Here is a 1,153,433-nt window from a genome sequence, read left to right as displayed (position 1 = left end):
AACTCCTTTATTGGGGGGTGTCTTGCTAATTGCCTATAATTCCCACCTGTTGTCTATTCCATTTGCACAACAGCATGTGAAATTCATTGTCAATCAGTGTTGCTTCCTAAGTGGACAGTTTGATTTCACAGAAGTGTGATTGACTTGGAGTTACATTGTGTTGTTTAAGTGTTCCCTTTATTTTTTTGAGCAGTGTATAAGCCTCCTTTGTCTCCTGTAGGTAGCAGAAAGATATTAGTGTTCTTTCGACTCTTGCAGACTTATTGGAGACTCAGGTGTCTGTCTCTCATGGGGCAGGAGGTGTTTCCATTGACATTTGACACACAATATTTGTTATTTTGAAAACGTAAACTGACCCTGGAAAACTGCCTAGGAAGTCTCCCAAACATGTACAGGGCATGCAAGTGCCCCATAACCAGGTATTCAAGAAAACTGCATTCAACGGATTATCTTAACTTTTAAATAATGTTTGCAGAAGCTGGAAAATCACTGGATAGTCAGATCAATATTATTTTTCCAAACAGTAAGAGAGAGAGACGTGAGAGGTAATCAGTGAAGTGCGGTGAGGTCTGTAGCTGGGGATTCACTAGCATTCCCCCCAGTATTTAAAAAAAAAAAGGGGGGCTTCCCCATATTTAACAAAAAACAGCACCAGGCTGAACCAGCCTGGGGGAGTAATGCCATAGCAGGGGAGACACTCTTTATGGGGTCCCCCTGCCATCACATTAAACTCCCCCCAAACCAGTCAGCCCTGTAATTCCTCAGAAAGTGGGGACCCCAGAAAAATTGAATGGGGTCCCCCCCTCACGAGCAACAACCAGCACTGGGCTGCAAGCCCAGTGCCATGCCCCGCACCCCTGGTGGCGGTGGGTGTGGGGTTCATGTCATGCTAATATTGTTCTTGACAGGCGACCTACAGGTCCCAGCAAGCCTGCCCCAGCATGCCGGCACTTGGAGAACCACAAGTGCCAGCATGTCCGGACATAAAGTGCCCGCTGGCACCTGTAGTCCTCCTGTAATTAAAATATTACAATAAAGACACAACACATTTTTTTTTTTAAAGTTTATTGCACAGGGTCTTCACCTGGGGGGTGGCGGCCTTTGGCCAGCTCTTTTGTAGGGCCGCTATCGGTGCCTCCTAAACCCAATTTTAATGTGAAAATGGTTATTGTAATACAAAGCAGATACTTATGACACAGAATATGGGCTAGATGCATCATCGCTTGGAAGGTGATAAAATGGAGAGTGGAAAAGTGCCAGCCAATCAGGTCCTAACTACCATGTCACAGGCTGTGTTTGCAAAATGGCTGATTGGCTGGTACTTTTTCACTCCCCATTTTATCACTTTCCAGGCGATGATGCATCTGGCCCTTTGTGTCATAAGTATCTTTTGTATTATTTTAACCACTAATGACAGGGGAGGCACTGCCTCCCCTGACTGCACGTCCCTGGAGGTAATGCTTGTCTAAGTATGCCTTATAAAGGGAGTACACACTAGACGATATTGTGTATGATGTACGCCATTTGGACACATCACTCATGATAGACACATTGGGGTATATTTACTAAGAATCGTATTTTCCCGTTTGAGGTCAAAGTTCAATCACGAATGACATCGAAAGTGTAAATTTGCAACTTTTTGAATTTAGTACGACTAATTTACTAAGCTGCCGTATTCTGCATTTTCGGTTTTACCGATGTCGATGTCATTCGTTTTTTTTTGGCAGTGTTTTACGTGAGTGACTTGTAAAACACTGCCGACTTTAATACAATGAATCTCGGCCGGATCTGAGAGATCCGTGCTGGGCTTCATTGTGCACCTTTTAAAAAAAATAAAATCAGTGTTTAAAAAAAATAAAAAATTGCGTGGGGTCCCCCCTCCTAAGCCAAACCAGCCTCGGGCTCTTTGAGCCGGTCCTGGTTGCAAAAATATGGGGGGGGAAATGATAGAGGTTCCCCCATATTTAAACAACCAGCACCGGGCTCTGCGCCTGGTCCTAGTTCCAAAAATACGGGGGACAAAAAGCGTAGGGGCCCCCCGTATTTCTGAAACCAGCACCGGGCTCCACTAGCCAGATACATAATGCCACAGCCGGGGGACACTTTTATGTAGGTCCCGGCGGCCCTGGCATTACATAACCAACTAGTCACTCCTGGCCGGGGTACCCTGGAGGAGTGGGGACCCCTTCAATCAAGGGGTCCCCCCCCCTCCAGCCACCCAAGGACCAGGGGTGAAGCCCGAGGCTGTCCCCCCCCATCCAAGGGCTGCGGATGGGAGGCTGATAGCCGTTTTGTAAAAAAAATGAATATTGTTTTTAGTAGCAGTACTACAAGTCCCAGCAAGCCTCCCCCGCAAGCTGGTACTTGGAGAACCACAAGTACCAGCATGCGGAGGAAAACCGGGCCCGCTGGTACCTGTAGTACTACTACTAAAAAAATACCCCAATAAAAACATAAGACACACACCTTGAAAGTATAACTTTAATGCATACATCCACACCTCCATATACACATACTTACCTATGTTCACACGAGGGTCAGTCCTCTTCTCCATGTAGAATCCATGGTGTACCTGTGGAAAAAATTATACTCACAAAATCCAGTGTAGATGGCTCTTCTTGTAATCCATTTGTAATCCAGGTACTTGGCAAAAAAACAAAACGGATACCCGACCTCGCACTGAAAGGGGCCCCATGTTTTCACATGGGACCCCTTTCCCCGAATGCCAGAAACCCCCTCTGACTTATGTCTAAGAGGGTTCCATCAGCCAATCAGGGAGCGCCACGTTGTGGCACCCTCCTGATTGGCTGTGTGCTCCTGTACTGTATGACAGGCAGCACCCGGCAGTGTTACAATGTAGCGCCTATGCGCTCCATTGTAACCAATGGTGGGAACTTTGTGGTCAGCGGTTGACCGAAAGTAACCTCACCGCTGACCACAAAGTTCCCACCATTGGTTACAATGGAGCGCATAGGCGCTACATTGTAACACTGCCGTGTTCTGCCTGTCATACAGTACAGGAGCACACAGCCAATCAGGAGGGTGCCACAATGTGTCGGGTGTCCGTTTTTTTATTTTGCCAAGTACCTGGATTACAAATGGATTACAAGAAGAGCCATCTACACTGGATTTTGTGAGTATAATTTTTTCCACAGGTACACCATGGATTCTACATGGAGAAGAGGACCGACCCTCGTGTGAACATAGGAAAGTATGTGTATATGGAGGTGTGGATGTATGCATTAAAGTTATACTTTCAAGGTGTGTGTCTTATGTTTTTATTTGGGTATTTTTTTAGTAATAGTACTACAGGTACCAGCGGGCCCGGTTTTCCTCCGCATGCTGGTACTTGTGGTTCTCCAAGTACCAGCTTGCGGGGGAGGCTTGCTGGGACTTGTAGTACTGCTACTAAACACAATATTCATTTTTTTACAAAACGGCTATCAGCCTCCCATCCGCAGCCCTTGGATGGAGGGGACAGCCTCTGGCTTCACCCCTGGTCCTTGGGTGGCTGGAGGGGGGGACCCCTTGATTGAAGGGGTCCCCACTCCTCCAGGGTACCTCAGCCAGGGGTGACTAGTTGGTTATGTAATGCCAGGGCCGCCGGGACCTATATAAAAGTGTCCCCCGGCTGTGGCATTATGTATCTGGCTAGTGGAGCCCGGTGCTGGTTTCAGAAATACGGGGGACCCCTACGCTTTTTGTCCCCCGTATTTTTGGAACCAGGACCAGGCGCAGAGCCCGGTGCTGGTTGTTTAAATATGGGGGAACCCCTATAATTCCCCCCCCCCCCATATTTTTGCAACCAGGACCGGCTCAAAGAGCCCGAGGCTGGTTTTGCTTAGGAGGGGGGACCCCACGCATTTTTTTTTTCCATAAAAATAACACTTTCCCATCCCCTTCCCACTGATAAACATGCACGGATCTCATGGATCCGTGCATGCCTATCCAAACACGGGATAAAAAAGCAGGTCTGTTTTTTTTTAGCACTTTTTCACGAATTGTATTTCTGCACGGCAGTGTTTGGCTATTGTCGGCAGTGTTTGTGATTTGCACTTTTTAGTAAATTACCGATTTCTACCAAATTGCAGGCGTATTTGACCGATGGTGTATTGATTCATGATTTTTTCCTAGGACTTCCAAAATATTACGAATGCCCTCATCGCTGCCGAGATTTTTGCTTAGTAAATTCCCGACATGACACTTTGAAGAAAAAACGGCATCTCGGTCAAAATCGGGAGCTTAGTAAATATACCCCATTGTTCACTATATCATCCATTGTGTATGCGCGTAGTCAGCACATCCTCTGTCGGTCCAATGGGTGACATCGGCAGCGAGGGCCATGCTAATGATTGAAGCATGAACCCCGACACCCCCGCCATCATTTGTTGCTGCCGGCATTGGCAAGCTGGCACCCCCGCTGGGTCCTGCCGCTGATGACATCACACCGTTTGCGAGTCGGGGGTGACTGAGCTTGGATTCCCGGAGGCCAGCACATTGGGATGGCAGTGACCAGCGGCTCAGAGTTGGCGCCTCCCGTCCGCGCTCAGACACTGCAGGAAATGAGGTGGGGGGCGGAGCGCACAGAGAATGCAGCTTCAGCGCTGCCCGTTGTGCCGGACTCACCGCTGCTAATACAGCGCGGGCCACACTGAAACTGATGGCTGAGGCTGCACAGGCGTGCGGGTCCGGGTGGACTGGATGGCGCCTCTCTCATGTTTTGGGGGGAGCGAGCTGCCTCCTTGCCCCCCCATTACCTACGCCCCTGCCAGTGACACTGTATCCACATCCATCTTAAGGCTGCAAGATACAGCAGGGCACACAACAATAAAGAAGACTATTTGAAGATTGTTATGACAATAACCAGGGGCGGATTGGGATCGAAAACCAGCCCAGGGAATTTACGGAAGCAGTCCTAATAGGGGTGGGGTCTGTTGAGGGGGTGGAGTCTGCCAACACACCCATTATTATGCCACATCTGCATCAGATTATCCAACCATCTGTAGCGGCTCAGGCATATGCAAAACGTCTAATACACATCTTGGTGTGTGCGTCTGACTCTGTACAGCAACTATTTGCGAACACCACATGGGACACATGTATGGTGCAACTCATATGCATGCACAAACTAAACACATTGCACAAGAAAAAAAAAAAAACATGTTGGCCCCCACAGGAAAATAAAACAAAAACTTGATTTGGACTCTACAAAAGTGTAGCAAGGGGGAGGGCTGTGGGCTGTGTAGCATACAGGACACGCACCAGAGCTGTATAGTAACTAGACATTTTGGCACCCTTTGGGCAGAAAATGAATTGGTGCTCCCCCTCCTATAAGCTAAAGCATGGTCAGTGCTCCGTAGGTGCAGAGCAAAAAATGAGGGGCGTGGCATCATGGGGAAGGGCCGTGGCACATAATAGTGCCAATTTTACATTACACCACACAGTAGTGCTGCTTATACACACTGCACCAGGTAGAACCTCCCGTACACACTGTGCCAGGTAGAGCACGTGATACACTTTGCACTAGGCAGAACACATTGCACCAGGTAAAGCACATTATACACTTTGTGCCAGGCAGAGCACATTATACACATTGCACCAGGTAAAGCACATTATACACATTGCACCAGGTTAAGCACATTATACATATTGCACCGGATAGAGCACGTTATAGACATTGCACCAAGTAGAGCACGTTATACACATTGCACCAGGTAGAGCACATTATATACATTACATCAGGTAAAGCTTATTATACACATTGCACCAAGTAAAGCACATTATACAATTGCACCAGGTAGAGCACGTTATACACATTGCACCAGGTAGAGCACGTTATACACATTGCACCAGGTAGAGCACGTTATACACATTGCACCAGGTAGAGCACGTTATACACATTGCACCATGTAGAGCACGTTATATACTTTATGCCAGGCGGAGCACATTATACACATTGCACCAGGTAGAGCACGTTAGAGCACGTTATACACATTGCACCAGGTAGAGCACGTTATACACATTGCACCATGTAGAGCACGTTATATACTTTATGCCAGGCGGAGCACATTATACACATTGCACCAGGTAGAGCACGTTATACACTTTGTGCCAAGCAGAGCATGTTATACACTTTGCACCAGGTAAAGCACGTTATACACATTGCACCAGGTAGAGCATGTTATACACTTTGCACCAGGTAGAGCAGTTAGACACATTGCAGCCACCACCTCAGACCCCTAGTCGTCCTCCCCAGATGCTGCAGGAACCCCCCCACAGCAAGCATAATAATAAATGTCTGGCCCTGAGGACGGAGAGCATTCTCCGAAACATGTCGGCCCGTTGCCAATAAAGGAAACATTTTCGATATCAGCCTGCTGAGTGCCGCCTATTCCAACTTACTATATATATATATATATATATATATATATATATATATACAGTAATCAGGCAATTAATACTGTACACAGGAGCTGCAATTGTAGTATTCTCTCTATTGAGCCAGCTGCAAGCCAATCGGAGCATGTACCGGCAGCCAATCACCCGATTGGCTGCCAGTCCGTGAGCGCCGATTGGTTCACGGCTGGCTCAATAGAAAGAATACATACTGCTGCTCTGTGTGCCTCCGTGGCTGCCTGCCCTGCAGATGCGCAGGCAGCTGGGTAGTTGCTAAATCCTAGTGGGCTAAAGGACCTTTCACGCCCAGGGGGAGGAGCAAGGCCGGAGGCTTGCAGTTTCACTATCCACGCCACCAACGGTTGGCTTTAGTAACCAGGTGACGTGCAAAGTGGAGCGGAGCCAGCCACCGTGCCCGAAGCGTGGCGATGGAAACGAGCCTGCGAGGTTCCGTTTGGGTCCCTACCTTGCCTCCTCCCCCTCTCCTGCCCTTTCACGTGATAGGTCCTTTAGCCCACTAGGATTTAGACCTAACCCAGGCAGCTAGCTTGTCCCCGCAATCCTCATTGCTGCCACTCGGGCCCCCTCTCAGTCAGGGCCTGGGACTGGAGTCACCACCGTCCCCCCTTGATGGCGGGCCTGGATGCTACCATGCGGCTGGAGGAAGACTCAGGGCTGCCTGGAGGCGGAGCCGTAAGTGGTGACTGACGTCCTGGCCCTAGAAAGGCTTATGGGGGAGCTGCTGCGGCTGCACATGCACAGCAGCTCCCCCGACAGCCATCTTTTCTTTAGCTTTAAGTGAACGCTGAGCTCCGATTGCTGCAGCCGGCCGGCATGGGTAACGACGGTGGCCACTGAAGGGACATCTGTACCAGCCAAACGGAATCTGGTCCAGCATACCGGCATGCCGGCATGCCAATCCGCCGCTGTCACGATTCTGATGGTATTTCTCATGTTCTGTGACTTACTTCAGCTTATTCGGCAAACAGGCTTCTGCTTCTCATACAAACTGCAGTCTTGATTACTTGCTGGTTAGCACCTGACCAGGAATTCCACTGTGAGTAATTGCCAAGATCCAGTGTTCAGCAACCAGGCTCTGTTCATCACTCCCAGATGGCAGTAAAGTCTTTACATGCTGTTCCTGCATAGATCTCTCAGCATAATGTTTGCTTCCTATTGTTTGGGCCTACTAGGCCTCAATCCACATCAGAGCCTAAGCCTTGAGTACTGCTGTGACAAGTCCTGACCACCTGACTGCAGCACAGCCAATGATGTGACTGTCTGAGCTTCCCTACGCCACCTGATTATCCCATCCAATCCCTGCACACTGGCTCCTATAAGAATGCGGGTAAGGACTGCCTGATTGCCAGTGCTATGATTGTCATACCTTGTATGGATGTTTGTTTTCAGCTGCTTCCAGGTTACCTTGCTGTAGGACAGCGGTGGCCAACCTGCGGCTCTCGAGCCGCATGCGGCTCGATCCGCTCCCGGCCACCGCTGCCCGATACAGCCTGGAAGGAACACATAATTCTTGGTCTCCTCCGGCGGCGGTGATCATCTCAATTCAGTGCCGGCCCATGAGCCAATCAGTGCTCATGGTCCGGCAGCTAAGGGTCCTGATTGGCTGTCGGACCGTGAGCTCTGATTGGCTCACGGCCCGGTGCCGAATTGAAGATAGTCACCGGCGCCGCTGGAGAGTAAGGCTGAGGAGCAGGCCCTCCCCTCATATGCAGCAGCGTGGTGAGCAGCTCAGGGGGGGAGCGCACTGTGGGGGCATATCTGGCACAACAGGGACATATGTGGTGGGCACTGGGGGCATATCTGGCACTGCAGGGACATATGTGGCTGGCACTGGGGGCATATCTGGCACTACAGGGACATATGTAGCTGGCACTGGGGGCATATCTGGCACTGCAGGGACATATGTAGCTGGCACTGGGGGCATATCTGGCACTGCAGGGACATATGTGGCTGGCACTAGGGGCATATCTGGCACTGCAGGGACATATGTAGCTGGCACTGGGGGCATATCTGGCACTGGGGCATATCTGGCACTGTGGGGACATATATGTAGCTGGCACTGGGGACATATCTGGCACTGTGGGGACATGTGTATCTGGCACTGAGGGCATATCTGGCACTGGGGGCATATATGTATATGGCACTGGGGAATATCTGGCATCGTGGGGCATATGTATTAATGGCACTGTGTGGCATATCTAGCACTGTGGGGACATGTGTATCTGGCACTGGGGGCATATCTGTATCTGGCACTGGGGGCATATCTGGCACTGTGGGGACATGTGTATCTGGCACTGGGGGTATATGTATCTGGCACTGTAGGGGCATATGTATCTGGCACTTTGGGGGCATATGTATCTGGCACTGTGGGGCATATATTTATCTGGCACTGGGGGCATATATGTATCTGGCACTGTGGAGCATATGTGTACCTGGAACTGTGGGGCACGTGCATCTGGCACAGGGGGCACATATGTATATGGCACTGTGGGGGCACATATGTATCTGGCACTGTGGGGGCATATATGTATCTGGCACTGTGGAGGCATATATTTATCTAGCACTGTGGGGGCATACATGTATCTGGCACTGTGGAGGCACCCGTTTGGCGTTTTGATATGTATGTGGCACTGTACTGGGGCATTATATGTATGTGGCACTGTACAAAATGACTAAAAACGGGGTTATGACACAAGGTCATACTCCTACAAACGTCATACCGAAAGGTGTGCGCACAAACATGGGGTGTGGCTTTGTGACAACTAGGCCACGCCCCCATTTTTGCACGCACGCCTTCTGTGCGTACATGATAGTGGCTCTTCCCCTTGACTACAGATCTTTTCTGGCTCTTTGCCTCTGACTGGTTGGCCACCCCTGCTCTAGGAGATTCCATTCTGCCCAGAGACCTGAGTTCCATCCTGCTTGCAGCTCTGCCTGTCTCCATTGGTGTTCTGCCATCGATCTCCAGCTCCATCGGTGTTCCACCTTCGATACTCATCACCATCAGTGTTCCGCCATCAATACTCATCACCATTGGTGTTCCGCCATCGATACTCATCACCATCTGTGTTCTGCCATTGATCTCCAGCTCCATTGGTGTTCCGCCATCGATCTCCAGCTCCATTGGTGTTCCGCCATCGATCTCCAGCTCCATTGGTGTTCTGCCATCGATCTCCAGCTCCATTGGTGTTCCGCCATCGATCTTTAGCTCCATCGGTCTCTGTGTTCTGCAATCGGTCTCTGTGTTCCGCCATCGGTCTCTGGCTACATTGGTGCCCTGCCATCAATATTCAGTACCATCGGTATCCTTTCTCCAGTGGTCAGTAACGTTGTGTTTTCCTTTATATTGACTCCATCAGTGGTTTACACTGCAACTGTGTCTTCTATTGTGTGCTCATTATATTGGGGCTTCATCAGTGGTTCACACTGCATCTCATTACATCTTGCCATCGATGTTACATTTGCTACAGCATTACCTTGTTCCTGTGCCAATGTTACTGCATTATCTGTGATACCGATCACTGAGTCTAGAGATTTGCAGTGGGCATTTTTCGGGTTTTGTGTTTTGGTTTTGGATTCGGTTCCGCGGTCGTGTTTTGGATTTGGACGCGTTTTGGCAAAACCTCCCTTAAGAATTGTCAAAGTCGAAAATATTGTAATGCATATACCCTGTACTAACCCCATGCACATGCCCGCTGCGCGTGCACTCAGTCCGCCGTGCGTGCACATATCCGCAATTTGCGTAGGAACGCTCCTGCGATCATGCGCGTGGTATGGGTATTTACGGCGGAGTTTGTGAGCGCGTAGAGGGTTGTTAGAACATTACATATTTAACCCAAATAGTGCATTTTGTACCCATAGTTCCCCTACACCATATCAGAGAATATCCACAGTTTAAACAGTTCCAGGACTAAGGGATTCGCCTTTGCATGATAGGAAGGGTCAGATAAAGGTTGGAAGGTGATGTCTAGTATCCAGCTGTAGGGTATTTTAAGGGTAACATTCCGGTATTGGTTAGAGAAAGATCGCATGTTCCAGCGTAGAGTTATGTGCAAAAGTAGAATATAGATATTAACTGTATTTACTGTATATTATGTATGCGGCGGGAATCCAGTGGATACCACCCACCAGAGCAGTTGGAGAAAGACATCGCCCATCTTTTCAAATCAACATATGACCTCTCCTGTAATGAAAAGACACATCTCTGTGTCCAATGGACAATGCGATTACAGTGACCATTGTATTGTTTATGTAAGTTGTGTATAAAAAGCCCATTGTTGCCTGGCTGGTCAGAAGACTCTGAACGCTATCTATGTGACGAGCGGAGGACCGGCCAGGTTGAGCTTGCGAACATTCTCACGTATGTGTCACGAACCGGTCTCTTACCTTTGCGGGTTCTGGGGTTCATCCGTTGCCAGTGCGGTTGCTCGCGGTGCTGTGCGCCCGTGTGGGGACGCGGCGTGATCGGTGGCACAGGTAATGCAGAATCTGGGAACTGTGAGTGCGGGGACCAAATGGCCTAAGGCACTGCGGTGTGTCTGCTGTATAGGAGGTGGCCATGTTGGAGACCAAATAGGTAATACAGAGCACTTGTGAAAACACCTGTGGGCAGGTGTAAGCCAATCCCGTGCTTGTGCTGCCTTTAAGTAGGCTGGGATTATGTTACTCTGGGCCAGTGCTTTGTTGTATCAACGCTGTGCTCTAGCTCAGAGCTCTCTCCTTGCATTCCTGTGTGATTCCCGTGGTCCAGATATCGCCTCCGTTCCCCGAGGTCCGTCTGCAGCCTTCACTGCTGAAAGATCCACCGGCTCTCCGCTGTGCTGTCAGTTAATTGCTCACCTACTGGAAACAGTTGAATTCCCAGAGTCTTGCATGAGGTTACCTTGTCGGCCTACCATTCAAAGTTTGGAGGATTCCATTTCCCTCAGCTGTTCGTTTGTTCAACTCTGCATTTAACCCATGCATCACCTTGTCATCTACTACAGTTTCACAGTGATCTCCGGAACCCGCAAGTAACCCTATTCAGTACTTTATATTTGCTATGTTGTCATAACAAGGATAATTGTTCTCAGTCTCTCAGTTAACTCTCAAAACTCCATTGCAAATCCTTACAGTTATTTCTTCATGTCTGCATTATCCAGTTAATCACATTCTACAGTTCAGCATCAAAGCTTGTTTATATTTGGACAATTCAACATTTATTCATCAGCTTGTTTTATATACAGTACCATGAACATTTCTTTTATTTGTCTTTGAGATTTATCCTGCATATTATTTCTGCCATTCCTGCAATACTTCAGTATGATATGATGATTAACAACTAGTCATTTAACTCTTTACTGGAATTGTTAATTTCAATAAATATATGGAATGGAACTTTCTTCGTCCTCCCTGCTTTCTTCATACCCCAGCACCTACACCTGTGGTTGGTCCCGGGTTAACGGATTCACAAAAACACCCGGACCTGACAGTAAGCACTGGCCACATGGATCCGTCAAGTGACCAATTCGCAGGAGGCGGTGCTACGTCAGATATCCTTTCCCGTCTGGAAAACCAGGAGTCTATACAGACACAAATAGTGCAGTTTATGCAAACTATGGCAGACCGTTTAGAGACTCTTCATACGGCTATTAAAATGTCTCAAGTCCAGATTCCAACTCCGGTTGTCCCAGTTACCACTACAGTTTCTCCTGTAACGTTGCCTACGTCCCGTCCCGCTTGCAGTTACCCTCTCCGAGTAAGTTTGACGGAACTCCAAAACTTTGCAGAGGATTCCTGAATCAATGCGAGATCCAGTTCGAACTGTTGTCCGCCAGTTTCCCATCAGCTCGTGCTAAGGTTGCATATATTATTGCCCTCCTCTCCGGTCAGGCTCTGGAGTGGGCATTACCATTATGGGAAAGAGGTGATCCTATCCTCTCTAATTACAAGGAGTTCGTATCATCCTTCCGGAGAATCTTTGACGAACCAGGCAGAACCACCTCAGCATCTTTGGAGATTCTCCGTCTACGTCAAGGTTTACGTCCTGTCAGTCAATAGTTTCGCACGTTGTCTTCAGAGTTAAATTGGAATGAGGAGGCCCTGATCGCCGCGTTTTGGAATGGACTTTCAGAGAAAATCAAGGATGATTTAACCATCCGGGATGTGCCTACTAAACTGGATGAATTGATTTCCGTCGTCGACAGGGTAACCTCTGCATGTACTGTGGGTCCTCCGAACATTTGGTTAAATCCTGCAAACTCCGGCCTGGAAAACTCTCGCTCCTAGCTTATTCAAGGGAGGTTAAGCTAGGAGTTACTTTAGAATCACGTTCTGGGAAAGAGCCGACCTTGTCTATTCAATTAGAAGTTCCAAGTTCTACAGTGAAAGTTTCAGCTCTCCTAGATTCCGGGGCAGCCGAGAACTTCATCTCCTCAGCCTTTGTCATACGGTCTAAAGTTCAAACCATGCCTCTGGAAGCAGCAGTTGCCGTTACAGCAGTGGATGGAAGTCGAATTCCAGATGGTATAATTACTCATCGAACCGTATGTCTCAAGATGAAAGTTGGTGTGCTCCATTCCGAATACCTCTCCTTCTACGTGATTCCCAAAGCCTCTCAAGATGTGATACTTGGTTTACCTTGGCTGCAGAAACATAATCCTCAACTTAATTGGCAAACCATGGAAGTCCTTTCATGGGGTAAATCTTGTACCAAGGACTGTTTAGCCTCAATTGTACCTCTCCGGTCAATTAGCCTTCCCGACCTACCTCCGGTGTATCAATCCTTTGCGGATGTTTTCAGTAAACAAGCAGCAGACTCTCTACCTCCTCATCGCGAATGGGACTGCCCAATTGTCCTGGTTCCGGGTAAAACACCTCCTAGGGGACGAATTTATCCGCTATCCATCCCAGAGACGCAAGCTATGTCTGATTATATACAGGAAAATCTAACCAAAGGATTTATCAAACCATCTTCTTCACCTGCAGGAGCCGGATTCTTTTTCGTTAAGAAGAAGGACGGTGGGTTACGACCATGCATAGATTACCGTGGACTCAATGAGATCACTGTGAAAAACAAGTATCCATTACCCTTAATTCCAGAATTATTTGACCGGGTAAAAGGAGCTACTGTGTTTACAAAACTGGATCTCCGAGGGGCCTACAATTTAATCCGCATCCGGGCAGGGGACGAGTGTAAGACTGCTTTTAATACCCGGGATGGGCATTACGAATACCTTGTAATGCCTTTTGGTCTTTGTAATGCACCTGCAGTTTTTCAAAGCTATGTGAATGAACTTTTTCGTGATCTTCTCTACAAGTGTCTAGTAGTGTACCTGGATGATATCCTAATATTCTCTAGGGATATAAAGTCTCACCGTCACCAAGTTAAAGAGGTACTGACACGTCTGAGGAAAAATCAACTTTATTGTAAGTTAGAGAAGTGCACTTTTGAAGTATCTTCCATACCGTTCCTTGGTTACATCATTTCTGGATCAGAGCTATGTATGGATCCCGGTAAGGTACAAGCTATCCGAGATTGGTCCACTCCTACAACTCTCAAGGGGATTCAGCGATTTCTCGGCTTTGCTAATTTCTATAGGAGATTCATTAAGAATTATTCTACGTTAGCTGCTCCCATCACAGCCCTAACTCGCAAGGGAGCAAATCCTACGAACTGGTCTTCAGAAGCAATCAAAGCCTTCTCTGATTTAAAGCAAGCCTTTGTGTCAGCCCCCATTCTTCGACAGCCTGATTTGAATCGTCCCTTTCTACTAGAGGTGGATGCATCTACAGAAGCAGTAGGAGCTGTGTTATCACAAGTCTTTGAAGATAAAAAGGTCCATCCCTGCGGATATTTCTCCCGTAAGTTCCTCCCGGCAGAACGTAATTATGCAATCGGTGAGCAAGAATTACTTGCCATCAAGTTGGCATTTGAGGAGTGGAGATACCTTCTAGAAGGAGCACAACATCGCATTACAGTTTATACTGATCATAAGAATCTTCTGTATCTGCAGTCAGCTCAGTGTTTGAATCCAAGACAAGCTCGATGGGCGCTTTTCTTCACACGATTTGATTTCAAGCTCACCTATCGTCCAGGGTCTCAGAACAAAAAGGCAGATGCCCTTTCCCGGTCCTTTGCTTCTTCTGAATTAAATGATGCTACCACGAATCAAGCCATTGTGAATCCTACGTCCTTTTTAATGACTCGAACCTCTCCAGTTCCTCCGCCTGGCAAGACCTTTGTCGCCACAAGTCTTCGAAAACGGCTGCTTACCTGGGCTCACTCCTCTGCCTTCATGGGTCATCTTGGGGTTCTAAAGACTCACAAGTTTATTCAACAGTCTTATTGGTGGCCACGTCTCAAAGCCGATGTCCAAGAGTTTATTGCAGCATGTCCTAAATGTGCCCAACATAAGAGTCCAAGAAGTTCTCCACCAGGTTTATTACATCCATTATCCATACCCAAACAACCATGGACTCATATCTCAATGGATTTCGTGACCGATCTACCTCCATCAAAAGGGCGAAATACCATATGGGTGATAGTGGATCGATTTTCGAAAATGGCACATTTCATTCCATTAACTGGGTTATGTCACGAACCTCGGGCAGCGGCGACCGCGCTTGTCCCTGCGGGTGGCCTGGTCTGCCCGGCGCCTCTCTTCCCCTGTCAGTCTCCGGCTTCAGCGGCGGGTCGGCGCTGCTCTCCGGCGGCTTCCCGGAAGCAAGGGCGCCGCCATCACAAGCAAGGGCAAGGAGGCGGAGCAGGTCTGACGTCACCTGCCTGCTCCGCCAATCAGGCTAGGGCGGGGAATTTAAAATCAGATACCAGGCAGAGATCCGATGCCTGAGTATCTTCGTTTCTCCTGTGGAAGCTATGATCCAGAGCTCCCTCGTCCCTGCAAGCATCCTGTGCTTCCAAGCATCCTGTCCCTGCAAGCATCCTGTGCTTCCAAGCATCCTGTCCCTGCAAGCATCCTGTGCTTCCAAGCATCCTGTGCCTACAAGCAACCTGTGCTTCCAAGCATCCTGTGCCTACAAGCAACCTGTGCTTCCAAGCATCCTGTGCCTACAAGCACCTCCGTGCCTCCAGTTACCTCCGTGCCTCCAAGCACCTCGTGCCTCCAAGCACCTCCGTGCCTCCAAGCACCTCCGTGCCTCCAAGCACCTCGTGCCTCCAAGCACCTCGTGCCTCCAAGCACCTCCGCGCCTCAAGCACCTCCGTGCCTCCAGTTACCTCCGTGCCTCCAGTTACCTCCGTGCCTCCAGTTACCTCCGTGCCTCCAAGCACCTCCGTGCCTCCAAGCACCTCGTGCCTCCAAGCACCCCGTGCCTCCAAGCACCTCCGCGCCTCAAAGCACCTCCGTGCCTCCAGTTACCTCCGTGTCTCCAAGCACCTCGTGCCTCCAAGCACCTCGTCCCTCCAAACACCTCGGTGTCTCCAAACACCTCCGTGCCTCCAAGCACCTCCGTGCCTCCAAACACCTCCGTGCCTCCAAGGGTCTCCCAGCACTCCCTGTACTCCCAGTACCTCAGTGCCTTCAATACCACAGTGTCTCCAATATCTCAGTACCCCAGCCTTCATTATTTCTACAAGTCTTGTCTTACAGGAGACCTACAAGAATTCCTCTGGGCCTCCCGCCTGCCGTCTTAGTTCTGCATGAGGAAGACCTACATCCGGCCATCTCTACTACGACCCAGTGGCGGTTCCTCTTCCCGGTCATCGGAAGAAGCCCCGAGTCCACAACACTCCCAAACCAGGTCAGTGATAGTATACTCAGGCCTCATGGACTCGGGGGATCGGAACACGGACTCTAGTGCCATCCAGAACCTGGCTTCTCGAGTGCAAAGTCAGGAAGCAGCACAAGGTCAGGTGATGCAGTACCTCCAGCAGTTGTCCGGGCGTCTGGATCAGATTCAGGCGTCTCTGGCCTCAGTAATTCCGGCTCCTGTTCCAGCAGTCGCACCAGTTGCCGTTGCCAGCAATGTTCAACCATCGGCCGGTGTCACTCCACGCCTTCAGTTGCCTACTCCGTCCCGCTATAATGGGAATCCCAAAAATTGTCGTGGTTTCTTGAACCAGTGCGAGGTACATTTCGAGCTACTTGCACACAACTTTCCTACAGACCGGTCCAAGGTAGCATATATTATTTCTCTGTTGGAAGGTTCTGCTTTGGATTGGGTGTCTCCATTATGGGAACGATCTGATCCCATGGTTTCCAACTACACCAACTTCATCTCGTCCTTTCGAAGGATTTTCGACGAGCCCGGCAGAATGACCACTGCTTCTTCCGATTTGCTCCGTGTTCGGCAGGGCGCCCGTTCCGTGGGCCAGTACGTGGTTCATTTCCAGACCATTGCTTCCGAACTACGCTGGAATAATGATGCCCTGAGAGCTGCCTTCTGGAACGGTCTTTCCGACCGGCTGAAAGACGAGCTGGTTACTAGAGATCTGCCGGATCCATTAGAAGATTTGATTTCCCTTTGCGTCAAGGTGGATCTTCGGATGCAGGAGCGTGGAAGAGAACGTAACCGTTCGGATCGTTCCAGGTTCCGGAATCCTACTCCTAGGCCGGTGGCCTCACCTAGCTCAGATGAGCCCATGCAAATTAACCGCTCCCGACTGTCTCCGGAAGAACGACAGCGTCGTCGTGAGGGTAAACTCTGCCTTTACTGTGGAGCCGCAGATCATTTTCTTAAATCTTGTAAAGTCCGTCCGGGAAACGGGCAGACCTAGCTTGTTCCGGAGGAGTCAAGCTGGGAGTTACGACAAAAGCTTCTCCAACTTCGGACTGCTTGCTTCCAGTAACTCTAGTCTCCAATTCAGTCTCCAGGTCTTGTGAAGCCCTATTGGATTCCGGAGCTGCAGGGAACTTCGTTTCTTCCTTCTGTGCCCAAAGTTTGGGTTTAAAGTTACGGCCTATCGAGCGGCCAATTTCACTGACGGCTATCAACGGGACTAGAATTTCCAAAGGTCTCATAATGTGGCGCACGGGGCCAGTTAAGCTGCGGGTCGGGGCTCTACATCAGGAAGATTTGGAACTCTTGGTAATCCCAGAAATGCCCCATGATCTGGTTCTTGGAATGCCTTGGCTGAAAAGTCATAACCCCCACATCGATTGGAAGTCGTCACAAATTCTGTCCTGGAGTTCCTTTTGTCACACTAATTGTCTTACTCCTGTTTGTCCGCTCCGTGTTACCTCCAAAACGGATGAAGAGCACATTCCGGAGGCATATCAAGGGTACAAGGACGTATTTTCGGAACAAGCTGCTGACCTGTTACCACCTCACAGGCCTTGGGACTGCCCTATTGACCTTGTCCCAGGGAAGACGCCACCTCGTGGTCGCACATATCCTCTGTCTCTTCCCGAGACTCAAGCCATGTCGGAGTATATTAAGTCCAATATGCTCAAGGGATTCATTCGCCCCTCTTCCTCCCCTGCTGGTGCAGGCTTCTTTTTCGTGAAGAAAAAGGACGGGGGGTTGAGACCATGCATCGACTACCGCGGCCTAAACGACATTACTATTAAGAATAAATACCCCTTGCCACTAATCACAGAGTTATTTGATAGGGTTCGTGGTGCCCGCATTTTTTCAAAACTCGACTTGAGAGGAGCTTATAATCTTATACGCATCCGAGAGGGGGATGAATGGAAGACTGCCTTTAATACCCGAGATGGGCATTACGAATACTTGGTGATGCCGTTTGGTCTTAGTAATGCTCCCGCGGTTTTCCAGGGATTCGTCAACGAAATCTTTCGTGATATGCTGTATCAGAGCGTTGTGGTATATCTGGACGACATACTGATTTTTTCCAAGAATCTTGTCGAACACAGGACTCAAGTCAAAGAGGTGCTACACCGTTTACAAGAGAATCATCTCTACGCCAAGCTTTCCAAATGTACCTTTGAAGTAACATCTATTCCGTTCCTCGGTTATGTCATCTCGGGGACGGAGCTTCGCATGGATCCGGAAAAGTTGTCGGCCATTCGTGATTGGACTCAGCCTCTTTCCCTGAAAGCAATACAAAGGTTCCTGGGCTTTGCGAACTACTACAGGAAATTCATTAAAGGTTTCTCCACCATTGTTGCACCCATTACTGCCCTGACGAGAAAGGGTTCTAATCCTAGTTTGTGGCCTCCGGAAGCCATTGTAGCTTTTTCTCGCTTAAAGTTAGCTTTCACGACGGCTCCAGTTCTCCAACAACCAAATTTCGAGGAACCCTTCTTCTTAGAAGTTGATGCATCTTCAGTCGGGGTGGGGGCTGTCCTCTCCCAGCATTCCTCTGATAAGAAATTACATCCGTGTGGCTTCCACTCTCGTAAATTCTCTCCAGCCGAACGAAATTACTCTATTGGAGACCAGGAACTCTTGGCAATCAAATCTGCCTTGGAAGAATGGAGATATCTTCTAGAAGGGGCTAAACATGTGTTTACCATCTACACGGATCACAAGAATTTACTGTACATCAAATCCGCACAATGTTTGAATCCTCGCCAGGCGAGATGGGCACTTTTCTTTTCCCGATTCTCGTTCATTATCAAGTACCGTGCCGGGACTCTCAATATTAAAGCAGATGCGCTTTCCCGTTCACAGGTTCCCACAGACGAGGATGAACCTCCGGAGCGGGGTTTAATTCTGAATCCAGTTTCTGTCTCTGCTGCTTTAACTACTCCAGCTCCTCCTCCTGGAAGAATGTCCGTACCAGCTAGATTCCGCCCAGGAATACTACGGTGGGTCCATAACTCCAAGTTTTCCGGTCATCCCGGCGCTCAGAAGATGTACAAGTTTCTGCAAAGGTCTTACTGGTGGAACACCATGAGGAAGGATGTACAAGATTGCGTTAATTCATGTCCCCAATGTACACAACATAAATCTCCTCGTCTGCCTCCTGCAGGGTTACTTCGTCCTCTGCCTATCCCTGTGAGACCCTGGACTCACATTTCCATGGACTTCATCACTGACTTGCCCTGTTCCAAGGGTTGCAACACCGTTTGGGTTATCGTTGACCGTTTTTCGAAGATGGCACACTTTGTGCCCTTGACTGGTCTTCCGACAGCACCGAAACTGGCTCTATTGTTTATCCGAGAACATTTTCGTTTGCATGGGTTGCCACAAGAGATTGTTTCTGACCGTGGAGTACAGTTCACCGCCAGGTTTTGGAAAGCCCTTTGTTCAACTCTACACATTAAACTTAAGTTTTCGTCGGCTTATCATCCCCAAACAAATGGACAAACGGAACGAGTCAATCAAGATCTAGAGACTTTTCTTCGGTTGTATCTCTCTCCTTCACAGGACAACTGGGTGGAGTTGTTGCCTTGGGCGGAGTTTGCCCATAACCATTTGTTTCATTCTTCCACTGGGGAATCACCATTTTTCGTCAACTACGGGTTCCATCCCCGTGTTCCGGAATTTCCAAGCCTTCCGATAATAGAGGTTCCTGCTGTAGCGTCCACTCTACGACACTTTGGACAAATTTGGAGAAAGGTTCATGCTAATCTTAAGCAGGTTTCTGTTCGGTACAAGTTCTTTGCAGATAAGAAACGGCAAGCCGCACCTCAATATAAAGTTGGGGACAGGGTATGGCTGTCCACACGGAATCTCCGGTTGAAGGTGCCCACCATGAAATTCGCTCCAAGGTTCATCGGTCCTTACCCTGTGCTACAAGTCTTAAATCCTGTGGTCTGTAAACTGGGTTTGCCTGCCCATCTTCGCATACCTAACGCCTTCCATGTTTCTCTACTCCGTCCCCTCATACTGAATCGATTCCACTCAGCACTCCCAAGGCCAACGTCCGTAGTGGCAGAAGCTGGAGCGGAGTTTGAAATCAAAGCTATTCTGGACTCTCGTTATCTTCATAAAAAATTACAGTACTTGGTGGACTGGAAGGGTTATGGACCTGAGGAGAGAAGTTGGATTGGGGCTACTGAAGTAACGGCTCCTCGTCTGATTCGGATCTTCCACTCCAGACATCCGACTAAGCCCGGGAAGTGTCCAGGGGCCACTCCTGGAGGAGGGGGTACTGTCACGAACCTCGGGCAGCGGCGACCGCGCTTGTCCCTGCGGGTGGCCTGGTCTGCCCGGCGCCTCTCTTCCCCTGTCAGTCTCCGGCTTCAGCGGCGGGTCGGCGCTGCTCTCCGGCGGCTTCCCGGAAGCAAGGGCGCCGCCATCACAAGCAAGGGCAAGGAGGCGGAGCAGGTCTGACGTCACCTGCCTGCTCCGCCAATCAGGCTAGGGCGGGGAATTTAAAATCAGATACCAGGCAGAGATCCGATGCCTGAGTATCTTCGTTTCTCCTGTGGAAGCTATGATCCAGAGCTCCCTCGTCCCTGCAAGCATCCTGTGCTTCCAAGCATCCTGTCCCTGCAAGCATCCTGTGCTTCCAAGCATCCTGTCCCTGCAAGCATCCTGTGCTTCCAAGCATCCTGTGCCTACAAGCAACCTGTGCTTCCAAGCATCCTGTGCCTACAAGCAACCTGTGCTTCCAAGCATCCTGTGCCTACAAGCACCTCCGTGCCTCCAGTTACCTCCGTGCCTCCAAGCACCTCGTGCCTCCAAGCACCTCCGTGCCTCCAAGCACCTCCGTGCCTCCAAGCACCTCGTGCCTCCAAGCACCTCGTGCCTCCAAGCACCTCCGCGCCTCAAGCACCTCCGTGCCTCCAGTTACCTCCGTGCCTCCAGTTACCTCCGTGCCTCCAGTTACCTCCGTGCCTCCAAGCACCTCCGTGCCTCCAAGCACCTCGTGCCTCCAAGCACCCCGTGCCTCCAAGCACCTCCGCGCCTCAAAGCACCTCCGTGCCTCCAGTTACCTCCGTGTCTCCAAGCACCTCGTGCCTCCAAGCACCTCGTCCCTCCAAACACCTCGGTGTCTCCAAACACCTCCGTGCCTCCAAGCACCTCCGTGCCTCCAAACACCTCCGTGCCTCCAAGGGTCTCCCAGCACTCCCTGTACTCCCAGTACCTCAGTGCCTTCAATACCACAGTGTCTCCAATATCTCAGTACCCCAGCCTTCATTATTTCTACAAGTCTTGTCTTACAGGAGACCTACAAGAATTCCTCTGGGCCTCCCGCCTGCCGTCTTAGTTCTGCATGAGGAAGACCTACATCCGGCCATCTCTACTACGACCCAGTGGCGGTTCCTCTTCCCGGTCATCGGAAGAAGCCCCGAGTCCACAACACTCCCAAACCAGGTCAGTGATAGGTTACCATCAGCCCCTTTATTAGCCAGATTGTTCATCTCTGAAATCTTCAAGTTACATGGCCTTCCTCGATAGATCATCTCTGATCGGGGAACACAGTTTGTGGCCAAGTTTTGGAGGTCGCTTTGTTCATCTTTAAATGTCAAGTTGAACTTTTCTTCTGCATATCATCCTCAGACAGATGGACAAACTGAGAGAGTAAACCAAGACCTTGAAACATTTCTCCGGCTATATATATCGTCCTCACAGGATGACTGGGTTGACTACCTTCCATTGGCAGAATTTGCTCATAATAATCTCTTCCATTCGTCTTCAGAATCTACGCCCTTTTATATTAACTTCGGCTTTCATCCTCGTGTGCCAGAGTTCCATCCATTGCCAGCCCTAGAGATCAAGAGCTTCAACGTCTATCCAGAATCTGGAGTTGTGTGCGTAAGTCGTTGGTCAAAACTTCCGCTCGTTATAAATCTTTTGCAGATAGAAAACGTAAAGCTGTACCGAATTACAAGGTGGGAGACCAAGTTTGGATTTCTACGCGCAATCTCAGGTTCAAAGTTCCTTCTAAGAAATTTGCTCCCTAGTTTATTGGTCCATTTCCCATTGTAAAAGTACTCAACCCTGTGTCATACAAAGTCAAGTTGCCACCGTCTTTGAGAATTCCTAACGCCTTTCATACATCTTTACTGAAGCCTTTGATTCTCAATAAGTTCCGTACTACCCAGTCCAAATCTCCTAAAGTTCACTCTTTGCAGAATGAGGAATTTGAAGTTAAAGAGATTGTGGACTCACGTTCCCGATATGGACGTTTACAGTTTCTGGTCGACTGGAAGGGTTACGGTCCGGAGGAGAGATCCTGGGTTTTCTCTGAAGATGTTCATGCTCCAAGACTGGTACAGAAATACTTCTCCAAAAATCCTGATAAGGTTCAAAGGTGTTCGGAGACCACCCGTAGAAGAGGGGGTACTGTCACGAACCGGTCTCTTACCTTTGCAGGTACTGGGGTTCATCCGTTGCCAGTGCGGTTGCACGCGGTGCTGTGCGCCCGTGTGGGGACGCGGCGTGATCGGTGGCACAGGTAATGCAGAATCTGGGAACTGTGAGTGCGGGGACCAAATGGCCTAAGGCACTGCGGTGTGTCTGCTGTATAGGAGGTGGCCATGTTGGAGACCAAATAGGTAATACAGAGCACTTGTGAAAACACCTGTGGGCAGGTGTAAGCCAATCCCGTGCTTGTGCTGCCTTTAAGTAGGCTGGGATTATGTTACTCTGGGCCAGTGCTTTGTTGTATCAGCGCTGTGCTCTAGCTCTGAGCTCTCTCCTTGCATTCCTGTGTGATTCCCGTGGTCCAGATATCGCCTCCGTTCCCAGAGGTCCGTCTGCAGCCTTCACTGCTGAAAGATCCACCGGCTCTCCGCTGTGCTGTCAGTTAATTGCTCACCTACTGGAAACAGTTGAATTCCCAGAGTCTTGCATGAGGTTACCTTGTCGGCCTACCATTCAAAGTTTGGAGGATTCCATTTCCCTCAGCTGTTCGTTTGTTCAACTCTGCATTTAACCCATGCATCACCTTGTCATCTACTACAGTTTCACAGTGATCTCCGGAACCCGCAAGTAACCCTATTCAGTACTTTATATTTGCTATGTTGTCATAACAAGGATAATTGTTCTCAGTCTCTCAGTTAACTCTCAAAACTCCATTGCAAATCCTTACAGTTATTTCTTCATGTCTGCATTATCCAGTTAATCACATTCTACAGTTCAGCATCAAAGCTTGTTTATATTTGGACAATTCAACATTTATTCATCAGCTTGTTTTATATACAGTACCATGAACATTTCTTTTATTTGTCTTTGAGATTTATCCTGCATATTATTTCTGCCATTCCTGCAATACTTCAGTATGATATGATGATTAACAACTAGTCATTTAACTCTTTACTGGAATTGTTAATTTCAATAAATATATGGAATGGAACTTTCTTCGTCCTCCCTGCTTTCTTCATACCCCAGCACCTACACCTGTGGTTGGTCCCGGGTTAACGGATTCACAAAAACACCCGGACCTGACAGTATGTACATTCTCTGTAGCCATTATTCTGTTTAGATTTATCTTGTTAGCCTGTAGTGTATGATTTGTACTGTTTTACCTTTTGGAATAATCCACGGTGGCCTTAGAACCCTGTGGTTTCAACTACAAATCGGTGTTGTGTCTTCACTTTCCTGCAAGGGTTTAAAGTATATTTATCTGTATAAGGTTTATAAGCATTGATAAGGTGTACGCACTGCGGGTACTTTATACAGTCAGCGCTACTTAAGGTTTAAGGTATAACATCGTTGCAGTATTTTGCTGCTAAGGGTTTAAAGTGTAATCATATCATTGCATTGTATCACTATCAAGGTTTAAAGGTTATCAATTGTGTGTGCGTGCGCTGTGCGTACTCTGTACACTCAGCGCGGCGTGTGTACGCCAAATACGTACCACGTGCGTACAAAGTGCGTAGCACATGTGTTCGGTCTAGCGGCCATAGCGGCTCCACGGTAAAAGTGTATTTAGAGGTATAGCTTTACGGTCTAAGATAATATCGACATTATCAATTGGGGGCATCGTCCGGTTCTTCCCCATACCCGCAGCCTAGCAGGTTTACGCAGACTTTATCTATCAGCAAAGGGCGGAAAGGTATCCCCCGTAAACCTTCTCTTGGTTGGTGGATACACTAGTCCTGATTAGATAAGCGTCTGCCATGCATGGTTTGTAGGGATGCTGGAGGGATCCGTAAGGTAAGAACGCAAAGCTATTTTTTTTTTTTAAATCTGTAAAATTCTGGTTTGGCGCCAAATGCGCACACAACACACACATACACCTGTATTTTGTACTTTGCATATCTGCCCGCATTATTGCCATAAGTAGCAATTATTAGATTCATTTTGACCTGTACTGAGAAAATTTGTTGCTATTTAGTTAAAATATAGAGTTAATAGTTCAGGAAGTAAGTGTAAGACGCACACGCAGCCTGGCCTAGTTGTAAAGGTTTATACAGTAGAAACTGTGTGGTGTGTTAAGTGAGCGATTATAGTTAAATATCGCTTACATTTATAGAAGTGTGGGATTTGTAGTACTGCGGACGTACGGCCTTTGTACACGTGTCTCGGACAAAGTACGGGACTGCGTACGCAACGTAAAGGCATACACACGTGGCGTGTTCACGCAACGTGCATAAAAGTACGACCGCTAAGTACAAATCACACAATAGCATTGTTTTAGTTTAGGCGCGAGACGGTAGCCACGCGATAATAGCACAAATTGATCAGTTTCCAATATTTAGTTTAAAAACCTTTTTTACTGTATTACCTCTGGAACTAAGGCTGTTTTATCTGAATGAAAGTTAATTTTCTGTACAGAAAAACCAAAGTGTATATGAGTGAACGAGCGTGAGTGTGCAAACAATAAAGGTTTTGTGGACCCAGGGAATTGGGGATCCCGTAGGAGACCACACCAGGTGAGTGGACACTTGGTGGCGTGAGAGTGGCTTGCTCACGTTAACATTGATTAAAGTACAAAGGAGCAAAGTAATAGATATCGCAGACCAAAGGTCAGCGAAGGTATAGAGTACCGCAGACCAAAGGTCAGCGAGGTTTTTGTTTAGAGAGCGCAGCCCAGGTGGTTGGCGTAGAACCCATATAGGCCCGTTCAGATACGCTCCGGCTGAGGTTTCGCAGCCTGAAAAACGATTCCATTGGTCGTACGGCGGATAAGTAACAGTTACCTATACGCTGTGCGATTGGACCGCGCGTTCGTGGGTGCAAAACTTAGCTTAACGTGATACCCTTTTACGAGCTTTGCGTAAAGTCGCGGGATCATTAGCGCTAGGTGTAGCACACGCAATGTGATTTGTGTAACATTTTTTTTATTTTAAGGGAGTTTCCCTGGTCACTCAGGAAATCTCCAACGACCAATATTTACTGGGAAGGGTAAGTCACTCCCATATATTTCCAGTAAATAGAGGTTACACAGGGGCCCTAGGTTGGGTACGTACCGGCGCTGACGACAGTGTTTAGGTGTATTGGCCAATGTGGGCGTGAGTGGGTGAGAGCACTCGTTGAACTTTCACCGTTGCCTTATATTGAGTATTTTGGTTTTTTGTAGGAATTAGCTGAGAAGGCAATACCTGCAAAAGATGGGGACCAGTTGCTCAAGTAAGGGACGATCAACCAGGGTTCAGGTTGATATTCCGCGGCCCAAGAGGTCGACGAGGTACATAATGTGTGAGAAATATGGATCACACGCAGAGGTTTTATGCAATGAATGGGAACGTATGACTGCGGAAGATAGGGAACCATTCCCTAAGGTAGGCAGTTTTAATCCAGAGGTGTTGCAAAATTTAAGGATTAGGATATGTCTGTTAAAATCCCGAAAACAAAGGATCAGACACTCAAACTGTTTAGATTTATGGCAACGAGAGAGTGATATGCAGAGGGAACTAGCTCACGCAGCCGGTTCCAACCCTAGCAGGAAACTGATTGCAACTGCACCACCACCACCGTATATTACAGGGGAGAAAGTGGCTACAGACAATGGCATACTAATATATGATAAGAGTGAACTTGATAAATGTATTAATGCTAACCCGTGCAAGTTGTATCCCATCTTTAACTTCCCTCAGGACTGCGACCAAGAAGATGAGCCCAGCACGATATCGGCACTCTCTCTAGCAGCCACCATACAAGACAGACAAGTGGGCACGGCCCAACCAGTAAGAACAGTAGCAAAGGCCCCTAGCGGAGCGACAGGTGAGGTCGTGTCCACAGGTAAGTACGGTACAGTACATTATGCAGAGACAATTGCACCTCACATTGTAGAAGCAACACAGAATGATGTAATTGAACTAAATCCTGTCAGGGTGATCGCGGTCCCCAATGGGAAGACTTACGCTCAGGGAATCACTCCCGTCAGGAACATTGCTATGCATTGTCCTTGGTCCCGGACAGAATTGAGGACAATTATGTCTGAATTTCCCGATCCCAGAGAGGATCTAGCCGCATGTCAGAGGTTTATTAGAGAATTAGGTAACGCCACCGAACCCACAAACAAAGATTGGCGGACAGTGCTACGGGCATGTTTGCCCTCCAATATTGACCCTGCAAAATTCATTGCTAATTGTAAATTAGACGCAGAAGTACCTCTCACTGATGAGTACACTCAGGAGAATGTACGACAGATCAATCTGCAGTTAGGAGTATATTTCCCTACTGTTGTCAAGTGGAATAAAATCTTTTCCATAAGGCAAAAAGAAGGTGAAACTGCTTCTGAATATTTCCATTGAGCACTGCAGGAAATGGCTAGATACACTGGGGTCGAGGACATTAAGGAAAATGTATATCATAGAGAGGTAGCTGTGTCAGTATTAATGGACGGCTTAAAAGAAACGTTGAGAACAAGGGTACAAAGCACTCAACCTAACTGAAGAGGTATCTCGGTGGCTGCATTAAGAGAGTCCGCTATCGAGCATGATCGGAACATCATTAAACACAGGGAGTCACAGGGGGATTAGCTGATGACAGTAAGTATAAAAGCCCTGACAACGAAGCCACATCAGTCAAAACCCCAGACCCCTGATGGTAAGTCGTATGTAGTAAAATGTTATAATTGCCAGAGAGAAGGACATTACGCACGGAATTGTAATTATAAAAGCACACATAACGTATATCGACCCCCTAGACCAGAACATGACTCACAGCATAACACACGTAATTGGGATCAGGGACCGCATAGGAGGAATTATGAGCCACACGCAGGGGAAACAAGGAGGTACCCACCTAGGAGGGACTGGCAGACCTCTGGAAATTCTCAGCTACCCCCCTCACATATTGTAACTGCCAGCGCGCTGCGGGAGGGTCACAACATACAATAGGGGTTAGGCCACACCTGTAGTTTGCATGTTGATTGCTAGCCTTGGAAATGAACCCGAGATTACAGTTGATGTAGCTGGTAGATCACTACCTTTCCTTGTAGATACAGGGGCGGCCAGGTCAGTGTTAAATTCAACGGTAGGTATGAAAACCACGGGTAAAACAATTTCAGCAATGGGGGTAACAGGAGTAGTGCAACACTACCCTTTAAGTAGACCAGCGGAGATTACGATAGGGCCTTTGCAGACCAAGCACTCCTTTTTGCTAGCTGCATTGGCTCCGACTAATCTACTTGGGAGAGATTTATTGTGTAAAATGAGGTGTGTCATATATTGTACTCCTGAGGGTGTCTTCTTAGATATACCTGAGAATCATGTTCAGGAAGTGCAGGATATGTTAGACACCCCACATAGGTTAATGTCACACTCTGCTGTTATAGACAGGTGTCCATCCAAGGTAGAGGAAATGATCTCCCAGATACCGGAATCCCTCTGGACCAAAGATGGACAACACACTGGATTGATGGCAAATGTAGCTCCTGTAGTAGTGCAAGTAAAAGATGGTAGGATAGCTCCAAAAATCCCACAGTATCCTCTGAAGCCAGGGGTGGAATTAGGAGTGTACCCAGTCATAGAGCGCTTGCTACAACAGGGCATCCTAGTTAGGACGTCCAGCACTGCCAATAGTCCCATCTTCCCTGTGAAAAAGAGTGGGGGGAGGGGTTACAGGCTAGTGCAGGATCTAAGGGGGATAAACAAGATAGTTGAGAGCCAATTCCCTGTAGTGCCAAATCCAACTGTCATCCTCATGCAAATTCCCCCTACTGCGAAATTTTTCACTGTCATTGACCTCTGTTCTGCTTTCTTTTCGGTCCCTCTGCACCCTGACAGCCAATATTTGTTTGCATTTACATACAGGGAAGTACAATACACCTGGACTCGCCTACCCCAAGGTTTCATTGATAGACCAAGTATTTTCTCCCAGGCTTTGCATGACTGTTTACAATCCTTTCAACCTGAGAGCGGATAAGTATTAATACAGTATGTAGATGACTTACTGCTGTGTTCAGATTCACTCGAGTCATCCTTGAAAGACACGAAACAGCTTCTGTTTCACCTTTCTAATACGGGACACAAGGTTTCAAAGGATAAGTTACAGTTGTGCCAGACCAGGGTAAAATATTTGGGACATTGCTTGACACAAGGACTTAGACACCTCACCGCTGATAGAATACAGGCGATTCGCGACATGACTCTGCCACAAACCCAGCAGCAGATCCACACTTTCCTTTGAATGTGTGGGTACTGCCGAAACTGGATCCCAGGGTTCTCCATACTGGCTTTACCTTTGCAGGAAATGGTCTCCTCGAACAAACCAGATCGGATCTCTCACACAGATGAGTCCGAACTGGCATTTGAGAGACTTAAACAATGCCTATCACAGGCACCTGCATTAGGCATGCCAGATTATGGGAAACCTTTTGAGTTGTACGGTACGGAAAGTGCTGCGTGTGAGGCAGGTGTCCTAACCCAGAGACATGGTGATGCCAGCAGGCCGGTAGCTTACTACAGTGCACAGTTGGACACCGTAGCGCGGTCTCTCCCCACATGCTTGCGAAGTGTTGCAGCGATAGCCCTGCTAGTGAGTAAAAGCGAAGACGTAGTGTTGGGACACAACCTGACTATCCATACACCTCATGCAGTGTCAGCCTTACTGAACTCTGCCCAAACCAGACATGTCTCATCAGCGCGGTTTACAAGGTGGGAATTAGCACTAATGGCCCCTGTAAACATCACCATAAAGAGATGCAGCGCACTAAATCCTGCAACTTATCTCCCAGGTGTGCCTGGACAGGCACAAAGGGTGGGGGATGAGAGTGATGGTGAAGGAGGATTTAGTACAGACACTGACACACATGATTGTATGGAATATCTGAACCAAACTTTCACTGCAAGACCCGACATTAGTGACACCCCACTGGAAGGCGTAGATTTTACTTTTTACACTGACGGTAGTTGCCACAGACAGATGGACTCGGGAGACTTGTGTACTGGATACGCAGTCGTAGATGACAAAGGTATCATAGAAGCTGAACCCCTGGGCCCACCGCACTCAGCACAAGTTGCTGAGCTGGTCGCCCTAACCAGAGCGTGTGAATTGGCTAAGGGTAAGTCAGCCAATATATATACAGATTCTAGGTATGCCTTTGGAGTAGTGCATGATTTCGGGGCCCTATGGCGCCTCAGAAATTTCATGACGGCAGCTGGCACACCTGTAGCGCATGCATCCCACATATAAAGGCTTCTAACAGTGATACAGGAACATGACAGAGTGGCTGTTATCAAGTGCAAAGCCCACACTTACAGTCAATACCCAGTGTCACTTGGTAACAGCCGGGCAGACGAAGCTGCTAAATCAGCAGCCAGCACCCCCATACAGACAGATATCACACAACTGATGGTATTAAATACCGTCAACACACAAAAATTAAGTGAAATGCAAAATTTGTGTTCTCCACAGGAAAAGGCAGTTTGGAGGTCAAAAGGATATGGCCAGGAGTCCTCAGGACTCTGGACAGATGGACAGGGTAAGCCAGTAGCCCCCAGAGCATATCTTCCAAGTTTAGCTGAGGCGGCACACGGTCTGACTCATCTGGGCAAAGAGGGTATGTGTAAGCTGGTGAGAGCCTACTGGTGTGCGCCAGGATTCTCTTCTCATGCGGGTGAGAGAGCAATGACATGTCTTATCTGCTTGAGGAAGAATATTGGAAAGTCAATACCAACAGAACCATCCCATATCCCGCCGACAGACGGCCCTTTTCAGGTAATACAAATTGATTTCATACAGTTGCCACCCTGCAGAAATTTAAAATATGTGTTAGTTTGTATTGACGTGTTTTCAAATTGGGTAGAAGCATTCCCCGCTGCCACAAATACTGCTACGTTTACTGCAAAGAAAATTGTGCAGGAATTTGTGTGCAGATATGGTATCCCTAGGATAATTGAAAGCGATAGGGGTACCCATTTTACAGGTGAAGTCTTTCAGGTTATGTGCAAACTGATGGGAATTAATAGTAAGCTGCATACTCCGTACTGCCCACAGGCGAGTGCGAAAGTGGAAAGGGTAAACAGCACTATTAAGAACAAGTTGAGCAAAGTGATGGCTGAAACTGGATTGTTGTGGCCAGAAGCTTTGCCACTTGTATTGTACAGCATCAGAACCACTCCCGGGGTCCCCCCTTAACCTATCACCCTTTGAGATTCTTTTTGGTCGACAACCCCATGTAATGATTGACCCCCAGGATGATTTGAAATGCAATAATGAGGTGACTGTAAAATATATGGTTAAGATGAGCCAGCAGTTGAGGAATCAAAACAGAAATCTAAAACTGGTGATTCCTGACCTACCAAACAGTAATTGTCATAACATTGAACCTGGGGATTATGTAATGATTCTAAATTTTCTATGCTCAGGTTGCCTCATTGACAGGTGGGAAGGACCGTACCAAGTCTTACTAACCAGCACGACAGCATTAAAGGTTGCCGAGAGAGAGACTTGGGTCCACTCGTCCCACTGTAAGAAGGTCGCTGACCCAGAGAGAGCCTGTGACAAAGAGCAGAGTGTAGAGGAAATCGTATCACTGGAGTGCCTGTTCCGGGAAGGTTGAGAGGCAGGACTGTTGTCACGGCACCTGAGCACGGAGAACTACAAGACCAGAGGCGGTTGTCGCACCAAATTTCTTTTTCCTTTTTATTATTTTCTCCATCTCCCATTACCCTCTTTTCCCCCTTCCTTGCTCCTTTTTCTCCCCCCTTAACAAGATGGACTTACCCCAAGAGACTGCATTCCGGGTTTTCCTGTTGACCCTGTTGTTGACCAGAGCAGTCTGTTTCAGTGAGAGTACCAGAGAGGTCGAGAAAGGATCTGGAATGGGTTCTGATGGCAAGGACGGATTTGTAGAATTCCAAGAGCAACACATCCACCGAGCAAAGGCGAGTATCAGAAAACGATATGGTAGTCAAGAAACTAGGAGGCACTGTGAAGGGTTATTGGCTGAGGAAAATTGTATTTGTAGAAACTGTGAAAACATAGTTGAGGACGGGTGCATCCAGAGATGTCAGTCCAGCCTTAATATCAACATGGACCGTCATCCATTGAGTGATTATCCCTCATTAGTGGGTAAGGTTTTAAACCAAACAGAATGCTGGGTGTGCTCACAAGTACCTCAAGGTCAGAGCAAGTCAGGACTAGTACCGTATCCTTTAACAATAGATGAGGTACTTGAATTACGGTGTGGGAGACCGGTGGACAAGAAATTTAATATTTCGAGGCCCCCTAGTTTGAAGCTCCGCCAGTATCATGTGGATAGATCCTTAGTATGTTTCAACATTTCCAATTCCCGAAAGCCGGGAAATTGGGAAGTGACATGGAATAACCAAACCCTGGCATTTTCACACAGAGCCGAAAGAATACCCGTAGACTCTGAACTTATGCGCCAAATAGCCGACGGTGGAAGGTATTTTCGGTAAAGGTATACTCTAGGAAGTAGGACCATGCGGGTTGGAGAAGTATCACCAGGGTACTGTGCGCATATCATACAGCCTGATACGTGTACTGAACAGATGAGAGAGTTAGGGATAGGATTTTTCACTTGGAAAGTTTGCAATATGGTAATGTCATATTCTGTCCCATATGTTCTCCCCGATGATGCCTATTTCATATGTGGGAGGAAGGCATATAAGTGGCTTGCCCCAAACTCAGAGGGATTGTGTTACATTGGAAGAGTGTTGCCAGAAGTTATGACCATAACCCATAATAAGATGAAAGACGTTCACCGCAATGCTCAAGCTCCTTACACTCATACTCACAATGAACACATCGTTAAGAGACACCTTATAGATAGGACAGAGCATGCAGCCTCTGATTTGATCCACGAATCCACCGGGATTCAATTCCTACTTGCGTTAGACATCACCCGTACCGCCAGAGTAATTATAAATTATAGGTATATCCACGCGCTAGCAAACCTAATAGATAATATCACCGAGATGTATGATGACACCTTCAGGTATGCAGGGAGGGAGTTGCAAGCTTACAAAACGGAACTGATCCAGCACAGGATGGTTCTCAATTATATCACAGCAGTGACAGGCGGGTACTGTGTCACTTTGGCAACTCAGTATGGTGTGAAGTGCTGCACGTATATTACAAACAGCACTGATGACCCAACCGAAGTCATAGATCAAAAGATGGACGATATCTTGCAGTTGAAGTGGGAGTTCCGGAGGAGACACAACCTTACCCTTACTGCTGTGAGTAATGAACTGACCGGCTGGGTCTCATGGTTGAACCCACGCAATTGGTTCTCAGGTTTAGGAGAATGGGCTTAAAATGTTATCGTGAGTGTAGGAAAGTTTCTCCTTTGCATCCTGGGAGTTGTCATAATGATTGGTTTGATATTTAGGTGTGTTCGAATTTTAACGCGGCGCAAGCACGGTACCAAAGTGATGAGTTTGAGGAGTGGGGGCATTGGTACAGCAACTGATTTAATTTATGACCCATCAATAGAGACAATGTTGTGATAAGACGTGATTCCACGGTCCGTTTCTTTCACCCGTTTCTCCTTTGTTTTCACTCAGCAAAAATACACCCATCCGGAGAAGACTTCAATCAACACCCAAGAATGATTACGAAAATGTTATGTGAATGTATTGTACATATGTGTCTTATCCTCATCTCTACAACCTTCAGGTAGTGACACACATAGTCGACAGGTGATATCCACATATTAGCATTCACATGTGATCCCCCTCCATGTAGCATCAACTAAATGTGCACCCCATGTGTTGGAACAAGAAGCCGAAAAGAGCTCGGTAGTGTTTGTTGACCCACTTACAGACCCTTAATACGGGATGAGAAGGATTTAATGTATACTTCGCAATACCTCGAAGCTTATCTAGAACATATACGGCACAATGATACATGCCCCTCAGACATGGATTTCATACATACATGCTTTTACTATCCCACTAGGTCATACATTTCCCGCCTACACCTCTCCTCCTACCACCCAATTATCTGTGGATAATGTATTGTGTATTTTTACCCAATTATCTGTGGATAATTTATTGTGTATTTTTTATCCAACCATCTATAGATATTGTATTGTATATTTTTCTGTTTAATGTTTAGATAGTGGCAGTTATTGTTGACTGCCAAAGGGTGGACTGTCAAAGTCAAAAAATATTGTAATGCATATACCCTGTACTAACCCCATGCACATGCCCGCTGCGCGTGCACTCATTCCGCCGTGCGTGCACATATCCGCAATTTGCGTAGGAACGCTCCTGCGATCATGTGCGTGATATGGGTATTTACGGCGGAGTTTGTGAGCGCATAGAGGGTTGTTAGAACATTACATATTTAATCCAAATAGTGCATTTTGTACCCATAGTTCCCCTACACCACATCAGCCAGTATCCACAGTTTAAACAGTTCCAGGACTAAGGGATTCACCTTTGCATGATAGGTAGGGTCAGATAAAGGTTGGAAGGTGATGTCTAGTATCCAGCTGTAGGGTATTTTAAGGGTAACATTCCGGTATTGGTTAGAAAAAGATCGCATGTTCCAGCGTATAGTTATGTGCAAAAGTAGAATATAGATATTAACTGTATTTACTGTATATTATGTATGCGGCGGGAATCCAGTGGATACCACCCACCAGAGCAGTTGGAGAAAGACATCGCCCATCTTTTCAAATCAACCTATGACCTCTCCTGTAATGAAAAGACACATCTCTGTGTCCAGTGAACAATGCGATTACAGTGACCATTGTATTGTGTATGTAAGTTGTGTATAAAAAGCCCATTGTTGCCTGGCTGGTCAGAAGACTCTGAACGCTATCTATGTGACGAGCGGAGGACCTGCCGGGTTGCGCTTGCGAACATTCTCACGTATGTATATTCTCTGTAGCCATTATTCTGTTTAGATTTATCTTGTTAGCCTGTAGTGTATGATTTGTACTGTTTTACCTTTTGGAATTAATCCACGGGGGCTTTAGAACCCTGTGGTTTCAACTACAAATCGGTGTTTTGTCTTCACTTTCCTGCAAGGGTTTAAAGTATATTTATCTGTATAAGGTTTATAAGCATTGATAAGGTGTACGCACTGCGGGTACTTTATACCGTCAGCGCTACTTAAGGTTTAAGGTATAACATCGTTGCAGTACTTTGCTGCTAAGGGTTTAAAGTGTAATCATATCATTGCATTGTATCACTATCAAGGTTTAAAGGTTATCAATTGTGTGTGCGTGCGCTGTGCGTACTCTGTATACTCAGCGCGGCGTGTGTACGCCAAATACGTACCACGTGCGGGACTCTGTACGCAAATAGCGTGCAAAGTGCGTAGCACGTGTGTTCGGTCTGGCGGCCATAGCGGCTCCACGGTAAAAGTGTATTTAGAGGTATAGCTTTACGGTCTAAGATAATATCGACATTATCAGAATTTTTGACGGATTCGGGTGCATTTTGGATTCGGGTTTTTTTTTTTTTTTAAACCCCTCAAAAACAGCTTAAATCATAGAATTTGGGGGTAATTTTGATCCTATAGTATTATTAACCTCAATAATCATAATTTCCACTCATTTCCAGTCTTTTCTGAACACCTCATACCTCACAATTTTTTTTTAGGCCAAAAGGTTGCACCGAGGTCACTGGATGACTAAGCTAAGTGACCCAAGTGGTCAGCACAAACACCTGGCCCATGTAGGAGTGGCACTGCAGTGTCAGACAGGAGGGCAGATATAAAAAAAAGGCCCCTAACAGCACATGATGCAAAGACGAAAAAAAGGTGCACCGAGGTTGCTGTAGGCCTAAGCTAAGCGACACAACCACCTGGCCCATCTAGTAGTCTCACGCAGTGGCTGAATGTCAAGAGTGGGCCGCAATTGTTCGGTCCACTGACAGCATCTCCAGCACGCTCCAGTCACTTTAAAAAAAATATGCAATTGGTGGACTTATACGGCAGTACCCTAGGACTAATACAGCACTACCCCCGGACTCATACGGCAGTGTCACACAGGATGGCACTTTTCAAAAACTAGGCCCCAAACAGCACCTCATGCAAAGATGTCGAAGCGGTGCAATGAGGTAGCTGTATGACTAAGCCAAGCGACACAAACAATTCCAACTGGAATTATATGTTCAAATTACTGGAATTATTTGGCAAGATCACTGTAATTAATAATTATAAATCACTGATATTAATTGGTAAAATCACTGTAATGCTACGTCCAAATCACTGGAATTAATTGGGAAAATCTCACTATCGCCTGCCTAGTGAAGTGGAATCTGGATGGGATTTGGTAACGGGGACACAATAACTTCATCAATTGTCTAAATCCCACTGCACTAATGGCGGATAACGGGCGCACTTCTAACAGCGCACTGATTTTACTGAGCACTGATTTTACTGAGCACTGATTTTACTAAGCACTGATTATACTGAGCACTGATGATACTACGGAGAACTGACACTGAGCAGCACGATGCAGCACAAGACACTGTACTAGTATTAGTGAGCAGCACAATAGCCCTCTGGAATTGTCACCCCCCAGATACCACTGTGACTGGAAAGATGATGACCTATGCACAGTGACAGGACACTACCACAGCACCCTACAGCAGCAAGATGCAGCACAAGACACTAAAGACACTGGACTATTAGTAATGTACTGTAGTATACTGAGCACCACACAATGCAGGACAAGACAATGAGCAGTGATACTGAGCACTGATGAGGATACTAGAACTGACACTGAGCAGCGAGATACAGCACTGGACTATTGTACTGTAGTATACTGGTCACCACAATGCAGCACAAGACAATGAGCAGTGATACTGAGCACTGATGAGGATACTAGAACTGACATTGGGCAGCAAGATGCAGCACTGGACTATTGTAATGTAGTATACTGGTCACCACAATGCAGCACAAGACAATGAGCAGTGATGCTGAGCACTGATGAGGATACTAGAACTGACACTGGGCAACAAGATGCAGCACTGGACTATTGTACTGTAGTATACTTGTCACCACAATGCAGCACAAGATAATGAGCAGTGATACTGAGCACTGATGAGGATACTAGAACTGACACTGGGCAGCAAGATGCAGCACTGGACTATTGTACTGTAGTATACTGGTCACCACAATGCAGCACAAGACAATGAGCAGTGATACTGAGCACTGATGAGGATACTAGAACTGACACTGAGCAGCAAGATGCAGCACTGGACTATTGTACTGTAGTATACTGGTCACCACAATGCAGCACAAGACAGTGAGCAGTGATACTGAGCACTGATGAGGATACTAGAACTGACACTGAGCAGCGAGATGCAGCAGTGGACTATTGTACTGTAGTATACTGGTCACCACAATGCAGCACTGACACTGAGCACTGATATTGAGCTGATATTGAGCTTTCCACTCAGAGAACGTAACCACGTCCTCTCGCTCTCTCTACAATGTACGAGTGAAAATGGCGGCGACGCGCGGCTCTTTATATGGAATCCGAATCTCGCGAGAATCCGACAGCGGGATGATGACGTTTTGCCTCGTTTGGGTTTTCCGAGTCAGGTGGGAAGAACCGAGGCTGCCTCGGACCCGTGTAAACCACGTGGAGTTCGGGGGGGTTCGGTTCTCGGAGAACCGAACCCGCTCATCTCTAGTTGATCCTAATACCTTCTGCCGCTACCTGTACCATCTTGCGTGCTGAATAAAAGACTTGTTTTTTTCTTATATTCTCCTTCATTCTGTCATGCCGCCGCCGCGGCCACCATACTTACCCCTCCGGGCGCACAGGGTCTCTGTGCGGCCGTCCTCGCTGGCGGTCCCCGGCTCCCGGCGCTCCGTCCGGCCAGCATGAGTGAGGACGTTGCGGGTGCGCTCGGCGTCCACGGAAGGTGCGGGTGACGTCATCAGTGCTTCCCACCAATCAGGCACTGGCGGGAAGTTCAAATTCAGACGCCGGGCAGAGCTCTGGCGCCTGAGTATCATCTATTCTCCCAAGAGTTGTGATCTCCAGTGCTCCCGTATCCCTGTAGTCTCCAGCCTTCTCAGCGCCTCCAAGCACCTCAGTGCCTCCAAGCACCTCAGCATCTCCAAGCGCCTCAGCGCCTCCAAGCACCTCAGTGTCTCCAAGCACCTCAGTGCCTCCAAGCACCTCAGCGTCTCCAAGCGCCTCAGCGCCTCCAAGCACCTCAGCGCCTCCAAGCACCTCAGCGCCTCCAAGCACCTCAGCGTCTCCAAGCGCCTCAGCGCCTCCTAGAACCTCAGTGCCTCCAAGTACCCCAGTGCCTCCAGCACCTCAGTATCGCTCTCAGTGAGCTTACGGTACTCTTCACCAATTCATCAGCGCCTTGTCAAGTCTTGTCTTTCAGGAGACCTCCAGCGTCCACACATGCCTCCTGCCTGCCGTCCAAATCCTGCATGAGGAAAACCTACATTCGGCCATCTCTGCTGCGACCCAGTTGCGGTTCCTCTTCCCGGTCACCGGAAGAAACCCCGAGTCCACAACACTCCCAAACCAGGTCAGTGATAGTATACTCAGGCCACATGGACCCGGCGGATCGGAACACGGACTCAAGTGCCATCCAGAATCTGGCTTCCCGAGTGCAAAGTCAGGAAGCAGTACAGGGCCAGGTGATGCAGTACCTCCAGGAGTTGTCCGGTCGTTTGGATCAGATTCAAGCATCCTTAGCTTCTGTAATTCCGGCCCCAGCTCCCGTAGCCGTACCAGTTGCCGCCCCCAGCAATGTTCAACCATCGGCTGGTATCAGTCCGCGCCTTCAACTTCCTACTCCTTCCCGTTATAATGGGAATCCAAGAAATTGTCGAGGTTTCTTAAACCAATGCGAAGTTCATTTTGAGCTACTCGCACATAATTTTCCCACAGACCGGTCCAAAGTGGCATATATTATTTCTTTGCTTGAAGGATCTGCATTGGATTGGGTGTCTCCACTATGGGAACGATCTGATCCACTGGTTTCCAATTACACTGAATTCATCACATCTTTTCGAAGAATTTTCGACGAGCCCGGCAGGATGACCACGGCATCTTCTGACTTGCTGCGCATCCGTCAGGGCTCCCGATCCGTGGGTCAGTACGTGGTTCATTTTCAGACCATTGCCTCTGAACTTCACTGGAATAATGACGCCCTGAGAGCTGCTTTCTGGAACGGTCTCTCTGATCGCCTGAAGGATGAGTTGGTCACTAGGGAACTCCCGGATTCATTGGAGGAACTGACCTATCTCTGTGTCAAGGTGGATCTCCGGATGCAGGAACGTGGAGGTGCACGTAGTCAATCGGATCATTCCAGGTTCCGGCTTCCTCCCTCTAGGCAAGCGGTGGAACCAAGTCCGGACGAACCCATGCAGATTAATCGATCCCGATTGTCTCCGGAAGAACGACAGCATCGTCGTGAGGGCAAACTCTGTCTGTACTGCGGAGCCGCAGATCACTTCATTAAATCCTGCAAATCCCGTCCGGGAAACGGGCAGGCCTAACTTGTTCCGGAGGAGTCAAGTTGGAGGTCACGACCAAATCTTCTCCGACTTTGGATTGTTTGCTTCCTGTGTCTTTAATCACCAAGTCAATCTCCAAGTCTTGTGAGGCCCTGTTGGACTCTGGGGCTGCGGGGAACTTCGTTTCTTCTTCCTGTGTCCAAAGCATGGATTTTTAAGGTACGGCCTATCGAGCGGCCTATTTCTTTGACGGCTATCAATGGTACAAGAATATCCAAGGGTCTCATAACGTGGCGCACGGAGCCAGTTAAGCTACAGGTCGGAGCTCTACATCAGGAATGTCTGGAATTCTTGGTGATTCCGGAAATGCATCACGATCTGGTCCTCGGAATGCCTTGGCTCAAAATTCATAATCCCCACATCGATTGGAAGTCTTCTCAAATTCTGTCTTGGAGTTCTTTTTGTCATGCTAACTGTCTCACTCCTGTCTGTCCGCTCCGTGCCTCTTCTAAGTCGGATGAAGAGCTTATTCCGGAGGCGTATCAAGAGTTCAAGGATGTGTTTTCGGAACAGGCGGCTGACCAGTTACCACCCCATAGGCCTTGGGTCTGCGCCATTGACCTTATCCCGGGGAAAATGCCGCCCTGTGGCCACACATATCCTCTGTCACTGTCAGGAACCACCGTTCACGCACTGCTTGCACACGCCACTTACCGGTACGCTGGTGTATACTGTGCCGCAGATCAGCCACTGGTGCTTTCAGTAGTTACTAGCATGATTTCCACTGATTCTGGCACATGATCTAGAGTCACATGATCCAGAGTCACATGATCCAGAGTCACATGATCCAGGTATCCAGGTAATTACTTCCTGGTACTGTGCACGCTGCTGCTGCTGCCGGCAGCAACCAATCAGCATCCTTCTGGGGGGATATAAGCAGGCTTCCCAGAGTCCTCATGGCCTTGAACAACTTGTCAATTCTCCTGCAAGTTCTCCAGCATCGCTCTCAAGGCTCCAAGCTTGCTCCAGAGATTCGTTTACCTGTGTCCTGCTGTACCTGCCTTTCCTGGTTACTTACTTGCTGCCAGAGACTTCCACTATCTCCATCTCAGTGTGTTACCAGTCTGCGGTGCTCAGCCCAGGATTCCTCTCACAGGCTCCGGATATCCTCAGCTACCCAAGCACTCCAGAGTTCACCATCTCCGATATACTTACCTTTTCATGTCACCATCGGACTCACCATCGATGGTTAAGCACTTCAGTATAATCCGGTATTTAGCATCCCTGTATACCCGAGTGTCTCACAGCCTCCACAGAGGAACCTGAGCAGAGGGCCGCGACCTGCCCGTCAGGCGCAGCGAAGACCATATCCCCTGGCGGGGGTCACTGGCGAAAACCCCTGGCGAGTTAGACTCCGCGCCTCTGCTTCAGGTCTGGCCACTGGCTCACCCAGGTCATTACCGGGTACACAATCAGACCAGCCCCTGACAGATTGTTCAAGACTGATGGACTCGGCACATGACCACAGTGTGGGCCCAGCGGCTCTTCAGGATGTTATTTCACGAATAGAGACACAGGAAGCCACGCAGCAGCAAGTCACTACCTACCTACAGGAAGTGTCCACTCACTTGGATGTTCTCCAGCAGTCACTCAGGTCACCTGCCCCTGTAGTGCCCACTCCACCAGCTGCTCATTCTTCTGTGTCTGTCTCTCACTTACAGCTTCCTGCTCCTAATAAATATGCTGGCAACCCCAAGCTCTGTAGAGGATTTCTCATTCAATGTGATATCCAATTTGAACTACAACCACAGAATTTCCCTTCTGCTAGGACCAAGATAGCTTACATTGTCTCCCTGCTAACTGGTTCAGCTTTAAGTTGGGTATCACCGCTGTGGGAAAGGTCTGACCCTTTACTCACTGATTACGTCAAATTTGTTTCCGCATTCAGACGCATGTTCGACGAGCCAGGTCGAGCAGCATCCACCTCTACAGAGATACTCCATATTAAACAAGGCTCCCGTCCCATGGGACAATTTGTAGTCCAATTCCAGACCTTGGCTTCCGAATTAAAGTGGAACAATTAAGCACTAACTGCTGCTTTCTGGCTAGGAGTTTCGGAGCGCATTAAGGACGAGTTGGCTACCCGTGATCTTCCAGTTCAGTTAGAAGATTTGATCTCCCTGTGTGTCAAAATAGACCTACGTCTCAGAGAGAGAGGTCTAGAGCGGCAGGAAGAAGTTTTCTCCAGAGTTTCTTCCACGCCTCTGCATCGTCCAGTGACTGCTAGTACAGAAGAACCTAAGCAAGCAGGTAGATCTAGGCTCTCACCAGAAGAACGATCTAGGAGGCAAAAAGAGAAATTGTGTTTGTATTGTGCCGCTTCCTGTCACTTTATCGGGTTCTGTCCTGAGCGTCCGGGAAAACACCAAGCCCTAACCTGCAACGGGGGAGTCAGGTTAGGCCGTTTAATAAAGTCTCCTCCTTCTCCTGACTTAGTACTTCCAGTTACCCTTGTGACTCCAGCAGGTTCCTATCACGTCCCTGCCCTGGTGGACTCTGGGGCAGCAGGGAACTTCATTACCTCAGACCTTGTCAAAAAAAGTAATATTTCAGTCTCGTCATTGTCTCCGCACCTCTATCTGACTGCAGTCGATGGTAATAAAATTCTTGGCAGTGATATCACACATCAGACAGCTTCTGTTACCATCCAAGTGGGGATTCTTCATCAGGAACGCATTAAGTTTCTCATCATTCCTAAATCTTCTTACGACATTGTGCTAGGGTTGCCATGGTTACGACTCCACAATCCTCGCATCAACTGGGCCTCACTTCAGATAGAGGAATGGAGTGATTATTGCCAGAAGCATTGCACCAGTGAAGTAACTCCTATCCGATCTACTAAGATTAAGCCCTTGCCTGGCCTACCCACAGCATATGAAGAATTTTGTGATGTATTCAGTGAACAGGCTGCTGATGTGTTACCTCCTCATCGTAAATGGGATTGCCCCATTGACCTTCTTCCCGGAAAGTCCCCTCCTAAGGGGCGCACATACCCACTCTCTGTACCCGAGACTAAAGCAATGTCCGATTACATTCAGGAAAATCTGCAAAAAGGTTTCATCCGCCCTTCCTCCTCTCCCGCTGGAGCGGGTTTCTTCTTTGTGAAAAAGAAAGATGGAGGCCTGCGTCCCTGCATTGATTACAGAGGCTTAAACAACATAACAGTCAAAAACAGTTATCCTCTTCCTCTCATAACTGAGCTGTTCGATCGTGTCAAGGGAGCAAAGGTCTTCACCAAACTGGACCTCAGAAAAGCATATAACTTAATCAGAATCCGTGAGGGCGATGAATGGAAGACAGCTTTCAACACCAGAGATGGGCATTACGAGTACCTTGTAATGCCCTTCGGATTAAGTAACGCTCCTGCAGTTTTTCAAGAGTTTGTGAATGATATATTCAGAGATGTATTATACAAGTTCCTCGTAGTATATCTCGACGACATCCTGATATTTTCCCAAGATCTCCAAACCCATCGCAGTCAGGTGAAAGAAGTCCTGTCCCGTTTACGTGCAAATAAATTGTACGGTAAACTCTCCAAGTGTACCTTTGAAGTACCCTCTATACCTTTCTTGGGGTACATTATCTCCGTCTCAAAATTACAGATGGATCCCGAAAAACTTGAGGCCATCAACGGTTGGTCCCAACCAACTACACTAAAGGCTGTCCAGCGCTTCATTGGCTTTGCCAATTATTACAGAAAATTTATCAGGGGATTCTCCACGCTCATCTCTCCAATTACAGCCCTGACCAAAAAAGGAGCAAATCCCGCCGCCTGGTCTGAAGAAGCCTTGTCCTCATTCCATCTGCTAAAACAAGCCTTCATCTCGGCACCTATTCTCCAGCAACCAGACCCTGATAAGCCCTTTTCCCTTGAGGTTGATGCCTCTAATGTGGGTATTGGCGCAGTGCTATCCCAGACCGCGGAAGATGGGAAGCAACATCCATGCGGGTTTTTCTCACGAAAATTCCTTCCTGCAGAGAAAAACTACTCCATTGGCGATCAAGAGTTGTTAGCGATCAAGTTGGCATTGGAAGAGTGGAGGTACTTGTTAGAGGGTGCCAAATTCACCGTAACCATTTTTACAGACCACAAGAACTTGCTCTACCTCCAAGCGGCCCAGTGCCTGAATCCTCGCCAAGCCCGCTGGTCATTATTCTTCTCGCGTTTTGATTTCAAGATCTTGTATCGTCCAGGCTCCCAGAATGTAAAGGCGGATGCGTTATCACGGTCCATGGAGGAAGATGTTCAGCCTCATGACCAGCGTCCCATCATCAGTCCCACTGCCTTTGCCACCACTCACGTGTCTCCTGTGCCACCTCCAGGGAAAATATATGTGTCGCCTGAACTTCGGCCGAAGTTACTATCCTGGGCTCATGCCTCACCATTTTCTGGTCATCCTGGGGTTCTCAAGACACTTGAACTTGTTCGTCGCTCTTACTGGTGGCCCAAAATTAGAAAAGACGTCCAAGATTTTGTGGCCTCTTGTTCCACATGTGCCCAACATAAAGTACATCGCCAAGCTCCTGCAGGTGCTCTACTCCCATTGCCCATTCCTACGCGTCCATGGACACACTTATCCATGGACTTTATCTCAGAGCTCCCAAAGTCCCAAGAGTGTAATACCATCTGGGTAGTGGTGGATCGATTCTCAAAGATGGCACACTTTATACCACTCACCGGTCTACCTTTGGCTCCCAAGCTCGCCCAAATATTCATACAGCATATTTTCAAGATTCATGGGCTTCCTACAGAAATTGTCTCTGACCGTGGTGTACAATTCGTAGCCCGCTTCTGGAAATCCCTTTGTTCTGCCTTGCAAGTGAAGTTAAATTTCTCCACAGCGTACCACCCCCAGTCCAATGGGCAAACGGAGAGGGTCAACCAGGACCTTGAAGCATTCCTCAGGCTATACATTTCCTCTTCACAGGATAACTGGGTTAGTCTACTTCCTTGGGCAGAGTTCGCTCATAATTTCAGGTACCATACGGCTACGGGTTATTCACCATTCTATATTGTGTACGGTCAACATCCGCGTCCACCTAACTTCGAGGCGCTACCAGCTTTAGAAGTGCCAGCTGCATCTTCTACACTCAAGCACTTCTCTCTAGTTTGGAAAAATGTCCATGTCTCGCTCAAGAAAGCTTCCAAGCGATATAAAATCTTTGCTGATCGCAAACGGCGAGCTGTTCCTCTGCTGAAACCTGGAGACAAAGTTTGGCTCTCCACTCGGAATCTACGTTTAAGGGTCCCTTCCATGAAGTTTGCCCCTCGATTCATAGGCCCATACTCCGTGGAACAAATGATCAATCCTGTGGCATACAAGTTAAAACTACCAGCCTACCTGAGAATACCTAATTCTTTCCACATCTCTTTGCTGCGGCCTCTCATTCTTAACCGCTTCCAAAAATCTTCCCCTGAGTCCCCCAGAGTCTACACCCGTCGAGGAGTTGAGTTCGAGGTCAATAAAATTGTGGATTCTCGCCAGCGATATGGGCATATCCAGTATCTTATCGATTGGCAGGGCTATGGCCCAGAAGAGAGAAGCTGGGTTAATGCCTCTGATGTTCACGCTCCTCGTCTGATCTCAGCCTTCCACAGGGACAATCCTTCCAAGCCTCGTGGGTGTTCGGTGCCCACCCTAAAAGGGAGGGGTACTGTCAGGAACCACCGTTCACGCACTGCTCGCACACGCCACTTACCGGTACGCTGGTGTATACTGTGCCGCAGATCAGCCACTGGTGCTTTCAGTAGTTACTAGCATGATTTCCACTGACTCTGGCAGAGTCACATGATCCAGAGTCACATGATCCAGAGTCACATGATCCAGAGTCACATGATCCAGGTATCCAGGTAATTACTTCCTGGTACTGTGCACGCTGCTGCTGCTGCCGGCAGCAACCAGACAGCATCCTTCTGGGGGGATATAAGCAGGCTTCCCAGAGTCCTCATGGCCTTGAACAACTTGTCAATTCTCCTGCAAGTTCTCCAGCATCGCTCTCAAGGCTCCAAGCTTGCTCCAGAGATCCGTTTACCTGTGTCCTGCTGTACCTACCTTTCCTGGTTACTTACTTGCTGCCAGAGACTTCCACTATCTCCATCTCAGTGTGTTACCAGTCTGCGGTGCTCAGCCCAGGATTCCTCTCACAGGCTCCGGATATCCTCAGCTACCCAAGCACTCCAGAGTTCACCATCTCCGATATACTTACCTTTTCATGTCACCATCGGACTCACCATCGATGGTTAAGCACTTCAGTATAATCCGGTATTTAGCATCCCTGTATACCCGAGTGTCTCACAGCCTCCACAGAGGAACCTGAGCAGAGGGCTGCGACCTGCCCGTCAGGCGCAGCAAAGACCATATCCCCTGGCGGGGGTCACTGGCGAAAACCCCTGGCGAGTTAGACTCCGCGCCTCTGCTTCAGGTCTGGCCAATTCTCTGTGCTCACTGTGTAAACTTCCGGAGTGCTCCAGCATATGACTTGTCCATGTCTCAAGCCACCTAACTTCTGCCTCCCTGCGCCCTCCACTGGCTCACCCAGGTCATTACCGGGTACACAATCAGACCAGCCCCTGACAGTCACTTCCTGAGACTCAAGCTATGTCGGACTATATTAAGTCCAATCTTCTCAAGGGATTCATTCGCCCCTCTATCTCCCCGGCTGGAGCAGGCTTCTTTTTCGTGAAGAAGAAGGACGGGGGGGGGGGGTTGAGACCATGTATCGATTACCGCGGCCTAAACGATATCACCATCAAGAATAAGTACCCCTTGCCACTAATCACAGAGTTATTTGATAGGGTTCGTGGCGCCCATGTTTTCTCCAAGCTCGATTTGAGGGGAGCCTATAATCTTATACGCATCCGAGAAGGGGATGAATGGAAGACCGCCTTCAATACCAGGGATGGGCATTATGAATATCTGGTGATGCCGTTCGGCCTTAGTATTGCCCCTGCCGTCTTCCAGGGATTCGTCAACTAAATCTTCTGAGACATGTTATATCGAAGCGTTGTGGTATATTTAGATGACATACTGATTTTTTTCAAAGATCTTGCTGAACACAGGACACAGGTCAAAGAAGTGCTCCACCGTTTACGAAAGAATCATCTCTACGCTAAGATCTCCAAATGTACTTTCGAAGTAACATCAATTCCGTTCCTCGGTTATATCATCTCGGGGACGGAGCTTCGCATGGACCCGGAGAAACTCTCCGCCATTCGTGACTGGACTCAACCCCTCTCTTTGAAAGCCGTACAAAGATTCCTGGGCTTTGCGAATTATTACAGGAAATTCATTAGGGGTTTCTCCACCATAGTTGCACCCATTACCGCCTTGACCAGGATGGGCTCCAACCCGGGTTTGTGGTCTCCCGAAGCCATGGGAGCCTTCACCTACTTGAAATCAGCTTTTATGTCAGCCCCGGTCCTCCAACAACCAAATTTCGAAGAACCTTTTTTCTTGGAGGTTGATGCGTCCTCGGTCGGAGTCGGAGCCGTTCTCTCCCAGTACTCTTCGGATAAGAAATTGCATCCGTGTGGCTTCCTCTCTCGTAAGTTCTCTCCGGCCGAACTGAATTATACTATTGATGATCAAGAACTTTTGGCAATAAAATCTGCTTTGGAGGAGTGGAGGTATCTTTTAGAAAGGGCCAAACATGTGATTACTATTTACACCGATCACAAAAATTTGTTGTACATCAAAACCGCACAGTGTTTGAATCCTCGCCAAGCTAGATGGGCGCTTTTCTTCACTCAATTTTCTTTTGTTATCAAGTACCGGGCCGGGACTTTCAATAGTAAAGCTGATGCGCTCTCTCCTTCACAATCTCCCACAGACGAAGAGGATTCTTTTGAGCGGAGTTTAATTCTGAATCCAATTTCTGTTTCCGCTGCTTCCGCTACTCTGGGTCCTCCCCCTGGAAGAATGTCTGTACCAACTAAATTCCGGCCGAAAATACTGCAGTGGACCCATATCTCCAAGTTCTCTGGTCATCCCGGCGCCCAGAAGATGTTCAAGTTTCTGCAAAGATCTTACTGGTGGGACACCATGAGGAAGAATGTACAGGATTACGTTAATTCTTGCCCACAGTGTACGCAGCATAAATCTCCTCGTCTGACTCCTGCCGGGTTGCTTCGTCCTCTGTCCATTCCTATGAAACCCTGGACTCATATTTCCATGGACTTCATTACCGAGTTGCCCTGTTCCAAGGGTTACAATACCATCTGGGTGATTGTCGACCGTTTTTCAAAGATGGCGCACTTCGTTCCATTGACAGGTCTGCCGACAGCTCCCAAATTGGCTCTACTATTCGTCCGGGAACACTTTAGGTTGCATGGTTCACCTCAAGAAATAGTCTCTGATCGAGGGGTACAGTTCACCGCAAGGTTTTGGAGAGCCCTCTGCTCAGCTTTACAAATTAAACTTAAATGTTCGTCTGCCTATCATCCCCAAACGAATGGACAAAAACGGAACGAGTCAACCAAGATTTGGAGACTTTCCTCCGCCTTTATCTCTCCCCTTCACAGGACAACTGGGTGTAGTTGTTACCTTGGGCGGAGTTTGCCCATAACCATTAATTTCATTCTTCCACTGGCGAGTCTCTGTTCTTCATCAACTATGGGTTCCACCCACGAGTTCCGGAATTGCCAATTCTTCCGACAGAAGAGGTACCAGCTGTGACTTCCACTTTGCTACACTTCAGACAAATTTGGAGTAAGATTCATGCTAGTCTTAAAAAGGTTTCTGTCCAATACAAGTTCTTCGCGGATAAGAAACGGCGACCCGCTCCTCAATACAAGGTTGGTGATAGGGTATGGCTTTCCACACGTAATCTCCGGTTAAGGGTACCCACTATGAAGTTTGCTCCAAGGTTCATCGGTCCTTATCCTGTGCTACAAGTCCTGAATCCTGTGGTCTGTAAGTTGGGTTTATCTTCTCACCTACGTATACCAAATGCCTTCCATGTTTCTCTTCTACGACCTCTCATCCTTAATCGTTTTCATTCAAAGTCTTCTAGCCCCACCTCAGTAGAAACTGAAACCGGAACAGACTTCGATATCAAAACTATTCTGGACTCTCGTTACCATCATAAGAATCTGCAATATCTGGTAGAGTGGAAAGGTTATGTTCCTGAGGAGAGAAGTTGGATAAAGGCTTCTGAGGTCTCAGCTCCTCGACTAATCCGGATTTTCCATTCTAGACACCCTACGAAACCAGGAAAGTGTCCAGGGGCCACTCCTAGAGGAGGGGGTGCTGTCATGCCGCCGCCGCCGCCACCATACTTACCCCTCCGGGCGCGCTGGGTCTCCGTGCGGCCGTCCTCGCTGGCGGTCCCCGGCTCCCGGCCTTCCGTCCGGCCAGCATGAGTGTGGACGTTGCGGGTACGCTCGGCGTCCACGGAAGGTGCGGGTGACGTCATCAGTGCTTCCCACCAATCAGGCACTGGCGGGAAGTTCAAATTCAGAGCTCTGGCGCCTGAGTATCATCTATTCTCCCAGTGCTCCCGTATCCCTGTAGTCTCCAGCCTTCTCAGGGCCTCCAAGCACCTCAGTGCCTCCAAGCACCTCAGCGTCTCCAAGCGCCTCAGCGCCTCTAAGCACCTCAATGCCTCCAAGCACCTCAGCGTCTCCAAGCGCCTCAGCACCTCCAAGCACCGCACCTCAGTGCCTCCAAGCACCTCAGTGCCTCCAAGCACCTCAGCGTCTCCAAGCGCCTCAGCGCCTCCAAGCGCCTCAGCGCCTCCAAGCACCTCAGCGCCTCCAAGCACCTCAGCATCTTCAAGCGCCTCAGCGCCTCCAAGCACCTCAGTGCCTCCAAGCACCTCAGGGCCTCCAAGCACCTCAGCGTCTCCAAGCGCCTCAGCGCCTCCAAGCACCTCAGCGCCTCCAATCGCCTCAGTGCCACCAAGCGCCTCAGCGCCTCCAAGCACCTCAGCGCCTCCAAGCACCTCAGCGCCTCCAGCACCTCAGTATCGCTCTCAGTGAGCTTACGGTACTCTTCACCAATTCATCAGCGCCTTTTCAAGTCTTGTCTTTCAGGAGACCTCCAGCGTCCACACGTGCCTCCTGCCTGCCGTCCAAATCCTGCATGAGGAAAACCTACATTCGACCATCTCTGCTGCGACCCAGTTGCGGTTCCTCTTCCCGGTCACCGGAAGAAACCCCGAGTCCACAACACTCCCAAACCAGGTCAGTGATACATTATGGTCATGCCTTCGGGCCTACGCTCAAGTTTACCATATCCTGGTTATGTATCAAAGCTCCCAGATTCACATTCCAGTCAGCCCCTACGCCTGAGATCTCCACTGGTCAGAGTCAGACCTCAGGCGTGACAGCTGCTGCCTTATACTATCTAGTACTGGTGCCCCTTTCACATTATACCACACAGTATGAGCTGAACTTCACATTATACCACACAGTATGAGCCGAAATTCACATTATAGCACACAGTATGAGCCGAAATTCACATTATAGCACACGGTATGAGCCGAAATTCACATTATAGCACACGGTATGAGCTGAAATTAACATTATGCCACATGGAATGAGACAATATTCAGGTGACAGCAGGGACATAGAGACAGGGAGAGTGACAGCAAGGACAGAGAGAGTGACAGAAGGACAGAGAAAGTGACTGCAGGGACATATGGACAGGGCGAGTGACAGAGAGAGGGACAGCAAGGGCATACAGTAGGGACTAGGTAGAGAGAAAGGTAGCAGGGTAAGATTACCTATTTAGCAATGGTGGTGGGTGCTGAGGATGCTGTGGTCTGCGGTGCGTTGGATGAGGAGGCTGTCATCGGCATGGTGCAGAGATGGACTGAGGGGCTGCGGCAGTGTATTAGAGGAGGAGGCAGAGGCTGGCTACCGGTCCACAGCAGATTTGAAATAGTAACGCCGCGGTCATAGGAGCTAACTTAGGGGGTCATTCTGACCTGATCGCACACATTTGTTTACAGTAAGGCCTCATGATAAAGGCTCATACTAAAACGCATCCAGACAGAGAGCTAACTTACCCGGGAGCCATTCCCAGGATCTCCCATTAGCACTATAAGGAACAGCATGCCTTCCAAATATTGCTCCCATTATCTCCAGGAATGATAGAGCAACAGCCACTGTTTGTCTGCATGCGTGAGAAAGGCATTGAATGGGAGCAGTATTTGGAAGGCATGCTGTTCCTGGGGGTGGCTCCAGGGTAAGTTAGCTCTCTGTCTGGATGTGTTTTAGTATGAGCCTTTATAATGAGGCCTTACTGTATATAAATCACATGGCACTATGTGGGCACTGCTATTATGTAGTGTTAGGACTGCTGATATCGGAGAAGCCTTGGCGCGACTCAGCAGCTAAACATGTCTTTGCAAACGCATGTGACCAATTCTCTGAAATTCTGTAACCAGATAGGTTCAGGTATGGTTACAGGTAATGTTTTATTGTGCTGGGGGGATACCAGGGTGGAGGGAAGCACCCCTCCTCTCTGCTGTTTGTCTGTGACTCCTCCCCCTTTGTAGCACCTGAAATATAATTATCTCCAGGAATGATAGAGCAACAGTCAATGTTTGCATGTGTGAGAAAGGCATTGAATGGGAGCAGTATTTGGAAGGCATGCTGTTCTTTGTAGTGCTAATTGGAGATCCTGGGGGTGGCTCCCGGGTAAGTTAGCTCTTTGTCTGGATGCATTTTAGTATGAGCCTTTATCATGAGGCCTTACTGTAGACAAATCACATGGCCCTATGCAGTGCACACTTGCAGTCTCCTGGGCGCCCTAATGGTTCGCATGATCGCGTTTTTTATGGCATATGCCAGATTCGTTTTTGTTAGCTGTGTCTATCCGCAGCCAAACACTCCCGAACATGAAGCCTGCACAGGTCAGTGATATCCATGCAGGCTTCCATGTGTGTGTACAGTGTTAAAAAAATTTGTTACAAATTTTATATATATATATATATATATATATATATCTGTGCAGTAACCCCGGCACTCACTTAATCCACGGCGGGATATATCTTGCTCCTGTGCCTTCCCCGTCCGGGGGTCTCCCTCCGGTATATGCAAACAAGGAAAAAAGAGGCGGCACTCGGAGTCTGGATAATCAAAGTGTATTCATAAAAAGTGGCATCAACGTTTCGGGGACCAGTTCCCCTTCTTCAGGATAAAGTGACAGTGCATAAAACAGTTTAAATAACAGACCCCATTACTCACCCCGTTCACACGTGTGTTCAAACTTCTAGTCGTTACCAGCTGACCGCCCGTCGGAGCCTCCGCTCGGCGCCTCCGCTCGCATCAGCGTGACCCGGAAGTGACGTCGCGGGACCCCTCCGATGTGGCCATGGTAACACTGTACACAAAACAGACAGATCGTCAGTGTAACCAGCGTATGCTGTAACATCATACTGTGAAAAATATCAACTTAATCACTAAGTGCTTCTGTGTAGGTCATTAAAACCATGTTGTGCTCTTACTGATTAAACATATGTTAAAAAATTGTAGCTATATGTTAAAAAACGTGACTTAATACAATTCAATTTTAAAACAATGGACCGCATACCTGGCAACCTGATGGCCCTGTGCTTTCACTATCCTACTTATATTACACGCCGGACATACTCCGTTCAGGGCTAAAATACCTATGTTACATTACTGCTGCGATTGGCACACAGTGCACACCCCATCCCGAATGGCAATCCTCAATTATATTCATTCAACCCAGTGCTTATTGTCCCACCCAGGTTCAAAGCTGGTGGAAGGGCCATTTGAATGTTCCTGAACATTATGGTTCTATCTACAAAACCTTAACACAATTTTGTAGAAGAAAAAGACCTTTAATGAATAAAAAGTTTTTTATAGAAAGTTAATTAGGCCCAAATTGTCATTAAGACCATTTGGTTTTAGCGTGTTAAGCCTATGGATCCAAATTGACTCAAGTTGTAGGAGTCTTTTGCCCCTGTTGCCCCCCCGCACTGAGTCTGGGATGTGGTCAATAATGCGATGTTTTAGGGTGGCCATACTGTGGCGATGTTCCACAAAGTGTTTGGCAACAGGCTGGTCCCCCTCTCCTGCAGCTAAAGCGTTTCTGATGGCCTGCCTGTGCTGTGCCATCCTGACCTTAAATTGGCATTCTGTTTTGCCTATATAGTAGCGTCCGCAGGGGCACATGATGGCATATATCACAAATTTTGAACTACAGGTGAGTGGCCATTTGATTTTATAACTCTTCCCCGAGCAGGGGTGGGAAATGGAATCGCCTGGTGACATATAGGTGCAGGTTGTGCACCCGGTGCATTTAAAACACCCATTTTTTCTTGTCATAAAGTGAGTAGGTTTTGTTTTAAGTTTGGACATGTCAGTTTTGACCAATAGATCCTTAATGCTCCTGCCCTTTGTGTAACTGGGCATCACTCGTGAACCCCGAAAAATCTCCAAATCTGGGTCACTTGCCACTATAGGCCAAAGGGCCCGAAGTTTGTGTTGCACTTGCCTGCTATTGGTTTTATATTCACATACCCACGGGATAGTTTTAGACATATCTTTAGTATTAGCTGGTATAAATAAATCATTTCTCTTTGCCGCAGTTGCTTTAATGCGAGCCGCAGAGAGTAATTTCTGTGTGTACCCTCTTTCTCGGAACCTATGTTCCATCTCATCAAGTTGTGCATCCCTCGTTTGTACCTGGCTATTAGTCCTGCACACTCGAAGGAACTGTGAATAGGGCAGGCCCTTGATGGTCGCAGGTGGATGGAAACTGTCATGGCGCAGTATTGTATTGCGGTCTGTGGGTTTCCTATACAAACATGTCTCCAACCTGCCGTTTTGCAGTTTAATCAAAATGTCTAAAAAACAAATTTCTTGGGGGCTATTAACCAAAGTTAGTTTGGCTGGGCATTCAGATTGATTATGTAACTCAACCACCTCAATTAAATCCAAAACCTCCCCCCTCCACAGTATGAGCACATCGTCTATGTACCGAAAGTATAAAAATAGACGTTCTGATATCATTGGATTAGCCAAAAAGAGGTCACTTTCCACCTCCCACATATAAGCATTCGTGAACGAGGGTGCTACGGAAGATCCCATAGCACACCCCGTTCGTTGGCGAAAGAATTTGCCATCAAAAATAAAAAAATTATGTGACAAAGTAAATTGCAACAGCTGTATGTAAAAATCAATATCAGGGCCTGAGTAGGCGATGTTGCCAGTAATCAGTCTCCTGACTGCCTGTATACCTGCCTGGTGCGGAATGCATATATAAAATCATGACAGCACTCAAAGCCTATGTATATAAAGCAAAAAATGGTGGTGCAAGGCAGCAATAAATATAAAACACTCACTTCTCCAGCGATGCACAAAAAGTAGACAAGCCAGCACTCACGTGTAGATGAAAGAAAAGCAGGATTTATTCCTTAACCAAACGGCATGTACAGCAAACACAGCCCGACAGCTGTTTCAACCGACTGGTCTTCCTCAGGAGCTAACCGCACTGTTGTCAGAACACGAAATATAAGTCTCAAATGGCTCCACAATCAACCCAGCAGCATCAGGACGTGGGCTGAGACAAGTCTGGGCATGTCTAATGCATCCCCTGCTGTCTCCTCTCACTCCATGACACTGGTAACCAAGCTAAACAAACCCAGTGTCATGCATAGCAATGGCTCCGGAGCGCGGCAAAACGTGCGGCGAGTGGTCTCAGCAGCCTGACTAGTAAATGGCATGCTGATAGTGAGGAGAATTGCAAGGACGCTGTATATCAAAACAGAAGTGATTGAAATGAAGTGATGTGTTTAAAAAAGTAAAAGGAATAGTGCTGAATCTCAGCAGAACAGGGTTCCCTGAAAGTGCTGGCTAGATAGTGCAGGGTGCAAAAAGCAGGAAAGAATGACAGGTCTAATAGAAATAATAGCAGGTGACACAAGGATAACCCTCAAAACAACCTACTGCAAAGCAATGCCCACTTGTTACGGCAATCAATATAAATAATAATATATGTGCAAAAAGAATCCAAACTGCCCTATGGGGAGAAAACCCACAGAATGCACAATGTCCACTGCCTTATCGTATTAAGTGAGTGATGTACAGCACCCAGTATTCCCAGATCGTCATTGATACTGGTACTGACTGGGCCCAACACTGCTTAGTTTCCAAGATCAGCCGAAATTGGACGTTTGCCAGTGTGGTATGGCTGTAAATATCACTAGACCAACATATGTTGTCTACTGGGGAATCCCATATAGGCAGCTGGAATCTGATACTGCTAAATACAACACCAAAGATGGACAATAAGCTGCACATAGTGAGCAAGAGAGGGTCTGCATGGTGGATGTTGAAAGCGAGGGTGAAAGGTAAGGTGTCACTGCTAGTGAAGTGGGGACCTGTCAGGATCGAGTCTCTAGATATATAAAGACACACGGCGGTGTCTGACAGCACATAGCATGCAAAGAACATCAATGACAGGACACGCGGCGGTGTCTAAGAAAATTAAACCAAACAGCGGAATGCAGAGTCCAACAAAAAGTCACTATAATATGTCACAGGAAACAACCTAAACGAAAATGTTCATTGAGGCCAATCGGAGGCAATGAAGTCTGTGTATCCATTGTAGTTCTCGTTGTAGCAAAATTCTGTCCCGATCACCCCCACGTTGTAGGGGCGGTATGTGATCAGTGATACAATATTTGAGCTGGTTAACAGTATGATGTGCATCCTTGAAGTGTCTTGCGACCGGTAAGTTAGTAAAGTCTTTTGAGGTGTCTGTAGTAATTAGGCACTTCTTGATAGATGAGCGGTGTTGGCTGAGCCGTTCTTTCATCATTCTACTAGTCTTGCCGACATACAGACGGTTGCATGGGCATCTCAAAATGTAAACAACAAATCTACAGTTACAGTCCAGCCTATATTTGATGGAATATTCCCTCCCATCAGTGGGATTTTTTAAGCGATTGCCTATTATCAGAAAAGAGCAATTCGAACATCCTGTACACTTAAATACTCCCGGTTTGGTGGTAAGCCAATTGGACATCTGTCTAGGTTTCCGCTTTGAAAAGTCTGTCTTGACCAAAAGGTCCTTGAGATTCGGTCCTCGTCTATAAGCAAATCTTGGTATTAGAGATGTATTTTTTCAATGTCGGATCACTGGAGATCAAATGCCAATGTTCCCTGATGCGGTTACGTATAAAGGCTGATGCCATGGTGAACATACTGGAAAAATTGAGCCTATCCCGATCTTTATTGGTAGGATCAGTTTTCACATGTAGAAGTTCAGTTCTGTTAAATTTCTCAATCCGCGATAAAGCATTATTGATTTCATTCTTGGAGTATCCTCTGTCCAAGAATCTCTGGCACATAGATTCCAAAGCTCCTGGTAATTCCATTGGATTAGAGGTGAGAGAAAGGCAAGCCCTTTTTCAAAGGCGCTGGATAAAAACTGGAGTGCAATAAAAGAGTGTTACGGCCAGGGTCCTTACTGTAGATTGAAGTTAGCAATGTATTACTCTCCTTTTTGATGGTCACATCCAAAAAATTAATTTGTGTTTTACTGAAAGTCAAACTGAATCTGATGGTTCCAGGGAGGGCGTTGAGTTCATTGATGAATTCCAAAAGATGTTCTTCACTGCCTTGCCAAATAAAAAATAAATCATCGATGTATCGTACATAAAATGCTAAAAAGTGACAAAAACGTGAATTACCAATGATGTGCACCAGCTCATATGCTGCCATAAAAATGTTGGAATAAGAGGATGCCATGTTGGAACCCATGGCGGTCCCTTGTTTCTGCAAGTAGAAACAATTTTCAAAAAGAAAATAATTTTTGTTGAGGATGACGTCAATGAGTAACATAAGAAAGGAGACTGGCGGTCCAAAATATGCATCGCTGTTGTTGAGAAGATCTCTGCATAATTCAATACCCTGTATATGGGGGATGTTGGTGTAGAGACTGGAAACGTCCAAAGTGACAAGCAAGGTATCCTCTGTCACACTCTGCACTCCTTCTAATTTCCTCAAAAAGTCAGAGGTGTCCTCTATATAGCTGGATGTTCTCCTAACCAGTGGTTGTAGATAAAAGTCGACCAATTGGGAAAGGGGCTGACACAGGGACCCTCTGGCCGAGATAATAGGTCGTCCAAGAGGCTGAGTTAGTGATTTGTGTATTTTTGGAAGTGTATACAAACATGGAATTTTGGGATGTGTGGTGGTCAAAAATTCAGCTGTGCTTTGATTGATATAGCCATTGTTGAGTCCCATTTGTATAATAGAGTAAATCTCTGTTTTGTACACCCCTGTTGGATCGTAAGTGAGTTTCTGATAACACATGGTATCCAAGAGCTGGCTGTTGGCCTCCCGTATGTAGTAGTCGTAATCAAGGAGTACGATTCCTCCGCCTTTGTCCGCAGCTCTGATGATTAACTGGGTGTCGTTGCACAATGAGTCAATGGCTTTTCTCTCTCCCAGTGTGATGTTGTGATGGTTAATTCTTTGGTTGGCGATGTATGGAATGGTATCCATTTTGAGAACCCTCATAAAAGTGTGTAAAGAAGGGTTTTGCGATGGTGGGTCAAATAGGCTTGGCTTTTTTGGTAAACTTGACTGGTTGGTTGAGGATGTTGATCCTGAATCGAGGTTAGTTCCTGCAAAAAAATCTTTAAGCCGAAGTTGCCTGCCAAATTTGTAAATATCCACATGCCATTTAAATTCATCCTGTGTTACTGTGGGAACAAAGGATAGGCCTTTGTTCAGAATGGACAGTTTGTCAGGTGTTATGGAATGCTGGGACAGATTGAAGACTACCATTTCTAATTGTGTTTTTGTTGTCTTTTCCTTTCTTTTTCTCCCACCTTGACGGGTGGGTACAGTGGGTTTTTTGGCGGTCTTTTATTCCTGGAGGATCTCGGTAAAGATGTAAAGTTTTGGCCAGAGGTAGATGGAGCGTCTGAGTCGCGTGCCGAAGTTTGGGACTGGCTGTCAATGTCTGTAAAGGGTTGTATAGGTCTTCTGCCACGTTGGAACTGTGGTTTATATCTTCGGCGTTCACTAGGCGAATACCAAGGATATACCCTGTTATCCTTGTAGTCCAATTTTACCTGTTTGTACTTGTTCTTTTTGAACTTCAGCAAATCACCTTTAAATTTATCTATGTCCTTGTTCAACTTGGACAGAAGCTCACTGTCTGGGGTTTGGATTGACTTAAATACGTCTGATGCTTCTACTTCAGAGAGGTCCTTCCTGATATCATTCAAATCAATGCCTGCCTGTTCAATCACCAGCAGCATTAAGTCAAATGAACACTTATTCAGTATGTTGCATCATCTGGCGCAGTAATCATTTCTATGTCTTCCCAGTGTGGGTTGGTTATGCAACCTGAACCCCCTGGGAATAAATTGCTCTTTATAATTTTGCGATAAGGCAAGTCCATAGAGTTGAAGTTCAACTTTCCGTTTCTTTAATCTTAGGAGATCACTGATTGTGTTGATTGTGGAGCCATTTGAGGCTTATATTTCGTGTTTTGACAACAGTGCGGTTAGCCCCTGAGGAAGACCAGTCAGTTGAAACAGCTGTCGGGCTGTGTTTGCTGTATTTGCTGTACTTCACCATGCCGTTTGCTTAAGGAATAAATCCTGCTTTTCTTTCATCTACACGTGAGTGCTGGCTTGTCTACTTTTTCTGCATCGCTGGAGAAGTGAGTGTTTTATATATATATATATATATATATATATATATATATATATATATATATATAAAATCCATGGGGTCCATCCCACCAAAGCAAAACCAGCACCAAGCTGGTTTCCCGTATTTCAATGACCCAACACCGGGCTCTTAAGCCAGTCCTGATGTTTGGAAATATAGGGAAGACATTTTCAGGACCAGCACCAGGCTCTTACTAGCAGGGGGTAATGCTGCAGCCAGGGGACGCAGTACAGTGGTCACCCGGGCCAAAGTCCTAACTATTGTACTCAGCCCAGGCCAGGAATTCCTGTGGAGGTAGGGACCACCCCCAATAAAAGGGTCCTCCCGTTCCAGTCTACCCCAGGCCTGGGCTGATGCCGTGGATCGGATCGGCAATAGAGAGTCGATTTGTGGTGAGTGGTGGGAGGCTCTCTCATAGTGAGGGGTACTTACCCCCAGAGCCGCACTTAATCTGACTCTGAATATCCCATCTTGGTTTATTACTGTGTTTGTTATAAGTGGGACCACATTAATTGTTCAGATAATTAATATTTTAATATTTCTACCTAACTTCTAGGGGGTTCAGTATGTAATCCCGATGGATGGGATGCCGATGGTCAGAATACCGACATTGGCATCCCGGCCATAAACATCCTGACAGCCCCTCAGTTAACACCCTAAAACTTCCCCTGTCCCCTACCATAACCTTCCCTTGTGGGTGCCTAACCCTTCCTGGGGGTGCCTAGACCTAACCCTCCCTTCCCCACTGCCTAGCCCTAACCTCCTCTTCTAAATGCCAAAACTTGAACCTCCCTTCCCGGTACCTAACCATAACCTTCCCGCCCCAAACCCCACTTTTAATGCCTAAACCTTACCTCCCCCCTCCACACCACGAGCAGCAGGATGCGAGCGTGTCCCACTGAGAGGACGTTCGGGATTCTAGGCGTCTGCATTTTTACTTCAGTATTCTGCCCGCAAGTTGGTATTCCGACATCAGTATTTTGGCCGCCGGGATCCCACATTTTCACTGCGTCCCCTTCTAGGAGATTATGACAAATATCTACGCGATAAGGATGAGCAGAAGATTGTGGTGCTGAAAGTTTTCTCTTACTCAGCTTGCCTAGCCCTAGCCTCGGGCAACTATTAACCCAAGAGGGAGAGGTAAGACAAGTACAGTAAGTGGCTGGGGAGCCACGTGACATTTAGGTCATTTTACTCGTTTTTGACTAAAGGTGAAGCCAAGAGACTTGCATGGCCTCCACTAGTATGGTATTAACAGGAAACATGTTCTGTGCTGGATACGTTATGGAGGCCAAAGACGCTTGTAACGGGGACAGACAGTAGTGGGCCATTTGCTGTATTATACCGCAATACCTGGTACTTGATTGGAGTGGTGAGCTGGGGAGAAGGATGAGCATATGCCAGAAAATATGGTGTATACACAAGAGTGGCTAATTATATTTCATGGATAAAGGAGACTATTATAGATACAGAGGGGTTTGATGAGTCGCTTGTACAAACATTATGAGATCAATCAACCATTTCCAGTGTTTAAAAAAACTAAGAGGCATATTTAATAACATTATTTTTACTATTAAAAATATGTGAAAAAAAGGTGTTTTCACACCCATTTCACATTATTTTAGTATCACTGAAATGCATTCAAACGCTTTTGGAGCAGTTTCATGAAAAACTGCTCCCAACCCTTTGTCATTTTTTGAGTAATCCACATCGCATTCCTCATACTTATAATGGGAAATGCAATGTGGCTGAATTTACTTAAATTTTTTTTTTTTTTTAACTACCGCAGTGTGCCCTGTGATATTAACGCCAGCTCAGGCTGGCAAAATCACAGGGCAGCACTGAGATATGCTGCCTCCTGCCCAGCTTTCTCTGCCCCCTGGCAGAGAAAGCTGTGCGGGACCCGGCCAGTGTGATCAGCTCTGTGTGTCCGAAGGGCACACAAGCTGATCACTGGTTAAAAAAAACTAAGTAAACCCACCCCCAAACATACTTACCAGTCCAAGGAGCCAGTGATCGGTGCGCCACTGCGGGCTGCCGATCATCGGAACCTCCATGCGCTGCGCTGTGATCGCCGGTGCAGTAAAGTGACACTGCAAAACGGCAGCTCACTTTACAGCATCGGGGGTCACAGCAGTGCACAGGATCCGATGCCCAGCAGCCCTGCAGGAGCAGCGATTACCGACTCCTTGGACTGGTAAGTATATTTACCGTGGGGAAGGTGGTTAAGGGTGCGCGGGAGGGTGGGTAGTTGTGACAGAGGGGGTCGACCTGGCGGTGGCGGTATTGCCGATGTCAGCGCATGCGCAGCGGGACATCAGGGTTTTTTTCCCGAAAAATACCCCGACACTGTTGCGGATTGTCATCGCAGGGACAGAGCTTGTTCACAAGCTCTGACCCTCCATGCGATAATTGATACATCCGTACGATTTAATCAGTTATCGTAGTGCGGATTAGGTCGATTTTATCACATGCCATCCGCATCCTTGGATGTGGATGGTGATAAATTGGCCCCTAAATGCAAATAGGAGCCGAAAGATGAAGATTAGGAAAAGACCAAGTTTTTGCTAAACATAAACCGCATCCAGCAACAGGTCCTCAGTAAGAAAGAAAACTATTCAATTGTGAGAGAATAGCATTGTACTTTGTAAATACTGTATATCGTAATAATATTTTTTCCAACAACATTGTGGAAAAATAGACCCATGAGAGCATTCATATTATAACAGTAATTTTTATTTAGACACAAGATTTGCTTTTACAAGGTATAACATGTGAACCCCAAAATGGGGAACATTTTGGTGTAATTAACATAGTAGTAAGTCCTGTTGACAGTTACAGAAAGCAGGTAGCTCAAACAGTCTATTGCAAGGTATTCCGGAAGGTGAGATAGAACGTTCTTGACTAATCAAAACTTTAAAACTGAAGAAAATGTCCAGAAATGTTCAGTGTCTACATTTGTCGTATTTTAAAGTATGAGATGGCTATAATAAAATAACACAACATCCTTAGTCAGTTAGGCTATCCAGAAATAACAAGTGGTGTTCAATATATGTGTAATTGCTGCGGATAACAGGAAGAATCTAAGATGATATGGAAAGATATTGAGAGTGAAAGAAAGACCATAGAATTGGAGGAAATATTTAGAAGAACAAAGGGGAGGGAGATTAGGTAGGGAAGGTTCTAGATGGTAGATGCTAGAATCAAGTGGGCTAAGGGACCTTTTCCGTCTGGGGGAGGAGTCACAACACAAGGGGGAGGAGCAAGGCCAGTGGGATAGTTCCTCTACTATCCACGCCACCAACTATTACCTTTAGTAATCAGGTGGCGAGCGGAGCGAGCCACCAAGCCCGAAGCGTGGCGAGCGAAGCGAGCCCGCGAGGGTACTTTTCGGGTACCCTGTTTGCCCGTAGCTCCTCCCCCTGGTGACGTGTCTCCTCCCCTAGATACGTCAGAAGGTCCCTTCTCCCACTCCGAAATAGAATCAACCAAGGTTCTAGAGGATGAGACAGCTAAAAATAGTGATAAAATAGGAACCACAACAATTTCAATAATAATAGTGTGAATAGACGGCTAGTGAGTGAAAGTACTGAAAGATTACAGAGACAAATATGCATTATTTTTCAATGAGAATAAGCACAAGAAAAGGAACATAACGATGATGAACTTGTAAGTAAAAGGAACAGTATACCATATCATTGAGGTAACCTGACTAGACACAGTTACAAATATAAATTTGACAGCAAATATCGTAAGGTGTGTAATAGATGTGTAAGAGCCAGAAGTAGTATTTATGCTTAAAATCATTAGAGAGAGAAGTGTCAATCATGGGTGAAAAAAGTGGACTAAGGGAAATTGCATAGATTTCTTGAGAGAAAACAGGACAGCCAGATACGGATAGGTAAACAAGCCGATTTAGGCATCAACCTTGCCCCTGTCTAGGAATGGCAAAGGGGCAATTTGGAGAAACAGGGAGGCTGTTCTTAACTAGTCCTGGGAGGTTCTCAAAAATCCAAGTTGTCCACTCAAATCCCCCCCCCCTCCCCCTGCACAAGTACAAAAGCGCTTTTGTACTTGACGAGTAGCTCCCTACCTGCGCAGCTCCTGCGTGCTGGCAGGGAGATACCCGTCGCTGTCTGGGTTGCAGCAGCTGCATATGACGTCGTGCAGCCGCCGTGGCCCGCCCCCCACATAGTACGGGCACGCCTGCGTTGCCCAGACCGCGCCTCTAAAACGGCGGCCCAACACTGCCGGCCCGGCCCTCCCACCCAGCAAACGCCTCTGCTAGTCAATCAGTCAGAGGCGATCGCAGGGCTGAGATGGCCATCGGCTGTCTCGCATGCGCCGGTGCACTGCGGTGCTGGCGCATGCGCAGTTAAGACCTGATCGGCTGCTGTGTATATTTGTAACTTTAAGACAAAACTCAGGAGTAATCAAGTTAGTCAAAGGTACATCAGTAAGCACAGGCACATGACCCAAGAGAGACAATTTGGTCAAATCAAACTCCCCAGACCTCTCAGGTACATTAAATGGGGTAGCTTTAGGACAAAACAGTGGGCATAAAAGTAATGTCTTGAGAAGGGTTGTGAGTATTAGTCAGCATTGTAAATGGTACGCTAACACTATCATTAAGAGTGTGCTGGGAACTAGAAACAGGTGAGGCATCAAGTAGTGACAATACAGTCTGCAAAGAAATCAAGATGTCACCTAGTTTCCTGTCCAACAGAGACATTGCAGCTACTAGTTGTGACATGTCTCCAGATGTAGAGACTACAATATTTTGACATACTGTACAGTAATTATCAAAATGTAGAAACTTTGGTGAACACGGGTATAAGACAAAATAAGTACAAATGAGAGCGTAAAGTTTGCACAGATTTAACAGATGTATTCTTAAAACATGTAGTGTGACCCAATGCCTAGTGATAATACATGATCAACAAAATACCCCACCGGAGTGGGCGTTCAGTATACGCCAATTAGATGTGCACAAATGTGAAGCTGTAACACTGTACTGTTTAATTAGTGGGAGAAAAAGCACATATAAGATATATGTTAGAGTTAAAGGCAGTAGTGGGTGAAGGCAATACCTCCTGTGGTGATAAAGCCTGTAGAAGGCTGGGGCAGAGTGTACCCAAAGCAATATATTCTAATTATTGAGAGTAGAGTCACCTTTAGCAATATACGTACTGGCTGGAATCAGGTGGTTCGTTGGCAAAGTGTACCGAGTTCAGGAAGAGGTAGGGGGAAAAGTATTGTGAAAAGGAAAGGAAGGGGGTAACAAAGAGTTGGAAAGAACACGAGGAAGGGAGGGAAAGACTGTTAGTGTAAGAGGGACAGACACATCATTAGCGGGGGATGTAGCGGCATTGACAGTGGAGACCGCAGGGACATGCAGTGAGCTAAATGGCTTAGGAGCCACTGGCTAGCACTAGAGCCATATTTACATGCAATATATGAGCCAAAGTGTACATCTGGGCATTATACACAGGTGCAGCAGTATAAACTGCTTCAAAAAATTTGGTTAGTGTTAATCAGAGATGTGCAGATAAGGTAGGTAGGGGAGGCACTGCCTCACCTGCCATAGAATTTTCACTCCAGAGTTTTGGCTATAAAAATTATTAGAATAATGCAAAGAAGATATTTCAAACAAATTCTTTGTATTTTCCATATACTTTATACAGTCAAAACGTTGGCATAAACGTTAGTATGGCAGGAAAGGCTCTGTCTCACCTGCCTCACCCCACTGCACGTCACTGGTGGAGAGTTGTCATCTGGCAGGGAAGGGTTGTGTCTACGCTGGAGTAATGGCTCTGCTGTGCAGGATGTGGCTTCTGGCCGCAGGTGCAGGGATCTGAGCTCTCCTCACTGGAATCACTGGAATTTACACAATTTACACAATTAAAAATAACTGACAAGGTTAGAAATAAGAGACATGAATAAAGCCGAGATGGAAATGGATCATACTAATAAAGGTAGGTGGAGCCGCAGGTGTGGAAAGTCAGGGTACCCAGGGAAAATACCCTGCTTTAGGCTCCCAGCGATTTATTTCCCAATCACAGCAAGATCAGTCCAAAGCGTCCATATGTAGATGGTGGCACTGCAGGGTAACACCTCAATTCTTTATGGGCAGGGCTCCGGTGGAAGTATTGCTCCGATCTCTCTGCTATGTGTCTCGTTGTAACTAGGTAATCTTCCTCCAAATAGTAATGCAGGTGATGTCGTTGTTAAGGTGATTTGAATGGAGGATGGAGATAGGTTTATCAGAGGAGAAATGGAGCTAGAGATAAAATGTGACCATCACGATGCCCAGCCCACCAGAAGTGCTGACAGCATTTGTAAAAGTTTTAAAGGAGAATCATTCAATAGGAGTTTCCTGTATCATTCTCTGTGATATGTAACAATGAGTTCTGCACATATGCAAGGCATAAAACAATGGCCCTCATTCCGAGTCGTTCGCTCTGTATTTTTCATCGCATCGCAGTGAAATTCCGCTTAGTGCGCATGCGCAATATTCGCACTGCGACTGCGCCAAGTATCTTTGCTATGAAGATAGTATTTTTACTCACGGCTTTTTCATTGCTCCGGCGATCGTAATGTGATTGACAGGAAATGGGTGTTACTGGGCGGAAACACGGCGTTTTATGGGCGTGTGGCTGAAAACGCTACCGTTTCCGGAAAAAACGCAGGAGTGGCCGGAGAAACGGGGGAGTGGTTGGGCGAACGCTGGGTGTGTTTGTGACGTCAAACCAGGAACGACAAGCACTGAACTGATCGCACAGGCAGAGTAAGTGTGGAGCTACTCTAAAACTGCTAAGTAGTTTGTGATCGCAATATTGCGAATACATCGGTCGCAATTTTAAGATGCTAAGATACACTCCCAGTAGGCGGCGGCTTAGCGTGTGTAACTCTGCTAAATTCGCCTTGCGACCGATCAACTCGGAATGAGGGCCAATAAATATATGTGCAAGACATAAAATAATATACATATGTGCAAGGCATAAAATAATATACAAACACAATTATACAAGTTACTTACATTGCTAGCTCATTGTTACTGAGCCAGAGAGTTACAGCATTGGGAAAACTGAGACTGTAACAGCAAAGAGACTGGACAATGTTCCTGCATTAGATAAAAGTCCAGACACCTGTAATAACCAGGATCGGTCTGTGCGGTATGCATACAGTATTGTAGTACAATTCCAGGCACTGGCGTTTCTATAATGGGTGCAATGTGTGCGGTGCACATGGGCCCCTGGTTCCAGCCCACACCGCACCCATATTAATACTTACCTTTCCGGAGCCCAGCGTTGCACAATGCCGGAGATTACAGTGCCATGCAGAGGAGGGGGCCCACCATGAGTCTGCACAGGGGCCCCCTCCTCTGTTAAAATGTCCTGACTATGGCACAAGAGACTGGGTCAATGGCTTTATGAGGAGCAACAAAGGCAAACCACCTAAAAGACACAGTGAGGAATTTGTAAACTTTGCTGTGAACCTTAAAATATACAAGAAGCAACCTTAAGCAGTGATTAGGAAGAGTGGAGCTCAGCTATAAAGGGCTTACAGCTTTAATTTACAACAACATATAGACCATTGTAGATAGGGTCTTCTGCAACACCTATGGGAGCCTTGCTCGCTACAAAAGCTTGTCCTGATGCCAAGGAATACACTTAGAAATCCAGCATTGACTACAAATATCACCTGTTGCAAGGTTCAGTACATTACGTATGGTCATTGCTAATGCTATATCTACTGTGTATGACTTGCTGCTCTACCAACTAGACTTTGATTCAGCCTCCCTGAGCTGTGCACTATTGTGGGAAATTTACATAGAGAATTCTGTTCATTCAAAGACTAATCACTGTCCTTATAACAAGTGGAGTGAGAAAAACTTATTCATCATAATGGTATATGTAAATGATTTATTGCTTGCAGACCATAGCCAGATTAAGGGGGGGGGGGGGGGGGGGGGGGGGGGGAATGCAGGGCATACTGTACCCCAGGCCCCCCTTGTGTCAGCCCCCCCCCCCCGGACAAAGAACGCTGATATCACTAGCTTTTGCGAGAGCCAGAATGCAAGCAGGACAGTAGGCAGTGCAGGCAGAGACACAGGAATATCATGTTTCATGAGCTACAGACGGAGCTTTCTGACCAGAGGAGAGATAGGAGGGTGGAGAGAGCTGTAAGTGACACAGGATCTCAGCTTCTTCTCCTCCCTGTCTGAGTCCTGTTTAAATTTGTTTGCAACTAAACCATTTAAGTCTAGAGATAGAGATACACACAGAGAGTCCTCCTGAGTCCTGTCCCAGCGTGTAAGTAGTACAGAGGCAGATGCTATTCTTGCATATGACAAGATAAATGATTTTATTTTTCTATGTGTATTTTAAGGTTAAGTTGTCTTTGTTCCACTACAACAAATTTTATAAAATAGTTGTCTTTCAATTAGGTGGAGCTATAAACAGTACCCAGGCATTATTAAACTATTAGTTTAAAACTAATATAAACCATTGGACAAAATACTTTCTACCTGGACTTCCTTCTTAATTTATGATTGCAAACACCTGTGTTGAAACACCTGTCTTATCAATTACATAGTTCAATACAGGTGACATCAATCATATATTATTAAGGGGGAAGTCCAGGTAGAGAGCATTTTGTCCCTTCTGAAATGGGACATGTTGGGAGGTATGCATCCCCACCTTCAACCGAGGTTCCCCTGTCTTAAGTGACCCGGGCACCCCCAAGGCTTAATCCGGACCTGTTGCAGACCAGAAAAGACAGATAGCTGATGACAAGTTGTTGCTGAGTAAAAGACCTTGGACAGCACGCCATCTGCTGAGTCTGAGGATTACACAAAACTTGCATGCTTTGACTGTTAAGCTGGGTACCCACTTGACTGACACATTGGCAGACCCGCCCATCATGCCGACCGAGCGCTGTTCCAGGTGAGCATATACATTTACTGATCGGCCACTCGATGTGTTGTCCTGATATAATTTCAATTTGCTCACCCAGCTTTGACTTTAGTCCCTGCAGCAAGTGTACATCCAGTCGGCTTACCACCCATACACACAACCAGATGTACCATATGTACAGCCGACGCGATAAGTCTATGAATGACGTCGTTCACAGACATATCATTTGTGTGCACCCACCGTCCGGCTGTCGATATATTGGCTGTTTGCTCAAACAGCTGATATATCATGTAGTATGAGCCCAATATTACTCTAAAACAAGTAGATTGGGGCAATGCTCATCATGTTTGGAATGACAGACACTAAACAATTCAGCAAACCAATTGATAAAAAGTGTGAGCTTCCTAAACACTATGGGTCTGATCAGGGGCGTCAGAACGTTTTTAGGTTGGGGGGGGGCAAGATATAATCTAATTTCAGCGCCTCTAAATTGCTGACTCGCTAAAGGTCAGATAGGTAAGTTTAAACCAGACGCCCGGAGGCGAATTAGACAATGGTGTGACCCGCACTCACACAAACTCATATACCCATATACATACATACGCACACAGCCCCATATACATACATACACACACACACTGCCCCATATTATAAACATGCAACCCTAAATAAATAAATATATATATATATATATATATATATATATATAGTGGTCGAAGTGGAAATTTCGAAGTGGGGGTATGCAAAAGTCAAGGACGTAATTCTCCAGAAACGGGGGGGTGGTCACCCAAAAGGGGTGTGGTCACCCAAAAGGGGCCGTATCCCGTGTAGTAGAACCCCTTATACTATCTAGTACTGGTGCCCCTTTCACCTTATAGCGCACTGAATGAGCTGAAATTCACATTATAGCACACTGAATGATCCGAAACTCACATTGTAGCACACTGAATGATCCGAAATTCACATTGTAGCACACTGAATGAGCCGAAATTCACATTGTAGCACACCGAATGAGCCGAAATTCACATTATAGCACACTGAATGAGCCGAAATTCACATTATAGCACACGGTACGAGACAAAATTCACCTTATAGCACACTGAATGAGCCGAAATTCACATTGTAGCACACTGAATGAGCCGAAATTCACATTGTAGCACACTGAATGAGCCGAAATTCACCTTGTAGCACACTGAATGAGCCGAAATTCACATTATAGCACACTGAATGAGCTGAAATTCACATTATAGCACACAGTACGAGACGGAATTCACCTTATAGCACACAGTATGAGCCAAAATTCACATTGTAGCACACTGAATGAGCAGAAACTCACATTGTAGCACACTGAATGAGCCGAAATTCACATTGTAGCACACTGAATGAGCCGAAATTCACATTATAGCACACTGAATGAGCCAAAATTCACATTGAAGCACACTGAATGAGCAGAAACTCACATTGTAGCGCACTGAATGAGCCAAAACTCACATTATAGCACACTGAATGATCCGAAACTCACATTGTAGCACACTGAATGAGCCGAAATTCACATTGTAGCACACTGAATAAGCCAAAATTCACCTTGTACCACACTGAATGAGCCGAAATTCACATTGTAGCACACTGAATGAGCCGAAATTCACATTATAGCACACTGAATGAGCTGAAATTCACATTGTAGCACACTGAATTAGCCAAAATTCACATTGTAGCACACTGAATGAGCCGAAATTCACATTGTAGCACACTGAATGAGCCGAAACTCACATTGTAGCACACTGAATGAGCCGAAACTCACATTGTAGCACACTGAATGAGCCGAAACTCACATTGTAGCACACTGAATGAGCTGAAATTCACATTATAGCACACAGTACGAGACAAAATTCACCTTATAGCACACTGAATGAGCCGAAATTCACATTGTAGCACACTGAATGAGCCGAAATTCACATTGTAGCACACTGAATGAGCCGAAATTCACCTTGTAGCACACTGAATGAGCCGAAATTCACCTTGTAGCACACTGAATGAGCCGAAATTCACATTATAGCACACTGAATGAGCTGAAATTCACATTATAGCACACAGTACGAGACGGAATTCACCTTATAGCACACAGTATGAGCCAAAATTCACATTGTAGCACACTGAATGAGCAGAAACTCACATTGTAGCACACTGAATGAGCCGAAATTCACATTGTAGCACACTGAATGAGCCGAAATTCACATTATAGCACACTGAATGAGCCGAAATTCACATTGAAGCACACTGAGTGAGCCGAAACTCACATTATAGCACACTGAATGATCCGAAACTCACATTGTAGCACACTGAATGAGCCGAAATTCACATTGTAGCACACTGAATGAGCCAAAATTCACCTTGTACCACACTGTATGAGCCGAAATTCACATTGTAGCACACTGAATGAGCCGAAATTCACATTGTAGCACACTGAATGAGCTGAAATTCACATTGTAGCACACTGAATAAGCAGAAATTCACATTATAGCACACTGAATGAGCCGAAATTCACATTATAGCACACTGAATGAGCCGAAATTCACATTGTAGCACACTGAATGAGCCAAAATTCACATTGTAGCACACTGAATGAGCCGAAATTCACATTGTAGCACACTGAATGAGCCGAAACTCACATTGTAGCACACTGAATGAGCCGAAACTCACATTGTAGCACACTGAATGAGCCGAAACTCACATTGTAGCACACTGAATGAGCCGAAATTCACATTATAGCACACTGAATGAGCCGAAATTCACATTATAGCACACTGAATGAGCCGAAATTCACATTGTAGCACACTGAATGAGCCGAAATTCACATTGTAGCACACTGAATGAGCCGAAACTCACATTGTAGCACACTGAATGAGCCGAAACTCACATTGTAGCACACTGAATGAGCCGAAACTCACATTGTAGCACACTGAATGAGCCGAAATTCACATTATAGCACACTGAATGAGCTGAAATTCACCTTGTAGCACACTGAATGAGCCGAAATTCACATTATAGCACACTGAATGAGCTGAAATTCAATTACAGCACACGGTACGAGACGACATTCACCTTACAGCACACAGTATGAGCCGAAATTCACATTATAGCACACGGTACGAGACAAAATTCACCTTATAGCACACTGAATGAGCCGAAATTCACATTGTAGCACACTGAATGAGCCGAAATTCACATTGTAGCACACTGAATGAGCCGAAATTCACCTTGTAGCACACTGAATGAGCCGAAATTCACATTATAGCACACTGAATGAGCTGAAATTCACATTATAGCACACAGTACGAGACGGAATTCACCTTATAGCACACTGTATGAGCCAAAATTCACATTGTAGCACACTGAATGAGCAGAAACTCACATTGTAGCACACTGATTGAGCCGAAATTCACATTGTAGCACACTGAATGAGCCGAAATTCATATTATAGCACACTGAATGAGCCAAAATTCACATTGAAGCACACTGAATGAGCAGAAACTCACATTGTAGCGCACTGAATGAGCCAAAACTCACATTATAGCACACTGAATGATCCGAAACTCACATTGTAGCACACTGAATGAGCCGAAATTCACATTGTAGCACACTGAATGAGCCAAAATTCACCTTGTACCACACTGAATGAGCCGAAATTCACATTGTAGCACACTGAATGAGCCGAAATTCACATTGTAGCACACTGAATGAGCTGAAATTCACATTGTAGCACACTGAATAAGCAGAAATTCACATTATAGCACACTGAATGAGCCGAAATTCACATTATAGCACACTGAATGAGCCGAAATTCACATTGTAGCACACTGAATGAGCCAAAATTCACATTGTAGCACACTGAATGAGCCGAAATTCACATTGTAGCACACTGAATGAGCCGAAACTCACATTGTAGCACACTGAATGAGCCGAAACTCACATTGTAGCACACTGAATGAGCCGAAACTCACATTGTAGCACACTGAATGAGCTGAAATTCACATTATAGCACACAGTACGAGACAAAATTCACCTTATAGCACACTGAATGAGCCGAAATTCACATTGTAGCACACTGAATGAGCCGAAATTCACATTGTAGCACACTGAATGAGCCGAAATTCACCTTGTAGCACACTGAATGAGCCGAAATTCACCTTGTAGCACACTGAATGAGCCGAAATTCACATTATAGCACACTGAATGAGCTGAAATTCACATTATAGCACACAGTACGAGATGGAATTCACCTTATAGCACACAGTATGAGCCAAAATTCACATTGTAGCACACTGAATGAGCAGAAACTCACATTGTAGCACACTGAATGAGCCGAAATTCACATTGTAGCACACTGAATGAGCCGAAATTCACATTATAGCACACTGAATGAGCCGAAATTCACATTGAAGCACACTGAATAAGCCGAAACTCACATTATAGCACACTGAATGATCCGAAACTCACATTGTAGCACACTGAATGAGCCGAAATTCACATTGTAGCACACTGAATGAGCCAAAATTCACCTTGTACCACACTGAATGAGCCGAAATTCACATTGTAGCACACTGAATGAGCCGAAATTCACATTGTAGCACACTGAATGAGCTGAAATTCACATTGTAGCACACTGAATAAGCAGAAATTCACATTATAGCACACTGAATGAGCCGAAATTCACATTATAGCACACTGAATGAGCCGAAATTCACATTGTAGCACACTGAATGAGCCAAAATTCACATTGTAGCACACTGAATGAGCCGAAACTCACATTGTAGCACACTGAATGAGCCGAAACTCACATTGTAGCACACTGAATGAGCCGAAACTCACATTGTAGCACACTGAATGAGCCGAAACTCACATTGTAGCACACTGAATGAGCCGAAATTCACATTATAGCACACTGAATGAGCCGAAATTCACATTATAGCACACTGAATGAGCCGAAATTCACATTGTAGCACACTGAATGAGCCGAAATTCACATTGTAGCACACTGAATGAGCCGAAACTCACATTGTAGCACACTGAATGAGCCGAAACTCACATTGTAGCACACTGAATGAGCCGAAACTCACATTGTAGCACACTGAATGAGCCGAAATTCACATTATAGCACACTGAATGAGCTGAAATTCACCTTGTAGCACACTGAATGAGCCGAAATTCACATTATAGCACACTGAATGAGCTGAAATTCAATTATAGCACACGGTACGAGACGACATTCACCTTACAGCACACAGTATGAGCCGAAATTCACATTGTAGCACACTGAATGAGCAGAAACTCACATTGTAGCACACTGAATGAGCCGAAATTCACATTATAGCACACTGAATGAGCCGAAATTCACATTGAAGCACACTGAATGAGCAGAAACTCACATTGTAGCGCACTGAATGAGCCGAAACTCACATTATAGCACACTGAATGATCCGAAACTCACATTGTAGCACACTGAATGAGCCGAAATTCACATTATAGCACACTGAATGAGCCAAAATTCACCTTGTACCACACTGAATGAGCCGAAATTCACATTGTAGCACACTGAATGAGCTGAAATTCACATTGTAGCACACTGAATGAGCAGAAATTCACATTATAGCACACTGAATGAGCCGAAATTCACATTGTAGCACACTGAATGAGCCGAAATTCACATTGTAGCACACTGAATGAGCCGAAATTCACATTGTAGCACAATGAATGAGACGGAATTCACATTGTAGCACACTGAATGAGCTGAAACTCACATTGTAGCACACTGAATGAGCCGAAACTCACATTGTAGCACACTGAATGAGCCGAAACTCACATTGTAGCACACTGAATGAACCGAAATTCACATTATAGCACACTGAATGAGCTGAAATTCACCTTGTAGCACACTGAATGAGCCGAAATTCACATTATAGCACACTGAATGAGCTGAAATTCAATTATAGCACACGGTACGAGACGAAATTCACCTTACAGCACACAGTATGAGCCGAAATTCACATTGTAGCACACCGAATGAGCAGAAACTCACATTGTAGCACACTGAATGAGCCGAAATTCACATTATAGCACACTGAATGAGCCGAAATTCACATTGAAGCACACTGAATGAGCCGAAACTCACATTGTAGCACACTGAATGAGCCGAAATTCACATTATAGCACACTGAATGAGCCGAAATTCACATTGAAGCACACTGAATGAGCAGAAACTCACATTGTAGCACACTAATACCCCTTTCACATCGCACAAATAACCCGGTATCGACACGGCATATTGCCGTGTCGACCCGGGTCAGTGTGCGATGTGAAAGCACACTAGCTGAATTAGCGGGTCGCCTGACCCGGTAATTCAACCCAGTAAAAAAGAAGGGTTTTACCCGGGTTGATTACCAGGTCAGGTGCGGTGTGAATGGGAGCCGTGTCGATGCGACACGGTTCCCATTCACAAGATAGGGAGAGGTGGCGCTGGAGATGAGCTCATCTCCCGACGCCGCCTCCACCCCCGCCCCTGCTGCTGCTGCTCCCTCCGTTGTCATGGCAACCGACCCGGTATATTGCCGGGTCGGAAAGCCTGCAACGGAGCGCAAATGCCGGATCCCACCCGGTAAGTACACATTTGTCTTACCGGGTAGGATCCGGCATTTGCGGTGTGAATGCGGTATAATACCCCTTTCACATCGCACAAATAACCTGGTATCGACGCGGCATATTGCCGTGTCGACCCGGGTCAGTGTGCGATGTGAAAGCACACTAGCTGAATTAGCGGGTCGCCTGACCCGGTAATTCAACCCGGTAAAAAAGAAGGGTTTTACCCGGGTTGATTACCGGGTCAGGTGCGGTGTGAATGGGAGCCGTGTCGATGCGACACGGTTCCCATTCACAAGATAGGGAGAGGCGGCGCTGGAGATGAGCTTATCTCCCGACGCCACCTCCACCCCCGCCCCTGCTGCTGCTGCTCCCTCCGTTGTCATGGCAACCGACCCGGTATATTGCCGGGTCGGAAAGCCTGCAACGGAGCGCAAATGCCGGATCCCACCCGGTAAGTACACGTTTGTCTTACCGGGTAGGATCCGGCATTTGCGGTGTGAATGCGGTATGAATGAGCCGAAATACACATTGTAGCACACTGAATGAGCCAAAATTCACATTGTAGCACACTGAATGAGCCGAAACTCACATTGTAGCACACTGAATGAGCCGAAACTCACATTGTAGCACACTGAATGAGCCGAAACTCACATTGTAGCACACTGAATGAGCCGAAATTCACATTGTAGCACACTGAATGAGCTGAAATTCACATTGTAGCACACTGAATGAGCAGAAACTAACATTGTAGCACACTGAATGATCCAAAATTCACATTATAGCACACTGAATGTGCTGAAATTGTGTCAGCAGGGACAGGGAGAGAGAGTGAGTGACGACAGGGAGAGAGAGAGAGTGACGACAGGGAGAGAGAGAGAGTGACGACAGGGAGAGAGAGAGTGACGACAGGGAGACAGTGACGACAGGGAGACAGTGACGACAGGGAGACAGTGACGACAGGGAGAGAGTGACGACAGGGAGAGAATTCAATTATAGCATACAGTATGAGCCGAAATTCACATTGTAGCACACTGAATGAGCAGAAACTCACATTGTAGCACACTGAATGAGCAGAAATTCACATTATAGCACACTGAATGAGCCGAAATTCACATTGAAGCACACTGAATGAGCCGAAACTCACATTGTAGCACACTGAATGAGCCGAAATTCACATTATAGCACACTGAATGAGCCGAAATTCACATTGAAGCACACTGAATGAGCAGAAACTCACATTGTAGCACACTGAATGAGCCGAAATACACATTGTAGCACACTGAATGAGCCAAAATTCACATTCTAGCACACTGAGTGAGCCGAAACTCACATTGTAGCACACTGAATGAGCCGAAATTCACATTATAGCACACTGAATGAGCCGAAATTCACATTGAAGCACACTGAATGAGCAGAAACTCACATTGTAGCACACTGAATGAGCTGAAATTCACGTTATAGCACATGGTACGAGACAAAATTCACCTTACAGCACACAGTATGAGCCGAAATTCACATTGTAGCACACTGAATGAGCAGAAACTCACATTGTAGCACACTGAATGAGCCGAAATTCACATTATAGCACACTGAATGAGCCGAAATTCACATTGAAGCACACTGAATGAGCCGAAACTCACATTGTAGCACACTGAATGAAAAGAAACTCACATTGTAGCACACTGAATGAGCCGAAATACACATTGTAGCAAACTGAATGAGCCAAAATTCACATTGTAGCACACTGAATGAGCCGAAACTCACATTGTAGCACACTGAATGAGCCGAAACTCACATTGTAGCACACTGAATGAGCCGAAACTCACATTGTAGCACACTGAATGAGCCGAAATTCACATTATGGCACATTATAGTGGAGTTGGAAGCAGGAGCTGGGATACCTGGAACAGCAAACAACCACAAGCAAGGAGACTGGTAACACTGGGTTGAGAACCAAATTACTGACAACTTCCTGGTTCAGGAACAGGGCCTTTATACCTGCAGCATTGCAGGTATTGGATGGTCAACCCGGCAGAGTTCAGCGGTGCAGTGGATTGGTGAGATAGTGTCATGTGACTAGAACCAACATGGCTGCGCCAATACTAGCATTTGGAGGGAAATCTAGCTTGTTGCACCATGTGAGGAATTACAGTAATGGCGGCGGCGGCCGCAGAGGACAGTGGACGCCAACTTGCGCACTTGATTCACAGAGCTGGCGGCAAAGGCCGCAGCGGGCGAGAGACGCCATGCAGACTTGGTTGCGCATTTGAATTATAAGGATGGCGGCAGAGGCCACAGCGGACAGGAGGCGCCATGCAGACCCATCTGAGTACTGGAAGTGCAGCAATGGCGGCGGAGGCCGCGGAGGGCTAGAAACGCCATTCTAACTACATGAGTTCTTTGTGACAGCGTCTGCGGACTGGCAGAGAGGAGATGTGAAGTGAGGATGTCAGCAGCATGACTGAGACCCGGCCCTGGAACGCTGAGCCAGCCTCAGGAGACACCTGAAAGGTAGATATGGCGTCCAGTAACCCGGTTCGTGACAGCTTTAGCCTGCTGCCAGTCCTCACCGTCCCTGCTGGCTCCCAGCTGAATGTGAGAGTTGAGTGGAAGAGAGGAGCCGAAAAACACAGAGAGGCATAGAATAAAGAGGGGGGAGACAGAGAAGCATAGAATGAAGGGGGGACACAGAGGGGCATAGAATAATGGGGGGAGCTGATGACACCGATAGGAAAGGATTGAAGAGGGAGGGGAGATGCACACAGAGAGGACAAAGAGTGTCATTATCGCTGTATCCAATTAGAGTCCATTTTAATATTATCCAAAATTGGATCCGTGGTCGTGCAATAACACATGTGAACGGGGATAAGTCCCCGATCCCACATGTTATCGCATCTGCGGCAAGACGCTTATCGCGGATTAAGCTTCACGTAATCCCAGATAAATGCCAGCATCGGGGAGAGGAGCGCATCGCATCGGGTTGAATTGGATAGTGTACTTTGTATTTGTGTGTATTGGTGGGGGAGGAGGGGGGGCATGCTTCATCTTGCCCTGGGCGCCAAAGACCTTAGTTATGCCTTTGATGCACCGCTTTTCCTCACATCTCTCCTCGTCTGTCCTCCATCATAGAGTAATTGCCCCTGTGCATCTGTATAATGGAGACTGCATTATAGTGAAACTCCCGCACACCACCTGCACTAACCCCATATGCTCCTGACTGGATGTGCTGGACATACGTCATACCTTCTCACTGGGGCGCCACAACCTTTTTGGTTGGGGGGCAAGATATAATTTCATCTTGGCACCCCTATTTATCTGAATTTTGCCCCTTCAGAGGCACTGAACTTACCCGCCTCACCACCTACCTAATGACAGATCTATCTATCTATCTATCTATCTATCTATCTATCTATCTATCTATCTATCTTTCTATCTACAGATGAGGACACTGTCACCTTACCCGCAAATGCGTCACATGTGCACCCACATCACAATTGCGACTAACTGCGCTTGCATGCGACCCAATTGCACACAACCATGCAATCCTATGGATAATGGGTGCACACTTTAATGGGTTCTTTTTCAGCTGAACCCAGTTGGAAATGGGGGGAAGTCAGGGAGTGTTGTGAGGGTAGGGGGTGGGAGAACTAGGGGAGGAGCATATGAAGTTGGAGATGAGAAGGGTGCAGAGCTGGTCCCATAGGAGTGGCCAGCTCACAGTAACTAGCCACACACTCTAGCATACCCCCCAACTGTGTCTTTTTGGCTGGTACAATACCGTTTTTTTATGGTCTGTATTGGCCATAAAGCATAACTGCCAACTGTCCCAATTTTTGCGGGACAGTTCAGTTTTTTTGGAGACTGTCCCGCTGTCCCACCCCCGGGCCACAGTGTCCCGTGGTGGTGGTGGTGGTGGTAGTGGTGGTGAGGTGGGGGGTGGGGGGGGGCAGTTGGGAGGCTCCTGTCACTCACTGCTCTGCAGCAGCGCCTATTCACAGGAGACAGGGGGAGGGGGGGGCATGCCAGCAGCTCACAGAGCACTGGGCATGCCCCCTCAGTGCCGAAAACAGGGGTGTGGCCCGCGATTGCGGCCACCCCTGCAAAGCCATGCCCACTTTTAAATAGGTCACACACCCTTTTTGAGTTCGGGAATGTCTTTGCCGCGCAAAAGTCCCGGATCCTGTATCATCAATGTTGGGAGGTATACATAAAAGGCCTTGTACTGGGTTTCAGCGTCTCACAGTCCTATCAATTCCTATGGGAGCCCTCCTCTCCCCACCACGGTCACTCCCCCTTTCCTTATTTATACCGATTTTCTGCTCAGCCGTGTTGGAGGGTATGCTGTAGGACAGTGGTTCCCAAACTTTTTTGAATCACAGCGCCCTAGAGAACAATAATTTTTTTCACAGCATCCCTAGGCCAAAAGTGTCCTATTGAGAAATTTTGAAAAAAATATTAATTAAATTGTGTTTATATGTCATCCTTAGGTTCAGTTATGTGGTGAGGGATAAGATTTGCTTCTGTTTATCCACATATCTTATGATTGATAGCCACCAGCAGGAGCGGTTCTTGGTGCGGGCAAGCAGTGCCTGCGCCCGGGGCGCTGCGGCCGCAGTCACCCCGCAGGCACCGCCCGCTACCCGCACCCCGCTCCCCGGCTGCAGCAGACGCCGTGGGCTGTGTGGGCGTCCACTGCAGCCGGCTCCAGTGACAGACACTAGAGGTCATTATTGACCTCTAGTTTCTGTGCGGCGCTGCTATGGGAGAGACGTCATGACGTCTCTCCCATAGAGAGAAGCCGCGGGAGGCCAGAGAGAGCAGCAGCAGCAGCGGTCGGGAAGCAGGAGTGGGGCAGTGGTATTTTTTATTTATTTTTGTGTGTGTTTGTAAGCGGCTACTAAGGGCCACAGCGACAGCGGGCACAACTACTGGAGGCAAAGCAACAGGGGGCACAGCAACAGAGGGCACAACTACTGGGGCAAAGCAACAGGGGGCACAACTACTGGGGCAAATCTACTGGGGGCATAGCTACAGGGGGCACAACTACTGGGGGCACAGCGACAGGGGGCACAACTACTGGGGCAAAGCAACAGGGGGCACACCGACGGGGCACAACTACTGGGGCAAATCTACTGGGGGCATAGCTATAGGGGGCACAACCACTGGGGCAAATCTACTGGGGGCATAGCTATAAGGGGCACAACTACTGGGGCAAATCTACTGGGGGCATAGCTACAGGGGGCACAACTACTGGGGGCACAGCGACAGGGGGCACAACTACTGGGGCAAATCTACTGGGGACATAGCTACAGGGGGCACAACTACTGGGGGCACAGCGACAGGGGGCACAACTACTGGGGCAAAGCAACAGGGGGCACACAGACGGGGCACAACTACTGGGGCAAATCTACTGGGGGCATAGCTATAGGGGGCACAACCACTGGGGCTAATCTACTGGGGGCATAGCTATAAGGGGCACAACTACTGGGGCAAATCTACTGGGGGCATAGCTACAGGGGGCACAACTACTGGGGGCACAGCGACAGGGGGCACAACTACTGGGGGCAAAGCAACAGGGGGCACAGCGATGGGGCACAACTACTTGGGGCAAATCTGGGGGCACAGCTACTGGGGGCAAAACTGTGGCCATGCCCCTCCCCTATGAAGCCACGCCCCTATTTTTTGCCTGGGGGTGGAAACTTTCGCACTGGATGCCACAAGGTGTAGAACCGGCCCTGGCCACCAGCACTGGTTTTGGCTATTACATTGACCATAAATAATTTGAGTTGGTCCTGGACCACCAATCCAAGGCAACCCTGCAAATGCCCTGAGGCACCCCAGGGTGCCTAGGCACACAGATTGAGAACCACTGCTGTAGGGCATGGGTCTTCAACCTGCGGCCCTCCAGCTGCTGTGTAACTACACATCTCAGCATGCCCTACTACAGTTTTGCCATACCCATATACCTCCCAACTTTTGTGATCCTCAGTGTGGGACATGCCGCGCCGAAGGTGTGACCGCGGCCTGAAAGGGGGAGGAGCCTCACTCAAATGGATGGAGAAGGGGACGGAGCATCGTGCTACGACCCCCGTCTTTATTATTTTGGGGGGGTACCCAGCGCTCCCCGAGCAGCTGGGCATCCCCTTCTCCTCCTTCCCGCACTGTTCAGATGCATACCCTCCAACATTTTACACATAAAAATCGGTGCAAATTCTAAAAGGGGTCGTGGCCTAGGGTTGCCCCGTTTCCTATACTTTCAATGGAAGTTTGGAGAACCAAAAATCGGTACAGACCATAAAAAAAAGGTACTGTACCTGCCAAAAAGGTACAAGTGGAGGGTATGCAGATGCGCATCTATTCAGTGATCATCGGCTGCTTTGCAGAGCAGAGCAGTGGTGATCACTGGTTCTCACAACTGACCCCCCCCCCCCCCGCCTGCAGGAAACTGCGTCCCGCGGGAGGGACAGCGGACACTATCTGAATAGCGGGACTGTCCCGCTGAAATTGGGACAGTTGGGAGATATGGTTTTGCTATTAAAGCATGCTAAAACTAAGGTAGGGCATGCTGGAATGTATAGTTCCACAGTAGCTGGTGGGCCACAGGTTGAAGACCCATGCTGTAAGCATACCTCCCAACATGACCCTCTCCTGGACTTCCCTCCTAATTAGTGAATACCGGAACCTGTGTTGAACGGGTGGTCTTCTGTATGCCGGCGGTCGGGCTCCCGGCGCTCAGTATACCGGCGCCGGGAGCCCGACAGCCGGCATACCGACACTTATTTTCCCTCGTGGGGGTCCACGACCCCCATAGAGGGAGAATAAAATAGTGTGGCGCGCGTAGCGCGCCACCGTGCCCGTAGCGTGGCGAGCGCAGCGAGCCCGCAAGGGGCTCATTTGCGCTCGCCACACTGTCGGTAAGCCGGCGGTCGGGCTCCCGGCGCCGGTATGCTGGTCGCCGGGAGCCCGACCGCCGGCCAGCCGTAGTGAACCCGTGTTGAACAGGGTAATGGAGAAGAAAGGTTTTTCACCACAGGTGATGGCAATCATACATAAGAGGAAAGTCCAGGAGCAGAGCATTCTGTCCCTCCTGGAGAGGGTCATGTTGGGAGGTATGTGTAAAGGCCCATACACACTTGCCGATAAAATTAGCAACGTCGCTCATTTCCCCCCTCCCTGAGCGATGTCGCACATTTTATCGGCAAGTGTGTATGCCGTCAGCGGCGAACGATGCGCGGCCCCGCGGGTCGGCAACAATTGTCGCTGTCGCCAGTGCATGCATGCAGGATCTGAACTGTCGTCCACGACCTGCATGCAAGGCTGGCGGAGGCGTGACGTCACTGAGCGATATGAGTGGTCATATCACTCAGTGTGTACAGTCGGCCGCCGACCGGCCGGCCCGGGAGGCATACCTCCCAACTGTCCCGCTATTCAGACACTGTCCCGCTGTCCATCTTGCGGGTCACAGTGTCCCGCGGGCGGGGGGGCAGTTGGGGGAGGTTTTGATCACCCGCTGCTCTACAAAGCAGCGAGTGATCTCTAAATAGATGCTGTGTGCACGCGCACAGCATCTATTCACTGCAGCGCCCCCAAAATGATGAAAATGGACCCTCGGCGAGTGGCCATGTCCACTCGACCGTAGCCACTCCGCTCCCACCCGAGACCACGCCCCTTGTTGGGACGCGACGGCGCGCAGAGTGTCCCGACTTAGATTAAAAGTTGGGAGGTATGCCGGGAGGGGAAACATTAGACGACGTTGCTCACAGAGCGACATTGTCTAATGTGTACGGACTTTGAGGGAAGGAGTTGGGTGCCAATCAGCTTCTACCATGTTACAGGCTGTCCTTGAAAAAGTAAAATTTGTTGGCTGATACTTTATCTCTCTCCACTTTATCTCACTCCAAAGCTTAGTAAATAGGCCACCCCATAGTGTCCTTCTGGACAAATATTGTAACATTGGTAGATTTCTATAATTTATGATTATCTAAATAGTACTGTGTCTGTTTTTTTTTTTGGGTTGTTGATAAAGTTTAGCTGAGAAGGGGGCGCGATTACGTCATTTGCTCACGCTGGTGTAGCCTGGCGGCTGGGAGAAGGGGCGGGTTTTGGCTCGTCACGTGATTAATGGCGGAGCGCGGCTCAGCACGGCTGAGGGGAGAGAAAGACCGAGACCGGAAGCGGAAAGATCCCCTTAGAGCACAGTAGTCAGCAGAATCGTTAACCGAAGTGGGCGTGTGGGGTTGAGGAGGTGACCGCGGGCTGTATGTATAGGGTACGTACGTGCGTAAGGGATGACTGGGCCCCAGTCCCCCTACTCTGCCGTTTACACGGTTAGTTACTCCCCATGTGCTCCCTGTACATTACCGGCACGTCCCCGTACACACCGGAGTGTGAGCAGGGTGTGTGTTTGGTAGGGGAGAGGCTTTGCCATGGCAGCCATCTTCCAGGCCTCAATAGACATCTACTGTACTTACATTTATTCCCTTCCAGTACTGTACTGGAAGGGGGTAAATATAGGGTATAGTGATGGTATATTATGCCACTGTCCCATTTACCTTGAGAAGAGATTGGAGTGCTAACCTTGTAATTGCTGGGAGTCGTGTAAGCTACTGTAGTATAGAAGTCTACAACAGTGATTGAAAGAGGCAAAATAGCATTTCACTCATACACAGCTGTTCCTCATCTACAGCATGTCAGCTAATTACATTTACACAAAATCCTTAATTAAGGTTTATCTCTTTCCTTAGTAAAGGCCATTTGACTGAAAATACCTACTGTGCAAACGTAAACTTGTAATTCTATGTACACATTGTGACATACACTCCATAAAAGGGTGTTTCCACCTGCAGGCATGGGCAGGTGTACGCGGTGGTCTGCTTTATTCCGATGCTCACCTTGTTTCACACACCACATATGTTTCCCTGATGCCAGAATAGCAGTTTGTGCTGTTGCTTCAAAACCCTATTATCAGCCAGGTGATCTAGTGTTGGGGCTGGTTGTGGAGAGGATACTGCATGAGGCATGACCATAGATAGTGTGATGATCTTAGGCCACTGGTGAAAGTCACTGGGTATAAATCAGAGTATAAGCCTTTTCAGGTGCGTAATGCTTGGGTGAGCTGCTGGTCTCAGATGAGGATTGATACATACACTACTGCGATTTTGGCTGATTTCATCCGATTCTAATGTTTTGGGTCGATCAATCGGTCAAATTGCATGTGTTTTACATCTGATCCGTGGTCCTATGTTCGTCATATAGGAGGCGGAGATCACTATAGATATATCTGATTCCGCTGGGATCGCATACGATACATTTGGGTCGATTCAATTCAGCAACAGTTGAATAGCGCCGGGAGTATGCTCCCGGTACTATTCAATACAGCGACGACTGACCCTCAATTGTCGGGAATTCTTCTCTCATCCCCGGGGGATGAGAGAAGAAACCCGACACAAGTGCGGCCGGCGCGAGGCTGATTCTGTCGGGAATCGGCATCGCCGCGGGTTAAAGTCGGAGAATGCCCGTTCTCCCGACAAAACTACCTGTTAAGTCGGCGAGAACGGGCCATCGCCGACTTAACTGGAGCTGAATTGAATAGCGTCGGGAGCTAATTCCCGGCGCTATTCAACTGTTGCCGAGTTGAATCGACCCCATTGTATGCAAAATGACCGCATATGATGTATCGTATGCGATTCTACTGCCTGGGAAGCTGATGGGCGGTTCGAGGGAAATCTTATGCGACTTCTCCCTCGGAGAAGTCGCATAATTGTATGGGCACCTTTAGAGTATCAAGCAAATGTTTGTGCATAGGTTGTTATATCTGTGAAATAGATTTCTCTAGTTTATATTGCACTGAACTAAATCTGGTGTTTTCCTTTAAGCCCCATACAGACTAGGCGACATTGTGAACAAGATCACTCGGAAAGAGCTTTATGAGCGATATTGTTCACAATATCGCCTAGTGTGTTCTCTCATTATCGTTAGCGATGCACGCTCCAGAGCGTCTTTAATAAGCCCCTCCCTCGTCTGAACATGTACAGACGAGAGAGGTCCTCATTAATGACAGCCATGCTGTCGTGCTGCCCGCCACCCCCTGTCGCTCCTTTCCCCGCTGGCGTTGGCAAGTGTGTATGTACTTGCTGGTGCCGGCACCCCACCGGGGCTCGGCTAGTGTGTACTTGCCTTTAGGCTTTATTTAAAAAAAAAAAACAAAAACCCCTTTATGCAGTATGTCATTTAGTGATTGGGATTGTTGCATTTTATTAGAAATACACACCAGAAACCTTATCAAGATTCAGATTTGTCTGTTGTGATTGAATTGCAAAAATGTTGCACTTTTTTTGGGGGGGGGGGGTCGGACATGGTTTTAATATTCCTCTTTAATATTTTTCTATGTGGAGCAGTTTTAATCAAAGCTTAAAGCTTGCTACACTGGGTGATTTTGGTTGATGGCTTGACCAACTATTTCTTGAATGTCTCAACCAGTCCGAATGCATTGTGATTAGGAGAGAGTTCTATTTGCAGTTAGTGATTATGTAGTGTCATCCCTGAGTCCCTCATCTATTGCGGATACTTGGAAGGGTGCTTTGTTAATCTCCCATGTTGCAAATGGAGTTCTAGCCTTTGCAGGGCTTATATATTAAAATAGGCATATATGTGCGCTGCAAAACATATGTGGTGTTTGGTAGCACAACATGGTTAACTGAATCGAGCCACTGAAATTTATTTTTAGGATCTGTCTCTATTTAGCCTATTTATTAAGGGTGGCAGAAATGTTCAGAAAACTAACATCCCATATCATAGCTTTCACTAATTTGTGGACAAGTTTCAAAGCCATTTATCAATGCGCTCCTGATGAGACATCTGCTCCAATAACAAGCTGTCCCCAGCAAATCTTAAAAATGTTACTTTCACCGCTAATGACAGCAGTGAAAGGTTACTTCTGTGTTCTGCTTTGGCAGTGTTGCTTAATATGTTCGGCCTTACATCATGTGTGCGCTAGTCGAGCTGGGGAAGGCAGAGTGATCTAATACTCCTTTCAGACATATGACCCTGGAATTTCCCTGCTCAGTCCCTGGGTTTTTCACCTCTGAAAAATCCTGGGTTTTTGCTGGGACCCCATTTCACACTAAACCTGAGACCTGGAAAATTTCCGGGTCAACCCCTTTCAGACATAAGCCAGGACGTATCAGGCTACTCTCATGTCACACTTGTAAATGACTTACACACACGTCTTACACATACACATGTCACACTCAAACACGCACATACATGTAATATACACCCACATGCCAAGTTCATACACACTCACTCGCAACAACAGGCCGCCTCTCTGTTTTTAGGCTGCGCCGGCTACTTCTAAAACTCACTGCAGCACGGACTACAGTAGCCGGTGCACGCCCCCTCCATGCAGCCCCGTCTCTCCCAATCGGTCCAGCGCCATTCAGAGGTGTGTAGGCGCGAGCCGGGAGTAAATTCCCGGGTCGCACTTTTCAGACCTAAGCCGGGTTGGTCAATTGCAGGGTCGGCAACCTGGGAACGTGATCGGGTTGGGATCTTTCAGACGTGCCAAAATCCTGGGTTGATGTGCAAAAACCCAGGGTTTTGGAGGATGTCTGAAAGGGGTATAATACACCGTTCACATAGAAAGGCAAATTCCTGTGTGAAGAAGTTCTACCTGGTAATTTGCCGAAAACACGGGTCCTTTTTTTTTGTGTGAAAGGGTCAACCTGGGTAGAAATTCACGGGATTTTGACCCAGAAATTTACCAGGGTTGGGGACCTGGGAATTGCGACCCGGGTTGACCCTTTCACACAGACAAAACACCCGTGTTGATCTGCAAATTACAGGGTAGAAATTCTTGACCCGGTAATTTGCTTGACTGTGAAAGCGGGGTCAAGTAGGGACCGGCAATACTACCCAGCACTGAAATGACGGGCAAAAGCTGGGATTTTCAGACGTTTCTGTCTGAAAAGGGTATAAGTGGATCCTTCCTAGCACCCTCGGAGCACTTTCCAATGGAAAGAATGAGCTAACTCCATTTGGGTTAAGCATTTTGGGACTTCATAAATAGCAGAATTACAATGTTTTATGGAGACAACAGTGTGCTCTGTTTTCACTATTAATGCGGGAGATACCTTCATTTTAGACGTAATCATTATTGTAGTTCATTTAGTGATAATCTTGTGCAACTGCGGTGTACGCATGATTAATGTGGTTGAGAGGCTTGATAGAGAGAGATATATATTTATATATATCTATCTATATCTATGTTTTTGTTTGTTTTTTCTTGGGAGGCAATCATAGTGTGCACTCTAGGCTCAGGGTTCTGAGGATCAGGGCAAACTGTAAATATAACCACGGATTAGCACCCTGCACCTAGAGTGAGCACTCATAACAGTGAAGTAAAGTTATTGAACGTTGCTATTTCTATTTTCTCTAACGTCCTAGTGGATGCTGGGACTCCGTCAGGACCATGGGGAATAGCGGGCTCCGCAGGAGACAGGGCACATCTAAATAAAGCTTTTAGGATCACATGGTGCGTACTGGCTCCTCCCCCTATGACCCTCCTCCAAGCCTCAGTTAGGTTTTTGTGCCCGTCCGAGAAGGGTGCAATCTAGGTGGCTCTCCTAAAGAGCTGCTTAGAAAAAGTTTTTTTAGGTTTAAATCTCAGTGAATCCTGCTGGCAACAGGATCACTGCATCGAGGGACTTAGGGGAGAGATTTCCAACTCACCTGCGTGCAGGATGGATTGGAGTCTTAGGCTACTGGACACTTAGCTCCAGAGGGAGTCGGAACACAGGTCCTCCTGGGGTTCGTCCCGGAGCCGCGCCGCCGATCCCCCTTACAGACGCTGAAGACGGAGGTCCGGAAAGCAGGCGGCAGAAGACTCCTCAGTCTTCATGAAGGTAGCGCACAGCACTGCAGCTGTGCGCCATTGTTGCTACACGTCTCACTGATTCAGTCACGGAGGGTGCAGGGCGCTGCTGGGGGCGCCCTGGGCAGCAATATTAAATACCTTTAGTGGCAAAATAAATACATCACATATAGCCATTAAGGCTATATTTATGTATTTAACCCAGGCCAGTTTTCTTAAAACCCGGGAGAAAAGCCAGCCGAAAAAGGGGCGGAGCTTATTCTCCTCAGCACTCAGCGCCATTTTCCTGCTCAGCTCCGCTGGTGAGGAAGGCTCCCAGGACTCTCCCCTGCACTACAGAAACAGGGTAACAAAGAGAAGGGGGGCATAATTTGGCGATATTGATATATTAAAAGCGCTTATATCAAAAACAACACCTTCTAGGGTTGTTTATATACATTTATAGCGCTTTTGGTGTGTGCTGGCAAACTCTCCCTCTGTCTCCCCAAAGGGCTAAGAGGGTCCTGTCTTCGATTAGAGCATTCCCTGTGTGGCTGCTGTGTGTCGGTACGTGTGTGTCGACATGTATGAGGACGATGTTGGTGTGGAGGCAGAGCAATTGCCGGTAATGGTGATGTCACCCCCTAGGGAGTCGACACCGGAATGGATGGCTTTAGTTATGGAATTACGTGATAATGTTAGCACATTACAAAAGTCAGTTGACGAAATGAGACGGCCGGAAAACCAGTTAGTACCGGCTCAGGCGTCTCAGACACCGTCAGGGGCTGTAAAACGTCCCTTACCTCAGTCAGTCGACACGGGTACCGACACAGATGAATCTAGTGTCGACGGTGAAGAAACAAACGTATTTTCCAATAGGGCCACACGTTATATGATCACGGCAATGAAGGAGGCTTTGCAGATCTCTGATACTGCTGGTACCTCAAAAAGGGGTATTATGTGGGGGGTGAAAAAACTACCTGTAGCTTTTCCAGAATCAGAGGAATTGAATGACGTGTGTGACGAAGCGTGGGTTAACCCAGATAGAAAACTGCTAATTTCCAAGAAGTTATTGGCATTATACCCTTTCCCACCAGAGGTTAGGGCGCGCTGGGAAACACCCCCTAGGGTGGATAAGGCGCTCACACGTTTATCAAAGCAAGTGGCGTTGCCGTCTCCTGATACGGCCGCCCTCAAGGATCCAGCAGATAGGAGGCTGGAAACTACACTGAAGAGTATATACACACATACTGGTGTTATACTGCGACCGGCAGTAGCCTCAGCCTGGATGTGCAGTGCTGGGGTAGTGTGGTTGGATTCTCTGACTGAAAATATTGATACCCTGGATAGGGACAGTATTTTATTGACTCTAGAGCAATTAAAGGATGCTTTTCTTTATATGCGAGATGCTCAGAGGGATATTTGTACTCTAGCATCAAGAGTAAGCGCGATGTCCATATCTGCCAGAAGAAGTTTATGGACGCGACAGTGGTCAGGTGATGCGGATTTCAAAAGGCATATGGAAGTATTGCCATATAAAGGAGAGGAATTATTTGGGGTCGGTCTTTCGGACCTGGTGGCCACGGCAACTGCCGGCAAATCCACTTTTTTACCTCAGACCCCCTCCCAACAGAAAAAGACACCGTCTTTTCAGCCGCAGTCCTTTCGCTCCTATAAAAACAAGCGACCAAAAGGACAGTCTTATCTGCCGCGAGGCAGAGGAAAGGGTAAGAGAGGGCAGCAAGCAGCCCCTGCCCAGGACCAGAAGCCCGCCCCGGGTTCTACAAAGCCATCAGCATGACGCTGGGGCTTTACAAGCGGACTCAGGAGCGGTGGGGGGTCGACTCAAGATTTTCAGCAATCAGTGGGCTCGCTCACAAGTGGACCCGTGGATCCTGCAGATAATATCTCAGGGTTACATGTTGGAGTTCGAAAGGTCTCCCCCTCGCCGGTTCCTAAAGTCTGCTTTACCAACGTCTCCCTCAGAAAGGACGTCGGTTTTGGAAGCCATTCACAAGCTGTATTCTCAGCAGGTGATAGTCAAGGTACCCCTCCTACAACAGGGAAAGGGGTATTATTCCACACTATTTGTGGTACCGAAGCCGGACGGTTCGGTAAGACCTATTCTAAACCTGAAATCCTTGAACCTGTACATACAGAAATTCAAGTTCAAGGTGGAGTCACTCAGAGCAGTGATAGCGAATCTGGAAGAAGGGGACTTCATGGTGTCCCTGGACATAAAAGATGCTTATCTGCATGTCCCAATTTACCCCTCACACCAAGGGTATCTCAGGTTCGTGATACAAGACTGTCATTATCAGTTTCAAACGCTGCCGTTTGGTTTGTCCACGGCCCCTCGGGTCTTTACCAAGGTAATGACCGAAATGATGGTTCTTCTACGAAGAAAAGGCGTATTAATTATCCCTTACTTGGACGATCTCCTGATAAGGGCAAAGTCCAGAGAACAGCTGGAAGTCGGTGTAGCACTAACCCAGGTAGTGCTTCAGCAACACGGGTGGATTCTGAATCTTCCAAAATCTCAATTGACCCCGACAACTCGTCTGCTGTTCCTGGGAATGATTCTGGACACGGTTCAGAAAAAGGTGTTTCTCCCGGAGGAGAAAGCAAGGGAGTTATCCGAACTTGTCAGGAACCTCCTAAAACCAGGAACTGTGTCAGTACATCAATGCACAAGAGTCCTGGGAAAGATGGTGGCTTCTTACGAAGCGATTCCATTCGGCAGATTCCATGCACGGACATTTCAGTGGGATCTGCTGGACAAATGGTCCGGATCGCATCTGCACATGCATCAGCGGATAACACTGTCACCAAGAACAAGGTTGTCTCTCCTGTGGTGGTTGCAGAGTGCCCATCTGTTAGAGGGCCGCAGATTCGGCATACAGGACTGGGTCCTGGTGACTACGGATGCCAGCCTACGAGGCTGGGGAGCAGTCACACAGGGAAGAAACTTCCAGGGCGTGTGGTCAAACCTGGAGACGTCCCTTTACATAAATATACTGGAGCTAAGAGCGATCTACAATGCTCTAAGCCTGGCAAAATCGCTGCTTCAGGGTCAGCCGGTGTTGATCCAGTCGGACAACATCACGGCAGTCGCCCACGTAAACCGACAAGGCGGCACGAGAAGCAGAAGAGCAATGACAGAAGCTGCAAGGATTCTGCGCTGGGCGGAGAATCATGTCATAGCACTGTCAGCAGTGTTCATCCCGGGAGTGGACAACTGGGAAGCAGACTTCCTCAGCAGACACGACCTTCACCCGGGAGAGTGGGGACTTCATCCAGAAGTCTTCCACATGATTGTGAACCGTTGGGAAAGACCAAAGGTGGACATGATGGCGTCTCGCCTCAACAAAAAATTGGACAGATATTGCGCCAGGTCAAGAGACCCTCAGGCAATAGCTGTGGACGCTCTGGTAACACCGTGGGTGTACCAGTCAGTGTATGTGTTCCCTCCTCTGCCTCTCATACCAAAGGTACTGAGAATTATACGGAAAAGAGGAGTAAGAACAATACTGGTGGCTCCGGACTGGCCAAGAAGAACTTGGTATCCGGAACTTCAAGAGATGCTCACGGAGGATCCATGGCCTCTACCTCTAAGAAGGGATCTGCTTCAGCAGGGACCTTGTATGTTCCAAGACTTACCGCGTCTGCGTTTGACGGCATGGCGGTTGAACGCCGGATTCTAAAAGAAAAGGGCATTCCAGAGGAAGTTATTCCTACCTTGATTAAGGCTAGAAAGGAAGTGACTGTACAACATTATCACCGCATTTGGCTAAAATATGTTGCGTGGTGTGAGGCCAAGAAGGCTCCAACGGAAGAATTTCAATTGGGTCGATTCTTACATTTCCTGCAAGCAGGATTGTCTATGGGCCTAAAATTGGGGTCCATTAAAGTTCAAATTTCGGCCTTATCAATCTTCTTCCAGAAGGAATTGGCATCAGTGCCTGAAGTACAAACTTTTGTCAAAGGTGTACTACATATACAACCCCCAATAGTGCCTCCAGTGGCACCGTGGGATTTGAACGTAGTTTTGAATTTTCTCAAATCTCATTGGTTTGAGCCTCTAAAATCGGTAGATTTAAAATACCTTACATGGAAGGTAACCATGCTATTGGCCCTGGCTTCAGCCAGGAGAGTTTCAGAGTTGGCGGCTTTATCATACAAAAGCCCATATCTGATTTTCCATTCGGACAGGGCAGAACTGCGGACACGTCCTCATTTTCTCCCTAAGGTGGTTTCGGCTTTTCACTTGAACCAGCCTATTGTGGTGCCTGCGGCTACTAGCGACTTGGAGGACTCCAAGTTACTGGACGTTGTCAGAGCATTAAAAATATATATTTCAAGGACAGCTGGAGTCAGAAAATCTGACTCGTTGTTTATATTGTATGCACCCAACAAGATGGGTGCTCCTGCGTCTAAACAGACGATTGCACGTTGGATCTGTAGCACAATCCAACTTGCACATTCTGTGGCAGGCCTGCCACAGCCTAAATCTGTAAAGGCCCACTCCACAAGGAAAGTGGGCTCATCTTGGGCGGCTGCCCGAGGGGTCTCGGCATTACAACTTTGCCGAGCAGCTACGTGGTCAGGGGAGAACACGTTTGTAAAATTTTACAAATTTGATACTCTGGCTAAGGAGGACCTGGAGTTCTCTCATTCGGTGCTGCAGAGTCATCCGCACTCTCCTGCCCGTTTGGGAGCTTTGATATAATCCCCATGGTCCTGACGGAGTCCCAGCATCCACTAGGACGTTAGAGAAAATAAGAATTTACTTACCGATAATTCTATTTCTCATAGTCCGTAGTGGATGCTGGGCGCCCATCCCAAGTGCGGATTGTCTGCAATACTTGTACATAGTTATTGTTACAAAGATCGGGTTATTACTATTGTTGTGAGCCATCTTTTCAGAGGCTACTTCGTTTTTTGTTATCATACTGTTAACTGGGTTCAGATCACAAGTTGTACGGTGTGATTGGTGTGGCTGGTATGAGTCTTACCCGGGATTCAAGATCCTTCCTTATTGTGTACGCTCGTCCGGGCACAGTACCTAACTGAGGTTTGGAGGAGGGTCATAGGGGGAGGAGCCAGTACGCACCATGTGATCCTAAAAGCTTTATTTAGATGTGCCCTGTCTCCTGCAGAGCCCGCTATTCCCCATGGTCCTGACGGAGTCCCAGCATCCACTACGGACTATGAGAAATAGAATTATCGGTAAGTAAATTCTTATTATTAAAGGTATAGTTTCAGTACATTTTACATGTGAACCAAAAAAAAAATAAAGATCCATCTACAAATGAACATAATGAAGACACTGAGGGGCAGATGTATTAACCTGGAGAAGGCATAAGGAAGTGATAAAGCAGTGATATGTGCAAGGTTATAAACGCACCAGCCAATCAGCTCTAGTGTTCACTCTAGGCTGTTTTAGCAGGGCGCTGCGCCCTGCCCCATTTTTTTAAGGGCAAAACCCGCCCTGCCCTTTCTGCAGCGCCCTGCTAAAACAGCCGCCCGCTTTCTGCCCCTCTCAGCGTGTAAAGATGCTGCGCGCATGCGCGCGGCATCCATTCACGCTGTCAGAGAGCTTGGGGGAAGCCCAGCACCTCCGTAGGTGCTGGGCACGCCCCCAACAGTGACGGTGCCGTCCGCCCACGCCCCCGTCTGTGTACTGACCCGCCCACTTGCATTACGTGCAAGTGGGCACGCCCCCTATTTCCATAGCCATGCCCCCTTGTGCCCCTAACGGACCCGCACCCTGCCCTGCCCGTCCGCTGGAGTGAACACTAAGCACCTAACTGTCAATTTGCATATTGGAGCTGATTGGTGCATTTATCACTGGTTTATCACTTCCTTATTCCTTCTCCAGGTTAATACATCTGCCCCTGAAACCTGGATTGTAAGGGTCACTATGTTCAGTTTGTGAAAAACTGTCTTAAATGCTGGTGTGTGTGTTGTGTTTATATTTATATATATATATTTTTCTGATAATTGATTGCTTCAGTGGTATGTCATGTGCACTCCTGAAAAGTCCCTAGCAACCAGCCAGACATTTGCTCTTTGTCTACCTTGTACCTTATAAACCAAACCTTATGACTGATAGGCTGCTATGGTTCATGTTAAAAAAACAACTATTTCTCTGACGTCCTAGTGGATGCTGGGGACTCCGTAAGGACCATGGGGAATAGACGGGCTCCGCAGGAGACTGGGCACTCTAAAGAAAGATTTAGGACTATCTGGTGTGCACTGGCTCCTCCCCCTATGACCCTCCTCCAAGCCTCAGTTAGATTTCTGTGCCCGGCTGAGCTGGATGCACACTAGGGGCTCTCCTGAGCTCCTAGGAAGAAAGTGTTTGTTAGGTTTTTTATTTTCAGTGAGACCTGCTGGCAACAGGCTCACTGCATCGAGGGACTAAGGGGAGAAGAAGCGAACCTACCTAAGTGGTGGTAGCTTGGGCTTCTTAGGCTACTGGACACCATTAGCTCCAGAGGGATCGAACACAGGACCCGACCTCGTCGTCCGTTCCCGGAGCCGCGCCGCCGTCCCCCTTACAGAGCCAGAAGCAAGAAGGTGGTCCGGAAAATCGGCGGCTGAAGACTTCTGTCTTCTCCAAGGTAGCGCACAGCACTGCAGCTGTGCGCCATTGCTCCTCATGCACACCTCACACTCCGGTCACTGATGGGTGCAGGGCGCTGGGGGGGTGCGCCCTGAGCAGCAATACCGACACCTTGGCTGGCAAACTGGCACCATATATAGCCCCAGAGGCTATATAGGTGCTTTTTAACCCCTGCCAGAATCCATAAAAATGCGGGAGAAAGTCCGCGAAAAAGGGGCGGGGCTATCTCATTCAGCACACTGGCGCCATTTTTCCCTCACAGCTCCGTTGGAGGGAAGCTCCCTGGCTCTCCCCTGCAGTCAATACACTACAGAAAGGGTTAAAAAGAGAGGGGGGGGCACAATTTAGGCGCAGTATACAATATATATAGGCAGCTATAAGGGAAAACACTCTTTAGATGTGATATCCCTGTGATATATAGCGCCCTGGTGTGTGCTGGCATACTCTCCCTGTGTATGTGCTGTGTGTCGGTACGGCTGTGTCGACATGTATGAGGAGGATAATGATGTGGAGGCGGAGCGAATGCCTGTAAATGTGATGTCACCCCCTGCGGGATCGACACCGGTGTGGTTGGACTTATGGAAGGATTACGTGAAAGTGTCAACTCCTTACACAAAAGGTCGACGACACAGAACAGCCGGCTACTCAGCTTGTGCCTGTTCCAGTGTCTCAAATGTCATGGGGGGCTCTAAAAACGCCCGCTACCTCAGATGGCAGAAACAGATGTCGACACGGATACCGACTCCAGTGTCGACGACGATGAGACTAGTGTACCCTCCAAATAGGTCCACCCGTTACATGATTGAGGCAATGAAAAATGTATTACACATTTATGATAATACCCCAGGTACCACATAAAGGGTATTCTGTTTGGTGAGAAAAAACTACCAGTAGTTTTTCCTGCATCTGAGAAATTAAATGAGGTGTGTGAGGAAGCGTGGTCTTCCCCCGGTAAGAAATTGATAATTTCTAAACGGTTATTGGCAGCGTACCCTTTCCCGCCAGAGGATAGGTCACTTTGGGAAACACCCCATAGGGTAGATACAGCGCTTACACGCTTATCAGAAAAGGTGGCACTACCGTCTCGGCCGCCCTGAAGGAACCTGCTGATAAAAAGCAGGGGGTTACCCTGAAAGATATAGTCACACACTCGGGCATTATATTGCGACCAGCCATTGCTTCGGCATGGATGTGCAGTGCTCCCGCTGCGTGGTCAGATTCCCTGTCGGAAAATAACTATGGATAGGGACAATATTTTGCTGACAATAGAGCATATAAGAGACGTGGTCTTATACATGCGTGATGCACAGAGGGATATTTGCCGGCTGGCATCAAAAATAAGCGCTAGGTCCATTGCCGCCAGACGGGGGTTATGGACTCGGCAATGGCCAGGCGATGCCGACTCGAATCGGCACATGGAAGTTTTGCCCTATAAGGGGGTAAAACTGTTTGGGGATGGTCTTTCAGACCTAGTTTCCACAGCTACTGCTGGGAAATCGACTTTTTTGCCACAGGCTACCCCACAACAAAAGAAAGCACCGTATCATCAAGTACAGTCCTTTCGGCCCCAGAAAAGCAAGAGGGCTAGAGGCTCATCCTTTCTGCCGAGAGGCAAAGGTAGAGGAAAAAGCTGCAGCACACAGCTAGTTCCCACGAGCAGAAGTCCTCCCTGCGTCCGTTAAGTCCACAGCATGACGCTGGGGCTGCTCAGGCGGACCCGGGTACGGTGGGGGCCCGTCTCAGAAATTTCAGCGCCCAGTGGGCTCTCTCACATGGATCCCTGGGTCCTTCAAGTAGTATCTCAGGGGTACATGCTGGAGTTCGAGACGTTCTTCCCCCCCGCCGTTTCCTAAAATCTGCCTTACCGGCACCTCCCTCTGCCAGGGAGGCGGTGTTGGTGGCTATTCAACACTATAATCACAACAAGTGATTGTCAAGGTGCCCCTCCTTCAGCAAGGAAGGGGTTACTATTCCACAATGGTTGTGGTACCGAAACAGAACGGTTCGGTGAGACCCATCTTAAAATTAAAATACTTGAACTTTTATATCAGAAGATTCAAGTTCAAGATGGAATCGCTCAGGGCGGTTATTACGAGCCTGGACGAGGGGGATTACAGGGTCTCCCTGGACATCAAGGATGCGTACTTGCATGTCCCCATTTACCCTCCTCACCAGGAGTACCTCAGATGTGTGGTACAGGACTGTCACTATCAGTTCCAGACGCTGCCATTGGAGTTGTCCACGGCACCGAAGGTCTTTACCAAGGTAATGGCCGAAATGATGATACTCCTTCGCAAGAAGGAAGTTTTTATTATCCCGTACTTGGACGATCTCCTGATAAAGGCGAGGTCCAAAGAAAAGTTGGTAGTGGGGGTAGCACTCTCTCGGGAAGTGCTACAACAGCACGACTGGATTCTCAATATTCCAAAGTCACAGCTGGTCCCGACGACACATCTTCTGTTCCTGGGAATGATTCTGGACACAGACCAGAAAAGAGTGTTTCTTCCAGTGGAAGCACACGAGTCCTAAAAAAAAATAAAAATAAAAAAATGGTAGCTTCGTACGAAGCATAATTCCATTCGGAAGGTTCCACGCAAGGACGTTCCAGTGGGACCTGTGGGACAAATGGTCCGGGTCCCATCTACAGATACAACAGCGGATAACCCTGTCGGCAAGAAACAGGGTGTCGCTGCTGTGGTGGCTGCAGAGGGCTCATCTACTAGAGGGCCGCAGATTCGGAATACAAGACTGGGTCCTGGTGACCACGGAGGCCAGCCTTCGGGGCTGGGGTGCAGTCACACAGGGAAGACATTTCCAAGGAGATTTCGCTTCACATAAATATTCTGGAGCTAAGGGCCATTTACAATACCCTAAGCCAAGCAAGGCCCCTGCTTCAGAACCAGCCGGTACTGATCCAATCAGACAACATCACGGCGGTCGCCCATGTAAACAGACAGGGCGGCACAAGAAGCAGGATGGCGATGGCAGAAGCCACAAGGATTCTCCGATGGGCGACCTACACCCGGGAGAATGGGGACTTCTTCCAGAAGTTTTCCAAATGCGGGTAAACCGTTGGGAATGACCACGGGTGGACATGATGGCGTCCCGCCTCAACAAAAAGTTGAAAAGATATTGCGCCAGGTCAAGGGACCCTCAGGCGATCACTGTGGACGCTCTAGTGACACCGTGGGTGTACCAGTCGGTTTATGTGTTTCCTCCTCTACCTCTCATACCCAAGGTACTGAGAATAATAAGAATGCGAGGAGTGAAAACCATACTCGTGGTTCCGGATTGGCCAAGAAGAGCTTGGTACCCGGAACTTCAAGAGATGCTGGCAGAGGACCCTTGGCCTCTGCCGCTCAGACAAGACCTGCTGCAGCAGGGACCCTGTCTGTTCCAAGACTTACCGCGGCTGCGTTTGACGGCAGGGCGGTTGAACACCGGATCCTAAAGGAAAAGGGTATTCCGGAGGAAGTCATCCCTACCCTGATCAAAGCCAGGAAGGATGTCACCGCAAGACATTATTACTGCATTTGGCGGAAATATGTTGCTTGGTGTGAGGCCATGAAGGCCCCGAAGGAGGAATTTCAACTGGGTCGATTCCTACACTTCCTGCAAGCAGGGGTGACGTTGGGCCTCAAATTGGGGTCCATCAAGGTCCAGATTTCGGCTCTGTCGATTTTCTTCCAGAAAGAACTGGCTTCACTGCCTGAAGTTCAGACTTTTGTCAAAGGAGTTCTGCATATTCAGCCTCCTTTTGTGCCCCCAGTGGCACCTTGGGATCTCAATGTGGTTTTGGCATTCCTGAAATCACATTGGTTCGAACCACTTAAGACTGTGGAATTAAAATATCTCACGTGGAAAGTGGTCATACTGTTGGCCCTGGCTTCGGCCAGGCGGGTTTCAGAATTGGCGGCTTTGTCTTGTAAAAGCCCTTATCTGATTTTCCAGATGGATAGGGCAGAATTGAGGACTCGTCCTCAGTTTCTCCCGAAGGTGGTCTCAGCTTTTCACTTGAACCAACCTATTGTGGTGCCTGCGGCTACTAGGGACTTGGAGGATTCCAAGTTGCTGGACGTAGTCAGGGCCCTGAAAATTTATGTTTCCAGGACGGCTGGAGTCAGAAAAACTGACTCGCTGTTTATCCTGTATGCACCCAACAAGCTGGGTGCTCCTGCTTCTAAGCAGTCTATTGCGCGCTGGATTTGTAGCGCTATTCAGCTGGCGCATTCTGTGGTAGGATTACCGCAGCCTTAATCAATAAAAGCCCATTCCGCAAGGAAGGTGGGCTCATCTTGGGCGGCTGCCCGAGGGGTCTCGGCTTTACAACTTTGCCGAGCAGCTACTTGGTCAGGGGCAAACACGTTTGCTAAATTCTACAAATTTGATTCCCTGGCTGAGGAGGACCTGGAGTTCTCTCATTCGGTGCTGCAGAGTCATCCGCACTCTCCTGCCCGTTTGGGAGCTTTGGTATAATCCCCATGGTCCTTACGGAGTCCCCAGCATCCACTAGGACGTCAGAGAAAATAAGATTTTGCTCACCGGTAAATCTATTTCTCGTAGTCCGTAGTGGATACTGGGCGCCCATCCCAAGTGTGGATTGTCTGCAATACTTGTACATAGTTATTGTTACAAAAATCGGGTTTTGTTGTGAGCCATCTCTTCAGAGGCTCCAATTGTTATCATACTGTTAACCGGGGTTCCTATCACGTGTTATATGGTGTGATTGGTGTGGCTGGTATGAGTCTTACCCGGGATTCAAAATCCTTCCTTATTGTGTCAGCTCTTCCTGGCACAGTTCCTAACTGAGGCTTGGAGTAGGGTCATAGGGGGAGGAGCCAGTGCACACCAGATAGTCCTAAATCTTTCTTTAGAGTGCCCAGTCTCCTGCGGAGCCCGTCTATTCCCCATGGTCCTTACGGAGTCCCCAGCATCCACTACGGACTACGAGAAATAGATTTACGGGTGAGTAAAATCTTATTTTTTTCCCCCTCTTGCGTCCTAGAGGATGCTGGGGACTCCGTAAGGACCATGGGGAATAGATGGGCTCCGCAGGAGACATGGGCACTATAAAGAAACTTTAGAATGGGTGTGCACTGGCTCCTCCCTCTATGCCCCTCCTCCAGACCTCAGTTAGATCCTGTGCCCAGAGGAGACTGGGTTCTTTCAGGGGAACTCTCCTGAGCTTCTCTGTAAAAAAGAATTTTGTTAGGTTTTTTATTTTCAGGGAGTCCTGCTGGCAACAGGCTCCCTGCGTCGTGGGACTGAAGAGAGAGAGAAGCAGACCTACTTCAGTGATAGGCTCTGCTTCTTAGGCTACTGGACACCATTAGCTCCAGAGGGATCGGAACGAGGGTCTCACCCTAGCCGTTCGTCCCAGAGCCGCGCCGCCGTCCTCCTTGCAGAGCCGGAAGATAGAAGCCGGGTGAATATACGAAGAAAGAAGACTTCATAGGCGGCAGAAGACTTCAGATCTTCACTGAGGTAACGCGCAGCGGTAACGCTGCGCGCCATTGCTCCCACACACACACACGATACAGGCACGGATGGGTGCAGGGCGCAGGGGGGGCGCCCTGGGCAGCAATAATCCTCTTGGCTGGCATAAATAATTGTATATTAAGCTGTGGCATTATTATATACAATCCCCCGCCAGGTTTTTTGTATTTTGAGCGGGACCAAAGCCCGCCGCTGAGGGGGCGGAGCTTGATCCCACAGCACTAACCAGCGCCATTTTCTCCACAGCACGCTGCTGAGAAGCTGGCTCCCCGGACTCTCCCCTGCTGAACACGGTGACAGAGGGCTTTGAAGGAGGGGGGGCACATCATTTTGGCGCAGTCAGTATATAAAAAAGCGCTATATATATATATATATATATATATATATATATATATAGATATATATATATATAGATATATATATATATAGATATAGATATATAGATATATATATATATATATAGATACACAAAACTCCGGCACTCACGGCCTCCCCCACAGGGTGTACCTTGCTCCGGTGCCCTCCTCAGGGTGATAGCCCTTATGCATACACAATGGGAAATAAGAGGCGGCACTCAGCAGACTTGTGAAGCAAAATCAACGTCGTGTATTCAGTACGGCCAACGTTTCGGGGACCACCTCCCCGTCTTCAGGACGAGTGTACAGTGTCAAACAAACATATTTATAACAAAAGACTTACCCCCCTTGATCAATTTCCCCGCTTGGGTCCTCCACGGCCGCGTCTCCCGCGCTTCCAGCCCGGCGTCCACAGCGCACCACCTGATCCAAACCACGTGATGCGGAAGTGACGTCACGGCGCCTAGGACGGTCCGCGTTACCATGGCAACCCTGTAAATAATAACATACAAGCACAAGTGCGGTTGTCAGCCACGGTCATGTACTATTTCTTAATGCATCAGGTCCTGTGAGGACATTACTATATACACAAAGTGACTTGTAAGATGACGGGTATTAAACCCATCAAATAGCAGCGTGATCCTTATACATCATAAGATCCCTAAACCGGGAATTACATATACCTAAACGAATAATACATAAAAAAATAATACATAAAACATTTTTTTACATGACCGATCTAGACTAACAACCCCTACATCTCGCACATAATAGTCTAACAAAAGGGTTAATCACATACGTGCATCCTAACAGTGCAACCTACAGTAAAAGGAATAAAAGACAGAAAGCTAAAAATATTCATTTTCTGGCAGCCTGAGTTGTTCATACCGGCTGTCATCGACTACCTCAATATTAGATGTCTAACATTAGTGATAACCTTACCCCGTGTTATTTTAGGATACAAATGGACCACTCATATCTCACTAAAATACTTGACAAGATCGTAAACAATTCATGAGAAATTCATAAAAAATTAATCAGACCTAGGCTTTCATTAAGCCCCCCTGGTTTTAATGTATTCAGCCTGTGAATCCACATAGATTCCAACTGTAGGAGCTGCTTGCCCCTGTTACCTCCTGTGGCCGGAGAGCCCCAGCCACGAGGCAAATGGCCGCCTTGGCACTGAGGGGGTTAATCCCTAGTGCCCGGCGCCATTTTCAAAGACAATGGGCGCTTGGCGCCATATTTGAACATGCTGTGGGCGCTAGGCGCCGTGTTTATAAAAATGTATAAAAATGTTTAGAAACTGTATTTTTAACTGTGCCGTGGTCCCGGACCCCTCCGGAGACCACGGCAGGGAGGACAGCTCCCCGGCGCGCTCAGCAGAGTGTGCGCGCCGGGGGAGAGGAGGCAGCCGCTGACCGCCGGAGTCCGGGAGCTCCGCTCCCGGCAGCGGTCAGTGTAGCCCCGGGCGCACTGGAGTGTGCGCGCCGGGGAGAAGGGTGAGCGCTGCGGCTGGGAGCTCGGCTCCCGCTGCAGTGCTCTATGTGAGAGCCGCCGCTGGGGGCCGGGAGCTTTGCTCCCAACGCCTCAGCCCAGCACGGGTGGCCAGCCGCAGCAGCCGGGACGGACGTCCCGGGCTGCTAGCCGGCGAGGGGGGTGCGCTGCAGCCCGGCTCCCCGCCGGACGCTGCAGCGAGGCCACAAGACAGGCGCCGCTCAGGGGGGACCGGGCTAGCCGGCTCCCTAGCGGCGTGGGCACATTAGGCGGGCGAGCAGGCTGATGAGCGCTGGGGTCCGGGAGCTACGCTCCCGGCGCCCCAGCACCACAACAAAGCCAGAGTCACGGCGGCCAGGACAAGTGTCCCGGGCCGCCGGGCTTCGGTACAGGGGGGTGCGCCGCTGCGTGCGGCGAGGCCACTGAGTAGTGCCACACTGGGGGGACAGGGAGAGTCAGCTCCCTGGAACCCCAGAGGCAGGAAGGCAGGCTGGAGGATGGGGGAAGCCAGCCCCATACCTCCAGCACTGAGAGGGAGAGCCCTAGCAGCCAGGCTGCAGGGCTAGGGAAGCACAGCAGTTAAATAAAACATTGTGTAAAGTAATGACATACAGTGTGTTGTAAGGCACTGCAGTGCCTGAGTATGTAGAGTCTGTGCAGGGCACAGGCTCAGTGTATAGTTACAGGGAAATGTACAGTGTGGTTTAAAATGTAATGTATTTAAAGATAAAATGCACTTACTTGATTGTGTGTCCCAGGAGGGGGGGGAATCCATAGCTGTGCAGGCTGATGGATTCTCCCAGACCTTTTCCCTAAAAAACGGAATGCTTTCCCATCCAGCCTCACAGTTCCAATGGGGACAGGGAGAAAGAGAAGCAGCTTAGCTATAAAACAAGCTGAGTGGTTTCTTGGAGCTCCATGGAGATCAGCCGTAGTGGACCAGAGACCTGGACCGGGGAGCCAGGCTGCCCAGCTCTGGAGCCCAAATCCAGGCTGCAGGCAGTGAGAAGGGGTCCCGGGCAGGTTTCTGGAAGTCAGTTTAGGAGGGAAAACCTCCCCCCAGCCAGACTGAACGGCACCGTGGGAGTAGCCTGCTCTCCCAGATGGGAGAGACAAAGGAGACCGACCACTCCCCACTGTCCATAGGGAACAATGTTGTGTGTGCATGAGACCAGAGCATGCACAGCTCATGGGTAAACATTGATTGGTTGTACACCACAGGGCGGGCTTACCCCCTGTGGTAAGGGGTCTTGGAGAGGGATAAAAGGAGGGCAGTTGGCCCATAGGATTGTGTATTGTAACATCATCTTCTGCTGAAAAGATCTTGATTGTATGCTGTTGCCCCTAGCAATAGGGAGGAGCCTTTTTAAAGGTTATTTGAGCAATAAACACCTTTGCCTCAAGAAGACTGCTTCATCTTGTGACCAACAGGGTTAGGCCAAACCTAGCCCCGTTCTCCGGCTGTCCAGGGAAGCACCTGACGTCTCCAAGCTCCGCCTTCCGCCAGCTACCGGTAGAGGCCTAGCAAGTGGCTAGTGGGGATTCGTCGACACCACACAGGTGTGGTAAAGCAGTGCGTCGGCACATACAGAGCAGAACCGTGGTTCCAAACGCCACGGCAGGTTAGGAGTTTGGTGGTGGCAGCGAGAACCCGCCCACAGCGCAGTGGGTGGAGTCAGTAACAGGCGGTTACTGACGGTAAGCGGGAATCCCCTATGTGGTCAGGCCTCGTGCGGCTTGACCTTCCATTCTGTGTGCAGTCAACGGGACGCGGAAGCTGCGAGTGCTTCCGTACGGTATCGTCCTGTCACACCTCCCCGCTGTGATGTTGGAACATGATCTATTATTCTATGTTTAAACGTCGCCATCCCGTGCTTAAATTCCAAAAAGTGGCGCGCCACCGGCTGCTCCCCACTACCTGATGCCAGGGCGTTCCTAATGGCTTGTCTGTGTTGCGCCATCCTTATTTTAAATTGGCACTCGGTCTTACCAATGTAGTAGCGCCCACAGGGGCACATAATGGCATATACTACAAATTTGGAGCTACACGTTAGTGGCCATTTTATTGGAAATTTTTTGCCACTAAAGGGGTGGGAGATACTGTCCCCTGGGGACATATGTGAACAAGTTGTACATCCTGTACATTTAAAACATCCATTTTTTCGTGTTAAAAAATTAGTGGGGGTAGTTTTTAACTTGGACAAATCTGTCTTCACCACTATATCCCTAATACTTCTCCCTCTCGTGTAACTTGGCATTAGGCGTTTGTCATGGAATATTTTCAATTCTGGGTCAGTAGACACCAGGGGCCACAAGGTCTTAACTTTCTTATTGACCACATCACTTTTCACATTGTATTCATTAACCCATGGGATAACCCCAGTTTTTTCTTTTTGGTTATGGGCCTGCAAAAGTGTTTCTCTATTTTGTTCCTGGGCTTTTTTTCTCGCACCCTTCAGTAGGTTTCTAGGGTAGCCCCTCTGTTGGAACCTCTGTTCCATCTCATCCAGTTGTTTAAATCTTTCGGACTCCTCATTGTTAACTCTACATACTCGCAAAAATTGCGAGTATGGGAGACCTTTAATTGTGGCAGGGGGATGGAAGCTATCATACCTTAAGATCATATTACGATCTGTGGGTTTTTTATATAACCCTGTGACTATCTTCCCTCCCTGAATCCTGATCCTGATGTCCAAGAAACAAATCTCAGACTCATGACATGCCAGCGTCAATTTGATGGGACAGATTGTGGAGTTATGGGCCGACACCAAGTCGACCAGATCCTGAGCATCCCCTCTCCAAAAGAGGAGCAGGTCATCAATATACCTATAATAGATGAATAGACGCTCCGCCACTCGAGGATCTGCAAAAAATAATCTTTCCACATCCCACATATACGCATTTGCGAACGAGGGTGCCACCGGTGACCCCATGGCACACCCCGTCCGCTGTCTGAAATACATATCATCAAAGATGAAAAAGTTATGAGTAAGCGTAAACTCTAACAGGATAATGAAAAAATCAATATCTGGCCCCTCATATTTCACATTTCCAGTAATCAGTTGCCTCACTGCCTGCAACCCCTGTGCATGGGGTATGCAGGTGTAGAGGCTTGTGACATCGGCCGTTGCCAAAATGACCTCTGCTGGTATAGTATCAGTGGCCAGAAACTTTCTTAACAGCATATTAGAGTCCTTCAGATGTGTGAATGTCCCCTGGATGCAGGGTTGAAGGAAGGTATATGTAATTCCCGGTTTAGGGATCTTATGATGTATAAGGATCACGCTGCTATTTGATGGGTTTAATACCCGTCATCTTACAAGTCACTTTGTGTATATAGTAATGTCCTCACAGGACCTGATGCATTAAGAAATAGTACATGACCGTGGCTGACAACCGCACTTGTGCTTGTATGTTATTATTTACAGGGTTGCCATGGTAACGCGGACCGTCCTAGGCGCCGTGACGTCACTTCCGCATCACGTGGTTTGGATCAGGTGGTGCGCTGTGGACGCCGGGCTGGAAGCGCGGGAGACGCGGCCGTGGAGGACCCAAGCGGGGAAATTGATCAAGGGGGGTAAGTCTTTTGTTATAAATATGTTTGTTTGACACTGTACACTCGTCCTGAAGACGGGGAGGTGGTCCCCGAAACGTTGGCCGTACTGAATACACTACGTTGATTTTGCTTCACAAGTCTGCTGAGTGCCGCCTCTTATTTCCCATTGTGTGTATATATATATATATATATATATATATATATATATATATAGTCACAGGGTTCTTATAAAATAAGAATTCAGGGCGGCACTCCAGTATTTCGTATGAATAAATTTTAGTGCAAATTCATAGAAAAAGTCGTCAACGTTTCAAGGCCTCCCGGCCTTTTCGTCAGGACGCAATTACAAACAGTGTAAAGTGATACAGCATTGTGAACAGATGCATTAATACATACCTTATATAAGATGCAGGTGACTCACAGGTGTTGGCGTCCATCGTCCTTCCGATCAGCCCGCCTGACGTCCTCCTGGATATGACGTCATCTGTGCGCCCGTCCGACTGGATGCCAGAAACTCCATGGCAACCAGACGCGGCTCTCCGAGCCTCCCGGGAGTCCGATGTGCGCCCCCCTGTGGTCACTGCAATAAAGTGAAAAGATTCTTTTAAAACAGTATAAATATTGGTCATATAGACATCGTGAAATCAAGACAAAACAAAAATTGGTGTTATCATGTGACAAAATAAATAAATCTGTGAAAATACACACGTGTTAACATGTCTATATATACTCCTAGATTAAAAGGGTTTAAAAACAATGCTAGAGATGTACTCCGTGTTGTGTTTGTAGCCATCTGCATCATATATATGTGTTTTTTTGTGAACCTATTGTGCAAACATGAATATTAATACTAATATTCATGTTTGCACAATAGGTTCACAAAAAAACACATATATATGATGCAGATGGCTACAAACACAACACGGAGTACATCTCTAGCATTGTTTTTAAACCCTTTTAATCTAGGAGTATATATAGACATGTTAACACGTGTGTATTTTCACAGATTTATTTATTTTGTCACATGATAACACCAATTTTTGTTTTGTCTTGATTTCACGATGTCTATATGACCAATATTTATACTGTTTTAAAAGAATCTTTTCACTTTATTGCAGTGACCACAGGGGGGCGCACATCGGACTCCCGGGAGGCTCGGAGAGCCGCGTCTGGTTGCCATGGAGTTTCTGGCATCCAGTCGGACGGGCGCACAGATGACGTCATATCCAGGAGGACGTCAGGCGGGCTGATCGGAAGGACGATGGACGCCAACACCTGTGAGTCACCTGCATCTTATATAAGGTATGTATTAATGCATCTGTTCACAATGCTGTATCACTTTACACTGTTTGTAATTGCGTCCTGACGAAAAGGCCGGGAGGCCTTGAAACGTTGACGACTTTTTCTATGAATTTGCACTAAAATTTATTCATACGAAATACTGGAGTGCCGCCCTGAATTCTTATTTTATAAGAACCCTGTGACTGTCTATGCATGTGGGGAAGGCACCACCTTATGCTCATGTTATCCGGAGTGCCAAGCTTTTGTTGTAGTATATATATATATATATATATATATATATATATATATATATATATATATATATATATATATATATATATATTTTATTTATTTATCTTGGAATTGTGTTTCCAGGGTCGTTGGCGCTGGGTGTGTGCTGGCATACTCTCACTCTGTCTCTCGAAAGGGCCTTGTTGGGGACCTGTCTCCAGATTAGAGATTTCCCTGAGTGTGTGGGGTGTCGGTACGTGTGTGTCGGCATGTCTGAAGCGGAAGGCTCTTCTAGGGAGGAGGTGGAGCAAATGAGTGTGGTGTCTCCGTCGGCAACGCCGACACCTGATTGGGTGGATATGTGGAATGTTTTAAATGCAAATGTGAATTTATTACACAAAAGGTTGGACAAAGCGGAGTCTAGGGAAAGTACAGGGAGTCATCGCTGCCTTTCACTATGTCACAGGGCCCTTCTGGGTCTCAGAAGCGCCCACTATCCCAACTAGTAGACACTGATACCGACACGGATTCTGACTCCGATGTCGACTACGATGATGCGAGGTTGCAGCCAAAATTGGCGAAAAGTATTCATTATATGATTATTGCAATAAAAGATGTGTTGATATCACAGACGACCCGTCTGTACCTGACACGAGGGTCCACATGTTTAAAGAAAAGAAACCTGAGGTTACTTTCCCCCCTTCACATGAGCTAAATGAGTTGTTTGAAAGGGCTTGGGAAACTCCAAACAAGAAACTGCAGATTCCCAAAAGGATTCTTATGGCGTATCCTTTCCCGGCTAAGGACAGGATACGGTGGGAATCCTCCCCCAGGGTGGACAAAGTGTTGACGTGCTTATCCAAAAAGGTGGCGCTGCCGTCTCAAGATACCACAACCCTCAAGGATCCTGCTGATCGCAGGCAGGAGACTACCTTGAAGTCGATTTACACGCATACTGGTACATTACTCAGACCGGCGATAGCGTCGGCTTGGGTTTGTAGCAGCGTGGACAGATACCTTGTCTGCTGATATTGAGACACTGGATAAGGATACCATTTTATTGACCTTGGGTCATATTAAGGATGCTGTCCTATATATGAGAGATGCTCAGAGAGACGTTGGCCTTCTGGGTTCCAGAGCCAACGCCATGGCGATTTCTGCTAGGCGAGCCCTGTGGACCCGCCAATAGACGGGCGATGCCGCCTCAAAGAGGCATATGGAGGTTTTGCCTTACAAGGGTGAGGACTTATTTGGGGAAGGTCTCGCGGACCTGGTGTCCACAGCTACTGCAGGTAAATCCACCTTTTTACCTTACGTTTCCTCACAGCCAAAGAAAACGCCACATTATCAGAAGCAGTCCTTTCGGTCGCATAAATCCAAAAGAGTACGGGGATCTTCCTTTCTCGCCAGAGGTAAGGGCAGGGGGAAAAAGCTGCCAACTACAGCTAGTTCCCAGGAGCAGAAGTCCTCCCCGGCTTCTACAAAATCCACCGCATGACGCTGAGGCTCCGCTGAGGGAGTCCGCCCCAGAGGGGGCACGTCTTCGACTTTTCAGCCTCGTCTGGGTTCAATCACAGGTGGATACCTGGGCAATAGAGATTGTTTCCCAGGGTTACAAGCTGGAATTCGAAGAGGTGCCTCCTCGCCGGTTTTTCAAATCTGCCCTACCAGCTTCTTCCCCAGAGAGGGAGGTAGTTTTAAATGCAATTCAAAAACTGTGTCTTCAACAAGTGTTGGTCAAAGTTCCCCTGCTTCAACAGGGGACGGGGTACTACTCAACCCTATTTGTGGTCCCGAAACCGGACGGTTCGGTCAGACCCATTCTGAATTTAAAATCCTTAAACCTATACTTGAAAAGGTTCAAATTCAAGATGGAATCGCTCAGAACGGTCATCGCCAGCCTGGAGGGGGGAGATTATATGGTGTCCCTGGACATAAAAGATGCGTACCTTCATGTCCCCATATATCCTACTCATCAGGCGTTCCTGAGATTTGCTGTACCGGATTGTCATTACCAATTTCAGACGTTCCCGTTTGGGCTTTCCACGGCCCCGAGGATTTTCACCAAGGTAATGGCGGAAATGATGGTGCTCCTGCGCAACGGAGTCACAATTATCCCGTACTTGGACGATCTCCTGATAAAAGCGAGATCGAGAGAACAGTTGCTGAACAGCGTATCACTCTCCCTGAGGGTGTTGCAGCAGCACGGCTGGATTCTCAATCACAGTTGGTTCCAACGACTCGATTGCCTTTCTTAGGCATGATTCTGGACACGGAACAAAAAAGGGTTTTTCTCCCGTTGGAAAAGGCCCAGGAACTCCAGAACTTGGTCAGGGACCTGTTAAAGCCAAAAAGGGTGTCGGTCCATCAATGCACTTGAGTTCTGGCAAAGATTGTGGCGTCTTACAAGGCCATTCCCTACGGCAGGTTCCATGCGAGGACCTTTCAGTGGGACCTTCTGGACAAGTGGTCCGGGTCACATCTACATATTCATCAGATGATCAGACTGTCCCCCAGGGCCAGGGTATCTCTCTTGTGGTAGCTGCAGAGTGCTCACCTTCTAGAGCAGTGTTTTTCAACCACTGTGCCGTGGCACACTAGTGTGCCCTGAGCAGTCTCCAGGTGTGCCGCCATAAAATCAGTGCCAGGCCCATCAGTGTGCTGCCACTACTAAGGCCCTGGAACGATCAATACTGGTGGGTTTGGTGGTTGCAGAACGAGTACTAATTTTGAGCCCGAGCAGTGTTGGGCTCTTCTGGCTTTCTCAGATGTGGCTCATGCGTTGCCTATGGAGAAGCTGCAACATGACATCCTAGGACATGCAACTGCACCATGCATCACCATTATATTTGAGTGCCTTGGCAATATTTAGATCTTGTTCAGTGTGCCGCGAGTTGTAAAAGGTTGAAAATCTCTGTTCTAGAGGGACGCAAGTTCGGCATTCAAGACTGGGTTCTGGTGACCACGGACGCGAGCCTCCGAGGTTGGGGAGCAGTCACACAGGGAAGAAACTTCCAGGGTCTGTGGTCAAGCCAGGAGGCTTGTCTACACATCAACGTACTGGAATTGAGGGCCATATACAACGGCCTGCGTCAAGCGGAGTATGTTCTTCGCGACCTACCGGTTCTGATTCAGTCAGACAACGTCACAGCAGTGGCTCATGTAAACCGCTAAGGCGGAACAAAGAGCAGAGTGGCAATGGCAGAAGCCACCAGAATTCTTCGCTGGGCTGAAAATCATGTAAGCGCTCTGACAGCAGTCTTCATTCCGGGAGTGGACAACTGGGAAGCAGACTTCCTCAGCAGACACGATCTCCATCCAGGAGAGTGGGGACTTCATCAGGAAGTCTTTACAGAGATTGCAAGTCAGTGGGCACCGCCTCAAATAGACATGATGGCGTCACGCCTCAACGAGAAGCTTCCGAGGTATTGTGCAAGGTCAAGGGACCCTCAGGCGGTAGCTGTGGACGCCCTGGTGACACCGTGGGTGTTTCAGTCGGTCTATGTGTTCCCTCCTCTTCCTCTCCTCTCAAAAATATTGAGAATCATCAGACGAAAAGGAGTACAGACAATTCTCATTGTTCCAGATTGGCCTCGAAGGGCCTGGTATCCGGATCTGCTGGAAATGCTCACAGAAAATCCGTGGCCTCTTCCTCTCAGAGAGGACCTGTTGCAACAGGGGCCCTGTCTGTTCCAAGACTTACCGCGGCTGCGTTTGACGGCATGGCGGTAGAACGCTGGATCCTAGCTGGAAAGGGCATTCCGGATGAGGTCATTCCTACTATGATAAAGGCTGGGAAGGAGGTGACAGCGAAGCATTATCACCGTATCTGGAGGAAGTATGTGTCTTGGTGTGAGACCAAGAATGCGCCTCCGGAAGAGTTCCATCTGGGCCGTTTTCTCCACTTCCTACAGACTGGAGTGAATTTGGGCCTAAAACTAGGCTCCATTAAGGTACAGATTTCGGCCCTGTCCATTTTCTTTCAGATGGAATTGGCTTCTCTCCCAGAAGTCCAGACTTTTGTGAAGGGAGTGCTGCATATCCAGCCTCCTTTTGTGCCCCCAGTGGCACCATGGGACCTTAATGTGGTGTTACAGTTCCTTCAGTCTCACTGGTTTGAGCCTCTTAAAACCGTGGAATTAAAGTATCTCACTTGGAAAGTGGTTATGTTGTTGGCTTTGGCATCTGCAAGGCGAGTGTCTGAGTTGGCGGCTTTGTCTCACAAAAGCCCCTATCTGATTTTCCATGTGGATAGAGCTGAGTTGCGGACTCGTCCTCAATTTTTGCCTAAGGTGGTTTCCTCTTTTCATATGAACCAACCTATTGTGGTGCCTGTGGCTACAAGGGACCTGGTGGATTCCGAGTCCCTTGATGTGGTCAGGGCTTTGAAAATTTATGTAGCCAGAACGGCTAGGGTTAGGAAAACAGAGGCCCTGTTTGTCCTGTATGCAGCCAACAAGGTTGGCGCTCCTGCTTCTAAGCAGACTATTGCTCGCTGGATCTGTAACACGATTCAGCAGGCTCATTCTACGGCTGGATTGCCGTTACCTAATTCGGTAAAGGCCCATTCCACTAGGAAGGTGGGCTCTTCTTGGGCGGCTGCCCGAGGCGTCTCGGCATTACAGCTTTGCCGAGTGGCGACTTGGTCGGGTTCAAACACTTTTGCTAAATTCTACAGGTTTGATACCCTGGCTGATGAGGACCTCATGTTTGCTCAATCGGTGCTGCAGAGTCATCCGCACTCTCCCGCCCGTTTTGGAGCTTTGGTATAATCCCCTTGGTCCTTACGGAGTCCCCAGCATCCTCTAGGACGTAAGAGAAAATAAGATTTTAAACCTACCGGTAAATCTTTTTCTCCTAGTCCGTAGAGGGTGCTGGGCGCCCGTCCCAGTGCGGACGACATTCTGCAAGACTTGTATATAGTTATTGTTTGCATAAGGGTTATGTTACAGGTTTGTTCAGTCTTTGACTGATGCTGTTCTGTTTCATACTGTTGACTGGTTCGTATATTCCAGGTTATACGGTGTGTATGGTGTGTGCTGTTGTGAATCTTGCCCTTGGATTAACAAAATCTTTCCTCGTACTGTCCGTCTCCTCTGGGCACAGTTTCTCTGAGGTCTGGAGGAGGGGCATAGAGGGAGGAGCCAGTGCACACCAATTTTAAAGTTTCTTTATAGTGCCCATGTCTCCTGCGGAGCCCGTCTATTCCCCATGGTCCTTACGGAGTCCCCAGTATCCTCTACGGACTAGGAGAAAAAGATTTACCGGTAGGTTTAAAATCATTTTTTAATCGCTTTCTCTACATATCTTGCCAAATTCATATATATTTATCGAGTTTTTTGTAAGGGACTTTGGGGAATTCTGAGTTGATCGCAGCAGGAACTTTGTTAGCAGTTGGGCACAACCATGTGCACTGCAGGTGTGGCAGATATAACGTGCAGAGAGAGTTAAGGGGGGTACTCACGGAGCGATATTCTAAGCAATCTGACTAGATTGCTTAGAATTTAAGCATTATCGCTCCGTGTGTACCCCCTACAGCGATAGCGATGCACAGCCCCGCGCTATCGCTGCTGCTAGATTGGCCTGCAGTCGCTCACTACACCCACTGAGTGAAGTGAGCGCCCCGCACGCTCAGCACACATCGCGCTGTGCTGAGCGGCAGGAGAGGTGTGCTGAGCGGTTCGCTCAGCACACCTCTCACATCGGCCAGTGAGTACTGGCCTTTACATTTGGGTGGGTTATTTTGTTTCTGTGCAGGGTAAATACTGGCTGCTTTATCTTTACACTGCAATTTAGATTGCAGATTGAAAACCCCACACCCAAATCTAACTCTCTCTGCACATGTTATATCTGCCTCCCATGCAGTGCACATGGTTTTGCCCAACTGCTAACAAAGTTCCTGCTGCGATCAACTCAGAATTACCCCCTTTGTCTACAAATAACACTATGCATCATGTATTTCCTGTACCTGAGTTTCATGTATAGACATGAAACCATACTACAGTACCTCCTCATTTATTTATTAGATACTTCATCACCCCTTCACAGGACATCTTCAGTTTCCCTCCTTGCAATTAGCTGTTACTACGAATGCTCACATAAGGCTCGATTTCAATTCAATGTGAATTGAATAGTGCTAGGAATTAGCTCCCGGTGCTATTCAGTTCAGCGCATTGTTAAGTTGGAGACTGTCTGTCTGTTTTCCCGGACTAAACAGGGTGGTTTGTCGAGAAAACCGGCATTCTTCGACTTAAGTACCCGATGTGATGCGGTTTCTGTCACGCTAAGGGCAGAAATCAGCATCGCAATGACACTTTTGCCTGATTTTTGCTCGCGTCCCTCCGATGCTGTGAGAAGACATCCTGTCGTCGGCTGTCACTGTGCACTGAATTGCATAGCCATGGAGCTTATTCCCGGCGCTATTCAATTCGCATTGAATTGAGCCCATAGTGGTTGCAGTGCACTGTATTCTGTATGCTACTACATATGTGTGGAGATTTCATCCAGTTACCTTTTTGCTTCTTATGGAACAATTTATATACTCTTAGGGCAGTATTCAATTGATGTCGGATCCTTTCCGGCGGAAAGTTACCGACAGTTCAGTATTCAATTTGAGGCCAAATCTGATAGATTGACATTGTCAGAAACGGATAAAGCCTAACTTTTTTTTTTTTTTAAGTCGCATTGACTGTCAAAAACTGGACTAAAACCTGTTGGATTTGGCCGCAAATCTGACAAAACACGTGGATCCGTGGCTAATCTGCTGATCCACGTTTTTTCTGACAAGTTGGAATTACGGGAGCCCTATTGAATAGGTCGAATCATGATTCGACCTAAAAGTCTGAACTTTGGTTTTCTGATTAGATGGCAGTTCCGACTTCAATTGAATACTGCCATTAGGTGCATTGCTGGCCAATAATATTTCTGAAACCAACAAAACAGAAACCAAGCCATTTACTGATAAGTTGGAGAGTGCATTATGACTTCTCCAAGCTCAAGATTAAAAAAACTTATGTTATATATTAAACGTGTGATATCTATGAATAGATGGTAGTTACGTTGCATTTAAAATATAATTGTGTCTTGCCATTGAATGTGTGTATATTATTTTGTGGAGTGCGTGTTAAAGGGTAATTTGACACTGTATCCATTCAGATGATCGATACTCATTAGGTCGACCACTATTGGTCGACACAGCTTTGTTTTCTTTATTTATTTTTTTTACTTTTTCATACTTTACCATCCACGTGGACTACGATTGGTAATAGTAACTGAGCGAAGCGAGCCATGCAAGGTGATGCGGTACACTAATTGGGGTTCCTGGTCATGTTACGGAAATAATTACACCAAAAACAGTTAAAAAAATCCGTGTCGACCTTTCATTTGTCGACCTATTGTCAATGTCGACCTTAACATTGTCGAACATTCATACCGGAACCGTTTGACGCTGAAGCATGTTGGATACAAAAAAGCTGATTGCTGTGGGAGAACAAGCTTTTGCAGTTTGTGCCATGCTTTTTTAAATGGTTCTCCACTTGTTAAAGAAATACATGAAAACACTGGCATTCCTTTCCTGGCACACATGTGCGATTGCCAATAGTCCGCTCCTTATGTAATGAATACTCCATCGTTTGAATGGATATGGCACTGTTCATTCAGGTGCCGCATTAGTTGCACAGACTATTCTAGCAAATGTATCAAGTTCTCATGAATGTTTGTAAGAGTTCCTCAGGTTTCTAAACCTAGAGACTACAGTAAACATGTCTGTAGGCAAATTTGGCACATTGTTTTCTTAATCTAGAGACTGGAAAGTACTGATATTTGAACAGCACCTTTGTAAAGCCCCGTACACAGGGGGTAATTCCAAGTTGATCGCAGCAGGAATTCTTTTAGCAGTTGGGCAAAACCATGTGCACTGCAGGGGGGGGGGGGGGGGGGGGGGGGGGCAGATATAACATTTGCAGAGAGAGTTAGATTTGGGTGGGGTGAGTTCAATCTGCAATCTAAATTGCAGTGTAAAAATAAAGCAGCCAGTATTTATTACCATGCACATAAACAAAATAACCCACCCAAATCTAACTCTCTCTGCAAATGTTATATCTGCCCCCCCTGCAGTGCACATGGTTTTGCCCAACTGCTAAATTTCCTGCTGCGATCAACTTGGAATTACCCCCACAGTGGGCGACACTAGACCATATGAACGATAATCTTTTTAAGTTCTATTCATATTATCTAGTGTGTATGTCTGAACGATGTGCGCACCCGCGGGACGTTCTTATTCAGGCATTATCTACAAAACATGCATCTCAACTTTAACTATATCATTGAGCTGCATGTTGGAGGCGTGCGGGGATGACGCCACTGAACGATATTGTTCAGTGTTTGCGCACTGGCGATCTCTCATAATTAGCAATACGTACTATAGCCCAGTGTGTATGGGGCTTAAGTGTAAAATGGCTGATCTCCTTTAAAATGAGATACAGATGTAGCCACACTCGTGGGTGTGACTAGGTTTCCGCTATGTGCATGCAAGCACGCGCGAGCATATAGTCGCACCCGTGGCCCATACGCATTGCATAGATGGGTTGCGGATGCGAATAGGCGCAGCCAGTTATTACCGTAATGCGTATGCAGGTGCGTACACATCGTGACAACAATAAGTCTGGCTACATCTGTAGCTACAGTATTCCTTATCGGTTCTGTATGTAGCTACCCTTCAAGTTATAATTGATAGTGTTCCTTCTAGGCTGTTTCAGCAGGGTGCTGCACCCTGCTCATTTTTCAAATGTGAAAAAGCACCCTGCCCTTTTTCAGAGCACCCTGCAGGATCAGAAATCACCCCCTTGTATACAGAATGCAACAGTCAGAGTGCATGTTACAATGCAGTGATCTACTCCTTGCCCACCTCTGAAATTGGAACACAATTTCTGTCCTCTGCGAATGGGATAGCAGAGGAGGAAATTATATCACTGCTGTGGCTGCCTGTATAACACAGCAATCTGATAAAGAGGGAAAGAACAAGGTAAGGCTAGCAGTGAGCATGTACTGCTTACACTATTTCCCTAGTAGAACAGACTTTTTTTGTACCTATATATTTTAACCCTCTGCTTAACTTTTCTGTTTTATAACACATAAGGATTAGAACTACTTCAGTACTAGAAGAAACCTTCATTATCTACTTATTTATATGCTACAGCCGTTCTTTCAAGAAGACTGGACATATACAGTATTTTTCTCAGTACAGATGTTGGGTGTCATATGGGTCACCTATATGTGTGTATCGGTATATGATACACTAAGGGGAAAATATATGTATAACTACTATAGACATATGCGCTATGCTTTGTGTGCAAAGCGTCACACCAAAAATGTGCCTTTCAAAATTAAAATGTGCCCACAGTGATCAGCACCCTGCCCTAAAAAAATCCTAAAGTGAACACTAATTAAGAAAAAGCAGTAGTGAACATATTGGATTTTATTAGATTGATGATTTAATTGATTAACCACGAATCCATGCTACACAGATACTGTATATGTAGAAGTCGATTAATACTCCTTTTCTACTAGCTTTTAAAACACTGGTAAATGCGCGGGGGCGCGCATTTACCCGTGTTTTTTCCTAGTGGAAAAGGGTCCCCCCTGCAAATTCCCGGATCAAGTGAATCCTACCTGGGTAGCTTGCCGGGTTAAACACGTGTTCAACCCGGTAAGCTGTGTAGTGTGAACGGGAGCCTCGACACGGCTCCCATTCACAGTGTATGGGAGGGCGGCGCTGGGAGATCATGTGATCTCCCAGCGCCGCCCCTGCCGCGTCACTAGCAGTGTCACCAACCCGGCAATATGCTGGGTTGGTGAGCGCTGTGGGAAAGGGTGCTGTAGCAAGGGTCGCAGCCGTGTCAGGCGACAGGGCTGCGATCCGTGCTACAGATGTAAAAGAGGTATAAATTAACCCTCTACCCTAGGAATTTAAGGGGTTTATTTATGAAGCTGTGATAACTTTTGCTTGCATAAGTTAACCATTGCTTCTCTAGTTATTCGGTGTAGAAATTGGATTTCTCCAGCAAAGCCTCTATATGTTTCTCCATGACGCTGTTGGCCTAACCTGTGGCGGTGATGCTTGCTGTTAACAAAGTATCTGCGGAACCTAGGTGGCGCAATATAAATAAATGATCATAATAATCAGGGTTGGGATTTTTTTTCTTTTTAAAGTTTTTAGGGGGGTGTTATTTTTTTTCCATTAATGTTTTAATGGAAAAAAAATGTAATTCTACTTATTATATTAAGTATTATACAAGAAAAATAAAAATGCTGATGCACACTCTATGCACTAAGAATGCGGATAGTTAAAATTATATATCAAATTTATTTTGACTATAGTTATAGTGTGCGTCAGCATTTTTCTTTATCTTAAATAGTACTGGAAGCCTCAGCATGGTAGCACCTTTCATTAGTTTTAAAAATAGGATGTACAGTTCAATCCCCCCTTTTTCCTTATATTGTGCAACATTGTCAAGTATTTGAAGCCTTGATCAACCATGTTTTCATGCTTTCTAATGTTAAGAATCCAAAGTTATTAGGCTTTGATATGATTTCATCATTCAATAATACCAATTTTTATCTGCTTATTATGTGTATTAAATCTAGATATGTGACTAGACATTAAAGTATGCAAAATACACTCAGAGGAAATTAAAAATAGAATGACATAAGGTTGAATAAGGTTAAGTGTTAGTTTTACTTATAATTCTGAATAGTAATGCAAAATAGAAAATGCAGAAGCGCTTTACGGAGTCTCTCACTCACACACACACACACACACACGAGTTAAGCATTTGCACTGGGTAGTCAGTATAGTGCAGTGCCTGTAGTCGCTGCATAGTAGGTGTTTTGGGGTTCCCCCCCCCATAACAAAAACAAATCCATTTGGTTTAACCACTTGCTTGGCACGGTTGCATCAGATACAATCATACCTGCAAGTGCTTTCTCTGACCTGGTCGCACAGGATGCGACCAGTCAGATAAACAGCGCTAGCAGCGGCAGGGAGGGGAAACTTCCCTCTGCTGCTGGTGTCACAGGGACCAGAAGGCCCCTCTGTCTCCCCGCACTCTCCCCAAGTGTTTGCTGTGCTGCCGATCGATCAGCACGGCAGGATCCCCCAAACCAGTGGCTGCAGACAATAGCAGCTGCTGGGGAGTGTAAATTAACCCCATAAGCCACCCGCAGGCCCCCCTAAATATTTAATAATAGTATTAATAAATAAAAGATTAACATATATATATATATATATATATATATATATATATATATATATATATATATATATATATATATATATATATTATTTTTTTTTTTACTAAAATAATTTTGGATAGAGTTAAATTCTTCTTCACCTAATTCAGTCCTAAAAAAACCCTGACCATTTCAGAGTGGTATTTGGGGAAAAAAATCGTCAGTTAAGTGGTTAAACCATCCAATTCTGCTGTAAACCTATCTTCTTAGCTCTTTGTTGCTTGTCAAAAAAATAACTAATCTATGGATGGCATGTTCACTTGGGCTGAGTACACGATAAATTGTTTGATCAACAACAGATGAATGACATTGCATCTGTCCGTGTCTACAGAAGAAATATGTCTCTGACGTCCTAAGTGGATGCTGGGACTCCGTAAGGACCATGGGGAATAGCGGCTCCGCAGGAGACTGGGCACAACTAAAGAAAGCTTTAGGACTACCTGGTGTGCACTGGCTCCTCCCACTTTGACCCTCCTCCAGACCTCAGTTAGAATCTTGTGCCCGGCTGAGCTGGATGCACACTAGGGGCTCTCCTGAGCTCCTAGAAAAGAAAGTATAATTTTAGGTTTTTTTATTTTCAGTGAGATCTGCTGGCAACAGACTCACTGCTACGAGGGACTAAGGGGAGAAGAAGCGAACCTACCTGCTTGCAGCTAGCTTGGGCTTATTAGGCCACTGGACACCATTAGCTCCAGAGGGATCGAACACAGGGCCCGACCTCGATCGTCCGGTCCCGGAGCCGCGCCGCCGTCCCCCTTACAGAGCCAGAAACAAGAAGATGGTCCTGGAAATCGGCGGCAGAAGACTTCGGTCTTCAACAAGGTAGCGCACAGCACTGCAGCTGTGCGCCATTGCTCCTCATGCACACCTCACACTCCGGTCACTGATGGGTGCAGGGCGCTGGGGGGGCGGCGCCCTGAGCAGCAATATTAAACACCTTGCTGGCATAAAAATCACATAATATAGTCCTAGAGGCTATATATGTGAAAAATACCCCTGCCAGATATCTATAAAAAAGCGGGAGAAGTCCGCCGGAAAAGGGGCGGAGCTATCTCCCTCAGCACACTGGCGCCATTTTTCCCTCACAGCTTTGCTGGAAGGATCGCTCCCAGGCTCTCCCCTGCAGTTTCAAGACTACAAAGGGTAAAAAAGAGAGGGGGGGCACTAAATTTAGGCGCAGTAGTATACATATAAGCAGCTATAAGGGAAATCACTCAGTTATAGTGTTAATCCCTGTGTATATATAGCGCTCTGGTGTGTGCTGGCATACTCTCTCTCTGTCTCCCCAAAGGACTTTGTGGGGTCCTGTCCTCAGTCAGAGCATTCCCTGTGTGTGTGCGGTGTGTCGGTACGGCTGTGTCGACATGTTTGATGAGGAGGCTTATGTGGAGGCGGAGCAGATGCCGATAAATGTGATGTCACCCCCTGCGGGGCCGACACCTGAGTGGATGGACTTGTGGAAGGAATTACGTGAAAGTGTCAACTCCTTACATAAAAGGTTTGACGACATAGCAGATGTGGGACAGCCGGCTTCTCAGCTCGTGCCTGCCCAGCTGTCTCAGAAGCCATCAGGGGCTCTAAAACGCCCGCTACCTCAGATGGCAGACACAGATGTCGACACGGATACTGAATCCAGTGTCGACGACGATGAGACTAATGTAACTTCCAATAGGGCCACACGTTACATGATTGAGGCAATGAAAAATGTGTTGCACATTTCTGATGTTACCACAGGTACCACAAAAAAGGGTATTATGTTTGGGGAGAAAAAACTACCAGTGATTTTTCCCCCATCTGAGGAATTAAATGAAGTGTGTGAAGAAGCGTGGGCTTCCCCCGATAAGAAACTGGTAATTTCTAAAAGGTTACTAATGACGTACCCTTTCCCGCCAGAGGATAGGTCACGTTGGGAAACATCCCCTAGGGTGGATAAAGCGCTCACACGCCTGTCAAAGAAGGTGGCACTACCGTCTCCGGATACGGCCGCCCTAAAGGAGCCTGCTGATAGAAAGCAGGAGGCTATCCTGAAGTCTGTATATACTCACACAGGTATTATACTGAGACCAGCTATTGCTTCAGCATGGATGTGCAGTGCTGCAGCTGCGTGGTCAGATTCCCTGTCGGAAAATATTGATACCCTAGACAGGGACACTATATTGCTAACCGTAGAGCATATTAAAGACGCAGTCTTATACATGAGAGATGCACAGAGGGATATTTGCCGGCTGGCATCTAAAATAAGTGCAATGTCCATTTCTGCCAGGAGAGGATTATGGACTCGGCAGTGGACGGGTGATGCAGATTCTAAAAGGCACATGGAAGTTTTGCCTTATAAGGTTGAGGAGTTGTTCGGGGATGGTCTCTCGGACCTCGTTTCCACAGCAACAGCTGGGAAGTCAGCATTTTTACCCCATGTTCCCTCACAGCCAAAGAAAGCACCGTATTATCAGGTACAGTCCTTTCGGCCCCAGAAAGGCAAGCGGGTTAAAGGCGCGTCCTTTCTGCCCAGAGGCAGAGGGAAAAAGCTGCAGCATGCAGCCAGTTCCCAGGAGCAAAAGTCCTCCCCCGCTTCCTCCAAGTCCACCGCATGACGTTGGGGCTCCACAGGCGGAGCCAGGTACGGTGGGGGCCCGTCTCAAAAACTTCAGCAATCAGTGGGCTCGCTCACGGGTGGATCCCTGGATCCTTCAAGTAGTATCTCAGGGGTACAAGCTGGAATTCGAGACGTTTCCCCCCCGCCGTTTCCTCAAATCTGCCTTGCCAACAACTCCCTCAGGCAGGGAGGCAGTGCTAGAGGCAATTCACAAGCTGTATTCCCAGCAGGTGATAGTCAAGGTGCCCCTCCTTCAACAAGGACGGGGTTACTATTCCACAATGTTTGTGGTACCGAAACCAGACGGTTCGGTGAGACCCATTTTAAATTTGAAATCCTTGAACACATATATAAAAAGATTCAAGTTCAAGATGGAATCGCTCAGGGCGGTTATTTCAAGCCTGGACGAGGGGGATTACATGGTATCACTGGACATCAAGGATGCTTACCTGCATGTCCCCATTTACCATCATCACCAGGAGTACCTCAGATTTGTGGTACAGGATTGTCATTACCAATTCCAGACGTTGCCGTTTGGTCTGTCCACGGCACCGAGGGTATTTATCAAGGTAATGGCCGAAATGATGATACTCCTTCGAAAAAAGGGAGTTTTAATTATCCCGTACTTGGACGATCTCCTGATAAAGGCGAGGTCCAGGGAGCAGTTGTTGGTCGGGGTAGCACTATCTCGGGAGGTGCTACAACAGCACGGTTGGATTCTAAATATTCCAAAGTCACAGCTGGTCCCTACGACACGTCTACTGTTCCTGGGGATGGTTCTGGACACAGAACAGAAAAAAGTGTTTCTCCCGGAGTAGAAAGCCAAGGAGCTGTCATTTCTAGTCAGAGGCCTCCTGAAACCAAAACAGGTGTCGGTGCATCACTGCACGCGAGTCCTGGGAAAAATGGTAGCTTCCTACGAAGCAATTCCATTCGGCAGGTTCCATGCAAGGATCTTTCAGTGGGATCTGTTGGACAAGTGGTCCGGATCGCATCTTCAGATGCATCGGCTGATAACCCTGTCTCCAAGGACCAGGGTGTCTCTGCTGTGGTGGCTGCAAAGTGCTCATCTTCAAGAGGGCCGCAGATTCGGCATACAGGACTGGGTCCTGGTGACCACGGATGCCAGCCTTCGAGGTTGGGGGGCAGTCACACAGGGAAGAAACTTCCAAGGACTATGGTCGAGTCAGGAGACTTCCCTACACATAAATATTCTGGAACTGAGGGCCATTTACAATGCCCTAAGTCAGGCAAAACCCCTGCTTCAAAACCAGCCGGTACTGATCCAGTCAGACAACATCACGGCAGTCGCCCATGTAAACCGACAGGGCGGCACAAGAAGCAGGACGGCGATGGCAGAAGCCACAAGGATTCTCCGATGGGCGGAAAATCCCGTGTTAGCACTGTCAGCAGTGTTCATTCCGGGAGTGGACAACTGGGAAGCAGACTTCCTCAGCAGGCACGACCTCCACCCGGGAGAGTGGGGACTTCATCCAGAAGTCTTCCAACTGATTGTAAACCGTTGGGAAAGGCCACAGGTGGACGTGATGGCGTCGCGCCTAAACAAAAAGCTAGAAAGATATTGCGCCAGGTCAAGAGACCCTCAGGCGATAGCTGTGGACGCTCTAGTGACACCGTGGGTGTACCGGTCGGTTTATGTGTTCCCTCCGCTTCCTCTCATACCCAAGGTACTGAGGATAATAAGGAGAAGAGGAGTAAGAACTATACACATTGTTCCGGATTGGCCAAGAAGAGCTTGGTACCCGGAACTTCAAGAAATGATCTCAGAGGACCCATGGCCTCTGCCGCTCAGACAGGACCTGCTGCAGCAGGGGCCCTGTCTGTTCCAAGACTTACCGCGGCTGCGTTTGACGGCATGGCGGTTGAACACCGGATCCTGAAGGAAAAGGGCATTCCGGAGGAAGTCATTCCTACGCTGATTAAAGCTAGGAAAGAAGTGACCGCAAACCATTATCACCGCATTTGGCGAAAATATGTTGCGTGGTGTGAGGCCAGGAAGGCCCCAACGGAGGAATTTCAGCTGGGCCGTTTTCTGCACTTCCTACAGTCAGGGGTGACTATGGGCCTAAAATTGGGTTCCATTAAGGTCCAGATTTCGGCTCTCGATTTTCTTCCAGAGAGAACTGGCTTCACTACCTGAAGTTCAGACTTTTGTTAAGGGAGTGCTGCATATTCAGCCCCCTTTTGTGCCTCCAGTGGCACCTTGGGATCTCAACGTGGTGTTGGATTTCCTAAAGTCACATTGGTTTGAGCCACTTAAAACCGTGGAATTAAAATATCTCACGTGGAAAGTGGTCATGCTGTTGGCCTTGGCTTCGGCCAGGCGTGTGTCAGAATTGGCGGCTTTGTCATGTAAAAGCCCTGATCTGATTTTTCATATGGATAGGGCAGAATTGAGGACTCGTCCCCAGTTTCTCCCTAAGGTGGTATCAGCTTTTCATTTGAACCAACCTATCGTGGTGCCTGCGGCTACTGAAGACTTGGAGGCTTCCAAGTTGTTGGACGTAGTCAGGGCCCTGAGAATTTGTTTCCAGGACAGCTAGTGTCAGGAAAACTGACTCGTTGTTTATCCTGTAGGCACCCAACAAGCTGGGTGCTCCTGCTTCAAAGCAGACTATTGCTCGCTGGATCTGTAGTACGATTCAGCTTGCACATTCTGCGGCTGGATTGCCGCATCCTAAATCAGTGAAAGCCCATTCCACGAGGAAGGTGGGCTATTCTTGGGCGGCTGCCCGAGGGGTCTCGGCTCTACAACTTTGCCGAGCAGCTACTTGGTCGGGGTCAAACACATTTGCTAAATTCTACAAGTTTGACACCCTGGCTGAGGAGGACCTAGAGTTTGCGCATTCGGTGCTGCAGAGTCATCCGCACTCTCCCGCCCGTTTGGGAGCTTTGGTATAATCCCCATGGTCCTTACGGAGTCCCAGCATCCACTTAGGACGTTAGAGAAAATAAGATTTTACTCACCGGTAAATCTATTTCTCGTAGTCCGTAGTGGATGCTGGGCGCCCATCCCAAGTGCGGATTGTCTGCAATACTTGTATATAGTGATTGTTTAACTAAAGGGTTATTGTTGAGCCATCTGTTGAGAGGCTCAGTTGTTCATACTGTTAACTGGGTATAGTATCACGAGTTATACGGTGTGATTGGTGTGGCTGGTATGAGTCTTACCCGGGATTCAAAATCCTACCTTATTGTGTCAGCTCTTCCGGGCACAGTATCCTAACTGAGGTCTGGAGGAGGGTCATAGTGGGAGGAGCCAGTGCACACCAGGTAGTCCTAAAGCTTTCTTTAGTTGTGCCCAGTCTCCTGCGGAGCCGCTATTCCCCATGGTCCTTACGGAGTCCCAGCATCCACTTAGGACGTCCGAGAAATAGATTTACCGGTGAGTAAATCTTATTTTGAACAACGTTGTTAAGACATTTCACATCAACTATGCTCCACAGCCAATGGTGATATATCTGTGGATGTGTGGACGGATGACCTGCAGACAATTAAATCACAACTAGGCAAGCAAATTTAAGTGCTTGTCTAGTTGTGATGTCTGGCCAGACATATCGAGCAACTGATTGGTATGTGTGTATAGCTTACCAAATCGGCCTCTCGGTCGATGGGTCTGTTGTTCAAGTGTGTAACCAGCCTTATAGTGGGCTCTATTCAATTCAGTGCATATTGTATAGCGCCGGTATTCTCATCTTAAACATGGTGTTCAGTTGTGAGGACCGCCATCCTTCGACTTAAGTGCATGGTGTGAGGCAGTTTCACGCGCGCAAAGGGCATAAAATGGATTTGTCAGACTCGATTTGTACGCCTGGGCGCTATTAAACACCATGTTTAAGGCAAGAGAACAGGCATTCTCCAACATAACAGCACACTGAATTGAGTAGCTCCGGGAGCTCCTTCCTGGCGCTATTCAATTTGCGTTAAAATTGAATCTAATCCAGTGCCTCCAAGGCTTTGAATCAGTTATTGAAAACTTTCTCCTCTTATTCTTGACATCTGTATCTGGCACTCCATCCTCCTTCTGTACCTTCAACAGCGGAGTCGCTCACGCGACTGCATTGAAGGTGCTTTTGGTGAAGTAGCATGTTATTGCTGCATTCTAGAATACTTTTTGATGGTTTAGAATATGAGCACATACTGCTATCGGGTGTAGTATGTTATGCCGGCGGTCGGGCTCCCGGTGGCCAGCATACCACCGCTGGAATCCCAAACCGCCGGCATACCGACAGCTGGGCGAGCGCAAATGAGCCCCTTGCGGGCTCGCTGCGCTCACCACGCTGCGGGCACAGTAGCGCGCCACGCTATCTATTCTCCCTCCAGGGAAGTCGTAGATCACCAAGAGGGAAAAAAGCTTTCGGTATGCTGGTGGTCAGGATTCCGGCGCCGGTATGCTGGTCGTCGGGAGCCCTTCCACCGTCAAACTGACTACCTCAGAGAGACCTATGTTAATAAATAAGTAAATCTATACTCTTTAATATAACAGCCAAGAACAACTGCTGATTGGCTTATCTCCTTGCTGTGATTAATGAACTGTAATAATAGACAGTACACAGTTCTTGCTGGGCAGATGTATTAAGCCTGGAGAAGTGATGAAACAGTGATAAGTGGGAGGCGATAACGCCCCAGCCAATCAATACGGGTTTGAAAAATGACTGGAGCTGATTGGTTGGAGCGTTATCACCTTCCACTTATCACTTCTTTATCAGTGCTTTATCACTTCTCCGGGCTTAATACATTTGCCCCACGGTCTCATTAGCTCACATGCCTGTTTCATGAGCCATTTACTCTAATGTCGGCATGGAAAAATGCATCGCCGGAGATGTAGGCAAGTGCAGTTTTGATTAATATTTGCGCTATCGCATTTTGTATCCTTGTGAGTAGCATTGATGTAGAATGTATTTTAGCACAGGGAAGTAGGAGACATTGATATATATACCCTTAACTATTGTATGATAAGCTTCACAATTATTTTGTGTGATTCATAGGGGAAAAATCGGTTATTTTAGGAGAGCTCGTAATTGCATATCGCCTGTCACTTTACACAGGGCAATATGCATTTGTTTTGTCCCGGCGGCAGGCTCCCATTGTTTTTTTCGCACTGATCGCGCCCCCAAAAGTACTGGATTTAGCTTTGCAAAATGGCTAAAAATGAGTGAAGTGTTGGATGCAATGGTGCGTGAAGCCAGTTTTTTCACACATTTCTCCTCACACCCTGTTGAGGGGACAAGCAGAAATAATGGGAGCCTGTGTTTCTCTGACGTCCTAGTGGATGCTGGGACTCCGTCAGGACCATGGGGAATAGCGGCTCCGCAGGAGACAGGGCACAAAATTTAAAAGTTTTACCACTAGGTGGTGTGTACTGGCTCCTCCCCCTATGACCCTCCTCCAAGCCTCAGTTAGGTTTTTGTGCCCGTCCGAGCAGGGTGCAATCTAGGTGGCTCTCCTAAAGAGCTGCTTAGAAAAAGTTATTAGGTTTTTTATTTTCAGTGAGTCCTGCTGGCAACAGGCTCACTGCAACGAGGGACTTAGGGGAGAAGAAGTGAACTCACCTGCGTGGAGGATGGATTTGCTTCTTAGGCTACTGGACACTAGCTCCAGAGGGACGATCACAGGTACAGCCTGGATGGGTCACCGGAGCCGCGCCGCCGACCCCCTTGCAGATGCCGAATAGAGAAGAGGTCCAGAAACCGGCGGCAGAAGACGTCTCAGTCTTCATGAGGTAGCGCACAGCACTGCAGCTGTGCGCCATTGCTCTCCGCACACTTCACACCAGCGGTCACTGAGGGTGCAGGGCGCTGGGGGGGGCGCCCTGGGCAGCAATGTAATATACCTATTCTGGCTAAAATATATCACATATAGCCCCTGGGGCTATATGGATGTATTTAACCCCTGCCAGGTAAAAAAAAAAAAAAAACCGGGAGAAGAAGCCCGCCGAAAAGGGGGCGGGGCCTATTCTCCTCAGCACACAGCACCATTTTCCTGCCCAGCTCCGCTGCGAGGAAGGCTCCCAGGACTCTCCTCTGCACTGCACTACAGAAACAGGGTAAAAACAGAGAGGGGGGGCACTTATTGGCGATATTTATAATATTTGAGCTGCTATAAAGGGAACACACTTATTAAGGTTGTCCCTATATATATTTATAGCGCTTGGGTGTGTGCTGGCAAACTCTCCCTCTGTCTCCCCAAAGGGCTAGTGGGGTCCTGTCTTCTATCAGAGCATTCCCTGTGTGTCTGCTGTGTGTCGGTACGTGTGTGTCGACATGAATGAGGACGATGTTGGCGTGGAGGCGGAGCAATTGCCTGTAATGGTGATGTCACCCCCTAGGGAGTCGACACCAGAATGGATGGCTTTGTTTATGGAATTACGGGATAGTGTCCGCACGCTACAAAAGTCGGTTGACGACATGAGACAGCCGGCAAACCAGTTAGTACCTGTCCAGGCGTCTCAGACACCGTCAGGGGCTGTAAAACGCCCTTTACCTCAGTCGGTCGACACAGACCCAGACACTGACACTGAATCCAGTGTCGACGGTGAAGAAACAAACGTATTTTCCAGTAGGGCCACACGTTATATGATCACGGCAATGAAGGAGGCTTTGCATATCTCTGATACTGCAAGTACCACAAAAAGGGGTATTATGTGGGGTGTGAAAAAACTACCGATAGTTTTTCCTGAATCAGAGGAACTGAATGAAGTGTGTGATGAAGCGTGGGTTACCCCAGATAGAAAACTGCTAATTTCAAAGAAGTTATTGGCATTATACCCTTTCCCGCCAGAGGTTAGGGCGCGCTGGGAAACACCTCCTAGGGTGGATAAGGCGCTCACACGCTTATCAAAGCAAGTGGCGTTACCGTCTCCTGATACGGCTACCCTCAAGGATCCAGCTGATAGGAGGCTGGAGAATACATTAAAAAGTATATACACACATACGGGTGTTATACTGAGACCAGCAATCGCCTCAGCCTGGATGTGCAGTGCTGGCGTGGCTTGGTCGGAGTCACTGTCTGAAAATATTGATACCCTGGATAGGGACAGTATTTTACTGACTATAGAGCAGTTAAAGGATGCATTTCTTTATATGCGAGATGCACAGAGAGATATTTGCACTCTGGCATCAAGAGTAAGTGCGATGTCCATATCTGCTAAATTCGAGAAGTCCCCTCCTCGCCGTTTCCTAAAGTCTGCTTTGCCAACGTCTCCCTCCGACAGGGCGACGGTATTGGAGGCCATTCACAAGCTGTATTCTCAGCAGGTGACAGTCAAGGTACCCCTCCTACAACAGGGACAGGGGTATTACTCCACGCTATTTGTGGTACCGAAGCCGGACGGCTCGGTAAGACCGATTCTAAATCTAAAATCTCTGAACCTGTACATACAAAAATTCAAGTTCAAGATGGAGTCACTCAGAGCAGTGATAGCGAATCTGGAAGAAGGGGATTTTATGGTGTCCTTGGACATCAAGGATGCTTACCTTCATGTTCCAATTTGTCCTTCACACCAAGGGTACCTCAGGTTCGTTATCCAAAACTGTCATTATCAGTTTCAGACGCTGCCGTTTGGATTGTCCACGGCACCCCGGGTCTTTACCAAGGTAATGGCCGAAATGATGATCCTTCTTCGAAGAGAAGGCGTCTTAATTATCCCTTACTTGGACGATCTCCTGATAAGGGCAAGATCCAGAGAACAGCTGGAGGTCGGAGTAGCACTAACCCAAGTAGTGCTCCAACAACACGGGTGGATTCTGAATTTTCCAAAATCCCAACTGATCCCGACGACACGTCTGTTGTTCCTAGGGATGATTCTGGACACTGTTCAGAAAAAGGTATTTCTTCCGGAGGAGAAAGCCAGGGAGTTATCCGATCTAGTCAGGAACCTCCTAAAACCAGGAAAAGTATCTGTGCATCAATGCACAAGAGTCCTGGGAAAAATGGTAGCTTCTTACGAAGCGATTCCATTCGGCAGATTCCATGCACGAACTTTTCAGTGGGATCTGCTGGACAAATGGTCCGGATCGCATCTGCAGATGCATCAGCGGATAAAATTGTCCACAAGGACAAGAGTGTCTCTGCTATGGTGGTTGCAGAGTGCTCATGTGTTAGAGGGCCGCAGATTCGGCATACAGAACTGGGTCCTAGTGACCACGGATGCCAGCCTGAGAGGCTGGGGAGCGGTCACACAGGGAAGAAACTTCCAGGGCGTGTGGTCAAGCCTGGAGACGTCTCTTCACATAAATATACTGGAGCTAAGAGCAATCTACAATGCTCTAAGCCTGGCAAAACCTCTGCTTCAGGGTCAGCCGGTGTTGATTCAGTCGGACAACATCACGGCAGTCGCCCACGTAAACAGACAGGGCGGCACAAGAAGCAGGAGGGCAATGGCAGAAGCTGCAAGGATTCTCCGCTGGGCAGAAAATCATGTGTTAGCACTGTCAGCTGTGTTCATCCCGGGAGTGGACAACTGGGAAGCAGACTTCCTCAGCAGACACGATCTGCACCCGGGAGAGTGGGGACTTCATCCAGAAGTCTTCCACATGATTGTGGTCCATTGGGAAAGACCAATGGTGGACATGATGGCGTCCCGCCTCAACAAAAAACTGGACAGGTATTGCGCCAGGTCAAGAGACCCTCAGGCAATAGCTGTAGACGCTCTGGTAACACCATGGGTGTACCAGTCAGTGTATGTGTTTCCTCCTCTGCCTCTCATACCAAAAGTACTGAGAATTATACGGCAAAGGGGAGTAAGAACGATACTCGTGGCTCCGGATTGGCCAAGAAGAACTTGGTACCCGGAACTTCAGGAGATGCTCACGGAAGATCCGTGGCCTCAACCTCTAAGACGGGACCTGCTTCAGCAGGGACCGTGTCTATTCCAAGACTTACCGCGGCTGCGTTTGACGGCATGGCGGTTGAACGCCGAATCCTAAGGGAAAAAGGCATTCCGGAAGAGGTCATCCCTACCCTGGTAAAAGCCAGGAAGGAGGTGACTGCACAACATTATCACCGCATTTGGAGAAAATATGTTGCGTGGTGTGAGGCCAGGAAGGCCCCGACAGAGGAATTTCAACTGGGTCGATTCCTACATTTCCTGCAAACTGGATTGTCTATGGGCCTCAAATTAGGGTCCATTAAGGTTCAAATTTCGTCCCTGTCGATTTTCTTCCAGAAAGAATTGGCTTCAGTTCCTGAAGTCCAGACTTTTGTAAAAGGAGTACTACATATACAGCCCCCGGTTGTGCCCCCAGTGGCACCGTGGGATCTTAATGTAGTTTTGGATTTTCTCAAATCCCATTGGTTTGAGCCACTCAAATCGGTGGATTTGAAATATCTTACATGGAAAGTAACCATGCTACTGGACCTGGCTTCAGCCAGGAGAGTGTCAGAATTGGCGGCTTTATCGTATAAAAGCCCATATCTGATTTTCCATTCGGACAGGGCAGAACTGCGGACGCGTCCTCACTTTCTGCCTAAGGTGGTTTCAGCGTTTCACCTGAACCAGCCTATTGTGGTGCCTGCGGCTACTAGCGATTTGGAGGATTCCAAGTTGCTGGACGTTGTCAGAGCATTGAAAATATATATTTCAAGGACGGCTGGAGTCAGAAAATCTGACTCGCTGTTTATACTGTATGCACCCAACAAGCTGGGTGCTCCTGCTTCTAAGCAGACGATTGCTCGTTGGATTTGTAGCACAATTCAACTTGCACATTCTGTGGCAGGCCTGCCACAGCCTAAATCTGTCAAGGCCCATTCCACAAGGAAGGTGGGCTCATCTTGGGCGGCTGCCCGAGGGGTCTCGGCATTACAACTCTGCCGAGCAGCTACGTGGTCAGGGGAGAACACGTTTGTAAAATTCTACAAATTTGATACCCTGGCTAAGGAGGACCTGGAGTTCTCTCATTCGGTGCTGCAGAGTCATCCGCACTCTCCCGCCCATTTGGGAGCTTTGGTATAATCCCCATGGTCCTGACGGAGTCCCAGCATCCACTAGGACGTCAGAGAAAATAAGATTTTACTTACCGATAAATCTATTTCTCGTAGTCCGTAGTGGATGCTGGGCGCCCATCCCAAGTGCGGATTGTCTGCAATACTTGTACATAGTTATTGTTACAAAAAAATCGGGTTGTTATTGTTGTGAGCCGTCTGTTCAGAGGCTCCTACGTTTGTCATACTGTTAACTGGGTTCTGATCACAAGTTGTACGGTGTGATTGGTGTGGCTGGTATGAGTCTTACCCGGGATTCAAAATCCTTCCTTATTGTGTACGCTCGTCCGGGCACAGTATCCTAACTGAGGCTTGGAGGAGGGTCATAGGGGGAGGAGCCAGTACACACCACCTAGTGGTAAAACTTTTAAATTTTGTGCCCTGTCTCCTGCGGAGCCGCTATTCCCCATGGTCCTGACGGAGTCCCAGCATCCACTACGGACTACGAGAAATAGATTTATCGGTAAGTAAAATCTTATTTTTGTGCACCAGCACGGAGCAACTGTTGGATTGCTTTGTCAGCCGCACTGCTCCTAAAATAATTGAAACCACCCCCGCCCCCATAGTCATGTGAGGATAATGGTGTTTGTAACTCAAATATGTGTGGAAAGTTAGTTACATTACACTGAATAAGGTGTACAGTCTGAATGCTTGTGACTCATGGCTTTCTGCTAAAGTTTCTCTAACGTCCTAGTGGATGCTGTGGACTCCGTAAGGACCATGGGGAATAGACGGGCTCCGCAGGAGACAGGGCACTTTAAGAAAGAATTAGGAATACTGGTGTGCACTGGCTCCTCCCTCTATGTCCCTCCTCCAGACCTCAGTTAGAATCTGTGCCCGGACGAGCTGGGTGCACCTTAGTGAGCTTTCCTGAGCTTGCTAATAAGAAAGTATTTTGTTAGGAGTTTTTATTTTCAGAGAGATCTGCTGGCAACAGACTCCCTGCATCGTGGGACTGAGGGGAGAGAAGCAGACCTACTCACTGTGGATAGGTCATGCTTCTTAGGCTACTGGACACCATTAGCTCCAGAGGGATCGAACACAGGAACTCACCCTTGGTCGTCCGATCCCGGAGCCGCGCAGCCGGCCCCCTCGCAAAGCCAGAAGCCGGCGTGAGAAGCAAGAAGACTTTCGAAAGCGGCGGCAGAAGACTCCAGTCTTTATATGAGGTAGCACACAGCACTGCAGCTGTGCGCCATTGCTCCCACATTAAACCCGCACACTCCGGTCACTGTAGGGTGCAGGGCGCAGGGGGGGGCGCCCTGGGCAGCAATTAAGTACCTCTTGGCATAAAAGAGCATATATACAGTTAGGCACTGTATATATGCATGAGCCCCCGCCATTATTTTACACAAAATCGCGGGACAGAAGCCCGCCGATGAGGGGGCGGGGCTTCTTCCTCAGCACTCACCAGCGCCATTTTCTCTCCACAGCTCCGCTGAGAGGAAGCTCCCCAGGCTCTCCCCTGCAGATTCACGGTAGAAAGAGGGTAAAAAGAGAGGGGGCACATAAATTTAGCGCAATATCAGTATATACAGCAGCTACTGGGTAAACACTAAGTTACTGTGTAATTCCTGGGTCATATAGCGCTGGGGTGTGTGCTGGCATACTCTCTCTCTGTCTCTCCAAAAGGCCTTGTGGGGGTTCTGTCCTCAAATAGAGCATCCCCTGTGTGTCTGGTGTGTCGGTACACTTGTGTCGACATGTTTGACGAGGAAGGCTATGTGGAAGCAGAGCAGGTGCAGATGAATGTGGTGTCTCCGCCGACACCTGATTGGATGGATGTGTGGAAGGTGTTAAATGATAATGTAAACTCCTTGCATAAAAGGTTGGATAAAGCTGAAGCCTTGGGACAGTCAGGGTCCCAACCCATGCCTGATCCTACAGCGCAGAGGCCGTCAGGGTCTCAGAAGCGCCCACTATCCCAAATTGTTGACACAGATATTGACACGGATTCTGACTCCAGTGTCGATGGCGATGATGCAAAGTTGCAGCCTAAAATGGCTAAAGCCATCCGCTACATGATTATAGCAATGAAGGATGTATTGCACACCTCAGAGGAAAACCCTGTCCCCTGACAAAAGGGTTTATATGTTTGGGGAAAAAAAGGCAAGAAGTGACTTTTCCCCCTTCACATGAGTTAAATTAGTTATGTGAAAAAGCTTGGGATTCTCCTGATAGGAAAATGCAGATTTCCAAACTGTTACTTATGGCGTATCCTTTCCCGCCAACGGACAGGTTACGCTGGGAATCTTCCCCGAGGGTAGACAAAGCTTTGACACGCTTATCTAAGAAGGTAGCCCTGCCGTCACAGGATACGGCCACCCTAATAGATCCTGCGGATAGATCGCAGGAAGGTATCCTGAAGTCCGTTTATACACATTCAGGTGCCCTACTAAGGCCGGCAATTGCGTCGGCCTGGATGTGTAGTGCTGTAGCAGCATGGACAGATACTCTGTCTGAGGAACTTGATACCTTGGACAAGGATACTATATTACTGACCTTGGGGCATATAAAAGACGCTGTCCTATATATGAGGGATGCCCAGAGAGACATTTGCCTACTGGGCTCTAGAATAAATGCAATGTCAATTTCTGCCAGAAGGGTCCTGTGGACTCGGCAATGGACAGGTGATGCCGACTCAAAAAATCACATGGAGGTTTTACCTTTATAAGGGTGAGGAATTGTTTGGGGACGGTCTCTCGGACCTAGTTTCCACAGCTACGGCTGGGAAGTCAAATTTTTTGCCATATATTCCCTCACAACCTAAGAAAGCACCGTATTACCAAATGCAGTCCTTTCGATCACAAAGAGGTAAGAAAGTCCGAGCTGCGTCCTTTCTTGCCAGAGGCAGGGGTAGAGGAAAGAAGCTGCACAATACAGCTAGTTCCCAGGAACAGAAGTCCTCCCCGGCTTCCACTAAATTCACTGCATGACGCTGGGGCTCCACAGGTGGAGCCAGGAGCGGTGGGGGCGCGTCTCCGAAATTTCAGCCACCAGTGGGTTCGCTCACGGGTGGATCCCTGGGCTATACAGATTGTGTCTCAGGGATACAAGCTGGAATTCAAGGTGATGCCCCCTCACCGTTACCTCAAATCGGCCCTGCCAGCTTCCCCCATAGAAAGGGAAGTAGTGTTAGTGGCAATTCACAAATTATATCTCCAGCAGGTGGTGGTAAAGGTTCCCCTCCCTCAACAGGGAAAAGGTTACTATTCCACAATGTTTGTGGTTCCGAAACCGGACGGTTTGGTCAGACCCATATTGAATTTAAAATCCCTGAACATTTACCTGAAAAGGTTCAAGTTCAAGATGGAATCGCTCAGGGCGGTCATTGCAAGCCTGGAAGAGGGGGATTTTATGGTGTCTCTGGACATAAAGGATGCTTACCTGCATGTCCCCATTTATCCACCTCATCAGGAGTACCTCAGATTTGTGGTACAGGACTGTCATTACCAATTCCAGACGTTGCCGTTTGGTCTGTCCACGGCACCGAGAATATTTACCAAGGTAATGGAAGAAATGATGGTGCTTCTGCGAAAGTAAGGAGTTACAATTATCCCATACTTGGACGATCTCCTCATAAAGGCGAGGTCCAGAGAGCAGTTGCTGATCAGCGTAGCACACTCTCGGTAGGTGTTACAACAGCACAGCTGTATTCTGAATATTCCAAAGTCGCAGCTGATTCCTACGACGAGTCTGGAGAGAAACCGGCATAGTTACAATAATCCTGAGGACTCACAGGACATCAGTATACCCGAGAGGTCAGTAAAGAAGACAGACAGGAGGGGGGGAGGGGGGGGGGGAACAAATGGGGAAAACAATACAAGTATAATCATATCATGAATCAATAGCGGCCAAAGAAGTCCTAAGTAAAAATATTAAAGAAGTAATTCAGGCATGGTTAGCCATTCTAACCAAAGAGAAGGTGCAGTACCCATATGGCATCAGACTAAACATACAGCATGGGGTATTAAAATTAATATAATTGCATTTCCTAAGAAAACAGCAGGTGGTCCCAAAGGAACAGTACATGGGCCTAGGTTGTCAAGAGGCCCTATCGATTTGTCTATATAGATACCACGTTGTGGTCTCAAAGTTTATAGATGAACGACTGTACATCCGGGTCTAGAGTATCAATATACCTCTCCCACTTCTTTGCAAACCGCCTGACCCCCAATTCAATATCAGGAAGAGTAGCACGCCTCTCAAAATAAATAATCCGGAGGGTCATGTGTTTCACAGCCATCAAAGAAGGGGTAGACGGTTTGATCCAATTATTAAGAATTTGTTTCTTGGCAATTGTTAGGATAACAGAGAGTACCGGAACAATGTCCCTATCTTCAGGCCCAAGAGACCACTCCCTAAAATCAAGTAGCAAACAAGCCCTCGGGCGTTTTATTAACCGTAAGTTAAATACTGTGTTGAGATAAGCGACCACCTTGTACCAAAACGTAGATATTTTCCGGCAAGACCACATATTGTGGTACAAGGTGGCACTCTGCGCAGTACATTTGATGCAACAGCCAGTGTCGTCTGGGACTGTGTTCCCTCTGATTAGGCGCTATATATGCCCTTTGGAGCGTCTTCAAGTGAACCTCTTGCAAAGAGGCAGAGTATAAGAACCTAAAAGTGGGTAAAATGTTATCTAACAATTCAGCGCACGATCCCATATTGGGGATATCTCTGGACCATGAAGACAACGCGGAATCCCAGAGCCGGTCTCTATATGAGACCCTAAAGGTGTTTCTGAAGTAACTAAGATGGTAAGGACAATCTTTAGTAAGCACCATTAAGGTGCGCAGCGGGTCTGTGGTAGCCTCAGAAATCATTGGGTGAGACTGGGATTGAGCAAAGTGTCTAGCCTGCAGGTACATAAAAAAATTCCTGGTGGGAAATACCAAATTTTATCTGGATATCAGAGAACGAAAGCACTGCGTTGCCTCCTGGGTCGTATATGTCCCTAATAGCTGTGATCCCCTTTTCTCTCCAACTCAAAAAATGTGCGTTATCAAGGCCAGGAAGGAAACATGGGTTACCCCAAAACGTAGTGTGAAGAGAGGTGTCAGGTTTTCTCTGGGCTTTAGTGTGAGTGGCCTGCCATGCTCGATATGTATGCCAAAATAAAATATTATGTTTTATCTCAGATGGGAGACGGGAGTTTGGGGTGTGTAAGAGTGCAGCAGGGGAGAAAGGATGGAATACGGCCAGTTCAAGTGGCAAGTTCGTAAATACTGATCTGCCCCAAAGCCAGTTTGTGATATACCGGTACGTCGCTGCTCTACTAAATAGAACAGGATCCGGGATTCCCATACCTCCCTCTTCACGTAATAGCTGTAACCTAGCGTAGGGGACTCTTGGTCGTTTACCTGCCCATAGAAATCTAGTGAAACACTGTTTAAGAAAAAGGACATCTTTCTCAACAAGGGCAATAGGGAGCATAAGAAGAAAATAAGCAATCTTGGGAAAAACAGATTTAATAACTTCTGCGCGACCCATAAGAGACAAGGGCAGAGACGCCCAGTCTGTAAGGATTTTAGACACCCTGGACAAAATAGGACCAAAATTAACCGCATATAGATCCGGGAGGGAAGTAGGCATCTGAACCCCTAAATATCTAAGACTATCTCGAGCCACTGGGAATCGGGACAGGACCGGGTGTAATAGAAAGAGGGAAGAGTCTCCTGAAAGGAGGAGAAGCTCTGATTTAGATATATTAATTTTGTATCCCGCAAAGGAACCAAATTGTTCAATCAGGGAGACAATCGCAGGGATGGACGTATCGGGATGAGAAATAAATAGAAGCATGTCGTCAGCATACAGTGATAATTTTACCATGGTGTCCATTATTTTTATGCCTGTAAATCTTGGAGGATTTCTCAGGGAAACAGCTAGGGGTTCTAAAGCTAAGGCAAATAATAAAGGTGACAAGGGGCAGCCCTGACGTGTGCCACTCTGGATAAGAAAAGGGGATGAGAAGATACCATGCCCCAAAACTTGAGTGGAGGGAGATTCATATAATCGGGAAATAAGAGAGACAAAGTCTTCAGGTGCACCAAAGCGGTGAAGCGTTTCATACAGATGGTCCCAGGTGACCAGGTCGAACGCCTTTTCAGCATCAAGTGACAATAATACATTAGTGTCAGTGGGTTTGGAAAGCTGAAAGGCCTGCATAACAGTCAAGACCTTTCGGATATTGCTCACTGATTGCCGACCCCAGACAAATCCAGTCTGGTCTGTATGAACTATATCAGGGACTATGAATTTGAGTCTATTCGAGAGGATTTTAGTGAACAATTTATAATCCGTGTTTAGAAGGGAGATCGGACGATAAGAACTGGGAGACTCAGGATCCCGGCCAGGCTTCGGGATAACCTTTATGACTGCGGAATTAAAATATTGGGGCAAGGGAGCACCCTGCATAAAAGAATTAAATAAGACAGAAAGAGGTTCGCACAGTCTAGTAGATAGAATTTTATAGTAGTCATTGGCAAAACCGTCAGGGCCCGGAGTCTTCCCAGTCTCCAATCCAGCTATTGCTAAAGAAACTTCCTCAGTGGTGATAGGTGCAAGAAGAGAGGTACAGTGCGACTCTGACATTTGAGGCAGATCAGTAGAAAACCAAAAGCTAGACTTGTTGGTCTGGTTAATAACAGGACGTGCATAAAGAGTGGTATAAAAAGACTGTAGCACCTCAGCAATCTCGGCCGAGGTCCGTACTCTGTCCCCACCTTGGGTGAGCAGAGAGTGAATGACCACTTTAGGGTGTCTGCCTTTTAACAAACGGGATAACAGTTTGCCAGACTTATTGCCATATCTGTAAATGCCACAGTCTCTTGAAAATGAATATTTAGCTTCCACTTGAGAAAGGAGGGTATCAAACAGTGTTTTTTTGTGTAAGGTATCGTTCCCTAGTAGAAGGGGAGGGGGAGAATTTAAATTCCTGAAAAGAGTGAGTAAGAGCCGCCTGGGTTTCCAAATACTGCGAGTTTAAATCTAAATCCCTTTTTTTACTATAGGACATAATGTGCCCCCGAATAACTGATTTTGACGCCTGCCAGAAAAGAGCAGGATCCTCGCTCAGAGTTTCTCCATTACGCGTATGATAATCCAGCCACGCTGCATCTAATGAGGTGCAGAATTTCAGAGAGCCACTTAAATGAGAGGGGAAGTGCCAGGAGCGAAAAGGGGATTTTTCTGAGAGGAGCATCAATTTCATCCAGCATAAAGCATGGTCCGAAATACAGATATCCTCAATTTTAGAGTCAGCCACTTTTGAGAAAAAGGAGTCGGATAACAGCAGATAATCAATCCTCGAACGTGTGGTGCGCAGCTGAGAGGCATGTAAATTCCCTTTCTAATGGGTAGCATGCGCGCCACACATCCACTAAGGACAACTGCGAGCAAATATAGGGGATACCAATACGTGGTAACGAGGGGGGAGGGGGGGATTTATCCAAGGTTGGAGAAGAATATAAATCTCCACCCAAGATTATAGGAATTTCAGAGTAGCTTAGTAGCTTAGTGACCATGTTCGTATAAAATTGCTTAGAGTACTGATTGGGAGCATAAATATTACAAAGTAGGAACCTGGATGCATACAATGTGACATCTGCCAGTACATACCGACCCTGAGTGTTATCTAAAATCGCATGGACAGAGATAGGGACCGTGTGCCGTGCTAAAATAATCACTCCCCTAGCCTTAGAAGAGAAGGAGGAAGAGGCTACCACAGACCAACCCATAGTGTTCAGTTTTACCACCTCATTTGGCATAAGGTGAGTTTCCTGAATGAAAACAACATCCATCCCCACCTTCCGAAGATAGAGCAAAATCTTTCTGCGTTTAGCTGGGGAGTTGATCCCTCCCACATTCCACGTGCCGACACTCAAACTAGCCATGCATCAAATGAACTGGGAAAACCTGAAAACCTGCGCAGTAATCATGATATCTACAGCCGCCGAAAAACGGATACAAATCATACCGGGGTGGACACATAAGGAGGAGAAGGGGAGGGGGAGAAGAAAAGAGGGACAGAAACATAGAAAACACACAAAATATAACATTAACATTGTGAAAGAAAGTCCTGCTAAGGACAATCATAACTTCAGAAAACGAGAACAACCGGTTCAAGCAAGCACAGAGGCCGTCATAGACCGCCAATGAGCCAGCCAGAATTATGAAAACCTGAGGAAAAAATGAGGGAGGGGGCGCCCTTACCCACCCTCGGCAACATAATATATGAAAATATATATAGGAAAAATAACAAGAAAATATCAGAGCACACAGAGCATGTTACAGAAAAAGAAAAACGCAGCCTGTCACATAAGAAGTAGGGGGAGATATCTCCGCTAAGCGTATATAACCATTCTAGAAAGATTACATAGCCACAAAATGACAACAGATGAATAAGAAAAATCTAAAACAGAAAACAAGGCAAAAAGGTTCAGCCCGCTGTATAAGACCAAAGTCTCTTTTGGGGGAAAAAACACCTGCAGCAGATTCTACAGCAATAATTAAATTGGCAGACATAACCGGAAACAGAGAAGTCCAGGAGCAATACTCAGCCATCTCGATCCAGGGTGTCATCCGCCTGAGAGGAGTCGTCATCTGCCTTGGATGCCTCAGAAACATAAGCCTCTGCAAGATTTGTAAAGTCCCGGAAAGAATTTTCATCAAACAGGCGTAGTCTTGCAGGGAAGAGCAGAGCAAATTTTTTATTTGCCTTTACCAAACTGGAGCAAAGGGGGGTAAATTCCCGACGTGCCCGGGATACCTCCGCCGAGTAGTCCTGGAAAATGGCCAAACGAGCTCCCTCCCATTGTAAATTCCTATGCCTCCTGGATGCCGTCCATATTGCCTCCTTATGGAGAAAGTTCAGACATTTAAATATAACCACACGTGGTCTGCTATTAGGTAAAGAACGTGGGGGACCCAGTCTGTGGGCTCTCTCGATAACTAAGCCAGTGCATTCATCTTGGATATGCAACAAATCAAGGAGGGACGTTTGTAAAAAAAAAAAAAAAAAAAAAAAGGCAATTCAGGACCTTTCAGTGACTCGGGGAGCCCCAGCACCCGAAGATTTGATCTCCTCTATCTATTTTCAAGATCGTCAACCTTGTTCAGCAGCTGGAAGTGAGATTTCTGGAGCTCATCATATCTGTGCTTAAGATCCCCAACATCCTGAAAAGTCTCCCCCAGCCTTTGTTCATTTGTAAGAACAGTCTTAGATAACTGCTTGATTTGGGATTTTAGATCTTTTACTGCCTGCTGCATTTTAGCAGCATGTGCATCCATGATAGGCTCCATGGCATCCCTAACAGCTCTCACTACATCAGCATAAGTCACTGGAGAGGCAGGGGAACAGTCAGGCTCACCTGAGGGAGAAATGTGTTTTGCAGAAGCCTGTTGAATGCTGGCAGCAGCCTACAGACTCGTTTGTGAACTAGGTGCGGTGGCCATCTTGGATTCCCCCGGCCGTTTTTCAGACCTCGATCTCTGGGCTTTAGGGGGCATGGGGGAGGACAGAAACCGTTCCATCCAGTCCCCAGCACTTTTCCACAGGTAGTGTGCGCCAGGTGCGGAGAAAAGCCGCGAGCGGGAGGCGCTGTGTGCTCCGGTTACCGAGGGTGCAGGAGAGCTGTAGCAATCAGCTTCTCCTCACATGGGTGCTGGAACCGGAAGTCTGGTCAGAGACCTCTTATAACCAAAACAGGTGTCTGTGCATCCATGCACGCGAGTCCTGGGAAAGATGGTGGCGTCATACGAAGCCATTCCCTTCGGCAGGTTCCATGCGAGGACCTTTCAGTGGGATCTGTTGGACAAGTGGTCCGGATCGCATCTTCAGATGCATCGGCTGATCACCCTATCCCCTAGGTCCAGGGTGTCTCTTCTGTGGTGGCTGCAGAGTGCTCACCTTCTCGAGGGCCGCAGGTTTGGCATACAGGACTGGGTCCTGGTGACCACGGATGCAAGCCTCCGAGGGTGGGGGTCAGTCACTCAGGGAAGAAACTTCCAGGGGCTGTGGTCAAGTCAGGAGACTTGTCTGCACATCAATATCCTGGAACTAAGGGCCATATACAACGCCCTGAGTCAAGCGGAACCTCTGCTTCGCAACCAACCGGTGCTGATTCAGTCAGACAACATCACCGCAGTGGCTCATGTAAACCGCCAGGGCGGCACAAGAAGCAGGGTGGCGATGGCAGAAGCCACCAGAATTCTTCGCTGGGCGGAGAATCACGTGCAAGCACTGTCAGCAGTGTTCATTCCGGGAGTGGACAACTGGGAAGCAGACTTCCTCAGCAGGCACGACCTCCACCCGGGAGAGTTGGGACTTCATCAAGAAGTGTTCACACAGATTACAAATCGATGGGAACTGCCACAGGTGGACATGATGGCATCCCGCCTCAACAAAAAGCTACAAAGGTATTGCGCCAGGTCAAGAGACCCTCAGGCGATAGCTGTGGACGCACTAGTGACACCGTGGGTGTTCCAGTCGGTTTATGTGTTTCCTCCTCTTCCTCTCATACCCAAGGTGCTGAGAATCGTAAGAAAAAGAGGAGTGAGAACAATACTCATTGTTCCGGATTGGCCAAGAAGGACTTGGTTTCCGGAACTGCAAGAAATGCTCACAGAGGACCCATGGCCTCTGCCTCTCAGACAGGATCTGTTGCAACAGGGGCACTGTCTGTTCCAAGACTTACCGCGGCTGCGTTTGACGGCATGGCGGTTGAACGCCGGATCCTAGCGGAGAAAGGCATTCCGGATGAGGTTATTCCTACGCTGATAAAGGCTAGGAAGGACGTGACCGCAAAACATTATCACCGTATATGGCGAAAATATGTTGCTTGGTGTGAGGCCAGGAAGGCCCCTACAGAGGAATTCCAGCTGGGCCGTTTCCTTCACTTCCTACAGTCTGGAGTGACTATGGGCTTAAAATTAGGGTCCATTAAGGTCCAGATTTCGGCCCTATGCATTTTCTTTCAAAAGGAACTGGCTTCTCTTCCTGAAGTTCAGACGTTTGTGAAGGGAGTGCTGCATATTCAGCCCCCTTTTGTGCCACCAGTGGCACCTTGGGATCTTAACGTGGTGTTGAGTTCCCTGAAATCTCACTGGTTTGAGCCACTTAAGACCGTGGAGTTAAAATATCTCACGTGGAAAGTGGTCATGCTATTGGCCTTAGCTTCGGCTAGGCGTGTGTCAGAATTGGCGGCATTGTCATGTAAAAGCCCCTATCTGGTTTTCCATATGGACAGGGCAGAATTACGGACTCGTCCGCAATTTCTGCCGAAGGTGGTGTCATCTTTTCATTTGAACCAACCTATTGTGGTGCCTGCGGCTACTCGTGACTTGGAGGATTCCAAGTTACTAGATGTCAGGGCTTTGAAGATTTATGTAGCCAGAACGGCTGGAGTCAGGAAAACTGACTCGCTGTTTATCCTGTATGCATCCAACAAGCTGGGTGCTCCTGCTTCAAAGCAAACTATTGCTCGCTGGATCTGTAACACGATGCAGCAGGCTCATTCTGCGGCTAGATTGCCGCATCCAAAATCAGTAAAAGCCCATTCCACAAGGAAGGTGGGCTCTTCTTGGGCGGCTGCCCGAGGGGTCTCGGCATTACAGCTTTGCCGAGCAGCTACTTGGTCGGGTTCAAACACTTTTGCAAAATTCTACAAGTTTGATACCCTGGCTGAGGAGGACCTTGTGTTTGCTCATTCGGTGCTGCAGAGTCATCCGCACTCTCCCGCCCGTTTTGGGAGCTTTGGTATAATCCCCATGGTCCTTACGGAGTCCCCAGCATCCACTAGGACGTTAGAGAAAATAAGATTTTACTCACCGGTTAATCTATTTCTCGTAGTCCGTAGTGGATGCTGGGCGCCCGTCCCAAGTGCGGACTTTCTGCAATACGTGTATATAGTTATTGCTTACTAAAGGGTTATGTTATGTGGCATCAGTTGAGTGATGCTTGTTTGTTGTTCATACTGTTAACTGGGTAAGTTTATCACGAGTTATACGGTGTGATTGGTGTGGCTGGTATGAGTCTAACCCTGGATTCCAAAATCCTTTCCTTGTACTGTCGGCTCTTCCGGGCACAGTTTCCTTAACTGAGGTCTGGAGGAGGGGCATAGAGGGAGGAGCCAGTGCACACCAGTATTCCTAATTCTTTCTTAAAGTGCCCTGTCTCCTGCAGAGCCCGTCTTTTCCCCATGGTCCTTACGGAGTCCCCAGCATCCACTACGGACTACGAGAAATAGATTTACCGGTGAGTAAAATCTTATTTTTTCTCTTGCGTCCTAGAGGATGTTGGGGACTCCGTAAGGACCATGGGGATAGACGGGCTCCGCAGGAGACATGGGCACTTTAAGAAAGACTTTAGGATTTGGGTGTGCACTGGCTCCTCCCTCTATGCCCCTCCTCCAGACCTCAGTTGATTATTGTGCCCAGAGGAGACTGGGTGCTTTTCAGAGGCTCTTCTGAGTTTCTGACAAAGTATTTTGTTAGGTTTTTTATTTTCAGGGAGCCTGCTGGCAACAGACTCCCTGCATCGTGGGACTGAGGGGAGAGAAGCAGGCCTACTTCTGTGAGTTGAAAGGCTCTGCTTCTTAGGATACTGGATACCATTAGCTCTAGAGGGATCGGTACGCAGGTCTCATCCTCGCCGCCCGTCCTGGAGCCGCGCCGCCGTCCTCCTCACAGAGCCTGAAGGTAGAAGCCACGTGAGTATGAGAAGTTAGAAGACATCACAGGCGGCAGAAGACTTCACTGTTCTTCACTGAGGTAACGCACAGCACTGCAGCTCTGCGCCATTGCTCCCATTCACCTCACATACTGTCACTGTAAGGGCGCGGGGGGGGGGGCGCCCTGGGCAGCAAATAAACGTCTTATGGCAAAAGATGGGTATATACAGCCGGCCACTGTATATACCTACGAGCACCCGCCAAAGTTTTGTATTTTTGAGCGGGATAGAAGCCCGCCGCCGAGGGGGCGGGGCTTCTCCCTCAGCACTCACCAGCGCCATTTTTTCTCCACAGCACCGCTGAGAGGAAGCTCCCCGGACTCTCCCCTGCTTAGATCACGGTGACAAGAGGGTTTTAAAGTAGAGGGGGGGCACATAATTGACGAATTGAGTATAAAAGCGCTATCTGGGTAAACATAAATATTGTGTTTTTGTCCTTGGTTATTATAGCGCTGGGTGTGTGCTGGCATACTCTCTCTCTCTGTCTTTCCTAAGGGCCTTATGGGGGAACTGTCCTCAGATAAGAGGGTTCCCGGAGTGTGTGTGTCGACATGTCTGAGGTAGAAGGCTTTACGAGGGAGGAGGAGGAGCAAATTAATGTGATGTCGCCGTCAACGGCGCCGACACCTGACTAGATGGATATGTGGAATGTTTTAAGTGCCAATGTAAATTTATTGCACAAAAGATTGGATAAAGCTGAAGCTAGGGAACAGTCAGGGAGTCAACCCATGCCTGTACCTATGTCACAGGGACCTTCGGGGTCCCAAAAGCGCCCACTATCCCAAATAGTTGACACGGATACCGACACGGATTCTGACTCCAGTGTCGAATATGATTATGCAAAATTACAGCCAAAGGTGGCTAAATGTATTATTGCAATCAAAGATGTTTTGCATATCACAGAGGAACACCCTGTCCCTGACACGCGGGTACACATGTATAAGGGAAAGAAAACTGAGATAAATTTCCCCCCCTCACATGAGCTGAACGAGTTATGTGAAAAAGCTTGGGAATCTCCAGACAAGAAACTGCAGATTCTCATAAGGATTCTTATGGCGTATACGGTGGGAATCATCCCCTAGGGTGGACAAAGCTTTGACACGCTTATCCAAATGCATCGGTTGATCACCCTGTCCCCCAGGGCCAGGGTGTCTCTCCTGTGGTGGCTGCAGAGTGTTCACCTTCTAGAGGGCCGCAGATTCGGCATTCAGGACTGGGTCCTGGTGACCACGGACGCGAGCCTCCGAGGTAGGGGTGCAGTCACACAAGGAAGGAACTTCCAGGGTCTTTGGTCAGGTCAGGAGACTTGTCTTCACATCAACGTCCTGGAGCTAAGGGCCATATTCAACGCCCTTTGTCAAGCTGAGACTTTGCTTCGCGACTTACCAGTTCTGATCCAGTCAGACAACATCACCGCAGTAGCTCATGTAAACCGCCAGGGCGGCACAAAGAGCAGAGTGGCAATGGCGGAAGCCACAAAGATTCTACGCTGGGTGGAAAACCATGTAAGCGCTCTATCAGCAGTGTTCATTCCGGGAGTGGACAACTGGGAAGCAGACTTCCTCAGCAGGCACGACCTGCATCCGGGAGAGTGGGGACTTCATCAGGAAGTCTTCACACAGATTGCAAGCCAGTGGGGCCTGCCCCAGATAGACATGATGGCGTCCCGCCTAAACAAAAAACTGCAAAGGTATTGCGCCAGGTCAAGAGACCCTCAGGCGGTAGCGGTGGACGCACTAGTGACACCGTGGGTGTTCCACTCAGTATATGTTTTTCCTGATTGGCCACGAAGGGCCTGGTACCCGGAATTGCAGGAGATGCTCACAGAAGATCCGTGTCCTCTTCCTCTAAGACAGGACCTGTTGCAACAGGGGCCGTCTGTTCCAAGACTTACCGCGGCTGCGTTTGACGGCATGGTGGTTGAACGCCGGATCCTAGCGGAAAAGGGCATTCCGGATGAGGTCATTCCTACTCTGATAAAGGCTAGGAAGGATGTGACAGCTAAACATTATCACCGTATATGCCGTAAATATGTTGCTTGGTGTGAGGCCAGGAATGCTCCTACGGAAGAATTCCATCTGGGCCGTTTCCTTCACTTTCTACAAACTGGAGTGAATTTGGGCCTAAAATTAGGCTCCATTAAGGTTCAGATTTCGGCATTATCCATTTTCTTTCAAAAAGAATTGGCTTCACTTCCAGAAATACAAACTTTTGTAAAGGGAGTGCTTCATATTCAGCCTCCTTTTGTACCTCCGGTGGCGCCTTGGGACCTTAACGTGGTTTTGAGTTTCCTTAAGTCGCACTGGTTTGAACCACTTCAGACAGTAGAGTTAAAATATTTCACTTGGAAGGTGGTCATGTTGTTGGCTTTAGCTTCGGCTAGGCGAGTGTCAGAATTGGCGGCTTTGTCTCACAAAAGCCCCTATCTAGTTTTCCATATGGATAGGGCGGAATTGCGGACCCGTCCTCAATTCTTGCCTAAGGTGGTGTCATCCTTTCATATGATCCAACCTATTGTGGTGCCTGTGGCTACACGAGACTTGGAGGATTCCGAGTATCTGGATGTAGTCAGGGCTTTGAAAATTTACGTGGCCAGGACGGCCAAAGTCTGGAAAACTGCAGTGCTGTTTATCCTGTATGTATACAACAAGGTTGGCGCTCCTGCTACAAAGCAGACTATTGCTTGCCGGATCTGTACCACGATTCAGCAGGCGCATAAGACTGCTAGATTGCCGTTACTTAAATCAGTCAAGGCCCATTCCACTAGGAAAGTGGGCTCTTCTTGGGCGGCTGCCCGAGGGGTCTCGGCACTACAGCTGTGCCGAGCGGCTACTTGGTCGGGGGCAAACACGTTTGCGAAATTCTACAAATTTGATACCCTGGCTGAGGATGACCTCCTGTTTGCTCAATCGGTGCTGCAGAGTCATCCACACTCCCCCGCCCGTTTGGGAGCTTTGGTATAATCCCCATGGTCCTTACGGAGTACACAGCATCCTCTAGGACGTAAGAGAATAAGATTTTAAACCTAACGGTAAATCTTTTTCTCGTAGTCCGTAGAGGATGCTGGGCGCCCGTCCCAATTGCGGACAACTTCTGTAAGACTTGTATATAGTTTTGCTTACATAAGGGTTATGTAATGGTTGCTTTCAGTTTCCGACTGAAGCTATGTTGAATTTCATACTGTTAACTGGTTAGTTTATCACAAGTTATACGGTGTGATTGGTGTGGGCTGGTATGAATCTAGCCCTTTGTTTAACAAAAATCCTTTCCTTGTACTGTCCGTCTCCTCTGGGCACAGTTTCTCTAACTGAGGTCTGGAGGAGGGAGGAGCCAGTGCACACCCAAATCCTAAAGTCTTTCTTAAAGTGCCCATGTCTCCTGCGGAGCCCGTCTATCCCCATGGTCCTTACGGAGTCCCCAGCATCCTCTACGGACTACGAGAAAAAGAGTTACCGGTAGGTTTAAAATCTTATTTATTTATTTTTTTCACCCAGTTGGTACACGACATATAAAATATAGTAAGTTTCGTTATAACATTTCCCCTGTCTGTATACATATTGTTCCTCTTCCCCTTATATTATATGGTTCCGGTATGAATGGTCGACCATGTTATGGTCGACAGTCATTAGGTCGACCACTATTGGTCGACATTGACATGGTCGACATGGACACATGGTCGACATGGACACATGGTCGACACATGAAAATGGTCGACATGAAAAGGTCGACATGAGTTTTTTTAACTTTTTTTGGTGTCGTTTTTTTGCGTAAAGTGACTGGGAACCCTAATTAGTGCACCGCGTCCCCTCGCATGGCTCGCTTCGCTCGCCATGCTTCGGGCATGGTGCCTTCGCTCCGCTACCGCTTCGCTCGGCACACTTTACCGTTTCATTCGTAGTCAATGTGGATCGTAAAGTATGGAAAAGTTCCCCAAAAGAAAAAAAAAGTTAAACTCATGTCGACCTTTTCATGTGTCGACCATTCTCATGTGTCGACCATGTCAATGTCGACCTAATGACTGTCGACCATAACATGGTCGACCATGTGAACGGATACCATATTATATAGCAAGTCCTCATAGGTAGACAAGGAAAGTGATCTGTCTGTGTCATTAGTAGAAAACTGATAATTCAGGGCTTGACAATATATTCAAATCTTTAGGAGCCAACTTAAAAGTTTAGGAGCCAGACCATTATCCCCAACGACCATCACACATAAGGCCCATACACGTCTTGCTATGGAAAGCCGCTCACCTCCGCTGCCATTGCTGGGCAGGGTGGAAAAGCGCTCAGTGTGTATGCACTGAGCGCTTTTCAGTTCAGCGATGTCCGCGGTCATCGCTGTGCATACACGCTGGGCAAAAACGCCCAGTGTGTATGCATCATTAGTCCTTGAATGCCCCTCAGACCTGGCCACACATTTTGTGCCCCCAGATCATAGTATATTACACCGTAGGGTAACCCTGCTTATACTATGGCGAAGTGGTGCACATGGTCAAAATAGTCAGTCAAAAATACAAAAACCCAGGTGCTAAGTAGTTAAAAATGTCCCCTGATTCACAGTGCATGTATGAGGTAGTCAGTCTCACAAAACACTAGAAAACAACAGATACAATAGCAGTGCTCAAATATAGGGAGGGAAAAGCAACAATGTTTCACTCACTCAAAATAAGTTTTATTGTACATAAAAGAAGGTTGTATCTGAAATAAAATCAACACATTACATTTAAAACTCACTGGCAAATACATATATCTTCATATTGATCTAAAAATGTTAATAAACTTGTGTATTAGAATGGCAGAAAACACTTGAGAGATTGATTTTAATTCTTCCGTGTGCCCCCTGCTGGCTGTCTATAGGAATGGGCGCCTGTCGGAGCTTTTCAGTTGTTGCTCCGATATAGACGCCCAGCACACTTTTTCTCTCAGCCTCCAGAGGTGTGAAAAAAAGTCCATAACATTAAGGTCAAACTAATAGGAAAGTTTTTGTCAAATTATTCTAAACCTTTATTGTTAAAGATGGATATCTATGTTTGTGTATGTATTTTAAGGTATAACTACAAAAGGTGTGACCTATAGATGGTTTAATTTTAACATTTTCTTATCTGTATTAAAAAAACATTAACACTAGAGCAGTATGGAGGATTCTAGGCTCTGACTGAACCAAGCATTTTTCTGCTGCGGGGTACACTAGGCTCCACAGGGAATGACATTGGGGTGTAGAGTAGGATCTTGATGCGAGGCACCAACAGGCTCAAAGCTTTGGCTGTTCCCAGAATGCCTAGCGCCGCCTCCTCTATAACCCCGCTTCCATGCACAGGAGCTCTGTTTTGTAGTTGGTGCCTTGCAGTAAGCAGGCATACAACAGGGGGGCTGCTCCAGCATCCCTGAGAGAAGCTTTTAAAGAATATTGAAGATTTCAAGGGCTGCAGCAGACACACTGACTGTGTTAGATGTCAGTCAGACATCTCCTGCTGCCACTCCATCACCTCCCCCATCGGCGCTGTACACTCCCGCGCCCTGGTTGCCGGGTACCTACAGCGGAGGCTTCGTTTTTTTCCCAAATTAGTCACACACATGACCGCTGTTCTCCCAGATCACGTGGCCGCACTCTGGGAGGAGGTAAGGGGACCCCTCGACGGGCCCCCCTGTAAATCGCGATCGGTGGTAGGCGTGGACACTGTGGTAGTACAGGGACCCCACTAGACCGCTAGGGCATGGACACAGGTCGGTGTTCTCTCATAAAACCGTTTTATTAAGCCCTCAGTACCCAGTGGTGAAGTCCAGCAGGGGGGATAAGGCTTTAACCTGTAGCCCCTCCCCCAGGCCCAGGGCGCCATTTAGAGTAAATGTTCCCGCCCTGGAGCTGCATATCTCTCTCCCTCAGTCCCTGTCAGCGTTTGGGTGCCATTATAGCAACCAGAGCTGATCCTGGGACTATTTGGTCAAATCCTCTGTAAAGCCGCCTGCCTGTCAGCGCTGTGCATTTTACAGGACACTTAAGTATTCTACATGTCTGCTGACAGTGTTAGTTAAGAAAAAGGGCATTTTAGTCAGGGTTATTTAGTACACGTACCCTGTGATATACATCCAGTCTTTACTGTGCATTGTTATATCTATTAAGTGTATAGTACTACTCTGTATTGCTAGTCCAGTGCAGTTTTATTGCATGTCATCATTTCTGCATTGTACAAACTGTGACTCTGTGTGTGTGCATATAGCTGCTGTGTGACTTCCATTTCGTGTATCTCCCTTTATTCTATAACTTGAGGGGGCTAAGTGTGTCAGGTTTATCATAATATACTGTAGGCAGTTCACAGGATATACTCAGTGTGTATTTTTCTCTGTGAGTTTGTCACCATATACCTTTTGAATTCCCTGTTTGTGCTGATACACTGCACAGGGGGTTCTTGTCAGGTATTGTGCTGCTGATATTGTACTGTGTTCACTTTAAATGGGAAAAGGGAAAAACTACTGCACTAGAACATGGTTATACATAGAAAATCGAAGCGAGAACCCCATATCTTATTGTTTTTCATATATAGAATTAAAGGTGGGGGTGCTGCCACACCATATATTGTTGCCAATATATGTAAAGTTATGCACAAGGAAAGAAAGAAATTGGTCGGAGTGTGGCGCACTTGATAGAAAATGGATACATAAAATGTAACTTTTATTAATTAAATGTTAAAAGGCCTGTAACTGTGAAATATTAAAACCACATACAACTACTGACAAAACACCATGCAAACATATATTGTTAAAAACACACACTGTGCCCAATGTGTCGTGCATACCCTGTATACTTTAATTATTTGGTACTATGACCTCCAACGTATTGTGTGTACTGTCAGCTTGAGTACTTGTAACAATAAAGATGTTAATATTCGTGAGTGTCTTATAGTGTACTCTCTTATCTAATTCTTGGCCAGAAACTGGATAGTATGCCTTCAATGCTGCTGCGTGTATTACTGGACTAGAAGTCCCAGTATTATCATCTGGGTATATCCTCTTATATTATATGATGTTCCAGGACCATTCAGGTGTGGTCTAATATGAGTCGTTATACGGTAATGCCTCACAGATTCCTAGGCGTAATTAAATAGTCTCCCCTTCCATCTGAGTATATACTTGTAGGCTATTGCCTGGTATAACCCCTCTATTCGGGTCCCTAACTGAGGTCTCCCTCTCAAACCCCTCCAATAGCCGGGCTTCCGGGAGGAATAGTAAACGGGGAGGAGGAGCTGTTGGTGCCTTTCACTCCTGTATGCAGCTGCGGCACCCGTACTCAGAAGGCGGCCCGAACTGCAGCGTTAACAGGCTCTCTGCAATCTCCTCCCCATCCCGGCGCTGCTATTCACTTCTCCCCCCTCACCGCCGCGGCCACTCAGGATGCGGGGGCATGCGCTAGTGAATTCCAAGGCTTGGCGCGGCATCCGCAATGCTGAGTCCTGAGTGGCTACGGCGGTGAGGGGTAGAAGCGAATAGCAGCGCCGGGGCGGGGAGGAGACGGGTGGCCGCAGAGAAAGCCAGTTAATGCTGCAGAAGAGGTTACTACATCCCGCCCACAGCAGTGAGGAGCTAAAGAGAAGAATTTCAAGCAGCCCCTGGCATGGAGGACTCATGTTAGTAATAAACATATGGGCAATTGGGATGGCAACAGCTAACAATGCAAACACTGGGGGTGAGGGCAGTGCCCAGCATACACCAACACAAATGCACACATTGGTCAGCATACTTACCCCACCCCCATATACCCACACCCTCCATACACCCTCCATAGCCACACAGTGCCATCACATGCACCCCACCAACCACACAGTGCCCATCATACACCCCCCCAATACCCACACATTGCCCATTATACACACTCACACAGTGCCAATCATATGCACTCCCCACAACGTGTTCATAGTGCCCATTATACACACACCCATCTGACACCCCCTCCACTGACACCCGTGATCACTGTGTCTGGGAACGACAACTGGGGGTCCGGGATGGTGGCTACAATGTGCCTAAGTGGTCACCTGGCGCAATGTGTGTAACGTGCTCTACCTGGCGCATTGTGTGTAACGTGCTCTACCTGGCGCATTGTGTGTAACGTGCTCTACCTGGCGCATTGTGTGTAACGTGCTCTACCTGGCGCATTGTGTGTAACGTGCTCTACCTGGCGCATTGTGTGTAACGTGCTCTACCTGGCGCATTGTGTGTAACGTGCTCTACCTGGCGCAGTGTGTATAACGCGCTCTACCTAGCGCATTGTGTATAACGTGCTCTACCTTGTGCAATGTTTATATTTGCTTTACCTGGTGCAATGTTTATATTTGCTTTACCTGGTGCAATGTGTCTAAGTGTTCTACCTGGTGCAATGTTCATATGTGCTCTACCTGGTGCAATGATATAACGTGCTCTACCGGGCGCATTGTGTACAACGTGCTCTACCTGGCGCATTGTGTATAACGTGCTCTACCTTGTGCAATGTTTATTTCTCTGACGTCCTAGTGGATGCTGGGACTCCGTCAGGACCATGGGGATTAGCGGCTCCGCAGGAGACAGGGCACAAAAATAAAAGCTTTAGGACTAGGTGGTGTGCACTGGCTCCTCCCCCTATGACCCTCCTCCAAGCCTCAGTTAGGTTTTTGTGCCCGTCCGAGCAGGGTGCAATCTAGGTGGCTCTCCTAAAGAGCTGCTTAGAAAAAGTTATTAGGTTTTTTATTTTCAGTGAGTCCTGCTGGCAACAGGCTCACTGCAACGAGGGACTTAGGGGAGAAGAAGTGAACTCACCTGCGTGGAGGATGGATTGGCTTCTTAGGCTACTGGACACCATTAGCTCCAGAGGGATCGAACACAGGCCCAGCCATGGAGTCCGGTCCCGGAGCCGCGCCGCCGACCCCCTTGCAGATGCCGAAAAGTGAAGAGGTCCAGAAACCGGCGGCAGAAGACTTTTCAGTCTTCATGAGGTAGCGCACAGCACTGCAGCTGTGCGCCATTGTTGTCAGCACACTTCACACCAGCGGTCACTGAGGGTGCAGGGCGCTGGGGGGGGGGCGCCCTGGGCAGCAATGATAATACCTTGTTCTGGCTAAAAATACATCACATATAGCCCCTGGGGCTATATGGATGTATTTAACCCCTGCCAGGTCTCACAAACACCGGGAGAAGAACCCGCCGAAATAGGGGGCGGGGCCTATCTCCTCAGCACACAGCGCCATTTTCCTGCACAGCTCCGCTGCGAGGAAGGCTCCCAGGACTCTCCCCTGCACTGCACTACAGAAACAGGGTAAAAAAACAGAGAGGGGGGGCACTTTTTTGGCGATATTGATATATTAAGCTGCTATAAAGGAAACAACACTTCTGTAGGGTTGTTCCTATATATTTATAGCGCTTGGGTGTGTGCTGGCAAACTCTCCCTCTGTCTCCCCAAAGGGCTAGTGGGGTCCTGTCTTCGATAAGAGCATTCCCTGTGTGTCTGCTGTGTGTCGGTACGTGTGTGTCGACATGTATGAGGACGATGTTGGTGTGGAGGCGGAGCAATTGCCGGTAATGGTGATGTCACCCCCTAGGGAGTCGACACCGGAATGGATGGCTTTGTTTATGGAATTACGTGATAATGTCAGCACGTTACAAAAATCAGTTGACGACATGAGACGGCCGGCAAACCAGTTAGTACCTGTCCAGGCGTCTCAGACACCGTCAGGGGCTGTAGAACGCCCTTTACCTCAGTCGGTCGACCCAGACACGGACACCGAATCTAGTGTCGACGGTGAAGAAACAAACGTATTTTCCAGTAGGGCCACACGTTATATGATCACGGCAATGAAGGAGGCTTTGCATATCTCTGATACTGCAAGTACCACAAAAAGGGGTATTATGTGGGGTCTGAAAAAACTACCTGTAGTTTTTCCTGAATCAGAGGAATTGAATGAAGTGTGTGATGAAGCGTGGGTTAACCCCGATAGAAAACTGCTAATTTCAAAGAAGTTATTGGCATTATATCCTTTCCCGCCAGAGGTTAGGGCGCGCTGGGAAACACCCCCTAGGGTGGATAAGGCACTCACACGCTTATCAAAACAAGTGGCGTTACCGTCTCCTGAAACGGCCGCCCTCAAGGATCCAGCTGATAGGAGGCTGGAAACTACCCTGAAAAGTATATACACTCATACTGGTGTTATACTGCGACCAGCCATCGCCTCAGCATGGATGTGCAGTGCTGGGGTGGTTTGGTCGGATTCCCTGACTGAAAATATTGATACCCTGGATAGGGACAGTATTTTATTGACTATAGAGCAATTAAAGGATGCTTTTCTTTATATGCGAGATGCTCGGAGGGATATTTGCACTCTGGCATCGAGAGTAAGTGCGATGTCCATATCTGCCAGAAGAAGTTTATGGACGCGACAGTGGTCAGGTGATGCGGATTCCAAACGGCATATGGAAGTATTGCCGTATAAAGGGGAGGAATTATTTGGGGTCGGTCTATCGGATTTGGTGGCCACGGCAACAGCCGGGAAATCCACCTTTTTACCTCAGGTCCCCTCCCAACAGAAAAAGACACCGTCTTTTCAGCCGCAGTCCTTTTGTTCCTATAAGAACAAGCGGGCAAAAGGACAGTCATATCTGCCCCGAGGCAAAGGAAAGGGTAAGAGAGTGCACCAAGCAGCTCCCTCCCAGGAGCAGAAGCCCTCCCCGGCTTCTGCAAAGCCCTCAGCATGACGTTGGGGCTTTACAAGCGGACTCAGGGGCGGTGGGGGGTCGACTCAAGAATTTCAGCGCACAGTGGGCTCACTCACAGGTGGACCCCTGGATCCTGCAGGTAGTATCTCAGGGTTACAGGTTGGAATTCGAGAAGTCTCCCCCTCGCCGGTTCCTAAAGTCTGCTCTGCCAACGTCTCCCTCAGACAGGGCGACGGTATTGGAAGCCATTCACAAGCTGTATTCTCAGCAGGTGATAGTCAAGGTACCCCTCCTACAACAGGGAAAGGGGTATTATTCCACACTATTTGTGGTACCGAAGCCGGACGGCTCGGTAAGACCTATTCTAAATCTGAAATCTTTGAACCTGTACATACAAAAATTCAAGTTCAAGATGGAGTCACTCAGAGCAGTGATAGCGAATCTGGAAGAAGGGGACTTTATGGTGTCCCTGGACATCAAGGATGCTTACCTGCATGTCCCAATTTGCCCTTCACATCAAGGGTACCTCAGGTTCGTGGTGCAAAACTGTCATTATCAGTTTCAGACGCTGCCATTTGGATTGTCCACGGCACCTCGGGTCTTTACCAAGGTAATGGCCGAAATGATGTTTCTTCTGCGAAGAAAAGGCGTATTAATTATCCCTTACTTGGACGATCTCCTGATAAGGGCAAGGTCCAGAGAACAGCTGGAGGACGTAGTAGCACTAACCCAAGTAGTGCTGCAACAGCACGGGTGGATTCTGAATTTTCCAAAATCTCAATTGACCCCGACGACACGTCTGCTGTTCCTGGGAATGATTCTGGACACGGTTCAGAAAAAGGTGTTTCTTCCGGAGGAGAAAGCCAGGGAGTTATCCGAACTTGTCAGGAACCTCCTAAAACCAGGAAAAGTGTCTGTGCATCAATGCACAAGAGTCCTAGGAAAAATGGCTTCTTACGAAGCGATTCCATTCGGCAGATTCCACGCACGAACTTTTCAGTGGGATCTGCTGGACAAATGGTCCGGATCGCATCTGCAGATGCATCAGCGGATAACTTTGTCTCCACGGACAAGGGTGTCTCTTCTGTGGTGGTTGCAGAGTGCTCATCTGTTAGAGGGCCGCAGATTCGGCATACAGGACTGGGTCCTGGTGACCACGGATGCCAGTCTGAGAGGCTGGGGAGCGGTCACACAGGGAAGAAACTTCCAGGGAGTGTGGTCAAGCCTGGAGATGTCTCTTCACATAAATATACTGGAGCTAAGAGCGATTTACAATGCTCTAAGCCTGGCAAAACCCCTGCTTCAGGGTCAGCCGGTGTTGATCCAGTCGGACAACATCACGGCAGTCGCCCACGTAAACAGACAGGGCGGCACAAGAAGCAGGAGGGCAATGGCAGAAGCTGCAAGGATTCTTCGCTGGGCGGAAGATCATGTGATAGCACTGTCAGCAGTGTTCATTCCGGGAGTGGACAACTGGGAAGCGGACTTCCTCAGCAGACACGATCTACACCCGGGAGAGTGGGGACTTCATCCAGAAGTCTTCCACATGATTGTGAACCGTTGGGAAAAACCAAAGGTGGATATGATGGCGTCCCGCCTCAACAAAAAACTGGACAGGTATTGCGCCAGGTCAAGAGACCCTCAGGCAATAGCTGTGGACGCTCTGGTAACACCGTGGGTGTTCCAGTCAGTGTATGTGTTTCCTCCTCTGCCTCTCATACCAAAAGTACTGAGAATTATATTGCAAAGGGGAGTAAGAACGATACTCGTGGCTCCGGATTGGCCAAGAAGAACTTGGTACCCGGAACTTCAGGAGATGCTCACGGAAGATCCGTGGCCTCTACCTCTAAGACGGGACCTGCTTCAGCAGGGACCGTGTCTATTCCAAGACTTACCGCGGCTGCGTTTGACGGCATGGCGGTTGAACGCCGAATTCTAAGGGAAAAAGGCATTCCGGAAGAGGTCATCCCTACCCTGGTAAAAGCCAGGAAGGAGGTGACTGCACAACATTATCACCGCATTTGGAGAAAATATGTTGCGTGGTGTGAGGCCAGGAAGGCCCCGACGGAGGAATTTCAACTGGGTCGATTCCTACATTTCCTGCAAACAGGATTGTCTATGGGCCTCAAATTAGGGTCCATTAAGGTTCACATTTCGGCCCTGTCGATTTTCTTCCAGAAAGAATTGGCTTCAGTTCCTGAAGTCCAGACTTTTGTAAAAGGAATACTACATATACAGCCCCCGGTTGTGCCCCCAGTGGCTCCGTGGGATCTTAATGTAGTTTTGGATTTTCTCAAATCCCATTGGTTTGAGCCACTCAAATCGGTGGATTTGAAATATCTTACATGGAAAGTAACCATGCTACTGGCCCTGGCTTCGGCCAGGAGAGTGTCAGAATTGGCGGCTTTATCGTACAAAAGCCCATATCTGATTTTCCATTCGGACAGGGCAGAACTGCGGACGCGTCCTCAGTTTCTGCCTAAGGTGGTTTCAGCGTTTCACCTGAACCAGCCTATTGTGGTGCCTGCGGCTACTAGCGATTTGGATGATTCCAAGTTGCTGGACGTTGTCAGGGCATTGAAAATATATATTTCAAGGACGGCTGGAGTCAGAAAATCTGACTCGCTGTTTATACTGTATGCACCCAACAAGCTGGGTGCTCCTGCTTCTAAGCAGACGATTGCTCGTTGGATTTGTAGCACAATTCAACTTGCACATTCTGTGGCAGGCCTGCCACTGCCTAAATCTATCAAGGCCCATTCCACAAGGAAGGTGGGCTCATCTTGGGCGGCTGCCCGAGGGGTCTCGGCATTACAACTCTGCCGAGCAGCTACGTGGTCGGGGGAGAACACGTTTGTAAAATTCTACAAATTTGATACCCTGGCTAAAGAGGACCTGGAGTTCTCTCATTCGGTGCTGCAGAGTCATCCGCACTCTCCCGCCCGTTTGGGAGCTTTGGTATAATCCCCATGGTCCTGACGGAGTCCCAGCATCCACTAGGACGTCAGAGAAAATAAGATTTTACTTACCGATAAATCTATTTCTCGTAGTCCGTAGTGGATGCTGGGCGCCCATCCCAAGTGCGGATTGTCTGCAATACTTGTACATAGTTATTGTTACAAAAAAATCGGGTTGTTATTGTTGTGAGCCGTCTGTTCAGAGGCTCCTACGTTTGTCATACTGTTAACTGGGTTCAGATCACAGGTTGTACGGTGTGATTGGTGTGGCTGGTATGAGTCTTACCCGGGATTCAAAATCCTTCCTTATTGTGTACGCTCGTCCGGGCACAGTATCCTAACTGAGGCTTGGAGGAGGGTCATAGGGGGAGGAGCCAGTGCACACCACCTAGTCCTAAAGCTTTTATTTTTGTGCCCTGTCTCCTGCGGAGCCGCTAATCCCCATGGTCCTGACGGAGTCCCAGCATCCACTACGGACTACGAGAAATAGATTTATCGGTAAGTAAAATCTTATTATTTGCTTTACCTGGTGCAATGTTTATATGTGCTCTACCTGGTGCAATGTATATAACGTCCTCTACCTGGTGCAATGTATATAATGTGCACTACGGGGCACATTGGGGGTCATTCCGAGTTGTTCGCTCGTTTTTTTTCTCTCAACGGAGCGATTAGTCGCTCATGCGCAATGTCCGCAGTGCGACTGCGCCAAGTAAATTTGCTATGCAGTTAGGAATTTACTCACGGCATTACAAGGTTTTTTCTTCGTTCTGGTGATCGTAATGTGATTGACAGGAAGTGGGTGTTTCTGGGTGGAAACTGGCCGTTTTATGGGAGTGTGTGAAAAAACGCTACAGTTTCTGGGAAAAACGTGGGAGTGGCTGGAGAAACGGAGGAGTGTCTGGGCGAACGCTGGGTGTGTTTGTGACGTCAAACCAGGAACGACACGCACTAAACTGATCGCACTGGAAGAGTAAGTCTCGAGCTACTCAGAAACTGCACAGAGAAGTCTTTTCGCAATATTGTGAATCTTTCATTCGCAATTTTGATAAGCTAAGATTCACTCCCAGTAGGCAGCGGCTTAGCGTGTGCAATGCTGCTAAAAGCAGCTTGCGAGCGAACAACTCGGAATGAGGGCCATTGTGTACAACGTGCTCTACCGGGTGCATTGTGTATAATAATGCGCTCTACCTGGTGTAATGTGTATAAAGTGCTCTACCTGGCGCAATGTGTATAATGTGCTCTACCTGGAGCAAAGTGTATAGCGAGCTGTACCTGGAGCAAAGTGTATAGCGAGCTGTACCTGGAGCAAAGTGTATAACGTGCTGTACCTGGTGCAGTATGTATAATATGCTCTACCTGGTGCAATATGTATAACGTGCTCTACCTGGTGCAATATGTATAACGTGCTCTACCTGGCGCAGTGTGCATAGGTGGTTCTACCTGGTGCAATGTGTATAAGCGGCACTACTGTGTGGTGTAATGTGAATTGGCACTATTATGTGGTCACGCCCCTTTCCCATGAAGCCACGCCCCTTAATTTTTGCAGCGCGCCTTCGACGCGCACTGCCTATGCTTTGCGATCTAGCAGGTGGAACACCAATTCACTTTATGCCTAGGGCACCAAAATGTCTAGTTACAGCTCTGGTGCAATGTGTCCTGCATGCTACACAGCCCAGCAGCATTGTCACTCCATCCCCCCACCTTGCAACACTTTTGTAGTGTCCAAACAAGATTAAGATTAATAAGAACCTTCATTCCGATGGGAACCAGAAAAAGACTGGTAGACCCCAATTTTTGAAAGTGAGGGGTCCCTGGGACCCACTTTTTTTTTTGGATCAGCGCAATCACTGCCCACCTTCGGCTACTTTCTCCACGCTATTGAATATGCTGGAAACTAGACTAACGCCCCCTATGGGACCTCCTGTGCCGGTGTAACCGCTTATGGTCCCTGCGGTTAACCTGCCATGGGCAGATCAACTGTCCAATCAGTTACAGCAATTGAACCAATCACTGACTGCTCAAAAGTCTAACCCTCGCCCGCCTAAGACCAAGGGGTCCTCTAAGCGGGCAATTACTTCCTCACAATTCACCAACGTCCCAGACACCTCTTCTGATGAGGATGGTGTTTATACGGACCTCACAGATTCTGATCCTGATGCTTCTGATGGGGAAGTTGTTTCGCAGTTGGATGCTCCTGACTTGTTAGAGGCTATCAGGCTCATTCTTCAGGTTGATGATGAACCGGAGCCTGACGCTGCCCATAAGAAACCGGACAGGTTTAAACGTCAGAAGGTGGTTAAACAAGTTTTCTCTGACGTCCTAGTGGATGCTGGGAACTCCATAAGGACCATGGGGAATAGACGGGCTCCGCAGGAGACTGGGCACTCTAAAAGAAAGATTAGGTACTATCTGGTGTGCACTGGCTCCTCCCACTATGACCCTCCTCCAGACCTCAGTTAGATTTCTGTGCCCGGCCGAGCTGGATGCACACTAGGGGCTCTCCTGAGCTCCTAGAAAGAAAGTTTATTTTAGGTTTTTTATTTTACAGTGAGACCTGCGGCAACAGGCTCACTGCATCGAGGGACTAAGGGGAGAAGAAGCGAACCTACCTGCTTGCAGCTAGCTTGGGCTTCTTAGGCTACTGGACACCATTAGCTCCAGAGGGATCGACCGCATGGAACTTGCCTTGGTGTTCGTTCCCGGAGCCGCGCCGCCGTCCCCCTTACAGAGCCAGAAGCAAGAAGAGGTCCGGAAAATCTGCGGCAGAAGACATCAGTCTTCACCAAGGTAGCGCACAGCACTGCAGCTGTGCGCCATTGCTCCTCATGCACACTTCACACTCCGTTCACTGAGGGTGCAGGGCGCTGGGGGGGGCGCCCTGAGGGCAATATATGACACCTTGGCTGGCAAATCTACATCATATATAGTCCTAGAGGCTATATAGATGTAAAATTACCCCTGCCAGTATTCCAGAAAAAGCGGGAGAAAGTCAGTTGAAAAAGGGGCGGGGCTTCTCCCTCAGCACACTGGAGCCATTTTCTCTTCACAGTGCAGCTGGAAGACAGCTCCCCAGGCTCTCCCCTTTAGTTTTCAGGCTCAAAGGGTTAAAAAGAGAGGGGGGGCACTAAATTTAGGCGCAATATTGTATATACAAGCAGCTATTGGGAAAAATTCACTCAATATAGTGTTAATCCCTAAATTATATAGCGCTCTGGTGTGTGCTGGCATACTCTCTCTCTGTCTCCCCAAAGGGCTGTGTGGGGTCCTGTCCTCAGTCAGAGCATTCCCTGTGTGTGTGTGTGTGCGGTGTGTCGGTACGGCTGTGTCGACACGTTTGATGAGGAGGCTTATGTGATGGCAGAGCAGATGCCGATAAATGTGATGTCGCCCCCCTGTGGGGCCGACACCAGAGTGGATGGATAGGTGGAAGGTATAAACCGACAGTGTCAACTCCTTACATAAAAGGCTGGATGACGTAACAGCTCTGGGACAGCCGGCTTCTCAGCCCGCGCCTGCCCAGACGTCTCAAAGGCCATCAGGGGCTCAAAAACGCCCGCTCCCTCAGATGGCAGACACAGATGTCGACACGGAGTCTGACTCCAGTGTCGACGAGGTTGAGACATATACACAATCCACTAGGAACATCCGTTACATGATCCCGGCAATAAAAAATGTGTTACACATTTCTGACATTAACCCAAGTACCACTAAAAAAGGGTTTTATGTTTGGGGAGAAAAAGCAGGCAGTGTTTTTTTCCCCCATCAAATGAGTGAATGAAGTGTGAAAAAGCATGGGTTCCCCCGATAAGAAACTGGTAATTTCTAAAAAGTTACTGATGGCGTACCCTTTCCCGCCAGAGGATAAGTTAAGCTGGGAGATATCCCCTAGGGTGGATAAGGCGCTCACACGTTTGTCAAAAAAGGTGGCACTGCCGTCTTAGGATACGGCCACTTTGAAGGTACCTGCTGATAAAAAGCAGGAGGCTATCCTGAAGTCTGTATTTACACACTCAGGTACTAGACTGAGACCTGCAGATAGTGCTGCTGCAGCGTGGTCTGTAACCCTGTCAAACAGGGATACTATTTTGCGAACATAAGACGTCGTCTTATATATGAGGGATGCACAGAGGGATATTTTGCCGGCTGGCATCCAGAATTAATGCAATGTCCATTGTGTCAGGAGGGTATTAAAGACCTGACACTGGACAGGTGATGCTGACTTTAAAAGGCACATAGAGCCTTATAAGGGTGAGGAATTGTTTGGGGATGGTCTCTGTGACCTCGTATCCACAGCAACAGCTGGAGAAAAAAATAATTTTTTTTTTACCTCAGGTTTCCTCACAGCCTAAGAAAGCACTGTATTATCAGGTACAGTCCTTTCGGCTTCAGAAAAGCAAGCGGGTCAAAGGTGCTTCCTTTCTGCACAGAGACGAGGGAAGAGGGAAAAAGCTGCACCAGTCAGCCAGTTCCCAGAATCAAAATTCTTCCCCCACTTCCTCTGAGTCCACCGCATGACGCGGGGGCTCCACAGGCGTAGCCAGGTACGGTGGGGGGCCGCCTCAAAAATTTCAGCGATCAGTGGGCTCGCTCACAGGTGGATCCCTGGATCCTTCAAGTAGTATCTCAGGGGTACAAGCTGGAATTCGAGGCGTCTCCCCCCCCGCCGTTTCCTCAAATCTGCCTTGCCGACAACTCCCTCAGGCAGGGAGGCTGTGCTAGAGGCAATTCACAAGCTGTATTCCCAGCAGGTGATAGTCAAGGTGCCCCTACTTCAACAAGGACGGGGTTACTATTCCACACTGTTTGTGGTACCGAAACCAGACGGTTCGGTGAGACCCATTTTAAATTTGAAATCCTTGAACACATACATAAAAAAATTAAAGTTCAAGATGGAATCGCTCAGGGCGGTTATTGCAAGCCTGGAGGAGGGGGATTACATGGTATCCCTGGACATCAAGGATGCTTACCTACATGTCCCCATTTACCATCCTCACCAGGAGTACCTCAGATTTGTGGTACAGGATTGCCATTACCAATTCCAAACACTGCCGTTTGGACTGTCCACGGCACCGAGGGTCTTTACCAAGGTAATGGCAGAAATGATGATACTCCTTCGAAAAAGGGAGTTTTAATTATCCCGTACTTGGACGATCTCCTTATAAAGGCGAGGTCCAAGGAGCAGTTGTTGGTCGGAGTAGCACTATCTCGGGAAGTGCTACAACAGCACGGATGGATTCTATACATTCCAAAGTCACAGCTGGTTCCTACCACACGCCTACTGTTCCTGGGGATGGTTCTGGACACAGAACAGAAAAAAGTGTTTCTCCCGCAGGAGAAAGCCAAGGAGCTGTCATCTCTAGTCAGAGACCTCCTGAAACCAAAACAGGTATCGGTGCATCACTGCACACGAGTCCTGGGAAAAATGGTAGCTTCTTACGAAGCAAAATTCCATTCGGCAGGTTCCATGCAAGAACCTTTCAGTGGGACCTCTTGGACAAGTGGTCGGGATCGCATCTTCAGATGCATCGGCTGATAACCCTGTCTCCAAGGACCAGTATCTCTACTGTGGTGGCTGCAGAGTGCTCATCTTCAAGAGGGCCGCAGATTCTGTATACAGGACTGGGTCCTGGTAACCACGGATGCCAGCCTTCGAGACTGGGGGGCAGTCACACAGGGAAGAAATTTCCAAGGACTTTGGTCAAGTCAGGAGTCGTCCCTACACATAAATATTCTGGAACTGAGGGCCATTTACAATGCCCTAAGTCTGGCAAGGCCTCTGCTTCAAAACCAGCCAGTACTGATCCAATCGGACAACATTACGGCAGTCGCCCATGTAAACCGACAGGGCGGCACAAGAAGCAGGATGGCGATGGCAGAAGCCACAAGGATTCTCCGATGGGCGGAAAATCACGTCTTAGCACTGTCAGCAGTGTTCATTCCGGGAGTGGACAACTGGGAAGCAGACTTCCACAGCAGACAGGACCTACACCCGGGAGAGTGGGGACTTCATCCAGAAGTCTTTCAACTGTTGGTAAACCGTTGGGAAAGGCCACAGGTGGACATGATGGCGTCCCGCCTAAACAAAAAACTAGATATTGCGCCAGGTCAAGGGACCCTCAGGCAATAGCTGTGGACGCTCTAGTGACACCGTGGGTGTACCAGTCGGTTTATGTAGTCCCTCCTCTGCCTCTCATACCAAAGGTACTGAGAACAATAAGAAAACGAGGAGTAAGAACGATACTCGTGGTTCCGGATGGGCCAAGAAGAGCTTGGTACCCAGAACTTCAAGAAATGATATCAGAGGACCCATGGCCTCTACTGCTCAGACAGGATCTGCTACAGCAGGGGCCCTGTCTGTTCCAAGACTTACCGTGGCTGCGTTTGACGGCATGGCAGTTGAATTCCGGATCCTAAAGGAAAAGGGCATTCCGGAAGAAGTAATTCCTACGCTGATAAAAGCCAGGAAAGAAGTAACCGCAAACCATTATCACCGTATTTGGTGAAAATATGTTGCGTGGTGTGAGGCCAGGAAGGCCCCAACAGAGGAATTTCAGCTGGGTCGTTTTCTGCACTTCCTACAGTCAGGGGTGACTATGGGCCTAAAATTGGGTTCCATTAAGGTCCAGATTTCAGCTCTGTCGATTTTCTTCCAGAAAGAACTGGCTTCACTGCCTGGAGTTCAGACATTTGTAAAAGGAGTGCTACATATTCAGCCCCCTTTTGTGCCTCCTGTGGCACCTTGGGATCTCAACGTGGTGTTGAGTTTCTTAAAATCACATTGGTTTGAGCCACTTAAAACTGTGGATTTGAAATATCTCACGTGGAAAGTGGTCATGTTATTGGCCTTGGCTTTGGCCAGGCGTTTGTCAGAATTGGCGGCTTTGTCATGTAAAAGCCCTTATCTGATTTTCCATATGGATAGGGCAGAATTGAGGACTCGTCCCCAGTTTCTCCCTAAGGTGGTATCAGCTTTTCACTTGAACCAACCTATTGTAGTGCCTGCGGCTACTAGGGACTTGGAAGATTCCAAGTTACTGGACGTAGTCAGGGCCTTAAAAATTTATATTTCCAGGACGGCTGGAGTCAGGAACACTGACTCGCTTTTTATCCTGTAGGCACCCAACAAAATAGGTGCTCCTGCTTCTAAGCAGACTATTGCTCGCTGAATTTGTAGCACAATTCAACTGGAGCATTCTGCGGCTGGATTGCCGCATCCTAAATCAGTAACAGCCCATTCCACGAGGAAAGTGGGCTCATCTTGGGCGGCTGCCCGAGGGGTCTCGGCTTTACAATTTTGCCGAGCTGCAACTTGGTCAGGGGCAAACACGTTTGCTAAATTCTACAAAATTGATACCCTGGCTGAGGAGGACCTTGAGTTCTCTCATTCGGTGCTGCAGAGTCATCCGCACTCTCCCGCCCGTTTGGGAGCTTTGGTATAATCCCCATGGTCCTTACGGAGTTCCCAGCATCCACTAGGACGTCAGAGAAAATAAGATTTTACTCACCGGTAAATCTATTTCTCGTAGTCCGTAGTGGATGCTGGGCGCCCATCCCAAGTGCGGATTGTCTACAATACTTGTATGTAGTTATTGCCTAACTAAGGGTTATTGTTGAGCCATCTGTTGAGAGGCTCAGTTATATTTCATACTGTTAACTGGGTGTAGTATCACGAGTTATACGGTGTGGCTGGTATGAGTCTTACCCGGGATTCAAAATCCTTCCTTATTGTGTCAGCTCTTCCGGGCACAGTATCCTAACTGAGGTCTGGAGGAGGGTCATAGTGGGAGGAGCCAGTGCACACCAGATAGTACCTAATCTTTCTTTTAGAGTGCCCAATCTACTGCGGAGCCCGTCTTCCCCATGGTCCTTACGGAGTTCCCAGCATCCACTACGGACTACGATAAATAGATTTACCGGTGAGTAAAATCTTATTTTACCTAACACTGACTTAGATAGGGAATTTTTACGAGGGGGGGATCTGATTGCCTTTCTACATCTGCATGCTCGGGAGGTGTCTGAGGAGTGGAGGAGGACTCCATTACTGTGGAGCATTAAACTGTGGACGGATATACGTAATAAACTGGATCTAAATTCCCACAAATCGCTGTACCTTCCGTTCATAGCTAATCCGGACTTCCAGGAGGGTAGGGCACACTATCTATTCAACCTCTGGCGGTTGGGGGGTGTTTCCAAGATAGCTTATTTGGTGGATTTGCAAAGCTTTGAGGCCGCTCACGTTCCGGGAAGCCACTGCTAGATATTCAGTCTTACTGGCCTACCCTGTGGCCTTTTTGTTAGCTCAACACTATATTTCTGCTACTATTAGCTGTTTGTCACCTATGGATTGAAGCAATCCGATAGATAAACTACTGCAAAAAGCCCCTAGGGTTAGTAGGGCAATATCAATTGCATATTGTTACTTTCGGAATGTTCTAGACTACTCTACGGGACAGGGAGGTATCCGGTCCTGGACGGAATGTCTTCCGGGGATTGAGACGACTGACTTGCTTGCGGCCCATGTAAAGGCTTGTAAACTATTTCCCTCTTCTAGGTATAAAGAAATGTCTCTTAATATTTTGCACAGGACTTATCTATCGCCACATAGAAGATGCCTCATAGGACTAGCTGACACATATGCTTGTTGGAAGTGTGATTCTCCTCAGGCAGACCTATATCACTGCCTGTGGACCTGCCCTATGATTAGACTGTTCTGGATAAAGATAAGGAACTACTTGATGACTAACCTAGTGAATTATTGGAGATTGTGCCCAAAATGGGCGCTTTTCTGTATTTTCTCACCAGACCTACGTCTCTCTCAGGGAAGAAGAAAGCTGCTGCTGGCAGTTAGTATAGCGGCTAGAAAGGCTATTCTGCAAGTGTGGATTGCTCGAGATCCACCTACACTTTCTTTATTTAAGGCCAAACTATTTTACCTCTTTCGGATGGAATGGATAGGAATTTTGCTAGAAAAAGATGCTAAGATACAGCGATTTTTTTTGGAGTGTGGGAAAGCTATATAACGACCTTGTCGACAGCAGCTAGGACGCAGCTCCATAACTCTTTATCTAATACAGAATGGTTTTTAACTCGAACGATTGCGGGAGATCCGCCGATTGTCCTATAGAACTGAATGTCCCTCTGAGCTCGGTGGACAACTGGGGGGGAAGTTGGCATACGGTCACTGTTTTTTTTTTTTTTTTGATCTCTTCACCTGCATATGTCTGGGTCGGCTAATTAGACCAGTTCTTAATCCTCTGGTTACTGAAGCCCCGGGAGGCATGCTCCATATAAGTGTAATATTATTGTTTTTACTATGATTGGAATGTCTTTTGATCTGGGACTCTGTTATGTTCTTATTTACTCCCCTTTCGCTTCTACTTTTCCGTAACGGGTTTGACCTACTGTGCATGTTTATGTATGTACTACATATATTGCTTCAATAAAAATATGTTGAAAAAAAAAACAAGTTTTACCTCACTCTGAACATTTAGTTGACATACGTCAGGAGTCCTGGGAAAATCCAGGGAAGAAGTTCACGCCTCACAAGAAGATGATGGCTCGCTAGCCCCTCGCTGCGGAGCTTAGTAAAAAAAAATGGGAAACACCCCCGCCAGTGGATTCGCAAGTGGCGCGGCTGGTAGTATCCTCAGCTCTGTCTGTAACTACCGTCGCGTCCTTGAGAGAGCCGACGGACAAGCGTGTGGAGGGTTGTTTTGAAGGCAGTCTACACCCTAAACGGTGCGGTGCATAGGCCCACTATTGCAGTGACCTGGGCTGCAGAAGCTGTGGAAGCATGGGCTCAGGTGCCCTGGGCAGCAAAATACCTATAAACTGGCTAAAAGGGGGCAGGATAAGATGCCGCTGGCACAGCCTTGCCCCCGCCAGTATAAATATTATAAAAGATTACTGAATGAAAAATGTGCGGGGGCGGAGCTTCTTCCTCAGGCAGCCAGCACACTGCTCAGCGCCATTTCACACTCTCCTCAGGCTGCAGAGACCACGCTGGTCCTTTCCTCCACTTCTGACTACAAGTATCAGGGTGAAAATAAGGGGGGGGGGGGGGGGCACAAGCGTTTTTTGGTGCATTACAAGTGTTAATTACTGTGTAATAAGCGCTGATTGTCTGTGGGCATTCTGTGTTCACAGGCAGGGGAGGGGTTTTATTCAAGCCTCTTTGTAGTTCCGAAGCCGGACGGCTCGGTCAGACCGATTCTAAACCTGAAAAATCTGAATTTCTACTTGAAACGTTTCAAGTTCAAAATGGAATCACTGAGAGCAGTGATTTCCAGTCTGGAGGAGGGGGACTACATGGTGTCTGTAGACATAAAATGCTTACCTGCATGTTTTCATTTATCCTCCTCACCAGGCCTATCTGAGATTTGCGGTTCAGGATTGCCACTACCAATTCCAGATGTTACCTTTCGGTCTCACCACGGCGCCGTGGGTATTCTCCAAGGTGATGGCGGAGATGATGGTTCTCCTGCGTCAAAAAGGAGTCAATATAATTCAGTGTTCGCAAATACGCGCTATAGCGCGTATTTTACCCCGATCTGTGGTCCGGGGACTCACTTTTCTAAACTGTGTGGGTCCCCGGGGACGCGCTCCGCTGAAGCTGGTTGTTTTGTATCAGCTTCCTGTAACAGACGACAGAAGCGGAGCCTTAGCAGTCCTCTAGTGGCGCCCTCCCCCCTTCCCCCCCTCGATCACCTGCTGCAGCATCATGGGGGACGGACCGAGAGTGAGGACGGCTCCCCCCCCCCCCCCCCCCCCCCCCCGCCGCCGCCGATCACCTGCTGCAGCTTCACGGGGGACGGACAGCGAGAGAGTGAGGACGGCTTCTCCAACCCCCCCCCCCCCCCCCCCCCCCCCCCCCGCCGATCACCTGCTGCAGCTTCACGGGGGACGGACAGCGAGAGAGTGAGGACGGCTTCTCCTCCCCCCCCCCCCGCCGATCACCTGCTGCAGCTTCACGGGGGACGGACAGCGAGAGAGTGAGGACGGCTTCTCCCCCCGCCGCCGCCGATCACCTGCTGCAGCTTCACGGGGGCTGGACAGAGAGCAGGGATGGCTCTGCAGCGCGCTACACGCTGTGTTGCGGGTGGAGTTGAACGCCGGTGACCGCGTCCTGTGCGGAAGGGTGAGCTGGACTTGGGGTGGCGGCTGGGGGGCTGCTCATATCGGTGGGAAGGCAGAGATGGGGGCTGCATGACGCCGGCAAGCAGGTGTTAAACACCACAAAAATGTTGCATGGGGCGGGGGTGAGTGCTGCCTGTAATTTGTGCTGACTGATCAACTTCAGTGACACTCACTGTGCTGGCTGTCTTTGTTGGTTGCCACTGGTTACTGTAAAGACAGCCAGCACAGTGAGTGTCACTGAAGTTGATCAGTCAGCACATAAATTACAGGCAGCATGACTCGAATCCAGTGGTTGCACCAAGTGTCCGAAGTCGGCGGTCAGGATGTTGGCATTTAGTATACCGACACCAGCATCCTGATCGTAGCAAAGCAGACAAGAGTGACGAGTGCAGAGGGTACCTTAACCTCCCACCCCTAACCCTCCGTTTCCCACAGCCTAAACCTAACCCACCCCCTTAGTGCCTAACACTTATACCCCCCCTCTGCAGCCTAACCCTGACCTCCCCAACACCATATCCTAACCGTCCCCCGACCCGCACGCTAAACCAGTGGCGGCATTGCATACTTACCTTCAGGATCCTGAATGTCGGGATATCGTTGGTGGGATCCTAATCTTCTCGGGATGTCAGCGTTGGTATTCTGGCGGCGGCGGGCGGGATTTCGGCATTGGTATTACGGCTCCTGGAAACCCGACAGCCAGGATTCTGAACGCATACTTCCGATATGATAACAGCCCCGCAGCATTGTCACCATCCCTCCCCCACAACACTTCTGTAGTGTCTAAATCCAGTCTGAGGCTCCTATTATAGCGGCACCATAAAGCCATTACATATAGAAAATGTATTATTTAATAATGTTGTCCTGTTTTTTAATCATATAATTGTTAAGTGCTCTGCCTGGCGCAATGTGTATAACGTGCTCTACCTGCGCAATATGTATAACGTGCTCTACCTGGTGCAATGTGTATAACATGCTCTACCTGGTGCAATGTGTATAACGTGCTCAACCTGGCGCAATATGTATAACGTGCTCTACCTGGTGCAATGTGTATAACGTGCTCAACCTGGTGCAACGTGTGGCGCAATGTGTATAACGTGCTCTACCTGGTGCAACGTGTGGTGCAATGTGTATAACGTGCTCTACCTGGTGCAACGTGTGGCGCAATGTGTATAAAGTGCTCTGCCTGGCGCAATGTGTATAACGTGCTCTCCTTTGCTCAGTGTGTATAGGAGGTTCTACCTGGTGCAATGTGTATAAGTGGCACTACTGTGTTGAGTAATGTGAATTGGTACTATTATGTGACCACGCCCATTCACCACGAAGCCACGCCCCTAAAAATTCTAGCGCGCCTTCGGCGCGCACTGTCAGTCTTCTGTATAGCTTAGGGAGAACCAGTTCTCTTTCTGCCACAAGGTCACCAAAATGTCTAGTTACATCTATAGTGCGGGGTGTGCTGTATGTTACATAGCCCAGCAGCATCGTCACCCCATCCTCCCCCTTGCACCACTTTTGTAGTGTCCAAATCAAGTTTGTCTTTTTATATTTGAATCATTAATAAGACTTATTAAAACCTTCACTCCGATGGGACCCAGAAAAGGACAGGTAGGACCCAAATTTTTAAAAGTGAGGGGTCCCTGGGACCCACTTTTTTTTGGTCTCAGCGCGATCACTGTAATTCCTTATCTGGACGATCTCCTGATTAAGGCGAGATCCAGGGAGCAGTTGTTACAAAACATCACAATCTCCCTGTCGATACTCCAACAACACGGTTGGATCATAAATGATCCAAAGTCACAGTTGGAACAGACGACAAAGTTGTGTTTTCTCGGGATGATCCTGGACACAGAAGTTCAGAGTGTTTCTTCCGGTGGAAAAGGCTCTGGAAGTCCAGAAACTGGTAAAACAGATATTGAAACCATCGAGTGTCTCGATCCATCAGTGCATTCGGTTGTTGGGGAAGATGGTGGCGGCCTACGAGGCCATACAGTTTGGCAGGTTCCATGCCAGAGTATTCCAGTGAGACCTGTTGGACAAGTGGTCGGGTTCCCACCTACACATGCACCGAAAGATAATCCTGTCGACAGAAACCAGGATTTCGCTCCTGTGGTGGCTACACAACTTTCACCTACTAGAGGGACGCAGGTTCGGGATCCAGGACTGGCTCCTGGTAACCACGGATGCAAGTCTCCGAGGCTGGGGAGCTGTCGCTCAAGGAGAAAGCTTCCAAGGACGATGGTCAAGTCAGGAAGCCTGCCTTCACATAAACGTGCTGGAACTGAGAGCCATTTACAACGGCCTTCAACAAGCGGTACATCTTCTTCAAGATCATCCAGTCGGACAGTGTAACAGCAGTCACGTACATAAACAGGCAGGGCGGAACGAAGAGCAGAGCGGCAATGGCAGAGGTGACGAAGATCCTCCTCTGAGCAGAAAGACATCTAAAAGCTCTGTCGGCAATATTCATTCCGGGAGTAGACAACTGGGAAGCAGACTTCCTCAGCAGACATTATCTCCATCCAGGAGAGTGGGGACTCCACCAAGAAGTCTTCGCAGAGGTGACAAGTCTTTGGGGAGTTCCTCAAGTAGATATGATGGCATCTCGTCTCAACAAGAAGCTTCAGAAATATTGTTCCAGGTCGAGAGACCCTCAAGCATAGCAGTGGATGCGCTGGTGGCCCAGTGGGTGTTCCGGTCGGTGTATGTCTTCCCTCCACTTCTGCTGATCCCAAAAGTGCTCAGGATCATAAGAACAAGAGTTCGAGCAATGTTCATTGCCCCAGACTGGCCAAGGAGGGCTTGGTACCCAGATCTTCAGGAGTTGCTCCTAGAAAATCCTCTGCCTCTTCCTCTTCGCGAGGACCTGCTGCAGCAGGGGCTGTGCGTGTATCAAGACTTACTGCGGCTACGTTTGACGGCAGGGTATACCCGAAAGGGTATTCCCAAGGAAGTCAACCCCACTCTTATTCAGGCTAGGAAGGGAGTAACGTCGAAACATTACCACCGTATTTGGAGAAAGTATGCATCTTGGTGTGAATCCATGAAGGCTCCTACGGAAGAGTTTCACTTGGGACGTTTTTCTCCATTTTCTACAGGCTGGTGTGGAGGCGGGCCTCAGATTGGGATCAATCAAGGTCCAGATTTTGGCCTTGTCAGTGTTCTTCCAGAAACAATTGGCCAATCTTCCAGAGGTTCAGACCTTCGTGAAAGGGGTTCTGCACATCCAGCCTCCATTTGTGCCTCCGGTGGCACCATGGGACCTTAATGTGGTGTTGCAGTTCCTGCAATCGGACTGGTTTGAGCCTCTACAAGAGATAGAGTTGAAGTTTCTCACTTGGAAAGTGGTGATGCTTTTGGCATTGGCATCCGCACGGCGGGTGTCAGAGTTATGGGCCTTGTCTCACAAGAGCCCTTACCTAATCTTCCATGAAGATAGGGCAGAGTTGCGAACTCGTCAACATTTTTCTTCCAAAGGTGGTTTCTTCTTTCCACATAAACCAGCCTATTGTGGTGCCAGTAGTTACTGACACGTTCACAGAGTCAAAGTCTCTGGATGTGGTTAGGGCTTTGAAAATTTATGTCGCTAGAACAGCTCGTATACGGAAAACAGAGGAGTCGTTTGTCCTGTATGCTCCCAGTATAATTGGGTGTCCTGCTTCCAAGCAGACTATTGCGCGTTGGATTAGAAGTATGATTCAGCACGCTCATACTACGGCTGTATTGCCGTTACCGACGTCGGTGAAGGCCCATTCCACTAGGAAGGTGGGCTCATCCTGGGCGGCTGCCCGGGTGGTCTTGGCATTGCAGCTTTGCCGAGCAGCTACTTGGTCGGGGTCAAACACATTTTCAAAATTCTACAAGTTTGACACCTTGGCCGATGAAGACCTCAAGTTCGGTCAATTGGTGCTGCAGTGTCATCCGCACTCTCCCGCCCGTACTGGAGCTTTGGTATAAACCCCATGATCATGAAGTGGACCCCAGCATCCTCTAGGACGTATGAGATAACAGGATTTTAATACCTACCGGTAAATCCTTTTCTCCTAGTCCGTAGAGGGTGTTGGGCGCCCGTCCCAGTGCGTACTTTACCTGCAGTTTAGTTAGTAGTGTTACACAGGTTGTGTTATCTTAGTTCAGCATGTTGCTGCGGGTTCACTACGATATGTCGGCGGCCGGGCTCCCGGCGACCAGCATACCGGCGCCGGGAGCCTGACTGCCAGCTTACCGACAGTGTGGTGAACGCAAATGAGCCCCTTGCGGGCCCGCTGCGCTTGCCACGCTACGGCCACGGTGGCGCGCTACGTGCGCCACACTATTTTATTCTCCCTCCAGGGGGGTCGTGGACCCCCACGAGGGAGAATAAGTGTCGGTATGCCGGCTGTCGGGCTCTCGGCGCCGGTATACTGAGCGCCGGGAGCCCGACCGCCGGCATGCTGAAGACCACCCGTTGCTGCAATTGGTTCATGCCTGTTAGCGTGTGTTATGTTGAATGCCATGTTGTGCGGCATGGTTGAGGTGTGAGCTGGTATGAATCTCACCACTAGTATTAAAGTAAATCCTTTCCTCGAAACGTCCGTCTCCCTGGACACAGTTACTATAACTGAGGTCTGGAGGAGGGGCATAGAGGGAGGAGCCAGTTCACACCCATTGAAAAGTCTTAAGAGTGACCTTGGCTCCTGCGGAACAGTCTATACCCCATGGTCATGAAGTGGACCCCCAGCATCCTTTATGGACTTGGAGAAAAGGATTTACCGGTATGTATTAAAATCCTGTTTTCTACAACCAGGCCTGGACTTGGGCTTTCGTCTGGCCTCCATCAAGGTTCATATTTCTGCATTGTCTGTTTGGTTTCAGAGAAAAATTGCGACCTTACCTGATGTGCATACGTTCACTCAGGGTGTGTTGCGGATTCAACCTCCTTATGTCCCGCCGGTGACTCCTTGGGACTTGTCTGTGGTTCTGGAGGCATTGCAAGGGTCTCCGTTTGAGCCTCTTGAATCTGCAGAACTTACGTGGCTTTCTCTTAAGGTATTGTTTCTGCTAGCTATTGCCTCTGCTAGATGGGTGTCGGATTTGGGTGCCTTGTCTTGTAGGTCACCATATCTGATTTTTCACCGTGATCGGGCCGTTCTTAGAACACGTCCCGGGTATTTACCTAAGTTGGTGTCGTCTTTCCACCTTAATCAGGAGATTGTGGTTCCGGCCTTTGCATCTCCGTTCTTTGGAAGACAAATCAGGTCTTTGGATGTGGTACGGGCTGTCCGTATCTACGTGAAGAGAACTGCCTCCATCAGGATGTCGGATTCTCTCTTTGTTCTGTTTGTTTTTCACAAACGTGGCTGGCCTGCTAACAAGCAGACCTTGGCCAGATGGATTAGAATGGTGATTTCACATGCTTATGTACAGTCTGGCCTTCCAGCTCCTGCTGCCATCAAAGCCCATTCTACTCTGTCTGTTGGACCTTCTTGGGCATCCCGCCGTGGTGCGACCCTTGAACAATTGTGCAAGGCGGCTACGTGGTTCTCAGTTAACACGTTCATAAGGTTCTATGCCTTCGATGCTTCTGCCTCCCAGGATGCTTCCTTTGGACGTCGGGTTCTTGTGCCCACTACAGTGCGTCCCCTCCCATAAGGAACTTCTTTAGGACATCACCGATGTTATTCCCTGTGGAATGCAGAAAAGGAGATTTATGGTAAGAACTTACCCTTGTTAAATCTTTCTGCGAGGTACACTGGATTCCACAGGGCGCCCACCCTGACTCCCTTTGCTTCTTTGGGTTGGTATGGCCTTAGCCGCTGATACCTTCTCCTGTCGTGAGAATGTGATGTATGTGGCTACTAACTGTTGTCGTCTTTTACCTGCTACTGCATTGGACTGGTTAACAAAACTGAGCTCCTGTGCACGGAGGCGGGGTTGTAGAGGAGGCGGTGGCGCTGAGCATCTTGGGAACAGCTCAGCTTACTTCTCTCCCTCAGCACTAGCATTTCTTTAGCAGGCTTTGAGAACATGCATTAAAACACGTTATTGTAATGCCCGTATGTATGAGGCTCATAGGGGTCGATTAAATGAAACGCAGTGTCAATAGCGCTGGGGAGGAGGTCCTGGAGGTATTCAATACAGAATTCTGTTATGTAGGAGAATGCTGGTAATCGCGCCTTAAAGCGGATGTTTAGTTTTGATAACTGTCATTCTCTGACTTAAGTGCCTGCCACAATGTTGTTTGCACCGCGCTAGTGGCAGAAACCAGTGTTGCGGCAGTAGTTTAGGCTGACTTCTGCTCGCACCCCAGAAGGGGTGCAAGAAGACATCCTCTGGTCGGGCATAGCAGTGTGCTTAATTTGATAGCTCCGGGATCTCCTTCCCGGCGATGTTCACATTGTGTTCAATTGAATCAACCCCATGGAATATTCTCACATTCTCTATTTTGTGTTTAAGTTACCTCCAGTGCGGTCAGTGCTTGTTGGCTTTGAGAATAGTTTTTTCATTATGCCTGAGGAAGCAGCTGGTAACCGGATGGCAGCAGGAAAGATTTTTCAGTATGAAACGGTGCAATGATTATAGGAGAGTGAAATGCTTTTAGGGGAGAATTCAGTTCTGAGCGCGGTGATCATTAATAGGTGCCTGATGGAGCAATTGAGTTGTCATTAATTGCTGTGCTAAAAAGCTCCGGGTTTAGCCATGTATAGTAGCTAAACACATCTAAAGTCCTCGTTAGGGCACTCAAACCATGGACTTTTCACACAATTTTGCTCGCAACCTCAGGAGGCTGTGAGCAGAATTCTGGCCACCCGCGTTGCTCTCGCCTGATTGAAGCAACAATTGAATTGCTCCATAGGATGCCCATTGCTAACTGGTGCCCACATTTTTTTTTCTCATTATTTAAAATTAAATTGGTTAATGTTCAGCTTTAACTAATACCGCATTCAGACCGCAAATGCCGTATCCTACCCGGTAAGACAAACGTGTACTTAACGGGTGGGATCCGGCATTTGCGCTCCGCTGCTGGCTTTCCGACCCGGCAATATACCGGGTCGGTTGCCATAGCAGCGGAGGGAGCAGCAGCAGCAGGGGCGGGGGTGGAGGCGGCGCCGGGAGATGAGCTCATCTCCTGCGCCGCCTCTCCCTATGCTGTGAATGGGAACCGTGTCGCATCGACACGGCTCCCATTCACACCGCACCTGACCCGGTAATCAACCCGGGTAAAACCCTTCTTTTTTACCGTGTTGAATTACCGGGTCAGGCGACCCGCTAAATCGTCAAAGGACCTTTCACATCGCACACTGACCCGGTGCGACACGGCAATATGCCGTGTCGATACCGGGTTATTTGTGCGATGTGAAAGGGGTATAAGTCATCTGTGGCTTATAATAGGTTCTATTCCAGAGAAATATTAAATATATTTAAAGTATTCAGACTAATGAGGTAGTTGACTGCGACCTTTCCATTTTAGGATTTGTCCCTTTTTTGCTGTCCCCTCATCCTTCCAAAATGGATGAGTATTAAGTGTAAAGAAATTGCTTCCCCTGTGATTGTTTCTCTTCATGTAATATTTCCTCTAATACCCAAGCTTTTATGTTTAAAGCATCATGCATTCCTAGGAATGATTAAAAAAACAACAACTTTTTTTGCTGTTTTCACAATCTAATTTGGTGTTTTTTTTTGTTTTTTTTTAAATTTAAAATTTAAATTTACAGAGCGGAGTACCAACCCGCTCTGTAAGCGGGCTCAGCGCTCTCCGCTCCCGGCCGCAGCATGCAGGCAGCCAGGTGATACACTTCCCGCTTATTTTTACACTTCTGCGGGTTTAATTTGAAATTGAAAGCGGGGAGGAGTGGAGCTAACTCCCGCTCCGTACGGCGGGCTCAGCGCTCTTCGCTCTCCGGCCACAGCATACAAGCGGCCGGGGGATACGGGCGCTTCCCGCTTAGTGTACACTGCAGCGGGTTTCATTTTAACTTGGCGCCGGATCGGGGGAGGTGGAGCTAACTCCCGCTCCTTACGGCGGGCTCAGCGCTCTCCGCTCCCCGGCCGCTGCAGCAGCATGCCAAGACTGCGTTTCCAAGTCCTCCGCTCCCTGGGCCGCTGCAAGCTCCTTTCCTCTGCCTGGCTGTTCATGGAGCATATTTTACATTTAAAAGGTCTTATTCCCGCTTTACTCAGCGGGCTCCCCGGCGGCGGCTCGCAGCACTCATTGTCTCTATGCTGTCTCAGTGGGGTTTTTAGTTTTTTCTGTGCATGCAGATGCTGGCTGCCATTCCTCCCTGCAGGGGAGTCCTCTGCCCGGCATTTCATAGAGGCTGTAGATCAGGAAACCTGCTCTATTACAGGAGCTGGGGCTCAGCTCATTAATGATTAAAAATCTAGTGTGCACAGTATTTATTTACCCTATTAGGTTCACATAGACAGTATTTATCTACTCTGTTGGGTTCACTGTGTGTGTGTGTGTGTGTGTGTGTGTGTGTATGTATGTGTATATATAAATGGATGAGTATTAAGTGTAAAGAAATTGCTTCCCCTGTGATTGTTTCTCTTCATGTAATATTTCCTCTAATACCCAAGCTTTTATGTTTAAAGCATCATGCATTCCTAGGAATGATTAAAAAAACAACAACTTTTTTTGCTGTTTTCACAATCTAATTTGGTGTTTTTTTTTTGTTTTTTTTTAATTTAAGGTTCTCCCTGCCCTCTCTGAACATCACAATGGCGACAGAGATTGGTTCCCCACCACGCTTCTTCCACATGCCACGCTTCCAGCACCAAGCTCCCCGCCAGCTGTTCTACAAACGTCCCGATTATGCACAGCAACAAGCCATGCAACAGCTGACCTTCGATGGCAAACGCATGCGAAAGGCTGTGAATCGCAAGACAATAGACTACAATCCTTCTGTCATTAAGTACCTGGAGGTATGGTCCATCTTTCTGGTTCTTTCTGAAGAATCACTCAGGCATTTGCATTTTTAAAATGTTCCATAGCTTTTGGCAGGCAAAGACAGTTCCTTGTAAAACCTCCTTAGGTCTGTCAGAATTGCCATTGACAGGTGGTTTTAACAGTGTCTGTTATTTCTCCTTCATCCACTAGGGGCCACTGGAGCGTAGTTACAATGGGGAAATAATAGGCAGTAATTGGGAGCTGGCACTTTAAAATTCTAACACTGTGGCTAGCTCCTCCCCTACTATCTCCCCTCCAAGCCAGTCTTAGTTAGTGCCCGTGGGAGCTGGTTCACTTGGGTTTTAGCTGAAGAATTTTTTCTTTTTTCTTTAAAATTTTTATTTTTCTTACTTACACACACAGACTGGCAGCTCTGCCACTGCCAGTCTGCACCGCGGGAGCTGCCGGCGGGGTCCCATCGCAGCTGCTTGGGATGGGCCTCGGCTGAGGGAGACACTGAGCTCTCCTGAGTTGGCCGGACACCGCTGCGTGCGGCGCGTGTCGGGGCCGCTCCACCAGCAGAAGATTCCGGCAGCAGGGCAGCGGTAAGTCTCAAAAGTGACCGGACACCGCTGCGTGCGGCGCGTGTCGGGGTCGCTCTGTCGAGCAGAGTATAAGTGAACACCGCTGAGTGCGACGCGTGTCGGAACTACATCTGGACAGCGGTGAGTACAATCTCCCCCCCTCCACACTGATGTATGATTTTACACTTTCACTTTTAGTGATTTCATATGTGGTGGTTGGACGGCTCCCCTATACTCCCCAGTCAGAGACAGTCTGGAGTGTATCAGAGGCGCACTTATTATTTTGAAATTGGCGCCATTATGTGGGGGGCGGAGTACCAACCCGCTCTGTAAGCGGGCTCAGCGCTCTCCGCTCCCGGCCGCAGCATGCAGGCAGCCAGGTGATACACTTCCCGCTTATTTTTACACTTCTGCGGGTTTAATTTGAAATTGAAAGCGGGGAGGAGTGGAGCTAACTCCCGCTCCGTACGGCGGGCTCAGCGCTCTTCGCTCTCCGGCCACAGCATACAAGCGGCCGGGGGATACGGGCGCTTCCCGCTTAGTGTACACTGCAGCGGGTTTCATTTGAACTTGGCGCTGGATCGGGGGAGGTGGAGCTAACTCCCGCTCCGTACGGCGGGCTCAGCGCTCTCCGCTCCCCGGCCGCTGCAGCAGCATGCCAAGACTGCGTTTCCAAGTCCTCCGCTCCCTGGGCCGCTGCAAGCTCCTTTCCTCTGCCTGGCTGTTCATGGAGCATATTTTACATTTAAAATGTCTTATTCCCGCTTTACTCAGCGGGCTCCCCGGCGGCGGCTCGCAGCACTCATTGTCTCTATGCTGTCTCAGTGGGGTTTTTAGTTTTTTCTGTGCATGCAGATGCTGGCTGCCATTCCTCCCTGCAGGGGAGTCCTCTGCCCGGCATTTCATAGAGGCTGTAGATCAGGAAACCTGCTCTATTACAGGAGCTGGGGCTCAGCTCATTAATGATTAAAAATCTAGTGTGCACAGTATTTATTTACCCTATTAGGTTCACATAGACAGTATTTATCTACTCTGTTGGGTTCACTGTGTGTGTGTGTGTGTGTGTGTGTGTGTGTGTGTGTATGTATGTGTATATATATATAGATATAGATATAGATATTTATATAGATAGATATAGATAGATATAGATATATATATATATATATATATATATATATATATATATAAATACACATACAATACCATATATAGGGGATAAAACAAACCACTTCAGCAATGTTTTATAAGAACAAAATACCCCACCTTGCCACATAACATTTTCCCCCATCTTTTCTCGCAGGCTGGCCACCAGTTTGAAAAGCCAGCGGAACCTCCGAGAAACATCTGGTGCACCTAAATTAGCGGTACACTACATACAGGGCGGGGGATGCCTTCCCTTTATTATTCCTTGCTGTCACTAGGTACTAATGCTATTTATAATTTGGGGAATGTGTGTGGCATCAGACAAATAGCGCTGTGGCTCAGTACGCTAGTAGCGGGTATCTGGAAGGGGGACTAGGGTTTGAATCCCCCAAAAAAAAAACAAAAAAAAAACTTTAAGGGGAGCTCCTATAGCCTAGTGGCTAAGACTCCTGTCCCACAGCGCAGCGCTACTGGTTCAAGTCTCCGCTGCTCCAGAAAGTTTATTTGAATCGAGTCGGTCACTACACGTTATAGTGCAGACCTTACATAGGGCTGTGTTTATTTAACCAACCTTTTCTCCTTTCGTTTGTCTCACCGGGGACAGTCAAAGAATTCCCTCTTAGGTGTGAAGTATGCGGTGAAGCCATCTGCTTAGCCCTCCACGCACCTGCAGGACGCTCCTGCTTGAACAGCTCAGATTATGCAGGTAATGTCACTGTTAACCAGAGACCTTGTACGTCATTTCACCTCTCCAGGTTTCTAAAAGAACCTTGCTAACCTTCCATGTTACACGACTTGGCGGTGGAAAGGCCTCTCTGGGAGGAGGCGAGAGATGTCCAGGATACTGATGTCGGTTTTCGGTGTAGTCTGAACCAGTGTCTCAGAATATCCAGGTATATTATACAGCAGTTCGTCTGATACTGCAGGTAAAGGAGGCGGACACGTCAGGTCCATTAGGGTTCGACGCCGATGACGAAATGACAGCGACTGGTCCAGTTTCGGATGAGCTGGGCAGGCTCCGGTAGGCGGCCTGCAGACACCCGAATACACAATTTCAGGTATCAAACAATGTTTGTTTTCCTATCCTTTCCCCGCAGACGGCAGGAAATGGTATCAGAACCTCTCCAAGGTATACCCCTCGATGTATCGCCGGTCCAACAAGCTGCCGTTTTCCTGAGGCAACCTTGCTCAGGGATCCATCGAAGACACATATACGGCAGCGGGGTTCTACCTTGTCCGGAGCAGGTAGGTTGTGAAACAATTGTCCTCTAGGTTACAGGATAATTCGCATCAGGATCAACTGATACTTTGGGACAGATCAGAATCACGATTCTGCTTTATGTTCTTTTGAGGTCTCCACGTCTGCAGACTCGGAACCTGCATTTTTGCTTGGGCTGTCTTAACCCGTCGACCTCTGGGGCTGCGACAGTGACAGGTGAACATGAAATCCTACGGGGCAGGTGGTTCAGGGGAAGGAACTTTCTGCATGATTTCTTGAACCATTGGAGGCAAGTCCACTTTTCTTTCTCCTACTGCTGCCCCAGCTCCAAGACGGACCTTTACCGGTCTTTCCTTTAGATCTTTCCGTGCCCTTTCAGGCTTTCGACTCCACACGGGCGGTATCTCCGTCGCCAAGGGATCTCATGGTAACAGGCTGAAGCAGAGGTTCAGCATCCTCGGTCCAGTCTGATTTTAGGTCATCCTACACACCCACTACAGGTCACACCTTCCTACCACCTGGAGGGTCCCAGGGTAGGCGTATGTCGGTGGTCCTACTGGGAGGACTGAGAAGGTTTGGGCGGTTACAGACTAGATTTTGGAGTACAACCGTCTCCGGGGTCCTTCGGCATGGGTCGGCCGGTTTATGATGACAAGAGAAGTCATACTGCAGGCGCTTGATATGCTTCTAACTGAAAAGGGTGTTGATCCCTGTTTTCACATATCATTTGAATCTGGACAGTTCTCAGGTCTTTGTTTTCTTTTCACGTACCGAAGCCAGAGGGCTCGGCCAGGCGTATTCTGGCCTTAGAAACCTTTCAGTCTGTGATTGCTAGTTTTGAACAAGAAAGGGGGTTTTACGCGTCCCTTGTCTTCAGGGATGCCTGTTTACTGATTTCCGTTGGGTTTCCTCATCGGGCTTTTCTCAGATTCGCATTACAGGATACTCATTTTTACTGTCAGTCCTTTCCATTCGGTCTCTCTTCCGCACCCACAGGGTTCAGGAAGATCACAGAATAACTCTTTTTCAAGGGCAGGAAGTGACGTTTGTTCCCTAATTGGACAATCTACTACTAGTATCCCACTCTGCAGATTAGGTGGCTTCTGAATATCCTGAGGATCCAGGAGCTTCTGGTTCGACACGGATCTAATTATGCTCCTCGTAGACGTTTCTCAACACGGTCCGTCAGAGGATTTTTCCTTCCTCGGCACCAGGTACTCTCTTTCTTCAGTCAAGTTGCGACGCAATCCGTGGTCGCCTGCATTCCCCTCTGAGCGGAGGACAACAATCTACTTTCCAGGTTAAGCCGCCAGGTCAGACTCCCGGGTAAGGGGACATTCCCCGGAGTTTTGTCAGCTGGTCCGCTGTTGGCGGAGTTTTCGGATCGACCTCGGGGCGTTCTGACTAACCCTTTACTACTCTCGGACGTGAGCTCTGGCGGCAGTAGCCGAGGATGCCCTCAGGGCTCCTTGGAGTTTCTGGTTAGTCTATCCTGCCTCCTTTTCTATTTCTACCTCACTTTCGGTAACACAGGAGGGGAGAATGCGCGCTAGTCCTCTCGGTGGCTCCGCTTGGGCCACGCATGACTTGCAGATCCAGCCTGCACCTGTTGTCAGTAGAGGAGCCTTGGCTCCTACCTCGACTGGACTGTCTACTTCAACAGGGTCCTTTTCTTTGCTCAATCTTACACTGGTTTCGTTTAACCGCGTGACTATTCACGAGACCTCAGAAGGGAGGAGTTCGGTTATGCCTACCGGGCCCCGATTTCAGAAGTCTGTTACCTCTTCTCGCTTTTGCCACTTTTGGAAAACTTTATGGGGCATAGTGAGGATAACAGGGGTTTTCCCCTTCTTTCCGTTACCATTCAGCTGTCATCTTTGGTTTCTCTGGGAGGTTTTGCTCGGCTGCGCTTCAAAATACAGTGACCTGAAATTTAGGTCTCTGCCCTTTCGGTTTTCTTCCAAAAGAGATTAGCCTGCCGGCCGTAAGTTCGGCCTCTCTTTCAGGGAGTTCTCTATTGGCAACTCCCCAGGCTGAGCTTCAGACTCAGCGGTCGTTTCTTCCAGAGGGGATGTCCGTTTTTCCTATAAATCTGACACTAGTGTTTTCGGCCCTCTTTGAAGGTTGTCAGGGCTCGCCGACTCACTCTACAGAGATCTTCGGCTATTCGACAAAGTGTTTTCTTCTTTGTTCTGTTCGATGCTCCCGTACTAAATAGCCAGGGTCCCAGCATACGCTGGGCCGTTAGATACATCTGACCATCAGACAGTCTTCTTGGCGGTTGCTCGGGAGCCTCCGTTTCCCATTTCAGCGCACTCTGCGCGATCTTCGTGGGTGGCTGCCCGTGGGGTCTCCATGAATACTTTGTCGGGCGGCTACTTGGTCGGACACTTTTGCGGCCTCTGCATCACAGTTTGGCCGAGCGGTTTTACAGGACTCAGCGCTCTCCCACCCGTTTTAGGAGCTCTGGGACGTCCCCATTGTAACTACGCTCCAGTGGCCCCTAGTGTATGAAGGAGAAATCAGGATTTTGGTACTTACCGATAAATCCCTTTCTCCGATTCCACAGGGGCCACTGGACGCCCGCCCAGCGCTGTCCCTCCTTGTTTTTTGCTTAACGGTTTGCAGATCACCATATGACTGCTTGTTGAGTTCGGGCTAGCCTGTTTTTTGTTAGGTTCTGTTCCAGGTTTGGTTTGTGTTATCCTGGTTTACAGGGCGTCATTAACCTCCTCTACCTTAAGGTTTTGTTTATTCCAGCTCTCCTCGGGCACAGTTTTACGTAGACTGGCTTGGAGGGGAGATAGTAGGGGAGGAGCTAGCCACAGTGTTAGAATTTTAAAGTGCCAGCTCCCAATTACTGCCTACTATTTCCCCATTGTAACTACGCTCCAGTGGCCCCTGTGGAATCGGAGAAAGGGATATATCGGTAAGTACCAAAATCCTGATTTTTCAACCTTGTTTTTTAATATAATTATGTATTTTGTGGATAATTTTACATTGTATTTGCCACTGCTCTGATTTTAAACCAGATCTAGTCCTCAGAGCTTCCTACATAAATGTTTCTTTTCTCAGAATCGCGTATGGCAGAGAGATCAGAGAGACATGAGAGCCATCCAGCCAGATGCCGGGTACTATAATGATGTGAGTGATCCTCTCCAAGCAAACTAGTTCTATATCTCGCACTGCACCATTATGAGAGAGCTACTTATTCATTTCTTGCATCTGTATCTTTGAATGCATTTTTGTGGCCTCATTGATACTTTGAAATGTAATTGCAAGTAAGTAGGTGTGTATATTTAAAGGAAAAAAAACAAAAACCTGAAATGATTTGTTTCTTGTAGTTGGTTCCTCCCATCGGGATGTCTAACAATCCTCTGAATGCTGTGACCACTAAGTTTGTTCGTACATCTACCAACAAAGTGAAGTGCCCTGTGTTTGTAGTTAGGGTAAGTACAAGCATTAGGAAGCCTGACTCTTTGGTAATGCATGTGAGTTTGCAGCTTTGTTTCATATATATGTTTCTATATGTAAAGTTGTTCTCTTCTCATTTTCAGTGGACTCCTGAGGGACGCCGTTTAGTAACTGGAGCTTCAAGTGGAGAATTCACATTATGGAATGGGCTTACGTTTAATTTTGAGACTATTTTACAGGTCCGTTTTCTTAGCCCAAACAATAGTGAACTGTATTTTATAAGATGATATGTAATAATCTGACACCTAAATCGCATAAAGTGTCCCTTGAACGACAGCGACTTGCTTTATCTTGTAACTACAGCTCAACTAAATTGTATGTTTCCCTTCAATTTACTTAAAGGTGAACTTTGTAAAAAGTGTTTTAGTACCTACTCTGGTGCCGCCTCCTTCTGTGCTGGGTGATGACACCTGATGAAATTGATCATCCAGAAAGGAGTGCATTGCAGTACTGGCTGCAGTGTTGCATAGCATCAGGCCTGCATCCAGTTTCCTCTGTCTGCTAATCTGCCTATTTTGTTTCCAGTACCAATAATTTATATACTTTGAGGTGTAATCACACCGACGAGCTGAGGATGATTGCCTGATGTATTATACACCACTGTGGCCTGCGCTGTGTAACTCATTGCGGTATCCCCCATTAGTCATATAAGGGAAGTGGAAATTAATATATAGCACTTAAAACACTTGCTGCTCTGGGGTACACTGGGCTCCACAAGGAATAACATCTGGGAGTAGACTAGGATCTTGATCCGAGACACCAACAGGCTCAAAGCTTTGACTGTTCCCAAGGTGCATAGTGCCGCCGCCTCTATAACCCCGCCTCCGTGCACAGGAGCTCAGTTTTGTAGTTGGTGCCTTGCAGTAAGCAGGCAGTCAACAGGGGGGCTGCTCCTGCAGCCCTAAAGAAAAAACTATTTCAGAAGGAAAGAAAATCTGAAGACTTCAAGGGCTACAGCAGTGTCTGGATGTCAGTCAGACATCCCCCTGCTGCAGCTCCATCACTCTCCCAGTGGTGCTGTATACTCCTGCGCCCTGGTTGCTGGGTAATTACAGCAGAGGCTCTGATGTTCTTCTAGTTAGTCACATACTCTCCACTGTCCTCCCGGATTGTGTGGCCGCGTACGGCTGATGGGAGGCGGGTCGCGCGTGCTGGCATGGACACTGTAAGGGGCAGGGGCTCCACTAGCCATCAGGGCACTGGGCACAGGTCGGTTTTCTTCATAAAACCGTTTGACAGCCCGCAGCGCCTGGTGGGGAAGCCAGCATGGGGGATAAGGCCTGGCCTGTAGTCCCTCCCCCAGCCCCAGGGCGCCATTTAGGCAAATGTTCCCGCCCTGGAGCTGCATATCTCGCCCTCACTCCCGGTCAGCCGCCATTACACGGAGCTGCGCTGTTCCTGGGACTGCTTGGGCAAATCCTCCTCTGTAAAGCCGCCTGCACATCAGCGCTGTGCATTTTACAGGACGCTTAAGTATTCTACCTGTCAGTGGACAGTGTTAGGTAAGAAAGAGTGCATACAGTCAGGGTTGTGTGGTACAAATACCCGGTGATATACATCCAGTATTTGCTGTTTTTTTTGCTATATCTACTGTGTGTGTATATGTATGTATGTGTGTATATGTATGTATGTATATGTGTGTGTGTGTATATGTGTATGTATGTATGTATATATATATATATATATATATATATATATATATATATATATATTTCTGTAACGTCCTAGTGGATGCTGGGAACTCCGAAAGGACCATGGGGAATAGCGGCTCCGCAGGAGACTGGGCACAACTGAAAGAAAGCTTTTAGACTACATGGTGTGCACTGGCTCCTCCCACTATGACCCTCCTCCAAGCCCCAGTTAGATTTCTGTGCCCGGCCGAGCTGGATGCACACTAGGGGCTCTCCTGAGCTCCTAGAAAGAAAGTTTATTTTAGGTTTTTTATTTTACAGTGAGACCTGCTGGCAACAGGCTCACTGCATCGAGGGACTAAGGGGAGAAGAAGCGAACCTACCTGCTTGCAGCTAGCTTGGGCTTCTTAGGCTACTGGACACCATTAGCTCCAGAGGGATCGACCGCATGGAACTGGCCTTGGTGTTCGTTCCCGGAGCCGCGCCGCCGTCCCCCTTACAGAGCCAGAAGCAAGAAGAGGTCCGGAAAATCGGCGGCAGAAGACATCGGTCTTCACCAAGGTGTAGCGCACAGCACTGCAGCTGTGCGCCATTGCTCCTCATGCACACTTCACACTCCGGTCACTGAGGGTGCAGGGCGCTGGGGGGGGCGCCCTGAGCAGCAATAAAAACACCTAGGCTGGCAAATATATCACAATATATAGCCCCAGAGGCTATATATGTGATAAATACCCCTGCCAGAATCCATAAAAAAGCGGGAGAGAAGTCCGCGAAAAAGGGGCGGAGCTATCTCCTTCAGCACACTGGCGCCATTTTCTCTTCACAGTGCAGCTGGAAGACAGCTCCCCAGGCTCTCCCCTGTAGTTTGCAGGCTCAAAGGGTTAAAAAGAGGGGGGGGGGGCACTAAATTTAGGCGCAATATTGTATATACAAGCAGCTATTGGGAAAAATTCACTCAATATAGTGTTAATCCCTAAATTATATAGCGCTCTGGTGTGTGCTGGCATACTCTCTCTCTGTCTCCCCAAAGGGCTGTGTGGGGTCCTGTCCTCAGTCAGAGCATTCCCTGTGTGTGTGCGGTGTGTCGGTACGGCTGTGTCGACACGTTTGATGAGGAGGCTTATGTGATGGCAGAGCAGATGCCGATAAATGTGATGTCGCCCCCTGTGGGGCCGACACCAGAGTGGATGGATAGGTGGAAGGTATAAACCGACCGTGTCAACTCCTTACATAAAAGGCTGGATGACGTAACAGCTATGGGACAGCCGGCTTCTCAGCCCGCGCCTGCCCAGGCGTCTCAAAGGCCATCAGGGGCTCAAAAACGCCCGCTCCCTCAGATGGCAGACACAGATGTCGACACGGAGTCTGACTCCAGTGTCGAGGTTGAGACATATACACAATCCACTAGGAACATCAGTTACATGATCCCGGCAATAAAAAATGTGTTACACATTTCTGACATTAACCCAAGTACCACTAAAAAAGGGTTTTATGTTTGGGGAGAAAAAGCAGGCAGTGTTTTGTTCCCCCATCAAATGAGTGAATGAAGTGTGAAAAAGCGTGGGTTCCCCCGATAAGAAACTGGTAATTTCTAAAAAGTTACTGATGGCGTACCCTTTCCCGCCAGAGGATAAGTTACGCTGGGAGATTTCCCCTAGGGTGGATAAGGCGCTCACACGTTTGTCAAAAAAGGTGGCACTGCCGTCTTAGGATACGGCCACTTTGTAGGTACCTGCTGATAAAAAGCAGGAGGCTATCCTGAAGTCTGTATTTACACACTCAGGTACTAGACTGAGACCTGCAGATAGTGCTGCTGCAGCGTGGTCTGTAACCCTGTCAAACAGGGATACTATTTTGCGAACATAAGACGTCGTCTTATATATGAGGGATGCACAGAGGGATATTTTGCCGGCTGGCATCCAGAATTAATGCAATGTCCATTCTGTCAGGAGGGTATTAGAGACCCGACACTGGACAGGTTATGCTGACTTTAAAAGGCACATAGAGCCTTATAAGGGTGAGGAATTGTTTGGGGATGGTCTCTGGGACCTCGTATCCACAGCAACAGCTGGGAAGAAAATTTTTTACCTCAGGTTTCCTCACAGCCTAAGAAAGCACTGTATTATCAGGTACAGTCCTTTCGGCTTCAGAAAAGCAAGCGGGTCAAAGGCGCTTCCTTTCTGCACAGAGACGGGGGAAGAGGGAACAAGCTGCACCAGTCAGCCAGTTCCCAGAATCAAAATTCTTCCCCCGCTTCCTCTGAGTCCACCGCATGACGCGGGGGCTCCACAGGCGTAGCCAGGTACGGTGGGGGGCCGCCTCAAAAATTTCAGCGATCAGTGGGCTCGCTCACAGGTGGATCCCTGGATCCTTCAAGTAGTATCTCAGGGGTACAAGCTGGAATTCGAGGCGTCTCCCCCCCGCCGTTTCCTCAAATCTGCCTTGCCGACAACTCCCTCAGGCAGGGAGGCTGTGCTAGAGGCAATTCACAAGCTGTATTCCCAGCAGGTGATAGTCAAGGTGCCCCTACTTCAACAAGGACGGGGTTACTATTCCACACTGTTTGTGGTACCGAAACCGGACGGTTCGGTGAGACCCATTTTAAATTTGAAATCCTTGAACACATACATAAAAAAATTCAAGTTCAAGATGGAATCGCTCAGGGCGGTTATTGCAAGCCTGGAGGAGGGGGATTACATGGTATCCCTGGACATCAAGGATGCTTACCTACATGTCCCCATTTACCATCCTCACCAGGAGTACCTCAGATTTGCGGTACAGGTTTGCCATTACCAATTCCAAACACTGCCGTTTGGACTGTCCACGGCACCGAGGGTCTTTACCAAGGTAATGGCAGAAATGATACTCCTTCGAAAAAAGGGAGTTTTAATTATCCCGTACTTGGACGACGATCTTATAAAGGGTAGGTCCAAGGAGCAGTTTTTGGTCGGAGTAGCACTATCTCGGGAAGTGCTACAACAGCACGGATGGATTCTATACATTCCAAAGTCACAGCTGGTTCCTACCACATGCCTACTGTTCCTGGGGATGGTTCTGGACACAGAACAGAAAAAAGTGTTCTCCCGCAGGAGAAAGCCAAGGAGCTGTCATCTCTAGTCAGAGACCTCCTGAAATCAAAACAGGTATCTGTGCATCACTGCACACGAGTCCTGGGAAAAATGGTAGCTTCTTACGAAGCAAAATTCCATTTGGCAGGTTCCATGCAAGAACCTTTCAGTGGGACCTCTTGGACAAGTGGTCGGGATCGCATCTTCAGATGCATCGGCTGATACCCTGGTCCTTGGAGACAGGGTTATCTCTACTGTGGTGGCTGCAGAGTGCTCATCTTCAAGAGGGCCACAGATTCGGCATACAGGACTGGGTCCCGGTAACCACAGATGCCAGCCTTCGTGGCTGGGGGGGCAGTCACACAGGGAAGAAATTTCCATGGACTTTGGTCAAGTCAGGAATCGTCCCTACACATAAATATTCTGGAACTGAGGGCCATTTACAATGCCCTAAGTCTGGCAAGGCCTCTGCTTCAAAACCAGCCGGTACTGATCCAATCAGACAACATCACGGCAGTCGCCCATGTAAATCGACAGGGCGGCACAAGAAGCAGGATGGCGATGGCAGAAGCCACAAGGATTCTCCGATGGGCGGAAAATCACGTCTTAGCACTATCAGCAGTGTTCATTCCGGGAGTGGACAACTGGGAAGCAGACTTCCTCAGCAGACGCGACCTACACCCGGGAGAGTGGGGACTTCATCCAGAAGTCTTCCAACTGTTGGTAAACCGTTGGGAAAGGCCACAGGTGGACATGATGGCGTCCCGCCTAAACAAAAAACTAGATATTGCGCCAGGTCAAGGGACCCTCAGGCAATAGCTGTGGACGCTCTAGTGACACCGTGGGTGTACCAGTCGGTTTATGTATTCCCTCCTCTGCCTCTCATACCAAAGGTACTGAGAATAATAAGAAAACGAGGAGTAAGAACTATACTCGTGGTTCCGGATGGCCAAGAAGAGCTTGGTACCCAGAACTTCAAGAAATGATATCAGAGGACCCATGGCCTCTACCGCTCAGACAGGATCTGCTACAGCAGGGGCCCTGTCTGTTCCAAGACTTACCGCGGCTGCGTTTGACGGCATGGCGGTTGAATTCCGGATCCTAAAGGAAAAGGGCATTCGGGAGGAAGTCATTCCTACGCTGATAAAAGCCAGGAAAGAAGTAACCGCAAACCATTATCACCTTATTTGGCGAAAATATGTTGCATGGTGTGAGGCCAGGAAGGCCCCAACAGAGGAATTTCAGCTGGGTCGTTTTCTGCACTTCCTACAGTCAGGAGTGACTATGGGCCTAAACTTGGGTTCCATTAAGGTCCAGATTTCGGCTCCGTCGATTATCTTCCAGAAAGAACTGGCTTCACTGCCTGGAGTTCAGACATTTGTAAAGGGAGTGCTACATATTCAGCCCCCCTTTTGTGCCTCCTGTGGCACCTTGGGATCTCAACGTGGTGTTGAGTTTCTTAAAATCACATTGGTTTGAGCCACTTAAAACTGTGGATTTGAAATATCTCACGTGGAAAGTGGTCATGTTATTGGCCTTGGCTTTGGCCAGGCGTTTGTCAGAATTGGCGGCTTTGTCATGTAAAAGCCCTTATCTGATTTTCCATATGGATAGGGCAGAATTGAGGACTCGTCCCCAGTTTCTCCCTAAGGTGGTATCAGCTTTTCACTTGAACCAACCTATTGTAGTGCCTGCGGCTACTAGGGACTTGGAAGATTCCAAGTTACTGGACGTAGTCAGGGCCTTAAAAATTTATATTTCCAGGACGGCTGGAGTCAGGAAAACTGACTCGCTTTTTATCCTGTAGGCACCCATCAAAATAGGTGCTCCTGCTTCTAAGAAGACTATTGCTCGCTGAATTTGTAGCACAATTCAGCTGGAGCATTCTGCGGCTGGATTGCCGCATCCTAAATCAGTAACAGCCCATTCCACGAGGAAAGTGGGCTCATCTTGGGCGGCTGCCCGAGGGGTCTCGGCTTTACAACTTTGCCGAGCTGCAACTTGGTCAGGGGCAAACTCGTTTGCTAAATTCTACAAAATTGATACCCTGGCTGAGGAGGACCTTGAGTTCTCTCATTCGGTGCTGCACCGTCATCCGCACTCTCCCGCCCGTTTGGGAGCTTTGGTATAATCCCCATGGTCCTTTCGGAGTTCCCAGCATCCACTCGGACGTTAGAGAAAATAAGATTTTACTCACCGGTAAATCTATTTCTCTGACGTCCTAGTGGATGCTGGGAACTCCGTAAGGACCATGGGGAATAGCGGCTCCGCAGGAGACTGGGCACAAAAGTAAAAGCTTTAGGACTACCTGGTGTGCACTGGCTCCTCCCCCTATGACCCTCCTCCAAGCCTCAGTTAGATTTTTGTGCCCGAACGAGAAGGGTGCATACTAGGTGGCTCTCCTGAGCTGCTTAGAGTAAAAGTTTAAATTAGGTTTTTTATTTTCAGTGAGTCCTGCTGGCAACAGGCTCACTGCACCGAGGGACTAAGGGGAGAAGAAGCGAACTCACCTGCGTGCAGAGTGGATTGGGCTTCTTAGGCTACTGGACATTAGCTCCAGAGGGACGATCACAGGCCCAGCCATGGATGGGTCCCAGAGCCGCGCCGCCGGCCCCCTTACAGAGCCAGAAGACAGAAGAGGTCCGGAAAATCGGCGGCAGAAGACGTCCTGTCTTCAATAAGGTAGCGCACAGCACCGCAGCTGTGCGCCATTGCTCTCAGCACACTTCACACTCCGGTCACTGAGGGTGCAGGGCGCTGGGGGGGGGGCGCCCTGAGACGCAATAAAAACACCTTAGATAGCTAAAAATACATCACATATAGCTCCTGGGCTATATGGATGCATTTAACCCCTGCCAGTTTTTCCTTAAAAAAGCGGGAGAAAGGCCGCCAAGAAGGGGGCGGAGCCTATCTCCTCAGCACACAAGCGCCATTTTCCCTCACAGCTCCGTTGGAGGGAAGCTCCCTGGCTCTCCCCTGCAGTCCTGCACTACAGAAACAGGGTAAAACAAGAGAGGGGGGGCACTAATTTGGCAGATTAATAAATACAGCAGCTATATAAGGGAAAAACACTTATATGAGGTTATCCCTGTATATATATATATAGCGCTCTGGTGTGTGCTGGCAAACTCTCCCTCTGTCTCCCCAAAGGGCTAGTGGGGTCCTGTCCTCTATCAGAGCATTCCCTGTGTGTGTGCTGTGTGTCGGTACGTTGTGTCGACATGTATGAGGAGGAAAATGGTATGGAGGCGGAGCAATTGCCTGTAATAGTGATGTCACCCCCTAGGGAGTCGACACCTGACTGGATGGTCTTATGGAAGGAATTACGTGATAGCGTCAGCACTTTACAAAAGACTGTTGACGACATGAGACAGCCGGAAAAACAGTTAATACCTGTCCAGGCGTCTCAAACACCGTCAGGGGCTCTAAAGCGCCCGTTACCTCAGATGGTCGACACAGACCCAGACACGGACACTGACTCCAGTGTCGACGGTGAGGAAACAAACGTATTTTCCAGTAGGGCCACACGTTACATGATCACGGCAATGAAGGAGGTTTTGAACATTTCTGATACTACAAGTACCACAAAAAAGGGTATTATGTGGGCTGTGAAAAAACTACCCGTAGTTTTTCCTGAATCAGATGAATTAAATGAGGTGTGTGATGAAGCGTGGGTTTCCCCCGATAAAAAACTGCTAATTTCTAAAAAATTATTGGCATTATACCCTTTCCCGCCAGAGGTTAGGGCGCGTTGGGAAACACCCCCTAGGGTAGATAAGGCGCTCACACGCTTATCAAAACAAGTGGCGTTACCGTCTCCTGATACGGCCGCCCTCAAAGAGCCAGCTGATAGGAAGCTGGAAAATATCCTAAAAAGTATATACACACATATTGGTGTTATACTGCGACCAGCAATCGCCTCAGCCTGGATGTGCAGTGCGGGGCTGGCTTGGTCGGATTCCCTGACTGAAAATATTGATACCCTGGACAGGGACAGTATATTATTGACTATAGAGCATTTAAAGGATGCATTTCTATATATGCGAGATGCACAGAGGGATATTTGCACTCTGGCATCAAGAGTAAGTGCGCTGTCCATTTCTGCCAGAAGAGGGTTATGGACGCGACAGTGGTCAGGTGATGCGGATTCCAAACGGCATATGGAAGTATTGCCGTATAAAGGGGAGGAGTTATTTGGGGTCGGTCTATCGGACCTGGTGGCCACGGCAACGGCTGGGAAATCCACCTTTTTACCCCAGGTCACCTCTCAGCAGAAAAAGACACCGTCTTTTCAGGCTCAGTCCTTTCGTCCCCATAAGGGCAAGCGGGCAAAAGGCCACTCATATCTGTCCCGGGGCAGAGGAAGGGGAAAAAGACTGCAGCAGGCAGCCTCTTCACAGGAACAGAAGCCCTCCCCCGCTTCTGCCAAGTCCTCAGCATGACGCTGGGGCCTTACAAGCGGACTCAGGTACGGTGGGGGGTCGTCTCAAGAATTTCAGCGCGCAGTGGGCTCACTCACAAGTGGACCCCTGGATCCTGCAGGTAGTATCTCAGGGGTACAAATTGGAATTCGAGACGTCTCCCCCTCGCCGGTTCCTGAAGTCTGCTTTACCAACGTCTCCCTCCAACAGGGAGGCGGTATTGGAAGCCATTCACAAGCTGTATTCCCAGCAGGTGATAATCAAGGTACCCCTCCTACAACAGGGAAAGGGGTATTATTCCATGCTGTTTGTGGTACCGAAGCCGGACGGCTCGGTGAGACCTATTTTAAATCTGAAATCATTGAACACTTACATACAAAGGTTCAAATTCAAGATGGAGTCACTCAGAGCAGTGATAGCGAACCTGGAAGAAGGGGACTATATGGTGTCTCTGGACATCAAGGATGCTTACCTCCATGTCCCAATTTGCCCTTCTCACCAAGGGTACCTCAGGTTTGTGGTACAGAACTGTCACTATCAGTTTCAGACGCTGCCGTTGGGATTGTCCACGGCACCCCGGGTCTTTACCAAGGTAATGGCCGAAATGATGATTCTTCTTCGAAGAAAAGGCGTCTTAATTATCCCTTACTTGGACGATCTCCTGATAAGGGCAAGGTCCAGGGAACAGTTAGAGGTCGGAGTAGCACTATCTCAAGTAGTACTACGACAGCACGGGTGGATTCTAAATATTCCAAAATCGCAGCTGATTCCGACGACACGTCTGCTGTTCCTAGGGATGATTCTGGACACTGTCCAGAAAAATGTGTTTCTCCCGGAGGAGAAAGCCAGGGAGTTATCCGAGCTAGTCAGGAACCTCCTAAAACCAGGCCAAGTGTCAGTGCATCAATGCACAAGGGTCCTGGGAAAAATGGTGGCTTCTTACGAAGCGATTCCATTCGGCAGATTCCACGCAAGAACTTTTCAGTGGGATCTGCTGGACAAATGGTCCGGATCGCATCTTCAGATGCATCAGCGGATAACCCTGTCTCCAAGGACAAGGGTGTCTCTCCTGTGGTGGTTGCAGAGTGCTCATCTTCTAGAGGGCCGCAGATTCGGCATTCAGGACTGGGTCCTGGTGACCACGGATGCCAGCCTGAGAGGCTGGGGAGCAGTCACACAGGGAAGAAATTTCCAGGGCTTGTGGTCAAGCATGGAAACGTCATTTCACATAAATATCCTGGAACTAAGGGCCATTTACAATGCCCTAAGTCAAGCAAGGCCTCTGCTTCAGGGTCAGCCGGTGTTGATCCAGTCGGACAACATCACGGCAGTCGCCCACGTAAACAGACAGGGCGGCACAAGAAGCAGGAGGGCAATGGCAGAAGTTGCAAGGATTCTTCGCTGGGCGGAAAATCATGTGATAGCACTGTCAGCAGTGTTCATTCCGGGAGTGGACAACTGGGAAGCAGACTTCCTCAGCAGACACGACCTCCACCCGGGGGAGTGGGGACTTCACCCAGAAGTCTTCCACATGATTGTAAACCTTTGGGAAAAACCAAAGGTGGACATGATGGCGTCCCGCCTCAACAAAAAACTAGACAGATATTGCGCCAGGTCAAGGGACCCTCAGGCAATAGCTGTGGACGCTCTGGTAACACCGTGGGTGTACCAGTCAGTGTATGTGTTCCCTCCTCTGCCTCTCATACCCAAGGTACTGAGAATCATAAGAAGGAGAGGAGTAAGGACTATACTCGTGGCTCCGGATTGGCCAAGAAGGACTTGGTACCCGGAACTTCAAGAGATGCTCACGGAGGACCCGTGGCCTCTACCTCTAAGAAAGGACCTGCTCCAGCAGGGACCCTGTCTGTTCCAAGACTTACCGCGGCTGCGTTTAACGGCAGGGCGGTTGAACGCCGGATCCTGAAGGAAAAAGGCATTCCGGATGAAGTCATCCCTACCCTGATCAAAGCCAGGAAGGATGTAACCGTGCAACATTATCACCGTATTTGGCGTAAATATGTTGCGTGGTGTGAGGCCAGGAAGGCCACTACAGAGGAATTTCAACTGGGTCGTTTCCTGCATTTCCTGCAAATAGGACTGTCTATGGGCCTAAAATTAGGGTCTATTAAGGTTCAAATTTCGGCCCTGTCGATTTTCTTCCAGAAAGAACTGGCTTCAGTTCCTGAAGTTCAGACGTTTGTCAAGGGGGTACTGCATATACAGCCTCCTTTTGTGCCTCCAGTGGCACCTTGGGATCTCAATGTAGTTTTGGGGTTCCTAAAATCACATTGGTTTGAACCACTCACCACTGTGGACTTAAAATATCTCACATGGAAAGTGGTAATGCTGTTAGCCCTGGCGTCAGCCAGGCGTGTCTCAGAATTGGCGGCTTTATCCTATAAAAGCCCTTACCTAATTTTTCATACGGACAGGGCAGAATTGAGGACTCGTCCTCAATTTCTCCCTAAGGTGGTTTCAGCGTTTCACTTGAACCAGCCTATTGTGGTACCTGCGGCTACTAGGGACTTGGAGGACTCCAAGTTGCTGGACGTAGTCAGGGCCCTGAAAATATATGTTTCCAGGACGGCTGGAGTCAGAAAATCTGACTCGCTGTTTATCCTGTATGCACCCAACAAGCTGGGTGCTCCTGCTTCTAAGCAGACTATTGCTCGTTGGATTTGTAGTACAATTCAGCTTGCACATTCTGTGGCAGGCCTGCCACAGCCAAAATCTGTAAAAGCCCATTCCACAAGGAAAGTAGGCTCATCTTGGGCGGCTGCCCGAGGGGTCTCGGCTTTACAACTTTGCCGAGCAGCTACTTGGTCAGGGGCAAACACGTTTGCTAAATTCTACAAATTTGATACCCTGGCTGAGGAGGACCTGGAGTTCTCTCATTCGGTGCTGCAGAGTCATCCGCACTCTCCCGCCCGTTTGGGAGCTTTGGTATAATCCCCATGGTCCTTACGGAGTTCCCAGCATCCACTAGGACGTCAGAGAAAATAAGAATTTACTTACCGATAATTCTATTTCTCATAGTCCGTAGTGGATGCTAGGCGCCCATCCCAAGTGCGGATTTTCTGCAATACTTGTACATAGTTATTGTTACAAAAATCGGGTTATTATTGTTGTGAGCCATCTTTTCAGAGGCTCCTCTGTTATCATGCTGTTAACTGGGTTCAGATCACAGGTTGTACGGTGTGATTGGTGTGGCTGGTATGAGTCTTACCCGGGATTCAAAATCCTTCCTTATTGTGTACGCTCGTCCGGGCACAGTATCCTAACTGAGGCTTGGAGGAGGGTCATAGGGGGAGGAGCCAGTGCACACCAGGTAGTCCTAAAGCTTTTACTTTTGTGCCCAGTCTCCTGCGGAGCCGCTATTCCCCATGGTCCTTACGGAGTTCCCAGCATCCACTACGGACTATGAGAAATAGAATTATCGGTAAGTAAATTCTTATTTTCTCGTAGTCCGTAGTGGATGCTGGGCGCCCATCCCAAGTGCGGATTGTCTGCAATAATTGTACATAGTTATTGTTAACTAAAGGGTTATTGTTATTAGCCATCTGTTGAGAGGCTCAGTTATGTTTCATACTGTTAACTGGATATGGTATCACGAGATATACGGTGTGATTGGTGTGGCTGGTATGAGTCTTACCCGGGATTCAAAATCCTTCCTTATTGTGTCAGCTCTTCCGGGCACAGTATCCTAACTGAGGCTTGGAGGAGGGTCATAGTGGGAGGAGCCAGTGCACACCAGGTAGTCTAAAAGCTTTCTTTTAGTTGTGCCCTGTCTCCTGCGGAGCTGCTATTCCCCATGGTCCTTTCGGAGTTCCCAGCATCCACTACAGACTACGAGAAATAGATTTACCGGTGAGTAAAATCTTATTTTCTCTGACGTCCTAGTGGATGCTGGGAACTCCGTAAGGACCATGGGGAATAGACGGGCTCCGCAGGAGACTGGGCACTCTAAAAGAAAGATTAGGTACTATCTGGTGTGCACTGACTCCTCCCTCTATGCCCCTCCTCCAGACCTCAGTTAGAATCTGTGCCCGGCCAGAGCTGGGTGCTCCTAGTGGGCTCTCCTGAGCTTGCTAGAAAAAGTATTTGTTAGGTTTTTTATTTTCAGTGAGATCTGCTGGCAACAGACTCACTGCTACGTGGGACTGAGGGGAGAGAAGCAAACGTACCTGCTTGCAGCTAGCTTGTGCTTCTTAGGCTACTGGACACCATTAGCTCCAGAGGGTTCGAACACAGGGCCTGACCTCGATCGTCCGTTCCCGGAGCCGCGCCGCCGTCCCCCTTGCAGAGCCAGAAGACAGAAGAGAAGCCATGAAATCGGCTGCAGAAGACTCCTGTCTTCATTAAGGTAGCGCACAGCACCGCAGCTGTGCGCCATTGCTCCCACAGCACACCACACACTCCGGTCACTGTAGGGTGCAGGGCGCTGGGGGGGGGGGGGGGGGGCGGGCGCCCTGAGCAGCAATTATAATACCTTTTGGCACTTAAAATACACATAATACAGTCTGCAAACTGTATATGTGTAAAAAAAAAACTGCCATTAAGTAACATAAAATGCGGGACAGATGCCCGCCGCTGAGGGGGCGGGGCCTTCTTCCTCAGCACACCAGCGCCATTTTCCCTTCACAGTTCCGCTGGAAGCAGCTCCCCAGGCTCTCCCCTGCAGTATCCTGATACAAGAAGGGTAAAATAGAGAGGGGGGGCACATAAATTTAGGCGCAAATAAGATATTAAGCAGCTTTTGGGAAAATCACTTTTTATAGTGTAAATCCCTGTTATATAGCGCTGTGGTGTGTGCTGGCATACTCTCTCTCTGTCTCCCCAAAGGACTTTGTGGGGTCCTGTCCTCAGTCTGAGCATTCCCTGTGTGTGTGCGGTGTGTCGGTACGGCTGTGTCGACATGTTTGATGAGGAGGGTTACGTGGAGGCGGATCAGGGGCAGATAAGTGTGGTGTCACCCCCGACGGGGCCGACACCTGATTGGATGGCTATGTGGAAGGTCTTAACCGACAGTGTCAACTCCTTACATAAAAGGTTCGTTGATGCAGCAGCCTTGGGACAGCCGGGGTCTCAGCCCGCGCCTGCCCAGGCGACTCAGAAGCAGTCAGGGGCTCATAAACGCCCGCTAGCTCATATGGTAGACACAGATGTCGACACGGAGTCTGACTCCATTGTAGATGAGGATGAGACAAATGTACAGTCTACAAAGGCCATCTGATGCATGATTACTGCAATGAAAGATGTATTACACATTTCTGACATTAACCCGGTTACCACCAAGAGGGGTATTATGTTTGGGGAGAAAAAGCAGCCAGTGACTTTTCCCCCATCTGATGAATTAAATGAATTGTGTGAAGAAGCGTGGAGTTCCCCTGATAAGAAACTAGTAATTTCTAAGAGGTTACTGATGGCGTACCCTTTCCCGCCAACGGATAGGTTACGTTGGGAAACATCCCCTAGGGTGGACAAGGCGCTAACACGCTTATCTAAAAGGGTGGCACTGCCGTCTCAGGATACGGCCGCCCTAAAGGAGCCTGCGGATAGAAAGCAGGAAGCTATCCTGAAGTCTGTGTATACACACTCTGGTACTCTACTGAGACCTGCTATTGCTTCAGCCTGGATGTGTACTGCTGCAGCAGCATGGACTGATACCCTGTCAGACAACATTGATTCCCTCGACAGGGATACTGTTTTGCTAACCCTCGGACATATAAAAGACGTCGTCTTATATATGCGGGATGCCCAGAGGGACATTTGCCTGCTGGCATCTAGAATTAATGCAATGTCCATTTCTGCCAGGAGAGTATTATGGACTCTGCAGTGGACAGGTGATGCTGATTCTAAAAAAACACATGGAGGTTTTGCCTTATAAGGGTGAGGAATTGTTTGGGGACGGTCTCTCGGACCTCGTATCCACAGCAACTGCTGGGAAGTCTACTTTTTTACCTCAGGTTCCCTCACAGCCTAAGAAAGCACCGTATTATCAAGTGCAGTCCTTTCTGCCTCAGAAAGGCAAGCGGGTCAGAGGAGCATCCTTTCTGGCCAGAGGCAAGGGTAGAGGAAAGAAGCTGCACCAGGCAGCCAGTTCCCAGGAACAAAAATCCTCCCCTGCTTCCACTAAGTCCACCGCATGACGTTGGGGCTCCACAGGCGGAGCCAGGTGCGGTGGGGGCGCGTCTCCGAAACTTCAGCAACCAGTGGGTTCGCTCACAAGTGGATCTCTGGGCTGTACAAATTGTATCTCAGGGATACAAGCTGGAGTTCGAGGCGACTCCCCCTCGCCGTTACCTCAAATCAGCCTTGCCAGCTGCTCCCAGGGAAAGGGAGGTAGTACTGGCGGCAATTCACAAGCTGTACCTCCAGCAGGTGATAGTCAAGGTCCCTCTCCTTCAACAGGGAAGGGGTTACTATTCCACAATGTTTGTGGTACCGAAACCGGACGGTTCGGTGAGACCCATTCTGAATTTAAAATTCTTGAACACTTATATAAAGAAGTTCAAGTTCAAAATGGAATCGCTCAGGGCGGTTATTGCAAGCCTGGAAGAGGGGGATTTTATGGTGTCGCTGGACATCAAGGATGCTTACTTGCATGTCCCCATTTACCCACCTCACCAGGAATACCTCAGGTTTGTGGTACAGGACTGTCATTACCAATTCCAGACGTTACCGTTTGGTCTCTCCACTGCACCGAGAATATTTACCAAGGTAATGGCCGTAATGATGATACTCCTTCGGAAGAAGGGAGTTTATAATTATCCCGTACTTGGACGATCTCCTCATAAAGGCGAGGTCCAGAGAGCAGTTGTTGGTCAGCGTAGCACTCTCTCAGGAAGTGTTGCAACAGCACGGCTGGATTCTGAATATCCCAAAGTCGCAGCTGATTCCTGCGACGCGTCTGCTTTTCCTGGGCATGATTCTGGACACAGAACAGAAGAAGGTGTTTCTCCCGGTGGAGAAGGCCCAGGAATTGTCATCTCTGGTCAGGGACCTCCTGAAACCAAAACAGGTGTCGTGCATCACTGCACGCGAGTCCTGGGAAAGATGGCGGCTTCTTATGAAGCAATTCCCTTCGGCAGGTTCCATGCAAGGATCTTTCAGTGGGATCTGTTGGACAAATGGTCCGGATCGCATCTTCAGATGCATCGGTTGATCACCCTGTCCCCAAGGGCCAGGGTGTCTTTGCTGTGGTGGCTGCAGAGTGCTCATCTTCTCGAGGGCCGCAGGTTCGGCATACAGGACTGGGTCCTGGTGACCACGGATGCAAGCCTCCGAGGATGGGGGGCAGTCACTCAGGGAAGAAACTTCCAAGGACAGTGTTCAAGTCTGGAGACTTCACTGCACATAAATATACTGGAACTAAGGGCCATTTACAACGCCCTGAGTCAAGCAGAGCCCCTGCTTCAAAACCAGATGGCGTCCCGCCTCAACAAAAAGCTAAAAAAATATTGCGCCAGGTCATGGGACCCTCAGGCGATAGCTGTGGACGCACTAGTGACACCGTGGGTGTACCAGTCGGTTTATGTGTTCCCTCCTCTTCCTCTCATACCCAAGGTACTGAGGATAGTAAGAAAGAGAGGAGTAAGAACTATACTCATCGTTCCGAATTGGCCAAGAAGAACTTGGTACCCAGAACTACAAGAAATGATCTCAGAGGACCCATGGCCTCTGCCTCTCAGACAGGACCTGTTTCAGCAGGGGCCCTGTCTGTTCCAAGACTTACCGCGGCTGCGTTTGACGGCATGGCGGTTGAACGCCGGATCCTAATGGAAAAGGGCATTCCAGATGAAGTGATTCCTACGCTGATAAAAGCTAGGAAGGATGTGACAGCAAAGCATTATCACCGCATATGGCGGAAATATGTCGCTTGGTGTGAGGCCAGGAAGGCCCCAACAGAGGAATTCCAGCTGGGTCGATTTCTGCACTTCCTACAGTCAGGGGTGACTATGGGCCTAAAATTGGGGTCCATAAAGGTCCAGATTTCGGCCCTATCCATTTTCTTTCAAAAAGAACTGGCTTCACTGCCTGAAGTTCAGACGTTTGTAAAGGGAGTGCTGCATATTCAGCCCCCTTTTGTGCCTCCAGTGGCACCTTGGGATCTTAACGTTGTGTTGGATTTCCTGAAATCACACTGGTTTGAGCCACTTAGTACCGTGGAGCTAAAGTATCTCACGTGGAAGGTAGTCATGCTGTTGGCCTTAGCTTCAGCTAGGCGTGTGTCCGTATTGGCGGCTTTGTCATGTAAAAGCCCGTATCTGATCTTCCATATGGACAGGGCAGAATTGAGGACTCGTCCCCAATTTCTCCCAAAGGTGGTATCAGCGTTTCATTTGAACCAACCTATTGTGGTGCCTGCGGCTACTCGGGACTTGGAGGATTCCAAGTTGCTGGACGTAGTCCGGGCTTTGAAAATTTATTTTTCCAGGACGGCTGGAGTCAGGAAAACTGACTCGCTATTTATCCTGCATGCACCCAACAAGCTGGGTGCTCCTGCTTCAAAGCAAACTATTGCTTGCTGGATCTGTTGCACGATTCAGCTGGCACATTCTGCGGCTGGACTGCCGCATCCTAAATCAGTAACAGCCCATTCCACAAGGAAGGTGGACTCTTCTTGGGCGGCTGCCCGAGGGGTCTTTGCTTTACAGCTTTGCCGAGCTGCTACTTGGTCGCGTTCAAACACATTTGCTAAATTCTACAAGTTTGATACCCTGGCTGAGGAGGACCTTGAGTTTGCTCATTCTGTGCTGCAGAGTCATCCGCACTCTCCCGCCCGTTTGGGAGCTTTGGTATAATCCCCATGGTCCTTACGGAGTTCCCAGCATCCACTAGGACGTCAGAGAAAATAAGAATTTACTCATCGGTAATTCTATTTCTCGTAGTCCGTAGTGGATGCTGGGCGCCCGTCCCAAGTGCGGACTCTCTGCAATACATGTATATAGTTATTGCTTAACTAAAGGGTTATTGTTATGAGCCATCCGTAAAAGGAGGCTCAGTTGTTGTTTATACTGTTAACTGGGTATGGTTATCACAAGTTGTACAGTGTGGCTGGTATAAGTCTTACCCTGGATTCCAAATCCTTTCCTTGTTGTGTCAGCTCTTCCGGGCACAGTTTCCCTAACTGAGGTCTGGAGGAGGGGCATAGAGGGAGGAGCCAGTGCACACCAGATAGTACCTAATCTTTCTTTTAGAGTGCCCAGTCTCCTGCGGAGCCCGTCTATTCCCCATAGTCCTTACGGAGTTCCCAGCATCCACTACGGACTACGAGAAATAGAATTACCGGTGAGTAAATTCTTATATATATATATATATATATATATATATATATATATATATATATATATATATATATTCTCAAAATAATAAAGGGAACACTAAAATAACACATCCTAGATCTGAATGAATGAAATATTCTTATTAAATACTTTGTTCTTTACATAGTTGAATGTGCTGACAACAATATCACACACATATTATCAAAGGAAATCAAATTTATTAACCCATGGAGGTCTGGATTTGGAATCACACTCAAAATTAAAGTGGAAAAGCACACTACAGGCTGATCCAACTTTGATGTAATGTCCTTAAAACAAGTCATAATGAGGCTCCGTAGTGTGTGTGGCCTCCACGTCCCTGTATGAACTCCCTATGAACTCCCTACAATGCCTGGGCATTCAACTGATGAGGTGGCGGATGGTCTCCTGAGGGATCACCTCCCAGACCTGGACTAAAGCATCCGCCAACTCCTGGACAGTCTGTGGTGCAACGTGGCGTTGGTGGATGGAGCGAGACATGATGTCCTAGATGTGCTCAATTGGATTCAAGTCTGGGGAACGGGCGGGCCAGTCCATAGCATCAATGCCTTCGTCTTGCAGGAACTGCTGACACACTCCAGCCACATGAGGTCTAGCATTGTCTTGCATTAGGAGGAACCCAGGGCCAACCGCACCAGCATATGGTCTCACAAGGGGTCTGAGGATCTCATCTCGGTACCTAATGGCAGTCAGGCTACCTCTGGCGAGCACATGGAGGGCTGTGCGTCCCCCCAAAGAAATGCCACCCCACACCATTACTGACCCACTGCCAAACCGGTCATGCTGGAGGATGTTGCAAGCAGCAGAACGTTCTCCTTGGTGTCTCCAGACTCTGTCACGTCTGTCACATGTGCTCAGTGAGAACCTGCTTTCATCTGTGAAGAGCACAGGGCGCCATTGGCGAATTTGCCAATCTTGGTGTTCTCTGGCAAATGCCAAACGTCCCTCATGGAGTCTGTTTCTGATCGTTTCAGTAGACACATGCACATTTGTGGCTTGCTGGAGGTCATTTTGCAGGGCTCTGACAGTGCTCCTCCTGTTCCTCCTTGCACAGAGGCAGAGGTAGCAGTCCTGGTGCTGGGTTGTTGCCCTCCTTTGGCCTCCTCCACGTCTCCTGATGTACTGGCCTGTCTCCTGGTAGCGCCTCCATGCTCTGGACACTACGCTGACAGACACAGCAAACCTTCTTACCACAGCTCGCATTGATGTGCCATCCTGGATGAGCTGCACTACCTGAGCCACTTGTGTGGGTTGTATACTCCGTCTCATGCTACCACTAGAGTGAAAGCACCGCCAGCTTTCAAAAGTGACCAAAACATCAGCCAGAAAGCATAGAAGCTGATAAGTGGTCTGTAGTCACCACCTGCAGAACAACTCCTTTATTGGGGGGTGTCTTGCTAATTGCCTATAATTCCCACCTGTTGTCTATTCCATTTGCACAACAGCATGTGAAATTGATTGTCAATCAGTGTTGCTTCCTAAGTGGACAGTTTGATTTCACAGAATTGTGATTGACTTGGAGTTACATTGTGTTTAAGGGTTCCCTTTAGTTTTTTTGAGCAGTGTATATGTGTGTATGTATGTATATGTTTGTGTGTGTGTGTATATATGTGTATGGGTTCACTACGGCTGGCCGGCGGTCGGGCTCCCGGCGACCAGCATCCCGGCGCCGGGAGCCCGAACGCCGGCTTACCGACAGCTTGGCGAGCGCAAATGAGCCCCTTGCGGGCTCGCTGCGCTCGCCACGCTACGGGCACGGTGGCGCGCTACGCGCGCCACACTATTTTATTCTCCCTCTATGGGGGTCGTGGACCCCCACGAGGGAAAATAAGTGTCGGTATGCCGGCTGTCGGGCTCCCGGCGCCGGTATACTGAGCGCCGGGAGCCCGACCGCCGGCAAACAGAAGACCACCCATGTGTGTGTGTGTATGTATGTATGTATGTATGTATATATATATATATATATATATATATATATATAATATTATAGATCTATCTATCTTTGTATTGCTAGTCCAGTGCAGTCTTATTGTATGATATAACTTCTGATTTGTACATTGTGACTTTCTGTGTATGCATTTAGCTGCTGAGTGACTGCCAATTCGTGTATTTTGCTCAGCCTGCTACCACTGTATTCTGTAACCTGAGGGGGTTAGGTGCATCAGGTTTATTAGACTATATAGGTGTTTCACAGGATATACTTACTGGGTATTTTTCTCTGTGAATTCTGGTCACCATATATCTCTTTGATTCCCGATTTGTGCTGATAACACTACACTGGAAGTTCTTGCTAGATATAGTGCTGCTAATATTGTACTAGGTTGCCTGATATTGAGCTTCTCATTATGTCCTCTGCAAGGGTCAACGGAACTGGAGCTTATCCCACATTGAGTGGAGGTGACGCTGCAGACACATTTGAGGAAAACATGGCAGCAGAGTTCAGGTTCTGGGGTTTCTTTCGCCCTCAGTGGGTTTGTAGCAACGGGGGTCCACAATGACCCACCCTGGGCTACCTTCTCCACGTTATTAAATACGCTGGTAACTAAGCCTGAGCCCCCTGTTGGACTGCCTATGCCAGTACAGCAGTTTATGGTCCCTGCAGTCAATCCGCCATGGGCAGATCAGATCTCATCTCGGTTACATCACTTGAACCAATCACTGACTAAAAAGAAGTCTAACTTTCTCTCCCACCTAAGACTAAGGAGTCTTCTAAACGAGCCGCTACTTCCTCACAATCCACCACTATTCCAGAAACTTCCTCTGATAAGGATGGTGCATACACTGACCCCACAGACACTGACTCTGATGCTTCAGATGGGGAGGAATGGTCACATGTGGATGTCCCTGATTTGATTGAGGCTATCAGGCTGATTCTTCAAATTTCTGATGAACCGGAATCTGAGCCTGTGTCTAAAAATCCGGACAGATTTAAACGTAAGAAAGTGGTTAAACAAGTTTTGCCTCATTCTCAACACCTGGCTGACATACGTCAGGAATCCTGGGTAAATCCAGGAACAAAGTTCACGCCGCATAAGAAAATGTTGGCTCGCTATTCTCTCTCTGCGGAGCTAAGTAAAAATTGGGAAACTCCTCCACCTGTAGATTCCCAGGTTGCAAGACTGGTAGTTTCCTCAGCTCTGCCAGTGACTACCGTCACCTCTCTGATGGAACCGGCGGATAGACGTGTGGATGGTTGTTTAAAGGCGATTTACACACTAACAGGGGCTGTGCATAGGCCAACCATTGCAGCGACATGGGCTGTTGAAGCTATTGAAGCATGGGCTCAGGAGCTGGAGTCTGAGCTACCTTCCAACGCTTCTGATCATGCTAGACAATGTCTCTCGTATATTACCACGGCTTCTCATTATCTTAAGGAGGCGGCTTCCGATGCTGGGGTGCTGGCGGCCAAGGTTGCGACTACGTCCATCTTAGCTCGACGTATCATTTGGTTGAGATCCTGGTCTGTGGATCTGGATTCTAAGAAAACCCTGGAGGTGCTTCCTTTCAAGGGAGACATTCTTTTCGGAGAAGTCCTCCATAAGATCGTGGCTGACTTAGCTTCTGCTAAAACAGCTTGCCTACCGAGTACGGCGCTGAAGGCTAAAAGTACTTTCTCTCGCTCCTTTCGTCCTCCAGGAAAGGTGAAAGGTCAGGTGTACCCGAAACAAGCTCGTACTTCCAAACCTGCTAAGCCCAGACCCAAGTGGGCCTGGGCTGCCCGTCAGCCTGCTTTCAGAACAGACAAGCCTGCCGCATGATGGGGCGGGCCTCCCTCTGGGGAATCCCAGGGTGGGGAGCCGACTTCTAGGGTTTACCCAGGAATGGTTGAAGACCACTTCCGATGCCTGGGTACGGAAAGTCGTCAGTCGAGGTTAAGCCGCATCTTTCAAGAATCGTCCCCCCTCATCGATATTGCCTGACAGACGTCCCTTCGGATCCGGTGAAGGCAAAAACTCTTCATTCGGTGGTACAGTCCCTCCTGGACACAGGAGTGGTAGTACAGGTGCCTCTGGCTCAGAGAGGCAAGGGGTACTGTTCACCGCTGTTTCTAGTCCCGAAACCGAACGGGTCCTCGTGGCCCATTCTCAATCTCAAGTCTTTGAACAAGTATGTGAGGGTCTCCAAGTTTCGTATGGAAACTTTACGCTTTGTTGTTCTGGCCTTGGAGCCTGAGGACTATGTGGTCTCCCTGGACATACAGGATGCTTACCTGCATATTCCTATTGCAATGTCACATCAGCAGTACCTCAGGTTTGCGGTGGGCAACCTTCATTACCTGTTTCGGGCGTTACCCCTTGGTTTGGCCACGGCTCTGCGGGTATTCACCAAAGTCATGGCGGTAATGACGGCTGTGCTACGCCATCAGGGGATCAGGATTCTCCCGTACCTAGACTACTTGCTGATCCTGGCAAACTCCCCAGAAATTATCCTACGTCATTTGGATGTGACAATCCAGTTTATGTAAACTCACGGGTGGCTCATCAACTGGAAGAAATCTTCCCTGGTCCCTGCTCAGAGCATGGTACACCTGGGGGCATTGTTGGACACTTGCAACCAGCGGTTGTTCTTGTCTCAGGAGAAGATCCTGAAACTTTAGGACAAGATTCAATGCTTCCTATTTCTTCCGCAAGTGTCGATACATGCGGCAATGTAAGTGCTAAGTCTCATGGTGTCGGCCTTCGACATGATGGAGTATGCTCAAATCCATTCCCGCCCCCTCTACAGAAGTTGATTCTGGCCAAGTGGGACGGCCTGCCTCACCGGATCAGATCTCAAATGGGTCCTTCTGACGACGGATGCCAGTCTGAGGGGTTGGGGCGCGGTGTTGGAGTAACACACTCCCTTCAGGGTCGGTGGACCAAGGAGGAGTCTCTCCTCCCAATACACATTCTGGAACTGCGGGCGGTGTTCAGTGCACTGAACTTGGCCCAGCATTTGATACAGAACAGACCTGTTCAAGTACAATCTGACAATGCCATCACGGTGGCGTACATAAATCAGGGCGGCACTCGGAAGCCGCATGGCGATGAGGGAAGTATCAAGGATTCTTCATTGGGCGGAACGCCATTTGCCAGCTATATCGGCAGTGTTCATTCCGGGGGTCCTCAACTGGGAAGCGGACTTTCTCAGTCGTCGGGACGTACACGCCGGAGAGTGGAGCCTCCATCCAGAAGTATTTCAACTCCTCGTGGACAAGTGGGGCCTTCCAGATGTGGACTTGATGGCGTCTCGATACAATCACAAGGTTCCGGTCTTCGGAGCAAGGACAAGGGATCTTCAAGCGGCGTTCGTAGATGCATTGGCAATCCCATGGAGCTTTCAGCTGCCGTATGTGTTCCCACTGGTGTCACTCCTGCCCAGAGTACTAAGGAAGTTCAAACAAGAAGGAGGAACCCTGCTTCTGATCGCTCCGGCGTGGCACAGACGGCACTGGTTCTCAGATCTACAGGGTCTCTCGATAGAGCGTCCCCTTCTATTTCCACAACGACCAGACCTCCTCGTTCAGGGCCCTTGTGTTTACCAGGATTTGGCCCGACTCGCTTTGACGGCGTGGCTCTTTAAGCTTCCGTCTTGAAGACCAAGAGTTTTTATGAGGCGGTCATTCATACTATGTTGAAGGCCCGTAAGCCAGCTTCTGCTCAGATTTACCATAGGGTCTGGAATTCTTACTTTGCTTGGTGTGCGTCTAATAACCATGATGTTTACAAGTTTAGTACGGCCAAACTTTTGTCCTTCCTACAACAGGGCCTGGCATCCCTTAAGGTTCACATTTCTGCCTTGTCGGTATGGTTTCAGAGAAAGATTGCTACCCTGCCTGATGTTCATACTTTCACTCAGGGGGTGTTACGCATTCAACCTCCTTATGTACCACCAGTGGCCCCTTGGGATTTGTCAGTGGTTCTGGAGGCCTTGCGAGAGTATCAGTTTGAACCTCTTGCGTCTGCAGACCTTAAAGGTCTTTCCCTTAAGGTTTTGTTTTTGCTGGCTATTGCCTCTGCTAGAAGGGTCTCGTACTTAGGGGGACTTACAGGGTAAGGCACCTATCTGATTTTTCACCATGACCGGGCAGTTCTTAGAATGCGCCCTGGTTATTTGCTTAAGGTGGTGTCTTACTTCCACCTTAACCAGAATATTGTGGTTCCGGCCTTTAGTTTTCCTGAGTTGTCCTCCAAAGAGCGGCCTTTGGATGTGGTACGGGCTCTCCATATCTATGTGAAGAGAACTGCCTCCATTAGGAAGTCTGATTCTCTCTTTGTACTGTTTGGATTTCACAAACGTGGCTGTCCTGCTAACAAGCAGACCTTGGCCATATGGATTAGAATGGTGATTTCACATGCTTATGTACAGGCTGGTCTTCCAGCTCCTGCTACCATCAAAGCCCATTCTACTCGGTCTGTTGGACCTTCTTGGGCGTCCCGCCGTGGTGCGACCCTTGAACAATTGTGCAAGGCGGCTACGTGGTCCTCAGTGAACACGTTCATAAGGTTCTATGCCTTCGATACTTCCGCCTCCCAGGATGCTTCCTTTGGACGCCGGATTCTTGTGCCCGCTACAGTGCGTCCCCTCCCATAAGGAACTGCTTTAGGACATCCCTAATGTGGAGCCCAGTGTACCCCGCAGCAGAAAACAAGATTTATGGTAAGAACTTACCGTTAATTCTTTCTGCAAGGTACACTGGGCTCCACAAGGCGCCCACCCTGACGCACTTTGCTTATTTGGGTTGGTATGGCATAGCCGCTGACACCCTCTCCTGTCGTTGGTGTGTGTGGCTTCTAACGATTATCGTCTGTTACCTGCTACTGTATTGGACTGGTTAACGAAAAATGAGCTCCTGTGCAGGGAGGCGGGGTTATAGAGGAGGCGGCACTATGCATCTTGTAAACTGTCTAAGCTTTGAGCCTGTTGGTGCCTCGGATCAAGATCCTACTCCACACCCCGATGTTATTCCTTGTGGAGCCCAGTGTACCTCGCAGAAAGATTTAACAACAGTAAGTTCTTACCATAAATTTCGTTTTTTCAAAAATGTCAGTATAAAGTCTCTAAGGGGTGTTTTTTTTTATTTTTTTATTTAAAGCAAATAGTCTATTTTGAGTCCAGCAATAAAATGTCAATTGATCCCCTCACATCTGTGGTAATTAATACCCTTGGGGAATTTAGTCAGGAGTTATAATATTGGCAGTGATGACAGATCGCTGCATCACTGCCTAAGGGGCCGGCACTGCTGCATGGGATGCGCTGTGTCAGTAAAAGCTCATCTGACAGCGGTTTCGTCTCATTCAACTGTGTGGTTAATAACAAAAATTAAAATTTTCAGTAGGTCTTCAATACGAATGTGATGGTCCATACAACTGGTGTTTTGGAAAATTCTTCTACTTTTCCAGCCCTTGGGTTATACACGTTGCAGATTTAAAAATCTAGTGTGTGTAGGGTTGTGTGTTTTTTTGTTTTTGTTTTTTTAAGGCATTGTGGTTAAGTGAAGTAGTTTGACTTTTTGATGTTGTAGGTCGATTTGGGTTAATATGTCTTGCACTATCCTTTCACTTTAGGCTCATGATAGCCCAGTCCGAGCGATGACCTGGTCCCACAATGACATGTGGATGCTGACTGCTGACCATAGTGGATATGTGAAATATTGGCAGTCCAACATGAACAACGTCAAGATGTTCCAGGCACATAAGGAGGCGATTAGAGAGGCCAGGTTTATAACCACTCTACCATTTTCCATAGTTGTTAATACCTTTCTTCAATGTTGTATTTCTTTGAAGTCTTTAGGGTTTCATGGGCTTTGTGGGGGGCCAGACTTAGCCAGGTTCAAACAGCATCTTCTGCACGTCTACTCTTGTTTGTTGTTCTGTCCCCCCACAGCATTGTGTAAAGCTTTTCGCACAAATTGTGTATGCCAAGACTCTTTCGTTAAAAATAAAGAATTCTGTGCCTTGAATAGTTCACAGATGCTGAATAAAGCAAACACCTATATAATAAAAATGATCATTACACTTACAACAACAATATCAAATAAACAACCTTCCCCCACCATGATAAATCAGGAAAGTTAGGGGAGACTTGTGTGGGATATCCATATGCAAGAGGTTATTAAGAAAGTTTATGTAACACTTCATCATTGATATAGTTTTATGGATATTGGCAAATGCTTATGTATAAATTCCTGTTCTTGAAGATCGTGTCTAAAGCAAAATATTTTTTACTGTTGGATAGTTATCAGTTCATGAATCTGACCATTTATGTTGGCCTCTTTAGAAGGTTGTCCTGTGTCTGGATTTAAGACTTCATTTACTTCCTAAGTTAATAAAGTCATCGAAATTCCTCCAATGAAATAGGGCCTTATTGTGGCCCTTGCTGCTGGAAGAACTAGGATTTAAATGCAGTTAGAAGGTAATTTGCAAGCGCTGAAGATTCTAATGAGCTTTTTGTGCCCTCGAAATGTAGGTGTGCTGGCATTGGTTTCCGGAAGGTATTCTGGGGCTTTAGCACTAAATATGACCACATGAAATAGCCAATGCGAAGCACACACAGCAGAGTCTAGTGAGATGGTTACATCAATTTTGGATGGCATTTACCTTCCAGCGAGCGGTGGGCAGAACTACAAAGGGCGGGTGTGTTTGTGTGGTGTGAGAGATTACCAATTGTCAACAGTTTAGTGCACAGGTTCTCAAACTCGGTCCTCAGGACCCCACACGGTGCATGTTTTGCAGGTCTCCTCACAGAATCGCAAGTGAAATAATTAGTTCCACCTGTGGACCTTTTAAAATGTCAGTTAGTAATTAATTCACCTGTGCACTTGCTGGGTTACCTGCAAAACATGCACTGTGTGGGGTAATGAGAACCTATGGTTTAGTGCAGTGGTTCTCAAACTCGGTCCTCAGGACCCTACACAGTGCATGTTTTGCAGGTAACCCAGCAAGTGCACAGGTGTATTCATTACTCACTGACACATTTTAAAAGGTCCACAGGTGGAGTTAATTATTTCACTTGTGATTCTGTGAGGAGACTTGCAAAACATGCACTGTGTGGGGTCCTGAGGACCGAGTTTGAGAACCTGTGGTTTAGTGTATTAAAAATTTGTAACCCACATAAGCAGTTAAAATCAGTGTAAACATTTTAAATAATTCTTATAGTGGAATTCAATTGTTTATCGTGCCCAATCTCCCATCTAAAGTGATGTGGGGAGGGGCGGCGGGGATATTCAGAGGTGCTTTTATTTATTTTTTAATTTCATCTTGCCCAGAGAGATCTGGTTTTAGCCGCATAAAGCAGCTAATCCCAACCAAAGTAATGGGCGCAACATGTTTTAAAACCTTTAGGAACCCGCACTAGATTTAATTATTGAAGATTTTTACTTTTTGGTAAACAGACGATGGACAGGCACTACCATTGCCACCGCACCAATTGTACAATGTAGTTTCATCTGTAGTCTGATTCTTGTCAGGGAGCAAGAAGTCCTTAAAGTGCCATTGTAATTATAATTTTGGGTCCTATTTTTTTTTTTTTTTGTATTTTTTTTTTATTTCTGTCCTGAGGTTGGTCTGTTAGAGGTGGCTTACGGTAGAAAGGAGTGTGAGCCAGCCCTTGTAGCAGAGTGAGAGATGTGTACTTGCTGTGAGGAATGTGGATGCCTTTTGCGAATGAGCTGGGGAGAGGAATGATGAAATGTGAGCTTCATCACAGCCAGCGTGGTAACACCTGACATAAAACATTATTGGTGAGAAAAATTAGCTAACGGCAGAAGGTATAAGATTAGGTTATCACAGATACCAATGGCAAAATCTGATACATTATAGGTGTGAAACAGATATAATTGTCCCGGCGGGGGCTAGCTTATTAGCCCCGATAAGCCTCGGCACGCGCCGGCTTATCATGGATTTTGTTTCACCAGAATCCCCGGAAACAGCGGCTGTTTCACACGAAAAACAGGTTTCACTGAACCTGTGTGTTTTTTCGGGAGGAGGAGTGTGGGGTTTTTTTTTTCCCCTCTTTCATCCACTAGGGGACACTGGAGCATTCTTAGACAGTAGGGGTGTGAAGCTTGCAACCGGAGGTGTGGCACAATCTAAAATTAGCATTGTCTGCACAGCCGGCTCCTCCCCCTTCACATCCCTCCTCCCTCAGTTTGAAAAATTGTGCTGGAGGTACAGCACGTGGAGCACTGAGCTCCTGACTAAAATCTATGACAATGTGCTGTGTCCACCTAATAAAAGGGAGACGAAGCATACTTATATTGGAGAGACAAAGATCCCTTCTGAAGGGACCTGCATCTCTCACAGGAGATCCTCTTTCCACAAGTCTGTGAGTACTGGTTGCTATAAAATAGAAAGAAAGAAATGTGCTGCGTCTCCCTAATGAAAGGAGGACAAAGCCTGATAATATTTGAGAGACAAAGATCCCTTTTGAAGGGACCTGCATCTCTCCACAGGAGATCCTCTACTCAGTTCAGCCTCACAGTGAGTACTGTTTTTCACATGCTAGGTTTCTTATTTTTATTCTTTTTCCCCTGTCAGATAGTCCCTGTCAGCTAGAAAAGCGGTCACCAGGGTATACAGCGCGCCGGGGGGAAGAGAGAGCAGTCCGCCCACAGCAGAGCATTAAACCTCGTGAGGGAAGACATTAATGGCGCCGCTGCGGGAAGCGGTCCCAGAGCGCGCGCCAGCCAGCCTGCTGTTGTTCCCGCGCGGCGGGGGGGATCCTTCAGCTGCGTGCGGGGAGACATTCATAGCGCCTCTGCGGGACATAAAGAGAAGCGATCCCGGAAGGCGCGCGCCAGCCAGCCACACTACTGTTTCCGCACGGCTGGAGGAATCCTGCAGCCGCATGTGGGGAGACATTCATAGCGCCGCTGCGGGACATAGTGAGAAGCGGTCCCGGAGCGCGCGCGCCAGCCAACCCCACACATGTTGTTTCCGCGCGGCTGGGGGGGATCCTTCAGCCGCGTGCGAGTAGGATCAGTGCGCCCCCCATAGTGTTTTTCATTCATGGTGAGGGCAGATTGAATAGACAACGCTGACTGTTATAGAGAAGAATCTGTAATGGTTAAGTGGGAACACATAGTAAAAATGTGTCCATGTCGGCCATTTTATTAATCCCTAACTGGCACCATCAAAGGGGAAGGGATAAACCCTCCCCCTCATATAAAACAGTGGGATGTTTAGGAAAATAGCTCCCTCTGCTGGTAAAATTATATAATTAGAAATGTGAGGATCTCCTGAACAAAATAATTCTGCCTTATTGTTTATATTTTTAAGGGACTTCTAAAGATCCTGCTGAAAATACAAGGAAGCAAGCGGACCAAAACTCTACCATCGTAGCTAAGTTAAAGTTGTGGTGTGAGGGTTGCTTGTCGGCTGGTGGTTTTATTTTTTTAAATTTATTTTTATTTTTTTAAATGTATTTATATATTTTTATCCTGCTCCTTTTTCTATATAAGGAGGGGAACAGTAATTCCAGCCGAATCGGATACCTTTTGCTTCCGTCATCTCTCACAGCCTTTCTCTTCCTAGTTTAAAGGGTGAAAGCGCCGCGAAGTACCCTGATAGGGGGTTTACACAGCATGTCTAAAGCAGGACGATGGAGAAAGACCTCCAAGACCTGTTATGTTTATACGAAGTGTAACAATAAGAGCACTTGGGTTGGCAGCTCTGGGGTGTGCGTCTCCTGCTTAAACAAGGACGCTCCACCTGGGAGCAGTGCTCTGGCTAGGTCATGGGAAGACAAACTCAAGGTGATGGCAGAATCACGCAAGCAGCAATCAGAATGGGCTGCGGGATTCTCCAAGACGATGGAGGAATGTCTCATCAAGTTAATGCCGCCCGCACAAACAGAGACTACTGTGCGCAAGGCAGTTAAAAGACCTCTTCCTATTATACCGGAATCAGAGGAGGAAGAGGGTCTTCTCATTGATACAGAAGAGGTGAGTTAATTGAATCTAACCTGGACGCCGAGTTTCCGGAAGAGGACACGGCAATCTCGGGTTTGGATTCTTTAATTGGCGCAGTCAAAGAGTTCCTAAACTTTAAGGTAGAAGAAGTAGAGGAGCCAGAAGATTTAGAATTATTCGAATCCTAAAATCCGCGTTCAGCAGTGGTTAAGTAGATGCTTCCCTAGGAAGGTTGTCGAAGAAGACAATCTTACCAATGTCTAATGTAACAGATGCAGCACAGAGACTGGCGATCGTCTGTGCTTGGGTCAACAAGGCCATGGGAGCATGGTCTGGATGTATTGTATAGGCTATTGTGAAGGAAAATAGCTTAGAAGAGATTACCCAACTAGCGGAACAGATTCAAGAATCTGCTTCATACTTGGGTCAAGCCTCAAAGGATATTAGCACTAGACGGCTTTTATGGCTCAAAGAAAGGTAGAATCCATCCCCTTTGGGGGGGGAGCTACTTCTCGGTTCAGAGCTGGACAAGTGGATTTCGCAGGCTACAGCAGGAAAATCCACCTTTCTACCTACTCCTTATACGAGAACCGCTCCACAGGTTGGGAGAGGTTATTCGGGACCAGCGTTTAAATCATTTAGATCGCAGTCCTTTCGAGCCCGAGGAAGAGGTAGAGGCCGCTCACAGGCAGCAGCCAGAAAGCAGGATAAACCTGCTGACAAAACCGTGGCATGACGGGTCACCGGCTCACCTGGGGTCCCCCTTCCTTGGTGGGCGCACGTCTGGACATCTGGGCCAAAGCCTCACCAGAACTTTGGATGAACGACATAATTTCACACAGAGGCCTCAGTCAGTTTTTTTACAACGGGATTGCCTCGGTGCCCTCAGAAAGCGAGTGCACTACTGACGGCAATTCAAAAATTGCTTAAGTCAGGGGTCATTATTCCAGTTCCCACCTTTCAGAGAGGAACGGGTTTTCTGTTCCAAACTTTTTGTCGTGCCAAAGCCAGACGGGACGGTCAGACTGATACTCAATTTAAAAGCTTTAAACCAGTTTCTAAGGGTCTACAAATTCAAGATGTAATCAATCCAGTCGGTCATTGCAGGCTTAGAACAAGGCGAGTTCATGGTATCCATGGCCATAAAGGATGCATATCTGCTTATCCCTATCTGGACTTCTCACCAGGCTTACTTAAGGTTCGCACTGGTGACGGATCACTACCAATTCAGGGCCTTGCCGTTCGGCCTGTCATCTGCCCCGAGAATCTTTACGAAGATCATGGCAATCATGGTTGCAGGTTTGAGACTATTGAGGATTACGATTATACCTTATCTAGACTATCTACTGATCAAGGCATCATCTCAGGAACAGCTGATTAAGGATGTTCGGACATCCCATCAATTCCTCATTCAACACGGGTAGATTGTGTGTTTCCAGAAATCCAACCTCATGCCGACTCAACGGATTCCATTCCTTGGTCTCATCTTGCACACGGTACAATTGAGAGTATTCCTACCAGAAAACAAGGTCCATGACCTACAGAGATTAGTGGCTCAGGTACTGAGGACACAAATGGTTTCTCTACACCTCTGTGTGCAACTTCTCGGAAAGATGGGGGCTTCGTTCGAAGCTTTTCAGTACGGCAGACTTCATTCCCGACCATTCCAGATGAACCTCATCGCTCAGGGAACAGGTTCGCGTTGGCTTCTATATCGAAGAATCCGACTTCCACCGCGCATATGAACCTCCTTAATTTGGTGGTCGTTGCACAGGAATCTCGCAGCAGGCAAGAGATTCGGCATTTGGGATTGGAGAATCCTTACAACGGATGCCAGTTTCAGAGGCTGGGGTGCTGTCCTGGAGGAACGTCAGTTTCAGGACAGGTGGACGTTACAGGAGAGCAGACTACCCATAGACATTTTCGGGCTAAGAGCGGTTTACAACGCGCTTCTCGTAGCCGTAGACCTAGTCATGGGTCAGCACTTAACCATACAGTCGAACAATGTCACAACGACAGCTTACATAAACCGTCAAGGAGGAACAAAAAGCAGGATGCCGTTACAAGAAGCCACAAAGATCTTGTAGGCAGAAAGGCGAAACATCATCCTCTCTGCAGTGTTTATTCCAGGTGTGGAGAACTGGGAAGCAGATTATCTCAGTTGCCAGGACATGCATCCAGGAGAGTGGAGCCTACATCCACGGATTTTCAACATGCTGGTGAGGAGATGGGGTCTACCTCTGGTCGACCTAATGGCGTCTCGGCAAAACCATCAGCTGCCCAGATATGTGTCCAGGACACGAGATCCAGCTGCAGAAGGAGTGGACGCATTAACACTCCCTTGGTATTACACGAAGGTTTACATCTTCCCACCTGTCCCACTCATACCCGGAGTTCTGAAGAGGTTGAAACGAGAACGCGTGTGGGCAATTCTAATCTCACCAAGGCCCCGCAGGAGTTGGTACTCAGACCTGCGAGGGTTACTAGCGGAAGATCCTTGGCGGTTACCTCAGAGAGAGGACCTGCTATCTCGGGGACCGTTCCACCACCCAGACCTGAACAGGCTGCGTTTAACGACGTGGCTATTGAAACCCGTATCTTAAGAAACAGAGGGATACCAAGAACGGCCATTCCTACGATGATTGCCGTTAGGAAGCCGGTCACAGCCATACACTGCTACAGGATTTGGAAGAGGTACATGGACTAGTGTCAAGAACGTGGGTGGAATTCGACTAACTTCCACTTATCCAGAATTCTACTCTTCCTTCAGGCCGGTCTAGGTAGGACTGAGGCTGGGATCTCTGATAGTTCAAATTTCGGCTCTCTCCATCCTATTTCAACAGCGGTTAGCATCCTTGCCAGAGGTTCAAACCCTTTTACAGGTGGTTCTGAGGATACAACCCCCTTTTCGTCCTCCTACTGCACCAGGGGACTTAAATTTGTTGTTGGAAGTTTTGAGATCACCAACTTTTGAGCCGTTAGCAGGAACAGACCTGAAATATCTCTCTTAGAAGGTCACGTTATTGATTGCCTTGGCTTTGGACAGGCGGGTTTCTGAGTTGGGTGCCTTATCGTGTAAAAGTCCTTTTTAAAAAATTTTTTCATGAGGATAGGGCAGAACTCCGGACAAGAGCAGAATTCCTTCCTAAGGTTGTTTCTGGGTTTCATTTAAACCAGCCAATTGGGGTCCCGTCTTTCCAGGCTCTCGCAGATGGGGACGTACAAGTTATGTCGTCATTCAGAAGGTCGGACCATTTGTTTGTTCTTTATGATGGGCCTAAGAAGGGTTGGCCAGCCTCTAAGCAGTCTTTGGCTAGATGGATTAGTCGTGCCATTCGGCTAGCTTATGTTTCCTGTGGCAAACAGGTTCCAGTTCAGACGGGGGCTCATACCACCCGATCAGTGTGTGCCTCATGGGCTGCCAGCGGTACTTCCGCTACTCCTCTTTGCAGAGCGGCGACGTGGTCCTCAGCCCACACATTCGCAAAATACTACACGTTTGATACCTTTGTGTCCGGATACTCTAAGTTCGGACGTTTAGTGTTGCAGGCCACTGACAGCACTCCCTCCCTGGGGGATAACTTTGGGACATCCCCTACTGTCTAAGAATGCTCCAGTGTCCCCTAGTGGATGGAAGAGAAAAGAGGATTTTGGTACTTACCGTTTAATCCATTTCTCTGAATCCTCTAGGGGACACTGGACGCCCGCCTCGGTGCTGTCAAACCTGCTGTGTTCATAGTTCTTGTTCAAACTGTTCGGGCAAACAGCATTAGTTATTCTGTTAAGAGTTTTTTGGCTGCTGTTTGGTAGGTTCTACGGTTCGGTTCCTCGCCATGTGCTGTAGTGTCATGTCCTATTCTCTCAGTCAAATTTTCCAAACTGAGGGAGGAGGGATGTGAAGGGGGAGGAGCCGGCTGTGCAGACAATGCTAATTTTAGATTGTGCCACACCTCCGGTTGCAAGCTTCACACCCCTACTGTCTAAGAATGCTCCAGTGTCCCCTAGAGGATTCAGAGAAATGGATTTATCGGTAAGTACCAAAATCCTCTTTTTACAGGCGATCCATCTGGATAGCCTGGAGAGAAAAAATCCGTGAAACATCTGGAAAAAAGTCAGAAAAACGTCTTTTTAGGACCCGATGTTTTACCGGGGATATTTGGATATGCCCCTAAGCCCCAAATGTGGGTATGGTTGTGTAGAAATAATTGACATACTTTAGCTTTCTATGAAGTTGGAAGAGGCAACTCTCAACACAGGTGTCTGGTGATCAAGATCCATTTTGATAGATCCTGCACAGCACCAGGAATTACTGATCGCTCCAGCTAGTTTGGTGCGTGGGAACCACATAAACATTAATATGGTGTGTAATGTTCCATCGTTCAGGACAAAAAGTGGTATATATCAATTTCTCATAGAGAAGCTTTATTCAGGACATGTATAAGTGTCTTCAAATAGTCCTTAAAATCCAGGATATAGAAAAGCTAAAAATCAGATAGTGTACTCCTGCTTTGACAAGCCGGTGTTGAATATTATATGGGTTATACTCCTTTTAATGAAGGTGAGGAATCCTGTTTTAAACAACTCCGTTCTTCCATGTGAAGAATCTTTTGTGGATGAGCTCAAAAGTAAAATGTGTTAGTGTGTATTTCTGCTGAATACTGTTACAATCGTGCTCCGTTTCCTTCCTGAACTGTCTGTTGGGATCCTTTTGATAACGCACTGAAAATCACACCAGATTGTCTAACCTGGGTACACTACTAATGTGGTTTATGGTTTGTGCTCCCCCGATTAACAGCGATTTTATATAAGGTACATATTACATAATGATTTACATAACTATTCAGTCATTCACATAAGTCCCTTCCATCAGTGGATCTTACAATCTAGATTACTGACCACATGGACACATACCCTTTTGTCAGACTTCAATTAATCTACCTGTTCTTGGGTTCTGAGAGAAAACCAGAGCACCTGCAACAATGCTGACCACTGCACACTATATGAGCGCACGATTCTGATAAGCATATACACTTGCCAATCGGCCGCTGTGTCTGCACTGACGCCGCAACTGGTTGAGATGTTAGTCACTAGCTGTCCCTGCAGCAGGTTGCCCATGCACAGCCCTCTGTACCAATATATCTGCAGATATAGCGGGCATCTGCTGTGCTGTAGGGCCAACGTGATATGTCTGTGAATAACGTTCTTCACAGACACATTGTGTGTACACACCCGCCAATCCGCAAAGGATATATTGCCCGTTTGATAGATCGGACCATGTATCGTCCAGTGTCTACCCAGTGTAAAATGCATAGATTGAGTAAAAGCCGTCATATGTTGGATGGAGTTAAAGGCCCTACACATTCGGCGATGTGCCGCCGAGCTGCCCGACCGCCGATACGGGCGTCCCGGCGGCGGGGGGGGGCAGTGACGGGGGGAGTGAAGTTTCTTCACTCCCCCCGTCACCCGGCTCCGTAGACTTGCAGGCAAATATGGACGATCTCGTCCATATTGGCCTGCATGCACAGCCGACATGGCCCCAGCGATGAACGAGCGCGGGGCCGCGCATCGTTCATCGCTGGTGCCTCCACACTGCACGATATGAACGTTATCTCGTTCATATCGTGCAGTGATATCGGCATGTGTGTAGGGCCCTTCAGTGTGGAATGAGTCTGCATGGAAAATACTTTACTAGGCAAATGCTGATTGAGAAAGGTGATTGGAGTGGGACTATTAAGTCAATAGTGACCCACCTATGTTAGTTTTTGTAGAGGTGTGTGCTGTCTAGCCTGAAATCAGAGGTTTTCAGCTTTTATTTCTCTATCGTCCTAGTGGATGCTGGGGTTCCTGAAAGGACCATGGGGAATAGCGGCTCCGCAGGAGACAGGGCACAAAAAGTAAAGCTTTAGGATCAGGTGGTGTGCACTGGCTCCTCCCCCTATGACCCTCCTCCAAGCCAGTTAGATTTTTGTGCCCGGCCGAGAAGGGTGCAATCTAGGTGGGTCTCCTAAAGAGCTGCTTAGGAAAGTTTAGCTTAGGTTTTTTATTTTACAGTGAGTCCTGCTGGCAACAGGATCACTGCAACGAGGGACTTAGGGGAGAAGAAGTGAACTCACCTGCGTGCAGGATGGATTGGCTTCTTGGCTACTGGACATCAGCTCCAGAGGGACGATCACAGGTACAGCCTGGATGGTCACCGGAGCCTTGCCGCCGGCCCCCTTGCAGATGCTGAAGTAAGAAGAGGTCCAGAATCGGCGGCAGAAGACTCCTCAGTCTTCTAAAGGTAGCGCACAGCACTGCAGCTGTGCGCCATTTTCCTCTCAGCACACTTCACACGGCAGTCACTGAGGGTGCAGGGCGCTGGGAGGGGGGCGCCCTGGGAGGCAAATGAATACCTATTTTGGCTAAAAATACCTCACATATAGCCTCCGGAGGCTATATGGAGATATTTAACCCCTGCCAGAATCCGTTAAGAGCGGGAGACGAGGCCGCCGAAAAAGGGGCGGGGCCTATCTCCTCAGCACACAGCGCCATTTTCCCTCACAGAAAGGCTGGAGGGAAGGCTCCCAGGCTCTCCCCTGCACTGCACTACAGAAACAGGGTTAAAACAGAGAGGGGGGGCACTAATTTGGCGATATGCTTATATATATATTAAGATGCTATAAGGGAAAACACTTATATAAGGTTGTCCCTATATAATTATAGCGTTTTTGGTGTGTGCTGGCAAACTCTCCCTCTGTCTCTCCAAAGGGCTAGTGGGTCCTGTCCTCATATCAGAGCATTCCCTGTGTGTGTGCTGTGTGTCGGTACGTGTGTGTCGACAGGTAGGAGGACGATGTTGGTGAGGAGGCGGAGCAATTGCCTGTAATGGTGATGTCACTCTCTAGGGAGTCGACACCGGAATGGATGGCTTATTTAGGAAATTACGTGATAATGTCAACACGCTGCAAGGTCGGTTGACGACATGAGACGGCCGACAAACAATTAGTACGGTCCAGACGTCTCAAAAACACCGTCAAGGGTTTTAAAACGCCCGTTTACTTTAGTCGGTCGACACAGACACAGACAGGGACACTGAATCCAGTGTCGACGGTGAATAAACAAACGTATTCCTTATTAGGGCCACACGTTAAAGGCAATGAAGGAGGTGTTACGTATTTCTGATACTACAAGTACCACAAAAGAGGGTATTATGTGGGATGTGAAAAAACTACCATAGTTTTTCCTGAATCAGATAAATTAAATAAAGTGTGTGATGATGCGTGGGTTCCCCCCGATAGAAAATTATGGGCGGTATACCCTTTCCCGCCAGAAGTTAGGGCGCGTTGGGAAACACCCTTTAAGGTGGATAAGGCGCTCACACGCTTATCAAAACAAGTGGCGGTACCGTCTATAGATAGGGCCGTCCTCAAGGACCAGCTGACAAGGCTGGAAAATATAATAAAAAGTATATACACACATACTGGTGTTATACTGCGGCCAGCGATCGCCTCAGCCTGGATGTGCAGAGCTAGGGTGGCTTGGTCGGATTCCCTGACTAAAAATATTGATACCCTTGACAGGGACAGTATTTTATTGACTATAGAGCATTTCTATATATGCGAGATGCACAGAGGGATATTTGCACTCTGGCATCATGAATAAACGCGATGTCCATAACTGCCAGAAGATGTTATGGACACGACAGTGGTCAGGTGATGCAGATTCCAAACGGCACAGTATGGCCGTATACAGGAAGAGGACTTGTTTGGGGTCGGTCCATCGGACCTGGTGGTCACGGCAACTGCTGGAAAATCCACCGTTTTTTACCCTAAGTCACATCTCTGCAGAAAAAGACACCGTCTTTTCAGCCTCAGTCCTCTCGTCCCTATAAGATCATATCTGCCCAGGGATAGAGGAAAGGGAAGAAGACTGCAGCAGGCAGCCCATTCCCAGGAACAGAAGCGTTCCACCGCGTCTGACAAGTTCTCAGCATGGCGCTGAGACCGTACAGGACCCCTGGATCCTACAAGTAGTATCCCGGGGGTACAGATGGGAATGTCGAGACGTTTCCCCTTCGCAGGCTCCTGAAGTCTGCTTTACCAAGTCTCCCTCCGACAAGGAGGTAGTATGGGAAAAAATTCACAAGCTGTATTCCCAGCAGGTGATAATTAAATTACCCCTCCTACTACAGAAAAGGGGTATTATTCCACACTATATTGTGGTACTGAAGCCAGAAGGCTAGGTGAGACTTATTCTAAAAATTTGTTTTTGAACACTTACAAAGGTTCAAATTAAGATGAAGTCACTCAGAGCAGTGATAACGAACCAGGAATAAGGGGACTATATAGTGTCCCGGGACATCAGGGATGCTTACCTCTATGTCCCAAATTTGCCCTTCTCACTAAGGGTACCTCAGGTTCGTGGTGCAGAACTGTCACTATCAGTTTCAGACGCTGCCGTTTGGATTGTCCACGGCACCCTGGGGTCTTTACCAAGGTAATGGCCGAATTGATGATTCTTCTTCGAAGAAAAGGCGTCTTAATTATCCCTTACTTGGACGATCTCCTGATAGGGGCATAGTCCAGGGAACAGTTGGAGGTCGGAGTAGCACTATCTCGGATACTGCTACAATCAGCACGGGTGGATTCTAAATATTCCAAAATCGCAGCTGATCCCGACGACACGTCTGCTGTGCCTAGGGATGATTCTGGACACAGTCCAGAAAAAGGTGTTTCTCCCGGAAGAGAAAGCCAGGGAGTTATCCGAGCAAGTCAGGAACCTCCTAAAAACAGTGCATCATTGCACAAGGGTCCTGGTAAAAATGGTGGCTTCCTACGAAGCAATTCCATTCGGCAGATTTCACGTAAGAACTTTTCAGTGGGATCTGCTGGACAAATGGTCCGGATCGCATCTTCAGATGCATCAGCGGATAACCCAATATCCAAAGGGTGTCTCTCCTGTGGTGGTTATAGAGTGCTCATCTTCTAGAGGGCAGCAGATTCGGCATTCAGGATTGGATGCTGGTAACCACGGAGCCCAGCCTGAGAGGCTGGGGAGCAGTCACACAAGGAAAAAATTTCCAGGGAGTGTGATCAAGTATGGAGACTTTTCTCCACATAAATATACTGGAGCTAAGGGTAAATTTATAATGCTCTAAGCTTAGCAAGACCTCTGCTTCAAGGTCAGCCGGTATTGATCCAGTGGGAAAAACATCACGGCAGTCGCCCACGTAAACAGACAGGGCGACACAAGAAGCAGGAGGGCAATGGCAGAAACTGCAAGGACTTTTCGCTGGGCGGAAAATCATGTGATAACACTGTCAGCAGTTTTTCATCCCGGGAATGGAAACTGGGAAGCAGACTTCCTCAGCACGACCTCCACCCGGGAGAGTGGAAACTTCATTGAGAAGTTTTTTCCACATGATTGTAAACCGTTGGGAAATACCAAAGGTGGACATGATGGCGTCCCGTCTGAACAAAAAACGGGACAGGTATTGCGCCAGGTCAAGAGACCCTCAGGCAATAGATGTGGACGTTCTGGTAACACCGTGGGTGTACCAGTCGGTGTATGTGTTCCCTCCTCTGCTTCTCATACCTAAGGTGCTGAGAATTATAAGACGTAGAGGAGTAAGAACTATACTCATGGCTCCGGATTGGCCAAGAAGGACTTGGTACCCGGAACTTCAAGAGATGCTTACAGAGGTCTTATGGCCTCTGCCGCTAAGAAGGGACTTGCTTCAGCAAGTACCATGTCTGTTCCAAGACTTACCGCAGCTGCGTTTGTCGGCATGGCGATGGAAAGCCGGATCCTAAGGGAAAAAAGGCATTCCGGAAGAGGTCATTCCTACCCTGGTCAAAGCCAGAAAGGAGGTGACCGCACAACATTATCACCACGTGTGGCGAAAATATGTTGCGTGGTGTGAGGCCAGGAAGGCCCCACAAAGAAATTTCAACTCGGTCGTTTCCTGCATTTCCTGCAAACAGGAGTGTCTATGGGCCTCAAATTGGGGTCCATTAAGGTTCAAATTTCGGCCCTGTAAATTTTCTTCCAGAAAGAATTGGCTTCAGTTCCTGAAGTCCAGAAGTTTGTCAAGGGAGTATTGCATATACAAACCCCTTTTTTGTGCCTCCAGTGGCACTGTGGGATCTCAACGTAGTTCTGGGATTCCTCAAATCACATTGGTTTAAAACCAGTCAAATATGTGGATTTGAAGCATCTCACATAAAAAGTGACCATGCTCTTGGCCCTGGCCTGGACCAGGCGAGTGTCAAATTGGTGGTTTTTTCTCAAAAAAGCCCATATCTGTTTGTCCATTCGGACAGGGCAGAGCTGCGGACTCGTCCCCAGTTCTCTCCCTAAGGTGGTGTCAGTGTTTCACCTGAACCAGCTTATTGTGGTGCCTTGCACCTACTAGGGACTTGGAGGACTCCAAGTTGCTAGGAGTTGTCAGGGCCCTGAAAATATGTTCCAGGACAGCTGGAGTCAGAAAATCTGACTCGCTGTTTATACTGTATGCACCCAACAAGTTGGGTGCGCCTGCTTCTAAGCAGGCGATTGCTCGTTGGATTTGTAACACAATTCAACTTGCACATTCTGAGGCAGGCCTGCCACAGTCTAAATCGGTTAAGGCCCATTCCACAAGGAAGGTGGGCTCATCTTGGGCGGCTGCCCGAGAGGTCTCGGCATTACAACTCTGCCGAGCAGCTACGTGGTCAGGGGAGAACACGTTTGTAAAATTCTACAAATTTGATATCCTGGCAAAAGAGGACCTGGAGTTCTCTCATTCGGTGCTGCAGAGTCATCCGCACTCTCCCGCCCGTTTGGGAGCTTTGGTATAATCCCCATGGTCCTTTCAGGAACCCCAGCATCCACTAGGACGATAGAGAAAATAAGAATTTACTTACCGATAATTCTATTTCTCGGAGTCCGTAGTGGATGCTGGGCGCCCATCCCAAGTGCGGATTATCTGCAATACTTGTGCATAGTTACAAAAATCGGGTTATTATTGTTGTGAGCCATCTTTTCAGAGGCTCCGCTGTTATCATACTGTTAACTGGGTTTAGATCACAAGTTGTACGGTGTGATTGGTGTGGCTGGTATGAGTCTTACCCGGGATTCATAATTCCTCCCTTATTGTGTACGCTCGTCCGGGCACAGTACCTAACTGGCTTGGAGGAGGGTCATAGGGGGAGGAGCCAGTGCACACCACCTGATCCTAAAGCTTTACTTTTTGTGCCCTGTCTCCTGCGGAGCCGCTATTCCCCATGGTCCTTTCAGGAACCCCAGCATCCACTACGGACTCCGAGAAATAGAATTATCGGTAAGTAAATTCTTATTTTCTGAATGTGCTTGTAGATTGCAATTAATGGGGCAGATGTATTAACCTGGAGAAGGCATAAGGAAGTGATAAATGCCAGGTAAACGCAGCAGTCAATCGGCTCCAATATGTAAATTAATAATTAACAGGTTGTTCCATTTATCACCTTGTACTTATCACTGGTTTATCACTTCCTTATTCCTTCTCAAGGTTAATACATCTGCCCCAATGTCCCTTACATACCCCATGCATATAGGCAAGAACTAATGGCACTTCAGCTTAATTTGTTCTTCCTGCCAGACGTGGGCATTCAACTGCGCCTCACATCTGCCATGACACTGCTGGCTGCTATAGTAGCTCACAAACTCTTACATTTAACAGAAATTAATCTGCAAGGTCGTTAGAGAAATTATATCCGTTACCTTCTGCAGTTATGTGATATATATATACACATACATACAATATATATATATATATATATATATATATATATATATATATATATATAATTCTGAAAACATTCCTCAGACACCCATTACTTTGTGCCACAGCATTGCAGTGTTGTGTCCCTAATATGCAGATGTTTAATGCGTGCTTTTTTATTTTCCGCTTTACATTTTGTATACTGTAGTTTAAATATATTGTGAAACTGATATCCCAGCATAAAGAACATGAAATGATGAATGTTTACAGATTCATATTTAGGTTTCCAGTATGACAGATTTATATTAGGAAAATAGATTAAGTTCTGGATCAGTCCATGAGACGGATATTAAAGTTTGAAAATATCTCCGCTTTACATATCTGAAGGCATCTCTGATTTTAATACATATCAATCACCATAGATTACATGCTGCAATTAACAATAGGCTAGAAGTATGACCTTTCCAGTATTGCTTTAGACGGCACTCATGAAAGCTACATGAGATTAGCTGACCAAATCAATTGACAAATCTGCAATTGATTTTCATGTAGCCTATATTCCTCAAGCTTTTCTCCAACAGTCCCAAATTAGTTGTTACTGTACATCTAGTCTGCTACATGCAGCACTTAAGCTGGGTACATCTTTTTGATCACTTAGCTCAGGCATGTCCAACAGCTGTAACATTCTCTGACAGCAAAACTGTGTCAGGGCATGCTGAGATATGTAGTTTCACAACAGCTGGAGGGCCGCAGTTTGGACATGCCTGACTTAGCTGATCAGGCAAATGCTCCCGATTGAGTACTGTGGGGTAAATTTACCAAGATGGGAGTTCTATTTAAGATGGAATGTTGCCCATAGCAACCATTCTATCAGATTCTACTCATTTATCTAGTGCTTCCTAGAAGATAATACCTGGAATCTGGTATCTAAATTTACCCCTGTGGCTTGACCACCTGTGAGCCCCATACACAGTGTGCTCCAAAAGTCAGTATGGTCATCTGTGGGATTGGGAGGTTGGGCAGAGAAGTAGATTGTAAGCTTGCGAGCAGGGCCTTCCTACCTCTGTCTGTTTTTACCCAGTTTTGTTCTATTACTTTTGTTCGAATTGTAAAGCGCAACAGAGTATGCTGCGCTATATAAGAAACTGTTGGTAAATAAATCATGAATATTAAACTTATAAAATGCAGCCTTCCGATCCCGACCATTGCCAAGAGCGTTATAAGCCACTTATTTTCTAATGGTCCTGCATATACACCCATACAATCTACAGGTGAAACTCAGAAAATTAGAATATCATGCAAAAGTTAATTTATTTCAGTATTTCAACTTAAAAGGTGAAACTAATGTATTATATAGACTCATTACATGCAAGGTGAGATATTTCAGGCCTTTATTTGTTATAATTTTGATGATTGTGGCTTACATTTTAAGAAAACCCCAAATCCAAAATCTCAGGAGATTAGAATATTGGAGAAAGATTCAATATTGTAGGCTTAAAGTGTCACACCCTAATCAGCTAATAATCCAAACCACCTGTAAAGGGTTCCTGAGCCTTTAAATGGTCTCTCAGTCTTGTTCAGTACAATTCACAATCATGGGAAAGACTGCTGACCTGACAGTTGTGCAGAAAACCATCTGACATCTTCCTCAAGGAGGGAAAGCCTCAAAAGGAAATTGTAAACGAAGTTGGTTGTTCTCAAAGTGCTGTATCAAAGCACATTAATAGAAAGTTAAGTGGAAGGAAAAGGTGCACAGACAGCAGGGATGACCACAGCCTGGAGAGGATTGTAAGGAAAAGGCCTTTCAAAAGTGTGGGGGAGCTTCACAAGGAGTGGACTGATGCTGGAGTTAGTGCATCAAGAGCCACCACACACAGAAGGATCCTTGACATGGGCTTCAAATGTCGTATTCCTCTTGTCAAGCCGCTCCTGAACAATAAACATCAGAAGCATCTTACCTGGGCTAAAGAAAAAAAAAAAACTTGTCTGTTGCTCAGTGGTCCAAAGTCCTCTTTTCTGATGAGAGCAAATTTTGCATCTCATGTGGAAACCAGGGTCCCAGAGTATGGAGGAAGAATGGAGAGGCTCACAATCCAAGATGCTTGAAGTCCAATGTGAAGTTTCCACGGTCTGTGTTGATTTGGGGAGCCATGTCATCTGCTGGTGTTGGTACACTGTGCTTTATTAAGTCCAGAATCAATGCAGCCATCTACCAGGACATTTTAGAGCACTTCATGCTTCCTTCAGCAGACAAGCTTTATGGAGATGCTGATTTCAGTTTCCAGCAGCACTTACACTGCCAAAAGTACCAAAACCTGGTTCATAGACCGTGGGATTACTGTGCAGGATTGGCCAGCAAACTCGCCTGACCTGAACCCCATAGAGAATCTATGGAGCATTGCCAAGAGAAAGATGAGACATGAGACCGAACAATGCAGAAGAGCTGGAGGCCGCTACTGAAGCATCCTGGTCTTCCATAACACCTCAGCAGTGCCACAGGCTGATAGAATCCATGCCACGCCGCATTGAGGCAGTAATTCATGCAAAAGGGGTCCAAACCAAGTACTCGGTACATTTGCATGATTGTACTTTACAGAGGGCAGACATTTCTGTATTTAAAATCTTTTTTTTTTTTTATTGATTTTATGTAATCTAATTTTCTGAGATTTTGGATTTGGGGTTTTCTTAAGGTGTAAGCCACAGTTATCAAAATTATAACAAAGACTTGAAATTTCTCATTTTGCATGTAATGAGTTTATATAATGGTTTCACCTTTTTAAGTTGATTTACTGAAACAAATGAACTTTTGCACGATATTCTAATTTTCTAAGTTTCACCTGTATATCTGGTGATCTGGGCCATGGATTGTTTAGGTGTGTACACACGGTGAGATCCTTGCTATGCCCGATTTTCACTTGCGATTTCCCTTGAACTCCCCGGAGCCCAGATAGCACAGATTTTGACTAACTTTTCTTGAGTTATGGACTATGTGTGCTTACGATTTTGGCTTATGTGAGATGTCATTGACATGTGAGAAGAACTAGATAGTACACCGATCTAGCAAGGATTGACTTGCCTGCACAGTCTATCTTTTCTTGCGATGCCGACCTGGCGGGACCGTGCATCGGGATCGAATCGGAATCGCAAGGTGACTTTCACTAACTTTGCACTAACTTTTCTTGCGATTTTGACTATATGATCAAAATCAAAAGAAGATATCTCACCGTGTGTACATAAACACCAAGGATATAACCTAGTTGTTCTGCGTGTGAGGGTTTGTAAATTATTGTCTGCAACCACAGGCTCACAATCAGCAGATGTCCCTTCATATACCAAGATCTTACTTTTGGTGTGTCAGTTACTGAAATAAAATCATGGCTAGTACAACATTAAAATGGAAAATATCCAATATAGAATATAATGCAGGTGTGTTTGTATGTACATCTACGTGTGTGTATGTATATGTACAGTATTCAGTTACACATGGTAAATTACCTAATGTGAAAAGGTGTTAACACCAGGTCTTAAAGCCAGAGACTATTTAATTCCAGACCCTTTTTCTCCCCCCGATCCCCTTGTTAATGCATGTTGACAGATTCTGTGAAAAATTCACTGATTCATGTGGTAACAGGGTCCTGGGACCTGTTAACCCACTAGTCGTCGGATTTATTTTTCCACGTCTCTTAATAAAAAAAATAGCGGATAGGTGCTGCCAACCGGCTCACTTCGGGGGCAAATTGAAGCAATTACAGTGGCTAATTGAAAAAACAGACTCACTTTGTTTTTCATGTTGTGTGAGGCAGTTTTCCTTAAAGTTTAATGGAAGCACTACAAAAGTAAGCCTTGTAACACCACCAACCCAATTCCTTTCCCCCAATATGTTGTGTAAGCCAGTGGTTCTCATCCTTCAAGTATCCTAAACACGACCTGTTTTGAGGATTTCTGTTTGTCTGAAGCAGGTGCGATAATCCACCTAGCAAAGAAGGTTGTTTCAGACAACCAAAGCTGATGCTAACATGTCAGGGGTCTTATGTGGTTGATGACTTTTAATGTCTATTCATAAATTTCTCTAAAATAAGTTCATGATCGCACAATGGAGATCACTTAATTCAGGTATTACTTTTTTTTTTGCAAACGGTTTTAAAAGGAAAATGAGTACTACAAGAGATAATCCATGTCCACGGTGATTTTCTTACATTTGTCAAGATATTTAGCTATATTTATTTTATATATGCCATAAATGGATTGGTTCAGTTCTGCACTATAATGAGAACCCCCTGAAAGTGAAGTTAATATTGAGCCAACATATATGGCCTTGTCTATTATATTAGTCTGCCTCCTGTGGTATTTAATTTGTGTTCAGCTTTAAAGATCAGTTACTGTTTGTTTTGGGGGGCTTTAATGCATGTGACACAACACACAAGAAAAAAATGTTAATTTGATATAGTTTGGGAGCATCCTACAAATGCTTGGTCTCTAAAGACATGGGTCTTGGAATGGGTGGAAGTAAACAGACATCCATTTACTACTGTGTTAACATATAATTTACCAAGCTATCGCTGGCAGACCATGATTCCTCTTGTGGTAAATAACTAGAGCACACTACATGTCTGGCTTCATGTCCACTATAGTCACTTAAATTGTGCAAGTGCTTCTGGGAGCTCCTACGTTACCAGGGGGTTTTAGGTGAGTGTACTTAAATGCCTTAAATACTCAGTGCTCCTGTAGAGCCATTTATCGCTAATAAAACCACAGGCCTTTGTTACTATGGTTATGTTACTCTTGCTAAACATGAACAGAAAACATCCATTGGACTTCATATTGTGTAAAAGTAATTAAAGCAAGGGATCATGACTTGTTTTTTCATAATCCGTTTCATAATTTTTTATTTTTCCTTTTACATCTGAATTTGCGCTTGTACTTAATATCGCATTTGAAGGGATACAGAACTTCCTGCTGAAGTGCCTTTCTCTTGCTGCTAAAAGTCTACATAATTTGTATTGCTGCTATTGTATTTCATGTAAGGTAATGCAGTACAGGAGCTACAGTTTCATATTTTATTATGCAAGCCAGCATTCTGTTTATTAGATCCTATGTCATGTCTTTAGTAGGAACTTTTAGTGGACCGTCTTCTAGCGGAATATCTAGTTGCAAAAGCTGCATATTCCAGCATCTTTTGTGATGTTTCGGAAGGTTGATACTGTTCACGTTTACTGAGTTGCAAACCGAATCCGCTTTCTGCAACTGGCTGAAAAAATGCACGTTATCTATTTGAATCTTACCTCTAGAATCTTGACTGCCTAAAAAAAAGAAGAAAAATCTCAGGCAAAAATTCCAAACGCTGTGTAGTGTTATCCTTGACCAGGAAGGAAATAAAAAGCATGGTGCCTATTGTATCTTTTTATTTTTCTTAGGGGGGAATTCTATTTCTACTATCAAGCAGAAATCGCAATTTCTCTAACGTCCTAGTGGATGCTGGGGACTCCGTCAGGACCATGGGGAATAGCGGCTCCGCAGGAGACAGGGCACAAAAGCAAGCTTTTAGGATCACATGGTGTGTACTGGCTCCTCCCCCTATGACCCTCCTCCAAGCCTCAGTTAGGTTTTTGTGCCCGGCCGAGAAGGGTGCAATCTGGGTGGCTCTCTTAAAGAGTTACTTAGAAAAAGTTTTTAGGTTCTTTATTTTCAGTGAGTCCTGCTGGCAACAGGCTCACTGCATCGAGGGACTTAGGGGAGAGATTTTCAACTCACCTGCGTGCAGGATGGATTGGATTCTTAGGCTACTGGACATAGCTCCAGAGGGAGTCGGAACACAGGGCTCGCCCTGGGGTTCGTCCCGGAGCCGCGCCGCCGACCCCCCTTGCAGACGCTGAAGATGAAGAGGTCCGGAACCAGGCGGCAGAAGACTCTCAGTCTTCATCAGGTAGCGCACAGCACTGCAGCTGTGCGCCATTGTTGTCAGCACACTTCACACAGCGGTCACGGAGGGTGCAGGGCGCTGGGGGGGGGGCGCCCTGGGCAGCAATGTATAATACCTGTATGGCGAAAAATACATCACATATAGCCCTTGAGGCTATATGGATGTATTTAACCCCTGCCAGATATCTAAAACTCCGGAGAAGAAGCCCGCCGAAAAGGGGGCGGGGCCTATTCTCCTCAGCACACAGCGCCATTTTCCCTCACAGAAAGGCTGGTGGGAAGGCTCCCATGCTCTCCCCTGCACTGCACTACAGAAACAGGGTTAAAACAGAGAGGGGGGGCACTGATTTGGCGATATGTATATATATTAAAATGCTATAAGGGAGGAACACTTATATAAAGGTTGTCCCTGGATAATTATAGCATTTTGGTGTGTGCTGGCAAACTCTCCCTCTGTCTCCCCAAAGGGCTAGTGGGTCCTGTCCTCTATCAGAGCATTCCCTATGTGTGTGCTGTATGTCGGTACGTGTGTGTCGACATGTATGAGGAAAATATTGGTGAGGAGGCGGAGCAAATTGCCTGTAATGGTGATGTCACTCTCTAGGGAGTCGACACCGGAATGGATGGCTTATTTATGGAAATTACGTGACAATGTCAACACGCTGCAAGCCGGTTGACGACATGAGAGGGCCGGCGAACAAATTAGTATCTGTCCAGGCGTCTCAAACACCGTCAGGGGCTGTAAAATGCCCATTTACCTCAGTCGGTCGACACAGACCCAGACACGGACACTGATTTCAGTGTCGACGGTGAAGAAACAAACGTATTTTCTTTTAGGGCCACACGTTAAGGGCAATGAAGGAGGTGTTACATATTTCTGATACTCCAAGTACCACAAAAAAGGGTATTATGTGTGAGGTGAAAAAACTACCTGTAGTTTTTCCTGAATCAGATAAATTAAATGAAGTGTGTGATGATGTGTGGGTTTCCCCCGATAGAAAATTATTGGCGGTATACCTTTTCCCGCCAGAAGTTAAGGCGCGGTGGGAAACACCCCTAAGGGTGGATAAGGCGCTCACACGCTTATCAGAACAAGTGGCGGTACCATCTACGGATAGGGCCGTACTTAAGGAGCCAGCTGATAGGAGGCTGAAAAATATCCTAAAAAGTATACACACACATGCTGGTGTTATACTGCGACCAGCGATCGCCTCAGCCTGGATGTGCAGAGCTGAGGTGGCTTGGTCGGATTCCCTGACTAAAAATATTGATACCTTTGACAGGGACAGTATTTTATTGACTATAGAGCATTTAAAGGATGCATTTCTATATATGCGAGATGCGCAGAGGGATATTTGCACTCTGGCATCAAGAGTAAATGCGATGTCCATATCTGCAAGAAGATGTTTATGGACACGACAGTGGTCAGGTGATGCAGATTCCAAACGGCACAAAGATGTATTGCCGTATAAAGGGGAGGAGTTATTTGGGGTCGGTCCATGGGACCTGGTGGCCAGGGCAACTGCTGGAAAATCCACCGTTTTTTACCCTAAGTCACATCTCTGCAGAAAAAGACACCGTCTTTTCAGCCTCAGTCCTTTCGTCCCTATAAGAGTCATATCTGCCCAGGGATAGAGGAAAGGGAAGAAGACTGCAGCAGGCAGCCCATTCCCAGGAACAGAAGCCCTCCACCGCTTCTACCAAGTTCTCAGCATGACGCTGGGACCGTACAGGACCCCTGGATCCTACAAGTAGTATCCAAGGGGTACAGATTGGAATGTCGAGAGGTTTCCCCCCTCGCAGGTTCCTGTAGTCTGCTGTACCAATGTCTCCCTCCGACAGGGAGGCAGTATTGAAAACAATTCACAAGCTGTATTCCCAGCAGGTGATAATAAAATTACCCCTCCGACAACAAGGAAAGGGGTATTACTCCACACTATATGGTGGTACTGAAGGCTAGGTGAGACCTATTCTAAATCTGAAAAATTTGAACACTTACAAGGGTTCAAATCCAGATGGAGTCACTCAGAGCAGTGATAGCAAAGAACAAGGGGACTATATGGTGTCCCGGGACATCAGGGATGCTTACCTCCATGTCCCAAAATTTGCCTTTTCTCACCAAGGGTACCTCAGGTTCGTGGTACAGAACTGTCACTATCAGTTTCAAGACGATGCCGTTGGATTGTCCAAGGCACCCCGGGTCCTTACCAAGGTAATGACCGAAAGGAGGATTCGTCTTCAAAGAAAATGGACGACCTCCTGATAAGAACAAGGTCCAGAGAACAGTTGGAGGTCGGAGTAGCACTATCTCAAGTAGTTCTACGACAGCACGGGTGGATTCTAAATATTCCAAAACCGCAGTTGTTCCGACGACACGTCTGCTGGTCCTAGGGATGATTCTGGACACAGTCCAGGAAAAGGTGTTTCTCCCAGAGGAGAAAGCCAGGGAGTTATCCGAGCTAATCGGGATCCTCCTAAAACCAGGAAAAGTGTCAGTGCATCATTGCACAAGAGTCCTGGTAAAAATGGTGGCTTATTACGAAGCGCTTCCATTCGGCAGATTTCACGCAAGAACTCTTCAGTGGGATCTGCTGGACAAATGGTCCGGATCGCATCTTCAGATGCATCAGCGGATAACCCTATATCCAAGGACAAGGGTGTCTCTCCTGTGGTGATTACAGAGTGCTCATCTTCTAGAGGGCCGCAGATTCGGCATTCAGGATTGGATGCTCGTGACCACGGAGGCCAGCCTGAGAGGCTGGGGAGCAGTCACACAAGGAGTGTGATCAAGTCTGGAGAATTCTCTCCACATAAATATACTGGAGCTAAGAGCAAATTTATAATGCTCTAAGCTTAGCAAGACCTCTGCTTCAAGGTCAGCCGGTATTGATCCAGTGGGATAACATCACGGCAGTCGCCCACGTAAACAGAAAGGGCGGCACAAGAAGCAGGAGGGCAGTGGCAAAACTGCAAGGATTTTTCGCTAGGCGGAAAATCATGTGATAGCACTGTCAGCAGTGTTCATTCCGGGAGTGGACGACTGGGAAGCAGACTTCCTCAGCAGGCACGACCTCCACCCGGGAGAGTGGGAACTTCATCGGGAAGTTTTCCGCATGATTGTGAACCGTTGGGAAAGACCAAAGGTGGACATGATGGCGTCCCGCCCGAACAAAAAATGGGACAGGTATTGCGCCAGGTCACGAGACCTTCAGGCGATAGCTGTGGACGTCCTGGTAACACCGTGGGTGTAACAGTCGGTGTATGTGTTCCCTCCTCTGCTTCTCATAACCAAGGTATTGAGAATTATAAGAATAGAGGAGTAAGAACTATACTCATGGCTCCGGATTGGCCAAGAGGGACTTGGTAACCGGAACTTCAAGAGATGCTCACAGAGGACTAATGGCCTCGGGAGCTAAGAAGGGATTTGCTTTCAGCAAGTACCATGTCTGTTCCAAGAGGAACCGTGGCATCGGCCTTTAAGAAAGGACCTGCTCCAGCAGGGACCTTGTCTGTTCCAAGACTTACCGCGACTGCGTTTGACGGCATGGCGGTTTGAACGCCGGATCCTAAGGGAAGAGGCATTCCGGAAGAGGTCATACCTACCCTGGTCAAAGCCAGGAAGGAGGTGACCGCACAACGTTATCACCACGTGGTAAAAATATGTTGCGTGGGTGAGGCCAGGAAGGCCCCACGAAAAAATTTCAACTAGGTCGATTTCTGCACTTCCTGCAAACAGGAGTGTCTATGAGCCTCAAATTGGGGTCCATTAAGGTTCAAGTTTCGGCCCTATAGATTTTCTTCCAGAAAGAATTGGCTTCAGTTCCTGAAGTCCAGACGTTTGTCAAGGGAGTATTGCATATACAGCCCTTGTGTGCCTCCAGTGGCACCGTGGGATCTCAACGTAGTGTTGGGATTCCTCAAATCATATTGGTTTGAACCACTCAAATCTGTGGATTTGAAATATCTCACATGGAAAGTGACCATGCTGTTGGCCCTTGCCTCGGCCAGGCGATTGTCAAAATTGGCGGCTTTGTCTTACAAAAGCCCATATTTGATTTTCCATTCGGGACAGGGCAGAACTGCGGACTCGTCCCCAGTTTCTTCCTAAGGTGGTGTCAGCGTTTCACCTGAAACAACCTATTGTGGTGCCTGCGGCTACTAGGGACTTGGAGGACTCCAAGTTGCTAGACGTTGTCAGGGCCCTGAAAATATATATATATATATATATATATATATATAATATAATTCCAGGACGGCTGGAGTCAGAAAGTCTGACTTGCTGTTTATATTGTAGGCACCCAAAAAGCTGGGTGCTCCTGCTTCTAAGCAGACTATTGCTCGTTGGATTTGTAGTACAATTCAGCTTGCACATTCTGTGGCAGGCCTGCCACAGCCAAAATCTGTAAATGCCCATTCCACAAGGAAGGTGGGCTCATCTTGGGCGGCTGCCCGAGGGGTCTCGGCTTTACAACTTTGCCGAGCAGCTACTTGGTCAGGGGCAAACACGTTTGCTAAATTCTACTAATTTGATACCCTGGCTGAGGAGGACCTGGAGTTCTCTCATTCGGTGCTGCAGAGTCATCCGCACTCTCCCGCCCGTTTGGGAGCTTTGGTATAATCCCCATGGTCCTGACTGAGTCCCCAGCATCCACTAGGACGTTAGAGAAAATAAGATTTTACTTACCGATAAATCTATTTCTCATAGTCCGTAGTGGATGCTGGGCGCCCATCCCAAGTGCGGATTGTCTGCATTACTTGTACATAGTTATTGTTACAAAAAAATCGGGTTATTATTGTTGTGAGCCATCTTTTTTAGAGGCTACTTCATTGTTATCATACTGTTAACTGGGTTCAAATCACAAGTTGTACGGTGTGATTGGTGTGGCTGGTATGAGTCTTACCCGGGATTCAAGATCCTTCCTTATTGTGTACGCTCGTCCGGGCACAGTACCTAACTGAGGCTTGGAGGAGGGTCATAGGGGGAGGAGCCAGTACACACCATGTGATCCTAAAAGCTTGCTTTTGTGCCCTGTCTCCTGCGGAGCCGCTATTCCCCATGGTCCTGACGGAGTCCCCAGCATCCACTACGGACTATGAGAAATAGATTTATCGGTAAGTAAAATCTTATTTTCTCTTACGTCCTAGAGGATGCTGGGGACTCTGTAAGGACCATGGGGTATAGACTGGCTCTGCAGGAGATAGGGCACCTAAAAAGAACTTTGACTATGGGTGTGCACTGGCTCCTCCCTCTATGCCCCTCCTCCAGACCTCCGTTAGATCTTGTGCCCAGAGGAGAATGGGTGCACTGCAGAGAGCTCTCCAGAGTTTTCTGTGGAAAAAGAATTTTGTTAGGTTTTTTATTTTCAGGGAGTCCTGTTGGCAACAGGCTCCCTGCATCGTGGGACCGAGGAGACAGAAGCAGAGCTGGCTTGTCAAGTTGGGTACTGCTTCTAAGGCTACTGGACACCATTAGCTCCAGAGGGAGTCGGAACACAGGTCTCACCTGGGGTTCGTCCCGGAGCCGCGCCGCCGTCCTCCTCACAGATGCCGAAGATAGAAGCTGGATAGAGAAGGCAGAAGACATCTTAGGCGGCAGAAGACATCAGATCTTCATGAGGTAAGGCGCGCAGCGGTAAGCTGCGCGCCATTGCTCCCAGTCACACACACAGAGCAGCACTGAAGGGTGCAGGGCGCAGGGGAGATGCCCTGGGCAGCAATAAACCTCACATTTTGGCACAAATACAGTTGGATTAGACTGGGACCGAAGCCCGCCGTCGGGTGGGCGGGGCTTGATCCTCAGCACTAACCAGCGCCATTTTCTCCACAGAAGCTGCATGAGGAAAACGCTGGCTCCCTGGTCTCTCTCCTGCTGGAAAAAAGAGGAGGGGGGCACATTAGCGACGCAGTGAGTGGGAATTGGCATAATATATATAAAAAAGCGCTATCTGGACATATTTCTTCCAGTGTTTTTAAGCGCTGGTGTGTGCTGGCATACTCTTTCTCTGTCTCTCCTTAGGACCTGGTTGGGGTTTTGTCCCCTTATAGGTTAATCCCTGTGTGTGTGGGGTGTCTGTACGTGTGTGTCGACATGTCTGAGGCAGAAGGCTTCTCCAAGGAGGAGGTGAAGCAAATGAGTGGTGTGTCCCCGTCGGTTGTGCCGACTCCAGATTGGATGGACATGTGGCATATGTTGAATGCAAGTGTGGCATCTTTACATAAAAGGCTTGATAAGGCTGATTTAGGGGGGACATCAGGGGGTCAATCCTCAGATTGGACCGACTCACAGGGCCCGTCGGGGTCTCAAAAGCGTCCCTTAACACAAAACACTACCACCGACACGGATTCTGATTCCAGTGTCGACTATGACGAAGTAAAATTGCACCCTAGGGTGACTAAAACCATTCAGTGTATGATTGTGGCAATAAGGGACGTGTTGCATATTGTGGATGAACCCTCAGTCCCCGACACAAGGGTACACATGTTTAAGGAAAAGAAACAGATTATTAACTTTCCCACATCTCATGAATTAAATGAATTCTTTGGAAAAGCTTGGGAGACTCCGGATAAGAGACAGCAGATCCCCAAAAGAATTTATATGGCATACCCTTTCCCTAAGCAGGACAGGGAGATTTGGGAATCACCCCCCACTGTGGACAAGGCCCTGACGCGCTTGTCCAAGAAAGTGGCGCTACCGTCTCCTGACACAGCGGCCCTTAAGGACCCTGCAGATCGCAGGCAAGAAACTACCTTAAAGTGTATTTATTCTCATACGGGTGCTGTGCTAAAACCGACAATTGCGTCGGCATGGGTGTGTAGCGCAATTGCAGCTTGGACAGATGAGCTGACAGATCAATTTGATAATATGGATAAGGATACTATATTCCTAACTCTAGCCCATATTAAAGACGCAGTCTTATTTATGAGGGATGCTCAAAGGAACATAGGATTGCTAGCTTCTAGGGCCAATGCTATGTCTGTCTCAGCGAGAAGATCCTTATGGACTCGCCAATGGACGGGTGATGCGGATTCCAAGAAACATATGGAAGTACTACTCTATAAGGGTGATGTATTGTTTGGGGATGGGCTGACTGACCTGGTTTCCACAGCTACAGCAGGTAAATCAAATTTTTTACCATATATTCCCCAACAGCAAAAGAAAGTAACACCCTATCAGATGCAGTCCTTTCGGTCGCACAAGTCCAAAAGAGGTCGGGGATCCTCTTTCCTCGCCAGAGGTAAGGGCAGAGGCAAGAGAGCACCTTCTTCGGCAGGTGCCCAGGAACAAAAGTCCTCCCCGGCTGCTCCAAAACCACAGCATGACGCTGGGGCTCCCCTGAGGGAGTCCGCACCGGTGGGGGCACGTCTTCGACTTTTCAGTCAGGCCTGGGTCATTTCGGACCTGAATCCCTGGGTGTTGGAAATAGTTTCCCAGGGTTACAAATTGGAATTTGAGGAGGTGCCCCCGCGCCGATTTTTCAAATCGGCCCTACCAGCTTCCACATCGGAAAGGGATGTAGTGTTAGCTGCAATTCAAACGCTGTGTATACAGCAAGTGATAATCAAGGTTCCCCTGCACCAGCAGGGAAGAGATTACTACTCAACCCTATTTGTGGTCCTGAAACCGGACGGTTCAGTCAGACCTATTTTGAATCTGTAATCCCTAAACCTGTACATAAAAAGATTCAAATTCAAAATGGAATCTCTCAGAGCGATAATAGCCAACATGGAGGAGGGGGAGTTTATGGTGTCTCTGGACATAAAGGATGCGTACCTTCATGTCCCCATATATGCCCCCCATCAGGAATACCTGAGATTCGCTGTACAGGATTGTCATTACCAATTTCAGACGTTGCCGTTTGGACTCTCCATGGCCCCGAGGATTTTCACCAAGATAATGGCGGAAATGATGGTGGTCCTGCGCAAGCATGGAGTCACAATTATCCCATACTTGGACGATCTCCTGATAAAAGCGAGATCAAGGGAGAAATTGCTGAGCAGTGTGGCGCTCTCTCTGAGAGTGCTCCAGCAACACGGTTGGATTCTAAATCTACCGAAGTCGCAGTTGATTCCGACTACTCGACTACCGTTCCTAGGTATGATACTGGATACGGAACAAATGAAGGTCTTCCTCCCAATAGAGAGAGCCCAAGACATCCAGAACATGGTCAGAGACCTGCTAAAACCGAAAAGGGTGTCAGTTCACCAATGCACTCGAGTTCTGGGGAAAATGGTGGTGGCCTACGAGGCCATTCCCTTCGGAAGGTTCCATGCAAGGACTTTTCAATGGGACCTTCTGGACAAGTGGTCCGGGTCCCATCTGCACTTACATCGGAAAATAACTCTGTCCCCAGGGACCAGAGTGTCCCTCCTGTGGTGGTTGCAAAGTGCTCACCTCCTGGAGGGTCGCAGGTTCGGAATTCAGGATTGGATCCTGGTTACCACGGACGCGAGCCTCCGAGGATGGGGAGCGGTCACACAGGGAAAAATTTTTCAGGGTCTTTGGTCAGACCAGGAGTCCTGTCTACACATCAATGTGTTGGAAGTCAGGGCCATTTACAATGGCCTTCGACAAGCGGAGAGTTTTCTTCGAAACCTACCGGTTCTGATTCATTCAGACAATGTCACAGCAGTGGCTCATGTGAACCGCCAAGGCGGGACAAGAAGCAGAGTCGCGATGGCGGAAGCCACAAGGATCCTTCGCTGGGCGGAAAATCATGTAAGCGCTCTGTCGGCTGTCTTGATTCCGGGAGTGGACAACTGGGAAGCAGACTTCCTCAGCAGACACGATCTCCATCCAGTAGAGTGGGGACTTCATCAAGAAGTCTTTGCAGACGTAACACGTCTTTGGGGAACTCCTCAAATAGACATGATGGGGTCGCGCCTCAACAAAAAACTTCTGAGGTATTGCGCTAGGTCTCGGGACCCTCAGGCAGTAGCAGTAGACGCTCTGGTAACACCGTGGGTGTTCAAATCGGTTTACGTGTTTCCTCCTCTTCCTCTCATCACAAAAGTGTTGAGGTACATAAGACGAAGAAGAGTACAGACGATACTAGTTGTCCCAGACTGGCCTCGAAGGACCTGGTACTCGGATCTACAAGAGATGCTCACAGGAGATCCCTGGCCTCTTCCTCTGAGGGAAGACCTGTTGCAGCAGGGGCCCTGTGTATTTCAAGACTTACTGCGGTTATGTTTGACGGCATGGCGGTTGAACGCCGAATCCTAGCGAAAAAGGGGATACCGGAAGAGGTCATCCCTACTTTAATAAAGGCTAGGAAGGAGGTGACGGTTAAACATTATCACCGTATCTGGCGAAAGTATGTGTCTTGGTGTGAGACCAAGAATGCACCTACGGAAGATTTTCATCTGGGTCGTCTTCTCCACTTCCTACAGACAGGAGTGGATATGGGCCTGAAATTAGGCTCTGTTAAGGTACAGATTTCGGCCCTCTCGATTTTCTTTCAGAAGGAATTGGCTTCTCTTCCAGAAGTCCAGACGTTTGTAAAGGGAGTGCTGCACATCCAGCCCCCTTTTGTGCCTCCAGTGGCACCTTGGGACCTGAACGTGGTATTGCAGTTCCTAAAATCACACTGGTTTGAACCGCTTAACAAGGTTGAGTTGAAATTTCTTACCTGGAAGGTGGTCATGTTGTTGGCCTTAGCATCAGCAAGGCGAGTGTCAGAATTGGCGGCTTTGTCACACAAGAGCCCCTACTTGATTTTTCATGTGGATCGAGCTGAATTGAGGACACGTCCGCAATTTTTGCCTAAAGTGGTTTCTTTGTTCCATATGAATCAACCTATTGTGGTGCCTGTGGCTACAAGTGACCTGGAGGATTCCAGATCCCTGGACGTAGTCAGGGTCTTAAAAATTTATGTAGCCAGGACGGCTAGGATTAGGGAAACAGAGGCTCTGTTTGTCCTGTATGCGGCCAATAAGATTGGCGCTTCTACTTCGAAGCAGACTATTGCGATTCAGCAGGCTCACTCTACAGCTGGATTGCCGGTACCAAATTCGGTTAAGGCCCATTCCACTAGGAAGGTGGGCTCTTCTTGGGCGGCTGCCCGAGGCGTCTCTGCATTACAACTTTGCCGAGTGGCGACTTGGTCGGAGTCAAACACTTTTGCTAAATTCTACAAGTTTGATACCCTGTTTGATGAGGACCTAGCGTTTGCTCAGTCGGTGCTGCAGAGTCATACGCACTCTCCCGCCCGATTGGATGCTTTGGTATAAACCCCATGGTCCTTACGGAGTCCCCAGCATCCTCTAGGACGTAAGAGAAAATAAGATTTTAAACCTACCAGTAAATCTATTTCTCCTAGTCCGTAGAGGATGCTGGGCGCCCGTCCCAGTGCGGAAACTCTGCAAGACTTGTATATAGTTGTTGCTTACATAAGGGTTATGTTACAGTTGACATCGGTCTTGGACCGTTACTGTCGTTTGTTCATACTGTTAACTGGTTCTGTATGATCCAGGTTACATGGTATGATTGTTGTGGGCTGGTATTAATCTTGCCCTTGGATTGCTAAATCCTGCCTTGTATTGTCCATCTCCTCTGGGCACAGTTCTCTAACTGAGGTCTGGAGGAGGGGCATAGAGGGAGGAGCCAGTGCACACCCATAGTCAAAGTTCTTTAGGTGCCCTATCTCCTGCGGAGCCCGTCTATACCCCATGGTCCTTACGGAGTCCCCAGCATCCTCTACGGACTAGGAGAAATAGATTTACCGGTTGGTTTAAAATCTTATTTTCTGCTTGATTGAGGGCGAGAGCGGCGGTCAGTATGCTGGGCGGCCTTGCCCTGCGATGGGCGGCCCCCAGCATGCAATCACATGGATTGCAAATTCTACTACATAGCTGAATTTGCAATCCAACCTGAATCAGATTTTTGTCTTTATTTGGCCAATAATGACATGTAATTTTTAGGGTGAAAATGTGCAAAATGCAAGAAAATTAGTTAATTGATGTAGGGACAGTAATATGGGGGTCCTGTGTGCATGGGACAGGTGTTTTTAAGATTGCAGGTGGGTGTTAAATGTGTTTGAAGATTTTTTTTTTTGTAGAAAAACATTATTATTATTATTATTTTTTATTTTTTTTACGGTTTTAGAAAAATGCTTATAACAGCCATTCGGCACAATTTAAGAACCCCATATGCTTTAATTATGGGCACTAATAATATTCTGTTAAACAATATTTGTCTGTTTTTTGGTGTACAGGCAGATTTTCTCATTTTCATCTCTACTAAACACGTGTAAAACCAGCAAGAATTATTGGGTGAAACGCTTAACATCCATTTTCTAATTTGATAGCACGATAAATTAACACCCACATACAGGTGTTAAGTGAAATTAATGGGTGATATGCACAATATGCTGATACACGTGAAAACGTTTTCTTTTTGCCTGCAATTGAATTCTTCCCTTATTGTCTTACATGATTAATTTGTATCTTTATCTAAAAGCAAGTAAAAAGTTTTTTTGCTTTCCCAAAGTTTAAAATAAACCTAGTAAGAATTTACCAAAATGGCAATTTTAACAGTTAAAAACCTTGAAAGCTTAAAATAAACTTTTGCACCAAGCTTTTTTCTTTTATGTAGATTATAGAGGTAAACATGAAACTAAATTTAAGGAGCTTTAACCACTTAACTGACTATTTATTTCGCCGAAAACCTCTCCGAAATTGTCGGGTTTTTTAATGAGTGAATTAGGTGAAGAATATGACGTTAACCCAATACCAAATGATTTTAGTAAAAAAAAAAAAAAATCCCCTGAAACATCGAGCTGGAACATTGTGACCATCGGAACATCATGACCATAGCGGCTTTCATTTTGAAAGCCAGGACAGCCTGCAGGTATACAGGGGGTGGCTTGGGAGGGTTCATTTACTCTCCCCAGCGGCTGCCATTGTCTGCAGCTGCTGGAGGGGAGGGGGGGGAATCCTGCCGTGCTGACCGATCAGCAGTGATCGGCAGCACGGCAGACACGGGGGGAAAGTGCAGGGAGGCAGAGGGACCTTACAGTCACTGACAGCAGCAGTGGGGGGAAGTTTATCTTCCCTGCCGCTGCCAACACACACTCTGACTGGTCGCATCCTGTGCGACCAGGTCAGATAGAGCACTTGCAGGCATGGTCGCAACAGATGCGACCATGCCAGGCAAGAGGTTAATGTCAACTGATAAAAAAATCCAAAAAGGAATATTACAACAAGAGGATGGCAAACAAACCAAAATATTTAATAAAGTACCATGAATATGCATTTCAATTGTCAGAGAGTATTGGCAACAGTGTAGCTTGATATCCCTAAGGGTAAAAATGTATTTCCTTTTTTACGCTATGGCAGGTGTAATGTGGAAATGAATTACTAAGCACAGTTTATACTAGGGAAAAAATATCCCTCAAGGTAATAGAATATCAATTCACCTTTTTGGTGCTGCTTTCCTACTAGAAGCTGCCGTTTTTAGGAGGATTTTTAAAACCTGGAGAACTGTTATGTTCAATAAACCAAAGGACACACTTCCTAAGTAACTTCTTCCAAGTAGCACTTTCTGTAAACTTTTTTGATTAGAAAACTTCACTGTACTCTTGTCAACTGAAGGGAAGAATCCAATTAAAACTCATCATGTTTGTAGAGCTGTTGATAAGCCTTTTATTTTAGGATTATGAAGGACCCTCAGCCCAAGAAAAGCATCCTGGTTTGCGATGTCAATGCAGGATATGTTTTGTCACCGAGCAGGATTTATATAATTTCCAGGGGTGCTATATATAAAGGAAACCCATCTATCACACACGTGGGCCTAGTTTATACACACCTGGTCCTCCTGGTGACAGTGGGTGCTTGGGTTCTCTTATTGAACTAGTCAGTATGCCTAGACCCTGATGATGTGAATGTTCTACTTAAATATGGAGATATGATACCCCAGACTCGGGCTTTTTAATTCCTACAGTGGTGACTTTTTGGAATTTGGTCACACCTCCCAAGGCAGATTAATAATTATTATTATATTTTTTTTACCTGATCGTTGCCAGGGTTTTTATGCTCTGGGATCCATGCTCGTTGCCTCTGGGAATGCTTGTTGCCTAGGGGTAGCTAGGGATGGCCACCGACCATCGATTCAAAATCATCGGTCTATGAACGAGGTTGAATTCCTATTACCATCGATGGGGGAGAGCCAGATGGTTTCTGGCCATCAATGGTTTAGTGCTACCAAATTTTTTCCACCCCTCAGTGTCAGGGAATGGAGCTTCACCCCCTGCGCCCACTAAGCCACGCCACCTGGTTTCCCCACATTTTGTACAGTATTGCAAGGATGACCATCGATGGGTAAAGCCATTTATGGATCCATTCCAGAGGGTTTTAGACCATCGGGGTTATTCATCGAGGAATAACCCACCGATGGGCATCCTTAGGGGGCAGCATTTGCTGGTGGGCACTAGCCCACCAGCACTAAAATCCTCGATCGCATCATTCTGCAAAAGTCCACCGCCGAACGAGTGCAAGGAGGAGGGAGGGGGAGCAGTGGCATGCCCCGGGAATATTTCCAGGGTTGCCAGTCTGCGCAGCTGGTCTTGGAAATTTTCCAGGCATGCCACTGAAGGGATTAAATGACCTATGTGGGTTATCACCGTAAAGGCAGAGTGTTTCTAGTACATATGGTTGTTAAGGATTTCATTAATAAAGAATGGAAATCGATGTCTACTTACATAAAAAAAAACAACTAAGTGCTGTTCTTTTCTACAATCATGAGGTGATTTTAATGATTTTGTTCTATAGTAAACCAAGCATTTAGAGCTTTATATGGATAAGTGACACTAAGTACCGAATGTCATTGTTTTCCTGACTGCAGCTACTAGATGGTGCTCAAACAGCTTTTCAATTGTAGTTCTCTTCAGGTGCAATGGCAGCCGGCACATGCATTTCAGATCGTACCCTCGCCACTGGTGGCGAGTTGAAATTCACAGAAAGTGACCCGTTTGTGCACCCAAAGGGCACATTCCATGATCACACCCAGAACTTTAGCCTCAAGCAGCTAATCCCGACCTCTTTGGGTGCGATCAGCGCAATAAAGACATGCAATTGAATATCGCCCCTGCTATCTCCTGTCACTTTAGATAGGATAATACAAAATTATATCATCAAACCGTCCTTAGGCGCCACAGAAAATCCACACATAGAACATATGTTCCGGAGCACGTCTGCAGTACTAATCTTCCTCCAACATGCAAATGAAAAGAGAGCACACAATAGTGTAACACCGTCACATCCACTGTATTTTATATGGAATATTACAAATGGGATCCGTACCATGTATTAAGTCTACCCTTTGTAGACAAATGGCGCATGTATTGACATAGATGAACTTTTTCAAAAGTTTTTCACCTCTTCTTACATACGTCTCCACAATGATGAATAGTCATAAAAAGGATAAAAACAGATATAGTATAATACTGTTTATTATCACAAACATAAAAGTAGAGGAGTAGCTGGACTCTCACCATAAGATAGCAGATATAAGGCAGTTGTAAACAAAAACCAGGCGTCCCCAGCACCTTAAACCTCCGTCTTTGGATCCTTCCCAGGCTCCCCAAAATGTCCACACAAGTCATCCAACGCGTTTCAATACTTTGCAGTATCTTTCTCAAGGCATACAAATCATCTACCAGGGTTATCTATATATACCCCTCTCAATATTGTGTAAAATGGATAATTGAAAAAACCTATTTCCAGACATGGATGCACTGACCACTAATTCCTATAACATTCTCCTAACAGTAAGTTCATTCCCAATGTCCATTTCGACTCTTCCACTTTGTTTTAGAGGACCTGTGTTGGCGCCAAACCGTTCTCCCGTCTTTTTACTCCGGAAGTCACCTGACTTCCGCATTTGCGTTCCACCATCTTTACTTCCGGTGACGTCACTTCCGGTGAAATCCCGTTTATGCGTTCCAACTTCGGGACTTTCATTTCAAGCGTCTCCGGACCTCCCACACACATATATATATATATATATATATATATATATATATATAATATGTAGAGTGATATCATCCTTTGATTATTTATGGTTTGGCGTGGCCATCTTAATGTGGACTTGGTCTGGACGTTATTCACATATTTTAAAAACAGAAAAGATAAAAATAATTAAAAACAATTAAAAACGTATTTAAGGTCAAATATAATAATTATAAAAACCACTTAATTTCAAAATCTTTATTAATACCCATCGGAGACAATGTATTAAAATGATATATCATGTTCATCTCACACTTTGCTAATTTGGTGGCAATTAGACCTCCCCTTGCGTCTGAGGATACTTTTCTTAGAACATAGAAATTTTTGATGCTGTTAATATCGCAATTATGTACATCCTTAAAGTGCTTTGATAGTGCATGTGTATCAAGGCCTTTCCGGATGTTCCTAAGGTGTTCTCCTAGTCTCACTTTAAATGCCCTACTTGTTCTCCCTATATAAAATTTATTGCATTGGCATTCAATAGCATATATCACATTGAAGGAGTGACAAGTTAAAAAGTCAATAATTTTATGTTTTTTCCCATTGATCACTATTTCAGTCAATTTATTCCCAAAGCAATTGGGGACCTGTTTACAGCTATTACAACTCCCACACCTAAAAAAGCCTTTGGATAAAACATTCCCTTTGTTAGGTGAAGATGGACAGAGACTCTTAACTAATTTGGTCCTCAAGTTAGGAGCTCTCCTAAAAATACAATTAGGATTATCTGGTAGCTCTTTACCTATAATTGGATCCTTCTTAAGGATCTTCCAATGTTTCTTAATTACTTTTTTAACCTGATGATGTTGTGAAGTGTAGTTGGTAATGAAAGACCACTTAAAATCATCCTCTTTATTGCTATTCTTCTTTTCTACTTTTTTTAATAAGTCATTCCTTTCCATGGAATCTACTTTGTTCAGGGAATCATTTATCATCTTTTCATCATATCCACTATTCCTAAAATTGGATGACATTTCCTCAGCTTGAGATAAAAAGATGTCCCTGTCTGTGCAATTCCTTTTTACCCTCTTGAATTGGCTTATGGGTATTGTTTCCAACCACCTTTTATAATGACAACTTTCGACATCTATATATGTGCTAGAGTCGGTGGGTTTCACATAATTTTTTGTTGTCACAGTTCCATCTTCAATATATATGGTCAAATCCAAAAAATTAACTGTTAGTTGACTTTTTTCAAAGGTGAGGACAATGTTGGAATCATTGGTATTTAAATATACACAGAATTCCTCTAACTCCTCCGAACTACCTGCCCAAACAAAAATAATATCGTCTATGTACCTTCGCCAGGACACCAGGTTCGCCCCAAAGGGATTATTATCCCAAACTTTCTCAGCTTCCCATGCGTCCATGAATATGTTCGGATAGCTTGGGGCGAACCTGGTGCCCATGGCTGTCCCCCGTTTTTGGACAAAGAAATCCCCCTTAAAGGTGAAATAGTTATTAAATAATATGAATTCAATTCCCTCAATCAAAAATGCCTGAAGATTTGAGTTAAGAGTTGACGTCCTTAATTTCCTTTTCACTGCTTCAATCCTCTGACCGTTATCAATTATAGTATAAAGCGAACAAACGTCCGCTGTAATTATGTGATAGTTTTCTTTCCACTGTATGTTATCTAAAAATTGGAGGGCTTCCGTGGTATCCCTTAAATGAGATCTATTTGTTACCACAAGGGGTTGTGAGTAGAAATCAATAAATTGGGAGAGGTTGGCAGATAAGGACTCCACTCCGGAGACAATTGGAGTTCAGGCGATATAATCAATAGAATTCCGCCCTAAATGTTTACATTTTGGGGTATTTTAACATTGATTTTAGTATAAAGGAAGTCCTTTTGCTAAGGTATTAATGCTTTCCTTGGAGTACTGCTGTCATACATGTGTGCTATTAAGTGTTGTCTGAAGTGTACTAGTATTTTATTCAGCAGTGATTCATTATGTCGAATGACTTTTCCAACCGTGATATGACTTCATGCAACCCTATGTACAGTATTTCACACTTTTTTCTTTTTGACTTTTGTTCTGTCCAGAGGGTCATGTACCAAGTATTTTTTGGCCACCAGTTTTATGTAAACATCACCTCTACTATATGCTGATGTCCATGTATATATACAGAATCGCCTCCATATTGGCCTAGCCCCTGACACGATAAACATTCTGCCATGGACATTCTGGAGCTGGCTGGTGGATGTGAAAATACTCAGCTGCTGTTAATATACTAATACTCTGGCTATACATGCTATTTTCATTCAGTGTCTTTGTGTGACCAGTTTTAAAAAAGTTAAATAAAAGCCGCTTTAACCCCCTGTACATCACACCTACTGCGTGCAGGGATCTTACAATTGTAATGAAAAATTGCTGCTAGTTTGTGGGACAGACAGTGCTAGACATCTCCATCTCTGGTTTGTCTCCATGACAGTAGACACCACTCAAGCATGGTCTTTGTGAAGTCCTCTTTTTATTATACTTTGTTCCTAACATTCATTGTGTATCTAAATTATACTACTACTGTAGTCACACAAAGCCACAACAGAGATTATTTATTTTACTCATATCCTTCCCTGATCTGTAATGCCATAACTTGATTATGCCCTATACAATACATCCTGACTGAAATGGCTATTTCTGTCTATATTGAGCAGTCACTGTTCATCCTTACATGGGCTGCTAAGAATCTTGAATGCCTACTCTACCTAAAACGCAACACTTGATCTCTCTATCCCATATGTTAGTCCAGTGGTTCTCAACTTTGGTCCTCAAGTACCCCCAGCAGTTCATGTTTTCCAGGTCTCCTCACAGGATTGCAAGTGAAATAATTTGCTCCACCTGTGGGTCTTTTATAATGTCAGTGAGTAATGAATACACCTGTTCAACTGCTAGGTGACCTGGAAAACATGAACTGTTGGGAGTACTTGAGGACCAAGGTTTAGAACCACTGTGTTAGTCCATCTACCTCCCAATATCTGCTATAATTCTACAAAAATGTTCCTGTACTGCACCGGCTCTAGGAAACTTTCTTGCATCCCCAGGATTTCTCCTAACCTTCCTTTGTTAAATAATTTCCTTTAGAAATAAATTAAAACTTAATTATTTTTTTTTGGGGGGGGGGGGGGGGGTTGGGGGGTGCTAGCAGTCACTGTTTTTTTTTCACATTTTCTCTCTTTTCAATAAGAACTAGGTCACCATTGTCTTTTCTCAGTGTACCCATACTGGTGCATACCAATACTCAGTGTACCCATACTCATGGATTCCTTCGTTGTGCTCATACAGTAATTTTAAGTTTTCTAAAGTAAAACAAAAACACACAAAAAAACAACAACCTGGGCATTATGCACCATTCCCAGCTTCCTTTATGACTCTACACTCTGGTGCAAAGGACTGGCCACCTTCCATATGCCAGTCTTCCCAGTTCAGTCTTGCATGTTTTGTTTACTAAAGGGGGGTACACACGGAGAGATCCGTGCTTAAAATCTAAGCAATCTTGCTAGATTGCTTAGATTTTAAGCACGGATCTGCCGTGTGTATGCCCTCCAGCGATAGCGATGCGCGGGCCCGCGCATCGATATCGCCGGTGCTAGATTGAGCCTGCATGCAGGCTCAATCTAGCGGGTCGCTCACTTCACCGTTGTGTGAAGTGAGCGGCACCCCGTCGGCTTTCCCCCTCGCTCAGCACATCGCTCTGTGCTGAGCGGGGTGAGAGATGTGTGCTGAGCGGTCTGTGTTAAGATCGCTCAGCGCACATCTCTCCCGTGAGTACCCCCCTTAATTGTAAAGTACTAAAAGATAGTGAGTGGATGGATATAATGGTTTCTTGAGTATTTTTATTATCCTGTTACATTAAAAAATTTTGCCATTCATTAAACAAAAACAACCTGGACATTCAGTTGAGGCAACATTTAAATAGCATGTGTTTTTTCATGAATTATCAATTACTTTTCTTTATCATGTACACAACTCAAGGATCTCAGTTTCTCAATAAATATTGTGCAATGAACACATTATTTGCATATTTTTCAAGCTCCTATAATGTGAAGATGATATCAGTCAGCACTCTAAAAGGGGAGTTTTAATTTGTGGAATTAAAATATGTTTCAATATTTGAAGGATTTTACAGAATTCTGTCTGACAAGCTTACTACATGCTATTTCACCAGTTTAATTGCTTCAGAAAGAATGTTGTCGAAAATGAGATCTTGATCAACTTCATTTTATAACCGTAGACACCCTTAATTTCACTCCTCGTATAGTTTTCAGTGAGTAGTTGAGTTTATGGTTTACTTAAAGTATTCTAAAATGGATAGTACTCGAGGACATTTACTCTAAATCTCAAGAAAATCTGAAGAAAGATGCCTATAGGTGAATTAACTTTTTGACTGAGGGCTGCCATATATCTGAGCATGCTGTATCCAATGTTCTATTAGAGCAAGGCCTCTTTTATTACTGGAGTTTGTTTTGTGTTCACAAAATGCCAGTGAAGCCACGTGTCACATGTTTAGACACAAGGTTGTAAGTTTGGTAATGCCAACCCAAAAAAGTGGTAATTTTTATACCAGTTTACATATGTTGTATATGATAAAAAAAAAAAAAATGCTAGCACAATTGCCAAAATTAATTATGGTAAATATTCTACCCTGCTTAAGGGTTATTTATGTAGGTAGCAAATATTGAAAGGATTACATTTTTAACTATTAAAAAGGATGGTATTCTCTTGCATAGTTATTTTACATGAAAAACGTTTTGCAACTTGTAATATTACATTGCAGATTACATCGGCTTTCTTCATCTGGAAAAACATGAAGCTCAGCGGTGATGCTTATTATAGTTCACTTTTTGGTCACTATTTCTAATGCAAAAGAAAATGTTGACATCCTTATTACAATTGTGCTACTCCTTCGTTACCTAATCCTATCTCCCATAATTTTCAAGCATCTTTTATAGTATTCCATTTTTCTTTAACCTATTCCATTTCTGACTGTGTTCCACCAAATTAAGTATAGGGGTTGGATTTAAGTTTTTTTTTTTTTGGTAATTTTTTTTAATACGGAATGCTCTTTATCTAGAGCCCAGCTCACACTGTAAACTTTATTATCAGTATTACATTTTTACTAACATTCTCTATCCTATCATTTTCACGAACATGCATAATAATGTTAAATGAGAACTTTAATTTGTTTTAATAAAATGACCCAGTTTCCCAATTAACCATTTTTGTACCCCTGTTAGGTTGTGTGTAGTTGATTTTGTGATTTTAATTGTTCTAAAATGTTAATGACGCCCTTTGACATTCCTAGAAAATAGTATTTTCTTCATAACAGATACTCCATAAGGTAACCCTTAAAAGTGTATATAGATGGTCAAGCCACATTATTATTTCTCTTGTGTCCTAGAGGATACTGGGGTCCACATTAGTACCATCGGTATAGATGGGTCTACTAGAAACCATGGGCACTTTAAGAAATCAATAGTGTGGGCTGGCTCCTCCCTCTATGCCCCTCCTACCAGACTCAGTTTAGATAATGTGCCCGGAGGAGCTGGTCATGCTTTGGAGAGCTCCTGAAGAGTTTTCCACCTTTATTTCAAATGTTTTTGTATTTTTAGTCAGGTCTGTTTTGGCAGCAGTCGGACTTCTTTGTGGGACTTAGGGGGGAGAACGGCCCAACTTCCTTAGAGTTAATGGTCCCGTTTCTCTGCTGACAGGACACTGAGCTCCTGAGGGAGCCATTCGCAAGCCACACCATGGCGCAGCGTACCCTCCCGCAGCACACCGCCACCCCATAACAGAGTCTGAAGACAGAAGAATCGTGAGTACAGCGCCAGCGTCCCGGGTTAGCGGGTCGCCGGCGTGAGTTGCGGCACAAGGGTGGGAGCGCAGCTTTGAGTACAGGCTGCGCTCAAGGTTTAGAAGGCGCATACTGCAGTGCGTCCTGCTGTGAGGGGTGTGCCGAGCCACCATTGATTTCTCACCCTGGCCACAACTATCTAATAGGGGTTTTAACCCCTTAGTTGGACATATTACCTCAGGCCAGTATAATGAATGCGGGAAGCTGCGCGCCGTTACAGGGGGCGGGGCTCACTCAGCTAATCCTACAAATCTGTCGCCATTTTCCCTCTGCAGCTCATACAGGCAGTATTCACAGGGAAGCGCAGCTCCTCCACAAGGACTAAGTCTCCTCAGCGGTACCAGGGGGTCTTAGTGAAAGGGAGGGGGGGGGAGCAGTGTTAAGATTATAAGCACTACTGAGGTGTTAGTTCTTACGACCCAGCTAAGTTTTACTTTTGCTAAAGGGGCGCTGTGTGGCTGGCTCTGACTTCTGTGTCTCTCTGAAAACCCTGCCTACCTACACTGTGTTTTCACCTGGTGTCTGTGTGTCCCTTCGCAATCATGTCCAGGGACTGTGTTTCTTGTACAGCGGAATGTGTCTCATCCCCTGGGGACTTGCTATCCTGTTCCCAGGATAGTGCTCACTTCCAGTCCAGTTGGGCTGAAACCCCATGGTTAGCTTCTATAAAAGGGATGATTTCTAATATTTCCACTAAACTGTCTCATAATGAGAAGGAGACGCAATTCTTACGGCAGTCTATGGATGACCTGATAAAGATTCAGCTCACATGCCTGCGTCTCAAGCCCTCGCCATTTGCCCACAAAAGCGTACTCTGGCCCAAATCTTGCAGGATGATACTGATCCTGATACATCAGATCCAGAGGAGGATGAAGTGGATGTGAGTGGGGAGGATGCTATCCTGACACAGGGGATTCAGGCCCTCATTGAAACTGTCGGAACTGTCCTGCACATCACACAGGACAGAGGGGGTAGAGGAGTAATCTTATTTTAATACTAAAAAGAAATCCTCAGCTACCTTTCCCGCTTCAAAGGAATTGAATGCCCTCTTTGAAGAGGCTTGGGTAAACCCTGACCAGAAATTTCAGATCCCTAAAAGGTTGATTTCTTCCTTTCCCTTTCCATTAGATGATAGGAAGAAATGGGAGAACCCGCCGATTGTGGACGCATCGGTGTCCAGATTGTTGCGTAAGATAGTCTTACCGGTTCCCGGTACTGCGTCCTTAAAAGACACGGCTGACCGCAAGATTGAGACCACTCTCAAATCTTTATACACAGTGGCAGGGGTGGCCCAGAGACCCACTATTGCGTGTGCATGGATCACTAGGGCCATCGCTAAATGGTCAGGTAACCTAATTGATGGTTTAGATTCCTTAACCAGTGACTATATTCTTTTACTCTTACAGCATATCCAGGACTCTGCTAACTTTATGGTGGAAGCCATAAAAGAAATTGATGTGCTCAACGCACACACCACTGCCATGGCAGTGTCAGCACGCAGGGGATTGTGGCTACGCCAGTGGACTGCGGATGTGGACTCCAGGAAAGGTGTGGAAAATCGGCCTTTCACAAGAGAGGTCCTTTTCTGGGATGAACTGGATAAGCTAATATCCAAGGCTATGGCGGGTAAGTCTACATACCTTCCTTCCGCAGCTACCCCAGCTAGGAAAGCCTACTCTGCTCCAACTCTGCAGTCCTTTCGGATGGCTAAATTGAAGGGCAAATCCAAGGGTTCTTCTATATCCTTCAAATGGAATAGAAGTAATCCCAGAAAACCCGCAGCTGCAGGTTCTCGGGAACATGCCTCAGGGTCTGCTTCCTCAGCCTTCAGCATGACGGTGGGAGCCTGGTTACATTGTTTGTCACATTTGGGCAACGTCATGCCATGATCCCTGGGTCAAAGATCTTATAGCACAGGGATACAGACTGGAGTTTCAGGAACTCCCACCTCCCAGATTTTTCAAATCCGGCTTACCAGCTTCTCCAGAAGCCAGTTCGACCTTACAAGCAGCAATTCAAAAACTGGTACTGACTCCGGTCATTGTTCCAGTTCCTCTTCAACTGCAAAACAAAAGGTTTTTATTCCAACCTGTTTGTGGTACCGAAATCGGACGGTTCGGTAAGGCCCATTTTAAACCTCAAGTCACTGAACCCATACTTACGGATGTTCAAATTCAAGATGGAGTCTCAGAGCGGTGATCTCGGGTCTGGAGGAGGGGGAATTCCTGGTGTCTCTAGACATCAAGGATGCGTACCTTCAAATTATGATTTGGCGGCCTCATCAAACGTATCTAAGGTTTGCACTGCAGGACTGTCACTTCCAGTTTCAGGCCCTGCCATTTGGTCTCTCCACAGCACCAAGGGTTTTCACCAAGGTGATGGTAAAGATGATGATTCTCCTCCGCAAACAGGGAGTGAACATCATACCATACGTGGACGACCTGCTGATAAAAGCGCCTTCAGGGAGAGGTAGTTGGACAGCATTGCCCTCTCAACCAGACTTCTCCAGGATCACTGGTGGATTCTGAACTTGCCAAAATCAAACCTGGAACCTACACGGAGGTTTCCGTTCCTAGGAATGATCCTGGGTACAGAGGAACAAAAGGTGTTCCTTCCGTTGGAAAAGCCATTGGTAATACAGTCAGTGGTGCGGGATGTCCTAAAACCAATTTGGATATCTGTGCATTCGCCTTCTGGGGAAAATGGTAGCCTCTTACGAGGCTCTGCAGTACAGAAGGTTTCATGCCAGGCCATTCCAGCTGGATCTGTTGGACAAATGGTCCGGATCACATCTTCACATGCACCTGAGGATACGTCTGTTGCCAAAAGGCAGGATTTCTCTTCTATGGTGTCTCCAGACCTCTCACCTGACAGAGGGTCGACGGTTCGGGATTTAAAATTAGATTCTGCTAACCACGTATGCAAGCCTTAGAGGTTGGGGAGCAGTCACTCAGGGGCAACAGTTCCAAGGAAAATTGGTGAAGTCAGGAAGCCATTCTCAGCATACTGGAACTAAGGGCCATATACAATGCCCTTCTACAGGCATCACATCTTCTTCAAGATCAAGTCATTAAGGTTCAGTTGGACAATGTGACGGCCGTAACATACATAAACCGTCAGGGCGGAACGAAGAGCAGAGCTGCAATGTCAGAGTAACAAAAATTCTCCTCTGGGCAGAAAGACATGCGGTGGTCCCCTTCGGCAATCTTCATTCCGGGAGTAGACAACTGGGAACCTGACTTCCACAGCAGACACGATCTCCATCCAGGAGAGTGGGGACTTCGCCCGCAGGTGTTCGAGTCCTTAACAAGTCGGGGGGGAATTCCACAGATAGACATGATGGCCTCTTGTCTCAACAAGAAGCTAAAGCGCTATTGTTCCAGGTCGAGGGACCCACAAGCAGTGGCTGTGGACGCTCTGGTGACTCCATGGGTTTACCAGTCTACGTGTTCCCACCTGTTCCACTGATTCCAATAATTCTCAAGAGAATAAAAAGGGAAAAGGTTCAAGCACTTCTCATTGCACCAGATTGGCTGATAAGGGCCTGGTACGTGGATCTATTGGAGTTGCTCCTGGAGGACCCATGGCCTCTACCTCTGCAAGAGGATCTTCTGCAATGGGGGCAGTTCATCTATCAAGTCTTACCGCGGCTACGTTTGACGGCATGGAAGTTGAATGTCAGATTTTAGCCCGGAAAGGCATTCATAACAAGGTTATTCCAACCCTGATGCAAGCTAGGCAAGGAGTAATGTCTAAACATTACCACCGTATTTGGGAAAAAATATGTCTCGTGGTGTGAAAACAGGAAATTTTCTGCAGGGGAATTTCAACTGGGACGTTTTCTCCTTTTTCTATGGTCTGGTGTGGATGTGGTCCTACGTTTGGGCTCCTTGAAAATCCAGATTTCGGCCTTGTCCATTTTCTTCCAGAAACAATTGGCTTCCCTCCCTGAGGTTCAGACATTCTTGAAGGTTGTTCTGCACATCCAACCGCCCTTTGTGCTTCCCACAGCACCTTGGGATCTTAATGTGGTGTTGCAGTTACTGCAGTCAGACTGGTTTGAACCTTTAACGTCAACCTCCTGTAAAGTTTCTTACGTGGAAGACTGTTAGTGTTGGCCTTGGCTTCCCTAAGGTGTGTCACCGAATTGGGGGCGTTGTCTCGAAAAAGCCCCTTTTCTCTGACGTCCTAGTGGATGCTGGGAACTCCGTAAGGACCATGGGGAATAGACGGGCTCCGCAGGAGACTGGGCACTCTAAGAAAGAATTAGGACTACTGGTGTGCACTGGCTCCTCCCTCTATGCCCCTCCTCCAGACCTCAGTTAGAATCTGTGCCCGGCTCGAGCTGGTTGCACACTAGGGGCTCTCCTGAGCTCCTAGAAAAGAAAGTATTTATTAGGTTTTTTATTTTCAGTGAGATCTGCTGGCAACAGACTCACTGCTACGAGGGACTTAGGGGAGAGAAGCGAACCTACCTGCTTGCAGCTAGCTTGGGCTTCTAGGCTACTGGACACCATTAGCTCCAGAGGGATCGAACACAGGCCCAGTCTCGGTCGTCCGGTCCCGGAGCCGCGCCGCCATCCCCCTTGCAGAGCCAGAAGCAAGAAGAACGTCCTGGAAATCGGCGGCTGAAGACTCCGGTCTTCATTAAGGTAGCGCACAGCACTGCAGCTGTGCGCCATTGCTCCCCATGCACACCACATACTCCGGTCACTGATGGGTGCAGGGCGCTGGGGGGGGGGGGGGGGGCACCCTGGGCTGCAATTAGATTACCTTAAAATGGCAAAAAACACATAATATAGTCTAATAAACTATATATGTGTAAAAATCCCCTGTTATAATATTAATATAAAGAGCGGGAGAAGCCCGTCAAAAAAGGGGCGGGGCTATCTCCCTCAGCACACTGGCGCCATTTCCTCTTAACAGCTCCGCTGGAAGGACGCTCCCCAGGCTCTCCCCTGCAGTTTCCAGGCTCAATAGGGTAAAAAAGAGAGGGGGGGGGGGGGCATTAAATTTAGGCGCAAAACTGTGTATTATAGCTGCTATAGGGAAAATCACTTTGTGTAGTGTAAATCCCAGTTTATATAGCGCTGTGGTGTGTGCTGGTATACTCTCTCTCTGTCTCCCCAAAGGACTTGGTGGGGTCCTGTCCTCAGTCAGAGCATTCCCTGTGTGTGTGCGGTGTCGGTACGGCTGTGTCGACATGTTTGATGAGGAGGCTTATGTGGAGGCGGAGCAGGTGCCTATAAATGTGATGTAACCCCCTGCGGGGTCGACACCAGAGTGGATGGATATGTGGAAGGTATTTACCGACAGTGTCAACTCCTTACATAAAAGGTTCGATGACATAACAGCTGTGGGACAGCCGGCTTCTCAGCCAGTGCCTGCCCAGGCGTCTCAAAGGCCATCAAGGGCTCAAAAACGCCCGCTACCTCAGATGGCAGACACAGATGTCGACACGGAGTCTGACTCCAGTGTCGACGACGACGACGAGACTAATGTACATTCCACTAGGGCTATCCGTTGCATGATTACGGCAATGAAAAATGTGTTGCACATTTCTGACATTAACCCAGGTACCACTAAAAAGGGTATTATGTTTGGGGAGAAAAAGCAACCAGTGGTTTTTCCCCCTTCAGATGAGTTAAATGAAGTGTGTGAAGAAGCGTGGGCTTCCCCTGATAAAAAAACTAGTGATTTCTAAAAAGTTACTAATGGCGTACCCTTTCCCGCCAGAGGACAGGGTACGTTGGAAGACATCCCCGAGGGTGGATAAAGCGCTCACACGCTTGTCAAAAAAGGTGGCACTACCGTCTCAGGATACGGCCGCCTTAAAGGAGCCTGCGGATAGAAAGCAGGCTATCCTGAAGTCTGTATATACACACTCGGGTACTATACTGAGACCTGCTATTGCTTCAGCATGGATGTGCAGTGCTGCAGCAGCAGCGTGGTCTGATTCCCTGTCTGATAACATTGATTCCCTTGACAGGGACACTATATTGCTAACCATAGAGCATATTAAAGACGTAGTCTTATACATGAGAGATGCACAGAGGGATATTTGCCGGCTGGCATCTAGAATAAATGCAATGTCCATTTCTGCCAGGAGAGTATTATGGACTCGGCAGTGGACAGGTGATGCGGATTCTAAAAGGCACATGGAGGTTTTGCCTTACAAGGGTGAGGAATTGTTTGGGGATGGTCTCTCGGACCTCGTTTCCACAGCGACAGCTGGGAAGTCGACATTTTTACCTCAGGTTCCCTCACAGCCAAAGAAAGCACCGTATTATCAGGTACAGTCCTTTCGGCCCCAGAAAGGCAAGCGGGTTAAAGGCGCGTCCTTTCTGCCCAGAGGCAGGGGTAGAGGGAAAAAGCTGCACCATACAGCCAGTTCCCAAGAACAAAAATCCTCCCCTGCTTCCACTAAGTCCACCGCATGACGCTGGGGCTCCACTGGTGGAGCCAGGTGCGGTGGGGGCCCGTCTACGGAACTTCAGCGACCGGTGGGTTCGCTCACAGGTGGATCCCTGGGTTCTACAAGTGGTATCTCAGGGATACAAGCTGGAATTCGAGACGTCTCCCCCTCGCCGTTACCTCAAATCAGCCTTGCCAGCTACTCCCCCGGACAGGGAGGTGGTGCTGGCGGCAATTCACAAGCTGTACCTCCAGCAGGTGATAATAAAAGTTCCCCTCCTTCAACAGGGACGGGGTTACTATTCCACAATGTTTGTGGTACCGAAACCAGACGGTTCGGTGAGACCCATTCTAAATTTGAAATCCTTGAACACTTATATAAGAAGGTTCAAGTTCAAAATGGAATCGCTCAGGGCGGTTATTGCAAGCCTGGAAGAAGGGGATTACATGGTATCACTGGACATCAAGGATGCTTACCTGCATGTCCCCATTTACCCACCTCACCAGGTGTACCTCCGTTTTGTGGTACAAGACTGCCATTACCAATTCCAGACGTTGCCGTTTGGTCTGTCCACGGCACCGAGGGTATTTACCAAGGTAATGGCCGAAATGATGATACTCCTTCGAAAGAAGGGAGTTATAATTATCCCATACTTGGACGATCTCCTTATAAAGGCGAGGTCCAGGGAGCAGTTGTTGGTCGGAGTAGCACTATCTCAGGAAGTGCTACAACAGCACGGCTGGATTCTGAATATTCCAAAGTCGCAGCTGGTTCCTACGACGCGTCTGCTGTTCCTGGGTATGATTCTGGACACAGAACAGAAGAAGGTGTTTCTCCCGGAGGAGAAGGCCAAGGAGTTGTCATCTCTGGTCAGAGACCTCCTGAAACCAAAACAGGTGTCGGTGCATCACTGCATGCGAGTCCTGGGAAAGATGGTCGCTTCTTACGAGGCAATTCCATTCGGCAGGTTCCATGCAAGGATCTTTCAGTGGGATCTGTTAGACAAGTGGTCCGGATCGCATCTTCAGATGCATCGGCTGATCACCCTGTCTCCGAGGGCCAGGGTGTCTCTGCTGTGGTGGCTGCCGAGTGCTCATCTTCTAGAGGGCCGCAGATTCGGCATACAGGACTGGGTCCTGGTGACCACGGATGCAAGCCTCCGAGGTTGGGGGGCAGTCACGCAGGGAAGAAACTTCCAAGGACAATGGTCGAGTCAGGAGGCTTCCCTACACATAAATATTCTGGAACTAAGGGCCATTTACAATGCCCTAAGTCAGGCAAGACCCCTGCTTCAAAACCAGCCGGTGCTGATTCAGTCAGACAACATCACGGCGGTCGCCCATGTAAACCGACAGGGCGGCACAAGAAGCAGGATGGCGATAGCAGAAGCCACAAGGATTCTCCGATGGGCGGAAAATCACGTGATAGCACTGTCAGCAGTGTTCATTCCGGGAGTGGACAACTGGGAAGCAGACTTCCTCAGCAGGCACGACCTCCACCCGGGAGAGTGGGGACTTCATCCAGAAGTCTTCCAACTAATTGTAAACCGTTGGGAAAGGCCACAGGTGGACATGATGGCGTCCCGCCTAAACAAAAAGCTAAAAAGATAATGCGCCAGGTCAAGGGACCCTCAGGCGATAGCTGTGGACACTCTAGTGACACTGTGGGTGTACCAGTCGGTTTATGTGTTCCCTCCTCTTCCTCTCATACCAAAGGTGCTGAGGATAATAAGAAAGAGAGGAGTAAGAACTATACTCATCGTTCCGGATTGGCCAAGAAGGACTTGGTACCCGGAACTACAAGAAATGATCTCAGAGGACCCTTGGCCTCTGCCTCTCAGACTGGACCTGCTACAGCAGGGGCCCTGTCTGTTCCAAGACTTACCGCGGCTGCGTTTGACGGCATGGCGGTTGAACGCCGGATCCTGATGGAAAAGGGCATTCCGGATGAAGTCATTCCTACGCTGATAGAAGCTAGGAAAGATGTGACAGCAAAGCATTATCACCGCATATGGCGAAAATATGTTGCTTGGTGTGAGGCTATGAAGGCCCCCACTGAAGAATTTCAGCTGGGTCGATTTCTGCACTTCCTACAGTCAGGAGTGACTATGGGCCTAAAATTGGAATCCATTAAAGTCCAGATTTCGGCCCTGTCTATTTTCTTTCAAAAAGAACTGGCTTCACTGCCTGAAGTTCAGACGTTTGTTGAGGGAGTGCTGCATATTCAGCCCCCTTTTGTGCCCCCAGTGGCACCTTGGGATCTCAACGTTGTGTTGGATTTCCTAAAATCACATTGGTTTGAGCCACTTCAGACCGTGGAATTAAAATATCTCACATGGAAAGTGGTCATGCTTTTGGCCTTGGCTTCGGCTAGGCGGGTGTCAGAATTGGCGGCTTTGTCCTGTAAAAGCCCCTATCTGATTTTCCATATGGACAGAGCAGAATTGAGGACGCGTCCCCAATTCCTCCCTAAGGTGGTATCAGCGTTTCATTTGAGCCAACCTATTGTGGTGCCTGCGGCTACTCGGGACTTGGAGGCCTCCAAGTTGCTGGACGTAGTCCGGGCCCTGAAAATCTATATTTCCAGGACGGCTAGAGTCAGAAAGACTGACTCGCTGTTTATCCTGCATGCGCCCAACAAGCTGGGTGCTCCTGCTTCTAAGCAGACTATTGCTCGCTGGATCTGCTCCACGATTCAACTTGCACATTCTGCGGCTGGACTGCCGCATCCTAAATCAGTCAAAGCCCATTCCACGAGGAAGGTGGGCTCTTCTTGGGCGGCTGCCCGAGGGGTCTCGGCTTTCCAACTTTGCCGAGCTGCTACCTGGTCGGGATCAAACACGTTTGCAAAATTCTACAAGTTTGATACCCTGGCTGAGGAGGACCTTGAGTTTGCTCATTCGGTGCTGCAGAGTCATCTGCACTCTCCCGCCCGTTTGGGAGCTTTGGTATAATCCCCATGGTCCTTACGGAGTTCCCAGCATCCACTAGGACGTCAGAGAAAATAAGAATTTACTCACCGGTAATTCTATTTCTCGTAGTCCGTAGTGGATGCTGGGCGCCTATCCCAAGTGCGGATTGTCTGAAATACTTGTATATAGTTATTGCCTAACTAAAGGGTTATTGTTATGAGCCATCTGTTAGTGAGGCTCAGTTGTTGTTCATACTGTTAACTGGGTATAATATCACGAGTTGTACGGTGTGATTGGTGTGGCTGGTATGAGTTTTACCCGGGATTCCAAATCCTTTCCTAGTAATGTCAGCTCTTCCGGGCACAGTTTCCCTAACTGAGGTCTGGAGGAGGGGCATAGAGGGAGGAGCCAGTGCACACCAGTAGTCCTAATTCTTTCTTAGAGTGCCCAGTCTCCTGGGGAGCCCGTCTATTCCCCATGGTCCTTACGGAGTTCCCAGCATCCACTACGGACTACGAGAAATAGAATTACCGGTGAGTAAATTCTTATTTTTGGTTTTTTTGAACTCTGAACTCGTCAGCAATTTCTTCCTAAGGTGGTGTCTGTGTTTCATATCAACCAACCTATTGTGGTTCTGGTGCTTACTGACACCTCTGCTACCTCAAAGTCCCTGGATGTTGTGAGGGCTTTGAGGATCTACGTGAAGCGGACAGCTCGTCACAGAATATCTGACTCGCTGTTTGTTCTCTATGATCCCAAGAAAATTGGGTGTCCTGCATCAAAGCAGTCTGTTGCTTGCTGGATCAGGCTTACTATCCAGCAGGCTTATTCATCGGCAGGATTGTCAGTTCCTAAAGTACAGGCCCACTCTAGTAGGTCAGTGAGTTCTTCCTGGGCAGCTGCCCGGGGTGTCTCTGCTTTACAGCTCTGCCGAGCATCTACTTGGTCAGGATCGAACACATTTGCTAAGTTCTACAAGTTCGATACTTTTGCCTCTGAGGACCTAAAGTTTGGTCAGTCAGTTCTGCAGGAACCTCAGCACTCTCTCACCCAGTTTGGGAGCTTTGGTACATCCCCATGGTACTAATGTGGACCCCAGCATCCTCTAGGACGTAAGAGAAAATAGGATTTTAATTACCTATTGGTAAATCCTTTTTTCTCGTAGTCCGTAGAGGATGCTGGGCGCCTGTCCGGTGCTTTGTTTTTCTGCACTTGGTTAAGTATTGTTGGTTCAGCCATTGCTGTTCCTGTTCAAGGTAGTTAGCATGGCTTTCCTCCTTGTTTGTGTGTGCTGGTTTGAATCTCACCACTGTTCATTTAAATCCTTTTCTCGAAGTATGTTCGTCTCCTCGGGCACAGTTTCTCGACTGAGTCTGGTAGGAGGGGCGTAGAGGGAGGAGCCAGCCCACACTATTGATTTTTTTAAAGTGCCAATGGCTCCTAGTGGACCCGTCTATACCCCATGTTACTAATGTGGACCCCAGTATCCTCTACGGACTACAAGAAAAGGATTTTAGGTAATTAAAATCCTGTTACCACCAGCTAAAAGCCAGAGTAACCGCCGTGTGCAGCACAGACAGCAGCTAGATGGACTGTGAGCGAGTCAATAAGGTTCTGGTAGGTTGGCACAGGTATCTGGAGCCATACTGAGTGCAGTGCATCCCACGGCTTCTGTAGGGTGCGTGGCGTAGGAGCAAACATTCACCTCTCACATCAATGGCACATGCTGCTCAGCAGTCTCTACATCGTTTATTAGCAATGGTGCCATTCTTCCAGTCATGATACACCTTCACCACAGCAGCACGCGCACAGTTCACAAACTGCTCTTTCAGAAATACTGGCACCATTGGCCTGAAAGCGGATAATCATCCTTTTTAGCAACTCTAATAAATTGCCCCTTTTACCCATGACAGCAGCGAGTGATATGTCTGCAAACGGCCTATAAGTACACCTTATATACCCACCAAGCCAGCGCACGACAAGTGACGCAGTTCATGGGCTACGCACTGCCAACGTCAAATGTAGGAGCTGGTCATAATAATGTGACTTGACCGTGTATATTATTCAGTCAAAGCAGTATGAAATATAGACAACAAGCTTTGTAAGTTTGCAGACTTTCTAGAAATAGTCAGTGTTGGCAAAACACTGATACAAGGCAGGAACTCTGGTTTATTGCTGTTCACAAGAAACAGATGAACAATGTAATAAAGTATAATTTACAAAAATAATGTTCATTCTCCATAATGAAGAGAATGTCCGTGGTTTCAGTGCCACAAGCAATTAAATAGCCTAAGCAAAAGAGAACAATCCAAAGGAAATTAACCAATTCAATTGGCTTTATGTAAACTGTATTACTTTTTACATTCTCCAACTGTTTACCATAGAAAGTTACAAAGAGCGTTACAGGAAATCGCCCAACAAATATTTTTATAAGCTACTGTCTTATTTGAACAATTCTCCCCTTCCCATGGCAGGGTTCACTTTCACTCCGGTTTGCTGGTTTTTCAGAACTGAAAATAATCATAAGTGGAAGCATTGTTAAATCCTAGAGCCATGGCATTGCCCATTTGGATATATTTTTTTTCAAATTACTGGGTTTTTACACTGGGTTTAAATCTACTTAGTGGTTTTGCTGGAGGTTTAAAGCTAGCACACATTGCCAGGGGGGGATGGTTTCCAAACTGTTGGATTTTCTCTTCGACAGTTTGAACAGTCGTTCTCAAACTACAGACTTTGGCTAATGGCTAAACTGCCATCTTTTGGGGGTAGAACCACCAGAAAAAAAAGCTGCATCTATCTAACAAATCAGGAGATCGGGAAATAATATTAACGTGAATAATTCTCTTATGGGGCCAAGGTTATTTAATAGAATGATATGTTAGAGGCAAAACTGTTTATTTTCATTAAGATAAGTATTTATTTTGAAGGGGTAATATTTTTGGTATAAAAAAAGGTTTTATGCAAGGGGCACCACTGATTTATCTGGCTATTTAGGCACAACTGATGTCCACATTATAAAGTAATAAATTGTTGCTTCTGTCATGACATTTTTTTAAATTAATTATTTTTAAACCTTTTAATATAATAATTCTCAATACTGTTAAATCTTAATTATCCCCTAATATATAAATATGTTGCCGTTATAAAATGATTGACCTCCTAATTTACTACATGATAGCTCTCCCAAGTTTATTGTAGTTCCTCACCTTTTGATTTGCCAGAAAGCACAAAGCACATGTGTTAGAAAAAAAATTAATAAAAAAAATATTAAGACTACGATGTGTTTAATGACCTGTTCTGAACCAGTTGTTTTCCAGTTTTGCCTTTAGTAAATGTGAGAAAAAAAAATAGCTGTGAAAACCACCAAAAACAGTCTGTTTTGCAAAACCAATGCTTAGTAAATTTAGCCCTTGGAAAAATGTTAGTGTCAGAAGGGGTTAGTTTTCCAAAACTGTGGCACATGACCTGAATTGTTGTTCCAGTGAGTTTATAAACACCATCAGACACACAAGCCATGTTTAAACTATTAAAAGTTAAAATAAAGGGCTATTAAAAAAAAAAAAAAAGTAGAAATGCAAACATTTCTAGGGACTCTATTAAATTAGCTTCTGCTGTCTGTTTACAGATGCATTTAAAAGAAATAAAGTAATCGTCATGGATGTGTTACTCTTAATGCAATAAACTTTCTCAATTATGTGCATGGTATACCTACAAATTAGATTTTCTTCTAACCTTAAGTATGCTTGTCAAAGTGGACAATGCAGTTCTTGATGATGTCTGTAAAAAATAAATATAGCAAATACATTTTTTTCCCTAATCAGAACTTCTGAAATCTCTTTATAATCCATTCTTTATTTTTAATTCTAACAGTAGATTTTTCTTACAAAGCATGCACTCCTCTCTTCCTACTGCTTTTCCTCTCCATTTCCAAACAACCTTTCCTCAAGTCTTTCATCTCTTCTCAGTCCTCGCTACATCTCTTAGCCACATTAACACTCCTTCGCCCCCACCTCCTCCCATCTCAACCTCCCTCACTGACTTTGCCTCCATTTTCACTTCCAAAATCAAGGCCATCTGTCACAAAATTGCTTCCTTCCATCGCTCTTCTGCCACGCTACAAACCCTTGTGCTCCTTCAGCCCCACCACAGTTTATGAATTCCATTCCCTTATTTTATTCCCCCGCCCTTTTCCCCCCTCTACTTGTTTCCTGAATCACATCCCCTCTTGCCTAGTTCCCTTTCCCCCATTGTCTGTTTCCTCCTTGCTCACTACTTCACGCTGTCTATCTCCACTGGTTCCCCCCCCTCCCCCTCTGGCAACCTCACCCATTTAAAAAGCAAAACAAAAAAAACCTGGACACCTTCACACTCTACCACCCAATTTCTCTTCTCCCTTTTGCCTCTAAAATACTCAAGCATTGTGTCTACAACAGCCTCTAATCTGGTTTCCACTCCCTCCACTCCATTGAAATTGTCATGCCCAAATTCATCAACGATCTTCTCTGTAGAATCCAGGGGGCACTTCTTTCTTCTCATCCTCCTGGACCTCTCTGCAGCCTTTGACATCATAGATCACCCTCTCCTTCTATACACCTTTGAAGATCTTGGGCCTCTCTGACCCCATTTTTACTTGGTTCATCTCCTTCCTTGTCCAAAGGTTCCTTCTGTGTCTGCATCGGGCTTCAGCTACCCCTTCCTCCACCCATTCTTCCCATGGGCCACCTCCTGGTTTCTGACCTTGGCCCTCTGCTCCTTTTTTTTTTTCTTCTGCACATCTCTTCCCTGGGGGAACTCATCAGTTTCTTCAGCCTCCAGTATCACCTCTATGCTGATAACACTCAACTCTACCTCTCCTGATTTCTCCTTGTCCCTCATCTCTGGCTCGTCCATTTGTCTTTCTATGCCATCTCCTCGGGGATGTCCAAGCGCTTTCTTAAAACTGAGCATGGCCACAAATGAACTCCTACTTGTCTTCCCTCCATCTAGAGTCTTCTCCTTTCTGACCTCTGTTTCACTGTTGACAACACCACTATCTCCTTTGTTCCCTAACTTCGCAGAAGTCATTCTGGATGCTTCCCTCTCCTTCACCCCTCATTCAGTCTCTTTCCCTTTCCTGTCAGATCCAACTCTGCAAAATCGCTCACATCAGACCCTTCCTCTCAGAAGGCCACCAAAAACATTGTCCACTCTCACTGATCATCTCTTGCATTGACTACTGCAACCTTCTCACTGGACTCCCCCACTCCCATCTTGCTCCTCTCCAGTCTGTACTCAGCGCTGCAGCTAGACTAGTTTTCCTCTTGTACCAACACACACATGCCTCCCCTCTCTACCAAGCTATTCACTGGCTCATCTTGCCCTTCAAAATCCTCTTCAAGCTCCTCACTATAGCCTCTCCAACTCCACTGCTTACTGCATCTCCAACCTCATCTCCATACACACTGACTTTTCGAGTTGGCCAATGACACTTTCCTCTCTTGTTACTACATGCACTCCAGAATCCAAGATTTCTCCTGTACTGCCACCCACCATTGGAGCGATCTCCCTAATTCTATCAGACTATCCCCCAGCCTACATTGATTCCTGCTGGTGCTGAAAACCCACCTGTTCACAAAAGTGTATCTCACCATGTTGGCTACCTCACCTTCTTTTGCATCTTCCAGTTCTTCCACTCCTACTTCCTGCACTTCGCTCCCCTTACACAGACTCCCTCCTTATGTCTTACATTTGTCTCCCCCCTTCCCTTTAGACTAAAGCTGGCCATAGAGCTAAAGATTTTTTTTTGTCCAATCTGGCTGGTTGGAGTGAAAATATGTTAATGTATCGGAGCATATGATAATTGGCCTTTTGCTCCAAAATTCTGGAAAACTGACAAAAACAGTGGTTCAGACAAATTGGTTACATCAAATGGATTTAACAGATTTGTGTGACCATTTTAGTCGTTTTTAAGGGTTCGGGAGCAAATATTCATTAAAGCCTGTTTTGTAGGGACATTTTTGCCACTTTTGTTTTTTTTCACTGAAAGGGAAATGGCGAGAAATGCCTCAATCATTTTCGACGGCGCAGGTGAGAAAACGTGGATTCACCAATACGCTTGTCTTTCACTCATGCCGAATTTTTCGCCTAGATGAAATAACGGGCCAACTATTGAATAGGGCAAATCCCCATTCACCCTAAAAATAGCAAAAAGTCTAGTGTTTTTTTATTTCCCAGACAAAAAACAGACCTAATTAAAAAAAAAACTACATCTCTTACACAGCTACACTCGACACCTCCTTCTTGATCTATTTGCTTTTGGGTTTGTTTGTTTTTTTTAGGCTGGGTACACACTTTAACAACCTATCTGCCAACCCATCAGCCAATATGTGGCCATACATGACAAACGGGCGGACATTTAAATTTGTCCGGCCAGTAGTGATGTCGCTATCGGCAATTACTGTTGACGGCATATTGGTGTGTTGGCCATACACCCATCCAGATTTAGCAATATATCTGCAAGGTATATCGGAATCGGCTGTGCTGCAGGGACATTGTTCAGACATATTGGCAGCAGACACGGACCGATGCACTGTGTGATATGATGTTTGCCTTTTGAATGAACAACATAATTGATAGTGAGCTTTGTTTTGGTTTACCTCTATTTGGACTACTGTTCCTTTTTTTTTTTTTTTTTATGGACTGTTGGAAAGTCATTTAAAAAGTAGTAAAAACTTGACTTGTACTGCAGTCATTGCCAGGTTGGTTAGCTTTCCTTAAGTTATAAAATCACCCAGTTTTTGGCTCAATGAATCATTGAGGACATGGAGATAAGATTCATACCATTTTTAAAATAATTTACAAAAGTGCAATGAAAATGCTGTTTTGTAATGTGTCCTCTTTCTCACACATTCACCTATTATACTTAAACACAACAATTTTTTATGGTGGTGGTTAAACTGGTGCCAAAATTTGCACTATATGATGGATTGGATGTACTTGTGCACAAACTTCACTTCCACCCTGCAAAATGCAGTGATGGGCTTATTTGGTTAGGAAATGCAGTTCTACCTTTAGAAATTCTTCATAGCCAGGCAACGTTATGAGAAATAAAACTTAGGCACTCACAGGAATAGCAGATTAGCAGCACATTCTGCAATAATGTTCACACTCCCGTCCCCCACATGCAGAGCACAGCCAAGGGTGTGTCAGGGGGGGACTGAGAAACACCCCTGCTGCCGCTGATCTCTACACTTGCAGATATCAGCAAAATTGTGCTTGGGAAGAACCAAGTTCCCCTCCCCGCACCTTGATTCCAACGCATGCGCTCCAAAATGCCGGTTGTGCAACATTCTGGGCACAATTCAGTCAGTCACTGCAGGGGGTCTAGGAGCCAGAGGAGATTCTGTCTGAACGGATCTCCCCATCTAAAGCTGGGGCGGCGCGGTCGCACATGACGTGACCTTGCCAGCTGAAGTACTTCTGTCTCCTTCTGCATCACATGTGACGTTGCCAGGCAAGTGGTTAATATGCCTGCATTCACCTGGCAGAATGATGTACTACAGGAGACTTTTTAAGAGATGGGTCATAAATTTACTAGTCCACATTTCTATTGGTCATTTTGGAGAGATGTGGGATGAATAGAAATAACAGCAGAGAGTGTAAAATTGCATAACTACTTATACCCACGTACTGGGGCTTTACTGATTATAGGTGACCTAACTCTTTTTTTTTAGGCGTATTTAACCAATATAATAATGTACACGAATTACATTTACTGAAAATGGTGTCCCTTTTAGGTTTATTAAAACAATGAAACTAGACCAAGAAGTGTAGTTTATTTTATGGATTGAGGGACATATTTGTAGAGTAGTAGGAGTTAGAGCATAGTGCCATTGTTGTATTGGTCTGCAAAGCTAGGTGCAGATTGGTTTTCTGGATCCGTTCCATGGACCATAAACAGTTCTCTTTTTAGTCTTACTTTGCCAGCTTACAGCAACGCACGAGGTAACACATTCTTGAGAAATGGACAGTTTAATGAAGCTTAAGGCACTAGCCTCGTAGGGAAAAATACAAGTTTCCACAAACCAATAAGATATCGTAATGTGGTGATGCCAATTTTTTGGGGGAGAATACTGTTGAATACTGTTTGTATATCTGACATTTTTCCCATAATGCTTGTTTCCATGCAACAGTTTCTCCCCTACGGATAATAAATTTGCCACCTGTTCAGATGATGGAACGGTTAGAATCTGGGACTTCCTTCGTTGCCATGAGGAGAGGATACTACGAGGTATGCTTCTGTTTTACATACTGAGTGTAGGAATTCTTTTTAAAAGAGAACTCCTTAAATAAAATGTTGGACAGTTATTTTTAAATTTATTTTATTCAATACAACCGATAATGCTGCTTGGCTAAGCAGAGATGGATTGAGCTCAAGTGATGCTGTAAGACCAATAATCATACTTGTGCCTCCTACTCTGCTCACTAAGCATACATCCATTTTAAGTTACATTGCTCCACAAATACTGTTAATACTACTGAAACATATATTAGGGAAATAAAGGTTAGGAAATTTCACGTGATGCATACTGTGCTTATGGGACTGGACAACCTCAAAATAAGCATTTGTCTGGATAATGATAGAAAATTTAAATATTAGAACAGTATGGACCGGTTCTATACTCATTGCCGATGGAACTTTTCTTTACTATTCCCTAGTCCCCTTTCTCCTTCTATCCTAAGGCATCGATGCTAGTAATGCATTGTGTAAGTGCTATGACTGGCAGGGGAGGGCTTGCCAAGACATACGCCTTCTTCTCATGTCACTATTTGGGCTACATTGCTTGTGTAGGTAGGGTCATATGTGTTGCTTTGCCAATAACTCCACACACTACATGGTTCAGCATGACATAGTTTGCAAAAATGAAAGAAAGTAGTTTTTTTTGTTTTGTTTTATTGACGCATCAAGTGTCGCATAAGTACATGACAAAATTAACAATAAAGAATGTAGTTTTGATATAGGCAGGATGGCTATCAAAACATCTTACACTCTACCACAGGCTATTGGTTCCCGAAAAAAAAAAATACCATTCTTAATTGATTGTAATGCTGTGGTTTGTTTGTTTGACTCCTGTATGATTAAAACCGAAATCTTGACAGCAATGACAAAAAATTTTTACTGTAATTTGATATTTGTTTTAAGTAAATGTGACTGATAAAAATGTTTTCTTTTTAAATAAAGTGTAAAAGTAATCTGTTTTTTTTTAAAACTTTCCTGGAAGTTTTTTAATTTTTTTTTTTTTTAACCGAAAACAATTCTATATTTAAAGATACAAAAGACTAACGTATTTTATTGGAGAAAGTTGGAGAAACTAGTGGGTAAAGGAAGAAGCTTATTTAATTTTTCTAGCTGTACACCAGTGAGCAGTCCATGTAGATTCTCTTCACATAGGGGGGAGATGTACTAAGCAGTGAAAAAAGTGGAGAAGTTGCCCATGGCAACCAATCAACTGCTCTGTATGCTTTTATATTATGCAATTATAAATTTTACATCAATGCTGACATGGTTAACTTCTCCGCTGGCTCACTTCTCCACTGTTTTCACTGCTTTGTACATTTCCCCCATAATCTCTTATGTCCTGTTTACATATCATCTTTCTTTTTCATCCACTAGGGGTCACTGGAGTACTCTTGGTATATGGACAGGGCGTTAGCAGGATAGGCACATTTAAATATTTAAATTAGTAACTCTCCACCCCCTCCATACTCCCAAAGTACCTCAGTGTTTTCTCTGTGCTCAATCAGGATAGAGCACATGTGGAGAACTCCACATTATTTCTATTTTTTTACTTTTTACTTACAATTCCTTCCCAGCTTATAAAGAAGCTTGGGTCCGGGATTGTGGAAGCTTCTGGGGCAGCTATTGGGTTGTCATCGCTCATCAGAGGAGCACCGCCATAGACCACAAGCAGCTCAGCTACTTTCACTGAGCTGCAGGAAGGAGCAGGACAGAGCTTACACAAGAATTCCCGTCATAGCCTCCAACATCAGCCTCCGGTAAGAGCGGGCAGGCACCGCTCCTTTCATATGCATTACTGGGGGATCAGGGCGGTCAGATCACGCTGCCGCCTCGCTGTGTGGGGATTGCTAGCTTAGTACTATGTCCTTTCTGCTGCCTATTCCCCAGCCCAACGCTGGCCGCCGCCACACCTCCGCTCCCGGCCGCTGATAGTAATGGTACCGCGGCTGCCCGCCGTCACTCCCCAGATCCTGGCCGCTGATGGTGATTGCACTGGTACCACTGCCGGCCGCAACCGCCGCACTCCCCGGTTCCCGCCGCTGATAGCTATCACTGAAGGGAGCTCACACTAGGTGGGGAGCCTACAACAGTTTCCACGCTGCCGGCGGCTCAGCCCTCACTCAGACCGCGGACAATGCTCACTGTTGCCGCGGTCTGTCTCCATTACAAGCAGCACCGCTGCAGGGGGGAGGTAATGCCCGCAGCACTATACTGTACAGCACCTACAACAGGCTGTTAAGCCTGTATTAATACAATATTACTGTAAAGAGACTGTATGTTTTTAAGGGTTATAAATGTACCAGTGACACATATAGCCTAACATGATTGCTGTGTTATACATAGGATTATAAGCACATGGCTGGGGGCCATTTTAACCATACTTCCTGCTTCTTCCAGGAAGTTTGCTGTCCTGCAACTCCGGATGGAGCAGGGGTGTTGGTAGGAATTTGGACAGATCAGGTTTCGTATAGTGTGGCCACGTTCACTGCACTTCGGCCGTGTACACTTTAGTAAAAATTTTTACTGAGTCGTGGGACTTGTCTGTTTTTGTCTACTTGTTTGTGTACATAATGAGTAAGGCATCGGCAAAATCAAAAAAGCACCTTAACTGCAATGTCTGTGCGAGTGTGTTACCTGATGGATCTACCACATGCACAGTATGTTTTGTTAATACAGCTACAAATACGATTTCTTCTCCTGATCCTCCGTGGGCACGGTAGCGGATATAATGTCTGGGTTATAATCTGAATTGGCCGCCGCTCGAAAGGAGCGTGAGGCGGCTAGATCTGAGGCTTGGGTGAGACCGCCAGAGATACCGGAGGGGTCTCGGGAGATGTCTAGGACTTTGCAAAGGTCCAAGTCTAGTTCGGGTCACAAAGATAGTTATCATTTGACTTATAATTTACCTGTTTCTGCTATGTTGCATTCAGACAATTCTATGCCAGACCTCCTATCTCCAGAGGAACATGAGGGTGAATTGGGCCAGGACACAGATAGTGAGGATACTGACAGCCCGGCCATTGATCATCTCATCAGGGCAGTACAGCAGACTCTAAATTTTACAAAGCCTGAAGAACCTCTTTCAAATGAGGTGCTATTTGCTAAATGACACAGATCTCCGGTGTGTTTTCCTTATTCAGAGTCTCTTAATAAGCAGTTAACAGGCATGGAAGAATCTGGATAAACTGTCTTCTATACCTCGCCGGTTTCGGTCTAGTTACCAGTTTCCAGAGTCTGACATCTAAATGAGAGAATCCTCCGACGGTGGATTCGTCGGTGTCAAAACTTTCTAAAAAGTTAACCATTCCAGTACCAACTGCTACTACGCTTAAAGACCCGTCTAAGCGTAAGCTAGAAGCTATGCTAAAGTCAATGTATACAGCAGTAGGGGTGTTGCCTAGGTCTGCTTTGGTTGGAATTTGGGTAAATAAGGCTGTAATTACATGGATAACACAGCTCAGGTCGGCCCTACAAGACGACCATCTTATACTTCTTGCTGATCACATCTGTGAATCTGCTGAGTATCTATGTACAGCTTCTATGGACGTCGGCCAGGTTAGTTCTCGCCTTTCAGCTTCACTAGTTGTGGCACGACGTGCACTCTGGCTGCGTGCTTGGCAGGCAGAGTCCAAACGAGGAATAGAAGCGTTGCCTTACGCTGGCAAGATGTTGTTTGGTCCTGAATTAGACAAATGGATTTTTCAGGCCAAGGGGGGGGGGGGGGGGGGGGGTGTTGAGGAATCTGTTTTCCTACCATTGCCTACACAGGCTACTAAACGAAAATATTCAGGTCCAGCATTCAAATCCTTTAGACCTCAGTCCTTTCGAGGCCGTGCTAGAGGAACAACCACACAACGTAGACGTGGTAGAGGATGTGGTTTTCAACAAACCACCAACCGTCGTCAGGACGCTAAGACCACCGACAAGCCAGTGGCATGACGGGCTCCCAGCCCATCTCGGATCTTCAGTTGTGGGGGCACGCCTTCAGACGTTCCGTGTGGCGTGGTTTCAGACATCCACAGATAGGTGGATCCGCAATTTAGTGTTAAAATGTTACAAAATAGAGTTCGATTGTCTCCCACCAAAGCGCTTTTTCAAGACAGGTCTGCCTGTGTCAGAAGACAAGAAGGCGGTTCTGTAGACTGCGATTCAGTCTCTGCTAGATTCAGCAGTTTTGATCCCGGTTCCAGTTCACCAACAGGATCAAGGTGGTTATTCCAGTCTTTTTGTAGTACCAAAGCCGGATGGCTTTGTCAGACCGATATTGAAAGGGGCTCAATCAGTACGTCACTTACTACAGATTCAAGATGGAATCCCTGCGGTCAGTAATTGCAGGTTTAGAGCCACAGAAATTCATGATTGCGCTGGATCTCAAGGATGCGTACTTGCACATTCCAATTTGGCCACCGCATCAGATGTACTTAAGGTTTGCAGTACAGCAAAACCATTATCAATTTCAGGCTCTACCGTTTGGCCTCTCGTCAGCGCCTCGGGTATTCACCAAAGTGATGTCTGTGATGATAGCTCATCTCAGATCCCTGGGAGTGACAATAGTTCAGTACTTAGACGATCTGCTCATCAAAGCTCCGTCTCAACAGATACTCCTTCAACATGCCTTGCTAACGTACAATGTACTAGTTCAGCATGGTTGGATTGTCAACTTCAAGAAATCAAACCTAGTGGTCAGGCTCGCATCTAAAAATTCACCAGATGGTGCGGTAGTCTCCACGGCCCAGAGTATCACTGCTCTGGTGGCTCCAAGTACACAATCTCCCCGCAGGGAAAAGGTTCGGCGTCTGGAATTGGATAATTCTAATGATGGATGCGAGTCTCAGAGGTTGGGGAGCAGTGGTCCAAAATTGTCAGCCTCAGGGTCTCTGGTCAGATCAAGAAATATTGCTGTCAATAAATGTCCTGGAACTCAGGGCAATTTACAACGCGCTGCGACAAGCAGTGCACATGCGCCGGTCTCAGACTGTCCAGGTCCAGTAAGACAACGCGATGGCAGTCGCATACATCAACAAACAAGGAGGAACTCGAAGACGCATGGCCATGCGAGAAGTTGCTCGAATCCTCAATTGGGGCGAGCATCACCAGGTGATATTGTTGGCAGTGTTCATTCCGGGAGTGGACAACTGGGAGGCGGATTATCTCAGTCGTCAGGATTTTCATCCAGGAGAATGGGCGTTAAATCCAGAAGTGTTTCAGATGTTGGTCCAGCGGTGGGGTTACCCACAGGTGGATCTAATGGCATCTCGCCAAAATCATCAAACACCCCAGTATGTGTCAAGAACACGAGATCCAAAGGCAGTGGCAGTGGATGCTCTCACGATCGCGTGGCCGTACAGCCTCGTGTATCTGTTTCCGCTGATTCCTCGGTTGCTAAAGCGGATCAAACGAGAGTCCACGACAGTCATACTAGTGGCGCCTCATTGGCCTCTGAGAGCATGGTTCTCGGATTTCCGCGGGCTACACGCAGACGATCCTTACTCTCCCGCTACGTTACAACAGGGTCCTTTCCTTTACCCCAATTTAGCGCGGCTGCGTTTGACGGGATGGTTGTTGAAACCGCCCTCTTAAGAAGAGTATATTCCAGAATCGGTTGTACCAACCATGTTACGTGCTAGGAAGCCAGTTACGGCAGCTCATTTTCACAGGATTTGGCGTGCCTATATAGGGTGGTATGAAGCTCGTAAGTTTCCGACATATTCAAGTTATCCCGTCTTTTGCCATTTTTACAGACTGGGTTAGATGGAGGACTATATTTATCTACACTAAAGGTGCAGGTTTCTGCCTTGTCAATTTACTTTCAAAGGCGTTTGGCTCTCTTGCCAACTGTACACACTTTCCTGCAAGGTGTCCTCAGAGTACAACCTCCATTTATACCACCTACAGCGACATAGGACTTGAATCTGGTGTTAAGTTTTTTACAGTCTTCACTTTTTGAACCCTTACAGCAGGTGGATGTTAAGTATCTCACTTGGAAAACAGTTTTTCTGCCAGCCTTAGCCTCAGCAAGGTGGGTTTCAGAATTGGGTGCCTTGTCATGCAGGCCACCGTATTTGGTGTTTCATGATGATAGAGCGGAACTTCGGACGAATCCTGCTTTCCTACCAAAAGTAGTATCATCATTTCACATCAATCAACCAATCGTAGTTCCGGTATTATCAGAAAGTGCAGGAACTCCAGCTACTTTGGATGTGGTATGCGCACTACGTGTTTATGTAGCGCGAACGTCGACAGTACGTAAAATGGATACATTGTTTGTTCTCTATGATGCAGTCAAGATGGGTTGGCCAGCTTCCAAGCAGACCTTGTCCAGACGGATTAAGCTGACCATATGTCAGGCTTACCTTCATGCTAGGCTACAACCGCCTGCATCAATTTAAGCTCATTCAACACGTTCTGTGGGAACTTCATGGGCAGCAGGTCGTGGAGCCTATACGACGCAGCTTTGCCGTGCGGCTACATGGTCATCAGTGCACACGTTTGTGCGCTTTTACAAGTTTGATACGTTTGCGACATCAGCATCTAGCTTTGGCGGTCTATTGTTACAGGTGCCAAACAGCTCTCCCGCCTAAGGGGGAACTTTGGTACGTCCCAAGAGTACTCCAGTGACCCCTAGTGGATGAAAGAGAAAATAGGATTTTGGTACTTACCAGATAAATCCTTTTCTTTGAATCCAAAGGGGGCATTGGACGCCCACCCAGAGCAGTTTTACCTGTCTTGTGGTAAGTTCAGTGGATCTTATGGTAACACATTCTCACCGACTTGTTCAGATGTTCAGGTGATATCGATTATTGTGCCAACTGTTTATTGTCTGTTACGTTATGTGTCAACTTCATTGTTGTCCGTTAAGTTATAATGTTATATGTAATTCTCTATTCATCTTCTCTATCGCTCCTGTTTGGCTCAGTAAAAAACACTGAGGTACTTTTGAAGTATGAAGGGGGTGGAGAGTTACTAATTTAAATGTGCCTATCCTGCTAACACCCTGTCCATATCCCAAGAGTACTCCAGTGCCCCCTGTGGATTCAAAGAAAAGGATTTATCTGGTAAGTACCAACATCCTATTTCTCTAACGTCCTAGTGGATGCTGGGGACTCCGTAAGGACCATGGGAAATAGACGGGCTCCGCAGGAGACATGGGCACTTTAAGAAAGAATTTAGATTCTGGTGTGCTCTGGCTCCTCCCTCTATGTCCCTCCTCCAGACCCCAGTTTGAATCTGTGCCCGGACGAGCTGGGTGCTACTTAGTGAGCTCTCCTGAGCTTGCTATAAGAAAGTATTTTGTTAGGTTTTTTATTTTCAGGGAGCTCTGCTGGCAACAGACTCCCTGCATCGTGGGACTGAGGGGAGAGAAGCAGCCCTACTCTCTGAAGATAGGTCCTGCTTCTTAGGCTACTGGACACCATTAGCTCCAGAGGGATCGTACACAGGATCTCACCCTTTGTCGTCCGATCCCGGAGCCGCGCCGCCGTCCCCCTCGCAGAGCCGGAAGACAGAAGCCGGGTGAAAGAAGCAAGAAGACTTCGAAATCGGCGGCAGAAGACTCCAGTCTTCATATGAGGTAGCGCACAGCACTGCAGCTGTGCGCCATTGCTCCCACACTACACCCACATACTACGGTCACTGTAAGGGTGCAGGGCGCAGGGGTGGGCGCCCTGGGCAGCAATTAGAGACCTCTTTGGCAAAAGTTTGCATAATGTACAGTTGGGTACTGTATATATGTATGAGCCCCCGCCAAAATTGTACATGAAAGCGGGACAGAAGCCCGCCGTCGATAGGGCGGGGCTTCTTCCTCAGCACTCACCAGCGCCATGTTTTTTCTCCACAGCACCGCTGAGAGGAAGCTCCCCAGTCTATCCCCTGCAGTTACACGGTAGAAGAGGGTAAAAAGAGAGGGGGGGCACATAATTAGGCGCAAAAATCAATATAAACAGTAGCTACTGCGTTAACATTAAGTTACTGTGTTATTCCTGGGTTAATAGTGCTGGCATACTCTCTCTCTGTCTCTCCAAAGGGCCTTATGGGGGAATTGTCTTCAGATGAGCATTCCCTGAGTGTGTGGTGTCGGTACGTGTGTGTCGACATGTCTGAGGTAAAAGGCTCCCCTAAGGAGGAGATGGAGCAAATATGTGTGTGAGAGGGTGTCTCCGTCGACAACGCCGACACCTGTTTGGATATGTGTAATTAAGTGCTAAGGTGAATTTATTGCACAAAAGATTAGAGAACAGACAGGAAATCTACCCATGTCTGTCCCTATGTCGCAGAGATCTTCAGAGTTTCTCAATGCTCACTATCCAAAATAATAGACACTGATATCGACACGGAGTCTGACTCCAGTGTCGACTACGATAATGCAAAGTTACAGCCAAAATGGCAGAAAAGTATTCAATATATGATTATTGTAATAAAAGATGATTTGCATATCACTGATGACTCATCTGTCCCTGACACAAGGGTACACATGTTTAAGGGGAAGAAAGCGGAGGTAAATTTCCCTCCTCATGATGAAAAAGAGCGAGAATCTCCAGACAAGAGACTGCAGTTTCCCACAAAGAATTCTCAGGCAGTATCCTTTCCCCACTAGGACCAGGATATGATGGGAATCTTCCCCTAGGGTGTCACGTTTGCCGAAAAGGTAGCCCTGACGTAACAGCTATTCTCAGGGATCCTGCAGATAGCGTGCATGGGTTTATAGCGCTGTGGCAGCGTGGACAGGTACCTTATCAGCAGAGATTGAGACCCTAGTATGTGTATGTATATATATATATATATATATGTGTATATATATATATAGAGAGAGAGAGAGCTATATAGAGAGAGAGAGATATAGAGAGATATATATATTAAAGATGCTGTCTTAAGAGATATATATATATATATATATATATATATATATATATATAACATGCCCAAAGAGACATGTGTATACTGGGTCCTAGAGTCAAAGCTATGTCGATTTCTGCTTGACGTGTCCTGTAGAATATGCAATGGACAGATGATGCCGACTTAAGAGGCATATGGAAGGCTGAGGATTGTGTGGAGAAGGGTTCTCGGACCTGGTCTCCACAGCTATAGCTGGTAATTCTGATATTTTGCCTTATATTCCTGTACAGCCTAGGAAAGCGCGACATTATCAAATACAGCCTTTCGAACAAAGAAACAAGAAAGTCCGAGGTGCGTCCTTTCTTGCCAGAGGCGGGGGCAGAGGAAAGAAGCTGCACAACACAGCTAGTTCCCAGGAACAGAAGTCCTCCCTGGCCTCTACAAAATCCACCGCAGGTCGCTGGGGCTCCACAGGCGGAGCTAGGCCCGGTGGGGGCACGCCTTCGTAAGTTCAGCCACAAGTGGGTTCACTCCCTGTTAGATCCCTGGGCAATAGATATTGTGTCTCAGGGATACAAGCTGGACTTTGAGGAGATGCCCCCTCACCGACGGCCCTGCCGGCTTCCCCCCACGAGAGGGAAACAGTGTTAACTGCAATTCACAAATTGTATCTTCAACAGGTAGTGGTCAAGGTTCCCCTCCTTCAACAAGGAGGGGGTTATTATTCGACCATGTTGTAGTCCCGAAACCAGACAGTTCGGTCAGACCCATATTGAATTTAAAATCCCTGAACATATACCTGAAAAGGTTCAAGTTCAAGATGGAATCGCTAAGAGCGGTCATTGCAAGCCTGAAAGGGGGAGATTTTATGGTGACTCTGGACATAAAGGATGCATACCTTCATGTCCCCATTTATCCACCTCATCAGGCGTACCTCAGAATTGCGGTACGGGATTGTCATTACCAATTTCAGACGTTGCCGTTTGGTCTCTCCACGACCCCGAGAATATTCACCAAGGTAATGGCGGAAATGATGGTGCTCCTGCGGAAGCAAGGTGTCACTATTATCACGTACTTGGACGATCTCCTCATAAAGGCGAGATCAAGAGAGCAGTTGCTGAACAGCGTATCACTTTCTCTGAAAGTGTGACTGCAACACGGCTGGATTCTATATATTCCAAAGTCGCAGTTGGTTCCTACAGCTCATCTGCCTCTCCTAGGCATGATCCTAGACACAGACCAGAAAAGGGTTTATCTCCTGATAGAGAGAGCTCAGGAGCTCGTGACACTGGTCAGGAATCTATTAAAACCAAAACAAGTGTCAGTGCATCACTGCACTCGAGTCCTGGGAAGGATGGTGGCATCATACGAGGCCATTCCCTTCGGCAGGTTCCATGCGAGGACCTTCCAATGGGTCTTACTGGACAAGTGGTCCGGATCACATCTTCAGATGCATCGGTTAATCACCCTATCCCACGGGCCAGGGTGTCTCTCCTGTGGTGGCTGCAGAGTGCTCACCTTCTCGAAGGTCGCAGATTCAGCATTCAGGACTGGGTCCTGGTGACCACGGATGCAAGCCTCAGAGGGTGGGGGGCAGTCACACAGGGAAGAAATTTCCAAGGGCTGTGGTTAAGTCTGGAGACTTGCCTTCACATCAACATCCTGGAACTAAGGACCATATACAACGCCCTACGTCAAGCGGAGTCCCTGCTTCGCGACCAACCGGTTCTGATTCAGTCAGACAATATCACTGCAGTGGCTCATGTAAACCGCCAAGGCGGCACAAGGAGCAGGGTGGCGATGGTAGAACGCACCAGAATTCTTCGCTGGGCGGAGAATCACATAAGCGCACTGTCAGCAGTGTTCATTCCGGGAGTGGACAACTGGGAAGCAGACTTCCTCAGCAGGCACGACCTCCACCCGGGAGAGTGGGGACTTCGTCAAGAAGTCTTCATGCAGATTGCAAGTCGGTGGGAACTGCCACAGGTGGACATGATGGCATCCCGCCTCAACAAAAAGCTGCAGAGATATTGCGCCAGGTCAAGAGACCCTCAGGCGATAGCTGTGGACGCACTGGTGACACCGTGGGTGTTCCCGTTGGTCTATATATTTCCTCCTCTTCCTCTCATACCCAAGGTGCTGAGAATCATAAGGAAAAGAGGAGTGAGAACAATACTCTTTGTTCCGGATTGGCCAAGAAGGACTTGGTATCCAGATCTGCAAGAAATGCTCACAGAGGACCCGTGGCCTCTGCCTCTAGGACAGGACTTGTGCAACAGGGGCCTTGTCTGTTCCAAGACTTACCGCGGCTGCGGTTGACGGCATGGCGGTTGAACGCCGGATCCTAGCAGAAAAAGGCATTCCGGATGAGGTCATTCCTACGCTGATAGAGGCTAGGAAGGATGTGGCGGCTCAACATTATCACCGTATATGGCGAAAATATGTGGCTTGGTGTGAGGCCAGGAATGCCCCTACGGAGGAATTCCAGCTGGGCCTTTTCCTTCACTTCCTACAGTCGGGAGTGACTTTGAGCCTTAAATTGGGTTCCATTAAGGTTCAGATTTCGGCCTTATCCATTTTCTTTCAAAAAGAACTGGCTTCTCTGCCTGAAGTTCAGACGTTTGTAAAGGGAGTGCTGCATATTCATCCCCCTTTTGTGCCTCCAGTGGCACCTTGGGATCTTAACGTGGTGTTGAGTTTCCTGAAATCACACTGGTTTGAACCACTCAAAACGGTGGAAGTAAAATATCTCACGTGGAAGGTGGTCATGCTATATTAGCCTTGGCTTCGGCTAGGCGTGTGTCAGAATTGGCGGCTGTCACATAAAAGCCCTTATCTGGTTTTCCATGTGGATAGAGCAGAATTGCGGACCCGCCCACAATTTCTGCCGAAAGTGGTTTCATCCTTTCATATAAACCAACCTATTGTGGTACCTGTGGCTACTACTGACTTGGAGGATTCCAAGTAACTGGATGTAGTCGGGGCTTTGAAGGTTTATGTAGCCAGAACGGCTAAGGTCAGGAAAACAGAATCTTTGTTTATCCTGTATGCTTCCAACAAGCTTGGGGCGCCTGCTTCAAAGCAAACTATTGCTCACTGGATCTGTAACACGATTCAGCAGGCTCATTCTGCGGCTGGGTTGCAGCTGCCTAAATCAGTTAAGGCCCATTCCACAAGGAAGGTGGGCTCTTCTTGGGCGGCTGCCCGAGGGGTCTCGGCATTACAGCTTTGCCGAGCGGCTACTTGGTCAGGTTCAAACACCTTTGCAAAGTTCTACAAGTTTGATACCCTGGCTGAGGAGGACCTTGTATTTGCTCATTCGGTGCTGCAGAGTCATCCGCACTCTCCCGCCCGTTTGGGAGCTTTGGTATAATCCCCATGGTCCTTACGGAGTCCCCAGCATCCACTAGGACGTTAGAGAAAATAAGATTTTACTTACCGGTAAATCTATTTCTCGTAGTCCGTAGTGGATGCTGGGCGCCCGTCCCAAGTGCGGACTTCTTCTGCAATGCTTGTATATAGTTATTGCTTAAATAAGGGTTATGTTATAGTTGCATCAGAATTTATCTGATGCTCTGTGATTGTTCATACTGTTAACTGGGTAAAGTTATCACAAGTTATACGGTGCGATTGGTGTGGCTGGTATGAGTCTTACCCTGGATTCCCAAAATCCTTTCCTTGTACTGTCAGCTCTTCCGGGCACAGTTTCTCTAACTGGGGTCTGGAGGAGGGACATAGAGGGAGGAGCCAGAGCACACCAGAATCTAAATTCTTTCTTAAAGTGCCCATGTCTCCTGCGGAGCCCGTCTATTCCCCATGGTCCTTACGGAGTCCCCAGCATCCACTACGGACTACGAGAAATAGATTTACCGGTAAGTAAAATCTTATTTTTTCCATTGACCGCTCTTTGGGAATCATAACAAATTTGTGTTACAAATAAAAGTGCGCAGTGCTGTCTAGATCAGGGCAGGTGTTTGGGTAAACCAGGAACCACTGTAGGGGCTATTTCATTTAGACATTGTTAATTAAATATGATTTACAGATGTGTCCTCATACAACTAGCGTCTTTAAGTCATACTGCGCGAGATGACCTGCACGCCAGAGCTGATCCGAGAAGTTTTAAAGTACCATATTTTTCTTTATATTTTGCAATGCGAACACAGTGGAACTCCATTCAGTGTACCAGAGGTGCTGGGACTTTAACCACAAAGAAAATGCTAGCACTTTGTACACTGATTCAGACTCTGTCACGCATGAAATTGATCAGTGTAATTCAGTAGAGTAGTTTTGTCGCTTCCATTTGCCTGAGCTCTTATATCCTGGCCATTTGTTACAGAAAGCAGTTTTTTCTATTCACTAAGAAGCATTGTGCTATTTTCATTCATATCTGCCCTTCTGCAACTACTATGGGGTGACCGGAGTGGACTGCAAGAACTCTTACCCCTAAGTCAGCAGTCCGTCACAGACAGCTACTCGAGTCACCCACTTTTTCTTCAACAATCTGCCAAAAATAAACTAACTTTGCACCCACAGCTTGTGACTGCCTGGTAATCTTTTCCCCTCTTGTCAGTGAGCTACAAAACTTCTAAATGGCATGTTTTCTCCTTGTTGCTTTAGTGGGGTGAAGGGCTCAGTGTTTGCTCAATACACTTGCAGCCCTCTTTAAACCACAGGGGGGTAGCTATTAATGACTGTATACTGTAGTTCTGCTGGACTTGAGGGGTTCCCCTGTTAATGCCTTTCCTTTTGTTAGGTGCACTCCCATCCCGTCATTGTCTGCCATAATACTATTCCATTCCAGTCCACACCATCTTCATGTTTCTCTGTAGCATATTACCTGTATTTTTATTTGGGTCTGTACATCCTTTTTCTTTGTATCTGAGTAGTGTTTTTGTGGCATATAAAAAATGAACAAAAATACAACTTAACTTCCACATAATTCTATAGTGTTGTATACTATAGTTAACAGTATCCGCAGTTCCTTATGTAAAGAAAGAATAAGGAGATTAAAACCACTGGGTAATGGCGAATAATTTGTAAATTTAGAAGCCACAATATCTGTGCGTTGACATGCTTCTGCTATGGCTTTTTTGAACAGAATCCTTCTGCTGTCTGTATTTTTTTTAATTTTCCCCTTTATTTTACTTAAATATCAGGGACAAGTAGCTTGCCCAAAAAGGGGGACCTGCGGCTACCTACAGACACAGCTGAGCCGGCTTAGTATAACTGAGGCTATGTTCAAACTGTCTAGGCAACTGCAAGCAGAGAGCAGACCCTGAATTCGCCTTCTGCTGTAGCACCCATTCTGGCCTAGTCCCTGCCTCACTGGTATAAGGATCTTCCCGTTTCTGATGAGCTTCCTTGGTTTCATGGGTTGTTTCACTCAGTGACTGGGGCAGGTATCTTCAGTGCCTGTTATACCCTGCCTTTATATTGCATACACTGAAGTGACAACTTTCAGCACCTTTACAGACTGGGAACATTCAACATTTGAAGTCTCCGCCCGCCCAGGTTGGAGATAAGCATCCACCAATCTCGATCCTGGTCTTCAGTGGGAGAGAGATCCAGGCAGTACCATTGACACAGAAGCATTAATTTATGTTGTGTAAAGGGTGTTTAATATTTAAGGTAAGCTTCACCTTCAGAATCTTAACTTAAAAAAATAATAGCTCAGAAGCAAGCAGTCTTCCCCTCACTGGTAAGATTTGTTAAAGTGAAATATCCCAATTTAAAAAAAAAAGAAAGAAAGAAAGTTAAAATCTCTATGGAGCTAGCATTAGTTGCCCCACATCCAACAGTGCAAAGAACTAGGTTGGTTCCACCCTCTTTCATGGTGGATATTCCTATACCATTCCTCTACCAATTTAAGATGTCAATCTTCAGGCCACCATGAAAAGTTTTTTCATTGCTGCAGGAGCTTCACTACAACATATTCTAATGTCAGCCTGGATGAAGTTTTGGAGGGGTAGGTGGATCATTAGCTGGGGCCTCATATCCAGTAAGCCACACTCTTGAGTTGTTCCCACCAGTAGAGCCCATTAGAGGAGCATCTGTTATTTTGATAAAAAAGCCATTGCCACAGATCTTGTGTTTAGAATTTTAAACAGTTATTGCAGCCCATAGCACCTTTTGGTTACTCTACTGGCAAGCAGATGCTGATTCCATAAAAGCCTTGGAGTCCCTTCCCTTTGGAAGTGACATTCTAGAGTTGCAAAAGATTATTGCAACATTTGTAAAAAAGTAATTTTCTACCTTTTGACATCATTCATTCACTGGGCTAGCCAAAGAATCAAGTTACAGATTTGTCCTCCTCATGCTTTCTGCAGTCGCGTTAAACTTCCCTTCAAGCCATGCCGTGGTGTGACTTAGTAGTGCTGAACATCTTTATGTGTGACACTTTCAGTTTAAATGTGTCGCATTGCTATGCGAATAGGACGCACAAGCAACTTATGCAGATTAAAATAAGTGGCATGCCTATATTGTTTGTGACTGCAGCTGTATCTGTATACAAAATGGTACGTTAGTGTTTTCCTAGAAATCACTAACGTAGCATTTTGTATGCAGATACAACCACAGTCGCACACAGAATATAGGCATGCTGCATATCATTTTAATGAACATAAGGTGCTTGTGTGTCCTAGTGCGATAAGACACATTTTCGGCAGTAAAAGACACCCAACATTGGCAGAGCAGTCCGGGAGCTACTGGCTGACTCACGCCAGGCATCTCCTGCTGCATGGCTTATTGAGGCAAGATGTATGAGGATGCATATGTGCCTTGTATTAGCCGATCATTAGCACCTTGTGTATACAGATATGGGTAGGATGTTATCTAGGTCCTCAGCCACTGACAAACCTATAGCATGTTAAGTTCTCAACCCATTCAGGAGATACTGTGGTGAGTGTCAATCTGCATACAAGGACTGGTGGTTTCAGACAACATTGTACTCTTGGGTGAGGACCTTCATTACCAAGGGCTACATCTTAGACCTCTTACATCCTCCACCAAAGCATTTATTCACCAGAGATTTCCCTGTGGATGGTAGAAAATGTGTTCATTGTAAAATGAGCTATTCAGATTCTGTTCTAAAGGGTTTTACTTCCTGTTCCACTAGATCAAAGGTTTGGGTTTTTAGTCGAGTCTTCTAGCTGAAAATAACCCAAATGGATGGGGTCCTTTTTTCCTTTCCATAACCTCTAAGCCAGTGTTTTTCAACCACTGTGCCGTGGCACACTAGTGTGCCCTGAGCAGTCTCCAGGTGTGCCGCCATAGAAGCAGAGCCAGGCCCGTCAGTGTTTTGTCGCTACTGAGGCCCTGGAACGATCAATACTGCTGGGTTTAGTGGTTGAAGAGCCAGTACTAATTTTGGGCCCGGGAAGTATTGGGCTCTTCTGGCTTTCTCAGATGTGGCTCAGGCCTTACCTATGGAGAAGCTGCAACATGACATCCTAGGACTCGCAACTACACCATGCATCTCCATTATATTTGAATGTGCCTTGGCAATATTTAAACCTTGTTCAGTGTGCCGCGAGTTGTAAAAGGTTGAAAATCTCTGCTCTAAGCCAATGTTTCTCAGTCTCTGTCCTCAAGGCACACTTAACAGTCCAGTTTTTAGTAATATCTATGCTTGAGCACAGATTGTTAAATCAAAATAACTGCAATACTAATTAAGCCACCTCTGCTCAAAATAAGGCTATCCTAAAAACCTCAGCTTTTAGTGTAACTTGAAGACTGTGGTTGGGAACCCCTGCTCTAATCCCTCAATGCTCATCATCCTGTTGAGAGCTCCAAGATGTCACTCAGGTCAGTTGTGACCACTATGGCGGAGAAGGAATTAGTGTTGATAAACTTCAAACGCTTAACTGCATGATTATTCGAGAGAGGCATCAAAGCCACCTCAGGTTTGCGATCCTATCTCAAGACTTTGTTTCTAGCCTTTGCTTGTTTGGCCCCTCCATGACACCCAAGGATATTTACAAAACTAATAACATTCATAACCACTTCCTTAGGATTACGGGAGTGAAGGTCATCCCATTTCTATGCAACCTTATTCTCAAAATGGCATTCCCACGATAACTGTCATCTCATGTCTGATTGAAAACACAAACTCTGGATTCAATCTCATCCTCTTGCAGAAAATTCGTTTTTAGGGGTTTATTTCGACATGCAAACTTAGTGCTCATTTTTTTTCTACTAAAAAATATTTTGTCTATCTTTCTGTCTCGACTGCTTTTGTTTTTTTACAGGATCAATTGAAACCTGTCTGCCCTTTCATTTTTAGAAGTTCACGTTTCGGCATTTTCGCCCCCTTCTTAGAAAGTAGGTAGTATCATTGGCTGTACATATGTTTCTGCGGGAGGTGATGCATATAGAGCCTCCTTTGTTCACACGGTGGTGCTTTTGGGATTTAAATGTAATCCTTTATCCTTCAATAACTACCTTTTAAACCTTGGCAGTAGCTGGCTCTATAGCACATGGACAACCATTCTTAGCAAAGAGTGTGTCTATGATGGGAGCTATATCTTGACACTTTCCTTTATTATTCCACAAGACAGCACAGTCTTCATGAAAGATAAGTTTCATGTTTACATATTAATCAAGAAATGGTGGTTCCAGCTTTGCCTCATGATGTCCTCCTGGATGAAAAAGACTCCTCAGTCTTTAGATGTAGTCCGGTCAACCTGTTCTTCAGTACACACGTCTGTTAAATTCTATTGGTTTGACACCCTTGCATTCAGTGGTTGCAAGTTTGAGCAGAGGATGTTATACAAGGCACTGGAGCATTCACTTCCTTATGGACCGCTTAGAGTCTCCATCTTCCCCATAAGAATACTTTTCTGATCCCATGGATGACTGTGTACGCCCATCCTCATGCTCTATTATAGCGATATTCTATAGTTAGGTTCTACTGTTTTTGTTCTGTGGTTATACCGTACGTTCTGCTCTCATCTCCCTCCTCTTCATCTGTCATATGGGCTTTGTTAGTTAATAACTTATTTCTGTGACAGAAGTCCATGGGGGGAGGAGCCCGCATTGCCAGTTATATAATAAAGTGCACAGGCGCCTTGTGATATCTGCTATATTCAGTCTCCAGTGTCCACCACGAAAGCAGAGATAAAGGTTTAACAGTAAGTACAAAATCCTGTCTTCCCTGCCAAGTACAAGTGGATTTAATTCAAACAGCAGTATATTGTAGGCAGTGTTTTAGTGACACATACCGATGGAAGATTTGCTAAAACTCTGCCAAAATGCCCTAAAACAAATGAGCATTTCTGCCTAAGAGTCAGAAGCTTCGTCATTTGTACGCATAATGTTCCTAATTCTCTACAGAATGACATACAAACGTTTTTTATTTAATGAACACATTTTTTACTTTTTACACTGTCCATATGCAGAAAGGGCCATGTAAATGTGTATACGGATGGAAGCAAAAACATAGCTACTGTATACTAAGGACAACAATAAATGCATTAAATGCATTGTGATGTATTACCTGGAAAATTAGTTCCCAAGATCTGCAGTAGTTTCAACTCGCATCCTTTATGTTGTGCTCTCGTGTCAATTCTCAGTCCATCACTACAAAGAAATTGCACATTTCTGACACAATGGAATATTTTCTTAACGATTAATTTAATTGAAATAAATATTATGAACATTAATGGTAAAAGAAAAAATGGTAGGTGAGGGACAGACTGGAGTAAAGGAAGGGGTGGGGTAGTTACGACTTATTTCTGATGGTAAATCGTGGCCTGCAGAACAACAGTCTAGGGAAATCTCTGTTGCTCTCCCGTCAGCAATGGGCAGTTGTAGTAGCAGACAGGAAAATGGGGTATGCCTCTGAATTGTTGAGAGACTATGCCTTCTTTAATAAGCCTAATGCACTGAAACAGTGTACTAGAGCTAGCAAGCATTCGGTTAATATATACACAAAATGGCTTTTACTTTTTAATATTGTGAAGAGAAAACTTTGAAATACTGTAGATCAGTAATACTATATCAAAAAGATTAATGCTGTAAATGTCCTACTACGGTGGCCAATCCTGGGATCGGCGGAATCCCGGGATTTAGGCCAAAAAACAGCCGGGATTCAATCCTGGGATTGGAAGCTCCAGTCCCGGGGATTGAGAGATTAGCGTTGAGCGTTCTCAGGACGCTCAGACGCTGCCCGGCTCCCCCCTCCTGGCTCCCCCTGCGCAACGTGATGTGCTGTCACAGGTCACGCTGCGCTGCCTGCTGCTGACCCTGCCGAGACTGAAGGATGATTCTCACCCTCCTGCCGCAAAACTATGGTGAGTTATGTGTGCGGGGAGGGGCGGGGCGGGCGGACACATATGGAAAAGTCAATCCCGGGTATCCTGGGATTGACCATTTTTCAATCCCGATACCCGGGATTGAAAAAATGGCCCCGGGATTGGCCTCCCTAATTCCTACATTCATTGTAAATTTATATTATGGAACGGTATCCAGACTCTGGGTCGACAGTGAATAGGTCCACACGACGAGGTCGACATGAACAAGATCGACATGCAGGCTTCCCAAAGCTTGGCGATCGAAGCGGTGCACTAATTGGGGTTCCTGGTCACTTTACAAAGAAACTGACACCAAAAAAAACATGAAAAACCCATGTCAACCTAATGGCCATGTCAACCTATTTCTAGTGTCAACCTAGCCACTGTCGACCAATAGGTGTCGACCTAGACGCTGTCGACCCTGAGTCCCTTACTCTTATGGAACATAAGGATGCAAATCTAAAATCTTTTGCTCTAATAAGCCCTTTAACGATTTATTTCTGGAAAATGTGGAAATGGATTAGGTACAGCCTGCAAACCGGTACTAGCCAATGGTGAGACTTCTACCCAGTAGTTGTTGCAGTATAAAACTAGTACATCTGGTTATTTTGTTATGGTATTTTTGTGTTTTGAGACCATTTTAGCTTGACCACACAGTATTGCTAAATTACTGGAAACTTGTCAGTTCTCAGCTGTTAAAATAAAAACTGTTTCACCTTCAGGACATGGGGCTGATGTGAAGTGTGTTGACTGGCACCCAACCAAGGGCCTTATAGTCTCTGGAAGTAAGGACAGCCAACAACCAATCAAATTTTGGGATCCCAAGAATGGGCAGAGTCTTGCAACACTGTAAGTCAACAATAGGCCCATTGGTGCCCGGGGCCCTCGAACAATGTTGCATTAACTATATTGTGTTTGTCTAGTTAAAATGAACTGTAACTATAATAAAGTCTACTTATTTACATTTGTTTAAAATAAAATTATATTCATCTCCATTAACCCAGCCCTGTTACGTTTATACCAGTTGAACTAATCAGTTCTCAGACTAAAAAGAGATTAGGAGCGTTTTCGATTTGTAAATCCATTTGATAACGTATTTTTTAAGATTTCTATATATCCAGTTAATGCAGGGTTGGGGAACCTTTGGCCCTCCAGCTGCTGTTGAACTACACATCCCAGCATGCCCTGCAACAGTTTTAGCATGGCCAAATAGCAAAATTACCAGGGCATGCTGGTATGTGTAGTTCAACAACGGCTGGAGGACCAAAGGTTCCCCACCCCTGAGTTTAATGAGTAACATTGTTAGACTTATTTTGCAGAGGTTATACAAAATAGGTAACGGGACAGATTCTGCACAAGATACTTCCCTATGGTTCCAATTCGCCCAGTGTGGTTTGTTAAAACTATGGGCATAAGCTATTTGTATATTTATTAACTTGTGTTTTTAGTTATTCCTTATTATACCACTTTTACACAGAAAGCGGTGGAAGACCTGGCTTTACCCGTAATGTGAGGCACAGGTTTTTTTGCAGTCCCAGCCTGTACCCCGCTTAAGACAAAAGAACAAATTGCTGGGTATTTGGACCCGGTAATTTGCTATTAACCCAGATTGCAATTCCTGGGACCTTGACCCTGGTCATAAACTGGGTCGAAGCTCTGTAATTTTCTACCCCGGTTGACCCGGCAAATTATTGGGTCAAAATCTCTGTCTGGAAGGGGTATAGATAATTGTTCTGAAGAGTTGGTGGTACTCCATAAAGTCAGTTATCAAATATTTTAAATATTTAAGGCTGTTGAGAGTTTAGGATTAAATGTTTCAAATCTGATTAATTTGTATGAACTATGGAAACCTATTGAGGATATGTTGAAGGTGAATATCCTAATTTTTAAACTTTATTTTTCAGTATATATTGCTCTATATATTTAAGAATTATTATTACTAGTGATCATATTGGATAACACAATTACATATTAAAGTGGATAGGGGCTGGAAAATTCTTTCCTGATCAAATGTGCTAATGTCCCTGAAAACCTAGAAAAAAATATTTTATTAGATACTAAAGTTCACAGTCGCAAACAACAAATAGAGACCACTCAAACATAAAATAAATAAGATTTTGGTTACCTACCGGTAAATCCTTTTCTCGTAGTCCGTAGAGGATGCTGGGGTCCACATTAGTACCATGGGGTATAGACTGGTCCACCAGGAGCCATTAGCACTTTAAGAGTTTGAGAGTGTGGGCTGGCTCCTCCCTTTATGCCCCTCCTACCAGACTCAGTCTAAAAACTGTGCTCGAGGAGACGGACATCTTCGAGAGAAGGATTTAACACAGATAGTGGTGAGATTCATACCAGCTCACACATACAAGGCAGATCAAGCTAACTTGCTTGAAACTCTCAGCAACTGCTGAAACATTACTTACCAAGTAACGATGCAGGACTTAACTAAAACGAAGTTGTACTGAACCAAATAACATTTGCAGGTAAACGAAGCGCTGGGCGGGCGCCCAGCATTTTCTACAGACTAAGAGAAAAGGATTTACCGGTAGGTAACCAAAATCCTATTTTCTCTTACGTCCTAGAGGATGCTGGGGTCCACATTAGTATTATGGGGATGTACCAAAGCTCTCAGAACGGGAGGGAGAGCGCGGAGGCTCCTGCAGAACTGATTGACTGAACTTCAGATCATCAGAGGCCAAAGTATCAAAATTGTAAAACTTTGCAAACGTGTTCAACCCAGACCAAGTTGCCGCTCGGAAAAGTTGCAATGCCAAGACATCCCGGGCAGCTGCCCAGGAAGACCCCACCTTACGAGTAGAGTGGGCCTTAACAGATTTTGGACACGGCAGTCCTGCCGTAGAATAAGCATGCTGGATAGTGAACCTAATCCAGCGAGAAATAGTCTGCTTAGAAGCAGGACACCCAATTTTCTTGGAATCATATAGGACAAACAGAGTCCGACTTTCTGTGACGAGAAGTTCTCTTCACATATATCTTCAGAGCCCTTACAACATCCAAGGACTTTGATGTAATTGAGGAGTCAGTAGCCACTGGCACCACAATAGGTTGGTTGATATGAAATGCCGACACAACCTTTGGAAGAAACTGCTGACGTGTCCTGAGCTCAGCTCTATCTTCATGGAAGATCAAGTAAAGCCCCTAATTCGGACACACACCTAACAGAAGCGAGCCAACAACGTGACAGCTTTCCATGTAAGAAATTTGACCTCAACCTCTTGTTGAGGCTCAAACCAAATCCGACTGGAGGAACTGCAACACTACGTTAAGGTCCCAAGGCGCCGTAGGCAGTACAAAGGGAGGTTGGATGTGCAGAACTCCCTTCAAAGAAGTCTGAACCTCAGGGAGGGCAGCCAATTGTTTCTGAAAGAAAATGGATAGGGCCGAAATCTGGACCTTCACCGATCCTAACCTCAGGCCAATATCTACACCTGCTTGCAGGAAGAGGAGAAAACGTCCGAGTTGAAACTCCACTGTAGGGAACTTCTTGGATTCACACCAAGAGACATATTTCTTCCAAACATGATGGTAATGTTTAGACGTTACCCTTTTCCTAGCCTTTATCAGGGTAGGAATGACCTTCGGAATTCCCTTCCGAGCAAGTATCAGGCTCTCAACTTCCATGCCGTCAAACGTAGCCACAGTAAGTCTTGGTAGGTGAACGGCCCCTGCTGCAGCAGGTCCTCCCAAAGAGGAAGAGGCCTCGGTTCTTCTTGCAGTAGATTCAGAAGGTCCGCGTACCAAGCCCTTCTTGGCCAGTCTGGGACAATGAGGATCGCTTGAACCCTTGTTCTCCTTAAGAGCTTTAGGATTCTTGGGATGAGTGGGAGTGGTGGAAACACGTACACTGACTGGAACACCCACGGAGACACCAGGGCGTCCACTGCCACTGCCTGTGGGTCCCTTGACCTGGAACAATAACGCTGAAGCTTCTTGTTGAGACGAGAGGCCATCTTGTCTATTTGGGGTAATCCCCAAAGGTCTGTTATTTCCTCGAACACTTCCGGATGGAGACCCCACTACCCTGGATGGAGATCGTGTCTGCTGAGGAAGTCTGCTTCCCAGTTGTCTACTCCCGGAATGAAGATGGCTGACAGCGCCAACGCATGTTTTTCTGTCCAGAGGAGTATTCTGGTCACCACTGACATTGCCGCTCTGCTCTTCGTTCCGCTTTGTCGGTTTATGTAAGCCACTGTCGTTACGTTGTTCAACTGCACTTGAATGGCCCAATTTCTTAGAAGAGGGGCCGCCTGAAGAAGACCGTTGTAGACGGCTCTTAGTTCTAGGATGTTGATGGGCAGGCCGGCTTCCAGGCTTGACCACCGTCCCTGGAAGGTTACTCCTGGAGTGACTGCTCCCCAGCCCCGAAGGCTCGCATCCGTGGTTAGAAGGACCCAGTCCTGAATACCGGACCTGCGGCCCTCCAGAAGGTGAGGCAATTGGAGCCACCAGAGGAGTGAAATCCTGGCCTTTGGCAACAGACTAATTCTTTGGTGCATGTGGAGATGAGATCTCGACCACTTGTCCAGGAGATCCAGTTGGAAGGTCCGAGCGTGGAACCTCCAGTACTGGAGAGCCTCGTAAGAGGCGAATACAATGATGAACAGACACCCGGGCTCGCTTCAGGACATCCCGGACAATAGCTTGTATCACCAACGCCTTTTCCTGCGGACTAAACACCCTTTGAACTTCCGTATCCCGGATCATTCCCAGAGAGGACAACCTCTGGGTTGGTTCCAAATGTGACTTTGGAAGGTTCAGAATCCAACCATGACTCTTGAGGAGGCGGGTCGAGAGAACAATGGACTGCAGCAGCTTCTCTTTGGACTATGCCTTTATCAGCAAATCGTCCAGATATGGAATGATGTTCACACCCTGCTTGCGGAGGAGAACCATCATTTCTGCCATCACCTTGGTAAACACCCTTGGTGCTGTGGAGAGTCCGAATGGCAGGGCCTGGAACTGGAAATGACAGTCCAGCAATACGAAACGGAGATAAGCCTGATGCGGCAGCCAGATCGGAATGTGGAGGTACGCATCCTTGATATCCAGTGATACCGGGAATTCCCCCTCTTCCAGATCTGATATCACTGCCCTGAGAGACTCCATCTTGAACTTGAACTCCTTTAGAAAGGGGTTCAATGATTTTAGGTTCAGAATGGGTCTGACCAAACCATCCGGTTTCGGTACCACGAAAAGGTTTGAATAATAACCTTTGTTCAGCATGTGAGGTGGTACTGGCACAATGACCTGTGCCTTCACCAGTTTCTGGACAGCGTCTTGTAATACAGTGCTGTCTGCCAACAGAGTTGGTAAGCCTGATTTGAAAAAGCGATGAGGAGGGAGACTTTGAAATTCCAGCCTGTATCCATGGGACACAATATCTATCACCCAGGTATCCAGGCCGGACAAAACCCAGATGTGACTGAAGTATCAGAGTCTCGCTCCCACTGGCCCCACCTCCAGGCTGCGCAGTCCACCGTCATGCGGGGGACTTTGGCGTACCTGAAGCAGGCTTTTGTTCCTGGGAACCTGCAGCGGCAGGTTTCTTGGACTTAACCCGACCTCCCATAAAGAAGGTATTGGACGTTCTGGCCTTTCTAGGCTTGTTAGAGATGAAGAGAAGGATTTCTTCGGAGCAGGTGGTGCTGAGGGAAGAAACGGAGACCTACCCGCTGTAGCCGTGTATATCCACGCGTCTAGAGCTTCCCCAAAGAGAACCTGACCTGTGTAGGGTAGGGACTCCAAACTTTTTCTGGATTCCGCTTCGGCCGACCACTGGCGCAGCCACAGTCCCCGACGAGCTGAAACAGACATGGAAGATATTCCCCCAGCCATGGAACCCAGGTCTTTCATGGATTCTACCATAAAACTTGCTGAATCATGTATGTTGTGTAAATATAACGCAACATCATACCTATTCATCGTATCCAAATCCTCCAGTAAGGCAGCCGTCCTCTTTACTATTACCTTAGCAATCCATGCAGTAGCAATAGTGGGACGTAATATGGCCCCTGAAGCAATGTACATTGATTTAAGCGTGTTATCAATTTTTCTATCAGCCGGCTCCTTTAAGGCGGTAGATCCTGGAACAGGCAAAACCACCTTCTTTGAGAGTCTGGACACGGATGCGTCAACAATCGGCGGGTTTTCCCATTATTTCCTATTCTCCTCAGGGAAAAGAAATGCCACCTGGGCCCTTTTAGGTACCTGGAATTTTTTCTCAGGGTTTTCCCATGCTTTTTCAAATATAGCATTCAATTCCTTTGACGCAGGGAAGGTTAGCGAGGCCTTTTTATTTTAAGTGAAAAAGGCCTCAACCTGCTCAGGTGTGGTATAATTAACATTCAACACATCCCTGATAGCCTCTATCAACAATCGCACCCCCTTTGCAAGAGACGCGGACCCCCGCAACACATCCACATCACTGTCTGTGGTGTCAGAATCGGTATCCGTGTCATCTTGCATGAAATGAACAAGCGCACGTTTGTGGGGGTATATAGCGGACCGTCCTGAGGTACCAGAATCGGGCCATACTGCCATAGAGTTCTGTAATACCTGGGTTGCAGATTCATTACTTGCAACCCTGTCAGAAATCTGAGAAATCCAAGATTTGATAGAGGAAAACCACTCCGGTTCCTTTGCTGGTATCTGTGCTAAACCAGTGCTTTCCTGATTACATGGAATGGGATCATCCTGGGAGGATAAATCCTCTGCAGCATATGACAGTGTCCCTGGACATAGCTAAAGGAGACCACCAAACACTACATACATACATACATACATACACACACATACACACACATACACACACACACACACACACACACACACACACACACACACAGGCACACACAGGTGAGGGCAGACGGAGCCCCCCCTTCCCCCCCAAGAATGGCAAGAGACACAGAGATTGGAGCCAACCCACACAGAGCGCCTCTAACCAAAGGGAGACCCCTCTTCAACGCTAACTGTGCACATTAATAGGACACACAGTCGTATTACAGCCGCCCCCCCCACCCCCCCACCCCCCTTCTACAACCCCCTGGTACCGTGTACAGATAGCTGGAGTTGCTGTGGAGGGACCTGTTCTTCCATCCATCGCTGTGCAGGCAGGCAAATGGCGCTGAAACGCTGCTGGGTCTGCTCTGAGGAGAAGCTCCGCCCCCTTAATGGCGCTGTCTTCCCGCTCTTCATGGATTATACTGGCCTGAGGAAATTATGCTGACTGAGATCCGAGGACCCCGACAGGCTTCTGGACCAGTGTAGGGGGTAAGTGCTAGCCCAGGGTGCCCCTCACAGCACCGCACCATGTGCCGCTGAGCCTTCCCAGGAGCGCAGTTAATACTGCGCTCCCTCCCCGCTGCCGCCATCTTCACACCGGCCCCCCGCTTGCTAGGGGGTCGGTGTCTCACTCACCACTTCTTCAGCTCTGTAAGGGGGTGGCGGCATGCTGCTGGGGCGAGCGGTACCCTGTGGCGGAGAACGATCAGACCCCTCTGGAGCTCAGTGTCCCGTCAGCGGAGACAGTGGCTCAGACCCCGCAGGGCGGACACTGCTCCACCCCTCAGTCCCACGCTGCAGGAAGGCTGTTACCAGTAGCCTCCCTGTAAAATAATAAACTCTAAAAATAAACTTTTCTAGAAAAGCTCAGGAGAGCTCCCCTAGCTGTGACCGGCTCCTCCGGACACATTTTCTAAACTGAGTCTGGTAGGAGGACCATAGAGGGAGGAGCCAGCCCACACTCTCAAACTCTTAAAGTGCCAATGGTTCCTGGTGGACCCGTCTATACCCCATGGTACTAATGTGGACCTCAGCATCCTCTAGGACGTAAGAGAAAATAATATTATAGGTTTAGGTATTTATTGTTATTAATAGAGGCAGTCGAGTTGATCTATAGCCCCATACACACTAAACGAGTCGACACAGATATTGGCGGCGGGGTGCCTGCATCGGCAAGTGCATACACACTTGGAGATGCCAGCGGTGAAGGGAGCGACGGCAGGGAGAACGACAAGATGCAGCATGGCTGTCGTTAACGAGGACCTCCCTTGTGTGTACATGTTCAGACGAGGGAGGGGGTGCCGTGAGCGCGCATCGTTAACGACATTGAGTGTACACACTAGACGAGATTGTGAAAGATCTCGCTAAGATTGGCTCTTCTGAGCGAGATCTTATACTTTCTCGTCTAGTATGTATGGGGCTTATGATTGTGGTTCAGATCAACACAAAGTTAAAATGACATGAATGCACTGTGGAACTGATATAAAGAAATACAATTTATTTTTAATCTGAACCTGTTTCTTACTCTCCTCTCCCCCTTTTTTAAGGAATATAGTAATAAAAGTTAAATTTTATCTTACTGTACTTTACCATAAATTGATACTACTGTAAAAAGTGAGCCCAAAGCAGAGAGTCGTCTTTTTTCACAAAATAAGTAATAAAAAATATACAGAAACCTTAACATTGTGCCAGCTAATGGCAAAATGACTTAAGTAATGGTAAGACACTTCCTTGCCATTCTTGGAATAGGCATACATTTAGACATCCACTTGGCAAGAGGACAATTGCCAATTGTATAAACCTCTGTCTGAATAGATAATACCAGTATGGGTCTGGGACTCCAGGTCGACACACCTTAGGTCGACATGTGGAAAAGGTGTGACATGAGTGTTTTTTGTGTTTTTTTGGTGTCGCTTTCTTCTTAGAGTGACCGGGAATCCCAATTAGTGCACCGCTTCGCTCGCCATGCTACAGATTACCGTTCCCACTCGTAGTCCATGTGGATCGTAAAGTATGAAAAAGTTTAAAAAAAAAAAAAAAGTGTGAAACTCATGTCTGCCTATTTCCATGTCGACCTTGTTCATGTTGACCTTTTGTCCATGTCGACCTAAGGTGTGTTGACCAATTGGTGTTGACCTTTTTGTTGTTGACCTGGAGTCCGGATACCTACCAGTATATACACCAAATTAACCTCTCATTTAAGCATTTTCAACCAATTTTATTTTGTGTACTTAATTGTTTCAGTTACATACATTAAATCCAAGTGTTTTTTCCCCTCTCCAACCCAAACTAGACATGCGCATAAAAATACTGTGATGGAGGTGAAGTGGAATCTAAATGGTAACTGGCTGCTTACTGCTTCCCGTGATCATCTCTGCAAGCTTTTTGACATCCGCAACCTTCGGGAAGAGTTGCAAGTGTTTAGAGGCCACAAAAAAGAGGCCACAGGTCAGATTGATTTTGTTTCTGTTTGTGTGAGAGAACTGGTGTCTTGGTTAGGGAACGAATATTTTTTTTCTGGGTGATTTGTAGAAAAGTGACCTTAGTTTGGCTCTTTTTATTTTAGCTGTTGCTTGGCATCCAGTTCATGAAGGCCTTTTTGCCAGCGGAGGGTCTGATGGTTCTCTCTTGTTCTGGAATGTTGGGTATGTATATACATTGTACGATTGTTAATTGTAGATTTCCACAGCGTGCAGTACTAGAATGTCCGTTTTTCTCAGGGTGGAGAAGGAGGTTGGTGGTATGGACATAGCACATGAAGGAATGATCTGGAGTCTTGCCTGGCACCCACTTGGGCATATTCTATGCTCTGGATCCAATGATCACACCAGGTATTATGAATGGAGAATTTTATTTATTTTTTGAATGGTAGCTAGAAATCTGTATATGTTATTAATATCTGCAATTCTCATTCAGCAAATTCTGGACCAGAAATCGCCCTGGTGACAAAATGCGAGACCGTTATAACCTGAACCTTCTTCCTGGCATGTCAGAGGATGGTGTCGAATATGGTAACTGTTGTACTGCATAGTCTATGGTTAAGGGGGGTATTCAATTAGTCAAGTTGAAAAAACGTCACTTTCCGACAATTTGCAGGTCGAATTCACATTTGACCTATTCAAAGCCCGGCCTGATTTTTCGACTTATCGAATAATCCGGCTGGGCGAAAACCACGTGGACCGGGGAATTCGCCGCCAATCCATGTTTTGTCAAATTTGTGGGTGTTTTCAACAGTTTTGGTCGGTTATAATCCATGCCGATTCGACAAAAAAAAAATCGAAAAAGGCATGGAGAAAACAGAGCAAAAACCTGTCAAACGCCCGCGATGGAATAGCCAACGGTTGAATAAGTGCCGGTTATCTGTCGTAAAACTCTGCACTAATTGAATATCCCCCATTCTCTTAAATCTTTACTTGCATTCTTACATGTGATAAAGCTGTAACCTCGTAGATTACGGAATTTTAGCTGATATTAGCGTTAGATTACTATTTGTATTACAAGGGGTTGTCATTTACAGTGGGGTGTGTGTGTTATCTTGAAATTACATCTTCTCTTTCTATACAACTTTGTTCTCTTTCGTATCCTAATATATTATTGAACTTGTTCCTCTTCAGATGACATTGAGCCGAACAATCTAGCCATTATCCCTGGCATGGGTATTCCAGAGCAACTGAAAATGGCAATGGAACAAGAACAAATGAGTAAGATACTGTTTTGGTTATGTATTAATAATTTGTTAATGTTTTTGTATAGCTCCATCATATTCCATTTCACTTTACAATTGGGAACACTACAATAATTAAAGGAGACCAGTGTATAACAGACAGAGGTATGAGTTCTGCTTGCAAGCATGCAGTCTATAGGTAATTTGGCTTTTGATTCACAAGAATGAATTGCAGATTGGTCCTACCAGATTGCAGAAGGTCTTGGTGGGCTTTTTGATCTAGTCTCGTATCAATGTTGGTCAGAGCTCGGGTTGTGTTAGTGTAGAAAGAGAGCTTTGTGTGGACTGTATAGGTTGGAGGTACGTGGGCCGTATAGCTTAAAACTTATGTGGTTGGTTCTGGAATTTGATAAGCTTGCTTGTAGAGTTGATGTTTCAGGAAACGTTTGGAGGCTAGAAATAATAGGATTTTGGTACTTACCAGGTAAATCCTTTTCTTTGAATCCATAGGGGGCACTGGAGTACTCTTGGGATATGGACGGGCGTAGCCGAACAAAGGCACTGAATATTCAAATTTAGGACTCTCCCCCCCCCTCCATATCCCCAAGTACCTCAGTGTACTTTGCCAGTGTTTTTTACTGAGCGAACAGGATATAGAGAGGTTGACAATGGAGAATCCCTATAACATAACGGACAACCACAAAGTTGATCCGTAACCTTATTGTCAACTAAACAGTTGACACCTTAACCGATAGAACTTTATAATTTGAGCCAATTGGTGAAAATGTGTTACCCTAAGCTCCTTCGAGCTTAATACCATCCAAGTTAAATTTGTTCACTAAGCTCCCTTGAGCTTACAACAACCCAGGTAAAACTGCTCTGGGTGGGCGTCCAGTGCCCCCTATGGATTCAAAGAAAAGGATTTACCTGGTAAGTACCAAAATCCTATTTTCTTTATCATCCACTAGGGGTCACTGGAGTACTCTTGGGACGTACCAAAGCTTCCCTCGTGGGCGGGAGAGCTGTTTGATACTTGTAACAGTAGGCAGCCAAAGCTAAATGCTGATGGCGCCACCATTCATAACGTGTAAACGTGCACAAACGTGGTGCACTAAAGGCTATGTAGCCGCGTCGTAGACGCTCCACGACCCGCTGGGTGTGACATTCCCACAGAACCTGTGGGATGCTATTACTGACGTAGGCGATTGTAACTTAGCCTTAAAGTAAGCCTGACTTGTAGTCATTATTATCCAACCGGATAAAATCTGCTGAGAAACTGGCTAACCCCAGTTTGCAGTATCATATAGAACAAACAACGTATTCATATCACGTACTACATATATAAACGCGTAACGCGTGTACCACATTCAGAATTTTAGAATGTGCTGTCCCCACAGGAACCACTATTGGTATATTGATGTGAAGAATACGAAAGCGGATTTCGTCGGAAGATCTGCTTTGTAATGAGAAAACTCAAATACGGTGGCTTGGAATACAAGGCACCCAAATATGAAAACAAAATCCTTGCCGAAGCACCCTTGGCGAAGCCAAGGCTAGAAGAAAAATGTTTTCCCAAAGTGAGAACTTAATACCCATTTGTTGTAAGGGTTCAAAAATATGAAACTTAATTCCCATTTGTTGAAAGGATTCCAAAATATGAAAACTAAGAAATCTGAACCCAACCTCAAATCGCCTGGCGCTGTAGGTGGGATAAATAGAGTCTGAACTTTGGTGACACCTTGTAGAAAGATGTTTACAGACGTAAATAGAGGCAAACGCTTTGAAAATAAGTTTACCACACAGATACCTGCACTCTTAGTGCAGATGAACGCAGTTTTCCATCCCATCCCGTTTAACAGAATACGGGTACTTGAAGTATGATGTTGGAAACTTCCGAGGTTTATAACCTATGTAAGCACACGAAATTTTTTTTTTTTTTTTTTTTTTTAATTATGAGCTGCCTTAAGCGGCTTACTATTTCGTAACATGGTTGGTATAACCGATACTGTAATTCTCTATTTTTTAAGAGAGCGGTCTGAACTCTCACCCCGTCAACCGCAGCTGCGGTACATAGATAATAGGTACATAGGTAACTATGGGTAAAAGAACGTTCCGTGATGTAACAGGTTGGCCGTATTATGAGCGGGCCAAGATCGTGTGCAAGTATTACTTGAAAATTCGAGAAGCAAACTTCTCCGAAACCCATGAGATACCACCAGTATGACTGTGACGAACTGTCTTCTGATCCGTTTTGGCAACGAAGAGAGAAGCGGAAAATGGTGGAGCCAGATACACGATGCTGAATGACCCCATGAATGTGATGTACACATACTGAGCTTTTGTAATTGTGGCGAGATGCCATTATGTATACTTGGGGTAACCGCCTTCTGTGGACTCACATATGAAACACCTCTGGATTTAATGTCCAGATTTCAAGATCCAAACCCTGACGGGTGAGATCTTTTGTCTAACAAATGTCCACTCACGGATTGATGTCTTGACATTTTCACATAATGGCGTTCTGAGCCATTGAAGATTTGAGTTACCTGCCGCATTGCCATGCGGCTTCTTGGTTTTCACTGGTTGTTGTGTATGCAACTGCCGTTGCTTTGTTTGACTGCTTAAGGGCAGCGTGAGCCAGGCATGAAAAAACAAAATTACATGAAACTCACGGTTGTTCCTGTCCACAGAAATCTTTAGTAAAAAGCGAAAGATTTATTCGTTCTGAAGAGAACCCAGAGTCTATCCCTGGTCAGACTGAAAACGAATCATTTATTGCATTGTAAAATGCACAGAGTTCTAGGACATTTATCTATTGCATTGTAAAATGCACAGAGTTCTAGGACATTTATTGACAGCAATCTGTCGTGTTTTAGAACCTTTGCGTTGAAAACACATCTTTATTCTTAATAAGTGAATACACCAATGTACCGCTGTGCGTGTACCTTTGTTCTTGCTGGTGTAGTAGGTAAAAGTCTTTGATTTACCTTATTTATAATCTTACCTAGGAATTGACATCGTTTAGACCGACTTAGATGTGATTGTTTTCGAACTTAATCTGCTACCGCAGTATACCTTAGTAGCGCAAGATAGATGAACTTTGTTGATACATAGTTCTTATGTGAGATGAGCGATTATTCCAACATCACTTTGGTAAATACCGGAAGCGATAAGCAACGGTATAAATGAAATGGTTAATGGTTGTGGCGATTTGCAAACGCTAGAACCTGTGATGAAGAAACCGGACTGGGTAAATACGCATTGTGAAGATCAAATGCAATTATACAATTTTGTGGCTGCAATAAGCAAAAACTAACTGCAGAAAATCCATTTTCTAACTGTAGTAAATGACTTGCTGATTGATATTGCAACGGAGCTGTTTGATTTTGCTCAAACAGACGGGAATAAGTAATTTTGACTCTGTTGGCGTACTATTGCCTGGTTTATAAACCAGCAAAGACTAAATGACAACCTGCCAAACCGTTTGCCAGAAGCAGTTTTGTACTCTAAGCTGTAAATAGCTGAGACATATATGAGTTGAAATCATGAAACCTCGCAAATGTAACCTGAAAAGACGCACTTCCACAATTGTAAAAGAGGTCATCAAACCACTGGCTTGCTGACTGTAACGTCCTGTCGTTACAAGGCGTGAGTGATTTTTATAAAGGAATAAAACGCCGTTACAAGTATATTGTATGCGCTAATGGCAGAATATCGTAAAGGGATAAAATGTCGTCACACATATATCCAATTTAGGAGCAAACAAGCTCTGGCCTTGTCGCGCTTAACTAGCGACATTGAAAATAACCGGCGTTAGCAAAAGCTTTACAGATATACTCTGCAGCTTCTTTTAACCGTGATCGGCATGGTTTCATACATAGATTCTAGTGACCCAAATGTATCTGTGGTTTTTATAATGTTTGACAGAAACGCATATACCAATGGCGGATCGCGTCCTTTTGGAAACGATTATGTATGGTTGTCCAAAACCCCGCACTATCTGAATGCTGGACTAATGTACCCTTCTCACTTGTAGTTATCGGTGTGAGATTTGACATAGAATCGTGCATTAAATTATAAGACTAGTGAAATAAACACTCTGGTACCCAAAGGAAAATTGTCACTTTGGAAAGATTGTCTTTTGTTAGCGCTGGCGGAGTTATTCTGAGACTCCGATTACCGCTGTTTTAATTTGAATTGCCAATGTTAACATTTTTAGTCTGCACTAGAGCCTTATTCGCTATGTAGACAGACATCATAATAGGCAACAGACAGACACTTGCACGACTTAATAACATTATTATATGGCATATATATCTATATATATATATGTTATTGCTGAACAGCATATTTATTAGGAAACTAAAGTCTTTATGTGAAAAGCAGTTCACATGGGCATGAAACCCGAACCAAATTCCTACTAACACCCCTGCGCCTTCTGGTGGCTTAAAGATGTAGGGCAGGAATGTTCTAGAATTATCTTGAACTAAAAAATTCCCACTAACACCCCTGCGCCTCCTTGTGGAGTAGAGGTGTATGGTCTGGAATTATAACTAGAAAACCAGCAATGATTAAAATGGCCGTCATGCCATGCTTTCCCAGAAAATCACAGTACAGGTTACCTGCTGCAGTTTTAATATAGGCTTAATAGCCTATTATACAGTTACTTTGCCCAGGTGTAGGATACAGTAAAATATATGCATTTATTCAAATAATATGAGCACTGCCTGCAGTGTATTTATCTTGCAACTGTAACCAAAAATAACAGAAAACATGGTTAAACGTGCAATAGGTTATGCCACTGATAACCTATTGCCAGCCAAAGCCTCATATATATATTATATATATATACAAAGTGTTTACACATATAATCACAGTTCATACTGATATTATAGACAGTTTCGCCAGCAAAAGCTTCATTATATGTATATATATAAAACGTGCTGAAACATCACAGTACACAGTGTACATTGTTTAACGTGCTGCGCTGCTTGTGTATTTTGAACCCCTGCAGCCTTTGCTGCTGCTATGGGTATTATTCCCCCCCCCCCCCCCCCCTGCATCCCTTACCTGCAGCGTACGGAGATCGGGAGCAGGGAGAGCAGGAGAGCCTGAATCTAGCGCCGGGGAGCCGTCCGGCAGCTGCTTCCTACAGCAGTACACAGTCTCCCTGTGTCTGCGGTGTCTCTCTGGAAGAGTGGCCTGCGTCCTTTAGTGACGTGCGGCCGCTCTCTTTAGTAGAGGAGCGTCTCGGCGGCGTGTAGCGGTGCCGGGCCATCAGAGCAGTGAGAGCGGCCGGCGTCTGAGTGACGTGCGGCCGCTCTGCTTAGTTGAGCGCCCGGAGAATGTCGGCGGCGTGTAACGGTGCCGCATCAGAGCAGTGAGAGCGGCCGGCGTCTGAGTGACGTGCGGCCGCTCTGCTTAGTTCAGCCCAGGAGAATGTCGGTGGCGTGTAGCGGTGCCGTGCCCTCAGAGCAGTGAGAGCGGCCGGCGTCTGAGTGACGTGCGGCCGCTCTGCTTAGTACAGCGCACGGAGATTCTCGTACCGGGCCATCAGCGCAGTGAGAGCGGCCAACGTCTGAGTGACGTGCGGCCGCTCTGCGCATCGTTCAGCAAGACCTTCAGCGGCGTGCTCTTTCTACAGTGGCATTTCTACAGTATAACACTCACACACAGCAGGGCGGCAGCGTGAGCTGACCGCCCTGACACTCATACCTTGTGCCGCCTTCTCTTCTCTCTGCAAGCTCCGTTTCAGCCTCATCTTGGCTGTGACGGAGCTTCTGTAAGCTCCTTGCAGCTGTAGATCCTTCCAGCTCTTTGTCTTATCCTGGCTGTGAGGAGCTTCTTTCTGTAAGCTCCGTTCAGTTTGCAGGAGACAGTGGCTGCCTGTGGCTGTGAGGGTGCTCTTTGTGAGGACCGACACGCCATGCGCTTGCCTATAGCGCCTGTGGCTGTGAGGGTGCTCTTTGTGAGGACCGACACGCCATCCGCTGCCTTGCAGCGGCACCATCCCGGACCCATGTTTTTCCATAAACTGAGACGGGAAGTGTAAAAATTAAAAATAAAAATAAAAATCTGAAAAGTGGCCATTGCCACAAGCCGATGTTCATCTGTGAGCACCGAAAAAACACTGGCAAAGTACACTGAGGTACTTGGGGATATGGAGGGGGGGGAGAGTCCTAAATTTGAATATTCAGTGCCTTTGTTCGGCTACGCCCGTCCATATCCCAAGAGTACTCCAGTGACCCCTAGTGGATGATAAAGAAAAGTCATTTTGTGAGAGTGGGCATCCCACAGAGTTGGATGCAGTCTGAATAAAGTTCTTTAACCGGTTTTTGTTTTTTGGGTTTTTGTTTTTTTTCTCCTAATGTTTAGTACCTTATTGTAACTTTCCGATCTGTATTTTCAGGCAAAGAAGAGGCAAGTGCAGTGGAGATGACAATCCCTGGTTTGGACTGGGGGATGGATGAAGTGATGCATAAAGACCAGAAAAAAGTGCCACAGAAGAAAGTTCCGTATGCCAAACCCATCCCAGCTCAATTTCAGCAAGTTAGTTACTAATATATTCTATTTGCAAACTTTAAAAACCGCCTACTCTCTACCAATATTTATATAGTGTATTACAGCAAGTAGAAAAACCACACCAAAATAAAAGTAAGAGAACCTAGAGAGCCCAATAGGCATAATGTAGAGCTGGAGAAATAATTTTGGGTAAAAAATTCCACGGGTGAGGCAGCCATGTTGAGCACACTATGTAGGATTAACCTGGGTGGAATAGGTCACGCCTAGAGGAGATTACACAAAATGGGGTGATTGCAGTAGCCTAAAGGTAGTTGTACTGTCCTAATATAACCAACAGGTCCATGTAGTTTTCATCTCCACAGGCGTGCCAGGTGAAGCATGCCATATTAGGTGCACTATGAAGGTTATGCTGTGTGAGATAAGCCATACAAGGACCGCAGGCATATATTGGAACAACTGACACGTGTATAGCATGAAACATCCTGTATGAATAGAATCAGAATCAGCTTTATTGGCCAGGTATACTTGCGTATACTAGGAATTTGTCTTTGGTTTTCTATACAACAGCCAAGTAGGTAACAGATAAGCAGGTGGGGGCAAGTAAAGTCATACAGATAGGAATACCGTAGGGACACAAGTGAGTTACATGTACGTCTAGTCAGTCAATGTTCAGGAGTTCAGCAGGCGGAGCGCTTGGGGAAAGAAACTTTTGAGGCTTCTGGTGGACCTGGCGGGGACGGCCCTGTAACGCCTGCCTGAAGGAAGCAAGTTAAACATGCTGTGGCCAGGGTGTAGCTGGTCTTTTACTATCTTCATTGCCCGCTCTTTAGCTCTGGACAGGTACAGGTCCTGGACTGAGGGAAGGTCGACCCCGATGATCTTCTCTGCAGTTCTGACCACCTTTTTAGCCTGCATCTGTCCCTTGCGCTGGCGGAGCTGTACCATACCAGTATCGAGGAGCACAGTACCGACACCACAATCGCGGAGTAGAAGAGGAGCAGAAGCTTCTGTGGGATGTTGAACTTCCTTAGTTGCCTGAGGAAGAACAACCTCTGCTGCGCTTTCCCAACAGTGGCGTCAGCATTGGAACCCCATTTAAGGTCCCGGGAGATTGTGGTCCCTAGAAACTTGAAGGAGTCCACTAGCGATACCACACTGTCAGCAATCGTTAGCGGAGGTGCACTAGATGACTTCTTCCTGAAGTCCACTAAATAAGCCTGTAGTAAATCCTGGCCATGCAGCAAACTGGGGCGCACTGCTTAGGTTGCTGTTGGCAGGGTGTGCAACTATTAGAGAGGAAAAGCATACACCGGGGGTTGCAGGGAGAATATATGGGAAATAAGAGGTATGAGAAAAAAAAAAAGAGTCCGGCAATACTAATATTGCGTAGTTCATGATATCACAGTGGGAACCGATGTGGGGATGAAGTATCTAAAACCTGTTAGCCCACGTGGGCAAGGTGACGGCAGGCAGAAGTCATTCTGGTGTTTTCAAAGTTCAACCGTTTGAGAAGAGCAGGATCTAGGCAGTGCTGAGACATAACAGCAGAGGCAGCACAGGCACTCTGAGCCCCCCACAGCCAGATGAGCAGGGAAAGAATGTAAACTGAGATCACAGGGCCACCCACCCAACAATCCTCAACTCTCCATGCCAGCAGCATGCAGGCACACAGGGCTCCCATCCTCTCGCACATCCACAGCGAGGACCGGGCAGCATGGAGCATGGCAAAGTCACCCCACACAGTGGTGACAGCAGATCCCCCTATAAAGTCGTTGGATCCCGTAACGGACCCACAGCGCATCTAGGCCGGCGACCACCACGAGCAGCAGGGCAGCCGGAGAACATCAGCGCAACCAGGAGATACCAGCGGTGATTGGCAGGCAGCTGATGGGCGAGGGGGCTATGTAGTCGATCCCAGACCCTCCCAGGAGACCCAATACATGGGAGGGAGCTCTGTTATGGTCTTCAGTGCAGCTCCAGTCTGCAGGCAGCTCTGGGTGGCGGTGCTGAGGCCACGCATCAGGCGGTGCCTGGCTGCAGCAGCAAATGAATGCAGGACAACTCCGGTCGGCGGATAGATTGGTTTATTATTTACATGCAAATTGTATTCCTATCAAAATAACTCTAAAAATGGAAATACGACTTCAGTTGCAGTTTGCCGTACAAGGCACTACACATGGATTTTAGTGGCTGTTGACTAGTAGTTAGCCATTCAATGTTCAGTATTTGAAGGGTGAAGAGCCAGTCATGGTTCCCTTCTTGACATAACCTGCGCTAATGCTTTGTTTCAATTATTATTATTTTTCTCCATGGGTGAAATGTATCAAGCCTTGAAGAAAGAAAAATAATCAGTCAATCCGCTTCTAACTGCCATTTTACGGGCTGTGTTTGAAAAATGGCGGGTGCAGATTGGTACTTTATCGCTCTCCAGGGTTTGATACCTCTCCCCTCATATGTTTATGTATGTGTGTGTGTGTGTATATATATATATATATATATATATTTATATGTGTGTGTATATATAACAACGTGCTGACCGGCACTCAATACCTCATAACTTCTATTGCCCCGGTGCCTTCCTGTACCCAAAGGTATAAACAGTCCATCTCACAGCGTCGGCACTCAGCGGGACTAACTCAGCGTAGGAAGAAAGGAAGAGACTGAACTCAAGTCCTTATGTTATAAGGACTTGAGTTCAGTCTCTTCCTTTCTTCCTACGCTGAGTAAGTCCCGCTGAGTGCCGCCGCTGTGAGATGGACTGTGTGTGTGTATATAAGGGAGAAAACTGTTACGGCGCAGAATTCCAGAATAATGTAGTGGTTACCAACCAATGTAGTGGCTACACACATACACATATATTATATAGATAGATAGAAATGTGTCCAAGATTGGCACTCCCCCTTCACAAACCGCAGATTCGTCGGGTGCCCTTAGTATAGGTAAATACATACACATTGCGGAGGAGCTCTGAGACCTCACAGAGTTCTGGTCGTCTTTTATGAATGTTGTGTGTACCGCTCCTCCGCACAATAAATAAATTATATATATATATATATATATTGCCACTTCATACATCTACCCCTGTCTTTGCCATTGGTCTTAAGCCAGAGATTCTCAAATGCAGTCATCAAGGCACCATCTGTTCAGAGCTATGAATATACCTAAAACCTGGACCGTTATGGTGCCTTGAGGATCACGTTTGAGAACCTCTGTTTTAAGCACATCTTTGTTCTCTAAAGAACCAAGAGGTCTATTTACTAAGCCTTGGATGCAGATAGAGTAGACTGAGATAAAGTACTAGCCAAACTACCATGTCACAGGGTGGGTTTGAAAAATTACAGCTAGGAGCTGGTTGGCTGGTACTTTAACGCTGTCCACTTTATCTCCACTCAAGACTTTGTAAATAGACCCCCCAAATGCTCTTTTGTGCAAAATACCTTTTCTCTTACGTCCTAGAGAATGCTGGGGTCCACATTAGTACCATGGGATATAGATGGGTCCCTTGGGAGCCATGGGCACTTTAAGAGTTTAATAGTGTAGGCTGGCTCCTCCCTCTATGCCCCTCCTACCAGACTCGGTTTAGAAAATGTGCCCGGTGGAGCCGGTCACAGCTAGAGGAGCTCCTAGGAGTTTTTCTAGTATTATTGTTTTTTTGAGAGTGTTAGCTGCAGGAAGACTGCTGGCAACAGCCTCCCTGCTTCGTAGGACTTAGGGTGGGGGGGGGGGGGGGGGAGTAGGAAACAACTCTAGAAGTTAATGGTTCTCTATCTCCGCTGACAGGACACTGAGCTCCTGAGGGTGCTGAGTGCAAGCTCATGAGGCGACCGCTCACTCCCTCAGCAAGGCCGCCAGCCCCTAACAGAGCCAAAAGATAGGAGAGTGCTGAGTATGACGCCGGCAAACCGGTAAGCGGGTCGCCGGCGGGAATGGCGGCACAAGGATGGGAGCGCAGCTCTGACAGGCTGCGCTCCAGAGGGCTTAGCGGTACTTGATGTGCGGCGCTGTGAGGGGCGCCCTGGGCCAGCGCAAATACTCTACACTGGTCACATATGCTAACAGGGGCTAATCCCACTGTTAGCAGCTAAATCACCTCAGGCCAGTATAATCTGTGAAAGCAGGAAGATGCGCCATTACTGGGGGCAGGGCTTCTCCTCAGAGCGGATCCAGCACTCACCAGCGCCATTTTCTCCCTGCAGATCACACTGAAGAGACGCTGACAGGGAGCGCTGCCCTCCACATAACTCCAGCATACCTCTACAGTACCAGGGTGTTATAGACAGGGGGGAGAGTGTAATAATCACTGTTTAACCTATTAAGGTTATTCAGTCAGCGCCGGCTGTTTAGTGTATTAACTGCCTACTGGGGCGCTGTGTGGCTGGCTCCATATACTCTGTCTCTCTCTGGGGGAAACTGTGTCTGCATTTTCCTGTGTGTGTTTGTATAGCTCACATAAACATGTCTAGGAACTCTGTATCTTGTGCTGCAGAGTGAGTATCTTCTCCTGAAGAGTCTATTCCATGTACTCAGGACTGCAATATACTGTCTCAGCCTTCTGAATCCGAACCCCCATGGATGGATTCTATGAATTCTATTAGGGGAATGATATCCCAGATTTCATCTCGGATAGCTCAAAATGAGACTGAAACACAGCTTTTGAGAAAGTCTGTAGAGGTTTTGTCGTATTCAGCTCCCAATACCTCATCAAAGACCCCAATTGTATACCTTAAAAAGCGTGCTCTTGCACAGATAATGCAAGCTGACACGGATACCGACTGATACAGGGGACGGTGATGGGGATATGCAGGGGGGAGATGCATCCCTTGCTAAGGGGGTGCAACTCATGATTGATGCTATTAGGGACAATTTACACATTACTGATAAGATACCTGAGCAAGTAGAGGAGGCTTACTTTACTGACAATAAGAAATTCTCCCTTACATTCCCTGCGTCTACGGAACTAAACGCATTGTTTGAAAAATCCTGGGAAAACCCAGAGAAAAAATTCCAGATCCCAAAAAGGGTTCTCATTGCTTTTCCTTTCCCTGAGGAGGACAGGAAAAAGTGGGAAATCCCGTCTGCAGTAGACGCTTCTGTATCTAGGTTGTCAAAAGAAGGTGGTTTTGCCTGTCCCTGGGTCTACCGCTTTAAAAGAGCCGGCTGACCGAAAGATTGAGACTACGCTCAAATCATTATACACAGCTACTGGCATACCTTTAAGACCCACTATTGCCTGTGCGTGGATTTCTAAAGCCATAGTAAAGTGGTCAGGCACATTACTAGAGTAATTGGATTCTATGGATACAAGTGACATTAAAATGTTTTTACGTCAGATACAGGATTCTGCAGGTTTCATGGTGGAGGCCATGAAGGACCTTGGCCATCTTAATGCGAGGGCTTCTTCCATGGCTGTCTCGGCACGCAGGGGACTCTGGCTGCGCCAATGGTCTGCGGATGCGCAATCCTAGAAAAGTGTGGAGCACCTGCCCTTCACAGGTCAGGCTCTGTTTGGGGAAGCATTAGATGCGTGGATCTCCACGTCAACTGCGGGTAAGTCAACTTTTCTTCCCTCAGCAACACCGCCGACTAGGAAATCTTATCCTACGTCTACTATGCAGTCCTTTCAGACCGCGAAAGTTAAAATGTCCAATCCCCCTTCCACTTTCTTTAGAGGAGGTCAGGGGAAATACCGAAAACCTGCTCCAACAGGTTCCCAGGAACAGAAACCTGGTTCTGCTTCTTCAAAATCCTCGCATGACGCTGGACCTCCTAGCCTGGAGATCGGGCAGGTGGGAGTAAGACTCAGAAATTTCAGTCATGTCTGGGCGTCATCATGCCTAGACCCCTGGGTACAAGATATTGTTACCCAGGGGTACAGACTGGAGTTTCAAGAACTCCCACCTCACAGATTCTTCAAATCAGGCTTTACCAGCTTTGCTGACAGTGCTGTCTTACAGGAAGCCATTCAAAAATTTGTCAGGTAAAATGTCATTGTTCCAGTTCCACCTCACCTCACCTCACCTAACAAACAAGGGTTATTACTCAAACCTGTTTGTGGTACCGAAACCGGATGGTTCGGTAGGCCAATATTGAACATAAAGTCATTGAACCCTTATTTGAGGGAATGCTAATTCAAGATAGAGTCTCTGAGAGCGATGATCTCAGGTCTGGAGGAGGGGGAATTTCTGGTATCCCTAGATATCAAGGATGAGTACCTTCACATTCCAATCTGGCCGCCTCATCAGGCTTATCTAAGATTTGCACTGCTGGACTGTCACTATCCGTTCCAGGCACTGCCGTTTGGCCTCTCCACGGCACCGAGGGTGTTCACCACGGACGATCTGCTGATAAAAGCGTCTTCCAGGGAGAAGCTGTTACAGAGCATTGCTCTCAACTCAACTACTCCGGGCTCATGGATGGATCCTGAATCTTCCAAAGTCGCATTTGGAGCCAACAAGGAGACTGTCTTTCCTGGGGATGATCCTCGACACGGAAGTACAGAGGGTGTTTCTGCCGGTGGAGTAAGCATTGGTGATACAAACAATGGTCCGGGATGTCCTGAAGCCAGCCAGGGTATCGGTTTATCAGTGCATTCGCCTTCTGTGGAAGATGGTTGCCTCCTACGAGGCTCTACAGTACGGAAGATTTCATGCACGGTCTTTCCAACTGGATCTCCTGGACAAATGGTCGGGATCTCATCTTCACATGCACCAGAGGAGAAATCTGTCTATGAAAGCCAGAATCTCGCTCCTCTGGTGGCTGCAAACTTCTCACCTACTAGAGGGCCGCAGGTTCGGGATTCAGAATTGGATCCTCCTAACCACTGATGCAAGGTTGGGGTGAAGTCACCCAAGGGGAAAACTTCCAAGGAAGGTGGTCAAGTCTGGAATCCATCCTTCCTATAAACATTCTGGAACTAACGTCTTCTACAAGCGGCGCATCTTCTGAAAGATCAGGCCATTCAGGTTCAGTTGGACAATGTAACGACAGTGGCCTACATAAACCGACAAGCCGGAACGAAGAGCAGAGCTGCAATGTCAGAGGTAACAAGAATCATCCTCTGGGCGGAAAAGCACGCGGTGGCGCTGCCAGCAATCTTCATTCTGGGAGTGGACAACTGGGAAGCGGACTTCCTCAGCGGACACTATCTCCATCCAGGAGAGTGAGGCATCCACCCGGAGGTGTTCGAGGAGGTGACATGTCTTTGGGGCGTACCTCAAATAGACATGATGGCCTTCAGCCTCAACAAGAAGCTTTGGAGGTACTGTTCCAGGTCGAGAGACCCACAAGCAGTGGCGGTGGACGCCCTGGTAACTCCGTGGGTGTTCCAGTCGGTGTATGTGTTCCCTCCACTTCCACTCATCCCAAGGATTCTCAAACTAATAAAGAACAAGAGTTCAGGCGATCCTCATTGCTCCGGACTGGCCAAGAAGGGCTTGGTACGCGGATCTTCTAGAGTTACTGCTGGAAGATCCGAGGCCTCTTCCTCTTCGCGAGGATCTTCTGTAACAGGGGCCGTTCGCTTATTAAGACTTACCGCGGCTACGTTTGACGGCATGGAGGTTGAACGCCAGATCTTAGCTCGGAAGGGCATTCCGAACAAGGTCATTCTTACCCTGATACAGGCTAGGAAAGGAGTAATGTCTAAACATTACCATCGAATTTGGAAAAAGTACGTGTCTTGGTGTGAATCCAAGTCGTTTCCTACGGTGAAGTTTCAACTAGGGCGGTTTATCCTCTTTCTGCAAGCAGGTGTGGATGTGGGCTTGCGTTTGGGCTCCATAAAAGTCCAGATTTCGGCCTTATCCATTTTCTTCAAGAAACAATTGGCTGTCCTCCCTGAGGTTCAGACTTTCTTGAAAGGGGTTCTGCACATCCAGCCTCCCTTTGTGCCTCCTACGGCACCATGGGATCTTAATGTGGTGCTGCAGTTCCTGCAGTCGGATTGGTCCGAACCTTTACAGGAGGTTGATGTCAAATTTCTTACTTGGAAGGCGGTCACACTATTGGCATTGGCATCTGCTAGACGTGTGTCGGAATTGGGGGCATTGTCCTGCAAGAGCCCCTACTTGATTTTCCATGAACATAGAGCTGAGCTCGGGACGCGTCAGCAATTTCTTCCAAAGGTTGTGTCTGCTTTTCATGTCAACCAACCTATTGTGGTGCCAGTGGCTACTGACTCCTCAATTACTTCAAAATCCTTGGATGTTGTAAGGGCTTTGAAGAAAGTCGGACACTGTTTGTCCTTTATGATCCCAACAAGGTTGGGTGTCCTGCTTCTAAGCAGACGATTTCTCGCTGGATCAGGTTTACTATCCAGCATGCTTATTCTACAGCAGGCTCGCCGTGTCCAAGATCTGTTAAGGCCCACTCTACTCGTAAAGTGGGTTCTTCCTGGGCGGCTGCCCGTGGTGTCTCGGCTTTTCAACTTTGCCGAGCGGCTACTTGGTTAGGATCGAACACGTTTGCTAAGTTCTACAAGTTATATACTTTGGCCTCTGAGGACCTAAAGTCTGGTCAATCGGTTCTGCAGGAGCCTCCGCGCTCTCCCCCCCGTACCCGCTGCTTTGGTACATCCCCATGGTATTAATGTGGACCCCAGCATCCTCTAGGACATAAGAGAAAATAGGATTTTAATTATCTACGGGTAAATCCTTTTCTCGTAGTCCTTAAAGGATGCTGGGCGCCTGCCCAGCTCTTCGTTTTCCTGCATTTGTTACTTAGTTAAGTACTGCGTTGTTACTTGGTTAAGTACTGTTGTTCAGCCGTTGCTGACTTGTTTCAAGCTGGTTAGCTTGGTTTTCTGTTGTGTGAGCTGGTGTGAATCTCGCCACTATCTGTGTATTTCCTACTCTAAGTACTGTATGTCCGTCTTCTCGGGCACAGTTTCTAGACTGAGTCTGGTAGGAGGGGCATACAGGGAGGAGCCAGCCCAAACTATTAAACTCTTAAAGTGCCCATGGCTCCCAAGGGACCCGTCTATACCACATGATACTAATGTGGACCCCAGCATCCTCTACGGACTACGAGAAAAGGATTTACCGGTAGGTAATTAAAATCCTATTTCTTTTAACCTGCAAAAAAATGTGTTTCCTGAAAATGATGGGTCTTTTTTATTAACCTTTTCTTTTATAGTGCCAGCATATTCTTTTGCAATTGGAACAAATGTTTGTTAATCATTTTTTTAAAAACAGATTTTTAAATCTTGAAGTGACCAATGTATCCTTGTACTTACCAGGCATGGCTGCAGAATAAAGTTCCCCTTATGCCACCTTCTGAGCCGGTTCCTGAAAGAAAGGAAGAGGTCAAACTTGATGAGAAGAAGAAGAACCAGGCTGAGATAGAGCAGGAGATGGCAGCTCTACAGTATACCAACCCTCAGCTGCTAGAGGTGTGTGCTTAATTCAGTGATAACCACGAAGTGGTTTTCTCAGTATGACTTGTCTGCCACTTTCTTCTGCTTACGCGTTGTGTAACAGTAAGCATTTCATCCTGCTCTCCCTCATTGTCCAGGGACATCGTTCAGCTCCAATCAGAGCAACTGTGAATAAGTCTATGATAAGGGGAGGCGGGATAGATCCAAATGTAGTTAGCTGGCTTGTGGTTGGGTATTTTGTTGTGCTATTTCTGCACACAAATCCAGAGCCGGATTAAGAATCCCATAGAGATGGCGTGACCAGTGCTGTGTGGGTGTGGCTAGTGCAATGTGGGCGTGTATACCCCTATGCCATTAGCCCCAATGTCTCCATAAACATGTAGAAATAGAAAAATTCCATAATTTTGTATGTGAAATAGAAATACAATTTTAATAATTATGATTTATGGCAGACATGGGTGGCTGGTAATAATACTGTCATGATGATGTGTTTATTTTTATGTTTAACCCAGGAGATGTAGTCCCATCCACCCCATTGCTAGTCTGGCTCTGCACAACTCCTGCCTTTCTAAACCAGATTTATAAATATAGCAACATGTAATTGGTTTAGATTCATGTGTCTTTGTTAATCTTGGGACCTTAAAATATTATTGTCCATTTAAACAGTTTTTCTATATGCCATCCTATTCACCATATAGATTGGTGTATTTTATAGTTCATTCCTACTTCTAGCTACTCATAAATACTGTTCTCTCTGTCCCAATTTTGGCTTCTTTGATTTCCACTGGAAGTGTCCACATTGTCACTAATTTTACTTTTAATTTATTACCTATATGGAAACATTTTTTTTCTCAAACCGCCTTTTTCTCTTTTGTCCTATAGCAATTAAAGATTGACAGAATTGCACAGAAACAGGCAGAGGGACCAGGACAATCCCCTGGCATTGCTTCACCTTTGGGAGCACCTCCGCAAGTACCTTCACCTTTTCCACCACCACAAACTCAGCCACCTCTAAACTTCCAGCAACCCCATCCTCAACAGCAACAGATGGCAATGAACGTTCCACATGGCTCACAAGGACAGTTTAGGCCACAAGGGCCTCAAGTACCTACAGGTCCTCAAGGTTTCATGGGCCCAGGTCCACAGAGTATAAGACCTCAGGATATGCATCCTGGAATGCCTAGGCTTCCAGCTCCACATGGACCAATGGGTCCACAAGGTCCTCCAGCTAATCCTGGTCCACAGGGTCACTTGGGTCCTCAAATGCCTCAAGGTCCCAGAGGAGTACCAGCCCCTCACCATGGCATGCAGGGAGCACCTGGTGCTCAGGGGCCACTAATGGGTGTTGCTCCCAGAGGTGTCCAGACATCTCATGGACTGCGGGATAATCAGGGACCTAATCAAGGAATGTTGATGGGACATCCAGCGCAAGATTTAAGAGACCCTTCAGAAGCAATGCTTGGACATGTATCTGATGTAAGAGGACAGGTGGAAATGAGGGTCCCGTCGGATATGCATGGACATCAGGATATGAGAGGACATCCTGAAATTCATGGACCTCAAGATATAAGAGGCCATCCAGACATGCGAGGTCCTCAGGATATGAGGGGTCCTCCAGATCTACACGGCCCCCAGGATACCAGGGCTCCACCAGAAATGCGCGGCGCTCAGGACATGAGGGGAAGTCTCGATGTACGTGGGCCTCATGACATGCGTGGCCCCCCTGATATGCGCGTGCCTCATGACTTGCGTGGCCCTCTTGATATGCGAGGCCCCCCAGACATTCATACCCCTCAGGATATGCGGGGTCCCCCAGACATGCGCGGCCCTCCAGATATGCGGGGTCCCCCGGAAATGCGCGGCCCTGCAGACATGCGGGGTCCCCCGGAAATGCGCGGCCCTCCAGACATGCGAGGTCCCCCGGAAATGCGCGGCCCTCCAGACATGCGAGGTCCCCCGGATATGCGCGGTCCTCCGGATATGCGAGGACCCCCGGAAATGCGCGGCCCCCCGGATATGCGGGGGCCCCATGATATGCGTGGCCCTCCGGATATGCGGGGCCCCCATGACATGCGCGGCCCTTCAGATATGCGAGTTCACCCTGACATGCGCGGCCCTCCAGATATGCGAGTTCCCCCTGACATGCATGGCTTTCCTGATATGCGGGGTCCTTCTGACATGCGTGGGCCTCATGATATGCGAGGGACATCAGAAACGCGTGGCCCCCAGGACCTAAGGGGCGGTCCAGACATGCGTGGCCCCCAGGAGCTAAGGGGCGGTCCAGACATGCGTGCCCCCCAGGACCTGAGGGGCGGTCCAGACATGCGTGCCCCCCAGGACCTGAGGGGTGGTCCAGACATGCGTGGCCCCCAGGACCTGAGGGGCGGTCCAGACATGCGTGGCCCTCAGGACCTGAGGGGCGGTCCAGACATGCGTGGCCCCCAGGACCTGAGGGGCGGTCCAGACATGCGTGGCCCCCAGGATCTGAGGGGCGGTCCAGACATGCGCGGCCCTCAGGACATGAGGGGCGGTCCAGACATGCGTGGCCCTCAGGACATGAGGGGCGGTCCTGACATGCGTGGCCCTCAGGACATGAGGGGCGGTCAAGATAGACGAGGCCCCCAGGATATGAGGAGCAGTCCTGACATGCGTGGCCCACAAGATGTAAGAAGATCTGATAGAGGACCACATGACTTACGCGGCCCTCAGCATGTGAGAAGTACTCCAGACACAAGAGGACTATCGGACATGCAGGATATCCGAAGCCCACAAGATATGAGGGGTCCCCAGGATGTTAGAGGACCTCTCGATATGGGTGGCCCACATGAAATGAGGGGTCCCCAAAGCAGGGTGTCAAATTTGGGACTTGCGCAAGATACCCGTGCACAGCCAGTATCCCAAGGACCACTAGGAAATTCACAAGGTCCTCACAGTCAACAGAATCCATCAAGGGCACAACAGAAAGCCCCTTTACTGGGAGATGGTCCTAGGCCTTTTAACCAGGTAACTGCCTTTAATGCTGACAGGAAATACTTTGATAAGAGACACCAGTTCTAGTTTGAAATGCAAATTTGATTGGAATACGCTACCAAGAAAATCTTAACTCTGCCATTGCCAAATATATTGCCCTACAAGGCCCTTTAGGACCAAATTATGTTTAAAAGTCTACTTTAAAAAATAGACTGTCTAAAAGTTTTGTGTCTTTTTGTTTTTTTTGCTTTTGAGCCCCCACCCCTTAATCGGTGACTGAGGATAAAGCAGGCTACATCCTACATATACTTTCAGAGCGTAGTATAAATGGCACAATATTTTCCTGTAATAATTGATTATTACTGTAATGAGTCTTATTTCCTTTTCAAGAGCAATGCAAGAATACATCTAATTAAATAAGCATATTACAGTCTGTGAGAAAAATTTGAAGACAGTTCTCAGTGAAACTTCAAACTGTTTTCAACCATTGCTGTGTTCTATGAATGCTACCAGAGGGAAAAGAATGTGTCAAATTTACAATGTAAATGGTCAATGTCGAGTCAAAGATTTATACGGTATATTTTTATATGGAGTATTTTGACAATTTTTCAATGATAATAAATTTTAAAGTTTTTGCATCATTGAAACTAGAAAGACTTTCATTTAAGGTGAAATTTAAGATCACATAACTGCGTAAAAACCATGATCTCAGTATTTGTCTAGTTGGCAATACAATAATTACCTAAAGGGATGTTGGGAATTGTGTTTTTATCGCCTCCCTATATTATATTGAACACCTCTCCACTGTCATTTACATACAAGGATGGAGAGGAATTACTTAAAACAGCATGTATTAGAAAAGGTTCGCTTATAATGATGTGTGTGTTTTAAGGGGTGTGGTATGGAAGGTAGATAGTAACTAGGTCGACAGTGTCTAGGTCGACCACTATTGGTTGACAGTAACTAGGTCGACAGGGTCTTTAGCTCGACATGGTCTAGGTCAAAAGGTAGACATGAGTTTAATGTTTTTTTCGTGTAGTTTTCTTCGTAGAGTGACCGGGAACCCCAATTAGTGCACCGTGTCCCCTCGCATGGCGAGCGAACTTCGGGCAAGGTGCCTCGGTCTGCTGCCGCTTCGCTCGGCACAGATTACCATTCCAATCGTAGTCCACGTGGATCGTTAAGTATGAAAAGGTTCAAAAAATTTTAAAAATGGTGAAAAACTCATGTCGACCTTTTGACCTGTCGACCTAGAACATGTCAACCTAGAAACCCTGTCGACCAATAGTGGTCGACCTAGACACTGTCGACCTAGTTACTGTCGACCTAGAGACCGGATCCTGTTTTAAGATCATTCTCTTTGTAAATGTAGAATTGTAGTATACTCATGTGCACAAGTGTGCCAATCCACTATTGTGCACCAATCTGGTTTCTACAAAATGTATCTGGTAAACTGCCCGCTAGATTAATCAATTATTCTAGTATTTGTGTTTAACAATGTGGCAACTGCATGTCAGCCTCACACGCAATTTGCCTCTTAATTCTGCACGCACTTTTTGAAATGACAGGCTGCGAAAGTTGTTGCCACTCTGGCAGTTGAGAGTCGGCGACCTTAATATTTGGTACCTAGCACACGACATATCTGCTTTCTGTCTTCCCTAAGAAGAAATCCAGTGATGTCCCAAAGACTTCTGCCAGCAGTGGGAAGTCCCAGTGCATCGTAGAAGTTTGTTTGAGGTCTTTACTGCCTGCTAGGACTATTGGATCAATTTAGACTGGGTATTATAGTTTATCTTTTAGATTTTACAGAGAACCTTTATTTCAGGGGTACTCAACCACTATCCACAATTACCACTAAGTGCCTCTTTTACACTGCCCAGGTAACCCAGGTTATTGCCAGTTTGCAGCTCGGTGTAAAAGGGTCCCCCAAAAATAACTCGGGTAGCGAGCAGGGTTGACTCGGATAGGACCCAAGCCTATGGAGAACAGGCTCATCGCAGCTTGGAGATGATGTCCTATCCAAGCGCCAGCAGAGGGAAACCCCAGTAATAACCCCTGTCTAGCCTGCGGTGTAAACGGGATTTCAAGCCGCTGTGACATGGATTGAAACCCGTTTTAAATGACCTGGGTTGGCTTTAAAAGGGGTATTACAGGCCATGTTTTGTGGATTTTTGTCTGTGGAAACAGGAGGAATAATTACTGACCTAGTAAAATACCCTGACTCACGTGCATAAGTAAAGAAATCATCGAACATGACCTGTTTGTCGTAATGGGGATTAAGGCTGAGAACCCATTATTTTACGGTTAAGAGGAGACCCAGAAAACTTATCAGTGTCTCTCCAACTTTGAAATACGAATATATACAATATATTTTCAAAAATGTGTTTACTACCCTATTACAGATGGCAATCTATGTACTTGAAGACATACAAGTAATCTCCTCGGGTAATTAACATTTAAGGGAGTGTGGAGAACCACTAGAGCAGCTTATAGCTTCTACAAGTGTCAGGGCATCTACTGGAAGGATATTACACCATTCTTCAGCAAGAAACTCTATTACTTGATGTTCAGTTAAAGAACAAGTCTCCATAAATCCTCAGCCAAAATACGGAGATCTTCTAGTGTCATTATTTCCAGCAAACCTTACTGAATACTGCTCTATGCTACTAGTCTTGGCTTTTGTCATCGTCCACACTATCTGGTACACTTCCAGTTCATGTGACTGGAAAGTTCATGGGTGAGGGCTAATGTTAGTGTTGCTGTGGGGAAGCAGTTTGTTTCATGGAGGTCAGGAAACCGACGCTGGAATCCCGACAGCCAAGGGAATCCTGACCGGGGGCCCTGAATCCCCACTCGGGTGGGTAGTCCACAAGTAAATTGGTATGACTAGGGAAGTTTGCCACCGGGCCCAAAGCGTGGCGAGCGGATACGCTGCACTGAATGTCGGGTTCCCATATTGAATTCCTGCTGTGTGCTTTAAACAAGTCTCAATTATTAGTCTACAGTGCTGGTGCATTGGAGCTTTCAGAAGGACACGCAGGGTTGGAGTCATTGCACTCTGTATTTTATTTCAACTCTGTGAACTCCAAAGCTGAATGTTAACTGTAACCTTGTTTTAGGTTTTAGTGATGGACCACTGTAATGCTCAGGGATGTGCACATAGATATAAAGGGTCCATGGAATTAGACTTTGGGTGGAGTTCTTCTTTAAACCTTTCATTATGTGAGGATTTTTACACTTCTAAACCCGGACTAATTTTCATGGCTTTGCATTGAGTTTGACGAGAATGGCCTTTTAACTTCTCATTTTACCCAGGCAGATTTGGTAGTCTACAGTATTTTAACCACATATAGGGGGATTCTTTTGAATTCTATTGACAGTGTTTTTAAACTTTCTTTCATTAACCAAAAATAAAACTATTTATTACTTTTTTTTTTCCTTTTTATAGTCCTTCAAACATTCCAGAGCAGGCAAATAGAATTACTCAGAAACATAGTAGTCACTGGAAACCCCTGTAATTGCTCGGAAACATAGTCATTGGGAACCCCTGTAATTGGTCGAGAACATAGTCTTTTGGAACCCCTGTCATTGCTTGGGAACATAGTAGTCATTGGGAATGCCTTTCATTGCTTGGGAACATAGTAGTCTTTGGGAACGCCTGTCTTAGGAAGTAGCAGAGACCAAAACACGTTTACTGAGGACTTTTAAGAGTCACCAGAGCCTCCTAAGTCTATCTTATTTTTTCTTACGACTAGACCCAGACCAAAATGTATATATTATTAACTACAATAGGAACTACTATCGTGTCCGCATGAAACACAGTGCCTTGCATGGGATAGCCGTCCCATGTGAGATCACAGGACTAGCGACCAGAAGTAAAGTGTCGTCACTGGGATTTTCTTTGAAAATACACAAACACACTGATGCTTCTCCGTTGTGCAGATAGCATCCAGTTTGTAACACGGTTAATACAGTCGTTGCACTCAGGGGGTTAGGAAAAGAGTGAGTTGTGCAGGAACCCTATCCACACCATCTGCTTGATGCCATTTCAAAACATCTAGATACAGTAAGATTCTGCCAGATATGAGGTTTCTACTCATCCTTTTTTCCGTTGGGAATAATGGTTGTGCTATTTATATATAAAGCCTTGCTTGACATTAGTCATGGCTTAGTTACACTTAATCTAGTTTACCCAATGCTTCCTTTTACTTATTTGTTTGCAAACATTTTCAGTAACCATTTAAACAGTTAAATAAACCTGTGTCCAGACACCTATTTCCCAATGATTAATGGTGATGAAGCACTTGGTGCAGAAATCCCCTGGTAAGGTTGGATCCAGACTATTATATCCCTACCCTCCAGGCTTCTCATTCCCTACCCCCCAGGCTTGATTTGACAAAACGCATAGTTTGGGGTTTTCTAATGTAAATTAGATTTTTGAAAGTCCAAAAATAATACAAGTAACAAACTTTTTTAATTTATTTCATAAAAAAATACAAATGTAGTAAAGTATACAAATCATTATTTGAAAACATGAATACTTACTATATATAAAAGAAAAACAAACATGAAGACAGGACAAATCAGGGTGCATTGTTGGGAGGAACATATATTTTTCTTGAATTTAAGACCTATTTTACACAGAGTATTTGGTATGAATTATGGAAAATTCACGATAGGGTAGGTAGACCTAATTAGTTGCTTAATTAACCAAAAACTTACTGGACACTTTTTCTACATTTAGTCCAACCTTTTTAAAGGGTTGTTTTCCCCCTTTTCAAGGGCGGGCTATTTAAATCTGGGTGCCTCTCTGGTCAGTCATCTTTCCAGTTGAGCTTTGTATAGAATTGTAGGTGGCCTAAAATGATGCAGAGGCAAGTGTGGTGGAAAATTTAGCAGTTTCTTTTCCCTTCTTACCAAAATATTATCAACCTAGTTTAGTCCTCATCTCTTTAATTGTGACCACCATTCTCCTGTGTTCTGTTTATGTAGCTTGAGGAGATTTTGCCTTGATTAATCTCTCATTTACCATGTGTTTATTACACACCTGATGCACTGTGCACAAAATTGATAGTATCCGTATCTGGCATTTTGGAAGGTGACCGGTATTGACCAGTGTGTGTGCAGTCGTTATATATCCCTACTAGCAGGCTCTAGTGGAGTGAAATGATTGGGTGCTGGGTCTGATACCACTTTCAGACAGAAAAGTCTGAAAGTCCTAGCAGTTACCTGGCATTTCAATGCCGGGTCGGTTTGCCGGGACCTGCCTGACCCACCTTCCCCCTTCACACAGACATGCAAATGACCGGATCAAGAATTTTGACCCGGTAATTTGCAGATAAACATGGGTATTTTGTCTGTGTGAAAGAGTCAACCCATGTCGAAATTCCCATTTCAACCCGGGCCGACCCTCTCACACAGAAAAAGGACCTGTGTGTTTCATGAAATTACTGGGTGGAACTGCTTCACCCGGTAATTTCATTTTCTGTCTGAAAGGGGTATGAGTGAACTATTTGGCCACCCACCCCTAATTGGACAGGGATTCTGTTGCTGAACTATTAGACAGGCACATTTTTATAAACGTATGTCTATGTACAGATTAGAAAACTATATGTACACATGCTGATAATATACCATCTCTGACTAGTGAAAACAGTTTGAAAGTTTCATTTTCATAAGAGCTTTGTTCTTGAAAAGTTGTTAAAGTAGATTGTATTACAAAATCAACAATCACAATATAAACATACAGTTTAATGGCTGTTTTCCCTTTAAAGAGCTACTGAAAGCAAGATCAAGTTGATCAGATGTGAAAATGAATGCTGAAATATTACCTTATATCATTTCTAAATAGGGCCTGATTCATCATAAAGAATGTGTGGGACTCAAACGAATACAGGCGCTATAGTGTTAACGTAATTGATACTTTACAATACGTTCCTCAATGTTCTTCTTTGACGGAACCCTCCTTTCACTCGTGTAGATGTCACCATGAAAAGAAAGGATTATATAAATGTGTTACAAAGTCTTTAACAGTCCATAAATGTCTTTTATTAACTGAACGTATCAGACAGTGAAGGACGTGATTATTTCACCAAAGAGGCGTACCCCAACTCACTTTTCCAAAGAAAAGATTACACTCATAAAGGTATCTTTCATCCACCACTGTGTTAGACAGAATCACTCTCACGGTCACATCCTTTTGCACGGGAAGAAGATGGGCATACCTCACTCACAATAAAGGAGGCTGCTTCAAACACATCAAGGTTTCTTTTGCTGATAGTTCTTTCTTCTTCCTAAGCAAAATGTCCTTCCCTCTCGTATGGGTATTACCGTGAAAAAAATATATATATGTGTAAAATTGTTTTCACCTGTACAACACTTATCCAAACTGTAGGTTTGTGTGATTATATAATAGAAAATTCTCTAACAGTCCATAGAGTGTCTTTTGTTTCTGGACTTATCAGACAGTGAAGAACGTGGTTATTTCACCAAAAAGGCGTACCCCAACTCACTTTTCCAAAGAAAAGGTTAAATTCATAAAGGTATCTTTTATCCACCACTGTGTTCAAAAGACTTGCTCTCACGGTAAACCCTATTACACGAGAAAGATAGGCATACCTCACTCACAATAAAGGAGGCTGCTTCAAACGTATAAAGGTTTCTTTCGCTGCTGATACCTTCTTCCTTCTAAGTAGAATGTCTCTCCCTCTCGTGTGGGTATTGCCGTAAAAAAAGGAATATATATATATATATATATATATATGTGTGTGATAGCGTTTTAACCTGCACAGCACTTCTCTAAACTGTACAATATTCTCTTTCCTTAATATATGCATTCATCCATAAAGGAATAGTGATCACTCTCCACGCGAGGATATGCCTTAACTCACTCTTTCTATAGAGGGGAAACGCCCATCAAGGTATCTTTTTATTCCACCGTTATGATCAACGGTGGCAGGTTTCTCAAAAAAATGTGTTGATAAAGGCCTACGAATAGACCGAAACATGTCGACCAGCTGAGAGTGTGGATCTATGATATAGGTATGAATCAAGTACTTTTCCAAGGATTTTTTCTGTATATATGGATTTTAAATATATATGTTTTTTTTTTAGTCATTTTACGATCGTGAGTCTTGCTGCTACAATCCTTTTTCAGACTCCGTTTTTTTAAAGAATTGTTTCTGTCAGCTGTATGTCTCCCCGAATGTGCGGGGTATTTTTTAATAATGAAAATTGTGTTTTTTGCATATGGATTCATTGTGATTGGAACACATTTTTTTGAGAAACCTGCCACTACGGTGGAGTTATCACACACGGAGACAGGAACTTTTTCTTTTACCCTGGCCAGTCTCCCAAAGAAACCCAGATGAGCTTACACACAACCATCTTTTCTGTGAGTAGGGTACGCCTGATATTTTCTCACTAAATATAAAGAAACCTTGATGTGCTTCCATCAGTATTCTTTTGTGTGAGTGAGGTACGCTTCCTTCTCTCTGGGCAAAGTGGGTTTACGAGTTGATCATAACGGTGGAATAAAAAGATACCTTGATGGGCGTTTCCCCTCTATAGAAAGAGTGAGTTAAGGTATATCCCCGCGTGGAGAGTGATCACTATTCCTTTATGGATGAATGCATATATTAAGGAAAGAGAATATTGTACAGTTTAGAGAAGTGCTGTGCAGGTTAAAACGTTATCACACATATATATATATATATATATATATATATATATATATATGTGTATGTATATATATATATATATATATATATATATATATATATATATATATTCCTTTTTTTACGGCAATACCCACACGAGAGGGAGAGACATTCTACTTAGAAGGAAGAAGGTATCAGCAGCGAAAGAAACCTTTATACGTTTGAAGCAGCCTCCTTTATTGTGAGTGAGATATGCCTATCTTTCTCGTGTAAAAGGGTTTACCGTGAGAGCAAGTCTTTTGAACACAGTGGTGGATAAAAGATACCTTTATGAATTTAACCTTTTCTTTGGAAAAGTGAGTTGGGGTACGCCTTTTTGGTGAAATAACCACGTTCTTCACTGTCTGATAAGTCCAGAAACAAAAGACACTCTATGGACTGTTAGAGAATTTTCTATTATATAATCACACAAACCTACAGTTTGGATAAGTGTTGTACAGGTGAAAACGATTTTACACACATATATATATATATTTTTTTTTTTTCACGGTAATACCCATACGAGAGGGAAGGACATTTTGCTTAGGAAGAAGAAAGAACTATCAGCAAAAGAAACCTTGATGTGTTTGAAGCAGCCTCCTTTATTGTGAGTGAGGTATGCCCATCTTCTTCCCGTGCAAAAGGATGTGACCGTGAGAGTGATTCTGTCTAACACAGTGGTGGATGAAAGATACCTTTATGAGTGTAATCTTTTCTTTGGAAAAGTGAGTTGGGGTACGCCTCTTTGGTGAAATAATCACGTCCTTCACTGTCTGATACGTTCAGTTAATAAAAGACATTTATGGACTGTTAAAGACTTTGTCACACATTTATATAATCCTTTCTTTTCATGGTGACATCTACACGAGTGAAAGGAAGGTTCCGTCAAAGAAGAACATTGAGGAATGTATTGTAAAGTATCAATTACGTTAACACTATAGCGCCTGTATTCGTTTGAGTCCCACACATTCTTTATGTTAAATCTGTTTAAACTTTGAATTTTGGTGAGATTCAACTGTGGTGAATCACAGCACGGGCAGCTTCCAGGGCGCCATTTACAAGGGTTCTCAAATACGTATTCTACAGGGCCTGATTCATAATCTGGCGCAATGTCGATGTTGCACGCAATTGAGAGATTGGGTTTTTCTACTACACATGCTTCTAAGGGTGGGTACACACTAGCATGATGTCGGGACGATTTGCTGTATCGGTGTGACAAATCGTTTACATCATGCAGTGCGTACCCGCAATTGCGCGCTCCTCTGGTAGCATGCAATATCTTCCAATTGGCCTTTCTGTACGGCCAGCTGGAAGAGATCTTGTGATCCGGTGCATATTACTGAAGGATGGAACAGTATGTGTGTTCAGGCAATCAGGCATGGCTCAGGTCAAAGGGAAAATTAGGTCTGATTGCCCGTCGTCCTTGTATGTACCCACACTTAAGGGTTCTACACACTGGGTGATATCTTGAAAGACATGAATGATATTGTTCATAAGTGAACGATAAACCGTTCATATCTTTCAGTGTGGATGCATCAACGATTAACGATGCGCGTGCCCGCAATCTTTCATCGTTGAACGATCATCGTTGATACATGCCAGTCAATTTGGGTGATATAGATGTATGTACTCTCATCGTCCAAATTGACCATTGATATCGTCCAGTATGTTGGCAATATCGACCATCGATAATATCGGTTGAAAACATCGCCCAGTGTGTAGGCCTCTTAAGTTGCACAGCACATACATCCAGAGTCCATACTCACAGGGTCACCGTTGCAATTGGGATGCATTGTCTCAGAAATGCCTTGAACATTTATTGGAAAGTGACAGGGAGGTGGCTAAGCAGATGCACAGGGATAGTCTGTGTGTCGCTGAACTGCCTGCGAACGCTGATGCATTATCATTCACATTGGAGGCAGTACTCTGACGGACAGTCTGCACCCATGAAAGGACTGGGACAAATTTCGATGTTGTGACTGATGGTTTCATCTAAAGACGCACCAAACTGTATTTGAGCAACTAAAAACACTTAGGGGGTCATTCCGAGTTGATCGCTCGCTAGCAGTTTTTATCAGCTGTGCATATGCATCGTCGTTATTTTCGCTTTGCAGAAGTGCGAACGCCTGTGCAGCAGAGCGCCTGCAAAAACATTTTGTGCAAAACAAGACCAGCCCTGGACTTACTCTTCATGTGCGTTGATTCTAAGTAGTGTTGGCTTTTGACATCACCCACCCACCCAGCGTTCGCCCAGCCACGCCTGCGTTTTCCCTACCACTCCCAGAAAACGGTCAGATGACACCCATAAACGCCCTCTTCCTGTCAATCTCCTTGCGATCGGTTGTGTGAATGGATTAGTCGCTAGAAGCATTGCTCAGCAACGATGCTGTTTGTACCCGTACGACGCGCGTGCGCATTGCGGTGTATGCGCAGTAGTAACCTGATCGCTGCACTGCGAAAAACGGCAGCGAGCGATCAACTGAGTGAGGGCCAATGTCCCAAGGTTGCCATAACCCAATAATTTACTATGAGTTTGGGTGGTTTTTGGCTCTGCATACTGCAACAGCAAAGATGTAGATCATAATGGGGCTTGTACTTCTACAACGAGACCCTCAAGTCACCGATTGTGATTTAGTAAATTGCATTAATGCAACATCTAACATAATCTAAATGTTCCTTGTAGCACATAGCCTATGGAACAACCTCTGGTTCCCAAACAGCCTAATAGGGTTTGCCTGTGAAAATGGAACAGAGTGCTATAGGTTATTGCATGATTATACTTTTGTGCAGTACGTTCATGTTTTTTTGTGTGCAGCTCTGTCCACTAAAGCCGTAATATGAAATGTTTATCTGCCACCCAAGGAAGGTAGTGTGCAGAGGAAATTTGCCCTCACACTAAATTGTCATGGTTGATATAATTGGTATATTGTGACAAAATGTAAGAGATGTCCACATTAACACCGTATACCAAAATAAATTCTACACTTTTTAGTTTCTGAGGCAGCCAGTACTTCTGATACCGAACCTCATATAACCCATTGTTATACCTAACTTAGGCAAAATCGGAATAGTGTGCTGGTTCAAGCTCTTATTTGTTTCATTTATTCTTCAGGGTGGTAAAGGCCAGGTCCCACCTCTATTACCTGGTCTAGGGGGACAGCAGGGCTTGACAGGGCGTGCCCCACCACTGGGCCAGGGACCCAGTCCCAGCAAAGGTATAGTATATATTCTCTTACAAACTGTTGCAGTTCTCACTCACAGTCCATATGATTCCGCTCGGTTATAAAAAGGTGCAAGGTATGCTGTAATCGTGTTTTTGTTTGTAATGGGATTTCATACTACATATTTAGGGAGTAGTCTCCAGACGATTTAAGGTTTAAAGACCTAGACCATACTTTTAAATACTCTGCAGCAGACTGGTATTATTGGTAGAGCCTGTCTGCATTATTAACTTCTGTTCATGAAATCTCAAAAATACAGTTTAACCATGTACAGTATAACCAGGTGACTATGTAGACCAAGAAAATCATGGCAGTCTACTGTGCACTGATCAATTTGTATTCTTAAGGCAGGTGCCTACTGTATATACAATAGGTAGTCCATAACAGGCGTATTTGCAGTAATTGCCAGCTCCCTGTTACATTGTCTGCATATACCAGATTATAGTGCCTTTCCACTCCTTCACTAGCATTACCAAGTCTCTCTGCAGTAACTGCATAGAATGCTCCGATGCCGGGCTACCATCGTAACAATGGTGCCAATTGTATTGCTCAGTTCTGAATTAGTTACTTTAAAAGTGGATGCCTTTCCTGCTGATTGTTTGAATACATCTGTATTACCAACCATTTATACTAGAGATGTGCGTGGAGTCTTCTATTTTGATTCTAATTTCATTGTAATTTTTTTGGTTTTGCAAAACCACCCACAAGTGTTTTTGTTTTCGGAATTCGTATTTAAAAAACGAATTTGGAGATTTGGATTTCTTCAAAATGGATAATAGCTAAAATCATGTTTGCAATCCAAAACCTGAAACTTGTATTTAAAACCTGAATCCAAACTGCGGGATGATCTGAACTGGGACACTGATCGGATCGGATCTTCTCAGGAGATCTGAACTGGGACACGGTTCAGACCAGATCTCCTCGAGAGATCTGAACTGGGACTCTATTCGGTTTGGATCCGCAAAATTCGAGTGAGTTCAGATTTCTGAAGAACTGAACTGCACATCTCTATTTCTCTTGCGTCCTAGAGGATGCTGGGGTCCACATTAGTACCATGGGGTATAGACTGGTCCCTTGGGAACCATGGGCACTTTAAGAGTTTAATAGTGTGGGCTGGCTCCTCCCTCTATGCCCCTCCTACCAGACTCCGTTTAGAAAATGTGCCCGGTGGAGCCGGTCACAGCTAGGGTAGCTCCTAGGGGCTTCTCTAGTTGTATTATTTTTTAAGAGCTGTTGAGTACAGGGAGGCTGCTGGCAACAGCCTCCCTGCTTCGTGGGACTTGGGGGAGAGTAGGATCCAACCCTCGAGGTTAATGGCTCCTATTTCCGCTGAAAGGACACTGAGCTCCTGAGGGTGTTGATCGCAAGCCCCTGAGGCGACCGTTCACTCCCGCAGCACTGCCGCCACCCCCTAACAGAGCCAGAAGATGCGGTGTTGAGTATGACGCCGGCGCCCCGGTAAGTGGGGCGCCGGCGGGAATGGCGGCACAAGGGTGGGAGCGCAGCGCTGATGCTGCGCTCCGGAGGGCTCAGATGTACAGTTGTGCGGCGCTGTGAGGGGTGCCCTGGGCCAGCGCAATACCCTAACACTGGTCATCTGAGGTAACAGGTGCTAATCCACTGTTGGCAACAAGCACACCTCAGGCCAGTATAAAATAATAAATGCAGGAAGAGGTGCCATTAAAGGGGGCAGGGCTTCTCCTCAGAGCGGATCCAGCACTCACCAGCGCCATTTTCTCCCTGCAGATCACACTACAGAGACGCTGACAAGGAGCGCTGCTCTCCACTTCACTCCAGTTATCCTCTGCTGTACAAGGGTGTTATAGAAAAAGAAGGGGCGGAGGGGGGGGGGGAGTGTTATTCACTGTTTAATCTATTAAGGTTTCTCAGTCAGCACCAGGCATTTATCATGATAACTGCCTATTGGGGCGCTGTGTGTGCTGGCTCCTTATACTCTGTCTCTCTGAAGGTACTTTGGTGGAAACGGTGTCTGACATTTTCCTGTGTGTGTATGTTATATATCTCACATTACCATGTCTAGGGACTCTGTATGTTTTGCTGCAGTGTGTGTGTCCTCTATTCCATACTCAGGAATGCAATATACAGTCTCAGCCTTCTGAATCCGAACTCCCATGGGTGGCTTCTATTAAGGGAATGATATCCCAGATTTCATCTAGGTTAGCTCATAATGAGACTGAAACACAGGTTTTGAAAAGATCTGTAGAGGTTTTGTCGTATTCTGCTACTGCATCCAAAACCCCTGATATGTAAAGGGAGTGCAACACATGATTGAGGCAATTAGGGACATTTTACACATTACTGATAAGGTACCTGAGCAGGTAGAGGTGGCTTACTTTACTGACAATAAGAAATCCTCCCTTACATTCCCTGCGTCTATGGAACTAAATGCATTGTTTGAAAAATCCTGGGAAAACCCAGAGAAAAAATTCCAGATTCCTAAAAGGGTTCTCATTGCTTTTCCTTTCCCTGAGGTGGATAGGAAAAAGTGGGAAAACACGCCGATAGTAGACTAAGAAAGTGGTTTTGCCTGTTCCTTGGGTCCACCGCTTTAAAAGAGCCGGCTGACCACAAGATTGAGACTACACTCAAAACTTTATACACAGCAAATGGCGTAGCTTTAAGACCTACTATTGTTTGTGTATGGATTTCTAAAGCCATAGTAAAGTGGTCAGGAACTCTCCTAGAGGAGTTAGATTCTATGGATAGAAGTGACATTGAATTGTTTTTACGTCACATACAGGATTCTACAGGTTTCATGGTGGAAGCAATGAAAGACCTTCGACATCTGAACGCAAGGGCTTCTTCCATGGCTGTCTCGGCACGCAGGGGGCTCTGGCTGCGCCAATGGTCTGCGGATGCGGAATCCAAGAAGAGTGTGGAGAACCCTACCCTTCACAGGTCTGTTTGGGGAAGCGCTTGATGCGTGGATCTCCACGGCAACTATGGGTAAGTCAACTTTTCTTGCCTCTGGTACACCACCGACTAGGACAATCATATCCTACGTCTGCGATGCAGTCCTTTTGGACCGCTAAAGTTAAAAAGTTCAAATTCCCCTCCATTTTCTTTAGAGGTGGTTGGGGGAAATCCCGAAAACCTGCACCCGCAGGTTCCCAGGAACAGAAACCTGGTTCCGTTTCCTCAAAATCCTCGGCATGACGTTGGACATCCCAGCCTGGAGATCGGGCAGGTGGGAGTAAGACTCAGAAATTTCAGTCATGTCTGGGCATCCTCATGCCTGGATCCCTGGGTACAAGATATTGTTACCCAAGAGTACAGACTGGAGTTTCAAATCAGGCTTGCCAGCTTCGCTGACAGAAAGTGCTATCCTACAGGAAGCCATTCAAAAATTGCTAAGGTCAAATGCAATTGTTCCAGTTCCACCTCACCTACAACACAAGGGTTATTATTCAAACTGGTTTGTGGTGCCAAAACCGGACAGTTCGGTAAGACCGATATTAAACCTAAAGTCATTGAACCCCTACTTGAGGGAATTCAAATTCAAGATGGAATCTCTGAGAGCGATGATCTCAGGTCTGGAGAAGGGGGAATTCCTGGTATCCCTGGATATCAAGGATGCGTATCTTCACATCCCAATCTGGCCGCCTCGCCAGGCTTATCTCAGATTTGTGCTGCTGGAGTGTCACTATCAGTTCCAGGCACTGCCATTTGGCCTCTCCACGGCACCAAGAGTGTTCACCAAGGTAATGGCGGAGATGATGCTACTCCTCCGCAAGCAGGGTGTGAACATAATTCCAATCTACTAATAAAAGCATCTTCCAGGGAAAAGCTGTTACAGAGTATTGCTCTCTCAAATCAACTGCTCCAGGATCATGGATGGATCCTGAACCTTCCAAAGTCGAATTTGGAACCGACAAGGAGGCTGTCTTTCCTGGGGATGATCCTTGACATGGAAGTTCAGAGGGTGTTTCTGCCGGGAGAGAAGGCATTGGTGATGCAAGCAATGGTCCGGGATGTCTTGAAGCCAACCCGGATAACGGTTGATCAGTGCATTCGCCTTCTGGGCAAGAAGGTAGCCTCCTACGAGGCTCTACAGTACGGAAGATTTCATGCACAGTCTTTTCAACTGGATCTCCTGGACAAATGGTTGGGATCTCCTCTTCACATGCACCAGAGGATCCGTCTGTCACCGAAGGCCAGAATCTCGCTCCCCTGGTGGCTGTAAACCTCTCACCTACTAGAGTGCTGCAGGTTCGGGATTCAGAATTGGATACTCCTAACCACGGTTGCAAGTCTCAGAGGTTGGGGGGCAGTCACGCAAGGGGAAAACTTTCAAGGAAGGCGGTCAAATCTGGAATCCATCTTTCCGATAAACATTCTAGAACTAAGATCCGAGTACAACGGTCTTCTACAAGTGGCACATCTTCTGAAAGATCAGGCCATTCAGGTTCAGTCGGACAATGTAACGACAGTGGCCTACATAAACCGACAAGGCGGATCGAAGAGCAGAGCTGCAATGTCAGAGGTAACTAGAATCATCCTCTGGGCGGAAAAGCACGTGATGGCGCTGTCAGCAATCTTCGTTCCAGGAGTGGACAACTGGGAAGCAGACTTCGTCAGCAGACACGATCTCCATCCAGGAGAGTGGGGCCTCCACCCAGCGGTGTTTGCAGAGGTGATAAGTCTTTGTTGCGTACTTCAAATAGACATGACGGCCTCACGCCTCAACAAGAAGCTTTGGAGGTATTGTTCCAGGTCGAGGGATCCACAGGCAGTGGCGGTGGACGCCCTGGTAACTCCGTGGGTGTTCAAGTTAGTGTATGTGTTCCCTCCACTTCTATTCATCCCAAGAATTCTCAAAATAATCAAAAGAACAAGAGTTCAGTCAGACCTCATTGCTCTGGACTGGCCAAGAAGGGCTTGGTACGCGGATCTTCTGGCGTTACTGCTGGAAGATCCGAGACCTCTTCCTCTTCGAGAGGACCTTCTGCAACAGGGGCCGTTCGCTTATCAAGACTTACCACGGCTACGTTTGATGGCATGGAGGTTGAACGCCAGATCTTAGCTCGGAAGGGCATTCCGAAAAAGGTTAATCCTACCCTAATACAGGCTACGAAAGGATTAACACCAAAACATTGCAATCGGATTTGGAAAAAGTACGTGTCTTGGTGTGAATCCAAGAAGTTTCCTACGGTGGAGTTTCATCTGGGACGATTTCTCCTCTTCCTGCAAGCAGGGGTGGATGTGGGCCTACGCCTGGGCTCCATAAAAGTCCAGATTTCGGCCTTGTCCATTTTCTTCCAGAAACAATTGGCTGCCCTCCCTGAGGTTCAGACTTTTTTGAAAGGGGTTCTGCACATCCAACCTCCCTTTGTGCCCCCTACGGCACCTTGGGATCTTAACGTGGTACTGCAGTTCCTGCAATCGGATTGGTTCGTGCCTTTACAGGATGTCAAGTTTCTTATTGGAAGACTGTCACACTGTTGGCATTGCCATCTGCAAGACGTGTGTCGGAAATTGTGGGCATAGTCCTACAAGGGCCCCTACTTGATTTTTCATGAAGATAGAGCTGAGCTCAGGACGCGTCAGCAATTTCTTCTGAAGATTGTGTCTGCTTTTCATATCAACCAACCTATTGTGGTGCCAGTTGCTACTGACTTCTCAATTACCTCAATGTCCTTGGATGTTGTGAGGGCTTTGAAGATCTATGTGAAGAGAACTTCTCGTCACAGAAAGTCGGACTCTCTGTTTGTCCTTTATGATCCCAACAAGGTTGGGTGGCCTGCTTCTAAGCAGACTATTTCTCGCTGGATCAGGTTCACTATCCAGCATTCTTATTCTACGGCAGGATTGCTGTATACGAAATCCGTTTAGTCCCACTCTACTCGTAAAGTGGGTTCTTCCTGGGCGGCTGCTCGGGGTGTCTCGGCTTTACAGCTTTGCCGAGCAGATACTTGGTCAAGGTCGAACACGTTTGCTAAGTTCTACAAATTTGATACTTTGGCCTCGGAGGACCTAAAGTTTGGTCAATCGGTTCTGCAGGCGCCTCCACAATCTCCCTCCCGTACTGGGAGCTTTGGTACATCCCCATGATACTAATGTGGACCCCTGCATCCTCTAGGACGTAACAGAAAATAGGATTTTAATTAACTACCGGTAAATCCTTTTCTCGTAGTCCGTAGAGGATGCTGGGCGCCCGCCCAGCTCTTCGTTTTCCTGCAGTTGTTACTTGGTTCAGTACTGCATTGTTACTTGGTTAAGTACTATTGTTCAGCCGTTGCTGACTTGTTTCAAGCTGGTTGCTTGTTTTTCTGTTGTGTGAGCTGGTGTGAATCTCACCACTATCTGTGTAGTGTATTTCCTTCTCTTGAAGTATGTCCGTCTCCTCGGGCACAGTTTTTAGACTGAGTCTGGTTGGAGGGGCATAGAGGGAGGAGCCAGCCCACACTATTAAACTCTTAAAGTGCTCATGGCTCCCAAGGTACCCGTCTATACTCCATGGTACTAATGTGGACCCCAGCATCCTCTACGGACTACGAGAAAAGGATTTACCGGTAGGTAATTAAAATCCTATTTTTATACTTGACAATGAATCCTTCATCCCAACTAACACTTGCCGTCAGGGAGATCAGAGGAGGTGAATGTCCGAATGGGAGGTGCAAATGGCATTGTGCAACAGAACTAGATTTCTCTTACATCCTAGAGGATGCTGGGGTCCACATTAGTACCATGTGGTATAGACTGGTCCACTAGGAACCACTGGCACTTTAAGAGTTTAATAGTGTGGGCTCGCTCCTCCCTCTATGCCCCTCCTACCAGACCCAGTTTAGAAAATGTGCCCGGAGATCCAGTCACAGCTAGGGGAGCTCCTAGAGCTTCTTTAGTTTTATTTTTTTGTAAGAGTAATTTAGGCACAGGGAGGCTGCTGGCAACAGCCTCCCTGCTTCGTGGGACTTAGGGGGGGGAGTAGTGTCCAATCCTGAGAGGTTAATGGCCACTATCTCCGCTGACAGGACACTGAGCTCCTGAGGGTGACGATCGTTAGCCACCCGAGGTGACCGCTCACTGCCGCAGCATGCCGCCACCCCCTAACAGAGCCAGAAGACCGGTGGGGAGTGTGTCACTGGCTACCCGACAGGCGGGGAGCAGGTGTGAATGGCGGCAACAGGGTGGGAGCGCAGTACTGATACTGCGCTCTGGAAGGCTTAGCGGTACAGCAGGTGCGGCGCTATGAGGGGCACCCTGGGCCAGCGCAAATACCCTTACACTGGTCACTCAGGCTATCAGGGACTCCTGTAAACGCTGCAAGCATAATACCTCAGGCCAGTATAAAATTTCAAATAGTGCGGGAAGACGTGCCATGTTTGGGGGCGGAGCTTCTCAGAGCGCAGCCAGCAGCTCACCAGCACCATTTTCTCCTTTTAGATCCACTTCCAGCAATGCTGACAGGGAGCGCTGTCCTCTCCACATGACTCCAGCTATCCTCTGCGGTACCAGGGGGTTGTAGAAGAGGGGGGAGGCTGTAAATTCGCTGTGTAGTCTATTAAGGGTACACAGTCAGCGCCAGGCAGTTCTTATAAAACTGTGTCTGGGGCGCTGTGTGTTCTGTCTCCAAACTCTGTCTCTCTCTGAAGGTACTTGGGAGAAACTGTGTCTGACATTTTCCTGTGTGTGTATGCAAATTCTCACATAACCATGTCCAAGGACTTTGTGTCTTATGCTGCATAGGAGGTATCTTCTCCAGAGGAATCCATTCCATGTACCCAGGAATGTAATATTATGTCTCAGACTTCTAAATCTGAGCCAAAATGACTGGCTTCCATTAAGGGAATGTTATCTCAGATTTCTACTAAGGTAGCCCATACTGAGACTGAAACTCGGGTTTTAAGGAAGTTTGGTCGGGTTCTGTTCTCTTTACTTCTAAATCCCCTAGCATATACCCAAAGAAACGTGCACTTGCCCAGATTATGCAAGCCGACACGGATACCGACTCAGACACGGCAGATGGGGATGTGCTGAGGGGGGCGGCATCCCTTGCAAAGGGGGTGCAGCTCATGATTGAGGCCATTAGGGATGTGTTACACATTACTGACACACCACCTGAGCAGGTAATAAGAAAGCCTTGCTAACCTTCACTGCGTCTAAAGAATTAAACGCATTATTTGAAAAGTCCTGGGAAACCCCGGAGAAAAAATTCCAGATCCCAAAAAGGGTTCTGGTTGCTTTTTCCCTTCCCTGAGGAAGATAGGAAAAAATGGGAAAACCCACCCATAGTTGACGCATCTGTCTCCAGACTGTCTAAAAAGGTGGTTTTACCTGTCCCTGGATCTACCGCGTTAAAACAACTAGCTGATCGTAAGATTGACACTACGCTCAAATCCATATACACTGCTTCAGGAGTTGCGTTAAGGCCCACTATTGCCTGTGCATGGATTTCTAAAGCCATAGTAAAGTGGTCAGGCACATTACTAGAGGACTTAGATGTGATGGATAGACGTGACATTGAACTGTATTTACGTAAAATACAGGATTCTGTGGGTTTCATGGTGGAGTCCATGAAGGACATGGGTACTCTGATTGCAAGGATATATTCCATGGCCGTCTCAGCACACAGGGGACTCTGGCTACGCCAGTGGTCAGCAGATGCAGAATCCAGGAGAAGTGTGGAGAACCTACCCTTCACAGGTCAGGCTCTATTTGGGGAAGCGTTGGATGCGTGGATTTCCATGGTAACCGCAGGTAAGTCGACCTTTCTTCCCTCAGCTGCTCCTTCTACGAAGAAACCCTTTTCTTCATCAACATCGCAGTCCTTTCGGACCGCAAAGACAAAAAAGTCCAAGCCTAATACCACCTTCTTTAGAGGTGGTCGGGCAAAATCTAAGAAGCCTGCACCTGCAGATTCCTAGGACCAGACGCCTGCTTCTGGTTCTTCAAAATCCTCAGCATGACGGTGGATCGCACAGCCTGGAGAACGGGCTGGTGGGTGCGGGACTCAGACGTGTTAGCCACGTCTGGGTGTCATCTGGCCTGGATACAGGATATTGTGTCCCAGGGGTACAGATTGGAGTTTCAAGAACTCCTGCCTCACAGATTCTTCAAATCAGGCTTGCCAGCTTTACTGACAGAAAGAGCTATCCTACAGGAAGCCATCCAAAAATTGGAAAAGTCAGAGGTCATTGTTCTAGTTCCACCTCATATGCAACACATGGGTTACTATTCGAACCTTTTCATGGTACTGAAACCGGATGGTTTGGTCAGACCGATTTTGAACTTGAAATCGTTAAACCCTTATCTGAGGGAGTTCAAATTCAAAATGGAGTCTCTGAGAGCAGTGATCTCCGGTCTGGAGGAGGGAGAGTTTCTGGTATCCCTAGATATCAAGGATGCGTACCTCCACATTCCGATTTGGCCGCCGCATCAGGCTTATCTCAGATTTGCACTGTTAAGACAGTGCACAGTTCCAGGCACTGCCATTCGGTCTATCCACGGCACCAAGGGTGTTCACCGTTGATGACAGAGATGATGGTTCTCCTCCGCAGACAGGGAGTGAACATAATTCCATATCTGGACGATCTGCTAATAAAGGCATCGTCCAGGGAGAAGTTGTTGGAGTCCATTGTTCTCACAACTCATCTGCTCAGGGAACATGGTTGACTCCTGAACCTTCCAAAGTCACATTTGGAGCCGACAAAGATTGTCTTTCCTGGAGATGATCCTCGACACGGAAGTGCAGAGGGTGTTTCTACTGGTGGAGAAAGCGTTGGTGATACCCGGGTATTGGTTCATCAGTGCATTTACCTTCTGGGGAAGATGGTTGCCTCTTACGAGGCTCTACAGTACGGAAAATGTCATGCTCTGTCCTTCTAACTGGATCTCCTAGACAAGTGGTCGGGATCTCACCTACACATTCACCAGAGGATACGCCTGTTGCCATAAGCAAGGATTTCACTGCTCTGGTGGCTGCAAATGCCTCACCTTCTGGAGGGCCGCAGGTTCGGGGTTCAGAACTGGATCCTTCTAACCACGGATGCAAGTCTCAGGGGTTGGGGCGCAGTCACTCATGGGGAAACCTTCCAAGGAAGGTGGTCAAGTCTGGAATCCGTTCTTCCAATAAACATTCTGGAACTGAGAGCCGTATACAACGGTCTTCTCCAAGCGGCATATCTTCTGCAAAATCAGGCCATTCAAGTACAGTCGGACAATGTGACGACTGTGGCCTACATAAACAGACAGGGAGGAACGAAGAGCAGAGCTGCTATGTCAGAGGCAACAAGAAACTCCGGAGGTACTGTTCCAGGTCGAGAGACCCACATGTAGTGGCGGTGGATGCCCTGGTAACACCGTGGGTGTTCAAGTCAGTGTATGTGTTCCCTCCACTTCCTCTCATTCCAAGAATTCTAAAACTCATAAAGAGAACAAGGGTTCAGGCAGTTCTCATTGCTCTGGACTGGCCAAGGAGAGCTTGGTACGCGGATCTTCTGGACTTAACTGCTGGAAGATCCAAGGCCTCTTCCTCTTTGCGAGGATCTTCTGCAACAGGTGCCGTTCGCTTATCAAGAATTATCGCGGCTACGTTTGACGGTATGGAGTTTGAACGCCAGATCGTAGCCCAGAAGGGTATTCCGAGCAAGATTATTCCTACCCTGATGCAGGCTAGGAAAGAAGTAACGTCTAAATATTATCAACGCATTTGGATAAAGTATGTGTCTTGGTGTGAGTCCAAGAAGTTTCCTACCATGGAGTTTCAACTTGGCTGATTTCTCCTCTTCGTACAAGCAGGTGTGGATATGGGCCTGCGTTTGGGATCCATAAAGGTCTCGATTTCGGCTTTGTCCATTTTCTTCCAGAAACAATTGGCTGCCCTCCCTGAGGTTCAGACCTTTTTGAAAGGGGTTCTGCACATCCAGCCTCCCTTTGTGGCGCCGACGGCACCCTGGGATCTTAACGTGGTGTTGCATTTCCTGCAATCAGATTGGTTTGAGCCTTTACAGGAGGCTGAGGTCAAGTTTCTCATGTGGAAGGCTGTCACATTGTTGGCTTTAGTTTCTGCTCGACGTGTGTCGGAATTGGGGGCTTTGTCCTGTAAAAGCCACTACTTAATCTTCCATGAAGATAGAGCTGAGCTCAGGACGTGTCAGCAGTTCCTTCCAAAGGTTGTGTCGGCTTTTCATATCAACCAACCTATTGTGGTGCCAGTAGCTACAGACTCTTCGATTACATCAAAGTCCTTGGATGTTGTGAGGGCTTTGAAGATCTATGTGAAGAGGACTACTCGTCACAGGAAATCGGACTCTGTTTGTCCTTTATGATCCCAAGAAAATTGTGTGTCCTGCTTCTAAGCAGACGATTTCTCGCTGGATCAGGTTCACTGTTCAGCATGCATATTCTACGGCAGGATTGCCGTGTCCAAAATCTGTTAAGGCCCACTCTATTCGTAAGGTGGGTTCTTCCTGGGCGGCTGCCCGGGGGTTCTCGGCTTTACAACTTTGCCGAGCGGTTACTTGGTCAGGGTTGAACATGTTTGCTAAGTTCTACAAGTTCGATACTTTGGCCGCTGAGGACCTAAAGTTTGGTCAATCAGTTCTGCAGGAGCCTCCTCGCTCTCCCTCCCATACTGGGTGCTTTTGTATATCCCCATGGTACTAATGTGGACCCCAGCATCCTCTACGACGTAAGAGAAAATTGGATTTTAATTACCTACCAGTAAATCCTTTTCTCGTAGTCCGTGGAGGATGCTGGGCGCCCGCCCAGTGCTTCGTTGTCCTGCAGTGGTTACTTGGTTTAGTACTGCTTTGTTCTTAGTTACGTACTGCGTTGTTACTTGGTTCAATAATGTTATTCCGCTTTCGCTGAGTTTTCAAGCTACTTAGCTTGGTTTGCCTTATTTGTGTGAGCTGGTGTGAATCCCGCCACTATCTGTGTAAAATATTTCTCTCAAGTTGTCCGTCTCCTCGGGCACAGTTTCTAGACTCTGTCTGGTAGGAGGGGCATAGAGGGAGGAGCCAGCCCACACTATTAAACTCTTAAAATGCCCATGGCTCCTAATGGACCCATCTATACCCCATGGTACTAATGTGGACCCCAGCATCCTCTACGGACTACGATAAAAGGATTTACCGGTAAGCAATTAAAATCCTATTTGTTAGCTCTTCAGAGCAGGCCCTCTTTCCTCTTGTTATCTAAGCCCTCTTCTCGACACACTTCACCCGCAGCTCTCTGCCACTCGGTGACCATCTTTACCCGCTTTTTCTCCTGCTGGTAAAGGCTCATCTCCATCTATGGCCACCAGCCCCTAGTAGTACGATGATCACTCCCTCACTACTTACATCTTAGCTGTATTATGTCTCGAGAATTGTAGTGCTCTTAGTTACCTGTACTCTGTTTCTGTTGTTTATTTACTATAATGCTAAGTTTTGTCTCCCTGTACTGTCCTTTGTACGGCACTGCAAAACACTTGTGGTGCCTTATAAATAAAATGTAATAATAACAGAATGCATCTTCGAAGCCACTTTGATGCGATCGTGCCATTGACCAGCAAAGGACGATGACACGATTCACTGGGAAATGTGGTGTCCTGTTCCCAGGCCATCCAGATGACTGGGGCAGGAAGGCTGCTCTATTTCTCATGAGTCAGGGAAAGCCGCCCAAAAATAGTGTCCTGGATTTTCCGTAAGAGTAGACAAGTGTGTTCCATACTTACATACAAGTGTGCTGTAATATGAACTATAGCATGTTGTAAACTACTTTTTTTTTTTTTTTTTTGTACACTATGTATGATGAAAACCTAAGCTTTATTAGCTATGCTTTGACTTGTTTTGATTTGACACCTGTGTAATTTTACTTCTGATGCTGTGAGATATATATTGTGTAAAAATGTGTATATCTGCTCCATGCTTTATTGCAGGTGACATCCGTGGGCCTTCGAACCATCAGTCTGAGCGGAGACGTGAGCCAAGCCCATTCCGAGGTGGGCCGGAATGGATTGACTCAAGAGATAATAGAGGACCACCTGACAGAAGAGGCCCACACTCTGAGGCACACGAGCGCCCTGAAGATTACCTTCAAGACGATCGATATGGACCTCGAGGGCGTGAGTTTGATGGGAGAGGCGGGGGACCTGCATTACAAGATGACAAGTGGAGGCGTGGTGGTTCTGGCCCCCAGTTTGCATCCAATCACAGAGATTTTCCTGATCGGGATAGTAGAGATTCAGGTCGCTGGGAAGGCAGGAGACATCCTGAGGAGCAGTATTCCAGAGATCCTGAGGATCTGAGATTTCGGGGGCCAAGAGATGAAAAGTAAGTTGAATGTTTTGCAGCGATATTAACAGAAGAAGAAAAAAAACAATGAATGAGAGAATATAAAAATGTTTATACACACCTTTTCACTGGCGTATGTATAATGGGTGCACACCCTGAACCCATTTCTTGAATACTTACCATACCACAGTCCGCGTCGGTAGTAGCAGCGCTGCACAGATCACTGTAAATATGGTGTTGCTGCCATTTTCCCACTGTTTTACCTATGTAGTAGGAAAATTGCTGTGAAAATGGCCTCCACGCCATTTTCTGGGAGACCTGCACATGTGCACTGGACTCTGGTACAGCGCTAGAGTCTCTAGTGACCCTAGCGCTTAAAGTTCCACTGCACTGCCAGGAAGAGAGGAGGGGGCCCAGAGGGAGACTACATATGGGCCCCCTCCACTTTTAAGATACCCCAGCATCTTTGGTTAACATATATTTCCATAAGGGATATTGGGGAGACTTAGTATGATGGGGTATAGACGGGGTCCAAAGGAGCTGGTGCACTTTAAATTTCTTAACTGGGTGTGCTGACTCCTCCCATCTATGCCCCCTCCCATAGGCAGTTTAGAAAAAAGTGCCTCAGGAGAGGATGCACAGCTCCAGAGAGTTTTCTTCAATTTCTTTTAAACTTTTATTATTTTTGGTTTGCTGTTTTGGCAACAGCATACCTGCACCGTGGGAGTTAGGGGGGGATGGTCACCGACCTTGCGAGGTGTCAGAGCCGCTTCCCCGCTGCAGGACCACTGTCCTGAGAGGTTGTTGTACAGCGAGGCACTGCGCCTGAACTGTCGCAATCGCAGCACGCCACACCCCTAACGTATGTCTGAAGGTGACAGCTGTGGTGAGCACAAGCCGGGTTCCCCGAGGGGGGTCTCCCCGGTTCATTGTGCGGCTGAACGCGGGCGCGGCATACGGGACCCTCCTGGGGGGGACCCACTAGAGCCCCCCAAGGAAGACTGGCTAGCGGTAGCTTAAACCAGCACTTGTGTGATGTTTTTCAGCAACAAAGGAGACATTCATTGCCAGTTTAAAGATCTCTGTAGCTCCGGTGCCATTAGGGGGGTCGGAGCTACCTCAGAGCAGAACCAGCGGCATTTTGGCGCCTTCCTCTGCTTAATGCAGCAGCAGCAAACACACACAGCTCCTTCTTACTCGCAAGACACGCTGGAAAACTGGTACATGGTGTAGCAAAGAGGGAGAGCCACTATTTAACACATTCTGTGTCCTATACAGGATAGAAATCATTAGTGTTTCACTGTGAAATAGTAAGCTGACCGTCACTGGGGCTGTATAGCTGGGGTGTGCTCGTCTTCTCTCGCTGTGTCTCCTCTCACATACAGTAAGGGCAGGCTTGCTATTACTGTCTGTATGTTGTTCTGATTACTGTGAAGATGGGTAAACACAAACAATGCAGTGTACTCCACACCAGATTCTCTCCCTATTTCAGGACCACAAAAGCGTGGTTTACCTGCTCTGCGCTCTGATTCAGATGAAGAAATACAGGAGGATGTGGATGACTTGAATCCCGTTAGTGGGGATTCCGCTTCTGCTCAGGGTATTGAACCCCTCGTTCTGGCTATATGGGATGTGTTAAAGCTCCCTCTAGAGGACGCTGCGTCACAGCAGTGTTTCTCTGACGTCCTAAGTGGATGCTGGGACTCCGTAAGGACCATGGGGAATAGCGGCTCCGCAGGAGACTGGGCACAACTATAAAGAAAGCTTTAGACTACTGGTGTGCACTGGCTCCTCCCACTATGACCCTCCTCCAGACTTCAGTTAGAATCTTGTGCCCGGCTGAGCTGGATGCACACTAGGGGCTCTCCTGAGCTCCTAGAAAGAAAGTATATTTAGGTTTTTTATTTTACAGTGAGATCTGCTGGCAACAGACTCACTGCAGCGAGGGACTAAGGGGAGAAGAAGCGAACCTACCTAACTGGTGGTAGTTTGGGCTTCTTAGGCTACTGGACACCATTAGCTCCAGAGGGATCGACCGCAGGACCCGACCTTGGTGTTCGTTCCCGGAGCCGCGCCGCCGGCCCCCTTACAGAGCCAGAAGCAAGAAGTGTTCCGGAAAATCGGCGGCAGAAGACTTCAGTCTTCAACAAGGTAGCGCACAGCACTGCAGCTGTGCGCCATTGCTCCTCATGCACACCTCACACTCCGGTCACTGATGGGTGCAGGGCGCTGGGGGGGGGCGCCCTGAGGGCAATATAAGACACCTTGGCTGGCAAATCTACACTCAGGAAGGCTATATAGGTGTAAAAATACCCCTGCCAGAATTCCAGAAAAAGCGGGAGAAGTCCGCCGGAAAAGGGGCGGGGCCATCTCCCTCAGCACACTGGCGCCATTTTTCCCTCACAGCTCCGCTGGAAGGACGCTCCCTGGCTCTCCCCTGCAGTTGTCAAGCTACACAAGGGTAAAAAAGAGAGGGGGGGGCACTAAATTTAGGAGCAGTATATATAAAATAAGCAGCTATAAGGGAAAACACTAATTTATAGTGGGATCCCTGTGTTATATAGTGCTCTGGTGTGTGCTGGCATACTCTCTCTCTGTCTCCCCAAAGGGCTTTGTGGGGTCCTGTCCTCTGTCAGAGCATTCCCTGTGTGTATGCGGTGTGTCGGTACGGCTGTGTCGACATGTTTGATGAGGAGGCTTATGTGGAGGCAGAGCAGATGCCTATAAATGTGATGTCACGCCCTGCGGGGTCGACACCTGAGTGGATGGTGCTGTGGAAGGAATTACGCGACAGTGTCGACTCCTTGCATAAAAGGTTTGACGACATACCAAATGTGGGACAGCCGGCTTCTCAGCCTGTGCCTGCCCAGGCGTCTCAAAAGCCATCAGGGGCTCTAAAACGCCCGCTACCTCAGATGGCAGACACAGATGTCAACACGGATACTGACTCCAGTGTCGAGACGATGAGACTAATGTAACTTCCAGTAGGGCCACACATTACATGATTGAGGCAATGAAAAATGTGTTGCACATTTCTGATGTTACCCCCGGTACCACAAAAAAGGGTATTATGTTTGGAGAGAAAAAACTACCAGTAGCTTTTCCTCCATCTGAGGAGTTAAATGAAGTGTGTGAAGAAGCGTGGGCTTCCCCTGATAAGAAACTGGTAATTTCTAAGAGGTTACTAATGGCGTACTCTTTCCCGCCAGAGGATAGGGCACGTTGGGAAACATCCCCTAGGGTGGATAAAGCGCTCACACGCTTGTCAAAGAAGGTGGCACTACCGTCTCCGGATACGGCCGCCCTCAAGGAATCTGCTGATAGAAAGCAGGAAGCTATCCTGAAGTCTATATATACACACACAGGTGTTATACTGAGACCAGCTATTGCTTCAGCATGGATGTGCAGTGCTGCAGCTGCATGGTCAGATTCCCTGTCGGAAAATATTGATACCCTGGACAGGGACACTATATTGCTAACCGTAGAGCATATTAAAGACGCACTTTTATACATGAGGGATGCACAGAGGGATATTTGCCGGCTGGCATCTAAAATTAGTGCAATGTCCATTTCTGCCAGGAGAGGGTTATGGACTCGGCAGTGGACAGGAGATGCAGATTCCAAAAGGCACATGGAAGTTCTGCCTTATAAGGGTGAGGAGTTGTTCGGGGATGGTCTCTCGGACCTCGTTTCCACAGCAACAGCTGGGAAGTCTACATTTTTACCCCATGTTCCCTCACAGCCAAAGAAAGCACCGTATTATCAGGTACAGTCCTTTCGGCCCAATAGGGGCAAGCGGGTTAAGGGCGCGTCCTTTCTGCCCAGAGGCAGAGGTAGGGGGAAAAAGCTGCAGCATACAGCCAGTTCCCAGGAGCAAAAGTCCTCCCCCGCTTCCTCTAAGTCCACAGCATGACGCTGGGGCTCCACAGGCGGAGCCAGGTACGGTGGGGGCCCGTCTCAAATATTTCAGCAATCCGTGGGCTCGCTCACGGGTGGATCCCTGGATCTTTCAAATAGTATCTCAGGGGTACAAGCGGGAATTCGAGACGTCTCCCCCCCGCCGTTTCCTCAAATATGCCTTACCAACCACTCCCTCAGGCAGGGAGGCAGTGTTACAGGCAATTCACAAGCTGTATTCACAACAGGTGATAGTAAAGGTGCCCCTACTTCAACAAGGACGGGGTTACTATTCCACAATGTTTGTGGTACCGAAACCGGACGGTTCGGTGAGACCCATTTAAAATTTTAAATCCTTGAACACATATATAAAAAAATTCAAGTTCAAGATGGAATCGCTCAGGGCGGTTATTGCAAGCCTGGACGAGGGGGATTACATGGTATCACTGGACATCAAGGATGCTTACCTGCATGTCCCCATTTACCATCCTCACCAGGAGTACCTCAGATTTGTGGTACAGGATTGTCATTACCAATTCCAGACGTTGCCGTTCGGTCTATCCACGGCTCCGAGGGTCTTTACCAAGGTAATGGCCGAAATGATGATACTCCTTCGAAAGAAGGGAGTTTTAATTATCCCGTACTTGGACGATCTCCTGATAAAGGCGAGGTCCAGGGAGCAGTTGTTGGTCGGGGTAGCACTATCTCGGGAGGTGCTACAACAGCACGGCTGGATTCTAAATATTCCAAAGTCACAGCTGGTCCCTACGACACGTCTACTGTTCCTGGGGATGGTTCTGGACACAGAACAGAAAAAAGTGTTTCTCCCGGAGGAGAAGGCCAAGGAGCTGTCATCTCTAGTCAGAGGCCTCCTAAAACCAAAACAGGTGTCGGTGCATCACTGCACGCGGATCCTGGGAAAGATGGTCGCTTCCTACGAAGCAATTCCATTCGGCAGGTTCCATGCAAGAACCTTTCAGTGGGACCTGTTTGACAAGTGGTCCGGATCGCATCTTCAGATGCATCGGCTGATAACCCTGTCTCCAAGGACAAGGGTGTCTCTGCTGTGGTGGCTGCAGAGTGCTCATCTTCGAGAGGGCCGCAGATTCGGCATACAGGACTGGGTCCTGGTGACCACGGATGCCAGCCTTCGAGGCTGGGGGGCAGTCACATAGGGAAGAAACTTCCAAGGACTATGGTCAAGTCAGGAGACTTCCCTGCACATAAATATTCTGGAACTAAGGGCCATTTACAATGCCCTAAGTCAGGCAAAACCCCTGCTTCAAAACCAACCGGTACTGATCCAGTCAGACAACATCACGGCGGTCGCCCATGTAAACCGCCAGGGCGGCACGAGAAGCAGGACGGCGATGGCAGAAGCCACAAGGATTCTCCGATGTGCGGAAAATCACGTGTTAGCACTGTCAGCAGTGTTCATTCCGGGAGTGGACAACTGGGAAGCAGACTTCCTCAGCAGGCACGACCTCCACCCGGGAGAGTGGGGACTTCATCCAGAAATCTTCCAATTGATTGTAAACCATTGGGAAAGGCCACAGGTGGACATGATGGCGTCCCGCCTAAACAGAAAGCTAGAAAAGTATTGCGCCAGGTCAAGAGACCCGCAGGCGATAGCTGTGGACGCTCTAGTGACACCGTGGGTGTACCGGTCGGTTTATGTGTTCCCTCCTCTTCCTCTCATACCAAAGGTACTGAGGATAATAAGGAGAAGAGGAGTAAGAACTATACTCATTGTTCCGGATTGGCCAAGAAGAGCTTGGTACCCGGACCTTCAAGAAATGATCTCAGAGGACCCATGGCCTCTGCCACTCAGACAGGACCTGCTGCAGCAGGGGCCCTGTCTGTTCCAAGACTTACCGCGGCTGCGTTTGACGGCATGGCGGTTGAACACCGGATCCTGAAGGAAAAGGGCATTCCGGAGGAAGTCATTCCTACGCTGATTAAAGCTAGGAAAGAAGTAACCGCAAACCATTATCACCGCATATGGCGAAAATATGTTGCGTGGTGTGAGGCCAGGAAGGCCCCAACGGAAGAATTTCAACTGGGCCGTTTCCTGCACTTCCTACAGTCAGGGGTGACTGGGCCTTAAATTGGGTTCCATTAAGGTCCAGATTTCGGCTCTATCGATTTTCTTCCAGAGAGAACTGGCTTCACTACCTGAAGTTCAAACTTTTGTTAAGGGAGTGCTGCATATTCAGCCCCCTTTTGTGCCTCCAGTGGCACCTTGGGATCTCAACGTAGTGTTGGATTTCCTAAAGTCACATTGGTTTGAGCCACTTAAGACCGTGGAATTGAAATATCTCACGTGGAAAGTGGTCATGTTGTTGGCCTTGGCTTCGGCCAGGCGTGTATCAGAATTGGCGGCTTTGTCATGTAAAAGCCCTTATCTGATTTTCCATATGGATAGGGCAGAATTGAGGACTCGTCCCCAATTTCTCCCTAAGGTGGTATCAGCCTTTCATCTGAACCAACCTATCGTGGTGCCTGCGGCTACAAAAGACTTGGAGGCTTCCAAGTTGTTGGACGTAGTCAGGGCCCTGAAAATGTATGTTTCCAGGACAGCTGGAGTCAGAAAGACTGACTCGCTATTTATCCTGTATGCGCCCAACAAGTTGGGTGCACCTGCTTCAAAGCAGACTATTGCTCGCTGGATCTGTAGTACGATTCAGCTTGCACATTCTGCGGCTGGACTGCCGCATCCTAAATCAGTGAAAGCCCATTCCACGAGGAAGGTGGGCTCTTCTTGGGCGGCTGCCCGAGGGGTCTCGGCTCTACAACTTTGCCGAGCAACTACTTGGTCGGGGTCAAACACATTTGCTAAATTCTACAAGTTTGACACCCTGGCTGAGGAGGACCTTGAGTTTGCCCATTCGGTGCTGCAGAGTCATCCGCACTCTCCCGCCCGTTTGGGAGCTTTGGTATAATCCCCATGGTCCTTACGGAGTCCCAGCATCCACTTAGGACGTCAGAGAAAATAAGAATTTACTCACCGGCAATTCTATTTCTCGTAGTCCGTAGTGGATGCTGGGCGCCCATCCCAAGTGCGGATTGTCTGCAATACTTGTATATAGTTATTGTTAACTAAAGGGTTATTGTTGAGCCATCTGTTGAGAGGCTCAGTTGTTATCATACTGTTAACTGGGTATAGTATCACGAGTTATACGGTGTGATTGGTGTGGCTGGTATGAGTCTTACCCGGGATTCAAAATCCTTCCTTATTGTGTCAGCTCTTCCGGGCACAGTATCCTAACTGAAGTCTGGAGGAGGGTCATAGTGGGAGGAGCCAGTGCACACCAGTAGTCTAAAGCTTTCTTTATAGTTGTGCCCAGTCTCCTGCGGAGCCGCTATTCCCCATGGTCCTTACGGAGTCCCAGCATCCACTACGGACTACGAGAAATAGAATTACCGGTGAGTAAATTCTTATTTTTTTCTGTACACAAAACAAGCCGAATGTCACTTCCCCTGATTCTGCAGAGTTAGATGACTTATTCAAATTAGCCTGGAAAAATCCAGACAAAAAATACCAAGTGTCAAGACGATTTTTACACACTTTCCCATTTGCTCCGAAAGGTAGGAAATTCTGGGCAGAACCCCCGGGAGTTTCTGACCCTGGGGACAGAAAGATAGAGACTACACTAAAGTCTATCTACACAGCAGCAGGTGTCTCGCAGACGCCGGTCATAGCGGGTTTCTGGATGACCCATGCCATTCATACGTGGGCTACTCAGACTCAGGAGGACCTCTCCAGGGATATGCATCTGGTCACTTTCCTATAGCACATTCAGGACACTGCACACATCCTGTGTGACTTCTTCAAGGAAATGGGCAATATTAATGCTAGGATGTGTGCCATGGCAGTGTCGGCACACAGGACATTGTGGTTGCGTCAATGGATAGCGGATGCAGAATCCAAGCGTAGTGTGAAATCCCTCCCCTTTTCTGGTGAATGGCTCTTTGGGGTCGAGTTGGATATGTGGCTCTCCAAAGTCACTGCAGGGAAATCTACATTTCTCCCCTCTAGGGCCCCGCCGGCTAGGCGTTCCTACCCAGGGCCATCTGTTCATCGGTCTAACAGATTTCGATCTATGGCCAGGGGTGCCTCCAATGCAAATAGAGGCACCAGAGGTAAGACAAAAGACCTGCAAACACCGGTTATCAGGAACAGAGCACCAGTTCTGCTTCCACGAAGTCCTCGGCATGACGGTGCCCACCCACCCCGAGGGGATCTCGAGGTGGGAGCTCGACTGCGTCACTTCAGCCGCATCTGGGATGTTTCTTGCCAGGATACCTGGGTCAGGGACCTCATTTCTCATGGCTACAAGCTGGAGTTCGATGGTGCTCCTCACCAACGCTCTTTCAAATCAAGCTTACCAGCTTTGGAGGATACACAAGTTACGTTGCAACAGGCCATCCAAAAGTTGGTCATTGTTCCAATACTAATACCATAACGAGGCAGTCGTTATTAGCCAAACCTGTTTGTGGTACCAAAGCCGGATGGCTCCGTAAGGCCCATTTTGAATCTAAAGTCCTTGAACCCTTTCCTAAAGGTTTTCAAGTTCAAAATGGAATCATTGAGAGCAGTGATTGCAGGCCTGGAGGAGCAGGAATTCATGGTTTCCTTGGATATCAAGGATGCCTACCTTCATATTCCTATTTGTCCACCTCATCAGGCTTATCTGAGGTTTGCCCTGCTGGACGACCACTACCAGTTCCAGGCACTGCCCTTCAGCCGGTCCACAGCTATGAGGGTATTCACAAAGGTAATGGCGGAGATGATGTTACAGGTCTGGGTCCAGGGGGTCAATGTTGTCCCTTACCTGGATGATCTTCTGATAAAAGCAAGATCCAGGGAGCTTTTATTGCTCCACATCGACCGCACTATCCAACTTCTGTCAGACCATGGGTGGATTCTCAATTTACAGAAGTCCCACCTGGAGCCAACTCAGCGGTCCTGTTTCTGGGGATTTTACTGGATACTGTGGCCCAGAAGGTGTTCCTCCCGGAGGACAAAGCGAGAACACTTCAGGAGATAGTCCGCATGGTGCTCCGACCTGTTCAAGTATTCCATCCATCTCTGCATAAGATTGTTGGGGAAGATGGTTGCCTCATACGAGGTGATCCAATATGGGAGGTTCCATGCCAGAACATTTCTATTGGATGTCCTGAGCAAGTGGTCCGGATCACATCTACAGATGCACCGGATGATAAGACTGTCACCTCAGGCCAGGATATCCCTCCTGTGGTGGCTGTAGCCCTCCAATCTCCTGGAAGGCCGGAGTTTCTGGATTCAGGATTGTATCCTCCTCACAACGGATGTGGAGTCTGAGAGGATGGGGAGCGGTCACCCAAGGGGCGCAGTTCCAGGGCAGGTGGTCAGCCCACCAAGCCTTCCTTCCGATCAACATTCTGGAATTTCGGGCGATCTACAATACTCTGCTTCAGGCCTCCTCTGCTGAAGGATCACGCGATCCAAGTACAGTCGGACAATGCCACAGTAGTGGTGTACATCAGTCGGCAAGGAGGGACAAAAAGCAGAGTCTGCATGCGAGAGGTGTCAAAGATACTCCTCTGGGCGGAAAGAAATGCAAGAGCAATGTCGACAATCTTCATTCCGGGAGTGGACAACTGGGAAGTGGACTTCCTGAGTCCTCGCGATCTCCACCCGGGGGAGTGGGGCCTCCACCATCAGGTGTTTCGCCAGATCATCAACCGGTTGGGCTGCCCACAAATAGACATGATAGCTTCTCGACTCAACAAGAAGCTTCACTGGTATTGCTCACGAACCAGGGACCCTCAGGCTAGGGCAGTAGATGCACTGATGTTGCCTTGGCCTTACCGGCTGGTCTACCTCTTAGCTCCGATTCCGTTGCTCCCAAGGGTGCTCAAGCGAATCAGAAATCAAGGAGTCCAGCCAATTCTGATTGCCCCAGATTCGACTCGGAGGGCGTGGTACGCGGATCTTCTGGACATGTCTGTTGAAGACCCTTGGCCTCTACCACTAAGAAGAGATCTTCTTCAACAGGGACCGTTCCTCTACCCGGACTTACGGCGACTTCGTTTGACGGCATGGAGGTTGAGCGGAACATCCTAGCTCACAAGGGCCTTTCCAAAAAGGTTATTGCTACCATGATTCAGGCCAGGAAACCTGTGACATCAAAACACTATCATCATATCTGGAGGAGATATGTCTCCTGGTGCGAGGAGTGCACATATCCACCTGCAGAGTTCCACTTGGGACGTTTCTTGCTTTCCTGCAGGCTGGTGTGGATAAGGGCTTACGTCTGGGTTCCGTTAAGGTCCAGATTTTAGCTCTCTATTTTCTTCCAGAAGAAACTGGCACTGTTGCCTGAAGTTCAGACCTTCTTGCAAGGGGTACTCCACATACAACCACCTTTTGTGCCGCCTACAGCACCCTGGGATTTGAATGTGGTGTTGGAATTTCTACAGTCATCCTGGGTTGAACCTCTGATGACTGTACAAAACAAGTACCTCACGTGGAAGACTGTGATGTTACTGGCCCTGGCTTCTGCTAGACATGTCTCAGAATTGGGGGCTTTATTGTGTAAAAGTCCGTACTTGGTCTTTTACGAGGACAGAGCGGAGCTCAGGACTAGGCAGCAGTTCCTGCCGAAGGTTGTCTCTGCGTTTCACCTGAATCAACCTATTGTGGTTTTGTCAAGTTCTGACGCTTCTGCTCCTCCGGAGCCATTGGATGCTGTGCGAGCCTTGAAGCTCTATGTCAAGCGGGCAGCTCGGATCAGAGAGACTGATTCCTTGCTCGTACTCTGATGCACAGAAAAAGGGTGATCCTTCTTCAAAGCAGTGCATTGCTCGTTGGCTTAGGCTTACTATCCAACAGGCCTATGTGTCGGCAGCCTTACCTGTTCCTAAGTCTCTGAAGGCCCATTCTACAAGATTGGTGGGTTCTTCTTGGGCGACTGCCTGTAGTGTCTCGGCCTTGCAACTATACAGAGCTGCTACCTGGTCGGGGAAGAACACTTTTGTGAAGTTCTACAAGTTTGATACCCTGGCCAAAGAGGATACCCAGTTTGGGCAGGCGGTGCTGCAGAAGTCTCCTTAGTATCCCTTATGGATGCTAGAGAAAATAAGATTTTAATTACCTACCTGTAAATCCTTTTCTCGTAGTCCATAAGGAATATTGGGCGCCCGCCTCAGTGTGTTGACTTTTCTGCAGGTTCTCTTTTATGTGGTTACCTGTTCAGCTGTTGCTGCTGCTTTTGTTACCAGCCATTGTTGGTTGTTGTATGTTAGTGGTGTGCTGGTATATAAATCTCACCATTTCTTGTTCTTATGTTTCTTCTCTCATATATGTCCTTTCTCCTTCTGGCACTGTTTTACCTATAACTCAACTGCCTGTGGGAGAGGGCATAGAAGGGAGGAGCCAGCACACCCAGTGAAGAAATTTAAAGTGCACCAGCTCCTTTGGACCCCGTCTATACCCCATCGTACTAAGTCTCCCCAATATCCCTTGTGGACTACGAGAAAATGATTTACTGGTAGGTAATTAAAATCCTATTTTCTGCAGCGGGATGCATTGGTTTCCGCAGGGAAACATCGTGGTGTAGAGATGAATCATGATCCCGGCACCAACAGGCTAAAGCTTTAGACTGTCCCAGGATGCATTTGGGCCTCCTCTATAACCCTGCCTCCAGGCACTGTGAGCTCAGTTTTGAGTTGGTGCCTGCAGAAGCAGGTCATTTAACAGGGGGGCTGCACTGGGCAGCCCTGAAAAAGCTTTTAGAAGACTTCAAGGGCCGCAGCACTTACATGTCAGAGCGACATTCTGTGCTGCGGCTCGGTCACCTCTCCAGCGGTGTCAATCCGCATACTCCCGCTGGCTCTGTTCCCATGTACTTGCGGCGGAGACGCTCCGGCTCTAGGCACACGGTCGCAGACGCTCTCCTGGTTCGCGTGACTGCTACAGAAGGGATGAGGTAAGAGGGTCCCCCAGGTGGGACCCACCATTAAATCGCCTTCTGGTTGCAGTCTAAGGAGATGGACTGCAATGCTGGCGTGGACACTGTAACAGAGCAGGTACCCCACTATATCCACCAGGGCATAGGAGTACAGGTGGGATAAATTACTATTCACTTAATTAAGACTCCATAGGTGGTGAGGACCAGCATAGGGGAGAAGGCGCTTGACCTGTAACCCCTCCCCCAGCTCCGTGCGCCATCTTCTGCTGGTGGTCCCGCCCTGGAGCTGCCTCACACTCTCCCTCACTCCCTGACTGAAACGCTGGGCGCCATCTTCTATGATTAGCTGCAACTGATCTCCAGGACTGCAGGGCAAGATCTCAGTAAATCCGCCTGTACATCAGTGGCGTGATTTTACAGGCACTTAAGTATTCTACATGTCAATATTAAGACAAGTGTACCTGTGCCAGAATATATTGTAATAGTATTCTGATATATACATCCGGTCTCGGACCGCGCATTGTTATATACACTGCTCAAAAAAATAAAGGGAACACTAAAATAACACATCCTAGATCTGAATGAATGAGATATTCTTATTAAATACTTGTTCTTTACATAGTTGAATGTGCTGACAACAAAATCACACAAAAATTATCAATGGAAATCAAATGTATTAACCCATGGAGGTCTGGATTTGGAGTCACACTCAAAATTAAAGTGGAAAAACACACTACAGGCTGATCCAACTTTGATGTAATGTCCTTAAAACAAGTCAAAATGAGGCTCAGTAGTGTGTGTGGCCTCCACGTGCCTGTATGACCTCCCTACAACACCTGGGCATGCTCCTGATGAGGTGACGGATGGTCTCCTGAGGGATCTCCTCCCAGACCTGGACTAAAGCATCCGCCAACTCCTGGACAGTCTGTGGTGCAACGTGGCGTTGGTGGATGGAGCGAGACATGATGTCCCAGATGTGCTCAATTGGATTCAGGTCTGGGTAACGGGCGGTCCAGTCCATAGCATCAATGCCTTCGTCTTGCAGGAACTGCTGACACACTCCAGCCACATGAGGTCTAGCATTGTCTTGCATTAGGAGGAACCCAGGTCCAACCGCACCAGCATATGGTCTCACAAGGGGTCTGAGGATCTCATCTCGGTACCTAATAGCAGTCAGGCCACCTCTGGCGAGCACATGGAGGGCTGTGCGGCCCCGCTAAGAAATGCCTCCCCACACCATTACTGACCCACTGCCAAACCCGTCATGCTGGAGGATGTTGCAGGCAGCAGAACGTTCTCCTTGGCGTCTCCAGACTCTGTCACGTCTGTCACATGTACTCAGTGAGAACCTGCTTTCATCTGTGAAGAGCACAGGGCGCCATTGGCGAATTTGCCAATCTTGGTGTTCTCTGGCAGATGCCAAACATCCTGCACGGTGTTGGGCTGTAAGCACAACCCCCACCTGTGGACGTCGGGCCCTCATACCACCCTCATGGAGTCTGTTTCTGATCGTTTGAGTAGACACATGCACATTTGTGGCTTGCTGGAGGTCATTTTGCAGGGCTCTGGCAGTGCTCTTCTTGTTCCTCTTTGCACAAAGGCGGAGGTAGCGGCCCTGCTGCTGGGTTGCTGCCCTCCTACGGCCTCCTCCACGTCTCCTGATGTACTGGCCTGTCTCCTGGTAGCACCTCCATGCTCTAGACACTACGCTGACAGACACAGCAAACCTTCTTGCCGCAGCTCGCATTGATGTGCTATCCTGGATGAGCTGCACTACCTGAGCCACTTGTGTGGGTTGTAGGGAGGTCATACAGGCACGTGGAGGCCACACACACTACTGAGCCTCATTTTGACTTGTTTTAAGGACATTACATCAAAGTTGCATCAGCCTGTAGTGTGTTTTTCCACTTTAATTTTGAGTGTGACTCCAAATCCAGACCTCCATGGGTTACTAAATTTGATTTCCATTGATATTTGTGTGATTTTGTTGTCAGCACATTCAACTATGTAAAGAACAAAGTATTTAATAAGAATATTTCATTCATTCGGATCTAGGATGTGTTATTTTAATGTTCCCTTTATTTTTTTGAGCAGTGTATATACATATACTAGTCCAGTGCAGTTTTATTGTCCTACTAAAATAATTATCTGCATTGTCACTGTGACTGTGTGTGCCTGCATCTGCTGTGTGGATTTCACTTTGAGTCTATACCAGCTTTATCTATCACTCTGTTCTGTACCCAAAGGGACTAGGTGCGTCAGGGTTTCGTATATAATGCTGCACAATATTTACCGTCAAGTGTATTCTATTGTGTACTCAGTCACATACTACCGGATTGATTCGCTGGTGTTGTGTATTGTGTATGCAGTCACATAGTACCGGATTTAGACGCTGGTGTGGTGTGCTGTGTACGTTGTCACATACTAGGGGATTTATTCGCAGGGGGAGTACTCTGTCTGGCTGTATCATACTCATATGCTCTGCAGTTACATTCACTAAAATGTCTAACACAAAGGGCGGGAAATCCACGGACGCTCCTGTATCATGCAGCGCATGTAACCAATCAGGAGCCACCTTGGGCGGCGTTCTCAACTATGCTCAATACGCTTGTGACACGCCTTACGCTCCCCATGGGACCCCCTGTGCAATTGTGTCACAGACCTGGGACGGGAGAGTTGGGTACTCAGGGATTCTTCCAGTGGTCGGGAAGAGGAACCGTAGCTGGGTCGAAATAAAGACGGCCGGTTGTAGGTCTTCCTCATGCAGTTTTATAAGTAATGCTTGGGAACGATGCCGAAGAACACTGAATGAAGAAGTGAAATGATGACTTGAAAACGATGCTGAAGACGAATTAAGTATTGAGTGATGACTTATGAAATTATGCTGAAGAACACTGAGTGAAGAAAAGAGTGATGACTTGTGAACGATGCTGTGGAAGAATGAAAAAATGAGTGATGACTTGTGAATGATGCTGAAGAACACTGAATGAAGAAATTAGTGATGACTTGTGAACGCTGCTGAAGAACTCTGAATGAAGAAATAAGTGATGACTTGTGAACGATGCTGAAGAAGAATGAAGTAATGAGTGATGACTTGTGAAATGTTTCTGAAGAACACGTAATGAACACTGGAAACTCTGGAGCTCACTAAGCTGGGAAAGACACTGGATACACACTGGAAACGTTGAAGCTTCACTGAGATACTAAAGACACTGGATACACACTGGAAATGCTGGGAACCAGATCTCCACGAAAAGCCTGGGACTAGCTAAACATCGACGATATTCAGACGCCGGAGCTTCGTCTGGCGTCTCCTTTTGAACTTCCTGCTCAGTTCCTATTGGCTGCTGCGCTCACATGATGGGCGACATTCATCTTTGGCTTACTCCCGACATGTGACCGCTGGGGACAATGGCAGCGCCCATGAGCCGAGCAGCAGGGACACCTCCGCCGCCTGACCGCCGAGTCCAGAGGCCCGGCAACAGAGCATACAGCGGAGGGGTAAGCGCGGCGGCCGCCGCTGCCTTCCTGTGTCACATTACAGCCACATATTGTCTCTATGGTAAATCCGCCTAGGGCGGATAATTTGTCTACCCAGTTGCAGCAATTGAATCAATCTTTGGTTAGACATAAACCTACCCCAACTCACTCTCATGTCAAGGGGTCATCTAAGCAGGCCACTTCCTCCTCACAATCTACTAATCTGTCAGAAGATTCTACTGATGAGAATGGGGAGTATACTGACCCGTCGGACATTGATACACCTGCTTCTGACGAGGAATCTACAACTCAGGTTGATGTCCCTGACATAGTGGTTGCTATTAAGCAGATCCTACAAATAGATGATGTGGATCCCACTACTGTGTCTAAGAAACTTGATAAGTTTAAACGTCAGAAGGTAACTAAAATATTATTACCGCATTCCGACCATTTAGTAGAAATACGTCAAGAACCCTGGTCTTCGCCAGGAAAGAAATTCTCCCGGTCTAAAAAGATGGTAGCTCGTTATCCTCTCCCTTCTGAGTTGTATAACAAGTGGGAAAATTCACTGCCGGTGGATTCCCATGTCACCCGTCTCGTGGTGTCATCTACTCTGCCTATCACCACTGTCACCTCACTGAAGGAACTGACAAATAAGCGTGTGGAGGGTTGCCTGAAGTCTATTTACTCCCTTACAGGTGCTGTACATAGACCCACTATAGCAGCCTCCTGGGCTGCAAAAGGAATTGAAGCATGGGTTCAGGCATTAGAGGAAGAGCTGCCTCAAGATATATCTGACACTGCCAGACAATATCTATCTCATATTACCACCGCTGCCTATTACATTCAGGAGGCGTCCTCTGAGGCAGGTGTGTTGCCGGCCAAGGCATCAACTACGTCCATCCTGGCTCGCTGTATTCTGTGTTTGTGGTCGTGGAAGGTGGACTTGGACTCCAAAAAGACCTTGGAGGTACTCCCTTTTAAGGGAGACATCCTATTTGGAGAAGATCTCAATAAGATTGTATCTGATTTAGCGGCTTCTAAGACTGCATTTCTCCCGAATACTAATCCTTCTGCACAGAAGGCAAAAGGTACCACTTTGCTTATTTCAGCCTCAAGGGAGAGCAAAAGGTCAGGCATTCCAGAGACAATCACGTGCTCCCAAAACCACCAAGGCACAGCAATCCTGGGCTGCCGGTCAGACTGCTAAACATGACAAGCCTGCTGCATGACGGGGCGGGCCGCCCCCTGGAGGACCCCAGGGGTGGGAGGCAGACTTCTGCGATTCACCCAGGTCTGGTTAAAGACCACTTCAGACGCATGGGTGCGGGAAGTTGTCTCTCACTGGTACGCAGTCTCTTTCAAGTGACGTCCCCCTTGCCAGTTCTGCACAACGGTTATCCCTTCAGATCCATTGATGGCGTAAGCTCTACAACTGGTTGTGTGTTCCCTCCTGGACACAGGAGTGATAGTGCCGGTACCTCTGTCCCAGCGAGGCAGGGGATACTACTCGACCCTGTTTCTAGTCCCGAAACCCAATGGGTCTTTCCGGCCTATACTCAACCTCAAATCACTAAACAAGTTTGTGAGCGTGTCTAAGTTCCATATGGAAACACTGCGCTCGATTGTTCTGGCCATGGAGCCCTGAGACTATATAGTGTCCCTGGATATACAAGATGCTTAACTGCACATTCCTATTGCCATATCGCATCAGCAATATCTGCGGTTTGCTATTGGCAACCTCCACTATCAACTCCAGGCTCTGCCGTTTGGACTGGCAACGGCCCCTCCGATCTTCACCAAGGTTATGGCCGTGATGACAACTCATCTCCGTCGCCAGGGAGTCAGAATCCTGACGTATCTGGATGACTTGCTGATCCTGGCAAACTCCCAAGATGTCCTCCTCAGTCATCTATAACTGACTGTAAACTTCCTACAAGCCCATGGGTGGCTAATCAACTGGAAGAAGTCCTCGCTGGTCCCTGCTCGGAGCATGGTGCACCTGGGGGTACTTCTGGACACACACAGTCAACGGCTGTTTCTGTCCCCAGAGAAGGTCCTGAAACTTCAGGACAGGATCAGATACTTCCTCTCTCACCCAAGAGTGTCGATACACTCGGCGATGCAAGTACTAGACCTCATGGTGTCGGCTTTCCTCATGGAGTACGCTCAATTTCATACCCGCCCTCTGCAGAGGTTAATCCTTTCCCAGTGGGACGGCCTACCTCATCGGATAAGGTCTCACATGATCTCCTTAACTCTGGAGGTTGGTCTGTCGCTGACCTGGTGGCTACAGGACCAGCAGTTAAGCAGGGGCTGTCCCTTCTGGATCCCCGACTGGGTCCTATTGACGACGGATGCCAGTCTGAGGGGTTGGGGCGCTGTTGGAGAATCACTCCTTCCGATAAACGTTCTGGAATTGCGGGCGGTGTTCAATGCTTTTGTCTCTCGCCCTGCCTCTGTTACAGAACAGGCCTGTTCAAATACGGTCAGACAACGCCACCACGGTGGCATCCATAAACCATCAAGGAGACACTCGAAGCCGCATGGCAATGCTAGAAGTATCAAAAATCCTTTGTTGGGCGGAACGCCATCTGCCAACAATATCGCCAGTGTTCATTCCGGGAGTCCTCAACTGGGAAGCGGTTGTTCCCTCCAGTGTCACTTCTGCCCAGGGTACTGCAGAAGTTCAAACAAGGAGGAGGAATTCTACTTCTAGTCGCTCCAGTGTGGCCCAGAAGACATTGGTTCTCAGACCTGCAGGGTCTATCGATATAGTGTCCCCTTCTACTTCCTTAATGCCCTGACCACCTCGTTCAGGGCCCTTGTGTCTTCCCGGACCTGGTCAGACTGGCTTTGACGGCGTGGCTCTTGAAGCATCACTCCTGAGGGCAAATGGGTTCTCCGAGGCGGTTATCCAAACTATGCTGAAGGCCCGCAAACCTGCATTTGCGCGGAATTATTATAGGGTCTGGCATTCTTATTTCACCGGGTGTGCTGCTAAGAATTACGATGCATGCACATTCAGAACTTCCAGACTTCTGGCTTTTCTGCAACAAGGCCTGGACTTAGGCCTTCGTCTGGCCTCTCTCAAGGTTCATATTTCTGCCTTGTCGGTGTGGTTTCAGAGAAAAAATGTGTCTATTCCTGACGTTCATACTTTCACTCAGGGTGTGTTACGGATTCAGCCTTCCTATGTCCCTCCTGTGGCTCCATGGGATCTGTCTGTTGTAGTAAATGCCCTGCAAAAATCTCCATTTGAGCCTCTCGAGCTAGTGGACCTTAAATGGCTTACAGTCAAGGTCCTGTTCCTACTGGCTATCGCCTCTACTAGGAAGGTGTCAGACCTAGGTGCTTTGTCCTGTCCTCCACTCTTCCTGATATTTCACCGTGACCGGGCAGTTCTTAGAACTCGCCCGGGTTATTTACCTAAGGTGATGTCATCTTTAACCAAGAGAATGTTGTTCTGGCTTTCCTATCTTCCGGTTTCTCCTTCAAAGAGCGGTTTTTGGATGTGGTACGGGTTCTCCGTATATACGTGGAGAGGACTGCCTCTATCAGTAGGTCAGATACCCTTTTTGTACTTTTTGGTTTTCACAAACGTGGCTGGCCTGCAAATAAGCAAACCTTGGCCAGATGGATTAGAATGGTGATTGCACAAGTCTTTGCACAGGCTGGACTCCCTGCTCCCGCTGCTATTAAAACCCATTCTACTCTGTATGTTGGACCTTCTTAGGCGGCCCACCAAGGTGCGTCCGCTGAACACGTTCATTAGGTTCAATGCCTTCGATACATCAGTCTCCCCGGATGCTTCCTTTGGTCGCTGGGTTCTCATACCCACTACAGCGCGTCCCCTCCCATGAGGAACTGCTTTAGGACATCCCTGATGTTTGCCTGTGGAAACCAGAAAAGGAGATTTATGGTAGACTTACCATTGTTAAATCTTTCTGCAAGGACAAGGTACATTGGTTCCACAGGGCGCCCACCCTGATGCACCTAGCTTCTATGGGTTTATATGGCATTAGCCGCTAGTCCCTTGTGAGAACGTGGTTCTATGTGACTAACATCTACCTTCTCTTTTACCTGCTCCTGCATTGGACTGGTTAACGAAATTGAGCTCACAGTGCCTGGAGGCGGGGTTATAAAGACAGGCCCCAATGCATCCTGGGACAGTCTAAAGCTTTAGCCTGTTGGTGCCTGGATCACGATCCATCTCTACACCACTATGTTTCCCTGTGGAACCAATGTACCTCGCAGAAAGAGATTTAACAATGGTAAGTCTACCATAAATCTCCTTTTTGTGACATTTTCAGATAGCAGGTTTTATGTTCAATAGTGGAAGTGGCTTCACTTCCTGAAAAAATAAATCAAACTATTATATTCCTCTATAATAAAGGTTTTGGTGCTGTTGGTAGTAGTATATAAAGAGCATACAAAACTCCTTTCACACTTTTGCTTAGATGAAAACCTCCAATTATGAACTAAGTTTTTAGAGCTCTTGCAGTCGAACTGGCAAGTGGATACTTACAGTAAACTAGAGCGCGCCCAGCAGGAGCTGGAAGATGACGTGGTATGGGGACAAATCTGGGCCTAGACAAAATGTGCTGTTAACCATAGCAATCAGCCTTCAATGTTTATAGCGCTCTTTACAAAATGGAAGATCTGACTGCTTTGGGTTACAGCACTGTTTTCTTGTGCATCAGATTTAGGTGGTAATTCATATCTGATCGTAGATGTGCTAAATTCAGCACATCTATGATCAGCCACTCTGACGTATGGGGGGGCGTCCAGCACTGGGCTAGTCCGCCTCGCATGTCAGGCCCTAACGCCCCCCCTCCCTCTGCAATAGTGCAAAAACATTGCACAGCGGCAATGCTTTTGCACCCGCTGAGTAGCTTCCTGCCTGGCAGGCCGCTACTCGCCGCATTCCGGGTCACATCGGCTGCGTGTGACATCACGCAGCCGCGGCCCGCCCCCGCAATGGTCCGAATCGCTCCCCGCCAGCGGCGCTCTAACATCGTTGGTACGACCCCTCCCGCCCCACAACTGCCTCTGTTTGTCAATTAGGCAGAGTCGATCGCAGCCCTGAAATACTGGGCCTCCCAGGGAGTGCACTCCCCAAAGGGCTTCAGACTGCTTTCGCTGCCACTGCTGCGATCCTTTCTGAATTACCCGCTTAATTTGTTCTTTACACTTCAGATCAGTTGTAGCTTCGCCAGACAACCTGAGACCCAAGAGTGTTCATCGAGGCCTTGAAGCTAGGCATGGGGGATATACTTTGCTGATATCACAAAATCATTAAATACATGTATTTAATATTTTACATAAAGATTTCTGACTAGAGTAAAAAAGATGTATGTTTTATAGTACTATAAACGCCACAGTTGCCCCTTCCTATTTATTTTATTGGGCCCTGGCAGCCTCGCAGACACTGATTTTTAGTCGCCATATTATTTTATGTCGCTACACTGTTTGCTTTCATGCTTCAACTCAGTTTCCGTAGGACTGGTCCCCGAAGGCACGAAGGACGTGGCATCCGAGGAAGGGAAGGATTCTCCAATTCAGATGAACTTGGTCCTGATGAGAGCTATGATTTAAAGGATGAATCCGGAAGAGGGAGAGATGCTGGAAGGGGTCGGGGCCGGGGTCGTGGTTCCCAGAGAGGTGAGACATAGTAAAACACATAAATACATTACCCTTCCTAATTATTTCCTTTACTTTTGGCTTTGATTGCAGTCTCGTCTTAAGTATGCAATGATTTATGTGCTCCTTACATTTTACACCAGACGAAAATTATTAGATACAATTTTTGTAAGGATCTGTCAGATAGCAGCATGATACTAGAATAATGGTAATTCTTTAAGTGCAGCTTTTGATGTAATGTGAATTGTCATGCAGAAGCAAGGAAAGGACTTCTTCCCACTCCGGACCAGTTCTCTAGTTCAGATCGTGGGCCTAACCACCAGTCCCGGGACCCAGGTACATTTTTCTCTTTACCTCTGTCCATTTCATTATTTTGGGGTGTTCATATTTTTACTGTGTATATTCACTCAAGCTGAATTGATTAATACATCTGCTTTATTACTATCGGGTTGGTAAACTGGTTTTCTTTTTATACACTGTAACAAACCTTTCTAGTTTTCTATATGGTAATCTCTGAAGGTTTGTCCCATAGAGAACTAGTAAGTATGCAGACACAAGAGGTACGTGCTGTGATGGGTGGGGGAGGGTCAAAAAGCAGGATAGAACCTCGGACAGAGAGCGAATGAGTGGAATGTGGCAGAGTAGTAATCAGAGAGGGTTTGATCTGAACAGAACCGGGTCTGGCAGGGGTGAAGCAGTGTGCAGACCCAGGTGACTTTGCATATGAAAGGTTTTATGTACTTTTCTCATACGTCCTAGAGGATGCTGGGGATGCTTCAAGAACCATGGGGTATAGACGGGATCCGCAGGAGACATGCGCATACTATAAGACTTTGAATGGGTGTGAACTGGCTCCTACCTCTATGCCCCTCCTCCAGACTCCAGTTAGATTCTGTGCCCAGCGAGACTGGATGCACACTGAGGAGCTCTCCTGAGTTTCTCAGAAAAGGAAAAAGACTTTATTTAGGTTTTTTATTTTCAGGGAGACCTGCTGGCTACAGGCTCCCTGCTTCGTGGGAGTGAGGGGAGAGAGCAGACCTACTTCTTAAGAGTTCAAAGGCTCTGCTTCTTAGGCTACTGGACACCATTAGCTCCAGAGGGTTCGATCACTACGGTATGCCTAGCTGCTTGTTCCCGGAGCCGCGCCGTCACCCCCCTCACAAAGCCAGAAGATAGAAGCCGGGTGAGTATGAGAAGATCAGAAGACTTCAGTTATGGCAGAAGACGGCTTGATGTACCGCGCAGCGGCCACGCTGCGCGCCATGCTCCCACACTGATCACGGCACTGCAGGGTGCAGGGCGTGGGGGGGGTGCCCTGGGCAGCATGGGGGGCCGCAAATACCACTGGCATGCAATATAACAGTGCCCAGGCACTTGTTACGGGACCCCCTCCAGTATAAAATTTTTTGAGCGGGACTGAAGCGAGCCATGTCGGGGGCGGGGCTTAGCTGCATAGCTGAAACCAGCGCCATTTCTCTCTTCACAGAAGGCTGCAGAGACGCTGGCCCTGATTCTGCACTGCTGTGCAAGTAACACGGTGCAAAATGGGGGGGGGAGTAGTAATTGGTGAATTATATTGTTTGATAAAAGCACTAGCAGGTCTGTGCAGTATTGTTACTGACTTCAGAATCGGGATAGGCGCTGGGTGTGAGCTGGCTGAATTCTCTCTGTGTCTTTCTAACAGGCTCTGCTGTGGGTCTGTCCCCTATAGCCCAGTGTGTTTGTGGCTGTCGGTACGTGTGTGTATCGACATGTCTGAGGCTGAATGCTCTTCCCAGGAGGAGGCTGGCGTGGGGATTGACAGTTCTGTGAGAGTGACAGTGTTGGCACCGCCGACGGATGATTGGGTCAATATGCTGAGTGTTTTAAATACAAATGTGACTAAGTTGGCTAAGAGGTTTTATAAATCTGAGTCTAAGAACCAGACATGGAGGAAATCCATGGAAGATGCTTTGTCACAGGTCCAGACCCCTTTGGGGTCTCAGAAACATGCAATTGCCCAAATAGCAGATACAGATACCGACACGGACTCTGATTCCAGTGTCGACTATAGTGATGCCAGATTACATCCAAAACTGGCTAGGAGTATTCAGTACATGATTGCGGCGATAAAAGATGTTTTACATATCACTGAGGACCCTGCTGTTCCTGATACGAGGGTCTGTATGTTTAAAGGAAAGAAAGCTGAGGTAACGTTTCCTCCCTCTCATGAACTGAATGCACTTTTTGAAAAAGCTTGGGAAAATCCCGACAAAAAGATACATGTTCCCAAAAGAATTCCAATGGCATATCCGTTTCCCCCTGGGGACAGGGACAGCTGGGACTCCATCCCCACGGTAGACAAAGCTTTGTCGCGTCTGTCCAAAAAGGTAGCGATTCCGTCCCCTGACACGGCAGCCCTGAAGGATCCTGCGGATTGTAAGCAGGAAAATACTCTGAAATCCATTTATGTCACTACAGAGTCACTACTCAGGCCCGCTGTTGCTGCGGCATAGGTGAGTAGCGCTATTGAAATGTGGGCAGATAACTTGTCATCTGAGGTAGATTCCCTAGACAGGGATAGTGTGCTTTTGACCTTGGGTCATATCAAGGACGCTGCAGCGTATTTAAAAGAAGTGGTAAGGGATATTGGCCTTCTGGGATCAAGGGCCAATGCCATGGCAGTCTCTGCTAGGAGAGCATTGTGGATTCATCAATGGAATGATGATGCTGATTCTAAGAAGGCGATGGAGTCTTTACCGTTTAACGGTAAGGTCCTGTTTGGTGATGGCCTCACTGACCTGGTCTCTATGGCTACCGCGGGTAAGTCATCTTTTTTACCTTATGTTCCTGCACAGCAGAAGAAATCGCCTCACTATCAGATGCAGTCCTTTCGGCCCAACAAATTCAAAAAAGGACGTGGGTCCTCCTTCCTTGCTGCGAGGGGGAGAGGAAGGGGAAAAAGGTCACAGGCTGTGGCTAGTTCCCAGGAGCAGAAGTCCTCTCCGGCTTCTACCAAATCCACCGCATGACGCTGGGGCTCCTCTGCGGGAGTCCGCTCCGGTGGGGGCACGTCTCAAACTCTTCAGTCAGGTCTGGATGCACTCGGACCTGGATCCTTGGATAGTAGAAATAGTAACCCAAGGGTACAAGCTGGAGTTTCAAGACGTGCCCCCTCACCGATTTTTCAAATCGGCCTTGCCAGCTTCTCTGCCAGAAAGGGAGATAGTAAGCGATGCGATACTAAAGTTGTGTCAAAATCAAGTGTCACGGTACCCCCGTCTCAACGGGGGGGAAGGTTTTTATTCAAGCCTGTTCGTGGTCCCGAAGCCGGATGGCTCAGTCAGACCGATTCTAAATCTGAAATCCCTCAATTTCTTTCTAAAAAGATTCAAGTTCAAGATGGAGTCTCTACGTGCAGTGATCTCCAGTCTGGAGAAGGGGGATTTTATGGTGTCGGTCGACATAAAAGATGCCTACTTACATGTCCCTATATATCCTCCACATCAGGCTTACCTGAGATTTGCTGTGCAGGATTGTCATTACCAATTTCAGACGTTGCCGTTTGGTCTGTCCACGGCTCCGAGGATTTTCTCCAAAGTAATGGCGGAAATGATGGTTCTCCTGCGCAAGCAGGGAATCACAATTATCCCGTACTTGGACGATCTCATAAAGGCGAGGTCCAAGGAGAAATTGTTGAAGAATGTTGCTCTTTCGCTGACGATTCTGCAACAACACGGTTGGCTCCTAAATTTGCCAAAATCACAGTTGGATCCAATGACACAGCTGTCGTTCCTGGGTATGATTCTGGATACAGAATTAGAGAGTTTTTCTTTCAGTGGAAAAAGCTTTGGAAATACAGAACATGGTAAAACGGATTCTGAAACAGGCAAAGGTGTCAGTTCTTCACTGCACTCGGTTGCTGGGGAAGATGGTGGCGGCCTACGAGGCCATTCCGTATGGCAGGTTCCATGCCAGGGTGTTTCAGTGGAACCTGCTTGACTAGTGGTCCGTGTCTCACCTGGACATGCACCAGAAAATTATTCTATCTCCCAGGACAATAATTTCCCTTCTGTGGTGGCTGCACAGTTCTCACCTTCTGGAGGGACGCAGGTTCGGGATTCAGGATTGGATCCTGTTGACCACGGATGCAAGCCTCCAAGGCTGGGGAGCAGTCTCACAGGGAAGAAACTTTCAGGGGAAGTGGTCAAGTCAGGAAGCTTGTCTACACATAAACATTCTGGAATTAAGAGCCATCCACGACTGCATACTGCAAGCAGACCATCTTCTTCTAGGTCTGCCGGTCTTGATTCAGTCAGACAACGTAACAGCAGTGGCGTACATAAACCGCCAAGGCGGAACAAAGAGCAGAGCAGCGATGGCCGAGGCCACGAAGATTCTTCGCTGGGCTGAAAGACATGCCAGCGCTCTGGCAGCGGTCTTCGTTCCAGGAGTGGACAACTGGGAAGCAGATTTCCTCAGCAGACACGATCTCCATCCAGGAGAGTGGGGTCTTCATCAAGAGGTCTTTGCAGAAGTGACAAATTGTTGGGGAGTTGATGGCGTCCCGCCTCAACAAGAAACTTCAGAAATATTGTTCCAGGTCAAGGGACCCTCAGGCGATAGCGGTGGACGCCCTAGTGACACCGTGGGTGTTTCAGTCGGTCTATATCAAAGGTTCTCAAACTCTGTCCTCGGGAGCCCACACAGTGCATGTTTTGCAGGTAACCCAGCAGGTGCACAGGTGTATTAATTACTCACTGACACATTTTAAAAGGTCCACAGGTGGAGCTAATTATTTCACTTGCGATTCTGTGAGGAGACCTGCAAAACATGCACTGTGTGGGCCCCGAGGACCGAGTTTGAGAACCTCTGGTCTATATGTTCCCTCCACTTCCACTCATTCCAAGGGTGATAAAAATGATAAGAAGAACAAGGGTTCCGGCAATCCTCATTGTTCCAAATTGGCCAAAAAGGGCCTGGTATCCAGATCTTCAGGAGTTGCTCATAGAAGATCCCTGGCCTCTTCGGGAGGACCTGTCACAACAGGGGCCGTGCGTGTATCAGGACTTACTGCGGCTACGTTTGACGGCGTGGCGGTTGAACGCCAAATCCTAGCCCGAAAGGGTATTCCCAGTGAAGTCATTCCTATACTTCTTCAGGCTAGAAAAGAAGTAACGGCAAAGCATTACCACCGTATTTGGAGAAAATATGTCTCTTGGTGTGAATCCAAGAAGGCTCCTACGGAAGAATTTCACCTGGGGCGGTTGCTCCATTTCCTACAAGCAGGTGTGGATGTGGGCTTAAAGTTAGGCTCTATTAAGGTACAGATTTCGGCCTTATCGATCTTTTTTCAAAAATAATTGGCCTCCCTTCCAGAAGTTCAGACCTTCGTGAAGGGCGTGCTGCACATCCAACCTCCCTTTGTGCCCCCAGTGCCACCATTGGATCTTAATGTGGTGTTGCAATTCTTGCAATCACATTGGTTTGAACCTTTGCGCAAGGTTGAGTTAAAATTCCTTACTTGGAAAGTGGTCATGTTGTTGGCCTTGGCGTCTGCAAGGCGAGTATCTGAGTTGGCGGCTTTATCTCACAAAAGCCCCTATTTGATTTTCCATGCTGATAGAGCGGAGTTGAGAACTTGTCAGCAATTTCTGCCAAAAGTGGTTTCATCATTTCATGTTAACCAGCCAATTGTGGTGCCAGTGGCTACTGACGCCTTGGCGGAGTCGGAGTCAAAGTCTCTTGATGTGGTCAGAGCTTTGAAGATTTGTGTCGCCAGAACGGCGCAGATTAGGAAAACAGAGGCTCTGTTTGTCCTGTGGGCTCCCAACAAGATTGGGGCTCCTGCTTCTAAGCAGACTATTGCGCACTGGATTTGTAATACGATTCAGCAGGCTCATTCTACGGCAGGATTGCCGTTACCAAAACGGCGAAAGCCCATTCTACCAGAAAGGTGGGCGCAGCCGCCCAGGATGAGCCCACCTTTCTCGGCGTTACAACTTTGCCGAGCAGCTACTTGGTCGGGATCAAACACCTTTGCGAAGTTTTGCAAGTTTGATACCCTGGCTGAGGAGGACCTCTTGTTTGTTCAATCGGTGCTGCAGAGTCATCCGCACTCTCCCGCCCGTTCTAGAGCTTTGGTATAAACCCCATGGTTCTTGAAGCATCCCCAGCATCCTATAGGACGTATGAGAAAATAGGATTTTAATACCTACCGGTAAATCCTTTTCTCTTAGTCCGTAGAGGATGCTGGGCGCCCGTCCCAGTGCAGGCTGTATTTGCAGTTTGCTGTAGTTACGCTCATGTTGCGTTGAGTTTAGTCACTCTGTGATTGTTGTTAGTCATGCCGTTGCATGCGTTTTTTGTTGTACGGCGTGTTAGTGGTGTGAGCTGGTATGTATCTCACCTTAGTTTAAAGTAGTTAAATAAATCCTTTCCTCGAAATGTCCGTCTCCCTAGGCACAGTTCCTATAACTGGAGTCTGGAGGAGGGGCATAGAGGGGGGAGCCAGTTCACACCCATTCAAAGTCTTATAGTGTGCCCATGTCTCCTGCGGATCTAGTCTATACCCCATGGTTCTTGAAGCATCCCCAGCATCCTCTATGGACTAAGAGAAAAGGATTTACCGGTAGGTATTAAAATCCTATTTGTGTTTCCTTTTAGTAAAATAATAGTTCAAATATCTACTCTTTCGTGTTACAAATACATTATAACATGACTTTGGATCTTAAACCTTTCATGCATAGAGGCCACAACAGTGGACAGCTGTTTATAAGTCATCGCCTATAGAAAAGTGTCTTTTGACATCACTAGTGCATTGTGTCCTTTTCTCAGGAGCTTTACTAAAAATTACAAGGTATGCCACCTACTGGCAGTTTTTAATTCTTACAATAATAATTAGGGCAAAAATAACTTACGTAAATTGTAAATGATTTATATTATTATCATTAGTAGCAGCTGTGGTAGTAGTGGCGGGTGCTTCATTAGTATTTAGATTTTCTCCAGACATCAAGAGCATCCAGCAAACTGGGATTGGTACAGAGTAGTATAACACACACATGGGTGTGAGTGGATCTCATGGATCAGTGTGTGGCGATGTACTTGTGCAATTGCATTGCTGGTGTATTGAATGTCTGAATTCAATGACCAGTATCAGGTCCTAGTTCAGATTTGTAAGTAATCCCGATGGTTTGTGTACATATACAATATTTGGGGATATGCAGGAACATCTGCAGAACGGGTCTTGCGATATTGCTCACAGCCTCCTGCCAGCTGCATCATGATTGACATGTTGCAGCATTTAAGGGTTAGAGCAGGGGCAACCGCAACCATTCTTCAAAACTCGGGCATGCCGCCCCCTCTTAATAGGGGGGTGGGGCAGACTTCCTGAACTCAGGTGTCCGGATCCTTTGGCCAGTCCGAGTTAGCTTCAGCTTACCCAGACTGACCACTTTCTGCAAACATCGCAGTTGCAATGCTGATCTAAGGCGGCATCCTCCGACATACACAAAGTCCTTAATTTCCATTGGACCTTAGGTTCTCAAACTCAGTCCTCAGGATCCCAAACAGTGCATGTTTTCCAAGTCTCACAAAATCATAAGCAAAACAGTTAGCTCCACCTGTGAATCTTTTAAAATGTCTGAGAGTTATAAATACACCTGGAGCTTCTTCTAATTGTAGTGAAGGTATACAGCTAGGTTCCATGTAGGCTTCTAACCTGGTCAATAATGCAACGTCCTCCTCGGATGACATTAATCATCCAGGCTGGCTAAACTTCATGTTTAGTGTAACCGACGTATCCGTGTTCACCTCTTCACATTGTTTCTTAACCGTGCCACCATGTGTGTTTTACTAATGAAAGTGGTGTTCAATCTGAGCTTATTGTCCATTGCTTTGTGTTTATTTTTGTTTATTTTGTCCATCGGTTTGTGAGTATATGTTCTTATTCCATCCTTTGTTACGTTGCATCAGGTCCTGATCACTTCCAAGGCAGCCCTGGTAGGGACATTCCAACTCCAGACAGTCATTCACCAGCCAGCAGAGAACGTTCCTCCTCTTTGCAAGGTATGGACATGGCTTCTTTACCACCACGCAAGAGACCCTGGCATGATGGTCCTGGAACCCCTGACCACAGAGAGATGGATCCGGCAGGTGGGCAACCTGATGAACCTGGGAAAGGTGAAAATAAATTGTTCTCATTCTTACTTATATTCAGAATAGCTTGGAGTATAGCTCTCAACTGGGTATCGTCACAGCATGGCCATGGTCACAGGTGTGGTCATGCTTCACATGGCGTGGTCATGTTTGTGCATGCCATTGACTCTGGGGTGTGTCCATCACATTCAAAGTACTGGGTTGCCCAGCTCCACCAGAAACACCAGTTTAAAGCTGTGCGTAATCGCCACCGGTATAGTGGGATATAACTGCCCCCTGTCCTGGTATTTAGAAAGAAGTAAAATTGGCTGTCACACCTAATTTGGGACAGTTTTGAGGTATGACTTAAGTCATTTAGGGATGATGTTGGCCAGTTATTATATTAAGAAATTCAAGTAAGTTTCGGTTCATTCTATTTATACCCTTGTACAGTATTATCATGGATTTAATGCCAACTTTTAGGCACCACCTATATGCACTTTGCAGTACAAACCTAACACATACAAATGTAGATGAGAAATCATAATTCGGTCTCCCAGTTGTCCAGTTTTTATCCAGAACAACATCACTTGAAATTTGTAACTAGGATATACAGTAATGTAGTATTCATCTTTTAGGGATTAATGTTTAAAAGCAATCTTAATATAGTTTTAGTCCCACTACTACTAATTCTGTGACCTCTCACAATCACCTATAACGCTAACTCTGTGATACTGTATGTCACCATTATGCAGTACTCACTCAGTGATATCTCACTATCACTCTCTGCCTATTGTATAGCTATCTGCCTAGCTTATATCTGTCTGTCTAGAGGGGCAGACTAGACGGGCCAAGTGGTTCTTATCTGCCATCACGTTTTATGTTTCTATGTAGTTTAGATTGTGGACACTGCAGGTTGTTCACTCACTTAGGAAGCTGGTGACAACTACACTAATTCCTATGGGACCTGTTTTGATACAAATGGTTGAAAATTTTCAGTAATATGGAATCTGCAGTTGAACATTTTGGGCTCATTAACAAAGGCATACACTACAAGTTTCTCTGACGTCCTAGGTGGATGCTGGGACTCCGTAAGGACAGTGGGGAATAGCGGCTCCGCAGGAGACTGGGCACAACTATAAAGAAAGCTTTAGACTACTGGTGTGCACTGGCTCCTCCCACTATGACCCTCCTCCAGACTTCAGTTAGAATCTTGTGCCCGGCTGAGCTGGATGCACACTAGGGGCTCTCCTGAGCTCCTAGAAAGAAAGTATATTTAGGTTTTTTATTTTACAGTGAGATCTGCTGGCAACAGACTCACTGCAGCGAGGGACTAAGGGGAGAAGAAGCGAACCTACCTAACTGGTGGTAGTTTGGGCTTCTTAGGCTACTGGACACCATTAGCTCCAGAGGGATCGACCGCAGGACCCGACCTTGGTGTTCGTTCCCGGAGCCGCGCCGCCTGCCCCCTTACAGAGCCAGAAGCAAGAAGTGTTCCGGAAAATCGGCGGCAGAAGACTTCAGTCTTCAACAAGGTAGCGCACAGCACTGCAGCTGTGCGCCATTGCTCCTCATGCACACCTCACACTCCAGTCACTGATGGGTGCAGGGCGCTGGGGGGCAGCGCCCTGAGGGCAATATAAAACACCTTGGCTGGCAAATCTACACCATATATAGTCCTAGAGGCTGTATAGGTGTAAAAATACCCCTCCCAGAATTCCAGAAAAAGCGGGAAAAGTCAGCCGGAAAAGGGGCGGGGCCATCTCCCTCAGCACACTGGCGCCATTTTTCCCTCACAGCTCCGCTGGAAGGAAGCTCCCTGGCTCTCCCCTGCAGTCTACAAGCTACAGAAGGGTAAAAAAGAGAGGGGGGGCACTAAATTTAGGCGTAGTGTGTGTGTGTGTGTGTGTATATATATATATATATATAAAAAAAAGCAGCTCTAAGGTAAAACACTCATTGATAGTGGGATCCCTGTGTTATATAGCGCTCTGGTGTGTGCTGGCATACTCTCTCTCTGTCTCCCCAAAGGGCTTTGTGGGGTCCTGTCCTCTGTCAGAGCATTCCCTGTGTGTATGCGGTGTGTCGGTACGGCTGTGTCGACATGTTTGATGAGGAGGCTTATGTGGAGGCGGAGCAGATGCCTATAAATGTGATGTCACCCCCTGCGGGGTCGACACCTGAGATGATGGTGCTGTGGAAGGAATTACGCGACAGTGTCGACTCCTTGCATAAAAGGTTTGACGACATACCAAATGTGGGACAGCCGGCTTCTCAGCCTGTGCCTGCCCAGGCGTCTCAAAAGCCATCTGGGGCTCTAAAACGCCCGCTACCTCAGATGGCAGACACAGATGTCGACACGGATACTGACTCCAGTGTCGACGACGATGAGACTAATGTAACTTCCAGTAGGGCCACACGTTACATGATTGAGGCAATGAAAAATGTGTTGCACATTTCTGATGTTACCCCCGGTACCACAAAAAAGGGTATTATGTAAATGAAGTGTGTGAAGAAGCGTGGGCTTCCCCTGATAAGAAACTGGTAATTTCTAAGAGGTTACTAATGGCGTACCCTTTCCCGCCAGAGGATAGGGCACGTTGGGAAACATCCCCTAGGGTGGATAAAGCGCTCACACGCTTGTCAAAGAAGGTGGCACTACCGTCTCCGGATACGGCCGCCCTGAAGGAATCTGCTGATAGAAAGCAGGAGGCTATCCTGAAGTCTATATATACACACACAGGTATTATACTGAGACCAGCTATTGCTTCAGCATGGATGTGCAGTGCTGCAGCTGCGTGGTCAGATTCCCTGTCAGAAAATATTGATACCCTAGACAGGGACACTATATTGCTAACCGTAGAGCATGTTAAAGACGCACTTTTATACATGAGGGATGCACAGAGGGATATTTGCCGGCTGGCATCTAAAATTAGTGCAATGTCCATTTCTGCCAGAAGAGGGTTATGGACTCGGCAGTGGACAGGAGATGCAGATTCCAAAAGGCACATGGAAGTTCTGCCTTATAAGGGTGAGGAGTTGTTCGGGGATGGTCTCTCGGACCTCGTTTCCACAGCAACAGCTGGGAAGTCAACATTTTTACCCCATGTTCCCTCACAGCCAAAGAAAGCACCGTATTATCAGGTACAGTCCTTTCGGCCCAATAGGGGCAAGCGGGTTAAGGGCGCGTCCTTTCTGCCCAGAGGTAGAGGGAAAAAGCTGCAGCATACAGCCAGTTCCCAGGAACAAAAGTCCTCCCCCGCTTCCTCTAAGTCCACAGCATGACGCTGGGGCTCCACAGGCGGAGCCAGGTGGTACGGTGGGGGCCCGTCTCAAATATTTCAGCAATCAGTGGGCTCGCTCACTGGTGGATCCCTGGATATTTCAAGTAGTATCTCAGGGGTACAAGCTGGAATTCGAGACGTCTCCCCCCCGCCGTTTCCTCAAATCTGCCTTACCAACCACTCCCTCAGGCAGGGAGGCAGTGTTACAGGCAATTCACAAGCTGTATTCACAACAGGTGATAGTAAAGGTGCCCCTACTTCAACAAGGACGGGGTTACTATTCCACAATGTTTGTGGTACCGAAACCGGACGGTTCGGTGAGACCCATTTTAAATTTGAAATCCTTGAACACATATATAAAAAAATTCAAGTTCAAGATGGAATCGCTCAGGGCGGTTATTGCAAGCCTGGACGAGGGGGATTACATGGTATCACTGGACATCAAGGATGCTTACCTGCATGTCCCCATTTACCATCCTCACCAGGAGTACCTCAGATTTGTGGTACAGGATTGTCATTACCAATTCCAGACATTGCCGTTCGGTCTATCCACGGCTCCGAGGGTCTTTACCAAGGTAATGGCCGAAATTATGATACTCCTTCGAAAGAAGGGAGTTTTAATTATCCCGTACTTGGACGATCTCCTGATAAAGGCGAGGTCCAGGGAGCACTATCTCGGGAGGTGCTACAACAGCACGGCTGGATTCTAAATATTCCAAAGTCACAGCTGGTCCCTACGACACGTCTACTGTTCCTGGGGATGGTTCTGGACACAGAACAGAAAAAAGTGTTTCTCCCGGAGGAGAAGGCCAAGGAGCTGTCATCTCTAGTCAGAGGCCTCCTAAAACCAAAACAGGTGTCGGTGCATCACTGCACGCGGATCCTGGGAAAGATGGTAGCTTCCTACGAAGCAATTCCATTCGGCAGGTTCCATGCAAGAACCTTTCAGTGGGACCTGTTGGACAAGTGGTCCGGATCGCATCTTCAGATGCATCGGCTGATAACCCCGATAACCTCATCTTCAAGAGGGCCGCGGATTCGGCATGCAGGACTGGGTCCTGGTGACCACGGATGCCAGCCTTCGAGGCTGGGGGGCAGTCACACAGGGAAGAAACTTCCAAGGACTATGGTCAAGTCAGGAGACTTCCCTACACATAAATATTCTGGAACTAAGGGCCATTTACAATGCCCTAAGTCAGGCAAAACCCCTGCTTCAAAACCAGCCGGTACTGATCCAGTCAGACAACATCACGGCGGTCGCCCATGTAAACTGACAGGGCGGCACGAGAAGCAGGACGGCGATGGCAGAGGCCACAAGGATTCTCCGATGGGCGGAAAATCACGTGTTAGCACTGTCAGCAGTGTTCATTCCGGGAGTGGACAACTGGGAAGCAGACTTCCTCAGCAGGCACGACCTCCACCCGGGAGAGTGGGGACTTCATCCAGAAGTCTTCCAAATGATTGTAAACCGTTGGGAAAGGCCACAGGTGGACATGATGGCGTCCCGCCTCAACAAAAAACTAGAAAAGTATTGCGCCAGGTCAAGAGACCCGCAGGCGATAGCTGTGGACGCTCTAGTGACACCGTGGGTGTACCGGTCGGTTTATGTGTTCCCTCCTCTTCCTCTCATACCAAAGGTACTGAGGATAATAAGGAGAAGAGGAGTAAGAACTATACTCATTGTTCCGGATTGGCCAAGAAGAGCTTGGTACCCGGAACTTCAAGAAATGATGTCAGAGGACCCATGGCCTCTGCCGCTCAGACGGGACCTGCTGCAGCAGGGGCCCTGTCTGTTCCAAGACTTACCGCGGCTGCGTTTGACGGCATGGTGGTTGAACACCGGATCCTGAAGGAAAAGGGCATTCCGGAGGAAGTCATTCCTACGCTGATTAAAGCTAGGAAAGAAGTTAGCGCAAACCATTATCAGCGCTTATGGCGTAAATATGTTGCGTGGTGTGAGGCCAGGAAGGCCCCAACGGAAGAATTTCAGCTGGGCCGTTTCCTGCACTTTCTACAGTCAGGGGTGACTATGGGCCTAAAATTGGGTTCCATTAAGGTCCAGATTTCGGCTCTATCGATTTTCTTCCAGAGAGAACTGGCTTCACTGCCTGAAGTTCAGACTTTTGTTAAGGGAGTGCTGCATATTCAGCCCCCTTTTGTGCCTCCAGTGGCACCTTGGGATCTCAACGTGGTGTTGGATTTCCTAAAGTCACATTGGTTTGAGCCACTTAAAACCGTGGAATTTAAATATCTCACGTGGAAAGTGGTCATGTTGTTGGCCTTGGCTTCGGCCAGGCGTGTATCAGAATTGGCGGCTTTGTCATGTAAAAGCCCTTATCTGATTTTCCATATGGATAGGGCAGAATTGAGGACTCGTCCCCAATTTCTCCCTAAGGTGGTATCAGCCTTTCATCTGAACCAACCTATCGTGGTGCCTGCGGCTACAAAAGACTTGGAGGCTTCCAAGTCGTTGGATGTAGTCAGGGCCCTGAAAATTTATGTTTCCAGGACAGCTGGAGTCAGAAAGACTGACTCGCTATTTATCCTGTATGCGCCCAACAAGTTGGGTGCGCCTGCTTCAAAGCAGACCATTGCTCGCTGGATCTGTAGTACGATTCAGCTTGCACATTCTGCGGCTGGACTGCCGCATCCTAAATCAGTGAAAGCCCATTCCACGAGGAAGGTGGGCTCTTCTTGGGCGGCTGCCCGAGGGGTCTCTGCTCTTCAACTTTGCCGAGCAGCTACTTGGTCGGGGTCAAACACGTTTGCTAAATTTTATAAGTTTGACACCCTGGCTGAGGAGGACCTAGAGTTTGCCCATTCGGTGCTGCAGAGTCATCCGCACTCTCCCGCCCGTTTGGGAGCTTTGGTATAATCCCCATGGTCCTTACGGAGTCCCAGCATCCACTTAGGACGTCAGAGAAAATAAGAATTTACTCACTGGTAATTCTATTTCTCGTAGTCCGTAGTGGATGCTGGGCGCCCATCCCAAGTGCGGATTGTCTGCAATACTTGTATATAGTTATTGTTTAACTAAAGGGTTATTGTTGAGCCATCTGTTGAGAGGCTCAGTTGTTATCATACTGTTAACTGGTTATTTGTATCACGAGTTATACGGTGTGATTGGTGTGGCTGGTATGGGTCTTACCCGGGATTCAAAATCCTTCCTTATTGTGTCAGCTCTTCCGGGCACAGTATCCTAACTGAAGTCTGGAGGAGGGTCATAGTGGGAGGAGCCAGTGCACACCAGTAGTCTAAAGCTTTCTTTATAGTTGTGCCCAGTCTCCTGCGGAGCCGCTATTCCCCATGGTCCTTACGGAGTCCCAGCATCCACTACGGACTACGAGAAATAGAATTACCGGTGAGTAAATTCTTATTTTTCATGCTCTCTGATGTTTGATTTCGGACATCATTTTAAGTATATATAAATATAACGCTAACTCTGTTCCTCACCTATGTGGTGCTGCCAGCAGCCACTGCGGGGCGTCCGACGGAGCGCCGTTCAGGACATGTGTACACACACACACATTTGTATGACATCTGGCATATGGCATAGAACAAGAGACAAGGTGGAAATATGGCATAGAGCAAGAGACAGTGTTAGAACCCTAAGTTGCAAACGCTACACTTCTGTGTTACAGATTTCTATAGAAAATAAAAAAGTGCTAACTTTGCATTTCAATTCTATATTTATCGTAAATGAATTGATTTATTGTGTCTGTTCTTCTTTTCTTTCTCCTCCCTGCCATGACACAGGGCGTGAAATTTCAGTACCTTCATCCAGGTCACAAAGACTGAGCCGTTCCAGCTCCCTGGAACTGGAGGATGGTCCCTCAAGGAGTACGCGAGGCAAATGGGGCCGTGGGGGATCTGGAACAAACAGCAATATGAACTCTAATCAGTGGAGAGGAGGTCCTCGAGGTAGTGGAAGTAGCAGTGGAGGTGGGAGAAATCGATAAGATCACCTGAAAACATCTTTCCAAGTCCATATTGGACCAAACGTAATGGAACTTTTAGTGGATAGCAACTGCATCATTGCTGAAGAGGGCCCTGTTTGCGGCTCTAAACATTTTATAAGAGCTGGGAGACTGGAAGCATCATCTGTGACTACTTCAGAGAACAAACAATTCAACCATATTTGTTTTCCTTCCTTTCTGTTAAGTTCTTTTTCACTGGTGTTGAAGTCCACGCAACTATCACTGCCCGTCTTTCCCTCTGGAGATGGGAGTTATAAACAAATCTTTGTGTACAGTTTGTCAGTAATTGAGTTGTTGCATTTTTTTTTTTTTAATATGAGATGCTGAATGTTTTATGTTCCGCAAATAACTGGGGGACAAAAAAATCTGCTAAAATTAATTTGACATTCTTTGGATGAAAGCTGGGATGTTTGTGTGAACATGTTAGTATTCTGGAGTATATATCCATATACAGTATTATAATTGTAATGAGAGTATGGATGAGATCTGGTAAAGAGCAGTTACTTTCGTTATTTAATCTTTTTGCCCGATACTAATTGCTATTGATTGGGAACAATAGAACTAATAGAGTATAAAAGATTGTGATGTTGGAATAACTGCATATTCACATTAGTGATTCTTTACCCAGCATCAAGCAAAGACATGTGGGATTTGTCTTGTTGATTGGCAGGTTTCCCCTCCAAATGCTGATTATTACATTTCAGATCATAGATAACTTTTTTTTTTGCCGCTCATAGAAGGTCTCTCCAATAGCAAGCTTTTGTTCAGCTGTATGAGAACTGCTCTGACATAGCAATCTACAAGGGAGCTGCCACTGTAGGGGGTGTGGGCTTTAAGAGTTAATTTTCCCTTTTTAACCAGTTATTGGACTCTCACATTTTGTATTGTTGATCTGACCAAGGTTAGAGACCTAGTGGTACATTTACTAAACAGCACAGTTCAAAGCCACCATGTTTTGTATTTAATATTAATGCATCTTTAAATCCCAGTGGTTGAAACTGTTAAAGATGAGGTAGCTTTGAAAGGAGCTGCTTAGTAAATTTACTTATTTTACACTAATTTATATTTTATACTAATTTTTGTTCGCCTCTGTTCTACCCTGCTCGGTAACTAAGATGCTAGCGGAAACCTGTCCACAAGTCTAACAGATAGTGCATGTTTTCAAAGTCTTATCCCAGAAACACAGGTAATTATGTAAGAAAATCCAGAAAACATGCACTAAGATTTGGTAGTATCAACACCAGTCTTTAAGTGCTTACAACAGTTCATGTTTTAAGTATTTCCTTAACAGGTGACCTAATAAGTTTATCTTGGGTAGTAATTATCTCTGCTGTTGTCACAGTGAGAATTCTTTAGATATGAGTTTATAGGTGACCTGTTTACCACAGTTTCATATATGAGTTTATAGGTGACCTGTTTACCACAGTTTCATATGAGTTTATAGGTGACCTGTTTACCACAGTTTCATATATGAGTTTATAGGTGACCTGTTTACCACAGTTTCATATATGAGTTTATAGGTGACCTGTTTACCACAGTTTCATATATGAGTTTATAGGTGACCTGTTTACCACAGTTTCATATGAGTTTATAGGTGACCTGTTTACCACAGTTTCATATGAGTTTATAGGTGACCTGTTTACCACAGTTTCATATGAGTTTATAGGTGACCTGTTTACCACAGTTTCATACATGAGTTTATAGGTGACCTGTTTACCACAGTTTCATATATGAGTTTATAGGTGACCTGTTTACCACAGTTTCATATGAGTTTATAGGTGACCTGTTTACCACAGTTTCATATGAGTTTATAGGTGACCTGTTTACCACAGTTCCATATATGAGTTTATAGGTGACCTGTTTACCACAGTTCCATATGAGTTTATAGGTGACCTATTTACAACAATTTAATATCTGCATTAGAAAGCATTGCTCGTGCTTTTGGTATCACTTCAGCATTTAATCTGCTATTGCACGTAGATTAATTCTTGACTTGTTGAAAATCAATCTTTTATAATGGCTTTTCGTCTACGTACCAGAGGGCACATTCAGTTAGCCACCAGGTTACATCAATGAAATGCCGTGGGATTAGGATATTGAAACTTTGCATTTTTTGTCTCACACCCATACTGTAATACCCGGAAATGTGAATAGCTCTTCATAGCCGGCACCTCACGCCTAATTGATTTTTATTACAGTTTAATATGGTCTCATTTCCTGATCCCATTACAGCCTTCTGTGTGACACTTTAGAGGCTATTTACTAATTGTTACAGCCACAGTAATCTGTTCTTTTCCCATCCTGGCATTCGCATGGAAAGTGCAATGACGTTATTTCTTTTATGGACTACATTATGTATCTCATTGTCACTTTGTCCCCAAATTATTAGCGATACATTTTTGGTAAATCAAGGCTCTTTGTGGCTACTAGGATTCCTAACATTAGTGGGTTCTTGCTCTACTTAACTAACTTTATTTGCATTTCCTGTTTCTATATTGATCTATTTTTCTGCCTTTGTTTCACTTCATAAAACATTGCTCCCTTGCACTTTGTCATTTATGTTTGTACCTGTTCTGTTTTCCCTTTGTCTCTTCTACTTTCTACGATAAACAATAGACTAAAACTAAATGAAACTTATGTGAGCTGCTCAGAATAGCATTATGTCATATCAGACAACCACAATCCAAGGATATCCTGGATAGATGCACTACCATGTTGCAGGAGACTAATTAATAAACATGTAATATATAAAATGTAAATATATGGTACTAATAGCTAAAATGTGTCAAGAATAGTAAAGGTTTTCAAATCAAAGGATCAATAACAACAAGTAGATGTGTTCTAAGTCTAGGAGCAGATGCTGCTCTCATTTTTGGCTAAATCATAGGTTTGTCTAATTGATGAGGTTGAGTCTCTATTAAGAAAAGTTTTACATGTACAGTAGCACTTGTCATAAAGTAAATATCCATCCTCCTGATGACATGAATGGGCTATTCTCCAATAGTATTCTACGTTACAACATTAAGGTGTGAAGCAAATACCTCTCAGCAGCCACTGGTGCGAATACTAAATGAAATTAAAATGCAGTAAATCTGTAATGAATGTACAGATATATACATACAGTTAAGTCACACATGAAATATGTCGTAGTAAGGGGCTCTGAAATGTATGCATATTTATGCTTTGAAAGAAAAATATTCTCTTACAAATGAGCCACACTAGAGCCAAATAATGACTATGCTCATGTACACTATGTATGCAGTACTATATGTATCTATGCACACACATTGACGCACGTTATATCTACACAGGTTTTAAAACAATCTGTGGAGGTTTTGTCGTATTCAGCTCCCTCTACCTCATCTAAGTCCCCTGTTTTATGCTCCCAAAAGCGTGCTCTTGCCCAAGTAATGCAAGTCGACACGGATACCGACTATGATACAGGTGACGGAGATGGGGACATACTGCGGGGTGAGGCATCCCTTGCTAAAGGGGTACAGCTAATGATTGAGGCCATTAGGGATGTTTTACACATTACTGACAAAGTTCCTGAACAGGTCGAGGAGGCTCATTTTACTGATAATAAGAAAGTCTCCCTTACCTTTCCTGCATCTAGGGAATTAAACGCTATATTTGAAAAATCCTGGGAAAACCTGGAGAAAAAATTCCAGATCCTAAAGAGCGTTCTGGTTCCTTTTCCTTTCCCTGAAGAGGATAGGAAAAAGTGGGAAAACCCTCCTATTGTAGACGCTTCTGTTTCTAGATTGTCCAAAAAGGTGATTTTACCTGTCCTTGGGTCTACCGCTTTAAAAGAACCGGCAGACCGCAAAATTGAGACTACGCTCAAATCCATATACACTGCTTCAGGCGTGGCGCTTAGGCCCACTATTGCTTGTGCATGGCTTTCTAAAGCCATAGTAAAGTGGTCAGGCACGTTACTACAGGATTTAGATACTATGGATAGAAGTGACATTGAATTGTTTTCTATTACGTCCTTGAGGATGTTGGGGACACCAAAAGAACCATGGGATATAGACTGATCCGCAGGAGACATGGGCACTTTAAGACTTTCAAAGGGGGTGTGACCTGGCTCCTCCCTCTATATCCCTCCCCAGACTCAGTTTAGAAAATGTGCCCTGTGAGATGGAGGCACTCGGGGGAGCTCTTAGAGTTTCTCTGAAAAGACTTAATGTTAGGTTTTTTATTTTGGGGAGATCTGCTGGCTACAGACTCCCTGCTTCGTGGGAAAGAGGGGAGAGCAGTCTAGACCCACTTCTAATGAGTTTCAGGGCTCTGCTGCTGCTGACAGGATGCTTTCAGCTCCTGAGGGAAGATGAATGCCGGGCTCTCCTGGATGCTCGCTCCCACAGCTTGCCGTCCCCCCTCTTCAAGCCAGAAGTCAGAAGACAGGTGAGTATGTGAGGAAAAGACATCTTCTCTTCAACAAAGAAGGCATATAGAGGTACCGCGCAGCATGATTTGCTCAGTGCGCGCCAGGCTCCCGGACTGTACACATCGCTGGGGGGGGGCGCCCTGGGGAGCTAAAAATACCTCATAAATAAGGCTGGCATATCTGTAGAGTGCCCTGGCACTGCCCGCAAACCCCCGCCAGGATAAATATGTAAAAATAAGCGGGAAGAAGCGCACCATGTTGGGGGGGGGGCTTCTTCCTCCAGGCTCACTCGGCGCCCTTTCCTCCTCCAAGCACCAGCGCTGGTCCTTCCTCACAGCAGACAAGTACCAGGGGCTATAAAAACGAGGGGGGGCAGATTATTTCTATACAGATATATAGCGCTGCAGCTCTGTGACACTTGAGGGTGTTTTCAGACCTGCACTTTGGCGCTGGGGTGTGAGCTGGCTCCTTTCCTTTTGTTCCCTCACAGGCTTTTCTTTGGGTGCTGTTAGGGAGACAACATGTCTGAGGCAGAATTTCTTTTTCATCCACTAGGGGTCACTGGAGTACTCTTGGGATATGGACGGCGTAGCAGAAACAAAGGCACTGAATATTTAAATTTAGAACTCTCCACCCCTCCATATCCCAGAGTACCCCAGTGTACGACCTCAGTGTTTTTTCTGTGCTCAAAGCACTAACATCGGCTTGTGGGATTCCCACACTTGGTGGAAGATTTTATTAATTTTTCATTTTTACTTTTTATTTTTAATTTTTTTTTTTCTTTCAATAGCACATCCCTTCCCAGTTTCAAGAAAAACATGGGTCCGGGATAGTGCCGCTGCACGGGCAGCGCATGGCGTGTCGGTCCTCACAAAGAGCACCCTCACAGCCACAGGCAGCCCACTGCTCCTGCAAAAGCTGGACGGAGCTTACACATAGAAGCCCCGTCGCAGCCATGACTAAGATGACTGAAAGCTGGACGGAGCTTACACATAGAAGCCCCGTCGCAGCCATGACTGGAGAGCTGGACGGAGCTTACATATAAGAAGCCCCGTCGCAGCCATGATCACAGATACAGAGCAAGGTAGGCTGGGGAACGGGGCGGTCAGCGCAGGCTGCCGCCCCGCTATGTGGGTTGTTTAATATGCCGCTTCCGCCGCTCATCCGGCCGCCACAGCGCCCAGCTGCTACCTCTGCCAGACATTCTCTCCAGCGCTACGTCCGCCCGTCCCAGCCGCTCCGTTCGGCCGCCCAGCGCCATACACCCGCAGCGGTAACAAGGGTGATAACACGCTTACTCTGCACTAAGAACAAGGGTGATAACCGAGACGCCGCTCCGTCCGGCCGCCCAGCACCATCCACCCGCAGATCAGTGCCAGCGCTAAGGGGCTGCAAGAAGGCCTCCCTGCAAGTCTTCCCGGGCTCCCCGCGGAGACACAGCGTTACAGGGGGGGAAGGGGGGCGGTGGAATCTGCCGGAGTACAGCGGATACCTATACAGCCACAGTGTATGTACAGCCATATATAGGTAACAGGTATTTATAATAACGGTGATTATCACTGTAAATAATGCAGAGCATGTATTGTAACCTGTCCTGTGAGTTTCATATTAGGCTATTGAGCCTATATTCATATCTGTGATTATCACTGTATAATAGGCTATTGAGCCTATATTAATGTCTGTTATCACTGTATAATAGGCTATTGAGCCTATATTAATGTCTGTTATCACTGTATAATAGGCTATTGAGCCTATATTATTGCTGTATAATAGGCTATTGAGCCTATATTAAGTATCACTGTATAATAGGCTATTGAGCCTATATTATTGCTGTATAATAGGCTATTGAGCCTATATTAAGTATAATAGGCTATTGAGCCTATATTAATGTCTGTTATTATCACTGTATAATAGCCTATTGAGCCTATATTATTGCTGTATAATAGGCTATTGAGACTATATATTAATGTCTGTATTTATATTCATAGAGCATGTGGTGTACCCTGCCTGTGATTATCACACAATTGTAACTTGTTCTGTAATTATCACAGTTAGCATGGCAAAGGGGCCACTTTAACCATGCTTCCTGTTGTTTTCCAGTTTGTAATTCTGGAACATTCCTGCCCTACATCTCTAAGCCACCAGAGGCGCAGGGGCGTTAGTGGGAATTTGGTTCGGGTTTCACATAGGCTGCCCATGTGAACTGCTTTTCAGCATAAAAATATGCTGTTCAGCAATAAATATATATATATAACACATAATCACTAAGTCGTGCAAGTGTTTGTCCGTTGCCTATTGTGGTGTCTGTCTGCATAGCGAGTAAGGCTCCAGCGCAGACTAAAAAATAATTTTACAGGCGGCAGTCCGCCAGCTCTAACGAAGTGTTTATTTAACTGGTCTTATAATTTAATGCAGTCGGACGGTTCTATGTCAAATCTCACAGCGATAACTACAAGTGAGAACGGTACATTAGACCAGCACTCAGATAGTGCGGGGTTTTTGACAACATGCATTGCTAAGACCCAGTGAGTCAATGTCTCAATTTTTACAGACACTAAGTAGACTCTAAACACTATTTAACCATTTCCACATCTAAATGGGACGATCCGCCATTGGGAATTCGTCTGTGTCAAACATTATAAAGACCCAAGATACATTTCGGTCATTAGACTCTATGTATGGAAACAATGACGATCACTGTTAATGAGAAGCTGCAAAGTATATCTGTAAAGCTTCTGCTAACGCCGGTTACGTCGATTCTCACTCTTCATCGTCGCTAGTTTCAGCACGACAAGGCCAAATGTTTGGTCCTAAATTTGATATTCAGCCATTGCCGCCTCCAGTATCAAAACGGAATACTTTGTTCCGGCGTTTAATCCCTTTAGACTTCAGTCTTTTCAAGGCAGTGGTACAAAAACAGTCACGCCTTGTAACGACAGAACGCTACAGTCAACAAGCCAGTGGCTTGACGACTTCTTAGCCCATCTCCATTTTCTAATTGGGGAAGCGCGTCTTTACATGTTACATTGGAGGGGTTTACAGACATCAACTCATGGATGTCTCCGCTATTTACAGATTAAAGGACAAGACTGCCTCTGTCGAACGTTTTGGCAGGTTGCCATTCACTCTCTGCTGGTTTCAGCGGTTTTTATTACCAGGCATGGTACACCAACAGAGTCAGGGTTACTTATTCCCCTCTGTTTGGCGTAACGAAACCAGAGGGCTCCGTCGCAGTCTCAATCAGCAAGTCACTTACTGCAGTTTGAAAATGGAATTTCTGCGGTTAGTATTTGCATGTTTGGAGCCACAAAATTGGATAATTGCGTTTGATCTTCAATACCCATTCCGGTTTGGTCACCGCATCACAGGTTCTAGCGTTTTGCAAAACGCCACAACCATTAACCATTTCATCTACCGTTTGGCTTCTTGTCAACGCCTCGGGTATTTACCAAAGTGATGTTGGTGATGATAGCTCATCTCAGAGCCCTGCCAGTGACAATCGTTCCATATTTAGACGATCTGCTCATAAGAACTCTGTCTCAACAGAGGTTCTTCTTACTGGTGCTACTAACGTACATGGTGGCAGGTCAAGTTCAAAAAGCAATCGCATCTAATTCCGTCTGAACGACTTCAATTCCTAGGTATGATTATAAATACGGTAAATCAAAGACATTTACCTACTACACCAGCAAGAACAAATATACCAGCTAGTACAATTAGTGCAAAAACCACGCACACTAGCGGTACATTGGTGTATTCGCCTATTAGGAACAATAATGTGTTTTCAAAGCGCTTTAGTTCGCCGGGCTTCTCTCGCGTTTCCCACAGGGGGGCGAGGGTGTATATACTCTGGACGAGAGTCTCAGGGGTTGAGGAGTTGTAGTTAAAAAGGTCAGCGACAGGGGTTCTAAAACGGATCACGACAGATTGCTGTCTATAAATGTCCTGGAACTCCGTGCAATTTACAATGCACTACATGCTTCGCTTTCAGTCTGTCCAAGTACAGTCAGACAACGCAACGGGAGTTGCATACACAACAACCAAGGAGGACCAAGAAGCCGCATGGCAATGCGGCAGGTAGCTTGAATCCTCAATTGCCCAGAACATCATTAGGTGATGTTGTCCACAGGGTTCATTCCGGAAGTAGATATCTGTTAGACAGATGATCTCAACCGTCGGGATTTATATCCTAAAAACTGGGCATTACATCCAGAGGTGTTTCATATGTGAGTCCACAGAAGGGGTTACCCTCAGGTATACATGATGGCATCGCGCCACAATTACAAACGCTCAGTATGTGTACAGAACGACAGATAACAAGGGCAGTGGCGGTGGAAGTTCTCACATTCGTGTGGTCATTCAGCCTCGTGTATCTGGCTCCACCATTTTCCGCTGCTCTCTCCGTTGCTAAAACGGATCATAAGACAGTTCGTCACAGTCATACTGGTGATATCTCATGGGTTTCGGATAGCGTGCTTCTCGAATCTCCAAGGAATACTTGCACACGATTTTGGCCCGCTCATAATACGTCCAACCTGTTACAACATGGACCGTTCTTTTACCCCTACTTACCTATGTACCTATTACCTATGTACCGCGGCTGCGGTTGACGCGGTGGGGGTTCAGACCGCCCTCTTAAGAAAAGAAATAGGGCATTACAGTATCGGTTATACCAACCATGTTACGAGCTAGTAAGCCGCTTACGGCAGCTCATTATTACAAAATTTGGTGTGCCTATATAGGTGGTGAAGCTCGAAAGTTTCCGACATCAGCTTTCAAGTTACCCGTATTCTGTTATTTTACAGACGGGGTGTGATGGAGAACTGCGTTTATCTGCACTAAGGGTGCAGGTATATCTGTGGTCAAGTTATTTTCAAAGAAGTTTGACTCTATTGCCTCGGTACACACCTTTCTACAAGGTGTCATCAAAGTGCAGCCTCCATTTATCCCACCTACAGCGCCAGGCGACTTGAGGTTGGGTTCAGATTTCTTACAGTTTTCATATTTTGAACCCTTACAACAAATGGGGATTAAGTTTCTCACTTGGAAAACTTTTTTCTTCTAGCCTTAGCTTCGGCAAGGGTTTTGTTTTCATATTTGGGTGCCTTGTATTCCAAGCCACCGTATTTGAGTTTTCTCATGACAAAGCAGAACTTCGGACGAATTCCAATTTCTTATTCTTCACATCAATAAACCAATAGTGTTTCCTGTGTTGACAGCACATTCTAGAATTCTGAATGTGGTACACGCATTACGCGTCTATATGTCCCGAACGTCTACAGTTCGTAATACGGATACGTTGTTTGTTCTCTATGATGCTGCCAACTGGGGTTAGCCAGTTTCTCAGCAGACATTATCCAGTTGGATAAAAATGACTACAAGTCAGGCTTACTTTAAGGCTAAGTTACAGTCGCCTACGTCAGTAATAGCTCATTCCACAGGTTCTGTGGGAATGTCAGGACCAGCTGGTCATGGAGCGTCTACGACGCGGCTACATAGCCTTCAGTGCACACGTTTGTGCACGTTTACACGTTATGAAACGGTTGCGGCATCAGCATCTAGCTTTGGCCGCCTACTGTTACAAGGGCCAAACAGCTCTCCCGCCCACGAGGGAAGCTTTGGTACGTCCCAAGAGTACTCCAGTGACCCCTAGTGGATGAAAAAGAAAATAGGATTTTGGTACTTACCAGGTAAATCCTTTTCTTTGAATCCATAGGGGGCACTGGACGCCCACCCAGAGCAGTTTTACCTGGGTTGTTTTACGCTCAGAGAAGCTTATGGTAACACATTTTACCTGGTTTGTATTAAGCTCAGAGGAGCTTATGGTAACACATTTTCACCGATTGGTTCAAATTATAAAGGTCTATCGGTTATGCTGTCAACTGTTTAGTTGACATTAACGTTATAGGTCAACTTTGTTGTTGTCCGTTATGTTATAGGAATTCTCCATTGTCAACCTCTCTATAGTAGTTCGCTCAGTAAAAACACTGAGGTCGTACACTGAGGTACTCTGGGATATGGAGGGGTGGAGAGTTCTAAATTTAAATTTTCAGTGCCTTTGTTTCTGCTACGCCGTCCATATCCCAAGAGTACTCCAGTGCCCCCTATGGATTCAAAGAAAAGGATTTACCTGGTAAGTACCAAAATCCTATTTTTCCTCTCAAGGGGATAATTTATTGGGGACACCAAATGTTTTGGGGGTCCTGTCGGCACCGCCGACGGCTGATTGGTTATCTGCTTTAAATGCTAATGTTACACTGTTAAATCAAAAGTTTACTGAATCTGACTCAACTGCAGATTTGGAAGAAATCAGTAGATGACGCTTTGTTTCAAGGGTCACTGAAACGTAGTGTTGACCAATTAGATGACACAGATACCGACACGGACTCTGATAACGGTCCCGATTATGCTGATTCTAGGTTAGATCCTAGATTGGCTAAGAGTATTCAATATATGATTGTGGCTGTCAGACATATTACGTATTGACGAGGACCCCTTTACACCAGAAACGAGGGTCCTTATTTACAAAGAAAAGAGACGCTCGGTTTCTTTTTCTCCTTGTTTTGAACTAAATGACCTTTTTGATGGCATTTGGAATACACCTGATAAGAAATTTCTCATTCCTAATAGGATCAAGGTGGCATACCCCTTTCCCGCAGCGGATAGGGATAAGTGGGAAATACCACCCACAGTAGACAAAGCCCTAGCACGCTTGTCTAAACAGGTAGCGCTACCTGCGGCTCAGTCAACGACTCTTACGGAGCCAGCTGATCGTAAGCAGGAGGCTACTTTTAAAGCTATTTTTACTACCACGGGGACGCAGCTTAGACCGCTTATTGCGTCAGCGTGGGTTAGTAGCGCCATTGAAAAATGGGCTGAAAGTTTATCTGCGGATTTAGATACTCTGGATGGGGATAGCATCCTAGTGACACTTGGTTATATCAGGGACGCGGCTGCGTATGCGTACTTGAAAGAGGCTGCAAGAGATGCTGCCCTCCTGGGGGCTAAGGCTAATGCTATGTCAATTGCGGCTAGGCGTGCGCTATGGACTCATCAATGGAATGCTGTCGCTGATTCCAAGAAAAATATGGAGTCCCTTCCCTTTAAGGGTGGGGAACTTTTTGGTGACGGCCTTGCTGATTTAGTATCAGCGGCCACAGCGGGTAAATCTACTTATTTACCTAATGCTCCTGCGCAACAGAAGAAACCGCACTATCAAATGCAGTCCTTTCGGCCCAATAAATATAGAAAAGGCCGAGGTAACTTCTTCCTCGCTACCAGAGGTAGAGGAAGGGGCAAGAGAGCTCCCACCTCCTCGAGTTCACAAGAGCAGAAGTCCTCCCCGGCTTCCGCCAAATCCACCGCATGACACCGGGTCTCCCTTACAGGAGACCGCACCGGTGGGGGCACGTCTAAAGCTTTTCAGTCAGGTTTGGGTTCGCTCGGACTTGGACCCTTGGGTGTTACAAATTGTGACCCAAGGGTACAAACTGGAATTCCAAGACGTTCCCCCTCGTCGTTTTTTCAAATCACCCTTACCAGTTTCGCTTCCAGAGTTCTAGTTTGTGGAGCAATACAAAAATTATGTAAAAATCAGGTTGTGATCCCGGTCCTCCGGGGGCGCAACAATGGGAAGGGTTTTATTCAAGCCTATTTGTAGTGCCGGAGCCGGATGGCTTGGTACGACCAATCCTCAACCTAAAATATCTAAAAAAAAATTCCTGAAGAAATTCAAATTCAAGATGGAGTCTCTCTGAGCGGTGATCTCCAGCCTGGAGGAGGGGGAATTCATGGTGTCTTTGGACATAAAGGATGCCTACCTTCATGTTCCCATTTATCCCCCTCATCAGAGTTATCTCTGGTTTGCAATCCAGGATACTCATTACCAATTTCAGACGTTGCCGTTTGGCCTGGCCACGGCTCCGAGGATTTTCAAAAAAGTCATGGTAGAAATGATGGTTCTCCTCAGAAAAAGAGGAGTTACAATTATCCCGTACTTGGACGATCTCCTGATAAAGGCGAGGTCCAAGGAAAAATTGGTACAGGACATTGCACTGTCTCTGTCGCTTCTACAACAGCACGGCTGGCTCTTGAACCTGCCGAAATCACACTTAATTCCAACAACCCGGTTGGCATTTTTGGGTATGATTCTGGACACGGTCCAGCTGAGAGTGTTCCTCCCTCCGGAGAAAGCACTGGAAATTCAGAGTTTGGTAAAACTCATTCTGAAACCACCAACTGTCTCCATTCATCAATGCATTCGATTGCTGGGGAAGATGGTAGGGGTATACGAGGCCCTCCAATTCGGGAGGTTCCATGCCAGAGTGTTTCAGTGGGACCTGTTAGAAAAATGGTCTGGATCCCACCTTCATATGCACCGGAGGATAGTTCTATCCCCCAACACCAGAATCTCACTCCTGTCGTGGCTACACAGCTATCACCTCTTAGAAGGACGCAGATTCGGGATCCAAGACTGGATCCTAGTGACCACGGATGCAAGTCTCCGGGGTTGGGGAGCATTCACACAAGGGGTGACCTTCCAAGGAAGATGGTCAAGTCAGGAAACTCTTCACATAAACGTGCTGGAGTTGAGGGCCATTTACAACGGCCTTCTACAAGCGGAGCATTTTCTTCTAAACCGGCCTGTCCTGATCCAATCGGACAATGTGACAGCAGTAGCGTACATAAACTGCCAAGGCGGCACAAAGAGCAGACCAGCAATGGCAGAAGCCATAAAGATTCTTCGCTGGGCAGAGACTCGGGTAAGCGCTCTGTCTGCAATTTTCCTTCCCGGGAGTGGACAACTGGGAAGCAGACTTCCTCAGCAGACACGATCTACATCCAGGAGAGTTGAGCCTCCATCAGGAGGTCTTCTCCCTACTAACGTATCTATGGGGGGTTCCCCACATAGACATGATGGCGTCCCGCCACAACAAAAAACTACTAAAGTATTGTTCCCGGTCCAGGGACCCTCAGGCGGCGGCAGTGGATGCACTAACGTCACCTTGGGTGTATCCGTCGGTGTACGTTTTCCTTCCGCTTTCTCTCATTCCAAAGGTTCTGCGAATCCTAAGAAAATCACAGATTCCAGCGCTCCTTGTAGTTCCAGACTGGCCAAGGAGAATTTGGTACCCGGATCTTCAGGAGTTGTTAGTCGAAGATCCATGGCCTCTTCCTCTTCGCGAGGATCTGCTGCGGCAGGGGCCGTTCGTCTATCAAGACTTACAGCGGCTGCGTTTGACGGCATGGCGGTTGAACGCCAGATTTTAGCCCGTAAGGGTATTCCCGATGAAGTCATCCCCACTCTTATCCTTGCTAGGAAGCTCCAGTGGAGAAGTTTGACCTTGGACGTTTTCTCCATTTTCTACAAAATGGAGTGGATGCGGGCCTTAAATTAGGCTCCATAAAAGTGCAGATTTCTGCTTTGTCAATTTTCTTTCAGAAACAATTGACCTTCCTGAGGTGCAGACCTTTGTAAAAGGGGTCCTGCACATCCAACCTTCTTTTGTGATACCTTGGGACCTTAATATGGTTTTGACATTCCTAAAATCATATTGGTTTGAACCTTTAAGTAAAGTGGAGTTGAAATTCCTCACTTGGAAGGTTGTCATTTTGTTAGCATTGGCATCCGCAAGGCGGGTGTCTGAATTGGCGGCCTTGTCTCACAAGAGCCCTTATTTGATCTTCCATGAAGATAGGGCAGAATTGAGAACTCAGCAACAATTTCTGCCAAAGGTGGTTTCCTCTTTTCATATTAACCAACCTATTGTGGTGCCAGTGGCTACTGGCACTTTGGCTGAGGAAAAGTCTCTGGATGTCGTCAGAGCTTTGAAAATTTACGTTGCCAGAACGGCTCCAGTTAGAAAAACAGAGTCTCTGTTGTGCTATATGCTCCCAATAAACTTGGGTATCCTGCTTCCAAGCAGACCATTGCCCGCTGGATATGTCACACGACTCAGCAGGCTAATTCCACGGCAAGTTTGCCGTTACCTAAATCGGTAAAAGCCCATTCCACTAGGAAGGTGGGCTCGTCCTGGGCGGCTGCCCGGGGTGTCTCGGCATTACAACTTTGCCGAGCTGCTATTTGGTCGGAGTCAAACACGTTTGCTAAGTTTTACAAGTTTGATGCCTTGGCCGATGAAGACCTAAAGTTTGGTCAATCGGTGCTGCAGAGTCATCCGCACTCTCCCGCCCGGTATAGAGCTTTGGTATATTCCCATGGTTCTTTTGGTGTCCCCAACATCCTCAAGGACGTAATAGAAAACAGGATTTTAATACCTACCGGTAAATCCTTTTCTATAAGTCCGTAGAGGATGTTGGGCGCCCGTCCCAGTGCGTACTGTATCTGCAGTTTAGTTCTGGTTACACACAGGTTGTTTTCTGGTTACACACAGGTTGTTGCTGAATTTTGTTCATGTCCGTTGGCATGTGTTCAGTTGAATGCCATGTTATTCGGCATGTTTATGGCGTGAGCTGGTATGATGCTCACCTTTATTGTTAATTCCTTTCCTCAAAATGTCCATCTCTCCGGGCACAGTTCCAAACTGAGTCTGGGGAGGGATATAGAGGGAGGAGCCAGGTCACGCCCCGTTTGAAAGTCTTAAAGTGCCCATGTCTCCTGCGGATCCGTCTACATCCCATGGTTCTTTTGGTGTCCCCAACATCCTCTACGGACTTATAGAAAAGGATTTACAGGTAGGTATTAAAATCCTGTTTTTACGTCACATTCAGGATTCTGCGGGTTTCATGGTGGAGGCCATGAAGGACCTTGGTAATCTGACTGCACGGACGTCTTCCATGGCTGTGTTGGCACGCAGGAGACACTGGCTGCGCCAATGGTCTGCGGATGCAGAATCCAAGAAGAGTGTTGAGAACCTACCCTACACGGGTCAGGCTTTCTTTGGGGAGGCTTTGGATGCGTGGATCTCCACGGCAACTGCGGGTAAGTCAACCTTTCTTCCCTCAGCCACTCCGACGCCAAATAAATCCTTTTCTGCGTCTACAATGCAGTCCTTTCGGACCGCAAAGGATAAGAAGTCTAAATGGGTCCACTTTAGTACCACGGGGTATAGATGGGTCTACCAGGAGCCATGGGCACTTTAAGAGTGTAATAGTGTGGGCTGGCTCCTCCCTCTATGCCCTCCTCCCAGACTCAGTTTAGAAAATGTGCCCGGAGGAGCCGGTCACAGCTAGGGGAGCTCCATAGGAGTTTTTCTAGTTTTCTTAGACTGGAGTTTCAAGAGCTCCCACCTCACAAATTTTTCAAGTCAGGCTTACCAGCTTTGCTGACAGAAAGGGCTATCTTACAAGAAGCCATTCAAAAATTAGAAAGGGCAAATGTCATTGTTCCAGTCCCATCTCACCTGGGTTACTATTCAAGGGTTACTATTCAAACCTTTTTGTGTTGCCGAAGCCGGACGGTTCGGTCAGACCAATATTGAATCTCAAATCTTTAAATTCATAGTTGAGGGAATTCAAGTTCAAGATGGAATCTCTTAGAGCAGTGATCTCCGGTCTGGAGGAGGGGGGGAATTCCTGGTATCCTTAGATATCAAGGATGCATACCTTCACATTACTATTTGGCCTCCACACCAGGTTTATCTCAGGTTTGCGCTTTGGACTGTCACTATCCGTTCCCGGTGCTGCCATTCGGCCTATCCACGGCACCGAGGGTGTTTGCCAAGGTAATGGCAGAGATGATGCTTCTACTCCGCAAGCAGGGTGTGAACATAATTCCATATCTGGACGATCTGCTGATAAAAGCAACGTCCAGGGAGAAGTTGTTGCAGTCCATTGCTCTCACAACTTGACTGCTCCGGGATCATGGTTGGATCCTGAATCTTCCAAAGTCACATTTGGAACCGACGAGAAGACTGTCCTTCCTGGGGATGATTCTCGACACGGAAGTGCAGAGGGTGTTTCTGCCAGTGAAGAAAGCATTGGTGATCCAATCGATGGTACGGGATGTCCTGAAGCCAGCCTGGGTATCGGTTCACTAGTGCATTCGCCTTCTGGGGAAGATGGTTGCCTCCTACGCGGCTCTACAGTACGGAAGATTTCATGCACGGTCTTTCCAGCTGGATCTCCTGGACAAATGATCAGGGTCTCATCTTCACATGCACCAGAGGATACGTCTGTCACCGAAAGCCAGAATCTCACTCCTCTGGTGGCTGCAAACTTCTCACCTATTGGAGGGCCGCAGGTTTGGGATTTAGAATTGGATCCTTCTAACCATGGATGCAAGTCTCAGAGGTTGGGGAGCAGTCACCCAGGGGGAACCTTCCAAGGAAGGTGGTCAAGTGTGGAAGCCGGCCTGCCGATCAACAGCCTGGAACTAAGAGCCGTCTACAACGGTCTTCTTCAGGCGGCCCATCTTCTAAGAAATTGGGCCATTCAAGTACAGTCGGACAATGTAATGACGGTGGCTTTTATAAACCGACAGGGCGGAACGAAGAGCAGAGCTGCGATGTCAGAGGTAACAAGAATCATCCTCTGGGCAGAAAAACGCGTTGGCGCTCTGCAATCTTCAGTCTGGGAGTGGACACCTGGGATGCAGACTTCCTCAGCAGACACGATCTCCATCCAGGGGAGTGGGGTCTCCATCCGGAGGTGTTCATGGAAATAACAGACCTTTGGGGGTTACCCCAAATAGACATGATGGCCTCTCGTCTCAACAAGAAGCTTCGATGCTATTGGTCCAGGTTGAGGGACCCACAAGCAGTGGCAGTGGATGCCCTGGTGTCTCCGTGGGTGTTCCAGTCGGTGTACGTGTTTCCACCATTCCCTCTCATTCGGAGAGTTCTAAAGCTCGTAAGGAGAACAAGAGTTCAAGCGATCCTCATTGCTCCAGACTGGCCAAGGCGGGCTTGGTACGCGGACCTTCTCAATCTCTTGCAGGAAGAGCCGAGGCCTCTTTCTCTTCGCATGGACCTGCTGCAGCAGGGGCTGTTCGCCTATCAAGACTTACCGCGGCTACGTTTGATGGTATGGAGGTTGAACGCCTGATACTAGCTCGGAAGGTCATTCCGAAGAAGGTTATTCCTACCCTGATACAGGCTAGAAAAGGGGTAACGTCTAAACATTGTATTTGGAAGAAATATGTCTCTTGATGGGAGTCCAAGAAGTTTCCTGCAGTGGAGTTTCAACTGGGACATTTTCTCCTCTTCCTGCAAGCAGGTGTGGATATGGGCCTGAGGTTGGGATCTGTGAAGGTCCAGATTTCGGCCCTGTCCATTTTCTTCCAGAAACAGTTGCCTGCCCTCCCTGAGGTTCAGACCTTTTTGAAGGGAGTTCTGCACATTCAACCTCCCTTTTTACCGCCTACGGCGCCTTGGGACCTTAACATAGTGTTGCAGTTCCTCCAGTCGGACTGGTTTGAGCCTCTACAGGAGGTTGAGGTCAAATTTCTTACATGGAAGGCTGTCATGTTGTTGGCCTTAGCTTCTGCTAGACGTGTTTCAAAATTGGGGGCTTTGTCTTGTAAAAGCCCTTACTTGATCTTCCACGAAGATAGAGCTAAGCTCCGGACATGTCAGCAGTTTCTTCCAAAGGTTGTGTCGGCATTTCATATCAACCAACCTATTGTGGTGCCAGTGGCTACTGACTCCTCAATTTCGTCAAAGTCCTTGGATGTTGTGAGGGCTTTGAAAATCTATGTGAAGAGGACTGCTCGTCACAGGAAATCAGACTCTTTGTTTGTCCTGTATGATCCCAAGAAAATTGGGTGTCCTGCTACAAAGCAGACTATATATTGTTGGATTAGGTTCACTATCCAGCATACTTATTTTACGGCAGGATTGCTGTGTCCAAAATATGTTAAGGCCCACTCTACTCGTAAGGTGGGGTTTTCCTGGGTGGCTGCCCGGGGTGTCTCGGCGTTACAACTTTGCCGAGCGGCAACTTTGTCTGGGTCGAATACGTTTGCAAAGTTCTACAAGTTCGATACTTTGGCCTCTGATGATCTGAAGTTCAGTCAATCACTTTTGCAGGAGCCTCCGCGCTCTTCTCCCATTCTGGGAGCTTTGGTACATCCCCATGGTACTAATGTGAACCCCCCGCATTCTCTAGGACGTAAGAAAAAATAGGATTTTGGTTACCTACCGGTAAATCCTTTTTTCGTAGTCCGTAGAGGATGCTGGGTGCCCGCCCAGCGCTTCGTTTTCCTGCAACCGTTATCTGGTTCAGTACAACTTTGTTTAGTTATGTACTGCATTGTTACTTGGTAAGTAATGTTTTAGCATTTGCTGAGTTTTTCAAGCTAGTTAGCTTGATGTGCCTTGTATGTGTGAGCTGGTATGAATCTCACCACTATCTGTGTTTAAATCCTTCTCTCGAAGATGTCCGTCTCCTCAGGCACAGTTTCTAGACTGAGTCTGGTAGGAGGAGCATAGAGGAAGGAGCTAGCCCACACTCTCAAACTCTTAAATTGCCAATGGCTCCTGGTGGACCCGTCTATACCCCATGGCACTAATGTGGACCCGAGCATATTCTACGGACTATGAGAAAAGGATTTACCAGTCTGTAACCAAAATCCTATTTTCAATAACTATCGTGATAGTTAAAGTTAGCAAGGCGCAATAGTTCTACCATCAATGAGGGTTGTCTGCAGGCAGTGATGTGGATATGCATAGTGGCAACGGTTGATGGTTTCCTGTCAATGGTGAAAAACTAATGATGTGCCTCAGTGAACAACCATATCTTCTTACGAGCCTGCTCTGGCTCATTGGGGGTGGCCCTGAAAGCTTCCTCTCCAGGGACCAGACTGAAATAAAAAGGCCAATGCTTTTTAATAGTAAATCACTGGTATTTTAAAAGCATTACCCCTCAAAATTTTGTACTAAAATAGACTGAAGGAGTTACAAGTGGATATTGTGTATCACTGTAACGGATACTGAAGGGATCCAGTCCGGATCCCGGCAGTCGGATTATTGACACCGGAATCCCGACATCACTTGCAGTGCCGGTGCTGGAATATCCCAAACGTAAGTATGCTGGGATCGCTGGGGGGGGGGGGGGGGGTTTGAGAGGTGTTAGGATTAGGCTGTGTAGGGAAGGGGGCAGGTTTTGTTTAGACCATTTAGCCAGTATGTGCAGGGATGACTTTACCGATATTCTGACAACTGGTCTGCTGTGGTTTGCATGAGAGAAAGGAATTCTTTGATGTGCATTAAGTACTGAGAAATCGTGTACGTAGATTATATTTTATTTCTGATATTACCAAAGGTCAAAAGTATAACACTATCAGGTGCTTGTTCTGTCTCTGTTATCAATACACACACACACACACACATATATATATTTATATATACACTGCTCAAAAAAAATAAAGTGAACACTTAAACAACACAATGTAACTCCAAGTCAATCACACTTCTGTAAAATCAAGCTGTCCACTTAGGAAGCAACACTGATTGACAATCAATTTCACATGCTGTTGTGCAAATGGAATAGACAACAGATGGTAATTATAGGCAATTAGCAAGACACCCCCAATAAAGGAGTTGTTCTGCAGGTGGTGACCACAGACCACTTCTCAGCTCCTATGCTTTCTGGCTGATGTTTTGGTCACTTTTGAAAGCTGGCAGTGCTTTCACTCTAGTGGTAGTATGAGACGGAGTATACAACCCACACAAGTGGCTCAGGTAGTGGAGCTCATCTAGGGTGGCACATCAATGCGAGCTGTGGCAAGAAGGTTTGCTGTGTTTGTCAGCGTAGTGTCCAGAGCATGGAGGCGCTACCAGGAGACAGGCCAGTACATCAGGAGACGTGGAGAAGGCCGCAGGAGGGCAACAACCCAGCAGCAGGACCGCTACCTCTGCCTTTGTGCAAGGAGGAACAGGAGGAGCACTGCCAGAGCCCTGCAAAATGACCTCCAGCAAGCCACAAATGTGCATGTGTCTACTCAAACGATCAGAAACAGACTCCATGAGGGTGGTATGAGGGCCCGATGTCCACAGGTGGGGGTTGTGCTTATAGCCCAACACCGTGCAGGATGTTTGGCATTTGCCAGAGAACACCAAGAATGGCAAATTCGCCACTGGCGCCCTGTGCTCTTCACAGATGAAAGCAGGTTCTCATTGAGCACATGTGACAGAGTCTGGAGATGTCAAGGAGAATGTTCTGCTGCCTGCAACATCCTCCAGCATGAGGCAGTGGGTCAGTAATTGTGTGGGGAGGCATTTCTTTGGGGGGCCGCACAGCCCTCCATGTGCTCGCCAGAGGTAGCCTGATTGCCATTAGGTACCGAGATGAGATCCTCAGACCCCTTGTGAGACCATATGCTGGTGCGGTTGGCCCTGGTTTCCTCCTAATGCAAGACAATGCTAGACCTCATGTGGCTGGAGTGTGTCAGCAGTTCCTGCAAGACGAAGGCATTGATGCTATGGACTGGCCCGCCCGTTCCCCAGACCTGAATCCAATTGAGCACATCTGGGACATCATGTTTCGCTCCATCCACCAACGCCACGTTGCACCACAGACTGTCCAGGAGTTGGCGGATGCTTTAGTCCAGGTCTGGGAGGAGATCCCTCAGGAGACCATCCGCCACCTCATCAGGAGCATGCCCAGGCGTTGTAGGGAGGTCATACAGGCACGTGGAGGCCACACACACTACTGAGCCTCATTTTGACTTGTTTTAAGGACATTACATCAAAGTTGGATCAGCCTGTAGTGTGTTTTTCCACTTTAATTTTGAGTGCGACTCCAAATCCAGACCTCCATGGGTTAATAAATTTGATTTCCATTGATAATTTTTGTGTGATTTTGTTGTCAGCACATTCAACTATGTAAAGAACAAAGTATTTAATAAGAATATTTCATTCAGATCTAGGATGTGTTATTTTAGTGTTCCTTTTATTTTTTTGAGCAGTGTCTACACACACACACACACAAAAATAAATGAATAAGACTGCCCCTGTTTTTCTGTCCCATAGGTAGACGTGGCAACGCTATGCTTGTTACTGTGATGTTCATACATCAATGTGTCTGAAGCTGCGGCTAGACTGTTCTGGGAGACCATCCACTGCGGTTACAGATGTCAACATTGCCAAAGCTGTGGAGATGTTACAAGATGACAGAAGGTTAACTTTATGTGAACTTTTGTCTTAACATGGCATCTCATTTGAACAGGTTCAGCACTTTGTTCCCAGTTGACCGACAAATAATGATGACTACTATGCAAACCTCCTGAAAACCCATTTACGTGGAGCCATGAGGAAGAAAAGACCACATTTGCCGAAGAAACCGTGGTTTTTGCTCCAGTCCAATGCATGACCACATATTGCTACTATTGCATTGGCAGCACTGACTGAAATTAATGGGACAGCACTCAAACACCGTCCATATAGCCTGTACTTAGCACCCTGTGATTTTTGGCCATTCCCAACTCTGAAAAAAAAAAAAAAAAAACGCGGAAAGAAGTTTTCAACAGATAATGAAAAATGCCACCGCTGCAATACGAAAAGTGATGTCACAAAGCAGTCTACTGTACGTCTTTGAATCATTGTTAAAAAACGCTGCAAAAAATGCATGTACACACACGCACACCTATACATATATACACCCACCCCCCCATTCACTTATTGCAGAATATGAAATACACTTACATGTCCTAATGATTTAAACTTATCCGGGGATATAGCTGCTACATAATTGTTGTAATAAGGAAATGATATAGGGGTCTATTTATCTTTGGCGGACAGTGACTGATGGCAAGTATCATGTATCACTGCATATCGTAACTCTACATAATAAAGTATAGCCACTATTTACAATGTCTGGTTTTCTCTGCAAGACCTGGTGACAAGTATGATTTACCTTCAACCGACTACTTAATGCAGCCAGGAAAATGAGGTACTGTAGTGCTGCTACTCGCACAAGTGCACAGTCCTGTGCATGGCCGCAACTAGGGGGGGCTAAGGGGGCACGTGCCCCGGGTGCAGAGTCTGAGAGGGTGCAGAGATAGGTACTCTGCCTCCATTCCTTCCTCTCTCTCTACCTTCTGCCGGGTCCAAGAACCCTCACTGTAGTTACTCGCTCCCCAGCACCACCAATGAAACGCCCCCCTTCCCTGCAAGTAGAACGCTAATGAATGAGGCAGGGGTGGTGACCAAGGACTCTCCAATCCCCTCTCATTTCCCAAGCGCTGGTCCATGGCCGCTCACACACTCATGTGCCTGTGTAAGCGATGTCTGCCCCCAGGCCTGTTCCCCAGCGCCTCCCCCTTCCAGTAGAGGAGGACAGGGTCCTAAGAAGCTATGTACTGCTGGGTCCTAGTACCCTCGCTGCAGGTCCCCGCTCACCAATACCACCAATGTGGACTCCTGGGAACCCAACCTGGCTCCCCCCCACCTGGCAACTAGAACGATTATGAATGGGGTGGGGGTGGCCATTCAAACACTCCTGTACTTCTGTAAACTGTGTCTGCTCCCTTTGCTGCACGACAGCTCCACCAGAGGGGGACATGGTGAGAGGAAGCAGTAGCAGCCAATAATTAGTCTGGGCACTGAGGTGAGGTCTCTATACGCCAGGATAGCTGCTGCCTCCTAAAGTGTGGTCCTAGGTCCCAACTTGCATGCAGGGCTTTGCAGTCCTACAGCAGTTGGAGTCCCCCCCTCCCAGGGTGGGTGATACAGTGACTGCATGGCTTATATCAGTTATATAACACCAGCCAGTCCTAGGGACTCCTCTCTGCAGCCAGGATAACCCACATTGTGTGTGTGTTCCTCCCCAGAAGGTTGGTGCTTCTCCTATTTAATTGGTTGTAGGTCCTTACTGGCATACTGGGCTTTGTAGTCCTACAGCAGTTGGACAGTCAGAGTCCCCAACAATACTGTATCTGATGTGCATGTTTTCTTGTGTTCCTATCCATTTTCCTAGAGAATGTGTACTGGATGCACCCTGATGATGCTGGTTGTCTCTTTGCCAACTGTTAATTCCTGTGTTTTTGACATGGTTCCAAAGTGTGTGTGTGTGTGCATGGGGGGCGCCAAATTACTGTCTTGCCCCGGGTGTCAAAAATCCTTGTTTCGGCCCTGGTCCTGTGACCCAGCCAGGCTGCACTAGATCCTAGTGTTAAGGTAAGGTAACACAATCTTGAGATTGTTTCTGGTCACCATAGCTGATGCTTATTCTTTCACTAAGTACCTGAACCTATTTAGAGCATAGTTGCACACCCCGCTGCACTTGATGCATTTTCACTCTGACTCTGCTCTTAAATATTCCAGCTATTATTATCCCACCGTGTTTTGTAGCATTAACCGTGTGGCTAAGGGTGCAGCTATCTTATTTGCCTGCAGATTGCATGTCTGAGGTTTCCACCACAGAGTTCAGTAATAGAACGGGGCCTTATGGTGAATTGTTAAATATTGTCTTAGATTTTTACTATTGTTTCTCATACATCCTAGAGGATGCTGGGGATGACATCAAGACCATGGGGTATAAATGGGATCCGCAGGAGACATGGGCACTCTAAAGACTTTTCATTGGGTGTGAACTGGCCCCTCCCTCTATGCCCCTCCTCCAGACCTCAGTTTTAGAAATGTGCCCAGGTCGACTGGATGCACTCTGAGGAGCTCTACTGAGTTTCTCTGAAAAGACTTATGTTAGGTTTTTTTATTTTCAGGGAGATCTGCTGGCATCAGACTCCCTGCTTCGTGGGGCTGAGGGGGCAGAAGCAGAACCAACTTCCTCAGAGCATCATGGCTCTGCTTCTGGCTGACAGGACACCATTAGCTCCTGAAGGGAACTGAACGCTAGCCGTGTCTAGATGCTCACTCCCACAGCACGCCGTCACCCCCCTCACAGAGCCAGAAGTCAGAAGACAGGTGAGTATGAGAAGAATGATCTTCAATCAAGTGACGGCTGAGGTGCGGTGCGGCTGGCGGGAGCGCAGCGTGCCATTGCTGCCCACACACACAAGGACTGCAGGGTGTAGGGCGCGGGGGGTGGGCCTGGCCTGCAAGACAAATACCTCAAACTGGCTAAAAGGGGGCATAAGATAGAAACATAGAATTTGACGGCAGATAAGAACCACTTGGCCCATCTAGTCTGCTGGCACAGAGTGTAAGGACGTGCCAATGTGGGGGTGGAGTTTCTTCCTCAGGCAGCCAGCACACTACTCAGCACCATTTTCTCTCTCTCCTCTGGCTGCAGAGAACACGCTGGTCCTCTCCTCCACTTCTGACAAGTACAGGGTGCTATTAAGGGGGGGCACAAAGTGATTGTGGTGCATTTGATAGTGTATATTACTATTTAAAAGCACTTTTGGGCTGTGGACATTGGGGGTAATTCCAAGTTGATCGCAGCAGGAAATTTTTTTAGCAGTTGGGCAAAACCATGTGCACTGCAGGGGGGGGCCAGATATAACATTTGCAGAGAGAGTTAGATTTGGGTGGGTTATTTTGTTTCTGTGCAGGGTAAATACTGGCTGCATTATTTTTACACTGCAATTTAGATTGCAGATTGAACTCACCACACCCAAATCTATCTCTCTCTGCACATGTTATATCTGCCTCCCCTGCAGTGCACATAGTTTTGTCCAACTGCTAACAAAGTTCCTGCTGCGATCAACTCAGAATTACCCCCATACTGTGTTCACAGGCAATACTGGTGCTGGGTTTGTGAACTGGCTGCTCCTATCCTGTGTCCCTCTGACAGATTTTACTGTGGGTCTGTCCCCAAAATAAGTCCCAGTGTGTCTGTGAGTGTGGTGTACACGTGTGAGGCATGTCTGAGGCAGGGAGTTCCTCCCCGGAGGAAGCCATTTTAGGGACACAGAGTTGTAATGTGGTGGCGCTACCGGCACACCAAGAGCCTGCATGGGTGAAAGAGCTACGTGACAGTATGCATCTGATTAACCGTAGATTAGGTAAGTCTGAATCTAAGGGGCCCTACACACTGGCCGACCCGCCGCCGAGCTGCCCGACGGCGGATACGGCCGACGAGCGACCCGGCGATGGGGGGAGTGAAGTTTCTTCACTCCCCCCGTCACGCGGCTCCATAGAACTGCAGGCAAATATGGACGAGATCGTCCATATTGGCCTGCATGCACAGCCGACGGGGGACCAGCGATGAACGAGCGCGGGACCGCGCATCGTTCATCGCTGGAGCCTCCACACTGAAAGATATGAACGAGTTCTCGTTCATTTATGAACGAGATCGTTCATATCTTTAAAAAAATCGGCCAGTGTGTAGGGCCTATAAGGCTGCATGCTAGAGAAAATCTGTGGAAGATGTGATTTTTCAGGATGCTGTTATTCCTTATGCGGGCTGCCCCTCTGGGTCACATAAGAGACCATTTGCAAATGTAAACACTGATACCGACACGGATTCTGATTCTTGTGTCGACAATAATGAATCCAGAGAGATAGATCATAAATTGGCAAAAAGTATACAATATATGATTGTGGCTATAAGGGACGTGTTGGAGGTTACAGAAAGCACTCCTGTACCTCAGGAGAAAGCTTATTTATGTAAGGAAAAGAAATCCAAAGTCACGTTCCCTCCTTCACACGAACTAAATGCTCTGTTTGAAGGGATGTGAGTGAATCCTGCAAAAAAAAATTGTATTCCCAAAAGGATTCACATAGCTTATCCTTTCCCGGTTGAAGACAGGAAAAAATGGGAGTCACCCCCTGTGTTAGACAGTGCACTTTCCAGGTTGACAAAGAAGGTAATTCTCCCTGCTCCTGGCACGGCTTCTCTTAAAGAGCCAGCAGACCGCAAAATGGAAACGACATTGAAATCCATTTATGTTACCAATGGTACACTGCTCAGGCCCACTATTGCCTGCGCATGGGTGAGTCGCGCTATTGAAAATTGGTCAGAAAGCGTGTCATCAGAAATTGACACGATTGATAAAGATGAGATACCCCTTAAATTAGGGAATGTCAAGGACGCTGCCACCTCACAAGCCGCTACCATGGCAGTATCGGCTAGGCGGGCGTTATGGATTCGCCAGTGGAACGCGGATGCAGATTCCAAAAGAAACATGGAGGCTCTCCCATATAAAGGTGAGGCCTTATTTGGCGATGGCCTGGATGCGTTAGTCTCGGCGGCTACCGCAGGTAAGTCAACATTTTTGCCCTCTGCGCCTGCACCGGCAAAAAAGACAAATCACCCGCAAATGCAGTCCTTTCGGCCCAATAAATACAAAAAGGCAAGAGGTTCCCCTTTCTTTGCAGGTAGGGGAAGGGGAAAGAAGCCCACACCAGCTGCAGGTTCCCAAGAGCAGAAGTCTACCCCTAATTCTGCCAAATCCCCAGCATGACGCTGGAACTCCCTTGCGGGTAGACGCTCGGGTGGGGGCACGTCTCAAACTCTTCAGCCAGGATTGGATTCTGTCTGGCCTGGATCCCTGGGTGTTGCAAATAGTATCCCAGGGATACAAACTAGAGTTTCAAGACGTTCCCCATGCCGATTTTTCAAATCGACCTTGCCAGCTTCTCCGCCAGAGAGAGAAGCAGCAGTAACAGTGGCAATCCAAAAATTATGTCAAGACCAGGTTATAGTCCTGGTACCATTGTCACAACGAGGGCAGGGTTTTTATTCAAGCCTCTTTGTTTCCGATCCTAAATCTTAAAGATCTGAATTTCTTCCTGAAAAGGTTCAAGTTCAAGATGGAATCACTTCGGGCGGTGATTGCCAGTCTGGAGGAGGGGGACTACTTAGTGTTGGTGGACATAAAGGATGCTTACCTGCATGTTCCCATTTATCCCCTTCACCAGGCTTATCTGAGATTCGCGATTCAGGATTGCCATTACCAATTCCAGACGTTACCTTTCGGTCTCTCCGAGGGTATTCACCAAGGTGATGGTGGAGATGATGGTCCTCCTTCGTCAGAAAGGAGTCAATATAATCCCTTATCTGGACGACCTCCTGATAAAGGCGAGATCCAGAGAGCAGTTGTTACAAAACATATCCCTCTTCCTGTCAATATTCCAACAACACGGGTGGATTATAAATTATCCAAAGTCACAGTTGGAACCGACGACAAGGTTGTCTTTCCTCGGGATGATTCTGGACACAGAAGTTCAGAGAGTATTTCTTCAGCTGGAAAAGGCTCTGGAAATCCAGAAAATGGTAAAACAGATATTGAAACCATCAAGTGTGTCGATCCATCAGTGCATTCGGTTGTTGGGGAAGATGGTGGCGGCCTACGAGGCCATACAGTTTGGCAGGTTCCATGCCAGAGTATTCCAGTGGGACCTGTTGGACAAGTGGTCGCGGTCACACCTACACATGCACAGAAAGATAATCCTGTCGTCAAAAACCAGGATGTCGCTCCTGTGGTGGTTGCACAGCTCTCACCTGCTAGAGGGACGCAGGTTCGGGATTCAGGACTGGGTCCTAGTAACCACGGATGCAAGTTTCCGAGGCTGGGGAGCAGTCTCTCAGGGAGAAAACTTCCAGGGACGTTGGTCACAACAGGAAGCCTGCCTTCACATAAACGTTCCGATGCTAAGAGCCATTTACAATGGCATTCAACAAGCGGTACATCTTCTTCAAGACTGTCCCGTACAGATCCAGGCGGACAATATAACAGCAGTCGCATACATAAACAGGCAGGGTGGGACGAAAAGCAGAGCGGCAATGGCAGAGGCGACAAAAATCCTCCGCTGGGCAGAAAAACATCTACAAGCTCTGTCGGCAATATTCATTCCGGGAGTAGACAACTGGGAAGCAGACTTCCTCAGCAGACATGATCTCCATTCAGTAGAGTGGGGCCTCCACCAAGCAGTCTTCGCAGAGGTGACAAGTTTTTGGGGAGTTCCTCAAATAGACATGATGGCGTCTCGTCTCAACAAGAAGCTTCAGAGATACTGTTCCAGGTCGAGAGACTCTCAAGCAGTAGCAGTGGATGCACTGGTGACCCAGTGGGTGTTTCAGTCAGTGTATGTTTTCCCTCCACTTCCGCTGATCCCAAAAGTACTCAGGATCATAAGAAAGACAATGCGCCAGACTGTCCAAAGGAGGGCTTGGTACCCAGATCTTCAGCAGTTACTCATAGGAGATCCTCGGCCTCTTCCTCCTCGGGAGGACCTGCTGCAGCAGGGGCCGTGTGTGTATCAAGACTTACCGCGGCTACATTTGACGGCATGGCTGTTGAGCGCCGTATTCTAGCCAGGAAGGGTATTCCTAAGGAGGTCATCCCCACCCTTATTCAGGCCAGAAAGGGAGTAACGTTGAAACATTACCACCGTATTTGGAGAAAATATGTGTCTTGGTGTGAATTCAAGAAGGCTCCAGATTTCGGCCTTATCAGTGTTCTTCCAGAAACAATTGGCCTCCCTTCCAGAGGTTCAGCACTTAGTGAAAGGGGTTCTGCACATCCAGCCTCCATTCGTGCCTCCAGTGGCACCATGGGACCTTAACGTGGTATTGCAGTTCCTTCAATTGGATTGGTTTGAGCCTCTACAAAAATTGGGGGCCTTGTCTCACAAGAGCCCTTACCTGATTTTCCATGAAGATAGGGCAGAGTTGCGAACTCGCCAACATTTTCTTCCAAAGGTGGTGTCTGCTTTTCATATAAACCAACCTATTGTGGTGCCAGTAGTTACTGGCACATTCACTGATTCAAAGTCTCTAGATGTGGTTAGAGCTTTGAAAATCTATGTTGCTAGAACAGCTCGTATACGGAAAACAGAGGCTTTGTTTGTCCTATATGATCACAACAAGATTGGCTGTTCTGCTTCCAAGCAGACTATTGCACGTTGGATTAGAAATATGATTCAGCAAGCTCATACTACGGCTGGATTGCCGTTACCGACGTCGGTAAAGGCCCACTCCACTAGGAAGGTGGGCTCATCCTGGGTGGTTGCCCGGGGGGTCTCGCCATTACAACTTTGCCGAGCAGCTACTTGGTCAGGGTCAAACACATTTGCTAAGTTCTACAAGTTTGACACCTTGGCCGATGAGGACCTAAAGTTTGGTCAATCGGTGCTGCAGGGTCATCCGCACTCTCCCGCCCGTACTGGAGCTTTGGTATAGACCCCATGGTCTTGATGTCGTCCCCAGCATCCTCTAGGACGTATGAGAAAATAGGATTTTGATAACCTACCGGTAAATCCTTTTCTCCTAGTCCGTAGAGGATGCTGGGCGCCTGTCCCAGTGCGTACTTTACCTGCAGTTTAGTTATTACAGTTACACAAGTTGTGTTATCTTGGTTTCAGCATGTTGCTGCAATTAGTTCATGCCTGTTGGCGTGTGTTATGTTGAATGCCATGTGTGCGGCATGGTTGAGGGTGTGAGTATGTAGATATCTCACCACTAGTTAAGTAATTCCTTTCCTCGAAATGTCAGTCTCCCTGGGCACAGTTCCTACAACTGAGGTCTGGAGGAGGGGCATAGAGGGAGGAGCCAGTTCACTCCCAATGAAAAGTCTTTAGAGTGCCCATGTCTCCTGCGGATCCCATTTATACCCCATGGGCATCCTCTACGGACTAGGAGAAAAGGATTTACCGGTAGGTTATCAAAATCCTATTTTCTCTTTATTCTGCCTTTTTTCAAGTATTAGATAAGAGCTCCAAGATCCCATTTGCAAGGTGAATTGTTGGCAGCCTTAGATGAGTATATCCCTCATCATTCAACTCCTGCGGTCTCTAAGGCCACTGTTTGGGAGGCCCACAAATGTGTATTGTGTGGCAAGCTCATCCAATTGGGGTTTAAACTCCCAAAGAAAAGGGCCTCCCGGGCGTTGGGTTTTCTGGGCACCATTAATCCCCTTGAAACAAAGCACAAATGATCCCTTGATCAGGCTGTTCATTTACAATTATATGAAGCTGACCAGGCACTAAATAAACTTGTTAATGATAAAGTAAACAAGCCTATCAGAGATGCAGATACAAATACTTTCGGTGGGGGAACAAGTGCTCTGCCCTTTTGTATCCCCAAGATGAAATCGGATCAGGGAGTGATTGTGCTTTCCTATGAGGAGCTAGTGCTATTGTTATAACAATATTATAGTCCACTCTACAATCTGCTCCCCCCCCCTCCCCCACATCTCCAGGTACATCCAATTCTTCCACTCAATTCAGATCCTACCTGCAAGCATTAAGAGGTGATTGCTTCCCTGGAGAAACCTTTAACAAAACAGGAAGTAGACAAGGCAATTAAGTCTAGCCCAATGGGTCATGCCAGATGGCGCTATTATTTCCTATTCTGTTCCCTGGATAAGCTTGTCCCCATAATCATCCTGGCTTTTAACAAAATCTCTGATTCATAGACAAATTTGATGGTAGATAAGAACCATGTGGTCCATCCAGTCCGCCCTTCAGGGTTTGGGTATTAGGGGTTAGAGTATTCGGGTTAGTTTACTGGATTGACTTAAGGTATTAGTGATAGGGTATTAGGGTTGTTTTAGCAATTTGACTTAGGGTATTACGGTTAGTTTGGGGGATGAGGTTAGGGTATTAAGGGTAAGATATTAGGGTTGGTTTATCAGTTTGGGTTACAGTATTAGGTCAGCGGCTGGGTTAGGGTATTGTGGCTGGATGCTTAGTCTTGATGCTGGCTCCCCCACATGGTTGATGGAGGCCGTGGCACTGAAAGGATTCACCACTGTGCTGTGGCACCGTATCTGAATGGACCCATTAGCGCCAGACGCCAAACTTAAATGGGCCTATAGGCTCCATCTTTGACTACATTACCGGAGCTAGGTATTTGTTTAAAAATGTTAATGTGTTTTGATTGGCTGCAGCGATGATTCTAGTCCCATCACTTTCACCCACAGGCTCTGGAGATGCAGTATTACGTAATAAGGCAGAGAGCCAATCCAGTGTTCCAGATCCTGTCCCCCAAAGTCTCATACTGTCCACTGATGCCAAGAAGGCATTCAACTACTTCATTTGGAACTTCATTGTGCATGTTGGTTTTGGTTGAAGGAAGGTGTCCCCGCATGTTAGCACTTTACGATAGCCTCTCGGTGTTGAGTCGTCACTGCGGCTCATTCCTGTATGTATTCTGACTGCCTCCTAGCAACTAGGATGCTGATTGCTACATGCAGCAGCACATCTGTTTGGAATGGCTTGTTACCTGGTATCAGCCTGATTACTCCTGGGATTGGTCTCTCTCCCTTTCATTAGGGATTTTAGCCAGTTCATGTTGTCAGTGATATTCCCTAGTTCCTGTTACCTAGTGCAGCTTGTCACCCAGTCCTGTACGCCATGCAGTTCTCAGTCTTCCAATCTGTTCCTGTGTCCTGGTGCCCTGCCGTTGTGTTCCTGTATCCTGCCTTAGTCCTCATTGTGCTGTCCCTGTCAGTCCTGCACTCGGGTTCGGCATGAATCACCGGATGCGGAATGTCAGTATACTGACATCAACATCGCGAGCGGTGGAATGCCAGCAGGGGGGTGATTGCAACGAAGCCCCTTGCGGACTCTGTGACAAGCTTCACTCGCCATCGGTTCTATTCCCCTCTACGGGTGTCGTGGAAACCTATAGAGGGGGAATCACTACCGGCGGTGGTATTGTGCCCCTGTCGGGATCCCGGCATCTGTATTGTGACCGCTGGGATCCCGACAATTGGTATGCTAACCGCATACACTGCACTCGTGCCCTGTTGTATTCTGCCTAGTATCTGCTAACCAGAGTCCATTCCTTCTCCATGTCCTTGTCTTGCTGTGGACCTCCAGTTATTTTTGTGTCTGTTCCTGATTCATATCCATGTCCTTGTCTTGCCGTGGCCCTCCAGTTACTCTTGTGTCTGTTCCTGATTCATATCCAGGCTCCTCTCAAGTCTTTGTGAATATGCCATGTCAGCTCTGGTTCAGTGTGTTTCCAGCCTGTGTGTCCGTGGTCACCACCAGCAAAGTGTATTCACTCCAGCTGTGCCTGTAGTCACAAGTCTGCAGCCTTTACAGCACACCTGACTCTGTTCTCAAGCTACATCTTAGCCACTGTGTGTTTATTTCAAACTGCAGCCAGTCATACAGTTCATATAGCAAGTTTCTCTGCTTCTAGGTTCATGCTGCCAGCATTCTGCTTTCAATCAGTACACACCCAGCACCCTGATTGTTCCAGCAGTTAACCACTGCAACTTACACCTCATTGCTTCAGTTACCATAGCCCTTCTGTGAATCCTGCACACTCCTAGTTCAGTAGTCTTCAGTCAGCATATCCTGTTAAGTCAGCCTGCAATTAACTTCTGCTTTGTCGGGTATTCGGTTTTCATCAAGTCCTGCTGTCTTCAGTTGCACCGGCCTAGTCTGCATAACCTAGCCAAAGTCTGTTTGCTATTAACCTCAGCTTTGCCAAGTCATTCTGCATCTAGTCTGTCTGCAACTAACCCTTGTCTTGCCAGCTGCTACTCTCCAGGTTAATTGTCTAGTTGTCTCCAGCCTATTGTGTAAGCCCTTATTGCTAGAGGTTTAAGCTTAGGTGGCCCCCTAAGTACCTTTGTGCACTAGGGGAAAAGTGGGGGGCTGTTATTGGCAGAAACCTTCATACAGGCTCTAGGGGTCTCCCTGCACATAGTGCTGGAGTTCCCTAACACTTGGCTAAGGTAATGATGAATGGGATTCTTTCTTACCCCTTTAACATTTCCAGTGGAACATAATAGGGCTACCCTCCACCGCACCCCCTTATATTTATCTTAGCTATAGAGGCCCTTGCTAAAGTAATTAGCAAACCCTTATAGGGGTATCTGAGCACAAAGTGGCTGTTTTCACCGATGATCTTTTAACTACAATTTCTAATCCCATAATATCTCTATCAACCTGTCTAGCAAATTTCATCGCTTCAGCACTGTATCTAAATTTAAAATACATTTATCAAAATCAACCACTCTCAACCTTGCCACTCCTCACATAGTGGATCCGCTCTGCAAATCCTTCCCCTATACTTGACACCACTCTCATATTAAAAACCTGGGGGTACTATCCCAGTTCTGGATGTTGACTTGCTCCAATTAAAATTTCTCTGTATGCTTCTGGTGGTTAGATGCAATCTTTGGGAGCAAAGGGCTTTAAGAGTGTCTTAACTGGGTTGGTTCAATATTATCAACATGAACACTACAAAGGTGTATCTGCTACAAAACCTCCTGAATCATGTTCCCTCTGTCTTCTTTAAAGATCTTTAAGGGGCTGTTAGGAAGTTTACCTGGGGGGCTCTGTCCAAGACTGAGACTGGATGTTCTCTCTAGGTGCAAATCTTGATGTGGTCTACAGCTGCCTCATTTTCTACAGTATTATTATGCAGTCCACTTGGCTAGAATAGCATCCTGGTTGACCAAACCTTCTGTTAAGCAGTGTGTTTACATTGACCTTGCTTAACCTTCCTGCAGCTGTCCTGCCCTGGACTACAGCACCTTGTGTGCCCCATCCTACTGCACCAGCCGCTCCTGTGTCCCAGTTATGTTGTGTCAGCTCCTCCTGTGCCCTAATACATGGAAATGGTCGGCACAAGTTTTAATTTTTTTGTGTCATTTGATACATTTCCCTCACTATACGTGTGCTTATGTTTTTCGCTGGTAGTTAACTGCTAGGGTGGATCAGGAACTTTATGGGTCTGTGTACCGAGCTTGGTGTTTGCTTGCACATACATAGTAGCAGGGGCATAAATACAGGAGACAATGGTAGGCAATTGCCTCCGGGAGGCATAATAATGGTGGTGTGAGCAGGGCACGTGCCCTGGGTGCCACGGCAGGCCAAGTAGAGAGGGTGTTGCTGGCCAGGGCAGTGTACTTACCAGCAGAGTTTCTGCTGCTGGACATCTTGTCTGGTGATTGTATACTTAATCTGTGTCCCCCTGTCTGCACTACTCCATCTCTGCTCCGGACACTACATGGTCCAATTGGGCTGGGTAGGTGGCGTCGGGCCAATAGGAGTAGCGATTTTCAGAAGGAGGCAGGAAGTAACCTTTGCCAAGCCAATAGGAGCAAGATTAGGCGGGGATTCATGAAGTAGCTGGAGCCAGCATCATTTGATGAGGGGGTGTCGGAAAGCCAGCATCATAGGTTTGAGAATCTGAGTGGCTGGCACCAGAGCGGGGCTTGATGGGAGGTGGTGTGACAAGCATGCTAAACCTGGTGTCTGATATCACTTGTGGTCAACAGTGAGGACAAACCGAGTTCGTCATCATCTCTGCCACTGCCTGCCATTTTGCACTACTGCACACTGTTTACTGAAGAACACAGTCTACTGAGGAGCCGCTGCCTGGTATTGGAGAGCAGTAAGTAAATTCTACAATGCAGAGATGAGAACAATTGATTTGACTGTCTGGGCCTGATTCAGGTTTGTTAGCAAAGTAAAAGAGCACGCAACTGAGCAAAACTATGCTGCAGTGCAGGTGGGGCTGATGTAACGTGCAGAGAGATTTTGATTTAGGAGGGTTATTTTGTTTCTGAGCATGGTAAATACTGTCTGTTTTATTGTTACAGTGCAATTTAGATTTCAGTTTGAACACACCCCACCAAAATCTAAATCATTCTGCACATACTACATCTGCCCCACCTCCCGTGCAACATGGTTTTGCCCATTAGTGTGCTTTTTTTGGTTTTCTAATGAACCTGAATAAGGTCTCCAGTCTCTAATACCCCTTTCACACCACACAAATAACCTGGTATATTGCTGGGTTGATGTGCAGTGTGAAAGGGCTAAGTCCAGAATTCCTGGGTCACCTAACCCGGTACTTCAACTCGGGAATTAAGAAGGGTTATTCCCGGGTTATTACCAAGTCAGGTGCAGTGTGAACGGGTTGCTGGGCCAATGCGATCCAGGACTTGTTCACAGTATAGGCAGAGGCGGCATTAGAGGGACAAGCGGCACTTGGAGTTGATCTGAACACCAGCGGCACTTGGAGTTGATCTGAACGCCGCGTCCACACACGTCACAGCTGGCGTCACCAACCTGGCAATTTGTTGGGTTGGTGGCGCCAGTTTGAAAGGGGTCTCAACCAGGTCGCACCCTGGAAGGACCCATGCACAGGGATGTCTTTTTGTATGGGCTCAGTGGGCAGTGTCCCAAGGGCGACAGGAGTATAAGGGCCCTAGCCTGATAGCTGAGGGTTCTCCTTTTTTCAGGGATACCAGATTTTTTTAAATCGGCCCTGGAGAACTGGAGATATATGATTTCAAAGCAGTGGTCCCCATCCGAGCCTGTTAATTGCTCTTCCCAGCCGGATATCTCTGGTTCTGTCTGACTTGGACTTATTTCAAAAGCTGGAACTCTCCCCTTTTGGTAGACACTGGCAGCTTGTCTCTACTATGCCCAGAACCAGAGAGTCAGCCTTCCAGCAGTCGTCTCTGCTCCAGCTCCACACACTTGGTATGTAGTTTTATATTTTCATTGGTGGATTTTGGCTCCTGAACTGAGATCCCCAAGTCCCCAGTACCTCCTGAAAGGTGGGGCTCACTAGTTTTTTATTTCATGGAATGCTAAGAAATCTATTTCCGGGAACTGGAGATATCTGTAGTCAAGCAAGCTGCCCTCCCACCGGAAAGTGATGGATATTTAGCATACGCCACTATCCATCCCTTCCCTGCGTATTAAACACCCACCACCACCACCCTGGTAGTCATGTACCGGGGCTACTTCATTCCGCCCAATGATCTCTTCCACAGTTTAGTGTTCTCCCTCCCGCCCCATCTCCCACCATCTGTGCAGTAATCAGCAGAAATTACTGTTCCAGGTCCTACACACTGAGCAGAAGATAGAACACCACCTACCACCCACGGGACAACAAACCTGCCGCTGATAGCACCCCCCTCCCACCCCTACTGCTGGAGGATGGGTAGGATGGTGCTTTGCCCAGGGGCCTACACTGCTGTTAAGAAGGCCCGGCCCATGCACAAGTCCCAGGTGAGACCCAGTATAGTGATATGAAAGCGGTATTACTCAGCCATGTGTCAAACACCATGAGGTGGATGGTGGGCCTGCCTGCATTCTTAAAACACTCTTCTCTGCAGTGTCCACTTTCCATGGGCCTGCCTGGACTAGCTGTTTTATTTAGTACAAGAAAAAGCCCCAGGCCTACTTTAATTAATAAAAACGTCTTACCTTAATTAAAAAAAAAAAAACAACAACAATGCCTGCATTAATTAATAAAAAGTTTTAAGAGTTTATCTTTTAAGGGTTTAGGGGGCGCTGTTTTTCATTTTAGCCTAGGTGCCTAGATCCCTAGTTTCACCTCTGTTCTGACCTCCTCTATTGCTCAAAGTTCTGCTTTATGCTCCCCAAAGCTAGAATAAGCAGGGCTTGTGTTGCGGTCCTCCCTCTCCCAGTCTGGAAGATGATGGGGTGGTGGAAGTGAATATGGAGGGGAGAGGGTGAATGTGATCTGCAGGAGGCAGGGCCCCTCCTACAGCAGCCAGCATCTATGGGCAGAGACTTCCTCTTGAGTGCACACTCCCCCGTCCTAACATCATACCTCCCAACATGACCCTCTCCAGGAGGGACACCATGCTCTGCTTCTGGACTTTTCAGTTAATTTATGATTGCTGGCACCTGTGTTGAACATGCTAATGTATTAGAAAGGTGTTTCAGCACAGGTGATGGCAATCATACATTAAGAGGGTAGTCCAGGAGCAGAGCATTCTGTCCCTCCTGTTTGGAGGTATGCTAATGTCACATCCCCCCGCATGCGCACAGCATCTATTCATGGGAGACAAAAGTACTGTGGGCATGCCAGCAGCTCATAGAGCGTTGGGCATGCCCCCACAGTGACGGAAAACGGGGGATTCCCTCCCGAAAAGGTGGTGGGGCCTATGGAAAAGGGGGCGTGGCTTCGTGGGACTACTATTGTGAGCCATGCCCCCTTTTCCATAAGCCCCACCACCTTTTCGGGAGGGAATTCCGCATCAGAGGGGACATATTTTGGGAGGTATGCCTAAGCTGCAACAGATTGTTTGTCTAGAAGTCCCAGGGGCATATTTATGACACTAATTTTACTGAAAATGCCACTAAAATGTCAGTTTTCAGGGAGCACATATAAAATGTAAGATTTCCCAGGATATATTTAGGGGGCACCACAGATATATCTGCTGTGGTTCCCCCATTTCTAATCACAATAGCAGCTCCTATAAGTTTTTACTCTTTTCACTGCTTGATACATCTCCCCCCTTACTAAGAATGTGAAGCAGAGCTTGGCCCGGTTGCTGATGCCATGCAGGTTATGGGCTACTGATGGCACAATTTACTGGTATCCATAGGCTCTCTCCCGGCAATGGCTGCTGCACACGTGTGGACTTATAACTGCACATGCACAGTAGAGCGGGCGCCCCCCAAACAAGAAAGTTAAGCGATCACCTTCCTTTTACACATTACAAGAGGCCTAATTCAGACCTGATTGTAGCAGCAAATTTGTTAGCAGATGGGCAAAACCATGTGCACTGCAGGGGGGGGGGGGCAGATATAACGTGCAGAGAGAGTTAGACTTGGGTGGGTTATTTTATTTCTGTGCAGGGTAAATACTGGCTGACTTATTTTTACTCTGCAATTTAGATTTCAGTTTTAACACACCCCACCCAAATCTAACTCTCTCTGCACATATTATATCTGCCACCGCCCCCCCCCCCCCCCCCCCCCGCTCCCCCGCCCCCTCTGCAGTGAAAAAGGTTTTGTCCATCTGTTAACAAATTTGCTGCTACTATCAGGTCTGAATTAGGCCTAAGGTTTTTTCATATTTCCAGAGGTACATATTTTCTTATTGCCACGAAAAGCAGCGATAAGTAATTATAATTGTCAGGTCTAAAATCCAGCTAAATTGAGCTCTTTCTATGTAGAACTAATATAAATGCTTAGGACACAGCCATTTTGCTGGCTTGCACAATGCAAACGAGATAGATTGCTAAATAGTGTATTACAAATGAGTTAAACAGTTCATATGATAATTTCCTAAAATAATGTAGCTGCCACAATTATATAAAGTGTATCTCTATTACAGTTTATAAGCTAACTGAAACCACAGCCGATTCCCACAATCTAAATTCAGTACCTGTAAAATATAAATATCCGAGGGGTGTATTGCGCTCACTTTCAATCAGTCCATTTTTACAGATCCCCTTTATTTGATTTGTTTATGTCATAATAATTTTCAAGCTGCATGTAAAACATTTGTATAAATAAACATAATTATTTAATAAGCTATATGTGTTTCTGATAAATAGTCTTTTGATTAGTTTGGCAATATATGTAGACTTGTGTGAAGTTAATACGTTCATGTTTTTTGTTTCTTTGTTCACTCAACTTGGTTATGTGGCGCCACAGAAAATGCCATTCACATGACAAAAATGGGTGAATAATCCGTGTGTGTTAAGTTGCCAGACTTTAACAATGCAGGATGTGATTTGGAGTCTTTGATCACCAGTAATTACAGTGATTTTTATTTGTGTCTTGTTGCAATGTCTGAGAAAATTGTCTGCAAAGTAGTTCATGTTCTTTGACGAACCAGATTGGGCTCACTCCATTGCTGGTGTCATTTAATAAGCATTTTCCAGCTGATCTATAACTCTTTGATAGTTAATTTCCCATCATACATCTGTCTTGGCACTGAGTGAGCTGTCCTCTGTTCGTCCTTCCTCCCGGGTTTTCCCATTGTCTGTCCCATCCCGTCTACATGGCAAATGAGCAAAGGTCTGACGGAATTTCTTGACAGCAAAAAAATAGACCAGCGGATCTAGTGCAGCATTCAGGGTGCTGAGGCAGGACGTAAATCTGTTTGCCAATGCTAAGCCTTGCCTCAATTCACAGGAAGATAGCATGGCAGAGCTTTCACCTCCAGGCATCAACACGTGGTAAAGTGTGCGACTGAGATGATATGGAACAAAGCAGATGAGGAATATTGTAAGTACCAGCAGCACCATTTTTACTGCACGCTCCTTAGGCTTCCTGTCACCTCCTTTTCGAAGATGCTTCAAAATAAGACCGTAGCAAATGACTGTGCCTAAGAAAGGGATGGCGAATGCAGCACTTAGCGATGACAGTGCTCGCAAGGATGGAGTTTCCCGGTACAGCAATCGGCAAACTGTTTCATCCATTGCTATTCCTCGGCCTAACAGTAATGGTGCAGTAGCAAATGCAACAATGGCCCACAAAAAGCCACAAGTCACATGAGCATGTAATGGCTTCCGGAACTTGACAGAGTTAAGGGGGTGTACGATGGCCAAGTACCTGTCAATGCTTATGCCTGCCAGAAAGTAAAGACTGGCATACATATTGAGATAGAAAACAAATCCAGAGAGTCTGCATGCCAACGAGCCGAAGGGCCAGCTGTTTCCTGAGAGGTGGTAGAAGAGCCGAGTGGGAAGGCTGAGCAGCAGGAAGAGATCTGATAGGGCCAAGTGAAGGAGAAAGATGTCAGAGGGTGATTTAGGCTGACGGTCTTGTGCAAAGACTGAGATGGCTAGTATGTTTCCCAGGCCTCCTACAAAGAGTCCGAGCAGGTAGCAGACAGAGAGCAGAGCATTCTCCAACCATGTTTCTTGGACACAAGGATCCACCCAAGCCAAGATGGAGGAATTGTTTAACATTTTGTCTTCAGATCCACTCATCTACTTCAGGCCACTTCAGTGCAACACTAAAAGACAAAGGCAAACTGGTTAGTGCCATAATATTAAAATGCATGTTATACAATTGGTATGGAGTCAGTAAGTCACCAATCACAATGTCCACACTCAGGGTCAGATTCAAATCATATTGCACCCTCTATCTCCTGTCTAAAGTGATGAAAGATAGATGGGCGATATTCAAATGTACCGTTATCGCGCTCAAGCACTTAAACCCAACTAAAGTAATAGGAGTGATTGCGAAGAGACCCGTTTGGGTCTCTTTACATGCATTTCAGCTCGTTACCTCCAGGGGTAGCGAGCTGAAATTAAGTTGTCATGCCCGTCAGCAATAACATTAGAATACCGCCGGTGTGCACGATCGTGGCCAGGAGGGGGGACGGAACATTTGAATCCTGCCCTCAGAATGTAGTCAGCAGAAGGTTGGTATTTATGATGTCAACATGGTTAAATGTCAACATCATTAATGGTTACACCTGAATTATGTTGATATAGACAGAATGTCAACATAAGAAATGCTTATGGCTAGCCTTAGGAATTGAATTACACCCAAGAGACATCAGTGTTGACATTACATCAGTGTCAATAACAAAGAAAAAGAAGACACTTCTTAGCGCACTTATTGGGGTCAATTATATACTCACGAAGGGTGCATTTAAACGCCTGCAACAGCACCTGATCTCGTACCCTTTGTGGGATGGTTTTGTATCCCGTAATGCATCAGTTCATATATATATATATATATATATATAAAATACCTTGGAGAGGGCGGCACTCAAAGACTTGGCAAAATGATGTATGAAGAAAAAACCCCGCAGGGCAACCTTTATTGTGACGTTTCGGGGACTGGCCCCTTCCTTCAGTTTGAGGAAGGGGCCAGTCCCCGAAACGTCACAATAAAGGTTGCCCTGCGGGGTTTTTTCTTCATACATCATTTTGCCAAGTCTTTGAGTGCCGCCCTCTCCAAGGTATTTTATGCTAATCAGAGGTGACAAGCCCTGAAGGGAAGGCACCGGAGCAGGATTTGCGTTAGTCCGGAGTGCCGGGGTCCAGTTGCTTACTATATATATATATATATATATATATATATATATATATATATATAGACGGTTTTGGTACAATTTACTGCCACACGGGATGCTAAATGTCAGTATACCGACATCGGCATCCTGAGCAATAGAATGCCGGAAGGGGGGCGAGTGGTGCGGGCTCGGTGGCGAGCATTCTATTCTCCCTCTATGAAGGTCATGGACACCCATAGAGGGGGAATCACCGACTTCGCCAGTATACCGTCAGTGGTATGGTGCCCCCCCAGCGTCGGTATTGTGACAGCCTGAGTCCTGACGAGCGGTATTCTAACCACATACCATATAGACATATATATGTTACTGAGTACAATATGTAGTAAGTATTTGCCATGGATTTATTTAGTTATGAAGTTAGTAATTGCCAAATATATTAAGGATCAGTAATCATTATGAATGCAGGTAATGTTGAATTGCTGTCAATGTTTGGCTCTATTTAGCAGACTGATACTTCTGAAGGTGATGTGTGCTGTCTGTGCCTTATTCAGGTTTGTTAGCAAACCAAAATAGCACACTTACAGTATAACCCTTTTAGACATCAGATCCGAGAAAACGCCAGGTCTAGCACACCAGCAACTTCATGGGTCTGAGCTCCATGACTCTGGTTGGGAGAAGGGTCGTTTGCATTCAGACATACCAAAATCCCGGGTTGATACGCATTCACGTGCATAAACACCGGATTTAGCTGCATGACTGAAAGGAGTATAATGGGTAAAACCATGTTGCACAACAGGTGGGGCAGATGTAAGATACGCAGAGAGAGTTAGATTTGGGTGGGGTGTATTCAAACTGAAATCAAAATTGCAGGGTAAAAATAAAGCAGCCAGTATTTACCCTGCACAGAAACAATATAACCCATCCAAATCTAACTCTCTCTGCACCTGTTACATCTGCCCCACCTGCAGTGCACATGGGCCCTCATTCCGTGTTGTTCGCTCGCTGGCTACTTTTAGCAGCCGTGGAAACGCATTGTCGCCACCCACTGGGGAGTGTATTTTCGCTTAGCAGAAGTGTGAACGCTTGTGCAGCAGAGCGTCTGCAAAATAATTTTGTGCAAAACAAGACCAGCTCTGTAGTTACTCTTCGTGTGCGTTGATTCTAACAACGGAGGGATGTCTTTTGATGTCACACACCCGCCCAGCGAACGCCCAGCCACGCCTGCGTTTTTTCTGCCACAGTTGCGTTTTTCTAAGCACTCCCTGAAAACGGTCAGTTGACACCCAGAAACGCCCACTTCATGTCAATCTTCCTGCGTTCGGCCATGCGACTAGAATGTTCGTTAGACTCTGTGCAAACCCACGATGTTCATTGTACCCGTACGACGTGCCTGTGCACTGCGGTGCATACGCATGTGCAGAAATGCCGGGTTTTTTGCCTGATCGCTTCGCTGCGATCAACGGCAGCTAGCGATCAACTCGAAATGACCCCCATGGTTTTGCCCATTAGTGTGCAAACCTCAATAATCCCTCTGAGTAGAGCTTAGACATCTGATTCCTGCTGCATCATCCTGCTCTGTCTGGCAGAGAGCTCTGTGTCTTCCTGACAAGCCTGATTTAGATATTGGCACACCAATGGTTTGATGTTATCCATTAGTCATGGCTTTCTCATTTACGGTATCTGATACTAATCCATTCTAAAATGATGCCTGAGAGTCCCTTCTCTAGAACTAGTATTAACCAGGACTCAGTCATACCTCCCCAGTGGCAAATGCAGGATTTCTAGAGAGGGGTTTCCAAATGCAATCCACAATCTCCCACTGTGCGGAACATGGAATACAGTATTAATATTTAACATTATAGATGGTCTATAACAAACATAATTTCTCTAACGTCCTAAGTGGATGCTGGGGACTCCGTCAGGACCATGGGGTTTAGCGGCTCCGCAGGAGACAGGGCACAATAATAAAAGCTTTAGGATCAGGTGGTGTGCACTGGCTCCTCCCCCTATGACCCTCCTCCAAGCCTCAGTTAGATTTTTGTGCCCGGCCGAGAAGGGTGCAATCTAGGTGGCTCTCCTGAGCTGCTTAGAATAAAAGTTTAAGTTAGGTTTTTTATTTTCAGTGAGTCCTGCTGGCAACAGGCTCACTGCTACGAGGGACTTAGGGGAGAGAAGTAAACTCACCTGCGTGCAGGATGGATTTGCTTCTTAGGCTACTGGACACCATTAGCTCCAGAGGGAGTCGGAACACAGGTCTCACCCTGGGGTTCGTCCCGGAGCCGTGCCGCCGACCCCCCTTGCAGATGCCGAAGTTGAAGAGGTCCAGAGGTCCAGAAACAGGCGGCAGAAGACTTTCAGTCTTCATAAGGTAGCGCACAGCACTGCAGCTGTGCGCCATTGTTGTCAGCACACTTCATACCAGCGGTCACTGAGGGTGCAGGGCGCTGGGGGGGGGCGCCCTGGGCAGCAATGTATTATACCTTTTTTATGGCTAAAATACATCACATATAGCCCTTGAGGCTATATGGATGTATTTAACCCCTGCCAGAACTCACAAACTCCGGGAGAAGAGCCCGCCGTTTTAGGGGGCGGGGCCTATTCTCCTCAGCACACGGCACCATTTTCCTGCTCAGCTCTGCTGTGAGGAAGGCTCCCAGGCTCTCCCCTGCACTGCACTACAGAAACAGGGTTAAAACAGAGAGAGGGGGCACTTATTTGGCGATATGATTACATATGTGAAAATGCTATAAGGGAAAACACTTGTATAAGGGGTTGTCCCTGTATAATTATAGCGTTTTTGGTGTGTGCTGGCAAACTCTCCCTCTGTCTCCCCAAAGGGCTAGTGGGGTCCTGTCCTCTATCAGAGCATTCCCTGTGTGTGTGCTGTGTGTCGGTACGTGTGTGTCGACATGTAGGAGGACGATGTTGGTGAGGAGGCGGAGCAAATTGCCTGTATTGGTGATGTCACTCTCTAGGGAGTCGACACCGGAATGGATGGCTTATTTAGGAATTACGTGATAATGTCAACACGATGCAAGGTCGGTTGACGACATGAGACGGCCGGCAAACAAATTAGTACCTGTCCAGGCGTCTCAGACACCGTCAGGGGCTTGTAAAAACGCCCATTTACCTCAGTTGGTCGACACAGACACGGACACTGACTTCAGTGTCGACGGTGAAGAAACAAACGTATTTTCCTTTAGGGCCACACGTTACATGTTAAGGGCAATGAAGGAGGTGTTACATATTTCTGATACTACAAGTACCACAAATAAGGGTATTATGTAGGGTGGGAATAATCTACTTGTAGTTTTTTCCTGAATCAGATAAATTAAAGTGTGTGATGATACGTGGGTTTCCTCCGATAGAAAATTATTGGAGGTATACCTTTTCCCGCCAGAAGTGAGGGCGAGTTGGGAAACACACCTTAGGGTGGATAAGGCGCTCACACGCTTATAAAAACAAGTGGCGTTACCGTCTCCAGATACGGCCGCCCTCAAAGAGCCAGCTGATAGGAAGCTGAAAAATATCCTAAAAAGTATATACACACATACTGGTGTTATACTACGACCAGCAATCGCCTCAGCCTGGATGTGCAGCGCTGGGGGGGCTTGGTCGGATTTCCTGACTGAAAATATTGATACCCTTGACAGGAACAATATTTTATTGACTGTAGAGCATTTTAAGGATGCATTTCTATATATGCGAGATGCGCAGAGGGATATTTGCATTCTGGCATCAAGAGTAGATGTGATGTCCATATCTGCCAGACGATGTTTATAGACACGACAGTGGTCAGGTGATGCAGATTCCAGACGGCACAGCGAAGTATTGCCGTATAAAGGGGCGGTCCATCGGACCTGGTGGCCATGGCAACAGTTGGAAAATCCACTTTTGTTACCCCAAGTCACATCTCAGCAGAAAAGGACACAGTCTTTTCAGTCTCAGTCCTTTCGTACCCATAAAGGCAGGCGGGCAAAAGGCCTGTCATATCTGCCCAGGGTTAGAGGAAAGGGAAGAAGACTGCAGCAGGCAGCCCATTCCCAGGAACAGAAGTCCTCCACAGCTTCTGCCAAGTCCGCAGCATGACGCTGGGGCCATACAAGCGGACTCAGGTGCGGTGGGGGGTCATCTCAAGAGTTTCAGCACGCAGTGGGCTCACTCGCAAGTGGACTCCTGGATCCTACACGTAGTATCCCAGGTGTACATTGGAAATTCGAGACGTCTTCCCCTCACAAGTTCCTGAAGTCTGCTTTACCAACGTCTCCCTCCGACAGGGAGGCAGTATTGGGAAAAAATTCACAGGCTGTATTCCCAGCAGGTGATAATCAAAGTACCCCTCCTACAACAAGGGAAGGGGTATTATTCCACACTATATTGTGGTACTGAAGCCAAACGGCTCGGTGAGATCTAAAAGATTTGAACAATTACATACAAGGGTTCAAATCAAGATGGAGTCACTCAGAGCAGTGATAGCGAACCAGGACGATATGGTGTCACTGGATATCAGGGACGCTTACCTACATGTCCAAATTTTGCCCTTCTCACCAAGGGTATCTCAGGTTCGTGGTACAGAACTGTCACTATCAGTTCAGAAGCTGCCGTTTGGATTGTCCACGGCACCCCGGGTCTTTACCATGGTAATGGCCGAAATGATGATTCTTCCTAAAAGAAATATGGACGCTTTCCTGATAAGGGCAAGGTCCAGAGAACAGTTGGCGGTCGGAGTAGCACTATCTCAAGTAGTTCTACGACAGCACGAGTGGATTCTAAATATTCCAAAATCGCAGCTTTTTCCGACGACACGTCTAATGTTCCTAGGAATGATTCTGGACACAGTCCAGAAAAGGATGTTTTCTCCCGGAGAAGAAGGCCAGGGAGTTATCCGAGCTAGTCAGGAACCTCCTAAAACCAGGAAAAGTATCAGTGCATCATTGCACAAGGGTCCTGTGAAAAATGGTGGTTTCTTACAAAGCGATCCCATTCGGTAGATTTCACGCAAGAACCTTTCAGTGGAATCTGCTGGGAAAATGGTCCGGATCGCATCTTCAGATGCATCAGCGGATAACCCTGTCTCCAAGGACAAGGGTGTTTTCTTCTGCGGTGGCTGCAGAGTGCTCATCTATGAAAGGGCCGCAGATTCGACATTCAGGACTGGGTCCTGGTGACCACGGATGCCAGCCTGAGTGGCTGGGGAGCAGTCACACAAGAAAAGAAAAAAATTTCCAGGGAGTGTGATCAAGTCTGGAGACTTCTCTCCACATAAATATACTGGAGCTAAGGGCAATTTACAAGGCTCTAAGCTTAGCAAGACCTCTGCTTCAAGGTCAGCCGGTATTGATCCAGTGGGACAACATCACGGCAGTCGCCCACGTAAACAGACAGGGCGGCACATGAAGCAGGAGGGAAATGGCAGAAACTGCAAGGATTCTTCGCTGGGCGAAAAATCATGTGATAACACTCTCAGCAGTGTTAATTCCGGGAGTGGAAAACTGGGAAGCAGACTTCCTCAGCAGGCATAACCTCCACCCGGGAGAGTGGGGACTTCAGCGGGAAGTCTTCCACATGATTGTAAACCGTTGGGAAAAACCAAAGGTGGACATGATGGCGTCCCGCCTGAACAAAAACTAGACAAATATTGCGCCAGGTCAAGGGACCCTCAGGCAATAGCGGTGGACGCTCTGGTAACACTGTGGGTGTACCAGTCAGGGTATGTGTTCCCTCCTATGCATCTCATACCAAAAGTACTGAGAATCATAAGAAGGAGATGAGTAAGAATGATACTCGTGGTTCCGGATGGGTCAAGAAGGACTTGGTACCCGGAACTTCAAGAGATGCTCACGGAAGAACTGTGGCCTCTACCTTTAAGAAAGGACCTGCTCCAGCAGGGGCCTTGTCTGTTCCAAGACTTACCGCGGCTGCGTTTGACGGCATGGCAGTTGAACGCCGGATCCTGAAAGGGCATTCCAGATGAAGTCATCCCTACCCTGGTCGAAGCCAGGAAGGATGTAACCGCAAAACATTTTCACCGCATTTGGCGAAAATATGTTGCGTGGTGTGAGGCCAAGAAGGTCCCTACAGAGGAATTCCAACTGGGTCGTTTCCTACATTTCCTGAAAACAGGACTGTCTATGGGCCTAAAATTAGGGTCCATTAAGGTTCAAATTTCGACCCTGTCGAATTTCTTCCAGAAAGAACTGGCTTCAGTGCCTGAAGTTCAGACGTTTGTAAAAGGGGTACTGCATATACAGCCTCCTTTTGTGCCTCCAGTGGCACCTTGGGATCTCAATGTTGTTTTGAGTTTCCTAAAGTCACATTGGTTTGATCCACTCACCACTGTGGAATTAAAATATTTCACATGGAAGGTGAAGATTCTATTAGCCTGGCTTCAGCCAGGCGTGTGTCAGAATGGGCGGCTTTATCATATAAAAGCCCTTACTTAATTTTTCATTCTGACAGGGCAGAATTGAGGACTCGTCCTCAATTTCTCCTTAAGGTGTTTTCTGTTTTTCACATGAACCAACCTATTGTGGTACCTGCGGCTACTAGGGACTTGGAGGACTCCAAGTTACTTGACGTTGTCAGGGCCCTGAAAATATATGTTTCCAGGACGACTGGAGTCAGAAAATCTGACTCGCTGTTTAGCCTGTATGCACCCAACAAGATGGGTGTTCCTGCTTCTAAGCAGACGATTGCTCGCTGGATTTGTAGTACAATTCAGCTTGCACATTCTGTGGCAGGCTTGCCACAGCCAAAATCAGTAAAAGCCCATTCCACAAGGAAGTGGGCTCATCTTGGGCGGCTGCCCGAGGGGTCTCGGCTTTACAACTTTGCCGAGCTGCTACTTGGTCAGGGGCACACCCTGACTGAGGAGGACCTGGAGTTCTCTCATTCGGTGCTGCAGAGTCATCCGCACTCTCCCGCCCGTTTGGGAGCTTTGGTATAATCCTCATGGTCCTGACGGAGTCCCCAGCATCCACTTAGGACGTTAGAGAAAATAAGAATTTACTTACCGATAATTCTATTTCTCGTAGTCCGTAGTGGATGCTGGGCGCCCATCCCAAGTGCGGATTGTCTGCAATACTTGTACATAGTTATTGTTACAAAAATCGGGTTATTCTTGTTGTGAGCCATCTTTTCAGAGGCTCCTTCGTTGTTATCATACTGTTAACTGGGTTCAGATCACAGGTTGTACGGTGTGATTGGTGTGGCTGGTATGAGTCTTACCCGGGATTCAATATCCTTCCTTATTATGCACGCTCGTCCGGGCACAGTATCCTAACTGAGGCTTGGAGGAGGGTCATAGGGGGAGGAGCCAGTGCACACCACCTGATCCTAAAGCTTTTATTATTGTGCCCTGTCTCCTGCGGAGCCGCTAAACCCCATGGTCCTGACGGAGTCCCCAGCATCCACTACGGACTACGAGAAATAGAATTATCGGTAAGTAAATTCTTATTATAACAATTACTGCACTTTCTAAGCACACATTCTCCCACCTCATGGTAAGGCTCCTGTCTCTTCTTCCTGGTAGCTACTCTTTGGTCCAGTGCACTGATTGAGGACAGAGATCCACACACACACAGCAAACTTTGCAGAAGAAGCTGCTTCCACTGGGCATGTGTAGCAGCTCTGCTCTGTCCCTTACACTGCATGATGTTCCGGCAGCTCTAGTAATCGTATTATACCATTGCTTTTGTTATCATAATTTGAGCCACTTGCCAAGAGGAGGGGGGGTTTCGGGCAACCGGAAACCCCCCCCCCCCCTTCCCCCCCTGCGTTTGCCTATGGGCACCATAACCAGCAAGATCTGGCAGACTATCTGGCAGATAATTGTATAGTGTATGCCCAGCATTACACTCCCCACAGTAACAAACGTGATTGCTATTATCAAGCTAACTAAAAGGCACAGGGAGCAAACATTAGGCTACATGGGAATATGGTACCTGGGATTAAAAAGTATAGTTTTGTCCACACAGTTCTGAAAAATAAAAGTAGGTTTAATAGAACAGTAGAAGCCTGTCCTCAAGGCTTTGAGTGTCATCACAGAACGTCATTATATTGTACTGAACCGTAACACTATTGACCACTAAAGCCCAAATTAAAATTGGTGAAAAATGAAGCCCATATTTCTCATATGGAATCTGTCTACCGGTCTATTCACTTACATTGTATTACAGTATTAAGGTCAAAGTGTGTTTAATAAACTTTGTTAATCCAATGAATGCATTTGTGTACTTACCGGACCTACACAAGCTAATATTTTTGTTTTCTTAATAAAAAATTCCTATAAAAGTGTCATTACTATTAAAAATCAAACTTTGCACTTTACCTCTCGCCCTCCCAGACTTCCTCACCATGTTAATAAACTAACCCGTTATGTTCTGAGCGCTGCCATCTGTCTTCTAGCCAGTGCTTCCCCGCCATCTATGAATGCTCTTAATCTAAAAATCTGGTACGTAAAATCTGGCAAGCTCGTGACTAGCACTTTGTACCTCATGGTCGTTAATAACGCATGGGTTCCCTGGACACTTCACCACAGTACTCCTCTCTGCTTTTGTAGGTTCCAGCCCTTATTGGTGGATAAAGAGGCCTTACTGCAGGGGTGGCCAACTAGTCAGAAACAAAGAGCCAAAAAATCTTGTTAGGCACGTCAAAGAGCCGACATCAAGCCACAGGCGCACATGCAAAAATGGGGTGTGGCCTTGTGCCTGTTAGGCCACGCCTCTGGTATAAAATACATTTAAAAAGCCAGATCCACATAAAATACTTTTTTAAAGCCAGATCCAACATAAAATACATTTAAAAAGCCACTTCCACATACCCTACTGTGTCACTTCAGCCAGCTACTTCATGTGTCACTCCTGCTAGCACACTCCTACAGTATATCACTGCAGCCAGCTCCCCCATGAGTCACTCCTGCCAGGACTCTCCTGTGTCACTCCTGCCAGGACCCTCATGTGTCACTACAGCCCCTCCGAAAATACACCTCGTGCCATTGCAGCAGCCCCTTATGTGTCCTCTGTTTGCCAGTGGGTGTCTCACCTTTAGTATCTGGCTCTCTCAGTTCTCAGTGTCCGTAGTGCTGCTGCCTGTCTGGCTGGAGTGCAGCAGTTTCCGGGTCTGTTGTGGTCACGTGACTTTGAGTGTCGGGAGCCACATTTGAATAAAGAAAGAGCCACATGAGGCTCAAGAGCCACAGGTTGTCCACCGCTGCCTTACTGTATTCTGTTCCTCAGCTACACACTCCTAGAGAGTGCCCCCTGCTCTCCTCCTCTCCTCTCTGTCTGTTCCTTCCCTCTTGCTTCATTTTTTAACCCTTAAACTCGAAGGCATTTACATTTTATACAACTTGGTATAGCCATAAGGGTAATGTTGCTCCTCATCTCTGGTGTCTTTTTTCTCTCCTCTTTGAAGTATTGTTTCCTTGTTCCTGCGTAGGAGCATAGCATTTTTCTTATCTCAATGTGGCTATTCCCTGTACCTTGCAAAATACCTTTAAGAAATTTTATGGGAAATTTTGCAAAGGTACACATCAAAAATAATGTAAATTTTTTGTTGTTGTTATTATTACTAGAGGAAATAATCTTTGATGTTTGCACAACCCAGAGCAGAACAGTGGCAAACGCAGAGGATTTTCATGGGGGGGTTTCCGTACATGTGTTCGTGTGTGTATGTATGTATATATATATATATATATAACATACAGCACACTGCACAAGCTGTGTATGTGTGTGTGTGTGTATATACACACACACACACACACACACACACACACACGCACACAGTACATAGACATACAACACTCACACACTGTACAGTAGCATACATGCTGTCAAAGTTGAAAAATATTGTAATGCATGCCCCACGTACTAACCCCATGTACATGCCTGCTGCGCGTGCACTCAGTCTGCCGTGCGTGCATATATCCGCAATTTGCGTAAAGGAGCTTTCCACGGCCATGTGCCTTAGCGCGTGGTATGCGCATTTACGGTAGAGTTTGTGAACGCATAGAGGGTTATTAGAACATTACATATTTAACCCAAATAGTGTACATTTTAGATATAGCTCCCCTAGACCACGTCAGCGAGTATTAATAGTTTAAACAGTTCCTGGACTAAGAGATTCGCCTTTGCATGATAGGAAGGGTCAGATAAAGGTTGGAAGGTGATGTCTAGCATCCAGCTGTAGGGTATTTTGAGGGTAACATTCCGGTGTTGGTTAGAGAAAGATCGCATGTTCCTGCGTATAGTTATGTGCAAAAGCAGAATATAGATATTAACTGTATTTACTGTATATTATGTATGCGGCGGGAATCCAGAGGATACCACCCACAAGAGCAGTTGGGGAAAGACATCGCCCATCTATTCAAATCCACCTATGACCTCTTCTGTAATGTAAAGACACATCCCTGTGTCCAATGGACAATGAGATTACAGTGACCATTGTATTGTGTATGCATGTTGTGTATAAAAAGCCCATTGTTGCCTGGCTGGTCAGAAGACTCTGAACGCTTTCTATCTGACTAGCGGATGACCGGCCGGGTTGCGCTTGCCAACATTCTCACGTATGTACATTCTCTGTAGCCATTATTCTGTTTAGATTTATCTTGTTAACCTGTAGTGTATGATTTGTACTGTTTACCTTTTGGAATTAATCCACGGTGGCCTTAGAACCCTGTGGTTTCAACTACAAATCAGTGTTGTGTCTTCACTTTCCTGCAAGGGTCTTAGAGTGTATTTATCTGTATAAGGTGTATAGGCATTGATAAGGTGTACGCACTGCGGGTACTTTATACCGTCAGCACTACTTAAGGTTTAAGGTATAACATTGTTGCAGTACTTTGCTGCTAAGGGTTTAAAGTATAATCATATCATTGCATTGTATCATTAACAAGGTTTAAAGGTTATCAATTGTGTGTGCGCACGCTGTGTGTACTCTGTACACTCAGCGTGATGTGTATATGCCAAGTACGTACCACGTGCGGGACCCTGTACGCAAATAGCGTACAAAGTGCGTAGCACGTGTATCCAGTCTAGCGGCCATAGCGGCTCCACTGTAATAGTGTATCTAGAGGTATAGCTTTTCGGTCCAAGATAATATCGACATTATCAATTGAGGGCTCGTCCAGTTTTTCCTCATACCCACAGCCTAGCAGCGTACAGCAGACTTTATCTATCAGCAAAGGGTGGGAAGGTATCCCACACAAACCTTCTCCTGGTTGGTGGATACACTAGTGCTGATAAGATAAGCGTCTGCTCTGCAAGGTTTGTTGGGATGCTTGTGGAATCCGGAAGGTAAGAACGCAAAGCTATTTTTAAAGTCTGCGAATTTCTGTTTGGCGCAAAATGCGCACACAATACACGCATACACCTGTATTTTGTACTCTGCATATCTGATCATATTGTTGCAAAACAAGGTTCAAATGAGTCATATTATGTTTGATTCAGATTGGATTGCTTATCTGTTAAGTAGGGTAAAAGTACATTTAAAAGTTGCTGCAAAAGCCTTGATATAGTGTTTTTTTGTAACTCAGGCCTAAAATAACTTCAGGGGCTTGCATGGTGTGTGATTTCTTTGTGACAAAGGAAGCCACATGGCTTGTCCACCATTTTGTGTAACCCTCAGGGATGTGGAAGAGGGAGGAGCAGCGGCCATGTTGGGAAGGTCATTTTTTCTAAATGGCTGATTTTCACTGCCCGGAATAATCAGCCGTCCTTGGTCAAAAAGAAATCACCATTTATGAGTTACCAATGCATTTATTTAACCCATGCCATAGTCAATTACAAATAGTTTCAGATGGGGCTTAATGAAAGTTAATAGTAAGATGAATACTTGATGTAAGAAGTACACACAGATATAAAAAAAGGTTTTTTTCGCTACTTATAACTCTGCTTGCTATAAGATAGCCATTGAAATGCAAATTAAACTGTGTAACTGCTTTTTCCTAACAGTGAAAAAAACAACAACACCTTTACAGGCAACCAATAGCACATAGCATTCATATGCAAATTAGAAGCACTTAATGGGTAATTGAGTCTCAGGAGACCAGTGAATGGTACATATATATATATATATATATAGCAAAGGAAAACAACGTGGCACTCCCGGCAAGTTTCAATGATCACAACCACAGCATTAGCATAGAGCAACGTTTCAGTGGCACCCCACTGTCGTCAGGCTTTATAAATAAAACATTAAAACAATCCTACCTTTATAGACCACCCACGTGTATGTTGTACAGACAGTCCGGACTCAAACTTCCGGAAAAGAAAGCGGTAGTTATGGATAACTACCAACAGTAATACAACGATGACATAAATAAACATTATCATACTTTAAAAGATATTGCATACTGTAGTAAATGCCAGTTTTCCACACACTCTGAAAATAGTTCAAAAAGAAAAGATGAGATACAAAGAATCAGCCTTCATATATTCACTCAGCTGAATCTTTGTATCTCATCTTTTTATGTCATCGTTGTATTACTGTTGGTAGTTATCCATAACTTAATCTAACACTATGGGGGAAATTTACTAAGCTCCCGATTTTGACCGAGATGCCGTTTTTTCATCAAAGTGTCATCTCGGTAATTTACTAAACACTAATCACGGCAGAGATGAGGGCATTCGTAATTTTTTGCAAGTCCAAGTAAAAAATTACGAATGAATACACCATCGGTCAAAACGCGGCTGTTTAAGTATGAATCTCGGTCATTTACTAAGAAGTGCAAAGCAAAAAAAAAACAAACACTGCCGTGAAAAATTACAACTCGTAAAAAAGTGCTAAAAAAAAACAGACCTTTTTTTTTTAATCGTGATTGGATAGGCATGCACGGATCCATGAGATCCGTGCATGTATATCAGTGGGAAGGGGTGGGAAAGTGCTTATTTTTTCAAAAAAAATTGCGTGGGGTCCCCCCTTCTAAGCATAACCAGCCTCGGGCTCTTTGAGCCGATCCTGGTTGCCGAAATATGGGGAAAAAAATGACAGGGGTTCCCCCATATTTAAGCAACCAGCATCGGGCTCTGCGCCTGGTCCTGGTCCCAAAAATACGGGGGACAAAAAGAGTAGGGGTCCCGCGTATTTTTAAAACCAGCACCGGGCTCCACTAGCTGGACAGATAATGCCACAGCCGGGGGTCACTTTTATATAGTGCCCTGCGGCCGTGGCATCAAAAATCCAACTAGTCACTCCTGGCCGGGGTACCCTGGGGGAGTGGGGACCCCTTCAATCAAGGGGTCCCCCCCCCAGCCACCCAAGGGCCAGGGGTGAAGCCCGAGGCTGTCCCCCCCCCATCCAATGGGCTGCGGATGGGGTGGCTGATAGCCTTTGTTGTAAAAGAAAAGATATTGTTTTTAGTAGCAGTACTACAAGGCCCAGCAAGCCTCCCCCGCATGCTGGTACTTGGAGAACCACAAGTACCAGCATGCGACGGAAAAACGGGCCCGCTGGTACCTGTAGTACTACTACTAAAAAAATACCCAAAAAAAGACAAGACACACACACCGTGAAAGTATAATTTTATTACATACATACACACATACATACATACTTACCTTAAGTTCCCACGCAGGTCGGTCCTCTTCTCCAGTAGAATCCAAGGGGTACCTGTTGAAGAAATTATACTCACGAGATCCAGGGGTCCAGGCTCCTCGGGAAATCCAGGGGTAATCCACGTACTTGAAAAAAATAACAAAACGGTGTCCCGACCACGAACTGAAAGGGGACCCATGTTTGCACATGGGTCACCTTTCCACGAATGCCAGAAACCCACTTTGACTTCTGTCTAAGTGGGTTTCTTCAGCCAATCAGGGAGCGCCACGTTGTAGCACTCTCCTGATCAGCTGTGTGCTCCTGTCCTCACTGACAGGCAGCACACGGCAGTGTTACAATGTAGCGCCTATGCGCTACATTGTAACCAATGATGGGAACTTTCTGCCCTGCGGTTGACCTAAAGTGACGTCACCGCTGAGCAGAAAGTCCCCAGCATTGGTTACAATGTAGCGCATAGGCGCTACATTGTAACACTGACGTGTGCTGCCTGTCAGTGAGGACAGGAGCACACAGCTGATCAGGAGAGTGCTACAACGTGGCGCTCCCTGATTGGCTGAAGAAACCCACTTAGACAGAAGTCAAAGTGGGTTTCTGGCATTCGTGGAAAGGTGACCCATGTGCAAACATGGGTCCCCTTTCAGTTCGTGGTCGGGACACCGTTTTGTTATTTTTTTCAAGTACGTGGATTACCCCTGGATTTCCCGAGGAGCCTGGACCCCTGGATCTCGTGAGTATAATTTCTTCAACAGGTACCCCTTGGATTCTACTGGAGAAGAGGACCGACCTGCGTGGGAACTTAAGGTAAGTATGTATGTATGTGTGTATGTATGTAATAAAATTATACTTTCACGGTGTGTGTGTCTTGTCTTTTTTTGGGTATTTTTTTAGTAGTAGTACTACAGGTACCAGCGTGCCCGTTTTTCCGTCGCATGCTGGTACTTGTGGTTCTCCAAGTACCAGCATGCGGGGGAGGCTTGCTGGGCCTTGTAGTACTGCTACTAAAAACAATATCTTTTCTTTTACAACAAAGGCTATCAGCCTCCCCATCCGCAGCCCATTGGATGGGGGGGACAGCCTCGGGCTTCACCCCTGGCCCTTGGGTGGCTGGGGGGGGGGACCCCTTGATTGAAGGGGTCCCCACTCCCCCAGGGTACCCCGGCCAGGAGTGACTAGTTGGATTTTTGATGCCACGGCCGCAGGGCACTATATAAAAGTGACCCCCGGCTGTGGCATTATCTGTCCAGCTAGTGGAGCCCGGTGCTGGTTTTAAAAATACGGGGGACCCCTACTCTTTTTGTCCCCCGTATTTTTGGGACCAGGACCAGGCGCAGAGCCCGATGCTGGTTGCTTAAATATGGGGGAACCCCTGTCATTTTTTTCCCCATATTTCGGCAACCAGGATCGGCTCAAAGAGCCCGAGGCTGGTTATGCTTAGGAGGGGGGACCCCACGCAATATTTTTTTTAAATTTTACAGTGTTTAATTAAAAAAAAAAAAAAATAGAACCCCAGCACGGATCACACAGATCCGGCCGAGATTAATTGTAAAAAAGTCGGCAGTGTTTTGCTAATCACTGCCGTAAAAAACACAAAAAAAACACGAATGACATCGACATCGGAAGAAAAGAAAAACCCGAATACGACAGCTTAGTAAATCCATCGTAACAAATTCAAAAAGTTGCAGTTTTACACTTTCAATGTCATTCGTGATTGAACTTTGACCTGAAACGGGAAAATACGAATCTTAGTAAATTTACCCCTATGTGTCTATTGATTGTTACAAAACCTCATACGCTGTATTAGTATCTATTTTCTGCTACTTCTAACAACCAGGTTTCCATGGTGAGGGGCTTTGATCTTTCAGTGCGCTGACGGCACTATCACATAATTTCCGCTTTCTTTTCTGGAAGTTTGAGTCCGGACTGTCTGTACAACATACACGTGGGTGTTCTATAAAGGTAGGACTGTTTTAATGTTTTATTAATAAAGCCTGACGACAGTGGGGTGCCACTGAAACGTTGCTCTATGCTAATGCTGTGGTTGTGATCATTGAAACTTGCCGGGAGTGCCATGTTGTTTTCCTTTGCTATTATTTTACTTTTACGGAGGCACCGGCTCTTGATTCACATAAGCTTTTTGGAGTGCCTTGTCCACCGATCTCTCTCTATATATATATATATATATATATATATATATATAATATTATAATTATGTGTATATTTATATCAGTGTATGTTCTGCAAGATAGCTATCCAATCTGAATCATACCATTTGAATTATTGATGATTTTTTTTTTTTCCAAATTCTTTTTTTATTTCAATTGAAGCATATCAAAGAATCACATCAAAGTACAATGATAAACATGTTCGATAAAGTTCGTCACATGAACACTGATCTGTTATATATTTTCGAGACAGATTAACAAAGTAGTCTATTGTTAGGACCAGAGTACATATATATGTCACAGCGAAGTTTCCTTCAAGTATTGGCAAGTATTAAAAATAAATGAGATAGAATGAGTCCGGATCCATGCCCACCCACGCACCTACACCCACCTCCCCCTATGGCAAAGTGTTACAGTCCCTTTTGGGCTTAGCCGGTCATAAACGAGATCGGGGGGTCTTGTTCATAAACTCTAGTTTCGTACCATAAAGTATTGCGGAAACATTTCCATACTTGTTCCTTTAGTGGGTGGGATAGAGTTTCTATGTAGCTTTCCCATGTTTCGAAAAAAAATTCAGTGAACTTTTCCTTTCGTAGGGAAGCCTCCAGCCATTCCATTCTGAAAATGTGGAAGATCTTCCCTAAAAAAAGTGATAATGGTGGGGCTGTGGGTTGTATCCACATTTGTAGAATGCATTTTTTGGCAGCTGCAGAGATCATCATCAATAGTTTTTTAACACCCCGTGCCATCTTAGTGCCTTCCGGCATCATACCGAATATTGCCCATTCAGGGGAAAGCGGTAGATAGTTGACTAGGTGTTGGGTAACATATCTCCATATTTGGACCCAGAACCTCCGGATTATAGGGCACTCCCATAGGCAGTGAAACAGCTCAGCTTGTTGATTACCGCATCTAAGACAGGACGCGTCTTCCAATAAACCCATTAAATGTCTACGGTGTGGTGACAGATATGTTCTGTGCCATATATTTAAAAAGAGTTCGGTGTATGATGCGGAAGGTATCAGCCTGATGGATAATTCAAGGTGTTTCAGCAAATTTGTTACTGAAAGGGATGGGAAATGTTCTGTCCATTGTGCTAATCCCGTTGTTGTATCATTATATTGTAAGGGCGTGTGTAAGAATGAGTACAGGGTAGAAATAGCCTTGGAAGAGGGGTTCCCAGCCAGCAGTAATTTATCTAACGGGTTGTCATAATCCTGTGGGGATAATGTTCTAGAGATAGTAGCCACATAATGCTGAGCTTGTAGGTATGCCAAGGGGAACGTGTTCAGTATTGGAAAAAGTTCCACTGCCTGTGCCAGCGTAAGTGGTTTTTGCGATTCCCTATGTATGATTTGACGTATAGAAGTAATACCGTACCGCTCCCAAAGCGTGAAAGGGTGACTCGCATTACCATCCTGAAAACGATTATTGCGGACTAGGGGGAGGAAGAGGGATGCATGCGGATTTAGGGAGCATTTACGTCGTAAGATATGCCAGACCTTCCGAGTGGACATTAGCAATGGGTTCGCTCGGACCGAGATAGGTATCTCTTCTTCGTGTAAATGCAAGAAGGAAGTTATACTACCACCACCCAGGAAGGCAGACTCCAAGGTCGTATTGGAGTACATATTCCCTCCATGCAGCCAATCTCTCAGATAGCGTAAGTGGGAGGCGTAACTATACTCCAACACGTTGGGGAGATTTACACCTCCATTTTGCCTATGCTGTTGTAATTTTACCAAACTAATTCGTGCTCGTTTACCATTCCAGATGAATGTGCGTATTATTTTGTTGATTTCTGTCGTGGCATTTCTAGAGAGTAAAATAGGGAGGGATTGCAATGGGTATAGAAGTCTAGGAAATAGGATCATTTTCACCAGGCTCACTCTGCCCAAGAACGATACTTTGAGATGTTTCCAGCGTTCAGTATCCTCCCTCATACTGCGTATGATTTGTTTTAAGTTAAGACTGTATAGGTTTGTTAAATTTTTTGGGATCTGTACCCCTAGATAAGTGATCGCTTTGGTTTTCCATCCAACTGTGGCTTCTCTGAACCAGGCCGGGCGCGCATAGCCCGGTTTTAAATATAGAGCCGTGGATTTTTCAAAGTTGACCTCGAATCCCGATACTCCTCCGAATTCCCTAACACGCTCCATCAGCGGTCCCAGGGCCCTCCGCGGCTCCGATAGGAACAAGAGGACATCGTCGGCGAATGCCGATATTTTTATCTCCTCCTCTCCGACACTGATTCCTCTAAATTGAGTCCAATTCTGTAGTACCCGCAACATAGGGTCCAATGCTAGGTTGAAGAGTAAGGGTGAAAGGGGGCAGCCCTGTCTCGTCCCTCTAGTAAGCTCAATTTTATCCCCTTTTGTTCCATTAATTAATAATGAGGTATGTGGTTGGGTATAGAAAAATTTTATTAGAGATTGGAACGTTAGTCCAAAGCCCCTCCTCACTAGTATATCGTGTAGATAGGGCCAGGAGACCATGTCAAATGCCTTAGTTGCATCTAGGCTTAAAAGCATGTTTGGGGTATCTGTTTGGAGATTCGCCGCCATTACTGCAGCTATGGCAGTGCGAATTCCCTTTACTGAGTGTCTGCCTTTGGTGAAGCCCAGTTGGTGGTCTGTGAGCATGGATGCTAAAAAGGATTGGAGCCTATCTGCCATTATCTTGGCTAGGATTTTGAAGTCAACGTTCAACAGTGTAATGGGTCGGTAAGAGGATGGTAGGGAAAGGTCTTTATTGGGTTTTGGTAGAAGAGTTGTGAAAGCCTGATTAAAAGTGGGGTATGTAGGAAATTCTGCTTGGATATGTCTATATAAGGCATGTATTGCTGGGATGGCATCATGGTGTAAGAGTTTGTAGTATTCTATGGAGTAGCCATCCGGTCCTGGTGATTTGTTGAGATGCATAGAAGAGATTGCCTTAGCAATCTCCTCCTCTGTAATCGCTCTCTCGAGGTCTTCCCTTTGTAAGGGTGTTATGCAAGGGAGATTCGCTTCATCCAGTAGTTTATCTGACAAGACCGGGTCATGTGGGGTCGGTGCATAAAGCTGACGGAAATAGTTCTGGAATGTTCGTGCAATGTCCGCAGTTTTAGTGTGTAGGGTGTTAGTGTGACTGTCGAGTATAGTAGATATGTGTCCATGTCGCTTAAAGCTTTTGGTCATATTTGCCAGCAAAGTTCCCGTTTTGTTTCCCCAGCGGAAGTATTTTTGTTTAGTGTAGTCCAGTTTTTGCTGGGCTTGTGTTACTAAGAAACTATCATATAGTTGGCGTGATTTAATGTAGGTGTCATGGGTGAGGGTAGTAGGATCTGAGATGTATGCTGCCAGGTGTGTCCGCATAGTGTTTAATAAGTCATCATGTTGTGCCTTGTTCACCCGATTTCTGTTCGCTACATATGACATAATGTGTCCCCTCATTACGGCCTTGGATGTTTCCCAAAATAAGACAGGGTTGTCCCAATGTTCCAGATTGTCGTCCAAGAACTCCGCCCACTTCAATCTAAGAAACTTTTTGAATTGTTCTGAGTGGAAGAGGTAAGAGGGGAATCGCCAGAAAAATGGGCGTGATCCCACGGATCGTACGTTGAGCGTAACCGACACTGGGGCGTGGTCGGAGACCGCAATGTCCCCTATCTGGGTATCTATAGTGTCAGAAAGTAGGGGCGTGGACAACAGTATGTGATCTATGCGAGAGAAGGACCCATGGACCGCCGAGTGGAACGTGTAAGACCTATCCGTGGGGTTAAGCGTTCTCCACGGATCAATTAAAGAGTGATCCGCGAGTAATCTAGAAATCTGGCGCCACTGAGGGGCCATCAGGTTCGCCGGGGTCGGGTGTTTGTCGATTAGAGGGTCTAAGATTGTGTTGAAATCACCGCCTATTATGAGTTCATAGTTGCTTCTGCTATGGAGTAATTGGGAGATACGTTGGTAAAAAGCTGGTTGATCAACATTAGGAGCATACAAATTGAGCAGAGTGAACCTAGCATCATATATCTGAATGTCCATAAGAACGTAGCGGCCCTCCGAGTCCAAATTTGTATTTAAGATGGTGTAGGGGAGGTGTCGCGCCAAGACTATTGCCGCTCCGCGCGATTTAGTACGGTAAGACGCAGAAAAGCAATCCCCAATCCACCCATCACGTAGAGCGGAATCCTCTCCCCTCTTCCAATGCGTCTCTTGAATGTAGACAATATCAGGTTTGAGTTTTTTAAGGGCAGAGGTTACTTTTTTGCGTTTTATTGGGGTGTTGAGACCCCCCACGTTCCATGAGGTAATCTTGATGGAGCGGGGTAATCGTTGGGTAGGGTTGTGTGGTTCAGGGTGGTAAGTCGTCATCCTATTCCTGTCGGGGTGCGTATGCAGATACAGGTATATCTATTGTGCGTGGGGTCGCTCCTGTCCCAGCAAGCAGGGCAAACCCCAAGGGCGCGTAGCAGGCATAGATCCGTACCCAACATAGAAAGTAAAACCTTGTACAGTGAGTATAACCATAAACATTTCAGCTTCAAAAGAAAATTTTCAAACTTTTTCCCATCCAAACAGGTATCGCACCAGCCCCTGAATAACATTTCAGTGGGTGGCAAACATAGATAGAAACAATGCATAACATGAAAAATAAGCATTACACCAACTATAGGTGTTAACATATTATTGGTAAATCCAAAGTTGTCGTTTACCACGAAGTCAGGAGAGCATGTCGTCTCAATTCCTGTGAGCCATAAAGGCTCATTAATGAGAATAGGAACCTATATACGATCATTTAGGTGAGGTCCTAGATTGGCGAGTCAATTGTAGGTGAGCCCGGGCTTCAGTTGGGTTGTCAAAAATAAATGTCTGCCCATTCTCTGTGATTTTTAGTTTTGCCGGATATAACAATGCGAAACGTTTGTTGTTGTCAGCTAGAAACTTACATAACGGTGAGAACTCTTTACGTTTCTGGGCCACCGTGACGGAGAAGTCCTGGAAAATGAGGATTCGATGATCCTCAATGACCAGGTCACGATTCCGTTTAAACGCAGTTAGGATCTTCTCTTTGTCACGGTAGTCCAGAAATTTGGCGATTACTGGGCGGGGCCTCCTATCAGGTCCGTCGCGTTCTGGGCCCAGTCTATGGGCTCGTTCAATGCGAGGGATGTCCATGTCACTACCAAGGTTGAGCGCCTCAACTAGCCGCGTACTTATAAAATCTGTCAAGGTCGACCCTCTAATCTGTTCAGGGATGCCCACAAAGCGGAGGTTATTCCGCCTGTGTCGATTTTCTAAGTCGTCTACCTTGTCGACAAGCGTTTGGTATGAGGCCATGGTAGAGGAGTTGGACGACCGTGTGGCAAGTAAGTCGTCTTCAACGTCACTAACCCTTTGTTCCAATGTGTCCAGTCTGTTAGTGTGGTCAGTCAAGGAAGCTAGAGCTGAATCTAGGGACGTTTGTAGTTTGTCCAACCTTTTATCGATTTTAGGCATAAGTTGATCAAATTTAGCTTCAAATCTGGGGAGGAAATTTTTAAGTTTTTCATCAATCATGGGCATGAGTAGTTCAAATTTCTCCTCTATTTTTGGCATTAACACATTGAGTAGTGACGATGCCACGTCCGAGGGTGGTGCAATAGGACCTCCACTTTCCCCTATTGAATGTACAGGTGAGGAGTTACCCTGTGGCGAGGGTGGGGAAGGGCCAGATTTCGCTGGCGTTTTTTTTGGGTTAACCATAGTACGAGTAGTTCTGGGTGGGAGTGAGGACAGTGGTTTGTTTAAAAACTTGTCCATATACCAAGCAAAAAGATAAGTGACCCTGACTCCAAGGTATCAAGGATGAGACAGTTCCAACCCGGGGTTGATATAACAAGATAGAAGAGAGACCGCTCTCCTGAGAGTTAACGAGGTCACATTTTAAGAAATCAAGAAGTAGCTACTAAAATAAAAATAAAAATGGCCCTGATCGCAATACAATAATGAGTGCGTTTAGGAAATTGTATAAAAATCTGAGTAATAGTTGAAGCACTAACATTAAGGTCTAAAGGATGAGACCCACCCTAATATCTAGTGAGTCATAGATACTATAAGTATTTTTCTCCAATAGTATAATGCAGCACTATAAATCTTATAACAAGTATTTTCAAACCGGCCACCAGGTGGCAATACAATCACAGGAGAGAGTATCCATATTTCAGCGTGTCGGCTGTATGCGGGTATATATAAGTGAAAGAAGAAAGTAAAGAAAATAAATAAAAATGAAGATAAGATAATAACAGTCCTGCAATTCAATGGGACAGAGGTGTGTTTCTTCAATATATAGAACAGTTCACACCATCCTTTGGATAGGTATCAGCAGTAGTTGGAGCTTAGGTAACACAATACAGTTCAGAGCAGCTCTTTCTGTATGTCCCCACCAGGTGGCAACGTAATCCTCAATATAGAAAGCTTTTGCATCTAAACATAGAGTGCATATATCCAGAGACAGGGGAAAAGAAATCACTGGTTTCCTAACAAAAAACAAACACAAAAAAACCCCTGGACCTACAGATTTAAGGTCAAATAAAGTTACCCTGGGTAAGGGGTGATTTGATGTGTGCAGTTGAGAAAGCAAGGTACTCCTATGGACTGCTTGTAAGTAATCCACTGACAGCCACAGCACAGTTCACTAAAAGCAAAGTGGAGATAATTCAGGGGCAAGTCCTGTATCCTGGTTGGAACCAGCCACCTCACCTCGTTCAGTGTGACACACAGGAGAATATGTGTCGACTTCCCATATTATTGAAGCACGATTTACCAGAGAAGTGTCAGGAGAGAAGCAATAGTAGGACAGAAAGGGTTAAAATAGGATGGGTATAGGGGAAAGGCGGTGAGGGAGTAGAAGACACACTAGGATGGGTAGAATAGGAGAAAAACGAGTGAATGGATATCAGAGATTGTTAGCAAAGGTAGAAAAAGGAGAGGGGTGATACTTAGTGTTAGTACCTGGGGGAGAAAATGCACTCCGTCCTGTGTAGGCAGGTAAACAGCAGCCTTGTTGATATTATAGCAGAGGCTGCAGGACTTCCCAGACAAGGTCACCGGATGGTCTCTGTCTTAGCCGTAGAGCTGAAGGTATGAGAGACAGCAGATATCTCGTGATCCTCTGGACGCACCTATGGGTCTTGTAAAACCGGGTGATGTTCCCTTCGGGGTCCCCCACTCCACAACCCGGCAGACTGATGTTTAGGCAGTGCAGTGGCCAGAGAGATGTATCCTCGTCCCGTACGGTCCCGTCAGTCACTCACAGCCCGGGACAGAGTGTCCTCCTTTGCTGCAGCCGCAGCGTGTAGAATAGAGCGAGCACCGAATTTAGGAGTATCGTGTGAGGCTAGGGACAGCTCGCACCCCGTCACATCAACGAGGGTCGCAGGTAAGAGCCGGTGTAGGGTCTTTCCTCCTGGGTCCCGGCTGTCACACACAGTCCGGGATAGAGTGTCCTCCTGTGTTGTAGCCGCGTGTGGTAGGGCGATAGCAGGTCCCCGCCGTTGTGTGTAGAGCAGAGCGGATGCCAGACTGAGGAGCAGCCGATCACCGGAGGCTGGAGGCAGCTCGTGTCTCGTCACCGCAATCCTCAACCAGGGCCGTAGGTGGGGGCCGGCGTGGTCACGTCCCGAACGGGTCTCGTCTGTCCCTTACCGCCCGGGACAGGATGATCTCCTCCGCTGCAGCCGCGTGTGTCGGGGTGTCAGCAAATCCTCACCGCAACATGTATAGCAGAGCGGGCACCCATCTGAGGAGCGGTAGACCGTAGGAGGTTGGAGGCAACTTGCGCCTCGTCACAGCAACCCGCACCGAGGGTCGCGGATAAGTGCGTGTATGTTCCAGCAGTCACACGTCCCGCAATCCCCGCAGCCTCACACCAACGGGGACAAGCACAGAGTCTGGGAATAGCAGACTGTAGATGAAGGATAGCAGTCTCTCTCCATCGTCAGCAACTCATAGCGGGGATTCGCGCCAACGCCATGTTGGCGGTCATGCTGGCCATCCAAACCGATGGCCTGGCTCCGGGGTTAATCACCACCCTCCTCTACAATATAGGTATCCCTGCAGTCAGGGAAGTCTCAGCAGCAATGGGATGCTATTTTTATGGATGTTAGATCCACCAAAAAGGGGGATTCAGAGGGATTCTTTCTGAAGTGCAGAGGAGCTCTGTTAAAAAGCGGCCATACTAGCTGGCCACGCCCCCGGAAGTCGAATTATTGATGATTAGTAGATTCATTTTGACCTGTACTGAAAAAATTTGTTGCTATTTAGTTAAAATATAGAGTTAATATTTAAGAAATAAGTGTAAGACGCACATGCAGCCTGGCCTAGTTGTAAAGGTTTATACAGAAGAAACTGTGTGTAGTGTTAAGTGAGCGATTATAGTTAATATCGCTTACATTTATAGAAGTGTGGGATTTGCAGTACTGCGGATGTACGGCCTTTGTACACGTGTCTCGGACAAAGTACGGGACTGAGTACGCTACGTAAAGGCTGATAGAGTCAATTTTCTACCTTTTAACACAAGCTATTTACTAATACCTTCAAGCCGTAATGGCCGCTAAACCACGTGCACGTGCTACGCACTCCGTACGCTATTGGCGTACAAAGACCTCGCACGTGGTACGCAAGTTACGTACACACGCTGCGCTGAGTGTACGGAATACACACAGCGAGCGTACACACAGATAATAACCTTTTAAACCTTAAACACAGAGTATGATTATACTGTAAGTCTTAGTATTGAGATACTGTAATGATATACCACTGGTTAACCTGGATATTTAAGCAAGCTGTTTGAGTGATTGAGATACTCAGAAACCCTTTGTACTAGCTAGAGAAACACAGACACCTTGCTGAGGTTCCAACACCTTTACTAACGAGGTTTAGCTATGTAAAAAGGGGAAAACAGTTAACAGCTTATACACTACAGCACTAACATAAAACACCTAAACAGAATAACTGGACATAAATGTACAATAGCGTCTTAATCCTAAACAATAACAGTGAGTGAGAGAGAGAGAGAGTATGGCAAATACAGACAGAGAATAAGTTGGTCACAGAGAACTTACACACGTGGGGAATGATCGCTAGCGCAGTCCTGGAAACCAGCTCTCTAGTTAGTCAATGATGAAAACCTTTGTGGAGAGAAGACTGAGCTGGCCCAGGCTGGCTGTTCTTATATACACAAGGGCCCTCATTCCGAGTTGTTCGCTCGGTATTTTTCATCGCATCGCAATGAAAATCCGCTTAGTACGCATGCGCAATGTTCGCACTGCGACTGCGCCAAGTAACTTTGCTATGTAGAAAGTAATTTTACTCACGGCTTTTTCATCGCTCCGGCGATCGTAATGTGATTGACAGGAAATGGGTGTTACTGGGCGGAAACACGGCGTTTCAGGGGCGTGTGGCTGAAAACGCTACCGTTTCCGGAAAAAACGCAGGAGTGGCCGGAGAAACGGTGGGAGTGCCTGGGCGAACGCTGGGTGTGTTTGTGACGTCAACCAGGAACGACAAGCACTGAACTGATCGCACAGGCAGAGTAAGTCTGAAGCTACTCTGAAACTGCTAAGTAGTTAGTAATCGCAATATTGCGAATACATCGGTCGCAATTTTAAGAAGCTAAGATTCACTCCCAGTAGGCGGCGGCTTAGCGTGTGTAACTCTGCTAAATTCGCCTTGCGACCGATCAACTCGGAATGAGGGCCAAAGTACAGTACACTACAAAGGGCCCTACAATCTTATTGTTCATTGGACACACGAATCTGTCTTCGCATTATAACCAAAGGTCATAGGTTTGTTTGAACAGGTGGGCTGTGACTATTTCAAACTGCTCAGGTGGGAGGTATCCTCTGGATTCCCCCTGCATGTGTAATTAAACTGCAAATACTGTAAATGTCCATAAACGTCTTTTAAACATAACTATACGCTGGAGCGACCGATCTCTTCCTAACCAACACCGAAATGTTTCTAATAAAATACTCTTCGGTTAGGTACTAAACACCACCGCTCAGACCCTGTCTGACCCTTCGTATCATGCAAAGAGGAATTCCTTTGTCCCTGAACCAGTTACACTAATCATACTTACAGATATTATTAAAGGGAATATTACCTACAAAACCCGCTATGTGGGTTAAATATACTATAAACGAGTCGCCTGCTACAAACTCATAAACTCTACCGTAAATACGCATATACCGCCTGTACTCGCTGGAGCGAGCGTACGCAATTTGCGGACATGTGCACGTACAGCAGACTATATGCACGAGCAGCGGGCATGTGCATGGGGTTAAATATATGGCAATGTGAAGCATGATATTTTTCGACTTTGACAGTCCACCCTTTGGCAGTCATCAATAACTGCCACTTCCTAAACAGTTCAAACAGAAAAATATATGTCATCATGCAAATACCTTTTTATGATTGGGTAAAGGGAGGAGAGGAGAAGGTGGGAAAAGTATGACCTAGTGAGACAGTAAAAGCATGTGTGTATGAGATCCATGTTTGAGGGGTCATGTATCATCGTGCCGTACGTGTTCTAAATCAAGCTTTGAGGTATTGCTAAGTATACATTTGAATCCTTCTTATCCCGTATTAAGGGTCTGTGGATGGGCTGTCAAACTCTACCGAGCTCTTTCCGGCTTTTGGTTGCAACAAATGGGGGAGAACATTTAGTTGATGATACATGAAGGGGGGGGGGGCATGTGAATGCTAATATGTGAGAATCACCTGTCGACTATGTGAGATACTACCTGGAGGTTGTAGAGATGAAGATAAGAAACAATCGTTATAAATGCAGTCGTAAACTATGTGAGTTTAAATAAACAGTCGCCGATTGAGGTCTTGTCTGATGTCTTGTCTTGATGTACATGTTGTCTGATGTCTCTCGGTGCTTTTGCTGTAAATGGCGAGCAAAAGCTGTTCCAGTGTCCGTAAAATTACAGTCTCTAAAGTTTTGGGTTTTCCGTAGATAGTTAAAGTCACTAAAAGTATTGGGTGTCTGTGACACAGTTCATCAATGGTCTGTATAAAAGAGGTTGTCAAATTCTTCTTCCAAGTGGATGTCTTTGTGCCTTGGAGGAAAACAAAGGAGAAACGGGTGAAAGAAACGGACCGCGGAATCACATTTTCATCACAACATTGTCTCTATCATTGGGTCATAAATCAAATTAGTTGTTGTTATTACAGTGTCCTCGCTCCTCAGACTCATCACTCTGGTACTACCTTTACACTTCGTTAAAGTCCGAACGCATCTAAATATCAGACCAACCAATATGACGACTCCCAGAATACACAAGAGAAATTTCCCTACATCCATTATAATGCCTTGGGCCCATTCTCCTAAACCAGAGAACCAATTTTGTGGGTTCAACCATGACACCCAACTGGTCAGCTCATTACCTACAGCAGCGAGTGTGAGATTATGTCTCCTTCGGAACTCCCACTTTAATTGCAAAATGTCATCCATCTTTTGGTCTATGACCTCGGCCGGGTCCTCAGTGCTGTTTGTAATATACGTGCAGCACTTTACTCCATATTGAGTTGCTAGGGTAACACAATACCCGCCTGTCACTGCTGGGAGATAATTGAGAATCATCCTATGCTGAACCAGCTCTGTTTTGTAGGCTTGTAACTCTCTCCTAGTGTACCTGAACGTGTCGTCATACATTTCGGTGATATTGTCTAACAAGTTTGCTAGCGCAGATATATATCTATAATTTATCACTCCTCTGGCGGTACGAGTGATATCTAACGCGAGTAGGAATTGAATCCGGGTGGATTCATGGATCAGATCAGAGGCCGGATGCTCTGTCCTCTCTATCAGGTGCCGTTTAACGACGTGCTCGTAATGAGTGTGAGTATAAGGAGCTTGGGCACCGCGGTGAATGTCTTTCATTTTGATATGGGATACAGTCATTACTTCAGGCAGTACTTTTCCAATGTAACACAATCCCTCTGAGTTTGGGGCAAGCCACTTATACGCCTTCCTCCCGCATATGAAATATGCATCATCGGGGAGAACATATGGGACGGAGTATGACATAACCATGTTACAAACTTTCCATGTGAAATCTCCTAACCCTAATTCTCCCATCTGTCTAGTACACGTATCTGGTTGTACGATATGTGCACAGTATCCTGGTGATACTTCTCCAACTCGCATGGTCCTACTTCCTAGAGTGTACCTATACCGGAAATATCTTCCACTGTTGGCTATCTGGCGTATAAGTTCTGTGTCTATGGGCATTCTGTCGGCTCTGTGTGAAAAGGTCATGGTTTGATTACTCCATGACACTTCCCAATTTCCCGGCTTTCGGGGATTGGAAATGTTAAAGCATACTAAGGACTTATCCACATGATATTGGTGGAGCGTCAAACTAGGAGGACTAGAGATATTAAACCTCTTGTCCACCGGCCTCCCACCACTTAACTCAAGTACCTCTCCTACAGTTAAAGGGAATGGTACTAGTCCTGATTTGCTATGACCTTGAGGTACTTGAGAGCATACCCAACAGTCTGTCTGGTTTAATACTTTACCCACTAAGGAGTGATAGTCACTCAATGGATGCCGGTCCATGTGGATATTAAAACTGGACTGACATTTCTTGATGCACCAATCCTCAACTATATTGTCACAATGCCTACAGATGCAGTTTTCTTCAGCTAACAATCCTTCACAATTCCTTCTATTGTCAATGCTACCAGATCGTTTTCTGATACTCGCCTTTACTCGGTGATTGTGTTGCTCTTGGAAATCTACGCCTCCATCCTGGTCATCAGAACCCATTCCAGATCCTTTCTCGACCTCCATGGTACTCTCACCGAAACAGACTGCTCTGGTCAACAATAGGGTCAACAGGAAAATCCGGATCACAGTCTCTTGGGGCAAGTCCATCTTAGAGGAGGAAAAGGAGAAAAATAAGAAGGGGGAAGGAAAATAGGAGGGAGATGGGAACTGGAGAAAATAACAAAAGGGAAAAAGAAATCTGGCTCGACAAACGCCTCCGGTCTTATTATTCTCAGCGCTCAGGTGTCGTCTCAACCTTCCCGGAACAGACACTCTAGTGATACAACCTCTACCGTCTGTTCTTTATCACGGGACCTCTCTGGGTCAGCAACCTTTTTACAATGAGACGAATGGACCCAAGTCTCTCTCTCGGCAACCTTCAATGCTGTCGTGCTGGTCAATAAGACTTGGTATGGTCCTTTCCATCTGTCAATAAGGCAACCTGAGCGTCGAAAATTCCGTATCATTACATAATCCCCAGGTTCAATGTCATGACAATTACTGTCTGGCAAATCAGGAATCACCAACTTTAGATTATCATTCTGATTCCCAAATTGCTTACTCATCTTAACCAAATACTTTACAGTTACTTCATTGTTACATTTCAAATCATCCTGGGGGTTAATCATAACATGGGGTTGTCGACCAAACAGAATTTCAAAAGGAGACAGATTAAGAGGGGACCTGGGGGTGGTTCTGATGCTGTATAATACGATTGGCAAAGCTTCGGGCCACAACAATCCTGTTTCAGCCATTACCTTGCTTAATTTGTTTTTAATAGTGCTGTTTACTCTTTCCACTTTCGCACTCGCCTGGGGGCGGTACGGAGTGTGCAGCTTACTATTAATTCCCATCAACTTACACATTACTTGAAAAACTTCACCTGTAAAATGGGTACCCCTATCACTCTCAATGATTCTAGGGATACCGTACCTACACACAAATTCCTGCACAATTTTCTTTGCAGTAAACACAGCGGTATTTGTGGCCGCGGGAAATGCTTCAACCCAATTTGAGAACACGTCAATACAGACCAATACATACTTTAAATTTCTACAAGGTGGCAATTGTATGAAATCAATTTGTATTACCTGGAAAGGGCCATCTGTAGGAGGGATATGGGATGGCTCTGTTGGTATTGCCTTTCCGATATTCTTCCTCAAGCAGGTGAGACATGTCATCGCTCTTTTACCCGCATGGGAAGAAAATCCTGGGGCGCACCAATAAGCTCTTACCAATTTACACATTCCTTCTTTGCCTAGATGAGTCAGCCCATGTGCCGCTTCCGCTAGACTTGGAAGGTATGCTCTGGGTGCCACTGGCTTACCCTGTCCATCTGTCCAGAGTCCTGAGGACTCCTGGCCATATCCTTTTGACCTCCAAACTGCCTTTTCTTGTGGTGAACACAAATTTTGCATTTCATATAATTTCTGTGTGTTTACAGTATTAAATACCATCAGTTGTGTGCTGTCTGTCTGTATGGGGGTACTGGCTGCTGATTTAGCAGCTTCGTCTGCTCGGCTGTTACCAAGTGATACCGGGTCTTGGCTATACGTGTGAGCTTTACACTTGATAACAGCCACTCTGTCAGGTTCCTGTATCGCTGCTAGAAGTCTTTTGATGTGGGCTGCATGCGCTACGGGTGTGCCAGCTGCCGTCATGAAATTTCTGAGGCGCCATAGGGCCCCGAAATCATGGACTACTCCGAAGGCGTACCTAGAATCTGTGTATATATTGGCTGACTTGCCTTTAGCCAATTCGCATGCTCTGGTTAGGGCAACCAGCTCAGCAACTTGTGCTGAGTGTGGTGGGCCTAAGGGTTCCGCTTCTATGGTACCTTGGTCATCTACGACTGCGTATCCAGTACACAAGTCTCCCGAGTCCGTCTGTCTGTGACAACTACCGTCAGTGTAGAAAGTAAAATCTACATCTTCCAGTGGGTTGTCACTGATGTCAGGCCTTGCCGTGAAATTTTGGGTCAAATATTCCATACAATCATGTGTGTCATTGTCTTTACTAAATCCTCCTTCACCATCACTCTCATCCTCCACCCTTTGTGGCTGTCCAGGCACACCTGGGAGATATGTTGCAGGATTTAGTGCGCTGCATCTCTTTATGGTGATGTTTACCGGGGCCATTAATGCCAATTCCCATCTTGTAAACCGCGCTGATGAGACGTGTCTGGTTTGGGCAGAATTCAGTAAGGCTGACACTGCATGTGGTGTATGAATTGTGAGGTTGTGTCCTAGCACTACATCTTCGCTTTTACTTACTAGCAATGCTATCGCTGCAACACTTCGCAAGCATGTGGGGAGGGATCACGCTACCGTGTCTAGCTGAGCGCTATAGTAGGCTGCCGGCCTGCTGGCATCACCATGCTTCTGGGTTAAGACACCTGCCGCGCACCCAGCACTCTCTGTTCCGTACAGCTCAAAGGGTTTTCCATAATCTGGCATACCTAATGCTGGTGCCTGCGTTAGGCACTGTTTAAGTCTCTCAAATGCCATCTCAGACTCGTCTGTGTGCGAAATCCAATCAGGTTTGTTTGATGAGACCATCTCCTGCAAAGGTAGTGCCAGTATGGAAAAACCTGGGATCCAGTTACGGCAATACCCACACATTCCTAAAAATGTTCTAATCTGTTGCTGGGTTTGTGGCAGAGTCATGTCATGAATTGCTTGAATTCTATCAGCGGTGAGGTGTCTCAGTCCTTGGGTCAGACAGTGTCCCAAATACTTCACCCTGGTCTGGCATAATTGTAACTTATCTTTGGAAACCTTGTGTCCGGTGTCTGAAAGATGAAGCAGGAGTTGTTTCGTATCTCTCAGGGACGATTCAAGTGAATCTGAACACAGCAGTAGGTCATCCACGTACTGTATTAATATTGATCCACTCTCAGGTTGAAAAGACTGTAAACAATCATGCAAGGCCTGTGAGAAAATACTTGGACTGTCAATGAAACCTCGTGGTAAGCGAGTCCAGGTGTACTGAACTCCTCTGTATGTGAATGCAAATAAGTATTGACTGTCAGGGTGCAGAGGTACCGAGAAGAAAGCGGAGCAGAGGTCAATCACAGTGAAAAATTTGGCAGTGGGAGGGATTTGCATAAGAATAACAGCTGGATTTGGCACTACAGGGAATTGACTCTCAACTATTTTGTTGATCCCCCTTAGATCCTGCACTAGTCTGTAACCCCTCCCCCCACTCTTTTTAACAGGGAAGATGGGACTATTGGCAGTGCTGGACGTCCTTACCAGAATGCCCTGTTGTAGCAAGCGCTCTATTACAGGGTAAACTCCTAACTCCACCTCTGGCTTCAGAGGGTATTGTGGGATTTTTGGAGCTATCCTACCATCTTTTACTTGTACAACTACTGGGGCTATGTTTACCATTAATCCAGTGTCTTGTCCATCCTTGGTCCAAAGAGATTCCGGTATCTGGGAAGTCATTTCTTCTACCTTGGACGGACACCTATTTACAATAACAGTGTGTGACATTAATCTTGTTGGGGAGTCTAGCATATCCTGCACTTCCTGAGCGTGGTTTTCGGGTATGTCCAAGAACACACCTTCAGTAGTACAATATATGACACATCCCATTTTGCACAGTAAATCTCTCCCAAGGAGATTAGTCGGAGCCGATGCAGCTAGCAAAAAGGAATGCTTGGTATGCAAGGGCCCTATCGTAATCTCTGCTGGTTTGCTTAAAGGATAGTGCTGTACTACTCCAGTTACTCCCATGGCTGGAATTGTTTTACCAGTGGTTCTCATGCCCACGGTCGAATTTATCACTGACTTGGCCGCCCCCGTATCTACAAGGAAATTTAGAGATTTACCAGCTACATCAATTGTGACCTCGGGTTCACTTCCAAGGCTCGCAATTAATTCCACTGGCTGCAGATTACAGGTGTGGCCCCACCCCTATGGTGTGTGGTGACCTCCCTGCATCGCGCTGGCAGCTATTACCTGTGAAGGGGGTAAATGGGAACTATCAGAGACTTGCCAGTCTCTTCTTGGGGGATACCTTTTTGTTTCCCCTGTGTGTGGCTCATAACTCCGTCTCTGCGGTCCTTGATCCCAATTTCGAGCGTCATGTCGTTGTCTAGGGGTTTGGTATGATTTTTGTATATTTTTCACTCTACAGTCTCGTGCAAAATGTCCCTCTTTGTGACAATTATAACAAACTACCACTTTTGACTTAACCACAGGGGTCTGAGACTTATGCTGAGTTGGCCTTGTGGTAAGGACCTGTATACTTACGGCCATCAGCTTATCACTCTGCGACTCCCTGTGTCTGGTGATGTTCCGATCATGATCAATAGCGGCCTCTCTCAAAGTAGCCACCGACAAACCTCACCAACATGGTTGGGTGGTCTGTACCCTCGTCCTCAATACTTCCTTTAAACCATCCATTAACACAGATACTGCTACTTCTCTATGATTCACATTTGTCTTAATGTCTTCTATCCCTGTATACTTAGCCATTTCCTGCAGTGCCCGATGAAAATAATCAGCAGCTATTTCTCCCTCTTTTTGCTTGATGGAGACAATTTTGTTCCATTTAGCAACAGCTGGGAAATATACTCCTAACTGCAGATTGATTCTTTTTACATTATCTTGGTTGTACGCATCTGTAAGGGGTACCTCTTCGTCTAATTTACAGTCAGCGATAAATTTAACTGAGTCGACATTGGAGGGTAAACATGCCCTCAGCAATGTCCGCCAATCTTTGTTAGTGGGCTCTGCAGAATTACCTAGCTCTCTAATGTATCTCTGGCTTGCAGCTAGATCTTTCCTAGGATCAGGGAATTCAGACATCATTGATCTTAATTCCGTTCGGGAAAAAGGGCAGTGCATGGCGATGTTTCTGACAGGAGTGACTCCTGAAGTGTCAGTTTTCCCATTTGGTACTGCAATTACCCTAACGGGATTAAGTTCAATAACATCATTCTGAGTAGATTCTACAACATGTGGTGTAATGGTTTCTGCATAGTGTACAGTGCCGTACTTACCAGTTGATACAACCTCACCTGTCCCTCCACTAGGGGCCTTTGATACTACTCTTACGGGTTGGGCCGTGCCCACTGTTGTTTCTGCTATGGTGGCTGCTAGAGAGAGTGCCGATATTGTTGTGGGCTCATCCTCTTGGTCACAATCCTGGGGAAAGTTTAAAACAGGGTAAAGCTTGCACAGGTTAGTATTAGCATCAACAATCTTAGTTACATTATTCTTAACATCTATACAGTTACTAAGTGCATGTTTATCATACACCAGTGTGCCATTCTCTGTAACCACTTTCTCCCCTGTTATGTATGGTGGCGGTGGTGCGGTGGCTATCAGTTTCCTGATAGGGTTAGATCCAGCCGCTTGAGCCAATCCTCTTTGTATTTCACCTTCCTGTTGCCATAATTGTAAATAATCATAATGTCTGATCCGTCTCTTTGCAGATTTAATGAGACATATCCTTCTCCTTAGATTTTGTAACACCTCGGGGCTAAAACTGCCTACCCGTGGGAACTTTTCCCCGTCATGCACAGTCATTCTTTCCCATTCATCGCACAAAACCTCTGTGTGTAAACCGTATTTCTCACACATGATATACCTTGATGACCCTATTGGCCGGCTTACTAAATCAACCTGAACCAAGGTTGATCGCCCCCTACCGGAACAACTGGCCCCCATCTTTGCAGGTGTTGCTTTCACTACCTCTGACCTTCAAATCAGGGTCTTCAACGAACCCTTACAAAAACCAAGATGTCCGGGGTAGGCCGACGGTGAAAGTTTACCGAGTACCTTCACACACTCGCCCACGTCGACCAATACGCCCACACACTGCCTTAGCGCTGGCGTACTCAACCTAGGGCCCCTGCAACATGAACCTCTATTTACTGGAACGTGTGGGTGTGATCCGAAGAGCACTTATCCTTCCCAGTAAATATCAGTTGCTGGAGAGTTCCTGAGTGACCAGCAAACCTCCCTTAAAATAAAAAAAATTACACAAATCACGTTAGAATGTACAAATAGCGTTTATGACCCCTCTCATACGCAAACGGTACTGGGTCAAGTTACAAACTAATGCACACAATTACATGCGGTACAATCGTACTGCACATAAGCAACTAATCTTATGTGCGGAACGACCAATGGAATCGAAAATTACGGCTGCGAATTCCTTCAGCCAGAGCTTGATGGCCTATATGGGTATTGCACCAACCCTCCTGGGGTTGTGCTTCTTGACTCTATCTATAGCGGACTTCCTAGTCCGCTGTACCTAGACCTCCTGGTCTGTCCCTGGACCTCCTGGTCCGTGACCTCCTGGTCTGCTATACTCTAATGCTCTTATTTCAATACTTAACAAGGGATGCCTCCCAAGCCACCGCGCTGTCACTTTCACGGATGTACCTCTACGAGAACTCGATTTCTAGGTTCCAACCAAAATGAGAAACTTATATATATATGCACACACTCTTTCACCTCATATACTCTTTACTTTCGTTTCTGTACAGAAATCCCTTTCATTCAGTATCGCAGTCTAGTCCCAGAGGAGTTGCAACTAGAGAAGGATTTTTTTTTTGGACACTGAGATTAACTTGCGCTATTATCGCGTTGCTTCCGTATCGCCTACTAAAACAATACTATCGTGTGATTTGTATTACGTGGGCGTACCCATACGCTCCGTTGCGTAATATACGCTACGTGTGTAAGCCCTTGCGTCGCGTACGCTTGTCCCGCCCTTTGTTAGGGACACGTGTACACAGGCCAGACACGTCCACAGTAACACAAGTAACACACTTCTATAAATGTAAACGATATTTAACTATAATCGCTTACTGCACATCACACAGTATTCCACTGTATCAACCTTTAATTAGGCCAGGCTATGTGTGTGCCTTACAATTACTCCCTTTAAGTATTTAATTTCATTTTTAACTACCAATAGCAACAAATCTTTCTCTGCACGTTATCAATGATAAATGGCAAACAGGAAGGTGAGATATGTGAAAATACACAGATATAATACAATTCTAAATTAATCTAATAATCTTTCAATAGTATGATTCACATTGTATAGCTATCTTGTAGAACATACATTGATATAAACACACTATTATATAGTATTTACGTCTATGTACTAATAACTATTACATCTATGAGACCTTATTCAGTGCTTCTAATTTGCATATGAATGTGCTTTTAACTATCTGTGAAGGCGATTTCTTTCACTGCTGGGAGAAAAGAAAAAAAACAGTTGAGAAGTATCACCAGTTACACAGGTTAATTTGCATCTCAATGGCCCATCTCACAAGTAGCAGAGTTAAACAGCCTCTTGAAGGGAGACAGAGAAAAAAAAAAAAAAGAAAACCAACAACTTTGTTTTATTTGTGTATTTCCTAAATCAAATATTCATTTTACTATTAACTTACATTAAACTCTATCTAAACTATTTATAATTAATTATGATATGGATTAAATAAATGCATTGGAAACTCATAAATGGTGATTTCTTTTTGACAATGGATGGCTGATTATTCCTGAGTCAACTGAAAATCAGCCATTCAGAAAAAAAATATTTGACCTTCCCAAAATGGACGCTGCTCCTCCCCCTTCCACATCCATGAGGGTTACACAAAATGGAGGACAGACCATGTGGCTTCTTTTGTCACAAGGAAAATCATCATTCAAGCCCCTGAAGTTATTTTTTTTTAAGCCTGGATTAAAAATAAAACTATCAAGCTATGCAGAGCGATTAAAAATACTTTTAAACCTATTTAAACAGACAAGCAATCCAATCTGCGTGTGCAGTTGGCACCAAATAGAAATTAAAACCAGATTTAAAAAGACAATAGCTTAATGTTCTTACATTCTTCGGATTTCACCAGCATCCCTACAAACCAAGAAAATCAGACGCAGACGCACATCCGATCAGCACTACAAGATACCACCTTTCCGCCCTTTGGTGATCGATAAAGTCTGCGCGTTTTCGCCTGACTGCGGATATGAGGTGGACCGGACTTGCCCCCAATTGATAGTCAATTTTCTACCTTTTAACACAAGCTATTTACTAATACCTGCAAGCCGTAATGGCCGCTAAACCACGTGCACGTGCTACGCACTCCGTACGCTATTGGCGTACAAAGACCTCGCACGTGGTATGCAAGTTACGTACACACGCTGCGCTGAGTGTACGGAATACACACAGCGAGTGTACACACAGATAATAACCTTTTAAACCTTAAACACAGAGTATGATTATACTGTAAGTCTTAGTATTGAGATACTGTAATGATATACCACTGGTTAACCTGGATATTTAAGCAAGCTGTTTGAGTGATTGAGATACTCAGAAACCCTTTGTACTAGCTAGAGAAACACAGACACCTTGCTGAGGTTCCAACACCTTTACTAAGGGGAAAACAGTTAACAGCTTATACACTACAGCACTAACATAAAACACCTAAACAGAATAACTGGACATAAATGTACAATAGCATCTTAATCCTAAACAATAACAGTGAGAGAGAGAGAGAGTATGGCAATTACAGACAGAGAATAAGTTGGTCACAGAGAACTTACACACGTGGGGAATGATCGCTAGCGCAGTCCTGGAAACCAGCTCTCTAGTTAGTCAATGATGAAAACCTTTGTGGAGAGAAGACTGAGCTGGCCCAGGCTGGCTGTTCTTATATACACAAAGTACAGTACACTACAAAGGGCCCTACAATCTTATTGTTCATTGGACACAGGAATCTGTCTTCGCATTATAACCAAAGGTCATAGGTTTGTTTGAACAGGTGGGCTGTGACTATTTCAAACTGCTCAGGTGGGAGGTATCCTCTGGATTCCCCCTGCATGTGTAATTAAACTGCAAATACTGTAAATGTCCATAAACTTCTTTTAAACATAACTATACGCTGGAGCGACCGATTTCTTCCTAACCAACACCGGAATGTTTCTAATAAAATACTCTTCGGTTAGGTTCTAAACACCACCGCTCAGACCCTGTCTGACCCTTCGTATCATGCAAAGAGGAATTCCTTTGAACCTGAACCAGTTACACTAATCATACTTACAGATATTATTAAAGGGAATATTATCTACAAAACCCGCTATGTGGGTTAAATATACTATAAACGAGTCGCCCGCTACAAACTCATAAACTCTACCGTAAATACGCATATACCGCGTGTACTCGCTGGAGCGAGCGTACGCAATTTGCGGACATGTGCACGTACAGCAGACTATATGCACGAGCAGCGGGCATGTGCATGGGGTTAAATATATGGCAATGTGAAGCATGATATTTTTCGACTTTGACAAGGCCTACGCACGTGGCGTGTTTACGCAACATGCGTAAAGGGTACGACCGCTAAGTACAAATTACACAATAGCATTGTTTTAGTTTAGGCACGAGACGGTAGCCACGCGATAATAGCACAAATTTGTTCAGTTTCCAATATTTAGTTTAAAATCCTTTTTTACTGTAGTACCTTTGGGGAAAGCTATCAGTTAACAGGAAAGGATATTTTCTGGTCAGAAAACTATAGAATGTTAGTGTGGGCTGAATAAGGTGTGAATGTATTGAACCCCACTTGGTGATCTTGGTGAAGCTTGGTGAAACTTGGTGAAGCACGGTCTAGGGGAAAACATGGTGAGCACGGTCTAGGTGAATACGTGCAACGGAGTGTGATAAAGTTTTCGTGGTATTACGCTCCAGCTGTTTTGGAGCACAGGGTGGAGACTCCAGTGATCCTACCACTTATAGCTAGCAAGTGTCTATGAGCGGTACGATTGGACCGCACGGTTGTGTGGGCAATACACTGCGCAATGTGATACGAAGTTTTGCATATTTGTGCGTAAATCTCGTCATCATAAGCGTTATGTGAGGCACATGCAAGCGTGATATGTGTAAAGTAAAGGTTTAGGGAGTTTTCGTTGGTCCCTCCAGAGGCAGATATTCACTGGGTACCTAAAGGCCCAGGGGATATAGGCCGAAGTAGGGCCTGCAACGGCTACACGTGTCTGCTAAAAAAGGCGGATCCGTGATACTCGGAGCAGAAGAAGTTAGTGGAAGAACTTTGAGGACTTCCACCGGTAGACTACTGTGTTTGGTGCATTTTAGGAAGTTTTCCCATGTTAAAAAGGTCCACAATGGAAGCCAAGTGCACAACACAGGGACGTTCCTCAGTCAGGGTTCAGACTGCAGATTTCAGACCCAGGGGGTCAGCTCGGTTAGTAATGTGGGGGAAGTATGGTCCCCACACTGAGACCTTTTGTGATGAGTGGACACGAATGACTGTGGGGGATAAAGCATCATTTCCTGGGATAGGTAGTTTGGACTCAGAGGTATTGCATAATCTAAGGCGGGATGCGGTCAAGATGCCGCCGGACGGAATCCCGGCAGTCGAAATACCGACGCCGGAATCCCGACCGCCACAATCCCGACACATTCTCCCTCCGTGGGTGTCCACGACACCCATAGAGGGAGAATATAATAGTGTGCCGAGCGTAGCGAGGCACCGTGCCCGCAGCGTGGCGAGCGAAGCGAGCCCGCAAGGGGCTGCGTTCCGCTCACCACCCCTGTCGGGATTGTGTGGTCGGGATTCCGGCGTCGGTATTTCGACCACCGGGATTCCGACCGGCGGCATTTAGTACTGATCCCTCTAAGGCTTAGGATCTGTCTGATAAAATCTCAAAAACAAAGGATTAGACACACAAACTGCTTAAATTTATGGCAGCAAGAGGGTGAGGAACTAGCTTACACAGCCGGTTCCAACCCTAGCAGGAAACTGATGGCAACCGCAACACCACCACCGTATATTACAGGGGAGAAAGTGGCTACAGACAATGACATACTGATATATGCTAAGAGTAAAATTGATAAATGTAGTAATGATGATAAGAATGAACTTAATAAATGTATTAATGCTAACCCGTGCAATCCCATCTTAAACTTCCCTCAGGAATATGAGTAAGAAGATGAACCCAGCACGATATCGGCACTTTCTCCAGCAGCCACCATACAGGACACCCAGGTGGGCACGGCCCAACCGGTAAGAGCAGTAGTAAAGCCCCCTAGCGGAGGGATAAGTGAGGTCGTGTCCACAGGTAAGTACGGTACAGTACATTATGCAGAGACAATTGCACCTCACATTGTAGAAGCAACTCAGAATGATGTAATTGAACTAAATCCTGTCAGGGTGATCACAGTCCCCAATGGGAAGACTGACGCTCAGGGAATCACTCCCGTCAGGAACATTGCTATGCATTGTCCTTGGTCCCGGGCAGAATTGAGGACAATTATGTCTGAATTTCCAGATCCCAGAAAAGATCTAGTCGCATGCCAGAGGTTTATTAAAGAATTAGTTAATGCCACGAACCCACAAACAAAGATTGGCGAACAGTGCTACGAGTATGTCTACCTTCCAATATTGACCCTGCAAAATTTATTACTGATTGTAAATTAGACGCAGAAGTACCTCTCACTGAGGAGTACACTCAGGAGAATGTACGACAAATCAATCTACAATTAGGAGTATATTTCCCTACTGTTGTCAAATGGAACAAAATCTTTTCAATAAGACAAAAAGAAGGTGAAACGGCATCTGAATATTTCCACCGAGCACTGCAGGAAATGTCTAGATACACTGGGATCGAGGACATTAAGGAAAATATAAATCACAGGGAGGTAGCTGTGTCAGTATTAATGTACGGGTTAAAAGACACACTAAGAACCAGGGTACAAACCTCTCTACCTAACTGGAGAGGTATCTCGGTGGCTGCATTAAGAGAGTCCGCTATCGAGCATGACCGTAATATCCAAAGAATCAGGGAAGCACAGGGAGAGCGGTTGATGGTGATGAGCATCCAAGCACTGGAAGAAGCATCAACTCGACCAAAACCCCAGGCCCCTGGCACATGGAGGAAGCCAAGAGTTTGTTATCTGTGTAAAAGGGAAGGGCATTATGCCAGCAACTGTAACAGCACACATAAATTCAGACCCCCTAGACAAGAACACGAGCAAAGTTATGATACACGTAATTGGGATCAGGGATCACATAGGAAAAATTTTGGGCCGAACCTGTAGTCTGCAGCCAGTGAAGTTGATTGCTAGCCTTGGTAGTAAACCTGTGGTCACAGTTGATGTAGCTGGTAGATCATTCCTTGTAGATGCAGGGGCGGCCAGGTAAACTCTGTGATTTATCTTTAAAGTTTCCTCTTCATCTCTGACGTTCACCGACAGATTTACAGCTCAAACGTCACATGTCTACTCGGTCTTTTCAGAGGTCTGCCCAACCCCAGTATATCTCACCAGCATCATTGGGCCTGGCCATGCACAGAGGGTGGAGAGTGGAAATACTGGTGAAGGGAGACTGTGCAGAGATACCGATAGACATGATGGTGTGACAGCCTGATGGTGAACGCAAATCTGACAAATTTTCTTTTTATTATTCTCTCTCTCTTTTTTCATTTTCTACGGATGGTTTATTTCACACAACAGTTAAACACATTGTAATACAGGATTTATGTTCCCTACAGAAAGATCGCTGACTCGGAAAGAATAGCGTATCACTGGAGTATCTGTTCCGGGAAGACTGAGAGGCAGCACTGTTGAGACGGCACCTGAGCACGGAGAACAACAAGACTAGAGGCGGTTATCGTACCAGATTTCTTTTTCTTTTTTTATTATTTTCTCCATCTCCCATTACCCTCCTTTCCCCCCTTCCTTGCTCCTTTTTTTCTCCCCTTAACAAGATGGACTTACCCCAAGAGACTGCATTCCGGGTTTTCCTGTTGACCCTGTTGTTGACCAGAGCAGTCTGTTTCGGTGAGAGTACCAGAGAGGTCGAGAAAGGATCTGGAATGGGTTCTGGTGGCAAGGACGGATTGATAGAATTCCAAGAGCAACACATCCACCGAGCAAAGGCGAGTATCAGAAAACGATCTAGTAGTCAAGAAACTAGGAGGCACTGTGAAGGGTTATTGGCTGAGGAAAATTGTATTTGTAGAAACTGTGAAAACATAGTTGAGGACGGGTGCATCCAGAGATGTCAGTCCAGCCTTAATATCAACATGGACCATCATCCATTGAGTGATTATCACTCATTAGTGGGTAAGGTTTTAAACCAAACAGAATGCTGGGTGTGCTCACAAGTACCTCAAGGTCAGAGCAAGTCAGGACTAATACCGTATCCTTTAACAATAGATGAGGTACTTGAATTAAGGGGTGGGAGACCGGTGGACAAGAAGTTTAATATTTCTAGGCCCCTAGTTTGAAGCTCCACCAATATCATGTGGATAGATCCTTAGTATGTTTCAACATTTCCAATTCCCGAAAGCTGGGAAATTGGGAAGTGACATGGAATAACCAAACCATGGCATTTTCACACAGAGCCGACAGAATACCTGTAGACACTGAACTTATACGCCAAATAACCGACGGTGGAAGGTATTTTCGGTATAGGTATACTCTAGGAAGTAGGACCATGCGGGTTGGAGAGGTATCACCAGGGTACTGTGCGCATATCATACAGCCTGATACGTGTACTGAACAGATGAGAGAGTTAGGGATAGGATTTTTCACTTGGAAGGTTTGCAATATGGTAATGTCATATTCTGTCCCATATGTTCTCCCCGATGATGCATATTTCATATGCGGGAGGAAGGCGTATAAGTGGCTTGCCGCAAACTCAGAGGGATTGTGTTACATTGGAAGAGTGTTGCCAGAAGTTATGACCATAACCCATAATAAGATGAAAGACGTTCACCGCAATGCTCAAGCTCCTTACACTCATACTCACTATGAACACATCGTTAAGAGACACCTTATAGATAGGACAGAGCACGCAGCCTCTGATTTGTTCCACGAATCCACCAGGATTCAATTCCTACTCACGTTAGATATCACCCGTACCGCCAGAGGAATTATAAATTATAGGTATATTCATGCGCTAGCGAACCTGATAGATAATATCACCGAGATATATGATGACACCTTCAGGTATACAGGGAGGGAGTTGCAAGCTTACAAAACGGAATTGATCCAGCACAGGATGGTTCTAAATTATATCACAGCGGTGACAGGCGGGTACTGCGTCACCTTGGCAACTCAGTATGGTGTGAAGTGTTGCACGTACATCACAAACAGCACTGATGACCCAACCGAGGTCATAGATCAAAAGATGGACTATATCTTACAATTGAAGTGGGAGTTCCGAAGGAGACACAACCTTACCCTTACTGCTGTGAGTAATGATCTGACCGGCTGGGTCTCATGGTTGAACCCACGAAATTGGGCTCAGAATGTTATCGTGAGTGTAGGAAAGTTTCTCCTTTGCATCCTGGGAGTTGTCATAATGATTGGTTTGATATTTAGATGTGTTTTAATGCGGTTCAAGCGCGGTACCAAAGTGATGAGTTTGAGGAGCGGGGGCATTGTTACACAAACTGATTTAATTTATGACCCATCAATCGAGGCAATGTTGTGAGAAGACGTGATTCCACGGTCCGTTTCTTTCACCCGTTTCTCCTTTGTTTTCCCTCAAGCAAAAATACATCCATTCGGAAAAGACTTTGATTAACACTTTCAGCAAAGATACACCCATCCGGACAAGACTTTAACCAACACCCAAGAATGATTGCACAAATGTTATGTGAATGTATTTGTGATACGTGTCTTATCTTCATCTCTACAACCTTCAGGTAGTGTCACACATAGTCGATAGGTAATACCCATATATTAGCATTCACATATGTTCCCCCCCTCCATGTATCATCAACTAAATGTGCACCCCATTTGTTGGAACAAGAAGCCGAAAAGAGCTCGGTAGTGTTTGTTGGCCCTCTTACAGACCCTTAATACGGGATAAGAAGGATTTAATGTATACTTCGCAATACCTCGAAGCTTATCTAGAACATGTACGGCATGATGATACATGCCCCTCAGACGGATTTCATACATACATGCTTTTACTATCCCACTAGGTCATCCATTTCCCACCTACACCTCTCCTCCAACCATCCAATCATCAGTAGATATTGTATGGTATATTTTTCTGTTTAATGTATAGATAGTGGCAGTTATTGTTGACTGCCAAAGGGTGGACTGTCAAAGTCGAAAAATATTGTAATGCATGCCTAACGTACTAACCCCATGTACATGCCCGCTGCGCATGCACTCAGTCTGCCGTGCGTGCACATATCCGCAATTTGCGTAAAGGAGCTTTCCACGGCCATGCGCCTTAGCGCGTGGTGTGCACATTTATGGTAGAGTTTGTGAATGCATAGAGGGTTATTAGAACATTACATATTTAACCCAAATAGTGTACATTTTAGATATAGCTCCCCTAGACCACGTCAGCGAGTATTAATAGTTTAAACAGTTCCTGGACTAAGAGATTCGCCTTTGCATGATAGGAAGGGTCAGATAAAGGTTGGAAGGTGATGTCTAGTATCCAGCTGTAGGGTATTTTGAGGGTAACATTCCGGTGTTGGTTAGAGAAAGATCGCATGTTCCTGCGTATAGTTATGTGCAAAAGCAGAATATAGATATTAACTGTATTTACTGTATATTATGTATGCGGCGGGAATCCAGAGGATACCACCCACAAGAGCAGTTGGGGAAAGACATCGCCCATCTATTCAAATCCACCTATGACCTCTTCTGTAATGTAAATACACATCCCTGTGTCCAATGGACAATGAGATTACAGTGACCATTGTATTGTGTATGCATGTTGTGTATAAAAAGACCATTGTTGCCTGGCCGGTCAGAAGACTCTGAATGCTTTCTATCTGACTAGCGGATGACCGGCCGGGTTGCGCTTGCGAACATTCTCACGTATGTACATTCTCTGTAGCCATTATTCTGTTTAGATTTATCTTGTTAGCCTGTAGTGTATGATTTGTACTGTTTACCTTTTGGAATTAATCCACGGTGGCCTTAGAACCCTGTGGTTTCAACTACAAATCAGCATTGTGTCTTCACTTTCCTACAAGGGTCTTAGAGTGTATTTATCTGTATAAGGTGTATAGGCATTGATAAGGTGTACGCACTGCGGGTACTTTATACCGTCAGCGCTACTTAAGGTTTAAGGTATAACATCGTTGCAGTACTTTGCTGCTAAGGGTTTAAAGTATAATCATATCATTGCATTGTATCATTAACAAGGTTTAAAGGTTATCAATTGTGTGTGCGCACGCTGTGTGTACTCTGTACACTCAGCGCGACGTGTGTACGCCAAGTACGTACCACGTGCGGGACTCTGTACGCAAATAGCGTACAAAGTGCGTAGCACGTGTATCCAGTCTAGCGGCCATAGCGGCTCCACGGTAATAGTGTATCTAGAGGTATAGCTTTTCGGTCTAAGATAATATCGACATTATCAATGCATGCAGACAAAGCATACATACATGCAAACAGCATACATACATGCATACATACATAGCATACATGCACACAGCATACATGCATACACGGCATACATACATGCAAAGAGCATAAACACACACAGCATACATACATGCAAACAGCATACATACATACACAGCATACATGCATGCAAACAGCATACATACATACATACATACATACATACATACACACACAGCATACATGATATATATATGATTTCAAAGCAGTGGTCCCCATCCGAGCCTGTTAATTGCTCTTCCCAGCCGGATATCTCTGGTTCTGTCTGACTTAGACTTATTTCAAAAGCTGGGACTCTCCCCTTTTGGTAGACACTGGCAGCTTGTCTCTACTATGCCCAGAACCAGAGAGTCAACCTTCCAACAGTCGTCCCTGCTCCAGCTCCACACACTTGGTATGTAGTTTTATAGTTTCGTTGGTGGATTGCTTTGGCTCCTGAAATGAGATCCCCAAGTCCCCAGTACCTCCTGAAAGGTGGAACTCACTCGTTTTTTATTTCATGGAATGCTAAGAAATCTATTTCCAGGAACTGGAGATATCTGTAGTCAAGCAAGCTGCCCTCCCACCGGAAAGTGATGGATATTCAGTCCACGCCACTATCCATCCCTTCCCTGCGTATTAAACACCCACCACCACCCTGGTAGTCATGTACCGGGGCTACTTCATTCCGCCCAATGATCTCTTCCACAGTTTAGTGTTCTCCCTCCCGCCCCATCTCGCACCATCTGTGCAGTAATCAGCAGAAATTACTGCTCCAGGTCCTACACACTGAGCAGAAGATAGAACACCACCTACAACCCACGGGACAACAAACCTGCCGCTGATAGCACCCCCCTCCCACCCCTACTGCTGGAGGATGGGCAGGATGGTGCTTTGCCCAGGGGCCTACACTGCTGCTAAGAAGGCCCGGCCTGTGCACAAGTCCCAGGTGCGACCCAGTATAGCGATCTGAAAGCGGTATTACTCAGCCATGTGTCAAACACCATGAGGTGGATGGTGGGCCTGCCTGCATTCTTAAAACACTCTTCTCTGCAGTGTCCACTTTCCATGGGCCTGCCTGGACTAGCTGTTTTATTTAGTACAAGAAAAAGCCCCAGGCCTACTTTAATTAATAAAAACGTCTAACCTTAATTAATTATAAAAAAAAAAAAAAATAACGCCTGCATTGATTAATAAAAAGTTTTAAGAGTTTATCTTTTAAGGGTTTAGGGGGCGCTGTTTTTCATTTTAGCCTAGGTGCCTAGATCCCTAGTTTCACCTCTGTTCTGACCTCCTCTATTGCTCCAAGTTCTGCTTTATGCTCCCTAAAGCTGGAATAAGCAGGGCTTGTGTTGCGGTCCTCCCTCTCCCAGTCTGGAAGATGATGGGGTGGTGGAAGTGAATATGGAGGGGAGAGGGTGAATGTGATCTGCAGGAGGCAGGGCCCCTCCTACAGCAGCCAGCACCTATGGGCAGAGACTTCCTCTTGAGTGCACACTCCCCCGTCCTAACATCATACCTCCCAACATGACCCTCTCCAGGAGGGACACCATGCTCTGCTTCTGGACTTTTCAGTTAATTTATGATTACTGGCACCTGTGTTGAACATGCTAATGTATTAGAAAGGTGTTTCAGCACAGGTGATGGCAATCATACATTAAGAGGGTAGTCCAGGAGCAGAGCATTCTGTCCCTCCTGTTTGGAGGTATGCTAATGTCACATCCCCCCACATGCGCACAGCATCTATTCATGGGAGACAAAAGTACTGTGGGCATGCCAGCAGCTCATAGAGCGTTGGGCATGCCCCCACAGTGACAGAAAACGGGGGATTCCCTCCCGAAAAGGTGGTGGGGCCTATGGAAAAGGAGGACTACTATTGTGAGCCATGCCCCCTTTTCCATAAGCCCCACCACCTTTTCGGGAGGGAATTCCGCATCAGAGGGGACATATTTTGGGAGGTATGCCTAAGCTGCAACAGATTGTTTGTCTAGAAGTCCCAGGGGCATATTTATGACACTAATTTTACGGAAAATGCCACTAAAATGTCAGTTTTCAGGGAGCACCTATAAAATGTAAGATTTCCCAGGATATATTTAGGGGGCACCACAGATATATCTGCTGTGGTTCCCCCATTTCTAATCACAATAGCAGCTCCTATAAGTTTTTACTCTTTTCACTGCTTGATACATCTCCCCCCTTACTAAGAATGTGAAGCAGAGCTTGGCCCGGTTGCTGATGCCATGCAGGTTATGGGCTACTGATGGCACAATTTACTGGTATCCATAGGCTTTCTCCCGGCAATGGCTGCTGCACACGTGTGGACTTATAACTGCACATGCACAGTAGAGCGGGCGCCCCCCAAACAAGAAAGTTAAGCGATCACCTTCCTTTTACACATTACAAGAGGCCTAATTCAGACCTGATTGTAGCAGCAAATTTGTTAGCAGATGGGCAAATCCATGTGCACTGCAGGGGGGGGGGGGGGGGGGGCAGATATAACGTGCAGAGAGAGTTAGATTTGGGTGGGTTATTTTGTTTCTGTGCAGGGTAAATACTGGCTGCATTATTTTTACTCTGCAATTTAGATTTCAGTTTTAACACACCCCACCCAAATCTATCTCTCTCTGCACATGTTATATCTGCCCCCCCCCCCCCTGCAGTGCACATAGGGGGGTCATTCTGACCCGTTCGCTCACTTTTTATCGCAGCCGAGCAAACGGGTCCCTACTGCACATGCGCCGGCGCTGTAGTGCGCCGGCGCATGCCAGACAGCCGAAGGCCTTAGCCGGGCTGTGATCGCCTCTGCCTGATTGACAGGCAGAGGCGGTCGCTGGGCGGGAGGGGACGGAACGGCGGCATTTGGCCCCCATTTTGTGGGAGCGGTCCGGCCAACGCAGGCGTTGCCGGACCGAACGGGGGCGGGCTGCAGCAGCTGCGTGACGTCACACATGACACAGCCACTGCGGGCCGGGGAGCGATGAGTAGCTCCCAGCCAGCACGCTAAAGCTGCGCTGGTCGGGAGCTACACTTCAAGTGCAAAGGCATCGCCGCTGTGCGATGCCTTTGCACTTCTGCGGGGGGCAGCCGGACTGACATGCGGGGCGGATTAGCCCTGTGCTGGGCGTCCCCTCGCATGTCAGTGTGAATGATCGTAGCTGTGCTAAATTTAGCACAGCGACGATCAACTCGGAATGACCCCCATGGTTTTGCCCATCTGCTAACAAATTTGCTGCTACTATCAGGTCTGAATTAGGCCCAAGGTTTTTTTCATATTTCCAGAGGTACATATTTTCTTATTGCCACGAAAAGCAGCGATAAGTAATTATAATTGTCAGGTCTAAAATCCATCTAAACTTAGCTCTGTCTAGTACCCCTTTTACACCTACGAGCACGGGTCGCAGCCGGGAGCCTGACACGGGAGCTGCCCCCTGCTGCGACCCGTGCTCGGTCCCTTTCCCATTAGCAGTCACAACCCGGCATATGCCGGGTTGGTGACGCTTCTAGCTACACGGCAGGGGCGGCGCAGGGAGATCACATGATCTCCCAGCGCCGCCCATCCATACAGTGTAAACGGGAGCCGTGTCGCATCGACACGGCTCCCGTTTACACTACACCCTACCCGGATCATTCCCGTGTCCTACCCAGGTAAATAGCCGGGTAGGATTCACGGGTCACTTGATCCGGGTTTACCCTTTTCCACTTGCCAAAAACACGGGTAAATGCGCGCCCCCGTGCATTTACCCGTGTTTTTTGTAGAACTAATATAAATGCTTAGGACACAGCAATTTTGCTGGCTTGCACAATGCAAACGAGATAGATTGCTAAATGGTGTATTATCACAAAAAAAGGGAAAGAGGGGGGGGGGAGGGGAAAGGGGAAGTCAGTTGCACAGGAAGAGAAAATTTAGAAAAGTCCCTAATTTATGTATCTCATCAATTGCTCATGTTTCCAAGGGAGTGCTACCACAGATCATGTTGTAATACAAAGTGAGGGAAAAAAGGAAAGAAAAGGATCTGTCTTTGGTGCACAAAAATTTTAAATATAACTTTTAATTGTTTCCGTTAAAATTGAATATAACAATGTATTGTAATGTGTTCTACTGATTAGCTAGTATGCTAAATATTAAAACCACAAATAACAGATCTGTGAAAGTATGACAACACTGTGAATTACAGAAGAAAAAGATCGAATAAACATGAATTTGTTAAAAAAAACTGAGCGTCTGTTTGGTGTCTGTTCTATGAAATCATTGTCTTGATATTTATCAGTATTGTTTTATAATTATTTTATATTTATATTCCATATAGACACAATTGTGTTCAAATAATTACTTCAATGTTTAGAAGAATGTTTCTAGCACTTCAATGTTTAGAAAATGTTTCTGGCACAGAGCCCGGACTCTATGACTGGAACATGTGTTGCAATCTTAAAAAATGTGACACATTGTTCCTGTGTTTCGTAATGTGTTACGATTCACTTAGACTTCCAAGATCAATCACACATTAGTTTATGTGGCCTCCCTCTCATTGGTGTGTAGGATCTATGTATAGATCTTAATAATAATAATAATAATAATAATAATAATTTTATTTATATAGCGCTCTTTCTCCAATAGGACTCAAGGCGCTTAACAGATACATAGCATAATATAGTACACAAAATAATGAAGTACATTTTCATAAAATACAGAAACATGAAGATACTAAAAGGGACATTATGGAAATGCTTGAGTAAACAGAAAAGTCTTGAGTCTACTTTTGAAGGATTCTATAGTTGGGGCCTCTCGCACTGTGCGGGGAAGTGAGTTCCATAGAGTCGGAGCCGCATGACTAAAAGCTCGACCCCCAGATGAATTATGGTAGATTCTAGGTACTGCTAAAAGTCCTTCATCTACAGATCGCAGTAATCGAGTGGGGCAGTATGGGGTCAGAAGCTGTTTCAGGTACCTTGGGCCTTGGTCATGTAATGCTTTGAAACTCAGTAAGCCAATCTTGAAGATGATTCGCCATCGTACAGGCAGCCAGTGAAGGGAGTAGAGGATGGGTGTGGCTAAAACGGGGCTGGTTGGTTAATAGCCTGGCAGCTGTGTTTTGCACCAGCTGTAAGCGCTGCAATTCTTTTGCTGGTAGACCAAGGTAAAGATGCAGTAGTCTAAACGAGATGATACAAATGCATGTATGACTTTTGGCATATCATCTGATGGAATTAAGTGCTTGATTCTGGCTATGTTCCTCAGGTGAAAGAATGAGGATTTGATTGTGGCTGATATCTGATGTTTAAGTGTCAAGCCACCATCCAGGACAACGTCAAGATTCCGCACACGATCACTGGTCTGTAATTCTGAATCCCCGAGTGTAAGTCCAGTTGGTTGGCTATGCTGCAGTCTTGTCCTTTGATGTTGCGGTCGTATCATAAGGACCTCTGTTTTATCTGGGTTCAGTCGCAGCCAACTGTCGCTCATCCACTCCTGTACTTCAGCTAGACAGCCATTTAGGGTTGCTATTGGGTTATCAGTGCCCAGAGCAAAGGACAAGTACAGTTGTGTATCATCTGCATAGCAGTGGTAGACCAGGCCATGGCGCCTGATTATTTCGCCCAATGGGAGCATGTATACTGCAAAAAGCATGGGGGATAGTATAGAACCTTGTGGGACACCACATGGCAATGGCACTGGTGGTGATGAGTATAATCCAGATGATACTCTCTGTGACCTGCCTGTGAGAAATGATTTGAACCAGCTTAGGACTGTGCCATCCAGACCACAGAAATGTATCAGTCGCTCAATCTGAAGCCCATGGTCACGGTATCAAATGCTGCCGAGAGATCCAGAAGGATTAATATTGAACAGTCACCTCTGTCTTTTGCTATCAGAAGATCATTTAACACACACACCAGGGCTGTTTCAGTGCTATGTCTTCTCCTGAATCCTGATTGAAATGGATCATAAATATCATGGGTTGTCAGGCGGGTTTCCAGTTGATTTGCAACGACTTTCTCAATAACCTTTCCTAGGAAAGGAAGGTTTGATACCGGTCTGTAGTTGGTCATGCAATTGGGATCTAAATTAGGTTTTTTAAGAAGCGGTCTAACAATTGCTTCCTTTAGGGGTCCAGGAAAAATACCTGTCAGCAAAGAGCATTGAACAATTTTTGTAAAGAAAGGACCAATTATATCCATACAACCTATCAGAAGCTTGGTTGAGGCTGGGTCCAGATCACAGGTGGTGGGACGCAAAATCCGAGCAATTTCAGCAGTGTCCTTTACATCCACTGGGTCAAAGCTGGTCCATGAAGGCAGGTAGCTTATATTGGCAGGCTTTGTAGTTTGGCACTGTGGAGATTCCAGCCTGGATGGTGGATATTTTATCTGCAAAGAAGTTTGCAAACTCGTTGCATCTTGCCTGGGAGAGGGTCTCATCAGTCTGCAGGCATGCTGGCTTGCAAAGCATCTCCACTGTGTGGAAAAGTTGAGCTGGCCTATTGTTTGCTGCTGTGATCTCATTTGACAGGAACTGTTGTGATTGTCGATTGATATTCTTCGTTATGCTTTATTAGTTTTATTTTGTCATCCACTAGGTTAGTTTTCCGCCATCGTCTTTCCAGTATACGCCCCCTTTTCTTGAGCTCACTAACACTGTTGTCGAACCATGGAGCTTGACGTTGTGGTTTACAAGGTCTTAAACGCACAGGGGCGATAATATCAATTGCAGCCATAACATCCCTATTATAATAACGGACTAGGGAGCAGGGATCTTCACAGGCACCCAGTATAGCAGAGAGATCCAGATTTGCTGCAAGAGCCTGGGGAGTCATACCCCTCCTTGGACGATACCTGGTCAACTCCACGGGCAGAGATCTTATTTGAGGGGTTGCAACTGAGAACCAGAGGGAGTAGTGGTCTGACCAGATGACTGGGTTTATTTTTAGGTCAGTGACTTCTAATCCAATCTGAAAGACAAGGTCGAGAGTGTGACCACTTTTATGTGTGGCAGAGGGAATGACCTGTGTGAAGCCCAGACCATTCATTGTGCACAGGAGGTCTTGGCCAAGGCGTGAGAGCTCATCATCCACCCATGCATTGAAATCCCCGAGGATCTTTGTGAACATATGGTTATAATATACCCTTTATTTGTAATATCAAATCCCTATATAAATTTTACTGATATGCAAATCTCAGTATAATAGTATGATGCCTCTTTGTACAAATTATCAGATGTTAATCCTCTTGCTCAGGATATCGCACTACAGTGTCAGTTCACCTCTCACTTGTAGTGTCAGGTGTCTAACTCGTACCATAGGGTCTCACATTGAATTCCCAATTATTGTACACAGTTATCTATTGTTGGTGTACTATGATATCACCTCTCACGTGTAGTGTCAGGCGTATTATATATGTTTTGGATATCGCACTACAGTGTTAGTTCACCTCTCACTTATAGTGTCAGGTGTCTAACTCGTACCATAGGGTCTCACATTGAATTCCCAATTATTGTACACAGTTATCTATTATTGGTGTACTATGATGACACATCTCACATACAGGGTCAGGCGTATTATATATCGGGGGGGGGGGGGGGGTGATCCTGTGGTACTTCTCATATGTGAGATTATATATCGGTTCACCTCTCACTTATAGTGTCAGGTGTTCGGCTCTACCTCCTGTATTGTTTTGATAGAAATAATTCTTATGCTTGTAATCCCAGAGGGTAGAGTTGATTATTCATGGGCATCAATCTCTTCATTACTATATTATATAGCTAGAGATTTGCTTCAATATTAATTCAGTAAAGTTTATAGTAATCAAAAAGGGGATAAGTATAGTATATATATAGCACTTTGTTGTTTACACAGAATATGGGGTGATCTTATATAGAAGGAATTCACAACATAGTAAGTATGTATAGATTTAATTCCCATCAATGTTCAACTAATGTGAGTGCACTGACTTCATTAAGTTTCTATCCAAGGTCCATTAATATTAAGCTGCGTTCAGGTATGTGACAGGCACTCCGCGGCTGAGCTTTATTTAGCCGGCTACTGTAATCTGTTGTAACTGATCAAGTTATTCACCCTTCACCTGGATGTGTGACTCATGATGGCATTAATATACACATTGATGAAGGCGCCGTGATTGTCAGTGATCCTTTAATTAGGATCTGGTAAAGTAACTCTGTGATCAGGTGATAGAAGCCGATTACATGTATGAATCCCTTAGACAGAGTTCGTGTGTTGTTAATATATACACTTGCTGTCTGACAATTCTCTTATAGTGAATCTGTACTTCAATAATGACTAGCACTTATATATTGTTATGCACACCAGTGCCTGCAGGAATGTACTGGTGTCTGAACTGTTATGCACACCAGTGCCTGCAGGAATGTACTGGTGTCTGAACGGATAGGGATGCAAAACAAATGAACTCACAGACAGACTGGGGAATATGACATTACGTACACAGAAGGTGATAGGGTAACAAAATAAACACAAAGTGAACAGAGAAGCCCAGAGGCTAAGAAACTGGGTGTCTCCCTATTATTAGGAATGCTCAGATGAAAAAAGCAAGATGTTGTGTTTTAATATGTAGAGAACCCGAAATGCTGTTGCTAAGGGCAACAGCAAAACCCTAAAGGGTTACCAACGGGTGTGGCAGTAAACTCCTTGGTCAGAGATGGAATGATAGACACAAGGAGAGTCTCCACAATCCTAATCATCACTTGCAGTGCACAGGTTCAGCTTACTGCCACTAAACTGAATACCTGAACACCTTGCACAGTGAGACAGGATTTAGGCAGGCAGTCTGAGAATACAGCCGCAAACCTGCTAAGTTCACAGAGTAGCAAAAGAATCCCAGCAGGTTAAACGACTGACTCCAGTCTTACTGCTAGGTCTGGATTGGCAGAGTGTAGTACCAAATCCCCAGGCCTATTTGCAGTAAGCAACAACAAATACAAAGCTACACAGTACTGGCTAACTTTCAGGAACTGACTAACCAACAAAGATTCAGCAGCATCTGCTTAACCTGAGAAGAGGCCTTATAAAGCAGGTGCTGTCCACGCCCCACTCAGACCTCACAGACTGTGAGCACAAAAACCAGCACTGGATCCCCTGCCGTGCACAGAGCCTGTAACCACTGCACAGCAAAAGACCCGAACCGGAGTATCAGCTGCGCTCAGGTTACTCCGCTAGCACTTGTCTCCCGGTTGCCATGACGACGTGGCAGCACAGAGCAGGAGACCCTAACATATATATAAGTAGCCTGTGTTACACTCCAGCTGGTATATTGTTTCGAATACCACATGTAAATTGCCTATCCCAGCTCGTATCCGTGCCGCATATATTTTAACGGAAACAATTAAAAGTTATATTTTAAATTTTTGTGCACCAAAGACAGACCCTTTTCTTTCCTTTTTTCCCTCACTTTAAATAGTGTATTACAAATGAGTTAAACAGTTCATATGATAATTTCCTAAAAATGTAGCTGCCACAATTATATAAAGTGTATCTCTATTACAGAAACCACAGCCGATTCCCACAATCTAAATTCAGTACCTGTAAAATATAAATATCCGAGGGGTGTATTGCGCTCACTTTCAATCAGTCCATTTTTACAGATCCCCTTTATTTGATTTGTTTATGTCATAATAATTTTCAAGCTGCATGTAAAACATTTGTATAAATAAACATAATTAATTAATAAGCTATATGTGTTTCTGATAAATAGTCTTTTGATTAGTTTGGCAATATATGTATACTTGTGTGAAGTTAATACGTTCATGGTTTTTTTTCTTTGTTCACTCAACTTGGTTATGTGGCGCCACAGAAAACGCCATTCACATGACAAAAATGCGTGAATAATCCGTGCGTGTTAAGTTGCCAGACTTTAACAATGCAGGATGTGATTTGGAGTCTTTAATCACCAGTAATTACAGTGATTTTTATTTGTGTCTTGTTGCAATGTCTGAGAAAATTGTCTGCAAAGTAGTTGATGTTCTTTGACGAACCAGATTGGGCTCACTCCATTGCTGGTGTCATTTAATAAGCATTTTCCAGCTGATCTATAACTCTTTGATAGTTAATTTCCCATCATACATCTGTCTTGGCACTGAGTGAGCTGTCCTCTGTTCGTCCTTCCTCCCGGGTTTTCCCATTGTCTGTCCCATCCCGTCTACATGGCAAATGAGCAAAGGTCTGACGGAATTTCTTGACAGCAAAAAAATAGACCAGCGGATCTAGTGCAGCATTCAGGGTGCTGAGGCAGGACGTAAATCTGTTTGCCAATGCTAAGCCTTGCCTCAATTCACAGGAAGATATCATGGCAGAGCTTTCACCTCCAGGCATCAACACGTGGTAAAGTGTGCGACTGAGATGATATGGAACAAAGCAGATGAGGAATATTGTAAGTACCAGCAGCACCATTTTTACTGCACGCTCCTTAGGCTTCCTGTCACCTCCTTTTCGAAGACGCTTCAAAATAAGACCGTAGCAAATGACTGTGCCTAAGAAAGGGATGGCGAATGCAGCACTTAGCGATGACAGTGCTCGCAAGGATGGAGTTTCCCGGTACAGCAATCGGCAAACTGTTTCATCCATTGCTATTCCTCGGCCTAACAGTAATGGTGCAGTAGCAAATGCAACAATGGCCCACAAAAAGCCACAAGTCACATGAGCATGTAATGGCTTCCGGAACTTGACAGAGTTAAGGGGGTGTACGATGGCCAAGTACCTGTCAATGCTTATGCCTGCCAGAAAGTAAAGACTGGCATACATATTGAGATAGAAAACAAATCCAGAGAGTCTGCATGCCAACGAGCCGAAGGGCCAGCTGTTTCCTGAGAGGTGGTAGAAGAGCCGAGTGGGAAGGCTGAGCAGCAGGAAGAGATCTGATAGGGCCAAGTGAAGGAGAAAGATGTCAGAGGGTGATTTAGGCTGACGGTCTTGTGCAAAGACTGAGATGGCTAGTATGTTTCCCAGGCCTCCTACAAAGAGTCCGAGCAGGTAGCAGACAGAGAGCAGAGCATTCTCCAACCATGTTTCTTGGACACAAGGATCCACCCAAGCCAAGATGGAGGAATTGTTTAACATTTTGTCTTCAGATCCACTCATCTACTTCAGGCCACTTCAGTGCAACACTAAAAGACAAAGGTAAACTGGTTAGTGCCATAATATTAAAATGCATGTTATACAATTGGTATGGAGTCAGTAAGTCTTCAATCACAATGTCCACACTCAGGGTCAGATTCAAATCATATTGCACCCTCTATCTCCTGTCTAAAGTGATGACAGATAGATGGGCGATATTCAAATGTACCCTGTTATCGCGCTCAAGCACTTAAACCCAACTAAAGTAATAGGAGTGATCGCAAAGAGACCCGTTTGGGTCTCTTTACATGCATTTCAGCTCGCTACCTCCAGGGGTAACGAGCTGAAATTAAGTTGTCATGCCCATCAGCAATAACATTAGAATACCGCCGGTGGGCACGATCGCGGCCAGGAGGGGGGACGGAACATTTGAATCCTGCCCTCAGAATGTAGTCAGCAGAAGGTTGGTATTTATGATGTCAACATGGTTAAATGTCAACATCATTAATGGTTACAAAAAAACGAGGTTGAGGCTGCGCTATATTTGATCAATATGACAACTCAGGTATTATATCTATTAGTACCAAAATTTATTTCTAAAACATTAGTATATATTTCAGTTTAAAAATCAATACATCATAAGAAATGCATGCATATCAAAGTAAAAGGTTAAAAATGTGTAATTCATACAGAAAATGGATTAGGTTACCCAATTCGCCAGGAATATGGAAAAGATTAGGTTTTAGGGAGTCCGTTCCAAAGATATTCCCCTGTATTGTTTAAGTCCAGCAAAAACAAAGTCTCAGAGATAAGCAATGTCCAATAGGATGGCAAGTTACCGTTAGAGGATGGTGTGCTCCTGGATCTTTAATGGTGAGCTCCTCATGCAGTACGGTGAATGTACTTCCTTCATGCAACTTTGCTATTTAATTTCTCAGCGTGAAAGTAAATTGCCTGGACAAGGTTAGGGGATGGTCCGGTCCTCCGCTGAAAAGTTCCTGGCGTGGGTCCCTTGTGCACCTGACGCGTTTCGCTGCAGTCAACTAGCAGCTTTTTCAAAGGTATCCATGGTTTAGGTATGTGGGGTTTATATACCCCTTTCAATATGGTGGCTAATTAGCACCTGGTAGCATTGTTACATCAATATTAAAAAATATGCATGAAATTATAATGAGCAAACATTCCAGACAGACCTACTCCTCACAGAATAAACTGGATGTATTAATAATTCAGTTACTATTGCATTTTGATGATTTTAATATCATACTTAACTCATCAGCATAAATAAACAGGAAGTGTGGATATACTTAATAGCCAATCGACAAGTTTGTTGTGGCTGGCGTTATTATGGAGACACTGCTCCATTCATACTTTATTGGTTGGGGACATATTTCGAGGTAGCGCTGTAATTTACCCATAACCCTCGTCTTTGGAGTCCCGATCACATGACCTATACGTCACGTGACCGGAGCTCCGGCGGCATGTACATCACAGGGAGTGATTGCTAGGCGACCGTCGAGGAAATGTTTACATTCCTCAGCGGTGCCCGCCTATGTGTGAGGAGAGGGCTGTAAGCGCCATTGGTAGTGGCGCTTCCGCCCTCATCAATACGTCGCGGGTCACATGGCCGAATCCGCACACGTGATCGGCTTACAGACCCATATACGGCACTTCCGCCCTCCAGCAAGCCCCGGGCTTAGTGCTTCCGCCATCCAGCAGTTCATGTGATCGCATCCGGCTACAGAATAATATATTGTATTTTCGCCCATGTAGATCAAATTTATATAACCACAGAGCAATTCAGTGACTTAAATGAGTAATAATAAGACTATGATATGGTGACTATATTCTACACAACATTTATAGTTGGGTATTATAAACAGGACTCATTTAGTAGACAGAAATTATAACATTCTGTAAAATAAGAAACAAAAAAAAACATATATGAACACATATATATATATACACACACATATACATATACATATATGCATATATATATATATATATATATATATATATATATATATATATATATATATATATATATATACATATCCATTAATCGTCCCATTAATTTCTTTCATTTGGGGACCGAATTAGGGAATATAACTATAGATGAACTTAGGTGTAAATTTGTATATTAATAAAGTTCATATCGAGATTAAAAAAGTAAAGGAGGTATGTAAAGAGAGATGTGTTATATATAATAAAGAATAGACACTACATATATAAAACCATATATCGATAGAGTAATAGCAGATTGATTTTATCAGACATTAATACTTAAATTTCCTCCAGTAATGAGAGGTGAAGGGAGAGTGAAAAAGGAGGGGGGGGGGGGGGGGGGATGTAAGGGTATAGAAAAGGGGGGATAAGGGGAGAGAGAGAGAGAACGGAAGGACAGAGGTGCTGACTGCATCTAATAGATATACGTTATATTATGGTGTTCAATTCCACAGCCTCATTCAGGCCCCCTGGATAAATTGAACCCATTCTAAACATCCAGTGGACTTCCTGTTGGCATAATTTTTTTTTTTTGTGTAAACTGTTTTTATTAGTCAAAGCAGTATTCAAAAACATTACAGAAACATTTTCAAAAACAAAAGGAGGGCATACAAAAATATCGCGTAGCATATATACATCAGTACACCACACATAGAGCGCCCTTAGCCGAAAAATATCTGTCTGCATTTCAGACAACATTAAAGCTTATAAAAGAAGAGCATAATATCAAAACAGCATCAATGAATGGGAGAGAGAAAAAAGAGAGAGAAGAGAGGAGGAAAAGAGGATAAGTAAGGGAAGGTTAGGGTGGGCAGGGTCCGGTGTGACAGTCTGCATAGTGCGGGCAGACTATTTGGGGAGCGTATGGGCGGTCCCCACCAATCCTGAGTCTGGGCCACAGTACAGAAACAACGTTGTCAGAATGTGAGTATGGGTATAAATAATGATACAGGTATGGATATGGGCCCGTTTACCAACATGAGGGGGGTTATGTCGCAATATAGGACTGATACTGCGATGTGTCCTTAAAGTCGTACCAGGGAAACCAAATAGCTATGAAGTTAACTGTTTTCCCAGATGAGAAGGAAACCAGGTCTTCCATGTCTAAGAAGTGATCAATCTTTGTGAACCACATTTTAATTGAGGGTGGAGAGGTGGATCTCCAAAGAATTGGGATCACCGCTTTAGCAGCGTTGCAAAGGTGTCTTAACAGGGAATGTTTGTAGGAGTGTGACCCTGCGGGGGTGTGATTAAGGAGCCAGAAATCTGGGTCTCTCGGGATTTCGTCACCTACTATCTGTTCGGTGCATTTAAATACTTCTGCCCAGAATGGAGTTATAAGAGGGTAATCCCACCAAATATGTATAAAACTCCCTGGGGCATTTTTGCATCTCCAACACATATTCGATAGAGAGGGAAACATTTTATTGAGAACACGAGGGGTCCTATACCACCTATATATAAGTTTATAAAGGGTCTCTAGTGTCTAGATGCATAAAGAACTCGCCTGAGCGTTCTTAAACACGGATTCCCAGTTAATTTGAGTAGGTAGCCCCGACAATTCCCTCTCCCAGGAAGCCAAAAAGGTAGGAGGTTGTGGGAAGAAATTTTCCATAATCAACGTATAGATTTGTGAAATAGTATGCGTGGGTGAACTGGGGGAGATACATAGTTTCTCAAACCCAGTGAGGTCCCTAGTTACGTCAGAGAAGTTCTTAGGAGATGATACAAAATGGTGGACCTGCAGGAACCTCCAAAACTCAGCACTGTGTAGGTTCCAAGAGGATTGAACATCTGAAAAAGAGCGCACCCTACCCGAGCTCACCAGCTGACCGACTCTAAAGATCCCAGCTTCTGCCCATGGGGCGAAAGCAGTCCCTTGAAGGCCAGGGGCAAATTCGGAGTTATAGAGAAAAGAGGTTAAGGGGGACCATTTGGAGGATATATGACTCTGGGATCTCAGCTTGGCCCATAATCTGAGCGTGGGAGAGACCGTGGGGTGTGACACCTTCGGGAGGGTAGGAAGCCAAGGTGCAATTTCAATATAATGTGGGAGACAGCCCTCCTCTAGGAGGACCCATTGTTTGCGATCCTTGGCACGTGTCCATTCCAGTATCCTATTCAGGTGTACCGCGTGGTAATAGTTAGGGATATGTGGGAGTTGTTGCCCCCCTTGATGTTTTCTCCTGAACAAAATGTCATGTTTAAATCTAGGTGTATTACTACCCCATACAAATGTACGGATAAGCCTCTGGACATCCCGAAGCCATAGCAGGGGGATGTGTATCGGAAGGGTCTGGAGAAAGAATAAAATCCTGGGGAGGGCGTTCATTTTAACTACGTTGATCCTTCCGAACCAGGACAGTCTCAGCTTTTTCCATGACAGGAAGTCTAAACGAAGCCTAGACAATAAGGGTTTAAAATTTAGGGAGAACACTTTGGATAAGTCATTGGTCAGTAACACCCCTAAATATTTTAATTTATGATCATGCCAGGTGAAGGGGAAGGCTTGTTTCAGGCTTTCTACCATAGCAGGAGGTGTAGTTAAGTTCATGGCAATAGATTTGGAATAATTTATTTTGAAGTTAGAGAGAACTCCAAACTTCTCAAACTCCACCATTAAGTTTGGCAAAGAGGTGACCGGATTCGTGATTATTGCGAGTAGATCATCGGCATATAATGCCAGTTTGTATTCGGTCCCCCTTAACAACAAGCCCGAAATATTTGGGTTAGCTCTAATGCTTCGGGCTAGTGTTTCCATGCAAAGGACAAAGAGCAATGGGGATAGCGGGCATCCCTGTCGCGTACCGTTGAAAATTGGAAAGGAGTCAGAAAGGGAGCCATTAATCCTAATTTTGGCGGATGGGGAGGTATAGAGGGATAGGATTCTGTGGAGACAGATGCTACCAAGTCCCAGATGCCTCAACACTCCGGTCAAAAAATCCCAGTCCACCCTGTCAAAAGCTTTTTCTGCATCAGTCGACAGTAGGACAGATGGGGATGAGAGCTGGCCGGCATAGTGAATCATGCTGAGCACTTTGGAGGTATTGTCCCTGGCTTCTCGGCCTAAAACAAACCCAGCTTGATCTCCATGTATCAAGCCAGGCAACAATAGTTTAAGGCGGTTTGCAATCAATTTAGCGAAAAGTTTATATCAATATTTAATAGGGAGATTGGGCGGTAGCTGGAGCAAAGACTGGGGTCCTTACCAGTGGCGGAACAAGCAAGCGGTGGGCCCAGGTGCGACAAAATGGTTTGGGCCCCCCCTACCCCCCCCCATCCAAGTCCACCCCAGGGGCAGTGCGCGCCGTAGGCGCGCGCAAAAATACATAGTGGCGTGGCTTCGTGGGGAAGGGGTGTGGCCACAAAATAATACCAACACAGTAGTCTCCATTATTCAAATTACGCCGCACAGTAGCACCACTACACCAGGTAGAGACCCTTTTACACCTTACAGCGAACAGATTCCTCTTTTTACACATTACAGCAGACAGCGTGCCCTTTTTACACATAACGGCAGACCGCGTGCCCTTGTTACACATTACGGCAGACAGCGTGCCCTCTTTACACATTACAGCAGACAGCGTGCCCTTGTTACACATAGCGGCAGACAGCGTGCCCTTTTTACACATTACGGCAGACAGCGTGCCCTTGTTACACATTACGGCAGACCGCGTGCCCTTGTTACACATTACGGCAGACAGCGTGCCCTTGTTACACATTACGGCAGACAGCGTGCCCTTGTTACACATTACGGCAGACAGCGTCCCCATTTTTACACATTACGGCAGACAGCGTGCCCTTGTTACACATTACGGCAGACAGCGTCCCCATTTTTACACATTACGGCAGGCAGATTCCCCATTTTTACACATAGCAGCAGGCAGATTCCCCATTTTTACACATAGCGTCAGGCAGTCCCCCTGTTTTACACATAGCGTCAGGCAGTCCCCCTTTTTTTACACATTACGGCAGGCAGATTCCCCTTTTTACACATTGCGTCGGGCAGATTACCCCTTTTTACACATAGCGGCAGGCAGTCCCCCATTTTTACACATTGCGTTTTTACACAGTACGGCAGGTAGTCCCCCATTTTTACACAGTGCGGCAGGTAGTCCCCCATTTTTACACATTGCGGCAGGCAGGCACAAGAAAGAAGGAAAGAAGGAAAGAAAGAAGGAAAGAAGGAAAGAAAGAAAGAAAGAAAGAAAGAAAGAAAGAAAGAAAGAAAGAAAGAAAGAAGAATTATACTTACCCTCTCCGCTGGCTCAGGCTCCTCGGTGCAGCGTCAGAGACGATTCCCGGGCTGGAGAGAAGGAGGAGGAGGGAGGCTGAGAAGGGAGCCGCAGCAGCGCTGTGTTACTGGTGGAGGCGCTGCTGCTGCTGCCCCTCTGCTTCCCTATAGGCTGTTCTCGGAAGACAGCCTATAGGGAAGCAGAGGGGCAGCAGCAGCAGCGCCTCCACCAGTAACAAAGCGCTGCTGCGGCTCCCTTCTCAGCCTCCCTCCTCCTCCTTCCCCCGTCTGTAGTACCGCTGCTCCTCTCCTCTCCTCTCTTCGCCGGGCGGCTGTGCGCTGCGGGCAGCGGTTGCCCGCAGCGCACAGCGGCATGTAATGAGTCAGTTTGACTCATTACATGCTTGGGCCCCTGGACAGAGGCGGGCCCCAGTGCAGTGCACTGCCTGCACTGCCGGTAGTTCCGCCTCTGGTCCTTACCCTCTTTGGGTAGAACTGCAATATGGGCTTCGAGAGATTGTGGGGAGAAGGGCGATTGATCAGATATGGTGTTAAAGGCTCTTGTGAGTATAGGGATTAATTTCTCCTTAAAAGCTTTGTAATAGGCAATGGTATATCCGTCGGGGCCGGGACTCTTGCCATTGGGAGAGGATTCAATAACTCTCTGAACCTCCTCAGTAGAAAACGGGGCGTCTAGATCTTCTACTTCTGTTGCGGTCAGTGTGGGGAAGTGTAAGGTCCGTAAATAGTCAGCTATGGCTTTTTGATGGGACGACCTGTCGATTCTGCCGGTTGGGCCGGAGAGGTTATACAGAGTGGAGTAATATGTCCTGAAGGCCCTGGCTATGTGGGATGTCTGGTGTTGGGGTTGGCCATGATTGTCTTTAATTGTATGAATAAAAGTAAGAGCACGTTGTTCTCTAAGTGCTTTGGCCAGTAATTTTCCAGGCTTATTGCCCCATTGACAGTATCTGCTACGGCACTTCCGATAAGAAAACTTGACTCTATCTGAGAGTAGCTTATTCAGAGCCGCCCTAGCAGTTTCGAGATCGGCGTAGTGTTGTGGGGTTTGGGATTTTTTTTTTTTTTTTTAAACACTGTTTATTGAAGTTTTTTCAAAATACATTGGAGGAAGGGGGTGGGAAAGACAGAAGGAAAGAGGGAAAGGGGGGAGGGGGGGGGATACAGCAATGCAAGCATTTGTTATTCATTTTGTAAGTATATTAGAAACCGAATGTCAACGGAGGAGGGCATTTGAAGTGTGCCAACCATGGGGACCAGACCTCAGTGAAGGTTTCCGCCCTGCTTTCGATTACGCTAGAGAGGAACTCCATGTGATATGTATCCCATACAGCCGCAATCACCGCCGCAATGGAGGGGATTGTATGCGATTTCCAGTGAAAGGCAATCTTACATTTCAGTGCGGTCGCAATGTGCCAAATGAGTCTTTGTCTAGGTTTTGGAATTCCGGGGAGGGGCCTTGGAAAGATGAAGAAAGTTGGGGAGAAGGGCACCGTTACTCCGGTGATTCGTAATATCAAATTCCGAATGGCTTTCCAGCGCGGTGTTATCCGGGGACAATCCCAGAATATATGGAGCAGGGTACCCTCCGACCCGCAATTCCTCCAACACCTGTCTGATGCGGAAGGAAATATTCTACTCAGACGGGACGGTACCAAGTACCATCGGACATAAATTTTAAACAAATTTTCTCTATGTCTGATTGAGGTCGCTGAGGATACTAGGTTTTGTTTAATTTGTTCCCAGGTGTCTGGTTCTAGGTGGTCCTGTAATTCAGATTCCCAGGCTATTTCACGAGGGGTCCTTGTGGGAAGATCATGAGTAAGCATGAGACGGTAAATAGATGACAGAAGGCCCCTTGAGGGAGAGCGCAGCAAGCATAATGATTCAAGAGGTGAACGTGTTAAGGAACTATGTGAATGTAAGTATGCAATGTGAAAACTACGCAGTTGTAGATATTGGAAAAAGCAGTGTGGAGGGAGATTATATTTACTCTGAATATCGGAGAAGGCTGGGAAAGAGCGAGATGGTGCTATGTCGTTGATGAACAATAGGTCGTGCTTCTGCCAGTGTTGGAAAGTACGAGTGAACTGTCCCTCGGGGAACAACGGGTTGTTCCAGAGGGGTGCCAGAGCGGGGGGGGGGAGGACAATAAGGAGAAAGTCTTAGTGAGTCTGTCCCAAAGTGTGACAGTAAATGCTATTGACGGGAAATTAGCGCTTTCTGGAGGTCTATCAGTTCGTGGGATCCAGAGGAGGGTGGAGATGGATCTCATACGTACGAGTTCGGATTCCAATTGAACCCATCTACGTGACGTTGTCTGTGAGTGCCATAAGACGGCCTGAGATAGGTGGGCCGCGTAATAATATAATTTAATGTTAGGTACTCCAAGTCCACCCTCTCTGTTCCTGTTGTAGAGTGTCTTGAAGCGAACCCGGGGTCTTTTACCTGACCACAGGAAGTGTGAAAATTTCTTCTGTAAGTCTGCGAACACCTTTGAGGGTATTCGTATCGGGAGTGCCTGGAATAGGTATAGGAGACGAGGCAGGATGTTCATTTTCAGGGCGTTGGCTCGTCCGGACCAAGAAATATACTGATCTGACCATTTCTGCAGATCTCTAGTGACATTATGAATAAGTTCAGGGTAATTGGCTTTAAATAGTTGGGAGTGTTGTCTGGTGAGGAAAACGCCTAAGTATTTTAGGTGAGATTTCTTCCAATCAAACTTGAAATTACTGTGCAAAGATATCTTTAACTGGGCATGGAGATGAAAGTCTAGCACCTCTGTTTTAGCATCGTTAATTTTAAAGTTTGAAATGAATCCAAATTCTTGTATAACGTGTAGAAGGTTTGGGAGGGAGATGTGGGGGTTCGAGAGAGTAAGCAAGATATCGTCTGCATATAAGGAGATCTTAAACTGAGAAGATCCAATTGTAATCCCTGAGATATCCGGGCAGCCGCGGATCCTCGACGCCAATGGTTCCATCATCAGCGCGAAGATTAAGGGTGACAGAGGGCAGCCCTGTCTTGTACCATTCGCAATCGTGAATGGAGGGGACAGTTGACCATTTACTAGAACGCAGGCTGAAGGGGAGGAGTAAAGGGATTCAATGCCCGTGAGGAACCGGCCCGTGAATCCAAAGCGTCGGAGAGTGCGGTCCATATATGCCCATGATATGCGATCGAACGCCTTTTCAGCGTCCAGCCCCATCGCTAAGGAGGGAATTGCGGAGGCGTCTGCGAAGTGTAGGGTATCAATAGCTCTTCTGATGTTATCAAACGCTTGTCTGCCTGGGATGAATCCGACTTGGTCCGGGTGGACCAAAGAGGCGATCATCACCGCAAGGCGATTAGCGAGTATTTTTGCGAATAACTTCAGATCTGAATTCAGTAATGATATCGGGCGGTAGTTACTACACTCCGTGGGATCGCGGCCGGGCTTGGGGATGACAACTATTTCCGCTCTAGTGGTGGCGCTGTCGAAGGGCGTACCAGCCAAAATAGCATTGAACAATATCGTCAGGGCCGGGGTCAGTGTTCCACTGAATTTTTTATAGTATAGGGCCGGTAGACCGTCTGGACCGGGAGCTGAGGTATTCCTCAGTGTTTTAATTGTGAGATCAACTTCTTCAGAGGAAATTTCCTGATTAAGTGAGTCTATCTGTAGCTGAGATAGGGTTGGGAGGGAGCAAGTAGAAAGGAAACTATCTATACGTTTTTGCAAACTAGTGGGGTCCTCAGGGGTGGGGAGATTGTATAGGGATTGATAATACTTCTTGAAACAATGGGCTATTTGTTGAGGATCGTACGTCAGTTTGTGCTGTTGGTCTTTTAGGGAGAGGATCCTATTTCTCTGTTTGCGGGCCCGTAGGCGAGAGGCCAAGAGGGAGTCCGCCTTGTCACCCTTAGAATAAAATTTGTGTTGTAGCCACCGCATGGTCTTAGCAGCTTTGGCCGACAGAATTTGATATAGCTGGCCTTTAAGAGCCAGGAGTTTGTTATAAATCGTGCGTTTGGGGGTACGCTGGTGTCGAGCTGTGAGTTCTTTAATTTGGTTCTCGAGATCCGCGACCTCCCGGAGGTCCTTCAGTTTTTGCGCTTTAGTTAGGGAGATGAAGTGACCTCGAATGGAAGCTTTGTGCGCTTCCCATATTATTGCAGGTGAGATCTCGTCAGTGGAATTTAGAGTAAAGAATTCTTTCAAGACTTCGGCAGTCTGGGTAAGATATTCTTTTTTCAATAGGAGGGCCGTGTTCAATCTCCAGCGGAAAGTTGTGGGGAGTGCAGGGGAGGAGTCAATGGTCACGGACACTGCTAAGTGATCCGACCACACCACCGGGGAAGCTGAAGTTCTGACCAAACCCTGCACAGTGGAGGAGTCTACCAAGAATAGATCTATTCTGGAGTGTAAATTGTGGGGGACTGAGTAGTGAGTGTACGTGCGTTCACATGGGTGTAGTACTCTCCAGGCGTCGTAGAGGCCCGAAGATGTTATGTAGTCTGTCAGTCGTCTGGATTCCCTGATTGTCGATGGACTGGGGTTACTAGATTGGGTGCGGTCCCATATCAGATCTGGCACTGCATTAAAATCTCCACCGACGACAACTCGTCCTTTTGTTATTTTTTCCAGTTGAGGGCGGAAGTCGCTGAGGAAGGCACCCTGCTCCATATTGGGGGAGTAAATTGAGGCCACAGTTAAGAAAGAGTTTCCAAGTTGAAGTACTACTATATTGAAGCGGCCCTTAGGATCTGAAAAGGAGCTCTCAACAGCGCAATGGAGTGAAGCGCGGAGTAGAATGGCGGTACCTTTACGTTTTTGGGGGGTGGTGGAGTAGAAGGCCTGGGGGTAAGCTCTCGAGGCAAGAGAGGGGTGTATCGTTTTGAAATGTGTTTCTTGTAAAAGAATTATGTCCGCCCTCTGTTTTTTAAAGTATTGGATGGCCATAGTACGCTTTTGGGGGGAGTTGAGTCCGTTGACATTCAGTGACACAATTTTAAGAGTCATGGGGGATTCCAGAGCCGGTTTCGGCTTAGGGAGGGTCTAACCCTCGCGGGGGTAGCGCAGAGCTGTGTAGGGGGGCTGTGGGCGGGACGGGAAAAGCTGGGAGAGCAAAACAAGGGAGATTGGGGCCTTGCGGCCATCCAAGTATCCGGGTATGGTCGTAGTCTTAAAGACACGACATACAACACCACTGATGGACTCCATCCGTATGGGAGGGAGGTCCGGTGTTGTGGGGGCGAGACCTGGGGGTGACCAGAGGAACGCCTGGTGTCAATCGAGCACAGCAACACAAAAAGGGTTGATATGAACTTGAGCATGGGGAGGGGGTAATCTGCACGGCAGGGAGGGGGAAATACCCCAATATCTTTTAGGTAGGGTCTGATTGAACCGCAGGAGTCGGTGGGTTATCCCGACGTCTGCATGATCTTAGTATTAGGAAAGGTGATACCCTAGCGTGTACAATTGAAATATCACAGTTTAAGATTTGAACATGGGTGAACTTAAACATGGAACAGTTAATGGAGATAAACAATCCTTAAGCATACAAGCGAACGCGTCATCGTGCCATCGCCGGGCGCCCGGGCGAGGCCACACCGGGGCACCCCACCGTCCAATCCGCAACGCCGTCAACTCAGGGCGTCGGGAAGACGGTCCATGGGGGCCCCGACGGGGGGCCCCGCCCCGGCACCCGGCGAGACCAACAGACAAACATCAACATTTACACAGACAATGATTCCAAAACATTAATCTATGGAAAGGAAAACCTTCTGTTCATCCATGAACTAGAAATCCTGGGAAATCAGCGGGCGGTCGACCACTCAGCTTGAGGGGGGGTTCTCGACTTCGGGTTGTCCATTGAGTCTGAAGAAGATTCAGGGGGAGAGGTCGAGAAAAGTCCCAGTCGTCTTAGTACAGACAGTCCATCATCGGGATTCTTAACTGAGTGGGTTCGGCCGTTGAACGTGAACTGTAGGGCAAACGGGAATCCCCACCTGTAGAGGATCTGGCGGTTACGTAAGGCCTTAGTGACGGGTAACATTTCTCTCCGTTTTTTGAGGGTGGAGGGAGCAAGGTCCTGGAAAACAAGGAGATTTAATCCCTTGTATGGGATAGCCGGGGTGCCTCGGCAAGCGTTGAGCACTTTAGTTTTGACGTGGAAAAAGTGCATGCGGAGGATAATATCTCTAGGTGGTTGATCTGGAGGTGGTTTTGCGCGGAGGGCTCTGTGCGCTCGATCCAACAAAAATTGGTCGTCCGAGAGATCCGGGAGTAGCTGGTGAAAGAGGCCCATGAGAAATTCCGGCAGTGTAGGGGTGTCCACAGACTCGGGTACATTGCGTATTCGCAAATTATTTCTGCGCGAGCGATTTTCCAGGTCCTCTACTTGTTCGCGTATGAGGTCGACTTCCGATCGTAGTTCCGAGACCTCCTGGGTGACCACATCTTGATAATTGCAGATGTCGTCGGTCTTGCGTTCTAACGCGTCGGTGCGGGACCCCAGGGAGGACATTTCTGTCTTAAGTTCTTGGATAGCTGCGCGCAGTTCAACTCTGAATGTGGTCGCTATGCGCTGCACTAAAGAGTCGTATGGATCCGCATCGACCGTAAGGGCTGAGTCAGATCTAGACGGAGAGGATCCCGTATCTTGTGGGTTTCCGGGTGAAACCGGGTGTTGATTCGTATTTTTGCCTCGTTTAGGGCCGAAGAATGACGCTGAGTCACCCGGGGGTGCTTTACGGTTCCTGTTAGACATGATCCTTTTGATCTAGGGTGACGCTGTGCAGGTGTATAGGAAAAATTCAAAGACTGAGAAGCTGATGGGGTATTATCCCGTGCCGTGCAGCAGAAGGGAGGTGAATTACATATACATCCCGGGGGCTTTTTTCAGAATATAAAAGACCGCATAGGTAGGAGTGACAGCCACAGGTATCTGTTCAGACAGGTGTCCAGATCACGGCTGCAGGGTTGCTTTTAATAGATGCCAGGTGACCCCGGGATCGGAGTATATGATAGTGAGTGAGACCTCCGAGTTCTTTCAATCAGGGCTGCCTAAGGATCCAAGATGGCCGCCGTGGTACATGCAGGTCTGAAGAACCACTGATTAAATGCTGACCCAGTGCCTTTTGGGCTGTGTGGCCCCGTCTGGTAGGTGACTGGGGGGTTGGGATTGGATGTGGAGCAATGTGGGGCAGCGGAGGGTATGCTGGGCGCCGCTGTGGGTCCCGTTTCAGACTCCTCTTGGGTCTGGAGCTCGCGGTCGGGGAGATGTGAAAATCGAGGCCCTGGTCTCTTATCAGTGTAGGCCCCGATTCCGCCTGAGGTGTGCGGACCTCCTGGATTAGCCCCGTGCACGGGGGGGTGTCTGCAGCTGTGTGCAGGGTCGGGTGAGAGGGTAAGAGACTGTAGGGGGGCCGGCAGGCAGTGAAGGGACTTACTTGTATGCAGGCCGCCGGGCGTCCGTCCGGTCCGTTCCCGGCCTTCTATCTCCGGGTCCCCGGGCAGATGGAGCTCTAGGAGTGCTTGGCCGGCAGTGGGAGAGTCCTCCTTAGCTGCTGACAGCGAGTTATACCGGTTTTGGGCTCCGGAACGAGTCCGAGACGCGGTCCGCGAGTTCCTGGAGCCTTCTTCGGAGAAGCCTGAAAATCGAGGCCCCGGCTTCGTCTGGTCTGTAGGCCGCAATCCGCAGGAGCAGTAAAAACTGCTCCCCGATTCTGCGGCACCTTTAGGGACTCTGTAGGGGGGCCTGGGGAAACAGTGAGGGTCGTTGTGTGCCCAGGGAGGCTTGTAAGAGGGGTTAAACTACTTTTAATCCCCTGTAGTTAGAGGAGCTCTGCAACACTGCTTCTGACTCCATTCGCAGCCAGGCCACGCCCCGGGGTTTGGGATTTTTTATGTAGAAGCTCGAGAGATCGTATTTTAGACAGTAAATCTTCTCGGAGTTTCTCCCTCTGTTTTTTGCGAAAGGATCCTATTTGAACACAAACCCCCCTGATGACACATTTGTGGGCTTCCCATACTGAGACTTTGGAGATGTCATCTAAGTCGTTGGTACAAATATAAGAGTCCAGAGCGTTGCCAATTCGGGACTTACAGTCTGCATCTTGCAGGAAAGTGTCATTAAAACGCCAGGACCATTGGCGATGTGCGTTGGAAGGTAAGCGTATGGTGAGGTTGACTGGGGCATGATCGGACCATACAATCTGTCCTATGGAGGCATCAGATAGAAGGTGTAAGTGTCGGTGACTCAAAAATAAATAATCAATCCTGGAATATGTCTGGTGTGGGTGTGAGAAATAGGTGTAATCTATATCAGTGGGGTGTGTCAATCTCCATGTGTCGATCAGCTGGTGGTCGAGCAGAGCACGTCTCATTCCCCTATGCTCCCTCTCTGGCTTGCAGGAGATCTTTTTAGAATTGTCCTGGCGAGGATCCAGGGTCCAATTTAAATCACCTCCCATCACTACCACCCCCTCCAAAAGAGGTTCCGCGTCTTCTAGAACTGAGGATAGAAAGGAAGGTTGTTTAGCGTTAGGGGCATATATATTTAAAAAAGAGAAACGTTGGCCATGTATGTCGCATTTCACCAGCAACCCCCTACCCTCAGCTATTCTGTGGGAGGCTACATTGAGGACAGGCAGGTGGCGGGCAAGTAGGATGGCTACACCTAGTGTCTTACCAGCCGAATTATTGGACAGGAAAACATGCGGGTAATAGTGACATTTTAGGGACGGCACGTGTCCCATCTTGAAGTGTGTTTCCTGAATAAAAGCAACGTCTATTTTCTCGTCTCTAAGCCATTTAAGAAGTTTAGACCTTTTTTCAGGGACATTCAGCCCTTTGACGTTAAGGGTAGTTACGTGTAAATCACTCACCCCCATTATCAGTCAGATCCAATCGTTTCACGATAGTCTTCTCTTCGGCAGACCCTGGGAAAGGTGAGGGAAAAATAACAGGGGGGGGAGATAGGAAAAAAGGAAAAGCAAAGAAATAGAAAGAAAAAGCTGCGGCGGGGGAATCTCCGCCAAAAAGTACTTTAACATTAAACAGAAGTGGTGTTACTACAAAAACTGCTGCAAAAAGGACAGGAGCGGAATCCTGCCGACTCCTGGTCCAAAGAAACAGAAGATGCAGCATATTGGGGTCCTTCGGGGGGCTCAGGACAGCGACCACTCCCAAAATAGAAACTCGTTAAAAATACGATATTACCGAGGTGTGCATTAAGCACATGCGAAACATGAAAAATAGAGCATACAAATATATAAGTATATATATTGGCATAAGAGTGTATAGATAATCCTCAAGTTATCAAACCGGGTTTCAGTAGACTTCAGCGTCTGTACACTATTATCCATCTACATAAACAAGAACAACAAAAAATAATAAATAATAAAAAAAAAAAAAACCGATCACATTGGTGAGCAACACATTGCACTATAAAGAGAAAAACTCAATGTATAACATATTCAGAAAGCAAATTTACATCCACTCGGGACAAGGCATCTCACTCAAGGAGGCTTCGAAGGTCGTGGGCCAGGAGTGGATCCCCGCATCCGCGGGGTGCGAACTTGCTGCCACGCGTCATCTGGAGGGAGCACAACAGGCAAGTCCGGAAGGTGATGAAAGGCGTCCCAGTCAGGAACCGGAACCGGAGGGATACTCAGGATCGTGAAGAAAGCCTGTAAGTCCGACGGTCTAGAAAGACTCGCAATTTTGCCACCATGAGAGACCTGGAGGGAGAATGGAAAGCCCCATCTGTATTTCAGCTCGAGCTTCCTGAGAGAGTCTGTAAGAGGTTTCAAGGCGCGCCGTTGTTGTAAGGTTGACCAGGCAAGGTCAGGAAATATCTGAATCTTGTCGCCTTGAAAGTCAATGCTGTCCAGTTGACGGGCCGACCTCATTATTTCCTCTTTTTGGGCGTAATAGTGGAGCCTACAAATCACGTCCCGTGGTCTGTCGGAGGGCAAGCCTCGAGGACGAAGGGCTCTGTGAGCTCTATCGAATATAATGTCTTTGTTCGGGTCCAGGTCAATAAGTTCCCCAAATATCTTAGATAAGGCGTCTACCAGGTCTGTTTGCTGGACGCTCTCAGGCAGGCCCCTGACTCTAATATTATTTCGCCGGCCGCGATTATCCATGTCCTCAATGCGTGACTTTAAGAAGGAGATATCGTCCCGTTGGTGAGATAGCACTTCCCGAAATTTAGTCAGAGAGTCCACAGTAGACGATTCATGGCGTTCCAGGACATCAACTCGAGTCGCGATTTGAGACATATCTTGTCGGAGCGCTGTCACTTCCTGAGTGATGGTAGATAGTAGACGAGTCTCCAGGGCTGAGAAGTCCTGTTTCGTAGGAAGTGATCGTACATGAGACAGTATTTCACTTATCTCCGCAGACAGAGAGAGGGCCTGTGGGGGCTCCGGAGTCCCAGGGGAGGCCATGACGTCCACCGGATCGTGTAAACTCGAGAAGGTCGGGACGTTAGAAGGAGCAGCGGGGGTCGAGGTCGGAGAAGTTAGGAACTGACGTAGATCTGATGAGCGTCGATTCGCGGGGGGTGGGATCGCGTCCGGCTTAGTCTTGGCCTTCTTTTTTTTCTTTATCCCTTTCACCATGAGATCGGTCTTTAGATAAAGCAGTTTAGAATTACACTTTCACATATCCTCGGCACTATGAAGCATGAGGGCCGTCACCGTGCAAGAACCCCCCTCGTGGTCTTAGGGTAGCATCAGGCAGGCACGCATGAGGCTAAGGGCTCATTCTTTCACTTGCAGCACCCCTGATATAACCCGATGGGTGTGTAGTTACAGGACCCCAGGCCACTGAGCAGGAAGTCAGCCAGCAAATGTACTGAGTTGTTAAATGGATGGATGGATGAATGGGTGGATGGGTGAGGGGAGCACTGTGACTGTTATTATAATGTGCCCAGGCCTATATGGTCCAGCCTTGTGGGTCCCCCCTGTCCCTTATACACAGGTGCTGCAGCTGCAGAGAAAGCTCAGCACCTTTCACTGACTTCAAGATGGCCGCCGAGCGTCTCGTCCGACGGGTTGCCGTGTCCCCGCCGGGCGGATACACAGCAGTGGGAGCTGAGAGCAGTGAGAAACCACTAGCCGCGGCAAGCGGCCGACGGCAGCAGTGGTTGTGAAGCTCCGTGTAGCGTCCACGGCCCGAGCAGCGGGTCCCGGAGCCGTCCCCGGCCCGATGCCTAAATCGAGGCCCCGGCTTCTCCAGACCCGCAGGCCGCAATCCGCGGGAGCAGTTAAAACTGCTCCCCGATTCCGCGGCGCTTCGGGGGTCCCAGCCGGGGGGCACACGGAGGGCAGCAGAGGAAGTAGGGCGGCCCAGGAGGCGCAGATGTAAGGGGAATGAATAGTTTGGGCTATGGGTCTAAGGAGCTCTCATCCAACACGTCTGCCTCCTTCAGACCCCAGACCACGCCCCGGCATAATTTTTTATATCGATCACCTCCTCTGTTGGTCAATGGAATATGTTCCGCCCAAACTAATTTAAGGTAATTTGGATTGCCATTGTGGAACTCATGAAAGTGTTGGAAAATGCTGTGGGACGCCAATCTCTTAATGATGTTTCTGCGATGTTCAAGAAACCTTACTTTCAGTTTCCTATTTGTACGTCCCACATATTTAAGACCGCATTCACATGAAAGGATGTATATAACGTAGGAAGAATTGCAATTGATGAAATGTTTAATTTCATACAATTTATCACTACTCTCAATTTTAATATGTTTCGTCTTATTATCTATATAGTTACAAGTAATACATCTACTTGCTCCACATTTAAAAAAAACCTTGATTTCCGATGGAAGCCAGGAGTCGGGTTGAATAGTTTGTTTCGGATCTAATTTCAAGAAACTAGGTGCAAGTGTGTTTCGAAGGGATTTGTTCTTTCGAAAAATAAAGACTGGATCAGCTGATAGTAATGGTGCTAATAGGTGGTCTTGTTTGAGAATATTATGATTTTTCTTTAAAATTTGTTTAATTTGAGAACAGTGATTATTATATGTAGAAATAAAGGCTTATTGTCTTTCTTCCCCTAATTCGTCAGTTCTCTCCTTCTTTGGCGATAGTAGTGTATTTCTATCCATTTTTCTAATCTCCTCAAATGCCCTTTTCAAGAGGGCATCAGGATATCCCCTCTGTTCGAAAGATTTTAACATCTCTATTGCTTGAATTTCAAAGGATTCCATATCAGAGCAATTACGCCTGAGACGTATAAGTTGTCCCCGGGGAATACTCCTCTTCCAGGGGGGGTAGTGGGCACTAGAATAGTGTAGATATGCATTAGTGCCCACTTCTTTGGCATAATTTGTGGTGCGTATTTTTCCATCCATAACCTCTAAAGTCACATCAAGAAAGTTGATACAATGTGGGTGATATTGGTGAGTAAAAACTAAACCATATGTGTTTAAATTAAGAGTGTCAACGAATAATTGTGCGGAATGTGTATCCCCCTCCCAAATAATAAATAAATCATTGATATATCTGCCATACAGGACCAGGTTCACGCCCCAAGCCCCTCCCCAAATTAGATGTTCCTCCAGCTCCCCCATGTAGAGATTAGCGTTTAGCTATTAAGTATATCCACACTTCCTGTTTATTTATGCTGATGAGTTAAGTATGATATTAAAATCATCAAAATGCAATAGCAACTGAATTATTAATACATCCAGTTTATTCTGTGAGGAGTAGGTCTGTCTGGAATGTTTGCTCATTATAATTTCATGCATATATTTTAATATTGATGTAACAATGCTACCAGGTGCTAATTAGCCACCATATTGAAAGGGGTATATAAACCCCACATACCTAAACCATGGATACCTTTGAAAAAGCTGCTAGTTGACTGCAGCGAAACGCGTCAGGTGCACAAGGGACCCACGTCAGGAACTTTTCAGTGGAGGACCGGACCATCCCCTAACCTTGTCCAGGCAATTTACTTTCACTCTGAGAAATTAAATAGCACAGTTGCATGAAGGAAGTACATTCACCGTACTGCATGAGGAGCTCACCATTAAAGATCCAGGAGCACACCATCCTCTAACGGTAACTTGCCATCCTATTGGACATTGCTTATCTCTGAGACTTTGTTTTTGCTGGACTTAAACAATACAGGGGAATATCTTTGGAACGGACTCCCTAAAACCTAATCTTTTCCATATTCCTGGCGAATTGGGTAACCTAATCCATTTTCTGTATGAATTACACATTTTTAACCTTTTACTTTGATATGCATGCATTTCTTATGATGTATTGATTTTTAAACTGAAATATATACTAATGTTTTAGAAATAAATTTTGGTACTAATAGATATAATACCCGAGTTGTCATATTGATCAAATATAGCGCAGCCTCAACCTCGTTTTTTTGTACTATACTCGGGAGTGACTTCCCTTCCTTCAGAGGCCGCTGCTTGGTGGAATATCCCATACTTAAAGCGCCCAAGCACCTTTGGGTAATCATTAATGGTTACACCTGAATTATGTTGATATAGACAGAATGTCAACATAAGAAATGCTTATGGCTAGCCTTAGGAATTGAATTACACCCAAGAGACATCAGTGTTGACATTATTACATCAGTGTCAATAACAAAGAAAAAGAAGACACTTCTTGGCGCACTTATTGGGGTCAATTATATTACCCACAATGGCTGCAATGTGCCACTGCTGCAGCATTTAAACGCCTGCAACAGCACCTGATCTCGTACCCTTCGTGGGATGGTTTCGTATCCCGTAATGCATCAGTTCATATATATATATATATATATATAGACGGTTTTGGTACGATTTACCGCCACACGGGATGCAAGATGTCAGTATACCGACATCGGCATCCCGAGCAATAGAATGCCGGAAGGGGGGCGAGTGCAACCAAGCGGCCTTGGTGCGGGCTCGGTGGCGAGCATTCTATTCTCCCTCTATGGAGGTCGTGGACACCCATAGAGGGGGAATCACCTACCTCACCAGTATACCGTCAGCGGTATGGTGCCCCACCAGCGTCGGTATTGTGACAGCCTGGATCCTGACGAGCGGTATTCTAACCACATACCATATAGACATATATATGTTACTGAGTACAATATGTAATAAGTACTTGCCATGGATTTATTTAGTTATGAAGTTAGTTATTGCCAAATATATTAAGGATCAGTAATCATTATGAATGCAGGTAATGTTGAATTGCTGTCAATGTTTGGCTCTATTTAGCAGACTGATACTTCTGAAGGTGATGTGTGCTGTCTGTGCCTTATTCAGGTTTGTTAGCAAACCAAAATAACACACTTACAGTATAACCCTTTTAGACATCAGATCCGAGAAAATGCCAGGTCTAGCACACCAGCAACTTCATGGGTCTGAGCTCCATGACCCTGGTTGGGAGAAGGGTCGTTTGCATTCAGACATACCAAAATCCCGGGTTGATACGCATTCACGTGCATAAACACCGGATTTAGCTGCATGACTGAAAGGAGTATAATGGATAAAACCATGTTGCACAGCAGGCGGGGCAGATGTAAGATACGCAGAGAGAGTTAGATTTGGGTGGGGTGTATTCAAACTGAAATCAAAATTGCAGGGTAAAAATAAAGCAGCATGTATTTACCCTGCACAGAAACAATATAACCCACCCAAATCTAACTCTCTCTGCACCTGTTACATCTGCCCCACCTGCACTGCACATGGGCCCTAATTCCGAGTTGTTCGCTCGCTGACTACTTTTAGCAGCCGTGCAAACGCATTGTTGCCACCCACTGGGGAGTGTATTTTCGCTTTGCAGAAGTGCGAACGCCTGTGCAGCAGAGCGTCTGCAAAATCATTTTGTGCAAAACAAGACCAGCCCTGTAGTTACTCTTCGTGTGCATTGATTCTAACAATGGAGGGACGGCTTTTGACGTCACATACCCGCCCAGCGAACGCCCAGCCACTCCTGCGTTTTTTCTGCCACAGTTGCGTTTTTCTAAGCACTCCCTGAAAACGGTCAGTTGACACCCAGAAACGCCCACTTCATGTCAATCTTCCTGCGTTCGGCCATGCGACTAGAATGTTCGTTACACTCTGTGCAAACCCACGATGTTCATTGTACCCGTACGACGTGCCTGTGCACTGCGGTGCATACGCATGCGCAGAAATGCTGATTTTTTTGCCTGATCGCTTCGCTGCGAACAACAGCAGCTAGCGATCAACTCAAAATGACCCCCATGGTTTTGCCCATTAGTGTGCAAACCTCAATAACCCCTCTGAGTAGAGCTTAGACATCCAATTCCTGCTGCATCATCCCTCTCTGTCTGGCAGAGAGCTCTGTGTCTTCCTGACAAGCCTGATTTAGATATTGGCACACCAATGGTTTGATGTTATCCATTAGTCATGGCTTTCTCATTTACGGTATCTGATACTAATCCATTCTAAAATGATGCCTGAGAGTCCCTTCTCTAGAACTATTAACCAGGACTCAGTCATACCTGCCCAGTGGCAAATGCAGGATTTCTAGAGAGGGGTTTCCAAATGCAATCCACAATCTTCCACTGTGCGGAACATGAAATACAGTATTAATATTTAACATTATAGATGGTCTATAACAAACATAATAGAACAATTACTGCACTTTCTAAGCACACATTCTCCCACCTCATGGTAAGGCTCCTGTCACTTCTTCCTGGTAGCTACTCTCTGGTCCAGTGCACTGATTGAGGACAGAGATCCACACACACAGCAAACTTTGCAGAAGAAGCTGCTTCCACTGGGCATGTGTAGCAGCTCTGCTCTGTCCCTTACACTGTATGATGTGGCGGCAGCTCTAGTAATCGTATTATACCATTGCTTTTGATATCATAATTTGAGCCACTTACCAAGAGGAGGGGGGTTTCGGGCAACCGGAACCCCCCCCCCTGCGTTTGCCTATGGGCACCATAACCAGCAAGATCTGGCAGACTATCTGGCAGATAATTGTATAGTGTATGCCCAGCATTACACTCCCCACAGTTACAAATGTGATTGCTATTATCAAGCTAACTAAAAGGCACAGAGAGCAAACATTAGGCTACATGGGAATATGGTACCTGGGATTAAAAAGTATAGTTTTGTCCACACAGTTCTGAAAAATAAAAGTAGGTTTAATAGAACAGTAGAAGCCTGTCCTCAAGGCTTTGAGTGTCATCACAGAACGTCATTATATTGTACTGAACCGTAACACTATTGACCACTAAAGCCCAAATTAAAATTGGTGAAAAATGAAGCCCATATTTCTCATATGGAGTCTGTCTACCGGTCTATTCACTTACATTGTATTACAGTATTAAGGTCAAAGTGTGTTTAAAAAACTTTGTTAATCCAATGAATGCATTTGTGTTCTTACCGGACCTACACAAGCTAATATTTTTGTTTTCTTAATAAAAAATTCCTATAAAAGTGTCATTGCTATTAAAAATCAAACTTTGCACTTTACCTCTCGCCCTCCCAGTCTTCCTCACCATGTTAATAAACTTACCCGTTATGTTCTGAGCGCTGCCATCTGTCTTCTAGCCAGTGCTTCCCCGCCATCTATGAATGCTCTTAATCTAAAAATCTGGTACGTAAAATCTGGCAAGATCGTGACTAGCACTTTGTACCTCATGGTCATTAATAAGGCATGGGTTCCCTGGACACTTCGCCACAGTACTCCTCTCTGCTTTTGTAGGTTCCAGCCCTTATTGGTGGGAGATAAAGAGGCCTTACTGCAGGGGTGGCCAACCAGTCAGAAACAAAGAGCCAAAAAATCTTGTTAGGCACGTCAAAGAGCCGACTTCAAGCCACAGGCGCACATGCAAAAATGGGGTGTGGCCTTGTGCCTGTTAGGCCACGCCTCTGGTATAAAATACATTTAAAAAGCCAGATCCACATAAAATACTTTTTTAAAGCCAGATCCAACATAAAATACATTTAAAAAGCCACTTCCACATACCCTACTGTGTCACTTCAGCCAGCTACCTCATGTGTCACTCCTGCTAGCACACTCCTACAGTATGTCACTGCAGCCAGCTCCCCCATGAGTCACTCCTGCCAGCACTCTCCTGTGTCACTCCTGCCAGGACCCTCATGTGTCACTACAGCCCCTCCGAAAATACACCTCGTGCCATTGCAGCAGCCCCTTATGTGTCCACTGTTTGCCAGTGGGTGTTTCACCTTTAGTATCTGGCTCTCTCAGTTCTCAGTGTCCGTAGTGCTGCTGCCTGTCTGGCTGGAGTGCAGCAGTTTCCGGGTCTGTTGTGGTCACGTGACTTTGAGTGTCGGGAGCCACATTTGAATAAAGAGCCACATGAGGCTCAAGAGCCACAGGTTGGCCACCACTGCCTTACTGTATTCTGTTCCTCAGCTACACACTCCTAGAGAGTGCCCCCTGCTCTCCTCCTCTCCTCTCTGTCTGTTCCTTCCCTCTTGCTTCATTTTTTAACCCTTAAACTCGAAGGCATTTACATTTTATACAACTTGGTATAGCCATAAGGGTAATGTTACGCCTCATCTCTGGCGTCTTTTTTCTCTCCTCTTAGAAGTATTGTTTCCTTGTTCCTGCGTAGGAGCATAGCATTTTTCTTATCTTAATGTGGCTATTCCCTGTACATTGCAAAATACCTTTAATAAATTGTATGGGAAATTTTGCAAAGGTACACATCTTTGGTATAATCTTTGGTGTTTGCACAACCCAGAGCAGAACAGTGGCAAACGCAGGATTTTCATGGGGGGGGGGTTCCGTACATGTGATCCTGTGTGTATGTGTGTATGTATACATATAAATATATATATATATATTAGAGATGAGCGGGTTCGGTTCCTCGGAAACCGAACCCCCCCAAACTACACCCATTTTACACGGGTCCGAGGCATACTCGGATTCTCCCGTATGGCTCGGTTAACCCGAGCGCGCCCGAACGTCATCATCCCGCTGTCGGATTCTTGCGAGATTCGGATTCTATATAAGGAGCCGCGCGTCGCCGCCATTTTTCACTCGTGCATTGGAAATGATAGTGAGAGGACGTGGCTGGCGTCCTCTCACTTTGTTTCAGGGGGCTGCATATCTTTATTCTGGGGACCAGCAGTATTATAGGAGGAGCACAGTGCAGAGTTTTGCTGACCAGTGACCACCAGTATTATACGTTGTCTGCCTGAAAAACACTCCATATCTGTGCTCAGTGTGCTGCATATATCTGTGCTCACACTGCTTTATTGTGGGGACTGGGGACCAGCAGTATTATATAGGAGGAGTACAGTGCAGAGTTTTGCTGACCAGTGACCACCAGTATACGTTGTCTGCCTGAAAAACGCTCCATATCTGTGCTCAGTGTGCTGCATATATCTGTGCTCACACTGCTTTATTGTGGGGACTGGGGACCAGCAGTATTATATAGGAGGAGTACAGTGCAGAGTTTTGCTGACCAGTGACCACCAGTATTATACGTTGTCTGCCTGAAAAACGCTCCATATCTGTGCTCAGTGTGCTGCATATATCTGTGCTCACACTGCTTTATTGTGGGGACTGGGGACCAGCAGTATTATATAGGAGGAGTACAGTGCAGAGTTTTGCTGACCAGTGACCACCAGTATACGTTGTCTGCCTGAAAAACGCTCCATATCTGTGCTCAGTGTGCTGCATATATCTGTGCTCACACTGCTTTATTGTGGGTACTGGGGACCACCAGTATATTATATAGGAGGAGTACAGTGCAGAGTTTTGCTGACCAGTGACCACCAGTATACGTTGTCTGCCTGAAAAATGCTCCATATCTGTGCTCAGTGTGCTGCATATATCTGTGCTCACACTGCTTTATTGTGGGTACTGGGGACCAGCAGTATTATATAGGAGGAGTACAGTGCAGAGTTTTGCTGACCAGTGACCACCAGTATACGTTGTCTGCCTGAAAAACGCTCCATATCTGTGCTCAGTGTGCTGCATATATCTGTGCTCACACTGCTTTATTGTGGGTACTGGGGACCACCAGTATATTATATAGGAGGAGTACAGTGCAGAGTTTTGCTGACCAGTGACCACCAGTATACGTTGTCTGCCTGAAAAACACTCCATATCTGTGCTCAGTGTGCTGCATATATCTGTGCTCACACTGCTTTATTGTGGGTACTGGGGACCACCAGTATATTATATAGGAGGAGTACAGTGCAGAGTTTTGCTGACCAGTGACCACCAGTATTATACGTTGTCTGCCTGAAAAACGCTCCATATCTGTGCTCAGTGTGCTGCATATATCTGTGCTCACACTGCTTTATTGTGGGTACTGGGGACCACCGGTATATTATATAGGAGGAGTACAGTGCAGAGTTTTGCTGACCAGTGACCACCAGTATTATACATTGTCTGCCTGAAAAACGCTCCATATCTGTGCTCAGTGTGCTGCATATATCTGTGCTCACACTGCTTTATTGTGGGTACTGGGGACCACCAGTATATTATATAGGAGGAGTACAGTGCAGAGTTTTGCTGACCAGTGACCACCAGTATTATACGTTGTCTGCCTGAAAAACGCTCCATATCTGTGCTCAGTGTGCTGCATATATCTGTGCTCACACTGCTTTATTGTGGGGACTGGGGACCAGCAGTATATTATATAGGAGGAGTACAGTGCAGAGTTTTGCTGACCAGTGACCACCAGTATTATACGTTGTCTGCCTGAAAAACGCTCCATATCTGTGCTGCATTGTAGTATATAGTAGGAGTACAGTGCATAATTTTGCTGACCACCAGTATATAATATATAGGAGTACGGTACAGAAGGCCACTGCTCTACCTACCTCTGTGTCGTCAAGTATACTATCCATCTTTACCTGTGGTGCATTTCAGTTTTGCACAGTTTGCTGACCACCAGTATATAATATATAGCAGTACGGTACAGTAGGCCACTGCTCTACCTACCTCTGTGTCGTCAAGTATACTATCCATCCATACCTGTGGTGCATTTCAGTTGTGCGCAGTATATATAGTAGTAGGCCATTGCTATTGATACTGGCATATAATTCCACACATTAAAAAATGGAGAACAAAAATGTGGAGGGTAAAATAGGGAAAGATCAAGATCCACTTCCACCTCATGCTGAAGCTGCTGCTACTAGTCATGGCCACGACGATGAAATGCCATCAACGTCGTCTGCCAAGGCCGATGCCCAATGTCATAGTAGAGAGCATGTAAAATCCAAAAAACAAAAGTTCAGTAAAATGACCCAAAAATCTAAATTAAAAGCGTCTGAGGAGAAGCGTAAACTTGCCAATATGCCATTTACGACACAGAGTGGCAAGGAACGGCTGAGGCCCTGGCCTATGTTCATGGCTAGTGGTTCAGCTTCACATGAGGATGGAAGCACTCATCCTCTCGCTAGAAAAATGAAAAGACTTAAGCTGGCAAAAGCACAGCAAAGAACTGTGCGTTCTTCTAAATCACAAATCCCCAAGGAGAGTCCAATTGTGTCGGCTGCGATGCCTGACCTTCCCAACACTGGACGGGAAGAGGTTGCGCCTTCCAGCACCCGCAGTCCATTTCCTGATAGTCAAATTGAAGATGTCACTGTTGAAGTACACCAGGATGAGGATATGGGTGTTGCTGGCGCTGAGGAGGAAATTGACAATGAGGATTCTGATGGTGAGGTGGTTTGTTTAAGTCAGGCACCTGGGGAGACACCTGTTGTCCGTGGGACAAATATGGCCATTGACATGCCTGGTCAAATTACAAAAAAAATCACCTCTTTGGTGTGGAATTATTTTAACACAAATACGGACAACAGGTGTCAAGCCGTGTGTTGCCTTTGTCAAGCTGTAATAAGTAGGGGTAAGGACGTTAACCACCTCGAAACATCCTCCCTTATACGTCACCTGCAGCGCATTCATCATAAGTCAGTGACAAGGTCAAAAACTTTGAATGACAGCGGAAGCAGTCCACTGACCACTAAATCCCTTCCTCTGGTAACCAAGCTCCTGCAAACCACACCACCAACTCCCTCAGTGTCAATTTCCTCCTTACACAGGAAAGCCAATAGTCCTGCAGGCCATGTCACTGTCAAGTCTGACGAGTCCTCTCCTGCCTGGGATTCCTCCGATGCATCCTTGAGTGTAACGCCTCCTGCTGCTGGCGCTGCTGTTGTTGCTGCTGGGAGTTGATCGTCATCCCAGAGGGGAAGTCGGAAGACCACTTGTACTACTTCCAGTAAGAAATTGACTGTCCAACAGTCCTTTGCGAGGAAGATGAAATATCACAGCAGTCATCCTGCTGCAAAGCGGATAACTCAGGCCTTGGCAGCCTGGGCGGTGAGAAACATGTTTCCGTTATCCACCGTTAATTCACAGGCAACTACAGACTTGATTGAGATACTGTGTCCCCGGTACCAAATACCATCTAGGTTCCATTTCTCTAGGCAGGCGATACCGAAAATGTACACAGACCTCAGAAAAACCAGTGTCCTAAAAAATGCAGTTGTACCCAATGTCCACTTAACCACGGACATGTGGACAAGTGGAGCAGGGCAGACTCAGGACTATATGACTGTGACAGCCCACTGGGTAGATGTATTGCCTCCCGCAGCAAGAACAGCAGCGGTGGCACCAGTAGCAGCATCTCGGAAATGCCAACTCGTTCCTAGGCAGGCTACGCTTTGTATCACCGCTTTCCAGAAGAGGCACACAGCTGACAACCTCTTACGGAAACTGAAGAACATCATCGCAGAATGGCTTACCCCAAATGGACTCTCCTGGAGATTTGTGACATCGGACAACGCCAGCAATATTGTGCGTGCATTACATCTGGGCAAATTCCAGCACGTCCCATGTTTTGCACATACATTGAATTTGGTGGTGCAGAATTATTTAAAAAACAACAGGGACGTGCAAGAGATGCTGTCGGTGGCCCGAAGAATTGCGGGCCACTTTCGGCATTCAGCCACCGCGTGCCAAAGACTGGAGCACCAGCAAACAGTCCTGAACCTGCCCTGCCATCATCTGAAGCAAGAGGTGGTAACGAGGTGGAATTCAACCCTCTATATGCTTCAGAGGATGGAGGAGCAGCAAAAGGCCATTCAAGCCTATACATCTGCCTACGATATAGGCAAAGAAGGGGGAATGCACCTGACTCAAGCGCAGTGGAGAATGATTTCAACGTTGTGCAAGGTTCTGCAACCCTTTGAACTTGCCACACGTGAAGTCAGTTCAGACACTGCCAGCCTGAGTCAGGTCATTCCCCTCATCAGGCTTTTGCAGAAGAAGCTGGAGACATTGAAGGAGGAGCTAAAACAGAGCGATTCCGCTAGGCATGTGGGACTTGTGGATGGAGCCCTTAATTCGCTTAACCAGGATTCACGGGTGGTCAATCTGTTGAAATCAGAGCACTACATTTTGGCCACCGTGCTCGATCCTAGATTTAAAACCTACGTTGTATCTCTCTTTCGGGCAGAGGTCTGCAGACCTGCTGGTGAGAAAATTGTCAAGTGAAGCGGTGCGTGACCCGTCAACAGCTCCTCCTTCACATTCTCCCGCAACTGGGGGTGCGAGGAAAATGCTAATTCCGAGCCCACCCGCTGGCGGTGATGTAGGGCAGTCTGGAGCGAGTGCTGACATCTGGTCTGGACTGAAGGACCTGCCAACGATTACTGACATGTCGTCTACTGTCACTGCATATGATTCTCTTACCATTGAAAGAATGGTGGAGGATTATATGAGTGACCGCATCCAAGTAGGCACGTCAGACAGTCCGTACGTATACTGGCAGGAAAAAGAGGCAATTTGGAGGCCTTTGCAGAAACTGGCTTTATTTTACCTAAGTTGCTCACCCTCCAGTGTGTACTCCGAAAGAGTGTTTAGTGCAGCCGCTCACCTTGTCAGCAATCGGCGTACGAGGTTACTTCCAGAAAATGTGGAGAAGATGATGTTCATCAAAATGAATTATAATCAATTCCTCCGTGGAGACATTCACCAGCAATTGCCTCCAGAAAGTACACAGGGACCTGAGATGGTGGATTCCAGTGGGGACGAATTAATAATCTGTGAGGAGGGGGATGTACACAGTGAAAGGGGTGAGGAATCGGATGAGGAGGAGGTGGACATCTTGCCTCTGTAGAGCCAGTTTGTGCAAGGAGAGATTGATTGCTTCTTTTTTGGTGGGGGCCCAAACCAACCAGTCATTTCAGTCACAGTTGTGTGGCAGACCCTGTCGCTGAAATGATGGGTTTGTTAAAGTGTGCGTGTCCTGTTTATACAACATAAGGGTGGGTGGGGGGGCCCAAGGACAATTCCATCTTGCACCTCTTTTTTCTTTCATTTTTCTTTGCATCATGTGCTGTTTGGGGACTATTTTTTTGAAGTGCCATCCTGCCTGACACTGCAGTGCCACTCCTAGATGGGCCAGGTGTTTGTGTCGGCCACTTGTGTCGCTTAGCTTAGCCATCCAGCGACCTTGGTGCACCTCTTTTTTTCTTTGCATCATGTGCTGTTTGGGGACTATTTTTTTGAAGTGCCATCCTGTCTGACACTGCAGTGCCACTCCTAGATGGGCCAGGTGTTTGTGTCGGCCACTTGGGTCGCTTAGCTTAGTCATCCAGCGACCTCGGTGCAAATTTTAGGACTAAAAATAATATTGTGAGGTGTGAGGTGTTCAGAATAGACTGAAAATGAGTGGAAATTATGGTTATTGAGGTTAATAATACTATGGGATCAAAATGACCCCCAAATTCTATGATTGAAGCTGTTTTTGAGGGTTTTTTGTAAAAAAACACCCGAATCCAAAACACACTCGAATCCGACAAAAATTTTTCAGGGAGGTTTTGCCAAAACGCGTCCGAATCCAAAACCTAAACCCAAAACCCAAAAAATGTCCGGTGCACATCACTAATATATATATATATATATATATATATATATATATATAAATAATATACATACACATACAGCACACTGCACAAGCTGTGTATGTGTGTGTATATATATATATATATATATATACACACACACACACACACACACACACACACACACACACACACACACACAGTACATAGACATACAACACTCACACACTGTACAGTAGCATACATGCATGCAAACAGCATACATACATACATACACACAGCATACATACATACACGGCATACATACATACATACATGCAAAGAGCACACACACACACACACACACACACACACACACACACACACACACACACACACACACACACACCATACATACATGCAAACAACATACATACATACATACACAGCATACATGCATGCAAACAGCATACATACATACATACATACATACACAGCATACATACATACATACATACAAACAAACAGCATACATACATACATGCAAACAGCATACATTCACACAAACAGCATACATGCAAACAGCATACATGCATATTATACATACACACACACAGCACACATGCATACACATACAGTATACATACATGCAAACAGCATACACACACACACACACACACACACACACACACACACACTATACATACACAGCGTCCACAAACACACAGTATACATGCACACAGCATATATACACAGTATACCCACACACACATACATACATACATACATACATACATACATATACATACATGCATAAACACATAGTATACATGCAAACAGCACACATACATTCATACATACATACCTACATACATAATATACATGTACACAGCATACAAACACCTATTAACAGGAAACACAGTCCCCCCTCCTTGCACCTATATACAGTACATGCTAGTCACACAAACAGTGCTGGCCGGGAGAGGTTCATGCTGTACTAATTACAGCAGCAATTCATTTTAGATTGCCCCTCCTTTACCTCCTGACATACTGTACAGTATGTGAGAGACATATCTGGCTGCTGCAGATTCACTGTGAGTGCTGAACACCGCCGCGGCCTCACCCGACTCTGTTTCAAACAAGCCCTGTGTATTGCCAGGGTTGATTCTATATCGGAGTGGGAGAAGGGATCTTCTGACGTACGTAGGGGAGGAGACACGTCACCAGGGGAGGAGCTACGGCCGAACAGGGTATCCGAAAAGTACCCTCGCGGGCTCGACCTGATTACTAAAGGTAATAGTTGGTGGCGTGGATAGTAGAGGAACTATCTCGCTGGCCTAGCTCCTCCCCCTTGTGTCGTGACTCCTCCCCCTGATGGAAAAGTTCCCTTAGCCCACTTGGATCTAGCTTCAACCGTATTGCCAGTGCCCGAGAGGAGCTGCTCGCTTCACTGCAGCTCCACCTACAGACAGCCAGCAGCTAGCTTCTCACTGTCAGACGGACAGTGTAAGGAGCCGAGGAGGATCCTCTCCTTCTAAAAAAAAATCGTCCACCAGCGGCAATAGATCGGCGGCCAGGGGGGGTTTCTAGGTACTCGGAACCCCCCCCCCTGCGTGCGCGTGTGCTTCAAAATTGTCATCCCTTTAAAGAGGGACACATGCGTGGCGAAGCCGCGCGCTCACGAAAAAGGGTGTGGCCTAAGAAAAGGGGGCGCGGCTTCACGGGAGGACCCACGATCACGAGCCACACCCCCATTTTCGTCACTGAGGGGGCATGCCCAGCGCTCTGTGAGCCGCTGGCATGCCCTCTCTCCCTCTGACTCCAGTCTATTCACCGCTGCTCTGCTAAGCAGGGTAGCGAGAGACAGAGACTCCCAACTGCCCCCCCCCCCCCACCGGGGGACACTGCGGCCCGCAGGTGGGACAGCGGGACAGTCCTCAAAAAACGGGACTGTCCCGCGAAAGTCGGGACAGTTGGGAGGTATGACTCAGTTGTGAATTTACATGTGAAGGAAGGTACATACAGGCCATACAGACAGCACAACACTGTATTAAGTGACTTTAAATTTGTAGTCTCCTCTATGTGCAATATAATAGTTTAAATTTTTTTTCCAGCTGAATACAGCAAATACAGTGCACATGGGCCCCTGAGTCCAGAAGGGCCCACACCGCACACACTGCACCCATATAATAATACCTTTCTCTATTTTGTCTCAGGAGTCCTGCATTAGGGCAGCACTGCAGGGCTGCAGAAATCACTGGGAAGATAGCAACCCCCCAAAAACAAATGTGGGTAAGGAAACAACCATACAATGTACATAAATAAATAATTGACAGGTAGAAGGTGATGGGGAGAGGCAGTAAGTGACAGGGAGAGGGTTACAGAGAAAAGCAGAGGGTTTAGGGAAAGGGTGATGACTTGGAGAGGCAGAGGGTGACAGGAAAGAGAGGGAGATTGGGAGAGGCAGAGGCAATGGGTGACAGGGATAGTAGGAGACTGAGAGGCGGTGGGTAAAGCCATAGGGAGGCGGTGGGTGACAGTAGAGAGAGGTGACAGGGATAGATATTGTGAGACAGGCAGTACATGACAGGAAAGAGTGACTGGGAAAGGCAGTGGGTGACAGGAAGTAGCGGATAGGGACAGGGGCAGTGGTTGGCAGATAGCAACTGGGAGACTTAATGGATTACTGGGAGAGGCAGAGGGTGACATTGGAAGGCGGTAAGTGACTTGGCGTTACCCCCAACACCCCACCACACTTTTCCCTTCATACAAGGACACTCTTCCGTTCCCCTTTTTCTTGTAGCGCACCTGTCAGCCCCCCCCCCCCCCCCCCCCTTCAACCAGCGTCACACACACGACTTTGTCAATGTCAAACCCACTTACTGTGAGCTGGGACTGCCTCTTTCTCAGCACCAATGAATGTGGGACCCCCCCTCCCCCCCAAAAAATGCAGAGCTGCCCCTCCTCCCTGATGCGGCACCCAGAGGAGCGGTGAAATGTGTCCGCAGCTCACAGAGAACAGAGTATCACATACGAGTCCACATGAGCCAGTGGCAGCAGAGCAGACTCCTAGTGCCGCTGGTTCATCTGAGTGGCCAGCAGAAAACAGAGGGGCTCACTGAGTGCACTCTAAATAAGTTAAAAAAGAAGGAGAGGGAAGGGAAACCTAAGTGCCTTAGGTTTCTGTTTTTGGCTACTTCTTTATTATATGGTCATTTCTAGTATTTCTGCTGTCCCATAAACACAGAAAATCTATTTTACTAAATATCTCAAAAACCTTATGTGGTATCAAATTTCGGATGGTATATTTGGATCCTGCACATAAAATTACATGGAAATTGATATATATCATGTCAGATGCATAATGGCTTTTGAGCAGTGTTATCGGCTGATCAGTCTAATAATCGTGTGACCCAGCAGCAGTTATCTCTCTGCCAGGCATGATAAATCTTTCTGCATGCCCTAAAGATGTGATAATTGCGGCTGCTCTGATGGTGAGATTTATCGCCAGCATAACGCACTTTTCTCCAATTTCTGTGAAGTTTTCAGGCCTTCAACAGACAGGAGAACAACTTGGTCCTATGATAAGGTTCTGAGCCTCTTTTTAGAGCAAACGGAGTAACCTACTGTATAACGCGTTAGCATACCTCCCAACATCTGTGTTAGACAAGGAGGGCGCACACACGAAATTATGGGGCATGGCCTCGTAGCAAGGGGGCGTAACCTCACAGCAAGGGATGTGGTCGTGACTGTAAGCCACTCCCCTGTTTTAGTCACTATGGGGGCATGAACAGTGCTCAGTGAGCTGCTGGCATAACCCTTGTCCCTCTCTGTTGCATGCGCACAGCATCTATTCACTGCTGCTCTGCTCAGATCTCCCAACTGCCCCCACCGCAGGACACAGGTGGGATAGCGGGACAGACTGTGAAAAACGGGACTGTCCCCCCAAAATCAGGACAGTTGAAAGGTATGGTATTAGGAATATTATCCAGTTTGTCTTCAGAAATAACTCACACATTTTGTTGAACTCTTGGTATACTTTAGTTATATAATTTTCCGTAAATTTTTCTGTAAATTTTTCAAATCTGATATACTGTATGTTTGGAAGATTTTTTAGCTGTCGTCTAATTGTTTATAACATTGCTAGGAAAACCATCTTGACCATCATCTGTCTTTCAACTTCCACTGTGTCCACACTGGTAGCCTGAATGAGGCTACCTCTGACCCAGGGCCCTCTCGAGGTCTGTTTAAGCAGCACAGTGGACAAGGGCTCCACCCCATAGGATGCACAATGCGTTGACTGCCAGGACCCTGGACCGATCAAGATTGGCGGGCCTGGCGGCAATCGCAGTTCTGGCCGCCCCGCCATTTCTAACTTTTTGGCATGGGCAGTGAAGGGCTCATCCCAACAGCCCAGACATGGCCCGAGCCCTGACCTACGTCGTAACATCATAGGTAATGCCTGCTCCAATATTTCTCATGATTGGTCCTAGTAGTCCTGGAGATGGCCCTGTTCTAACCAGTTTGCATAAATTAAGATCTTTTCAGTATCCAAGGCTGGACTAATATAGGGTATTATAGTTCTTTTCTGATCTCTCTGAGCACGGGAGATTAGAGGAATTTGCAGAAATAAATACTCCAGGGTGACATCATAAAGAATGGGGAAGGTATCCAAACAGGAATTTCCTTTTGTCTGGAGGAAAAAAAAAAATGGCAGTTCACACTGCTAAACTCATGACATATTTTCCATAGGTTCAACTGAAATAAACTTGAATTTTCAATTATCACAGATACCCAGAGTCTAACTGTGCCTCATTTCCAGGGGTTTCATGAGCAGCAGGTGCAGAGAGAGCCACGAGCTTGTCCAGGTTGAGCATCAAACAGCACCAGAACTAGAGGAGGAAGGGGAAGTCTTATTGCAAGAGGAGGAAGAATGGAAGCCACAGGTAAAGGAAGATTTTTTTAATCTTCACAAATTAAATTCCCATCTGCTCCCATTTTCTTCTAAACACATCTCTCTGTGAGGACTTCCTTACAATTGATACAGTATAAAACATTCTGCCTGTGGCAAGGAATGTTCCCATTTATTGTCTCTGCAAATGCTAATACATTCATTTTATAGCTATGAACATACAGACTGAAGGGCTTATTTGTATCTTCATGTAGCGTTTTCTCATGGAGGCTTGCTTATTCATTTACCTATTACCATTTTAACAGTCATTAACATCATATGCAAATGAGATGAACTTCTTGTTTTACGTATTTGGCTATAACTAATGACTGGTTGCACATTAATGCATTTTACTCATGTTCTCTGTCTCTTGTGATAGATGCCCAAAGCAGGATAAGAATTAGCATGCATTTCCTCACAGCATCCTGCAATTCTCAGTATCTCAACAATGAGCTTACTATCCAGACTTCTCTTAAAATGAGCCTTTATTAGCATTTCCATGACCCCAGACACAACGGCCAACCTATCAGTGTTATCGTCACATTGCAGTGTGTGGTGTAGTCATTTCAACTACACCAGGGTTTCAAGCCTATAGTGTACAGTGGCAAATGGAAATCCCAAGGAATGTCCACTTAAGAGGAGAGAGGTTTAGCTGCACATCTTCATCCCTACTTTTATTTATCCATAATTCCCATCACCCTCCAACATGACCGCTGCTGCCTGAAAATAGCCTTCTCTTAACTAATTCAAAGTACGGCAAACAGCAGCAGGTGGCTTCTTTCCCCTTCTCACCACTGCCCTGACGCTATTGGTTCCCAATCCTCTGCCCCTTCCACGCACTGCCCCTCCCCCAAGAGCACAGAAGCAGAGGTCTCAGTTCACTGTGGCTGTGGCTCCCGCTGCCTTGCTTCCACCGGTGCGGCGTCAGAAATCAGAGTACAGCACTACTGCTCAGCAGGGATGCAGAGCAGGGAGATCGTTTCTCCAGCCCGGCGCCTTACCTGCTTTGCATCCCTTTGCTGAGTGGGTAGCGCTGGCTCTGGATGTTACGTTGCCTGGGACTGGTGCATCTAACTTTTGACAGCCAGGCCACACAGGCAGCAGGCTGCTGCTCGAGTCAATGATGGGCTGGGCTGGGCTGGGTTTGCCTGGCTGCAAGTTGATAAAGACCATATTATGCCTGCTCCAGCCCAGACAGTCCTATGAAGAGCAGCACATTGCTCCTCCACCTCCTGCAGCAGTGGTGGCACACACTGCACAAGCCAGGGGTGGGTGCGCGGTGTGACATAATCGTGTCACATCGTGCGTGCTGCGCATAGTGAGGGGGAAACCAGGGGTTGGGAATGAACTGACAGTTCGTTCCAGTTCAGTACGGAACTGTCCGTGCAGACTGTGCCGTGGCCCGCTAGTATTAGCGTCGCGGCCGCAGGTGAAGCACCACCAGCCACCAGGAGACTGACTGACAGTCCGGGACTTTGGAATGACCAGGCAGCAGGGCCGCTGGAGGAGGTGGGAATCAGATAATTGATCACAATCACTGTGCAGCTGCAGGGTCCGTGCGCGTGACATCATGACATCCGCCCCCGCTGCACCCCCAAGGACTCTGCGCTCCAGGCTGCAGCCTAATCAGCCTATTGGTTGATCAGGTCCTGGGTACAGGAAAATATCTGCTACTTTGAAGGTCCCAATTAGCACAGTGGCCTCCATCATCCGTAAATCGAAGAGGTTCAGAACCACGAGGACTCTTCCTAGAGCTGACCGGCTATCTAAACTAAGCGATCGGGGAGAAGGGCCTTAGTTAGGGAGCTGACAAAGAACCCGATGATCACTCTGTCAAAGCTACAGCATTCCTCTGTGGAGAGAGGAGAACCTTCCAGAAGGCCAACCATCTCTGCAGCAATCCACCAATCAGGACTGTATGGTAGAGTGGCCAGACGGAAGCCACTCCTTAGTAAAAAGCACATGGCAGCCCACCTGGAGTTTGCCACAATGCACCTGAAGGACTCTTAGACCATGAGAAACCAAATTCTCTGGTCTGATGAGACAAAGATTGAACTCTTTGGCGTGAATGCCAGGCATCATGTTTGGAGGAAACCAGGCACTTATTATCACCAGGACAATACAATCCCTACAGTGAAGCATGGTGGTGGCAGCATCATGCTGTGAGGGTGTTTTTCAGTGGCCGGAACTGGGAGACTAGTCAGGATAGAGGGAAAGAGGAATTCAGCAATGTACAGAGACATCCTGGATGAAAAGCTGCTCCAGAGCACTCTTGAACTCAGACTGGGGCGACGATTTATCTTTAAGCAGGATAATGACCCTAAGCACACAGCCAAGATATAAAAGGAGTGGCTTCAGGACAACTCTGTGAATGTCCTTGAGTGGCCCAGCCAGAGCCCAGACTTGTATGCGATTGAAGATATCTGGAGAGATCTGAAAAAAAGCTGTGCACCAACACTTCTCATCCAACCTGATGGAGCTTGAGAGGTGCTTCAATGAGGAATGGGCGAAACTGCCCATAGATATGTGTGCCAAGCTTGTGGCATCATATTCAAAAACACTTGAGGCTGTAATTGCTGCCAAAGGTGCAGCAACAAAGTATTGAGCAAAGGCTGTGAATACTTTTGTACACGTGATTTCTTCGGTTTTTATTTTTAATACATTTGCAAAAACCTCAAAAACATTGTCATTATGGGGTATTTTGTGTTGAATTTTGAGTGAAAAAAATTATTTATTTCAGTTTGGAATAAGGGTGTAACACAGGCATTCCCAACCACGGTCCTCAAGGCACAGTAACAGTGCATGTTTTAGTGATATCCAGGCTTCAGCACAGGTGACTTAATTAGTAGCTAAGTTATATTGATTTAACCATCTGTGCTGCAGCCTGGATATCACTAAAACCTGCACTGTTGGTGTGCCTTGAGGACCGTGTTGGGAATGCCTGCTGTAACATAACAAAATGTGGAAAAAGTGAAGCGCTGTGAATACTTTCCGGATTGCACTGTAACTACAATAGTAAATTGCAGAGCAATTTGTACCAGTTGGAATTGATCATGTAGGTTATTATGGTTAATGGTAACACTATGCAAAGCATGATGTTGCTTATGACTTACTCAATAGAGCTGATATATGCATATATACTGTAAGTGAACAGCCAAACATTGCGGGTGTTCGGCTGCTGCATATTCGCCAACATCGCTACTTTTCTTGTGCACCTCTATTTGAGGCGAATGGCACATCACGACCAAGCTGGTAATTGAATTGATCCCAATACCTTACATGAGGCAATTCAGTTCAATGAGTTATGCCCCAGACACTACCGCAATGTCTGGATATGTACATTACTGTCTATTATGGTAGTTAAATGTTTCTAATTATCCGGCACACTTCCTTGGGGTGTAGGGTTATAATTAGCATATATAATTAGGATAATGAAGCTTGAAAGTGTTGTCAAAGTCGAAAAATATTGTAATGCATATACCCTGTACTAACCCCATGCACATGCCCGCTGCGCGTGCACTCAGTCCGCCGTGCGTGCACATATCCGCAATTTGCGTAGGATCGCTCCTGCGATCATGCGCGTGGTATGGGTATTTACGGCGGAGTTTGTGAGCGCGTAGAAGGTTATTAGAACATTACATATTTAACCCAAATAGTGCATTTTGTACACATAACTCCCTTGCACCACATCAGCGAATATCAATAGTTTAAACAGTTCCAGGACTAAGGGATTCGCCTTTGCATGATAGGAAGGGTCAGATAAAGGTTAGAAGGTGATGTCTAGTATCCAGCTGTAGGGTATTTTAAGGGTAAGATTCCGGTATTGGTTAGAGAAAGATCGCATGTTCCAGCTTATAGTTATGTGCAAAAGTAGAATATAGATATTAACTGTATTTACTGTATATTATGTATGCGGCGGGAATCCAGGGGATACCACCCACAAGAGCAGTTGGGGAAAGACATCGCCCATCTTTTCAAATCAACCTATGACCTCTCCTGTAATGTAAGGACACATCTCTGTGTCCAATGGACAATGAGATTACAGTGACCATTGTATTGTGTATGTAAGTTGTGTATAAAAGCCCATTGTTGCCTGGCCGGTCAGAAGACTCTGAACGCTTTCTACCTGACAAGCGGAGGACCGGCCGGGTTGCGCTTGCGAACATTCTCACGTATGTACATTCTCTGTAGCCATTACTCTGTTTTAGATTTATCTTGTTAGCCTGTAGTGTATGATTTGTACTGTTTTACCTTTTGAAATAATCCACGGTGGCTTTAGAACCCTGTTGTTTCAACTACAAATCGTGTTGTGTCTTCACTTTCCTGCAAGGGTTTAAAGCGTATTTAACTGTATAAGGTTTATAAGTATTGATAAGGTGTACGCACTGCGGGTACTTGATACCGTCAGCGCTACTTAAGGTTTAAGGTATAACATCGTTGCAGTACTTTGCTGCTAAGGGTTTAAAGTGTAAACATATCAATACATTGTATCACTAACAAGGTTTAAAGGTTATCAATTGTGTGTGCGTGCGCTGAGCGTACTCTGTACACTCAGCGCGGCGTGTGGACGCCAAGTACGTACCACGTACGGGACTTTGTACGCAAATAACGTACAAAGTGCGTAGCACGTGTATTCAGTCTAACGGGCATAGCGGCTCCACGGTAAAAGTGTATCTAGAGGTATAGCTTTATGGTTTAAGATAATATCGACATTATCAATTGGGGGCATCGTCCGGTTTTTCCTCATACCCGCAGCCTAGCAGGTTTACGCAGACTTTATCTATCAGCAAAGGGCGGAAAGGTATCCCCCCGTAAGCCTTCTCTTGGTTGGTGAATACACTAGTGCTGATTAGATAAGCGTCTGCCCTGCATGGTTTGTAGGGATGCTGGAGGGATCCGTAAGGTAAGAATGCAAAGCTATTTTTTTTAAATCTGTGAAATTCTGTTTTGGCGCCAAATACGCACACAACACACACATACACCTGTATTTTGTACTTTGCATATCTGCCCGCATTATTGCCATAAGTAGCGATTATTAGATTCATTTTGACCTGTACTGAGAAAATTTGTTGCTATTTAGTTAAAATATAGAGTTAATATTTAAGGAAGTAAGTGTAAGACGCACACGCAGCCTGGCCTAGTTGTAAAGGTTTATACAGAAGAAACTGTGTGTTGTGTTAAGCGAGCGATTATAGTTAAATATCGCTTACATTTATAGAAGTGTGGGATTTGTAGTACTGCGGACGTACGGCCTTTGTATACGTGTCTCGGACAGAGTACGGGACTGCGTACGCAACATAAAGGTATACTTACGTGGCGTGTTTACGCAACGTGCGTAAAAGTACGACCGCTAAGTACAAATCACACAATAGCATTGTTTTAGTTTAGGCGCGAGACGGTAGCCACGCGATAATAGCACAAATTGATCAGTTTCCAATATTTAGTTTAAAAACCTTTTTTACTGTATTACCTCTGGAACTAAGTCTGTTTTATCTGAATGAAAGTTAATTTTCTGTACAGAAAAAAAACAAAGTGTATATGAGTGAACGAGCGTGAGTGTGCAAACAATAAAGGGTTTTGTGGACCCAGGGAATTCGGGATCCCGTAGGAGACCACACCAGGTGAGTGGACACTTGGTGGCGTGAGAGTGGCTTGCTCACGTTAACATTGATTAAAGTACAAAGGAGCAAAGTAGTAGATATCGCAGACCAAAGGTCAGCGAAGGTTGAGAGTACCGCAGACCAAAGGTCAGCGAGGTTTTTGTTTAGAGACCGCAGCCCAGGTGGTTGGCGAAGAACCCATATAGGCCCGTTCAGATACGCTCCGGCTGAGGTTTCGCAGCCTGAAAAACGATTCCATTGGTCGTACGGCGGATAAGTAACAGTTACCTATACGCTGTGCGATTGGACCGCGCGTTCGTGGGTGCAATACTTAGCTCAACGTGATACCCTTTTACGACCTTTGCATAAAATCGCGGGATCATAAGCGCTAGGTGTAGCACACGCAACGTGATTTGTGTAACATTTTTTTTAATTTTAAGGGAGTTTCTCTGGTCACTCAGGAAATCTCCAACGACCAATATTTACTGGGAAGGGTAAGTCACTCCCATATATTTCCAGTGAATAGAGGTTACACAGGGGCCCTAGGTTGGGTACGTACCGGCGCTGACGACAGTGTTTAGGTGTATTGGCCAACGTGGGCGTGAGTGGGTGAGAGCACTCGTTGAACTTTCACCGTTACCTTATTTTGAGTATTTTGTTTTTTTGTAGGAATTAGCTGTGAAGGCAATACCTGCAAAAGATGGGGGCCAGTTGCTCAAGTAAGGGACGATCAACCAGGGTTCAGGTTGATATTCCGCGGCCCAAGGGGTCGGCGAGGTACATAATGTGTGAGAAATATGGATCACACGCAGAGGTTTTATGCAATGAATGGGAACGTATGACTGCGGAAGATAGGGAACCATTCCCTAAGGTGGGCAGTTTTAATCCAGAGGTGTTGCAGAATTTAAGGATTAGGATATGTCTGTTAAAATCCCGAAAACAAAGGATCAGACACTCAAACTGTTTACATTTATGGCAGCAAGAGGGTGATATGCAGAGGGAACTAGCTCACGCAGCCGGTTCCAACCCTAGCAGGAAACTTATAGCAACTGCACCACCACCACCGTATATTACAGGGGAGAAAGTGGCTACAGACAATGGCATACTAACATATGATAAGAGTGAACTTGATAAATGTATTAATGCTAACCCGTGCAAGTTGTATCCCATCTTAAACTTCCCTCAGGACTGCGAGCAAGAAGATGAGCCCAGCACAATATCGGCACTCTCTCTAGCAGCCACCATACAGGACACACAAGTGGGCACGGCCCAACCAGTAAGAAGAGTAGCAAAGGCCCCTAGCGGAGGGACAGGTGAGGTCGTGTCCACAGGTAAGTACGGTACAGTACATTATGCAAAGACAATTGCACCTCACATTGTAGAAGCAACTCAGAATGATGTAATTGAACTAAATCCTGTCAGGGTGATCGCAGTCCCCAATGGGAAGACTGACGCTCAGGGAATCACTCCCGTCAGGAACATTGCTATGCATTGTCCTTGGTCCCGGACAGAATTGAGGACAATTATGTCTGAATTTCCTGATCCCAGAAAGGATCTAGCCGCATGTCAGAGGTTTATTAGAGAATTAGGCAACGCCACCGAACCCACAAAGATTGGCGGACAGTGCTACGGGCATGTTTACCCTCCAATATTGGCCCTGCCAAATTCATTGCTGATTGTAAATTAGACATAGAACTACCTTTCACTGATGAATACACTCAGGAGAATGTACGACAGATCAATCTACAATTAGGAGTATATTTCCCTACTGTTGTCAAGTGGAATAAAATCTTTTCCATAAGACAAAAAGAAGGTGAAACTGCTTCTGAATATTTCCATCGAGCACTGCAGGAAATGGCTAGATACACTGGGGTCGAGGACATTAAGGAAAATGTACATCATAGAGAGGTAGCTGTATCAGTATTAATGGACGGCTTAAAAGAAACGTTGAGAACAAGGGTACAAACCACTCAACCTAACTGGAGAGGTATTTCGGTGGCTGCATTAAGAGAGTCCGCTATCGAGCACGATCGGAACATCATTAAGCACAGGGAGTCACAGGGGGATAAGCTAATGACAGTAAGTATAAAAGCCCTGACAAGGAAGCCACATCAGCCAAAACCCCAGACCCCTGATGGTAAGTCGTATGTAGTAAAATGTTATAATTGCCAGAGGGAAGGACATTACGCACGGAACTGTAATTATAAAGGCACACATAACGTATATCGAGTCTTATCGACCCCCTAGACCAGAACATGACTCACAGCATAACACACGTAATTGGGATCAGGGATCGCATAGGGGGAATTATGAGCCACATGCAGGGGAAACAAGGAGGTACCCACCTAGGAGGGACTGGCAGACCTCTGGAAATTCTCAGCTACCCCCCTCACATATTGTAGCTGCCAGTGCGCTGCGGGAGGGTCACAACATACAATAGGGGTTAGGCCACACCTGTAGTCTGCAGCCAGTGAAGTTGATTGCTAGCCTTGGAAATGAACCCGAGGTTACAGTTGATGTAGCTGGTAGATCACTACCTTTCCTTGTAGATACAGGGGCAGCCAGGTCAGTGTTAAATTCAATGGTAGGTATGAAAACCATGGTAAAACAATTTCAGCAATGGGGGTAACAGGAGTAGGCAACACTACCCTTTAAGTAGACCAGAGGAGATTACGATAGGGCCTTTGCAGACCAAGCACTCCTTTTTGCTAGCTGCATCGGCTCCGACTAACCTACTTGGAAGAGATTTATTGTGTAAGATGAGGTGTGTCATATATTGTACTCCTGAGGGTGTCTTCTTGGATATACCCGAGAATCACGTTCAGGAAGTGCAGGATATGTTGGACACCCCACAAAGGTTAATGTCACACTCTGCTGTTATAGACAGATGTCCATCCAAGGTAGAGGAAATGATCTCCCAGATACCGGAATCCCTCTGGACCAAAGTTGGACAAGACACTGGATTGATGGCAAATGTAGCTCCTGTAGTAGTGCAAGTAAAAGATGGTAGGATAGCTCCAAAAATCCCACAGTATCCTCTGAAGCCAGAGGTGGAATTAGGAGTGTACCCAGTCATAGAGCGCTTGCTACAACAGGGCATCCTAGTTAGGACGTCCAGCACTGCCAATAGTCCCATCTTCCCTGTGAAAAAGAGTGGGGGGGAGGGGTTACAGGCTAGTGCAGGATCTAAGGGGGATAAACAAGATAGTTGAGAGCCAATTCCCCGTAGTGCCAAATCCAGCTGTCATCCTCATGCAAATTCCCCCTACTGCGAAAATTTTCACTGTCATTGATCTCTGTTCTGCTTTCTTTTCGGTCCCTCTGCACCCTGACAGCCAATACTTGTTTGCATTTACTTACAGGGGAGTACAGTACACCTGGACTCGCTACCCCAAGGTTTCATTGACAGCCCAAGTATTTTCTCCCAGGCTTTGCATGACTGTGTACAATCCTTTCAACCTGAGAGCGGATCAGTATTAATACAGTATGTAGATGACTTACTGCTGTGTTCAGATTCACTCGAGTCGTCCTTGAAAGACACGAAACAGCTTCTGTTTCACCTTTCTAATACGGGACACAAGGTTTCAAAGGATAAGTTACAGTTGTGCCAGACCAAGGTAAAATATTTGGGACATTGCTTGACACAAGGACTTAGACACCTCACCGCTGATAGAATACAGGCGATTCGCGACATGACTCTGCCACAAACCCAGCAGCAGATCTGCACTTTCCTTGGAATGTGTGGGTACTGCTGAAACTGGATCCCAGGGTTCTCCATACTGGCTTTACCTCTGCAGGAAATGGTCTCCTCGAACAAACCAGATCGGATCTCTCACACAGATGAGTCCGAACTGGCATTTGAGAGACTTAAACAATGCCTATCACAGGCACCTGCATTAGGCATGCCAGATTATGGGAAACCCTTTGAGTTGTACGGTACGGAAAGTGCTGGGTGTGCGGCAGGTGTCCTAACCCAGAGACATGGTGATGCCAGCAGGCTGGTAGCTTACTACAGTGCACAGTTGGACACCGTAGCACGGTCTCTCCCCACATGCTTGCGAAGTGTTGCAGCGATAGCTTTGCTAGTGAGTTAAAGCGAAGACATAGTGTTGGGACACAACCTGACCATTCATACACCTAATGCAGTGTCAGCCTTACTGAACTCTGCCCAAACCAGACATGTCTCATCAGCACGGTTTACAAGGTGGGAATTAGCACTAATGGCCCCTGTAAACATCACCATAAACAGATGCAGCGCACTAAATCCTGCAACTTATCTCCCAGGTGTGCCTGGACAGGCACAAAGGGTGGAGAATGAGAATGATGGTGAAGGAGGATTTAGTAGAGACACTGACACACATGATTGTATGGAATATCTGAACCAAACTTTCACTGCAAGACCCGACATTAGTGACAACCCACTGGTAGGCGTAGATTTTACTTTTTACACTGACGGTAGTTGCCACAGACAGACGGACTCGGGAGACTTGTGTACTGGATACGCAGTCGTAGATGACAGAGGTATCATAGAAGCTGAACCCCTGGGCCCACCGCACTCAGCACAAGTTGCTGAGCTGGTCGCCCTAACCAAAGCGTGTGAATTGGCTAAGGGTAAGTCAGCCAATATATATATACAGATTCTAGGTATGCCTTTGGAGTAGTGCATGATTTCGGGGCCCTATGCGCCTCAGAAATTTCATGACGGCAGCTGGCACACCTGTAGCGCATGCATCCCATATAAAAAGGCTTCTAACAGCGATACAGGAACCTGACAGAGTGGCTGTTATCAAGTGCAAAGCCCACACTTACAGTCAAGACCAAGTGTCACTTGGTAACAGCCGGGCAGACGAAGCTGCTAAATCAGCAGCCAGCACCCCCATACAGACAGATATCACACAACTGATGGTATTCAATACCGTCAACACACAAAAATTAAGTGAAATGCAAAATTTGTGTTCTCCACAGGAAAAGGCAGTCTGGAGGTCAAAAGGGTATGGCCAGGAGTCCTCAGGACTCTGGACAGATGGACAAGGTAAGCCAGTAGCCCCCAGAGCATATCTTCCAAGCTTAGCTGAGGCGGCACACGGTCTGACTCATCTGGGCAAAGAGGGTATGTGTAAGCTGGTGAGAGCCTACTGGTGTGCACCAGGATTCTCTTCTCATGCGGGTAAGAGAGCAATGACATGTCTTATCTGCTTGAGGAAGAATATTGGAAAGTCAATACCAACAGAACCATCCCATATCCCGCCAACAGACGGCCCTTTTCAGGTAATACAGATTGATTTCACACAGTTGCCACCCTGCAGAAATTTAAAATGTGTTAGTTTGTATTGATGTGTTTTCAAATTGGGTAGAAGCGTTCCCCGCTGCCACAAATACTGCTACGTTTACTGCAAAGAAAATTGTGCAGGAATTTGTGTGCAGATATGGTATCCCTAGGATAATTGAAAGCGATAGGGGTACCCATTTTACAGGTGAAGTCTTTCAGGTAATGTGCAAACTAATGGGAATTAATAGTAAGCTGCATACTCCGTACCGCCCACAGGCGAGTGCGAAAGTGGAAAGAGTAAACAGCACTATTAAGAACAAGCTGAGCAAAGTGATGGCTGAAACTGGATTGTTATGGCCAGAAGCTTTGCCACTTGTATTGTACAGCATCAGAACCACTCCCAGGTCCCCCCTTAACCTATCACCCTTTGAGCTTCTTTTTGGTCGACAACCCCATGTAATGATTGACCCCCAGGATGATTTGAAATGCAATAATGAGGTGACTGTAAAATATTTGGTTAAGATGAGCAAGCAGTTGAGGAATCAAAACAGAAATCTAAAGCTGGTGATTCCTGACCTACCAAACAGTAATTGTCATGACATTGAACCTTGGGATTATGTAATGATTCAAAATTTTCTACGCTCAGGTTGCCTCATTGACAGGTGGGAAGGACCTTTACCAAGTCTTACTAACCAGCACGACAGCCATAAAGGTTGCCGAAAGAGAGACTTGGGTCCACTCGTCCCACTGTAAGAAGGTCGCTGACCCAGAGAAAACCCGTGACAAAGAGCAGAGTGTAGAGGAAATCGTATCACTGGAGTGTCTGTTCCGGGAAGGTTTAGAGGCAGGACTGTTGTCACGGCACCTGAGCACGGAGAACTACAAGACCAGAGGCGGTTGTCGCACCAAATTTCTTTTTCCTTTTTATTATTTTCTCCATCTCCCATTACCCTCCTTCCCCCCCCCCTTTCTTGCTCCCTTTTCTCTCCCCTTAACAAGATGGACTTACCCCAAGAGACTGCATTCCGGGTTTTCCTGTTGACCCTGTTGTTGACCTGAGCAGTCTGTTTCGGTGAGAGTACCAGAGAGGTCGAGAAAGGATCTGGAATGGGTTCTGATGGCAAGGACGGATTTGTAGAATTCCAAGAGCAACACATCCACCAAGCAAAGGCGAGTATCAGAAAACGATCTGGTAGTTAAGAAACTAGGAGGCACTGTGAAGGGTTATTGGCTGAGGAAAATTGTATTTGTAGAAACTGTGAAAACATAGTTGAGGACGGGTGCATCCAGAGATGTCAGTCCAGCCTTAATATCAACATGGACCATCATCCATTGAGTGATTATCACTCATTAGTGGGTAAGGTTTTAAACCAAACAGAATGCTGGGTGTGCTCACAAGTACCTCAAGGTCAGAGCAAGTCAGGACTAGTACCGTATCCTTTAACAATAGATGAGGTACTTGAATTACGGGGTGGGAGACCGGTGGACAAGAAATTTAATATTTCTAGGCCACCTAGTTTGAAGCTCCACCAGTACCATGTAGATAGATCCTTAGTATGTTTCAACATATCCAATTCCCGAAAGCTGGGAAATTGGGAAGTGACATGGAATAACCAAACCATGGCATTTTCACAGAGCCGACAGAATACCCGTAGACTCTGAACTTATACGCCAAATAGCCGACGGTGGAAGGTATTTTCGGTATAGGTATACTCTAGGAAGTAGGACCATGCGGGTTGGAGAAGTATCACCAGGGTACTGTGCGCATATCATACAGCCTGATACGTGTACTGAACAGATGACAGAGTTAGGGATAGGATTTTTCACTTGGAAGGTTTGCAATATGGTAATGTCATATTCTGTCCCATATGTTCTCCCCGATGATGCATATTTCATATGCGGGAGGAAGGCGTATAAGTGGCTTGCCCCAAACTCAGAGGGATTGTGTTACATTGGAAGAGTATTGCCAGAAGTAATGACCATAACCCATGATAAGATGAAAGACGTTCACCGCAATGCTCAAGCTCCTTACACTCATACTCACTATGAACACATCGTTAAGAGACACCTTATAGATAGGGCAGAGCACGCAGCCTCTGATTTAAGTCACGAATCCACCGGGATTCAATTCCTACTCGCGTTAGATATCACCCGTACCGCCAGAGGAATTATAAATTATAGGTATATCCATGCGCTAGCGAACCTGATAGATAATATCACCGAGATGTATGATGACACCTTCAGGTATACAGGGAGGGAGTTGCAAGCTTACAAAACGGAACTGATCCAGCACAGGATGGTCCTCAATTATATCACAGCGGTGACAGGCGGGTACTGTGTCACTTTGGCAACTCAGTATGGTGTGAAGTGCTGCACGTACATTACAAACAGCACTGATGACCCAACCGAGGTCATAGATCAAAAGATGGACGATATTTTGCAGTTGAAGTGGGAGTTCCGGAGGAGACACAACCTTACCCTTACTGCTGTGAGTAATGAACTGACCGGCTGGGTCTCATGGTTGAACCCACGAAATTGGTTCTCATGTTTAGGAGAATGGGCTCAAAATGTTATCGTGAGTGTAGGAAAGTTTCTCCTTTGTATCCTGGGAGTTGTCATAATGATTGGTTTGATATTTAGGTGTGTTCGAATTTTAACGCGGTGCAAGCGCGGTACCAAAGTGCTGAGTTTGAGGAGCGGGGGCATTGAAACAGCAACTGATTTAATTTATGACCCATCAATAGAGACAATGTTGTGATAAGACGTGATTCCACGGTCCGTTTCTTTCACCCATTTCTCCTTTGTTTTCCCTCAGCAAAAATACACCCATCCGGAGAAGACTTCAATCAACACCCAAGAATGATAACGCAAATGTTATGTGAATGTATTTTTTATATGTTTCTTATCTTCATCTCTACAACCTTCAGGTAGTGACACACATAGTCGACAGGTGATATCCACATATTAGCATTCACATGTGTTCCCCCTCCATGTATCATCAACTAAATTTGCACCCCATTTGTTGGAACAAGAAGCCGAAAAGAGTTCGGTAGTGTTTGCTGGCCCACTTACAGACCCTTAATACGGGATGAGAAGGATTTAATGTATACTTCGCAATACCTCGAAGCTTATCTAGAACATATACGGCACGATGATACATGCCCCTCAGACACGGATTTCATACATACATGCTTTTACTATCCCACTAGGTCATACATTTCCCGCCTACACCTCTCCTCCTACCATCCACTCATCTATGGATAATGTATTGTATATTTTTATCCAATCATCTGTAGATATTGTATTGTATATTTTTCTGTTTAATATTTAGATAGTGGCAGTTATTGTTGACTGCCAAAGGGTGGACTGTCAAAGTCGAAAAATATTGTAATGCATATACCCTGTACTAACCCCATGCACATGCCCGCTGCGCGTGCACTCAGTCCGCCGTGCGTGCACATATCCGCAATTTGCGTAGGATCGCTCCTGCGATCATGCGCGTGGTATGGGTATTTACGGCGGAGTTTGTGAGCGCGTAGAGGGTTATTAGAACATTACATATTTAACCCAAATAGTGCATTTTGTACACATAACTCCCTTGCACCACATCAGCGAGTATCAATAGTTTAAACAGTTCCAGGACTAAGGGATTCGCCTTTGCATGATAGGAAGGGTCAGATAAAGGTTAGAAGGTGATGTCTAGTATCCAGCTGTAGGGTATTTTAAGGGTAACATTCCGGTATTGGTTAGAGAAAGATCGCATGTTCCAGCGTAAAGTTATGTGCAAAAGTAGAATATAGATATTAACTGTATTTACTGTATATTATGTATGCGGCGGGAATCCAGAGGATACCACCCACAAGAGCAGTTGGGGAAAGACATCGCCCATCTTTTAAAATCAACCTATGACCTCTCCTGTAATGTAATGACACATCTCTGTGTCCAATGGACAATGAGATTACAGTGACCATTGTATTGTGTATGTAAGTTGTGTATAAAAAGCCCATTGTTGCCTGGCCGGTCAGAAGACTCTGAACGCTTTCTACCTGACAAGCGGAGGACCGGCCGGGTTGCACTTGCGAACATTCTCACGTATGTACATTCTCTGTAGCCATTACTCTGTTTTATATTTATCTTGTTAGCCTGTAGTGTATGATTTGTACTGTTTTACCTTTTGAAATAATCCACGGTGGCCTTAGAACCCTGTGGTTTCAACTACAAATCGGTGTTGTGTCTTCACTTTCCTGCAAGGGTTTAAAGCGTATTTAACTGTATAAGGTTTATAAGTATTGATAAGGTGTACGCACTGCGGGTACTTGATACCGTCAGCGCTACTTAAGGTTTAAGGTATAACATCGTTGCAGTACTTTGCTGCTAAGGGTTTAAAGTGTAAACATATGAATACATTGTATCACTAACAAGGTTTAAAGGTTATCAATTGTGTGTGCATGCGCTGAGCATACTCTGTACACTCAGCGCGGCGCGTGGACGCCAAGTACGTACCACGTACGGGACTTTGTATGCAAATAACGTACAAAGTGCGTAGCACGTGTATTCAGTCTAACGGCCATAGCGGCTCCACGGTAAAAGTGTATCTAGAGGTATAGCTTTATGGTTTAAGATAATATCGACATTATCAGTGTGTACCCAAATATAGAACACTTGTCTCAACTGAGACTTTGTCTATGTTGTCTGGGGTTCAATACAGTTTGGCGACTTTCATCATGTCAACACAGATGAAATGTCAACATAACTAGAATGTCGACAAAAGAGTGTGTCCCAGTGCAGCGATCACTTACCTGCTATAGGATCTCCAGTGGCTCTGGTGTTGTATTCTAGATCTAGCAGTCATGTGATGGTAAGTTTTGTCTGTCATCCGGTGGTGAGTAATGCCCCTAACCCTTCCCCTCCTGCAGCCTAACCCCCCCCCCCCCCTACCCCCAGTGCCTAACCCTAACCATCCCTTCCGGTAGCCTAAACCTCTGCTTCCGCAGCCTAACCGTAATGTCTGCATTCTGCCAGTCTTGATATGTGGGGTGCAAGAGTACTATGGGAGTAGCTTATAGTGGGTGCAGGGGGTACTATTGCTATGAGGCCACCAGGCATCTTCACCCAGGTCATAAAGTTATATACCAGGCTCCCAGAAATGCCCGTTAAGCACTGTGTGGCATGTAACTGGCAGTGGTACATTTAGCATATTGTTAACTTAGGGCACTAAAATGTGACATAATATGAACTGTGGCCACTGTTGTGATATAATGTGAACCAGGGCACTACTCTGAGGCATTACATTAACTAGAGCACCACTATGCAGGGCCAGCGCAACGCGGTAAGCAGGGTCAGCTAAGCATGAAGGCACCAGGCTGAAGAGTCGCTGCTGCCTTCTCCATTTGCTGGGCACCTGCTGAGATTTTGTTACCAGTGGGCACCCAGCAGCTGGAGGCTGGAGATCACTCCTGTGCTCTGCCTTCCAGTTCCCATTGTGTGTGTAGGGAGCGATGTCATGACATCTCTCCCATAGTGCCAAGTGTGAGGAACTGTCAGACAGGAGCGGGGCTTCAGGTAAATACAGTGCTGTGTCTGTGTGGCATAATGTGTAATGGGCATTACAGTAGGCATTATGTGTTTGAGGGGCACTACAACTGTGGGCAGTATGTATAAAGGGTACTACTATTGTGGGCATTATGTGTATAAGGGGCAATACTACTCTGGGGATTATGTGTATAAGGGAGGGGCACTGTTACTGTAGGCCTTATTGTATAAGGGGCACTACTACTGTAGGCATTATGTGCAAGGTGCAATACTACTGCAGGCATTATGTGTATAAAGGGCACTAATACTATGGGCATTGTGTGTATAAGGGACACTACTGTGGGCATTGTTTATGAGGGGCACTACTACTGTGAAAATTATGTGTATAAGGTGCACTAATACTGTGGACATTATTTGTATAAGGGGCACTTCTACTCTGGGCATTATGTGTTTAAGGGGCACTATTACTGAAGGCAGTATGTGTAAGGGGTACTACTACTGAGGGCGTTATGTGTAATGGGCACTGCTACTGTGAGCATTATGTGTATAAAGGGCACTACTGTGGACATTATGTGTATAAGCCACACCAGTACTGTGGTCATTATTTGTATAAGGGGCACAACTGTGGATATTATGTGTATAAGGGCCCTTACTGTGGACACTATGTATATAAGAGGGCACTACTACTGTGGACATTATATGTATAAGGAGCACTACTACTGTGGACATTATGTATAAAAGGGACACTACTGTGTAGCATAACATGTGTAAAGGGTACTACTATGTAGGATAATGTGAATAAAGGGCACTATTGTGTGACGTAACATGAATAAGGGGCACTATTGTGTGGCAGACTGTGGTGTAATGCGAATAAGATTGTGCTACTGTGTGGCATAATATGAATTGGTGGTACTATTGTGTGGTCACTCCCTTTCTTGTAAGACCATGCCACTTTTTTGTTGTGCATGCCTTCAGCGCACGCTGCCCCTTTATAAAGTATGGAGGCACTTTGCAGGCATTGCACAGTTGCACTGAATTGAATTGAATTCTTCCCTTATATTAATTTTTCATGTGGTAAAGGCATGCAATCTGATTCAGTTTGGTTTAATATTAGACAATGAGGGTGAATAAGCAATCTGTCATAGATATGCTTCCATGGTCTAACTTGACCCAGGGATATGAGAGCAAAATGCAGATTGGTTATTGGTAGATTTGTACACTTATGCAGTGTTAGTAAATATTCTTTATATCAATACACATTATATGATTATATTTTACTCAAGAAAAATCATAATTGTGGGATGTAGATACATATAACCACATGTAACCATTTATAGGTATGTGGCTACATGTAATTGCTGGTGAGTTGCTGGAGGTGGGGAACTTAGTGTGAGTCTGCCTGTATTTTTAAAGCGGCAATCATTTACAAGGCAAAACTAAGTTGGTTTTGCCTTGTAAATCATTGCCACATTAGAAATTACACTGCACCCATGGCTTGAAAATAAAAAGATTAATAATTGTGAATGATTTAATAAACACTTTTATAATACAAATATGATATGTATGCCTCTGGGTGACAAAACCAGCACTGCACTGTTAATTGTAATGTCTTTTTTAACAAAGAATTATAATGTTCTCTTTTTATACAGTAGACAATATCATAGTATGCAAATTAAGAATCACTGACAAATCTTAACATTAAAAAAGGAAATAAATCCATACCCATATTGACAAAGTGCTGAGGCCAGGTAACACATCCAAGAACGTTACACACTGCACCCAAATATTGTACATACAGCAGTGTCTGTCAACTACACCCAAGTTATTTTTTATCAGAGTATGAGGGGGAGAGTTATCAAAGCTTGGAGTGAGATACAGTACCAGACGCTGTTTGAAAACTATCAGGAGCCAATTGGTTGGAACTTTATCTTTCTCCAGTTTATCTCTCCCCAAGTTTTGATAAATATCCCCCTAAAATAGAAATTGCTTACTTATCAATCAACTTAAACATCCTCCGCAGAATTACCTGTACTTACAATATAAGCCGATAAGAGTATTATTCAAAAGTGAAGTTCCAATAGTGGATTTTAAATGATACACACTATCTAACTGGATATTACATGTACATTTAGCCTCGGTGGGCTGTATACTGGCACTCATGGAAATACTACAACAGCTGATACAGTTCTAGAATTGGAAATTAAAATTCCCACTAGAATAGATGACATACTTACAGCCTCATCAGTCTTATGTCCTTTGTGCCTCTCAATGTTTTCTCCTTTACTTATCCCCAAGTTTAAGTAGGGTTGTGTGTTAGGGTAGGAAAGTCAACTCTTTCACACAAGGGGAGGGGGTCCCAAATTCCTGTCCACTCCGTCACCCCCCTATCAGACAGGCACAGCAGCATGTTTCATGGTAGCACAAAGAAGGGAGTGTGTGTGTGGAATGGATGAGTGCACTGTTGCCATAGCAATTAGAGGGTATAAGTTAGAGAGGGGGGTTATGACTTTTTATCAGAAGAGACTATCATGCCTTGTGCACTATTAAGCATAATAAGCTCCTCATCCCCCCATGCACCGGTCTCACACATACTCATCTTGTTCTGCTGTCCAGCACAGCTGCAGACACATTGTCAAAGTGGATTCTGAGGCTCTCAGGAGAAAATAGGAAGCTGTATTTTTAGAAATGGGTTGATTTGGAGATATCGCCTTTAGAGGTCACCTGTAATCATTATAAGCTCACAAGTAACAAGGGCTGCTATTTATGAACCTTTACCAGATGATGAGGTGTTTGTAGGATGTTGACCCATATCACCCCTACTAGCCATTCAGGAATTACAACCATCCTAGATTTAAATGTAGGTGTAATACGGTACATAGGAGTAAATGTATGAAGCCTTGGAGAAAGAATGTGTAGAAGTTGCCCAAAGCAGTTCTGTCACTTATCTAGCAGTCTTTGAAATGACGGACACTGATTCTCCACTTTGTCTCTCTCTAAGGCTTGATATATTTTCCCTTTAGTGATGCCATTTGGTATACCTCCGCAGTGGAAGGAGGAAATGCAGATGGGAATGTAAAGCAATACCCCAAACTGACAAATCACTGCTTAGAGGAAGTTTTACTTGTGCAGAATAAACAGGCAATGAGTTACAAAATGCCTAGGCGGCTTCCTACCAGTTCTCTTGCTTACCACTGTAGTGGTTAATACCACATAATGGATAATACCACTGTAGTGGTTAATACCACATAATGTATAATACCACATAATGGATAATACCACGTAATGTATAATTCCACATAATGGATAATACCACATAATGGATAATACCACATAATGGATAATACCACTGTAGTGGTTAATACCACATAATGGATAATACCACATAATGGATAATACCACATAATGGATAGTACCACTGTAGTGGTTAATACCACATAATGGATAATACCACATAATGGATAATACCACTGTAGTGGTTAATACCACATAATGGATAATACCACTGTAGTGGTTAATACCACATAATGGATAATACCACTGTAGTGGTTAATACCACATAATGGATAATACCACTGTAGTGGTTAATACCACATAATGGATAATACCACATAATGGATAATACCACTGTAGTGGTTAATACCACATAATGGATAATACCACATAATGGATAATACCACATAATGGATAGTACCACTGTAGTGGTTAATACCACATAATGGATAATACCACATAATGGATAATACCACTGTAGTGGTTAATACCACATAATGGATAATACCACTGTAGTGGTTAATACCACATAATGGATAATACCACTGTAGTGGTTAATACCACATAATGGATAATACCACTGTAGTGGTTAATACCACATAATGGATAATACCACATAATGGATAATACCACATAATGGATAATACCACGTAATGGATAATACCACATAATGGATAATACCACATAATGGATAATATGACAGTGCTGGCTAACACCATGTATAAAACTACAAGTTTTATTGAAGCAATAAAATCGAATTCTGAGGCAATAAGCAATATTCTGTTCCTGAGAGCTAACAAAAAAAGATTTCAGAGTCTGTCTCTATTTCTTGGTTATGGTACAATGAGCTAATTCCGTTATCCATGAATTTATTCAATGACTCAACAAGTTGTATAATAAATATTTGGCTTGATTGTAATGATATTGTAATATCTGATTACTTGGCAGCCTCTCCACGTATACAGAAATGTTTCCAAATGTCCATATTCTCACCAACAATCCTGATACCTCGGAGTAGGGACTTATTCACTTGGGACAATATATAATATTGTATGTATACATCATATGCATTATAGTAATAGGCGTCTATAGCATCCAGGAGATTTAACAGCTGACTGTAGTATATGAGATCTAAATATTAATCAAATAAAACAAACTGCAGTGTTCTGTAACTTTCTTGTAGGTCTGAAATGAGATTGATGTTCTGTTTCTATGGTTATTGATTTGGTGATACCTGTGGGGTTCTGCCATGGCACTGATTGGCTAAACTAGGGATCGATAAGATTTGTAGAAGTTAGGAAGTTCTGAACCCCCTGTCACTGTTGGTCTGAACAGAACTAGCTCTGTGTCTGTAATGTCCCCAAACTTAAACTTATACAACTCCGTTATAATTATGGAAGTGTGACCTCTGGTACGATGGTGCACTTTTATCATTCGATGGGGGGATTTCAAATGGTTGAAAAGTCGGTTGGGTGTCTGTTTTTTCCTGTCTATTAGAAAGAAAAAAACACCCAACTGACTCTTCAAACGTTTGAATTCCCCCCAATATTTGTGGTATATCCCAATGGACACTCATTTTTTTTTTAAATCTACTTGTCAGAAGATATTTTATTGTCAACATACAAATCTATCTCATGCCAACCCATCTCGTGTATCTGAGGGATCCCCAAGTCTATTGCCTAGATTTCTGGTCTTGATATAGCAGATATAGGCACCAGAACAGTAAACGAAAGCTCCAGCTATTGCAGCACAAAGGTTATTACCAAGTTAGGTCAAGCACTGGTGGTGGCCACAATGTAACGTGACTGATGAGTCTGGTTGTACAGTGACTGCCAATTATTTCATAATCTGCTGTTATAAGTCCATGCTAGCAATGTAGCAGAGGATGTAGGCTACATACCTGGTTACTTAGCCAGCAGTGGAGTCAATGCAGTAATGATCCTTCACAGCTGGCTAGTCCTGGTTATGTACTAACAGATGAGGCAAGGCATGAGATTTTTACAGATCCTTCTTTTATTATAGAAGGATGATGTACAGGAGGAGTTCTGGGAAGTTCTGGCAGCATTGCTATAGACAAATGACATAGGACTTACTCTCAGCACATCCTGGCAGTGGACAAAGTGATGATAGTGAAGTCATTATATCTTTTGCAAGTCCCAGCACTAGAATGGTAAAAGAGACCTGCTCTGACAGTCCTAGGCAATAAACCGCTTGGTCCTTTGTGTGCAACAGTGACCACAACACAAGCAAAGTCGGTCAGGGTGCTCTCTTTTAAATAAAACACAAGGCACTAATGATCTGCAGGCTCAGAGAAGACTGATAAGACAGGTGATGGTGCCAGGTAGTGATTACGGTTATGTTGGTTTTCTCAGCAAACACTCCAGTAAGGATTATCTTTCTTTTATTGTAGCAATAGGCACATATTGGCTGCAATTTATTTATCAGGGTAAGGAGTCGAAGATGATCGGATAGTCAGATCCTACAACAGCTGCCTTATGGATCTGTCACCTTGTGCTGTTTCGACAGAAAGTAATTAATATAAGATGTCAGCAGGTCATCCATCTTGTAGCCCTGTTGGTTAGAGAACACCACATCAATATAGTGTACAACCAGAATCTATATCTATCAAACAGAGCTGTCAGAACTGCCTTTCATAAAATGAGCCACTTTGATGTTTTTGGTTTATTTTTACAATGTGCAATGCCTATAAGTGCACTTTTCTATATAAAGATTGTCAGGAAGGTTCCAAACCACATCCTGTTGAAATAAAGACCGAAACACCAATATAAGCACCTTCTCCAACCCTTGCACCATGTTTAATATTGGTGTTCTGCAAAATCTAATCTCATGTGGTTACATCATTATCCTAGCCCGTACTCCGCAAGGAGTATATCAATCAGCTCCTGTCACCAGAAATGCTAAATTGTGCACCCCTGCATGTTAACAGAGTGAACACAGATACTTGATTTTAAGTTTTTCTATGAATTTCTCCCATTATATGTGAGGTACAAGCACTGGACAATCCTGTGACTATCCTGACAGACACAGCTGTTTGTCTTACCAATGATGTCTCGCACAGAATCTTATTATCTCGCACAAGATTTCCTGTTGTCATCTGGAAGTATGTGTTTCCACTGTTCCAGCGAGAAATCTTATTTAAAGGGTGATTAACCAGCAATTCCTAGACAGAGAAGGATATATAATGCCATGCTACAATGCAGCAAAGAAATAAAATGTTTGATTATGTTACATAAATGCTCTGCCAAAGAGTGTATATATCTGCAGAACATAAACAAGTCTCTGATCAACATGTGTTCTGCAATCAAAGAGGTCAATACAAAGAAATATGAGTGTGTTGTTTACACTTTATTCCTGCATTTAGTGAAGAGAAAAAAAAGTTCTGAGGAAAGTATTGAAGTTAAATTCTTCAGGAAATTCCTAATAGAGCGTATTTGTGCTATTTTGTGTTTTTATTTCTTAAATTTAATTTGGGTTTATTCACTTTTTAGCAAAAAATAATCACTGGGAGCAAATGAATATTTTTGGATGAATGTCATAGTGATATGTCTTACTGGATGACAACGTATATTAATTAAGCATCTGTAAGGGGCAGCACTACTTGCCAAACATTGGGTCAAAGGGCGCAATTTCACAGATCAAAACATAACTCAAACAATGTGATCGTCTATGACTGCAGACATATGCAGCTGAAATCCTGACAGACACTGGTTTGGCAAAAGTATAATTTCGTGTTGATATGTAATGAACTGCTGTGCATGAATAACTCTCTGTTACATGTATGTTTTTTTCGATAAACTTTATATCGCAACATACTGTACTGCTGTTTAGTATTTATCAAGGTTCCGGTTTACCTTTTAACAGTATTTGACTGTATATATACTTATATTAGTCTGCCTAAATGATTTAAAATAGAGTCATTCACTCAAAAGATTTTCTTATTATTTACTCAATATTTTTGCCAACCCTTGAAGTTTCTTTCTAGTGTTATGCCTCAAGTGAAATTCACCTTGGAGGCTAATATACAATTATTACTATTACTAATAAAAGTTAAGTTTTAACCTAATTCCAATTTTTCATAGACTAGAGTGCCCCAAAGAAGAGAGTTTTCTTTCTCTCCCTTTCTGAGTCAATTCATTTACTCTCTGGGCGCACCTCCACCTACTAATGTGAATACACAATGGCTGCTGTATGTTCTTGATGTGGATTGGTCTATGACCCTTTTCTAATGTGAATACACAATGGCTGCTGTATGTTCTTGATGTGGGTTGGTCTATGACCCTTTTCTAAATACCAAGTTTTGAACTGCTATCTCATCAACTGTTTTTCCAATCCCTGTTTTCCCTTGTGAAACTACATACTGTATGTTAACACAATATGGAACAGGAAAGTGTCACACATTTATAATAGCTGACACTGGAAGACTGACTTGTTGTTCATACACCACACGACTTTGTGAATATATCAAATGAATATAAAAACACAGGTTCTAATTCTCCTCCCTTATTTGTTAGACTCTTGTTAACGATCTACTAATCTTTATTGCGCTAATTACCATACTGTCTACTGGAAATGGATTTTCTTGTTTGCTGATCCATTATACCCTGATTGGAGTATGTATTTCGTTTTTGTCACATTTGCTGTGCTCTTTACCATGTTATTTGACATTATGTAGTGTTGTGTGTTCTCTTTCAATAGAAAAAAATGTGCATAAACACTTCTTTAATATAAATACATTATAAGCAACGGTGCCTTGCCTTTGTCTTGGGATTAAAGAGTGATACTCCAAGCTTGTTTATTGCAATGAGCACGATATCGGGAAATTCTGGGTCGAAGGATTGCTGCAAGACAGTTGTGTTACTGAATAATACAGTCTATGTAAAATATGGTAATAACGGCAGAGTCACACTAACAATGGTGTCCTATATAATAGTAATGATATGCATATGCTGATAGTGGTGGGACAAGATGACAAAGGCTTCTCTAGTGGGACCAATCAGAGGGCTGACAAACATGAGACCAGAAAGAAATATATTCTACCATCATAAATAAAAATAAACATTAGTTAACTTTGTAATTAATTAATTTATAATGTTTGCACAGCATCCCATGATTTCATTGTACAGCCCTTCCTGAGTGCTGCCAGACCACTATGGCTTCCTGTAGTTCAGTGACGTGCAGTCAGGGGAGGCAGAGCCGCATCTGTCATACTCCATTATACTCCAGAGTTTTAAATATAAAAATGTATCTTAATAATATAACTTTTTGCATTATTCTAATCATTTTTATGGTCAAAATTCACCACATTTTCGGCGCTCTCCTGAAAATCCAGGGGCTGTCAGGGAGAGAAAAGAGGTGAGGCAGCTATGAGCTCAGCCTTCCCTCTGTGATAAGGGCCCTACACACATACCGATCCACCACCGAGCTGCCCCACGGTGGATACGGCCGACAGGCGACCTGGTGGCGGGGGGGAGGAGACAGGGGGAGTGAAGTGTCTTCACTTTCCCCGTCACCCGGCTCCATAGCACTGCACGCTAATATGGACAATCTCTTCCATATGAAACTGCCTGGAGCCGGGCTGCACTGTGGCCAATAATGTTGCAAAAAAAAAAAAAAAAAAAGCCTTTGATCTGCCTCACTAAAGAGGGTGTGGCTTGTTGCCATGTCAGGTGACCTATCCAGGAAGTTCCTCAGCACCCAACCAGGAGCAGCCAATATAAATGAGAAGCTGATGATCAAGACGCCTAAAATGCAGGGGAACATGTTGGTGAGTGACTGCTGAGGCTGGGCAATGGAGACCCAGCTGGCCCACTCCCATCCCTTCCCCCCTGCTCTTTGCAAAACCTTTTGTGGCCAGTCTTATTTTTTACCTACAACTTTCTGCAACATCTGTTTTCTTGTTGTTAGTTGGTAAGAAGAAAATAAAATCAGGAACACATGGATCAGCGTGACTGGGGCACATACAGTAAAGGGGCTGTAGAAGCATCATGAGGGCACAGGAGGGGCTGTTACACTGTAATGGGGACAGGGCTAATTTAAGGGCCACACAGCCTATACTTATGTACCTGGACTTACCTTCACCTCAAAGAACGCAGAGCCATATGTTGGCCATTTGTTAATGTGCTTGAGAAATGCCACTTTAGCTTCGTCCACTGTTTTCTTCTCATGTTTATTATAAGCTGCTATTATATTCTATTGACAAAAGCATATAATGACAATGATCAGCAGCCTATTCTCTAAGCATAGAAATGCAATTGTAGAAGATAGCACAGTCTATACTGTAGTGTGAGAGGTTAATAGATTATTTCTTTTCAAATAAAAAACACAGTTAAGACATGTTGCCTGTGAGTAGAGTGCATTGTGTGGCACCCACATGCACACTCATTCATCTACTCTCTCGACTAGAAATTAAATTGGCATGTACAAATAAAAATACCTTCAATACTGTTCAATCTGAAGAAATTTGAAAGAAAAACTAACCAAACACATCTATATATGAACCATGTAAATAAAATACAGCTTATCTTCACTTTTCAAGAAACCCAGGAAGTAGGCAGCATGTGGAAGAGTGGTCTACTCTCTATGGAGTCCAGGAGAGCCCCCAGATTACAGTCCAGAGATTACAGAGAGAGTAGATACTACTAGCACTGGAACCAAGGACAGGGTCTACTTCCAAGTACTGTGCAAAGAACCCATTTGAATTGAGCACTAGATTACTGTATAGATAGGGGCTCACGCTGTGTTGGCTGACTTTGTGCAACATATAAACTCTGATAAATCACACACAAATATGGAATATTTACACCCTTGTGCTGAAGTAGAGACATCTCAGGATATATCTAGTTCTGCCTTATTGGTGCTTGGAATAAAAAAAAAAATATATAATTTGCATATACTGAAATATGTGTCATATTTACGTCAAGCATACATCCAGATATATTTCCACCCAGCCAGGTAATATGCACATGCAAAGGCTTTTTTTAACATTTGAAAGCGAAAACACCATAGCCCAGTGGTTTCCAAACTTTTTTGAATCACTGCGCTCTAGAATATCCAAAAAAATTTCACGGCACCCCTAGGCCAAAAATTTCTTATTGAGAAATTATGAAAGAAATATTACGTTAAGTAGATCGTGTTTATATGTCATCCTTAGGATCAGTTATGTGGTGAGGGACAAGATTTGCTTCTGTATGGCCACATATTTTATGACTGGCAGCCACCAGTACTGGTTTTGCCTATTATATATTGACCATGAATAATTTGAATTGGTCCTGGACTACCAACCCAGGGCACCCCTGCAAGTGTCCCGAGGCACCCCAGGGAGCCACGGCACACAGTTTGGGAAACTCTGCCATAGCCATTAGATTTGATTTATGTATAAGAATCTCTATAACAGGCATTCCCAACCTCGGACCTCAAGGAACACTAACAGTTCAGGTTTTGGTGATACCCAGGCTTCAGTACAGATGGTTAAATCAAAATAACTGAGGTACTAATTAAGTCACCTGTGCTCAAGCATGGATATCTCTAAAACCTGGACTGTTCTACCCCTTTCAGACCGCCAGCTTGTAAACCGGGTTACTGTACATGAGTGCGCAATAACCTGGGTTGCAGTGCGGTCTGAAAGGTGCCAGGGGAAATATCCCGGGTTGAGCAACCTGGTATTTCAACCCTGGTAGCGACCAGGGTTGAATACAGCTTCAAAACAATTGCCCACTGTCACTGACGGGTGTAGTATGTTATGCCGGCGGTCGGGGTCCCAGTGACCAGCATACCGGCGCCGGCATACCGACAGCTGGGTGATCGCAAATGAGCCCCATGCGGGCTCGCTGTGCTCGCCACGCTGCGGGCACAGTGGGGCACTACGCGTGCCACGCTATGTATTCTCCCTCCAGGGGGGTTGTGGACCCCCAAGAGGGAGAAGAACTGGCGGTATGCCGGCGGCCGGGATTCCGGCACCGGTATTCTGGTCGCCGGGAGCCCGACCACCGGCAAAGTGAAGAACACCCGACACCTACTAATGACAACCAAGTGATTGCCCCTAAGTTTTAGTAGAGTAGGTGGGAGGTTTATATGGGGATCCAGGTAGGCCATAAGTTGGGGGGTTGGTTCTACAGGGTGGGGAGATTTAGGGGGTGGTGTTTATCTAGTCCATATTTTGGAGCTGTTGGGATGGCACACCTTTTTCTTAAAACTAATTGTGACGACATTGAAATGCTGGTGTTGAGATTTGGGTATATTCTGTGTTTATATGTATCGCAATGCTACGTGTTGTATTTCTGATTTGGTGGTGTTGGGGCCCGAATGGCGCCTTTTGGTTCCGACATCACTTTTTCTAATTGTTATGATGTTCATTCTGCTATACTGGTTTGCTATGTCTCTTTCTTATAATATTGTAATTTCGGGTGTAAATGTTGAAAATCTAAATAAAACTAATGACAACCAAGTGAGGATCCAGATATGGACTTTTGCCAAGCATACTAAAAGTGGACTCCATTTCTCCAGCCTACTATTGCAGGCCCAGAGGCGGAACTACCGCCAGTGCAACCAGTGCGTTGCACTGGGGCCCGCCACTGTCCAGGGGCCCAAAGTATGTAATGAGTCAAACTGACTCATTACATGCCGCTGTGTGCTGCGGGCAACCGCTGCCCGCAGCACACAGCAGCCCGGACAGAGAGGAGAGGAGCAGCGGTATGGGGGAGAAGGAGGAGGAGGGAGGTGGAGGAGGGAGCCGCAGCAGCGCTTTACTACTGGTTGAGGCGCTGCTGCTGCTGTCCCTCTGCTTCACTATAGGCTGTCTTCTGAGAACATCCTATAGTGAAGCAGAGGGGCAGCAGCAGCAGCGCCTCCACCAATAACACAGCGCTGCTGCGGCTCCCGCCTCCACCTCCCTCCTTCTCTCCTGCCCGGGAATCGTGACCAGAAGCTGCACCGAGGAGCCTGAGCCAGCGGAGAGGGTAAGTATAATTCTTCTTTCTTTCTTTCTTTCTTTCTTTCTTTCTTTCTTTCTTTCTTTCTTTCTTTCTTTCTATGTACAAAAAGGGGGACTGCCTGCCGCAATGTGTAAAAATGGGGGACTGCCTGCCACAATGTGTAAAAATGGGGGACTGCCTGCCGCAATGTGTAAAAAGGGGGAATCTGCTTGCCGCAATGTGAAAAAAGGGGGAATCTGCCTGCCGCAATGTGTAAAAAGGGGGAATCTGCCTGACGTAATGTGTAAAAAGGGGGAATCTGCCTGACGCAATGTGTAAAGAGGGGGAATCTGCCTGACGTGATGTGTAAAATGGGGGAATCTGTCTGCCGTAATGTGTAACAAGGGCACACTGTCTGCCGTAATGTGTAAAAAGGGGACGCTGTCTGCCGTTATGTGTAAAAAGTGTACGCTGTCTGCCGCTATGTTCAACAAGGGCACGCTGTCTGCCGTTATGTGTAAAAAGTGTACGCTGTCTGCCGCTATGTGTAACAAGGGCATGCTGTCTGCCGTTATGTGTAAAAAGGGGACGCTGTCTGCCGCAATGTATAAAAAGGGGGAATCTGCCTGCCGTAATGTGTAAAAAGGGGGATGCTGTCTGCCGTAATGTGTAACAAGGGCACACTGTCTGCTGTAATGTGTAACAAGGGGACGCTGTCTGCCGCTATGTTTAACAAGGGCACGCTGTCTGCCGTTATGTGTAAAAAGTGTACGCTGTCTGCCGCTATGTGTAACAAGGGCACGCTGTCTGCCGTTGTGTAAAAAGGGGACGCTGTCTGCCGTTATGTGTAAAAAGTGCATGCTGTCTGCCGCTATGTGTAAAAAGGGCACGCTGTCTGCCGTAATGTGTAAAAAGGGGACACTGTCTAGTGTAATGTGTAAAAAGAGGAATCTGTCCACCGTAAGGTGTAAAAGGGTCTCTATCTGGTGTAGTGGTGTTACTGTGCGCCGTAATTTGAATAATGGAGACTACTGTGCACCGTTTTATGAATTGGTATTATCTTGTGGCCACACCCCTTCCCCACGAAGCCACGCCACTATGTATTTTTGCGCGCGCCTACGTCGCACACTGCCCCTGTTTTGCATGCTCCGATGCCGTTTCTTGCACACAGTGCTAAAATGTCTAGTTAAGGCACTGTTGCTAGGTATCCATTTCTCTGGCCCTGAGCAGGTCCCCCTCACCAGATCCTCTCCAGGGGTGAGGGGGTGGACTTGGATGGGATGGGGGGCCCAAAGCATTTTGTCACACCTGGGCCCACCGCTCGCTAGTTCCGCCACTGATTGCAGCATTCATTGAAAGACCCATACAAGCCACGTATCAAAGCCATAAAGATTTGCAAACCTGCACATAGACTGTGTCTTAAATCGTTCTGTGGAAAGGGTAACAACCAGCTGCCTATTACTACATCTGGAGTTTCAATTGCCACTACCAATTGTGTTCGGGATCTCTTTGGGTAAATTGTCAGTGAACAAACTGTTTTTAATATACTTTTCTGATTCTCTGAAGTGCACTTTTCTTTCTTTCTTTCTTTCTTTCTTTCTTTCTTTCTTTCTTTCTATATGCATATATTTTTATGTGTTTAATTAATTTTTAACATCTACTGTATAATAAATTGTGATTATTTTTATACCAATCCCAATTGGTGTATACCCGTATATTTTTAATTTGGTTTTCTAACATAGCGCCAGTAATTTATCTACTTATATTTGCAATTTTTTGTATAGAGGCTGACTACCCCTTACTGCCTGCTATTGACAGTGCTTTTGAAAATCTTCTATTGAATACGGCTTCAACCCGGGTCGCCGTGCGGTGTGAACTACTATGTGACCACTAATCAGACACTGTCCCGCTGTCCCTCCCGCGGGCAGCAGTGTCCCATGGACAGGGGGGCAGCTGGAAGATCCTGTGATCAACCGCTGCTCTACTCCGCAAAGTAGCCGGTGATCACCGAAAAGATGCAGGGCGGATGCGCACGGCTTCTATTCAGTGCTGGGAGGTGTGCAGGGGGCTGCCCAGCTGCTCGGGGAGCACTGGGCACGCCCCTAAAATTATAGAAAATGGGTCAGTTGATGAGGCCACGCCCACTCTGAGGCCATACACCTCCCTGATGAGGACACACCCCTTTCAGGGTCGCGCGCGCCGCACAAGAGTCCCTGCTCTGGATACAAAAAGTTGGGAGGTATGTATACTCCCCCGGTGCTTGTTTGGGTTTCCTCCCATAATCCCCCAAAAATATACTCTTAGGTTAACTGGCTCCCAACTAGAGATGTGCACCGGAAATTTTTTGGGTTTTGGGTTTTGGTTTTGGATTCGGTTCCGCGGCCGTGTTTTGGATTCGGACGCGTTTTGGCAAAACCTCCCTAAAGATTTTTTGATGGATTTGGGTGTGTTTTGGATTCGGGTGTTTTTTTTTAAAAAAAAACCCTCAAAAATAGCTTAAATCATAGAATTTGGGGGTCATTTTGATCCTATGGCATTATTAACCTCAATTACCACAATTTCCACTCATTTCCAGTCTATTCTGAACACCTCACAATACTATTTTTAGTCCTAAAATTTGCACCGAGGTCGCTGGATGACTAAGCAAAGCACCCCAAGAGGGCGGCACAAACACCTGGCCCATCTAGGAGTGGCACTGCAGTGTCAGACAGGATGGCACTTCAAAAATAGGCCCCAAACAGCACATGATGCAAAGAAAAGAGAAAAAGAGGTGCACTGTGGTCGCTGGACGGCTAAGCTAAGCGACACAAACACCTAAATATCAATGGAATTGTTTGTTCTAATCAATGGTATTATTGGTCCAAATCACTGGAAGAAAATGACAAAATCACTGGAATTGTTCGTAAACATTTGTAGAAAGTCACTGCTTTCGGATTACAGAAATGCTCAGATATTCCTGCGAATCCACAATCCCTTCCCAGAGGAAAAAGAAATTGAGAAACCGTTGTTTGAGAACATTTGTTCTCTTTCCCTTACAAAGGAACAAACCACTTTCCAATAAGACTGACATTTTTGGGATTATGGAGACATAATATTTTTGCATATAATTCCTAAAGCAGGTGGTGTATTAGAGCAAAAGAGTGCAAGAGACCAGCCATGCAGTTTCTGAAATATGACAAAATGTTACTGTATTTCATAAGCACTCATTCCTAACTCTGCTAAGTACTGTTTGGTATACTGTATCTGGCTTCCATGAGGTAGTTGTCCATTATTTCAGCTTCCACTGACCTTTTTGAAAGCGGTAGAAGTTATCGATTCTTTTTTTTTATTTTCCCCTATTTTTAATTTTCTCCTGCATAGCCCAGTAAAATGTTGCAATGTTAAGTATTGACTTGTGCCTTCTGGGGGGTCCACTTCTTCACCAAACCCAGCCAAATCTCATCCTACCCTCTGTTCCACGTTCTCTATGTACCCCATCTGTGTCATCCTTGTCTGTCTACCCCTCCCCTTTAGATTGTATACTCTCACGAGCAGGGCCCTCTTCCCTCATGTGCTTATCCTTTGTCTTACTTTAATAATCTTCAACTGTACCACATCCAGCAGTCTTCTGCCACCTGATACTTATTCCAGTGTCATCTGCTGTAACTATGTTTATGAACTTGTCCTATACTGTCATCAACTGTAAGTTGCTGTTTTCCTGTTTGATTATTTATGTACTCTGTAATTGGGCGCTGCGGAACCCTTGTGGCGCCATATAAATAAAGGATAATAATAATAATAATAATAATAATAATATAGGGTGTATAATCCCCAGGTTTATCTCACACATCGCGCAATACAGTATACAGGGTGTATAATCCCCAGGTGTATCTCACACATTGCTCAGTACAGATTACAGAATGTATAATCACCAGGTGTATAACACACGTCGCACAGTACAGTATATAGGGTGTATAATCCCCAGGTGTATCTCACACATCGCTCAGTACAGATTACAGGATGTATAGTCAGTAATCACCAGGTGTATAACACACGTCGCACAGTACAGTATACATACTGGTCACAACAATGCAGCAGATATTGAGCACTGATCAGGATACTAGAAGTGAAACAGAGCTGCAAGATACAGCAATGGCCTACTGAACTGTACTATATATGTATACTGCTGGTCACCAAAATGCTGCACTGTCCTACTATATACTGCTCACAATAATGCAGCACAGATATGGAATGGCTACTTGCAGTGACACAGAGCTGCAAGATACAGCAATGGCCTACTGTACTGTACAACTATATACTGTTGGTCACCAAAATGAAGCACACTGAGCACAGATATTTGCAGCACACTGAGCACAGATATGGAGCTTTTCAGGCAGAGAACGTAGATATTTGCAGCACACTGAGCACAGATATTTGTAGCACACTGAGCACAGATATGGAGCGTTTTCAGGCAGAGAACATAAATATTTTCAGCACACTGAGCACAGATATTTGCAGCACACTAAGCACAGATATTTGCAGCACACTGAGCACAGATATGGAGCTTTTCAGGCAGAGAACGTAGCCACGTCCTCTCCGTTCAATCTCCAATGCACGAGTGAAAATGGAGGCGACGCGCGGCTCTTTATATAGAATACGAATCTCGCGAGAATCTGACAGTGGGATGATGACGTTCGGGCGCGTTCGGGTTAACCGAGCAAGGCGGGAAGATCCGAGGCTGCCTCGGAACCGTGTAAAATAGGTGAAGTTCGGGGGGGTTCGGATCTCGGAGAACCAAACACGCTCATCTCTACTCCCAACATAAAAATAAATCCCAGTGTGTATGTGTGTACATGTGGTAAGGAATACAGATTGTAAGCTCCACTGGGTCAGGGACTGATGTAATGCACTGCGGAATATGTATGTGCTAAATAAATAATTGATAAATTTGTGTTTCGTGTCTTTTTCAAATTCATGCTCATTCTCCTTATTTAAATCTAGAAATTAAAAAGCTGTTTCTTCCAGCTTGCTACCAAAAGAAAGCCTTATTTGTTCTGGGGGGAAAAAATTAAATGGTGTCCAAGTTCCTTATAGTAGATCAGAGAGCCATCTCCACTGAACACAATCGAAGCACTGTTTATTCTTACCCTGACTTTCCACTACAGCTAGTCCGACACTGTAGTATAATTGAATATATCTTCCGGTCTCCATCACTGACAGCAAAAAGGCACATACAGTATCCCAGCATTTAGCCAATGAACAAAAGCCTGCTAATAACCCGCAGCAAGATCATGTAACAAACACATACATGGACAAAAAAAATCTGAAAAGCTGCTTAAAAGAAATAAAGAGAAAAGGAAAGAGAGAATGGAAGCTCCTATTGGGAAGCGATGGCAATGAGATGTCTGTGGTGTGATACAGTTATCAGCTTCACAAAGAGGGAAATACTAGCAGTATAAGGACCCCAGTGAAATCTCCCTCGCTGGGGATAATCCACTAGTCATAGATGTTGTGTGAACACACCAAACGCAGAAATGAATTCTATTTAAATCAATATTATGAAGCAACAGGTGGCAGAACAAGTTTTTCACATTTACAGATGGCTACATTTTTATGAAGGCTACAAATTCCAATGTGCTAGGAAAAAGGTTGGGGAACCTAAAGTGCAAGTAGCAGGAGCAAATGTTCTAAAATATCCCAGAACAGGACACACACCTTTTTCCAGTCTTCCTGAGAACTGAGGCGCAGTAGTTCCTCCGGGACGAATTCTCGCAGGACTTTATTAATATTGGCAAGCTGAGAGCGGTCATTGTTGTACTGCACTTTATATATCAGACCAGCTAAGTTCACAGCATCCTCCACAGAGCAGCGGTGGTATCCGCGCATGTATTTTGGGAGCTCCTGAATATTAAATAAAGTTAGCAGAAAACAACATTTTTTTTTTATTCCTATTCTCTGTAGTTGTTCAAACCTACCTTTACTCACCTGGTGATAATGAAATATACAATCAGCCTTGATATCCTTCCCTGGCTGGGCATTTACCCATAATTTCCGCATGAAATATAACTGGAAATTGGCAAAGGTAAAAGTTCCTGCAATACAAGGTTACCATTATTCTGAGGAGGGGATATATGGTAAAATGAATGCAATCCATGGGACTTATTAAACTATATAACTGATGATTTTTTATTTTTTTTTAAATGACAAACTTTTTACATTTACTTAAGATGAATATATTTTGAAAAAAGTATTAAAAGCAGGTCTCAGGGGGAACTGACTATCAGTCCTGCTGCATGCGCTCCAGAATTCTTGTGTGCAAAAACTGCATGTGATGTCGGCAGTCAGAGATCACTGAAGGGGCGGCACCTACAGCAGAAAATCAGTTCTTCACTTGAGCCTGCATCTAAAACCCATTGGCAGATCCTATGATATTAATAGGTGCTAGTGCTGTGCGACAGAGGTTAGTCCACACGGTACAGTATATACCTCAACCAGGGATTGTTTAAGTGACTGGTACAAAACAGGTACAGTATAAGACAAGCAGGGGCATAGCCAGAAGTTTGTTGTCCCCATGCAACATTCTGAAAGGGGCTACTAAGCCAATGTTTCCAGAGAGACACATATAATTAAATATATGTAAATATTATGCCACACAGTAGCGCCCTAGTTTATTTAATGAACCATAGTAGTACCCTAGTTCACATTATGTCACACTGTAGGGCTGCCAGTACACATTATGCACACAGTACCCCCAATTCACATTATGACATACAGTGCCCCAGTTCATATTATGCCACATTACAGTGCTCGCCTCCCAGTTCATATTATGCCACACTATAGTGCCTCCACTTCATACTGTGCCCCATTACAGTGCCCCCGTTCATATTATGTAACATTATAATGCCCTCCAGTTCATGTTATACCACATTACAATGAGCAGGTCCAGGGGCATAACTAGATATATTGCAGGCCCCAAGGCAAAAGTTTGTAAGGGCTCCTATGTACCACCAATGGTGATATATGTATATAGCACATGCAACTTTGACAGGGAAGGTGGCCCCTCCCGGCTCTTGGCTCCATAGCAGCTGTACTCCCTGCACTTATGGTAGCTACGCCTTTGAATACAAGGTTAAACAGTGTGCAGCAAGTACAGGGTGCACTATCTTCATGTGCAGCCAGGAACGTATGGGGTTAATGCTGAATGGTATAGTACAAAAGTATATGCATATATACATAGTGGTGGCAGCAGGATGTATGACATATGTAGCAGTGGGACCCTGCCAGTAGTGTACAGTCTCCATTGTAAGGAGACACTTGGGTACGTCCTTCACTACACAGGACACAGGAGACAGCGCGTAGAGAGAGAAAGCTCATCTGGCTGCGGTTGCATCCCATGCAACTATTTAAGTGGTTCAAATAATTGGGAGTGCTCACACTATTTCCTGTCCAAACGGCATACATAGACATGTTTACTGGCAACACAAATATTGGGTTCCTAAGAACTCCTATGATGCATTGTTTCTGTAATTTCAATAACAAAAGCTATTTTACCTATAGGTTTCTCGAACATGTAAAGATATGTCCTCAAACATCTTTGCTGCAGTTACTACAAACAGCCCCTCTTGAATCTTCTAGTGTCGGATGTCGTTTTTGCTGAAAACGTGTCTTATTCACAATGCAATGTGACCAGGAGACCATGGCCCTCATTCCGAGTTGTTCGCTCGGTAATTTTCTTTGCATCGCAGCGATTTTTCACTAACTGCGCATGCGCAATGTTCGCACTGCGACTGCGCCAAGTAAATTTGCTATGCAGTTAGGTATTTTACTCACGGCATTACGAGGTTTTTTCTTCGTTCTGGTGATCGTAATGTGATTGACAGGAAGTGGGTGTTTCTGGGTGGAAACAGGCCGCTTTAGGGGCGTGTGGGAAAAAATGCTACCGTTTCTGGGAAAAACGCGGGAGTGGCTGGAGAAACGGAGGAGTGTCTGGGCGAACGCTGGGTGTGTTTGTGACGTCAAACCAGGAACGACAAGCACTGAACTGATCGCACTGGAAGAGTAAGTCTCGAGCTACTCAGAAACTGCACAGAGAAGTCTTTTCGCAATATTGCGAATCTTTCGTTCGCAATTTTGATAAGCTAAGATTCACTCCCAGTAGGCGGCGGCTTAGCGTGTGCAAAGCTGCTAAAAGCAGCTTGCGAGCGAACAACTCGGAATGACCACCCATGGTCAGACTGTGCTGATTAATGTGATATATGACTCCTGTATATACGTGTGCGACTGATGCTGGCCATACACTAGGCCGATATCGCGTACGAATGTACGATTTAGACGCGTCTTATGATGCATTGTGTGCACATCGTACGTGTTTTGGGTATGATTATGATGCGATGAGCGGCCCCATATAATATGTGCAGCCCATATTAAAAGTCGTAATCGTATTGCCATTGGGGGTAATTCCAAGTTGATCGCAGCAGGAATTTTGTTAGCAGTTGGGCAAAACCATGTGCACTGCAGGGGAGGCAGATACAACATGTGCAGAGAGAGTTAGATTTGCGTGGGTTATTTTGTTTCTGTGCAGGGTAAATACTGGCTGCTTTATTTTTACACTGCAAATTAGATTGCAGTTTGAACACACCCCACCCAAATCTAACTCTCTCTGCACATGTTATATCTGCCTCCCCTGCAGTGCCCATGGTTTTGCCCAACTGCTAACAAAATTCCTGCTGCGATCAACTTGGAATTACCCCCATTGTACCTTGTTTTATGCACATACTATGCATAGTATACGATCAGCATCCCTTTTGAGTGGCATTTCCTTCCAGATGATCACGTGCTTTTTGTGAGGTACACAATCGATTGATAAATTGTATGCTTCATTGTATGCACATAAAACTCCAAATTGTGTGCTAGGGGCTCCTGGGGGAATTGAAGGGAAATCGTATGAGGAATCAGATCAGATGCTGGTCGTCCTAATGTATGGCCAGCATGAGTCTCTGAATCTGTACATGAAGTGCTACAATGTAGCAGCCGCAGCTTTTTTGCCAAAACAAGTTCTGTTCTGCTCCGTATACAGACTCAGTCTCAGACAATACAGAAGTATCATATATCACATTAATCAGCACAGTCTCCTCGTGCATCTTAACCACATTGCGTCGTGACTAAGATGCATTTTCTGCAAAACTAGATGCCCAATATTAGCATAGTTGCGCAGACCATGGCGGCTCACTTATACGAACATCTCACACTGCATGGTGTATTGAGGCTCGATGTACGTATGAGGACACATCTGTACAACACTGGGACAGGTAAGCATGGTATTTTATCACTTAACTCACCTGCAATGGGACGGCTCTTCCGTATGTAGTCATTTAGGTCCCTCAGTGAATCATAGAAATAGTCTTGCTCATTTAGGCTGATAATCTGCACCGGAAGATAAACACCCAGGTGTCATACATTAGAAGACATGAAAGGTATTTTGTGGATGTGAAGAAAGAGCTATTACATAAGTGTGAATTACTTTGTTTCTTCTTGTTCTGTATTAAGGTCCATACCCACTGGCTTTACTACATTCTACAAGTATTTTTACTGCATGTATGGCACTACAGGTCAGACCAGGGGCGGATCCAGAAGAAAATGAAAGGGGGGCACCATGATAGGGGAACGGTAATAGTTATATTTTCATGCACCTAAGGCACACATGCTCCCAGATAAGGTGTGTGGTATCACAGGGGGCGTGGCCTCACAGAATACGCCATCAGGTAATGATTGGCTGTAGGAGCGCATCCTGGAAGGCACCCCAGCACAATATAATTATTATAGGTTTTAGTTGGTGGTGGCAGGTGCAGCATACCTTGTTTTGGGCACTGCACTGAGACTCAGACTGCAGGAAATGAACTACCTATCTTTGATTAACAGAAGCAGCCAGCTGGATCTCCAACAAGCAGCATAAGAAATCTGCAGGACAGCCCTGTCACAATCACACGGGTCGCCTTCTCAAAGCTGAGGCTGAGTGTGACTGCACCTAGCATGGTGGTAAAGGAAGTGGAGGAGGTAGTGCTGGGATACTGTACGGTGCAGTGAGGGCTAATGAAGCCTTCTGTCCCATCATATGTAACAGTCTTACTCGATGCTGGCATTTGAACCCTGCGCCTGGGCTGGACTCTGGCCGGCCGGCAGTTGGGGAGGTAGGTTGCGGTGTGAGCAGGGGGAGGCTGGAGCTACAGCTCCAGCCTCCCCATTGGTTACCACATGGACTTGCTGTTAGAGCCACGGCGGGTCCTAGTGCCTGCCGGCTCTTTTATTAAATCTGACTGACGGAAATAGCAGTAGTGCTGCTGCTGTTCTCCTTTTGAAAAAAAGAAGAAGTCAGAAACGACAGGGGGGGGGGGGGGGGGGCACTTGCCCAAATGCCCCCCCCCCCCCCCCCACCCTGGATCCGCCTATGGGTCAGACACTAGGAACCATTCCCATTGGCATTTTCTCTCGCTTTTAAGAAAACTACTTGTTTATTTATTTTATTTATTAACAGTTACTTATACAGGTTGAGTATCCCTTATCCAAAATGCTTGGGACCAGAGGTGTTTTGGATATGGGATTTTTCCGTAGTTTGGAATAATTGTATACCATAATGAGATATCATGGTGATGGGACCTAAGTCTAAGCACAGAATGCATTTATGTTACATATACACCTTATACACACAGCCTGAAGGTCATTTTAGCCAATTTTTTTTATAATTTTGTGCATTAAACAATGTGTGTGTACATTCACACAATTCATTTATGTTCCATATACACCTTATACACACAGCCTGAAGGTCATTTAATACAATATTTTTAATAACTTTGTGTATTAAACAAAGTTTGTGTACATTGAGCCATCAAAAAACAAAGTTTTCACTATCTCATTCTCACTCAAAAAAGTCCGTATTTCGGAATATTCCGTATTTCGGAATATGTGGATATGGGATACTCAACCTGTATAGCGCAGCAAATTACGTTGTGCTTTACAACTGGACACAATGATAAGACAAAACAGGGTAATAACAAACAGTCAGAGGTAGGAAGGCCCCAGTCGCAAGCTTACAATGCTTGTTTTATTTTTTGCGTGTGTTTACCACATGTAAGAGGATTTCTACTGGTGTGTATTGCAGAGTTAGACATGCCATTACAATGTCAGTGGCTGTGATGCTTAACTTAGCTATTCCTGCAAGGTAATTATACTTCATCAGTTGCTCAGACAAATGCATGTACCGCTGTGATATTACGATACTAAACTGAGAAGTATAAGTGACCCAATGTACCTCAGAGCCACCCCGCCATATCATTGTAGCATGAAACTTACTGCAGATGTTGCAACTATTTGTGTTTGTGCTTTGATGTGCTTTCACCTGTGGCACTAAGCATGCCCTGAGGGTAATATCCAACATCTGTGTCATCCTTGATGATGCTGTCACACAGAAAGCCCCTTACATGAACTGTCCCCTGGCTCATAGTCTCCCTGTTATGTTTATGAACAGCTGGGTGAGACCACAGCACTTTAGTGCTTACCAAACAGAGAGATGGCTACCTGCTATTAGATTTTGATCCTTTTTCCTGTTCAGGTACAGTATACCTCCAGAGAGGTTTTCTCCTTTGTTAATCATTTCTTGCTCCCTTTGGATTACTGTATTCTATTGTCTCATATTTTAATTCACACTCTGTATTATGTTCATAAATATAATGCTCCACTAAATTAACTCCATTTAGATTATGCCCACTGCTTTTGTTCACTGTATTGTTACGGGTTGGGTCTGATACCTATCCGGCGGCCCGGCAAACACTTGTTCGGGATTCTGACGCCAGGCTTGTGATCCTACTCAGAATGCCGGCACCGGCATTCCGAACAGTGTCGGTATTCCAGCATTGATATTTCGACTGCCGGAATCCCGATCACGGGATCCTAATTGGACCCGATTGTAGGGGTAATTCCAAGTTGATCGCAGCAGGATTTTTTTTAGCAGTTGGGCAAAACCATGTGCACTGCAGGAGAGGCAGATATAACATGTGCAGAGAGAGTTAGATTTGGGTGAGTTATTTTGTTTCTGTGCAGGGTAAATACTGGCTGCTTTATTTTTACACTGCAATTTAGATTGCAGATTGAACTCACCACACCCAAATCTATCTCTCTCTGCACATATTATATCTGCCTCCCCTGCAGTGCACATGGTTTTACCCAACTGCTAACAAAAATCCTGCTGCGATCAACTCAGAATTACCCCCTGTTACATATGGTTTAATATAGAAGAAAAAAAACTAAGAAAAAATAGGATTTTAATTACCTACCGGTAAATCCTTTTCTCATAGTCCATAAGGGATATTGGGGAAACTAGTACGATGGGGTATAAAGGGGTTCCAAATTTCTTCACTGGGTGTGCTGGCTCCTCCCCTCTATGCCCCTTCCCACAGGCAGTTATAGGTAAAAACATGCCCGAACGAGAAAGGACATATATGAGAGAAGGAAACATGACAAAAAAGAGTGTTGAGATTTATAAATCAGCACACCACTAACATACAACAACCAGCAACGGCTGGAAACAACAACAGCAACAGCTGAACAGGTAACCACATAAAAGAAAACCTGCAGAAAAGTCAACGCACTGAGGCGGGCGCCCAATATCCCTTATGGACTACGAGAAAAGGATTTACCGGTAGGTAATTAAAATCCTATTTTCTCTAGCATCCATAGGGGATATTGGGGAACGATGGAGATGTCCCAAAGATTCCAGAACGGACGGGAACAGGCGGAGACTGCTGCAGCACTACCAGTCCAAACTGGGTATCATCTTTGGCCAGGGTATCAAATTTGTAGAAGTTCACAAAGGTGTTCTTCCCCGACCAGGTAGCAGCTCGGCATAGCTGAAAGGCCGAGATTCCACGGGAAACCGCCCAAGAAAAGCCCACTGATCTTGTAGAGTTGGCCTTCAGAGACTTAGGAAAAGGTAAGGCTGCTGACACATAGACCTGTTGAATAGTAAGCCTAATCCAATGAGCAATGGACTGCTTCGAAGCAAGACAACCCTTTTTTCTGTGCATCATAGAGCACGAACAAGGAATCCGTCTTTCTGATCCGAGCCGTTCGCTTGACATAGATCTTCAAGGCTTGCACAGCATCCAATGACTCCAGAGGAGCAGAAGTGGCAGAATTTGATGGAACCACAATAGGTTGATTCAAGTGGAATGCAGAGACAACCTTCGGCAGGAACTGCTGCCTAGTCCTGAGCTCCACTCTGTCCTCGTAAAAGACCAAGTAGGGACTTTTACACGATAAGGCCCCCAATTCTGAGACACATCGAGCAGAAGCCAGGGCCAGTAACATCACAGTCTTCCACGTGAGGTACTTGTATTCTACTGTCAGCAGAGGTTCAAACCAGGAGGACTGTAGAAACTCCAACACTACATTCAAATCCCAGGGTGCCGTAGGCGGCACAAAAGGAGGTTGTATGTGGAGTACCCCCTGCAAGAAGGTCTGAACTTCTGGCAACACAGCCAATTTCTTCTGGAAGAAAATGGAGAGAGCTGAAATCTGGACCTTAATGGAACCTAGACGTAAGCCCTTATCCACACCAGCCCGCAGGAAATGTAAGAAACGTCCCAAGTGGAACTCCGCAGGCGGATATGTGTGTTCCTCGCACCAAGAGACATATCTTCTCCAGATATGATGATAGTGTTTTGACGTCACATGTTTCCAGACCTGAACCATGGTAGCAATAACCTCTTTGAAAAGGCCCTTGTGAGCTAGGATGTTCTGCTCAAACCTCCATGCCGTCAAACGAAGTAACCGTAAGTCCGGGTAGATGAACGGTTCTTATTGAAGAAGATCTCTTCTGAGAGGTAGAGGCCCAGGGTTTTCGACAGACATGTCCAGAAGTTCCGCGTACATCGCCCTCCGAGGCCAATCCGGGGCAATCAGAATTGCCTGGACTCCCTGATTTCTGATGCGCTTCAGCACCCTTGGGAGCAACGGAATCGGAGGAAACAGGTAGACCAGCCGGTAAGGCCAAGGTGATGCCAGTGCATCTACTGCCCTTGCCTAAGGGTCCCTGCAATACCAGTGAAGCTTCTTGTTGAGACTAGAAGCCATCATATCTATCTGTGGGCAGCCTCACCGGTGAATGATCTGCTGGAACACCTGCTGGTGGAGACCCCACTCCCCCAGGTGGAGATCGTAATGACTCAGAAAGTCCGCTTCCCAGTTGTCTACTCCTGGAATGAAGATTGCAGACATTGCTCTTGCATTTCATTCTGCCCAGATGAGTATCCTTGACACCTCTCGCATGCAGGCTCTGCTTTTTGTCCCACCTTGCCGATTGATGTACGCCACTGCTGTTACATTGTCCAACTGTACTTGGATCGTGTGATCCCTGAGCAGAGGAGAGGCATGAAGCAGAGCATTGTAGATTGCCCGAAGTTCCAGAATGTTGATCGGTTAGGAGACTTTCATGGGCTGACCACCTGCCCTGGAACTGCGCCCCTTGGGTGACAGCTCCCCATCCCCTTAGACTCGCATCAGTCATGAGGGTCCAATCCTGAATTCCAAAACTCCAGCCCTCCAGTAGATTGGAGGACTGCAGCCACCACAGGAGGGAAATCCTGGCCTGAGGCGACAGCAGTATCATCTGGTGCATCTAAAGATGTGATCCAGACCATTTGCTCAGGAGATCCAGCTGAAAAGTCCTGGCTTGGAACCTCCCATATTGGATCGCCTCATATGAGGAGACCATCTTTACCAACAATCTTATGCAAAGATGGATGGACACTCGAGTAGGTCGAAGCACCATGCGGACCATCTCCTGAAGTGTTTTCGCCTTGTCCTCTGGTAGGAACACCTTCCAGCAACATCCCCAGGAACAGGAGCCGCTGAGTCGGCTCCAGGTGGGACTTCTGTAAGTTGAGGATCCACCCATGGTGTGACAGAAGTTGGATAGTGCGGTTGATATGGAGCAACAAAAGCTCCCTGGATCTTGCTTTGATCAGAAGATCGTCCAGGTAAGGGACAATATTGACTCCCTGGACCCAGAGCTGGAACATCATCTCCGCCATCACCTTTGTGAACACCCTCGGAGCTGTGAACAGGCTGAAGGACAGTGCCTGGAATTGGTAGTGATTGTCCAGCAGGGCAAACCTCAGGTACGCCTGATGAGGTGGCCAAATCGGAATACGGAGGTAGGCGTTCTTGATATCCAAGGAAACCATGAATTCCTGTTCTTCCAGGTCCGCAATCACTGCTCGCAAGGATTCCATTTTGCACTTGAACACTTTCAAGAACTTTAGATTCAAAATGGGCATTACCGAACCGTCTGGTTTCGGTACCACAAACAGGTTGGAGTAATAACCCTTGCCTCATTGTGGTATTGGTACTGGAACAATGACGTGGGACTGGACCAACTTTAGGATGGCCTGTTGAAACGTAACCTGCATATCCTCCAAAGCTGGTAAGCTTGATTTGAAAAATCGTTGGGGAGGAGCACTGTCGAACTCCAGCTTGTAGCCTTGAGAAATGAGATCCCTGACCCAGGTATCCTGGCAGAAAGCTTCCCAGATGCGGCTGAAGTGACACAGTCGAGCTCCCACCTCGAGATCCCCTTGAGGTGGGTGGGCACCGTCATGCTGAGGCCTTAGTGGAAGCAGAACTGGTGGTCTTTTCCTTAGAGCTGGTGTTTGCAAGTTTTCTTGACTTTCCTCTGGTGCCTCTAGTCGCATTGGAGGCACCTCTAGACTTAGATCGAAATCTGTGAGACCAAAAGGACTGTACAGACAGCCCTGGGTAGGAGCGTCTTGCCGGCAAGGCCCCAGAGGGGTGAAACATGGATTTCCCAGCCGTAACTTTCGAAATCCATGTATCCAATTCAACCCCAAAGAGCCATTCCCCTAAAAAGGGGAAGGATTCCACACTTTGTTTGGATTCTGCATCCGCTATCCACTGATGCAACCACAAGGCCCTGCGCGCTGACACTGCCATGGCAGAGGTCCTAGCATTAATGTTTCCCATCTCCTTGAGGGAATCACAGAGGACGTGTTTAGTGTCCTGAATGTGCTTTAGGAGGGTCACCATAGTGGCGAGGGGCATAGCCCCGGAGAGGCCCTCCTGAATTTGAGTGGCCCATGAATGAATGGCATGGGTGTCCAGCAACCCGCAATGACCGGCCTTTGCGATACACCTGCTGCCATGTAAACAGATTTGAGTGTAGTTTCTATTTTCTTATTCCCAGGATCCTTTATGGTACAGGAGCCCAGGGCAGGCAGCACCGCCTTTTTGGACAGGCGAGAGACTGATACATCAACCCCCGGGGGTTCCTCCCAAAATTTCCTATCTTCAGGAGCAAATGGGAAAGTGCGCAAAAACTTTTTTGACACTTGGAATTTTTGTCTGGATTTTTCCAGGCCAACTTGAATAGGTCATATAACTCTGCAGAATCAGGGAAAGTGACATTAGGCTTGTTTTGTGTAAAGAAAAATGACTGATGTGATGTAGTGTCCTCTAGAGGGAGCTTTAACACGTCCCATATAGCCAGAATTAGGGGTTCAATACCCTGAGCAGAGTCGGTATCCCCACTAACGGGGTCCAAGTCCTCCCCATCCTCCTGTATATCCTGATCTGTGTCAAATAGTAGAGCTTTTGTGGTCCTGCATGAGAGAGGGGGGCTGTGTAACATCTGCCCTAGCAGCTAAATCTGCAAAAGCCTGTTGTAGTAGCTGAGTTTTCTGTACATTAACTGAGCTGGGATGATATATCAGACATCGTAGTGAGAGGAGACACAGAGAGAGAGAGAGAAAGAGAGACCAGCACACCCCTAGCTGCACTGCCCCAGTGAGGTTGACAGCTAACTATAACACAGCAAATACTAGTCAATTCTGTCCTGGAGAGGACACAGACCGTGTACAATAGCAGCTCTCCCCCTTTGCTACACCATGTACCAGATTTCCAGCGTGTCTTGTGAGGTAGGAAGCGCTGTGTGTGCTGTCCGTGGCTGCAGTAAGCAGAGGAAGGCGCCAAAATGCCTCTGGTCCCGCTCTGAGTTAGCTCCGCCTCCTCCAACGGCACTGGAGCTATAATTATATTTATACTGGCAAAGTCTCCTGTGTGGCTTAAAAACATTGCACATGTGCTAGTTCAAGATAATATAAGCCAGTCTACACAGGGGTCTCTACAGGAGGGTCTCGTGTGCTGCGCATCCGTCCAGCCGCACTTTGAACCGGGGAACCCCCCTAGTGGGGCCCCCGATTTGTACTCAACACAGACGTCACCTTCAGGCTAGTGTTAGGGGTGTGCGGCGTGCTGCGATTGTGACAGCCAAGGCGCAGTGCCCCGCTGAACAAACAACCTCTCAGGACGGTGGTCCTGCAGCGGGGAAGCGGCTCTGCAACTCGCAAGGCCGGTGACCGTCCACCCCCCTAACTCGCACGGTGCAGCTATGTTGTTGCCCAAACAGCATACCGAAAATAATAAAAGTTGAAAAGACATTGAAGAAAACTCTCTGGAGCTGCAGAGATGTGCATCCTCTCCTTAGGGCACTTTTTTCTAAACTGCCTGTGGGAGGGGGCATAGAGGGGAGGAGCCAGCACACTCACTGAAGAAATTTAAAGTGCACCGGCTCCTTTGGACCCAGTCTATACCCCATCGTACTAGATTCCCCCAATATCCCTTATGAATGCTAGAGAAATCTTACATTTCCACTCATGATTGACCACCTCACAGCCAGTGCCAATTCTACCGGCGGGCGAACCCCCACCGCAGCCCTTTTCACCTGGCCCAACTGCTCCCCTCCTGCCTGTCAATAGTACTCCGCTGTAAGGGAGGAGTTTCACGAAATGATGCGTTGCGTCATGACATCACAATGCAAACGTGTTGTTTCTTGAAACTCCACCCCCAGAGCGTGGTACTATTGACAGGGAGTAGAGGGAGGAAGGGATGTGGGGAAGCAAGCGAGTGGGCGGGGGCGGCCAGGGGAGCTGGCGAGTGGGCGGGATGGCTGTAGCTGGCTGGCTGGCCTTGAATATTTAAACTGGTACATGAATATTTCACTGTAGAATAATCTCTCCATATAACAGCAAACTAAAACTGATGTATGTACATGTTAGCATAGAAACTTCAACAAAAAAGTCTCTTGTGGGCTGAATTCTGACAAAACTGTTTTGTCTTTTGTTCTTTTGCACAGTAAGGAGTAATGTTTCTGACATCCTAGACCAATTTCTTACCTCTTCAGTTGTTGCCTATGAATTGCAGACATTGGTCCAGCTGGGGCTGGCTGTACACACCCCTGACAAGTGACAACAAGCATTACCCCTGGCAACTAGCATTATACACCCAAGGCAACTAGCATTACGCACCCCCGGCAACTAGCATTAATCCTGGCAACTAGTATTACACACCCCTGGCAACGAGTATGACACCCATCCCAGAGCATGAAACCCCTAGCAACGAGCATGACATCCAGTGCATGAAACCCCTAGCAATGAGCATGACACCCAGCACATGAAATCCCCGGCAACGAGCATGACATCCAGCACATGAAATCTCTGGCAACGAGCATGACATCCAGCACATGAAATCTCTGGCAACGAGCATGACATCCAGCACGTGAAATCCTTGGCAACGAGCAGGTAATTTCTAATTAGAAGCTTTACTGTAGGGAATAATGTATCACAGGCATTGCGGTGTGTGGCATAATATGGTGCAGGGGGCATAATATGGTGCAAGGGGCATTACTGTGTGGGGCTTAAAATGGTGACATTTATTTTTTTCCCTGTGGTGGTCGAGGTCTGTTGGTGCAGGCTCAAAAACTGGGGTGTAATATAGTCATGCTAATTTTAGCGAGGCCGCACCCCCTCATTGTATTTTTTATATCTATGGGGGGGGGGGGGGGGGTGCACATTTTTTTTATGTCAATGGGGGGGGGGGGTATGTTTAAATCTCGCACTGGGAGCCAAATTGTCTAAAAATAAGATTTTACTCACCGGTAAATCTATTTCTCGTAGTCCGTAGTGGATGCTGGGAACTCCGAAAGGACCATGGGGAATAGCGGCTCCGCAGGAGACTGGGCACAACTAAAGAAAGCTTTTAGGTCACCTGGTGTGCACTGGCTCCTCCCACTATGACCCTCCTCCAAGCCTCAGTTAGGACACTGTGCCCAGACGAGCTGACATAATAAGGAAGGATTTTGAATCCCGGGTAAGACTCCTACCAGCCACACCAATCACACCGTATAACTCGTGATACTATACCCAGTTTAACAGTATGAAAACAACTGAGCCTCTCAACAGATGGCTCAACAATAACCCTTTAGTTAACAATAACTATGTACAAGTATTGCAGACAATCCGCACTTGGGATGGGCGCCCAGCATCCACTACGGACTACGAGAAATAGATTTACCGGTGAGTAAAATCTTATTTTCTCTGACGTCCTAGTGGATGCTGGGAACTCCGAAAGGACCATGGGGATTATACCAAAGCTCCCAAACGGGCGGGAGAGTGCGGATGACTCTGCAGCACCGAATGAGAGAACTCAAGGTCCTCCTCAGCCAGGGTATCAAATTTGTAGAATTTTGCAAACGTGTTTGCCCCTGACCAAGTAGCAGCTCGGCAAAGTTGTAAAGCCGAGACCCCACGGGCAGCCGCCCAAGATGAGCCCACCTTCCTTGTGGAATGGGCTTTTACTGATTTAGGATGCGGCAGTCCAGCCGCAGAATGTGCCAGCTGAATTGAGCTACAAATCCAGCGAGCAATAGTCTGCTTAGAAGCAGGAGCACCCAGTTTGTTGGGTGCATACAGGATAAATAGCGAGTCAGTTTTCCTGACTCTAGCCGTCCTGGAAACATAAATTTTCAAGGCCCTGACTACGTCCAGTAACTTGGAATCCTCCAAGTCCCTAGTAGCCGCAGGCACCACAATAGGTTGGTTCAAGTGAAAAGCTGATACCACCTTAGGGAGAAACTGAGGACGAGTCCTCAATTCCGCCCTATCCATATGGAAAATCAGATAAGGGCTTTTACATGACAAAGCTGCCAATTCTGACACACGCCTGGCTGAAGCCAAGGCCAATAACATGACCACTTCCACGTGAGATATTTTAGATCAACGGTTTTAAGTGGCTCAAACCAATGTGATTTTAAGAAACTCAACACCACGTTGAGATCCCAAGGTGCCACTGGAGGCACAAACGGGGGCTGAATATGCAGCACTCCTTTCACAAACGTCTGAACATCAGGTAGTGAAGCTAGTTCTTTCTGGAAGAAAATCGACAGAGCCGAGATCTGTACCTTAATGGAGCCTAATTTCAGGCCCATAGTCACTCCTGCTTGTAGGAAATGCAGAAATCGACCTAGTTGAAATTCCTCTGTTGGGGCCTTTTTGGCCTCACACTAAGCAACATATTTCCGCCATATGCGGTGATAATGCTTTGCAGTTACATCTTTCCTGGCTTTAATCAGCGTAGGAATGACTTCCTCCGGAATGCCCTTTTCCTTCAGGATCCGGCGTTCAACCGCCATGCCGTCAAACGCAGCCGCGGTAAGTCTTGGAACAGACAGGGCCCCTGCTGCAGCAGGTCCTGTCTGAGCGGCAGAGGCCATGGGTCCTCTGAGATCATCTCTTGAAGTTCCGGGTACCATGCTCGTCTTGGCCAATCCGGAACCACGAGTATTGTTCTTACTCCTGGTTTTCTTATTATTCTCAGTACCCTTGGTATGAGAGGCAGAGGAGGGAACATATAAACTGACTGGTACACCCACGGTGTCACTAGAGCGTCCACAGCTATCGCCTGAGGGTCCCTTGACCTGGCGCAATATCTCTCTAGTTTTTTGTTTAGGCGGGACGCCATCATGTCCACCTGTGGTCGTTCCCATCGATTTACAATCAGCGTGAAGACTTCTGGATGAAGTCCCCACTCTCCCGGGTGGAGGTCGTGCCTGCTGAGAAAGTCTGCTTCCCAGTTGTCCACTCCCGGAATGAACACTGCTGACAGTGCTAGTACGTGATTTTCCGCCCATCGGAGAATCCTTGTGGCTTCTGCCATTGCCATCCTGCTTCTTGTGCCGCCCTGTCGATTTACATGGGCGACTGCCGTGATGTTGTCTGACTGGATCAGTACCGGCTGTTGTAGAAGCAGGGATTTTGCCTGACTTAGGGCATTGTAAATGGCCCTTAGTTCCAGAATATTTATGTGTAGGGAAGTCTCCTGACTCGACCATAGTCCTTGGAAGTTTCTTTCCTGTGTGACTGCCCCCCAGCCTCGAAGGCTGGCATCCGTGGTCACCAGGACCCAGTCCTGTATGCCGAATCTGCGGCCCTCTAGAAGATGAGCACTCTGCAGCCACCACAGCAGAGACACCCTGGTTCTTGGAGACAGGGTTATTAGGCGATGCATCTGAAGATGCGATCCGGACCATTGGTCCAACAGGTCCCACTGAAAGATTCTGGCATGGAACCTGCCGAAAGGAATTGCTTCGTAAGAAGCCACCATCTTTCCCAGGACCCGCGTGCAGTGATGCACCGATACCTGTTTTGGTTTCAGGAGGTCTCTGACTAGAGATGACAGCTCCTTGGCTTTCTCCTCCGGGAGAAACACTTTTTTCTGGACTGTATCCAGAATCATACCCAGGAACAGTAGACGTGTCGTCGGAACCAGCTGTGATTTTGGAATATTCAGAATCCAACCGTGCTGGTGTAGCACCTCCTGAGATAGTGCTACTCCCACCAATAACTGCTCCTTGGACCTCGCCTTTATTAGGAGATCGTCCAAGTACGGGATAATTAAAACTCCCTTTCTTCGAAGGAGCATCATCATTTCCGCCATTACCTTGGTAAACACCCTCGGTGCCGTGGAGAGTCCAAACGGCAGCGTCTAGAATTGGTAATGGCAATCCTGTACCACAAATCTGAGGTACTCCTGGTGAGGATAGTAAATGGGGACATGCAGGTAAGCATCCTTGATGTCCAGGGATACCATGTAATCCCCCTCGTCCAGGCTTGCAATAACCGCCCTGAGCGATTCCATCTTGAACTTGAATTTTTTTATGTATGTGTTCAAGGATTTCAAATTTAAAATGGGTCTCACCGAACCGTCCGGTTTCGGTACCACAAACAGTGTGGAATAGTAACCCCGTCCTTGTTGAAGTAGGGGCACCTTGATTATCACCTGCTGGGAATACAGCTTGTGAATTGCCGCTAGCACAGCCTCCCTGTCTGAAGGAGTAATCGGCAAGGCAGATTTTAGGAACCGGTGGGGTGGAGACGCCTCGAATTCCAGTTTGTACCCTTGAGATACTATTTGCAGGATCCAGGGATCCACCTGTGAGCGAGCCCACTGATCGCTGACATTTTTGAGGCGGCCCCCCACCGTACCTGGCTCCGCCTGTGGAGCCCCACCGTCATGCGGCGGACTTGGAAGAAGCGGGGGAGGACTTTTGCTCCTGGGAATCTGCTGTTTGTTGCAGCCTTTTTCCCCTACCTCTGCCTCTGGACAGAAAAGACCCGCCTTTTCCACGCCTGTTTTTCTGAGTCCGAAAGGACTGTACCTGATAAAACGGCGCCTTTTTAGGCTGTGAGGGAACATGGGATAAAAATGCTGACTTCCCAGCAGTTGCTGTGGAAACTAGGTCCGAGTGACCATCCCCAAATAACTCCTCACCCTTATAAGGCAAAACTTCCATGTGCCTTTTTGAATCTGCATCCCCTGTCCACTGGCGAGTCCATAAGCCTCTCCTAGCAGAAATGGACAATGCACTTATTTTAGATGCCAGCCGGCAGATCTCCCTCTGTGCATCTCTCATGTATAAGACTGAGTCTTTTATATGCTCTATGGTTAGCAGAATAGTGTCCCTGTCGAGGGTGTCAATATTTTCTGACAGGGAATCTGACCACGCAGCGGCAGCACTGCACATCCATGCTGATGCAATAGCTGGTCTAAGTATAATGCCTGAGTGTGTATATACAGACTTCAGGATCGCCTCCTGCTTTCTATCAGCAGGTTCCTTGAGGGCGGCCGTATCCGGAGACGGTAGTGCCACCTTTTTAGACAAACGTGTGAGCGCTTTATCCCCCCTAGGGGGTGTCTCCCAACGTGACCTATCCTCTGGCGGGAAAGGGAACGCCATTAATAACTTCTTAGAGATTACCAATCTTTTATCAGGGAAAGCCCACGCTTCTTCACACACTTCATTTAATTCTTCTGATGGGGGAAAAACTACGGGTAGTTTTTTCTCCCCAAACATAATACCCTTTTTAGTGGTACCTGGGTTTATATCAGAAATTTGTAACACCTCTTTCATTGCTTCAATCATGCAACGAATGGCCTTAGTGGACATTAGACTAGACTCATCGTCGTCGACACTGGTGTCAGTATCCGTGTCGACATCCGCGTCTGCCATCTGAGGTAGCGGGCGTTTTAGAGCCCCCGATGGCCTTTGAGACGCCTGGACAGGCACGAGCTGAGAAGCCGGCTGTCCCGCATTTGGCATGTCGTCAAATTTTTTGTGTAAGGAGTCGACACGTGCACGCAATTCCTTCCATAAGTCCATCCACTCAGGTGTCTGCCCCGCAGGGGGTGACATCCCTTCTATAGGCATCTGCTCCGCCTCCACATCATTATCCTCATCAAACATGTCGACACAGCCGTACCGACACACCGCACACACACAGGGAATGCTCTAACAGAGGACAGGACCCACAAAAGCCCTTTGGGGAGACAGAGTGAGAGTATGCCAGCACACACCAGAGCGCTATATAATGCAGGGACTAACTGAATTATGTCCCCTATAGCTGCTGTTATATATACTGCGCCTAAATTTAGTGCCCCCCCCTCTCTTTTTTACCCTGTTCTGTAGTGTAGACTGCAGGGGAGAGCCAGGGAGCTTCCTTCCAGCGGAGCTGTGAGGGAGAAATGGCGCCAGTGTGCTGAAGGAGATAGCTCCGCCCCTTTTTCGCGGACTATTCTCCCGCTTTTTAATGGATTCTGGCAGGGGTAATTATCACATATATAGCCTCTGGGGCTATATATTGTGGTATTTTTGCCAGCCAAGGTGTTTTTATTGCTGCTCAGGGCGCCCCCCCTAGCGCCCTGCACCCTCATTGACCGGAGTGTGAAGTGTGTATGAGGAGCAATGGCGCACAGCTGCAGTGCTGTGCGCTACCTTGGTGAAGACTGATGTCTTCTGCCGCCGATTTTCCGGACCTCTTCTTGCTTCTGGCTCTGTAAGGGGGACGGCGGCGCGGCTCCGGGACCGAACACCAAGGCCAGTTCCATGCGGTCGATCCCTCAGGAGCTAATGGTGTCCAGTAGCCTAAGAAGCCCAAGCTAGCTGCAAGCAGGTAGGTTCGCTTCTTCTCCCCTTAGTCCCTCGCTGCAGTGAGCCTGTTGCCAGCAGGTCTCACTGTAAAATAAAAAACCTAATTATATACTTTCTTTTTAGAAGCTCAAGAGAGCCCCTAGTGTGCATCCAACCTCGGCCGGGCACAAAATCTAACTGAGGCTTGGAGGAGGGTCATAGTGGGAGGAGCCAGTGCACACCAGGTGACCTAAAAGCTTTCTTTAGTTGTGCCCAGTCTCCTGCGGAGCCGCTATTCCCCATGGTCCTTTCGGAGTTCCCAGCATCCACTAGGACGTCAGAGAAAACAGCCCTGCTCACAGCTCACAATATTGTTCACCAACATAGGCCAAAGGCTGGCTGGCTGAACTAAGCAACATAGCAGCGGCACAAACACATGTCAGTCATTTCTTTTTAAAAATGTTTTGAAAATTAGTAAATCGCACGTGGAATATCACTGCTCTAAAGTACAGTATTAGTAGTTAACAAACAGCAAAGAAAAAACCCTAAACCATGTGTACAATAGCAACTGCAGACGTGGATGCCCCCTATACGGGTGTAGTATGGTATGCCGGCGGCTGGGCTCCCGGCGACCAGCATACCGGCGCCGGGAGACCGACCGCCGGCATACCGACAGCGTGGCGAGCGCAAATGAGCCCCTTGCGGGCTCGTTGCAATCGCCACGCTGCGTGCACGGTGGCGCGCCACGCTATTTATTCTCCCTCCAGGGGGGTCGTGGACCCCCACGAGGGAGAATAGAGAATATTTGTCGGTATGCCGGCGCCGGTATCCCGACAGTCGGCAACCTGAATACCAACCCCCTACACAAATGCACATTTCCCCAGCACATGCCTATCCTCATTGCCCAATATGTACCTCCCACCTGGGGGCCCTGGACTACTGACGGCTTGCACTCTGCCCATGTAAAGCCATGATCAATCAACCTTTTTGTTGAGTTCCGTACCTGCGGGTCAGATACAGCGTGAGTCAGATATAGTATAGGTTGGATACACAGTGCGGGTTTGATACAGTGAAGGTCGGATACAGTGCAGGTTATACAGGTTAGGTGCCTGTATCTTGAAATCTATGGGCAAGCGCTAATTGACTGAGAGCTGTGACAGACGGCTCTCTCAGCCATTCAGCAATGGGACTGGCACCTGAGGAAAAACTGTGAGATCTGATAGCGGTATCTCAAAATTTTCCCTCGATTTTGGAACCAAGGCAGGCAGGAAGATCCGAGCGGTCAGATCGCCTTGGATCTCGGAAGTTCGGGTGGGTTCCGTTTCCGTGAAAACCGAACCACTCATCTAATTGATAAGTATGTCATAAGTGGGCATACATATTCACATGGATCTGCTGGCCAGATATATTGGACGGCGGATTGGTAAGTGTGTATGAAACAGTGTTTTATGTGAAAGTGTGGCATAATTTGTTGGCGTTACAAATAAAGACTGATGAATAATGAATATTGTATAGCTATTAAAATCTCAAATCCATAGACCGAAAAATAACAAAAGTGATCATTGCAATAATTGCTTTTATACCGAAGTACAGAGATAGCATTGTATTCTGTGGTGTGTAGTACATTGATGGTGATGCTGAGGTCACTGCAGTGTGTGTAATCAGATATGTCTCATGCTTGTTTACCAAGGAATAATAAGTATAAAAGTTAGATATTTTGGGTGACGTGTAATAAGATGTGATTTTTAGACTTTTGGGACTTTTAGTAAAAAAACAGCCAAAATCGCCTGTTTTGAGCAATTTAAAACGTAATAGGATGCGAATTGCACTCTAATTCGCATTTTTCCCAGAGAAAATCGCACATTTTCACCTATCGTTTTTATTTCGCACTTCAAATCGCATCCAGATGTTTTCCTATTCAAAAGTATACAAATCGCAAATGTAATTGTATGCGATTTTGGAAATCGCACTTAAAAATGTACTAAAAACCGCACACAAAACAGACCAGGTTGGAGTACTTCCACCATCAAAAAAAAAAAAAAAGTTTCCTTTTGCACAGGTGATCCATACTTTCATCAGAAACACCCCTACAAATACCCCTACATCATCCAGGGATACTGTGAGGGATTGAGCAATGGAGTTTTTGCAGTCAGGAGTTGAGCCTCAAAACAAATGTAATTAATCATTCACAACCACAACTTATGTTTTGCAGGGGATTCAGGGTATGGATGTCTACCGTGGCTCATGACACCTCTGCGTAATCCACAACACCCTTCACAGCTCCAATATAACGATGCACACATTGCCACCTGTTATGTTGTGGAACGCACTTTTGGGGTGCTGAAAAGTTGTTTTGGGTGTTTGGACCGGTCATCAGGCTCACTACATTATCAACTACCCAAAGTAGTGATAATCGTCCAGGCTTCCTGCATTCTGGTTGGTCAGAAAATCGCACATTACCGGGTCATAATATTGCGTCAAATCGCATGACATCGCATGTTTCAGTCCCAAATTCACATCCTATTACATTTGCGATTTCGACAAAAAAGTTACGATTTCAAAACATGCGATAGGGGGCTATTTCGGAATCTTACTAAAAATCTCATCCTATTACATGTTACCCTTTGTTTCAGACTTACCTTGTCTCCTATTTTCAGAAAGATGCTGAAACCCTCCCAAGAGGTGAGCTGCAGCTTGTTGGAGATGTTCTGGCACAATTCCCTCACTTTAGTGTTTGTTTTAACCTCAAATGCCTGCAAGAGAGCAACACAACCAAAGTGTAAATAATATAGAGGTTACTGAGGATGCAATCACCACTCCCAGAAATCCATACTTTCAGGCACATATAGCTTCTGTGATACAGTAGGTTTCATCCTGACACAATACACAGTAATGCAATCTGATAGGAGTATTTGTACAACTGATATTGGCCCTCATTCCGAGTTGATCACTCGCTAGCTGATTTTAGCAGCAGTGCAAACGCTAAGCCGCCGCCCTCTGGGAGTGTATCTTAGCTTAGCAGAAGTGCGAACGAAAGGTTAGCAGTACTGCTCGGAAATATTTTCATGCAGTTCCTGAGTAGCTCCAGACCTACTCCTTCCTTGCGATCACTGCAGACAGTTTGGTTCCTGGTTTGACGTCACAAACACGTCCTGCGTTCGGCCAGCCACTCCCCCTTTTCTCCTGCCACTCCTGCGTTTTTGCCTGGCACGCCTGCGTTTTTTAGCACACTCCCTGAAAACGCTGAGTTGCCGCCCAGAAACACCCACTTTCTGTCAATCAAACAACGAACTCTCGAGCGACTGAAAAACGTCGCTCGAGCCTCTGTAAAACTACAAAGTTTTGTGTGAAAGTACTTAGCACATGCGAGCTGCGTACCATGCGCATGCGCAAAAAAGCCAATTTTTCACCTGATCGCTGCGTTGCGAAAAACGTCAACGAGCGATCAACTCGGAATGAGGGCCTTTGTGCCTAATTCAGACCTGATCGCTGTGCTGCAAATTACACTGTCCTGCGATCAGATAGTCACCGCCCAGGGGGAGTGAAAATTCACCCCGTGCAAGTGTGTGATTTCATGTGTACCCTGTGCGAAAATTCCCCTCAGTCAGCGGACAGCTGCAAAACTGTTTGCATCACACTCACCATCTAATGATTTAGACATTCTGTGCATAGCCCAGGACTTACTCCTACAGTACAATCCAAACAGGCTGATCGGCACTGGAGCTGACGTCAAACGCCCGACCTGAAAATGCCTGGGAACGCCTGCGTTTTTACTGACACTCCCAGAAAACCGTCAGTTACCACCCACAGACGTTCTCTTCCTGTCAATCACCTTGCGAACAGCCATGCAATCGATGTTTTCGCACCATCCTGTCGCTGTTTGGCAACGCGCGTACGGATTGCGGTGCATACGCATGTGCAGTAGTTCGATAATCGCCCGCTGTGCAAAAGCAGCAATTAAGGGGTCTATTTACTAAGCCTTGGATGGAGATAAAGTCACTGGAGATAAAGCACTAGCCAATCGGCTCCTAACTGTCATTTTTCAAACACAGCCTGTGGCATAGCAGCTAGGAGCTGATTGGCTGGTACTTTATCTCCAGAGACTTTATCTCCATCCAAGGCTTAGTAAATAGACCCCTAAGTCTGAATCAAGCCAATAATCATTCTATACTCACAATACTGAATAAATGTAAAAAAAATAATGACAACTATTGTTTAACAATAAATAAGAAAGGCTGTGTTTTACTGAGCTGAATGTCCACCATGAAGTCTGTCATTCCTCTGCAGCAACTCACTCTTGGGCATATTTATCACAATCAGCATCTCGGATGCAGATGGGATACAGATACATTTGCCCATATCTGCAATACAATATTTAAATACTCGTACATTGCAACGGTGTTGCATGCAGGGACAAAGCTTGTGAGAAAGCTCTGTCCTTGCAAATCCGCTTACCGCACTTCTCAGGATATTTTTCATGAAAAATACCTTGAGCATGTGACTGCGCATGCCCCAGCTAAACCCAACCACCCTCCCGTGACCCTACCCCCCTCTGCCTACACTTGCCTGCAGAAAGGAAAGTGAGATGCCACTTCGCAGCACCTGAGTTCACTCTACCGCACTTGGGGTCACAGCAGGAGCACAGCGATCAGATGACCGTCTGCCCTCACAAGATCACCAATCACCGTCCCTGTGTGCAGGTATTATTTTTATTTTATTACAGAATGATCAGCCTTTGGTTAATCAGACACACATGGCTGATCACAAGCAGCGCCTCTGAGCTCAGCCTTCACTGCCAGCTGATAGGGAAGGCTGTGCAGGGTTATGGGAACTGGAGGGAAGCCCTATTAATGCTATCTGAAGATAGCATTATTATCACAGGGCTCCCTCAAGTATTTATTTACACTTTAGTTTTAGTAAATTCAGGCAGATCACATTTCCCATTACATGTATGTGAAATGCAATCTGGTTACTTTAAAATTTGTGCATTTAAGGACTTGGAGAATTTTATGAATTGGTACATTCAGGTGAAACTAAAATAACGTGAATACACCCTTTTTTACATTATTTTAGCAAAAATAATTTAAATAAATATGTTCGCTTGTCAGGAGAGAAACTTATGGGGGCTACGGCTGCTAGCAGATATGGTGGTACCGTGGCAGCAGGCTGGCCATTGATTGGCTAAGAGACAGACCACTCACAGCCAATCAGCAGTCTGTTCCCATGGTAGTGACCACTGATTGGCTGATAGGGATAGAAGTGAAGAAAATCATGTGGGTTCCTTCACTTTCAGGAGCAGCACTGCTGTGTCCAGTGGATTGTTGTTGTTTTTTTGTATTTTCACATGCCTGGGATGCTACTGAAGAAGAGGACCGACCACCACCTGGGATGACTACTGGAGAAGATCTGTGTGTGTGTTGAGCAATAGATGTATAGGCGCTAACTCTAAAAGACAAATGTATGATGGGGAACTTCCCTTAATTAATTAGTATCAAGGCGATGTATAGTTCCTCCGAGGTCCTGTCTCCAAACTATCTTCTGCCAAATTCAACTCGAATAATCCCCGAGTTCATATGGAGAGGAAAGAAAAACCATATAGCATAGTACGTACAGATAATCAATGATATATATGCTCTATGCAATCTCCTCCCTGAATGACACTTATAGATGGTGTACGGGACAGAGACACTAATCCAATTACCAGATCTGTAAATTCAATCAGACGTATAACAGTATCCCTTTCAATCAAACCAAATGTTGCCTCCACAGACCCTGAACACAGTGTTTCTCAGAATTTCAGACTTCTTCCCCAAATGACTCTATACGCAGTGGCCCACTGATATAAAATTGGCTCAATTACCAGACTCAGATGTACGTTCAGCATGTAACAACGTCCTTTGTGATGTTCATGGACACATAAACCGACCTGGATCCAGCATCAATTCACATAAAAAAAAGTATAAAAGAAACGCATAGCATAATACGTTTTTTTATTTTTAAAAATTTAAAACAACTGCTGGACTGATTCCCTCCTGGAATCCAAATGTACAGTATGCACAATTACCAAATGAAATGTATAAATCGAACAATTAAAAAACTGTATCCTCTGCTCCTTATCCCAAGCTCATCAGGTGACATAGGTGACAATAGGATTGAATCAATTACCAGAAATCACGAGTATATAGGTGTGTATACTCTAGATGGTGTGGAGAAAGGTGTCCTCCCAGTTCACGTTCCGGATCGCTCTCTGGACTCCTCACCTATCCTGGTTGTTAGAAACAAACACCGTGCCACCGTAGCCGCCCTCTACCAACGCGTTTCAACCCGCACTCGGGTCTTTCTCAAGGTAATGAGCATGTCCCCTCCTTGTCCTGTATTTAAATTCCCTTCATCCAATAGGGGGCCTTCACTATCCCCAATAACTACACTCAGCTGTGTACCCTCCTCACTCCCCGGTCCGTTGTCATGACAACCGGTCTCAAACTTCCTGTCTACCCGATCCGTTGTCATGGATGCCGTCCTATACTTCCGGTCACCCTGATTCCCGTGACGGCTTCCGGCTGCTGCTTCCGTAACCACGGGTCCACAGTATCCTGAATGCCCCGCCGTCTGATCCTATCCTTCCCCCTCTTGTTTACGGGCGATGGTCGTCCTTAGGTGTCCAAAACTTCCCTCTTATCTCGGCCCGGTCGCCATGGTCTCTGTCTCCTCCGCTTCCGGTTTGGCGTGATCACCGTCTACGTCACTTCCGGTTTGGTGGTTGCCTTGGCGACCGCTCCGTACATATTCAGGAAGTCATTCTCCCTTTCAGTTACCATGGTGATCATGTTCGCTGCTATTGTCCACTTTGCAATGTATTGCCATCAGCTTGGATATATTCAGGATGTACCGGAAATCATGGTTATAGAAATCCTATTCCCTTCTCACTCATTTTAACTTGATTCTTACTTTCATCCAAGGATTATCCTCAAAGCATTTCATTTGGTAATTGTGCATACTGTACATTTGGATTCCAGGAGGGAATCAGTCCAGCAGTTGTTTTAAATTTTTAAAAATAAAAAAACGTATTATGCTATGCGTTTCTTTTATACTTTTTTTTATGTGAATTGATGCTGGATCCAGGTCGGTTTATGTGTCCATGAACATCACAAAGGACGTTGTTACATGCTGAACGTACATCTGAGTCTGGTAATTGAGCCAATTTTATATCAGTGGGCCACTGCGTATAGAGTCATTTGGGGAAGAAGTCTGAAATTCTGAGAAACACTGTGTTCAGGGTCTGTGGAGGCAACATTTGGTTTGATTGAAAGGGATACTGTTATACGTCTGATTGAATTTACAGATCTGGTAATTGGATTAGTGTCTCTGTCCCGTACACCACCTATAAGTGTCATTCAGGGAGGAGATTGCATAGAGCATATATATCATTGATTATCTGTACGTACTATGCTATATGGTTTTTCTTTCCTCTCCATATGAACTCGGGGATTATTCGAGTTGAATTTGGCAGAAGATAGTTTGGAGACAGGACCTCGGAGGAACTATACATCGCCTTGATACTAATTAATTAAGGGAAGTTCCCCATCATACATTTGTCTTTTAGAGTTAGCGCCTATACATCTATTGCTCAACACACACACAAATCTAGAACCAGGGGTTTTGGAGGGATTCCCCTATTTGCTAATAGAGACGGGCTGCCAACAATAAGCGCACATTAGGACAACCCAACATTTCTTAACATATACTAAAATTCTCCAATCCTCCAAAAGGGTTGTCCAGACGTGCAGCTAGGATGTTCAAATACAGGGAACATAGAAAATCAGTATTAGAGAAATTATTTGTAAATGAAGGAAACCACATTGAACTCCTTGATGAGAGTCTTGTGGACATCATGGGAAAACTGGAGAAGACCCTCCTTAAAGAAAACAAAATATGGTGGGAGACAGTCACCCTTGAAAAATATATCTCTAACCAAATCATACCAAGGGGCCTACAGATCCACAAAAAAGCATCATTCGAAACGTCTTCTGAGCATTTCAAAGAGGAATGGAATAGGGTCATAAAGGAATGCTCGATTTCATTGATGAGTCTCATAGTGGAAGAAAGAAAGAAGGAATTGGTCAGATTAGACGAACAAATCGTTATATACAGAGACCTCGTCATCCCCTATAAAGATATGAGTGAATATAAAGAACTAGAGGATAGAATCGACTATGCTATCAAGAAAAATGAAAAATCATTGATAGATAGGAAAGTTAGAAAATTCATCAGGGATAAGAAAGAGACAACTAAACAAGAACAGCCGGAGGCAGACCCCTATGACTCTATATCGGAGGATGAGGAGATTACCTCATCACCGATTAGACAGGATAAGAAACGGGACGACACTCCGCTAAAGAAAAGAAGAACTAGTGTACATTGGGAGGCATCCAATATGGAAAGGAACGTCATTAGAAATTCCAGAGGGAGAAGGAGAACACCCCCATACCAACAGAGAAGAAGGCGGGAAGAAACCTCAACATACCATCAACGCAGGCATCCAGCAGGAATAGAAGCAGGGAGGTACAATCAAAGAGAAAACATGCATTGGAGGGACAGACCATCCTGGAGGGATGATAGAATAGTAAGGACTAGAATGGATGACCCCTATATCAATTACAATGAAAGTAATTCAAACAATAGATTTGCACCCCTAGTCAACTACAGGGAGAGGTCCCCTTTTTTAGGATTGAGAGACAGGAGACCCCCTTACAGAGTGTAATGACATCAAAAAACAAAAAGAAGAGGGGAAAAAGGGGAGGAGTTGAGACCAAAAGGATTAAACAAAAAGAGAGAAGGAAACATCATAAAAGACCTCAAAGGGATATCACCTCAATAGAGCAGGATAAAATACAAGAGTCCCTTAATGAAGGACAACTGGATAGCGTCAAAATTTTCAACATTAGTGAGCATTTGTTAACAAAGGTAGAGACCAGCCTACTCGGGAAAGGACTCAAATATGCGCCAACTGCCACCATCAACAAATTTACATTGTTTGTAGACATCAATAAGTACATAAGAAAATTATGTATAAGAAAATTCTTCCTATCAAAAGAGGAAGAGCAAGTCAATACAGACACTAGGGAGGTCAGTACTTTCAGACCTAAATCCATATTCTACCCTTCCCACATAAAGGGGAGTCAGATTGACACCTTTTACACCATGGTGCATGATGACATTAAGAAGATAGAAAGTAAAGGGGTAAAACAGAACTTAACCAATAAAGAACGAAAAGCACTCAAAGAACTTCAATCCAATACGGACCTTGTAATTAAGCCAGCAGACAAGGGGGGCGGTGTAGTCTTGATGGATAAAAGTTGGTATGAGGGGGAGGTGCTTAGGCAACTAAATGACGGGATCACATACCAAAAACTGAGGAATGACCCCACAAAGAAGATCATGGGGGAATTACAGAGTTTGATCCATAATTACCAGCAGAAAGGGATACTCAAGGAAGGAGAGGCAAAATTTCTTTGGAATCCGGAACCCACAATACCAGTGATTTATGTGCTCCCAAAAATACACAAAAATCCTTTACAGCCACCAGGGAGACCAATAGTGGCAGGTATCAATTCCATTTCTGCAAATCTTTCTGAGTACATAGATCACCATCTTCAACCACTAGTACTCACGAATAAGTCTCATATAAAAGATACGAGGGATACACTACAGATACTATCCAAAGTTCTGTGGGAAGAAGAACTTATCTTGGTTACAGGAGATGTTAAATCCCTTTATACAATAATAGACCATGCAGCAGGAGTGACTGCGGTAAAAAAATTTTTAGAGTCCAGTAACATCGAGAAGGGACTACAAGAATTCATCATTGAAGGTATCTCCTTCATTCTTAACAATAATTATTTCATGTTTATGGGAGATTTTTTCCTGCAGAAGGTGGGCACAGCGATGGGCACCAGGTTCGCCCCTAGTTATGCAAATATTTTCATGGGCCAATGGGAACTGGACCGTGTATGGAACAACAACCCATTTGGGGCGAACCTGGTGACCTGGGTTCGCTATATAGACGATGTGCTCTTCATCTGGAGAGGGGGCAAGGAATTACTGGATGAATTCCTCGTATACTTGAATACCAATACGTTAAATATACAATTTACTTTTGACATCAGTCCATCATCTGTAAACTTTTTGGATCTCACGATCTATATTGACAAGGGGGAGATAAAAACAAAAACGTTTACGAAGCCAACGGACTCACAAGCATATATCCACTCCACTAGTTGTCACCATAGTAATTGGCTTAGCTCCATACCAGGAGGGCAACTAAAACGAATCAGACGCAATTGTACAGACGATACTGTTTACCACCAACAAGCAGAAGCATTAACACAAAAATTCACCAAAAGTGGTTATGCTCCAAGTGCCATAGAAAAAGCATTGGATCAAGTTAAAACCATCGACAGAAACACACTACTGGAAGACCGACCTGGAAATGAACAACAAGAACAGACCCAATTTCAATGGGCGTTCATCACAAATTACACAGCACAGCATAAAGTAGTGGAAAAAGCCTTCCGGAAGCATTGGGACATCTTAAAAAAAGATCCAGTATTGGGAGGAGTTATACCGGCAAAGCCCATTTTCATTTACAAAAGAGCAGCAAATTTGGGCTCCAAATTGGTGAGAAGCCTGCATGCGGGTCCTCAAATTAAAAGAAGCATCCGCACCAAAGGGTTCCACCGATGCGGGATGTGTTTGGGATGCAGAAATATAAAAAGCGACCAGAGGAAAATAGAGGATATCAGAATTAATGGGAACCAACATCGAATAGATGAATTCATTACATGCAATAGCTGCAATATAGTTTATGCAATAGAGTGCTCATGCAATTTGTTTTATGTAGGTAGGACCACCAGGCCATTTAAAACCCGCATGGGGGAACACCTCCGCAACATCAGGAAGGGATTGGAGACACATTCTCTGTCGAGCCATTTTAAAAATACTCACAATTGTTCTACCAACCATATTAAACAATTTGTGGGGATTAAACTTATTGAGGGACATATCAGACAAAAAGGCATAGGTACACAATTGGCCAAGGCGGAGATGAAACTCATCTATGAATTGAACACACTGAAACCGCATGGACTCAATTCAGACTTCGAACTGAAGTGGTTCCTATGATTTGATATAATTCCATCAGTATAACTTCATATAATCATTACCCTCAGATCATGATCAGAATATACATACCACACAGACCTCATATTAGAATAGTTGTTTTATTGTCAGATTTTTTCATCATTACATTTGTTATCAAATATTAATTTCATTTTCCTTTGCTTTGAGGATAATCCTTGTATGAAAGTAATGCTGGGTACACACTGGCAGATATATTGGCCAATCAGTTGGTTGTCCAATATATCTTTTGCTGATCTGCAGGTGTGTACAAGCAATATGTCTGTGAAAGACGTCTTTCACAGATATATTGCATCTGCTGTGCGACACAGCAGATGACCAATATATCTGCAGATATATTAGTGCGTCTTTCAGTGTGTATGAACAATCTCCATCTGCTTATATAGCTGCAGATCGATTGAACAGCAGATATATCTTTAAGATACATTGGTGCATCTTTCTGTGTGTATGAACAACCACCATCTGCAGATATATCTGCAGATCGATTGAACAGCAGATATATCTGCTAGTGTGTACCCAGCTTAAGAATCAAGTTAAAATGAGTGAGAAGGGAATAGCATTTCTATAACCATGATTTCCGGTACATCCTGAATATATCCAAGCTGATGGCAATACATTGCAAAGTGGACAATAGCAGCGAACATGATCACCATGGTAACTGAAAGGGAGAATGACTTCCTGAATATGTACGGAGCGGTCGCCAAGGCAACCACCAAACCGGAAGTGACGTAGACGGTGATCACGCCAAACCGGAAGCGGAGGAGACAGAGACCATGGCGACCGGGCCGAGATAAGAGGGAAGTTTTGGACACCTAAGGACGACCATCGCCCGTAAACAAGAGGGGGAAGGATAGGATCAGACGGCGGGGCATTCAGGATACTGTGGACCCGTGGTTACGGAAGCAGCAGCCGGAAGCCGTCACGGGAATCAGGGTGACCGGAAGTATAGGACGGCATCCATGACAACGGATCGGGTAGACAGGAAGTTTGAGACCGGTTGTCATGACAACGGACTGGGGAGTGAGGAGGGTACACAGCTGAGTGTAGTTATTGGGGATAGTGAAGGCCCCCTATTGGATGAAGGGAATTTAAATACAGGACAAGGAGGGGACATGCTCATTACCTTGAGAAAGACCCGAGTGCGGGTTGAAACGCGTTGGTAGAGGGCGGCTACGGTGGCACGGTGTTTGTTTCTAACAACCAGGATAGGTGAGGAGTCCAGAGAGCGATCCGGAACGCGAACTGGGAGGACACCTTTCTCCACACCATCTAGAGTATACACACCTATATACTCGTGATTTCTGGTAATTGATTCAATCCTATTGTCACCTATGTCACCTGATGAGCTTGGGATAAGGAGCAGAGGATACAGTTTTTTAATTGTTCGATTTATACATTTCATTTGGTAATTGTGCATACTGTACATTTGGATTCCAGGAGGGAATCAGTCCAGCAGTTGTTTTAAATTTTTAAAAATAAAAAAACGTATTATGCTATGCGTTTCTTTTATACTTTTTTTTATGTGAATTGATGCTGGATCCAGGTCGGTTTATGTGTCCATGAACATCACAAAGGACGTTGTTACATGCTGAACGTACATCTGAGTCTGGTAATTGAGCCAATTTTATATCAGTGGGCCACTGCGTATAGAGTCATTTGGGGAAGAAGTCTGAAATTCTGAGAAACACTGTGTTCAGGGTCTGTGGAGGCAACATTTGGTTTGATTGAAAGGGATACTGTTATACGTCTGATTGAATTTACAGATCTGGTAATTGGATTAGTGTCTCTGTCCGGTACACCACCTATAAGTGTCATTCAGGGAGGAGATTGCATAGAGCATATATATCATTGATTATCTGTACGTACTATGCTATATGGTTTTTCTTTCCTCTCCATATGAACTCGGGGATTATTCGAGTTGAATTTGGCAGAAGATAGTTTGGAGACAGGACCTCGGAGGAACTATACATCGCCTTGATACTAATTAATTAAGGAAAGTTCCCCATCATACATTTGTCTTTTAGAGTTAGCGCCTATACATCTATTGCTCAACACACACACAAATCTAGAACCAGGGGTTTTGGAGGGATTCCCCTATTTGCTAATAGAGACGGGCTGCCAACAATAAGCGCACATTAGGACAACCCAACATTTCTTAACATATACTGGAGAAGATCGACTGCCGCCTGGGATGCCTACTGGACAAGGGGACCAACCTGGTAAATGGTGAGTATGTACAGTGAGCGTGAGTGTGTAATAAAGAACTAAAGCAATCACTGTGTGTGTCCTGTTTATTTTATTATTTCCTTTACCAGTGGTCTATAGGTACCGATGGGCCTTTAATGCTGCATATGCTGCCACTTGTGGTTCTGCAAGTGTTGGCATGTGGGGCAGGTTTGCTGGGACTTGAGGTCCTACTGTAAAGGACAATATTACTCTAAATCTAACTTTGACTGCTATCAACCTTGCACCCACTAGTCAGAGGTGTGGGGGATAGCCCCGGGCTTCAGCCCAGGCCTGGGGAAGACTGGAGAGGAGGGACCATTTACTGGGGGGTCCCCACTACCCGAGGAATTTCTGGTATTACGTCCCTACTCGGCTCAACAATATGCACCCAGAGATAGCCTCTCAGTGTTGGCGGTGCAATATTACTGACAGAGCGTTTCTACATATCTGGTGGAGTTGATCAAAACTAGCACCCCTATGGAAGGAACCCCATTAGTTCTAAACATTTTTTTCTTCCCGTAGGTGTCCCTGAGGCGTTTCACCACCAGAATAAATGATTCACTCATATGGAATTGACGACCAGATGCGTCATAGCCTCAGCATGGAAATCAACTAAGACACATACCATGTGTGAAATTATAGGCAAAATATGGCATATCCACTCTATGGAACATATTACTAGCATATTAGAGGACTCTTCTAAAAAGTTTGCTTAGGTCTGGGAGCCATGGAATTTCTATTTCCAGACCCCCTCCCCCCCTACATTCGATATTGATGACTTCTATATTGTTTATTTGACATATTGACCCAAATACTAAACATCCGAGCCAAATAGTCATGGACCTGACCAGTCGAGTTTCAATAAGAATGTCAGTTATTAAATATCTGCCCACAGAGCCTGAAATAGTCTCAATATTTCATATTTCAAATTTCTATGGAGCAAAATTGCTACCCCTCTAGATTTTGATGAGTGGGAAGATTGTATACATTCCGCTACCCATGGGGCACGTAAAGTGGAGGCATCCCTCCTTTTCCAGTATATTTCCTGCAAAAAAGTAATTGATGAGTGTTTACGGCGTAAATGAGTAAGGACTTTCTTCCTTTTAATTGTGGTATTTAATCCCCCCACATTCCAAAATAAAATTGAAAAAAGAGAATATGTCCTAACAATAGGACTAGTATTGTTGCCGTCCGCCATCAACGTCTCTTCAGAGGTAGAGAGTGCTCCTCTCTGAGAGCGATATTGCTTCCCCAAAAAACTCAGAGTAACCATATGTCCCATCCTGGTCTCCTTGCAATACCCCAAATTTGCATTTTAAATCAAAGTAAATACTATAGATCCATGTACAGGTAACGGTCAAGTGAAGCAATGCATTTTTTTACATCTAAAAGTAACGAACCTGGGTCACACCAAGGACCATTAGGAAATGACTGAGGATCCCCTTCTATATCAGAGGGGATGCTCAATCAAAATAAAATAAAATAACACTGTGAACATCGTTAAGTATGTACAATTACAAATTAAACTTCAGATAGATAAAAGCAAAGAAAGGGTCCGGGACAATGTCATAGATCCAATAGAACATAAAAATAAGTGGATAACATACATATAAATACATATGAAAAGAAAATAGAGAAATGTGGAGTGTAGGAGTACAGCAACTCAGTTATGAGGCAGCATTTGAGTATCTCGGCCCCTTTGCTAGGTATGGTGCATTCATCCAAATAAGAGGGGCACCCTTGCAGACAAGAGAATATTAATTAAAGTGGTAACGGGGGTGTGGCCTAGCTTCCTAACTGTGAGGACGTGCTCTCTGGCAGCTCCTGAGGGCACAGCATAACAACAGCCTTTGCCCCTAGCTGCCCTCTCACTGGGAGCCCTGGAGTTCTTCCAGCCACACATACTATCCTGCGGCAACTGCTGAGGGGTTCCCGCGGATTGCGGCCTACCCCTCGGCACGAAGCCGGGGCCTGGAGTGGAGATCGGGACCGAGCGGTGGATACGAAGCGGGATAGCGCCGCCGACCATACACTACATTACCTCTGGGGCCTCTGGTGAGCGGTCTGCGGGCGACCGAGCGGCTTCATCGGCTCTCCACCTGCTGTGCACAGACCCCGGGCGCACGGGACACGGCTGAGCGGGCGCACCACGCCAGGACGGAGCTTCTGACGGCGGCCATCTTGCCGTCAGCTGTACGAAGCAGGAGACGCCGGGATGTGGACTAGGTGAGACTCTGCCCTCCTGCTGATCACCAGCCCCTGCACTGACCCCTCGGCCGGGCTCCATTGCCGCTTGCTGCGGCGTCTCTAGGCCCCTGGGACCGCTCTTGCCGCCTTCCGTTGGCCCCCAAGTGCCTGACACGAGCTCCACCCAGGTGGAGGTGACCTGCTGCGGCCTCCAGTACCCGCTGTCAGATGTGCGGGGATCCGTGACCGCACCGACAGGGGCGCCAGACTGTGATCCTGCTCCCTCCCTGACCTCCCTTGATCGAGGTGGTGTGAATCTCCATCCCCATCACTGCTGCAATATCGGGGAACACGGGGACAGATACCTGATTCTGCTCCACTGTTGCTGGTCGCTGACAGGGCCGTGGCCAGACTGGTCCGCTAGACCCCACCGCCTGGCTCTCAGGGTGGGCTTATGTGGATGATACCGTGTCGGCACGGCGTCGCGAGCCCGAACCGCATCTGATTACTACTTAACTCGTCCTCATCGGTGCGATTAACACATGATGCCTATCTTATGCTAACTCATTCTGCGGCCAAATGGTGCTAAGGGGCTCATCTTGATACATCTTATAGGGTCCAAGGGAGACGGCGACATCCTATTATACACCTGTGCCATCTACACTGCTGAACCGATAAATCTCGGATACTATCCATACACCTCACTCATTCCACTATGACGCAGAGGAACCGCAAAACCCCTGCACAACCTAAACCCAGTATCCTTCGGGCATGGGAAAAGGCAGGTGCTACTCCTCGCAACTCCCCTACTGTAGACCCCATGTCGGATGCTGACGACACTCCGTCGCCAAAGACAAACCTCACAACCCAAGATATAATGACCATTGTCACTAAGACCATTCAGACGGAAATGAGGTCGGTCATAGCTGAATTCAGGTCTGAACTCGCTGACCTTGGCACCCGCACAGACTCCCTGGAACGCAAAGTGGATGAGGTCTGCCAGTACCAGGTGGTAGTCGAACAAGAACTGTCGGAGATTCGCGCAGAGATGGCCCAACAGGAAGACCACTTAGAAGATATGGACAACCGGAATCGCCGGAATAACATCCGAATCCGTAATATCCCAGAGAGTGTCTCCGCAGAGAGCCTCCCCAATTTCCTAGAAGGCTTGTTGCTGACTATGATCCCCGAGGTCTCTTCAGATTTCCTTCTTCTTGATAGGGCACATAGAGCACTGCGTCCACGCCCTCCTCCCACCCAGCCCCCGAGGGATGTCATCATATGATTCCACTATTATAAAACCAAAGAAAAATTTATGATGGCAGCCCGGGAACATCAATCAGTTATATACTCCGGAGCCCAACTACAAATATTCCAAGACCTAGCCCCTTCTACACTTCGAAAACGCAGGGACCTTACCGCTGTCACCAAGGTCCTTCAAGATAATTCTATCAAGTACAAGTGGGGTTTTCCATTCCAACTACATGTTTCGAAGGATGGCACTCACCACTCGATCAAAACACCCGCCCAAGGCTACGACCTCCTCAGGTCTCTTGGCATCTTTGAGTCCCTTCCTGATGAGATCCAGAACCAGCTCACTACCGTCTCTCCCAAAAGGCCCGTGGCACCTACCCCTGAATGGTCGACTAAATGAGAAGTCGAAGGGCCCTTTTCAGATCAGTTACTAAGGTGGTCCTCGCGGACTGACTCCACCTTTGTCATGTTATCCGTAAAGTACATTGTTTTATATATCTAATTTTTCTGGCCTAGTGGTCTATATGTTATTTTGGAATTCTGCATGTTGCTTCCCAGGGACCTTACCACTGGGCGGGCAGCATACCCTGAGGTGGATCGGCTAATGGGCCACTCCACACCAGGGAACGATATTATTTTCTGCTAGCGAGACTGAATCCAAGTGCTAGATTTCTTATATACTACCACTGGCTCCCATAGTCTACGATAGACATTCGCTTACTTTTGCCTTCCCTATAGGGGAGCTAGCTAATATTACATATGTTATTACTGTGTTTGATATACCACAATAGTTTCTTTCTCCCCATCATACATTGTCTTGCATGTCGACACTGGTGACTTGACGGTCCTTTTTGTTATTTGGACCTCCTGCGCATCAGTCCTTGGTGCTCCCTCTTCTTTGTGTTGGTCTCGTGCCTTGAATTGGTAAGGCTAATCTGCTGCTCAATCCTGGGGGAGTACCTTGGCCTTTAATTTAGACATGACTGTTGGGGTTACTATTGTTTCTGTCATTTATAGATGATTCACCTAGTTAATGTGGTGAAACCAATTAATATTATTTAAGATGCTTTGACTATGTTTACACCCTGATGTACTGTTCTTATTATTAACGTGGATGTTGTCTACAATGCCTTCTCTATTTCTCTTGAATCTTCAAACTACTTGATCTGATCTTCCCAAACCCCTTGCCCTGGCCTGCAGAATGTATACTCCCCCCTCTACATCAACATGTTTCTCTTTTTCCTTGTTATCTTCTATATTTGGCGCTACCCCCCACACCAGAGGGGCTGCCCACCTGGCAGATGCCCCTTCACTTCTAGACCCAACCCATTCTTAGGAAAGGGTCTACTCCTTAAGTTTATACCCAAGACCCCCTCCACCTGCTTCCTCTGTCCTCTTCTCCCCTCTTTTCTGTCCCCCGGTCGGCCACGTCCAGAGCCAATCTATCAACTGAGCTATACTGCTATTTACCCTCCATGGGGGAAATTTACTAAGCTCCCGATTTTGACCGAGATGCCGTTTTTTCATCAAAGTGTCATCTCGGTAATTTACTAAACACTAATCACGGCAGAGATGAGGGCATTCGTAATTTTTTGCAAGTCCAAGTAAAAAATTACGAATGAATACACCATCGGTCAAAACGCGGCTGTTTAAGTATGAATCTCGGTCATTTACTAAGAAGTGCAAAGCAAAAAACAAACAAACACTGCCGTGAAAAATTACAACTCGTAAAAAAGTGCTAAAAAAAAACAGACCTTTTTTTTTTATTCGTGATTGGATAGGCATGCACGGATCCATGAGATCCGTGCATGTATATCAGTGGGAAGGGGTGGGAAAGTGCTTATTTTTTCCAAAAAAATTGCGTGGGGTCCCCCCTCCTAAGCATAACCAGCCTCGGGCTCTTTGAGCCGATCCTGGTTGCAGAAATATGGGGAAAAAAATGACAGGGGTTCCCCCATATTTAAGCAACCAGCATCGGGCTCTGCGCCTGGTCCTGGTCCCAAAAATACGGGGGACAAAAAGAGTAGGGGTCCCCCATATTTTTAAAACCAGCACCGGGCTCCACTAGCTGGACAGATAATGCCACAGCCGGGGGTCACTTTTATATAGTGCCCTGCGGCCGTGGCATCAAAAATCCAACTAGTCACTCCTGGCCGGGGTACCCTGGGGGAGTGGGGACCCCTTCAATCAAGGGGTCCCCCCCCCCAGCCACCCAAGGGCCAGGGGTGAAGCCCGAGGCTGTCCCCCCCCATCCAATGGGCTGCGGATGGGGAGGCTGATAGCCTTTGTTGTAAAAGAAAAGATATTGTTTTTAGTAGCAGTACTACAAGGCCCAGCAAGCCTCCCCCGCATGCTGGTACTTGGAGAACCACAAGTACCAGCATGCGACGGAAAAACGGGCCCGCTGGTACCTGTAGTACTACTACTAAAAAAATACCCAAAAAAACACAAGACACACACACCGTGAAAGTATAATTTTATTACATACATACACACATACATACATACTTACCTTAAGTTCCCACGCAGGTCGGTCCTCTTCTCCAGTAGAATCCAAGGGGTACCTGTTGAAGAAATTATACTCACGAGATCCAGGGGTCCAGGCTCCTCGGGAAATCCAGGGGTAATCCACGTACTTGAAAAAAATAACAAAACGGTGTCCCGACCACGAACTGAAAGGGGACCCATGTTTGCACATGGGTCACCTTTCCACGAATGCCAGAAACCCACTTTGACTTCTGTCTAAGTGGGTTTCTTCAGCCAATCAGGGAGCGCCACGTTGTAGCACTCTCCTGATCAGCTGTGTGCTCCTGTCCTCACTGACAGGCAGCACACGGCAGTGTTACAATGTAGCGCCTATGCGCTACATTGTAACCAATGATGGGAACTTTCTGCCCTGCGGTTGACCTAAAGTGACGTCACCGCTGAGCAAGAAAGTTCCCAGCATTGGTTACAATGGAGCGCATAGGCGCTACATTGTAACACTGCCGTGTGCTGCCTGTCAGTTAGGACAGGAGCACACAGCCGATCAGGAGAGTGCTACAACGTGGCACTCCCTGATTGGCTGTAGAAACCCACTTAGACATCAGTCAGATTGGGTTTCTGGCAGTCGGGAAAAGGGGATCCATGTGCAAACATGGGTCCCCTTTTAGTGCGTGGTTCGAGTGTCCGTTTTGTTATTTTTTTTCAAGTACGTGGATTACACCTGGATTCCCCGAGGACCCTGGACCCCTGGATCTCGTGAGTATAATTTCTTCAACAGGTACCCCTTGGATTCTACTGGAGAAGAGGACCGACCTGCGTGGGAACATAAGGTAAGTATGTATGTATGTGTGTATGTATGTAATAAAATTATACTTTCACGGTGTGTGTGTCTTGTGTTTTTTGGGGTATTTTTTTAGTAGTAGTACTACAGGTACCAGCGGGCCTGTTTTTCCGTCGCATGCTGGTACTTGTGGTTCTCCAAGTACCAGCATGCGGGGGAGGCTTGCTGGGCCTTGTAGTACTGCTACTAAAAACAATATATTTTCTTTTACAACAAAGGCTATCAGCCTCCCCATCCGCAGCCCATTGGATGGGGGGGGGGACAGCCTCGGGCTTCACCCCAGGCCCTTGGGTGGCTGGGGGGGGGGGACCCCTTGATTGAAGGGGTCCCCACTCCCCCAGGGTACCCCGGCCAGGAGTGACTAGTTGGATTTTTGATGCCACGGCCGCAGGGCACTATATAAAAGTGACCCCCGGCTGTGGCATTATCTGTCCAGCTAGTGGAGCCCGGTGCTGGTTTTAAAAATACGGGGGACCCCTACTCTTTTTGTCCCCCGTATTTTTGGGACCAGGACCAGGCGCAGAGCCCGATGCTGGTTGCTTAAATATGGGGGAACCCCTGTCATTTTTTTCCCCATATTTCTGCAACCAGGATCGGCTCAAAGAGCCCGAGGCTGGTTATGCTTAGGAGGGGGGACCCCACGCAATTTTTTTTTTAAATTTTACAGTGTTTAATTAAAAAAAAAAAAAAAATAGAACCCCAGCACGGATCACACAGATCCGGCCGAGATTAATTGTAAAAAAGTCGGCAGTGTTTTGCTAATCACTGCCGTAAAAAACACAAAAAAAACACGAATGACATCGACATCGGAAGAAAAGAAAAACCCGAATACGACAGCTTAGTAAATCCATCGTAACAAATTCAAAAAGTTGCAGTTTTACACTTTCGATGTCATTCGTGATTGAACTTTGACCTGAAACGGGAAAATACGAATCTTAGTAAATTTACCCCCATGACTCTGAAAGTGTTGTCTATCAACGTCAATGGCCTTAATTCCCCAACCAAGCGCTCCATGGCATTTCACTTTTTTGCTCGGCAAAGAGCGAATATCATATTCCTACAGGAGACCCACTTTAAGGCCCCACACCCTTCTTTAAGCTCCAAACACTATTCTCAAGCATTTTACTCCACAATGTCAGCTAAACGCAGAGGCACTGCCATCTTGATTCATCGCGACCTCCCCCTGGTCGTTCAGGACACAGTCCTCGATGACCACAGCAGATTTGTGATCCTCTCCGGCTCTCTTAATCAAACCCCTATTACTTTGGCGTCGATTTACGCCCCGAACATGCAGCAGGGTTCCTTCTTCAAGACTTTTTCTGACCACCTCTCTAAATTCTCGAATCCGTGGGTTATAGTGGCCGGTGATTGTAATGCCAAGTTAAACCCCCATATTGACAGATCCCAACCATGTGCAGGACCTTCTCCTCACATAAAACTATCTAAACTCCTTCAAACATGCATCACAGCTCACAATTTATATGATAGCTGGAAAACACTTTACCTGTCAGCCAAAGGCTACACACATTACTCTCCACAACACGATATATACACCCGGATTGACTACATCTTTGTAGATAGGGACTCCACTCAATCCCTCTTAGGTGCCCAAATAATCCCGACCACTTGGTGTGATCACTATGCGATACTACTTGAACTCACTGCCCCTTATAAACTCCCGACCTCTCGCAAATGGCGCCTTAATGAATCCTTGCTCTTGAAACCCTCTAATATATCCCAGATTGAGACCGCGATCCAACGCTTTCTCACTGATAACATCTCCCCTGACATCTCACCGGCAATACTATGGGAAGCACATAAGGTAACATTATGGGGTCTACTCATTAGTCTCACATCAACTCAGAGAAAACTGGAAACTAAGCGAATCGCGGACTTAGAGTCTGACCTAGCTTCATTGACCCTCCGCCATCAACGCTCCCCCAAACGCAAATTATACCTAAAGATTCTCGCCCTGAAAGGTCAGCTGTCCCAAATCCTCACTAAGAAAACGATCAGATCACTCTTGTGGATTCGTCAGAAATTTTATGAAAAATCCAATAAGGCAGATACCTTGTTGGCTCGCCGGTTACGTGCGAAACGCACGCTCAATCGGATAATGGCTCTAAGGTGCCCTGATGGATCCACAACCTGTGACCCTAAGCTGATGGCTGCTCATTTCCAAGATTATTATACTTCGCTCTATAACCTTCCCTCTGAGGTCTCTACCGCCCCGCACCATGTTACAGCTATCCAGCAATATCTTTCCTCTTGCCAATTGCCGACACTCTCTATAACAGACCTTAAGACACTCAACGCTCCTATCACACACGAGGAGATACTTGCGACAATTAAGCAACTCCGTCGATCTTCCGCCCCTGGCCCGGATGGGTACACAGCCATTTATTTTAAGAAATTCTCCCAGGCCCTCCTCCCTATGTTACATTCACTTTTCAATTCATTGATGGAAGGGAGATCCCTTGATGCAGCCACAACCAGAGCCAATATTATAGTCATTGCTAAACCTGATCGAGACCCACTGGAAATGAAAAACTATAGGCCCATCTCATTGTTAAACACAGATCTGAAGCTCTTCGCCAAAATTCTTGCAAACCGGCTCGCCCCCTACCTCCCCACGTTAATACATCCGGACCAAGTTGGTTTCATCCCCAACCGCCAGGCAGCAGACAATACACGACGCCTTATCGATCTTATACACCTCTCCCATCGGGACTCCCTTCCGACTCTGGTGGTGGCTCTCGATGCGGAGAAGGCCTTTGATAGAGTAGCCTGGCCCTTTATACAACAAACCCTTCAGACAATAGGAATACATGGTCCATTTTATAATGCAATAACCTCTCTTTACTATAATCCCTCAGCGTCTATCCTGGTTAATGGTTTATCCTCCCTTCCACTACCTATTAGAAATGGCACCCGACAGGGATGTCCACTCTCCCCCTTACTTTTTGCTCTAGTAATGGAGCCGCTAGCCGCAAAAATCCGGCTGAATTCCAACATCTCAGGTCTCATGGTTGATAAACATGAATATAAAATCGCATTATACGCAGATGATGTTATTTTAACCCTGACCAACCCACACACCTCCCTGAAACATCTATTTGAGGAGATTCACATGTATAGCTCCCTTTCGAACTATAGACTTAATGCTGACAAAACGGAAGTTCTAGACCTATATATTGCCCCACGTGATCTCAGCCTTTTACGCTCCTCTCATTCCTTTAAATGGCAGAGTACTAAACTCAAATATCTAGGTGTTTACCTAACCAAATCCTATTCGTCGTTGTACTCTGCCAATCTCCCACGTTTAATATCTTCAATGAAATCTGATCTTATCACATGGAATAAACTGTTCATTTCTTGGTTTGGCCGCATTGCGGCAATCAAGATGAACTTCTTACCACGTTTGTTATATTTATGGCAAACCCTGCCTATCCATATCTCTGTTAAGATACTGAAGAATCTTCAACGAGATATATCTAACTTCATCTGGGCTGGGAAAAAACCGAGAGTCAAAATGCGACTACTTCAACAACACCGCTCAGAGGGCGATCTTGGTGTCCCAGACCTTCTCCGCTACTATCGAGCCACACATCTAGCCTCTTGTGTTCTCTGGCATTCACCCCCGGCACAGAGAACGTGGATTTATCTGGAGGCGCAAGCTCTGAAAATGTTCTCACTCTCAACGCTGCTATGGTGCCCACCCCGATCCCGTCCCAACTCTTCTCTTGCCGACAGTGCGCTTCTCTTTGTCAATATGGGATTTTTGTACTCGCTTCTATCAACTCCGTTCTAACAACCCTTACTTAACTCCTCTATGGAACAATACCCACTTCCCGCCTGGTAACAATCATTCTGCATTCCACCACTGGACTGCGCACAATATCCTCTCACTACAAGACATCGCCCCTCTTTCCTCATTTCCATCTTTCGCGGATCTACAATCCCGCTTCTCGCTCCCCCACTCAGTCTTCTATCAGTTTTTGCAAATTAGACACTTCTATGGAACCGTCACTAAACCCGCCCACCCTATTATAGCCACCCCCCTGGAGATCTGGTGTCGCGGTACTCATTCGACTAAGGGACTCCTCTCTCGCATCTACCGAGTATTATTGTCGCACAATGTCCCTCCTAAGGAGAGTCACGAATTGGCCTGGGAGAAGGAGGTGGGTGAGATTTTAACTATTGAGGATTGGGAAGAGATTAGACAAGAAATCACCAAAAGCTCTATCTCTGTTCGAATTGCTGAGAACTCATATAAACTATACTACCGCTGGTACCTAGTTCCTTCTAGACTACAAACCATCTATCCCACATCCTCAGGTGAATGCTGGAGATTATGCGGATGCCGCGGGACCCTGCTGCATGTTTGGTGGTCCTGTCCATCGATCCGACAATATTGGAGACTACTTCATCAATTGGTGTTAGATGTTACACATATAACCGTCCCCGATTCGCCCCTCTATTCGCTGCTCTCCCGTCCCATTCCCGACACTTCCCGATACCATCGTGCCTTAATTAAACACATATTAAATACGGCTAAATGTCAAATAGCGGCTAATTGGAAATCCGCTACCCCCCCTACTTTGACCGCTACTATAAATGCAATCTGGTTTACATATAGGCTGGAGCGAATTACTGCCACTCTCCGAGATTCTGCGGTGTCCTTTATTGAAACATGGACACCTTGGACTCTTTACTTTAATGTTGAACCACCATTGACAACTATTTAAATCAGCAATCATCTAATACACACTTATCTTACCTATACTTTTCTCATGCCACAATTGACTCTTATGCTTGGCTCTGGCGGACCGACCTCCCTTACTCCTTTTTCCCAGTTCTCCATAACCCTCTCCCTCTTCTTTTCTTTCCTCTCTACCTTATACTCTCCTCCACGCTACACTTTGTTTTACTTTCTTCCCCCTTTTACTGTAAATGTTACTTGTAACAGTCCATGTAGCTAGTCGGTATGGAGGCTTGTTTGATTTCCCCTCAATTGCCCCACCTGTTGTACGCCCCCCTCCATGCTGTACCATTATATTACTGTCATGCATACCATTTTACTATTTCCAATGCTCTACTTTCTTGTTGTAGATGCATATATAACCAATAAAACATTTTACTCAAAAAAAAAAAAAAAAAAATTAAAGTGGTAACCTATCCAACATAAAACAGAACCCTACCTGTGGCCACACTCTCCTCCACAACTATAAACAATTCAATGAATGTTGAGCGTTATCATTAATCTCTAGAGCTAGCATTGGATCTCGCACGAGAAGGTGGATTACTTCTAAGAAAGTGAGATTTAGCTTGTTGAAGATCTGTAAAAACCCTGACCTGGACATCTTCAATTACTCTTAATTTGGCCGGGTACTGTAAAGCAAATTTGATTTTCCTATCTACCAAACTCTGGCAAATTTTGAGAAAAAACTTTACACTTTTGCGAGACCAAGACAGAGAAATCCTGAAATATCAGAATTCTTTGGCCCTCCACTCATAGGTCGGGATGGGCACTATATGCCTGCAGCGGCTTATCTTTATCTCTATAATCCAGGAACTACTCAGTAGTGAGTCTGGAGCGATTGTCTCGACCCTACGTTGAATTCCCAACCTATGTACCCTCTCCACCTGTAGTGGTATCTCAGCACCAGGTAACCCAATGCTTGGGGAATCAACGTGTTAACGTAGTTTAGTAATTGGGCATCTGACACCGTCTCCGGAATTCCAATAAACCGCAAGTTGCTCCGTATATTCTGGTTTTCTAAATCGTCAACCTTTTCTATCATGGGGGGTAATTCACAAACGACCCACAAACGGCCTCCTCCTGTCAATCACCTTGCGAATGCCTGTGCGATCAGATTTATCGTACCATCCCGTCGCTGACCGGAAATCCCCGTTGCTGCGGTCCGTCGCGCCCGCGCACTGCGGTGCATACGCATGTGCAGTTCAGATCTGATCGTCGGCTGTGCGAAAATACACAGCATCGATCAGGTCTGAATTACCCCCTTGGATTGGAGTGTTTGAGATTTTACCGCTAATTCTTGCTGCAAGGCAATTAAAGAATCCTCAGCATCACTGGTTCTCTGTTCTAATGTATCTAGCCTAGCTGTATTAGATGAAATTTTGGCTAAAGAGGTATCCAGCCTCGCATGAAGATCCTCACATTTTTTATCTATTAGAGGCATGAGCACAGTTATGACCTCCTTAGCATTTTCCGCTGGAGAAGGATTTGCTATATGTTCCGACCCGACCTGTTGGCTATTGACAGGAGAGTTCAGGCACGATCCGCAAATACCTCTTGGGCCACACAGCAATGCCCCTGCAGATCTGGGGGTCTATTCATGAAGCAGTGAAAAAAGTTGAGAAGTGAGCAAGTGGAGAAGTTGCCCATGGCAACCAATCAGTGTTGAGGTAACATTTATAAAGTGCATTCTAAAAAATTATACGTAGCAGCTGATTGGTTGCCATGGGCAAATTTTCCACTGGCTCACTTCTCCACACTTTTCACTGCTTCATGAATAGACCCCCAAGTGCGGGCGCTCAATAGCGGGGAGAATCGTTACTCAGTGCACCGTCACGTGGTCCTCAGCTTTCGGTGGCAAAGAAGCATGCATTCAATGCAGGATACAGCTGTTGTCAGCACTCGCCACAGTGACCTCCCGCAATCAGCATCTGGGCAGCGAGTCTCGTCAAGGCAGGAGCGGTCCACGGACAGTGTCCACCACATGGAACGCCGTCCTCGCAGCAGAGTCTTGTCACTCATCCCGCAGACCTGCAGTCCAGAAGTCACCCTGTGTGGTCAAACCACCGCTCGGTCCAGCGGTCAGCAGGGATCCAGAAAAACGAGTGAGTTAATGATTCCCCATGCTCTATGGGGATTGAGTCGCACCAGCAGGCCCACTGGCGGACATGTAGGCCGTCACTCCCGATGGCCGGATTCCGAGGTGTAATTGATTGCTCCCGTACGATACAGGTATCCTCCGAATCTCCAGGTTACGGAGACTAAGAATAAGTCAATCTTTATCCCACAATGTGCTATAGGGCCAAAGATTGGCTTGGATTAGGGTATAGCATGGCGGAGCCAGAGCAGAGCGCAGTTAAAATGAAGCCATGTTAGATGGCCCGCCTCCTGGAAGTCCCTGTTCTTTTTTTTGTAATGCTCTATTCTTTTTCTAAAAAGGAAAATTAGATGAGACTTACCTACATATGTGCTCAATGATTGTCTTTTGTCTACAGTTTAGTTATTTCTCTGTTATTGCTTGACAATTCTATCAGACCTCTAAGCAGGTAATTTCTGTAATGTGTCTCATCTTACAAATAAAATATATTATAACGGGTGTACCAGCGTAGTATGGTATGCCGGCTGTCGGGGTCCCGGTGCACAGCATACCGGCGTCGGAATCCCAACCGCCGGCATACCGACAGCTGGGTGAGCGCAAATGAGCCCTTGCAGGCTCGCTGTGCTCGCCATTCTGCGGGCACAGTGGCGCGCGCCACGCTCCACGCTATCTATTCTCCCTCCAGGGGGGTCGTGGACCCCCAAGAGGGAGAATAGGTGTCGGTATGCCTGCTGCCGGGATTCCAGCGCCGGTATACTGTGCGCCGGGACCCCGACAGCTGGGAAACTGAAGACCACCCATCATAACAAGACCTGGGACTCATATATAAGACAGAAAGTAGCCTTAATAAATATAATGTACGGGTTTACAGACCAGTAGCACTCATACCTCTTCTGTGCCATTTGGGAAGTAGAACTTGTGGTAGATCTTTGTGGTCATCCCTTTTATGGCTTCAACTTCCACCAGGTGAGGTGGCTGCTTTCTGGGGCCAGTTCTGTGTCGCACAAAATGAGTACAGTCAGGACCAGCGATTATATTATTATTATTATTTTTAATACACATGCTATTATTAATACTATTATTGGCTAAGCTAAATACAACTTTAAAGGTTAAATTCACTAACATTGAACAAGTGGAATAGCCTCCCATCAGAGGTGGTAGAGACTAAGACAGTAGAGCAATTTAAACATGCATGGGATAGACATCAGGATATCCTTACAAATAAATAAGAATCTAATAAGGTTTAAGGTAAAATATGGTTAAAAAAAAACAAAAAAAAACGGCAGACTAGATGGGCCAAGTGGTTCTTATCGGCCGTCAAATTCTGTGTAATAACATAAAGTTTGTAAATAATAATGACTTGTGTCTTTTTATTTGTTTTTCTACTAGACAAAATAAATGGAGAAATCCAAAAAGACATGTCAGGAATACTGTCTTACTAGCAACCTGTGAATACATCTACTGTACATATAAGGAATGGAATATAAGTGATTGTCCTCTTTTGGAACGATTTAAGACCTCAAGAATCATGAGCCGGAAGTTCAAAGCTGGACAACCACTTTGGTAACAATAAAAGAAGACTAAGGGGTGAGCCAGTGGAGATGTTGCCCTTGGCAACCAATCAGCATTGAAGTAACATTCAGAATTTGCATACTAGAAAATAATACAAAGCAGCTGATTGGTTGCCATGGGCAACTTCTCCACTGGCTCACTTCTCCACACTTTTCACTGCTTCATGAATAGACCCCTAACTGCGCTGTCCTAAATTCTAGGTGATTCTGCTGTGCGCTCTTTCACATAAGAGGGTCCCCCCTCTTCTTATATATTGTGAGAAAGCATGATAGCATGTGGGAATATTGGCGCTACTAATAACAGGATTTTAATACCTACCGGTAAATCCTTTTCTCCTAGGTGGTCATTCTGAGTTGTTCGCTCGCAAGCTGCTTTTAGCAGCTTTGCACACGCTAAGCCGCCGCCTACTGGGAGTGAATCTTAGTTTATCAAAATTGCGAACGAAAGATTAGCAAAATTGCGAATAGACACTTCTTAGCAGTTTCTGAGTAGCTTCAAACTTACTCGGCATCTGCGATCAGTTCAGTGCTTGTCATTCCTGGTTTGACGTCATAAACACACCCAGCGTTCGCCCAGACACTCCTCCGTTTCTCCAGCCACTCCCGCGTTTTTTCCAGAAACGGTAGCGTTTTTTCACACACTCCCATAAAACGGCCTGTTTCCGCCCAGAAACACCCACTTCCTGTCAATCACACTACGATCACCAGAACGAAGAAAAAACCTCGTAATGCCGTGAGTAAAATACCTAACTGCATAGCAAATTTACTTGGCGCAGTCGCAGTGCGAACATTGCGCATGCGCAGTTAGCGTAAAATCACTGCGATGCGAAGAAAAATACTGAGCGAACAACTCGGAATGACCCCCCTAGTCCGTAGAGGATGCTGGGGCCCACTTCAGTACCATGGGGTATAGACGGTTTCACAGGAGCCATGGGCACTTTAAGACTTTTCCAGAGTGTGAACTGGCTCCTCCCTCTATGCCCCTCCTCCAAACCTCAGTACAGGAACTGTGCCAAGGGAGACGGACATTTCGAGAAAATGATTTACTTTTAAGTTAATGGTGAGATTCATACCAGCTCACACTTCAACCATGCCACACAACATGGCATTTAACAAAACACATGCCAACGGGCATGAACATTACAGCAAACGTGCTGAAAACATTTTCAACAAATTAACAACTGCAGGTAAAGTACGCACTGGGCTGGGTGCCCAGCATTCTCTATGGACTAGGAGAAAAGGATTTACCGGTAGATATTAAAATCCTGTTTTCTCATATGTCCTAGAGGATGCTGGGGTCCACTTCAGTACCATGGGGTTATACCAAAGCTCCAGTACAGGCGGGAGAGTGCGGATGTCCCTGTAGCACCGATTGACCAAATTTTAGGTCCTCATCGGCCAAGGTGTCAAACTTGCAAAACTGAGCAAACGTGTTTGTCCCTGACCAAGTAGCTTCTTGGCAAAGTTGTAATGCTGAGACCCCCCGGGCAGCCGCCCAGGAAGAGCCCACCTTTCTAGTAGAATGGGCATTCACCGAATTCGGTACCGGCAAACCTGCCGTGGAATGAGTGTGCTGAATTGTACTTCTGATCTAGCGCGCAATAATCTGCTTAGAAGCAGGACACCCAAACTTGTTGGGAAACATACAGGACAAACAGGGCCTCTGTTTTCCGAATCCGAGCTGTTCTTGCAATATAAAAACTCAAAGCTCTGACCACATCCAGAGACTTCGAACCAGCAAAGGTGTCAGTAGTCACTGGCACCACAATAGGTTGGTTTATATGGACAGAAGAAACCACCTTTGGAAGAAAATTCTGACGAGTTCTCAACACAGCCCTCTCTTCATGGAAGATTAAGTAAAGGCTCTTGTGAAACAAGGCCCCTAACTCAGATACCCTCCTTGCGGATGCCAAGGCCAACAGCATGACCACTTTCCAAGTGAGAACTTCAACTCTATCTTCTGGAGAGGTTCAAACCAAACCGATAGAAGGAAGTGCAACACCACGTTAAGATCCCATGGTGCCACAGAAGGCACAAATGGAGGTTGGATGAGCAGAACCCCTTTCATGAACGTTTGAACTTCTGGAAGGGAGGCCAATTGTTTCTGAAAGAAAATGGACAAGGCCGAAATCTGGACCTTGATTGAACCCAATTGTAGGCCCGCATCCACACCCGCCTGCAGAAAATGGAGAAAACGTCCTAACTGACAACCTTCCGTTGGAGCCTTCTTGGTTTCACACCAAAACACATATTTTCTCCAAATATGGTGGTAATGTCTAGACGTTATTCCTTTCCTGGCCTGAATAAGAGTGGGAATGACTTCTTTAGGAATACCCTTTCGGGCTAGGATCCGGTGCTCAACAGCCATGTCGTCAAACGTAGCCACGGTAAGTCTCGATCTTGAGACCTTTCGGTAGTGGAAGTGGGGGGAAGACATATACGGACCGATACACCCACTGGGTCACTAGTGCATCCACTGCTATTGCTTGAGGGTCTCTCGACCTGGAACAATATCTCTGAAGCTTCTTGTTGAGACGAGATGCCATCATGTCTACTTGAGGAACCCCCCCAAAGACCTGTCACCTCTGCGAAGACTTCTTTGTGGAGGCCCCATTCTCCTGGATGGAGAACGTGTCTGCTGAGGAAGTCTGCTTCCCAGTTTTCCACTCCTGGAATGAAAATTGCCGACAGAGCTCTTGCATGTCTTTCTGTCCAGAGGACGATCTTTGTCACCTCTGCCATCGCCTCTCTGCTTTTGTTCCGCCCTGACGGTTTATGTACGCGATTGCTGTTACATTGTCCGACTGGATCTGTACGGGTTGATCTTGAAGATGATGCACCGCTTGTAAAAGGCCGTTGTAAATGGATCTCAACTCCAGAACGTTTATGTGAAGACAAGTTCTTGACTTGACCATCTTCCTTGGAAGCTTTCCCCCTGTGTGACTGTTCCCCAGCCTTGGAGACTTTCATCCATGGTTACTAGGACCCGGTACTGAATCCCTAACCTGCGTCCCTCTAGTAGGTGAGAACTGTGTAGCCACCACAGGAGCGAAATTCTGGCTTTGAATGACAGGATTATCCTCTGACTCATGTGGAGATGGGATCTGGACCACTTGTCCAACAGGTCCCACTGGAAATATTCTGCCAAGGAATCAGCCATACTGTATGGCTTCGTAGGCCGCTACCATGTTTCCTAACAACCGAATGCATTGATGAATCGACACTCTTGTTGTTTTCAGAATTCGTTTGACCATTCTCTGGATTTCCAGAGCCTTTTCTACTGGAAGAAATACCCTCTGTACTTCTGTGTCCAGTATGATCCCCAGAAAGGACAATCTTGTCGTCGGTTCCAGCTGTGACTTTGGAAAATTTATGATCCAACCAGTGGCGTAAGTTTGTCCCAGTTGCCCAGAAAAATATTGGTGCCGCCCCCCCCCCCCCCCCCAACTATATATCATCCGTGAGCCAATAAGATGCCGTTTTGAGATCTGAGTAAAACTCGCTCATCTCTAATCCTAACTATATGGAGCTACTACGAAACCCATTGCAACTAGGCAGATCTATGTAGGGGTCCAACCACACCCTACATAGATCTGCTCAGTCACTCACAATGCTGATTATTTCTCTGACAATTAATTTGCAAGTGTCATATCCAGGATGAGAACTCACAACCTATTACACTGGAAGCAAGCACCTTACTGATGGAGATATCTGCTCTTGCATAGGAAGTATGAGAATTCTAACTATATGAAGTTACTTGTAATTGTCAGAGAAGTAACTTCATATAGTTAGAATTCTCATGCTTCCTTTATAGGGGCAAATAGCTTCATCAGTAAGGTGTTTGCTTCCAGTGTATCTATAATAAAGAGGGTGTGATTTGTAAGGTGCAGTGACCAGTGGGGAAGTCGGCTACGGAAGAGATACCGGCTGCTGTCAATTAACTTAATCTATTATGGTGCTGAACACACGGAGCAGGAGGAGAGGTGCCCCCCTTCAAAGCAGGAGCCCGGCGGCTTGCCTCCCAGAGTTCTGCCTCTGGATCCAACCGTGTTGTTGAAGTACTGTCAGGGAGAGTGCAATGTTCTACACCAACCTTTCCCTGGACCTCGCTTTTATCAGGAGATCATCCAGGTAAGGAACTATATTGACTCCTTGCTGTCGAAGGAGGACCATCATCTCCGCCATCACCTTGGTAAACACCCTTGATACCGTGGAGAGTCCGAACGGCAACGTCTGAAATTGGTAATGACAATCCTGTATTGCGAATCTCAGATAAGCTTGATGTGGAGGATAAATGGGAACATGTAAGTAAGCATCTCTTATGTCCACCGACACCATGAAGTCCCCTTCCTCCAGACTGGAAATCACTGCCCTCAGAGATTCCATCTTGAACTTGAACCTTTGCAGGTAGAGATTCAGAGTTTCCAGGTTTAGAATCGGTCTGACCGAGCCGTCCGGCTTCGGAACTGAGAATAGGCTTGAGTAAAACCCTTCTCCTTGTTGTAACAAGGGAACCAGGACAATGACTTGATCCTGACACAATTTTTGTATTGTTGCTGCTACCACTTCCCTGTCTGGAATAGAAGCTGGTAGCGTCGATTTGAAAAAATCGGCATGGGGGAATGTCTTGAAACTCCAGTTTGTCCCCGCGGGACATTATTTATAAGACCCACGGGTCCAGGCCAGATTGAACCCACAGCTAACTGAAGAGTTTCAGACTAGCCCCCACCTCAGCGGACTCCCGCAAGAGAGCCCCAGCGTCACGCTGAAGATTTGGTAGAGGTAGATTTCTGCTCCTGTGATCCTGGAGATGCTGTGGACCTTTTTCCCTTTTCCCCTTCCTTTACCCGCAAAGAAAGGGGAACCTTTACCCTTTGTAATCATTGGGTCAAAAGGACTGCATCTGAGAGTGATGTGTCTTTTTCGTCGGCACAGGAGCATTAGGCAATAATGTCGACTTGCCTGCGGTAGCCGCAGAAACTAACGTATCCAGCCCATCTCCAAACAAGGCCTCATCTTCATACGGGAGAGCCTCCATATTCCTTTTGGAATCTGTGTCAGCATTCCATTGGCGAGTCCACAACGCCCTCCGTGCTGAGATTGCCATGGTAGCGGCTCCTGCTCCCAAGAGACCCATCGCTTTCATGGTTTCTAGCATGTACGCAGCAGCGTCCACTTCAGTACCATGGGGTATAGACAGTTCCGCAGGAGCCATGGGCACTTTAAGACTTTTCAAGGGTGTGAACTGGCTCCTCCCTCTATGCCCCTCCTCCAGACCTCAGTTTTAGAAATGTGCCCAGGCAGACTGGATGCACTCCAGAGGAGCTCTACTGAGTTTCTCTGAAAAGACTTATGTTAGTTTTTTTTATTTTCAGGGAGAACTGCTGGCAACAGTCTCCCTGCTTCGTGGGACAGAGGGGGCAGAAGTAGGAACCAACTTCCTAAAGAGTTTCATGGCTCTGCTTCTGGCTGACAGGACACCATTAGCTCCTGAAGGGAACTGAACGCTAGCCGTACCTAGATGCTCACTCCCACAGCACGCCATCACCCCCCTCACAGAGCCAGAAGTCAGAAGACAGGTGAGTGTTCAAGAAAGTGACGGCTAAAGGTACCGTGCATCTGGCTGGAGCGCAGCGCGCCATGTTGCCCACACATACACAGGCACTGCAGGGTGCAGGGCGCAGGGGGGGGGGGCACCCTGGGCAGCTTGAAACCTATGGAAACTGGCATACAGTAAATAAGGGGCATAAGTTGCTGAGGCACAGTCCCACCCCCGCCAGTATAAAAAAATTACCTCATAAAAGCTGAGGAGAAACACACCATTGAAGTGTGGAGCTTCCTCCTCAGTCAGTCAGCACACTGCTCAGCGCCATTTTCTCTCTTTCCTCAGGCTGCAGAGACAATGCTGGTCCTCCTCCACTACTGAACAAGTATCAGGGTGCAAAACAGGGGGTGCCACAGTGAATTTGGTGCTATATAATTGTGTGATTAACATTATAAAAGCGCTACATGTCAGTGGGCATTTTGTGTTCACAGACATTGTGTTACTGGCGCTGGGTTGTGAACTGGCAAATCCTATCTGTGTCCCTCTGACAGATTTTACTGTGGGTCTGTCCCCTATAAGTCCCGGAGTGTCTGTGGTGTGGTTGTGCACGTGTGTGACATGTCTGTGGCAGGGAACTCTGTGGAGACATGTTAGGGACACAGAGGGGTAATATGACACCAAGAGCCTGACTGGGTGAAAGGTTACATGATAGTGTGAATCATATCAGTAAGAGGTTGGACTGAATCTCATACAGAAATGAAAATAATTTGTTGAAGATGTGATTTTTAATAGTTCTGCCTTTCATCCACAGGGACCTTTCTGGGTCACATACAAATTTGCACAAGTAGTACAAACTGATACCGACACGGACTCTGATTCCTGTGTCGACACTAGTGATTCCAGGGGTATAGGTCCTAAGTTAGCAAAAAAAAAAAAAAAAGCATTCAAAACATGTTTTAGCTATAAAGGAGGTGTTAGAAGTTACGAAGCCCCCTCTTTTACCACAAGGAGAGGTTTACTTTAGTAAAGAAGTAATGTAATTTTCCTTCCACCTCAGGCAGCTTACCTTTTTCCAAAAAAGGTGGGAGTCACCCCGCATTTTAGACAGGGCCCTGTCATAAAAGAGAAAAGGTGTTTCTCCCTGCGTCTGGAATGGATTCACTTAAGGAGCCGACAGACCGCAAGTGAGTGAGGTGATCTATTGATATGGCCAATGGGACACTACTCAGGCCTACCATTGTCTGTGAGTGGGTGAGTAGTGCTATTGAAAAGTGGTCAGAAAACTTGTCATTAGACATTGACACAATAGATCAGGCATTCCCAACCACGGTCCTCAAGGCACACATCCAGTGCAGGTTTTAGTGATATCCAGGCTTCAGCACAGGTGACTTAATTAGTAGCTCAGTTATTTTGATTTGAACATCTGTGCTGCAGCCTGGATATCACAAAAACCTGCACTGTTGGTGTGCCTTGAGGACCGTGGTTGGGAATGCCTGCAATAGATACTCCTACCGTTAGGTCATATCAAAGACGCTGCTGCGTACGTACTAGAAACCATGAAATATATTGGTTTCTTGGGATCAAGAACCGCTACCATGGCAGTATCGGCTCGGAGGGCGTTGTGGATTCGCCAGTGGAATGCTGATGCAGATTCCAAAAGAAATATGGAGGCTCTCCCGTATAAAGGTGAGGCCTTGTTTGGTGATGGGATGGATGCGTTAGTCTCGGCGGCTACCGCAGGTAAGTCGACATTCTTGTTTTGAGGGGGAAGCTGCTGCACTAGTAGTTTATAATTTTCTAGTTTAGAATTTCTTCTCTCAACCCCATATTTTTACTATTTCAGAAATTTGAATTAATTATGGGGGTGCTGCCACACATTATACTGTTGCCAACAGATAAGAACTGATTCACAAAAGGAAGGGAAAGAATTGGTCTTAGGTGGCGCACAAAATAATTGACTTCATAAAGTATAACTTTTATTTCTTTATTCTTAAAAAACCCGTAACTGTGAAATATTAAAAACCAACATACATTGACAAAACAAAGTGTTACATATACTAAAAATACACACTGTACTGTATTTCATGTGTCATGCACTGCTTATATGTAATAATTAATATAATAGGTATAATAACCTCTATTAATGTTGTATGTACTGCCTGTTGATTAATATGAATAAATATGATTTTCAATATTTGTGTAGAAGTTATTACTTGTTTATAATAATTTTATACCAAGTTTTCTAATATATTTGAGATAGTAAATTGTCGTGATCTAATTATCTACTAGTTAGTGTTTCCTCCTCATACATCACCATATATTATGTCCCACTGTACTTATGAGCAACCAAAAAATGCCCGTATGCCACTGTACTAGTTTATGTAGTTGTAACGCATTATGACAGGTAGATTAATTAGCTTGCAAATATAGGTTATCCCAGGTACTGAGTTTTAAATATGTTTTAATCACTAATCATCGCTCTCAAACCCTGTTGTCAGCGTTTTTAGTGACGTGTTAAATCCTTAATGGGGTACATGAAATTTTGCATATCATTGTTGGCATCATCAGCCTTTTATTACAGTGACTATAGCGTATACCACAAGTTTTTTGGATGTTACTCCTTTAATAACAACTCAGCACCATTGCATTATGTTCTGTTTTGATCACTGCTGGCACAATCAGCCTTTAATCGCAGTGATTATACCATGTATTCAGAGTTCATATGTTATCCCTTTGCAAACCTAGTTGTCAGCATTTTCAGTGGCAAGCATTAAACCCCTTAAAATTCCCGGGGTATATAGTGTGTCATATATCACTGCTGGCTTGATCAGCCTTTCATCACAGTGATTACGACTTGTACTCAAAATTCCAGTGCTACTCCTTTAATAGTAACTCCACATTGTTACATTATGCATTAAAGTCGCAGAACATGTAGCATAATCAATTACTATAATTTTGTATAAAAGGTGAATGTAGAGGTTTCCTGAGGGGGTTCCCCTGCACTTATTATCACAATTAAGATGAAAGCTTGGTTATTATAATGGCCGGTACGTTACCATTATCTGTACTCCATATGGAGCATGAGAATCAGCTAATTGTGCCACATATCATTTAGTATAGAAACTTCTGCTGCCCTCTCTATTATTATGCTGTTGTTCAATTTATATCCTGGACAGCTATATGTAGCAATTGAAAAGCCCTGAAAAAACTATCTGTGAAACGCGCGTCGGCGGTTCACATTGTATCAGTGTGTTAATAATTCGTGCATGCTAATAATATGTAGTACTGTCTGAATATGAATTAGATTAGGGATTACCCATAATGTAGAGCGATATTTGTATAGAGCAGACTTCAGCTATTGGAGACCCAAGTAACTTTCAAGTAATTTAGGCAACCTATTAGCCTAGCAATTAGGCAGGAGCATAATACCAGGCTGTGATAACGGAAGAAACACTCTCATTTATTTTGGTGTATGTGATGCAGTAAAAACAACTTAGAACTAATCAGTAAATAAATACTGCCTCCCACACTGAATATATTATCTCCACTACTAGTGCCCAGTGTGAGACTGCATGCAGCTGCGTGCAGCATGAGGGGAATGATGTAACCCATTCTGACACTGGTAGTATAAAGTGTGTAATAACTGTCTTTTCCTTACGGATACACAGCCTTCAAGAAATTGTAACCATTTGGGAGGAATAGTATACATCATAGCCCAAATTGTTACTTATTATTTGTAACAACTGCTCCCTGCCAAGTGAATAGGAAAGTGATTACAATTGCTACATATAGCTGTCCAGGATATAAATTGAACAACAGCATAATAATAGAGAGGGCAGCAGAAGTTTCTATACTAAATGATATGTGGCACAATTAGCTGATTCTCATGCTCCATATGGAGTACAGATAATGGTAACGTACCGGCCATTATAATAACCAAGCTTTCATCTTAATTGTGATAATAAGTGCAGGGGATCCCCCACAGGAAACCTCTACATTCACCTTTTATACAAAATTATAGTAATTGATTATGCTACATGTTCTGCGACTTTAATGCATAATGTAACAATGTGGAGTTACTATTAAAGGAGTAGCACTGGAATTTTGAGTACAAGTCGTAATCACTGTGATGAAAGGCTGATCAAGCCAGCAGTGATATATGACACACTATATACCCCGGGAATTTTAAGGGGTTTAATGCTTGCAACTGAAAACGCTGACAACTAGGTTTGCAAAGGGATAACATATGAACTCTGATCACTGCGATTAAAGGCTGATTGTGCCAGCAGTGATCAAAACAGAACATAATGCAATGGTGCTGAGTTGTTATTAAAGGAGTAACATCCAAAAAACTTCTGGTATACGCTATAGTCACTGTAATAAAAGGCTGATGATGCCAACAATGACATGCAAAATTTCATGTACCCCATTAAGGGTTTAACACGTCACTAAAAACGCTGACAACGGGGTTTGAGAGCGATGATTAGTGATTAAAACATATTTAAAACTCAGTACCTGGGATAACCTATATTTGCAAGCTAATTAATCTACCTGTCATAATGCGTTACAACTACATAAACTAGTATAGTGGCATACGGGCATTTTTTGGTTGCTCATAAGTACAGTGGGACATAATATATGGTGATGTATGAGGAGGAAACAATAACTAGTAGATAATTAGATCACGACAATTTACTATCTCAAATATATTAGAAAACTTGGTATAAAATTATTATAAACAAGTAATAACTGCTACACAAATATAGAAAATCATATTTATTCATATTAATCAACAGGCAGTACATACAACATTAATAGAGGTTATTATACCTATTATATTAATCTCCTATATAATAGCCCAGATCTGTGACTTTGTGCTTCATTTATTAACGCTGGGCGGAGTCAAAACACTGGGCGGAGTTAGTCAAATGAGTCACAGATCTGGGCAAATCTATAGGAGACTTGGAGCAGGAGCAGAAGCAGATGGTATGGCCATGGCACAAGCAGGGGTACATACCTCCAAACTTTCTTCAGGCAGGAGGGACACACGCACAGCAAAAAGGGGGCATGGCCAACGGGAAAGGGGGCGTGGCTTCGCGGGTGGACCCGCGATTGTGAGCCACGCCCCTGTTTTCGTCAGTGAGGGGGCATACCCAGCGCTCTGTGAGCTGCTGGCATGCCCCCAGCGGCGGATTATGAGTCCGGGGGGCCCAGGGCACTTGAGACATGAACCCTATCTCATTGCTGTGCCTGCTGTGGGTTTGGGGACGTGGCCTAATTGCGGCCCACGTGGCCACGCCCCCTTATGCAAATTCCGGGATATATTTTTTTATTGGGATTTTGGCCCCTCAGCTAGGGGTAAATCCAGAGGGGGTGGTCGCTCCCCCCTACACACCCGCACAGGCAGAAGAAAGCAGGGAGGATGCTGCCTCCCTGCAACACCACAGACCTGCCAACAGGCAGCAGCGTGTGCTGACTGTAGGCATAGGCGTGCGCAGCACATTTTATTAGGGTGTGCACCGCCGCAGGGGCAAGTCTAGTACCACCTATTGGGTGTGGCTAGCACCATTTTACAGTTAGTGTAAGTGGGGGAGCATAAGAATGCAAAGAATGCCTCTCAGCCTGCCCCCTTTCACTCTGTGCCTCTCAGCCTGCCCCCCTTCACTCTGTGCCTCTCAGCCGGCTACCCCTTCCCTCTGTGCCTCTCAGCTGGCTACCCCTTCCCTCTGTGCATCTCAGCCTGCCCCTCCCTTTCACTCTGTACCACTCAGCCTGCCCTCCCTCCTTTACGCTGTGCCTCTCTGCCGGCTACCCCATCCCTCTGTGCCTTTCAGCCTGTCCCTCCCCCTTTCACTCTCTCAGCCTGCCCCCATTCACCCTTTCAGCCTGCACCTCAATCTGTGTGAATCCTCCCTTCTCCCCCCTCCGTTCTCTCACCTGCATGTGAGGCCAGGAGCAGCACCGCGGCAGTTAGTAATCAGACAAGGCAGGGACTCGGAGCGCTGCGCAGTAGTGAGAGTGACAGGCTCGCTGGTGGCAACTCAAATGTGGCGCTGGCCACAGGCCAATCAGAAGCCGCGGTCCGGCAGCCAATCAGTAGCCGCTGCTTCCGATTCGCTGGCGCTACGAGAGCTCCGATTGGCTGGAGACCGGCGCTGCATTTTAATGCCACCATCGAGTCTGTCACTCACTACTGCGCAGCGCTCCCTGCCCTGTCTGATTACTGACTGCCCTGCTCCTGTCCGCCGGCTCACATGTACTCCGCTGCCACCTGGGCCCCCATGTCTGTCAGGGCCCAGGACAAAGGTTCGACGGTGCACCTGCCTCTCCCCCACCGCGGTGCCTCCGGACCCCCTACCCCACCCCCGGCACCCCCACCCCTTCCCATCCGACAGCACCTCTGGAACCCTTCACCCATCCGCAACATCCTTGCACCTGCCCCTCCCCCGTGGCACCTCTGCCCCTCCCCCACCTGCAGTGCCTCCGGATCCCTCCCCCATCTACAGCCCCCACTCTTCTGTCTCTCCCCCACCCGCAGCACCTCCCAACCCTTCCCCATCCGGGCCCCCCTGCTTATACCCCCCCTCCACCTGCAGCATCCCGCACCCGCTCATTCTGTACATCGTGCCCTGCAGGTGCTGTTCACGCCGTCGCAAGGGGCTGCGTCTCCTTCACCATCGCACGCCCTTTCATTGTGCAATATTTAACTACTAACAAAGGAATGCAGGTAATACTCCATATAATACAAATATTGAACCCCATATAGGCATGCAAGTGTTAAAGGGGCATAGCCCCTTGCGACGGTGTGAAGAGCGCCCGTAGGGCGCGATGAAGCACCTAGTTATTACATATAAGCAGTGCACGACACATGAAATACAGTGTGTATTTTTAGTATATGTAACACTTTGTTTTGTCAATGTATGTTGGTTTTTAATATTTCACAGTTACGGGTTTTTTAAGAATAAAGAAATAAAAGTTATATTTTATGAAGTCAATTATTTTGTGCGCCACCTAAGACCAATTCTTTCCCTTCCTTTTGTGAATCAAGTCAACATTCTTGCCTTATGCTCCTACACCAGCAAAAAAGACACATCACTCTCACATACAGTCCTTTCGGCCCAACAAATACAAAAAGGCCAAAGGTTCCCCCTGTTTTGCAGGTAGGGGAAGGGGAAAAGGAAAGAAATCCGCAGCGTCTCCCGGATCGCAGGAGCAGAAGTCCACCCCTGCTTCTGCAAATCTGCAGCATAACGCTAGGGCTCCCTTGTGGGAGTCCGCTCGGGTGGGAGCACGTCTGAAACTTTTTAGCCAAATCTGGATTCAATCTGGCCTGGACCAATGGGTCTCACAAATAGTGTCCCATGGGTACAAACTAGAGTTTCAAGACGTCCCCCCATGCCGATTTTTTAAAAAGACCTTGCCAGCTTCTCTTCTAGGGAAGAGAGGCAGTAACAATGGCAATTCCAAAATGATGTCAGGATCAGGTCATTGTCCTGGTATCCTTGGCACAGTAAGGAGGTTTTTTTATTCAAGCCTCTTCGTAGTTCCGAAGCCGGACAGCTCGGTCAGACCGATTTTAAACTTGAAAAATCTGAATCTCTACCTGAAAAGGTTCAAGTTCAAGATGGAATCCCTGAGGGTAGTGATTTCCGGTCTGGAGGAGGGGGACTTCATGGTGTCAGTAGACATAAAAGATGCTTACGTGCATGTTCCCATTTATCCTCCTCACCAAGCTTATCTGAGATTCACTGTACAGGATTGCCATTACCAGTTTCAGACGTTGCCGTTCGGACTGTCCACGGCACCGAGGGTATTCGCCAAGGTGATGGCGGAGATGATGGTCCTCCTTCGTTAAAAAGGAGTCAATATAATTCCTTATCTGGATGATCTCCTGATAAAAGCGAGATCCAGGGAACAGTTGGTGCAGAACATCGCACTCTCCCTGTCAATACTCCAACAACACGGTTGGATCATGAATTTTCCAAAGTCGCAGTTGGAACCGGCAACAAGATTGTCCTTTTTAGGGATGATTCTGGACACAGAAGTATGGAGAGTATTTCTTCCAGTGGAAAAGGCTCTGGAAATCCAGAAAATGGTCAAACAAATATTGAAACCAACAAGCATGTCGATCTATCAATGCATTCGGTTGTTGGGGAAAATGGTAGCGGCCTACGAGGCCATACAGTTTGGCCGATTTCATGCCAGAGTATTCCAGTGGGACCTGTTGGACAAGTGGTCCGGATCCCACCTACACGGAAAATAATCCTGTCCCCCAAAGCCAGGATTTCGCTCCTGTGGTGGCACACAGTTCTCACCTACTAGAGGGACGCAGGTTTGGGATTCACGACTGGGTCCTAATAACCACGGATGCAAGTCTCCGAGGCAGGGGAGCTGTCACACAGGGGGAAAGCTTCCAAGGAAAATGGTCAAGTCAGGAAGCCTGCCTTCACATAAACGTTCTGGAATTGAGAGCCATTTACAACGGCCTTCTACAAGCGGTACATCTTCTTCAAGATCCCCTGCAGATCCAGTCGGACAATGTAACAGCAGTCGCGTACATAAACAGGCAAGGCGGAACAAAAAGCAGAGCAGCAATGGCAGAGGTGACAAGGATTCTCCTCTGGGCAGAAAGACATGTTAGAGCTCTGTCAGCAATTTTCATTCCGGGAGTGGACAACTGGGAAGCAAACTTCCTCAGCAGACACGATATCCATCCAGGAGAGTGGGGCCTCCACCAAGAAGTCTTCGCAGAGGTGACAAGTCTTTCGGTAGTTCCTCAAGTAGACATGATGGCATCTCGTCTAAACAAGAAGCTTCAGAGATATTGTTCAAGGTCGAGAGACCCTCAAGAAATAGCAGTGGATGCACTGGTGACCAGTGGGTGTTTCGGTAGGTATATGTTTTCTCTCCACTTCCACTGATTCCAAAAGTTCTCAAAATAATAATAAGAACAAGAGTTTGATCAATCTTCATTGCCCCGGACTGGCCAAGGAGGGCTTGGTATCCAGATCTTCAGGAGTTGCTCATAGAAGATCCTCGGCCTCTTCCTCCTCGAGAGGACCTACTACAGCAGGGGCTGTGTGTGTATCAAGACTTACCGCGGCTACGTTTGACGGCATGGCTGTTAAGCGTCGGATCCTAGCCCGAAAGGGTATTCCCAAGGAAGTCATCCCCACTCTTATTCAGGCCAGGAAAGGAGTAATGTCTAAACATTACCACAGTATTTGGAGAAAATATGTGTCTTGGTGTGAATCCAAGATGGCTCCTACGGAAGAGTTTGAGTTGGGACGTTTTCTCCATTTTCTGCAGGCTGGTGTGGATGCGGGCCATAGATTGGGGTCAATCAAGGTCCAGATTTCGGCCTTATCAGTTTTCTTCCAAAAACAATTGGCCTCCTTTCCAGAAGTTCAGACGTTCGTGAAAGGGGTTCTGCACATCCAGCCTCCATTTGTGCCTCCAGTGGCACCATGGGACCTTAATGTGGTGTTGCAGTTCCTTCAATCAGATTGGTTTGAACCTCTGCAAGAGATAGAATTAAAGTTTCTCACTTGGAAAGTGGTGATGCTTTTGGCCTTGGCATCCGCAAGGCGGGTGTCTGAGTTGGGGCCTTGTCTCACAAGAGCCCTTACCTGATCTTCCATGAAGATAGGGCAGAGTTAAGAACTCGTCAACAATTTTTTCCAAAGGTGGTTTTGTCCTTCCACATAAACCAACCTATTGTGGTGTCAGTAGCTACTGACACTTTCACTGAGTCACAGTCTCTAGATGTGGTTAGAGCTTTGAAGATTTATGTCGCAAGAACAGCTCGATTACGGAAAACAGAGGCTCTGTTTGTCCTGTATGCTCCCAGCAAGATTGGGTGTCCTGCTTCTAAGCAGACTATTGCGCGCTGGATCAGAGGGACAATTCAGCACACTCATTCTACGGCAGGTTTGCCGGTACCGAAGTCGGTGAAGGCCCATTCTACTAGGAAAGTGGGCTCATCCTGGGCGGCTGCCCAGGGCGTCTCGGCTTTACAACTTTGCCGAGCAGCTACTTGGTCAGGGTCAAACACATTTGTTAAATTTTATAAGTTTGACACTTTGGCCGATGAGGACCTCAAGTTCGGTCAATCGGTACTGCAGGGTCATCCGCACTCTCCCGCCCGTACTGGAGCTTTGGTATAACCCCATGGTACTGAAGTGGACCCCAGCATCCTCTAGGACGTATGAGAAAATAGGATTTTAATACCTACTGGTAAATCCTTTTCTCCTTGGGGGTCATTCCGAGTTGTTCGCTCGCTAGCTGCTTTTAGCAGCATTGCACACGCTAGGCCACCGCCCTCTGGTAGTGTATCTCAGCTTAGCAGAATAGTGAACGAAAGATTAGCAGAACTGCTAATAAATAATTCTTTGCAGTTTCTGAGTACCTCCAGACCTACTCACAGATTGCGATCAGCTCAGTCCGTTTAGTTCCTGGTTTGACGTCACAAACACGCCCTGCGTTCGGCCAGCCACTCCCCCGTTTCTCCAGACACTCCCACGTTTTTCCCTGACACGCCTGTGTTTTTTAGCACACTCCCGGAAAACGCTCAGTTACCTCCCAGAAACGCCCCTTTCCTGTCAATCATTCACCGATCAGCAGTGCAACTGAAAAGCGCCGCAGGATCTACAGCAAAACTGCTAAGATTTTAGTTAAATAACTAAGCGCATGCGCCCTGCGTGCCTTGCGCATGTGCAATTTGCAACAAATCGCAGCATAGCGAAAATTGGCACCGAGCGAACAACTCGTAATGACCCCCCTAGTCCATAGAGGATGCTGGGCACCCGACCCAGTGCGTACTTTACCAGCAGTTTGTTCTTTATAGTTACACAAGTTGTGTTTCATTTGTTTTCAGTATGTTGCTGTAAATGGTTCATGCCTGTTGGCGTGTGTAATGTTGAATGCCATGTTGTGCGGCATGGTTGAGGTGTGAGCTTGTATGAATCTCACCATTAGTATAAAAGTAAATCCTTTCCTCGAAATGTCCGTCTCCCTGGACACAGTTCCTATAACTGAGGTCTGGAGGAGGGGCATAGAGGGAGGAGCCAGTTCACACCCTTGAAAAGTCTTACAGTGCCCATGGCTCCTGCGGAACCGTCTATACCCCATGGTACTGAAGTGGACCCCAGCATCCTCTACGGACTAGGAGAAAAGGATTTACCGGTAGGTATTAAAATCCTATTTTCTGTGTACGTATTCAGGAACATATGATCTCCATGTACAGTAACTACAAATTCCAGAGTGTGTGTAAAACACAAAAGTTACTGCAGAACAGACAATATTTATTTATTTATTTATTAAGTTTCTTATATAGCGCTTCATATTCAGTTGCGCTTTATAATATTACTGGGCAATCCAGTGTTTCACTGCTTAGTGAGATCCAACAAGGGGGCAGGTGTATACCTGATAATGCTAGTACACACACTGCTATACAGTAAGTGCAGTCTCTCCCCTTAGGATGTTGTACTTGTGTACATACACAAATGTGCAGATCCATTAGTTTGAATAATAGGTCACCACAAGAAAAATGCGACGTCCCAGCTCTATGTACACCTTACCAGTAAGGGTCTTTTAGCAGCCTGTCTTCTGATCTGTACTTTAACTGTGCACTGTCACAGCCACTTCCTCTCTGGGGGTAATTCCCAAAATGCCACTGCTCCGGTTCTCGAGAGGTTCCTGTTTTACATCAGCTGCTGCCCTTGTAACTTGTGTACAGCAGGCGTCTGCAGGTGGTGTTTGTGGCATCTAACGGTCATTCTAATCGAGTTTCACCCTAGCAGGGCCTTCATTTCTGATGAAGCCCATGCAAGGGTGAAACCGGTTAGAACGTCTCTTACAACAGCTGATTGTGCTTGTGCTAAGGGGAGAGACTGCGCTTATTATAGCGGCGTGTGTACTAGCATTATCAGGTATTCACCTGCCCCTTTTTGGATCCAGTGAAACAATGGACGGCTTAGTAATATCATCAGCTCTGCAGTAACATTTGTGTTTTAAGCACACTCTTGAACTTTTAAGGTGCCCATACACTAGTGCGATTTTGCCCAATTTCATCCGATTCCGACGTTTTGGGCCAATAAATCAGATAAAAACTGGCAAATCGCATGTGTTTTACCTCCGATCCGATCTGATGCGCGGTCCCGTGAGCATCGGAATGGAGGCCCTAGTTTGGAAGTACTGCACCATAGATATATCGTACCGCAGCCTTGGCTGGGGTTGCATACGATACATTGTATGCAAAAGGACTGCATACTATGTATCATATGCAAACCTGCCGCCGGGAAGATGCCGGGCGGTTCTAGGGTGATCGTATGCACAAGTGTATGGCCACCTTTAGTTCCATCGAGATCATGGGCCAGATGCATCATCGCTTGGAAAGTGATAAAATGGAGAGTGAAAAAGTACCAGCCAATCAGCTCCTAACTGCCATTTTTCAAACACAGCATGTGACATGGTAGTTAGGACCTGATTGGATGGTACTTTTTCACTCTCCATTTTATCACTTTCCAAGCGATGATGCATCTAGCCCTATATCTCCCCGAATATTTACACAGAAATTGTGGACTCTTAACAGATCTTTTTTCAGACATCAGTTTCATATGTACAGCATTTTTAATTTTTAAAGGGTTATTTATTCATGTGTAAAGAAGGTCTTTTGGTTATTTTTTTTATTTTTTCCTTTTAATGAAATATAAAGTTTACATAGCACTATATAAATGTAATTATTATTACTACATATACATCACATAAGTAAATGTCATTACTGTAGCACTCTTTGGATCCTTTGTTTACACTCCTTGGATAGTGTCTCTTTCCCATAATACTCAATGAATTTCTGAACGTGGACCAACAAACTTTTACTAGGTGGAAATATCCCAGTACAGAGCCAAAGCAACTGCCACCCGCTGCTCATGCTGTAGCTGTAAGGAAGAAAGAGCCTGTTATATTCTGAAAGCAGAAACAAACATTAGTGACCTATATATAAATGTAACCACCTCTGATTTGCTGAAAAGTGCACATATCTGATTGATTTTGCTACAGGATTTAAGATGCAATTTTGTAAACACCAAAACTAACCTGGTATTGAATTAAAAAAATGCCTTTTCAAATCCAGTGGCAAATTCTCTGCAAAATTGCAGCAAATTGGAGGCAATTACACTTGGCCAATAATCTTATGAGCAGCATCAACTAAATGACAATGGGGATCATTCCAAGTTGTTCGCTAGTGAAAAATGTTCGCAGCGCAGCGATTAAGTGAAAAAGTTGCACTTCTGCGCATGCGCAACGTTTTTTCACAATGGCTGATGTATTTTTACACAAGGTCTAGCGACGCTTTTCAGTCGCAATGCCAGCCGCAGAGTGATTGACAGGAAAGGGGCGTTTCTGGGTGTCAACTGACCGTTTTCAGGGAGTGTTTGAAAAAACGCAGGTGTGCCAGGAAAAACGCAGGCATGGCTGGCCGAACGCAGGGCGTGTTTGTGACGTCAAATCCGGAACTGAACAGTTTGAAGTGATCGCAAGCTCGGAGTAGGTCTGGAGCTACTCTGAAACTGCACAATTTTTTATTGTAGCCGCACTGCGATCCTTTCGTTCGCACTTCTGCTAAGCTAAGATACACTCCCAGAGGGCGGCGGCTTAGCGTTTGCATGGCTGATAAAAACTGCTAGCGAGCGATCAACTCGGAATGACCCCCAATATACAGTAGATAAGTTACAAAAACAATTCTAGCTCATCAATTTGCTTTTCAGGATAAATTCCACCAACGTCCATATCTGACCTAGCTCAAATAAATATATCTCAGTTTGTAGCTGATTGTAGAACATATAATAATGCTTACATATAGCAGTACATTTTATTTACTGCTGGTGCTATAACAAATAAAGAAAGGGGGTTATGTAACAAATTCCAAGAATACGTAACTGGCGGGATTTCAGAGGGTTTGCCGCTAATTTTAAAGCAGCAACCAGTTATTAGGCAAAACCAGCCTTACAACTGATTGCCAATTTAAATTTAGCTGTGAACTCACTGGAGTCCCGCCAGTTTTTAACCTAGTTTCATAACCTACTATATAATCCCCACTGTCTTATCAACAACTTCAGGGTATGTAACTACAGTAGCAGTGGCATACTTAGAGCCCAGAGTATGATGACATTAAGTGTAAGATTACTACTGTTGCAATGTGCTGCCTCCTGATACTTACAGTAGTGCCCATATACATCTATCCTCAAATCGCACCAAATAGCCTTGTTTAGACTTTTTCACAAAATATGTATCTTACTTGCAGAACTAATGTGCCAAAAGAAAAATGCACGGGTACCCTAAACACTGACACTGACATTTCATGTGCAACTCGCTAATCTGGGTATCAAGGCAAAAGACAGTTGTGGTATGAGTGACCCGCATCATGCCCCACGCCATGCATCGTCATGCTTAACCTGCAGTTTTATAACAATTCATTTGCAACAAAAATAACTATCCTAGACTCAAAGAACACAAGGAGCAGGCACCAGCGCCCTGCAGCACCTGCTGGGTAATGGGCCACCAATATCTGGGGCGTCTGTCTCCAACTTTGTGCTGGGAAGTGGAGAATACTAGGGGGGAATACAATTAGACCCGTTAATTTAACAGGGGTGAAAAAGTGTGGTAGCCTTGGGATTTAACGCCCAGAGATATACAATTAGAGCCCCTCCTTCTCCCCCTGTTAATGTTTTTTCGGGCATTAACACATAGAGGGGGGGGGGTTCAATTAGCTCCAGCAATTTAGGAGCTATCAAATTTACCCACTGAGTATTCAATTGCGGGCCGTTTTCATCTGTTTTTAAGGCATTTTCACCAATGCCTTTTCATTTCTTTTTTTGTAGTGAAAAGGCATTGACGAAAAATGCCTCAAAATCAGCAAAAATGGCCCACGTTTTCGCCGGTGCAGGTGAAAAAACATGTGGATTCGCCGATCCACATGTTGTACGCTCCTGCCGAATGTTTCACCTAAGCAAAAAAAGGACGCTACAATTGCATAGGGTGAATCCCCATTCATTAACACTGTCATGGTGCCTGAAAACAGGATATTTATCAGGGATTTATTTTTGAGTCTGTTCAATCCCGAAAAGAAATCCCTGTTAAGTGCAGCCTATGAGTTGTCTTCAGGAACTAATTGAATAGCCCCGGGGGGATCAATTAGCCCATGGTAAATTACAGCATCTAATTGAATTCCCCCCTAAAGTAAGGATTTTTCATTCTACTGTCAGTGGACCCGCGGAATCCTGAAGGGTTAGTTTGTCAGGTTCATGGATCTTATGGTTAGAGAGGGCAGATTGTCTACTATATTTTAGAGATTTAATTTTGTGATGGATTGTAATATATTTTAAGAATTTTATAATATGGGGGTGTATATGTTTTGTGGATTGATCCACAGGTACAGTTACTGTATATTGTGTCAGAATTAAAAAATCAAATATTACAAATATTGTGAATAGTGCAAATACTGTATATAGGGGGTGATTCAGATCTGATCACTGCTGCGCATGCATTTGCACCGCAAAGCGCAAGCGCATCGCAAAACAACCAGGGCGTTTGCAAGCTGATGTTTGTAGGTGGTACTGACCGTTTACTGGGAGTGTCCGGAAAAGCGAAGACGTTCCCAAGCGTTTTCAGGAAGGGTGTGTGACATCAGCTCTGTCCCTGATCAACCTGTTCTCATCGCACTGTAGGAGTAAGTCCTGGGCTGCTCAGAGACTGCACACACTGTATTTTTGCAGCTTGGCGTACACATTCAATCGCACACTTGCACAGCGAATTTACACTCCCCTTGGGCGTCGACTATCTGATTGCAGGACAGCAAAGCTAGCAGCCCAGCGATCAGGTCTGAATCACCCCCATAGTTACATTAACTAAAGCACAGGAGTATGAGAGCAGGGCCGGATTACGCTTTGGGGGTGCCCGGGGCATTTAAGACAGGGGGGCCCCCGGTAGAAGGGGGGTATATTAGATTGTGCATACCTCCCAACTTGACCCATTCCAGGAGAGACAACATGCTCTCTATCTGGACTTCCCTCATAATATATGATTGGCGTCACCTGTATTGGCTGTGTTGAACTATTTAATAGATAAGATAGGTGTCTCAACACAGGTGATTGCAATCATAACTTAAGAAGGAAGTCCAGTTACTAAGCATACCCATATCAGTCACTAAGCATACCTCCTGGTATGGGTCATGTTGGGATGTATGGATTGGGTATATTACATTTGACCCAATGATGTACATTAGTTTAAACTCATAGTTTAAAAATGCATGGGCACTGTTTATAGCACCACATAATTGAAAGACAACTATTTTAGAACATTTTCTTGTAGTGGAACAAAGACAACTTAAACAACCTTAAAATACACATAGAAAAATAAAATCTACCATTTATCTTGTCACACGCAAGAATAGCAGCAGCCTCTGTACTACTTACAGTATATACATTCTGACTGTCTGGTTCTGCTGCTGCATAAGAGGGAAAGCTAGCGGTCAGTGTGGTCTGGCTGGGGGGCCCCCTGATAAAGGGGGGCCCAGGGTACAGTATACCCTTAACCTTAATCTGGCTATGCACTAGAGGTTAATAAAGACATATTATCTGCAGGGCGCACACAGATGCAGAGGTGCATAGCAAATGACGCAGAGGAAAACCAGATATAAATATACAGAATTTATCCTTTTGTGAAGTCAAAGTAATTGTTAAGCTGCTCCCCTTAAACTAGGAGTCTAGGTCTGCCATGTACTGTAGTACTTTATTGATTATCACCACACGGTTACAAGTAGCTGGTCCCCACATGTATGTGTCAGATTTTTCCAGTAGATGATATTAAATGTTTTCTTCTCATTATTACTTTTTAGAGGAAGAGAGTTCACCTGTTGCTGTTTCCCGTCATTTGCTTCAAGATCTGGCAGTAGATTTCATCTCTCAGTGTCTCCTCACGCAGGGGGCCCAGGAATATCTGGTCTGTAAGGTTCACTGGGGAGTGTGACTGCTTTGATGGATAATCACCCATGTATTTCATAATGGGTAGCACATGTTAAAGTTCAACAAATTCAGTGTGAATAACAAAATATAAAACGTCAAGTGATGAATATCTAAAAATAAAGAAAAACACTGCTTGCGTTCAAGTGAATACATTTTCATTGCTTTCAACCAAGCGGTCCTACCAACATGTTACTCTAGCCAAACAAACTGTATGTGACCCATCATAATGGGAAATCATAGTGGCTTAAAAACCCCACTGCTGCACGTATGAGGCCATCAGCTGGCTGGTGATTGGGAGGGGTGCCATTCTTTAATAATTCTAGCCAACACCAAAATAATGAGCCATGTGTAATTTGCCCACGTTAACTCTTCTTTTGACCATTGTCTGGCTCCTGTGGTTTCACAGACCCTTACGTATAATAATTATAACAAAAGGGGCTCTGGATGATGCTACACAACTACCGCTTAGCCCCCTTCAGTCCAGGTGCATATTGGTTTAGCAATTTTATTGAAAATCTGCTTGCTGCAATCCCCTGTATTTATTTGGTGACGTGAAAATTGGTTCAGCCACTGTAACCCAGTGCTGTACATAGAACTGCCCATCCCTTGCCCCAGCGGTACCAGAGCCGGATTAAGGCCTCACAGGTTCCACGTAAGATACTAGTTTGATGCACCAATAGGAAACTATTCATTTTGATTATTCCTGAGTATCTCAGCAGAAGACAAATTGGGGGTGATTCAGACCTGATCGCTGCTGTGCATTTTCACACAGCGGGCAATTATCGATTGACTGCGCATGCGTATGCACCGCAATGTACACGATCGTCGCCAAACAGGAACAGGCTAGTGCAAAAATTTCAATTGCGCTGCCATTCGCAATGTGATTGACAGGAAAAGGCCGTTTGGGGGTGGTAACTGGCCGTTTTCTGGGAGTGTCAGGAAAAACGCAGGCGTTCCCAGGCATTTTCTGGGCGGGTGTGTGACGTCAGCTCCAGACCCGATCAGCCTGTTCTTTTCGCACTGTAGGAGTAGGTCCTGGGCTGCACACACTGGAAAAACCATTAGATGGTGAGTGAGTTGCGAACGGATTTGCAGCTGTCCGCTGACTGAGGGACATTTTCGCACGGCGTACACATGCGGTCGCACACTTGTATGGGGAAAATTTACATTCCCCCTTGGACAGCGACTATCTGATCGCAGGACAACAAAATTATCAGCACAACGATCAGGTCTGAATTATGCCCATTATTTCTACTGGAATTGTATAGCAAACATGGAAAGAGATGTGTACAAACACAATGTACTATATATATATATATATATATATATATATACATACTGTATATACAGATTTGTTCAGATTATGCATTAGTATCCATATATTATGTTAGCTATGGACAAGTATTTCCCATATATCAGTGTGTATACAGAAGAATATATTAATTAAATATGTAACAATGGCGTGTGCTATCATTCACAAATCCCCTTGTTTTACTCACAGGCACTACATTATGGGGTATATTTACTAAAGTGTGGGTTTTTAGATTCTGAGATGTTGCCCATAGCAAGCAATTAGGCTCTAGTTATTATTTATAGAAGGTGCTAGATAAATGGTAAGTACATTCTGACTGGTTGCTATGAGCAACATCTCCACTTCTACAAGCCCACACTTTAGAAAATTTCCCCCTATAAGTGTACACAGTGGAGTGGATCATTCATAGATGTGGAAGAAGGGCCAGGTGAGAGCAGAGGACATAGGACAGCAGAAGGAAAGGGTGGAGAGATGGGAGTTAGAGGGACAGATCAATGATCTGCACTATGGAACATAGGCCCTCATTCCGAGTTGATCGGTCGGTATTTTTCATCGCATCGCAATGAAAATCCGCTTAGTACGCATGCGCAATATTCGCACTGCGACTGCGCCAAGTAATTTAACAATGAAGATAGTATTTTTACTCACGGCTTTTTCATCGCTCCGGCGATCGTAATGTGATTGACAGGAAATGGGTGTTACTGGGCGGAAACACGGCGTTTTATGGGCGTGTGGATGAAAACGCTACCGTTTCCGGAAAAAACGCAGGAGTGGCTGGAGAAACGGGGGAGTGTCTGAGCGAACGCTGGGTGTGTTTGTGACGTCAAACCAGGAACGACAAGCACTGAACTGATCGCACAGGCAGAGTAAGGTTGAAGTTACTCAGAAACTGCAAAGTAGTTTGTAATCGCAATATTGCGAATACATCGGTCGCAATTTTAAGAAGCTAAGATACACTCCCAGTAGGCGTAGGCTTAGCGTGTGTAACTCTGCTAAATTCGCCTTGCGACCGATCAACTCGGAATGAGGGCCTTAGATTGGTGGTTATAGAGTAAGGAGGGGGGGTATGGTAATGTCTAGCTATTGCATTGGTGTGTAATCAATTGCTTATGTGTTTGGATAAAACAAAATTAGACTGAATGGATTTTACTGTCATATTTTACAGCAGTTGTATTCAGGGTAGAAAATTTCATAATCTACCCCAGTGACTGAAAATTCCTTTTATCTGCACCAGGTTCACCTATCAGCTGCATTAGTAAAGGATATCAATGAAAGCTTGGCATGCATAGTCCTGCAGTTCAGCCACTTCAGACACCTTCTTCAGCAGGGGATGTCTCAGCGGTTCCCTGGAGTATGCCCAGAGGTGTGACTTACCACGGGATCTCTGTAAAAAGGCCCTGGAAACAGACTCAGGATCTGGAGGCCTGAAAGGAGAACCAAGCGAACAATAGTCAATAATTGTTTTAGAGTTTACTTTAAAGAGAAAATCATCTATAGATACTCTGATATAAGACTAAATTTCATGTTGCTTGTTACAGCCTTGTATATATCCTGGTACCTGAAATACTGCATTGAGAATTCCTCCAATGTGTAAGGCTTTGCTTTCTCCAACAGCCCAAAGTCATCAAACTGAGAACTGATTAATTCTGATTTGCGCTGCTCTGGGGACATTGCGATCAGCCTCTGTTAAAGTGTGGAGATTATATTCAGTTAGTAATAAAATGTAGACACTTAGGAGCTGATTCTGAGTCAGACACATCTGCGGCCACAGTAGCATACTTATGTTAATGCCAGATTACACTTGTGGATGCTAAAAATGTCTGTGTCTGCATGTGTCTATCCCGCCCACAGGTTTTATGTCTTATGTCCATAGGCGCAATAGTCATCCTTAGCATCTGGACTTGCATCCACTCCATGCTGGGTAAAAAAGATCCATCTCAAACAGGAGTCCAATTGTTGTGCACGCACTACAATCGAGAATGGAAGCTGGCATACACACCAACGACACAAGACACAGGAGTTCCACGCACTTGCTTAGCCACCACTCAATTACTACTAGGTACGCTTAACTTGTGAGCTATCAGTGATAGTGGGATCTGAGTGCCCTTGTCAATAATAACACAATGCTCAACATGCCATGCAAGTGACTTGAACACTCAACCTCATACACCATATTTACCACACAAGCTATTTGCTCCTGTGTACTTTTTAAACCATTGCAGCTAAGTAGAGCTATGTAGTCTGCAGCCAAATATAACATATATCTGCTAAACTGGCAATTAGAAGTAGCTTATACTTAGAATTGCTAGACTTGCATCCCAAGAGCAAAGAGCTGATGTGTCAAGTTCTGTGCGTGGCATACTGAGAAATGTCTGCATATCGGGGATATTTAACTGTACAAAAGCCAGAGCCAATCTATATGATCCTGTCTCCCCCCCATTCTTAACACAGTATTAAGAATGGGCGGGGGGTAAGCTGACAGGATCATATTGATTGGCTCTGGCTTTTGTACAGTTAAATATTCCCGATATGCAGACATTTCTCAGTATGCCACGCACAGAACTTGACACATCAGCTCTTTGCTCTTGGGTTGCAAGTCTAGCAATTCTAGTTGTATATGTTGAAGAAAATAAGATTTTAAACCTACCGGTAAATCTTTTTCTCCTAGTCCGTAGAGGATGCTGGGGACTCCGTAAGGACCATGGGGTATAGATGGGCTCCGCAGGATACATGGGCACTATAAAGAACTTTAGAATGGGTGTGCACTGGCTCCTCACTCTATGCCCCTCCTCCAGACCTCAGTTAGAGAAACTGTGCCCAGAGGAGACGGACAGTACGAGGAAAGGATTTTTGTTAATCTAAGGGCAAGATTCATACCAGCCCACACCATCCACACCGTATAACATGGAATATACGCAACCAGTTAACAGTATGAACAAAACAGTATCAGCCCACTACTGATCTTAACTGTAACATAACCCTTATGTAAGCAATAACTATATACAAGCCTTGCAGAAATATGTCCGCACTGGGACGGGCGCCTAGCATCCTCTACGGACTAGGAGAAAATAAGATTTTACTCACCGGTAAATCTATTTCTCGTAGTCCGTAGTGGATGCTGGGGACTCCGTAAGGACCATGGGGAATAGACGGGCTCCGCAGGAGACTGGGCACTCTAAGAAAGATTTAGTACTACTGGTGTGCACTGGCTCCTCCCTCTATGCCCCTCCTCCAGACCTCAGTTAAGGAAACTGTGCCCGGAAGAGCTGACATTACAAGGAAAGGATTTTGGAATCCACGGTAAGACTCATACCAGCCACACCAATCACACCGTATAACTTGTGATAAACTTACCCAGTTAACAGTATGAACAAACAACAGAGCATCAACCAATGGATGCCAATATAACATAACCCTTTATTAAGCAATAACTATATACACGTATTGCAGAAAGTCCGCACTTGGGACGGGCGCCCAGCATCCACTACGGACTACGAGAAATAGATTTACCGGTGAGTAAAATCTTATTTTTTCTAACGTCCTAGTGGATGCTGGGGACTCCGTAAGGACCATGGGGATTATACCAAAGCTCCCAAACGGGCGGGAGAGTGCGGATGACCCTGCAGCACCGAATGGGCAAACACAAGGTCCTCCTCAGCCAGGGTATCAAACTTGTAGAAATTTGCAAATGTGTTTGAACCCGACCAAGTAGCAGCTCGGCAAAGCTGTAATGCCGAGACCCCTCGGGCAGCCGCCCAAGAAGAGCCCACCTTCCTTGTGGAATGGGCTTTCACTGATTTTGGATGCGGCAATCCAGCCGCAGAATGAGCCTGCTGAATCGTGTTACAGATCCAACGAGCAATAGTTTGCTTTGAAGCAGGAGCACCCACTTTGTTGGATGCATACAGGATAAACAGCGAGTCAGTCTTCCTGACACCAGCCGTTCTGGTTACATAAATCTTCAAAGCCCGGACTACGTCAAGCAACTTGGAATCTTCCAAGTCACAAGTAGCCGCAGGCACCACAATAGGTTGGTTCAAATGAAAAGATGACACCACCTTTTGCAGAAACTGCGGACGAGTCCGCAATTCTGCCCTGTCCATCTGGAAAACCAGATAGGGGCTTTTACATGACAAAGCCGCCAATTCTGACTCACGCCTAGCCGAAGCTAAGGCCAACAGCATGACCACTTTCCACGTGAGATACTTTAGCTCCACAGTCTTAAGTGGCTCAAACTAGTGGGATTTCAGGAAACCCAACACCACGTTAAGATCCCAAGGTGCCACTGGTGGCACAAAAGGGCGCTGAATATGCAGCACTCCCTTAACAAACGTCTGAACCTCAGGCAGTGAAGCCAGTTCTTTTTGAAAGAAAATGGATAGGGCCGAAATCTGGACCTGTATGGACCCTAATTTTAGGCCCATAGTCACTCCTGACTGTAGGAAGTGCAGGAATCGACACAGCTGGAATTCTTCTGTAGGGCCTTCCTGGCCTCACACCAAGCAACATATTTTCGCCATATACGGTGATAATGCTTTGCTGTGACGTCCTTCCTAGCCTTTATCAGCATAGGAATAACTTCATCCGGAATGCCTTTTTTCGCTAGGATCCGGCGTTCAACCGCCATGCCGTCAAACGCAGCCGTGGTAAGTCTTGAAACAGACAGGGCCCTTGTTGCAATAGGTCCTGTCTGAGAGGCAGAGGCCATGGGTCCTCTGTGAGCATTTCTTGCAGTTCCGGGTACCAACTCCTTCATGGCCAATCCGGAACAATGAGTATTGTTCTCACTCCTCTTTTTCTTACAATTCTCAGCACCTTTGGTATCAGAGGAAGAGGAGGAAACACATAGACCGACTGGAACACCCACGGTGTTACTAGTGCGTCCACAGCTATCGCCTGAGGGTCCCTTGACCTGGCACAATACTATTTTAGCTTTTTGTCGAGGCGGGACGCCATCATGTCCACCTGTGGCAGTTCCCGTCGATTTGCAATCTGCGTGAAGACTTCTTGGTGAAGTCCCCACTCTCCCGGGTGGAGGTCGTGCCTGCTGAGGAAGTCTGCTTCCCAGTTGTCCACTCCCGGAATGAACACTGCTGACAGTGTGCTTACGTGATTCTCCGCCCAGCGAAGAATTCTGGTGGCTTCTACCATCGCCACCCTGCTCCTTGTGCCGCCTTGGCGGTTTACATGAGCCACTGCGGTGATATTGTCTGACTGGATCAGAACCGGTTGGTCGCGAAGCAGGGTCTCCGCTTGATTTAGGGCGTTATATATGGCCCTTAGTTCCAGGATATTGATGTGAAGGCAAGTCTCCTGCCTTGACCACAGCCCTTGGAATTTTCTTCCCTGTGTGACTGCCCCCCACCCTCGGAGGCTTGCATCCGTGGTCACCAGGACCCAATCCTGAATGCCAAATCTGCGACCTTCGAGAAGGTGAGCACTCTGCAGTCACCACAGGAGAGACACCCTTGCTCTGGGGGATAGGGTGATTAACCAATGCATCCGAAGATGTGATCCGGACCACTTGTCCAGTAAGTCCCATTGGAAGGTATGGAACCTGCCGAAGGGAATGGCCTCGTATGATGCCACCCTCCTTCCCAGGACTCGAGTGCAGTGATGCACTGACACCTGTTTTAGTTTTAATAGACTCCTGACCAGTGTCACGAGCTCCTGAGCTCTCTCTATCGGGAGATAAACCTTTTTCTGGTCTGTGTCTAGGATCATGCCTAGAAGAGGCAGATGAGCTGTAAGAACCAACTGCGACTTTGGAATATATAGAATCCAGCCGTGTTGCCGTTTCACTTCCGGAGAAAGCGATACGCTGTTCAGCAACTGCTCTCTTGATCTCGCTTTTATGAGGAGATCGTCCAAGTACGTGATAATAGTGACACCTTGCTTCCGCAGGAGCACCATCATTTCCGCCATTACCTTGGTGAATATTCTCAAGGCCGTGGAGAGACCAAACGGCAACGTTTGAAATTGGTAATGACCATCCCGTACCGCAATTCTGAGGTACGCCTGATGAGGTGGATAAATGGGGACATGAAGGAATGCATCCTTTATGTCCCGAGTCACCATAAAATCTCCCCCTTTCAGGCTTGCAATCACCGCTCTTAGCGATTCCAACTTGAACTTGAACCCTTTCAGGTATATGTTCAGGGATTTTAAATTCAATATGGGTCCGACCGAACCGTCTGGTTTCGGGACTACAACATGGTCGAATAATAACCCCCTCCTTGTTGAAGGAGGGGAACCTTGACCACCACCTGTTGAAGATACAATTTATGAATTGCAGTTAACACTGTTTCCCTCTCGTGGGGGGAAGCCGGCAGGGCCGTCGGTGAGGGGGCATCTTCTCACAGTCCAGCCTGTATCCCTGCGATACAATTTCTATTGCCCAGGGATCTAACAGGGAGTGAACCCACTTGTGGCTGAACTTACGAAGGCGTGCCCCCACCGGGCCTAGCTCCGCCTGTGGAGCCCCAGCGACATGCAGTGGATTTTTGTAGAGGCCGGGGAGGACTTCTGTTCCTGGGAACTAGCTGTGTTGTGCAGCTTCTTTCCTCTGCCCCCGCCTCTGGCAAGAAAGGACGCACCTCGGACTTTCTTGTTTCTTTATTCGAAAGGCTGCATTTAATAATGTCGTGCTTTCCTAGGCTGTGCAGGAATATAAGGCAAAATATCAGAATTACCAGCTATAGCTGTGGAGACTAGGTCCGAGAACCCTTCTCCACACAATCCTCAGCCTTCCACATGCCTCTTAAGTCGGCATCATCTGTCCATTGCATATTCTACAGGACACGTCAAGCAGAAATCGACATAGCTTTGACTCTAGGACCCAGTATACTCATGTCTCTTTGGGCATGTTTAATATATATATATATATATATATATATATATATACCTATCACTTAAGACAGCATCTTTAATATATATATATTTCTATATATACATATATATATATACGCATACTAGGGTCTCAATCTCTGCTGATATGGTACCTGTCCACGCTGCCACAGCGCTATAAACCCATACCGACACAATCGCCGGTCTGAGTAGTATACTAGAATGTGCACGCTATCTGCAGGATCCCTGAGAATAGCTAGTGCTACCTTCTGGGCAAACGGGACACCCTAGGGGGGAAAGGATACTGCTTGAGAATTTTTTGTGGGAAACTGCAGTCTCTTGTCTGGAGTTTCCCGCTCTTTTTCCTCATGAGAGGAGGAAAATTTACCTCAGCTTTCTTCCCCTTAACATGTGTACCCTTGTGTCAGGGACAAATGAGTCATCAGTGATATGCAAATCATCTTTTATTACAATAATCATATATTGAATACCTTTCAGCCATCTTGGCTGTAACTTTACATTATCGTAGTCGACACTGGAGTCAAACTCCGTGTCGATATCAGTGTTTATAATTTTGGATAGTGAGCATTGTGAGACTCTGAAGGTCTCTGTGACATAGGGACAGACAAGGGTAGATTTCCTGTCTGTTCTCTAATCTTTTGTGCAATAAATTAACCTCAGCTCTTACACATATCCAAACAGGTGTCGGCGTTGTCGACGGAGACACCCTCTCACACACATATTTGCTCTATCTCCTCCTTAGGGGAGCCTTTTACCTCAGACATGTCGACACACACGTACCGACACACCACACACACACAGGGGATGCTCTATTTGAAGACAGTTCCCCCACAAGGCCCTTTGGAGAGACAGAGAGAGAGTATGCCAGCACACACCCCAGCGCTATATGACCCAGGAATCACACAGTAACTTAGTGTTAACCCAGTAGCTGCTGTATATATTGTTTTTACGCCAAATTTATGTGGCCCCCCTCTCTTTTACACCCTCTCTATCGTGCAGGGGAGAGCCTGGGGAGCTTCCTCTCAGCGGATCTGTGGAGAGAAAATGGCGCTGGTGAGTGCTGAGGAAGAAGGCCCCGCCCCCTCAGCGGCGGGCTTCTCCCGCGATTCTGTGTAAAATTAATGGCGGGGGCTCATGCATATAACAGTGTCCAGCTGTATATATGCTGCTTTTGCCAGGAGGTACTTAATTGCTGCCCAGGGCGCCCCCCCCCCCCCCTGCGCCCTGCACTCTACAGTGACCGGAGTGTGTGGGTGTAATGCGGGAGCAATGGCGCACAGCTGCAGCGCTGTGCGCTACCTCATGTGAAGACAGGAGTCTTCTGCCGCCGATTTCGATGTCTTCTTGCTTCTGCCGGCTTCTGTCTTCTGGCTCTGCGAGGGGGACGGCAGCGCGGCTCCGGGAACGGACGACAAGGTCAGGTCCTGTGTTCGATCCCTCTGGAGCTAATGGTGTCCAGTAGCCTAAGAAGCGCAACCTAGCCGCAGTTAGTAGCTTTGCTTCTCTCCCCTCAGTCCCTCATAGCAGAGAGTCTGTTGCCAGCAGAAGCTATTTCTGAAAATAAAAAACCTAACTAAAATACTTTCTTATTAGCAAGCTCAGGAGAGCCCACTAAAAGCACCCAGCTCTGGCCGGGCACAGATTCTAACTGAGGTCTGGAGGAGGGGCATAGAGGGAGGAGCCAGTGCACACCAGTAGTACTAAATCTTTTTTAAGAGTGCCCAGTCTCCTGCGGAGCCCGTCTATTCCCCATGGTCCTTACGGAGTCCCCAGCATCCACTAGGACGTTAGAGAAAAAGATTTACTGGTAGGTTTAAAATCTTATTTTCTCTTACGTCCTAGAGGATGCTGGGGACTCCGTAAGGACCATGTGGATTATACCAAAGCTCCAAACCGGGCGGGAGAGTCGGATGACTCTGCAGCACCGATTGAGCAAACATGAGGTCCTCCTTAGCCAGGGTATCAAACTTGTAGAATTTTGCAAAAGTGTTTGAACCCTACCAAGTCGCCGCTCGGCAAAGCTGTAATGCCGAGACGCCTCGGGCAGCCGCCCAAGAAGAGCCCACCTTCCTAGTGGAATGGGCCTTTACCGAATTCGGTAACGGCAATCCAGCCGTAGAATGAGCCTGCTGGATCGTGTTACATATCCAGCGAGCAATAGTCTGCTTAGGAGCAGGAGCGCCAATCTTGTTGGCTGCATACAGGACAAACAGAGCCTCTGTTTTTCTAACCTGAGCCGTCCTGGCTACATAAATCTTTAAGGCCCTGACTACATCAAGGGACGTGGAATCCTCCAAGTCCCCCGTAGCCACAGGCACCACAATAGGCTGGTTCATATGAAAAGATGAAACCACCTTGGGCAAAAATTGAGGACGTGTCCTAAATTCTGCTCTATCCACATGGAAAATCAGATAGGGGCTTTTGTGAGACAAAGCTGCCAATTCGGATACCCTCCTTGCAGACGCCAAGGCCAACAACATGACCACCTCCCAAGTGAGAAATTTTAATTCCACTGTTTGAAGAGGTACAAACCAGTGAGACTTTAGGAACTGTAACACCACGTTAAGGTCCCATGGCGCCAGGGCCGGTTCTAAGATTTGTTGCGCCCCGGGCAAAATATGGGGGCGTGGCTTCAATTGGGGGCGTGGTCAACGCGCTATATGAAAAAATAACAATAAATAAAAAGTATACTTACCATCCCCGTTCCTGATCCAGACCCCCTCCGCCGGCGGCGCCGCTCTTCTCCTCTCTTCTCTTCGATCTATGGGAGAGACGTTATTACGTCTCTCCCATAGAACAGCATAGACACTAGAGGTCAATTCTGACCCCTAGTGTCTGTGCCACTATGCTGTGCGGTGCGCGATGATGTCATCGCGCATCGCACAGCAAAGGTCCTCTAGACGAAGGGAAACTAGACCGAAGCGTCTAGTTTCCCTTCATGGAGAGGACCTTTGCTGTGCGGTGCGCGATGACGTTATCGCGCATCGCACAACTAAGGTCCTCTCAATGAAGGGAAACTAGACGCTACGCGTCTAGTTCCCTTCAAAGCGGGGGGGCACAGCAGGGCACTGCGGGGGGCACAGTGGCGGATCTTGCCCTGGTGCGGCGCCCTCCGGATGGCGCCGGCGCCCTCCGGAAGGCGGCGCCCCGGGCAAAAGTACCGCTTGCCCGTGGCAAGAACCGCCACTGCATGGCGCCACTGGAGGCACAAAAGGAGGCTGTATGTGCAGCACTCCCTTTACGAAAGTCTGGACTTCTGGGAGAGAAGCCAATTCCTTCTGAAAGAAAATTGATAGGGCTGAAATCTGTACCTTAATGGAGCCTAATTTCAGGCCCATATCCACTCCTGTCCAGGTCCTCTCTGGGAGGAAGAGGCCACGGATCTCCTGTGAGCATTTCCTGAAGATCTGAATACCAGGCCCTTCAAGACCAATCCGGAACAATGAGTATTGTCCGCACTCTTTTTCGTCTTATGATTCTCAATATCTTTGAGATGAGTGGAAGAGGAGGAAACACATAGACCGACCGAAACACCCACGGTGTCACCAGGGCGTCTACCGCTACTGCCTGAGGGTCCCTTGACTTGGCATAATACCTCCGAAGCTTCTCTTTCTCTTGGGAATCTGCAGTTTCTTGTCCGGAGTTTCCCAAGCCTTTTCAAATAACGCGTTCAGCTCATGAGATGGGGGAAAGGTTACCTCAGGTTTCTTTTCCTTAAACATGTGTACCCTCTTGTCAGGGACAGATGGGTCATCAGTGATATGTAAAACATCCTTTATTGCAATAATCATATAATTAATACTTTTGGCCACCCTTGGGTGTAACCTTGCATCATCATAGTCGACACTGGAATCAAAATCCGTGTCGGTATCAGTGTCTGCTACTTGGGACAGGGGACGTTTCTGAGACCCTGAAGGGCCCTGTGACACAGCCAAAGCCATGGATTGACTCCCTGTTCTATCCCTCAACTCTGCTTTGTCCAACCTCTGATGTAAAAAAGACACATTTGCATTTAAAACATCAGCATATCCATCCAATCATGTGTCGGCGTCACCGACGGAGACACCACAATCATCTGCTCCACCTCCTCCTTAGAAGAGCCTTCCGCTTCAGACATGCCGACACACGCGTACTGACACCCCCACACACTCAGGGATATATCCTATTCCTCCAATAAGGCCCTTTGGAGAGACAGAGAGAGAGTATGCCAGCACACACCCAGCGCCAACTGACACTGGAAACCAATTCCCAGACAAAACAGCGCTTTTATATAGATATACACTCACTGCGCCAATAAAAAGTGCATCCCCCCCCCCTCTTTTTTGCCCTCTGTCACCATGTTCAGCGGGAGAGAGTCCGGGGAGCCAGCTTCTCTGCAGTGTGCTGTGGAGAAAATGGCGCTGGTTAGTGCTGGAGGACCAAGCTCCGCCCCCTCAGCAGCGGGCTTTGGTCCCGCTCAATTTTTCTATACTGGAGGGGGGATTCTACAATATAGTGCCTCCGCAGCCCCTATATTATTATTAGCCAGTCCCAAGAGGTTTAAAATTGCTGCCCAGAGCGCCCCCCTGCGCCCTGCACCCTTCAGTGTCTGCTGTGTGTGTTGTGTGTGGGAGCAATGGCGCGCAGCGTTACCTCAGAGAAGATCTGAAGTCTTCAGCCGCCTTTGACGTCTTCTTTCTTCTTATACTCACCCAGCTTCTATCTTCCGGCTCTGTGAGGAGGACGGCGGCGCGGCTACAGGACCAACGGCGCGGGTGAGACCTGCGTTCCGACCCTCTGGAGCTAATGGTGTCCAGTAGCCTAAGAAGCAGAGCCTATCATTTAAGTAGGTCTGCTTCTCTCTCCTCAGTCCCACGATGCAGGGAGCCTGTTGCCAGCAGTGCTCCCTGAAAATAAAAAACCTAACAAAATTCTTTTTTCAGAGAAACTCAGGAGAGCTCCCCTGTAGTGCCTCTAGTCTCCTCTGGGCACAGGTTCTAACTGAGGTCTGGAGGAGGGGCATAAAGGGAGGAGACAGTGCACACCCATTCTAAAGTTCTTTATAGTGCCCATGTCTCCTGCGGAGCCCGTCTATACCCCATGGTCCTTACGGAGTCCCCAGCATCCTCTAGGACGTAAGAGAAAGGTAAAAATATGGGTCCATCAGGAAGAAGCCTCTGTGTACTCAGAATTCCCACCAGCGCCCTGTAGATGTGTAGACTGATTGAAGAATCCATGCACATTAGCAATCTCAGTCTGTGTGTGTACAGTAGTGGCCCTCATTCCGAGTTGATCGGTCGCAAGGCGAATTTAGCAGAGTTACACACGCTAAGCCGCCGCCTACTGGGAGTGAATCTTAGCTTCTTAAAATTGCGACCGATGTATTCGCAATATTGCGATTACTAACTACTTAGCAGTTTCTGAGTAGCTCCAGACTTACTCTGCCTGTGCGATCATTTCAGTGCTTGTCGTTCCTGGTTGACGTCACAAACACACCCAGCGTTCGCCCAGGCACTCCCACCGTTTCCCCGGCCACTCCTGCGTTTTTTCCGGAAACGGTAGCGTTTTCAGCCACACGCCCCTGAAACGCCGTGTTTCCGCCCAGTAACACCCATTTCCTGTCAATCACATTACGATCGCCGGAGCGAAGAAAAAGCCGTGAGTAAAATTACTTTCTTCATAGTAAAGTTACTTGGCGCAGTCGCAGTGCGAACATTGCGCATGCGTACTAAGCGGATTTTCACTGCGATGCGATGAAAAATACCGAGCGAACAACTCGGAATGAGGGCCAGTATACCTAATCTGGTGCATGCACAGTATGCTGAAATGTGCAAGACCCATGCACTTTGTGACTTGCGTGCAACTCAGAGTCAAGATCCTGACCCTTCTAATTAAACAGGGCAATTTCTTACCAGTATTTCAGTTGTGGGCTTGTTAAGGCTTGGTACAATATGGATGGCATCCAAAGACACAGCACCACTTTTCCCAGTCCTCTCATTCTGGGCATAGATCCAATTGGGCCCGGACTGAAGTTCTGGACTTCTGTCAAGAAGCAGCAGATCTCCACTCCGAACATTCAAAAGCTCAGGTTCATCTAGAGAAAGTTTGATGGTTACTGTTATAGTTTAAGAGACTAACATGGATTATTTATAATGTGAGATTAACAACTGTCTGTGCACTCAGGCGTGCATACATAGCTATACCTGGTAAAGGTGTATTGTTTGCCTCTATTTTTAAAAGGAAAACTGTCTTTCTGCCAACAACAGGCTGGCAAGTAATCACTGACTGCACTGTGATGGCACTCAGGGCCGTAACTAGGGTTGTGCAAGCAGTGCCGTTGCACAGGGGGCGCAGGGCCCTGGGGTAGGCACTGCTGCGGCACCACGGCCCCTTCATCAAGGTTTAGCAGGGTGTCTGGAACAGTATCGCTGCTGTATTGCTGTCCAGAACGTCCTTTGGATGCCTCTGGCTCAGCACAGTACCATAATTCCAGCACCGTCCCCTCTGCCTTCAGGGGGTGGGGCTGGCACAGAATGTGGGCTTCAAAGTGATGCTTTTATTCCTACCACATTATGCATTTTCATGTTAATAGGTTAGAAAAGTAGGATCCGTATTTTTACAGGGCTAGCTTCCGAAAGTGGATTGTAGTAACATAAGCATGCATCTGTAGAGGAATTGTACAGCAATTTTTCTACCCTCCTTCCTACCTACCAATTTCTCTTCCCTTCATTCCCTGTATTTCATAATACAGACTACCTCCCTCCATTCTGTTTATTACAACTTTAATCCCACACCTGTCAGTGTTTTTTCCATGGAACCCAATGAGTCTTTGAATGTCCTGGAGCTGTCCTGTAGAGCTACAGCATACTGGGATCTGCTCTTTAGTCCGTCCAAAAAGTGTAGGAGCAGCTTAGCAATTTCTTCACTGTGCTGTGAAGTCAGGACAAACTGTTCCCCCCGCAGAGTATTTAAGACACAGCACTGTCCAAATGACTTATCAGCCCTGTAAATCAATACATTGCAAGCAAAACATCAGAAGATTGAGTAATCACAGTGTTACAGCATTGCCATGGTACAGATTGTACAGCAAAACAACAATGAGGTAAGAAAATGATCTATGAAAATCAGGCACTATATAGAAAATATAGTCAGACGAGGACCAACATTGGCTGGAACATGCAGTGGTCGTCCACTTACAGGACAAAAAGAAGCTGGAAATGATCTGGCCCTTCCATGGGGAGTCAGATGGTCTGACCTCATCTAATTCAGCCACCCATGAGTGTGTTCAAACTGAATCTAAAGGTGCATACACACGGAGAGATATAACTGAGAGATTTTGACTATATAGTAAAAATCGCTCAGAAAGTTAGTGCATATCTCTCCATGTGTACACAGCCAGCGATAGCGATGCGCGTTCCCCGCCAGGTCACTATCGCTGCTAAAAATAGACTGTGCAGGCAAGTCAGTTTTGGCTATGTCGCTGGAAAAGAAAAAGCATCCCCTTGCTTGAATGAGTTAGCCAAAATCACCCATAGCCAAAATCTCTGGTAAAGTTAGTCAAAATCTCCTACAGCCAGTTCAAGGGAAATCGCTTAGTCAAAATCTCTTATAGTCAAAATCTCTCCGTGTGTATGCACCTTTAGCCAAGCAGCAGAACTGACTCAGGTGCGGGCACTATACTATATACTGCAATCTACTAACAACATGCTTGTACGTAGACTTTGAATAACTATATATTATATTTGTTGATTCAATGTCAGAGGTTTGAGGATGACCTCACAAATATAAACTAGCTGACAGTGTAGTATGTTAAAAACAGAATAATATATTTAATTACATTTTTATTTCTCTTCCGCACGATGACTTTTTACACCACGTATGTTTTGAGAGTGAGATTTACAAAACAGATTCTAGGGATATATCGCCGGTTGGGTTTTTTGTTATTTACAAGTAGTCAATCGATGAATACAGTTCTGTAATTGAGCTATTTCTGTGCAAAATGCCAAAGGGAAGGAAAGGGGGGATACAAACAACAAATACACATCAAATATATTTAACTGGTTCATTTAAATAACACAGACTGAAATAATTTGATATAACCAATATACAATGTCCCTGCTAGACACACCTGTTTGTACGGATGCCAATTAACTCCGGAAATGAAAGATCCAGGAGTTTTTTTTCATTCTCATCAAGAAAACTCACTCCCTTCCAGTTTATTGCAATAATGAAGTGGGTCCTACTGATGCTGGGTCCTGCAAGACAAAAGCTGGGACTTGGAATATGCAAAATACAATGACCAGGCACTTTGAGAACCAATATTAAATTATTTCACAAAATACTTCACACACTTTACCTGTATCACATTGTGGAGTAAATTTAATCTGGTGGGAGTGTTTTAGAATTGTGGATGTTGCACATTGCAACCAATCAGATTCTACTTAACATTTAGCTAGCTCAGACGTGTCAAACTCAAAATCCCAACTGGGCTGAATTATCAAGGTACAAGTCTTGTGTGGGCCACAAGAAAGATGCCACCCTCACCCAATCACCTGCCCCTTACTATCAGCAATCAGGGTCACGTACACCGCCCTAGTTGCCAGAGATGCCGTTGGGTTGCTGGGGCGGGGCAGGGCAGGTGAGCAGAGCCGGGCTGGAGGTTATGGAGTCGCTCCTCAGGTCACTGCTTTCACTGGCTGTGCTGTGTGTGCTGTGTACCATGCTGCTGGCCAGTGGCGGGAGCCTCCTCCTCAGCCTCAGCCTGCCACTCCAACCCTCTCCCCTTCTTGCTCTCTGCTGCTGTCCGGAGCCTGTTCCTGACCGCGGTGCCGCTGCTGCCGCTGGGGCTGTGGGGGTGGAGGCTGCAGAGCCAGCCCCTGGTTATCCTACGGAGCCCGGACGAGGTGGGCTACATCGCGGAGCGAGGCCGTAGCTGTGCAGACACCGCTAACATGGTCAGCGTTCTCCCTGCCGCGAGTCCCTGATCTAGCTGTTTCAAGAAGATAATAGGTAGTATCTGATTTGCTGCTATGGGCTACATCACCAGTTCTAAAAAACTCCCACCTTAGTAAATTTACCCTGTGAATTTAGTTCTGACACACAACAGTAATTACTTTTCTTACCTGCAAATTTAGAGGCCTCAAAGAACTTTGAAAACAAGAGAGGCCACTGCTGACTGGAATAATCTACTACTGTCTCCATTACTTGCAGTGCAGGAGTCTTCTCTATCACACATTGGGCCTACAAGAGAGATGGGGGAATTGTTATCTCAAAATTACATTCCAAAATAATGTTAATAGTGTACATGGGAGGAATGCAAAAGTACAGTAGGTGTAAATGAATTTAAGATACGTGCAACATTAACTATAACACATAGATGCATTCAGAGTACAGATGTGACACACACTCATTATTACAGTATCATTACATTTAATTAGTTTTATTGTTATGATGCCACAAAATGTTCAGAGCTCCATACAAGGTAAACACAGAAACATTTCACATTAACAGAGTATCAGAGCATACAGTACAGTGCAGTACAGTTGACCATAACATAAGTACATAGCTTACAGGGGTGCAAAGAAGGTGTGTGTGTGTGTGTGTGTGTGTGTGTGTGTGTGTGTGTGTGTGTGTGTGGAGGGGGGGGGGAGGGCTGGGCTTGTTGGAGGGGTCTGAGGTAGCTGCGGAGGGATATAAATAAACCCCTATAGCAGCGCCGCGCATAGTGTCGTCGTTTGCTCTCTGTAGGAGCCAGTGGCAGCAGTCTGTAGGAGCCATGGGATACCTCCAATGTCAGACTGGGGCATGAAGGGCCCACCGGGGGATGCAGTGGTAGAGGCCATGCTTAAGGGTGTGACAAGTTACTGAGGCTTGGACAGCCATTATAGACCATTTAACTGACCCTCTTATACAGTAACAATGTATAATCTGTTTGGAACCCAACATTAGAAAAAGGGGTGAGGCCCTCATGCAGTAGGGACAGCCAGGGATTTCCCCAGTACCCCTGTGGGCCAGTCTGAACCTGCATACCACTCACCAGGAGGAACTGACACTGCTTGTACCGCCGGACTGTGGCCAGTGGCGGCAGATCACATCTGTGAGCTGACCGCAGCCACCCTCAGAAGGTGCTGCATGTGGACCCTCACTGGCAGCATGGGTGCAGAGAAGAGTGGGTCTGGCAGACAGCAGACTTATAGACCACTAGGCTTCTAGGCTCCTGTATCCAGTGAGGACAGATCTGGACAGTCTCTGCTACACTGATGGGCTCACCGGGGAGGAAATAGGGAACCATAAAACGTCATCTCTGGATCAACCAATTCATCAGTGTAGGACATTCCTCTCCCTCCAGTCTTACATGTAGGCTGACTGCTGACAGTCTCCCCGTCTTCTGGTTCCAGGACAGTACATCCACCCCTCTGTACCAAGCTCACTGACTCCCACTCCTCATGTTTATCACTCACTCACTCACTCACTCACTCACTCACTCACTCACTCACTCACTCATCCCTCCACTTACGGTATCACTAAACCTAAACATATTAAGCAGCTAATTAAGCCACTAAAGAAAATGCAATGTTTTCCACATGTCCCAGCAGCTTTATAATACTGAGAAATTATCTTATGTTTGCATTATTTATTAAAAATTTTGGCAAAGAATCGGTGGATTAATATTCCCACAATTACATTTTTTGTGTGTTTTTTTTTGGGGGGGGGGGGGGATGGGAGTGGCCACGTCTCCTCGAATTGGCCATGGCTCCTCTTAACTCTCGACGGCCATGGAAGCATGCAGTTGTAAGTTGCAGGTGGGAGTGGATTCAGTACTCAATGGTTCTTTGCAGATGGACAAGCAAACAGTGTCAGAGTTGCTGAAAGGGAAAATGAGACAAGAGTGGACCATTGGTGACATGGGGCCTGTGGCCGGAGACTCGTCAGCCACATGGTCAATGGCAGCTGTGGCACGTGAGGGGTTAATCTTTCCGTGCCCGACGCCATTTTTAAATGGCCGAATTGGCACAAATGCATGTTTAAATACTGTGTTTTCACCATGTTATATTTAATGCTCTAGGCACAGTCGTAGGATTGCACATTTACAATGCATGCAAATGCCATCACTTAAGCTGTTTTGGTTTTAAAATGCATTTACGTTTGAGGACAAATGGCCTTTGAAGCTTCTCACCTAGGAATTGAGATACTGATGACCCTGGCACCTGGAAAGGGGTCTGTTGACAAGTAATTTCTTTGAGATTGAGATGTGTCTCTGTGTAACCGTTATAGACACATGCAGGTGAAAGGATTTGTTTGCTGTCTTCTCTGAATCTCCTATTGGCCCTCATTCCGAGTTGTTCGCTTGTTATTTTCCTTCGCATCGGTGCGATTTTCCGCTAACTGCGCATGCGCAATGTTCGCACTGGGCTGCGTCAAGTAAATTTGCTAAGAAGTTTGGTATATTACTCACGGCATTACGAGGATTTTTCTTCGTTCTGCTGATCGTAGTGTGATTGACAGGAAGTGGGTGTTTCTGGGCGGAAACTGGCCGTTTTATGGGAGTGTTTGAAAAAATGCTGCCGTTTCTGGGAAAAACGCGGGAGTGGCTGGAGAAACGGGGGAGTGTCTGGGCGAATGCTCGGTGTGTTTGTGACTTCAAACCAGGAACGACAAGCACTGAACTGATCGCACTGGAAGAGTAAGTCTCGAGCTACTCAGAAACTGCAAAGAAAAATATTTTTGCAATATTGCGAATACTTCGTTCGCAATTCTGCTAAGCTAAGATTCACTTCCAGAGGGCGGCGGCTTAGCGTGTGCACTGCTGCGAAAAGCGGCTAGCGAGCTAACAACTCGGAATGAGGGCCCTTGTGTGATAAGCCAAAACTAGTTTGCATGGAGATGTTAGAGAGACAGGAACATGTTAATGAGATTGTGTTTTACGAATGCAAACTAGTGGGTTTCGTTCAACAGTTTGATGTAAGATTTCCTAGGCTGCATTATGTAGGATGCAGATTCATGTTTAACTTATAAGAAAGTTGTCTATGTGTGAGAGGATGAATGCAATTGAAATTCAAGTTATATTTACATTTGTGAAAGAGACAGGAACATGGTAATCAGATTGTGTTTGGGAAAGCACACTGGTTTGGTTATATATGAGAAGGAGCAGAACATTGCTTTATCTAATTCTTAACTTTTGAGATGTAACTTGTATTTATTTATATTTTGTGCAATAACCTGATTGGTTGGAGAAGACAGGGAGGGCTTACCCCCCTGTGGTACTGTGTGAAGAACTGAGATAGAAAGAGGAGGCCTGTGAGCTTCAGTGTATTATACCATTTTGATTCTGCTGTAACATCTTGCTGTATTGCCGTTGCCCCTAGCAATAGGGAAGAGTCTTTCTTAAGACTATTATTGAGCAAATAAACATCATCTGACTCAAGACGACCGCTTCATCTTGTGAACTACAGGGCTATGCCAAACATAGCCCCGTTCTTCGGCTGTCCAGGGTGTAACCAGCGTCTCCCAGTTCCGCCTTCCGCCAGCTACCGGTAGAGGCCTAGTCAAGCGAATAGTGGGGATTCGTCAACACCACACAGGTGTGGTAAGGCGGCGTGTCGACACATACAGAGCAGAACTGTGGTTCCAGACGCCACGGTAGGTTAAGAGTCTGGTGGTGGCAGCGTAAACCCACCCACTGCGCAGTGGGTGGTGTCAGTAACAGGCGGTTACTGATGGTAAGCGGGAATCCCGATGAGGCCAGGTCCCGTGTGACCTAAACATCCATTCTGTGTACTGGGGACGGGACGTAAAAGCGGTGAGGGCTTTTGTATGGGACCGTCCGGTCACAGGGCCTGATTCAGGTGCGGACTGAGTTAGCATCATTGGAAGCAGCAACGATGCTTACATATGCTAATAAAACAGGAGGCATCTTTTAAAAATAGACACTTCCTGCATGTATGAGTGATCCACTGCTGCATACGAGGACGCAGCATTGGATCACTCTGCAACACCATCGGCCATCTGATTAACCGCCAGGTGACGCAGACTGGCTGCCGCAGGCCCGTTGCTGAGGCCAGGAAATCACTGTTGGCATATAGAGACTCTGGCCTTGGCCATGCCTCGGTTTTGTGAAACAGAATCCACTGTCACCCCTCCCCGCCCCTAAGCAGCTGCAGACTGTCAATCACCTGACATATGCAATCTCACTCTGTCCGAGGCTGCAGGACCCATACTGCACATGCACAGTACGGGTCCATGCGCAGTTTTCCAACAGTTGGAAAACTGCGTTAAACTTGCAGCACCGACCACACCTGAAACAGGCCCAAGGACTGTACTAGGGAAAAACAAAGAAAGAAAGGCCCTGCCTATTAGAGCTTACATAGTAAGGGAAAGGGGTGAACAGTTAAAAGGTGGTATAAAGCAGCTAGATCTATGGAGGAAAGTGCTGGATGCTGAAGGCTCGCTGTGATGGTGTTATGGGAACAGTGGACTCTCAATGCTGGAGAGGGCTGCACTGCTGACAAAGAAGAAATTACCTATGAAACCCAGATTGGTTCAATCTTGAATCTAACCACAGGATAATAGAGATGGAATTGGAATTTTACAGTAAGACTTGGTGGGATAGAGCTTCAATAGCAACAGCAAAGCTTTCAGCTGGATTCGTGCAGTCTGGCCACAGCGTGCTTTCCTATATTAACCCAAATATATTTTGATAATATCCGCACCAAAATTTCAATACATCAGCTTATGTCCATTTATTATTCCACAAAGAACATGTAATAATAGACTTTGCTGCATTAATAATCTGAATAATTTGCTAATCAGGAGAAAACCAGGATACTCCATTACAATGTTACAGCAGGAAAAGTATTACCTTAGCTTGATTTTCCTTCAGTAAATTTGCATAGTAAGCACTGGGCTTAGCTGCCATTACTTTTGCTGGAATACAGTCTTTTATGACACTGTATATGTGTTCATCTTTTAAGACCTCACCATATTTAATATAGTGGTGTTTGGACATTAGCTCCACTAGATCCCCTTCCTGCAAGAGAAAGCACATTTGAAACATTCAATAGTATAATGGCATCATAATTTGTCTTGATGACATAACATATTCATATTATTGGATACTGCAAAAATACTAAACATATTTCTTAGAGATGAGCGGGTTCGGTTTCTCTGAATCCGAACCCGCCCGAACTTCATGGTTTTTTTCACGGGTCCGAGCAGACTCGGATCCTCCCGCCTTGCTCGGTTAACCCGAGCGCGCCCGAACGTCATCATGACGCTGTCGGATTCTCGCGAGACTCGGATTCTATATAAGGAGCCGCGCGTCGCCGCCATTTTCACACGTGCATTGAGATTGATAGGGAGAGGACGTGGCTGGCGTCCTCTCCATTTAGATTAGAAGAGAGAGAGAGAGAGATTGACCTGATTTACTGGAGCTTAGGAGTACTGTAGAAGTGTAGAGAGTGCAGAGTTTACTAGTGACTGACCACAGTGACCACCAGACAGTGCAGTTTTATTTAATATATCCGTTCTCTGCCTGAAAAAAACGATACACACAGTGACTCAGTCACATACCATATCTGTGTGCACTGCTCAGCCCAGTGTGCTGCATCATCTATGTATATATATCTGACTGTGCTCAGCTCACACAGCTTATAATTGTGGGGGAGACTGGGGAGCACTGCAGTGCCAGTTATAGGTTATAGCAGGAGCCAGGAGTACATATTATATTAAAATTAAACAGTGCACACTTTTGCTGCAGGAGTGCCACTGCCAGTGTGACTGACCAGTGACCTGACCACACTGACCACCAGTATAGTTAGTAGTATACTATATTGTGATTGCCTGAAAAAGTTAAACACTCGTCGTGTGACTTCACTTGTGTGGTGTTTTTTTTTTTATTCTATAAAAAACTCATTCTGCTGACAGACAGTGTCCAGCAGGTCCGTCATTATATAATATATACCTGTCCGGCTGCAGTAGTGATATATATATATTTTTTATATCATTATTTATCATCCAGTCGCAGCAGACACAGTACGGTAGTTCACGGCTGTAGCTACCTCTGTGTCGGCACTCGGCAGTCCATCCATAATTGTATACCACCTACCCGTGGTTTTTTTTTCTTTCTTCTTTATACATACATACTACTACATCTCTTTATCAACCAGTCTATATTAGCAGCAGACACAGTACAGTACGGTAGTCCACGGCTGTAGCTACCTCTGTGTCGGCACTCGGCAGTCCGTCCATAATTGTATACCACCTACCCGTGGTTTTTTTTTCTTTCTTCTTTATACATACATACTACTACATCTCTTTATCAACCAGTCTATATTAGCAGCAGACACAGTACAGTACGGTAGTTCACGGCTGTAGCTACCTCTGTGTCGGCACTCGGCAGTCCATCCATAATTGTATACCACCTACCCGAGGTTTTTTTTTCTTTCTTCTTTATACATACATACTACTACATCTCTTTATCAACCAGTCTATATTAGCAGCAGACACAGTACAGTACGGTAGTTCACGGCTGTAGCTACCTCTGTGTCGGCACTCGGCAGTCCGTCCATAATTGTATACCACCTACCCGAGGTTTTTTTTTCTTTCTTCTTTATACATACATACTACTACATCTCTTTATCAACCAGTCTATATTAGCAGCAGACACAGTACAGTACGGTAGTTCACGGCTGTAGCTACCTCTGTGTCGGCACTCGGCAGTCCGTCCATAATTGTATACCACCTACCCGAGGTTTTTTTTTCTTTCTTCTTTATACATACATACTACTACATCTCTTTATCAACCAGTCTATATTAGCAGCAGACACAGTACAGTACGGTAGTTCACGGCTGTAGCTACCTCTGTGTCGGCACTCGGCAGTCCGTCCATAATTGTATACCACCTACCCGAGGTTTTTTTTTCTTTCTTCTTTATACATACATACTACTACATCTCTTTATCAACCAGTCTATATTAGCAGCAGACACAGTACAGTACGGTAGTTCACGGCTGTAGCTACCTCTGTGTCGGCACTCGGCAGTCCGTCCATAATTGTATACCACCTACCCGTGTTTTTTTTTTCTTTCTTCTTTATACTTATACATACTACTACATCTCTTTATCAACCAGTCTATATTAGCAGCAGACACAGTACAGTACGGTAGTCCACGGCTGTAGCTACCTCTGTGTCGGCACTCGGCAGTCCGTCCATAATTGTATACCACCTACCCGTGTTTTTTTTTTCTTTCTTCTTTATACTTATACATACTACTACATCTCTTTATCAACCAGTCTATATTAGCAGCAGACACAGTACAGTACGGTAGTCCACGGCTGTAGCTACCTCTGTGTCGGCACTCGGCAGTCCGTCCATAATTGTATACCACCTACCCGTGGTTTTTTTTTCTTTCTTCTTTATACTTATACATACTACTACATCTCTTTATCAACCAGTCTATATTAGCAGCAGACACAGTACAGTACGGTAGTCCACGGCTGTAGCTACCTCTGTGTCGGCACTCGGCAGTCCGTCCATAATTGTATACCACCTACCCGTGTTTTTTTTTTCTTTCTTCTTTATACATACATACTACTACATCTCTTTATCAACCAGTCTATATTAGCAGCAGACACAGTACAGTACGGTAGTTCACGGCTGTAGCTACCTCTGTGTCCGCACTCGGCAGTCCGTCCATAATTGTATACCACCTACCCGAGGTTTTTTTTTCTTTCTTCTTTATACATACATACTACTACATCTCTTTATCAACCAGTCTATATTAGCAGCAGACACAGTACAGTACGGTAGTTCACGGCTGTAGCTACCTCTGTGTCGGCACTCGGCAGTCCGTCCATAATTGTATACCACCTACCCGAGGTTTTTTTTTCTTTCTTCTTTATACATACATACTACTACATCTCTTTATCAACCAGTCTATATTAGCAGCAGACACAGTACAGTACGGTAGTTCACGGCTGTAGCTACCTCTGTGTCGGCACTCGGCAGTCCGTCCATAATTGTATACCACCTACCCGAGGTTTTTTTTTCTTTCTTCTTTATACTTATACATACTACTACATCTCTTTATCAACCAGTCTATATTAGCAGCAGACACAGTACAGTACGGTAGTCCACGGCTGTAGCTACCTCTGTGTCGGCACTCGGCAGTCCGTCCATAATTGTATACCACCTACCCGTGGTTTTTTTTTCTTTCTTCTTTATACTTATACATACTACTACATCTCTTTATCAACCAGTCTATATTAGCAGCAGACACAGTACAGTACGGTAGTCCACGGCTGTAGCTACCTCTGTGTCGGCACTCGGCAGTCCGTCCATAATTGTATACCACCTACCCGTGGTTTTTTTTTCTTTCTTCTTTATACTTATACATACTACTACATCTCTTTATCAACCAGTCTATATTAGCAGCAGACACAGTACAGTACGGTAGTCCACGGCTGTAGCTACCTCTGTGTCGGCACTCGGCAGTCCGTCCATAATTGTATACCACCTACCCGTGGTTTTTTTTTCTTTCTTCTTTATACTTATACATACTATTACATCTCTTTATCAACCAGTCTATATTAGCAGCAGACACAGTACAGTGCGGTAGTCCACGGCTGTAGCTACCTCTGTGTCGGCACTCGGCAGTCCGTCCATAATTGTATACCACCTACCCGTGTTTTTTTTTTCTTTCTTCTTTATACTTATACATACTACTACATCTCTTTATCAACCAGTCTATATTAGCAGCAGACACAGTACAGTACGGTTGTCCACGGCTGTAGCTACCTCTGTGTCGGCACTCGGCAGTCCGTCCATAATTGTATACCACCTACCCGTGGTTTTTTTTTCTTTCTTCTTTATACTTATACATACTACTACATCTCTTTATCAACCAGTCTATATTAGCAGCAGACACAGTACAGTACGGTAGTCCACGGCTGTAGCTACCTCTGTGTCGGCACTCGGCAGTCCGTCCATAATTGTATACCACCTACCCGTGGTTTTTTTTTCTTTCTTCTTTATACTTATACATACTACTACATCTCTTTATCAACCAGTCTATATTAGCAGCAGACACAGTACAGTACGGTAGTTCACGGCTGTAGCTACCTCTGTGTCGGCACTCGGCAGTCCATCCATAATTGTATACTAGTATCCATCCATCTCCATTGTTTACCTGAGGTGCCTTTTAGTTGTGCCTATTAAAATATGGAGAACAAAAATGTTGAGGTTCCAAAATTAGGGAAAGATCAAGATCCACTTCCACCTCGTGCTGAAGCTGCTGCCACTAGTCATGGCCGAGACGATGAAATGCCAGCAACGTCGTCTGCCAAGGCCGATGCCCAATGTCATAGTACAGAGCATGTCAAATCCAAAACACCAAATATCAGTAAAAAAAGGACTCCAAAACCTAAAATAAAATTGTCGGAGGAGAAGCGTAAACTTGCCAATATGCCATTTACCACACGGAGTGGCAAGGAACGGCTGAGGCCCTGGCCTATGTTCATGGCTAGTGGTTCAGCTTCACATGAGGATGGAGGCACTCAGCCTCTCGCTAGAAAAATGAAAAGACTCAAGCTGGCAAAAGCAGTAGCACCGCAAAGAACTGTGCGTTCTTCGAAATCCCAAATCCACAAGGAGAGTCCAATTGTGTCGGTTGCGATGCCTGACCTTCCCAACACTGGACGTGAAGAGCATGCGCCTTCCACCATTTGCACGCCCCCTGCAAGTGCTGGAAGGAGCACCCGCAGTCCAGTTCCTGATAGTCAGATTGAAGATGTCAGTGTTGAAGTACACCAGGATGAGGAGGATATGGGTGTTGCTGGCGCTGGGGAGGAAATTGACCAGGAGGATTCTGATGGTGAGGTGGTTTGTTTAAGTCAGGCACCCGGGGAGACACCTGTTGTCCATGGGAGGAATATGGCCGTTGACATGCCTGGTGAAAATACCAAAAAAATCAGCTCTTCGGTGTGGAGGTATTTCAACAGAAATGCGGACAACAGGTGTCAAGCCGTGTGTTCCCTTTGTCAAGCTGTAATAAGTAGGGGTAAGGACGTTAACCACCTCGGAACATCCTCCCTTATACGTCACCTGCAGCGCATTCATAATAAGTCAGTGACAAGTTCAAAAATTTTGGGTGACAGCGGAAGCAGTCCACTGACCAGTAAATCCCTTCCTCTTGTAACCAAGCTCACGCAAACCACCCCACCAACTCCCTCAGTGTCAATTTCCTCCTTCCCCAGGAATGCCAATAGTCCTGCAGGCCATGTCACTGGCAATTCTGACGAGTCCTCTCCTGCCTGGGATTCCTCCGATGCATCCTTGCGTGTAACGCCTACTGCTGCTGGCGCTGCTGTTGTTGCTGCTGGGAGTCGATGGTCATCCCAGAGGGGAAGTCGTAAGACCACTTTTACTACTTCCACCAAGCAATTGACTGTCCAACAGTCCTTTGCGAGGAAGATGAAATATCACAGCAGTCATCCTACTGCAAAGCGGATAACTGAGGCCTTGGCATCCTGGGTGGTGAGAAACGTGGTTCCGGTATCCATCATTACTGCAGAGCCAACTAGAGACTTGTTGGAGGTACTGTGTCCCCGGTACCAAATACCATCTAGGTTCCATTTCTCTAGGCAGGCGATACCGAAAATTTACACAGACCTCAGAAAAAGAGTCACCAGTGTCCTAAAAAATGCAGCTGTACCCAATGTCCACTTAACCACGGACATGTGGACAAGTGGAGCAGGGCAGGGTCAGGACTATATGACTGTGACAGCCCACTGGGTAGATGTATGGACTCCCGCCGCAAGAACAGCAGCGGCGGCACCAGTAGCAGCATCTCGCAAACGCCAACTCTTTCCTAGGCAGGCTACGCTTTGTATCACCGCCTTCCAGAATACGCACACAGCTGAAAACCTCTTACGGCAACTGAGGAAGATCATCGCGGAATGGCTTACCCCAATTGGACTCTCCTGTGGATTTGTGGCATCGGACAACGCCAGCAATATTGTGTGTGCATTAAATATGGGCAAATTCCAGCACGTCCCATGTTTTGCACATACCTTGAATTTGGTGGTGCAGAATTATTTAAAAAACGACAGGGGCGTGCAAGAGATGCTGTCGGTGGCCAGAAGAATTGCGGGACACTTTCGGCGTACAGGCACCACGTACAGAAGACTGGAGCACCACCAAAAACTACTGAACCTGCCCTGCCATCATCTGAAGCAAGAAGTGGTAACGAGGTGGAATTCAACCCTCTATATGCTTCAGAGGTTGGAGGAGCAGCAAAAGGCCATTCAAGCCTATACAATTGAGCACGATATAGGAGGTGGAATGCACCTGTCTCAAGCGCAGTGGAGAATGATTTCAACGTTGTGCAAGGTTCTGCTGCCCTTTGAACTTGCCACACGTGAAGTCAGTTCAGACACTGCCAGCCTGAGTCAGGTCATTCCCCTCATCAGGCTTTTGCAGAAGAAGCTGGAGACATTGAAGGAGGAGCTAACACGGAGCGATTCCGCTAGGCATGTGGGACTTGTGGATGGAGCCCTTAATTCGCTTAACAAGGATTCACGGGTGGTCAATCTATTGAAATCAGAGCACTACATTTTGGCCACCATGCTCGATCCTAGATTTAAAGCCTACCTTGGATCTCTCTTTCCGGCAGACACAAGTCTGCTGGGGTTGAAAGACCTGCTGGTGAGAAAATTGTCAAGTCAAGCGGAACGCGACCTGTCAACATCTCCTCCTTCACATTCTCCCGCAACTGGGGGTGCGAGGAAAAGGCTCAGAATTCCGAGCCCACCCGCTGGCGGTGATGCAGGGCAGTCTGGAGCGACTGCTGATGCTGACATCTGGTCCGGACTGAAGGACCTGACAACGATTACGGACATGTCGTCTACTGTCACTGCATATGATTCTCTCACCATTGAAAGAATGGTGGAGGATTATATGAGTGACCGCATCCAAGTAGGCACGTCACACAGTCCATACTTATACTGGCAGGAAAAAGAGGCAATTTGGAGGCCATTGCACAAACTGGCTTTATTCTACCTAAGTTGCCCTCCCACAAGTGTGTACTCCGAAAGAGTGTTTAGTGCCGCCGCTCACCTTGTCAGCAATCGGCGTACGAGGTTACATCCAGAAAATGTGGAGAAGATGATGTTCATTAAAATGAATTATAATCAATTCCTCCGCGGAGACATTGACCAGCAGCAATTGCCTCCACAAAGTACACAGGGAGCTGAGATGGTGGATTCCAGTGGGGACGAATTGATAATCTGTGAGGAGGGGGATGTACACGGTGATATATCGGAGGATGATGATGAGGTGGACATCTTGCCTCTGTAGAGCCAGTTTGTGCAAGGAGAGATTAATTGCTTCTTTTTTGGGGGGGGTCCAAACCAACCCGTCATATCAGTCACAGTCGTGTGGCAGACCCTGTCACTGAAATGATGGGTTGGTTAAAGTGTGCATGTCCTGTTTTGTTTATACAACATAAGGGTGGGTGGGAGGGCCCAAGGACAATTCCATCTTGCACCTCTTTTTTCTTTTATTTTTCTTTGCGTCATGTGCTGTTTGGGGAGGGTTTTTTGGAAGGGACATCCTGCGTGACACTGCAGTGCCACTCCTAAATGGGCCCGGTGTTTGTGTCGGCCACTAGGGTCGCTTATCTTACTCACACAGTCAGCTACCTCATTGCGCCTCTTTTTTTCTTTGCGTCATGTGCTGTTTGGGGAGGTTTTTTTGGAAGGGACATCCTGCGTGACACTGCAGTGCCACTCCTAAATGGGCCCGGTGTTTGTGTCGGCCACTAGGGTCGCTTATCTTACTCACACAGTCAGCTACCTCATTGCGCCTCTTTTTTTCTTTGCGTCATGTGCTGTTTGGGGAGGGTTTTTTGGAAGGGACATCCTGCGTGACACTGCAGTGCCACTCCTAAATGGGCCCGGTGTTTGTGTCGGCCACTAGGGTCGCTAATCTTACTCACACAGCTACCTCATTGCGCCTCTTTTTTTCTTTGCGTCATGTGCTGTTTGGGGAGGGTTTTTTGGAAGGGACATCCTGCGTGACACTGCAGTGCCACTCCTAGATGGGCCCGGTGTTTGTGTCGGCCACTAGGGTCGCTAATCTTACTCACACAGCTACCTCATTGCGCCTCTTTTTTTCTTTGCGTCATGTGCTGTTTGGGGAGGGTTTTTTGGAAGGGACATCCTGCGTGACACTGCAGTGCCACTCCTAGATGGGCCAGGTGTTTGTGTCGGCCACTAGGGTCGCTTAGCTTAGTCATCCAGCGACCTCGGTGCAAATTTTAGGACTAAAAATAATATTGTGAGGTGTGAGGTATTCAGAATAGACTGAAAATGAGTGGAAATTATGGTTTTTGAGGTTAATAATAATATGGGATCAAAATGACCCCCAAATTCTATGATTTAAGCTGTTTTTTAGGGTTTTTTGAAAAAAACACCCGAATCCAAAACACACCTGAATCCGACAAAAAAAATTCGGTGAGGTTTTGCCAAAACGCGGTCGAACCCAAAACACGGCCGCGGAACCGAACCCAAAACCAAAACACAAAACCCGAAAAATTTCAGGCGCTCATCACTAATATTTCTCCATATATTTGCATTTAAGACATTCAATAAATTGTGCTTATGACCTTTCACTGGAATCAAAAGAACTAAATGAAAATACAGCAGTAAGGATCACCCTTGAGGAGGGGTGTCTCAAATCAATATGCCAAGGTAAAAAGGACAGAGGTTTTTTTAAATGCCAATAAAATGGTAGTAAGGGAGGTAGGGTAAGGAATTAAGAGGGATGGATCAAAAGACCAAATCAACCTGACCAAATGGATGGAGCCAGCCCTTGCTTAACTCAAACAGGGGCAGCAGTTTAGAATAATATTGGGGGATTGTAATGTTGCACCAACCCATTGCCATTTATCAATATTTTAGGAAATGTGTTTGACCTATCATGTTTTTGGAGAAAACATGAAAGCACCACAACTAGCTGTGGCCCATTGTTGTCCAAGGGGGCCCTGACCCTCACACAGTGGCTGAAGCATTTAAAACCACCCATATGGGGGTCCGATCAAAATCCAGAGCAGGTAAGAGTCTTCAGGGCTTATTGCAGTGAGTGGTAGAAATGGATATGGCTAGGTCTGGAGCCTGCACTGTTGCTTTGCTACTATTGCTACTGCATATAACTTTAATAAATATGTGACCTTTTACCCGCTAGTCACACCACTTACTGTTTTATATCTGGCTACAGAAAAATATATGATAACCTAATACTGTACACTTGTTACCTCTGGCTCCCTCTATGCCTCCAAATCATCTATTACAATTTTTAACAAAGGAAAAGCACTGCATATCAAGACAAGTGTTAATAAATAGTAAAATGATTGTAAATAACTGGGACCCAGGGCCGTCTTTTTGCATGGGCTCAATGGGCTCTTGCCCAAGGGCCCCAGGAGTTTAAGGGCCCTAGGCTGATAGCTGAGGGTCCCCTCTTTCCAGGGGTACCAGATTTTTGAAAATCGGCCCTGGGGAACCGGAGATATCCGACTTGATACCAGTGGTCCCCATCCAAGCCTGTTAATTGCTCTTCGCAGCCAGATATCTCAGGTTTTGTCTGACTTAGAGTTTTTCTGAGGATATAATCCAAAAGTTGTGACTCTCCCCTTTCAGTGAACACTGGCAGCTTGTCTCTACTATGCCCAGAACTAGAGATATCAGCCTTCAAGCAGATGGTCCCTGCTGCAGCTCCACACGCCTAATATGCAGTTTTAGATTTTCGTTGGTGAATTGCTCTGGCTCCTGAACTCTGAACCCCAAGTCCCCAGAACCATCTGAAAGGTGGGACTCTCTAGTTTTTTATTCCATTTAAAGCTAAGAAATATATTTTCAGGAACTTGAGATATCTGCAGTCAAGCAAGCTGCCCTCCCACCAAAAAATAATAAATATGAAGCCCACTCCACTATCCACCCCTTCCCTACATATTAAACACCCCATACCATCCTGGAAGTCATGTACCAGAGCCCCTTCATTCAGCCCAATGCCCCCTTCTACAGTTTAGCCCCATCTGTGCAGTAAAGGCGATATTAGCAGAAATTACTGCTCCAGGTCCTACATGCTGAGCAGAAGATAGAGCACCCCCTACCTCCCGTGGGACATCAAAGCTGCCGCTGATAGCACCCCCAACCCCTACCTCTGAAGGATGGGTAGGGGGCCCAGCGCATTGCTGTGCCCAGGGGCCTACACTACTGTTAAGACGGCCCTGCCCCTTCCCTAAATGTTAAAAACCCCATACCATCCTGGAAGTCATGTACCAGAGCCCCTTCATTCAGCCCAATGCCCCCTTCTACAGTTTAGCCCCATCTGTGCAGTAAAGGCGATATTAGCAGAAACTACTGCTCCAGGTCCTACATGCTGAGCAGAAGATAGAGCACCCAATACCTCCCGTGAGACATCAAAGCTGCCGCTGATAGCACCCCCAACCCCTACCTCTGAAGGATGGGTATAGGGGGCCCAGCGCATTGCTGTGCCCAGGGGCCTACACTACTGTTAAGACGGCCCTGCTGGGACTTTCAGCACACTTGCATGTAAGGTAATTACTTGAATTACTTCAGGCCCTCAAATACCTTGCCCCTGTTTATGTTTAAAGTAACTTGTGTTGTTCTAATGATAGATTAAGATAAAGCAATAAAGGGCCAAATTCAGACCTGATCGCTCCTCTGCGTCTCTGCAGAGGTCTGTGATCAGATAGCCACCGCCCATAGAGAGTGAAAACCCATCTCATGCAAGTGTGCGAATGCATGCGTACGCCATGCGAAAACTTCGCCAGACAGCGGACATCTGCAAATCTGTTCTCAACTCACTCACCATCGAATGATTTTTCCAGTCTGTGCAGTCTGTGCGTAGCCCAGGATTTACTCCTACAGTGCGATAGAATCAGGCTGATCGGGGCTGGAGGTGACGTCACACACCTCCCCAAAAAACGCTTGTGTTTTTCCTGACACTCCCAGAACATGGACAGTTACCACCCCCAAACATCTGCTTTGCGTACACCTAGCGATAGATATTTTTGCACCATTCTTTCGCAGTTTGGTCTTGCGCCTGTGCATTGCGATCTATACACATGCACAGTCATTCAATAATCGCCCGTCATGCGAAATCTCACAACAGCGATCCGGTCTGAATTAGGACCTAAGTCATTTAGTCTATATATTAAGTAACTAAAATTCTGAGTATAAAATAAAAACATGCTAAATCAAAATAGGATTTTAATACCTACCGCTAAATCCTTTTCTCCTAGTCCGTAGAGGATGCTGGGGACTCCAAAAGGACCATGGGGTATAGACGGGTTCCGCAGGAGACATGGGCACACTATAAGACTTTGAATGGGTGTGAACTGCCTCCAACCTCTATGCCCCTCCTCCAGACCTCAGTTAGAAAACTGTGCCCAGGGAGACGGAAATTTCGAGGAAAGAATTTATTGTTCAAACAGTGAGTGTCATACCAGCTCACACCACGAACATACCGCAGAACGTGGCATTCAATAGAACACCAGCCAACGGCATGAAAAAATACAGCCATATGCTGAGATAATATGTAACACAACCAGTGTGTCAACACAACCAATAATAAGATACCACATGCCATGGCATGAACAACGTCAGCAACAGCCTGACAGAAAAGAAACACCACAAGAGTGTAACCATAACCAATAACAGCAGACACAGTACGCACTGGGACAGGCGCCCAGCATCCTCTACGGACTAGGAGAAAAGGATTTACCGGCAGGTATTAAAATCCTATTTTCTCTTACGTCCTAGAGGATGCTGGAGACTCGAAAAGGACCATGGGGTTTATACCAAAGCTCCAGACCGGGCGGGAGAGTGCGGACGACTCTGCAGCACCGATTGAGCAAACATGAGGTCCCCATCAGCCAGGGTATCAAACTTGTAGAGCTTAGCAAAAGTGTTTGAACCCGACCAAGTAGCCGCTCGGCAAAGTTGAACCACCGAGACTCCTCGGGCATCCGTCCAAGAAGAGCCCATCTTCCTAGTAGAATGGGTCTCCACCAACTCCGGTAACGGCAATCCAGCCGTAGAACGAGCACGCCGAATCGTATCACAGATCCAGCGTGTAACAGACTGCATAGACGCAGGCGCCCCAATCATGCTGGGAGCATACCGGACAAACAGAGTCTCTGTTTCCCCAATCTGAGCCAAATTGGCGACATAAATATTGAAAGCCCTGACTACATCGAGAGACTTTGAATCAGCCAATGCTTAAGTAACCACAGGCATCAAAATAGGCTGGTTTCTGCGAAACACAGAAACCACTTTTGGCAGAACTATTATCCGAGTTCTCACTTCCGCTCTATCCACCTGGAAGATCAAACAGGGGCTCTTGTGAGACAAAGCCGCTACTTCCGATACCCGCCTTGCGGACGCCAAAGCCAATAGCATGACCACTCTTCAAGAGAGAAATGTTAACACAACCTTTCCTAAAGGTTCCAGTCAGTGTGACACAAGAAAACGCAACACCACGTCAAGGTCCCACGGTGCCAATGGGGGCACAAATGGAGGTTGGATGTGCAGTACTCCTTTCACGAAAGTCTGAACTTCCGGAAAGGTGGCCAAATTTTTTTTTAAAGAAAATTTATAAGGCTAAAACTGCACTGAAATGGAGCCTAACTTTAGGCCTGCATCCACACCTGCTTGCAAAGAATGGAGAACAACCCAGCAGAAATTCTTCCATAGGAGCCTTTCTTGGATTCACACCAAGACACATATTTACGCCAACTACGGTGGTAAGGCTTTGCCGTTACTTCTTTTCTAGCCTGAAGAAGTGTGGAAATGACTTCACTGGGACTACCCTTTCGGGCTAGGATATGGCATTCAACCGCCACGCCGTCAAACGCAGCCGAGCTAAGTCTTGAAACACGCCCGGATCTCAGTTCCTCACGTATAGGAAGAGGCCAGGGATCTACTATGAGTAAATCATGAAAAACTGGATACCAAGCCCTCCTTGGCTAGAACGGAACAATGAGGATCGCCTGAACCTTTGTTCTTCTTACGTTTAACACCTTCAGAAAGAGTAAAAGCGGAGGGGACACATAGACCGCCTGAAAACACCCAAGGTGTCACGAGGGCGTCCAGTGCTATAGTTTGAGTGTCCCTTGACCTGGAACAATATCCCTGAGGTCTCTCGAGACGCCAACATGTCCAATTGAGGCACTCCTCAAAGACTTGTCACTTCTGTGAAAACTTCTCGATGATGACTGTATTTCTCCCGGATGGAGATCGCGTCTGCAGAGGAAATCTATTTCTCCGTCGTTTAGATCCGGAACGAAGATCGCTAATATAGCGTTTACCAGTCTTTCCCAGCGGCAAACATTTGCATCTTCTGCCATTGCCGCTTTGCTCCTTGTTCCACCCTAGCGGCTTACTTACGCCACTGCTGTCAAGTCGTCCGACAGAATAACACGGGCAGATCACGAACAATATGTTCGTCGAAAATAGCTCTTAATTCAAGAAAGCTTATTGCAGACAAACTTCCCAGCTTGACCTTTTCCTCTGGAAATACTTCCCTTCCAAGGGCTGCTCCCCTGCCTCGGAGATCTGCATGCATGGACACCAGGATCTAATCCTGGATCCCGAACCTTCGTCCCTCTAGGAGGTGAGAACCGAGCAGACTCCACAGGAGCGATATCCTGGCCATTAGGATTATATTCCGGTGCATGTGCCGGTGAGACCCGGACCACATTTCCAACTGGTCCCTTGAAAACCACTCTGGCATTTGACTTGCTCACCGAGAAGGCCTCTTAGGCCGCACCCATCCGCTTCATTAACAGAACAAATTGATGGATTGTCACTGCAAATCCGATCTGACTCTGGATCCTCAGACCTCTTTCCACAGGAAAACCACAGAACCTCAACCGTTCAGTATCTACTCTGATAACCACCTCCGACATCTGCGTGGTTGGGAACAACAGCCATTCCCTGTGTTGAAGAACAGTCAGAGAGAAACAACGATTTGCACCACTTGTTTCTTGACCTCGCCTTAATCAGGAGAGCGTCTCAGTACAGAATAACAATGGCTGTTACTATTGAAAGAAAACCATTATACTGCCATCACTCCGGTGAAATGGCAAATACAATCCTGTATATCCAGCCAGATAATCTGAATGCGGAAAACAACGCATTTAAACCTCTTAGTTTCTTTTTTTTATTTATTTTAAACAGGGACAGCAGGACAATGCCCTGAACCTGACGCACCTCTGGTATAACGTTGCGTACTACCTCCCCTTCCAGAGGGGAAACGGCCAAATCTATTAGAAAAAACAGTGAGGGGAAACATCTGTAACTGCAGAATGTCCCCCTTTGGATTCTATAATTAACGCACAGGTCCTAGTCTATTCCCGGACTAACTGAAAAGTAGTAGACAAGTCCCCACCGGAGTGGGGTCCAGCCAGATAGACTCAGCGCCATGTGGTGGATGTGGTAGAAACAGAAACGACATCTGCTTCTGTGAACCTAACAAGGCTGCAGAACACTTACCTTTTCACCTTCCACTGTCTGCACAGAAAAGGAAAAAAGAACGGTATCGAACCAGTTAAAGCGACTGCATCCCACCAAAGAATGCGTCACCAACCGTTGTGAGGGAATCTAACTCACAAAGTTAGATTTACCAGCAGTATCCGCCGAGATTGACTGAACTGAGGCATCCCCAAACAGTGGTACACCGTCCCAGGGAAAAACTCCAGTATCTCTCGGAGTCAGCCTCAGCATTCCCCCGGCCACTCCTCCTGTATACGCACGGCAGCCTGCCGCAATGTTAAAGAGAAGAACCAACATAAGGAACATCCCCTATCTCTTTAGGATAATTCTATTGGATGTCTTTCCGAATACAAACACTCCCCCATGTGTATGTAATGCAAATAAGCCCAAAGCATAGAAATAAAATATCACTTAGCTTCCTGTATACGATCCTTTGTGACAGGGCCCCGTGTCGACCAGGAGTTGACTTTCACAGTATTCTATCCGCCGCGGGAAAAGAATAAACATTCGGACTCCTTGAGAGGATGTGAGACCAACTCGTCACGGCCGACCTAGAGCTTTATCAACAGAGCGACCAGCACATGAGAAGGAATACTATTACTTCAGCATTCATTATAAATCATAAGATGAATATACATATTGTAATACACATATACACACATATCCTAAATATATATATATAACATACATATAAGCGGATTGTCCGGAGCCTTCGGGTCCCTAGTGACATACATGTGTTCTGAATGTGTATGACCATGTACCAGTGACGTGCGGTGGGGTGAGGCAGGTGAGGCAGAGCCATAGTTTTGACTGTATAAAGTATATGAAAAATACAAAAAATATGTTTGAAATATCTTCTTTGCATTATTCTAATAATTTTTATAGCCAAAACTCTGGAGTAAAAAGTCTATGGCAGGTGAGGCAGTGCCTCACCTGGCTAACTTTACCGCCCATCTCTGATCAAAACTCACCAAATTTCCAGGAGTTTATACTGCTGTACATGTGTATAATGCCCAGATGTACCCTTTGGCTCATATATTGCATGTAAATCTGGCTCTGGTGCTAGCCAATGCCTCCTGAGCTATTTAGCTCACCGCACATCCCTGCCATGTACTGAATGCCCCAGTTGTGGATCTACCAGGAAACATTATAGTCGACAGAAAACCTAGTATTCGTCGACAGCAGGGAGTAGAAACCAGGCAAAATAACATTCTTGTGACCCCGAGGGGTCCGAGGGAAGTATACATATATCATTTTAATATCACTCCCCCACAAATATTACCATGTCTGTACTCGAGCTACAGGCCCATGGAACCGTACCATACATATACATATAAATATATATACAGGTATAAGTTAGTTACAGCATGTCAATTTACACCCGGTAATAACAGTTGGTGTCGACAGGGTCACCCACATACTACTGTGTCTCCCATACAGTGTTAACTTTTTACAAGCATACCACTACCGACCTGTTGACTCAGCATCTACTGTATCAAGTACGAAACGGGCGTCGGCGATGCCGACAGTGAACCCCATAGGTGTTTGTGACAGAACACTCACGCATGTCGACACAAGTGAACTATAGAGGTTATATCTGACAGGGAGCACACAGAGACAATACACAACAATGATTACATGCCCATTTCTAAAAGCAAATAGTGTTATATATCCCTCAACATAACACTAAAAGTATGTGCCCCCCCCCTTGTTTGTGCTGTACACATGTTTTGGCAGGGACAGTGAGAAAATGGCGCTGAACACTGTGTGTGAGGGCTAAGCCCCGCCCCTCATCGGCGCGCTTCAGCCCCGTTATATTATCCTTCTATAAGCAGGCAGGGGGCCGTATATAGTGTATACACACTATACACCTCTTAAAACAATAAACAAAATGCTGTCAGGGCGCCCCCCCCCCCTTCCCGCGCCCTGCACCCAAGTACAACCGTTGGTGTGTGGGCGCACTGGCGCGCAGCGCGACTGCTGCTATGGACTGGCAGGGGTATCGTATACGGTGCCCAGGGCTCGACTCTGCTCTTTTGCCAGTCCTTCAACGAGACCTCAGTAACTGCTGCCCAGGGCGCTCCCCCCCAGCGCCCTGCACCCTGTGAGTGCCGTTGGTGTGTGGGAGCATGGAGTGCAGCACTACCTCTGCGCTTACCTCCGTTACTGAAGTCTTCTGCCGTCTGACGCCTTCTGTTCTTCTCATACTCACCCGGCTTCTGTCTTCAGGCTTCTGTGAGGGGGGTGACGGCGTGGCTCCGGGAACAAGCAGCTAGGCGAACCAAGTGATCGAACCCTCTGGAGCTAATGGTGTCCAGTAGCCTAAGAAGCAGAGCCCTTGAACTAAGAAGAAGTAGGTCTGACTTCTCTCCCCTCACTCCCACGATGCAGGGAGCCTGTAGCCAGCAGGTCTCCCTGAAAATAAAAAACCTAACAATAAAGTCTTTAGAGAAACTCTGTAGAGCTCCCCTAGTGTGTGTCCAGTCACTCCTGGGCACAAAGTCTAACTGGAGGAGGGGCATAGAGGGAGGAGCCAGTTCACACCCATTCAAAGTCTTATAGTGTGCCCATGTCTCCTGCGGATCCCGTCTATACCCCATGGTCCTTTTGGAGTCCCCAGCATCCTCTAGGACGTAAGAGAAATACAATTTGTAGGTAACTCTAAATGCCAACTTGCCTTCCCACAACGATACTCGCCAAAGCACAAGCCACGTATGACCTGGTTGTAGATGAGGTCAGTGCTCACAGGGTCTTCTGAAGAATTATGCCAAGGAGTGAAGATCTCCTTACGGAAGAACAGACGCCAGGGCGCATGTTTCTCCTGCTCGCCCTTTTCCTTGGCTAATTGCTCACACTGTGAGATACCATCCATTAGGTGATCTGATCCACTCCCCAGTGACCACACCTGCAGCAGAGAGAGACACATATTACATCTGACTGCACTGTTACAGCATGGTAGTATGTCAGAGATATGTTATACAGAAGCCACATTAAGTGGCAAGCATGGTACTGGATGACTGAAGATTTCATAGGAACCTAGGATGGATGCAGAGCTACTGTATACTTACTACACTAATGGATCCAAAGTGAGGACTGAGTTCTAAAAATTTTGGTTACTTATCCACAATATTAAAGTACATAACGCACCTTATCATATATTGAGATGTAAACAGAAAAACCAAAGATGTCCTTCAGCTTCAGTCTCTGGGCAATGCTCCTACATATCTCCTTAGCAGAGGTGGCAGAATCTGCTTGGATGATTACACTTTCTCCATTCATGATCTTGACAGGCACATCTAGAGATGCCACACCTTTCATAGCCTAGAAAGGACAGGATGGAAATACAGTAGTACGGAACCAGACAACATAAGAGAACAAATCATAACCATCCAACAGGATGAAATAAACTTGAAATCTTAGAGGATTTTTCACATGATTTAAAATTGGGTTCCCATGTCCTTCTGCAGGTTTTATTTAATATGTTGGGCCTGATTCAGAGTCTCACAATCAGCCAATATTAATGCAAGCAGCCAATGTTTCTTCTTCTGCAAAGCTACTACACGGAGACGCAGCACAGATTTGGAAGCAGGGTTGGTGGAGGTCAGTGGGCCTTCCTGGCAGGGGTGTATCTAGGGGTCTGAGCGCCCCTGGCAAAGTAAGGAACTGACGCCCCCTACCTCCCCCACCCAGGGACACAGAGGGGGAGTTACAGATAGGCTGAGGTCAGGGACACTGACAGGGAATTACGGGGAGGGTGCAGGCAGGGATACTAAGGGGGAATTATGGGAAGGGTGTGGGCAGGGACACTGAGGGGGAATTATGGGAAGGGTGCGGGCAGGGACACAGAGGAAATTACAGGAGTGTATGGGCAGGGTCACTGAGGGGACAGTTACAGGGATGGTGCGGGCAGGGACACTGAGGGGTAATTACAAGGAGGGTGTGGACAGGGACACAGAGGGAATATACTGTATGCACACATACATACAGTTAAAAACCCCTCTCTAGGTGTGATGACACTACATGTCCCAGTAAATCCAGTTGACAAGGTGTGCTGGGACTTGTAGTCTCAACACAGCTGGACAGGCAGTTACTGCTCTAGATACCTCTCCATACAGAGCTCTTTGTAACCTGTGATCCAGACTGCCAGGATAGACCATGCAGTGCAGCTACGGTACCTCAGAAAATGTACAGGTATGGTCATGCTGCACTGCTGACTGGTGCTGATTGTAGTGGCTGGTGTTTAGTGACAGACTGCGTGGGACCAATGAGAAGGGGAGCGGATGAGGAAGAGGAGGTGCCTCGCCCCTCCCCATACCTGGAAGTGCCCCGCTCCCCGGCTATATTCACCATCATTGTGACTGTAGTCACAGAGAGTGTCAGAGTGCAAAACGCTTCTGAGAGTCCGGCAGTGGATGAGCACTGTTAAGGGATGTAGTAAGAACTACTATGTCATTCTACCCCCTGGCCCGGGTGGCACTGCCGGGGCAGCGCCCCCTCCTTAGCCAGCGCCCCTGGCAAGTGCCATCCTGGCCAATAGGAAGATACACCCCTGCTTCCTGGGAGGTAACAGGGAAGTGGCTAAGCTGATGTGGGCGTGTTGTGGGCATAGTGCTGTAAGCAGCTGTGTATAAAGATGCACAGGCACTCACACAGGACAGGAGGCTATACTCACACAGAGAAACTGCACTTGCCATAGGGTTGGTGCACGGTTCAGTGGGGCGTCCGATGGTACACCGATGCTGCGTCTACAGATGCACCGAGATGGAGATGCACTATCACAAGACGCTGCCAGTGGACGCCTCAGTATTACGGAAGGTTTGGGTTTCTGTCTATATATTTCTGCAATGTATTTATGTGATCAGACAGTGTTCTTTGTTTTCAATGCACTGCTCCGCTGCCCTGGATATCCGGTCTATGGGTCGACTGTTAATGGTCGACATGCATTAGGTCGACATGGTCAAGATGTCGACGTGTAATAGGTAGACGGTACAAAAGGTCGACAGGTTCAAAAGGTCAACATGACAATGGTCAATACACATATGGCCGACATGAGATTTTTGTTTTTTACTTTTTCATACTTTACCATCCATGCGGACTATGATTGGGAATAGAAACCTGTGCTGAGTGCAGCATGGCTCCTTGCCTGAAGCATGCCTTGTTTGCTTTATTTTTACACTGCAATTTAGATTGCAGATTGAACACACCCCACCCAAATCTAACTCTCTCTGCACATGTTATATCTGCCTCCCCTGCAGCGCACATGGGCACTCATTCCGAGTTGTTCGCTCGCAAGCTGCTTTTAGCAGCATTGCACACGCTAAGCCGCCGCCTACTGGGAGTGAATCTTAGCTTAGCAAAATTGCGAACGAAAGATTCTCAAAATTGCGATTAGAAATTTCTAAGCAGTTTCTGAGTAGCTCGACACTTACTCTGCCACTGCGATCAGTTCAGTCAGTTTCGTTCCTGGTTTGACGTCACAAACACACCCAGCGTTCGCCCAGGCACTCCCCCGTTTCTCCAGCCACTCCCGCGTTTTTCCCAGAATCGGCAGCGTTTTTTCACACACTCCCATAAAACGGCAAGTTTCCGCCCAGAAACACCCACTTCCTGTCAATCACATTACGATCACCAGAACGAAGAAAAAACCTTGTAATGCCGTGAGTAAAATACCAAACTTCTTAGCAAATTTACTTGGCGCAGTCGCAGTGCGAACATTGCGCATGCGCAATTAGCGGAAAATCGCACCGATGCGAAGGAAATTACCGAGCGAACAACTCGGAATGAGGGCCATGGTTTTGCCCAACTGCTAACAAAAATCCTGCTGCGATCAACTCAGAATTACCCCCAAAGTGACAAAACACTCAAATAAAAACAAAAAATTGTATCAATTTTTTTTGTGTGTCAACCTTTTGACCCTGTCAACTTTTTGCATTGCAACCGTTTGGGGTTGACCTATTGACAGTAGACCTTTTTAGTGTAGATATAATAATCCACGATATAATGTATTCTGAGAGCACTGTTTTGCCCTATTTCCAGGGCTGGGTTAAGGCTAGTGGGGACCCAGGGGCAATGAAGTTGTGGGGGCCCCCACTGCTGCAATAGCTGACCAAATAGCCTCTCCAAGACAGACACACACACATTTATTTTTTTGATTATAAATATATTGTGTGCCCTGTATGGCATTGGCGACAGTGGGATATATTGCCATCCATGTACCTGTGCGCCGGTCTCCAGAGGTCCCTAGGGGATCAGTACGTAATCCCACCGGACGGGATCACGGCGGTCGGAATCCCGACCGGCACAATCCCAACAGGGGGGCGAGTGCAACGCAGCCCCCTGCGGGCTCGCTGCCCTCGCCACACTGCGGGCACGGTGCCTCGCTACGCTCGGCCGGTCGGGATTCCGGTGTCGGTATTCTGACTGCCGGGATTCCGTCCGGCGGGATCTTGACTGCATCCCGTCCCTAGGGATAGCAGGAGGCTTGTTGGGGAAGAAGCAAGGCTGCAGCGTGCACTAACCATTGGTTCTGGTCACACGCGCACGCAGGAGGGGTTTCCGAGTACCTAGAAACCCCCCCTGGCCGCAGATCCATAGGCGCTGGCTGACGATTTTTTTTTTTTTTTTTTTTTTAGAGGGAGAGGCTCCTCTTCGGCTCCTTACACTGTCCGTAATATGACAGTGAGAAGCTAGCTGCTGGCTGCCTGTAGGTGGAGCTGCAGCGAAGCGAGCAGCTCCTCTCAGGAACTGGCTATACACGGGGCTTGTTTGAAACAGTCGGGTGAGGCCAGGGCGGTGTTCAACACTCACAGTGAATCTGCAGCAGCCAGGTATGTCTCTTACATACTGTACAGTATGTCAGGATGTAATGGAGGGGCACTCTAAAATGAATTGCTGCTGTAATTAGTACAGCATGAACCTCACCTGGCCAGCAGTGTTTGTGTAACTGTGTATATATGCTGTGTGCATGTATACTGTGTGTGTACTGTGTATGTATGCAGTTTGCATGTATGTATACTGTATGTGTATGCATGTATGCTGTTTGTGTGAATGTATGCTGTTTGCATGTATGTATGCTTTGTCTGCATGCATGTATGCTACTGTACAGTGTGTGTGTGTGTGTGTGTGTGTGTGTGTGTGTGTGTGTGTATGTCTATGTACTGTGTGTGTGCATGTGTGTATATATATATATATATATATATATACACACACACACACTGCTTGTGCAGTGTGCTGTAAGTGATGGTATATTTTATATATATATATATATATATGTGTGTGTATATATATATATATATATATATATATATATGTGTATGTATATATATATATGTATATATACACATACACACACACGAACACATGTACGGAAACCCCCCCATGATAATCCTGCGTTTGCCACTGCTGGTGGCCGCTGGGAGAGGAGAGCGGTGCTGCGTAACAAAGGATCTCGTTCTGGAGGCGGTGCCGTGGCAGAAGAACTGAAGGATCTGTCAGCGGGTGTCACACCTGTCCAGTGTGCGGCGGAGGCAGAGCAGCAGAAACCCCAGTCATTGTCTCGCTGGATTTGAATGCAGTATCCCGCGAGACGTTGGACTCCTGTAAAGCTCCTCGGCTGCTGCTGTTAATAAACAGCTGAGCAGCGGGGAGAGGGCGACTACTCCGCTCCTGGGTGTGGGGTCCCCGGGATGACCACCCTCCCTTAATCCGGCCCTACCTATTTCTTTCTATGCCACTCCTCGCTTCAGGAAACAGTGGATTAATGGAAGAAGGGGTTGGGTTGCTCAAAACTAGACAAGTTTTAAACAAATATGGTTTATACCATCGTAGCTTCATGGAGAGTTTAGATATGATAATTACAGTAATTTATTTCTGTCTTATCATAGATTCAATTAGGTAAAACTTTATTCTGCTATGAGAAATATGTGTACTTTTAAATGTCTGTCAATTACAGTGGTACAAATAAGTTAGAAATGAAAGTGCTACAAGTGGAACCAGGAACTATACAGCTTTGCATGCAAGAAGTAATTTCCAAGTACAGAGGAACACATGTCTGCTCATGTTTAGTAATAAATTGAGTGACATACAATACTGTATTTCCATTTTCCTGTGGTGCACTATACCTGCAGCTCCAGCCAGCTTGGAGGCTCTGATCGTACTCCATTAGCCATGGTTCGGATGAACTGTTTCATACACACAGAGCTGTGTGCTATCTGTTGTCCCCGGATATAATTCTGCAGGTACTGTGAGAACAGAACAGAGAGAATATTTTACGGGTTGGGTATGCATGACCGGCGAATACCTCCGCTGGTGTCCTGGCAGCGGTCTTCCTGACCGCCGGTCACATAACTGCATCCCATATTTTACACATTCTCTGAATCTGCAGAACTACCAGATGCAATAACAAGTAATATTTCTAGATTTCTAGACTATGTAATCTGAAATGAAATACTGATAAATGTATATCGGGCCTGATTCAGAGTTGAACACTAATGCAATTATAGTTGCAATTTTCTAGGCTACGGAATTGCTAATGTTAGCAAGTGAAGTGTACATATTTGCAGCCTACGTGTAAAAATCGAGGAACATCGACTGCTCGAGCAGGTCTATGGCTACGCAGACTGGAAGCTGCAGTAGCGAAGTGTATCACAGTTGACAACATATACACGCCCTGAAAAATGGCCATGAAGACTGCGTTTTTGCCAGCACTCCGTGTCAATTCCCCTAAATGGTCACTTCCTGTCAATCACTCTGCAATGAAATCCTGACTGCAAGTGGATTCGCAAAGGCACAATTACACATGCGCAGTGCAATCGCAGCGTATGCACAGTACGCCGATAATCGCTCAATTGCAAAAACATCTGCATAGCATACAACTTTGAATCAGGCCCAGTGTATGGATGATTTTAAGAAGCTAATGAATAGAAGAGGCACATTTCAGGATACAATGCTCTGTACTCAGCAAACGTTCCGCTATGTCCACAGAGCAAAACGTATTATTTGTGTGATCATTGGCCCTCATTCCGAGCTGTTCGCTCGCTAGCTGCTTTTAGCAGCATTGCACACGCTAGGCCGCCGCTCTCTGGGAGTGTATATTAGCATAGCAGAATTGTGAACGAAAGATTAGCAAAACTGCTACTAAATAATTATTTGCAGTTTCTGAGTAGCTCCAGACCTACTCACAGATTGCGATCACCTCAGTCTGTTTAGTTCCTGGTTTGACGGCACAAACACGCCCTGCGTTCGGCCAGCCACTCCCCCGTTTCTCCAGACACTCCCGCGTTTTTCCGACACGCCTGCGTTTTTTAGCACACTCCCGGAAAACGCTCAGTTACCACCCAGAAACGCCCCTTTCCTGTCAATCATTCACCAATCAGGAGTGTGACTGAAAAGCGTCGCTCGAATACCAGCAAATCTACTAAGTTTTGTGTTAAATAACTTAGCGCATGCGCTCTGCGTACCATGCGCATGCGCAGTTAGCAACAAATCGCAGCATAGCGAAAATCGGCACCGAGCGAACAACTCGGAATGACCCCCATTGTCAATTCACAGTATTGTATGCAGAGTTCAGCCTCTTCCATTCATTTTATTTTGCATACCAAGTTTTGTCAGACACAGGCAGCTGGCAGGTACATACAGAATGAGGACAGTGGTACAAACAGTGTGTATCACAGTGATAAAAGCACAACTAATATAGATGATCTCTAACATCTTCCACTCAACAGAATTAAGAAACATAACAAAGGTTTTAGGTTACAAGGTCCTACCACCCCAGCGTCACCTCTCTTTATTTTAAAACTTCAATTGCACTTATATTTTTGCTCACCCATCAGTACAATAACTTTACCTTGACAAATTTTTCCGTAGGTAGAAAGCAGCCTAAACACAGTGACAGCAGGATCCAGCCACGTGCGTAGCTAGTTCTACTCTTGTTTCCAGTAAGTTGCTTGCAGATCTGACAGTAGATCTCATCCCTAAATGACAGTAAATATAAAAAACAGTATTCCATCTGTCCATTGGTTTGTCCCGTGATACTGCCCCCTAGTGACCATTATGCTACAGTATCTAACAGATTGTGCCTCTGCAGCTACCCTTAAGGTCCATACACACTTGCCGATAAAATGAGCGACGTCGCTCATTTTCCCCCTCCCTGAGTGACGTTGCTCATTTTATCGGCAAGTGTGTATGCCTCCAGCGACGACCAATGCTCGGCAACGATCGTCGCTGTCGGCAGTGCATGCATGCAGGATCTGGACTGTCGTCCAGGACCTGCATGCACGACTGGCGGAGATGTGATGTCACTGAGCGATATGAGCGGTCATATCGCTCAGTGTGTACAGTCGGCCGCCGACCGGCCGGCCCGGGAGGGGAAACTTTAGACGACGTCGCTCACAGAGCGACGAAATCGCATGAAATCGCGCAAAATCATTGTTGTGTGTGGCACCCTTTAGAGTAAGCAAAAGCAGTGCATCAATGTACTACTTGTATGAAAAGGTTCTCCTTCCTACATTAAGCAGCAGGAGATATAAATGTTGCTACCTTTTATAATTCTGTAGGTGATGACATGTCACATTTTAGGCAAGCTTGTAAATTTCTTACCGGATTTCAGGACGCAGGATTCCATTGCCTACTATGAAATGTACTTTCTCCAACATGGACATGGGTTTATCAATGATAGAGCTTTCCTCCTGAGGTATATCTCTCCCACTGCTCAGCTGACTCGAAACCTAAAATTATATAAAATAAACTGTACTTTTTATTTGTAAATCAGCAGCTTAAAAAATGATATAGCGGGTATTTACTAGTGATGAGCGGGTTCGGGTTCCTCGGAAACCGAACCCCCCCGAACTTCACCCATTTTACATGGGTCCGAGGCATACTCGGATTCTCCCGTATGGCTCGGTTAACCTGAGCGCGCCCGAACGTCATCATCCCGCTGTCGGATTCTCGCGAGATTCGGATTCTATATAAGGAGCCGAGCGTCGCCGCCATTTTCACTCGGCTGGCGTCCTCTCCGTTTATTAATGTTGCTGCAAATATTTGTGCTTATTGCTTAATTGTGGGGACTGGGGAGCAGCTGTATTATATAGGAGGATTACAGTGCAGAGTTTTGCTGATCAGTGACCACCAGTTTTATCCGTTGTCTGCCTGAAAAACGCTCCATATCTGTGCTCAGTGTGCTGCATATATCTGTGCTCACACTGCTTTATTGTGGGTACTGGGGACCACCAGTATATTATATAGGAGGAGTACAGTGCAGAGTTTTGCTGACCAGTGACCACCAGTATATATAGCAGTACGGTACGGAAGGCCATTGCTCTACCTACCTCTGTGTCGTCAAGTATACTATCCATCTAGATTCTATACCTGTGGTGCATTTTAGTTTTGCAGTTTGCTGACAGTGACCACCAGTATATATAGCAGTACGGTACGGAAGGCCACTGCTCTACCTACCTCTGTGTCGTCAAGTATACTATCCATCTAGATTCTATACCTGTGGTGCATTTTAGTTTTGCAGTTTGCTGACAGTGACCACCAGTATATATAGCAGTACGGTACAGAAGGCCACTGCTCTACCTACCTCTGTGTCGTCAAGTATACTATCCATCTAGATTCTATACCTGTGGTACATTTTAGTTTTGCAGTTTGCTGACAGTGACCACCAGTATATATAGCAGTACGGTACGGAAAGGCCACTGCTCTACCTACCTCTGTGTCGTCAAGTATACTATCCATCTAGATTCTATACCTGTGGTGCATTTTAGTTTTGCAGTTTGCTGACAGTGACCACCAGTATATATAGCAGTACGGTACGGAAGGCCACTGCTCTACCTACCTCTGTGTCGTCAAGTATACTATCCATCTAGATTCTATACCTGTGGTACATTTAAGTTTTGCAGTTTGCTGACAGTGACCACCAGTATATATAGCAGTAAGGTACGGAAGGCCACTGCTCTACCTACCTCTGTGTCGTCAAGTATACTATCCATCTAGATTCTATACCTGTGGTGCATTTTAGTTTTGCAGTTTGCTGACAGTGACCACCATTATATATAGCAGTACGGTACGGAAGGCCACTGCTCTACCTACCTCTGTGTCGTCAAGTATACTATCCATCTAGATTCTATACCTGTGGTGCATTTTAGTTTTGCAGTTTGCTGACAGTGACCACCAGTATATATAGCAGTACGGTACGGAAGGCCACTGCTCTACCTACCTCTGTGTCGTCAAGTATACTATCCATCCATACCTGTGGTGCATTTCAGTTGTGCGCAGTATATATAGTAGTAGGCCATTGCTATTGATACTGGCATATAATTCCACACATTAAAAAATGGAGAACAAAAATGTGGAGGTTAAAATAGGGAAAGATCAAGATCCACTTCCACCTCGTGCTGAAGCTGCTGCCACTAGTCATGGCCGAGACGATGAAATACCATCAACGTCGTCTGCCAAGGCCGATGCCCAATGTCATAGTAGAGAGCATGTAAAATCCAAAAAACAAAAGTTCAGTAAAATGACCCAAAAATCAAAATTAAAAGCGTCTGATGAGAAGCGTAAACTTGCCAATATGCCATTTACGACACGGAGTGGCAAGGAACGGCTGAGGCCCTGGCCTATGTTCATGGCTAGTGGTTCATATTCACATGAGGATGGAAGCACTCATCCTCTCGCTAGAAAAATGAAAAGACTTATGCTGGCAAAAGCACAGCAAAGAACTGTGCGTTCTTCTAAATCACAAATCCCCAAGGAGAGTCCAATTGTGTCGGTTGCGATGCCTGACCTTCCCAACACTGGACGGGAAGAGCTTGCGCCTTCCACCATTTGCACGCCCCCTGCAAGTGCTGGAAGGAGCACCCGCAGTCCAGTTCCTGATAGTCAAATTGAAGATGTCACTGTTGAAGTACACCAGGATGAGGATATGGGTGTTGCTGGCGCTGGGGAGGAAATTGACAAGGAGGATTCTGATGGTGAGGTGGTTTGTTTAAGTCAGGCACCCGGGGAGACACCTGTTGTCCGTGGGACAAATATGGCCATTGACATGCCTGGTCAAAATACAAAAAAAAAATCACCTCTTCGGTGTGGAATTATTTCAACACAAATGCGGACAACAGGTGTCAAGCCGTGTGTTGCCTTTGTCAAGCTGTAATAAGTAGGGGTAAGGACGTTGACCACCTAGGAACATCCTCCCTTATACGTCACCTGGACCGCATTCATCAGAAGTCAGTGACAAGTTCAAAAACTTTGGATGACAGCGGAAGCAGTCCACTGACCACTAAATCCCTTCCTCTTGTAACCAAGCTCCTGCAAACCACACCACCAACTCCCTTAGTGTCAATTTCCACCTTACACAGGAAAGCCAATAGTCCTGCAGGCCATGTCACTGGCAAGTCTGACGAGTCCTCTCCTGCCTGGGATTCCTCCGATGCATCCTTGAGTGTAACGCCTACTGCTGCTGGCGCTGCTGTTGTTGCAGCTGGCAGTCGATCGTCATCCCAGAGGGGAAGTCGGAAGACCACTTGTACTACTTCCAGTAAGCAATTGACTGTCCAACAGTCCTTTGCGAGGAAGATGAAATATCACAGCAGTCATCCTGCTGCAAAGCGGATAACTCAGGTCTTGTCAGCCTGGGTGGTGAGAAACGTGTGTCCGGTATCCACCGTTAATTCACAGGCAACTAGAGACTTGATTGAGGTACTGTGTCCCCGGTACCAAATACCATCTAGGTTCCATTTCTCTAGGCAGGCGATACCGAAAATGTACACAGACGTCAGAAAAAGAGTCACCAGTGTCCTAAAAAATGCAGTTGTACCCAATGTCCACTTAACCACGGACATGTGGACAAGTGGTGCAGGGCAGACTCTGGACTATATGACTGTGACAGCCCACTGGGTAGATGTATTGCCTCCCGCAGCAAGAACAGCAGCGGTGGCACCAGTAGCAGCATCTCGCAAGCGCCAACTCGTTCCTAGGCAGGCTACGCTTTGTATCACCGCTTTCCATAAGAGGCACACAGCTGACAACCTCTTACGGAAACTGAGGAACATCATCGCAGAATGGCTTACCCCAATTGGACTCTCCTGGGGATTTGTGACATCGGACAATGCCACCAATATTGTGCGTGCATTACATCTGGGCAAATTCCAGCACGTCCCATGTTTTGCACATACATTGAATTTGGTGGGGCAGAATTATTTAAAAAATGACAGGGGCGTGCAAGAGATGCTGTCGGTGGCCCGAAGAATTGCGGGCCACTTTCGGCATTCAGCCACCGCGTGCCGAACACTGGAGCACCAGCAAACAGTCCTGAACCTGCCCTGCCATCATCTGAAGCAAGAGGTGGTAACGAGGTGGAATTCAACCCTGTGCTTCAAAGGATGGAGGAGCAGCAAAAGGCCATTCAAGCCTATACATCTGCCCACGATATAGGCAAAGGAGGGGGAATGCACCTGACTCAAGCGCAGTGGAGAATGATTTCAACGTTGTGCAAGGTTCTGCAACCCTTTGAACTTGCCACACGTGAAGTCAGTTCAGACACTGCCAGCCTGAGTCAGGTCATTCCCCTCATCAGGCTTTTGCAGAAGAAGCTGGAGACATTGAAGGAGGAACTAAAACAGAGTGATTCCGCTAGGCATGTGGGACTTGTGGATGGAGCCCTTAATTCGCTTAACCAGGATTCACGGGTGGTCAATCTGTTGAAATCAGAGCACTACATTTTGGCCACCGTGCTCGATCCTAGATTTAAAACCTACGTTGTATCTCTCTTTCCAGCAGACACAAGTCTGCAGAGGTTCAAAGACCTGCTGGTGAGAAAATTGTCAAGTCAAGCGGAACGTGACCCGTCAACAGCTCCTCCTTCACATTCTCCCGCAACTGGGGGTGCGAGGAAAAGGCTAAGAATTCCGAGCCCACCCGCTGGCGGTGATGCAGAGCAGTCTGGAGCGAGTGCTGACATCTGGTACGGACTGAAGGACCTGCCAACGATTACTGACATGTCGTCTACTGTCACTGCATATGATTCTCTCACCATTGAAAGAATGGTGGACTATTATAGGAGTGACCGCATCCAAGTAGGCACGTCAGACAGTCCGTACGTATACTGGCAGGAAAAAGAGGCAATTTGGAGGCCCTTGCACAAACTGGCTTTATTCTACCTAAATTGCCCTCCCTCCAGTGTGTACTCCGAAAGAGTGTTTAGTGCAACCGCTCACCTTGTCAGCAATCGGCGTACGAGGTTACTTCCAGAAAATGTGGAGAAGATGATGTTCATCAAAATGAATTATAATCAATTTCTCTGTGGAGACATTCACCAGCAGCAATTGCCTCCAGAAAGTACACAGGGATCTGAGATGGTGGATTTCAGTGGGGACGAATTAATAATCTGTGAGGAGGGGGATGTACACAGTGAAAGGGGTGAGGAATCGGAGGATGATGATGAGGTGGACATCTTGCCTCTGTAGAGCCAGTTTGTGCAAGGAGAGATTGATTGCTTCTTTTTTGGTGGGGGCCCAAACCAACCAGTCATTTCAGTCACAGTCGTGTGGCAGACCCTGTCGCTGAAATGATGGGTTTGTTAAAGTGTGCATGTCCTGTTAATACAACAACAACATAAGGGTGGGTGTGAGGGCCCAAGGACAATTCCATCTTGCACCTCTTTTTTCTTTCATTTTTCTTTGCATCATGTGCTGTTTGGGAACTATTTTTTTGAAGTGCCATCCTGCCTGACACTGCAGTGCCACTCCTAGATGGGCCAGGTGTTTGTGTCGGCCACTTGTGTCGCTTAGCTTAGTCACACAGCGACCTTGGTGCGCCTCTTTTTTTCTTTGCATCATGTGCTGTTTGGGGACTATTTTTTTGAAGTGCCATCCTGCCTGACACTGCAGTGCCACTCCTAGATGGGCCAGGTGTTTGTGTCGGCCACTTGTGTCGCTTAGCTTAGCCATCCAGCGACCTCGGTGCAAATTTTAGGACTAAAAATAATATTGTGAGGTGTGAGGTGTTCAGAATAGACTGAATATGAGTGGAAATTATGGTTATTAAGGTTAATAATACTATGGGATCAAAATGACCCCCAAATTCTATGATTTAAGCTGTTTTTGAGGGTTTTTTGTAAAAAAACACCCGAATCCAAAACACACCCGAATCCGACAAAAAATTTTCAGGGAGGTTTTGGCAAAATGCGTCCGAATCCAAAACACGGCAGCGGAACCGAATCCAAAACCAAAACCCGAAAAATTTCTGATGCACATCTCTAGCATTTACTAATGTAAACAAAGACTTCATCAGTACACAACGCATAGTAACCAAGAAAACTTAGCAGCCAATATACTGTATAGCGCTTGTTTTCTTAGTCTAGCTTGTAGAAGACCAATCAAAGCTATTTGTCAGTAGGTACCAGTGGGCTACTGACTGCAAGTTTACACATATTAAAGTAAAACAGGCTTTATTTACATCTACCATCTCTGAATTCAATTCAGGACACTGGAGACAGTGGGGTATAGTAGGTCAGAAGAGAAGCCGGGGCACTTTTAAAATTGTGCTTATTTATATGTTTTAAAATGTATACCCATAGAGACACAGGAGCCTATTGCTGAAAAAATGTGTTGTGTGATAATTATGGATTGAAGTTACTGATCAATTCTCCTCATCCTCCTCAATCCTCATCATACCTCCTTTAGATATCACTTCTTTCTATGGAGACAACTTTTCGGAAGTGTGAAATACTTTCCCTGTTTCTCAAGAGATCCACTACAATGAGCCTACATTGAGTGCTGGAATCTGATCCGTGTCTGCAGGGAAAGTTCTCCCTGATACTGCCTCTCCATTGGATCTGGTGATACTGATCATCCCCCACCCTCCTTTGGATCCTCATACAGGGTCCTTTCTCCTTCTTCGCATCCTCTGACTGGTGTCCTCTCTCTCTCTCTCTCCTGCATTCCCTGACCAAGGTTCTTTCCCACTCCCTCCCCGCATCCTTTGATAGGTGTCCTCTCTCCCTCCCTGCATCGTCTGCCACAGTGAGGAAAGACAGAGTTGTTTGGAGGGGATCTGAGAAGATTTCTCTGCTGCACATACTGCCACATAATATTTTTACATATCCATTATAAATATAATATAATTTATTAGAAAAATGTGCAAAACACCATTGTGGCAAATAATACTAATGGACTTTTTCATTTTTACCTGCTCAGTGACTTTTGACGATCTTTTCAGTTTCATAGAGGATATTTCTTTGTTGAAGTTTCTTCCCTGGTTGTTGCTTGGTGACTGAAACACCCACCACATATGTTAAAGGCATATCGAAACTATAGATATCACTGTACTTTATTGCAATGCTTAGTAAACTTAAGGAGTTACACAAAAAGCTATAACTTGATACTTCACAATACTGACTGTGAGGTTCCGCAATAACACACATCTACAGTCTCCAAACACTTCTGTTATTTCCCATTATTACACATCACCTACCACCTCATGATGAAAACACAGACACTCTTTAAGAACAACCAACAACAAAATCCCAATATTAACAACCAAAAATGTATAAGAGCATTAGTGAAATGAAAAAGGTACACAGGGATGCACTGGCCACAAACAGTAAGGAAACACACTATGTAGAGGACAATAAGTGAGGATGTCCCAAAAAGTACAATTGGAAAGACAAAAAAAGAAAAGAAGGTCATGTTATGGATAATCTATACCACAGGTTCTCAAACTTGGTCCTCAGGACCCCTCGCAGTTTATGTATTCCAGGTCACCTGTAGATTTTTAAAATGTGACAGGTGATACACAGTGCACCTGCCGGGTGACCTGGCAAACATGAACTGTGTGGGGTCCTGAGGACAGAGTTTGAGAACCACTGATCTATACAATAAAATCAAATGATGATAAGAGCAACCGATAGAAGACAGACTGCATAAGAGGAGGGGAGAGAGGAGGAGAAACAGTGGGATGAATTGCTGAAGGGAGAAAGAGCAGATGAAAGAAACAGAAGGAAGGAAAGAGAGAGAGAGAGAGAGAGTGCACTTCATTGGCTCCAGCAGCATGATTTGACAGGACTTCCTGATTAACCTTCAGTGGGCGTCTTTTTACTTAAGATGCCTCCTGTGGCTGTTGCATAATTTTACACAGCGACTACGTAAAAAGATGCAGCAGCTGTGTCATTATTATCCATGGGGGTAATTCAGACCTGATCGCTAGGGTGCGTTTTTTGCAGCCCTGAGATCAGATAGTCACCACCTACAGGGGGAGGGGTAAAGCCTGTGCAAGTGTGTGTTCGCTTCTTTAGCAGAGCTGCACAAACATCAGTTTGTGCAGTCTCTGCGCAGCCCAGGACTTACTCAGCCGCTGCGATGTATTCCTGGTGATCGGGGCCGGAGCTGACGTCGGACACCTTTCCTCCAACGCCTGAGCCCGCCTGTGTTTTTCCGGACACTCCTGCTAAATGGTCAGTTGACACCCACAAACGGCCACTTCCTGTCAATCACCTTGCGATCACCCATGCAATTGTTTTTTTCTCACCATCCCGTCGCTGCTGTTCGACGCGCAGCATCGATCAGGTCTGAATTACCCCCCATGTCTCAGTCTGCTCCACTGGCCCTAAGAATTATTATATTGCTGCTCACCCCCCCCTTGTTATCTCTCATGCCAGCCAGAATGTCGTTTTTCCTGGTTAAGGTGTCAAAAATTTGTGTTATCATAGAGCTGCTCTGGCTGCCAGATTTTGGAGAGTATAACACAGGTTCTGGAAGCTCCCCCATAAAACGAAGTATAGTCTTCCAAACAGCTAAAGAGGCCTAAAAGACAAAGAAAAACAGGGGAAAAATGTTGGTAAAATATTATTTCAGCAGTTACCAAGTCTGACAGCTATCCAAGAATAATTGATAACATCCTAATTAAAGTAATTCCTAGAGATTTGCTTTTAAGATCCTTTTTGTACTACACTGGTGTAACCGTAGCTATAGAAGTGCATGAGATCGCTATAAAGCCTGGCCACGTGATACTGTCAATACGCATACCTTCCACAGAATATGTATTACATTATAGCTACCCCACCTGTGTATGTTTCTAAATTAAATTCACTTTTTATGTTACCATTATGTTTTTGACAAAAACTATGTTTTCCTTTGTGCTTGATTGTACTTTTTCAAGATGAAAATGGAAAAATTAACCCCCCAATGCATTTTACAATACTACAAGGGTGGTTCAATAAGTAAGGTAACAAGACCTATTTTCCTGCCAGGCCAGAGCAGGCAGACACTGCTTCCCCTCATGGCCATTACACTGCACCTCATATCAGTCATAGGGGTATATTCAACTAGAGTCGAAACCTGCCGTCTTGTCGGAAAGACGTCAGGTTTCGACATTTTCAGGTCGGAAGGGGCTCTGACCTATTCAATTCCCCCCTCAGTTTTCCTACTGCAGCTGAGTGGGACGGGCTGGGAGGAAGACGGGACAGCAGCTGCTGTCAGCAGCAGCATGGTAGGGACACTAGGAACTGCCAAATCTGACAGTTGGATTTGGCTCAAATACGACAGTCGGATTTGGCTGTTCGTTGAATAGCCCTTGTCTGATCCATTCCGACAAATGCATGTCAGAATGGATCCGACTTTAATTGAATATACCCCATACTGTCCCAACATCAGTTGTAAGATGACAGGGCTGGCAGAAACATGGTCAAACATTGAGGTGCATAGTGTGATCAGATTTTTCTGTCTAATGGGCACATTAGCAGCTGAAATTCATCGCCAACTTGGCGAGGTGTACAGTGATAACTTTATGTTATGAAAACAGGTTTGAGTTTGGTACACTGCCTATGATAACGGCAGGACGGAAGTTCAAGATGAGTAGCGATTCAGCCAGCCAAGTACATCCAAAACAAATGGCAATGGGCAGGATATACTAGAGCAAAAATGCGGTAATAACCCTGTTTTCGGGGTCTGTACTACATTTTCAAATGTACGCCAGGGCTCCGATGCGAGGGTAACCCGCCAGCTTTTGCTGGCATTACCCTGTTAAAGTCTATGGGTTTGTTTTCACATTCCTAACTGAGAGGGATCTGATCCACAGTGTCACTCTGCGAATGTGGACGCTGACCTGTGAGGAGGAATGATGCGGAAGCTGTGACCCGGAAGTGGTTGATGGGTGCATGTGTGTGCGAGTGGTGCCAGTTAGGGGGGGCCGGAGCGGGTGCCTGTGCTGGTTGGAGTGGGTGCCGGAGAGGGGGCCAGAGCAGGTGCCGGAGAGGGGACAGAGCGGGCGCCAGAGAGGGGGCCGGTGCTGAGCAGAGTGGGGCGTGCAGCAGTAAGAGCTGCCGCTGCCACTCTTTGTGAAAGTTTGTGTGAGGGGCTGCAAGTTTGTGTGTGTGTGAGGGACTGCGATTTTATGTGTGTGTGAAGGGCTGCAATTTTGTGTGTGTGTGAGGGGCTGCATTTTTGTTTTTGTATGAGTGTGTGAGGGGCTGCGATTTTGTGTGTGTGTGAGGAGCTGCAAGTTTATGTGTGTGTGAGTGGGTACTAGGTGCTGACTGGTGACGCTGCTGTGGCCGAGCTACAAATTGCTGCCCCCTTAGCCTGCCTGAGGGGTCAGAGCCAACTGCTGCTGCTGCCAGAAAGAGCTGCACAAGGGGGCCGGAGATTGCTGCTGCAGCTATCAGAGGAGCGTGACGGAGGGGGCCGGTGACTGCTCAAGGGGGCCGGAGACTAATGCCATTGCTGCTGCTGCTACTTGAGTAGCTTGCTGCAGAGAGCCAGGGACTGCTGCTGCGCAAAAGAAAAAGATCAGGGGGCGCAGAAGTATAGATAAGTATAAGCTTAACTATATTACTGTATAAGTGACTGTTTTTTTCCTTTTCTGTCCTTCTATATCTCCCCTTGTCATTGATTGTATTGTTTTATCAATTACTGTTCTGTTGTTGAATGTTGTTTCACTTCACAGCTAGGCTATGGGGGTCATTCTGACCTGATCGCACGCAGCAACTTTTTGCCGCCCGTGCGATCAGGTAGACGCTACCTATGGAGGAGTGGGTTTTTTGCATAGCAAGGCTGCAATCGCTTGTACAGCCCTGCTATGCAAAAAATGTTTTGTGTAGAACAAGACCAGGGTAAGAGTTATTTACCCTGTGCGATTAATCCAGCGTTGCAGGTCCCGGAATTGACGTCAGATATCTGCCCTCCAAATGCCTCAACACGCCTGCGTTTGGATCTCCACGCCAAGAAAACGGTGAGTTGACGCCCGGTTCCGCATTCCTCCTGTCAATCTTCTTGCGGTCGCCGCAGCGACCGCTTTCTTCGTTTGCGGCGTTGCTGCGTCGCCGGGCAACAACGCGCATGCACAATGCGGCTGCAGCGCATGCGCAGTTCTGACTCGATCGCACGGCTGCAAAGAAGTGCAGCGTGCGATCGTTTCGGAATGACCCCCATAGTACTGTATTGTATTGCATAGATTGGATTGTTTTTTCTGAAGGTAATAGGGAGTTAGACTTTACAAAGAAAATGGGTGGTTGAGAATCTCACTTAGAGCATGTCGTGCATGATGTATGCGCACCTGGAGCAACTGTCCCAGTGTGAATACATCTGCGCGAGGTGTGTGCGAACGGCTGCCCTGGAAGCCCAGGTAACTGATCTAGAGCAAACCGTTACATGACTGGGGGACAGTCACAATCTCGAGCAAAGCTTAGAACGATGAAGGAGTTGCAGGGGCGGACACCGGTAGATGAGGACAACCAGGTAGCCAACTGGGTCACAGTTAGAAGGAAGAAAAAGAGGGTGGGACAGGACATCTCTGAACTACCAAACCCCAATAAATTTGCCCAATTGGACGAAGATTCGGAGGATGGTAGTGAGGAAATGATGGAGCTGGAGGAGACTGTTCCCTCTAGCAACCGGAGGAGCGCCCCCTCCGGCACAGATGGAACAAAAGAAAGCGATGTATCTAGTCAGATTGTGGTGGTAGGGGATTCTATTATTAGGAAGAAAGATAGGGCAATCTGCTACCAGGACCGTGATTGCCGTATAGTCTGTTGTATCTCGGGTGCTCGGGTATGGCACATTGCAGACCGGGTAGAAAGATTGTTGGGAGGGGCTGTGAAAGACTCGGCGGTCTTGGTGCACGTTGGCACCAACGACAAAGTTATTGGTAGGTGGGATGTCCTTAAGAAAGATTATAGGGACTTAGGCCAGAAACTAAAAGCAAGGACATCTAAGGTAATATTCTCCGAAATATTACCCATGCCACGCGCTAGCCCAGGGAGGCAGAGGGAGATTAGAGAGGTAAATGTGTGGCTTAGAGACTGGTGTAGGAAAGAGGGGTTTGTGTTCCTGGAACGGGATACGGTTGTTAGGTCGACACAGCTTAGGTCAACAGTCATTAGGTCGACCACTGGAGGTCGACATGCATTAGGTCGACATTGTCAATAGGTCGACATTCTCATTCGGTCGACATGTACTAGCTCGACAGATCAAAAGGTCGACATGAGATTTAAAAAAAAATTGACTTTTTCATACTTGACGATCCACTGGGAACTCCGTAAGAACCATGGGGGATAGACGGGCTCCGCAGGAGACTGGGCACTCTAAAAGAAAGATTAGGTACTATCTGGTGTGCACTGGCTCCTCCCTCTATGCCCCTCCTCCAGACCTCAGTTAAGGAAACTGTGCCCGGAAGAGCTGACACAACAAGGAAAGGATTTGGAATCCAGGGTAAGACTCATACCAGCCACACCAATCACACTGTACAACTCGTGATAACCATACCCAGTTAACAGTATGAACAACAACTGAGCCTCAGTAACAGATGGCTCATAACAATAACCCTTTAGTTAAGCAATAACTATACACATGTATTGCAGAGAGTCCGCACTTGGGACGGGCGCCCAGCATCCACTACGGACTACGAGAAATAGAATTACCGGTGAGTAAATTCTTATTTTCTCTGACGTCCTAGTGGATGCTGGGAACTCCGTAAGGACCATGGGGATTATACCAAAGCTCCCAAACGGGCGGGAGAGTGCGGATGACTCTGCAGCACCGAATGAGCAAAGGCAAGGTCCTCCTCAGCCAGGGTATCAAACTTGTAGAACTTAGCAAATGTGTTTGAACCCGACCAAGTAGCAGCTCGGCAAAGCTGTAAAGCCGAGACCCCTCGGGCAGCCGCCCAAGAAGAGCCCCCCTTCCTTGTGGAATGGGCTTTTACCAATTTAGGATGCGGTAACCCTGCCGCAGAATGAGCTTGCTGAATCGTGTTACATATCCAGCGCGCAATAGTTTGCTTTGAAGCCGGAGCACCCAGTTTGTTGGGTGCATGCAGGATAAACAGCGAGTCGGTTTTCCTGACTCCAGCCGTCCTGGCTACATAGATTTTCAAAGCCCTGACTACGTCCAGCAACTTGGAAGCCTCCAAGTCCCGAGTAGCCGCAGGCACCACAATAGGTTGGTTCAAATGAAACGCTGATACCACCTTTGGGAGAAATTGGGAACGAGTCCTCAATTCTGCCCTGTCCATATGGAAGATCAGATACGGGCTTTTACATGACAAAGCCGCCAATTCTGACACACGCCTAGCTGAAGCCAAGGCCAACAGCATGACCACCTTCCACGTGAGATACTTTAGCTCCACGGTCTTAAGTGGCTCAAACCAGTGTGATTTCAGGAAATACAACACAACGTTAAGATCCCAAGGTGCCACTGGAGGCACAAAAGGGGGTTGAATATGCAGCACTCCCTTAACAAATGTCTGAACTTCAGGCAGTGAAGCCAGTTCTTTTTGAAAGAAAATAGATAGGGCCGAAATCTGGACCTTTATGGATCCTAATTTTAGGCCCATAGTCACTCCTGACTGTAGGAAGTGCAGGAATCGACCCAGCTGGAATTCCTCTGTAGGGGCCTTCCTGGCCTCACACCAAGCAACATATTTTCGCCATATACGGTGATAATGTTTTGCTGTCACGTCTTTCCTAGCCTTTATCAGCGTAGGAATAACTTCATCCGGAATGCCCTTTTCCGCTAGGATCCGGCGTTCAACCGCCATGCCGTCAAACGCAGCCGCGGTAAGTCTTGGAACAGACAGGGCCCCTGCTGTAACAGGTCCTGTCTGAGAGGCAGAGGCCATGGGTCCTCTGAGATCATTTCTTGTAGTTCTGGGTACCAAGTTCTTCTTGGCCAATCCGGAACGATGAGTATAGTTCTTACTCCTCTCTTTCTTACTATCCTCAGTACCTTGGGTATGAGAGGAAGAGGAGGGAACACATAAACCGACTGGTACACCCACGGTGTCACTAGTGCATCCACAGCTATCGCCTGAGGGTCCCGTGACCTGGCGCAATATTTTTTTAGCTTTTTGTTGAGGCGGGACGCCATCATGTCCACCTGTGGCAGTTCCCAACGGTTTACTATCTGTGTGAAGACTTCTTGAAGAAGTCCCCACTCTCCCGGGTGGAGGTCGTGCGTGCTGAGGAAGTCTGCTTCCCAGTTGTCCACTCCCGGAATGAACACTGCTGACAGTGCTAGCACGTGATTCTCCGCCCATCGAAGAATCCTTGTGGCTTCTGCCATTGCCATCCTGCTTCTTGTGCCGCCCTGGCGGTTTACATGGGCGACCGTCGTGATGTTGTCTGACTGAATCAGTACAGATTGGTTTTGAAGCTGGGGCTCTGCTTGACTCAGGGCGTTGTAGATGGCCCTTAGTTCCAATATATTTATGTGTAGAGAAGTCTCCAGACTTGACCACTGTCCTTGGAAGTTTCTTCCCTGAGTGACTGCCCCCCATCCTCGGAGGCTTGCATCCGTGGTCACCAGGATCCAGTCCTGTATGCCAAACCTGCAACCCTCGAGAAGATGAGCACTCTGCAGCCACCACAACAGAGACACCCTGGCCCTTGGGGACAGGGTGATCAACCGATGCATCTGAAGATGCGATCCGGACCATTTGTCCAACAGATCCCACTGAAAGATCCTTGCATGGAACCTGCCGAAGGGAATTGCTTCGTAAGAAGCCACCATCTTTCCCAGGACTCGCGTGCAGTGATGCACCGACACCTGTTTTGGTTTCAGGAGGTCCCTGACCAGAGATGACAATTCCTGGGCCTTCTCCTCCGGGAGAAACACCTTCTTCTGTTCTGTGTCCAGAATCATTCCCAGGAAAAGCAGACGCGTCGTAGGGATCAGCTGCGACTTTGGGATATTCAGAATCCAGCCGTGCTGTTGCAACACTTCCTGAGAGAGTGCTACGCTGACCAACAACTGCTCTTTGGACCTCGCCTTTATGAGGAGATCGTCCAAGTATGGGATAATTATAACTCCCTTTCTTCGAAGGAGTATCATCATTTCGGCCATTACCTTGGTAAATATTCTCGGAGCCGTGGAGAGACCAAACGGCAACGTCTGGAATTGGTAATGACAGTTTTGTACCACAAACCTGAGGTACTCCTGGTGAGGTGGGAAAATGGGGACATGCAAGTAAGCATCCTTGATGTCCAGCGACACCATAAAATCCCCCTCTTCCAGGCTTGCAATAAACGCCCTGAGCGATTCCATTTTGAACTTGAACTTCTTTATATAAGTGTTCAAGGATTTTAAATTCAGGATGGGTCTCACCGAACCGTCCGGTTTCGATACCACAAACATTGTGGAATAGTAACCCCTGCCTTGTTGAAGGAGGGGGACCTTGATTATCACCTGCTGGAGGTACAACTTGTGAATTGCCGCCAGTACTACCTCCCTTTCCCTGGGAGCAGCTGGCAAGGCTGATTTGAGGTAACGGCGAGGGGGAGTCGCCTCGAACTCCAGCTTGTATCCCTGAGATACAATTTGTACAGCCCATAGATCCACTTGTGAGCGAACCCACTGGTTGCTGAAGTTTCGGAGAAGCGCCCCCACCGCACCTGGCTCCGCCTGTGGAGCCCCAACGTCATGCGGTGGACTTAGTGGAAGCAGGGGAGGATTTTTGTTCCTGGGAACTGGCTGCCTGGTGCAGCTTCTTTCCTCTACCCTTGCCTCTGGCCAGAAAGGATGCTCCTCTGACCCGCTTGCCTTTCTGAGGCCGAAAGATATATAAGACGACGTCTTTTATATGTTCAATGGTTAGCAAAATAGTATCCCTGTCGAGGGAATCAATGTTGTCTGACAGGGTATCAGTCCATGCTGCTGCAGCACTACACATCCAGGCTGAAGCAATAGCAGGTCTCAGTATAGTACCAGAGTGTGTATACACAGACTTCAGGATAGCTTCCTGCTTTCTATCCGCAGGATCCTTTAGGGCGGCCGTATCCTGAGACGGCAGTGCCACCCTTTTTGATAAGCGTGTTAGCGCCTTGTCCACCCTAGGGGATGTTTCCCAACGTAACCTATCCATTGGCGGGAAAGGGTACGCCATCAGTAACCTCTTAGAAATCACTAGTTTCTTATCAGGGGAACTCCACGCTTCTTCACACAAATCATTTAATTCATCAGATGGGGGAAAAGTCACTGGCTGCTTTCTCCCCAAACATAATACCCCTTTTGGTGGTAACCGGGTTAATATCAGAAATGTGCAATACATCTTTCATTGCAGTAATCATGCATCGGATGGCTTTTGTAGACTGTACATTTGTCTCTTCCTCATCTACACTGGAGTCAGACTCCGTGTCGACATCTGTGTCTACCATCAGAGCTAGCGGGCGTTTATGAGCCCCCGACGGCTTCTGAGTCGCCTGGGCAGGCGCGGGCTGAGACCCCGGCTGTCCCAAGGCTGCTGCGTCATCAAACCTTTTATGTAAGGAGTTGACACTGTCGGTTAAGACCTTCCACATATCCATCCAATCAGGTGTCGGCCCCGTCGGGGGCGACACCACATGTATCTGTGTCACGATCCGGGTATCTGGACGCCATTTCTTACCCATCAGATGCCTCCTAAGGCTGGCTCAGCGCTCCAGGACCGGATCCCATCTGTTATCCTGATGTGTACATTCCTGTATCCTCTCCTGTCACTCTGGGACGCTGTCACAGTAAACGCCATATTACACCTGGCATGGCGTCTCCCGCGGCCTCCGCCGCCGTCCCTGAACTTCTGCATGCAGAGTGTCTGAGTGGCGATTACGTCAGCCGCGGCCTCCGCTGTGTCCGCGTGGTTGGATGTGCATCTGTCAGCCTGGCGCCTCCTGTCTCCGGTGGCCGGCGCCGCCATTACTGTTTTCATTACCACATGGATTACAAACCAAACTTCCCTCCAAGTGTCTGCATGGGCGCAGCCATCTTGGATTCTGTCAGCTGATCATTTCCACCAATCTGTTCTCAGTATTGATAATCTGCATAATTGCCTAGCCAATCCCTTTCTTGCTGCAGGTATAAATACACTGTGCCTGAGCAAGGAAGGCGTCAGTGCTTTGGTTGTCAAACCTAGTTCCTGTTTGTCTCTCTCCTGTGATTGTCTTCCTGGTTCCAGCTCCTGTCTCAAGACTTCCACCATAGAGACCCGCACCAGCATTCCACCTGCGGTGTAGCCTGACTCTCCAATCCATTGTGGATTCATCTGTTTCCAGCTACAACATTACCTGCTTCCAGCTCAGCTTCCAGCAGAGTACAGCTTCCCTTAAAGGGCCGGTGTCCTTTCTACACTTTACCACTCTCCACCGGTATTATTATTTCTCCGCTCTCAAGTTCTACATTTCAGTTCATATTTCATCGCTCCCAAGTTCATTTATTATTTAACTGGTTCCAGCCAGTATCCACTCCGTGCTAACAACAGTCTGGTTCCAGCCAGTATCCACAGCAGCTGTTTTATCTTCAGCAACCCAGCTTTTCCTGGAACACCAGCTGGCACAATCCTGGGTTATCTCCATTGCTACAGTCGGGCCTGGTAAGGACTTTCCATCTAGAAGATCATAAGAACTATCTCACACTACCAGTGCCCTGTGGCTCCTGCCATCCTGTAGTACCCAGGAACTGTATTTATTCTTTGCTGACTTTTACGTTTTCTTTTACTGCTGCTGTGTTGCGGAGTTGTCATAATAAACATCATTGACTTTTATCCAAGTTGTCGTGGTCACGCCTTCGGGCAGTTATTATTTATGTTACTTACATGTCCAGGGGTCTGATACAACCTCCCAGGTTCCGGTACATCTCAGCCCCTACAACTGAGGCTGCCTCCCGTCAGCTCAGGCCCTCAGTTGTGACAGTAAGCACTGACCTAATGAATCCAGCCGGAGACCAGGATCAAGCGGCCAGGCCGATGCAAGAACTGGCAGCCCGACTAGAACATCAGGAGGCTGCACAGGGCCACATCATCCGCTGTCTCCAGGATCTCTCTACTCGGCTGGATGGGATTCAGACAACTCTCCGTGGATCAGGCGCGTCTGGTGCGTCAACCACAGTGACTCCAGCTATAACCCCACCCACCTTACCCATTTCTGCTCCACGTCTTCATCTTCCAACGCCAGCAAAATTTGACGGATCTCCAAGATTCTGCAGGGGATTTCTCAACCAGTGTGAGATTCAGTTTGAGCTACAACCTGGCAATTTTCCCAGTGACCGTACAAAAATTGCCTACATTATTTCTCTTCTCAGTGGCTCAGCCCTTGATTGGGCATCACCGTTATGGGAGAGGTCCGACACCCTGCTATCTTCCTACACTGCCTTCGTGTCAACATTCAGGCGCATCTTCGACGAGCCAGGCCGGGTAACCTCAGCTTCATCCGAGATTCTCCGTTTACGCCAGGGGTCACGTACTGTAGGACAATATCTGATACAGTTCCAGATCCTGGCGTCCGAACTGGCATGGAACGACGAGGCCCTGTATGCTGCATTCTGGCATGGCTTATCTGAGCGTATTAAAGATGAGTTAGCTACCAGAGACTTACCTTCTAAGTTAGATGAGCTAATCTCACTCTGCACAAAAGTTGATTTACGTTTCAGAGAGAGAGCAACTGAGCGTGGAAGATCATCTGCTCCAAAATCTTCTGCTCCTCCTCCTCGTCAACTGTCACCATCTAAAGATGAGCCCATGCAACTTGGCCGTTCCCGTTTAACTCCTGCTGAGCGCCGAAGACGTCTCTCCGAGTTTCTCTGTCTCTATTGTGCAGCTCCGTCTCACACCATTAATGCCTGTCCCAAACGTCCGGGAAACTCCAAATCCTAGCTCGCCAAGGAGAGGGCCGGCTAGGAGTAATGATCTCCTCTCCATCTTCTCAAGATTGTAATCTCCCAGTCTCGCTTCAAGTTGCTCAACGTTATCGGAACGTCATTGCCCTCCTTGATTCCGGAGCAGCTGGGAACTTTATTACCGAAGCCTATGTTAAACGGTGGTCCCTACCCACCGAGAGACTTCCTTCGTCCATTTCTTTAACTGCCGTGGATGGCAGCAAAATTTTTTATGCAGTTATTTCTTTAAGGACTCTACCAGTTCGTCTGAGAGTGGGAGTTCTTCATTCCGAACTTATTTCTTTTTTAGTGATTCCAAGAGCCACACATCCTGTGGTCCTGGGCCTTCCATGGCTCCGTCTTCACAATCCTACAATTGATTGGACGACTACGCAAATCCTGGCATGGGGTTCCTCCTGTGCTGAGACATGTTTGTTTAAAGTATTGCCTGTCTGTTCTTCCTCCCCCAGGTCGTCTGATGTTCCACCTCCTCCATATCAAGATTTCACGGATGTGTTCAGTAAAGCTTCTGCTGATATCCTTCCTCCTCATAGAGAATGGGACTGTCCGATTGATCTCGTTCCAGGGAAGGTTCCACCTCGAGGCCGAACTTATCCGTTGTCTCTGCCTGAGACGCATTCTATGGAGGAATATATTAAAGAGAACCTAGCAAAGGGGTTCATTCGACCTTCTTCTTCTCCAGCCGGCGCAGGCTTCTTTTTTGTAAAAAAGAAAGATGGTGGTCTGCGGCCGTGCATCGACTACAGAGGTTTGAACGACATTACCATCAAGAACCGTTATCCTTTACCCCTGATTACTGAGCTCTTTGACAGAGTTAGCGGAGCTACCATCTTTACAAAGCTGGACTTGCGAGGTGCATACAATCTCATCCGGATCCGTGAGGGTGACGAGTGGAAGACCGCATTTAACACCCGTGACGGACATTATGAGTACCTCGTCATGCCCTTCGGATTGAGCAATGCTCCAGCTGTCTTCCAGCATTTCGTCAATGAGATCTTCAGAGACATTCTATACCGTCATGTCGTGGTCTATCTAGATGATATCCTCATTTTTGCCAACAATTTAGAGGAACATCGTTTTTGGGTAAAGGAGGTTCTGTCCCGTCTCCGTGTCAATCATCTCTATTGCAAATTAGAGAAATGCGTCTTTGAAGTCAAGTCCATTCCGTTTCTAGGGTACATTGTGTCCGGTTCCGGACTAGAGATGGATCCTGAGAAACTACAAGCAATTCAGAATTGGCCGGTACCCTTAACCCTCAAAGGGGTCCAGAGGTTCTTAGGGTTCGCCAATTATTACCGAAAGTTTATACGAGACTTTTCCACCATTGTGGCGCCTATTACTGCTTTCACCAAGAAGGGTGCTAACCCGTCCAAGTGGTCTGAAGAAGCCATGCAAGCTTTTCATCTTTTAAAACAGAGGTTCATCTCTGCGCCTGTCCTGAAACAGCCTGACATCGACTCTCCTTTCATCCTAGAGGTGGATGCCTCCTCCGTTGGAGTAGGAGCGGTGTTATCTCAGAGGGCTAAAGATGGCCATTTACATCCTTGCAGTTTCTTCTCACGGAAGTTCTCCCCAGCGGAGCGCAACTATGCCATTGGCGACCAGGAGTTGCTAGCCATCAAGCTCGCTCTAGAGGAGTGGAGATATCTGTTGGAGGGAGCTTCTCATTCAATCACCATCCTTACAGACCACAAGAACCTTCTATATTTGAAAGGCGCACAATGTCTCAACCCTCGTCAGGCCAGATGGGCACTTTTCTTTTCCAGGTTCGACTTTAAACTCCAGTTCTGTCCGGGCTCTCAGAATCGCAAGGCCGATGCCCTTTCCCGCTCATGGGAGCAAGAAAATGAGTCAGAGTCTTCAGACAAGCATCCTATTATAAGTCCGTTGGCATTCTCCACGGTAGGGATGGACTCTACGCCCCCATCAGGGAAAAGTTTTGTGAAGCCGACGCTAAGGAAGAAGCTCATGCATTGGGCCCATGCTTCCCGTTTTGCCGGACATACAGGTATCCAAAAAACCCTGGAGTTTATCTCTAGGTCCTATTGGTGGCCAACTCTGAAAAAGGACGTCTTGGAGTTTATTGCATCTTGCCCAAAGTGTGCCCAACATAAAGTATCCCGCCAGTCGCCTGCGGGGCAACTGGTTCCACTATCCGTTCCCCGTCGACCATGGACCCATTTGTCGATGGATTTCATTACAGACTTACCCATGTGCAACAAGTTCAATACCATCTGGGTGGTAGTTGACCGGTTCACCAAGATGGCACACTTCATTCCTCTCACCGGTCTTCCGTCAGCTTCCAAGTTGGCTCAAGTATTCATACAAGAGATCTTCCGACTCCACGGTCTTCCTGAAGAAATTATCTCTGATCGAGGAGTTCAATTCACAGCCAAATTCTGGCGAAGTTTATGTCAAGTCCTCCAAGTCAAGCTAAAGTTTTCCACGGCTTACCATCCTCAGACCAATGGTCAAACCGAGAGGGTGAATCAGGACTTGGAGGCCTTCCTCCGCATCTATGTGTCCTCCTCTCAAGATGACTGGGTTCAATTACTTCCCTGGGCCGAGTTCTGTCATAACAACCAGTATCATTCTTCATCTGCTTCAACACCATTCTTCACTAACTTTGGATTCCACCCTAAAGTCCCTGAGTTCCAACCGCTTCCAGCAACTTCTGTTCCCGCAGTGGATATCACCTTGCATCAGTTTGCCAATATCTGGAAGAGCGTACGATCAGCTCTGCTCAAGGCATCGTTCAGGTACAAGAAGTTTGCGGATAAGAAGCGTCGAGCAGTTCCTGCTCTCAAGGTGGGTGATCGGGTATGGTTATCCACGAAGAATTTGAGGTTAAGAGTTCCCAGTATGAAGTTTGCACCTCGCTATATCGGTCCTTTCAAGATTGAACAAGTCATCAATCCTGTTGCTTACAAACTCCAGTTGCCTCCCTTCTTAAAAATACCCAGGACATTCCATGTTTCCCTGTTGAAACCGCTGATCTTGAATCGGTTTCATTCCTCACTTCCTCCAACTCCGAAAGTCCAAACTCAACGAGGCGTTGAGTATGAAGTGGCCAAGATCCTGGACTCACGTCACCGTTACGGTCAACTACAATATCTTATTGACTGGAAGGGTTATGGTCCTGAGGAACGTTCATGGACCAATGCTTCTGATGTCCATGCTCCTGCCTTGGTCCGGAGATTCCATTCCAAGTTTCCTCAAAAGCCAAAGAAGTGTCCTGGGGCCACTCCTAAAGGGGGGGGTGCTGTCACGATCCGGGTATCTGGACGCCATTTCTTACCCATCAGATGCCTCCTAAGGCTGGCTCAGCGCTCCAGGACCGGATCCCATCTGTTATCCTGATGTGTACATTCCTGTATCCTCTCCTGTCACTCTGGGACGCTGTCACAGTAAACGCCATATTACACCTGGCATGGCGTCTCCCGCGGCCTCCGCCGCCGTCCCTGAACTTCTGCATGCAGAGTGTCTGAGTGGCGATTACGTCAGCCGCGGCCTCCGCTGTGTCCGCGTGGTTGGATGTGCATCTGTCAGCCTGGCGCCTCCTGTCTCCGGTGGCCGGCGCCGCCATTACTGTTTTCATTACCACATGGATTACAAACCAAACTTCCCTCCAAGTGTCTGCATGGGCGCAGCCATCTTGGATTCTGTCAGCTGATCATTTCCACCAATCTGTTCTCAGTATTGATAATCTGCATAATTGCCTAGCCAATCCCTTCCTTGCTGCAGGTATAAATACACTGTGCCTGAGCAAGGAAGGCGTCAGTGCTTTGGTTGTCAAACCTAGTTCCTGTTTGTCTCTCTCCTGTGATTGTCTTCCAGGTTCCAGCTCCTGTCTCAAGACTTCCACCATAGAGACCCGCACCAGCATTCCACCTGCGGTGTAGCCTGACTCTCCAATCCATTGTGGATTCATCTGTTTCCAGCTACAACATTACCTGCTTCCAGCTCAGCTTCCAGCAGAGTACAGCTTCCCTTAAAGGGCCGGTGTCCTTTCTACACTTTACCACTCTCCACCGGTATTATTATTTCTCCGCTCTCAAGTTCTACATTTCAGTTCATATTTCATCGCTCCCAAGTTCATTTATTATTTAACTGGTTCCAGCCAGTATCCACTCCGTGCTAACAACAGTCTGGTTCCAGCCAGTATCCACAGCAGCTGTTTTATCTTCAGCAACCCAGCTTTTCCTGGAACACCAGCTGGCACAATCCTGGGTTATCTCCATTGCTACAGTCGGGCCTGGTAAGGACTTTCCATCTAGAAGATCATAAGAACTATCTCACACTACCAGTGCCCTGTGGCTCCTGCCATCCTGTAGTACCCAGGAACTGTATTTATTCTTTGCTGACTTTTACGTTTTCTTTTACTGCTGCTGTGTTGCGGAGTTGTCATAATAAACATCATTGACTTTTATCCAAGTTGTCGTGGTCACGCCTTCGGGCAGTTATTATTTATGTTACTTACATGTCCAGGGGTCTGATACAACCTCCCAGGTTCCGGTACATCTCAGCCCCTACAACTGAGGCTGCCTCCCGTCAGCTCAGGCCCTCAGTTGTGACAATCTGTCCCTGCTCCGCCTCCACGTAACCCTCATCAAACATGTCGACACAGCCGTACCGACACACCGCACACACACAGGGAATGCTCAGACTGAGGACAGGACCCCACAAAGTCCTTTGGGGAGACAGAGAGAGAGTATGCCAGCACACACCACAGCGCTATATAACACAGGGATTTACACTGCTAATAAGTGATTTTCCCAATAGCTGCTTGTTTGTATTGATTTGCGCCTAAATTTATGTGCCCCCCCCTCTCTTTTTAACCCGTCTTGTACCTGGATACTGCAGGGGAGAGCCTGGGGAGCTTGCTTCCAGCGGAGCTGTGAAGGGAAAATGGCGCTGGTGTGCTGAGGAAGAAGGCCCCGCCCCCTCAGCGGCGGGCTTCTTTCCCGCGTTTTGTGTGACTTAATGGCGGGGGTTTGCACACATATACAGTGCTAGACTGTATTATGTGTGTAATTAGTGCCAAAAGGTATTATAATTGCTGCCCAGGGCGCCCCCCCCCCCCCCCCCCCAGCGCCCTGCACCCTACAGTGACCGGAGTGTGCGGTGTGCTGTGGGAGCAATGGCGCACAGCTGCAGTGCTGTGCGCTACCTTAATGAAGACAGGAGTCTTCTGCCGCCGATTTCATCTGTTCTTCTGTCTTCTGGCTCTGCAAGGGGGACGGCGGCGCGGCTCCGGGAACGGACGATCGAGGTCAGGCCCTGTGTTCGAATCCTCTGGAGCTAATGGTGTCCAGTAGCCTAAGAAGCACAAGCTAGCTGCAAGCAGGTAGGTTTGCTTCTCTCCCCTCAGTCCCACGTAGCAGTGAGTCTGTTGCCAGCAGATCTCACTGAAAATAAAAAACCTAACAAATACTTTCTTTCTAGCAAGCTCAGGAGAGCCCACTAGGAGCACCCAGCTCTGGCCGGGCACAGATTCTAACTGAGGTCTGGAGGAGGGGCATAGAGGGAGGAGCCAGTGCACACCAGATAGTACCTAATCTTTCTTTTAGAGTGCCCAGTCTCCTGCGGAGCCCGTCTATCCCCCATGGTCCTTACGGAGTTCCCAGCATCCACTAGGACGTCAGAGAAAACATGGGTACTAACATGGGTATTAACAACGGTATTGCCAAAACACTAACTAACGACAATTATGGGTCATCTTTACTGCATATAGAAAATTATGTCCCTAGCACAAGGGGAAATAATAGGATTTTAATTACCTACTAGTAAATCCTTTTCTCGTAGTCCGTAGAGGATACTGGGTATCCATTTAGTACCATGGGGTATAGAGGGGTCCACTAGGAGCCATGGGCACTTTAAGAATTTGATAGTGTGGGCTGGCTCTTCCCTCTATGCCCCTCCTACCAGACTCAGTCTAGGAAATTGTGCCCGAGGAAACAACATACTTTGAGAGAAGGATAATAGGATAGTGGTGAGATTCTGAACCAGCACACACAAATAAGAGGAAAGCGATGCTAACCAAACATGAAACAGGATCAGCAACAGCTGAACAAACCAGAATACTTAACCAAGTAGCAGTGCAGGAAGAACAAAGTACTGGGCGAGCGCCCAGTATCCTCTATGGACTATGAGAAAAGCATTTACCGGTAGGTAATTAAAATCGTATTTTCTCTTACGTCCTAGAGGATACTGGGGATCCATTTAGTACCATGGGGTAGTACCAAAGCTCCCAAACTGGGTGGGAGAGTGCTGAGATTCCTGCAGAACTGATTGACCAAGCTGAAGGTCCTCAGAGGCCAAAGTATTGAAATTGTAGAACTTTGCAAACGTGTTCGAACCTGATCAAGTAGCTGCTCGGCAGTGCTGTAAGGCCGAGACACCCCGGGCAGCCGCCCAAGAAGAACCCACCGACCTAGTCGAGTGGGCCTGTACAGATTTAGGAACCAGCAATCCTGCCGTGGAATAAGAATGCTGGATAGTAATCCTGATCCAGCGTGCAATGGACTGCTTTGAAGAAGGACATCCAATCTTATTGGGATCATAAAGAACAAACAGCGAGTCCGTTTTCCTGTGACGAGCTGTTCTCTTCACATACACCTTCAAAGCCCTCACAACATCCAAAGACTTTGAAGTAACAGAGGTGTCGGTAACAACCAGAACCACAATGGGTTGGTTGATGTGAAACGCAGACACCACCGTAGGAAGATTGCTGACGAGCCCTTAGTTCAGCTCTGTTCTCATGGAAAATTAAATAGGGGCTCTTGTGAGACAACGCCCCCAGCTCCGACACATGTCTTGCTGAAGCCAAGGCCAACAGTGTGACGGTCTTCACCGTTACAGGAGGTAGACATGTCTTGTAAAGGTCTCCCTCCTGTAACGGTTCAAACCAGTTCGATTGGAGGAACTGCAGCATCAAATTGAGATCCCAAGGTGCTGTGGGAGGCACAAAGGGAGGCTGGATGTGGAGACCCCTTTCAAGAACGTCTGGACCACAGGTAGAGAAGCCAATTGTTTCTGAAAGAAAATGAACAAGGCCGAAATCTGGACTTTTATGGAGCCCAGATGAAAGCCCACATCCACACCGACTGCAGAAAAAGCAGGAAACGTCCCAGATGAAATTCTACCGCAGAATATTTTCTGCTCTCACACCAAGATACATATTTCTTCCAAATACGGTGGTAATGTTTAGACGTTACCCCCTTCCTATCTTGGACCATAGTTGGGATGATCTTATCAGGGATGCCTCTCCTGGCTAGAATCAGCTGATCAACTTCCATGCCGTCAAACGAAGTCGATTATTCATATTGTCATGATATACAGGCCACCAGGACAGGATGAAGAACTGGACAAGAACCTATTGCAGGACATAACTAAATGGCATTAAAAGGAGAGGTAATAATCATGGGAGACTTTAATCTTCCTGATGTAAACTGGGAGGTGTCTGTTGCTAGTTCCACTAGAAGTAGGGACATTTTAAATTCCCTTCAGGGAGCATCCCTCCACCAATTGGTGAGGGAGCCCACTCGAAAAGACGCAATATTAGACTTAATACTTACAAATGGAGACAGAATATCAGACGTAAAAGTGGGTGAAAACCTGGGATCCAGTGATCATCAAGCAGTATGGCTCAGCATAAAGACAGAGACTGACTCATCTCATACAAAAACAAAGGTGTTGGATTAGAGCAAGGCTGATTTTGTAGGGATGGGAAAATGTGTAAGCGATTCTTTGGCAGAGTGGAAGAACTTGGAAGCAGTGCAGGAGAGGTGGGAAGCATTAAAAAGTGCAATATTAAAGGCAACAGACCTTTGTGTCAAAAGTGTTAGGAAAAACACAAGGAAAAGGAAGCCAGTGTGGTTTGCGAAAGAAGTAGTAAATATTGTGAAAGCAAAAAAGATGGCTTTTAGGAAATATAAGCAGACACAAAATAATGAAGACAGAGAGAGATATCTTGTTAGACAGGAGGAGACTAAGAAGGTAATCAGATGTGCAAAGGCACAAGCTGAGGAGAAAATGGCCCAGTCAGTGGGTAAAGGAGGCAAAACTTTTTTTAGGTATATAAGCGAAAGGAGAAAAACAAAAGGCGGAATAATAAAGCTAAAGACAGAGACTGGGAGTCTTGTTAAGGAAGACAATGTAATAGCAAATCATCTTAATAATTATTTTTGCTCAGTATTCACTACTGAGAGAGGGGGGAAGGGGCCACAGTTAAGTTGCAGGGATATTCAGGAAAATTAAACAAGTACATTTACAGAGGAGAAGGTCCTAATAGAACTCTCAAAGCTGAAAGTGGATAACTCAATGGGGCCAGATGGGATACATCCAAGGATACTAAAAGAAGTTAAAGGGGTGCTGGTAGCACCATTGACAGAATTATTCAATCAGTCATTAGCTACAGGAGTAATTCCAGAGGACTGGAAAAGAGGAAAAGTAGTCCCACTGCACAAAAGTGGAAGCAAGGAAGAGGCAAACAACTACAGACCAGTGAGTCTTACATCAGTAGAAGGGAAATTGATGGAAACACTCCTAAAAGAAAGAGTTGTAGATTATCTCAAATCCAGCAATTTACAGGATCCCAAACAGCATGGATTCACTGGGGGGAGATCATGTCAAACAAATCTTATTGACTTTTTTGACTGTGTGACTAAAGTGATGGATAAAGGTGGAGCCGTGTATATAGCTTATCTAGACTTTAGTAAGACTTTTGACACTGTTCCACATAACAGACTGCTAAATAAACTTGGAAGTTTGGGATTGGATACTAAAATTATTGAATGGATAAGATCTTGGTTGCAGGATAGAAAACAGAATTGTGGTAAATGGAGTGCATTCACAGGAGGGAAATGTTACCAGTGGAGTACCCCAGGGATCTGTACTTGGACCAGTGCTTTTTAATATCTTTATTGGTGACATTGCAAATGGTATTAAAGGGAAAGTATTCCTTTTTGCAGATGACACAAAGATATGCAACAGGGTAGACACACCAGGTGGTGAAAAAAATGATTGAGGATCTAGGTAGACTGGAGGAGTGGTCAAGAGTGTGGTAATTACAGTTTAATGCCAGAAAATGCAAAATAATGCACTTGGGTCTCAAAAATCCAAAGGCTAAATATAGTATTAATGGCACTATACTGGAAACTACTAAGGAGGAAAGGGATCTAGGAGTCACTGTTTCAGGTGACTTAAAGGCAGGTAAGCAATGCAACAAAGCAATGAGGAAGGCTAGTCAGATGCTTGGCTGCACTAGGAGAGGAATCACCAGCAGAAAGAAGTAATAATGCCACTGTATAGGTCATTGGTACGGCCTCATCTAGAATACTGTGTTCAATTCTGGAGGCCATATCTTCAAAAGGATATTATTACATTAGAGACTGTACAAAGAAGGGCAACTAAAATGGTGCATGGCCTACATCACAAAACATACCCAGAAAGACCAAAAAATCTCAATATGTATAGTTTGGAGTAGAGAAGGGAAAGGGGGGACACGATAGAAACTTTCAAATATTTCAAGGGTTTTAACAAAGTCCTGGAGGGAAATATTCTCCAAATGAAGAGAAGCAATAGGACACGAGGTCATGCACTGAGACTGGAGGGGTGGAGGTTCAGGGGAAATTTGAGGAAAAAGTACTTCACAGAAAGGGTAGTGGACAAGTTGAATAGCCTCCCACCAGAGGTGGTATAGGCTAAGACAGTAGAACAATTTAAACATGCATGGGATGGGCATAAGGATATCCTTAAAAAGAAATAAGGATCAAATAAGGTTTGAGGTAAAAATATGGTAAAAATAAAAGGGGCACACTAGATGGGCCAAGTGGTTCTTATCTGCCGTCAAATTCTATGTTTCTATGTTTAAGTCTTGATAGATGAACGGCCCTTTTGCAGAAGATCCTCATGAAGAAGTAGAGGCCACGGATCTTCCAGGAGCATCTCCAGAAGGTCCATGTACCAGGCCTTTCTTGGCCAGTCCGGACCAATGAGAATTGCTTGAACCTTTTCCCTTTTTATTTTCTTTAGAATTCTTGGGATCAGAGGAAGTGGAGGAAACACGTACACCATCTGATAGACCCATGGAGTCGTCAGAGCGTCCACTGCCACTGCCTGTGGGTCTCTTGATCTGGAACAATACCGCTTGAGCTTCCTGTTGAGATGAGAGACCATCATGTCGATTTGTGGATATCCCCACCGACGTGTCGAGCACCTGAACACTTCTGGGTGAAGACTCCACTCCCCTGGGTGCAGGTCGTGTCTGCTGAGGAAGTCTGCTTCCCAGTTGTCTACTCCCATAATGAAGACTGCCGACAATGCTGCAGCGTGTTTTTCTGCCCAGAGGAGAATTCTTGACACCTCTGACATTGCTGCTCTGCTTTTCGTTCCGCCTTGTCGGTTTATATACGTCACTGCCGTCACATTGGCCGACAGGTCCTGAATGGCTTGATCTTGAAGAAGATATGAGGCCTGCAGAAAGGCGTTGTATATAGCCCTGAGTTCTAGAATGCTGATTGGAAGGATAACTTCCTGACTTGACCATCTTCCTTGAAACTGCACCCCCTGAGTGACTGCTCCCCAACCTCTGAGGCTTGCGTCTGTGAGTTAGCAGAATCCAATTCTGAATTCCGAACCAATGGCCCTCGATTAGGTGAGAAGTCTGTAGCCACCACAGAAGGGAGATCCTTGCCTTTGGCTACAGACAGAATCTCTGGTGAATGTGAAGATGTGATCCGGACCATTTGTCCAACAGATCGAGCTGGAAAGGTCTTGCATGAAACCTGCCGTACTGAAGAGCCTCGTAAGAGGCCACCATTTTCCCCAGAAGGCGAATGCAGAGATGCACCGATATCCGGGTTGGCTTCAGGACATCCCGAACCATCGACTGGATTACAAATGCCTTTTCCAACGGAAGAAAAACTTTCTGCGACTCTGTGTCCAGTATCATTCCCAGAAATGGGAGCCTCTGAGTTGGCTCTAAGTGAGATTTCGGAGGATTTAGAATCCACCCGTGATCCAGGAGTAGTTTTGTTGGGAGACCAATACTGTCAAACAACCTTTCCCTGGACGGTGCCTTTATCAGAAGATCGTCCAGGTACGGAATTATGTTCACTCCCTGCTTGCGAAGGAGAAACATCATATCTGCCATTACCTTGGTGAACACCCTCGGTGCCGTGGAGAGACCAAATGGCAGGGCCTAGAACTGGTAGTGACAGTCCTGCAATGCAAACCGTAGATAAGCCTGGTGAGGCAGCCAGATCTTAATGTGAAGGTACGCATCCTTGATATCGAGAGACACTAGGAATTCCCGGTCCTCCAGACCTGAGATCACCGCTCTCAGAGACTCCATCTTGAATTTGAACACTCGTAAGTACAGGTTCAACGATTTTAGATTTCAAATCGGGCTTACCGAACCGTCCGGTTTCGGTACTACCAACAAGTTGGAATTATATCTTTTGTTTTGGAGATGAGGTTTCAACTGGAACAATGACCTGAGTCTGTACCAGTTTTTGAATGGCATTCTGTAAGGTTATACTTGTCTCTTGTGAAACTGGTAAGCCTGATTTGAAGAATTTGTGAGGTGGGAGCTCCTGAAACTCCAGTCTGTAGCCCTGGGAAATAATTTCTATGACCCTGGGATCCTGGCATGATGTTATCCAGATGTGACTGAAAAACTTTAGTCGGGCTCCCACCTGCCAGTCTTCGAGGCATCGCGGTCCACCATCATGCTGAAGGCTTTGAGGAAGCAGAGCTAGAGCTCTGTTCCTGAGAAGCGGCAGCTGCTGGTTTTCGTGGTTTACCTCTAGCGCCTCTGGTAGCTGTAGAAGAACCTCTGGTTTTGCTCTTAAACTTGGCAGTTTGAAATGACTGTAGATTAGGTCCTGAGTAGGCCTTCCTGGCTGGGGGAACTGCAGAAGGAAGATACGTGGACTTACCCGCAGTAGCTTTGGTGATTAATTTGTCTAGTTCCTCTCCAAATAATGCCTCTCCTGTGAAGGGTAGGCCTTCCACGCCTTTCCTGGAGTCCACATCAGCAGTCCACTGGCATAGCCATAAGCCCCTGCATGCTGACACTGCCATAGCCGTGGTGCATGCATTAAGCAAACCTACTTCTTTTATGGTTTCCACCATAAAGTTTGCAGAGTCCTGTATATGTTGCAGGAGTAAAACAATCTCCCCCCTAGATAAGGAATCCAACCCCTCAATTAGGTTACCTGACCATTTAGCAATGGTTTTAGTAATGCTATAGTGGATCTCTGGGCCACCCCAGCAGTCATATACAAGGATTTGAGTATCCCTTGGCCCTCAGGAGTGAAGCTTCAAGAGCCATGCCATCAAAGCCAGTCTGGCCAGGTCCGGATAGACACAAGAGCCCTGAATGAGGAGGTCTGGGCATTGAGGAAGTAGAAGAGAACGCTCTATCGATAGACCCTGCAGGTCTGAGAACCAATGCCGTCTGGGCCACGCTGGAGCCACTAGAAGTAGTATTCCTCTTTCTTGCTTGAACTTCCGTAGTACCCTGGGCAGGAGTTACACTGGAGGGAACACGTATGGCAGCCGAAAGTTGCATGTAATCACCAGTGCATCCACGAACGCTGCTTGAGGAACCCTTGTCCTTGATCAGAAGACCAGGACTTTGTGATTGTGTCGAGACGCCTTCAGGTCTACATCTGGTAGGCCCCACTTTTCCACTAGGAGTTGAAATACTTCTGGATGAAGACTCCACTCTCCAGCATGAACATCCTGCCGACTGAGGAAATCCGCTTCCCAGCTGAGGACTCCGGGAATGAACACTGCTGATATTGCTGGCAGATGGCGTCCAGCCCAACGGAGGATTTTTGATACTTCCAGCATTGCCATGCGGCTTCGGGTGCCGCCTTGATGATGATTGATGTACGCCACCATGGTGGCTTTGTTTGATTGTACTTGAACAGGTCTGTACTGTACTAGATGCAGGGCCAGTGTCAACGCATTGAACACTGCCCGCAATTCCAGAATGTTTATTGGGAGGAGAGATTCCTTCCTGGTCCACGAACCCTGGAGAGAGTGTTGCTCCAACACCGTGCCCCAACCCTGCAGACTGGCATCCATTGTCAGGAGGACCCAGTTGGAGATCCAGAAGGGACGGCCCCTGCTCAACTGTTGGTCCTGTAGCCACCAGCTCAGTGACAGACGAACCTCCGGAGTCAAGAAGATCATTTGAGACCTGATTCGATGAGGCAGGCCGTCCCACTTGGACAGGATTAACCTCTGCAGAGGGCAGGAATGAAATTGAGCATACTCCACCATGTCAATAGCTGACACCATGAGGTCTAGTACTTGCATCGCTGAGTGTATCGACACTCTTGGGCGAGAGAGAAAATATCTGATCCTGCCCTGAAGTTTCAGGACTTTCTCTGGAGACAAAAACAATTGTTGGTTGTGTGTGTCCAGTAGTGTCCCCAGGTGCACTATGCTCTGAGCAGGGACCAGCGAGGACTTTTTCCAGTTGATGAGCCACCCGTGGGCTTGTAGGAATTGGACCGTTAGTTCCAGATGACATCTTGGGAGTTCGCCAGGATCAGTAAGTCGTCCAGATATGGCAGGATCCTGATTCCCTGACAGCGGAGAAGAGCCATCATCACAACCATGACCTTAGTGAAGATCCGAGGGGCCATGGCCAATCCAAACGGCAGTGCTTGGAACTGATAATGTAGGCAGCCAATAGCAAACCGCAGATATTGCTGATGCGACATGGCAATAGGTATGTGCAGGTAAGCATCCTATATGTCCAGGGATACCATATAGTCTTCGGGTTCCATGGCCAGCACTATAGAATGCAGAGTTTCGATACGGAATTTGGATACTCTCATTTGAGGTTGAGTATAGGCCGGAAGGACCCATTTGGCTTCGGAACTAGAAACATGGTCGAATAGTATCCCCTGTCTCTTTGAGACAGAGGTACCGGCACTACCACTCCTGTATCCAGGAGGGATTTTACAACCAAGTGTAGAGCTTGCGCTTATAACGGATCCGCAGGGATAACCGTTGTGCAAAACTGGCGAGGAAGACGTCCCTTGAAAGACATTGTGTAACCGTGAGAGACCATTTCCCGCACCCAGGCGTCCGAAGTGGTCTTTAACCAGGCCTGTACGAACTGCAGAAGTTGGCCTCCCACCCTGGGGGCCCCCAGGGGGAGGCCCGCCCCATCATGCAGCAGGCTTGTCTTGTTTGGAAGCAGGCTGACGGGCGGCCCAGGATTGTTTAGATTTAGGTTTAGTGGTTTTGGAAGCACGAGCCTGTCGCGGATACGCCTGACCCTTTGCTTTCCCTGGAGGTCGAAAGGAACGAAAGGTGGTACTATTAGCCTTCAGAGCAGAAGGATTAGTATTTGGGAGACACGCAGTCTTGGCAGTAGCCAAGTCAGTTACAATCTTGTTCAGATCCTCCCCAAATAGGATGCCTCCCATAAAAGGGAGCACCTCCAATGTCTTTTTGGAGTCCAGGTCCACCTTCCAGGACCTCAACCACATAATTCGACGAGCCAGGATAGACGTAGTAGATGCCTTGGCCGCTATTACACCTTTATCAGAGGCCGCCTCCTGAATATAGTAGGAGGCTGTGGTAATATAAGACAGATATTGTTTGGCAGTGTCAGAAAAATCCTCAATTGCCTGAACCCATGCTTCAACTCCTTTTTCAGCCCAGGAGGCTGCCATAGTCGGTCTATGTACCGCACCTGTAAGAGAGTAAATAGACTTCAGGCATCCCTTCACACGCTTATCCGGTTCCTTCAGTGAGGTGACAGTGGAGACAGGCAGAGTAGATGACACCACAAGAAAGTCGACATGAGAGTCCACCGGCGGTGGAGTTTCCCACTTGTTACTCAACTCCGCAGGGATAGGATAACGAGCTACCATCTTTTTAGACAGGTAAAATTTATTTCCTGGCGACGACCAGGATTCCTGACGTATGTCAATTAAGTGGTCCGAATGTGGTAAAACTACCTTAGCAACCTTCTGACGTTTGAACTTATCAGGTTTCTTAGATGCAGTAGTAGGCTCAATGTCATCATCTATTTGAAGAATTAGCTTAATAGCCTCCACTAGGTCAGGAACATCAACCTGGGTTGTAGATTCCTCATCAGAAGAAACCGTATCAGTGTCTGATGGATCAGTATATTCCCCATCCTCATCGAAAGAATTATGCAAAATATTAGTGGATTGTGAGGAAGAAATTGCCCTTTTAGATGACCCCTTCGCCCCAGAGGGGCGTGGGGTAGACTTTGGTCTAACCAAGAATTGATTTAATTTGTAAATGGGTAGACAGAGTATCCACCCAGGGCAGATTAACTACAGGGACAATATGTGGCTGCAATGGCACTGGAGGTCCCACAGGAGGCGTAAGACGTGTCACATGTGTACTCAGCATACTTGAGAACGCTGTCCAAGGTGGGTCCTGATTGGCCACAGGTACTACAGGTTGACCGGGTGTATGGCACTCAGCACCTGAATCAGCAGCTAAACCTTCCCCCTCAGGTAAATCCGTGGTGCCAGTACTGCAGGATGCAGAAGCGTCCGCGGATTTCCCGCCCTGTGTGCAGACATTATAAGGAATGTAGCCTTACGGCGTAACAGTGCAATATAGCCAGACATACACAAAGCTGCAAAAAAAAACAACAACTATGTTATGTGACAGTAAACACAGGACACAAAACAGAGGATTTAAGTGGTATGAGGTGACTGAACCACACAGTAAAAATACCAAATTGCATATTCTGTGTAACACTATGTATATATATATATATATATATATATATATATGGGACCCTGATGCACCTAGCCCCTCAGGGTACAGAATATAGTGAAAGCAATGGCCCTCATTCCGAGTTGTTCGCTCGGTAAAAATCTTCGCATCGCAGCGATTTTCCGCTTAATGCGCATGCGCAATGTCCGCACTGCGACTGCGCCAAGTAAATTTGCTATGTAGTTAGGATTTTTACTCACGGCTTTTTCATCGTTCTGGCGATCGTAATGTGATTGACAGGAAATGGGTGTTACTGGGCGGAAACATGCCGTTTTATGGGCGTGTGTGAAAAAACGCTACCGTTTCCGGAAAAACCGCAGGAGTGGCCGGAGAAACGGGGGAGTGTCTGGGCGAACGCTGGGTGTGTTTGTGACGTCAAACCAGGAACGACAAGCACTGAAATGATCGCAGATGCCGAGTAAGTCTGAAGCTACTCAGAAACTGCTACGAGGTGTGTAATCGCAATATTGCGAATACATCGTTCGCAATTTTAAGATGCTAAGATTCACTCCCAGTAGGCGGCGGCTTAGCATGAGCAAATCTGCTAAAATTCACTTGCGAGCGAACAACTCGGAATGAGGGCCAATATGTGATACAGGAGAATGGAATGCCACACAACAGCTACAGGCACACTCAGTCACATGTACAATGCAGAAGTTATAACATATAAAATAAGATTTTACTCACCGGTAAATCTATTTCTCGTAGTCCGTAGTGGATGCTGGGAACTCCGTAAGGACCATGGGGAATAGACGGGCTCCGCAGGAGACTGGGCACTCTAAAAGAAAGATTAGGTACTATCTGGTGTGCACTGGCTCCTCCCACCATGACCCTCCTCCAGACCTCAGGATACTGTGCCCGGAAGAGCTGACACAATAAGGAAGGATTTTGAATCCCGGGTAAGACTCATACCAGCCACACCAATCACACCGTATAACTCGTGATACTACACCCAGTTAACAGTATGAAATATAACTGAGCCTCTCAACAGATGGCTCAACAATAACCCTTAGTTAGGCAATAACTACATACAAGTATTGCAGACAATCCGCACTTGGGATGGGCGCCCAGCATCCACTACGGACTACGAGAAATAGATTTACCGGTGAGTAAAATCTTATTTTCTCTGACGTCCTAGTGGATGCTGGGAACTCCGTAAGGACCATGGGGATTATACCAAAGCTCCCAAACGGGCGGGAGAGTGCGGATGACTCTGCAGCACCGAATGAGAGAACTCAAGGTCCTCCTCAGCCAGGGTATCAATTTTGTAGAATTTAGCAAACGTGTTTGCCCCTGACCAAGTTGCAGCTCGGCAAAATTGTAAAGCCGAGACCCCTCGGGCAGCCGCCCAAGATGAGCCCACTTTCCTCGTGGAATGGGCTTTTACTGATTTAGGATGCGGCAATCCAGCCGCAGAATGCTCAAGCTGAATTGTGCTACAAATTCAGCGAGCAATAGTCTGCTTAGAAGCAGGAGCACCTATTTTGTTGGGTGCCTACAGGATAAAAAGCGAGTCAGTTTTCCTGACTCCAGCCGTCCTGGAAATATAAATTTTTAAGGCCCTGACTACGTCCAGTAACTTGGAATCTTCCAAGTCCCTAGTAGCCGCAGGCACTACAATAGGTTTGTTCAAGTGAAAAGCTGATACCACCTTAGGGAGAAACTGGGGACGAGTCCTCAATTCTGCCCTATCCATATGGAAAATCAGATAAGGGCTTTTACATGACAAAGCCGCCCATTCTGACACACGCCTGGCCGAAGCCAAGGCCAATAACATGACCACTTTCCACGTGAGATATTTCAAATCCACAGTTTTAAGTGGCTCAAACCAATGTGATTTTAAGAAACTCAACACCACGTTGAGATCCCAAGGTGCCACAGGAGGCACAAAAGGGGGCTGAATATGTAGCACTCCCTTTACAAATGTCTGAACTCAAGGCAGTGAAGCCAGTTCTTTCTGGAAGAAAATCGACAGACCCGAAATCTGGACCTTAATGGAACCCAATTTTAGGCCCTTAGTCACCCCTGACTGTAGGAAGTGCAGAAAACGACCCAGCTGAAATTCCTCTGTTGGGGCCTTCCTGGCCTCACACCACGCAACATATTTTCGCCAAATACGGTGATAATGGTTTGCGGTTACTTCTTTCCTGGCTTTTATCAGCGTAGGAATGACTTCTTCCGGAATGCCCTTTTCCTTTAGGATCCGGAATTCAACCGCCATGCCGTCAAACGCAGCCACGGTAAGTCTTGGAACAGACAGGGCCCCTGCTGTAGCAGATCCTGTCTGAGCGGTAGAGGCCATGGGTCCTCTGATATCATTTCTTGAAGTTCTGGGTACCAAGCTCTTCTTGGCCCATCCGGAACCACGAGTATCGTTCTTACTCCTCGTTTTCTTATTATTCTCAGTACCTTTGGTATGAGAGGCAGAGGAGGGAATACATAAACCGACTGGTACACCCACGGTGTCACTAGAGCGTCCACAGCTATTGCCTGAGGGTCCCTTGACCTGGCGCAATATCTAGTTTTTTGTTTAGGCGGGACGCCATCATGTCCACCTGTGGCCTTCCCCAACGGTTTACCAACAGTTGGAAGACTTCTGGATGAAGTCCCCACTCTCCCGGGTGTAGGTCGTGTCTGCTGAGGAAGTCTGCTTCCCAGTTGTCCACTCCCGGAATGAACACTGCTGACAGTGCTAAGACGTGATTTTCCGCCCATCGGAGAATCCTTGTGGCTTCTGCCATCGCCATCCTGCTTCTTGTGCTGCCCTGTCGGTTTACATGGGCGACTGCCGTGATGTTGTCTGATTGGATCAGTACCGTCTGGTTTTGAAGCAGAGGCCTTGCCAGACTTAGGGCATTGTAAATGGCCCTCAGTTCCAGAATATTTATGTGTAGGGACGACTCCTGACTTGACCAAAGTCCTTGGAAATTTCTTCCCTGTGTGAATGCCCCCCAGCCTCGAAGGCTGGCATCCGTGGTTACCAGGACCCAGTCCTGTATGCCGAATCTGCGGCCCTCTTGAAGATGAGCACTCTGCAGCCACCACAGTAGAGATACCCTGGTCCTTGGAGACAGGGTTATCAGCCGATGCATCTGAAGATGCGATCCCGACCACTTGTCCAAGAGGTCCCACTGAAAGGTTCTTGCATGGAACCTGCCGAATGGAATTTTGCTTCGTAAGAAGCTACCATTTTTCCCAGGACTCGTGTGCAGTGATGCACCGATACCTGTTTTGGTTTCAGGAGGTCTCTGACTAGAGATGACAGCTCCTTGGCTTTCTCCTGCGGGAGAATCACTTTTTTCTGTTCTGTGTCCAGAACCATCCCCAGGAACAGTAGGCGTGTGGTAGGAACCAGCTGTGACTTTGGAATGTATAGAATCCATCCGTGCTGTTGTAGCACTTCCCGAGATAGTGCTACTCCGACCAACAACTGCTCCTTGGACCTCGCCTTTATAAGGAGATCGTCCAAGTACGGGATAATTAAAACTCCCTTTTTTCGAAGGAGTATCATCATTTCTGCCATTACCTTGGTAAAGACCCTCGGTGCCGTGGAGAGTCCAAACGGCAGTGTTTGGAATTGGTAATGGCAATCTTGTACCACCAATCTGAGGTACTCCTGGTGAGGATGGTAAATGGGGACATGTAGGTAAGCATCCTTGATGTCCAGGGATACCATGTAATCCCCCTCCTCCAGGCTTGCAATAACCGCCCTGAGCGATTCCATCTTGAACTTGAATTTTTTTATGTATGTGTTCAAGGATTTCAAATTTAAAATGGGTCTCACCGAACCGTCCGGTTTCGGTACCACAAACAGTGTGGAATAGTAACCCCGTCCTTGTTGAAGTAGGGGCACCTTGACTATCACCTGCTGGGAATACAGCTTGTGAATTGCTTCTAGCACAGCCTCCCTGCCTGAGGGAGTTGTCGGCAAGGCAGATTTGAGGAAACGGCGGGGGGGAGACGCCTCGAATTCCAGCTTGTACCCCTGAGATACTACTTGAAGGATCCAGGGATCCACCTGTGAGCGAGCCCACTGATCGCTGAAATTTTTGAGGCGGCCCCCCACCGTACCTGGCTACGCCTGTGGAGCCCCCGCTTCATGCGGTGGACTCAGAGGAAGCGGGGGAAGAATTTTGATTCTGGGAACTGGCTGACTGGTGCAGCTTTTTCCCTCTTCCCTTGTCTCTGTGCAGAAAGGAAGCGCCTTTGACCCGCTTGCTTTTCTGAAGCCGAAAGGACTGTACCTGATAATACAGTGCTTTCTTAGGCTGTGAGGAAACCTGAGGTAAAAATTTTTTTTTCCCCAGCTGTTGCTGTGGATACGAGGTCCCAGAGACCATCCCCAAACAATTCCTCACCCTTATAAGGCTCTATGTGCCTTTTAAAGTCAGCATCACCTGTCCAGTGTCGGGTCTCTAATACCCTCCTGACAGAATGGACATTGCATTAATTCTGGATGCCAGCCGGCAAAATATCCCTCTGTGCATCCCTCATATATAAGACGACGTCTTATGTTCGCAAAATAGTATCCCTGTTTGACAGGGTTACAGACCACGCTGCAGCAGCACTATCTGCAGGTCTCAGTCTAGTACCTGAGTGTGTAAATACAGACTTCAGGATAGCCTCCTGCTTTTTATCAGCAGGTACCTTCAAAGTGGCCGTATCCTAAGACGGCAGTGCCACCTTTTTTGACAAACGTGTGAGCGCCTTATCCACCCTAGGGGATATCTCCCAGCGTAACTTATCCTCTGGCGGGAAAGGGTACGCCATCAGTAACTTTTTAGAAATTACCAGTTTCTTATCGGGGGTACCCACGCTTTTTCACACTTCATTCACTCATTTGATGGGGGAACAAAACACTGCCTGCTTTTTCTCCCCAAACATAAAACCCTTTTTTAGTGGTACTTGGGTTAATGTCAGAAATGTGTAACACATTTTTTATTGCCGGGATCATGTAACGGATGTTCCTAGTGGATTGTGTATATGTCTCAACCTCGTCGACACTGGAGTCAGACTCCGTGTCGACATCTGTGTCTGCCATCTGAGGGAGCGGGCGTTTTTGAGCCCCTGATGGCCTTTGAGACGCCTGGGCAGGCGCGGGCTGAGAAGCCGGCTGTCCCATAGCTATTACGTCATCCAGCCTTTTATGTAAGGAGTTGACACTGTCGGTTTATACCTTCCACCTATCCATCCACTCTGGTGTCGGCCCCACAGGGGGCGACATCACATTTATCGGCATCTGCTCTGCCATCACATAAGCCTCCTCATCAAACGTGTCGACACAGCCGTACCGACACACCGCACACACACACAGGGAATGCTCTGACTGAGGACAGGACCCCACACAGCCCTTTGGGGAGACAGAGAGAGAGTATGCCAGCACACACCAGAGCGCTATATAATTTTGGGATTAACACTATATTGAGTGAATTTTTCCCAATAGCTGCTTGTATATACAATATTCCGTCTTGAGGAAGTCTCCGTTGCTAGGAGACGAAACGCGTTGACGCCCACTCTCGATACACTTCTCACTTGGTGATACCCGCCGAAAGGACCCAGTCCGCAGCTCAGCATAACCGTGACAGCTTCGGTCACAGCTTTTTGCCGCACGCTGGATTCATCATTGCCGCACGGCTGTACAAACACTGGTCGGGTGAGTTCTGTGTGACCCCCGCTGTGGGGCCTAACACCTGTTCCCAGTAGTTTGTTCACGGCGGCTAAATCCATCTAAATTGAACATTGCTGCTATATTTATAATTAACAAAACCTTACCGGGAAAGACGGCAACTACCAGCTGTAATTATAACAGGAAATAAAGCACACATTATTACTCCTCGTGTATTTCATCTAATGAGGACCCTGTTTCTACACTAACGCAGGAACCAGCACGGGAGCATTAATTACAGATTGCACCTTTCCTTTAAAGAACTATATTAATATCTGAGACTGTGAGACTGTCAATTATCCCTGCGGGAATTACAAACCCAAAATAATACACTGGGACGCCAGTGTTGTGATTTTTTTATTATCACCATTTGAATATAATCATTTAACTGTTTTATTTTTATTCTTATGTTTATTTTTATTTTCAGTTTAGTTTATCTAACAAATTGTAAAACTGTCATTATTTTAATTCATTCTATATGTGGCATACTCTGCTTTAATTGATACCATAAAAGTGTTTTTTTATTATCATTTTGAAGTTGTACTGAGTCTATCTTCTTTGTCCGACTGCACATCTAATTTTTGATATATTGTTTCAAGCGCAAAGCATACTCCCCTCCTTATATACAATATTGCGCCTAAATTTTGTGCCCCCCCTCTCTTTTTAACCCTTTGAGCCTGAAAACTACAGGGGAGAGCCTGGGGAGCTGTCTTCCAGCTGCACTGTGAAGAGAAAATGGCGCCAGTGTGCTGAGGGAGAAGCCCCGCCCCTTTTTCAACTGACTTTCTCCTGCTTTTTCTGGAATACTGGCAGGGGTAATTTTACATCTATATAGCCTCTAGGACTATATATGATGTAGATTTGCCAGCCAAGGTGTCATATATTGCCCTCAGGGCGCCCCCCCCCAGCGCCCTGCACCCTCAGTGACCTGAGTGTGAAGTGTGCATGAGGAGCAATGGCGCACAGCTGCAGTGCTGTGCGCTACCTTGGTGAAGACCGAAGTCTTCTGCCGCCGATTTTCCGGACCTCTTCTTGCTTCTGGCTCTGTAAGGGGGACGGCGGCGCGGCTCCGGGAACGAACACCAAGGCCAGTTCCATGCGGTCGATCCCTCTGGAGCTAATGGTGTCCAGTAGCCTAAGAAGCCCAAGCTAGCTGCAAGCAGGTAGGTTCGCTTCTTCTCCCCTTAGTCCCTCGATGCAGTGAGCCTGTTGCCAGCAGGTCTCACTGTAAAATAAAAAACCTAAAATAAACTTTCTTTCTAGGAGCTCAGGAGAGCCCCTAGTGTGCATCCAGCTCGGCCGGGCACAGAAATCTAACTGAGGTCTGGAGGAGGGTCATGGTGGGAGGAGCCAGTGCACACCATATAGTACCTAATCTTTCTTTTAGAGTGCCCAGTCTCCTGCGGAGCCCGTCTATTCCCCATGGTCCTTACGGAGTTCCCAGCATCCACTAGGACGTCAGAGAAACAATAAAACTGCACTGGACTAGTAATTTACATATAAATATGTATGAGTATAGATATAACAAAGCACAGTAGATACTGGATGTATATCACAGAATACTTGTACCAGATATTCAGATAGCAGTACACTTGTTCTTAACTAATACTGTCTAATACTTAAGTGCCTGTAAATGCACAGCGCTGATGAGACAGGTCTCTTTACAGAGAAGACAGAGCCCTGCAGTCCTGGAGATCAGCCCAGCTAGTAGTGAAGATGGTGCCAAAATCTCTGTCAGGGAGTGACGGAGAGTGAAATGCAGCTCCAGGGCGGGAACACCAGCAGTAGATGGCGCCCGGAGCTGGGGGAGGGGCTACAGGTCAGTGCCTTTTCCCCTATGCTGGTCCTCACCACCGGGTACTGTGGAGCCTATATCAAATGGATTTTAGTAAATCCAACCTGTGTTCCCTTGCCCTGGTGGATATAGTGGGGTCCCTGTGCAATACAGTGTCCACGCCAGCGGAGCGGTCCGTCTCCTGGGACGGCGACCGGGCTGCGATTAACCGGTGGGTCCCACCTGGGGGACCGTCTTACGTCCTCCCTGATGTGCAGCCACGCGATCCTGGAGAGCATCAGCAGTGGTGTGCCTGATGACCGGTGCGCCTCCGCTGCAAGTACCCGGGAACCCAGCCGCGGGAGTATGCAGCACTGCTGGGGTGGTGAATGAGCCACAGCACAGAATGTCAGACTGACATAAATAGTGCTGCGGCCCTTGAAGTCCTCGTAAAAAGCTCTTTTCAGGGCTGCCTAGCGCAGCCCCACCTGTTAGTGACCTGGACTGCAGGCACCAACTTACAAACTGAGCTCCAGTGCCTAGAGGCGGGGTTATAGAGGAGGCGGCGCAATGCATCCTGGGAACAGTCAAAGCTTTAGCCCGTTGGTGCCTCGGATCAAGATCCCACTCTATACCCCGATGTATTCCCTGTGGAATCCCAGTGTACCCTGCTGCAGAAATAAAGAATTACACACGTGAGAGGTCTTGTTACCTTACTTATTGAACCACCCTCGTATTAATGAAAGTTTGACAAATATAGATGTGATTACACAAACTCACTCTTTACACTTCTAAAGCTAAAGAAAGAGGGTCAATTTAAACACATATAGGTCTACTTTGTAGCCCATACCAGAACATCACTGTGGTCCTCATGATAAAGCAGTGGCTGATGTAAAGGCTTTCGTATGTGGGTATCTGTTGCAGATCCTTGAAAGTAAGTAGCAGCAAACTTAGGAAAGGTAAATTCTGCCAGGTAGTCAATATCTTTCTCTGGCTGAAGAGGCAAAGTGTCCAGGTCTATCTCATCCAAAAACAGAGGTGTGTCTAGTTCCTGATGAGAAAAGAGGACAGCTGCTTAGAAATCTGCATTACTAACAAATACCTGTTTATACTGTTTTAACCGTTCCTCCAGCCACTCCAATAACTGCTATTTACCACGTCCGGTAAAAACCCAAACACTTGTTCCACCATAGCCAGGTTTTCCTTCTCTTGTTGTAGGAGAAGATCTTTCTTCATTATTTTCTTTTCTATGGCCAAACCTTGGATTGGGATCTGCACAGCCTGTCATTGAGAAGAAGATACATAAAGTAAATTGAGCATGGCACTTACAAAGAGCCTGACAGTGATGTTTCATAAAGTGATTATTCTTACACTGTTCTTAAATTCCTGGTATTTATTACGAGCCAGAAAGCCTCTGGTATATGTTTGAAGAACCAGAACGGCCTTTTTTTCCTGTGCAAGCCTCTTCCGTAGCAAATAACCCCTGCATCTTGCCTGTAGCTTGGTAATGATTGCCTGAGATTTCTGATACTGCAGACGGAGCTGCCTGCTTCTTATGACTGCTTGCAGCCTTTGGAAACCATGGCGCATCTGAGACAAAGTAAATGATAGGTTAGAACTTCAGAAGAATAGATGTAAAGAGAAGACTTCACATAAATATTCTGTTTCCCATATAAAGCTTTAGCTACTGTACTTCATTGAGCTCAGCAAAGAGAACAAAATGCTTAAACGAGGAAGAACATTACCTTGAGATAGGTTTTCCTGCAGAAGTATCCCCTCCACGCTGCTTGTAGCGTCACTGCAGCCGCTCTCTGTATAAGAAAACGTTTCCTGCAAAGTTAAGGACACAATGTTTTAACACTGTTATTACAGGTAATGTGCTGGCAGCTTATGTTTTTAAGGTTTTCTAAGATAATTATGAGAATAATAAATAAAATAGTTTTTTCTCTAACGTCCTAAGTGGATGCTGGGGACTCCGTAAGGACCATGGGGAATAGCGGCTCCGCAGGAGACTGGGCACAAAAGTAAAAGCTTTAGGACTACCTGGTGTGCACTGGCTCCTCCCCCTATGACCCTCCTCCAAGCCTCAGTTAGATTTTTGTGCCCGAACGAGAAGGGTGCACACTAGGTGGCTCTCCTGAGCTGCTTAGTGAAAAGTTTAGTTTTAGGTTTTTTATTTTCAGTGAGACCTGCTGGCAACAGGCTCACTGCACCGAGGGACTAAGGGGAGAAGAAGCGAACTCACCTGCGTGCAGAGTGGATTGGGCTTCTTAGGCTACTGGACATTAGCTCCAGAGGGACGATCACAGGCCCAGCCATGGATGGGTCCCAGAGCCGCGCCGCCGGCCCCCTTACAGAGCCAGAAGACTGAAGAGGTCCGGGAAATCGGCGGCAGAAGACGTCCTGTCTTCAATAAGGTAGCGCACAGCACCGCAGCTGTGCGCCATTGCTCTCAGCACACTTCACACTCCGGTCACTGAGGGTGCAGGGCGCTGGGGGGGGGCGCCCTGAGACGCAATAAAAACACCTTAGATGGCTAAAAATACATCACATATAGCTCCTGGGCTATATGGATGCATTTAACCCCTGCCAGTTTTTCCTTAAAAAAGCGGGAGAAAGGCCGCCGAGAAGGGGGCGGAGCCTATCTCCTCAGCACACAAGCGCCATTTTCCCTCACAGCTCCGTTGGAGGGAAGCTCCCTGGCTCTCCCCTGCAGTCCTGCACTACAGAAACAGGGTAAAACAAGAGAGGGGGGGCACTAAATTTGGCAGATTAATAATACAGCAGCTATATAAGGGAAAAACACTTATATAAGGTTATCCCTGTATATATATAGCGCTCTGGTGTGTGCTGGCAAACTCTCCCTCTGTCTCCCCAAAGGGCTAGTGGGGTCCTGTCCTCTATCAGAGCATTCCCTGTGTGTGTGCTGTGTGTCGGTACGTTGTGTCGACATGTATGAGGAGGAAAATGGTATGGAGGCGGAGCAATTGCCTGTAATAGTGATGTCACCCCCTTGGGAGTCGACACCTGACTGGATGGTCGTATGGAAGGAATTACGTGATAGCGTCAGCACTTTACAAAAGACTGTTGACGACATGAGACAGCCGGAAAAACAGTTAATACCTGTCCAGGCGTCTCAAACACCGTCAGGGGCTCTAAAGCGCCCGTTACCTCAGATGGTCGACACAGACCCAGACACGGACACTGACTCCAGTGTCGACGGTGAGGAAACAAACGTATTTTCCAGTAGGGCCACACGTTACATGATCACGGCAATGAAGGAGGTTTTGAACATTTCTGATACTACAAGTACCACAAAAAAGGGTATTATGTGGGGTGTGAAAAAACTACCCGTAGTTTTTCCTGAATCAGATGAATTAAATGAGGTGTGTGATGAAGCGTGGGTTTCCCCCGATAAAAAACTGCTAATTTCTAAAAAATTATTGGCATTGTACCCTTTCCCGCCAGAGGTTAGGGCGCGTTGGGAAACACCCCCTAGGGTAGATAAGGCGCTCACACGCTTATCAAAACAAGTGGCGTTACCGTCTCCGGATACGGCCGCCCTCAAGGAGCCAGCTGATAGGAAGCTGGAAAATATCCTAAAAAGTATATACACACATACTGGTGTTATACTGAGACCAGCAATCGCCTCAGCCTGGATGTGCAGTGCTGGGGTGGCTTGGTCGGATTCCCTGACTGAAAATATTGATACCCTGGACAGGGACAGTATATTATTGACTATAGAGCATTTAAAGGATGCATTTCTATATATGAGAGATGCACAGAGGGATATTTGCACTCTGGCATCAAGAGTAAGTGCGCTGTCCATTTCTGCCAGAAGAGGGTTATGGACGCGACAGTGGTCAGGTGATGCGGATTCCAAACGGCATATGGAAGTATTGCCGTATAAAGGGGAGGAGTTATTTGGGGTCGGTCTATCGGACCTGGTGGCCACGGCAACGGCTGGGAAATCCACCTTTTTACCCCAGGTCACCTCTCAGCAGAAAAAGACACCGTCTTTTCAGGCTCAATCCTTTCGTCCCCATAAGGGCAAGTGGGTAAAAGGCCACTCATATCTGCCCCGGGGCAGAGGAAGGGGAAAAAGACTGCAGCAGGCAGCCTCTTCCCAGGAACAGAAGCCCTCCCCCGCTTCTGCCAAGTCCTCAGCATGACGCTGGGGCCTTACAAGCGGACTCAGGTACGGTGGGGGGTCGTCTCAAGAATTTCAGCGCGCAGTGGGCTCACTCGCAAGTGGACCCCTGGATCCTGCAGGTAGTATCTCAGGGGTACAAATTGGAATTCGAGACGTCTCCCCCTCGCCGGTTCCTGAAGTCTGCTTTACCAACGTCTCCCTCCGACAGGGAGGCGGTATTGGAAGCCATTCACAAGCTGTATTCCCAGCAGGTGATAATCAAGGTACCCCTCCTACAACAGGGAAAGGGGTATTATTCCACGCTGTTTGTGGTACCGAAGCCGGACGGCTCGGTGAGACCTATTTTAAATCTGAAATCCTTGAACACTTACATACAAAGGTTCAAATTCAAGATGGAGTCACTCAGAGCAGTGATAGCGAACCTGGAAGAAGGGGACTATATGGTGTCTCTGGACATCAAGGATGCTTACCTCCATGTCCCAATTTACCCTTCTCACCAAGGGTACCTCAGGTTTGTGGTACAGAACTGTCACTATCAGTTTCAGACGCTGCCGTTTGGATTGTCCACGGCACCCCGGGTCTTTACCAAGGTAATGGCCGAAATGATGATTCTTCTTCGAAGAAAAGGCGTCTTAATTATCCCTTACTTGGACGATCTCCTGATAAGGGCAAGGTCCAGGGAACAGTTAGAGGTCGGAGTAGCACTATCTCAAGTAGTGCTACGACAGCACGGGTGGATTCTAAATATTCCAAAATCGCAGCTGATTCCGACGACACGTCTGCTGTTCATAGGGATGATTCTGGAAACAGTCCAGAAAAAGGTGTTTCTCCCGGCCAGGGAGTTATCCGAGCTAGTCAGGAACCTCCTAAAACCAGGCCAAGTGTCAGTGCATCAATGCACAAGGGTCCTGGGAAAAATGGTGGCTTCTTACGAAGCGATTCCATTCGGCAGATTCCACGCAAGAACTTTTCAGTGGGAGCTGCTGGACAAATGGTCCGGATCGCATCTTCAGATGCATCAGCGGATAACCCTGTCTCCAAGGACAAGGGTGTCTCTCCTGTGGTGGTTGCAGAGTGCTCATCTTCTAGAGGGCCGCAGATTCGGCATTCAGGACTGGGTCCTGGTGACCACGGATGCCAGCCTGAGAGGCTGGGGAGCAGTCACACAGGGAAGAATTTTCCAGGGCTTGTGGTCAAGCCTGGAGACATCACTTCACATAAATATCCTGGAGCTAAGAGCCATCTACAATGCTCTGAGCCTAGCAAGACCTCTGCTTCAAGGTCAGCCGGTGCTGATCCAGTCGGACAACATCACGGCAGTCGCCCACGTAAACAGACAGGGCGGCACAAGAAGCAGGAGGGCAATGACAGAAGTTGCAAGGATTCTTCGCTGGACAGAAAATCATGTGATAGCACTGTCAGCAGTGTTCATTCCGGGTGTGGACAACTGGGAAGCAGACTTCCTCAGCAGACACGACCTCCACCCGGGGGAGTGGGGACTTCACCCAGAAGTCTTCCACATGATTGTGAACCGTTGGGAAAAACCAAAGGTGGACATGATGGCGTCCCGCCTCAACAAATAACTAGACAGATATTGCGCCAGGTCAAGGGACCCTCAGGCAATAGCTGTGGACGCTCTGGTAACACCATGGGTGTACCAGTCAGTGTATGTGTTCCCTCCTCTGCCTCTCATACCCAAGGTACTGAGGATCATAAGAAGGAGAGGAGTAAGGACTATACTCGTGGCTCCGGATTGGTCAAGAAGGACTTGGTACCCGGAACTTCAAGAGATGCTCACAGAGGACCCGTGGCCTCTACCTCTAAGAAAGGACCTGCTCCAGCAGGGACCCTGTCTCTTCCAAGACTTACCGCGGCTACGTTTGACGGCATGGCGGTTGAACGCCGGATCCTGAAGGAAAAAGGCATTCCGGATGAAGTCATCCCTACCCTGATCAAAGCCAGGAAGGATGTAACCGTACAACATTATCACCGTATTTGGCGTAAATATGTTGCGTGGTGCGAGGCCAGGAAGGCCCCTACAGAGGAATTTCAACTGGGTCGTTTCCTGCATTTCCTACAAACAGGACTGTCTATGGGCCTAAAATTAGGGTCCATTAAGGTTCAGATTTCGGCCCTGTCGATTTTCTTCCAAAGAGAACTGGCTTCAGTTCCTGAAGTACAGACGTTTGTCAAGGGCGTACTGCATATACAACCTCCTTTTGTGCCTCCAGTGGCACCTTGGGATCTAAATGTAGTTTTGGGATTCCTAAAATCACATTGGTTTGAACCACTTTCCACTGAGGACTTAAAATATCTCACATGGAAGGTGGTAATGCTGTTAGCCCTGGCTTCAGCCAGGCGTGTCTCAAAATTGGCGGCTTTATCCTATAAAAGCCCTTACCTAATTTTTCATACGGACAGGGCAGAATTGAGGACTCGTCCTCAATTTCTCCCTAAGGTGGTTTCAGCATTTCACTTGAACCAGCCTATTGTGGTGCCTGCGGCTACTAGGGACTTGGAGGACTCCAAGTTGCTGGACGTAGTCAGGGCCCTGAAAATATATGTTTCCAGGACGGCTGGAGTCAGAAAATCTGACTCGCTATTTATCCTGTATGCACTCAACAAGCTGGGTGCTCCTGCTTCTAAGCAGACTATTGCTCGCTGGATTTGTAGTACAATTCAGCTTTCACATTCTGTGGCAGGCCTGCCACAGCCAAAATCTGTAAATGCCCATTCCACAAGGAAGGTGGGCTCATCTTGGGCGGCTGCCCGAGGGGTCTCGGCTTTACAAATTTGCCGAGCAGCTACTTGGTCAGGGGCAAACACGTTTGCTAAATTCTACAAATTTGATACCCTGGCTGAGGAGGACCTGGAGTTCTCTCATTCGGTGCTGCAGAGTCATCCGCACTCTCCCGCCCGTTTGGGAGCTTTGGTATAATCCCCATGGTCCTTACGGAGTCCCCAGCATCCACTTAGGACGTTAGAGAAAATAAGAATTTACTTACCGATAATTCTATTTCTCATAGTCCGTAGTGGATGCTGGGCGCCCATCCCAAGTGCGGATTGTCTGCAATACTTGTACATAGTTATTGTTACAAAAATCGGGTTATTATTGTTGTGAGCCATCTTTTCAGAGGCTCCTCTGTTATCATGCTGTTAACTGGGTTCAGATCACAGGTTGTACGGTGTGATTGGTGTGGCTGGTATGAGTCTTACCCGGGATTCAATATCCTTCCTTATTGTGTACGCTCGTCCGGGCACAGTATCCTAACTGAGGCTTGGAGGAGGGTCATAGGGGGAGGAGCCAGTGCACACCAGGTAGTCCTAAAGCTTTTACTTTTGTGCCCAGTCTCCTGCGGAGCCGCTATTCCCCATGGTCCTTACGGAGTCCCCAGCATCCACTACGGACTATGAGAAATAGAATTATCGGTAAGTAAATTCTTATTTTTTTTAATGTACGACTTACAATACAAAATTTGACGGAAAAAAAAGAAACAATCAATAAATCCTTGATTCACGAAAGAAACTAGATGGAGGAATAACATTACAATGATGTTATTGACACAGATATTGTATATATTGTCATGTGTTAATGTGGGCTTGTGAGATCATGGAAAATATTCTCCTTAATGCTCTGGTCAGCATGTGAAGAGATAGCCTAGCCAGAACAATGCTGTTTATATGGCTGCTCAGATTCTGATTAGAGCATGCCTCACTTGAGAGGTGAAGTTTGGGAACCACTGCTCTAAGACCTGGAACAGATCTTTGGATTATTTTCTACCAGTTCCTATTAAACACATTGCTTTTCATCTTTGCCAGCTCTGTGCCTCCCTGCACCCAGGCATACTCAGGTACCATTGTTCTGGTTTTCCTTCAGTGATTGGTGCTGTGTATAGTCTATTATTTAGCCAGCTTGCCACTGCTTGTTGGAAAGGAGGAGGTGCAAGCTGTGATTGATTAGCCATTGGTGAGGGATGGAGAGTGGTGGATCAGCCATGGGCTATCCTATGAGCTTTCATGCTTATGCAGTAAGATGGCTAATCTTTGAGAAGGAACCAGTAGGGCTTACCATTGATGATTTTTACCCATCATATAGTACCCATAGATGGTTAAGCCATTGATGTTTGGTTCCTGTCAAGCATAGACAGTGTCCACAGCCACCACTAACTGCAGCCTCCACTAACCATTGGGGGCTCCATACCAATGTTCATGATCAGTGGGTCTCCACTGATGGTGAAAACACCTATGCCATTAGTTGCTAACCATTGACAGTCAATGACCATCCACTAGTGCAGGGGTGGGCAATTAATTTCTATAGAGGGCCACATGAAAAATCTGAACTGTGTTGGAGGGCCGAACCAATGATAACTTGAACTTAATTATGCTCAATATTAATGTTCTCCCATTATAAAAAGCAGCAAATTATATTTCTCTAACGTCCTAGTGGATGCTGGGAACTCCGTAAGGACCATGGGGAATAGCGGGCTCCGAAGGAGGCTGGGCACTCTAGAAAGATTTATGACTACCTGGTGTGCACTGGCTCCTCCCACTATGACCCTCCTCCAAGCCTCAGTTAGATCTTGTGCCCGGCCGAGGTTGGATGCACACTAGGGGCTCTCCTGAGCCCTTAGAAAGAAAGTATAGATTTAGGTTTTTTATTTTCAGTGAGACCTGCTGGCAACAGGCTCACTGCAGCGAGGGACTAAGGGGAGAAGAAGCGAACTCGCCTGCTTGCAGCCGGATTGGGCTTCTTAGGCTACTGGACACCATTAGCTCCAGAGGGATCGACCGCAGGCCCAGTCCTTGGTGTTCGGTCCCGGAGCCGCGCCGCCGTCCCCCTTACAGAGCCAGAAGCAAGAAGAGGTCCGGAAAATCGGCGGCAGAAGACATCAGTCTTCACCAAGGTAGCGCACAGCACTGCAGCTGTGCGCCATTGCTCCTCATGCACACTTCACACTCCGGTCACTGAGGGTGCAGGGCGCTGGGGGGGGGCGCCCTGAGCAGCAATAAAAACACCTTGGCTGGCAAAAATACCACAATATATAGCCCCAGAGGCTATATATGTGGTAAATACCCCTGCCAGAATCCAGGAAAAAGCGGGAGAATAGGCCGCGGAAAAAGGGCGGAGCTATCTCCTGCAGCACACTGGCGCCATTTCTCCTTCACAGATCCGATGGAAGGAAGCTCCCTGGCTCTCCCCTGCAGTCTACACTACAGAACAGGGTTAAAACAGAGAGGGGGGGCCCTAAATTCAGGCGCAGTATAAATTATATAAAAGCAGCTATAGGGGACATAACTCAGTTAGTCCCTGCATTATATAGCGCTCTGGTGTGTGCTGGCATACTCTCACTCTGTCCCCCCAAAGGGCTTTTGTGGGTCCTGTCCTCATTGGAGCATTCCTTGTGTGTGTGCGGTGTGTCGGTACGGCTGTGTCGACATGTTTGATGAGGAGACTTATGTGGAGGCGGAGCAGATGCCGATAAATGAGATGTCGCCCCTGTGGGCCGACACCAGAGTGGATGGATAGGTGGAAGGTATTAACCGACAGTGTCAACTCCTTACATAAAAGGCTGGATGACGTAACAGCTATAGGACAGCCGGCTTCTCAGCCTGCGCCTGCCCAGGCGTCTCAAAGGCCATCAACGCTCCCTCAGATGGCAGACACAGATGTCGACACGGAGTCTGACTCCAGTGTCGACGAGGTTGAGACATGTACACAATCCACTAGGAACATCCGTTACATGATCCCGGCAATATAAAATGTGTTACACATTTCTGACATTAACCCAAGTACCACTAAAAACAAAGGGTTTTATGTGTGGGGAGAAAAAGCAGGCAGTGTTTTGTTCCCCCATCAAATGAGTGAATGAAGTGTGAAAAAGCGTGGGTTTCCCCGATAAGAAACTGGTAATTTCTAACAAGTTACTGATGGCGTACCCTTTCCCGCCAGAGGATAAGTTACGCTGGGAGATATCCCCTAGGGTGGATAAGGCGTTCACACGTTTGTCAAGGTGGCACTGCCGTCTTAGGATACGGCCACTTTGAAGGTACCTGCTGATAAATAGCAGGAGGCTATCCTGAAGTCTGTATTTACACACTCAGGTACTAGACTGAGACCTGCAGTCTGCTGCAGCGTGGTCTGTACCCCTTTCAAACAGGGATACTATTTTGCGAACATAAGACGTCGTCTTATATATGAGGGATGCACAGAGGAATATTTTGCCGGCTGGCATCCTGAATTATTGCAATGTCCATTCTGTCAGGAGGGTATTGGAGACCCGACACTGGACAGGTGATGCTGACTTTAAAAGGCACATAGAGCCTTATAAGGGTGTGGAATTGGTTGGGGATGGTCTCTGGGACCTCGTATCCACAGCAACAGCTGGGATGAAAATATTTTACCTCAGGTTTCCTCACAGCCTAAGAAAAGCACTGTATTATCAGGTACAGTCCTTTCGGCTTCAAAAAAGCAGGCGGGTCAAACGAGGGAAGAGGAAAAAAGCTGCACCAGCAGCCAGTTCCCAGAATCAAAATTCTTCCCCTGCTTCCTCTGAGTACACCGCATGACGCGGGGGCTCCACAGGCGTAGCCAGGTACGGTGGGGGGCCGCCTCAAAAATTTCAGCGATCAGTGGGATCGCTCACAGGTGGATCCCTGGATCCTTCAAGTAATATCTCAGGGGTACAAGCTGGAAGTCGAGGCGTCTCCCCCCCGCCGTTTACTCAAATCTGCCTTGCCGACAACTCCCTCAGGCAGGGAGGCTGTGCTAGAGGCAATTCACAAGCTGTATTCCCAGCAGGTGATAGTCAAGGTGCCCCTACTTCAACAAGGACGGGGTTACTATTACACACTGTTTGTGGTACCGAAACCAGCCGGTTCGGTGAGACCCATTTTAAAATGGAAATCCTTGAACACTTACATAACAAAGTTCAAGATGGAATCGCTCAGGGCGGTTATTGCAAGCCTGGACGAGGGGGATTACATGGTATCCCTGGACATCAAGGATGCTTACCTGCATGTCCCTATTTACCTTCCTCACCAGGAGTACCTCAGATTGTGGTACAGGATTGCCATTACCAATTCCAGACACTACCGTTTGGACTGTCCACGGCACCGAGGGTGTTTACCAAGGTAATGGCAGAAATAATGATACTCCTTCATAAAAAGGGAGTTTTTATTTATCCCATACTTGGACGATCTCCTTATAAAGGCAAGGTCCAGGGAGCAGTTACTGGTCGGAGTAGCACTATCTCAGGAGGTGCTACAACAGCATGGCTGGATTCTGAACATTCCTAAGTCACAGCTGGTTCCTTCCACTCGCTTACTGTTCCTGGGGATGATTTTGGACACAGAACAGAAAAAAGTGTTTCTCCCGCAGGAGAAAGCCAAGGAGCTGTCATCTCTAGTCAGAGACCTCCTAAAACCAAAAAGGGTATCGGTGCATCGTTGCACACGAGTCCTGGAAAAAATGGTAGCTTCATACGAAGCAATTCCATTCGGCAGGTTCCATGCGAGGACTTTCCAGTGGGACCTCTTGGATAAGTGGTCGGGATCGCATCTTCAAATGCATCAAATGATAACCCTGTCTCCAAGGACCAGGGTGTCTCTACTGTGGTGGCTGCAGGGTGCTCATCTTCTAGAGGGCCGCAGTTTCGACATACAGGACTGGGTCCTGGTGACCACGGATGCCAGCCTTCGAGGCTGGGGAGCAGTCACACAGGGAAGAAACTTACAGGGCCTATGGTCAAGTCAGGAGACTTCCCTACATATAAATTCTGGAACTGAGGGCCATTTACAAAGCCCTAAGTCAGGCAAGACCCCTGCTTCAAAATCAGCCGGTACTGATACAGTCAGACAACCTCACGGCAGTCGCCCATGTGAATCGACAGGGCGGCACAAGAAGCAGGATGTCAATGGCAGAAGCCACAAGGATTCTCCGATGGGCGGAAAATCACGTACTAGCACTGTCAGCAGTGTTCATTCCGGGAGTGGACAACTGGGAAGCAGACTTCCTCAGCAGACACGACCTACACCCGGGAGAGTGGGGACTTCATCCAGAAGTCTTCCTGCTGTTGGTAAACCGTTGGGAAAGGCCACAGGTGGACATGATGGCGTCCCGCCTCAACAAAAAGCTAAAGAGATATTGCGCCAGGTCAAGGGACCCTCAGGCGATAGCTGTGGACGCTCTAGTGACACCGTGGGTGTACTAGTCGGTTTATGTGTTCCCTCCTCTGCCTCTCATACCAAAGGTACTGAGATTAATAAAATGGCGAGGAGTAAGAACGATACTCGTGGTTCCGGATTGGCCAAGAAGGGCTTGGTACCCGGAACTTCAGAAAATGATATCAGAGGACCCATGGCCTCTGCCGCTCAGACAGGACCTGCATCAGCAGGGGCCCTGTCTGTTCCAAGACTTACCGCGGCTGCGTTTGACGGCATGACGATTGAACGCCGGATCCTGAAGGAAACGGGTATTCCGGAAGAAGTCATTCCTACGCTTATTAAAGCCAGGAAAGATGTTACAGCAAAGCATTATCACCGCATATGGCGGAAATATGTTGCATGGTGCGAGGCCAAAAAGGCCCCAACAGAGGAATTTCAACTAGGTCGATTTCTGCATTTCCTGCAAGCAGGAGTGAATATGGGCCTAAAACTAGGCTCCATTAAAGTACAGATCTCGGCTCTGTCGATTTTCTTTCAAAAAGAACTAGCTTCAGTGCCTGAAGTTCAGACATTGTGAAAGGAGTGCTGCATATTCAGCCCCCGTTTGTGCCTCCTGTGGCACCTTGGGATCTCAACGTGATGTTGAGTTTCTTAAAATCACATTGGTTTGAGCCACTAAAAACCGTGGATCTGAAATATCTCACGTGGAAAGTGGTCATGTTATTGGCCTTGGCTTCAGCCAGGCGAGTGTCAGAATTGGCGGCATTATCATGTAAAAGCCCTTATCTGATTTTCCATATGGATAGGGCAGAATTGAGGACTCGTCCCCAATTTCTCCTTAAGGTGGTGTCAGCGTTTCACCTGAACCAGCCTATTGTGGTGCCGGCGGCTACTAGTGAATTGGAGGACTCCAAGTTGCTAGACGTTGTCAGGGCCCTGAAAATATATGTTTCCAGGACAGCTGGAGTCAGAAAATCTGACTCGCTGTTTATCCTGTATGCACCCAACAAGCTGGGTGCTCCTGCTTCTAAGCAGTCTATTGCTCGCTGGATTTGTAGTACAATTCAGCTTGCACATTCTGTGGCAGGCCTACCACAGCCACAATCTGTAAATGCCCATTCCACAAGGAAGGTGGGCTCATCTTGGGCGGCTGCACGAGGGGTCTCGGCTTTACAACTTTGCCGAGCAGCTACTTGGTCAGGGGCAAACACGTTTGCAAAATTCTACAAATTTGATACCCTGGCTGAGGAGGACCTGGAGTTCTCTCATTCGGTGCTACAGAGTCATCCGCACTCTCCCGCCCGTTTGGGAGCTTTGGTATAATCCCCATGGTCCTTACGGAGTTCCCAGCATCCACTAGGACGTTAGAGAAAATAAGAATTTACTCACCGGTAATTCTATTTCTCATAGTCCGTAGTGGATGCTGGGCGCCCATCCCAAGTGCGGATTGTCTGCAATACTTGTAAATAGTTATTGTTAACTAAAGGGTTATTGTTGAGCCATCTGTTGAGAGGCTCAGTTGTTTTCATACTGTCAAACTGGATATAGTATCACGAGTTGTACGGTGTGATTGGTGTGGCTGGTAAGAGTCTTACCCGGGATTCTAAATCCTTCCTTATTATGTCAGCTCGTCCGGGCACAGTGTCCTAACTGAGGCTTGGAGGAGGGTCATAGTGGGAGGAGCCAGTGCACACCAGGTAGTCATAAATCTTTCTAGAGTGCCCAGCCTCCTTCGGAGCCCGCTATTCCCCATGGTCCTTACGGAGTTCCCAGCATCCACTACGGACTACGAGAAATAGAATTACCGGTGAGTAAATTCTTATTATTTTGATAAGATGCTACTGGTAATCAGTAGTTTAAGAATATTCTGTAAATATTTATGTAAATTTATGAATTGTGGTGTAGGTCAAAGAGGAAAATATGTAAAAGAGTCTAAAAGTAATAAACAGTTTACTTTAAAACAAAAACATTCATTACATCACTGTTTCATTTTATTTTTAACTTGTTAATCTTCACAAATACTAAAGAGGTGTTTTGCGGTATGTTAAAGATAAGCAACTGATCAACTTTAGACAAAAAGCAAAAAATGCTTTTGATGTTATCAGTTCAGTTACTTGTTCAGTGAGAAAAATCCAGTCTGTCTTGGGCTTGAACAAGTGCACTGCAATCTGGCTGAATGTCTGAGGTGGCTATGCGAAGGACAGCTAAGAGGTGATCATCAGTCATAGAGGATCTGTGTCTGGATTTGTTGAACTTCATCACTGAGAATGTCTGTTCACATATGTAGGTAGATCCAAAGAGGACTAGAATCCTCAGAGCATGTCTCCTCATGTGTGGAAAGTTCTCCTCTTTAAGTGAAGAGTAAAACTCAAGCAGTGGGACTGACCTAAAGTGCTCTGCCAGAAGTGTGTCAGACTGCAAGTCAATGAGTTCCATATGAACATCACTAGGTGCATTATCCACACTGCAGGTGAAGGGAGAAGAAACCATGTTCATTTTACTCTCAAGTGTTTTGAAGTCTTGAAATTGCCTTGAAAACTCACCATGCAGTGCTTCTAACATGGATGTGTATCTGTGGAGGTGATCAGCTGATGGTGTGGCTTCCTTTACTGTTGGCATGTGAGTCAGAATATTGTCCCCCATTTGGCTTGAAAGAAGCTGCAACCTTCTCATGAAAGCCTTCACTGCGCTAAACATTTCATGCACAAAAAGGCCCTTGCATTGCAGTTTGACATTCAGTTCATTCATCTGAGCAGTCACATCTACAGCAAAACTTCTTCACACAGAACTCCAAGATCTCCTCTCTCAGGTCCCAGAAAACTTTCAGCACTTTTCCCAGGCTGAGCCACCTGGTAGCTGATGTCACGATGTTCAGTCTCATTTTCCTCCAAAAGTGCAACAAACTGTCTGTGATTCAGTGCTCTTGCTCTGATGAAGTTAACTGTTTTAGTTACAACATCAACAACATGGTTCATTTTTAATACTGACTTACACAACACTTCCTGATGTATAATACAATGCAAAAATGTTAATTTCTGCTCAGGGTTCATTTCTGTCACTTTATCCTGCATTCTCTTCAAAAGTCCAACATTTTTCCCCGTCAGATTTGGACAACCATCTGTTGTCACACCTACAAGTTTGTCCCATTTCAGTCCCAACTTGTCCAAACATGCATTTACCTCCGTTAAGAAATCACTCCCTGTTGTTGTCCCTTTCATTGACTGCATGGCTGCCAGCTCCTCCGTTATTGTGAAGTCTGCAGTGATCCCACGTAAGAAGAGGAGTAGCTGGGCAGTGTCACGTACATCGCAGCTCTCATCCAGAGCCAGGGTAAAACAGTCAAAATTAACCGCTCTGTTCTTCAGCTGAAACTCCAGATTTGCCGCGATGTCCTCAACCCTTCTCATTACAGTGCGCCGGGAGAGGGGGATGTTCTCAAATGCGCCCTTTTTCTCTGGGAATATTAGCGCAGCAGAGTCCACCAAACACTCCTTAATAAACTCTCCATCAGAAAACGGTTTACTTTTTCTAGCTATTTTATGAGATATGACATAACTTGTCTTGGCAGCTGTATCTCTGGATGTGCTAAGTTTTGTAAAAAGCGTTAGTTGAGTTTGCAGCTTGGCTAGCAAAGCCTCAGACTCCTTTGCGTGCTCTTGGTCAGATAAGTTCTTATATTTATCCTCGTGTTTGGTCACATAGTGGCGATTCAGATTGTAATCCTTAAACACAGCGACTTGTGTACCACAAACTAAGCACACGGCTTTACCTTTGACTTCTGTAAATAAATATTTAGCAGTCCATGTCTTGTTGAAAACACGACATTCGGAATCAACTTTTCTTTTTTTAATGTGAGCCCACATTTTTGGGGGGACAGGATTTAATAGGCGGTATCACTCACGTTTAGGCAGATTTAGGCAGCGTGTCTCAAGGTAGGAGCTGAGGATGTGACAGCTGCGGGACATCCAGGGCGGGGTCCGCTGGGTGGTAGTGTCGGGGATATCTCCGCTTCCCGTCTGGGGTGGCCTCAGATCCTGATCCTCAGTCTGGCTTGATCTGCTCACGTCCTGGGCGGAGCACAATACCCCAGTGGCCTCAGATCCTGATCCTCAGGCTGGCTTGATCTGCTCACGTCCTGGGCGGAGCACTGCACAATACCCCAGTGGCCTCAGACCCTGATCCTCCGGCTGGCTTGATCTGCTCACGTCTGGACAGAGCACAATACCCCACACACGTATTAATGATAAATCTAATATTGGGATATAATCATATCCATGGTGCAGGGAGCCTGTGGGCGGAGAGCCTACGCGGGCTGGACAGGGATTGACAAAGGGCCGTATGTGGCCTGCGGGCCGTACTTTGCCCAGGTCTGCATTAGTGCCAGCCACCATGAAGCATATCTATGTTGGGGCCAGCACTTAAAAACTAAATAAGTTATATACAAAATAAATAAATCACCCCAAGTCACTCCTGAGAATTCGACCCACCAGGCCAAGCCGCAACTGCAGTAATAAATGAAAACAAGGAAGAGACACCTATCTGTAATAAAATAACAGCAGGCATTTTAAACAAGTTTTATATTCTATAGTAAACAAATCTGATGTGAAGGCTTGCAGGTCCCTATATGGTCCTACAGTTGCTGTAACCAATCACTGTGCTATATAGCATGGTGGGTGTGTTCATGAACATCCAAGGGGCTTTAAAGGATCAGCAATGACAGTTCACAAAGCTCCTGTTTGGCTGTACTGTGTTTATTGAAAGTACAGTATTACCCAATGCTAGGTAGGCGCTCTGAGAGAAAGCAATGTGTGTTTCTATAACTATTTTCTTTTATTTTTCTTTGGCTTCATTAAAAGAAGAGTAGCAAAACAGGAACGCAACTGTGAAAACTGTATACCAGGACAAACTCCCAAAACAATATTTAGTCACTAATTTCTTCATTTTTGTGCAGAGCTAGCAAGTTATTACAGAATCAACCTTCTGTAGAGAATGATGTTTGGTTTACTGCTGACCAAAACATTCAAAGTCAAAGTATAAATACATTTTTGTTTATCCTACCTGTCTTTATATCCTCTTAAAACCCTTTGGATAAGAACTGCTTTGTATGTGAGGGCTTTGTCACGTTCCACCTCCAGTTTTGTGTCATGATAATCCTGGCCAAAGAATAACATTGAATAAACACTTTAATAGTATCTTTGCAATGAGAAATCAGTTTAAAGCTGTATAGTATAAACCAGGCTTTTTCAACCAGTGTGCCGCGACCAGTTGCAAGGTGTGCCGTGGAGCCAGAGCAGCTTCCTGCACCTTCAGAGTGAACTGTTGGCCCGGGCTCTTCTTAGAGGATCAGTCGTGCTCCAGGCCGTGACCTATGCCTTGAGAACGGTGTGATATCATAGGTCACGGCTGCCGCGTCTTACCACCCAGCCAGCCCACTTGCCTGCATACACATCTTCCATATCCCACTTGCATCCACAGCTTTCCTTGCCCACCCACATCCACACCTGCCCGACCGCCCGCTGCTCAGAATTCGCAGAACTCCACTATGAACAACCCCCGCCACTGAGGGACAGGGAGGACGACAGCTGACCGGTAGGGGCTAATATTTGTTATGTTATTTCTCCTGTGGGGAGCAATAGGATTTATGTGGGGAGAATAAGAATTTATGGATGTATGGGGGGAACAATGTGAATAATTCATGTGAGGAGCAATAGGATTTATGTGGGGAGAAATGTGATGATTTATGTGTGGAGCAATAGGATTTATGTAGGGAGCAATATGATTTATGTGGGGAGCAATGTGATTGTTTTTTCTGTGCAGGCCAACGTATGTGTGGATTTTTTTTTTACTGTGAGGGCCAATGTGTGTGTTTTGTTTTTTTTCTGTGGGGAACTGATGGTGTGCCTTGGCAATTTTAAAATATTGTTCGGTGTGCCGCGAGTAAAAAAAGGTTGAAAATCACTGGTCTAAACCAATATAATGCACATTGAAATGATTGCTGCATTACACACAATGCAGCATTTATGTAAGGAGCAAACAACATAACTGATATTCAGTGTAAGCTTTTCGTTTATTGGGTTGGCCGTCGTTTATTCTGATACTTTTATCCTTCTGTGTGTGATAGGCAAAAGAAAGAGAGGGAAAACCTATGAATTTAAAATGTTATCTCTCCCTTGTAACGTTTCCTCGGAGCTGCAAGTTTTCAGTAGCAATGTGCTGAGTATGCCTCAATGATAAATAGTTACCATATAAAACGTATTCTCATTGTGAATTGTTGAAATGGAAAATTATTTATTTGTGGCAGTTGGCGATTAATGATAAATAGGCCCCAAAGTGACTATATATTAGGGTATGTGGTTGTGGTTTATAGGATATGGGGTTGTGACGTATACAGTAGTCTGTAATTTGTGAGTAACACTTTGACTTGTCAGTTTTCTTCAACTACACAATGCTTGGGGCACATGTGTTACAGTCTAAGTGTAATTCTGAGGTACCCAATTCTCCTGTTTCCATAGGTGGTAAACAGGTTATAGTGCCTGTCTCATCAACTTGGGACCAGTGTAATGTGGTAACATGGGTCTCTGTTTGGTACAATGGTTGGCACTAGTGAATCCTCTTTTACTGTATGTCGTCCCCAACAACAGCAATTACCTTTATAGCAACTCAAGAACTAGAAGAGAATGAGGTCACCCCACATACCCTACTTAAAATAATTAATCAGCATGCCTGTTTTATGCATCCAGTTTTTATACCGTAGGTAAGACCTAAACAGAACAAAATTCAAATGCATAACTGCTGAGTGAGGTATTAAACCATGTGTGAATGTGATAAATATGCTGTATGCCCATTAGAGAGCTGTCATATCAGAACATCAGTACTCCACTGTCTACAATGTGTACATTTTGAGGCTCAAAGCAAGTATAAAATGTAGTTCCCCATTGAAAGATTCTAATCATTTATTATAACAGCCAGACATTAGTATTGAATCCAATTAAATTCTCACCTTTAAAAAAACTTTTGTCTTTCCTATTTTCCAGTCTTCATTTTTTCCAATGACCGCCTCAATAATATCAATGCAGCAATCTAGATGGTCCCACTGATATGTAAACAGGAATGTTCTCAGTTATCACAATTTATGAGGTAAAAGAATTGGGTACACAAATGTAAAGTGGACGTAGCAGCATGGGATGGTTATAGGACGCCGAGGAAATGTGCCTCTGGTCGCTGGGAGTTGTTGCATAATTAGATTCTGCAGCTTTGCATGGTTAAAGTGATGTATATATAGGTTAGGCATCTGTGGCAACCCTTCCAAGTTGTTCTATTGAAGGAAAATAATTGTGTCTCTTCACTTTCAGCAACAGTACTCATAGGTAGATAATATAATGTCTAATAATATACACTTCAGTAAATCTTATGAAAGCTGTAATGTATTTCAACTTCATTATATTACTACAAAGAACTCTCAAAAGGTATATGTCTACATAACAGCCAAGCAGTGCTGTAGTTTATAACTGCTGTTTATTGGCTGCTGGAATTAATATGAAAGTCTTAAAACTGTTGAAGCTATTATAATTGCTGAAACGATTTTTGTGATGAAAGCAATGCCCCCTTTACCTTATTGCGACTAGGAGAATTCAGCGGCAGTAACACTCGAAATCTGTGGGAGAATTCAGAGAAGAAATAACGAATTGGGTACCCTGCCTTCCGGATTCTTATGGTTTCCATCATTCCAGAGTATCGCAGTTGCTGGATACACAGCTCCCGATCAAACACCTAAGGACATGAAAGGGATTAACAGTTGAGTAGAGGTAAAGACACACTGGCAAGGTCGTTTTAAACATTAACTCAATCATCCCTGTCTTCCATTATAATGTATATAACAGTTTATTTTTTGAATGAACTGTTCTGTCTAAAACAGAGTTGATCAGTTTGTACAGCTTTTATTTTGGACACAGGGCACCGACATCCTAGAATGAGAATAAGAGCTGGGTTTGAGGGCTTTGCTGAAAAAAGTAAAAAAACAAATCAAAAACCCTTCATTTCTTTTACATCAGTTCTCCTTTACCATTCTTCTCTTTTTCCACATTTTACATGTGGTCCATCACTCACTTTTCATTTACAGTATATTATATAGAAAGATGCAGAGGTACTGTAGCACTAGCAACTCATTAACAAGAAACAATTCTTTTGAAGCCATACAGGATTGTCTGTGATCGCAAGTGAACTCAATTAATACATCCTATTTACAGTGAGTACAATACTGCTTCCAATAATTGCAGTAAAGAAGAAAATACTGTGTTTGTCTTTCTGCCAGTGTTCCTATGTGAAAGCAAGAGCTGCCAGTAGGGACGGATTCAAAACAGCCCTCCGCACTTTCCACCTCAATTTTGCCTTAAACGATTTTGTAACGACAAATCGCCTACATCGCTCAGTGTGTACAGGTGATTGCACGCTCCCGCAGTTGCTAGCGGCAGTCGCCAGGTTTATGTGCTGCACATCACATCAAACCTAGCGAAATCGCTAGCGACCTTGTTTATGAAGGACAAAACATGATCTTTCCATCTTTCATAATACACGTTCTAATGTGTACACAGAATCTGGGCTCAAGGGCATTTTCTCCGATGTCGGAACAAATGTCCGTCGCTCCAGTGTGTAGCCCACTTTTATTCTTCCCTGTATGGGTGACAGGTAAGTAAAATAGAGACACACATGTATGTTGCAGCTTTAACCCACACTGATCTCTGGGCTTCTTTACAAGGAACCAAAATTAGATCAACTAGTCAATGGTGTGCAACTCAAAAGCAAAAAGTAGCAGAAAAAAAGACAATACAGTATTATAAGAAAAATAAAATAATTTCACCCGGGGGTCGTGGCTTGGCTGCCTAATCGAGCGGATGCGTTTGTAGAGAGCACCTGCTGGGTGTCCACTGATACGCTCCTATACCCGGCTGGATTCACCTGCTGGGGGCTGTGAAAACTCTCCTGTTGCTCCGAGGAAGGTGGTGGTGCTGCCTGAGTGGCAGGACAGTGAGGAGCACATTTGGTCATGCGGCCTGCGAGTCCCGCTGCAGCCACGGCCTCACGCTGTGATCCGGAGCTGCCATCTTTAATACCACGGTAGCGGTCGGTCCTGCTTACCTGTTTCAGCAGGCTGAAGGGAGTGGTCCCACTTTTACCCTTGCTCTGTGCAGTGCTGTCCTGTACCATATAAGCCCCCTTGGTTTGCTGCAGAAGCGGCAGCTGTCCCTGAGAGCACTACAGAGGGCAGACTGCTGAGAGGGGCGCTGGATTGACAAGTGCTAGTGGTCATCTTGCTGGACTGGGAATTGAGGTGAAAGCTGCATCCCTGGGGGATTGGTGCTCAGCTCCAGGTCCCTTTATAAACGGTAGCGTCTAGTTTCCCTTCGTGGAGAGGACCTTTCCCATAAGCCCCTGGGTCCATGTCACAAACTATTTGGAATATTAACCTGTGACGAGCGAAGCGTGGCAAGCGAAGTGAGCCGGCGAGGGTCCATTGGTGCATAGAAAAAAAATTAACCTCAAACGAACGGAGAAAACACTTGGGTGCTGTAAGGGCGGAAGTTCTCTCCTGCCCTCTCGTTATGTCACTTCCAGGTCCTGATCACGAAAGGCAACATAGACACAACCCTTTATAAACGGGTGAGTGCTGAATGTTTTGAAGGAATCCTATACATGGAACTGTACAAAGTTATTATATAACCGCTGAAGATTACACTCCAGGAGTTTTGCACAACCCTCTCCTAGACTCTGGTATCAGGGATTGCGTCCTCTCCCAGTTCTTATACTTCTGTGGAAAGTTCTCTTTCAAGATATTTTGTCTGATGAATACTTGGATTTCCCTTTTTACTTTTCCGAGCCAAAAGAATGTTCTGATATAGCACTGTATATCTGCATATCAGTATACTGACAGCACTCCCTGATCTGGTAAACTATTGGGATTTTTGTTTACTTACCATAAAAAAAATCTCTTTCTCTGATTCCATCTGGGGGGGGACGCTGCACACTTACTGATGGGTTAGAGCAGGCATGTCCAAACTGCGGCCCTCCAGCTGTTGTGAAACTACATATCCCAGCATGCCCTGACATAGTTTTGCTGTCAGAATGCTAAAGCTGTGTCAGGGCATGCTGGGATGTGTAGTTTCTCAACAGCTGGAGGGCCGCAGTTTGGACATGCCTGGGTTAGAGTGTGTGGATAGGGAGTTTGGCACAGAACCTATAGAAACTAACTAATGCCCCCCTGTAACCACCCCAGTTAACGTTTCGCAAAGCTGAAAGAGACAGAACATACTAAACAAATAAACCAGACAAAAATACGGGAGGGATCGCAGCGTCCCCCAGATGGAATCAGAGAAAGAGATTCTACGGTAAGTAAACAAAAGTCCCAATTTCTCTTTCATTCATCTGGGGGACACTGAGCACTTACTGATGGGATTTCCCAAAGCAAGCTAAATAGAGGAGGGAGAAACAGACGGCATAGCGGTCTGTAAAATCTGACGCCCAACAGAGTCAGTCTCCAAACCAAACGTATGAAAACAGTAAAACTTTGTGAAGGTATGCACAGGTTACCAGGTCGCCACTCTACACAGCTGCTCAAATGATACACCCCACGAACAGTCCAGGAGGCTCAGATGGCCCTAGTCGAATGAGTCCTCAGGGGTTCAGGAACAGGAACAGTAGAGGATACATAGGCTTGTCGAATTGCAGAGGTCACCCAATGAGCCACCGTGTTTTTAGAAGCCGGCCAACCCCTTTTGGGTGCGTCAATCAGAATCAACTTATCAGTACGGCGAATAGATTCCGTACGGGACAAATAAATGCATAAGGCCCTAACGACGTCCAATAAAGCCAAATGACTATCCTCTCCGGAAGAATTCGTAACAAACGCCGGAAGCACAATGTCCTGATTCAGGTGGAAAGCCGACACAACCTGCGGCAGGAAGGCTTCGTACGCAAGATCACTCGGTCATCATGAAAAACCAAAAAAGGTGGCCTGCAAGAAAGGGCTGTCAATTCTGAAACACGTCTGGCCGAAGCAATGGCCAAAAGAAAAACAACCTTAAGAGTGAGGAACCTTAATTTCACCAATTCCGTTTCAAACAGAAATTTCTGAAGATCCTTAAGAACTAAATTTAAATCCCAGGGAGAAACCAGAGGAACAAACGGAGGTTGAATCCTGAGCACCCCCTGAAGGAACGTCTGGACCTCTGGAATGAGAGCCAATATTTTCTAAAAAAGCACCGACAAGGCGGAAACCTGCTCTTTAAGGGAAGAAAGACGAAGTACTTTAGTCAGACCCTCCTCAAGGAAAGACAACAGGTGGGGTAAACGAAAGAGGCCCAGCGACAACCTGCATTTTTCACACCAAGCAATGTAGATACGCCATACCCTGTGATAAATTCTAGAAGCAACTGGCTTCCTAGCCTGGAGCATAGTTTTCACTAGGGGTCAAGATAAACCTTTAGCTCTTAGAATGCTGGATTCAAGAACCATGGTGTCAAAGCCAGACTATTTAAATCGGGGTGGCGGCAAGGTCCTTGAAGAAGAAGATCTGGTCGCATAGGTAGATGGAAGGGTTCCCTTGCCACCATGCTGCGCAGAAGAGTGTACCACTGGCGACGAATCCAATCTGGAGACACGAGAATGACTGGCAGGCCTTCTCGTCAGATGCATTGAAGCAGACATGGAATCAGAGGAAACGGCGGAAACACATAACCTAGGTGAAAGTGCCATAGAGTCGTCAATGCATCGATCAGCGCCGCCTGAGGATCCTGAGTTTCGTGAACCGTACTGGGGAAGCTTTTTGTTGAGACAAGATGCCATGAGATCGATGTTGGGAGCTCCACCAGAGGAAGAAACACTTCCTGATGAAGCTCCCATTCCCCTGGTTAAACCGTGTGACAGCTTAAGTAATCTGCTTCCCAGTTCTCCACTCCTGGAATGTGAACTGCGGAGATAAACGGAACCTAATGTTTCACCCACTGGAGAATATGGGAGACTTTCTTCATGGCTCTCCAGTTTCGTGTTCCTCCTTGTCTGTTTATGTAAGCTACTGCCATGGCGTTGTCGGATTGAATGCATACTGGATGACCCCGGACGATGACCTGGATCTGAAACAGAGTATACCGGATTGCTCTAAATTCTAAGATGTTGATTGGTAATGTCGATTCCTGGGTGTTCCAGAGTCCCTGGAAGTGTTGAGTTTGAAACACCCCCCCCCCCAACCCATGAGGCTGGCATCCGTGGTGACCATCATCCAGGACCAAATAGTGAACGACGCCACCTTGGTCAGATTGTGACTGTGAAGCCACCAACAGAGAGACTGACGAGTCTGAACCGACAAGCAGAAAAACTGCAAGTCCAGATGTGGTCCCGTTCGAGTCCAACAGCTGAGAATCTGAGCTTAAAGAGGTCGAGCATGGAATCTGGCATATGGTACTGCCTCGAAGGTTGCTACCATCTTGCCTAACACCTGCATACACCGGAGAACGGAGACCATTGGCAATTGCAACAGGGTTTGGATTCTGGACTGTAGATCTGGAACCTTGTCTTGAGGTAGAAGAACCTTCTGGCTCCTGGTGTCGAATAGGAGATCTAGAAACACCATCCTCTCAGAGGGAAGTAGTGAAGATTTTGGGAAATTCACCATCCAGCCGAATGACTGATGGGTGTCTATTGTGAGCAGTAAGTGTTGGTGGAGAAGTGCCTGCGATGGAACCTTCAGCAACAGATCATCAAAGAAATGTTTGACTCCCTGACACCGCAACTATGTGGGCCATGATCTTTGTAAACACCATAGGGGCCGTGGAAAGACCGAACGGAAGAGCTTGAAACTGAAAATACCATGGACCAATTGCAAATCTCAGAAGTTGCTGGTGACTTGTCCATATGGGAACATGTAGATAAGTGTCTTTTATATATATGGAAGCCAAATATTTCTCCAGTTCCATGGAACCGATGATCGAACAAATGGATTCCATCTTGAATTTCTGTACAGAGAGATATGGATTTAGACATTCTGGATATAAAATGGGCTGAAACGAACAGTACGGTTTGTTTACAAGAAAAAGACTTGAGTAAAAGCCCTGACCCTGTAGATGTTTGGGAACAAGAAGAATAACTCCGTTGTAGAAAAGTGCAGAAATTGCCTGAATGAGCGCTTGTCTGGAGGAATCGCATGGGAGAGGAGTGATGAAAAATCGGTGTGGAACTGGTTCCTCGAGGTCTAAAATATATCCTCGAGATACTACCCCCATCACCAACCGATCTGGTTTCGACAGGAGCCACACCTACTTGGACTGAAGTAACCGAGCTCCAACCACCAAAGATCCCTCCGGAGACCCCGAACTCTCATGTGGTAGGCTTGTCGGTAGGCTTGACAGCCGGTGTACGAGTTGCCTGGGATCCCCTACCTTGGAACGCACCTCTGCGTGGAAATCTTGAAAAGGCTTGAAAGGACTGGAAACTTTGCCTGCCCTGAGTACGAAAGGACCAAAACCTTGTTGGTTTTTGTTTCTGAGGAGCAACCGGAAGAAAGGGGCTCTTGCCCCAAGTAGTATTAGAGATCATTTTCGTACGTTCCGAGCCGAAGAGAAACTCCCATTCAAAGGGAACGGCTGTTAAAGTCTGTTTGGATCTGAGTCCGCGTTCCAATCCCGAAGCCATAGAGATTTTCTTGCCGTTACAGCTAAGGCAGACACACGTGACTGTAGTAAAGCAGAGTCCAACAAGGCTTCCTCTACATAAGTGAGTGCTTCAGAAATCTGTTCTGCTAGTTGAATAGCCTCCGATGGATCATCAGATTGTATTCCAGATTCCGCTCTTGCTAGCCAGTCATCTACGACCTTAAGGACCCAAGCGCCTGCAAGGATCAGACGCAGAGAAATACCTGATGAGGCGAACATGAATTTAAGAATCGCCTCTATCTTCCTATCTGTAGGATCCTTCAAGGTAACTGATGGCCCTGAAGGAATAACGGTTGCCTTCGCCAGATATGTAATAGGAGCATCAACCTTTGGGGCTGTTTCCCAGAATTTTGTGTCCTCCTCTGCAAATGGATACAGAAATCTCACATTTTTTGGGACTTGAAACCAAGAGTCTGGTTTAAGCCAAGGCTCTTTCAAAACATCCGCAAAATGCGTATAGGAAGGGAAAACAGCAACCTGTCTTTTCTGTCGTTTGAAAAAGGCTATCTCTGCCACTGCCGTAGCTTGAAGATTAAGAGTTTGACGTATGGCTTCTATCAATAATCTGACTCCTGAGCTTGTAGATAACTCCTCCTCTTCCCAAGCGTAGGCATCCTGCCACTCAGGGTCTACTTCACCTTAGAAACATTTGACGGCAGATAAGAACCACTTGGCCCATTTAGTCTGCCCTTTTTTTAACCATATTTTTATCTCAAAACTTATTTGATCCTTATTTCTTTGTAAGGATAGCCTTATGTCTATCCCATGCATGTTTGAATTGTTCTACTGTCTTAGCCTCTATCACCTCTGATGGGAGGCTATTCCACTTGTCCACTACCCTTTCTGTGAAGTATTTTTTCCTCAAATTTCCCATGAACCTCTCCCCCTCCAGTCTAAGTACATGTCCTTGTGTCCTATTGCTTTTCTTCATTTGGAGAATGTTTCCCTCCTGGACTTTGTTAAAACCCTTGATATATTTGAAAGTTTCTATCATGTCCCCCCTTTCCCTTCTCTGCTCCAAACTATACAGATTGAGATTTTTTTAGTCTTTCTGTGTATGTTTTGTGATGTAGGCCATGCGCCATTTTAGTTGCTCTTCTTTGTACAGTCTCTAATGTATTAATATCCTTTTGAAGATATGGCCTCCAGAATTGAACACAGTATTCTAGATGAGGCCGTACCAATGACCTAAACAATGGCATTATTACTTCTTTTTTTTCTGCTGCTGATTCCTCTCCCAATGCAGCCAAGCATCTGAGTAGCCTTCCTCATTGCTTTGTTACATTGCTTACCTGTCTTTAAGTCACCTGAAATAGTAACTCCTAGATCCGTTTCCTTCTCAGTAGTTTCCCGTATAGTGCCATTAATACTATATTTAGCCTTTGGATTTTTGAGACCCAAGTGCATGATTTTGCATTTTTTGGCATTAAACTGTAATTGCCACACTCTTGACCATTCCTCTAGTCTACCTAGATCCTCAGTCATTTGTTTTACCCCACCTGGTGTGTCTACCCTTTTGCAAACCTTTGTGTCATCTGCAAAAAGGAATACTTTCCCTTTAATGCCATTTGCAATGTCACCAATAAAGATATTAAAAAGCACTGGTCCAAGTACAGATCCCTGGCCCAGTGCTATTTAATATCTTTATTGGTGACATTGCACCTTCCTCGGGGGAGGACTATTACAGAATCCAACTCCTCTCCTGGAAAAGTGATAGCGGGTAGTGACTGTGGTCGTTTAGGAGCGGTGGAACCTGAAGCAGTCACAATCTTGTTCAAAGACTATGCTAAGTTAGAGAGACACTTGCCCATACAGTACTTCTTGCCCACGGTGGTTCCTCAGAAGTCTGACCTGAATCAGAACACGATTGTGACTGATGCAAGTCAGCTATAGCATCGGTCATGTTCTTTGGCATTGACTGATCCGCAGAACCTCCCTGCTGCTCCGAAACAGGCGACCCAGAGCATGCAGTGCAGAGAGAACCTTGGTCGGTGCTACCCTTTGAAAGTTTGGAGCCGCACTGTCAACAGGCAAAATAAACCGCTGAGCCTGCTTTCCCCTTAGTAGATTTGTCCGGTTTACTGGCCACAGTATCTATAATTCTTATAAGTGATACAATAAAAGATTTTTGAGCAAATGGCTTAGCCTGTGCTGTATGGATGAAGTCCTAGTCACGACAATCTTCCCAGACTTCAACTTACGTCACACTCAGTTCCACCATAGGGAAATGAAACAAAAGTAATAATAGTGAAGTCTGTTTTAATGTAATGTCAGTAAAATATTGCTATTTAAAAAGGTTTTATACACAATGAAAGTCAATTATAACACCAATTGGCTCCTGGTGCAAGGTAAATGCAGGGAAATTACCGGAGATAAATGGAACTGTGGCCAAACAGTCCCAAACAGTGCATGAATAATTGATGTGGACCAACTGTCCAATCAGCAAACAGCTCTGGTCACCTGGCTTCAGACTCTGCGTTCCCTTCACACCTGGAAGCTGCCGACGCGTTTCCACCCCAATCCGGGGTCTTTTTCAAGGTTTCCTGGCGAATAACTGACTCTCCCTTTACATGCATATTTAAATAAACACTGTCCAATCACACGCCAAGGAGCACAGGTGGACCCTATACAAAAATCATCTATAAGTCCCATGGTCCCGTGCTGTGCTCCTCCCTATTGGCTGTGTCCTTGTGCATGTTTTGGTTCCCATGGAAACGGGCTCTCCCCTCGTCACGTCACTTCCGGTGACGTACTTCCCGTTCTCTGTAGGTTACCTGGTCCTCCTTGTATACATTCTTTATGCTCATCCCCTTCTCCTCGCGTCTAGATGCTTCCGGGTTCCCATGGTAACCCGGTGTTTCCCCTAGAGTCTCCGTCGCGTCACTTCCGGTGACGCGTGCCTCCGTCACCATGGTTACCCGGCGCTGGTTCCCGTAATCTTTCGTATTATTGATGAACAGCATAAAAGTTGTTATCCTTAAACTTTTGAAACGTGGAATACATTTATTTAAAACTGGATCCAATACCTATTTAAAATCACCAAATAGAACAGTATTAAAAATATGAAAAATATCCATAGGAAAAGAACTTCTTTAGGTGGTGTCACTAGTATGGTACATATTTAATAAAGTGCATATATAATGGTACTGAATCTTGTTATACATTAAATCCCTGTATGCATACGGAAACACAGATGCATATTCTTATCAGAATGTTTAATAAAATGGTGAATTTAAAATAGATCATAAAAACCACTTAATCTCAAAATCAACATTTAAACCTCCTGGTACAAGCGTGCCTAGTTCGAAAATCATTTTCATCTCCGCTTGGGCCAATTGGCTAGAAAGATCCTTTTTTCTCCAATGGCCTTTAATATGTCTCAAACCGCAGAACTGTTTAATTGCAGTAGAATTACAACCATGGTGAACTCTAAAATGTTCTGAAAATGCATGGGTGGTGAGACCCTTTCTAACATTCCTAAGGTGCTCACTAATTCTTACTTTTAGGGGTCTGGAAGTCCTACCTATGTACCATAGTCCACATGTGCATTCAATTCCATAGATCACATTTGAACTATTGCAGGTGATGAAATCTCTGATGTTCACAATTTGATTTTTCACTTCCACATTAGTAATTTTATTCTTCTCTGAAGCTATCCCCCTACAGCCCAAACAAAGGCCGCACCTGAAAAAGCCTTTTGATTTAATCGTTCCCATTGCCTTTTTTGGAGGCAATGCACTCTTTACCAAATTGGATTTTAAATTTGGTGCCCGCCTAAAAATGCATTTTGGTTTGTCCGGTAAGCTGCTCCCTATTATGGGGTCCTTTTTGAGTATTCCCCAATTCCTCCTTATGGATTTTTCTATATTCTTGTATTGTGAGCTGAATGAAGTAACAAATGCCCATTCTAAATGTTCTCCTTTCTCCTTCACTGTTGGATTGAATAACTGCTCCCTATCCATCAAAGTGACCCTGTCCCTTGTTGAACTGACTTTTTCTGGATTATAACCAGAATCCAAAAATGTATTCTTCATCTCTTCCGCTTGTGTGGTGAATGTTTCAATATCTGTACAATTACGTTTTAAACGTTTGAATTGGCCCTCCGGTATTGAATTTAGCGAATCCGGATGGTGGCAACTTGTTGGACCGATATATGTTCCTGAGTCCGTTGGTTTGGTGTAATTCTTTGTTTGTATACATCCCTCTTTGATAAAAATGGTAATGTCTAAAAAATTGATCGTTGTAGTGCTGTATTCAAAAGTGAAACGTATATTAAAAACATTGTCATTCAGGAATGTGAAAAAATTCTTGAGAAGATCTCCACCAGTCCATATAAAAAATACGTCGTCAATATATCTCTTCCAGGACACCAGGTTCGCTCCAAAGGGGCAATTGTTCCAAATATTTAAATCTTCCCACCGCCCCATGAAAATGTTGGCGTAACTATGAGCGAACCTGGTGCCCATGGCTGTGCCGACATTTTGTATATAAAAATTACCATTAAAAACGAAAAAATTATTCCTTAAAATAAACTGGACACCTTTCAATAAAAATTCTTGTAGATCCTTCTCTAAAGTGCTTTTCCTTAGTGCAGCTGATAGGGCCTCCACACCACTATCAGCTGCACTAAGGAAATATATTGACAACGTATTTTTTATATGGACTGGTGGAGAAGATATTCTCAAGAATTTTTTCACATTCCTGAATGACAATGTTTTTAATATACGTTTCACTTTTGAATACAGCACTACAACGATCAATTTTTTAGACATTACCGTTTTTATCAAAGAGGGATGTATACAAACAAAGAATTACACCAAACCAACGGACTCAGGAACATATATCGGTCCAACAAGTTGCCACCATCCGGATTGGCTAAATTCAATACCGAAGGGCCAATTCAAACGTTTAAAACGTAGTTGTACAGATATTGAAACATTCACCACACAAGCGGAAGAGATGAAGAATAAATTTTTGGATTCTGGTTATAATCCAGAAAAAGTCAGTTCAACAAGGGACAGGGTCACTTTGATGGATAGGGAGCAGTTATTCAATCCAACAGTGAAGAAGAAAGGAGAACATTTAGAATGGGCATTTGTTACTTCATTCAGCTCACAATACAAGAATATAGAAAAATCCATAAGGAGGAATTGGGGAATACTCAAAAAGGACCCCATAATAGGGAGCAGCTTACCGGACAAACCAAAATGCATTTTTAGGTGGGCACCAAATTTAAAATCCAATTTGGTAAAGAGTGCATTGCCTCCAAAAAAGGCAATGGGAACGATTAAATCGAAAGGCTTTTTCAGGTGCGGCCTTTGTTTGGGCTGTAGGGGGATAGCTTCAGAGAAGAATAAAATTACTAATGTGGAAGTGAAAAATCAAATTGTGAATATCAGAGATTTCATCACCTGCAATAGTTCAAATGTGATCTATGGAATTGAATGCACATGTGGACTATGGTACATAGGTAGGACTTCCAGACCCCTAAAAGTAAGAATTAGTGAGCACCTTAGGAATGTTAGAAAGGGTCTCACCACCCATGCATTTTCAGAACATTTTAGAGTTCACCATGGTTGTAATTCTACTGCAATTAAACAGTTCTGCGGTTTGAGACATATTAAAGGCCATTGGAGAAAAAAGGATCTTTCTAGCCAATTGGCCCAAGCGGAGATGAAAATGATTTTCGAACTAGGCACGCTTGTACCAGGAGGTTTAAATGTTGATTTTGAGATTAAGTGGTTTTTATGATCTATTTTAAATTCACCATTTTATTAAACATTCTGATAAGAATATGCATCTGTGTTTCCGTATGCATACAGGGATTTAATGTATAACAAGATTCAGTACCATTATATATGCACTTTATTAAATATGTACCATACTAGTGACACCACCTAAAGAAGTTCTTTTCCTATGGATATTTTTCATATTTTTAATACTGTTCTATTTGGTGATTTTAAATAGGTATTGGATCCAGTTTTAAATAAATGTATACTTACCATTTAAGGGGGGGTGGGACACCCCTCATTACCAGCAGCACACCCCGCCTCAGATTAACACCTCAGTGCGCAGAGAACCCATTTCTGTATATCTTAAATAAATGTATTCCACGTTTCAAAAGTTTAAGGATAACAACTTTTATGCTGTTCATCAATAATACGAAAGATTACGGGAACCAGCGCCGGGTAACCATGGTGACGGAGGCACGCGTCACCGGAAGTGACGCGACGGAGACTCTAGGGGAAACACCGGGTTACCATGGGAACCCGGAAGCATCTAGACGCGAGGAGAAGGGGATGAGCATAAAGAATGTATACAAGGAGGACCAGGTAACCTACAGAGAACGGGAAGTACGTCACCGGAAGTGACGTGACGAGGGGAGAGCCCGTTTCCATGGGAACCAAAACATGCACAAGGACACAGCCAATAGGGAGGAGCACAGCACGGGACCATGGGACTTATAGATGATTTTTGTATAGGGTCCACCTGTGCTCCTTGGCGTGTGATTGGACAGTGTTTATTTAAATATGCATGTAAAGGGAGAGTCAGTTATTCGCCAGGAAACCTTGAAAAAGACCCCGGATTGGGGTGGAAACTAGTGATGAGCGGATTCGGTTTTACTCGGTTTTACTCGGTTCTCAAAACCGAATCTTATTGGCTATCCAAAACACGTGACATCAGTGAGCCAATAAGATTCGGTTTTGAGAACCGAGTAAAACCGAGTAAAACCGAATCCGCTCATCACTAGTGGAAACGCGTCGGCAGCTTCCAGGTGTGAAGGGAACGCGGAGTCTGAAGCCAGGTGACCAGAGCTGTTTGCTGATTGGACAGTTGGTCCACATCAATTATTCATGCACTGTTTGGGACTGTTTGGCCACAGTTCCATTTATCTCCGGTAATTTCCCTGCATTTACCTTGCACCAGGAGCCAATTGGTGTTATAATTGACTTTCATTGTGTATAAAACCTTTTTAAATAGCAATATTTTACTGACATTACATTAAAACAGACTTCACTATTATTACTTTTGTTTCATTTCCCTATGGTGGAACTGAGTGTGACGTAAGTTGAAGTCTGGGAAGATTGTCGTGACTAGGACTTCATGCATACAGCGCAGGCTAAGTCATTTGCTCAAAAATCTTTTATTGTATCACTGTGGTGAGGGGTGAAGGAAACCTCATAAGGGCACATGTAAGCCAGCAGCAGTATTTTGCGCACAGAGTCATCAATACTACCCTTATCTACAATTCTTATAAGTGGCCTAATAAGTAAACAATAAGAAATGAATATAGCACTAGAGAGAGTTAAGTCTAAAGTAGAATTACCCTCTAACAAGTGTCTTGTAAAGCTATGAACCCCACCTGTATTAATCACAGGGTGAGTAAATAATCGTGAGCCCAAAATTAAAATAAGTGTCTGTCACTGCACCACAGTTAAAGAAAATACTAAAAACGACTAAGAATATCTGACAATAAGCTCAGGGCTACTACAATTCTTGCTGTTAGCTGATCCCCGCCTGTACTAGACAGGATGAGAAGCTGGATTCCCTGTATTTCATTGTGTGTGTGCTGTGAGCTACGCAGCATCCCCCGCTGTGTCTGTCAAGCCAGCGTGGAGAATATGGCGTCTGCGGCTCAATCCCACCCCCACAGAATGAGGTGGGCAAATGGCAATACGTGGCTGAGCAGGAAGAGTAAGGCAGGAAGTTCTTAACTCCCCTTCTGCATCCTGCTGTGGCTAGCCCATACAATCCCTTCTGTAAAAGGACCTCAGCACTCTGTACTGAGGGACATGGTGTCTAGTGAAACCAGTAGGGAAAGCGAGAAGGACTCGCTCCGCCTGTTTTAAAAATAGCCTGCTGCTTCCTCTGTCCAGACAAGTGTGCACAGCAGTGGGAACAGTTACAACTAGCCCGCCCTCAGTTAAGCGGTCTTGTCAGACCGCACCATACCTCACAGCACCGTAACACACACCCGCCAGGGAGAAGGGGGGGGGGATACAGCATCTGCAACACAGCATTCATATTAGACTAATCAGTGGAAGCAATAGCCCAACACTGCCCAGGCAGGTTGTGGCTGTCCTACCTGAGAAGTGCCTCCTCTGATCTCTGCCCGGAAAGAAGCCCCAGTGACTTTGGTGGCTTCTCAGAGGCCATGTGGAGTGGGAAAAATCCTTATCTAGCTAACCCTACTCCTCCCACACTTGTCACCTGTACACAGGGACTAAGTATGTAACAAAACTGAAATTAAAACAAAAGAAACCTAACTAAAAACTATAGGCAAAAAAACTGTGCCTGTACTCAAAACTAAAATTGAGGTGATTCTTGAACAGGATGGAGATTTGAGGGGTTAGAGGGGGAGGAGTTAGTGTCTATAGGTTCTGTGCCAAACTCACTACCCACACACTCTAACCCATCAGTAAGTGTGCAGCGTCCAACAGATGGATGAAAGAGAAATCAGTGTTATTCTCAACTATTCCTTCTACACAACTTGGCAGAACTTTACGTACTGCTGTCACGCTCATTGCTTTTCTGTTTTCCTATTGCTGGGATGCCTCTAGGGATACATAGAGGGAGCATTCATAAGATGGACTGATACACCTATAATTTCCCGCTCATTTAATGTGTGAAATGGTATAACAGTTATTATTTTGGTGGAGTTGCCCTATACGCTGTAAATGACTCATTCCTAAATTATCTACCCTGAATAAACACTCAATATGCCTCCTAAAAAAATGAAAGGTGTCCAAGACTGTCTCTCAAGTTGCATTCTTTAAGCCTTTCCCTTGCCCATCCAAACCTAAAAGTACTGAGGCTTCTCACTCTAGGGGGGATTCTCCTGCGTCATCTTCCGGTATTAGTGCCTCCTCCCCTCTGTATGGGGACACTACTCCTAGTTCTGTTAGCGACAATGATGCATTGACAGATTGGACCATGAAATCTCTCATGTCACAATTTAAAGAGGAAGTAGCGGCTGAATTCCAAGCCACCCTTCAAGCCTGTTAAACTAATATAAATGAACTGGGAGGCCGGATTGATCACTTAGAGACCAAAATGGAGGAGGTTGTTCATTCCCACAATGAGTTTATAACATCAAATGAGGCTTTGGAATTGGAGGTCTCAGCATTGAGGGATAAATTTGCTGACTTGGAAGATAGATCAAGACAGAACAATCTCAAGCTGTGGGGAGGGCTGGAGAATGTTTTTAATAGTAGCCTACATGACTGTGCTGTCAATCTGCTCAAGAAACTTCTCACGTAGTTGCGAATTTATTTATGTTTATTCAGAGTGACGGGAGATGGGCCACTAACCCCAAACCCCCTCCTTCCCCCATGTTTATTGCTCAGGCTGTCATGATATGGTGCCAGTTTTGGCCCCACATGGGGCAGTTTGGTTAAATTTTTGTTTTGTGTTTGTTTGAACTTCTTTATTCATCTGCGCGAGGTGTGTGCGAACAGTTGCCCTTGAAGCCCAGGTAACTGATCTAGAGCAAACCGTTACGCAACTGAGGGGTATTCACAATCTCAAGCAGAGCTTAGATAGAATGGTGGAGGAGTTGCAGGGGGAGACACTGGTAGAGGAGGACGAATAGGTAGCCAGCTGGGTCACAGTTTGAAGGAAGAAAAAGAGGGGAGGCACGACATCTCTGAACTATCAAACCTGAACAAATTTGCCCGATTGGACGAGGATTCGGTGGATGATAGTGAAGACATTCCGGAGCTGGAGGAGACTGTTCCCTCTAGCAACCAGAGGAGCGGTCCCTCCGGCACAGATAGGATGAAAGATACAGAGGTACCTAGGCAGATTGTGGTGGTAGGGGATTCTATCATCAGGAATACAGATAGGGCAATCTGCTACCGGGATCATGATCACCATACAGTCTGTTATCTCCAGGGTGCTCGGGTATGGCACATCGCGGACCGGGTAGTTAGATTATTGGGAGGGGCTGGGAATGACCTGGCGGTCTTGGTGCACGTTGGCACCAACGACAAAATTAGTGGTAGGTGGGATGTCCTGAAGAAAGATTATAGGGACTTAGGCCAGAAACTCAAGGCAAGAACATCTAAGGTAATATTATCTGAATTAATACCTGTGCCCCGCACTAGCCCAGGGAGGCAGAGGGAGATTAGGGAGGTAAATGTGTGGCTTAGAGACTGGGGTAGGAAAGAAGGGTTTGTGTTCATGGAACACTGGGCGGACTTCTCAGTCAGGCGCCATCTTTTTTTCGCCATCTTTTTTTTTCACAATAGATTGCACCTGAATGAGGAAGGGGCAGCAGAGCTGGGGGGAGGGATGGTTAGAGGAGTTTTTAAACTAGGTGCCTGGGGGGAGGGCTTAGTTAGAAATTAAGGGTCATGCAGTGAGAATAGTACGGATGGAGGTAGTGAACTAAATGGGGGTGGAGAAGGGGGGAGGGTAAGAGCAGCCGGCAAGGGTACACCCTAACATGGGTACTATTAAGGGTATTACCAAGGGTATTGCTAAAACATTAACGACGATTATGGTCATCGTTACTGCATATAGAAAATGAAGTACCCAACACAAGGGGAAATACTTATCTCAATTGTATGTATGTAAACGCTAGAAGCCTTACAGGTAAAAAGGGGGAACTAGAATTCCTTGCAGAAAGCAAAAAGTACAATATTATAGGCATTACTGAAACTTGGTTGGATGAATCTCATGATTGGTCAGTCAATCTAGAGGGCTATACGCTGTTTAGGAGAGACATGAAATAAATGGGGGGGTAGTCTTTACGTAAGGCCATTTTTAAAACCTGTTATATGGGAGATATTCATGAGGGGACTGTAAATACTGTTGAGACGTTGTGGGTAGAAATTGCATTCCGGGGAAAGGGAACAAAGATAGTATTGGGGTTATGCTACAAGCCGCCTGGTATTATTGTGTCTGACAAGGAATTGTTGCTGAAGCAAATTGAAAAAGCAGCAGGAGAAGAAGACGTAATTGTGATGGAAAACTTTAACTATCCGGAGATAAATTGGACAAATGGTTCATGTGAGACTACTAGGGGTAATAAGTTTTCTCATACGTCCTAGAGGATGCTGGGGTCCACTTCAGTACCATGGGGTATAGACGGTTCAGCAGGAGCCATGGGCACTTTAAGACTTTTCAAGGGTGTGAACTGGCTCCTGCCTCTATGCCCCTCCTCCAGACCTCAGTTTAGAAAATGTGCCCAGGCAGACTCTGAAAAGACTTATGTTAGGTTTTTTATTTTCAGGGAGAACTGCTGGCAACAGTCTCCCTGCGTAGGAACCAACTTCCTGAATAGTTTCATGGCTCTGCTTCTGGCTGACAGGACACCATTAGCTCCTGAAGGGAACTGAACGCTAGCTGCGGCTATGTGCTCACTCCCACAGCCCGCCGTCACCCCCCTAACAGAGCCAGAAGTCAGAAGACAGGTGAGTGTAAGAAGAAATCTTCAGACATTGCGACGGCTAAAAGGTACCGCGCAGCGGGTGGGAACGCTGCGCACCATGCTACCCACACACACACAGGCACTGCAGGGCGCGGGGGGCGCCCTGGGCAGCATGAAACCTAGAAACTGGCAAAAATAGAGGGCATAAGATGCCGAGGCACAGCCCTTCACCCGCCAGTATAAATATTGGTATCAAAAACTCTGAGGAGAAACGCGCCATTGCGGAGGAAGGGCCTCCTCCTCAGTCAGCCAGCACACTGCTCAGCGCCATTTTCTCTCCCTCTAGGCTGCAGAGAAGAACGCTGGTCCTCCTCCACTGCTGAACCAAGTATCAAGGTGCAAAACAGGGGGGGGGGGGGCATAGTGAATTTGGTGCTATATATTATTGTGAATATCATTATAAAAGTGCTACAGGTCTGTGGGCATTTTGTGTTTCACAGACAAGTTATTACTGGCGCTGGGTTGTGAACTGGCAAATCCTATCTTTGTCCTTCTGACAGATTTTACTGTGGGTCTGTCCCCTATAAGTCCCGGAGTGTCTGTGGTGTGGTTGTGCACGTGTGTGACATGTCTGAGGCAGGGAGCTCTTTCCCTGAGGGAGCCATTTTAGGGACACAGAGTTGTAATGTGGAGGCGCTGCCGGCACACCACGAGCCTGAATGGGTGAAATAATTACGTGATAGTGTGAATCATATCAGTAAGAGATTGGATAAGTCTGAGTCTCATGCAGAGAGCTGGAGAAAATCAGTGGAAGATGTGATTTTTCATAGTTCTGCCTTTTCATCCACAGGCGACCCTGCTGGGTCACATAAGAGACCATTTGCACAAATAGTACATACTGATACCGACACGGACTCTGATCCCTGTGTCGACGATAGTGATTCCAGGGGGATAGATCCTAAATTGGCAAAAAGCATTCAATACATTATTGTTGCTATAAAGGAAGTTTTGGAAGTTACGGAAGGCCCTCTTGTACCTCAGGAGAAGGCTTATTTTTATAAAGAAAGGAAAATTAATGTAACTTTCCCTCCTTCTCATGAGCTAAATACTCTATTTGAGGGAGTTTGGGTAAACCCTGAAAAGAAATTTCAGATTCCCAAAAGGATTCAGGTTGCTTATCCTTTCCCGGCAGAGGTCAAGAAAAGATGGGAGTCACCCCCTGTATTAGACAGTGCCCTGTCAAGGTTAACTAAAAAGGTGATTCTCCCTGCACCTGGGACGGCTTCACTGAAGGAGCCGGCAGACCTCAAGTTGGAGACTACGTTAAAATCTATTTATGTGGCCAATAGTACATTACTCAGGCCCACCATTGCTTGCACGTGGGTGAGTAGGGCTATCGAAAAATGGTCAGATAACTTGTCATCGGAAATTGACACGATAGATAGAGACGAGATACTCCTAACGTTAGGTCATATCAAAGACGCTGCTGCATACATGCTAGAAGCCATGAAATATATTGGACTCTTGGGTTCAAAAGCCGCTACCATGGCAGTATCAGCTCGGAGGGCGTTGTGGATTCGCCAGTGGAATGCTGATGCAGACTCCAAAAGAAATATGGAGGCTCTCCCGTATAAATGTGAGGCCTTGTTTGGAGATGGGCTGGATGCGTTAGTCTCTGCGGCTACCGCAGGTAAGTCGACATTCTTGCCTTATGCTCCTACACCGGCAAAAAAGACAAATCACTCTCACATGCAGTCCTTTTGGCCCAAGAAATACAAAAAGGCCAAAGGTTACCCCTTCTTTGCAGGTAAAGGAAGGGGAAGAGGAAAGAAATCCACAGTGTCTCCAGGATCGCAGGAGCAGAAATCAACCATGCTTCTGCCAAATCTGCAGCATGACGCTGGGGCTCCTTTGCGGGAGTCAGCTCGGGTGGGAGCACGTCTGAAACTTTTCAGTCAGATCTTGATTCAAACTGGCCTGGACTCATGGGTCTTACAAATAGTGTCCCATGGATACAAACTGGAGTTTCAAGATGTCCCCATGCCAATTTTTCAAATTGACCTTGCCAGCTTCTCTTCCAGACAGAGAAGTAGTAACAGCTGCAATTCAAAAATTATGTCAGGCTCAAGTCATTGTCCTGGTACCCTTGTCACAGCAAGGAGAAGGTTTTTATTCAAGCCTTTTCGTAGTTCCGAAGCCGGACGGCTCGGTCAGACCAATTTTAAACCTGAAAAATCTGAATCTCTACCTCAAAAGGTTCAAGTTCAAGATGGAATCTCTGAGGGCAGTGATTGACAGTCTGGAGGAAGAGGACTTCATGGTGTCAGTAGACATACAAGATGCTTACTTGCATGTTCCCATTTATCCTCCTCACCAAGCTTATCTGAGATCCGCAGTACAGGATTGCCATTACCAGTTCCAGACATTGCCGTTCGGGCTCTCTACGGCACCGAGGGTATTCACCAAGGTGATGGCAGAAATGATGGTCCTCCTTCGACAACAAGGAGTCAATATAATTCCTTACCTGGACGATCTCCTGTTAAAAGCGAGATCCAGGGAACGGTTGGTGCAGAACATTGCACTCTCCCTGTCAGTACTCCAACAACACAGTTGGATCATGAATTTTCCGAAGTCACAATTGGAACCGTCAACAAGATTGTCCTTTCTGGGGATGATACTGGACACAGAAGTACAGAGAGTATTTCTTCCAGTATAAAAGGCTCTGGAAATCCAGAGAATGGTCAAACAGATTTTTAAACCAACAAGAGTGTCAATACATCAATGCATTCGGTTGTTGGGGAAGATGGTGGCGGCCTACGAGGCCATACAGTTTGGCCGATTCCATGCCAGAGTATTCCAGTGGGACCTGTTGGTCAAGTGGTCCGGATCCCACCTACACGTGCACCGGAAGATAATCCTGTCTTCCAAAGCCCAGATTTCGCTCCTGTGGTGACTACACAGTTCTCACCTTCTAGAGGGACGCAGGTTCGGGATTCAGTACTGGGTCCTAGTAACCACGGATGCAAGTCTCCGAGGCTGGGGAGCAGTCACACAGGGGGAAAGCTTCCAAGGAAAATGGTCAAGTCAGGAAACCTGCCTTCACATAAATGTTCTGGAATTGAGAGCCATTTACTACGGCCTTCTACAAGCGCTACATCTTCTTCAAGATCAACCCGTGCAGATCCAGTCAGACAATGTAACAGCAGTCGCGTACATAAACCGTCAAGGCGGAACGAAAAGCAGAGCGGCAATGGTAGAGGTGACAAAGATCCTCCTCTGGGCAGAAAGGCATGCAAGAGCTCTGTCAGCAATTTTCATTCCGGGAGTGGACAACTGGGAAGCAGACTTCCTCAGCAGACACAATCTCCATCCAGGAGAATGGGGCCTACACCAAGAAGTCTTCACAGAGGTGACAAGTCTTTGGGGAGTTCCTCAAGTAGACATGATGGCATCTCATCTCAACAAGAACCTTCAGAGATATTGTTCCAGGTCAAGAGACCCTCAAGCAATAGCAGTGGATGCACTGGTGACCCAGTGGGTGTTTCGGTCGGTATATGTCTTCCCTCCACTTCCACTGATTCCAAAAGTTCTCAAAATCATAAGAAGAACAAGGGTTTGAGCAATCCTCATTGCCCCAGACTGGCCAAGGAGGGCTTGGTATCCAGATCTTCAGGTGTTGCTTATAGAAGATCCTCGGCCTCTTCCTCCTCGCGAGGACCTGCTGCAGCAGGGACCGTGTGTGTATCAAGACTTACCGCAGCTACGTTTGACGGCATGGCTGTTGAGCGCCGGATCCTAGCCCGAAAGGGTATTCCCAAGGAAGTCATCCCCACTCTTATTCAGGCCAGGAAAGGAGTAACGTCTAAACATTACCACCGTATTTGGAGAAAATATGTGTCTTGGTGTGAATCCAAGAAGGCTCCTACGGAGGAGTTTCAGTTGGGACGTTTTCTCCATTTTCTGCAGGCTGGTGTGGATGCGGGCCTAAGATTGGGTTCAATCAAGGTCCAGATTTCGGCCTTAGCAGTCTTTTTTTCAAAAACAATTGGCCTCCCTTCCAGAAGTTCAGACATTCGTGAAAGGGGTGCTGCACATCCAGCCTCCATTTGTTACTCCAGTGGCACCATGGGACCTTAATGTGGTGTTGCAGTTCCTTCAATCGGATTGGTTTGAACCTCTACAGGAGATAGAATTGAAGTTTCTCACTTGGAAAGTGGTGATGCTTTTGGCCATGGCTTCCGCAAGGCGGGTGTCTGAGTTGGGGGCCTTGTCTCACAAGAGCCCTTACCTGATCTTCCATGAAGATAGGGCAGAGTTGAGAACTCGCCAACAATTTCTTCCAAAGGTGGTTTCGTCTTTCCATATGAACCAACCTACTGTGGTGCCAGTGGCTACTGACACTTTCACTGAGTCAAAGTCTCTTGATGTGGTTAGAGCTTTGAAAATTTATGTCGCAAGAACAGCTCGGATAAGGAAAACAGAGTCTCTGTTTGTCTTGTATGCTCCCAACAAGATTGGGTGTCCTGCTTCTAAGCAGACTATTGCACGCTGGATCAGAGGGACGATTCAGCACGCTCATTCCACGGCAGGATTGCCGATACCGAAGTAAATGCCCATTCTACTAGAAAGGTGGGCTCATCCTGGGCGGCTGCCCGGGGGGTCTTGGCTTTACAACTTTGCCGAGCAGCTACTTGGTCAGGGTTTCATAATTTTACAAGTTTGACACCTTGGCCGATGAGAACCTCAAGTTTGGTCAATCAGTGCTGCAGGTTCATCCGCACTCTCCCGTCCGTACTAGAGCTTTGGTATAACCCCATGGTACTGAAGTGGACCCCAGCATCCTCTAGGACGTATGAGAAAATAGGATTTCAATACCTACCGGTAAATCCTTTTCTCCTAGTCCATAGAGGATGCTGGGCACCCGACCCAGTGCGTACTTTACCTGCAGTTGTTAGTTTTGTAGTTACACGAGTGTTGTGTTACGATTATTTTCAGCATGTTGCTGCAATTGTTCATGCCCGTTGGCATGTGTTAAGTTGAATGCCATGTTGTGCGGCATGGTTTATGTGTGAGCTGGTATGAATCTCACCATTAGTTTAAAAGTAAATCCTTTCCTCGAAATGTCCGCCTCCCTGGGCACAGTTCCTATACTGAGGTCTGGAGGAGGGGCATAGAGGGAGGAGCCAGTTCACACCCTTGAAAAGTCTTAAAGTGCCCATGGCTCCTGCGGAACCGTCTATACCCCATGGTACTGAAGTGGACCCCAGCATCCTCTACGGACTAGGACAAAGTATTTACTGGTAGGTATTAAAATCCTATTTTTAAACATGTTAAATGATAACTACTTACTTCAACTAATCAAGGAACCAACTAGGTACAATGCAATCTAAGACCTGGTATTAACAAACAATGGGGAATTGATATCAAATGTTATAGTAGGAAAGCCCTTAGGAAAGAGCGACCACAATATGGTCACCTTCAATATCAGTTTTCATAAGCAGTCCTATATAGGCTCAACTAGGACTATAAACTTTAGCAAAGCCAACTTTGACATGATGAGGGAAGCTTCAAGGGACATTGAATGGGAAATTTTGTTTAAAGGAAAAAATACTACGGAGAAATGGGAGGTGTTAAAATTGCTGCTGGATGAGATTACTCATAAATTTATTCCCTTGGGCAGCAAACAAAGGACTAAAAATTCGAAACCGATGTGGATTAATAAAAAGATTAAGGAACTAATAGGCAGAAAAAAATCGAGTTTTCAAAAAATACAAATCAGACGGGAAGGCGGAGTCATTCCAGCACTATAAGGCTTGTAACAAAATATGCAAAAAAGAAATAAGAGCTGCTAAAGTAGAAACTGAAAAGCTAGTAGCCAAGGAAAGTAAATCAAACCCCAATTTTTTTTTTTAAATATATCAACAGCAAAAGATTAAAGAAGGAAAGTATAGGCCCATTAAAAGACAGGCTGGGAGTCTTAATAAAAAACGATAATGGCATAGCGGATAAATTAAATGAGTTTTTCTCATTGGTATTCACAAGAGAGAACCAGATGCAGGAAGTAACAAACAAACTCAATAAAGATAATGTCACACTGCTAAGTGCTTATTTAAGTGAGGAGGAAGTCTGTGATCGATTAAAAAAAAACTACGATTAATAAGTCACCTGGTCCCGACGGAATTCACCCAAGGGTTCTCATGGAGCTTCACTCCGATCTAGCAAGACCACTATTTACGATCTTCAATTACTCACTTACATCAGGCATGGTTCCCAAAGACTGGTGTATAGCGGAGGTAGTGATGATATTCAAAAAGGGGAGTAAAGCTGAACCGGGTAACTACAGACCAGTTAGTCTTACGTCTATAGTGGGGAAACTACTGGAAAGTATTCTAAGGGATAGTATACAGAAATTCCTTGAAACCAATAAGGTTATTAATAGGAACCAACATGGATTTGTGAAGGATAGATCATGTCAAACAAACTTGCTAAGCTTTTATGAAACAGTTAGTGCAAACCTTGATCAGGGTAAGGAGGTGGATGTAATCTTTTTAGACTTTGCTAAAGCATTTGACACAGTACCGCACATGACACTTATCTATAAATTACAAGAACTGGGGCTAGGGAGCACAATATGCACTTGGGTTAGTAATTGGTTGGATAATAGGGAGCAGTGCGTTGTGGTAAATAGAACTTTCTCTAACGTCCTAGTGGATGCTGGGAACTCCGTAAGGACCATGGGGAATAGCGGGCTCCGAAGGAGGCTGGGCACTCTAGAAAGATTTATGACTACCTGGTGTGCACTGGCTCCTCCCACTATGACCCTCCTCCAAGCCTCAGTTAGATCTTGTGCCCGGCCGAGGTTGGATGCACACTAGGGGCTCTCCTGAGCCCTTAGAAAGAAAGTATAGATTTAGGTTTTTTATTTTCAGTGAGACCTGCTGGCAACAGGCTCACTGCAGCGAGGGACTAAGGGGAGAAGAAGCGAACTCGCCTGCTTGCAGCCGGATTGGGCTTCTTAGGCTACTGGACACCATTAGCTCCAGAGGGATCGACCGCAGGCCCAGTCCTTGGTGTTCGGTCCCGGAGCCGCGCCGCCGTCCCCCTTACAGAGCCAGAAGCAAGAAGAGGTCCGGAAAAACGGCGGCAGAAGACATCAGTCTTCACCAAGGTAGCGCACAGCACTGCAGCTGTGCGCCATTGCTCCTCATGCACACCACACACTCCGGTCACTGAGGGTGCAGGGCGCTGGGGGGGGCGCCCTGAGCAGCAATATAAACACCTTGGCTGGCAAAAATACATCACATATAACCCCCAGGGCTATATGGATGTATATTAACCCCTGCCAGATTCCATAAAAATGCGGGAGAAAAGTCTGCGAAAAAGGGGCGGAGCCTATCTCCTCAGCACACTGGCGCCATTTTTCCCTCACAGCTCCGTTGGAGGGAAGCTCCCTGGCTCTCCCCTGCAGTCTACACTACAGAACAGGGTTAAAACAGAGAGGGGGGGCACTAAATTTAGGCGCAGTATAAATTATATAAAAGCAGCTATAGGGGACATAACTCAGTTAGTCCCTGCATTATATAGCGCTCTGGTGTGTGCTGGCATACTCTCACTCTGTCCCTCCAAAGGGCTTTTGTGGGTCCTGTCCTCATTGGAGCATTCCTTGTGTGTGTGCGGTGTGTCGGTACGGCTGTGTCGACATGTTTGATGAGGAGACTTATGTGGAGGCGGAGCAGATGCCGATAAATGAGATGTCGCCCCTGTGGGCCGACACCAGAGTGGATGGATAGGTGGAAGGTATTAACCGACAGTGTCAACTCCTTACATAAAAGGCTGGATGACGTAACAGCTATGGGACAGCCGGCTTCTCAGCCCGCGCCTGCCCAGACGTCTCAAAGGCCATCAACGCTCCCTCAGATGGCAGACACAGATGTCGACACGGAGTCTGACTCCAGTGTCGACGAGGTTGAGACATATACACAATCCACTAGGAACATCCGTTACATGATCCCGGCAATATAAAATGTGTTACACATTTCTGACATTAACCCAAGTACCACTAAAAACAAAGGGTTTTATGTGTGGGGAGAAAAAGCAGGCAGTGTTTTGTTCCCCCATCAAATGAGTGAATGAAGTGTGAAAAAGCGTGGGTTTCCCCGATAAGAAACTGGTAATTTCTAACAAGTTACTGATGGCGTACCCTTTCCCGCCAGAGGATAAGTTACGCTGGGAGATATCCCCTAGGGTGGATAAGGCGCTCACACGTTTGTCAAGGTGGCACTGCCGTCTTAGGATACGGCCACTTTGAAGGTACCTGCTGATAAATAGCAGGAGGCTATCCTGAAGTCTGTAATTACACACTCAGGTACTAGACTGAGACCTGCAGACTGCTGCAGCGTGGTCTGTACCCCTTTCAAACAGGGATACTATTTTGCGAACATAAGACGTCGTCTTATATATGAGGGATGCACAGAGGAATATTTTGCCGGCTGGCATCCTGAATTATTGCAATGTCCATTCTGTCAGGAGGGTGATGCTGACTTTAAAAGGCACATAGAGCCTTATAAGGGTGAGGAATTGGTTGGGGATGGTCTCTGGGACCTCGTATCCACAGCAACAGCTGGGATGAAAATATTTTACCTCAGGTTTCCTCACAGCCTAAGAAACGCACTGTATTATCAGGTACAGTCCTTTCGGCTTCAAAAAAGCAGGCGGGTCAAACGAGGGAAGAGGGAAAAAGCTGCACCAGCAGCCAGTTCCCAGAATCAAAATTCTTCCGCTGCTTCCTCTGAGTCCACCGCATGACGCGGGGGCTCCACAGGCGTAGCCAGGTACGGTGGGGGGCCGCCTCAAAAATGTCAGCGATCAGTGGGCTCGCTCACAGGTGGATCCCTGGATCCTTCAAGTAGTATCTCAGGGGTACAAGCTGGAAGTCGAGGCGTCTCCCCCCCGCCGTTTACTCAAATCTGCCTTGCCGACAACTCCCTCAGGCAGGGAGGCTGTGCTAGAGGCAATTCACAAGCTATATTCCCAGTAGGTGATAGTCAAGGTGCCCCTACTTCAACAAGGACGGGGTTACTATTCCACACTGTTTGTGGTACCGAAACCAGCCGGTTCGGTGAGACCCATTTTAAAATGGAAATCCTTGAACACTTGCATAACAAAGTTCAAGATGGAATCGCTCAGGGCGGTTATTGCAAGCCTGGACGAGGGGGATTACATGGTATCCCTGGACATCAAGGATGCTTACCTGCATGTCCCTATTTACCTTCCTCACCAGGAGTACCTCAGATTGTGGTACAGGATTGCCATTACCAATTCCAGACACTACCGTTTGGACTGTCCACGGCACCGAGGGTGTTTACCAAGGTAATGGCAGAAATGATGATACTCCTTCAAAAAAAAAAAAATAAGAATTTACTTTCTCATAGTCCGTAGTGGATGCTGGGGACTCCGAAAGGACCATGGGGAATAGCGGCTCCGCAGGAGACTGGGCACAAAAGTAAAAGCTTTAGGACTACCTGGTGTGCACTGGCTCCTCCCCCTATGACCCTCCTCCAAGCATCAGTTAGGATACTGTGCCCGGACGAGCGTACACAATAAGGAAGGATTTTGAATCCCGGGTAAGACTCATACCAGCCACACCAATCACACCGTACAACTTGTGATTTGAACCCAGTTAACAGCATGATAACAGAGGAGCCTCTGAAAAGATGGCTCACAACAATAATAACCCGATTTTTGTAACAATAACTATGTACAAGTATTGCAGACAATCCGCACTTGGGATGGGCGCCCAGCATCCACTACGGACTATGAGAAATAGAATTATCGGTAAGTAAATTCTTATTTTCTCTAACGTCCTAGTGGATGCTGGGGACTCCGAAAGGACCATGGGGATTATACCAAAGCTCCCAAACGGGCGGGAGAGTGCGGATGACTCTGCAGCACCGAATGAGAGAACTCCAGGTCCTCCTCAGCCAGGGTATCAAATTTTTTGAATTTTGCAAACGTATTTGCCCCTGACCAAGTAGCTGCTCGGCAAAGTTGTAAAGCCGAGACCCCTCGGGCAGCCGCCCAAGATGAGCCCACTTTCCGTGTGGAATGGGTTTTTACAGATTTTGGCTGTGGCAGGCCTGCCACAGAATGTGCAAGCTGAATTGTACTACAAATCCAACGAGCAATCGTCTGCTTAGAAGCAGGAGCACCCAGCTTGTTGGGTGCATACAGGATAAACAGCGAGTCAGATTTTCTGACTCCAGCCGTCCTGGAAACATATATTTTCAGGGCCCTGACTACGTCCAGCAACTTGGAATCCTCCAAGTCCCTAGTAGCCGCAGGCACCACAATAGGCTGGTTTAAGTGAAATGCTGAAACCACCTTCGGGAGAAATTGAGGACGAGTCCTCAATTCTGCCCTGTCCGTATGAAAAATTAGGTAAGGGCTTTTATAGGATAAAGCCGCCAATTCTGATACACGCCTGGCTGAAGCCAGGGCTAACAGCATTACCACTTTCCATGTGAGATATTTTAAGTCCACAGTGGTGAGTGGTTCAAACCAATGTGATTTTAGGAATCCCAAAACTACATTGAGATCCCAAGGTGCCACTGGAGGCACAAAAGGAGGCTGTATATGCAGTACCCCCTTGACAAACGTCTGAACTTCAGGAACTGAAGCTAGTTCTTTTTGGAAGAATATTGACAGGGCCGAAATTTGAACCTTAATGGACCCTAATTTGAGGCCCATAGACAGTCCTGTTTGCAGGAAATGCAGGAATCGACCCAGTTGAAATTCCTCTGTAGGGGCCTTCCTGGCCTCACACCACGCAACATATTTACGCCAAATACGGTGATAATGTTGCACAGTTACATCCTTCCTGGCTTTGATCAGGGTAGGGATGACTTCATCTGGAATGCCTTTTTCCTTCAGAATCCGGCGTTCAACCGCCATGCCGTCAAACGCAGCCGCGGTAAGTCTTGGAACAGACATGGTCCCTGCTGGAGCAGGTCCTTTCTTAGAGGTAGAGGCCACGGGTCTTCCGTGAGCATCTCTTGAATTTCCGGGTACCAAGTCCTTCTTGGCCAATCCGGAGCCACGAGTATAGTCTTTACACCTCTCCTTCTTATGATTCTCAGTACCTTGGGTATGAGAGGCAGAGGAGGGAACACATATACTGACTGGTACACCCACGGTGTTACCAGAGCGTCCACAGCTATTGCCTGAGGGTCCCTTGACCTGGCGCAATATCTGTCCAGTTTTTTGTTGAGGCGGGACGCCATCATGTCCACCTTTGGTTTTTCCCAACGGTTCACAATCATGTGGAAGACTTCTGGGTGAAGTCCCCACTCCCCCGGGTGAAGATCGTGTCTGCTGAGGAAGTCTGCTTCCCAGTTGTCCACTCCCGGAATGAACACTGCTGACAGTGCTATCACATGATTTTCCGCCCAGCGAAGAATCCTTGCAACTTCCGTCATTGCCCTCCTGCTTCTTGTGCCGCCCTGTCTGTTTACGTGGGCGACTGTCGTGATGTTGTCCGACTGGATCAACACCGGCTGACCCTGAAGCAGAGGCCTTGCCTGACTTAGGGCATTGTAAATGGCCCTTAGTTCCAGGATATTTATGTGAAGTGACGTTTCCATGCTTGACCACAAGCCCTGGAAATTTTTTCCCTGTGTGACTGCTCCCCAGCCTCTCAGGCTGGCATCCGTGGTCACCAGGACCCAATCCTGAATGCCGAATCTGCGGCCCTCTAGGAGATGAGCACTCTGTAACCACCACAGGAGAGACACCCTTGTCCTTGGAGACAGGGTTATCCGCTGATGCATTTGAAGATGCGATCCGGACCATTTGTCCAGCAGATCCCACTGAAAAGTTCTTGCGTGGAATCTGCCGAATGGAATCGCTTCGTAAGAAGCCACCATCTTTCCCAGGACCCTTGTGCATTGATGCACTGACACTTGGCCTGGTCTTAGGAGGTTCCTGACTAGGTCGGATAACTCCCTGGCTTTCTCCTCCGGGAGAAACACCTTTTTCTGTACTGTGTCCAGAATCATCCCTAGGAACAGCAGACGTGTCGTCGGAATCAGCTGCGATTTTGGAATATTTAGAATCCATCCGTGCTGTCGTAGTACTACTTGAGATAGTGCTACTCCGACCTCTAACTGTTCTCTGGACCTTGCCCTTATCAGGAGATCGTCCAAGTAAGGGATAATTAAGACGCCTTTTCTTCGAAGAAGAATCATCATTTCGGCCATTACCTTGGTAAAGACCCGGGGTGCCGTGGACAATCCAAACGGCAGCGTCTGAAACTGATAGTGACAGTTCTGTACCACAAACCTGAGGTACCCTTGGTGAGAAGGGCAAATTGGGACATGGAGGTAAGCATCCTTGATGTCCAGAGACACCAAATAGTCCCCTTCTTCCAGGTTCGCTATCACTGCTCTGAGTGACTCCATCTTGAACTTGAACCTTTTTATGTAAGTGTTCAAGGATTTCAGATTTAAAATGGGTCTCACCGAGCCGTCCGGCTTCGGTACCACAAACAGCGTGGAATAATACCCCTTTCCCTGTTGTAGGAGGGGTACCTTGATTATCACCTGCTGGGAATACAGCTTGTGAATGGCTTCCAATACCGCCTCCCTGTCGGGGGGAGACGTTGGTAAAGCAGACTTCAGGAACCGGCGAGGGGGAGACGTCTCGAATTCCAATTTGTACCCCTGAGATACTACCTGCAGGATCCAGGGGTCCACTTGCGAGTGAGCCCACTGCGCGCTGAAATTCTTGAGACGGGCCCCCACCGTGCCTGAGTCCGCTTGTAAGGCCCCAGCGTCATGCTGAGGACTTGGCAGAAGCGGGGGAGGGCTTATGTTCGTGGGAGGAGGCTGTCTGCTGCAGTCTTTTTCCCCTTCCTCTGCCCCGGGGCAGATATGAGTGGCCTTTTGCCCGCTTGCCCTTATGGGGACGAAAGGACTGAGCCTGAAAAGACGGTATCTTTTTCTGCTGAGAGGTGACCTGGGGTAAAAAGGTGGATTTCCCAGCCGTTGCCGTGGCCACCAGGTCCGATAGACCGACCCCAAATAACTCCTTCCCTTTATACGGCAATACTTCCATATGCCGTTTGGAATCCGCATCACCTGACCACTGTCGCGTCCATAACCCTCTTCTGGCAGAAATGGACATCGCACTTACTCTTGATGCCAGAGTGCAAATATCCCTCTGTGCATCTCGCATATATAGAAATGCATCCTTTAAATGCTCTATAGTCAATAATATATTGTCCCTGTCCAGGGTATCAATATTTTCAGTCAGGGAATCCGACCAAGCCACCCCAGCACTGCACATCCAGGCTGAGGCGATTGCTGGTCGCAGTATAATACCAGTATGTGTGTATATACTTTTTAGGATATTTTCCAGCTTCCTATCAGCTGGTTCCTTGAGGGCGGCCGTATCAGGAGACGGTAGCGCCACTTGTTTTGATAAGCGTGTGAGCGCCTTATCTACCCTAGGGGGTGTTTCCCAACGTGCCCTAACCTCTGGCGAGAAAGGGTATAATGCCAATAATTTTTTAGAAATTAGCAGTTTTTTATCGGGGGAAACCCACGCTTCATCACACACCTCATTTAATTCATCTGATTCAGGAAAAACTACGGGTAGTTTTTTCACACCCCACATAATACCCTTTTTTGTGGTACTTGTAGTATCAGAAATGTTCAAAACCTCCTTCATTGCCGTGATCATGTAACGTGTGGCCCTACTGGAAAATACGTTTGTTTTGTCAAAGTCAGAAAAATATCTCTATGCACACTGCCATATTTGCACCTCACACAGGTCTGCGCTGCGAATGCGTGCGCTCTCCCGTGCGTGCGAATACTCGCTGCTGCGGGCACCCGCGGGCGCGCGGTATGTGCATTTACGGTAGAGTTCATGTGTTCGTAGCGTGCGACTCAATCATTACACATTTTCACTATATAATGTATTTTGTAGATCATGGTCCCTTTGATAGATTCTGAAAGTTTGGTTAATGTAGAATGTTCATGGACAGAGAAATCCCCCTTTGCTTGATACGAAGGGTCAGACAGGAGTAATACAGTGGTGTTTAGTATCCATCGGAAGAATATTTAATTAGCAATATTCCGGTGTTGGTTTGAAACGGATCAATCGCTCGTGCGAATAGTTATGGACATAAGAAGTTTATGAACATTTACTGTATTTGCACTTACTTATCCATGCGGCGGGAAACCCAGTTTCCCTCCCACCTGAGCTGTTGGAAATAGTCACAGCCCACCTGTATGAATCAACCTATGACCTTTGTTATGATGCGAAGCCGAATTCCTGTGTCCAATGAACAATGAGATTGTAGGGACCATTGAATTGTATTGTGTGTGGGGCATAAATAGACAAGCCGATCACATCCAGCTCACTCTTCAACGGTTATCATTGCTGAAAATCGGGAGCTGGATGTCCAGAGGCGCATGCGATCGTTTCCTTTGTGCGTAAGTTTTCTCCGCAATCATATTGTCTTTCCTTGTTGTTATGGGCCATATCTCTCTCTCTCTCTCTCTCTTCTCCTTTTACTCTCGTAATCCTTTGAACGTAATAGTATTGTATTGTATTTCATGTATAGTTATCTGGTTAGGTAGTCTATGTTATATTGTAGTGTATGACTTGTATTGTGTTAATTCTTTTGCAAGTATATCATTCATAATATATATTTATTAGGCGTTGGACCCTAAGCCCAGGTATCTGTGTATTTCTTATAGTGTTTAGTATTCTCAGAGCGTCGGTGACGCTCGAACAGCATTTGAGTTAATAAGGTTACACTAGGTTGCATCTACACCCTATCTCTACACAAAGGTTTTACAGCATATTACAGTGTTTATGGTTTAGATATAAAGGTTTAACATTGTGAGCGTCTGCGCCGCTGGTGATCTCCTCGTGGTCCCGAGCGTTCGCATCGCTATAGCGAATCATTACGGTAGTCGGCAGCCAATAGCGTGTCTGCCTGTGATCTCTTGGCCGTGAGCGAACGTGACGCTTGAGCGTCTCGACCACGGCTAAGCGATTGTTACGCAACGAGCGTACCCTTACGGTACTCCATACGTAAATAGCGTACAGTGTTCTTAGACCTCACAAAGGGTTTTATATAAGATAAATATTTAGCTTTATCAATTGGCGGCTCGCCCGTCCTTCACATATCTGCACTAGGTAATTTCAGCAGACATTATCCAGCAGCAAAGGGCGGGAGGTCATATTCCTCGTAGTGCTGTTTGGATAAGCATCTGCTTCGCTTAGTAAAGGGTGCTGAAGGAATCCGGGACCGGAGGTAAGAACAAAACGATAGTGTCTTTTTAAAACTGTTTATTTCTGTCTTGCGTACACACGCACGCATATCTGCATTTCTTTTCATTCGTGTATTTTTCATATATCACTCTCCTGTTTGCCATTGTATAATTGATAAACGTACTAAGAGAGATTTGCCGCTATTTCACAGTTAAGGTAAAGGTAATACAGTTAAGGTATAGAAATACACGCAACTCTACCTAAAGGTAAAAGGAGAGATTGGTGTGGTGTGCGGTAGATGATCGAGGATCATCTACATTGATAAAACGTGTTAGTTGTGTTACGGTAGACAAAGACTGGTGTACACGTGTCTCTAACAAAGGGAGAGACTCGCGTATGCAAAGGCCGACGCACGCAGCGTAAATTACGCAACGGAGCGTCTGGGTACGCCCACGTAACTCAAGTCACACGATAGTGTTGATTTTTAAATAGCGCAACAAGCGATAAATAGCGCAACAAGCGATAAATAGCGCAACAGGCGATAAGTAGCGCAAATCTATTTTAAATTCGAAATTTAAATTAACAGATCCTTCTCCTAATTTGTAACACATCTGGTCTAAAGAGAAATTTCTGCGCAGAAATAGAAATAGACACAAAAGTGTACATGTGGTGAGTGAGTGTTTTTACATAAGTTTATACAATTTTGAGGTTGAACCAAAAGAAATCATCGAGTTCTCGTGAGGTACATACGTGTAAGTGACATGCACGGTGGCTAGGGAGGCATCCTTGGTTAAACATAAAATTTGAGCATTAGAGTATAGCAGACCAGGAGGTCATACTGTAACAGACCAGGAGGTCAGACCAGGAGGTCTCATAACAGACCAGGAGGTCTAGGTACAGCAGACAAGGAAGTCCGCTATAGAGTCCACAGGCACAACACCTTAAAGGGTTGGTGCAACACCCATATAGGCCATACAAGCTCTTGCTGAAGGAATTCGCAGCCGCAATTTTCGATTCCGCTGGTCGCTCCGTACATAAGATTAGTTGCTTATGTGCTGAACGATTGTACCGCACGTAATTGTGTGCATTAGTAAACCTGACCGGTACTATTTGTGTACGAGGGTCATAAACGCTATTTGTACATTCTGACGTGATTTGTGTAATTTTTTATTTTTACAAAGGGAAGTTCGCTGGTCACTCAGGAATTATCCAACAACCTCACCTTTACTGGAAAGAGTAAGTGTTCTGCGGATATCCCTCGCATGTTCCAGTAAACAAAGGTTAATAGGTGCCCTGGGTCGAGTACGCCAGCACCATATCGGTGTGATCAGGTCGTATTGGTCGGCGTGGGCGAGTGAGTGAGGTGCTCGGTAAACTTCACCGCCAACCTATCGTGAATATTTTGGTTTTTTGTAAGGTTCCGTAACACCTGCAAATTATGGGGGCCAGTTGTTCAGGAAGGGGGCGATCAACCTCGGTTCGGGTTGATTCCATAAACCGACCAGTCGGGTCGGCAAGGTACGTAATGTGTGAAAAGTACGGAAGGCACACAGAAATTTTATGTGATGAATGGGAGAGAATGACAATGCATGACGGGGAGAAATTCCCAAGAATAGGTAGCTTCAGCCCAGAAGTGTTCATGAATTTAAGGAGAAGGATAGGTCTTATTAAACCAGCAAAGAGACGAATCAAACATTATGATTATTTGCAGTTATGGCAACAGGAAAGTGAATTGCAAAGAGATTTAACTGACATATCTGACTCTTATCTTGGGAGGAGAGACATGGCAATGGAGAGAATTATGGTTGCGGAGAAAGGCACAATGTTGAACAATAAAAACGCACTTAGCAACTGTAGTATAGATGATAAGAATAAATGTAATAAACATAACAATGATAATTGTAATGCTGTTAAATGTACAACTGTTAACCCGTGCAAGTTGCACCCCATGTCAAACTTCCCTCAGGAATACAAACAAGAAAGTGAACCCAACACGATGTCGGCACCTCTTCCAGCAGCCATCACACAAGACATCCAGGTGGACGCGACCAAATCGGTAAAGGCAATAATCAAACCCCCTAACGGAGGGTCAGGTGAGGTCGTGTCCACAGGTACGTACAATGTTTTATATCACGCACAAACAAATGTACCCCATATTGTAAGACCAAAGCAAGGTGATGTAATTGAGTTTAGTCCTGCCAGGGTGATCACAGTCCCCAATGGGAAGACTGACGATCAGGGAACCATTCCCGTCCAGGACAGTGCAATGCGCTGTCCCTGGTCCCGGATGGAATTGAGAGCAATTATGTCTGAATTTCCTGATCCCAGGAAAAATCTAGTAGCATGTCAAAGGTTTGTTAAAGAACTAGGAAACTCCACAGAACCCACCAACAAAGAGTGGCGGACAGTGCTGAGGGCATGTTTGCCCTCCAGTGTTGACCCTGCGAAATTTATTGCTGATTGTAAATTAGACACGGAGGTACCTTGTACAGAGGAACACAATCAGGAATGTATTAAGCAGATCAACCGACAGTTAGAAATATATTTCCCAGCCATTGTCGAGTGGAACAAAATCTTCTCCATAAGACAAAACGAAGGGGAAAGTATTTCCAATTATTTCAATCGAGCACTGCAAGTAATGGCTAGGAACACTGGGATCACAGACATCAAAACAAGTGCACCGCACAGAGAAGTAGCAGTATCTGTGCTAATGGATGGTTTAAGGGAAGTGTTGAGAGCAAGGATACAGATCACCAATCCATACTGGAGAGATAAATCAGTAACTGCATTAAGGGACTCTGCTGTTGGGCATGAGCAAAGCATCATCAAGCACAGGGAAACAAAGAAGCCTCAGATCCCTGTGGTTAAGCCAAAGGTGACAAGGTGTTATAACTGCCAAAAGGAAGGTCATTTTGCAAGAGATTGCGGACCAGGAAGTAGACAAAATTCACATAAACCCCCTAGACAAAGATATGAGCAGGGTTATAACACACACAATTATAAACAGGGATCATATAGGAAGAATTTTGAGCCACACCCATAATGTGCAATCAGGAAAGGTGATCATTAGGACTGATGGTAAGCCTGAGGTTATAGTTAATAAATTGGGAGGTCATTCCCTAAAGACACAGGAATGACCGGGTGAAACGTTGTAAATGTATCTGTGAAATGTTTCTTTTTTTTTTTCTTTTTTTTCTCCTCTCTCCCCATCTCTGACGATTATTGGTAGGATTCAAACATTGCATATATACTTGGTCTTTGCAGAAGTCTACCAAACCCCAGCATGACCTATCCGCATCAATGTATTCTGGCCAGATACAGACAGTGGAATATGGAAGTGCTGGGGGGAGGGACTGCGCAAGGAAACCATTGGACATGTAGATATGACAGCCTGATGATCTGACAATGTTTTAGAAAATGTTTATGTTTGAAAAAAAATGTTTTTTTTCCCTGTTGTTGTTCTCTGTTGATTTATGTGATATATACATATATGAATTGTTCTCTCTCTCTCTTTTGTTTTTTTTTTTGTTTTCTCTCTTCTTTCTCATGTTTTCATGTTTTAAAGATGGTATGTCACACCTCAGTTAGGCAAATGGTAATGCAAAATTTTTTGCTCCTTACAGAAAGTTCGCTGGTTTGGAAGGAATATTGCATCACCGGAATGTTCGTTTGGAAGACTGAGAGACAGCACCTTTGAGATGACAGCAGAACAAGAAGAACAACAAGACTAGAGAACTTAATTATCGTAACAAGTTTCTCTCCCCCTCAAACTGTTTTCCTGTACCCCCATTACAAATTTCTTCTTTTCTCCTCCTGTAAGATGGACTTGCCCCAAGAGACTGTGATATGGATTTTCCTGTTGACCATGATGTTGACCAGAGCAGTCTGTTCCGGCGAGAGTACCAGTGAGGTCGAGAAAGGATCCAGAAAGGTTCCGATAACCGAGACGGAGGTGTAAATTTCCAATAGCAATACAACCACCAAGCAAAAGGCGAGTACCGGAAACGATCTAGCAGCCATGTTATTTGTAAACATTGTTAGCTGAAAATAAAACTGTATCTGTAGGCTCTGTGACAACGTAGTGGAGGATGGGTGCATTAAGAAATGCCAATCCAGTTTTAATATCCATATGGACCGGCATCCATTGAGTGACTACCACTCCTTAGTGGGTAGTGTGTTAAATAAAACAGATTGTTGGGTATGCTCTCAAGTACCTCAAGGTCATAGCAAATCAGGGCTAGTACCATTTCCTTTAACGTTAGGGGAGGTACTTGAGTTAAGTGGTGGGAGACCGGTGGACAGGAGGTTTAATATCTCCAGCCCTCCTAGTTTGAAGCTCCACCAATACCATGTGGATAGGTCCCTATTATGTTTTAACATCTCCAATCCCCGAAAGCCGGGAAATTGGGAAGTGTCATGGAGTAACCAAACCATGACCTTTTCGCATAGAGCAGATAGAATGCCTACAGATACAGAGCTTATACGCCACATAGCCAGTAGAGGAAAATCTTTCCGGTATAGGTATACCTTAGGAAATAGGATTACGAGAGTTGGAGAGGTATCACCAGGATACTGTGCACATATCGTACAACCTGATACGTGTACTAAGCAGATGGAAGAATTAGGGTTAGGAGATTTCACATGGAAGGTGTGTAATATGGTTATGTCCTACTCCGTCCCATATGTTCTCCCCGATGATGCATATTTCATATGCGGGAGAAAGGCGTATAAGTGGCTTGCCCCAAACTCTGAAGGATTGTGTTATATTGGAAAAGTATTGCCTGAAGTAATGACTGTATCACATGACAAAATGAAAGACATACACCGTGTTGCCCAAACTCCTTATACTCACACCCATTACGAGCACGTAGTTAAACGGCACCTGATAGAAAGAACAGAGCATCCGGCCTCTGACATGATCCATGAATCCACCGGGATTCAGTTTCTAATCACGTTAGACATCACTCGCACCGCCAGAGGAGTGTTGAATTATAAATACATATCCGCGCTTGCAAATTTGTTAGATAATATCACTGAAATGTATGATGACACGTTTAGGTATACTGGAAGAGAACTTCAAGCTTATAAAACAGAACTGGTACAGCATAGAATGGTTCTTAATTACCTCACAGCAGTGACAGGCGGATATTGTGTCACACTGGCAACACAATACGGCGTGAAATGTTGCACATATATTACGAATAGCACCGAGGACCCGGTCGAGGTCATAGACCAAAAGATGGACGATATTCTCCAACTGAAGTGGGAATTTCGCAGGAGACACAATCTCACTCTTGCTGCTGTAGGTAATGAGCTGACTGGTTGGGTGTCATGGTTGAACCCGCGAAATTGGTTTTCTGGTTTAGGAGAATGGGCTCAAGGAGTCATAATGGATGTTGGGAAGTTTCTCCTATGTATCTTAGGTGTTGTCATATCAATTGGTTTGATATTTAGATGCGGTCAGGCTTTAATGAAGTGCAATCGTCGTACTAGGGTAATGAGTTTAAGGAGTGAGGAAACTGTAATTCCCATGGATTTGATTTATGACCCAAATGTAGAAACAATGATGTGATGAAAATGCGATTTCTACGGTCCGTTTCTTTCACCTGTTTTTCCGTTTTCTCCAAGGTAAAAAGACCCACTTGGACGAGGAATTTGATGAGCCGATATGCAGACAACAGATGGATTAAAGAAGAAGTTTTGACAACCTGATACACAGATTTTTGATGAATTTTGCCATAGATCCCCAGTTTCCCTAGAAATTTTAAAATTACGCTAGCCCAACACTTTTGTAAATCTATGGACATTGACAAAGCTTTTGCTCGCACCTTATGGGCAAAAGCACAAAGAAGACTGCATTCAACAGACACCAAACAAGACCTCAATCGACGAATGTACATTTACCTGACATAGAATACCACCGCATTTACCGTAATTATGTCTTTTCTTCATTTCTACAACCCTCAGGTAATGACACACATAGTCGATAGGGAATACAGGCACAGATATCAGCAATCACATATCTCCCCCATTCATGTATCATCAACTAAAATGTGCTCCCCCATTTTGTTACAACCAAAGCCGAAAAGAGCTCGGTAAAGTTTGACAGCCCATCCACAGACCCGTACCACGGGATAAGAAGGAATTCAAATGTATACTTCGCAATACCTCGAAGCTTGATTTAAAACAAGTACGGCACGATGATACATGACCCCCAAGCACGGATTCATACACACATGCTTCTGCTATCTCACTAGGTCATACCCTTTTCCTACCTTCTCCTCTCCTCCCCTACCCAACCATGTAAATGAATTAACCCCTGACATATATTTTTCTCTTTTTGAAATGTTTTAGGAAGTGGCAGTTATTGTTGACTGCCAAAGGGTGGACTGTCAAAGTCAGAAAAATATCTCTATGCACACTGCCATATTTGCACCTCACACAGGTCTGCGCTGCGCATGCGTGCGCTCTCCCGTGCGTGCGCATACTCGCTGTTGCGGGCACCCGCGGGCGCGCGGTATGTGCATTTACGGTAGAGTTCATGTGTTCGTAGCGTGCGACTCAATCATTACACATTTTCACTATATAATGTATTTTGTAGATCATGGTCCCTTTGATAGATTCTGAAAGTTTGGTTAATGTAGAATGTTCATGGACAGAGAAATCCCCCTTTGTTTGATACGAAGGGTCAGACAGGAGTAATACAGTGGTGTTTAGTATCCATCGGAAGAATATTTAATTAGCAATATTCCGGTGTTGGTTTGAAACGGATCAATCGCTCGTGCGAATAGTTATGGACATAAGAAGTTTATGAACATTTACTGTATTTGCACTTACTTATCCATGCGGCGGGAAACCCAGTTTCCCTCCCACCTGAGCTGTTGGAAATAGTCACAGCCCACCTGTATGAATCAACCTATGACCTTTTGTTATGATGCGAAGCCGAATTCCTGTGTCCAATGAACAATGAGATTGTAGGGACCATTGAATTGTATTGTGTGTGGGGCATAAATAGACAAGCCGATCACATCCAGCTCACTCTTCAACGGTTATCATTGCTGAAAATCGGGAGCTGGATGTCCAGAGGCGCATGCGATCGTTTCCTTTGTGCGTAAGTTTTCTCCGCAATCATATTGTCTTTCCTTGTTGTTATGGGCCATATCTCTCTCTCTCTCTCTCTTCTCCTTTTACTCTCGTAATCCTTTGAACGTAATAGTATTGTATTGTATTTCATGTATAGTTATCTGGTTAGGTAGTCTATGTTATATTGTAGTGTATGACTTGTATTGTGTTAATTCTTTTGCAAGTATATCATTCATAATATATATTTATTAGGCGTTGGACCCTAAGCCCAGGTATCTGTGTATTTCTTATAGTGTTTAGTATTCTCAGAGCGTCGGTGACGCTCGAACAGCATTTGAGTTAATAAGGTTACACTAGGTTGCATCTACACCCTATCTCTACACAAAGGTTTTACAGCATATTACAGTGTTTATGGTTTAGATATAAAGGTTTAACATTGTGAGCGTCTGCGCCGCTGGTGATCTCCTCGTGGTCCCGAGCGTTCGCATCGCTATAGCGAATCATTACGGTAGTCGGCAGCCAATAGCGTGTCTGCCTGTGATCTCTTGGCCGTGAGCGAACGTGACGCTTGAGCGTCTCGACCACGGCTAAGCGATTGTTACGCAACGAGCGTACCCTTACGGTACTCCATACGTAAATAGCGTACAGTGTTCTTAGACCTCACAAAGGGTTTTATATAAGATAAATATTTAGCTTTATCAGTTTCCTCACCGTCGACACTGGAGTCAGTGTCCGTGTCAGTGTCTGTATCGACCTGAGGTAACGGGCGTTTTATAGCCCCTGACGGTGTTTGAGACGCCTGTACAGGTATTAACTGATTTGCCGGCTGTCTCATGTCGTCAACAGTCTTTTGTAAAATGCTGACACTATCACGTAATTCTTTCCATAAGACCATCCAGTCAGGTGTCGACTCCCTAGGGGGTGACATCACTAACACAGGCAATTGCTCCGCCTCCACACCATTTTCCTCCTCATACATGTCGACACAACGTACCGACACACAGCACACACACAGGGAATGCTCTGATAGAGGACAGGACCCCACTAGCCCTTTGGGGAGACAGAGGGAGAGTTTGCCAGCACACACCAGAGCGCTATATATATATAGGGATAACCTTATATAAGTGTTTTTCCCTGATATAGCTGCTGTATATATTTATCTGCCAAATTAGTGCCCCCCCTCTCTTGTTTTACCCTGTTTCTGTAGTGCAGGACTGCAGGGGAGAGTCAGGGAGCCTTCCTCCAACGGAGCTGTGAGGAAAAAATGGCGCCAGTGTGCTGAGGAGATAGGCTCCGCCCCCTTCTCGGCGGCCTTTCTCCCGCTTTTTTATGGAAAAATTGGCAGGGGTTAAATGCATCCATATAGCCCAGGAGCTATATGTGATGTATTTTTTGCCAAAAAAGGTATTTTTATTGCGTCTCAGGGCGCCCCCCCCCAGCGCCCTGCACCCTCAGTGACCGGAGTGTGAAGTGTGCTGAGAGCAATGGCGCACAGCTGCGGTGCTGTGCGCTACCTTATTGAAGACAGGACGTCTTCTGCCGCCGATTTTCCGGACCTCTTCAGTCTTCTGGCTCTGTAAGGGGGCCGGCGGCGCGGCTCTGGGACCCATCCATGGCTGGGCCTGTGATCGTCCCTCTGGAGCTAATGTCCAGTAGCCTAAGAAGCCCAATCCACTCTGCACGCAGGTGAGTTCGCTTCTTCTCCCCTTAGTCCCTCGGTGCAGTGAGCCTGTTGCCAGCAGGTCTCACTGAAAATAAAAAACCTACTTTAAACTTTTACTCTAAGCAGCTCAGGAGAGCCCCTTAGTATGCACCCTTCTCGTTCGGGCACAAAAATCTAACTGAGGCTTGGAGGAGGGTCATAGGGGGAGGAGCCAGTGCACACCAGGTAGTCCTAAAGCTTTTACTTTTGTGCCCAGTCTCCTGCGGAGCCGCTATTCCCCATGGTCCTTTCGGAGTCCCCAGCATCCACTAGGACGTTAGAGAAAGGGAGTTTTTATTTATCCCATACTTGGACGATCTCCTTATAAAGGCAAGGTCCAGGGAGCAGTTACTGGTCGGAGTAGCACTATCTCAGGAGGTGCTACAACAGCATGGCTGGATTCTGAACATTCCAAAGTCACAGCTGGTTCCTTCCACTCGCTTACTGTTCCTGGGGATGATTTTGGACATAGAGCAGAAAAAAGTGTTTCTCCCGCAGGAGAAAGCCAAGGAGCTGTCATCTCTAGTCAGAGACCTCCTAAAACCAAAAAGGGTATCGGTGCATCGTTGCACACGAGTCCTGGGAAAAATGGTGGCTTCATACGAAGCAATTCCATTCGGCAGGTTCCATGCGAGGACCTTCCAGTGAGACCTCTTAGATAAGTGGTCGGGATCGCATCTTCAAATGCATCAAATGATAACCCTGTCTCCAAGGACCAGGGTGTCTCTACTGTGGTGGATGCAGGGTGCTCATCTTCTAGAGGGCCGCAGTTTCGGCATACAGGACTGGGTCCTGGTGACCACGGATGCCAGCCTTCAAGGCTGGGGAGCAGTCACACAGGGAAGAAACTTCCAAGGCCTATGGTCAAGTCAGGAGACTTCCCTACATATAAATTCTGGAACTGAGGGCCATTTACGATGCCCTAAGTCAGGCAAGACCCCTGCTTCAAAACCAGCCGGTACTGATACAGTCAGACAACATCACGGCAGTCGCCCATGTGACCCGACAGGGCGGCACAAGAAGCAGGATGGCAATGGCAAAAGCCACAAGGATTCTCCGATGGGCGGAAAATCACGTACTAGCACTGTCAGCAGTGTTCATTCCGGGAGTGGACAACTGGGAAGCAGACTTCCTCAGCAGACACGACCTACACCCGGGAGAGTGGGGACTTCATCCAGAAGTCTTCCTGCTGTTGGTAAACCGTTGGGAAAGGCCACAGGTGGACATGATGGCGTCCCGCCTCAACAAAAAGCTAAAGAGATATTGCGCCAGGTCAAGGGACCCTCAGGCGATAGCTGTGGACGCTCTAGTGACACCGTGGGTGTACCAGTCGGTTTATGTGTTCCCTACTCTGCCTCTCATACCAAAGGTACTGAGAATAATAAGATGGCGAGGAGTAAGAACGATACTCGTGGTTCCGGATTGGCCAAGAAGGGCTTGGTACCCGGAACTTCAGGAAATGATATCGGAGGACCCATGGCCTCTGCCGCTCAGACAGGACCTGCTTCAGCAGGGGCCCTGTCTGTTCCAAGACTTACCGCGGCTGCGTTTGACGGCATGGCGATTGAGCGCCGGATCCTGAAGGAAAAGGGTATTCCGGAAGAAGTCATTCCTGCGCTTATTAAAGCCAGGAAAGATGTTACGGCAAAGCATTATCACCGCATGTGGCGGAAATATGTTGCATGGTGCGAGGCCAAAAAGGCCCCAACAGAGGAATTTCCACTAGGTCGATTTCTACATTTCCTGCAAGCAGGAGTGAATATGGGCCTAAGTCTAGGCTACATTAAAGTACAGATCTCGGCTCTGTCGATTTTCTTTCAAAAAGAATTAGCTTCAGTACCTGAAGTTCAGACATTGTGAAAGGAGTGCTGCATATTCAGCCCCCGTTTGTGCCCCCTGTGGCACCTTGGGATCTCAACGTGGTGTTGAGTTTTCTTAAAATCACATTGGTTTGAGCCACTAAAAACCGTGGATCTAAAATATGTCACATGGAAAGTGGTCATGTTATTGGCCTTGGCTTCAGCCAGGCGAGTGTCAGAATTGGCGGCTTTATCATGTAAAAGCCCTTATCTGATTTTCCATATGGATAGGGCAGAATTGAGGACTCGTCCCCAATTTCTTCCTAAGGTGGTGTCAGCGTTTCACCTGAACCAGCCTATTGTGGTGCCGGCGGCTACTAGTGAATTGGAGAACTCCAAGTTGCTAGACGTTGTCAGGGCCCTGAAAATATATGTTTCCAGGACGGCTGGAGTCAGAAACTCTGACTCGCTGTTTATCCTGTATGCACCCAACAAACTGGGTGCTCCTGCTTCTAAGCAGTCTATTGCTCGCTGGATTTGTAGTACAATTCAGCTTGCACATTCTGTGGCAGGCATACCACAGCCAAAATCTGTAAATGCCCATTCCACAAGGAAGGTGGGCTCATCTTGGGCGGCTGCCCGAGGGGTCTCGGCTTTACAACTTTGCCGAGCAGCTACTTGGTCAGGGACAAACACGTTTGCAAAATTCTACAAATTTGATACCCTGGCTGAGGAGGACCTGGAGTTCTCTCATTCGGTGCTACAGAGTCATCCGCACTCTCCCGCCCGTTTGGGTGCTTTGGTATAATCCCCATGGTCCTTACGGAGTTCCCAGCATCCACTAGGACGTTAGAGAAAATAAGAATTTACTCACCGGTAATTCTATTTCTCGTAGTCCGTAGTGGATGCTGGGCGCCCATCCCACGTGCGGATTGTCTGCAATACTTGTAAATAGTTATTGTTAACTAAAGGGTTATTGTTGAGCCATCTGTTGAGAGGCTCAGTTGTTTTCATACTGTCAAACTGGATATAGTATCACGAGTTGTACGGTGTGATTGGTGTGGCTGGTAAGAGTCTTACCCGGGATTCTAAATCCTTCCTTATTATGTCTGCTCGTCCGGGCACAGTGTCCTAACTGAGGCTTGGAGGAGGGTCATAGTGGGAGGAGCCAGTGCACACCAGGTAGTCATAAATCTTTCTAGAGTGCCCAGCCTCCTTCGGAGCCCGCTATTCCCCATGGTCCTTACGGAGTTCCCAGCATCCACTACGGACTACGAGAAATAGAATTACCGGTGAGTAAATTCTTATTTTTTCAAATTGGACAAAAGTACTAAGTGGTGTGCCACAAGGGTCTGTACTTGCACCACTATTGTTCAACATTTTTATTAATGATCTAGATCAGTGGCGGAACTAGCGAGCGGTGGGCCCAGGTGCGACAAAATGCTTTGCCCCCCCCCCCCCCACACATCCCATCCAAGTCCACCCCCTCACCTCTGGAGAGGATCTGGTGAGGGGGACCTGCTCAGGGCCAGAGAAATGGATACCTAGCAACAGTGCCGTAACTAGACATTTTAGCACTGTGTGCAAGAAACGGCATCGGAGCCCCACCCCTGCATGCAAAACAGGGGCAGTGCGCGCCGTAGGCGTGCGCTAAAATACATAGTGGCGTGGCTTCGTGGGGAAGGGGTGTGGCCACAAAATAATACCAATTCATAAAACGGTGCACAGTAGTCTCCATTCTTCAAATTAGTAGCACCACTACACCAGGTAGAGACCCTTTTACACCTTACAGCGGACAGATTCCTCTTTTTACACATTACGGCAGACAGCGTCCCCTTTTTACACATTACGGCAGACAGCGTCCCCCTTTTTACACATTACGGCAGACAGCGTGCACTTTTTACACATAACGGCAGACAGCGTCCCCTTTTTACACATAACGGCAGACAGCGTGCCCTTGTTACACATAGCGGCAGACAGCGTACACTTTTTACACATAACGGCAGACAGCGTACACTTTTTACACATAACGGCAGACAGCGTACACTTTTTACACATAACGGCAGACAGCGTCCCCTTTTTACACATTACGGCAGACAGTGTGCCCTTGTTACACATTACGGCAGACAGCGTCCCCCTTTTTACACATTACGGCAGGCAGATTTCCCCTTTTTACACATAGCGGCAGGCAGATTCCCCCTTTTTACACATTGCGGCAGGCAGATTCCCCCTTTTTACACATTGCGGCAGGCAGATTCCCCCTTTTTATACATTGCGGCAGGCAGATTCCCCAGTTTTACACATTGCGGCAGGCAGATTCCCCCTTTTTACACATAGCGGCAGGCAGTCCCCCATTTTTACACATAGCGGCAGGCAGTCCCCCATTTTTACACATAGCGGCAGGCAGTCCCCCATTTTTACACATAGCGGCAGGCAGTCCCCCATTTTTACACATAGCGGCAGGCAGTCCCAACAAAGAAAGAAAGAGAAAGAAAGAAAGAAAGAAGAATTATACTTACCCTCTCCGCTGGCTCAGGCTCCTCGGTGCAGCGTCAGACGATTCCCGGGCTGGAGAGAAGGAGGAGGACGGAGGTGAAGGAGGGAGCCGCAGCAGCGCTTTGTTACTGGTGGAGGCGCTGCTGCTGCTGCCCCTCTGCTTCACTATAGGCTGTTCTCGGAAGACAGCCTATAGTGAAGCAGAGGGGCAGCAGCAGCAGCGCCTCCACCAGTAACAAAGCGCTGCTGCGGCTCCCTCCTTCACCTCCCTCCTCCTCCTTCCCCCGTCCGTGCCGCTGCTCCTCTCCGGGCGGCTGTGCGCTGCGGGCAGCGGTTGCCCGCAGCGCACAGCGGCATGTAATGAGTCAGTTTGACTCATTACATGCTTGGGCCCCTGGACAGAGGCGGGCCCCAGTGCAACGCACTGCTTGCACTGCCGGTAGTTCCGCCTCTGATCTAGATGTAGGTCTAGAGAACATAGTGTCACTTTTTGCAGATGATACCAAACTGTGTAAGGTTATATATTCGGACGGTGATGCTGAGACTCTCAAGAACGATTTAGCTAAACTGAAATCATGGGCAGCAAATTGGAGAATGAGTTTCAATACAGATAAGTGCAAGGTAATGCACTTTGGTAGCAAGAACAAAAATAACACATACTCACTAAATGGGGTGAATTTAGGTGATTCTGTACTGGAAAAAGACTTAGGTGTTCATATAGATAGCAAACTGAGCTGCAGTACCCAAAGTAGGATTGCAGCAAAGAAGGCAAACAAGGTATTAGCATGCATTAAGCGGGGGAATTGATGCAAGGGATGAAAGTGTTATACACCCATTATATTAATCCCTAGTGAGGCCACATCTTGAATACTGTGCACAATTTTGGACACCATACTACAAGGAGGATATCCTGGAGCTAGAAAAGGTTCAGAGGTGGGCAACTAAACTAATCAGAGGAATGGAGACGCTGGAATACCAGGAAAGACTTGCAAGGCTAGGCATGTTTACACTGGAAAAGAGGAGATTAAGAGGGGAAATGATCAACATTTATAAATATATTTGGATAATACACAGAGCTAGCGGGGGATCTGTTTTTAGTAAGACAGACTCAGAAAACACGTGTACACACGCTTAGGTTAGAGGAGAGGAGGTTCCGCACACTAAGGCGATAAGGTTTTTTCACAGTGTGGACAATACGAGTTTGGAATTCTCTGCCTGAGAGAGTAGTAATGGCGGACTTGGTCAACATTTTTAAGAATGAGCTGGATACATTCCTAATGGATAAAGATACACAGGTTATGGTGCATAGATCACACGCTACAGTTATAAAAAAAAAAAGTAATAAACATACCGGCCGACTTTAGCACTAGTTAGAATTAGTCCTGATAATAATACTGCATATGAGACCACAAAATTGGTTGAACTCGATGGACAAATTATATTTTTTCAACCTCAGAAACTGTTACTTTATGTTACTATGTATTTATGTTTAATCCTACTTTAACTGCCAGACCTGTTCTTTAGGTGAATTTACATGTGAGACCATGCATGTTATATTACTACCTATTATGACCAATATAGTTTCTATTAATGCTAAGGGACCATATGAGGAAACTTGCCCTAAATTATTTTCATAGGTTAAAGGCACATATTGTAGCAATTCAAGAAACCCATTTTAAATAGACGGCCCTGCCTTTATTTCATAATTCTAGTGTCACGATCCGGGTATCTGGACGCCATTACTTGCCTTTCAGATGTCTCCTGAGGCTGGCTCAGCGTTCCAAGGCCGGATCTCATCTGTGTCCACATTCTGCATATCCCTCCTGTCACGCTGAGACGCTGTCACAGCGGCGCCATGTTTGAATCCTGCATGGCGTCTCCTGTCCTCTGCGGCCGGCGCCGCCATTACAGTTATGTTTCCACATGGATTCCCAAACCAGTTTTCCCTCCAAGTTCTAACATGGGCGCAGCCATGTTGGATTCAATCACATGCTTCAGTTCCTCCAATCCACTGCCTGGAAATCTGCATAATTGCCCAGCCAATACCTGCATTGCTGCAGGTACAAGTATCCTGTGCCTGGGCTAGAAAGTCGTCAGTGCTTTGTTTGTCATACCTTGTTCCAGTCTCTCCTGTGGTTGTTTTTCCAGGTTCCAGCTCCTGTCTCCAGCATCCACTAAGAGACCCGCACCTGCCTGCCATCCTGCGGTGCAGCCTGACTCTGCAGTCCTCCGTGGCTGATCCAGCTTCCAGCTATTAACCCATCTGCTTCCAGCAGCCTGCTTCCAGCAGATTCCAGTATCCTTAAAGTGCCGGTGTTGTTCCAGCGGATTCCTACTTATCAGCAGTATCCACTACCACTGGTAACCATCCTTCAACTCCTCTGTTTCCACGCTCCCTAGCATCTTACAGTTCCACTCTGTGTATCATTACCTGGCTGGTTCCATCCAGCATTCACTCAGTGACTTTATCACCTGGCTGATCCCACTCAGCATCCACTCCGTGTCTTACCACCTGGCTGGTTCTATCCAGCAAACACAACAGCTGATTCAAGTTACCAGCTTCATCTATTCCATCTACTGGCATGTTCCTTGGTTATCTGCACTACTACAGCCAGGCCTGGTAAGGTTTTTCCATCAAGGACTTTAACAGCTGTTCTTAACCTACCAGTGCTCTGTTACACCTTCCATGGTCAAAGTGTTCCAGGAATATTATTTATTGCCACTGTCATCATTTGCTGTCTGTTGTTACACGGAGTTTGTCAATAAACTTTTAATTTACTTTTACCTGGTTGTCATGGTCACACCTTCGGGTTTCCTTTTAACACTTACATGTCCAGGGGTCTGATTAAACCTCCCCGGTTTAAGTTCCTCTCAGCCCCTACAACTGAGGCTTCCTCCTGTCAGCTAAAACCCTCAGTTGTGACAGTAAGCACTGACCATATGAATCCAGCCGGAGACCAGGATCAAGCGGTTAGGCCGATGCAAGAACTGGCAGCCCGACTTGAACATCAGGAGGCTGCACAAGGCCATATCATCTGCTGTCTCCAGGATCTCTCTACGCGGCTGGATGGGATTCAAACAACCCTCCGTGAACCTGACACGTCCGTTGCGTCCACCACAGTGACACCAGCTGTAACCCCACCCACCTTGCCCATTTCCATTCCACGTCTTCATCTTCCAACGCCAGCAAAATTTGACGGATCTCCAAGGTTCTGCAGGGGATTTCTCAACCAATGCGAAATCCATTTTGAGCTTCAACCTGGCAATTTCCCCAGTGACCGTACTAAAATTGCCTATATCATCTCCCTTCTCAGCGGCTCAGCCCTTGACTGGGCATCACCTTTATGGGAGAAGTCTGATCCCCTGCTGTCCTCCTATACTGACTTTGTGGCAAAATTCAGGCGCATCTTCGACGAGCCAGGCCGGGTAACCTCTGCTTCATCTGAGATTCTCCGTTTACGCCAGGGAACACGTACTGTGGGACAGAATCTAATACAGTTCCAAATCCTGGCATCCGAACTGGCATGGAACGACGAGGCCCTGTATGCTGCATTCTGGAATGGCTTATCTGAGCGCATCAAGGATGAGTTAGCTACCAGAGACTTGCCCTCTAAGTTGGATGAGCTAATTTCATTATGCACGAAGGTTGATCTACGGTTCAGCGAAAGAGCAATTGAGCGGGGAAGGTCATCCACTCCAAAATCCTCTGCTCCTCCTCCTCGTCAACCGTCTCCGTCCGAAGATGAGCCCATGCAAATTGGTCGTTCCCGTCTATCCCCTGCTGAGCGCCGAAGACGTCTTTCCGAGTTCCTCTGTCTCTACTGTGCAGCTCCGTCTCACGCAATCAATGCCTGTCCCAAACGTCCGGGACTTCAAGTCCTAGCTCGCCAAGGAGAGGGCCGGCTAGGAGTAATGCTCTCCTCTCCATCTCCTCGTGATTGTAATCTCCCAGTCTCGCTTCAAATTGCTCAACGTTACAGGAACGTCATTGCCCTCCTTGATTCCGGAGCAGCTGGGAATTTCATAACCGAAGCTTATGTTAAACGGTGGTCCCTACCCACCGAGAGACTTTCCTCGTCCATCTCCTTGACTGCCGTGGATGGCAGCAAGATATTTGATGCAGTTATTTCTCTAAGGACTCTACCAGTTCGTCTGAGAGTGGGAGTTCTTCATGCAGAATTTATTTCCTTCCTAGTGATTCCAAGAGCCACACATCCAGTGGTTTTGGGCCTTCCATGGCTCCGCCTCCACAATCCATCGATTGACTGGACGACTACGCAGATACTAGCATGGGGTCCCTCCTGTGCTGAGACCTGTTTGTCCAAAGTGCTTCCTGTTTGTTCTTCTTTCCCCAGGTCGTCTGATGTTCCACCTCCTTCATATCAAAACTACACGGACGTGTTCAGTAAAGCTTCTGCTGATATCCTTCCTCATCATAGAGAATGGGACTGCCCAATTGATCTCATTCCAGGGAAGGTTCCACCTCGAGGCCGAACTTATCCGTTGTCTCTGCCTGAGACGCACTCCATGGAGGAGTACATCAAAGAGAACCTGGCGAAGGGTTTTATCCGACCTTCTTCTTCTCCAGCTGGCGCAGGCTTCTTCTTCGTTAAGAAGAAAGACGGTGGTCTGCGGCCGTGCATCGACTACAGAGGTCTGAACGACATTACCGTCAAGAACCGGTATCCTTTACCCTTGATTACAGAGCTCTTCGATAGAGTCAGCGGAGCAACCATCTTTACAAAGTTGGATTTGAGGGGTGCCTACAATCTCATCCGGATCCGTGAGGGTGACGAGTGGAAGACCGCCTTTAACACCCGTGATGGACATTATGAGTACCTCGTCATGCCCTTCGGATTGAGCAATGCTCCAGCTGTCTTCCAGCATTTCGTCAATGAGATCTTCAGAGACATCTTATACCGCCATGTCGTGGTATATCTAGATGATATCCTCATCTTTGCCAATAATCTAGAGGAACATCGTTTTTGAGTAAAGGAGGTTCTGTCCCGTCTCCATGTCAATCATCTCTATTGCAAATTAGAGAAATGTGTTTTTGAAGTTAAATCCATTCCGTTTCTAGGTTACATTGTGTCCGGTTCCGGACTAGAGATGGATCCTGAGAAACTACAAGCAATCCAGAATTGGCCGATACCCTTAACCCTCAAAGGGGTCCAGAGGTTCTTAGGGTTCGCCAATTATTACAGAAAGTTTATACGAGACTTTTCCACCATTGTGGCGCCTATCACTGCATTAACCAAGAAGGGTGCTAACCCGTCCAAGTGGTCTGAAGAAGCTACGCAAGCTTTTCATCTCCTAAAGCAACGTTTCATCTCTGCACCAGTTCTGAAACAGCCCGACATTGACTCTCCTTTCATCTTAGAGGTGGATGCCTCCTCCGTTGAAGTAGAAGCGGTGTTATCCCAGAGGGCTAAAGATGGCCATCTACATCCTTGCAGTTTCTTCTCCCGGAAGTTCTCCCCAGCTGAGCGCAACTATGCCATTGGCGACCAGGAGTTGCTAGCCATCAAGCTCGCTCTAGAGGAGTGGAGATATCTATTGGAGGGAGCTTCTCATTCAATTACTATACTTACCGACCACAAGAATCTTTTATATCTGAAAAGCGCACAATGTCTTAACCCTCGTCAGGCCAGATGGGCACTTTTCTTTTCCAGGTTCGACTTTAAACTCCAGTTCTGTCCGGGTTCTCAGAATCGCAAGGCCGATGCCCTTTCCCGCTCATGGGAGCAAGAAAATAAGTCGGAGTCTGCGGACAAGCATCCTATTATTAATCCGTTGGCATTCTCCACGGTAGGGATGGACTCTACGCCTCCACCAGGGAAAAGTTTTGTGAAGCCGGTGTTAAGGAAGAAGCTCATGCATTGGGCCCATGCTTCCCGTTTTGCTGGACATACAGGCATTCAGAAAACCCTTGAATTTATTTCTAGGTCCTACTGGTGGCCAACTCTGAAGAAGGACGTCATGGAGTTTATTGCTTCTTGCCCGAAGTGTGCCCAACACAAAGTCTCCCGCCAGTCGCCTGCAGGGCAACTGGTTCCATTATCTGTTCCCCGTCGACCGTGGACCCATTTGTCGATGGACTTTGTTACAGACCTGCCTATGTGCAACAAGTTTAATACCATCTGGGTGGTAGTTGACCGGTTCACCAAGATGGCACATTTCATACCCCTCACCGGTCTTCCGTCAGCTTCCAAGTTGGCTCAAGTGTTTATCCAAGAGATCTTCCGACTTCACGGTCTTCCTGAAGAGATCATCTCTGATCGTGGAGTTCAATTCGTAGCCAAATTTTGGCGAAGTTTGTGTCAAGCCCTCCAAGTCAAGTTAAAGTTTTCTACAGCTTACCATCCTCAGACCAATGGTCAGACCGAGAGGGTGAATCAGGACTTGGAGGCCTTCCTCCGCATTTATGTGTCTTCCTCCCAAGATGACTGGGTTCAACTCCTTCCTTGGGCCGAGTTTAGCCACAACAATCAATACCATTCCTCATCTTCTTCAACACCATTCTTCATCAACTATGGATTCCACCCTAAAGTTCCAGAATTCCAACCGCTTCCAGCAACTTCTGTTCCAGCAGTGGATGTCACCTTGCGTCAGTTTTCAAATAACTGGAAGAATGTCCGCGCGGCCCTGCTTAAAGCCTCATTCAGGTACAAGAAGTTTGCCGATAGGAAGCGTAGAGCGGTTCCTGCTCTCAAGGAGGGTGATCGTGTATGGTTGTCCACGAAGAATTTGAGGTTGAGAGTTCCCAGCATGAAATTTGCACCTCGTTTCATCGGTCCTTTTAAAATTGAACAAGTCATCAATCCCGTTGCTTACAGACTCCAGTTACCTCCCTTCTTGAAAATACCCAGGACATTCCATGTTTCCCTGTTGAAACCGCTGATCCTGAATCGGTTTCATTTGGAACTTCCTCCAGCTCCTAAAGTTCAGACTCAACGGGGAGTCGAGTATGAGGTGGCCAAGATTCTGGACTCATGTTTCCGTTACGGTCAGTTGCAGTATCTTATTGACTGGAAGGGCTATGGTCCTGAAGAACGCTCTTGGACCAATGCCTCAGATGTCCATGCTCCTGTCTTGGTCCGGAATTTCCACTCGAAGTTTCCTCTAAAGCCTAAGAAGTGTCCTGGGGCCACTCCTAAAGGGGGGGGTGCTGTCACGATCCGGGTATCTGGACGCCATTACTTGCCTTTCAGATGTCTCCTGAGGCTGGCTCAGCGTTCCAAGGCCGGATCTCATCTGTGTCCACATTCTGCATATCCCTCCTGTCACGCTGAGACGCTGTCACAGCGGCGCCATGTTTGAATCCTGCATGGCGTCTCCTGTCCTCTGCGGCCGGCGCCGCCATTACAGTTATGTTTCCACATGGATTCCCAAACCAGTTTTCCCTCCAAGTTCTAACATGGGCGCAGCCATGTTGGATTCAATCACATGCTTCAGTTTCTCCAATCCACTGCCTGGAAATCTGCATAATTGCCCAACCAATACCTGCATTGCTGCAGGTATAAGTATCCTGTGCCTGGGCTAGCAAGTCGTCAGTGCTTTGTTTGTCATACCTTGTTCCAGTCTCTCTCTCCTGTGGTTGTTTTTCCAGGTTCCAGCTCCTGTCTCCAGCATCCACTAAGAGACCCGCACCTGCCTACCATCCTGCGGTGCAGCCTGACTCTGCAGTCCTCCGTGGCTGATCCAGCTTCCAGCTATTAACCCATCTGTTTCCAGCAGCCTGCTTCCAGCAGATTCCAGTATCCTTAAAGTGCCGGTGTTGTTCCAGCGGATTCCTACTTATCAGCAGTATCCACTACCACTGGTAACCATCCTTCAACTCCTCTGTTTCCACGCTCTCTAGCATCTTACAGTTTCCACTCCGTGTATTATTACCTGGCTGGTTCCATCCAGCATTCACTCAGTGACTTTATCACCTGGCTGATCCCACTCAGCATCCACTCCGTGTCTTACCACCTGGCTGGTTCTATCCAGCAAACACAACAGCTGATTCAAGTTACCAGCTTCATCTATTCCATCTACTGGCATGTTCCTTGGTTATCTGCACTACTACAGCCAGGCCTGGTAAGGTTTTTCCATCAAGGACTTTAACAGCTGTTCTTAACCTACCAGTGCTCTGTTACACCTTCCATGGTCAAAGTGTTCCAGGAATATTATTTATTGCCACTGTCATCATTTGTTGTCTGTTGTTACACGGAGTTTGTCAATAAACTTTTAATTTACTTTTACCTGGTTGTCATGGTCACACCTTCAGGTTTCCTATTAACACTTACATGTCCAGGGGTCTGATTAAACCTCCCCGGTTTAAGTTCCTCTCAGCCCCTACAACTGAGGCTTCCTCCTGTCAGCTAAAACCCTCAGTTGTGACATCTAGATATCCCCTCTGTTTCACAGCTAATGGTCCTGAGAAGAAAGCTGGGGTGTTCATTCTCATTTCCCAACATTGTTTGTTTTAATTGAAGTCTCAATATTCTGATACAGAAGGGCGATATCTGATATTAGTTGGTAACTTGGACAATGTAGAGGTTACACTTGTCTCATGCTATGCCCCCAACAATAAACTATAATTTTGCAGGAAATTATGTAGGACCTTACAAAGCAGTGTTAAGGGAGCCCTTTTAATTCTGGGAGATTTTAATACGGTTTTAGACCCGATACTTGATAGATCCAGGTCTACTGTCTTACATAATTCTCTACCTAGTGATCCTGCTAAGGGATTCCGACAATTTTTGGCGGAATATGACCCGTTTGATGTTTGGAGATCCACAAACCCTACTGTGAGTGATTTCTCATTTTATTCTCATATCCATAGGTCATATTTCAGAATTGATTTAACCCTTTCAGACAAATGGACCCTAGCCTCTATCTGTAAAATTGACATTCTTCCCATGACATGGTCAGATCACTCCCCACTACTGATACTTTGGGAGGTAGGGGTAAGAAGGTTGGTTCCAGGTCCATGGAAAGAGGCTCATCAAGCCAAACAGTAATCCTTGTATTATCATCTCAGTGATAACGATCCTAAGGACACTTCCATATTTAATCATTGGTGTTCCCTCAAAGTAGTGGTTAGAGGCTCAGTGATACAAATAGCTGCAAAGATGAAGAGGGATTATGGGGGTAATTCCAAGTTGATCGCAGCAGTATTTTTTTTTTAGCAGTTGGGCAAAACCATGTGCACTGCAGGGGAGGCAGATATAACATGTGCAGAAAGAGTTAGATTTGGGTGGGTTATTTTGTTTCTGTGCAGGGTAAATACTGGCTGCTTTATTTTTACACTGCAAATTAGATTGCAGATTGAACACACCACACCCAAATCTAACTCTCTCTGCACATGTTAAATCTGCCTCCCCTGCAGTGCACATGGTTTTGCCCAACTGCTAAAAAAAATCCTGCTGCGATCAACTTGGAATTACCCCCAATAGACGCAGATATGAACAAGCAGAAGTGGATATTTGCAATTTGGAGATGGCCCATAAAGCGAATCCTTCTGATAAATCACTCTTCCGACATCTTCTTTTAGCTCGGGAGAACGTAAATGCGTTCTCGCTGAATGAAGTACAAAGTAATTTGGTACGGCTTAATCAGAAGTTTTATGTTTTTGGCAATCAGGCTGGCCGGATGCTGGCACGTAAATTGAGGGGGTGGAAAGCATTGCGTGCAACATGTTTATACATCTATCGATTCTAAGTTCTCAGACCCCCACGAAATCGCCAATACGTTTGCCGAATATTATTTGCGTCTCTATAACATCAAGGGTGATCCTTGTACTCCTCAACCATCTATTGTGGATACAGATACTTTCTTGCAAACATTGGGGGTAATTCCGAGTTGATTGCAGCAGCAAATTTGTTAGCAGTTGGGCAAAACCATGTGCACTGCAGGGGAGGGGGGGGGGGGGGCAGATGTAACAATTGCAGAGAGAGTTAGATTTGGGTGTGTTATTTTGTTTCTGTGCAGGTTAAAATAAGATTTTACTCACCGGTAAATCTATTTCTCGTAGTCCGTAGTGGATGCTGGGGACTCCATAAGGACCATGGGGATTAGCGGCTCCGCAGGAGACTGGGCACAACTAAAGAAAGCTTTAGGACTACCTGGTGTGCACTGGCTCCTCCCACTAAGACCCTCCTCCAGACCTCAGTTAGGATACTGTGCCCGGAAGAGCTGACACAATAAGGAAGGATTTTGAATCCCGGGTAAGACTCATACCAGCCACACCAATCACACCGTATAACTCGTGATACTATACCCAGTTAACAGTATGATAACAACTGAGCCTCTCAACAGATGGCTCAACAATAACCCTTTAGTTAGGCAATAACTATATACAAGTATTGCAGACAATCCGCACTTGGGATGGGCGCCCAGCATCCACTACGGACTACGAGAAATAGATTTACCGGTGAGTAAAATCTTATTTTCTCTAACGTCCTAAGTGGATGCTGGGGACTCCGTAAGGACCATGGGGATTATACCAAAGCTCCCAAACGGGCGGGAGAGTGTGGATGACTCTGCAGCACCGAATGAGAAAACTCTAGGTCCTCCTCAGCCAGGGTATCAAACTTGTAGACTCTTGCAAGAGTGTTTGAACCCGACCAAGTAACAGCTCGGCAAATTTGTAAAGCCGAGACCCCTCGGGCAGCCGCCCAAGAAGAGCCCACTTTCCTCGTGGAATGGGCTTTCACAGATTTAGGGTGCGGCAGTCCAGCCGCAGAATGTGCAAGTTGAATCGTGCTACAGATCCAGCGAGCAATAGTCTGCTTAGAAGCAGGAGCACCCAGCTTGTTGGGTGCATACAGGATAAATAGCGAGTCAGTTTTCCTGACTCCAGCCGTCCTGGAAACATATACTTTTCAGGGCCCTGACTACGTCCAGAAACTTGGAATCCTCCAAGTCCCAAGTAGCCGCAGGCACCACAATAGGTTGGTTCACATGAAAAACTGCTACCACCTTAGGAAGGAATTGGGAACGAGTCCTCAATTCCGCCTTATCCATATAAAATACAGATAAGGGCTTTTGCATGACAAAGCCGCCAATTCTGATACACGCCTGGCCGACGCCATTGCGTAACACATTTTTCATTGCCGAGATCATGTAACGGATGTTCCTAGTGGATTGTGTATATGTCTCAACCTCGTCGACACTGGAGTCAGACTCCGTGTCGACATCTGTGTCTGCCATCTGAGGTAACGGGCGTTTTTTGAGCCCCTGATGGCCTTTGAGACGCCTGGGCAGGCGCGGGCTGAGAAGCCGGCTGTCCCACAGCTGTTACGTCATCCAGCCTTTTATGTAAGGAGTTGACACTGTCGGTTAATACCTTCCACCTATCCATCCACTCTGGTGTCGGCCCCACAGGGGGCGACATCCCATTTATCGGCCTCTGCTCCGCCTCCACGTAACCTTCCTCATCCAACATGTCGACACAGCCGTACCGACACACCGCACACACACAGGGAATGCTCTGACTGAGGACAGGACCCCACAAAGTCCTTTGGGGAGGCCGAGAGAGAGTATGCCAGCACACACCAGAGCGCTATATAATGCAGGGATTAACACTATAACTGAGTGATTTTTCCCCAAATAGCTGCTTGTATACATATATTGCGCCTAAATTTAGTGCCCCCCCCTCTCTTTTTAACCCTTTGAGCCTGAAAACTACAGGGGAGAGCCTGGGGAGCTGTCTTCCAGCTGCACTGTGAAGAGAAAATGGCGCCAGTGTGCTGAGGGAGAAGCCCCGCCCCTTTTTCGGCGGACTTTCTCCCGCTTTTTCTGGAATACTGGCAGGGGTAATTTTACATCTATATAGCCTCTAGGACTATATATGATGTAGATTTGCCAGCCAAGGTGTCATATATTGCCCTCAGGGCGCCCCCCCCACCCATCAGTGACCGGAGTGTGAGGTGTACATGAGGAGCAATGGCGCACAGCTGCAGTGCTGTGTGCTACCTTGGTGAAGACCGAAGTCTTCTGCCGCCGATTTTCCGGACTCTGCATGCTTCTGGCTCTGTAAGGGGGACGGCGGCGCGGCTCCGGGAACGAACACCAAGGTCGGGTCCTGCGGTCGATCCCTCTGGAGCTAATGGTGTCCAGTAGCCTAAGAAGCCCAAACTACCACCTGTTAGGTAGGTTCGCTTCTTCTCCCCTTAGTCCCTCGCTGCAGTGAGTCTGTTGCCAGCAGATCTCACTGTAAAATAAAAAACCTAAATATACTTTCTTTCTAGGAGCTCAGAAGAGCCCCTAGTGTGCATCCAGCTCAGCCGGGCACAAGAATCTAACTGAGGTCTGGAGGAGGGTCTTAGTGGGAGGAGCCAGTGCACACCAGGTAGTCCTAAAGCTTTCTTTAGTTGTGCCCAGTCTCCTGCGGAGCCGCTAATCCCCATGGTCCTTACGGAGTCCCCAGCATCCACTTAGGACGTTAGAGAAATACTGACTGCTTTATTTTTACACTGCAATTTAGATTTACGTTTGAACACACCCCACCCAATTGTAACGCTCTCTGTACATGTTATATCTGCCCCCCCCCCCCCTTGCAGTGCACATGGTTTTGCCCGACTGCTAACAAATTTGCTGCTGCAATCAACTCGGAATTAGGCCCATTATCTCTTCCCTAGGCCCATTATCTCTTCCCTCTCTGGACTCTGAACCCTGGTCATTAACTGAAGTAGAAACTGCTATAGGGGAGTGTTTAACTGAAGTTGGAAACTGCCGTCTTGTCGGAAAGATGGCAGTTTCCGACTTTTTTTAGGCCGGATGGGATTTTGACCTACAATGCTGCCTCCGTTTTTCTGACAAGTCGCGAATTCTGACTTGTCAGAAAGCAGGTGAATTAGCGGCTTAAGCCACCGATCCACGTGTTTTGTTGGAAACGCGCCCAAATCCGGCAGGTTTTAGCCCCGTTTCCGACAATGATAATTAGACTATAAAAAAAAGTCGGGTTGGCATTGTCGGGAATGGCCAAATCCGACAGCCTATTGAATACTGAGATGTCGGATCCTTACTGTTGGAAAGGATCCGATATATATTAAATACACCCCATAGACTCATTACCCTCTGACAAAGCTCCTGGACTGGACGGCTTATAAGGTATTTAAAGGCGATTTGGCTCCGGTTTTGGTATATGTGTCTAATGAGGCTTCAGAGGATAAATGTTTCCCGAAGGAAATATTGGTAGCATCCTTTTCTGTACAAAATTATCGACCCATTGAATTATTAAACGCGGATATCAAGCTTTTTGCTAACTTGGTTGCAAATCATATATGCCCACTTCTACCCTCCCTTATTAAACCGGACCAGGTGGGGTTCATACCGGGCAGGCAGGCTCCAGACAATACACGTAGGGTTATCAACGTTATAGAGTACTGTGACTCTCATCAGTCTCCTTTACTAGTTCTGTCTTTAGATGCCGAGAAGGTGTTTCACAGACTACATTGGGGGTTTCTGCAAGCCACATTACACTGCTTTGGCTTCCAAGGTGGAATACTTGATTCTATTTTGGCACTTTACTCTTCTCAATCTGCTAAGGTGTATGTTAATGGATGTCTCTCCTTGGGGTTTGATACTACTGATGGCACACGACAAGGCTGTCCTTTATCGCCTCTTATTTTTGCCTCTTATTTAGGGCGTATAGCAGCTGCTAAAATGGTCCTTTTGCCTAAACTGATATACCTTTATCGTACTATTCCCAGCAGTAGCGGATCTTGCCATGGGCAAGCAGGACTTTTGCCCGGGGCGCCGCCTTCCGGAGGGCGCAGGGCGCCATCCGGAGGGCGCCGCACCAGGGCAAGATCCGCTGCTGCTGTGCCTGCCGCTGGCCGCTGTGAAGGGAACTAGACGCGTACGCGTCTAGTTTCCCTTCGTGGAGAGGTCCTTTACTGTGCGGTGCGCGATGACGTCATCGCGCACCGCACAGCAAAGGTCCTCTCCACGAAGGGAACTAGACGCGAGTTTCCCTTCGTGGCGAGGACCTTTGCTGTGCGGTGCGCGATGACGTCATCGCGCACCGCACACCATTTCAGTCTGTACAGGGGGCTTAAATGACCACGCCCCCTGTACGAAGCCACGCCCCTATTGCCGCCCGGGCGCACAGAGCCCCAGAACCGGCCCTGATTCCCAGACCTCTTTCTAGACCCCTTTACAATAAACTTAATCAAATTATTACTAGGTATATTTGGAGAGGAGCTAAACCTAAGATAGCTAGGAACACCATTGCTCTCCCAAAAGCTATAGGTGGAGCTACTTTCCCAGACTTTGAATTTTACCCTTCTGCTTGCATATTAAGCCAGATCAAAGACTGGTTTCAATCTGATTCTCCAAAGCCGTGGGTGATCATAGAGAGATCTATTATGTTGCTGTTTAGTTTCCAAGATTTATTATGACTACTTACATCAGTTAACCCACTTCGAATTAATGCTTGTAAAGCAGTGCATACTACAATTCAAGTTTGGCAAAAATACATATTTTCTAGCAAAGGAATCTCCCTACCATCCCCGGAACTAATTCTTAAAACTATAGCTGCCCAATTATAACCTTACCACTTGACTCCCGGACTGCAACTGGCTTGTCTTCTCTGAAGGATGTGTTACGGGAGGATGGATTAGTCCCTTTCTCATCTCTTCAAAGAGATTCTAATGTATCGCCTCAGGACTTTTATAAATATTTACAGCTTAGACATTGGCTGCAGTGTTATTTGCCCTTGCCCCTGAAGAAATTGTCTTTTCCCCCGGTATTAGTATCACGTCTACAATCTCCATCATTGAAGGGGAATATTTATTGGTGGTACCGGTATCAGCTTTTAGATAAGGTTCATGGGAAGTTATCCTCCCAATATAAATGGCAGAAGGACTTTTCTCAAACCCTTACTGAGGAGGATTGACATTTTTTATACTTGTTTTAAGATTTCTAAATGTATCAACCATTCTGAAATGTACTATAAACTGATTTGTTAGGTGTTGTTTTTGCCTTGTTCCGAACTATGAATCAGCCCCATGATCTGGCTCCGAAACATTGATATTATAATAGACTGTTTCCAGTGTTTATTTGTATGAAAAAGGTGCATGTGTGTCTTCCATTATGTTGAAGTGCGCTGCATTTAAGTGTCCTTCTTCCACTGTTTAGTAATATGGTTTATTATTTTTGATGAACCATTTTCCTTTAAGGCTTATTTAAAAAATGTTTAAGGATAGTACACCAAGGAACACAACAGGTCACACCTACCAATGGCTTCTTTAATGTGTTAGGCTTGATGCAACGAACAAAGTAAGGCTGGCAACTGCCCAGAATTTTCATCAGCTGCTCCAGAGACTGTTTGAATTGTCCACCAAGAGTGGGTAAAGACTTACTTGTGTCTGAGATCTGCAGGTGAATAAATAATATATAGATTATAACCATTTTGCCATAAACACCATCAGTCAACACCTTTCAGCCAAAGCAATTTACTGCTACTACACAAATGCCAGCATACTGTTCTACAAAGAATGGGTGTGGAAGATTGACACTGTCTAGATAGTCATTAGTTCGATCCCATATGGTCGACATGCATTAGGTCAACAGGGTCAAAGGGTCTCCAGGGTTAAAAAGGTTGACATGACAATTGTCGACATGAAAAAGGTCAACACAAGTTTTTTGGGGGTCATTGTGCATGTTTCATATGTGACCACAATTAGTGCAAACGTAGACCCTCATGGGTTCGTTTCGCTCGCCAAGCTTTGGGCAAGGTGGCTCGCTGTGCTCACCATGTTACTATTCTCAATCATAGTCCACGTGGATAGCAAATCAAGGAAAAGTTGAAAAAACATGAAAAACACCCCAAGAACTTGAGACTATTGTCATGTCGACTTTTTGAACATGTCAACCTTTTGTACCTATCCACCTGAAGTAATGTCTACCTTTCACTTGTTGAGCTTTTGATCATGTCAGCCTAATGCATGTTGACCATACAGGGTCGACCTACTGACTGTTGACCTAGACACTGTCGACCTATACAGAATTTGGCTTGCTAATGCAAGCATCAAACAGTCAAAATTATACAAATGAGTTCCACTTCATCAAATCTTAGAAAATGTATGAACTTGCACACACGTATTTACAGTGCTCACAGAAAGATTCAAACCCTATCACAGTATGTGGCTTATTCCATAAACAGGTGCTCTATAAGATTGAGAGCCAGGAGTAGTAAAGAAGACAACCTTGTGATTGCTAAGGCTTGTGTTTCGGATGATTCCACGCATTGAGGTGCTATTGGTTTCCTTCTCCAGTTGGAAGACCCGCTTCAGAAATTTACTGGTAGAAGAGTGGATCATAAGAAGAAAATCGGTACTCAACAAATCACGGTTCTTGTCCAGGAATCCTGAGTGAAAAAGAAAAGACCCAACACTGATTACAACAACATCTCTACTGTCGATTGATATCCAATATTTCCATCAGGAAGCCAACATCAACTGTAGGATAACGTAGACCAGTGCTATAAACTGTTTGATATAGTATTATTCTCACATTCCTCCAAATGTACCGAAGAGGTGTACCTGGGCTAAATGATGGTGCTCTCGCATAGGCAAAGTTCAATTAAATTAAGTTGATGGAACTATGGGATAAGTAACGTTGGATGTAAGAGTAAATACGCCTGTTTGGAGGCACATCTTTCGGGCCTAGTATAGGGCAAATGTGCATGGACTATGATTAATAGCTTACAAGCATACAAAAAGGGGATGGGTGTACAGTGTACAATTCTGCATATACACATTTTTTCACGTGTGCAATGAAGGAGCATATATTGATTCTGGTGTACCTCAGCAAACTATCAGATTGTAGATATCTTTAATTGTAGCATGCTTTGCAAAAAAAACAACATTATTGCAATCGCAGTCTAAGTGACGGCGGGGGGGGCCGCGTTGCAGTGTTTTCTGGGCGTCGTCATGGCATTGGGTGGGCCTGGTCCGGACCTTTTGCTGGGTGGGCCGCGGTGGCTGCAACCCAAAACATGGCAGCCCGGCGACTGCCACGAAGGCAAGGGGCTACCCTAAAGTTGTGAGTGCTTCGTTGTTTAGCAAAGCACTCGCAATTTAGCGTGGGGGACCCGGCATGCTGGGCGGCCTTGCCCTGTGCAGGGAGGCCACCCCCATGTTTGTGGAAAGAGTTGCAGTTTAGCGATTTTTGTGCAAAACTACAACTCATGCTGAATTAGGCCCAAGCTCCATTGCACCATGGGGGTCATTCTGAGTTGATCGATTGCTGACGATTTTTGCAGCACAGTGATCAGGTGAAAAAAACGGCATTTCTGCGCATGCCCCGCAATGCGCACGCACGATGTACGGGTACAAAGCTCTTTGTGGTTGTGCTCAGGTTCTAGCAAAGTTTTCCTTCACACTGGCGGCCGCAAGAAGATTGACAGGAAGGGGGCTTTACTGGGTGTCAACTGACCGTTTTCAGGGAGTGTTTGTAAAAACGCAGGCGTGTCTGAAAAAAACGCAGGCGTGGGACATAGGGAGGTTGAATCAGTAAAAGCACCCTTAGTGAATGTATGAACATCAGGCAGAGTCGCAATTTTTCTCTGAAACCATACCGACAAGGCAGAAATATGAACCTTGAGGGAGGCCAGCCAAAGGCCCAAGTCCAGGCCCTTTTGTAGGCAGCCAAAAAATTAGGCCGTACTAAACTTGTAAATGACATGATTGTTAGATGCGCACCAAGCAAAGTAAGAATTCCAGACCCTATGGTAAATCCGAGCAGAAGCCGGCTTACGGGCCTTCAACACAGTTTGAATGACTGCCTCAGAAAATCCTTTGGCCCTCAGTACGGAAGATTCAAGAGCCATGCTGTCAAAACCAGCCTGACCAGGTCCGGTAGACATAAGGGCCCTGAACGAGGAGGTCTGGTCATTGTGGAAGCAGAAGAGGACGCTCCAGCTGGAGACCCTGTAGGTCTGAGAACCAATGCCGCCTGGGCCACGCCTGAGCTATCAGAAGTAGGATTCCTCCTTCTTGCTTGACCTTCCTCACTACTCTGGGCAGGAGTGACACCGGAGGGAACACGTATGGCAGCCGAAAGTTCCATGGAATTGCCAGTGCATCCACAAACTCCGCTTGAGTATCCCTTGTTCTTGCTCCGAAGACCGAAACCTTGTGATTGTGTCGAGACGCCATCAGGTATACATCTGGTAGACCCCACTTGTCCACTAGGAGTTGAAATACTTTGGGATGAAGGCTCCACTCTCCCGCGTGTACGTCCTGACTACTGAGGAAGTCCACTTCCCAGTTGAGGACCCCCAGAATGAACACTACCGAGATGGCTGGCAGATGGCGTTCCGCCCATTGAAGAATCTTTGACACTTACATCATTGCCATGCGGCTTTGAGTGCCGCCTTAGATTTATGTACGCTACCGTGGTGGTGTTGTCCAACTGTACATGAACAGGCCTGTTCTGTACCAGATGCTGGGCCAGTTTCAGAGCATGGAACACTGCCCGCAATTCCAGAATGTTTATTGGGAGGAGAGACTCTCCCTGGTTCCACTGACCCTGAAGAGAGTGTTGCTCCAACACCGTGCCCCAACCCCTCAGACTGGCATCCATCATCAGGAGGACCCAGTTGGAGATCCAGAAGGAATGACCCCTGCAAAATTGTTGGTCCTGTAGCCACCAGCTCAGTGACAGATGAACCTCCGGAGACAAGGAGCTCATGTGAGACCTGATCCGGTGAGGCAGGCCGTCCCACTTGGCAAGAATCAGCTTCTGCAGAGGGCGGAAATTAAATTGAGCGTACTCTACAATGTCGAAAACCGACACCATGAGGCCTAGTACTTGCATCACCGAGTGTATTGACACTAGTAGGATCCTGATACCCTGACGGCGGAGCAGGGCCGTCATCGCCGCCATTACCTTGGTGAAGATTCGCGGAGCCATAGTCAGTCCAAAGGGTAAGGCCCGGAATTGATAATGGAGGTTGCCAATAGCAAACCGCAGGTATAGCTGATGCGACACGGCAATAGGTATGTGTAGGTAAGCATCCTGTATGTCCAGGGATACCCTATAGTCCCCTGGCCCCAAAGACAGGACAATAGAGCGAAGGGTTTCCATACAAAACTTGGAGACCCTCACAAACTTGTTCAAAGACTTGAGGTTGAGAATGGGCCGAGAGGAACCATTTGGTTTCAGGACTAGAAACAGTGTTGAATAGTACCTCCTGCCTCTCTGAGCCAGAGGCACCGGCACTACCACTCCTGTATCCAGGAGGGACTGATCCACCGAACGAAGAGTCTTTGCCTTTACCTGATCCGAAGGGATGTCTGTCAGGCAAAAGTGATGAGGGGGACATTTCTTGAAGGATATGGCGTATCCGTGAGTGACGACTTCCTGTAGCCAGGCGTCTGAAGTTGTCTTCAACTCTGTTTTGGAAGCAGGCTGACGGTCAGCCCAGGCACATTTAGGTTTGGGCTTAGTGGATTTGGAAGTGCAAGCCTGTATTGGGTACGCCTGACCCTTTGCCTAACCTGGAGGTCGAAAGGAATGAAAGGAAGTACTCTTAGCCTTCGGAGCCGAAGGAGTAGTACTAGGCAGACATGCAGTCTTAGCAGATGCTAAGTCAGCAATGATCTTGTTGAGATTTTCCCCAAAAACTATGTTTCCCTCAAAGGGATCACCTCCAAGGCCTTTCTAGAGTCCAGATCTACAGACCAGGACCGCAACCAGAGGATCCGGCGAGCCAGAATAGACGTAGTAGATGCTTTGGCTGCCAGGATACCTGCATCAAATGCCGCCTCCTAAATATAATGGGAGGCCGTAATAATATATGAAAGACACTGCCTAGCATTATCAGGAAAATTAGACGGTAGTTCCGTCTCAACTTCCTGAACCCAGGCCTCTATAGCTTTAGCAGCCCAAGAGGCCACAATAGAAAGCCTATGCATAGCTCAGGCAAGCGTCTAAATAGACTTCGAGCAACCCTCCACATGCTTATCTGTCGGTCCCCTCAGGGAGGTGACGGTAGTGACAGGCACAGCAGATGAGACCACCAGACACGCCTCTTGTTAAAATCTAAGCAATCTAGTCAGATTGCTTAGATTTTAACCAGCGATCGCTCCGTGAGTACCCCCCTTTAGTGTCCTGCCTGCAGGGCACCAACTTACAAACTGAGCTCCTGTGCACGGAGGCGGGGTTATAGAGGAGGCAGCGCTGAGCATCTTGGGAACAGTCAAAGCTTTTAGCCTGTTGGTGCCTCGGATCAAGATCCTACTCTACACCCCGATGTTATTCCCTGTGGAACCCCAGTGTACCCCGCTGCAGAAAGGGGTGTTAAGAGAATACACTGTGGAACTTGTCTTTATCCTGTGTTGGTGAATAATAAATAAGACCAAATTACAGAATCCCAACTTGAAAAAATGTAGCAATCAGTATTTTCTGCAAAACAGTTTAATTTAGCAAAAACAATTTATGCAAATAGTGATGCGTTAAAAAAAGCACTGAAAATTTAATAGAGAAAATGCAGAATTAAAATAGTTATTAAAATAATTATTGGCAAACAGAACATACAGTATACGGATATGTAGGAGCACATATTCAGCTCAAATATATGTGGATGTCATACTTAGAGCAGTAACATGTTAGCACTTAGCTTTTCCATCGCCTTAGTCCTAGGGGTATATTTACAAAGATTCGTGTTTTTGCCGTTTTTAAGGGTGTTTGATCTCGAATGGTATCGGGTGCATTTTACTGCAACTTTTTGAATCCTGATACGGTCATTCACTAAGCTGACGACTTTTCCAAATTCGTATTTTCCGATGTCTGAATAATACCCCTACGCTTTTTGTCCCCCCGTATTTTTGGCACCAGGACCAGGCGCAGAGCCCGGTGCTGGTTGATCAAATATGGGGGAACCCCTGTCATTTTTCCCCCCATATTTTTTCAACCAGGACCGGCTCAAAGAGCCCGAGGCTGGTTATGCTTAGGAGGGGGGACCCCACGCAAATTTCCCCCCCAGTTTTTACAGTAAACAGACCCTTTCCCATAGATAACCATGCACAGATCTTACTGATCCGTGCATGGTTATCCAAACTCGACTGGAAAAAGCAGGTCTATTTTTTTGCTGCTTGTTTTAACGATTCGCAAAAAAATACACCCGCACTTGAGCACTCAGAGACTAACACCCAAATACGAATGAATAGTGAATACCCGTGTTGTATGAAATAACAGCCGCGTTTGACCGATGGTCTATTCATTCGTATTTCTGAACTTTGCCAATCAAACCATTACGAATAGCCCAAAGAAACGGAAAAGGGGCTATGAGTGCGCTGTCAACGGCAGCCAGTAAAGGGGAGGTCAGCCCCTGAGTGTAATGGAACAACAATGTAAAAATATGTATACTGGCGCCGGCTGTAAAACCAATGAGGGACAATGGTGCATAAATAAAAATCACATATATTTAATAGACATAAAATAATATATTAAAATTAAAAAGTCTCAGAGTCATCACAATTGCTTTGACTGTTTGAAAGTCAGAGGCAGAGGTTGTCAATTAGGACCAATTGGATCCCACTAATGGTGTATAGTAAAGATGCACAGTCTCCGGTTAGGGCTCCCTCCTCATTAAATTATGGTTCACTCAGTAGAATAATATTACCCAGTCCTTAGGATGTTGTCCCCAGGATCTCAGTTTTAGCAGATGATGATCCAATTAGCAGCATGGGGAAAATCCAGGTCGCATTGGGTTTTTGGTGTCCAATAGGGGCAAAGAGTCCAATTGTTACCGGAGAGATCAGGTGGATCCAAAACTGGTGGTAAGTGTCCTTAGCTCAACGCGTTTCGCTGGTCTAATGGTTGCCAGCTTCCTCAGGAGCATGCTTTTTGCCCCTATTGGACACCAAAAACCCAATGCGACCTGGATTTTCCCCATGCTGCTAATTGGATCAATTTAATGAGGAGGGAGCCCTAACCGGAGACTGTGCATCTTTACTATACACCATTAGTGGGATCCAATTGGTCCTAATTGACAACCTCTGTGTCTGACTTTCAAACAGTCAAAGCAATTGTGATGACTCTGAGACTTTTTAATTTTAATATATTATTTTATGTCTATTAAATATATGTGATTTTTATTTATGCACCATTGTCCCTCATTGGTTTTACAGCCGGCGCCAGTATACATACGAATAGCCCAAACACTGCCGAGATTTGTGCTTAGTGAATTCCCGTGTTGGGACTTAGAAAAAAAAACACAAATCGGACAAACTCGGATTTTTAGTAAATATTGGCCCTAGTTCTCTACAGTAATTATTGTTTGCAATAAAGTTAGCATTTTAATTGATGTTTTCATTGCACTGACAGTTATAGATTATATTTCCAAATAAAGTGTTTTTATGGACTTCAAATATATTGTAGAAAATAAACTCAATGTTACGCAGAGTACACAGTTCTCACCTGCCGTTTCATAGTACACAACTCCTGCAAAATGGTTTATTCCAAATTTTGTGTCGTGGACACTTTTGGATGCAATATAAATGTTACTTTTGCTGTGATTGGAATTCAATTTGATCAACATAGTAGCATCTGTTCCCTAAAGCAAAATAAAAAGAGAACCATATGTGTGAGTTTTATGAGCTATGTGATCACATTTAATATTCCACTCAGCTACTTTTTTCAATATTTGCATTGGCTTTATAATAGAAAAACCTAAATATCTGCTACCTGCTCGCTTCGTTTAAGGAACTTTGTCTTCATTTGTCTTTTTCTAGGATCCACATCTCTACTTTTTACTCCCTCTTACCAAAATATGATCACGCGATCAAGAAGTTACATGGGGAAAAAGACCTGGGGACCTGGAGGACACGGGGGGAGCCACAGGATTGGTCCCAAATTATAGAATCGGTTGCTGAAAGCTAAAGTTATACACAAATCAAAGAGAATTCCTACAAGCTCCTCCTTTGCTACGCCATTCTAAAATGTATAGGCCATATTCTCAAAGCTTAATTTCAAAATTCTCCATTTTATTCAATACAAAGATAAAAACTTGAAAGTGAACAATTGGCTCCCAAATTGATGGGATGATAATAGCAAGATAATGGCACTTGTGTGCTTCAAATGCGTGAATACTTCAGCGAGTGCTAGTACACTTAGCCAGAAAATGGCATTTGAAATGTAGTTGGTCTCAGCATGTACACTGTGTATGTACAGCAATCACACAGCTGTGTTCAGTTTCCTAAAACAGTTTATTACATCAATACCTAAAAGAGAATGGGGTATATTCATGAAGCAGTGAAAAGAGTGGAGAAGTGAGCCTGTGGAGAAGTTGACTATGGAAACCAATCAGCTGCTCCATACAATTATATAATATGCAAATTATAAATGTTACTTCAGTGCTTATTGGTTGCCATGGGCAACTTCTCCAATGAGCTCACTTCTCCACACTTTTCACTGCTTCATGAATAGACCCCAATGTCTTCACCTGTTCTAAGGATCTAGGAATCTCCCTCTGTATGGTACACCTACTATTCTTCGCTGTTTCCTCTGGGAATTTTGCATCCCCAAAATCTCAAAATGGCTGCAAACTGTTACCCTAAAAGCTAGGTCTCTTTTACTATAGTGGCGCAATGATCACAATTTTCAACATCATACCCTCAAGAGATTCCGACAGTCTTTTTATGCTATTGTTTTTTCTAGAGTAGCAGAGATTTTTTTTTTTACGTATTGTTGAAAGTCAAATAGAGCTTCTTACCTGGGGAAACTTGCTTTCCTCATCAATGAGTGAGATGATGTTCATGGGTCGTAGGGCAATGAGATCCAATGTGCGCTGGTTGTCAGTGAAGTCGATGTGTTGCCAGGGTAACTGCTCTGCAATGTATTCCTGCTGCTCAAGCTTGAATATATGGCGCACAAAAAACTGCTGTAGATGTTCATTGGCAAAATTAATGCAAAGCTGTTCAAAGCTGGAAAGAGAATTATTTATTTATTGCATGTAAATATGTGTTAAATGTGTTTTTATCAAGTAGTCATTTAAGAATAAGTCATCTCCAAAGTTTAATGTTATTTTAGTTTGTCACTCAACGGAGAAGATGTATCATGCCTTGGAGAGAGTGTGGAGTGGAGAAGTTATGCAAATTGACCAATCAGCTTCTGTCATTTATTTAGCACAGTCTTTGAAATGACAGTTAGACCCCGATAGGTTGCTTTGGGCAACTTCTCCACTTTATATCTCTCCAAGGCTTGATACAGCTCTCCCAGAGTGATGTAATCTGGTGAACCGCCATGGCTGAAAATAACGGTCACTGCCTAGGGGTTGGCACAGTCGCTGTCCCGATGGCACCTGTACTTGGCTTGCAGGGTCCCCACTATACCCACAGTATTTGTTCAGATACTTGTTCTGGCCCCCTTACCGAGATATCATGATGTTCCATGTGTGGATGGAGGGGTGGTTGGCCCAGGCCAAACTCAATTGTTTGACCCAAAACACATACTGTATACATTTGTGTGAACTGTGTAGATGGTAATTGGGTTGAAATTCTGGGGAGGTTACATGGGTTGTTGAGGAATATGATATGCATATATGAAAAGATATGTTTCAAAGAACACTTGAAGATTTTGGAGGCTAAAAGAAAGTCTTGATGTGAGAGGAAGGCGTTCTACATACTAGGCACAGTCCGGAAAAAAAGTCCTGTAACTGGAAAATGGAGACGGTAATAAGAGTGAGAGAGAGATCTTGTGCACAGCAGAGGCATCAAGTTGTGAAGAGTTTTGATGTAGATTTGTTGATTGCATTATATGTTAGTAGAAGTACAGTATTTTACACCCAATGTATGACATCCAATGTAGTGATTAAGGGACTGACAGAACAGAGCAGCAGTAGAATGTCTTGTGAGAAAAATCATTATAGCATTAAAAATAGATTGTAGGAGTGACAGTCTGTTTAGAGGAAGGCCAGTATGATAAAGGCAGTGAAGAGGAAGAGGATGCAGAGAAGCAATCACTGAATATGCAATGGGTGGTCTTCAGTATGCCGACTGTTGGGATCCCGGCGCACAGTATACCGGCGCCGGAATCCCGACAGCCGACATACCAACACTTTTTCTCCCTCATGGGGGTCCACGACCCCCCTGGAGGGTGAATAAAATAGCGTGGCGCGCGTAGCACGCCACCGAGCCCGCAAGGGGCTCATTTGCGCACACCACGCTGTCAGTATGCTGGCGGTCGGGCTCCCGGCGCCGGTATGCTGGTCTCCGGGAGCCCAGCCGCCGGCATACCATACTACACCCTATGCAATAAGTAGTATGTCTCTAGCAGTTTGGTGGGTGAAAGGAGAATGGGATGGTAATTTAAGACAAGAATTTGGGTAAAAATTATTTTGTTTTCAGAATAGGAGTAATCACTGCATGCTTAATGATGCAATAATTATGGAAATATAAGAGTAGAGATATTACAGATATTGATTTGGAAGAAGCACAGGAGACAGGGGTGGAATGATTTGTGAGGGTATAGGAACAATTTAGGTATGAATGTCAGGATATTTCCTTACCTGTTTGTGTTAAAATGCTCAAAACCAAAGATGTCCAATAGTCCGATAGACCTGCACTCAGTACCCAGTTCTGGCTTAAAAATAGCCCCATTGATTTTAGTCACTATCCACATAAACATTCGACCATAAATACCCTGTAATCAAAGTGATTAAATCAGTGATGTTCTAACACAACATTGCCAAATTACAAGTACCTGCATTATTTGTTTCAGCTACTAACTTGCAAGGGACGAATATGCACTTTGAAAGTATTCTTAACTCACTTTGGACTTTGAAGTTTGTGCAATATTTTAGTTTGAATCTGTGCAGTGCTCTGCAGTGTGGGGGAATCACAGGAGCTGCATATTCATTAAAGTCAGTGGCTGAAACTTCTCAGGCTGCCAGCCTATTCAATATATATATACAGTATATACTGCATATAAATAACATAGTAATTGAAGTTGAAAAGAGGCAAATTGTTCAACCTGTTTATTGAATTAAGATGAGTTGATTTTACTGTACCTGCAGAATAATGTTTTATGACTAGTTAACAACTACAATCACGTTAAACCCGGATTAACAACTTCAATATTTTAAATGTTGTAGCCTTGGATATCCTTTTCAATCAGAAATTAATCCAATCCCCTTTTAAATGCATTTATAGTGTCCACCATTACCACCTTCCTTGGCAAGGAATTCCAAATCCTTATTGCCCTAACAGTGAAGAACCCTTTCCTCTGTTGTGTGCGGAATTTTCTCTCAGCGAGTGCCCGCATGTCCTAAACAGAGTTCTTTTAATAAATAATTCCTCTGACAACTCTTTGTAGTGCCCCTTTATTATTTGAAGACATTAATAATGTCTCCTCTTAGACGCCTCTTTTCCAGTGTATACATGTTCAACCTAGTAAGCCTTTCTTTGTAATCCAGTCCCTCAAGCCCTTAAATCAATCAATTTAGTAGCTCGCCTTTGAACCCTCTTTAGTTCACCGATATCTTTTTTATACAGTGGTGCCCAAAACTGAACACAATATTCCAGGTGCGGACGTACCAATGATTTGTACAGCTACAGAATTACATCCTCGTCCCTTGTCTCAGTTCCCCGTTTTATGCAGGCTAACACCTTACTTGCCTTCTTTACTGTGCTTTGACATTGAATACAGTTATTAAGTTTATTATCAATGAGTACCCCCAAATCCTTTTCCAAAACTGTTACCCCTAGACTTTCCCCGTTTAATATATAGGATGCAAGTTTGTTTTTAGTCCCAAAATGCATAACCTTGCATTTTTCTATATTGAACCTCATTCTCCGTTTAGACGCCCATATTTCAAGTTTATATAAGTAATTCTGCAGAGACTCTATGGCCCTCATTCCGAGTTGTTCGCTTGCTAGCTGCTTTTAGCAGCAGTGCAAACGCTAAGCCGCCACCCTCTGGGAGTGTATCTTAGCTTAGCAGAAGTGCGAACAAAAGGATTGCGAAGCTGCTACAAAAAAAAGTGGGCAGTTTCAGAGTAGCTGCAGACCTACTCCTAGCTTCCGATCACTTCAAACTATTTAGTTCCTGTTTTGACATCACAAACACGCCCTGCGTTCGGCCAGCTACGCCTACGTTTTTCCAGCCACTCCTGCGTTTTTATCTGGCACGCCTGCGTTTTTTCACACACTCCCTGAAAATGGTCAGTTACCACCCAGAAACAACCACTTCCTGTCAATCACTCTGCGGCCAGCAGTGCAACTGAAAAGCGTCGCTAGAGCTTGTGTAAAACTGCATCGGCTTTTGCGAAAGTATGACGCGCGTGCACAGTGCGCCCCATACGCATGCGCAGAATTGCCATTTTTTTGCTTGATCGCTGCGCTGCGAACGAAAGCAGCTAGCGATCAACTCGGAATGACCCCCTATATCTTTTTCTGAATTAATTACTCTACACAGTTTAGTATCATCTGCAAAGATTGACACTGTGCTTTCCAGGCCTATATCTAGGTCAATGATAAATATGTTGAACAGTAGTGGCCCGAGTACGGACCCCTGTGGTATTCCGCTAAAAACCGGTGTCCAGCTTGAGAACTTCCCGTTGACCACTACTCGCTGTACCCTGTTTTCCAGCCAGTTGCTTATCCATGTACAAACAGTTTTTCCTAGGCCAAGCTCTTTTAATTTGATGATTAATCTCCTGTGAGGAACTGTATCGAAGGCTTTTGCAAAATCTAAGTAGACCACATCCACTGTTTTTCCTTGGTCAAGATTGTCGCTCACTTCCTCGTAGAAGTTAACTAAGTTAGTTTGACATGATCTGTTCCTCACAAACCTGTGCTGGTTCTTGCTAATAATCTTAGTGGTCTGCAGATACTCCTGTATACTGTCCCTTAGAATTCCTTCCAATATTTTCCCCACTATAGATGTCAAACTGATCGGCCTGTAGTTACCCGGATGTTACCCGTGTGAATGTATATATATGTATATATGTGTGTGTGTGTGTGTGTGTGTGTGTGTGTGTATATATAATGCAGTTAAGTTCTCGAAATACCAACGCCAGAATCCGGACAGCAGTCAAAATGACTGCAGTCAAAATCCTCACCGCCGCCCGGTATTCCCACTTGGGTGGTGGTCCACGCCACCACCCGAGGCGGGATATAATAGAGTGGCGAGCGCAGCGAGCCCACAAGGAGACACAGGGTGTCGCTGCCCGGTAGGAAATGCCGGGCAGCGTGGGACATTACGAAGAAAGAGATTGCAGCAGCGATCGCAAGGTGATTGACAGCAAGAAGGCGTTTCTGGGTGGCAACTGACCATTTTCTGGGAGTTTCCAGGCGTTTGCAGGGCGGGTGTCTGACGTCAATTTCGGGACCTGACAGGCTGAAGTGATCGCAGTGGCTGAGTAAGTTCAGAGCTACTCAGAAACTGCACAAAAACATTTTGCACAGCTCCTCTGCACAAGCGATCGCACACTTGCTATGCTAAAATACACTCCCCCATAGGCCGCAACTATCTGATCGCATGGCCGAAAAAAACTGCTACCGTGCGATAAACTCGGAATGACCCCCACAATGAGAACAATGTCGGGATTTTGACTGTCGGGATTCAGGTGTCGGTATTTCGAACACCGGGATCCAGAGAATTGGGAAATCATACTGAATCCCAACTATTAACAAGTTGCTGGATAAATCCAGATTTCTGTTGGTCAACAGTAGTCAGATGTTAGTATTATACTACAAACAGAAAAAATACAGACAGCGCTTGCAGATTTCAGACTGAGGAAGCTGCCGATGCCAGTAGGCAGTGAAACGCGTCTCTGTATTTTACCTGCCAGCGTCAACTCAATCTACCACCCACGCCGAGCATCAGGAGGAATTTGGACGTATCTCCGGATAAGGCTCATCTCGAAAGGTTAATTAGCACCAGAGCCGGGAGGACTACAAAAACGGAACCCTGAGGCGGAGTGGTAATTAAAATTTAACATGGCCATGTTTTATAAAAATCGTGACTATATGCATTAATCTCACTGCTCCAAGAGTTCTACATGATTAAATTGCTGCTAACTTGATCAGCGTCACTTTAAAGTGAGTGAAAAAGCTGCTAAACATTATACGTACTATGTGTGATTGAAAGCAAGCCTTATTCTACATATATCTTATTTAGTGCTATAACATCTACTACAAGATTAAATCACTAAGGAAAGGATACAACATAAAACCGAGTGAAAATAATTAACCACACAACGGACTCAGCTGTTGCAGCTTTGTAGCAACTAAGTGAAACACTGGGACTCATTGAAACTATTGTATCTTTTTTGCACTAAGAGGGCCAGTTAAATTAATATATGGAGCAGAGCATTGAATCTTTTATTGTATGTATCATGAATTATTAATTTATGTTAATGTGGTTTTAGTTTTTATTTTATATGCAAATTTGTTGTTAAGGCAAGGGAAAGATTTTTTATTAATCTATATCTTTGGTACTATAATAGTACTAGTGGAGAATTATCATTGAGATAAAAGCTAATTAATACATTTATTATAATAAGAAATCTGCAAGCGCTGTCTGTATTTTTTCTGTTTGTAGTTTTCTTTATCATTTGAAGAGGGTTGGGAAGTCCCTCTGTGTATAGTGAGCTGCATGCAGATTTGGGACATATACATGTTGTTAATTGAATAAATCTAATTGTATTGGCGCCAGGGGGGCTACTTTAGTGTAGGTGTTTTTCTATTAGTATTATACTATTACAGCCACTTTCAGATATATTGTGTATGGATAAAGGAGAGACATCCATTTTGCCGGCTGTTGGGATCCTGGCTGTCAGGATACCGATGGCAGAATGTGTGGCAAGTGCAGCGAGCCCGTGAGGGGACATGCTGCGCTCGCCGCTGCTATACCGTCTGTCGGGATCTCTGCGTCAAACTCCTGACCACTGGGATCCCAACAGCTGACATATCATACTGAAACTGAATAAAGACATGACTTTTATTAAAAATATTCCTAATAAAACTGGATTAATATGTCAAAAATATCTGTGGCCACAGAGTTTGATACAAGCAATGTTGATAAACTTAACAATTAATACATTGTCCTCAAGGCGCAACTACCAAGCTGCACGCCATGTATTAAATTCTCAAGTTTCAAATGAGTAAACCAAAAACAAATATACAATCAAGGTCAAGGGCGTAGCAACCATAGGTGCAGGCAGTGCAGCTGCTATGGGGCCCAGAGCTGAAAGGAGCCCACCTTCCCTGTCAGTTACATGTGTTATATAGAAGGGCATAGCTACTATAGGTAAAGGAGTGCAGCTGCTATGGGGCCCAGAGCTGAGAGGAGCCCACCTTCCCTGTCACAGCTACATGTGTTATATAGAAGGGCATAGCTACTATAGGTAAAGGAGTGCAGCTGCTATGGGGCCCAGAGCTGAGAGGGGCCCACCTTCCCTGTCACAGTTACATGTGTTCTATACATTTTTCATTAGTAGATACATAAGGGCCCTTACAAACGTTTGCCTTTGGGCCTACAATGGGGGTAATTCCAAGTTGATCGCAGCAGGAATTTTGTTAGCAGTTGGGCAAAACCATGTGCACTGCAGGGGAGGCAGATTTAACATGTGCAGAGAGAGTTAGATTTGGGTGGGGTGTGTTCAATCTGTAATCTAAATAGCAGTGTAAAAATAAAGCAGCCAGTATTTACCCTGCACAGAAACAAAATAACCCACACAAATCTAACTCTTTCTGCACGTTATATCTGCCTCCCCTGCAGTGCACATGGTTTTGCCCAACTGATAACAAAATTCCTGCTGCGATCAACTTGGAATTACCCCCAATATGTCTAGTTATGCCCCTGGTCTTGATCATTGTGATGTGGTATAAAATGAACTGGAGGGCATTATAATGTTACATAATATGAACTGGGGCACTGTATGTCATATTAAGAATTGGGGTTACTGTGTTACATAATGTGTACTGGCAGCCCTACAATGTGACAAAATGTGAACTAGGGCATTACTGTGTTTCATAAAAGAAACTAGTGCACTACTATGGGGCATAACATTAACTAAGGCATTACTATGGCTCAGAAAATCAACTAGGGCATTATTATAAGGCATACAATTTACAACTGCTGCGGAGAGGTGTCTCTCTAGAAGAATTGGGATAGGGGCTCCTTCAAAATACTGCTATGGGGCCCACAAATTTCTGGCTATGCCCCCGATCAAGGTACTATAGAAATGTCTCAACAGATGTTATCTAGTTCAAAAGATCTTTCAAATGAATCTTCACTTTGATGGTTCATAGGCCATACCGCGGGTAATTGGATATCTCCCATGTAGACACCCAAGGTGGTATAGAAAAATGGAGTGATAGGAATATCACAGCCTTCCTTTCAATTTTGGATATCCCCATAAAATAGAATCGCATACTATATATGGTGTAGTAATAGGCTTACAAAACAACCAAATACAAATAAAATATAAATAAAACAATCAAATACAAAAAGAGGGACTGGCTTCCTTCTGGAAAATAGATTTAATACAGAATGTCAGACAAATCTCTCAGGACCAAGATGGAGCCAAGGTAAGAAGTCTGATCATAATCTCCGACACATGTGCACGGTTAGAAGGTCCAGCTAATATCCACTCTGTTGACGCGTTTTCGATTTGTAGTAAATCTTTGTCAAGGTGAGTGGATGCAGAAAATGGCAGGTATTTATTCCCGGTGATTGAGAATTCATTACCAGCTTCTGACTAGCTGGAGATCACCATTGTGCATGCACTTTGCAGAATAGCATTGCCTGGAACTTTATTGTATCAGGCATGTTATTCTGGGAAGGGCAATTAGTTAATGGAAATTACCTTTGGATTCCTCTCCCGAACAATTTGTGGTAATGTATACAATTTAGCTAATAGGCTACAATAGCGAACACCATCTAAAAATCATATTAACTATCAGGGCGAAACTCCATAAAGCATATCTTTTTGGAGCTTGTTTCGATCATTTAGCAGCCTATGGCCAGTGCCAGATTAAGGTCCACATGGGCCTGGAGCTTAAATTTAGGAAGGGTCTATTGTGTGCCTCGGAGGGAAGTGTGACAAGCGCTGCGGTGGTGTGATAGTGATGTGGGGGTGTGATCAGTGTGGTGTGGTCTAAATAGGGGGTGTGGCCTGTGCCATGTGTGTGGCTATTTCGATGGAGGTCATAGCTAGTGCCTACCTTCAACCACTTAATAGTGGCGCTATAACAAGAAAAAGTTTGTGACCACCATATAATGCAGAGCATCAGTGACCACCATATGATACAGAAATCATCTCAGTGACCAGCATATAATACAAAGAGCATTGCAGTGACCGCCATATGATACAGAGAGCTGTATCAACATACAAAGAAGGTGGAAAGGGGAGAAACGATGGGACAAAACAGAGCAGGTGTGGAAAGATTAGAAAAGATGGGGGCAATACAGAGCAGATAGGGAAAAGGGAGCAGAGATAGGGGAAAACAGAGCAAACAGGCAACTAAGGGTTCATGGGACACAGTTACTGATACAGATACTTATTACTACAGACACCAGTTACTGACACAGACATCTCTAACTGACAGACACACTTGCAGACAGACACCACTTACTGACACAAATACAGATACAGACCCACTTTTTGACACATACTTACTGACACACCTACTGACACACACACACCATCTACTGACACAGACTTACTGATACTTACCACTTACACCTACAGTACACAGACACCTCTTACTGACACATATCACTTATGGACACAGGCACCCCGTCCCCACAAAGTCTCACACATGCATATGCTGCCCCCACAGCCATATTTCCCTCTGTCTCACACACATTCTCCTCTGTCTCTATGACCCCCCACCCACACACAAAAACACACACACACATTATCCACTGCCTCAGTGACATGGCCACATTCACCTGCTTCTCAGTGACTACCCTCGCCACATTCCCCTCTGTCTCTCAGTGACTGCCCCCATATTGCGCTCTGTCTCAGTGACAACCCCACATTCCCCTGTCTCTCAGTGACCCCCCAAAACATTTCCCTCTGTTTCTCAGTGACCCCCCCACACACACATTCCCCTCTCGGCGGCAACATTAGTACAAAGGTCTTCATCAATGAAAAGATGCTGGCTGCCGAGCGCTCTCCTGGCCCAGGGACATCTCAGGCATCCACAGATTATAGTTCAGCGCATCCCTAGCTAATTCTTATCTGCATAGATGTTTCAATAAAACAATCTAGAATATTCCAAAATGAAGATATATAGAAATTGTGATATGCAAATTCTCAGAGTGTATAGAAATAAAATTATACAGTAATTAAAATAAGCATGTTCTCAGAATTGGATATAAAATAATATATGAATTTTATTGTGAATAAAAACCATGAATAAAAAATATAGAATGAGGAATTCCTTTAAGAAATAAGTACCGGTATAGAGGACTCCAAAACATACAACATGTAAACAATACAATACAAGACAAACAAATAAGGAAAGTTTTTCTCCTGTGGGTACACTGACAAGCGGTTTATCCCACTAGGAATGATAGAGATTTGCAGGGCAGTGATGGTGTTCACTTAATGCCAACCAGTGTCCTTATAAGATTAACTCTCTGGTTTCCAGCCGGGATAGCTAAGTCCAAAAACCCTTAATAAACTGGATAAAGTCACTCACGCTGCTCAATAGCTGAGGTTATCTTCCTTATATTCTCAGTCCTTTGGTTAGTAACACTGTCTCTGCTCCTAATCATGCAGTGATATTTAGCACAGGAGCGCTGACTGAAAAGAGGTGTTAATTGGCCCTACCGTTATACGGTGGGGAAATGAGGGTCCTGTTCGGAGTGTGGTTTCCCAGTCCCCGAGGTGTCCTAATTTATTTATATAAGATATCATTATACATATCAGTAATATTTATAATACATTTTTGAATATGTATTATATTTATAGACGTGTGTCTCTGTGTTATTTACACATCTTCTACTGCCATAGGTTATATAAAATCTCTTGTTTTCCAAATAAATCCCTTTTTGTACTACACACATCGCAACAGGTATTAGAAGTAAATGAACTAATAATTAATTTAAAAGATATAGCATTATTAATAAATTAAATTCTATGAGTATACTTATATATATAGATACCAGTAATATTTATAATAATTTTTTATCCATATAGATGCGTGTTTGTTTGTGTTCTCTTGTGTTCTTGTGTTTGTTGTGTATGGTTTTTTATGTCTATTTCGTTATTTATTCATATATATGATGCACTAAGGGCAAGGATGCCAGTAATTCCATTTGTATTGAGGGCGGAAGTAAAATGGAGCCCGTGGAAAGCATTTAAATAGCTTTGGTTTGTCTAATCCATTATTCCACAATCCTGACGAAGCCTTCTGTGTAAGGTGAAACGCGTCGATCGTGGAGCAACGGATCCCGCTCCATACAGCCGTCTAGAAGCAAGCTGCCAGAGCCGCTTCACACAGCCACCCGGAAGTAAGTGCGGGTTGTCGGGAAGTCTGCCGGCAGACAAACACCACCGCCACCACGGACACCTCGGGGACTGGGAAACCACACTCCGAACAGGACCCTCATTTCCCCACCGTATAACGGTAGGACCAATTAACACCTCTTTTCAGTCAGCGCTCCTGTGCTAAATATCACTGCATGATTAGGAGCAGAGACAGTGTTACTAACCAAAAGACTGAGAATATAAGGAAGATAACCTCAGCTATTGAGCAGCGTGAGTGACTTTATCCAGTTTATTAAGGGTTTTTGGACTTAGCTATCCCGGCTGGAAACCAGAGAGTTAATCTTATAAGGACACTGGTTGGCATTAAGTGAACACCATCACTGCCCTGCAAATCTCTATCATTCCTAGTGGGGTAAACCGCTTGTCAGTGTACCCACAGGAGAAAAACTTTCCTTATTTGTTTGTCTTGTATTGTTTACATGTTATATGTTTTGGAGTCCTCTATACCGGTACTTAATTCTTAAAGGAATTCCTCATTCTATATTTTTTATTCATGGTTTTTATTCACAATAAAATTCATATATTATTTTATATCCAATTCTGAGAACATGCTTATTTTAATTACTGTATCATTTTATTTCTATACACTCTGAGAATTTGCATATCACAATTTCTATATATCTTCATTTTGGAATATTCTAGATTGTTTTATTGAAACATCTATGCAGATAAGAATTAGCTAGGGATGCGCTGAACTATTCCTTTTTCACAACTGTATCTCTCTAGAGTAGGTGTTTTGTAGTACACCTACTAATAGTACATCAGCAGCAACCGGCGTAGATAGTTTGTGTGGTATTAATTAGCGCAGTTCTTCCAACCTATATCTATCCACAGATTATGGAGCAGGCTGGCTGGGAACACAAAAGTGGGTGGTTGCAAGGCCACACCTGAGCTGGAAGATGAGCTCTGTGTGGCCAGGCCAGAGCTTAAGTGCAGTGTCAGCCCCTACTATAGGAGCCAGAGGTAGCATCCTCTCAATACAGGCCAGGTACTCCTGTCCCGGCAGTCTCCACCCACCCCCCTCCCCCCCGGGATGGTGGCCATGTACACAGACACCCCTTACTGGCAGATACCACTTACCTATACAGACACCTCTTATGGACACAGCCTTTAAGGACACAGACACCTCATACTGACACTGACACACTAACTGACACAAACACACTGATATATGCTTACTGACACACACTTACATACACAGGCACCCCTTACTGATACAAACACATTAACTGACAGATACCACTTACTAACACAGACAACCATTACTGACACAGTCGCCACTTAATGACACAGATGGCACTTATCAGATCATACAAACTTACTGACAGACACCCCTTACTGACACAGAAACAACTTACTGACACACTTCACTGACACAGACACTACTTACTGACAGATACCAACTATTGGCACATACATACATACATACATACATACATACTTACTAACTAACATACACCCCTCACTGACAAGATACAACTTATTGATACCCCTTACTCACACACACATGACACAGATACCGCTTACTAATACAGATAAACTAACTGATACAGACACCACTTAATGACTGATACCCTTTACTGACACTGCATCAGACACCACTTACCGACAGACACTACTGACACATACAACACAGACAAACTTACTGACACAGTCACCACTTACTGATAGACATTACTTAATGAAACACACACGCAACACAAATAAACTTACTGACACAGACGACACCACTTACTGACACACACATATATACAACACAGTGACGTGCGGTGGGGTGAGGCAGAGTCTTTACTGTCATACTTACGTTTTTACCAGAGTTTTGACTGTATAAAGTATATGAAAAATACAAAGAATATGTTTGAAATATCTTATTTGCATTATTCTAATCATTTTTATAGCCAAAACTCTGGAGCAAAAAGTCTATGGCAGGGGAGGCAGTGCCTCACCTGTCTATCTTTTCCACACATCTCTGATCAAAACTCACCAAATTTCCAGGAGTTTATACTGCTGCACCTGTGTAAAATGCCCAGATGTACCCTTTGGTTCATATTTTGTTTGTAAATCTGGCTATAGTGCTAGCTAGTGCCTCCTTAGCCTTTTAGCTCACAGCACGTCCCTGATACAACACAATACTCACAGAATCCACGTACTGACAGACACTACTTTCTGACACACATGCAAAAAAAAAACCTTACTGACGCAGACACCACTCACTGTCAGACACTACTTACTGACACACAAATACAACACAAATCTTACTGACACAGACACCACGCAAAATATACTGACTCAGACACGACTTACTGACAGATAATACTTACTGACACACGCACAACACAAAATGTACTGACACAGACACTACTTACTAACACACACATAACACAAAAAACAGACGCCACTTACTGACAGACACAACTTACTGACACACTCACACAATGCAAAATTTACTGTCACAGAAACCACTTACTGACAGACACACACACAACGCCAAACTTACTGACATAGACACCACTTACTGACACACAAAACTTATTGATACATACACTACTTACAGACACTACTTACTGACACACACACAACACTTGCTGACACAGACACTACTTACTGTCACACACCAGCTGACACAAACACCACTTACTGACAGACACTTGTTACTGACACACTCAAACAACGCAAAACGTACTGTCACAGAAACCACTTACTGACAGTCACACACACACACACAACGAAAAACTTACTGGCACAGACACCACTTACTGACAGACACTACTTACTGACACACACACACTTGCTGAAACAGACACTACTGTCACACACTTGCTGACACAAACACCACTTACTGGCAGACACTTGTTACTGACACTCAAGCAACGCAAATGTACTGACAGAGAAACCACTTACTGACAGACACACACACAATGCAAAACTTACTGACACAGACACCACTTACTGACAGGCACTACTTACTGACACACACTCAAAACTTACTGATACATACACTACTTACAGACACACACACAACACTTGCTGACACAAACACTTACTGACAAACACTAGTTACTGACACACACACACACACACACACAACACAAACCATACTGACACAGACACCACTTACATGGGAGGAGAGGAGACCTCAAGGACTGGTGTGGGCTGCAACTCACATGGGTTTGCATGCCCCCTCAGCTCTGACATACACAGACCCAGTTCTCCTAAAAGACAGCAGCCTCCTGCCCAGACCCTTCCCCTCTATCATGAGGCATTTGATTGTTGAAAAGCTGCAGCGGCAATGGTAAGCATAAGCATTTATTTGCCAAGGGGGCCCCTCGGGATACGTGGGGGCGGGGCCTCAGGCTGCATGGGGCGGAGCTTCAAATGGACTGGGGGCGGAGCCTCGGATACAGGAAAGGCAGTTTAATTCCGTGATGGGGTGGTCAGGACACAGGCTAACCAGTTTGGGGTGAGGGTGAATGAGCAGTCGGAGGTAAGTGAGTTGCTGTGTATAATGACAGGAAATATTTTTTTCCTGTCAGCTACTGGCTGCCTGCAGTGCAGGGAACTCTGTGATCCTATTGTTAATGGGGGGCTTGGAGCTACAGCTCCATCCGATCCCACTATTAATCCGGCCTATGGCATACCTGCCAACTGTCCCAATTTCAGCTGGAAAATCACGTTTTTTGGGCCCTGTCTCGCTGTCCCATCTGTGGGCCGCAGTGTTCCACGGTGGGGGGGAGTTGGGAGGACCGCCTCTCACTATGCACGGTCAATAGATGCTGTGTGCACGCGCCCAGTATCTATTCATTAGAGAGAGAGGGACTCACACAGCACAGAGCATGCCCCCACAGTGACAAAAATGGGTGTCTCAGGATTGCGGCATATCCTGAGAGGCCACGCCCTTAATTGCAAGGGCTTCCTTACTAGACAACGTTGTGAGGTATGCTGTGACGAGTGCTTTTCAGAAGGAATGTAGCAGATATCTCATAGCTGCTCAAGTCCCCAATTCATACATACTGGGGATAACTCTTTTTGGGGGAATCAGCTAAAAAAAATAAGATTTTACTTACCGGTAAATCTATTTCTCGTAGTCCGTAGTGGATGCTGGTGACTCTGTAAGGACCATGGGGATAGACGGGCTCCGCAGGAGACATGGGCACTTTAAGAAAGAATTTAGGTTCTGGTGTGCACTGGCTCCTCCCTCTATGCCCCTCCTCCAGACCTCAGTTAGAGAAACTGTGCCCAGAAGAGCTGACAGTACAAGGAAAAGATTTTGGTAATCCAGGGCAAGATTCATACCAGCCACACCAATCACACCGTATAACATGTGAAAACAACCAGTTAACAGCATGACAAACGACAGACCATCAGGTCAAACCCTGATGCAACCATAACATAACCCTTATTGAAGCAATAACTATATACAAGCATTGCAGAAGAAGTCCGCACTTGGGACGGGCGCCCAGCATCCACTACGGACTACGAGAAATAGATTTACCGGTAAGTAAAATCTTATTTTCTCTAACGTCCTAGTGGATGCTGGGGACTCCGTAAGGACCATGGGGATTATACCAAAGCTCCCAAACGGGCGGGAGAGTGCGGATGACTCTGCAGCACCGATTGAGCAAACAAGAGGTCCTCCTCAGCCAGGGTATCAAACTTGTAGAACTTTGCAAAAGTGTTTGAACCTGACCAAGTAGCCGTTCGGCAAAGTTGTAATGCCGAGACCCCTCGGGCAGCCGCCCAAGAAGAGCCCACCTTCCTAGTGGAATGGGCCTTAACTGATTTTGGCAGCGGCAATCCTGCCGCAGAATGAGCCTGCTGAATCGTGTTACAGATCCAGCGAGCAATAGTTTGCTTTGAAGCAGGAGCACAAAGCTTGTTGGATGCATACAGGATAAACAACGACTCTGTTTTCCTGACCCTATCCGTTCTGGCTACATAAACCTTCAAAGCCCTGACCACATCCAGCAACTCGGAATCCTCCAAGTCAGTAGTAGCCACAGGCACCACAATAGGTTGGTTTATATGAAAAGATGAAACCACTTTCGGCAGAAATTGTGGACGGGTCCACAATTCTGCTCTATCCACATGGAAAACCAGATAGGGGCTTTTATGTGACAAAGCCACCAACTCTGACACACGCCTAGCCGAAGCCAAGGCTAATAGCATGGCCACCTTCCACGTGAGATATTTCAACTCCACCGTTTTAAGTGGTTCAAACCAGTGGGATTTCAGGAAACTTAACACCACGTTAAGATCCCAAGGTGCCACTGGAGGCACAAAAGGGGGCTGAATATGCAGCACTCCCTTTACAAACGTCTGAACTTCAGGTAGAGAAGCCAACTCCTTTTGAAAGAAAATGGATAGGGCCGAAATCTGGACCTTAATGGAACCCAATTTTAGGCCCAAATTCACTCCGGACTGTAATTCCAGCTGGAATTCCTCCATAGGAGCATTCCTGGCCTCACACCAAGCAACATATTTTCGCCATACACGGTGATAATGTTGAGCTGTCACGTCCTTCCTAGCCTTTATCAGCGTAGGAATGACCTCATCCGGAATGCCTTTCTCTGCTAGGATCCGGCGTTCAACCGCCATGCCGTCAAACGCAGCCGCGGTAAGTCTTGGAACAGACAGGGCCCCTGTTGCAACAAGTCCTGTCGTAGAGGAAGAGGCCACGGGTCCTCTGTGAGCATTTCTTGCAGATCTGGATACCAAGTCCTTCGTGGCCAATCTGGAACAATGAGGATTGTTCTTACTCCTCTTTTTCTTATTATCCTCAGCACCTTGGGTATGAGAGGAAGAGGAGGAAATACATAGACCGACTGGAACACCCACGGTGTGACCATGGCGTCCACAGCTATCGCCTGAGGGTCTCTTGACCTGGCGCAATACCTCTGTAGCTTTTTGTTGAGGCGGGATGCCATCATGTCCACCTGTGACAGTTCCCACCGACTTGTAATCTGTGCGAAGACTTCCTGATGAAGTCCCCACTCTCCCGAGTGGAGGTCGTGTCTGCTGAGGAAGTCTGCTTCCCAGTTGTCCACTCCCGGGATGAACACTGCTGACAGTGCGCTTAAGTGATTCTCCGCCCAGCGAAGAATTCTGGTGGCTTCCGCCATCGCCACCCTGCTCCTTGTGCCGCCTTGTCGGTTTACATGAGCCACTGCGGTGATGTTGTCTGACTGAATCAGAACCGGTTGGTCGCGAAGCAGGGTCTCCGCTTGACGTAGGGCGTTGTATATGGCCCTTAGTTCCAGGATGTTGATGTGAAGGCAAGTCTCTTGACTTGACCACAGACCTTGGAAATTTCTTCCCTGTGTGACTGCTCCCCAACCTCGGAGGCTTGCGTCCGTGGTCACCAGGACCCAGTCCTGAATGCCGAATCTGCGGCCCTCGAGAAGGTGAGCGCTCTGCAGCCACCACAGGAGTGGCACCCTGGCCCTGGGGGATAGGGTGATTAACTGATGCATCTGAAGATGTGATCCGGACCACTTGTCCAGTAAGTCCCATTGAAAGGTCTCGTATGATGCCACCATCTTTCCCAGGACTCGAGTGCAGTGATGTACTGACACCTGTTTTGGTTTTAATAGGTTCCTGACCAGTGTCATGAGTTTCTGAGCTTTCTCTATCGGGAGATTGTTACAATCCTGAGCACTCATGTTTTGTTATTGTTATAATTACCTTTGCTTCAGTTTGTGGAACTACAGGTCACAGCTAGCTCCTGCATAGTTGTCTCCCAGTGCCTTTGCTCCTGCACTCAGCAACTGACTTCACAGGTGTCTGGATTCTGTAATTACAGCTCGTTACCTGAAAACTACTATTCAGCTTGTCAGCCTGCTCAGTCTGCACTGCAGCTGCATGTTATATCAATTACTGGGGGCCTGTCTGGTGCTCACAACTGATTGGTCCAGCCTGTTCTTTTAAGCCTCTCAATCCCAAGAAGCTTTGCCAGTTATAGCTACTCCATGTGGTGTTCTGCTCTCTGGTTCCTCTCTGGTCTCAGTTCATCTGTCCAGTGGGTATTGCCTTGTTCCAGTATTGAATTCCAGCTTCAAAATCTTGCTGACGACTTTAGTCTGCCGACTGCCATTACCCTGTCTCCAAGTGTCTGCACCCCAGTCCGTCCGTGTGCCGCTACCTCCTGTGTCACCCCTGGAGTGCCTGCTGCTGTTCCATCTCCACAGCCCCAGCGTACCATCTGGCCGTGTGCACCCTGCCACCTTCTCCAGTTCCTGTTTGCTCCTGTGTATCCCTGCGGCTGATCATATACAACACCTCTACCATAACTCTAGTCCAGTTCAGGTATCAAGTGACCCAGACAGGGGGCCGCGACCTGCACGTCGGAAGCCGCAAAGCCCATATCCCCTTGCGGGGTTCCCTGGTGAAAACTAGAGATGAGCGGGTTCGGTTTCTCTGAATCCGAACCCGCCAGAACTTCATGTTTTTTTTCACGGGTCCGAGCGACTCGGATCTTCCCGCCTTGCTCGGTTAACCCGAGCGCGCCCGAACGTCATCATGACGCTGTCGGATTCTCGCGAGGCTCGGATTCTATCGCGAGACTCGGATTCTATATAAGGAGCCGCGCGTCGCCGCCATTTTCACACGTGCATTGAGATTGATAGGGAGAGGACGTGGCTGGCGTCCTCTCCGTTTAGAATAGATTAGAGAGACACTTGATTTACTAATTTTGGGGAGCATTAGGAGTACTCAGTACAGTGCAGAGTTTTGCTGATAGTGACCAGTGACCACCAGTTTTATTTATAATCCGTTCTCTGCCTGAAAAAAGCGATACACAGCACACAGTGACTCAGTCACATACCATATCTGTGTGCACTGCTCAGGCTCAGGCCAGTGTGCTGCATCATCTATTATCTATATATAATATTATATATATCTGTCTGACTGCTCAGCTCACACAGCTTATAATTGTGGGGGAGACTGGGGAGCACTACTGCAGTGCCAGTTATAGGTTATAGCAGGAGCCAGGAGTACATAATATATTATATAGTGAGTGACCACCAGACACACAGTGCAGTTTATTTAATATATCCGTTCTCTGCCTGAAAAAAGCGATACACACAGTGACTCAGTCAGTCACATACCATATCTGTGTGCACTGCTCAGGCTCAGGCCAGTGTGCTGCATCATCTATATATATTATATATCTGTCTGACTGCTCAGCTCACACAGCTTATAATTGTGGGGGAGACTGGGGAGCACTACTGCAGTGCCAGTTATAGGTTATAGCAGGAGCCAGGAGTACATAATATTATATTAAAATTAAACAGTGCACACTTTTGCTGCAGGAGTGCCACTGCCAGTGTGACTAGTGACCAGTGACCTGACCACCAGTATATATAATATTAGTAGTATACTATCTCTTTATCAACCAGTCTATATATTAGCAGCAGACACAGTACAGTGCGGTAGTTCACGGCTGTGGCTACCTCTGTGTCGGCACTCGGCAGCCCGTCCATAATTGTATATACCACCTAACCGTGGTTTTTTTTTCTTTCTTTATACATACATACTAGTTACGAGTATACTATCTCTTTATCAACCAGTCTATATTAGCAGCAGACACAGTACAGTGCGGTAGTTCACGGCTGTGGCTACCTCTGTGTCGGCACTCGGCAGCCCGTCCATAATTGTATATACCACCTAACCGTGGTTTTTCTTTCTTTCTTTATACATACATACTAGTTACGAGTATACTATCTCTTTATCAACCAGTCTATATATTAGCAGCAGACACAGTACAGTGCGGTAGTTCACGGCTGTGGCTACCTCTGTGTCGGCACTCGGCAGCCCGTCCATAATTGTATATACCACCTAACCGTGGTTTTTTTTTCTTTCTTTATACATACATACTAGTTACGAGTATACTATCTCTTTATCAACCAGTCTATATATTAGCAGCAGACACAGTACAGTGCGGTAGTTCACAGCTGTGGCTACCTCTGTGTCGGCACTCGGCAGCCCGTCCATAATTGTATATACCACCTAACCGTGGTTTTTTTTTCTTTCTTTATACATACATACTAGTTACGAGTATACTATCTCTTTATCAACCAGTCTATATATTAGCAGCAGACACAGTACAGTGCGGTAGTTCACGGCTGTGGCTACCTCTGTGTCGGCACTCGGCAGCCCGTCCATAATTGTATATACCACCTAACCGTGGTTTTTTTTTCTTTCTTTATACATACATACTAGTTACGAGTATACTATCTCTTTATCAACCAGTCTATATATTAGCAGCAGACACAGTACAGTGCGGTAGTTCACGGCTGTGGCTACCTCTGTGTCGGCACTCGGCAGCCCGTCCATAATTGTATATACCACCTAACCGTGGTTTTTTTTTCTTTCTTTATACATACATACTAGTTACGAGTATACTATCTCTTTATCAACCAGTCTATATATTAGCAGCAGACACAGTACAGTGCGGTAGTTCACGGCTGTGGCTACCTCTGTGTCGGCTGACATCTGGTCCGGACTGAAGGACCTGACAACGATTACGGACATGTCGTCTACTGTCACTGCATATGATTCTCTCAACATTGATAGAATGGTGGAGGATTATATGAGTGACCGCATCCAAGTAGGCACGTCACACAGTCCGTACTTATACTGGCAGGAAAAAGAGGCAATTTGGAGGCCCTTGCACAAACTGGCTTTATTCTACCTAAGTTGCCCTCCCACAAGTGTGTACTCCGAAAGAGTGTTTAGTGCCGCCGCTCACCTTGTCAGCAATCGGCGTACGAGGTTACATCCAGAAAATGTGGAGAAGATGATGTTCATTAAAATGAATTATAATCAATTCCTCCGCGGAGACATTGACCAGCAGCAATTGCCTCCACAAAGTACACAGGGAGCTGAGATGGTGGATTCCAGTGGGGACGAATTGATAATCTGTGAGGAGGGGGATGTACACGGTGATATATCGGAGGGTGAAGATGAGGTGGACATCTTGCCTCTGTAGAGCCAGTTTGTGCAAGGAGAGATTAATTGCTTCTTTTTTGGGGGGGGTCCAAACCAACCCGTCATATCAGTCACAGTCGTGTGGCAGACCCTGTCACTGAAATGATGGGTTGGTTAAAGTGTGCATGTCCTGTTTTGTTTATACAACATAAGGGTGGGTGGGAGGGCCCAAGGACAATTCCATCTTGCACCTCTTTTTTCTTTTCTTTTTCTTTGCATCATGTGCTGATTGGGGAGGGTTTTTTGGAAGGGACATCCTGCGTGACACTGCAGTGCCACTCCTAGATGGGCCCGGTGTTTGTGTCGGCCACTAGGGTCGCTAATCTTACTCACACAGTCAGCTACCTCATTGCGCCTCTTTTTTTCTTTGCGTCATGTGCTGTTTGGGGAGGGTTTTTTGGAAGGGACATCCTGCGTGACACTGCAGTGCCACTCCTAGATGGGCCCGGTGTTTGTGTCGGCCACTAGGGTCGCTAATCTTACTCACACAGCTACCTCATTGCGCCTCTTTTTTTCTTTGCGTCATGTGCTGTTTGGGGAGGGTTTTTTGGAAGGGACATCCTGCGTGACACTGCAGTGCCACTCCTAGATGGGCCCGGTGTTTGTGTCGGCCACTAGGGTCGCTAATCTTACTCACACAGCTACCTCATTGCGCCTCTTTTTTTCTTTGCGTCATGTGCTGTTTGGGGAGGGTTTTTTGGAAGGGCCATCCTGCGTGACACTGCAGTGCCACTCCTAGATGGGCCCGGTGTTTGTGTCGGCCACTAGGGTCGCTAATCTTACTCACACAGCTACCTCATTGCGCCTCTTTTTTTCTTTGCGTCATGTGCTGTTTGGGGAGGGTTTTTTGGAAGGGACATCCTGCGTGACACTGCAGTGCCACTCCTAGATGGGCCCGGTGTTTGTGTCGGCCACTAGGGTCGCTTATCTTACTCACACAGCGACCTCGGTGCAAATTTTAGGACTAAAAATAATATTGTGAGGTGTGAGGTATTCAGAATAGACTGAAAATGAGTGTAAATTATGGTTTTTGAGGTTAATAATACTTTGGGATCAAAATGACCCCCAAATTCTATGATTTAAGCTGTTTTTTAGTGTTTTTTGAAAAAAACACCCGAATCCAAAACACACCCGAATCCGACAAAAAAAATTCGGTGAGGTTTTGCCAAAACGCGTTCGAACCCAAAACACGGCCGCGGAACCGAACCCAAAACCAAAACACAAAACCCGAAAAATTTCAGGCGCTCATCTCTAGTGAAAACCTTCCGGCGTGTTAGACTCCGCGCCTCTGTTCTGGGTAACGTCAACCACTTGGTACCTGATCCCGAATTCCGGATTCTGCACCAGTTCCTGACATTATAACTGGCCCACCACTTCCTGGGCATGGACCCGTCACAGCAAAATCCGGCTCAAATCTTGGCTGGTCAAATACAAAATTTGACGCAGCAACTGCAAGATCTAAAGCTCCGAGTTTCCACCCAGGAAGAAACTAGCAGGTCATTGGTTGTAACCAGAGCTCCTGGGCCTGAACCAAAGCTGCATCTTCCAGATCGGTTTACAGGTGACCGGAAACAGTTCCAGAATTTCCGTGATAGCTGCAAGCTATATTTCAGACTCCGGCCATTATTGTCTGGTTCTGAGGCTCAGCGAGTAGGTATCATCATCTCCCTCCTGCAGGGGGAACCCCAGTCCTGGGCGTTCGGATTGAAAACGGAGAATCCCGCCTTGCACACAGTGGATGCCTTTTTTAGCGCCCTAGGAATTCTTTATGATGACCCGGACCGAGCAGCTTCTGCAGAGGCTCACTTACGAGCCCTGAGACAAGGGAAAAACACGGCCGAGGTATACTGCACTGAGTTTCGCAGATGGGCAGGTGATAGTGGTTGGAATGACCCAGCCCTCCGAAGTCAGTTCCGCTTAGGCCTCACTGAGCAAATTAAAGACTACCTTGTCCAGTATCCTACTCCTGAAACCCTGGAGAAGCTCATGCAGTTAGCAATTCGAGTAGATCGTCGGATCAGGGAACGGAGGATGGAGAAAGGTGGAGGGTCACCATCTCCCTCAGCAGTAGCCTTGGAAGAAGCCGAAGATTCCAGTGAACCCATGCAGATTGGGGCCTTTCGTCTTTCTGCTCAGGAAAAATCTCGTAGGCGATCGATGGGCCTATGCTTATATTGTGGAGCAAAGGGTCATTTTGCTAATGTTTGCACCCTGAAGTCGGGAAAAGACAAGACCCAGGGGTAAAAGGGGAGTTACTCCTGGGTCTGGCTGGAATCTCTCCAAAAAATTCAGTCTTGCTTCCAGTTCAAATTAGTCTACCTACTCAGCAAGTTGCAGTCAAGGCTTTTGTTGATTGTGGTGCAGCTGCCAACTTTATGGATATCTCTTTTGCCCGGTCCTGGAACATTCCTATACTAAAGATGAAGCCTTCTGTGACTATCTGTGGCCTTGACGGTAACCCCCTCCTCAGTGGGCAAGTGTCTCAGCAAACTCCTCCTGTTCATTTAACTACTGGTCTTCTGCATTCGGAGAAGATTATTTTCCTCCTTGTCAATTGCCCCATGGCCTCCATAGTCCTAGGGCTTCCATGGTTGAAATCCCATAATCCATCCATCTGCTGGAAGACAGGAGAGCTCTTACAGTGGGGAACAGAATGTACAGGAAGATGTCTGTCCTTGCCAGTGCGATGCTCTCAAGTTATACCAGAGGGGCTACCGACTCCATATCATTCATTTGCGGATGTCTTCTCCAAGAAAGAGGCGGATACTCTTCCCCCCCATCGACCTTACGACTGTGCCATCAGTCTGGTATCCGAAGATAAATTACCTAAGGGTAGATTATATGCTCTTTCTTTGCCAGAAACTAAAGCCATGGAAGACTATATTCAGGAGAACCTAAGCAAAGGGTTTATTCGTCCCTCAAAATCACCAGTAGGAGCAGGATTCTTTGTGGCAAAAAAGGACGACTCCTTACGTCCATGCATTGATTATAGAGGACTCAACAAAATCACTGTTAAGAATTCTTATCCTTTGCCTTTGATTTCCGTGTTGTTTGATCAACTCCGGATGGCGGAAATCCTCTCTAAAATTGATCTTCGGGGGGCATATAACCTCATATGAATTAAGGCCGGTGACGAGTGGAAGACGGCCTTCAACACTCATTCTGGGCATTATGAATACCTTGTTATGCCATTTGGATTGTCAAATGCTCCTGCCGTCTTCCAAGATTTTATCAATGATGTGCTCCGAGAATTCCTGGGAAAATTTGTTGTGGTCTACTTGGATGACATCCTGATATATTCACCGTCACTGGAGCAGCATAGAGTCCATGTCCAGATGGTGTTGCAAAAGCTCCGGGAGCACCATCTATACGCCAAGTTAGAAAAATGTGAATTCGAAGTGAAGGAAGTCGCTTTCTTAGGATACATCATCTCTCCCAAGGGGTTCTCCATGGATCCCAGTAAGCTTCAAGCAATTCAAGATTGGGCACAACCTACTAACCTTAAAGCTATACAACGCTTTCTTGGGTTCGCTAATTATTACAGGAGATTTATTCGTTCATTTTCAGACATTGTTGCACCTATTGTTGCTTTGACCAAGAAAGGTGCGGATCCGTCACATTGGTCACCTTCAGCTCTACAAGCTTTTCTCAAGTTAAAAAAAGCCTTTATATCTGCACCTGTTCTTAGTCATCCAAATCCTGACCTGCCTTTTGTTATGGAAGTGGATGCTTCTGAAGTGGGAGTGGGAGCAGTCCTATCACAGAAAGATCCAGTGGATTCTAAACTTCACCCGTGCTCTTTTCTGTCCAGAAAGTTCTCTCCTGCCGAAGCCAACTATGATGTTGGAAATCGTGAACTGCTTGCTATCAAGTGGGCTCTAGAAGAATGGAGGCACTGGTTGGAAGGGGCGAGACACGTGATTACAATCCTCACTGACCATAAAAACTTATCCTATATTGAGTCAGCCAAGAGACTGAATCCAAGACAGGCACGATGGGCATTATTCTTCACTAGATTCAACTATGTGATCTCCTATCGGCCAGGATCGAAGAATCTTAAAGCAGATGCCTTGTCACGAAGCTTCCTTCCAATTCAAAATTCATCCTGCTCTTCTGAACCAATTATTCCTGTTTCCAATATCCATGCTGGTCTTGCTCAAGATTTAGTCTCCCAGATTCAAGCCAAACAGTCTCTTGCACCCATGGGGACTCCCTCAGGACTCCTCTTTGTCCCTAAAGAGTATAGGAAAGCAGTTTTATCTGAATTTCATGTAAAAAGAATCTCTGGGCATCCAGGGATTTCTAAGACTCTGGATTTATTGTCTCGCTCAGTTTGGTGGCCTTCTATGTATCAAGATGTTAGAGAGTTCATTCTTGCTTGTGAGATCTGTGCTCAACATAAAACTCCTCGTAAAGCTCCCATGGGACATTTTACGCCTCTTACGGTTCCCTCAAGACCTTGGTCCCATATTTCTATGGACTTTGTGGTTGATCTTCCCAAGTCATCGGGGTACAATACCATTTGGGTTGTGGTAGACCGGTTCAGTAAGATGGCTCACTTTGTTCCTCTTCGCAAGCTCCCCAGTGCCAGGGAATTGGCAACCTTGTTTATCCAACATATCTTTAAATTACATGGATTACCACAGGACATCGTCTCCGACAGAGGAACTCAGTTTATTGCTCAATTCTGGCGAGCTTTCTGTTCAGCCTTGGATATTAATCTTAGTCTGTCCTCTGGTTATCATCCGCAATCCAATGGACAGACTGAGCGAGTGAACCAGTCTCTTGAACAGTATCTCCGTTGTTATGTTTCCAAGTACCATAACGATTGGGTGGACCATCTGGCATTTGCTGAATTTGCATATAATAATTCCAGTCACTCTTCTTCATCCATGTCACCCTTCTTTTGTCTCTCTGGGTTCCATCCTAGGTCTAACGCTTTTGACATCCTGCAGCAACAGACTTCTTCCCTTGATCCTGTAGCTCGTCTAAGGAAAATTTGGAGGAGAGTACGTCTGGCACTCAACCAAGTCTCTGTTCGTTCCAAACAATTTGCTGACAGACGACGAAGACCTTGTACTTTTAAAGTGGGTGACATGGTGTGGCTGTCCACTCGAAATATCAAGTTACGCCAGCCCTCTCAAAAATTTGGGCCTAGGTTCATTGGTCCATTCCGGATTATTAGACAGATTAATCCAGTAGCCTTTCGACTCCTTTTACCAAAATCACTTAAGATCAATAACACTTTCCACTGTTCCTTGTTGAAACCAGCATTTGTGTCCAGAGATTTAGAAGATCTCCTTCCAGAAGGCCTGCCACTGTGTTAGTCCAAGGTCACAAGGAGTTTGTTGTGGAAAAGATTCTGGATTCCAAGTTCAGGAGGGGTCAAGTTCATTTCCTCGTGCATTGGAAGGGTTACGGTCCGGAAGAGAGAACCTGGGTACCAGAGCGGTTTCTTCATGCACCCAGACTTAAGAGGTCTTTCTTCTGTGAATTTCCGAATAAGCCTGGTTCTAGGGGTTCTTAACCCCTCTTCAAGGGGGGGGGTGGTGGTACTGTTACAATCCTGAGCACTCATGTTTTGTTATTGTTATAATTACCTTTGCTTCAGTTTGTGGAACTACAGGTCACAGCTAGCTCCTGCATAGTTGTCTCCCAGTGCCTTTGCTCCTGCACTCAGCAACTGACTTCACAGGTGTCTGGATTCTGTAATTACAGCTCGTTACCTGAAAACTACTATTCAGCTTGTCAGCCTGCTCAGTCTGCACTGCAGCTGCATGTTATATCAATTACTGGGGGCTTGTCTGGTGCTCACAACTGATTGGTCCAGCCTGTTCTTTTAAGCCTCTCAATCCCAAGAAGCTTTGCCAGTTATAGCTACTCCATGTGGTGTTCTGCTCTCTGGTTCCTCTCTGGTCTCAGTTCATCTGTCCAGTGGGTATTGCCTTGTTCCAGTATTGAATTCCAGCTTCAACATCTTGCTGACGACTTTAGTCTGCCGACTGCCGTTACCCTGTCTCCAAGTGTCTGCACCCCAGTCCGTCCGTGTGCCGCTACCTCCTGTGTCACCCCTGGAGTGCCTGCTGCTGTTCCATCTCCACAGCCCCAGCGTACCATCTGGCCGTGTGCACCCTGCCACCTTCTCCAGTTCCTGTTTGTTCCTGTGTCTCCCTGCGGCTGATCATATACAACACCTCTACCATAACTCTAGTCCAGTTCAGGTATCAAGTGACCCAGACAGGGGGCCGCGACCTGCACGTCGGAAGCCGCGAAGCCCATATCCCCTTGCGGGGTTCCCTGGTGAAAACCTTCCGGCGTGTTAGACTCCGCGCCTCTGTTCTGGGTAACGTCAACCACTTGGTACCTGATCCCGAATTCCGGATTCTGCACCAGTTCCTGACAGAGATAAACCCTTGTCTGGTCTGTGTCTAGAATCATGCCCAGGAAAGTAGGAACCAACTGCGACTTTGGAATATTCAGAATCCAGCCGTGTTGCCGTAACACTTCCAGAGAAAGTGCGACGCTGTTCAGCAACTGCTCTCTTGATCTCGCTTTTATGAGGAGATCGTCCAAGTACGGGATAATGGTGACCCCCTTGCTTCCGCAGGAGTACCATCATTTCCGCCATTACCTTGGTAAATATTCTCGGTGCCGTGGAGAGACCAAACGGCAACGTCTGAAATTGGTAATGACAATCCTGTACCACAAATCTGAGGTACGCCTGATGAGGTGGATAAATGGGGACATGAAGGTATGCATCCTTTATGTCCAGAGACACCATAAAATCCCCCCCTTCCAGGCTTGCGCTGACCGCTCTCAGCGATTCCATCTTGAACTTGAACCTTTTCAGGTATATGTTCAGGGATTTTAAATTCAATATGGGTCTGACCGAACCGTCCGGTTTCGGGACTACAAACATGATCGAATAATAACCCCTTCCCTGTTGAAGTAGGGGAACCTTGACCACCACCTGTTGAAGATACAATTTGTGAATTGCAGTTAACACTATTTCCCTCTCGTGGGGGGAAGCTGGTAGGGCCGATTTGAGGTATCGGTGAGGGGGCATCTCTTCGAATTCGAGCTTGTATCCGTGAGACACAATTTTTATCGCCCAGGGATCCACCTGGGAGTGAACCCACTTGTGGCTGAAATTCCGAAGACGTGCCCCCACCGGGCCTAGCTCCGCCTGTGGAGCCCCAGCGTCATGCGGTGGATTTTGTAGAGGCCGGGGAGGACTTCTGTTCCTGGGAACTAGCTGTGTTGTGCAGCTTCTTACCTCTGCCCCTGCCTCTGGCAAGAAAGGACGCACCTCGGACTTTCTTGTTTCTTTGTGATCGAAAGGACTGCATTTGATAATACGGTGCTCTCTCAGGCTGTGAGGGAATAAAAGGCAAAAAATTTGACTTTCCAGCTGTAGCTGTGGAGACCAGGACCGTGAGACCCTCCCCAAACAATTCCTCACCCTTGTAAGGTAAAACCTCCATATGCCTTTTTGAGTCAGCATCACCTGTCCATTGCCGAGTCCACAGGACCCTTCTGGCAGAAATCGACATAGCATTTATTCTAGAACCCAGTAGACTAATGTCTCTTTGAGCATCTCTCATATATAGGACAGCGTCTTTAATATGCCCCAGGGTCAACAATACAGTATCCTTGTCTAAGGTATCAATTTCCTCAGTTAAGGTATCCGTCCATGCTGCTACAGCACTACACACCCAGGCCGACGCGATTGCCGGCCTCAGTAAGGTACCTGAATGTGTATAAATGGACTTCAGGGTAACCTCCTGTTTGCGTTTCGCAGCATCTTTGAGGGTAGCCGTATCCTGTGATGGCAGGGCTACCTTCTTGGATAAGCGTGTTAAAGCTTTGTCCACCCTAGGGGAGGATTCCCAGCGTAACCTGTCCGTTGGCGGGAAAGGATACGCCATAAGAATCCTTTTGGAAATCTGCAGTTTTTTATCTGGAGATTCCCAAGCCTTTTCACATAACTCATTTAGCTTGTGTGAGGGGGGAAAGGTTACCTCCGGCTTCTTTTCCCCATACATATGCACCCTCTTGTCAGGGACTGGGGTTTCCTCTGTGATGTGCTATAATCATGTAACGGATGGATTTAGCCAATTTTGGCTGTAACTTTGCATCATCGTAATCGACACTGGAGTCAGAATCCATGTCGGTATCTGTGTCAGCAGTTTGGGATAGTTAGGGCGCTTCTGAGACCCTGACGGCCTCTGCGACATAGGATCAGGCACGGGTTGGGACCCTGACTGTCCCGAGGCTTCAGCCTTTTCTGCAAGGAATTAACATCATTTAAAACCTTCCACATATCCATCCAATCAGGTGTCGGCGCCGTCGGCGGAGACACCACATTCATTTGCTCCCACTCTGCTTCCACATAGCCTTCCTCATCAGACATGTCGACACAAGTGTACCGACACACCACACACACAGGGAATGCCCTCTCTGAAGACAGTTCCCCCACAAGGCCCTTTGGAGAGACAGAGAGAGAGTATGCCAGCACACACCCCAGCGCTATAAACCCAGGAATAACACAGTAACTTAATGTTAACCCAGTAGCTGCTGTTTATATTGCTTTTTGCGCCTAATTATGTGCCCCCCCTCTCTTTTTACCCTCTTCTACCGTGTATCTGCAGGGGAGAGCCTGGGGACCTTCCTCTCAGCGGAGCTGTGGAGAAAAAATGGCGCTGGTGAGTGCTGAGGAAGAAGCCCCGCCCCCTCGGCGGCGGACTTCTGTCCCGCTTAAATATGCAATTTTTTGGCGGGGGCTCATACATATATACAGTGCCCAGCTGTATATATGCTTAACTTTGCCAAAAGAGGTCCCAAATGCTGCCCAGGGCGCCCCCCCGCGCCCTGCACCCTTACAGTGACCGGAGTATGTGTCGGTGTGTGGAGCAATGGCACACAGCTGCAGTGCTGTGCGTTACCTCAGTGAAGAACACAGAGTCTTCTGCCGCCTGTGAAGTCTTCTTTGCTTCTCATACTCACCCGGCTTCTGTCTTCCGGCTCTGCGAGGAGGACGGCGGCGCGGCTCCTGGACCGGACGGCGAGGGTGAGATCCTGCATACCGATCCCTCTGGAGCTAATGGTGTCCAGTAGCCTAAGAAGCAGGACCTAGCTTCAGAGAGTAGGGCTGCTTCTCTCCCCTCAGTCCCACGATGCAGGGAGTCTGTTGCCAGCAGAGCTCCCTGAAAATAAAAAACCTAACAAAATACTTTCTCTCAGCAAACTCAGGAGAGCTCACTGAAAAGCAGCCAGCTCGTCTGGGCACAGTATCAAACTGAGGTCTGGAGGAGGGGCATAGTGGGAGGAGCCAGTGCACACCAGAACCTAAATTCTTTCTTAAAGTGCCCATGTCTCCTGCGGAGCCCGTCTATCCCCATGGTCCTTACGGAGTCCCCAGCATCCACTAGGACGTTAGAGAAAAATGTTTTCAGAGGATTTCCTGAAAAAAAAGTAAGTATAAATATACCCCTAACTCTGCTACAAACAGTGCTTTCTTTGGGCTTGTATGCACCAGTATTACATACATTGTATGCTGGGCCTAATTCAGCTCTAGACACACTTGCGATTCAGTCGCAATTGACTGATGTTTCTCTGTTTGCACATGTGCTGGAACCGCAGTGCACATATGCAGTGATGATGCTGTGGCTACAGCTGTAGTGCTAAGAAAGCTGCAGCCTGATAGACAGGCTATTTGGGGGCAGAGGCAGGGAATGGCAGTGACAGACTCACTGGCCTCACCAGGTTAGTTTTGGTGTACATCCTGAGCAACCTTAGGGTAGCTCAGATGTCCGATGTTCGTTGGGATGTTTGCAATGTTGTTCTAATGCCATGTCTTCAGACGCAGGCAGCAGATCTGAGAGCTGGCAGTGGGCATCTTTTTACGAAAGCTTCTGTGGCATTCTCAGTTCAACTGCTACCAGAGATGCAACAGCGTCCCGGACTGCATCCACCTCTAAACAGGCTTGCTATTAACAGGTAACTTTAACTTTTTGGTGAGTACTTAAAAAAAAGCTATAGCCACTTGAAACTAGAGATGTGCACCGGAAATTTTTCGGGTTTTGTGTTTTGGTTTTGGATTCGGTTCAGCGGCCGTGTTTTGGATTCGGACGCATTTTGGCAAAACCTCCCTGAAAATTTTTTGTCGGATTCGGGTGTGTTTTGGATTCGGGTGTTTTTTTTTTCAAAAACCCCTCAAAAACAGCTTAAATCATAGAATTTGGGGGTAATTTTGATCCTATAGTATTATTAACCTTAATAACCACAATTTCCACTCATTTCCAGTCTATTCTGAACACCTCACACCTCACAATACTATTTTTAGTCCTAAAATTTGCACCGAGGTCGCTGGATGACTAAGCAAAGCGACCCAAGAGGGCGCACAAACACCTGGCCCATCTAGGAGTGGCACTGCAGTATCAGACATGATGGCACTTAAAAAAATTGGCCCCAAACAGCACATGATGCAAAGAAAAGAGAAAAAGAGGTGCACTGTGGTCACTGGACGGCTAAGCTAAGCGACACAAACACCTCAATATCACAGGAATTATTCGCTCTAATCAGTGGTATTATTGGTCCAAATCACTGGAAGAAAATGACAAAATCACTGGAATTATTTGTTGTAATCAATGGTATTGTTCCAAATCACTGGAGAAAATGACAAAATAACTGGAATTATTCGTTCTAATCAATGGTATTATTGGTCCAAATCACTGGAAGAAAATGACAAAATCACTGGAATTATTCGTTCTAATCAATGGTATTATTGGTCCAAATCACTGGAAGAAAATGACAAAATCACTGGAATTATTCGTTCTAATCAATGGTATTATTGGTCCAAATCACTGGAAGAAAATGACAAAATCACTGGAATTATTCGTTCTAATCAATGGTATTATTGGTCCAAATCACTGGAAGAAAATGACAAAATCACTGGAATTATTTGTAAACATTTGTAGAAAGTCGCTGCGTTCTGATTACAGAAATTCTCAGATATTCCTGCAAATCCACAGTCCCTTCCCAGAGGAAAAAGAAATTGAGAAACCGTTGTTTGAGAACGTTTGTTCTCTTTCCCTTACAAAGGAACAAACCACTTTCCAAGAAGACTGACGTTTTTGGGATTATGGAGACATAATGTTTTTGATTATAAATCCTAAAGCAGGTGGTGTATTAGAGCAAAAGAGTGCAAGAGACCAGCCATGCAGTTTCTGAAATATTATGACAAAATGTTACTGTATTTTTTTATAAGCACTCATTCCTAACTCTGCTAAGTACTGTTTGGTATACTGTATCTGAGTTCCATAAGGTAGTTGTCCATTATTTCAGCTTCCATTGATCTTTCTGAAAGCGGTAGAAGTTATCGATTCTTTTTTTATTTTATTTTTTACTTTCCCCTATTTTTAATTTTTTCCTGCATAGCCCAGTATAATGTTGCAATGTTAAGTATTGATTTGTGCCTTCTGGGGGTCCACTTCTTCACCAAACCCAGCCAAATCTCATCCTAACCCTCTGTTCCACGTTCTCTATGTACCCCATCTGTGTCACCCATGTCTGTCTACCCCTCCCCTTTAGATTGTAAGCTCTCACGAGCAGGGCCCTCTTCCCTCATGTGCTTATCCTTTGTCTTACTTTAATAATCTTCAACTGCACCACATCCAGCAGTCTTCTGCCACCTGATACTTATTCCAGTGTCATCTGCTGATGTAACTATGTGTATTTACCCTGTACTTGTCCTATACTGTCATCAACTGTAAGTTGCTGTTTTCCTCTTTGATTATTTATGTACTCTGTAATTGGGCGCTGCAGAACTCTTGTGGCGCCATATAAATAGAAGATAATAATAATAATATAGGGTGTATAATCCCCAGGTGTATCTCACGCATCACACAGTACAGTATATAGGGTGTATAATCCCCAGGTGTATCTCACACATTGCTCAGTACAGATTACAGGATGTATAATCACCAGGTGTATAACACAAGTCGCACAGTACAGTATACATACTGGTCACAACAATGCAGCAGATATTGAGCACTGATCAGGATACTAGAAGTGACACAGAGCTGCAAGATAGAGCAATGGCCTACTGTACTGTACTATATATGTATACTGCTGGTCACCAAAATGCTGCACTGTCCTACTATATACAGCTCACAATAATGCAGCACAGATATGGAATGGATACTTGCAGTGACACAGAGCTGCAAGATACAGCAATGGCCTACTGTACACAACTATATACTGTTGGGTCACCAAAATGCTGCACTGTAATACTATATTTACTGCTCACAAAAATGCTGCACAGATATGGAATGGATACTTGCAGTGACACAGAGCTGCAAGATACAGCAATGGCCTACTGTACACAACTATATACTGTTGGGTCACCAAAATGCTGCACTGTAATACTATATATACTGCTCACAAAAATGCTGCACATATATGGAATGGATACTTGCAGTGACACAGAGCTGCAAGATACAGCAATGGCCTACTGTACACAACTATATAGTTTTGGGTCACCAAAATGCTGCACTGTAATACTATATATACTGCTCACAAAAATGCTGCACAGATATGGAATGGACACTTGCAGTGACACAGAGCTGCAAGCTACAGCAATGGCCTACTGTACTGTACTACTATAAGTATAATTATATACTGGTGGTCCCCAGTCCCCACAATAAAGCACACTGAGCACAGATATTTGCAGCACACTGAGCACAGATATGGAGCGTTTTCAGGCAGAGAACGTAGATATTTTCAGCACACTGAGCACAGATATTTGCAGCACACTGAGCACAGATTATGGAGCTTTTCAGGGAGAGAATGCAGCCACGTCCTCTCCGTTCAATCTCCAATGCACGAGTGAAAATGGCGGCGACGCGCAGCTCTTTATATAGAATACGAATCTCGCGAGAATCTGACAGCGGGATGATGACGTTCGGGAGCGTTCGGGTTAACCGAGCAAGGCGGGAAGATCCGAGGCTGCCTCTGAACCGTGTAAAATGGGTGAAGTTCGGGGGGTTCGGATCTCGGAGAACCGAACCCGCTCATCTCTACTTGAAACATATAGAATACAGTATATACATTTTATTTAAAATAAGAATTTACTCACCGGTAATTCTATTTCTCGTAGTCCGTAGTGGATGCTGGGAACTCCGTAAGGACCATGGGGAATAGACGGGCTCCGCAGGAGACTGGTTAGGTACTATCTGGTGTGCACTGGCTCCTCCCTCTATGCCCCTCCTCCAGACCTCAGTTAGGGAAACTGTGCCCGGAAGAGCTGACACAACAAGGAAAGAATTTGGAATCCAGGGTAAGACTCATACCAGCCACACCAATCACACTGTACAACTTGTGATAACCATACCCAGTTAACAGTATGAACAACAACTGAGCCTCATTTAATGGATGGCTCATAACAATAACCCTTTAGAAAAGCAATAACTATATACATGTATTGCAGAGAGTCCGCACTTGGGACGGGCGCCCAGCATCCACTACGGACTACGAGAAATAGAATTACCGGTGAGTAAAGTCTTATTTTCTCTGACGTCCTAGTGGATGCTGGGAACTCCGTAAGGACCATGGGGATTATACCAAAGCTCCCAAACGGGCGGGAGAGTGCGGATGACTCTGCAGCACCGCATGAGCAAACTCAAGGTCCTCCTCAGCCAGGGTATCAAACTTGTAGAACTTAGCAAACTTGTTTGACCCCGACCAAGTAGCAGCTCGGCAAAGCTGTACAGCCGAGACCCCTTGGGCAGCCGCCCAAGAAGAGCCCACCTTCCTTGTGGAATGGGCTTTCACCATTTTCACCATTTCACCACGATTCAGCTGGTTCACTCTGCGGCAATCCAGCCGCAGAGTGAACCAGCTGAATCGTGCTATAGATCCAGCGAGCAATAGTCTGCTTCGAAGCAGGAGCGCCAACCTTGTTGGCTGCATACAGAATAAACAGCGAGTCAGACTTTCTGACTCCCGCCGTTCTGGAAACATAAATTTTCAAAGCCCGGACTACGTCCAGCAACTTGGAATCCTCCAAGTCCCTAGTAGCCGCAGGCACCACAATAGGCTGGTTCAAATGAAACGATGATACCACCCTAGGGAGAAATTGGGGACGAGTCCTCAATTCTGCCCTGTCCATATGGAAGATCAGATAAGGGCTTTTACATGACAAAACCGCCAGTTCTGACACACGCCTAGCCGAAGCTAAGGCCAATAGCATGACCACTTTCCACGTGAGATATTTTAGCTCCACGGTCTTAAGTGGCTCAAACCAGTGGGATTTCAGGAAATCCAACACAACGTTAAGATCCCAAGGTGCCACCGGTGGCACAAAAGGAGGCTGAATATGCAGCACCCCCGGAACCACGTCTGAACTTCAGGCAGTGAAGCCAGTTCTTTTTGAGAGAAAATGGATAGGGCCGAAATCTGGACCTTTATGGATCCTAATTTTAGGCCCATAGTCACTCCTGATTGTAGGAAGTGCAGGAATCGACCCCGCTGGAATTCCTCTGTAGGGCCTTCCCGGCCTCACACCAAGCAACCTATTTTCGCTATATACAGTGAAAAAGTCTTGCTGTCACGTCTTTCCTAGCCTTTATCAGCGTAGGAATAACTGCATCCGGAATGCCCTTTTCCGCTATGATCCGGCGTTCAACCGCCATGCCGTCAAATGCAGCCGCGGTAAGTCTTGGAACAGACAGGGCCCCTGTTGCAACATGTCCTGTCTGAGAGGCAGAAGGCCTGAGTCCTCTGAGAGCATTTCTTGCAGCTCCGGGTACCGAGTCCTTCTTGGCCAATTCGGAGCAAAGAATATTCTTCTCACTCCTCCACTTATTACAATTCTCAGCCCTTGGGTATGAGAGGAAGAGGAGGGAATACATAGACCGACTGGAACACCCACGGTGTTACTAGTGCGACCACAGCTATCACCTGAGGGTCCCTTGACCCGGCTTAAAACCTTTTTTAGCTTTTTATTGAGGTGGGACGCCATCTAGTCCACCTGAGGCAGTTCCCATCAATTTGCAATGATGAAGTCCCCACTTTCCCGGGAAGGAGGTCGTGCCTGCTGAGGAAGTCTGCTTCCCAGTTGTCCACTCCCGGAATGAACACTGCTGACAGTGCGCTTACTTGATTCTCCGCCCAGCGAAGAATTCTGGTGGCTTCTACCCTCGCCACCCTGCTCCTTGTGCCGCCTTGGCGGTTTACATGAACCCCTGCAGTCTGACTGGATCAGAACCGGTTGGTCGCGAAGCAGGGTCTCCGCTTGACTTAGGGCGTTGTATATGGCCCTTAGTTCCAGGATATTGATGTGGAGGCAAGTCTGTTGACTTGACCACAGACCTTGGAAATTTCTTCCCTGTGTAACTGCCCCCCACCCTCGGAGGCTTGCATCCGTGGTCACCAGGATCCAGTCCTGAATGCCGAATCTGCGGCCCTCGAGAAGGTGAGCACTCTGCAGCCACCACAGGAGAGACACCCTGGCCCTGGGGGATAGGGTGATTAACCGATGCATCTGAAGAGGTGATCCGGACCACTTGTCCAGTAAGTCCCATTGGAAGGTCCTCGCATGGAACCTGCCTAAGGGGATGGCCTCGTATGATGCCACCATCCTTCCCAGGACTCGAGTGCAGTGATGCACTGACACCTGTTTTGGTTTTAATAGATTCCTGACCAGCGTCATGAGCTCCTGAGCTCTCTCTATTGGGAGATAAACCCTTTTCTGGTCTGTGTCTAGGATCGTGCCTAGGAGAGGCAGATGAGCTGTAGGAACCAACTGCGACTTTGGAATATATAGAATCCAGCCGTGTTGCCGTTACCCTTCCAGAGAAAGTGATACGCTGTTCAGCAACTGCTCTCTTGATCTCGCTTGTATGAGGAGATCGTCCAAGTACGTGATAATAGTGACACCTTGCTTCCGCAGGAGCACAATCATATCCGCCATTACCTCGGTTATGACAATCCCGTACCGCAATTCTGAGGTACGCCTAATGAGGTGGATAAATGGGGACATGAAGGAATGCATCCCTTATGACCCGATTCACGATAAAGTCTCCCTCTTTTTAGGCTTGCCCTGACCGCTCTTAGCGATTCCATCTTGAACTTGAACCTTCTCAGGTATATGTTCAGGGATTTTTAATTCAATATGGGTCTGACCGAACCGTCTGGTTTCGGGATTACAACATGGTCGAATAATAACACCCTCTTGTTGAAGGAGGGGACCCTTGACCACCACCTGTTAAAGATACAATTTGTGAATTGCAGTTAACACTGGCTCCCTCTCTTGGGGGGAAGCCCGCAGGGCCGTCGGTGAGGGGGCATCTTCTCACAGTCCAGCTTGTATCCCTGAGACACAATATCTATTGCCCAGGGACCTAACAGGGAGTGAACCCACTTGTGGCTGAACTTACGAAGGCGTGTCCCCACCGGGCCTACCTCTGCCTGTGGAGCCCCAGTGGCATAGGTGGATTTTTGTAGGGGCCGGGGAGGACTTCTGTTCCTGGGAACTAGCTGTGTTGATCCCGGCTCTGACAAGAAAGGACGCACCTCAGACTTTCTTGTTTCTTTATTCGAAAGGCTGCATTTAATAATGTCGTGCTTTCTTAGGCTGTGCAGTAATATAAGGCGAACTAGCAGAATTACCAGCTATAGCTGTGGAGACCAGGCCCGAGAACCCTTCTCCACACAATCCTCAGCCTTCCATATGCCTCTTAAGTCGGCATCATCTGTCCAATGCATATTCTACAGGACACGTCAAGCAGAGATCGACATAGCTTTGACTCTAGGACCCCGTATACTCATGTCTCTTTGGGCATGCTTTATAACTATATATCTATCACTTAAGACAGCATCTTTAATATATTTACTAGGGTCTCAATCTCTGCTGATAAGGTACCTGTCCACGCTGCCACAGCGCTATAAACCCATGCCGACACAATCGCCGGTCTGGGTAGTATACTTAGAATGTGCACGCTATCTGCAGGATCCCTGAGAATAGCAAGTGCTACCGTCTGTGCAAACAGGACACCCTAGGGGAAGATTCTCAACACATCCTGGCCCTAGTGGGGAAAGGATACAGCCTGAGAATTCTCTTGTGGGAAGCTGCCGTCTCTTGTCTGGAGATTCCCACTCTTTTTCCTCATGAGAGGAGGGAAATTTACCTCAGCATTCTTCCCCTTAAACATGTGTACTCTCGTGTCAGGGACAGATGAGTCATCAGTGATATGCAAATCATCTTTTATTTCAATAATCATATATTGAATACCTTCTAGCCATCTTGGCTGTAACTTTGCATTATCGTAGTCGACAGTGGAGTTAAATTCCGTGTCGATACCAGTGTTTGTTATTTTGGATAGTGAGCATTGTGAGACTCTGAAGGTCTCTGTGACATAGGGACAGACATGGGTAGATTTCCTGTCTGTTCCCTAACCATTTGTGCAATAAATTCACCTTAGCACTTACACATATCCAAACAGGTGTCGGCGTTGTCGACGGAGACACCCTCTCACACACATATCCGCTCTATCACCTCCTTAGAGGAGCCTTTTACCTCAGACATGTCAACACACGCATACCGACACACCACAGACACAGGGGATGCTCTATTTGAGGACAGTTCCCCCACAAGGCCCTTTGGAGAGACAGAGAGAGAGTATGCCAGCACACACCCCAGCGCTATATAACCCAGGGATTACACTACAACTCAGTGTTTACCCAGTAGCTGCTGTATATACAATTTTTGCGCCTAAATTTATGTGCCCCCCCCCCTCTCTTTTCACCCTTTGTGTACCAGGATACTGCAGGGGAAAGCCTGGGGAGCTTCCTTCCAGCGCAGCTGTGAAGAGAAAATGGCGCTGGTGTGCTGAGGAAGAAGGCCCCGCCCCCTCAGCGGCGGGCTTCTGTCCTGTTTCTGACTAAAAATGGCGGGGGTTTTACACATATACAGTCACAGACTGTATTATGTGTATTTTTATGCCAAAGGTATTTTTATTGCTGCCCAGGGCGCCCCCCCCTCAGCGCCCTGCACCCTACAGTGACCGGAGTGTGTGGTGTGCTGTGGGAGCAATGGCGCACAGCTGCAGTGCTGTGCGCTACCTTAATGAAGACCGGAGTCTTCTGCCGCCGATTTCATCTCCTTCTTCTGTCTTCTGGCTCTGCAAGGGGGACGGCGGCGCGGCTCCGGGAACGGACGATCGAGGTCAGGCCCTGTGTTCGAACCCTCTGGAGCTAATGGTGTCCAGTAGCCTAAGAAGCACAAGCTAGCTGCACGCAGGTAGGTTTGCTTCTCTCCCCTCAGTCCCACGTAGCAGTGAGTCTGTTGCCAGCAGATCTCACTGAAATTAAAAAACCTAACAAATACTTTCTTTCTAGCAAGCTCAGGAGAGCCCACTAGGAGCACCCAGCTCTGGCCGGGCACAGATTCTATCTGAGGTCTGGAGGAGGGGCATAGAGGGAGGAGCCAGTGCACACCAGATAGTACCTAATCTTTCTTTTAGAGTGCCCAGTCTCCTGCGGAGCCCGTCTATTCCCCATGGTCCTTACGGAGTTCCCAGCATCCACTAGGACGTCAGAGAAATATAATTTTAGTCTTCCTCAATTGTTGTGTTCAGTTAGTTCTTTCTGATAGAAAGAAGAAAATGACAAGGTTATTGCACTGATGCATGAAAAAAGGGTTAGAGAGTTTCCACGTTTAACTCTATTACCCAAGAATAACTGGGTTCCAGATGATAGGTCAACAGTTAATAGGTCTACCCATATGGTTGACATGCACAAGGTCGACAGGTACATAAGGTCGATATGTTAAAGATCGACAGTTTCAAAAGGTTCACGGGTTCAAATGGTCGACATGACAATGGTCAACACAAGTTTTTAGAATTTTTCTACATTTACGATTCACGTGAACTGCGATTGGGAATAGTAACCATTAGTTTTACTAATATGGCTTATGTGTGGTTAAACATGCAAAATGACCCTTGTGTCAACCTTTCTTGTATCGATCATTCTTATGTCGACCTTTTCAATGTGTCAACCTTTTGTACTTGTCTACCTTTTATGGTGTCTATCTTTTTTATGTTGACCTATTGATCCTTTCAACCTTTTGACCTAGTGCATGTTGGCGATATGGGGTCGACCTGTTGACTGTTGACCTATTTCTGGTCAACCCAATGAACCATACCCTAGTAACTACCTATGGGAGATGCCAGTACATGATAGGCAATGTCTTATTCATTCAGAACTAAGACAAGGGCTATTGTCAGAAGAACCAGTCACAGTTAAAATATCGTCTTTCAGGATCCCAGGCGGTCAGGATCCCAACAGCCGATAATGCCGACAGACGGAATCCCGGCGCACCAGGGCTATTCCCACTCGTGGGTGTCCACAAGTGGGACTCTTAGCGCTCGCCCCGCTGCCAGCATTCTGGTGGATGGGATGCCGCTAATGTGTAACTGTTGTAAGGAAATACAAGTGACTCATACAGATCATAGTGAAGCAGTATTATTTGGCTTATTTATATGGTGACATTACTTTTGTGAAAGCATCTCTCCCTTCAGACGCTTGGGAGCAGGTCAGAGGCTTGGAAACGCTTTCTCCTCGAACTATTATGGTGTGTTTCGTAAGGCAGTTTCTTAGTTCCATTAAGTTCATCTGTCAGAGAAAAAGAGAAAGTCAGTGCTGTACATACTATGTAAATTGTAACAAAGTATACAGACTTGCTTTGTATATGATATCTTCATTATGATCTCTAAAAGCTGCCAGACTTGTAGAAATTTTCTTCTGTAAATTTGACATTTCAGACAAAATTCGTCCAACATTACTTAGTGGGCACACAACGAACGTCCGGTTCAACTGCGCACAGATCAGACAAAATATCACTTGGGGTGGACAACACAGACTTGACATTATATGACAGCGTAATATAGCGTAGCGCTGCGGCTTGTCACTGTTCGTAGTGCATGCTAAAACTCTATACACAATGCAGGGGAATAAATACAGGAGACAATGGAAGGCAGTCGCCTCCGGGCACTAGCCCTGAAGGGGGCACACAGACCTTCTCCATTGTTCCAGATTCTGCTTTATGCTCCCCATAGCAGGAGTAAGCAGGGAGCTCGGGGGGCATGTGTCACAATCCTCCTTCTTCCTATCTGGGTGCTGCTAGAGTGGTAAAAGAGAATGTGGAGGGGCGATGGTGAATGTGATCTGTATGAGGTAGGGTCTCTCCCACAGCAGTTGACACCTATAGGGAGAGAGACGTCCGCTTGAATGCACACAAACTCAGCCTAATGTCCCCTCCTAGTTGCAGTTGTGCACGGGGAGCAGGCAGCTACACGGGGGGACCATGTCCTCCTTAGCCAATGACCCACCCCCATCTCAACTCCCCTGGAGAGAGTGAGTGTCTGGGTGCCACTGGAACAAGGTGGTGGTAGTGAATGAGAGCAGGGGAGGGGGTGGGGACACCTAGCATGAAGTAATACCACAATGCAATAATGTAATGTAGTGTATAATATACACAAGAAAACACTGTCTTGGCAGTCATTAATAAGTGTAATGAAAAACATATACTGCAACACCTTTAATAATCAAATGGGAATTTCCTTTGCTGTAGTAGACCAAATGGCAAATATGACATGTAAATAGATAGTGTAACACGGTTTGGGAAATAAGAACACATGACAGGCACGTTCCCGGTGTAACAGAGTCTTTTACTGGAGGCAGACACTGCAGTTTCGCAAATACAGACAATAGCATGGAAAAAACAGACCTAGTAATAAAACAGGTGTACTCAAACAACCCAGCACCAAAGTCTCTAGAGTTCATTCTGCTGCCTTGGAGTGCAGCCATCTCCTGCCATGCTTCCTAGCATGGTTATACAGTCAGTGCCCTGGAGTGCAGCCATCTCCTGCCATGCTTCCTAGCATGGTTATACAGTCGGGCCCTAGCACTAATCACTCTGTAGCCTACTCACTGGCCGCTGTCCAGCATCAGTGCCCAGAGCACCAGGTAAATGAGAGTTTTAAACTCTTCCTGTTCTCTCGTGATGATTCCCAGCTGACACCGTGCAATCTAGAAAATCCAGAATTCAAAACCCCCATTGCGGTTGCAGAGTGCACAGGCTTTGCTTTCCTCTCCCCTGAATGGAGATGATCCCATAGGAATGCTAAAATATAGCTGCAATCACAGTAATATATTTTTTGATAAGTATCAGCTGGAGAGATTGATACATGACAATCTAATCAGAATACACTGATAGTTATCAATATCATCCCAAGCACTTCAGTATCTCCAGGATATGCTTTTCAAAGATGTATCTGGGGACACAGTCACATCTAATTGTGATACCCTTACTGCATTCCTATAAATATTGCTTTTCCCTGATTTGCATTTCCAAGTGCAAGGGAACATAATTCAATTGCACACAAAAATCTGATATGGAGATATACATTGTCCAGTGGTTCTAGCTATGCTATCTTCAACTGTTATTGCAGCCCCTCAGAAAGTTATTAGCCTCATGTAGTTTTTTATGCAGTCTGACTGTACAGTCTATCTGACAGCAAGGCACAGTGTGGCGTTGTAACAGAATGGCCTGTCAAAAAATAAGTGTCAGGAACAATGGAGGTAGCTATTTTAGGGGGCAGTGAGTATAGATAGGAGAGAAAGTGGTGTAACAATGGGAAAGATATGAGGGAGCATTGATCGAGATATAAGGTATACTAGGGTAATAAACAAGAGGAGCCCACCTGTTAAGCGGGGTACTCACGGAGCGATCGCTGCTTAAAATCTAAGCAATCTGACTAGATTGCTTAGATTTTAAGCAGCGATCTCTCCGTGTGTACCCCCCACAGCGATAGCGATGCGCAGCCCCGCGCATCGCTATCGCTGGTGCTAGAGCCAATCTAGCAGGTTGCTCACTTCACCTGCTGGGTGAAATGAGCGCCCCCCCCCCCCCCCCCCCCGTCTCCCCCCCGCACGCTCAGCACACATCGTGCTGTGCTCCGTGGGGGGAGAGATGTGTGCTGAGTGAACCGCTCAGTACACATCTCTCCCCAAATCGGCCGTGTATATGGGCCTTTACAGATCACCTGTACTGGCCCAGCTTCAACTGAGATCATGGATAAAGACTTATCAAAAGCTTTGATGAAAGATTTTTTTCAGAATTGTAGGTAGCATAACCAGTTGAATAGAGTAGAAAATTATCTACATGAAATGTTGTTCTCCAAAATTGGGTTTATATGAAACAAAAATATTTTTAGTAAGGCTTTTTGACTGATCCCTAATAATTTAAGGAGTGATATGGGAGATGTTTGGAATAAATAGGTAAGCATGTAAAGTTAGCTGGAATTGGGTAGATACATTCAAAAATCTGACATGGCCAATGGAAGAACTTTTATCAAAGGTACATTGCATTAGATATTTGTTGTGGAGCGCAATGTACTATATCCTGGGAGTGGAAGAGATACTGGTCAACGATGACTATCTGTGAATATTTTGTGACAAAGAGGGACTTTAAGTTCCTCTCGGGAACATCATGGATGAGACAGGGTAGTTTTAATAGCAGGAGCCACATAAACAGTGGAAATTGGAGATGAAAGTTTAGGATGGGATTCAGAGACAATGAAAAATAGGATTTTAATTAAATACCGGTAAATCCTTTTCTCGTAGTCCGTAGAGGATGCTGGGGTCCACATTAGTACCATGGGGTCTACCAGGATACCAGGATGGGTCTACCAGGAGCCATTGGCACTTTAAGAGTTTGAGAGTGTGGGCTGGCTCCTCCCTCTATGTACCTCCTACCAGGCTCAGTCTAGAAACTGTGCCCGAGGAGACGGACATACTTCGAGAGAAGGAAATACACAGATAGTGGCGAGATTCATACCAGCTCACACAACAGGCAACCCACGCTAACTAGCTTGAAACTCAGCAATAGCTGAAACATTACTTAACCAAGTAACAACGCATTACTTAACTAAGCACAAAGTCATACTGAATCAAGTAACTACTGCAGGATAACAAAGTGCTGGGCGGGCGCCCAGCATCCTCTACGGACTACGAGAAAAGGATTTACCGGTAGGTAATTAAAATCCTATTTTCTCTTACGTCCTAGAGAATGCTGGGGTCCACATTAGTACCATGGGGATGTACCAAAGCTCCCAGAACGGGAGGGAGAGTGCGGAGGCTCCTGCAGAACTAATTGACCAAACTTCAGGTCCTCAGAGGCCAAAGTATCGACCTTGCAGAAATTAGCAAACGTGTTCGACCCCGACCAAGTAGCCGCTTGGCAAAGCTGTAAAGCCGAGACACCCTGGGCAGCCGCCCAGGAAGAGCCCACCTTATGAGTAGAGTGGGCCTTAACAGATTTTGGACACGGCAATCCTGCCGTAGAATACGCATGCTGGATAGTGAACCTGATCCAGCGAGAGATCATCTGCTTAGAAGCAGGACACACAATCTTATATTAAAATATAACTTTTATTGTAATACATGATAAAACCAGCGAATATTAAAAGGAAAATAGAGTAGTGTAAATAAGAAAGAAATCGTGATTAAAAATGAAAATGCTGCGCACTAGATGTCACCGGATTAGCGCATATATTGCTACTATTAAAATTTATAGATCTGGGGAGGTGACAAACCAACATTTGAGAAGTTCATGAAAAAGCTCAATTCGAATAATTTCAATTTGAAGCTGACATATGAGAAGGATGAGAAGAGGGTCAACTTTCTTGATGTCACATTGACCCTAGAAGAGGATGGCCACATCTCCTCAGATTTATTCCATAAAAAAACGGCAACAAACAGTATATTACACCACAAGAGCTCCCACCACCCGCCAGTGATAAAAGGATTGCCGAAAGGGGAGTTCTTACGTATGAAGAGGAACTGTTCCGAAAAGGACACTTTTCAACTGAGGGCTCAGCAGTTGAGCAACAGACTCAGGTCCCGTGGATATAGTAGGAGATCAGTCAAATGAGCTTATCAGGAAACGAGAACATACACCAGAGATCAGCTACTTATACCAAAGATCAAAAAGAAGGAAGAGGAGAAAGTCAGATTCATTGGTACATTCTGCCAGGAGTGGCAGGATGTTTGGGGGATCCTACAGAAACACTACGAAATTCTCCGTACTGACCCGGATTTGGAAACAATCCTGGGGGAAGTATTACTGTTAATTGGAGAAGGTCCAAAAACCTCAGAGACATGTTAGTCCAAAGTCATCTGGAAACCATTAAAAAACCGTTGTATAGTAAAAAAGGATCGAGTGAGTGTGGCACATGCAAAGCATGCTCGATTATGGTTAATACAACAAAATATATGGATAAATTTCACAGGGTCTGGCATATTGGAGAGTACATCAACTGTGAAACCCCTGCCGTGATATATAATTTAAGTTGCCCATGCAACAAGAATTATATAGGGAAAACTAAAAGACCTCTGAAGAAAAGACTACTCGAACATCTGGGAAGCATAAGAAATGCGAAAAGGGACAAAGAACTGATGAAGACACTCACACCAGTGGCCCGACATTTCTTAAAATATCATCAAGGCAACTCTAGAAGTCTGACAGCTTTTGGGATGAAGAAAATTACCTTGAATATTAGAGGAGGAGACATTGATCGGGAGCTCCTCAAACAAGAGACCAGGTTGATCTTCCTAATGGACACCCTTACACCAAAAGGACTGAATGAAGAAAACAACTATATGTCCTTCCTATAAATCAGGGACTATTATGTATCTTATACGCAACCAATGTACACCTAGGATAATTTTAATCATGTGTATCCATATCTGAGGGGCGTCATATACTCTTAAAAATGGACCTAAAAAATCTATTTCTAATCTATAATCAGGGATTTTCCCTTTATCTGTATGGTATATGCTTAGGATGACCCCAAATTAAGTATATCTGAGGGGTTCCATACATTATTGGAATAGATTACAGTATCTATGATCAGCTTCAATTCTTGTTTCTTCACTTTAAACTTTTGTATTTTATTTTATTTATTTGGTTAGTTCTGTCATCACGTTTTATTTCACTTGAGATCATGTGCACGATTCTCTAATAGTGAGGCTGTCGCACATAAATAATTATACTTGATATTGTCACCATTATTTTTTTGTTTGATTTTCATAATGTAGCCTAAGGAGCTAGTATTCTGAAATTCTTCTAGAGTTATGAGAGACTATTCTCGAATATCATTCACGTTATGGGGATTCACTATCTGCTCCCAATAGGGAGCATTTATCTCACAATTTTTACATATATATTTTGTAATCACTTTACGTTCCTTTTTAACCATAGATCTACTAATTAACTTGGCCTCAAAATATCTGGGAAGTATGAGACCAAGCACTTTGATGGGAAGAAATAAATAACACAAGATCCATATGGTTATTTTCAGAGATTCACATGGTCAAACGGATAGGATTTATCTGTTAGTAATTTTTCGCTTATCACTGTACACTTCTGCACTTCTCCTTTTTTGGATACTCTGTCTCAAGTCACATTAGTTTATGCACACTACTTTTTATACAACCAGGGTATCACATATTATTAATTGGACTTGATATTATTATCTCAACTGTAGTTTATTTTTATAACCTAGCTGGTGAAGCTAGGTATACGTTCTATGGATATGAAAGATTATTTTGAATTCATTGATGTCACTGGGAATTATCAACTGCTCCCTAATAGGAGCACTCATTCAATATCCTTGACATTTTTTTTATTCACCTTATGCTCTATTTAAATATAACTATGGATACACACATACTTACCTGATGAGATTCGTCCTTGAATATATTTTTATTTAATCATGGAATTTGCCATAAATCATATGGGTCACTTGTCATATTAAAATTACTAAAAATATTAAATATTAAAATTATTAGATACACTGACTTGTAAAATACCTAGAATTCCCGATCTATGAACCAATTTGGTTTTAATACATTTAGTGATTAACAGACCTAATATCTGTATGAAATATATTAATCATATAAAAGACTGATAGGGTCCTTAGGGATTTATACTGCCTGATGCATTGGTTTGAATGTATGTTAACATTGAGCTAGAGGTCCCGTTTCATGCATAGGCATTTGAAGGATCTGGTCTGAACGTCATGATCTAGCCTGACAAACTGAAAGCGATTGAGATAACCTGAAATGACGGCATAGTAAAAACTCAGTGAAGGCCGATCATGTGACCTGAACGTCAGTAGGTGAGGTGGCATTATGCTACTGGATATACAATTATGACAGGAAACTCCTATTGGCGGACTGCGGTAACCGCCGGTATTTAAGGGTAGAACAGGAAACAATCTGGTTCTGCCTCTGATGAAGCGAACAGCGAAGCGTGCGTCAGGCTAGCTGCGCACTTTAGGTAGTCACCAGACATGCATCAATCATGTTAGATTAGGAAGGACTTCATATATTCAAGTTGAGAGTGGTTTAACCCATGCAAGTCGTGGGGACTATAGATAGGAAGCAGTAAAACCAGAAGCTGATGTTATACCCAATTGTGCATGAAAAAATATACTGTGTGTAGTAAATTGTGTTGAACAATGGCCATAAGGCTGTATAATAAAGCCTTAATAGGTATATTACTTGACATCTAATATATATATATACGTGCCTATATCAGAAATTATTAAATAAAGGGTTGAGCACGTGTTAGGACATCAGTGACAAGGTTCACATTTACAATGATTTCATAGTAATCACAGATCTATTCACAGCACACGGTATATGATCACTGAGTTGGTGAAACCCTCCGAAAAAATACTAAAATAAACACTGAAAAATACTAAAAAATAGTGAATTACAGGTTGCCTAATACATTAAGGCATCAGACTGTATTGGTGGGTTCAACTAGTATTGCAAATTCACTCTTCCGGTTCATTAAAACACAGAAATGAGTAGTGTATGAATCACTAATCAGCTTACACTCAGATAAGAACGGAGTGAGCCCTCATTATCTCCTCTTACAATACAGAGGGATAAAAACTAAAATGATCTCATATGGATCATTAACATATACTAACATATAGGGATTTTGAGGGAAAGAATGTGATAGTAACATCGTGACAAGGGATTACTGATTATCAACTGTCAGCAGCTACTATAGCTTTAAATGAGCACATATTATGTTACAATTAAAACAGGATAACTGTATCTATTACTTGTGACAACCAAAAGGCTTGATACTGCCAGAGCTAAATCTTCGAACTGACAGCTGCTGTTTCTCTTGTAGTGGATACATTTGTATCTTAATGCTACTGTTTCTCTTTCAGTGGATATAATATTATTCATGAAGTTTAGGAGGGCATACAGGTGTTGTTTAATAGAGTCTTGACATCAATTCCGTGATATAGTGAAAGCACAACACATACCAATTGTTGATTACTTTATTGAGAATATTCGTTGATATAACTACACACAGCAAGCTATTAGGGTATTATCATCATTATATATACAATGACATCTGGGGTCCTGCTTCTTTAAACGGTTTCATACCTCAAATCCTGGGAGGGATTAGAAAATGTAGACGTTTATTGTAGGAGTTCCTCTATAGTCATCAGAAACGTAGTGTAAACGTGAACTACAGTTATACAGGAAATATATACTAATACACTCTTGACTATCTATAAATTTTAATAATAGCAATATATGCGCTAATCCGGTGACATCTACTGCGCAGCATTTTCATTTTTAATCACAATTTCTTTCTTATTTACACTACTCTATTTTCCTTTTAATATTCGCTGGTTTTACCATATATTACAATAAAAGTTATATTTTAATATAAGATTGTGTGCACCACCATAGGGCATTTCGAACCCTTTCTCTTCTTATCGTTTGTAGATTTATTTTGCCTGTGGTAGCACCCCCCAAATAAAGGTTACGAATAATACTAACATGTTCTTGATAATAAAAATGGGGGCTATTTACTCAATATGAATTAACCTGTGCGACCAGTACTACAGCATTAGAATCAGGACACGCAATTTTCTTTGGATCATACAGGACAAAACGAGAGACCGATTTTCTGTGACGAGCAGTCCTCTTCACATAGATTTTCAGAGCCCTTACCACATCCAAGGACTTTGAAGTAAATGAGAAGTCAGTAGCCACTGGCACCACAGTAGGTTGATTAATATGAAAAGCCGAAACGTCCTTAGGAAGAAACTGCTGACGTTTCCGGAGCTCAGCCCTATCTTCATGGAAGATCAAGTAGGGGCTCTTACAAGACAAAGCCCCCAACTCCGACACACGTCTAGCAGAAGCTAAGGCCAACAAAGTGACAGCCTTCCATGTGAGAAACTTGACCTCAACCTCCGGTAGAGGCTCGAACCAATCCGATTGGAGAAACTGCAAAACCACGTTAAGATCCCAGGGTGCCGTAAGTGACACAAAGGGAGGCTAGATGTGCAGAACCCCTTTCAAAAAAGTCTGAACCTCAGAGAGGGAAGCCAGTGGTTTCTATAAGAAAATGGATAGGGACGAAATCTGGACCTTTACGGATCCCAATCTCAGACCCATATCCACACCTGCTTGCAGGAAGAGGAGAAACCGTCCCAGTTGAAACTCCACCGTAGGAAGCTTCTTGGATTCACACCAAGAGACATACTTCTTCCAAATGCGATGGTAATGCTTAGACGTTACTCATTTTCTAGCCTGTATCAGGGTAGGAATAACTTTGTTCAGAATGCCCTTCCGAGCTAATATCTGGCGTTCAACTTTCATTCCGTCAAACATAGCCGCGGTAAGTCTTGATAAGCGAACGGCCCCTGTTGTAACAGGTCCTCCCGAAGAGGAAGAGGCATCGGATCTTCCAGCAGTAGATCCAGAATATCTGTGTACCAAGCCCTTCTTGGCCAGTCCGGAGCAATGAGGATCGCCTGAACTCTTGTTCTCTTTATGAGTTTTAGAATCCTTGGAATGTGTGGAAGTGGACGAAACACGTACACTGACTGGAACACCCACGGAGTCACCAGGGCGTCCACCGACACTGTTTGTGGGTCTCTCGACCTGGAACAGTACTTCCGAAGCTTCTTATTGAGACAGGAGGCCATCATGTCTATTTGAGGTACACCACAAAGATTTGTCACCTCCATGAACACCTCCGGATGGAGGCCCCACTCTCCGGGATGGAGATCGTGTCTGCTGAGGAAGTCCGCTTCCCAGTTGTCTACTCCCGGAATGAAGATTGCTGACAGCGCCAACGCGTGTTTTTCTGCCAAGAGGATAATTCTTGTTACCTCTGACATTGCAGCTCTGCTCCTCGTTCCGCCCTGTTGGTTTATGTAGGCTACCGTTGTTACACTGCACTTGAATGGCTCGATCTCGCAGAAGATGAGCCGCTCTGAGAAGACCGATGTAGACGGCTCTTAGTTCCATAATGCTTATCAGAAGACTGGATTCCAGGTTTGACCATCTTCCTTGGAAGGCTTCTCCCTGAGTGACTGCGCCCCAGCCCCAGAGGCTTGCATCCGTGGTTAGAAGGATCCTGTCCTGAATCCCGAACCTGTGGCCCTCCAGAAGGTGAGACATTTGCAGCTACCAGAGGAGTGAAATTCTGGCTTTCGGCGATAGACGTATCCTCAGGTGCATGTGTAGGTGAAATCCCAACCACTGGTCCAGGAGATCCAGCTGGAAGGACCGAGCATAATACCTTCCCTACTGTAGAGCCTCGTAGGAGGCAACCATCTTCCCCAGAAAACGAATGCACTGATGAACGAATACCCGGGCTGGCTTCAGGACATCCCGGACCATTGCTTGTATCACCAATGCTTTCTCCTCTGGCAGAAACACCCTCTGCACTTCCGTGTCGAGGATCATCCCCAGAAAAGACAATCTCCTTGTCAGTTCCAAATGTGACTTTGGAAGGCACAGGATCCAACCGTGTTTCCTGAGCAGATGAGTCGTGAGAGCAATGGACTGCAACAATGTCTCCCTGAACGACACCTTTATCAGTAGATCGTCCAGATATGGGATTATGTTCACCCCCTGTTTGCGGGGGGAACATCACCTTGGTGAACACCCTCGGTGCTGTGGAGAGGCCGAACGGCAATACCTGAAACTGATAGTGACTGTCTAACAGTGCAAATCTGAGATAAGCCTGGTGCGGCGGCCAAATCAGAATGTGGAGGTACGCATCCTTGATATCCAGGGATACCAGAAACTCTCCCTCCTCCAGACCTGAGATCACCGCTCTCAGAGACTCCATTTTGAATTTGAATTCCCTCAGGTAAGGGTTTAGCGACTTCAAGTTCAAAATAGGTCTGACCAAACCATCCGGTTTTGGTACCACAAAAATGTTCAAATAGTAACCCTTGCATTGCAAACATGGTGTAACTGGGACAATGACCTGTGACATTTCCAATTTTCGGATGGCATCCTGTAGGATCGCCCTGTCTGCCAGCAAAACTGGCAAGCCTGATTTGAAGAATCGGTGAGGCGGGAGTTCTTGAAACTCAAGTCTGTATCCCTGGGACACAATATCCTGTACCCAGGGATCCAGGCCAGACGACACCCAGACGTTGCTGAAACGTCTGAGTCTCGCACCAACCAGCCCTTCCTCCAGGCTGTGCGGTCCATCGTCATGCTGAGGATTTTGAGGAACCAGAAGCAGGTTTCTGGTCCTGAAAGCCTGCGGGTGTAGGCTTTTTGGATTTTGCAAGACCACCCCTAAAGAACGTGGTATGAGGCTTGGACCTTTTTGTTCTAGCGGGCTGAAAGGACTGCAATGTAGTTGGTGAAAAAGGTTTCCTCGAAGAAAGTGTAGCAGGGGGAAGGAAAGGTGACGTACCCGCAGTTGCCGTAGAAATCCACGCATCCAATGCTTTCCCAAATAGAGCCTGACCTGTGTAGGGTAGGTTATCCACACTTTTCCTGGACTCCGCGTCTGCAGACCATTGTCGTAGCCAGAGTCCCCTGTGAGCCGAGACCAACATGGCAGATATCCGTGCAGTCAGCGTTCCCAGGTCCTTCATGGATTCCACCATGAACACCGCAGAATCCTGTATGTTACGTAAAAACAATTCAATGTCACTTCTATCCATTGTTTCTAAATCCTCTAGTAATGTACCTGACCACTTTACTATGGCTTTAGAAATCCATGCACAGGCAATGGTGGGCCTTAACGCCACTCCCGAAAGCAGTGTATATGGATTTGAGTGTAGTTTCAATCTTACGATTAGCCGGTTCTTTTAACACGGTAGATCCAGGGACAGGTAAAACAACCTTTTTAGACAGTCTGGAGACAGATGCGTCAACTATGGGTGGGTTTTCCTACTTTTTCCGATCCTCCTCAGGGAAGGGAAAGGCAACCAGAACCCTTTTGGGGTTATGGAATTTTTTCTCTGAGTTTTCCCAGGATTTTTCAAATATAATGTTTAATTCTTTAGACGCAGGGAAGGTTAGCGAGGCTGTCTTATTGTCAATAAAGTAAGCCTCCTCAACCTGCTCAGGTGGCATGTCAGTAATGTTTAACACATCTCTAATGGCCTCAATCATGAGCTGCATCCCCTTTGCAAGGGATGCTGCCCCCCTTAACACATCCCCATCACCATCTGCTGTATCAGAGTTGGTATCCATGTCATCTTGCATAATCTGGGCAAGTGCATGTTTCTGTGGGAACATGCTAGGGGGTCTTGCCGAAATAGGAACAGAACCTGACCAAACTGCCATAGAATTCTTTAACACCTGAGTTTCTGTCTCAGTATGTGCTACCCTAGTGGAAATCTGAGAGATCATTCCTTTAATGGAGGTCAACCACTCAGGCTCAATCATAGGGATCTGAGACAAGACAGTACATTCCTGTGTACATGGGATGGATTCTTCCTGAGAAAAAATATCCTCTGTGTCATACACACACACACACACACGGAATTGTAGACACAGTTTTCCCCCAAGTATACCACAGAGAGACACAGAGATTGAAGCCAACCCATACACAGCGCTTCCTGAGGTAGCTATAATACAACTACCTACAGTAGTGCTTACTGTGTACATTAATAGACTACACAGTATTTACACAGCCTCCCCCCCCCTACTACAACCCCCTGGTACCACACAGGATAGCTGGAGTTGCGTGGAGGGACCATTTCCTCTGTCAGCGTCTGTGTACAGGAACTGCAGGCAGGAAAATGGCGCTGAATGCTGCTGGGTCCACTCTGAGGAGAAGCTCCGCCCCCTGAAGATGGCGCGTCTTCCCGCACAAATTCTTTATACTGGCCTGAGGATTCCGTCGCTAGCCGGGGGATTCAGTCCCCGGTTAGCGTCTGTGTACTGAGGATTCTGTCGCTAGCCTGGGGATTCAGTCTCCGGTTAGCGTCTGTGACCAGTTTAGGATATTTAGATACTGGCTCAGGACGCCCCTCATAGCGCCAACACTGTGTGCCACTGTGCCTTCCCTGGAGCGCAGCCATTTAGAGCTGCGCTCCTACCCTTGTGCCGCCATATCTCACCACCATCTGATCTTCTGGCTCTATTAGGGGGTGGCGGCATGCTGCGGGAGGGAGCGGTCGCCTGGGGCGGCTAACGATCAGCACCCTCAGGAGCTCAGTGTTCTGTCAGCGTAGATAGTGGCTCATACGCATCAGGGCGGACACTACTCCCCCCCTAAGTCCCTCAAAGCAGGGAGGCTGTTGCCAGGAGCCTCCCTGTGCCTAAACACTAAAAAAAAAAAAAAAAAACTAGAAAAACTCCTATGGAGCTCCCCTAGCTTAGTGGTCAAAGAAGTCTTAATGTTTACATTTTAAAGGCTCAACCATGTTAAGCCAAAATTGATGATCTCATGTCAAAATATTGATAGCTATGGAAGAAAAAAGCTCTTGGTTACCTCAAGCAATGTAGCAACACTGGTCAAATGGATGGAATCAAGAACATCACAGCAGTCAAGATTTCCATACATCGCACCTGCAAATAAAGCCATAGGAATCAGTATAGACTGAGTACATTGTAAGACATGGAAGTATTTCATGGAGGACATACACTTGCATATATGAGCGTGACTAAAATTACACCCTTACTTATGTTTCATTTAAGCAAAAATGTTAAGTAAAAAAAAGTGCGTACTTTGGAACTCCAAGTTGCCCAGGTGTAGAATAGCTGCCAGCAATTTAATGATGTCAGTTTGATCTTGCTCAGAGAAAAGAAGAATCTTCATAGCAGAACGAACTTGAGTGTAATCTCTGACATCATTGCGCCCCTCACAGACTGTGCAGCCTCCCTAAAATGAGAAGGTAGCATGATTTAAAGTCAGTGGCGGAACTAGCGAGTGGTGGGCCCAATTGCTTAATTATGCTCGCCCCCTCCCTTATCAGCCTCCCACATGACTGTACTATAACCCACACACACACACACACACACACACACACACACACACACACACACACACACACACACACACATATCATTACCAAGTAACTTCAATATATCCCAAAAGGCGATTCTCCATGATGCACGGGACAGCTACACAAATTCAAATGACATACTTCTCCAAAATACCAAGATTTTAGTGGGTCTTAAGTTGGTATCCATGTTATGGTCGACAGTCATTAGGTCGACCACTATTGGTCGACATTGACATGGTCGACATGGGCACATGGTCGACCCATGAAAATGGTCGACACCTGAAAAGGTCGACATGAGTTTTTTTAACTTTTTTTTCTTTTGGGGAACTTTTCCATACTTTACGATCCACGTAGGATCGTAATCTGTGCCGAGCGAAGTTCGCTCGCCATGCGAGGGGACGCGGTGCACTAATTGGGGTTCCCAGTCACTTTACGCAAAAAACGACACCCAAAAAAGTAAAAAAACTCATGTCGACCTTTTCATGCGTCGACCATTTTCATGTGTCGACCATGTGCCCATGTCGACCATGTCAATGTCGACCAATAGTGGTCGACCTAATGACTGTCGACCATAACATGGTCGACCATTCATACCGGAACCCTTAAGTTATAGGGTAAGGCATTGCTACTAAGCAATTAAGTTTTCATATAAGAACAATTTCTTAACATACCAGTTTAAAAGGGAAAAAAAAAGTAAAAGCTTGTGATGCACCGGACTTTACTTTATGTTCACTTTCTGGAGAATCACCCAAAAGAGCTTAGTATAGAACCCCAGTATATTAATATACTCAAGCACTCAAAATATTACTACACAGTGCCCCAGATACAATACTCACCCCTTAAACCATCTCACCCCAAAAATATATTAGTATACAACCCTCTGCGATACATTTACTACACACCCCAACCTACCTCTCCTACCAGATAATGTACGCATACAAGCCCCCAGATACATTACACCCCTCCACCCATCTCATTCCCGGATAATATACATATAAACCCCCTGATATGTTGCTATACCCCCCAACTCCTCGCCACCCCCAAGTAATAGAAGTATACACCTTACACCTCACCACATAATATGAACAAGTACACTGCCCTCACAGGTACTTACCTCTGTTTGCAGCATTGTAGGAGGCTATGTGTTCCCTCACATATCGGTGGCAGCAAGCAGCAGCATACAAGACCCAGGAAGAAGACAGTACAGGCTGGGCAGAGCAGAAGCGATTGGGGGCTTGGGAATGAAGTGTGGACTTGGGACCTCACACTCTGCTTGCAGGGGAAGACAGGCTATGCAGAGCAGGAGAGAGGAAGGGGGGTAGTGGTACTCGGGAATGGGGCAAGATGATGGGACTTCACTAATCACCTGCAGGGGAAGACAGGCCGGGCAGAGGCACAGATTGTCTAAGTGGGGCTGTGCAGCACCTGACCAATGGACGCACGGGAAATAAAGAGGGGAGGATATCTGGAGAGCAGATCATATCTTTTTTGGAGTTTTTTTCATGCAAGGTAACGTCAGATCCAGTGTAGAGAGGTGCAGAGGAGGTGAGGTACCTGTAAGTGGAGTGGTCATGGTTCCACTACTCTTCTCTAGCCGATCTGCCTCCTCCTTCTTCTTTAGGGCCTCTGTTGGCCGTGACGCACTGTAATGAGTCAGTCTGACTCATTGGCCCTCATTCCGAGTTGTTCGCTCGCTAGCCGCTTTTCGCAGCAGTGCACACGCTAAGCCGCCGCCCTCTGGGAGTGAATCTTAGCTTAGCAGAATTGCGAACGAAGTATTCGCAATATTGCGAAAAGATTTTTCTTTGCAGTTTCTGAGTAGCTTCAGACTTACTCTTCCAGGGCGATCAGTTCAGTGCTTGTCGTTCCTGGTTTGACGTCACAAACACACCCAGCGTTCGCCCAGACACTCCCCCGTTTCTCCAGCCACTCCCGCGTTTTTCCCAGAAACTGTAGCGTTTTTTCACACACTCCCATAAAACGGCCAGTTTCCGCCCAGAAACACCCACTTCCTGTCAATCACACTACGATCATCAGAACGAAGAAAAAACCTCGTAATGCCGTGAGTAAAATACCAAACTTCTTAGCAAATTTACTTGGCACAGCCGCAGTGCGAACATTGCGCATGCGCAGTTAGCGGAAAATCGCACCGATTCGAAGGAAAAGAACGAGCGAACAAATCGGAATGAGGGCCATTATTAGTACTTTTGATGCTAGGAGCCAGCTGCGGGCATCTTAGTACATTGGGCCTAATTCAGACCTGATCGTAGCAGCAAATTTGTTAGCAGATGAGCAAAACCATCGGGGTCATTCTGACCCGATCACACGCTCCAATTTATCGCAGCGCAGCGTTCGGGTCAGAACTGCGCATGCGTCGGTGCCTCAGTGTGCCAACACCGCAGTGTGCCGGCGCATGCCAGACGGCCGAAGGCAGTCGCTGAGCTATGATCGCCTCTGCCTGATTGACAGGCAGAGGCGGTCGCTGGGCGGGGGTGGGGCGGAACGGCGGCATTTGGTCGCCGTTTTGTGGGCGCAGTCCAGCCAACACAGACGTGGCTGCACTGTGCGACGGGTGGGCCACAGTGGCTGCGTGACGTCACACGCAGCTGCTGCGGGCTGGGGAGCGATGAGTAGCTCCCAGCCAGCATGCTAAAGCTGCGCTGGCCAGGAGCTACTACTAAAGTGCAAAAGCATCGCCGCTGTGCGATGCTTTTGCACTTCTGTGGGGGGGGGGGGGGGGCACTGACATGCGGGGTGGGATAGCAGTGTGCTGGGCGTCCCCTCGCATGTCTATTGTCATGATAGTAGCCCTGCTAAAGGGCTACGATCAACTCGGAATGACCCCCCCCATGTGCACTGCAGGGGGGGCAGATATAACATGTGCAGAGAGGGTTAGATTTGGGTGGGTTATAATGTTTCTGTTCAGGGTAAATCCTGGCTGCTTTATTTTTAGATTGCAGTTTTAATACACCCCACCCAAATCTAATGGGCCCTGCACACTAGGCGATCCGCTGCCAAGCTGCCTGACGGCGGATACGGCTGACGGGAGGAGTGAAGTTTCTTTCCATGGATTTACTAAAAACCCAAACCAACTGAAAAACACTGAGAAACCACACTTTAAAATAGAAATGAGTAATGAGTATCAAAGTAGCATCAATGTATTTTGTTTACAAAACATATAAACCTCAGATGTACTAAATAGTGACTTCCACACACATCACTTAACCACCATTAACCAAATAAATAGCCTAGATCTGGCAGACAAGTTGTAGAAATCAATGCACAGATCCCTAGATTAATAGTAGAGATAAGAGCTTTTATATTGCTGTAAGTGGTGACAGAAAACCAGCCCTATCACTACTATTTAGTAAATATATCCAAGCAACTAGACTTGTACAATTTGGCTACATACTGGGAGTCATTTAGACCCGATCGTACGCTGCAGTTTTTTGCAGCCATGCGATCGGGTCTGAACTGCACATGCGTGCGGGACAAAAACACCAAAGAAAGCGTTCACAGCAGCGAACGCAAGAAGATTGACAGAAAGAGGCCATCCGGGGGTGTCAACTCCCCGTTTTCTGGGAGTGTCGAGGAAAATGCAGGCGTGTCCGGCCGAATGCAGGGAGGGATCCTGACATCAGCTCCTGGCCGGATCATCGCAGCGGGTGAGTTAAGGTGGGTACACACTGGAAGATAGATCAGCCGATCAATTGATTGCCAGATATATCTATGGACGGATCGGGCAGTGTGTTGAGCATACACACTGCCCGATCCATCGGGGACTGACGTCATGAACTGGGTGGGCATGTGTACACGCCCGCCCAGTTTAGCTGTCAATCACCGCCGGCTGCCGCAGCATGTGTACGGGCGGTCGGCCGACCGCCGTACACACACAGCGACGCGCCAATATATCGGTAGATATATTGGCCATCGGCTGTGCTGCGGGGCCAACGCGATACATCTGTGAACTACGGAGTTCACAGACGTATCGTCTGTACACACTGGCCGACGGACCCGCGATATATCGGCCGTTCAAGAGAACAGCCGATATATCGGCCAGTGTGTACGGGCCTTAAATCTTGAGCTGTGCAGAGAGGGCACAAACTTTTTGTTGTGTCATCTCTCTACACAAGCGTTTGCAGCCCTGCACAGCAAATTCCCCCTACCCTGTGGGCGGCGATTACCTGATCGCAGCAGTGCAAAAAATAGCCTGCGTGCGACCATGTCTGAATTAGGCCCACTGTATGTTTGTGAAGGAATTGGTTCTAGCTGCTCGGATGTGACATGGATGTGATTGGGAACAAAGCAAAACAAAAATGCAAGTACGTTTGCACCTGGACAAACCTTGTTGCAAATGCAAGTTGTGTAATTGGGGTTTTTTTTGCATGCAGGGTAAATACTGGCTGCTTTTGCATGTAGCCCACAAATACTGGACAGGAGCAATTTAGATTTCAGTTTGGATACATCCCTCTCAAATCTCTGCACATTTTAAATCTCCCTCACCTGAGGTGCAGAATGGTTTTACCCAGGTGCATAGTTACCTGCATCTTTTTTTTTTCCTAACTCATGATGATATTATAGTAATGAAGAAAATCTGAGATACATGAAAAACTAAGTGGATTACCATGGTCAGGTACTTGTAGTCTGAAGAGTTGCCCAGGGTAAATTGCTTCTTTTGCTCTGATCCCATTCCAAGCAGCATGCTGTAGAATATGTGATAGTTTCTCTCACCTGAAGCCTGATGAACAATAACAGTGATATATGAAATATAAAATAATACATATATCAGATGACCAACATTCCAGATGCATTATCCTCGAGTATAAGTGCTTTCTTGAGGGCCTGATTCATAGCTGTACGCAGATGCCTTCACAACTGCGATTTAGTATGCAGCGGCTGTGCGAAAATATGCAAATGTTGCAGTTGTCAGCATTTGTATTGAGACGCCCACTGGAGGCATCTAAGATCTGCTGCTTTTGTACGAAGACACAGACATCGGACACACATCAATCGACAATTCACATGCTGAGTCAGCCCTATGGTTGCACAGCATGGCTGTTGGAAGTGGGATGCCAAAGCCATTGTAAATGAGATGGGATCGTAGTTGCAAGCTGTGACACACATCCAACCCCTGCGTCACCACCCCCCTGTAAGGCGCCTGTCTCTCATGTTGTGAAAGAATCTTCACTGCGGCCACAGCTGCAAGACCAACGACGGCAACTTTTACGCATGCACAGTAGCAAATCAGATCAGGCCCTTAATCACTTGTTGCTCAGTCACATTTGAGTGAAGAGTGCGCTCCTGCGATGTCTCCTTATCCTGCATGCAGTGATGCCCCAGCAGGATGGCGTCACTGCCATACAGCTGAGCATGCAAGACCCGACCTGTCACAGTGTTGCATGGATGTACTTAGCTGTTCAGGTGAATTCCCTGCCTGAGGGAGTTGTAATGGCGGAATCTGTCAACACCTTTAAGAATGGGTTAGATAAATTCCTAATGGATAAGGATATCCAGGGGTATGGTGCATAGTCATGCATTATAGTTACTATAAATAGGGATAAAATGCAACGGCTGACAGCAGCATCAGTCAGAAATTTTAGTCAAATCATCATGCATAGGAGACCACAAATAGGTTGAACTCGATGGACAATTGTCTTTTTTCAACCTCAGATACTATGTTACTATGTAACCTGTGTTACTGCTGTTATAGCTGCCATAGTCATTATAGTGACCACCGATGTTACTTCTGAGCATACCGCTGTTGGAAGTGTTTACCCAAATAGACTTAGCATCCTGGTTACGTACATTCTGTGTGGAGTAACCTCCATTTTCACACTCCACTGACACCTATTGTAACCACACAGGTTTCATCATTAGGCTATATCAATAATTAGAAGGTTCACAGGGGTTAAAGCTGAGGCCAGCATGTAACCAGAGTATCGGGGTATATTTACTAAAATGCTGTTTTTTAGAAGTGGAGATGTTGCCCATGGCAACCAATCAGATCAGAGGCAAACAAGGTCCTTAGCACCTTCTAGAAGATAATAGCTAGAATCCGATTGGTTGCTATGAGCAAAAATCCACATATTAGTAAATTTACAGTGCATCCCTAAAGTATTCACAGCGCTTCACTTTTTCCACATTTTGTTATGTAACAGCCTTATTCCAAAATGGAATAAATTAATTTTTTCACTCAAAATTCTACACATAGGGGGTAATTCCAAGTTGATCGCAGCAGGATTTTTTTTTAGCAGTTGGGCAAAACCATGTGCACTGCAGAAGAGGCAGATATAACATGTGCAGAAAGAGTTAGATTTGGGTGGGTTATTTTGTTTCTGTGCAGGGTAAATACTGGCTGCTTTATTTTTACACTGCAAATTAGATTGCAGATTGAACACACCCCACCCAAATCTTAGGGTGTGTACACACGGTGAGATAAATCTGTGAGATTTTGACTATATAGTCAAAATCTTATGAAAGGTTAGTGCATATCTTATGGTGCTAGGCAGCTTGCGATACAGATTCGATCCCGATGCGCGCTCCCGTGGGGTCGGTATCGTAAGGCTAGATAGACTGTGCAGGCAAGTCAATCTTGACTATCTAGTGTACAATCTAGTACAAAGTATAGTCAAAATTGGCATTTAGTCAAAATCGTACATAGACAAAATCTCAAGCACAGATAGTCAAAATCTGTACTATCTGTGCTATCTGAGCTCTGGGGGAGTTCAAGAGAAATCGCATAGTCAAAATCAAACATAGCAGGGATCTCACCGTGTGTACACACCCTAACTCTATCTGCACATGTTAAATCTGCCTCTACTGCAGTGCACATGGTTTTGCCCAACTGCTAAAAAAAATCCTGCTGCGATCAACTTTGAATTACCCCCATAATACCCTATAATGACGACGTGACTAAAGTTTTTTTTAGATTTTTGCAAATTTATTAAAAATAAAAAACGAAGAAATCACATGTACATAAGTATTCACCGCCTTTGCTCAATACTTTGTTGATGCACCTTTGGTAGCAGTTACATCCTCGTCTTTTTGAATATGATGCCACAAGCTTGGCACATCTATCTTTGGGCAGTTTCGCCTATTTCTCTTTGCAGCACCTCTCAAGCTCCATCAGGTTGGATAGGAAGCGTCGGTGCACAGCCATTTTCAGATCTCTCCAGAGATGCTCATTTGGATTCAAGCCTGGGCTCTGGCTGGGCCACTCAAGGACATTCACATAGTTGTCCTGGAGCCACTCCTTTGATATCTTGGCTATGTGCTTAGGGTCGTTGTCCTGCTGAAAGATGAACCGTCACCCCAGTCTGAGGTCAAGAGCGCTCTGGAGCAGATTTTCATCCAGGATGTCTCTGTACATTTGTGCATTCATCTTTCACTCTATCCTGACTAGTCTCTCAGTTCCTGCCGCTGAAAAACATCCCCACAGCATGATGCTGCCACCACCATGCTTCACTCTAGGGATGGTATTGGCTTGGTGATGAGCGGTGGCTAGTTTCCTCCAAACATGATGCCTGGCATTCATGACAAAGAGTTCAATCTTTGTCTCATCAGACCAGAGAATTTTGTTTCTCATGGTCTGAGAGTCCTTCAGGTGCATTTTGGCAAACTTCAGGTGGGCTGCCATGTGCTTTTTACTAAGGAGTGGCTTCCGTCTGGCCACTCTACCATACAGGCCTGATTGGTGGATAGCTGCAGAGATGGTTGTACTTCTGTAAGATTCTCCCCTCTCCACAGAGGAATGCTGTAGCTCTGACAGAGTGACCATCAGGTTCTTCGTCACCTCCCTAACTAGGGCCCTTCTCCCCTGATCACTCGGTAAAGACGGCCGGCTCGCTCTAAGAAGAGTCCTGGTGGTTCCGAACTTCTTGCATTCACGGATGATGGAGGCCACTGTGCTCATTGGGAACTTCAGAGTAGCAGATATTTTTCTGTACCCTTCCCCAGATTTATGCCTTGAGACAATCCTGTCTTGGAGGTCTACAGACAATTCCTTTGACTTTATGCTTGGTTTGTGCTCAGACATGCACTGTCAAGTGTGGGACCTTATATAGACAGGTGTGTGCATTTCCAAATTAAGTCCAATCAACTGAATTTGCCACAGGTGGACTCCAATTAAGCTGTAGGAACATCTCAAGGATGATCAGTGGAAACAGGATGCACCTGAGCTAACTTTTGAGCTTCATGGCAAAGGCTGTGAATACTTATGTACATGTGATTTCCTCATTTTTTATTTTTAATAAATTAGCACAAATCTCAAAAATAGGATTTTAATACCTACCGGTAAATCCTTTTCTCATAGTCCATAAGGGATTTTGGGGGAAACTAGAACGATGTGGTATAGACGGGATCCAAAGGAGCCAGTGCACTTTAAATTTCTACAACTGGGTGTGCTGGCACCTCGCCTCTATGCCTCCTCCCACAGGCAGGGGTGTAGCGAGGGTGGCTCCCGTGGAGCGCGAGCTCCGGGCGCCAAAAAAGTTAGAGGGCGCGCTGCAGCCCACCATCCCTATGGGCCACTGTACTGGCAGCCACAGAGCAGGAGGAGGGGAAGCAGAGGGGGTGCACACTGGCTCGGAGACTAGGTAGGGAACAGGGCAGGCCAGAGGCGATAGCGGGAGAGACAGCTCTGCCCACCCTCCTTATAGTGCTGTGAGGCAGTAATGCTAAACTTTAAGCCTTCCATACTGCCATGCCCCTATATTGTTGTTGCAAGCCTTCAGCATGCACTAAGCCTATTTTAAACATGGGGGGCACCCAAAGGAAACTTTTGCTCTGAGTTCCACAAGGTCTGGAACTGGCCCTGTCAAAATTTTTGGATTTTTAAATATTGTTTCTTTTCAAATGTAACATGCACCCACATGTTGGCTAGGCCCCCAATTCAGTACAGGGGAAGGTGGCCGCCAAAACTTGCCCTTGCTCCGGGCACCATGGCGCCTAGCTACACGTCTGCGGCTCATACTGTGTGCTATAATGTGAAAGGGTCACCAGTACTAGATAGTATAAGGGGTCCTACTATTGTAGTGCATAATGTGTATAAGGGGTATATGGTGTGGTAAACTACACTGTAGGATACACCCCCTTTTGACTGTCCATGCTCCCTTTTCCAGGAGCGCGTGCGTGACTTAGGCACGCACATAATTGCAACCTTCACTTTTCCATACCCCTACTTCAAAATTTCTACTTCGAAACCACTGTGTATACTTGTATACTGTATGTCTGTGCATATATGTGTGTATATGTGTGTGCTTATGTATGTCTGTGTGTATATGTGTGTGTTTATGTGTATATATCTTTGTATACAGTATGTGCGAGTATATGTATATGTCTGTGTATATCTGTGTATATATTTGTGTATATATGTGTGTGTTTATGTATGTCTGTGTGTATATATCTGTGTGTATGTGTGTGTTTATGTATGTCTGTGTATATTTGTGTTTTTATGTATGTATGTATGTATGTATGTATGTATGTGTGGTGGTGGGTGGGGGCGCCGTGTCACAACCCTGCTCCGGGTGTCATGTCTCCACGCTACGCCTCTGCCCACAGGCAGTTATAGGTAAAAACGTGCACGAAGGAGAAAGGACATATATGAGAGAAGTAACAAGATAACAGAAAAGGTGGTGAGATTTACACACCAGCACACCACTAACAAACAACAACCAGCAACGGCTGGTAACAGCAACAGCTGAACAGGTAACTATAGAACAAGAACAAGGAACAGGTAAGGCTGCTGACACATAGGCCTGTTGGATAGTAATCCTAATCCAACGAGCAAAGGTCTGCTTTGAAGCAGGGCAACCCTTTTTCTGCGCATCATAGAGCACGATCAAGGAATCCGTCTTTCTGACCTGAGCTGTACGCTTGACATATATCTTCAAGGCACGCACAGCATCCAATGCCTCTGGAGGAACAGAAGCATCAGAATAGGACGGAACCACAATAGGTTGATTTAGATGAAACACGGAGACAACCTTCGGCAGGAACTGCTGTCTAGGCCAGAGCTCCTCTCTGTCCTCGTAAAAGACCAAGTACGGACTTTTACACGTTAAGACCCCCAATTCTGAAACACGACGTGCAGAAGCCAGGGCCAGCAGCATCACCGTCTTCCACGTGATGTACTTGTCTTCTAACATCATCAGAGGTTCAAACCAGGAGGACTGTAGAAATTTGAACACTACATCCAAATCCCAGGGTGCCGTAGGCGGCACAAAGGGAGGTTGTATGTGGAGTACCCCGTGCAAGAAGGTCTGAACTTCTGGCAACACTGCCAATTTCTTCTGAAAGAAAATGGAGAAAGCTGAATCTGGACCTTAATGGAACCCAGACGTAAGCCCTTATCCGTACCAGCCTGCAGGAAACGTCCCAAGTGAAATACTGCAGGCGGATATGTGCGTTCATCGCACCAAGAGACATAGCTCCTCCAGATATGATGATAGTGTTTTGACGTCACAGGTTTCCTGGCCTGAACCATGGTTCCAATAACCTTCTTGGAAAGGCCCTTGTGAGCTAGGATGTTCCGCTCAACCTCCATGCCATCAAACGAAGTCGGCGTAAGTTCGGGCAGACAAACGGTCCTTGTTGAAAATCTCGTCTGAGTGGTAGAGGCCAAGGGCCTTCGACGGACATGTCCAGAAGATCCGCGTACCACACCCTACGAGGCCAATCCAGGGCAATTAGAATTGCCTGGACACCTTGATTCCTCATTCACTTTAGCACTCTTGGGAGCAATGGGATCGGAGGAAACAGGTAGACCAGCCCGTACGGCCTAGGCGACGCCAGTTCATCCACTGCCCTCGCCTGATGGTCCCTGGTCCGTGAGCAATACCAGGGAAGTTTCTTGTTGAGACGAGAATCCATCATGTCTATTTGTGGGCAACCCCACCGGTCGATGATCTGCTGGAACACCAGATGGTGGAGCCCCCACTCCCCGGGTGGAGATTGTGACGACTCAGGAAATCCATCTCCCAGTTGTCCATACCCGGAATGAAGATTGCTGACATGGCTCTTGCCATTGCTGACATGGCTCTTGCTGACATTTCTTTCCGCACAGAGGAGTATTTTTAATACCTCTCGCATGCAGGCTCTGCTTTTTGTCCCTCCTTGTCAAATGATATATGCCACCGCCGTGGCGTTGTACGACTGTACTTGGATCGCATGATCCCTGAGTAGAGAAAGGCTTGAAGTAGAGTATTGTAGATCGTCCGAAGTTCCAGAATGTTGATTGGAAGGAGGCTTTTGTGGGCTGACCACCTGCCCAGGAACTGCGCCCCTTGGGTGACAGCTCCCCATCCTCTCAGACTCGCATCCGTCGTGAGGAGGGTCCAATCCTGAATCCTGAAAATCTGGCCCTCCAGGAGATTGGAGGACTGTAGCCACCACAGGAGAGAAATCCTGGCCTGAGGTGACAGCTGAATCATCCAGTGCATCTGGAGATGCAATCCGGACCACTTTCTCAGGAGATCCAACTGAAACGTTCTGGCATGGAACTTCCCATACTGGATCGCCTCATATGAGGCAACCATCTTTCCCAACAATCTTATGCAGAGATGTACGGACACTCGAGTAGGACAGAGCACCATGCGGACCATCTCCTGAAGTGTGTTTGACTTTTACTCTGGTAGAAACACCTTCTGGGCCACAGTATCCAGCAACATCCCCAAAAACAGGAGCCTCTGAGTTGGCTCCATGTGGGACTTCTGTAAGTTGTGGATACACCCATGGTCGGACAGAAGACAGATGGTGCGGTCGATATGGAGCAACAAAAGCTCCCTGGATCTTGCCTTTATCAGAAGATCGTCCAGATAAGGGACCACATTGATCCCCTGGACCCGGGGAATACCCAGGGAATACCTTCGTGAATACCCTCGGGGCTGTCGACAGGCCGAAGTGCAGTGCCTGGAATTGGAAATGATCATCCAGCAGGGCAAACCGCAGATACACCTGATGAGGAGTCCAAATCAGAATATGGAGATAGGCGTCCTTGATATCCAAGGAGATCATAAATTAATTTTCTTCCAGGTCAAAGTTCACAAATTGCAGATGCGCGCTCCTTCTGGGAATGGAATCTATAATATAATCCTGGGGGTCTTCCTCCACTCCTGTATTCAAACACACTTCTTTCTTCAACACTTTATATCCCCTTGTCCATATCCCTCAAACAAAAACAGAGGTGGGGGATACTAGTGAAGTACAGTTTTAATAGAATTGGTACAAGTTTTCTCTGACGTCCTAGTGGATGCTGGGACTCCGTCAGGACCATGGGGAATAGCGGCTCCGCAGGAGACAGGGCACAAAATTTAAAAGTTTGACCACTAGGTGGTGTGTACTGGCTCCTCCCCCTATGACCCTCCTCCAAGCCTCAGTTAGGTTTTTGTGCCCGTCCGAGCAGGGTGCAATCTAGGTGGCTCTCCTAAAGAGCTGCTTAGAAAAAGTTTGTTAGGTTTTTTTATTTTCAGTGAGTCCTGCTGGCAACAGGCTCACTGCAACGAGGGACTTAGGGGAGAAGAAGTGAACTCACCTGCGTGCAGGATGGATTTGCTTCTTAGGCTACTGGACACTAGCTCCAGAGGGACGATCACAGGTACAGCCTGAATGGGTCACCGGAGCCGCGCCGCCGACCCCCTTGCAGATGCCGAATAGAGAAGAGGTCCAGAAACCGGCGGCAGAAGACGTCTCAGTCTTCATGAGGTAGCGCACAGCACTGCAGCTGTGCGCCATTGCTCTCCGCACACTTCACACCAGCGGTCACTGAGGGTGCAGGGCGCTGGGGGGGGGCGCCCTGGGCAGCAATGTAATATACCTATTCTGGCTAAAATATATCACATATAGCCCCTGGGGCTATATGGATGTATTTAACCCCTGCCAGGTTCCAAAAAAAACGGGAGAAGAAGCCCGCCGAAAAGGGGGCGGGGCCTATTCTCCTCAGCACACAGCGCCATTTTCCTGCCCAGCTCCGCTGCGAGGAAGGCTCCCAGGACTCTCCCCTGCACTGCACTACAGAAACAGGGTAAAAACAGAGAGGGGGGGCACTTATTGGCGATATTTATAATATTTGAGCTGCTATAAAGGGAACACACTTATTAAGGTTGTCCCTATATATATTTATAGCGCTTGGGTGTGTGCTGGCAAACTCTCCCTCTGTCTCCCCAAAGGGCTAGTGGGGTCCTGTCTTCTATCAGAGCATTCCCTGTGTGTCTGCTGTGTGTCGGTACGTGTGTGTCGACATGTATGAGGACGATGTTGGCGTGGAGGCGGAGCAATTGCCTGTAATGGTGATGTCACCCCCTAGGGAGTCGACACCAGAATGGATGGCTTTGTTTATGGAATTACGGGATAGTGTCAACACGCTACAAAAGTCGGTTGACGACATGAGACAGCCGGCAAACCAGTTAGTACCTGTCCAGGCGTCTCAGACACCGTCAGGGGCTGTAAAACGCCCTTTACCTCAGTCGGTCGACACAGACCCAGACACTGACACTGAATCCAGTGTCGACGGTGAAGAAACAAATGTATTTTCCAGTAGGGCCACACGTTATATGATCACGGCAATGAAGGAGGCTTTGCATATCTCTGATACTGCAAGTACCACAAAAAGGGGTATTATGTGGGGTGTGAAAAAACTACCGATAGTTTTTCCTGAATCAGAGGAACTGAATGAAGTGTGTGATGAAGCGTGGGTTACCCCAGATAGAAAACTGCTAATTTCAAAGAAGTTATTGGCATTATACCCTTACCCGCCAGAGGTTAGGGCGCGCTGGGAAACACCTCCTAGGGTGGATAAGGCGCTCACACGCTTATCAAAGCAAGTGGCGTTACCGTCTCCTGATACGGCCGCCCTCAAGGATCCAGCTGATAGGAGGCTGGAGAATACATTAAAAAGTATATACACGCATACAGGTGTTATACTGAGACCAGCAATCGCCTCAGCCTGGATGTGCAGTGCTGGCGTGGCTTGGTCGGAGTCACTGTCTGAAAATATTGATACCCTGGATAGGGACAGTATTTTACTGACTATAGAGCAGTTAAAGGATGCATTTCTTTATATGCGAGATGCACAGAGAGATATTTGCACTCTGGCATCAAGAGTAAGTGCGATGTCCATATCTGCCAGAAGAAGTTTATGGACGCGCCAGTGGTCAGGTGATGCGGATTCCAAACGACATATGGAAGTATTGCCGTATAAGGGGGAGGAATTATTTGGGGTCGGTCTATCGGATCTGGTGGCCACGGCAACGGCCGGAAAATCCACCTTTTTACCCCAGGTCACCTCCCAGCAGAAAAAGCCGCAGGCTTTTCAGCCGCAGTCCTTTCGTTCCTATAAGAACAAACGAGCAAAAGGACATTCCTATTTGCCCCGAGGCAAAGGAAAGGGTAAGAGACTGCAACAAGCAGCTCCTTCCCAGGAGCAGAAGCCCTCCCCGGCTTCTACAAAGGCGTCAGCATGACGCTGGGACCTTACAAGCAGACTCAGGGGCGGTGGGGGGTCGCCTCAAACATTTCAGCGCACAGTGGGCTCACTCGCAGGTGGACCCCTGGATCCTGCAGGTAGTATCTCAGGGTTACAGGTTGGAATTCGAGAAGTCCCCTCCTCGCCGTTTCCTAAAGTCTGCTTTGCCAACGTCTCCCTCCGACAGGGCGACGGTATTGGAGGCCATTCACAAGCTGTATTCTCAGCAGGTGATAGTCAAGGTACCCCTCCTACAACAGGGACAGGGGTATTACTCCACGCTATTTGTGGTACCGAAGCCGGACGGCTCGGTAAGACCGATTCTAAATCTAAAATCTCTGAACCTGTACATACAAAAATTCAAGTTCAAGATGGAGTCACTCAGAGCAGTGATAGCGAATCTGGAAGAAGGGGATTTTATGGTGTCCTTGGACATCAAGGATGCTTACCTTCATGTTCCAATTTGTCCTTCACACCAAGGGTACCTCAGGTTCGTGGTCCAAAACTGTCATTATCAGTTTCAGACGCTGCCGTTTGGATTGTCCACGGCACCCCGGGTCTTTACCAAGGTAATGGCCGAAATGATGATCCTTCTTCGAAGAGAAGGCGTCTTAATTATCCCTTACTTGGACGATCTCCTGATAAGGGCAAGATCCAGAGAACAGCTGGAGGTCGGAGTAGCACTAACCCAAGTAGTGCTCCAACAACACGGGTGGATTCTGAATTTTCCAAAATCCCAACTGATCCCGACGACACGTCTGTTGTTCCTAGGGATGATTCTGGACACTGTTCAGAAAAAGGTATTTCTTCCGGAGGAGAAAGCCAGGGAGTTATCCGATCTAGTCAGGAACCTCCTAAAACCAGGAAAAGTATCTGTGCATCAATGCACAAGAGTCCTGGGAAAAATGGTAGCTTCTTACGAAGCGATTCCATTCGGCAGATTCCATGCACGAACTTTTCAGTGGGATCTGCTGGACAAATGGTCCGGATCGCATCTGCAGATGCATCAGCGGATAAAATTGTCCACAAGGACAAGAGTGTCTCTGCTATGGTGGTTGCAGAGTGCTCATCTGTTAGAGGGCCGCAGATTCGGCATACAGAACTGGGTCCTAGTGACCACGGATGCCAGCCTGAGAGGCTGGGGAGCGGTCACACAGGGAAGAAACTTCCAGGGCGTGTGGTCAAGCCTGGAGACGTCTCTTCACATAAATATACTGGAGCTAAGAGCAATCTACAATGCTCTAAGCCTGGCAAAACCTCTGCTTCAGGGTCAGCCGGTGTTGATTCAGTCGGACAACATCACGGCAGTCGCCCACGTAAACAGACAGGGCGGCACAAGAAGCAGGAGGGCAATGGCAGAAGCTGCAAGGATTCTCCGCTGGGCAGAAAATCATGTGTTAGCACTGTCAGCTGTGTTCATCCCGGGAGTGGACAACTGGGAAGCAGACTTCCTCAGCAGACACGATCTGCACCCGGGAGAGTGGGGACTTCATCCAGAAGTCTTCCACATGATTGTGGTCCATTGGGAAAGACCAATGGTGGACATGATGGCGTCCCGCCTCAACAAAAAACTGGACAGGTATTGCGCCAGGTCAAGAGACCCTCAGGCAATAGCTGTAGACGCTCTGGTAACACCATGGGTGTACCAGTCAGTGTATGTGTTTCCTCCTCTGCCTCTCATACCAAAAGTACTGAGAATTATACGGCAAAGGGGAGTAAGAACGATACTCGTGGCTCCGGATTGGCCAAGAAGAACTTGGTACCCGGAACTTCAGGAGATGCTCACGGAAGATCCGTGGCCTCTACCTCTAAGACGGGACCTGCTTCAGCAGGGACCGTGTCTATTCCAAGACTTACCGCGGCTGCGTTTGACGGCATGGCGGTTGAACGCCGAATCCTAAGGGAAAAAGGCATTCCGGAAGAGGTCATCCCTACCCTGGTAAAAGCCAGGAAGGAGGTGACTGCACAACATTATCACCGCATTTGGAGAAAATATGTTGCGTGGTGTGAGGCCAGGAAGGCCCCGACGGAGGAATTTCAACTGGGTTGATTCCTACATTTCCTGCAAACAGGATTGTCTATGGGCCTCAAATTAGGGTCCATTAAGGTTCAAATTTCGGCCCTGTCGATTTTCTTCCAGAAAGAATTGGCTTCAGTTCCTGAAGTCCAGACTTTTGTAAAAGGAGTACTACATATACAGCCCCCGGTTGTGCCCCCAGTGGCACCGTGGGATCTTAATGTAGTTTTGGATTTTCTCAAATCCCATTGGTTTGAGCCACTCAAATCGGTGGATTTGAAATATCTTACATGGAAAGTAACAATGCTACTGGCCCTGGCTTCAGCCAGGAGAGTGTCAGAATTGGCGGCTTTATCGTATAAAAGCCCATATCTGATTTTCCATTCGGACAGGGCAGAACTGCGGACGCGTCCTCACTTTCTGCCTAAGGTGGTTTCAGCGTTTCACCTGAACCAGCCTATTGTGGTGCCTGCGGCTACTAGCGATTTGGAGGATTCCAAGTTGCTGGACGTTGTCAGAGCATTGAAAATATATATTTCAAGGACGGCTGGAGTCAGAAAATCTGGCTCGCTGTTTATACTGTATGCACCCAACAAGCTGGGTGCTCCTGCTTCTAAGCAGACGATTGCTCGTTGGATTTGTAGCACAATTCAACTTGCACATTCTGTGGCAGGCCTGCCACAGCCTAAATCTGTCAAGGCCCATTCCACAAGGAAGGTGGGCTCATCTTGGGCGGCTGCCCGAGGGGTCTTGGCATTACAACTCTGCCGAGCAGCTACGTGGTCAGGGGAGAACACGTTTGTAAAATTCTACAAATTTGATACCCTGGCTAAGGAGGACCTGGAGTTCTCTCATTCGGTGCTGCAGAGTCATCCGCACTCTCCCGCCCGTTTGGGAGCTTTGGTATAATCCCCATGGTCCTGACGGAGTTCCAGCATCCACTAGGACGTCAGAGAAAATAAGATTTTACTTACCGATAAATCTATTTCTCGTAGTCCGTAGTGGATGCTGGGCGCCCATCCCAAGTGCGGATTGTCTGCAATACTTGTACATAGTTATTGTTACAAAAAAATCGGGTTGTTATTGTTGTGAGCCGTCTGTTCAGAGGCTCCTACGTTTGTCATACTGTTAACTGGGTTCAGATCACAAGTTGTACGGTGTGATTGGTGTGGCTGGTATGAGTCTTACCCGGGATTCAAAATCCTTCCTTATTGTGTACGCTCGTCCGGGCACAGTATCCTAACTGAGGCTTGGAGGAGGGTCATAGGGGGAGGAGCCAGTACACACCACCTAGTGGTCAAACTTTTAAATTTTGTGCCCTGTCTCCTGCGGAGCCGCTATTCCCCATGGTCCTGACGGAGTCCCAGCATCCACTACGGACTACGAGAAATAGATTTATCGGTAAGTAAAATCTTATTAAAACCACTATGCAAAAACAATTCTCAATAGCAATCCATCACAGTCTATGGTCAGAGTATGCGTACCACAATGCGAGGGGTGTCAAACAATTTCCACCCAATAGCGCTTTTTAGTCAGGTACCTTCCGGGATATCAGCACCCTTCCGCCACTGGTCAGGAACCTTCCTCCTCGCATACAGTCTGCTACAGTCTGTGCCAAGATACCACCAACGCGTTTCTGCTCCTCAGAGCCTTTATCAAGGTGCATGGTGGACTGAACAATATGAGGGTATTTAAACCCCTTGGTGCAATATCATTGGTGCAGATAAATCAGACCCGAAATCATCATATAAACAAGAATTTACCTTGCAACTACATATCTACTGAAAGGTATATCTTAATATAAACTCCGAGTTGCATTAAATGCTGCTTTATTTATAATGCAAACGACTAAATAGTGATGAAAATTGCGCTCGTGCGTTCCACCTGGAATGCACGCACCCCCCTACCGCTTCCACCCACCGCTCGGCTCTCCCGGCCGGAGGAAGTACGTCATGCTTCCAGCTAATGGAACGCACGCGACGCGTGCGCTTCACAGTCAATAGCGGAGGTGACGAGCATCCTCCTTACCCGGCCGGAGGAAATACACGGCTGGTCCTGCTTCCGATTAATGGAATGCTTTCTCCCTTGCGTTCCACCACTGGAAACTATTTGAATTACATTATATAGCAAAAACAAATTACTATATAGTAAACATGTAAACTTTTAACACGATGTAGAATTAAAAATGTAGAATTATAAATGTTCTCAATAAAAGTGCATATACATAAAATAATCTCATTTTCTTACACCCTCTGGTACACAGTATTGTAAACATATTATACAATAAAAATAAACAGATATAATTAAAATGAGCAGATATAATTAAAATGATAAGGACTAATAAAATCAAAGAAACCATTTTAATTCAAAATCTAGGTTAAGTCCTTTAGGTGCCAAAGTTCCCATATTAAAAATCCATTTCATTTCAGTCTGTGCCAAATTCTCCTCAGTATTGCACTTATGCCAATGATTTTGAACTGATGTTATACCTATTACTTTTTTAAGCTCTAAGGGATTGTTGTTATGTGATTCTTTAAAATGCTTAGAAACAGAATGGTTCTCATACCCCTTTTTTATATTTCGAATATGTTCTGACCAACGTTCTTTCAATGGCCTGGAAGTGCGTCCTATGTACTGCAGACCACAGCTACATTCCATTAAATACACGCAATTTTTAGTATTACACGTAATAAAATCATGAATGGTATACATTTTCCCTTTCATAGATTTAAAATCTTCAGTTTTACTTGGCTGGTTCCTATGTGTTCTACACATTAGGCATAAACCACACCTATGAAACCCTTTTGTTTTTACTCTCCCTGATTTCTTAGGGGGAATGGCACTTTTAACAAGTTTTTGCCTTAAATTAGGGGCTCTCCTATATATAAATTTTGTTTTTTGTGATATATATGTTTCTAAAACTGGATCCCTCCTCAAAAGATGCCAGTGCTTTCTTATAATTGATTCTACTTCCTTATGCTGGCCATTATAAGTAGTAATGAATGGTAGAGCAAAGTCAACGTTATTTTCTCTATTTTTTACTTTCAGAAGGTCAGCCCTCTCTAGTTTCTTAATTTCCTCAATATGAGCGTCTATCTGGCATCCATCATACCCCTTAGATATGAATTTATTTTTTAGGTCTTCCGATTGAACATTGAAGGTTTCAATATCTGTACAATTCCTTCGCATCCTTCTAATTTGTCGCTTAGGTACGTTTCAGATCCAATTGGGATGATGATTACTGTTGACAGGGATGTATGAGTTGCTGTCGGTAACTTTATAGAAAGACTTAGTTTTTAACATACCGTCTTCTGAGTATATAGTTAGATCTAAAAAAAATTATTTCTGTTTTACTTGAATTAAACAGCAATGATATATTAAAATCGTTATTATTTAAAAAACTGCAAATCAGATTAAGATCTTCCTCAGAACCTTCCCATATAAAAATAACATCATCAATAAAACGGTACCAAAGTTTAATATTAGTTAAAAAGGGGTTCCTTTCTGTCCATATGTAATTGTCCTCCCATAGACTCATAAAAAGGTTGGCATATGCGGGGGCAAAACGTGTTCCCATCACCGTTCCTACTTTTTGCTGGTAAAACTTGCCATTATGCCAGAGGAAGTTATTGTTTAAAATGAATTTTATACTATCTAAAATAAAGGGTATTCTTTCGGTCTCTAAATCACCTTTTTGAAGATGGTACTCTACTGCCTGGATTCCTTTGGTGTGTTCTATGACCGTATATAAACTATTCACATCTGCGGTACCTAGAATAAAATCCTGCTTCCATTCAAAATCTCTTAATTTTAATAAAATATCCGATGTATCTCTAATATAAGATTTAACTTTTAAGACCTCTGGTTGTATATGATGGTCTACAAAGTGTGAGAGGTTAGATGTAATGGAGTTGGTCCCAGCCACTATCGATCTACCCGAGGGATTCACACCATCTTTATGGACTTTAGGAAGAATATAAAATACAGGGAGACTAGGATCACTTACATTAATATACTTTTCCTCTGTTTCTTTTAAAATACCCTCACTTTTATATTTTGCCACTAAAGTTTTCAATTCTTTTTCAATCCTTTTGCGGGGATTACCTCTCAAGATAGAATAAGTTACTCTATCATCAAGCTGTCTTTTTACTTCTTCATATTTCTGTATATCTAAAACCACAATGCCTCCGCCTTTATCGGCGGGTTTTATTATTATTTCTTTGTTCTCGCTCAGCATTTTCATGGATTCTCTTTCTTTCCTGGTAATATTCTGCTCCTTCTTCAACCCTGGTTGGATGCTCTCCAGATCCGATATAACTGCTTTATTGAAGCTTTCAACAAATCAACCTCTGGCAAAAGTGGGATTGAAAGTGGACTTTGTTCTGAAAGCATCTCTCTCGAGTGTGGTTTCTCCTTTTTGACTCAAGAAATATTTCTTCAATGAAACTTTTCGTATAAATTTTTGAACATCTATATATGTTTCAAATTTATTCAACTTATTATCTGGCGCAAATTGTAGGCCTTTCTCGAGTACTTTAGTTTCATCTTTTGTGAGGACATGTTTATTAAGATAAAAAAAAATTGTTTTTTTCTAAAGGAACAAAAGCTAAACAAGAGAGCGCAGGCAGACTCCACTGAAATATCACAATTTTAATATACACAGTGATCACATAATATGGTATACATAATTAATACTAGATTAAAGCCAATAAAAATCAATAAAAATCCGCACTAAAACTTCATATAATTCCACACAATTTAGTGCACTGATAACCTGATATGATGATAATGTATGGATTAATATGTCCTGAAAGTTGGCAGCTGATGTTTAGATGCTGAAAGTCTGGATATTATCCATATAGCAGACTGATATTTGAAATTGCTTTGTTCAGGTTAAAGTCAGATGAATACAAAACAAGTGCACTGTTGATTATGGATTAGATCTCTATTACCCCAAGTCGACACCGCACCAGTCCTGCTCTGTTTAATGTAGCAGCATATTGTGGTGATATCGCTTACCACTTCCTCTGTGTATATGGAACACTGACAGGTGCTCGGGTGCCGCTAGCTCCGGCGGCTGAGTCCGATGCTCTCTCCTTACTGCAGCGTATCAGACCAGTGATCGCTCGCCGCTTCTACGGATCATCTGGCGGTGCTATAATTATCCAGGATGCCGCTGATCCGAGGCGATGAGCTGGCAGCCACGGTCCCCGTATGGCAAAAAGAACCAGTGCAGGTGGCTTTGCTCGGGCAGATTTAACCCGACAGTGGAGTAGAGCTGGAACGGGTGAAAAGCCGTAAGAAGTTAAGGTGGTCAAATGATAACCCTCTGAGGAAACGACCAGACTGTGCCGGTCGAGAAACGCGTCAGGGCTGTTTCAGGATCCGACTACTTTTCATTTGACCACCTTAACTAATTACGGCTTTTCACCCGTTCCAGCTCTACTCCACTGTCGGGTTAAATCTGCCCGAGCAAAGCCACCTGCACTGGTCCCTTTTGCCATACGGGGACCGTGGCTGCCAGCTCATCGCCTCGGATCAGCGGCATCCTGGATAATTATAGCACCGCCAGATGATCCGTAGAAGCGGCGAGCGATCACTGGTCTGATACGCTGCAGTAAGGAGAGAGCATCGGACTCAGCCGCCGGAGCTAGCGGCACCCGAGCACCTGTCAGTGTTCCATATACACAGAGGAAGTGGTAAGCGATATCACCACAATATGCTGCTACATTAAACAGAGCAGAACTGGTGCGGTGTCGACTTGGGGTAATAGAGGTCTAATCCATAATCAACAGTGCACTTGTTTTGTATTCATCTGACTTTAACCTGAACAAAGCAATTTCAAATATCAGTCTGCTATATGGATAATATCCAGACTTTCAGCATCTAAACATCAGCTGCCAACTTTCAGGACATATTAATCCATACATTATCATCATATCAGGTTATCAGTGCACTAAATTGTGTGGAATTATATGAAGTTTTAGTGCGGATTTTTATTGATTTTTATTGGCTTTAATCTAGTATTAATTATGTATACCATATTATGTGATCACTGTGTATATTAAAATTGTGATATTTCAGTGGAGTCTGCCTGCGCTCTCTTGTTTAGCTTTTGTTTTTTCACTTGCTTAGGGATTGCTAATACCCTAATCCTTTGGGAGCGGCAGGCAGCATTTTCAACATAGGCTCAAGGAGGCGCCTTTCTTTCTTGTAGTTTTTCTAAAGGAGAATGTGTATTTTCAGTTATTTGTACTGACTTGTCTTTTAATCGTTTACCTCGTTTACCCCTTCTTTTCTTGGACCGTCTAAAAACTAAAATCTTTTGAATCTCCTCCTGCTCAAACCTAAAAAATCTTCATCAATAAAAACATTGAATCTATTGTTATTTCCTCTAGACGGATGACCTCTTTCTTCTTGGCTCCTACGCCACTCATCTTTCACGCAGAAATTAGTTCTTTTTCGTGGCCTCCCGATCCTCTCACGATTATATTCATACATCTTCCTGTTATCATAACGGTACCTTTTCACAAGTGATGGCCTTCTACTTTGGTCTTTTACTTGGACTTTTGTGGAGTGGAGGTGACCATTCCAGCAGGCGCTGCTGCACTGTTGTATTGGAGCACGGGTTTGAGACTATTATTGTTTTTCATTTTCTTCCAGGCCCGCTATCACTGATCGCAGGGATTCCATTTTGAACTTGAACACCCTCAAATAAGGATTCAAGGATTTCAGATTCAGAATGGGTTTGACCGAACCGTCCGGCTTCGGCACCACAAACAGGTTTGAGTAAAAACCCCTGCCGCATTGCGGAAGTGGTACTGGAACAATGACGTGGTACTGGACTAACTTTCGGATTGCCTGTTGCAATGTAACTTGCATATCCTCCAAAGCTGGTAAGCTTGATTTGAAAAATCATTGGGGGGAGGGAAGGGGGACCTTCGAACTCCAGCCTGTAGCCTTGATAAACGAGCTCCCTGACCCAGGCATCCTGGCAGGAGGCTTCCCAGATGTGACCTAAGTGTTGCAGTCAGGCTCCCATCTCGAGGTCCCCTTGAAGTGGGTGGGCACCGTCATGCTGAGGCCTTAGTGGGAGCAGAACTGGTGGACTGTTCCTGAGAACTGGTACTTGCAGGTTTTCTGGACTTACCTCTGGTGCCTCTAGCCACATTGGAGGCACCTCTGGCATTCGATCGAAATCTGTGAGACCGAAAGTACTGGACAGACGGCCCCGGATAGGAGCATCTTGCTGGCTGGGCCCCAGAGGGGAGAAACGTTGGTTTCCCAGCTGTAACTTTGGAAATCGAGGTATCCAATTCAACCCCAAAAAGCCATTTCCCAGAAAAGGGGAGGGATTCCAAACTACGTTTGGATTCTGCGTGCGCAATCCACTGACGCAACCACAAGGCCCTATGTTCCCCATCTCCTTGAGGGAATTACAGAGGACACGTGCAGTGTCCTGAATGAGCTTCAGTAGGGTTACCATAGTAACTAAGGGCATATCCTCCGAGAGACCCCCTTCCATTTAAATGGCCCGAGAATGAATAGCATGGGTCAGCCAGCAACCCGCAATGACCGGTCTGGTATTCTCTATCTTCCGATCCCCAGGATCCTTCATGATAAAGGAGCCCAGGGCAGGCAGCACCTTCATAGACAGGTGAGAGACTCAGACATCCACACCAGGGGGTTCCTCCCAACATTTTCTACCTTCAGGAGCAAATGGGGAAGTGATCAAAAACTGTTTGGACACTTGGAATTTTTTGTCTGGATTTTTCCAGGCCTGTTTGAATGAGTCATCTAACTCTGGAGAATCAGGGAAAGTGACATTGGGCTTATTTTGTACAAAGAAAAACGACTGCTGTGACGCAGTGTCCTCTAGAGGAGCTTTAACACATCCATTATAGCCAAAATGAGGGGTTCAATACCCTGAGTAGAATCGGGATCCCCACTAATGGGATCCAGGTCATCCCTATCATTTTGTATATCATCATCTGTATCAGATAGTAGTGCAGGTAAAACACGCTTCTTGGGAACTGCATGAGAGAGGGGGGAGTGTGCATCAGCCCTAGCAGCTAAAGCTGCAACAGCTTGTTGCAGTAGCTGAATTTTCACATTAGCACTGAGCTGGGATGACATATCTGACATCATAGTCTTAAGAGAACCTAACCAGTGGGGCTCTGGACCCTCTCCCCCAGCCTCTTCACTAATTTGTGAATATTGACTACATTGTTCACAGGAAAAAGAGGGGGTCATTCCAACCCGTTCGCACGCAGCGGTTCTCCGCTGCGGTGCTAATGGGTCGGAACAGCACTTGCGCGGCAGCCGCATTGCGCAAGCCAGAACAGAGAAGAAAGTGATCGCTAGAGCGATCGCAAGAAGATTGACAGCAGGGAGGCGTTCCGGGGCGTCTACTTACCGTTGTCCGGGGGTGGAGATCCGAACACAGGTGTGTCCAGGCGTTTGGAGGGCAGATGTCTGACGTCAATCCTGGGACCTTCGTCGCTAGATCCGTCACACAGGGTAAGTAGGTCTGACCCTGGTCTTGTTATGCAGGAAACTTTTTTAGCATAGCAGGCCTGCACAAGCGATCGCAGCCCTAAAATACACTCCCCCATAGGCGGCATCAAGTTGATCGCACAAGCAGCAAAAATAAGAATTTACTTACCGATAATTCTATTTCTCGTAGTCCGTAGTGGATGCTGGGGACTCCGTCAGGACCATGGGGTTTAGCGGCTCCGCAGGAGACAGGGCACAATAATAAAAGCTTTAGGATCAGGTGGTGTGCACTGGCTCCTCCCCCTATGACCCTCCTCCAAGCCTCAGTTAGGATACTGTGCCCGGACGAGCGTACACAATAAGGAAGGATTTTGAATCCCGGGTAAGACTCATACCAGCCACACCAATCACACCGTACAACTTGTGATCTGAACCCAGTTAACAGTATGATAACAACGAAGGAGCCTCTGAAAAGATGGCTCACAACAAGAATAACCCGATTTTTGTAACAATAACTATGTACAAGTATTGCAGACAATCCGCACTTGGGATGGGCGCCCAGCATCCACTACGGACTACGAGAAATAGAATTATCGGTAAGTAAATTCTTATTTTCTCTAACGTCCTAAGTGGAAGCTGGGGACTCCGTCAGGACCATGGGGATTATACCAAAGCTCCCAAACGGGCGGGAGAGTGCGGATGACTCTGCAGCACCGAATGAGAGAACTCCAGGTCCTCCTCAGTCAGGGTGTGCCCCTGACCAAGTAGCAGCTCGGCAAAGTTGTAAAGCCGAGACCCCTCGGGCAGCCGCCCAAGATGAGCCCACTTCCTTGTGGAATGGGCTTTTACTGATTTTGGCTGTGGCAAGCCTGCCACAGAATGTGCAAGCTGAATTGTACTACAAATCCAGCGAGCAATCGTCTGCTTAGAAGCAGGAACACCCCTCTTGTTGGGTGCATACAGGCTAAACAGCGAGTCAGATTTTCTGACTCCAGTCGTCCTGGAAACATATATTTTCAGGGCCCTGACAACGTCAAGTAACTTGGAGTCCTCCAAGTCCCTAGTAGCCGCAGGTACCACAATAGGTTGGTTCATGTGAAAAACAGAAAACACCTTAAGGAGAAATTGAGGACGAGTCCACAATTCTGCCCTGTCAGAATGAAAAATTAAGTAAGGGCTTTTATATGATAAAGCCGCCCATTCTGACACACGCCTGGCTGAAGCCAGGGCTAATAGAATCTTCACCTTCCATGTGAAATATTTTAATTCCACAGTGGTGAGTGGATCAAACCAATGTGACTTTAGGAAACTCAAAACAACATTGAGATCCCAAGGTGCCACTGGGGGCACAAAAGGAGGCTGTATATGCAGTACCCCTTTTACAAACGTCTGAACTTCAGGCACTGAAGCCAGTTCTTTCTGGTAGAAATTTGACAGGGTCGAAATTTGAACCTTAATGGACCCTAATTTTAGGCCCATAGACAGTCCTGTTTTCAGGAAATGTAGGAAACGACCCAGTTGGAATTCCTCTGTAGGGACCTTCTTGGCCTCACACCACGCAACATATTTTCGCCAAATGCGGTGAAAATGTTTTGCGGTTACATCCTCCCTGGCTTCGACCAGGGTAGGGATGACTTCATCTGGAATGCCCTTTCAGGATCCGGCGTTCAACTGCCATGCCGTCAAACGCAGCCGCGGTAAGTCTTGGAACAGACAAGGCCCCTGCTGGAGCAGGTCCTTTCTTAAAGGTAGAGGCCACGGTTCTTCCGTGAGCATCTCTTGAAGTTCCGGGTACCAAGTCCTTCTTGACCCATCCGGAACCACGAGTATCGTTCTTACTCATCTCCTTCTTATGATTCTCAGTACTTTTGGTATGAGATGCATAGGAGGGAACACATACCCTGACTGGTACACCCACAGTGTTACCAGAGCGTCCACCGCTATTGCCTGAGGGTCCATTGACCTGGCGCAATATTTGTCTAGTTTTTTGTTCAGGCGGGACGCCATCATGTCCACCTTTGGTTTTTCCCAACGGTTTACAATCATGTGGAAGACTTCCCGCTGAAGTCCCCACTCTCCCGGGTGGAGGTTATGCCTGCTGAGGAAGTTTGCTTCCCAGTTTTCCACTCCCGGAATTAACACTGCTGAGAGTGTTATCACATGATTTTTCGCCCAGCGAAGAATCCTTGCAGTTTCTGCCATTTCCCTCCTGCTTCATGTGCCGCCCTGTCTGTTTACGTGGGCGACTGCCGTGATGTTGTCCCACTGGATCAATACCGGCTGACCTTGAAGCAGAGGTCTTGCTAAGCTTAGAGCCTTGTAAATTGCCCTTAGCTCCAGTATATTTATGTGGAGAGAAGTCTCCAGACTTGATCACACTCCCTGGAAATTTTTTCCTTGTGTGACTGCTCCCCAGCCACTCAGGCTGGCATCCGTGGTTACCAGGACCCAGTCCTGAATGTCGAATCTGCGGCCCTTTCATAGATGAGCACTCTGCAGCCACCGCAGAAGAAAACACCCTTGTCCTTGGAGACAGGGTTATCCGCTGATGCATCTGAAGATGCGATCCGGACCATTTTCCCAGCAGATTCCACTGAAAGGTTCTTGCGTGAAATCTACCGAATGGGATCGCTTTCTAAGAAACCACCATTTTTCACAGGACCCTTGTGCAATGATGCACTGATACTTTTCCTGGTTTTAGGAGGTTCCTGACTAGCTCGGATAACTCCCTGGTCTTCTTCTCCGGGAGAAAACATCCTTTTCTGGACTGTGTCCAGAATCATTCCTAGGAACATTAGACGTGTCGTCGGAAAAAGCTGCGATTTTGGAATATTTAGAATCCACTCGTGCTGTCGTAGAACTACTTGAGATAGTGCTACTCCGACCGCCAACTGTTCTCTGGACCTTGCCCTTATCAGGAAAGCGTCCATATTTCTTTTAGGAAGAATCATCATTTCGGCCATTACCATGGTAAAGACCCGGGGTGCCGTGGACAATCCAAACGGCAGCGTCTGAACTGATAGTGACAGTTCTGTACCACGAACCTGAGATACCCTTGGTGAGAAGGGCAAAATTTGGACATGTAGGTAAGCGTCCCTGATATCCAGTGACACCATATCGTCCTGGTTCGCTATCACTGCTCTGAGTGACTCCATCTTGATTTGAACCCTTGTATGTAATTGTTCAAATCTTTTAGATCTCACCGAGCCGTTTGGCTTCAGTACCACAATATAGTGTGGAATAATACCCCTTCCCTTGTTGTAGGAGGGGTACTTTGATTATCACCTGCTGGGAATACAGCCTGTGAATTTTTTTCCAATACTGCCTCCCTGTCGGAGGGAGACGTTGGTAAAGCAGACTTCAGGAACTTGTGAGGGGAAGACGTCTCGAATTTCCAATGTACACCTGGGATACTACGTGTAGGATCCAGGAGTCCACTTGCGAGTGAGCCCACTGCGTGCTGAAACTCTTGAGATGACCCCCCACCGCACCTGAGTCCGCTTGTATGGCCCCAGCGTCATGCTGCGGACTTGGCAGAAGCTGTGGAGGACTTCTGTTCCTGGGAATGGGCTGCCTGCTGCAGTCTTCTTCCCTTTCCTCTAACCCTGGGCAGATATGACTGGCCTTTTGCCCTCCTGCCTTTATGGGTACGAAAGGACTGAGACTGAAAAGACTGTGTCCTTTTCTACTGAGATGTGACTTGGGGTAACAAAAGTGGATTTTCCAGCTGTTGCCATGGCCACCAGGTCCGATGGACCGCCCCTTTATACGGCAATACTTCCATGTGCCGTCTGGAATCTGCATCACCTGACCACTGTCGTGTCTATAAACATCGTCTGGCAGATATGGCCATCACATCTACTCTTGATGCCAGAATGCAAATATCCCTCTGCGCATCTCGCATATATAGAAATGCATCCTTAAAATGATCTATAGTCAATAAAATATTGTTCCTGTCAAGGGAATCAATATTTTCAGTCAGGAAATCCGACCAAGCCCCCCCAGCGCTGCACATCCAGGCTGAGGCGATTGCTGGTCGTAGTATAACACCAGTATGTGTGTATATACTTTTTAGGATATTTTTCAGCTTCCTATCAGCTGGCTCTTTGAGGGCGGCCGTATCTGGAGACGGTAACGCCACTTGTTTTTATAAGCGTGTGAGCGCCTTATCCACCCTAAGGTGTGTTTCCCAACTCGCCCTCACTTCTGGCGGGAAAGGGTATACCTCCAATAATTTTCTATCGGAGGAAACCCACGTATCATCACACACTTTAATTTATCTGATTCAGGAAAAACTACAGGTAGATTATTCCCACCCTACATAATACCCTTATTTGTGGTACTTGTAGTATCAGAAATATGTAACACCTCCTTCATTGCCCTTAACATGTAACGTGTGGCCCTAAAGGAAAATACGTTTGTTTCTTCACCGTCGACACTGAAGTCAGTGTCCTTGTCTGTGTCTGTGTCGACCAACTGAGGTAAATGGGCGTTTTTACAAGCCCCTGACGGTGTCTGAGACGCCTGGACAGGTACTAATTTGTTTGCCGGCCGTCTCATGTCGTCAACCGACCTTTGCATCGTGTTGACATTATCACGTAATTCCTAAATAAGCCATCCATTCCGGTGTCGACTCCCTAGAGAGTGACATCACCAATACAGGCAATTTGCTCCGCCTCCTCACCAACATCGTCCTCCTACATGTCGACACACACGTACCGACACACAGCACACACACAGGGAATGCTCTGATAGAGGACAGGACCCCACTAGCCCTTTGGGGAGACAGAGGGAGAGTTTGCCAGCACACACCAAAAACGCTATAATTATACAGGGACAACCCCTTATACAAGTGTTTTCCCTTATAGCATTTTCACATATGTAATCATATCGCCAAATAAGTGCCCCCCCTCTCTGTTTTAACCCTGTTTCTGTAGTGCAGTGCAGGGGAGAGCCTGGGAGCCTTCCTCACAGCAGAGCTGAGCAGGAAAATGGCGCCGTGTGCTGAGGAGAATAGGCCCCGCCCCCTAAAACGGCGGGCTCTTCTCCCGGAGTTTGTGAGATCTGGCAGGGGTTAAATACATCCATATAGCCTCAAGGGCTATATGTGATGTATTTTAGCCATAAAAAAGGTATAATACATTGCTGCCCAGGGCGCCCCCCCCCAGCGCCCTGCACCCTCAGTGACCGCTGGTATGAAGTGTGCTGACAACAATGGCGCACAGCTGCAGTGCTGTGCGCTACCTTATGAAGACTGAAAGTCTTCTGCCGCCTGTTTCTGGACCTCTGGACCTCTTCAACTTCGGCATCTGCAAGGGGGGTCGGCGGCACGGCTCCGGGACGAACCCCAGGGTGAGACCTGTGTTCCGACTCCCTCTGGAGCTAATGGTGTCCAGTAGCCTAAGAAGCAAATCCATCCTGCACGCAGGTGAGTTTACTTCTCTCCCCTAAGTCCCTCGTAGCAGTGAGCCTGTTGCCAGCAGGACTCACTGAAAATAAAAAACCTAACTTAAACTTTTATTCTAAGCAGCTCAGGAGAGCCACCTAGATTGCACCCTTCTCGGCCGGGCACAAAGATCTAACTGAGGCTTGGAGGAGGGTCATAGGGGGAGGAGCCAGTGCACACCACCTGATCCTAAAGCTTTTATTATTGTGCCCTGTCTCCTGCGGAGCCGCTAAACCCCATGGTCCTGACGGAGTCCCCAGCATCCACTTAGGACGTTAGAGAAAAGTTGTTACGTGCGATCAACTCGGAATGACCACCAGAGTCATTAGATAATGGAGAGAATGTGGTGTGACATATACTGCACAGCTTGTGCTTACCCATATATCACAGTAAGTACAAAAACATACACATACACACACAAACAGTTATAATGCAAGCCTGCCCTACTGTATGTGAGGAGACACAGAGAGTCACAGAGTGAGGGATGATACCAGCACACCCTGAGCCGCACAGCCCCAGTGAGACTGTCAGCTCTGTAAAATACAGTAAACAGTAACAATTGCAATCCTAAATATGTTCAGGATAGTGTACACAAGCTCTCTCCTCCTTTGCTACACCCTGTACCAGTTTTCCAGCGTGTCTGTGAGGCAGGAAGCGCTGTGTGTGTGCTGTAGATGGCTGCAGTAAGCAGAGGAAGGAGCCAAAATGCCCCAAGTCCCGCTCTGAGGAAGCTCCGCCCCCTCCAATGGCGCCAGAGCTGTACATATTTTTTATACTAGCAAAGTCTCCAAAACAGCTTAAAACATCACACAAGTGCTAGTCAAACAGTTTTGTGCCAGTTTACACACGGGGATCCTAGCTGGACCACCCAGGGAGGGTCCCATACGCCGCGCCCGTGGTCAGCCACACTTTGTACCAGGGGACCCCCCTAGCGGGACCCCCGGTTTGTACTCACCACCGATGTCACCTTCAGGCAGTGTTAGGGTTGGGCAGCGTGCTGCGACTGTGACAGCCAAGGCGCAGTGCCCCGCTGAACAACAACCCCTCATGACGGTGGTCCTGCAGCGGGGAAGCGGCTCTGCACCTCGTAAGGCCGGTGACCCCCCCCCCCCCCCCCAAATGCCACGGCACAGGTATGCTGTTGCCCAGCCAGCATACTGAAAATAATAAAAGTTTTAAAAGAAATTGAAGAAAACTCTCTGGAGCTCAGAGATGTGCTTCCTCTTCTGAGGGCACTTTTTTCTAAACTGCCTGTGGGAGGGGGCATAGAGGGGAGGAGCCAGCACACCCAGTTGAAGAAATTTAAAGTGCACTGGTTCCTTTGGACCCCGTTTATACCCCATCGTACTAGTTTCCCCCAATATCCCTTATGGATGCTACAGGGCCGGCGCTTCCATTAGGCAGCTTTAGGCAGCTGCCTATGGGCGCCTGGACCTGAGGGGGCGGTACGCTGAGGCTGCCAGCCATGTAGCCCCCACGCAAAATCAGCAGCAGGGCACCCGGCGGCATAGACACACATAGCAGCGCTGCGGGTAGTCCTGCAACGCTGCTAAGCCAACTGACAGGCAGCTGATGCACTACACGGTGTCCCGGGATCCACCAGCGATTTTCTTTCACTCACCACCGCTATGCAGTGTGAGCAGAGAGGTAGTTTCCCCCTCGGCCAGTCCCGTGTTCCTTACCTCTCTGCCGGGCAGCTCCATAGCCTACTGTACTGCTTGATGTTTTTTTTTAAAGGGGCGTGGCCACACCTCCGTGATTAGGCCACGCCCCCGAGTATGCTAGGTTCTCGTGGTCTGTCTGTTGTTCTCTGCTGCCTGGCATGGCTACTCTTTCGGAGACTGACTCCTGTGATCTGAGCTGCATGGAGGTTACTACTGTGCTAGTGGTGTGTATGTCTCAGTGTGTGTGTGTGTGTGTGTGTGTGTGTGTGTGTGTGTGTGTGTGTGTGTGTGTGTGTGTGTGTGTGTGTGTGTGTGTGTGTGTGTGTGTGTGTCAGTATGAGCGTATGGGTGCCTCTGCCTCAGTGTGTGTGTGTGTCTCTCAATATCAGTGTGTGTGTGTGCCTCAATGTGTGTGTGTGTCTCTGTGTTAGTGTGTGTGTGCCTCAGTATGAGTGTACGTCTGCCTCTGCCACAGTATGAGTGTACGTGTGTGTGTTTCTTTATCACTGTGTGTGTCTCAGTATGAGTGTGTGTGCCTCTGTGTCAGTATGAGTGTCAGTGTGTCTCAGTTTGAGTGTGTGTGTGTGTGTGTGTGTGTGTGTGTGTGTGTGTGTGTGTGTGCTTCTGCCGCAGTATGAGTGTCAGTGTGTCTCAGTTTCACTGTATGTGTCTCAGTATCAGTGAGTGTGTGCCTCTGCCTCAGTATGAGTGTCAGCGTGTGTCTCAGTATCACTGTGTGTGTCTTAGTATGAGTGTGTGTGTGTCTCAGTATCACTGTGTGTGTCTCAGTATGAGTGTGTGTGCCTCTGCCTCAGTATGAGTGTGTCTCAGTATGAGTGTGTGTGCCTCTTCCTCAGTATGAGTGTCAGTGTGTGTCTCAGTATCACTGTGTGTGCATCAGTATGAGTGTATGTGTGCCTCTGCCTCAGTATGAGTCAGTGTGTGTGTGTGTGTGTGTGTGTGTGTGTGTCTCAGTATCACTGTGTGTGTGTGTCTTAGTATGAGTGTATGTGTGTTTCTGCCTCAGTATGAGTGTCAGTGTGTGTGTGTGTGTGTGTGTGTGTGTGTGTGTGTGTCTTAGTATGAGTGTGTGTGTGCCTCAGTATGAGTATATGTGTGCCTCTGCCTCAGTATGAGTGTCAGTGTGTGTGTCGCAGGATCACTGTGTGTGTGTCTCAGTATCACTGTGTGTGTGTCTCAGTATGAGTGTGTGTTTCAGTATGTGTGCCTATGCCTCAGTATGAGTGTCAGTGTGTGTCTCAGTATCACTGTGTGTGTCTCAGTATGAGTGTGTGTGCGCCTCTGCCTCAGTATGAGTGTCAGTGTGAGTGTATCTTAGTCTCAGTGTGTGTGTGTCTCAGTTTCAGTATGAGTGTCAGTGTGTGTCAGTATCACTGTATGTATCAGTATGAGTGTATGTGTGCCTCTGCCTCAGTATGAATGTCAGTGTGTGTGTGCCTCACTATGAGTGTATGTGTGCCTCTGCCTCAGTATAAGTGTCAGTGTGTGTGTGTGTCTCAGTCTCAGTATGAGTGTGTGTGCCCCAGTATGAGTGTATGTGTGGCTCTGCCTCAGTAAGAGTGTCAGTGTGTGTGTGTCTCAGTATCACTGTGTATGTGTCTCAGTATGAGCGTGTGTTCGGCCTCAGTATGAGTGTATGTGTGCCTCTGCCTCAGTAAGAATGTCAGTGTGTGCGTGCCTCACTATGAGTGTATGTGTGCCTCTGCCTCAGTATAAGTGTCAGTGTGTGTGTGTGTCTCAGTCTCAGTATGAGTGTGTGTGCCCCAGTATGAGTGTATGTGTGCCTCTGCCTCAGTATGAGTGTCAGTGTGTGTGTGTCTCAGTATCACTGTGTATGTGTCTCAGTATGAGCGTGTGTTCGTGCCTCAGTATGAGTGTGTGTGTGCCTCTGCCTCAGTATGAGTGTCAGTGTGTGGGCCTCAGTGTGAGTGGTTCTGTGTGTGTGTCATAGGGCTCACTGGGAAACATCCAGTACCTGTATTGCTATACCTCACACTCTGACTCTGTTAGTTACAGCAGATCACTGCACACATACTGTATCACTACAGGCCTGCAGTTGGTGAAGGTACAGGCAGATTCAGTGGCAGCACAGAGCACACACACACCCTCCCCCCCCCCCCCCCCCCCTGCTGTTTAGGAGTTTAGGAGGATAATTTTATATTATTTTTGTAATTTTTAATACAGCAACAGGTGGGCTGCACTGGTGCACTGGGGGGGGGGGGTGCGGCGGCAGGATGTCATATACCCCCCCCCCCCCAGCCTGCTCGGTCACTTATATCCTTTGCTTCCTCATCTACAGGAAGTGCCCTGGTAGTCCAGTGGTTTATGCATCTGCAGCCTAATCCCACTGTCACTGTGGGACCAGCACCAGCATGTGATACTACTACAAACTTTTTTTTTTACTTTGTCCTACAGAGCTACGGAACACCTGTAGGTTCATAGGCTGTGATGGATGCTGGCTGATTGCTTCTCCATCTGACGGTTTCTCTTCCTTGCAAGTAGGTAGTGGAGTTTTTTTTTCCATGTGTCACCTGTAGCTGATGTGAAACTACATTTCCCAGTATGCCCTGCTTCTTTTTGGCGGGATGTGCTGGGACTCATAGTTCCACATTGGCTGGGGGTGCCACATTTCCCTATATTTGCAACATAAAAACTGTTTGTTAATGAACCAACATAGGTATATCACCAGATATATATTGTATGGCTGAACAAGACATCCGTATCTGCTGCTCAGAAAACGTATTTGTCAGATTGTCGTGTTCTATTTTTTTGCCATATATTAGTACTGAAATCTAACTGCACACACTAAACAAATGTACTGCCCGACAATGCTCACAAACCCGACGCCGGAATCCCAAGAGTCAACATACCGAATGTAAGTATGCCGGAAGGGTTACAGTTAGGCCATACCTCCCAACTGTCCCGATTTTCGCGGGACAGTCCCGTTTTTTGGGGACTGTCCCGCTGTCCCACCCGCGGGCCGCAGTGTCCCGCGGTTGGGGGGGCAGTTGGGAGGCTCTGTCTGTCGCTGCCCTGCTTAGCAGAGCAGCGTTGAATAGACGCTGTGCGCATGCGCACAGCGTCTATTCAGGGGAGTCAGAGGGAGAGGGGGCATGCCAGCAGCTCACAGAGCGCTGGGCATGCCCCCTCAGTGGCGAAAACGGGGCGTGGATCACGATCGCGGGTCCTCCCGTGAAGCCACGCCCCCTTTTCTTAGGTCACGACCCTTTTTCGGGAGCGCGCGCGGCTTCGCCGCGCGTGTGTCCCTCTTTGAGGAGACACAAAGTTGGGAGGTATGAGTTAGGCTGTGGGGAGTAGGGGGATAGGGTTAGGCACCAGGGGGAGGGTTAGAGTTAGGTTGCAGGGGTGGGGGGGGGGGAGTTAGGGTTAGACTGCAGGAAGGGGAGGGGTGGAGGGTTAGCATACTTTCCAACGAGGTGTTGGGATTCTAAGCGGCAGGGTCCCTTTCCCAACTTGCTGTAGGGTGTATTCTCTATACAGCCTGCAACAATTTTTATACGTTATAATCCAATCGGCGGGACAGTGGCATAGGGTAAGCATTACTGCCTCAGAGCACTCAAGTCATGAGGTCAATTCCTGGTCATGGCCTGTCTGTGTGGAGTTTGCATGTTCTTTTTATGTTTGTGTGGGTTTCCTCTGGGTATTCCTGTTTCCTCCCACACTCCAAAAACACATGGGAAGGTTATGTGGAATTGTCTGTGTGTGTTTGTATTTTAGGGTATATCACTCTCATTCCAGTGGGACAGGGAGTGATACGAAATCTGATGTTCTGTGTACAGCGCTGTGCAAATTAGTCTATTATCTAAGTAAACAGTAACAATAGTTTTGATACTTTAAGATAGGGCCTTGCACACATGTTGGAGAAGCCATCACATTTTCCCTTTGTACTTAGCAGGAGCACATTCATTTGCTGTTCTGTTAATAATAAATGGGTAAATGCAAATTATGTACTGGGGAGCATTGTGGGATTTCTCCTGTCAGGGCAAATGTGTGTGTTTTTTATTCTGTGGAGGACAAAGTGTTTTTTTCTTTTTTCCTGAAAGGGGCCAGTGTGTTTGTTATTATTTTTCCTGTGGATGCCAATGTGTTTTATTTTTTCCTGTGGTGCCCAATGGGGGTGGTGGTAGGGGGGAGGGGAGGCTGAAGTTTTGCCTAGGGTGCCGAGAAACCTTGCACCGGCCCTGGGATGCTAGAGAAAAACCTTTTTTCACGTTGTTATTATGAGGTATTGTGTGTAGATTATTGAGGGAAAAAATTTATTTATTCCATTTTACAATAAGGTTGTAACATAACAAAATGTGGAAAAAGTGAAGTGATGTGAATACTTTCCAGATGCACTGTACCTCTTAGTTAAAATATACACAAGACAAAAGATAAGAAACCCAACTGCAGTAAAAACTGCAGTAAACCTGACCAGAAAATGCAGAATAAGAGTATGTGCACACAGGCTTCATATAAAGCATTCTAAGGACCTTATTCAGTAAGGATGGTAATTTCTGCTAAAAAGCAGTTGCTGCGTTCAAATAGTTGCCACCCAGAAATTGAGAAAAAACGTCCATTGCAGACATTGCGATTGCATCACAATATGCAGGCTTATCGCAAAACCATATGCAATTCCTGGAACATCGAAGATTTTTCCTATCTGCACCAGGAAAAGTCATCCACAATTGTGAGGCTAGAAGTGGTCATCGCTGACGTCAGGGGCTCTCCCTAAAAGCGCCAAGGCATGCTTGCGGTTTTTCAGAGACATCCAGAAAACGGCAGATTTTCGCCTAAATACGCCAGCTTCCTGTCAGTCAAACAGGGGCTGCATTGCGATCACGATGTGTACGCAATTTCTGTCGATATTTTTACTCACTCGTTCGCAATGCCGTTCGATAATCGGACGGATTGCGAATTGCAGATATTACAATCCTTTTATCCTAAATTCTACATCCTAAAATAGTTCTTCCTTTCTATACGGTCGCAACTGCAGCTTTTTTAGTGAACTGAAATTGTGCCTGCGATTTGAGATATACTTCCGGACAATTCTGCTTCAGCCCATAAGAGTATTGTACCTCTCTAATGATGTCAGCGTGTCATAGTTGTGGAAACGAAGAAGAAGTTATGTTTTTGATGACTGACCTGTCTGCAGACACGTGACTTCTCCAACAGGAACTGCTCAATGCGAGCTCCCTCAATCACATTCTCCTTGGAGAAGTGAATTTCTATGTATTTTCCAAAACGGCTAGAGTTGTCGTTCCTGATGGTTTTTGCATTTCCAAAGGCTGTAAAAACAAGTAGAATTCAAAGAATATGATGTATGAGTACATTTTCTGTTGCTGGCAGGTCGATTTATATTTTTGCAAATTATGGGAAATATATACGGCTTTATGTACTAGTCTATGAGCAGCAATCAAGGGTGCAATTCAGGAGAGTTAGCCCATATTTCTAAAGCAGCATAGATTTATATTTCAAAACTAACCTGGGCCTGGGCTTTGAGTGATAGTTTAAAATAGCAATTGTAATAAATGCTAAACCAGGCTTGTTAGAACTTATAGTTGTGATATGTGCATATGCACCAATTCTTGTTTAAGCTGTATAATCATAATTATTATTGAATCAGTCATTCTTCCTAAGGAGATAGGGGCCCCCACAAGTTTGTTGCTCAGGGACCCCCACAGACCTTAATCTGGCCCTGGTTTCAGAGCAGTAACAATGCGAGAGCATAGATCCACCCTATCTTGTGGGAGTTTTATGGGAGTGTTGTGGGTGTGTATGTAAAACTCCGTGCAATTCTGAATGCATGGTAGGGAACCCTGTTTCTGACAGCATGGGTCTGGTACAAGTGCTGATAGTAATGCTGGGCACATACTGGTCTGGAGAGAGGATGCTGTGGGATCAGTATGATATGCCAGCTGTTGGGATCCCGGCGGTCAGTAGATCGACTCTGGAATCCCAACAGCCGGAACACCAGTGGTGAGTGCAGCATGTCCCCTTGTGAGTTTGCTGTGATCGCCACACTTCAGGCCCAGTTGCGACCTTTGATGGGGATTCCGGGCAGCGGTCGGTATTCCGACCGCCAGCATTTCACCGGGTGTTGGGATTCCGGCGTTGGTATCCTGACCGCCGGGATCACAACAGATGGCAAATTGCCTCCGTTTGCTGTTGCAGACAGGCAGTATCCTCTGCCTGTTTTTGCCCCACCCCCCTGAATTTGCCCCTGGCAGGGTGCAGAGCTGCCATCAGGAATTGTAGGGACCAGGACTGACAAAATAGGCAGGGTCCCCTTCCTCCCCCCAAAGGTGAAATGGACTGTTGTGCCCCCCCCCCCCCCCCCCACCATCCACCTGACAGCACATGTGCAATAGCACGCCTGGGGAGGGAGAAGTTAGTACTGTGCCAGTAATCCCGCCAGTTGAGAAGAATCTCCAGCTACTTCCCCCAGTTTGCTTCAGCCTCAACCCCCGTATTTCTGCAGCGTCAGCCCTGCAGTGTCTTTCCAGCTCCAGTCAGCCCTCCTTGTCTCTCCAGCCAGCTCCCTTTTTGTCTCATTAGCTGGCAGCCCCCCTTCTGACTCTCCATTCAGCAGCCCCCTTTCTGTCTCTCCAGGACGGCCCCCTTTCTATCTCTCGAGGACGGCCCCCCTTCTGTCTCTCCAGCAAGCAGCCCTCTTTCTGTCTCTCCAGCCAGTCCCCCTTCTGTCTCCAGCCAACCCTCATTCTGTCTCACCAGCCAGCCCCCCTTCTGTCTCATCAGCCAGCCTCCCTTCTGTCTCACCAGCTAGTCCCCCTTCTGTCTCACCAGCCATAAATTCCACTTCTGGCAGTCATTTTACCTCCAGTTCCAGTTAAACTTTTAAAATTATGGGAAACCCACAAATAAACTAGCCACAATTAAGTAAATTTTGAGTTGGAGCACCTCTAGTTAAACCCTGTCCATTTTCCGGAGCATCCGCCAATACGTAAAGACTGCTTTTAATGGAGACTGTGTATTTCAACAAGCATGCTCATTACCTGCAATAAATAGGCATTGCAGGCTAATAGATTTACTAGGGTATTCAATTATCCGCAAATTCGCGGCAATTTTTCGCCCGAAAATTTTTCGCATTGCCGCGAAAACGCTCCATTTTTTTACCTATTCAATTCCGACCGGGTTTCACGTGAAAATTCTTGCAGTGAAAAGTGCAGGTGAAAATGGGGAAATCAGCCTGTACCCCAAAAAATGCTAAACTAACATAGGAAAACAGAAGAGAAGTGTGTTAGAGATCACATTAGAGAGTTTTTGGGGACTTAAATTGTGTGAAATGGCGGTTATATGCATTTTTTTTAAAATGCAAAAAAATTATAGAAAGCAAGTTTTTTTGAGCAAAATAAATGCTCTCACTAAATTTGGGGTACATAAAAATGGGTATAAGTATATATTTGGGTCATTTTAGGGTACTTTCAAAAAAGTGGAAACAGACCGATTACTCCCATCTGCAAGCCTAAAAAACACCTGTCCCACTCATAAAGCACCCCAATATACCTGTCCCATACCTTGAACCCCAATTTCCATCACTTTTTACTTTTTCACCCCAAAAATGACATGTCATTATTGGCCAATTAAAAATAATTAAAAACTTCAACGTGCCTAATTAGTCATAAAGGGGGGTGTCCCAGGAGTTCTGTACCATATCCAAACATTTTTACCTTAAAATAGTGACTTTTCCCAACTTTTCACCTGCTTCAGAGAAGGTGAAGTGAAATTAGTGAAAACATGATCACCGATAAATTTTCCAGGATAATTGAATAGGCTGTAATTGCATTTCACGTGAAAAGTCCGTTATCACTGCTAATTGAATATGGCCCTTAGTCATTTAAAAGTTGGAAATGAGTCATAATAAACATATACTGTATGTCTCAAAAGGTCTCCTTTGCTATTTGTAATACACAGTGGTATAAATAAATATGAGATCAGTTTCTTAATCAACAATTAATTGAGTGTAATATTCATTATTGATTGCATCAAACTGTGTTGCTTTAGACCAGGGCTGGCCAAACCAGTCCTCGAGATCTACCAACAGTTCACATTTTCCAGACCACCTAGCTGGTGCACAGGTGTAGTCATTACTAATTAAGATGTGCTGCATTCATTCCTAACTGACAATTATACAGATCTCCAGGAGGTCTAGAAAACATGAACTGTTGGTAGATCTCGAGGACCGGTTTGGCCAGCCCTGCTTTAGACGTTGTCTTCAGAAAGGTAAAAAACAAATCACCTGCAACACCTGAGCTTTTCTAAAAGCAAGTTCACAAATCACAACCGCTTTTCTAAAAAAGTTTCTGTAATATGTTGGCATCATCTCACCCTAGTTTTTGCAGGAGGGCCAACAAAGAGTGATGGTGTTGCTGCCATTGCAACTTGCTTTGCGAAAGCATGTAGCCATCGCTTGGAAACCATTGACAGTTAACTAGGGCATATGTGCTGTGGCCACTGAACATTTCTGCATGTGCAAACGACCTCTGCCCTGGAAGCTCCTTCCTGGTGAAAGAAACATGCAATATTGGCAATCCCGGCATTTGATGGAAATACCATATTGGGAACATCAATGGTTGCCTACCATTGGTTTCTCATGACCATGCCTACCACTTTGTGTAAGGAGAGCCCTGCTAGACCTGGAGTAAGTATGCAAGATAACTGTGAAAGCTTTCTAAGACTCATCTTCTCCAGTTCATGTTATTGATTCTCTATACAACAAATACTTTAGATTATTTTACATTTATTTTAATTTTACAGTAATTACAAATGCAATGATTTAAAAATGAATGCTCTTCCTTGCCAATTCTATATCTGGCTCACCTTCCATTATAGGATTGGCCTCCAGAATTTGCTGCTCTATCCAGGAATGTTGACCACTAGACGATGCCAGAAACTGCAGCATTAACTTTGTGCTCTCTGTCTTCCCAGCTCCAGACTCTCCGCTGAAATGAAATGTGGCATGTGAAAGAGGGACAATGTAGAGAATATTCATGTTGTCCAAAGCCTGATCTTCACATGTACTTACTATTTTTTGTTTTATGTCTTTGAATTAAACCCCAATGTTCAGAAACAAAGTTTCTTCAATTAAGCACTCTGGACAGTACACTATACTGTTATATAAAACCAGCCAAAAATAGTAACAGATTGATAACCTAGCCCCAAAGCTTTGAATGATATCCATATATAAACCTGATATAAAGATCTCCCTCCTCCCACAGTCATGTGGTTATCTACAATTGACCACCTACACTGAGCATTGATTACAGTTGAAAATGTGATTGTCATAGGCTACTAGATGGCTGGAAGTCCCACTACCAGGAGAGAATCTTCCATACTGTAAGCATCCCAGAAATTCTGGTAAACAGAGGGAGGTGAATATTTGGCTTTATATTATTACTGTGAGTTGGACTAAATGCAATTACCTACATGTTTTGGCTATTTTATGACATCTTTTTTTATATATGTTTTAGGACAATAAAAATGTAAGGGACCACAGAATAAGTATTTTATGTAGGGCAAGATGACTTCAGATATCCTGTTTCTGTACACTGCTGGGTATATGCTATCCTTATCCTGTTCCTTATAAAGTGGCATCATGTATTTTGTGCCTGATGAGTGTTATTTAGTAGGATGTCATTTACAATTGTTTATGCATCTATCCCAACTGTAATGCAGAGTATGCTGGTACTGTATAAATAAGCATTGATAATATACCGATGTCCCTTATAGTGTATTATACAGGCCATACCTAATTACACAGCACTGGTCGGTTCTCGTCCTCTGCATGTTGAAGAAACAGGTATCAGCCAGTGCAAAAATGTGAGGAGGAAGTTCTCCAATGCGCCGGTTCCTGTACATTTGGATATGTTCATTGTGATAAAAAGGCAACTCCTCATATGGGTTCACAGCCACCAAGATGGCCCCAGTGTATGTCTGTAATAAACATATGCAGCTAGATTGTTATCCTCACACTGCAAACGCTGAACAGAGAGTGTGGGAAGTAAAGGAAACCCACTGGCATAAGTAGTGTCCCTGATACACAGATACTTCTGATTGGTGATGTCTTACATAGATGTTGTTCTCTTTGTATCGCATGTGCAAGTTGTGGACAATGCCAGCTTCGTTAAGGTCTCCCAGTCTGATCATGTCTTCCACTCCCTGGGCCGAGCTGGGGTGCATAGTGTGTACGCATCCCATGTTCCGTGCAGAGATCCAGTGTTCCTGGAGGAACAAAGCAGAACTCAGACCATGGAGTATCAAACATGGGTCATCTTTCCCTAAGAACCTTTTTTTATTTTAACCCAATATTTATGTATCATTGTTACCTGGATTTGTCCAGATGTTATACTTATTGGGGAGTAAAATATGCCTCCATGGTATATTCAATTACACAGATATTACAGGATCAACCATTTATCAACCTTGGCTCTCGCATAAAGACCTAGACTATCCAAACCTATTTCTCATTTATTTATTTATAAACAAGGAGTAAATCATCATCAACCTTTCCTTCAGTGAATTGTAATATTTGAAGCAGCTATGGGTAATATAATATATTTCAGTCACAGATATTAAATGTTATTTAATAAAAAAATACATATTAGATTTATCTATTAATGTTAAAAGGTGGGGGGCGCAGTACAATTAGGAGAAACTGGTACACCATCTTTAACTTGGCTCAAGTTTTACCCTAGAATAAGCTTTTGTGTTGTACTGCCTCAATGTCTAAGGATCTAATAATGCTACAAAAGCATATATGAGTCTTGACATTTACTTGAAGAACTTTTGAATGGCTTTTTCAGCACTCAGTTTAAAATATGAAGAGTGTGAATTGTTATCATCTATGCTCTGCAGTATCGGCAGGCTCCCTTAGAGAATTAAGTCGGTTTTTTAAGAAGTTGGCCAGATGGGTCCCGTGGTTTGGCAGCCTTACCCAGGACTGTGGATGGAGAGGCAGTTCCCAGAGTCATGGTCTCCAGTACTGTACATGTATGCGCTAGAGCAGTGGTTCTCAAACTCCGTCCTCAGGACCCCACACGGTTCACGTCTTCCATGTCATCCAGCAGCTGCACTGTGTATCACCAACTGTCACATTTAAAAAATCTACTGGTAGGGGTGTGGCCTAGCAGGCATAGAAGACAGTAGTGCGGCCGCTGAGCTCCGGAGCCTGACTCCCTATAACAGCTTGGGAGCTGAGCAGAAGTGGGTGTGAGCTCTCTGCCCGCACTACCATCGGGCCAGTGGGGTCCGGGCTGCACTGTCATGGAAGGACGGAGCCAGGGAACGCGGCTGCCGGCTCCCACGAACCGCAGCCTACTCGGCTGGGGGAAGCCGCGGCCTCAAGTTTGGCGCTCCAGTCCGGGCCTCCTTATCCATCCGCTGGCCTGCGTACATCCGTACCTGGGGACTTCCCAAGACCCGGAGGGGGCCCCAGAAGGCAGCATACATAAGCCAGCAGTGGAGCTCTCAGATGAGGGCCCTGCAAGTTATCCAGCGCTGGTCTCCTGTGGTCTAATGTGGAACTGCAGCACACTTTTCCAAGTCACCACTGTCTCCTGGGGTAAGCAACAACCCCCCCCCCCTTTTCTACCATTTCCCTGACTCCTTCTGTTGTTCCCGGTAACTATATTGCCCCTGGTTGCCGGGCACCTCCCCCCACATCTCTAGTCTCTCCCCTGACTCCTGCCAGGGACCAGTGGAAACAAGGAGATGTGCATAGGGATTATTACAACACTATTCTCGGTTCAGACAGCTGTTGGCGGGCCAGGCTGTCTGGACTCTAGCACTCAGGAACACTGCAGTTTCCTTTCATCCGATTTCATCAATTCTTTCTGTAGCCGCCACTGCAATAATTATGGATAAATACGTGGCCAGACCTGCAAGGGGTGCCAAGGGGGGCCAGATGGGCAAGGGCCATGCCAGCGATAAATCATCTGCCGCTTCGCCTGTTTCTCCCGGTAATCGAAGGGGCGACGTTGACAAGGAACAAGCCTACGACACCACTCCCCCTGCCGTTGCTGGCTCTCTAACCTCTCAGGAAATGACCGCCCTTCTGGCCTCACTTCTGGACCAGAAGTTAGCACCACTTAAAGATTCTGTCGATTCAGCGCTCACCCAACTTACAAAACACGATCAGCATCTCTCTGAGGCAGAACAACGTATTTCAGATTTGGAAGACGAGCTTGCCACGGCCAGGGCCACTTTGTCTGTTCAGGAGAAATCGGTGGGGTCCATGGAGGACAAGCTAGAAGATTTAGAGAACAGAAACCGTATAAATAATATCCGCATTGTCGGCCTCTCTGAATCGGTCAAGTATGCAAACCTGATGCTGTTGGTCTCCGAATGGCTGCCGCAAGAATTGGGATGTGTCTCGACTGGCTCCTCGTTGCTGGTGGAGGGTACATCGTGTGGGTCCTGACAGGCAAGCCGCCAGAGATTGCCCCCGCCCAGTGATATTACAGATCTTGAATTATGCTGACAAAGTGCGTTTACTGGAAGCTGCCAATCTGCATTATCAAGGTGCAAAACTACTGATGTTTCAGGACTTTTCATATTTGGTGGCTATGAAACGTCGTGAGTTTGCCCTGGCCTGCAAGAAGTTATTTGATTTGGGATGCCGATTCTCACTACTATATCCCGCAAAGCTTCGTGTCTTTCACAATGGCAAACCTCATTTCCTTGAAACGCCACAGGCGGCCAAGAATTTTGCGGACTCACTTTCTTTAGGATTCTCGGCACTCAGATCGGATGAGGACTGATAATGTGTAGTCTGGTTTGTTTGGTTATCTTTTCTCCTCTTTTCCATTCAGGTTTTTATTTTCTTGTTTGGCTTTCACGGCCTCCATTACCTGATTCTCAATGTTTTTTGTAGTGCGGCTGACTGAGAGACACTGCATTGTTCTCATTGTATTTTATTTCTTATTATTTACCCTGCTACAAATTTTGCTACAAATGTGGACTCACGATGTTTCATTGTACCGTTATTATTGCTGCTGGGTTGCTCATGTTAGGTTATTACATGCTCCCCAAACTTCCCCCCTATCCCTCCTCCTCTGGCCCTACTGTTATTGTTATGGATACTGGCAGTCTGCTGGATTGCCCTCTTGGGTTCGGGAAAGTTATAAGATGTTTTGGAAATTGACTGTCTGGTTTATTGTTTTAGATCTGTGGTATTTGTATGCAGGTTTGGCAAGTTGCTCTGGGTACTCGCTCTTTTGTCCTCGCCCGCTCGCTGGGACGGGACGGACACGACTGCTTCTCATATTCATGATAGTTTTGTGGCCTAGTGTAGGTATTGGATAATATGGTTGCTCCAACTGATAGCTCCACTAGGTCTCAGTCTTTCTTAAAATTCATCTCTTAGAATGTGGAGGGACTAAATTCCCCTATAAAGAGACAAAAAGTGTTATCTCATTTGAAATGCCTTAAGCCAGACATTGCATTTTTACAAGAGACCCATTGGAATGTAAAAGACCCGTATATGCTTAGGGGACCGTGGGTGGGAGAATTTAAAACTGCTTCATTCACGGCTAAACGTAGGGGGGTTTTGATTTTATTCAGGAAACATTTGCCCTACACCATCAAAGATACGTGGTCTGATCTGGAGGGTCATTTTCTTTTTATAAAACCTTTTGGGTTCCCTGTACACCTTAGCGGCGATATACACACCAACTGGCTCGACCAGACCATTCTTTACGGCTTTGTATTCGAAATTGCAGGAATGGGTGGAAGGGGAAATATTACTTGGTGGCGATTTTAATTGTACTATTTCTAGGGGTTTGGACCGCTCCTCTGGCTGGGGTGTGGAAGGAGATGTCTCATCGCTAGCCCTTTTAATAGATTCTTTGAAGCTATGTGATCCATGGAGATGCCAACATCCGGTCTCACGAGAGTATACTTTTTATTCTCACCCTCATCATACTTCTTCCCGAATAGATTTTTGGTTACTCTCTGACACACTATATAGTAGGGTGGTCGCCTCAGGTATAAACCCTATTGCTCTTTCGGACCATGCGCCGGTTTGGGTTACCCTTTCTATTAATAATTCCCTGATTACTTCTTAGAATTGGAGATTTCCTGCGTACCTTGCCAGGTCTACTGATTTTCGTAAACACTTGATAACTGCATTCTGTAATTATGAACATAATAACTCAGGTCATTTAAGTGATATTCAATTATTCTGGGCTGCAGCGAAACCGGTAATTAGAGGTCAGGTGATGGAGTATGTGGCCAGGAAACGGAAAAAGCTTTCAAAAATTATTGAAGATCACAGTAGATTATTGACAGCGGCATATGATGCCATACTGCAGTCAGACTCTGTAGCCTCCTGGCAGCATTACTTGGGACGTCAAACACTCTTTTGATGCCTTATGTACTGAACGGGCCCAATTTGCTCACGACATTCAGCATAGCAAGTATTATTATGGGTACAATAAATCAGGGAAACTGCTGGCTAACCTTGTACATTCCCATAACGCCCCTTCCCATATATTGCAAATTAACCCTTCTAATGGACATTTCAGGGACTGTTATCATTCGCTATATACCTCCCCACCTGTTTCTCCACCAGAGGGCGCTCGGTTCCCCTCTAAGGCAGAGTTGCCTGTCCTAACTGATGAGGAAAGAGATTTATTAACTATACCAGTAACAGCCGCAAAATTGTCCTTTCTGATCAAATCATTGACTAAAGGTAAATCCCCGGGCTCTGATGGTTTTGGAGCAGAGTACTATCAACTCTTGGACCATATACTACCCCACATGGTTACCTTATTTAACTCTTTGCTCTTTGCACACCCCCCCCCCTCCCCCCGGAATTTCACAGAGGCTAGAATTATAGTTTTCCCGAAGCCAGGTGAGGATCCTACTCAGGTCCAGTCAAGTCCCATATCTTTATTGAATCAAGACCTGAAACTCTTTACTAAATTATTAGCGCAGCGTATACAGAGCTTTCTCCCCTGGATATTGCACCCAGCTCAAAATGGCTTTGTTAAGGGCAGAACTTCGGTCCATAACGTACGCATATTGGTAGCGGCAATACACCGCTATTAAGAATTAAATAATAAAGAAGCCATCATTGTTAGCTGTAATGCCGATAAGACTTTTGACAGTGTCTCCTGGTCACATATTTCACGAATACTTCATACTTAACAGTTTAGCCCGGAATTTATTAAAATATTCAATATGTTGTACTGACACCCGAGAGCTCATTTGACTATTAATGGACTAAATTCGTCACCTTTTACTTTGTCAGGGGACACCCAACAGGGTTGCCCCCTCTCATCACTGTTATTCAACTTGGCGTTAGACCCCTTGATCTGCATGTTTTTTAAGGATACTACGTGGCAAGGTATTAGATTAGGTAATATGGAGGTTAAAGTATCGGCCTTCGCAGATGATCTACTCTTGTATTTTAGTAATCCGAAACAGGCACTCCCATCCCTGCAGAATATGTTGGCTGATTTCCAACTGGTATCAGGATTCACTGTTAATTTTACTAAGACGGAGGCTTTAGCGTTGCATAACATAGCTAAATCTGGATGGGGTAATTCTTTCCCTTTTCGCTGGGCCCATGATCGTCTATTGTACCTATACTCTCTTAATTATACTCACTTTGTAACCCAAATGTTGAAGGATTTTGAAAAATGGAAACATCTGCCCTTATCGTATATTGGGAGATGCCATTTGTTTAAGATGGTTTCTTTTCCCAGGTTTCTATACCCAGTCTAGATGCTGCCATTCTTATTGAACAAAAAATATATCGCCACTATCATTACGGCTTTATCCAAATTTATAAAGGCAGGTAAACGCCCTTGGATATCACTTCTGAAATTGCAACATCCAGTATCGCTGGGGGGTATTAATCTTCTCAACATACAGGACTATGCAATAGCTTCTAATCTGAGATACACTCTGGACTGGATAGGTGAAGCCTCTACTTTTGTTAAGTTAGATATTGAACGTGACCTTCTTATCAATAACTCTCTGATATCTATTTTGCATACCTTGCCATCCTCTCTTCCTATAGAGGTTTTAAATAACCCATTGTTATGCAATCCCTGCATGGCTTGGCGTATATCACGTAAGCGATTGGGATTATCCCATACTCGCACTGTATTCTCACCTTTACTACTATTGGGATCAGTACGAGATCCCGGAGTCTATTATGTTTCTGTATTTATTATGGTATGTTTAACATTTTCCTGACCACTTATTTATATTATTTAAATGTTTGATACAGCCTATACTAGAAACTAAATATTAATACTGTATTCCATACAGTATCCAGTGTATAAAAAGACCAATGTTGGTGGGGCGTGGCCTGGCTGTGGAGAGAGACAGAGGTGTCCAGCCCGAGCTCCTGCTTCAGTGTGACTAGTCAGATCCCCATACCCTCCATTTTGACCCCTGGGGGTAGACACCTGCTCCTTGGGTCCCCCTACATCGGGTGAAACAGGTCGCAGAGCCGGCGGGTGCCCCCTGTGCCCGTGCAGGCTGCGGCCTTACTGCCAGGAGGAAGCCGGGGACTCGAGTCAGCCGCAGCCCGGACCGGAAGTGACGTAGCGGGACCGGGAATCAGACGACGAAGGCCCTGCTTCTCCCCCCCTGCAGCCCCTTCAGCTACGCTGGACTTACCAGCTCGGCGCGGCTTCCCTTACCGCTGACGGCGGCGGTCGCTGTGTGAGGTCTGGCGCAACGGGGGAGAAGGTGCCCGGCTGCGCCTCTCGTCCTGTAGGCGGCGGACGCTGCTTCCCCTCTCTGGCGGCGGTATTCTGCTCCCCGCTGCCTCGCTGGGGGCGACTAAGCCGAGCTCCACTGCCACTAATGTTGTAGGAGGCGGCACAGCACCTCTCCTCCAGAGTCCTGAAACCGGAGCCTGGCGGCGCCATTTTGAGTCCTGGCAAACTGCCAGTACAAGGAGCTGCTGCTCTCTGAAGAGGCCTCACAGAGGCTCGGGGGCACACAGTGGAGGACGGGGGACGGCTGCAAGAACCCTCTGTGTGGACACACCAGTAAGGGGTAAGTGAACTGCTGCTCCGGGATCGCAGCGGGGCCCCCTTATCAAATCATAGCAAAAGCCCCCTCCCTGCACACATATTGAGGGTCCAGCTGTCAGCCCCACTTAGGCATTCCGTCCCCCTGCATCTGTACCCTGATTTTGCACCCTGCTCTCCTGCATCAGTGGGGGGGGGGGGTGCCGCGGACTCGAGGGGAGACTTGAGCTGAGTCTGTGCTACTCCGAGGACATAATCCACCTTCCTCTGTGTGCTGTCATGCTGCTGACTCAATACCCACCGATACCTACCTGATCTGTAATATGCCATAATGTAACCAGGCCACGCAGAGGGGATAACGCGGTGCAACACCTGCTGGGATATGTCCTGATATTTCCTTTCAAGAGGCGCTGTTCTGGATTCTGTTCTCTCCACTTAGACAAATGACAAGGCGACGCCGCTCTGGCAACTCATCAAAAGCTAAACCCGCGACTTCACGAGCTGCAGCCTTCCGTACTTTATTTAGCACTCCCGTACCCGACCCCATTGCCTCTACGCTCCCCCCTGAACCCTTGACATCAAACGTCATGGAGGATAACGGGGCCCTGACCTCTTCCCCCAAAAAACGCCAATCTGGAGATGCCAGCAGGGACTCTGCCGACATGGCAGCAGTCCTTCTACAGCTACGCTCTCTTCCGACTCGTCAAGACATCCAACAGGATTTATCCAACATGGAGAAGCGGATTCATGATTCTCTTCAGGCGAGTCTCTCTACCATCCAATCCGATCTCACACAAGTAGCAAATAGAGTGGTTGATCTGGAGGATCACAGGGATGAAACGGACTCTAAGCTCGCTGACTTGCATGACCTTGTATCCCGATACTCACGTACCACCGCTGAAATGAGACGTAGATTAGATGATATAGATAACAGGGGTAGGCGGAACAACCTGAGGGTCAAAGGTCTACCGGAAGATGTTCCTCCTCAGGGCCTGGCTGCGGCGTTATCTACAATATTCAACGGCCTTCTTGGTGCTGACCCCAGCTCTCAAATAATGTTTGACAGAGCACACCGGGCTCTCCGACCAAAAGGAGCGCCCACAGAAAGGCCTAGAGACGTCATTTGCCGCCTGCACTATTTTCAGGTGAAAGAGACTATTTTACAGAAGTCCAGACAGGCCCCGAATATAGACTTTAACGGCCATCCTATTCAGATTTTCCAGGACCTTTCATGGACAACTCTGCAGCAGAGGCGTCTCCTCCACCCCCTTACGGAAGCTCTACGGAAGAAGGATATCCGGTTCCGCTGGGGGTTCCCTTTAAGTATCTAAGTGACCCGAGACGGGATACGTTATGTTCTTGAGGACTATGAAGACGTCCCGTCGTTCTGCTCCGCACTGGGCTTACCGTTCATATCACTACCTAATTGGACGGACCCCTTGCAACTCCCTACTACGTCACTCCCCCGCAGGGAGCCTTGGAGAAAGGTGGGCAACTCCAGACGACGCAATCGAGCTGGCAAGACTGATGATACCTCTGAAGCCTCGTGAATGTATTCATCACTTTCATCTGTGATATCCTTTTATTTCTCTTTTGCATTTCCTTACTGAAAGCTCATATTTTTCTTTTTTTTACTGTTTGTTTACTGTATGGGCTTAACCTGTTATGGGAATGCTTACTGACATTTTAATGGCTGAGGTTACGTTTAAATTCTGCTTAGGGTGTTCCATGTGTACTGAATAGACTGAGTGGCGGGGAGGGAGGTGGCGATTGTTTCTTTTTTTTTCGCTCGCCTCCTTCCTGACCATGACGTATCCCTCAAAAACTACCGTTTAATCTATTAACATAAGATTGTTGCGCCCGTTGTCACCCTTTGAACCCCCTTCTCTGCTGTATATTTTTTAGACCATGGGATACTTCGTTCTTACCCATGGCTTTCAATGCAGAGATTGCTATAATATGTTGTTTTATATGTTTCTGTTTTTTTTTCCCTTACTCTACGTTGAGCTATCCATGTCCTCCTTTCTTTCCTCTTGTGTTTCCCCATTCACCCCTCCCCTCACATGCTACCACCAACATCAGATTATTCTTGGTACTACACTATATTGGAGCAGCAGCTATGGTATATCGTTCAGTGAGTCAGTTTCCACATCCCTTCAGTTATGGCTAGTTTGAAAGTCGTCTCCTACAATGTGAAAGGATTAAATATCCCTGAAAAGAGGTCAGGCCTACTACACACCTTGCATACAGATGGAGCAGAGGTTGTTTTCTTACAAGAAACACATTTCAAGAGGGGGGCCTCTCCGGGTCTCCGCTCTCGCCACTTTTTAAATGGTTACTTTAACGATTACTCCGGAGCGAAGGCTAGAGGTGTCGCTATTCTCTTTGCCAAGCATCTGAGATTGACGGATGTTTCCGAAATGCAAATAGGTGATGGAAGGGGGATTCTGGTTAGAGCTACCATAGCCCATCAGGCATTCACTTTTGTTAATCTCTACCTTCCTAACCTAGGCCAAACCCGGTTCCTCAGGGACTCCCTGGAGCTAGTTGAACAAAACCTGGCGGGTACTTTGGTGGTAGGAGGGGATCTTAACTGGGTCCTTGAGCCCCGCTTGGATTCCTCTTCTGGGTCTCCGAGGACTACTCTTAGAGAATCCAGACGGTTTAGAGCTGTCTTGCATGATTTTCAACTGGTGGACGCTTGGCGTCTACTACACCCATCAGAAAGGGATTTCACCTTTTACTCATCCCCACACAACTCCTACTCCCGAATAGATTACCTCTGCGTGAGCCATGCACATTTAGACCTACTGACTGATGCCACCATCGGCCAAATAGCATTATCCGACCATGCCCCAGTCACCCTTACACTCTCTCTCCGGCATCCACCTTCCAAACACTGGCGCTGGCGGTTCAATGAACAACTTCTTCGGGACCCCGTATCCCGAGCTCAGATTGAGAAGGCAATAGAGGACTACATTTCCTTAAATGCAACTGGCGATGTCTCTCCGGTGACACTGTGGGAGGCGCATAAGTGTGTGATAAGGGGTAAATGCATACAATTGGGCACACACCTGAAAAAACAAAAGGCTGAGTGTAGAAACGCCTTGCTAGAGAAAATTAAAAAATTAGAATTGGCACATAAATCCACATTAGCATCCGACACTTTTTCTGAACTTCAAACGGCGCGACAAGCTCTTAATACTCTGCTCAGCGATGGTACCCGCAGGGCAATTCGTAAATGTCGCCACAAATACCATAGATGGGGAAACAGACCCGGTAAACTCCTGGCACGTGCTCTTAGAGCTCAGAGATCCTTAACGTATATATCGAAACTCACAGACGCTGACGGGCGGTCCCATGCCTCTGATACGGAAATAGCTAGGATTTTTCATACTTACTACTCGGCTTTATATAATCTGACCTCTACACGTACATCGTCTGCACGCATAGCCCATAAACATGACATACAGACATTCCTAGACAAAATTACTTTTCCGACTATCTCGACAGACGTTGCAAAGGCCCTAGACGATCCTTTCACTGAGGAAGAACTGCTGGCCGCCCTAAAGTCTTCCCCTAATGGTAAAAGCCCAGGACCGGATGGTTTCCCGGTTACATATTATAAGGCCTTTCAGGATAGGCTCCGCCCCCTTCTCCTACAAGCCTGCAATGCCATATCATCAGCGACCCCTCTGTCGGGCCAGTCCCTGAGTGCCCATATTACTGTCATTCCGAAGGAATCCAAAGATCCGACACTCCCTTCCAGCTATCGGCCAATATCACTGCTGAATGCAGATATCAAATTATTTGCAAAACTTATGGCTAATCGCCTTAAGCCATTACTACCAGATATAGTGCACCCTGATCAGGTAGGTTTTGTTATGGGCAGAGAGGCAAGGGATAATACTATCAGAGTCATTGATCTGATAGCGCATGCACAGGCATATGATGTCCCTCTTATGCTCCTCTCCACAGACGCAGAAAAGGCCTTTGATCGGGTGGACTGGGATTTTATGGAGGCAGTGCTCAGACGCCTCGGTCTAGGAGATGTTTTCTTACAGAGGATTCTCTCGTTGTATAGAGCTCCATCTGCTCGGGTTAGGGTGAATGGCATTCTCTCCGAACCAATACCGATATCCAATGGCACGCGCCAGGGCTGCCCGCTGTCACCTTTAATCTTTGTCTTATGTATGGAGGCTCTGGCCCGTGCGATCAGATGTAACCCCAATATTGTGGGCCTGCAGGTGGGAAAGACTGACCACTGCTTGGCCCTCTTCGCAGACGACTTATTGGCGGTCCTGACGAACCCCTTAATTTCTCTACCCAGCCTTATGAAGGAATTTACACGATTCGGAAACCTATCAAATTTTAAAATTAATTATTCTAAGTCTACGGCAATGAATATTACACTCCCACCTGCTACGGCCTCTCATTTGGCGCAATCATTTCAATTTACATGGCAGAAATCCCATATTACATACCTAGGGATTCAAATCCCTTCGACGCTTAATGCTGTAGTTGCTATTAACCACACCCCTCTCCTCCGCAAATTGCGTCAGGAGATGGCGTACTGGCTCACGCAGAGGTTCTCATGGCTAGGCCGTATAAATATAGTGAAGATGAACATTCTTCCTAGGCTGTTATATCTCTTTCAAACTATCCCTTTGAAACTCCCCCCTAAATTTTTAGCCGAAGCACATAAGGCGATAAGCCACTTCATCTGGGGAGGGCGGAAACCTAGGTTCAAGCATAGCCATTTATCTAGACTGAAATCTCAGGGCGGACAACAACTGCCTATGATTTCTACATACTATCATGCCACATTACTGCATAGGATTGTCGATTGGTCCCGCCCCAGTCCATATAGGAAACAGTGGGTTGATCTGGAGGCTTCTTCCACTAATCTTAATCTACAGGCAGTACCCTGGTCTCCTAAAATCAGCCGCTCATTCCATCCTACTGTGGGGCCCACTTTAGCTTTATGGCGGACATTTCGTTATAAGATGGGAATCTCGTCTAGACGGACATCCCTCATACATATTTTCGATAACCCGCTATTCCCTCCGGGAGAGTCCAACACGATTGCTTCTAGATGGGAGAGGGCAGGTGTGACGAGGGTGGTTCACCTGCTTGCACATGGCAAACTCAAGGCGTTCTCCGAGATACAGACAACGGGCGATATACCCGCCAAGGATTACTGGTTCTACCTCCAGGTGCGCCATTTCATCACCTCGCAGAAAGGAGCGGCAGACCTTTATAAGGTTCTTACTCCCTTTGAATCCATGTGCAATCAGGAGACGGCCCCGTCACACGTAGTGTCGGGTATTTACAAAATCCTACTGCAGGGCTGCTTCCCTGCTGTCCCTTCTTTCTGTGATGCCTGGGATAAAGACTTACTACATCGGGGAATCAAGATCCATTGGGATACACATTGCAAGGTCATGGCACAATGCTCCACTAGCCTGGAAGTTGTGGAAACACAATACAAATTATTGACGAGATGGTACAGGTGCCCCTCTCTTCTTCATAAATTCTACCCTTCAGTCTCTCCCCTGTGCTGGAGATGTGGTAGGGATACTGGTACGCTGGTCCACATTTGGTGGGACTGCCCGTTGATTGCCCCCTTCTGGAACACAATTATTAAACTATCAGCTGAGATTCTGGGAGGTCCAGTGCCAACGGGTCCGGATTTTTGGCTTCTCTCACACTCAACTGTCCCCCTGTCACACTACAAGAAGTCCCTCCTTAAACACTTAAATAATGCGGCGAGAGCGGTGCTCCCAGTACATTGGCGGTCCGTTAACCCGCCGACAATATGGGAATGGTTCCAACGCATTGATTTCTATATGCATATGGAAGATGTTTACTCTGCCGCTTTAGATAAATACTCCGACTATATAGCCATTTGGCTTCGCTGGATGGAATTCAAGACCACTAAGACTTATGCTGATTATGCTCACCTACGTACCCACTGAGGATGGAACCTGCTGATGCCTCCTCTCTGGTCTATAAATGATTTACATATGCAACCTAATCCACCCCCTCCCCCCCCCCCCTTTTTCCTTCCCTTTCTTCCCCTTGTCCACCCCCCTTTTATTTGTTCATTGTTTCCAACTGTTTACTACTTCAAATATTATATGGTTACCATGTTAATGAGTGATACTGTTACGAAGCGCTCTTTATTTCAGACGCTATGTCTTCAGTTACATGATATACAGCGTAGGATGACATATATATGTATGTTAACCCTTCTTTCTTCTTTCTCCTTGATGACATCCCTGTAACTGCAATCACCACGCTATGAGACTAATATCTACGTTTCATTTTTAGACATATGTACTGCACTATATGGAAACTGTTTCAATTTGTAAAATGAAAAATAAAGAATTAATAAAAAGACCAATGTTTACATTTATTTCCATGGTCATTACTACTATCTTCTATCGCTCCGCCAAACTCCGGCACTTGCTCCAATGTTCTACAGAGTGGGAGATTGTGGCCTTAATTTGGAAACCCCCCTCTAGAAATCCTGCGTTTGCCACTGAAGGAGAATACAGTATATGACATTGACAACTGTCAATTGTCAATCCTTTGATGTAATAGTTCACATATTTCTTAGACTATCTTGACTAGTTTAAGCAAAAAAGAATCCTGGGTTGTGCCTTTGTTATCTAATGGAGCCAAAATAAGGCAGCTATCTGGGCAATTCCCTATACTGCTGATGCCTGGGTATCAGTGAGTTGTGGATTTTTAACATGCTATAATTTGCAGATTCCCTGGCTGATTGCTGATTCCCTGGCTGATTGCTGATTCCCTGGCTGATTGCTGATCATCGATGTCCATCAATCGGCCTCTTTCATCGACAATCATTGTCTCAGCATCGGCAGAACAGGAAATCATGAGGCAGAATCATTAGTTTTCTAATGTTTTCTTCTTCACATATTATAAAATCTGATCAACATCAGATAACAAGCAAAAACGATTTTAATAGATAACAATAAAAGTTAGATTTTAACAAGTTCTAACTGTACCTTCTTGCAACAATGCTTATTATGTATGATTAGTTGCTTATGGCTGCACCCGCTCTAATATGATAAAACATGAAAATAAATAATCTCTATTAAGGAAGGTTTCTGTTTTTAATATTTATTACCAATATACCAATGAAAAGGGCATCTACACTTGTATTTTGAAGATATAAATATACATATATATATATATATATATATATATACACACACACACACACTTGCCAAGCATGCAGGGATGTCTCTTACCTTGCCATCATCATCCTCAAGCAGGGTCTGTCCGCTGCGTGAATCTTTAACCACAGCACCAATGGGCACTCTGCTGTCCGAACTGATATCCAGCCAAACATGTTCTCCCTGTTTTTCAAATGATATGTTAAGTCATAGATATCAATATGTCCATTAAATAAAAAAGCCTTGTACACTCCAGATAGATATGAGAAACAATCCGCTATATATTTTATTTATTTATGAAAGATTAAATAATCAATTATTGCATAGAGTGTACCTATTTCTCTTAATATGTCAAATTCATGTTTTGGTCTCTCTGAAATAGATTTTTCTATCAGACTGTTTTATGGACAGAAGACATGAGTAAGACTGACAGTAAAGGAAGGCAACTTGTGCAACTCCTTTGTAGATGGTAATCGGCACAGTACAAAATAATTTATAGTACATAGTAGATAGATATTGCAATAACTTATTGGCTGTAATGTCAGCAGGGGCGGTTGGCCATAGGACTCAAGAGAAAGAATCCTGGTAGGCCGACGTGTCTGTGGGGCCTGTTTTGCGTGTTGTGATGTGGTCCCACCCCCCCCCCCCCACATGACAGACATCACACTGCACTCAGGGGGTGATTCCGAGTTGTTCGCTCGCTAGCTGCTTTTAGCAGCATTGCACACGCTAAGCCGCCGCCTACTGGGAGTGTATCTTAGCATAGCAGAATTGCGAATGAAAGCTTCGCTAATTTTCTCGTAACGATTACCTCGCAGTTTCTGAGTAGCTCCAGACTTACTCAGCCATTGCGACCAGCTCAGTCCTTTTCGTTCCTGGTTTGACGTCACAAACACACCAAGCATTCGCCCAGCCACTCCCCCGTTTATCCAGCCACTCCCACGTTTTGGACCTCGAACGCCTGCGTTTTTCCGCACACTCCCATAAAACGTCCAGTTTCCGCCCAGAAACACCCACTTCCTGTCAATCACACTACGATCACCACAGCGATGAAAAAGCTTCGTAATGCCGTGAGTAAAATACCTAACTTTTGTGTAAAATAACTAAGCACATGCGCTCTGCGAACATTGCGCATGCGCTGTTAGCGGATAATCGCAGTATAGCGAAAATCGTCAACGAGCGAACAACTCGGAATCACCCCCTCAGTACACTGCATTGTCCCCATTCATTCTGTTATTCCATCTCTGCAGTACAGCGATCCAGTCAGTGCCGTAACTAGACATTTTAGTGCTGTGTGCAAGAAACAGCATCGGCGGCCCCCCCCCCCCCCATACAAAACAGGTCCAATGTGTGCTAAAAATATAGGGTCATGGCTTCATGGGGAAGGGGCATGGCCACAGAGCTCCCTTTTACACATTACAGCAGGCAGAGCTCCCTTTTGCACATTATGACAGGTAGAGCCCCTTTTTCACAGTACGGCAGGTACAGCCCCCTTTTATACAGTAAGGCAGGTAGAGTCCTCTTTTACACAGTACGACAGGTAGAGTCCCCCTTTACACATTAGGCAGGTAGAGTCCCCCTTTTGCACTTTAGGCAGGTAGAGCTCCCTTTTACACATTATGGCAGCAGAGTCCCCTTTTTACACATTACGCCAGCAGAGTCCCCATTTTTACACATTACGGCAACAGAGTCCCCTTTTTTTACACATTACAGCAGCAGAGTCCCCCTTTTTACACATTAAGCAGGCAGAGTCCCCTTTCTACACATTAGGCAGCAGAGTCACCCTTTTTGCACATTATGGCTGGCAGTCCCCTTTTTTTACACATTAGGCAGGCCAGAACGGTAACTGGACATTTGGTGCCATGTGCCAAAAAGAGAACTGGTGCCCTCCCCCCCCCCCCCCTTCCCCGCCACACACAAACACACATTTAAAATAGGGCAGTGCACACCGCAGGCGCTAGCCAAAAATATAGGGATGTGGCTTTATTGGGACGAGGCATATCCACAGAATTGTACCAATACACATTACGCCACACAGTAGAATCCGTCAGTCACATTACCACGCACAGTAGAGTCTCTCAGTCATATTACACTGCACAGTAGCGTCCGTCGGTCACATTACACTGCACAGTAGCGTCCGTCAGTCACTTTACACCGCACAGTAGCACCCATCGGTCAAATTACACAGCACAATAGCGTCCGTCAGTCACATGACACCGCACAGTAGCATCCATCGGTCACTTTACACCGCACAGTAGCATCCATCAGTCACATTACACCGCACAGTAGCGTCTGTCAGTCACATTACACTGCACAGCAGCGCCCGCCAGTCACATTATGTAGCATCCATCGGTCACATTACACAGTACAGCAGCATCCGTTGGTCACATTACACAGTGCAGCAGCGTCCCTCTGTCACCTTATACATGTTACACCATAGAAGAGCCCCTTATACACATTACGCTAGCTAGTTAGAGGAGAGAGTGTGTGGAAAGAGTGTGTGCGTGTGTGTATGTAAAGAGAGAGAGAGAGAGAGTGAGACTGTGTATTGCACTGCTTACTTATGTATTAAGCTGTCGGCTTCTGTTCTGTCTCCTGGAAGTCCCTCTCCACAGTCCACAAACTGCAAGGCAGGCGGTGCGGGCGGGGGGGGATGGGGTGATTAGAGCGCATGGGAAACACTCTCTTACTGCCTGCTGCTGTAATCTACAACAGACAGACATTGGGGGGGGGGTGTCACGAGGAAGTAAGTGGGCGGGGCTGTGGTTGGCCGCTGACTGTGATAGGAGGAGCTGCGGCTGGATATGGGGACTCGGAGCCGGGAGGGGGCGGGCAGCTGCAGTGCTGGTGGTCGCGTCATGGTAGCATAGCGTTGATCACAAAGGCAACATAGTTACACACAACCGTCGCAGGAGAAGAGGCCGGGCGTACCTCACCAGTCACTGCTGCCAGCACTGCAGCTAGCGGCGGTAGTCGAGACCCCGCGGTTTCTGGCAGAGGTCCTGCGCCCACAGTGCTTTTGCGCTGTGTGCCAGGCAACGTTGGCCCATAGGTACTGTAGTAATGGCCCTGCGTCCAGTGATGCTGCCATGGCTACATGGTATGCTATACTTCTTGTGCTGCCCATGTTGGGCCACTTCTAGAATATTTTACAGGGCCACTTTTAGCTCCTAATCCAGACCTGGTCTTAACCACAACTGCAGCAAAAGAAGCAAGAAAAGTTGCAATTGTGTACAATCAGGCCCTGTGATGAGGGATTCCGCACACCTCAACAAACCCCACCCCCTCATCAGACCACACACCCATCAGGGCTACTTCCATAAATTTCCTGGGCTGCTTTTCCATCCCAATCTGTCCCTGAATGTCAGGATGTCTGGAGCCCAGAATACTTCTCTTTATAGGGCAGATGTATTAACCTGGAGACGGCATAAGGAAGTGATAAACCAGTGATAAGTGCAAGGCGATAAACGCACCAGTCAATCAGCTCCTAACTGTTAATTTACATATTGAGCTGATTGGCTGGTGCATTTATCACCTTGCACATATCACTGGTTTATCACTTCCTTATGCCTTTTCCAGGTTAATACATCTGCCCCTATGTTCCATGTGTGTCCATTGGTAGACGTCTGGTAGTAGCTAGGAAATTGGAAAGGGTATTGCTTTCATTTTAAATATTTAGGAGTCAAAGAATGGAATTTCTCCTCCATAAATCACTCTGGGGGTTCCCTTACACTGAGAGAAACTGACGTTTTTAAGTGGTCCTTTAAGAGTGTGAGGCCTCTTTGTTGCAGATTTTCCCTCTCTCCCGTTTGTTTGGTTTTGTTGTGTTTGGAGTGGCGGTGAAGAATGCAATTTGATTGCTGTTGATAAAGTTATAAAGTTTTATTGGGTACACACTCCTCCTGCAGTTTGACACTGCCCTAATGAGAGTGACGACACCAACTACCTGGATGTTTCCAACATGTAAAGTTGAACAACAGCGAATGGCATTGTGGTGTGCATTTATTTTGTCTCGTTGCACCATATAATTTCATTTATTACCATACAAACAAAATGTGATTTAATGTGATAATAAAATGTTAGCAATTTAAACACCACACATTTGTCTGTCAGTATTGTATGTATATATATATATATATATATATATATAGTATCTGTACCTTCCCCACCTGTGGCTCAGGTGTATCTGGCAAAGGACAAGAGGCGGCACTCCAAGGTCTTGAAAAAACTTTTATATGCAAAGCATAGTGCAAAACAGGGCAATAAAGTGCAAAAAATAGAGAGACATGGTGGTCTTACGACGTTTCAAGGCATCAAGCCTTTTCCTCAGGTAAGGATATACCCATGTAGCGTGTGCAGAAGAAAAGAACCAAACCCATAGAATGAATCACTCACCTTTTAAAGCTGTGTAGGAGCGGGTGTTCCCGGCGTCTGTGTCCGGGACTTCCGGGTACGTCACACGGGCGGCGCATAGCTGACGTGTCCGTTGCCAAGCAACGGTTGCGCAAACAGGCGCCGGGGAGACCCGTCAGAGCTGTGAGGGAAATGTAAACAGTGATCGTCAAAGGTGTGCAAGACGTAACTTATGACACCCAAGCAGGGTGAATAAAGAGTGAAAGTGAATAGCATTAAAACCATATAGGAAGATAAAAGTTACTTGTAATCAGCTGAGGAATAAAGAAAAAGCCCTAGATCGTGGTTATAGCAGCATATGGTACTAAGAGCTTAAAATACACAAATTATGACAGGTAGCATAATGAGCTTAATCAGATAGGTGGGCTAACATGCGATAAATAGGCCATTAGATAGGATCCCTACTAGGTTACTACACATCTACGCAAGGAGAAAAGGGAAGTGAAAGGATGGGAAAGGGAAGGGGGAGGGGGGGAAAAACAGGGAAAGGAAGATGGAAAAGGGAAGGAAAGGGAGATCAGGCAATGACGGGAAGGAAGGACAAGGGAAGGGGAGGGGGGGGGAGGAAGGAAGGAAAAAAGGGGGGGGGGGAAGGGGAAAAGGACAAATGGGCCCATTTGTCCTTTTCCCCTTCCCCCCCCCCCTTTTTTCCTTCCTTCCCCCCCCCTCCCCTTCCCTTGTCCTTCCTTCCCGTCATTGCCTGATCTCCCTTTCCTTCCCTTTTCCATCTTCCTTTCCCTGTTTTTCCCCCCCTCCCCCTTCCCTTTCCCATCCTTTCACTTCCCTTTTCTCCTTGCGTAGATGTGTAGTAACCTAGTAGGGATCCTATCTAATGGCCTATTTATCGCATGTTAGCCCACCTATCTGATTAAGCTCATTATGCTACCTGTCATAATTTGTGTATTTTAATCTCTTAGTACCATATGCTGCTATAACCACGATCTAGGGCTTTTTCTTTATTCCTCAGCTGATTACAAGTAACTTTTATCTTCCTATATGGTTTTAATGCTATTCACTTTCACTCTTTATTCACCCTGCTTGGGTGTCATAAGTTACGTCTTGCACACCTTTGACGATCACTGTTTACATTTCCCTCACAGCTCTGACGGGTCTCCCCGGCGCCTGTTTGCGCAACGGTTGCTTGGCAACGGACACGTCAGCTATGCGCCGCCCGTGTGACGTACCCGGAAGTCCCGGACACAGACGCCGGGAACACCCGCTCCTACACAGCTTTAAAAAGGTGAGTGATTCATTCTATGGGTTTGGTTCTTTTCTTCTGCACACTACACGCTACATGGGTATCCTTACCTGAGGAAAAGGCTTGATGCCTTGAAACGTCGTAAGACCACCATGTCTCTCTATTTTTTGCACTTTATTGCCCTGTTTTGCACTATGCTTTGCATATAAAAGTTTTTTCAAGACCTTGGAGTGCCGCCTCTTGTCCTTTGCCAGATACACCTGAGCCACAGGTGGGGAAGGTACAGATACTGCATTATCTTTAGGAAGGCACCCAGGCATTTACATTGCTGCACAGAGTGCCGGATTGTGTATATGTGTATATATATATATATATATATATATATATATACATACATACCTCCCAACTGTCCCGATTTTCGCGGGACAGTCCCGTTTTTTTGGGGACTGTCCCGCTGTACCACCCGCGGGCCGCAGTGTCTCGCGGTGGGGGGGGGGGCAGTTGGGAGTCTCTCGCTGCCCTGCTTAGCAGAGCACCGGTGAATAGACGCTGTGCGCATGCGCACAGCGTCTATTCACTGGAGACAGAGGGAGAGGGGGCATGCCAGCGGCTCACAGAGTGCTGGGCATGCCCCCTCAGTGACGAAAACGGGGGCGTGGCTCGCCCCCTTTTCGGGAGCGCGCGCAGTGAAGCCGCGCGTGTGTCCCTCTTATTGCAAGGGCAAAGTTGGGAGGTATGTATATATATATATATATATATATACATACCTCCCAACATGACCCTCTCCAGGAGGGACAGAATGCTCTGCTCCTGGACTTCCCTCTTAATTTCTGATTGCCATCATCTGTGGTGAAACACCTTTCTTATCTATAAACCTGTTCAACACAGGTGCCGGCAATAATAAATTAAGAGAGAAGTCCAGAAGCAGAGCATTGTGTCCCTCCTGGAGGGGGTCATGTTGGGAGGTATGTATGTATATATATATATATAAAAGATTAAAAATAAGAATTTACTTACCGATAATTCTATTTCTCGGAGTCCGTAGTGGATGCTGGGGTTCCTGAAAGGACCATGGGGAATAGCGGCTCCGCAGGAGACAGGGCACAAAAAGTAAAGCTTTAGGATCAGGTGGTGTGCACTGGCTCCTCCCCCTATGACCCTCCTCCAAGCCTCAGTTAGGATACTGTGCCCGGACGAGCGTACACAATAAGGAAGGATTTTGAATCCCGGGTAAGACTCATACCAGCCACACCAATCACACTGTACAACCTGTGATCTGAACCCAGTTAACAGTATGATAACAGCGGAGCCTCTGAAAAGATGGCTCACAACAATAATAACCCGATTTTTGTAACTATGTACAAGTAATGCAGATAATCCGCACTTGGGATGGGCGCCCAGCATCCACTACGGACTCCGAGAAATAGAATTATCGGTAAGTAAATTCTTATTTTCTCTATCGTCCTAGTGGATGCTGGGGTTCCTGAAAGGACCATGGGGATTATACCAAAGCTCCCAAATGGGCGGGAGAGTGCGGATGACTCTGCAGCACCGAATGAGAGAACTCCAGGTCCTCCTTAGCCAGGGTATCAAATTTGTAGGATTTTACAAACGTGTTTGCCCCTGACTAAATAGCCGCTCGGCAAAGTTGTAAAGCCGAGACCCCTCGGGCAGCCGCCCAAGATGAGCCCACCTTCCTTGTGGAATGGGCATTTACATATTTTGGCTGTGGCAGGCCTGCCACAGAATGTGCAAGCTGAATTGTATTACACATCCAACTAGCAATAGTCTGCTTAGAAGCAAGAGCACCCAGTTTGTTGGGTGCATACAGGATAACAGCAAGTCAGTTTTCCTGACTCCAGCCGTCCTGGAACCTATACTTTCAGGGCCCTGACAACATCCAGCAACTTGGAGTCCTCCAAGTCCCTAGTAGGCGCAAGGCACCACAATAAGCTGGTTCAGGTGAAACACTGACACCACCTTAGGGAGAGAACTGGGGACGAGTCCGCAGCTCTGCCCTGTCCGAATGGACAAACAGATATGGGCTTTTTTGAGAAAAAACCCACCAATTTGACACTCGCCTGGCCCAGGCCAGGGCCAAGAGCATGGTCACTTTTCATGTGAGATGCTTCAAATCCACAGATTTGACTGGTTTTAAACCAATGTGATTTGAGGAATCCCAGAACTACGTTAAGATCCCACAGTGCCACTGGAGGCACAAAAGGGGGTTGTATATGCAATACTCCCTTGACAAACTTCTGGACTTCAGGAACTGAAGCCAATTCTTTCTGGAAGAAAATCGACAGGGCCGAAATTTGAACCTTAATGGGCCCCAATTTGAGGCCCATAGACACTCCTGTTTGCAGGAAATGCAGGAATCGACCAAGTTGAAATTTCTTCGTGGGGCCTTCCTGGCCTCACACCACGCAACATATTTTCGCCACATGTGGTGATAATGTTGTGCGGTCACCTCCTTCCTGGCTTTGACCAGGGTAGGAATGACCTCTTCCGGAATGCCTTTTTCCCTTAGGATCCGGCGTTCCACCGCCATACCGTCAATTAAGCTGCGGTAAGTCTTGGAACAGACATGGTACTTGCTGAAGCAAGTCCCTTCTTAGCGGCAGAGGCCATAAGTCCTCTGTGAGCATCTCTTGAAGTTCCGGGTACCAAGTCCTTCTTGGCCAATCCGGAGCCATGAGTATAGTTCTTACTCCTCTACGTCTTATAATTCTCAGTACCTTAGGTATGAGAAGCAGAGGAGGGAACACATACACCGACTGGTACACCCACGGTGTTACCAGAACGTCCACAGCTATTGCCTGAGGGTCTCTTGACCTGGCGCAATACCTGTCCCGTTTTTTGTTCAGACGGGACGCCATCATGTCCACCTTTGGTATTTCCCAACGGTTCACAATCATGTGGAAAAACTTCCCGATGAAGTTTCCACTCTCCCGGGTGGAGGTCGTGCCTGCTGAGGAAGTCTGCTTCCCAGTTTCCACTCCCGGAATGAAACACTGCTGACAGTGCTATCACATGATTTTCCGCCCAGCGAAAAGTCCTTGCAGTTTTTGCCATTGCCCTCCTGCTTCTTGTGCCGCCCTGTCTGTTTACGTGGGCGACTGCCGTGATGTTTTTCCCACTGGATCAATACCGGCTGACCTTGAAGCAGAGGTCTTGCTAAGCTTAGAGCATTATAAATTTACCCTTAGCTCCAGTATATTTATGTGGAGAAAAGTCTCCAGACTTGATCACACTCCCTGGAAATTTTTTCCTTGTGTGACTGCTCCCCAGCCTCTCGGGCTGGCCTCCGTGGTCACCAGCATCCAATCCTGAATGCCGAATCTGCGGCCCTCTAGAAGATGAGCACTCTGTAACCACCACAGGAGAGACACCCTTGTCCTTGGATATAGGGTTATCCGCTGATGCATCTGAAGATGCGATCCGGACCATTTGTCCAGCAGATCCCACTGAAAAGTTCTTGCGTGAAATCTGCCGAATGGAATTGCTTCGTAGGAAGCCACCATTTTTACCAGGACCCTTGTGCAATGATGCACTGACACTTTTCCTGGTTTTAGGAGGTTCTTGACTAGCTCGGATAACTCCCTGGCTTTCTCTTCCGGGAGAAACACCTTTTTCTGGACTGTGTCCAGAATCATCCCTAGGCACAGCAGACGTGTCGTCAGGATCAGCTGCGATTTTGGAATATTTAGAATCCATCCGTGCTGTTGTAGCAGTATCCGAGATAGTGCTACTCCGACCTCCAACTGTTCCCTGGACTTTGCCCTTATCAGGAGATCGTCCAAGTAAGGGGTAATTAAGACGCCTTTTCTTCGAAGAAGAATCATCATTTCGGCCATTACCTTGGTAAAGACCCGGGGTGCCGTGGACAATCCAAACGGCAGCGTCTGAAACTGACAGTGACAGTTCTATACCACGAACCTGAGGTACCCTTAGTGAGAAGGGCAAATTTGGGACATGGAGGTAAGCATCCCTGATGTCCCGGGACACTATATAGTCCCCTTCTTCCTGGTTCGTTATCACTGCTCTGAGTGACTCCATCTTGATTTGAACCTTTGTAAGTGTTCAAATTTTTTTAGATTTAGAATAGGTCTCACCTAGCCTTCTGGCTTCAGTACCACAATATAGTGTGGAATAATACCCCTTTCCTTGTTGTAGGAGGGGTAATTTGATTATCACCTGCTGGGAATACAGCTTGTGAATTTTTTTTTTTTTTTTCATACTGCCTCCTTGTCGGAGGGATACCTTGGTAAAGCAGACTTCAGGAGCCTGCGAGGGGGAAACGTTTCGACATTCCAATCTGTACCCCTGGGATACTACTTGTAGGATCCAGGGGTCCTGTACGGTCCCAGCGTCATGCTGAGAGCTTGGCAGAAGCGGTGGAAGGCTTCTGTTCCTGGGAATGGGCTGCCTGCTGCAGTCTTCTTCCCTTTCCTCTATCCCTGGGCAAATATGACTCTTATAGGGACGAAAGGACTGAGGCTGAAAAGACGGTGTCTTTTTCTGCAGAGATGTGACTTAGGGTAAAAACGGTGGATTTTCCAGCAGTTGCCGTGGCCACCAGGTCCGATGGACCGACCCCAAATAACTCCTCTTCCTTTATACGGCAATACACCTTTGTGCCGTTTGGAATCTGCATCACCTGACCACTGTCGTGTCCATAAACATCTTCTGGCAGATATGGACATCGCACTTACTCTTGATGCCAGAGTGCAAATATCCCTCTGTGCATCTCGCATATATAGAAATGCATCCTTTAAATGCTCTATAGTCAATAAAATACTGTCCCTGTCAAGGGTATCAATATTTTTAGTCAGGGAATCCGACCAAGCCACCCCAGCTCTGCACATCCAGGCTGAGGCGATCGCTGGTCGCAGTATAACACCAGTATGTGTGTATATACTTTTATATGATATTTTCCAGCCTCCTGTCAGCTGGCTCCTTGAGGACGGCCCTATCTATAGACGGTACCGCCACTTGTTTTGATAAGCGTGTGAGCGCCTTATCCACCCTAAGGGGTGTTTCCCAACGCGCCCTAACTTCTGGCGGGAAAGGGTATACCGCCAATAATTTTCTATCGGGGGGAACCCACGCATCATCACACACTTCATTTAATTTATCTGATTCAGGAAAAACTACAGGTAGTTTTTTCACATCCCACATAATACCCTCTTTTGTGGTACTTGTAGTATCAGAAATATGTAACACCTCCTTCATTGCCCTTAACGTGTGGCCCTAATAAGGAATACGTTTGTTTAATCACCGTCGACACTGGATTCAGTGTCCGTGTCTGTGTCTGTGTCGACCGACTAAGGTAAACGGGCGTTTTAAAACCCCTGACGGTGTTTTTGAGACGTCTGGACCGGTACTAATTGTTTGTCGGCCGTCTCATGTCGTCAACCGACCTTGCAGCGTGTTGACATTATCACGTAATTCCCTAAATAAGCCATCCATTCCGGTGTCGACTCCCTAGAGAGTGACATCACCATTACAGGCAATTGCTCCGCCTCCTCACCAACATCGTCCTCATACATGTCGACACACACGTACCGACACACAGCACACACACAGGGAATGCTCTGATAGGACAGGACCCACTAGCCCTTTGGAGAGACAGAGGGAGAGTTTGCCAGCACACACCAAAAAACGCTATAATTATATAGGGACAACCTTATATAAGTGTTTTCCCTTATAGCATCTTTTTATATATTTCTAACGCCAAATTAGTGCCCCCCCCTCTCTGTTTTAACCCTGTTTCTGTAGTGCAGTGCAGGGGAGAGCCTGGGAGCCTTCCCTCCAGCCTTTCTGTGAGGGAAAATGGCGCTGTGTGCTGAGGAGATAGGCCCCGCCCCTTTTTCGGCGGGCTCGTCTCCCGCTCTTCAACGGATTCTGGCAGGGGTTAAATATCTCCATATAGCCCCCGGAGGCTATATGTGAGGTATTTTTTGCCAAAAAATAGGTTTACATTGCCTCCCAGGGCGCCCCCCTCCCAGCGCCCTGCACCCTCAGTGACTGCCGTGTGAAGTGTGCTGAGAGCAATGGCGCACAGCTGCAGTGCTGTGCGCTACCTTAAGAAGACTGAGGAGTCTTCTGCCGCCGATTCTGGACCTTCTTCTCTTTTCAGCATCTGCAAGGGGGCCGGCGGCGAGGCTCCGGTGACCATCCAGGCTGTACCTGTGATCGTCCCTCTGGAGCTAATGTCCAGTAGCCAAAGAAGCCAATCCATCCTGCACGCAGGTGAGTTCACTTCTTCTCCCCTAAGTCCCTCGTTGCAGTGATCCTGTTGCCAGCAGGACTCACTGTAAAATAAAAAACCTAAGCTAAACTTTTCTAAGCAGCTCTTTAGGAGAGCCACCTAGATTGCACCCTTCTCGGCCGGGCACAAAAATCTAACTGAGGCTTGGAGGAGGGTCATAGGGGGAGGAGCCAGTGCACACCACCTGATCCTAAAGCTTTACTTTTTGTGCCCTGTCTCCTGCGGAGCCGCTATTCCCCATGGTCCTTTCAGGAACCCCAGCATCCACTAGGACGATAGAGAAATCTTGTGCATGGGGCTGTTAGGAAGTTTAGTGAGCAGAAATTTTCTATTCCTGTAACAATCTCTGTCATCTCAGGGGTCACCAGTGCAATCCAGATGCAGGACATTACATACTGTACAATATACAGATATACACAGAGCAGATACAGGGCACTTAGAGTCAGAATAATTTAATTACGTAGTGTAAGAGATATGCTTCACAGTGTACGTTCAAGTAAACACTTCCGGAGTGGGTACGCCAAAGCCCTACTGATGCACAGCTGTTGTCAGCCCAATTCCAAACCAACATAATAAAACCAACTGACGAACAAGCAACAATACCTAAACACACACACACCCACCCAAGGGTTAATGTCCAAGGGTTAATGTCAGGTATATTTCTTTCAGTACACACTTAACCAATGATTGTTAAACTAATGAGATATGATGAGTTGTTGTGTTGAGGGAAATTTCAAAATCTGAATAAGAAATGGCAAAGTTTTTCCCACTGACTGAAACATATGGGCATATTTATGAAAAGGTGAGAAGCCCTATTGCCTGTTGTTGCTCCACTGGAGATTGTGTGTATTTCCACTTTGCCTAAATCATTAAAGGGTTTAACGGCAGTAACAGCATTGTTATGGGGAAGCCTATTTATGATTAACATTTATTTCTCTATCACTAGCATATGCCTCTGCACTTTTCAAATGGTAACATAGTACAGGTTGAGTATCACATATCCAAATATTCCAAAATACGGAATATTCCGAAATACAGACTTTTTTGAATGAGAGATAGTGAAACCTTTGTTTTTTGATGGCTCAATGTACACAAACTTTGTTTAATACACAAAGTTATTAAAAATATTGTATTAAATGACCTTCAGGCTGTGAGGGTCATTCCGAGTTGTTCGCTCGTTGACGATTTTCGCTATACTGCGATTAGTCGCTTACTGCGCATGCGCAAGGTTCGCAGAGCGCATGCGCTTAGTTATTTCACACAAAAGTTAGGTATTTTACTCACGGCATAACGAAGCTTTTTCATCGTTCTGGTGATCGTAGTGTGATTGACAGGAAGTGGGTGTTTCTGGGCGGAAACTGGACGTTTTATGGGAGTGTGCGAAAAAACGCTGGCGTTTCTGGGAAAAACGCGGGAGTGTCTGAAGAAACGGGGGAGTGTCTGGGCGAACGCTGGGTGTGTTTGTGACGTCAAACCAGGAACGAAACTGACTGAACTGATCGCAATGTAGGAGTAAGTCTGGAGCTACTCAGAAACTGCTAAGAAATTTCTATTCGCAATTCTGCTAATCTTTCGTTCGCAATTCTGCTATGCTAAGATACACTCCCAGAGGGCGGCGGCTTAGCGTGTGCAATGCTGCTAAAAGCAGCTAACGAGCGAACAACTCGGAATGAGGGCCTGTGTGTATAAGGTGTATATGAAACATAAATGAATTGTGTGAATGTAGACACACTTTGTTTAATGCACAAAGTTATAAAAAATATTGGCTAAAATGACCTTCAGGCTGTGTGTATAAGGTGTATATGAAACATAAATGCATTATGTGCTTATATTTAGGTCCCATCACCATGATATCTCATTATGGTATGCACTTATTCCAAAATACGGAAAAATCCCATATCCAAAATACCTCTGGTCCCAAGCATTTTGGATAAGGGATACTCAACCTGTATAATAATAATATAAGGATTTGACATGAAGTTATGTACTACATACAGTATAGTAAGTGCTTAAGAAGCTGCATGATCCAATTATAAAGCAATGTTGGCAGTAATTTAGGCCAAGGAATCAGAGGGTTCTCTGAATATGAAACAACACATGTAAAGTCTGAGCAATAAATCAGTTTAAAACATCAGATTTTTTGCCGCAATTGGGGCTATTGTAATATATGTGCCTTTATAAATGGACACGAAGGAGGTACAGTAGTCTTGAGCTAGAGGAGGACATAATTGTTTCAAAGATTTTGATGTAGCAAAGTGTATATAATTATATATATATATATGTATATATATCATATATACACACATATATATTAGAGATGAGCGCCTGAAATTTTTCGGGTTTTGTGTTTTGGTTTTGGGTTCGGTTCCGCGGCCGTGTTTTGGGTTCGAACGCGTTTTGGCAAAACCTCACCGAATTTTTTTTGTCGGATTCGGGTGTGTTTTGGATTCGGGTGTTTTTTTCAAAAAACACTAAAAAACAGCTTAAATCATAGAATTTGGGGGTCATTTTGATCCCAAAGTATTATTAACCTCAAAAACCATAATTTACACTCATTTTCAGTCTATTCTGAATACCTCACACCTCACAATATTATTTTTAGTCCTAAAATTTGCACCGAGGTCGCTGTGTGAGTAAGATAAGCGACCCTAGTGGCCGACACAAACACCGGGCCCATCTAGGAGTGGCACTGCAGTGTCACGCAGGATGTCCCTTCCAAAAAACCCTCCCCAAACAGCACATGACGCAAAGAAAAAAAGAGGCGCAATGAGGTAGCTGTGTGAGTAAGATTAGCGACCCTAGTGGCCGACACAAACACCGGGCCCATCTAGGAGTGGCACTGCAGTGTCACGCAGGATGGCCCTTCCAAAAAACCCTCCCCAAACAGCACATGACGCAAAGAAAAAAAGAGGCGCAATGAGGTAGCTGTGTGAGTAAGATTAGCGACCCTAGTGGCCGACACAAACACCGGGCCCATCTAGGAGTGGCACTGCAGTGTCACGCAGGATGTCCCTTCCAAAAAACCCTCCCCAAACAGCACATGACGCAAAGAAAAAAAGAGGCGCAATGAGGTAGCTGTGTGAGTAAGATTAGCGACCCTAGTGGCCGACACAAACACCGGGCCCATCTAGGAGTGGCACTGCAGTGTCACGCAGGATGTCCCTTCCAAAAAACCCTCCCCAAACAGCACATGACGCAAAGAAAAAAAGAGGCGCAATGAGGTAGCTGTGTGAGTAAGATAAGCGACCCTAGTGGCCGACACAAACACCGGGCCCATCTAGGAGTGGCACTGCAGTGTCACGCAGGATGTCCCTTCCAAAAAACCCTCCCCAATCAGCACATGATGCAAAGAAAAAGAAAAGAAAAAAGAGGTGCAAGATGGAATTGTCCTTGGGCCCTCCCACCCACCCTTATGTTGTATAAACAAAACAGGACATGCACACTTTAACCAACCCATCATTTCAGTGACAGGGTCTGCCACACGACTGTGACTGATATGACGGGTTGGTTTGGACCCCCCCCAAAAAAGAAGCAATTAATCTCTCCTTGCACAAACTGGCTCTACAGAGGCAAGATGTCCACCTCATCTTCACCCTCCGATATATCACCGTGTGCATCCCCCTCCTCACAGATTATCAATTCGTCCCCACTGGAATCCACCATCTCAGCTCCCTGTGTACTTTGTGGAGGCAATTGCTGCTGGTCAATGTCTCCGCGGAGGAATTGATTATAATTCATTTTAATGAACATCATCTTCTCCACATTTTCTGGATGTAACCTCGTACGCCGATTGCTGACAAGGTGAGCGGCGGCACTAAACACTCTTTCGGAGTACACACTTGTGGGAGGGCAACTTAGGTAGAATAAAGCCAGTTTGTGCAAGGGCCTCCAAATTGCCTCTTTTTCCTGCCAGTATAAGTACGGACTGTGTGACGTGCCTACTTGGATGCGGTCACTCATATAATCCTCCACCATTCTATCAATGTTGAGAGAATCATATGCAGTGACAGTAGACGACATGTCCGTAATCGTTGTCAGGTCCTTCAGTCCGGACCAGATGTCAGCATCAGCAGTCGCTCCAGACTGCCCTGCATCACCGCCAGCGGGTGGGCTCGGAATTCTGAGCCTTTTCCTCGCACCCCCAGTTGCGGGAGAATGTGAAGGAGGAGATGTTGACAGGTCGCGTTCCGCTTGACTTGACAATTTTGTCACCAGCAGGTCTTTCAACCCCAGCAGACCTGTGTCTGCCGGAAAGAGAGATCCAAGGTAGGCTTTAAATCTAGGATCGAGCACGGTGGCCAAAATGTAGTGCTCTGATTTCAACAGATTGACCACCCGTGAATCCTTGTTAAGCGAATTAAGGGCTGCATCCACAAGTCCCACATGCCTAGCGGAATCGCTCCCTTTTAGCTCCTTCTTCAATGCCTCCAGCTTCTTCTGCAAAAGCCTGATGAGGGGAATGACCTGACTCAGGCTGGCAGTGTCTGAACTGACTTCACGTGTGGCAAGTTCAAAGGGCATCAGAACCTTGCACAACGTTGAAATCATTCTCCACTGCACTTGAGACAGGTGCATTCCACCTACTATATCGTGCTCAATTGTATAGGCTTGAATGGCCTTTTGCTGCTCCTCCAACCTCTGAAGCATATAGAGGGTTGAATTCCACCTCGTTACCACTTCTTGCTTCAGATGATGGCAGGGCAGGTTCAGTAGTTTTTGGTGGTGCTCCAGTCTTCTGTACGTGGTGCCTGTACGCCGAAAGTGTCCCGCAATTTTTCTGGCCACCGACAGCATCTCTTGCACGCCCCTGTCGTTTTTTAAAAAATTCTGCACCACCAAATTCAAGGTATGTGCAAAACATGGGACGTGCTGGAATTTGCCCATATTTAATGCACACACAATATTGCTGGCGTTGTCCGATGCCACAAATCCACAGGAGAGTCCAATTGGGGTAAGCCATTCCGCGATGATCTTCCTCAGTTGCCGTAAGAGGTTTTCAGCTGTGTGCGTATTCTGGAAAGCGGTGATACAAAGCGTAGCCTGCCTAGGAAAGAGTTGGCGTTTGCGAGATGCTGCTACTGGTGCCGCCGCTGCTGTTCTTGCGGCGGGAGTCCATACATCTACCCAGTGGGCTGTCACAGTCATATAGTCCTGACCCTGCCCTGCTCCACTTGTCCACATGTCCGTGGTTAAGTGGACATTGGGTACAACTGCATTTTTTAGGACACTGGTGAGTCTTTTTCTGACGTCCGTGTACATTCTCGGTATCGCCTGCCTAGAGAAGTGGAACCTAGATGGTATTTGGTAACGGGGGCACACTGCCTCAATAAATTGTCTAGTTCCCTGTGAACTAACGGCGGATACCGGACGCACGTCTAACACCAACATAGTTGTCAAGGACTCAGTTATCCGCTTTGCAGTAGGATGACTGCTGTGATATTTCATCTTCCTCGCAAAGGACTGTTGAACAGTCAATTGCTTACTGGAAGTAGTACAAGTGGGCTTACGACTTCCCCTCTGGGATGACCATCGACTCCCAGCGGCAACAACAGCAGCGCCAGCAGCAGTAGGCGTTACACGCAAGGATGCATCGGAGGAATCCCAGGCAGGAGAGGACTCATCAGAATTGCCAGTGACATGGCCTGCAGGACTATTGGCATTCCTGGGGAAGGAGGAAATTGACACTGAGGGAGTTGGTGGGGTGGTTTGCGTGAGCTTGGTTACAAGAGGAAGGGATTTACTGGTCAGTGGACTGCTTCCGCTGTCACCCAAAGTTTTTGAACTTGTCACTGACTTATTATGAATGCGCTGCAGGTGACGTATAAGGGAGGATGTTCCGAGGTGGTTAACGTCCTTACCCCTACTTATTACAGCTTGACAAAGGGAACACACGGCTTGACACCTGTTGTCCGCATTTCTGGTGAAATACCTCCACACCGAAGAGCTGATTTTTTTGGTATTTTCACCTGGCATGTCAACGGCCATATTCCTCCCACGGACAACAGGTGTCTCCCCGGGTGCCTGACTTAAACAAACCACCTCACCATCAGAATCCTCCTGGTCAATTTCCTCCCCAGCGCCAGCAACACCCATATCCTCCTCATCCTGGTGTACTTCAACACTGACATCTTCAATCTGACTATCAGGAACTGGACTGCGGGTGCTCCTTCCAGCACTTGCAGGGGGCGTGCAAATGGTGGAAGGCGCATGCTCTTCACGTCCAGTGTTGGGAAGGTCAGGCATCGCAACCGACACAATTGGACTCTCCTTGTGGATTTGGGATTTCGAAGAATGCACAGTTCTTTGCTGTGCTGCTTTTGCCAGCTTGAGTCTTTTCATTTTTCTAGCGAGAGGCTGAGTGCTTCCATCCTCATGTGAAGCTGAACCACTAGCCATGAACATAGGCCAGGGCCTCAGCCGTTCCTTGCCACTCCGTGTGGTAAATGGCATATTGGCAAGTTTACGCTTCTCCTCCGACAATTTTATTTTAGGTTTTGGAGTCCTTTTTTTACTGATATTTGGTGTTTTGGATTTGACATGCTCTGTACTATGACATTGGGCATCGGCCTTGGCAGACGACGTTGCTGGCATTTCATCGTCTCGGCCATGACTAGTGGCAGCAGCTTCAGCACGAGGTGGAAGTGGATCTTGATCTTTCCCTAATTTTGGAACCTCAACATTTTTGTTCTCCATATTTTAATAGGCACAACTAAAAGGCACCTCAGGTAAACAATGGAGATGGATGGATTGGATACTAGTATACAATTATGGACGGGCTGCCGAGTGCCGACACAGAGGTAGCCACAGCCGTGAACTACCGCACTGTACTGTGTCTGCTGCTAATATATAGACTGGTTGATAAAGAGATAGTATACTCGTAACTAGTATGTATGTATAAAGAAAGAAAAAAAAACCACGGTTAGGTGGTATATACAATTATGGACGGGCTGCCGAGTGCCGACACAGAGGTAGCCACAGCCGTGAACTACCGCACTGTACTGTGTCTGCTGCTAATATATAGACTGGTTGATAAAGAGATAGTATACTCGTAACTAGTATGTATGTATAAAGAAAGAAAAAAAAACCACGGTTAGGTGGTATATACAATTATGGACGGGCTGCCGAGTGCCGACACAGAGGTAGCCACAGCCGTGAACTACCGCACTGTACTGTGTCTGCTGCTAATATATAGACTGGTTGATAAAGAGATAGTATACTCGTAACTAGTATGTATGTATAAAGAAAGAAAAAAAAACCACGGTTAGGTGGTATATACAATTATGGACGGGCTGCCGAGTGCCGACACAGAGGTAGCCACAGCCGTGAACTACCGCACTGTACTGTGTCTGCTGCTAATATATAGACTGGTTGATAAAGAGATAGTATACTCGTAACTAGTATGTATGTATAAAGAAAGAAAAAAAAACCACGGTTAGGTGGTATATACAATTATGGACGGGCTGCCGAGTGCCGACACAGAGGTAGCCACAGCCGTGAACTACCGCACTGTACTGTGTCTGCTGCTAATATAGACTGGTTGATAAAGAGATAGTATACTCGTAACTAGTATGTATGTATAAAGAAAGAAAAAAAAACCACGGTTAGGTGGTATATACAATTATGGACGGGCTGCCGAGTGCCGACACAGAGGTAGCCACAGCCGTGAACTACCGCACTGTACTGTGTCTGCTGCTAATATATAGACTGGTTGATAAAGAGATAGTATACTCGTAACTAGTATGTATGTATAAAGAAAGAAAAAAAAACCACGGTTAGGTGGTATATACAATTATGGACGGGCTGCCGAGTGCCGACACAGAGGTAGCCACAGCCGTGAACTACCGCACTGTACTGTGTCTGCTGCTAATATAGACTGGTTGATAAAGAGATAGTATACTCGTAACTAGTATGTATGTATAAAGAAAGAAAAAAAAAATCACGGTTAGGTGGTATATACAATTATGGACGGGCTGCCGAGTGCCGACACAGAGGTAGCCACAGCCGTGAACTACCGCACTGTACTGTGTCTGCTGCTAATATATAGACTGGTTGATAAAGAGATAGTATACTCGTAACTAGTATGTATGTATAAAGAAAGAAAAAAAAACCACGGTTAGGTGGTATATACAATTATGGACGGGCTGCCGAGTGCCGACACAGAGGTAGCCACAGCCGTGAACTACCGCACTGTACTGTGTCTGCTGCTAATATAGACTGGTTGATAAAGAGATAGTATACTCGTAACTAGTATGTATGTATAAAGAAAGAAAAAAAAACCACGGTTAGGTGGTATATACAATTATGGACGGGCTGCCGAGTGCCGACACAGAGGTAGCCACAGCCGTGAACTACCGCACTGTACTGTGTCTGCTGCTAATATAGACTGGTTGATAAAGAGATAGTATACTCGTAACTAGTATGTATGTATAAAGAAAGAAAAAAAAACCACGGTTAGGTGGTATATACAATTATGGACGGGCTGCCGAGTGCCGACACAGAGGTAGCCACAGCCGTGAACTACCGCACTGTACTGTGTCTGCTGCTAATATATAGACTGGTTGATAAAGAGATAGTATACTCGTAACTAGTATGTATGTATAAAGAAAGAAAAAAAAACCACGGTTAGGTGGTATATACAATTATGGACGGGCTGCCGAGTGCCGACACAGAGGTAGCCACAGCCGTGAACTACTGCACTGTACTGTGTCTGCTGCTAATATAGACTGGTTGATAAAGAGATAGTATACTCGTAACTAGTATGTATGTATAAAGAAAGAAAAAAAAACCACGGTTAGGTGGTATATACAATTATGGACGGGCTGCCGAGTGCCGACACAGAGGTAGCCACAGCCGTGAACTACCGCACTGTACTGTGTCTGCTGCTAATATATAGACTGGTTGATAAAGAGATAGTATACTACTAATATTATATATACTGGTGGTCAGGTCACTGGTCACTAGTCACACTGGCAGTGGCACTCCTGCAGCAAAAGTGTGCACTGTTTAATTTTAATATAATATTATGTACTCCTGGCTCCTGCTATAACCTATAACTGGCACTGCAGTAGTGCTCCCCAGTCTCCCCCACAATTATAAGCTGTGTGAGCTGAGCAGTCAGACAGATATATAATATATATAGATGATGCAGCACACTGGCCTGAGCCTGAGCAGTGCACACAGATATGGTATGTGACTGACTGAGTCACTGTGTGTATCGCTTTTTTCAGGCAGAGAACGGATATATTAAATAAACTGCACTGTGTGTCTGGTGGTCACTCACTATATAATATATTATGTACTCCTGGCTCCTGCTATAACCTATAACTGGCACTGCAGTAGTGCTCCCCAGTCTCCCCCACAATTATAAGCTGTGTGAGCTGAGCAGTCAGACAGATATATATAATATTATATATAGATAATAGATGATGCAGCACACTGGCCTGAGCCTGAGCAGTGCACACAGATATGGTATGTGACTGAGTCACTGTGTGCTGTGTATCGCTTTTTTCAGGCAGAGAACGGATTATAAATAAAACTGGTGGTCACTGGTCACTATCAGCAAAACTCTGCACTGTACTGAGTACTCCTAATGCTCCCCAAAATTAGTAAATCAAGTGTCTCTCTAATCTATTCTAAACGGAGAGGACGCCAGCCACGTCCTCTCCCTATCAATCTCAATGCACGTGTGAAAATGGCGGCGACGCGCGGCTCCTTATATAGAATCCGAGTCTCGCGATAGAATCCGAGCCTCGCGAGAATCCGACAGCGTCATGATGACGTTCGGGCGCGCTCGGGTTAACCGAGCAAGGCGGGAAGATCCGAGTCGCTCGGACCCGTGAAAAAAAACATGAAGTTCAGGCGGGTTCGGATTCAGAGAAACCGAACCCGCTCATCTCTAATATATATATATACATATATACAGAGGCGTCACCGGGTGTGGTGGCACCAGGTGCGCACCCTTGATATCCCAGCCGCTCGCAGCATGGCCTCGTGGGGTCGTCACTCCGGGGGCGTGCCCAGCATCTCTGGAGATGCTGGGCTGTCCCCCGGAGACTGTCTCCCATCGCTGTCGGCTCCTCTTCTATGACAGGAGCCAGGTGCTGTAGTAGACTTTCACACACTGTGGAGGAACCCCTTCCAGGCGTCACACCCTCCTTGTGATGCCACTGTGTGTGTGTGTGTGTGTGTGTGTGTGTGTGTGTGTGTGTGTGTATATATGTGTGTATATATATATATATATATATATATATATCTGTAGCAAGAACCGGCACTCAGCCTCCCACAATATTGTGCATGGGTGCCCTCCTCAGGACCCAGTCGGGACCTACACAATAGTTCCACAGCAGCAGGCGGCACTCACAGGACTGATGACGGTTTAACATAAATCGAAATGTTGATCTAAGGGGAAAGCCTCCGTGTCTCCTTTTCTATATACTGATTGAATCAGTCCTGTGAGTGCCGCCTGCTGCTGTGGAACTATTTTATATAAATATATATATATATATATATATATATATATGTGTTTGTGTTAGAGGTGTGCAGCAGGCACTTTTGGTTTTGGATCTGGATCCTCGCTCGTGTTTTGGATCTGGATTAGTTTTGCCAAAATCACAGTTTCGGGTTTTGGTTTTGGATCTGGATGATTTTTTTTTAATAACACAAAAACAGCTAAAATCACAGAATTTGGGGTTAATTTTGATCCTACAGTATTATTAACCTCAATAACAATAATTTCCACTCATTTCCAGTCTATTCTGAACACCTTGCACCTCACAATACTGTTTTTAGGTCAAAAGGTTGCACCGAGGTAGCTGGATGACTTTGCTTAGTGACACAAGTGTGCGGCACAAACACCTGGCCCATCTAGGAGTAGCACTGCAGTGTCAGACAGGATGGCAGATTTAAAAAATAGGCCCCAAACAGCACATAATGCAAAGAAGAAAGAGAGGTGCAATGAGGATGGCTAAGCTAAGCGGCACAAACACCTGGCCCATCTAGGAGTGCCTGCCTGTGTGGGACTGCCTGATTGGAGGGGGGAGGAGCTGCTGACCGGAGGGGGAGGAGAGGTCCCCTCTCTCAGCTCCTCCCCACATACTCTGTGACGCTGCTGCCTGCCTGTGTGGGACTGCACTACAGGAGGGGGGAGGAGCTGCTGACCGGAGGGGGGAGGAGAGGGGTGGTCTTCAGTATGCCGGCTGATGGGATCCCGGCGCACAGTATACCGGCGCCGGGATCCCGACAGCCGGCATACCGACACTTATTCTCCCTCGTGGGGGTCCACGACCCCCCTGGAGGGAGAATAAAATAGTGTGGCGCGCGTAGGGCGCCACCGCGCCCGTAGCGTGGCGAGCGCAGCGAGCCCGCAAGGGGCTCATTTGCGCTTGCCACACTGTCGGTAAGCCGGCGGTCGGGCTCCCGGCGCCGGTATGCTGGTCGCCGGGAGCCCGACCGCCGGCATATCGTAGTGAACCCGAGGACTGGAGGGGGAGGAGAGGCCCCTCTCCCAGCTTCTCCACTTTTAAACTTCTACCCGTCCCCTGACATCCCAGCCGCCAAAAGTCCATCAATGGGAGGAAAGCAAAGGGCCTGGCCATCTCCAAATGCAGCAGCACCTGATTGTCCACGCCACAGAAGCCAGGTAGGAGAAACACATTCTAAGAGTTCTATAAGTGGCAAGTGCTGCTCAGCCTCTCTCTCTCTCTCTCTCTCCTCTCGGCTACCTTTCCCTCTTGCCCCCTTCTATCTCCCTCCCTCTACCCTCTCTCTTGCGCACTCTCTCTCCCTCAGCCCCCCTCTATCTGTCTTTCTCCACCTACCCCTCTTTCTCTCTCCACCCCCTCTCCATCTCCCCCTTCCCTGTCTCTTTCTCCACCCCCCACCCCTTTCTCCATCTCCTCCCTTCTCTCCATCTCTTCCCTATGTCTCTCGCCCTCCATCTCTGCCCCTCTCTCTCTGTCTCCCCCTCTCTCCGTCTCCACCCACCTCTCTCTGTCTCAGCCCCCACTCTCTCTCTGTCTCCCCCTCTCTCCGTCTCCACCCACCTCTCTCTGTCTCAGCCCCCACTCTCTCTCTGTCTCACCCTCTCTGTTCCCCTGCACCTCTCTTCTGTCCTCTTCACCCCTCTCTCTCTCCCTCCATCTCTCCCTCACGCTTTCCTCTTCCCTAATATAATTCCTCTTCTATCCCTCTCTCTCCATCTCACCTCTCTCTCTGTCTCCCCCCTCTCTGTCTGCCTCTCTCTCCATATCTGCCCCTTTCTATCTGTCTTCCCCTCCCTCTCTCCGTCGCCACCCCTCTCTCCATCTCCGACCGCCACTCTCTCCCTGCGTCTCTCTCTCTGTTCCCCTGTACCTCTCTTCCCTCCTCTTCACCTCTCTCTCTCGCCCCTTCTCTCCATCTTCCCTCTCTCTCTCCATCTCCCCCTTTCTGTCTCTCTCCGTCTCTGCTCCTCTCTCTCTGTCTCCCTCTCTTCAGATCCACTCCTCTCTCTCCCTCCATCTCCTGTTTCTCTCTCTCTCTCTCTCTTCCACTGCACCTCTTCCTTCCCCTTCACCCCTCTCCCTCTATTCCCCCGTCTCTCCCTCCCTCCCTCCCTCCCTCCCTCCCTCACTATCTCTCCTCTTTCCAAACATAATTCTTCGTCTATCCCTTTAGTAAACTCTTACAGGGGTGGTATTCATGTGACGGGCGGTTGGGAGACCGATGGTCACATGACCTTCACCAAAATCCTGCCCCCTCACTATCCCGATGGTCGGCATGCCGACCAACAGGGACTTTTTCCACTCGTGGGTGTCCACGACACCCATAGAGTGGGAATAGACCCCCGTGGCAACCGCAGGTCGCCGCCGAGTGCACAAGGGGCTTGCTGCACTCGCCCCTCCCCACTGGGATCCCGGCGTCGGTATGCTGACCGGCGGTCTCCTGACCGCCAGGCAGCCATACTACACCCTCTTACACTACAGTAGCATTTTCTTTCCTCAGCTCTCATGTTAAAGCTGCTTGTTTTTTTTTCTGCCTATCTCCCCCACTGACACTTTCCCTTTATGTCCCAGTGAACCCTTTCAACCCAGTTTACTCCCTTTAATCCTTCCTACAGAGACCTCTCATACCCTCTGCTTCTCCTCTTCACCTTCTCCCAGTCACCCTATCCCTGTCACCCTCTCCAGCTTCCAATGCCTCTCCCTGGCACCCACTGCTTCTCCCTCTCTCACCTTTTTCCTGTCACCCATTGCCTCTCCCTTTCACCAACTCTCCATCTACCTGTCGTCCTCTGCCTCATTCCCATCATCCTCTGCCTCATCGCCGTCACCCTTTACCTCACCCACTGTCTTGTGGCATATTATGAATTTGGGGTGGGTTGGAGGAGGGGGGCCCAAAGTATAGTTTTGCACCTGGGCCCACCACTCACAAGTTCCGCCACTGAATATGTGCACAATATTGGTGGCACAGGAGAGCGTACCACTAAACCACACACACACGGCAAAGCCTGTAAAAATAATTTGGATAATAATAACCCTTTTATTTGGAGTTATTATAATAATATGCAGCACAGGTGAGCGTACCCGTACACCACACACGGCAAAGCCTGTAAAAATAATTTGGATAATAGTAATCCTTTTATTTGGAGCTATTATAATAATATGCAGCACAGGCGAGCGTACCCCTACACCACACACGGCAAAGCCTGTAAAAATAATTTGGGTAATAATAACCCTTTTATTTGGAGCTTTTATAATAATTAGAGTTGAGCAGGTTCGGTTCGTCAAGATCCGAACCCCCCCGAACTTCACGTGGTTTACACAGGTCCGAGGCAGCCTCGGTTCTTCCCGCCTTACTCACAAAACCCGAACGAGGCAAAACGTCATCATCCCACTGTCGGATTCTCACGAGATTCGGATTCCATATAAAGAGCCGCGCGTCGCCGACATTTTCACTCGTGCATTGTAGATTGAGCGGAGAGGACGTGGCTACGTTCTCTGCCTGAATAGCCCAATATCAGCTAAATATCAGCTCAATATCTGTGCTCAGTATCAGTGCTGCATTGTGGTGACCAGTATACTACAGTACAATTGTCCGTTGCTGTATCTTGCTGCTCCGTGTCAGTTCTAGTATCCTGAACAGTGCTCAATATCTGTGCTCAGTATCAGTGCTGCATTGTGGTGACCAGTATATAATACTACTAATAGTACAGTAGTCCGGTGCTGTTCTCACTGCCCAGTGTCAGTTCTCGTATCCTCACCAGTGCTCAGTATCACTACTTATTGTCTTGTGCTGCATTGTGGTGACTAAAAGTCCAGTGTCTTGTGCTGCATCTTGCTGCTGTAGGGTGCTATGGTAGTGTCCTGTCACTGTGCATAGGTCATCATCATTCCAGTCACAGTGGTATCTGGTATCTATCTAGTGGTAGCTAATTCCAGACATTACTGCCGTCTAATTCCAGATATATTACTGGCATATAATTCCACACATTAAAAAATGGAGAACAAAAATGTGGAGGGTAAAATAGGGAAAGATCAAGATCCACTTCCACCTAGTGCTGAAGCTGCTGCCACTAGTCATGGCAGAGACGATGAAATGCCATCAACGTCGTCTGCTAAGGCCGATGCCCAATGTCATAGTAGAGCGCATGTAAAATCCAAAAAACAAAAGTTTAGTAAAATGACCCAAAAATCTAAATTAAAAGCATCTGAGGAAAAGCGTAAACTTGCCAATATGCCATTTACGACACGGAGTGGCAAGGGACGGCTAAGGCCCTCTCCTATGTTCCTCATGACTAGTGGGTCAGCTTCACATGAGGATGGAAGCACTCATCCTCCCGCTAGAAAAATGAAAAGAGTTAAGCTGGCAAAAGCACAGCAAAGAACTGTGCGTTCTTCTAAATCACAAATCCCCAAGGAGAGTCCAATTGTGTCGGTTGCAATGCCTGACCTTCCCAAGACTGGACGGGAAGAGATGGCTCCTTCCACCATTTGCACGACCCCTGCAAGTGCTAAAAGGAGCACCCACAGTCCAGTTCCTGATATTCAAATTGAAGATGTCACTTTTGAAGTACACCAGGATGAGGATGTGGGTGTTGCTGGCGCTGAGGAGGAAATTGACAAGGAGGATTCTGATGGAGAGGTGGTTTGTTTAAGTCAGGCACCCGGGGAGACACCTGTTGTCCGTGGGATGAATAAGGCCCTTGACATGCCTGGTCAAAATACAAAAAAAAAAATCACCTCTTCGGTGGGGAATTATTTAAACAGAAATGCGGACAACTGGTGTCAAGCCGTGTGTTGCCTTTGTCAAGCTGTAATAAGTAGGGGTAAGGACGTTAACCACCTAGGAACATCCTCCCTTATACGTCACCTGGAGCGCATTCATCAGAAGTCATTGACAAGTTCAAAAACTTTGGGTGACAGCGGAAGCAGTCCACTGACAACTAAATCCCTTCTTCCTCTTGTACCCAAGCTCCTGCAAACCACCCCACCAACTCCCTCAGTGTCAATTTCCTCCTTAGACAGCTCCTGTCAGCGCCAACAGCTCCTCCTTCATTTTCTCACGCCACTGGAGCTGCCAAGAAAAGGATAAAATTTCCAAAACCACCCGCTGGCGGTAATGCAGGGCAGTCAGGAGCGATAGCTGACATCTGGTCCGGACTGAAGGACCTGCCAACGATTACTGACATGTCGTCTACTGTCACTGCATATGATTCTGTCACCATTTAAAGAATGGTGGAGGATTATATGAGTGACAGCATCCAAGTAGGCATGTCAGACAGTCCGTACATATACTGGCAGGAAAAAGAGGCAATTTGGAGGCCCTTGCACAAACTGGCTTTATTTTACCTAAGTTGTCCCCCAGTGTGTACTCTAGAGATGAGCGGGTTCGGTTCCTCGGAATCCGAACCCGCCCGAACTTCAGCTTTTTTTACACGGATCCGAGCGACTCGGATCTTCCCGCCTTGCTCGGTTAACCCGAGCGCGCCTGAACGTCATCATGACGCTGTCGGATTCTCGCGAGGCTCGGATTCTATCGCGAGACTCGGATTCTATATAAGGAGCCGCGCGTCGCCGCCATTTTCACACGTGCATTGAGATTGATAGGGAGAGGACGTGGCTGGCGTCCTCTCCATTTAGATTAGAAGAGAGAGAGTGAGATTGAGACAGAGACACTTGATTTACTGGAGCTTAGGAGTACTAGAGAGTGCAGAGTTTACTAGTGACTGACCACTGACCAGTGACCACCAGTGCAGTTTTATTTAATATAATCCGTTCTCTGCCTGAAAAAAACGATACACAGTGACTCAGTCACATACTGTCACAACTAAGGGCCTGAGCTGACGGGAGGCAGCCTCAGTTGTAGGGGCTGAGATGTACCGGAACCTGGGAGGTTGTATCAGACCCCTGGACATGTAAGTAACATAATAACTGCCCGAAGGCGTGACCACGACAACTTAGATAAAAGTCAATGATGTTTATTATGACAACTCCGCATCACAGCAGCAATAAAGGAAAACGTAAAAGTCAGCAAAGAATAAATACAGTTCCTGAGTACTACAGCATGGCAGGAGCCACAGGGCACTGGTAGTGTGAGATAGTTCTTATGATCTTCTAGATGGAAAGTCCTTACCAGGCCCGGCTGTAGCAATGGAGATAACCCAGGATTGTACCAGCTGGTGTTCCAGGAAGAGCTGGGTTGCTGAAGGTAAAACAGCTGCTGTGGATACTGGCTGGAACCAGACTGTTGTTAGCACGGAGTGGATACTGGCTGGAACCAGTTAAATAATAAATGAACTTTGGGAGCGATGAAATGTGAACTGAAATGTAGAACTTGAGAGCGGAGAAATAATAATTCCGGTGGAGAGTGGTAAAGTGTAGAAAGGACACCGGCCCTTTAAGGGAAGCTGTATTCTGCTGGAAGCTGAGGCTGGAAGCAGGTAGTGTTGTAGCTGGAAACAGATGAATCCACAATGGATTGGAGAGTCAGGCTACACCGCAGGTGGAATGCTGGTGCGGGTCTCTATGGTGGAAGTCTTGAGACAGGAGCTGGAACCTGGAAGACAATCATAGAAGAGAGACAAACAGGAACTAGGTTTGACAACCAAAGCACTGACGTCTTCCTTGCTCAGGCACAGTTTACTTATACCTGCAGCAAGGAAGGGGTTGGCTAGGCAATTATGCAAATCAACAATACAAACAGCAGATTGGTGGAAATGATCAGATGACAGAATCCAAGATGGCTGCGCCCATGCAGACACTTGGAGGGAAGTTTGGTTTGTAATCCATGTGGTCTGGGAAACAGTAATGGCGGCGCCGGCCACCGGAGACAGGAGACGCCAGGCTGATAGATGCACATTTAACCACGCGGGCACAGCGGAGGCCGCGGCTGATGAAAACACCACTCTGACACTCTGCATGTGGAAACTCAGGAACAGCGGAATCTGGTCCTGGAACGCTGAGCCCGCCTTAGGAGGCATCTGAAGGGTAAGTAATGGCGTCCAGATACCCGGATCGTGACAGCACCCCCCCCTTTAGGAGTGGCCCCAGGACACTTCTTAGGCTTTAAAGGAAACTTTGCGTGGAAATTTCGGACCAAGGCAGGAGCATGGACGTCAGAGGCATTGGTCCAAGAGCGTTCTTCAGGACCATAGCCCTTCCAGTCAATGAGATACTGAAGTTGACCGTAACGGTGACGTGAGTCCAGGATCTTGGCCACTTCATACTCAACGCCTCGTTGAGTTTGGACTTTCGGAGTTGGTGGAAGTGAGGAATGAAACCGATTCAAGATTAGCGGTTTCAACAGGGAAACATGGAATGTCCTGGGTATTTTTAAGAAGGGAGGTAACTGGAGTCTGTAAGCAACAGGATTGATGACTTGATCAATTTTAAAAGGACCGATGTAGCGAGGTGCAAACTTCATACTGGGAACTCTTAACCTCAAATTCTTCGTGGATAACCATACCCGATCACCCACCTTGAGAGCAGGAACTGCTCGACGCTTCTTATCCGCAAACTTCTTGTACCTGAACGATGCCTTGAGCAGAGCTGATCGTACGCTCTTCCAGATATTGGCAAACTGATGCAAGGTGATATCCACTGCGGGAACAGAAGTTGCTGGAAGCGGTTGGAACTCAGGGACTTTAGGGTGGAATCCAAAGTTGGTGAAGAATGGTGTTGAAGAAGATGAAGAATGATACTGGTTGTTATGACAGAACTCGGCCCAGGGAAGTAATTGAACCCAGTCATCTTGAGAGGAGGACACATAGATGCGGAGGAAGGCCTCCAAGTCCTGATTCACCCTCTCAGTTTGACCATTGGTCTGAGGATGGTAAGCCGTGGAAAACTTTAACTTGACTTGGAGGACTTGACATAAACTTCGCCAGAATTTGGCTGTGAATTGAACTCCTCGATCTGAGATAATTTCTTCTGGAAGACCGTGGAGTCGGAAGATCTCTTGTATGAATACTTGAGCCAACTTGGAAGCTGACGGAAGACCGGTGAGAGGAATGAAGTGTGCCATCTTGGTGAACCGGTCAACTACCACCCAGATGGTATTGAACTTGTTGCACATGGGCAAATCTGTAATAAAATCCATCGACAAATGGGTCCATGGTCGACGGGGAACAGATAGTGGAACCAGTTGCCCCGCAGGCGACTGGCGGGATACTTTATGTTGAGCACACTTTGGGCAAGATGCAATAAACTCCAAAACGTCCTTTTTCAGAGTTGGCCACCAATAGGACCTAGAGATAAACTCCAGGGTTTTTTGGATACCTGTATGTCCGGCAAAACGGGAAGCATGGGCCCAATGCATGAGCTTCTTCCTTAGTGTCGGCTTCACAAAACTTTTCCCTGATGGGGGCGTAGAGTCCATCCCTACCGTGGAGAATGCCAACGGATTTATAATAGGATGCTTGTCTGAAGACTCTGACTCATTTTCTTGCTCCCATGAGCGGGAAAGGGCATCGGCCTTGCGATTCTGAGAGCCCGGACAGAACTGGAGTTTAAAGTCGAACCTGGAAAAGAAAAGTGCCCATCTGGCCTGACGAGGGTTGAGACATTGTGCGCCTTTTAGATATAGAAGGTTCTTGTGGTCTGTAAGGATGGTGATTGAATGAGAAGCTCCCTCCAACAGATATCTCCACTCCTCTAGAGCGAGCTTGATGGCTAGCAACTCCTGGTCGCCAATGGCATAGTTGCGCTCCGCTGGGGAGAACTTCCGTGAGAAGAAACTGCAAGGATGTAAATGACCATCTTTAGCCCTCTGAGATAACACCGCTCCTACTCCAACGGAGGAGGCATCCACCTCTAAGATGAAAGGAGAGTCGACGTCAGGCTGTTTCAGGACAGGTGCAGAGATGAACCTCTGTTTTAAAAGATGAAAAGCTTGCATGGCTTCTTCAGACCACTTGGACGGGTTAGCACCCTTCTTGGTGAAAGCAGTAATAGGCGCCACAATGGTGGAAAAGTCTCGTATAAACTTTCGGTAATAATTGGCGAACCCTAAGAACCTCTGGACCCCTTTGAGGGTTAAGGGTACTGGCCAATTCTGGATTGCTTGTAGTTTCTCAGGATCCATCTCTAGTCCGGAACCGGACACAATGTACCCTAGAAACGGAATGGACTTGACTTCAAAGACGCATTTCTCTAATTTGCAGTAGAGATGATTGACACGGAGACGGGACAGAACCTCCTTTACCCAGAAACGATGTTCCTCTAAATTGTTGGCAAAAATGAGGATATCATCTAGATAGACCACGACATGACGGTATAGAATGTCTCTGAAGATCTCATTGACGAAATGCTGGAAGACAGCTGGAGCATTGCTCAATCCGAAGGGCATGACGAGGTACTCATAATGTCCGTCACGGGTGTTAAATGCGGTCTTCCACTCGTCACCCTCACGGATCCGGATGAGATTGTATGCACCTCTCAGGTCCAGCTTTGTAAAGATGGTAGCTCCGCTAACTCTGTCAAAGAGCTCAGTAATCAGGGGTAAAGGATAGCGGTTCTTGATGGTAATGTCGTTCAAACCTCTGTAGTCGATGCACGGCCGCAGACCACCATCTTTCTTCTTTACAAAAAAGAAGCCTGCGCCGGCTGGAGAAGAAGAAGGTCGAATGAACCCCTTTGCTAGGTTCTCTTTTATGTATTCCTCCATAGAATGCGTCTCGGGGAGAGACAACGGATAAGTTCGGCCTCGAGGTGGAACCTTCCCTGGAACGAGATCAATCGGGCAGTCCCATTCTCTATGAGGGGGAAGGATATCAGCAGAAGCTTTACTGAACACATCCGTGAAATCTTGATATGGAGGAGGTGGAACATCAGACGACCTGGGGGAAGAGGAACAGACAGGCAACACTTTAAACAAACATGTCTTAGTACAGGAGGAACCCCATGCCAGGATTTGCGTAGTCGTCCAATCAATTGTAGGATTGTGAAGACGGAGCCATGGAAGGCCCAGGACCACAGGATGTGTGGCTCTTGGAATCACTAAAAGTGAAATAAGTTCGGAATGAAGAACTCCCACTCTCAGACGAACTGGTAGAGTCCTTAGAGAAATAACTGTATCAAAAATTTTACTGCCATCCACAGCAGTTAAGGAAAAGGACGAAGGAAGTCTCTCGGTGGGTAGGGACCACCGTTTAACATAGGCTTCGGTAATAAAGTTCCCAGCTGCTCCGGAATCCAGGAGGGCAATGACGTTCTGATAACGTTGAGCAACTTGAAGCGAGACTGGGAGGTTACAATCTTGAGGAGATGGAGAGGAGATCATTACTCCTAGCCGGCCCTCTCCTTGGCGAGCTAGGATTTGGAGTTTCCCGGACGTTTGGGACAGGCATTAATGGTGTGAGACGGAGCTGCACAGTACAAACAGAGAAACTCGGAGAGACGTCTTCGGCGCTCAGCAGGAGTTAAACGGGAACGGCCAATTTGCATGGGTTCATCTTTAGTTGGTGACAGTTGGCGAGGAGGAGGAGCAGAAGATTTTGGAGCAGATGATCTTCCACGCTCAGTTGCTCTCTCTCTGAAACGTAAGTCAACTTTCGTACAAAGTGAGATTAACTCATCTAACTTGGAGGGTAAGTCTCTGGTAGCTAACTCATCTTTAATACGCTCGGATAAACCATGCCAGAATGCAGCATACAGGGCCTCGTCGTTCCATGCCAGTTCGGATGCCAGGATCTGGAACTGTATAAGATATTGTCCTACAGTACGTGATCCCTGGCGTAAACGGAGAATCTCAGACGAAGCTGAAGTTACCCGGCCTGGCTCGTCGAAGATGCGCCTGAATGTTGACACGAATGCAGTGTAAGAAGATAGCAGGGTGTCGGACCTCTCCCATAACGGTGATGCCCAATCGAGGGCTGAGCCACTGAGAAGAGAAATAATGTAGGCAATTTTTGTACGGTCACTGGGGAAATTGCCAGGTTGTAGCTCAAACTGAATCTCACACTGGTTGAGAAATCCCCTGCAGAATCTTGGAGATCCGTCAAATTTTGCTGGCGTTGGAAGATGAAGACGTGGAGCAGGAATGGGTAAGGTGGGTGGGGTTATAGCTGGAGTCACTGTGGTTGACGCACCAGACGCGCCTGATCCACGGAGAGTGGTCTGAATCCCATCCAGCCGAGTAGAGAGATCCTGGAGACAGCGGATGATGTGGCCCTGTGCAGCCTCCTGATGTTCTAGTCGGGCTGCCAGTTCTTGCATCGGCCTGGCCGCTTGATCCTGGTCTCCGGCTGGATTCATTAGGTCAGTGCTTACTGTCACAACTGAGGGCCTGAGCTGACGGGAGGCAGCCTCAGTTGTAGGGGCTGAGATGTACCGGAACCTGGGAGGTTGTATCAGACCCCTGGACATGTAAGTAACATAATAACTGCCCGAAGGCGTGACCACGACAACTTAGATAAAAGTCAATGATGTTTATTATGACAACTCCGCATCACAGCAGCAATAAAGGAAAACGTAAAAGTCAGCAAAGAATAAATACAGTTCCTGAGTACTACAGCATGGCAGGAGCCACAGGGCACTGGTAGTGTGAGATAGTTCTTATGATCTTCTAGATGGAAAGTCCTTACCAGGCCCGGCTGTAGCAATGGAGATAACCCAGGATTGTACCAGCTGGTGTTCCAGGAAGAGCTGGGTTGCTGAAGGTAAAACAGCTGCTGTGGATACTGGCTGGAACCAGACTGTTGTTAGCACGGAGTGGATACTGGCTGGAACCAGTTAAATAATAAATGAACTTTGGGAGCGATGAAATGTGAACTGAAATGTAGAACTTGAGAGCGGAGAAATAATAATTCCGGTGGAGAGTGGTAAAGTGTAGAAAGGACACCGGCCCTTTAAGGGAAGCTGTATTCTGCTGGAAGCTGAGGCTGGAAGCAGGTAGTGTTGTAGCTGGAAACAGATGAATCCACAATGGATTGGAGAGTCAGGCTACACCGCAGGTGGAATGCTGGTGCGGGTCTCTATGGTGGAAGTCTTGAGACAGGAGCTGGAACCTGGAAGACAATCATAGAAGAGAGACAAACAGGAACTAGGTTTGACAACCAAAGCACTGACGTCTTCCTTGCTCAGGCACAGTTTACTTATACCTGCAGCAAGGAAGGGGTTGGCTAGGCAATTATGCAAATCAACAATACAAACAGCAGATTGGTGGAAATGATCAGATGACAGAATCCAAGATGGCTGCGCCCATGCAGACACTTGGAGGGAAGTTTGGTTTGTAATCCATGTGGTCTGGGAAACAGTAATGGCGGCGCCGGCCACCGGAGACAGGAGACGCCAGGCTGATAGATGCACATTTAACCACGCGGGCACAGCGGAGGCCGCGGCTGATGAAAACACCACTCTGACACTCTGCATGTGGAAACTCAGGAACAGCGGAATCTGGTCCTGGAACGCTGAGCCCGCCTTAGGAGGCATCTGAAGGGTAAGTAATGGCGTCCAGATACCCGGATCGTGACACATACCATATCTGTGCTCAGCCCAGTGTGCTGCATCATCTATGTATAATATCTGACTGTGCTCACACAGCTTAATTGTGGGGGAGACTGGGGAGCAGTTATAGGTTATAGCAGGAGCCAGGAGTACATATTATTAAAATTAAACAGTGCACACTTTTGCTGCAGGAGTGCCACTGCCAGTGTGACTGACCAGTGACCTGACCACACTGACCACCAGTATAGTATACTATATTGTGATTGCCTGAAAAAGTTAAACACTCGTCGTGTGACTTGTGTGGTGTTTTTTTATTCTATAAAAAACTCATTCTGCTGACAGACAGTGTCCAGCAGGTCCGTCATTATATAATATATACCTGTCCGGCTGCAGTAGTGATATATATATATTTTTATATCATTATTTATCATCCAGTCGCAGCAGACACAGTACGGTAGTTCACGGCTGTAGCTACCTCTGTGTCGGCACTCGGCAGTCCATCCATAATTGTATACCACCTACCCGTGGTTTTTTTTTCTTTCTTCTTTATACATACTACATCTCATTATCATCCAGTCTATATTAGCAGCAGACACAGTACAGTACGGTAGTCCACGGCTGTAGCTACCTCTGTGTCGGCACTCGGCAGTCCATCCATAATTGTATACCACCTACCCGTGGTTTTTTTTTTCTTCTTTATACATACTACATCTCATTATCATCCAGTCTATATTAGCAGCAGACACAGTACAGTACGGTAGTCCACGGCTGTAGCTACCTCTGTGTCGGCACTCGGCAGTCCATCCATAATTGTATACCACCTACCCGTGGTTTTTTTTTCTTTCTTCTTTATACATACTACATCTCATTATCAACCAGTCTATATTAGCAGCAGACACAGTACAGTACGGTAGTCCACGGCTGTAGCTACCTCTGTGTCGGCACTCGGCAGTCCGTCCATAATTGTATACCACCTACCCGTGGTTTTTTTTTCTTTCTTCTTTATACATACTACATCTCATTATCATCCAGTCTATATTAGCAGCAGACACAGTACAGTACGGTAGTCCACGGCTGTAGCTACCTCTGTGTCGGCACTCGGCAGTCCATCCATAATTGTATACCACCTACCCGTGGTTTTTTTTTTCTTCTTTATACATACTACATCTCATTATCATCCAGTCTATATTAGCAGCAGACACAGTACAGTACGGTAGTCCACGGCTGTAGCTACCTCTGTGTCGGCACTCGGCAGTCCATCCATAATTGTATACCACCTACCCGTGTTTTTTTTTTTTCTTTCTTCTTTGTACATACTACTATAGAGTATAGTAGCTTACTGTAGCAGTCTGCGGTGCTGCTGAGCTGACAGTGTCCAGCAGGTCCGTCATCAGTCATCATTACCTAATAAATATATTATCTACCTGTCCGGCTGCAGTACTAGTGATATTATATATACATACATATATATATTGATTTCATCTCATTATCAATCATCCAGTCTATATTAGCAGCAGACACAGTACGTTAGTCCACGGCTGTAGCTACCTCTGTGTCGGCACTCAGCAGTCCATCCATAATTGTATACCACCTACCCGTGGTTTTTTTTTTTTCGTTCTTCTTTGTACATACTACTATAGTATAGTAGCTTACTGTAGCAGTCTGCGGTGCTGCTGAGCTGACAGTGTCCAGCAGGTCCGTCATCAGTCATCATTACCTAATAAATATATTATCTACCTGTCCGGCTGCAGTACTAGTGATATTATATATACATACATATATATATTGATTTCATCTCATTATCAATCATCCAGTCTATATTAGCAGCAGACACAGTACGTTAGTCTACGGCTGTAGCTACCTCTGTGTCGGCACTCAGCAGTCCATCCATAATTGTATACCACCTACCCGTGGTTTTTTTTTTTTCGTTCTTCTTTGTACATACTACTATAGTATAGTAGCTTACTGTAGCAGTCTGCGGTGCTGCTGAGCTGACAGTGTCCAGCAGGTCCGTCATCAGTCATCATTACCTAATAAATATATTATCTACCTGTCCGGCTGCAGTACTAGTGATATTATATATACATACATATATATATTGATTTCATCTCATTATCAATCATCCAGTCTATATTAGCAGCAGACACAGTACGTTAGTCCACGGCTGTAGCTACCTCTGTGTCGGCACTCGGCAGTCCATCCATAATTGTATACCACCTACCCGTGGTTTTTTTTTTTTCTTTCTTCTTTGTACATACTACTATAGAGTATAGTAGCTTACTGTAGCAGTCTGCGGTGCTGCTGAGCTGACAGTGTCCAGCAGGTCCGTCATCAGTCATCATTACCTAATAAATATATTATCTACCTGTCCGGCTGCAGTACTGGTGATATTATATATACATACATATATATATTGATTTCATCTCATTATCAATCATCCAGTCTATATTAGCAGCAGACACAGTACGTTAGTCCACGGCTGTAGCTACCTCTGTGTCGGCACTCGGCAGTCCATCCATAAGTATACTAGTATCCATCCATCTCCATTGTTTACCTGAGGTGCCTTTTAGTTGTGCCTATTAAAATATGGAGAACAAAAATGTTGAGGTTCCAAAATTAGGGAAAGATCAAGATCCACTTCCACCTCGTGCTGAAGCTGCTGCCACTAGTCATGGCCGAGACGATGAAATGCCAGCAACGTCGTCTGCCAAGGCCGATGCCCAATGTCATAGTACAGAGCATGTCAAATCCAAAACACCAAATATCAGTAAAAAAAGGACTCCAAAACCTAAAATAAAATTGTCGGAGGAGAAGCGTAAACTTGCCAATATGCCATTTACCACACGGAGTGGCAAGGAACGGCTGAGGCCCTGGCCTATGTTCATGGCTAGTGGTTCAGCTTCACATGAGGATGGAAGCACTCAGCCTCTCGCTAGAAAACTGAAAAGACTCAAGCTGGCAAAAGCACCGCAAAGAACTGTGCGTTCTTCGAAATCCCAAATCCACAAGGAGAGTCCAATTGTGTCGGTTGCGATGCCTGACCTTCCCAACACTGGACGTGAAGAGCATGCGCCTTCCACCATTTGCACGCCCCCTGCAAGTGCTGGAAGGAGCACCCGCAGTCCAGTTCCTGATAGTCAGATTGAAGATGTCAGTGTTGAAGTACACCAGGATGAGGAGGATATGGGTGTTGCTGGTGCTGGGGAGGAAATTGACCAGGAGGATTCTGATGGTGAGGTGGTTTGTTTAAGTCAGGCACCCGGGGAGACACCTGTTGTCCGTGGGAGGAATATGGCCACTGACATGCCTGGTGAAAATACCAAAAAAATCAGCTCTTCGGTGTGGAAGTATTTCAACAGAAATGCGGACAACAGGTGTCAAGCCGTGTGTTGCCTTTGTCAAGCTGTAATAAGTAGGGGTAAGGACGTTAACCACCTCGGAACATCCTCCCTTATACGTCACCTGCAGCGCATTCATAATAAGTCAGTGACAAGTTCAAAAACTTTGGGTGACAGCGGAAGCAGTCCACTGACCAGTAAATCCCTTCCTCTTGTAACCAAGCTCACGCAAACCACCCCACCAACTCCCTCAGTGTCAATTTCCTCCTTCCCCAGGAATGCCAATAGTCCTGCAGGCCATGTCACTGGCAATTCTGACGATTCCTCTCCTGCCTGGGATTCCTCCGATGCATCCTTGCGTGTAACGCCTACTGCTGCTGGCGCTGCTGTTGTTGCTGCTGGGAGTCGATGGTCATCCCAGAGGGGAAGTCGTAAGACCACTTTTACTACTTCCACCAAGCAATTGACTGTCCAACAGTCCTTTGCGAGGAAGATGAAATATCACAGCAGTCATCCTACTGCAAAGCGGATAACTGAGGCCTTGGCATCCTGGGTGGTGAGAAACATGGTTCCGGTATCCATCATTACTGCAGAGCCAACTAGAGACTTGTTGGAGGTACTGTGTCCCCGGTACCAAATACCATCTAGGTTCCATTTCTCTAGGCAGGCGATACCGAAAATGTACACAGACCTCAGAAAAAGAGTCACCAGTGTCCTAAAAAATGCAGCTGTACCCAATGTCCACTTAACCACGGACATGTGGACAAGTGGAGCAGGGCAGGGTCAGGACTATATGACTGTGACAGCCCACTGGGTAGATGTATGGACTCCCGCCGCAAGAACAGCAGCGGCGGCACCAGTAGCAGCATCTCGCAAACGCCAACTCTTTCCTAGGCAGGCTACGCTTTGTATCACCGGTTTCCAGAATACGCACACAGCTGAAAACCTCTTACGGCAACTGAGGAAGATCATTGCGGAATGGCTTACCCCAATTGGACTCTCCTGTGGATTTGTGACATCGGACAACGCCAGCAATATTGTGTGTGCATTAAATATGGGCAAATTCCAGCACGTCCCATGTTTTGCACATACCTTGAATTTGGTGGTGCAGAATTATTTAAAAAACGACAGGGGCGTGCAAGAGATGCTGTCGGTGGCCAGAAGAATTGCAGGACACTTTCGGCGTACAGGCACCACGTACAGAAGACTGGAGCACCACCAAAAACTACTGAACCTGCCCTGCCATCATCTGAAGCAAGAAGTGGTAACGAGGTGGAATTCAACCCTCTATATGCTTCAGAGGTTGGAGGAGCAGCAAAAGGCCATTCAAGCCTATACAATTGAGCACGATATAGGAGGTTGAATGCACCTGTCTCAAGCGCAGTGGAGAATGATTTCAACGTTGTGCAAGGTTCTGATGCCCTTTGAACTTGCCACACGTGAAGTCAGTTCAGACACTGCCAGCCTGAGTCAGGTCATTCCCCTCATCAGGCTTTTGCAGAAGAAGCTGGAGACATTGAAGGAGGAGCTAACACGGAGCGATTCCGCTAGGCATGTGGGACTTGTGGATGGAGCCCTTAATTCGCTTAACAAGGATTCACGGGTGGTCAATCTGTTGAAATCAGAGCACTACATTTTGGCCACCGTGCTCGATCCTAGATTTAAAGCCTACCTTGGATCTCTCTTTCCGGCAGACACAAGTCTGCTGGGGTTGAAAGACCTGCTGGTGAGAAAATTGTCAAGTCAAGCGGAACGCGACCTGTCAACATCTCTTCCTTCACATTCTCCCGCAACTGGGGGTGCGAGGAAAAGGCTCAGAATTCCGAGCCCACCCGCTGGCGGTGATGCAGGGCAGTCTGGAGCGACTGCTGATGCTGACATCTGGTCCGGACTGAAGGACCTGACAACGATTACGGACATGTCGTCTACTGTCACTGCATATGATTCTCTCAACATTGAAAGAATGCTGGAGGATTATATGAGTGACCGCATCCAAGTAGGCACGTCACACAGTCCGTACTTATACTGGCAGGAAAAAGAGGCAATTTGGAGGCCCTTGCACAAACTGGCTTTATTCTACCTAAGTTGCCCTCCCACAAGTGTGTACTCCGAAAGAGTGTTTAGTGCCGCCGCTCACCTTGTCAGCAATCGGCGTACGAGGTTACATCCAGAAAATGTGGAGAAGATGATGTTCATTAAAATGAATTATAATCAATTCCTCCGTGGAGACATTGACCAGCAGCAATTGCCTCCACAAAGTACACAGGGAGCTGAGATGGTGGATTCCAGTGGGGACGAATTGATAATCTGTGAGGAGGGGGATGTACACGGTGATATATCGGAGGATGATGATGAGGTGGACATCTTGCCTCTGTAGAGCCAGTTTGTGCAAGGAGAGATTAATTGCTTCTTTTTTGGTGGGGGTCCAAACCAACCCGTCATTTCAGTCACAGTCGTGTGGCAGACCCTGTCACTGAAATGATGGGTTGGTTAAAGTGTGCATGTCCTGTTTATACAACATAAGGGTGGGTGGGAGGGCCCAAGGACAATTCCATCTTGCACTTCTTTTTTCTTTAATTTTTCTTTGCGTCATGTGCTGTTTGGGGAGGGTTTTTTGGAAGGGACATCCTGCGTGACACTGCAGTGCCACTCCTAGATGGGCCCGGTGTTTGTGTCGGCCACTAGGGTCGCTTATCTTACTCACACAGCTACCTCATTGCGCCTCTTTTTTTCTTTGCGTCATGTGCTGTTTGGGGAGGGTTTTTTGGAAGGGACATCCTGCGTGACACTGCAGTGTCACTCCTAGATGGGCCCGGTGTTTGTGTCGGCCACTAGGGTCGCTTATCTTACTCACACAGCGACCTCGGTGCAAATTTTAGGACTAAAAATAATATTGTGAGGTGTGAGGTATTCAGAATAGACTGAAAATGAGTGGAAATTATGGTTTTTGAGGTTAATAATACTTTGGGATCAAAATGACCCCCAAATTCTATGATTTAAGCTGTTTTTTAGGGTTTTTTGAAAAAAACACCCGAATCCAAAACACACCCGAATCCGACAAAAAAAATTCGGTGAGGTTTTGCCAAAACGCGGTCGAACCCAAAACACGGCCGCGGAACCGAACCCAAAACCAAAACACAAAACCCGAAAAATTTCCGGCGCTCATCTCTAGTGTACTCCGAAAGAGTGTTTAGTGCAGCCGGTCACCTTGTCAGCGATTGGTGTAGGAGGTTACTTCCAGAAAATGTGGAGAAGATGATGTTCATCAAAATTAATTATCAATTCCTCCGTGGAGACATTTACCAGCAATTGCCTCCAGAAAGTACACAGGGACCTGAGATGGTGGATTCCAGTGGGGACGAATTAATACTCTGTGAGGAGGGGGATGTACACAGTGAAAGGGGTGAGGAATCGGACGATGAGGAGGAAGTGGACATCCTGCCTCTGTAGAGCCAGTTTGTGCAAGGAGAGATTGATTGCTTCTTTTTTGGTGGGGGCCCAAACCAGCCAGTCATATCAGCCACAGTTGTGTGGCAGACCCTGTCGCTGAAATGATGGGTTTGTTAAAGTGTGCATGTCCTGTTTATACAACATAAGGGTGGGTGGGAAGGCCCAAGGACAATTCCATCTTGCACCTCTTTTTTTTTTTATTTATCTTTGCATCATGTGCTGTTTGGGGACTATTTTTTTAAGTGCCATCCTGTCTGCCACTCCTAGATGAGCCAGGTGTTTGTGCCGCCCACTTGGGTCACTTAGCTTAGTCATCCAGCGACTTTGGTGCAAATTTTAGGACTAAAAATAATATTGTGAGGTGTTCAGAATAGGCTGGAAATGAGTGGAAATTATGGTTATTGAGGTTGATAATACTATAGGATCAAAATTACCCCCAAAATCTATGATTTAAGCTGTTTTTGAGGGGTTTTTGAAAAAAAACACCCGAATCCAAAACACACCCGAATCCGACAAAAATTCTTAAGGGAGGTTTTGCCAAAACGCGTCCGAATCCAAAACACGACCGCGGAACCGAATCCAAAACCAGAACACAAAACCCGAAAAATGCCCGCTGCACATCTTTAATAATAATATAAAGCACAGGGCAAACCCTTTAAAAATTATTTGGATAATAATATAAGTATATAACCATTTTATTTGGAGTAAATAATATACAGCACAGGACACCACCACTGGACTTATGGCAGCACAAGACACCACCACTGGACTGATGCAGCACAAGACAGCACCACTGGACTGGACTTATACGGCAGTACCACTGGACTTATCCGGCAGTACCCCTGAATTTATACGGCTGCACCACTAGACTGGACTTCTACGGCAGTACCATTGGACTTATATGGCAGTACCCCTGTACTTATATGGCTGTACCACTGGACTAGACTTATACGGCAGTAACCCAGGACTTATGGTAGCATAGGACACTACCACTGGACTTATGCAGCACAACACAGCACCACTGCACTGTACTTATACAGCAGCAGCACTGGACTTATGGCAGCACAGGACACCACCACTGGACTTATGGCAGTACAGGACACCACCACTGAACTGATGCATCACCACACAGCACCACTGCTCTGGACTTATACAGCAGCACCACTGGACTTATGGCAGCACAAGACACCACCACTGTGACTGGAATGATGCAGCACAAGACAAGCACAAGACACCACCACTGGACTGATGCAGCACTGGAATGACACATAAGAGAGCAGGTCACCACCCCACATGCCACACCACTTTCCCACACAGACACTGAGGAGACACGGCCTCTCGCTACATTCTCCAGGAGTGACGCATGGCTCCTTATATGGAATCCGACAGCAGGATGATGACATTTTGCTTAGTTTTGGTTTCCGAGTCTGGTGGGAAGTCCCGAGCCAGGCTCTTATTTTGTGGCTGGTTTTATCCTGCTCTTCCCTTTGCTGACTGAGGTATTTCACTGCTTCCTGTTAGCGCTATATTGCTGTGAATATATCTGTGCCAGTGTCGAACTGGGCAATGAATGGCCCAACTGGAAAATGCAGTTGTAGGGGCCCAAGCTTAGGGGTGCTCTGTGCCCCTTGATAAATGTACAGTACATAGTAAACACTGCTAGTGCATGCATGATAGTGTACAAGATTTCTAACAGGAATCTGCACAGTAGAAAATACACCATAGCCCTGTGCTGTATACTGAGACATACTGTATGTATAACTCATGTACATAGCTTGGAACTTGATCTCTAGAGGAGGAGGTGGGGCTGACTGGAGGTTTCCCCTGTGCACCTGTGGGCCAGTCCGACCCTGCCTGTTGCTGCATACTATGTCATATGGTTTACTTAAAATAATTACCTAAAGTAACTTAAAAAAGATAAATAGTTCTTCTGTAATAAGTATTTAATGACAAAGCAGTCAGTCTAATATTTAACTTCATCCATAATTGATTAAATAGTTCTTGGTTAAGGATAAGAAACAAATTAGCCTTAGCTTCATGTAAAGAATACATATACTGTATGACGCTTCCTGCTGATTACAAATATTTGCCTAGAGATAAGCGGGTTCGAATTTACTCGGTTCTTAACGCCAGAATTATCGCAAGTTCATTTTTTCTGGATTTTTCTTATTGGCTAACCAAAACACGTGACGTCCGTGAGCCAATAAGGAGATTCGGGTAAATCCGAGTAAAACCAAACCCGCTCATCTCTAATTAAAATAAGGGGGTCCTCTTTCTCTTCCTTTAAAAAGTATACAGATGATATCCTGTGCGATTGGCATTCTCTATATTTCCAGGTCACATCTGGGTCCTTGTATTGACAATGATTTTGTATTGTAGAACGTACCACTCCAATACCCTACTCATTAGGAATCACTGTATAAAGATTAGATACATAAATACTACACAAAAAGCTATTGACAGGTGTATCCCGAAATCCTGCAAAGCTTATTTAGGAATGAAGTAATGTCCCAGAAAATAGTTGTCATGGCTCACCACACACGGTTGAAATAAAGAGTCCAGATACTCAGAGAAGATTTGAAAAAGAGACACCCCCCCCCCCCACCCACCCACGGCAGCGATTATAGGGTGTCCAGGTGCATATGAATCATATGACATATTGTACACTTTTGGGCAGTGTGAAAAGCAAAGGTACCACTGGACCCTTAGGGATCAAAGCATCATGTAGAACCTGTGTAATGAGCCATCACTAACCACTGAACTGAGTCTATCTACCAAAGCCTGTTTAAACATATTAGTAGGGTGAGACTCCAAAAGGTGATATACCTGCCTATTGAAGAGCTGACACACATAATCTCCTTCTTATACATACTTCAACCCTTTATGACAATCGCTCCTCCTTTATCAGCGGGGTGGTTAATGATAATCATTATAGGATGATAAATCCCGCAATGCCTGGGACTCACCAACCAAAAGATAATTGCGTACAGCTAGTGTCGGACTGGGGCATGAAGGGCGCACTGGGGGATTGTAGTGGTTGGGGCCCATGTTTAGGGGCCAGTCTCCAGAGGGGGTGTGGTCAGCTGTCACAGAGGCTTGGCTAACCATTAGAGAGTGCATGGTCTGGGCCTTTTGAGAAATATAAATAGTAAATACTGCTAGTGCATGTATGATAATGTAGCAGATTAATAACAGCAATGCAGTGTATTAAATACACCATAGTCCTGTGCAGTATAAGGTAACATATGTATAATGTATAATTCAAGGAGGAGGTGGGGCCCCAGGAAGTGGGGCCGCCGGGGGTTTCCCTGTACCTCTATTGGCCAGTCCAACCCTGTGTACAGCTCTCCAAGACCCAGATGAAATAAACTTAACATTAACATCATGTTCCAACATTTGTGAAAAAGTTTTAATTGACATGCTATTTGTAAATGGTTCAAAGGTGGATTTACGTTGTAATTTCCTCAATTGAGAATGAACAGAATCAGAAATGCTAGGAGATTATCAGCCCTAGCACCATTAAAATGTTCATGCAATAATATTCTACTTCCCAATTAAAGCCACTGAATTGACAAGTGGAGACAAAATATAATCCACAGTTTAACACCTAGGGGGTCATTCAGACTTGATCGCACGCTAGGTTTTTTCGCTGCGCTGCGATCAGGTCAGAACTGTGCATACGTATGCACCGCAATGTGCAGGCGCTTCTCACAGGTACAAAGCGGATCTTGGCTGTGCGATGGGATTAACAAAGAATCCATTCGCACAGATGATCACAAGAAGATTGACAGGAAGAAGGCGTTTGTGTGTGTCAACTGACCATTTTCTGGGAGTGGTTGGAAAAACGCAGGCGTGTCCAAGCATTTGCTGGGCGGGTGTCTGACGTCAATTCCGGGACCTGACAGGCTAAAGTGATCGCAGCGGCTGAGTAAGTTCTGGGCAACTCAGAAACTGCACAAATATTTTTTGTACCACCCGGCTGCACATGCGATCACACACTTGCAAAGCAAAAATACACTCCCCTATGGGCGGCAACTATCTGCTTACAGCAGTGCAAAAAAACTAGTGATGAGCGGGTTCGGTTCCTCGAGATCCGAACCCCCCCCCGAACTTTACCCATTTTGCACGGTTCCGAGGCAGCCTCGGATCTTCCCGCCTTGCTCGGTTAACCCGAGCGCGCCCGAACGTCATCATCCCGCTGTCTGATTCTCGCGAGATTCGTATTCTAATAAGGAGCCGCGCGTCGCCGCCATTTTCACTCGTGCTTTGGAGATGATAGCGAGAGGACGTGGCTGCGTTCTCTCAGTTTCTGTGTTCAGTGTGCTGCAAATATCTGCTCAGTGTGCTGCAAATATCTGTGCTCAGAATGCTGAAAAAATCTACGTTCTCTGCCTGAAAAATGCTCCATATCTGTGCTGCATTGTAGTATATAGTAGGAGGACAGTGCAGAATGTTGCTGTGACCACCAGTATATATATAGCAGTACGGTACAGTAGTCCACTGCTCTACCTCTGTGTCGTCAAGTATACTATGCATCCATACCTGTGCTGCATTTTAGTTGTGCGCAGTATATAGTAGGAGGGGACAGTGCAGAATGTTGCTGTGACCACCAGTATATATATAGCAGTACGGTACAGTAGTCCACTGCTCTACCTCTGTGTCGTCAAGTATACTATGCATCCATACCTGTGCTGCATTTTAGTTGTGCGCAGTATATAGTAGGAGGGCACAGTGCAGAATGTTGCTGTGACCACCAGTATATATATAGCAGTACGGTACAGTAGTCCACTGCTCTACCTCTGTGTGGTCAAGTATACTACAAAAGTTCAGTAAAATGACCCAAAAATCAAAATTAAAAGCGTCTGATGAGAAGCGTAAACTTGCCGATATGCCATTTACGACAGAGTGGCAAGGAACGGCTGAGGCCCTGGCCTATGTTCATGGCTAGTGGTTCAGATTCACATGAGGATGGAAGCACTCATCATCTCGCTAGAAAACTGCAGTGTCACTCCTAGATGGGCCAGGTGTTTGTGTCGGCCACTTGGGTCGCTTAGCTTAGCCACACAGCTACCTCAATGCACCTCTTTTTTTCTTTGCATCATGTGCTGTTTGGGGACTATTTTTTTAATCTGCCATCCTGTCTGACACTGCAGTGCCACTCCTAGATGGGCCAGGTGTTTGTGTCGGCCACTTGGGTCGCTTAGCTTAGCCACACAGCTACCTCATTGCACCTCTTTTTTTCTTTGCATCATGTGCTGTTTGGGGACTATTTTTTAAATCTGCCATCCTGTCTGACACTGCAGTGCCACTCCTAGATGGGCCAGGTGTTTGTGTCGGCCACTTGGGTCGCTTAGCTTAGCCATCCAGCGACCTCGGTGCAAATTTTAGGACTAAAAATAATATTGTGAGGTGTGAGGTATTCAGAATATACTGGAAATGAGTGGAAATTATGGTTATTGAGGTTAATAATACTATGGGATCAAAATGACCCCCACATTCTATGATTTAAGCTGTTTTTGAGGGGTTTTTGTAAAAAAACACCCGAATCCAAAACACACCCGAATCCGACAAAAAAATTTCAGGGAGGTTTTGCCAAAATGCGTCCGAATCCAAAACATGGCAGTGGAACCGAATCCAAAACCAAAACACAAAACCCGAAAAATGTCCGGTGCACATCACTAAAAAAACCCTAGTGAGTGATCAGGTCTGAATTAGGCCCGTTGTTCTCTAGGGTCGGCAGGGTCCGAGAGCACAAATTAATTATTTTCTCTTGGGAGTGGTTGTCCTTGTGGTCTTAGCCATGTAGGGAAAAAAGACCGTTGTCTGAGGGAGCGTACAGCTACGGTACCCATAGATTTGCTATTTGGCAGGCTATTTCCGAGTGACACAGTGATCAACTGGTGGCATGGCATTTTACAGAGACCGGACATAATCTTGCTGTGTTTCAATATATTATAATTGACCTACGATGGAGAGTCTTGCCCTTCTTGCCTACCCCTAACACAAATGGAGGCCATCACCAGGTTGCTTGCTGGGTCCTGATGCCAGGTCCTACACATGCACAAGTACCGAGCATCGGTACTTTGCGGCATGAGCTGCCCTAGCGACGGCACCTGAGTGAGAGCCATTGCACGGCACTGGCCGGCTGGTGCAGTCTGCATGCTAATCAAACTTAGGGACAGCTGCCACGTTTTATGCCCTTCTGAACCTCAGGGCCCTTTGTACCTTGGGACCTGGGAGGGGTGTGCCCTTTCTACCCCCCTGTCACCGGGCCTGCGTGCAGGTCCCATGCGATTCAGCTTGCGCTGAGCATCATTTTCGAGAATTTTTTGTCTTCGTTGCAACATGTAAAACCGCTTCGCCAGACTGTGCTGATTGATACAGTATGTGACACTTGTATATCTATGTGCGACTGAGTCTAAATCTGTATAAGAAGTGCTGTTCCACTCTATTCGTATGTTCTGTATAAGAAGTGCTACGATAAACGATAAACCGTACCAAATATGGACAGTATAATGAGAATGCACGTACAGCACAATAACGGGACCTTTTGGCCTATAATATATCATTTGTCAGGACTGACTGATCGGATAATCGATGTCAAGCATTTCTGGCTGCTTTTGAAGAGCTTTATCAGCGTTTGTCCAAAATGCACATACCTACACACTGAACAGTAAAACAAGCGGATCACCGTTATTGGCAAATCGCCCGAATAACTGTACAGTGGGGGTAATTCTGAGTTGATCACAGCAGCAAGAAAGTTAGCAATTGGGCAAAACCATGTGCACTGCAGGTGTGGCAGATATAACATTTGCAGAGAGAGTTAGATTTGGGTGGGTTATATTGTTTCTGTGCAGGGTAAATACTGGCTGCTTTATTTTTACACTGCAAATTAGATTGCAGATTAAACACACCACACCCAAATCTAACTCTCTCTGCACATGTTAAATTTGACCCCCTGCAGTGCACATGGTTTTGCCCAACTGCTACCAAAATTCCTGCTGCGATCAACTTGGAATTAGCCCCAGTGTGTAGCTAGCTTTACTGTCCAGCTTGCATTGAACAGTTGTTGATAGCAATGATTGAAAACCATGGGGGTAATTCCAAGTTGATCGCAGCAGGAATTTTTTTAGCAATTGGGCAAAACCATGTGCACTGCAGGGGAGGCAGATTTAACATGTGCAGAGAGAGTTAGATTTGGGTGTGGTGTGTTCAATCTGCAATCTAATTTGCAGTGTAAAAATAAAGCAGCCAGTATTTACCCTGCACAGAAATAAAATAACCCACCCAAATCTGACTCTTTCTGCACATGTTATATCTGCCTCCCCTGCAGTGCACATGGTTTTGCCCAACTGCTACCAAAATTCCTGCTGCGATCAACTTGGAATTACCCCCCATGAGAGCTGTTTTACAAATCACTCTATATAGCCTGCGTACTTTCAAACCTCAAAGTTGTTGTACCTAGAAAATCATGTGTTGCAAAAACTTGCAAAATATGTTTAAACCTATATAGAAATGAATGATAAGCTGAATATACATATATTTGTCATTATTCTCAGTGTGTCAGGGAGGCAGGGAATGCTGAACGTGTAGTTCCACAGCAATTGGTGAGACACATTATGCCAACTTCTGTATTAGAGAAAAACATTCACAGACAAAGGTTTCCCCTATCACCCTTCTGCATTGAGAGTCTAATGCATGCCGCCGTATTAAATGTAAGTACAAAACACCATATGTTGGAATGACTAAAGGGCTTACAATCTAAAGCCTCCCATATTTATAGGATTAATGCTAATTAATGTAGTATGAATGTGGTGGCGTGAATGTGCTCTAGTGGTGAGAGGTGACAATGATGTGAGGTCAGAAAACTATATGGCACAATATAAGGCCTATTGGCAAAGAAAAGTTCTCTTGTATTATACAGTCTGTGTTTAGTGAAGCAAACAGCAGTTAACAATTACATTCCGTCCATCATGACAGAAAGTACAGAAGGATATACTGTAGCAACAGAAACTGAACCATAAATCACATACAATCAACAAACATAGAAAATAAATTTGGACATCAAACCAACAGTAAAAAGGGGGCAGAAGGATGGGAACAAAGAACAGGAAGAGGAGAACAAATACAAGTAATTACACATAGGGGGTCATTCCGACCCGTTCGCACGCAGCGGTTTATCGCTGCGGTGCAAACGGGTCTGGAAAGCGCATGCGCGGCGGTTGCAGTGCGCGACGTTGCCCGGCGACAGGGGTCGCCAGGTTACGACGCGTCTACCGAAGGAAGCTGTCGCAGAGCCGACCGCAAAGAAGATTGACAGGAAGAAGGCGTTCCAGGGCGGATCCGGACCGTTGTCTGACGTTTTCGGGGAGTGGTAAGGAAAACGCAGGCGTGTCCAGGAGAACGGAGGGCGGATGTCTGACGTCAAAGCCGGCCCCAGCATCGCAGGGATCGTCGCACTGGGTAAGTAGGTATAGGCAGAGTCTTGTTTTGCTTGAAATTTTTTTAGCTTAGCAGGGCTGCACAAGCGATCGCAGCCCTGCTAAGCTAAAATACACTCCCCCATAAGCAGTGGTGGGATTCAAATAAATTAACAACCGGTTCTATGTCCTAATGACCATTTTAAGTATACCGAAAGGTAGTTTAATAATTCATGCATTTAATACTCAAATAACATCCATTATGCGTTATGCCACACACTGTAATGCCAATTACATATTATGATACACACAGTTATGGTCCTGACACCATTTTATGCCCACACACAATAATGCCACTTACATTGCCTGGGGTCTCCTATGCGTTGCCAGGGGTTTAATGCGCGTTGCTAGGGGTCTCCTGTGCGTTGCCAGGGGTTTCATGCATGTTGCTAGGGTTCTCCTGTGCGTTGCCAGGGGTTTCATACATGTTGCTAGGGGTCTCCTGTGCGTTGCCAGGGGTTTCATGCACGTTGCTAGGGGTCTCCTGTGCGTTGTCAGGGGTTTCCTGCGTGTTGCCAGGTATCTCCTGGCCGCTGCCCCAGTAAAGTTGAGAAGGGTGGGTGCGGACTTCAGTGGTTACTGCTAGCCCCCGCAGTAGATTGAGACGCGCTGGGGGCTGCGGAAGCGCTTCTGTACCATAGCAGTCACAGCAGTGTAAAAAAAACACCCTCTTAAAATGCCCGCCGCCGAGGAGACAGGTGCTAGAGGTCAAATGTGACCTCTAGCATCTGTCTCCTCCTTGGCGGCGGCCATTTTTGGTTGTTTTTTTTTACATTGCTATGGTACAGAAGCACTTCCGCAGCCCCCAGCGTGTCTCAATCTACTGCGGGGGCAGCGGCGGCTAGCGCTACTGGGGCAGCGGCGGATTCCATGGGTGCTCCTCGCGGTCCATGGGTGCTCGGGCTCGGGAGCACCCACGCAATTAGCAACCGGTTCTAAGAACCATACCTAACTTTAGGTATCGGTTCTGAAGAACCGGTGAGAACCGGCTGAATCCCACCACTGCCCATAGGCATGTACTAGTTGATCGCAGCAGCAGCAAAAAGTTGCTGGCTGCGATCAACTCGGAATGACCACCATAGTTCTATGTCTACAGTCTAATGAAGTCATATATTTATTATATATATATGTATATTTGTATTATGTATATTTATTTTTCCACTTCTTTTTTTCATAATATTTTTTATTTTTACCATTGGAACAGACATAGCTACAACATCTATTTGTGTGTCAGTGTAGTGTTCTAATGTTTTCTCTGTTGTAGCTCATTGTGGGCCTGATTTAAAGTTGGACTAAAAAATGGGTACGTAATTATCACCAACACAGAAGACAACTAGGCCAGGTCTAAATCATGTACAGGTTGAGTATCCCTTATTCAAAATCCCACATTTTTGGGTCCCCTACTGAGATAATGACACACACACACACACACACACATATATATATATATATATATATATATTATATATATTTTATTATATTATAAATCTATATAATATATCGATATATACACATTTGTCAGTAGGGGAACCAAAAATTTGGGATTTTGAATCTTGGATAAGGGATACTCAACCATGTACTTCAAGTATGAAAGCTTCTACTCCCAGGCTGGGGTGGTGGGGCACCAGAAACTTTTTTGGCAAAATTGCTAAATTTATAGTTACGCCACTGGGTTTGAGTACAACTATAACTCAGGCCCTATGGGGAGAGGAGAAGCACTTTGTCATGAGTGTATATTCTCAAGTGCACACTACTCAAATTACATAGTCCAAAGCTGTTATCGGCTTACTTAAGTTGGAAATAGCTCTCTGTTATAGATAGTAAGGAGTTCTTCATTCATGGTTATGAAGCCATCATATCGTGCTCACAAAATATGCAAATTCACTAATATATTATTCAGTAGATGATCTTATAACAAAATTATATGAATGAAACACAGTATACTAAAATGGCACAATCATAATAGGAAAGCAATTGCATATATAAAGGGGATGTAGATATGTGACCGGCGGTCAGGAGACCGGTGGTCACAACACTTACCCCTACATCCTGCCCCCTGAGAATCCCGACAGTTGTCATGCCGACTAGCAGGGTCTATTCCCACTTGTGGGTGTAGACGTCACCCATAGAGTGGGAATAGAACCTGTGGTGAGCGCAGCTTGCCACCGAGCCTGCAAGGGGCTTGTTGTGCTCGCCCCCCCCTCCCGCTCCCCTCCCCAGCATTCCACTGCCGGCAGAGATATGCTGACTGGCGGTCATGCATACCCAACCCATATAAAGTTATTATTTTTAATATATTTTATTTATAAAGTGCATGCAAATCTAGGACACGTTATGGTTCCTTTTCAACCATTTCAAAGGTAGATGATTATACAAATAATGAGCGGGACATCATACCGCCCGAGTTTGTCCGTGCGGGATTCCGGACGAACTTGGACGTTTTTTTAAAGGGGCAAAAACTTATAAAGCAAAACCATGCCTTGTAAGTGATTGCACCTATGAAAAAAGTCACAGTTTAGCCGGAATCCCACATGTCGGCCGAACTCGGGTGGCATTACATCCCTCCCAATATTTCAGAATATATGAAGAGTCAATTTGTGCCTGCGTTAATAAAGTGTGCGTGTTGATGTACTACTTATTTATTCATTGGATAAGGTAGGTTTGCAAGACCAAAAAAAAAGTTTTTCAATTTGTACAGACGGTGTAACGGTTAGCATTACTGCCTCACAGCACTGAGGTCATGGGTTTGATTCCCACCACTGCCCTAGCTGTGGAGTTTGTATATTCTCCTGTACTTGCGTGGGTGTCCTCTGGGGACTACGGTTTCCTCCCACAATCCAAAAATATACTGTTAGGTTAAATGGCTCCAAAAAATAAATAAATTAACCCTTGTGTGTAAGTGTGTGCATGTAAGTATAGTAACATAGCATTTGAGGTTGAATAGAGGCAAATTGGCCATCGTGTTCAACCTGTTTTACGTTGTGATGATTCTACATACTTGTTAAATAATGTTTTATGACTAGTTAGCTACTATAACTCATGTTACCCCCGGATTAACCACTTTGATATTTTAAGTATTATAACCTTGGATAGCTTTTTCATTCAGAAATGTATCCATTCCTTTTTTAAATCCAATTACAGAGTCCACCATTACCACCTTCCCTGGCAGGGAATTCCACATCCTGATTGCCCTAACAGTGAAGAACCCTTTCCTCCGTTGCGTTCGGAACTTTCTCTCCTCCAGTCGCAGCGAGTGCCCATGTGTCCTAAACTATGTTCTTTTAATAAATAATTCCTCTGATAACTATTTGTGATGTCCCTTTACATATTTGAAGATATTAATAATGGGGGTCATTCCGAGTTGTTCGCTCGTTGCCGATTTTCGCTATGCTGCGATTTGTTGCTAACTGCGCATGCGCATGGCACGCAGAGCGCATGCGCTTAGTTATTTTACTAAAAAATTAGCAGTTTTGCTGTGGCTTCAGCGGCGCTTCTCAGTTGCACTGCTGATCGGTGTGTGATTGACAGGAAAAGGGCGTTTCTGGGTGGCAACTCAGCGTTTTCCCGGCGTTTGCAAAAAAAACGCAGGCGTGTCAGGAAAAAACGCGGGAGTGCCTGGGGAAACGGGGGAGTGGCTGGTCAAACGCAGGGCGTGTTTGTGACGTCAAAACAGGAACTAAACGGACTGAGCTGATCGCAATCTGTGAGTAGGTCCGGAGCTACTCAGAAACTGCAAATAATTATTTAGTAGCAGTTTTGCTAATTTTTCGTTCACTATTCTGCTATGCTATGATACACTCCCAGAGGGCGCCGGCCTAGCGTGTGCAATGCTGCTAAAAGCAGCTAGCGAGCGAACAACTCGGAATGAGGGCCAATATCTCCTCTTAGGCGCCTCTTTTCTGTATACATATTCAGCCTAGTAAGTCTTTCCTTATAGTCCAGTCCTTCTAGGCCTTTAATCAATTTAGTAGCTCGCCTTTGAACACTTTCGAGTTCACTGATGTCTTTTTTATACAATGGTACCCAAAACTGAACACAATATTCCAGGTGTGGACGTACCAATGCCTTATACAGTGGCATGATTACATCCGAGTCCCTTGTCTCAATTCCCCTTTTTATGCACGCTAGCACCTTACTTGCCTTCTTTACTGCGTTTTGACATTGTGTACGGTTATTAAGCCTATTATCAATGAATACCCCCAAATCTTTTTCCAACTCTGTTTCCCCTAGGCGTTCCCCATTTAATATGTAGGATGCAAGTTTATTTTTAGTCCCAAAATGCATAACCTTGCATTTGTCTGTATTGAACCTCATTTTCCATTTAGACGCCCAGCGTTCAAGTTTAGAGAGATCATTCTGCAATTAATTACCTTACACAGTTTAGTATCATCTGCAAAGATTGACACTGTGCTTTCCAGGCCTATTTCTAGGTCATTGATAAATATGTTGAACAGTAGTGGTCCGAGTACGGACCCTTGTGGTATTTCGCTGACTACTGGGGACCGGGTTGAGAACTTCCCGTTGACCACTACTCGCTGTACCCTGTATCCAACCAGCTACTTATCCATGTGCAAATAGTTTTTCCTAGGCCAATCTCCTTTAATTTGATCATCAGTCTCCTGTGAGGAACTGTATCGAAGGCTTTTGCAAAATCTAGGAAGTCCACATCCACTGCTTTTCCTTGATCAAGATTATTGCTCACTTCCTCATAGAAGCTAATTAAGTTAGTCTGACATGACCTGTCCCTCACAAACCCATGCTGGTTCTTGCTAATAATCCTAGCGGACTTTAGATACTCCTGTATGACGTCCCTTAGAATTCCTTCCAATATTTTCCCCACTATAGATGTTAAACTAACTGGTCTGTAGTTTTCCGGAAGATTTTTGGATCCCTTTTTAAATAATGGCACTACCTCAGCTATACGCCAATCCTTCGGTACCATGCCTGATCTAATTGAACTATTGAAAATCAAGTATAGGGGTCATGCTAGTTGTGAACTAAGCTCCATAAGTACCCTCGGGTGAAGTCCATCAGGACCAGGTGATTTATTAATCTTAATTTTGCTTAATCTCTCCCGGACTGCTTCTTCGCTTAAACAAGTATCTAACCATGAATCATTACTGTCACAATTGTTATGTACAAGGGCAGACTCAGTAGCGCACGCAGGGGGGGTTTCCGAGTACCTGGAAACCCCCCTGATGAGCCGAATTTTCTACTTCTGAGACGGATACACAGCTGTCCCCGTCTCAGCTAAAAGCCGCGATCGCGATTGTGAAGCTGCTGCCCTGCTGCAGCAACGGAGAGCTACTCTTCTTACAAAATGCCCGTCGGGGAGCTGCTGGCTGAGCATGCTCAGCCACAGCAGCTCCCTCCGCCCTCACGCTGCTGCCCATCTGCTCCAGTCCCAGCCCCTGGTGGGGAAAACAGTGTTCAAACAATGTGTGTACAGTATGTATAAATTTGTAGTTATATATGTATGCATGTCTGTATGTATGTGTGACTGTGTGTTTATGTATGTATGTATGTATGTATGTGTGTGATAGTTTATATATGGCTAAATGTATATATATATATATATATATATATATATAAATAAGAATTTACTCACCGGTAATTCTATTTCTCGTAGTCCGTAGTGGATGCTGGGGACTCCGTAAGGACCATGGGGAATAGATGGGCTCCGCAGGAGACTGGGCACTCTAAAGAAAGATTAGGTACTATCTGGTGTGCACTGGCTCCTCCCTCTATGCCCCTCCTCCAGACCTCAGTTAGGGAAACTGTGCCCGGAAGAGCTGACATTACAAGGAAAGGAATTTGGAATCCAGGGTAAGACTCATACCAGCCACACCAATCACACCGTACAGCTCGTGATAACCTTACCCAGTTAACAGTATGAACAACAACTGAGCATCACTCAACGGATGGCTCATAACAATAACCCTTTATTAAGCAATAACTATATACAAGTATTGCAGAAAGTCCGCACTTGGGACGGGCGCCCAGCATCCACTACGGACTACGAGAAATAGAATTACCGGTGAGTAAATTCTTATTTTCTCTAACGTCCTAGTGGATGCTGGGGACTCCGTAAGGACCATAGGGATTATACCAAAGCTCCAAAACGGGCGGGAGAGTGCGGATGACTCTGCAGCACCGAATGAGCAAACACAAGGTCCTCCTCAGCCAGGGTATCAAACTTGTAGAACTTTGCAAAAGTGTTTGAACCCGACCAAGTAGCCGCTCGGCAAAGCTGTAAAGCCGAGACCCCTCGGGCAGCCGCCCAAGAAGAGCCCACCTTCCTTGTGGAATGGGCTTTCACTGATTTTGGATGCGGCAATCCAGCCGCAGAATGAGCCAGCTGAATCGTGCTACAGATCCAGTGAGCAATAGTTTGCTTTGAAGCAGGAGCACCCAGCTTATTGGGTGCATACAGAATAAACAGCGAGTCAGTCTTCCTGACTCTAGCCGTTCTGGAAACATATATTTTCAAAGCCCGGACTACGTCCAGCAACTTGGAGTCCTCCAAGTCCCGAGTAGCCGCAGGGACCACAATAGGTTGGTTCAAATGAAAAGATGATACCACCTTTGGGAGAAATTGGGGACGAGTCCGCAATTCTGCCCTGTTCATATGGAAGATCAAATAAGGGCTTTTACATGACAAAGCCGCCAATTCTGATAAACGCCTCGCCGATGCTAAGGCCAACAGCATGACCACTTTCCACGTGAGATACTTTAGTTCCACGGTCTTAAGTGGTTCAAACCAGTGGGATTTCAGGAAATCCAACACAACGTTAAGATCCCAAGGTGCCACTGGTGGCACAAAAGGGGGCTGAATATGCAGCACTCCCTTTACAAACGTCTGAACCTCAGGCAGTGAAGCCAGTTCTTTTTGAAAGAAAATGGATAGGGCCGAAATCTGGACCTTTATGGACCCTAATTTCAGGCCCATAGTCACACCTGACTGTAGGAAGTGCAGAAATCGACCCAGCTGGAATTCCTCTGTAGGGGCCATCCTGGCTTCACACCAAGCAACATATCTTCGCCATATACGGTGATAATGCTTAGCTGTTACATCCTTCCTAGCCTTTATCAGCGTAGGAATCACTTCATCCGGGATGCCCTTTTCCGTTAGGATCCGGCGTTCAACCGCCATGCCGTCAAACGCAGCCGCGGTAAGTCTAATATCTTTTTAGCTTTTTGTTGAGGCGGGACGCCATCATGTCCACCTGTGGCAGTTCCCATCGATTTGCAATCTGTGTGAAGACTTCTTGATGAAGTCCCCACTCTCCCGGGTGGAGGTCGTGTCTGCTGAGGAAGTCTGCTTCCCAGTTGTCCACTCCCGGAATGAACATTGCTGACAGTGCTTGTACGTGAATCTCCGCCCAACGAAGAATCTTTGTGGCTTCTGCCATCGCCACCCTGCTTCTTGTGCCGCCCTGGCGGTTTACATGGGTGACCGCCGTGATGTTGTCTGACTGAATCAGCACTGGTTGGTCTCGAAGCAGGGGCTCCGCTTCGCATGGAACCTGCCGAAGGGAATGGCTTCGTATGAGGCCACCATCTTTCCCAGGACTCGCGTGCAGTGATGCACCGACACCTGTTTTGGTTTTAGGAGGTCCCTGACCAGAGTCACTAACTCCTGGGCCTTCTCCTCCGGGAGAAACACCTTCTTCTGTTCTGTGTCCAGAATCATACCCAGGAAGGGCAGACGCGTCGTAGGAATCAGCTGCGACTTTGGAATATTCAGAATCCAGCCGTGCTGTTGCAACACTTCCTGAGAGTGTGCTACGCTGATCAACAACTGCTTCCTGGACCTCGTCCTTATGAGGAGATCGTCCAAGTACGGGATAACCGTAACTCCTTGCTTCCGAAGGAGTACCATCATTTCGGCCATTACCTTGGTAAAAACTCTCGGTGCCGTGGACAGACCAAACGGCAACGTCTGGAATTGGTAATGACAGTCCTGTACCACAAACCTGAGGTACTCCTGGTGAGGTGGATAAATGGGGACATGCAAGTAAGCATCCTTGATGTCCAGAGATACCATAAAATCCCCCTCTTCCAGGCTTGCAATGACTGCTCTGAGCGATTCCATTTTGAACTTGAATTTTTTTATATAAATGTTCAAGGATTTTAAATTCAGAATGGGTCTTACCGAACCGTCCAGTTTCGGTACCACAAACAGTGTGGAATAGTAACCCCTTCCCTGTTGAAGGAGGGGGACCATTATTATCACTTGCTGGAGGTACAGCTTGTGAATTGCCGCCAGGACTACCTCCCTTTCCGTGGGGGAAGCTGGCAAGGCTGATTTTAGGTTACGGTGAGGGGGAGTCACTTCGAACTCCAGCTTGTATCCCTGAGATACAATTTGTATAGCCCAAGGATCCACCCGTGAGCGAACCCACTGGTTGCTGAATTTTCGGAGACGCGCCCCCACCGCTCCTGGCTCCGCCTGTGGAGCCCCAGCGTCATGCGGTGGACTTAGTGGAAGCCGCGGAGGACTTTTGTTCCTGGGAACTAGCTGCATGGTGCAGCTTCTTTCCTCTACCCCTGCCTCTGGCAAGAAAGGATGCACCTCTGACCTTCTTGCTTCTCTGAGAACGAAAGGACTGCATTTGATAATACGGTGCTTTCTTAGGCTGTGAGGAAACCTGAGGCAAGAAAGTCGACTTTCCAGCTGTCGCTGTGGACACAAGGTCCGAGAGGCCGTCCCCAAACAATTCCTCACCCTTATAAGGCAAAACCTCCATGTGTTTTTTAGAATCGGCATTCCCTGTCCATTGCCGAGTCCATAAGACCCTCCTGGCAGAAATGGACATTGCATTAATTCTAGAGCCCAGCAGGCAAATGTCCCTCTGGGCATCCCGCATATATAAGACGGCGTCTTTTATATGGCCCAGGGTTAGCAAGACAGTATCCCTGTCCAGGGCATCTATATCCTCTGACAGAGTATCTGTCCATGCTGCTACAGCGCTACACATCCAGGCTGAAGCAATAGCTGGTCTCAGTAGAGTACCAGAGTGTGTATACACTGACTTCAAGATAGCTTCCTGCTTCCTATCCGCATGATCCTTTAGGGCGGCCGTATCCTGAGACGGCAGGGCCACCTTCTTAGATAAGCGTGTCAGCGCCTTGTCTACCCTAGGGGAGGATTCCCAACGTAACCTGTCCGTTGGCGGGAAAGGGTACGCCAGCAGTCATTTTTTGGAAATCACCACTTTCTTATCAGGGGAACTCCACGCTTCTTCACATAACTCATTTAATTCATGTGACGGGGGAAAAGTCACTGCCTGCTTTTTCTCCCCAAACATATACACCCTCTTGTCAGGGGTTAACCTCTGAAATGTGCAATACATCTTTCATTGCAATAATCATGTAGCGGATGGCCTTGGTCATCTTAGGCTGTAATTTTGCCTCATCATCGTCGACACTGGAGTCGGACTCCGTGTCGGCATCTGTGTCAACCATCTGAGATAGTGGGCGTTTATGAGACCCTGACGGCCTCTGAGTCGCCTGGGCAGGCCCGGGTTGAGACCCCGGCTGTCCCAAGGCTGCAGCGTCATCAAACCTTTTATGCAAGGAGCTTACATTATCATTTAAGACCTTCCACATATCCATCCAATCAGGTGTCGGCCCCGACGGCAGCGACACCACATTTATCCGCACTTGCTCCGCCTCCACGTAACCCTCCTCATCAAACATGTCGACACAGCCGTACCGACACACAGCAGACACACAGGGAATGCTCTGACTGAGGACAGGACCCCACAAAGGCCTTTGGGGAGACAGAGAGATAGTATGCCAGCACACACCACAGCGCTATATAACCCAGGGATATTCACTATAATAAGTGATTACCCAATAGCTGCCGATTTTATGTCTTTTGCGCCTTAATTTATGTGCCCCCCCTCTCTTTTTTACCCTTCTTGTACCTGGATACTGCAGGGGAGAGCCTGGGGAGCGTCCTTCCAGCGGAGCTGTGAAGAGAAAATGGCGCTGGTGTGCTGAGGAAGAAGGCCCCGCCCCCTCAGCGGCGGGCTTCTGTCCCGCTTCTGTGTGAAAAAAATGGCGGGGGTATTTACATATATACAGTGCCTGACTGTATATATGTATGTTATGCCAAAAAGGTACTTCAATTGCTGCCCAGAGCGCCCCCCCCCCCCCCCCCCCTAGCGCCCTGCACCCTACAGTGACCGGAGTGTGAAAGTGTGCTGGGAGCAATGGCGCACAGCTGCGGTGCTGTGCGCTACCTTAAATGAAGACAGGAGTCTTCAGCCGCCGTTTTCGCCGTCTTCAAGCTTCTGTTCTTCTGGCTCTGCGAGGGGGACGGCGGCGCGGCTCCGGGAACGGACGATCGAGGACAGATGCCTGTGTTCGAACCCTCTGGAGCTAATGGTGTCCAGTAGCCTAAGAAGCGCAACCTAGCTGTAGACAGGTAGGTTTGCTTCTCTCCCCTCAGTCCCTCGTAGCAGTGAGTCTGTTGCCAGCAGAAGCTCACTGAAAATAAAAAACCTAATAAATACTTTCTTTTACTAGCAGGCTCAGGAGAGCCCACTAGGAGCACCCAGCTCTGGCCGGGCACAGATTCTAACTGAGGTCTGGAGGAGGGGCATAGAGGGAGGAGCCAGTGCACACCAGATAGTACCTAATCTTTCTTTAGAGTGCCCAGTCTCCTGCGGAGCCCGTCTATTCCCCATGGTCCTTACGGAGTCCCCAGCATCCACTAGGACGTTAGAGAAATATATATATGTGTGTGTGTGTGTGTGTGTGTGTGTGTGTGTGTGTATCTATATATATATATATATATATATATATATATATGTGGGTGTGTGTATATATATATATATATATATATATACATACACACACACACATACATATACATAGACACCACTCCCCCCCCCCCCCCTCCACCCAGAAACTCCCCTCACTGAATCCTGCATTTGCCCCTGAGACTAGATGCAATCTTATCTGCCATAAAATTCTTGGGCCGGGATGTAATGAAGTCCGAGTTCGGTGGCCACGCGGGACTTTTTGTAAAGGGTCAGTTATTTATAAGGCATGGTTAGTTTTGTAAATGATTGCCCCTTTAAAAAAAGTCAGAGTTCGTCCGGCATCCCGCATGACCGCCGAATTCGGACTTCATTACATCACGCCCTATGGGGGTCATTCCGAGTTGATCGTAGCTGTGCTAAATTTAGCACAGCTACGATCTTCTTACCTGACATGCGGGGGGACGCCAGCACAGGGCTAGCCCGCACTGCATGTCAGTTCGGCCCCCGCTCGCAGAAGTGCAACGGCACTGCACAGTGGCGCTGCCTTTGCACTTCAAGAGTAGCTCCCGGCCAGCGCAGCTTTAGAGTGCTGGCCGGGAGCTACTCATCGCTCCCCGGCCCACAGCAGCTGCGTGTGATGTCACGCAGCCGCTGTGGCCCGCCCCCCATTCGATCCGGCCACGCCTGTGTTGGGCGAACCAAACCCACGAAACGGCGGCCAAACGCCGCCGTTCTGCCCCCTTCCGCCCAGCATTCGCATCCCTGCTATGGCCTTCAGCCGTCTGGCGTGCGCCGCCGCCGTATGCGCAGCAGGGACCCGTTCACTCTACTGCATTAAAATGCAGCGAGCGAACGGGTCAGAATGACCCCCTATGTCTCTGTGTTAATGAGTTCCTATGAAGGCAAACACAAAGAGCACCAAATGCAAACAGCTGCCTACGAGTTTTGCATTTGTTTTTAGTGTACAAATTGCAGTGCAGCCTAATGACAATGAGGCTTTAGGGACAAATGCAGGATTTCTGGCAGTAAATTACAAAATACATTCCAAACTAGACCACACAGTAGTGCACCCTTACGGAGGATCTTTGATACTTACAGCATTGCCGTGCGGCTTCAAGTGCTGCCTTGATGATTTATGTACGCCACCGTGGTGGCGTAGTCTGATTGTATTTGAACAGGCCTGTTCTGTTCTAGAGGCAGGGCCAGTGTCAACGCATGCCCGCAATTTAAGAATGTTAATCGGGAGAGATTCCTCCCTGGTCCACCAATCTTGGAGAGAGTGTTGCTCCAACACCACACCCCAACCCCGCAGACTGGCATCCGTTGTCAAGATCCAGAAGGGATGGCCCCTGCTCAACTGTTGGTCCTGTAGCCACCAGCTCAGTGACAGACGAACCTCCAGAGTCAAGGAGATCATTTGAGACCTGATCCGATGAGGCAGGCCATCCCACTTGGAAAGGATTAACCTCTGCAGAGGGCGGGAATGAAATTGAGCGTACTCCACCATGTCGAAAGCTGACACCATGAGGCCTAGTACTTGCATCGCTGAGTGTATCGACACTCTTGGGCGAGAGAGGAAATATCTGATCCTGTCCTGAAGTTTCAGGACTTTTTTCTGGAGACAAAAACAGTTGTTGGTTGTATGTGTCCAGTAGAGCCCCCAGGTGCACCATGCTCCGAGCAGGGACCATCGAGGACTTTTTCCAGTTGATTAGCCACCCGTGGGCTTGTAGGAATTGGACCGTCAGTTCCAGATGACTGAGAAGAATCTCTTGGGAGTTCGCCAGGATCAGCAAGTCATCCAGATACAACAGGATCCTGATTCCCCGATGGCGAAGAAGAGCTGTCATGACCCTGGTGAAGATCCGAAGGCCCGTGGCCAATCCAAAAGGCAGTGCCTGGAATTGATAATGTAGGTTGCCAATAGCAAACCTCAGATATTGCTGATGCGACATGGCAATAGATATGTTCAGGTATGCATCCTGTATGTCCAGGGATACCATGTAGTCTTCGGGTTCCATGGCCAACACTATAGAATGCAGGGTTTCCATACGGAATGTGGATACTCTCACAAACTTGTTCAATGATTTGAGGTTGAGTATAGGCCGGAAGGACCCATTTGGCTTCGGAACTAGAAACAGGGTCAAATAGTATCCCCTGCCTCTCTGAGACAGGGGGACCTGCATTACCACTCCTGTATCCAGGCGGGATTGTACAACCAAGCGTAGAGCTTGCGCTTTTAAGGGATCCGCAGGGATAACCGTTGTGCAAAACTGGCGAGGGGGACTTCTCTTGAAAGAGATTGCGTAACCGCGAGAGACAACTTCCCGCACCCAGGCATCCGAAGTGGTCTCTAACCAAGTCTGAGCGAACTGCAGAAGTCGGCCTCCCACCCTGGGGTCTGCCAGGGAGAGGCCCGCCCTGTAATGCAGCAGGCTTGTCTTGTTTGGAAGCAGGCTGACAGGCGGTCCAGGATTGTTTAGATTTAGGTTTAGTGGTTTTGGAAGCATGAGCCTGTCGCGGATACGCCTGACCCTTTGCTTTTCCTGCAGGTTGAAAGGTACTCTTAGCCTTCGAACAGAAGGATTAGTATTTGGGAGACATGCAGTCTTGACAGTAGCCAAGTCAGTTACAATCTTGTTCAGATCCTCCCCAAATAGGAAAACTCCCTTAAAATGTAGAACCTCCAAAGTCTTTTTGGAGTCCAGGTCCACCTTGGACGTAGTAGACGCCTTGGCCGCCATTACAACTGCATCAGAAGCCGCCTTCTGAATATAGTGGGAGGCTGTGTTAATATAAGACAGATATTGTCTGGCAGTGTCAGAAAAGTCCTGAGGCAGCTCATCCTCAACTGCCTGAACCCATGCTTCAATACCTTTCGCAGCCCAGGAGGCTGCCATAGTGGGTCTATGTACAGCGCCAGTAAGGGAGTAAATAGATTTCAGGCATCCCTCCACACATATATCCGTCGGTTCCTTCAGTGAGGTGACAGTGGTGACAGGCAGAGTAGATGACACCACAAGACGGGCGACATGAGAGTCCACCAGCGGGGGAGTTTCCCACTTGTTACTCAACTCCGCCGGGATAGGATAACGAGCTAGCATCTTTTTAGACAGGGAAAATTTAATTCCCGGTGATGACCAGGATTCCTGACGTATGTCAATTAAGTGGTCAGAATGTGGTAAGACTACCTTAGCAACCTTCTGATGTTTGAACTTATCAGGTTTCTGAGATGCAGTAGTAGGCTCAATGTCATCATCTAATTGAAGAATTAGCTTAATAGCCTCCAACAGGTCAGGAACATCAACCTGGGTTGTAGATTCCTCATCAGAAGCAACTATATCAGTGTCTGACGGATCAGTATATTCCCCATCCTCATCGGAAGAATTATCCGAAATATTAGTGGATTGTGAGGAAGAAATGGCCCTTTTAGATGACCCTTTGGCCCCAGAGGGGCGTAGGGTAGATTTTTGTCTAACCAAGGATTGATTTAATTGTTGTAACTGGGTAGACAGAGCATCCGCAAAGGGCGGATTAACTATAGGGACAATATGTGGCTGCAATGGCACAGGAGGTCCCACAGGGGGCGCAAGACATGTCACATGTGTACTCAGCATACTTGAGAACACTGCCCAAGGTGGGTCCTGATTGGCCACAGGTACTGCAGGTAGACTGGGTGTCTGGCACTCAGCACCTGCACCAGCAGCAAAAACTTCCCCCTCAGGAAAATCCGAGGTGCCAGTACTGCAGGATGCAGAAGCGTCCACGGATTTCCTGCCCTGTGTGGCAGACATTATAGGGAACATAGCCATAGGGCGTAACGGTACAATATAGCCAGACAAACACAATATCTCCAAAAAAAAACCTATGTTGTGTGACAGTAAACACAGAACACAAAACAAAGGATTTAAGCGATATGAAGTTTCTGAAACACACAGTAAAAATACCAAATTGTATATTCTGTGTAACACTATATACACTGCTCAAAAAAATAAAGGGAACACTAAAATAACACATCCTAGATCTGAATGAATGAAATATTCTTATTAAATACTTTGTTCTTTACATAGTTGAATGTGCTGACAACAAAATCACACAAAAATTATCAATGGAAATCAAATTTATTAACCCATGGAGGTCTGGATTTGGAGTCACACTCAAAATGAAAGTGGAAAAACACACTACAGGCAGATCCAACGTTGATGTAATGTCCTTAAAACAAGTCAAAATGAGGCTCAGTAGTGTGTGTGGCCTCCTCGTGCCTGTATGACCTCCCTACAATGCCTGGACATGCTCCCGATGAGGTAGCGGATGGTCTCCTGAGTAAATTTGGTACTTTCCAGTCTTGGTTTGTTTGTTTTTTTGGGATGGGGAGAGACAAGTCATTTTACCACGTACATCCATACCTAATTATGACACCTATCATCACAACTGATGGTCCATAGCAATGATTCCCAAACTATATCCTCAAGGACCCCTTATAGAGCATGTTTTCCAGATCTAATAGTTGGTGCACAGGTGTATTTGTTACTGGCTGACACATTATAAAAGATCCACATATTATGCTAATTATTTCACTTGTGATACTGAGGAGATCTGTAAAACATGCATTGTTAGGGTTCCCTGAAGACCAAGTATGGGAAACACTTCAGTATAGGCTGATGTTAAGGAGAGATGTTAAAACCCAAGGGGAGAGATGTTAAGATGCCTACTTCTTCTTGCTGGCGCCGAAGGCGCGCGCTCCCGGAAAAGTGGGTGTGGTCTCTGGAAAAGTGGGCGTGGCCTCGTAACTTCATATCATCAAACTATAAATATATTTTCACACAATTAGCAGCCTTACACATAGCCACAGTAGTGTTCCTTACACACAATGTCTCCAGTATAGTGCCAGATACACATAATGTGCAGTGCCAGATAGACATGACATGCCCCCCAGCAGTGCCAGCTACACATGACATGCCCCGCAGCAGTGCCAGCTAGACATGACATGCCCCGCAGCAGTGCCAGCTACACATGACATGCCCCGCAGCAGTGCCAGCTACACATGACATGCCCCCCAGCAGTGCCAGCTACACATGACATGCCCCGCAGCAGTGCCAGCTACACATGACATGCCCCGCAGCAGTGCCAGCTACACATGACATGCCCCGCAGCAGTGCCAGCTACACATGACATGCCCCCCAGCAGTGCCAGCTACACATGATAGTGTTCACTTGTTAGGGCATAGTGCTGATCACAGGGAGGGCACATTATTAAGCAGTGATCGCGCTGAGACCAAAAAAAAGTGGGTCCCAGGGACCCCTCACTTTTAAAAATTGGGGTCCTACCTGTCCTTTTCTGGGTCCCATTGGAATGAAGGTTTTAATTAGTCATATTAATGATTCAAATATAAAAACACAAACTTGATTTGGACACTACAAAAGGGGTGCAAGGGGGAGGATGGGGTGATGATGCTGCTGGGCTGTGTAGCATACAGGACATCCCGCACTTTAGATGTAATTAGACATTTTGGTGACCTTGTGGCAGAAAGAGAATTGGTTCTCCCGCACCGACACTGAAAACTGTGATAGTGGAATTTTTTAGGGGCGTAGCTTCGTGGGGAAGGTGCGTGGTCACATAATAGTACCAATTCACATTATTCCACACCGTAGTGCCGCTTATACACATTGCACCAGGTAGAACCTCCTATACACACTGAGCCAAGGAGAGCACGTTATACACATTGCGCCAGGCAGCACGTTATACACATTGCGCCACACGTTGCACCAGGTAGAGCACGTTATACACATTGCACCAGGTAGAGCACGTTATACACATTGCACCAGGCAGAGCACGTTATACACATTGCGCCACACGTTGCACCAGGTAGAGCACGTTATACACATTGCACCAGGTAGAGCACGTTATACACATTGCGCCACACATTGCACCAGGTAGAGCACGTTATACACATTGCGCCAGGTAGAGCACGTTATACACATTGCGCCAGGCAGAGCACGTTATACACATTGCGCCAGGCAGAGCACGTTATACACATTGCGCCAGGCAGAGCACGTTATACACATTGCGCCAGGCAGAGCACGTTATATACATTACGCCAGGTAGAGCACGTTATTCACATTGCGCCACACGTTGCACCAGGTAGAGCACGTTATACACATTGCACCAGGTAGAGCACGTTATACACATTGCACCAGGCAGAGCACGTTATACACATTGCGCCACACGTTGCACCAGGTAGAGCACGTTATACACATTGCACCAGGTAGAGCACGTTATACACATTGCGCCACACATTGCACCAGGTAGAGCACGTTATACACATTGCGCCAGGTAGAGCACGTTATACACATTGCGCCAGGCAGAGCACGTTATTCACATTGCGCCAGGCAGAGCATGTTATGCACATTGCGCCAGGTAGAGCACGTTATTTACATTGCGCCAGGCAGAGCACGTTATACACATTGCGCCAGGTAGAGCACGTTATGCACATTGCGCCAGGTAGAGCACGTTATTCACATTGCGCCAGGCAGAGCACGTTATTCACATTGCGCCAGGTAGAGCACGTTATTCACATTGCGCCAGGCAGAGCACGTTATTCACATTGCGCCAGGCAGAGCACGTTATTCACATTGCGCCAGGCAGAGCACGTTATTCACATTGCGCCAGGTAGAGCACGTTATTCACATTGCGCCAGGCAGAGCACGTTATACACATTGCGCCACACGTTGCACCAGGTAGAGCACGTTATACACATTGCGCCACACATTGCACCAGGTAGAGCACGTTATACACATTGCGCCACACATTGCGCCAGGTAGAGCACGTTATTCACATTGCGCCAGGTAGAGCACGTTATTCACATTGCGCCAGGCAGAGCACGTTATTCACATTGCGCCAGGTAGAGCACATTATACACATTGCGCCAGGCAGAGCACGTTATTCACATTGCGCCAGGCAGAGCACGTTATGCACATTGCGCCAGGCAGAGCACGTTATGCACATTGCGCCAGGCAGACCACGTTATGCACATTGCGCCAGGTAGAGCACTTAACAATTATATGATTAAAAAGCAGGACAACATTATTAAATAATACATTTTCTATATGTAATGGCTTTATAGTGCCGCTATAATAGGAGCCCCAGACTGGATTTAGACACTACAAAAGTGTTGTGGGGGAGGGAGGGTGACAATGCTGCTGGGCTGTTATCATATCGGAAGTATGCATTCAGGATCCTGGCTGTCGGGATCCCAGCAGCCGTAATACCGATGCCGGAATCCTGACAGCCGCCACAATACCAACGCTGGCATCCCGAGGAGATCAGGATCCTGGCAACGATATCCTGACAGTCAGGATCCTGAAGGAAAGTATGCACTGCCACCACTGGTTTAGCGTGCGGGTGGGAAGGGGGGGGGGGTTAGGATATGGTGTTGGGGAGGTTAGGGTTAGGCTGCAGAGGGGGGGGGGGGTATAAGTGTTAGGCACTAAGCGGGGGGTTAGGTTTAGGCTGCGGGAAACGGAGGGTTAGGGGTGGGAGGTTAGGGTACCCTCTGCACTCGTCACTCTTGCCGGCTTTGCTGCGATCGGGATGCTGGTGTCGGTATACTAAATGCCAACATCCTGTCCGACGACTTCGGACACTTGGTACAACCAATGGATTTAAGTCATGCTGCCTGTAATTTATGTGCTGACTGATCAACTTCAGTGACACTCACTGTGCTGGCTGCCTTTACAGTAACCAGCGGCAACCAGCAGTAACCAACAGCAACCAGCAGTAACCAACAAAGGCAGCCAGAACAGTGAGAGTCACTGAAGTTGATCAGCCAGCACATAAATTACAGGCAGCATGACTCGAATCCAGTGGTTGTATCAAGGGTCCTGTATGCTGCAGAGACCAGCAGCACTGTCACCCTCTCACCTCACCCCCACTCCATACCACAAAAATGTTGCGTTTAACACCTGTTTGCCGGCGCCATGCAGCCCCCATCTCCGCCATCCCACCGATATCAACCCCCCAGCCGCCACCGTAAGTCCAGCTCACCCTTCCGCACAGCACGCACAGTCCGCGGTCACCGGCGTTCAACTTCCCCGCAGCACAGTGTGTAGCGCGCCGCAGAGCCGTCCTTGCTCTCTGTCCGGCTCTCGTGAAGCTGCAGCGGGTGATCGGCGGGGGCGTCCTCACTCTCTGTCCGGCTCCCTTGAAGCTGCAGCAGGTGATCGGGGGGGGGCGTCCTCACTCTCTGTCCGGCTCCCTCGAAGCTGCAGCGGGTGATCGGCGGGAAGGGGGGGGGGGCGTCCTCACTGTCTGTCCGGCTCCCGTGAAGCTATAGCGGGTGATCGGCGGGGGCGTCCTCACTCTCTGTCCGGCTCCCTTGAAGCTGCAGCAGGTGATCGGGGGGGGAGGGGGAGAGAAGCCGTCTTCACTCTCTGTCCGGGGGCCCGCGCCGCCACAAGAAGACTTAAACAAGATACAGGAAGCTGCTTGAACAAGATGACCAGCTTCAGCGGAGCGCGTCCCCGGGGACCCACACAGTTTAGAAAAGCGAGTCCCCGGACCACAGATCAGGGTAAAATACGCGCTATAGCGCGTATTTGCGAACACTGTTTAAGTTAGGAGGGCAAAATGATGTACATACTGTAATGCTTGTTGTTCCTATACCCATAGGCTAAAGCATGGACAGTGCGCGCCGAAGGCGCGCAGCAAAAAATAAGAATTTACTTACCGATAATTCTATTTCTCGGAGTCCGTAGTGGATGCTGGGGTTCCTGAAAGGACCATGGGGAATAGCGGCTCCGCAGGAGACAGGGCACAAAAAGTAAAGCTTTAGGATCAGGTGGTGTGCACTGGCTCCTCCCCCTATGACCCTCCTCCAAGCCTCAGTTAGGATACTGTGCCCGGACGAGCGTACACAATAAGGAAGGATTTTGAATCCCGGGTAAGACTCATACCAGCCACACCAATCACACTGTACAACCTGTGATCTGAACCCAGTTAACAGTATGATAACAGCGGAGCCTCTGAAAAGATGGCTCACAACAATAATAACCCGATTTTTGTAACTATGTACAAGTAATGCAGATAATCCGCACTTGGGATGGGCGCCCAGCATCCACTACGGACTCCGAGAAATAGAATTATCGGTAAGTAAATTCTTATTTTCTCTATCGTCCTAGTGGATGCTGGGGTTCCTGAAAGGACTATGGGGATTATACCAAAGCTCCCAAACGGGCGGGAGAGTGCGGATGACTCTGCAGCACCGAATGAGAGAACTCCAGGTCCTCCTTAGCCAGGGTATCAAATTTGTAGGATTTTACCAACGTGTTTGCCCCTGACTAAATAGCCGCTCGGCAAAGTTGTAAAGCCGAGACCCCTCGGGCAGCCGCCCAAGATGAGCCCACCTTCCTTGTGGAATGGGCATTTACATATTTTGGCTGTGGCAGGCCTGCCACAGAATGTGCAAGCTGAATTGTATTACACATCCAACTAGCAATAGTCTGCTTAGAAGCAAGAGCACCCAGTTTGTTGGGTGCATACAGGATAACAGCAAGTCAGTTTTCCTGACTCCAGCCGTCCTGGAACCTATACTTTCAGGGCCCTGACAACATCCAGCAACTTGGAGTCCTCCAAGTCCCTAGTAGGCGCAAGGCACCACAATAAGCTGGTTCAGGTGAAACACTGACACCACCTTAGGGAGAGAGCTGGGGACGAGTCCGCAGCTCTGCCCTGTCCGAATGGACAAACAGATATGGGCTTTTTTGAGAAAAAAAAAAACCCACCAATTTGACACTCGCCTGGCCCAGGCCAGGGCCAAGAGCATGGTCACTTTTCATGTGAGATGCTTCAAATCCACAGATTTGACTGCTTTTAAACCAATGTGATTTGAGGAATCCCAGAACTACGTTGAGATCCCACAGTGCCACTGGAGGCACAAAAGGGGGTTGTATATGCAATACTCCCTTGACAAACTTCTGGACTTCAGGAACTGAAGCCAATTCTTTCTGGAAGAAAATCGACAGGGCCGAAATTTGAACCTTAATGGGCCCCAATTTGAGGCCCATAGACACTCCTGTTTGCAGGAAATGCAGAAATCGACCGAGTTGAAATTTCTTCGTGGGGCCTTCCTGGCCTCACACCACGCAACATATTTTCGCCACATGTGGTGATAATGTTGTGCGGTCACCTCCTTCCTGGCTTTGACCAGGGTAGGAATGACCTCTTCCGGAATGCCTTTTTCCCTTAGGATCCGGCGTTCCACCGCCATGCCGTCAAACGCAGCTGCGGTAAGTCTTGGAACAGACATGGTACTTGCTGAAGCAAGTCCCTTCTTAGCGGCAGAGGCCATAAGTCCTCTGTGAGCATCTCTTGAAGTTCCGGGTACCAAGTCCTTCTTGGCCAATCCGGAGCCATGAGTATAGTTCTTACTCCTCTACGTCTTATAATTCTCAGTACCTTAGGTATGAGAAGCAGAGGAGGGAACACATACACCGACTGGTACACCCACGGTGTTACCAGAACGTCCACAGCTATTGCCTGAGGGTCTCTTGACCTGGCGCAATACCTGTCCCGTTTTTTGTTCAGACGGGACGCCATCATGTCCACCTTTGGTATTTCCCAACGGTTCACCATCATGTGGAAAAACTTCCCGATGAAGTTTCCACTCTCCCGGGTGGAGGTCGTGCCTGCTGAGGAAGTCTGCTTCCCAGTTTCCACTCCCGGAATGAAACACTGCTGACAGTGCTATCACATGATTTTCCGCCCAGCGAAAAGTCCTTGCAGTTTTTGCCATTGCCCTCCTGCTTCTTGTGCCGCCCTGTCTGTTTACGTGGGCGACTGCCGTGATGTTTTTCCCACTGGATCAATACCGGCTGACCTTGAAGCAGAGGTCTTGCTAAGCTTAGAGCATTATAAATTTACCCTTAGCTCCAGTATATTTATGTGGAGAAAAGTCTCCAGACTTGATCACACTCCCTGGAAATTTTTTCCTTGTGTGACTGCTCCCCAGCCTCTCGGGCTGGCCTCCGTGGTCACCAGCATCCAATCCTGAATGCCGAATCTGCGGCCCTCTAGAAGATGAGCACTCTGTAACCACCACAGGAGAGACACCCTTGTCCTTGGATATAGGGTTATCCGCTGATGCATCTGAAGATGCGATCCGGACCATTTGTCCAGCAGATCCCACTGAAAAGTTCTTGCGTGAAATCTGCCGAATGGAATTGCTTCGTAGGAAGCCACCATTTTTACCAGGACCCTTGTGCAATGATGCACTGACACTTTTCCTGGTTTTAGGAGGTTCTTGACTAGCTCGGATAACTCCCTGGCTTTCTCATCCGGGAGAAACACCTTTTTCTGGACTGTGTCCAGAATCATCCCTAGGCACAGCAGACGTGTCGTCAGGATCAGCTGCGATTTTGGAATATTTAGAATCCATCCGTGCTGTTGTAGCAGTATCCGAGATAGTGCTACTCCGACCTCCAACTGTTCCCTGGACTTTGCCCTTATCAGGAGATCGTCCAAGTAAGGGGTAATTAAGACGCCTTTTCTTCGAAGAAGAATCATCATTTCGGCCCTTACCTTGGTAAAGACCCGGGGTGCCGTGGACAATCCAAACGGCAGCGTCTGAAACTGACAGTGACAGTTCTATACCACGAACCTGAGCTACCCTTAGTGAGAAGGGCAAATTTGGGACATGGAGGTAAGCATCCCTGATGTCCCGGGACACTATATAGTCCCCTTCTTCCTGGTTCGTTATCACTGCTCTGAGTGACTCCATCTTGATTTGAACCTTTGTAATTGTTCAAATTTTTTTAGATTTAGAATAGGTCTCACCTAGCCTTCTGGCTTCAGTACCACAATATAGTGTGGAATAATACCCCTTTCCTTGTTGTAGGAGGGGTAATTTGATTATCACCTGCTGGGAATACAGCTTGTGAATTTTTTCCCATACTGCCTCCTTGTCGGAGGGATACCTTGGTAAAGCAGACTTCAGGAGCCTGCGAGGGGGAAACGTTTCGACATTCCAATCTGTACCCCTGGGATACTACTTGTAGGATCCAGGGGTCCTGTACGGTCCCAGCGTCATGCTGAGAGCTTGGCAGAAGCGGTGGAAGGCTCCTGTTCCTGGGAATGGGCTGCCTGCTGCAGTCTTCTTCCCTTTCCTCTATCCCTGGGCAAATATGACTCTTATAGGGACGAAAGGACTGAGGCTGAAAAGACGGTGTCTTTTTCTGCAGAGATGTGACTTAGGGTAAAAACGGTGGATTTTCCAGCAGTTGCCGTGGCCACCAGGTCCGATGGACCGACCCCAAATAACTCCTCTTCCTTTATACGGCAATACACCTTTGTGCCGTTTGGAATCTGCATCACCTGACCACTGTCGTGTCCATAAACATCTTCTGGCAGATATGGACATCGCACTTACTCTTGATGCCAGAGTGCAAATATCCCTCTGTGCATCTCGCATATATAGAAATGCATCCTTTAAATGCTCTATAGTCAATAAAATACTGTCCCTGTCAAGGGTATCAATATTTTTAGTCAGGGAATCCGACCAAGCCACCCCAGCTCTGCACATCCAGGCTGAGGCGATCGCTGGTCGCAGTATAACACCAGTATGTGTGTATATACTAGAGATGAGCGGGTTCGGTTTCTCTGAATCCGAACCCGCCAGAACTTCATGTTTTTTTTCACGGGTCCGAGCGACTCGGATCTTCCCGCCTTGCTCGGTTAACCCGAGCGCGCCCGAACGTCATCATGACGCTGTCGGATTCTCGCGAGGCTCGGATTCTATCGCGAGACTCGGATTCTATATAAGGAGCCGCGCGTCGCCGCCATTTTCACACGTGCATTGAGATTGATAGGGAGAGGACGTGGCTGGCGTCCTCTCCGTTTAGAATTAGAATAGATTAGAGAGACACTTGATTTACTAATTTTGGGGAGCATTAGGAGTACTCAGTAGTGTACAGTGCAGAGTTTTGCTGATAGTGACCAGTGACCACCACTTTTATTTATAATCCGTTCTCTGCCTGAAAAAAGCGATACACAGCACACAGTGACTCAGTCACATACCATATCTGTGTGCACTGCTCAGGCTCAGGCCAGTGTGCTGCATCATCTATATATATTATATATCTGTCTGACTGCTCAGCTCACACAGCTTATAATTGTGGGGGAGACTGGGGAGCACTACTGCAGTGCCAGTTATAGGTTATAGCAGGAGCCAGGAGTACATAATATTATATTAAAATTAAACAGTGCACACTTTTGCTGCAGGAGTGCCACTGCCAGTGTGACTAGTGACCAGTGACCTGACCACCAGTATATAATATTAGTAGTATACTATCTCTTTATCAACCAGTCTATATTAGCAGCAGACACAGTACAGTGCGGTAGTTCACGGCTGTGGCTACCTCTGTGTCGGCACTCGGCAGCCCGTCCATAATTGTATATACCAGTGACCTAACAGTGGTTTTTTTTTCTTTCTTTATACATACATACTAGTTACGAGTATACTATCTCTTTATCAACCAGTCTATATATTAGCAGCAGACACAGTACAGTGCGGTAGTTCACGGCTGTGGCTACCTCTGTGTCGGCACTCGGCAGCCCGTCCATAATTGTATATACCACCTAACCGTGGTTTTTTTTTCTTTCTTTATACATACATACTAGTTACGAGTATACTATCTCTTTATCAACCAGTCTATATATTAGCAGCAGACACAGTACAGTGCGGTAGTTCACGGCTGTGGCTACCTCTGTGTCGGCACTCGGCAGCCCGTCCATAATTGTATATACCACCTAACCGTGTTTTTTTTTTCTTTCTTTATACATACATACTAGTTACGAGTATACTATCTCTTTATCAACCAGTCTATATATTAGCAGCAGACACAGTACAGTGCGGTAGTTCACGGCTGTGGCTACCTCTGTGTCGGCACTCGGCAGCCCGTCCATAATTGTATATACCACCTAACCGTGGTTTTTTTTTCTTTCTTTATACATACATACTAGTTACGAGTATACTATCTCTTTATCAACCAGTCAATATATTAGCAGCAGACACAGTACAGTGCGGTAGTTCACGGCTGTGGCTACCTCTGTGTCGGCACTCGGCAGCCCGTCCATAATTGTATATACCACCTAACCGTGGTTTTTTTTTCTTTCTTTATACATACATACTAGTTACGAGTATACTATCTCTTTATCAACCAGTCTATATATTAGCAGCAGACACAGTACAGTGCGGTAGTTCACGGCTGTGGCTACCTCTGTGTCGGCACTCGGCAGCCCGTCCATAATTGTATATACCACCTAACCGTGGTTTTTTTTTCTTTCTTTATACATACATACTAGTTACGAGTATACTATCTCTTTATCAACCAGTCTATATATTAGCAGCAGACACAGTACAGTGCGGTAGTTCACGGCTGTGGCTACCTCTGTGTCGGCACTCGGCAGCCCGTCCATAATTGTATATACCACCTAACCGTGGTTTTTTTTTCTTTCTTTATACATACATACTAGTTACGAGTATACTATCTCTTTATCAACCAGTCTATATATTAGCAGCAGACACAGTACAGTGCGGTAGTTCACGGCTGTGGCTACCTCTGTGTCGGCACTCGGCAGCCCGTCCATAATTGTATATACCACCTAACCGTGGTTTTTTTTTCTTTCTTTATACATACATACTAGTTACGAGTATACTATCTCTTTATCAACCAGTCTATATATTAGCAGCAGACACAGTACAGTGCGGTAGTTCACGGCTGTGGCTACCTCTGTGTCGGCACTCGGCAGCCCGTCCATAATTGTATATACCACCTAACCGTGGTTTTTTTTTCTTTCTTTATACATACATACTAGTTACGAGTATACTATCTCTTTATCAACCAGTCTATATATTAGCAGCAGACACAGTACAGTGCGGTAGTTCACGGCTGTGGCTACCTCTGTGTCGGCACTCGGCAGCCCGTCCATAATTGTATATACCACCTAACCGTGGTTTTTTTTTCTTTCTTTATACATACATACTAGTTACGAGTATACTATCTCTTTATCAACCAGTCTATATATTAGCAGCAGACACAGTACAGTGCGGTAGTTCACGGCTGTGGCTACCTCTGTGTCGGCACTCGGCAGCCCGTCCATAATTGTATATACCACCTAACCGTGGTTTTTTTTCTTTCTTTATACATACATACTAGTTACGAGTATACTATCTCTTTATCAACCAGTCTATATATTAGCAGCAGACACAGTACAGTGCGGTAGTTCACGGCTGTGGCTACCTCTGTGTCGGCACTCGGCAGCCCGTCCATAATTGTATACTAGTATCCAATCCATCCATCTCCATTGTTTACCTGAGGTGCCTTTTAGTTGTGCCTATTAAAATATGGAGAACAAAAATGTTGAGGTTCCAAAATTAGGGAAAGATCAAGATCCACTTCCACCTCGTGCTGAAGCTGCTGCCACTAGTCATGGCCGAGACGATGAAATGCCAGCAACGTCGTCTGCCAAGGCCGATGCCCAATGGCATAGTACAGAGCATGTCAAAACCAAAACACCAAATATCAGTAAAAAAAGGACTCCAAAACCTAAAATAAAATTGTCGGAGGAGAAGCGTAAACTTGCCAATATGCCATTTACCACACGGAGTGGCAAGGAACGGCTGAGGCCCTGGCCTATGTTCATGGCTAGTGGTTCAGCTTCACATGAGGATGGAAGCACTCAGCCTCTCGCTAGAAAACTGAAAAGACTCAAGCTGGCAAAAGCACCGCAAAGAACTGTGCGTTCTTTGAAATCCCAAATCCACAAGGAGAGTCCAATTGTGTCGGTTGCGATGCCTGACCTTCCCAACACTGGACGTGAAGAGCATGCGCCTTCCACCATTTGCACGCCCCCTGCAAGTGCTGGAAGGAGCACCCGCAGTCCAGTTCCTGATAGTCAGATTGAAGATGTCAGTGTTGAAGTACACCAGGATGAGGAGGATATGGGTGTTACTGGCGCTGGGGAGGAAATTGACCAGGAGGATTCTGATGGTGAGGTGGTTTGTTTAAGTCAGGCACCCGGGGAGACACCTGTTGTCCGTGGGAGGAATATGGCCGTTGACATGCCAGGTGAAAATACCAAAAAAATCAGCTCTTCGGTGTGGAGGTATTTCACCAGAAATGCGGACAACAGGTGTCAAGCCGTGTGTTCCCTTTGTCAAGCTGTAATAAGTAGGGGTAAGGACGTTAACCACCTCGGAACATCCTCCCTTATACGTCACCTGCAGCGCATTCATAATAAGTCAGTGACAAGTTCAAAAACTTTGGGTGACAGCGGAAGCAGTCCACTGACCAGTAAATCCCTTCCTCTTGTAACCAAGCTCACGCAAACCACCCCACCAACTCCCTCGGTGTCAATTTCCTCCTTCCCCAGGAATGCCAATAGTCCTGCAGGCCATGTCACTGGCAATTCTGACGAGTCCTCTCCTGCCTGGGATTCCTCCGATGCATCCTTGCGTGTAACGCCTACTGCTGCTGGCGCTGCTGTTGTTGCCGCTGGGAGTCGATGGTCATCCCAGAGGGGAAGTCGTAAGCCCACTTGTACTACTTCCAGTAAGCAATTGACTGTTCAACAGTCCTTTGCGAGGAAGATGAAATATCACAGCAGTCATCCTACTGCAAAGCGGATAACTGAGGCCTTGGCATCCTGGGTGGTGAGAAACGTGGTTCCGGTATCCATCATTACTGCAGAGCCAACTAGAGACTTGTTGGAGGTACTGTGTCCCCGGTACCAAATACCATCTAGGTTCCATTTCTCTAGGCAGGCGATACCGAAAATGTACACAGACCTCAGAAAAAGAGTCACCAGTGTCCTAAAAAATGCAGCTGTACCCAATGTCCACTTAACCACGGACATGTGGACAAGTGGAGCAGGGCAGGGTCAGGACTATATGACTGTGACAGCCCACTGGGTAGATGTATGGACTCCCGCCGCAAGAACAGCAGCGGCGGCACCAGTAGCAGCATCTCGCAAACGCCAACTCTTTCCTAGGCAGGCTACGCTTTGTATCACCGCTTTCCAGAATACGCACACAGCTGAAAACCTCTTACGGCAACTGAGGAAGATCATCGCGGAATGGCTTACCCCAATTGGACTCTCCTGTGGATTTGTGGCATCGGACAACGCCAGCAATATTGTGTGTGCATTAAATCTGGGCCAATTCCAGCACGTCCCATGTTTTGCACATACCTTGAATTTGGTGGTGCAGAATTTTTTAAAAAACGACAGGGGCGTGCAAGAGATGCTGTCGGTGGCCAGAAGAATTGCGGGACACTTTCGGCGTACAGGCACCACGTACAGAAAACTGGAGCACCACCAAAAACTACTGAACCTGCCCTGCCATCATCTGAAGCAAGAAGTGGTAACGAGGTGGAATTCAACCCTCTATATGCTTCAGAGGTTGGAGGAGCAGCAAAAGGCCATTCAAGCCTATACAATTGAGCACGATATAGTAGGTGGAATGCACCTGTCTCAAGTGCAGTGGAGAATGATTTCAACGTTGTGCAAGGTTCTGATGCCCTTTGAACTTGCCACACGTGAAGTCAGTTCAGACACTGCCAGCCTGAGTCAGGTCATTCCCCTCATCAGGCTTTTGCAGAAGAAGCTGGAGGCATTGAAGGAGGAGCTAACACGGAGCGATTCCGCTAGGCATGTGGGACTTGTGGATGCAGCCCTTAATTCGCTTAACAAGGATTCACGGGTGGTCAATCTGTTGAAATCAGAGCACTACATTTTGGCCACCGTGCTCGATCCTAGATTTAAAGCCTACCTTGGATCTCTCTTTCCGGCAGACACAAGTCTGCTGGGGTTGAAAGACCTGCTGGTGACAAAATTGTCAAGTCAAGCGGAACGCGACCTGTCAACATCTCCTCCTTCACATTCTCCCGCAACTGGGGGTGCGAGGAAAAGGCTCAGAATTCCGAGCCCACCCGCTGGCGGTGATGCAGGGCAGTCTGGAGCGACTGCTGATGCTGATATCTGGTCCGGACTGAAGGACCTGACAACGATTACGGACATGTCGTCTACTGTCACTGCATATGATTCTCTCAACATTGATAGAATGGTGGAGGATTATATGAGTGACCGCATCCAAGTAGGCACGTCACACAGTCCGTACTTATACTGGCAGGAAAAAGAGGCAATTTGGAGGCCCTTGCACAAACTGGCTTTATTCTACCTAAGTTGCCCTCCCACAAGTGTGTACTCCGAAAGAGTGTTTAGTGCCGCCGCTCACCTTGTCAGCAATCGGCGTACGAGGTTACATCCAGAAAATGTGGAGAAGATGATGTTCATTAAAATGAATTATAATCAATTCCTCCGCGGAGACATTGACCAGCAGCAATTGCCTCCACAAAGTACACAGGGAGCTGAGATGGTGGATTCCAGTGGGGACGAATTGATAATCTGTGAGGAGGGGGATGTACACGGTGATATATCGGAGGGTGAAGATGAGGTGGACATCTTGCCTCTGTAGAGCCAGTTTGTGCAAGGAGAGATTAATTGCTTCTTTTTTGGGGGGGGTCCAAACCAACCCGTCATATCAGTCACAGTCGTGTGGCAGACCCTGTCACTGAAATGATGGGTTGGTTAAAGTGTGCATGTCCTGTTTTGTTTATACAACATAAGGGTGGGTGGGAGGGCCCAAGGACAATTCCATCTTGCACCTCTTTTTTCTTTTCTTTTTCTTTGCATCATGTGCTGATTGGGGAGGGTTTTTTGGAAGGGACATCCTGCGTGACACTGCAGTGCCACTCCTAGATGGGCCCGGTGTTTGTGTCGGCCACTAGGGTCGCTAATCTTACTCACACAGTCAGCTACCTCATTGCGCCTCTTTTTTTCTTTGCGTCATGTGCTGTTTGGGGAGGGTTTTTTGGAAGGGACATCCTGCGTGACACTGCAGTGCCACTCCTAGATGGGCCCGGTGTTTGTGTCGGCCACTAGGGTCGCTAATCTTACTCACACAGTCAGCTACCTCATTGCGCCTCTTTTTTTCTTTGCGTCATGTGCTGTTTGGGGAGGGTTTTTTGGAAGGGACATCCTGCGTGACACTGCAGTGCCACTCCTAGATGGGCCCGGTGTTTGTGTCGGCCACTAGGGTCGCTAATCTTACTCACACAGTCAGCTACCTCATTGCGCCTCTTTTTTTCTTTGCGTCATGTGCTGTTTGGGGAGGGTTTTTTGGAAGGGCCATCCTGCGTGACACTGCAGTGCCACTCCTAGATGGGCCCGGTGTTTGTGTCGGCCACTAGGGTCGCTAATCTTACTCACACAGCTACCTCATTGCGCCTCTTTTTTTCTTTGCGTCATGTGCTGTTTGGGGAGGGTTTTTTGGAAGGGACATCCTGCGTGACACTGCAGTGCCACTCCTAGATGGGCCCGGTGTTTGTGTCGGCCACTAGGGTCGCTTATCTTACTCACACAGCGACCTCGGTGCAAATTTTAGGACTAAAAATAATATTGTGAGGTGTGAGGTATTCAGAATAGACTGAAAATGAGTGTAAATTATGGTTTTTGAGGTTAATAATACTTTGGGATCAAAATGACCCCCAAATTCTATGATTTAAGCTGTTTTTTAGTGTTTTTTGAAAAAAACACCCGAATCCAAAACACACCCGAATCCGACAAAAAAAATTCGGTGAGGTTTTGCCAAAACGCGTTCGAACCCAAAACACGGCCGCGGAACCGAACCCAAAACCAAAACACAAAACCCGAAAAATTTCAGGCGCTCATCTCTAGTATATACTTTTATATGATATTTTCCAGCCTCCTGTCAGCTGGCTCCTTGAGGACGGCCCTATCTATAGACGGTACCGTCACTTGTTTTGATAAGCGTGTGAGCGCCTTATCCACCCTAAGGGGTGTTTCCCAACGCGCCCTAACTTCTGGCGGGAAAGGGTATACCGCCAATAATTTTCTATCGGGGGGAACCCACGCATCATCACACACTTCATTTAATTTATCTGATTCAGGAAAAACTACAGGTAGTTTTTTCACATCCCACATAATACCCTCTTTTGTGGTACTTGTAGTATCAGAAATATGTAACACCTCCTTCATTGCCCTTAACGTGTGGCCCTAATAAGGAATACGTTTGTTTATTCACCGTCGACACTGGATTCAGTGTCCGTGTCTGTGTCTGTGTCGACCGACTAAGGTAAACGGGCGTTTTAAAACCCCTGACGGTGTTTTTGAGACGTCTGGACCGGTACTAATTGTTTGTCGGCTGTCTCATGTCGTCAACCGACCTTGCAGCGTGTTGACATTATCACGTAATTCCCTAAATAAGCCATCCATTCCGGTGTCGACTCCCTAGAGAGTGACATCACCATTACAGGCAATTGCTCCGCCTCCTCACCAACATCGTCCTCATACATGTCGACACACACGTACCGACACACAGCACACACACAGGGAATGCTCAGATAGAGGACAGGACCCACTAGCCCTTTGGAGAGACAGAGGGAGAGTTTGCCAGCACACACCAAAAAACGCTATAATTATATAGGGACAACCTTATATAAGTGTTTTCCCTTATAGCATCTTTTTATATATTTCTAACGCCAAATTAGTGCCCCCCCTCTCTGTTTTAACCCTGTTTCTGTAGTGCAGTGCAGGGGAGAGCCTGGGAGCCTTCCCTCCAGCCTTTCTGTGAGGGAAAATGGCGCTGTGTGCTGAGGAGATAAGCCCCGCCCCTTTTTCGGCGGGCTCGTCTCCCGCTCTTCAACGGATTCTGGCAGGGGTTAAATATCTCCATATAGCCCCCGGAGGCTATATGTGAGGTATTTTTTGCCAAAAAATAGGTTTACATTGCCTCCCAGGGCGCCCCCCTCCCAGCGCCCTGCACCCTCAGTGACTGCCGTGTGAAGTGTGCTGAGAGCAATGGCGCACAGCTGCAGTGCTGTGCGCTACCTTAAGAAGACTGAGGAGTCTTCTGCCGCCGATTCTGGACCTTCTTCTCTTTTCAGCATCTGCAAGGGGGCCGGCGGCGAGGCTCCGGTGACCATCCAGGCTGTACCTGTGATCGTCCCTCTGGAGCTAATGTCCAGTAGCCAAAGAAGCCAATCCATCCTGCACGCAGGTGAGTTCACTTCTTCTCCCCTAAGTCCCTCGTTGCAGTGATCCTGTTGCCAGCAGGACTCACTGTAAAATAAAAAACCTAAGCTAAACTTTTCTAAGCAGCTCTTTAGGAGAGCCACCTAGATTGCACCCTTCTCGGCCGGGCACAAAAATCTAACTGAGGCTTGGAGGAGGGTCATAGGGGGAGGAGCCAGTACACACCACCTGATCCTAAAGCTTTACTTTTTGTGCCCTGTCTCCTGCGGAGCCGCTATTCCCCATGGTCCTTTCAGGAACCCCAGCATCCACTAGGACGATAGAGAAATTAAGGGGAGTTACTTCGTGGGGAAGGTACGTGGCCACATAATAGTGGCAATTTGCATTACACCACACAGTAGTGCAGCTAATACACACTGCACCAGGAAGAACCTCCTATACACTTTGCGCCAGGCACAGCACTGAGACACATTGCCTAGCCACAGACGCCTAGCGGGAACACTACATGACATGCCCCCCAGCAGTGCCAGCTACACGTGACATGCCCCCCAGCAGTGCCAGCTACACGTGACATGCTCCCCAGCAGTACCAGCTACACGTGACATGCCCCCCAGCAGTGCCAGCTACACGTGACATGCCCCCCAGCAGTGCCAGCTACATAAATGGACACACAGTGCCAGATATGCACCCACAGTTCAGATACATAAATGCCCCCAAAGTGCCAGATACATAAATGCCCCCACAGTGCAGATATGCCCCCCACAGTGCCAGATACATAAATGCCCCCACAGTGCCAGATACATAAATGCCCCCACAGTGCCAGCTACATAAGTGCCCACACAGTGCCAGATACATAAGTGCCCCCACAGTGCCAGATACATAAGTGCCCACAGTGCCAGATATGTCCCCACAGTGCCAGATATAAAAATGCCCACACAGTGCCAGATATGTCCCCACAGTGCCAGATATAAAAATGCCCCCACAGTGCCAGATATGCCCCCACAGGGCCAGATACATAAATGCCCCAGTGCCAGATACATAAATGCCCCCAGTGCCAGATGCATAAATGCCCACAGTGCCAGATATGTCCCCACAGTGCCAGATATAAAAATGCCCCCACAGTGCCATATACATAAGGTGCCCACAGTGCCAGATATGTCCCCACAGTGCCAGATATAAAAATGCCCCCTCAGTGCCAGATATTCCCCCATAGGGCCAGATACATAAATGCCCCCAGTGCCAGATACATAAATGCCCCCAGTGCCAGATGCATAAATGCCCCCAGTGCCAGATGCATAAATGCCCCCAGTGCCAGATGCATAAATGCCCACAGTGCCAGATATGTACCCACAGTGCCAGATGTAAAAATGCCCACACAGTGCCAGATATGTCCCCAATGCCAGATACACATGTCCCATGCCCCCCCCCCCCCCCCCCCCCACAGGGCCAGATACATAACTGCCCCCAGTGCCAGATGCATAAATGCCCCCAGTGCCAGATATAAAAATGCCCACACAGTGCCAGATATGTCCCCACAGTGCCAGATATAAAAATGCCCACACAGTGCCAGATATGCCCCCCAATGCCAGATACACATGTCTCATGCCCCCAGTGACAGACATGTTCCCAGTGCCAGATATCCCCCCCTCACCTGCCCCCCGTGCTGCTCACCGGTCACCGCGATGGTTGCTGAGGCTGCTGCTAGGTGCTGCTCTTTGGCTGAGGGCGCCTCTCCTAGGAGCCCTCAATCTCCGGCGGCGGTGTGTACAGGTTCAACTAGGCGCCGGTCCGCAAGCCAATCAAAGCTCGCGGTCTGGCAGCCAATCAGCCTCAGCTGCCGGACCGCGAGCTGTGGTTGGCTCACGGGCCGGCGCCGGTTAGCGGGGAGGGGAGCGGACTGCAGCTGTAGCGACGGCTCCAGGCTCCAATATGGCGGCCAGAGCTAGCGGCGCCCATAAAGTGTGGCGCCCTGTTCGGCCGCTCTATTGGAACATGCCTGGAGCCGGCCCTGAGTGCGAGGGCATGGAAATACTAAGCAAGAATAATAGTTAAAAAAAAAAAGACACAAAAAAAGACAGATGGTCCATGATAAAGTAGCTAAGGTGCAAGGAATAAATAAATAATTAAAACTTTTTACTGTTCTCATCACAAAGTATATATATATACTACCTTTTTGCCCGCGGCTTCGCCCGCGTGGAAATCTTAACGCAATTAAGTTCACTACCCCTTCTCACCCCCCATGCTGATGGCGGCTGAACTTGGACTGAAACGGCATCTGGAGTGTCACTATTCATCTCAGCAACCCCAAAATCTGTGTTGTTTTTACATGTCACCCCCTTCTCACCCCTGCCCCTAGGAGTGCTAGGGGTGTCTAACCCCCACAGTATTTTTTTCCAGAGTGTAAGTTATATGTGTACCAAGTTTGGTGTGAATTGCTCCAGGCATTCCAGAGTTAATGCCCCAGGCAGTCGCACCCCAAAACCTATGTTTTTTTACATGTTACCTCCTTCCCACCCCCAGGAGTGCTAGGGGTGTTTCACCCCCACAGTATTTTTTTCCAGGTTGTAAGTCATATGTGTACCAAGGCCCTCATTCCGAGTTGTTCGCTCGGTAAATTTCATCGCATCGCAGCGATTTTCCGCTTAGTGCGCATGCGCAATGTCCGCACTGCGACTGCGCCAAGTAAATTTGCTATGAAGTTAGGATTTTTACTCACGGCTTTTTCTTCGCTCAGGCGATCGTAGTGTGATTGACAGGAAATGGTTGTTTCTGGGCGGAAACAGGCCGTTTTATGGGCGTGTGGGAAAAAACGCTACCGTTTCCGGAAAAAACGCAGGAGTGGCTGGAGAAACGGGGGAGTGTCTGGGCGAACGCTGGGTGTGTTTGTGACGTCAAACCAGGAACGACAAGCACTGAACTGATCGCAGATGCCGAGTAAGTCTGAAGCTACTCTGAAACTGCTAAGAAGTTTGTAATCGCAAAATTGCGAATACGTCGTTCGCAATTTTAAGTTGCTAAGATTCACTCCCAGTAGGCGGCGGCTTAGCGTGAGCAACTCTGCTAAAATCGCCTTGCGAGCGAACAACTCGGAATGACCTCCCAAGTTTGGTGTAAATTGCTCCAGTCAGTCGCGACCCCGAAAACTATGGATTTTGACATGTCCCCCCTTCCCACCCACACCCCTAGGGGCGCTAGGGGTGTTTTATCCCCACAGAATTTTTTTAAGATTGTAAATCCTATGTATACCTAGTCTGGTGTAAATTGCTCCAGGCATTCCAGAGTTATGCTGGAACATACACACATACATCCGTTTTTCTATCTATCTATCTATCTATCTATCTATCTATCTATCTATCTATCTATCTAGGACGTGTGGTGGCTAAAAGGCTAAGGAGGCACTAGCTAGCACCATAGCCAGATTTACACACAAAATATGAGCCAAAGGGTACATCTGGGCATTATACACAGGTGCAGCAGTATAAACTCCTGGAAATTTGGTGAGTGTTGATCAGAGATGTGTGGAAAGGATACACAGGTGAGGCACTGCATCACCTGCCATAAACTTTCTGCTCCAGAGTTTTGGCTATAAAAATTATTAGAATAATGCAAAGAAGATATTTCAAACATGTTCTTTGTATTTTAAGTATGACAGTAAAGGCTCTGCCTCACCTGCCTCACCCCACCGCACTTCACTGCTATCTATCTATCTATCTATCTATCTATCTATCTATCTATCTATCTATCTATCTATCTATCTATCTATCTATCTATTATCTTTTTCATCACATTATCTAAGAGGACAATATGCTAAAATCATGTAAAAATGACAAATATGAAGGGTAACTAACTTCACAACACAGCAAAGTTGTATTAGCTTTTCCAGTATCACGGTCCAGTTTCACATTCTACAAAGACAGTCTCTAGAAGTATTACTACGACTAGAAGCACCAAAAGTAGGTAATAAATAAAGGTACTGTAGGGGAACATATTGGGGGTAATTCCAAGTTGATCGGAGCAGGAATTTTTTTAGCAGTTGGGCAAAACCATGTGCACTGCAGGGGGGCAGATATAACATGTGCAGAAAGAGTTAGATTTGGGTGTGGTGAGTTCAATCTGCAATCTAAATTGCAGTGTAAAAATAAAGCAGCCAGTATTTACCCTGCACAGAAACAAAATAACCCACCCAAATCTAACTCTCTCTGCACATGTTATATCTGCCTCCACTGCAGTGCACATGGTTTTGCCCAACTGCTAAAAAATTTCCTGCTGCGATCAACTTGGAATTACCCCCATTGCACAAGTATCTACTGCACACATTTCGACAGCATTGTCTACACTAAAATATAGCATACTGGCCTGTTGATATGAGGCTCCTCTGGCCTGAACCAAGGCCATTGGACAGATGAATTGAGAATTGATTTTTTTTTAAGTCTGGTGCCTCGTGGCTAGGATATAAGAACATGATTTGAAGTATGGAACATAAACGTGGCAGGTAGGAATTAATTCATTAGAGAACTGCAATATGTTTTGAGATCAGCAAAATACATTTTACTAGCAAATAATGAAACAACACTTTAAGCAATAGGCAATTATTTTATGCAGAGTAATACAAAGGGTTACAACTTACTATATAGTATACACAATTTAAATAACTGAGTGACTGAAATGATACGTCATGGGAGCAATACAATTATTTAAAAGCAGCATTTCCTTTAGCATGCTCAGTAATCTAATACTGAATCTTTCATCTTAAAAGCCTCTCTGCAGTAATAAAGGCACACAGTAGTATACATAGGGCCAAGTAAAACAGCCTGCGATCTGCAGGCACCAGCGTGATTTTGGTGATATAGCCGCTAGCTCTAGCAGCAATTAATTTCAAGACAAAACCAACCTGGGCTATAGACTACAAAGCACAGTGCTAAGAAAATGTAAGCTTGCAGTAAGAAAAGTCTTTCTGTCTGGTCTACCGAAAAATAAGCTTAATAAAAAAATAAGAATTTACTTACCGATAATTCTATTTCTCATAGTCCGTAGTGGATGCTGGGGACTCCGTAAGGACCATGGGGAATAGCGGCTCCGCAGGAGACTGGGCACATCTAAAGAAAGCTTTAGGACTACCTGGTGTGCACTGGCTCCTCCCCCTATGACCCTCCTCCAAGCCTCAGTTAGGATACTGTGCCCGGACGAGCGTACACAATAAGGAAGGATTTTGAATCCCGGGTAAGACTCATACCAGCCACACCAATCACACCGTATAACCTGTGATCTGAACCCAGTTAACAGCATGATAACAGAGGAGCCTCTGAAAGATGGCTCACAACAATAATAACCCGATTTTTGTAACAATAACTATGTACAAGTATTGCAGACAATCCGCACTTGGGATGGGCGCCCAGCATCCACTACGGACTATGAGAAATAGAATTATCGGTAAGTAAATTTTTATTTTCTCTAACGTCCTAAGTGGATGCTGGGGACTCCGTAAGGACCATGGGGATTATACCAAAGCTCCCAAACGGGCGGGAGAGTGCGGATGACTCTGCAGCACCAAATGAGAGAACTCCAGGTCCTCCTCAGCCAGGATATCAATTTTGTAGAATTTTACAAACGTATTTGCTCCTGACCAAGTAGCTGCTCGGCAAAGTTGTAAAGCCGAGACCCCTCGGGCAGCCGCCCAAGATGAGCCCACCTTCCTTGTGGAGTGGGCATTTACAGATTTTTGGCTGTGGCAGGCCTGCCACAGAATGTGCAAGCTGAATTGTACTACAAATCCAACGAGCAATAGTCTGCTTAGAAGCAGGAGCACCCACCTTGTTGGGTGCACACAGGATAAACAGCGAGTCAGATTTCCTGACTCCAGCCGTCCTGGAAACATATATTTTCAGGGCACTGACAACGTCTAGCAACTTGGAGGCCTCCAAGTCCCTAGTAGCCGCAGGCACCACAAATAGGTTGGTTCAGGTGAGACGCTGAAACCACCTTAGGGAGAAACTGAGGACGAGTCCTCAATTCCGCCCTGTCCGAATGGAAAATCAGATAAGGGCTTTTTCAGGATAAAGCCGCCCATTCTGACACGCGCCTGGCCCAGGCCAGGGCCAACAGCATGACCACTTTCCATGTGAGATATTTTAACTCCACAGATTTAAGTGGTTCAAACCAATGTGACTTTTGGAACCCAAAACTACATTGAGATCCCAAAGTGCCACTGGAGGCACAAAAGGAGGCTGTATATGCAGTACCCCTTTTACAAACGTCTGAACTTCAGGGACTGAAGCTAGTTCTTTTTGGAAGAAAATTGACAGGGCCGAAATTTGAACCTTAATGGACCCCAATTTCAGGCCCATAGACACTCCTGTTTGCAGGAAATGTAGGAATCGACCCAGTTGAATTTCCTCCGTCGGGCCTTACTGGCCTCGCACCACGCAACATATTTTCGCCAATTGCGGTGATAATGTTTTTGCGGTTACATCCTTCCTGGCTTTGATCAGGATAGGGATGACTTCATCCGGAATGCCTTTTTTCCTTCAGGATCCGGCGTTCAACCGCCATGCCGTCAAACGCAGCCGCGGTAAGTCTTGGAACAGACAGGGTCCTTGCTGGAGCAGGTCCCTTCTTAGAGGTAGAGGCCACGGATCCTCCGTGAGCATCTCTTGAAGTTCCGGTTACCAAGTCCTTCTTGGCCAATCCGGAGCCACGAATATAGTGCTTTCTCCTCTCCATCTTATCAATCTCAGTACCTTGGGTATGAGAGGCAGAGGAGGGAACACATACACTGACTGGTACACCCACGGTGTTACCAGAGCGTCTACAACTATTGCCTGAGGGTCTCTTGACCTGGCGCAATACCTGTCGAGTTTTTTAATCATGTGGACGACTTCTGGGTGAAGTCCCCACTCTCCCGGGTGGAGGTCGTGCTGAGGAAGTCTGCTTCCCAGTTGTCCACTCCCGGAATGAATACTGTTGACAGTGCTATCACATGATTTTCCGCCCAGCGAAGAATCCCTGCAGCTTCTGCCATTGCCCTCCTGCTTCTTGTGCCACCCTGTCTGTTTACGTGGGTGACTGCCATGATGTTGTCCGACTGGATCAATACCGGCTGACCTTGAAGCAGAGGTCTTGCTAAGCTTAGAGCATTGAAAATGGCCCTTAGCTTCAGGATATTTATGTGAAGTGATGTATCCAGGCTTGACCCTAAGCCCTGGATATTCCTTCCCTGTGTGACTGCTCCCCAGCCTCGCAGGCTGGCATCCGTGGTCACCAGGACCCAGTCCTGAATGCCGAATCTGCGGCCCTCTAGAAGATGAGCACTCTGCAACCACCACAGGATGGATACCCTTGTCCTTGGTGACAGGGTTATCCGCTGATGCATCTGAAAATGCGACCCGGACCATTTGTCCAGTAGGTTCCACTGGAAAGTTCTTGCGTGGAATCTAACGAATGGGATTGCTTCGTAGGAAGCCACCATTTTTACCCAGAACCCTTGTGCATCGATGCACTGAGACTTGGTTCGATTTTAGGAGGTTCCTGACTAGCTCGGATAACTCTCTGGCTTTCTCTTCCGGGAGAAACACCTTTTTTCTGGACTGTGTCCAGGAACATCCCTAGGAAACAGAAGACAAGTCGTCGGAACCAGCTGCGATTTTGGAATATTGAGAATCCAATCGTGCTGCCTCAACACTACCTGAGATAGTGCTACACCGACTTCCAGCTGTTCCCTGGATCTTACCCTTATCAGGGAATCGTCCAAGTAAGGGATAACTAAAATTCCCTTCCTTCGAAGGGATATCATTTCGGCCATTACCTTGGTAAGACCCGGGGTGTCGTGGACCATCCCTACGGCAGCGTCTGAACTGATAGTGACAGTTCTGTACCATAACCTGAGGTACCCTTGGTGAGAAGGGTAAATTTTGACATGAAGGTAAGCATCCTTGATGTCCCGAGACATCATGTAGTCCCCTTCTTCCAGGTTCGCAATCACTGCTCTGAGTGACTCAATCTTGAATTTGAACCTCTGTATGTAAGTGTTCAAAGATTTTAGATTTTAGATTTAGAATCGGTCTCACCGAGCCGTCTGGATTCGGTACCACAATAGTGTGGAATAATACCCCGTTCCATGTTGCAGGAGGGGTACCTTGATTATCACCTGCTGGGAATACAGCTTGTGAATGGCTTCCAAAACTGCCTCCCTGTCAGAGGGAGACGTCGGTAAAGCCGACCTTTGGAAACGGCGAGGGGGAGACGTCTCGAATTTCAATATGTACCCTTGAGATATTACCTGAAGGATCCAGGGGTCTACTTGCGAGTGAGCCCACTGCGCACTGAAATTCATTGAGAACGGGCCCCCACCGTGCCTGAGCTTGTAAGGCCCTAGCGTCATACTGAGGGCTTTGCAGAGGCGGGAAAGGATTTCTGTTCCTGGGAACTGGGTAATCTCTTCAGCCTTTTTCCTCTCCCTCTGTCACGAGCAGAAAAGAGGAACCTTTTGTCCGCTTGCCAACAAAGGACTGCGCCTGATAATACGGCGTCTTATTTTGAGAGGCGACCTGGGGTACAAACGTGGATTTCCCAGTTGTTGCCATGGCCACCAGGTCTAAAAGACCGACCCCAAATGTCCCCTTTCAAAGGCAATACTTCCAAATGCCGTTTGGAATCCGCATCACCTGACCATTTTACTGGTAGAATTGGACAACGCACTTATACTTGATGCCAGTCGGCAATTATTCCGCTGTGCATCCTGCATATATAGAAATGCATCTTTTAAATGCTCTATAGGCAATAATATACTATCCTTATCTAGGATATCAATATTTCCAGTCAGGGAATCAGACCATGCCAACCCAGCACTGCACCTCCAGGCTGAGGCGATTGCTGGTCGCAGTATAACACCAGTATGTGTGTGAATACATTTTTGGATACCCTCCTGCTTTCTATCAGCAGGATCCTTAAGGGCGGCCATCTCATAAGAGGGTAGAGCCCTTGTTCTTACAAGCGTGTGAGCGCCTTATCCCCCCTAGGGGGTGTTTCCCAACGCACCCTAACCTCTGGCGGGAAAGGGTATACAGCCAATACTTTTTAAGAAATTATCAATTGTTATCGGGGGGAAACCCACGCATCATCACACATTTTATTTCTCAGATTCAGGAAAACTACAGGTAGTTTTTTCCTCACCGAACATAATACCCCTTTTTGGTGGTACTCGTATTATCAGAAATGTATAAAACATTTTCCATTGTCTCAATCATGTAACGTGTGGCCCTACTGGAAATCATGGTTGTCTCTTCACCGTCGACACAGGAGTCAGTATCCGTGTCGGCGTCTGTATCTGCCATCTGAGGTAACGGGCGCTTTAGAGCCCCTGACGGCCTATGAGACGTCTGGACAGGCACAAGCTGAGTAGCCGGCTGTCTCATGTCAACCACTGTTTTTTTTTATACAGAGCTGACACTGTCACGTAATTTTCAACAATACATCCACTCAGGTGTCGACCCCCTAGGTGGTGACATCACTGTTACAGACACTCTGCTCCGTCTCCACATCATTTTTCTCCTCATACATGTCGACACAAACGTACCGACACACAGCACACACACAGGGAATGCTCTGATAGAGGACAGGACCCCACTAGCCCTTTGGGGAGACAGAGGGAGAGTTTGCCAGCACACACCAGAGCGCTATATATATACAGGGATAACCTTATATAAGTGTTTTTCCCCTTATAGCTGCTGTATAGTTAATACTGCGCCTAATTAGTGCCCCCCTCTCTTTTTTAACCCTTTCTGTAGTGTAGTGACTGCAGGGGAGAGCCAGGGAGCTTCCCTCCAACGGAGCTGTGAGGGAAAATGGCGCTTGTGTGCTGAGGAGATAGGCTCCGCCCCCTTCACGGCGGCCTTTTCTCACGCTTTTTTTAGGAAAACTGGCAGGGGTGAAATGCATCCATATAGCCCAGGAGCTATATGTGATGTATTTCTTTAGCCATATAAGGTTTAAACATGTTGTATTGCATCTCAGGGCGCTCCCCCCCAGCGCCCTGCACCCTCAGTGACCGGAGTGTGAAGTGTGCTGAGAGCAATGGCGCACAGCTGCAGTGCTGTGCGCTACCTTATTGAAGACAGGAACGTCTTCTGCCGCCGATTTTTCCGGACCTCTTCGCTCTTCTGGCTCTGTAAGGGGGCCGGCGGCGCGGCTCCGGGACCCATCCAGGCTGAACCTGTGATCGTCCCTCTGGAGCTAATGTCCAGTAGCCAAGAAGCCCAATCCACTCTGCAGTCAGGTGAGTTCGCTTCTTCTCCCCTTAGTCCCACGATGCAGTGAGCCTGTTGCCAGCAGGTCTCACTGAAAATAACAAACCTAAACTAAAACTTTCACTAAGAAGCTCAGGAGAGCCCCTAGTGTGCACCCTTCTCGTCGGGCACAGAAATCTAACTGAGGCTTGGAGGAGGGTCATAGGGGGAGGAGCCAGTGCACACCAGGTAGTCCTAAAGCTTTCTTTAGATGTGCCCAGTCTCCTGCGGAGCCGCTATTCCCCATGGTCCTTACGGAGTCCCCAGCATCCACTTAGGACGTTAGAGAAATTAGCATTTCACCATCTACCCTGGGCGTTGGATTTGAGGGGGTGTTGAGACAGTCGGAGACATAAAGCGGAAGCATGCCACGGTGGGGGTAGGCTTCAGAGGATAGTCCAGTACCTGATTAAGGGGGGGGGGGGCAGGGGGTAGTACCCATGGGCTCCCCCTCTCAAGGTGCCCGTCTGGCCAGAGCTCCCCTGACCCGTCTTCAGCAGATGTACAGTACAGTCCGGTGCCTGCACTGCTGGACTAATCAGCAGGGCACAGGCATAGAGGGATCAGGATCACTTGGCATAATAAAAAACGAAAAATGTCCCTATCTGCCCCACGCGTGACATGATGGCGTGATGTGCGTTGAAGAACATAGGCCCTCATTCCAAGTTGATCGCTCGCTAGCTGCTTTTAGCAGCAGTGCACACGCTAGGCCGCCGCCCTCTGGGAGTGTATCTTAGCTTAGCAGAATTGTGAACGAAAGATAAGCAGCAGAGGCGTATCTAGGGTAGGGCGAGTGGGGCACGTGCCCTGGGCGCCTTGGCAGGCCCAGGAGAGGGGGCGCCGCCGGCGTCCAGGGCATCATGCCCCACTCGCCCCCGTCAACCCTAAATGTGAGGGGAGGAGAGCGCAGCGTCTCTCCCTCCCCTCACCGCCGCTGCCAGCACTAGCAGCGCTGCTGTGTCCGGTCTCCGGCGTTAGCCAATCAGAGCTTGCGGACCGGCTCCTGATTGGCTGCCGGTCCGTGAGCTCTGATTGGCTAGCGAACCGGCGCCAGACAGCCGCCGGAGATCTGGAGCGGTGAGGGGAAGGAGAGGCGCTACGCTGCGCTCTCCTCCCCTCACATAGCAACAAGCGGCCGGTAAGTGACGGGGGGGGGGGGGGGGGGGTTTGTCCGGCGGCACGGGGGGGGGGGGGTCCGGCGGCACAGTGGGGCATGTATCTGACACCAAGTGGGGCCTGGCACTGTGGGGCATGTATCTGGCACTGTGGGGCATGTAACTGGCACTGTGGGGCAATGTATCTAGCACTGTGGGGCAATGTAACAGGCACTGTGGGCAATGTATCTGGCACTGTGGGGCATGTAATTGGCACCAAATGGGGCATGTAACTGGCACTGAGTGGGGCATGTATCTGGCACTGTGGAGCATGTAAATGGCACTGTGGGGCAATGTATCTGGCACTGTGGGGCAATGTAACTGGCACTGTGGGGCAATGTATCTGGCACTGTGGGGCAATGTAACTGGCACTGTGGGGCAATGTATCTGGCACTGTGGGGCATGTAACTGGCACTGTGGGGCATGTATCTGGCACTGTGGGGAATGTAACTGGCACTGTGGGGCAATGTATCTGGCACTGTGGGGCATGTAACTGGCTCTGTGGGGCATGTATCTGGCACTGTGGGGCATGTATCTGGCACTGTGGGGCAATGTATCTGGCACTGTGGGGCAATGTAACTGGCACTGTGGGGCAATGTATCCGGCACTGTGGGGCATGTATCCGGCACTGTGGGGCATTGTATCCGGCACTGTGGGGCAATGTAACTGGCACTGAGTGGGGCATGTATCTGGCCCTGTGGGGCAATGTATCTGGCACTGTGGGGCATTGTATCCGGCACTGTGGGGCAATGTAACTGGCCTGTGGGGCATGCATCTGGCACTGAGTGGGGCATGTATCTGGCACTGTGGGGTAATGTATCTGGCACTGTGGGGCAATGTAACTGGCACTGTGGGGCAATGTAACTGGCACTGTGGGGCAATGTAACTGGCACTGAGTGGGGCATGTATCTGGCACTGTGGGGCAATGTATCCGGCACTGTGGGGCAATGTATCCGGCATTGTGGGGCATGTATCCGGCACTGTGGGGCAATGTAACTGGCACTGTGGGGCATGTATCCGGCACTGTGGGCCATTTTCAGTGGCCACACCCTTTCTGGAGCGTGGCCACACCCCTTTCTGGGGTGTGGCCACGCCCATTTTTTTGCCGCGCGTCGAAGGCCTTCGGCACGCGCACATGCTTCTTTTTGTGTGTGTGTTGTTTTTTTTTTTGGGGGGGCGCCATTTTCCATCTTGCCCTGGGCTCCGAAAACCCTAGTTACGCCTCTGATTAGCAGTTCTGCTATTAAATATTTCCCTGCAATTTCTGAGTAGCTCTAGACCTACTCCTAGATTGCGATCACCTCAGTCTGTTTAGTTCCTGGTTTGACGTCACAAACACGCCCTGCGTTCAGCCAGCCTCTCCCCCATTTCTCCAGCCACACCTGCGTTTTAGCCTGACACGCCTGCGTTTTTTAGCTCACTCCCGGAAAACGGTCAGTTTCCGCCCAGAAACACCCACTTCCTGTCAATCACTCACCGATCAGCAGAGCGACTGAAAACCGTTGCTCGGACCTGTGTAAAACTGCATAGTTTTGTGTGAAATTACTTAGCGCGTGCGCCCTGCGGCCCATACGCATGCGCAGAATCACCCATTTTTAGCCTGATCGCTATTCTGCTAAAAACGGCAGCGAGCGAACAACTTGGAATGACCACCAGTGTGTGAGAAGCCCCCGGCGCCTTAAGGAGGAACAAAGAGAAGATCCAGTTAAGTGGAGGTGGAGGGAGGGGTAACACAAACACAGGCTACTGCAGTGATATAGGTAGGAAGGGGGGCGGGGGGCACGGACTGCTGTAGAGACACCTGGGGGGAGGGGGGGCAATCACACAGGCTGCATAGACACATAAAAAATTCCTAGTTCGGTATTGCATACTGACAGCACTATGGCATATTGTGAACTACAAATCCTATGGTTCATAAAATTAACATTTGCTGCAGAGAAAGGTGTCTCGCTAGAAGCATTAGGCTGGGGGCCCTTCAAAATACTGGCTACACCCATGGGGATACATGTCACTATTTTTTCATTCTCTGTTATATAAATACTTTAAGTCCCTATATAATGATGGGATGCAGTTAATATAATGTCTGTTGGGACCCCGGCGTCGGAATCCAAACAGCGGGGAAAATGATAGTGGTCAGAATGCTGACCGCAGCCCGGTATTCCCACTCGGGTGGTGGGTCCATGCCACCACCGGAGTGGGAATACAACCTGTGATGTGCAAAACACGCCACTGGGCACGAAGCGTGGCACTCGCTGCCTTGCTTCCAGGATTCTGGCTGCCAGGATGCTGTTGTGGGTATAGTGACAGCCAGCATCCCATCTGCCGGTCTCCCATATGTATTCCATAATAATATGTTCTTCTATCAGCCACTGACTCATCCACCTAGCATTACCTCTAAGTTGTGGGTCTAGTATTGAATATGAAGTAATTAAAGAAGGTAGATGACAAAGGGGTATATGCAATTGCGGTCGAATTCCCGAAATTGTCGAATTTCGGGTCATTTTCGACCAAAAAAAAAATTTGCCTATGCAATTCAGTGCTTTCCGACCAAAAAACGGACTTTCAAAATTCGACTTTTTGAAATTCGAATTTTTGCAAATTCGACTTTTCTGCAATGATACAAGTGCTGCAATTCGACCAAAGCATATTCAATTCAAGTTTGGAAATTCGACAGCAGTGCTTTTAGACAGCAAATTCGTCTTTTTCAATCCGCCACACTTTGGAGGGTGAAAACAATAAAAAAAAATTTAAACATGTTTTTTTTGGTGTTTTTTTTTTTAGGAATAGCATATCTATTTATATTAGAAGGGATTAGGTACTTTTTTTTTTTTTTTGGGGAGGCACAAATATTATTTATATTTTTTTTTAAATATTTTTTTTTTTTTTTTTTTTATTGCTGGAACGGTAAAATCCTTAAAAAAAATGGCGTGGGGTCCCCCCTCCAAAGCATAACCAGCCTCGGGCTCTTCGAGCTGGTCCTGGTTCTAAAAATGCGGGGGGAAAATTGACAGGGGATCCCCCGTATTTTTAAAACCAGCACCGGGCTCTGCGCCTGGTGCTGGTGCCAAAAATACGGGGGACAAAACGAGCAGGGGTCCCCCGTATTTTTAACACCAGCATCGGGATCCACTAGCTGGACAGATAATGCCACAGCCGGGGGTCACTTTTATGCCGTGCCCTGCGGCCGTGGCATTAAATATCCAACTAGTCACCCCTGGCCGGGGTACCCTGGGGGAGTGGGGACCCCTTCAATCAAGGGGTCCCCCCCCCCAGCCACCCAAGGGCCAGGGGTGAAGCCCGAGGCTGTCCCCCCCCATCCAATGGGCTGCGGATGGGGGGGCTGATAGCCTTTTGTGATAATAAAAAGATATTGTTTTTTCCAGTAGTACTACAAGTCCCAGCAAGCCTCCCCCGCAAGCTGGTACTTGGAGAACCACAAGTACCAGCATGCGGGAGAAAAACGGGCCCGCTGGTACCTGTAGTACTACTGGGGAAAAAATACCCAAATAAAAACAGGACACACACACCGTCGACAGTAAAACTTTATTTCATACGTCGACACACACATACTTACCTATGTTCACACGCCGACATCGGTCCTCTTCTCCATGTAGAATCCACGGATACCTGAAAAGAAAAGTTCAATATACTCACCTCAGCCATGGTCCAGAGATACATCCACGTACTTGGCAAAAAAACAAAGCGAACACCCACTCCATGCCGGACTGAAAGGGGTCCCATGCTGACACATGAGACCCCTTTCCACGAATGAGACCTGTCAGTGACAGCTGTCACATAAAGGTCTCTAAAGCCAATCAGGAAGCGCAACTTCGTTGCGCTCACCTGATTGGCTGTGCGCTGTCTGAACTCAGACAGCGCATCGCACAGCTCCGTCCATTATATTCAATGGTGGGAACTTAGCGGCTAGCGGTGAGGTCAGCCGCTGACCGCGGGTTAACCCCCCCGCTACCCGCAAAGTTCCCACCATTGAAAGTAATGGAGCGGCTTTGCGATGCGCTGTCACAGCACAGACAGCGCACAGCCAATCAGGTGAGCGCCACGGAAGTAGCGCTTCCTGATTGGCTGAAGGGACTTCAGTGACAGGAGTCACGTGATGTCCCGGCATTCGGGAGAAAGGGGTCTGATGTGAAAGCATGGGACCCCTTTCTTAGTCCGGTGGATCGGTGTTCGTTTTTTTTTTGTGCCAAGTACGTGGATTATCTCTGGACCTGGATTTACCTCTGGACGCTGGAAGGTGAGTATAATTTTTTCACAGGTACCTCGGATCGTCGGAGACCGTGGCAGTCGGCGTGTCAACATAGGTAAGTATGTGTGTGTCGGTAGTGTGTAATAAAGTTTTACTATCAAGGTGTGTGTGTACTGTTTTTATTTGGGTATTTTTTTTCCAGTAGTACTACAGGTACCAGCGGGCCCGTTTTTCTCCCGCATGCTGGTACTTGTGGTTCTCCAAGTACCAGCTTGCGGGGGAGGCTTGCTGGGACTTGTAGTACTGCTGGAAAAAACAATATCTTTTTATTATCACAAAAGGCTATCAGCCCCCCCATCCGCAGCCCATTGGATGGGGGGGGGACAGCCTCGGGCTTCACCCCTGGCCCTTGGGTGGCTGGGGGGGGGGGACCCCTTGATTGAAGGGGTCCCCACTCCCCCAGGGTACCCCGGCCAGGGGTGACTAGTTGGATATTTAATGCCACGGCCGCAGGGCACGGCATAAAAGTGACCCCCGGCTGTGGCATTATCTGTCCAGCTAGTGGAGCCCGATGCTGGTGTTAAAAATACGGGGGACCCCAACTCTTTTTGTCCCCCGTATTTTTGGCACCAGCACCAGGCGCAGAGCCCGGTGCTGGTTTTAAAAATACGGGGGATCCCTGCCCTATTTTTCCCCTGCATTTTTAGAACCAGGACCAGCTCGAAGAGCCCGAGGCTGGTTATGCTTTGGAGGGGGGACCCCACGCCATTTTTTTTTCCGGGTTTTTCCCGTTTTTTCCCGTTTTTTAAAATCGCGGCAAAATCCGCCAAATCGGACGATTTTCGCCCGCGATTCTGGCGAACCCGTTTTTCATTGAATATGGTGAATTCCGGCAGCCACCTGCCGGAATTCACCTGGCGAATTGAGTCGAATTAAAAAACGGCGAAAAATTGCCGCGATTCGCCGTGAATTGCATATACCCCAAAGACTTACAAATAATACCCCCAAAATATTAAAAGTTGGCTGTTGGGGATTCATCTTAAAAACATTCAAATAGTTTTCTTTAAATGAGGGAATGTTTTAAAACTGTTTAAAGTTTTTTTTTTTATCACGCAAACCTCTTAGACTGATACACAAAGAATCTTACCTTTTGGAGAATAACCATCGCTTGTCAGGGTTTTAGCTGCCACTCTTGCCTAGAAATGACAGAACGTAGTTTTATGCACAGCAGGATTATAACTAGAATCCCCCCACCACCACCACCACCACCACCACCACCACCACCACCATAAAAGCTGGAATCCCAACATTTAATAAAATCTTATATTTTACTTATAGAACTGATAATAGAACAAATTAAAACAAAAATTTGTATAATTACTTAAGTAATTTTAAACACCATTCTAACAGTGGGATGTAGTTGGCATCCTGGTGCTCAGGATACTGGTGGATACTGTCCGCCAGTATCCTGGTGCTCAGGATACTGGTGGATACTGTCCGCCAGTATCCTGATTTCTAGGCGCTGGAATGCCGACACCTGTCAGAATACTGACGCCGGTATCCCGACAGCCGACATCCAGATCGTAGGTATCAGGGGTAGGTTAGGGTTAGGCTGCGTGGGGTGGGTTAGGCTGCGGGGGGTGGGTTAGGGTTAGGCTGAGGGGAAAGAGGGCTAGGTTTATGCTGTTGAGGGGGGGGGTTAGGGTTAGGCTGTGGGAAAGGAGGGTTAGGGGGAAGCAGTGGCGGGACATGTAAGTGATGGGCCCAAGTGCAAAAATATAATTTGGGACCCCCTCCTCCACCTCAACCCAAGTTCACAATATGCCACATGGCAATGGGTGACAGGGGGAGGCAGAGGGTGGCAGCTGAACGGAGAGGGAGGCAGAAGGTGTCAGCAGAAGGTGACAGTGGAAGGCAAGAGGATGCAGAGGGTAACATGGAGACCGGGATCCTGGGGTAGACAATGCATGATGACCTCCGAGATCCCAAATGCCAGTCTGCCAATACCAACCCGCAGTGATAACAGACAGGGTGGGCCCTAACTATTAAGTTCCCAAAAATGTAACTGCAAAGTGAGAAACTAAATAGATTTAATCTATGTAAAAAACCTGGTTAATGTTTTAAATCCATGTCGAACTACTTGTGCATCTGTTTCCCAAGGAACAAAGCCACTATAGGACATTATGTCTATAGAAAAAAAAAAGTGTGACGCAAATACAGTAGTGTAGTATAAGACATTTTTTAAAAGAAACCCATACATTGGAATATAATCGCTAGGATAGAGTTATCAACGGTAGGTCTACCATAAGTCCACAGGATAACATTGGGATATGAGGTAGCGACAGCGGATTGGCACCAAACGATCAAAGCTTTCGGCCTCCCAGAATGCCCATCCCTGTATCCCCGCCTCCTGGCTCAGGAAATTCAGTTGTTATCCAAAGTTCAAGGTAGGAGCATCATAGAGAGCCCTAATCAGGCGAGAAGAACACACATGCACACCCTTCCGTACAAGAAGGAAGAGGTTAGTTTGTGAAAGGATCCTCAAATCAGGTGTGTCAGGGTGGGATCCCTGTGGATCCTGTGGACTTAGGAGAAATAGAGTTATCAACGGTAAGTCTACCATAATGATTATTTCTCCTGCAGGGTCCACAGGTTATCCACAGGATAACATTGGGATGTCCCAAAGCAATTTAGTGGTGGGAACGCTCCTGATTGGGCAGGAGAATCCTTCGCCCGAATTCAGCGTCCTGAGAGGCAAAGGTATAAAAGACATTACATATTTGTTCTGCTGAAGCACCACGTTGTGCTGCCCATGACGGACCTACCTTACAAGTAGAGTGAGCAGAGACATTAGCCGAAACAGAGAGATCAGCTTGAGAATATGCTTCTGAAATCGTCATTCGAAGTCACCTTGCCAGTGTCTGCTTGTCAGAAGGCCATCCTCTCTTGTGAAATCCATAGAGAACTTAGAGAGTGTCTGTTTTTATGATGGCACTGGTTTGATCCACATAGATCCTTAAAGCACGGACTACATCCAACGATGCATTTCCCGCAGGAAGGTCCGGCCCTAGGAAGGCCGGGACTAAACTTTCTGCGTTAAGGCAGAATTTAGAATCAGAATCAGAATCAGCTTTATTGGCCAGGTATATTTAGACACCACCTTAGGAAGATACCCAGATTTGGTTCTGAGAACCACTCTATCTGGATAAAAAATCAGAAAAGGAGGGTGACCTAATAATGGCCCTCAATCTGAAACTCTTCTAGCTGAAGCAATAGCCAGGAGAAAAAGAACTGTCAACCATTTAAAATACACTCATTTTAGTGGTTCAAATGGGGCAACTTGAGGGGTCTTTAGGACTAAACTTAAGTCTCAAGGCACTGTAGGAGGAACAAAAGGAGGCCGAATGTGCAGCATTCCTTGGAAAAAAAGTGCGCACATCCTGTAGGTTAGCAATTTTCTTATGGAACCATACAGTCAATGTTGACACTTGCACTCTCAAGGAAGCCACCCTTAGACCTTTGTCCATTCCTAACTGTGGAAAGGTTTTCCCCTTTACTGTGACATCTTATTTGGGGGAAGACCTAATTAAAAATTGGATCCGAATTGGCGGCTACTATGACTACCTTTCTCCCAAATGCTACTCCTTCTGAAACAGAAGGAAAAAGGTACCACTTTTCCCTGCTTTCGGCCTTAAGGGAAAGCGAAGGTCAGGCATACCCGAGATTGTCTCGTGCTCCCAACAACCTCTAAGCCCAAGGCCTAACAATCTTGGGCTGCTCGTCAGCCTGCTTCTCATGACAAGCCTGCTGCATGACGGGACAGGCTTTCCCCTGGGGGATCCCAGGGTGGAGGGCCGACTTCTAAGATTCATCCAGGTCTGGTTAATGACCACTTCAGACGCGTGGATGCGAGAAGTTGTCTCTCACGGGTATGCAGTCTCTTTTTTAAGAAGCCGACCCTCTAGTAGCCCAATGCTTTTTAGTCTTACCAGACTTGTCAGATTGAGACTGTTTGCCATAACCCTTCCCTTTTGCTTTTCCTTGAGCTGAAAAGGTCCGAAAGGGTTGGATTTATGTGTGGAAAGAAACTTAATTTTCTTGGAGTCTGCTTCTGACTCCAAAAAAGAGATTTATGGTAGACTTACCATGGTTAAATCTTTCTGCGAGGTACACTGGGTTCCACAGGGAATACTTTGGGGGTGTAGAGTAGTGATGAGCGGATTCGGTTTTACTCGGTTTTACTCGGTTTTACTCGGTTCTCAAAACGGCATCTTATTGGCTCACGGATGTCACGTGTTTTGGATAGCCAATAAGATGCCGTTTTGAGAACCGAGTAAAACCGAGTAAAACCGAGTAAAACCGAACCTCGCTCATCACTAGTGTAGAGATGGATTTTGATTCAGAGGCACCAATAGGCTAAAGCTTTAGATTGTCCCCGAATGCATTACGGGACCTCCTCTATAGACCTGCCTCCAGGAACTGTGAGTTCAGTTTTGTTAATCAGTCCAATGAAGAAGCAGGTAAAGAGAAGGCAGATGTTAGTCACATAGAACCACGTTCTCACGACAAGAGAAGGGACTAGCAGCTAATGCCATACAAACCCAAAGAAGCTAAGTGCGTCAGGGTGGGCGCCCTGTGGAACCCAGTGTACCTCGCAGAAAGAGATTTAACCATGGTAAGTCTACCATACATCTCCTTTTCTACAGCGGGGTACACTGTGTTCCACAGGGAATACATCAGGGATGTCCTAAAGCAGTTCCTCTTGGGAGGGGATGCACCTTAGCGGGTATGAGAACCCGGTGTCCAAAGGAAGCATCCTGGGAGGCGGAAGTATCAAAGGCATAGAACCTAATAAACGTGTTCACTGAGGACCACATAGCCGCCTTGCACAATTGTTCTGCGGACAAGCCACGACGGGCCGCCCAAGAGGGTCCAACAGACTGAGTAGAATGGGCTTTAGTAGCAGCAGCAGCAGGAGCTAGGAGTCCAGCCTGCACATAAGCTTGTGCAATCACCATTCTAATCCATCTGGCCAAGGTTTGCTTATTCGCTGGCCAGCCACGTTTAAACCAAACAGTACGAAGAAGGTATCTGACCTCCTGATAGAGGCAGTCCTCTCCACATATATATGGAGAGCCCATACCACATCCAAAGATCATTATTTGGAGGACAATTCGGAAGAGATGAAGGCTGGAACCACAATCTCTTAATTAAGGTGAAAAGATGACGCCACCTTAGGTAAATAACCAGTGCGAGTTCTAAGAACTGCTCGGTCACAATGAAATATCAAAAAGGGTGAATGACAGGACAAAGCGCCTAAGTCTGAGAACCAATGCTGTCTGGGCCACGCTGGAGCGACTAGTAGTAGTATTTCTCCTTCTTGCTTGAACTTCCATAGTACCCTGGACAGAAGTGACACTGGAGGGAACACGTAGGGCAGCCGTAAGTTCCATGGAATTGCCAGTGCGTCCACGAACGCTGCTTGAGGATCCCTTGTTCTTGATCCGAAGACCGGAACTTTGTGATTGTGTTGTGACGCCATCAGGTCTACATCTGGTAGACCCCACTTGTCCACTAGGAGTTGAAAGACTTCCTGATGATGACTCCATTCTCCGGTGTGTACCGCTTCCCAGTAGAGGACTCCCAGAATGAACAATGCCGATATTGCTGGCAGATGGCGTTCTGCCCAACAAAGAATTTTTGACACTTCCATCATTGCCATGCGGCTTAGAGTGCTGCCTTGATGGTTTATGTATGCCACCATGGTGGCGTTGTCTGATTGTACTTGGACAGGCCTGTTCTGTTTCAGAGACAGGGCAACAGTCAAAGCATTGAACACTGCCCACAATTCCAGAATGTTTATTGGGAGGAGAGATTCCTACTTGGTCCACCGACCCTGGAGAGTGTTGCTCCAGCACCGCGCCCCAACCCCTCAGACTGGCGTACGTAGTCAGTAGGACCCAGTTGGGGATCCAGAAGACACAGCCCCTGCTCAACTGCCAGAATCCGCAAATCGTCCAGTCACGGCAGGATCCTTTCTCCCTGGCGGTGGAGATGAGCCGTCATCACGGCCATAACCTTGGTGAAGATCCGAGGAGCGGTGGCCAGTCCAAACGGCAGAGCCTGGAATTGATAGTGAAGGTTGCCAATAGCAAACTGCAGATATTGCTGATGCGATATGGCAATAGGCATATGAAGGTAAGCATCTTGTATATCCAGGGATACCATATAGTCTCCGAGTTCCATGGCCAGTACAATTGAGTGCAGTGTTTCCATACGGAAGTTGGACACTCTCACAAACTTGTTCAGTGATTTGAGGTTGAGAAAGGGAAAGACCCATCAGGTTTCGGGACTAAAAACAGGGTCGAGTAGTATCCTCTGCCTCTCTGGGACAGAAGTACCGGCACTACCACTCCTGTATCCAGGAGGGAATTCACAACCATCTGTAGAGCTTGCGCCTTTAATGGATCCAAAGGGATACCCATTGTGCAGAACTGGAGAGGGGGACTTGAAAGAGACTGCGTACCCGTGAGAGACAACTTCTCGCATCCATGCGTCTAAAGTGGTCGTTAACCAGACCTGGATGAATCGTAGAAGTCGGCCCCCCACCCTGGGATCCCCCAGGGGGAGGCATGTCCCGTCATGCAGCAGGCTTGTAATGAGAAGCAAGCTGACAAGCAGCCCAGGATTGTTAGGCCTTGGGCTTAGTGGTTGCTGGGAGCACAAGAGAATCTCGGGTATACCTTACCTTCGCTTTCCCTTAAGGCCGAATGTAGGGAAAAGTGGTACCTTTTGCCTTCTGTTCAGAAGGAGTAGCATTTGGGAGAAAGGCAGTCATAGTAGCCGCCAATTTGGATCCAATTTTTAATTAGGTCTTCCCCCAAATAAGATGTCACAGTAAAGAGGAATACCTCCAAGGACTTTTGGAGTCCAGGTCCACCTTCCATGACCTCAACCTCAGAATACGGCGAGCCAGGACAGACGTATTCGACGCCTTGTCAGCCAACACACCCGCCTCAGGGGACGCCTCCTGATATAGAAACAGGTGGTGGTGGTATAGTGAGACAGGGAATGTCTGGCATTGTCAGATATATCCTTGGGCAGCTGTTCCTCTAATGCCTGATCCAGTCATCAATCTATTTTACAGCCCCAAGAGGAAGCAATCGTGGTCTATTTACAACACCTGTAAGGGAGTAATAGACTTCAGGCATCCCTCCACACGCTTATCTTTTGGTTCCTACAGTGAAGGGACAGTGGTGAGAGGCAGAGTGGATGACACCCGATGGGTGACACATGAATTCACTGGCAGTGAATTACCTACTTGTTATATAACTCTGCAGGGGGAGGATATCGAGCTATTGCCCGTTGTAGACAGGGGGAATGTCTTCCCTGGATTAGACCAGGGGTCTTGTCTGATGTACACTCAATGGTCAGATTGTGGTAACAGAGTTTTATTTACCTTCTGACGTGTGAACATATCAGTTTGCTTAACCACAGTAGGGGAATCCTCTTATCAGTGATTTGCTTCCCAGTAACCAGAAGGGCAGTGGTGGCATTTAGCAATGGAAAATCCTTGTCAGAAACACCTAATATAGGGACTGACAGGACAGCATGATCCCCCTCTCTTCAGATAAAATATCAGAGAGATTATTGGATAGGGAGGAGGAAGCAGCCCGCTTAGATGACCCAGAGATTCGAGAGTAACCTGGAATAGGGTTTTGCCTGACCAAGGAATGAGTCATACACTACAACCCGTGAGGCAAAATTTTCCCACCCAAAGCGGAGTAACCATGGGGACATCAGTGACTGTAATGTTACAGGTGGTCCCATATGGGGTATAAAGTGTTCAACTAGAGTATTATTATTATTATTATTACATTTAATTTATAAGGCGCCACATGTGTTTTGCAGCGCCGTACAAAGGACAGTACAGGGAGACAAACATAGCATTACAGTAAATAAATAACAGAAATAGAGTACAGGTTAAATAGAGCACCACACGTTCTCAAGACATAATACAGCTAAGATGTAAGTATTGATGGAGTGCTCATCATACTACTACAGGCTGATGGCCATAGATAGAGATGAGCCTTTACTAGCAGGATAAAGATGGTCGTTGAGTAGGGGAGAGCTGCGAGTGAAATGTGTCGAGACGAGGGCTTAGATAACAAGAGGAAAGAGGGCCCTGCTCTGAAGAGCTAACAATCTAGTGGGGAGGGGCGACAGACAGATGACAAGAGGTGCAGGCAAGTGGGAGGTAGCCTGATGGTAGTATGCAAGCAAAGCTGAGATGTTCACGGCATGAGGCAGGGGGGTGGAGGCGCGGCTTCAGCACTGGGTTATGCATCGGGAGGGTATGCTTTGATGAATAGGTGGGTTTTTAGTGCCCGTTTGAAGCTTTGCAAGGTCGGGGAGAGTCTAATGGAGCGGGGGAGTGCGTTCCACTGAAGGGGTGCAGCACGGGCAAAATCCTGAACTCGTGCATGGGAAGCAGTGACCAGGGCGGTGGAGAGCGATGGTCATTGGTCGACCGTAGGGGGCGGGAGGGAGTATGAAGGGAAAGGAGGTTGGAGATGTAGGGAGCAGTGGAATTAGAGATGGCCTTGTATGTGAGGGTGAGGAGTTTGAAGAGGATTCTGTAGGGGAATGGGAGCCAGTGTAGATTTTGTCGAAGGGGAGTGGCAGATGTGGTGCGGCGGGAGAGGAAGATAAGCCTAGCTGCGGAGTTCAGGACAGATTGGAGGGGAGCAAGATGGGAGCAAGCGAGGCCAGTGAGGAGAACATTGCAGTAGTCAAGTCGTGAGATGACCAGTGAGTGGATGATGAGTTTAGTTGCACTCTGGGAGAGATATGGCCTGATATGAGCAATGTTGCGTAGCTGGAAATGACAGGATTGTGCCAGAGCTTGGATGTGGGGTGCAAAGGAGAGGGAGGAGTCAAGAGTGATGCCCAAGCAGCGGAGTTGGGGAACGGGGGAGATGGTGGTGTTGTCAACAATGATGGAGATATTGGTCAGGGGTGTAGCTCTGGATGGGGGGAAGATGATGAGTTCAGTTTTGTCCATGTTGAGCTTCAGAGAGCGTTCAGACATCCAGGAGGAGATTGCGGAGAGGCAGCTGGAAACCTGAGTGAGGACAGAGGGGGACAGATCAGGAGAGTAGAGGTAGAGTTGTGTGTCATCAGCATAGAGGTTGTATTAAAGGCCAAATGAGTTAATGAGCGCACCCAGGGATGAGGTGTACAGGGAGAACAGGAGGGGTCCAAGGACAGAACCCTGAGGGACACCAACAGGAAGGATGGAAGGGTGTGAGGTGGTGCTGGAGGCAGACACAGAGAAGGAGCGGTTAGTGAGGTAAGAAGAAAACCAGTCAAGGACAGTGCTAGAGAGGCCAGCGTTTTGGAGTGGGCGGAGGAGGAGAGGATGATCTACGGTGTCAAAGGCAGCAGAGAGGTCCAGAAGGATAAGCAGAGAGAAGTGGCCCCTGGATTTGGCCGAAAGCAGGTTATTGGCGACTTTCACCAGGGCAGTCTCAGTTGAGTGGGCGAAAGCCAGATTGTAGTGGATCGAGGATGGAGTTGTCAGAGAGGTAGCTTGTGAGACGGCTGTAGACTAGTCATTCAAGTACTTTGGAGGCGAAAGGGAGAAGAGAGATGGGGCGGTAGTTAGTGGGTGATGAGGGGTCGAGGTTGGGTTTTTTGAGAATAGGTGAGACCAGAGCATGTTTGAATGGCGAGGGGAAGATGCCGGTAGAGAGGGACAGGTTAAAGAGGTGAGCAAGGTGGGAGCAGGCAGTGGGGGAGAGGGAGCGGAGAAGACGGGAGGGAAGGGGGTCCAAGGGGCAGGTGGATGGGGGGGAGGATAAGATGAGGGAGTGAACTTCCTTTTCTGAAGTGGGACGGAAGGAGGACAGGGTGGGATAGATGGAGGGGAGGGATAAAGGGGGCAGGGGGGTAGCAGAGGGGTGACGGCGGGAGATGTCGTGTTGGATGTCCTCAATTTTGGAGATGAAGAAGGAGGCAAAGTCAGTGGCAGTGAGGGAGGATGGGAGGGGAGGAGGAGGGGGGCGAAGGAGAGTGTTGAAAGTTTCAAAGAGACGGCGTGGACAGGAGGACTGAGAAGAGATGAGTGCTTGGAAAAAGGATTGCTTGGCGAGGGAAAGAGCAGAGCTGTAGGAGGAGAGAATAAACTTGAAATGGAGGAAGTCCGGCAGAGAGTGAGATTTCCTCCAGGAGCGTTCAGCGGAGCGTGAGCATTTTTGTAAGAAACGTGTTAGTTTGGTGTACCAGGGTTGGGGTTTGGAGCGGCGGAGGGGGACAGAGGAGAGGAGGGCCACAGAGTCGAGAGCAGCAGTTAGGGACCAGTTATAGAAGGAGGCTGCCTGGTTGGGACAAGTTATAGTGGAAAGAGGAGATAGGAAAGTCTCGAGGGAGGACATGAAAGTGGGGTTGAGAGACCCGAGATTACGTCTGGTGGTGGTAGGTCTGGGCGTGGAGAGGAGGAAGGAGGATGAGAGTGGACTGAGAACTATTACCTTTTAACTACCAGCGCACCTGCACAAACTGCTTTTTGTATATATATATATATATATATATATATTGATCTGTCGACCTGGCACTCCTCTTACATAAGTAATGTTGCTCCGGTGCCCTCTGACAGCATACACATTCCCTCTTGAAAAACAGCGGCACTCTGGAGACTTGTTTAAAGGTAATAAAAGTGCAAAGTTTAATCCATTTCAAACATCAGGTGACCAACGTTTCGGGGCCATACATGCCCCTTCGTCAAGGTGATACAAGTGTAAAGCAAAAAGTGACATACCTTATATTGTGAAGGAAGACCCGCGAACGGGACACACGCCGTGGGAGGGAGTTAGGAACGGCATCCGTCCCTCTCTCATCGCGCTGTGCACACAGACCGCGTCAGAGAGCCGCCGCTTTCGTCACTTCCTGGAAGCCGGAGTTTACTTAGTAACCTTGGTGACAAGCGCCCCTTAGCAACCAGGACGCGGCTCAGTGTCAGGGCTGCGGTGAAAAAAATGTGAAGAAAAGATAAAAGGAAAAAAATAACATAGACAGTGCTGTGTCGTTCCAAATGTAAGGAACTGGTATATAGATTAAATGCATAGGACGCAATAGGTAATTGCAATAAAAATTAAAGTCAATGTAAATATAAATATAAATATAGTTATCTGGTAATCAGAACTGTTGGTGGATTGAAACCAGGACAGTACAACATTATATATAGATATGACGCCCCGTCATGTACCTGGATGCCCAACACTGTGGACACTCCTGTGCACGAAGGGGCGTGGGTTTACATGATCTAAATAAGTGCTAACTTAAATGTTGTTCCACCATGGGACACAAACAGGGATATATTGTGGTCCCATATAAATACTGATGATCATATAGGCTCAGTCCTAGGTATTATTGAAAGACGCTCCATTGGACCTTGTCATTAAGGCCCTTGGGTTTGATGGTATCCAGGCTGTACATCCATCGCGCCTCCCTTCGTAGCAGTTGACCACCTCGGTCACCCCCCCTGATGGATTTGGGGATATGGTCAATGATCTGGAACTTCAGTTCCTGTAATGTATGTCCTTGGTCTGAAAAATGTTTTGCCACTGGCTGATCTGATGGTTTTCCAGTGAGGGCATTTTTGATAGATGAGCGGTGCATAGCCATACGTTCACGTGCGCTCCGTACGGTTTTGCCCACGTATTGTAGCCTACAAGGGCACGGCGTGTGTCCCGTTCGCGGGTCTTCCTTCACAATATAAGGTATGTCACTTTTTGCTTTACACTTGTATCACCTTGACGAAGGGGCATGTATGGCCCCGAAACGTTGGTCACCTGATGTTTGAAATGGATTAAACTTTGCACTTTTATTACCTTTAAACAAGTCTCCAGAGTGCCGCTGTTTTTCAAGAGGGAATATATATATATATATATATATATACACTGCTCAAAAAAATAAAGGGAACACTAAAATAACACATCCTAGATCTGAATGAATAAAATGTTCTTATTAAATACTTTGTTCTTTACATAGTTGAATGTGCTGACAACAAAATCACACAAAAATTATCAATGGAAATCAAATTTATTAACCCATGGAGGTCTGGATTTGGAGTCACCCTCAAAATTAAAGTGGAAAACAACACTACAGGCTAATTCAACTTTGATGTAATGTCCTTAAAACAAGTCAAAATGAGGCTCAGTAGTGTGTGTGTCCTCCACGTGCCTGTATGACCTCCCTACAACGCCTGGGCATGCTCCTGATGAGGTGGCGGATGGTCTCCTGAGGGATCTCCTCCCAGACCTGGACTAAAGCATCCGCCAACTCCTGGACAGTCTGTGGTGCAATGGATGGAGCGAGACATGATGTCCCAGATGTGCTCAATTGGATTCAGGTCTGGGGAACGGGCGGGCCAGTCCATAGCATCAATGCCTTCGTCTTGCAGGAACTGCTGACACACTCCAGCCACATGAGGTCTAGCATTGTCTTGTATTAGGAGGAACCCAGGGCCAACCGCACAAGGGGTCTGAGGATTTCATCTCGGTACCTAATGGCAGCCAGGCTACATCTGGCGAGCACATGGAGGGCTGTACGGCCCCCCAAAGAAATGCCACCCCACACCATTACTGACCCACAGCCAAACCGGTCATACTGGAGGATGTTGCAGGCAGCAGAACGTTCTCCTTGGCGTCTTCAGACTCTGTCACGTCTATCACATGTGCTCAGTGAGAACCTGCTTTCATCTGTGAAGAGCACAGGGCGCCAGTGGCGAATTTGCCAATCTTGGTGTTCTCTGTCAAATACCAAATGTCCTGCACGGTGTTGGGCTGTAAGCATAACCTCCACCTGTGGACGTTGGGCCCTCATACCACCCTCATGGAGTCTGTTTCTGATCGTTTGAGTAGACACATGCACATTTGTGGCTTGCTGGAGGTCATTTTGCAGGGCTCTGGCAGTGCTCCTCCTGTTCCTCCTTGCACAAAGGCGGAGGTAGCGGTCCTGCTGCTGGGTTGTTTCCCTCCTACGGCCTCCTCCATGTCTCCTGATGTACTGGCCTGTCTCCTGGTAGCGCCTCCATGCTCTGGACACTACGGTGACAGACACAGCAAACCTTCTTGCCACAGCTCGCATTGATGTGCCATCCTGGATGAGCTGCACTACCTGAGGTACTTGTGTGGGTTGTAGGGAGGTCGTGGAGGCCACACACACTACTGAGCCTCATTTTGACTTGTTTTAAGGACATTACATCAAAGTTGGATCAGCCTGTAGTGTGTTTTTCCACTTTAATTTTGAGTGTGACTCCAAATCCAGACCTCCATGGGTTAATAAATTTGATTTCCATTGATAATTTTTGTGTGATTTTGTTGTCAGCACATTCAACTATGTAAAGAACAAAGTATTTAATAAGAATATTTAATTCATTCAGATCTAGGATGTGTTATTTTAGTGTTCCCTTTATTTTTTTGAGAAGTGTATATATATATATATATATATATATATAGTATCCAAATAATCCGGCACTCTTACTAATATCCAACTACCTGGGTGCCTTTGTCAAATATTGCATACATGGTAGAGTCCGAACAATCAAATGCTCCAGACAGGCACGGCACTCCAGGACTAAGTGTAAAGATATTTAATGATCCAGCTTCAAAGCACAAGCATGTTACAATGCTGCATTTCGGGCCATGCAAGGCCCTTCATCAGGTAATGCTGGTGCTGGCAACAAAACGAACAAACATACATAGAACATAAAACTCACCTATATAGCGTCCCCATGTCGGCGTCTTCGGCTACGGAACAGCGCGGGACTTCCGGTCAGTGCAGGAAGCCTGAATGATGACATCATCGGGAAGCGGCGGTAACCACAGCAACCCGACGCTCGGAGGTACAGACGCTGTCCCCGGCCGTGCTGCCTGACAGGGGGAGGCTATAAAACATAAATACATACAGCAAACGTGAAAATACAGAACCAAAAAACATATATTAAATAAACATAGTGTTAAAGTGTTAAAGTGTCAGGATAAGGTGTACTGTCATAGATAGATCCTAAGGCACACTCCGCCTAACATAGCAGTACATAAAACATTGAACATTGACATTAGAACATGGGAAGCCAATGCAGATAATACATACATAAATATAAATGGCCTCGGTGTGGATACTGTATGTACCTCACAGACCATTAAGCCATAAATCCAACTAACACTCTCCCAATCCTAACTAAATACTAAAATCACTAAACTAGGACTACTTAAATTGTAAATAATTCCAATTAATCTTCTCATTAAGTCCTAGAGGTTGCAATGTATTTAGCCTAATGATCCACTTAGCCTCCAATCTATGTAGGGCTAAGACCCTATCTCCTCCTCTAGGTAATTCCGGTACGTGATCAATAATCTGATAGCGAAGTTCCGATAATGAATGAAATTTGTCACAACAATGTCTGGACACCGGTTGTTCATTTACATTACCCGCTAATGCCTGGCTAATATTCGAGCGATGTAACGCCATTCTTTCCCGTAAAGTGCGGGTAGTCAGACCCACATACATTAATTTGCAAGGGCAGATAATAACATAAATTATAAATCTGGTCGTGCAATTCAAGACATGTTTGATGTCGAATCTGTGTTTGGTAACAGGATGACTAAAACATGATCCTGTAATTAGAGCTGAGCATGTGATGCAGGAAGGGCATCTATAACACCCTGGTTTTTGACCGATCCAAAAATGCCTGGTTTGGGAGTATAGTCGGTAATATCCGTTTTAACTAATATGTCGCGCAAATTGCGACCCCGTTTGTAACTCGTCATAACCTGTGTATTCTGAAAGCACGGTAAAGATTTATCTGTCTTAATTATAGGCCACAGCATTGTGGCCTATAATTAAGACAGATAAATCTTTACCGTGCTTTCAGAATACACAGGTTATGACGAGTTACAAACGGGGTCGCAATTTGCGCGACATATTAGTTAAAACGGATATTACCGACTATACTCCCAAACCAGGCATTTTTGGATCGGTCAAAAAACCAGGGTGTTATAGATGCCCTTCCTGCATCACATGCTCAGCTCTAATTACAGGATCATGTTTTAGTCATCCTGTTACCAAACACAGATTCGACATCAAACATGTCTTGAATTGCACGACCAGATTTATAATTTATGTTATTATCTGCCCTTGCAAATTAATGTATGTGGGTCTGACTACCTGCACTTTACGGGAAAGAATGGCGTTACATCGCTCGAATATTAGCCAGGCATTAGCGGGTAATGTAAATGAACAACCGGTGTCCAGACATTGTTGTGACAAATTTCATTCATTATCGGAACTTCGCTATCAGATTATTGATCACGTACCGGAATTACCTTGAGGAGGAGATAGGGTCTTAGCCCTACATAGATTGGAGGCTAAGTGGATCATTAGGCTAAATACATTGCAACCTCTAGGACTTAATGAGAAGATTAATTGGAATTATTTACAATTTAAGTAGTCCTAGTTTAGTGATTTTAATATTTAGTTAGGATTGGGAGAGTGTTAGTCGGATTTATGGCTTAATGGTCTGTGAGGTACATACAGTATCCACACCGAGGCCATTTATATTTATGTATGTATTATCTGCATTGGCTTCCCCTGTTCTAATGTCAATGTTTTATGTACTGCTATGTTAGGCGGAGTGTGCCTTAGGATCTATCTATGACAGTACACCTTATCCTGACACTTTAACACTTTAACACTATGTTTATTTAATATATGTTTTTTGGTTCTGTATTTTCACGTTTGCTGTATGTATTTATGTTTTATAGCCTCCCCCTGTCAGGCAGCACGGCCGGGGACAGCGTCTGTACCTCCGAGCGTCGGGTTGCTGTGGTTACCGCCGCTTCCCAATGATGTCATCATTCAGGCGTCCTGCACTGACCGGAAGTCCCGCGCTGTTCCGCAGCCGAAGACGCCGACATGGGGACGCTATATAGGTGAGTTTTATGTTCTATGTATGTTTGTTCGTTTTGTTGCCAGCACCAGCATTACCTGATGAAGGGCCTTGCATGGCCCGAAATGCAGCATTGTAACATGCTTGTGCTTTGAAGCTGGATCATTAAATATCTTTACACTTAGTCCTGGAGTGCCGTGCCTGTCTGGAGCATTTGATTGTTCGGACTCTACCATATATATATATATATATATATAAAACAATGCGCGGTCTGAGACCAGATGTATATATCAGAATACTCGTACAATATATTCTGTCACAGGTAAACTTGTTCTTAACCAACGCTGTCTTAATATCGACATGTAGAATACTTAAGTGTTTGTAAAACCACGGTGCTGATGTACAGACAGGTTTACAAAGGAGACCTTGCCCTGCAGTCCCGGAGACCAGTCGCATCTATTTTAGAAAATGGTGCCCAGCATCTCAGTCAGGGAGAGAGGGAGAGTGTGAGGCAGCTCCAGGGCGGGAACACCAGCAGTAGGTGGCGCCCTGGGCCGGGGGAGAGGCTACAGGTCAAGCGCCGGCTCCCCTATGCTGGACTTCACTACCAGGTACTATGGAGTCTTATTAAAATGGAAATTAGTATATCCGACCTGTACTCCTATGACCTGGTGGATACAGTGGGGTCCCTGCTCGGTGACAGTGTCCACGCCAGCGTTGCAGTCCGTCTCCCTAGACTGCGATCGGAACGCGATTTAATGGCAGGTCCCGCCTGGGGGACCCTCTTACCTCTTCCCTTATGTAGCAGCCACACGAACCTGGAGAGTGTCTGCGACCGTGTGCCTAGAGACGGAGCGTCTCCGCCGCAAGTACCCAGGAACAGAGCCAGCGGGAGTATGCAACGCTGCTGGGGAGGTGATGGAGCTGCAGCACAGTATGTCACACTGACATATGAAGTGCTGCTGCCCTTGAAGTCTACAGGCCCCGTGTTAAGTGACCTGCTTCATGCAGGCACCAACTCTAAAACCGAGCTCACAGTGCCTGGAGGCGGGGTTATAGAGGAGGCCCCGCAATGCATTCTGGGACAGTCTAAAGCTTTAGCCTGTTGGTGCCTCTGGATCAAGATCCATCTCTACACCCCCGATGTATTCCTTGTGGAACTCAGTGTACCCCGCTGCAGAAATACTGTTTAATTATTTACCAAAAAGAATATCTCCAGTAAAGGCAAAGACTCCAGAGCCTTCTTAGATTCTAAGTCAGCTTTCCATGTACGTAGCCAAACCGCTCTGCGAGCTGCTACTGCCGAGGCTGATGTCTGAGAGGCAATTGTACCCATATCCAAGGCTGCTTCTTCCACAATAATAGCTGCCTGTTTGATATGTGCAATATGGGAATTTTGCTCTCTAGATGCTATTGAACGGTCATCCCCCAATGCATCAACCCAGGCTGCCACTGCTTTTGCCATCAAAGCCGAAGCCATGGCTGGTCTTATGATTGTTTTTAGAAAACCATCTATTTTCCTATCCGTGACATCAATTAATGATGTTGAAGGCAGAGGTAATGTAGATTTTCGCACCAATCGGATGACATGCGTATCTACTTTGGGAGCCACCTCCCTTTTTAAACAGTCCCCTGCCGGAAGAGGATAATGGGACGTTTAAACACAGGTGCCTTAGATTTTAACAAAGTCTACTGCCTCCTCTAAGGATAGAATGGCTTTCATAGAACTAATTAGCTCAGGCATTTCCACTAAGCTGAGGTCTTCCTCCTTGTCTTTGTTTGCAGCCCCGAAGTGCGATGAGTCCTCATCCTCCGATGAGTCCTCATTTGAAACATGTGTAGACTGTGAAGATGTTGTTTCATATCTATGTGATTTACTTACCACCGGCCTTTCAGCCTGTTTCTGTTGAGTGGCTGACGATTCCTGTACTTGATGTGATAACCCATTTGGTGGAATGTTGCATATAAGGGTTAATAGAGTAACTTATCTCTGGTATAGGAGATGGCATTATCCACTCAGCTATACTGGATAATGTCTGTGCAAAAGTAGCCCATGGGGGTTCAACCTGAACCTGTGCCTGCCTCGGATTATTCAAGAGGCTTTGGTGAAAGCAAAAACCATTTGCACATAATCCATTTTGAACCAGATCCTGAGAGGTTAAACCAGCTTTGCAAGACATACATGACATGAGTGTTGGTGCTGCTGTGGAGAGTGTATCCTCCTCACCCTTGCCTCTCTTAGACATGATAAATAATCACACACCTTTACAGTGTTATTACACAAATTGTGACTGCAATCACTTTAAAATTTGTTAGTGACATACAATCCGATCCCTCCTTGCTTTGCACCAGCATTGAGGATCGGAATACACAGAAAATAGTAAAGTCAGCAATCACACTAGCAATCAGTCACAGGTTATACATTAGTATAATATGCAATATGAGCACATAATCAACTACAGATACATTTCAAGTATGTAGGAGAAACATATTACTGCATTACCTTATATAGGAGTTTAAACGTATTCAGTCACACAGCGAAAGAAAACAGCAGTAATAGTTTACAGACTCATATGCATCAGGCACTTATCCAACTATTCGTACAAAGGTAGATAGAGACTTAGTGCTGTATCACCCGGATCAGGAGAGTGGGATACAGTGGAGACTTCAGCCCGCTTCCAGGATCGATCAATATGTTAGTGAACGCTGAGTGTATCCAGAAGCTATTAGTGTACACAATCGCCCCGTGAACCTACAGTGAACACAGACGCCCAAGTGAACACCGATGCACCAGCAATCACACAGTTGCCTATGCTGCGACTGGGTCCTTTTAGATACACAGCATCTCAGACGGAAGCGGGAACTCAGTTCATGGCAGGAAACTCGGAGGAAACTGGTCATGAACCGGGGGGAGGGGCGACGAAGCGATCGTCTTACTCCCCACTGCTGACATCAACCCTAGGAATCGCGGCCTCATACTACCCCTGGAGCCTATGATCCCTGAGGCCTAGCACCAGTGCACCCAAGGTGGCAGCCACGCAGCGACTGTTCTGTAGTCTTCACCCCGAAACAGTGCGGCTGTGTCTCGTGTTTCCCCTACTAAGTGGAACCAACGCCTTACCTTCTCCCCGTGCTACGGCCACAGGCTGATGACATCTGCTGGATTTGCTAGTATATCTTACACAGACGTCCGCACTGTACATGTGGGTAAGAGTTGTAGCGACCCGGCATATAAGACGCTTTTTTAGAAAGATCACTACAAAAATATAGTAAGACTACAAAAATAAAATAAAAAAAGCTTATAGCTGCTAAAAACCAGCAGCCCACTGACCATGGCCCGGCTCCTGCTGCACCAAATAAAAAAACTGAATTGCCTGAGCCAGGAGGCAGGAAAATAGGGACGGGCACGTTGCATTCTGGGAGGCCGAAAGCTTTGATCGTTTGGTGCCAATCCGCTGTCGCTACCTCATATCCCAATGTTATCCTGTGGATAACCTGTGGGCAGGGCCGGTTCTTGCCCTTGTGGCGCCCCGGGCAAAAATAGGGGTGTGGCTTCATATGGGGGCGTGGTCAGTTACGCCCCCATTTGTGCCCCTGTAGCGCAGCTGGAAGAAAAATAAAAATAACATAAAAGTATACTTACAATCCCCGCTCCTGATTCCAGACCTCCTCCTCCGCCAGTGCCGCTCTTCTCCAGTCCTCGGATCTATGGGAGAGACGTCATTACGTCTCTCCCATAGCACAGCATAGACACTAGAGGTCAATTATGACCCCTAGTGTCTGTGCCACTATGCTGTGCGGTGCGCGATGACGTCATCGCGCACCGCACAGCAAAGGTCCTCTCCATGAAGAGAAACTAGACGTTTCCCTTGATGGAGAGGACCTTTGCTGTGCGGTGCGCGATGACGTCATCGCGCACCGCACTACACAGGTCCTCTCCATGAAGGGAAACTAGACGCGTAGCGTCTGGTTCCCTTCAAAGCGGGGGACCAGCGGCGGCACAGCGGGGGGCACAGTGGCGGATCTTGCCATGGTGCGGCGCCCTCTGGACCCTGCAGAGAAACACTTATTTGCACTCTATTTATTGTTTATCTAGAAAAACAAACTGAGCCTCTATAATGTATTTTTTGTATTATTATGGTATAAAGCAGTATATGAAAAGTATTGGACATAACTTGTTTGTTTAATGAGTCAATATAAGGTAACATGAAACATTGTAATACATATGAATAACCTTACAAGTGGTATAGACTGACAAAAACTTTTAGGATGCAAACAAATATACCATTGCAAAAACAAATACATTCTGAATAGCTTTAATCAAGGGCATAGCTACCATAGGGGCAGGCAGTGCAGTGCTATGGGGCCCAGAGCGGAGAGGGGCCCACCTGCCCTGTCAAAGTTACATGTGATATACATTTTTGCCATTGGCTAGTACGTTATCTTTATCCTTGGGGCCTACAATATATCTAGGTATGCCCCTGGACCTGCTCATTGTAGTGTGGCATGTAGGGCATTTTAATGTTATATAATATTAACTGGGGCACTGTAATGAGGCACAATATGAACGGGGAGCACTATATATCATAAAGTGAATTGGAGGTACTGTGCTGCATAATGTGTACTCGCAGCTCTGAAATGTGACATAGGGTAAACTTAAGCACTACTGTGAAGAAACTAGGGCACTACTATGGGGCATAACATTAAATAAAGCTCTACTATGGGTCAGAAAATGAACTAGGGCATTATTATAGGGCATAAAATGAACAACTGCTGCAGAGAAGTGTCTCTCTAGAAGCATTGGGACGGAGGGCCCTTCAAAATGTTGCTATGGGGCTCACAAACTTCTGGCTACGCCCCTGGCTTTAATAGCAACCAACACTGATATAATACGTCTTCTTCCTGGCTAACATGGCAAATTACATAATACAGAATGTCACTCAATGGTTTAGCCCCCACCTGTGACAACTCATCAAAAAATACGAAAATTTTTTACTTCATAATCACATGCCAAAGGTCAATATCATGCATCAGAAATTTGGGTTGTGGAGTTTATTAGTATAGTTTCATCATTTGTGTTGATTGCTGACAGCGCAACGAACACAAATGACTTCTAAGCAAAATATATGGTTCTATATGTAATGATGGCTTATCTCCCTCTAACCCAAGATCAAGGAATACAACTGTAAAATCAAACATTTATTTTCCTTTATGATTATAATGATCACTCTGTGCTGCATCCACATACAGTATGTTGCATATCGTTTAGGGCCTTATTTCCTCATGTGCCTTTCGTTTTCTTACTTACACTATCATATACTCCATATTCCCTTTGATGACACCTAACCCCTGGTTTTCCATACCTGTCCTATATTGTCTTGAACTGTAAGTGCTGTTTTCTTGTTTGATCATTTGATTAAGTACTGTGTGTAATGGCACTGCGGATCCCTTGTGGCACCATATAAATAAAGTATAAGAATAATACTAATAATAAGAATAATAATCGTTTACCTTGTGTGTGTGCTTGCTTGACAGATTTGCAGGCAAAAGATTCACTTGTCACTGTTCTCATGTCTCTGTCTCCTCTAGAAAGTGGACTTTGCTCTTCTTGTACTCAAACTAATCCCTGTCCCTTACCTCATTTACACAGCCATAAATTAATATATAGCAACCATTTCACTGCCGGTGTCATGGTTACTGCATGGATGTGTGTTTTACAAAAGTGTACTGGATGTGTGCTTCCACACAAATCTTATGCAGGGACTTTTGCTAAATACTGTACAAATGAGTTTGTAAAAATAAAATTCAAAATGTAAAAAAAAGATACCCCAGAGAAAAAAATCAGAACTAAAAGTAAGAAAAACAAACATTCTTCACAGTTTTTACAATTTTTTTAATAAGCACCTATATCAGTGGTTCCCAAACTGTGGGGGTGGATCCGACTTGATCGTAGGTGTGCTAAATTTAGCACAGCTACGATCAGGAACACAGACATGTGGGGGGACGCCCAGCACAGGGCTAGCCCGCCCCGCATGTCAGTCCCTGTCCCGTCGCAGAAGTGCAAAAGCATCGCACAGCGGCGATGCTTTTGCACTTCAGGAGTAGCTTCCGGCCAGCGCAGCGGCTGCATGTGACGTCACGCAGCTGGTGCGGCCTGCCCCCGCACGGTTCGGCCACACCTGCGTTGACCGGACCGCGCCTTCCAAACGGCGGCCAAACGCCGCCGTACCACACCCTCCCGCCCAGCGACCGCCTCTGCCTGTCAATCAGGCAGAGACGATCGCTAGGCAACGACAGCAGTCGGCTGTCAGCCATGCGCCAGTGCATGCGCAGTTCTGACCTGATTGCTGCGCTGCGAAGAACTGCAGCGAGTGATCAGGTCAGAATGACCCCCAGTGTGCCTAGGCACCCTGGAATGCTAGAAGCTATTGCAGGGGTGCCTGAGGTTGGCGGTCTAGGACCAAATCAAATTATTTATGGTCAAAGTGACAGGCAAAACCAGTGCTATTGGCTGCCAATCATAAAAATAGGATTTTATATACCTACCGGTAAATCCTTTTCTCGTAGTCCGTAGAGGATGCTGGGGATCCATTTAGTACCACGGGGTATAGACGGGTTCACTAGGAGCCATGGGCACTTTAAGAGTTTAATAGTGTGGGCTGGCTCCTCCCTCTATGCCCCTCCTACCAGACTCAGTTTAGAAACTGTGCCCGAGGAGACGGACATACTTCGAGAAAAGGAGATACACAGATAGTGGTGAGATTCACACCAGCTCACACACGACAAAAAGAAAGCCATGCTAACCAACTTGAAACGATTCAACAATGACTGAACCAACAATACTTAACGAAGTAACAATGCAGGAATACGAAGCACTGGGCGGGCGCCCAGCATCCCCTATGGACTACGAGAAAAGGATTTACCGGTATGTATTTAAAATCCTATTTTCTCTTACATCCTAGAGGTTTCTGGGGTTCCATTTAGTACCATGGGGAAGTACCAAAGCTCCCAGTACGGGAGGGAGAGTGCTGAGGTTCCTGCAGAACAGATTGGCCAAACTTAAGGTCCTCAGCGGCCAAAGTATCGAACTTGTAGAACTTAGCAAACGTGTTCGACCCTGACCAAGTAACTGCCCGGCAAAGCTGTAAAGCCAAGACACCCCGGGCAGCCGCCCAGGAAGAACCCACCTTACGAGTAGAGTGGGCTTGAACAGATCTTGGAATCGGCAATCCAGCCTGATGGATAGTAAGCCTGATCCAGCGAGAAATCGTCTGCTTAGAAGCAGGATACCCAATCATGTTGGGATCATAAAGGACAAATAGTGCGTCCGACTTCCTGTGACGAGAAGGTGTCTTCACATATATCTTCAAAGCCCTCACAACATCCAAGGACTTTGAGGTAACTGAGGTGTCAGTAGCCACTGGCACCACAATAGGTTGGTTGATATGAAAAGCTGACACAACCTTTGGAAGAAATTGCTGAAGCGTTCTGAGCTCAGCTCTATCCTCATGGAAAATCAAGTAGGGGCTCGTGTGCGACATTGCCCCCAATTCTGACACACGTCTTGCAGATGCCAATGCCAACAGTGTGACCGCCTTCCAAGTAAGAAACTTTACGTCCACCTCCTGTAAAGGTTTGAACCAATCCTATTGCAGGAACTGCAGCACCACATTAAGGTGGTCATTCCGAGTTGTTTGCTTGCTAGCTGCTTTTAGCAGCATTGCAAACGCTAGGCCGCCGTCCTCTGGGAGTGCATCTTAGCAAAGCAGAATTGCCAACGAAAGATTAGCAGAATTGCTATTAAATAATTATTTGCAGTTTCTGAGTAGCTCCAGACATACTCACAGATTGCGATCAGCTCAGTCCGTTTAGTTCCTGGTTTGACGTCACAAACACGTCCTGCATTCGGCCAGCCACTCCCCCGTTTCTCCAGACACTCCCGCGTTTTTCCCTGACATGCCTGCGTTTTTTAGCACACTCCCGGAAAACGCTGAGTTGCCACCCAGAAACGCCCCTTTCCTGTCAATCATTTACCAAACAGCAGTGCGACTGAAAAGCGTTGTACGAACACCAGCAAATCTACTAAGTTTTGTGTTAAATAACTTTGCGCATGCGCGCTGCGTACCATGCGCATGCGCATTTAGCAACAAATCGCAGCATAGCGAAAATCGGCAACGAGCAAACAACTCGGAATGACCACCTAAGATCCCAAGGTGCCGCAGGAGGCACAAAGGATGGTTGGATGTGCAGAACTCCTTTCAAAAATGTCTGAACCTCAGGGAGAGCAGCCAATTGTTTCTGGAAGAAAATGGACAAGGTCGAAATCTGGACCTTTATTTAGCCCAAGCGTAGGCCCACATCCACGCCTGCTTGCAGAAAGAGGAGAAACCGTCCTAGTTGAAACTCCACCGTAGGAAACTTCTTGGATTCACACCAAGACACATACTTTTTCCAGATTTGATGGTAATGCTTAGACGTTACACCCTTCCTAGCTTGAATCAGAGTAGGAATGACTTTGTTCAGAATGCCTTTCCGAGGTAAGAGCTGGCGTTCAACCTCAATGCTTTCAAACGTAGCCGTGGTAAGTCTTGATAGGTGAACAGCCGCTGTTGTAGAAGGTCCTCGTGAAGAGGAAGAGGCCTCGGATCCTCCAGCAATAATTCCAGAAGATCCGCATACCAAGCCCTTCTTGGCCAGTCTGGAGCAATGAGGATCGCCTGAACTCTTGTTCTTTTTATTAGTTTGAGAATCCTTGGGATGAGTGGGAGTGAAGGGAACACATACACCGACTGGAACACCAAGTTCATTAGAGTTACCACTGCTTGTGGATCTCTTGACCTGGAGCAGTACCTCCGAAGCTTCTTGTTCAGGTAAGAGGCCATCATGTCTATCTGAGGTACACCACATCAGCTTGTTACCTCTGCGAATACCTCCGGGTCGAGTCCCCATTCTCCTGGATGGAGATCGTGTCTGCTGAGGAAGTCCGCTTCCCAGTTGTCCACTCCCGGAATGAAGATCGCTGACAACGCCACTGTGTTTTCCTGCCCAGAGGAGGATTCTTGTTACCTCTGACATTGCAGCTCTGCTCTTCGTTCCGCCATGCCTGTTTATGTAGGACACCGCTGTGCCATTGTCCAACTGAACCTGAATGGCTTGATCTTACAGAAGATGCACCGCTTGTATAAGGCGGTTGTATATGGCCCTCAGTAACAGAACATTTATTGGAAGGAGAGATTCCTGACTTGACCACCTTCCTTGGAAGTTTTCCCCCTGGGTGACTGCTCCCCAACCTCTGAGACTCGCATCTGTGGTTAGAAGAATCCAATTCTGAATCCCGAACCTGCATCCCTCGAGCAAGTGAGGAGTTTGGAGCCACCAGACGAGTGAATTTTGGCTATTGGCGACAGGCGTATACGCTGGTGCATGTGGAGATGTGATCGCGACCTCTTGTCCAGGAGATCCAGTTGGAAGAACCGTGCATGAATCTTCTGTACTGTAGAGCCTCGTAGGAGGCTACCATCTTCTCCAGAAGGCGTATGCACTGATGAACTGATACCCGGGCTGGCCTCAGGACATCCCGGACCATTGATTGGATCACCAACGCTTTCTCCACCGGTAGAAATACCCTCTGCATTTCCGTGTCGAGAATCATCCCCAGGAAAGACAGTCTCCTTGTCGGCTCCAAATGTGACTTTGGAAGGTTCAGGATCCACCCGTGATACCGAAGTAGTTGAGTTGAGAGAGCAATTCTCTGCAACACTCTCACCCTGGAAGATGCCTTTATCAGGAGATCGTCCAGATATGGAATTATGTTCACTCCCTGCTTCCGGAGGAGGAACATCATCTCCGCCATGACCTTGGTGAACAACCTTGGCGCTGTGGAGAGGCCAAAGGGTAATATCTGGAACTGATAGTGACAGTCCGGGTTGCCATCCGGGGGCAGGGACAGAGGCAGCATATGGGGTGGGTGCAGAGTCGACGCTGGATCATCTCCAGCACCGCCTATCCCTATTCTGTAAACGGGTCCCGGGTCGAATCGACCCGGGTGACCCGTTCACACTGCGCCTGACCCGGGAATAACCCTTCTTTATTTCCGGGTTGAATTACTGGGTCAGGTGACCCGGGAATTCAGCAGTGACCCGTTCACACTGCACAGCGACCCGTGTCTACTCGGCAATATACTGGGTCGATACCGGTTTTTTTTTGCAGTGTGAACAGGGTATAAATCTCTCAAGCGTCAAAGAAGCTGGCAATCTTTGTTTCCTTCTTCAAAGCCACTTTTTTATCCAATCTATCCTAAAGAGAAAAGCAGTTTATGCTTCAGTGTTCTCCCCACCTTTATTTCTCGGATAGTCCCCACAGGAAACTTTCCCTGCCATCCGGCAGTGATATGGCCAAAAGTTGTGCAGCACTGATGGAAACGTCAGCACAGTGCAGCTTATTGACTGTGTCACAATCACAGTGAAGCTCACTGTCCTGAGCTGCCCCTGCCAACCACAGGATCTCGGTCTCCCCCTCCGATACAACCCTGGCCCGCCCTGTCAGAGCTGTCCCCGCTGCAAGGAGGATTCCTGACGGCCCCTTGACATCAACTCTGGCCCACCCTACTGCTGGAGGCAAGCATGGCAGCCTCCACCTTTACTGTGCCCATCAAACACTTAGTGAGATGTTGGATGGGAGGGTGGAAGGGTGCACAATGGACTGCTGCTAGCCTGCTGTGGTAGGGTTTGGTCTGTGCACCTCCTCCCAGTTCACACGCACCCAACTGCTCCATCCCAAGACTTTTAATTTGGCCCTACATGGGCCTGCAGCGAAAAATGATCAAGGACCTATTGTGGAAAGCAGAGGAGGTGTGGCCAGTGTTGTGTGGACGTGGCCAGTGCTATGTGGGTGTGTACACCCTGACACTAAATTAGTAAAAATAGAAAAATGTCATCAGTTTGGGATGAAAATTGACATCCAGTTTTAATACTTATGATTTATGGCCAACATATGGGTGGCTGGTAATGATGCTGTCATGATGATGAGCTTACTTTCATGGGGAGGCCTGTAGTTGTAGTCCCATCCACCCCATTGTTATTCTGACCCTGACTGATATGGTGTTCAATAGATTTTCTGGACAACATTGTCCTTGTTGTGATGACTTCCAGTATTGGAAGTTTTCACATATGTCAGTATGTTTTATATATTTAGGAAGATGACTATGATGGAGGTGGCCACCATGTTTGACAGTGGGTTGATCTCGAACTGCCATCCTCAAGCCAATTAATGACATGAGCAGCTGAAAAAGAGACAATGGGGTCATTCCGACACGATCGCTCGCTGCAGTAGTTCGCAGCGCAGCGATCGGGTTCGAACTGCGCATGCCGGACGGCCGTAGGCCGTCGTTCCCTAGCGATCACCTCTGCCTGATTGACAGGCAGAGGCGGTTGATGGGCGGGAGGGGGCGGCACGGCGGCGTAAGGCCGCCGTTTTGGGGGGCGCGGTCCGGCCAACACAGCCGTGGCCGGACAATGTGGGGGGCGGGCCGCTGCGGCTGCATGACGTCACACGCAGCCGTTGCGACCAGGGGCAGCGTCGAGCAACTCCCAGCCAACCGCAGCAGCTGCGCTGGCTGGGAGTTACTCAAAAAGTACAACAGTATCTTTAGCATATCATACTTATCAGGTAAGTGGGGATGTCTGTCTCACAGACATCCACACTTACCTGATAAGTATGATATGCTAAAGATAGGACACGGAACTACATATAGAAGATACTCGATGACACAGTGGTGCGCACACTGTCAATACAGAGAGAAACAATACATTTAGAAGGCAACCCTGTCCTAGACAGTGGAATTAATCATCTCACAGTGTAATCTTTAATAAATACAATTGTTTTTATCAGGATACTTACTAAAGGGGGGTACTGACGGGGGAGATGTGTGCTGAGCGATCTTAACACAGACCGCTCAGCACACATCTCTCCCCGCGCTCAGCACAGTGCGATGTGCTGAGTGACGGGGGGACACGGTGGGGCCGCACACTTCACACAGCGGTGAAGTGAGCGACCCGCTAGATTGGGCCGCGCATCGCTATCGCTGGGGGCATACACACAACAGATCCATGCTTAAAATCTAAGCAACCTAGTCAAATTGCTTAGATTTTATACACAGATCTCTCCGTGTATAGCCCCCTTAAGAATCAAAATATTGTAATAAAAATGGATACATGTTGAACACTTGAGAGAGTGATGATTTGAAGTCTGCAGTGGCTGAACTTTTATTTCACATTTGTTTATATCTACACTTTTTTCACTTGCACAATAATTTCGCAGATGTTTCATGATATAAATAAATAAAAGATATATTTTAACATTTGTGGTCAGATATCATAAATGATATCTGACTTTCAGTTAACTGTCACAGAGTCCGAGTGTGCCCACTATAGGGAACACTTCCTTCTTTTGGTCTCTACATGCTCATCATTTATTCCAAGGAGGACCTCCCATATAATAAAATTGATATGTAAAACAACATCTAAATATATGGGAAAGGACTTTATGTGATTTATTGAAATTATTGATCTCAAAAATACGTATGTCTGTCTGTGTGACCTTTTTTCTATATTTTGAATTGCAAAAAGCCTACAGCACCTGGGGGGTCATTCCGAGTTGATCGCTCGCTAGCAGTTTTTAGCAGCTGTGCAAACGCTATGCCGCCTCCCACTGGGAGTGTATATTAGCTTAGCAGAAGTGCGATCGCTTGTATCGCAGAGTTGCTACAAAGTTTTTTTGTGCAGTTTCAGAGTAGCTCAAAACCTACTCAGCGCTTGCGATCATTTCAGACTGTTCAGTTCGGAATTTGTCGTCACAAACCCGCCCAGCGTTCACCCAGCCACGCCTGCGTTTTTCTTGGCACGCCTGCGTTTTTCCGAACACTCCCTGAAAATGGTCAGTTGACACCCAGAAACGCCCACTTCATGTCAATCACTCTGCGGCCACCAGTGCGACTGAAATGCTTCGCTAGACCCTGTGCAAAACAACATCGTTCATTGTGCCCGTACGACGCGCGTGTGCATTGCGCCGCATGTGCAGAACTGCCGTTTTTTTGCCTGATCACTGCGCTGCGAACATATGCAGCTAGCGATCAACTCGGAATGACCCCCCCTGGTCTCCCATCCGAAGTGCTGCCAGGTCACATATTGCTTAGCTTCTGGGTTCACGTAACATCGGGCTTACGTGAATGTGTTTTGGCAGTAGGCAACAGCAGTCTCTCATTTTGTCCTCTTCTACTTTTAACAGGCAGCATGGCTAAATCTGGTAATCCTACTGTACCTATTTTACAGCCACAATTCTCACAAATCCTGAGAAACATTTCTACTTTATGAATACATGAGTCACATGAATATTATCCTATCTTAATCCATTTTTGTTATAATATAGACATATGTAGCTACGAAAGACCATGCTAATGACCATTTATATCGTTGTATGATACAGTGATTTTTATTGTTAATGTTGATATTTTTAATATTTGTAATATAATTGGTATTATGACTATTGTTTTTATTAGCTCCATATTTATTAGTAGCCTCCATATACATTTCTGGTTTTATTCATTTTTATTTGGCATTATGCTGAAAACATTTGTTTTTTTTTAAACTTCCAAAATGTATTGGCCCTAATACTATAAGAACAATACAAAAGTACGTGATTTGCATTGTACATTTTTAAAGTGAATATATTTATTCTTGGAAAACTGTAGTAGTCATATTATAATTTTATTACTATTATTCATTTTGTATATGGTACCACACAAGCTGTGCAGATGCTGCTCTGGTGTGAAGTCAGGATTTCTAGAGGTTGTCTAGATGATAGATTTTGGTGAAAAGCAACAAAAAACTCTTCACAATGAGCCAGCAAACACATTTTTGTGATGATTTGAGCTGTCATATATGTACTGGGGCACAGGAGGGGCTAACACAATATGATTACGGCACAGGAGAGGGTAGCACAGTGTGACCGGGGCACAGGGGAACTAGAGCGGTGTGATTGGGGACACAGGATGAACGGTCACAAAAGGATCGGGGTACAGGAGAGGCTGGCACAGTGTGGTTGGAGTACAGAAAGGCATAGATCAGTGTGATCTGGCACATCAGGGGCTGGCAAAGTACCATAAGGGCACAGCACAGGAGGGTTTGTTACAGTGTGATGGGGGACAGGACGATTTAATGGCCACATAGTCCCAGGCCCGGAATAAGGGCCACATGGGCCTGGGGCCGAACATGTCCAAGGGTCTGTACTGAGGGTGGAAGCTGTGACCAATGTGGTATGGTCACAGCTTTGTCTCCCTTATCTCCCACCGATTGTCTCCCTTCATACATAAAAATAGAAAAAATTGAATTTTGTGAAAAAAAACTAGAAATACAATTTCAATATTACTTATGACCGACTGTGTGGTCAGCTAGGCAGCTGATCATAATCATCATGCAGCCATGATGATGGGCCTATCTTTATTTGGAGGCCTGGAGTAGTAGCTCCATCCGCCATATAGTTAACCTGGCCCTGCACAGTTTACCAACACAGCTATGTGTTAGTAGGAGACCCATGGAGTACGTTGTAAGTGGAAAAAGATAAGTATTGTGAAATTGTTTAAAAAAAATGGGGACAATTGACAAGATATTGAAAGCACATGCAAAAGGACCTTATTAGAAGTGCAGGGAACTGATTGTTTCAGAAGCATAAAACGGATTGTATAACCGTGTAATCAGCAACTGTAACTGTAAGGGGCAGACTAGATCAGTGACGTGCGGTGAGTTCAATGGCTGGGGAGGCACGGTCCAAAATTGAAAGTCTCCTCTGGTCTCAGTGTAGACAAGTCACCCCCTCCCCACCCCTGAGAAACAGCCAACCTCGCTTACTCCCCTCCTCAGATCTACCTACACCAGGGGCAAATGCAGGGTTTACTTGGGGGTTCCGTATTTTTTATATATATACATATATAAGAAGCGGTGTCAGTGGCACTCAGGTAGTGAAAAGACTTTTCATTACCTGAGTGCCACCGACATCACTTGCCACATATGGACTCCTGGCCGGCAGGCACCATCGGAAGGCATCAGGGCTGTTATTTACATATGGGAGTGCTGCCTCATGAACTGCATATAATACATTTTATATATATATATATATATATATATATATATACACACACACACACACACACACACACACACACACACACACACACGTGTACGGCGGCACTCGGATGAAATAAAGACAGGACAGCAGCCTCTGTAGCCAACGTTTCAAAGACTCCGCTATATGCCCTGACAAAAAAGCGGAGGCTTTGAAACGTTGGCTACAGAGGCTGCTGTCCTGTCTTTATTTCATCTGAGTGCCGCCGTACACGTGTATATATGAGGGAGCTACAGAGGTCTCCTTTACGGAGGGCAACGGGAAAGTTTCCAACTTATATTGCGGATGAATACCGGGCTCATTGACATTATATACATATATCTATATATATATATATATACTGTAGCACACACATGACGCCTTTAAAATAAAGAGTGCAATAAAGAGTGTGGGTGGGTGTGTGTAAAAAAATCTATATACAGTGTGACACACACCTACACAACACACACACATACCATACTGTACATATAAACACACACACATACCCCAGGCTGAGAGGAGGAGACTGGTGGCCACCTGGTCACTGTAGATATAATGTGATCATGCACAAAAGCTCCCGCGTATATTCTGTGCAGAGAGCTCTGACGACTAGAGCTCCCTGCAGCAGCAGAAGCTGTGATCCGCGATCGCGGTAGCGGTAGCGATCGCGGTTTGTATTAACACAGATACCAAGCTGTCTCCGTCTCTAAAAACAAGAATTTGCCAGATCAGGGGGGGTTTCTGAGTACTCAGAAACCCCCTTCCCCCTGCTTGCGCTACTGTACACCCAGCACCGCTACTCTGCTCCTCGTTCACTCCCTCCCCAGGCCTCAGCAGCAGCAAGCAGCCGATCTCACCCACTCCAGACTGGTATCCGTTCACATGGTCGACCATGTTATGGTCGACAGTCATTAGGTCGACCACTATTGGTCGACATTGACATGGTCGACATGGACACATGGTCGACACATGAAAATGGTCGACACATGAAAGGTCGACACATGAAAAGGTCGACATGAGTTTTTTAACTTTTTTTTCTTTTGGGGAACTTTTCCATACTTTACGATCCAAGTGGACTACGATTGGAACGGTAATCTGTGCTGAGCGAAGCGGTAGCGGAGCGAAGGCACCATGCCCGAAGCATGGCGAGCGAAGCGAGCCATGCGAGGGGACGCGTTGCACTAATTGGGGTTCCCAGTCACTTTACGCAAAAAACTACACCAAAAAAAGTAAAAAAACTCATGTCGACCTTTTCATGTGTCGACCTTTCACGCGTCGACCATTTTCATGTGTCGACCATGTGTCCATGTCGACCAATAGTGGTCGACCTAATGACTGTCGACCATAACATGGTCGACCATTCATACCGGAACCCTCCAGACTTCCCTCCTCAGCAGCAGCCTTCTAACCTTCAATTTCTGGCCCTGCCCCTTCTCCCCACACCCAGCAGCACCACTACTCACCCACTGATCCTATCCCAGACTGACGAAAGTAGGGGCCAGGGCAATGGAGCCATCTTCCGCTTCATTTAACATCCTCCTTGCTGGGCGCCTCGTGCCCACAGTGGCTGACCTGGCTGGGACTTTGCTGGTTGCCTCAGTCACTGTGGTGGTGCATCTTTCCTCGGCGGCGCTGACTCCTCCAGGCCCCGGACTGAGAGCTGGGCCATCACTGAGCCCAGCACGTTAGCTGCTGGGTGGGCTCCTCAGCACTGCACACGTCACATGTGTGCAGAGAACCAATCCGTTTCAAGCCTAGCCCTGCAGGTAGAATGCTGGAGGTGGAGCTGGAGAGCTGACAGTTATGGCAACCAGTTAGGTAGGGTCAGACAGCAGTGTCACGCTCCCTCTGGATCCGTCCCTGTATCTGCCTGTCATTGAGGCAGAGTTAGAGGTGCCTCATTACATCACTTTTTCCAATGGGCTTTTCCTGCCTGCAACTGTGGCTCCGCCCCCCGCTTTGTACAGTTTTTAATTGTCAGTTGGAGGCAGTGCTCTTGCTGCCTCCCATCCAGGTTTGGATACGTTTTTTACTACAAAAAAAACAGTAGAATAATACAAAGAAGTTATAACACAGAATCTGTGTTATATACATCTCTTTTGTATTATTTTAATCATCAGACCAGAATATGACAGGGGAGGCAGAGCCTCCCCTGACTGCACGTCCCGATGGGCCACGTGGTTCTTATCTGCCGACAAATTCTATGTTTCTATGTAACTTCCCACAAAACATTATAACATGGAACAGTGGCTCATCTGGTAGGTGGAGAGGAAAAAAGAAGAATAAGAAAGAATTGTTTCTTGGTTGGCGCACTTAGAAAATGATATAACATAAAAATTTAACTTGTATTTATTATCATTAAAATGCCTTGTTATGTGAAGAATAAACAGACATAAAAAAGTGAAAATGAAAAATAAAGGCGATAGTTAAAAGATTAGAGACTCACTTTGTATTTACAGTATTCATTGTAATTATTCATTTTGTAACTATACCCAAATGTATGGATGAGCTTAATTATTATACCCCAGTAACATACAGTAGCAAACAAAATTCATCTGGGGGTGATAATTCTAGCTCATAGATGTATTTTATTTATGAAAAAAACAACTTTCTTGTCACAATTTAGCTTCTTAAGTAGTTAGGTTACTGTATGATCTTAACTACATTTTAGTGATGGTGGAAACACACATTTGAGTATAAGTACTCTTGACACTGGTTTGCAAGCTTCAGATTTTGATCAAATTAATAACCAATACCTTATACCGTATTTCTAATATACTACTTATAATCAACTTTGTACTGGCAAGCAAAATCACTGTACTATAGGCAAGAGAGAGGGTTTTAACTAGACCAAAAAACAAAGGGGTACTCATGTAGGTTGTAATAGTTCAGTGATCTCCAACCCGTAGCTCGTGAGCTACCAGTAGCTCGCTGTAGTATTTTCGGTAGCTCACAGAGCTCACAGGCTTGGGCAGTCACTATCAATCCTCCTCCCTTCATTTTTAATATGGTGGCAGGTGTCAGACAATCAGAGCTCATGAACTGGCAGTGGCGGCACCTGATTGGTTGCCGGACCGCGAGTTTTGATTGGCTCACATTCCGGCACCGTATTTTAAATGCCCGCCGCCGCCGGAGACTCTGTCACCCTCACCGCAGCTGCTCGCCGGACTTCACAGGAGAGGCGCGTGCTATGCTTTCCTCCCATTCCATCCCTCATACAGGAGGAGCAGCACCGGCGGCAGTGGAAGAAGCCAGCAAGGGTTAGCACTGTGTTGGGCACTGTATCGGACACTGCGGGGGCATTTTAAATAGCACTGCGGGGGGGGGGGGATTGTATCTGGCATTGATGGGGGGGATTGTATCTAGCACTGCTGGGGGGCATTACTTGTGTATCTGGCACTGCTGGGGCATTGTTTGTGTATCTGGCACTGCTGGAAGGCATTATTTGTGTATCTGGCACTGCTGAGGGGCATTATTTGTGTATCCGGCACTACGCGGGGGCATTACTTGTAGTTGTGAGACCACACCCACTTTTGTGAGGCCACACCCACTTTCGCAGGAATGCATGCGCATTGGGGGGAGGGGGTAGCTCCTTCAGAGGTTTTCTTTTCCGAAAGTAGCTCACACCCCAATTAAGGTTGGAGACCACTGTTATAGTTCAAATATAATTTTTATGATCATCGATTAAAATGTCAATTGTTACACGTACAAAACAAACAAATGCACACATGCAGGTATAACATTGATTGCAGGTAAACGTTACCCAGATAATGATCCCCAGAGTAAAATGGCACTGGAAATTAGATGTGCATAGTAGCGATGAAGCTGTTAGTGAACCATGCTCCCGGTCTGACCTACCCAAACTGGGGACACCCAAACCACAGTCTGCCTGGTCACCCTGCAGCATCTCTACTACTTGGGATTATCACATGCTTATTACATACTTGCCGACTTCTGGGCTGCTCTCTCCGGGAGAGAGCAGCCGGTCGGCTCATCAGGGCAGGCAGGAAGAGAGGTGACTTCCAGAGGGGGGCGGGCCAGAGGCAGAACGGGGCGGGCCAGAGGCGGAATGGGGGCGTGGCTGATTGATCGCGTCATGTAAGCCACGCCCCCGCTATGTAATGCCGCTATTCTCGGCATTATACAGCAGGGGGCGTGGCTATGATGACGCGATTCAACAAGAATCGCGTCATCGCCTGCTCGGACCGCCCACTTTACTCGCTAAGTGGGCGGCTGGGCAGGGGGTGACCGCTGAAATCGGGAGACTTGTCTGCCCTTCCGGGGGGCCGGGAGGGTCACCCGATTTTCGGGAACCTCCCGGCCATTCCGGGAGGGTAGGCAAGTATGGCTTATTACTGTTTCTTAAAAAAAACAACTGTTACTATATTTTCAGGTACTCTCATTGAGGTTTAATGCAGGGTCACATCGTGCTCTGATTCAATCAGGGGTACTCTCCCTTACAGCAGATACCCCTAACTATATTTCTGTATCACCTAAACCTCAGAACGCTTTCCCATGTGTGGTTCACTGTGAAGTCTCACACACTCTAGAAAACAAAAGAAACCCTCTGTAAATCATTGCAAAAAGTACCAGCGAGGTGTATCATGTCAAGGGTGGTCTTCAGTATGCCGGCTGTCGGGATCCCGGCGAACAGTATACTGGCGCCGGAATCCCAACAGCCGGCATACCGACACTTATTCCACGACCCCCCTGGAGGGAGAATAAAATAGCGTGGTAGCGCGCCACCGTGCCCGCAAGGGGCTCATTTGCGCTCGCCACACTGTCGGTATGCCGGCGGTCGGGCTCCCGGCGCCGGTATGCTGGTCGCCGGGTGCCCGACCGCCGGCATACCATACTACACCCTCATGTCAATGGGGGGGATTCAAATGTTAACGCTCCCCCTATCTCCTGTCTAAAGTGATGGGAGATAGAGGGGCAATATTCAAATGGGCCCCGTTATTGCTCCTATCGCAATCAGTACAGTCGGTTTAGGCGCACATAGCACCTTAACTCGACTAAACTGATGGACGCGATCGTGAAAAGACACGTTTGGGTGCCCAAACGGGTCTCTTTACACGCATTTCAGCTTGCTACCTCCTGGGGTAGCGAGCTGAAATGAACTTGACGCGCCCGTCCACAGCAACATTAGAATAGCTGCAGGCGGGCGCGATCGTGGGAGGGAGCAGGGGGGAACATTTGAATCTGGCCCCATTTGTGGCCCCATTTGAATCTGGCTCCAATTGTAAAGCGCAACGGAATTTGCTGCGCTATATAAGAAACTGTTAATAAATAAATAAATAAATGTGTGCTCAGCAGACTGCACAAGCGAGTATCGCTGAAGAAGAAATGTAGTGATCACATTTGAAACCCCTGTCCCTGCAGATGTTTTTTAATACATCTGGGCAATAATTTAATATTGCTGCGAATAGATCCCGATAATTAATACATTTGCCCCTTATTGTTTGCAAGCACTGGACAAGATGGGACATATTTGGCTATGGTATTTTAATATTATTGTCTAATACTACAAAATGTGACTAGTTATACCATATATCCAATAGTTATAACATATATCCAATATTTGAATATGTTTAATGTCTGCTTTTGAGCAAAGCGGCATTATCTATCCAAGGAGATGGCATCTGCTACAGAGCAATTTGCTTTGCAAGGCAATTGATGCAAATGCATTTTGCATGCAGCAAAAATACTGGCTGCTGTTGCATGTAGCAAACAAATATGAGCTTCTTTTTATTTACACTGAATTCAGAATTAAGCTAGGGCACACACTATAAATCTCACTGCTCATTTTAAGTCTGCCCTATCTGCAATGCAACAAGGTGAAAAATTTCCCTTTTGTGATACTCTTTTTTTAATTTGCTCTTAACCCTGAATCAAATCAGAGTTTTGCAGTCAAGTTTCTTATTTTGAGCAGTATTCAACAGATACATTATGCAAATGACTGTAAAATAAGAAATTTTTCCAACTGGTATGGACTGCTATGGAGCTTTGTGTTCTTGCTTGGCTTATCTACACATACTATTCTGCAAATCTTCCATAGAATAAATAGGATTTTAATTACCTACCGGTAAATAATTTTCTCTTAGTCTGTAGGGGATACTGGGAATCCATTTAGTACCATGGGGGTATAGGCCCTCATTCCGAGTTGATCGCTCGATTGCTGCTTTTATCAGCAGTGCACACGCTAGGCCGCCGCCCTCTGGGAGTGTATATAAGCTTAGCAGAAGTGCGAACGAAAGGTTAGCAGAACAGTGCTGAAATTTTTTCAAGCAGATTCAGAGTAGCTGCAGACCTACTCCTTCCTTGCGATCACTTCAGTCTGTTTAGTTCTTGCTTTGATGTCACAAACACGCCCTGCGTTCAGCCAGCCACTCCCCCGTTTCCCCAGGCACGCCTGCGTTTTTACCTGACATGCCTGTGTTTTTTTAGCACACTCCCTGAAAACGGTCAGTTACCACCCAGAAACACCCACTTCCTGTCAATCACTCACTGATCAACAGAGCGACGGAAAAGAGTCGCTCGACCTTGTGTGAAACTGCATAGTTTTTTGTGAAAGTACGTTGCGCGTGTGCACTGCGGCCTGTACGCATGCGCAGAAATTACAAATTTTAGCCTGATTGCTGCGCTGCGAACAACGGCAGCTAGCGATCAACTCGGAATGACCCCCATAGACGGGTCCACTTGGAGCCATCGGCACTATAGAAGTTTGATAACGTGTGTTGGCTCCTCCCACTATGCCCCTCCTACCAGACTCAGTTTAGAAACTGTGCCCGAGGAGACGAACATACTTTGAGAGAAGGAAATAGATAAGGAAAGTGGTGAGATTTCGAACAAGCACAACCATAATAAAAGAGGAAAGCCATGCTAACTAACTTGAAAACAGGAACAGCAACAGCTGAACCAAAGAACAGTACTTAAACTAGTACCCGTACAGGAAGAACGAAGCACCGGGCGGGCGCCCAGTATCCCCTACGGACTATGAGAAAAAGATTTACCGGTAGGTAATTAAAATCCTATTTTCTCTTACGTCCTAGGGGATACAGGGAATCCATTTAGTACCATGGGGAAGTACCAAAGCTCCCAAACTGGGTGGGAGAGTGCTGAGGTTCCTGCAGAACAGATTGACCAAACTGTAGGTCTTCAGAGGCCAAGGTATCGAACTTGTAAAACTTGGCAAACGTGCAATGCCGAGACCCCCTGGGCAGCCGCCCAAGAGGAACCCACCGACCTAGTAGAGTGGGCCTGTACAGATTTCGGAATCGGCAAACCTGCCGTGGAATAAGCATGCTGGATAGTGAGCCTGGTCCAATATGTAATTGACTGCTTAGAAGCAGGTCACCCAATTTTATTGGCATCATAAAGAACGAACAGCGAGTCTGATTTCCTGTGACGAGCAGTTCGCTTTACATATTTATTTATTTATGTATTAACAGTTTCTTATATAGCGCAGCAAATTCCGTTGCGCTTTACATATACCGACAAAGTCCTGACAACGTCCAAAGACATTGAAGTAGCAGAGGTGTCAGTAACAACCGGAATCACAATTGGCTGGTTGATATGAAACGCCGATACCACCTTAGGAAGGAATTGCTGACGAGTCCTGAGTACAGCTCTGTCCTCATGAAAAATCAAGTAGGGGCTCTTGTGAGACAACGCCCCCTGCTTCAATACGTACCTTGCCGAAGCCAAGGCCAACAGCGTGACGGTCTTCCACGTAAGATATTTTACATCTACCTCCTGTAACGGTTCAAACCAGTCCGATTGGAGGAATTTCACAAACAAGTTGAGATCCCAAGGTGCCATGGGAGGCACAGAGGGAGCTTGGATATGAAGAACACTTTTCAAGAACGTCTGGACCTAAGGGAGAGAAGCCAATTGTTTCTGAAAGAAAATAGACAAGGCCGAAATCTGGACATTTATGGAGCCTAGGCGTAGGCCCACATCAACTCCCGACTGCAGAAAAAGCAGGAAACGTCCCAGATGAAATTCCACCATAGAATATTGTATGCCCTCACACCAAGAGACATATTTCTTCCAGATACGATGGTAATGTTTTGACATTACCCCCTTCCTGGCTTGGATCATAGTCAGGATGACCTTATCAGGAATCCCTCTCCTGGCCAGAATCAGCCATTCAACTTCCATGCCGTTAAATATAGCCATGGTAAGTCTTGATAAACGAACGGGCCCTGTTGCAGAAGATCCTCTGGAAGAGGCAGAGGCCACGGATCTTCGATCAGTATCTCGAGAAGATCCGCATACCAGGCCCTTCGCGTCCAGTCTGGAGCAATGAGAATTGCTTGAACTCTTTCCCTTTTTATTCTTTTGAGAATTTTTGGGATCAGAGGAATGGGAGGAAACAAGTACACCAGCCGGTAGGCCCACGGAGTTGTCAGGGCATTGACCGCTACAGCTTGTGGGTCCATTGACCTGGAAAAATACCGCTTGAGCTTCTTGTTGAGTCAAGAGGCCATCATGTCGATTTGTGGATAACACCACCGACGCGTCAGCCACTGGAACACCTCTGGGTGGCGACCCCATTCCCCCGGGTGCAGGTCGTGTCCGCTGAGGAAATCTGCTTCCCAGTTGTCTACTCCCGGAATGAAAATCGCTGGCAACGCCACGGTGTGTTTCTCTGCCCAGAGGAGAATTCTTTACACCTCTGACATTGCGGCTCTGCTTTTCGTTCCGCCCTGTCGGTTGATGTAAGTCACTGCTGTCACATTGTTCGACTGAACTTGAATGGCCTGATTCTGAAGAAGAGATGAAACTTGCAGAAGGGTGTTGTAGATAGGCCTGAGTTCCATGATGTTTATTGGAAGAACGCTTTCCTGACTTGACCATCTTCCTTGAAACTGCACCCCCTGAGTGACTGCAATCCAACCTCTGAGGCTTACGTCTGTATTTAGAAGAATCCAATTCTGAATCCCGAACCTTTGACCCTCCACTAGGTGAGCAGTTTGTAGCCACCACAGGAGGGAGATCCTGGATTTTGGTGACAGACGAATACTCTGATGCATGTGAAGAAGCGATCTGGACCATATGTCCAACAGATCCTGCTGGAAGGTCCTCGACTGAAACCTTCCGTACTGAATTGCTTCGTAAGAAGCCACCATTTTTCCCAGAAGGCAGATGCACAGATGTACTGTGATTCGGGTCGGCATCAAGACAGCCCGAACCATCGACTGGATCACTATTGCCTTTTCCAAGGGAAGGAACACTCTTTGAGACTCTGTGTCCAGTATCATTCCCAGGAAATGAAGCTTCTGCGTTGGTTCTAGGTGAGATTTTGGTAGGTTCAGAATCCACCCATGATCCAGGAGTAATCTGGTCGTGAGACCAATGTAATCCAACAGCTGCTCCGTAGACGCAGCCTTTATCAGATAGATCATCCAGGTAAGGAATTACGTTCAGTCCCTGTCTGCAGAGTAGCAACATCATCTCTGCCATCACTTTGGTGAACACCCTCAGTGCCGTAGAGAGACCAAATGACAGGGCCTGAAACTGGTAGTGACAGTTCTGCAGTGCAAACCGTAGATAAGCCTGATGAGGCGGCCAGATCGGAATGTGAAGGTACGAATCCTTGACATCCAGAGACCTCTAGGAATTCCCCCTCTTCCAGACCTGAGATCACCGCGCTCCATCTTGAACTTGAACACTCGTAAGTATGGGTTCAATGACTTGAGATTCAGAATCAGTCTTACCGAACCGTCTGGTTTCGGAACTACAAACAAGCTGGAATAGTATCCCTTGTTTTGTAGATGAGGTGGAACTGGAACAATAACCTTGGGTTTGTAACAGTTTTTGAATGGCTTCTTGTAAGGTTACTCTTGCTTCTTGTGAAACTGGTAAGCCTAATTTGAAGAATCAGCACACGGCGTCCTTATCACTAAAGCCAAGTTTAGCTGGGTCGCAGACTAAGTACCTAGATTAGGGACTTAGTACACAAGCAAAACGCTCCCCCCTGCTATGACCCCTTGTTACCGCTGAGGTAATCTGGAGGCTCTCTGGAGGAGCTGCGCGTCCCTGCAGTCAGCATCTGTGTAGCTGCAGTAGGGAAAAATGGCGCCTGTGAGCTGCTGGATCCGCTCATAGTGAAGCCCTGCCCCTTCAATGGCGCGTGGTCTTCCCGCTCTTCTTTATACTGGCTTTATGTGTATGAGTGCATAAAATGGAGTTAGCCCCCTGTTAAGCTGTATTGCCAGTCTGGGTACTGTGTACACTACTGTGTACTAAATCTGGAGACTCAGGGGGTCATTCCGAGTTGATCGCTCACTAGCAGTTTTTAGCAGCCGTGCAAACGCATAGTCGCCGCCCATGGGGGAGTGTATTTTCGCTTTGCAGGAGTGCGAACGCCTGTGCAGCAGAGCGCCTGCAAACACATTTTGTGCAAAACAAGACCAGCCCTGTAGTTACTTATCCTGTGCAATGATTGCTCTGGCGAGTGACACGGTAATGACGTCAGATACCCGCCCAGCAAATGCCCGGCCACGCCTGCGTTTTTCCAAACACTACCAGAAAACGGTCAGTTGACACCCATAAATGCCCTCTTTCTGTCAATCTCCTTGCAATCGGCTGTGCGATTGGAATCGTCGCTAGAACCTGTGCAAAACCACAATGGACTTCGTACCCGTACGATGCGCGTGCGCATTGCGGTGCATACGCATGCGCAGATTAGCCATTTTTTTCACTGATCACTACGCAGCGAACAACGGCAGCTAGCGATCAACTCACCACTCTTCTTTCTTCTGGCTCTGTTAGGGGTGGCGGCATGCTGCGGGAATGTACGCTCGCTGTGGTGGGGCTTGCAAACAAATATCCCTCAATAGCTAGCGTCCTGCCAGCAGAGAATTGGACCATTAACCCTTAGTGGGGTTGGGCTGTGTTTCCCCCTCCCTAAGTCCCACGAAGCAGGCAGGCTGGTGACATCCAGTCCTGCCTGAAAATAACAAACTTTTAAAATAAATGCAGAAAACTCTTCAGGAGCTTCCAGAGATGTGACCGGCTCCTCCGGGCACATTTTCTAAACTGAGTCTGGTAGGAGGTGCATAGAGGGAGGAGCCAGCACACGTTATCAAACTTCTATAGTGCCCATGCCTCCAAGTGGACCCGTCTATACCCCCATGGTACTAAATGGATTCCCAGTATCCCCTAGGAAGTAAAAGAAAATCTAGTTATTGATACAGGTTGAGTATCCCTTATCCAAAATGCTTGGGACCAGAGGTATTTTGGATATCGGATTTTTCCGTATTTCGGAATAATTGCATACCATAATGAGATATCATGGTGATGGGACATAAATCTAAGCACAGAATGCTTTTATGTTTCATATACACCTTATACACACAGCCTGAAGGCAATTTTAGCTAATATTTTTTATAACTTTGTGCATTAAACAAAGTGTGTCTACATTCACACAATTCGTTTATGTTTCATATACACCTTGGCCCTCATTCCGAGTTGTTCGCTCGCAAGGGGAATGTAGCAGAGTTACACACGCTAAGCCGCCGCCTACTGGGAGTGAATCTTAGCTTCTTAAAATTGCGACCGACGTACGCGCAATATTGCGATTAAAAACGAGTTAGCAGTTTCTGAGTAGCTTCAGACTTACTCTGCCTGTGCGATCAGTTCAGTGCTTTTCGTTCCTGGCTGACGTCATAAACACACCCAGCGTTCGCCCAGGCACTCCCACCGTTTCTCCGGCCACTCCTGCGTTTTTTCCGGAAACGGTAGCGTTTCCAGCCACACGCCCCTAAAACGCCGTGCATCCGCCCAGTAACACCCATTTCCTGTCAATCACAATGCGAACGTCGGAGCGATGAAAATGTCGTGAGTAAACTTACTTTCATCATAGTAAAGTTACTTGGCGCAGTCGCAGTGCGAACATTGCGCATGCGCACTAAGAGAATTCTCACTGCGATGCGATGAAAATCTCCGAGCGAACAACTCGGAATGAGGGCCCTTATACACACAGCCTAAAGGTCATTTAATACAATATTTTTAATAACTTTGTGTATTAAACAAAGTTTGGGTACTTTAAGTCATCAAAAAACAAATGTTTCACTATCTCACTCTCATTAAAAAAAAGTCCGTATTTCGGAATATTCCGTATTTCGGAATATTTGGATATGGGATACTCAACCTGTATTACATCAACTGCCATTTTTCCATTTGCTGTATATTATAAATTCACTGTATAGAATACTTGCCATACATCAGCTTCATGGTGGCATTGGAACCAATTGCATTATACTGTAGCCTGAATCTTGCCAATCTGGAAATTAAACAACAACAAGTTACTAGGGCATAATGCAGAAATTATATGATGTAAGGTTTCCCAAGCAAGCCCTGCTCTACCTTTGGTGTTCTACACTTGTAATCAGTGGCAGATTTTACCTATGGGCTGCAGAACTGTAGTCCTCCCAGGTAAAATCCGCCACCCAGCTCAGTGTCGACGAAGACTGGGTTATAGAAGTGGTGATGTTGCACTTAGCAACCAATCAGATTCTAGCTATTGTCCTCTAGAAGGTGCTAGATAAATGATAAATACTGTAGAATCTGATTGGTTTCTATGGGCAACAGCTCTACTTCTAATAACCCGTACTTTAGTAAATATGTCCCCTGGAGTGTAAAAGCAAACATCGGTCGCACCATCGAAAACTATGGCAGGTGTAGTTTCTCAGTCTGCGTTTGCCCATATTTGCATGCATTACTAACCACCTCTCAGTCAAAGCTCAGTAACACCCCATACATTGCCTTTACATAGGTTCCCAAGATAAAACAGACAAACTGCAAAACATCCCAAATAATGTACAGTATCTAAAAATAGAAAATAAATATTACGCCTGAAGAGGCAGATGGTCATTACAAGATGCATGCAGGTCTGCACAACTAGCATATGCACTCTGCTTACATCAGGAATATATCTCATATACTCACAGTCATTTGCTGTGCTTGCAAAATGCACATTTGCTATTAGGATTCAATCAAACTTTCAATAAATGAACACAATCTCTCTAGTACAGCAGATACAACTTTTTTGTGTATGATAAAATACATGCATACCTCCCAACTGTCCCGATTTTTGCGGGACAGTCCAGTTTTTTTGGAACTGTCCCGCTGTCCCACCTGCGGGCCGCAGTGTCCCGCAGTGGGGGGTGGGGGCAGTTGGGAAGCTCCTGTTACTGCTGCTCTGCTTAACAAAGCAGCAGTGAATAGACGCTGTGCGCATACGCACAGAGTCTATTCAGTGAAGACAGAGCCAGCAGCTCCCAGAGTACTAGTCATGCCCCCTTTAGTGATGAAAAATGGGGGGCGTGACTCACGATTGCGGCAGTGCTGTGAGGCCACGCCCTTTTATGTTGTATTTGCATGTGCCCTTGTACATCTTGTATTTGCATGTGCCCTTGTACATTTGAAAAAGTATACATTGTCACGCTTGGCTGGATTTGAGGATTCAACAGCTGAGTCTTGCCCAAGGAAGTAGTTGACTGCGGATGAAGAAGACGTGGAGGCTGGATATAGTTCCTTCTCATGGAACGAGGGATCCAAGGAGAATGTAGGCGGAGCTATGAGTCAGTGAGTAGTAGGTCTTGAGAACGAGGTTGAGGGAAAGAACTGTGGCTTGTGAATGATGACTCAAAGACGAGATTTGAAGACAAAGAACTGCGGACTGTGAATGGTGGTTTAAAGACGTGGCTGGAGATAAAGAACTGCGGACTGAGACGGAGAGTCGAGGCGGTCAGACATATTCTGCATAAACTGCACAATTTGAGATTGTGTGGCCTCCTGCTTACTCAAACGGGACAAAATATCCGCGGTAGAATCACCTCCTGAGGCCTGATCACCCATCGGATCCATGGGGCCAGTGCTTACTGTCACGCTTGGCTGGATTTGAGGAATCGACAGCTGAGTCTTGCCCAAGGAAGTAGTTGACTGCGGATGAAGAAGACGTGGAGGCTGGATATAGTTCCTTCTCATGGAACGAGGGATGAGTCAGTGAGTAGTAGATCTTGAGAACGAGGTTGAGGGAAAGAACTGTGGCTTGTGAATGATGACTCAAAGACGAGATTTGAAGACAAAGAACTGCGGACTGTGAATGGTGGTTTAAAGACGCGGCTGGAAATAAAGAACTGCGGACTGTGGCTTGAAAGACGAGGCTGTAGATAATGAACTGCGGACTGTGAAAGGTGGTTTAAAGACGTGGCTGAAGATAAAGAACTGCGGACTGTGGCTTGAAAGACGAGGCTGAGATAATGAACTGCGGACTGTGACTTGAAAGACGAGGCTGTAGATAATGAACTGTGGACTGTGAATGGTGGTTTAAAGACGTGACTGAAGATAAAGAACTGCGGACTGTGGCTTGAAAGACGAGGCTGTAGATAATGAACTGCGGACTGTGAAAGGTGGTTTAAAGACGTGGCTGAAGATAAAGAACTGCGGACTGTGGCTTGATAGACGAGGCTGAGATAATGAACTGCGGACTGTGACTTGAAAGACGAGGCTGTAGATAATGAACTTTGGACTGTGAATGGTGGTTTAAAGATGTGGCTGAAGATAAAGAACTGCGGACTGCGGACTGTGGCTTGAAAGGCTCCGTGCCCAAAGGCTCTTACTGGACCGGGGTTTCCAGGAGCGCTTCCACAGGCGGCAGTAGGTTAGAAATGGCAGGACTGCAGCAGCAAATAAGAAACGGCTAAGCAGAGTCAAGAGTAACCAGGACACGGCAAGAATCCTGGGAGCACAGGCTGAAGCACCTACAACTGGGTTGTAACTTGAAGCACTGGCGTCCCTATCATAAACCAGCCCCCTTTTATAAGGAGAACTCTCCCTGGATTGGTTGGAAAAAAACAGGAAGCCTGCACTATGCTTCAGAATTTGGTCTCCAACATGGCGGCTCCCAGTAATGCAGACCTTTCCGTATACACCACACAGCTCCCTGCCCCTGTCTCCTAGCAACCGCCTAAGTGAGAGAGACCGCTGCAGCGGCATCCCGCCACCACGAGCGGACCCCCACCGCCGCCTACCGCTGCACACAGACCCGGTGCGACAGCCCTCCTCCGCCGCTGCCTACAAGCCGCCTGCACAGCAAACCCCGCGGCCCCGGCGTGCCAGTAAGACCCCGGACGCTGACAGTTTCCCCCCTTTTGAGGTTGGACTTCGGACACCTATATGGTTTAGCTGGAAACTTGGCATGAAATGCCCGAAGAAGTATTGGAGCATGGACATCTCCTGCTCCTACCCAAGACCTTTCCTCAGGTCCATATCCCTTCCAATCAACGAGATACTGGAGGCGACCATATCGTCTGCGGGAGTCGAGGATTTTGTGAATCTCAAATTCGTCTCCTTGTGCTGATTGGCTCTTGGGAGATTTAGGCAGAGCAGCTCTGAAATGATTGAGTACCAACGGTTTTAAAAGAGAAATATGAAATGCATTAGGGATTCTTAAATGCGGAGGCAACTTCACCTTGTAAGCCACAGGATTTAATACTTTCTCTATTGGGTAGGGCCCAATAAACCTGGGAGCAAACTTTTTAGTAGGTACCTTCAGCCTCAGGTTACGTGTGGAAACCCAAACTCGATCTCCCACCTTAAGACTTGGTACAGCCTTCCGCTTTAAATCTGCATAGGTCTTATACCTCTTGGATGTCTTAAGCAAAGCCTCGTGAACTTGTCTCCAAGTTTTGGTGAATTATCAAAGTGCTAATTCTGCGGCAGGAACCTCAAGAGTAGGTAGAAGTTGGAAGTCAGGAACCTTTGGATGGAAACCATAGTTTATGTAGAATGGAGACGATTTTGTAGCAGAATGGTCGAGATTGTTATGGGCAAATTCTGCGAATGGGAGAAAGTCCAGCCAGTCGTCCTGAGAGGAAGACATAAATAAACGTAAAAATGTCTCCAGGTCCTGGTTCACTCTCTCCGTCTGACCATCTGTTTGGGGATGATACCCTGGGGAGAAATTCAGTTTCACACCAAGAGCAGAACATAGGGATCTCCAAAACTTGGCCACAAACTGAGGACCTCTATCTGATACAATATCCTGTGGTAGACCATGGAGTCGGAAGATCTCTGCTATGAACAATTTTGCCAACTGCGATGCTGATGGGAGACCAGACAGAGGAACAAAGTGTGCCATTTTAGAGAACCGGTCAACTACGACCCACACGGTATTTCGTCCGCCAGAAACAGGTAAATCGGTAATAAAGTCCACAGGTAATGGGTGGAGTAAACCAGATGGATGAGCTTTAGGACTTTTATGTTGGGCACACTTCGGACAAGCAGCTATAAACTCTTGACCATCTGTCCTGAGTCAAGGCCACCAGTAAGAACGCTGAATGAATTTGAACGTTTTTTGACCACCTGCATGGCCCATAAAGAAGGAGGAGTGAGCCCATGTAAGAAGTTTCTTACGAAGATTCGGGGCGACGAATATTCTCCCGGGAGGAGGAAGCGGAGAAGTACGAGTTGCTGAGAAAGAGGTGGATTCCAAGATAAACTGTTCCTTTGAATGATCAGTGGGTTCTTCAGAACTTAGTGAACGAGATAGTGCGTCTGCTTTTCTACTGAGAGAACCTGTTCGGTAACTAAGTTTGAAGTTGAAACGGGTAAAGAAGAGTGCCCATCTTGCTTGGTGTGGGTTCAGACATCGAGCTGATTGTAGATATAGGAGGTTCTTGTGATCCGTTGTTACCGAGATTGGATGCTGAGCTCCCTCCAACAGATACCTCCACTCCTCAAAGGCTAATTTAATCGCCAGTAATTCTTGTTCTCAAATAGCGTATTTCTGTTCAGCGGAAGAGAATCTTCACGAGAAGAACGCACAGGGATGGACCTTCTTGTCTTCGAAGAGTTGGAACAACACTGCTCCTACTCCTACAGTGGAGGCATCTAACTCAACCAGGAACGGACGGCTGAGATTGGGTTGTCGAAGGACAGGAGCGGTCATGAAGGCTTTCTTTAAAGATGAGAAGGCTTCAAAAGCCTCTGGAGGCCACTTGGCAGGATCTGCTCCTATTCTAGTTAATGCGGTAATGGGAGCTATGACAGAAGAGTAGTTCTTAATGAATCTTCGGTAGAAGTTAGCAAATCCCAGAAAACGTTGAACCCCCTTAAGGGTTGCGGGAAGCGACCAATCCTGGATCGCCTGGACTTTAGCAGGATCCATTTGTAACTTCTGTCCCGAGAGGATGTAACCGAGGAATGGGATCGTGGGTACTTCGAAGGTACATTTCTCTAATTTGCAGAACAAACGATTCCTCCTTAACTGGATAAGAACCTCTTTGACTTGTTCTCGATGGGCCTTCAGATCCCTAGAAAAGATAAGGATGTCGTCCAAATATACCACCAAGCAGTCATAGAGGAGATCTCTGAAAATGTTGTTGACGAATTCCTGAAAGACAGCTGGGACGTTACACAGGCCGAAAGGCATTACCAGCTATTCGTAATGCCCATCACGGGTATTAAACGCTGTCTTCCATTTGTCACCTGGGCGAATACGTATAAGATTGTAGGCCCCCCGTAAGTCCAATTTGGAGAACACAGTAGCTCCTTTAACTCGGTCGAATAGTTCTGGAATTAGAGGCAACGGATATCTGTTCTTAATTGTTATCTTGTTGAGACCTCTATAGTCAATACAAGGTCGCAGACCCCCATCCTTCTTCTTGACAAAAAAGCCCCCTGCCCCGACCGGAGAGGTGGATGACCCGATGAACACCATGTCCAAATTCTCCCGGATATACTCCGACATTGCCTGTGTCTCAGGGAGTGATAGAGGGTAAGTTCGACCCCGGGGAGGAGTTTTGCCTGGTACCAGATCAATGGGACAGTCCCAAGTGCGATGCGGAGGTAAGGTGTCCGCCCCATGTTTACTGAAAACATCTTGGAAGGCCTGGTATTCCACAGGAAGGCTGGAGGGGCTGGAGGAAAAGAGAGGTCTTACTGAGGGCAAACAGTTCTGGAAGCAATTTCGTCCCCAAGAGAGAACATCCATGGTCTGCCAATCTATGTGGGGATTGTGTTTTATTAACCATGGGAACCCTAGGATCAGTTCGTGAGAGGCTTTAGGAATTACAAGGAAAGAGATGTTTTCTGAATTAAGAACTCCGACCTTCATCTTGAGAGGAATAGTACAAAAGGATATAATTCCCTCAGGAATATAACTTCCATCCACTGCAGTAATTGAAATAGTATGATCCAAACGGACCATTTGAATTCCAGATCGTTTAACCAGAGCTGAAGTAATGAAGCTTTCGTCGGCTCCGGAATCAAGCAGTGCAGGGATGAGAAGGGTGGAAGAAGGGAGCTCCAGGTGGGTTAACAAAACAGACTCTTTCTTGGCAGGTAATTCTGGGGATTCTCCTAACTTAACCTCTCCAGCACAAGTTAGGAGCGGGCATTTCCCGGACGTTGACTACAGGATCTAACAAAGTGATCGGATGCACCGCAATACATGCATAAGTTCCCTTGTCGCCGTCTCTGGCATTCTTCGTTGGAGAGACAGGAACGATTGATGTGCATGGGTTCTTCGGTAGTCGGGGATGGCTGTCTCGGTGGTGGAACGACTTGGGGCCTGGGTCAATCTGACCGTGATCTCTCCAGACAGCGTTCTCTGTACCTCAGGTCTAATTTATTACACAAGGAAATTAACTTGTCTAATTTGTCTGGTACATCCTGTGTTGCTAGATCATCCTTGATCCTCTTGGAGAGGCAATTCCAGAAAGCCGCAATGAGGGCTTCTTCATTCCAGTACAATTCTGAGGAGAGGGTCTGGAACTGGATTACGTACTGACTGACCGTACGTGTGCCCTGACGTAGGCGCATGATTTCCAAAGAAGCGGCAGAGGTCCTGCCTGGTTCGTCAAAGATTCTTCGAAAAGTTGCCACAAAGTCTGAATAGTTTGAAAGGATGGGATCCGTTCTCTCCCACAAAGGTAAAGCCCAGTCCAACGCTTGCCCAGAGAGCAGAGAAATTATGTAGGCTATTTTGGTTCGTGCTGAAGGGAAATTGGCCGACTGTAGTTCAAACTGAATTTCTCACTGGTTAAGAAAGCCGCTATATAGTTTTGGATTCCCATCGAACTTACTGGGTGATGGCAATGCAAGCGTGGAAGTGGGATTGGCGCAGGAGGAAGTGGGGCCGGAGGCGCTATTGTGGGAGCAGCCGAAACAACTTGAGGAGCCGTCATGGCAACACAGAGAGAGTCGAGGCGGTCAGACATATTCTGCATAAACTGCACAATTTGAGATTATGTGGCCTCCTGCTTACTCAAACGGGACAAAATATCCGCGGTAGAATCACCTCCTGATGCCTGATCACCCATCGGATCCATGGGGCCAGTGCTTACTGTCACGCTTGGCTGGATTTGAGGATTCGACAGCTGAGTCTTGCCCAAGGAAGTAGTTGACTGCGGATGAAGAAGACGTGGAGGCTGGATATAGTTCCTTCTCATGGAACGAGGGATGAGTCAGTGAGTAGTAGATCTTGAGAACGAGGTTGAGGGAAAGAACTGTGGCTTGTGAATGATGACTCAAAGACGAGGTTTGAAGACAAAGAACTGCAGACTGTGAATGGTGGTTTACAGACGTGGCTGGAGATAAAGAACTGCGGACTGTGGCTTGAAAGACGAGGCTGTAGAGAATGATCTGTGGATTGTGAATGGTGGTTTAAAGACGTGACTGAAGATAAAGAACTGCGGACTGTGGCTTGAAAGACGAGGCTGTAGATAATGAACTGTGGACTGTGAAAGGTGGTTTAAAGACGTGGCTGAAGATAAAGAACTGCGGACTGTGGCTTGAAAGACGAGGCTGAGATACTGAACTGCGGACTGTGACTTGAAAGACGAGGCTGTAGATAATGAACTGTGGACTGTGAAAGGTGGTTTAAAGACGTGGCTGAAGATAAAGAACTGCGGACTGTGGCTTGAAAGACGAGGCTGTAGCCCGGGACCGTCCGTGTCCAAAGGCTCTTACTGGACCGGGGTTTCCAGGAGCGCTTCCACAGGCGGCAGTAGGTTAGAAACGGCAGGACTGCAGCAGCAATTAAGAAACGGCTAAGCAGAGTCAAGAGTGACCAGGACACGGCAAGAATCCTGGGAGCACAGGCTGAAGCACCTACAACTGGGTTGTAACTTGAAACACTTGCGTCCCTGTCATAAACCAGCCCCCTTTTATAAATAGAACTCTCCCTGGATTGGCTGGAAAAAACAGGAAGCCTGTACTATGCTTCAGAATTTGGTCTCCAACATGGCGGCTCCCAGTAATGCAGACCTTTCCGTATACACTACACAGCTCCCTGCCCCTGGTCTCTTAGCAACCGCCTAAGTGAGAGAGACCGCTGCAGCGGCGTCCCGCCGCCACGAGCGGACCCCCCACTGCCGCCTACCGCTGCACACGGACCCGGTGCGACAGCCCTCCTCCGCCGCTGCCCACAAGCCGCCTGCACAGCAAACCCCGCGGCCCCGGCGTGCCGGCAAGACCCCGGACGCTGACATACATACTGTATTGGCAGGGACGATGCCAGAACTTTGTGGGCCCCATATCAAGATTTTGAAGGGGCCCAATGCTTCTAGAGAGACACTTCTCTGCAGCAGTTATTAATTGTATACCCCGTAGTAGTGCCCTAGTTTATATTCTGAACCACAGTAGTTCCGCAGTTAATGCTACAGTATATCCCATAGTAGTGCCCTAGATTATTTTATGAACAATAGTAATGCCCTAGTTCACATTAAGTCCCATTATAGGGCTGCCAGTACATATAATGCAATACCCAATTCACATTATTATTAGGGGTATACGGTATTTACTAAAGTGTTGGTTTTCAGAAGTGGAGATGATGCCCATAGCAGCCAATCTGATTCTACCTCTTTATCTAGTACCTTGTAGAAGAGAATAGCTAGAATATGATTGGTTGCTTTGTGCAATATCTCCACATCTAAAAACCTGCACTGTAGTAAATATACCCCTACTGTACTAAGTTCATATTATGCCATATTACATTGCCCCCAGTTCATATTATTTAACATTATAATGTCCTCCAGGCAATTTTATACCACATTATAATAAACAGGTCTAGGAGCGTAACCAGATATATTGTGGGCCCCAAGGCAAAACTTTGAAAGGGCCCCTATGTAACACCCAATGATGAAAAATATATATAACACATGTAACTGTGACAGGGAAGGTGGGCCTCTCTGGGCCCCATAGCAGCTGCACTCTCTGCACCTATTGTAGCTACGCATTTGCATACTGGACAAGCAAATACGCATCTCTGTGCTGGTCTGAATCTGCTGCATTTAGGCAAGTATGCCCTTACTCTACTCAGCCTATGTTAGTCTGCCCGTTTCCTACTTGTTGCTGCTCTCCAGGTGCAGGCGGGTGCAAGTGTCATGAATACGTTCACAAGCAGCAGATTCTGATCGCGGCATATGCAGAATGAGTTTGCATATTTGATGTTATGTGAATCAGCATAAATTCATTGTACACTATGGTGCATAATTAGCCAAACTAATTAGCAATGTGCCATCCAGCTCCATAGTTTGAACATTGTACGTGTGTGCTGCTATCTAAGGGGGTAATTCACACCTGATCGTAGATATGCTAAATTTAGCACACCTACGATCAGCTTCCCTGACAAGTGGTGGGACGCCCAGCACAGGGCTAGTCCGCCCCGCATGTCAGGCTCTGCCCCGCCGCACAAGTACAAAAGCATCGCACAGCAACGATGCTTTTGTACTTGAAGAGTAGTTCCCAGCCAGCGCAGCTCCTGTGCGCTGGTAGGGAGCTACTCGTCGCTGCCCGGGTCGTAGCGGGTGCGTGTGACGTCATGCAGCCGCCACGGCCTGCCCCCCCCCCCCCCCCAACGGTCCGGACACGTCTGCGTTTCCCCTAAATGGTGCCCGAATGCCACGGCCCGCCACGTCGGCTGTCTGGCATGCGCTGGCGCACTGCGGCGCCGGAGCATGCGCAGTTCAGACCTGATTGCTGCTGTGTGAAAACGCACAGCAGCGATCAGGTCTGAATTAGCCCCTACATCCATCAAGCTTGGGGACATGTTCAAATGATGCACTGGAAATTTGTATCTACAGTATGTAAAGTAAAATATTCTAATTTGAAACGCCACTATATTTCTAAATTACTAAATTGTCATTGACCAGCTTTGGATCTGTATTGATTATTGGTTCTCCATTGGTGAGATGCTGTCCTGCTGGTCAGTTTAGGATACATGCAGGGGTGTAGCGAGGGTGGCTCAGGTGGAGCGCACATTTTGGGTACCGTAAAAGTTAGAGGGCCAGGGTGCCACGGCTCACAGTTGAGAACCACTGGTCTAAAGAAACAACAACATTCTGGTGCTGAATGAGTAAACTTTCCACTAAGGCATACATTCCAAACTAGATCCATTCATGCAAAAACTTGAAAGCAATTATACAAAAGCAAGAAAACTGAAATCTAGATACAGTACAATACAATTATATCTATAGTTACGAGAGAATATGGATATAATTGAATAAAAGATAAAGAATAAAGTAACTTACACTGCTGTAGTGTTTGATTGTGGAAGTCCACTAATGAGATGGTTTACAATAAGGACTGTGCTGCACAAAGAAAAGGGCCTCAATCACTTGCAGTGGATACCAAACGCTTCACGCTGGAGCTGAAAACAGGTCAATGTTCCCAACTGAGCAATCCCATTATCTTCTGACATTCTTACTTCATTCCTCCCCCTCCCATTGTCTGCTAGACAGGGATTAACTACTGCGCTGACATATGAGATATATAGTGAAATATTTAATTAACAGTGTAGTATGAATTTAGGTGTTCCAAGAAATACTATATTCTGTAACAGATAATTATGTAATACTTTGAATGAATTACATGAACTGAAATAGAGGTGGCTGTTCTCTTTGCACTACTGTTTTCTGATCTGTACAACAAACTCTGTGACTGTCCACATCCATAATTTAAGAATAAACAAAAACATAAAAGGACTCCTCTTGTAACTCAAGAGGTAAGGATAAATGGTGCAAAATTGTAAGTGATTTAATGACCCCTGAATCACAAAAATGTCTTGTCCTTAAGGGAGGTCTCACAAAGGTATTTTTCATTTCATGTCTCAAGCACAACATCTGATTTCTTCAAATTGAAATCATTCATTTGTTTAAGCGGAGTCACATGACTATTGGAATTCTGACAGCAGTCCAAAGCAATCATTAACAATATTGTACATTTGAAATATTTTCAATTTCAGTAGACCTGTGATTAAAAGGACTACACTCTTCCAACTGCTACTGAAATTAAGCATAAGCACTTCTGAAACTGGTAAAGTACTGAAAAAGGTATATCCCCTATGTTGTGCCTTTGCAGATTTCATGAAGGTTATGGACCCTCGTCAGGGTTGCCAGTTTCATTATTCTCTTTTCCTCGAAAACTCTTAAGACAAAAGTGTCACAACTGAGGGCTGGTGCTGGTAGTGGGAAGCCTCAGTTGTAGGGGCTGATGGGTACTTAAACTTAGGAGGTGAGATGGGAATCCCAGACATGCGCAGAGGCTGCAGCACCATTGCCCAAAGGCGTGACCACAACTGGAGATAACTTTAAGGTGTTTATTAAATAATAAAAGTCATGAAAAGTGCAACAAAACAATAACCATGAAGAGAGTCACTGAATTCCAACTGGTTTTAGACCAGTAACTTGGAAAGTAGTTGAAGGGATTTAATGATGCTTGAGAATGTTGAAGAAATAATAGAATGATGCTAGAGACCGCAGGAGTAGCACTTAGCTGTAATGTTGAATACTGAGAGCAATGTGAACAGAGTTCCGCTGGAGAAGCTACTGATAGCCAAAGCATGTACTCTGCCAACGTAGGGTGCAAATAGCAGGAAAGTCAGGCTGCACCACCGAGGGTTATCATAGGGGAAGCAGACTGCACCGCAGAGAGTTATCACAGGAGAAGCAGACTGCACTGCAGAGAGTTATCACAGGAGAAGCAGACTGAACTGCAGAGCGATATCACAGGAGAAGCAGACTGCACCGCAGAGAGTGTAGACACAGGGGAGTCAGGCTGTACTGCAGAGTATAACACAGGAGAGTCTCTAGTAAAGCTGAAGACTGGAATCACTGAACAGACAATTGAAGCACTGACAATTTCCTGGGTGCTGGGACAGGATATTTATACCTGTTGGTGAGTAGGCATTGGCTGACAATTTGACACAGGCACCAGCAGCGCTGCCGATTGGTAAGAAGAATGACATGTGACTTTATCCAACATGGCTGCGCCCATGACTGAGTTTGAAGGGGAAAGAACCATGTGACAAACAACCATGGCGGCGGAGGCCGCGGCAACAGCAGACTCCATGCTCTCCCACACACGCACAGCGGCCACAGGGATGACGGCGGCGGCCGTGGCTCACAGAGGACGCCACACTCGGCTTCCATGCGGCAAGATCACAGGTGCGGCGGTCACGGCCGCGACGGGGCTGAGAACGCCATACTACGCTAAGTGAAAACACTAAGAAGGCCACTGAGCCGGCGCTGCGGGTAACACAAAAATGAAATGTAACACAAAACACAGTTATGACCCGGCCCTGGCACGCTGAACCAATCTCAGGAGACACCTAACTGGTAGAAAATGCCGACCAGTCACCCGGATCGTGACAAAAAGTGGGAGAATATTGCAGTATGGTATGCTAGTACAGTAAGGGTGGGGCAGCAATGGCTTCTAGACTTCCTTTTTCACAAGGGGAGGCTGGTCTACTCTCTTGGTCTACTCTCTTGGGAGCTTGCAGAAATTCTGGGGTCTCCGAGATATTCCAATAGAGTAGCCAAGCATGCAGTTTGGTGGCAAGAGCAATCTAATTAGGCTATGCATAGGCAATGAATAGGCAAAGAATACAGATCTTGGACCCTGAAAACATTACTATTTCCCCACTGCTATAATGTACATTGAAAAAATGTTAATTAAATAATTTGATTTTGTCCTGCCTCTTGTTTATTTTTTTTAAAATTTGTCATCTCTTTCTCTCATAAAGGGCATTTGCAAGCTAGAAAAAATGTTGACCTGTACTTTTTTATTTGTAAAAAGGGTTTGTCAGTTCTGCACTAGTCGTGTGTTGTATAGCCACACCTGAATGTCAATAAATCTGATAAATCTGAAAATACCAATATACACAGTGCTTCTTTATTTAACCTATAAAACGCACTTTACTTATTGGTGGTGCTCCCAAAATACTTTTGTAGATAAACTACACATATAGAAGGAAAGGAAAGACAAAAGAAATCCTTTTTGGGAGCACTCTTTATGAAATGTATTCAATATTAAATCATATTATACAATGAGATGATGAGAAGAATGAATAATTTAAAACTTAACATTTATTCTGTTCCTTAAAAAAATGACCTGTACGGTCTTCTGTTCCTAGCACTATCGACCAGTTATGGTCCACAATATTTAATATCTCTATCTGGATTTCTTAAATAAGAAGATAGAAGGGTGAAGATATAGGTTAAAAAGTAGTGAGAGTGAGCAGCATAGGGTTGCTCCACCAGTGTTGTTCAATTGGAGATATAGGTGATCATCTAGGTGATATCCACAGTGCCTGGTATTCCTGAGTGGTCCCCCTTCACAGTACTAGCCAGGTCTATCCTATCAGCTTCCGAGATTGAATATCGGGCTACTTTCAGGATAGTACGACCTTGAATAGTATAGATGATATAGGAAGGAAGAAAGAACCCACTTCTGCTGTCTGTACTCAGCCTGTTATGTGTCACTGGAAAAATAAGCCCCAGGCTTTTCCAGATGAGAGAGTGTTGGAAAAGAGAACCAAAAGCTGTCTTTGAATGTTAGCAGAATAGCTGTAAAAATGTTTCTTCCCCTTTGAATGGGAGATAGAAAAAAGAAGAAAGAAAGAAACACTTCTGCTTTCTGTTGTGACAGTAAATTGTACGCTGAAGAGGGCAGAACCCTGGTCAGCACTACTGTCAACCAGATGAGAGAGTGATGAAGGAAAAGAAAAGTCGAAAATGTAACATATATGAAATGTTAATTGCTGGATGGTATATGAAACAAAAATTATTATTTGAAGGGCTAGCTAACATTCACACACCGATAGGTTCAGTTATATTTCCTGGGTATTTGTCATTCAGCAGTTAGCTTTTGGAATAATCCAGTTAAATAATCAACGCAAGAATAACAGCATCTGTATGGGTAGGCAGAATAATGTTCAAACATATAAATGGTGGGTTATTTGTAAAGCTCTAGTCTCTCACAAAGAATAGAACAATGTTGCAAAAAATGGAGGAACAGGTACTCATCATACATATAGATGATGTATCATTTACAGGCCTCTGATCTCTCACAAAAGTAAAACAATGTTACAAACAGACATCCACAGGCATTTAAGCCTGTAGGACTAGTTCTTTAATCAATTATAATGGGTCTGTGTTGATTCCACAATGAATTGTCTTCCACATATGTTAGGTTTGCAGGCCTAATTCATTAATTCAAATGCAATTTATATATGTAATTTCCACAACTAAGTGTCCACTACAAGCATTTTGGTCTGCAGAGTTAATACATTAATCAACTATAATTAGTCTGTGTCAATTTCTACAGCAGAGTATTCGCATAAAAATAAGTGCTTAATTAAATTCGTTAGGTAGCATAGTATAGCAATAGATGCATCATCACAGATAATTGATTAAATTGCTTCTAACTGAGATGTTGATCATTCGGCAATTAGTGGTAGTCCAATTCAATAATCAAAGAGAGAGTAAGAGTATCTATAGAGATAAATCTACTGTTTTCCACCTAAAATATATTTGTACCAGCTCTAGTCTCTCACGTGATAGTAAAACAATATTGCAGAGACATCCTCAAAAACAAGTATGCAACGTTACTTCATTGATCAGAAATAATAAATCTAAGTCAATTTACACAAAACGATATCCACATCTGCATAAGTGCTTGTTTGAGCTTGATGCATACCACAATGTAGCAAAGGGATATATTATCAGAAATAATTCAATTCCAAAGTTAATTTGTTTTCTGATGGACCAAGTATAAATCTGTACAAGTTTTGACACCTTGAAAATTACTAACCAGTGTAAGGATATTTTTGTGCATATATCCTAAATTATATTCATGATTCTCCTTATTATTAACGATATAGAATCAGAGAGCACAAAGCTGGTTAATTCAGATTCATTCATCAATTCATGAAGTAAGTCTAAAAGGATTCTAACAAATTTTTAAGTGCAAATCAGCAGTATAAGCACTCCTGAAACAGATTTTTAAACGCATAAAATTTGCAACATATGTAACAATGAAAAATTAGAAATAGAAACACCACTAGTGATATAGGGATATGTGTAAATCAACATGTATCCCCACTGGTGATCTTAAACATAATGTGAGGTGGGAGGGAGCAGGGACAAATATAGCCGTATATGAGCGTTAAATGGTGACGGACATTTACATTACCAAACGCCGCTCCAAACACATTTGGATGCCGGCGTGTGTCTGTCTCCTCCGCTGCTTCGGCGTGACCTGCTATCCGCTTAACCTCTCGCACCTCTCACATGCACAGAGGTGCAGCGGCTGCCCGAACCGGGAAGGGGAAGGGGCGTGGCCGCACGACGTCCTCAGTGACGTCAGTCCCGACGTACGTTTCACCGCTGGGCTTGTTCACGGGGGCCTCAATCCCACAAGCCCAGCCCTGACTTTATGAAGGGAGATCAGAGTGATTGACTGATGATTAAAGTCAATCCACTTAGTCGGATAAAACCCTTTCAATTTATGTATAGTTCTTAATCCAGAGTTATTCCAAAGCAATAAATAAGCTGTAATTTACACATAAAGCTTGATGTAATATGTATATTCAATACACGGGTCCAGAGTAAAACAATCTTAGTTGACAGGTAGATTAGTGTGATAATTGAATTATCAAACACATCTAATTTGATTACACCGAAAGACCAAGAAACCATTTTACATCTTTTTGTATCTCTCCGGTGTAACTGCCGTACTATTTTTATTTATTATTTAGTCCTCACATCACCTATCCATCACACTTTTTTTCACTTTTTTTCACTCATTCTCTTCACATGTACATTGATATATATTCGCATTTACAATTGTTCTTCAATTTCACCAGTTACTATTTATTAATATTTATAATCCTATCATGATTTTTTCCTTCGTATTAATTATAATAATTAATAAACTTAAAATTAAGTTAAGTAAATTTAAATTGTTTTATTTACAACAGCAGACCCTGATCTTTGTTTGCACACATATATATATATATATATATATATACATATACACAATAAGTATTTTCAGTTAGAAATTTTAGAGAGCCAGTAAATTCATCATATGCAGTTCTGTTCTTATATTGTTACTTATTAAATATCTCCTCCCCATATACACCTTTGCATATCTGCACATATACATATACATGATCTCTACCGTTGAGTCATTAGAGTCAATAATAAAATATTGCTCGCATAAGAGGAAACACTCCTCTCCTTTGGTTTCTTGGTCTTTCGGTGTAATCAAATTAGATGTGTTTGATAATTCAATTATCACACTAATCTACCTGTCAACTAAGATTGTTTTACTCTGGACCCGTGTATTGAATATACATATTACATCAAGCTTTATGTGTAAATTACAGCTTATTTATTGCTTTGGAATCACTCTGGATTAAGAACTATACATAAATTGAAAGGGTTTTATCCGACTAAGTGGATTGACTTTAATCATCAGTCAATCACTCTGATCTCCCTTCATAAAGTCAGGGCTGGGCTTGTGGGATTGAGGCTCCCGTGAACAAGCCCAGCGGTGAAACGTACGTCGGGACTGACGTCACTGAGGACGTCGTGCGGCCACGCCCCTTCCCCTTCCCGGTTCGGGCAGCCGCTGCACCTCTGTGCATGTGAGAGGTGCGAGAGGTTAAGCGGATAGCAGGTCACGCCGAAGCAGCGGAGGAGACAGACACACGCCGGCATCCAAATGTGTTTGGAGCGGCGTTTGGTAATGTAAATGTCCGTCACCATTTAACGCTCATATACGGCTATATTTGTCCCTGCTCCCTCCCACCTCACATTATGTTTAAGATCACCAGTGGGGATACATGTTGATTTACACATATCCCTATATCACTAGTGGTGTTTCTATTTCTAATTTTTCATTGTTACATATGTTGCAAATTTTATGCGTTTAAAAATCTGTTTCAGGAGTGCTTATACTGCTGATTTGCACTTAAAAATTTGTTAGAATCCTTTTAGACTTACTTCATGAATTGATGAATGAATCTGAATTAACCAGCTTTGTGCTCTCTGATTCTATATCGTTAATAATAAGGAGAATCATGAATATAATTTAGGATATATGCACAAAAATATCCTTACACTGGTTAGTAATTTTCAAGGTGTCAAAACTTGTACAGATTTATACTTGGTCCATCAGAAAACAAATTAACTTTGGAATTGAATTATTTCTGATAATATATCCCTTTGCTACATTGTGGTATGCATCAAGCTCAAACAAGCACTTATGCAGATGTGGATATCGTTTTGTGTAAATTGACTTAGATTTATTATTTCTGATCAATGAAGTAACGTTGCATACTTGTTTTTGAGGATGTCTCTGCAATATTGTTTTACTATCACGTGAGAGACTAGAGCTGGTACAAATATATTTTAGGTGGAAAACAGTAGATTTATCTCTATAGATACTCTTACTCTCTCTTTGATTATTGAATTGGACTACCACTAATTGCCGAATGATCAACATCTCAGTTAGAAGCAATTTAATCAATTATCTGTGATGATGCATCTATTGCTATACTATGCTACCTAACGAATTTAATTAAGCACTTATTTTTATGCGAATACTCTGCTGTAGAAATTGACACGGACTAATTATAGTTGATTAATGTATTAACTCTGCAGACCAAAATGCTTGTAGTGGACACGGACACTTAGTTTTGGAAATTACATATATAAATTGCATTTGAATTAATGAATTAGGCCTGCAAACCTAACATATGTGGAAGACAATTCATTGTGGAATCAACACAGACCCATTATAATTGATTAAAGAACTAGTCCTACAGGCTTAAATGCCTGTGGATGTCTGTTTGTAACATTGTTTTACTTTTGTGAGAGATCAGAGGCCTATAAATGATACATCATCTATATGTATGATGAGTACCTGTTCCTCCATTTTTTGCAACATTGTTCTATTCTTTGTGAGAGACTAGAGCTTTACAAATAACCCACCATTTATATGTTTGAACATTATTCTGCCTACCCATACAGATGCTGTTATTCTTGCGTTGATTATTTAACTGGATTATTCCAAAAGCTAACTGCTGAATGACAAATACCCAGGAAATATAACTGAACCTATCGGTGTGCGAATGTTAGCTAGCCCTTCAAATAATAATTTTTGTTTCATATACCATCCAGCAATTAACATTTCATATATGTTACATTTTCGACTTTTCTTTTCCTTCATCACTCTCTCATCTGGTTGACAGTAGTGCTGACCAGGGTTCTGCCCTCTTCAGCGTACAATTTACTGTCACAACAGAAAGCAGAAGTGTTTCTTTCTTTCTTCTTTTTTCTATCTCCCATTCAAAGGGGAAGAAATTTTTTTACAGCTATTCTGCTAACATTCAAAGACAGCTTTTGGTTCTCTTTTCCAACACTCTCTCATCTGGAAAAGCCTGGGGCTTATTTTTCCAGTGACACATAACAGGCTGAGTACAGACAGCAGAAGTGGGTTCTTTCTTCCTTCCTATATCATCTATACTATTCAAGGTCGTACTATCCTGAAAGTAGCCCGATATTCAATCTCGGAAGCTGATAGGATAGACCTGGCTAGTACTGTGAAGGGGGACCACTCAGGAATACCAGGCACTGTGGATATCACCTAGATGATCACCTATATCTCCAATTGAACAACACTGGTGGAGCAACCCTATGCTGCTCACTCTCACTACTTTTTAACCTATATCTTCACCCTTCTATCTTCTTATTTAAGAAATCCAGATAGAGATATTAAATATTGTGGACCATAACTGGTCGATAGTGCTAGGAACAGAAGACTGTACAGGTCATTTTTTTAAGGAACAGAATAAATGTTAAGTTTTAAATTATTCATTCTTCTCATCATCTCATTGTATAATATGATTTAATATTGAATAAATTTCATAAAGAGTGCTCCCAAAAAGGATTTCTTTTGTCTTTCCTTTCCTTCTATATGTGTACTTTTTTATTTGTGCAAGAAGGCCTACTTATTCCCTATCGCAGTGATTCTCAACCTGGAGTACTAGTGTGACATTCAGGTACATTCTTCTTTAATGGAGATCTAGTTATCACGGCACCTGAAATCCTGGCAGTCAGCCTACCGATGCCGGGATCCCGGCTGCCAGAACTCCGTCAGGGAGCCAAGGGCTATTCCCACTCGTGGGTGTCCACAACACCCATAGTGTGGGAATAGAACCTGTGGCGAGTGCAGCGAGCCATCGAGACCACTGCGTGGCGAGTGCAGCGAGCCCGCAAGGGGCTTCATTGCACTCTCACCCCCGTCAGCATTCTGTTGGTTGCAGTCCCTGCGTCGGTATGCTGACCTCTGGGATCCAGCTGCCAGTCAAGGAATCCCAACCCCTTTAATGGTGGGGTAGGGTCTCCAGGTGATAATTAGATACATGGGAAAAAACTACTGTCTTACTAGCCAGGATTGACCTTCCTGTTGAGCCGAGAGGCCATCATGTCTACTCCCGGAATGAAGACCGCTGACAACGCCACAGCGTTTCTTTCTGCTCAGAGGATAATTCTTGACACCTCTGACATCGCTGCTCTGTTCTTCATTCCGCCCCATCGGTTACGTACGTCACTGCCGTTACATTGTCCGACCTGACCTGAATGGCCCGATCTCGAAGATGTGAGGCCTGCAGAAGGGCATTGTATACGGCCCTGAGTTTCAGAATGTTGATTGGAAGAACAACTTCCTGACTTGACCATCTTCATTGAAACTGCACCCCGAGTGACTGCTCCCCAACCTCTGATGCTTGCGTCTGTGGTTAACAGAATCCAGTTCTGAATTCCGAATCTCCGACCTTCAATGAGGTGATAAGACTGTAACCCCAACAGAAAGGAGATCCTGGCTTTTGGCGACAGACGGAACCTCTGGTGCATGTGAAGATGCGATCCAGACCATTTGTCTAACAGATCTATCAGGAAGGGTCTTGCATGAAACCTTCCGTATTGAAGAGCCTCGTAAGAGGCCACCATGTTTCCCAGAAGGCAAATGCACAGATGCACAGACACCCGGGCTGGCTTCAGGAGATCCTGAACCATTGACTGGATCACCAATGCCTTTTCCAATGAAAGGAACAATTTCTCTGACTCCGTGTCCAGTACCATTCCCAGGAATGGGAGCCTCCTTGTTGGCTCTAGGTGAAATTTCAGAAGGTTCAGAATCCACCCGTGATACTGGAGGAGTTTGGTTGAGAGACCAATGCTGACCAGCAACCTTTCCCTGGATGGTGCTTTTGTCACCTCCAGACCTGGGATTCCCGCTCTCAGAGACTCCATCTTGTTGAGCTGATGAGGTGGAACTGGAACAATGACCAAAGTCTGTACCAGTTTTTGGATGGCATACTGTAAAGTTATACTTGCCTTTTGTGAAACTGGCAAGCCAGATTTGAAGAATCTGTCAGGTGGGAGCTTTTGGAACTCCAGTCTGTAGCCCTGGGAAATAAGAACTATGATCCAGGGATCCTGTCACGAACTTGACCAGATCTGACTGAAGAATTGTAGTTCTTCTCCCACCTGACAGCCTTCCAGGCATTGTGGTCCACCATCATGCTGAAGCCTTTGAGGAATCAGAGCCTGGACTCTGTTCCTGAGCACCTGCAGCTGCTGGTTTGCGTGGTTTACCTCTTGCGTCGCTGGAGGACCTAGAAGCACCAATGGATTTGTCCTTGAACTTGGGCGTCCAAAAGGACTGTAACTGAGAAGCTGAATAAGTCTTCTTGATTGGGGGAGCTGCGGAAGGAAGATACGTAGACTTACCCGCAGTAGCTGTGGAGATCCATTTGTCTAATTCATCTCCAAACAAGGCCTCTCCTGTGAATGGTAGGCCTTCCACACCTATCCTGGAGTCCACATCAGCAGTCCACTGGCGTAGCCACAAGCCCCTGCGTGCCGTCACTGCCATAGCAGTGGTGCATGCATTAGCACGCCTATTTCCTTTATGGCTTCCACCATAAAGTTTGCAGAGTCCTGTATATGCTGCAGGAGTAAGACAACATCTCCCCTAGATAAGGAATCTAACCCCTCAATTAGGTTACCTGACCATTTAGCAATGGCTTTAGTGATCCACGCACATGCAATAGTGGGTCTTTGGGCCACCCCAGCAGCTGTGTACAATGGTTTGAGTGTAGTCTCAATTTTATGATCAGCCGTGTCTTTCAGGGAGGCTGCACCAGGAACAGGCTATACAATTTTACATGACAGCCTAGAGACTGATGCGTCCACTATTGGTGGATTTTCCCATTTTTTCCTATACTCCAGAGGAAAAGGAAAAGATGAGAGCAACCTTTTAGGGATCTGAAACTTATTATCAGGATTTACCCATGAGTCTTCAAACAGAGTATTCAATTCCTTTGACACAGGAAAAGTAACGGAGGACTTCTTTTTTTACATTAAAATAAGATTACTCACACACCTCTGACACCTTATCAGGAATTTGAAGAACATCTCTGATAGCCTCTATAAGAGCCTCTATTCCCTGTGACAGTGCTGCATCCCCCCATGAGTCCATCTCTCCCTCCTCCATGTCTGACCTGTCAGCGTCAGAGTCAGACTGCAGGATGTGGGCCAGAGATCGCTTTTGCGGACAAATGGGAGGGGACCGAGACGCTGTTTTGGGAACTAAGTCTCTGTTCATCAACTCATCCACAGTCTGTTTTAAGTATTGCGCCTCTTTCTCATTGCGGGACAATTTTGTAGAAAGAGTTGAGATCATTATTAACCTATTCCGGTGCAGCCCCACTAGCCTGTGAACCCTGAGTACCCAGTAGTGAGCCCCCTTGTGAAGAGGAACACTCTGCTGTACAAGAAACACACTCTGCCTGAAATAATGTAATGTTGCAGCACACACACACACACACACACACACACACACACACACACACGAAAAGGTTAAGCACAATTAACCCACAAAGAGCCCACAGGGAGACACAGAGTTGTTTGGAGCCAGCCCCCACCGCGCCCTTATCGCTAATGCCAAGCTTAGCCGGGTCGCAGACTTAGTACCCTGATAGGGGACCTAGTACACTAATAGTCGCTCCTGCCCTGCTATGACCCCCTGGTACCGCTGAGGTAAACTGGAGTCACACTGGAGGAGCTGCGCGTCCCTGTCCTGTCAGCGTCTGTGTCCACTGCAGAGGGAAAATGGCGCTGGTGAGCTGCTGGATCCTCTCACAGTGAAGCCCCGCCCCTTCAATGGCGTGCGGACTTCCTGCTTTTTTTATACTGGCTGAGGAATCTGGTGCTTAAAATGGAGAGAACCGTTTTAAGGTGGTCATTCCGAGTTGTTGGAAAATGCGCATGCGCATGGTACACAGCGCGCATGCGCTTAGTAATTTAACACAAAACTTGGTAGTTTTGCACAAGCTCGAGCAACGTTTCTTCATCGCTTGAGTGATCGTAGTATAATTGACAGGAAGGAAGTGGGTGTTTCTGGGCGTAAACTGGCCGTTTTCAGGGAGTGTGCTAAAAAACGCAGGCATGCCAGGTAAATACGCAGGAGTGGCTGGAGAAACGGGGGAGTGGGAGGCCGAACGCAGGGCGTGTTTGTGACGTCAAACCAGGAACTAAACGGACTGAGGTGATCGCAGTCTAGGAGTAGGTCTGGAGCTACTCAGAAACTGCAAAGAATTATTTAGTAGCAATTCTGCTAATCTTTCATTCGCTATTCTGCTAAGCTAAGATACACTCCCAGGGGGTGGCGGCCTAGTGTTTGCAATGCTGCTAAAAGCAGCTAGCTGAGCAGACAACTCCGAATGACGGCCTAAGACTGTTGTGTCAGTATGGGTATTGTGTACAGTGTACGGGGACGCAGTTGTGTACTGTGTCCGGAGACGCATTCCGCCCCGTTTAGAAGCCGTGAGTCTCCGTACCCTCATGCCGCCATAGTGGCCGGCTCAGTATTCATCACTCTTCATTCTTCTGGCTCTGTAAGGGGTGGCGGCGTGCTGCGGGACTGTATTCTCGCCTTGGTGGGGCTTGCATATAGGTCCCTCAAGAGCTCAGTGTCCTGTCAGCGGGGGAGCAGGACCATTAACCGTTTAAGAGGTTGGGCCACCCCCCCCCCCCCCCCAAGTCGCACGAACCAACCGGCCCTGCCTGAAAATAACAAACATAGAAAATAAATGCAGAAAACTCTTCAGGAGCTTCCTTCAGTGTGACCGGCTCCTCCAGGCACATTTTCTAAACTGAGTCTGGTAGGAAGGGCATAAAGGGAGGAGCCAGCCCACACTATCAAATTATTAAAGTGTCCATGGCTCCTAGTAGACCAGTCTATACCCCATGGTACTAAATGGTGCCCCAGTATCCTCTAGGACGTAAGAGAAATGGGAATTTAATACCTACTGATAATTCCTTTTCTCGTAGTACGCAGTGTATACTGGGGAACTGTACTTTAGTACCGTGGGGTATAGATCGGGTCCACTGGAGCCTGGCATGTTAAAACCTTTAGTGTGTGTATGTGTGTGCTGGCTCCTCCCTTCTATGTCCCTCCTACCAGACTCAGTCTAGGAAAACTGTGCCCGAGAAGACGGACATACCATGAGAGAAGAAACATATACAATAGCGGTGAGGCAACAAGCCAACACACAACCAAACGAACAAGAGCTCTAACCGAACAGAGGATAGCGACAACCAGCATAACAAGGACAGCACAGCTAATCCAACATAGGAAAGGGGCTGCAACTGCGGCCCAACCAACACTTACATCCAGTAATCAGGATGCGAAGCACTGAGGCGGGCGCCCAGTATCCACTACGGACTACGAGAAAAGGATTTATCGGTAGGTATATAAAATCCTATTTTCTCTTACGTCCTAGAGGATTCTGGGGTTCCATTTAGTACCATGGGGATGTACCAAAGCTCCCAGTACGGGAGGGAGAGTGCTGAGGTTCCTGTAGAACAGATTGGCCAAACTTAAGGTCCTCAGCGGCCAAAGTATCGAACTTGTAGAACTTAGCAAACGTGTTCGACCCTGACCGAGTAACTGCCCGGCAAAGCTGTAAAGCCGAGACACCCCGGGCAGCCGCCCAGGAAGAACCCACCTTACGAGTAGAGTGGGCCTGAACAGATCTTGGAACCAGCAATCCTGCTGTAGAATAAGCCTCCTGGATAGTAAGCCTGATCCAGTGAAAAATCGTCTGCTTAGAAGCAGGACACCCAATCATGTTGGGATCATAAAGGACAAATAGTGCATCCGACTTCCTGTGACGAGTAGTTCTCTTCACATATATCTTCAAAGCCCTCACAACATCCAAGGACTTTGAGGTAATTGAGGTGTCAGTAGCCACTGGCACCACAATAGGTTGGTTGATATGAAAAGCCGACACAACCGTTGGAAGAAATTGCTGACGCGTTCTGAGCTCAGCTCTATCCTCATGGAAAATCAAGTAGGGGCTCTTGTGCGACAATGTCCCCTATTCTGACACACGTCTTGCAGCTGCCAATGTCAACAGTGTGACCGCCTTCCAAGTAAGAAACTTTACGTCCACCTCCTGTAAAGGTTCGAACCAATCCGATTGCAGGAACTGCAGCACCACATTAAGATCCCAAGGAGGCACAAAGGGTGGTTGGATGTGCAGAACTCCTTTCAAAAATGTCTGAACCTCAGGGAGAGCAGCCAATTGTTTCTGGAAGAAAATGGACAAGGTCGAAATCTGGACCTTTATGGAGCCCAAGCGTAGGCCCACATCCACACCTGCTTGCAGAAAGAGGAGAAACCGTCCTAGTTGAAACTCCACCGTAGGAAACTTCTTGGATTCACACCAAGACACATACTTTTTCCAGATTTGATGGTAATGCTTAGACATAACACCCTTCCTAGCTTGAATCAGGGTAGGAATGACTTTGTTTAGAATGCCTTTCCGAGGTAAGATCTGGCGTTCAACCTCCATGCCATCAAATGTAGCCGTGGTAAGTCTTGAAAGGTGAATGGCACCTGTTGTAGAAGGTCCTCGCGAAGAGACGGACATACTTCGAGAAAAGGAAATACACAGATAGTGGTGAGATTCACACCAGCTCGCACATAACAAAAGGAAATCCAAGCTAACCAACTTGAAACGATTCAGCAACGCTGAACAACAGTACTTAACCAAGTAACAATGCAGTACTTAACCAAGTAACAATGCAGTACTTAACTAAGTAACAATGCAGGAAAAGAAGCGCTAGGCGGGCGCCCAGCATCCTCTACGGACTACCAGAAAAGGATTTACCGGTAGGTAATTAAAATCTTATTTTCTCTTACGTCCTAGAGGATGCTGGGGTTCCATTTAGTACCATGGGGATGTACCAAAGCTCCCAGTACGGGAGGGAGAGCGCGGAGGCTCCTGCAGAACAGATTGACCAAACTGAAGGTCCTCAGAGGCCACGGTATCGAACTTGTAGAACTTAGCAAACGTGTTCGACCCTGACCAAGTTGCTGCCCGGCAAAGCTGCAAAGCCGAGAAACCCCGGGCAGCAGCCCAGGAAGAACCCACTTTACAGGTAGAGTGGGCCTTAACAGAATTTGGACATAGATGAAAAGGAATTACTCTGCGCTCTAAACCACTTTGTAAATTTGTAAGCCCGAACATCTTACGGCTTCTCACAAGTCTCAGCACTCTGCTGCATGACATCTCCGCTAACTGTTGTCTTTATTAGTTGTTTTGATAAAATGATTTGTTTATATTCAAGTCTCACTGAGTCAATTACTCTCCATAACGGACTGCACACTTATAATTTACAAAGTGGTTTAGAGCGCAGAGTAATTCCTTTTCATCTAGTCTCTATCTCAATTGCAGTTTAGCAAGCTGCTTTTACTCAGCTGCCAAAAATCACTAATACATATCGGTATATTTATATTTATACTCATACATTATAGCGCCGGAGTATAAATCGGTGACAAGTATCCCGATTTGTTCATTCTTATTCTACTTCAGAATTTGAACATGGCAAGCCTGCCATAGAATAAGCATGCTGGATAGTGAATCTAATCCAGCGAGAAATCGTCTGCTTAGAAGCAGGACACCCAACCTTGGGGATAATTCTGAGTTGATCGCAGCAGGAACTTTGTTAGCAGTTGGGCAAAACCATGTGCACTGCAGGGGAGGCAGATATAACATGTGCAGAGAGAGTTAGATTTGGGTGGGTTATTTTGTTTCTGTGCAGGGTAAATACTGGCTGCTTTATTTTTACACTGCAATTTAGATTGCAGATTGAACACACAAAACCCAAATCTAACTCTCTCTGCACATGTTATATCTGCCTCCCCTGCAGCGCACATGGTTTTGCCCAACTGCTAACAAAATTGCTGCTGCGATCAACTCAGAATTAGGCCCCTTGTTGGGAGCATAAAGGACAAACAGAGCGTCTTACTTCCTGTGACCAGAAGTCCTCTTCACATAAATCTTCAAAGCCCTCACAACATCCAAGGACTTTGATGTAATTGAGGAGTCAGTAGCCACTGGCACCACAATAGGTTGGTTGATATGAAAAGCCGACACAACCTTTAGAAGAAATTGCTGACGCGTTCTGAGATCAGCCCTATCTTCATGGAAAATCAAGTAGAGGCTCTTGTAGGACAATGCCCCCAATTCTGACACACGGCTAGCAATTGCCAATGGCAACAGTGTGACAGCCTTCTAAGTAAGACACTTGACCTCAACCTCCTGTAGAGGTTCTGCAGGAAAAGCAGCACCACATTGAGATCCCATGGTGCCGTAGGAGGCAGAAAAGTGGTTGGATGTGCAGAACCCCTTTCAAGAAAGTCTGAACCTCAGGTAGAGCAGCCAATTGTTTCTGGGAGAAAATGAACAGGACCGAAATCTGGACTTTTATGGAGCCCAAGCGTAGGCCCACATCCACACCTGCTTTCAGAAAGAGGAGAAACCGTCCCAGTTGAAACTCCACCATAGGAAACTTCTTGGATTCACACCAAGACACATACTTTTTCCAAATCCGGTGGTAATGTTTAGACGTTACTCCCTTCCTAGCCTGTATCAGGGTAAGAATGACCTTTCTCGGAATGCCCTTCCGAGTTAAAATCAGGTGTTCAACCTCCATGCCATCAAACGTAGCTGCAGTAAGTCTTGATAAGCGAACGGCCCCTGTTGCAGAAGGTACTCGCGAAGAGGAAGAGGCCTCGGATCCTCCAGCAGTAATTCCAGAAGATCCGCGTACCAAGCCCTTCTTGGCTAGTCCGGAGCAATGAGAATCACCTGAACTCTTGTTCTTTTTATTAGTTTGAGAATCCTTGGGATGAGCGGAAGTGGAGGGAACACATACACTGACTAGAACTCCCACAGAGTTACCAGGGCGTCCATCACTACTGCCTGTGGGTCTCTCGACCTGAAACAGTACCTCCGAAGCTTCTTGTTGAGGCGGGAGGACATCATGTCTATTTGAGGTACACCCCAACGACTTGTTATCTCCCTGAACACCTCCGGGTGGAGGCCCCATTATCCTGGATGGAGATCGTGTCTGCTGAGGAAGTCCGCTTCCCAGTTGTCCACTCCCGGAATGAAGATCGCTGACAGTGCCACTGCGTGCTTTTCTGCCCAGAGGAGGATTCTTGTTACCTCTGACATTGCAGCTCTGCTCTTCGGTCCACCCTGTCGGTTTATGTAGGACACAGTCGTTACATTGTCCGACCGAACCTGAATGGCCTGATCTTGTAGAAGATGTGCCGCTTGTAGAAGGCCATTGTACACAGCCCTTAGTTCCAGAATGTTTATTGGACGGATGGATTCCAGACTTGACCACTTTCCTTGGAAGTTTTCCCCTTGGGTGACTGCTCCCCAACCTCTGAGACTTGCATCTGTGGTTAGAAGGTGTTATGTTCCTGGTGCTCAGAATAGGAGAGATGTTGCGTAGTGAGTCCAGAGCACCAGGACGTGATGCTGAAATAAGGTGTGGTATGGAAATAGCCCCTAGCACCCTACCTCCATTGTTTCACCCGTGTGGTCAGTTCACGCCTGCGTGACTATGGTTTCTTGGGCCCACGGCAGCCGCGTTTGAAGGGCGGATTAGGTCTGCCCAACTCCGATGCCCCCAGGTATTAGAGTGAGACAAGGCGTGAACCGAGACAGGATAATAACAAGGGGACCTCTAACTAAAACAAACAGAAGGCTAGGGGCTACTGACTACCCTAAAACTAAATATATGTGCGGTACGCCGCCAAAGGAAAAGAACAACAAAAGATACCACTGTCCACACCCCACACGGCACCGTCGTGTACCGGGGAGGACAGTGAAAAGCGGAAACCTCCGCAAAAACACCAGTACAAAACAAACGCTAGGATTAAGCGGCCTAGGCCGCAACACGCGGCAGAAGCCGCTACTCACGGAACCGGGAGAGAACCCCAATAAGCAAGAACCCCCAGATGACTGCAACAGGTTCACTTGGACTGGAAGGATTCCCAGGACCGGCTTCAGAACTCCAGAACTCAGGAGCACGGGGAGCAGGATCGACCAGATACAGCAGTCCAGAAACAAACTTTGCAAGGCAGGAACAGCGTACAGGAAGCTATCACCAGCGAGGATGCAGTGTGCTGGCTCCCATAAAAAGGCCCTGCTGGCCAATGACAGGAGGGCCAGCAAGACCAGCCCCCAGACCCTAATTAATAGTTGCCGTGCAGCTGCCCTGCTGCACGAACAACTAATCAGTCTTATCTGGCAACGGGGAACGCGGTCCGCCAATGGCGTCCCCGTTGCCATGGACCCGGCGGCTGAGGACGCCTGGCGTCCTAGCGTTGCCATGGACCCGGCGGCTACAGTATGCACGGCGTCCTGGCGTTGCTAGGCGCCGGGCGGGCAGCGAGGGAGGTGCGGCGGCCGTGAGCGTCGCCCGGAAGCAGATCGAGCGGCAGAAGGATCCAATTTTGAATCCCGAACCTTCGGCCCTAGAGAAGGTGAGAAGTTTGCAGCCACCAGAGGAGTGAAATCCTGGCTTTCGGTGACAGGCGTATCTGCTGGTGCATGTAAAGATGAGATCTCGACCATGTGTCCAGGAGATCCAGTTGGAAGGACCGTGCATGAAATTTTCTGTACTGTAGAGCCTCGTAGGAGGCAACCATCTTCCCCAGAAGGCGAATGCACTGATGAACCGATACCCGGGCAGGCTTCAGGACATCCCGGACCATTGACTGGATCACCAACGCTTTCTCCACCGGGAGAAACACCCTCTGTACTTCCGGGTCGAGGATCACCCAAGAAGGACAGTCTCCTTGTCGGTTCTAAATGTGACTTTGGAAGGTTCAGGATCCACCCATGATCCTGGAGTGGTCGATTTGAGAGAGCAATGCTCTGTAACAGCTTCTTCCTGGAAGATGCCTTTATCAGCAGATCGTCCAGATATGGAGTAATGTTCACTCCCTGCTTGCGGAGGAGTAGCATCATCTCTGCTATGACCTTGGTGAACACCCTTGGTGCCGTGGAGAGGCCAAATGGCAGCGCCTGGAACTGATAGTGACAGTCTAGCAGCACAAATCTCAGATAAGCCTGGTGAGGCGGCCGGAGCGGAACGTGAAAGTATGCATCCTTGATATCCAGGGATACCAGGAATTCCCCCTCCTCCAGACCTGAGATCACCGCTCTCAGAGGCTCCATCTTGAATTTTAATTCCCTCAAGATCATATTCCAACACTTTAGGCTTAAAGACTTTAGGGGGTCATAGGGGTTCAAAGACTTTAGGTTTAATATCGGCCTTACCGAACCGTCCGGCTTCGGTACCACAAACAGGTTTGAGCAATAACCCTTGTTTGTTAGGTGAGCTGGAACTGGAATAATGACATTTGTCTGTACCAATTTTCGAATGGCTTCCTGTAGGATAGCACTTTCTGTCAGCGAAGCTGATAAGCCTGATTTGAAGAATCTGTGAGGTGGAAGTTCTTGAAACTCCAGTCTGTACCCCGGGGCAACAATGTTTTGTACCCAGGAGTCTAGGCATGATGATGCCCAGACGTGACTGAAATCCCTTAGTCTTGCTCCCACGTGCCCGATCCCCAGCCTGGGAGGTCCACCGTCATGCTGAAGATTTGGAGGAAGCAGAACCTGGCTTCTGCTCCTGGGAACCTGTTGGTGCAGGTTTTCTAGATTTTCCCCGACCACCTCTAAAGAAAGTGGAAGGGGGTTTGGACTTTTTAATTATTGCGGTCCGAAAGGACTGCATCGTAGACGTAGGATAAGATTTCCTAGCCAGTGGCGCTGCTGAGGAAAGGAAAGTTGACTTACCTGCAGTTGCCGTGGAGATCCACGCATCCAACGTGTCCTCAAACAGAGCCTGACCTGTGAAGGGTAGGTTCTCCACACTCCTCTTAGATTCTGCATCCGCAGACCATTGGCGCAGCCTGAGTCCTCTGCGTGCCGAGACAGCCATGGAAGAAGCCCTTGCATTAAGGTGGCCAAGGTCCTTCATGGCCTCTGCCATGAAACCTGCAGAATTCTCTATGTGACGTAAAAACAAGTCAATGTCACTTCTATCCATAGTATCTAAATCCTCTAGTAATGTGCCTGACCACTTTACTATGGCTTTAGAAATCCACGCACAAGCAATCGTGGGCCTTAAAGCCATGCCTGTAGCTGTGTATAGTGATTTGAGCGTAGTCTCAATCTTACGGTCAGCCGGCTCTTTCAAAGCGGTTGAACCAGGGACAGGTAAAACCACCTTTTTAGTCAACTTAGATACAGAAGCGTCTACTATAGGTGGATTTTCCCACTTTTTCCTGTCCTCTTCAGGGAAGAGAAAAGCAATGAGAACCCTTTTTGGGATCTGGAATTTTTTATCTGGGTTTTCCCAGGATTTTTCAAACAAGGCGTTTATCTCCTTAGAAGCAGGGAAGGTAAGGGAGGATTTCTTATTGTCTGTAAAGTAAACCTCCTGTACCTGCTCAGGTACTTTTTCAGTAATGTGTAAAATGTCCCTAATGGTCTCAGCAATGGCCTTAGCAAGGGATGCATCTCCACCCTGCATATCCCCATCACCGTCCCCTGTATCAGAGTCGGTATCCGTGTCGGCTTGCATTATCTGGGCACGAGCACGCCTTTTAGGGTATGTAATAGGGGACTTAGATGAGGTAGTGGGAGCTGAGTACTGTAAAACTGATACAGATTGTTGTAAAGCCTGCACTACATTTTCATTAAGTGATATCCTAGATGAAATCAGTGTAAGCTGATTGCGCTGGCTCAGGACGCCCCTCACAGCGCCGTACACAGTGTGCCTCTGAGTCCTCCAGAGCGCAGCATGTCAGAGCTGCACTCCCACCCTTGTGCCGCCATTCCCGCCGGTGACCCGCTTTCCGGGCTGCCGGCGTTATACTCACTACTCTTCTTTCTTCTGGCTCTGTTAGGGGGTGGCGGCTGTGCTGCGGGAGTGAGCGGTCGCCTCGTGGGCTTGCAATCAGCTCCTGCAGGAGCTCAGTGTCCTGTCAGCGGAGATAGAGAACCATTAACTTCTAGAGTTGGTTCCTACTCCCCCCCTAAGTCACACAAAGCAGGGAGGCTGTTGCCAGCAGCCTTCCTGTACCTAACTCTTAGAAAAACAATAAAACTAGAAAAACTCCTAGCTGTGACTGGCTCCTCCAGGCACATTTTCTAAACTGATTCTGGTAGGAGGGGCATAGAGGGAGGAGCCAGCCCACACTATTAAACTCTTAAAGTGCCCATGGCTCTTAAGGGACCCGTCTATACCCCATGGTACTAAATTGTACCCGAGAATCCTCTAGGATGTAAGAGAAATTAAAATTCCATCTTCTGTAAGGGTTCAAACCAGTCCGTTTGAAGAAAGGACAAAACATTTAGATCCCACGGAGCCGTGGGAGGGACGAAGGGTGGCTGCATATGACTGGATATCGTCTCTCTCTATTTTTTTAGGAAAAAATAGAGAGAGACGATATCTGTACTTTGATGGAGCCCAACCGTAGGCCCATATCCGCACCTATATTCAGGAAAAGCAGAAAAAGTCCAATCCTAAATTCCACGGGAGAAACTTTTCTTCCCTCACACTAAGAAACATATTTCTTTCAGATATGGTGGTAGTGTTTCGATGTAACCACCTTCCGGGCCTGTACCATAGTGGAAATAACTTTGGAAAGGAGACCCTTTCTGGCTAGAATCTCTCTCTCAACTTCCAAGCCGTCAAACGTAGCCGCTGTATGTCTGGATAGACGAATGGACCTTGTTGTAGAAAATCCTTTTGAAGTGGCAGAGGCCAGGGTTCCTCCAGAGACATGGTCAGGAGGTCTGTGTACCAGGCCCGTCAAGGCCAATCCAAGGCAATTAGAATTGCCCAAACGCTTTTCCTTTTAAGTCTTTTTAGAACCTTTGGAATGAGCTGGATTGGAGGCAACAGGTAAACAAACTGGTAAGTCCATGGGGTCATCAGCACGTCCACTGCCACAGCCGGCTGCTCCCTCGTTCTGGAACAGTAACGGTGTAGCTTCTTGTTGAGACGAGAAGCCATCAGGCCTATCTGCGGACATTCCCACCAGTGAACCAATTGTTGAAACACCTGAGGATGAAGGCCCCATTCCCCCGAATGGAGGTCGTGCCTGCTGAGGAAGTCCGCCTCCCAGTTGTCCACTCCTGGAATGACTATGGCTGAGATGGCCCTTGGCTTGGCCTCCACCCAGAGGAGTATCTTTGACACTTCTCGCATTGCTGCTGCTCTGCTTCTTGTTCATCCCTGTCGGTTTAAGTACGCCTCCACCGTGGCATTGTCCAACTGTACTTGGATTGCTTGATCCTGGAGGAGGTAGGAAGCCTGAAGAAGGGCATTGCATATCGCCCTGAATACCAGGACATTGTGTAGATTTCTGACTCGACCACCGTTCCTGGAACTGGGCCCCTTGAGTCACAACCCCCCACACCACAGAGGCTTGCATCCGTTGTCAGTAGAATCCACGACTGGGAACAGAAACTCCGGCCTTCAACCAGGTGAGGAACTTGTAGCCACAAGGACAGTGAAAAATCCGTGATTTCAGAGGCAGGATCACCATCTGATGCATGTGCAGGTGAGACCCTGACCACTTGTCCAGCAAATCCATCTGAAAAGGCCGGGGATGAACGTATGGGACAGCCGTATGGGACTGCCTCGTATGCAGCCACCATTTTGCCCAGCAAGTGTAGGCAAAGATGTATTGAGACCTTGCGGAGTCTGAGCATTGTGCGCACCATAGCTTGGAGAGCTAAAGCCTTGTCCATAGGGAGAAACCCCTTCTGAGACATCGTATCCAGTATCATCCCCAGGAACTGAAGGCGCTGGGATGGTTCCAAGTGAGATTTTTGAAAATTTAGGATCCATCCATGATGCGTCAGCAGACTAGTCGTCAGGTCGATGCTTTGCAGCAGACGTTCCCTGGACACTGCTTTTATCAGGAGATTGTCCAAGTAGGGGACAATGTTGACCCCCAGTTTGCACAGTTGCAGCATCATCTCCATGACCTTCATGAAGACCCTTGGAGCTTTGGAGAGACCAAAGTGTAAGTCCTGAAACCGGAAGTGACTGTCCAAGATGACGAACCTGAGGTAAGACTGGTGAGGAGGCCACATAGGGATGTGCAGGTAAGCATCCTTGACGTCTAGGGAAACTAGAAATTCTCCTTCCTCCAGACTGGACACCACTGCCTGCAGGGATTCCATCTTGAATTTGAATACCCACAGATAAGGCTTCAAAGCTTTCAGATTTAATATGGGCCACACCGAACCGTCCAGCTTTGATACGACAAAAAGACTGGAGTAAAACCCCCTGTTGCGTAATAGAGGATGTGCTGGAACCACTACTCCCGTCAGTAAAAGTTTTTGAATGGCTTCTTGGAAGTTAACTCTTGCTGCGGGTAAAGCTGGTAAGCTTGACCTGAAAAATCTGTGAGGAGGGAGTGTTTGAAATTGTAGCCGGTATCCCCGAGAAATAAGGTCCCTTACCCAAGGATCCCGACAGGACTGTGTCCCCACCTGGTCGAAGTGCTGAAGGCGAGCACCCACTGGAAAGTCGCCCTGTTGTTGGGGCCAAACCATCACGTGGAAGGCTTTGTGGTAGAGGTTCTGGGGTTTAGGTCCAAGGAAACTGCAGCTGCAGGTTTTTGGGACTTACCACATGATTCTCTAGGAGCATTGGAGGCTCTCGGCCTCTGCTTCTGAACCTTGCCACACGAAAGGACTGCAAGGAGGGACCTGAGTAAGAGCGTCTAGCAGGTGGGGCGGCCGACGGCAGATAGGTACACTTACCCGCCGTTGCCTGAGAAAATAGGATTTTAATTACCTACAGGTAAATCCTTTTCTCGTGGTCCGTAAAGGATACTGGGGTCCACATTAGTACCATGGGGTATAGATGGGTTCACTAGGAGCCATGGGCACTTTAAGAATTAGATAGTGTGGGCTGGCTCCTCCCCCTATGCCCCTCCTACTCAGTCTATGAAACGGTGCCCGAGGAGACGGACATATTTTGAGAGAAGGATATAAAGGATAGTGGTGAGATTCCGAACCAGCACACACAAACTAGAGGAAAGCCAAGCTAACCAAACTTTAAACCAGAAACAGCAACCGCTGAACCAACAATACTTAACCAAGTAACAGTGCAGGAAGAAACTAAGCACTGGGCGGGCGCCCAGTATCCTCTACGGATTACGAGAAAATCCTATTCTCTCCTACGTCCTAGAGGATACTGGGGTCCATATTAGTACCATGAGGATGTACCAAAGCTCCCAAACCGGGTGGGAGAGTGCTAAGGTTCCTGCAGAACTGATTGACAAAACTGAAGGCCCTCAGAGGCCAAAGCATCGAACTTGTAGAACTTAGCAAACATATTCGAACCTGACCAAGTAACTGCTTGGCAGAGCTGTAAAGCCGAGACACCCCGGGCAGCGAACCAGGAAGAACCCACCGACCTAGCAGAGTGGGCCTGTACAGACTTTGGACATGGCAAACCTGCCGTGGAATAAGCATGCTGGACAGCAAGCCTGATCCAACGTGCAATAGTCTGCTTTGAAGCAGGACACCCAATTTTATTGGGATCATAGAGAACAAACAGCGAGACCGATTTCCGGTGATGAGCTGTCTGTTTCACACAGATCTTCAAAGCCCTCACAACATCCAAGGACTTTGCAGTAGCCGAGGTGTCGGTAAGCAACGGCACTACAATAGGTTGGTTGATATGAAACGCAGACACCACCTTTGGAAGAAAGTGCTGACGAGTTCTGAGTTCAGCCCTATCTTCATGAAAAATCAAATAGGGGCTTTTGTGAGACAACGCCCCCAGCTCCGACACATGTCTCGCAGAAGCCAAGGCCAACAGTGTGACGGTCTTCCACGGAAGAAACTTGACATCAACGTCCTGTAAAGGCTCAAACCAATCCGATTGCAGGAACTGCAACACCACGTTGAGATCCCAAGGTGCCGTAGGAGGCACAAAGGGAGGTTGGATGTGCAGAACCCCCTTCAAAAATGTCTTAACCTCAGGGAGAGAAGTCAATTGTTTCTGGAAGAAATTGGACAAGGCCAAAATCTGGACCTTTATGGAGCCCAGACGTAGGTCCACATCCACACCTGACTGCAGAAAAAGGAGAAAATGTCCCAACCTAAATTCTGCCGCAGGAATTTTCCTGTTCTCACACCAAGAGGCGTATTTTTTCAAAATACGGTGGTAACATTTAGACGTTACCCCCTTTCTGGCTTGGATCAGGGTTAGAATAACCCTGTTGGGGATCTCCTTCCGGGCTAGAATTTGATGCTCAACCTCCATGCCGTCAAATGTAGCCATGGTAAGTCTTGACAGACGAACGGCCCCTGTTGGAGAAGGTCCTCGCGAAGAGATAGAGGCCACGGGTCCTCCAGGAGCATCTCCAGTAGATCCGCATACCAGGCCCGTCTTGGCCAGTCCAGATCAATGAGAATTACTTGAACCTTTTCCCTTTTTATTCTTTTGAGAATGTTTGGGATCAAAGGGAGTGGTGGAAATACGTACACCATCTGGTGGACCCATGGAGTCACCAGAGCGTCCACCGCCACTGCTTGTGGGTCCCTCAACCTGGAACAATACCGCTTGAGCTTCTTGTTGAGGCGAGAGACCATCATGTCGATTTGTGGCATAACCCATCGACGTGTCAAGCACCCGAACACCTCCGGGTGAAGGCCCCACTCTCCCGGGTGGAGGTCGTGTCTGCTGAGAAAGTCTGCTTCCCAGTTGTCTACTCCCGGAATGAAGATCGCGGACAATGCGAGAACGTGTCTTTCTGCCCAGAGCAGAATCCTTGTTACCTCTGACATTGCTGCCCTGATCTTCTTTCCGCCTTGTCGGTTTATGTACATTACTGCTGTCACATTGTCTGACTGAACCTGAATGGCTTGATCTTGAAGAAAATGTGATGCCTGTAAAAGGGCGTTGTATATGGCCCTTAGTTCCAGAATGTTGATCGGAAGTATCACTGACCTGGTTTGGGAGTGTTGTGGACTCGGGGCTTCTTCCGATGACCGGGAAGAGGAACCGCCACTGGGTCGTAGTAGAGATGGCCGGATGTAGGTCTTCCTCATGCAGAACTAAGACGGCAGGCGGGAGGCCCAGAGGAATTCTTGTAGGTCTCCTGTAAGACAAGACTTGTAGAAATAATGAAGGCTGGGGTACTGAGATATTGGAGACACTGTGGTATTGAAGGCACTGAGGTACTGGGAGTACAGGGAGTGCTGGGAGACCCTTGGAGGCACGGAGGTGTTTGGAGGCACGGAGGTGCTTGGAGGCACGGAGGTGTTTGGAGACACCGAGGTGTTTGGAGGGACGAGGTGCTTGGAGGCACGAGGTGCTTGGAGACACGGAGGTAACTGGAGGCACGGAGGTGCTTTGAGGCGCGGAGGTGCTTGGAGGCACGGGGTGCTTGGAGGCACGAGGTGCTTGGAGGCACGGAGGTGCTTGGAGGCACGGAGGTAACTGGAGGCACGGAGGTAACTGGAGGCACGGAGGTAACTGGAGGCACGGAGGTGCTTGAGGCGCGGAGGTGCTTGGAGGCACGAGGTGCTTGGAGGCACGAGGTGCTTGGAGGCACGGAGGTGCTTGGAGGCACGGAGGTGCTTGGAGGCACGAGGTGCTTGGAGACACGGAGGTAACTGGAGGCACGGAGGTGCTTGTAGGCACAGGATGCTTGGAAGCACAGGTTGCTTGTAGGCACAGGATGCTTGGAAGCACAGGTTGCTTGTAGGCACAGGATGCTTGGAAGCACAGGATGCTTGCAGGGACAGGATGCTTGGAAGCACAGGATGCTTGCAGGGACAGGATGCTTGGAAGCACAGGATGCTTGCAGGGACGAGGGAGCTCTGGATCATAGCTTCCACAGGAGAAACGAAGATACTCAGGCATCGGATCTCTGCCTGGTATCTGATTTTAAATTCCCCGCCCTAGCCTGATTGGCGGAGCAGGCAGGTGACGTCAGACCTGCTCCGCCTCCTTGCCCTTGCTTGTGATGGCGGCGCCCTTGCTTCCGGGAAGCCGCCGGAGAGCAGCGCCGACCCGCCGCTGAAGCCGGAGACTGACAGGGGAAGAGAGGCGCCGGGCAGACCAGGCCACCCGCAGGGACAAGCGCGGTCGCCGCTGCCCGAGGTTCGTGACAGTACCCCCTCCTCCAGGAGTGGCCCCTGGACACTTCCCGGGCTTAGTCGGATGTCTGGAGTGGAAGATCCGAATCAGACGAGGAGCCGTTACTTCAGTAGCCCCAATCCAACTTCTCTCCTCAGGTCCATAACCCTTCCAGTCCACCAAGTACTGTAATTTTTTATGAAGATAACGAGAGTCCAGAATAGCTTTGATTTCAAACTCCGCTCCAGCTTCTGCCACTACGGACGTTGGCCTTGGGAGTGCTGAGTGGAATCGATTCAGTATGAGGGGACGGAGTAGAGAAACATGGAAGGCGTTAGGTATGCGAAGATGGGCAGGCAAACCCAGTTTACAGACCACAGGATTTAAGACTTGTAGCACAGGGTAAGGACCGATGAACCTTGGAGCGAATTTCATGGTGGGCACCTTCAACCGGAGATTCCGTGTGGACAGCCATACCCTGTCCCCAACTTTATATTGAGGTGCGGCTTGCCGTTTCTTATCTGCAAAGAACTTGTACCGAACAGAAACCTGCTTAAGATTAGCATGAACCTTTCTCCAAATTTGTCCAAAGTGTCGTAGAGTGGACGCTACAGCAGGAACCTCTATTATCGGAAGGCTTGGAAATTCCGGAACACGGGGATGGAACCCGTAGTTGACGAAAAATGGTGATTCCCCAGTGGAAGAATGAAACAAATGGTTATGGGCAAACTCCGCCCAAGGCAACAACTCCACCCAGTTGTCCTGTGAAGGAGAGAGATACAACCGAAGAAAAGTCTCTAGATCTTGATTGACTCGTTCCGTTTGTCCATTTGTTTGGGGATGATAAGCCGACGAAAACTTAAGTTTAATGTGTAGAGTTGAACAAAGGGCTTTCCAAAACCTGGCGGTGAACTGTACTCCACGGTCAGAAACAATCTCTTGTGGCAACCCATGCAAACGAAAATGTTCTCGGATAAACAATAGAGCCAGTTTCGGTGCTGTCGGAAGACCAGTCAAGGGCACAAAGTGTGCCATCTTCGAAAAACGGTCAACGATAACCCAAACGGTGTTGCAACCCTTGGAACAGGGCAAGTCAGTGATGAAGTCCATGGAAATGTGAGTCCAGGGTCTCACAGGGATAGGCAGAGGACGAAGTAACCCTGCAGGAGGCAGACGAGGAGATTTATGTTGTGTACATTGGGGACATGAATTAACGCAATCTTGTACATCCTTCCTCATGGTGTTCCACCAGTAAGACCTTTGCAGAAACTTGTACATCTTCTGAGCGCCGGGATGACCGGAAAACTTGGAGTTATGGACCCACCGTAGTATTCCTGGGCGGAATCTAGCTGGTACGGACATTCTTCCAGGAGGAGGAGCTGGAGTAGTTAAAGCAGCAGAGACAGAAACTGGATTCAGAATTAAACCCCGCTCCGGAGGTTCATCCTCGTCTGTGGGAACCTGTGAACGGGAAAGCGCATCTGCTTTAATATTGAGAGTCCCGGCACGGTACTTGATAATGAACGAGAATCGGGAAAAGAAAAGTGCCCATCTCGCCTGGCGAGGATTCAAACATTGTGCGGATTTGATGTACAGTAAATTCTTGTGATCCGTGTAGATGGTAAACACATGTTTAGCCCCTTCTAGAAGATATCTCCATTCTTCCAAGGCAGATTTGATTGCCAAGAGTTCCTGGTCTCCAATAGAGTAATTTCGTTCGGCTGGAGAGAATTTACGAGAGTGGAAGCCACACGGATGTAATTTCTTATCAGAGGAATGCTGGGAGAGGACAGCCCCCACCCCGACTGAAGATGCATCAACTTCTAAGAAGAAGGGTTCCTCGAAATTTGGTTGTTGGAGAACTGGAGCCGTCGTGAAAGCTAACTTTAAGCGAGAAAAAGCTACAATGGCTTCCGGAGGCCACAAACTAGGATTAGAACCCTTTCTCGTCAGGGCAGTAATGGGTGCAACAATGGTGGAGAAACCTTTAATGAATTTCCTGTAGTAGTTCGCAAAGCCCAGGAACCTTTGTATTGCTTTCAGGGAAAGAGGCTGAGTCCAATCACGAATGGCCGACAACTTTTCCGGATCCATGCGAAGCTCCGTCCCCGAGATGACATAACCGAGGAACGGAATAGATGTTACTTCAAAGGTACATTTGGAAAGCTTGGCGTAGAGATGATTCTCTTGTAAACGGTGTAGCACCTCTTTGACTTGAGTCCTGTGTTCGACAAGATTCTTGGAAAAAATCAGTATGTCGTCCAGATATACCACAACGCTCTGATACAGCATATCACGAAAGATTTCGTTGACGAATCCCTGGAAAACCGCGGGAGCATTACTAAGACCAAACGGCATCACCAAGTATTCGTAATGCCCATCTCGGGTATTAAAGGCAGTCTTCCATTCATCCCCCTCTCGGATGCGTATAAGATTATAAGCTCCTCTCAAGTCGAGTTTTGAAAAAATGCGGGCACCACGAACCCTATCAAATAACTCTGTGATTAGTGGCAAGGGGTATTTATTCTTAATAGTAATGTCGTTTAGGCCGCGGTAGTCGATGCATGGTCTCAACCCCCCGTCCTTTTTCTTCACGAAAAAGAAGCCTGCACCAGCAGGGGAGGAAGAGGGGCGAATGAATCCCTTGAGCATATTGGACTTAATATACTCCGACATGGCTTGAGTCTCGGGAAGAGACAGAGGATATGTGCGACCACGAGGTGGCGTCTTCCCTGGGACAAGGTCAATAGGGCAGTCCCAAGGCCTGTGAGGTGGTAACAGGTCAGCAGCTTGTTCCGAAAATACGTCCTTGTACCCTTGATATGCCTCCGGAATGTGCTCTTCATCCGTTTTGGAGGTAACACGGAGCGGACAAACAGGAGTAAGACAATTAGTGTGACAAAAGGAACTCCAGGACAGAATTTGTGACGACTTCCAATCGATGTGGGGGTTATGACTTTTCAGCCAAGGCATTCCAAGAACCAGATCATGGGGCATTTCTGGGATTACCAAGAGTTCCAAATCTTCCTGATGTAGAGCCCCGACCCGCAGCTTAACTGGCCCCGTGCGCCACATTATGAGACCTTTGGAAATTCTAGTCCCGTTGATAGCCGTCAGTGAAATTGGCCGCTCGATAGGCCGTAACTTTAAACCCAAACTTTGGGCACAGAAGGAAGAAACGAAGTTCCCTGCAGCTCCGGAATCCAATAGGGCTTCACAAGACCTGGAGACTGAATTGGAGACTAGAGTTACTGGAAGCAAGCAGTCCGAAGTTGGAGAAGCTTTTGTCGTAACTCCCAGCTTGACTCCTCCGGAACAAGCTAGGTCTGCCCGTTTCCCGGACGGACTTTACAAGATTTAAGAAAATGATCTGCGGCTCCACAGTAAAGGCAGAGTTTACCCTCACGACGACGCTGTCGTTCTTCCGGAGACAGTCGGGAGCGGTTAATTTGCATGGGCTCATCTGAGCTAGGTGAGGCCACCGGCCTAGGAGTAGGATTCCGGAACCTGGAACGATCCGAACGGTTACGTTCTCTTCCACGCTCCTGCATCCGAAGATCCACCTTGACGCAAAGGGAAATCAAATCTTCTAATGGATCCGGCAGATCTCTAGTAACCAGCTCGTCTTTCAGCCGGTCGGAAAGACCGTTCCAGAAGGCAGCTCTCAGGGCATCATTATTCCAGCGTAGTTCGGAAGCAATGGTCTGGAAATGAACCACGTACTGGCCCACGGAACGGGCGCCCTGCCGAACACGGAGCAAATCGGAAGAAGCAGTGGTCATTCTGCCGGGCTCGTCGAAAATCCTTCGAAAGGACGAGATGAAGTTGGTGTAGTTGGAAACCATGGGATCAGATCGTTCCCATAATGGAGACACCCAATCCAAAGCAGAACCTTCCAACAGAGAAATAATATATGCTACCTTGGACCGGTCTGTAGGAAAGTTGTGTGCAAGTAGCTCGAAATGTACCTCGCACTGGTTCAAGAAACCACGACAATTTTTGGGATTCCCATTATAGCGGGACGGAGTAGGCAACTGAAGGCGTGGAGTGACACCGGCCGATGGTTGAACATTGCTGGCAACGGCAACTGGTGCGACTGCTGGAACAGGAGCCGGAATTACTGAGGCCAGAGACGCCTGAATCTGATCCAGACGCCCGGACAACTGCTGGAGGTACTGCATCACCTGACCTTGTGCTGCTTCCTGACTTTGCACTCGAGAAGCCAGGTTCTGGATGGCACTAGAGTCCGTGTTCCGATCCCCCGAGTCCATGAGGCCTGAGTATACTATCACTGACCTGGTTTGGGAGTGTTGTGGACTCGGGGCTTCTTCCGATGACCGGGAAGAGGAACCGCCACTGGGTCGTAGTAGAGATGGCCGGATGTAGGTCTTCCTCATGCAGAACTAAGACGGCAGGCGGGAGGCCCAGAGGAATTCTTGTAGGTCTCCTGTAAGACAAGACTTGTAGAAATAATGAAGGCTGGGGTACTGAGATATTGGAGACACTGTGGTATTGAAGGCACTGAGGTACTGGGAGTACAGGGAGTGCTGGGAGACCCTTGGAGGCACGGAGGTGTTTGGAGGCACGGAGGTGCTTGGAGGCACGGAGGTGTTTGGAGACACCGAGGTGTTTGGAGGGACGAGGTGCTTGGAGGCACGAGGTGCTTGGAGACACGGAGGTAACTGGAGGCACGGAGGTGCTTTGAGGCGCGGAGGTGCTTGGAGGCACGGGGTGCTTGGAGGCACGAGGTGCTTGGAGGCACGGAGGTGCTTGGAGGCACGGAGGTAACTGGAGGCACGGAGGTAACTGGAGGCACGGAGGTAACTGGAGGCACGGAGGTGCTTGAGGCGCGGAGGTGCTTGGAGGCACGAGGTGCTTGGAGGCACGAGGTGCTTGGAGGCACGGAGGTGCTTGGAGGCACGGAGGTGCTTGGAGGCACGAGGTGCTTGGAGACACGGAGGTAACTGGAGGCACGGAGGTGCTTGTAGGCACAGGATGCTTGGAAGCACAGGTTGCTTGTAGGCACAGGATGCTTGGAAGCACAGGTTGCTTGTAGGCACAGGATGCTTGGAAGCACAGGATGCTTGCAGGGACAGGATGCTTGGAAGCACAGGATGCTTGCAGGGACAGGATGCTTGGAAGCACAGGATGCTTGCAGGGACGAGGGAGCTCTGGATCATAGCTTCCACAGGAGAAACGAAGATACTCAGGCATCGGATCTCTGCCTGGTATCTGATTTTAAATTCCCCGCCCTAGCCTGATTGGCGGAGCAGGCAGGTGACGTCAGACCTGCTCCGCCTCCTTGCCCTTGCTTGTGATGGCGGCGCCCTTGCTTCCGGGAAGCCGCCGGAGAGCAGCGCCGACCCGCCGCTGAAGCCGGAGACTGACAGGGGAAGAGAGGCGCCGGGCAGACCAGGCCACCCGCAGGGACAAGCGCGGTCGCCGCTGCCCGAGGTTCGTGACAGGAAGAATGCCTTCCTGACTTGACCATTTTCCTTGGAATGGTTCCCCCTGGGTGACTGCTACCCAACCTCTGAGGCTTGCGTCTGTGGTTAGCAGAATCCAATTTTGAATCCTGAACCTCCGGCCTTCGGTCAGATGAGAAGTCTGAAGCCACCACAGATCTGGACCATTTACCAACAGATCCAGCTGGAAGCGCCTTGCGTGGAATCTTCCATACTGCAGCGCTTCGTAAGCGGCCATCATCTTTCTTTCCCAGAAGGCCAAAGCATAGATGCACCTATATCCGGGTTTTTCTTAGAACATCCCGCACCATCGACTGGATCACCAATGCTTTTTCCAATGGAAGGAATATCTTCTGTGCCTCCATATTCAGTATCATCCCCAGGAACGGAAGTGTCTGTGTTGGTTCCAGATGAGATTTTGGTAGGTTCAGAATCCACTCATGATCCTGGAGTAGTCGGGGTGAGAGGGCAATGTTGTCTAACAACCTTTCCCTGGAAGATGCTTTTATCAGCAGATCGTCCAGGTATGGAAATATGTTCACTCTCTGTTTGCGGAGGAGAAACATCATCTCTGCCATTACCTTGGTGAACACCCTCAGTGCCGTGGAGAGGCCAAATGGTAGGGCCTGAAACTGGTAGTGACAGTCTTGTAATGCAAACCTTAGATATGCCTGATGAAGCGGCCAAATCAGAATATGAAGGTACGCATCCTTGATATCCAGAGACACCAAGAATTCCCCCTCTTCCAGACCTGAGATCACCGCTCTCAGAGACTCCATCCTGAACTTGAACACCCGTAGGTACGGGTTCAACGACTTGAGATTTAAAATGGGCCTTACCGAACCGTCCGGCATCGGAACCACAAACAGGTTTGAATAATAACCTTGGTTTGCAGCTGAAGTGGAACTGGAACAATGACTCGAGACTGTACCAGTTTTTGAATTGCTTCCTGTAAAGTCATACTTGCTTCTTGAGAAGCTGGTAAGCCTGATTTGAAGAATCTGCGAGGTGGGAGTTCCTGAAATTTCAGTCTGTTGCCCTGGGTTTTAAGATATATGACATTGCCCATCTGTGACTGAAGAATCTTAAATGGGCTCCCACCTGCCTGTCTTCCAGGCAGTGTGGTACACCGTCATGCTAAAGGCTTAGAGGAAGCAGAACCGGAGTTCTGTTCCTGTGAACCTGCAGTTGCTGGTTTTCTGGGTTTACCTCTATTGCCTTTGAAGGCCGTAGAAGAACCCTTGGTCTTGTTCTTAAACTTCGCTGTCCGAAAGGACTGCAGAGTTGGAGCAGTGTAGGATTTTCTTGCCGGGGGAGCTGCGGAAGGAAGGTATGTAGACTTACCCGCCGTAGCCTTGGATATCCACGTATCCAGTTCATCTCCAAAAAGGGCTTCCCCTGTGAAAGGTAGGCTTTCCATGCCTTTCCAGTAAACCGCGTCCGCAGTCCACTGGCGTAGCCACAAGCCCCTGCGTGCCAGTACTTCCATAGCAGTGGAGCGTACATTGAGTGATAAAGCTAATTATATACCTTTTAACATAAGCTATTTACTAATACCGTGTAGCCGTAATGGCCGCTAAACCACGTGCACGTGCTACGCACTTCGTACGCTATTTGCGTACGAAGACCTCACACGTGGTACGCAATTTACGTACACACGCTGCGCTGGGTGTACGGAATACACACAGCGAGCGTACACACAGACAATAACCTTTATAAACTTTAAACACAGAATATGCTTACACTGTAAACCTTAATACCGTGGTACTATAATGGTGTAACACTGAACCTTTGTGAGTATGCAAGCTGTTTGAGCAATTGAGATGCTCTGAAACCCTTAGCACTTATATGGTGAATCACACAAACACTTGTTAAGGTTCCAACACCTTACCAGATGATTTTTAGTAAGTAAAAGGGAAAAGTACAGTTAACAGCTTATACACTACAGTCCTAACATTAATAACTAAACAGAATAACTATACAGGAATATACACAATAGCGAACGATCGCAAATACAAATAAACAGAAAGAGAATAAATGGCAAACACTTAAAGGATAACAAAAGAGAACAATTGCATACACACAGAGTAATGAAATGGCCACAGAGAAACTTACACACTTGGGAATGAATCGCATGCGCTATCTGGAAACCAGCTCTCAGTCATGTCAAAGTCAGAAAAATATCACGCTGCACGTTGCCATATATGCACCTCATGCGTGTGCACGCTACATATTTAATCAAAATAATGGATTTTATAAGTTAATATTCCCCTGAGTCCAGCAGGTATCAGTGGGTCTCAAATGGCTCTTTGACCTTAGAGATTCCCCAAACAATAGTTTGCATGTTGGGAGGGCTTCACATCTTCATATGCATAGGTAAGCACAGGAATAGTAATTGAAGATTAATTGTATTCCAAATCAGTATCTTTCCCGCAGACGGAGTACAATAGCCTTTAATTACACTGAGCTTTGAGACTCAATGAGGAGGGCCAACACCTGTGTTTACAAATGGGGCTGGATTTGTCTCCAGAAGAATGATTGCTGAGATGTCATTGTCTCAACTGAGAGTGGACAGTGAGATAGTATTCGCCAAACAATAGCTTCCCACAAGACAGGAATGTGTTGGTCATCACCCATTGTTTTGCATAACCAAGGCCACTGATGCAGCTGGCTCACATGCTGTGAGGGACACACACATCTTGTTGTTGACACACCCCCACAGCTGGAATGAGGGTATGATATACCCACTGGAGATCACAGGGCTCACTCACTCACTCAGAACTAACCTTGCACACAGCAAGCATGGCTGGATCATCACCAGGCTCCTTACAAAAGGCTAAGTATCATAATCTCAATATCTCATGGCTGATTGGCATAGAATAGTTTTAAATATGTGTTTGTGGTAAAGTAGTTGTAGAATGATAGGTAAGCATAGATTAGTTAGTTTGGAGATACAAATGGCTTAAGGTTAACGAGGTTTGGGCAGTTGTGTGATTGTTGGGTGTTTGTGTTGATACTCTGTGAAGTCTGTGATGAATTGGAACATTAGACAACCTGTAGCATAGCATTTGTGGTATTTGTTTGCCTATGGTGATTTAAAATAGATTGTGCTGGTTAGTTATAATATATCTTGTTAATCATAAATACCACCATGCAGTTACGTTTGAACATGTGCTTGTAGCAATGGCAGGCTGATATGTGTGGTTACATTGTGATCTGGTCTTGTGATGAATATGCTCTGGTTATTGAGATACTGAAGTTGTTTGGAATGTGAAATTGAATAAGATGGTTCTAGGAAGTAGGATTGGAATGTGGAATAAGATTAGTTGGTTTGAGTAAAATGGCTGCTGTTGGGTATTTTCCCCTCCCCCTTTCAACCATGTGGTGCAGTCTTTGGAATCATGGGAGTTTTCCCAAAATGGAGTCTAGCTTCTGTCCCATGCGGTATTGTAGGGTTGTGTATATAGGGACAGCCAGTATGGGTAAGGTCAAGTATTTTCTCCACAAAGATTCTCAGCATTGACTAACTGCGCAGCGATTGTTCCTCACATGTGTAAGCTTCTCTGGAATCATATTGTTCTTATTGTTATTGTGAGCCATATCTCTCTCTCTCTCTCTCTCTTCTCCTCTTTCTCCCTCATTTTCCCTTAAACGTAAATTGTATTGTATTGTATTTCCTGTGTAGTTATCTGGTTAGTTAGTCTATGTTATATTGGTAGTGTATAACTGTATGGTATTATTCTTTTGCAAGCATACCATCCATAATATATATATAAGGCGTTAGACCCTAAGCCCAGGTATCTGTGTATTTCTTATAGTGTTAAGTATTCTCAGAGCGTCGGTGACGCTCAAACAGCTTTTAAGTTAATAAGGTTACACTGTGTTGCATCTACACTCTACCACTACACAGAGGTTTACAGTATAAGTACATTCCTTAAGGTATAGTTATTCTAGTTTAATTCTGTAAGTATCTGCAATGCCTGTGTTCACACCCTGTGCACAGCGTCTGCGCATACCCTTGCGGTACCTTTTGCGCCAATTGCGTACTGTGTTCTTTAACCTTTAACGTGTTTTTAATAGGACAAATATTATAGACATTGTCAGTCATCACGGGGAAAACCTTGTGGAGAGAAGTGAGCTGGTCTGGCTATGGGGGTCTTTATATACACAGTATACTGTACAATACAATGGTCCTATAATCTCATTGTTCATTGGACACAGGAATTTGTCTCTGCATTATAACAAAAGGTCATAGGTGGGTTCGTACGGGGGGATGTGTCTCTATTTCAAACTGCTCAGGTGGGAGGAATCCTCAGGATTCCCGCCGCATGGATAATGAACTGCAAATACTGTAAATGTCCATAAACTTCTTTTAAACATAACTATACGCAGTAGCGACTAATCTCTTCCTAACCAACACCGGATTGTTTCTAATAAAATACTCTTCATTTAGGTACTAGACACCACTGTTCAACCTTTGTCAGACCCTTCGTATCATGCAAAGAGGAATCCCTATGTCCACGAACCATTTACACTAAACATACTTGCAGACATTATTAAGGGGATTAATATCTACAAAACACACTATAAAGGTTAACTATGCTATAAACGAGTCGCCCGCTACAAGCTCATAAACTCTACCGTAAATACGCATATACCGCACGTAATCGCCGGAGCGAGCGTACGCAATTTGCGGACATGTGCACGTACAGCAGACTTAATGCACGAGCAGCGGGCATGTGCATGGGGTTAGTATATGGCAACGTGAAGCACGATATTTTTCGACTTTGACATGAGTAAACCAATTTCCTTTATGGCCTCCACCATAAAGTTAGCCGAATCCTGTATATGCTGTTGGAGTAAAATTATCTCCCCTCTGGATACGGAATGTAACCCATCAATTAGATTACCAGACCATTTTGCAATGACCCTACAGATCCATGCACAAGCTATAGTGTAAGATATCTCAAATGAAGGTAGTTGACAGATATGTATCGTGAGGAAATGCCGGGAAAACTTCTAACAGGTACGCACCGTACTCACATGTACAGTGTGCGCAAGGTGTCCATAAAGGTATCTTTTTTCCTCCTTAACTGCAGTGGGTTCTAATGTTCTTCTTTCCTTTTTAGTCGCCCCTCATAAGACAAAGAGTAACAGACAGGGGTGGAAACCCCAATGGTGTAATACGTTCGTAAAACAGATTCAGAGAAATCTATAAGATGATGCAAATCCTATTTCGAGTAGGAAACCTGTTAAAAGTTTCCCCGGCATTTCCTCACGATACATATCTGTCAACTACCTTCATTTGAGATATCTTACACCATCTACCTTAAACTATCCAGACTGTTTGTGGCTTTCTCTTTTGGGTTCTGAAGTTCGGGACTTTTCCTGTTGAAAGATCGTTACCATTTTCATTTAAGGACTTGTGGATAGCGCAGCAGAAGGAGGACTCTTGTATTTGTTTTGTTATTGTTGTGGTGGAAATAGAGAGACTTCTCCCTGTACACACTCACTGCAGCTATCTGTGGGCGCAGTTGATCCTCACCTTTTTTGTTTTTGTATCTTACAAGACAGCCTAGAAACCGATGCGTCAACAATCGGTGGGTTTTCCAATTTCTTTCTGTCATCCTTAGGAAACGGGAAGGATGTGAATATCCTTTTTGGGACCTGAAACTTCTTATCAGGATTCAACCAAGTTGCTTCAAATAGGTAATTTAATTCCTTAGATACAGGGAAAGTAGCTGAGGATTTCTTTTTTACATTAAAATAAGATTCCTCCTCGTCCTCTGACACCTTATCAGGAATGTGCAGGACATCTCTAATTGCTTCTATCAGGGCTTGTATCCCCTGTGATAAAGCTGTATCATTCCCTACCGAGTCCACCTCACCCTCCTCTGGGTCTGATACATCATCATCATCGGTATCAGCATGCATAATTTGGGCCAGCGTACACTTCTGTGGACAAATAGCAGGGGTCTGAGACACCGGAATAACCATTGAATCTCTATTCATCAGGTCATCTACAGATTGCCTTAAATATTGGGTCTCCTTTTCATTTTGGTATCATTTGTTTGAAATATTTGAAATCATCCCTTTTAATGAATCTAACCATACAGGTTCTGATCCACTAGCCTGAGAATGTGTACTATCCTGAGTACACTGCAGAGATCCCCCAGATTAAGAAAAGCACTCTGCTGTGCATGATACACACTACTTTGACGTGTGTCAAAGGAGAGTGGGCGGGCTGGTGCAAACGCAGGATTCTCTTTTTTTTTTTTTGGGGGGGGGGGGTGTTTATATATATATATCTATACAATATGCATACAGAGCCAAGGGAGACATGGGGTGGGACAGAGAGAGAGAGGCATGGGGGAAGAGGGGGGCATGGGAAAAGACAGTGGCACAAGGAGAGAAGGGACATGGCAGGGAGAGGAGGGCATGGGGAGAGAGATGGGGCATGGAGACAGAGATGGGGGTCATGGGAAGAGAGGGGGGGTTATAGGGTGAGAGAGGGGGTGGGAGAGACATGAAAGAAAGAAACCACCATCAGCAGCAGAAATTAGTGATATGCCCAGGAGAGCAGTTACCTGGAAAATGGGAGAAGGCCACATCGTCTCTCCTGCCAGATGCCCTGGCATGTGCAGTGGCTCAGGTGAACTCTCTGTAGCCCAGCAATATTTTTGGGGCCGTAGCGGAATAGGTAGGCTGAGCCGCGGTAGGAGGAAGGGATTTGCTGATCCGCGGGAGGAGAGGGGAGAACACTGACACGGGAGGCAGGAGGAGAAGCTAGGCTTAACCGCAGAAGGACAAGGGGACAATGCCGACACGGGAGGCGGGAAAAGGAGGGGATAGGCTGAGCCACGGCCAATGCAGGAAGTGAGGGAGAAGAAATGGCGGCAATACAGCTCTGCTGCGCTACAAACACAGTGCTCCTCGTCTACAAAAATAAATATATATATATATATATATATATATATAAAACGGTCAGCTGTGCCGATTAATCGGCGGGCAGTGGGGGTTTCCAGGTACTCGGAAACCCCCCCCCCCCCCCCCGTGTGCGCGTATGGTCGCAAACTAAGTACCCTAATAGGGCTTAGTACACCAAAATATTGCCCCCCCGCCCCTTGCTATGACCCCCTGGTACCGCTGAGGTGCTCTGGAGTCCTTGTGGAGGACTCGCGCTTCCCTGTCAGGCTGCCTGTGCAAGCTGCAGATGGGAAAATGGCGCTGGTGAGCTGCTGGGTCCGCTCATAGTGAAGGCCCCACCCCCGTAATGGCGCGCGGTCTTCCTGGGTTTGATACTGGCTGAGGTCATAATAAAGTCTACAGTGGGTTAAAACCCCTGTAAGGTATGCCAGTTTGTGGGTAATAGTAGTGGCTCCAGCCACCCCTCACAGCGGTCACACTGTGCATCTGAAGCCTGGAACACAGCGTGCTTGCAGCGCTACGCTCCTACCCTTATGCCGCCATTACAGCCGGCGACCCGCTAACTGGGATGCCGGCCACCTACTCACCACTCTTCAGTCTTCTGACTCTTTTTAGGGGTGGCAGGGTACTGCGGGTCTGTACGCTCACCGTGGTGGGGCTTGCGAATAGGACCCTCGGGAGCTCAGTGTCCTGTCAACTGGGAACGGGACCATTAACCCTAAGGAGGTTGGGCCGTTCTCCCCCTAAGTCCCACAAAGCAGGTAGTCTGGTGCCAACCAGACCTGCCTGAAAATAATAAAATAGAAAATAAATGCAGAAAACTCTTCAGGAACTTCCCAAGCGTGACCGGCTCCTCCGGGCACATTTTCTAAACTGAGTCTGGTAGGAGGGGCATAGAGGGAGGAGCCAGCCCACACTATAAAATTCTTAAAGTGCCCATGGCTCCTAGTGGACCTGTCTATACCCCATGGTACTAATGTGTACCCCAGTATCCTCCTGGACGTAAGAGAAATCAATTTTTAATCAACTCGTCTCCAAACAAGGCATCACCTGTAAGTGGAAGAGTTTCTACCCTTTTTGAAATCAGCATCCGCTGACCATTGACATAACCACAGAGCCCCGCGGTCAGAAACCGCCATAGCAGTAGTACGCCCATTTATTTGACACAATTCCTTTACAGCTTCACTCATAAAGTTGGCAGCATACTGTATATGTTGCAGCAGAGTAATGATCTCATCCAGGGCCAGGGAGTCAAATCCATTAAAAACATTATCAGACCACTTGACCACTGCACTTGAAATCCAACCACACACTATATTGTGGGACGTTGTGCGACGCCAGCTGCCATATACATTGCTTTGACAGTGGTCTCTATTTTACAGTCAGCTGGGTCTTTCAGAGATATTGCCCCAGGTACTGGTAGTACCAATTTTCTTGACGTATCGACTGACGGGGTTTTTTCCCATACCTTCCTGTCCTCGGCCGGGAGGGGAGAACAGGATTTTAATTACAATTTAGTACCAATTAAGTACCATGGGGTATAGACGGGTCCTTTGGGAGCCACTGACAGCTTAAGCGTTTAATAGTGTGGGATGGCTCCTCCTTCTATGCCCCTCCTACCAGACTCAGTCCAGAAACTGTGCCCGAAGAGGCGGACATACTTCGAGAGAAGGAAATACACAGATAGTGGTGAGATTCACACCAGCTCACACAGAACAAAAAAGGAAAGCCAAGCTAACCAACTTGGAACGATTCAGCAATGGCTGAGCCAACAAACGTAACCAAGTAACCATGCAGGAAAACGAAGCACTAGGTGGGCACCCAGCATCCTCTATGGACTACGAGAAAAGGATTTACTGGTAGGCAATTAAAATCCTGTTTTCTCTTACATCCTAGAGGATGCTGGGGTCCAATTTAGTACCATGGGGATCTACCAAAGCTCCCAGTACGGGAGGGAGAGTGCTGAGGGTCGTGCTGAAGGTCCTCAGAGGCCAAAGTATCGAACTTGTAAAACTTAGCAAACGTGTTCGACCCTGACCAAGTAGCCGCTCGGCAAAGCTGAAGAGCCGAGACACCCCGGGTAGCCGCCCAGGAAAAACCCACTTTATGTGTAGAGTGGGCCTGAACAGATTTTGGACAAGCCAAAACTGCAGTTGAATAAGCATGCTGGATAGTAATCCTAATCCAGCGAGAAATTGTCTGCTTAGAAGCAGGACACCCAATCTTGTTGGGATCATAAAGGACAAATAGTGCGTCCAACTTCCTGTGACGAGCAGTCTCTTCACATATATTTTCAAAGCCCGCACAACATTCAGGGACTTTGAGGTAATCGGTGTGTCAGTAACTACTGGCACCACAATAGGTTGATTGATATGAAAAGCCGACACAACCTTAGGAAGAAATTGCTGACGCATTCTAAGTTCAGTTCTATCTTCATGGAAAATCAAATAGGGGCTCGTGTGACTATGCCCCCAATTCAGACACATGTCTTGCAGATGCCAAAGCCAACAGTGTGACTGCCTTCCAAGTAAGAAACTTTACGTCCACCTCCTGTAAAGGTTTGAACAAATTCGATTGCAGGAACTGCAGCACCACATTAAGATCCCAAGGTGCCCTAGGAGGCACAAAGGGTGGTTGGATGTGCAGAACTCCTTTCAAGAATGTCTGAACCTCAGGGAGAGCAACCAGTCGTTTCTGGAAGAGAATGGACAAGGCCGAAATCTGGACCTTGATGGAGCCCAAGCGTAGGCCCACATCCACACCAGCTTGCAGAAAGAGGAGAAAATGTCCCAGTTGAAACTCCACCGTAGGAAACTTCTTGGATTCACACCAAGACACATACTTTCTCCAAATCTGATGGTAATGCTTAGACGTTACTCCCTTCCTAGTTGGATCAGAGTACGAATTACCTTGTTTGGAATGCCCTTCCGAGCTAAGATCTGGCGTTCAACCTCCATGCCGTCAAACGTAGCCGCGGTAAGTCTTGATAGGCGAACGGCCCCTGTAGTAGAAGGTCCTCGTGAAGAGGAAGAGGCCTTGGATCCTCCAGCAGCAATGCCAGAAGATCAGCGTACCAAGCTCTTCATGGCCAGTCCGGAGCAAAGAGGATCGCCGAAACTCTTGTTCTTTTTAGTAGTTTGACAATCCTTGGGATGAGGAGGGAACACATATACTGACTGGAACACCCACGGATTTACCAGGGCGTCCACTGCCACTGCTTGCGGGTCTCGCAACCTGGAACAGTACCTCCGAAGCTTCTTGTTGAGGCGAGAGGCCATCAAGTCTATCTGAGGTACACTCCATCGGCTTGTTACCTCTGCGAATACCTCCTGGTGGAGGCACCATTCCCCTCGATGGAGATCGTGTCTACTGAGGAAGTCTGCTTCCAAGTTGTCTGCTCCCGGAATGAAGATTGCTGACAGCGCCAGTGCGTGCCTTTCTGCCCAGAGGAGGATTCTTGTTACCTCTGACATCGCAGCCCTGCTCTTCGTTCCGCCCTTCCTGTTTATGTAGGACTGTGACGTTGTCCGACTGAACCCGAATGGCTCGATCTTGTAGAAGATGTGCCGCTTGTAGAAGGCCATTGTACATGGCCCTTAGTTCCAGAATGTTTATTGGAAGGACAGATTCCTGACTTGACCACTTTCTTAGGAAGTTTTCCCCTTGGGTGACTGCTCCCCAACCTCTGAGGCTTGCATCTGTGGTTAGAAGAATTCAATTCTGAATCCCGAACCTGCGGCCCTCGAGTATGTGAGAAGTTTGCAGCCACCAGAGGAGTGAAATTCCGGCTTTCGGCGACAGGTGTATCCGCTGGTGCATGTGAAGACGTGAACCCAACCACTGGTCCAGGAGATTCAGTTGGAAGAACCGTGCATGGAATCTCCCGTACTGTAGAGCCTCGTAGGAGGCTACTATTTTCCCCAGAAGGCGGATGCACTGATGAACCGATACTCGGGCTGGCTTCAAGACATCACGGACCATTGTTTGGATCACCAATGCTTTCTCCAGTGGTAGAAACACCCTCTGCACTTCCGTGTTGAGTATCATCCCCAGGAAGGGCAGTTTCCTTGTCGGTTCCAAAAGTGACTTTGGAAGGTTCAGGATCCACCCATGATCCTGGAGTAGTTGAGTTGAGAGAGCAATATCCTGCAACAGCTTCTCTCTGGAAGATGCCTTTATTAGCAGATCATCCAGATATGGAATTATGTTCACTACCTGCTTGCGGAGGAGGAGCATCATCTCCGCCATGACCTTGGTGAACACCCTTGGTGCTGTGGAGAGGCCAAACTGTGCTGTGGAGAGGTCAAATGGTGCTGTGGAGAGGCCAAATGGTAATTTCTGGAACTGATAGTGACAGTCCTGTAGTGCAAACCGTAGATAGGCCTGGTGAGGCGGCCAGATCGGAATGTGAAGGTATACATCCTTGATATCCAGGGATACCAGGAATTCCCCCTCCTCCAGACCTGAGATAACCGCTCTCAGAGACTCCATCTTGAATTGGAAAACCCTCAAGTAGGGGTACAATGACTTTAGGTTCAATATAGGCCTTACCGAACCGTCCGGTTTTGGTACCACAAACAGGTTTGAGTAATAACCCATGGTTTTTTGGTGAGGTGGAACCGGAACAATGACATTTGTTCATACCAATTTTTTAATGGCTTCCTGTAGGATAGCACTTTCTGTCAGCGAAACTGGTAAGCCTGATTTGAAGAATCTGTGAGGTGGGAGTTCCTGAAACTCCAGTCTGTACCCCTTGGCAACAATATCTGTCAACCAGGGGTCTAGGGATGATGACGCCCAGACGTGACTGAAGGCTTTTAGTCTCGCTCCCACCTGCCCGATCTCCAGGCTGGGAAGTCCACCGTCATGCTGAAGATTTGGAGGAAACAGAACCTGGTTTCTGTTCCTGGGAACCTGTTGGAGCAGGTTTTCTGGATTTTCCCCGCCCTCCTCTAAAGAAGGTTGGGTTTTTTGGGGGGATTTTTTAAATTTTGAGGTCCGAAAGGACTGCAGTGTAGGAGTAGGATAAGATTTCCAAGCCGGTGCTGCTGCGGAAATCCACGCATCCAATGCTTCCCCAAATAGTGCCCGACCTGTGCATCCGCAGTCCACTGGCGTAGCCAGAGTCCTCTGCGTGCAGAAACTGCCATGGAAGTAGCCCTTGCAGTAAGTAGGCCAATGTCCTTCATGGCCTCGACCATGAAACCTGCAGAATCCTGTATGTGACGTAAAAACAAGTCAATGTCACTCCTATCCAAAGTATCTAAGTCCTCTAGTAATGTGCCTGACCACTTTACTATGGCTTTACAAATCCACACACAAGCAGTCGTGGGCCGTAAGGCCACACCTGTAGCAGTGCATAGGGATTTGAGCGTAGGCTCAATCTTGCGGTCAGCCGGCTCCTTTAAGGCGGTTGAACCAGGGACAGGTAAAAACCACCTTTTTAGACAACCTAGATACAGAAGTGTCTACAATAGATGGGTTTTCCCACTTCTTTCTATCCTCTTCAGGGGAAAAAAATCAATGAGAAGTCTTTTAGGGATCTGGCATTTTTTATCTAGGTTTTCCCAGGATTTTTCAAACAAGGAGTTTAACTCCTTAGAAGCAGGGAAGGTAAGTGAGGATTTTTTATTTACTGTAAAATAAGATTTCTCTTCCTGCCCAGGTACCTTCTCAGTAATATGCAAAACATCCCTAATGGTTTCAATCATGAGTTGCACCCCCTTTGCAAAGGATGCATCTCCCCCCTGCATATCTCCATCACTGTCCCCTGTATCAGAGTCGGTATCAGTGTCAGCTTACATTATCTGGGCAAGTGTACGTTTTTGTGGGTATGTAGGTGGACTTTTAGACAAAGTTGTGGAAGCTGAATACTTCAAACCCTCTACAGATTTTATCAAAAACTGCGTCTCTTTCTCAGTATGCGACATCCTAGATGAAATCTGGGAAATCATTCCCCTTAAAGAATCCACTCATGGGGGTTCGGATTCAGAAGGCACATTGCAGTCCTGAGTACATGGAATAGACTCCTCAGGAGAAGATAAACACTCTGCAGCACAGGACACAAAGTCCTTAGACATAGTAATGTGGGATATACACACTTACACACACACACACACACACACACACACACACACACACACACACACACACACACACACACACACAAATGTCAGACACAGTTTTCATCAGAGTACCTTCAGAGAGTCAGAGTATAAGGAGCCAGGCACACAGCACCACTGTAGGCAGTTATTATGATAAAAGCCTGGCGCTGACTAACTACCCTTAAAAGAGTAATTAGTACTAGTATTACACTCCCCCCCTTTCTATAACACCCTGGTACCGCAGAGGTATAGCTGGAGTGATGTGGAGGGCAGTGCCTTCCTGAAAATAATAAACTATAGAAAAAAATAAAACCAGAAAAACTCCTAAGAGCTCCCCTAGCTGTGACCGGCTCCTCTGGGCACATTTTCTAAACTGAGTCTGGTAGGAGTGTCATAGATGGAGGAGCCAGCCCACACTATTAAACTCTTAAAGTGCCAGTCGCTCCCAAAGGACCCGTCTATACCCCATGGTACTAAATTGGACTCCAGCATCCTCTAGGACGTAAGAGAAAGGAGGATAACAACCTCTGAGGGGTTTGAATTTTTTGTCAGGGTTCACCCATGCCTCCCTGGCCAGGGAGTTTAATTCCTTTGACACAGAAAACGTGGCTGATGATTTTGATTTTACGTTAAAGTACAATTCTTCATCTGGTTCTGCCTCCTGATCGGGTATGTTAAGAACCTCCCTCACAGCATAAATGAGGGCCTCTACCCCGGGGGACAGAGAGCTGACCTCCTCCATATCATCTGTTTCATCCAAATCAGGCAGGTCAAAATCAGACTGGAGCACCTGTGGAAGTGAGCGTTTATGTGAAACCAACAGAGGGGGCTGAGAAGCCTTTCTGTTATCTGCAGCTTTAGCCATACAATCAACAGACTGTTTTAACACCTGTCTCTGCTTCCTAGCAGCAGCCAGTTCTGAATTAACATTATGAATCATGCTCTTAAATGTATCTACAATGGAAAGGAGAGAGACCCATTGTATCTATTTGTCATGGTGTGGTGAACCTGTTTTGAGTTGATCTGGGCTGCACGTGTGGTATATGCGCAATTGTTCCTTGGTTTTTTTCTCTATTCTTAAATGTATCTAACCAGTCAGGTGCCTGTGAACTGCTTTCCCGTGGGGATAATGAACACTGGTGGTCATTCCGAGTTGTTCGCTCGGTAATTTTCTTCGCATCGCAGCAATTTTCCGCTAATTGCGCATGCGCAATGTTTGCACTGCGACTGCGCCAAGTAAATTTGCTATGAATATTGGTATTAAACTCACGGCATTACAAGGTTTTTTCTTCGTTCTGGTGATCGTAATGTGATTGACAGGAAGTGGGTGTTTCTGGGCGGAAACTGACCGTTTTATGGGAGTGTGTGAAAAAACGCTGCCGATTCTGGGAAAAACGCGGGAGTGGCTGGAGAAACGGGGGAGTGCCTGGGCGAACGCTGGGTGTGTTTGTGACGTCAAACCAGGAACGACAAGCACTGAACTGATCGCACTGGAAGAGTAAGTCTCGAGCTACTCAGAAACTGCACAGAGAAGTCTTTTCACAATATTGCGAATCTTTCGTTCGCAATTTTGATAAGCTAAGATTCACTCCCAGTAGGCGGCGGCTTAGCGTGTGCAATGCTGCTAAAAGCAGCTTGCGAGCGAACAACTCGGAATGACCACCACTGTTCACACTTGAGGGACCACCCTGAAGAAGGGGTTGAATTACAAGCAGTACACATAACTTTGTCAGCAGACATGATTTTACAGTGACAATGTAGTGAAACCCACTGAATACCTCCACACAGACCCTAGAGAGCACCTGCAGTGACACAGAGAAAATGGTGACCAGCACATAAACACAGCAGCACAGCGTATCGCTGTGTATATGGACCACACTACCTGTGTGAAGCAGTGACGTGCGGTGAAGTCAATGGCTGGGGAGGCACTGGCTTCTCCAGTACATCTCCAGTACATGGGATGATGTGCCTGGTGCGGGGCAGCACACGCACTGGTGTCTATACAGCCACTATGTTATAGTAGTACTCAGGAGTCACGCATCGTCTGCTTGGAGCTCAACATTCTATTCCGGCTGCCAGTCCCCATTCCCTGAGTACATGTACTGAGGTCTCCCTTATTGGCGCACTAGATGTGATGGTATGTGACCCCTTATGTGTGTGTATGGGCCATACACTTATGGGTGACTTCAGGGTACTGTCACTGTGCGTACTGTGCAGCGCCTGGTGACAGGCGAGCGCTGCTGAGGATGCTACCTGAAAGGAGGAGGAGGAGAGCACCGGGCTGCACAATGCACTTCCAGCTTACCTCTGCCACTGCCTCCAGGTCCGGTGTGGTGCCCCACTGTTAAATGTGGTGCGTAATCACCTGCACATCAATGGGCTTCGGCTTGAGTCGGCCACCGCTAAGTTCCTCGCTCAGCTTCAGCCTGGCATCAAAAGTCCTCGTAAATCTCTCTGCAGGAGATGGCCAAAGTCTCTGAACATGGTGGAACCTCCAGAGAGGACGATATTCTTGTAAAAGTGGACGCCGAACATCGATGGGACAATTCTGAATAACTTCATCCACCACCTCTGAGATAGGCTGGGTAAAAATAAGATTTTACTTACCGATAAATCTATTTCTCGTAGTCCGTAGTGGATGCTGGGACTCCGTCAGGACCATGGGGATTAGCGGCTCCGCAGGAGACAGGGCACAAAAATAAAAGCTTTAGGACTAGGTGGTGTGCACTGGCTCCTCCCCCTATGACCCTCCTCCAAGCCTCAGTTAGGATACTGTGCCCGGACGAGCGTACACAATAAGGAAGGATTTTGAATCCCGGGTAAGACTCATACCAGCCACACCAATCACACCGTACAACCTGTGATCTGAACCCAGTTAACAGTATGACAAACGTAGGAGCCTCTGAACAGACGGCTCACAACAATAACAAGTTCTAGAGATGAGCGGGTTCGGTTTCTCTGAATCCGAACCCGCACGAACTTCATGTTTTTTTTCACGGGTCCGAGCGACTCGGATCTTCCCGCCTTGCTCGGTTAACCCGAGCGCGCCCGAACGTCATCATGACGCTGTCGGATTCTCGCGAGGCTCGGATTCTATCGCGAGACTCGGATTCTATATAAGGAGCCGCGCGTCGCCGCCATTTTCACACGTGCATTGAGATTGATAGGGAGAGGACGTGGCTGGCGTCCTCTCCGTTTAGAATAGATTAGAGAGACACTTGATTTACTAATTTTGGGGAGCATTAGGAGTACTCAGTACAGTGCAGAGTTTTGCTGATAGTGACCACTAGTTTTATTTATAATCCGTTCTCTGCCTGAAAAAAGCGATACACAGCACACAGTGACTCAGTCACATACCATATCTGTGTGCACTGCTCAGGCTCAGGCCAGTGTGCTGCATCATCTATTATCTATATATAATATTATATATATCTGATTATCTGTCTGACTGCTCAGCTCACACAGCTTATAATTGTGGGGGAGACTGGGGAGCACTACTGCAGTGCCAGTTATAGGTTATAGCAGGAGCCAGGAGTACATAATATATTATATAGTGAGTGACCACCAGACACACAGTGCAGTTTATTTAATATATCCGTTCTCTGCCTGAAAAAAGCGATACACACAGTGACTCAGTCAGTCACATACCATATCTGTGTGCACTGCTCAGGCTCAGGCCAGTGTGCTGCATCATCTATATATATTATATATCTGTCTGACTGCTCAGCTCACACAGCTTATAATTGTGGGGGAGACTGGGGAGCACTACTGCAGTGCCAGTTATAGGTTATAGCAGGAGCCAGGAGTACATAATATTATATTAAAACAGTGCACACTTTTGCTGCAGGAGTGCCACTGCCAGTGTGACTAGTGACCAGTGACCTGACCACCAGTATATATAATATTAGTAGTATACTATCTCTTTATCAACCAGTCTATATTAGCAGCAGACACAGTACAGTGCGGTAGTTCACGGCTGTGGCTACCTCTGTGTCGGCACTCGGCAGCCCGTCCATAATTGTATATACCACCTAACCGTGGTTTTTTTTTCTTTCTTTATACATACATACTAGTTACGAGTATACTATCTCTTTATCAACCAGTCTATATTAGCAGCAGACACAGTACAGTGCGGTAGTTCACGGCTGTGGCTACCTCTGTGTCGGCACTCGGCAGCCCGTCCATAATTGTATATACCACCTAACCGTGGTTTTTTTTTCTTTCTTTATACATACATACTAGTTACGAGTATACTATCTCTTTATCAACCAGTCTATATATTAGCAGCAGACACAGTACAGTGCGGTAGTTCACGGCTGTGGCTACCTCTGTGTCGGCACTCGGCAGCCCGTCCATAATTGTATATACCACCTAACCGTGGTTTTTTTTTCTTTCTTTATACATACATACTAGTTACGAGTATACTATCTCTTTATCAACCAGTCTATATATTAGCAGCAGACACAGTACAGTGCGGTAGTTCACGGCTGTGGCTACCTCTGTGTCGGCACTCGGCAGCCCGTCCATAATTGTATATACCACCTAACCGTGGTTTTTTTTTCTTTCTTCATACATACATACTAGTTACGAGTATACTATCTCTTTATCAACCAGTCTATATATTAGCAGCAGACACAGTACAGTGCGGTAGTTCACGGCTGTGGCTACCTCTGTGTCGGCACTCGGCAGCCCGTCCATAATTGTATATACCACCTAACCGTGGTTTTTTTTTCTTTCTTTATACATACATACTAGTTACGAGTATACTATCTCTTTATCAACCAGTCTATATATTAGCAGCAGACACAGTACAGTGCGGTAGTTCACGGCTGTGGCTACCTCTGTGTCGGCACTCGGCAGCCCGTCCATAATTGTATATACCACCTAACCGTGGTTTTTTTTTCTTTCTTTATACATACATACTAGTTACGAGTATACTATCTCTTTATCAACCAGTCTATATATTAGCAGCAGACACAGTACAGTGCGGTAGTTCACGGCTGTGGCTACCTCTGTGTCGGCACTCGGCAGCCCGTCCATAATTGTATATACCACCTAACCGTGGTTTTTTTTTCTTTCTTTATACATACATACTAGTTACGAGTATACTATCTCTTTATCAACCAGTCTATATATTAGCAGCAGACACAGTACAGTGCGGTAGTTCACGGCTGTGGCTACCTCTGTGTCGGCACTCGGCAGCCCGTCCATAATTGTATATACCACCTAACCGTGGTTTTTTTTTCTTTCTTTATACATACATACTAGTTACGAGTATACTATCTCTTTATCAACCAGTCTATATATTAGCAGCAGACACAGTACAGTGCGGTAGTTCACGGCTGTGGCTACCTCTGTGTCGGCACTCGGCAGCCCGTCCATAATTGTATATACCACCTAACCGTGGTTTTTTTTTCTTTCTTTATACATACATACTAGTTACGAGTATACTATCTCTTTATCAACCAGTCTATATATTAGCAGCAGACACAGTACAGTGCGGTAGTTCACGGCTGTGGCTACCTCTGTGTCGGCACTCGGCAGCCCGTCCATAATTGTATATACCACCTAACCGTGGTTTTTTTTTCTTTCTTTATACATACATACTAGTTACGAGTATACTATCTCTTTATCAACCAGTCTATATATTAGCAGCAGACACAGTACAGTGCGGTAGTTCACGGCTGTGGCTACCTCTGTGTCGGCACTCGGCAGCCCGTCCATAATTGTATACTAGTATCCAATCCATCCATCTCCATTGTTTACCTGAGGTGCCTTTTAGTTGTGCCTATTAAAATATGGAGAACAAAAATGTTGAGGTTCCAAAATTAGGGAAAGATCAAGATCCACTTCCACCTCGTGCTGAAGCTGCTGCCACTAGTCATGGCCGAGACGATGAAATGCCAGCAACGTCGTCTGCCAAGGCCGATGCCCAATGGCATAGTACAGAGCATGTCAAAACCAAAACACCAAATATCAGTAAAAAAAGGACTCCAAAACCTAAAATAAAATTGTCGGAGGAGAAGCGTAAACTTGCCAATATGCCATTTACCACACGGAGTGGCAAGGAACGGCTGAGGCCCTGGCCTATGTTCATGGCTAGTGTTTCAGCTTCACATGAGGATGGAAGCACTCAGCCTCTCGCTAGAAAACTGAAAAGACTCAAGCTGGGTGACAGCGGAAGCAGTCCACTGACCAGTAAATCCCTTCCTCTTGTAACCAAGCTCACGCAAACCATCCCCACCAACTCCCTCAGTGTCAATTTCCTCCTTCCCCAGGAATGCCAATAGTCCTGCAGGCCATGTCACTGGCAATTCTGACGAGTCCTCTCCTGCCTGGGATTCCTCCGATGCATCCTTGCGTGTAACGCCTACTGCTGCTGGCGCTGCTGTTGTTGCCGCTGGGAGTCGATGGTCATCCCAGAGGGGAAGTCGTAAGCCCACTTGTACTACTTCCAGTAAGCAATTGACTGTTCAACAGTCCTTTGCGAGGAAGATGAAATATCACAGCAGTCATCCTACTGCAAAGCGGATAACTGAGTCCTTGACAACTATGTTGGTGTTAGACGTGCGTCCGGTATCCGCCGTTAGTTCACAGGGAACTAGACAATTTATTGAGGCAGTGTGCCCCCGTTACCAAATACCATCTAGGTTCCACTTCTCTAGGCAGGCGATACCGAGAATGTACACGGACGTCAGAAAAAGACTCACCAGTGTCCTAAAAAATGCAGTTGTACCCAATGTCCACTTAACCACGGACATGTGGACAAGTGGAGCAGGGCAGGGTCAGGACTATATGACTGTGACAGCCCACTGGGTAGATGTATGGACTCCCGCCGCAAGAACAGCAGCGGCGGCACCAGTAGCAGCATCTCGCAAACGCCAACTCTTTCCTAGGCAGGCTACGCTTTGTATCACCGCTTTCCAGAATACGCACACAGCTGAAAACCTCTTACGGCAACTGAGGAAGATCATCGCGGAATGGCTTACCCCAATTGGACTCTCCTGTGGATTTGTGGCATCGGACAACGCCAGCAATATTGTGTGTGCATTAAATATGGGCAAATTCCAGCACGTCCCATGTTTTGCACATACCTTGAATTTGGTGGTGCAGAATTTTTTAAAAAACGACAGGGGCGTGCAAGAGATGCTGTCGGTGGCCAGAAAAATTGCGGGACACTTTCGGCGTACAGGCACCACGTACAGAAGACTGGAGCACCACCAAAAACTACTGAACCTGCCCTGCCATCATCTGAAGCAAGAAGTGGTAACGAGGTGGAATTCAACCCTCTATATGCTTCAGAGGTTGGAGGAGCAGCAAAAGGCCATTCAAGCCTATACAATTGAGCACGATATAGTAGGTGGAATGCACCTGTCTCAAGTGCAGTGGAGAATGATTTCAACGTTGTGCAAGGTTCTGATGCCCTTTGAACTTGCCACACGTGAAGTCAGTTCAGACACTGCCAGCCTGAGTCAGGTCATTCCCCTCATCAGGCTTTTGCAGAAGAAGCTGGAGGCATTGAAGAAGGAGCTAAAAGGGAGCGATTCCGCTAGGCATGTGGGACTTGTGGATGCAGCCCTTAATTCGCTTAACAAGGATTCACGGGTGGTCAATCTGTTGAAATCAGAGCACTACATTTTGGCCACCGTGCTCGATCCTAGATTTAAAGCCTACCTTGGATCTCTCTTTCCGGCAGACACAGGTCTGCTGGGGTTGAAAGACCTGCTGGTGACAAAATTGTCAAGTCAAGCGGAACGCGACCTGTCAACATCTCCTCCTTCACATTCTCCCGCAACTGGGGGTGCGAGGAAAAGGCTCAGAATTCCGAGCCCACCCGCTGGCGGTGATGCAGGGCAGTCTGGAGCGACTGCTGATGCTGACATCTGGTCCGGACTGAAGGACCTGACAACGATTACGGACATGTCGTCTACTGTCACTGCATATGATTCTCTCAACATTGATAGAATGGTGGAGGATTATATGAGTGACCGCATCCAAGTAGGCACGTCACACAGTCCGTACTTATACTGGCAGGAAAAAGAGGCAATTTGGAGGCCCTTGCACAAACTGGCTTTATTCTACCTAAGTTGCCCTCCCACAAGTGTGTACTCCGAAAGAGTGTTTAGTGCCGCCGCTCACCTTGTCAGCAATCGGCGTACGAGGTTACATCCAGAAAATGTGGAGAAGATGATGTTCATTAAAATGAATTATAATCAATTCCTCCGCGGAGACATTGACCAGCAGCAATTGCCTCCACAAAGTACACAGGGAGCTGAGATGGTGGATTCCAGTGGGGACGAATTGATAATCTATGAGGAGGGGGATGTACACGGTGATATATCGGAGGGTGAAGATGAGGTGGACATCTTGCCTCTGTAGAGCCAGTTTGTGCAAGGAGAGATTAATTGCTTCTTTTTTGGGGGGGGTCCAAACCAACCCGTCATATCAGTCACAGTCGTGTGGCAGACCCTGTCACTGAAATGATGGGTTGGTTAAAGTGTGCATGTCCTGTTTTGTTTATACAACATAAGGGTGGGTGGGAGGGCCCAAGGACAATTCCATCTTGCACCTCTTTTTTCTTTTCTTTTTCTTTGCATCATGTGCTGATTGGGGAGGGTTTTTTGGAAGGGACATCCTGCGTGACACTGCAGTGCCACTCCTAGATGGGCCCGGTGTTTGTGTCGGCCACTAGGGTCGCTAATCTTACTCACACAGTCAGCTACCTCATTGCGCCTCTTTTTTTCTTTGCGTCATGTGCTGTTTGGGGAGGGTTTTTTGGAAGGGACATCCTGCGTGACACTGCAGTGCCACTCCTAGATGGGCCCGGTGTTTGTGTCGGCCACTAGGGTCGCTAATCTTACTCACACAGCTACCTCATTGCGCCTCTTTTTTCTTTGCGTCATGTGCTGTTTGGGGAGGGTTTTTTGGAAGGGACATCCTGCGTGACACTGCAGTGCCACTCCTAGATGGGCCCGGTGTTTGTGTCGGCCACTAGGGTCGCTAATCTTACTCACACAGTCAGCTACCTCATTGCGCCTCTTTTTTTCTTTGCGTCATGTGCTGTTTGGGGAGGGTTTTTTGGAAGGGACATCCTGCGTGACACTGCAGTGCCACTCCTAGATGGGCCCGGTGTTTGTGTCGGCCACTAGGGTCGCTAATCTTACTCACACAGCTACCTCATTGCGCCTCTTTTTTTCTTTGCGTCATGTGCTGTTTGGGGAGGGTTTTTTGGAAGGGACATCCTGCGTGACACTGCAGTGCCACTCCTAGATGGGCCCGGTGTTTGTGTCGGCCACTAGGGTCGCTAATCTTACTCACACAGCTACCTCATTGCGCCTCTTTTTTTCTTTGCGTCATGTGCTGTTTGGGGAGGGTTTTTTGGAAGGGACATCCTGCGTGACACTGCAGTGCCACTCCTAGATGGGCCCGGTGTTTGTGTCGGCCACTAGGGTCGCTAATCTTACTCACACAGCTACCTCATTGCGCCTCTTTTTTTCTTTGCGTCATGTGCTGTTTGGGGAGGGTTTTTTGGAAGGGACATCCTGCGTGACACTGCAGTGCCACTCCTAGATGGGCCCGGTGTTTGTGTCGGCCACTAGGGTCGCTTATCTTACTCACACAGCGACCTCGGTGCAAATTTTAGGACTAAAAATAATATTGTGAGGTGTGAGGTATTCAGAATAGACTGAAAATGAGTGTAAATTATGGTTTTTGAGGTTAATAATACTTTGGGATCAAAATGACCCCCAAATTCTATGATTTAAGCTGTTTTTTAGTGTTTTTTGAAAAAAACACCCGAATCCAAAACACACCCGAATCCGACAAAAAAAATTCGGTGAGGTTTTGCCAAAACGCGTTCGAACCCAAAACACGGCCGCGGAACCGAACCCAAAACCAAAACACAAAACCCGAAAAATTTCAGGCGCTCATCTCTAATAACAACCCGATTTTTTTGTAACAATAACTATGTACAAGTATTGCAGACAATCCGCACTTGGGATGGGCGCCCAGCATCCACTACGGACTACGAGAAATAGATTTATCGGTAAGTAAAATCTTATTTTCTCTGACGTCCTAGTGGATGCTGGGACTCCGTCAGGACCATGGGGATTATACCAAAGCTCGCAAACGGGCGGGAGAGTGCGGATGACTCTGCAGCACCGAATGAGAGAACTCCAGGTCCTCTTTAGCCAGGGTATCAAATTTGTAGAATTTTACAAACGTGTTCTCCCCCGACCACGTAGCTGCTCGGCAGAGTTGTAATGCCAAGACCCCTCGGGCAGCCGCCCAAGATGAGCCCACCTTCCTTGTGGAATGGGCCTTGATAGATTTAGGCTGTGGCAGGCCTGCCACAGAATGTGCAAGTTGAATTGGGCCACAAATCCAACGAGCAATCGTCTGCTTAGAAGCAGGAGCACCCAGCTTGTTGGGTGCATACAGTATAAACAGCGAGTCAGATTTTCTGACTCCAGCCGTCCTTGAAATATATATTTTCAATGCCCTGACAACGTCCAGCAACTTGGAATCCTCCAAATCGCTAGTAGCCGCAGGCACCACAATAGGCTGGTTCAGGTGAAACGCTGAAACCACCTTAGGCAGAAACTGAGGACGCGTCCGCAGTTCTGCCCTGTCCGAATGGAAAATCAGATATGGGCTTTTATACGATAAAGCCGCCAATTCTGACACTCTCCTGGCTGAAGCCAGGGCCAGTAGCATGGTTACTTTCCATGTAAGATATTTCAAATCCACCGATTTGAGTGGCTCAAACCAATGGGATTTGAGAAAATCCAAAACTACATTAAGATCCCACGGAGCCACTGGGGGCACAACCGGGGGCTGTATATGTAGTACTCCTTTTACAAAAGTCTGGACTTCAGGAACTGAAGCCAATTCTTTCTGGAAGAAAATCGACAGGGCCGAAATTTGAACCTTAATGGACCCTAATTTGAGGCCCATAGACAATCCTGTTTGCAGGAAATGTAGGAATCGACCCAGTTGAAATTCCTCCGTCGGGGCCTTCCTGGCCTCACACCACGCAACATATTTTCTCCAAATGCGGTGATAATGTTGTGCAGTCACCTCCTTCCTGGCTTTTACCAGGGTAGGGATGACCTCTTCCGGAATGCCTTTTTCCCTTAGAATTCGGCGTTCAACCGCCATGCCGTCAAACGCAGCCGCGGTAAGTCTTGGAATAGACACGGTCCCTGCTGAAGCAGGTCCCGTCTTAGAGGTAGAGGCCACGGATCTTCCGTGAGCATCTCCTGAAGTTCCGGGTACCAAGTTCTTCTTGGCCAATCCGGAGCCACGAGTATCGTTCTTACTCCCCTTTGCCGTATAATTCTCAGTACTTTTGGTATGAGAGGCAGAGGAGGAAACACATACACTGACTGGAACACCCACGGTGTTACCAGAGCGTCCACAGCTATTGCCTGAGGGTCTCTTGACCTGGCGTAATACCTGTCCAGTTTTTTGTTGAGGCGGGACGCCATCATATCCACCTTTGGTTTTTCCCAACGGTTCACAATCATGTGGAAGACTTCTGGATGAAGTCCCCACTCTCCCGGGTGTAGATCGTGTCTGCTGAGGAAGTCCGCTTCCCAGTTGTCCACTCCCGGAATGAACACTGCTGACAGTGCTATCACATGATCTTCCGCCCAGCGAAGAATCCTTGCAGCTTCTGCCATTGCCCTCCTGCTTCTTGTGCCGCCCTGTCTGTTTACGTGGGCGACTGCCGTGATGTTGTCCGACTGGATCAACACCGGCTGACCCTGAAGCAGGGGTTTTGCCAGGCTTAGAGCATTGTAAATCGCTCTTAGCTCCAGTATATTTATGTGAAGAGACATCTCCAGGCTTGACCACACTCCCTGGAAGTTTCTTCCCTGTGTGACCGCTCCCCAGCCTCTCAGACTGGCATCCGTGGTCACCAAGACCCAGTCCTGTATGCCGAATCTGCGGCCCTCTAACAGATGAGCACTCTGCAACCACCACAGAAGAGACACCCTTGTCCGTGGAGACAAAGTTATCCGCTGATGCATCTGCAGATGCGATCCGAACCATTTGTCCAGCAGATCCCACTGAAAAGTTCGTGCGTGGAATCTGCCGAATGGAATCGCTTCGTAAGAAGCTACCATTTTTCCCAGGACTCTTGTGCATTGATGCACAGACACTTTTCCTGGTTTTAGGAGGTTCCTGACAAGTTCGGATAACTCCCTGGCTTTCTCCTCCGGAAGAAACACCTTTTTCTGAACCGTGTCCAGAATCATTCCCAGGAACAGCAGACGTGTCGTCGGGGTCAATTGAGATTTTGGAAAATTCAGAATCCACCCGTGCTGTTGCAGCACTACTTGGGTTAGTGCTACTACGTCCTCCAGCTGTTCTCTGGACCTTGCCCTTATCAGGAGATCGTCCAAGTAAGGGATAATTAATACGCCTTTTCTTCGCAGAAGAAACATCATTTCGGCCATTACCTTGGTAAAGACCCGAGGTGCCGTGGACAATCCAAACGGCAGCGTCTGAAACTGATAATTACAGTTTTGCACCACGAACCTGAGGTACCCTTGATGTGAAGGGCAAATTGGGACATGCAGGTAAGCATCCTTGATGTCCAGGGACACCATAAAGTCCCCTTCTTCCAGATTCGCTATCACTGCTCTGAGTGACTCCATCTTGAACTTGAATTTTTGTATGTACAGGTTCAAAGATTTCAGATTTAGAATAGGTCTTACCGAGCCGTCCGGCTTCGGTACCACAAATAGTGTGAAATAATACCCCTTTCCCTGTTGTAGGAGGGGTACCTTGACTATCACCTGCTGAGAATACAGCTTGTGAATGGCTTCCAATACCGTCGCCCTGTCTGAGGGAGACGTTGGCAGAGCAGACTTTAGGAACCGGCGAGGGGGAGACTTCTCGAATTCCAACCTGTAACCCTGAGATACTACCTGCAGGATCCAGGGGTCCACCTGTGAGTGAGCCCACTGTGCGCTGAAATTCTTGAGTCGACCCCCCACCGCCCCTGAGTCCGCTTGTAAAGCCCCAACGTCATGCTGAGGGCTTTGCAGAAGCCGGGGAGGGCTTCTGCTCCTGGGAGGGAGCTGCTTGGTGCACTCTCTTACCCTTTCCTATGCCTCGGGGCAGATATGACTGTCCTTTTGCCCGCTTGTTCTTATAGGAACGAAAGGACTGCGGCTGAAAAGACGGTGTCTTTTTCTGTTGGGAGGGGACCTGAGGTAAAAAGGTGGATTTCCCGGCTGTTGCCGTGGCCACCAAATCCGATAGACCGACCCCAAATAATTCCTCCCCTTTATACGGCAATACTTCCATATGCCGTTTGGAATCCGCATCACCTGACCACTGTCGCGTCCATAAACTTCTTCTGGCAGATATGGACATCGCACTTACTCTCGATGCCAGAGTGCAAATATCCCTCTGAGCATCTCGCATATAAAGAAAAGCATCCTTTAATTGCTCTATAGTCAATAAAATACTGTCCCTATCCAGGGTATCAATATTTTCAGTCAGGGAATCCGACCAAACCACCCCAGCACTGCACATCCATGCTGAGGCGATGGCTGGTCGCAGTATAACACCAGTATGAGTGTATATACTTTTCAGGGTAGTTTCCAGCCTCCTATCAGCTGGATCCTTGAGGGCGGCCGTTTCAGGAGACGGTAACGCCACTTGTTTTGATAAGCGTGTGAGTGCCTTATCCACCCTAGGGGGTGTTTCCCAGCGCGCCCTAACCTCTGGCGGGAAAGGATATAATGCCAATAACTTCTTTGAAATTAGCAGTTTTCTATCGGGGTTAACCCACGCTTCATCACACACTTCATTCAATTCCTCTGATTCAGGAAAAACTACAGGTAGTTTTTTCAGACCCCACATAATACCCCTTTTTGTGGTACTTGCAGTATCAGAGATATGCAAAGCCTCCTTCATTGCCGTGATCATATAACGTGTGGCCCTACTGGAAAATACGTTTGTTTCTTCACCGTCGACACTAGATTCGGTGTCCGTGTCTGGGTCTGTGTCGACCGACTGAGGTAAAGGGCGTTTTACAGCCCCTGACGGTGTCTGAGACGCCTGGACAGGTACTAACTGGTTTGCCGGCCGTCTCATGTCGTCAACTGATTTTTGTAACGTGCTGACATTATCACGTAATTCCATAAACAAAGCCATCCATTCCGGTGTCGACTCCCTAGGGGGTGACATCACCATTACCGGCAATTGCTCCGCCTCCACACCAACATCGTCCTCATACATGTCGACACACACGTACCGACACACAGCAGACACACAGGGAATGCTCTTATCGAAGACAGGACCCCACTAGCCCTTTGGGGAGACAGAGGGAGAGTTTGCCAGCACACACCCAAGCGCTATCAATATATAGGAACAACCCTACAGAAGTGTTGTTTCCTTTATAGCAGCTTAATATATCAATATCGCCAAAAAAGTGCCCCCCCTCTCTGTTTTTTTACCCTGTTTCTGTAGTGCAGTGCAGGGGAGAGTCCTGGGAGCCTTCCTCGCAGCGGAGCTGTGCAGGAAAATGGCGCTGTGTGCTGAGGAGATAGGCCCCGCCCCCTATTTCGGCGGGCTCTTCTCCCGGTGTTTGTGAGACCTGGCAGGGGTTAAATACATCCATATAGCCCCAGGGGCTATATGTGATGTATTTTTAGCCAGAACAAGGTATTATCATTGCTGCCCAGGGCGCCCCCCCCCAGCGCCCTGCACCCTCAATGACCGCTGGTGTGAAGTGTGCTGACAACAATGGCGCACAGCTGCAGTGCTGTGCGCTACCTCATGAAGACTGAAAAGTCTTCTGCCGCCGGTTTCTGGACCTCTCCACTTTTCGGCATCTGCAAGGGGTTCGGCGGCGCGGCTCCGGGACCGGACTCCATGGCTGGGCCTGTGTTCGATCCCTCTGGAGCTAATGGTGTCCAGTAGCCTAAGAAGCCAATCCATCCTGCACGCAGGTGAGTTCACTTCTTCTCCCCTAAGTCCCTCGTTGCAGTGAGCCTGTTGCCAGCAGGACTCACTGAAAATAAAAAACCTAATAACTTTTTCTAAGCAGCTCTTTAGGAGAGCCACCTAGATTGCACCCTGCTCGGACGGGCACAAAAACCTAACTGGGGCTTGGAGGAGGGTCATAGGGGGAGGAGCCAGTGCACACCACCTAGTCCTAAAGCTTTTATTTTTGTGCCCTGTCTCCTGCGGAGCCGCTAATCCCCATGGTCCTGACGGAGTCCCAGCATCCACTAGGACGTCAGAGAAATTTGGATTAGCAAAATCTGTGCGGAAGCCACTCCTGATACAGGACATGGCTGCCCGGCTCCCGGCTTGTGTGGTAGACTGCGGCACGGGATATACAAAACTAGGATTGCCATAAAGGAGTCGGACAAAGTTGGGGACCAAGCTCAGAGACGTCTCATGAAGGGTGTGGACGACCTGGACTTCTTTATTGGAGATGAGGCAATAGACAAACCAACATATGCAACAAAGTGGCCAATTCGTCATGGAATTAAAGAGGACTGTTGATGCCAGGCTGAAGCTGAACGAGGAACTTAGCGGTGGCCGACTCAAGCCGAAGCCCATAGATGTGCAGGTGATTACGCACCACACCGGCGCCACTGATTCTCTGCACATTGCTCTCCGGCCTCCCCGACCCTGACAGCTGTGGGGAACGGAGAGCACCGGGCACCGCTGCAACATTCAGTCCCAGCTTACCTCCGCCACTGCCTCCTGGTCCAGCGCCGCTGATTCTCTGCACATTGCTCTCGGGCCTCCCCGGTGCTGCCAGCTGCGGGGAACGGAGAGCACTGGGTGCCGCTGCAACATTCAATCCCAGCTTACCTCCGCCACTGCCTCCTGGTCCAGCGCCGCTGATTCTCTGCACATTGCTCTCCGGCTTCCCCGGTGCTGCCAGCTGCGGGGAACGGAGAGCACCGGGTGCCGCTGCAACATTCAATCCCAGCTTACCTCCACCACTGCCTCCTGGTCCAGCGCCGCTGATTCTCTGCACATTGCTCTCCGGCCTCCCCGGTGCTGCCAGCTGCAGGGAACGGAGAGCACCGGGTGCCGCTGCAACATTCAATCCCAACTTACCTCCGCCACTGCCTCCTGGTCCAGCGCGCTGATTCTCTGCACATTGCTCTCCGGCCTCCCCGGTGCTGCCAGCTGCGGGGAACGGTGAGCACTGGGTGCCGCTGCAACATTCAATCCCAGCTTACCTCCACCACTGCCTCCTGGTCCAGCGCCGCTGATTCTCTGTACCTTGTTCTCCGGCCTCCCCGGCGCTGCCAGCTGCGGGGAACGGAGAGCACCGGGCATCAGGAAGGCTCATATCACCCCCAGCAGGACAGGAGTCGGGGAATGAAGAGAGGGGAGCCTCATACTGGTCCTCGTATCTGTGATTGGACCAGCGGATCCAGCACTGGATCCGCTGTCCAATCACATGTGCCTCGCTGGCAGGGAAAGCCCGTCCCTGTCAACGAGGCACATGTATAAGTGCCGCTTTCCTGCTTCTTTTCAATGGGCTTTTAGAGCCCAGTGCTTGGCCCCGCCCACCCGCTCAATCCCGTTACCGTTGTCAATGGGAGGCACTTGCTATCAGTGCCTCCCAAGATTATGTTATGCCTTAAAATGATTAGAATACTATAAAGAAGATACTTATGACACATTCTGTGTCATAAGTATCTTCTTTGTATTACTGTAATCATTAATGAAAGGGGAGGCACTGCCTCCCCTGCCTCCCCTGACTGCACGTCCCTGGTGTGAAGCAGTGTTACCGCTGATGCGCTCCCCCCCTGCTATGACCTCCTGGTACCAGTATAGAGTCTGAACAGCCTGGGTCCGTGGAGGAGCAGCGTGCATGCAGCCTTGTGGTCAGCAGCAGCAGGAAATGGCGCCTTTCCCGCCTCTGGTCCCGCTCTCCGGGAAGCCCCGCCCCCGTAATGGCGCGCGGTCCCTATAAATTTATACTGGCTGTGTCAATGATAGTATTATGAACATAACGTTTTCTGACAGATGCTAAGCACCCTGTGGAGCTACATACTCCTGTTAAGCCAGCTGGTGTCCCGTGACCGCCGCGCGACATGCCACCAAACAGCACCGGGGACCCGCTAACCGGGACCCCGGTGTTAACACTCACCGCACCTGCGTCACTTCGGCATCTGTTAGAGGGTGGCGGCTTGCTGCTGGCGTGTGCACACACAGTGTGGTGTGTGAAACAGCGCCTCAGGAGCTCAGTGTCCTGTCAGCAGGGATTACGAACCATTAACCCTCAGGAGGTTGGTTCGGTTCCCCCTCTAAGTCCCTCTGCTAATGGTATTGAAGGGAAAGTATGCCTTTTTGCAAATGATACAAAGATATGCAACAGGATAGACACACAAGGAGGGGTAAAAATAGGATTTGAATTACCTACTGGTAAATCCTTTTCTCGTAGTCCATAGAGGATGCTGGGGTCCACATTAGTACCATGGAGTATAGACAGGTCCCTTGGGAGCCATGGGCACTTTAAGAGTTTAATAGTGTGGGCTGGCTCCTCCCTCTATGCCCCTCCTACCAGACTCAGTCTAGAAACTGTGCCCAAGGAGACGGACATGCTTCAAGAGAAGGAAATACACAGATAGTGGTGAGATTCACACCAGTTCACACATAACAGAAAACCAATCTAACTAGCTTGAAACAATTCAGCAACGGCTGAACAACAGTACTTAACCAAGTAACAACGCAGTACTGAACTAAGTAACAAATGCAGGAAAACGAAGCGCTGGGCGGGAGCCCAGCATCCTCTACGGACTACCAGAAAAGGATTTACCGGTAGGTAATTAAAAAATAGGATTTTGGCTACCTACCAGTAAAGTCTTTTCTCGTAGTCCGTAGAGGATGCTGGGGTCCACATCAGTACCATGGGGTATAGACAGGTCCACCAGGAGCCATTGGCACTTTAAGAGTTTGAGAGTGTAGGCTGGCTCCTCCCTCTATGCCCCTCCTACCAGACTCAGTCTAGAAACTGTGCCCGAGGAGACGGACATCTTCGAGAGAAGGATTTAACATAGATAGTGGCGAGATTCATACCAGCTCACACATACAAGGCATATCAAGCTAACTTAGCTTGAAAACTCAGCAACCGCTGAAACATTACTTACCAAGTAACAATGCAGTACTCAACTAAAACTAAGTTGTACTGAATCAAATAACGATAGCAGGAAAACGAAGCGCTGGGCGGGCGCCCAGCATTCTCTACGGACTACGAAAAAGGATTTACCAGTAGGTAACCAAAATCCTATCTTCTCTTACGTCCTAGAGGATGCTGGGATCCACATTAGTACCATGGGGATGTACCAAAGCTCCCAGAATGGGAGGGAGAGTGCGGAGGCTCCTGCAGAACTGATTGACTGAACTTCAGATCATCAGAGGCCAAAGCATCGAACTTGTAGAATTTTGCAAACGTGTTCGACCCAGACGAAGTTGCAGCTCGGCAAAGTTGTATAGCCGAGACACCAAGGGGAAGCCGCCCAGGAAGACCCCACCTTACGAGTAGAGTGGGCCTTGACAGATTTTGGACACGGTAGTCCTGCCATAGAATAAGCATGCTGGATAGTGAACCTAATCCAGCGAGATATAATCTGCTTTGAAGCAAGACACCCAATTTTCTTGGGATCATACAGGACAAATAAACAAAGAGTCCGATTTCCTGTGACGAGCAGTCCTCTTCACATAGATTTTCAAAGCCCTCACAACATCCAAGGACTTTGACGAAATTGAGGAGTCAGTAGCCACTGGCACCACAATAGGTTGGTTGATATGAAATGCCGACACAACCTTTGGAAGAAACTGCTGACGTGTCCGGAGCTCAGCTCTATCTTCGTGGAAGATCAAGTATGGGCTTTTACAGGACAAAGCCCCCAACTCCGACACACGTCTAGCAGAAGCTAAGGCCAACAACGTGACAGCCTTCCATGTAAGAAATTTGACCTCAACCTCCTGTAGAGGCTCGAACCAGTCTGACTGGAGAAACTGCAACACCACTTTAAGGTCCCAAGGCGCCGTAGGCAGTACAAAGGCAGGTTGGATGTGCAGAACTCCCTTCAAAAAGGTCTGAACCTCAGGGAGGGCAGCCAACTGTTTCTGGAAGAAAATAGATAGGGCCGAAATCTGGACCTTCACAGATCTCAATCTCAGGCCCATATCCACACCTGCTTGCTGAAAGAGGAGAAACCGCTCAGTTGAAACTCCACTGTAGGAAACTTTTTGGATTCACACCAAGACACGTACTTTTTCCAAATTCGATGGTAATGTTTAGACGTTCTCCTTTCCTAGCCTGTATCAGGGTAGGAATAACCTTATTCGAAATGTCCTTCCGAGCTAAGATCTGGCGTTCAACCTCTATGCCGTCAAACGTAGCCACGGTAAGTCTTGATAAGCGAACGGCCCCTATTGCAGAAGGTCCTCTCGAAGAGGAAGAGGCCTCGGATCTTCCAGCAGTAACTCCAGAAGATCCGCGTACCAAGTCCTTCTTGGCCAGTCCGGAGCAATGAGGATCGCCTGAACTCTTGTTCTTTTTATTAGTTTGAGAATCCTTGGGATGAGTGGAAGTGGAGGGAACATATACACTGACTGGAACACCCACGGAGTTACCAGGACATCCACCACCACTGCTTGTGGGTCTCTCAACCTGGAACAGTACCTCCGAAGCTTCTTGTTGAGGCGGGACGCCATCATGTCTATTTGAGGTACGCCCCAAAGACCTGTCACCTCTGCGAACACCTCTGGGTGGAGGCCCCACTCTCCTGGATGGAGATCGTGTCTGCTGAGGAAGTCTGCTTCCCAGTTGTCCACACCCGGAATGAAGATTGCTGATAGCACCACTGCATGCTTTTCCGCCCAGAGGATGATTCTTGGTACCTCTGACATTGCAGCTCTGCTCTTCGTTCCGCCCTGTCGGTTTATGTAGGCCACTGTCTTTACATTGTCCGACTGAACCTGAATGGCCTGATCTTTCAGAAGTTGTGCCACTTCTAGAAGACCATTGTACATGGCCCTTAGTTCCAGAATGTTTATTGGAAGGATGGATTCCAGACTTGACCACCTTCCTTGGAAGTTTTCCCCTTGGGTGACTGCTCCCCAACCTCTCAGACTTGCATCTGTGGTTAGGAGGATCCAATTCTGAATCCCGAAGCTGCGGCCCTCTAGTAGGTGAGAGGTCTGCAGCCACCAGAGGAGCGAGATCCTGGTTTTCGGTGATAGACAAATTCTCTAGTGCATGTGAAGATGAGATTCTGACCATTTGTCCAGGAGATCCAGTTGGAAAGAACATGTATGAAATCTTCCTAACTGTAGAGCCTCGTAGGAGGCAACCATCTTCCCCAGAAGGCGAATGCATTGATGAACCAATACCCGGGCTGGCTTCAGGACATTCCGGGCCATTGTTTGTATCACCAACGCTTTCACCTCCGGCAGAAACACCCTCTGTACTTCCGTGTCGAGGATCATCCCCAGGAAGGACAGTCTCCTTGTCAGCTCCAGATGGGACTTTGGAAGATTCAGGATCCATCCATGATCCTGGAGTAGTTGAGTTGAGAGAGCAATGCTCTGCAACAGCTTCTACCTGGAAGACGCTTTTATCAGCCGATCGTCCAGATAAGGAATTATGTTCACACCCTGCTTGCGGAGGAGTAGCATCATCTCCGCCATGACCTTGGTGAACTCCCTCGGTGCCGTGGAAAGGCCAAACGGCAGTGCCTGGAACTGATAGTGACAGTCCAGCAGCTCAAATCTGAGATAAGCTTGGTGAGGCGGCCAGATCGGAATGTGAAGGTACGCGTACTTGATGTCCAGGGATACTAGAAATTCCCCCTTCTCCAGACCTGAGATCTCCGCTCTCAGAGACTCCATCTTGAATTTGAATCCCCTCAAATAAGGGTTTAATGCCTTTAGATTCAATATTGGCTTGACCGAACCATCCGGTTTCAGTACCACAAACAAGTTTGAGTAATAACCCTTGTTTGCTAGGTGAGGTGGAACTGGAACAATGACATTTGACTTTAGCAATTATTGAATGGCTCCTGTAGGATAACACTTTCTGTCAGCAAAGCTGGTAAGCATGATTTGAAGAACCTGTGAGGTGGGAGTTCTTGAAACTTCAGTCTGTACCCCTGGGTAACAACATCTTGTACCCAGGGGTCTAGGCATAATGACGCCCAGACATGACTGACATTTCTTAATCTTGCTCCCACCCACCCGATCTCCAGGCTGGGAGGTCCACCGTCATGCCTAGGATTTTAATTTTCCAGTGTTTGGGAGCAAATGGTTGATTGTCATTTGCTCTCATCCATTACCAGATTTTCATTCCAAGAAGCTAGATCTGGCAGATTATCTGACAGATAATTGTATAGTGTGTACCTAGCTTTAATAAGGCAGTATGTATGTGGGGGTGATAGAAGGTAAGGGTTAGGCTGCAATAAGAGAGGATTAGGGAATGAGGGGTACTTTGTTTCCCAACCCCTGTCGGGAATTTAAACATCGGGATGCCGCAGCCGGTATTCTGACTGCCGGCATCCCGTCCACCGACATTTCAGGCCCAACCTCTTTTAAGACCCAATCAAGGTTTGCAGTTACTGTGACCTATTTCCATTTATTTTGTTAATTTGTGTGCATCAGGAGCTTGAATGATGGAAATGATTGTGAAATAAAGATTTTAGATGGAAAACAAGGAGACTGCCTTGAAACAAAAATTAGGACGTATAACTAGTGGCACACTCCGGGGGGTTTCCGAGTACCTAAACACCCCGAAGATGGTCTTTTTTTTATGAAGGAGACAGCACAACGGAACTCATTCAGGTCTGGTTGCTGCTGCTTCTCATGCAGAAAAGTACCGATTAAAGTACCTGAAGTGCGTAGCACGTAGTCCGGCATCAGACTGTCAGTGATTGACAGTCTGCTGCCATCTGGGGGCAGGGAAGAGCTGTGTCACCGCCATTTAGGGGGTAGAAAGGGGCCATGGATCTTCGTAGTAGGACTAAAATTTCCTGGCCTCTGTGATAGGTCGTTTGCATGATGGGTGCCGCAAACCGCCCAATGGTAGGAGAAAGATCGAATGCTGCATCCTAGGACACAGCTCGGATCACTACTGTAGCAGGAGGCGCCTTCTGCTTCCATCACCATACAGCCCTATCACTGCTGCATCAAGTGAAGTGATAGCAACTCCAACCACATCTGAATAACTGCCAATATTACTGTACAGCATTTTTTGGTATGCAGAATATTTACTATTTCCTTTTTGTGTAGTCTACCTCACAGAACATATATAATTTTTGTCTCACCTTCTAAAAAAAATAAGAATTTACTTACCGATAATTCTATTTCTCATAGTCCGTAGTGGATGCTGGGAACTCCGTAAGGACCATGGGGAATAGCGGCTCCGCAGGAGACTGGGCACAAAAGTAAAGCTTTAGGACTACCTGGTGTGCACTGGCTCCTCCCCCTATGACCCTCCTCCAAGCCTCAGTTAGGATACTGTGCCCGGACGAGCGTACACAATAAGGAAGGATTTATGAATCCCGGGTAAGACTCATACCAGCCACACCGATCACACCGTACAACCTGTGATCTGAATCCAGTTAACAGCATGATAACAGAGGAGCCTCTGGAAAGATGGCTCACAACCACAATAACCCGATTTTTGTAACAATAACTATGTACAAGTATTGCAGACAATCCGCACTTGGGATGGGCGCCCAGCATCCACTACGGACTATGAGAAATAGAATTATCGGTAAGTAAATTCTTATTTTCTCTGACGTCCTAGTGGATGCTGGGAACTCCGTAAGGACCATGGGGATTATACCAAAGCTCCCAAACGGGCGGGAGAGTGCGGATGACTCTGCAGCACCGAATGAGAGAACTCCAGGTCCTCCTCAGCCAGGGTATCAAATTTGTAGAATTTAGCAAACGTGTTTGCCCCTGACCAAGTAGCTGCTCGGCAAAGTTGTAAAGCCGAGACCCCTCGGGCAGCCGCCCAAGATGAGCCCCTTTCCGTGTGGAATGGGCTTTTACAGATTTTGGCTGTGGCAGGCCTGCCACAGAATGTGCAAGCTGAATTGTGCTACAAATCCAACGAGCAATAGTCTGCTTAGAAGCAGGAGCACCCAGCTTGTTGGGTGCATACAGGATAAACAGCGAGTCAGATTTTCTGACTCCAGCCGTCCTGGAAACATATATTTTCAGGGCCCTAACTACGTCCAGCAACTTGGAGTCCTCCAAGACCCTAGTAGCCGCAGGTACCACAATAGGCTGGTTCACGTGAAACGCTGAAAACACCTTAGGGAGAAATTGAGGATGAGTCCTCAATTCCGCCCTGTCTGGAAGATCAGATAAGGGCCTTTACAGGATAAAGCCCCCAATTCTGACACGCGCCTGGCCGAGGCCAGGGCCAACAACATGACCACTTTCCATGTGAGATATTTTAACTCCACAGACTCAAGTGGTTCAAACCAATGTGACTTTAGGAACCCCAAAACTACATTGAGATCCCAAGGTGCCACTGGAGGCACAAAAGGAGGCTGTATATGCAGTACCCCTTTTACAAAACGTCTGAACTTCAGGAACTGAAGTTAGTTCTTTCTGGAAGAAAATTGACAGGGCCGAAATTTGAACCTTAATGGACCCCAATTTTAGGCACATAGACACTCCTGTTTACAGGAAATGCAGGAATCGACCTAGTTGAAAATTCCTCCATCTGGGCCTTACTGGCCTCGCACCCCGCAACATATTTTCGCCAAATGCGGTGATAATGCTTTGCGGTTACATCCTTCCTGGCTTGATCAGGGTAGGGATGACTTCATCCGGAATGCCTTTTTCCTTCAGGATCCGGCGTTCAACCGCCCTGCCGTTAAACGCAGCCGCGGTAAGTCTCGGAATAGACAGGGTCCTTGTTGGAGCAGGTCCCTTCTTAGAGGTAGAGGCCACGGGTCCAAGTCCTTCTTGGCCAATCCGGAGCCACGAGTATAGTTCTTACTCCCCTCCGTCTTATAATTCTCAGTACTTTTGGTATGAGAGGAAGAGGAGGGAACACATACACTGACTGGTACACCCACGGTGTTACCAGAGCGTCCACAGCTATTGCCTGAGGGTCCCTTGACCTGGCGCAATACCTGTCCAATTTTTTTTTTTTTAGGCGGGACGCCATCATGTCCACCTTTGGTTTTTTCCAATGGTTTACAATCATGTGGAAGACTTCTCGGTGAAGTCCCCACTCTCCCGGGTGGAGGCCGTGCCTGCTGAGGAAGTCTGCTTCCCAGTTGTCCACTCCCGGAATGAATACTGCTGACAGTGCTATCCCATGATTTTCCGCCCAGCGAAGAATCCTTGCAGCTTCTGCCATTGACTGCTTCTTGTGCCACCCTGTCTGTTTACATGGGTGACTGCCGTGATGTTGTCCGACTGGATCAACACCGGCTGACCTTGAAGCAGAGGTCTTGCTAAGCTGAGAGCCTTGTAAATGGCCCTTAGCTCCAGGATATTTATGTGAAATGATGTCTCCAGGCTTAACCATAAGCCCTGGAAATTTTTTCCCTGTGTGACTGCTCCCCAGCCTCGCAGGCTGGCATCCGTGGTCACCAGGACCCAGTCCTGAATGCCGACTCTGCGGCCCTCTAGCAGATGAGCACTCTGCAACCACCACAGGAGGGACACCCTTGTCCTTGGTGACCGGGTTATCTGCTGATGCATCTTAAGATGCGTCCCGGACCATTTGTCCAGCAGGTCCCACTGGAAAGTTCTTGCGTGGAATCTGCCGAATGGCTTTGCTTCGTAGGAAGCTACCATTTTTCCCAGAACCCTTGTGCATTGATGCACTGAGACTTGGCTCGGTTTTAGGAGGTTCCTGACTAGCTCGGATAACTCCCTGGCTCTCTCCTCCGGGAGAAACACCTTTTTCTGAACTGTGTCCAGAATCATCCCTAGGAACAGAAGACGAGTCGTCGGAACCAGCTGCGATTTTGGAATATTGAGAATCCAATCGTGCTGTTGCAACACTACCTGAGATAGTGCTACACCGACCTCCAACTGTTCCCAGGATCTTACCCTTATCAGGAGATCGTCCAAGTAAGGGATAACTAAAACTCCCTTCCTTCGAAGGAGTATCATCATTTCGGCCATTACCTTGGTAAAGACCCGGGGTGCCGTGGACCATCCAAACGGCAGCGTCTGAAACTGATAGTGACAGTTCTGTACTACAAACCTGAGGTACCCTTGGTGAGAAGGGTAAATTTGGACATGAAGGTAAGCATCCTTGATGCCCAGAGACACCATGTAGTCCCCTTCTCTTGAATTTTAACCTCTGTATGTAAGTGTTCAAAGATTTTAGATTTAAAATCGGTCTCACCGAGCCGTCCGGCTTCGGTACCACAACAGTGTGGAGTAATACCCCTTTCCCTGTTGCAGGAGGGGTACCTTAATTATCACCTGCTGGGAATACAGCTTGTGAATGGCTTCCAACACTGCCTCCCTGTCTGCTTGTAAAGCCCCAGCGTCATGCTGAGGGCTTGGCAGAGGCGGGAGAGGGCTTCTGTTCCTGGGAACTGGCTGATTTCTGCAGCCGTTTCCCTCTCCCTCTGTCACGGGGCAGAAATGAGGAACCTTTTGCCCACGTGCCCTTATGGGAACGAAAGGACTGCGCCTGATAATACGGCGTCTTCTTATGTTGAGAGGCGACCTGGGGTAAAAACGTGGATTTCCCAGCTGTTGCCGTGGCCACCAGGTCTGAAAGACCGACCCCAAATAACTCCTCCCCTTTATAAGGCAATACTTCCATATGCCATTTGGAATCCACATCACCTGACCACTGTCGTGTCCATAACCCTCTTCTGGCAGAAATGGACAGCGCACTTACTCTTGATGCCAGTCGGCAAATATCCCGCTGTGCATCACCCATATATAGAAATGCATCTTTTAAATGCTCTACAGGCAATAATATACTGTCCCTATCTAGGGTATCAATATTTTCAGTCAGGGAATCCGACCACGCCAACCCAGCACTGCACCTCCAGGCTGAGGCGATTGCTGGTCGCAGTATAACACCAGTATGTGTGTAAATACATTTTAGGATACCCTCCTGCTTTCTATCAGCAGGATCCTTAAGGGCGGCCATCTCAGGAGAGGGTAGAGCCCTTGTTTTGACAAGCGTGTGAGCGCTTTATCCCCCCTAGGGGGTGTTTCCCAACGCACCCTAACCTCTGGCGGGAAAGGATATATGCCAATAACTTTTTAGAAATGATCAGTTTTTTTATCGGGGGAAACCCACGCTTCATCACACACCTCATTTAATTTCTCAGATTCAGGAAAACTACAGGTAGTTTTTCCTCACTGAACATAATACCCCTATTGGTGGTACTCGTATTAACAGAAATGTGTAAAACATTTTCCATTGCCTCAATCATGTAACGTGTGGCCCTACTGGAAGTCATATTTGTCTCTTCACCATCGACACTGGAGTCAGTATCCGTGTCGGCGTCTGTATTTGCCATCTGAGGTAACGGGCGCTTTAGAGCCCCTGACGGCCTATGAGACGTCTGGACAGGCACAAGCTGAGTAGCCGGCTGTCTCATGTCAATCACTGTCTTTTGTAAAGAGCTGACACTGTCATGTAATTCCTTCCAGCAGTTCATCCACTCAGGTGTCGACCCCCTAGGGGGTGACATCCCTATTACAGGCAATTTGCTCCGCCTCCACATCATTTTCCTCCTCATACATGTCGACACAAACGTACCGACACACAGCACACACACAGGGAATGCTCTGATAGAGGACAGGACCCCACTAGCCCTTTGGGGAGACAGAGGGAGAGTTTGCCAGCACACACCAGAGCGCTATATATATATATATACAGGGATAACCTTATATAAGTGTTTTTCCCCTTATAGCTGCTGTATTGTTTATACTGCGCCTAATTAGTGCCCCCCTCTCTTTTTTAACCCTTTCTGTAGTGTAGTGACTGCAGGGGAGAGCCAGGGAGCTTCCCTCCAACGGAGCTGTGAGGGAAAATGGCACCAGTGTGCTGAGGATATAGGCTCCGCCCCTTTCTCGGCGGCCTTTTCTCCCGTTTTTCAGTGTAATCTGGCAGGGGTTAAAATTCATCCATATAGCCCTGGGAGCTATATGTGATGTATTTTCGCCAGCCAAGGTGTTTTTATTGCTGCTCAGGGCCCCCCCCCCTAGCGCCCTGCACCCTCAGTGACCGAAGTGTGAAGTGTGCTGAGGAGCAATGGCGCACAGCTGCAGTGCTGTGCGCTACCTTGGTGAAGACAGGATGTCTTCTGCCGCCGATTTTCCGGACCTCTTCTTGCTTCTGGCTCTGTAAGGGGGCCGGCGGCGCGGCTCTGGGACCGGACTCCATGGCTGGGCCTGTGTTCGATCCCTCTGGAGCTAATGGTGTCCAGTAGCCTAAGAAGCCCAATCCACTCTGCACGCAGGTGAGTTCGCTTCTTCTCCCCTTAGTCCCTCGATGCAGTGAGCCTGTTGCCAGCAGGTCTCACTGAAAATAAAAAACCTAAAACTAAACTTTTCACTAAGCAGCTCAGGAGAGCCCCTAGTGTGCACCCTTCTCGTTCGGGCACAAAAATCTAACTGAGGCTTGGAGGAGGGTCATAGGGGGAGGAGCCAGTGCACACCAGGTAGTCCTAAAGCTTTACTTTTGTGCCCAGTCTCCTGCGGAGCCGCTATTCCCCATGGTTAGGGATGGACATCGATGGTCGATGTTTCCGAACCATCGATGTTTTCGTTTCGATGGTAGTGTTTTTAGCATTTAATGGTGCCCTCCCGATGTTTTTCACAATCGAATGATAGTCATTCGATGTTCTTCCGATGGTGGCTTGTTTTTTTTCTAATTCCAAATAGCTATGCCTCCTCTTGCTGCTGTGTCTATCAGGGAAACTTCCTAAGTCCATTGGAGGCTGTCTGTTTCAGACATGAGCCTGCTCAGCCAGACCCCTCACCCCCTCCCCTCTCTAGGCTGCTGCTAGGCAACAGGGCCCACTGCAAGCTCTGATTGGCTCTCACTGACTCAGAGAGCCAATCAGATCCCAGACCTTACCCTGCAGCAGCAGAAGCCACAGACACTCGGAGCTCAGGAGGATTCAGAGGAGACAGAGTGACCTCACTGATATTTATATCCCTCCAGCTATACACCACCATTGATCAGATTCAGGGGGAATAATTTAGGAGGGCTATGGACAAAGTCCTTGCTTGAGTATGTTTTGGACTGTGGGAAAAACCAAGAGAAAACACAAAACCATGGAAAGAACATACAAACTCCACACCATAATCATCGGAATTGGTCCCATGTGAGACAGCAAAGCAAACCGTGCACTGAGCAAGTTGCCATCCACATTATTGTAAGAAATTCCCAGCCGGTACGCCGTACCACCGGGTCGTCCACAATACTGCATTCCGCTGGCTTCGTTCTGTGTGAGGGGAGGAGAGCGCAGCGCAGTGCCTCTCCTGCCCCTCAATTCTCTTGGATGCCCAGTCTCACTCTCCAACGGCGGCGGCGCGGTCAATCTGAATAAGGCACCGGTTTACTAGCCAATCAGAGCTTATGGACCGGCAGCCGCGGCTCCTGATTGGCTGCCGGTCCGCGAGCTCTGATTGGCTAACAAACCGGCGCATCATTTCAGATAGACCCCGCCGCCGTTGGAGAGTGAGACCGGGCATCAAAGAGAATTGAGGGGCAAGAGAAACACTATGCTACGCTCTCCTCCCCTCACATAGAAGAAACAGCCAGCGGTAAGGGGTGGGGGGCAATGAGCACACAGTGGGACAATGTATATCTGCCACAGGGGGGCATTGTATATCTGACACAGTGGGGGCATTGTATATCTGACACAGTGGGGGCATTGTATATCTGACACTGTGGGGGCATTGCATATCTGGCACTGTGGGGGCATTGCATATCTGGCACTGTGGGGGCATTGTATATCTGGCACTGTGGGGGCATTGTATATCTGGCACTGTGGGGGCAATGTATATCTGGCACTGTGGGGGCATTGTATATCTGGCACTGTGGGGGCATTGTATATCTGGCACTGTGGGGGCATTGCATATCTGGCACAGTGGGGGCATTGTATATCTGGCACAGTGGGGGCATTGTATATCTGGCACAGTGGGGGCAATGTATATCTGGCACAGTGGGGGCAATGTATCTCTGGCACTGTGGGGGCATTGTATATCTGGCACAGTGGGGGCAATGTATCTCTGGCACTGTGGGGGCATTGTATATTTGGCACTGAGGGGGCAATGTTACTTCATCATTGGGCATTGTGTGTGTATATTATATATGTATATTATACACACAATGTCCAGTGATAAAGTAATATGTTGCTCAGAGTCTGGCCCTGCCCCCGATCCCAATTCCCACATTGCAAACGAAAATACAGGCTTTTGCGCATGAACTAGTCATATAAATAGTTTTCACCATCGAATACTTTTGATGTGATGGTTAGTAACCATTGCATCGAAAGTTTCAATGGTAGAACATTGCCATCATATGATGGTTTGGTTTCGATGTCCATCCCTACCCATGGTCCTTACGGAGTTCCCAGCATCCACTAGGACGTCAGAGAAATACACTTTTGGACATTTTTGGTAATATGTCATTTGACCTCTGAGAGTGAGCTGAAAGTATGCAATTCTGCCTTGTGAAGTATGCTTATGCGCAAAGCATTGTGTGGTAGTCTAGTATAAATACCAGTGGGGGGGGGGGGGGGGGGATTTATCAATGCTTGGAGAAAGATATGTTAAGAGAGATTAAGTATTAATCAATGGTACTTTCTCTACAGTTTTTCTCTCTCCAAGCTTTGATACATATCCCACCTTGGTATGTGTGACCTGTAATTGTGCGCAACAAAACATTGTTGAGTCATGTAACAGGGATGTAGTTATGTGTCACAATACTGACCCCTGAATCCCGCCCACACGAAATCACGCCAGTCGGCATGCCGACTAGCAGGGACTATTCCCACTCGTGGGTGTCCACGAATAGAACCTGTGGCGAGCGCAGCTCGACACCAGGCCCGCAAGGGGCTTTGTTGTGCTCGCCCAGCTGCTGGGATCCCGCAGTCAGTATGCTGATCGCTGGGAACCCTAACGTTATACAGCGTACCCAACCCATGCAACATGTGTAGTGTGTGACGTGTCACAGCAAACACGCATCACGCAGTATAAGTATACACTACTATGGTGGATGATAATATTACTCTCAGTCGTGGCTGGATCGCGACCACATAGAGCAGGGCCATAGTTATAAGTGCTAAGCAGTTCCCCCTTGCACTACATGGTCTGTAGTGTAGCTGCCGCTGCTCTCTCTGTCCCGAGAGCCGAGTCACTGGGCAGATGTACTAAGCATTGGAGTGATAAAGTGGAGAGATAAAGCACCAACCAATCACTTCCTGTCATTTTTCAAACACAGCCTGTAACATGGCAGTTAGGAGCGGATTGGCTGGTACACCCGCACCCTCCAACTGTACCGTTTTTTTAATGGTCTGTACTGGCTAACAGGGGCTTTGTACCAGGTGCAGCTTCGGATTGCTATAGCAGCACTGCGGAGACATGGACTACAGCATCACTGCTCAGTGACATGCAGCTCCCGCCATCCTTCCAGTTAACAATAGTCTGCCCGCAGCAGCTGCCCTCGGGTACAGATTTAAATTATCAGTGCAGCCAGACTCAGGGGTAAATGCATTACCCTCCATTATGGGGGAGAAGTGGTATCTGCGCATGTTACGTGCACTGATACCACTGCTGCCCCATGTATGACACAGGCGCTGTGAGCAAGGTGATAGGGGGCGCCCCAGTCATTATCGCCACCAATGGGCAGGGCAATGTAAGAACGATCACTCTCCCACTCAGAGACATCTCAGAGATATTGCTGCCTGATTCACCTCGTTAAAGAGGCAAACAGAGAAATAGCGGCACGAGCAGTGCCAGGTAATGCATTTATACCTCACACTTACTACGCCAGCCCCATCACCCGTGACCACGACCCTTTCCACATGTGTAGCTTTTTTTTTTTACAGATAAATGTTTGAGTGCAATCATCTCTCTCCACTTTATCACTCTCCAAAGATAAGTAGATCTCTCCATGTGATCGCTGTCGCTCGCTAGCTTTTTCTGTCATTTTTTCCCGCCTCCCGGATCACGTGTCAGGAACGTGACATACTGTGTCCGCCCCCTCCCTGACCGTCTCCAGTCCGTACTAGTTGCAGCGCGCATGCGCATACCGGTCCAAGTGCGGCCTACACTTTCCCCATTGCGCTTTACGGCAAAGTAAAGCTGCTGGGAGAGTACGGCTGCCTCCCCCCTGAGCGGCGCCGTTCGGGGGTCTATACAGCTGGACGCTTGTTATAGCCAAACCATGGAGGCCGATTATTACAGCCCAGAGCACTCAGGTAAATAGGCCGGTGCTGGGGGGCGGAGTAGCACGGTGCCCTATCACACACTCACACGGCGGTGTACGGAGCAGCTGTAGTGCTCAAGTCCTCAATAATACTGATCATACATACATTGCTAACCAGCAGCCGCCTCTCCACATCTTATTCTCCTGTTATATGGGGCAAGATGTACATCTTGTGTCCCTGCTGTATGAAGTGTAGTCCCTGTATACCTGATGTATGATGTGAAGTCCCTGCTGTATGGGGCCATGTGTAGTCCCTGTGTCCCTGCTGTATGGGGCCAGGTGTAGTCCCTGTGTCCCTGCTGTATGGGGCAATGTGTAGTCCCGGTGTCCCTACTGTATGGGGCCAGGTGTAGTCTTTGTGTCACTGCTGTATGTGGCCAGGTGTAGTCCCTGTTATATGGGGCAAGGTGTACATCTTGTGTCCCTGCTGTATGAAGTGTAGTCCCTGTATACCTGATGTATGATGTGAAGTCCCTGCTGTATGGGGCCAGGTGTAGTCCCTGTGTCCCTGCTGTATGGGGCCAGGTGTAGTCCCTGCTGTATGGGGCAATGTGTAGTCCCGGTGTCCCTACTGTATGGGGCCAGGTGTAGTCCCTGTGTCCCTGCTGTATGGGGCCAGGTGTAGTCCCTGTGTCCCTGCTGTATGGGGCCAGGTGTAGTCACTGTTGTATGGGGCCAGGTGTAGTGCCTGTGTCCCTGCTCTATGAGGTATATTCCAAATTTCTGCCCCCTGCTATATTTGGCCAGGTGAAGTCTTTGTGTCCCTGCTACAGAATATGGGCCACCTGTATTCCAGATCTCTGCGCCTCTGCTATATTGGGCAAGGTGTATTCTGAATCTCTGCGTCGCTGCTATATGGGACCAGGTGTTTTCTAAATCTCTGCACCTCTTATATTGGGCCAGGTGTATTCTAAATCTCTGCACCTCTTATATTGGGCCAGGTGTATTCTAAATCTCTGCACCTCTGCTATATTGGGCCAGGTGTATTCTAAATCTCTGCACCTCTGCTATATTGGGCCAGGTGTATTCTAAATCTCTGCATCCTTGCTGTATGGGGCCAGGGGTATTCTAAATCTGTGTCCCTGCTTTATGGGGCCAGGTGTATTCTAAATCTCTGCGTCCCTGCTATATGGGGCCAGGTGTACTCTGAATCTCTGCGTCCATGCTATATGGGGCCAGGTGTACTCTGAATCTCTGCGTCCCTGCTATATGGGGCCAGGTGTACGCTGAATCTCTGCGTCCCTGCTATATGGGGCCAGGTGTACTCTGAATCTCTGCGTCCCTGCTATATGGGGCCAGGTGTACTCTGAATCTCTGCGCCCCTGCTATATGGGGCCAGGTGTACTCTGAATCTCTGCGCCCCTGCTATATGGGGCCAGGTGTACTCTGAATCTCTGCGCCCCTGCTATATGGGGCCAGGTGTACTCTGAATCTCTGCGCCCCTGCTATATGGGGCCAGGTGTACTCTGAATCTCTGCGCCCCTGCTATATGGGGCCAGGTGTACTCTGAATCTCTGCGTCCCTGCTATATGGGGCCAGGTGTACTCTGAATCTCTGCGTCCCTGCTATATTGGGCCAGGTGTACTCTGAATCTCTGCGTCCCTGCTATATGGGGCCAGGTGTACTCTAAATCTCTGCGTCCCTGCTATATGGGGCCCGGTGTACTCTGAATCTCTGCGTCCCTGCTATATGGGGCCCGGTGTACTCTGAATCTCTGCGTCCCTGCTATATGGGGCCCGGTGTACTCTGAATCTCTGCGCCACTGCTATATGGGGCCACCTGTATTCTAAATCTCTGCGCCCTTTCTATATGGGGCCACCTGTATTCTAAATCTCTGCATCCCTGCTAAAAGGGGCCACCTGTATTCTAAATCTCTGCGCCCTTGCTATATGGGGCCACCTGTATTCTAAATCTCTGCATCCCTGCTAAATGGGGCCACCTGTATTCTAAATCTCTGCGCCCTTGCTATATGGGGCTACCTGTATTCTAAATTTCTCTATCGTCCTAGTGGATGCTGGGGTTCCTGAAAGGACCATGGGGTTCCTGAAAGGACCATGGGGAATAGCGGCTCCGCAGGAGACAGGGCACAAAAAGTAAAGCTTTAGGATCAGGTGGTGTGCACTGGCTCCTCCCCCTATGACCCTCCTCCAGACTCCAGTTAGATTTTTGTGCCCGGCCGAGAAGGGTGCAATTCTAGGTGGCTCTCCTAAAGAGCTGCTTAGAGAAAGTTTAGCTTAGGTTTTTTATTTTACAGTGAGTCCTGCTGGCAACAGGATCACTGCAACGAGGGACAGAGGGGAGAAGAAGTGAACTCACCTGCGTGCAGGATGGATTGGCTTCTTGGCTACTGGACATCAGCTCCAGAGGGACGATCACAGGTACAGCCTGGATGGTCACCGGAGCCGCGCCGCCGGCCCCCTTGCAGATGCTGAAGTAAGAAGAGGTCCAGAATCGGCGGCTGAAGACCCTTGCAGTCTTCTAAAGGTAGCGCACAGCACTGCAGCTGTGCGCCATTTTCCTCTCAGCACACTTCACACGCAGTCACTGAGGGTGCAGGGCGCTGGGGGGGGGCGCCCTGGGAGGCAAATGTAAACCTATATACTGGCTAAAAATACCTCACATATAGCCCCCAGAGGCTATATGGAGATATTTAACCCCTGCCAAACTTCACTAAAGAGCGGGAGACGAGCCCGCCGGAAAAGGGGCGGGGCCTATCTCCTCAGCACACAGCGCCATTTTCTCTCACAGAAAGGCTGGAGAGAAGGCTCCCAGGCTCTCCCCTGCACTGCACTACAGAAACAGGGTTTAAACAGAGAGGGGGGGCACTAATTGGCGATATAAATATATATATAAAGATGCTATTAGGGAGAAACACTTATATAAGGTTGTCCCTATGTAATTATAGCGTTTCTTTTTTTTGGTGTGTGCTGGCAAACTCTCCCTCTGTCTCTCCAAAGGGCTAGTGGGTCCTGTCCTCTGTCAGAGCATTCCAGGTGTGTGTGCTGTGTGTCGGTACGTGTGTGTCGACATGTATGAGGACGATGTTGGAGGAGGCGGAGAAATTGCCTGTAAGGGTGATGTCACTCTCTAGGGAGTCGACACCGGAATGGATGGCTTATTTAGGGAATTACGTGAGAATGTCAACACGCTGCAAGGTCGGTTGACGACATGAGACGGCCGACAAACAATTAGTACCGGTCCAGGCGTCTCAGAAACACCGTCAGGGTTTTTAAAAAAAAAAAACGCCCATTTACCTCAGTCGGTCGACACCGACACGGACACTGAATCCAGTGTCGACGGTGAATAAACAAACGTATTCCTCATTAGGGCCACACGTTAAGGGCAATAAAGGAGGTGTTACATATTTCTGATACTACAAGTACCACAAAAGATGGGTATTATGTGGAAGTGAAAAAACTACCTGTAGTTTTTCCTGAATCAGATAAAATAAAATGAAGTGTGTGATGATGCGTGGGTTTACCCCGATAGCAAATATTGGCGTTATACCCTTTCCCGCCAGAAGTTAGGGCGCGTTGGAAAACACCCCTTAGGGTGGATAAGGCGCTCACACGCTTATCAAGTGGCGTTACCGTCTCCAGATACGGCCGCCCTCAAGGAGCCAGCTGATAGGCAGCTGGAAAAATATCCTAAAAAGTATATACACACATACGGTGGTTATACTGCGACCAGCGATCGCCATCAGCCTGGAGATGCAGTGCTGGGTTGGCTTGGTCGAATTCCCTGACTAAAAATATTTTATTGATATAGAGCATTTAATAGGATGCATTCTATATATATACTGTATGCGAGATGCACAGAGGGATATTTGCACTCTGGCATCAAGATAAGTGCGTTGTCCATATCTCCCAGAAGATGTCATGGACACGACAGTGGTCAGGTGATACAGATCCCATACGGCACATGGAAGTATTGCCGTATAAAGGGAAGGAGTTATTTGGGGTCGGTCCATCGGACCTGGGGGCCACGGCTACAGCTGGGAAATCCAACCTTTTTACCCCAAGTTACATCTCAGCAGAAAAAGACACTGTCTTTTCAGCCTCAATCCTTCCGTTCCCATGTGGGCAAGCGGGCAAAAGGCCAGTCATATCTGCCCAGACATAGAGGAAAGGGAAGTAGACTGCAGCAGGCAGCCCCTTCCCAGGAAAAGAAGCCCTCCACCAGTGGGGGGGTAGTCTCAAGAGTCTCAGCGCGCAGTGGGATCACTCGCAAGTTGACCCCTAGATCGTACAAGTATTATCCCAGGGGTACAGATTGGAGAGTCGAGACATTTTTTCCTCGCAGGTTCCTGAAGCCTGCTTTACCAACGGCTCCCTCCGACAGGGAGGCAGTATTGGAAAAAAATTCACAAGCTGTATTTCCAGCAGGTGATAATCAAAGTACCCCTCCTACAACAAGGAAAAGGGTATTAGTCTTCCACACTATATTGTGGTACTGAAGCCAGAAGGCTTGGTGAGACATAGTCTAAATCTGAAATCTTTGAACACTTACATAAAAAGGTTCAAATCAAGATGGAGTCACTCAAAGCAGTGATAGAGAACCGGAAAAAAGGGGACTATATGGTGTCCCTGGACATCAAGGATTACCTCCATGTCCAAATTTGCCCTTCTCAACAAGGGTACCTCTGGTTCGTGATACAGAACTGTCAATATCAGTTTCAGACGCTGCCGTTGAATTATCCACGGCACCCCGGGCCTTTACCAAGGTAATGGCCGAAAAGATGATTCTTAAAAGAAGAAAGGCATCTTAATTATCCCTTACTTGGACAATATCCTGAAAGGGGCAAGTTTCCAGAGAACAGTTGGAGGTCGGAAAAGAACTATCTAAAGTAGTTCTACGACAGCACGAGTGGATTCTAAATATTCCAAAAAATCGCAGCTATTTTCCGATGATACGTCTGCTGTTCCTAGGAATGATTCTGGGCATAGTCCAGAAAGAGGTATTTCTCCTGGAGGGGAAAGCCAGGGAGTTATCCGACCTAGTCAGAAACCTCCTAAAACCAGGCCAAGTATCAGTGCATCAATGCACAGGAGTCCTGGGAAAAATGGTGGCTTCTTACGAAGCGATTCCATTCGGCAGATCTCACGCAAAAACTTTTCAGGGGGATTTGCTGGACGAATGGTCCGGATCGCATCTTCAGATGCATCAGCGGATAACCCTGTCTCCAAGGACAAGGGTGTCTCTTCTGTGGGGGCTGCAGAGTGCTCATCTTCTAGAGGACAGCACATTCAGCATTCAGGACTGTGTTCTGGTGACCACGGATGCCAGCCTGAGAGGCTGGGGAACAGTCACACAGGGAAGAAATTTCCAAGGAAGTGTGGTCAAGTCTGGAGATTTCTCTCCACATGAATATACTGGAGCTAAGGGCAATGTACAATGCTCTGAGCCTAGGAAGAACTCTGCTTCAAAGTCAACCGGTGCTGATCCAGTAGGACATCATCATGGCAGTCGCCCACGTAAACAGACGGGGCGGCACAAGAAGCAGGAGGGCAATGACAGCAAGGATTCTTCGCTGGGCGAAAGATCATGTGATAACACTGTCAGCAGTGTTCATTCCGGGAGTGGACAACTAGGAAGATTTCCTCAGCATGAATGAATTCCACCCGGAAAAGTGGGAACTTCATCTGGAAGTTTCCACATGTTTGTAAACCGTTGGGAAAGACCAAAGGTGGTTATGATGGCGTCTCACATGAAGCGCCAGGTCTAGAGACCCTCAGGCAATAGCTGGGACGCTCTGGTAACACCGTGGGTGTACCAGTCGGTGTATGTGTTCCCTCCTCTGCCTTTCATACCCAGTGTATGGAGAATGATAGGAAGGAGAGGAGTAAGAACTATACTAGTGGCTCCGGTTTGGCCAAGAAGAACTTGGTACCCGGAACTTCAAGAGATACTAGAAAGGATCTTGATTCAGCAAGAATCATGTCTGTTCCATGACTTACCGCAGCTGCGTTGACGCCAGGGCGGGTGAACGCCGGATCCTAAGGGAAAAAGGCATTCCGGAAGAGGTCATCCCTACCCTGGTCAGAACCAGGAAGGAGGTGACCGCACAACATTATCACCGCTTAGGTGAAAATATGTTCCATGGTGTGAGGCCAGGAAGGCTCCACGGAAGAATTTCAACTAGGTTAATTCCTACATTTCCTGCAAACAGGAGTGTATATGGGTCTCAAATTGGGGTCCATTAAGGTTCAAATTTCGACCGGTCGATTTTCTTCCAGAAAGAAATTGGCTTCAGTTCCTGAAGTCCAGAAGTTGTTAAGGGAGTACTGCATATACAACCCCCTTTTGATGTTTCCAGTGGCACTGGGCGATCTCAACGTAGTTTGGGATTCCTAAAATCACATTGGTTTAAACAACTCAAATCTGTGGATTTGATATATCTCACATGGAAAGTGAACATGCTGTTGGTCCTGGCCTCGGCCAGGCGAGTGTCAGAATTGGCGGCTTTATCTCATAAAGCCATATCTGATTGTCCATTCGGACAGAGCAAAGCTGTGGACTCGTCCCCAGTTTCTCCCTAAGGTGGTGTCAGCGTTTCACCTGAACCAGCTTATTGTGGTACCTGCGGCTACTAGGGACTTGGAGGACTCCAAGTTGCTGGAGGTTGTCAGGGCCTTGAAAATATAGTTTCCAGGTCGGCTGGAGTCAGGAATTCTGACTTGCTGTTTATCCTGTGTGCACCCAACAAGCTGGGTGCTCCTGTTTCTAAGCAGACTATTGCTCGTTGGATTTGTAGTACAATTCAGCTTGCACATTCTGTGGCAGGCTTGCCACAGCAAAAAATATGTAAATGCCCATTCCACAAGGAAGGTGGGCTCATCTTGGGCGGCTGCCCGAGGGGTCTCGGCATTACAACTCTGCCGAGCAGCTACGTGGTCAGGGGAGAACACGTTTGTAAAATTCTACAAATTTGATACCCTGGCAAAAGAGGACCTGGAGTTCTCTCATTCGGTGCTGCAGAGTCATCCGCACTCTCCCGCCCGTTTGGGAGCTTTGGTATAATCCCCATGGTCCTTTCAGGAACCCCAGCATCCACTAGGACGATAGAGAAAATAAGAATTTACTTACCGATAATTCTATTTCTCGGAGTCCGTAGTGGATGCTGGGCGCCCATCCCAAGTGCGGATTATCTGCAATACTTGTACATAGTTATTGCTAACTAAATCGGGTTAGTGTTATTGTGAGCCATCTTTTCAGAGGTTCCCCTGTTATCATACTGTTAACTGGGTTCAGATCACAGGTTGTACAGTGTGATTGGTGTGGCTGGTATGAGTCTTGCCCGGGATTCAAAATTCCTCCCTTATTGTGTACGCTCGTCCGGGCACAGTATCTAACTGGAGTCTGGAGGAGGGTCATAGGGGGAGGAGCCAGTGCACACCACCTGATCCTAAAGCTTTACTTTTTGTGCCCTGTCTCCTGCGGAGCCGCTATTCCCCATGGTCCTTTCAGGAACCCCATGGTCCTTTCAGGAACCCCAGCATCCACTACGGACTCCGAGAAATAGAATTATCGGTAAGTAAATTCTTATTTTCTGCATCCCTGCTAAATGGGGCCACCTGTATTCTAAATCTCTGCGCCCTTGCTATATGGGGCCACCTGTATTCTAAATCTCTGCGCTCTTGCTATATGGGGCCACCTGTATTCTAAATCTCTGCGCCCTTGCTATATGGGCCATCTGTATTCTAAATCTCTGCGCCCGTGCTATGTGGGGCCAGGTGTATTCTAAATTTCTCTTACGTCCTAGAGGATGCTGGGGACTCCGTAAGGACCATGGGGATAGACGGGCTCCGCAGGAGACATGGGCACTAAAAAAAGAACTTTAGGTATGGGTGTGCACTGGCTCCTCCCTCTATGCCCCGCCTCCAGACCTCAATTGATTACTGTGCCCAGAGGAGACTGGGTGCATTACAGGGAGATCTCCTGAGTTTCCTGAAAAGAAAGTGTTTTGTTAGGTTTTTTTTATTTTCAGGGAGTCTGCTGGCAACAGACTCCCTGCATCGAGGGACTGAGGGGAGAGAAACAGACCTACTTTAATGTTAGGCTCTGTTTCTTAGGCTACTGGACACCATTAGCTCCAGAGGGAACGGAACGCATGTCTCACCCTCGCCGTTCGTCCCAGAGCAAAGCCGCCGTCCTCCTCGCAGAGCCGGAAGATAGAAGCCGGGTGAGTATGTGAAGAAAGAAGACTTCAGAGGCGGCAGAAGACTTCAGATCTTCATAGAGGTAACGCTGTGCGCCATTGCTCCCACACAGCACACACAGGGCAGTCACTGTAAGGGTGCAGGGCGCAGGGGGGGGCGCCCTGGGCAGCAATAAGGACCTCCAAATCTGGCTATAATAGTGATATACAGGCTGGGCACTGTATATATGAGACCCCCGCCAGTTTTTTTTAAATTTTCAGTGGGACCGAAGCCCGCCGCTGAGGGGGCGGGGCTTGTTCCTCAGCACTCACCAGCGCCATTTTCTCCACAGCACACCGCTGAGAGGAAGCTCCCCGGACTCTCCCATGCTTGCCACGGTGAAAGAGGGTTTTTAAGAAGGGCGGGGGCACATAATTGGCGCAAAAATAGATAACAGCGCTATCTGGGTCAAAATATTGTGTTTTTTTCCTGGGTCATTAGCGCTGAGTGTGTGCTGGCATACTCTCTCTCTGTCTCTCCAAAGGGCCTAAAGGGGGAACTGTCTTCAGTTAAGAGCATTCCCTGAGTGTGTGGTGTGTCGGTACGCGTGTGTCGGCATGTCTGAGGTAGAAGGCTCTCCTAGGGAGGAGGTGGAGCAAATGACTGTGGTGTCTCCGTCGGCAACACCGACACCTGACTGGTTGGATATGTGGAATGTTTTAAGTGCTAATGTGAATTTATTGCACAAAAGGTTGGACAAAGCTGAGTCCAGGGGATGTACAGGGAGTCAAGCCCTGCCTGCCCCTATGTCACAGGGACCTTCGGGGTCTCAAAAGCGCCCACTATCCCAAATAGTAGACACGGATACCGACACGGATTCTGACTCCAGTGTCGACTACGATGATGCAAAGTTACAGCCAAAATTGGCTAAAAGTATTCAATATATGATTATTGCAATAAAATATGTTTTGCATATCACAGAGGAACCCCCTGTCCCTGACACGAGGGTTCACATGTATAAGGAAAAGAAACCTGAGGTAACCTTTCCCCCGTCTTATGAGCTGAACGAGTTATTTGAAAAGGCTTGGGAATCTCCAGACAAAAAACTGCAGATTCCCAAAAGGATTCTTATGGCGCATCCTTTCCCGAATAAGGACAGGATACGGTGGGAATCCGCCCCAAAAGTGGACAAAGTGTTGACACGCTTGTCCAAAAAGGTAGCGCTGCCATCCCAAGATACGGCTACCCTCAGGGATCCTGCTGATTGCAAGCAGGAGGCTACCTTGAAGTCCATTTACACACATTCTGGTACCTTACTCAGACCGGCGATAGCGTCGGCTTGGGTTTGTAGCGCTGTCATAGCGTGGACAGATACCTTATCGGGGGAAATTGATACCCTGGATAAGGATACCATATTATTGACCCTGGGTCATATTAAAGACGCTGTCTTATATATGAGAGATGCTCAAAGAGATATTGGCCTGCTCGGTTCTAAAGTCAACGCTATGGCGATTTCTGCTAGACGAGTCCTATGGACCCGGCAATGGACAGGTGATGCCGACTCAAAGAGGCATATGGAGGTTTTACCTTACAGGGGTGAGGAATTGTTTGGGGAAGGTCTCTCGGACCTGGTTTCCACAGCTATGGCAGGTAAATCAAATTTTTTTGCCTTATATTCCCTCACAGCCTAAGAAAGCGCCACATTATCAGATGCAGTCCTTTCGGTCCAATAGGACGATCCTCGTACTCTCTTGTTCCTTTCTTGCCAGAGGTAAGGGCAGAGGGAAAAAGCTGCCTACCACAGCTAGTTCCCAGGAGCAGAAGTCCTCCCCGGCCTCTACTAAATCCACCGCATGACGCTGGGGCTCCGCTGGGAGAGTCCGCCCCAGTGGGGGCACGTCTTCGACTTTTCAGCCACATCTGGGTTCACTCACAGGTGGATCCCTGGGCAATAGAAATTGTTTCCCAGGGGTACAAGCTGGAATTCGAAGAGGTACCTCCTCGCCGGTTTTTCAAATCGGCCCTGCCAGCTTCTCCCCCAGAAAGGGAGATAGTTTTAAATGCGATTCACAAATTGTGTCTTCAACAAGTGGTGGTCAAAGTTCCCCTGCTTCAACAAGGGAAGGGGTATTACTCAACCCTGTTTGTAGTCCCGAAACCGGACGGTTCGGTCAGACCCATTCTAAATTTAAAATCCTTGAACCTATACTTGAAAAGGTTCAAGTTCAAGATGGAATAGCTCAGAGCGATCATCGCCAGCCTAGAAGGGGGGGATTTTATGGTATCTCTGGACATAAAGGATGCATATTCCCATTTATCCACCTCAACAGGTGTACCTGAGATTTGCGGTACAGGAGTGTCATTACCTATTTCATACGTTGCCGTTTGGGCTTTCCACGGCACCGAGGATTTTCACCAAGGTGATGGCGGAGATGATGGTGCTCCTGCGCAAGCAGGGTGTCACAATTATCCCGTACTTGGACGATCTCCTCATAAAAGTGAGATCACGAGAGCAGTTGTTGAACAGCGTGTCACTTTCAACGAAGGTGTTGCAGCAACACGGCTGGATTCTCAATATCCCGAAGTCACAGTTGGTTCCTACGACTCGTTTGACCTTCTTAGGCATGATTCTGGATACGGACCAGAAAAGGGTTTATCTTCCGTTAGAAAAGGCCCAGGAACTCATGACTGGTCAGGGACCTATTGAAGCCAAAACAGGTGGATCACTGCACTCGAGTCCTGGGAAAGATGGTGGCGTCTTACGAGGCCATTCCCTTCGGCAGGTTCCATGCGAGGACTTTCCAATGGGACCTACTGGACAAGTGGTCCGGGCCACATGTGAAGATTCATCAGTTGATCATCCTGTCCCCCAGGGACAGGGTATCTCTCTTGTGGTGGCTGCAGAGTGCTCACCTTCTAGAGAGTCGCAGGTTCGGCATTCAGGATTGGATTCTGGTAACCACGGACGCGAGCCTCCGAGGTTGGAGAGCAGTCACACAGGGAAGAAACTTCCAAGGTCTTTGGTAAAGCCAGGAGACTTGTCTTCACATCAATGTCCTGGAGCTGAGGGCCATATACAACGACCTTCGTCAAGTGGAGACTTTGCTTCGCAATCTACCGGTTCTGATTCAGTCAGACAACATCACCGCAGTGGCTCATGTAAACCGCCAAGGCGGCACAAGGAGCAGAGTGGCAATGACGGAAGCCACCAGGATTCTTCGCTGGGCGGAAAATCATGTCAACGCACTGTCAGCTGTGTTCATTCCGGGAGTGGACAACTGGGAAGCAGACTTCCTCAGCAGTCACGATCTACATCCAGGAGAGTGGGGACTTCATCAGGAAGTCTTCGCACAGATTGCAAGTCGGTGGGGACTGCCCCAAATAGACATGATGGTGTCCCGCCTCAACAAAAAACTACAGAGGTATTGCGCCAGGTCAAGAGACCCTCAGGCGGTGGCAGTGGACGCCCTGGTGACACCGTGGGTGTTCCAGTCTGTCTATGTGTTTCCTCCTCTTCCTCTCATACCCAAGGTACAGAGAATCGTAAGAAAAAGAGGAGTACAGTCAATTCTCATTGTTCCAGACTAGCCGCGAAGGGCCTGGTATCCGGATTTGCAGGAAATGCTCACAGAAGATCCGTGGCCCCTTCCGCTAAGACAGGACCTGTTGCAACAGGGGCCCTGTCTGTTCCAAGACTTACCGCGGCTGCGTTTGACGGCATGGCGGTTGAATGCCGTATCCTAGCGGAAAAGGGTATTCCGGATGAGGTCATCCCTACTCTGATAAAGGCTAGGAAGGACGTGACAGCTAAACATTATCATCGTATATGGCGGAAGTATGTTTCTTGGTGTGAGGCCAGGAAGGCTCCTACGGAAGAATTCCATCTGGGCCGTTTCCTTCACTTCCTACAAACTGGAGTGAAATTGGGCCTAAAATTAGGCTCCATTAAGGTTCAGATTTCGGCCCTATCCATTTTCTTTCAGAAGGAATTAGCTTCTCTCCCAGAAGTACAGACTTTTGTGAAGGGAGTGCTGCATATTCAGCCTCCTTTAGTACCTCCGGTGGAGCCTTGGGACCTTAACGTGGTGTTGAGTTTCCTTAAGTAACACTGGTTTGAACCACTTAAAACGGTGGAATTAAAGTACCTCACTTGGAAAGTGGTTATGTTGTTGGCCTTGGCTTCGGCTAGGCGAGTGTCGGAGTTGGCGGCTTTGTCTCACAAAAGCCCCTATCTGGTTTTCCATGTGGATAGAGCAGAATTGCGGACTCGTCCTCAATTCTTGCCCAAAGTGGTCTAATCTTTCTCCTTCATCCACTAGGGGCCACTGGAGCGTAGTTACAATGGGGAAATAGTAGGCAGTAATTGGGAGCTGGCACTTTAAAAATTCTCACACTGTGGCTAGCTCCTCCCCTACTATCTCCCCTCCAAGTCAGTCTTAGTTTAGTGCCCGAGGTAGCTGGTTCACTTGGGTTTAGCTGAAGAAATTTTTATTTTTTCTTTATTATTTTATTTTTCTTACTTACACACACAGACTGGCAGCTCTGCCACTGCCAGTCTGCACCGTGGGAGCTGCCGGCGGGGTCCCATCGCAGCTGCGTGCGGCTCGGGATGGGCCCCGGCTGAGGGAGACACTGAGCTCTCCTGAGTTGGCGGACACCGCTGCGTGCGGCGCGTGTAGGGGCCACTCCATCCAGCAGAAGATTCCGGCAGCATGGCAGCGGTGAGTATCAAAAGTGGCCGGACACCGCTGCGTGCGGCGCGTGTCGGGGCCGCTCCACCATATCAGGGGCCGGACACCGCTGCGTGCGGCGCGTGTCGGGGCCGCTCTGTCGAGCAGTGTAAACGCTGAGTGCGGCGTGTGTCGGGAAGGACAGCGGTGAGTACAATCCCCCTTCCCTCCTTCCAGATATTATTTTACACTGTCAGTATTAAGATATGTGGTGCTTGGACCCCTTTACTCCCCAGTAGGCTGGAGCGTATGAAGGGCGCACTTTGTATTTTAAACATTACTGGGAGCTTCAGCCCGCTCTGTAAGCGAGCTCAGCGCTCTCCACTCCCCGGCCGCAGTATACATGCAGCCGGGTGATACATGCTTCCCGCTCGCCGAAGGTGGAGGGGGCGGAGCTAACTCCCGCTCCGTACGGCGGGCTCAGCGCTCTCCGCTCCCCGGCCGCAGCATACAGGCGGCCGGGGAGATACAGGGCGCTTCCCGCTTCAGTTACAGCAGCGGGTTTTCATTTTTAAACTTGGCGCCGGAGCGGGGGGGCGGAGCTAACTCCCGCTCCGTATGGCGGGCTCAGCGCTCTCGGCTCCCCGGCTGCAGCATACAGGCGGCCGGGGATATACAGGGCGCTTCCCGCTTCAGTTACAGCAGCGGGTTTCATTTTTAAACTTGGCGCCAGAGCGGGGGGGCGGAGCTAACTCCCGCTCTGTACGGCGGGCTCAGTGCTCTCCGCTCCCCGGCCGCTACGGCACGGCCACGGCTTACAAGTCCTCCGCTACAGCACCGCTTACAAGTCCCACTCTCCCCGGCCGCTACAGCACCGCTTACAAGTCCCACTCTCCCCGGCCGCTACAGCACCGCTTACAAGTTCCGCTCCCCGGGGCCGCTGCAATGAAGTTAGTTTACAGATAACAGGTGGGGGTGAAGCTTATTCCTGCTTGACTCGGCAGGCTCCCGGCAGCGGCTCGCAGCGCTCATTGTCACTGGGCAGGGAGATGCTAAAATTTTGGGAGCTATTCCTCCCTGCAGGAGATTCCTCTGCCCGCCATTTCATAGAGGCTGTAGATCAGGGAGCCTGCTCTATAACAGGAGCTGGGGCTCAGCTCATTAATCATTTAAATCTAGGGTGCAATATTTTTTTTTACCCTACAGTATTTCAGTATTTATCTACCCTGTTGGGTTCATTGTGTGTATAGTGTATGTATATATATATATGTAGGTGTGCGGGTGTATGTATGTGTATGTGTGTGTGTATATATATATATATATATATATATATATATATATATATATATATATATACACAATACCATATATAGGGGGTAAAACACACTTCCGCAATGTTTTATAATAACAAAATGTCCCGCCTTGCCACAAGCGGAACCTCCAAAAACATCTGGGGCACCTAAATTAGCGGTACACTACATACAGGACGGGGTGTTGCCTTCCCTTTATTATTCCTTGGTGTCAATGGGTACTAATGCTATTGGTATTTTGGGGAATGTGTATATATGAAAGTGTGGCTCAGCACACTAATCCCCTAAACACCCAACCACAGAGGCCTGGGTTCAAGTACCACAACAGATACTTTAAGGCATCAGACAAATAGCGCTGCGGCTCAGTACGCTAGTAGCGGGTATCTGAACAGGAGGATCAGGGTTTGAACAGCGCAGCGTTACTGGTTCACCAGAAAGTTTATTTCAATCGTGTCGGTCACTACACGTTATAGTGCAGACCTTACATACCGCTGTGTTTATTTAACCCACCTTTTCTCCTTTCGTTTGTCTCACCTGGGATAGTCAAAGAATTCCCTCTTAGGTGTGAAGTATGCGGTGGAGCCATCTGCAGAACACTCCTGTTTGAACAGCTCAGATCATACAGGTAATGTCGCTGTTAACCAGAGACCTTGTACGTAATTTTGCCTCTCCAGGTTTCTAACACGACTTGGCAGTGGAAAGGCCTCTCTGGGAGGAGGCGAGAGATGCCCAGGATACGGAGGATGTCTGTTTTAGGTGCAGTCTCAACCAGTGTCTCAGAATATCCAGGTGCATTATACAGCAGTTCGTCTGATACTGCAGGTAAAGGAGGCGGTCCCGTCAGGTCCATCAGGGTTCGACGCTGATGACGAAATGGTCCAGTTTCGGATGAGCGGGGCAGACTCCGGTAGGCGGCTTGCAGACACCCGCATACACAATTTCAGGTATAAAGCAATGTTTGTTTTCCTATCCTTTCCCCGCAGACGGAAGGAAATGGTATCAGAATCTCTCCAGGGGATACCCCTCAAGGTATCACCGGTCCAACAAGCTGCCGTTTTCCTGAGGCAACATTGCTCAGGTATCCATCGAAACATATACGGCAGCGGGATTCTACCTTGTCCGGAGAAGGTAGGTGGTGGAACGATTGTCCTCTAGGTTACAATCAATTGCTACTTTGGGACAGATCAGAATCACGATTCTGCTTTAGGTTCTTTTGAGGTCTCCACGTCTGCAGACTCGGAATCTGCATTTTCGCTTGGGCTGTCTTAACCCGACGACCTCTGGGGCTGCGACAGTGACAGGTGAACGTGAAATCCTACGGGGCAGATGGTTCAGGGGAAGGAACTTTCTGCAGGATTTCTTGAACCATGGGAGGTAAGTCCACTTTGCTCTCTCCTACTGCTGCCCCAGCTTCAAGACAGACCTTTACCGGTCTTTCCTTTAGATCTTTCCGGCCTTTTCAGGCTTTCGACTCCACAAGGGCGATATCTCCGTCGCCAGGGGATCTCAGGATAACAGGCTGAAGCAGAGGTTTAGCATCCTCGGTCCAGTCTGACTTTAGGTTATCCTATACACCCACTGCAGATCAGACCTTCCTACCACCTAGAGGGTCCCAGGGTAGGCGCATGTCGGTGGTCCTACGGGGAGTACTGAGAAGGCTAGGGCGGTTACAGACTAGATTTTGGAGTACAGCCGTCTCAGGAGTCAAGAGAGTCATACTACAGGCGGCGCTCCATATGCTTCTAACCGCAAAGGATGTTAATCCCTGTTTTCCAGATATCATTGGAATCGGGACAGTTCTCGGGCCTTTGTTTTCTTTTCACGTTCCGAAGCCAGTTGGCTCGGCCAGGCCTATTCTGGCCTTAGAATCCTTTCAGTCTGTGATTGCTAGTTTTGAACAAGATAGGGAGTTTTACGTGTCCCTTGTCTTCAGGGAGGCCTGTTTACTGAATTCCGTTGGGTTTCCTCATCGGACTTTTCTCAGATTCGCATTACAGGATACTCATTTTCACTGTCAGTCCTTTCCATTCGGTCTCTCTTCCGCTCCCACAGGGTTCAGGAAGATCACAGAATAACTCTTTTTCAAGAGCAGGAAGTACGTTGGTTCCCTAATGGGACAATCTACTGCTACTATCCCACTCTTTACATTAGGTGGCTTCTGAAGATCCGAAGGATCCAGGAGCTTCTGGTTCGACACGGATCTCTCAACACGGTCCGTCGGAGGATTTTTCCTTCCTCGGCACCAGGTACTCTTTCTTCAGTCAAGCTGCGACGCAATGAGTGGTCGCCTACATTCCCCTCTGAGCGGAGGACAACCATCTTCTTTCCAGGTCAAGCCGCCAGGTCAGACTCCTGGGTGAGGGGACATTCCCTGGAGTTTTGTCAACTGGTCCGCTGTTGGCGGAGATTTCGGATCGACCTCGGGGAGTTCTGACTGACTCTTTAACCCTTTACTACTCTTGGATGTGAGCTCTGGCGGTAGTAGCCGAGGATGCCCTCAGGGCTCCTGGGAGTTTTCTTGTTATTCTATCCTGCCTCCTTTTCTATTTCTACCTCGCTTTCGGTAACACAGGAGGGGAATATGCGTGCTAGTCCTCTCGGTGGCTCCGGTTGGGCCACGCATGACTTGAAGATACAGCTACACCTGTTGTCAGTAGAGGAGCCTTGGCTCCTACCTCGACGGGACTGTCTACTTCAACAGGGTCCTTTTCTTGGTTCAATCTTACACTGGTCTCGTTTAACCGTGTGACTGTTCTTGAGGCCTCAGAAGGGAGGAGTTCCCTAGTTCGGTTAGGCCTACTGGGCCCCGATTTCAGAAGTCTGTTACCTCTTCTCGCTTTTACCACTATTGGAAAACTTTATGGGACATAATAAGGATAAAAGAGTTTTTCCCTTACTTTCAGTTACCATTCAGCCATCATCTTTGGTTTCTCTGGGAAGTTTTTGCTCCGCTGCACTTCAAACCACATTGACCTGAATTTTAGGTCTCTGCCTTCTTCAGTTTTCTTCCAAAAGAGATTTGCCTGGCAGCCGTAAGTTCGGGCTCTCTTTCAGAGAGTACTCTATTGGCAACTCCCCCGGCTGAGCTTCGGCCTCAGCGGTTGTTACTTCCAGAGGGGATGTCCGTTTTTCAGTCCTCTTTTGACTGTTGTCAGGGCTCGTCGACTCTCTCTACAGAGGTCTTAGGCTATTCGGCAAAGTGTTTTTCTTCTTTGTTCTGTACGATGCTCCCGTACTAAATAGCCGGGGTCCCAGCATATGCTGGGCTATTGGATACATCTGACCATCAGACAGTCTTTTTGGCGGTTGCTCGGGAGCCTCCGTTTTCTGTTTCAGCGCACTTTACGCGCGTTGTGGGACCTTCGTGGGCAGCTGCCCGTGGGGTCTCCATGAATACTTTGTCGGGCGGCTACTTGGTCGGACCAACATTCGTTTTGTCAAATTCTACAAGTTTGACACTTTTGCGGCCTCTGCATCACAGGTTGGCCGAGCGGTTTTACAGGACTCTCAGCGCTCTCCCACCCGTTTTGGGAGCTCTGGGACGTCCCCATTGTAACTACGCTCCAGTGGCCCCTAGTGGATGAAGGAGAAATCAGGATTTTGGTACTTACCGATAAATCCCTTTCTCCGATTCCACAGGGGCCACTGGACGCCCGCCCAGCGCTGTTCCTCCTGTTTTTTTTTTGCTTAACGGTTTGCAGATCACCATATGACTGCTTGTTGGGTTCAGGCTAGCCGGTTGTTTGTTAGGTTCTGTTCCAGGTTTGGTTTGTGTTATCCTGGTTTACCGGGCTTCATTAACCTCCTCTACCTTACGGTTTGTTTATTCCAGCTCTCCTCGGGCACAGTTTTACGTAGACTGACTTGGAGGGGAAATAGTAGGGGAGGAGCTAGCCACAGTGTGAGAATTTTTAAAGTGCCAGCTCCCAATTACTGCCTACTATTTCCCCATTGTAACTGCGCTCCAGTGGCCCCTGTGGAATCGGAGAAAGGGATTTATCGGTAAGTACCAAAATCCTGATTTTCATATGAACCAACCTATTGTGGTGCCTGTGGCTACGCGAGACTTGGAGGATTCAGAGTCCCTTGATGTAGTCAGGGCTTTGAAAATTTACGTGGCCAGAACGGCTCGTGTAAGATAAACAGAGGCGCTGTTTGTCTTGTATGCAGCCAACAAGGTTGGCGCTCCTGCTTCTAAGCAGACTATTGCTCGCTGGATCTGTAACACAATTCAGCAGGCTCATTCTACGGCTGGATTGCCGTTACCAAAATCGGTTTAGGCCCATTCCACTAGGAAGGTGGGCTCTTCTTGGGCAGCTGCCCGAGGCGTCTCTGCATTACAGTTGTGCCGAGCAGCTACCTGCTCGGGTTCAAACACCTTTGCAAAATTTTACAAGTTTGATACCCTGGCTGAGGAGGACCTCATGTTTGCTCAATCGGTGCGGCAGAGTCATCCGCACTCTCCCGCCCGGTTTGGAGCTTTGGTGTAATCCCTATGGTCCTTACGGAGTCCCCAGCATCCTCTAGGACGTAAGAGAAAATAAGATTTTAAACCTACCGGTAAATCTTTTTCTCCTAGTCCGTAGAGGATGCTGGGCGCCCGTCCCAGTGCGGACTAAATTCTGCAAGGCTTGTATATAGTTATTGATTACATAAGGGTTATGTTACAGTTTGTTCAGTCTCTGACTGAGGCTGTGTTGTTTCATACTGTTAACTGGTTCGTATTACCTGAGTTATACGGTGTGAATGGTGTGGGCTGGTATGAATCTTGCCCTTGGATTAACAAAAATCCTTTCCTCGTACTGTCCGTCTCCTCTGGGCACAGTTTCTCTAACTGAGGTCTGGAGGAGGGGCATAGAGGGAGGAGCCAGTGCACACCCATACCTAAAGTTCTGTTTTTAGTGCCTGTCTCCTGCGGAGCCCGTCTATCCCCATGGTCCTTACGGAGTGCCCAGCATCCTCTACGGACTAGGAGAAAAAGATTTACCGGTAGGTTTAAAATCTTATTATCTGCGCCCTTGCTATATGGGGCCAGGTGTATTCTAAATCTCTGTGCCCATGCTATACTGCGTCAATTGTAGGCCCTATGCTCCTGTTGTATTTGATCAGGTGAATTCTAAAGGGGATCAGTATGAGATCCCGGCGGTCGTATCCTGGCGGTCTGGATCCCGACGGCGAGGGCAGCATGTCCCCTCGCTGCGCTCCCCATGCTTCGTGCCCGGTGGCGAGGTCGCCATAGGGTTCTATTCCCCCTCTGGGGGTGGCGTGGACCACCACCCAAGTGAGGAAACCAGTCGGCGGTCTGGACACCGACTGCCGGTATTGCAGATGATGTCGGGATTCTGGTGTCGGTATATTGGCTGCTGGGATCCCGTCAGGCGGTCGGTTGACTGCCTCCCATCTAAATCACCCAGGCAGATGGAGTCCCTCATAGATCATAGTATGGGACCAAATGTAATAGACCACGATTTACATGCGCTAGTGAAATTACTGTATATAGATTTAAAATGGCTATTAGTTTAAAGGCTGGGCCAGGTTGGGATAGCCTTTAAACTAACTTAAAATCTAGTGACTGTGTCGTCTGAATCATGACAGCTACTGCAAATAGCATGTTTCCTATTGATCTCTAATATTACAAATCCTGCTAATTGTATTTGGTATTCATCACCCTGTAAAGCAGACATCACTGATTGTCTGGATTTACAGGTGAAACTCGGAAAATAAGAATATCGTGCAAAAGTTCATTTATTTCAGTAGTTCAACTTAAAAGGTGAAACTAATATATAGACTCATTACATACAAAGTGAGATATTTCAAGCCTTTATCTTCTATATAATTGCCCAGATCTGTCACTCTGTGACTGTGTGGCTAACGCTGGGTGGAGTCACAGCCACAGAGTCACAGAACTAGGCCACTAGGAAGAGGAGGAGGACGGCGCCCCTCAGTCAGTCGGTGCGGCTGCTGTATATATGGCCGCTCTGTCTCCCGCCTTCTCTCTCTCTTCCACCGCTCTCTCTCCCCGGCTCCATCTCCCCTCCCCGGCTGGCGGTGACTCCTAGGCAGAGGCGGAGAGAAGCCGCCCAGCCGCGGTCAGTCTCACTGCCGCCGCTGGGCGCCTCCTGCTCCCCGGAAATCCGCAGTCAGCTCTCAGCTGCAGGCCGCCCGTCGACCACTGCCCTTAGCCCGTGGACAGCGCTCACTGCTGCCGCGTGCCACACAGCGCTCCCTTGTTTCACCCGCGGACAGCTAAACTGCCACAGGCAGCCATCCCCGCTCTCCACAGCTGCATAGCTAAGGGGGAGATAGCGCTTAGTACCCAGGCTCAAATTGCCAGACCGTGGCTCACATACAAACGGTGGGGGGAGAGTCGTGGCAGTGATTCACACATTACAGACATATATATATATATATATATATATATATATATATATATATATATATATATATATATATATATATATATATATATATATATATATACTCTAACGTCCTAAGTGGATGCTGGGGACTACGTCAGGACCATGGGGAATAGCGGCTCCGCAGGAGACAGGGCACAAAAATAAAGCTTTAGGATCAGGTGGTGTGTACTGGCTCCTCCCCCTATGACCCTCCTCCAAGCCTCAGTTAGGTTTTTGTGCCCGTCCGAGCAGGGTGCAATCTAGGTGGCTCTCCTAAAGAGCTGCTTAGAAAAAGTTTTTTAGGTTTTTTATTTTCAGTGAGTCCTGCTGGCAACAGGCTCACTGCATCGAGGGACTTAGGGGAGAGAATTTCAACTCACCTGCGTGCAGGATGGATTGGATTCTTAGGCTACTGGACACCATTAGCTCCAGAGGGAGTCGGAACACAGGTCTCACCCTGGGGTTCGTCCCGGAGCCGCGCCGCCGACCCCCCTTACAGATGCTGAAGATTGAAGGTCCGGAAACAGGCGGCAGAAGGCTCTTCAGTCTTCATGAAGGTAGCGCACAGCACTGCAGCTGTGCGCCATTGTTGTCACACACTTCACACCAGACGGTCACGGAGGGTGCAGGGCGCTGCTGGGGGCGCCCTGGGCAGCAATATATAATACCTTTTATGGCAAAAGAATACATCACATATAGCCATTGAGGCTATATGTATGTATTTAACCCATGCCAAATGTCTAAAACTCCGGGAGAAAAGCCCGCCGGAATAGGGGGCGGGGCTTATTCTCCTCAGCACACAGCGCCATTTTCCTGCTCAGCTCCGCTGTGAGGAAGGCTCCCAGGACTCTCCCCTGCACTGCACTACAGAAACAGGGTAAAACAGAGAGGGGGGGCATATTTTGGCGATATTTTTATATATTTAAGCGGCTATAAGGAACAACACTTATATAGGGTTGTTCCCATATATATTATAGCGCTTGGGTGTGTGCTGGCAAACTCTCCCTCTGTCTCCCCAAAGGGCTAGTGGGGTCCTGTCTTCGATAAGAGCATTCCCTGTGTGTCTGCTGTGTCGGTACGTGTGTGTCGACATGTATGAGGACGATGTTGGCGTGGAGGCAGAGCAATTGCCGATAATGGTGATGTCACCCCCCAGGGAGTCGACACCGGAATGGATGGCTTTGTTTATGGAATTACGTGATAATGTCAGCACATTACAAAAATCAGTTGACGACATGAGACGGCCGGCAAACCAGTTAGTACCTGCCCAGGCGTCTCAGACACCGTCAGGGGCTGTAAAGCGCCCTTTACCTCAGTCGGTCGACACAGACACTGAATCTAGTGTCGACGGTGATGAAACAAACGTATTTTCAAGTAGGGCCACACGTTATATGATCACGGCAATGAAGGAGGCTTTGCATATCTCTGATACTACAAGTACCACAAAAAGGGGTATTATGTGGGGGGTGAAAAAACTACCTGTAGTTTTTCCTGAATCAGAGGAATTAAATGATGTATGTGATGAAGCGTGGGTTAACCCAGATAGAAAAATGCTAATTTCAAAAAAGTTATTAGCATTATACCCTTTCCCGCCAGAGGTTAGGGTGCGCTGGGAAACACCCCCTAGGGTGGATAAGGCGCTCACACGCTTATCAAAACAAGTGGCGTTACCGTCTCCTGATACGGCCGCCCTCAAGTATCCAGCAGATAGGAGGCTGGAAACTACCTTAAAAAGTATATACACACATACTGGTATTATACTGCGACCAGCCATCGCCTCAGCCTGGATGTGCAGTGCTGGGGTCGTCTGGTTGGATTCCCTGACTGAAAATATTGATACCCTGGATAGGGACAGTATTTTATTGACTATAGAGCAATTAAAGGATGCTTTCCTTTATATGCGAGATGCGCAGAGAGATATTTGCACTCTGGCATCGAGAGTAAATGCGATGTCCATATCTGCCAGAAGGAGTTTATGGACGCGACAGTGGTCAGGTGATGCGGATTCCAAACGACATATGGAAGTACTGCCGTATAAAGGGGAGGAATTATTTGGCGTCGGTCTATCGGATCTGGTGGCTACGGCAACTGCCGGAAAATCCACT

At 46.8% G+C, this 1,153,433-nt stretch overlaps 5 protein-coding genes, 1 long non-coding RNA gene and 1 other non-coding gene across 12 annotated transcripts in view; 3 read left to right on the top strand and 4 right to left on the bottom strand.

Annotated features, from left to right (window-relative positions):
* The first annotated feature begins 81,368 nt into the window (after window positions 1–81,368).
* On the top strand, window positions 81,369–377,559 carry WDR33 (WD repeat domain 33). Of its 3 annotated transcripts, none has more exons than XM_063915872.1 (22): window positions 81,369–81,583; window positions 175,262–175,493; window positions 181,480–181,548; window positions 181,749–181,853; window positions 181,962–182,057; window positions 207,869–208,020; window positions 268,209–268,306; window positions 288,159–288,285; window positions 296,531–296,685; window positions 296,804–296,882; window positions 296,958–297,068; window positions 297,154–297,248; window positions 297,852–297,938; window positions 304,311–304,450; window positions 313,659–313,811; window positions 314,679–316,799; window positions 327,576–327,678; window positions 340,568–340,961; window positions 361,749–361,918; window positions 362,153–362,233; window positions 369,851–370,030; window positions 377,053–377,559. In XM_063915872.1, the coding sequence occupies exons 2-22, from the start codon at window positions 175,290–175,292 to the stop codon at window positions 377,253–377,255; spliced, it is 4,923 nt and encodes a 1,640-aa protein (XP_063771942.1). In that variant the 5' UTR covers window positions 81,369–81,583; window positions 175,262–175,289; the 3' UTR covers window positions 377,256–377,559. The 3 variants fall into 3 exon arrangements, with proteins under 3 accessions (XP_063771942.1, XP_063771940.1, XP_063771941.1); XM_063915870.1 differs by having other exon boundaries at window positions 369,851–370,057; XM_063915871.1 differs by having other exon boundaries at window positions 81,370–81,583; window positions 361,758–361,918; window positions 369,851–370,057.
* On the bottom strand, window positions 300,530–300,645 carry LOC134913521 (U5 spliceosomal RNA). The gene has a single exon (XR_010177267.1). It is a non-coding gene; the product is annotated as a U5 spliceosomal RNA (small nuclear RNA).
* A 38,011-nt stretch (window positions 377,560–415,570) lies between the features above and the next one.
* LOC134911266 (uracil nucleotide/cysteinyl leukotriene receptor-like) lies at window positions 415,571–427,419 on the bottom strand. The gene is made up of 2 exons (XM_063919565.1): window positions 427,228–427,419; window positions 415,571–417,174 (listed from the first exon to the last, which is right to left on the bottom strand). Exon 2 carries the CDS (start codon window positions 417,146–417,148, stop codon window positions 416,129–416,131), a length of 1,020 nt encoding a protein of 339 aa, XP_063775635.1. The 5' UTR covers window positions 417,149–417,174; window positions 427,228–427,419; the 3' UTR covers window positions 415,571–416,128.
* A 44,917-nt stretch (window positions 427,420–472,336) lies between these two features.
* LOC134909215 (uracil nucleotide/cysteinyl leukotriene receptor-like) lies at window positions 472,337–528,800 on the bottom strand. 2 transcript variants are annotated; one of them, XM_063915868.1, is made up of 2 exons: window positions 527,840–528,800; window positions 472,337–474,237 (listed from the first exon to the last, which is right to left on the bottom strand). In XM_063915868.1, exon 2 carries the CDS (start codon window positions 474,209–474,211, stop codon window positions 473,192–473,194), a length of 1,020 nt encoding a protein of 339 aa, XP_063771938.1. In that variant the 5' UTR covers window positions 474,212–474,237; window positions 527,840–528,800; the 3' UTR covers window positions 472,337–473,191. The 2 variants fall into 2 exon arrangements, with proteins under 2 accessions (XP_063771938.1, XP_063771937.1); XM_063915867.1 differs by lacking the exon at window positions 527,840–528,800 and adding an exon at window positions 475,027–475,352.
* A 2,459-nt stretch (window positions 528,801–531,259) lies between these two features.
* On the bottom strand, window positions 531,260–1,032,916 carry MYO7B (myosin VIIB). Its single transcript, XM_063915865.1, has 48 exons — window positions 1,032,468–1,032,916; window positions 1,001,047–1,001,095; window positions 902,379–902,486; window positions 888,176–888,328; window positions 887,856–888,040; window positions 886,928–887,049; window positions 883,232–883,374; window positions 850,609–850,722; window positions 845,707–845,860; window positions 845,471–845,547; window positions 832,159–832,278; window positions 793,621–793,754; window positions 791,827–792,037; window positions 790,533–790,668; window positions 784,313–784,473; window positions 783,342–783,479; window positions 722,289–722,447; window positions 721,678–721,770; window positions 719,736–719,830; window positions 704,107–704,191; window positions 703,733–703,951; window positions 703,517–703,642; window positions 703,212–703,412; window positions 668,625–668,795; window positions 667,183–667,266; window positions 660,598–660,725; window positions 659,846–659,972; window positions 658,122–658,241; window positions 653,149–653,322; window positions 652,675–652,906; window positions 635,290–635,453; window positions 630,554–630,671; window positions 629,560–629,686; window positions 628,226–628,434; window positions 627,344–627,525; window positions 616,144–616,268; window positions 615,852–616,009; window positions 613,162–613,315; window positions 609,035–609,190; window positions 590,025–590,130; window positions 564,731–564,844; window positions 547,123–547,207; window positions 543,770–543,876; window positions 543,500–543,685; window positions 534,969–535,085; window positions 533,651–533,734; window positions 531,937–532,056; window positions 531,260–531,446 (listed from the first exon to the last, which is right to left on the bottom strand). Exons 2-48 carry the CDS (start codon window positions 1,001,062–1,001,064, stop codon window positions 531,369–531,371), a joined length of 6,378 nt encoding a protein of 2,125 aa, XP_063771935.1. The 5' UTR covers window positions 1,001,065–1,001,095; window positions 1,032,468–1,032,916; the 3' UTR covers window positions 531,260–531,368.
* On the top strand, window positions 878,162–887,707 carry LOC134909214 (uncharacterized). 2 transcript variants are annotated; one of them, XR_010175864.1, is made up of 3 exons: window positions 878,162–878,271; window positions 880,502–880,584; window positions 887,036–887,707. It is a non-coding gene; the product is annotated as an uncharacterized LOC134909214 (long non-coding RNA). The 2 variants fall into 2 exon arrangements; XR_010175865.1 differs by having other exon boundaries at window positions 878,180–878,289.
* A 97,691-nt stretch (window positions 1,032,917–1,130,607) lies between the features above and the next one.
* Window positions 1,130,608–1,153,433, top strand: part of LOC134909212 (protein IWS1 homolog) — a 236,963-nt gene continuing 214,137 nt past the window's right edge. For both annotated transcript variants that reach the window (XM_063915863.1, XM_063915864.1), the window contains exon 1: window positions 1,130,608–1,130,804. In XM_063915863.1, the coding sequence (XP_063771933.1) occupies window positions 1,130,771–1,130,804 (34 nt within the window). In that variant the 5' untranslated portion in view covers window positions 1,130,608–1,130,770. The remainder of the gene's footprint in view (window positions 1,130,805–1,153,433) is intronic.

This window comes from Pseudophryne corroboree, chromosome 4 (genome assembly GCF_028390025.1).
Source record: "Pseudophryne corroboree isolate aPseCor3 chromosome 4, aPseCor3.hap2, whole genome shotgun sequence".
NCBI classification, from domain to species: domain Eukaryota; kingdom Metazoa; phylum Chordata; class Amphibia; order Anura; family Myobatrachidae; genus Pseudophryne; species Pseudophryne corroboree.
This window is presented reverse-complemented; position numbering and strand designations above follow the sequence as displayed.

Bases quoted from the DNA above. Each gene is read 5' to 3' on its own strand.
- WDR33 (XM_063915870.1), top strand. From the start codon at position 175,290: ATGGCGACAGAGATTGGTTCCCCACCACGCTTCTTCCACATGCCACGC. The intron at 297,249-297,851 runs GTAACTGTTGTA...GTTCCTCTTCAG, and splicing joins AGAGGATGGTGTCGAATATG to ATGACATTGAGCCGAACAAT. The intron at 304,451-313,658 runs GTTAGTTACTAA...TGTACTTACCAG, and splicing joins TCCCAGCTCAATTTCAGCAA to GCATGGCTGCAGAATAAAGT.
- LOC134911266 (XM_063919565.1), bottom strand. From the start codon at position 417,148: ATGAGTGGATCTGAAGACAAAATGTTAAACAATTCCTCCATCTTGGCT.
- LOC134909215 (XM_063915868.1), bottom strand. From the start codon at position 474,211: ATGAGTGGATCTGAAGACAAAATGTTAAACAATTCCTCCATCTTGGCT.
- MYO7B (XM_063915865.1), bottom strand. The intron at 845,861-850,608 runs GTAATCCACTTA...TTCTCATTTTAG, and splicing joins ACTACAAGTACCTGACCATG to GGAGGCTGCACAGTCTGTGA. The intron at 703,643-703,732 runs GTAAGAATAATC...TCTCAATGACAG, and splicing joins ACCAGGAATTTAAGAACAGT to GCTGTGCAGATCCCAATCCA.